This window comes from Zalophus californianus, chromosome 5 (assembly GCF_009762305.2).
Source record: "Zalophus californianus isolate mZalCal1 chromosome 5, mZalCal1.pri.v2, whole genome shotgun sequence".
Lineage (NCBI taxonomy): Eukaryota > Metazoa > Chordata > Mammalia > Carnivora > Otariidae > Zalophus > Zalophus californianus.
In genome coordinates, this window is record NC_045599.1 from 83,589,316 (window position 1) to 84,742,748 (window position 1,153,433).

General features: G+C 38.2%; 2 protein-coding genes, 1 long non-coding RNA gene and 1 pseudogene across 6 annotated transcripts; 1 reads left to right on the forward strand and 3 right to left on the reverse strand.

The window, feature by feature from the left end:
- Positions 1-615: 615 nt before the first annotated feature.
- On the reverse strand, positions 616-272,504 carry EFNA5 (ephrin A5). Of its 3 annotated transcripts, XM_027606168.2 has the most exons (6): positions 272,381-272,504; positions 271,399-271,528; positions 48,607-48,899; positions 10,891-10,956; positions 10,415-10,495; positions 616-5,156 (listed from the first exon to the last, which is right to left on the reverse strand). In XM_027606168.2, exons 2-6 carry the CDS (start codon positions 271,521-271,523, stop codon positions 5,035-5,037), a joined length of 687 nt encoding a protein of 228 aa, XP_027461969.1. In that variant the 5' UTR covers positions 271,524-271,528; positions 272,381-272,504; the 3' UTR covers positions 616-5,034. The 3 variants fall into 3 exon arrangements, with proteins under 3 accessions (XP_027461969.1, XP_027461968.1, XP_027461970.1); XM_027606167.2 differs by lacking the exon at positions 272,381-272,504 and having other exon boundaries at positions 271,399-271,674; XM_027606169.2 differs by lacking the exons at positions 10,415-10,495; positions 272,381-272,504 and having other exon boundaries at positions 271,399-271,629.
- Positions 272,505-279,732: 7,228 nt separating this feature from the next.
- On the reverse strand, positions 279,733-313,817 carry LOC113928447. The gene is made up of 3 exons (XR_003521904.1): positions 313,680-313,817; positions 299,435-299,481; positions 279,733-279,851 (listed from the first exon to the last, which is right to left on the reverse strand). It is a non-coding gene; the product is annotated as an uncharacterized LOC113928447 (long non-coding RNA).
- A 131,421-nt stretch (positions 313,818-445,238) lies between these two features.
- Positions 445,239-949,388, reverse strand: FBXL17 (F-box and leucine rich repeat protein 17). Of its 2 annotated transcripts, XM_027606063.2 has the most exons (9): positions 948,006-949,387; positions 929,615-929,737; positions 926,159-926,416; positions 908,053-908,184; positions 790,129-790,236; positions 760,029-760,159; positions 606,450-606,526; positions 467,613-467,755; positions 445,239-448,142 (listed from the first exon to the last, which is right to left on the reverse strand). In XM_027606063.2, the coding sequence occupies exons 1-9, from the start codon at positions 948,984-948,986 to the stop codon at positions 448,002-448,004; spliced, it is 2,094 nt and encodes a 697-aa protein (XP_027461864.1). In that variant the 5' UTR covers positions 948,987-949,387; the 3' UTR covers positions 445,239-448,001. The 2 variants fall into 2 exon arrangements, with proteins under 2 accessions (XP_027461864.1, XP_027461865.1); XM_027606064.2 differs by lacking the exon at positions 929,615-929,737 and having other exon boundaries at positions 948,006-949,388.
- LOC113929294 lies at positions 650,981-652,077 on the forward strand (annotated as a pseudogene).
- Positions 949,389-1,153,433: the final 204,045 nt, after the last annotated feature.

Consider the following 1,153,433-nt stretch of genomic DNA (forward strand, 5'->3'; position numbering starts at 1 on the left):
CAAAGACAAAAACTCACATGACTGAGATGCCAAATGGGCTTTGTGGTGTCCAGCAAGGGCAATATTCAGACAACCAAATCACTTACATAACTCTTACTATTTAGTGATAGGGAAATGGAGTCCCAAAGATACTGTGTGACTTGCCCAAGGTTACACACTGGTAAGTTTTCCTTGATAGCACTAACCTTCAGTGTTGTACTGAAGTGATTACTATTACTGTCATTATTTCTCTCTGAAGTATGGGATGTTTGTTGGAAAAATGCTTATTTTGTCTTTGTCTTGATGGGGTGAAAAACTACAGAGGGAAAGAACATAATTTTGAACGTAACTCTTGAATTTAAGCAGTTTTAGGATGCAGGGCTTGCCATAGTGCCTATTTTAAGGCTCAAATACAAAGACAAGCCTTGAATTTCACCATTTTCTCATCAGAATAACTGGAATGTGCCTAGATACTGGGCCATTTTCTAACCCTGCATTCTTTGAGTTTGTCTCAGGCCTTCTCTTGTACGTAACGTATTCTCTATCCACAAAGATTTGGAAAAATCAGCAGAGTATAAGTAGCCCCTGAAATAAAGGCGTCATTCAAGGAACAAAGAAGTAGAAGGAGGGCTCCAATTAAAATGATGAAAATCTTTAATTTTTATTTAGGTATACTTGTACGGACACGTGTATATACAAATACAGATTGTATGGGTTGGTTTGTGTGTGGGTTCTTTTTTTTTTACATTTTTTTTTTTTTTACGTTTATATAAGTCAGCATTTCAAAACAGCACTCGATGAGTAAGTGCAAAGGAACTGCAAAGCAGGGCAGTACAAGCACAGGACCACAGGGAGCTGGACTTCACACCCAGACGCACACACAATGAGTGGCTTCAATGGGGTGTCAAGAGTAAGCATGGAAAGCGGATTTTGACTTATGGGTAACCTCCAACATGCCAGCATCTATTAAACTGTACAGACAATGGGAGCAAGCCCATCGTAGGGAGATTTGTCTCACATCCGAGCAGCTCTTGGGCAAATGCATGGGAAGAACTCAGTGATGCCAAACCAGAGACAGACCTGCCCATTCACGGTTCTGAAGGAAAATAAAACGTGGGAGGAAGGCAAGACAAAAAAATAAAATAAACGTAAGAAATCAAAGGGGGGTGGTGGTAGGCAAACGGGGGTGTTGGTGGAGGTGGTTTTCAAAAGAAAAACGACTGACCACAGCTCTGAGAGCAATGAATGGAGGGGAGTTTAAATGGTTTAATTAATTTTGGGTAAACTACTAAAAATGGCTGCTGCCGTTACTAAGGCACCAGAGAAAAACAAAGTCCCTGAAAATCCACAGGTACTGTACGACTCTTCCTTTCACAATGGCAGAGGGAAACAGCCCCCATTTAACCTTCCTAAATGGACTGGCTTGAAACCTTTCCCATGCTTGGGCCGCGTGTGATACTGGCAACCCTTCCTGAGGAAAAAATGAAACTGTCTATGAAAACCACCACAAACAGAAAAACCAAACCGAAGTACAGAACTCTGTTATCAAATTCCCTAAACCTTTTTAAACCAACATGCCCGGGGGGAGAAAAAACACCACAGGGCTCCAACATCAGACCTTGAAAACATTGAGGATAAAATATGGATCAAAAAAGTCATGTTGTTCCAGGTCCCAAGATGGTGGAGTCTTAAGACTGGGAGGGCGATGACCACACGTGAGTCCTGTATGAAGCAGTGTCTTAGCCATTTGTGACTCTTCTCAGCTACGTATACAGTGGATGTTTCAAAGCCTCAATGCATGTTTTGTATCCTGAAAGACTATTGTTCTCACTTACAAAAGACATAAGAATCAAATTAATACTTTATTATCAAACACTATATACAACAGAGGTCGCTAATAATACAGAATTTAAAGAACGCATTTTTTTTTTCTTTTTAACGTTTTACTTTTCTTTCCTCTGCCACCCAAGAAAGTACAGTACAAAACAATAGTCTAAACTAACACGAACTGTTACCTGGTCTATTAAAGGATACACGGTATCCACTAAACAGACAGATCCTTATTTCCCTGCTTCATGTTGCAAAGCCCTTGGCAACCAGGGGCAAAGGTCGCTGGGGTTTGACTTACTGGGGCTGAGAGGCAGCTAAGGCTGCCCTTCAGACTTTTGAGTTTTCTTTTTTTAATTAAAAGCTGCTACAAAATTGCATCGACATCCTCCTAAGCCCCTGGAGGGTTGTAACACCACCATAAAAGGCCACCAGCACTTTCTGGACAAGATGAAAACTCTCTGATACCAATCATTGTCTTGGAAACTCCGTGGCAAGCATTACCTACAATTCCATCACTTAACGGTAGAGAAGCACACTGTCTACTGGTGTGGATAGTCTTGCCTTTTTTTTTTTCCCCCAAACTTAATTTGTAGTGGCATAATGAAGTAAAGGGGTCTAATTTCACTGTGAAAAATGAAAGACAGTGGCAGAGAGGGCCATGAGTAATTATTTTATCATTTGTTAGAGACGAATGCTAGCAAAACCACAGAAGTCACCATTTCTAAAATGAAATTAGCACTGCTAATGTAGTTATGACTAACGGGAATCTTTACAGGATCATTTGATTTCCTCGTGGTTATAGAACATGCAGTATTATTTTGGTTCTGACTATTGATCCATTTTAGCAGGTGTCCTCCCCCCACCCCCACTCAAATCCCACTGGGCCAACAAGCCTGTAACTATTAATAAAAAGAGGTATTACTGGATATTACTGAGAGTACTGAGCACATAAAGAGTTAAAGGAAAAAAGAACCCAATGCTGTGAACTTCTGTTCCAGTGAAATGGTGGCTGCCTTCTGTGACAAGACTTGGTCACTCCAGAGGAGTTCCTGACGTCTGCGGAAGCAGCGCTGGTTGTGTCTGTGAGGCTGGCAACCCCACCCCCGGGGCTCCAAGTGCAAAGAGACCCAGCAGTAACGTCCACTCCAAGTGGATCAGGTAAGCCCAGATTACATGCCAACATGTGTACAACTCTCCAGGGTGCAAGTGCCTTTACAGCTGCCTTTCATTCACACATTTTTCTAATTCAGAACTACTCACAATTCGTAGCAAATTCCCATTCATGAAGTCTGTCCATAATATGACCCCTCTCTTTTTTTCATATAGACATTTTAAAAAAACAAATATACCTATTTTTAAAAAGCCTTATTTTGCTGGAATGCTTCCAATTTTCCACATGTTACATGATCATTGCATTTATTTTTTGCTCTGTTCTGGAAAGGCATGGTTCCTACTGACACGTCGTGCAATATAAAAAGGCTAGATTTCTTTTCCATTGGTCTGATACTTTTCCCTGTCTAGGCTTTTGGAGTTCAAAGTAGGTGACAGCCTCCCCAGTAGTAACCCCCAAGGCTTGTATTTCCTGGTAATCAACTGGAAATGGCCCTTGTTGGCCATGCTAAGGTTCCTCAAACAGGGTCGTCTTGCGTTTATTCTCCTTCTGCCCCACCCCCACAATGAAACAAGATAGCCCCCTATATTTCTAAATGTATCAAGGGATACCACTTTTTTTCTCACAAGTTTAAATAGGACAAGCATATATACTCACTCTCAGCATAAAGTATATCTAAATAATGTATTTTCTATTCTAGCGGATTTTTAAAAAAATATTTTGTTAAAGTCTTTGGGACTCCATCTTGTTTATCTCCCACAGATAAACACATGTTCCCCCTACGCTTCAGGCTGTGTCAGAAAGGGAAAGAATATAAAATCAACACTTGAATTTTTTATTCCAAACTTTGGAATTTTTATTCCAAATTTCCCTTTAGCCCTCCCAAGTAGTGCTGACTGACTCTCCTGGTGACAGGGGTGTGTGTCCGAGCCCCTGTAGTTGTGGAGTGTGGAGCAAAACGTGGGTACTAGGGTGGGAGTCGGGGAAAGGCCACAGCACACTGGCGCTCCAGCAAAGCCAAATCACATCTCCTCTGGCCACTGACCTCCTTTCCTTGGTACATATTGTCCCCCAGAGGAGCATCCAGAGCTATTCCATTATACACTCATCAACCCTGGCTTGTCAGCCTTGGGGAAGGTCACTTTATTCATAAAAATGCCTCTTTGAGTTTCTTTTAAAAAAAAAATTATTGTAGCACCATGGTGATCTGTATTCCAAGGGGAAAAAAAAATCTGGTGTGCATTGCCCAGTCACCAAAAAAATTAGAGGCACTCACACGTACACACCCCCACCAAACCTAGTTTTCTCTGTTTTCAGCCTTGCTCTGTGCTAGCTAGCATTCCTGCACCCGACCTGCTTTCTAGAAAAAAAGGCTTCTTTCATGGAGCACAAGTTTTGCTGTCAAGAGTGCTTTAAGACAGTCATCGTAAAAAATAACTCCAAAAAAACAAAAGCAAAAAAAAAACAAAAAAAACCCCAAAAAACAAACAAAAAAAACCCCAAAAAACAAACAAAAAAAACCAGTGTCTCAACCTTTTGGAAGCCTGTTGATTTATGTACTCCTAGAGGAAAGGGTGTAATATTATATCTATCCTTACTACCTCCCCTCTGGACTTGACATGGTGACATGATGCCCTACACGATCATCTTACAGTCCTGAATGAGAAGGCATAAATATTGTATGGGAGAGGAAAACCCCGCTGGGCCTTGCCATCACTAGCTGCATCTGCCACCGTTCTTCCTTGTCCATAGACTGCTGTCACAGTATGCTAACGGAGGTGGGCTCTTAGAGGAGAATGCACAGGCGCTGACGACCACTGGTGTCACTATGACAATTGGGCATTTTCATCTGGAGTCCATTTAATTTGGAAGGGATGAGAGAAGGCAAGGGCAAGGGCTGGGGGCGGGGGAATAGGGCAGGGGAGCAGCAACTACTTTAGCCCCTCTTGGCCCCAAGTTGTTGCTTAGAATTCAGGCTGAAAGAAAGAAAACAAAAAATCTGACATCTGCCAAAAAACCAGTAACAAGTCCCTTCTTAGGATGAGCAGTTAGGTGGATCTCTGGTGTTCCAAGACCCTGATGCTTTCTGTGACAGGTGACGGGAGGAGACTGTGCTATAACGTCAAAAGCATCGCCAGGAGGAACAGTAGGATTGCCAAAAGGCGGCTGGGTATCCTTGGTGTTTGTGCCGCGTTCTCACCGCGGGATGGCTCGGCTGACTCATGTACGGTGTCATCTGTTCAAATAGAAAGCACACATTCCAATGAGATTTCACATCCTTAATAACTCTCGCAGCAGCCTGCTGTTAACAGACCTCGCCACCCTCTGCAAAGTAGGGTAATGAACCTTGTGCCACCATTGACTTTCATGTCTGCATAATCACTCATTATTTACAGCAAACAAAGGAGAAGCAGAGAAAATTGGACCTTTTCAGCAATATTATTACATTCCTTAAAAACTGAGGGGAAAAATTGTACACAGACTGTATGTAACCTTTGGTATGTGTTTACGACTTTGATTTGCTAGCAAACACACCTTGCATAAAGCCGAGATGTCCGAAGGTCCCTTTTCAACCCAAGATGCCATGGAGAAGCAAGTGACATGTTGGTGGGGGTGTGTGTGTGTGTTTGTGTGTGTGTAGTTACATTGGCATGTTAGTGGTTGATCAGAATGGGGCTGCCCCTTTTCCTCTTTGCACCTGTTTCATGGGATTAGTGCTGAATGTTTGGTGGTTGGTTACCTACATGAATTTTCAACTAAGAAAAATTAAAGGCCAAAACCGCATTTTATTTATTTATTTATTTTTGCCAGAACGGCATTTTCAATTAACTATATGTAATGCCCACTAGACCTCAGTAAGTGGTGCCCACTAGTTTGCCTACAATTGGGAATCAATGATGGTGCTATTTCCATTACAAACCCTGTATCTCCAGGATTAAATTACTTGAACTTGACTATTTTTATTTTTATCAGGCTGAAGCTTGGCACATCAATTATCGGCGTGGATGCAAATTTTCCTCTAAATAAAATGGATTAAGGGAGGTAAGCTTCTTTTATTTAGCTAAAAAGTGTTCTACCAGGCTGCCTCTGACTTTGGATAGCCTTCCTGATCTGCATGATTAACAGGCTTAACTTTGAAACAGGAACTCTGCAGCAATTAGTACCCAAAGATAGATGGGAGGCTTGCCTATGAGCCATGCTTTGCTCCAGTGTTGCCTGTCTTCTTCCTTCCTCCTGGCTTAACTTGTGCTTTCAGACTACATGTTCTCTGAACCACATGTTCTTGGGGCCCAGGGTGGGGTTCAGTGGTAGATTTTTATTTCAGCATCAGGGGACCTTCCTGTAAAAACTCAGGAGACTGTCATCTTATATTCACTCACCGGTCAATCAGACAGTGGAGACAAGTGAGACTCTAGTGAGGTTTCTCAATTTTGTAGACCTCAAAGGATAATCCCTAAGTATTCCTGCATGACCCACTTAGAACCCCTTAAAGGACTGTTGAGTTCAAACTCATTTATATCTTCACACCACACGTCACAATAAGGATGCTTTCTTTTTCACTACGTATTGTCACACTCCCCTATCCTTTGTCCGAAAGTGGCCACTTTGTCGGCACACAGGCTGGCCCCTGCTTTGAATATGCGCAGGTAGACTATCTCTGTTCATCACATCCCTCCCCAGTATGAGCTGAGCAATCTATCTGCTCTGTGTTAAGGCTTCTGCCCTGGAATGCTCTTCGCCTGTCCTCCTGTAGAAGCTGCTGCATTCCTGTGTCTGATTTGCTCCCGTCGCCTGGACCTGAGCAAACCTGTGTGGGGTGGCGACTGGCTTAACAGACTAGAGAGAAGGTTAGGGAGCAAGAATGCAAAGTTAAAGGGATGCAGAGGAAAAACTATAAAGCCCCCCACCCCCCATGGTGCCAACTACTTGTGGTCGCTTCTCTCTGTTCTTCTTCAGCCTGGCAAATGTATTCGATCTGGAGGTAACAGGAATTACACATAAATGTCCTGAATAGCCCTGAAATTAAAATCCAGATCACCTTAAGAGCATCAATATGTTGTCAATCAGAATAATAGAGTGCTTCGGGTTTAATTTGTAAAAACCATAAACCCTGAGGCTTCCAGATTTCATTTTGAAATATCATTTATATTTATACACCTGAAATTACATCAGCTCTTGGGTTCTTCTCCATCTTATTTTTACTACCAAATTACCCAGTACTCTTCCTTGTAAAGTCTGGATGTGTACTGATAAAAGTTATTCCGGTCCTAAGTAGGTACTCAGTGTGAACTGGAGGGAGAGATGCCCTCCCTGTCCTTCCAGGATGCTCAGCAAGGGCTAACCATTGCTCCAGGCAGCACAAGACAGGGTGAATGACCTTGCGGGACACAGAGAGGAGGAAAGCTTTTGTTTTTCATACAAGTGAAGCATGAGGTTACGTGTACTTTTCAGCCTTCTAATTATGGATGATTTTTGAGAGTAACCCTCTTCTAAGCAACCAGCCAGTAAGTGTCATTTTACCCTCAAAGGGGGAAATCTGTCCCGCTAGGGCCACACAGTTCTTCTTGCTCTCTGTAACATGCTGGTCCTAGCTCGGGATTCTACAAAGCATCCTTCGATTCTAACAGGGCCTCAGTGTTGGAAGATTCTACAGCCCCTGAGAAGCAAAATGAGAAACTAGTTGTCATTTGGGTAAATCTGAGCAATTTCAGAATCCTAAGGAAGAATTCATAAGCAAAATCTCGCCCACTGGAAATTATATCTAACCATCAGAGTTCCTAAGACTCATGATGGTAAATGTGGCTTGAAGGAAGAAAATATTCCTCCTCAGAAACCAAGTCAAGTCTTGCCTCCTGCCTCCAGGATTCCACAGTCTGAGGGTTTCAATGGTTAATTGAGAGAACACTAGCAATAATCTGGAGCATATTCTGTGGCATATGTCTGCCCTGAGATCATCCTGTATCCCTGATGATAGGAAAATGGCAGGCAGAGTGTGCAAGCAAACAAGACAAATACATTCCAAAGACAGGTGAGTTAGTACACATTGCCGAGAACATGCAGTGGAATCCTTTCAGGCTTTCCGGATTTTTAAAGTCTAGGTCTATACTCCACTGTCCACCACAGCGGTGGGTGTAAAGCCACACGTCTGACTGAATTTTGTGAGGAATAGGACAAAGTACTCGAATTTATTATTGCATTCCTACAGCCAGGGATGGTAGCTCAACCTCGTGTTACTTTTTTAGCGAAGATGCTCACAAGAAAGCCCTTAAATCCAGTCTTGACTGACTGGAGGAGCTTTTCCTGCCTGTGCACCTGCATTTCCACTCCCCCCCCCACCCCCCACACACCACATTCTAGCAGACTTCTGCAAACTTCCATCAGTTCTATGGGCATAGGTTTGGGAGCCATCAAGGATTTTAAATGCTCAGGGAAAAAGAGCCTATTTCCCAAAGACAGTGACATATGCTCACGTATGAATGCATCTTAATATCTTGCATTTTATCATTAGTTGAATTCAAAGGAAAATTATTCCTAGGGTCAGAATAGTCCTCAGTGTAGCTCTTGATGACCAAGAAAAACATGCAATCTGTTGCTTCTAAACAGCCTCTTGCTTTCTTGATAGGCAATGGAATTTACCTGGAAAAAAGATTATTGGAAAGATACGCCTACATTCTACCACAGCCTGCATCAAAAAATCGTAATTCAGGGTATTCAGGATATAGTTTACAACACGCCTAACTCTGTCCGTCATTCTACACATGAATTATTAACATTTCCAATAGAGTAAAGTTCTCTTTATGAAGATCTACGTGTCTACTAATGGTAAGAGAATCCTCCTTTTCTACTCATGTTGGAATGGGAGTCAAGAAATTTGAATATTAAACCTGGATCAGTCTCTTACTAGGGATGAGGCCTGGGCAAGTCTCAATTATCAAGGGGCAAGTGTAGACTCTGTGGTCCTTAGAAGAGAGCTCATCTAACTCAAAGATCCTAAGATGGACCAAGTCTTCAAGCTTTGGAAGGAGTCTGGTACTTTGAAAAGCCCCAGTAATGCTTCCAGATTTCCAGGACTCAAAATATCTCCATCTCAGCACTCATTCCTTGCAACTTTCTAAAGCAGCTAACTGATCCCTGGGGAGTCAAGAAGGCCTCTCAGAGCTTTATTGTACACACCTCCCATTTGTGCTGGGGTAAGATGCCTGCCTTAGAAAAACAAGAATGCTTGGGGAAAAAAAACCTAACTCTTTCTGTCAGTTACAACGTGAAAGCTATTGTTATGTCCTGAGGCACCACATTTACTCGGGGTAAGTTTCCCTAAGGCTCCCTGGTTGTGTCCTAGTTAACAATACTCAAAAGTTAAAGTGGACTTCACAACCCTTTAATTTCTAGGGCCATAAAAAAGAGAAGTGCTGCTACAAATAGATGAAAAAAAAAATCTGTTCACATAAGGTGTTGGGGGGTGGGGCTCACATCTTTCTGTGAAGAAGAAATCATTTTAATTCCACTAAACTTTGAGATGGATGCGGGAGTTGGGTAAGGAAACCAGTCAAGATCTCAAGCAGGTAGGGCAAAGAGAGGAAACCACAGGAAGGTAGGTATACAGGGGCATCAAGGCACGGTCCTCAGTGCACAGTAGATAGAGAGCTCCTATCCTAGTGTCTAGTTGAAATTCTAACCAAATGGATAGTATAGGGCCACTTCACCCATAGTACACTACAGTGTAAATGTTTCAATGAGTGCTTGTGTGGGTTTTAGGTTTCTTCAGTGACAGGAAAGTTTGGGTGTGTGGAACGTAGCAGTAGAAAAAAAAAAAATTCTCCTTAATACTTATTTTGCCTCAGCAGTCAAGGATAACATTTGGTTGGACAGACTACTGATTCATTTGTGTGAGTAACGAGTGTGTGAATTTGTGGTGTTAGGTAACATGATTCTACTTCTCCAGACCAACTGCTATTGATATCAATAGCACAAATAATATCTGAGATGTAATAAAGGTCTTTAGATCAGTTCAATGATGCATGTGAATTGCCAGAGAAAAATACGTTGAGTTAGCTGCTATTTTGTGCAATAGTCTTAATTACTTTTATCTATAGATTTGGATATAATATACAAAAAATTTTAAAACATATACAATAGAATTTTTTTTCTGTCTTCTATGAAAACAGAGCCATTAATATTCACAGTGATTCACCAGCATGCTCAGAGGATATGGTAAAAAGTAGTGAGATTTTAGCATTCTGATGGGGCTTCTATATTAGGATAATGCATTATATCAAACCCATGTCCAAAAAAGAAAGGTCATATTTTATCTAACATGCATTAGACAAAGATACTGGAGGAATGAGGTAGAATATAAGTAATATTAGCATCGCTAGCAATGAGCAAAAGCAGAGCAACTATAACATGCAAACATGCTGAGAAGAAAGGAAAAAAAGTACGGAAGCACCAGAGAGAGATGCATTTGTTAAAAGAGGAGTCTCTAAGCATACTAACCTGCTGGTTCTAATGAATTTTCTACTTTGTCGTTAACATCGAAAACACGATCATGAACACCTATAGTTTTCATACAGCTATCTATAACAAAAATAGAGATAACAGCCAAATATGTTAGTGAAGACACCCTTAAACTCCCATTTCTTTTTTTTCTTTCTCTCTATTGTCTCCTTTAATTTATGTAGATTGTTTTACAATCAATGGCATCTATCCAAATGCCAATATTGTTCCCATTTGCTGTGCACGTACAACAGTCTAAGAAACAACAAGTTAGCAACTGCTGTGTACTTCAAAATAAAAGCATCATGAAGAATGATGAGAAAAAATATGATGAAAACTAAAACATGGATGCTGATATACAAAACAGGTACCACACAAGATTTAACAGTAAAAAAAGTTGTACCGCGGTGAACCAGACCACACGATGAAGCATGCGCGGTGAAGCCACCCTCTGAAGCTCATTCTAGTCAACTTACTTGTTGGTCTCACAAAGACTTTGAGCTTTAGACAGGACCTTCTGCCATTATCTGGGATTGCAGAGGCTGTGGATGAGACAAAAAGAGAAAGAAAGGAGAGAGCAACAACTGATTATTCTTCATTTTCAAATGCAAATGCTCTACAAGACATTCTCTCATGAAGAACAGGAGCATACTCTAATTTTTCCCAGAAGTTAAAAACACTTTTCAGATTGATAAAGACTGCTATAAAGGGCTACTTTCCTGTCCCTGGCTTTTCTTTTCAGTAAAGATTCATGCAAGAATGTTGGTATAATCTACAGAAAAATACTTGGGATTTTTATTTCAAAGGCTCTTCCATTTAACTTGATCTGTTATCAATTTTCTCGAAAATAAGAAGATAATGCTTGAGCCCTCCGGCTGGCAGTCAGAAACCCACTCCCCGTCTCCTGCAGGAAAAGGGGCCCAAGGTGAAAGTGCTGGCAAAAACCAGTAACAAATAGTTACAAGGCCAACTTAAACATGACCTATTTTTGCTGGGGAAAGCAAAGCTTTGTCTGTCCTGAAAGCCTGTCTGTCAGTGCTTTGCAGGTAATTCAATTAGAGGTTTTACTCAGAACTTGGCTCTGCATTCTATAGGACTAGACTGAGCCCAGCAACTTCCATCATGCTATATTACAAGTACAATATGCTATTGAGAAAGCACTACGGTACAATGGTACATTTATTTTTAAAAAAAATTGCCACAGAGAAGGATGGAAGTAATAAAGTGGGCTTACCAAAACATAACATGTTTCAAGGTATAATTCGAGGAAGAAACTTTCTTCTCCTCTTCAAGATAATAAGACTGTAAACTTTCTCTGCTCTGGAAAGATTATCTCCCCTCAGTACACATAGCATAATGTCAAAGGGATTTCCATGGGCGGTAAGACCCTTAACGATCTCATCCGTTTACTAAAGGCATTCTAGAGAGGGCAAAAATGATAAAAGGAGTGCTGCATACTTTCCTCCCTGTTTGCCTCAAGTGGTTTCTTCAGAAAATGCAGATGACAACAAAAACTCACATGGCTTACAGTGAGTTTGGAGAGACACCTTCAGTGACAAAGATAGGACCTGAGTTTGGTACGCTTTCGCTCTCCTTTAGTTTTATCTTTTACTTATTCCTCATGGGAGCCCAGACAATGAAAATGCTTATTTCTTAGGTGAGGGGCTTCGAGATGCAAACTCCAAACTAATTTTACACGAATCTCCTCCGGTAACTCCAGGATCCCTGTGCTGGGAAATTTATAAATTCACCACCTAAAAGATATCAAGCTGTAAAGGACCCCTAGTGTCGCTATTCAACACCTGTTGAAACCTCAATTCTAAGACTAAAGTACACAGAAAAGAGGTTTTTGCCCCTCCCTCTCGCCCCTCTGACAAGCAGTTAAGAAGTGCTAACAGCTGGCTTTGCTGTAGGCTTTCATTAAATCAAAGTCGGAAAAACTCCCTCTACTGACATTTACAGTAACTAGTGTGTTATTTAGGGCACAATATTTGCACTCTGTGGTTGGATCCAGGAAATGGTGTCCTTCCTGTGGACCCCGACTGCAAATGTGCATGTCACAAACACAGTACACATAGGTGACTCCAATTCATTAGGAAAACCACGGCTCTTGAGATAGTTTGTCTCCTTATTCACAAGAGGTGGTGTGAAAAAGTGACACATGGATATTTACATGCCAGTCTGTGGATTTTTGAGCTGAGATGAACTCCCTAGGAGCCTGAGCCTCAAGCGTGAACTTGATTAGCCCCATGCAAGAACGGACTGTACCAAAGACACCACAAGATACAATAGGCTCATGGCCGCATCAAGTCGGGGTACTTCTTGGGAATTTGTACGGGTCTTTCAGATTTATATGTAGCAGAAATCCTGTAAGCCCAGGACATAAAAATCAGTGTAGGGTGCACTGGAATAACCGAACAGCAACAAATGATAAGCTCTCTTTAGGAAAAACTTCAGAGATTTCCCTCACCAGCTCTGAGAGATGGACAGTTAGCCTTAGCTCCAGGCTGAGTTACAGTCTTCTGTAAATTAAGATCATAAAATATAAACATACATAAAAATATAATGTACCTAAATAAAAGCCTCTCTTGCCTATCTCACTTCTCCATGACTTCTTCCTCTCCTATCACCAGAAAAGCTGTAACTAATCCTTAGAAAAACTCATGAACAAAGAATAAAAACACATAATGTGAGTACACAATGCAGGTGACATTAAATCAGTTAACTCCACAACCTCTGGGCTGAGCTCATGAAATCAATTCTTAACCCCTACAGCTAACCTGAGAGGGTAGGCCAGGCCAGGGCAGTATAACTTGGGCTCCTCATTTACCATACCGAGAAACAAAAATCAAACCACAAAGCATAAAAAGTTTTTATGCAAGATTTTAAAAAGTTAAGAGTCTGGCTTTATTCCACGTTATGTTACAGGTTTCTTAACCCCAGGCCCCCGGGATGACAAATGTAGGATGCCTTTGTACAATGAACAAAACACTTAGGATTATTAATTAGTAATATTTGAAGATCTAAGGTAATCTTAAAAGTGCTTTACCAGTCACAAGTAAACAAAAAGCAGTGGACCGAGCATTAGGAGCAGCAAATAACAGAGGAATTGAAAAAATAACAGTCCCACAGGTTACAAAGAAAATCCTCCCAGGATCAATTAAGAGCTGCAGATGGACACAAGGGAGTAGAAAACTGAAAATTGCCTGGCTTGTCTCAGGAGTATAGGTAATATCCCTATAATTCTAGAGCCACACCAGTTTATAATGACCCACACTATCTTAGTTAAAACAAATTTTATTACTTGTTATGCTACTTTCCTTAGAAAATTAACAGGGAAGATTTGAAAACTGATCATAATTACTAATCGCTTCACCCATCTGTTCAAGAGCTTTACAATTCCTACTATGCTCAGCTTCTCTGTTAGTTACCAGGGGTACAAAGGTGTGTCAGACACACGGTTCCTGTCCTTGGGCTGTGCTTACTCCAGCTGGGAGCATGAATGTGAGCCACATGAGGGATCGCTGCCGTAACTGAGGTCTGCATGGACTTAGCTTGGTCCGGGAGGGGGAGGATGTCCCAGACATGTCTATCAGAGGGAATTTTATCGAGGCTTCAGAGCCTGCAGAAGCCAATCAATAGGAACTGGGACAAAAGAATTCAAACATTTCCTCCCTAAGTTCCCACACTGGAGCTTCAGCAACCAAAAGGAAGTATTAACCTGCAACAGGTGAAGAAAACCTAGACTTGAACTCTTCCCATAAACCTGCATGGATTTTCTAACAGAATTTGTCAAATTGAAATGTGAAATGCAACTCCTGTCTTAACCATTTGTCTCATAATCCAAATCCATAACCCTTTATACAGTTTACTGCTGAAAATGTACATTTGGAGTCCAGAAGCTGGGAGTAGGGGCACGGGACCATTAACACAAGTACAACCTCCCATTCCGTGATCTTAATAGCAACTTTATAAATCCAACCACAGGGTCCCTTCCCCCTAATGATCCACAAAGTACCAATCAAAACCTCCCAACACATAATGAAATATAATCTGAGGGCCCTCTGGTCTCTGTGTTTAGGGTATCATGCTAATAAAGCCATGAAGGCTGCTTATCTTCACTCCGTTCCATGACCTCAGTCAGGCACCCTGACTCCAGCCATTCCTGAAAACCCCTTTCCTTGGTCTCCCGGGGTCAGGGAAGCTCAGCTCAGCACTTTTCAGCCAATTTGCTACATAAAGGGGACCACATTCCATGCCTCCCCAAATCACTACTTCCATAAGCTGTATTCAGCATTGTAAATATACACACTATTCACGTCACAGTTCATTCACTACAGGCTTATTAGTCGGACGTGGCAAGAATATGATGGCACCACGCTTTTGATAGGTAGCTTCTGACCTGGCTCCAGTTACCCTCACTTGAAAGTGGGCTGGACCTAGTATTTTGCATTCCAATAAGTAGAATACAGCCAGTGTGACAAGATGTCATTTCTGGAATTCTGTTGCAAAAGACTGGGACTTCTTTCTTGCTAGTGCTCGCTCTCCTGCTGTCTCTCTCTCTCTCTCTCTCTCGCTCATGAAGCAAGGTGCTGCAGTGTGAGAGTCTCAACCCAGAGGGCCGGTGGCAAGGAACTGAGGGAAACTTCCAGCCAAGAATGCTCAAGGACCTGAACTGGCTAACAATCTGGTGTGAGTGAACTAGAAAGTGAATGCTTAGCCTTTAAAGGACTGTCACCTCGTGGGAGACCCAGACCCAGAGGACTCAGCTGAACTACCCCTGGATCCCTGACCCACAGAAACTGTGAATGCTAAATGCCTTAGCCCCACATTTGGGGGTAATTTGTAATTCAACAGCTAAATGATACAATGCTGTATAAAAAACACCTCTGTGCCATCAAAGGCTTCCCATGGCCGACTTGAGGGAGACCTAAAGACTAAGGCACTGGGGCATACTCTCAGAAGGACCGCCAGGCCCTGGTTCCCACCGGGCCACTCCTTTCTTGTTCCGCCCCCATGTCTACAGAACTGGATAGCTTGCTAGCTTACTTTTCAAGCTACTGTTCTAAGTCCAGTTAAAATAGGCCTTGAAGAGAAGTAATTATAAACTGCTGTTGAAGAAATACTACAGGATGTATCTATTTGTTTTCACTCCAGCACTTAAAAACGGGTTTTCATTTTCCTTCCCAGGCCACTTTGTTTTTGCTAATGCAGCCAACCTGTGTGGCTCTGTGCAATTATCCCGATGTCTCACTTTAACTCCAAATTGCTGGGTGAACTTAAATGAGCTTTGATAGAAAATGTAAACTTAGATCCTAAGACAGAGAATGCCCTTCCTCAAACAGGAGAAACAGAATGTAAAGGGGAGCTTTAAAACACGTGAAATAAAAGGACTGTAATAAGTTAAAGCTTCTCTCCATGTCAAGAAGCTTGAATCAATTATCTTATACACAGGCTATTACATGAAATACAAATATTTTGAGATTTCAAGCAACTCAAAAATAGGCAAGGCAGCAAACGTCCTTCTTCACAAAGAACTAGAAGCTTAGCAGGTGGGGTTGACGCCCTTGTATTTTTTTTTCCTTCGTATTTTTAAGCCCAATACCATACCCGTTAGTCAACTTCAACATCTCTGTGAACCTTATTCATCCCCAAATCTTCATTCCAAAATCCAAAATCCTTCTCCTTTACAGTGTCCCCTGCCAGTCTAGTCTGGGTACCCCGAGAAGTTTTAAGAGTAGCCGGCCACTTTCTTCTCTTTAAAGAAATGAGTGTGTGGGAGCATTAAAAATGCAGTTTTCCATTATGTTTGCCACAGGCAATATTTCTCAATTTGTGCAAGTCAAAAGAAAAGATAGGCTATTAGTTGTTAGCAGAGCCTAGTCTTTTCTCTGTAGGTTTTCATGTAGTTTAACACACAACACAGATATATGCAAATTAGACAGGCGACGGCAGATTTAAGCATTAATATTCCTTTCACAATAAATGCTCAAGAAGTAAAGCCCGTTTCAAGAAACAATACTACTGAAAATGTCTTCTAGAACATAATCAAAATCCATTTTGTATATGTGGGTGGGGGGCGGGAAACAGAAGAAGTGGTAGGTATAGCATAGAGATTCACTCAAGCCATATGGGCTTCTTGGAAAATGGTTACCAGACCTACAGAAAAAAGTCTTAAACGTCAGGCCTCTTGTGAGGAAAGAATATCCCAGCCACAATTTGCAACTGGCTATCTGCCCTTTCTTAAAAAGCAGAGCAGCAAAACACCTAATTTTCATATCAAGAACAAAAGGACTAGTTAGGATGGAATACATTTCGCTGTCCTACCTTCTGAGATTTAAACTCACGTGTCTGAATAACCTGCTCTTGGGCCCAGGTTTCTTCTGTCCTAGGAGCAACTACAGGAGCTGGGTACAGATGCGCACACACTTCATCTTTCCCAGCCAGCCGTGTCTCAACACTTAAATCACTGGCACGTTAAGGTCAAAGCTGCAGATGCAATACTTGGAAAAGAGGTTACCCAGTAAAGGTAGGAGCCTTGAGGAAACTTAAAATATCATGTAAATATTAGATTCTTTGATTGGGCTCCGGGGATTTTCTTAAAAAACAAACAAACAAAAAAAAAAACAAACCTAGGAAAGGAAGAGGGGTGTTTCCCACTATATAATAAGCTTGTGTACTCCATGAGCTAAAACTTGGGTTTCAACACCAGGGAACTGTAACAGGGACAAATAATTAGAGTAAAGTTCAGGGAGAGGGAAGTAAAATTAGTTCCAGCTGTGCAGCCTCAGACAGAAGAGAAAAATAGGAGGTACCACCCTTCACACCCATTGCTCCCCCTCTGCCTGCTCTCCACCCCCTCAGGCAAAATTCTCACTGCAAATGCTAACTTAAGTATTATTTAAATTCCAGGAGCTAAGCCTCGGTAGATCAATTATGTTTTCTTAGCAACCTCAAATAAATGGCTGAGGACAAGTTTCTTTCCACTGATTTCTAGGAAAACAAATAGGACATTATCCTGCTTTTGTACACATTTATTTCAAGTGTGGGCAAACTCTTACTTGCCTTTTAAAGCTCAGGGACAACAAACTTGTTCCTACTGCTTTATTCAAGAGGGTATGACTTGTCCCTTAGACCGTAAGGTCTATTAAGGCATGACCAAAAAATAACCTGAGTTTCAGAGAACGCTTTTATTTATTTTTTTAAGATTTTATTTATTTATTTGAGAGAGAGTGAGAGAGCCCAAGAGGGGGGGAGGGTCAGAGAGAGAAGCAGACTTCCTGCTGTGGGGAGCCCGAAGTGGGACTCGATCCCGGGACTCCAGGATCATGACCTGAGCCGAAGGCAGTCGCTTAACCAACTGAGCCACCCAGGCGCCCCTCAGAGAATGCTTTTAAAAGCATCCTCTATATGAGAAACATTTCTAATTCTTTTTAAGAAAAAATTATGTCAGCCTAAGTTAATCTCCTGCCATGATGTGACTGCAACAATCCAGTCCCCATAGGCACAGAAAAGCAAGATACTATTTAGATAGCATTTTAAGTGTTAACTATATTTCCTTGTGTTTAAGGTTAAGTTCCTTATTGGATATTTTACATTTCAAAAAAAACACGAACAGTTAGGACAAGTAAGCTTCCTGTTATAAACAGTGTTAAAACTATTTTCTGAGAGCTGGCCTTGCCTGAGGCCACACTATTGAAATGACTGACCCAGGTCATTGAGGTCAGGCCATTCTTTCTCTCTTGTTTGTGGTGATTTTGGTGAATTCTGCCTGCTGTACCAGGTAAGTATGATGCAGTATAATAAGTATAATGCAGATATGCAGAATGGTTCACTCACAAAACTCTTCTTTAGCTAGAAGCCACATAATAAAGGTAATAAAAAAAAAAACAAAACTCAGACAAAAGGTAGAATTCTTAGAATCCCAGAGAGGAGCTATTTATACTATTCCTTCTCCACAAGCTCCTTGTGCCACCTCTGTGGTCTGTTATTGGGGTTTCTGTTAACTGGTAAGCAATGAAAGCAACAAATCCCATTACTCATTTATACAGTATTAACAGCAACAGTGTTGTTATCCTATAGCACTAAACGTAGCAAGACAGTAAATTACTAATAAATCAAGTTAATACAATTCACAGGAAGCTCCTGGATACAAGCTATTATTTCTCTGAAGCTTTCATAACCACTATCATCCTTACCTTCCCTGGTGAGGGGCCTGAGAAGGGACAAGATTTAGTGGTTGGAGTACATGCATAATGATGATCTGAATTTTCTCCCTGGTTCACCTACTCTGCTGTCTGTGGTGCCTTTCAGCCAGCTGCTAAACCTACCTGGGCCTCTCTTTCCCTGTGAAAAAAAAAATGAAGTCTGACCTACTTTAGAGGGGCAGTAGACTGTCATATTGCACTTGGAAACTCAGGTGACAGATCCCCTTAGATCTAGAAGATCAGTTCACTCGTCTACACACTGACAGCATGAGTGCCGCCCCGCTCCCTCTGCTCCAGGATTTCCCTTAGCAAGCCGACCCCAGTTCTGAGCACACATTTACAGAAAGGGGAGGAACCAGGTTATGGATAGTGGTGATCAAGTTCTTCATCATAAGGACACCCAGGGGGACAAGTGTGACCTTTTATTTGTAGCCTAAATGAGGAAAACTGCATTCTACCATAGCTCTGCAGCAGACGCTGGGGGGCGAAGGGGTTTTGTGTGAGGATGTGCACTTTGGCGGGGGTGAGAGTTCAGAGAATTAGAAAGGGCACTCACTGGATGACCTGTTCCTTTAGAAAATCATGCTAAGATTCTGTGAGTTCTCTTTTCAATCCACGTGGAGTGTGACGGTGCTATTACAGTAGAGGGCCGCCGACCGGAGATGAGGCCCTGCTGAACAGCGAGCAGGCTGGGCACAGAAGCGGGCGAAGCCTAGCGCTGACTGAGAGCAGCCCCGAGGAGAGGCCAGGCCCGCACCAGGCCAGGAGTAGTGTGTGGCTGCGAAGGGTGCCTGGGCCTGTCTTCAATATTCTTTTGCATCATATTTGGGTAAATATCTATTTACACATGTCAATGATTTGTCTTTCTTAGCCAGTAGGCCATGTTCTCCCGATGTCTGCTGTTTCTGGAGCTAAGATTAAGCATCTGGGCAGGGTGTATTCATTTGGGTAGCAGGCCCCATGGAACCCTAGAGGCCTGAAGAAATTCATGTTCCCTCTTTAGAAAGCTAAATTTGGGGCGCCTGGATGGCTCAGTCAGTTAAGCATCTGCCTTGGCTCAGGTCATGATTCCGGGGTCCTGGGATCAAGCCCCTAATGTAGGGCTCCCTGCTCAGGGGTGGAGCCTGCTTCTTCGCCTCTCTCTGTCCCCCCCCCCACTAGTGCTCTCTCGAGAGCGCTCTAATAAATAAAATCTTAAAAGAAAGAAAGAAAGAAAGCTAAATTCTATCAAAGAGGAAGTCTTTTAGGTACCAGGACTGCACATTTCATTTCACACCAAAAATGCTTTCCTTGATGAAGGTTTTAATGTTGACAGTGAATAAAATCAAAAGCTAATGGATAGGAAGGGACAAAGTTCTGGTCTGCTCTAGTTGTCTCTAGGTAACAGGACCCTTTCCAGGAAAAAGTTACTGGCTGCGCATTGCAGGGCGGCACCGGGCAGACCAGCACAGCTGCCAGTCTTTTACCATCTGCCCCAACTTTGATTTCCTTCTTTAACTCTCCCCACTCTTCCCTGCTTTAATCCACAGTAATAGCTAGTCCCAACAGCATTCCCTCCCAGAACCTCCCTATCTCCTTTTTCTCATGTGACCTTTTTCCTTTGCCTCTCAAAACCCCCCCCTTTCTCGGGCCACATGAGCTCCTTCCCCGTTCCTGCAACACAAAACCCTTCTTTTGGGTTCTGACATGGACCTGTGTCTATCAATCAGGTAATAAAGAGCACGCCCCCCATCCTGTTGTGTCGTGTCTTACACACACTGGCTGTTAACACTGCATCTCTGCTACTGGAATTGAGAAGCCCCTTGCAGGCAGGAGCACTGCTGGATTCTCAGTGCCCCGGACTCTACTGCTTTGTTCAGAACATGTGTCCCATAAAGCTTTGGAGAATGAGTCTAGAGGCAACAAAAATCTGTGAAGCCCTTGACCAAACGTGAATGAAAACTCAGGATTAGAATAAAAAAGAAAATGGGGAAGTAGGGTCAAGGAAAAAAAAAATCCTTTTTCCTGGAAGGCTCCTCCCTCCTCTCTGCTGGCTGCTTCTTATGGAACCATCTTGGAAACTGTGACCGAAGAGCCCAAACCTGGGGACACACAAAAGTTAAGTGTGTATTATTGTTATATCTGCAAGTGTGTGGGCCAAGAGATAAGATGCAAATGAAAGGAATGTGGGCATTGTTAGAGCCAAAGATCTGCAGAATCTCCAGTGTGGGTAGGAGTTGCAGGCCCCACCAGGAAATAGAATAAAGGCAGAGCAATGCGAGAATCCGGTGACCTCAAGGTCCTTTAAGGACAGAAAAGTGACACTGGGCCATCGTAATCAGAGGTGAAGACTGAAGCCTTCCTCGCTGAAATCCTCTAGTCATTAAGAAGGCTTGGCAAGTTAAGGTACCTCAAACACTAAATGACACATAATCTCAACATTGCATTAAGGGATATAGCTGTCCTTAGGCACATGGCTGAGTTTAAAAACTAAGTATAGGCATTTTTAAGAGCATCAAAACCATACACCTAGTATTTTTTTTGTCTGGAAAAAACACCTGAGAATGTGGAACCTTAATACTTTCAAAGTGTATGACAGCTTTGGCCATTCAGAGGAACTGGTCAGACATGGAATTCCAATTTATTTATTTATTTATTTTAAAGATTTTATTTATTTGATAGAGAGAATGAGAGAGAGCATGAGAGGGGGGAGGGTCAGAGGGAGAAGCAGGCTCCCCACCGAGCAGGGAGCCCGATGTGGGATTCGATCCCGGGACTCCAGGGTCGTGACCCGAGCCGAAGGCAGTCGCTTAACCGACTGAGCCACCCAGGCGCCCTGGAATTCCAGTATAAAATATGTGACGGAGCAACTGATTTAGACTTTTTGACTAAATGACATCTTAGGTTTACATACAGTTTTAAAACATTTACCAGAATTAAAACATGTTTCATTTTAAATTATTATAAGAATTACTTAAATACTTGGGAAGGTTTTATAGTTAAACAATTTAAGGACTTAAAAAGGAAAGACTTATTGTGGTGAGCCCTAATGTATAGAATTGCTGAGTCATTCTATTGTACACCTGAAACTAATTACACTGTATGTTAATTGTACTTCAATTAAAAATAAATAAAAAGCCAAGAGAATATGTTTTATCTTTAGTGGTTAAAGGAGTTTAATGAGCCAAGTTTGTAAATGGAGCTAAATATTTAAATTTTCTAGACATATAAAAAATAATAAGATGTATAAACTAATTTGAATAGGCTACATTTGAAATTTTATGAATTTTTAAAATTTGTTATTTTAATAAGTCAAATATCAAATTTGAAATCCAAACTAACCCTTTAAGTAGTCTTTCCTGTGGACATAAACTATCTTCTGTGCAACCAAAAACTCACACTTGAGACTTCCTTTCGGGTCCTGGGTCAAATGCTGCCTCCCAAGGGAGGTCTTCCATGATCACCCGACTGAAAGCGGTCTTCTCTATTTTTCTCTGTCACTGCATCTAGCTCCTTTTATAGGTCCTCCTGTAACTGGCAATTAGAGATTTGTTTGTTTCCTGGCTTATCGTCTATCTCCCAATTAAACTGTAAGCTCCAGAAGCAATAACTATTTTTTAATACACCACGGTATTTCCAAAACCTAATATAGTGCTTGGTACAAAGTAGGCACACAAAAAGCATTTTTAAAGGAATGAATAAGTAAATCAAGTAGAAACCGAATACAGCAGAAGTACTCAGGTCCACACGTGACAAAAAATAACCAACAGAACCAGGGTGTTGTAGAAACCCGAGATCTTCACAGATTGATTGGCTATGTTTTTCACTCTGTGAGTATTACTTTTATATTTCCTCTTGCTAAAATACAGAGCAATTCCAAAGCTAGATGAAAACCTTGTCCACTTTATTGCTGCGGTAAACTTTTTGAGAGATTTGTCTACTATCTGATTTGCCAGAAATCCTAGTTTAGCAAGCAGATAATGCATAGATGGTACCAAGATGTATAATAAAAGGTTTGATAAATTACAAGTATAACTTTAACCTGAAGTATATGAAATCAATCAGTGATGTATTTTTTAGGAGCTTCTCGTATTTGAGGAGTATACAGAATGGAGAAAAGGATTACTATACTTCAAAATATGTTCCTGTTTCTTAAGAAATCTGTGAAGCTAGCATATAAATACAAGCATTCTAACCACTAGCTATGATATTAATACCAGTGTGCTATTTAAGTTTTAAGGAATCATTTACATTTTGATGCTGACTCTACATGTCATATAAATAGGAAGATTTTTTGTATAGCTTAGCATTTTGGGCAAAAAATTCATTCTATTTTTCTTCTGCTTAGTGGAAGAAAAAGTATGTACTCTTGGGTCAACTTATCTTTTTAATCTAAGAGGTCTCAGTCGAAATTGACTTTGAAGTTTGCTAATTACAAAACTCAACAGGGGTTTTTCCTTATTTGGTATAACTCATATTTCTATTCATTAACCCCAGTTTTAAAAAGATTAGAAAATCTGAATAGAAACAACTTAAAAGTTTGAAGAATAGCCTCTCCCCTGTGATATCTTCAGATACTTCAAGTGCAAACTTCCCCTCAACCGCTCTAATTACAAATCTTTTGTGGTCGTGGAAGGGGGGAGGTTATATTCATGTATTTTGAGCTCCCTAACGACACAGTGCTGCAGTGAGGTGAGAAATCAGTTGATTTTTTTTCATTCCATATATTGGGAAAATTTATGTCTACCTGAGTTATGAGGAAATCGGGGTTCTGACGGGCAATCCTGCTAGCTGCTTCTCGTGGGGCCAAGACACTGGGTTCAGATGCTTTCATTGCGGTGAAAAGATCATTACCAGGCGGCTCCGGGGAAGTTGGCCCTCCTGTAAGTGCGCTCCTTTGTTATGAATATGGAACAGATGGAGCCAAATCTATCCGCTCCGTAGGAACAAAAACACTTACAACCCAGCTCTCTCTATTAAAGACTCTACTTAGCTCCTTTATACCATTGGCTTTCTGTGCACTGCTGTGAGGTTTTGACTTTATAGAAAAAGGCACTTCATAAAAGCAACAGTTCTTACTCTTAAACCAAAGTGGCCTAAGAACTAAAGAAGATGAATACATGGTTTCACCCACAGGACTCCTTGGAGATATGCAGATATTCAATTAGGGGTGTGTGTGTGTGTGTGTGTGTGTGTGTGTGTGTGTGTGTGTGCGTGTGCGTGTGCGTGTGTGTGTGTGTGTGTGTGTGAGAGAGAGAGAGAGAGAGAGAGAGAGAGAGACTGTATTCAGTTCTGGTAAATATCTGCTTTAAAACAACATGAAAATATAAAGGAGAACAATGAAGATGTCATGTTTCTCATTATGAGGATGGCATCTAATTGCTCTAGCATAATAAAATGCCAGGATTTAATTTTGTATATATGTCTGTAAGGCTAGCGAGGACTGTCTTGAGCAAAAAATATGGCTCTGCACAACAAAATCATGCGGGTAAATATAATTAGTAATTAGGACCACACTACAAAACAAAGGCTATATATGAGGCTTCCTCACTATGAAAAATAGTAATAATTACCTTCAGTATCGGGCCAATTTGCTTTTCTCATCTGAAAGATGTAAACACTGAAGGTACATCCAGTGCATGTGCTTATTTATTGTGCTGATGGGCTGAAACACATCCAAGGGCCGTACCTCCAATGGGCCTTTGCCAAGGTATGTGTGTGTTGACAGGTAAGTGGGGGAGGCTCACAGGCTTCTGGGTGTGGATGCACAACTGGATATGCACCTTCCCTTGACAGCAACAGGGGGAAAGGAGTGTCTGCCTTATTTCATTACATTTATTATACTGATACATTTAAAGTCTGGCTGCCTCTTCGAAGATAATTGAAAAAAGAAATTCTGTGGCAGGAGGCTTTGATTCTGACTCAATCAAGTCTTCGGGCAAATTTCCTCCTGCCAGTGGAAGCACAGCTTGCCTGAAGTCGTAACCTTTGTTGGAGGAAAGGAACTGGCCTTGAAGCAGATCATGAAGCAGATGTTTTATGCCAAATCAGAGTCTGGGGATACGTAGGCTACTGCAAATAAAACTCTTCTTCTGTCTGTTCAATCATTTCAATTCCCTGCAGTGTGAAATATGAACTTGCCAACAAATGGCCAGCGTGCTGTGCCTCGCAGCAGGGGGGGAAAGTGCCACAGCTGTGCCAGAGACTGGAAAACTCAAGATGCGCATGACATGTTCATTAGTTCTGTAGAGCCAGGGTCTGTGCCACACCATCCTCCAGAACCCAGACGCAGGGCAGGAGCCGGGACTGCCTAGTATACCTGAGGGTAAAAGACATGATTTCCACCAAAATGAGACACGCAGCTTGGACTGATTTCTTGGATGACCCCGGAAGGTTAGTCTTGACAACAAGAAACCAAAGAGCAGATCTTCTCTGGGTAGGAACAGATTGAAAAACTGGGTCTGCCCATGATCACAGCTTCCCCGCCCCCCCCCCCCGATTTTATTAGCAGCCTGCTCTGTGAGCAATAAAAAAAAAAAAAAGGGAAATAATGAAATACACTTGAAGCCTCAAAGCAACTACAGAAGATTGAAATGGCCCAGTGAAGAACTTATCAAAAAGACATCTAGTCTTATCAGGAAGATGGCATCGTGGAAACCGTCTGGTGTACTTGTTGCAGGCAAATGTAATTCTAGTTCCTTCTAGTATTCTGCACTGGCCTTCTAGTTCATTCTACATTACAGGTTCCCAATAATGAAACAGTTAATTTCTCTAAATTAAAGTAAAATTAACATGTTTCAGTTGGAGGTCCTCTGCAGCATATTGAACGTGCATATTCACACATATCCTTATAGCTGTAATCCCAGATTATAAATATCCCATATTTAGTTCTATTGTGAGATTTTTCAAAGGTTATTCACATGCTTTCTAGTGCCACATTCTTTCAAGTTTTAATCATGAGCTCCTTAAATAGAAGTCATTTGCATCTGTAAACATTCCCTTGCAATAGTATTTAGCAGTATATTCTCTTCGTGCAGAGCTATTTTAAAAGGAAAATAACCTTAATATGGAATAACAATCAAGCACAGGCAGAAAAAGATAAATTAGAGGCTTGAGGAGCCTCTGTTACCCCTTTATGCAATTTCTGAAAAAAAAATGTTTGAAGTTTCTCAATCTTAAAATAGCCTGGAAACATAGTTTATTTTGGATGATGGATTATAGGAATACTACTCACATAATCCAAAGCATGACCTAAATCATAAGGACATTTTCAAGAGAAGAAATGAGTGTGAAATAATTTATTGTTTTGAAAAGAGGCCAAATAAGTACACATGGTTCAAGCTCAAAATGATAGACCATTATCACAACTAATGGCCAAGTTCTCATTAGTTTAGCATTTCTAAATGAATGCTGTAGTCAATAAATCTGTCGCAGAATGGTTACAAATGATTGTTATAAGGGATTAATAACAAGACCTATATTTTTATTTTAGGATTCTTTTGGCACCAATTACTCTAGAATATTATTTCTCCATAGTGTTTCATTTTCTCTATTTAACTTGACCAAATACAAATTAGAAACATGAAATTATTTCTTAATTGATATGGAGCTTGGTGGGAGGGAACTTCATTTCACGATGCATAATAATATACCATTTATCTACTATTTCTACCCAGCAGGCACTGTGCCAAGTTTATTAAATTTAATCCTCAGAACAGTTCTGGCAAGGCAGGTGTTATTATCCTCATTTAAGAGATGAGGAAACTGAGGCTTACAGGGATCAGTAGTGAGCCGATGAAACACACATAGCTAGTGTATGGCACAATGGATATGCAAATGCACGTCCTTCTGATGCCAGAACTGTACAACCTCAGTTTATATTATAACTCATACTTTTCTTAAATCATGGCTAGCCTACTTCAAATACTTGTTGCATAATTTCCTAGAAACTCTTAAAAGTCCTTCCAAAAAAGTCTGGGAGTAGGTTAAAACTTGGTAGAACTTTGTGTAATCTTAAGCATTTGCAAGAGATTTTAGTAAGAAAACCAAGTGCGGTTTTGCCTGCAGAGACATGCCCTACCCACATTTCCTAATCAGGTGCTTGTCAAGAAAAAGCCTTTTAATATTATATTACTGTAACTGATGTACTACTCCTAAGTACCCATATGCACCACTGTAGGAGGAAACACGAAACAAAACATAGTAACCAAATGTTCCAAAAAGAAAACTGGGAAAATTGGCAGCATTCTTAGTACACACTCCCCTGTGACAGGAGAGATTTCTCAGCCTGGCACTGCTGTGTCTGACCTCCTGGCATCTTGTGGGGTTTGGGTGGCTCTTGCCTCCTTCACCCCTGGCCCCCCACCATGGTGCCTTAGTCTTGGTCTGGAGGAGAAGTAAATTAGGTGACAACGTTGTGGCACAAGAACCCAAATTAACATGTAAAGCAGAAATTCCTCTTCTCCAAAACCCAACTGAGAGGGCTCTATCTGGGGGAGGGGCCTGCTGAACTCAAAACCACCTGCCTATTTACATATAGACAGAGTCAATGGCCTTTTTGATGCCTCAGGAAAAAAAAAGAAAAAACAAACAGATGCAACAGATTCACTAATTTTTACCTTAAATTCAATAAGGATAGGAGTTCATTAATAAGATACATGAAGGGTGACTTTGTATCTATCTTTTTCTTTTTCTCTTGCAATGTAGGTATCTGATCCACCAATGTCTACTCAACAGCATATGTAACATTTCCTGCACCATCTATTTCTCAAAAACTCTTCCTTTAGTGGACCAAATCCAAAGGATCCCATCCAGCCAGAGAAACAAGGGATTCTGCTCCACTCCGGACAGGTAGACAAGAGTTCAGAGTGATCGTGGTAGAACCTAAGTTAGATCATGTTCCTTCTCTGCTCAAAACCCTCCAACAGCTCCCATCACACTGAAATCTGGGATCAGCCACGACCCCACCTCCCAATCCATCACACACACTTACACACAGTTACAGAGCTCTCTTGGGGTTCATCCTGCTCCAGCCATGCAGGCACCCAAGTCTGCTCAGGCCCTCGGTGTTTTTCCGTTCCCTCTACCTGGACAGCCCTTTTGCCAAAGAGACACATGGCTCGTGTCCTCACTTCTCTTAGATCCCTCCTCAAGTGTTAACTATTAGAAAGACCTTCCTGATCTACCTCTTTATATCTCCTACCTACTTCTCTATATCATTCTATATTATAATTATACAGATGGATAATCCTTTAATATATTTATATAGTCTTATATATAAAATAGCAGTTCCCCTACCTTTATAGCCCCTATGCTCCTATTTTATTTTTCCATCATAGCATTTACCAACTACCTGACATATTTCAAATTTATTTATTTAGTAGTTTATCCCGATCCTCACCCCCTGGCTCCCCAGCAGAGTGTAGGTTCTATTAAAGCAAGGCTTTTGGCTCTTTTTTTCTCAACTGTACGCACAGAATCCAAAATACATCTGGCCAGCACTCTTGCACTCAATAATATCTGTTGAATGAAGGAAAAGAAAGGATAAATGAATGAAAGACAAGGTCATCCCAAGAAAATGCTTGTTTGCTTACTGATCTAGTATAAATGCCCACAAAATCACAAGTTTAGGGGAGAAAAGTAAAATAAAAAAGCCAATAACTGAGTAGGCATGTGAGTTTCCTGCAATGTTAAGTAGGTCCTTAAGCCTGCTATAAATGTGAGTAAGTGGCTTATTTTTCAAGATAGAGTGGGGGTTTTTTCCCCCCACATTCAATTAAGATGCACTAAAACATATTTGTATAAAGCAAAATGATTTTAAAGTACTTTTGAAAAAGCTTCTACTAATAACCTGGTGGTTGTTTTCAAGGCATTCCTGTGAAGGGTAAAGGCAAATGACAGCAAAATATCAGCAAAGCATTAAGTCCAAGAAGGAAGGCAGGTTTTTTCTGGTGGCCTTTATTTGGAGTAATGCTAAGCAGCAGCAGCCCCGATTAGCCTGAAAATGCCTAAGGGAGTAACTCTGAGCCTGGAGACAAATCTCATCACCATCATCTATCACCCGCTAAACACTGAGCACTTTTGCCCCCTTACAACCAACCTGCAAGCTGACGTCACGGAATCACAAAACTCAAGGGCGTGAACCCTGGGAACAATCTAGTTCAGTCTCCTCGTTTTACAAGTTTAGAAACCTGAACTTTAGCATTTCAGAGACGCCAAAAAACCCATCAAGGTGCATCTTACGGGGGGTGGGGAGGGGCGGGAAGGATACTGAACAGGCTGATGTGGCCCAGGGACATTCATCACAAGAAAAGTGTTCACTCAAACTACCATGGACAGAACTAGGGCAAAGAAATCATCCCCAAAGCTCCTCTTAAATACAGAGAACCAAATTATTAACAATTAAATATTTAATGAATTTATAGTATAGCTAGTTCTGCTAAAATTCATGAAATAGTTTAGTTGAACTTTTTATTTGCTGAACATATTCTTTAGAGAGCATGTAAAATCAATGTGTATAATACATTTATATCCTTTATAGAAAAGAGTATAATTTTACTATTTTAAATAACCATGGAAGATTATGGCTACTGCATCTTTGCCACTGACATCGGGTCGGTCATAGTTATGATTTATTTTTTCTCAAATATATGGTCAGAGGTACAGTTTCAATTAAGATATTACTCCTGGAGGAAAATGGGACACACTTTACAACTCTCTGCTTTATGATTCTATTTCCAGAAAGCACAGTGGTGAAAAGTGGGAGCTGTCTGTGATACTAATTTGAAAAACTAATGAAGTTATAGAACTGTTATTTCTCATAAGTAGCTACCAGTCCCTATTCTCTGCACAGTATAAAACTGTGTACAACTCCAGTCAAGCCCGGAGCTACTGCCACAACATGCCCTCAGCAATACAACACACAATTACCCCCACACCCCCGCCCCCTGCTGCCAATTAGTAAGGAAGAGATGTATAAACTTATCTCAATTCTCAAGCACTGAAGATTTCATTGCACTCCCCAGGAAATGTTCTTCCCATTCACCTACAGCTATCTTTTCAAAATTTCCAACTACTTTTGCCCCTTGCAACAAATTTGGTTCTAAAAAGTATACATAAACTAGATTTTTAGAAATCAAATCATTTAAAAAATGCTCTAGGGCTATTGAAAAGAATTCCACTTCTGTAAATGGAATGATCACTCTGCAATTTATTTTTTGTAAAATCCTAATTTTCGTATGTCATGCTTGTTTAAAATGACATAGACCTGTTCAGATTTCCTCAAGGGGATAAAATCAACACCAATTATTTCTTTCTACCCCATTTCAGTTGAAAACTTCCTCTAGAATAGAGAGAATTGTAAAAATACTTAGCATTGTCTGCCGTGTCCTTTTCTTTAAATATGTGTAGATCAAAAATTCCATAAAGCAGGAATCCTCACTGTGAAAACTTTGGGGGTCTCCACTGGAATCCCCTGGATTCTCACAGAGGTAGATGGGTCCATCCTTTATCTATCCCCCTTCTTTTCCTTGTGCCACTTTGTTTACGATAAGAAAAAAGAGATACACAGTCCCTGCCTGCAGGACCTTACATTTTATTTTATTTTTTTTAAGATTTTAATTTTAAGTAATCTCTACACCCAACGTGGGGCTCGAACTCACAACTCTGAGATCAAGCTGCATGCTCCACTGCCTGAGCCAGCCAGCTGTCTTGTGATCTTACATTTTAGACAGTAAGATCCAAAATTTGAAATTGTCATCATCATTTTGAAGGAAGAAGCAGGAAGTGTGACAGACAGAAGTTGGAGGCTCTGTATCAATTTTGAAGTAAAGGACCTAGTCCAATGTGCTAAATTCTATATCAAACTTGGGCATAAAGACATTAAAAGCCTCCAAAGGGGCAAGTTCACTTAGGGCTTTTTGACATTTGGATACACTTACTGACCTAGAGTACCAGACACAAAGCAGTTAAAAAGCATTTATTGAATACCTATGCCACGTTTACCCTAGGAACTCCATGTATTAGGGTAGGGACTATGTCTCACTTCTTGTTTTTAGATGATCAGTGCAGGAAGCCCCTATATGGCTACATCCTAGAGTAGCTTCCAAAGATATCAAGGCTTTGGGGACCTTTGGGGCCCAGCAGATAGAACTTGATGATTCAAAGCACGGGGGAGGGGGGCATTTTCCACACAGGCCTATGGGGGAGCAGGACTCAGGAGGTTGCACTAGGGATGATGTAGCGAAACAGCCATGTAGGTGGCATGATGCCTTTTATATAAGAGTAACATGGCGGATGAAGAGATTATGACATAGTACTGGGAGTGCAAAGCTGCTTCATTATGGGTTGCAAAAACAGAACTAACAATGTTTAGGACCAACGGTGAAGGCATATTAGGGAGTGCCTCCCTTCCTCTTGCCCCATCTTAGTCACTTTCAGGGTACTTACTTACTTTTCATCAAGGGACTTGAGATAGATTTGAGAATAGGTTTATAAGTGGAATTATTTGAATGGGGTAACTAGTTCTTGAAGACAACTAGTGAAATGGTGCCTAAAGTGGGATCAAGTTCAATACAATCAATGAAGAAGAGAAGAATAGCAGACTCTATAGCACAGGTATACCTTAGGAAAAATAAAACCCACCTAAGCTGAAAACTGAACTTGCATCATACTGGTCTACTTCTTTATCAGATCTGATCAAGTGCTATCTTCATGTTTTGGATCTACATTTAAAGTAAGACTTCAGGAAAGTGACAAAAGTTATTTTAAAAACTTAAAACAACTTTCACAGGAACAGCCAGAGGAACTGAAGCGGCACAATTCACTACAAACACATGAATCCTGGAAGGAAGAGACAACTAGCCTGTGTTTGCTGCTCACCTCAAAAGAGGATTGGATGCAAGGCTATGGGTTCAACTATACAGAAAGCCTCATGTGCTAACTACAGAGAAAGGGCTGGATGATGAATGGTACTAAAATAGATTTCACAGGGGCGCCTGGGTGGCTCAGTGTTTAAATGTCTGCCTTTGGCTCAGGTCATGATCCCAGGGTCCTGGGATGGAGCCCCACATCGGGCTCCCCGCTCAGCGAGAAGCCTGCTTCTCCCTCTCCCACTCCCCCTGCTTGTGTTCCCTCTCTCACTGTCTCTCTCTCTGTCAAATAAATAAATAAAATCTTAATAAAATAAAATAGATTTCACATTTTTCATGATTTGGAGAAGCATATACTTAGTGTATTTTAAAGCTGAATGGGATTTTATAAATAATCTAACCACCTTCCACGGAAGCCAGGTCCCTCTAGATGCTCCAATGAAAAAGAGTTTCCTAAGTCTGTAAGTTTGGTGAGGAAAAAAGATCATCTCTCTCTCTCTCTCTCTTTGAAGAGTTGCAATGCATGGCATTACATTTAAGGCCCCAAGATGTCTTGCCTTGCCTTCCCTTCCAAAGAAGAGGAAAAGAAATAACTTTAATCCAGAATTTCACAAACTTAAACTCGATGTCAGAAATTGTAACATCTTTAATTTCTTGTTCCTTGGGATCTCCAATCCAGCTCAACTCCTTCATTTTACATTTGAAGACAAACTCAGTTACCTGACTGATCCCATATCTGACTAGCGTTGGACAGGGCCGGAATGGGACTTAACTCATTCTACTGCCCATTTCTTATATTCTGCTGATGTCAGTGAAAGAAAGCTGTAAATCAGCACATAAGGGTATTTCCCATTATTTGTCTGGAGTTTTTGCTTTTTCCATTAAAAGGAAAAAAAGCAATTGAATGTGAAGGAAATCCTAACTGAAAAAGATGAGTCACATTCTTTAATCTGTTGGAACATGGTAAAGCGTGCAAAAGTACTAGACAAAGATGTATTTTTACTATAAAACAAACCAGAAATATAGATGTTAACTTGATGCTCTGCCCCTGTTGCACTTAAAGGATTTGCCACGTAGATTTTCTACTTGTTTTGAACAATCCCACATATTCTTCACTACCGTTCAACAATGAAATATACCCTTGTTTTGGCCAGTGGTGGTTTTTGCTTATTCAGCATCCATGCCTAGCTTCTGGAGGCTAAAAATCAAACCACCACCACAAAAACTTGGAAGAACTACTCTTTCCTTATTTGCATGCAGTCTTGGTGGGGTTGTCAATCAAGGAGCTCTTTATTCTTTTCCAAGGATAGCTATCTATGCCAATCAAATTCCTTCTCCCAGGAACTGGAATCCTGAGTATAGGGACACAAGGAAGGGAGAAATGTTAGAGCTGAGAAAGTCGAATGGCTGGGTCTTGACAAGGTAATTCTAATTATCCACTTGTTACTAGGTTCTGGACCCCCAGCACTGCCTCAGTTACTGTTCATCCTGTGGTCTTCAGTTAAATGCATCAATCTCTTTAGTAGGGAGAAAGTTCCTCTATTTTTGTTTAAGTTAGCGAGAACTGATAAATACTGTTTGCAAGTGGAGAACCTTAATGAATGTAGTACCCATCTATGGTGCACTTTGCAAATGGATGAGGCATTACCAAATAGTCATACTTATTATAAGGGTCACACCATTGGTAATGAATTATCCCAGAAAGAGAGAGGACATAAAAATTATATTAAAGTACTGTAAGTGTGATAGGTAAAAATATAGCTGCTAAAATACCTGAATTAAATAGGCATTTTGCTTATTTTATCCATAAACAAGGTGTCAAAATTAATATATATATATATATATATATATATATATATATAGGTTTGATGATACCAATCTAGGGCTGTGTATTGATTAATCTGTTTCTGAAGGTGGAAAGAATGATACCATCTAGTGTCTTCATTGTATAATTCTATCAAGGAAGTGACAAGCCTCACTTTTTAGAGATGCCTTGAACTGAAGTGGAGTGTACAGTAAAATATAGATTTCCTCAAATGAATTGCCAAAACCATTAATCTTTATCTAAGGACCCATAATAACAGTTTGTTCTCAGTAGCAGGTGGGGGAGGGAGAGAAAATGTCTTCCAGAAAGCACTTTGGCAGTCAATCTGGTTGATAATAAAACTTGATGAAACATCTGTGATTAATATTAATTCTAATTCTCCCTTTAATGGATAATTGTGAAAAAGATAATTTATCCCATTTCATTTAGACTATAGCTGCATTTTTCAATTTAGGAAAAGAACATTTTTCCATGTTTCTCAGGTATGAGACTCCATGGGGAAGGAAAACAGGTGCATAAAACCTGCCAATGGCAATGTGATTTTCCAGTTAGCCCTGGAAAATATTCTGTGGGAATTTGGCTGACCATTGCAGTCTTGGATATGACCCACAGAATGGTTCTCTAAGTGACAGACTGGTATTTCTGTATCTCCACCACTGTAGAACATCCTAAATAAACCACAGTGAACTGACAATATATTTTGATCATATTTGATTCTGCAAAGAGAAAAATACCCTTGTGAGTAAATGACAGTAAGCTATTTCTGCCCACCAGTGTATTTCAAACTAGTTGATGATAGGAACTATTTTTGACACATGCAAATGTATAATTCAAAGTACCCATAAAAATTTGTCATGGAAGCTACCATTAATTTTGACAGAAACTAGGAGAGTAACTAATTGCCTTTCAAATATCAATATATTAAGAATACCATTTATTAAACTAGCACTCTAACTCATTTATAAACGGGAAATGTGAGGTATGGGTGGAAGCCCCCTGCCCGAATTAATACACCTAGTAAATAATAAAGTCAAGATCCAGCTCTCCTCATTCTTGTCCCCCCCCCCCCCTTTTTTTAAAAGATTTTATCCATTCATTTGCGAGAGAGACAGAGAGAGAACAAGCAGGGCGAGCGGGAGAGGGAGAAGCAGACTCCCCGCTGAGCAGGGAGCCCGATGTGGGACCCGATCCCAGGACCCTGGGATCATGACCTGCGCCGAAGGCAGATGCTTAACCATCTGAGCCACCCAGGCACCCCATTGTCCCCTCTTTTTTATACTTACTAATATTTAAAAAGGAACCTATTAAACAATGGTCTTATTTTCTAGGAACCAGGATATATTATATGGTTAAAAACATGACTGCTGTCTAACCCAATATGTAAGTAGCAAAATAGTGATTAAATACACATCACTGTTGACCTTTAATCATAACCCAATCATGGCTCCATTTAGATATACTCCTTTTTTCATCAGACTCTAACTAAACACTGGGAAGAAAACAAATTGTCAAGCACGAAAGGTCACAGACAATAGGCAGCACCCACTTCTTCAATGTACCTTCCAAAACCCTGTGTCATGGAATTAGAATATTACAGGAACTTCTCGCTATTCTTTCCTTTTTCCCCAAGTACACATTTTCCTTCTGAACTGTTGGTCCAAAAGGAGTATTTCTTACTGCTTGATATCATGCCTGTTTCCTATTTTTATTTGGCTTTCTGATTCTTATCTGCACTTTCACAGGTTGCCACTTTGCAAAAGGAATTCATTTTATAACAAAAATTGTATAACAAAAATTTAAAACATTGTATAAGAAATACAAAAACCCCAAAGGATCAACTGGTTCTTGTTCTCATCAGTGGGGTAAAATTGAATCTTATTTATGAATGAAGCAAATGAGACAGTTTGTGTACTGAGGCAGAAGGAAGGATTTGTTATTATGACCATTGTGAATGAGCTGCCTCCCAGGATTTCCCTCTTAGTCTTTATTCTTAGACTGCTTGATCTCTTTCTAACCAGAGTTCCCTGGGTCATAAAAACCCTCACATGACCAAGACTGCCTTTTCTCAGCTGTTGTTCCATTCGCTCAAAGCTTCCAGTATCTACTTCTTTGTGGTCTTCAATTTAGACCCCTTTACTCCCACTTTAAGCCAATGTTCGCAAAGTGTGGTATGAATATCACCAGCAAGAGAAACTGCTGGAGAGCGTGTTAAAAATGAAGACCCCTACTGCAACCTCATAAAAGTTAATGAATCAGACTTTCTGGAAGTGGGTTCCAAGAAGCAACATTTTTACCCCCCTCTGTCACTAAAATTAGCATGGTGTCTTACACCCTGAGACCTGAATTTCACCTTGCCCCTCAAGTCAGCATGTCACGTCTTTAATGTCTTCCCCCTGAAGCAATCCTCTCTCTTTTTTACGGATGGTGTCAATCTCATAATTTACTTTATTTCTTTTTGCTGTTATTTTCATGGATATATTTTGCTCACATTCAACTGCAAGCTCCTGGAGGACCAAGAATACATTGAGTACTTCCTATTCTCACTTTAAGGTGTCTGCTGCTTTGCCCTGACGGCTAAACATAGCTCAGTAGGTACTGATGGGTTCACTAATGAGAAAACAATATATAATACTGAAGTATATCCTTCTATAGCCACTGTAGATTTTTCTGTAGTCACAAATTAATGATGTACAAGTACCAACAGCCCATGTAGAGTTTAATAAATGGTTTTATATAGCATTTTTGAATATAAATATTTCAAGAAATAGCTGCAATAAATCTTCTAAAATGGTAAACACATCCTATCAAAAGGTCAGAAATTCTACTTGATTAAATTAATAATCCAGCAAATGTTATTGATGTAGCAATTCTACTTAATAAAAACATCACTAAAGCCTATGCAAAAAAAAAAAATTAACACTGCTCCTATGACAAAGAGGCTGAATAGACACAGAAGGCAATATAGAAACAACAGAAATTCAAGTAAAGGGTATTCATTTCTCTGAGATTAGAATAATTTCTCCTTAATACTGGTCCTTTTTATGCAGTAAGCTTCCAAACATACTTGTCATTCATGAAAAAGAGCTAGAAGCATGAACACTGGAGTCAGAACGCCTTTTCTCTACTCTGGTCTCCACCACCCGTGAGCAGCGTGGTTTCAGACAAGCTATTTGACCTGTCTGTGCCTCAGTTTCCTCACTGATACAATGAGAACAGTAATAGTGCCTAACACAGAGCTGTGATAACGTATGGATGACACGGTACCCGTAAACGTGTGGAATGGGTAAGTGCTCGCCCCCGGCCAGCTCTGATTCTATAACCAGCCAGCATCTAGCCCTGAGGTAAATTACTTCAACATATTTCTAGGATAAGGCCCAAATGAGTTTCCCCTTCAAAAACGTACTACACCCTATTGCCTTCTAGGTAAGTGCTAAATTCCTCAGAACAGAATTAACAGCCCTCCCTAATCTGGCCCAATCTACCTACCCACTGTTATTTTTCAAAAATTTTCCATTCCAGTCAGACCTGTCTTTTCATTGATTCCCAGAGTCTGGCTGTTCTGATTTCCTTATCAGGAGAGGGGAGGCGGCAGAGCGAGGAAAGCCACGGGAGTGCTGTGAAGCTGGTTCTCTGGGGGGCTCATGCTCCTGAGACAGTGCCAACCCCCCCCCCCCCCCGGGGTAAACTCCCGCAGCCGCACGTGGCCGCACGTGGTGCGGCAGTTCCTCACCTTCCTTCTAGAGATGCTATAAATTCTCCAAGGGAACCTTCTCCTCGTGGAATCTTTACTCCTTCTCCTCGAATTTGCAAAAATGTGTTAAAAACCCCAAGTCTGTGAAAATGGTGGATTTTAAAAAATAATAGCAACACTACAACTAGGAATAGTAATGGAAACACTAATTTGCTGCCGTGCTGCTTACAAACAAGGTAGAACAATCCTGAACATTTCATATTAACGGGCTGAGATGTGGAGACAGTTGGTCACAAGGCTTTGCAATATATTCAACAATGCCTCCACTAGGCTATTGATTCTGTTAATCAGATTTAAAGCTCTGAAAAATGACTCAGGGTACCAAAGAGACATACACTTTCAATAGTCCTGCTAATCATTAAATGTTTTCATCACAATTGAAATAGGGAGAGTGAATGACACATTTTATTCTGTTTTCATGTTCTGACCCCACAAGCCACTCAATAGTGCTCTACTGTGTGAAGCTCAGGGTTAAAGGACATGAAACATCCCTCTATAGGTACACGAGCCATTTTTAGAACTGGGTTTGCCTTAAGTTCCAGGGTGCAGGTAGGACTTATATAAAGACTTGCCAAGAGTGCTTGAAATCGGTCTTATTTTAACTTCTTTCATTTATTTACTTTTTAAGATTTATTCATTTGAGAGACACAGAGAGAGCACGCGTGCGTGCGAGCAGGGGGAGGGGCAGAGAGGGAGAATCTTCAGGCAAGCTCCCTGCTGAGCATGGAGCCTGACGCAGGGCTCTGTTCGTCTCAGGACCCATGAGATCATGACCTGAGTCAGAAGCCCAACCAACTGAGCCACCTAGGCTCCCCTCATTTTAACTTCTTTTAAAATATTTATTATGGGGATACCTGGGTGGCTCAGTCAGTTGCGTGTCTGCCTTCGGCTCAGGTCATGATCCCAGGGTCCTGGGATTGAGTCCCGCATCAGGCTCCCTCCTCAGCGGGCAGTCTACTTCTCCCTCTCCTCCTTGCTCATGCTTTCTCTCTCCAATAAATAAATAAATAAATCTTTAAACAATAAATAAAATAAAAATATTTATTATGAATTAAGTGAGTAAAGAGCTTAGACTTGGAGTCAAAGTATGTGGCTCTGAATCCTGACTCCATTACTAAGGACATAATCTCAGGCAAGTTACTGAACCTCCCTCAGCCTGTTTTCCCATCTATACAATGGGGATAATAGTACCGACCTTACAGATGAGGAGTCAACCAGTGAAAAGTATAGTGCCTGGCACATAGTAAAATTGCAATAAATGCTAAATCACTGTAATTAGGGTTATCAGAACTCATACCTATTAGTCAAGGTACGAGGAAGCCTTTAGCAAAAGGCTGCTTTTACAATAATAACTGCTCTGAACGAAATTTCACTTAAATCATTGAAGTATTCATTACATGGTCTCAAAACTGACTGAACTTCCTGATGTATACGCAAGACCTTTAAGCAATCTCTTAAAAGTAAAAAAAACAAAAAACAAAAAACTGCCTATTCATATTTTTGGTTTTTATTTTACTCTTCTTGTTTAAATTTGTTCCTTAAGAATTAGGTCTAAAATAAAGCAAGAAGTTCGATATTTCAGGTTGAGGACCCACTGAAACTGTTAAAGCAAAACATACAGGGAAATTGCATGGATTCGGATTTAGCCAGAGCCTGTGATAATGTAGTTAAGGAGAAAATTAACCTGAACAAATTTTTGTAAAAAAAAATTAGAAAAAGCAAATTCACATTAGAAACCAGATAGTAGAGCTAATAAAAACTGGTCAAGTTTAAATTAAAAACAATATATATTCTCTATTAATGACTCAGAGACATTATTTGGTTTTAAAGATTTGGGGTGTAAAAAAGGGAGTGCTAACTATAAACTAAAACTCACCTAACATTAATGTAGATCAAACTAGCTGGAAATACTGTACATCTCTGAAAAGAGTAAAACAAAAAGACATTATCATTTCAATTTCTAACAATAACAGACTGGCTGGCTATTCTCCAATTTGTGATATTTCACTTCTGGGGCTCAGAATGAATTAGTATTTCGTAAAGCTTTAAATTTTAAAGCCAAACCTGGATATAGCACATACATTAAAGTTCTGTTCCTAATGTGAATTTTCTACAAACTGCCTAAAAATAGTCAATGGTAAAGGAAGCCTGTTGCCGAAGTCCACACATTTCCCCTATTAAACAGAGGTAAGCCATATCCCCCAGAAACCGTATTTCAAGCCCACAGGATACTCATGAACTAAAATAATGAATGATAATGCCTTGTTCCCTGCATTAATATTAAAGAAAAGAGAAAATAGAAAACTTTATAGCCACTATCAGCTCTCTGAACCATAAATCTCAGGTTCTGAGAATTGCTTCCCAAAAGGGTAGGGAGCGGGGATGAGCTGTGAGAGCACTTTGGAGCCTAGAGATATTTTTTAGCAAGCCAGCAAAGCACTGACACAAATTTCTACATATCTCTGGCTGTGAAAAGTCTCATTTGTGGTGATTTATATTTGCTCATAAAGAACTCTGTAGATAATATAAGCCTGCTGTGAGGCTGTATGACAACTTTCAAACCAAGAGTTACACGACCATTCTGTTAAAATAGAGCAAGAATAGATGAGTGGGAAAATCTGTAGAAATAGTATGTCTTCTGATGAAAGCCCCAAATCTGGCTCCTCCAGCATGCACAATGAGACTCACCTTTCGCTCTGTGTGTGTGTCCCCTGGATAACATTTCGGTCGTCCATACAAGAAAGTATTATTTTTTTTTCCCCAAAGATTGACTAAGCACGTTTGGTGTGTGCATGCTTGTGTAATTTACAACAAACGACACTTAGACAGCATCACACTGGAGTTCAGTTGCCTTAATAAGTTACTAAGGGAAACACAGAGAATAGCATGTTGACAACCCGAAGTCAATGAAGTATAAACACTGTTATTCCAAGTGTCACTGGCGTGTTATTTCCATTTCTCCTGGCATCTGCTCTATGTAACACTGCACATACACGCAATGCAGCAGCTCATTAAACTGTTTTCAGTTAACTCTGCAACCAAATTAGTACATTACATGTTTATAAGGCTGAGAATTACTGCTTCCCTGTGAAATTACACAATTAATCAGGTGTGCGTTATTTCTCTGGGAGATGTGGCCACTTTTGACATTTAGGGATTAAACCTCCCCCCCACCCCCCAAAAAACCCAGTCCTTTCATTTGTTCCACTTCGGCATTTAGTCTCAGTGTGGTAAAAGGAAGCAAAAGGTGGCATAATTCCTTCCTCCCCCTCAGGAGGTCAGAGCTCTACGTGTTCCCTCAGTCTATAATAGCATTTTAAATTCTTAAAAGGAGCCCAAATAAAAATTATTGTTTTTGAACTTCTTATCTGAGTGTCACAGGCTTTGAAAACTTCAAACAATGCAAAGAGTACTTATGAGTCTTTAGTTTCTTATGGCTTATACCATGAATTTCCATCAAGCCCCAATTATTCAACAGCTTTTAAGCTCCCTTTGCGAACTTTAAGGCGGCTCGCAAAGTCAAAACCTATTAAGCAGGGATGTTTGTTCCAATTTCCTTTTTCACAGACCTGGCGTTCATTTCTATGATTCTTTTTAACAGGACCTCATCCTTTAGACAAGTCATTTACCAGGGCATGCATTTCTTTTTTAAAAATTCTCCCCACCTGACCAAATAATACTGCCAACTTTTAAAAAAGAATAAATTGTTTAAAAATATCCTATGTTCCTATTAATTGCTTCCTCCACCTTTGGTTCTGCTCAGACAATCTGAAACACGGGTCAAGCATCCACACTCCAAGCATGCCTGAGCTGATGCCAAGCATTCTTCATCAGAAGGTTAACAGGGCTCCTGGCAATAAACAACCGTTTTCATAAGAGAAACTTACAATTAACATAGAAAAATATCCTGAAGTCTCAAAATATCCTCTTTTACGTTCTTTATTTAACCTTCATTTAAGAGCCCTTGAAATTCATTCATGCTTTCCTAAAAGATGGCTAGGGACAACGTGAAACAGACACAATTCTCTAAACTCATTCTTTAAATGAAAAGGTGCATTCTCGCGGGTTCACTAAAGACTACTGAGGTACACAAAGGAAATAGAACAACTTTTCAGACAGAAATCTGATGTACTCTAGACAAACTTCCAGTGTCCAAGTGGAGGAAAACTGTTCCACTGGATGTTCAAAATAAAGCAAAACTTAAAAAAAAAAAAAAACTAAATAGGTTTGAGTGACTACAATATACTCTGTACCTGAGCAATTACTCTTTGATGTTTGTGCCATATTCATTCTTCTGCACTTTAGCAAAGATTAAAATGTGTCAATTTCTTCACACTGCCCTTCCACTCCTTTCTCTAGTAATATATATATGCCTTGATGAATACTATGTTCTGAGTCTACGTATTTAAGAAATTGTAGGAGATGAACTAGTATTCGAGCACAGTCCTTCTGGAAATTCCAGTTCTAAACCCGTTGAATCTCAGCTGAAGTATATGCTAGAGCATTTAATGTAAACTAAGACACCAGCAATCAAAAACATTTTTCAATAATAAAAGCAAAATGTGTGCATGTGTGTGTGTGTACACACGCACACACGCACACACACACACTGGAGCAAATATTGAGTTGTTCATTTTACAAAAGAACATGGTACTCATAGGTCACCTCCCCTACAAGAGTAAAAGATTAAGATGGAAAAGATTACCTCCTGCTTTGATAAATGTGCTGTTTTGACACTCTTCTATTTCAATAAGAACAATTCAGAAAAAAGGCGGATTGGTGTGAACTGACAGGACCAAAATAATTCTTAATGTACATTACTAAGGTAAGCTGCTGAAAAACTGGACATCCAAAGAGGAATGAAGACTTCCTTAGGCAGATGTAATCCTAGCATAACATTCCTTCAGAATATAGGGCACATACTTAAAATATGAATCTTTACTAGGCATTTATGAAATTTTTTCTAAAGTATCGACGACGGCTATTCAAGATGCCGTAACGTCAAAGGACACACAAAAGTTTTTGTTGTTGTTATTGTTTTTAAGATTTTATTTACTTGAGAGAGAGCACGAGAGAGAGAAAGAGAGAGAGAGAGAACGAGCAGGCAGAGGGGGAGGGACTCAGGGCTTGATCCAGAACCCTGAGATCATGACCTGAGCCAAAGGCAGATTGACTCTTAACTGACTGAACCACCCAGGCACCCCTCAAAGGACACCCAAGTTTTTGGACGTGAATTGCTGAAGTCATCTTTTTGGTGGTCCAACTGGTCCTTTAAAAATATTTATTTGAGCCTTGGGAATAAGAAAGATTGTGATAATAAACTATTATTATACCCCCATTTTATGGATGAAGAAAGTGAGGCTCAGTAAGGTTCAGTTTCCCACAGTCACATGGCTATTAAGAGTAGAGGGAGATTCGAGGGCGAGGCTGCATTCACCAGAGTCTGTGCCTTTTTTCTTTTAAAACCATATTCCACTCTCCCTTTTGATGTAGTGTATCCTTATTATAAGATCAAAGAACATTAATAAGAAACCAGGGAATTGCAGTGGTGGGTACAGTAAAACCCAGGGCTTCCAATTTATCTGCTTTTCTTAAACATCAGCATATAAGGAAAAAAATTTAATTGCTTTTTTGCCCTTGGTTTACTATTATGGCATTTATTTATTCAACAAATATTTATTGAACACCTATTCTAGATGCTATTTTCTATTATTTTTCAATGAAAATATAGCGTTCTAAATTAATATTATGGTTAAGCAGATTCCCATTATTATGGAGAGCTTGCCTGATTTTAGAAACACTTCTGTGAGAAACTATACTCTCAGTTCCAAACAACTCACCTGCAAATAAGCTTTTGGAACATAACCAGTTGGCAAGTGAGGGACTTTCTTTATGTTTGTATTCTCTGGCTTTACTGAATATTTTTATATTTCTTAAAAGGATAGTCAATAACTGTATTGTACAATCAATGATTTTGAAGCGGATCTTAATCATTTCAGCAAGGTATCTCTTTAGAAGTTAGGTTACTTATTTTGTCAGTTTTAAAAATTGTGTAGTACATCTGAAAAATGCCTCATAGCTTAAGACTGTAAACTTTAAAGCACATAAAGCAGAGAATTAGCAGTTAACCACATACATTTGAGTAGTTATATACTATGGATTGAAGAATGATGCCCATAGTAACATAGACTGTCCTCATGATTTTCTTTTTAATTTTGAAAAATATGTATTTCAAAAAGACTGGAGCAGAAGTCTTCAGCTCCCTGATTACCTTTTCATTGATGTTTGCAGGATTCTAACTTCAAAGAAATGGACTTTTTTTTCAGCTCTATACTTCTGTTACCATATCAACATGAAGGATTAATACTAAAACAACATGTGTACACAACTTTACTCACCAGTGAGCTTAGGAAGAATGTGTTCCCTAATCATCTCTCAGAAACTCCTGGATTCCTTCTGGGTGCTGGGACTATAAACTTTTACTCTGACTACCTTCTTTTGAAGAAACTTAGATGTTTCTAACTTAGAAGATTTCTCTGCCTTTTTGGCATCATTTTCAGAAAATGACATTTGTCTTCTTGACTGTAGGTCTCTCATTCCTAAATCAAGTGTGCAATCATGATTCAGTCTAGAGGCTGAATATTCACTGGATTTAAGAATTTCTGTGCCCCAAATTCTGGGTCAGAAAGGTTATCATATTAAAAGGGTCGCCCATCTGGGAAGAGACAGTTGAAATATCCCTTGGAGATGGAGGAGTATTCTTTGGAGAGCTGAAATTGCATACATGTGTTTAAAATCTATCTTGCTATACTATCTGAGTTGGGGTTTCTGGCAGAGTTTATAAAGTAATATTCTCTAAACAGTAGTGCTCGTTGTTTTTAACCTTCTGGTAAAAAAAAAATACAAAATAAGGTATGTTTTTCCTTTTTAAGCACAGAAGCCATAGGACTTTATCTCTTCAATTCCTGTTAGTTGTTTACTCACTTAATTTCCTCTCAGATCCGCCACTTCTTAATCTGTGCGAACTTTTCTCTAGTTACCTAACTGTGCCTCTGTTTCTTCCCTTATACAGTGGGACGTCAGGACAGAACCGCCTCCTCCTGCTGCTTTGAGAATTGTAGGGGTTTAGAGCAGTGCTTGGAATCGAGTGCTATGTAAACACTGGGGACCTTCACTTACTGAACATCTACTATGTGCCAAACAATGTAGTACAGGACCTAGAGCAGGCGGGGCATAAGCAAACACCGGTAAATACACAGTGTCAAGGGTGATGAGCGCTTGAGAGATACTAAAGCAGGGTAAGAATGTAGAGAATTACGGAGACGTTATCTTTACAAAAGGGAGATCAGAATGCCTCTCCGATAAAGACGTTTCTTTAGAGCAGACAGGAGGAAAGTGAGAGCAAGGGAAGTGGATGCCTGGAGCAAGGAGAACCCCAGGCAGAGATAAGATAAGGCACCAAGGCCCTCCTGTGGAGTTTGGGGGTGGGCAGGAGCTAGGAAAGAGGAACAGGAAGAAGGGCTGATGGGGGTGGGGCTGGAGTGGAGACAAAACGGCAGAGGGAGAGGACAGGAAGTCCAAGAGGCAAGGGTGGGGAACACAAGGGTCCCGCCACAGAGGACCTTGTTGGCCAGGTTAGAGACTCAGGATTTTGTCTTACTCAGACAGGAAGTCACTGGAGGGCTCTGCCAGGGCAGTGACATGAGTGGGAGAAACAGGAGCCTGTTGCACTAGTCAAGACCATGGATGACGGGGACTCAGATAGGTTGGCAGGGGTAGACCGAGCTCAATAATATTAAGATGCCTCTCCACTCTGCGTTCGCCCTCAACATAGCCCTTTAACTGGCATTTACTGACCACCTTCTAAGTAAAGTGTTGGGCTGAGACACTTTATGGATGTTATTTCTTACCCTGGTGTGCAGACCTTTAGATAAAATATAGTAAGATTAGGATATTAAGGCTCCCAAGAAACGTTAAAAACCATCTACTGCAACTACGTCATTTTACAGCTGTGGAAGTAGAAATCCAGAGAGATGAAATGATTTGCCCAAGATCATACAGTTAGTGAGACCAAGAGAAGGGCCCAGGTCGCAGTTTTCCTTCTTTTACAAAAGAGGATTTTCAAAATGAGTGTTTTACTGACTTATAAAAATAACTGAAAGTGCCCTATTTATTTCCCTTTGCCTCTTCTGATTTAAAAATAACAGCAGCAAAACTTCTTTCAAACTTGTTCTCATTAGGTTAATATTTATGAGAATCATTTCTAAAATGAGTACTTCTGAAGTTTCTAAAATAACTCTTTGCCTTAGGAAGTCTATATAAATGACTATTGCCATAATCTATTGACTGGCAGTTCTACAAATCTATCACTGATAGAAATACCACCAACTTTCTGTAATTACTTTAGTATGCCAATCTCTTACCAAAATAACTTCTGTAGGTTAAAAACACTATTTGTCATATTCAAGAATGGGCTCGGTCTGCCTTAGCAGTACCAGCGACTGTAACAATTTAATATATTGCCCGTTCCCAAGGAAAGGAGGACATAGCACAGAGTCAGTCTTGGGGACAAATAAAGGATCTAGAACAGTGAAGGACATTTTATTTCTAAAGTAAACAGGAAATTTCACATATTTCCAACTACTCTGTTTTCTTAATTTTGTATAACTCAAACACATATTAAGAAGGAAATCAATGTTACTGAGGATAAAGCAGAACTTGATCAGAACGTTCTAAATTGTGTCCTCCCTGAGTAAGTGATGAATGGATTTTCTGCTATGAAATCCTCCTCTCTTTCCCCAAGGCCAAGTGTGCATTTGAATTTGGGTTCTCACCACTATACTCAACCCTTCCTCCAGCACTGTAAAGCAGGTCCACCAAAGGGCTACAGCTTTCTTTTTTCTCTTGGAAGACTTGTTAGAGATTTCAAGCCCTCGAGGATCTGAAATGGTCTAAGAACATTTTATAAAATTGACCGGTGGGCGACTAGTCAGGCTTGTTCCCGAGATAGGCAACGGAGCTTCTTGTAAGGTAATAAGTATGAAAAGAGCCATTTCCCAATCATCTTGTTCATTCCATGCATATTAGGAGAGAGGAAAATTCAACTGAGGGCCAATTCTCCCCTAAGAATCCTTTAGTTTAATTATGACCACAGTATATTAAACGTCTGTAAGACATCCATGTTAGCTCTGCCACTCTTGCTCTCAGCAGTGAAAGGAAAAGAGAAAACCCTTTCCCTACTAAAGACAGGGAAGGATGCTCTTGTGGTTCTAAAACATGGTTGAAAATTCAATTTAACTGACTATGAGGCCACTGTGCTTCTTATAAATGAACATCTCTTTGCCGCTAATTTTGTGCTATTTTACCTTTCATTAAAAAAAGTAATTCAGGTTAAACTCAGCTGAACAGCAAAAAGCTCTTGATATTTTGAAGCATTTTGGAACAATTACTTTGACAGGAGCCCTTGACAGTTAAATGACTCTGTTAAATGAATGTTATAGAAGACACATAATGATTTTTAGTGAAATATTGAATTTAACCACAAATGAGGAAAAACCAGTCATAAGCACTATGGGTATATTTGAATAATAACATCTTGCTTATGAACCTCAATGGATTCTATAATTTCTAATAATCATGCAATCAACTACTTAGCTGGTATGTTTCCTATCTCAGTGCTCTCAATTCAGTTTTGGTTTTTGCTTTTGTTGTGTTTTAATCTGAGAAATCAATATGTAAATTGTGAAACTGGCAATGATTTCCTCTTACATCAGTGGGATATTTTAGAATTAGGCAATTAATGATCGCCGTCCCGCCACTAACGTCTCCCTCTTTCCTTTTTCCCATTTGCTGAATGAGATTCTTTCACAGAGTAAAAAATCAGGAAAAGGCAGGAGCCTGGTGCCTGAGAACGTGTGAAGTCAATGTAGGTCAGTGTTTCCTCCATCCGTGGGACTCAATATTCCTTTTCTTATTTTATGGATTGAATGTGAGATAGTATCAAGACTCTTACGTGTTTTCTCATGACTAATGACTAAAATATGTACTGAGATAATAAAACTGGTACTGTTCAATTTCCTTTTTTAAATTCAATCTCAATATAAGTGGGAGTGCCCGTGTGATAGTGAAATCTGGCTTAATATAAAATTCTGTTTTCTGGAGAAGAGGAGCTAGATATCCTTGTAGACTTAAAAAAAATGGGTTAGGAGTCTGTGGGGACATTCAGGGTGAAGAAACGGAATCAGAAAAACAGGAATGTTCTTTATCTTGCTTGTCTGGCAAGGAGGGGTTAAAAGTCAATGCCAAGCACACTGGGTGGTATTGCTTGGATCTCTCCCCACTGCGTGCAGCCACACTTCCTGATTCTTTCAAGGAGTTGAGGTACGTGTACCCTTGAACCCAGTGCTCCCTGCATTTACCTTCTTTCAGCAACCACCTATTTATTTGCCTCTCCTCCCCACCAGATGGTCACTCCCTGAGGACAGGAATCTCTTTTGATCTTGCACCCCACAACATTTCTGAGCCATGAAAAGTCGTTCAAAAAATGTACTTCTGAGCAAAAAATGTTTAGCTCCTTCAGCTGATAGTGAAAATATTTGGAAAAGGCCAGATAGTTTAAATATTTGATACTAGCGAAGGAAAAGTCCAGATATACAGCAAGCGGCCTAGATTAAATGTCACCTGTAACCATCCTAACTCAAAGAGTGGTCCATAGACCAGCAGCATCAGCCGTCACATGGGCGCTTTATAAACATGGAACCTCAGGCCCCACAGCAGACCATCTGAATCAGATCTGCATTATAACGAGATCCCCAAGTGACTTATGAAAAGTAAAGTTTGAGAAGCATTTACCTAGATTATATGACTAGTAGGATGCCCGAAGCAGTGATGGTGTACGTCACGGACGGAAAACAAGGCTACAGCAATATGATTAATGCGCAGGTCAGCTGAGAAAGTTTTAGAGCTCTGTCGGAACAGAGTCACAGATGGGAAACTCACTTATACCAGTTCCTTTGGAACCCTTTCTAGATACTTCTTCATGCTCTTGCCTGTTTAAAGACACAGCTGCTCTTAATAATTGTCTCTTCTCCTTGATGCAAAGAGAGTATTTATTGTCAGCATGCTGACATTTGCAGTTTTGGCTTTCTCCACTGCAAGTGTGGATGATTGAAAGGATATTGCTGACACCTGAATAAGAAATCCAATGACTCCAAGCATTGTAAATTTAATTATTTCCTTTAATTTTTTTTTTTCAGGAATCTCTTTTTCTTTTCCTCAGCTTTGGAGAAGTCCTAGCAATTTTCATTTAAAAGAAATACAAGTCAGCAGTGGTTCACTGAACAGGCTGACACGCAATTTCATAGGGGGAGAGGAGCTGTGTCTTTAATCTAATTTGTGCTCTCAATTCCCAGCTAATGTATCTAGGGATCTTGATGTATGCATTTACAAGGAGACGTCTGTAATGCAGAGTCCAGCTCTCTGCAATTCTCTGAAACATGGGTAAAAAATTAGTCTGGGCGCTTGCAGCTGCCCCACAACACAATAAATCTCTGTATACTCACAGATGTAGAAATATTCCCGGCCGGGCCTGAATTCAAATCCCAGAGAAAAGGGTGTGAAGAGCTGGAATTTCTCAGAGAACTTGAGCGGTCCGTTTGGAGAGTGGGGCCGGTTACATTCCCATCTCTTGAACCCTTTGGAAGTATGGTCGCAGGCACTGTACCCATCAAAGTTCACCATGTATAGGACATAACGCTCAGTCTTGTCTTCTGGGACCGAGTCCTCATAGTGAGGGCAGAAAACATCCAGGTAGTCATTGATACAGACGTCAATGTGGTAGTCCCCTCTCTGGAATCTGTGGGAAGAAGAAAAAGATGAGATTATTCATACAGAAAAGACTTCCTGCTCGGAGTCATCAGTGGTGGAATAATTTTAATAACGCTGGTGCTAACATTTATTATGACAAATTTTTATTGCATCCCATTAGGATGTGGGATATGTGACTCTTCCAAATCTCAGCAACAAGAGTTTTACAGAAGAATTCATTTACATTGTTTTCAAAACACCCTAAATATGGAACTCCTCACATTCATTTTCAGTCGGGAAGAGACTGCCTTGCTGTGTTCCTTTCATTCCTAAAATCACATCTATTGAAGCAAAGTTTTGATATTTCGAAACAGCGTTTCATTTAATGAGTGTTTCTGAATAAATGAATAAGTCATTTAAAGAACAAATGAATGACTGAATTGTTTTCGCTATAATTGAGACCATTCTCAATTTCCTATGCAAATATAGAGAAGCAGAGTCATAAAATTGAGAGAATTAGGATCATAAAATTTAAAGGTTGGAAAGAAAATTCCTAGAACACTTCCACATTAGAGAAAGGCACAATGGCACAATGATAGAGCAGTGAGTGACTGAGCTAGATCTGGAGCAGTGACTTTGGGTCCTAGTCAGCCTTTTCCCTTAGCGAATCTGCTTATGTCACAAACGCATTTCAGCTGATCTCTTTTGAGGCCCCATCATTTTCTATATTAAGAAAATTAAAACCAGCTAAATCAAATGAGCTCCTCCCCCCATTTCTTTGTGTTCCAGGGCCGTACTAAAGAGTAGTGCAAGTAACAAGCCAGACAAACACAGCAAAACCCAGGCCCACTTCCTACCTGAAAGAGTTAAAATACACAACACACACACACACACACACACACACACACACACACACACACACACACACACACACAACCACTGTATACATCACACCATCTGCTTCAGTTCCTAACCTTACAAAAGTTTTGCTTATTTGTGTTAACTAATAACACCTTTCCCCATCAGCTGAACAGACTTCTCAGGAACTAATGATGTGTGAAACAGGAATTGTTATGTATACAACTTTCTAAAACCAGGACAGAAAAGCCTACAAAACCCTCTGTTTTCAGCTAACGAGGAAAGTCTCTGAGCCCTTAGAAGGTTGATCATAAAACGGTGTTACTGCCAGAACACAAACGCCCATCAAGTCATCTAGTCTTCGAGTCCGACGGTCTCAGTGCGAACACTTTCCAGGGGCAGTGAGCTGGTCTATTCCATTTTGGGGCATCTCTAAATTTTAGCAGGTTTCTTCTTATATTGAGCACAAATCTGCTTCTGTGCAGCTTCTCTCCAGTGATCCTGCTCTGGCTGCCTGACACCACAAAGAACAAGTCTACCTCCTCTTCCACCAGGCAGTCCATAAAACACTTAGAGTTGTCAACTACATCTCTATGTCCTCCTTTCTCCATACTTGAAAATCCTGATTTGTTTGGTTATTTCTGCTCCCAGGCTCCTCACATTCTAGATTCTTAACTCTCCTCATGTCCTCTAGTTTCCCAGTGTTCTCCTTAAAATGCAGCACCCAAAAACCACCTCTTCGGACACGTTGTTGTGACCAGTGCTCAGGCCAGGAGATCTACTACCACCTTCACTCTGGATGCTAAATAGTCATTGACGAAGCCGAGATTCCCTTCTGAAATAGGACATGATAACAAATGGAAACTGCTCATTTTAGTGAGTAGACCTCGATTTAAGGACTAGATTGCTATTGGTTGAGCGCGAGAGTCATAAACCATCTGAGCCTCAGTTTCCTCAAATGTAAGTTGGAATGACAATGAGAATCTGCCTTGCTAACCTCACATGACTACTTCAAGTCAGAGATGATGAAATGTATGAAAAGCACCATGTGAGGGGCGCCTGGGTGGCTCAGTAGGTTAAGCATCTGCCTTGGGCTCAGGTCATGATCCCAGGGTCCTGGGATCGAGCCCCATGTCGGGCTCCCTGCTCAGTGGGGAGTCTGCTTCTCCCTCTGCCTGCCACTCCCCCCTGCTTGTTCTCTCTCTCCCCCCCCATCAAATAAATAAATAAAATCCTTAAAAAAAAAAAAAGAAAAGCACCATGTGAATTCACAGCATTATTATTATGAGGATACATTAAAGCATATTAAAATTGGTAACAAATTAACTTTTCAACAACAGCAGTAAATGTAAACAACAACAATAAAAATAATCCCTGTTTCCCTTTTTAAAAATCCCTAAAGATGGGAAATCACTTAAAAATCCTAAATTCTGTCTTCAACTATCAAATCATCCACAGAAACTTCATTTGATCAATGCTTTTGAAAAGCAGCATGCTGATTTATACAAGGAGAACAAGGAAAGATGACCAGATCACTTTTCAGAGGATCTCAAAATGCACGAACATTTTTAAAAAGATTTTATTTATTTGAGAGGGGAAGAGAGAGAGAGAGAGAGAGAGAGAGAGAGAGAGCACAAGCAGGGAGAGTGGGAGAGGGGGAAGCAGGCTCCCCGTGGAACAGGGAGCCCAACGTGGGGCTCGATCCTAGGACCCTGGGATCATGACCTGAGCAGAAGGCAGATGCTTAACCGACTGAGCCACCCAGGTGCCCCAAAATGCATGAACATTTAAAGAAAAACCCTTGAAAGTATTTATTTCTTTATATTTACAATGATCACGGAACTAGGTTTACTTTTTCTTCATTACCAGCAGACGATGATTTGTCAAGATGCAAGGAAAGCCTGTGTTGCTTTTAAAAGATTTCTGAACACCAAGGTAACATCACTGCCAGAGTACAAAGAAAAGACACTGCAACATTCAGATAAAAGGGTGCTGGGATATGAATCATCAGCACTCAGAGTAGCTTGACGGTTCTGGATTGGAGCCAGACGAGAACTGCAGCAGAAGGCAATGCCCAGATGCACTTTATATTATTATATTATTATTATAGATTTTAAAGACATTCAAGGGGGAAGTTTTTCCTTTCTCTAAGTGTCACTCATTTTAGCTTCTATTAGCACTTGACACTGCCTAAAAGTGAAAAAAAAAAAATCAAAACTGCCACTGTCCAGACCCATTCTGTTTTTTGATGCTTCGAATTTAGCTTCCCTTTCCCAACTTTTATCCCTGTTAATACTGCTTAAGTTGTAATAAAACAAGCCATGAGCTTGAAGACACATTTTACATTGGGTTGACCTTATCCCTTTCTGACGACATTTTGCTTTGTGTGGGGTGTTAAATGAGTCACCATGGAGCCTACTGTGAACATGTGATCACCCCAGTGATTTCTACCCTTCTATCCATATGACAAAGATGACAATTCACCACACAATCAACTTAACCCGTTTCAGATCTTTCATTTGCACAAGTTAGTTTACTAAATCAATTTTCAAAGAATGGACAATAGGACAATGTGAACATAAAAACAATGATAAACTAGAACTCATAAAAAGGCATTCCTGGGACATACTCAAGTACAATCCAAAGAAGTTTTTAGGGTCAGATATTCTAAACACTACCCCGGATCATGCTCTTTAGCTACGAAATAGTACTGAACCATTCTTTTCTGGCCCTACTGTGAAGAGGCACACGTGTATGGCTAATATAATTGAGTGTTTATTATGTTACATTCAGTACCTCGATTTAATCTCCATCACAGATCCTATGGAACAGACACTATTAGTACAGCCTTTTAAAAATGAGGGTTTTGAGACTAAGAAATCAAGCAATGTGCCCAACGTCACACAGGTAGTAAAATGTGGCGGCAGAAGTCAAGCCCAAGCATTCAGACCTCAGAACTAAAGTTCTTCACTATTCTACCTCCTGAGAGAGAAAATCGCCAAAGTTCGTAAGTCTATTCTTTATTCCCACAGAGGGACAATTCTAGTTCTTGATGGGGTTCCAGTTCTCTGCTTCATTCACTGATGCAGCAAACACCTGCTGCATCCAGGATCTGCCGTGTTATGGCTTTACCTGTGTTGTCCTATGAAATCCTCATTAGGTGGTTATAGTTGGTTTTATTTTCCCAATGAGGAAATGGCATTCAGAGAGGTTGTCATCCTCTAAGTTCATTTTTACCCCATAGGAAATGAGCAGCAGAGTTAGGATTTCGACCTAGTCTTACCTGGTCCTGAAGCCAATTCTCTTTCCTCCTAAATGCCATGGTTCCAAAGTTTTTACCAGTTGTTGTAATTCTCCTCACCTGAAGGAGCCCTTTTACGGGTTTCGGTGCCACTGGATTACCTTATGTTTATACTGACCTTCTAGGAAAGGCGGGTGCAAGGTGTCTGGGCCATGCTCCCTCCCCACAATCCTGGTCCCAAACGCCTAAACTGAAGGGTATGTTGGCATCCAGAATGCGTCTCACACAGCAGGGTTAGCTCCTGACTCAGGCACAGCAGTCTGGTTTTTCACAGAATGAAGTGCTGTTAGGCTCAGAAGCTGCAGCTATAAAGGATCTCCCCCACCCCGCCCCTTCAGGAAATGGCTTTCATTCCTATTAAAAGAGCAAATTCAAATCTAGGAAGAATGATTCCATATGCCAGTATTTACAAATGTCATGGGTGGCACGGCTGCTGCTTTAAGCACATTTGCAAATTTCTTGGAAATTTTCTTGTAAAGGTCTCCCCCTTGCTCCTTATCTTTAATTCCATCCATTGTATCTGTGGTGCTCTACCTCTCTGAAATCATTGCGTATTATGAATTTCTGGCTGCACACCAACAAGCCAGCAATAATTACAATACAATCTCTACTAAATTATCACAGTGGTTTACAGTGTAAAAGCATGCACAGTTACCACACTTAGAAAAGTGATTGGGTTTGAGTAATATGATTACTGCCCTGCGTTCTCATTATACAAAAGTCTCAAATACCAGGAAACATCTTATATGCCTAGAAAGATGGCCCTTGCTCTCCACTGACCTGCGCGGCTACTAGGGACCGGGCTCCGTATAACATATAATAGTATATATAACTCTGTGAAGGCATGAATACATTGTATACATTTACCAAAATTTGACAGTAGACTGGTTGAGAATCAATGTCATTCATACATATTACGAAAGGGTCATGTTAGTTAATGAAGAGGAAGAAAACTCAGTATGGCAACTAGTTCTTTGTTACCAATGCAATTATCAAGCACGAATCATGCACTTTATGATAGTTCTTAATGCCCCAGAAGCTGCCTGGGAGGGTGGATAAAAAGCACATTTGAAGGCTGCTGATATAGCAAAAGTAACAACTGCAGTTGGGATTTTAGTTAGAAGGTCTATGTCTATTTGCAGACATGTGTGTTTGTCTCAGTTTGTCTTCAGTGTTTACCTGAGGACATCCCTCAGCTAACTACAGTTTTGATTATAGATTTAAAACAATTCTTAACATCTCTCTCCTTATTTGACCTGTCTGCAGAAAATGATTCATGACTTGAAATCAAACAAAATCAAAACCCAGATGAGGTAACCAGTCAACAATTTGCCTTTTCACTTAGTGATCAACAGGGCCCCAGCTTTCTACCCAGACAGGGACCACACATGGCTTCCTGACCACGGTTAGCAAGAACCAGGAAGACTTGGCTCCCTCTAAACTCGGTAATTTATTTTCAAACAGAAAGAACGGACATGTAGTTCTCGAATACTCTAGTCCTTGACCAGCTTCAAGTGCAAGTTCTCAATTTACTATGGCCCTGCCCTCGGTTCCTCCACGGTGGCAAGTAGATGTTGCCTAGCTTTCTTTCTCAGTGGGTGGTTTTTCTTGTCATTGCCCTCACTACCTCCTCTACCCCGTATGCTCTTGGGCTGTGGATCCTGACTGCCAGGAAGGCCAACCCCAAAAGGACGTGCAGGCCGGGCCTCTGGATGCCGGGCTGCAGAGGAGTAACATCCTAACCTTCCTTCTCTGAGTTCATCTTTAGCCACTGTCCCCTGTGGTGTTGCTCCTCTCCTCCCTTCCTCATCTGCTAAAGCCAAAATGCGTTTCATTTTAGGAGCTGGAAAAGGAAGGGTATGGTGCATATTTAAAACGTTCTAAATTGGCCTTTAGCATATGTTGCTGGCACAGCAGAGAGCCTGCTTCCAGGGAAATATGTACTGAGGTATTTTATCAAGCAGCTCCAGAGCGAAGTTTCTTCACTCCATAAATATAGAAACAGCATTAGTGAAAGAAGACAGAGTAGTTATTAGAGGTTAGGAAGCTGCAAGACACTCTTATTCCCCTCTTTCATTTAGTGTTTTAAAGGATTCAATAATGAAAATGTTATTTCTCATGAACTGGATAGTTGATTATTGCAGTTTAAATGTATTTTAATCTGTCAAAGAGGTGATTGTTTTAATATTCCTATTTGAACAGAACTACAATGTCACTTCTTTAATTACAAGGCAACTTAATATATTACATTCTGAAATTGAAATGTAAAAGAAGGATATGATTTATGGTCAAAGATTAAGCAAATTTATCAGCTCAGGGTTCCTCCCAAATTTGAAATCTAGAGTGAATATATCTTGGCAGGCCTGTCTTTTGCCTCTACCATTATTGATTTAAAGGCTAATTTCAGAGTAAGATGTCTCTTTCTAACCAGAATGTCTCATTTGTCCTGGAAGTCCTAACGGGCCCACAACAGACCTGGGGGTCGGCTTATGAATATGTTTTGCAAGGAGATGGGCAGGACAGAAGACTCTGTTGTGAACACGTCTCTCTTCGTCTCCTTCTGTTATTCTCTCAGCACAGAATGCAAGCCTTATGGCTTTCATATCCTAAATCTGAAGATGCTCTTTTTGTTTTGTTTTGTCTTCCTGCAGAGGTTAAAGCATGAAATACAAAGAGCAAATCAAACAGGGTAGATAAATAATAGCATCACTGGGGGCTGAAGGAAGATTTGCTTTGCTGTTTTTTAATGTCTTCCTTCTCTCATGGGCTGAAACGTGTCTGTCTTCCAAATATATTGGTAATTGACCTTCATTTTCAGCTCTGAGATAGAGTCCTGGACGGTTTCACCACTACCAGGCCAGTTGCTAAGGCTAAATGAGGAAAGTCTGAATGAGGTTTGATGACCGCAACACATCATTTCAGGCAGTCCAATCCAGCTCTTCCAGGCTCTAGAACATACCAATCGCAACTAAAGTTCCCACAGAAGTGAAGATTTACAAGTTAAAAAAAAATACTCCAGGATGAATTTCAGAGATGTTTCTTACCTTATTTTTGCAGTTGAAAGGCTGTATGTTGTAAACACATACACTTTTATCCAATGAAGCACAAGATAGTGACAAAATATTTAGAACCCAGGGTTGCTGTTCTATCCATTAATATCAATTCCGATTAGTTCTTATGCATGCATGTTTTGGTAATCATAAATTCTGCAGCATAAGAGCTTTGCCTTGAATTCAGTAACTGTTGGTGATGACAATAAGACATAATTTACTTGGCCAGATATTTAGAATTCATTAGTGGTTTAGTACAGTAACCTGTCACCTTTTTTCTTTCCACATGTGTATGTGTGCGTGCAGGCGTGCAGTGTTTTAAAAAGTCTAAAAACTTCACAGTTAATACCAACTACTCATATCAAACAGATGGATAAAAACCTCAGCTAGCTCTCATTTGTTGCTTTCTTAGTACAAGTCACATCAGTCTGAATGACTTTTTAAAATTGTTATCTCCCAAGAGTAACACCTGTTTCAAATACAGGGCCCACAAAATCTTCTCTCCTCCAGTGTTTTAACTCATTTGGAGTTTGTTTTATTAGCTTGACTGAGGAGCTCCGAAGGAAACAAAGCATTAAATTGCCGGAGCCTAAACAAGACTTGCCTTCAGGAAGGGACTGGGAGCTCTGGGTGACAGTCTAATTGCTTCTAAGCCCCCAAAGCGGCCTCAGGCATGGAGTAAGAAAGAATGTGTCAACATCAACAGGCTAAGTCAGCCAAAGAATTAACCAGGCGGAGTGCTACACACCCAACACAGTGCAGATCACTATAATAGTTTTCCAAAAGGGAGTAAAATAAAATAAAGAATTATTGTCTGTCATATAGTGTGTGTCCTAGCAGAGGTCACTTCCACAAAGCAAAATAGGCTCTTTCTTGATTCCTGCTAGTCAGGAGCTTCCTGACAAAGCTGCCCTTCACGCGCTAAGTTATCCAGAGTTCGACATCATGTCAAGCACATGGAACAGAGCACCTGCCACATACACACAGGTCCAAAAGCAGATGCGGGAAATCACCAAACAGGTTATCCTGCCACAGTCCTAGGAGAACAGGATTAAACAAACTGATTCTGTTCAGGGGATGCAGGAGTCAATGAAACAAATAAGCCACCTGCCAAACTGCTTACACACACGTAGCCCTTTTGTATCCTATGGGGATGGAGTTACCCAGCAGAATTTCAGGCTATTCCCAGTTTTAAGAGTAATAACGATAACCAAAGAGCTATCATAAATGTCATTTCTCTTAACCAATTCAAATAACGATTTAGTGGTTTTTAAGTACTGGTACGCAAACCCTGAAATAGACATTTATATTTGGCTTGATCATAACTTACTGGACTCATTACCATCTAAGTCTGAAATTTGGCCTTGCCTTCTCAAAAGTTGGGGTCAGGTATCTGAAACCTCTGTGGCAAGGAACCAATCTCTATTAATTTATTGTTAAACAAACAAACGAACAAATAAAACCAAGCTGATAAGAAGGAAAAGAAGTAACAGCCTCTATGTTTGATCTTCACACTACAAGGAGAAGCATAGATGTGGTAATGCTAGGGCAAAACAATAATGATAGTAGTGTTTCATACAAAGCTTTAGGATGCAGAGCAAACACTGTTGCCGTTCCTATGCAAATTGGCATGTGAGGAGTACTTTTATTTGGTGAGTTTTAACCCTGTGAGCAGGTGGATACAAATCTGGAGGCTGAAAAGAACTCAAGGTGAGAGAAAAGAGATCTGGGGCCATTAGAAACGAGGTGGTGGGTGCAGTCATCAAAGGTAGTGAATTCATTCAAGGTAAACGTGTAGATTTATAAGGAAAACTGGGACTGTGCTGAGCAAATCACTGTAACAAAAATAATGATCATTCTTGTATTTTTATGTAGACCTTTTTTAATAGAGAGACTTCCTTGAAGACAGTGCTGGTGTTTACTCATCTCCATACCCCCAGCATATAGCACAGCGTTTGCATGTAGCAGTGACTTGACACGTGTGCAAAGAAGGAAACTGTAGCTGAAGAATATTAGAGGCAATGCTTAAAAACAGAACAACCGTGTAAAGTGCCCCACAATCTCCTTCTGTGTCCTGGGTCCCAGTATCAAATTCTGAGAAGAGCTAAATAATATTCTAAACAAAGGTCAAGATCAGAAAACAAAATAATGGCCGACTGCAAAAAGGAAAATTATAATCAGGACTGTTGTTCAAGCAATGCTAGAAAGTTATGCCTACCCGGGTAGACAACTTAAGCACCTAAGGCAGAATGAAAGTTTCTCTCTTGTCATTAAGTCCTCTATTCAATTACCATTTATCGGGGTAATTAAACACTGGAAAGTGATGCCAGGCTAATTGTTAGATTATGATAATTACATGTCTTTGCTATGCTACAGCTGATCAAAATAAGATGTGGTCCCGTGCACTTAGCTAAAGCTGCTCTGTAATCGTCAGACTTTCGTAGAGCGGTAGGCCATTTATTACTAATTCATTACAAATCAGGCGGAGAAGCTTATTATTTGTAATGCTTCTTTTTTTCCCCCACACACAGTCTCCTGGAACAAGACTCCCAAAAGGTTAAGCACAAACTGTCGCCTCTCATTGGCCCATTGCCATCCCAATTACACAGCTGAGCAGCATTAGGTGCCTCTATTTGAGAGGGTTCATCAGCCCGCTTCACAAAATCCTGCAACCGCCCATCACACTGGCAGCAACATCCGCCGCTCCCTTTCAGCCTCCGCCAACCACTGTTCCGCTCTGAGCTGTGTCCCGGCAACCACGAGTTGGCAATCCAGAGGGTCTTTTGGTTCTGAGGCTCCCTTCTGCTCGGGCCAGGCCTAGCCCAGGTTGGGATAGGCCCAGGGTGTGCTCCAGCCAGCAGAAGTCATGGGGAGTAGAGACTGCGCCCCCTCCTACCAGGACATCTGGTCTCTGCTCCTCAAGCCAGGGTCAGGGGAGGAAAGCAGCTTTCTCAGGAACCGACCAGAGTCACCTCAAAGTTCCCAGGCGGAATCCTTAGTGGGGAAGACTGGGACCCATCCATTGTCTGGGGCTTCCCCGGGGGGTTAGAAATCTGTCCTTCCATCCCTCTGCTAAACACTCCAGGTCACTGTTGGAAGGTGGAAAGGCAACGGTATTTGAGATTTGGGATTTTTTCCCCCCGATTCCTTGGGCATTCTTATCGACTGAATGCTTGCACCTCCCCCCACCCCCCCCCACCCAAATTCATAAGTTGAAGCTGCAACCTCCAATGCCAATGACTGTAGTTGGAGACAGGGCCTTTATGGAGGTAACTGAGGTTAAAGGAGGTCATAAAGGTGGGGCCTTAACCCAAAGGGATTATCGTCGTCCTTCTAAAACGAGTGTCCCCTCGCCCCTCTCCCCTGCCCCCTCCCCTTTATGTGCCTCTGCAAGCCAAGAGGAGAGCTCTTAGCAGAAACTGACCCTGCTAGACCTTGACCTGGGACTTCCAGCCTCCAGAACGGTGAGAATAAATTTCTGCTGTTGAAGCCAACAAGTCTCTGGTATTCTGTTATGGCAGCCTGAGCAAACTAATATGGGTAGTTTAACATTTAATTACTGGAAGAGTTTGGGGTGGGGCGGCATTGAATTATATCACGGCCAGAGACTTCAGAAATACAAAAAAACAAAAAAAAAAACAAAAAAAAACAACTGATGAAGAACAAGAAGGTAACCATGGCCGGGGAGGAAAGGGATGGGAGAGGGGACAGAGCAGAAGGGAGCCAGTGCCGACACTCCCCACAACACCCTGCATGTGGGAGACACTCAATCTCCATCTGCCATTCTGAGCAAATGGCTGGTCTGAGGGGAGAAGGCACCTTATTTTCCTAAGTAAGGATAGTTTCACCTCTTAAATTAACTCATGGCACCATGAAAACGACTGTATTATCACCCAGCAGCAGTGTAATCTCACTGTTTCAGCAAGGTTTTCACCCAAAGATAGAATGAAGGGTGTTACAGAGAAGTCACAGGCTCTATTTTACCCTTCCTCGACCCTGGAAATTAAAACAGAATATGCCACCGCCTTTCAAAAATCATATTAAGTGCATTCTGGGGACAAAACAAACCACGAGGTACCTTTGTTAACACCAGAATACATAAAACTGTCATTTTATATGCACATTTACTGGTGGCCTGTGGCTTAAGACTGGGGAGCTGGGGAACAAAGGTACTTCAGTTCATCACATAAAAATGGTTTTGCACTACTTAGTAGTATTATTTCCTCCCACACTCATTAAAAGGATATTCATTCATACAGCTGGATCCTCTATTTACTTTTATAGCCTGGACCACAGAAAGATATATGCAAGAATAATGTAATCATAAAAAATAAGAAACTAATTGTTCTATCCCAAGGAAACACAAGAGGGAGAGAGAAATAAACAATTCACCATTTATTTCTCAGAAATAAATCTCAGCACTTTAGGGGATTCTCAAGTGCCCTTATATCTCTACCTACTTATTAAATGCTTGTCTATCTCCATGCCAGAGAATATAGTTGTTGTCTCTCCCCTTCCCCTTTCATTTTAATAAGCTCTCTTTCAAAATGTCTACCTTGGAAGAGAACTACAGTTCAAAGCAAATGCGCATGACCTTCCTCTTGAACTTTCAGAATGTTTGGTCCTGCTATAATCTCTGAATCAACCGCTTGCGGGGACTGTGAAGTTTCAGAGGGATGGTTAATGCCAAGACACAAAGATGATGAACTAAGAGGGTGATAACGGGCACTTCATGCTGGGTGACAACTCAGCATCGTGAGCCTTGAGAGGACAGGGTCACCACTGGCTTTCTTCAGCACTCGGTAGTACAATCCCAGATCCCGAAGTTCCCTTTGACACGCACATTAACATTTTATTGCCCTTCAAACTGTTCAAGTCCAAAAGAGAGAGAGAATGTGAGTTGGCGGGTAAGTTACAGACTCAGAGCAAGGAGGAGCCGGGTCAGAAAAACAACAAAGCAGGCAGAAACACATAGGGGCTGTTAGATGAGCCCAGGACTCAGCACAGAATCTGTATCTAGTGTGAGGACAAATGGCGTGATATCTCACTGATCAATCGATTTACAAAAGAGGACAATTTCATTTATTGATGTTTTAATTCAACATACAGGCACCTACTCTGTGCATGCCAGATATTTAATTAAAATCAGAAGCCATCTTGTATTCTAAAAGGAACTTAGATTTTTTTTCTCATCCCACAAACACACAGTATACTTTTCAACCCTCCCTGCGGGAAACACGGGTGTGGGCAAACCGGGAATTTATGTTGGTACACTCCGGATTTTCTGTCACAGAACACGCTGTAGCTGAGAAAAGATTCGCAACAGCTAAGACCCACCCAAGGATGTTTTAAGAATTCAGTCATTAAATGAAAAGCCTAAGTCTTGGTCACTGAAAGTGCTGGTTACTATGGTGTTGTGAGCACGACTAGGGAAAGTAACGCAGGACCTGCGCCCGCTGAGGGGGGCAGCTTAGAAGCACCGTCTACAAGGCTAATGGAGAGCACTCCCACTGTTGGAGCTCTTCAGCCCGCCCGGAAGCACATACTGATAGGGGAGGCTGGAGGAAGGGGGATGGGGATGATGCCCAGGCTGAAAGAAAAAAGAAAAAAGAAAAAAGAAAAAAGAAACGCGTTTTACCTTCTGCAATGGCGTGTGTATACCACACACGACTGAGGGACATCAATCTGAGGCTTACTCACACCTCCACAGGGTTTTGAATCTTAAGAAGCTACCAAGTACTCTAGGCCACTACAGGAAATGAACTGAAAATTAGGGATTATGGGAAATGCTTTCTAACAAAATTTTTTTTTCATTTAAATACAAGTTTCTAGGATAAAAGTTGAAGGAATACACTTACATAGGCACAGCGGCACTTCCTGGTAGCATATTAAATTTAGTGTTGTCTATTTTTTTTTTTTGAATCAGGGTGGTGGCTTCAAGATATAATTGACTAACTCGAAGGACGTCAGAAATGTTTGGAAGTGTATGGACACATAAAATACTGCTGTCCTCTGTTAGACGATTACGATATTTAAAAATTTATATCACATGAGAGGAAATTGTGTTGGTTCTCATGACTAGAAAAATTTATAGGGAAACTCAAATTTAGACCCATCACTCCTTTTTTTCTAAATGGCATACTGTAAGCCAGCATCCCCAAGCATTCATGGAATTAAAAGTGGAATTCTCAGCATTGTATTTGCAGCTAATACTTAATGTATGCTATTGAATCTATGAACTCCTCTCACATAAAACTTTCTATAATTGGTTTTGACTCAACAACAACCATGATCAGGTAACTAGAGTCAAGAGAGGCAAAATCCTAACTCACCACTCCCTAAAAACACCAGGTTATCTGCCTTTGTACTCCTAGACACTACTCATATTTACTAGTCTTACCCTACGGTAATTATAAAGTCCTTAAGTCACGGAGCACGCATGACGTAGGCTTGTAAAGAGATGGCCTCTAGTTCTCCCTGGGTACACAATACTTGAAGATAATTTCACAAGAACACTGCTTCTGCATCAAGACGATAGAGAGACACACCAGTGGAAGGAACTTTGAGGCACCATCTCTTCCAGCTGTTTCCTTTCAGGACTGTTAATTATCTAGTCTCTTTTAAAAAAATCTCCAGGGAGAGTTTGAGTCTTAAATAGTAGCTCTTCCCAGGACCTGTAGATGTCATTCAAAATTCAATGCATAAGGAAATTCTCTACTCAGGGGCATCCAGCCTTCCAGTGTCGATCAGAGCATTTTCCTCACCCCTGCCCTGTAAGAAGATTAAAAAGAAAAGTAGCTCAAGTTTTCCTACGAAAGTCAAGCTGATTGTATTATTGACTGTCTACTGTATTAGCAATTTTCAACTGAATTACAAACTGTTTGCCTGCATTATATTGCTGTTGTTCAATACCATTTTCATTGCCCTAATGAAACAAAGCTATAGAATATAACCATAAAGTACTGATTACAGTTAACCATAATGGCAGAGAGCTAAGGAAAGTCCTATTTTTAAAATATGCACAGAAAAAGATAAGAAATGCTGATACTCAACAGACATCTTTTTTTTTTTAAACTCTTTCTGGCTTTCTGGATTGAGATCAAAACAACACTGACAAATTAATTCTTCTTTCTTTTCCAACAATACAGATGGTATTTCCCCTAAAATAGAATTTCTAGAAGATTTCCCAAAGAGCGAAAGTTCTCTAGGTGCTAAAAAAAAAAAAAAAAAGTAACACCATGAATTTTACACATTATCTTAACAAATGCCTACTTCAAACCAGAGTATCCCCTAATATCACGAAAGAGGATATCCAAATTTTCCCTGGAGTGTAGATTTCTCCCCTTCTATAGGTGAGTTCTTTGGAGAAGTGCCATTATGAAACCAGAAGGGTATTTTTTTATTCAACCAGCAACACAAATGGTCAGGGTGCAGTGCTGAGCTGAAGCTGTCCGAGTGAGATAGCAAATCCATGGCTGAGATTTCTGCCTTCTAGCAAAGGCAGTGAAGGTTACTTGGCAGCCCCTTGTATACCCAGTTCCTTTCCCAAAGACAGAAGCAGTAAACCAAGAGTTGGAGGCAACACAAAGAAAAGAGTAGAGAAAATTCTCGGATGTTACGAATTATATTATGGCTACAAGCTGTCATGTCAGACACTTGCTCCCCCTCTCTGGTATTTGTCCCAGAGTTGGGTGTACAAACCCCCAACCCCACCCCCAACCTCCCGGATAGAGTGTAATTGGTATAATGGGAAAGAGAGCTCACCGCTGTCACTCCCCAAGGATTCCTTGACTCCAGCTGGTGACGGTTAATGAAGTTACTGTAAGGTGCTGTAGGGGCAGATGATCTGTGACTGCCCAGGTCCTAGACAGCCAGCCATTCCACATCTGACAAACCCTTCCTGCCATTTCCTTAGTGGATACGGTATAAATGCACTGGAGCACATTGGAAATGCCCTAAGGTCAGTCTCTTTAAGACAAACTCTGGCCACAGACCTTCTTCTAGAGATCTTTGTATTTTGTAGTGTGATGAGCAACAGTGACGACAAGGCCATCCATGTGGACACAAGACACTGAGTTCTACATACTGCATTTGATACACTGATCTGATTTCAGTGGTTTAGAACAGACACCTCAATGTTCAATTTACTTGCATTTTCTAGTTTCGGCACCCCTGACAAAAAGGTAAAAACCAAGGGTATCTGCGAGACCTCTTTCAATAATGTGTATTGCTTGAAAAATGGAAGAGAACCTGCATTTATCTTTTCCTATTAGAGTGCTAATTTATGCAAGTTCATTTGCCTCTTGTGTCTATTGATTGGATTCTCATTCTCATCCCCTGCACTCCATTAGATTCCTTGCTGACTAAACAATAATGCAAAGCCAGACAAAATTTGTACAGATTTTTATATGCTCTTACATCTAGTTTTAGAAGTTTGCATAAGCCAAACAGTGTAAGTAGAAATTATGGGTGACATGAAAAAGTATTTCACTTCATCACATCAGAAAGAGAGTCTCAGCGATGATGAGAATACTCAATGGTAGACCTTCTCTTTTCATTTTTAAGTAGTTATGTCTGAACATTTGAAAAGAATCCTGTGCTGTAGGCACGCTCAAGTTAAAATAGAAGCACAATTTGAGATTACAGATTATAAAACCAGTAAGTACAGCTGCCATATGCAGGGCAGGAATGGCTCTCCTTTTCCATATCCATTTGTGGAAGATAGTCAAACCTCCAAGTAAAATAGACTTTACTGCAAAAACTAGCAAAAGGGCTAAATCCCAGGAGGAATGATTTTCAGACATGGTCTGCTATTTATTTGTTCCGAGTCTCAAATAATGCTTTTATTTAGTGCTTCATTCTGGAAGGAAAAAAATATATATAACTGTACATTACCACATATTTTTCAATATTTATTAGTCTAAATGCTTTTTGTTTATGGGTTCAAGTCTAATTTTAGTCTTGGGACTAATGATAAAGTAACTTATTTAAATATGAAGTGATGCAAAATCTGTTGATAAGACCAGAGAGTACAAAAGTTGCCCTTATAAGATACGCTTTTTAAAACCCAAAGAGTATTTTAATTCATCTTGTACAAAGCACTCATGTGCCCTACTGAAGGATTTCTAACTATGTGTTCTTGTTTTCACTTTGCTAATTTACCCAAGTCCAGAAAGGAAGAGAGAGAAGGGAAATGTGGAAGCCCAGTGAGCGTCCGCTCTCATCCTCCTCTGGGATGATGACTGGCACCCAGGTTTGACAATGGAGAAATCATAAGATGCTGAGCCTCTGAACAGCTTATTGAGCATTCTAGAATTGCTCAGCCAGGGATATTCGACAGGGGCCGAGGGACACCTAGCAGGTGTGGAGTTCAGCCACCTAGACCTCTCTAAGGATGGTTGCAAATCGTACAAGATGTCCAGAAGCACTAATAGGCATTCTCTGAACCACTCGGGAGGTGTCACTAATAAAAAGTGGAAATCAGAGTGGAAAGAAAATTTCATTTCTAATCCTCCCCTGTCACCTGGCTTTTTCAGCACATATGGTTTGTAAAGTTTGCTAATGTCTGGTGGTTATCAAGGAAATCAGAGTTGATTAAAGATATTTCAACTTTATCTTCATTTTCCGGACTTTGCAGGCATCCATCTGATAATGGAGAAGAAACAAGTATCTTACCGGCGTGGCAGGCAGCACAGGAAAGAAGTCAAGAGAAAAGGATCGAGAGCCATCCGCCTAGCTTCACATCTGGGCGATCGAGAGCCATCCGCCTAGCTTCACATCTGGGCGATCGAGAGCCATCCGCCTAGCTTCACATCTGGGCGATCGAGAGCCATCCGCCTAGCTTCACATCTGGGCGATCGAGAGCCATCCGCCTAGCTTCACATCTGGGCGATCGAGAGCCATCCGCCTAGCTTCACATCTGGGCTCCGTTACTACTAGCTCTGTGACCTTGGCAAGTAACTTTACCTTTCCATGCCTCAGTTTCCTCAACTGTAACATTGGAATAATAACACCTCACTCTTAGGACACTATTTAGGATTGCATGGATAAATTATATGAGCAAACAAGGACTGAAAGGAAAGTGCTTAGACAGGGGCTTGACAAAGAGTACAGTAAGAGGAACAGGGATGATTACATTACTTACATAACTTAAAAAAAAGTATTTTTTGACCAAAGACAGAGTTTTACTACTTTGAACAGTATCTTAAGAATCTCAAAGATCTTTAGAAATAAAAATTCTGATAATCATTGCAACATCTCGAGTAGGTAGAATGTCATTATAACAAATTTTTGTTGAAGTAATGAAAAGTGATTTCTGAAAGGTTTATAGAAATGGGGGAAGAGAATATGCTGACTCTTTGGAGAGGCTGCCTCTGAATATGCAAACACAACACAGGTGCCTTGTGTGTGTTGGAGATATAAATACTCTAAGTATAGACGGGCAGTGGCCTTTGTAAAAGTATGATTTCTGGACACAAAAGCCACCTTTAAACAAAAATGCCTTCCCAAAAGTGAATTTCAGTTCTTAAATCTGTGTAAAGTGTTATTTTGCCTGGAAGGGGAATAATACTTGCCAGCTAATGCATTAGCATACTTTCATTTCCCTGACTCATTAATACCTGTCACCTTGCAGAGTTAAAACTCCCTGAGAGACTAAGGCACATGGTGGGTAAATTCCAATGAGAATTCTCATTGGAATCTACCCACTGCAGGGTTAGGAGAAGAGGCTTCAGGAAAGGGATACCAGACGGAATGAGTGAAGTGCAAGACATCCTAGAGAAATATTTGAGACTTCCCAATTCTGCTGAGGTCAACTCTACTGATGAAGTGTCATCACAATGCATTAGAAAAAATGACATTTCTCCATAAGAAGGTCTATTTTAACTTAAACTTGAAAATTACACTTCACTTGAGCAATATGATGTTAGATTGACCTTCCATCCTTTCTTAATTTGATTGACTTTTCACATATTTATGCCTGGCCTTTCTTAATTAATTTGTCCAATGCATTGATTGCTTCCTGTAACTCAGGCACTGTACTTGAAGGTGGAGAAATAAAAACGAACCCAGACATAGTCCCAGGCTACAAAAACTGACAGTCTAGTGGGGGAGACAGGCACGCAAATAAATCACTGCAGTAAAATGTGTTCCAAGAGAAATGTGTACCAAATGTGGAAAATAAGAAGCAGCAACAGACTTTGAAAGAGTTCAGGAACACCTCATAGGGGAGCCAGGTCTTGGAAGATGAACAGAATTATCCCAAGAGAAGGGGAAGGAATGGGCTTTCCAGGCAAGGGTGACGGGTGAAAAGCCAGAAGGCTTGAAAGCAAAGAGTTTGCTGAGAGGGCAAATGAGGCTGCTAAAGGAGGTGAAAACTTTGAGAATGGAGTTGGGCAGGCAACTGAGAACCAGAGAGTTTTAAGAAGGTGTAGAACATGATTGGATTTGTAATTTTATTTACCTTATTTTTTTAAAACACTTCATCTATGAGAGAGAGAGAGAGAGAGCGCACATGTGTTGGGGGAAGGGCAGAGTGAGAGAATCTTCAAGCAGACTCTCCGCTGAGCCCAGAGCCCGATGCGGGGCTCGATCTCGCGTCCCATGAGATCATGACCTGAGCTGAAACCAAGGGTTGGATGCTCAACCGACTGAGCCACCCAGGTGTCCCTGGATTTATATTTTTTAAGTGATGATTTTCTTAGCCCTGGAGGAGACAGACTGGGTGGGAAGAAAACCTAGAGAAGGAAGATCCCAAGGACTCTACGGCAACAGATCAGGCAAATACACACACAGAGAGGTGGGGCTACAGCTGAGGATTTCCTGACTCCCCTGCCACTAACAACAAACTCTTCACCCACTCACCCATTCAGCAACTATTTGCAGAGATGCTACTCCACTCAAGGCACTTTGTGTTGTGGAAACTACAAAATAAGTCAGATACAAACTCTTCACTCCAGCTTCTTATGACTACCTAGGCATGAGGAGCTTGAAGTAGAGCATTTGTGGGATTAAAAAAAGGTCATGAACAAGAGATAAGTAACAGAGAGGCAGAAACATCAAAAGAGGGTTAAAAGCAATCGCTAACTTTTGTTCATTACTTTTGCAATGTTTAAATATGACCAAATGTGTTAAAAGTTAATGGAGAGTGGCCCAAAGAACAAGGAACGTGAAATTAAAAGATCTGGGTTTAAATACAGTCTTTGCTTTAAATATGGTGTGAATCAGGCAAGTTATTTAATCTCTTTGTACCTCACTTTCAAAATATGTAAGTGGAAAACTAGATGTCCTCAAGGTTCTACAATGCTATCTCAGTTCAGCACAGGGATCATGCAGAAGAATTGGGATTTGAAATAGTTCAGAAATTGAATGCCAAGACTTGGTAGAATGCTAAGATTACACCCAATTCCACTCCAGATTTCCATTCATTACACCCATTTCAGTGGTGTGAGGAGCAGCTCTAACCACACACTCAAAGCTGGTACAACATCTTGCACCCAGGGGACCCAAGGAGGTCATGATAATTGTGTATCTAGTGTCTGGTAAGGAAAGTTGCAAAGGGGAATAATATGACCAAAGCCATGAAAAGGATTCCATTCTTCCCACACAGAAAGTAGCAGAACTCGAGATCATTTAGGTGGTAACAAATGACAGAAACGTCCCCACTGATGAAAAGCTACAAGGGAAGCTACAGTTATGGGTTATCACATGATCATCCCCCCCCCCCCCCCACACACCAGCTTTCAAACCTACCAAGGGCTTAAGCCGCACAACAGGAAATGGCAAGCATAATGATGAGAAAAATTGGTGAAGTCACCATTTAGAAATCCCCTCCACCAGGTATCTTCTGAACTATTTCGTGGAGTCTCCTAACTTCTAAAGTCCTTGAGGAACTCTCTGGATTCCAACATCCCTGTTACAGGGATATAAATATATAACGTGCACTTAATCAAAATTGTTTTACACCTGTTCCCTCCTACTAAAACGACAGAAAAAAACCATCTGTATTACCCTCTCCGGACAGATAAAACTTGTTCTCTTCCAAAGTCTTTTGGAAGGTAATTAGGTGCCTTAAGTGAGGAGGTAATTTAAGATTTTGTCTCCCTCCAAAACTGTTGACAATATGTTAAGCAGATGGAGGTCATTTCTTTTATTTCTCTAACTTTCCCTTTTGGCTCTCTGATGAAGGGTATGCTGACATAAATGTTTTGTTGTTATGCATGGTAGATAGACCTGCAGGTCCCAGAGGTGAGGCAAATCATGTCCTTTCAAATGATCTGTTATTTTTGGCAATAAATTTGGATTACCTATGACAGAAAGCCTTGAAATACTTTATATGCCTCAACTTTAGTATTAGGTGGAAGGAGGGGGGTTATAAGAGAGGAAATGGGATATGCCAAACAGAAATGGTTTTTGGTCATTTTGATTCACTGAAACAAAATGATTCTTCAGGCACCCTAGGACCTCTGTATGTTTGGGTTTAGGATTCCAAAGGCAAAGTTCTTGGCTTTTCTAGATGACAGCAATGTCTTCACTTCCTGGAAAACCTGTACTATCAGCTTAATTGTGACTTGATTTAAATTAAGTCACAGGCCTTGAATTGTGAACTGCCTTCTGCCATTCTCCTGCTCGTCTTCTTCCTAAACTAGTTCTGCTGACTAAGTGTTCCGCCCCCCACGTCTTTAAGCATGTTCAGAGTTGTAATTCATACATAACGCTCACGACAGCACATTGCTTGAAAGTACTGCTCCATAACTCAAATTTTTTTTCTACTTTTGCTCCTTAAATTTTGCTTCTAATTGATAAAAGCATGAAAGACTGAGCAATTAGAGGGCTAAGGGTAAAAACCAGGGCACTAAATGTATGTGGTTCATCTACTAAATCCTCCAACAAAGTATTCATTATTTCACATGAACTGGACTCTGTTTTCTAAGACACACTGGGGGTGTTTAGAATTCTAAAATTATATACTTTTACTGAGGTCAACCAGAGACCACTCAAACCAACGAGGATAAGAGAGTTTTGCTTATATGTCACAAATCATAAGTAATATTTAAAAAGCCACAATGCTTTATCATTTGTTACTTTTCTTAAGAGAACAAAGGTAATCTGGAGGCTTTTCATTTTCTTTAGACAACTGCAGGAAACCCAGAGTGGTGTGGCCTTGACATTTGATCCCTCAGGGTTAATCCCTTGGGAAGCCAGAGAGCTCTCTTCAGAGTGTGCAGAGGATCACACTATTCTGTTGCATAAAAGCCGTAGATCTTACCAAGATGGAAAACCTTAAATATAGTTTTAGACTATTAAAAAATTTATGACATCACTTCTCTATTCTCTGGTGTTCATCAATAAACCCTCATTGATCTCTACAGGAATCTCAACGTAGCCTCTTGTACAGTAATACCTATGTGCTCAAGAGTCAAAGACTCTTTTACTTCACATGTGTAATTTGCCCACTTATTCCTGCTGAGATAATATTCCTGGTTTAATTGCCCATAGAGCAACTGGATAAATCAGCTACTTTGGTTTGTATTAGCTGTCTCTGCATACGTGTAAAGCAAAAAAACAAAAAAACATGCAAGATGTTCAAGCTATAAACTGCAAAAATGAATCACAAATAAATCCAACAAGTATATCTAAATCTTGCAAAATGTAAAGAAAAAGAAACCTTAAAAATACACTTGGAGACATCAACCACTTTACTGTTTTGGTGGCAGAGAATTAATATATGAGAATCATATTGTATATATATACTCAATATGTTTATATTTGCAGATTTATTTTCATAGGAAGAATGATGGTGAATGAATCAATGAATTTACTTATTTAAATTTCACTTATTTAAAATGAAAGCTTAAATGAGTGAATAAATATATGCATAGAGAAATTATATAAATTACCCAAGCCTGGACCTGTTTAAGAAATGTCACACTCATGAAGCTGACATTTGCCTGTTAAAATTGCTTCAATTTTTGAATCCTCATTTTCATTTAATGATCAGAACTATGATGAAAGAAAAATCTCTTTATATAAAACAAATTATAATCTCCTTATGTATTAAACCCTTAAAGAATCATTTTCTAATTGATCCTCCCTGTTAGAGTCAAAATATAAGAATTAGAGGGCATACACAAGAGATAACCCATGAACACCCAGATATGTACACACACAAAGACCTAACTCAAAAACATAAAATTAATATTTTAATAAAGCACTTTAATCTTTCAAATAACCAAAAAAGAATTCTTGTTTGATTTCCCTTTGTTCTTTCTATAAAAATTTATATGAATGTTGTATCCTTATATAAGAAGTCTCATAATGTTTTTGTTTTTTAAAGATTTTTTAATTTGTTTATTCGAGAGAGAGCAGAGCAAGAGGAGAAGAGAGAGAGAGTGGGCACAAGCCGGGGGAGTGGCAGGGAGAGAGAGAGAGAAGCAGGCCCCCCCTGAGCAGGGAGCCCAATGCAGGGCTTATTCCCAGGACCCTGAGATCATGACCCAAGCAGAAGGCAGATGCTTAACTGACTGAGCCACCCGGGCACCCCAAGTCTCACAATGTTTTAAAATAAATCTCTAATTAATCTTCTGGCTTCATTCTGAAGATGCTTTACTTCTAAATGATAATACAGCATTTAGAGTGGATATTGAAATAAATGGTATATATTTGACTATAAAACCTTGGAGCATAGTTATATTCTAGACTGAGTTCTCCAACTGGAAGAATGCTCAATTAGATATGAAGGCTATTTGGACATAGTAGATATTAAAAGAGTTGCTAAAAGACATTGTTTTTTTGGGGGAGTGCTTGGTGGGCTCAGTCAGTAGAGCGTGCGACTCAATCTCAGGGTTATAACTTCAAGCCCCACGTTGGGTGTAGAGATCACTTAAGAAAACAAATGAAATCTTTCAAAAAAGAAAAAGACATGGCCTTTTTGATTAAAAAACTTCTAGTATCTGGTAAATTCAGACAATGACCAGACTAATAGAATAAATAAATCTTCAGGGCGCCTGGGTGGCTCAGTCGGTTAAGTGTCTGCCTTTGGCTCAGGTCATGATTCTGGGGTCCTGGGATCGAGCCCCATGTTGGGCTCCCCGCTCTGCGAGGAGTCTGCTTCTCCCTCTGCCCCTCCCCTCCTCCTGCTCATGCTCACTCTGCCTCTCTCTCTCAAATAAATAAAATCTTTAAAAAATATATGAAAATGTATTATTGCCAAATGGGTTTTATGTCATTCTTATTTAAGTAAGGCTTAAAATACAGTAGGCCTATTACATGTGGGATTCTGTCTTATATACTACATCGACATGCATTTTACATAGGATACAAACTCTATAAATTGAGTACCAGAAGTATGTAAGTACAGAAACAAATGGAAACCTATTTATAGGTAATTGATTTCATGATTTTTGGAGCTATTGACTAGGGGATTTTAAAATGGCACTAGCAATGAGGGCCGCCAAGTTTCTACTTTTGAAAATTTCAGTACCTTGTGGTCTCAATTTAAAATAAACAAGAACTCACAAACTCAAGCAATTCTAGAGATGAAAGGCAGACTCTAACAGCTGCAGGTGGAGCAGAGCAGGTACTACTGAAAACTTGTTGATATGATTCAAGGGTCCTCAAGGCCATCTGATGCTAAGGGCCACACGCGAAATCAGCAGAGGTCTAACCTGGCTAATTGTCTCCCCCTGATTGTGATGGTTTTGATTAGAACTTAATCAGCTCTCAGCAGACTGTAGGCAAAAATGCCAACTGAAGGGTGTGTTGTGTGTGTGTGTGTGTGTGAGAGAGAGAGATGGATGCACAGCTGAATGAAGGCACAACACCATCAACCCACTCTTCAAACATTAAAGGGGTTCCAGTATGAACAAAACTAATAATTCCCTTCATAATAAGTGCAAACATTTTCTTTCTGTCACTTTGCAATTGCTTTTAATACCAACTAAAGCAAATGCCAATATTCAGGCTTTCTAAATGTAAAAATGTGTTCAGATTTTGCCACTGAAATTCTGAAGGTTGAAAATTGAAGTCATACGATTCCATAACCCACTTTTGAGTAGTTACTTTAAGACAGTTTGTGCTAAACTCAATGAAGAATTGTTTTAAGATAAATAAAACTTTTTCCTTTGCTGTTTCTACTCATTTTATCTAAATATTGATAAAAATAGAGCTATATATTTTTAAATAGGATGAAGAATAGACACTTAATCACCCAAAATGCTACGTTAAAATCAGCTCATCATTTGAAGCCTACTTTGTGATCTTCTGCTTCTTTCAATTTTAAATTAAAATGACTTCAGCCTCTCATTAGTTTTGTGCAAAGAATTTTGTACTTGGAATGGAAATCTACTTCAACTACTATTCTTATGTTAGAAAATTTTAAACCTCAAAATTTAGAAATGGAAAACTTCCAGAAGTTATTATACTCCTAAAAGTAAAAATTTAGGGAAATTTTGTAATAGGCAAATACTAACGTTTTCAGTATCCATAATAAATCTAAGGTCATTCTGTTAGAGTAAGAATGTAAAATGTATTATGTATATCTTTATTTGCTCACAAATTTATCATGTTTAGTATCTTTAGAGATGGGCAGGGATAGAATAGGGCAGAAAACATTGCAGGAAAAAATATTTTACACCTGTTTTGTAAATGTACTTTGTACTTTTTAAACTCTCTTCACATTGCGGCTATAAAAATGAAACAGTGCGAGAAAACAAGAGTGAGCGAGCAAGAAAGAGCTAAAACTAGATTATTTTAAGCTCAACTCCATGGTTTTATCTTCAGTTAAGTGCTTAAAGGCATGTGATAACATTAAATGCAGATTTTCATCTACCTGACGGACTAGACAAAATCTCAAACCCTCAACTCGTGCCTCCAAATGTAACTGTCAGTCAGCTGATGTCAAAACCGAATGTCTTTGCCATGGCCTTACACATCTGGTCCCCGTCAGTGTCAAGAGGGTTTGTAGGATGTGGTGTTGTGGCAGGCAAGATGATTTATACGCACAGACCCAAAGATCTCGGAGCGCATTCGGTGGATGCATTTCATCTGGTGTACTTGCCAACAACAAATGATTGACTGAAATTAAACAAAACCTTATATCCTGAAACTTGAGCAGTCTCTGCTCCTCCCCTCATTCAGATCATGAACATATTTAGTCAGCCAAGGAATTCACAAAAGACCCATGTCAACAGTCTATTAGTGAGATAGAAAAAAAATGCGCATTAAACACCTCCATGCTTTAGCCTCTGACCTCCTTTAGCTGGTACATTTTTAAAATTCTTTGCGGGATAAGGATTTACTAACCAACCACACTGGGAACTCATGAATAGATGGCGTTCAAAGTGGACCAGCATTTTCCTTGAAAATCTTTAACCGAGAGGAGATCCATCATACCATATATGTACATATCTGAGAAGCTGGCATTGCTTTTAACAAATGTTATTTAAAATACTGCATCAGATTAGGAGGGAAAGTTCCTCGCTGTCTTTAACCTCTCTAGAACAACACAGAGGCTTGTAATATAAGACACCCCAAATGCCTCTGTTTCTTTATTGTTAAAGCTCACTGTTGCAACGTGGTGACGGATAATGCTCTCCACTTTACTCAATGTGAATTATTCTTTTTCACAAGCATCATAATGATCTGTAAAACGAACACTTTGGTCCAATTAGCACGAGCATCTGTTCAGAATAACTTTAATGCACAACCATCCTGACTGGGTGCAACCAAACTTCTGATTTTGAATCCTTCCTGCAGAGAAATGCCATCCACTGACTGGAAATGCTCCCCACTCGGCTTTTGTTTGACTAACCCCATTTTAGTTTTGGTAGACATAATAGAAACGACAGACATTAACTGTCACTTTACCTTGGGGCCCTTAATTGAAAAAGAATTAGGAACCCGGTGACCAGCTAGCTACAGGTCTCTAGTCCACATGAGGAAGGCTGAGTAAGAGCTATTGGGTGGGGAGTGTGCGGTTCGGCTCCTAACAGAAGGTGTCCATATTTACAACCTAAAGTTAATTTAACCTCCCCTAACTAGGGTGTGACATCTATTTTTATCCCAGTGCTCTAGGCCATTTCCTACATACTTCTTCTCCAACATGCTGAAACTTGCTTGAGCGTTGACACGGAAGGAAGAAAGGAAGGGGAGACTGTTTAGGTCACATCGGGGCAGGGCACATCAGCTCCTGAAGAAGCCCCTGTTCCCACACTGTCATCTCTCCAAGTGGGCTTGTTTGAACAAAGCAGTGGGCTCCAGTGCTCTCCGTCTAGGTAAAGACGTAAAAAGTGGCATGTGCCGCAGCCAGCACACAGAAGCAAAATCTTTGCAGATCGTGCAAAGCCTCCAGAGAGCCACAAAATATTCCATTTTAAGCCGAGATGTTCTGACATCAGGCACTGCTGCAGCTGGGCTCCTCGTCTGTGGCAGGTGACCACGTCACTCGTGTCCCAGCAAATCAGTCCGGTCTCCCCGCTGCTCCGGACACGGGGCAGGATGGGGCGGGGGTGGGGGGAGCGGAGCTGATCCCGCACTGCCCTCGCTTCCGCTTCCTTCTGGCTCACCTCCTATCCACAAGAGCGCCCTGGCTGCTCGAGCTTTCCCCAGGTCCATGACGGCCCTGCAAGAACTTTGCGGTTTGAAAATCCACTTGCTTTAAGAACAAATGCTACCTGGAGTTCAGAGAGTTTCCTAAGAATCTGCATGACCCAGGATGGGCAGTGGCTCGGCCCTCGGATGTCATTTTCCTTCACACTCACTGTGGATTTCCGGTGGGGGAGTCCCCTCTCGGCAGGTCCAACACCCCGCGCTCTTTCCCCTTCGTCCTGGGTCCACGGGGCCCACAAATTCACAGGCCCTCCAGTCAACCTACCAGTGAACAGCCCCGGTGATGCACTCAAAGGCACTCGAAAACTATCCCCCCTTTTGTTCTACAAGACAAAACGTGGAAATTCTAAATTCCAAATTGAAAGAAACACATCTTTCATGACTTTCCCCGTTTTGACTTTTATTGCTGACTTGTTATAGTCTAAAGTCATCTTCTCCCAAAGGAAGTTCATTTGCCACTTAATACTGTACTCCATAGAGATGACAGAAAATGGCCGAATAGTCTTTAGAGATAAAGGCATTTTACTTGGCTTCTGACCCTATTAATTCCAAATTTAACTTAAAACCCCAACAGTTAACTGCTCTAAAAAGTAAAGTCTATTAATTTAAAACAGCAACCAAAAAAACAAAAACAAAAAACCCCATAGTGATCTTCTGGAATACGTCACTCTTGAGCAACAACTATATTCTACTTCACATACATAAATCTGTTTATGCCTTAGAACAACTTTATAAAGTAGGTGTTCGTTATTCCCATTTTGCAGGTGCAGGGAAGGAGATGAAGAGAGAATCTAGAATTTGCCTAAGGTCACTCACTAGTAAATAGTGGAGCTTGGATTCAAATCCCTTTCTCTCTCGCTCCAAATCTCATGCTGCTCCCTCCAAACCCTACTGTTTTCTACTGTATTTTGGCCACATTATATTTATTGTTAGGCTTGGCTGCCAAGCAGCTTAGAGCTAAATTTGATGCTCCAAGAGAGTAAGGTATTACCTTTGATATATTTGTTTTCCCTCACTACTTTACACTTTAATTATTATCACCATCATTATTATTGTCTCATGTGATAAGCTTTCAGTTAGTCATTCAGAAGGCTTCACCGAATTTTACCTATATTAGGCATTATGTTGGACATGAGGTGATAAGATGAATAAAATAATTCCCTGTGTTCACAGAATTCATACTAGTCAGGGTGACTTGCAATTATATTTTGAAATATAAAGATGGGATCCCAAATAGATCCTTGAAGATTAGAAAAGCCTTCCTAGAGTCAAAGTTTGAACAAGAAGTTATTTCGAGTTAGCAGAGGCAACCCGGGCAGGGTGGACAGCGTGAGGCCAGCAGAGAGCACAGAGGCGAGAAAAAGGATGCACGGAACATGGACTCCTTACGCCTTTTGGGAAGCAGACAATAAACCATGGTTATAAATAAATACTTTATTACAGCAATTTTGTGATGCAGAAAACAGAGTGCTGGAAAACCTTAGTGCAGGTCAGTATCATGAATTATTTGCGGAAATCATAAGAGAAACTAAGCACTGAACTCCCTTCTGCTTCAAGACCCCATTTAAAACACTTGTTAAAGTGACCAAGTCTCTCTGTGGAAGACTAAGCTTTTTAGGAAGTTTTGCTTTGTTTTGCTGCCTCTGTGTTATGTGCAACAGAAACTCTTATCATTCCTTCTACCTCAGGGGAGAAAACAAAATAATTTTCATTTTTTTCCTTTGGAAATTTCAGGATATTACTGATATTTGAATACATTCCAGATGTTTGTTTTTAGAAGTCTGCTTCTCATAAAGGCTCTCTAGGCATAAGTCTTACTTTTTACCTTGAACTGAAAATACACTTTTTGGTAAATGCTCATCTGACAAATCTTTGTTCTCTGACCTAAGAGGCATCTCTTTCTTTAAGAGTCTCAAGCTCCACCGACTGAGCTAGCCAGGCACCCCTTGCATCTTTTTCTTTAAATTTACTTCTCAAATTAACAGTGTTTCATTTTAGGACTTCAACGACCCATTAAAACACATGGAGTTTTGTTTGTTTTTTGCTTTTTAAGGCACAGGACACAAAAAACCTGAAATGTTTCCAGGAACAACAAAAGTCTAGAACTACAGGCAAAAGGAAGGTTAAAGTGCAGAGGGCCTTGGGGGTCACTCATCCCATTGCCAGGGTTTACAACTGAGCAAGTGACACCCCCAGAGGTGGAGTCACTGGGGAAGATCACCAAATTTATTAGTGACCAAGCTCAGAGTAGAGTGAGGTCCAGGACAAAGTCGCAGAAATGACCTCCTGGAGTTCTGGGAGCGCCGAGGCGTTGAAGGCCCTGTGAGGTGTATGTCTTCTTCCACAGGAAGATCATCAGAGACAAGTGTAGGAGGGGAGTGGTCAGAATTGAGCTGTCAAGCTGATGCCACAGGGTGGAGGACGTTCCAAGCTCCAAGTGTGACTGGGGAATTGACCCCACTTCCTGGGTGGGAGTGCCCCACTGGCATCTCAGGGGAGGAGACACTGGACGGATGGTGGGCCCTGCAGTCGCTTCACCGGGGTCCTCTGTAGTGGCCCCAACTCTGCCTGCAGTTCCAACACACCCCAGAGCCTGCGGGACACTCGGGGCTACAGGTGCTGCCAGGCATTCCCTATGCTTTCTTCTCCTGTCTCAGGAACTTGAACGCTGGTCCTTAGGATTGTTTAGCTCCTGGAAAGGTAACATTTCCGAGTACAGTTGTAGCTTTTCTGGTTTCACCCTGCTTTTTGATTTAGGACAGACGACTGTGCCCCACAGATGGCTACTAGAGCCAATAAAGAACTGAATGCAAGAAGGTCTGCTCTGTGAATCAGAAGACACAGAGACCCTTTCTGTCCCCTCCTTTAACAATCTCTATTAGAATTAAAGCAGAATGGCTGGTCAAGCTTTGTAAAGTATTCTGCTTTTTGATTTTGCTGATGCCATCCTCGTATTATGACACCAGAATTAAAACAAACAAACCAACCCACTCAAAATGAATGTTAAAAATGGACCCAGCACCATGGAGCAAAGGATTATGGGCCTCATCCATTGGTGCTCCTTGTCTTCTATTATTGCCTGCTGACTATTTCTGCTCATAAGGGACCGTGAACTATCCATGAGTGCAAAATGGATACAGCACAAATTGATTCAGTAACATCACACAGACATGTATGAATAATGAGGTTCAGTTGCAGTCTGTCACACAGCAAGCATATCAGTGTAACTGATTTATCGAAACTTGACTGGATAAAGTCTCATTCTTGGGAGAAGGTATCAACTGTTTCTTTACTTTTTTGGTAAAAAAAATTTTTTTTTTTAATTTTTGAGCCAACTTAGACCCTTTATAATGTTAAATATAGAAAAAACTGAACTGGCACAGAACTAACCTAGTTCCTCTTTCTTAACCCAAAGAGGAGGAAGAGGAGAAAGGGGAGGAGGAGGAAGAGAAATGATACCAACATTACCATAAAGCTTGAAGGCTCATCAGAGATGCTAATCAACTTCAAATTCCCTAAGGATGGCTGCATCTTTGGCTCTGTATGGGTGTCCAGGACTGTTAGGAGAATATAGCTAAGTCATTAAAACAAGAAAATGAGCTTCCCATTAACCCCTCCTTTAGAAATATCCTAGGATAGTCAGTGAGAAAAACAAAAAGACACTCTGCATTCATTCCCCATTTGTCATGCAAATACGGTGGGGAGAGGTGTCACAACCCCAAGGGAACAGTGACCACCTCAGGCACAAGTCCAGGATCTCCAAAAACTTGCCTGGTAATCCCCTGTGTTTTCAGAGGAGGGAAATTTCAAATTCCCACCACATGCCCATTTAAATGAAAGAGGTAGGAAGCAGACTACCGGACTCCTAAGGTTTCTTCCAATTCCCAGGTTCCAGGAGACCTTGAAGTTTAAAAATAAAACAAAGATAGAACAAGGAAGGTTAAGGTTTTCTGAAAAGAGAGAGACTGAACGTAAAAGCATGGGTTAAAATACCCATAATTACATCACGCAGCTCTATGCAATTGTCAGATGAAGCAAAGACAAAGTATACAGATGTAGAGACTGAACTTGCCTCCAAGTAGAGAGAAAGCTATTCAATAGAATTCTTTAAGGGTACGAAGGTACCACTTAGTAAGTCACCGAGTTCAAGCCCCAAATAGCATCTTTGTGAAGCCAGTCGATACCCCCCTAAAGAGAGGCCCTACATGCCAGATACTACACACAGAGAAAAAAAAACCCTTTCTACAAGTTGTAATCTAGGCAAGAACATGTGGGGGAAGAAGGTGAACTGCGCTCAACCGAACGGACCCGCAACACCTTACAGATGCAGCATGACTTCCCCAGTCTAGGGTTTCATTTTGTACAAGGATAACAAAGGATCCCGTTACTACCTCTTTAAACATGGCATTCTAAAACAACGTGGGGGAAATTAAGCAAATTCAGCAATAACTTGATTAACATATTTAGTCACATTGGTTCGTAAAAAAATCAATTATTTAATATAGGCATTAAGTAAAAAAAAAAAAAAGCATCTGTAATTTATTCACTTGGCCCTAGGGATATCTTTGGAATCAAAGACAGCTTAACTGAGTTCTGAAGTTCTCACCAAATACTTGTACACGTTTTCAAAGGGCCTTGAATGCAGTTAGGCACTTTCTGCTTCAGGCTACACATTAACTAAATTCCAGTGTGCCCCGCACAGAGCAACCTCTTGATCAATTATTTCCTGCAACTCTTCAGAATGTTCTTTCTGTGGAGTGTGTGGTTAGGCCCTGGGATCTGTGTAGAGATTCTGACAATGCCAGGACACACACACACACACACACACACACACACACACACACACACACACACACTCTTGGAAGCTCCATGGTCCTAAGACCCATGCAGCTGTCATCCTCACAGCAGAGTGAAGAGTGAGAGAATTCAGAATTCACAAGGAGGACAGTGTGGGAGGGGGTTTGCAGAAAGAAAAAACCAGAGAGGGAGAAAGACAAGGAAAGCAGAAAGTGAGGAAAAAAGAAAAAGAGGGCATCTTCTGTCTATATCAACAGTTTCTGGATTGAGATCTTTCTTTTGTGTTGAGAAACCAAGTGAACAAATGGGACAAATGCTATCCTGAGGACGTGCTATCACCATTTCAGATAGAAACTCTGCCCCACAACATGTACTTACAATGCAAGAAGCCCTATACTCAATAGCCCCAAGGCCACACTATGAGCCAGACCCAGAGCTTCACACACAGCTAATACGTTCTTGAGCCACTAGTTTAAGTGACTTAGTGAATTTAAGTCACTAATTCAATGGAAACACCCAACTCTACCCAACTGTGCAACAGTCAAAAAACAGAGATGACAACACCTGGCAAAGCATAAAGCTGTGTCCTGCTGGGAGGGACAGAATTACCCAGAATGGCAGCTTCCTATCACTGAGAAGCTCAGCCACCTGCCCAATAAGCAACGAAGTTTGTGTCCCTCTTTCCTCTGCTCCCAAAACCGCTCTCTGCATGGTTCACTCCTTCTTTGCGCTAAGATTCGAAAGGTTCATGAACCTGAAGTTCATTCGTGTGTGGAAAGTGAAAACCCGTGCAAAGGTGTGTACTGGAGAGAAAACACAGCTGGCTGCGAGGCAGGAGGCTTGAATTCCAGTCCCTGTTCTGTCACTGACTTACAGTGTGACCTTTCCCATGTCCTACACTCTCCAGGGCTCCCTTTCCTTATCTGTGAAGAGAGGGTGCTGAAATGAGATGGGGGAGGGGAGAGTTGAGGGGCTCTAGTCCTACATTCTCTAATTCTAAGGTGGCATACCTTTTATTTTACTCCAAAATAAAACCATAATCTTTCTCAAAAGATTTTGAGTTTGCTCATTGCTCTAGGAAATAAATAACTGTCTGTCATATCACTAAATGAAAAAGCAGATAACAAAAATAAAATAATTTTGGTCATGTTAGCATGCACATACATATATATCTTAAGCCCTAAGAAAATCAACATCCTGGATGGTAGTATTGGGAATAAAGTCCATTTTTATCAGCATACTTTAAAAATGTGTATTTCTTATTTCCTTCAATGACAATGAATTTCTCTGAAAATCAGAAAAATAATGTTAGAATTAAAAAGCTAAGCCACCACACCTAGCTATTTTCAGGGTATCATCCAAGATTTTCCCAACACAGATCTGTGACAGACAGACCATATATGTGTGAGGGTGTGTACATAATAAAAGCATTGAGATTCAGTGAGAGGAACTGTGACACTTAGGAAAAAAAAACAAGTGACCTAAACATTTTAGAGAACAAAAGTTAAAACCTGTGAGAGGGCTTAGAAGAATTTGGATAATCAATAGAGTGTTAAACTCAGGGTCAAAAAAAAAAAAAATTAAAAGCACTGCTTGAATTAATTTGGGGAAGCTCCAGCTCTGAGAATTCTCTTCTAATCAACTTATAATTCATTAAGATTGGGCTTTTCTAGATCTTTTCATATGCTTCCGTATCTTCTCTTTCCATAAATCGACACCACTTTGCTTCCTGTGAGGATGAGCTGGATTTGCTGATGCTAACTTCAAAGGCATAAGGCCACCCCTGGCCACCTGTACCAAAGCCCTGAACTGTGAGCAGGTTGCAGGTACCACCAACCCCTTCATACCTGATCAAGGTTAACTTGGGAACAAGGGAAATGGGTTGAAAGCATTAAGCAAGTAATTTTAAAGCTCAGGAGAGCCTTGAGGAAGTTGGAATAACCATCTCTGAACCAGAAGCCATGATTACAGAAAGGGGACGATAGAGCTCTATCAGGTTGAAATAGGAGGCAGGGAATATCTCAGGCACACCTGCCCTGACCTCCTCACCTTGGAGACTCTGGCAGGCTTCAGTTCAGCCCCAGGGCCAGCTTATCAGCGCCCTTGAAGGCCAACAGGAGTGTCGGTCCACTCTATTGTCCTTCAGGGATGTGTCTCAGCCTGTCCCTACACTCTTCATCATCTCTGTCACAACTTGGGCCCCGGGATGCCTTCAGCTGAAGATGAAACAGGGTGTGAGCTGCCCCCACCACAGAAAAGACTAGAGCAATGCTGTGCTCTAGCAAAGGTGGGGGTAAAACACGTAGGTGATGCTGCTTCAAAATCTATTGTCTGCACATCCTCAGGGGACGAGGGGGAGACATTCTGCACATAATTTTCCAGAGAAACAAAGCATCACAGAGAATTCTGGGTCCAGATGCTCTCCTTCCCTGCTGCAACTCCTTTCTCTGGGGTGCTAAACAGTTTCATTTCCTGCCTGAGCTTTCTACAGTGAACTCGAATAACTCAGCCCTCTGCCATCCTGACAGTTTAGTTAAACCCACAGAGCAGAATGTTACAAATAGAATCCCAGGCAAGAGGAGAGTTGCCCATAGGCTCAAATTAACTACCAGTCCCCAAGTAGCTAACCTTCACTTATCACACAGAAAGAACTCTGAAGCAAAACCAAATCCATGAGCAAAATTCATCATGCTAGGAAAGAAAAGAGGAGAAAATAAACATTTCAAGTCCATAGCTGCTGTTTCCAACTCTCCCTCCTGACTCTGGGTCCTGACACAGACCGTGTTCATAGCCTTCCCTCTGCCTGGAGAGGTAAATCTGTTTTTAATGCAAAACTTCTTTTTTCTCTCTTTTTTGTCCTTGAGACCAGCACTGAGCTCACTGAGGAAGCAGGGCCTAAGGGTTTACACCTGTGACCCAAACTTTCCATTCTGTGTGAGATTTTTTAAAAACAATTCAAGGCAAGTTTCTGAACCACTGCTTTTCCTTAGGCCAATGGTTACCAACAGCGATAGCAAAACTTCTTTTCCCCCCAAATGTGACCTAAATTATGACTTAAAATACACCAGACTTCATCTTCACTTCCTTCCAAGCCCCTCCAAAGGCCATCTCGTCTTGCAGATCTGGAAGGGGTGAACATCAACAGTTAAGCCTTTAAAGATAATGGTTGACAGTTACCTAACATCACAACTCAATGTCGTTTCCTTCTGTTTCTTAGATCTTGCTCTGTCATGACATATGTAGGCTACTAGAAGAATAATATGGCCAGGGGCGCCTGGGTGGCTGAGTCGTGAGCGTCCAACTCTTGATTTAGGCTCAGGTCACGATCTTAGGGTTGGGGGATCGAGCCCCGCATCAGGCTTTGCACTGGGCATGGAACCTGCTTGGGATTCTCTCTCTGCCCCTCCCCACCAACCTGCCTCTCTATCTAAAAAAAAAAAAAAAAAGAATTAATATGTCCAGGTGAATACTAAAAATGAGTCATGGATGACTCCCACTAGGGCAGAACACCAAGGTTCTGTTTTATTCCAAAGATACCACATAAATATGTGGCTTTCCCTCATACAGTGTGAGCCAATATGACAGTGAAGCCAGGATGGTGTTCAGGAAATTATGGTAGTTAGCTTATGAGAACTTAAGCCCAACACAAATGAAAATCAAATAAATAGGTAGCTAAATAATTATCATAGGTTTTATTCCCCAGCAAATCCATCATAGTAGCATAAAAAATGTAATGAACGATGATAATGATCCTCTTCTTTCCGTCTCTGGCTGTTCCACTCTGTTTGCAGAAATGTTCCCTCATTTTATATGTACTGTCATGGTGTCCATTAGTATATCGGGTAAAGGAGGGGGCACTCCCAAAGGTATACACGGAATCTCAGCAAAACAGAGCCTGAGATCCTCATGAAAAAATGAGAGTGGAGCGAGCCAGGTTTCATGACTGCTGGTGTCAGACTGTGCTGTGTGCTCCACAACCCTGCCTTCTTCCCGACTACCCCCAGCAATAACTGGAAGGAACTACTGTTCCCTCGCTGTCACCTCCAGTTTCCCTGAGAAGGTCTGGAGCGCTAGGAAGCTAACTCACACTGAGTCACCAGCTTCTAAGTGCAGGACAGGGATTCGACCCCGGTATTTCTGACTCCAAAGCACTTTTCATGGCAGCGCGATTCCAGAGATGGTGGCTGAGGTATTTTGAGCTGCCTCCCTTTGCTAAAACAGTTCATCCTTGCACTACCCAAGTTTCGCTAGGACACCAAAATTCCACTGTGGATTCAGAGACAATGAACAGCTCATAAATTGTGTTAAGCCATAGTCTGTGTCAAAGGAGCAGGTATTAAATGCTGAGTCACTGCTATGCTTTGCAGAGATAATACTTTATCCTCTCTGTCCACATATTCTAGCCAGTCAGCTAGGCTTGGAGAAAAATAACTCAAGCAGAGCTGCGCATCAAAGCTGAAACGAGGGAAACTGTTTCTCTGTCCCGAAATCCCTTCCCGCCTCCCACACCTCAGCAAGCCTCAGTGTCTGCCTGTTTTCATGAATCACACATAGGAACACAGCTGATGTCACCGGGCCTAATTTGGGTGAATGGAATGCTACCCTCCCCAGCTGTGTTGCATCAGGAATATTCTTGCGAAATCAACTTAGAAAAACTTGCTTTGTGACACTTGCCCTTCCTAGTTTCTGTCCCGTCAGTGAAGTAAGGTCTCCTGTTCATCTACCACTCTGGGGTGTCTACTAGAGGGGATAAGGCAAGCTCACAACTGGCTATAGTGCAGATCACTGTGGTGGGTTCTGCAAGCAAGATACACAGAGCCATCGACATTTGGGGGTAGACTATTAGGGAAGGGCACTTGAGTCCAGTCTTGTAAAAGTATGACAGCCGGAGTTGGGGGAAACAAGGGAGACTTCCCCAGGCTGAGATACCCAAGAAGAAACTACAGCCCCACGTTCATTGCGCCGAGTATATGTTTATCTCAAGTCCTTTTATTCTTGCGCAGCTTGGATCTCTAGCCTGTGTCCTTCTTTGGTGGGGCCTTAGTCTTAATAAGGAAAACCAATCTTTAGAAGACTACTAAGAGGTTACAGAGCAATTTACATTTAAATAGGTAATTACTGAACAAAATCGAAATATAAATCTAAAGGAATGATTATAATGGTGGAATCTGAGACAACAGGACAAGTGAGGGGCCCTCTCAGCATCCATCAAATCTGATTATTTGAGGCAGTATTTTCAAAGTGAATGATCTAGACCTCTAGCAGTATTATGAGAACTACAGGTGATACGTAGATATAGCATTAACAAACAATGAATCATATAATAAGAAAATTTTCCCATATGAACCCTCTTTCAAAGTAGTCAAGGAGAAAATCTCAGTATGGTGCTAACAGATCTTTAACAACTCTCTCACACTGGCTAATCTCTATTTAACAAAGAGAAAGCAGGCTTGAGGAGTAGAGCTTTGTCTGCTTACTTATGGCAAGTAATGTTATTCATGGCAAAGGGATGTTGAGGAGGATATACTATTTCCACAGAAAACTATTAGGGTCTATTTAAAAATACATATTAAGTAAATCCTGGCAATACATGCACATAGCAAACATTTTGAAGGTGGCGCATGGATGACGGTAGTTGGGGAAACCCTGTCTCATGGCCTGTTCATAAGGTGGCTTTATCTTTTGGCTTTACTGACCCAGAAGTAAAACCCAAGAGTGAGAACCAGAAGGAAAAGCCAGCACTGAGCATTTAATGGCAGCTGGACCCAGAGGCAGGCACAGCAATGCCATCACGTTGGCTTTCCCAGGCAGAGGCAGGAAAGAGCTGTGACTCACTGTCCAAAGTCCTTTTCTTTGCATGGCAGACCAAAAATAATTAGAAAAGTAACTAACCTGTGTGCGCATACATACAAACTGACGTCAACCTTGGGCTTTTGGTTTTTTTTTACAGTAAATTCATAATCATGCTATAGTCATAGGAATGAAACATTTAAATCCAAATTTTGAAATGCAACAGCATTTTGTTCCTTTCTTATTTATGCTTCATTTAATGCTCAACACCACTGACATCTTTGTAGAACTGATAATACACAAAACCATATAACTTTCCTTTTTAAAAGCAGAGTTATATAAAATGTGCTTTAAAACATGTGTAAAGAAATGTGAAATCACAATTTTTTAAAAGGGAAGAAATCTTTTTTTTTTAAGATTTTATTTATTTGACAGAAAGAGACACAGCGAGAGAGGAAACCCAAGCAGGGGGAGTGGGAGAGGGAGAAGCAGGCTTCCCACTGAGTGGGGAGCCCGATGCGGGGCTCGATCCCAGGACCCTGGGATCATGACCTGAGCCGAAGGCAGACGTGAGCCACCCAGGCGCCCTAAAAGGGAAGAAATCTTGACTGTCCTTTGTTTTGTCAGAAAGAAAGTTTATCACCCAATAAAAAAGAAATTACACTTACAGCTTTAAATGGGCAAGGCCCACATTGTCAAAATTCACATATTTTGTTGAAAACAATCTCCCTTAGGCAGGAAAAACAAAATTGCTTTTAATGACAGAACTTTTTAGATTGTACTTGGGAGGGAAGAGTGTTTATGAGAAATAAAGCTAATGAGTCACAGAGCAAAACAAAATGAATGGAGTCGTTCCTCACTTGTCAGTGCATAACTTGATAAGAAATCAAGCCCTGCCAAGAGGAACTGGTAAAGGTCCATTCTGCTCTGTACCCCTGCCAGGTGACCTCCCTTAGAATGTGCTTTTGAAATCTTCCAGGTCTAAACAATCTCACCTGTAGAAATTAAGGAATGCGCCCCAAGGTGTGTGCTGACACCTCACCAGTTTTGGTATTCCACCAGCTTCAACAGTTCTTTTGGTTGAAATATACATTAAAGCTTCTGAAACTAAACTCTTTATTAATCCTTCGCATTTCAACATAAATTCATAGCCTACATTGCATACAGTAATACCAAGTTGAAAAGTCAAAAAAAAAATTAGGTCAAACAGGTTATTTGGCATCATGTAAGCACTAGGAAATACAGCTACTTAACGAAATGACATTTTTTTTTTAAAGGAACAAGCCTGCAATGTTGTCAAACCAGTTTGTGTGTTGATTAAGAGTGTAAATTTTAATTACTTATGGGTGGTTGAGGAGAACCAGGCTTCTAGTACGCTTGGTGAAATTCAAACCGCACTCATTTTGCTCAGCAGGACCCATTACACAATTTGTGGGGCCCAGTGCAAAATGAAACATGGCCCCTTATCCAAAAATCATTGAGAATTTTAAGATGGCAGCAGCGTAACATGACCTCAAGTGTCAGGCTGTGTGGGACCCTGCAGGTCCAACATCCGGGCGGCCGGTGATTCCTCCTTCCAGACCCTAAAAAAGTTCTTTTTCCAAACCAGAGTCAGAGAGGTGCCCATCCTACATTCGAATGAAAATACACCATCCAACGCCCCAAACGATATTTCCCTTAACAGATTCAAAGATTGACATAATTCTGGTATTTCCTCTTTCTCTCATTTTTTTTCCCCCTTCAACCCTGAATAAAGACTTCTCAAAATATTTCCGTTTCCTGCTGCGGAGCTAAGCCAGGGAATCGCGTGGCTGTGAACAACAGGCAGTTCAGTATATTGTAAAGGAAGATGTTAACAATCATCTGAAAGTCAAGGCCTGCAGCCCACCACTGTCTGGATGACCTTGTCACAGTGGCGTCTTTCTTTTCTTGTTAATGTGTCTTTCAACACTCAAACAGGATGTCAGCTATGAGAGAAAGCAACTGCCCTTTTCCTCCCATGAACCCCAGAGCTGTTTCCATGCCACACAGGGATCCCTGTTACTTTCCAGGGATCAACTATGCATTGCGGCTTAACCTCCAAAGGCGGCAGATGCATAATACCTTAAAAGCAAACAAACCCAGGCACACGCAAACCCCAGAAAGAGAAGTCATTCTACAAATTCTGCCTCTGAATTCTAGCATCTTTTCTTGTTTCTCCATTTAGAAGCTTCAAATTATCCTCTCTGAGTTTAACAACTCTTTCTGGGAATGAAATATGAAGAGGTGATGATTTCCTCCAAATTAGGAGGACATTAACAATTAAGTGTTAATGCGAACACCGTTAACAGTAATGCAATTATAACTGTATTCCACAAAGGGCAATAGGAAATAATTACTCAGATTCTCAAGTGATAGTTCTAGGAGAATGAGATTCTCCGTCTAAAATTCATTAGGAGGGGCTCTGAAACTCAGAAGCGCACCTACAGCTGGAGGAGCCTCTCTTTCCCGATAAGGATAACCCCTCGGTGCCAATGCAAGCTCGCTCTCTCTCTCTCTCTCTCTCTCTGGCCGTCTGCTTTTGTTCCTGAAAAAATGGCTGCGGTGGGGGTCCTGGGACCACTAACTCACTGCCCCTGGGGCTGCCCCATAGTCCTGAACAAAGCTTATCTGAATAGTCAGAGATGCTGTTTGAAGCCTCCCAGCTGGACCCAAAGCAAATGACACCCAGTCATCATTGTATGGCTTCTAAGGACGATGAAAAGTGTATCCCAGGAAATGACTAATCTCCAATTACCATATGCATGTCAGCATGGAGACTTGACCAGAGAGAGTAGTATAATAGCAGATAAACCATTAATGCCTGTCTCAGTCTTATTTGATTAAAATTGGAGAACTAAACAGAGAAGCTGATAGAATCAGTCAATTGCTAACGTTTGCTCCTAACAATGCATAGATGGAAGTTTAAAATGTACCTCTCAATTCTGTAACAAACTTCGATTGCAGCAGTCCTTCCTTCAACAATCCATAAATCCTTCTCCCCTTCCATTCATCAAAGATTAACATTACCAGTAATGGATAGAATGTATTTTTTGAAATTTCACTTCTCTATTCCCTACTTTCTGATGGGCTCGTCCAGAAGAATGACAAAATGAAATCAGGGGAAAGAGGTCTTATTCATTTATTGGTCTCTTTCCTTCAACACAGGCTCATCTGTTAACAAATTCTGAAGATTTCTTTCTTCACTGTCTTGCTCAGAGCTATCAGAGTCCATTCTAACATGGCAGGTTCACGTAATGCCTTGCTGTCGCACATGTGGATAGTGTTCTTGCCTCCCAGACGGCTCCCGTTTCCTTCTCTGTCCTCGTCTCCCGGTTCATTAGGACTGCCCAGATGAAGACCCCCAACAACTCCTTATTCTGGAAAAGCAAATCTAACCCCTGCTTGGGCCTTCACAGGCTCCATGTGTGAGCACCTTTCCAACCTCAACACCCAGGACTGCTCTGTCAACCTGGGCTTCTTGCCTGACCTGCCAACTCCCACCTTCAGGCCTCTATTGATTCTTTGCCTCCAATTCTCTCACTGTTCCCCTGGGCTTTTTTCAGTGGCTAAGCTCCTCTATAAAGCTTTCACTACCTTCAGAGTCCACAAAGAACTCTTCCCCTTCTGAGAGCCAACAGGACTGAGAACATTATTACACGGGAAACACGTATTTATAGAGATTATCTTTTCTAAATCTGGGGCGTGGTCCCAACTACACTTCACATTCCTTGGCATCAATAAGGATCATGTCTCCATCTTCTCTTTGTACTTCATTTTAGGCTACATAGTCTACAAGTTCATGCTGGTCACTGAGGATAGAAATTGCAGCCCTCTAAACTGAACAATTCAACCTGGATAACTGGTAATGGACCACTTCTACTATTAGTCCACTTGCAAATTATGGGTAAGGCGAAGCTGTGTCTCTTAAGTGGTGTTAGACCATGAACTGTCATGATTCAGGACAGCATGCCTTCCATTAAAAGGTGCTGAAGGGATGCACTTGGTGATCAGTTTCGATGTAAATGGTAACCAGTGAATTTAAAAACCAAAGAATTCAGTATTTTCCTTCACAGCTTCTCATTATATCTATAGGGAATAATGAAGTCATTAATATTACATGTAAAATAGTTTTTATATACAGAAGATTGCTCTACTGTTTCTTTCAACATTTAATAAATGACTTCCTTGTCAGGATATTTTAGAAATAACCGCTATAAGATATCCTAAGCAGAAAGTCAAAATAAATAGCCCTAACTCTGGGCTCATAAACAAAAGTTCTAGAAACTGTAGAAAAAGCTAATAGCTATTCATAAAAAACACATACACACACGCACAAAACCATACGCACAATATAAAATTAATTTAATAATTTTTTTAAAAGCAAGGTTTCCGTGTTATTTTTTTTTTAAACTTTTTATTTCTTTATTCATGAGAGACAGAGAGAGAGAGAGAGAGAGAGAGAGGCAGAGGGAGAAGCAGGCTCCCAAGGAGCAGGGAGCCTGATGCGGGACTCGATCCCAGGACCCTGGGATCATGACCTGAGCCGAAGGCAGACGCTTAACCATCTGAGCCACCCAGGCACCCTGTAATTTAATAATTTATGACTCCAAAAAAAGAAAAAGAAATGTAGATGTTGAAAGAAATAAACACAAATCCCAACTTTACAGTGCCTGGGGCTAGTTTCACCCACAGTAATTGGACATCTTGCAGACCTCAGAACTAGTCAACCCAGTTACTTCCAAACACTTGTTTTTAGTATGTGTTTTATCACTATCCCGCAATAGTCACTGAAGTGTCTATGCTTGCAATGAGTTAAGACCATGTTTCTCTCAGCTACCATAAATAATAACATTAGAAGTATTAGTAATTATAAAAATTGTAATCTTTTGAGTGTTAAAACACTAGAAGTTAAAGATCCCTTGAGATTTTTTTTTTCCTCTCAGAACCTGAAGGAGAGCATGAGACAATTTTTACATTCCTGGTTCTCCATTAGCAACCATCAGCACTCCACAGCCTTCACATTAAAAGCATGGGCACTTAAAGACCTTAGCCCGCCATAAACCCTACCCAAAGGACATGAGCAAGAAGCATGCATCAGGTGAAGGGACAGTGCCTCTCAGGACAGGGGGATTTGTCAGACTGTGTAACAGGATCCCACAGACCTGTCTCAATCAAGTTAATTAGAGACATCTGCAGCACAGAGATCAAGCCAGGCTAGCCCTGGCAGCTTATTTGCACCAAAAAGGTACAACTCACGTGGGAGGTGAGAGGGCTAGAATGACAAGCAGATAGCAATCAGTAACAGGAGCCGGCTCAGTCATCTGAGCATACTCACTGCTGAAATAAAGCTGGTAGGACCAAGGGATGCAAATGTCGAGCTGATGAAAGGGCTGAAGGATATTTGAATAAACCTTTGATATTCTTAGCCCCTGCAGGAATCTCAACACTGTAAATGGAGCCCCCTCCACCCCTCCACCCAGCACCTGCTTGAACTCTTTATTCACCTATGCATTACCTCTCAGGGTTGCTCACATTCATTCCAAGGACCCTGACCACTGTTTTTCTGCAAACAATTCTGCCCTCTTCCAAGATGTTGTTACTGATGGAGGGAGATATAGCTCAGGGACATGCTGTGTTTGAAGTTGTAGCCTTTGTACTGCTGACACTTTGAAACTTTGCCTCTAGAACTGACACTCTATGTATCTCAAATGCTGGTTTCAGAAAGCCCCATCATTCCCAAATGCTGCATTGCAGGCCTGTTTTTTAAGCAGCCTGGCCCTACTGAAGTTAGTAGAATTTGAGTCTTTAAAGTATTTCTTTTGGTCGTCTTCTCTGTTGATATCATTCTTAAATTCACCAAAATGGTAGCAGCCAGCTTCTCACAGATCCCACTGGATTCCTTTGATTCTGCTTTGCATACATACACTGAGAGGAGCTAGGTGTCTTCACCTGTGACAAACAGGCAGTTCTCTCTCCGTTATACTAGGATGCTGTCTTGTGTTAATGTTAACAACACACAGCATATGAGAGAGGCTGAAAGAACTATGCCCACCATCAAGAACTGTAGTTATGATAGACCCAATTCTCAAAGCTCCATAAATCTGAAAATACAGTTAGCTTAATCATCTATAATTTGGTGTGGGATGGATGTCATATCCTGACACACTCTTCCAGCTCCAGAACATGTTTTGATTCAGTGTTTTAATTTATTAACAATGATATCTTCATCTACAGAGTCAATATACCACCATCAAGGTTTACACATGAATCTCCGTCCGAGATTATAAACTGGTGGCCTATTGACCAATTTCCACTCCGTACGTGGAAGTTCTGGCCAGCACAGGGTTTCTTCAGAGTAATCAGAACCAATATTTAGAAATCCAAAGATTTCATGTAGAAGTACGCATTTCTGCCTTCTTGGGAAAAATTAGAAGAAAGATCTGACATCATTGGTTCCATTTTCTTCAGCCACGGAAATATTCTGCCAGAATGGGTGAGCAGCCATCCCTCTCAAAAGGGTCCCTACTCTACGTTGCCCTTAGGGTACAGTTTAGACACCAGGCCTGATGGTAGATTCGTGCCTGGCTGCAGTAGACAACCTTCTGCAGAAAGGTTGCATCCCCTGCAAAAAAACCTCTGTCACTTCTCAGAATCTGCCATGTAATCAGTAATATTTTACAGATTGTCTTCTACTTTAAGAAATATTCATCAGCATAGAATAGCCCGAATAGAGTTTTCAAGGATCTCAGACAGTCTGAATTCCAATTTTGAATGTAAAAATTCCCCAAAGGATCAGCAATCCTTGTTGGGTTTTCCTACAAGCATGACTAATACAATACAGGAAGGTGTTATCATGCAACCATCCATTTTTGCCCTGGCAACAAGGAATACTCAATTCTTCCACTGATATGATAGCATCCCGGGACGGCTTTAACATGTCGGAGAGCATATCTCTAGGCCCCCGACTTTGTCATAAGGTGCCAAGCCTGTTGGTATCAAATGTTGGCTAACAGAGGGACCAGCCCTTCAAACTTATTAAATCTGTTTTGGAGTGTAAATTACAGATATTAGGCCACTCTGCTCCAGCCAAGAGTCACTCACAGTCTTAAGACAGAGGGCAGGCCAGCAATTGTTCCAGAACGACGCTGACTGACCTGGCAGTGGGAGGGGTCAAGGAGAAGCCAGCCATGCCGATCAAAGACAACGTCCGTGTATGACTATTTAAAGCCACTGCAAGTGAAAGGACAAATTATGGCAACTCGTAACTGTCTAGGCTACAAGCATTCCAGGGCTATTAAATTTCCATAAAAAGCAAGGTCTATTACAAGAATTCTGCCCCAATATTAAGACAGTGATTGCAAGTGAGGCAACTTCCTGCTTCTGCGCCATGCCTACACCTTACTAAATGAACTGGGCAAAGATGTTTACTTGACCGGGAAATGACTAGTCGAAGGACATACCCTCAAGTGACCACCTGTGGCATTTGTAACACGTTCCCAGTTGAACAAAGGTGTCACAGTGGCATGGTGAATAAATAATCCCTTTCTTTTCCTGTAAGTTATACAGTATTAAACGTTAATAATTAATTTGTCTCTGTGAATTAACACACACGATCTTTTCAAACAGGTACTGGTGTAACCTCACCCCTCTCCTGCGAGGTGGCTAATCATCTCCTACACTTCACACTTACCCAGCTCAGGATCACTGACCTTAGCTAGCTAAGTGTGAGACGGCAGATGGTTTGCAGGGCTCAGTGCCGCCCTATGAAAATTTGGCCCGGGAAAAGATAAGTTTTTGGAGGAGGATGAGTGGCTTACGTGAACTTTCCAAGAAACTCCGGAGAAACAAAATGCCACTCCTGCCCATGTCAAAGGATGTGGTGAGGATCCTGGGAGACAGATGTCAAGAGATTTCAAGGCTTTCGGCAGCACAGTATTTTCAAAGGGTTTCAGGGGTTATTTTAATCTGTTGCATTGCTAAAAGGAGAACAGAGCCTGAAAAGCCAGTATAATTTTTAGGGCTGCTCAAGGCCTGCGTCAACAACAGTATGACCTTGCCGAAGACTTTTTCAACAGAAGATAGATTTGTCTAGAGTATCCACAACCTTATTACGTATTTCTCATGAGAACATCCCACTTACAACCCCCCAAAGTAAGAAAGCTCTTCAGGTTCTTCTACTTGAGATTACAGTACTTCAGAGTCTCAAAATGCCCAGGCTGAATGGTTTCTGAAGCAATGTGATGTTGTTAATTAATATCAACACTTTGCAGATCCTTTAAAATGTGTAATGTTGAAATATTTTACAAGAGGGCATTTCAAACTGTGTGCATGTTTTTCACAGCATGGCACCTGTCTGAAATGGTATAGTTTGAAAATCAATAAAACATGAGATGGAAGATATCAGGGTAGCTTGAGAGTTTTTAAGGAACTACACTCTTGAGAGCAAAACAGAGTACATAACTTAGAATGAAAATATGTAAACCTTCACAAGTCTCTATTTTCCTAGCTCCCTCATGAAGGGATCCAGGGCTGTTTTACTGATAAACAAAGCCATCAACTGGCTTGTTCAGAGTTTCAAAACAGACCCTTCTATTCCTGCTGTTTCTCCCTTCTGCTTTAGTTAACTATAAAATAAACAAAAATGACCAGTTCAAGGAGAATATCTGAGTAGAAGTTTTTGGAGGGAAATACTTCATTACTTTTTCATCTCGGCCAATTTTTAGAATCTTGAGTGTCAGGATTCTTTTTTTAACTCTAACTCCCTAAATAAATATTTTATTCTTAGTCCATTTAGCTGCTTTAAAAACTATTTTCTCTGCCTCTCTCACTCTCTCTCTCTCTCACACACACACACTGACAAACATCTAAACCATGTTATTACCATGTAACAGAGGCATATTCTTTCCATGTTTATCATTATATCCTGAGTCCTTCACAAAATGATTTGATATGGTTCACAACTAAGAATCAGACCTAATGAAACCATTAAACCTTAGACAACTCAAAGACAAAAAGCCAAGTACAAAGAGAATGGGAAATTATTTCTAATGAAAAATGACTTTGAGTCACACATTTGCTGGCTGAGTGTCTATTTCTTGAGCAAGTATTACTATGTGCTAGGTGCTGCAGGCCTATGGTAGTGAACAGGAGAGGCTGTGTGGCCACTGGACACAAAACCTAGCTAAGCTTCCAAATGGCTGAAACAAAAAACGAAACGCAATGTATCACACAGTTTCAGAAGGGAGGTTACTAGCTTATCAATACAGTTTTACTTGGCAAGAATGTTGGTAAGAAGAGAAAGTTAATGAATAGGTCAATACATATATGTTACTAAACATAATAATAATATTAAAATGTAGATATTTTTGTATCTAAAGGCTTTCTCTTCTTCTAAAATAGATGAGATAATCTGAAATCTTTTGAGCTAAGCAATCAACAGAGTAACATCTGGAGAAACCTTAGTCTTTCTGGGCTGTCTACAGCTGCAAATCTATACCTAAAATTGCATGTGGGACTGAAACAGCAGAAAGGGCATATGTAGGAAAAGGCCTTTCTTTATTAATAGAAGTAATACTTTATACATTTCTAGACGTATTACTGCTCTAGAAAATGGCCTATGTTCTATTGTAGTAGTAAAAGAATCTCTGGCATTGCCTTTCTTACATTCCCTTGTTTTTCAGGTGTCTCTGGTGATACACGTTAATTTTTTTTTTTTAATTTCTCTATATAATCCTACTTTCTTTTGGGTGGACCTGATAGTAATAACCAAGCCATCAGAAGAAAGGTGTCTCACGGTGTGGCTTAACTAATTTCTACCTGAACTGTTTCCTTTTTACAGGATGGTACTTATGTGACTAATCTAGGCCACAATATATGAATGGCATTTTTAAAAAAATTTAGGTAAGAGTAAATGTCTCTAGATCTTTAATTATAGTACTTTATTTGCTAAATTATGCAAATCAATACGCCCTAAATCAAATATATACCTACTCTAAAGAGAGTTATCCTTGGTTTTGAAATTCACTTTAACAAGCTATCAATCATCGGCTGATATTTAGAGGTAGCATAACTGATTGGTAGCAGTGGGATTTCTGGCCATTTTTAGTGATAACCACTGCAATATAGGAACAGGTTTTCAAGCCCTAGGAAGGATAAAGCCTGACCGAAAAAAACAAAACAAAACCCTGACAGATATATAATGCCATGATAGAAATACTACTCATTATGTCATACCTAATAATCCATATGTGCCTCATCACACAGCTGTTTGTTACACCCTGTTGCTAAAGAAAACTCCTTGCTTCTCTTCCTCATCTACCAATTAATATGCACATCAAGCACAGTGGCCAGACATCCACAGAGAAAGAAGAGGCAGGCAGGGGATCTGCAGGCATAAAGACCTAGGCCAGTAATATTCTCAGCATTATTCAGGAATGTTTAGTTGCTTGCTCAAATTCATCATTAACAAAGGGCCTATTTCCCAAAGGTTTGCACTGTGTAATTAGCAGCAACAAACACTGCCCCTGCTCAGGTCAACCTATGGGATTAGTTACAAAGGTTTTGTAAATTTCAGAAGCTATCTACACAGATGTCTGGGAAAAAACACACAAACACACAGACCAGCATAATGGATGCAGCCACAGCCATTAAGTAGTTTAGGATTTGTGGGACTCAGACAACCAATACATTTTATGGGGGAAGTCATAAAAGTCAGACAGGAAAAAATATACAGCATGAAAGTTGCAAACTTCTAGACAGCAAGTAAAAAATGCTGAAAAGTGGCAGGGGCAAAGGAATAAACATAACAACCAGAGCTCATCAGTCTTAATGAATAAGACAGGGTCACCTGAGTTTACTCCTGGAACCAACAGAAGTCCCTTAGTATTTAATTATTTTTGTAAAAGGACTGAACTTTTTTCAAGCTCCCATTTACTGTTGCCATTAGACTGGTTCATACTTCATTAGTCTGCTTTCTAAAATAAAACTTTCATTTTATTTATGAAGTTTTTATACTTCTCTAACGCTGCTTCAAAAATATAATTAAGCAATGCTCACCTTTCAATCACGAAGGTATACTATATTAAAAGAGATGCAAATGCATGTTGACAATTCATATCGATGAAAAGGACTCAAATCATCACGCTGTATACTTTAAATATCTTACAATTTTGCCAATTACACTTCAATAAAGCCGAAAAATGCCTTCAATTAAAGAAAGTAATTTTAATTTCAATTAAAATAATTTGTAAGTGACGGGATCTGAAATAACATTGTAAATAAAAGCTAAGGCTAATGACCTCATCTCAACAATGAATTACTCTACTTCGTAGCGATTTGTTTATCCTTAGTAAATAGCACTGCTCATTTTTTATGATGGTTATTAGTGTTTAAACAGGTTGGCAACTTTCAATTCAGAAGTCAAAACTACTGTCTTGGTTGCCAACAAAATTAATTAATAAAACGCCTCTAACCCCAGGGTAAATATGTAAGCAAATGCATGGTAATGGATAATAAAAACAGCACTTCCTTCTACATCTGGTGCTAATTAAAATCCGATCAGAGTAATAATTGAGCAGTGCCCAGGCTACCCTTGATTTTTCTTGTCAGATTTCAATTGTTCGACACAAATGCACTGACCTCAATAAATGAAAACATTAAAAAATCCTAAATTACAGCTATCCTTATTCAGGATAAAAAGTGATTCACTGTCCCCACAGGGTTTAGAGGCTCCAGGAAACTTAAGTTTTCTAGGGGGTCACTCACTGCCACTGTTGTTCATGAACTAGAAAGCACCAGAAAGTCCATGAGACTTGTCTTCAGGGGTTTCCCCACCAAATACACAACTTTCTCCCTACAGAAATCCCAATTAAAGCAGAAAAATAATATTACCTAACATATACTGAGTGAATGTGTGCTAGACACTCTGCTAAGAGCTTTACAGGTACTGTCTCAAATCTTCATAGCATCCTGATGCGGTAAGATCATTCCTGTCCCCATCTTAGAGATAAGAAAACTAAGTCTTAGATAATCTGATTCCAGAGTCCTGATTCATAGGTTGCATACCATCTTAAAGTAATGGAAAAAAATGCATGCCAATATATTTTGAAACACAAGATAAAGGAAATACGGTTTCCAGAGAACTGAAATAGTACTGATTTAATTCTATAGTGTGATGACTAAAACCTACAAGTGTCTGCTTATATCAGTTTTTTAAAAAAAAGTTACTAGAAAATATGGAGTAATAAGTATCTCCATGTCCCAAGTGACCTACAGATACACTTCACAGACACAAGGCTCTAGCCAAATTAGAAGAGCCAACATGACTATTATTTTGGTTTATTTAATGAAATGTACACTAATGCTCGAATTACTTTTCCATAAATCAACTTATTGCTAGAACTGTCTGCATTTTTATCCGCTCAACATTCACTCCTTGTATTTAAAATGAAATTCAACCACATTTGTGTGAACATACTTCTTGCCTTCCGAAATGGTACAAAGATGTCTCAGAGATGCTGTGTGTTCCTACTGAGTTTAATGCCAACTATCACATTTCAACTATAATATATGGTAGAATATAATAAAGGCTGGAATTTAATTCTTAATGTAATGCACCAGGCTATACATAAAGCAATGTCCAAGGTACTGTGTGATGGATATTGAGACTAAGGATGCAGATTCTGCCCTCCAAAGCTTCTGAGTGGGAAAGAGCAGGTGTTCAATAAACCCGTTATATGAATACCTGGTTCCCTTTGACAAAAAAGGGAAAAGCAGAAAAGCCCAACAAAGCCTTCAAGGAGAGCTTCCTGGGGACCTTCTTTCTCAGAAGCAGCCACAATTAAAACAGCACCCAGTTGTTGGGACTCTGGGAAGATTGGGTCTGAGTGGGAGGAGACAGAGGGCAGAGAGTGAAGTGAGACGGAGAAACAAGGGCCAGACTGAAAGGAGCTTTAGCTGCCATGAATCATGAACCATCCTGACTCTCTTACAACAGCAAGTGATCTTACACTTTTCAAAATATTCAGGTTTGTGACCGGGAAAGCAATTCTGACAGCAGAGTTGGGGGAAAGATTCCTGGAGTAAGCAGTCCAGGGAAGACCAGTTGCTGGTTTACACGAAGGCCTGGTGAGGGTTGAGGGGAAGCCTACCGCCCAGGCTGGGTCACCGCTGGGAAGTGAGCAGAGAGGAGAACTTGGAAATGACTGAAATCTGAATCAAAGGAAAGAGGCAAGATGGCCCCAAAAGACAGCAAATGAGAAGTCAGGTGGGCAGACAAGAGAAGTAGGTGTGGTGACAGACTTCTTGAGTCTGAGGAGCTGATGGGGGCCATCCTGGAGAGTCAGGAACTTCATTCATGCAGCATATATTTACTGAGCTCCTACTACACAGCAGGCACTGTTCTAGAATCTAGGGATACAAGAGTGAACAAAACAGACCTAAGAGAGGTGCAGAAGGCAACAGGGAGTTAGCAGTTCCTGCTGAGAGGCAAAAGCCAGGAATAAGGACTGAGAAGTGTCCAACCGTAAATAAGGAAGCCCTGTGGCTTTCCTGGATTCAGAAGAGTTTCAAAGAGGGAGAAGATAAGCACGTTACACACTGAATGATGGAGTGGAGTGCAGGTGACAACTTGGATCAAGGAGAACTGAGATCAATGGATCTGATAATAAAGATGTTATCAGTTACGACGGAGACAGCCTTCTCCCCAGGGCTGGGCCAGAATCCAGAGAGGAAGAGATAGTAGTTGCAAGTGAGCCTTGCAGAAGTTTGATGATAAAATAAAAAGAAAGAGGATGGTATCTTTATGCATAGTTTTTGTTAAAAAAAAGAAAACACAACAGGCCCCACATAGAGTCACTTGTGCTAAGCCCACATCACCAAACCAAGACTTATACCTAAACTAACTGCAGTTTCAACCTCTCCCAGGAATGTGATCTTAAACCAGTCCATCTGGAATTTCCTGGTCAGCACCACTGAAGTAATCCACCTGAGAGACCCCTTCCATCCCCCAAAGAAAGATGAGGTGATCTGTTCCTTCCTTGTCCCTGCCCCCTTCTGCCTAGAAAGGTCTCCCATTTTGTTCAGCTCCTTGGACCTCCTTTCTAGTTGCTAGAGGGGATGCTGCCTGATTCATGAATCATTGAATAAAGCCCATTTGATCTTTAAATCTAATCAGTTGAATTTTAACATTTTATACCCGCTTCTCTGAGAATACAGAGAAAGTACTGATTCATTCTAAGAAACCCACGAATGCTTACGGGAGGAAGAGAGGATGCTCCTCGTTTGGGCACAGTCTACTTGGGTAGAAAAGAGATGATGGCGAGAATTCCAGCAGAGTTCACCTACTTTCTTAATAACATACTTCTAAGTCAAGATAAATTTCTGAAAAAAAGATAAAATGTGCCACCTTAGAAAAAGAAAAGCTTACTATTCTAGTCTACATTAAGTAGATACACTCATCTATTATTTGGGCAATAACAACTTAGTCTTGGCTGGTCCTCGACCCAGAAAACATGTGATTTTAGGACAAGAAAGCAGTAAATCTCTTGTTTGAACAAGGGCATCAGAAGTTGAGCATGGCAGGTGCCTGGCCCTGCCCCAACTCTGGGTCCTCCTGGCCTGCTCTCCAAAAAGACCCAGCTCCTGGGAAACAAATTAAGGATGCATCCACTGAACTGGGCCTCACCACGGTGGGAGCAGCCAGAGCGCTCAGAGCAGCGGCAGGAGTTCCTCTGGGCCTTGTCCTGACATCAGTTGCTCAATGTAGCCTGTGATGGCAGAAAATGAAGCTGGTATTTATACAGGGTATTAGAGGAGGACCCTCCCGCACCAGGCTTAAGATGACAAAATGTCAGCCTCAATCATCTGACAGGCTTTGGTCTCCCTCTGTAACCTCTTTCTTTTTGGCTGCTCTTTTTTTATATACATATGACACTAACAGAAAAATAAATTGAAAAGAGCACTGAGGCAGAGTGTATTTCACGCACTGGTGCCAATGTTTCATATCTCATGAACCTCGGGAAAACAATTCGTAGAACTAATTAGTTTACAGTGTTTAAGCAGCTTGTTTCTCGTCTTTAATCTTCTTTATGTAATACTGTGAACAAAGCCATATTATCTTCTGATTTTTTTATACAGTTTAACAAATATAATCTCCCTTTTCTTTCTAGAGATTACTTCATTTAGACATCAAACTATGTTGTTGTTTTTTCCTGGGGAGAAGGGATATAAATAAATTGACATCTATTCACATAGGTCTCAATGGTCTACCAGATCCACCCAAGCCCTAATCCTCTTTGTTGTCATGGGGTCTACCTGGCTTAATTATATTTACAGTTTTCAACCACACCTCATGGCATGCAGGTTTTTCCTAAACCCTGCACATCTTCCTGAGTCCTGGCTGTAAGTCACATCTAGGCTGCTGTCTCTTTCTCAGATCCTGGATGATGACAAGGCAATCTTTGCCTTCCCTGAAACAAAGCACTGGGTCCCTTAAAGAACAGAGTCCCACTAAATCTCCTCTCAGGTATTTTTACAGCCCACTGCAAGAGCATGATTTAAGGACCTCATGACCTAAACCCGGTGAATGGAAATGGATACATGTGTGCACAAATTAGTTGGGGGAAAATCAAGGAAGTACAGAAACCTTAACCTGGGAAAGTTTTATCTTAAAATATGGCTCATCGAGTATGACTTTTGAGAGAATCTAAACCCTTCTGTGCTGTCCTAGTTTAGAAAGCTGTTTAATTGCTAAGCTGCTGTGGCTATGATATATGAGTCAGAAACCAGGCAAGTGAAATTCAAGCTCTGGTTAAGGCTAGTGTTGAAATAATCATTCTTCTGGTGGGTGCTGCCCAACTATGTGCACTATCTACCATCTGAAGCAGTGCTATTCTCTGAGAAAGACCCCTTACAAGTGGCAGAAAACCCACTCCAGATTTTTACTTAGACATTTGAAGCTACGTTATTCAAGAAATGTTTTAGTTTTTTGGTAAAACACAGTACTCGGTGCAAATTTTTATTTTGCTTACCTGAGAACTCTTTATTGTCCCATGGTACCGATCTACCTTAAAGTTCACTCTGTCCTTAATTGTCAGGCAGATTCATGGTAACTCCTAATTAGTGCAAAACAGGAAACACAGCTGCGACTTTGCAACCACTGAACACCTTTAGCATCTCTATCAAGCTGAGCTCAGGAGCTCTCTGTGCTCCCCCACCAAGGTTAATGGTTTCACGTCTTCGGAGAATTATGGAGTAGGTGCCCACAGTGAGATACCTGGTTATCCAAACCGTTGCTTCCACTACTAACCGAGTCAGCATAAGAAGTTGCCAGGTTTCACCAACAGTAACACAGGAGAAATTTCTTTCTCACTGCCCGGCCTCCCAATCATGTTGAAGATCTGACTCAGAACTGATAAGGAAGATTTTTATTTTTTAAATATTTTATTTATTTGACAGAGAGAGAGACAGCGAGAGAGGGAACACAAGCAGGGGGAGTGGGAGAGGGAGAAGCAGGCTTCCTGCGGAGCAGGGAGCCTGATGCAGGGCTCGATCCCAGGACCTGAACTCATGACCTGAGCCGAAGGCAAACGCCCAACAACTGAGCCACCCAGGCACTCCTGATACGGAAGATTTAAATGAATCCACTGTAACAGACGTTGTGCACGTAGACACACTGGTATGTGGAGGGACTTGTCAAAAAGCTCAAGTGGCACCAGATGTTCTCTGGAGAATTCTGAGTTTAAGATACAGGAGTCAGTGACACACACTATGTAACCGTCCCACGATTTTAATCTAAGACCCTCGGCACTGGGAATAAGACCGCTAGGAAACCCAGTTCTGCCCCTTTCCTGCTGTATGATCCCAGGAGATATGCAGTTGACCCTCAAACAAGACAGGTCTGAACAGCATGGGTCCATGGACACATGGATTTTTTTCTGACACGGAACAGTACTATAAATTTATCTTCTTTTCCTTTTGGTTTTCTTAATAGCATTTTCTTTTCTCTAGCTTACCTTATTGTAAGAATATAGTATATATGACACATAACATACAAAATACGTGTTAATCAACTGTTTATGTTATTGGCAAGGCTTCCAGACCAAAGTAGCTCTTAGTAAAGTTTCTGGGGAGTCAGAAGTTCCAGGTGGATTTCCGGCTGCGCAGGGGAAGGGAGGTCAGCACCCCTAACCACGAGTTGTTCAAGGGTCAACTGTAATTAAGTAGGACGGTGGTTAAAGATTAAAGATGGGGCTCCTAAAGCGCAGGGCAGGGGCACCTGGGTGGCTCAGTCAGTTAAGCGTCTGCCTTCAGTTCAGGTCATGATCCCGGGGGTCCTGGGATTGAGCCCCACAGCGGGCTCCCTGCTCAGTGGGGAGTCTGCTTCTCCTCCCTCTGTCCCTCCCCCCACTGTCATGTCACTCACTCTCAAATAAATAAATAAATACAATCTTAAAAAAAACAGAAAATAAAATAAAGCCCAGGGCAGCTAGGCAGGACACAAGGAATGTGACGAGCTGCTACTGCCATGACAGTTATGACTATTTTGCATTTGAGACATCAGTGTGTGCAAGCAACTGCAGGAACGGCCCAGTGGAGGTGTAGACAGAAAAGGACAGATATCTGAACAATAAAGGCACCAAGGAGAATGAAGAAGTAGCAAAAGAGAAGATGGGAAAGAAAGGAAAAACTTCAGGAGGAACGGAATGACCAGGTAGAAGAAAAAAAAAGGAATAGGGTGGGAAATAAGAGGGTTTACACTCCTAACCCTGTTCTTTTCCCTTGACCTTCTATGCAAATCCCTCTTCTGCACCCCCACTCTGTCTGCACTCTGTGGCTGCTTTGGCCCAGCTTTGCCTTGCGGCCATCCCGAGGCAGAAAGGACTAGAGAAAAGAAGTTTCCCTCTCAGCCCTGAAGGATAAAAAATGGCCAAATGCAAATTCAATGTAGAAAAGAAAGCAGGACGACACACACTTCAGAGGAGCGAGTTCTCAAGCAGACGTGGAGCCAGCAAGTAACCGCCCCCCCCTGAGGTGTGGGGTCCAATGTAAGTGTTTCACATTTGCAGGATGACAAATCAACAGCTAGTCTTGTTACTACTGAATGAATCTCTCTTTTTTTCTGGGCAGAAAATGTTTGTGATGGAACTGGTCCCTGAGAATGAAAGAATTGATCCGTTAGCTTTTTGTGTTGGGCCAGAAATAATTATTGCCATACCCTTTCCTATGGATTATGTTCAAAAGCTACAGACACTCACTTATTCTGTCTTTATTCTATGGGGAACTAATTGGAAGTGAGGTTTGCTTCACTGACTCTAACTTATTTTAAAAGTCAGACTTAGTAGGGAAGAAAAAGTCAAAAAGATTGACCAAGAAAGGATGATATGAGCAGTATGGGTAAGCAAACACTGTTTCAGATAAAGTGCTCTATGAGTCTCGACCTCACCTCCTACTGCACATGAATTCATTTCGCAATATTCCTTTTTTGAAGCGGGATCTGTGTGTGCTTATTTTTAACAGGGGATGGCAACTGATTTGTTTTCTACTGAACCTCGCCAACTGGATGCCGAAGAGAGATGGCATATTTAGATGCCCTTAAACTTCCAGATTCCTCTTTAAAATGTGTCAAGGCAATGTCACATTCAGGGTAAAGGTTGTACACCTTTTGCTAGGCTGGGATGAGAAATGAAGGTCCCACAGGTAAAATGACATTAAGGCCTTTACAGTAAAACAGACTCCCAACTTCTATTGATTCATTTAGTTCAAATCAAATTCCAATCATCTGATGGACATGAAATCCCAAACAAAAAGAGCAAATCAGATGATTCCCGAGTGTGTGTAAAAGAGCACCTAGGCCCAGACAGAAAAAGAGTCAAATCTGCCAAATTCAACCCAACGTGTTTTCACAAGCACCCACTTAGCTTCCTGGCTTGTCCTTCAGTGTCAGGACCCCTGAGGAACAGTAAAAGTGAAGAGATAGAGAAGACCCAACCGTATCCTTGAGAACTTACCAGGTTCAGGCAGCTAGAGAAACTAGACACACCTGTAAGAAATCACTAGATGATAATTCTAAGGAGAGTCATTATTACATGGTAGAGAGTGTATCAGGTAATAGGCAGAAATCGCAAGGAAATTAAAAAAGACAAAAGACAATAGATGATGGAGTGGTAGGGGTTTGTAGAGTTCACCCATATCCCCGTTCTTCTCCTTTGGAGCACCCTAGCACCTTCTAGTTTGGCAGAGCTGTCAGCGAGAGGGAGCAAGTCACTTGGGGGCCGGAGCAACACCTTCATGTTCTTCTGCCTGCAAGCATGTGTTGAGATGACAAAGCCACAGCACTGAAGCAGCCTCCCCGAGGCTTAGGATCACTGAATCTCTGCACGGAGAACAGTTACCTGCAGTCAGAAATAAACTTGGCGCCGCCTCTGAGATCCTGGGCTGTCTGTTACAGCGGCACAGGCTGTCCTGGACTGAAAGACGTAGGGGTACCAAGACAGGGACGATCCAGGGCAAGTGCCACTGAGAAGGACTTTAGGATCTCCTCATTGCCTTTTCCTCTTTGGCTGGGACTATTCCAGCACTCTTGCCTCCCTTCTCTTTCACCCAAACCCTCCACACTGCGGCCAGGGCGTCCTAAGACCTGCATCCGTTCATACCTGTGTTTGAAGTCCTGCAGGGCGATTTCCCTGACAAAAAATAAAGAACAGACTCCCCGGCACAGGAGGCAAGGCCCACGATAATCTGGCTCCCCAGATCTTGCCAGTGCTGTTTTTGCCCACTCGCTGCCCTGCTCTATTATTCCTGCCACCGGCATCTCGGCATCTCGGCGGAGCGGCTTCCCACTGTTTCTGTCGATGATGCTCTCCCCTCCCTCTTCTCCTCGGTGAGCGCCTAATCAACTTCTGGCAAGGTTCCCTTCCTCCGCCAGGCCTTCACCCCTCTGTGTCCTCCCCCCACGTGCTGCACTCTGCTACAACACAACACACCGTTCCTTGAAAACTCTTTTTCTGGTCTCTGTCTCCTCCCGCTAGACGGTGCATTGCTCAAGGCAGGGACTGATTCATTTTTGTCTCCCCCAGAGTACAAAGCCCAGTATCTGACAAGCAGTTGGTATTTGCAGACGTAATGAATGAGTAAAGGAAGGAAGGAATGTGTGAATGGATGTGTTCATGGCAGTATTAGGCAGAGGACAGGCGCAGAGAGGCCTGTTGGATAGTAGTAAAACATAAATTTAGGCAGCTAGGACAGTGTCAAATTATGAAGACTGGGAATTTTTTATTTGATTCAAAACGTGACAGGGAGTCATTATAACTTCTTGAACAGAGAAATGATGAAAATTTTGTCCAGCCTCATAGCAGCTTGTGCCTTGAGTGACAGCTAGGTTTGTACCGCTCTTATCCCCCTTTGACTCTAAAAGCCCCCTGAAAACAGGGGTTGTGCCTTAATCATATTTGTATCCCCTGTAGCAACAAGCACAGTGTTTGTATAACAGGTGCCAACAAATATTTGCTGAATTTAATGCTAGAGAAATTACTCCCTATGCTGGGAGGTTGGAGAAACCAGCCAGCAGGCTATTATATTAAATACAGTATCAGGAAATGGATTTAAAGGGGGTAGTGCCCATGGAAATGTGCAAATAGAAATCCAAGAGAGTCAAAATTCCAACTGTCCAGTTTCAGGATCTCTAATATAAATGAGTGTTTTGAGCCTGGGTTCCTATAAAAATTTGTGGTATATTTAAAACACAAATGTTGGGAGGAAGATTTGTTTTTCCCACAGAGTAGATGAGTTCAGCGGTGAAGATGCAGCTTCTAAAGTGGCAATGAGGCAAACAAACAAAAAGTACTATTAGCTTATATAAGCAGCTAGAAATACTAATTGCTGTATGCAAATTTTATCTCCCATCTTGGGATGTGGTTAAAGTTTTATTCATTAATTGATTCATTCATTTGTTCATTCACTTAATATTTACAAATTACTTACATTGTGCAAGGCAATGTTGCTTCCAAGGCTTATTCAAAAGTCTACTTGGATTTACTGTCTGTTTCACATTGACCTTTTTTACTTACTCCGCAAGGACAAAGATGAGGCGTGAGGTAAAAGAATGATGTGCCTATTTCTTCTATGGCATTTGGTTTCCCAACTATCCCTAGTTATTCACTATCAGACAGGGCTTGCAGGGGCTTCTTGCTCAAACACTTTTTTGAAAGCTATGGCTGTCAGTATCTAGTCCTACAGGCATCTCATTATTTTATGAATCTCAAGTCAAAAACGGAAACCATTCAGAAGCTATACCTGGTTTTATTCACAAGCATACACGTGCACATGCAATGATCTAGTGGAATTATATCCTTAAAAAACATATTAAGAGTAAAAAACAGGGGCGCCTGGGTGGCTCAGTTGGTTAAGCAACTGCCTTCGGCTCAGGTCATGATCCCAGAGTCCTGGGATCGAGTCCCACATCGGGCTCCCGGCTCAGCGGGGAGCCTGCTTCTCCCTCTGACCTTCTCCCCTCTCATGCTGTTTCTCTCTCTCTCCCTCTCTCAAATAAATAAATAAAATCTTAAAAAAAAAAAAAAGAATAAAAAACAGACTATCTCTCTTAAGAGACTGCCCAACAGCTGAATCTGAGGGACTCAGTCTTCAATCTTCCAAAGAAGATCATGTATTGGGAATAGAATTCAGGGTATACATAATATATTGTCAATACCTTAAACATTACCATTGTTACTCACACATTCAATATGTCATTTTATCTACAGTAAGCCCGTATATTGAACTAAACAAAACTTAAACAAAAATTCAGATTTAAATGTGCCTTGGGTTGATCTTAAGAGAACAGCTGAGGCAGTATTATTCCAATATAAACCAGAACTTCTTTCACTGGACCCTGACGTTTCTGAGTATTTCTTGGTTGATCTGACTCCCCCACAAGGTCCAGTAGCAATGTTTTCATTCCTCCAAACGAACAGAATCAGTTTTTCAAACAACTTGTGATGAAAGGAGAAAAGGACACATCCGTGGTGAGGCCCACGCTGTCCCAGGATAGTTGTTTTTAATGCATCCACTCACACTTTAATTAAAGTTATTCGTCCTCCATGAATTGCATTACACCCTCTAAGAAGGAATCACCAAATCAACAATTTCAAAGGAAGCCAAGCAACTCCTGCACCCTTACTCTGCGGCACTCAGATGCCACTGAGGGGGTGCTACACTCACCTCACCTGGGGCCTGGGGCCAGCCACCATCTACACCCCAGAGCCCAGCAGACATGGGGGTTTCTGGGGGCTGGGGGAGGGAGGGGCCACAAACTGCTGACTCAGGTCTGTCACGACATTGGTAAAGGAAGCTGATACAGGTAAGTAAGTCTACATGTGCACACACATGGCCAATGCATTACAGTGGACACTCAGATTCATCTTCACTTGCTGGGCTACCATTCATTGAGGACAAGAAACACAGTATGAATTCCAGTTACCCAAACTCTGACATGACATTATCTTAACCATGCTCTGGCAGTGTCATGTGACCTTTTGGGGATGCTATTCATTACACATCTCAAAAACAGAATGAGATTTCAGTGACCCTTTTACTCGATGATCTTAAAACCCAGCTCCAGGAGAGCAAAATGGACTGCATGCCTGCTTAAGGCTTAAAAACACGTTTTACATTTATTCTCATTCGTACCATATCTTGACATGATTTATGAATTAGGGAGCACAAGTGTTACCAGAATTCAGTTATCAAATATTTAGGGCCTCTTGGCTTTGTCACCATTGGGAATAGGACACATGCTGGGTCTTATGTGGTTCAGCCAAACTGCCTCCAGGGTAGTGGTGGGGGGACAAGGCTCTTCCTATGGGCATATTAAAAATCATGAGGTGGCTTGTGCTCCAAGCAACAGGACTCTTGAATTCTAGCATTTTCTCAGTAGGGATGCAGAAGACTTCCATTAGTCTTTCTTTTTTCTTGGGGACCAGAATAAGGGAAGTCTGCAATTTTTATGTCTTTATATATATATATAACCATAAAACCTATGAACAAAAGTTCCCACTTGACAGAGGAACTGGATAGCTGGAGAACAGGAGTGGGAAAAAGACTTATTTTTCACTGTGTACCCTTTCATAGCTTTTTAATTTTGTATCATGTCATATACTACACACTCAAAAAATAAAAACAATTTAACTTTAAAGGAATAAATAAAAACAAAAAAAAACCTACAAAAATTTCCTAAACTATGTTTAAAGGAAAACACGCTATCTTACAAAGTTGTACAAACTTAAAAAAAAAATTCTTAAGAAACAAACCAATACAATATTCACAACCGATTTTGTAAAAATGTTTCAAAGACTTTTTACCTAAAATGCTGCACTTGGGTGGACACTATTAAGAAAGAGTCATATGTCATCCTTTTATTATGATTACTACTCAGCTAGAAAGATCATTACCTACTTCAGTATTATAAAAGTTAGATGTTTAAAAAAAGAGATAATGTGTTTTAAAAGCAAAGCATGTTATTTTTCCCTCTAAGGTATTCTTGTTTCAAGCAAATATGTATTATTTCCTTTATTTGTTGTGATCATCCTATTCTCTTCAATATGACCCAAGAACTTCTTCATGAATGTGCTTTACCACATCATTCATTCTCATACACTAGGATCCCATTAGAGGAAAAAGCCACCTGTTGGTGGTCTTCCTAGACAAAATTAGGCTGATAAGTCAGGTGCCTCAGTTTCAGCCTGAAAGAAAATTAGCCTGAGGCCTATTCTTGTGTTCTATTTTCAACTGGAGAGCCAAAAAATGCTAAAAAATAATGAAGTCGAGATTTGAAGCCACCAACCAGGGAAAAGTAAATATATCCTTTTTGTTACTAATGCCCCTCTGCAATAATTACTTTTATTTGCTCATTTTCTGGAGCAGACACAATAGTTTTGTCTTTATCTTTTACAACCAAACACTTTTTAGTAAACAGGAGATAAAAGACCAATAAAACCTTTGTTCTCCCTCCTCTTCAGCCAACCCCTAAGGCCTATTTTATCTCGAGTTGTTATCTAAAGTGAATTACTGATAAGAAAAATTAAAGGACTCCTGCCTGTGTGAGGTAATTGCAGAGTGCTCCCCACACCGTGCTTCTGTTCTACCAGGCTCCACCTCGACTTCTCACATTCTGACCAGCCAGTTGTCTGGCTTCCTTTGATTAAGGCAATCAAAGGAAGTCACCCAAGGAGAATGGTTCCAAGGCCTGAATTCCTTCTCCAGGAAGAAAAACCAGGTAAATACCAAGACTCTGGGAAACCCAAGTCACACTTACACTGTACTTACTTCGATCTGCCAACTCCTAAGTGGCTGGATATGTTAACTTGCACTTTTGAGGGACCTCTGTGTGCAAACCCATCAGCTTTCATAACAACATGCACAAACTCTACAAAGAGTTATTGGCCCTTGTTTCTGACTCCCTTCGCCGTAGCTGGTATACTTTGCCTTCAGAATAATAATCAGTAGCGTATGTTTAGTGAACACAGGCTGAGTTCTAAGTGCTTTCCATGTATCACCTCATTTGATATTCACAACAATCCATGGGCTTCCGATGATTATGATCCTCATTTCATAGATGAAGAAACTGAGGCACAGATACTTACCCAAGGTCATGTGGCTAGTTAGTGCTGAGACTGAGATATAGGCCTTCGGGCTCTAGAGTCTGCATTGTAAACACTATTTTGCAAAGAGTTTAATTTTCTTAAAATGACCAGAAACAGTATAAAACAACCTCTTTCATTTTTACCTCAATAATCTTTTTTTGAGATGTCGGACTCAGGCAACAAACATCCACAAATTCCTTATGTGTTAATATTATTCATTTTAATAAGTATTTATTCAATCTCTAGAACATGCAAAGTCTCATGTCAGATATTTGAGAAGAATATGAGTAGGCACAACAAATAACTACTTGTGTCATCAAGTAGTTTGAAACGCCTTGGCCCCTCCTCTCCTTCAAAAAAGGCATTAAAAAAAAAGAAACATTAAAAAACACATTTCTAGTCATTCTTGGGAGCCAGGTTCTTCTAATACACATGGCCTTTGGTATAAAATGGCTCCTAGCCTGGTGTTGACTGGTTGCTGGGTGAGCTGAGGCAGGAGTGAATTCTAGCACAGCCCCGCAGGTAGGCTCTACATGTCAAAGGCAGAGGGAGAGTGCTGCCCTGAGGTGAGACCAGGAAGTCCATCTCCCCACTGGTTGTCCACATCTTTTCTTTCCTTCCTACAAGCTCAGCATATTCCCCCCAAAATTAATTTTAAAAACAAAACAAACCAAAAAACTCCACAGTTCTTTGCCACAGGTAAGATGACAGGATCTGGTTCATATCAAGTTTCTGAGAGGCAAGGTCTTGGTGAGTTTTTCCACTTTTAGGCTGTTTGTATTTCAACAGAGGATGATCATTTACCCTAGGGAGGGGTTGTGAAATCCCTGTCACAACCCTACCTGCACAACAGGTAGGCCCTCCCTGGTCTTCCTTCCGGCTCTCACCAAAACAGATTTGTAGCAGAAGAAACAAACACGCCTTTCTTGGAGAAATGTTGCCAACCCCTGCTCCAGACAACAGTTTTGGGCTTGCCAAGGTATAGAATGCACTTCAAGAAAAACTGCAACTTCCTACCAATTCCTAGGGAGGAACATGCCGGAAAAGAAATCTGGGTCAGCAAACCTATGACAAAAACCAGATTGGGGTAGGCCTTTGGCTTCTCCTTCTCATCCCAGGCCATAATCTCTCCTGCCAGATAAAATGGTTTTAGGAAAGAATCCAGTAGACACTCCATGTGGTTGGCTTCTAGGAGGGAGTTCTTTCACTTTTAGAGCGTTGGATTTATGCTAACCTTTGGGAGACAATGTCTCCTGGACCCCTGTGGAATGGCTCACTGTCTGCCCTCCTCCTGACCAGCTCTCCCACGGGTCCAAAGTGGGCCCCTGTGGTTTTATGTCTGCTTCCTGAGGGTGCTTTCATTTATTAACACTCAGTAAGCAGGTTAGTAAGTTGCCTTGGGTGAGAGGGCAGATGGGCTTACGTGACATCTATTATGGTTCAGCATTAGTCTGGGCAGTGTTTCTGTCTGTGGTAGCAGGCACGAGTTTATCAGAGAACTGCTGACATTCATGAGGGCAAATATATCAACACGCCCACATCTCCTAACTCATTTGCAGGAACAAGTACACATTCTGCTGAAATGGAGAAGTCAGGAGATGGTGAGAGGCAGAGGCCCCAGCAGGGAGAGGTATTTTATAATGCTACTGGGCTGGTAGAAAATTCCTCTTTTTGGTAACCACATCTAGCAGGTGAAAAGACCCTCACACATCACTGGCAAAAATAAGAGTCATGAAAAGATATACTGCCTGAGCATAAAGTCTGCCAAAGTTTCTTTGAACAGGTAGAAACTCTGAAATACGGTAGGATCTAATTAAATGGGAATCTGTCTGTTCAATCCTTTGCATCAGCTGAGACTCTAAAGAAGGCACAGATGTAGTCTGTTTGGTGTGTCTGTGTCTCCCTGGGTACCTGGGGAGCATTAGGCGATCTCAGCATCCTATAGTGAGACTATAGACCACCTGAGTGGGTCCCATCACAGAATTTGCAGGACAGAGTCCAAATCAAAAAGGCCCCGTGTTCAAAAAGCAGGAAAAAGTGCCATTAAAGGCATTAAAATATAAAGCTTTTTCCTTTTTCCATGGTCTATTTCTCATGATGTTGTTTATTTGCTATTAAATGTTTAAATAAAGAAAAATTAAACTTTAATTATTAGCATGAATTTTACCATTCATCTTTATATGGTATAATGACAGTTTGAAATGTGAATGTACGAGCATTAAACTTGCACGTGGAATAATCAAATGACACAACGTGTATGCTGTAGTTCACATAAGCATACCTATTGTGTTCTCACTACAGCAGTGCAAACACCTCAGGAAGCTAACTCAGCTTTTACAATTTCATTTGTTGATGCATACATATTCTACCAACACACCATGGAAATGGGCTGCTTTGATGACATGCTTGCCTTGGAGTCTCCCAGAACTCACATACATCACATTCTGTGTTTATGGGGCAGTGTGAACACTATATGCAAACTGTGCCCCCAAGAGGCAAATTTTTCATATACCCCTTCACGCACACACATGCTCCCCTTACAGAACACTCAAAGACAAAACTAAGAATTCTGAGATGGTAACAGCAAAGCCTTAGTTAAGCCAAGTATGGGGCCTTTCTGAACGCAGGGCCCTGTGTGACACACTGCTTTCCATGATGCTGGCCCTGCACCTTAGACCCCCTGGCCGTTTATCACAGAGGGTCTATCCTGATCACTGATAACAGTCTTCCAAGGACTTGGGGTTGGTGGCAACAAAAGACTGCAGGGGATTGAATGCCTATGGTGATTACCCGTAAATTACCTGTTCATACAGTTTCCCAGGGTTGCGTGCTTAGGCCTATAATTATATAAAGCTGTCTTCCTTAAGGAGGCTCAGAATGTGGCCTAGCTGCTAGCCCAGGAAAACAATCCAGATAATTATTTATAGCAGCCAAAGGAATCTGTGAGCTCTTCTTTCCCACTGGTAACAGAGACAAGCACATACTTCGCTTTCTTCTCTTTGTCTCAATATGCCATCACCAAGGAGCAAGCACATAGATTTTGGTTAGTCATCTGACATCAAAAAGGATGCAAAAAAGTATATAGGAAGATACTGAAATAACAGGTAGGCAAAGAAAGAGGAGAAATATCTTCACAAATCAGAAGAAAGTAAAACACAACCCAGATACTTCTGTCCCCCAGGAAAGACAACAAGAAAGCCAGTCCTGATACAGGCATGGCCATGAGCACACCTCCCTCCCTTCTGGTCTCAGATCAGCAATGGGTTTCAAACAGTGTGAATTAAGGAACCAGGCTGCATCTGCAGCCAACAGCTGGAATTCAGCAACTGTTGTTAATCCACCTTAATTGCTTATTATTCTATCAATTGTTTGTGCTTTTGTTATTCAAAGTAATTTTCCCTCCACACACAACGAAGCATGGTTTTTGCAAGCTGTGGCCAAAGAATTCTTATGTTACAATCCTAGGGCTGTTATTGTTTTGTTTTGAAACAAAAGCATATTGACAGATTAAAATTAAAAAAAAAAACAAAAAAGCAACAACCCAAAGTTAGTAGTGATGCCCACACATGGACTGTCGTGGGCCTATATGTACACAGAGATGCAGGTATTAGCCACCTCTAAGTAAGAACAAGGCTTCTTTTGGGGTTTTAATTAGAGTCACAGTTAGCATGGTTGCTATTTTCCCTAAACAATTCTTCCCCTCCTCGCTTTAGGGAAGGATTTTCACTCCACCACTTTATTGCACTAGTGAATAAATGAGATCCCAGGGTTCCAGGAAGAAAAAAATTACCAATATAAATGCATCAGGTGCAAATTACCAAGGTAAATAGGCCCCTGGGGACTGTAAAGCCGGCAACACCAACTGGAGTATGGGAGAGGGGCCAGCAGGAGAAAGCCCACGGGTCATGGGCCCAGTTCTGCAGTGTGTTGCACAAGTTTCATCTGCAGCCCAAAGGAAGGAATCCACAGCACAAAGCAGTTGGGACTTGACATTGACAATGTTCTCACTCAGGCTTCAGGGATAGCTTTTCTCTCTCATTCTTTTTAATTCTCCCAAATGCCACCGTTGGGTAGCATCTCTCAAGATCCCCCCATCCAAGGAGACGGCTGCAATATCATCTCTATCTAGAAACTGATTCCTGGTCATAATCTGTATTGTGGGGCTCTGTTTATCATCTGTAATGAGGCAAAACTAAGGCACATTTATTAGTAACCTTGATCTGGAAGTCAGGAAGGCTGGTATTTTCTATCTTCCCTACTATTTATATGTATATCCCCTAAAGAATGCATTCGTGGCTTTGCATATTCTCAGCACAGCGCTACAGTGCAAAGTCTTTCTTGTTCTTCAATGATTTCCCCAGCATCAGCTCAGTCCCTCTGTAAGCACAGTACAAAGCAGAGACCTATGACATACGTGTCTCTCCCACAGTGCCTCACAACTGACTGAACTGAATTCAACTTCCTCCAGACAAGAAGAGACAAGGCTCTCTGGTAGCCCGGTCTTGTGTCTACCTGGCACGGTCGTCCCAGGGTGTGGCTGTTTTACTCCTCACCTTCTTCTACGTCTAACCTGCACACGTACTTGTTAGTCTTATTTATTTCCCTATTTGTGCCACTGAATCACGTCCCGTAAAAATTAGCCTGTTCTGCCCTGACTGGAACATGAAACACTGCAGGCAACCAAGCATATATTCAAATATGATAAAAGAGCTATATTATGACAAAGGTCTTTAAGGAATATTTGCCTTGTCCTTAAATCACCTTGACTCTGTTTCTTCACATGAAAAGAGCCTGAAAAATGTTTCCGGGGAAAAAAAAAAAAAGAGTTTGCTGGGAATGTTTTGGCCAGGATCATTCATCCTGGAGCCTACAGGAAGAAACCTATGAACCAGTGGGAGAATTCACACTGGAGTCAGGTACAGTTTCCAACTCCTACTACTTATTCATATCTGATGTCGCCTTAGTTTTACACTTCCTGTTTCCGAGCCCATGTCAGGCTAGGTAGGGAGGTATTTATGCACCATATAAACTAGCTTGAGAAGATGCTTACAAGCCTTCTTCAGCATAGCCATCAAGTGTCATTTCCTAAAGACCACAGACCCTTGTTAAAACGATGTATTTGTATAGGTTAAGCCTCATTCACAGAAAGCGAATCAACTATATGATTCCTAAATGTTTTAAGAGTATTCCTTTGCTCATGCAGGGTATTTCTTACTGCTTTCATAATATCAACTATAGTATGGGCAAAATGTAGCCTTTATCTGTAAATTAAGCCTCTTCCTCTATTTGTGTAACAGTTGTTATGTGGTTTGGTGATGATCTGCATTTTAAATACATTATATCCTATTATATCAGAGATGACATGTAAATGCAAATATTATAGCTTATTAAATCAGCTTCACATTCATCAGTTCAGTAGCAATGAATCAAATTGCCCTGATTAGCAAAGAAATTCCCAGAAATGATTTTTTTCTCTTTCAAGATTGGTGATTTTAACCCTTTAAAATATTTCAGTACTTTATTCCAGTACTTGTATATTCACTATTTGTTCAAAAATTTTTAAATTATCATAATACTTTAACACAGTCATTATTTACTAAATTCAAGGTACATACTATAGACTACATTTCTGTTGTGGTATCTGAACCCTCACTTTGCTGGACCTGCAAGGATTTTCATAACGTGAATTAAAGAATGCTGATTTTGTACGTGAGAGACAGGGGTGGAGAGAAATTCCCCCACTTTAATTCATGGCATTAAAAAAAAAACATTATGTCAAAATGATAGGGCACAACTAGGTGAAAAAAGTAGTGTATCTAATATCTTATGAGATTTTATGAAATTTAACCTCTCTCTTGCCTTAAAGTACTGCAGCTGGCATACAGTTCTGAACCCCTCCTCCCAACATTAGAAGCTGAACTCAATGAGAAATACTCCATATGATGGGTTTCTAAGATGACCCTGGGCATCTCCTACGGAAGCCCATTAATGACGCCAACTGTGTGGTTAGCGCCCAGGCACCACCCCACCCCCTCCGCCCCCAACATAGGGTAGAAATGGATCCTCTCCCTTCACTGATCTAATTGCAGTTTTCAAGCACCCTGGCAGTCCGCTGCCTCCTTCCCTCACCTTCCTCCTCCGATCCTTTCGGGAAACGAGACGAAGCTAATTTATGTTCGTTTTATCCATTTCCCCTCATGCCTCGCTGCAACAGGAAGCTGCTGTCTCGGTGGTGTTTAGACCAGTCTCCTCTTAGCCATGAGCTAACGAACGATACCATCATCATTTAGAAAGAACCCTCATCATAGCGCAGTCAGCATCAAAACTGTTCCTCAACATTCTAAATTTATCTAGCACATCTTCCCCATCTGATGCAAATGAACCGGCAATAATTTCAGTGGAGGAAGCAGGGCTTTAAAGAATTGGGAGCTTGACACTGAGGAGGTTTACGCATCACATTACGGAGCACAGCACAGCTGTATCCTGTTGTTTGGTCTGCGGGGCTTTTGACAGCACATGACTGTAGCAGCTGAAAAACATGTACACGGGGTTGATATATATACACATACGTGCATACTCGGGGCGTGCAAAGGAAAATGCGGCTGTGCTTTAAGTGTATCAAACTATGACTTCTAAATTTCTTTCCATCAAATGCCAGTAGAAGCACTTGATAAATGGCCCCTAGGAGAGCACTTCTCATTGCCTCAGGATGGAATGACTTGCAGGCATACGACACTCCATCAATATAGAGAGCTGGCAGATTGAAAGGCGGGAAGGACTATCCCTGATATGGTGCATCTGCTTACTAATAGCAGCGGGTTCCAATCCTCTTCCCATTCATCGCCTACAGAAACCACTCCTCCGAGAGGCACGCCAGTCAACAGATGGTCTCTGGCTAAGGTGTAATCAGGAGCAGCTTGCTAAATTTACCCAAAACAAATAGAATTACAGGCTTTTGCCCGAGTCTGAAATTGAATTGAGAGCTGGGGTGGTGGATAATGGGAACTAAAATGGAGGAGCTCAAAATGTGTCACATCACATTGGGAAAGGGCCAGCGTGGGGAGAAGTCTCTGCTGCAAACTTCACTATTTCCTACCTGGTCCTCTATTTCCGAAAACCTTGTCTACCACGCAGGATTGTTTGCCCTTACTATCACAGTGCTCAGAATCGGCACCACAATCACCAGCTAATGAAGTCGTCTGCCTTTATCAGATGTGTAGTGAACAAAATTCTACCCGGTATTTTGAATATGTTTTGCCTAGTTACAGAGCCTTCATTTTAGCATCATTGTAAAATGGCAACAGTTTCTACCATTCCTGCATCAGAAGGTAAGTGTCGTGAAGAGCTCAGGACAATCTTAATCTAAGCACTGGTGTTCTTAAATCTAGCCCCCACCCCGGAATTGCGCACTGTTTTGAATTATGCACTGCTCAGAATAATGGCAATATAAAGCCTTCGAAATTGCCTGGGGGGGAAAAAAAGGACAGCATAAAATTAAGAGTAAATCATTTAATCTATGCCTGGGTCTCACTACCTATATAGTAAGAACTGTGCCACCCACACATACCCCTGTAGAAGGACGCGGTAAAAGTTAACGAGGCAAAATATGTAAAGACAGTTAAGTTCTAAAGAAATAAGGTCTTAAAAGGTAAGGCCATTTTGAACTCAAACTATCAGCGATCACTTTAAAGCTATCCTCACGATCACTGATATTTATCACTAGAAAAAATTGTTTACCCTTTAAAAGAAAAACTAAAGATTTCAAAGACAGCATGCATGAAACTATTTTTAAACCAATAATCAGGCAATTCTCCTCATTCTTCATGATTTAAAATGTCACATTATGGAAAATTTCATTTTCATACATCAGTCAGACTAACATTTTCAAACATCAGTTATGTGAGAAGTGTCTGAAGAGCTTTCTTGGTTCTTTAAGTATTTTTGTTGTAAGGAACTCTGTGCCACGCAGAAAAGGAATCCCAATAGAAAGGTCTGTCTTGTGGCAGGATGAAAGTATTTGGGGAAGGGAATATTTTAAAAATTATCTGAATAAGAGCTTCATTCTTCAGGTTTGCATTACAGACTAATAACAGTTAAAGTATCTTTTAACATAATTGTTTTAAAAGGTGGCTGTTTTAAAATGAAACTAACTTTTTTGTTAAATGTAGCCCATTAATGAATTTGACAAAATGTGTCTCTGCTCTCAAGGAAGGACACATTTCTAGTGATATGTTATAAAAAAAAAATGAAGTGCAAGACCTACCTTACCAAAACATGTACCTTCTCTATGGGGAACTTGATCTGCTATCCTCTCATCTTGTATAGAGATAGAAAATGGATTATAGAAGTACTAGTAATATATATATATGCTTATAGGAGTAAACATTTTGAGCAGAATAATCTAATGAACAAAACAGATAGCGATATCTAATTACTACATAACCCTGGGCAAATCATTTAACTGCTCTGTGATTCAATTCATCCTTCTGTAAAATCAGGGGAACAGGCTCCCTACCTATCCTCAACGTGTCTGGTGAAAGCCCAGGAAAAAGAATGGAGGAAGCCTATTTAGACACCAAGTCTAAAAGGTCTGGCACATATGTGTGGAAGTACAATTATAATGGTTTTCATTGTTATTCTAGTAGACTCTGAATTTTAATCTTTAAGAATAATTCTTACTAGTTTATTTTAAAATGTTTAAAAAATATAGCTGTAACAGGAAAACCTACCATATAATTAGTAGTAAAATTATGGCTCTATAAATATTATCATATTTATTATTCAATTATTGCTTCAATAAGCTACTTTATGTATTAAGAAGTAGCTCTTTGTTTTCTGTATTTTTAATGCAGTTTGTTCTGAAACACTACTGTGACATTAATAATAAAAGACAAGTCCTGTAAAGAGAAAGTGCCTAACAAGGACTTGGCAATAATCTCAGTTTAAGGCAAAAATGCTATGAATGTTAAGATGAGGGACCTGTTATATACTAAGCAAATATTCATAGTTCATAATTTGTGAAGCAGCAGCATTGTACAACCGTGAGGGGGAAAAAAACCCACTCTTCATTATATGAATGACAATTTTAACATAGTATCCAATGATTTAAGTTAAAATGACTTAGGAGAGCTTCATGGCATCCCCATGTTATTAATTTCCTACACATTTCATTATAGAAGAAAGTCCCATGCAAAAGACGGGCCACTATAAGGCACACCGTGTACTGATCTCCATGCAACAAATCTGCAAGCACTGCTTAGGGCATGCTGTATCAGAAATCTAGGCAGCTGGAAAGCACAGCAGACAAGAAGTTTCAGGTCATTGATCTCAGAATTGAAAAATTTCCCCTCATGAGCCAAAATGAATCCAGCACATATCATTGACACACACACATCCCTCCCATGCCCTCAAACAAGCAGTGCGGCACTGAGAGGTCACATCACTGAGAGGTATCACTAGAAAACGTAGGCTTCCATAACAGACAAAGGGTATGAATGCAACTAATTGATGGGTGGCATCGTGCAATCATTCAGTAAATATTCAGTGAATACCTTCCATGTGCAAGGCACTGTAAGAATCAATAGTGAGAGATATAAAAGTAACAATTAAGAACTTTGTGTTCTAAATTCTTTACTGAATTTAACTCATCTAAAACGCCTTCCTCCTTCCTTCTACTCTTTCTTCTTCTAGCTTTCCCTAAAGTAAATTACCATCCGCCCCATATTCCATTTGAGAACGGAATGGAAGCACACAGTGACTCAACAACATGCTCAGGCTGATGGAGCTAAGTGGCAGGGCCAAGACTGGACCCCTGCCCATCCGACTCCAGTCCGCACGCACCATCACTACACCACATCGCTGGGAAGGAGGACCATGAAGGAGGCACAGGAAACACTCCAGGCTTTTCGGCATTCATGCTTTATGCGCGCAGTTCCCACCACCTTAAATGACTCCCAGCTTAGAAATCATCAGCCCCATGGACCCTGTCCAGATCTCCCTCAGGAACAGTTGTCCACTCCCTCCTCTGGTCCCTCAAGGTGCCCTGCACACATTCCAAATTTTGCACTTATCCTAACCATATTTTAACTACTTGCTTACCTATTTGCCCTTTTTATGTTTGGGGCCTGGTCTCGAATCCAGCATCCAATAGGGCAGTAAATAAAAGATTAACCTGTCCTTAGAACACTGCAACTTAGTGGGAGAAATAGTCCAAAATCTGTTGGAATAAATGTTTGTGTTTATTAAAGGCAGCATGTGATCATGACAAATAAGAATAAGGCTTATTTCAGCACAGGCTGCTAAATTATGGATTGGGGTGAAGATAGGGCTCGAAACTGATTCTATATAGCCTTAAAGGATGGGAATGATCCTGGTAACAGGAGGAGAGGAGAGGCAGTCTGGGGGGTAGGAGAAGATGGGCAAAGGCAGAGAGAAAGGATTGCCTGAGGCATATCTAGATGGGATGGGCAGACCAATCTGCAATCAGAAATGGCTGATTCACGGGGGACTCAGTGCAAGGAAAAATGAGGAAGGCAGGCCGAAGGGCCAGCCTGAGCAGCCAGTCCCTTAATGCCAAGCTAAGGAGCCTTAAATGTATTCTTTTGGGCACTGAAGAGTTTCAAGCAAGGGGAGGACATGACCAGAAGAGCAAGGTAGAAAAAACATTGAGTTGAGGGAAAGTTAAAGGTGAATGAGGAAAAATATGCACTATCTGGTTTAAGGGTGAAATCCACTCAGAATTTCTTCAGTAAGAAGAAAAGGCGGCTGAAACACTCACTACTTGCTGAAATATCCCACCTTTCGTCACCAAGCAAACTATAACTAACAGTTTTTAATGTAAGTAAAAATTCATTTAACATCCATTGCTACTTTATGATCTTTTGTGCTAAGGATACAAAAAACAATGCCATCATCTTCAGGGATAGAATCTCAATTTTTGTTAAAATGTTTTATTTATTTATTTGTCAGAGAGAGAGCACACAAGCAGGGGGAACAGCAGACAGAGGGAGAAGCAGGCTCCCCACTGAGCAGGGAGCCGGACGTGGGGCTCGATCCCAGGACCCTGGGGTCATGACCCGAGCCGAAGGCAGACGCTTAACCGAATGAGCCACCCAGAAGGCAAACACTTAACTGACTGAGCCACCCAGGTGCCCCAGATAGAATCTCAAGTTTTGAAAATGAACAGAATATGGAATACAAAAGACATTCATAAAAATCATCACAGGTTGTTTGTGCAAAGGTCAGCAAAGGAGAGCTATTATTCTTCTATAATATCATCTGTCAAAAGAAAAAATGCATTTGTTCAAAAACAAATTATACAATCACAATGGGAAAGGACATGAGAAGTAACCTTATTCCACAACATTTTACGGATGATTAGATTGAGAGGACCAGAGAAGTTATGCAATCATGCCTTAAGTTACACAGAAGGTTGCTAGTATAATATGCATTATAAACCTAGTCTCCTAACTGCTTTGCCTCTGCCATCTCTTGGAGCTATAAACGTGACTACACTGTAAAAAGAACTTCTAGTATATTTTGACAGAAAACAAATTTTAACTCTTCAGTAATAGCTATGTGAGCTTTAAAAGTTTAAAGCAGTAGAGCCAATGAAAATGGAACATTGATTCATTCATTCATTCATTCAGCAGCCTACATTACAAACCTAGCCAGGCAATGCAGTGGTAAAGGAGGGTTCAGAAATAAGTAAGTCAAGAGGCCAAAGCAAGCCCTACTCTCTGGACGTTCACATTTCCACTATATGTTTTAAGTGTAAAATACACACCAGATTTTGAAGACTTATAAAAAATATAAAACATCTCATATTTATTTTGATTGAGTGGTGAAATGATAATATTTTGGATATGCAGGTTAATTACAAAAATAATTTCACCTTTTTTTGGCTTTAAAAAATTTAATCTATGAGAGGGGTGCCTGGGTGGCTCAGTCGGTTCAGTGTCTGCCTTTGGCTCAGGTCATGATCCCAGGGTCCTGGGATCTACCCCCATATGGGGCTCCCTGCTCAAAGGGGGGCCTGCTTCTCCCCCTCCCTCTGCCTGCCACTCCCCCCCCAACTTGTGCTCTGTCTTTCTCAAATAAATACAAAAATCTTTAAAAAACTTTTAACTATGAGAAAACTTAGAATTCTATAGTAGTTCATTCACATTATATTTCTACCAGATGGTGATACTCTGGAATAAGCAAGACTGACCAGCTGTGGGCTTTGGCATGCCTAGGAAGTCCAGGAAAGGAGATGAGATGGAATCTAACCAGTGTAGAGATAAGGATCTTAAAAAAAAAAAAAAGATTTGTCTTCAGGGCTTATGTTATCTCACAGGAAAAAATTTGAGGAGTTACCCAGGAGAAAGGAATCTCTCCCATCATCTGTGGAACTTCACAGTAGAATGCCTTTGGCCAAATCAGATCTCCTCCCTCCTCCCACTGAACTAAGCGTGCACTTTATCTTTCTGTTCTCTGTGGAACCGTGAGCCAAGTGAAGTGCAGATGGAAGGCTTCTTAGAATATAACTGAAAAAATGCCAGTCCTTATGTTAAAAAAGCATCCACCTTCAGTGACCACAGTTACTATGTGAACATCCTACGTTCTCAGGCACAAGGTCACCAGATTACAGAAGCAGCTCTCTGGATATTTCAGTACTTAAGTGTGAGGACACGCCACGCGCGTGCGCACGCGCACACACACACAGGCACTATAGATATCACAGAGTTGTTACGTGCAAAGCACTATTTCCATATATGTTTTATGCTGCATAGTTTCTTCAGTTGCTTAGTATGCTTTTTAAATATAAGCCCAGGCCTCATCTATATCATGACAGCCTCAAACACACGAACTGCAGACAAATGTTCAGAATGGCTTCATGGTTCTCAAAGTGGCAAGAGCTGAAATATCAAGGTCAAGTTTGCCATTTGCTGATCATCCTTGGCCAATGAGAAACAGCAATAGCCTTAATTAGCAATTTTTTTTTAAAGATTTTATTATTTATTTGAGAGAGAGAGAGAGCCCATGCTTATGGCGGGGGGGGGGGGCAGGCAGAGGGAGAAGCAGACTACCTGCTGAGCACGGGGCCTGACCTGGGACTCATCTCAGGACCCCGAGATCATGACCTGAGCTGAAATCAGGAGTCGGATGCTTAACTGACTGAGCCACCAGGTGCCCCTTAATTAGCAAATTCTTAAAATTAAGGGTTAAAATAAGCAAGGTAGAACCAACAGTTTTCCAACAGAAAATAGTGTACGAAAAGCTAGTAATACAAGTATGTGCAATGAATAAATCCTGTTTTTCTATATTAATGAGAAAAAAGTTCTACACTTTTACTTAAAGGTGTTTCAATATTTATTTTTAATTAATTTAATTTGTTTTCTCATTTCCAGTATCATTAAGGAATTAGGCTTTCCACTTCTCAAAACATTTCATTAAATCATTCATGTGTTTATTTTTTGTAGTATTTCTTTATTGTATGTCATAATTATTCTGATATTCATACTTTCTCTCAATTAAATGGATATTTTGAGTATTATAGTTTCAATTATCTAGGAGCAAACTTCAATTTTTTTAAAATTGTATTTGAACAAAGTGCTATTCTTATAAATTTATTTGCTTTCTCTTGGGGAACTAATCAGAATTTGTGTCACATAACAATGTGGACTAGCATGACATGTTAGTCTTTAATGAAATTTTGCTTATTTTATATCCCTTTAAAATCTGAGACTAGATCTCTTTTTATACCCCTTTCAGACTCTTTAATAACTACTAGTTCTTTTCATCTAAAAGAACCAACACGAAAGAATACACATGGTGCCAACTTTTTCTACATTCATTAAAAAAACACTCATATGTATCAGTATGGTTATCAAATGATTTTAAAATGTATTTGAAAACACTGGAATGTGTCTTCACCAGGGCAGAAATTTTTGCCTCTTACATTTTTACTATATCACTAGACCCTAGATGACTTCTTGACACACAGTAGGTGCTCACTAAATATTTCTGTATTGAATGACACATAATAGTCAAAATATAAATGGTTAATGACTGAATAATTCATGGTAATGGTGAGGCCATTAGTTATTAACAATCTGCTATGTGATCATCATTTCACTGTATGCTACAATGTGAACACTCTGGTAGCTATCAGAAATTATTAAATGTTAATGACAAATAAGTGCTTAATATGTTTTCTTGAATAAATGGATGAATAAATAAACTGTAAAGACCGGGTCAGGGTTTGGAAAACTGAGTCCTTGAGACATCATGATTTCAAAACTGCATAGTTATTTTAAAAAGGTGCTGAAGACCAGAATTGCCCAAACTTCATATAAACCTCCCTGGACGCAAGCTTTAAAACATGGGTGTTCAAAAAAAGCTATGATCAGGTTTTCCAAAATGATATGTAAAGACCAGAATGACAATGAACCATCCAGTCAGGAATCTGTCAGGATCAGAAAGCTCTTCTTGATTTTAGAGTATTCTCAGATACCAAAACTGATAAACTAATTGGTAAATTCAACCATGTGGGTTACATGGTCATCACAACGATTATATAATTATTTCAACATAACTGCATGCCTGGATATAACCCTCTCACACAGTTTGGAAAAGAGATGTTGATATCAAGGGTGTTTTGAACTCCTAAATGGTTTAATCCATCTTGCAAAATACATTTGCTTTTGATATGTATTTTGCTGTACTGACTTCCTATGCTTGTCCATTTATAACACACTATAGCCCTTTATTTCACAATAAAGCACCACATTCCTTTAATTTAAATTTACATCTGTGAATTGCCTTAACTGTCTGATGGCATAACTCTAAATTCATCCTTACCACAACTGCCTACGTAACATCAAAACTGTCCATATAAAAACAAACTCACAAAAATGGAGCTACCATCTCTCAGCACATACATTTATTACTTTCTTCAAAAACAACAACCAAGCTGACTATAACGTGGCTCCTGTTGTGTAGGGCTGTGGTCTGTTCAAAGGGCAAAGAAGCAATCATAGCCCCATCCACTCCCAATGCATAAGACAAAATTTTCATTTAAAAGACCCACTTTTCCTTAAGTTCCTGTGCACAAACACCCAAAAGGTGCATTTTGGGAAAATGAAGAAAATGCCATGATGCTATCTATGCTGCCTGCAACAGTTGTTCTACTTCCTTTTGTAAGAAGCAGAAAGTCAAAGGAGATTTCGAATGGTGGGCAGATGTAAATGGCATTTGGCTGAAAAGACCTAAAGCAGCATTCAACAGGAAGTCCCACCCCACTGAGTCTGTGTAAATGCTCACTCCATCTCTGTTGTAGTTGAAGACAGCGGCTGTCAATCAATCCACGCTCTATAGTTCAAGAACCCCACGTAGCCTCCTCAGTAGGGTGTAAATTGCTCCAACAGTCTAGGTAGAAGCAACTGATTTGCAAGCTGAGGGGGAAAAAAACCTTTTTTTTTTCTTCACATACTTTGAACTCAATGCTCTTCCCTGTTTTCTACCTTCTCTAGAAGCTTAAGGATCTTATAGGCCCATCATACAGAAAGCCAAAGAAGGCACAAAGCTGAAATCGCTCACTCAGGTTAAGAAGTTGAGGACACCGTGCAGATTCTTAATGACTCCATTAAAACCGAGCAGTGAGGTAGAGTTTTGTCAAACCAACACAAGGATGGAGGTGTTTTCACCCAAGTATGTACAAGACCTTAACTCCAGGGTGACAGCTCCACCTTACTGTAGTAACCACCAACAATGCTGTTCTGAATACAAAGGTAACCTTGCCAACCACTCTTTCTGAATAAATCACTTAACCTCTTGTACAACTCAAGTTGTTCGTTCTGAACTACCTCCACATGGGTTGCTTACTAAGTAATAAAAATAATTGTGAAGCTTTCTGAAGACCTAAAATTGCTGTAGGGAGAACCAACTGTGAATTTAAGTCTCTGTTCTTTGGTGAAGAAGTCACCAAGTGAGCTAGTTTTGATTATGTCTCTCCTTTGGGCTGTTTCTGCTGTGAGTGGCTCTGCCCCCTCGTTTGTGGGCATTTATGTACACAGTAGCTGGGAGCCAAACCAGGACCCGAAGAAAGGACTGGAGCCAGGGACCAGGCTGGGGACCCTCACCCACCCACGGTGATGTGTGCTCTCTCCACTTGCCTTAAGACCCTGCTTCTGGGGCACCTGGGTGGCTCAGTCGGTTAAGCATCTGCCTTCAGTTCAGGTCATGATCCCAGAGTCCTGGGATCGAGCCCTGCATTGGGCTCCCTGCTCAGCGGGGAGCCTGCTTCTCCCTCTCCCTCTGCCTGCTGCTCCCCCTGCTTGTGCTCTCTCTCTCTCTCTCCCTTTCTCTCTGTGTCGAATAAATAAATAAAGTCTTTAAAAAAAAAAAAAAAGACCCTGCTTCTGCAGCTCAAGTACTTCAACCACATGCCAGGTCCAGCTGCTGTGCTTAAACACAAATGCAGTCAGAAATTCTGGACTGGAAAAGGGAGGAGCCTTTTTCCAGAGAGGCAGCTTAGTACCCTCCTGAGCCAAGAGGAGAGAGTGTTAAACTGGATCAAAATAAAATGCCTGTTGAGATTTACAAGGAAATGCTTACTCGGGAGCTCAAATAATAAAATGTGATGAGCATGTTGGTTCTGTGGGTTTCGTTTCCAGTATGCTTTCATATCCTTTGCTACCTAAGTGCCCCCTTCCCCCTTTTTAGAGCATTCCAGAAACAAGTACTGTCCCATTGCAAAGATGGGGAAATTAGTCCAAGTGTCCCTATTGTCTAGCAAGCGGAAGCCAGATGTCAGAAGCCGTATGCCGGGCAGATGTTAGAGTTTTAAAATGAGAACTACCTGAACAGCCCTGGAAGAAAATATGGTGTTCTAAAAATAGGACACTGACGCCCCACTGAAATCAACTGTTCATTTATTTATTTTACATGGCGGGTGCTGTGGGGCACCTGCTTCTTGAAGCCTGCAAAACTCCACTCGCGGATTCGTAAGATGCTTCTACACAGAGAGGCAAGTGGTACCTGCCCATTCAAAACAGACTTGCCAGCGAGAGACAGTGCTCCATATTGATTCCCTTTCATTCCAAACGCTCCGATGGAGGGACAGAAATGCTGGGTGGATAAGCAGAGAGGAGATGGAGTAAGTGTCGTGTGTAAGCTGATCTTCGAGGTACAGTAAGAGTAGAGGATGTTGCAAAGCAGGCCTGGGTCAGCGTCACATCCGTGCTGGTGCTGGAACTCGTTTCCTGAACATCTGTGCTCAACCCGAAAACAGTCAGGACAGTGGGGGGGGATGGGGAGTCACAACACAAGAGAACACAGTCCTGGGCTGTGCTGTGTCTGTCATGCTAAATGACATCCTTGTCCCCAAGCTTAGCTGTTTCTCACTCCTTCATAAAACCCCAAGTCACCTTCCATTCTCTCCTAGCACCAAGTCATCAACACCCCTGATCTCTCAGGGTTAAAGAAACAGCGCTGAGACCAGAGCCCACCGCCACCCCTAGCAGGGGGAGGTTTCCTGATTGGAATATTCACTTGGGAATTCAACAGAGATCCATCTGAAGGTAAATTACAAATACACAATCAGAAACAAATCTGTGTGCTTTTCTGCTTCTAGAAGAATGTGGAGAGAATGCAAAGTTACTGTTTCATGTGAAGTGAATTCCCCTTTCTCGTGGTAGGCAGAGTTCACATCGGCCTACCTAGAATGGGAAACATTTGGACAATGCTTGTGTTTAATCCAAACTTCTCTATGACCTAAGAGAGACATAAAAGGGGAGATTTAGTTTTCCCTAAGAAAGGAACCATCCATGCAATGGCCAGTGGTAACCCTAGAAACAGGAATGTGCCAACCATTTTTATTGACAAGCACAATAAAACAAAACAAAACAAAACAAAAACAAACCCAAACCCATTATTCTTCACACGGGGAAGAGAAATGCTCAGAACCCTCCGCTGGATCCTGCCTCATACAGAGTGAAGGCCTAAAACTCCACAGTGGGCCTGGGAGGACCTGCCTGACCTGACTCTCCAGTCCCCTCCATTCCTCACCTCTGGCAATCTCCTACCTGGCCTCCCACCTCCACCCACCACCCCCCCCTTACTGCAGCCACACTAGGAACATGCTCTGGCCCCAAGGCATTTAATTGCACCATTCTCTCTGCCTCCAAGTGTCTGTCCTCAGATATCTGCATGACTGACTTACTCCTGGCCTACTCTGAGACTCCCCAGGCTTCACCTCACCGGAGAAAACTTTCCTGACCATGAAACTAAGACGACTGTCCCATGGCCCTCACTTCGCGGCTGTGCAGCACACAAACTCGCTCTCTGCTACATTCCCCACACTTAGGACAGTGCCTCAGAAGAGGTGTTCAAGAAGAAGTTATTTTTGAATGAAAACTTACTATTTCTTGAAAAGGGCATCTCCCCAAATGTGATTCCACTTTCCACATGAGAGCAAGATATGGGCAGTGGCTCTCGAAGTGCTCTCTTTTATCTACTCAAGACCTGGACTCCACAAATCAAATCAGTGAATTATAATATAGAACTCTGGGTACTTCCTAATCTCATAACCTGGTCCTACTGGTGCTCATGCCCCAAAGGTTATCTATCCATCTACGAGATACATTGTATACAGGAAAATCCAAGACAGGACAACTAAAAATCATTGCAAAGTAGTTTTAAAATGAACAAAGCTGATTTAATTATGTAGCTTGTTATATCATCCATTTGTTAAATTATCCTTTATGTTGTGTTACTTATCCTTACAATTCAAATGACCTACAGTCCTAGGCATTGTAGAGTCCTGTTTTTTTTTAAAGCAGTTAGAATAAAAGGAATTAAGAGACTAATTCTCAAAAGTAAGGACCAATGTCCGGCTTGTATCTACACAATGCCCCCCAAAACCTGTGGTTCTGCTAATCTGTTAATTTAACAAGTGTTTTAACTTTTAATATAAGAAATAATGCCTTCAATTTATTACTTTCACAGTATTAACAACTTTTGCGCCTCTCCAACTGTCTAGCTGATCCGGTACATATACAATTGTAAAATGAAAGGATGTTGTAAATAGCATGAAGCCTTTATCCAAACCCTTAATTATCTTGGAGGCTCAAGATGATGATGATGGTGGTGATGATGATGATGATCCCCTCAATGGTAAGCTTCATAGCTCCAGCAGGACCACCTAACCCTGGCGTGACGGCTATAAACCACAGCATTTAGTAAAACTAGAACCCCTGCACTCCCACGGACGCAGCTTTAGAAGACATTTGAAAGATGTCTGAAAATAATGAAACATTCTACATACATAAAAGTTCAGCGTCTAGAACCTCAAAAACATTATGCTCAGCGAGAGAAGTCAGACCCAAAACAACGTGTTGTATGGTTCCATTAATATGAAATGTACAAAAAAGGCAAGTATGTAGGGACAGAAAGTAGATCAGAGGTTGCCTGGGGCTGGAGTGGGAATGGGGAAGGACCATAAATAGGAACAAAGCTTCTTATTAGGATGAGGGAAACATTATGAAATTAGACTGCGGCAATTAGATTGTATGACTCTGTAAATATACTAAAATTTACTGAATTACACATTTAAATCCCTTGAATTTTGTGGTATGTAAATTCCATGTCAATAAAGCTGATTTAAGAAAAGAGTGGCAAGGGGGAATGGTCCAGTATCTTTAAAAGTGTGTAATTTATAGTGTGGAGGGACAGATGAGAAGAACTGATGTGTCCATCATGCAAATTATGGCTTCTGTTCTTCTCCCCACTCCTGTGTATTCGTGATGAGCCAGGAGAAGGTTTGAGGGGTGTCGGGCACAGCACAGGTGCAAGCAGAACTCTGGGCCACACGGTCTGAGTCCAGTCGGGGGAGAAACGTACTGCTTGGTTCTGTGACCTCAGGGCCAGTCACTTGAAGGCACACCCTGTGCTTAGTTTCCTCATCTGTTAACAGAAATAATAATAGCACCTACCTCATAGTTGTTGTAAGCACTCAACTCAGTATTGAAGACATTTAAAGTGCCAGACACTCCCCAGGTGTCTGCTATTGTCACTATTGCCTTTAGCCTAGTGCGCACTATAAATATTAGAGTTTTCCATGCATGAAAAGATAGGAGAGAAGTCGGGAACCACTGCACATGGATCAAACTGCATAATGCCTGAATCATCTTCTATGCTAAGTCATATTGTAAGCGGTACTATTACTCAATGTATGTGATAACGTGTGAGAAAGAAATTAAGGGGGTTGCGTAAAAAGATTTTCTCAAAAACCAGAAGGTTGGAAGTCACTGAGAAACACATTCCTAAGGATCTAGTGAACTCACATTTTCATTATAGTCTAGTAAGTGTGAACACTATAGAAGTACTTTGTCTACTCAACTGTCAGGGTCAAGGTACAATTGGGTTGGGTTTATTGGTGTGTCTTTTAAAAATACTGTATTTTTCTCGTGTAATGAAGTGTACCCAGCAGGGATCCAAACTATATATGCAGCTACAAAACACGATTAAAAGCTTTTTAATGAAGGCACTGTAAACAGCATTTTCCTTCTGCTTTAGAATATTTCAAATACAAAATTAGCAAGCCCCAGAGACTGGAATTTCTGCTACAGGAAAGATGAAAGGTTAACTGTCTAAAAAGGAAAGAATATGTTTGACATATTCTATTTAGAAAATAAAAGAGTTTCCTAATAAAAGGAGAGCCCCACTTGATGCGCCTAATGCTCCTTCAGTGTTTGCATACACAACCAAGTAATTAGAAAGCCCCACTCCAAAAAAAAAAAAAAAAAAGTGAATAAAAAGTCATTCCAGACATCGGTCCCTTGTTTACCAGGCTTGCTAGAGGCCCCTGGAGGTCCGTGTGATTGACAGGATTTTGGTGTTGGTAGAAAGGTTGATAATGCACACACATCTCTTAAGAGGAGAGCTCCAGAGTCCTGACCATACTTAATAGAAGGGCAGCTACTATGGAGAACAATATAACAGGCAAAGCCTGGGGGACTGGTGGGCGGAAGGAGGTTCAAGGATTGCAAGTGACATTCCCAGTCAATTAGTACCCATTGGGAAGCTGAGGTACACCGGGCCAAAAAAAGACAACTAAAAATTCCCAGGGCAAGGATCTTCCTTTGGAAGAGGCAAGGCACCCTGTAGCCATTTCCATTAGGTGCACTTCAGTAACCCCAGTTCCCAAAAGCATCCTTATGAGCTGCTGAAGCTCCAGACATTTCGGAAAAGCAACACTGGTTTCTCTGACGTGTGGCAATGTTAATTTCATTAGGCACATCTGAAAGGCAAAAAACCACAGCCCTAAGTCACAAAGCCAACTTTATCTCCTTGTCATTCTTGAATTCCTAGAAACCCAATGAAGTCTTTTCTATATTTCCGGTCACTAAGAGGAACCATGAGTTATTCCCAAGGTCCTTACACTTGAGGATCCCAAATTTAACAAGAACACCCCGCCAGTTTTGTTTGATATAACGATGTTTGGGATATGTGGTTACAGAAAACAAAACTATTTCCATGATCTGGTATTAAATTAGTTTAATGAAGGCGACTTCAGCCAGGGAAGAGGTCACTCTTGTAGGTCCACAAACACAGCTGCCATCAGAAACTTGGGTTTTCTGGTCACTGTGCTAGATTTGCACTTAGCAATGAGACCACCCTTCAGCTGCTGCCCACTTGAATTTTTAACCATCAAAAAACCCTCATTTCACCAGTCAAAGCCTGGTAAGTAGAATCATGGTCCAGTTGCCGATTCTGCTTCATAGGCTATCAATTGAAACTATGGGAGTATGTATGCTGAAATGTAGATTTTCACAAAAACAGAAATTTTCCTTTTTGTGACTCTTTTACCTGAAAACTCAAGCCATTCCTTAAGGCAAAGGATCAAAATAATCTTGTCTTGACAAGGTCACCCCAGGTTTTGCCTAACTTAATCCTTTTGGAAAACTTCTCACTTAATCTACTTCATCCTGTAGAAAGCCCTGTTCAGAATTTCTATATGATACTAAAACAATAAACAGACATGTAGGGTGTCGAAGATCTAAGGGGAAAAAAATACACAGAGGGCTTTAAAAAAAAAGTGTTTTTGTTTCCAAATCCAAAAAAAATTAGTGTTCTTTCTTTGGGGGTACGGAGTGATATGTTCCCCTTAAAAAACCTGCACTGCAGAAAAATATAAAATTACACATCCAACTGAATGCCATAAATACACTACAAAGCAAGTATTCCAAAGACGATCTGAGTTAAAAAAGAATTCAACTTGGCTTACGTGCATTTATTTGAATATTTTCACTTAAAAAAATAATCTTAAGAAAAGAAAGGGTTGTTCAAGCATTTTTCATTCTGAGACCCCCCCAAAACTGAAACCCCTTGCAGGAAAGCTCCCTTTCCCCTTTGAGCTCTAAGCACTGCTCTGGGGTGTGAGGTGTAACAAAGCACAGTGACTCACTTTCCCACTCTCTCCTGATTTCTCATTCACTGCTTTGTTTCCCCATCCCAAAAAGGGGGAAACGACCCTCCATTCATGCGCCACAAGGTCCACAGAACCATTCCGGGGCTTGCAGGGACAGTGTGTCACCAGGACAACTGAAATAAACACGAAAGACAGATGTGAAGGCCGGAATTCTTCAAAGGCAAGAGGGTTTGACACTTCATAAATCACCGTGTCACTCTGGTATAACAAAAGCTGTTCTCATGTACTGTACTCCAGGCTTTCTCCTGCCATACTCACTGGTGGAGTCTGTTTGCATACCACATCTGGCTTGTCACTAAAAGCTTTATCCAGGCAGCAAATCAACGCGCCCAAGAAAAGGGCAAGGCCTTTGTTCATAATACAATAAAGCCTTCTTAATAATAAAGAATCCAAGGAACCAGTTACTTCAAAAAATCAAAATACTCAACTGTCTCAGGTATAAAATGAAAATACTTTAAAACAGTATATTAAAAAAAAATTGTGGGCACACAGTCGGTACATTCGAGATGATAGTATTCTCAAGAGGACAGATACAAAATACTGAGCATTTATTGGTACCTGTGTTCAGGTTAGTCCAAATCAACTCTTCTGTCTTTTACCTGGTAGGCAGATGAAAACCCCTACTGAGTTTTTTAAAAGACTCAATAAATGTTTGTCAGATTGAACTGAATAATTCTGTCATCACAAGACTTTGCTCTGAACAGGTACCATACAAGAAAAGCTGGCCTTCAAACTATAATTAGCAGGTTTTCAGGAATGTGTGAGATCATGTTTCTGCCTACTAAGTACCATTCAGGTGTGCCCAAAGCACAGTGAATTGATACTAATGACTACAGATCAAAATGTTTCTGCTATTTCTTTTAAAAAATTATCTTTACAGTGATAGCTCAGGGTAGTTAATAGTAATTCATATCCTGGCCATACAGTCATACACAATATTTAAATGAATCATATCGAATAAAACACCCTTATTATCTATTTTCTAAGCTTCCCACCCTCTTAAATTTAGTCCATAAATATTAATTATCACATAAGTGTAATGGGATTTGAATCCAGGGGAACAAGAATGCATGCATTTTATCATTAGACCTAATATTGGTCTATGCTCTCTTGTTCTGATAGAAGGGTGGGCCAGTCAGCCTCGTGCAGCAGAACGCATCTTTCAATAACTACTGTACAGCACTGGTACCCAATCTTTTCAAGAATGACAACTCCGACATGAAAGCAGTTGTGTTTCTTTGATCTCAACACTAAAAAATACAGAATGACAAAAACTACTCTCCATGCGGTAAGTTTGATACGAGATCGTACTTTGTTAATTCCAACAGCATGCATATTTGTTTCAAAATGATGATATGTCTATCTCCAAGACACATATGCACATACTTCATGGTCCACCATCACATTTTGTGGTACAAGGGGATGTGAAGACCCTCCTGAAACACCTACAAGTCACTGAGGGCTCTCTGCCCCGCAGAGCCACTCAAACCTGTATCTTTTGGCTCTTTCTCATGTTTTTGGTCTCAATTCAAATATGACCAGCTCAGCAGCATCATCTTCCCTGACCACCCAAGCCATTTTACTAGTTTTCCTCCACCTCCTATTTTCTATCACATCCTTGCGTTTTATTTCCTTTATTTCATAGTCATATCACCACTATCTCCAATTCTCTTGTCTGTTCATTCATTTGAAGATTGTTTTCCTCCCCCCGCTTAACCACCCAAAATGAAACTCCATGAGGGAGGGACCCTGCCTTGTTAACAGAACAGAAAGAAGGATATTCCCAACACCTAAACAGGACTCACTGAATTTAAGACCATTTATTTTCTAAGGGATACAGATTCCAGAAGACAAAGAAAAGGGACAAAATAGCTTACTTTACCAAGTAAGCTCCGTCAATGTTATTACTTTTTTAAATCAACAATGGGAAATCTTCACACAGCCTCAAATATTGCCCCTTCCTTCATTTACTTATTTATTGACTGATTGATTGGCTTGTTCTTCCTTTGCTTTAGAAACAGTTCACGTACCCCAGGCCCCTGGAAGGGCAGCTATCTTATTATCACCTAGAGTTAGGAAATGGCTAAGGTACCAATCAGCTGAAAACTGAAAATGTGTCCTTCCTTTACTTTTTAGAAATAGTCTCAGACTTTCGATTTGTATGTCTTCCATTCGTTCAAGTGCAAAACAATCTAAAATGTGTGTAAGACTCTTGCTGTCCCACTGCTTTGCGGCAGGCACACGGCTCACAAATGTGCCTGGCTCTTTGTGTGAATGCCCAAAAGGCTACATCACTCCAAAGCTCCGATTCACAAGGGGGCCAGCAGGTGGAGAGCGAAAGAATTAGCAATGAGTTTGTGCCTCCCGCCTGCTAAGAAGCAATGAGGTGGCATAAAGAAAGGATTATGGTTCCAGGCACAACATCAGTTTGACCAAGAGACTCCATCATTAACAGAGAATACAGAGATCATATTTAGTACCCAAATTCGACAAGCTTGCTGTAATGCTCAGAAGGTTTAAGTGCACTTATCTGTCATCCCTTCACTCTATTTCTTTATTGAAATAAATCCCTTTGCAGTAACAAAGAGTTTCCTTCTCCTTATGCAGATGAGCAATGCATGGGTGCTTTCCCATTTGGTTGGTAGGGAAGAATGACAGGTAGCAGAAGCGGACTGTGGATTACCACTTGCAATTAACAAGAGCAGATATATCTCCTTTCTTCCAATTCCTTTCACTCTTCTAATAAGAAATAATTAAATTGTGCAGCAACTTACGGTAAGAGGTTGGTTTCTGAATATCTTAAAGGGGGCACAAACAGTGATTAAAAGCTGTTTTTAATGCCGGTGGTTTCAGTCTTGAAAATCAATTTGGTTTGGGTTCTTCAGTTTTGTAATTCACGTAGTTAATCAACCAAAATACTACTACTTAACCTCTTTCTGCCCACACCAAACCTTACCATAGGTGTAGTCACTGAGCTGTGCAGTCTCTAACTTAAAATTACCGTGAGTGACTCTTTTAACTGGAAGTTACTCGCCCATGTTCCCAATGAACCAGATCTGTGAGCACAAGATTCACTGGATGTAACCGAAAGGCCATTCTTGGCATCAGCTGTTCCAGTAGGAACAATTACTCAGTAGGTGGGAAGGGATATTAATAATAGCAAAACACTTGTTTGCCAGGTCAGAAAAACGCCCAGGGCACACACAGGTTGAGTGAGTCACAGCCGAGCACAAAGTGCCTCAAAACAGACAAGCGTCTGAGCATGTTAAAAATGCAACAACAAGCTTAAGGTAGGTGAAAACCAAAGACTATTCTATAGAACTTACACATCATCCACTATTCACCTCATTAATGTAAACTTAACTGAACGCAGCTCTCATGGTACTGACGATACACTGAAGGTAGAGAAGAACTTGGAAATCATTTGCTTCACGAAAAGCCCAACTGGAATTCTGTGCGTTAGGTATAGCTGGACCTCATAATTCAAACTGAGGAGAGGTAACTTCACTTGGCATCCTCAGTGAGCCGGCAGAAAATCCACACGCACAGAAGAGACTTCTGTGGGACCCGTATCTACCTTCGCCTGTACTGCCGCCTCGTGACATCTTTCATAACTCTCTGGATAGGTGCTCCATACTCACAGGAGGTCCCGCGGGGAAGTTCGATGGTAGTAAATAAATTCATAGGAAGTAGTAGCATATAAGCTCACCGTGTTTAATTATATCCACACTGTTAATGTTGATGAGGCATGTATGTGTGTGTCATACACAAATGGCACTTTTGAATTATATTTATTAATCTTTGAGTAAGAACACAGGGTAAAGGAAAAGAACATGAGCTTCGGAGTTGGAGACGCTCTGAAGAGATTTTCTCTCCTATCCAGCACTGCCTACGGGACCTCAGACAGAAAAGTTAACCTCTCTCAGCTCTGTTCCTTAGATAAAAATGAAGATAGTTATATTACAATTTGCAAGGGTTATGAGATTTAAGATTAAGGAGGAGATGTATGGGAGAAAGCACAGTTCTTGGCACACAGTGGCTATGAGGACAGCAGACACAGAGTGGATACAAACATGGTGTATGTGGCATATTCAATATACGTTGCTTTATCTCCTCTTCCCCTTTTTACATGTTAATGTGGATATTTCAATTTCAAGGGTTTTTTTTTTAGGTAATGATCACTTCACTCAAATTTGAAGCAATACCAAGTGCTCTGATTTTCCTAAAACCTATTACTAAATTTTTTCCCAATGCTTTTGTTTCATTAGCAATCAAATTTATATTGCCCCGCAGAAAATGTTTATAATGGGCATGCAAAAAGACCAGAAACTGCCCCAAAAAGTCAACCAAAAGACACGATACTATAGTGCTTATAGCCATCAATACAGGATCACAGAAATCAACAGAAAGTTATTTAGTTCATCCAGGAAGTTAATAGGATAAAGAATTTGTATCATTACTGAATTATTCTAGAATCTAGATTCTTGATTTTGAAAGGAAGACATGGTTTTTTGCAATAACAGTAGATTGCACCCAGAAGACTCAAAAACTCAGAAGAGAAGCCTGATCTCGGTCGTAGCTCCCTGAGTCTACGGCCAGACTTATATTTTCTCTTCATCACTTCATTCCAACATAAGGTTTACACGGAAACAGTCTAACTGAAACTAGTGTTGGGCTCTACATGGGATTTTTGCTCACTCTGACAGGACAAAGCAAATAGCCCAGACTTGGCTCGATGTGAACATGGATACCCTCTGGCACGGGTTACTCTGCAATATCCCATAAGGCAAAAGCTACATGAGTTCTGACTTTCTAGAAATCATCTTTATGTGTGCTTTTATAGTCAGTCATGGATTATAAATAGATTCTCTGATTAAATAGTTTCCCAAGTGAAAAGTGCATAGAGAATAATAGAACAGGATTTCCTTCTGAATGTGAAAGTACATTATTTTATTCTAACAACTAAATCAGTGGAGTAGCAAGTCATCCCAAGGAGATCAGGAAAGCAAATTCCTAAATAATAAGGTGTTATGGTAAAAAGAGGAGTACGAGGGTAAAGTGGAAGTACAATGTGAAATTCTAGTTTCATCAGCTATAGTAGTATAAGAGCTTAGAGTGCCAAGAAAACACTGTCAAGCCATTAGAAAAGTCTCCAAGTTATGACAAGTAGTTCAAAGTGAAAAGAAAAGAGACTCTACCAACGCTGTTCTTTTAATATAATGAATATAGGTACCACATATAGTTACACTGTCGCTATAGAGTAGCCAGCTATATTCACTAGAAAATACCAGCTTTCCACAGGAGAAAAAGATTTTGTGCTGGGAAAAATCAGTTGTACCCCCTTTCCCCCCCCCCGTAAGTTTCTGGCCTAAACATATGGCCTTACATTTTGTCTAAGAACTAGAAAACCCAAACATCCCATGTTCTTGTGGTTATTCAGATAAACTTTATTTTCTTCTAAAAAGACTAAGATTCTCCTACCTCTGTGTGTGTGTGCGTGTGTGTGTGTGTGTGTGTGTGTGTGTGTGTGTGTAGTGGGAGAATGGAAGGAGGAAAAAATAATAACAATTTCAATACCGTTATATTGATAAAATTAATTTACCTTTTCAGGGTATTCTCAAGTCCGTGCTCTTATTTCAGATGCACAACGACCATATGTGGCAAGCAGGGAGTTTTCATAATAACTTCATGTAACAGATGTGAAAACTAAGGTGGAGAAATGTGCAGGGTATACAGAAGGTCAGGTAAGGACTGACAATGGCCACATCAGGCAGCCAAGTATGATTCCATGGCTTCTCCGCCCCCATGGAACATGAAAGATGCTATTACTTTCACCCCCAGAAGTAAATGGTGTTCAGAGCATTCTTCACAGATGTTCTTTCAGAAACCAGGAAATAAAAGGACTTTCAGGAAACAAAGCCTGGTGAGTAGAGGACTAGAGGAAACAGTGTTGTCCCTCCTGTTAACACAAAGTCTTATCTCTAAATTGACTCGGAGCTGTTAATTTACAGAAAGGCCAGAGGGCGTCATCTGCTTCGCCATCTGTGAGATGGGAACAGTGGGTACCCACCCTGCTCACCTCTCAGGCTTGCTGTGGCAATGACTGGGATGACACAGGAAAACATCCTTCCTCACTTGCAGACCTCAATGTTGAAACTAAGCCCGAAACAGGACCTCGGTCCTTATTCTGTGGGACATTAGTTATGAAGTGAAAATAACAATGGCTTTTACTAAGCTAGAGACACACAGCTTATTCATGATTAGGAACCAATTCTGGGGGTTTGTTTGTGTTTGTTTTATTGCCATCAAAATCAACATCAATTAATTTACTCAGAGCATCTCCTAAGTGCTCTTAAAAGTCCATGTTAAAAAAAGAAAAGGCAAAACTCAGAATTTAATAAAAATGGAAGGATGTAACTTGCTTGACCACTCCAACTATGGCATATTATATATGTAATACAAGTCTGAAGTGATGGTCTCAAAAACAAGGAACCCTCTAGCTAACCTCCATGCACTTCTATCCTTGGCTGCATTAATAGTTCATTAATTTTCTCTCTCCATCTTCTCACAGCTGGAATATTCTTCCTACATACAACAATAAAAGCCATCCGAAAATTAAGTGTTTAGCATTTCTCTCAATCATGTTACTATGGTCAAAAATATTGCCAACAAAACTTAAGATTTTTGTTATATCGTATACAGAGATTTAGGTTTAAAGGGATGACATTACCATATACAATAAATTGCTATACATAGTCGGAGGCACGAGATATGTTTTAGGCTTTTCAAAGTGTGGATCATGACCTATTAGTGGGTAGCAGCTTTTTTAAAAACAGAACTGAATGGCAAACAGTCACACCGAATTTCAAGTGGATTAGGGGGTGCAATTCAACCATATGTCTGGAAGGTAAGAGAATCAAAGCCTTTGTAAAAAGTCTCAATAACCACCGCAGATAACGTATGGTGTGAATTATCTCTAGTCCAGGAATGTTTTGTTCTTGGTCTGTTTTCCATTGGCCTGCTGCAGTTTTGAATGGCCTTTGTCAAATAGCGAGGAATATGGGAACTTATCTTAAAAGCAAATTAATAAACAATTTAACACAGACACCAAGGCAGAAAGAATAGCAAGAGAGACCGAGTGAGAGATGCGGGCTTGAATCCCGGTTATGCCACTTCCTAGCTGTCATGGCCTCATGTAAGTCACTTCACGTCTCTCAGTCTGGCTCCCACACCTGTCAAGGGGACAACAACAATATCCACCTCATACTTTTGTTTCAAGGATGAGAAAGAATGTGTGCGACGGTTCCAGGCTGGGACTGGCATATAGGATGCACTGATAAAAGGCAGCTGGCATGGCCTTGCTGGTGAAGAGGCATCCAGGTGTATTATTTCCTTTTGCCTTATGTGTATATTTTACCAGTATAGATGCTTTAACACAGAGAATTTTAAAATTAAATTTGCCCAACGAATTAAAACTGTGAAAGAGAACAGATTTATAATCAGACAAGATGCTCTTGGATAAAGACCTTTAAAAAAAAAAAAATCCTGCACTCAAGATTCAAAAAATTAAGCTACGTTAGAGCCAAAAGGGAGGAAGTTTCTACTTTAAGTAAAGTTCCTGTGAATTAGTCTGAGGGATTATGGTTAACTGCAAGCTCACCATGAACCAGTGAGACGGGGCTGTGCCCTAACCTCTAGAGTCTGAATCAAGAGATAGGACCTGCACCTTAAACTCTGTATAGCCAGAATCACTCCTACTGCAGGGCTTGGGATCCCCCCTTGAAAACCTCTACTGACAAATGCAAGGGGCAGACAGGATGGTGGGTCTGCCGGAAGCATGACAGGTGAGGAACAGCTGACAAAACTGGAGAGGTTTAGGCTGGAAGAGAGATGATGTCAGGAAACAAGATACCTACTCTCCACTCCCTGAAGGGTTGTCATACAGAGTAGATCTTTTTCTTTGCTGCTCTAGAGAACAAGAGGAGGATGAAGAAGGGGTAGTAATTACCCCTGGACTGCTGGTGAGATCCTGGCTAAGTAGAGACCACCTGCTGACCGGCTGAGGATGTGGAAGCCCTTCCAAATGGGCAGGAGCTGGGGCTTAGAACATTTAATGTGCTTTTTTCCCAACCCTAAGCTTCTATTAGCCTTTGGATGTGATGTACTTGTTCTAAATAGGCATCCTCTCCTTTCCTTTTTAATAAAGACATTATAAAAATAATAATGTAATGTGCAGGAATTCATTTACACTGCTTATGCTACAGAAATCTTGATTTAGTAGATATCCCTTCAGGTTACTATTTCTGCTGTTGGCTGCAATATAATAAAGATGCTGACAGTTGTGAATTACTTTACTGAGTTCTACAAATTATCAACTCTAATGGTAAATAGGAGAGAAATAAAAGGTAAAGTAGGTGGCTAGGTCAACGAGGGTGATGCCTGCCTTTTCTGCATAATTTAAGGCCTCCTGAAAATGATGGCTAATAGATGTCTCTTGCTGAGGAAGAAGAGAAAGCATATATGCCTCTAAGTTTCAGGACATAGAGGTTAATGGAAAATGGGAACGGCTTTGTTTTATGGGCCCTACTGAAGATGGATGACTGGGGAGATGGGCAGGAGGAATTATTTCTTATCTAGAAGAAGCTGAGGTTAAGAGATGAGGCAATGGCGTGTGAACGCTGCCCGGGACAATTATTAGAGGAGAGCTCTGACTAAAGGTGAACAGCCTTCTGGGAGAGGGGAGACATCTGATAGGTAAAGTCAGTCTTGCCCTGGGGCCATGACCTCATTAATAGTTAAACAACAGCACTGAAAATTAATGACCCACACCTGACTGCCCCGTGAAACGGCACTCCTCTTCACAACCGTCCGGAAATCCTCGCATGCACATTCCAGCAGGAAGTCTGGCCGCCATGGTTACAGGGATCCCTTTGGGAACTAGCTGGGTTAAATGAGTAGTGGCAAGACAGATGAAGAAATAGCCTCCATCCGGCCTCCACGACGTAATGTGGGATAGAAGAAGACTGGAGTTTCTAAGAAGTAGAGATTGACCATATTGAAGTTATTTAGAAAGGAAGAACCATGAACGCTCCTCTGTCAGAACTGGACGTGTGGACGAATGGCGCTGATCTGAGTGAGGAAGGCTGGGCACCACAGTGACCTCCACCCCATCTGCCATATGGCTGTCTGACAAAAGCAATTCGTCAAGCTTCCTGGTTGCCAAATATGCTGGCTTCAAATTGCCAGGTGGGTGGGTGGGTGGGGTTTAAATCATTTTAAAAGAGCAATTTAAACAACCTTATAATTTTAAATCATAAGACTTCTCTCCTTGCCACACACAAGATTACCTAAGGTGTTCACACCACCGTTAAGGTCTGAGGACACAAAGACCATCCCTACCCCCACCCCCCAGTCTCCAGGTTGTCTTTCTGCTTTGTGCACAGATTTTTGAAAATAGAGTACAATAAATTCTATGCACGACAGCTTACTGCAGCTAAAGAGTGAGCTCCTGAGATGCACCTTTTTATTTATTGGGGTTGAGGAAAGGAGGTGGTAATGTTTCCTGTATTGGATGCCTTATACTTTGCAGACCTTTGGGGACTCATCTCTGCTGAATTCTTTAACAGCTGAGATGACAGGGATGTCCATTACCCAAATGGACAGCACTCTCTATTGATCAGGGCTCCACTTAGCAATCTCATTTGTCATCCTATTGTCTCTCATCTTCACTGCTCTCCCTATGAAGGGGGAATCTTTTTTCAGGTGTGAGAGAGTTAATCTACATTCCAGGCACAACTGAGCAATTAAAACATATAATGAGCAGAACATTTTAGTGCTTCACCTACAGAGAAGCCTGAATTGGGCTTCTCCCTATCTCCTCCATACAGACCATAGGAAGTTAAAGAGGTAATCCACTCCTGGAAAAACCCAAAAGAATAACTATAATACTCTTCAAATCTTAGCTGTGTCAAGTGCTTGCTTTACCTCCATTTCTGCTTTCAGAAACTCATTTTAAGAGATAAAAACGAATATTACAGGAAGAAAGCCCAAATCCCAACAAAACAAAGGAAGGTCTACCTAATCTTGCCAGTTAATCATTTGGGGAAAGTCTTGCTCTGCATCTAATTAGATCTATGCAGTTAAACATCCATCAAGAATTCTCCTATATAGAGTATGTTTTATGTAGTTCTCATATGAGGGATTAAATTGGGCATGTGGAGAGCAAAGTTGATCCACCTAATGGACTCCCCCAAAATACACATCAGCAACTGTGTCACGGAGCTAGACAGCTTCTTTATCCTTTCACCAAAATGCAATAACAGAAATAATTAAACATCTCTCAGACCTGAACTGCACAGTCATTAGGCAACAGTCAATGACTGGAACCGCCACAAGAGCCTGAACCACACTTCACCCTGGCTTTTCTGGCCATTTCTATTCGGAAAGCTTTCCATATCCGGATTTCCCCTGAGAACCATTTTATGATGCTATAAAGACTGTCAACCAGAGGCAGGAGCTCCCCACACCTGAGCCACACACAGAACTATCAAATAACATTTAATTGCTCGATGACACTGTGTGTCTGGGCTTGAATTCTGATCTCCAAATATTATCCATGCAACTGTCTGCAGAGATAAGGTTGTTATGATAACAGCAGATAAAACCAATTAAACCTGGGAGCAGCAAATACTTCAAGATCTTGACTTTCCCAATAAATAGAGGTTGAGGATACATAAACTCTAAGAGGTCTGATGCTATCTCCCTTATGTAAGGAACATTACTTGAGGCCTATTTCCTTTCGTGTATGTGGGTGATGTTTCCATGTAAACACATGAGCTAAGAGAGCGCAATACATGCAAATTGCATGAGCTATTAATTACTTTTACAGCCAGTGTTGGAAAGTAAATGATGATAAAGAATCTAAATCTAGTTCATTTTTTAATACATAATACCAGTTACGGTTTCACTCAGACTCAAGCATGCGATCATAAATACACTCAGCACCATTTTCTCCTTTTCACATTTGAGGCTCTCCTGCTTTTTAGCTGACAAGATTCTACTAATGTCTTTAGCTGTTTGTATACATATTATGTCTGCTTTGTGATAGGTTTGCAGCGCCAAAGCCAAAACACCAGGAGGAAGTGCCAAACCTTAACCCCAAGTTACTTCTGGTAGACCGCAGATAAGGAAAATAGCGCTGAATTGGGGTGACGTGAACACTGTATGTGAGCTCCCCAGAAAGCTTATCAAAATCTGACAGCTAAACAGGACACTAGGAAACTTATCAACCAAATGATGTTCTGAAGGAAAACAAAACTGACAGAAAGGGGAGTGGTACAGCTTCAAAGGGAGCCTGATTACATAAAGCGTGAATTTCATGAAAAATAAATAAATAAAAGTATAATGGAAGTTTGTCACTAAGGAAAATATTCCATTTTCTTTGTAAAAATGACTTTCCATACTTTTTGCAAAAAAACAAAACAAAACAAAAAAGATATAATGCCCTCCTATATGTATGCTTTTCTGAGAAAAAGGGAAAGGTGTTAGAACCTCTTTCATTTAGCTGTCTTCTCATGCCTGGGGTATAAATAGAGGACAATAATGTGTATTGTCCAAGAGAGGAGGTAACAGCAGAGTGGCATTCAACAGTGGTGAGCAGGTAGGTAGACAGAGGACTACAGACTGAGAAACAAAAAATAATGTCTCATATACCAGTTGAATAATGACTGCTTGTAGATACAGGAGAAAAGAGACTGGAGGCCCAATGGCTGCCACCTAACAAACAAACAACACCATGTACAGTTTAAAAAGAAAGTAATTTACCAGTAGTATCAAATGATCACTACTACTGAACAACTTTAATGTCATTATCTTACAACGTATGAGCCTGCCTCTGGACCCTTACTAAAACTATGATGATTCTAAAGGAAAAATATAGAATAACTGGAGTCAAGAATAAACCAGTTTTCAAAGACTGGAAAATAGAAGTCATACATTAGTAAAATCATTAGAAAATCTGAAGAGAAAAATACTGATCTTCATGACATAAACATTGTACAGAAAAGAGAAACCAGACATCCTTAAATTAAGGATGAAACACAGAGTTCTCTCATTGCAGCACAAATAATTTTTCCTAGCTGGAAGAAGAAAATCCCAGATTTGGAAAAGTCATATGCAAAGAACATAGTGTCTGGTCCATTCTCTTACTCAATGACCATTATCTCTTGAAGTTCTGTTTTGGACCGAAGCATTAGCAATTAATTTTAGTCATAAAGACCATCATTATCATTACTCACATTTAATATTTATGGAACAGCCACTGTGTGCAAAGTGTAGGGGAAATGCTAACGTTGCTTGTTTTGCCAATAGCCAGAATTCCTCACCCGATGCCTCGTCTACACTTCTGGTCTCTCTGGGAAGTTCCTAATTCATCCTCAGGAGCCCTTCCTTGCTCTTTCAGGGCACACTGCACCCCATCTTCTCCTCGGACTCCACAGCACCTTCTGCATTCCTCTTCTTACGCACCCAACATCATCAGTAGCAGAGACTGCTGCTTGAGCAAGTCTGCACAGAGGCCCCATTGTAGCTCACATGGAGGCGGTATTCACCGAGCTTCTAATAGGACTTAGGTGACACCATCCGGTTGTTCTACACCCCCTCTTCGATTCCTTTGTTATATCCATACTGCCAGAGAAGCAGCTAGTTTTTGTAAGACACTAAATGACAGTACATGGAAATCTTCAAAGAGTCTGTTCATTTCACACTGTTCACCTACAGCAACAAGGGGCTGACTCTCTACACGGAAAAGAAATCCTCATTTAATCGGGGTAAAGCCCAAGTATCTGAATTTTAGGGCAACTCAGGTGATTCTAATATATAACTAGGGTAGAAAATAACTGACAAAGAATTATAACTTCTTTTAAATCCTTTCTTCCATTTCTTACCACAAGCCACTCAACTGCATCTTTATATTGCTTGTGGTCATGTATCTTGTTAATAAAAATTATTCTGTATTTTAAAAATTTATTCCAAGCACACCTAGGACACTGTCTATAATCTATTGTTTCTAATGGATGGTCAACGTAGCAACCTTGAAATGAAGACAACATGCCCAAATTCTTAAGTCAGAGAGTATTTCTTGTTAAAAATATGTAAAACTGAATCACCAAAATCTTCCCAGCAGCCTACTATCATTCAAAGCAAAACAAAACAAAACTATCTTTCGGCATTATATGCCAGGCATGATTCCCAGTTTGGGGGTACAGAGAACACAGAGTGTTCCCTCAAGAAACTTATATTCATTCAGTGGGATAAGGAATAGATTTTTTTTTTAAGTTAACAATTAACAACAGTAATGGTTTTTTCCTTTGGTATGCTGGTTTACAATTTTAAAACATTTGCCCATCCGTAATCTTATTTACATTTGTGATAATTTTGTGAGAGATTATAATGACTTTACCATTGACAAAGTTAGGTTCAGAGAGGCAGAGTGATTTGTTCAGTTCACACAGTTCTTGGGTAACATAGCATGTAAACCAAGTTTCTAAATGCTTCTCCTAAATCCAGGGACAAACATCATGCTAATTACTGGGCTGTATGCAAAAGGATTAAACGATGGTCCTGAGACCTCGAAGGAGGCTGTGATCTAGCTATGGAAGGGAGCCAGACACACACAAATGATGAGAATATAATACACTGCAGTATTTGCAAACACTAAATAAATGATGGGGGAGAGTCAGCTGTTCTCTAGCATGGCAAAGAAGGAGCAGATTGAGATTAGAAAGATGGGGAAGCCTTTTTTAAAAAAAGGTGAACCCTGGGCTGAGTCTTAAAAAGGATGGGTCAAGTTAAATAAGCAGGAAGAGGGGAGGCAGAAGCTCTATAGGATAATGTGTCTCATTATAGTCAATTTTGAAAGTTCAAGCTAAAAATAATCCCATGAAGTATGCAACACCCATTTTCATTTAGTATATAATTTGAAGCCAAGAAAATTTCACCACCAGAGCCAAGTTTACTCAATACAAGGGAACACCTGGATCCTTCTCTCAGAGTTATCCATTCAAATCCATTTAAAAAAAAAAAAAATGAATTAATCATTGAGGTATTTGCTGAGCCTCTACTATGTGCAAGGTAATATGCTTGCCACTCTGAGAAGTACAAAAAGCACAGTTTTTATTCTCTAACAGCTTACCATCTTGTTGAGCACAGACACAAAAATTTAGATGCTCATATTAATTACCACATGACTAAAGAATGTAAGAATGGCTAGAGCAGGGGCTCCTGGGTGGCTGAGTCAGTTAAGCCACTGCCTTCAGCCCAGGTCATGATCCCAGGGTCCAGGGATCAAGCCCCGCATCCGGCTCCCTGCTTGGAGGGAGGCCTGCTTCTCCCTCTTCTCCCGACTAGTGCTTTCTCTTGCTATCTCTGTCTCTCTCTCAAATAAATCAATAAATAAAATCTTACCAAAAAAAAAAAAAAGAATGGCTGGAGCAATAAGCACAATAACCTTACAAAGCAAAGGGATTTAGATGCACTGGATGGGGGCCAGTTAACTGCACAGGCTAAGGTGACAAGGATGAGATGAATAACATATATTCAGTAAACTCACCTGACAGACTGAGCAGGGTCTACTTTCTGTAGGAACTGTGGAAGGCAATGGAGATAACAAAATTACAGGAATGTAGAGCAGTAACAGAAGGTTCAAGAAACTAAGTTGTTACTCTATGTTATATTCATAATTTTGAATTCCCTCAGTCCTGACTCAGCTGCAGTGACATCCTATGAACGTCTGAGTCTGGGTGTAGGGGTTGGGGGAAAAATGTATACCTTTCTGGGTAGTGGTTCCTTTGAGACAGTCAACTTTTCTCTTTTGTTTGATATGGTTTCTGCATTTCCGGTTTATACAATTAATAACTGTATACATTTGAACGAGCGCCACGGTCACAACCTTCACAGCATAGTACCCAGAATATATACTAGTAAACTAATGGAAAGGCAATCTTTAAAATCCCATTCATGCCCAGAAATGTCACAACACACTGACATGTCCTTGAGAGCTGCCTGGGAGACACTGGGCTCTTTGAATGTAGCCCTGATCATTTTCCCAGAAAGATAACCACGCCTTCCATGCCTGGGCTGTTTTAAGGCCACATGTGCTAATTTAATTTATAGTGTTAAGAAGAGCTGAGCCATTTTCAAGGGGAGTGGAATGTGAAGAGCTACTTCTGCATCCACAAGGGATTCCCCTGCTCCTTTGAACCCAAGGGAAGGTAGAGCAATGGAAAACACTAACCTTGGTCTGGTTGCTGGTAATGTACTTAATCTGACCACTACAGGTGTGGAGACAGTGTTTGGAAGAAAAGTCAGATTTAAAGGGGGAAGAAGGAAATCAAGGGATTCTGAAAGTTCTGAAAAGGATTCAAACCAGTCCACATACCATCGGAGGAAAACTCTGGTTAAAAGAGACGGGGGGAGAGGTATCCCCCCTGAAAGAAGCACTAGTACCAGAGCTAGAGGTCAGAACAGGCTTTAGAATGTGGCCTTTGAAATCACACCTTAGCCAATGGCTTCTTGCTGCAGACAACACGGGGATTGTTAAGGCGGTTAAGTCTGCCTTTCACCCAGAAATGCTCATCAGTTTTTCTTTAGCCATGGACTATTTGTTCAGGATGATTCTGGGAGGGTGAGGGAATGCTAACTCCTCAGACAGATGACCAGACAGATGGACTCAAGGGGGAAGAGGATCTATCCCGGAGAGAGTTGAGGGAGGGGGCAAGAGTCGAAAAGCAGACAAGAAAAACACAAAGGGCATGCTACTCTTTTAAGTTTTATGAACATACATAATTATACCTATAACCAAAATACATAGTCAAGACAAAAGAAGCAAAAGGAGTCATTCTAATGCATAGTCTAAAACCCGATTGAGACTGCATGACAAAACCTGTTTATGTAACAGTTTGCTACTATAAAAAAAATCCTGTTTATTCTTTCACATATTAAAAAAGGAAAAAAAGACTTATCAAAATGAAATGTCACCGAAAAAAGTTGATTATCCACAACCTTTTTGCCCTAAGTTTATGAAAACATCGTTGCAAAGAATATGAACACTGAAGAACTAATGCAAATGTAGAATACACAAGAAAATATTCCTTAGTGAGGTAATCAAAGATATGGAAAGTCACTTTTGCTACAAATTATTAAAGCAAATGAAAAGATCACTCAGTACTTTTAGATGCTTTAGGACTATAAATGTGTAAGAGCTTTAGTAAACGCAATTAGGCAAGATACACTCAAAATCTTCAAATGTTCATAGATTTTGACCAAGAAAGTCCAATTCCAGGAATCTATCCTAAGGAAATCACCTAAATATAGGAAAAGACTTGTTTCAAAGTTGTAATCAAGAAAAAAACTTTTATAGAGATTTTACTGATGTGCAAAAATATTTATAATTTTAAGTGAGAAAAATTAAGACAGAATTATATTCCCATTATGATTACAACTATATAGAAAGAACAAAAATCAAAGTTTTCATCATATGTATGAAAAAAAATCTGAATGTTAATGCACTGAAACAGCAATAACCTATGGATTCTTATTTTACTTGTACCTTACTAGAATTTTACAAATAGATACAAACGATAAATATTATAATCAGAAAAAAATGTAATCAAAGTCCACAACTACAAAAATAGCAATAAAAATTACCACAAAGCTACTCCATGAACTATTTATGAAGGAATAGCAGAAAACATTGGATTAGAGCAGATACAGTCAATTTTCTCTAATATGACACTGATGTGAAATGGTATTGATAATAGATTACAGAGAGAGGCCTAGGGCATTATGTCTTACCATTTGTTTACACACACACACACACACACACACACACACACACACACACATTAAGGCAGGAAACCTCAAACTCAAGCCCAAAACTGTGATGAGGAAAAAAATAATAATTTTCTAAGTAGCCGGAAGCCAATTCTATAGATTTTGTACTTGAAAAGGGAATAAGGAAAATATAAGAGTTATTCTTTGGGACCCTGACTGAATTACACATGAGGAATTTTCATGGCTGACCTATACAAACAGGCCAGCCAACATTTTAATTATTCTATCTGTTCTACTGATATCTGCAGACACCTAAATTATTTTTGTATTATAAATGTTTGGTGAGTAGACTGTACTTTCTTCTTTTAATTGCTGTTATTATTGGATAGAGTGAGCATCCTTTAAAGTTACATGTTCTCAAGCAGATGAGATAGAAAAAAAATTTAACAATGAAAATTCAAGAAAAATTAAATTTCCAAAAACATATTAACATTCTGTTAAAATCTGATTCCACCCAAACCTTCAATTTCCCATATACTCAAGGAGTTGAGCACACAATGGTGGCCATACTTTAAGGAAAACAAATATACTATCGCACCAAGTCTTAAGTCTTGCTTAACTTAAAAGTTCTTAGTATCATAAGATTGCTTATAAAAAGTTCCAGTCTTGAACAAGAAATGAGAACCCCCAACTCCCGAAAACCTTGCAGAAAGAAAATTACCAAAAAGAATATAAAGTCAACTCTGGTAAGAACTGCATTCTCTCTAGTACTGTGGGCACGATAAGAAATTTCCCGTGGAAGGGACTAGTACAGCTGGTGGCAAATTAGTAAAAGATGGTGATGAGAGAACATAGTTATTTAGGGTCTGTCCTTTGAAAATAAAAATGATGAACTCTGATTTTCAAGTATAATAAGCAGAGTTTGCTGCTTGCATTCAGGCTGCTCAGAAACTACCCACTTTGCTTTATTTTTCTATCTGTGTCATTGCAAAAGCATGGGTGGGGTAGGGGTGGGGGTGTGTGAGGTACAGAGGGCCATGCCTTTTCTCTTGGCAAATATGACTAATGTGTGTACTGGAAGGAGGAAAAAGGCACTCACCTGATTATCACCTGGCCTGACTCATGCCTCTTGGCATGTTAGAACACCAAGTATCCAGAAACTCTAGTTGGTGTTTAGAGAGATGCCTATCAGCTTTCCCAACATCTAGACTCTGAATGCACTTCTAATCATTTGCAATCAATAGTAGTTCAGTTCTTGTAAGTATTTTTAATCACCTAAGAGGAAGTAAACGTGCTTGCCTCACAACCTAACAGGTAGCACATTTGAAACTTCATTGTTTTTATCCGGAATTGCTAAGTTCAAACATTCAGAGGGCAGATCGATGGTCACAAGTGAAAACAGAGGCAGTGACCTAATACCAGGCCCACTATTTCACACTATTGCTACACAGCCTAGTAGCCCCCAGAAGCCTGTGCACCCAGGAAATGGAAAAGGCCAGCAGGAAGTATCCATGAATCCACTCCAAGACCTTCCTGGATGGGGCGGCCCAGCAGAGTTCCAGGATTTCTGACACATGTGATGCACATTTCTGGAGCCTCTCCTCTGGTAAAAGACAAATTTACTTCTCAGTCTCAAAGAACAAAGTAGAAGGGAAAAGAAGTTGAAGACTCCAGGTTAAAAAAAAAAAAAAAAGATTTTCAAAGCAACTTCTTCAAAGGCCCTTTTACACTTATTTTAAGGAGACATTTGAATTTAAGTGACACTGTCAATCATTTCCTTTTTCAAATATGACAATGCTATTCTACCCCTAAGTCTTTCTCAGGGCTTGATGGAAATGAGGGGGAAGTTTTTTTCTTACCTAGAAATTCATACAAAGAACATCTTGGCAGGGTTAAGTAACTCAAATGTTTTGTTTTCAGTGTTCTTTTTAATTTAGCTTTTTTTACATTTACTTATGATTAAATAAACTTTTATAGAGAGACCATACAAAATTTTCAGAGGATATCATCTGGGAATACAACAGACTCAAAGAAATGAAGAACATGGAGCGCAGAGAGTAACAAAGTGGTGAATACTCCAAAGTTATCATTGCTTTTTTCTTATAATTTCCAACTTTTCAGAAGCCATTAAGCCAAATTGCAAACTCCAACTATAATTATCATATCCTAAATATTACCAATGGTTAGACTATCACTGACGTGTTTTAATATTTAATAGGTTGTTAAAATGGGATTAAAAATGCTTACCACAGAAGCATCCCATTCCTTTTGAAAATTAAAACAAAAATCAAAAGGTACAGAGACCAACTCTGGGTCCCATCCCATAAGGGGGAAGGAAATCAGGGGACAGTCCAAGAGGCTCTGAGTTCCGGGCAGTACAGGTATTTGAGAGAAAAGAGGCTTGTCAGGTGGGCCCTGGAGGGAAGCCCATTACAACTGTGGGGGTCCTGACATTTGGGGTAATCTAAACCTTGTTACTGTGTGAATCACTCCTGGTGGGAGGGAGATTTAGAATGGATGCCTCTGTACCCAAGCAATTAAGATCATTTAGGAAACAGAGAAAATGGGCAATAAGGAGCTCCCTCCTAGAGAGCACTTGCTGGTGTTCAATCAGACAGTTTCAATGACAGCTCTGGGATGGCAGAGTTGCAGCATTTGCTGAATGAAGCACCCGGGTAAATGCTGGGGCTCAGCTCCACAGAGGGCTCTGAAAACTCTCTTAGAGGGTCCTGCACAGAGCATCAGAGAGCTGTCACCTTAGGTCCGCGGTGTCCCTGAGCACCTGAGCACCAGGCAGAACAGGGACGGTTTTTCCAGGAGTGACCTCTGGTGGGTATCAAACACACAGCCTCGACATAGACCAGGAGCAAGTTGGTTCTCAGAGGTTGTGTGCTGTGAATGAAGACAAAACACTGAACTCCAAGTCACATAGAAGCAGCACTTGGAAAAAGCAAATAAAAAATCCTTGTAAGCTCTAAAAATTATCTTCAGAGCCTACACAAACAAGGTGAAACGATAAGAGCAGCTCAGGGGCTGGTCCCACAGAATTGACCATTCCCTCCACAGTGCTTCTGGGATGTTCCTGTTACAGCACTCCCCAAGTACCACAGGTATTAATTTATTTGCCCTGCTCCCTGAATGTCTTGAGAGCAGAGAGCGTCATTTTCACACCTTACCTCCAGTGTTCAGCACAATACATGGCACATTTTAATTGCTAAATAGATGGTAAAAAAACAAACTCAAAGAACTTTCTCAGATATGTGATAAACCCTAAAAGACTACCATCATCTGATTGTTCCTCAACTCACAAAACATCTACACATCATTTTAGATATTACTGTCCACTTCTGCACTCTTGATGGGGTCTTTGAAGCCACATGACTTGTAAAACTATCACCAATGTCAAGCATAACAGACAACTTCTAAATGGTGAATGACAAGTAAAAACAAATGTTTTCTTCTCTCCCTGCTGAAGAAGCCCTGCCCAGGTCTCAGCTGACTGAGGAAGTCAAAGTCACACATCAAATCTTTTACTTTCCTTAATTCATCAAAGCCCCATCTTTCACAAACATTACTTGCCTGCCACGGCATCAAGGGCTTGGCCGAAGGCCTTAGTGTTGATTCAGTAATATCGGCTGTAAGCCAGATGCATCCAGGGCTACGGGCCACATTTTCAAGAACACATGCAGTATTTCTGATGGTCTTATACATTGGGTATATTGAGTATGAAATTGTTTTTCTACCATGATCAAAAAGAAATCACCCGAAGGAAAATATGCACGGAGGGACTGTGGGAGCAAAACAGAGGCCACAGAAGCACAGGGAAAACATTTCAGCTCCACCTAGGTTTGGGCATGTCAGTCCTAACACTGTCTCATGGGTAAGCTAGCTCGGCTTCTACACTTGCATCCATTCATTAAGGAGGAGGATTCATTTTCTTCCCCAGATGCCCTTGGAGGACCATGCGGCTCCTAGATGGTTAATTACTTCAGGCCGGGGTCAAGAACCTGCAGTTGGAAAGCCACATGGAGCTCCTCAGCAGCTTGTATTCGCCTCTTCAATCTGTTGGCATCAGACAGTAATTTTCAACAGTACACAAGTGCAAAGGAGTTTTGTTGGCAAGAAGGCCCTTTGATGGCTCTGTAATCAACTCAGCTTCAACAGGCCTTTTGCACGAACTGAAAGCAAGTCAAACTTTCAGAAAGCCATTAGTTTCCTCCAAGTAAAACCCTGTCTTTTGCCTCTCCTAATGTGGTCCTTGCGGAAATGACTTCCATGAACTAAGAGAAAATTCTGTCCATAGCAGTTTGAAAACAGATCAAATGACACTACTGTAATCCTGACATTAGGTGTTTTGTTTTTAAGTGACGTTGGAACTCAACATCAAATAACGTATTTAATGATCAGGAAAGAGAGAGAGTGGACCTTTGGAAAAATGGATTTTCAGTAGATTTAACTACACAGAGAGACTAAGGTTGTTTTCCATTTCCATTAAGCTATCCCAAAGCGGCTGTTTTTGAACAAAAACAAAAAGTAGAGAAAGGCAGACTTGCTTCTTGTCCCACAGTATAGGAAAGAGCTAGGAGGCAACAGTCTCAAAAGATAACACAATTTGTAGGGGCCGCCCTCTAGCACCAGCGCTGCTGCTCTGCTCATCCTCACAGATCAATCTGGTCGTCTCTAGCACATCTGCTTGTGTGCTGACAAATGATGAATTCCATCTCTGAATCCATAAGCAGAAAGAGGCCAGCTGATAAACAACTATGAGTGGAAATGTATGCACCTTTCATAAGCAAGACAAATCACTCATTCTCACCAAACGCTTCCAACAGGAACACTAATTTTGTATTTATTTGCACGGCATATGTACCACGTCCGAAGCAGTGCATTAAAAAAGATCTCAGGCAGCCAATTGCTTTGATTACATTTATTCATTGCAATATTACAAGGGCTCCATGACAGAGCAATGAAATAGGAAACTAGTGAAGACTGAAACACCTCATCAATGGCTTGTCAGGGTGGGAGATTTTTCTGGCACATAACATACATATGCACACACACACACACACACACACACACACACACACACGCACTCATCCCTGATGTAGGGAAGATTTTTTTTTTTTTAAACAAAATACTGTGGTCATGCATCTTAAATGTGCCAGATGCCTTCCTGTCAACCAGCAGTTATTTTTATTAATAACTCCAAGAACACATTGTGGAATTCTTTTTGTTTTCAGATCCGGTCATGTGACTCCTTTGGCACCAGAGAACACTGGGTAAATTGTCATGTTCTAACATGCCAATGAATGGTCTCTTTCAAAGTCAAGTTGGTGATGAATTGATATTTGCTAAGGCCTAAGCAAGCACAGGACACTATATATATACTCCTTCTATGCTCTCTGCCACGATGGATGGAAGATGTAGAGAAGTCACAGAGACAAGCTCAAGCTGCCAACCAAGCAACTACAAGTAGATTGTTTTAATCAAGCCTTAAAAGAAATGGCTTTTTGTCTTACTTACTGTGGCTTCATTCTCCTACTGTACACATAGATCATGGGTATACTGTACATTGGCCTGGCTTAAAATCGGAATGCAGTAAAAAAAAAAAAAAAAAGCAGAGAAGATACAGCTTCCTTTAGGGCCCTAGAGGAAGGTTGTTTGGGCAAGGCATTTTCTCAGAGATGCCAGAACTCAAAGTTCATACTGCATCTTCGTGAGAGATCTGACTTTCTAAAGGAGGCTCAAGATGGGTTTGTTGTTGTCCTTTAATAACGCTGGCTCTTCCCCCAAACAGAAACCCCTGGAACCAGGATAAAGCTATGATGGTATCATACAGCATCCTCCAAGCCCTCTAACAACAAAGCTCCCATGGTCAGAGGTTTTCCATTTATAGTTTGAAATGTTAGGGCAAGATATTGATGGTGTTAAAGAAATAGAAGCCTACCTCATGAAACCAATGCATGCTGTGCAAATAAATACAGAATTAGTGTTTATTCCTGGCAGGACTTTTTTGGTTAAAGTTGGCTGCAGAACATTAAAAAAGATATTAAATGGATTATATATTCACATGAAGTCTCCTGTGATTTTTAGCCATTAAAACAAAAAAAAAAACAAAGAGCATTTATGATGATGTATACTAATTGTGAATGATTACGAAATATGACTGTGTAATTGTGGTTTTTTCCTCCAGAAATTTCATGGTAATATAATTTTGGTAGAATAGTTTAAAAGAATCCACTATTAAAGTAAGTGCTTTGGTTTAGATGGAATCACTATTTTTTGAACAAACAAACAAAAATCATACCCTAAAACAGTATTCCATTTCAGAGAAAGTGGTTAATTATTTATGTAGTAGGCTGCAAGTTCCTAAGACAGTCTCTATAAAATTCTGTGATGGTAGGCTAAGTTAAAAGAGCCACAAAAGTCAAGTGGTCTAAACTTTGATTTTACAATCAGGAAAATGAGAAATAGAGAAGCAAACTAACCCACCCAGGAAAACATAGCTAGCGTAGCTGAAATCAGAGTCAAACTCAAACCTCAAAATGCAACTCATTATTTTAGTTGGGGCAAAAAGCTAGCCATGTTTTCTTTCCTTTTAATTCTTTGAAGTTTAGAACCAACAAACTTTATGAAACAATGGACTTCTAAAACAATCTCTTCTTTTCCCACACTTGGACTGTATGGGAAAATTGGATATCACATACACAAATGCTACCATTAGCGATCAAAATATTTTTTCCTAGAATTTTGCTTCACACTTAACAGGAGATGATTATTATTTTCAAAAGGGCAACAACCAAAAATAAAGAAATGTTGTGGCTACACCTTCAGAACTTTTTTTTTTTTTGTAAAGAGAATAAATTTCTGAGAAGATAAACAGGTAAAACTTGAAATTTCGGTAATACTTGCTTTGATTCCTATTACACCATGGACTGCAAGACACTGTCACATAAATAACCCAGTGCTAAGATGTACAGCTGACATGAGATGTGAGTAGGAGTAGTCTCTGGCAGAAGTAAAGACACTGATGCTGACTATCTGTTGAATTAGTCCTTTGTTTTAGGACCCGATACGTAAAATGTGAGCCCACATGTCCATTTCCCCGTCTGTAAGAAGTGAGTGATCTTTCAAAAGTGTGTTGGCTTTCATGGATTGTGGTGGTTTAACTAGTACTCCACCAAGTTCAACAGTGCAAAGTGGATTCTGGCAGAGATCTAGCCAAAAAGTCCTTGAGAGAAAGTGCTTCAAATAAGATAAAAAAAAAAAAAAAAAAAATCTCCAAGCCTGCAGTGGCTGAATTAAGTAAAATGACATAATTCACACACTGAGTGGGAAAACATACATACTTGTGCCTAACACTTTTTTGCAGGCTGGATATTTTTCTTTACAATAAACTCAAGGAGAGTAAAAACTTCATTCAAAGCTTGCCAAAAAACCATGTTTCTTAAAATAGTAATACTGATTATCTTTTAAAGAAAAAAAAGTGAGCCCAAATGGTAATTGGTTCACATGATAGTTTCAGGAAGGCTTATTTTCTTTTTGATTAACAATTAACAGTGGTCAAAAGGACTGAGGCTTTCGAGCATATAGGTACCTTAGCACTCTCCATGTGCCCGGTAATTAATCAGGAGAAAATGTCATGCCATAATCCTTCTACTAAGATAAAACAGGCATTATTTCATTTCATCCTCACCAAATCTTTAAGACAAGGCCAGCCAAGAATTATCCGTATTTTACAGGTGAGGACATGGATGGTCATAACTGCCAAACTCAGAGCTAATAAGTGCAAGCTTTACAGTCTCCTTGAGCAGATGGAAAGTAAGAGATAAGCATCTAGTGCCTAAGAGCAAACTGAGGTTTTCGTGAACAGATGGGCCTGGACTATCATATTTCGTGCTCATCCACATTGAGCATCCACATCTTTTAGCATCTTAGGCAAAATGAGATCTTTTCAGACATCATCTAAAACAGGCTGGGTGCCAGGTTTCTCATGGTGATAAGAGGAACAGGTGGTCCTATAGAGTCCTTGCCACAGACTAAGGTGTGGCCACCCTGAGCCTTGTTCTCTCTAGTCATGAGGAACATGCAGTCACCTTTCTAGGCCCCCTAGACTGTCAAGATCCTCACCACCCACAGGGCTGCCCGCTCCAGGCAGAAACAGTGCCTTTCTCAAATGTACATAGGGATTGCTTAGTTCTAAGTGGCGCTCTGGAAACGGAAGTCAGTCCTTGTAAGGTATCTGCCTACCTTTCAGCTTTTCGACTTCTGCCTCTTACACACATTCTTCAGACGGCAAGCTGCACTCAAGTAGGGGACTGCTTGTTACAGGGTCTTCTTAGAGCAGAAAAGATATTACCAAAGAATACTCTAAAATGACTCTCATTGCAGGCCAAGTGCTCTCACCTGATTCCACTAAATGCAGAGATGTTTTTAGATGTGCTCTGATTTCCAATGGGTACACAAAACTGCTGGTCCTTACACAGAACTCTTGTCAGCAAACCTCTCAGAGATGTCAAATATCAATTTAACACAGAAATACTTAAGAAACTTCATTCAGAATGTGTATTTTAATATGATTGAATTCAATGGTACTAATAATAATTTATCATTTATATAATCTATGAGTTTCTTCACATATTAAAAGGCAGTGTAGGGATTTTAACACAGGAAATTGGAGGGTATTCCTCTTTCATAGTGCTGTAGAGGGGAGTGATTAATGTGCTTACCATTTACGCTTGAGGCAAATTGGCTATTCTGTCTGGGCTCCGATTTCTCCCTCCATTTCTCAAATAAGAAATAAAATCCACATACCTTGCAGTACTGGCCTGAGAGCTAAATGATAAAACGTATGTGATGTACCTTAACTATAAGGCACTTAGAATTTTTGTTCCATTATCTATTTAGCAATAAAATGTATGCATTTTATTAGACATTGATGCAAACAGAATACCAAACTTTTCAGTTTTATTTCAAGTTGTCTGCCATCGTAAGGGAGCCCAGTGTCAGCTGAAGCCACCTCAAATGCCATTAATAATTTGCAACGTGACTTCCACAGTTCAGGAATACTTCTGAGCCATACCAGTATTCTGGTGTTCTAGGGATTCTATTCTAGGTATAGTATTCTAGATTGAAGACTATAGCCTTCTACAGTAGTATTCCTGCTGGGTGCAATGGAAAATAGTCAGTTTCTGGAACTGTCCATTTAGCAATTTTAAAAGCTTTAGAATGTAAATATCAGATGTTATAGAATTAGAATCCTATATAAGTTGTCATTTAATCCAACAGTACCCTACATTAGCAAAGTACTTTAATAATATCATGTAAACCCTATATAGCCGTTGATACATGTATAATTATGTGTATGAACTCATTTCACAGTCTTGGCCATCCTACGACACTGTATTATCATCATCTTCTTTTTACACGCAAAGAGACTGAGATACAGGAGGTTCATTCATCAGTCCAAGGGTTCAGGAGATGGCACAGATAGGGTTCAAACCCAGGCCAACTGGTATTAGAGTCCATGCTGTAGACCAGGAGTCAGCCAGGTTTTGGTTTTGTTTTTTGAAGGGCCATAGAGTAAATACTTCTGGCTCTGTGGAAGACATACGATCTACCACAAATAATCCATAAAGTGTAGTTTGCCAACTGCTGCTCAAAAGCGCTACACTCTGCTGCCCCTCAACTGCTTGATGATTTTCAAAGTAGTTTTATGTGTAACCCATCTGATTCCCACTACAGTCTTCAATAGTGCTGACATGTTCTATTGTTTCCCTTCGGTCAGCAAGACAACCGAAGCCCGATGTGGGTCCCCCACAGAGCAGCAGCTACTGCAGCCAACAGGCACAGAGACCACATGCCTGGACTCTGGATTTAAGGTCCCATCCATACAAGGACTCCTTCTGATCTACCTCCCCAATTCCCTACAAATCTCCATACTCTTCTCCACCAGACGGTCTACTCCTGAAACAAAATTATCAAAGTGGCGATGATGGTCATCGAAATGATGATGGTCATTTTACTCTTCTGCGGTATATGGATTCATTCCATCCTTCTATCCCATCAGAAGGACGGAGGTCACTGAATGCTTATTTTAAAATTTTCCTACATAATTTGAACAAAACATCTACTGAGAAATCTCCTAAGACGTAATTCTTTTAACTCTGAAAAGGAGCTCTAAGCAAAATATGTAAGCTAAGGAAGGAAAAAAAAAAAAAAAAGCCTGCTTGATTTAACAAAACTGAAAGAATCCCTTACTACTCTCCCCTTATGACAAACACATTCAGCTAAAAGGGTACTTTCCTGACAATCTTTCTCTTTAATTTTTTTTTTAATTTTTAATTGAAGTATAGTTAACACACAATATTATATTAGTCAGTGATTAGTGATTAGTGATTAGATTAATCACTAGATTAGTGATTAGACATTTATATACATTACAAAATGCTCTCCACCGTTATACAGTATGTATGTATGTGTATATATATATATTATAGTTACCATGTCACCAAAATTATTCCATTATGATTGATTTTTTTAATTGAAATCCAAACATTTATTAATATTACCAAATATATCTACATTAAAAAAAAATTACTGTTTTTACTCTGGCTCTGACAGAGATATGCAATCCCAGCCACTCACTGTGGCCCAAACACTGAGCAGTGTTCTCATGGTCTTTGGGAACTTCTGCCAGGAAACAATGAGAAAAAGCCCAAGAGTTTTCCACTTCCCAGGTGCATGGTGCATGGCAGAAGCAGAGATGTGAGGGGAGAAAACTATAGTGATGATAAGGATACTGAGAATGATTAGAATAAATGTCAGTATTAACTGACGGCTGGTGATGAGGCAGGCATCATTCTAGGCATGTGTTAAATCATTTGATCCATAAGCAACCCAGAAGGGAAGCACTAGTCCCACCCCCATTTAAGAGGAAGAAATGGAGGCAGAGAAAGGCTGGGTAACTTATGAGAGAGAAAAAAGCTGGGAAGAGACCTGACTCAGGGTGCTGGCTCCCAGACCTGAGGTCACCCATTCTTACTGTTCCATTGACGAAATAGTAGCTAGGGTTTACTTAGAACCAGGCCCTATTAAAATGCTGGCAACTCAAGTTATGCAGTCCAAAAACCATTCACATAAATGGGCTTCACCCTATCATGGAACTCTTTTCACGAAGTTCTCCATTTTACAAAGCCAAGGGAATGAAGGTCTTAAAAACCCAGAAAAGAATAGGCTTTGCTTGTTCATTGTGTTGTTTTTTATATTCCCCTTATATGTGAAATCATATGGTATTTGTCTTTCTCTGTCTAATTTCATTTGGCATAATACCCTCTAGGTCCATGCATGTTGTCACAAATGACAAGATCTCATTCTTTTTTATGGCTGTGCAATATTACATACCCATATATACCACATCTTCTTTATCCATTCATTTATGGAGGAACACTTTGGTTGCCTTCTCTATCTTGGCTATTGTTCTCTTTGGGTAAATACCCAGTAGTGGAATTACTGGGTCATATGGTATTTCTATTTTTGGTGAAATATGTTTTGATGTTGTCCATGGGCACCCGATATTACAGATAACCATCTATGGCAGGGTGCAGTGAAGAAAACTAATCCCCACATCTTGGTAAAGTTGTTCAGTGCCCAGTTTCTGGCTCTACCATGTTTAGCAACAATTTCTATAAGCTGGAACATGAGGGTGGTAATAATTTCCCTCTGAGAGTTAGTCTGGGGTTGAAAACAGACGTGTGTGAGGGCACTTTGTAAAGTGTGAAAGGATGAATAACCAGTTATATTACTGTTATAGTGCTCCTCTCAGGAATTAAGTTTTAGATATAAATTTCCCTCTAGAAGGGAAATCCATGGGGCAATATAAATACTCCAAGAAAGAAGGAGTGATGGGGAAAAGAAAAGAATTGCCACTGATCCAATTCAGCTAAATACCCCAAAACTTAAGACAGCTACTTGGTTTGCCCCAGGGACCTTATTACTCTGTGGGCAGGCAGAGCCCCAACTAGGATGGGGTGAGTACTAAATGCCAGCTCTGCAATCCCCAGCGGCCAGGTTGGAACCTCAGGGAAGAAGAGTCTATGAAACAGGAAGGGGAAAGATGGAAGTCAGGAAAGATCTCATCCCTACTCCACCAATGCCCTGCCGCCTCCTGCTTACTAAGCTTGATGTCTCTCATCGACTCTGAAAGGTCAAGGCTACGGTAACTCCAGAGAAGGTAAACCCATCCATTAGATTTTATATCCCTAAAGGGGACTAACCATCTCCATTTCACATCTCCCCAAGGTATAGTAGTTTTAACGTTCAGAGGAGACCTTGACCTTGAACAGAAGCTCTTGTTGGCCTAACAGACTGCCTTCTCCTAGTGGTAGAGCAATTATCCGGCAGGGTACTATACATTGGGCCATTGCTATTAACATTAATTTATCTTCTTCGATATCCAAGGGAATTCTACAGAATTTACCCAATACATACCAAAAAGGAGAAGGTGATTTTTTTATGGTTTTCCTTCTACTAAATGAAGTATACTAAATATTAACTTTTTTTCTAAATTATATATATACACATTTCAATTATTCTGTGGGAGTAATTCTTTATAGTCAGTGAGAAAGCATTTAAATGTTTTAGTAAAAAACATAAAACAAAAAAAACCAATCCTACACTATCCTAAACTAAAAGGTTCTTCGACACATTATTATATTTTCTGTCCATTTTTGCAGGGTTTTTTAAATTGCTATTTATCTGGGATATGAAAATATCTCTAATAATTTGTAAAAAAAAAAAAACAATTAACCCTAAGAGTTCAGAGATAATTCCTTTAAAAGGCAGAATGATTTTATAATAAATTTCATATGCAAAATAAAGAGTTATTTCAAAGAAAAGGCAATTTGCAATTGAGGTCCGGAAAGCCAGCTGGTCACCCTATAATTTGTTAGCACTGTTTAAAGTGGTATGGACAATAACCACTCATTTACTGAGGCATCTTAGTTTTTTTCCTAGAAATTATTTCAAGGTTAACAAGTTACAAAAGGGGGAAATTAATTACTCTGGAATATAAACAGATGTATATTAAAAGCATGCATCTCATCTGTATTAGAAAGAAAAATAAAGCGTTGAGCATCTTTTTCAGAATCCTCCCATTTTGATGTTCTAGTTGAAACCTGTACCCAAAATAAAAGAAGTATTACTGCTGGCGATTTTTCTATGTCACTGATATGGGAACAATGAATGTTTGCATAATACATGTAAGATCCTAATAAAACAAAAACATACTAATATTAGGTAATTGTGCAGTTTCTCTGTGTATCCTCATAGAAACAGTAAGTGGAGGAAAGAGGAACAATTGCAATCATTTCAGAAAAAACGTGGTGGGAAGAAACTAATTGACAGGCAAAGAAAAACATCAGTGATGTGCACAGTCCTTGATTTACCTAATCCTTCGATTATACCTCCCAATTATCATGTGCCAAATACCGTGAGATGAGTTTTAATGCCAACAATCTGAATGAGGCACTATTATCCACATGTTGCAGATAGGAAAACTGAGTCTCAGAAAAATGACATACTGTGGCCAAGGTGTCCAAGTTCTACCCTTCTCCATAGCCAAGATTCAAATGCCTACACCGCACACCTCTGAAGGGACACTTGCCATGAGATTCTGCAATAAGCAGCTTCTGTCAGCAGGGAGGAACGGAGGTCAGTGTGCTGTCTGCCGAGCAGCTGTGCATTTCTCTAGCTGAGCTCTGAACAACTGAGAAATGCTGAACTCAATCTGGTGCTGGGCCTCAGTCATTCTCTGTCACCTCGGCCCTCTCCTGGGTCTCCCAACTCTCGTTCTACGCAGGACACGCTGTCTAACAAATCCTGCAGAGACAGATGTACAGAGTAGAGCAGCTTAAAAAATAATTAGTCTTGGCAAACTCTTGGCTTATTAGCCCACACACCAGTTCAGGATGACTGGAGTTCTCAAATCAGATTACCTGACAGGCAATTTCATTATCTTGCTCTGGTACACCTTCCGAACCTTGAGATAGCCAGATACACATCACCCATTAATCTGTTTGGTCGGTCAACGTGCAGCTTTGTAATCCTGTTTGTGCAGTTATCCATGTTCAAGGTTTTCTTAGTGCCCTTGTGTCTGTAGTTAGATGTTGTTTTGTGTATGGAAGGGGAGTGGAGAGTTTCTCATATTTTTCAACGTAAAGTCATTTTTTTCCACGGCAACTGGGTCTTAAAGTTATCGATTTAAATTCCTACCTGTTTACTTCTTCTCATCTAATCATCTTAAACCGAACGTTAAAACACTCTGCCATATAAGGTAAATGCTGACCACACATGAGTTTAATTAACCTGTGACAGAAGAAAGGAATGCAAAGAACGGCTAAGAGCTTCAGGTTAGATGTGAGATACACACATTCTAGAATGGGAGTATATACAACTCATCTGATCTTAGGACAACTCTTCATTAAATCTCAAGCCGAAAATAATGGAAAGGAACTTCTTCATAAGATACCAAAAGAGTGCAAAGCTCCCTCTTAAAAAGAGAGTTAACAATAGCTTTCTTTCCCGTCTTTCCTCCTCTTCCATTCAGGAGGCTGGGAAAGGAAGGAAAGCTTCTTTTGGGGTACAGGGTGAATGTTTTGGCCCCTGTTAAGTATCATCATCCCCCTTACCTGTCAACACTCCCTATAACAATCAAGCATTCCAGGAAATCAAACAACTTAGTCTTTGCTGCTGGACATACTTATTTTGTTCTTTCTTCGTCACACCTTTATTCCCCTCAAATATTCCCTTCCTGAACCCCTACCCCACTTACCGCCTATTTGGTAAATCAACCCAATAGCCCCTTTTTGGCCCCCATAGATCACAAACTGCCCTTTTTGTGGATCAACATCCTATGTCTATCAAAACCTGGTGTTCATGGTGTCTTATCCACCCTGGTTTCTCCCACACCAACTAGTAAAACGGAGAACAAAATTTCACCAGTATTTTCTATACACCAGGCACTGCATGAACCATATATATACATATATATATGTATATATATGGAACCATATATACACACCTCCTTTCTTAATCATCATGAGACCTCCTTTCTTAATCATCATGAGAGTCCTATAGATATTTACCAAAAGATCACACAAGCTCTGTGGTGTGACAGAATGCAAAGTAAAATTCACAGTTTCTATCGTTCAACCTGGAATTCTCTTCCCTTGCCCACAAGAGTGTCAAATACATTTCTCAAACCTGGTGGTCTGCAGCAAGAGGCAGTTACCTGAACCGATGCCCTCCTGAAGCCAATTCATCACTCCACATCCCACTGATGAAAAGCCCCAGGAAGACATATTTTGATCAAAATTTTGATCTTATTCAAATCCATTCAGCACATCTCATCTGCCCTAAATTATCCACTGTGGGGGAGATGGGTCTCATCAAGGTGGTGACACAGGAAGAAATTAAATGACTGTCCCAAATCCCCCTCTGTCGCCACCTACCTCTCCTTCCTTTATTAATCTCAGGATCCCTGGAATTTTACATCCTGTTGTGTAATGATTTCCTTAATGCCCACCTCCCTACTAAATTTGCAGCCACATTAAGGGCAGCTGCCATGTTTGTTACCGGTCACATTTTAGCCCTCAACCCTAGCACAGCGACTGGTATATGGTAGGCGCCCAGTAAATGTCTGTCAAACGAGAAGAGATGGGAGAGGGAAGGATGAAAGTCAGGTGGCAAGCATCCTGGCATGAATCTGGACCAAGTGCTATCTCAAGAATCATGCAGCCCAGTGGCTAATGCTGAGGGCTGACAGGAATTCAGAAGCTGTGCCGCCTAGGGCAATATGGTAAAAGTTATTTTGTTTCCTCCTATCTCAATGATGGTATTTGTCAGCTGACACACACAGAAGTAAATTGTCCTGGGTAGCTGTGAAATTCTCTTATGTTCTGCCAGGACTTCTCTCTGCATGCTGCAGATCTCCTCCATGCTCTAGGGACTAGGAAAAGAACCTCTTAATATCAAAGATTTTGCTTAATAATAAATGACCTTACTCAGAGTTCCGTTAAAAACAAAATAGTCTGTATATCAAAGTTTTGTTACTACCGTATGTGCTTAGAAATGAGTTCACCTTTGAATAACTGAAACATTTGGCTTCTTTGAATAATGATGTAGTAACAAGGCAATCAGGCATAGTGGTTCCTAATGCAGACTTCCAATCAAAGAAGCTTGGGTTCAAATATTCACTGAATGTTAGGCAAGGTAAAGGAAGAACTGAATTGCAATGATAGGATAGTACTTAATGCACAGTGTTGCTAGGGGGACTGAGTGACCAAATATAAGGTGTTTAGAAGGGGGCCTGGCACATGGTAAATATAAAACGCTTGCTATGATCATTATTTTGTGATTTAAAAAAATATGAGCCCTAAAGAGATTAAGTGATTTGCCCAAGTTTACACTGCAAGATGCTATCTAAGATAAGGCTAATACTTAGGTCTCGACCCCACTCCTGACTCCATCAGACATGGATTATGCTGTTTTAAAACAGACACATCACCAGCCTTTTTTCTTTTTCCCTTTTCTTTTGCATTTTACACTGAGCAAATAATTTCCTGGCTTTCAGGAAATTGTCATTTTTAAATGCTTATTCCCTGATTATATTCATTAAAGATTTCCAAATAGTCCTGAGTCTAGCAAAGTAGAAATCTTACCATGATTATGTTTTTACAGAGCTGAGGGAAGAGAATGTATTTCTCTTCCAAAACTTCTGTGAGAGTCAATATAATTCCCATTATATTTTCTGCACTGTTTTATTATCCCTCTCTTTATTCGAGGTTTAGATTTGAAGCTGCTCTAAGAAAAAGGATAGAAATGGAAAGAGATTTAAATTGCTCTCTGTCCATATTAAGGCCAAAGCTTTAGCAGATAAGGACAAAGGGAAGGTTAAGTCACAATGGTCAAATGCTGTGACCTAATTATGTCTTGACTAACCTGCTTTTTGTCCTTTCATTAATGAGAATCATCCAATTTAGACTCAGTTATTCTTCAACAATGAAAGCCATATATATTTAAAATGTATAGTTTTCCCCTGATGTAATTACTTTCTAAATGGGAAATATTTATGGCGAAGAATCTGGGTTGTATCTAAAGGAAGAAAACAACACAAAGTGGGTTGATAGGTTTTTCCCCTTGTAGATGTTCTGAGACTTTTATGTTGTAGCAAAATACTGGAAGTAGCCATGAAGAGAATTCTGCAGCCACATGGGTACCTACGTGGCAGAATGCAAGAAAAGATGTTAGAGATAATCTTACGATTGAAGGAGTAGACAAGACAAAGATTCAGTGAATCACCGGGGTCATGAATGGCCAAGGCTGGGCCAGACGCCCTAACTCCCCAAGCAGCAGGCCTTCCTTCTGGCCCCCACGGGGCTACCCACTTCTCCTGACCTCCCCACTTCAACAGTCATGCTCTGTCCCATGTTCTCCAAAACCCTTCTTCATGGTGACTTCTGCTGAGAACTTATTTTCTGATCATTTATTGTGACTCTTCTTAAATGGTCATAACTCTCACGTATATGGTAGGCCTATAAGGAGCACTGAGTATTTACTGACAGAAGAACATGACCGAATGAATGAATTCCTCTCGACAATAAGGATGTTTGTACAGAGCACTCTCTAAAGGCCCCCCACGTGATTTTTCTCTCCCACAGTGCAATTCTTGACAGAAGGGTAACTTTAAATTTGATCAAAGACAAGATTACATTTGTTTAAGCTCACTTCACTACACAGTTAAGTTTTAGTAATCTGCACAAATCCAAAGAATATTTATATTTTCTCTGAAGGAAAATATGGTCTTAAATCAAGCTGTTTAAAGGTCATTCATTACATCTCTGGGAGGAGTCTTCCTATAGCCATCCTGATGTCAGCAGTGAACTTACTGAAAGAAAACAGAAATGTACCACTCTGCAAAGATAAATATTGAAATATACATTGATGCCTCTAGAAGAACAATTATTCTTTAGGGAGTTTATTTGCTTTAAAAAAAATACTTCTTTCTGAATGCTTCCCCGCCCCCCCAAATCTGAGAACATGAATATACTCTGAAACAAGGATTGTGCATATATATTGCTTTGCTTAATATGTGCTCTGAAATTGACTAAAGGAACAGGCTCGCTGTGAGGATAATATATTCATATTGGATCCTATCTCAAACTTGTTACTGTAAGACACTTTGGTATTCCGAGTATTAGAGTAGTTATATAAAACTAGATACTCTATTTTCTCAAATGCTACAACACTGAAGATTCAAGTGTTTTATGCCGAACGTTTATTTTTAAAAGATCGCTTTTACATTGAACAAAGAATGAATTACTTTTGACTTCTAATTTTACATAATGCTTACCAGCCAGTATATGAAAGATTTTCAACTTTTACTTAAATATAGTCATTGGCTATGTTGTTAAAAATAACAGGTCAATAGAAGCTTTTCAAGTAATATAGAGAGGGACAGGGAGAAGAAATGGTTACTGGATTCCTTAAACAAGGTAACCAGTTAACTGATGAAATTTCCTCTTCTGTTTAGGTACTGTGTAGTCTCCACCATCAAGAGCAGGTGAATTTCATTCTTTGTATAAAAACGTAAGTGAAAACACTCTGTTCCTATGTTTTGATTAATCAAATACTCACACTTTTAATATTACCCACTTGTCTTTCTTTCTACTCAACTACATGAGCCATCTCCCACCTGCTGTTTTGAAGGTGGCTCAACCTTTGGCTGGTGGCTTACAACCTTTGTAAGTCAAGCTGTCTACTTTTATGCATTCTGGTTTCATATCTGCTATGCCCTAGATGGGTGACATGGACGTGTGGCTTTGATGCCTTTGAATATCAGATTCATCATCTGTCAAAACAGGAGTTGGATTAGAACTGGGCTCCTCTCCTTGCCCTGGTCCCCAACCACCCTCCCATACAATACGTGGGGATAGCCCTCACCCATGTTAACAGCTGCTTGCTTAGACAGCTTCTGGAATGAGGCTCCCTGAGATGAGAATCTTAAATGTGCAGCAGAGTTAGCCATCACTGTGAGGCCTAGCCCCCAGGTCTGCAGTTATGTACGGGAGTGCTATCTCTTTATCAGGTTTCTAGGGACTATGCTCTGTTTTCAAGCAATGGAGGATAACCGCTTTAGACCCTATGAGGACTCAACTTCAATTAACTCCTTCCATGAAAAACTGGTGAAGCGTTAGATAAACAGATGCAGTCCAAGGGACTGAATCCCTGTTCACTCTTCCAGGTTCCCTAAATTCCATCCCTTTTCAGGCCAGATGACCCAGTTAAGACCACTTGGACATTCTCAGCACACTGGAAAACTCCAACCACCTGTTCCCCTGCAATGTCTTCTCCGAATTACAATTCAAAGGCACGAATTTGGTCTTTAGAGTGCCATTAATAAGAAACAGCATAAAATACAATTACAAAACTTAAAGTAAACTCTGCTGGCCTATATGGTCCCATTTATACTAAGACCCATGTGACAAACACCTTTTGGTCATGAGAAAATGACAACTATATAAATGATCAGGTTTCTCTTTTCCCATAGCTACCAGAAAGCTAAGAGTCACATTTGATGCTTAAATAGATATTCTGGATTCCTCCACTCGATTCTTCGTAAAATATTCTCATCTATATTTCTAACCTCTTTTCTAATCTTTATTTCAACTCACTTTAAAAAGATGCATCTACTGCTTCAAAATATACTTGGAAGTAAGTGAAGATATATAAATATATACTAATATGTCAGCCAGTCCTCTCCCCAGTCTGCACACTAGAGTCATGAGGCTCAGAACAGTGGCAAGACAAAGAACCCAAGGCAGTGTGAACCAACTTCCCACCCAGGCCGGTGTAATCTGCCACCCACAGCAGCTGTGGCCTGGCCACCAGTGAGGAAGGCTTCCCCAAGTCAGGAAGCAGTCCGTGGATTCACTGCTGAATTACATGAACCACACCAGCACTTGAGACCACATTACATGCGAATTTTCTTTCAGCTCAGCAGTGTTGTTTCTTGATCCCTTGACAAAATTAATGATGGAGCAATTCATTACTGACAAGGCAAAAAATTTTGCCACAATGTTTACAAGCTCTAATAAATTATAGATAATTTACCAAATTAATACCAGTGAAATAAAGCCTGCCTTTTTAGATTTTCATTTATCATTCTATCAAGTTCTTTCTTCCCACCCTCTCTCTGTCTCTGCACGTGTGTGTCTGTCTCAGTGTGAGTCTCTGTATCTGTCTCCATGGATGTCTGTCTCTCTATGACTCTGTCTCTGTCTCTGTGTGTGCGTGCGTCTCTGTGTGTGCGCATGTCTCTGTACGTCTCTCTCTCACTGTGTCTCTGTGTATGTATGTGTCTCTGTCTCCTGCTGTGTGTGTGTGTCACTGTGTATGTGGGTCTGTGTGTGTATGTGTGTGTGTGCACGCATGTATGTGTGTCGCTGAGTGTGTGTGGATTTCTCTCTGTGTACATCGATGCACGTGTGTGTCACTGCACCTATGTGTCACTGTGCATGTGTGTGTGTGTCAGAATATAGCATAATTGGTGTGTTCTATTCTGGTTCTATAAATAATAAAAAACTGGAGTTAGACTTAAAGTAATGAACAGATTCTATAGCAAGTAGATGAGCATCCACATTCAAAAAAAAAAAAAAGAAAAACATTTTCCAAACCCAAACTCACTAGACCACAGTGAGCATCAACCTCTGCTGAGTACAGACTGTGCAGAAGACTGACTCTTTCATCAAGAAATTTTTAATCTCATACAAGAAATAAAACTGAAAGAAGAGCTTCCCTTTGTGTTTTTTTATGTTTGAGTTTGGAAAGAATATACTGGTGTGTGACCTTATAGAGCCGAATTATTCTTAGCCTCCAGATAATTTCTTGTGGTAATAATGGGAAATTATACTCATAATGTAATATTTATATTGGAAGAACCAGCATTAAATTACTGGGCTGAGTGTTTGAGTTGTAAAATGTGAGGGGAAAGGCTTCATTTTCAGTGGATTCATAAACCAACAAGAAAGTGGGTGGGATACGAAAATAATCTCCCTCTGGCTCTGCCACCACGTGATGAGGTCATGAGATGGACGCAGATGGGCTCGTAAAGATGTACCCAACTCTGAAAAAAAAACAGATTCATGGTCCTTTGGAGAAACAGGGCTTCATTAACAGTTCATTCTCTTTATGATGAAATCTTTTAAAAGAGATCGCTCTTATTTTCCATTTTTGATTAATTCCACACTAACACCTCGTCCCTAGCTTTCTATCTGAAGTCTGACATTCTCCAAACACCCCCATCCCCAGCTAGCTTCTTCCTGAAAATGTGGACGTCAGCACCTGCTCCTTTTGTGCCCCCATCTGTGGGCAGATGCCTCCTCTTCCAAGTCCTGGGACCCCTACTTTCCTCTCCTTTCTAGGGACCGGTATCCAAACTCACATGCCTCTGTCTTGCACTTCTGCAGCAGCCTCCTCAGTTGACTTTTCATGTCCAGTCTCTCCCTACAAGATTACTCTTTCTCAAGAGCAATTCTCAAAACATCAGAGTCCTGCCCAAAAGTCAGCAGAGCTCCACACTCCATTCCTGGTGCAAACAACTCTCAGTCTATTGTCTGAGCACTTCCTCAATGGGCCACTGTTTACCTCCACCATGTTCTAGTCAGAGCATCTCAACCACTGTGTTCCCAGAGGATTACATCTCTGGAGAGGGGGGTGGAGAGGGACATTTTGCAGGACCTGTTGCTTCCCAGCCTTGAGCAGCTGGGTCTATTTACCCAAGTGTCTTGCATTAATCCCATCCCCCTCCTGGAAGATGCTCCAGGCAAACTGACCTGACAAACTATGGTTAAAGGCAGACCTTCTTGTCTCTCTCTGTCTGGGCTCCTAACCTTCCTTCCATTCTGAATTTCAAATTCCTAGTATTCCACACCCATCTCTACTAGGAAATCTTTCTTGACCTCCCCATCACGTGAGACTTTCTCTTTCTTTAAATCCCAGCAGCATGTGATACATATTCGATGGCATTAATTATATTAGTCCTGCTTTTAATGAACGATAGTCTACTTGTCCTATTCCCATTATTAGGATACAAACTGCATTGTACTCCCAAAGGAATATTGTAGGCACCCAGTGAATGTTTGTCAAATGTCTCGCTATTGAAGATGGTTAAAACCACAGCTGAGATACTCTTATTTAATTTGCCATAATTAGTTTTCTGATCTGCTGCTCTCTATCAGATGATAGCCCGACCTAAGTCTTCTGACGGCACCGTTGGTAATGACTCAGGCAGGTCCCCGTAGGGCCTCTTGTCCTGACCGTCATCCTCTGCTAGTTTCCTCGAGGGTCCTTTCTCAGGTCTGGCGTTATTAATGAGCTAAGGATACATGATAGTAAGCATCTAGCACTCATTTCCTATCACCATCTGATCTAAGAATCAGATCTTTGGCTGGAGGAGTTCCCTAAATGTTTACTATTAAGGACTGAACATAAAAAGCCCCCACTTGCCATTCCTCGCGTCTTCCCAAGAAACCACACCCACAGCCCCACCCCCACCCCAGCACGTGTGCTTGGCCACTAGGTAGGTTGTATGTGACCTTTTCAGGGACTTGGTGCTAGAAGATGGAAAACTTGAACTATTCTGGCCAACGTGAAGACCAATGATATATTATCATTCCAACAGAAAGCCACAAAGAAAGTCCACACTGGAACTAACTGGCAGCAACCAGGAAGTGTGATATAATACTCTCCGCCCCCCCCCCCCCCCCCCCCCCCCCCCGCCACTGAAAACCTTCTGTGGTTTCAGGGTGAGGACGAAGAGAATTTTTTACAAAAATAAACGTACTATGAAATTTAAACCACACCAGGAACAAAAAATATGGACTGCAAGACCACGGGGTAGTATTTTTATGGGTAACTTTCAATTCTATCAAGATAGAGTCAGGAAAATAGTACATGTAGCTATGCCATGCGACTTAAAAGCCAAGTTTTCATTTTGTTTTTACATTAATATTAGGACTTCTCCCATTTCAACTCTGTTTATGTTTACATAAATTACATTAGTATCAAATCCAGATCTGGAGCATCTCAGCATAAATAACTTGGTTAATTCTTATCAATATTTTCACAGCTCAGCTTTTTGATTTTTAGTGTTTCTCTAGGAAATACCTGTGTGTATATATTTAATTACTATATTGCTAATGTTTTCACCATTTGCACAAGAAAACTTGTTCTATCTAATATATAATTTATGCCTATCTAGAAACAGGTATTTTTTCCAATTTACAGAAGCATTAGCTAGGTATATTGAACACACAAGTACACAAGGAAACTTTTCCCTTTATCACATTCTTTTGTAAGTGTTAAAGGGGGCACCATTTTTTTTAATAACGTAAGTGTCTAAATGATTAAAGTTCTGTAAATCACAAAATAGTTGAGTGACATCAGAAAAATAAGAGCAGAACCAACTAAGAGGAGGGAGGTGAAAAGGTTAATTTTACATGATGCTGCATATTTTAACTGCTGTTTCATTCAGTGTCTAAAAACACCGTTTGGAAATATCCTTTTGTCATATGTACAGAAGGGCTTTGCTATTGTCCCTCACGAAGGCTGGCAGCTGGCCCTGCTCTTTGACCTCCAGCCCTGCCTCCGCAAGGGGTTCACTGCTATTCCCAGAAGCTTCCCTCAATGGAAGAAGACCATTTAAAAAAGAAAACCCCACCTCAGGGTTGGTGGTCCTCCCGCTCCCACCCTCTGCTCCTGCCCCCCTAAGTGGTGGCACGCAGGTCTAGTCAAGCCCAACAATCCCTGGGCCTTCACAACCTCACTATTTTTCATGTATATTTGATGGGTCCTTTCCCTCTTTTTCAAAGCGGCTTTCACAGTCATGTTAGTGGGTGAGAGCCTTCTATTCTAGACTTACATTTGATTAATTTGTGGCATTCATGTGTCTAATTCTCCACACACAAAGGGAATGAACTAGTTCGGACTCTATCGACAAGCCATTTCTGCCAGGAGAGTTCAAACGTAAAGGAAAAGGCGAGGTCAGTGGAGATGGTTTCCAGCTTGCTAAAAGCAGCTTGGAATAAAACACAATAAAATAGTTTAGCTTAAAAACAAAACAAAAGAGAGCGATCATCTCCCATGCAAATACCTCAATGCTGCATTCCTTGCCACGCGTACACAACGTTCACAAGAGGGAGCGCGCCCAAAATTACTGCAGCTTTAGAGATTTCACACACGTACCAAAAAACACTCCCAGCTTCCTTTCAAATCCTATCAGTCAACTTTTATCAACCATAGGGGAAGCAGAAGACGATAAACACTGCCTGCAATATCGTTTCACTTTTAAGCTCTGGGTCTCTTCCAGTTAGGTTTACAAAAGTGTGAAAGTATTAAGGAAAAGAATATTGATCAAATTCCTTATTCCTACTACACAATAAATACTTCCAAGTACATCCCTAAACGCAATCCTTTGTAATTCCCTTAATTAATCTTGGCTAATCCTTAAAGAATAATGATAGCAAGAAATTCAGGGGCCACAATAAACTTCTGACTACAGTTTCCCTGTGTAAGTTTTCATTTGAATTTGATCAGTCAATACTGCCTTTTTAAAAATCCACAGAATTTTATTCAATGGCTACTTGAACTTTTACAAAATGTTTAAAAGAACTTAAAACAAGATACGTGTTATTTGAAGTAGGCAGGATGAAAAAGGGTTGTCCTATGTGTATCACAACCTGCCATGTGTCCTTTAATAAAAAGCAGGACTCTGGTCATTCCATGATGTCACTGATACTCTGTACAAGAAAGTCCCCACAGACCAAATTCCACTTCCTTTCTTTTATTGCCAAAGATGAAATAAATCTTTAAATTTCAGGGGAGAAAAAAAATGTGTAATCAGTTTTTTTTTTTTTTTTTTTTAAAGAATATATGGGGGGAATCTGCAGGGAATAATGAAAAAAGAAATACCAAATTTAACAACCCTGACTTCCATTTCTGCCATTTACGTCCATGACCTTGGGCTTACCCTGCTGCTCTAAGTGGAATGTATGTGTTGTACACGTGTGCATCCACACACTCAGGGCCTAGGACCTGAACAAGTCATCTGCCAATCCTGGAAAGGTGAGAGAACACCATGCCAGCTAAAGAGGGTTTGAGACAAAGCACCCCACTCCTGTCCCAGGCTGGGATACTTGAAACCAAGACACCCAAGGCTCCCAAGAAAGGGAGGACAAAGGCTAGACCCTCCCACACAGAGCTCCAGCAGCATGCTCTCTGATCCCAGAAGGGTAACAGAACCACTCATCTTAAAAGGCCAATAACCAGGCTCCATGAAGAGCATGCAAGGGAAAACTAGGTGGACGTCTATGTGGAATTTCTAGGCTCCACGTGGTGGCACCGGGCACTGGCAGGGTGCGCTCTTAGGCAAGGAAGAAAGAGGCTTAGAATGAAGAGTGTATTTCCAACACTGATATTCAAGTTTGCATATATCCCTTTGCATATATACATACCTATCCACGGATATAATCTATACACCCACCTTCCCACAGGGGAGGGGAAGAGAAGCGCGAGAGACGGAAGAAGGAAGACAAAGCTCACCGGGAGAGGACAGCCCCTGGGAGAGCCAGGGGAGGGGACTGGGAGACAGCTGGGCTGGGGCAGAGCCCGTGAAGTGCCACCGAGGGGACACACTGAGACCCGCAGCAAAGGGGGAGGAATGTCCACGAGCATCGCCGCACAGATAGAAACAAAGGGAAGAAGGAAACCAGAGGGCCCCCCACAGCTGCAGGCCTCAACTGCCTCAGCCGAGAGATGCAGTCACTCCTTCCCGCGCCCGTCCTCAGACTCAGGTCAGGAATGTGCCCAAATGCCTCTGAGTGAGGCTGCCCTGGACAGAGAACACGTGAATTGTAACACATGACGGAGGCACAAGTGCCAACATAAATAAGACAAGAACTTGCTAGTTTGAGGCTTGTGATGAAATCAACTACTTGAAAAATGTTTTTTTAAAACTTGACCTAAAGCATATCTTTTCCACAAAATAAAACTTCAGTTTCGTAAAACTATTGCAAGCCCTGCATGTTTTTACAAATCTATCTTGGTTTCTAGATTCAGGAGCAGATCTGTGAGGACAACCGGTGCTAAGAGTCCTTACAAAGGACAAGGTCAGGACAGCCAAAAGTATGACTTCCGTCACTAGTTTCTCCTATCCTGATTGTTTTCCACCTAGAGACCAAGTCCTTTCCCTCATAATAAACACATGCATATATACATATATACATATATGCATATAGACATCCATGGTATGCATGTGTTCTATAGCTATAGGGAGATATCTCTACATATATACATATATCTAGTTATATAGATAAGCATATATGATTAAGTCTATATTTCGCATCTTAACCCCACGATGGGCATACAGATACTTAGGACGGTGCTTCTACTAGTCCCAACAGAAGTCGGCTCTAGTGAACTTAAGCAGAAATGGTGTTGCCTGTAAGAAAATGGACTCTCTCAAACACTCTACTAGGGGATTAGACAAAAATGGGCCCAAATCTAACAAAGCAGCCATGGAAGCTAATAGCTCTGGCCACTCCTGGATGCTGCCCGCTGAGCTGTTGGACTCAAGACCCCACTGCCATGCCTGCCCCCAATTAGCAGACACTCAAGGCCAGTTGCCAAGGGAGGGAGCTCTCAAGTGTCCACGATTCTCTATATCCCTCTCTCTAGGTGCCAAGTCCCGGGCAGAGACATCAAATTGGTGAGTGTAGGCCATCTGCCTGTGCCCCTGGCTGCTAGCGATCCCAGGGAACAAGAATCGGGCTTTTGGAGCCTCCTGTACCAGAGGGGAACCCTCATTTCCTCAGAGTTGTCTGCTGGGGCGGATGTCCCAGACCTCTAGAAGGGCCTTCGAGATGCTAGGCACTTCCAAACCCTGCCCCCTCCCAAACCAAACCAAAACAAAAAGGTGACAGCTGCATTCTTAGAGGCTTACACATTATAAAGCAACTCACCACTACTGTTTTTCAAGGAAAAAGGGTGGTATTAAACTTATTAACGGAGAGCACTGCCAACGACCTTTTTAAAAGAATACAATACTAGAGGAAATGGTCTGCTAGAGAAGGACAATGAACTATTAAATTCCCCTCCCGAACCGAGTATATACTAATTTTCACTTTGAATTCAAACATTAAAAGATCTCTGACAGGGAGAAAAATAGGCCAGAATTACCTGGATTCTTGCCCTGCCTCCAGAAACTTGATGCAACATAATTGAGACCTATTTAAAAGCTGGTTGTATCTGTTTAACACAAACTCTGGGCAGAAAGCTACCTCCTAATGGTTAAAGAAACTGTTTCCACTTTCTGAGAGGCAAGACCCATAAAGGAAGGACCTCTAATTTCTAGTAATTACCCTGGTACCTTAAAGTCAGTAATTACACGGAGAACCATGCCCCGAACTGGCCTTCAGTTTGTTCCAAACCCAGTGCATGTAATTAGCCTTGATTAATATCCCACATTTCACATCAACAGAAACAGTGAATCCAAATGATCCCCATATTCTGCTGCCTCAGGAAACCTCACTGTTCAAATTCTGTGCCTTTATCAAGGGAACATGCTGAGCAAATGGGATCAAATGATGCCTTGGCACCTACCTTGGTCTAACTATTCAGAGGGAAGCAGCAATGCCTTTCATGTAATCATCTTAATCCCTTGTATCAACTAATTAATACACAGAGAAAGCTTTTACTTGCTTGTGAGCAATTATAGCAAGTTCCTGGTCGGTGTCCAAATGGATTCACAATATAATTCATGAACAATTGACGCTCTGGGAAAGACAGCTTCCAAAGATGACTTTTAAAATGAAAAGGGGTTGGGGGTACAGAAATGAAATGATTTTGTTAAGAGGAGGAAGAGAGAACCAAAAAATGTCAGTTTCTCAAAAAAAAAAATTCAATGTCAGAACCCTATTTTACATACGACTTGCTTAAACAGGTCAATTTATGTGAACAAAAGTAGGACCCAATGGATAGTAAAGAGCTTGGATTCGATGTCCTTACACAGCTGAAACACCACAGAGTTACTTATAAGGGGCTTGAAAACAAAGAAAACTTGATGCCATTAAATAACTAGCTTCAGCTAAAAATAAGCCAAAATAGACTCACTGCACACAGACTTTTGAAAGGCAACTTGAGCTCAGTGATTTCACATTCCTCCCAGGGGGGCGGGGGAGGGGGGGAACCAGTGGCACGGGCTTCCCCTTCCCCCCACCAATTTCAAAAGACAGTGCATCAGTATTTGCAGCAGCCTGAGAACTAATCCAAGAATTGGGAACACGGGGCAGCAGGGGTTGGGGGCCAGGGAGCAAGTGAGTGGGGAAGACAGCGTAGACGCCTGCACAAAAGGACGCGCAAAGCATCAGCACCTGCTGTAGAGTTTCTGCTCTCGTGTCTGCCCCAGCCGGAGTGGGAATCACTCCAGCGTCCGGGCAGCTTGTAATCCAAAGTGGGGCAGAGGTCACAGGAACCTAGTGGCTCAGGCATTCAAGAAAAGGCTCAGTAATGAAGCACCGCATTGTGGTTACAAGCCCCGGGTGTGTGCTGTGAACTTCCCCTGTGCAGATGGCTCGCTGTCTGGGGAAAGCATTACCCAGCACAGTCCAGTCAACAAGGACACTGAATCCAGGATTCAAGACACAAAACACTTCCTCAAATCACCCCCTACCACGAGACTATGCGGAAGCTGCTTAAAAATTGCCAAGGGTCGTCCTCTTTTTTAAGAATAAAATGCTAGTCACATAGGTTTGGGCTCTCTGAATTAAATACTGTACTGAGCCACCCTGGGAACCAGACAGTATCCTCCCGGCTACAAGGCTAAAGAATGAGCAATCACCAGCCCGTGGAATTTTCATGATCCAGTTTCCCCACCTTCCCGTCGCATACCCACTGGCAGGAACCAAAGGGTTGTCACCCTGATGAGAGAAAACAAAGCTCTGCAACTGCATTATGAAACAGGTTTTTCCTTTCCCATAGACATTCCTTTATGGCTAGGTCATGTAAAACAGCAAAATGCTCAATGAACACACTCGGTCCTGTTCCCTGCAGGTGACTGTGCCCTTCAACTTGACCTGAGATACACGGAGAGGGAAAGAAAACCACTCTCCAATTTCTAAGTAAAAGGTGACCGACCAGACGGCAGCGATAGCAAAGCACACAGCCTACTGTTCACAACAAAAAGAAATTGAAAACAGCAATGTGGACAGCACAGTCATACAGGTGTGGGCCAGGACCTGAGAGGGCAAAATAAAATGTTTCTGGGGTCGATTCCAGGGCCAAATTGACTAAAAAGGCCAGCTTGGCAGAGAACCTGATTTGGAGTTGCTCTGGCACAGAGAAACCTGTTCTTATCTGGCAAGGGCACCCCCTGCTGGCCGCTGCACTGAACTCCGCCTCCTGGGCCGGCTCCAGACAGCCTGCCGATCACTTCTGAGGAGGCCAGGAAGGGGCAAAGAGCTCAGGCAAAGCGAGTCTCTTGTAAGGCTCACAAAGGGAGCAAAAAGTCCCGTCATAGCACAGTCACTGCCCAAAGCCACAATCTTTGTCCAGTCACGGTTCTGTGCAGTCAGATAAATTCCAGGCTGGCTGAAAAGAATGAATACAAACCTGATTGCTGTTTTGCATGTGAGAAGTTTAGAAAGTTAGGGAGGAGGAGGGGAACACAAAAGGAACCATCAAAAGAGTCTTAAGTCACTTGCATATACAAGTGCTTTTTCACTGGAGGAAATCTTGACTACCCTTTTAAAGGCAAGAGTTTATCATGACATTCTTAATGGTAATTATTTAAATCCTTGGCCCATGACACCGCAGCACTGGATTAAAATGCATTCAAACATTAAAGGCAGAACTTACTGCCAACAAAATAGAAGACGAAAGTCAGTTTTGCATTCCCCTTGTTTCTATTTTACGGGATACTACCAGACACACAGTGATTTTCACGTTCCTCCCAAGTTTTTACTTCCCTTCCTTTTCACCCGGTTCTCTTCCATTTCTTTTGCTGTTAGGCTCTGACAAAAATCACCCTGATGTTGTGTCCTATCGGCTCACTGCCCCTGCAGTGATTCCCCTCAAAAATCATAGCATCCAAGGTCTTCAGCAGAAAATCCTATGTAACACAGGCTTCTGTGTCAGCTCATTTCCAGTGTCACCAATTGGAGACGCTTCCTTAAGGAAAACTGCCAACACGTTCGGCTAGGCTCCATCGGCTGAGACAACCCAAGAGGAACCTGTTTGTAAAGGCCCACTGGGTCTCTCCCCTACCGGCACAAGTGTCAGACTTGAGTATCTTTAGCTCACATTATCTGCCCTTAGTCTCTGTGAGTTCACCAGCTCAGGCTGAACTTGGCTTCTCCCTGGGACCTCAATCTCATGTCTGTTCCCAAGCCCTCAACTTCAAACACAGGGGACAGAGAAGGCGAGGCATCTAGGCGTGAGCAGAGAAATAGAATGGGCAAAACAAACATGCTTCATCTCCTTTGGGTCATTTGGTCTGGTTTTCATTTTCTGGTTTACATATGAAACCAGGGGGGTAAGAAGTACCCGTGGAATACAGGACCCAAGGACAAATGCTCTCATTTCAGAATTTAAAAAGAATTTCCAAAAGCTGGAAATCTCAGTGCTTGCTGCTTATTTAATCATCTTTGCTGAGATTTTTAGGTTTCATTTCTTCACGTTCCTGAGGCAACCAAATGATTGTCCAGGTAAAAAGAGGGTTGGCAGTCATTCTTTTACTTTTATTTGTTCAGTGCACATTTATTGACTGTTAGACGTGTTTGTGCCAAAATATCCTATATGGACAATATATAATACAACAGTGGCTTTTATTCACCACTTTTTTTTTTTTTTTTTTTTTTAAAGCTTGTACTATAGACGTCTATCCCCAAGAATAACATGACTATTTGGGCTTCCATGCTGTGGTTTAGAGAGTTCAACCTTTACCTATCAAAAGGTCTGAAAGTGAGCATGTGGGTCTATTTTTTATTTTTAAGAGAGGAGAGCAGAACTGTTTTAGAATGAACAAAATCAATCCATACCAGTTTGGGGAATAAGCCTCTGCTTTGAATGGAGCTGTCAAGGCATTTGCAATCTGTTTGGCCCTGTGTCCAAGGAGGCTGAAGATTTCATAATCAAAACGTAAGGGATTTTTATTCTTTACCACTCCAATAGCAGAAGCCTCATTAGACTCGGTATGATTTTAGCTGTTCTTTTATACCCTAAAGCACAAAAATACACATCTATATTTATATGCACATGCACGTGTACAAAATAATCTAGAAGAGAAACAGAATCTCAGGCTCACCACTACTTTATTTCAGGTGTGGGGACAAGCATGATAGCTATCAACTGGCCCTCTTACTGAATTTAAGAGGTAGTCAAACTTTTCTTAATAAGGTCTAGTAGAAAAAAGTTGCCTGGAAAGACTCTGAGGATTTTTATCATGGCATCAAACATCACTAAATGCTAAGTGACGTGTAAGTATGAGGGAAAGTCCTTCACGAATCTAAACCCCTTTTTTTGGATACTGTCTTTTTCTCATATTGTCACAATACTAAGACCCCTCCCTTGCAAAAAAAAAAAAAATCAATAAATAAGCTCTGACTGATACCAAACCCCTTTAGATTAAGCTCAATATGCCATTAATATGAAAAGAATTTGACAGTTTACATAAGGGATGTGACCTGGTGCCAACAACCTCTGCCTTCTCCATTCTCCAGATGGTAGCAGATTAGTAGGCAGCCTTTATTCTCATAAGAAGATTTTTTTCCCCCATGGAAAAACTATAAAGGCCAATTCTGTTCCAAACTTCAAGTCTCCTTCACAAATGTCTACTCAATTCTGGGCCTTAACTAATGCCTATTAAAAGAAGCCCTTGGGCTTGAAGCTGTGGAAGGGGGTAAAAAAGACTAAGGCAAACTTAACTCTAATGCCTGCCTTTAAAAGATCTATTGACAGAAGCAGTGGGGAGAGTTTGAACCAATGTTAACTTAAAGAAAAAGGCTGGTGAGATTCAATTGTGGATGTGAATGCTTGCTTGAGTTTGATCTTGACGGGGCTTAAGATAAGGGAGATAAAAACCTAAGCCTACTTACATATTAAAAAATGCAGTTGTGCTAAATTCACTACATACCACTGTTCTCAATTTGATTTATGCCCATCATCACCAAAGACGTTGAAGGACATCCCTGTCTAATATGGTAAAAAGCCACAGCAGAGGGCACTTGCTCTGCTTTGCTATGCTAACATGAAAAATCATTTCCTACAACGCATGATGTTCTTTCCCATTAATTCTTCAAATGCAACAAAGAATAAACACAATTTTCCTTTGGTCCCAGGCTGGAGGTATAAATGTAACAAGTGGTTAATCAAAAAGATCCGAGGGGTAAAAACCAGCCCTTAATCTGTAAGAAATTCTTCCCCCAACAGGAAGTGATCTTGAAGAATCAGGAAAAATATCATATTTTATAAACAGATTGACCCCAGTAAAATTTTTAAGAACATTCAGCTGCATTTAAAATGCATAAAGCTAACTAAATACCTCCCCAGAAAGTCTGGCTTGTTCTGAGGTCCCCGGGACACATACTATATTTTTCGAAGGGAAAAAAACTGTTTCCTAGGAAACTTTTGAACATATGTAGACTTCTTTTTACCCATTAGTTCATAAAATGTTAGAGATACTTTGTTAGGTAGAGTTTATTATTTCTATTAATATTTTCATAAGTTGGTGAAAATGTAGTAAATTTTTGCTGGATTTTTTTTCCCCATGCAAGTGAGTCATGGATCTCGGAGATCCTGAAAACAATAAAACACTCTATTTTAGGCCTACTACGCACAATGCAAACAAATAATACAGCACACGGTCTCTACCCTCAGGGACTTTGCAGCCCACCAGGAAAACTGGACCAAAGAAATTAAAAGTTGTAGTAAAAATTCAACGTATCAGGGAAGGAGAGATCAAAAAGGAAAAAGACACAGGTCTAGGATTCCGCCTATTTAGCATGACCTACTTCTACCAGTTTCCAAAATCATTTAGTTAAGAGAACATCAGCATTTGCCGATAGCAAATATACTTATTAGCGGTCCCCAGAAATAAAAGTTTTCATGAAAATCTCCAAGGCAATAAAAAGAAGAAATTTATTTAATTTCTTTTCTGTGAACTGCCTCATTTCCTTAAGGAAGAAAATACCAGGCAAGCAGTAACTTAAATGATCGTTGTTAGACATTCACCCAAGAATACCTGCCCAAAATGACGACAGCCCTGAACTCGTCTCAAACAGACGTGTTGTTCTCCAAAGGCACTGGCATGGTACAAAATGGGTAGTTTTCAAAGAATGTTTTCTAGTGTCCTATTCTTACTACAGTATTCTAAGAGAATGTCCATTCTATGGTCAGTATCATATTCTTTTTAACTGAGAAAAGTTACATCCAGTAGAGGAACTATCGCTCAATCCAGTATGTGGGACCATCCTGGCAATCATATAACAAGTTTAGGAAACGGCTTAAGGAAATGAGCTAATAACTTGACTGCACACAAGCAGATTATCTCTGATTGCTACAAAGAATGCTATTAGGGGGCACTATGTTTTCAAGTGATCATTTTTCCAGCCTGTTACAGAAAGGTTAATCTGCAGCCATATTCGTAAAATCAATTTTGAATCATGCTAAATACAAAAGAATTACATTAAAAATACATCATCAGGAACTACGCTGACATTTCTTTCAGTTGTCCTAGAAAAGACTAATTCAGCTATTGTCCTGATCATAAGCTTACCCCTGAAATAAAGGCTGTATAGATAACTCTTATCAATGAACAATCTGTTTACCTATCAGGTTGGAGTAGACTTGAGCGATAGGAAAATACAACAATGTTTTTTCCTAAAGGCTCTTATAAAGCTGTTCATCTCCAAGTTCTTCAGTTCACGAAGATGAGGGAATATGACCAGAGAAACCTGCCTTACTGTTATTTAACCGCCCCCACCCCTCCCCTGAACGCTAAGCCTCTTTCCCTCAGAATTTCAGGAGAACTGCTTAGATTGTACAATTAAGTGGGATGAAACCCTTCCTCTGATCCCCCACGTGATAGTTACATCACAGTGCACATCAACTTCCCTCACTCCATAGGTTCACATTCCAGGGTTATCTCCGGTCCAAAACACAGAACCCTGTTTCAACCTGCCCACCTATCTAAGCATTAGTCAGAGAACTTTACCAGAATACCAAGTATGTATATTTCACTCTTAGTTCAAAAAGATCCAGTGGCCAGTTGTACCAGTTTTTTCACCCTTGGCTGGCAGCAGATCACATTGTGAAATGGAAATCAGAATACCTTTCACCTGCAAAATGACTAACATAAATGCCAATACAGATTTCCTCAGGCCCTAAGGGGGTTTTCAGAGGCACTCTGGCCACCTGGTCACTCTGAAGCAAGTCGATTGTGAACGTAAAACTCAAACCTTGCTTGAGAAAGGAGCCTGGGAAAATGGGAAATCTGCCATTCCCAGATGAAGTCAGTTTCTCGGCTGGGCTGTTTTGTCTATGAACAACATTTTGTAGTTCCTATGAAATCTAAATATCAGCTATTACTGCAGGCCAAGAAAAGAAGAGCTATGTTCCCCTTTCAGATAGGGAAAACCCAGTGAAGTTTTAACGATAAGGGTTAGATCCAAATGGCACAGTGCACCGGGGAAATTTTAGGATGCCCCACTCCAGCTGGATTACATCCAACACCCACTTATCTGAGATAGAATTAGACCGAATGTCAAGAGGAAAGAATGGGCAGGCTTACCCCTTCCCGTGTATCGGGAAGAGCCGGTCGTAGTGTTCTGCTGACATTTTAAGTATAAAAGGGTCTTATTGTAAACTCTGGACCCCCAGAAGGGCTGTTTCTAGAGAACTCTGAAAGGAGAGATTAGTTGGGAGAGCTTCAGCATCGGATTCCACCCTTCAATCACGTTAGACACAGAGCTTTAGCCACTTTTTCGCTTAAAGTCATGCATGTGGTCAAAAGTTTAATTATATCACAGGCTGCATCGGCAAGCATATTGTCTGCCATCCACAGGAGGGATAAAACCTTTTTGGAGCACTGGGGTTCAGACATGGCTGTGGAAGGCTTCCCAAAATCTTGGGTTATGCCTGACAGTTGGTATTTTTTCCATTAACTAATCAAAGAACATAGCCTGGATCCTGATAAGTTTATAAAAGGTCTCCCTCAAATTCTGAACTTTGGAGAGAGAGTAGGGGCCTTACCCAAATGGTTGGTTTTTTCATGGTTTGAGACTAAACATAATCAAATTGGCACCTTTGACATAACTGACTCGTTCTTTGCCAGCCCCTCATTCCTTCATTCAATCAACAAGAATTTATTAAATCCTTAGGTGTTGAGAAGATGCAAAAGGAGGCCTCTCCCAGAGAAGTTTGCGATCCAAACCAGCCAAAATGCCAAGTCATTAAGCTAGTTAGGAGTCAAACTTGTTGTTCATGCAGACTGGGCACAAATCCACAGAGTCTGAAGTAACCGTGAGTTTCATTCTGAATGTTGAGAAATGCTGACTAGAATCAGTTTTTGGTTGTGGATTTGAGCAGTACCAGGCAAGAAGAAGCTGCTCTGGAAACCAGCTTCCGATCCAGAGAGGACCCAGAGGGGTCCACACGAGGCCAAAACCAGCTGCCAGTTCTCATCAGTAGAGAGAAAAAAAAAGTGAGAAACTACTCCAGACCTGTCTATAAATAAATTTCAGTATGAATACAAATGGTCTGAAAGTTCTAAGATATGTCAAATACCAGAAAAAATAAATGATAAATGGCATAAGCCAGACTAATCAGTCAAGAGCCATCCTTATGAGCATCCATTGTTGAGAACATCTGTCCAGCTAATACCAACGATGACAGATTTTGGTTCCCAGCAAATACACACACTTCACCCAAACACACTTGTGGAGCAGAATTCACATTTCAGTGAAAGGACAGAACAGCAACATGATCCACAAAAGAAAAAGCCATTGCTCTGAGGCTGAGAACCAGCCTGCTACGCTATCGGCCGACTTATAATTGGGCACAGTAGGCCCAGTGCCTGGGGCCCACACAATGTTTTAATTTCTTTTAAAATAAAAGAAAAAAATGAATAAAGTCCAGCTTTGATTATACTCATCTTTACACCAACACAGTCCTAAGACAGAATTTTATACACACACACACACACACACACACACACACTTTTTTTGATGATGGGACCCATGAAGGCAGAAGTGCTTGGGGCTACGTAAATCCTATTGTGGCTCTGATCACAACTGCCACTTTCTGCATGCCTCCTGGATGCCATGAACTCTACATAACCTCTCTACCCAACAATTCCAGAAGTATTAACATCGTCGCTCTTTTATCTATGTGGATATTGCTCTGCAAAATGCATAAGAAATCTTGACACAGAAGAAAGAGCATGCATTTTAGAGACCAACACAGCTGGATTGGAATTCTGGCTCCTCCATTAAGCAACTACAGATACTGAACAAGGTACAACCTTCCCCAGCTAAGAGAATTAAATAAAATGTATTCAAAGAGCCTGACACAGAACAAGTAATAAATAGTGGCTATTACCATAATCATTATTATTGCCCAAGGTTAAATAGCTAGTGGCTGAACCAGCATTCCATCTCAGGTATGCCCTGAATTCTTTGTTTCTATGGCACTGTGTCCTCTTTAGACCCACACAAGGCACAAGAAAGCCCCAAGAATGCTATACTGTATGTGATCAGGTCTTAAAAAAAAAAAAAAAAAAGCAAGATACCATCCTTAAATAAAGTCATTCTATGCAGAATAGAAAAAAAATTTAAAAGCCACAGATAATAGTGCCAGCCTTCCCACTCCCCTCCTGAACAGAAATCAGCAATAGGACTTGGTAATTTCAGTTCAAAAAAATGCAGCATAAATTAATTGTTCAGTTAAAATGCTTTCAAAACCCACCGAAGAGGCTGTGCCCTTGATTCACTTACAGCAGAACTTTTTATATGCTCCGCCTTAACCGCTGAGCTGTGCTTTTGACCTTTGTGTCATTCAGCGATTTCACTTATTAGTCAATCCAACTCTTCCCAGTTGTTTACAGTATTTCAACTATAGAAGAGGAAGAATGTTTAATCAACCACAACTCAGAATATTTATCATATAAGTCTTTATCCATAAATCGCTTAACAGTTTGTAGTTGTCCATAGCGTTCCCTGGACCTTCAAGGCTGATTTTATAGGCCTTTGATGAGGACTTTAAACAATAACTCAGTCCCTCAGAAAGGTGTATTATAGGACGGCATAATCACACTTCTGAAGGTACTTGACAAGTCTATATTGCTACACAGAAATTACAATTTAAAGAGCTCCTTTTAGTTACCAACTGCCACTGCAATTGAAGACACTTAATTCTACAAGTTAAATCTCTGACAAGACCACACGAACACCATGAGGAGTGTTCCATTTAGAGAGAAGTGTGATAATACACCAAATTCTGTATTTGAATTTAAAAATTAAGGGCATTTGCATGAGAGAGGGTCTATACCTTAAACTCATTTTCTTTTGCTATTTATTTCCCTTGCAGGGATCTTCAGGCCAACACACAAAAATGTGATTATCTGAGAAATGATGATAAATTGGGGTGAGCAACTGCAAAGCATAAAGGCAGACAGAATTCATACCCATTCCCAGAAAAACAAGAGATAGAGAGGCAGACAGACAGACAAGCACACACATATGTTGTACCATTCCACTAGCTGTGTACCCTCAAACGCATGGCTGTTGAGGTCAATTTGTTACCTTCCAAATAGTAGGCATCTTTGACCTTAAAAATCAGCATGTTGGGAAAAAAGAAAAAAGGGAAAAAAAAAAAAAAAAGAAAAGAAAGCCTAGGGAATTTCCTAATCTCAGCACTGAGCTAGTATATTGAGAAAAATTTTTACTGTAAATGTGTGCTCTGGGGTAAAAGTGGAAAATGACTTCAAACAAGACATTTTTAAGATGTGTGTTTGTGTACAAAATAGATCTTATTACAGTTATAGCAAGATCCAACTAAAATTGAGCAATTCAGGCTGTGAACAAGAGAGCCAGCCAGCCCATGTAACTCAGGCCCAGCCCCTTCCTCCCCAGCACGCTCATCTGCCAAAATTCCATTAATCGCTTCCAGGACATTGCATTTTTCACCTTGGAACAAATGAACCCAGGGTAAACTGTTTCATAGACAGTACTAAAAGAGACTTTAGGAATAATTTAGTCTACCTCCTTCCCCACCTGCTAAAGTTTCATTCCCTGTGATACGATCCTGAGAGATTATTCATTATCCTGGTCCTTTACCCCTGAGACATATGAAGAAATAACACAGAGCAACTGAGACACACTGTGCCTTTAGGGATGGTAACAGCCAAAAACAGTAAAACATTCCACTAGTCAAGAGCACCTTGAATATCTGATTAAGCTGCAGGACAGAATTATACTTCAGTTCCAACGAAAACTGTTTAAAATAAGTTCTAAAGCCATCTACATTGGTGACCCGGTGCTGCAGCAGCCTCCACCGCCGGGCCCAGGGCTGGGATTGAATTTCCCCAGACAGTTCACTACTGCAGACAGTAACAGTTGCCACATTCAAGTTTCATATGTTATAACACCCTGTGATTTAGACTCAGGTTCCACTGGTACAGCTGCCTGCCTCCACGTGTAAGTAGGAACAGAGAGTCGAGTCGAGGTCCCCAGCGCAGGCAAAACAGATCCTTTTAGATCTTAAGAGACAAACTTGTTGTCCCAGGCCTCATGAGGACCAGAAGTCTTTGTATCATTTTAGCAGCCGAAACGTCTTTGCTCGATATTCAGAAAAGGACGCCCGTGGCGTGTGGTGGGTTCTCCTTAGAACACTTCTGTCAGTCAAGGTCAATGCCAACAAGTGAAAGGGAATCGGAGACAGAAAGCACCCCAAATTCTCTCTCTTCAAAAAAAGGAAGAAGAATCACTTTCTGCCTGTACCTGGACAACCCTGGGGGCACAGAAGTCTCATTTTAAGTACAGGAGTAAAAATTTTGTCATTTATAAGTAGAAGATAAGGGTGAAAAAGACAAACTGAAGGCTTCTGCAAAGATAGCCTGGTCATAGCACTCACAGAGTCCTAGTGTATCACTTACAAGACCATTTTCACTTTTAATTTGTGTAGTGTTATGTGACGTTGAAATGTTCAAGCACCCACCGTAGTACCCAGCCTGGCATAGAGCAGGTATTCAACAGATATTGGTGGGTTGAAGAGGTATTTTAAAACTAGTAGTATTTATAAATCCTTCAACATATCTGCATAGGAATTTAAGTTCATCTGGGACTGGGATTATTTTGTTCACTATCTGTAACAACAGATAGTAAGTGAATTAATAAATGTTTGGAGAGCTGAATATGTGCCTTCTGAAGACTTCAAGACTTGTATATTACATATCTTTCACCAGTTGAGAAAGTTAAGCCAAAAATGTTTTGGTGTTGCTCAACCTAGTAATTTTCCACTGAATTCTGCTACGGGCCCTAGAGTATAATATTTGGGAATATACAAATGACTCCCCCATTATTGTTCACATAGCTCTTTGAGTTAAATTTTAAGCGTTATTTTTATCTTCATCTAGCCCCCAAGAATGAATAAAATGATAATGAAAGTAAGCATGATTTCTAAGAAATTTAGGAAGATCTTACACAAAAAACATACAAGTGAAAGTAAGTGACCTCATTCTCTTTTTCCTCTCTGTTCCTCTCCTCTTCTACTCTCTGCCCAGATCAATGTCAATAAATTCCACATTCTACCTCAAACAACAGATGAATAGAACATTAGCTTTTCAAGGAAACAGCTGTAAATAACTATAATCTAGTTAGTAGGATTCCTTATGGCTCAAAGGTTAAAACAACAGGAGTCCTAAGTTTCTCTGATCAAAAATTTTAATTCCCTCCTATAGGAAAACAACGGGACATCTAAAATTTAAAAAGAAGGTCATGTATATAAGATTTATATATATGAACTAATGATAAAGAACCAGGATAAATAATTTTAATCCTTTAAAATTCAGCTAAGCAAAAATCCAAGGGTCTCATAACTATTTTCTGAGAAAAAGTGAGAAGCTAGCTTAAGGCAAATTAAGCACTCCTTGTCCTAAGAGTGACCCTCACCCCCAAAATGTAGCAGCCTAAGAGAATGTCCAAATAAATTTGGCTAAGTTCAAAACAACACAGAATGAAGTAGAAATAATTAATTTGGCCAAAAATGCTGGTTCATCTTAAGTACCTAAACAAGGAAATATGAAAATACCAGGTTTTGATGAAACAGTAATTTGGACATCAAAATAATAATTGTACACAACTATGTACCAGGCATTGGCGAAACAATGGGAATATGAGGGATATAATTTCCTCACTCTTCAATGTGAACTTGCTTCTTCAGATGTCTTTCCAATGAATGAGCACTTTGATGGAAATGCTTGTTGCTTGTTAAGAACAGGGAGGGCACTCTGTAGGACGGTCCCTTAAGAGCACCTGCTCCCTGAAGCCCAGCATGGGTCATACCAGGGCTGGAGAGCAAAGGCAGAATGGATACAAGGGAGGAAAGGAATAGTGAGACCTCGGCACTGCCATGGAAAATCAGTTTGTACCTTATTTGATAGACACGGAAACTGCTTATTACCAGCAAGGACCTTATTTGGGAGAAGACAGCTCTTTTCTAATTAGAATGAAGTATGTCTTTCATTTGATGATTCAATGAGGCACAGATAAATTGAGTATTTTCAATCCTTTAACCACCAACTCTGGAAGATACAGCAAACCAGGTATGACAGATGCAGGTCAAATACAGATCGATCATTTGAGAACTACTGAGCCGCACACTTAATCTACACCTCGGAGGAGAGGTGAGGGCCCAGGTCCAGAAGACAGTCCACCATGGATCCAGGCAGCCTCAATGTCCATGAGGAGTCACACATCTCTAGGGAATGACCACATGCAAACATTCCCAAAGGTTCCAATTAGTTCCATGGGAATACTACAGAGTTTGAGGCTGCTCTGGGAATATTAGGATTTTCCCCACAGAACCAATCAGAATCCCCTTAGGAAGTCTACAAAACAGAACTCTGTCCTTAGGAGACCAATGAACCCCATGGGCAGTAAGCCAAGAACACGGCTGGAGTTTTCTGAAGCAACCTCAAACTTTCGAGGTGACCGGAATCCGGGAGTCACCATGTTCTCCTAAACCCATGGCCTCTAAACACCAGGGAGTCGGGCTCACTGAAAATGAACCACTCCCTTTCTGATGTCCTTATAGCTGAGCTGGCTGTCTACAATTCAGTCCTTTCAGGAAAAGGAGCCCAGCCCAGGCACAGTCCAGGTGGCTGGCTGTACCATTTTCCCTAAGATTTATATATTCCCTAAATTATTTAAGAATTAGTAACCTTTAAATGCAGTAACTGAACATTTTTATTCCAAATATAAGGAGTCTTTCATCACCTTCTGAACATTGCCAGTCTCTCCTCTTGTAGTATAAAATTCAACCATTTAATGGGCACAATTAATGCCTGATTTTTTTTCCTTCCCAATGGAGAGTATTTGCTAATACTTAACTGCTGATAAGGAATTTACTCTTGCTTACTAGCTACAGGACCTCGTGTGAATTTCCTAGTATCTAGTAGGTATTTGCGGAATGAATCAATCAATCAAGTTACTGCTAGAATACTAGAAGGCTCCAAATGTAGAATGTAAGGAGGTGTCTGACACATTGAGGCATTCGATGACTGTGAGGTAGAGCAGAGGTGGTGGTGATGGTGAGAAGGTGGTCAGAGTGGTCATCGTAACAGCAAGTCTTTTACTTATTCTACTGTTGGGGGAAAAAAGTTAATCAGATAAAGAATATTGCCTGGTTTAGGAGGAAGTCATCCTCCAATGAATGTGGACAAAAACGGGACAGGATTTGAAGAACAGCTTCACACAATATCCATCGCAATAGGTAGTGGGTACAATTTCCTGCTTCTCACCTATAATATGAACCACTGAATGGAAATTCTAAGTTAACTTCAATAAAATACAAAAGTCAAGGAAGGACTCTCCCGCAGGAACCCAAGCAGCTGGCTCAGTCCTGCTGTGCCACACAGAGGGCAAAAATGGTTTTCCTCATATCCTTAATTTCTTCCTTTTTTTAAAGATTTTATTTATTTGAGAGAGAGAGAGCATGAGCAGGGGGAGGGGCAGAGGGAGAGGGAGGAGTAGACTCCCCACTGAGCAGGGAGCCTGATGCAGGGCCTGATCCCAAGACCCTGAGATCATGACCTGAGCCAAAAGCAGATACTTAACCGACTGAGCCACCCAGACGCTCCTCTTCCCGTTTCTAATAGCAGCAACGTAAGTAGGAAAGCAGTTTGGGATCTGGAAATATCAATTCTTCCAAAATAAAGAATGGTAGTTTAGTCACCAAGTTAGGGTATGGATAAATTCTAAATAGCATCAGGCCATATTTAAAAATAGAAAAAAATCTGTGAATAGCATCTTTTGTGTACCTGAAAATTGCAAATACAAAACAGTTTCATAATGAACCTGGGATGAATCAAACAATGACACCAAACCTGATACTACATCCACCACCCAAGATAGGTGAAAGGAACTACGGGGCGGGGGTGGCAGATTTTACTGAGTTAGTGAATTCTTTAAAATCAAATCAATTCCGGGGCGCCTGGATGGCTCAGTCGTTAAGCGTCTGCCTTTGGCTCAGGTCATGATCCCAGGGTCCTGGGATCGAGCCCCATATCGGGCTCCCTGCTCCACGGGAAGCCTGCTTCTCCCTCTCCCACTCCCCCTGCTTGTGTCCCCTCTCTCGCTGTCTCTCTCTGTCAAATAAATAAATAAAATCTTAAAAAAATAAATAAAATAAAATCAATACCTCAAATATGAAAAAGATAATTCTCTTCTCCATGAGATAAGTTGAGACTGTGCCCATAGCACAAACTAGCCCTAAATATTTCAGATCTGTGGCTAGAAGTTAAGTCCCATAAGAACATCTGGATGGTGATAAATCAGTGAAAGATATTATATGGCATAAAATGAAATTACATTTTGGGGGCAGTTTAGTTCACTGGTATGTTTAACGCTTTGGGTAGCATGATAAGTAAAACTGCTGAAATGAAGACTGCCATGGAAAGCAGATCACTCAAAGAGAAAAATCAGACTGACATGAAAATCCCCATCAAACTGATGCTGGAATGAATACAGTTTTTTAAATGTGACTTTTCATGCCACTGGACTGAAAAAAATAGTATGTTTACAGTGTTTCCTTTTGTTTCTGAATTTTTTTGGTTGACTCATGGAATTGCTCAAATTCAGGTATTTTTGTTATATTCAATCATGCTTAATTAAGAGTGGAGCCTGCCTAAATAAAACTCACTACATAAAGATCTGCAATTATGGAAATAATTGCTCACAGCAATGGCTTTTAAAGGCACCTCATACCTAGAAATCAGGAAAAGCAAGCTAGCCTTTCCTATAAAAAACTAAACAAAAGATGGTAAACAAATACATCTCCAGTCCTAATTAGGGCTATTGAGTAAAATGAAATAACAGACCTCATAAATCCATCTTTAGAAAGAACAGCTAAAAGCCTGAGATTGAGGAAGGGCTTAGAACCATGAATAGAATGTAAAAATGTAGGACACAGTGCTCTACCTATGCATCTAGACCCACGAGAATGTACCTAGTGCGCCTGTATTCCAGGCATCCCTAGAGTGTTGTTAATTGATGACTATTTTTACCACCCCTCTCCCCAAAATAATTATTATCCATTAATGTATACATCTTAAATGTACGGAGTGGTTTAAAGGTGGTTTTCAATTTTACGATCCAACTGAATGGGAAAATAGCTCCAATAGCCTTGTATTTATAGAACTGCACCAATCTTAAAGGAACACATCAACTCCATAAAGTGAAGCCTCTCGGTTCAGAAAGGGAACCAAGAGCACTCCTTCCAAACTTAGATATTTTAAGGGAAGAATTTATATTAAAAATTAGAGACAACTTTGTCTTTAGAAGTTTTTAGCTTTTAAGCATATCAGTGCATTACCAAAGAACACTGCAGAGTCTCTATTTCTGGAAAAATAATTTTAAGAGTTAACAACTGCCTTTCAGAGAGGCCTAGGTGTAATTGTACATGGACATGAAGGATCAACCAGATTATTTCTTGCAGAACATTTTCAGAGTTGTATGTCAATGTAGATTAAATGGATATACCAAATGTCTTAGAGATCACATTTATTTTCACCTGTGTCTTACCAAAATGTGGAAGACAGGGGAAAATTAGGAGACATGGATTCATTTTCTAAGTAAAATCCTAGCAGCATTCAATAGCCACGTAAATGATTCACACGTTGGAAACAGACCAATGCTTGATAACGTGCTTAACCAAATCATGCACTTGCTTCCTCTTCTCTGCCTTCATCTCCTCCTTTTGATGGAAAATTAGGGAAGTTGTCAAAGTAGAAGCCTCTTGGCCTCCAAAGAAACCTGAAAGTTATTTCAGGACTCTCAGAAGACTTCTTGACCTAGTTGTATGCTGGGGTGGGGGGGGGGGGCAGGGAGGGGTCGGTGGGGAAGGGGAGGGGAGAAAGGTAGCAGAAATAATCCGTAAGGTTTTTAGAGGTATAAAAAAAATCAAGCATTTACACTTGAAACCGTCTATTAGCAGTGTTGATGCTCTATACCACTCCGACAATGCTATCCATTTTTTTCCTGGTCTTTGCCACCTACCCTTTCAAGATAGGAGGACTGTGCCTCTCTTCTGGGGTGGCCACGCTCTAATGACCTGAAAGACAATGTAGGCAGCAGGAGATGCCGAGAGAAGACAGTAAACTCATGACCACAGGCCCCACAGTGCCAGGCATCAGGCTGCAGCCCAACTCGCACAAGACAAAGTCACCAGAACTGGACAAACCACAAGGGCTATCTAACATGTGCAACAATGAAGTTCAACACTCCAGTGACCTTCTTCCCTGGCTCGTGTCGGAACTCATTAAAAAATATGGGTTGGCAAGAAATTCGTCAGACAAACCCTGTCTGGGAAGAGTGTTCAAATTCTACTTGCTGCTTCTGTGGTCACAATGAGCCTTTAAAGCAACCAGATTTTATTTTCATTAAAAACAAACCAGTGAGGCAGCCAACTAGGCCTTTTGGCATGTTGCTCCACAGTTACAAGAGGGAGCAGGGAGGCCCATTCTTGTCACCTCAACTGTATCCTCATGTCCTGGAAAAGAATCTCATGATTTGTCTTTCCATCAAGTGATGTTTGTCACCTATTTATCCTGGTCTCTCTGCACTGACACTAATCTGCCTTGAAATTGGCTGATTCCGCTCAAGCCATGTTTACAGGGGAGCGAGTTACATCACGCTGTCCTTGTTCACAGACCAGTTTATGCTCTATAGCAGAGAGATTATTAAAAACTATATATTACGTGCATACACTTGAAAAAGACTCAATTTGGGGAAGATAACTGTATCCTATATGCATTCCATTGCTTGGGTTGTAGAAAGAGGCCAGGTAGCGTTACAATCTTGAATGGAAATTGGTTCCTAAATATATTATCCTCCAAAAGACAACTTTTAACAACTGTTAGTGCCCATGAGAAAAAGGCTAAAGGGAAAAAAATATGTGTAACAGAACGTAGAGAGAGTTGGGAAGAGAGAGGGGGAAAGCCTCATTTCAATTATCAAGCTGAGCATTAACCACAAGGAGAGAAAAACAAATGTTCTCTGTTTTGCACACACATCAATTACGTCCCGTAATTTAGCTGATTCCTCTCACTGAGCAGGTGCTCTGACTGCAGTGCAACCTGAAAGCCTACACACCACTCTGGCTTCTATGAAAGGGACCAAGGGTCCTCAACTTGCTCTGGAAAAAAATTTCCAACAGTCCCTGGCACAGACATTGCTGACAGTTTTTGCAAAGCCCCTACCAAGTCTGTGGCGCGGGGAGCGTGAAAGCTGGCCTGCAGACAGCCTCCAGACTTGCCGTTTCAAGAGGCTGCAAATGTGGGGCAGAGAGGGCACCCTCAAAAGAGGAACCTGCAAATGGCCATGAGTTTGGGCACATGAACCCCGAGGAGATGTGTGTGACAAGGAGGGGCAGGACAATCAAACTGAGTCCACAGATAGCCACCAACTCTAAACATAAGCAATAGATTTCACTTTCGCATAGACTAAGCCCGCATCTGCTTCAGGAACAAGAAGCTCTCGTCTGAGTTTAATTCCCAGGTCGCCTACTATTCAGACTGTAAACAGCAAAGCAACCGAAAGACCTAAAACGGGTAGGAGGGGAAAAGATATAATCAAGGGCCCTGCGAATATCCAAGTGAGTTAGGCAGCCTCCAAAAAAAATGAAAAATGATCAACATAGATACACGCCGGTAAAGAGAATACTCTTTCCCATAATAAGTATTTTAAAATTGTGAAATGAAGTTGAACTACATGGAACTTCTTCAGCAAAGAGGTACAAAGCTAGTAAGTGGAACATATTCCAAATGGGACTTGAAATAAAAAAGGAGGCTGTCTGCTTGTGTCTTTGTTATTTTATCATAATCTTAAAAAAAAAAAGTCCAGAAGAGATCACCCTTTAACACTCTTTGCTTACTTTTTACCTAAGTGATTAATGTTGATTCCAAAAGAAGAGAGGGATTTCTTCTGTGAAAGAATCGTCTTAGGTACTAAGGCATCTGCTGGCTTGAACTCTACCCCTTCCTAAGTGACTTGGGTTGTTCTCGCTTTGCTTGTAGTCCCTGATGCCTAAATTTCTCCCTCTATAAACCCTGCCAGAAAAGGAATTCCTTCAATGCTTCTGCCTTCTCTTGATGATGAATGGCTATATTTCCTTGTCTTACACAAATATATGACCGACCAGTATTTATATAAAACCTGGGCATATAGCCATTCATTCTTCCTGGCCTGACTCCTTGGAGTTCACAGCTCTGCACACCCCAGGTTACACATATCGGCGTGACAGTCAGCTCCAACAGGAGGGAAACCCAGGTGAGGTGGCCCAGAAATGCCTTAAGGATGTTACCTTGGGATCTCCTTGGAGACAGAGATCTTAGAGAGACATATCAGGCTTCCATATCTTGGTTTCCTCACCTGTACAAGAATGCCTTCTACTAAAGCAGTTAAGAGGGTAAGTGTAAATGACTAAGGAAGGCCACAAAGACCTTCATAAAAATGCTAAAAGGAACAGGCCTAAACAGGCCTAACTCTTCTTCTTTTTGGACTGGTAGCCTCTTCTTAGAACTCTGAACTCTACCCTCCAAACCACAACCTTAGGAGAATGACATTCTTGAAATGCTTCCAAAGAAGTTCATCCCAAGGGAGGAGAATTTATAGGTTTGTGTCAAATGTCAGTGATTGGAGATCTCTAGTCACTGGCCTAAGACAAGAACCTCACATGTTCCAGGGCCAGAAGGCTGGACCCAGATCACGGCCACCACAACTGCTTTCAGAAATTGTTTTGAGAAATAATGTGACCAGAACTCGTTTAGATAGTCATTTGGATAGTTTATGTGCCCATATTTATGAGCATTTTCCACACCAGTAATCATAGACGCTTGGAACCAGTTTGGTTCTTAATGCAAAAATTTTAACAGTTGTGTGGGTGGGTCAAGAGGGGAGTATCTGTGTGGAGTGAATCTATCATTGTACATATTTTATTACCATCTGTTGTTTCAATGATTTTTAATTACTTAACATGAAATTCTCAGTGTTGAGATTCTATTTAAAAGTAAGCTACCCTGTTCGAATAGTTTCCATGTGTTTGAGGTATAATGGGGAGTAGGGACAGAGCTACATAGGTCACAAGAAGTCCTCAAACTATGCACATGTTTCACTTGGCTGGCACAGATTTTTTTTTTTTTTTTAATTTGAGTCAAGACTTGAAAGTCAGTAGTGAATTAACCTAAAAATCTAGATTACTAGTTTCTCATAAAAATATGGTAACATCTGGCAATACTGATTAATATTCATGCCCAGCCACAGAGCTGAATAGAAGCTGCCCCTTGAGGTAGGGCCTGTCCTCTCCAGATGATGACAGTCCCCATTTCCTTCCACAGCACCCTATCTTCATCACTTCTTTGTATCACCCACTTGGCCTTTATTGACATTCAAGTTTGGAACACCAGATCGAGATCAAGAAGTTTAACACATGGCAAGTGCTTAATAAAGATCTATTGAGTGAATGAGTCAATGAAGAATTAAACTTTAAAAACAGCAGAGTAGACCAGCCCAAAATATATTGCAGTTTATTTATCAAAGCAGTTACCTTTTCCACTTTCAATGTGATAGAAGTATTAAAGTATATTTTCAAAGTGGTTTCCAAAAATTAAAAAAGTTTGGATAGAAGAAACTTCAGTTCCACCGATGTTCAAACTCCACTAAATCACAGCACACATTCAGTACCCAAATCTGACCAAGAAGTCTGTTGATGGATGCAAACACAACCCTCATTCTTGAGGAAAGCCAAACCCAACACTGCCTAGTTATTTGTAACACAGACAGGCTTTAAATACTCTAGGAATCTCTCATTCTTTTCATCTGTAAAGCTGACCATACTCAGACCCGTTTGCTGGTCTTGATGTAGGAGGAAATGAGGCAGACCGACAATATGATTTCTTTCAGATGGCTTTAAACTTACTCCACACAGGTTAAGGGAGCACCAGACCCCAGTCAGAACACTACTACCAAAGAGCTGCAGGGACAGGCCCATCCAGAACAGGACCCCATTAGATGGAGAGGCCCCCTGAGATGGGATAGAACCCCTTCAACATGAATGAGTCTGCATCCGAGAGCAGTACTTGCTGGGGAGCTGCACACGGCGAGGGAGGCAAGGTGAAATCTGGGACCGCACCCGAACCAACACACTGCCTAATTTCCTCACCAAAATGACAAACCAGAAGGCCCTCTGCCATGTTTTTCTGTGAACAAGTCCGAACTCACCAGCCATCGTAGAAACAGGAAAAACCAAGCTTCTTTTGACTCATTTTTCTGAGTAGCCATGAGAAAACATCAAGGAAGTAAAATCTGTCAAATGTAATGTTTCACAAAAGCAGCAGCGAAAAATATTAAAAGGAATGCGAGAAACTAACCTCTAGAAGTTGTAGCACGTGATCTCTGCTCATGCTAATTCCTTGTGTAATTCCTTGCTGTCCAAGGATGTACATTAGCACCGGTTTTGAAACAGCTCCGAGAGCAGCTGCGTGAACCCATGATTGGGAGAAGATACTCATCACAGACAGCTTACGGGGCCATTACATGCGCTCCGCGCCATCAGTCACCCATCCGGGACGGTGAAAACAAGGCCAGGCTGTTTCCCGGGGGCAGCACCTTCCCAGCACAGGGCTGGACTCCCTCCTCCAGCCCTTCCGTGACTGTGCACCAGGAGAACAAATCTGCTCTCTCTGGAAGGAGATGAGATTCCCAGCCAATCTGCGTGATTACTCTAATTGTGTCGATAATGCTGAGACCACGATGGGGACACTGCACTGCCTTTGACTTAAAATCCAACCTACCCCATGGTTCTTAAGGCATGCCCTGCTTTGTCAGAGATTTTTAAACCTCCACAGCAGAGGTTCTCAATTCTGGCCGCACATTAGAAACACCTGGGGGGGCTTTTAAAACTGCCACCATTCAGGCCTCACCTGACTCCAATTAAATCAGACTCTGTAAGTGTGGGGGTCCTAGCATTGGCTCCCCTCCACCCAAAGAGGTTCTGAATGTGCAGCTAGTATTGAGAACCACAGATCTTGGATGGTTAAACTGAGAAAAGGCAACAGAACCGGAAAGGAAATGCTAACTCAGAAGAAAAAGACAGATGAAAACATGGAATGTTACTAGAAAAGGCCCCCCTCCCCACCAAATAGTTACAAACCTACCCTTGGTCTCCCAGGCCAGCTCAGATCAAATTCCTCTCCTGACCCAGCTATCAGCCTCTTTCCTCCTGAAAGTCCTTCAGTTCTTTATAATCTAGGTTCTTTTAAAGCTGCTAAACTAGAATTATCTCCTGCCTCGTGGAAAATACTTGCTTCTAATAAAATGGCTATTTGATTAGTAAAAGAGGTAAAACAAGGTATGTGCTCATCTTCCCGCGGCTTTCCCTTACTGGCTCTCTGCCAGTAATGGCAGATGAAACTTGAATTGGAAAAAAGAAATCCTTTTTTTTTTTTTCAAATAGCACTGTAAGCTTGGGTCTATTTGCCTCGTTGATACAACCTGCTTCGTCTATCCTGAATATGCCAACAACATCCGTGACGGGTTTTGAAGACTGTGAGGTTCTTTTACCGGAGACCAATTCAGAAGGTGAGGTGCTTTGTTAAAGATTATGTGTGCTGACACACTGGTAATTACTTTCTAAATAATGTTGTACTTGGATGAGTCATCAAAGCTACCCCAAGCTTATAATGGGGGTAAAAAGAGGGGCTATCTGGTGGTGGTAGAGAGAGGCACGGGGCCAAGAGAGGGAAACAGGAAGGCAAGCAGGGCAGGAGGAGAGGGAGTTAAAAATGAGCAGGGTCCCGGCAGGGTGTGACAGCAAGGGGTTTGGATATCTGAGCCAGCTGCTGTAATCACCACCATCCACAAGCCAAACCCTTACACATAAGCTCAGAGATTCAACTTTTTTCAAAAGTTAATTTTTTAAAGCAAAACCCAAGTTAATAAAATGTTCCAGTAATCCCCTATCATCAAATTTTACTCAATTTGTGGTATGGAACTTCATTTATTCATATTTTTAGCTACAAAGCCAGGGCCAGCATTCTTCCAACCATTTTCTCATCCTTCCCCTCACACAGCATTCCACAGACAAGGCCTGTGGTAGGCCTCGGCAAATGGCAGTCCCCGTGCTAGGCTGTAGATGCTGAGGCGCGTGGCTTGAAATTAGGAAAACAGAAAATCACGGAATACGAATCATTATCGCCAAATACAGATGACATTTAGGCACTTTCCACTGTTCATTTTCGTGACCTGGATACTAAAGGACGCTTCTGGCCAAAATGGCAGTGAGCGGGTGGGTCACTTATTACTGTGTCTCATATCAGTTAGTTTCATTTTGTGCAATTTGCGGCATATGGCTGGATGACAAGAAGAAACAAAATGGAATCAAAGAAAATAGGGAAGAAGAAGGAAGTGGAGTCATTGGTCCCCTGTTTGGTAGCCAAGAAAGTACATTATAAAAACCAAGATTGAACCTTTGGTTTAAATTTTTTTTTTAACTTCGATTACACAGTTGGTTGGTTTGTGAATATGGTAATAAGTATAACCTTTAGAGTGGAAGGCAGGATGAGCAGATGGAACCTAATTAATAGTGAAAAATTATTAATCTGTCTTCCTAAGAGAAAGTAAAGTCAGTCATACTTTACCAAGGAATTTCTCTGTACAATGTAATAAAGGCACTCACTATATGACTGGGGCCTCATTATGAAAGGACTATGTTATGAAAGGACTAAGCCTGTACCAAACCCCGATCATTAACACCACCTCGCCCTATCATATAAAGCTTAAAAATACGATTAACACAAAGCCCAGTTGCTATATATTGCCATGTACCCTTTTAAATCCATTATTCAATAAATATCCTTTACAGAAAAAGAAGCAATAACTCATTTTGGGGAAGTTGAGAAAGGGAAAAATATACTTAATTTACTATGAGCTCAACTTTATAATTTCTCAGAAATGATAAAACTTTATTTTAGAGAAGGGTTCACATCGGGGTGGCCTCCCTCCAAAGCCACAAGTAACACCCACCCCACTCAGTATCAACACCACAGCGTAGGGATTAAAAGCACAAGATTCCGAATTGGACAAACTGAGATTTCATCCCCAACTTTGCTACTGGCAACTGTGTGCCCCAGGCAAGATAATCAAGCCTTCCAATCCTCTATTCTCTGATCTCTAAAACGGGGGTCAAATAAGTACTTCCAAGGGTTTGGAACATGCATATTTAATAAATGATACCCATTGACAGAAAATGATATGTAAACCTTAGAAAGTAAAAGTGAAAAAAACAAAACAAAAACGGCACTCACATTGCTAGGTGGTGATCAGCAAAAAGACTTCTGTTCCTACCAGGTGATAATCAGAAGGCTCCAAATATTTATTTTTCTTAAGTTGTCTAGGAAAAAATACTTCCTGCTTGTCAAAACAAGATTGAGAAATAAAATTCAAGGGAAAGGAGAAAAGCTACAATTTTACTTACAGCTATTGGGTTAGAAGAAAATGCAATTTTCTTAGTCAAAAGTGAAAACAAATGTCTTCCCTTTTTTATTAATTGTTAATAATAATTTTGGTGCTTTGGAAGAGAGCCCACTTTATCTTTGGCCTCAAAATGTTTGAAAAATTATTCAGCTTGTAAAATTGACATTTTCTCCCAAGCAATAGGAGTCATATGGAATGAGCAGGCTTTGTCCACACTCCTCCAACCTCTCCTGTCCAAAGTAGACAAGGGGAAAATACTGGGGATTCTATTTTTGTCACCACTGAGACTTTATATTCTGGGAAAATCAACAAAAGTAAGTCCTAAAGTGAGCTCTCACTGGCAATTCACTAGAAAGACCAAAAAAAAAAAACAATCAAAAATTGGATCAGATAGATCAGAACCCTAGGACTCCAAGACCCAACATCTAGCTCTGCTACTTATTTAACTGAGTGGCCTTCAGTAAGTTACTTAACTTCTCTGTGCTTATTTCCTCACCTGTAAATTGGGGTTAATAATACGTCTTTTCATAATTAAATGAGAGAAGTTAAACAGCCAGGCACACAAAAATTATTTTAGAGAACAGCTCATTGGTTTAAATCTAATTTGATTTAAAATGTTTTTTAAAACACCAACCAAAAAAGAATTCACTGAGAGAAGTAAAAGCTACTATTTTAATCTTTTTAAAACCTAAAATTAACTATCAAAATGAAATTATATCACACACACACACACACACAGCATAAGGTATACATGAGTAGGCAAAGGCAGATAACATATATAGCCTCATCTGGGTCAAATTTGGTTTCTATCAAACAACCTAACAAATTCCAATGTAAGCTTCTACTCAGCCAACATTACTTGGAAATGGATTCATCTTCCACAAAATTATTTCCTTCCACTGGCACTGACCCATCACCACAAACATCATCTAGTTTTTTCAGAGAACTGAATCAGTAGCTGGATGCAAGAGCTGAAGAACATCTTGAAACACAGCCATATTGTATCACACAGAATATAGCTTGGAAAAATATTACTTTTCACAAACAAAAAACTTGGCTAGAGAAGAGGGGAAGAGACGATTAAAACAAAATATCTCCAAGTTAGAAGTGTAAAAAAGGAATTGAAACAAAAACACTGAGAATTAAGTGTACTCAAGCCTTATGCATTGTTGCTGCTTCCAGGAGATGCATTTTGAATATAACAAGATTAATTTCAACAGACCATGAACCAGAGATTTTCAACATGATAAAGGGGAAACGATATATATTCAATTTTTACAACCACTGAGTGAGCAGAAAACTGAAAATTCTTCAGCTGCTGATAATGTGCTGATAGAAGTGCATCCCCCAACAGAATTCCTAATGAACTGCCAGCAAAATGGAGAAGTATTAAACAAACTGCAGAGAACAAATGATTATATCATGCTAACCTAGATCTCTAACAACTTCTACAGTCATTTTCCTATTTTTGAATGAGAAAATCATTAAACATCATTCAAATAATTTATTCAACCGTTTACAATAACTTTTAAGAGTCCTCAAAGACAACAGAAATTCATAAAATAACATATGTAGGAGATAATGTAGAACATCCACCATTTCTACTATTTAATGAGCACCTAGCACACGGTCGGACACCATGCTAAGTACTTTACATCCCTCATCACTACCCACCTCTCAACAGCATGGAAGAGAGATGCAGTGTTAGTTTACATTTTACAGGTTGAGAAATCAGAGTACGTAAGTAATTTTCCTTACCTGGAATCCTGCCCTGGGTTCTGCATTATTTTTAACATCTTATCCACAATGACTGGTTCAGATACCAAATGTAATGGGATAGTAAATACTCCAAAAGGATGGACGGTAAGCAAGAAACTGAATTCACCTCGGAATGATGGAAATTAAATTCTGGGGAAAGACTAGCTATGCTTTAAATATAGAAAAATCAAGATTCATAATGGACCACAAATTCTTTGTATAAAACCAGATGTGATGGGAAATACAGGAAAAAAGAAAAACTGGAGAATAAAACAGAATTATCCACTTGAAAAGTTTACAGTCAGAATTCAGAATCAGAATTATGAACCCTGTCTGACCATTATACTAACGACACTAATTTGTTGCTCATCCAGTTAAATTCTCAACTCTTAAACTGCAATAGAACATTTTTCGTTTTTTTTTCTTTAAAGTAGCCAACAATCTAATTAAAATGTTTTAATATTCCCTTTATGGCAAAATACCACAAAGTTGAACTCTTTAAATTCACTTGAATATGGATTACTTCTGAATTATATTCACTGTCTTTTAGCTCAATTCACTGAGTTAAAGATGCCCAAAGAGGCCAGAATTAAGACTCAAAGGAAACCACAAGAAGTCTGGATTGGAGGCATCCTACAGTTCAAGACATTGCATCCCTAGTCAGGAAGTACTGTGGATATATTAAAGCAGATAAAAACATCATGCTTACTCAATATAACAGTGGCTTACAAGGTCTACGAGGAAACGGGCAAGGAAACAGGATAAAAATCAGTAGGTATATATTTGAAATGATGTGTGTACAAGGTTATTCACTACAGCACTATTTATATAGCAAAATACTGCATACAGCCCAAGGGTCCATCACCAGGGACCACCTAAATAAACTGCAGCACATCTACACAATAAAATGGTATGAAGTTATAAGGCATAATGAGGAAGCTTTCTTAGTACTGATATGGAAAGATCTCCAATTTAAAAAGCAAGGTACAGAACAGAGCATATAATATGCTCTGAATATAAGATGCTTTGAGGAAGAATGTGGGGATTTTCAAAATAGATATTTGGATGTGCTTGTAGTATTTGCACAAAAATAGAACATTTGAAAAACTAATAAAAGGGATTCTCTAGAGGGATAGTGGGGAACAAGGGAATGAAGACAGCAGTGGAAGGCAAGACTTTTCAATATATATCTTTTTTATATCATGTTGATTTCTGAAACCCCTGAATGTATCAACCATCAAAAAGTAAAATAGCAGTTCCAAAGATAATTAGAAATTGACAGTCAAACTACTTCAATAAAGAAATTTTTAAGAAACTGACAGGAAATTTTTGACAATATGTAGCAAATGTAAATAGCACTGCAGCCCAGAAGGACTTATTAGATATTTAATGAAAAGTAGCTACCTAGAGAGCATGTGACAAGACGCTGGAGATTCAGTGAGGACAGAAGGGTAATTGCCAATGCATGTTTATGGGAAAAATCTTACTGTAGTGACTTTGCTATAAAGACTCTGGTGAGAGCTCTCATTTGCAGAAACGCACCTCCCAGGGTACGCCTTGCGGCCACTCAACAACAGCTACTTCTGGGAGCAGACCTGAAAGAAACCTGAAAGGATCTGCTACCGTCCAAAGCAGCAGCTTTCCTTCAGGACTCTCACCAATCTCTTGAATCCCTTCCAAACTCAGTAAAAAGGAATACAAAGTAGAGAGACTCAAGAAATAATTACAACAAGACCCAGAATGATGGAAGAATTTGGATGCTGAAGTCCCTGGCCAACCGGATGATGAGTATGAGTGATCAGTGTCAGTCAGGGTTAATCACAGGCTACTTCCCAGAGGAAGTGAATTTGCGCCAAGGTTTGAAGGTGACAAAAGGGAAATGAACGCCAACTTGACAAGAGATGAATTGCAGTTAAGATTTCAGAGGGCTATGTGAAGAGACAGAACAGTGGCATGGAGCTGAGATGTGGGCAACTGTAATGGCATGCATTTAAGGGAAATGAATATAAATTACACTTGGAGGACGATCAGTGGGCTACAAGGTGTCAGTTACAACCCAAAAAGAGGAACTGCTGACCACTGATAACTATTCACTCAGGATTAGGACCCCAAATACTGCTGGAGTGCAAAGGCCAACAATAACATGGGGGAGTCAGCTCAATTACTAGAGTGTTTCCCTCGTAAAGTACAAACCTAAAGTACGCTTACACCTGGTATTCCATCTCAAATCTGGATCCTACCACCTAAAGAGCTGGACACAATTCGGAGGAGAGATCCTATGGCGATCAAGATAGGGAGAGGCCCGCCAAGACCTACAGAGATTATAATCCCTTTGTCTACAGGAATGCAAGCTGAGAAAAGCAGTGATCAAGTTCTTACTACCTTCAAACCTGGTAAATACGAGTAATTAAAGTAAGCAGTCTTTATATACTACGTGGAAAAGTTAGAGAACTCATTACCCCTGGAGGAGGTTCAGGCTGCATCTAAAATTAACTTCTAAAAAGCTTTAGATGGTTTTATGGGAAACATATATAACTTCTAGTAATATATTATTACTAGAAGGAAGGATCATTTGTAGTATAATCCAAGGGAGAGAATCTTTATCCACAATCTTTTGGCCCCGATGGCAAGCAAAAAACTCACAATGCAATCCCACCCACCTCTATCTCAGAGGTTAGGTCCCCTGGCAGGGTGGACAGAGGGGAAATCGCCTAAACCACAAAGCACAGCATTACAGGAGCACAAGGTAATTCCCTACCAGTGTCTGCTCACCAGTACCTTGAGTTGCCCCATCTTCTCAGGACTGCAGAAATAAATGCCACTCTGAAAAATCAACCCAAATGAATCAAGTATACACAAGTTCACAAGGTTAGGAAACCCCTATGGTTTAATCTCAAGATGACTGCAAAAGAACAAGAAAAACTTCTCAGCTGATTAGGAGAATAAGGCAGTGAGCATCTTTTTAAAGAAGAGTCCATAAGCCTTAACTACAGAAAAGACAGCCCACAACTGACGTGAAAAACCTTTCCTAAGGGACAGTGCCTGAACTGTGCACTTAACTAGTTGCTAGACACTGTGCCAGGTACTCTAAGCTCTTTAACGTGATGTTTTCATGTTTTCTCCTTTTACTTTTGGGTTAATACCTTGACAGAAACAAGGAGGAAAAATAGCAAGATAATGTGTGGGGGTAAGCTGGAGTCCTGAGAATGTGACCGCGTGGTGATAATTCACTGAAACAATAAACCTTGCATGCCAAAACACTCATTAAACACATTCGATGTTTTCTCAAAAACCTATGTGTGTGGACAGAGTCACTCACAGCTTTCTGGGAACTAATTATTTTTCCCTTTCTAGCCTTAATGCATGTATTTAAATTTCCTTAATTTACTGAATACTTACAATGAGCATTACTCTGAATTTAACACTCCAATTAATCTTAGGAAAGAGATGTGAGCTCAAAAGAAGCAAAGAAGGAATGAGAATTTATGATCACTCAGGAAATGTGCACATTATTAACGGAATTCAAAGCAAAGGCATATTCAATATGAGGAGACCTTTCACAGTCTGTATTTAATACAGGAGTTAAATTCGGAAAATCGACAGACACTTAACTATCGAAAACCCGGCCTTTTCTTAAATGTTAGTAATTCCAAATATTGTGGAGGGGTTAGTGGGCTAGATTGGAGGCTTCCTTACTTCTATGCCGGCCTGTTAATATATGTGGATGCGAAGTCCTAACAAATCACCATTCCAAGAAAGAGAAAAGGCCAAGAGACTGTCGGGCAAAGACAGAAATTGGTGCGTTTTAGAAGGGAAAGTGGAATTGCTTCTTGTTTGGGGGTCAAAATTTAGTCATGAAACCCAAAACATCAGAAACAAAGCAAAGGAATGTTTAAACTGAATGAACACGGCCATTACAAAGCCCATGGGCTCTATTTATCAGGTAAGTGGTGAGCCCTGCTCCTCCTCCTCACCAAACACCTCCCAGGTTGGGGACAGGACTAACAATCTGGCTTAATTACATGGTAATTCTTATCGGGATTCAACCAAAAATGCTCAAACTGCTCCCAGGATTATAAACAGAGAAAGGAAAGAAAAACCAGCCTGGGATCATGGAAGTAAGAGCTGGCTCCCAATAGTTAAAAGTGGCAGAGGAGAATAGAAATTATCAAAAGGAAGCAAAAAGAAAGAAAGAAAAAATAGCTAATTAGAAGAGCACAGCAACCAGAGGCTGTGGGTTTTGGGGGTACAGAGCCCTAAACACTGGCAGGAGGCAAGAGAACCAGCCATCTAGGAAAAATCATTAAAAAGTCAGGCTAAACCTACAGATCTCAAAGGCTCCCAAGAGCATCCCAATATTACCAAAGACTTCAATAACTGGTGTTCTTAATGAGGGTCCTGGTTCATTGAGAAAACTCACCATACTCTACCGGACAACGTCTGATAATGACTGTGACATTTTAGAACCATTTGCAATGAGAGCAGTTATAACTATTTCATTGTTTAAGGGATTAAGTAGATTTCCGCAGAACTTCTCTTTCCTGAATACTCTAGATTAATCAGTTACTATAAGGAAGTTCAGGTGTATCTAAGAGTCACTCTTCTTTTTAGTGGAACCCCCACCCCTACCAATTCCATTTTTAGCTTAGAAGGAAAAGAATACACAGATTTAATTACGATTCTTCAAGAAAACATCAAGGCAATTTTTATCCCTTACTTCCACATAAATTTACAGGGTTTCCGAAGCAACAGGATAAATCACTGCCTCTGTTACATGAGGACTTATACTTAACAGAGATTAATAGGCCATACCTCGGGAGAACAGCGCTGATTCGCACCATGCACAAACCAAAGGAAAAGTTCGGTTTCAGCCATCTACTTCCATAAAATGCAAGTTAGTCATTTCAATTACTGCCATGACTCACCTACTAACTACTGGCCTCAACAACATCAAAAATATTAAATCACCAAATTTGTCATCAGTGTTTTTAGACACATTCCCAAGGCTTGGTAAAATGCAGAGAAACGTTACAAGTGAAAGCCTACTATCCACCCCATTCTTGTCGTCCTGCCCCCCTCTACCCATGAGGAGTTATGACTTATGTTAGGCAAGTGAAAACCGGGAGGCATGAAATTTCTTTTATGAGAGCGACCAAAATGATAGCAGAAACTTACTTCCTATGTATAGTTTCTCAGAGCTGCCGCATGGTTCCTGCTCATAGAACAAAGTGAGCTAATCTACTTTGCAAGAGACAATGACCTTTAAAGCAAGCTGTGATAGGTTTATTCCTTCCTTTACAAAAAAGACTATCAGTTCTTTAGCAAAATCATGAGGACAAGGGTGATTCCGTTTGGACTAATTCAGGTACTCCTTTTTCAAGGTGAGGTACACACATTTCTCTCATCTCAGAGGACACGAACCAGTAGCATTCAGCATATATGCAATGAAATTCAGATAATCAATACATCTTGAGGAAGTCATTATTCGAGAGCTAAATATAAGAGAAGGACGGTTCTCTGTCACTAACCCCAACTTAAATTTTTTAAACTGGACTAATTTTGTTCTTTAAAAGTCACAAGAAAAAGCCATTGGCTGTGTGAATTTCACGTCTTACTTCTCAGCAGCCATAAGAAATAAATAGGAGCTGGAAGAGAGAAACAGAACACTAGTTTCAGTGAAGGAAATAACTTAATTCAGTATTCTGCCTGCCCTAGAAGCATCTGTTTTTGGCCTCACTGTATTTAAAAAAAAAAAAAAAAAGCATGGGAGAGAGAATGGAGACATGAATAAATCACACACACACAAAATAATCTAGAACTTAAAAAAATGAATATAATAGTACAAGTTGAAACCCACTTCCCATGAAGACATGTTGGAACACAAATCTGTTTAAGTCTACACTCCTCACTCCCAGGCTTGTTAAAATAGAAGACGAACATAAGGGAACAAGTTGGGCATGTGTGCGAATTTTTTAAACACTCTAGATAATTCTGATATGTGATCCTAGGTCAAACCACGTATCGACACAAATCACAGTAGTCCACTCGGTGGCTCATAAGTCTAATTTATTCGGTCAACTAGTTTCATGGAGTGCTTAATTGGGGGATATTTTGGTAGGTCGACTGGCACCAAAGTGGGTTCAGACTTTGTTACAAATCTCTCCCAATCTACAGATGGGATCTCCTTCCCATTCATTGGCACCTGCAAACCAGCCACCCAATGACAGTGAACCTAAACTGGTAGGACTAGCTGATTCTTCGTAACTGCTTTTGCTCCAACAGGACAGCCCGGAAAGGGACAGCAGCTCCACTGGGAGGAAAGCCATGTGGGACAAATTAGGTGCTGCTGCAAGATTTAAAAGCTAGGGGGAAAAACAGAGCTAACTAGAGACAGCTGTTAGGATGTGGTTTCTGTGTTTATATTCTTCTCCTTCTACCCTAAAGCCTCTTTACGGGTATTAGGAAGGAAAGCGAGTGTATGACCCAATGGAGAGGATAACCTCTCTTGACTGTACCTTGTCCGTGAGGCCGGAGACCATAACTCAGTCTGTTAGAGACAAAAGTTACCTGCCAGAAGAATGAGGTAAACTGCTGTAAACCTTTGATAATTTTGCAAAATCCTCTCTTATCTAAATACAGTAATACAGCAGAAAATTGCACTAGCAGACTGCAGTCGTGATAACGAAGAGAAACCCTACAGGAGCAATAAACCTGAGCTAAGGAGAGATTTGGGGCTGACCGATCAGTCTGCAAACTACATCCGGTTGCTGTTGTGACCTTTGCACTGGCCCCCCCAATTCCACCTTCAAATTCTCAGCCCAAGATTTCAGTATGGCTCATTGCCAGCACCCTTCTCCTCTCTTGGGTGCAAAAGTGGTTCTGTTGATCCATACATATTTCAAGAGGCTTTGACTTTCGGCTTTAACTGAGAATTAATGTCACATACTATTTAAAATAACACAAAGAACGTATTGTTCTTACAAGAACCTCCCTTTCCCCTGCCTGCCCTGACCTCTCTTCCCTTCAATATTGTCCTCAATAACGGGCTTTCTTCCCTCCTTGTAAAGCCAATATGGGCAACCGAGAGGAAGCAGGGGGAAGGGAAGTATTTCTATTTCTCTTGGCACTGAATAAAATGGTTTTCTAGGGGATGGAGTATCACTCCCATTTTAATAAAACTCCTGTTTCCTACGTAATATCACTCAGGTCACTTCAAGGTGAGAAGGTGATCAAAAACAGACAACAGCAGAAGACTACACTTGGGAATAGTAAACAACACAGCCCACATGCTGCAAATCAACCCAGCATGACAAGCAAGCCCTCTGCCCAATGCTCTAGCCACTCAAACACAGCAAATCTAACACTTTCGTGTACTCAGAAAATAGCTATTGCAAATGTCTAATGCAACTAAGCCACATCATACTGAAATTAAAAAAAAAAAAAAAAACACCTTTTTAGTTTCCCAAACTCTAGTATTACCACCTGTAACATAATGAACATCCATCAAAATGGACTTTTCTCTGGCTCCTATGATTCACATACACGTAAAGCTTTAATGCAGAATAAAGAACAGACTAGCACAGCATTGGTCTTAACTCTCAAAGTAGCTTTTCTCTTCCCACTGGGTGAATGAGTAAATGAACCCACTTGATTCACAAAGGGAGACTTATTCCTTCTTCCCTCCCTCTCATCCATCCATCTGTCCATCTTCCTGTTTGGTTTTGTTTTTCATTGCTTTGATGCTTCAGCCCCTGCTACTCTACGGTGATCACAGATACACAAATCCACGTACAACACACACACACACACAGATAACTAGTAAGATGGTGTGGCAGAATTTTTTACCAGAACCACATCCTGGCTATATGACTTTGGCAAGTTACCTAGTTTATCTTCAAAACCTCAATTTTCTCCTTCCATAAAATCAAGATGATACCAAATACTATCACTACATAGCAATAGTAGGCACTCTATAAAGATTTTGTTCCCACTTCTCCCCTCCCCCCAGGCACAGTGCACTTTAATGTCCTTTAAATATAGATTTTACAAATCGATGAATAAGAAAGGATTTCTTCTGGAGTTTGCTGATGCTGGGAAAAGTCCTAAGCTTTTCTTTCCATTGTCAGTTTCTTATTTAAGTACTTCTTACCTCTTCTTTCATAAATCTGTATTCTCAGTGGGTTGATATTTTTATTTCTCTAATCTTTCATAAATGTAAAGAAATCTAATATAACTATATTAATAAGATACCAGTTTGAGACCAAACCATGAATATAGTCTTCCTGTCATTAGCCCTGACTTTTAAAGCTATGTTTAAAATGTTAAAAACTTCCCACTGCATGAAAGCCAACATGAAGTTTATGTCCTAAAAGAGACTGTCCACAAGTTCAAATGAAAACAGCTCTGAACCAGAGCACTATGACTAATAACATATTTCGACACATGAGGATAAAGTATGGGAGAGGTCTACAGTATTCTCCCACCTGCGGAAGGAAGGCTGCTCACATCCCTAAATAAAACAGTGAGTGGGCTAACCTGCTATCTGCTAGGGATGGTGTTACATGCATTTTTTTCTCTGTCTCCAAACATTTGCAGTAGAGTTTGAGCCCAGTTAATCAATATCTTAAAAAAACTGTTTTAAGACAATACCGTCTATTTCACTTGCTGGCCATTTAATGTACAAATGTTTAAAACTGATGATTTCTTCCCCCATGGATTTCAGGTTTTACTAACCTATATTACAAACAATAAGAAAAAAATCTGGTGTTACATTTTAAATCAATACTCATCTTGACAGAGATTACGATATTGGGTAGCTGAACTTGCATCTTTTCAGCTGAAAATTCAAAGTTGATCTTATTTTTCTTCACCTCTCAACAAAGTTGGGGGTGGGCGGAGAAGAGTCAGGGTGAGGACACAGGAGAGAAGAAAGTGAAACACAAGTAAATCTTCCGTGTCAAAAAGGGCCTCACCTTACTTACCATGCATGGTAAGCACATCTAAAAAAGGACCCGGACCAGACCTGTTCCAACCCTCAACGTGGACTTGTCTTGCACTAGCAGACTGCAGTCGTGATAATGAAGGCCTCCGTCTTGCCCCCCACCCAAGCTACCACTTTCACGATAAAATGCAGAGAAGCTGTCAGAGCCTGGTGGTCCAAGCCATCTACTAGCCATCTGCTCACAAATTTCACTGAGTTTTTAAAATTCAGCACCAGAAGAGGAAAATGGCATCAGCAAAGCCAAAAGGAACACAAACCCAGTTCTCGTCTGAAGAGGGCTGGCAACATGCACCTCACTGCTGCCGCAGTTAATTCTGAAGCAGGACTTGTAATATAGAAATGTGGAACTTTCGCTGAAACCAGGGCTTCACAAACACTAAATGACTGATGCTGGCCTCTAGGTGTCTTGTTTGCCACTCAGAACATGTGCTTCTCAGTTCAGTCCCCAAAGCGCTCGGCACTGCCTCACCCGTTCCGTGATTCACACTGTCGCCCCTCCTGAGCAATCCTATTAGGAGGCTTGATCTAACCATCGATAGAGCAAAACAAAGCCAGATTCCCATGCTGGGGCCCCCTCAGTCTTATACACAATTTAAAATGTTAAGCCTCATTCACGGTAGAAATACACTGCTCAAACCCTAGGCTTCCCTCTCACCCATGCAGACATACTTTCCGATGTTATGTCCCATACACGCAGGTGCTTCTGCCTGACTATTTCAGCTGAATATGCTCTTTGCCAAATGTTCTCTTTGTGCCCTGCATGTCACCGTGCCAGGAGGCCATGAGCAGCAGGGGTCCCCGGTTCCCAAGCGAGGGGCTCCCCGGAGCATGAGATGGAGGCTCTGAGGCCTAGCACAGCCTCTGGGCACACACAAAGCCTAACACAGCTCTCAGCAGAGGACTTGGAAGGGAGGCAGCTACAACCTCTTGGCTGGGCATTACCCCCTCTGCTGAGTGAGACACAGTCATGCCTCCATGTGGCTCGCCCTGCCCTGCACAATATGGCAGCAGAGCCCTGCGCAGTCACAGCTTTCCTCCCTCCTCCACCATGGCTCTAATCATGGCCACGAGTAGGCCGCTCTGGGCGCGGCTGATTCCAGAAGCTGAACCAAGACTTCAGTATCTGTGAATGTCCAAATACCCAGCCAACAAAACGCTTCACTAGAACTGGGAGGGCTCTAGGCTTTTTAAATTAACCCTAACCAGGGCTTTCTAATTGCGATATGCTCCAGTAAATGGGCACTATAAAACTTCCTGGTTGTCTTCTTCACACAGTGCATCCTGAGGGTAGTATTTCTTCTTGTGAAACATGGATTTTATCCATTCCATACACATCTATGTGCAGCTACACTCATTTATAAAAGAAAGAAATCTCAAATAATCAAGTGGCTGTTAAATTAAGTAAGAAGGAAATTGGAAGGCGACCAACTAAAATTACACAGTGTAATTAAAAGGGTGTCCTCTCTAAATTTCTAATAAAATGCACTTGGTTGTCACTGTTTATGGCTGCGTACAGGTTTTATGCCAGCATTCAGTATCACACAAAGAAACAAAAACAATGAAAATTTACTATCAATAATTTCCATTCGTTTCAGCAACAACCGAAATCTGTCATTACTAAAATTACCTATAAAACTAGTCATTAAAACTAACGGTCTGCCATGCCGGCCCAGGCTGGCCTCCTCCCATTTTCCTGGGGCTTGGCCGCCTTTGATCTTTCTCCCCTGGTTATTAACATTAGTGGCAGGAGTAGCAAATTCACGTCACAATAAGAAAAATAATTCCTAAGCAGGAGACGGCTTACAACGCAGCCAGCGCCCCAGATGCTGATCCGTACAGTGCGGGGGAAGCGAAGTCACCCTGGAGCCCATTGGGGGCTCAGAGGCTGTACTACCACAGTCGCCTCACCCAGTGTCCACCATCCCACCAACAGCGTTAGGCAGAATGAACGGATCACGGTTAGGATGATTTCTCCCCAAATTTACCTGCTTCCCAAAGCCACAGGCCTCCAAATAGACAGCTCTTCCACCCTAGCACTCCTCGAGCCACTGGGCCCCTGCTGGCCAACAATTAAAACAGGATGACTGAGCGGTGCCTCTTGAAAGGTTGCGATAACAAATCCAATTTACGATTCTCAAAGGGACAAAACCAAAAGGTGGTAGAGTCTGAATAAGTGAAAAATTGTATTATCATTTAATTTTATTCATCAACAAGATCACGTCTCATTTAAGAAGCTAGGCTAGATAGCGATGTTCAATAGAATGGGAAGGGGGAAAACTGCAGGGGGGGGTGGGTGGGAGGGAATCCCACCTGTCCTTCAAAGTATAACCCTGAGTTAAATTCTCCTCTATTATTTCCGTCCTTAAAATAGTCAGATAGCAAGATGTTCAAAGAAACACAAAGCAGTATAGTAGAGCTGCCTTCTTTCAAAGGGCCAGGGCGGCGATTTGAAGAGTTATTCAGGTCACAGAGAAATTACACTTCTTTATGCATCTATAAAGAATTCAGAGTTTTCCATTTTTATTAGCATTATTATAATATTGAAGGTTTTCAGGCATATCATGAGAGGAGCATTTACAGAGAAATGCTGAGCAGACCAGCCTCATGCAGCTCCCACCTCCCTTTATGAGGCTCCACAGCCTGGCAGACATTTTGAAGAGCCTAATAAACACATAGCACTTCAACAGCAAGATCTTGTTAATTTATACATACATATAACCAAACCCTTTGTGTGAAAAAGCAAATGAGTTATTTTTGTCAACCATTAAGACACAACATACTTGTCTTTATGAGCGCAGACTATTTGGGGCCACCCTACTTTTTACAGAATTGTCCTGCTATCATTGAATCGTCACACACACAAAAATGTCTCTTTTTAAAATCCTTTCTTAAATTTTGCTATTGAAGAACTAGAATGATCTTTTGATTCTTTTTCAATGCTTATGGTGTCCAAGTCCCATGTTTCTGATACAAATTCCATGAACACTGAAAAAAATGAACACAATTGTGTCACCTACTGCTCATTTTATTCACATTTTTCCTGCCTTCTCCCCAGCACTTTTTATAGGAGCCCTGATCCTTCCGTAGCAGCACTGAGACATAGGCACATATTCAAAGGTGAAAGACCAAAAAGGTCATACGGCAAGCAGAGGATATTCCAGCAACGCAGGTTTCGATCTTTTGCTATTTCAGTGTTATTCCTGCTGAGCCTCGCGTGCCAAGAATACCGCTGGTGCTGTTCAGAGACACTCATGATGACTCAATGGAGAATCAGGAGACCTGGGCACTTAACTATGCGCCTATTCCCAATGATATTCTGTCTCAACTCATTTCCATCCTCATAGAGACATGAAAGTGGGGCAATGACAGATATGAAGCCCAGCATGAACTGCCTGGCAGAACTCTGCCTAGCAACACAGCTTTATCACTCCACCACACATATGAGGCCAGAGTCCATCGGCAGAAATAATGACATAAAAACCAAGCTGGAAATGCCATAGTTCAAGATGTAACAAAAATCTTATCACAAAAAGAGAGTGTTTAAAATAGGTTTATATTCAATCAGTAAGTACAAATGAAACGTTAGGAGATATCTTAACCCACAATGAACCAAATGCTGTATCAGCATAGGGTTTTTAGCTATATTAAATTGTGCATCACCTACAAAAACCTAAGCGTGTAAAAATTCCATAGAAGACAAAATAAAACAACTTGCTCAAGCTTTGACTTACACTTGGCCCGCCATGTAGGAAAAGAAGGTTGAGGTCACGTCAACGATCATTCAAATTTTGTACGTGAATATATTAGGTTTTCCTTCTTTCTTTCTTTCTTTTTCTTTCTTTCTTTCTTTCTTGGGTTTTCTTTATTCTATTTCGTTGACAGACATGTCAAGGTTATTCCTATGAGTTTGGTTGGTTGGCTTGTTTTAAGGATTCTAGGTTCTAATTGCAGAAATGTGAATACAACAGTTCACAGTGCACAAGCTTACAACTTCTTTGTTTTTATCAAGGAGGATATGGGTTTGTGGTGCTGTAGTCACAATCATCTTTCAACTGGGTCCAAAGATAAATACTGGTGAGTGAGCAGGTCAGGGCTGGGACAGGCATTTTTAACCTTGGAAAGGAATTTAACTAGCTAGTCAAATGCAGCCTGAATCTACATCCCTGACCTGATTAGTAACAAAAAGCACTTTAGCAGAAACCAAGGAATAAATGAACATTCAAGGTGTAGTTATTTCAAATTATTTTCTCTGTTAAATTTCATTTAAAGAAACTGAATGGGTAGCTGCTTCTGCACAAGCTATGCAACAATTCTGACAACATAGTCATGTAACATTAACACAGGTTAGGAAGTGGGGAGTTAGGGATGATTAACAGGCATCCTTCAAATATATCTGTTTTTCTCAGAGGTTAACAAAGAATTTCAACATCTACATTAATATCACCATTCTGTAGGGAACTTCAAGCTATTCTTTGTTATGGTATATGTTACATACAAGCACCTGCATGAAAATTATCTCAGGTTATTAGACTAGAACTGTATTTCTCTTAATCATTTCTGATGTTTCTTAGGAAGTAACTTCTACTGGTAAATACAAAACTCGTTTAATTGTAACTTCCATGCCATGTATAATGAATGGTATTATAATAGCTTAATGAGATTGTATAGAATCAGGAAAATACATGAATCACTGAGAATGCCTAATAAGGCCATCTTACTACATATACATATAGCCTCTGGTCTCTTACAACCAGGAAAACCTGTATGTTATCAGAACCTGCATTCATCAATAGCCCAAACGTTGGCAAGCAAAAACGTTGGCTGAGAACATGAAAATTCTCTTTTCAAAATAGACTTTGAAACATAAGTTAAAAAAAAAATAAAAGCTCATCCTAAAGATTTACCTTGATAGGGCCTCAAACCTACTTGGTAGCTGCTGTAATTCTAATACACAGAATTAGTATTAAAAAGTTATCAAGGAGAGCCTGCTCTCTTTGTTTCATCAGGAGATCGATGCAAAGAGAAGCGGTCACTGCAATACACAGAGAAGATCTGGAACGAAACTGTACACAGCTCTCCAACAGAAAAGGCCCCGGTTGTGATATTCCTGTCAGTCACTTTATTAATACAGGGGAAGCCTACTTAATGAACTGCTGGGAATGGAAGAGAGCCACTGTGAGAATACATTTTCTGTTTACCAGACTGTAAAATCGGCAATAAGATCCCAGAATCCTCTTAGATGAATAAAAGTTAAAGGAAATAACTTTCCAGACATAGAAACTCATGGGCAAAATAGGGGAGTAAAACAAACTGTACAAATGAAATTTCAGAAAGACTCACTGTTTTGGCAAAAGACACAGAAATTTGCTCCATTTTCTCCAAACAGTGATAAAGTAACACAAACAACTAAAGATCATTTTCCTACAAGACTTGAAACTCTTTAACTTCAACCCTTTTCTTTTACTATTAAAAAAAAAAAAGAAAAGAAAGATGAAGGTAAACCCTTGGAAAAGCTGTGATTTTGTTCATCTTGTTAACGGAGCGATGTAAACTTGAATTATATCACTAAGTTTATTTGCTAGTTACTCATTTCTAAGTGTCTCACACTAATAAAAATAAAATCTCAAGTGTTTTATAAAAATAACGGGCCTGGAAAAACTGCTGAGGGTATTTTTTAATATCATGTAAGTTTCTTTTATTTTCATGCCTTCGGGGTTGAAGAAATGGCATGCAAGTTATTAACTGTAATGTGGCCACTATAATTACTACCACCAAACTAAAATAAACAATCTTCAAGATGTTTCAAGTTTCCTAAAAAGGAATAAAACAGTGAAAATCCATTATAAATTCATGATTGGATGGCACAGCATGACCCTTGCTGTATGAACTTCTGTTCTCTCTCCATTTCTTCCTTGCTTCTGCAGTGAAATAAATTAAAAACAATTTTCACCTGATTGATAGCTTTTTAAACACAGCGCACCTTGAATGAAATCATTTACATAAAGTATTTCAAGAGTTACATCGCTAAGTTAAAAATCAAAGTAATGACCCCAATAAGAGAGATTCCTGAATCATGAAGCAATTTCAAATAAATGAAAAGAGAATGAAAGGCATTTTTCTCACTGGATGATAGAGTCCTGATTAAATCTTCTTCTGACACGAAAGCAGGCCTTGTAGTCCTAACCACTCTTCCTTTCAACTAAGGTCATCATGAAAAGAATGATTATCAAATAAAGCCAATCAGAAAAGACCTCAAAATTTTCAGGGCCTCCAATTCCTTAAGATTTCGAAGGCATCCTGAATGACAGTCTTGTAAAACATAAGGGTAATTAAACTGACATGAAAATCACTACCCTGCATAAATCCTAAAAGCAGTTTATCTAACCTTTTGATCCTTAGAGAACTCATAGTAGTCGTAGCACCTGTTCCTACTAGCCATCCAATGACCTTCATAAAAAGATTAACACCCAACTATCACACCCTGTATAGTTTACACACATAATCCACATCCCCCACAGCACCGTCACTGCACTAATTATGCAGATAATGCTTCTTGCTGCAACTGATTCACAGCAACTTCAATCTCCTCCCTCGGCATGAGATAGAACTAGATGGGTCTTCCAGATGGAAGCTTTGTGATGTTCAGATGAAATAAAAATTTTATTGTCAAACTATAAAAGACCAGATATTTAACATATTAACGTGGTGTTGAGAGTGTTAAAATTTCAAGCAGTTTCACAAAATCAGTTTTAAAGAAGCTCAAATCATATCGAAATTATCTAATGTAAAGCCTGCAATTAGTTTTTAAGTTGCCACTGAAATATACTGATTAAAGAAACAGGCTAGCCATATGTGGAAAACCTTACCTTTCACTGGCTTTCTCCCAGGCAGAAAGGTGTTGAGACCATATATCGTGTGTTCATTTATAATTCTGCCTCATGGTGAAGGCAACACACACACACACACACACACACACACACACAATCTTTTGAGAACCTACAGCTGATTCTAGATAAGGACCTTTTCTCTAGTAAAGAACAATGGTTATTTTAGCTTTCAGGAATGCCATGCAGATACATTCACGTCAGCTTCCTGTGAGATTCCTAATTTTGTAAATATTCTCTCTCAAAAATCCAGAAGCAACTATTGAATATTTATGTGATACTAAAGCAAAATAGGCACAAATCCCAGAAATATAAACAACAAACCTCATTAGGAAGTTATACTATTATGAACAATATACTTAAATGTTCTAACAACTCCCTAACAACTTTTTTTAAAAAGTGATACAAAAAACAAAATGAAACCCTATGTGAGAAGACAGCTCAACTTTCATTGTTGTTTTTTTTTTTCCACATGAGGTTTTACTTTATCTTGTTCTATTTTGAATGAAAACAAATTATTCAAGAGCCACGCTATTTTAATGTTGAAAAATACCTACGTGAACCGCCAAGAGAAAATCAGGTATCTACTCAATTTTCATGCAAAAAAACACTGAGAGAAATAGCCAAGTCCTGCTTCTAAAAAATATTACCACTAACCTCTTTTTCTTCCTTTTGTTTTTTAAATCTTGAAAATGACAAGGTAATCTCAAATTTTAAGGGGCACCTGACTGGCTTGTCAGACTAACGTGGCATATTAACTACACTCATCGTGGCACCAATGGAGTCTTAGTTTTTACCATTTTGATATCCCCTCCAGGGTTTCAATCTTCCCTCTTGGAGCTCAATCATGTACTGCGATGCTCTATTCCTACATGAGGATGCAAGAGAACTTCTATTTAAAAATACATTCGGGGGGGGGGGGGTGTCAGGCACAACTGATTGAGAAGGCATTCCATGATGATCCCTATTTTCAGTTAAAATGCACACTTACGGTTTTGGATTTAACACCCCTGCCTTTGCAGTCAGACAGTCATTTAGCTGGAGTCAATCAAGCGTGTGATTAGAAATAATAACTCACAAGCAATGAATTCAAAAAGATTAGATCTTTGCCGAAATGCGCAAGTACAGCATCCCATTATGCATCCTTTCCTCTCTGGTTTCTAGAGAGCAGGCTGGAAAAAAAAATCATCCCCCAAAATTGTCTTGTACTCTAAAAGCTGACTTAAAATCTGACTAAAAACTCTTCTATCCTGGGATCAGTAACCTCAGTCTGTTGGAGATATAATCAGCACAAGGGGGGGTGTCTCTATCTTTTCTATGTCCCCCAATGATGCCGTAGGCTATGTTTTACACCGAATGGGTCAGAAACTGGATATACCTTATCTTATTAACACAGAATAAGAAAGATAGAGCATATGGCTAAAGCCTCAAAGATGGTTAATATCCAAAACAACAAAAAATAATTTTCCATTTATAAATTATTCTTCAAATTATTCGCCACTTCCAGATCAAGTATTTTACCTAAGCAAGGAGTTAGAGAAGTAATTAGAGAAACTATGTTTGGATTTAATAAGCATTATATTGAAACCAGTAACCCAAGTTCAATCCAACCTTTCCACACAGCATCTTTGATCAAATCAAAGGATTTAATTTCACTGAGAAAGTTTGGAGAATTAAAGTGAATTATAAGATTTCATATTATGTGGTGTTTTATCTTTAATCACAGTGCATATAATTCACAGTCAACAGTGTTAATAACGGGTAGGATGATCCCAAAGGGAAAAAGATTGACAAAAATAATGAATATTTTGCCTTAGAATATAATATAGAGGGGATGGGTTGATTTGCCTTCCCAGCTATGGTTGGTTTAGGCTGCTCTACTACTGCAGCACACGCTGATGACACTTACATAATTCATACAAATGAGGATAGCAGAGAGCAGCCTGGGATTTGACAAATTTCTGCAGATAATTCCCAAGGCTGAATAAACCACATGTGGGTAACTGGGAGCTAATGCAGTGTAGGAGATATAGATAAATAAAGTCCACAAACATTCCTCTTTAAAAAAATAAAAATAAAAAAGTGAAAAAGCTCCAGGGCTTATATATATATTTTTTTAAACAGGGAAGAAAGAAAAGAGCCATATTTCAGTTGCTAATGGAAAGTTATCTTGCCAATTAAGAAAGCTGAACATGTTGATCGGTTAGTTGCACCAATAAAGGCTTCTTTACATAAAGATCCACTATATTCATTCCAAGTTGTGGTTCTAGAAAATACCACCAAGAAAACTTTTAGGGGCCAATTCTTTTTATTCGATAAATGAAATTTAAATTAAAAAATGTTAATTTGGGTACTTTTGACTATATTTGAGAACAGCCAGACCTAACAATTTCATTCTCCTCCAGCAGCCAAATAAGGGATCAATTTCTACCCCTTTGCCTGATCTTTACATCCAAGGGCAGAAGGCACATCCATGGTCCTGTGGAGGAAACTCTGACCCACCACCAATGTACTTTTATGGAAGAATCATCAAGAGCCACATCTAAAGGCTTTTGCACACTGCATCTCTCCAGCTTTAACACAGGGAAAATTAACCCTAACTCAGCAGATACCACTACTGTCTATCCTACTATACCATTACATTTCAACCCACAAGAAAGTGACCATCCTTCTCTCTCTCTCTCTCTCTCTCTCTCTCTCACACACACACACACACACACACACACACACACACACACACACACACACACACACAGAAAAATAGATCGGGAGCAGGGTTCCCTATTCCTTCAAACATCAAGGTTAAGGTTCCATTTAAGAAACAACATGTGTTCAGTACTAACCAGATGCTGGTCACTGCACCAGAAACTGGGAGAAATGCTAAAATCAGTAAAATGGGTTTTCTGCTCTTAGGGAAGTTTACCTCCTAATCAGAGAAGCCGGTTCCAAGTCACCTCCCAGCACCACCACTTGCCCAGCTGTGATCTGCAGCTTTGGACCTTACGATGACAAGAGGCAAAGAAAATAAAATAGAAAAGAAAAAAACCTCATAATAAAGGCAAGTTTGTCCCAAAGAGTTTGCATCTGTTCATAAGTAAGGAAGAAGAATTGAAAACCATTACTAAAATTAGTGCCATTCTTCTTTTCTACCATCTCCAGTAGCTCTGAGACACATAATGCAGGATGAGCACTGAAGTGCTCAGCTGAGGCCTGGAGAAATCAAATACAAGTGAAAACAAAATACAGTTTAATTTTCTGCCATAAAGAAAAACATCCATTTAAAATAAGTGAACATATTAAATATTTAGATTAAAAATCATGCATTTCAAGAAAAAAAGACATACATATCTCCCAGCACCCTACCCACAATCCTTCCTTCACACATTAAACAGATTTGCTGACCTCCTACTATGTGCCAAGCCCATTTTAGGTACAATATCTTTATGTGTGCGATACACATGCAATCCAAAGATTTCATATTTAATACTGTCAGAAATTTTCCTCTGTCTCTTAAACGAGTAAAAACCACAGAAGGAAAACTTAAAGTTTTCGGTGCTAATTCAAATAAAATCTTGACGTATTTTGGTTACTTCGTATTGGTAAGAAAATGTGTGAGTGTGAAATTCATTTTAAACAAAATTCATTATATGAACTTGTGACATTCTCATGCACTGCTTTTTTTCCCTCCATTTCCAAACACTAATTGACAGCACTTGAACACAGTGATTCTGCTTCCGCATGTCATATGATTCCTGGGGGCTGTAGCTACATTCCTCAGGCCAGTAGACTGACAAATCAAAAGATAAGAAGTACCTCTCAGCTTGAATCAACTGAAATGTGTCAGAAAATACATTTGGCATAATCTTCAGAAATGTCAGGTTTGGCGATGATAGGATAGGCACCGTCTTCCTGACAGTTTTAGCACACCAAAGTTTCAGAGTCCAAGTTAGAACGAGGAGGGAAAAAACACTTTTGTCTGCTATTTTGGAGAAAACTACTACACGCAACAAGAGGAAATGTATGACACGCCCCTTGAGTCTCTGACAACAATATGATAAAATGCCTGACTGCCTAATTAATGAAACATACCACTTGGAAAATGTCCACTAAGATGAAAAGGATTAAGGTATCTTTTAGTATGGGTGCTTATGAAAACCATCCTACCTGCTCTTCAAGATGTGCCCAGCTTCATTTCTCTTCAGATTCCCAACGTGCCTTGTGCCAATTGGCTGCTTTTATAAATGTGTGCTGAATGTGCGAAGGAATCAACAACATTGACCAACAATGTTAAGAAACCAAGACTGAGCTGAGTATATTACATGACATGCCTCTACTGGACCTTGCATGTCCCCTTGCCTTACCATTTTATTTGCCTTGGCAAATAAAAATAAATTGTAAGAAGCCAATGAACACACACACAGGTGAATTCTAATATACATCAGGCTCCATTATGACGTCTACATGAGCTGGACTTTCCTCTTTCATCACCACCACCATCCCCCCAAGATGCATACTTATACAATCATATTCTACTAATTGTGGATAAAAGAAGAAACAACTTAATCAGTTCTACAAAAGGCACTGCACAGAGCCAAGACCCACGTATCTACCTCTGGCTACAAAACCCTGACTCCACCAATTTCCCATTTGTAAATAGATCTCCCAAAGAAGTCAGCCTGAGGGCACTGCGTGGCTGGAGCTCTCTGTAGGAGCGCTGTACTCTGACAATCACAAAGCTCTCTGAGCATCTCAAAATAGGAGACCCAGAGTGCCTGATTCACACACATCCCTTCCAAGTAATCTAACAACTCCAGCGCTGTCAACCTACATCTGATTATCATTTATAAATGAAGTTGCACAAATCTGCAACAATAAAGACTATTGACAAAATCTTTACCACTTGGCATCTCTCGTTTTCTAAAAAACAAAAACAAGAACCCATTTGGGCAATTCCTGATTGTGCTGGCCATGTTTCATTTACTTTCACTACCAATTCAACAGCAATCTGTCAATCCTGGTACTGTAAATTACCAAATCCTCTTTAAGTTGATCGTATATTTACATATTTATGAATGTTACATACTGAAAGTTAAAAATCATTTCTTTATTGCCTAAGTCTATACAGTCTCCCAAATGAGAGAGATACCAAGTCAGTTAAAAGATATCTTAAAAATACACTTTTTTGACTTAATATGTGTCTTGTTTTCAGCATGGCTTCGCAGTCATCTTCCTTCTCAAAGGAGCAAAGTCAAATGTATTTTTCACGGTATCGGGCAAATGTAACATAATGTTACATAACACATCCCTGCAAGTCTCTTATTCCACCATATTCCAAGATTTAGTTATTTCAAAATATATATTCTTCAGTAAACATTTATTGAGCATGAACTCTGTGGCCACTACCATGCTTGATTAAGGAAACAGAGTAGGGGAAAACAGACATGGAAAGTCCCTACTTTTAACTTACAGGCAAAAAGAAAAGAAAAAGGCACATAATTACAATATAAAATAATTAGTACAATAATAGTTTTGTCTGTAAAACTTTAGTTGCATGGACGCAGGAATAACTAATACAGCCTGAGACCTGAAGTATAAGCAGGAACCAATAATGGGGAGAAGAGGGGTAAGAACGTTCCAGACTTGGATCACCATGTTTGAAAGGGGGTAAGAAAGTAGGAAACTTTAAGAGAAAGGAAAGTAATGTGGAATGTCTAGAAAATAGTGAGTAGGAGGGAATGGTAAACATCGACATGAGAAGATGGGGCTAGAAGGTAGAGTCATTTTCCAGGAAATGTGGAGCAATCAAAGGTTTTGAAGCAAAAGAAAGATGCAATGCCCCAACTTTACTGCAGCAGCAATGAACAGTACCCAAGATAGGGAAACAGCCTAAGTGTCCACTGATGGATGAATGGATAAAGAAAATATGGTCTACACATACAACGGGATATTATTCAGCCACAAAAAAGGAAATTTTGTCATTTAGAACAACACGGATGGACCTAGAGGGCATTATGCTAAATGAAATGCGGCAGAAAAAGATAAACACCATATGATCTCACTCATATGCGGCATCTTAAAAAAAAAGAGCTCATGGATACCTGGCAGCTGCCAGAGGCAGGGCTGGGGGTGGGCAACAGGGGCAAAGGGAATCAAAAGGAACACATTTTTAGTAATAAGATTAAATAAGTCCTGGGAATGCAACGTGCAGCATGCTGACTATAGTTAATGATACAGTACTGGTTATTTGAAAGTTGTTAAGACAGTAGATTTTTTAAATTTTATTTATTTGAGAGAGAGGGAGACAGAGAGAACACGCACACACAGGCGGGAGCAAGGGCAAAGGGAGAAAATCTTCAAGCAGATGCCCCCAGAGTGCAGAGCCTGACGTGGGGATGGATCTCACGACCCATGAGATCACGACCTGAGCGGAAGTTAAGAGTCTGACGCTTAGCCGACTGAGCCACCCAGGCGCCCCTAAGAGAGTAGATTTTAAAAGTTCTCATCAGGGGCGCCTGGGTGGCTCAGTTGGTTGGGCGACCTCCCCACTCTCATGCTCTCTCTCTTGCTCTCTCTCATTCTCTCTCTCAAATAAATAATCTTTAAAAAAAACAAAAGTTCTCGGGCGCCTGGGTGGCTCAGTTGGTTAAGCGACTGCCTTCGGCTCAGGTCATGATCCTGGAGTCCCAGGATCGAGTCCCGCATCAGGCTCCCTGCTCAGCAGGGAGTCTGCTTCTCCCTCTGACCCTCTTCCTTCTCGTGCTTTCTATCTCTCATTCTCTCTCTCTCTCAAATAAATAAAATCTTTTAAAAAAATAAATAAATAAATAAAAGTTATCATCACAAGAAAAAAAATTTTGAAACTATTTATGCTGATGGATGTTAACCAGACTTACTGTGGTGATTATTTTGTAATATATACAAATATTGAATCCTTACATTGTACACCTGAAACTAATGTAATATTACATGTCAATTTTACTTCAATTAAAAACACACACATACACACATAACAACTACAAAAAGGAAAGAAAGATGCGATCAGATACATGTTTTTGAAAGATAACCAGACTAGTAAAGCCAGATAGCCTCGCAAAAGATAACTTTAGCAGAAAAAATCTAGTAGAAATGTCTTAGGGGGCAGGAGTAAAGACAAAGGCGCCTGGGTGGCTCAGTTGGTTAAGCGACTGCCTTCAGCTCAGGTCATGATCCTGGAGTCCTGGGATCGAGTCCCGCATCGGGCTCCCTGCTCAGCGGGGAGTCTGCTTCTCCCTCTGGCCCTCTTCTCTCTTGTGCTCTCTATCTCTCATTCTCATTCTCTCTCTCTCAAATAAATAAATAAAATCTTAAAAAAAAAAAAAAAAGAATCTACCCCAAGCAAGGTTCCGTGTTCAGCTGGCTTCTGCTTCCACTCCTCGAATCACTGACAAGAGTCCTCGTCCCGGGAAGCAGGGTTGGGCTACTCTCTGTCCAGGGGAGGTCACTCATCACTCTAGAGATGAGTGCCTGAGTCAAGGTCAAAAGAAACATTAGTGTCCAAACTTACTACTTTAGTCTTCTCAACCAAAAGAACCCACCTACAACAGTGTGTCCTGGCTAAGGGGAAGTCCGCAAAATGTAAAAACTGATTATGTGCAGAAAGCCAAGTAAGACAAAAGTTGAGAACATGTGTTTGGACCAAATACCTCGGCTGGCTGCGTCCCTGCCTGACCATGAGGGAGTTTCTTCCCGTTCTGTTTTCTTATCTGTCAAGTAGGAATAATACCTAATTCACTGGTTTGTTATGAGAGTTAAACGAGGATTCAACTAAAAACACTGTAACTATCATCTTCATTATTAAATTGGGGATAAGAAAGAGGAAGGAGAAGAGGATGTCACAGGTACTATTTTGGGAGATTTGAGTTGATCTTAAATCAAAAGAAAAAACAAGTTAATATGAGTTTGGTTTTAGATGAGCTTTTTTGCGAATGAAGAGAGTCTGGTACTGGAGACAGACGAATTTAGATAGGAGATAATAACCTCCTCGTATACCTGACTTCCCCTTGATTTGATATTGTTTCCAGAATTTCCATTGAATCCCTGTATCTCCCAATTTTTAACTGAATGCTTGGCTGCCTGAAAACAAACAAAACCCTTCATCTTATAGGCTAGCCCCGCCCCGCCTTGCTGATAAATGATTAAGTAATGACCAATGTGACACAGCAGATGTATGCATACAGGACTTTATTTAGAGTCAGAGGACATGCTCCTCTTCATTCTTTTTTCTATCCTGACGCCCACAAGGTGACTCTGATGACTGGAGCTTTGGCAGCCATTGTGAACCATAATGACTGCAAATTACTACCTCCGTTTTGCCACTGTGGTAAGCAAATCATTTCACATTCATTCTCTAATTCAATCCCTGTAACAACACTCAGTATTATTTTATTTTTACTTCCTGGACAACCAAGGTGTACTGAGTTTGAGTAATTGACTTAAGAGTCCCACAGGTTAGTAGTTAAGCCCAGAACTGACCAAATCAAGGCAGTTCTAACCACTGCACAGTCCTGCTAGTGTTTAAGCCCAGAACTTTCTAAACCCAAGGTAGTTCTCCTAACCACCACATTGTAATGCCTCTCCATGTGTGTTTTACTCACTTTCATTTCATCTAGGGGTGCCAGGGAAGGTGCGAACGAGCAGTAAAATGATGACAGTGGAAAGAGAAGGAGGAGGAAGAAGGGGGAGGTGGAGGGGGTTGGGGAGGATGATACTGGTAATACTTAAGGTCAGTTGCCTCTGAAGAACCAGTAGTGAACCTTACGTCTTGGGTCCTAAGATTTGCTCAAAAATGAACCTAACCGAAAATCACTTTCCTTTAACCATTACGTAAAGCTACTTAAGTAAAGGTTTACATTTGCTTTCATGTAAACTTCTCTCTAATCTAGATCCAGAACTGTACCAAGTTCAGATTAAATTCCAAAATGTGAACAGAAGCACCGAATCCTCACCTATTTTCAGCTTCCTGGTTTAGAAATATAAATAAATCATGTGAAATGCATAGAAAAACTCGACTCTTTCTCTCCTAACATTTAATGATGATTTATAGTCCTAGAACATTTGTAAATTTAACAGCCCATCAAAGTGTCTGCGAGCACCCCAGTTCTAAGGACTCATTAAGTGACATTGAACATAACTTTCCATGAAGTACTGTACAGCATGAATGGGTGGGCAGGCTGGTGAAACGCCACCACTACAATAATTTATCGTTTGTAATTTTGCCTTATTACCTGCAAAAACATTTGCTAAAGGGAGGGCAGTCGCTTACAAAAAAAGTACTTCACTATTTTGTCAATGCTATAAACTACAAAGGCAGAGAAATCCTTTATGATCCTGCAGATGTGCGAATTCTTTCTCCAGCCACCCAAAAATGAAAAGGAAGAAGTTTTTGGTAAAGTCTTATAGGATTTTAAAAATGTATTTCTTTGATAAGGGTTGTAATGTTTCCAATGCATCTCCCCCCCCTCCAATTTTAAAGGGCATCCATAAAATGAAACCAAAAGCATAGAATTTTTTCCTAGTATGCAAGTGGGAGACTCGCCTAACTTTATCCAACTCCCATCCTTAAAATGGAATTTCTTTTGGTCCAGAATCATCTAAAGAGATAAGGCCTGAAACAGACCTTTATCCAGTGTCACTGGATTTTACAATACCACAAATAGCTACTGTAATTTTGTCAAGGCATTCATCTTACCTTTAATAAAGTCAGAACAATAACCAATGCTATAAAAGGGAATATTAACTTGAAGCTGACAGTGACCAGAGACAAAGTTATAATGACAAAATCTGGGTCAAAGTTTAGCATTCCCACTTGCATTAAGAAAAACCCTTCACGTGTTTTCCTTTAAAGAACCCAACCAGATAACCAGGAACATCATGGAACTTTTACGATTTTCATTTTTTCACTAAATACTCTATGGCTACGGATTTAACAAATTTCAAAAGTTTTAACTATCAGTGCATTAAGCTTAACATAATAATTGTGCTGATAGCATAATTTTTACCACTATAAAGTAGATCCCTCATTTGGTTTAAGCTTAGTTTAAAAAGACTAGGTTTTCTTTCCCCTCACTTTCTAGACATGTAGTCCCCAAGTCCCAGCACAACTGTCTGTATTTCTTTGCCAAATTCTGCATATCAATTTTACTAACTTTGCTGACAAAAAAAATTCCCTCCATAAATTTCAACATCTTAGTGGTGAATTTCTGCAGCAGAAATAGTTCTCCTGTATGAAAGTTAAGTCATGGGATAATTCCAACTCAAAAGAGCAGTCATTTTGAAAATGACCCCACCAAAGTCACAAATATCTCACCTAAGTCACTTTATAGTGTTCCTATACATATGTGACATCTGTGATACTCCCAGCAAAATTGGTGGCTGCTAAATGCAAGGTGGTTAGTTGTTTCAAACTTCCTTTCCAAACAACACTAATATTTAAGGGAATAAAATACAGTTTTCACAAAGATTATATTTTATACAGAAACATTCACTTACCAACCACTGAATATAGTCCCAAACAGTTCAAAGGTAATGACAGTGATTTATATTGGGTTAATTTTAATGTTTCCATAAACTTTCTGTGCTTAGATGTAGCATGCACAAGGCTGGCACTCACACAACCCAAAATGTGAACATCTAAACACAGCTGACAGATTCATCAACTGAGAGAAGAAAAACTCTCACCAAAACAACTTCCAAACTTCTGCTGCAGCAACCAATTTTAAAAAATTCTACTCAGAGCTAACAAACAAAGGAGCTCTTTTTTTCCTTCCTGAATAACCAGTTAACTCAATCTAGTGAATCTGGTTGGTTGTTCTGACTGTAGGTAGCTTAGCTGACATACGCTCCAACTTGACAGGTGAGGTGTTCTGAGACTGTCTCATGTGCATTTCCGTATCTAGCAACCACCAGTAAGTTAGCATGATATCGAAGTTCACAATTAGCCAATTTCTTCCAACGTATATGTACAAAGCAGAACCAAGACAAGTGAAGAAAATCATCTTCAGGCAGCATGCCTTCTTCTTTTCCTGTCACTAATGCCAATTTATATAAACTACATAATGTGATAATTTGAGGCACTTTGTTCACATCTGAAATTCTAATTTTAATTCCTTATTAATTGGTGTTAAGTAAGAATTACCAGATTATTCCAAAGCTAATATTCCATAATAGCAAGTAGACACAGGTTGAGCAGTCATCTAAAATTAGCTTATTCACTGTAAAATAAAGATTGAATGTTAAGGTATAAAATTATTCTAAATCCCCAAACACACCAGAACCAATTGTGAAATTAAATGTGACACTTTCCATAATTCAAACTACAGTACTTGATTTTCGTCTTTCTCCTCAGCTACCTCTAAATTAAATTAGTCTTATTGATTATAACTCAGAAATCCCTGTCTTGTTACCATGATTTTTAAATTTTAATAAAGTGTACAATTCAGTCGTACATAGCTAAGTTGGTTTTCTTAAATTATAATACAGGAGATTAGGTATAGCCTCAATGAATATCTCAATACTACAGTTTATAAACACAGTGAAAGCCAATTTCTTGGCTAGCTTAAAACAATTGATATATTTACGCACCACAAGCCTGTTTTCGGTCTACCATGGCAGATGATCACTCATTATTGAAGTAAGATCTTATGAATTGATGAGCAGTGTTATGTAACTAAGCACTGGCTACACAGAGGCCCTGGAATGAAATAGAAGCCCTAGTCCAATTAAGATATGTTACTGTGTACAAATGATGGTTAATAACTTTAGTAAAAGCAGAACCACCCAGTTAAAATTTACAAGTTATCCTAAAAAACAGAAGAGTACACAGTATATTTTCCATAAATTTGCTAATGAGAAATCTATACCATGGACAGCAGCCTTGTTGGCCCCAAAGGCCATACTGGATGGTTGGTCCTGATAAAACATTTCTCTGGTGTTTGCACACATAATCAACAGCCTCAAAGAACATATTTATTAAACTCAGACAGTTTTGGCATTACTTTCAATGTACTGGGATTTGGATTTGGTTCTGATTTTTTAACTTCAAAGAAAAATATTTCTTAACAGCATTTCCTAGATAATCATAGTTGATGGAGCCCTGAAGCCTGTTCTTTACTAAGAACAGAGAGGATCTGGTAACCCCCTGCCTCACCTCCAAACCATTCCTCCTGCCTCCCCAAGCAAAGCTGTGCATCAGTTCTCAAGCCATCCTTACTTGTAAACAGTGCTGAGATGCCTCTCTTCATGGCTAGGATTAGATTTTATACAGCATCATCAAATATGCTGTAATGGTTCCTGTTATTGCATTAACTGTTGCTTTTTTCTATTAAAGAATAGATGTGTACCCCCTTTTCAGCCTTTTTGTCATAGTAATATTTAGGTGACTTATTTCTAGCTTTTATTTTTTCTGTTTAACTTTGGTGAAATTAATATTAAAAGAGTACCAAAGAGGGATGTTAGAATACCTGGATGAATTGATTTGAGCTCTCATCTCTCTTCTTCCAACTAATGGGGATGAAACATCCATTTTCTCCACATAGATAAAATAATAAATGTTATTAGCCCCTTTATCACTTGAGGAATTGTCACCAAGGGAATGTTTAGCATGCAAATGCCTGTATCAGAGCTACCTTCTGCCTCAACAGAACACAAGCCAAGGCTTCATTAAATAGTGCCTGGTCATTTACAACACACACCAAAAATCACTGAAGATGCCACATAAGATGAGAACACATTAGCAGTTAAAGAGCCATTGTTTCCGTGTCATAAGTCACCAATTCTCAGCTATAAATATATTTATACATTTAAGTGTAATGTTTCATTTATCAAATCATGTATTTTATATTATGATGAATTTCAACTTCCATTACCACAATGATGTTTACACAAGCTGCAAACATTTGTTTTTACTAGAGGAGAATTTAAGTCCTATTCATTAGCACTGCTCACTGTCAATTTATGAAATACATTGATTTTCACCATCAGAGCTATACAATAGTTTCAAAATATATGTCACTACTCAATGAGAATACATTACAGTAAAGCATCAAGATTAAGTAGGCTAGATCTACAGTAATCCACCAGTCAAATAATAAAAATGAGTGCTTATTAATTTCTTACAATGTGCCACGCACAAAACTAAGCACTTCACATACATTAACTCAATGTCATCTGTAAAATAACACTGTGAAGTAAGCACTATTATCATTCCTGTTTTACAGATAGGAAAAAATGATCCACCAGGAAGTTAAAGAACTTGCCTAAGACTATATCGCTAGTAAGTGGCAGATAATTAGTTCTAGAGCTTACACTCTGAGTTCTAAAATAAGCCAGTATGTCATGATGGCTCTTAAGAAGTCTTACATGAATCAAATGCTGTGTATTACCAGCTCCAAGGAAACTTTGATTTTTAAAATAAACTAGTAGGTTTATTAAGTTATGCACCTTGTAGTACTTTAGACAGTTCATGTTAGGCATAGCCTCAAAAATGTACTAGCATAAAAAATGAAACTCAAATCACAAAGTGACTTGAATAAATACTTTGTATAAATTCAGTACCTCTTGCTCCACTTTCCCAAATCCACTCATGATGAAAATTTGCCACTTTTATACACAATAGTGAAACTATTTGCCACTTTGTATATACAATATTGAAAATTTGCCTCTTGTATATACAATATTGAAACTATTTCTTTTTGTTTCCTACTTAGGCTGCAAGCTATTCATGGTCTGGAAAAGCAGCTAATCTATACATTATTGAAAATGCCACACCATATTGTACCCAGAGAACCTCTGATAAATACTAAATACTACACTGACAATGAGTAATAGCAACTGAAAACAAAATTACAATGTAACTCAAAGATGAAATATGATGCTAAAATAAAATGGATGTGAGTCCCATTCAAGCTGTCCCTTAGCCTTCTGAGGTTTGTGAAGAGAGAAATCCTTACTTAGGACAAAGGAAAAATAATACTTTTGAGGTCTGGAAAAGATAATGACAACACTCCTGATTAATTATACAATACTGAAAAATGAATCATGTAAGAAAGACGTGAGGAAGGAAAGACAGACAAGCCATCTCATATAATTATTTTCTGCATATAAAGAAAAAATGCAGGACTAGAATATTTTCTGAAAATGTGAGTTTTAGGTCTTCCAAATGATTTTCTTAAAGTCTCACTTATTTGTCTCTACTGAAAGGAACAAGGGTAGAAAGGAGACATTTTCATTCTGTACCTCTGAACTATTTTTGTACTGTTTAAAAATTACTCTGTGCAATTATTACCTAATGCTTTAATAAAAATAAAAATTTGACTGTCAATCTATATTCAATCAAAAATTGATATTTAGCAAATTCTATCTAATTTTTTAAAATTAATAATTAGTAAATAATTCTAAATATTCCGCATCTAAAACGAGAGGCCAGAGGGAAAAGTACAAAACTATATTTAAAAAAATACATAAGGGCTATACTTTCCATATGTATAGAGTATATCTAGGCATATATATGAATGCATATACATAGCTATAAATCTCTATGTGTACTTATATACACTTATCACACACAAACACGTATATAAGTACACACATATATATAAATTTTGCCTGTGGTAAAATTTTTAAGAGAGTGTAATTGTAGACATGCACCTCACAAACACAGTTTTCCTGGACACCAAAAAATCACTATTTTATATGAAAACACAAGAACAATTCTTATAAAACACTGATGGATATGAAATAAGTAATTCCTATCAAATGTTTATTTGGTACCTACTTTTTTTATACAAGTGAAGTATAATTGGGTGATGCAGAGATGTACATTTTCTAATAAAAAAATGAAGACAAATATTTATTTACATCCTCTTAAATTATCTCTACAGCACAAAATATTTTAACCTTCTTCAATTTAAGAAGAAATGACACAAAGTATTAATTTTCCCCTGGAGAAAAAAAGGAGAGGAAAAATACAGTTATCAGGAGAGCTTTTCAAAGCTTTAGCTGGGATCAGATTTCACCAAGTAATACATGCATCTGGATGTTTTTTGTTTATTTGAAATGTCTTAGGTATCACTCTGATTTTCTCCCCTAGTCTATAATGGGCTGGGGCCCCCTTCCTAAAGGAAGCAAGGAACCAGCCTCTTGAAAGGGAGCCCTGCCCCAGCTCCCGGGAGGCCTTGGGGAGGCAGCGGCCTCACCACCCCCAGTCTTCAGGCCACCAGCGCCCAGCACGTGGCCCAGAGAAGGAAGGACAGACAGGGTGCCATGAGGCACAGCACGGTACAAACAACTGCCTGTCCCATTCACTCTGGACTGTCTCTTCTCACTCTTGTTTTCTTTCTCTCCTCTCAAGGGCCTTGTCTTTTTTCCCATCTTCCTGTGGCTCTTCTTGTTTTATTCCCGTCTTCCCTTCTCCTCTTGTTCTCACTAGTGAGAACTATTTCCACTACTTCCTTCTTTGGTGTATTTTTTTCTCTCCTCTAATGTATTTCCCTTAGTTGTAAACCATGCCCGACCACAAAAACTTCAGCATACTCGCAAAAATACACAAAATACTGATACTTTGGGGAAATTCCAGGAGGAAAAGTATAGATAGATACAGTACATGAGCCAGACTAGCGAATACTGGATCTTTCCTCTCTCTTTTCATTACACTTGCAAGCCCCATCTTGTCAATTATCTACTTTTTCCCCTCATTTTTTAAAAAGATTTTATTTATTTATTTGACAGAAAGGGAGAGAGCACACACAAGCTGGGGAAGCGGCAGAGGGAGAGGGAGAAGCAGGCTCCCCACTGAGCAGGGAGCATGACGTGGGACTCGATCCCAGGACCCTGGGATCACGACCTGAGCCGAAGGCAGACACTTAACTGACTGAGCCACCAGGCCCCGCTCCCTCATTATAAGCACACTATTCTCTACCTTCCTGTTTAGCCTTTCCTCTAGCGTCCTTTCCCCCTCCTCTTTCCTCTTTGTTCTTCTCATCATTTTTATTACTCTCATTGGAGAACATTATTTCACAGTTAACTGAGTGTTCCACACCCTTCTTCTTCCAATACATACAAAATTTCACCAAATTCTATCCAGGAAACACATTCTTCACCCATCCTTTCCCCCTCTCCTTAGCAAGCCTATAGCAGAAAATCCAGAACATGTGTCTCAAATGAATGCCCCCCTAGGACAGAAATAACACTGTACGTATCAAACTTTTTAGCCCACCATAGGTAATCTCCAATATGGGTGTTGAAGACATCCACTGAAAATAGTTTCCAAGTCTAATCACGTATCCAAAAATATTTTATTTAAATTAAATTTGAAAATTAACAAATTAATTTGGCCAAGATTTCATTTTAGAATTCACCTCAAAGTTCAGTATTTTACGTCTCTTTATTTGCCTTGAAATCCGCACTGAACTCATTCTTGGTACAAGTACACTTTTAGAATATTTTCCATTTCTTGCTTTCTAATAAATGCATACTGAGTTATAACAAGAAGGAAAAGACCTTTAACAGTCTAAATGGAGTTCATTTTTTATGCACACTCTCCTTTTAAAAAACTTCTTCCTGCTTTCATTATTTGTAAGTCATTTGTTAATCTCAGTACCAAACAGGCCAAGACTCGGGGTCCTTTTCTGAAGTGAACTCCTCTTCCAAAAACATCATAAATGTGTTTTTCATGATGAATTACATGTAAACCAGCCAGTTCTACTTAAGAGCCAGGACCAACATGCAATTAGGCTGCAGAAATCTGATGGGCTCTTTCCACCTTTCCTGTTCCTCTCTGCATGGAAAAAGCAAGAAAGGAAAAATTTCCTGACCAGATGCCAAATGAGCCCTGAACTTGGGAGGTGTCCTGGGTGATGGGCAGGGGCCCTGCTCCCACTCGGCCCAGCCTCTCTGCACTGCTGCAGCATATTACTTCCGCTTTTCTAACTTTTCCACTTCTGAGCACCATCAATTATGCACTAGAATAACAGAGGCCTGGCAAGGCAGTGTAACATAAAGGCCGATTATGATGATAAATAATTTAAACACCTGCGTGCCATGTTCCTTTTACCACTGATAGGAGGCCAGGGGCATGTGATGCATGCCAAAGATTCAAATGCATCAAATGACGAGTGTGGAGAGAGCAGACAGTCCACTCACCAGTGAACCTTCCTGTTCACTGTCCACTGGGAGGAAAGGGGCAAAATAAAACCACTGCTCACAAAGGGACTCACACATGCAAAAACTGATTAAGAATCGTAGAAGACACAGATCCTAACAAATGCCATGTACTGTTGGCACTAGGTACAGCCCAGCAAGTGCAGGAAACAATATTGGAGATGTCTGTGGCATCTTTCATCTTCCAGAGAAAGGTAAACAATGGCAAATACAAAGATTTTAAGAGAAAGGACACACTGTTTTCATGTAAAGTTATTCAAACTTGAATGAATTCAGAACTGGAGTGCTCTTTACCACAGAATTTATACGTTTGATGATAAAGTACAATTGGGAGCTAGCAGGAGATTAACAGATGTAGAGATTCCTGGTCTCACATCTTTTTTTAAAACTACCCTCACCATCTCTCGACTGTGATTCAGAAACTCTTCAAGTACCCTTATTATCCTTCCTTATTCTATTTTTTAAATTGTAATTTGAAAGTTCACAGCTGAGAAGAAACTGTTATATGTTCAAAAACTGTAAAGAAAACAAGTTGCCTCCCCACACTGCTCTGGGAAGCTCAAAACTCAGCAACGTTGCCAGGATCTGAACGCCAGAAGGACACTGTTCCTTATCCGCCACAGGCAAACAAAAACTGGGTCTTTAACGGTGTACACCTAAACAGACAAAGACAATTTCAATCTGAAAAAAAAAAATCAGAAAACTACCAAAATATAATGCAACATTTTCATGCTTAAAAAGGGTCAGGATAATCACAGTAGTCCATGCAAGAGTACAAGGGGAAAGAATAAAACTAGGTTCCAGTAAGGATGTTGATAAATCAAAAGCTAACCTTAAAACATATGAAATTCAGGAGAACAGCACTTAATTCATGTCAAATGATACTCAACTTCATTTTTGGAATGAGGCTCCCATTATCTAGAAATATTCCAAAATTAATCCTTAGTCTACATGAGAGCTAATATTACATTTCTAAATGCAAATTGACGAAAACTCTAGGGGGAAAAACCATTTTGAACTGTGGTTTCCAGAAGGCTTCAGGTTTAGTCATGTCAAATTAAAGGGGAGCAAAGCTTCTTAAAATAACATTCTTCTTAAATCACATCCATATGATTTAGCAAATTGATAGGGCCAAAGTCAATAAATCATGATGCAGAGTTTTTATTTTAATGTATGAGTGCTTTTATTTTATTTTTTTGCTTTGAGCCAACTCCTTATAATTTTTAGCCCAAAGTTGGATGTATATTCTTGTCTAGGCAAAGCAAGATATTGCTCATATAATGGGTTCCTGCTTTTCAATGTCGGTGGTACCGACCACCAGTGAAAGAAATCGTCCCCAACAGTTCAGCAGGGCACAGAGCTAGCTGCCTCTGGGGTTGCACCAACATGCATTCCATTAACTGCCTTTCAGTGGGCAGTATTTGAATTTGTAGATTTTTCACCACTGTTCAGTGTGTAAGTCCTTCTTTTTTCTTAACCCCAGGGATTTCATTTGTGCTGACACATACCCAAGAAGCAATCTCCATGAAAGTATCCTTTTAAGGCAAGCATTTTGTGCACTCCTTAATGATGGGTGTTTAAGAGAAATGGTAATTATGATAGATTTTGAGCCTTAGGTAACAGACAGCCTCACAGTGAGAGGGTTCACTACATTTAAGACCAAACTCCTCATTAAGAAATGTAGATGTATCAATTCAGTCCTGTGCAGACACACTGACGGTGAAGTCCATGTTAGTAAAAGCATTCATCCTTACGATGGATGGTCTCATGAGTGAGCCAACACTCCACAAGGTCATGCTAGTCTGCCCAGACTGTGAGCAAATGAAACTTCTTGGGGACAATTAAATGTAAGGGACACTGGTTGGAAATATTATTAAAAACATCAATGATTTGAGTATCATTCCCTTTTCTTCCTTTTCCTCCCTATGATTTTAAACTTTTTTTGCTTAAATGTGTCGTGTAAGCTACCACATTAGATCATCTGCATGCTACATGCTGCTGCATTCTGAACATAGTTTCAGACAATAGCAATTCACATGCTCTTACCTAATATTAGTAATAAAACTACTATGAAAACACATTATACATATGTGTGTATATACTTTGTATATGTATTTCTGACCTAGAAGACTCTCTCGAAAATACATTCCAGGTAAACATTACTGTTAAATGGGGGGGGGGGGGGGGGCGAATCCTTGAACCAAGCTGTCACAATCTCAACCCCTTTCCCACCCACACACATGGAAAAAAGTTTTCCTACCCAGCTTGCTTGCAGAGATGTCAAACAGAATTTAATTTTTCATGGTGCCCAAAGTATAAAGCATGTTCAAATTCCATACAAAGATATGCTTTATCTCATCCTTTATAGATTAATAATCTAAAACTCTAAGTAACTTCAGAAAGCCAAGACAAGTTTCAACCAGGGGTGCCTGGGTGGCTCAGTCATTAAGCGTCTGCCTTCGGCTCAGGTCATGATCCCAGGGTCCTGGGATTGAGCCCTGCATCGGGCTCTCTGCTCAGCGGGAAGCCTGCTTCTCCCTCTTCCCTTGTGTTCCCTCTCTTGCTGTCTGTCAAATAAATAAATTAAATAAATAAATAAAATCTTAAAAAAAAAAAGACAAGGTTCAACCAAATGACGTGTAAGTTCCATCCAGCACCTTCAAGTTGTTAATGAAATGGAAAATCTGAAATAAAGGATTTATCAAGTTTACTTCAAGATTCTTTTTTCAAGAAAAGTTTCTATCTATATCAAATTACATTATATATTATGGCTAAAATAACTTAGAAGCTTATCTAATTCTTGCTCCAGAGGGTAAGGTCATGTTCTCTAATATGGATGGCATAAGCCACGTATCTTACAATGCACACCACTTCTATCAGAAAATTTAAAAGCCAAACCCCATGAAGACTGCTAGAAGGGAAAGAGTGAAACGTGAGCAACCATGGTCCCATAAAAATCAGCAGTGAAGGTTACAAGGTTCTGGCAGAGGAAGGGGCATGATGATACTGATACAGGGCAATAAGAAAAGAGCATGAAAAGTATTTAGCATTTTATAAATATTTGAGAGCAAAGCAAGCATTTCTGGTTTAAATCAACCAGATTTTAAACTTTCTGGCTTTATAAGAACATCCTACTATAAATCTCTCTAAAATTCGCCTGCTTTTGTTTATTTTATTTTATTCAGGCCAGTAATGACCACGACAAATACCTAAATGCTGAACGAAGCAAAGATTCTATCCCCAAATTTTATGTGGGAGGCTTAAATTTCTTCTATAAAGCCAACGACAGTAAATTAGTTCATTATTGGTCACTTTCTTTTTGTTAAACCATAACCAAAAAAACAAAACCTTTATGGTTCATAAGGGGGAATTAAAAGTCTGGAAAAAAATAAAATTATTGCCATATTGTATCCAGTCCTTAATCCACGCCCCAAAAAAGATTTCTGGCTAAAAGAAGTCTTTTCGATCTATAATATTTAGAATGACAAGAGAAGTCTTGTGACTCCATCCTGCTTCCAGCATCTGTCAAGAAAATCACAGACCTAACTCTCAATTCATGGGAGAATGCTAACAAGGGATGAATAATGCTTCAGAGGGAGAAAGCATATTATTAGAAAGGTTCAAGACCAAATATTCACAGTGCTGCAAAGCACTTTTTTTTTTGCTTTTCAATATGAGTTATGGAATTAAAAAATACAGATGGACAAGTTATTTTTAGTGGATAATCCTCAAAATAGAGTATGTGATATAGAATGAGATACATACACTTGCGTGTGTGTATCTAGTTTAAAATTTTAAAGTCCCGAAGGAGAAAAAGACTAAGCTAACAGCTTACTTTTTTAGGTCATTTCTGCATTTCAACTACTTTTAATCATAAAACTGCCTTTATTAGCTCCAACTGTCCATTCTATACAACAAATCTTATCAAAGATATTCACTGTTGAAGCACAGACCCTACACTGCAGGTGTTAAGAAGCCAGCCTTCAGTTGGAAAGTGTTTCTTTGAAAGCACAACGTGTTACTTTGGGGATTCAACACTCTCCCACTTTGCTCCAGCCCATATCCTCACAAACAGAAGAATAACATATTTACATAACATGCATAAATTGGGATTTTAAGTATGGGATGTAATTTACGCTTTCTGGAATATGACTACTTTGAAAATGCAGGGGATGGGCAGAAGTATCTGCCTGGTAAGTTTAATAATCTGACATATAGCTGTTTAAATAAAAGCGGGAGCAGTGGCTGCACAGGCACCAGGCAAAAACTGGTCTATGGAACTGACCGCCGGAGTTTATCATCCCAGCTCTGCCGCTGGCTAACCATGTACCCTCCATCAACATATTTAATCTAGGTCTTTGTTTCCTCCTCTGTAAAACGAAGACGGCAATAATAGAACCGGCCTCATTATCCGAATTATATGACTTAACATATGCACCCTGCTTGAAAAGAGACTGATGCAGGGCAAGGGCTATGGAAATGTTTTCTTATTCGAAGACTGCCGTGCAGACTGAACACAGCGCTCAGCGAAGGGCCCAATCTGGCACTGTACTGGCCAGTAGCGATACTTTTATTCTAGTGGCACAGGTTAATAAGGGCAAGCTTTACCCAGTTATTAGTGCCTTTATAAACAGTGAACACATAAATAAACAAGCATCTCACCTCACTGACTGATAATCAAAGAAATGTATATGAAAACAATGGCTCTTTCTTGTTTATTAAGTGAGAGCCTTAAAAATAAAATACCTAGGTTCTGGTAAGAATATAATGAAACTATAAAGCAATCTGACATTATTACCAAGGATTATGCAATGTTTATGTTGTTTGACCCAATAATCCTACTTCTCTACCCTAGAGAAAAACCAAAACATGAGGAAAGCTTTAAGCCGAAAAATCTGTTTATGTGTCATTTATACTATGAAAAAACCAGAAACAACGTATACGTCTGATAATAATAAATAATAATTCAAATATTTTTAGGTAGTAAGCAGATTTGGAACATGCCACATGTAACTAGATTTCTCCATATTGACCTGTCCATGATTATCCATATATTAAAGGTACTGACTCAGACTTAATGCCATTTCTTTAATCCAGAATTTCCCAAACATACTAATTGTAATAGTTAATATGTACTATTTCTCATTAAACTAGAGTGCCACGGAAGGGGGTAAAAAAATATTGGTTAAGTAAGTGATGGTTAATCTTCTTGATGAAAATTTACACAGTCATTAACAAGGATAGACTTCAGTACTATCCTGGCTGCTTCCAGCAATAATGAGAAGACACTTATTATATAAGGTTAAGGGGAAAAGGGCTAGACTCAATCAGTTAATTAATAGCCAAGCATATGAGAACAGCTTAAATGGAAATATCCCAACACGAGTTGTAGAATTACATGTAAATATTTCTATAATGCAATGCTACTTCTCTACTGAAAACGAGTTCATAATGAAAATAAAACCAATGTGAATCAGCGGTATCAAGTCCCATCTTCCTTCTTCCCGATTTAGGAGTGTAGTTTGTTTTGTTTATCTGGTTGTTACTGTAATAAGGCCTGAGGGGAGAATCCTTACTGAAAGTGACCTGTAACAAGAAAGTAGAAAACAAACAGAGCGATCATTCAGCTTCACCAGAGGAATACGTGGAAGCAGCCAGCCCTGTCAATTTGAAAGAGGCTAATGAAACATTATCTGCAGGTGAGCGGACTGTCTCGCAGCATTACAACTCTAAGTTACAAATGATTTCCTAACCACAGAGAGAACCACTATGCAGGTACTTTGAAAGACAAATGAGAACGCTGCCACATGCAAGGTCAATCACAAACCTCCCAGACAACCTGGCTGTCCCTTCTTCCCCAGGAGAAGATGATCTGCGGGAGCCGGTGGGCACACCTGAGTGAGCAATACCACAGTCACTTTCTGAGTGTGAATCTCAGCAGCCTGCTATACATACCGATTTACATTTATGTATGTAAACTAAAGTTCACACATACTTTGAAAACTGTGATTTTCATTGTGTTGGAGAAAACGAATAAACAACAACTTCTAATCCTTGTAATTGCCTGAATGTGGTCAATACCATTTCAGGCAATAGAACAAGATCATGGTAGGCTACGAACTAGGGGGATAGAAAAACAAAACAAAACAGAAAGCTAATCAAGGATGGACAGTTCACTTTTACCTAGGAACTTGATTAATATATCAACTCTCAATGTTTCCTGGGATCATGATTTTATTTGATGCAATACATCCTATTCAGGGATTTTTTTTTTCTTTTCATGACCTAACAATGCATTTAGTTTTTAATTAAATTTTATTTTAAAGTAGAGAGTATGTATAAAAGCCAAAGCAAGTGTGCAGCATCTGTTCACTGCATCTGCACTCACTACCACAAAAATTAACCTTAATCTGGAGAGGCACAAATGGGTTTTTATGCCATCAGGAGGCCCAAGTATTTAAAAATCAATGACTGTCCACCCAGACAAAGAACAGCTGTTTTAATATTACAGCTCCACATTGAGTTCATGTTCAACCCCCAGTGACTAGCCTACAACTGCCCACACCATTGCTTTCCCCAGCTGATAAACTAACAGAGGACACTATCTAAAAGCCACAAACTGGACTAAGTATACGTAAGACAGAGTGGACCTGGCCTAGCCAGACGGCATTTCGAGAGGCACCTTCTACTGTCGGCACTCAATACTTTAGTAAAATCCTACTCCATCTTACTTCCTGTGTCCAGAATTCTACTTAAGGAGACAATTTACCCACCTGCAGTAAAAAGGCCAAGGAATGTTGAGAATAGTAGACCAATTCCCAATCCTCTAAAACAGGGGTTCTCTCCCTACAACCCATGAGACTTTTAAAGACTGTCACATAATCAGGCAGTCATAACATTCTCTGAAATGAATGTACTTTTACTTTCCTGAATGTTAGGGAGAAAGAAGGAAAATTAACCTGTGCAAAATACAAAAAGTAAACGAGGATTGGGGGGAGCGGCCACAGTTGTCCTTGGCACATGGGGCTTTTCTAGAAATCCTTTCAGGGATAACTTTAAACCCAGAATTCCATAGGAGAGAGGAGGAGGGAGAAAAATCTGAGAAATCATAGAAGACAGACTCATGTTCTGTGTGACATCTAAAATGTCATTTTGCCTCCTACCTCCTCCACCTAAAAACAAAACACTAAATTAGACAATCTTGAGGAATATGACACCATCTTTATGCAGTTTTGCTGATTGGCTCTAAAAAGACACATATTGGGATAAATGACTAGGTAATATAAGAAAACTACTAGGCAGCTTTCAAAAGAATTAAGGAACAATAACACATTTCTCTTCTAATGTGGAGGCACTCTGTACCACCTGATGTCCCATAGGCTCAGCTCTTAAATCATGCCTCAGGAGATCTAATGAATGAGGTCTCTTGCCATCTTAGTGTCCCCACCCCACACCCGTCACCACACAGGTTCTGATAAGCCTTAGACCATATGACTTGAATGGTGGCATCGATGGCTGGTCATAGACTCAGATCCAGCCATTTAAGGAGCACAAGTCAAGTGGGTTGAGAAATCATGGGAAGTACCCTCTCCTGACTACACAGAAATCCACCCCTCCACATTCTTCCCAGTCTATCCCGAGGGGCCCATGGACTCCCGACTGCAGTGATCTTCTGTGCCCCTCGCGTCCTGGGGTAAAGCCTGGACACAACCATCTGGGTCCTGAAAGGGACCACAGTCCTTAGCCTGAATGGTGATTGTCTCCAGAAGCGTCTTTACTGTGTTTCAAGCATCAGGGCTTATTAAAAACCCCGAAGGGAAGTAATCCCTGAATGCCACTAAAAGATCTCCAGCTGCTACCGTTTATGAAGTAGGCTTGACAAGAGAGGCAGGAGGAAAAAAGGGAGGAACAGGAAGGACGGGAAGAGAGACGAATTTAGACAAGGGCAAGTTATCCAAACAGAGCCCCCATCAAAAAAGAGTCATGTTTTATCAGCTTAAGCTTTCCTGCCTCCTTTCCCAAAGGTATTTCCCCCCCTCAACTCTCATTAATTCTTTTTTATAGCTGTCTGCTTGCTTTAAAAAATAATAATAGTAAAAGCAGAACATGGCTAGACAAAGTTCACAAGTGTGTGAAAATTAGAAAGACGAGCTAGATGAATTACCTGGAAACAGGACTGAATACGTCCTCCCTAAAAACCTGGGAAGAAAATGGTTTTTTCACGGAAAAGCATTAGAGGAGTTCTCAGTATCTGTCTCTCCCTTCTTCATTCTTTTGAAAAGGTCTTTTCATCTCATTAAGTTAAGCTGATTAATAAAAATTCAGCAGTTTGTCCATGGATCCTTTAGAAGTGGTGATACAAGCTGGAAGACGCGGGCGGAAGGTTTTTGTGCTGGAGACAATAAGGGGATGACTTCTTAAATCCGTCGTTGTCATCCTCCATTAGAGAGAAATAGTCACCTTGGCTCAGGTTCGTCAGAAAAACATAATATTGCTACTTGTTATATCCAAGTAAACTTCAGAAAAAGTTTAGTGCTTACTTATAAATAAAAGGAGAGAAAAAGAAACATTTAGGGAAAAAGTACAATGAGAATATTTTGTTTCATTTCCAAGATTATTTACACAAATTAATGAACAAAACATAGCCTGTAGAAATGGGTTCATTAAAGGGAAAAAGCAATGTCATCCAAAGAAATTTCACATGCAAATAGAAACTTGTACCTTTTGCTGTAAAGCAAAGCAAGCAGATAAACTTGGTTATTTGTTCATGAATAACTGTTTATTTTGTCATCCAAAAATATTTTTGTTAATTACCTAATGAGTACCTAACACACAGCAGAAGCTCAAGAGTTCATAAATGAATTTTTAAAAACTGTTTAAAGATGAAAAAATTGCCAACTATATAACATCAAGACCTGCAAATATTTTCAACTAGGCAAGAATGAGGCAAATTCATCCAGAAAAAACCTATAAAATTATGAAATGTCTGTTACGTGACAAGCTCCACACAAGGGGATAGAAAGATGAGTAAATCTGCTCTGCAGGACTTGAAGCATTTTCTTCGCCACCTTTAACTTGCATTAACACTAAACTGTTTGTCTTTTATCCAAAGCATTTTTCCCAGCTGACTAAATTAAATTTATACTACCATTCACGAAATTTTGTTTAAAAATCCCCCTAAATGGCATTCACTATTCACATGTTAACCACGCTACCAAATGTCTCTAAAGTCTTTGTATATGTGTGACGGACAGTGTACTCAGCGCCATCTTAACCAATTTGCCCACAATATATTGGACCAAGTTTTATAGTCAGCCTGGTTCTATCATTAAATTTGCCCTAAAATACCAGGCCAAATAAATATTTTTGCCTGAATCTCACTTCAAAAGGATTTGGGGGGAAATTTCTCTATTTTACTCATATGATGCAGACATTGCACATACTTACTTAGTCATCAAGTCTTTACAGCATAACCCCCAAATATTTCAAAGTGTTAGGCACTTTTAAAGATGTAATTGTTGATTTGAAGACTGCTAAAACAAACACAATAAGCCCCATTAAAGGCTCATCCTACGCTTTGACCAAATCAGCTATTTAGCTATTAATGTTTTCTCTACATAAATCTGGAGGATTCAGTACATTAAAAAAACCAAACTCATCTGACCACACATTCTCTGTGGCCGAAAGCCTGTCAGCTGCTTTGCCATCATCAATCCATCTCTTCAAATATCTAGGAGACCAAATAGACTAAAGACAAAATAATCAGCTGAGAAAAACAAGGAATAAGGATCTATTTACACTTCTACTGTGAAGAATAATCATAGGTTAGCTGTGGCTTACAATTACCAAATAAAAAATGGATTAGCTAAAGCAGAGCTCCTTTTTGTGAAATGAAAGGTGAGCAGAATCTAAACTGGTATTATATGCTTAATGGCATCATCATTCTCCTATTTTAAAAAATTTTACAAAGGGCCTACTATGTGTCAAGCACGCTAACTATAGTAAACACAGATTAAGAAGGTGTGACCCTGACACCAAAGTCATTAGTGAGGTGAGACAGTTATTACTGAAGGATACCACAGGGTAATGGGGAGAGGACACTAAACATGGTGGTGCTAAGTCTTCCTTTTACAAAATCTACTTGAGTTCCTAGGTGTCCCTGAAAAAAGATAGGAAGGGTCATGCACATTCACTCACACTGTGTATGTCATTTTGAAAGAGGTAGCTGTTGAGAGAACAGGAAAACAACAGCTTCTGAAAAATAAAGTATTCACTTGGGGGGTGGTGGGTGGGGAATACTGTTACTTACTGCCAGTGGGTACTGTTACTGAACATGGTTCTTAAGATGGAATTTCCTTGATTCCAAAGAAATGTGAAAAAAATCTTAGTGAAAAAGCTTCATCATGTAGGATTTTGGGTGCATGTAAAGTATACACGTTGGAAATCAGTTCTCCAAGTTCTTCCAAACATAGTAATTTTATTATATAAATTCCACTGAAATGGGGATTTTTGAATATCACTACCAGCACGTTGTAGGCAGCTAATAAGCATGTTTAAGTTAAATATATATATGATAGTTATAATATGCATAATAATAGCCCATAATAGAAATTAGGTTTGTTTTTTTTTTCCAAAATAGGATCTTTGTGATGTTGTTACTCTGGTAACAAAGTGTTTAATACAAGCAAATGATATAGCAGGTAAGATAATTAGCAGGAAAGATAAAATGCAGTTTATGTATGTATTTAAATACAATTCTCTGTTTTGCATATTAACTAATACTGACACGTTTCTAACTTATGCAATTCTGGACACTTGGGAACCAGACAAACTCTTCAGCGTAAGTACACAGCTACTGCAAATACACTTTCTTCAGCATCTCACAATTGTGTCATAGGTACAACTGTCAATAAGGGCTTAACAATAACTCAAAATTCATAAAAAAGGAACATAATTTAAAATCACAGTCCAATAATGAGCATTGTTACTACAATAAGCTCTTATTTTAAGAATGTACTTCAATAAACCTGACTATATTGTTAACTAGAAATATCAGCAATATAAATCTACTTTAATACTCATTTTGATAATTGAAAATCAGAAATTACAAAAGTATAAGCTGATATAAAAAAATAGATTCTATAAAAGTTAAACTCAGATTCTTAAATTTAGCCAGACTGCTTTTATTAGTGAACAAGGAAGTGAAAAGCATTAAGCTCATGTCCAACAAATTACTAGATGCAGAAACACACCGGCAAAACCACATCCCACTGTCGGTAACAGCGGCTGCTCACTGATCAATCTGCTTGGATGAGAACAAGACCTCACCTCTAAGAGGACACATCTTCGTGCTCTGTGACTGTGATGAGTCCACTGGAAACCCACAGTGCCAAAGGAAATGGGGTAAATCCAGTCCAATCTACCCATGAAACAGATTAAGAATAATTTGACTAGAAACTGCTGAGAAAATAGACCCTGAAGTGGGTCAGGCGTTTCCAAATAAATGAGACAATTTTTTTTCTCTGTAAGCAGGTCTGTCCAAAGCAAGGAGAGCCCAGAACAGGTGAGTTAGGTGATAATTACTTATTACTATTTATTTACCTATCCCTACATTTACCATCGTCTTGATGTAAATGCATTTAATAACTTACTTAAAAATTTAATTGATTTTTCTGACTGAATCATTCTTGCTTGTGTAGTCAACTGGCATCTTAAAACTCATTTTAAAGATTCAGCGTGTCTTGTCCACTTAGGTTTACAATGATTATTAAAGTAATTTTTGAAATGTTCACTTCATATTACAGAGTCTACCATGATGATATTATTTTTAATAATCATATATAAAATAAATATGCAGGGGCACCTGGGTGGCTCAGTACATTAAGTGTAGTGTCTGCCTTTGGATCAGGTCATGATCCCAGGATCCTGGGATCAAGCCCCCTCAACCGGGGGCTTCTCCCTCTCTCTCTGCCCCTCCCCCGATTGTGCTCGCTCTCTCTCAAATGAATAAATAAAATCTTAAAAAAATAAATATGCTAAATTAGACTAGCTTTATCAAAAAAACAAGGGATTGTGACAGTGGAGTAGTATTTATATAACTTATGATAAAGATTTATATTATATAATTGTATGCTGTGTTCTAATACTTATACATTTATCCAGTTTTCTAAAGACTTCCCTATTCTACTTCCTATCTCCTCCCAAAGACAAAGGAAAAACAAATGAAAACCAAACAGTTTAAGTACATCAACTTATGGTAAATCTTATAGCTGTGAACTAAAAAAAAAAAAAAAAAAAAATTATACTATGTTCTTCTTTCTCTTCTTATGAAACAGCCTTTTTTTTTTTTTTAACTCTTCTGAATTTTTAGAACCAAACTAAATTGGGAGTTTAATCAGATACAATTCAGTAAGATTTCCCTGTGTTAAATTTTAGGATTGGACTCATCAACTTGGATGACAGTGGCTGGCTAGTTTGGGTAGTTGGATACATGTCATATGTTATTTCTCTTACTGATTCACTGTAACATCAGTGTGGTTTTCCAGATGAATCCTTAAAATAATGTTTAGAAATAACAGGGAAAAAAAACATTTAAAAAATGCCTTTTTAAAAAGTGTTTGAAGGTAAAAAAGCAAAATAATCTGTGTGTTCTCTTCAAAAGTTTATACATGTTATAGGTACATATGTATTAGTTCCACTGTGCTGGTAACAAATGGAGACAGGATAGGGAATAAATTATATGTTTTAACTAAGGAATTTGGAGACCAAAAAAGATTCATGAAAAGTTGAAAATGACCTCCCAAAGGACAACAATCCTCTCATTTCACAGATGAGGAAACTCAACTTGACCAAGGTTAAGTAACTTGCCCAAGGTCAAACAGTTAAGTAGTGTCAAAGCCTTGACACATCGCAGATCTTCGAATCAGATGTTCTAGCCTAAGAGATCAACTAATTCAATCACCTTGTTGTAAAGATGAAAAACAGAGTCCCAGAGCATTCGGTGATTTGCTTAAGGTCAAACATCTAGTTGGTAGAAAAGAAAAAGTGACATCCACACCACCTGACTCCAGGCCTTGGTGGGTTTTGTTTTTTGCTTTTTGTTTAAGATACCACTTCATCTGTCAAACTGACAAAATCAGAAAGGAGAATTTTCACACAATTAACGCACGAGTTCAGCTAGGTTTCCAAAACATTTGGCAATAGGCAGGCAAGAAAATGAAATGAATTAAGGAAACCTATGGGCAGACAATATGTGTTATAGGTTAATACTCAAATGATTAATTCTCCAAATTAATTAATCAGAACAACAATAACAATGATAATCATACCTAGATTTCACTGCGGGAATATTATGAATCAGGCATTTTATGTATGTTTACCTCCTCACCGAATCCCCACAAATTATACATCCTCCCTATTTTACACAAGTGCAAACTGAGGGTTAGAGAAGAGAGTTGGCATTTGAACCCAGGTCACCCCAACTCCAGAGTCAGTCAATGCTCTCTCCTTGCTATACTTCCATATCATTATAAAATTCTTTTGTACATAAAAAGATAATGAAAAAAATACAGAAATTCATTCAAAAGCATTACTAGTTAACATTTTACTAACCACATACTCTGTGCCAGGCACCATCCTAATTTAACACATCATTTAATCATCACAATAAGTCTACCAGATAAATACATTATTAGTCTCATTTACAGAGGAGGAAGATGAAGCAGGGAAAGGTCAAGAAACTTCTCCGGGACCTCAGACGGCATCTAGTAAGTGGAGAAGCTGAGAACCATACCCAGAACCAGCCTCAGACTCTTAACCATCATGGGCCAGCTCTTGTGTACAGTGTTTCTGCAGGTACACCTAATCCCTGACCTCAAGAATCCTATGAGCGAGCGAAGGCAACAGAACATATACAAAACTGCAGACAGCGTACACAAACTACACTATTATCCACATACCAACATCATTCATACAAACAACTAAAGTGGAAGAAGGGGTGACAACTTGCACCACAGAGGCACAAAGGGGTTGTGCACAAAGGGTGGATCACCTAACATGTCCAGGCACACGTTTCAACTCAAAGACCTGGGTTAGTCTAACAAAGCAGATGTCCGTAATGGATAAGGTGCCAAAACTCTTTCTTTCCCCTGCATGTTGTTCTTCTGGAGATTAGGTGGGAACCTGATCCACCCACATCCTATCAAGAGACTTTTGTCTTTGAAACTAATCAGGAATAATTTACTGGCTGTTAAGCTATATAGGGCAAAACCTCCTGTGATGGAAGGAAGCAACAGGAAGGGAAATGAGATGGGGGGCGGGGGGGGGGGGTGGATTTGGAACACAAAAGAACACAGAGTCAATTCAAGCATTCATATTCTGCTTCCTATAGCTTTAAAAAACACTTATTTCTTGCTGAAGATGTGTTTACTGCAAAGTAGGCAAAGCTGCATTTAAAATTTTTAAATAAATCCATATTGTTACTATGTAAACCAAAACTGACTGAAAGAGCAGAAATTTAGATTAAATATAGGCAAAATTTTCCTGACCATGATTGTTAAACTCTGAAACTTTTATTCAAGGAATATTCGAATTTCTTGTGAAATTCTTTAAAAATAGCTCTATCCCTTGGCCAGCCCTCAGAAATCAAGCGTACCTGAATGCTGAGGAGGAAGACCCGCTGACGTGTGAACGGCCTGGCAGTCGGATTATTCTTCCCATACAATACACACGGTATATACATGAGGCCTCATCATTAGCTCCAAAAACCCAGTCCACGAAACATTTAACCTCTGGTTGTACAGATTACCTGGTGTGAGTGCAAAGTTGTGGTCTGCTACCTCTCAGTTCATTAAAACGCTCAACAAGGAGGAACGTAAGTGTGCATGTTTAACCCTCTTTTCAGATCAGTATACATACAGTCCTCCATCATTCTCCTCCACTGTGCCTCCTTGGAAATTTGGCCCCAACATCACCTTTTAACATTTTGCTGAGTTCTGTTAGACAAAGTGTGTCACTCCACACAGCCCACCTAAGGGGTCACAGGCCACTTCCTGGCCAAGTTCAAAGCATTTAAAACTCAGTTTTCTCATCTGTAAAACAACGATCATTATAATACCTCCCTCATAAACGCTGTTGTCAGGATTAAATAAATGATAATGAATGTGAAGTCGGTAACGGTATATACAATAAGTGCTCAATGAATAGAAGCTATTCAGGAAGGCTTCCATTTCTAGAGGGGCACACACAAGTGCTTCTGTGGCCTATAAAAGCAAAAGTGAATCCCTCCTACTCACCTCCGAATAGCCACCAAGGTGCTATTTAGGGGTTTGGAAAATCTTATTCAAAGAGCCATTCGGGGTCTTCACAGGCCTCTCAGAAGCTTGGGAAGAGAGGTGGGCAGAGCCCCAGATCCCAAGCTTTTCTAAATATAACCTGCTACTTTATTGGGTGGTTTTTCCTTTTCCTTTCTTTCTCTTTCTTTTTCTTTCTTTCTTTCTTTCTCTGTTTTACATAATAGGTTTCTGCTAATGATTTTTATGACCATTTTTTTTTTGGTTAAAAAAGAAGCTTGGAAACAACTGCTCAGTCCATAAATCAGTGAAACAACTCAGATACAATAGAGCACCCCCAAGTTCTGTCTGGAAATATTAAAATTGTCCTGATTTTTACCACCTTACCATCTAACCACTTAGAAAACAAGCCTAATTGGAAGAACATAAGCATTTCCAGTAATCAGTACTATTTACAAAGCAATTAAACCGTGGCTAAGATACACAACAATGCAGTACAATTAGAGTACATATGAGAACCCTGTTAATTCATCCACTATAAAGAGCAATTCATCAGAATGACCCTACCCCTTGATATTAGAAACCCAGCCCCACAGTGACACCTTACAATATGGCTAACCCACCCTTCTGCCTCAGATACTTTCCCCAGATCCCCTTCACTCTGAATAAACTACTTTCAGGGTATCCCCCAAATCCATGTACACAGTTCTAGCCAGCAGGTCTTTAGTCCAGTTGCTATGGATCTCTGTAATATTCCTCTCCCCCCAACTCTATTAAAATCATAACCATCATCCAAAGACTAAATTATTCTTTTAGGAAGTAGTTCCTTTTACCCCTGAACAGATGTTCTTTCTCTCTGTCCACAGCATTCCAGCTTTATTTTGACATTATTTGCTTTGTTGTTCATTATTAGTATCCTGAGTGAAGCAGAACATTTTGATCACTGCCTTGACAATTAATGAATTTTTCTAATTGTCTTGGCATTTACCTGCATGTGGTCTTTAGCACTGACATGTTCACATCAAATATCACAGAAGACCAGGCATTTAAGATGAAGGGGTGCTTACAATATCAGTCAAAATGAGTAACAATTCAAATATGCTGTTGGTTTTACTGTATATTTATTAAAAATCACTTTGCAGTCAGGACACATGAGGATTTCTTTTTAAGGATGTTTACTTTTCCAGTTAGTAAATGTACTGGGGTGGTTTTCAGTAAAACATAAGTCAGCCAGCTGTTTGTTTGGGTTCTTGAATTGAATGGTAAAAATACAGGCAGCTTTTACTCAAAGTACTCCACTTTAAACAAGGGAATCTGTTCCATATTTAAATGATTTAATTTTCTTTTCTCAAAAAAAAAAGTAAAAAATTTTCATATAATAAGAACATCCCCTCTTCGGAACTTCAGAACTTTCATTTCAGATGGCATATGGTTCCCCCGCACCCATCTGATACCCCGGAGGATGCCGAAGCACTTAGGAGACCCAAGAGAGTGTGTAATCTGACATGACAGCTGAAGGAGGAAAGGTTGACAGAAGCCTCCGAACAGGTATCAGGGAGGCAGAAGGATTCTTCTGGAATCCAGGTTTACCCCTCATCTTTCTTTCAAGTCCACCAGAATGCGACATTTCATTTGCCCTTGAGAAGACCCCATCACTGGCAGGAAGGTTTCACTCAGCGATGGGAGGATGGACTCACCAAGACCAAGAGCTTCATGTACTGTAAACTTCTCCGAAACAGATAGGGCAAAGAGTGCTTCTGCACTTCAGTCTGTCAAATTCTCTGTAACCCAGCATAAGCTCCTGCTGGCTTTGTAGTCGGCTTCCCTTTCCTCCATAGGGCGCGCATTTACGAGTTCAGCTGTGGGCCCGCTTAATTTCCCTCCGCAGCCTTTCTTCTCCTCCTAACACATGCGCACTTGAGCCTGGCTCTGGGGTGCTGACTAAGGAGGAACAATGGGAGGCTTTGAGCAGGCCTCAGCCCCAGACCCAGTCAATATTTACTTCAGTTTGGAGCCACCGTTTTAAAGCTCCTTCCAAGCAGAACTCAACAGTGGGGGGGGGGGGGGTCCCCGGAGGCTTCTAGATTTTATTTTAACACAGGGGCAAGGGGTAGTGCAGTTGGTAGAGACAGAGTAAATAGATTACTGTCCAAACCACTTTCTCAGAGAAAATAAGGGAGGCTCTTCCACGAAACAGGTTAAACTTTCAATACTAATTAGCAATTTATAACAAGAAAAACCAATCGTCTTCCAACACTGATTACTGCAGTCTTAAAACTCCGTATCAGGCTGAAGTGCAAATCCACTTAATGTGACCCCTGTATATCTTGTGAGCAGGGGTCTGATCCTATCAAGCACCCAAAGCTTGCCAATATTTGCCTACTCTGCCTGGAGCAGCAATGCACGGACTCCACGTGGTTAGTCCATATTCCTTGACCGACTTCCAAACCAGATCTTATGTATACTACCAATCCAAGTGTGTCCTAAAATGAAGTTGTGATTCTCAAACACTGTGAACTAAGAGTATGCTAATGTAAATACCATATGATATTTACACAGAATAAGTACATGTGTCTGCTATCTGGGCAATAGTGGGAAGGCCGGTCTCTTTGCCTTTGAAAAGAGTAACTGGAAAAAAAAAAAAGTCAATCTCCCCAACTAGTGAAAGTGGCTTACTACAGGATGGCAGGGGGAGATGGGTAGGAGGGATAGATAGTCGGCTGTAACACTACATCACAGTCAAAGGAGTTTGCCGGTCGAGTCACACTGCCTTTTGTTGAGATAAATGTAGAGATACTCACATAATTAAAAATAGAACTATTTAACTGTAAATAGTTTTACATTTGCCCAGTTGACTTAATTAAAAAAAAAAAGTCAAGTGTAATAAAACTAACCTGGAGTGACAGTGGTGAAATTTTACTAAAATGATTAAGGCCATATAAAATTACTAAAAATTCCAGTTAGATACCTGAGGAAAGAAATTCATAGTTGTCTGCTGTAACCAATTATAAAGCTCATTATTGCATTCAAATAAAAAAGTCATCACCATCGTCTATATTCTAAGCATGTAAAATACATTGACATAATTTGGCATTTCACAAAGAGAATAAAGAAAATTCAAATCACCCCTCCTCCAAAAAATATGAGGTAAAAGGTTAGGCATACTAGGATTGGCTTGTTCAGTTATGTTTGTCTAGATTCATCAAATGCACAGGAATATGTTCAGCTCTAATCTTTACTACATTATTTACTGTATTAATAAAAACTAAATAATTAAAATGCAACTCAATTCAATCATTTCAACATCTGAAGGAATTACTGGATTGTCATACACTCAATTTCATCAATCAGCATGCTCTCGTGGAAAGAATATACTGAGTCAGCCTAGCCGAGATGAAGTCTCTGGCTGATATTTTTGAACTGGTATATAAGAGTATAAGGAATTTTTTTTCAATAATACAAAGTGTCAATAAGTAAGTCATCAAAATTTAAACTTCTTGAGTACCCTTTTGCCAAGAAAGGAAGCCTGGAACAAGAGAGGGATTGTGACCATTAATCAGTCATCAGACACTGAATCCAAGTAACACAAAATTATGAAGTTTTACACTTGAAATAAACACACAGCGAGCTCATTCCCTTGATAAATCTTAACTTCCAATTTAGGGAGGACAAAAGAAATCTGTTTTTCTATAAAATGATGCAAGAGTAACAAAGATCAATCTAACATTCTAGTGAGCACAGCAATTCTAAATATCAGAACACTGAACTTTTAAGGAAAACCAGTTGTGCACAGTTATCAGTGCTCTTTCAAATAATTTGTTATTCAATATTTTTACTTTTATTGCTACTTGCCAAGTGCTGCCCTCAGTTGTCACTAAATCTCTGGGTACAGCACATAGGATCATTGATAATTTTCCTTATAAATTACTATTTTTGCTTTTTTTTTTGGTCTAAGTGAGGTTTATACCTTCAGGAGTAAAACGTTACAAAATAATCGTGTAAGTATATGATTGCAATTTTAAAACAAGTAACAGGCACATTTGCTATTCTCCTAAATAACTATAAACATATGAAGTAAAACCTGCTTTGAATAACCACCAGACAATTCTACAGAAAAGCGGCCCTTTGACAGTAATGGGTTACTCAGGTTTCAATGCATTAAAATATGTGTTCCTTGACAAATTCTGTTTCCTTTCTCAGCTAGATGCTGTTATGATCTATTTATGTTCCTAACATCAGTGTGTGTATGATTAATATGTACTAAGTTTAAAAGCAGTCGATATCAGGAGTTGTTTAAGCACAGAGGCGTCAAGAGGCTAAACGCTGCTCTTCTGGCAGCAGGATTCACAAGAATCCAAGGATCCCAGGGATAGCCAGGCTGCCTGTAAGGAACAGCCCCAGACAGGAATTGATTTGCTTCAGCAAGTCCCTCATTGGAAATACAAGCATTCTCCAAGAGGGTGTCAGTATTCATTAATTTCTCCTTTGAGATGGGAGATATCTCATTATACCTGTGAAGTCCAGAGCAGAATATCAGGGTTTTAAAAGTCAAGAAGAAGCAACATAGAAGAGACAGAGAGGAGACGAGAGGGCATTAAAAATAAACTTGACCAACGTTACAAAGGAGATCCAAAATTCCTTCCCGGGAAGAAGGGCCTGGCAGACTTGCCTCTCGCGTGTCATTATCTGCACATTATTACCCTTGTAGAAATCACAAGATAAAGCCTAAAACATAAAATACAACTCAACCTATCTTTAAAATAGTCAACTCTACCATGATGCTCTGAAATGAAGTTTGATTTGTGCTTTCTATGCAACATACAAGAATGTACAGAATTATAAAGATGCACCAGTACAAAGGGAGGTGGCCTCTTCAATCTCTGTTTTTATAACTCCATTTCCAAAGTCCTGTCACAGATGTACTTTCCTTTGAATTTTCACAAATCTGAGGGAGACATTATTTTTATTATGCCCATTTATTGATTAGGGTGAAGAAACTGAGGCTCAGCTTCATCACTATGAATGGCATACTTAGGAATCAACTAGAGCTGAAATTTAGCCAGATCTGAAATACAACCAACAAAATGTTTACAAAGACAACTTAAAAATCTAATCTGATGGTAGGTTTTTAAATATCTCACTCTCTGAGCTCTTGCCTATACAAAACCACCCAAACCCACTTAAGGCCATGTTCACAACAGCTGCTATTATAAAACTCAAAACAAACAAAGTACATGAATTCATTGCTTTTATTTCATGCAGTCAAAACAATCTATAAATGTATACATATCAGTGTTCCTAAGAACTTGATTACAATCTATTAATCTGATGAAAAATCACTGTTAATAACTTTGAGTTAAATAAAAACTATTTAATATACTTATTTCCTCCTTTTTCTAAAATGAAGGTCAACACACAATAATTAGAACTATTCAACAACTTCTACTTCCCCTGAGGATGGCGATGACCACAAATCTGAGGTGTATCCACTCATTTTGAACAAAACCATTCTTTAGAGATATGCAAATGACTTCATTTTAATCAATGAAGATATCCTATTTCTGAATGTAATAATCCTCTAAGCACATAGTATACTTCACTTTTAGGAACCACATAAATTCACACATAGTCACAGAAGATTCTCAAATTCCTGTATCAGTGAGAATCATAAAACTAGAAACTAAGCAGATGTCATTTCAAAGTCATTATCTCTGAATGCTTACTTGTATTACACCATGGTGAGCATAAGAATAAACCTACGAAAAAAAAACCCAAACGGTAACGTCTTTATTTACTATTCTTAATAAGAGTCATAGTTCTTATAAAACGCTACCCAGTGTTTTAAATTAAATCCATTTTACCAAGGATTTAAAAATGAAAAGATTTGTTTCTGTTTGAATTATAAAAAATGTCGGTAAAAACTGTTATAAAAATAAAAGGATACCTGAATTAAGAGGGCTCACCATCCTTTCCCTCTTTTTTTGTTTGTATTAAAATATAGCTGATTTACAGTACAAACAGCTCCATCTTCCTTTTTACAATTGTTCCATAGAGGTAATTTTGGTTAAGTAACTCAACTCACTGATGCTTTCAAAGACTTTAAAGTTCACTTAGGGGATTAGTAATATTGTATTTATACACACAGAGTGAAGAACAAAAAGGGTAAGGAGGCAGAGTAATCTGAATTTAACTAGTCCCATCCTTTATTTGTTAATACAAGCATCCCATGATATTTGTTCTGCAAATCAAATGATATACAGACTGAAAAATGTGGAAGCGTATTTACAGACTTTATAGTACCTGGACTGTGGAGGAACAAAGATTTCCCACAAAGGACACTAGAATCGGAGAATTTTAAAGCAGGAATGAATTTCCCCCCAAGTCTCTTATAACCCCATTGGAAGCGTAGGCTCCCGTCAGGGCCACCCACAACACACCCAGCCAGTGGAAGCCAGACACACTATTAGTCATCTTCTCTGCTGAATGTAAAATGAACATTTGGGGTTCATTTAAGCATTCCAATTTAAATGGGAAAGTGTTAAAAATCTGTTTCTGAGGTGTAATTCTGGCATTGCCACATAAAATACATCTGGGGAGGGTTTGCAAATAAATATCCTGAGACATTTATGACAGGATCCTCCTAAAACTTTTTGGACCAAGGCAGTATTTTCACTCCAAAAGAATCTGTCTAAGCAAAACTTACAACAAAATCCCTGGCCTAGTACTTTTGTTCATGGTGGATTTTTAATGATGCATACACCTCAATAGGAAAAGCTATTTGATTTGAGATTTGGAGGAAAGTGCTAAAAATGAAGACTACTAGGTCTTAAGACAAATCACTTTCCCTTGTGCAAATACTAAGCCATTTTAGAAATTATGGAACTATATAGGAAGTTCAGGGCAAATACAACCAAGAGTCCTTGATGAGGAGCCGGAAATAATCTCTCTCCCCACTGACTTATCTAGAAACTTGCTGCCCAAACTGTGGTGCACAGGCCAACTGCATCATATAACCTGGAGCTTGTAAGAAATGCACACTAGCAGGGCCCTGCCCCAGATCCGCTGAATTAAAATCTGTATTTCAGCAAGACCTCCAGAGGATCTGCATGCAATTAGACGATGAGAAGCAGTTATCTAGAAATTGCTAACTGAATGCTTCATGCAGGGATGCTGTTTACACTGTTTACTGTGGCATCTCCAGTACAAGAACAATACCTGACCCACAGTGGACACTCAATAAATATTTGCTGAATAAATCCATGTGTGAACATCTCTCATAGTACTATCTACTCTGTGTATAAAATTGTTGTAACTGCACAAAACTGCAAGTTCCTTCAGGGTACAGTTGCTGTCTTCATCTCTGAGGCAGCTGTGTGCCTCCCAGTGCTTGTACGTATCACTCAATAGATATTTCATCAATTGTAACTTTTAGATATTCAATACAGGAATATATTATTATGCTTAGATATTAGCTATAATATTGCTTTAATGTGAAAACTTTGGAAAAATAAGCTAAAATCAATATATAATTCCTAAATTCACCCATTTGGCTTTGATTTTAAGTATACTACAGAGAATTCACCCAAGGAATCAAGATAGTAATGGAAAACATTATCTAGGGCCAAATCCTAATTCCACATAGTACCAGAGAACAGGGATGGCACGGATGATTGAAATCCAAAATTGATTCCAAAACCTCATGTTATTCAATAGCCTCAAAGTCTTTTCTTACCAAATCTCACACCAAAGCTGCTCTAAGTTTCAGAAATGTCATTTTTTTAGTTTTATTTTCTTTCTCAAATCCACCTACCAATCGCACAGGCCCAGAAATAGTAAAATGGCCAAAGCCATCAAAAGGGAAAGACTGTGATAGAGAGATCTACATAGTAACAAACTAGGTAATTAGTTCTCAAATAACCAGATATCAAGACAAAAATCTAGAGATAGGAAGTAATAATTTATAAAAGAGGTAACTGTAAGAAATAATCAGATACATTAACAGCATCTATAGATGTATCAATAACAAGACCATTCCAAAGTAAAACTCAAAATAATGAGGTATTCAGAGTCAAAATTACTGCTGGTTCTCTCAGTCCATATAATAAGGGAGGGATACCAAAGTAAGGACTCTCTCCCTAATAAAGAACTGCTTTGTTTCTTTTTAATTAACAGAATCAGATGGTCTTTTATGTTTTGTTTTGTTTCCGAGAACACAGAGTTTCAAGTTAGGTCATCCGATATGTCTGACCCCATACGTATATATTCATATGGAATACCCTATATATGTATACACACCCCACCCAACACACACACTTTGTCATGTTTTTGTTTTCCCAAGAGTATAGTTGACAATGGTGATAGCTGAGTGTGTAATTAGTTTTCATTGTTCCCCTGACAGCTATAGTTCCATACAAGACCCTTTTCTTTTTATGTTGTAAATGCTATGGAAAAAATACACTAATAACAGGCATTTAATTATGGGTCCAGCAACCATAATGGGAACATTGCCAGAAGAGAAGGGAACCTCTGGAACAGCAAAAACGTGTATTTGCAGGGGAGGAAAAAAGGTTAGTTCTTCAATTACAGCAATTCTCAAAATATTGATGACAGGCATATGATGGAAAAATTTTGAATTTTTTCCTGAGTCTCTATTGACAATAAAGTAGGTATAAAATGCTCTATGGATACTAAAACCAAGAATACTACTGTATCTGTGCTAAAATATTAATAAGAATAAAGGCATTGTTTATTAATAAGGGAAATACTCTTTAGAATAGCTTTGTTTTGATATTATCAGTGAAGAGTACAAAGATGCAGTTTCAAATTTTGCTTTTTGCTTTGCTTTCCATGGAATTAAATTAGCACTTGTGAAATCAAATATCTGGGTGCTCCATTCCCTGAGGCTTACTTTAATTTGTTTTATACAGTATTTAAAATAAAGCATCCCCCCGAGTTGCTGTCATGGCGGACACCAGATCTGTCACTGAGGTCCTTTCTCGCCTGATTAATTAGTAATTGGGAGACACATTTTGGCAGCTTTCATTTCCCTATTATTTTCTCTAGTTTGACACAAAACCCTGTCAGAAGCACCACGATTTGAACTGTACCCTTCTTAGTGCTGGGTCACTAAATTTTAATAAATGGAGCCCCCGCCAGAAAACTACCGAAATAGGCATAAAAGTTTATCGAAGCAGTAACAGTAAACAAATATATGAAGAAAACACTGAATGCCACAGTATCTAAAACATTAATGGTCTGTCTGAACCCAAGGGTTATTGGCAAGATTGCAGGTCAGAAACTAAAAGAAAAGGCCTTTAATAAAACCAGCACTTTCATCTGTCTTTAAAATATAGATATTAGTTAAATAAAGCAGACAAACGCTTTGGTGCAGCAGAGCCATACATCTGCGCCTCCTCCATTATCCCAACCCGACGAATGAATTTATTGGGAGGCAAAGATTGATAGTGGCTACAGGAATACAGAACCCATCCAGAAGTCACAAAAGCTCTGTCTGAGCCAAACAAAGAAACATTTTTCATAAAAGGTAAGGTGAGGAACTTAAAAGTGAAGCTAAAAAGACTGATACTTCAGAGACCTGCAAATAGCTACAGAATCAGTTTCAGGTTCTCCATCTCAAAGTGTCAGTCACTTCAAAAAAGCATCCTGCTACTATGGTGGCTCAGGACACTTGTGTGCCATGGCAGCGGCCATGCTGTGTGGGTCAGAGGTCACAGCTTCCACATTCCGACATCTGTCTGTATTTTCTTGCCCTGAAACAATAGAAGGGGAACGAGGCTCATTTGCTCCCACTTTGTTTAACCTAATTGTTAAACACAAAGGATCATTTCCCCATATTTAGAATTAGTCTTCCTTTTCTTTCTATTCCCATTTGTTTCCATAAAATTAAGTACTATAAAAAACCTAACCAAGAGGTTAAGCCCCCCCCCACACACACACATTATTAAAGTTCGGTAAACGTGACAAAGCCGTATGTCCCACGGGTGTCTATGGAACATGAAACACCAAGTATCATGTCTACCACCATCAAAATCCAGATCACAATTTGCACTATAATTATCCAACCAAAATAAGCCATGCCTTGATTTTATTCAAACCATAAAACTGCATTTTAATATGACAAAATACTTTCCTAATATGTATTTTCACAACATGAAGCAAGAGCTAGTTGTTAACTATAGTTTCTACATACATAAATAAGTCACTAATAAGACTTAGAATGGACACTCTGACAGCTTAGAAGCAAAAAGAAAAAACAAAAGTATTTATTAGTCCATTTAAAACAAAAAGGTCACTTTGGACACTCAGATATTCTAGTCTTATCCATCAGCCAGTCAAAAAACAAAACAAAAAAAATGGATGGATGATGGATATCAGAGGAAAGCTTTGCAGTACAAAAACTATCAGCTCATACCCTGGACTTCAAATAAGGAGTCTAGGAGATGTATACCATTTCTTAAAACATGCATTTTATTTATCACCTTTATATTGCATCTGCAACCACCAAAAATCCTACTTCTAATCAACTGAAGCAATCTGTGACATAAGTAGTTTTCAATCTGTGCCCAGTTTAATCAGACTGACTGAGTCAGGTTACTTTGAAATTAATCTTAAGGAAGTTCTGTTTTTACTGCAGTTCATGGGAATAATGTTCCCAGACATCATCAAACAGATGCAGTAGCAAGAAGTTTAGTATAAATTTTTGGTAAACTTTACTAGGCCACATGTTCTTCCAAATGTATTGAAAAATACAAAACGTGGTGGAAAATATAACAGACTCGGCTGACATATTCTCATAATTTTTAATAACAAATATGAATCTACTTCCAATATAATTTTCTAAGAAATTATAAGAACCCATAAGAACAGTTTAGTAATGAGAGAATGAAAGCCTATATTTCAGGGACAAAAAGGCTCTGATCTCATATAATGCTTCTGAAAGCATCCCAAATGTTTCATTTTTAAAGATACCTATACTTTTATCAGCACCTCTTACTAGAGAAAGATTCTTGGTACCGCTGAGCGATTTACGGAAAAAAATACGTTGGTTGACATAAAAAGGCCTACTTAGAACAATCAAAAAAAGGAAATCAGGATTTGGGGGGTTACCATAGGAGCTATTAATATACTACTTTGAAATTAACAACAAATTGTAAGCTACAAAAGAAAAATACATATGTAAACATGGTACAGCCTGACATTTAACATTAAAATATGCCTGGGTTTAAAATATATTATTACTAAATTAAAACTTCCCTTTTTTTCAACTAAATACAAGAAGATAGCATTCTAATGAGCTGACAAATAATTTGAGAGAGCTTTAAATGTAGAGCCCTGCCAAAATTATTATAAAGTGGTTTAGTCCTTTTCTATCATCCATATTCATTTCCAGACCATTTTCATGAAAGAAATAAAATCGGTCTTAAAACAAGATGGCTGCTTCTAAAAAAAAAACAAAACAAAAAAACCCTCTGATTTAACAGAAAGCCAAAAACCTAGCTTTTCTAAATTGGGGAGCAAAAACTTAGTCATCTTTTTTCCCTAATCTCCAAGCATGTATTCACACATTTCCACATGGAAACCTATACATTACACTGTGCAGTTATTTAAAATTATTAATAGCAATTTTTTAAAAAGGTCTAATCTTTGTGTGCCAATAACATAATTGTCCAATGCATAAACATACAGATATCACATGACCAGAATTCCCACGTCATAGCAGAATCATGATCATCAGTCATGGAAAACGGGACACTTGATAAATAATTACAGGAATAATACTGATGTACTTACATCTCTTAAAGAATGCCATCATAAAACATCCAATGATATCTTATTACAAACACAACAACTGTATTGGACTTTTTAAAGTAAACAGCCTAGGAACTTAACTGTCAGAGTCTCTCCTTGAATTGCACTTTGCTGACCTTCCCTGAAGCAAATGGCAGATTAATTCTATGACATACATAATAAATATTAAAAGCATTCCCCTACATTTTGAAATAATTTTTAAATAGATTTTCTTAAAAATCACTCAAAACTATTTTTATTTCTCACTTGACTGGAAAATAAAGCCTGACAGTAACATATTCTTCAACCTGTCAACTGTCAATTGTATGAAGGATGTTTCTAAAGATGACAAAGGTTTATTTTTCCTTATTGAAAATGATAGAACTCTACCTGAATGAAAGCTCAGGTAACCATGACTGTGGTACACTCCTGTCTCCCAGCAACTAGCTAACTTAAGTAGGAGTTTTCACTATTTTAAAATAATGTTTTTATTGAAATCTATGGCTGTTTGAAAACTATACTCAAAAGCCTCAAAACCAAGAGTTTATATCCACACACATTCCACATTACAGAACAGTGCACAGATTTCAGTAGTTTACAATAAATCCTTCAAAGTGCAACAAGGAATAGATATTATCAAAAATACTAAGATACAGGGAACTTTTTTCATTTATAATCAAACTATGTATAATACTTATAGTACAAAAAAACCACCATATTACTTTTTAATTTTAAACTGAGCAGTTCTATTGTCTTTGGGCTGCCTTGTTTACTACTGACTTAATTTTAAAGACCTAAATGCAGACAAATTTAGGAGGAAATAGACCTCCTGGTTGTGAGTAACATCCCATTCAGAAACACTGGAAATTCAAATTAATCACAAGAAACTTTTCTACAAAGCAGGTCAGGATATAGGTTCAGAAGCAAATGAAAATATAAATCTAATAATATAAATCAGTCCCTTAAAAGAGAGCACACTGTAGATGTTTAGTTGTCTAAGATCACCATCAAAAGACAAATTACTAAAAGTGAATATTAATAGCTCATTTCTTATACTCCCTTTGAGGTTTTTATACCTGAATATGAAGGTGTTATCCGTCACAAATGATCAAAAGGCAATTTTTTCTCAGTTCGGAAAACTGATCCTGTCTAAATATCCTGGGTAAGTGGCCAGGGCCTTCCTCGCTGTACTTAGGGACACACAGGCTTCATTTCCAACATGAACATTCTAATCAGAGCTGTTATTTTAACAGTTTATATACTGTTTCTAAAAAGAAAATTGGTAATAAGGAATCAGTCGACACAGACTGGTTCCTTACTAAAAATAAAATGTAACTTAAAATCATCATTGCTACTGGAAGTTATTCAAAACAAATACAAAAATGAAAAGGGTTGAATGGCATCTTTTTAAAAAACTATTAAAGCAAATGATTTATACTGGGGAAAAAACCCACTAAACAATAAATAAATGCTACCCACATGTAAAATTCTGTTCTTAATATTTTCTTAGTTTTGTTCCACTTTGTATTTTAATGTATTCTCTTCCTCAAAGATACATTCTTTTAGCATATTCTTCTCCCAAGCTTGCGAAGGCCAGGACTCCTGAAGGACTAATTGTATTCATTCATTTTCTTGGCCCAGCATGAAGCTGGTAGCTTGCGTGGTTCATAGCAACAGGGGAGAAGAGAAGGCGCTCATCTTTATCTGTCCCTATACAACAGGAAATCAGGCCAGTGGACAGAATGCAATGTAATGCCTGTTCAGAAGGCATCTTGCAAGATTAAATGGCAAGAAATTCACAAGGTTAATTTGCCCCCAAATAACTAAGTGCTCCTTCCAAACCTGATCTTCAGCCTTCAAAGGTGGAAGCCTCTACAGCTATTGATTATCAGCCAGAACACACATGGCAACAAGATATTCCTTCAGTGAGCCAATGGTTTAGTTAATACCACTAAAATCAACTAACAGGGAGTAATGAACAACTGAAGGCTCTCTCTGATTCTTTTAATCACAGGGAGTTTATTGACCTTGGTCTCATGCTGGAAATGCCAAATTAGACTGTACAGCCAAGTATGCCTCAAATAGCACTGATGTTCCAGTCACCTAAAAAAAAAAAAGACAGTTGACTATTTCTGAGAGCTTATTATGAACATATAACGCATAAAATGGATGGAACAAACATCTCAGGAGCTAATTTTTCTTTTCAAATGTTTACAGAAAAGTGCCCCAAAACAAGAACCATTATACCAATTTGCAAAGTAAAAAAAAAGGGGGGGGAGGATTCACTTCAGGTTTTTTGCAAATGGATCAGGGTAAAAACGGGAGATATAAATCTCTGTCATACTGCTTTATTTTTATCCGGATGTCTACATAAATTCTGATAAAAAGATCAAAATAATAAAATTACCCAATTATATCTAATACATTACATTGAGGCTCAGTTAATAAAATTAAAAAATTCTAAATAATGCTTTTTACTGGAAGAACTTTTAAGTTTCTAGCATACAAGTTATTATTTAAAACATTTAAAAATTTCAAAAATAAAGTTAATCCTGTACAAGTTTGGTGATAAAATTCATTCAAAACCAGGATCAACTTTCCATCTTTCCAAATTCTTAGATTTAAATCAAACCGATTTCCTTTGTCAGTGGAAAAGGCACAGTGCTAGAATATTGTATATACATAATAAAACATTGATGACTCTGATTTAAAAAAATAAAACAAGTTTATTTTGAAAGGAAAAAACCAAAGGATTATGATGGGGGGGGAGTTACTATCTCTCTCTATTTAGCCACATACAAATGATCTGTAAACCAGAAAGGTTTGAGTACTGACCTAGAATTCATAGCACTTTCACAACTGCAAGATTACATGTTAACAAAACTAAATGGTGTCAATTACCTGCTACTCTAACATGAAATGTTTAATTTACAAGTCCCTACAAGAATTTTAAAAGTCCAAAGAAAACATATGATTGGGTTAAAATTTAGTATACTCTGGGTGAATTATAGAGATATTTTTTTTTCCCATCAGAGCATAACACTTTAAATTGGTGATACTCAGAACCCAGCAGAAGCAAAGCATTAAGTGGGGAGAATCAATATTCTTCAAGTATGCTGGTAGTATCTGCCACTGTATTATTTTACTTTTCTACCTGTTAATGCCAATTAGTAGGAAACGTTTAATTATCCTATTATCATTTTGGCAACTGGTCAAAAGAAACCAAGAACTTTTCAATATACACACAATATTTAAAAGAATATTCTCATTGGAAGCATCAAACTGTTTACAACATGCTTCAGATTAAGAGGCATGTTCTTAATATATTGAGTCATCTCTATCTTTACAAGCGTAGCTGCTACAGGATAATGTAAATAAAGTTTTATTACTGAAAGTCTCTTTAAAAGTTACTTAAAAGCTTTTTACATTCTTAAAGAAATTAAAGACAAATAGCTATATTCTCCTTGATTTAGATATTCATTACTCAAAGTTACTTAGTAACATGCTGGTTCAGAATTCAGCCTAACATTAGAAGGATCACTCTATTACTATATTTAGGTGAAATCCAGACAACTTTCCAAATTTTTAAAATATGGAAGATGCATTTAGGCGAATGTTATCACATATACTTCTATTCAGATTGATAGTTCTCAGTTGCTATTTCAGAGATTTGTGCCAATTCAAAACATAAAATTGGTTTTTGGCCTGCCACCCAATAAGTACTAGCAACTAAAAAGTTATCAGCATTTGAAAATTGAACATCCACTTTCCAGAAGCAAATACCTACGACAATAGATTCTATCTGATAGCAAATAAGTTTAATATTTTTTTCTCTGTTAATCCAGATCTATGGATACTAATGGTATAATAAGAGTCATTAATGAAAACAATGAACTCCTAGGACTACAGAAGTTACAATATAAGATATTTAAATCCTGTGATCAAGATGTAATATTTAATTCTAATTGTATTTAAACATAATTTCAAATTCACCTCCATTAGTATAAACAAAAATATATTTACTTCATTTTGCCACAGAATCCCTTATTAGCCTGTCTACTGAACTTACCTAAGAAAAAAAATTAATCTGTTTAAGTTGAAATCAAAGTTTTCAACTTTTTTCCAAAAGATTAAGTCTTCTGATTTTATTAGTTTAACAAGTCCTAAAAAATAGGATTTATATAAAATCAGAAGGCATGATTAGCTTACTTTACAAAATAACATTACTGAAAGTAAAATGTAAAACATTGAATCTATAAAATTTAGTAAACCCTTGAAAATTTTCTAAAATGTTTCTTCCCTATCTTTTGAGATAAAACTGTGCTTATTTCTAAACTAGTTATTTTGCATTGGCTGTTTTTAAATCACATCCAAGCTGAATTTTCTTAATACATCAAAAAAAAACCCCATCTTATTCAACATTTCAGAGAGAAATCTGCCTACCAGGCCCGCCTTTCACGGTTACGTTAGTTTTTTTAAAGTAAGTTTTACTGTGACAACATATGAAGATAAATGCACCCACAAACCCCTAAGAATACTAAAGTTAGAGCTGAATCTCTTGGGAGAGGGGTACATTATCCTTTCTTTTGAACATCATCAAAATGATAACGATCAAATAAAAAGGTATTTCCACAAGCCTCGAATTAGAATACAGACTTGAGAATACCCTTGGTATTTTAAAATTCTACAGATTAACTTTGTCTGGGCAGGTTCAAAGCCACCATGGCATCCTGAGCAGAGTTTTCTACAGGCAGGGCAAATCTATTAAAAAACATGACCTGTGACAAAAATCAATGTGCTAATCTCAAACCAAACAACAGTATCAAAAGCATAAAACAGAGATAACCTAAGATAAAATGTCCTCAAACTAACTCAGACTAGCTTGACAGGTTAAGAAGGAAGGGTAAGTGGGGGTGTTGCTGATTCTTTCTGTTTTAACCTAGGATGACTGGAACACCCAAGAATCCAAATAAATGAAAACTGTGAGGAAAAGATCACACTGTGAAGTTTGGAGTGGGAAGGAAAAGCAACTAAGCACAAAATGTCCCACATTCAACTAACCAGGTTCACTGTTATTTTATTTAATAGGGCACTAAAGTTTAGAAATATAAATTCCTGTATTTCGTATATGCTCTTTAATAAAGCCCAGGGCGGGTATAAAACCAACCAACATAATGAGACTTGCTTTTAACACCATCACCAACTGGAAAGCTTGCTCTATTTGTCTTGTCAGCTTTAATAAAAGGCATCTCCTCTGGCGGGATGGCTTCCCTTTCTTTTCCTAATAGTGGTAAGTGGCATGTCAAAGAAGAAATAGCTTCCCATCCCACCACCCACCTCCAGAAGACATTTTTTTCTTTTTTAACCAAACTTTCAGGGATGTCTCCACTTCTGCCAGGCGGTGCAATTTAGAATTTGGGCTACCTGGGTGTGACTCTCTCTCCTGGAGTGGGGGGGGGGGGGGCTACTCTCCTTTCGGCAACCGGTCGACCGCTTGTGGGGAAATCTGCCCATCTTCATCTGAGCTGACATTACTTCAAGCGGGGACTCCCTCCCAAGCCTGAATTAAGGAGGAAGGACGGACCCAGTGGACACGGCCACCCAGGGATAGGAAGAACTGGAGGCGCCCGCCAGCCCCCTCTCTCCCATACACGTTGGGCGCGCAGCCACCACAAACTATCATCCCCTCGGCCTCCAGTCTCTCTCCTCCCAACTTCCACTCCAGTCCAGAGAAAAACCTGGGATTTCAGGTATAATCGATGCTATTTCCCTCTTAGGCAGGCACCGAAACCAGCCCGCACCTGGAAGCTGGCTTCAGTCCCAGAGAGCCAGAACATTATGGGCCCAGCGGGGCCGACTGCTGCCCACAGGCCGGGGAGAAAGTAGGGCTCGGAGCTGCTCTGGATCCGGAGGGGTTCGCCCGGCACACTGGACAACCCTCACTCCTCCCCACTTCCAGAATCCCTGAACAAGGGACGTCTGCGGGTGGCCAGAGTCCAGCAGGCGCGCTAGGGCGGCCCCAGGCGCCCATCTCTAGCCTTCCGCGTACTCGGAGGGCTTTGGAGACGCCCACAAAACGGTTCCAGGTAATTGCGCGTGTTCCTCCGGCTTCACACCGCCAGGCCGTGAACTACAGGGCTCCCACCTCCCGGCTCGGCCAACTCCAGCAGCTCGCTCCGCATACATGACGTAATCCGGCATTAGATCAAACTTTCTGGCACCTTGAGCCCACGGGGGGCAAGGAGGTGGGAGAATCCTCTCCACTGCCAGGCGCGCCGGGCCGAGACTGGGCTCGGGGCCGGATGATTGCCTCGCAGTTAGAAGAAAATAAAAGCCTAAAGCTTCCGCTTCCCAGCCCCCGCCCCCGCCTCACTTCCCCCAGCCCGTGCGCTCCCTGAACGTACCGAGAAAAGGGAAGAAAATTAAAAAAAAAAAAAAAAACAACAACTTTGGGGATGTTTGGTGGGTTCTCCCTGCAGTCCCTGCGCAACCACGCTCCAGGCGGGAACTCCTGACGGCGCGCACCCGGGACTCCCGGTGCCCAAGCGCTACGCCCGGATCGAGATGCTGGCCGGCTTGCCCCGGTGAAGAAGCGGAGAAGTCTCGACTCCCCAGCTCCCGCCTTTTCCGAGTCTCCCCGCGCTCCGCAGAGGCAGCGGGTCTGGGCTGCCCCCGGGACTCCCAAGGACTCCTGGTCTCTTTGAGGCAGCTTAACAAAGAGAGGCGCGACGGGAGCGCTTCCCGCGGGCGCCTCGAAAGCCATCAGCGCCCTGGCGACGCAGGCTCCGAGGGTGCGCGCCGCCGGCGGCTGGTGCGCGCTGGTCCCCGCCGCCACCGCCGCTTCTTCCGCAGGGCGCCGAGGCCCGAGTATCCCCGCTCTCCGCTCCCCTTATTGCCTTACCTGGGGTTGCTGCTGTTCCAGTAGACGGCGTAGCGGTCGGCGACGGCCTTGGAGCCTGGGTCCTGGCTGAACACACACATCCAGAGCACCAGAAACACCAGCGTCAACATCTCCACGTGCAACATCACGCCTAGCCAGCGGCGGAGCCCCCGACAAGCCACTCCGGGGAAAGAACAGGAATCCGGAGGGAGGGAGGGAGGGAGGGAAGGGGAGAAAGAGAGCAGGAGCCAAATAAATATGAATAAATAAGAATGAAGAGTGGCGAGAAAAGAAAGAGGGGCACACCAAGCTGGGGAGGGGAAGGAGAACGAGAAAAGGAGACGGGGGGGTGGTCGGGGAGGGGGCAAAGACAAACTCGCACCCCCAATGGAGGGTTCAGGAGGAAAAAAGGAATCACAAGATGGAGAGAAGCATGCGTGTGTGTGGTGGCGGCGGCGAGGGCGGGGGAAGGGGTGCCAAGCTGTGTCTCGAGCGGCGGCGGCAGGCCGGTCACCCCGGGAGAAGGAGGTGCGCACCGGGCCGGGCGGCGGCACCGCGGGTTGGGGCAGGCGGCGGCGCACGCTGCACAGTCACCGGGAGTTGCGCGCCGCAGCCGCGGGGAGACATACACTGGCCCGCCGGGCCCGGCTCAGCGTCGGCGCCGCGGGCTGCGCACGGCTCCGCCGCCGCCCAGGGCCCTCGCAGTGCGCCCCGCTTCGCTCCAAGTTACTTTGGCGGCGGGTGAGAAACTGCAGGAGGAGGGCTCCGTGCGGATGGAGGGCTTCGCGCCTGTGGTCCCGGAGTGTGAGGACCCCCTTCCCCCGCCTTCTCTGTGCCTTAACCCGGAGACCCTTGGAAATCTCGGAGGAGTCGTAGGTGCTGCGGGTTCGGGGCGGTGCGCCGAAAAGGGTGGGGATCCGGAGCCACAAACCCAGCCCTGCCGGCGTCCTGGAACTGCTTAAGCGGCAGCTAAGCCGGCGAGGAGCGGTCTTGCCTTGCAAACCTCAAAGAAAAGTTTGGCTCTCCGTGTCTTCCGGCAGGTCCCCCCGGCGGAGTCGGACTGCGGCGGCGGGAGACGACACCCCTGGCGCTGGCAGAGCCTCGGGGATTTCTCGCGCGTGCTTTTCTTGGCCGGGTGTGGGTGCACCAGAGTGAATGAAGAGCAGAGGTTACGAACCAGCCAGCGAGGCGGAGCTGGGATGCCCAAACCTGCAGGACGACGCCAACCCAACTGTTAGGCTGGAGAGCGAGAGAGAAAACAATCACTTTTTAAATGAATCCCTCCAACTCTTGGATGGGCTGATGTCAGTCTCTGATCGCCTTCCGGGAGCAAGACTGAGCCCCCAGACGCGGTGCCAAGAGCCTCGGGTGAGCGCTCAGAAGTGTCCCTGCGACTCCGACGGGTCTTGCCCGAAGCCCGGCAACTTGTAGAGATGCATCAATCAGTTTGAAACGGGAAAAGGGGGAAAAAAAGAGAGAGAGAGAGAGAGCGCAGGAGCGAGTGGCACCTCCCCGATGACTACATCAGAAAACCTTCCCGATCCTCCTGCAGCTGCTCCTCTTTCCCTCCTTGGGCACAGCAGCAACAAGAGGTGAAAAGCACCAACCGAATCCTAAAACCTCTACCAGGCGGGAAAATAAACTTGAGTGCAGCAGCACGAACAGCCCGGGAGGGATTGAAATGACTGGCGAGAAGTGGAAAGAGGTAAAAGTCAGTTTTGCAAAAGAGAAAAAAAAAAGAGAAAAAATGCTTTATGGGAAAAATCTCCTCGGGCACGCCCCCTCGTTAATGACCTGCGTGTAAAGCCGACAGCAACGGCGACCCAGCAGCAGCCGCCGCCGCCGCCGCCCCCGAGCGCAAGGCCACGCGCGTGAACGTGGACGTGGGCGGTGCGGCCGTGGGGGGGGCGGTGCCCGGGCGTGTAGCGCAGGGCGCTGGGCAGGCGGGCTGCGCGAGCGCGGGTGTGAGCTCCGGACCTAGCAGGGGGAGGCGCCGCCCGCCCGCGCCCAGCCAGCGCTGCTGCCGCCGCGGCCCGGGTCATGTGGGCTGCTTTTTTTTTTCTTTTTTTTTTTTCTCCCCATGCAGTTTACTTGGAAAGCGGGGCGGGGGGGAGCGGGGGGGGGAGCAGCCAGTCAGTGAACAGCCTGCTGTTTGCTTACAGGTCGGGGTTTTTTCCTCTCTCTTCACTCCAACAGGATTGGTTTGTTCCACGAGAAAGAGGCGTTTTCTTAATCTCCTCCCTTCCCCACGCCTCCTACCCCCCTCCTCGGCCCCACCTTCCAGAAACCTGACTAATTGAATTACTGGGAGTGCCGAGGCGCCCTCTCCTCCGCCCGAACCCAGCAGCCGCGCGTAACCCTTTGGATGCTGAATTCCGTCTGGGCTGAGGAGTGATTTGACATCTTTTTACCTGAGAGTGAGGTTTTTCAATTACACAGGAACCGGTTCCCATCTTGTAGCCGGCAAGCCGAAATCTGTCTCCGAGGCCTTGCAGGTGACTTGAAGTCCCAGCAAACAGGCTGTCAGGGAGCCTCAATGAATTCGTGTTCTTGTAAATCTGCGCTGTTCGCGACGCGCATTGCCCGGAGCTGGGTTATCTTGGAAACCTGAGCATCTCTCCTGTGCCTTTAAATTCGCCTCTTCCTACCAGTGACTTAAAGGTTCATGAGCAGGAAGCAAGACTTTTCTTTAAAGTGATGTTCTGAAACACATTTTTTTTTTAAATTGAGGAAATTAGTGTAAAGTGATTGCAATTCAGTGCGATCCTTCAGCAGGAAGGAAATGAATGCGGCAGGGGAGCCCATCAGAAATATATGACACCTTTTACATTTCTACCCCGAGGTTCGTTCACTGCCCACTCCCCAAAGGATAGATGCTTTCAACGAACCCGGTGCGGCAAGAATCGCAGGTCGGGGCGGGAGTTCCTTTATTATTTGAAAATGACTCGCGCGTACCCGGACTTCTAGGACTTCTAGAGCAGGTTGCTGCGCCTTTGCCCCCGGCGGCCTCGGAAGCACAATGGCCTGACAGCAAGGCGGTCCGAGCGCCTTGGGACGCGTCGCCCGTCCTCCAGCGCCCGGGAATCTAGCCAGGAGCTCGGCGCTGTGGGGCAGCAACCCCTCGGAGACTTGCCCTTGCGGAGCTCAGAGGGCTCAGGCCTTCATAATATTAGTCTCTCCTGCCCTCTAGGGAGTTGGCTGCCCCGGTGGGAAGGGCTGATCCCACGAAAGAAAGCGGTTTAGTTTTGCTCCCAAACCTTCCTGTTATCCCCTTTACTTATTAGCCCAATAAAATCAAATATCACGTTCTCCCTCCTGTGCTTTAGTTTTCTAGATCAGACTTTCCAGGAGCTTCGGAATTGTTTGGAAGCGTCCAGACGCCCTCCAGTGGTGGGCTTGAAGTCCACACCCAGCGGGGTTGCCTGCAGCTCAGTCAGGGTTGAGTTTGACGGAGAACCTGGGGTCAACATCAATAAAGACTTGAGGGGAAAGGAGGAGCTCACATCGGCATGGAATTACCTGGACATAATGAGCCCTTGTCTAAAAGTTGAGTCGTTCCTCAGTTACAGAAAATTTTCCTACCTGAAGAGATCCTGAAATTGTCCTAGGAGAGTAACTCCTCTATTTGTGACTAGGTGTAGATTGTAATCTGTATAATTACAGACCTCGTAACAGACCACCGCAACAAACCAACCACATTCCTAATTTAAAAAAATGTAAATTCAGAATATTAACACAACTACTTGTCTACCATTTGTATATTTCACAAAATTCCTGCAGTGAGAAAGTTGGAAAACTTAAGCCAGGGAACTAAAGGATAAGTATTTATTTTTGAAACCAATTTTTTATTTAAAGCTTGATTTACCCTCTGGCCTGTAATCTTGCTGATGTTCAAGTTCTTGGCCTATTTTAGGGTGCACTTGTTTTTCCCTTTGCAGGAATGACGCATTTCTTCCCTCAGCCTTTCTGATGGTAGCTCTAATAAGTGCTCAAATGACTGAGGCAGTTTTGCAGGAAATATTCCGGGCTCTTTTAAGGGACATGTGTATCTTTAGGAAGAAGAGAATTCACACTCCTGTCTTGGGGAAAATGCTGATCTTCATCAGAAAGTCCTTTCAGTCAGGGAAATATCAGGTGTCAGGGAGTTAGCAAGCTGGCTTCCTGTGGCATCAAAGCCAAAGGAGTAAAGAAAAAGAAATTATATCCACTTAGTTCCTATTTGAAACTCATACTCCAAATGTGAGAATTCAACATATCAAAGAATATAGATGTCCTAATCTTGTCAATATCTCTAATTTTCTTAAAGTCTGGATAGTCCAATTTTAAGCAGGAAAAAAAAATCATACATGATGGTCTTCCTTAAAATGATTCAGGGAGTTGGAATAAGACATTGGAATTTGTAACTGTTTCAGAACATAAATGTCTATGTGAAATAGTTCATAAACCTAAATCAAATGCCTCCTGGGATCATATACCTAGGTAATTATTGATATTGGAATAACTAAGCAGCAATATGATAGATACATACTTAGATAGATGGACTTTGAAGAGGTATTATTAACCATTCACTTATTGCTATACAATGTGACTTTGTCTCTTCAGGAAAATATTTAGGGGATTTGAATTTATACAAATCAGCATTATATAAAATAACTATATTATGATTACTCCAATGTCACAGAGGCAATGACTCTTAAGCTGGTCTTTGAAGGGGAAATAACATTCTGCCAAGCATAGAATGAGGCTGAAGTATGAGAGAAAGAAAACAGCAAGCTAAAAACACAGAGTAAAAGGGTAGGGAGTGTTGGAAGGCTCTGAGTTGACAAGACTTGAACAGGGTTGTAGGGAGCTGAGACCTGAAAAGTCTGTTAAGAATGGACTGTAGAAGGGCTTAACTGCAATCTACAAATGTTTGAATTTAAAGCTACAGGAAACCAAATGCCCTGGTGGTTTTATTTTTTTAAGATTTTATTTATTTATTTATTTGACAGAGAGAGCACAAGCAGGGGTAGCTGCAGGCAGAAGGAGAGGGAGAAGCAGTTTCCCCGCTGAGCAAGGAGCCAGATGTGGGACTCGATCCCAGGACACTGGGATCACCACCAGAGCTGAAGGTAGATGCCTAACCAACTGAGCCACCCAGGTGCCCCCACTGGTGGTTTTTGTTTTTTTTTTTGGTGGTTTTAAAACAAGTGACAAGTAATAGAGGTAATAATCATTATGCCTCAACATACAAATAGGAATGGATTTACTTGTTTGTTTACTTATTTGTTCATTATTTTTTGGCTTTGAACTATCTAGATTGATGTTCTAACCTTGGCTACAAATTAGCCACCTAGGGAGCTTTTTTATTTTTTAATTTATGTTTTTTTTTTTTTTAAAGATTTTATTTATTTATTTGAGAGAGAGAGAATGAGAGATAGAGAGCACGAGAGGGAAGAGGGTCAGAGGGAGAAGCAGACTCCCCGCTGAGCAGGGAGCCCGATGCGGGACTCGATCCTGGGACTCCAGGATCATGACCTGAGCCGAAGGCAGTCGCTTAACCAACTGAGCCACCCAGGTGCCCCTAATTTATGTATTTTTTTAAATATTTATTTGAGAGAGAGAGAGAGAGAGAGAGAGAGAGCATAATAAGGGGGAGGGGCAAAAGGAGAGGGAGAAGCAGACTCCCTGCTGAGCAGGACCCAGGGCCAAAGGCAGAGTCACTCAGGTGCCCCACCTAGGGAGCTGTTTTAAAAAGAACAATGCCAGGACCCCACTTCCTGTTTTAGTTTGTTAGGGTCAAGGACCTGGGACCTGTAATTTTTAGAAGCTCCCCAGGGAATTCTAAGGGGCATAGAAAACTAAGAATAACTGATCAGGTAATTTATTTTTACCTTAATTACTTCACTATTTCAGGCAGAAAAGTAAATTCTGTACTTACTTGTCTGAAATGTTTCAATTAACCGTCAAGGCAAGAATGTTGATACTTTAGAGAACTTAACTTTATGATCCTCTTTATTAAAATGAGTGATGCTTTAAAAGTAGTTTTCATATGGCACTAACGAGAATGCCATCTCCAAGATGGGGTTGCAGGGGTAAAGCTTGCTTTCAAATATGGGTTAATCTTTTTTGGACTAGTTTAAACTTCATTTTTGCATTAGTCGTCTCCAGGTTGAAGTAGAGTTCTGCTGGGTCAGGTGTCCAGACAAAGAAATGAAACAAGCTGGTGAATCAAACCCCACAGTCCACAGACTGTAGTTTAATGCAGTAGTTAAACTAGAACTGATATCCAGAAGAAATAATAAAGGAAACAAACTCAAGAACAAAGATGAAAGAAATAACAATTAGACACAAAACTTTCATAGATGACTAACAAAATGGCATTTAATCTAATCCTATTTATCTTCCTAAAACATTTAGAATTCATTCAAAAGCCCCAAGAAACCTAGGTTCTATCACCAAACTATTTAATAAAGTCTTTGCCCCTCCTCACCCCTTTGTCCAATAGGTTTCTCAGAATCTTTTAGAAATAACTATTTGCTAGCATTTCTCTCCTTGGAGACCTAAGGAAATGTTCCTTTTCTATTTCTGATCTAGCTGTTTCTTCTGTGTACAACCTAAAAGTGGGAAAAAAAACAAAACAAAGCAAAAAAAAAAAAAACTATCTACTAAATAGAGTGTCACATCTCTACCTTCTGTCTTGTGACCTTCAACTTCCATCATGAATTTTCTACTTGGCTCATTCTTTCTTTACTTTCTGGGTGCTTCCTAGAGTTTGGTTCACAGCATCCCTTCTCAGAAAGTCTGTGGATAAGTAGGAGTTTTACAAGTTGCTGCAATATTCTGAAAAAGTCATTTTTAAAATTTTTCATTTATGAACTGTCTGTTGTTGTTTTGCCTGTTTGAAAACATAGTTTAAATAAGATCTACAGAGCAAACTTTTTAAACATACAGAAGCTTGGGCAGTCATTTTGATAAACAACTTAACCCTATAATAATTAGACATATATGAAAATATGTTTTGCGTTCCTATGTACTACAGATGACTATGTGCTTACAGGTAATTTAAAAAGCCAACAAGAACTAGTCGATTCAACCAATTTCCATATCACTTTTCATTGTCTAAACTTCATTCTATAGACCATAGACTTATGTGACCAGTTTTTAACTATAACGCTGAAATTGGTAAGTGATTTTATTCCCCTAGGAAAGTTTCATGTTTTCTTTACTACTTGAACTGAATGTACTTTTCACTGCTCTGTTTCCCCTCTTCAAATTTTTAAATAAAAATCACCAAATAAAATGTATCTGCATTTTACAAATCTAATCCATCAACTAGCATAAAGTATACTGTCCTAAAATGTTCTTTGAGAATTATTAAATAACACTACATTCTTTCCTTAAAAGAACATACGTGGTAGAGGTGCCTGGGTGGCTCAGTTGGTTAAGCAGCCAACTCTTGATTTCAGCCCAGGTTGTGATCTCAGGGTCAGGCTCTGAGCTCAGCGGGGAGTCTGCTTAAGGATTCTCTCTCTCTCTCTCTCTCCCCCCGTCTGCCCCTCCCCCTCACTCCCACGCTCGTGTGTGAACACACGCGCGCTCTCTCTCTCTCAAATAAATCTTAAAAAAAAAAAAAAAAGACTATACATGGTGATGAATGCATATTACCAAAAGAAGCTTGTATTTATGTTTTATTACAATGGCAGTCATAGGCATCTACAGCATAATTTTATTTTTAGTAAAGGTTTTATTTACTTGAGAGAGAGAGAGAGAGAGAGCACCAGTGGAGGGAGAGAGAGAGGGAGAAGCAGACTCCCCACCGAGAAGGGAGCCCAACACGGGGCTCGATCCCAGGACCCTGAGATCATGACCTGAGCCAAAGGCAGACGCTTAACCAGCTGAGCCACCCAGGCACACCAGTATAACTTTATTTAAGTAAAAAGAATATAAGGAACCTTTTCAGAAATAAAGTTAATTTGTGCTTTTTTTTCTATATTCAGACCAATAATTAGGATACTTTTATCCCATTAGCTTTATCTACCATCAACCAAAAAGCATGTAAGTATGCATTTTTGTATTCTTTTACTTGCTTAGAGACTCAAAAGAAGCTAGAATATCTATATTTTACTTCACTGAGGCCATTTATATATATATATATAAAATTATCCATATTATATATATATATACACACACACATACATGCATAGCATTGATATGAGCATATAGAGACAGAGAGAACTTGTTTTTCAATCAATTTTCTTTTTTAAAAAGATTTTATTTATTTATCTGAGAGAGAGAGAGCACAAGCAGGGGGAGCGGCAGGCAGAGGGAGAGGGAGAAGCAAGCTCCCTGTTGAGTAGGGAGCTCAATGTGGGGCTTGATCCCAGGATCCCAGGACCACGACCTGAACTGAAGGCAGATGCTTAACCGACTGAGCCATCCAGGCACCCCCAATCAATTTTCACCCAAGACTTTCACCAACTTCTGAGAGAATTCTATTTAAAGACAAGTAAAAGATAAAACCCTTAGTCAGTGAACATGATTTCATGAAATAGGAAATGCTGTTCCTAAGCCCCTTTTGAGCTTTGGCATTACGTTTCCCCCCAGATCTAAACTGGCTAAGCAAAGTGTAGAATTATGGCAAACTAAGAAAATCTTTCCTCAAATTACATGCATTTTTTCAGATAAAAGTGGAGAGATTTGGGTCCTACTATTTGGGAATGTGCATTTTTCTTTGTAGTCACCTAAATCATTGTCTCGGGTTCCCCCCCCATTTATCTTGGCCACAGTAAAGATGATATTTTTAAATATGCTATTAATTTGGGGGGGAAATTGTTCTCTTACAGCAAATTTATAACTCTATTCTGAGACTTCCACATACCTTATGCCAACATTGTAAATTTTATTGTGATGCTGTAAGGTTACAGTTAAGGTATAATTTTTTAAAAGCATTTCATCTTGTAGTTTGGGATAATAGTTATAAAGCTGGTCTCTATAGAAACCACTGTAACTTATGATCTTAGAACATCAGATGATTATGAAAAGGATTATTGGCCAAAACTTCTGTTAAATGAGAAATATTTTACTGAATTAACCCTTTTGAAAATTAGGTCTGGGGAGGAAAGTGTGCTCTTAAGATGACAGCCTTCTAATCAGAGATGCTCACCCTCCATTTCTATTAGTCTACCTTTTTTTTGGACATACGCTGTATACTAAATTAAGTAGGATTCATTGGTTCAGCTAGGTTCTGAATTGCTCTCTTTTCCTGTGGATTAGGAGAGTGCATTTCTTAGCCCTTTTCCTTGAAATCCACCAGGATCTTTTATGTGGACTATCTAGTATTCTGCACACTTCCAATGCTTAATAAATATTACATTACAATATTAGCATAATAATAAATCATCTTAAAGTACTACATGGGCTATTAAGTGAGATCCTATTCAGTTTGAGCCAAGACATCAAAAAGTTTTATTTTCTCTATACGCATACAAAGTAATTTTAAAACTCTCTTTCCATGAAATGTCCTTGCATCCATAAGATGTCTACATATTACAAAGTGAAGTGGTGAAGTGTGTATCTTCCATTTATGTACTTCATTTGTTCAATTTATTCTGGGACCTGAATTTGCCATTTTAATAAGAAGAAATTTAAAACTGGGCAGACAAAAACAGAAATAGCACCATTTGTCAAGTAAATGCCTTTTCCCAATGGCAGTTGTGAAATCTTTATGTAGGATTACTAGACCAACAGCTAGGTAGTGTTCCTTTCCATTAAGAAGTTCTGCTTTGTCTGTGATTAGTGGTGTCACACAGACCTACACTAACAGCCACCAAAAACATGAGGATTTTCTTTACACTTAAATAAAAATGATGCCAAAGATATTCAATTAACACAATCTTATCCTAACTGGTTGCTTTGAGAGAGATTCTAGTTTGATATGGCCCTCAAAGCAAAAAATGAAAATACTTTCCCTTCCAAAGGTATCATTTAAATACTATACATTTTACCTACCTATCTGTAAGACAAATAAGATAAAAATGATGCATCATCTGTGGTAGATAGCAAAATGGCCAATGTCCTTACCCTGTTACAGTATAACTTTGTAGTTCGCCCCTCCCATCAATAGATGGAGTTGGTTTTTCTACTCCTTGAACATGAACAGAACCTGTGACTTGCTCTGGCTAACAGACTGTGGCAGAACAATGTTGCGCCAATTTTGAGCCATGCCTTCCACTCTTTATCTTCCACTCTTTAGGAAGCTGGCCTAGTTTCCATGTGGACAAGACAAAGCTAACCTTCTGGTTGATGAGATACCTAGAGCTCCTCTACCCCCATTGTCCCTACTAATCCCCAGAAACAGAGCTATCTAGCTGCCTGGCAACTGCTGGAAGTTGCGTGAGACATTCCCAGCCTAGGCTAGAAGAACTGTACTGCTGAGCCCAGCCGAAACTGCCAACTCACAGCATCATGTTCTGAATCAGCGGTTCTTGTTTTAAACCAATAAATTGTGGGGTGGTTATACAGCAATAGATAACAGCTCAATCTTCTTCTTAAATTATTGGGAATAAAATGTTGAATATTCAGCCCAAATACATGTTATTCTTTTACAACTTTGATTTCCATTACTGAGTTACTCACTGTTAAATATGTGATTGGCAATCAGAATTTCCTGAATATTTCTAACAGAAATGTTTGTGTCCACTACTTTATAAATTTCATGGGGAATCTATTTTTTTTTTTTTTTTGTCACCAGAAATTTAACATGGGACCCTAAATGAACACAGTTAACATCCAGGCCCTTGTGATCCTCTTAGGATAGTATCATTTGGTTAGAATAGCAAATCTGAGCAGATGATTTACCCAGTAAATCATTCTTCTAAGAATGTGGTGCCCAGCAGGAAAAATGAAAAGGTAAAATCAAAGGAAGCTATGTTTAGCTTCATCTCAAGTCTCCACATCACTCACGACTATTGATTTAACATCATGGCACCTCCATATTTCAGCAGGAGGATCTGCCACAGGACAGAAGCCGTAGTGACCCTGTAAGGGTCATCCTGCTGTCAACCTCAAATTGTGACATCTCTGCTTTTGGCTGACAGCCATGGCAGGACAGGGGAAGCACAGCTCCCTTTCCATAGAACAGTTGTGATTCAAGGAAGTGAGATACAAAGTGAAATTTTATATATCGAGTCTCATCTTCCTGTAATTTAAAGTTCTAAATGGGAAGAGGGTTTTGTCAAGGTCCCTAATGTGCACTCCCTCTAAGTCTGGTGACTAGACCAGCTTTATAATGTGTACCATCTCGGGTGGAGACTACTCCACTAGCCCAGAGTTGTCTTTTCAGCCTTCATTGTATTTCCATCCTCCACAGGAACTAAACCATTGGCCACCCTTCCTTCTTGAGACTTTCTTATCCTTTGCTGTTTGTTACTCCACATTTTCAGAGTCCTCTTTTTTCATCTCCAGCTAGCTTCTTCTGGCTCTCAATTCTGAGTCACAGCCCAGGGCCAGGTATATAGTGAACACTTAGTATTTGTGGAATGAATATCCATCCCTAAATATAGGTGTTTTCCTTAGCAATCTCTTCCTTCTTCCCTAACATAATCTTGAACAGTCATTCATACTCCCAGCTCCAAGTAGAGTCTCTTTGTGGAAGTCTCCCAAGCCTTCCGCTTTAGCATCTATTTTTTTCCATCATCAGACCCATATTCCCAGCCTTCTCGTTTATTTTTCTACATGACTATACTCTGATACCTCCAAAACAGCAAGCCCCAAAAGTGCATCTGATCATTCAACACACCCGGACAGCCCTTTCCTGGTGTGCTCTCTAGCATGACAAGGTCAGGATGAAGTCCTTCATCTGTTCTCAGATGAGAACTTCTAGCTGACAGACTTGATAAAACAAAGGACTCAGTATTATGTTAAGAAATGCAAAAATCAGTTTCCTAATTTCTCTTTTTTTATTTAAAAAATATTTTATTTATGGGCACCTGGGTGGCTCAGTTGGTTGGGCGACTGCCTTCGGCTCAGGTCATGGTCCTGGAGTCCTGGGATCGAGTCCCGCATCGGGCTCCCTGCTCAGCAGGGAGTCTGCTTCTCCCTCTGACCCTCTTCCCTCTCGTGCTCTCTATCTCTCATTCTCTCTCTCTCTCAAATAAATAAATAAAATCTTTAAAAAAAATATTTTAAAAAAATATTTTATTTATTTATTTGACAGAGAGAGACACAGTGAGAGAGGGAACACAAGCTGGCAGATTGGGAGAGGGAGAAGCAGGGTCCCCACTGATCAGGGAGCCCGATGCGGGGCTCAATCCCAGGACGCTGAGATCATGACCTGAGCCGAAGGCAGACGCCTAACGATTGAGCCACCCAGGCGCCCCTAATTTCTCATTTCTATACCAAGTTGGCTGCTAACTGGTCTCAGACATCCATTTTTACCCTTGTCCAATATCTGCTTCATTCTGCCGCTGGAGTGATCTATTCAGAGGGAAAACAGACATCATCCTTCACCACTTAAAGGCTTCACGTGCCTTGCAGAGTAAAGATAAAATTCTCAACATGGCTATAAAGCCCTGCATAAGCTTATCCCTACCATCCTCTCAGACCTCATCTCATAGAATCCTCCCCACACTCACTAACTCCAGCCACTCTGACCTTCTTCCACACGTTTCCCTATCTCTGGGTCTTTGCTTATGCTATCCCCTTTGCCTGAAACATTTAGGCTCCCACCTATTTAACTTGTATTCATCCTTCAAATCTCAGCTCAGATGTCACTTCTTTGGGGAAGTCTCCTCGGATCACGTAGAATAGAGGATTCTTCTAAATAACCACATGGCCCTGAGCTCCTTTTCTTCATACTACCTGTCTCCTGATTTAAACTGAGTATTTGTGTGGCATTTTGTCTGCTTCCTCTTCTAGGGCAATTGCTCCGGATCACCTCTCCAAAGCTTAGCATTGTGCACAGCACAGAGTAGACTCTCTGTTAATATGAATGGAATGAATGAATGAAAATACCATACTAGTACTTTACACTGTGTTTTCCCATGTCGTTTCTATGAGGAACAAGATTTCAGAGTTATACAAAGGCAGTGGGTATAAGAGGGAGGAAATCAAGTGCCTCTCAGAGATTTGGAAATGAAAGATTTCCCTGGGAAGTTTTAAGCAGAGAAACTGCACCCAACAAATCGCCATTGAAAATATATATAACCAACCTTAAAGAAGAATTTGCAACCTAGAGCCAGACCTAACTCAAGGTCTCTCCACTTCTAAAGAAGGGGAGTGCCAACCTCAAAGGGAGCCAGTCAAAGATGTACAAAGAAAGTGACATAAGCTGAGACACATTCTCAGTTCTATTCCCCAAGGAGTGGTGGGGGTAGGGGTTGACAGGTAAATCCAAATTATAAATGGCTCCCCCCAGCTGTCTCAGCACACCACCATTTAACCCACATTGTGCCCTCTTTTGTTCTCAGGCTGCCAAACAAACTTAATAATTTTCCTCCTATGTAGCTTGACATTCATTCATTCATAAATTTATTAAGCATCTGATAATGAGTATGCCTTGAGGATACAGTGGTTAGCAAGACAGAGCTGGTCCCTGCCCTCACAGAGCTTAAAATACAGTCTTTTCAAGTGACAAGAAAGCAATAAAAGTTTGGGTCCTAGAGCAGACAAATACCTCTTGTTTTCTTTCTTTGGAGAACCTCTCCTTTTTCATTCCTCTGATCCTGGTGAAGCTATCCACTGCCATGAAACAGCATGCTGCACCAACATGACACCACCATCACCATCATGGGGTCAATCAAGCAATCGGGGTTCTTGCTAGATTTACAAATGGAGCTGGGATTGAGAGGACTTCTTTGGGGATTTTGAATTCTGTGAGTACAGGTTCGGGGCTGACAGCAACCATCTTTCCTACTCAGGAAAATAGGATTGCTAAACTTCAACAAATAAAAATACAACAGCATCAGTCTGGACGTTTTTCTGAGAATCCAGGGTAGAGCAGAAACAGACCGTCAGAAGGCCTTATGTCAAAAATGTTCTCGGACAGTTGCTATTATCATTAAGCACACTGTATTTACATTAGGTAAGTTCTACATGTCAGGATTTCAGGATTACTATTTACTTTCTTAAGTATTTTTTTCTTTCCTTAGTACCATCTGACTTTGAAGTCCAACACGGTACAGTTTTGGGCTGAGGAAATGGTCACGGAGATACTTAATATTGATAAATGATCCTTCTCCCAGGATTTTAGTTTTAGAAGCATCCACGAAAAAAGAAGGGAGATTTTAAACATCATCCTTATTCCTTGACGTCACAAGTCAAAAAACAAGCCCTCTGCAGCCCAAGGGCAAGTTCGTTGCTGGTTCCTGCACAGGTGAATTATGGCTCAAGGAGTAACAAAAAATTCTGAACTACTAAATTACTTACACTGAAAAAAACAAGAAGGGAGGAAAGATGCATGAGCTTAGGGAAAGGATTTTATAATGTACCCCAGTCGACTCAATGATAAATGTACATGATTAATCATAGACACCATTTTGGCAAATGATATTTTTAAATGATAGAGGCAATTATCTGTACAATTACATATGCACAGGAATGCATTATTTTCTGACTTTCAACAAGCAGCTTACCTTACAGAATAAGTAAGGAAGACTCTTACCTAATTTAGCATCCTAATTTGTAACCTCAATCTAAAGAGGCCTTTTTTTGGTGGTTAGAGGAGGTTCAGAAGAGGAATGTAATGATGTTAACGTCTTGGTTCTACTACTAATATCTTTGTGTGACTATTTAATTACTCAAGGTTTCAAACCATAAAATGTAAATCATGTACTCTCTCTCTCCCACAATCTTTAAAGGAATACAAAATGATTTTCTAAATGCCTTTCCAATAAATGTTCTGGAAACAAATTGAAAACCTTGCGAAAATGAAAGAATATTTGCTACTCTCAACTAAATTATTCTGTCTAGTGAAATCAGAGAGAAAAATGTCAACAACTACCATAAGTGATGGTCTTTTTTCTAACTTGATAGAATAAACACAGACTCTGCTATTTTTTTAGCCTGATGGTCTTATCTTACAAAAGCAGTATGGGATGGTGAAGGCTTCAGTCTGGACTCAGACAAACATAGTTACAAATCTGGCTCTGCAATTCACTATGATTGTAACCTTGAGCAAGTTACTAAACATTGCTAAGCTTCAATTTCTTTGTGAAAGTGAGTCTGATCACTACAATCTCAATAAAATATGCGGTGAGCAGTACACGAGATAACGTGTATCAAGTAACTGATCTAATGTCAGGGACTCAACATGTGTTCAGCTCTGTAGGTGTTATTAATGCTAAGTCCTCCCCCTCAATGAAGTTCCTTAATATCTTATCCTTCTAAAATAAATCATAATGTCATCCTATCATTCACTCATTCTACAATGTGTATTGAGTGCTCTGCCTACATAAAAGATATCAGTATATAAATGAAAGTTATTTTGGATGTAAGTAGGGAAAAGAGGGTTTTTCAGAGAATGGCTGGGAGTTACTGGTTAGTAATTTTTATCTCTAGCTTTGATGATCTAAGACTGTGTTGTCCAATACAATAACCATTAGCCACATGTGGCTATTGAGCACTTAAAATGTGCTATTTTAAGTTGAGATATATTAATATGTGAAATATACTCCAGATCTTGAAAACTCAGTAGAAAGAAAAGACTGTAAAATATCTCATTAAAATTTTTTCATATCGATTACTCATTGAAATGATATTTTGTATATAATGGGTTATATAAAATATATTATTAAAATGAATTTCATCTGTTTCTCTTTACTTTTTTAATGTAGCTACTAAGAAAATTAAATTTTTGTTGCTCACATTTGTGGAAAGCATTATGTTTATATTGGGCAGCACTGGTCTAAATATTTACAACAGGAGAGGAAGAAAGAAAGAAAGGGAGAAATGGAAGGAGGGGAGGTGGGGGGGAGGGACAGAGGGAGGAAGGAAGAAAGAAAAAAAAAGAAACTTCAAGAACTAGAAGATATAAGTCTTAGGGGGCGCCTGGGTGGCTCAGTCGGTTGAGCATCCGACTGTTGATTTCGGTTCAGGTCTTGACCTCAGGGTCCTGAGATGGAGCCCCATGACAGGACTCTGCACTCAGCTGGGAGTCTGCTAGAGATTCTCTCTCCCTCTCCCCAAACCCCTGCATCCGCTTGTGTTCTTGCTCTCTCAAATAAATAAATCTTTTTTTTTTTTTAAGATATAAGCCTTAAAAGATATTATAGTGGAAAAGTTCTTTCTATGTATAACACCAATGGCAGAAAATCTAAGAACCTGGGATTCTATATTTATAGCACAGTGCCTGGCACTTAGCAAATGCTCAGTAAATGCTAGCTTGTATTATTTATAAGTTCAATGATTCCCTCTCTTATTTTAGGCCACATACTAGATGCTAGGGTTACAGGACAAACAAAACAATCCAGTGTAATGAGGAGTACACAGCCTAATATGAATTAACAACAAAGAAAAATTTTGCAAACTTTTATATTTTGTATTTATGTTATTCTTATGGAACTATAAGACATTATGTTTCAAAGAATGTGTGCATACCTCCCCACATCTGACCCTTATTAGATTAAGAAACAATCATTTCTGTTTTGTTATTGTGAAAATTAACAGTAGTGGGATATTGAAAGGCATTTTTAGTTCCTTCAGTGAAAATTTCATTTTTAAGATACTGTGAATGTGTCAGTAACAAAAATTAATTTCAAAGCATTCCACTGGCATGTATTTCTATATCATACATATCATTCTCACACAAGATGATTCCTGAATCCTTCCAGAGTATTTCATGACACCTATCTATGGCCCTCCTGTAATTATGCTTGTATATATGCATATATACAAATACGTTTGCATACCAAGAGCCAGAGCAAATAAGTTCATTTTTGAGCCATCACAGCATTTCCCCAGCTCTCCCACCCCCAGGCTCTAAGAGGAAGGAGTCTTGCTGCTCAGACAGCTTCAGGCCTGGCCTTTTGTCGTGCTGATTAGAATCTGAGCTGAGCTGCAGGATTTACATCTTAAAGGAAAAGGAGCCCCAGCCCCAGAAACGGATCCCAGAAAAGAGGAGAGAGAAGAAAAGGCGTCCAAGAGGGAGTTGGGAAGCCGAGTTTGGGGGAGTGGAGAGAGAGAAAGGAAATAGAGAACGGTTACCTTGGTGAACCGTGCTAGGTATTGAGATGTGAGATGAAATTGAAATCCTGGACTATTGATAAAGGATGCGGTACAGAGATTCTGAGAGCGAAGAGAGAGGAAGGCGGACTGAAGCCTGGCTGAGGGTTATATAATCCCTCGGTGATTTTCTGAGAGGCTGAAATGAGGATTTAAAATGCTTTTCATTAATTCTTGCCTGTCCAGCTGGTGTTTCTCCTGGTTGTGTCACCACGGACATGTTGGTGAGAGGAGTTCTGGTAAGTTAATTCAACAAGGAGGCCGTTAGATGGATCTGGTTCTAAAGCCCCAGTGGCCTACCGAAGCAACCCAAACCTAAGCCTGTAAATGCCTCCCATTCGGGAAATAAAAACACTAAGGACAACCAATCAAGAACAGTCAGCCAGGCTTTAAGCTATAGCCAATCAAAGAATTTCCTTTCTTTGCTTCTGCAATTTCTTTACAGAAGTCTTTCCCCGAGCTCCTGCCACAGAGTGCTCCTAACCACTTCTGGCTTGGCCCTGCCTCTCTCCAATCGATTTCTGCTCAAACTCTTAAAAAAAAATTTTTTTTAATGTGCCTCAGTTTACCTTTTAACAGTTCAAAGCAGCCCGGTCCCCTCTGGGTTCCATGTGTTACTTCAGTAACTGTCTTGACAGTGACTTCTGTGAGTTCCTCTGGAGCGCAGCTGCAGTCTCTAGCACCCTAACCCAGAAATGCTCCAGAAATATGGGTTAAATGAGAAATCTTTGTGGTCTGAGGGTAGATTCGATGTTGCCATCTCCAAACACTACATAGGTATTGCCACCAATTTAATAACTGTGTCTGTGTGGCTCTAGGTAGTGATAAAGCACTAGCCCAAACACGACTTCTTCAGTCTTCAGTTGTGTGATGCCAAGAGCCGTCATCCGCCTGGTTAAGGGGTTTTGTTCAGGTTTTGTTCTGTTTCATTTTTTAATATTCAATTGTTCTTGGCAAGAAATACACATTTTCAGCTTAAATACACGAGCTCACAGTACTTCAGCCCCTACCTCCTCCCGCCCCAGAACTGGGCAGGTGGGTGGGGGTGGGGAAGCAGGGAGGAAACTCCCTAGTTGTAGGGCATGCTCACCACCTTGTCAGCATAGGCTAACAGTGGGGACAGGGAAGAGCAAGCTACAGTCCCCTAGAAGCTGGGGAGAAACTGTCGCCTTCTGGTTAGGTTGCACATTAGAATCACCAGGCAGCTTTAAAAACTACAAAACAAACAAACAAACCAAAAAAAACCCTTGTTTAGCCCCAATCCAGAATAATTAAAGTGAATTTCTGGGCATCTGTAATTTTTTAAAGTTCCTGGGTGATTGAGAGGCTTAGGGAGAAATGAGAAGTACTCTTTCTTCATCCTGAGATGGAGTCTCTGCTTTCTACATCATAACACAACAGGTTCAGTCGAGGCCTTCAGGCCCCTAGGATGTAGTCAGTAGCCTGGGGCCCTGAAGCTCAAGGGAGGTTCCTTACTTTGTCTTTAACTATTGAGACATGATGCACATTTGCTAGCCAGTCCAGGTCCTGCTGGGGTCTTGGAAAAATTACTGAGTTTCCTCTTTCACTCTTGGAAGAGTACAGATTTGGATGGTGAATTATATGGTCCCTCTACACATAACGAACAGGGAAAGCCCAGCCTAGCCTAGGGTAGTATTTTCTGAGATTCCTTCCAGCAACACTTTTAATATTCTTTTACTCTCTTCCTTCCTCAAATGTCTTTCTTTCTAGTCCCTTCTTCTTTCTCTTGCATCAAATAAGGCTTAAACACCCTCCAAACAGTCCATTTCCTCAGTCTCCCACCCCACCCCTCACCCCCATATCCCCAAGAATTGTTTCCCTTTGCCTTCACATTTGTAGACCACAGCCGGAGGCTTCAGGTCAAGATTTTATCTTGTTTGTCCTCTTCGGGGGCAGGGAGAGAGGGAAGTAACCTAAAGTTCTGTGTGGTCAGACCACCCCTTGCTTTTCTCCAGAACTTGGATGACTAAAAAAAGGTCTATCGAACACCACATTCGTAAAGAAATGGAGACTCACTAAGGCATGGACCTCAGACTACTACAGACAGAAGAACGTGGAGCCCTCAGGGTCTTCTAGATTCATCCAAATGACAGACTTGGCGCAGAGGAACGCAGAGGCCAGAAACTGCTGTCTACATCTTCCCTGTCCTGACCTTTCTCCTAGCTTGGCTCTCTATACTGTGGGTCCTGAGGCTGTATCTGACACCCCCTGTGTTTTGGTACCGGCTTTGCCTTTCCCTCTACCTTTGCCTTGTATCATAATTCCAACACGTTATCATCGTCCCTCCTTGGACTGACTCCTGGAGCTCTTCCTGGATTCCATTTCCAATTCTGGTGATTCCTCAAGAACGCAGGCCAGGACTAGACGCTACCATTTGGAGCCAAGATGATACACAGAGAGCTTCTGACTTGGCCATAAATGTCCTTGATTTTTCTTCATATTTACTACCTGACCTGTCTTCTCCTCACCAAAGTTCAGAAGATTTCCGTGCAGGGCTGATCTGAGGAAGCAAATCTGTTTTCACTTTCAAGTACAGTTCTTTTCATGACTCCTCCCTCCCCGTGCATTCTGTCACAGTTCAAGTTTCCCATTCTCCTCGTCACCTTTCCTAGCAACCTCCTGAACTATCTCAGCTCTCCATCTTTCTTCACGTATGAGTTGCTACACTGGGTTAAGAGCCAAAGATTGGGTTCTACGAACTACCAAACATTCGCACTTGCAGAACTTAGTTGTAAGGGAGCCGGGGTGGCAGATCCAAAGGTCGCTGAGGGCAGCCTGGCAGGGTGACCGAGTGAAGCAGGCTGGGCATGAATAGGTAGGATGGATGGCGTGCACCTGCGCCTGGCAAAAGTGTCCAGCAGCTGTTCTCTTGAAGTGAACTGCTGCCATGGGGGAATACTGGTCCCAAGGGCTAGATCTCTCCATTTCTCAAGAAAAAAAAAAAGAGATATCCAGATTCTTGTGAGCAAGCTATTAATTTTTTAAATATTGGCAAATAGAGGCAACTGGGTGGCTCAGTCATTAAGCATCTGCCTTCGGCTCGGGTCATGATCTCAGGGTCCTGGGATCGAGCCCCCCATCGGGCTCCCTGCTCCTCCCAGGGGAAGCCTGCTTCTCCCTCTCCCACTCCCCCTGCTGGTGTTCCCCCTCTGGCTGTGTCTCTCTCTGTCAAATAAATAAATAAAATCTTAAAAAAAAAAAATACTGGCAAATAATTTTTAAAAATTTAAGTTCTCCCCTGGTTAAACAAAATGCATCTGTGCCTAGGATGTGGTTCTCTGGCTGCTGGTTTACAATGGCTTTTTTAGTGCATTCATTCTCAGGTAAACTTATGCAGAATGTGATTTTAAGACGGAAAAATCATCAAGCCAAAATCAAGCCAACGTGAAATCAAGGGGTGTGAAATTGTAGAGGATATCCTGGAAATCTATCGATGCTGGTGTTTATACATAAAAACAACAGTAGAAACAACAGGAATTCCTATTAAGTGACAAATGGCCACTTAAGAACATCTTTTAATGAAAGGAGATTTTAAACATTCTTTAAGAGGTCCACTGTGCACGCTTTTGTGCCTGAACACTTCATTTTTCATAAACAAAAAGCCTCTAATTGTCTTCCATTTTAAAACATCTTCGTCAGCAAAGATATTAAGGAGGTAGTTAGAGGGGAAAATAATGACATTATAAAAGTTGGCAGTGGAATCAGTTAATCTCTTATCCCTTATGACAGTTTACATTTTGAGTGACAACTAAGGTTTTCTACTTTACAAACATGGTAGCTTTATTCTTGAGCAAGGTAATAAAAAAACACATTACTTTCCACTATTATTGGGCATTAACTTTATCAAGACACAATGCTTTAATCAAGACACAATGCTTTAATATTTCAACAAATGCAATACTTTGAAATGCAAAAATGGCAAAAATGGCTGAATGACTAAATCTTTAGAGCATGATTTCTCAACCTCAGTACTATTGACTTTTAGTGTCGGTTAATCTTTTGAGTGGAGGCCTGTCCTGTGTACTGCAGGCTGCTTAGCAGCATCCCTGGCCTCTCTCTACTAGAGGCCAGCAGTACCCTCTCCAACCCCTGTTTGAAACAACAGAAAAGTATCTCCAGACATTGTCAGATACCTCCTGGGGGCCAAATTTGCCCCTAGCTGAGAACCATTGCTTCAGAGGAAATTCTGTATATCACAACTTGGATTTTGATTCTTCCAAAAAGTCTTAAAATGGCACTTCACACGAGGAGAAAGATATTGGAAAAAGCATCACTGCTGACTTCATTTAAGTCCTCAGGGACTGTGGGGGCTGGGGAGGGAAGTCTTTGAGGCAAAAGCAGTGAATCTACACTGACAAGAAATGTTGCCATGGGGGGCAGACAGGGTTGGCCCTAAATGTGAAATACACTCTTTTCCTTGACAATGATGCATCAAGAAGCAGGAACCTAATAGAGATCTATCAGGCCAGGCAGCAACATCTGGTAGATTCCAAACTAAAGATGGGAAACTCCAGCCTTCCTCTGGCTAAGTCTGAGGTGGAATTTCAATATATTGAAAGATGAGTTGATATTGAACGGTTAGACATTTAATAGGGAATTCTTTTTTTTTTTTCTTTTCCATTTTGGAAAGAAAACATTTTTCCAGAAAAACATGAAAGGTTATAATAGCGGTTTGAAAACAGTAACTTTCAATTTTTCTTTGTGGTTATGGAAGAAATCATCAATTCTCTTTCTCAATAGAACCTCATAAACACAATAGGCCAAATGCCAGAACAGAAATTAAATGGCTATGTGATCCTCAAGGGAAGACATACTTTAACTATGAAGTATTCACACCAAATCTTGAGAACAGTACATGAAAGACAATGAGCTAGAGTTTGTGGTGTTCATGTTTGCTGTTTTGACAGCACTGTTTATCAAAATAACTACAATTTTCAAAGAAAAGACTACTTAATTTTTACTATATTGCTTTTCTGTCTAGTAGGAACTATAAAGAATAAGTTCACTAAGTTTTTGGTTGAGTTTGAGTTTATTTAACTTGTTTCACCAGTTAAATATTTCAAAATGGTATCTTCTAGCCTTCTTTTTATATTTTGTTAGCATAAAATCTGTTTCGATGATACTGTAATGGTGGATACATGTCCTTTTGCCAAAACCCGTTGAAGGTACAATACAAAGAATGAACACTAATGTCAGCTATAGACTTCACCTAACAATAATGTATCAATATTGACTCATCAACTGTAAAATATGTATTACATGAATGCAAGATGTTAATAATAGGGGGATCTGGGGAGGGTGCATAGAGGTGTGTGGGTGGAGGGGGGTATATTGGAACTTTCTGCTCACTGTTCCTACAAAACTTAAACTGCTCTAAAAAATAAAGTTTATGAAATGTTAGAAGTCTGTCTTGTAAATTTTATTTTTATTTATTTTTATTTATTTGTTATTTTTTAAAGATTTTATATATTTGACAGAGAGAGACACAGCGAGAGAGGGAACACAAGCAGGGGGAGTGGGAGAGGGAGAAGCAGACTCCCCGCTGAGCAGAGAGCCTGATGTGGGGCTCGATCCCAGGACCCTGAGATCATGACCTGAGCTGAAGGCAGACGCTTAATGACTGAGCCACTCAGGCACCCCTGTCTTGTAAATTTTATAATAAAAAGCCCAACAATGTTAAAATTCTTTAAGTGTCCTTTTTTTTTTTTTTTTTTTACTAGGCCTTTTGGAAATTGATCCATGCCCTACTTATTCACTGCTAGAAGATGACTGTTGAAGATGAAGTAGAGGGAGGACCAGGCTTTCTTCCTTGTCCACGCCTGGCCACAGAGTACTCTCATTCAAACTCGTTGAAAATACTCTTTGAGCTTTGTGAATAGTGGGCCTCAAATTGCATTATATTTATGCATTTTCTTCATCTCAGCAATTTCATATGCTTTTACGTTTTCTTCTCACAAAATCACTTTTAAAGTAAAATTCACTCAGAATGGTTTATAATGCATTTCACATGATAGGCCAAATTTGTTTTTAATTAACAGCATATAATATTGGCTAGGGAAACTATAAATAATGATGAATCAGAGAGCTTTTTCTTGAACTTTATCTATGTAACAGCAAACAAGTCGTTGTGCTAAAATATAGAGTAAATATGTTTGCTCAGTGGCATTCTCTTCACCCTGTCATAAAAACTACTGGTCCCAGTTTTAACGGGAGATTTTTCAACATAGAAGCTTCTTGGTTGGTTGTGAGAGGCTCTCCATGCTAACTGGACCCTTACTAGTCATAGGAGGGCTCAGAGCAGGGCTTCACATTAGATGCTCTGAGGGAAGAGGGCAATCTAAAGAAAGTTTTAAATGACCCTGTATTCAGAAGATATATAGTCCAGTTGAAAGGCAAGAGCTTTCATTGATGACAAACATTAAGAATACACCCAATCAGCTAAGAGTAAATGCAACTGAACCAAGAGTAAGCTAGTGCAAAAAGTGCCAAATCCTTAGTGTTAGGAGGCACAGAACAAGGTCATAAACTCGTGGGCTCTGGGGGCTCTGGACTGTTAAAGACTGGGGTTCTACTCCCTGTTGTGGAACCCTGGGCATGTTACCTCCCCTCTCTGGCTTTCAAATCCTGCATCTGTGGAGCAAAGCAAGGTGAGGTCATGTCTTTCAAGAGCTAGATTCATGGTAGGTGTGTAATAAGTCGTGGTTTTATCATCATCATTAGGAGATGGGATAATGGTAACAATAGTTAAGTATCCTGAAAAAGGTGCATGTTTCCAAGAAGGCGAGACATAGCTCTGTGAAAATTAAGGAGACAGGATTTCAAGGTAAAAGTTGGTATTTCCAAAGCAGTAGGAAAGAATGAGCCACATTTTGAAGTAAGACTAAGAAAGGGAAGTTCCTTTGGGGGATTTTATGAAATAAAATCAATGCACTGTTGACATCGTTTAGGAAATAGTATCTGAAGGTTCAGTGGAGGAGAGCAAAAGGTAGAAAGAGAATTGTTCAGGAGTCAGAAGACCTGCGTTCTAGACTAAGTTTTATCTTAAAGTCTTAATTCCTCTCCTGATAACTCTGACTCCAGGCAGAGCAAATCCTCTCTGGGACTTCAGTTGTTCACCAGTGAAATTGAATGTGTGGTCTCTGAGGGTCACTCAAGACCTGTGGCAAATAAGAGTTTAAGTTCTTGGGCATAAAAGTGGCATGATTAAACCAGGAAAAGAGCTGCTCCTCAAGCTCTTTGCAGAATGTGTTGGAATGGGAAATAGAGAAGGACTAAGATAGACAAAGAGTTACATTTATGAAGCCATTCTCACAACAGGGCATCAGGAAGGACTGAATCTGTTAACTTGGTGCAGGAATGGATCTTAAGAGGCCCATGAGTTGGGCGAATGAGAATGACATGAAAATTACTGAAATCGAGAGATGGTAATCATTTTGTAGAAGAAAAGGAACACGATAAGCTTATTTTTCAAAGAAGTTAAGTGTCAGGACATGGCAGGATATCATTAATATTGACTAATGAGCAATAAATTAGATTTAGTGATTTGATATAAGAATAGATTATATTATACATTTTAATTACCACTTTATCATTTTAAAGGTTTTTCTAAAAAATGATTATGAAACTCATATAAGACCACTAAGTTCCAAAGATAGCCAAGACAAATTTGAAGAAAAAAAAGAAGCAAAGATTTGTTCCATTAGCTATCACGATTAGTGTACCACTATATCAACTAAAATAATGTGGTATTAGGGGAAGATAAACCTATCAATGAATGGAAAAGAAGCCAGACCTATCAATGAATGAAAACACCCAATCTTACATTGGACTTTGATGCATGCAGAGGTGACCTTAAAAACCAGCAGGCATTTTAAGTAGCTTCACTATCCATATGGAAAACAATATAATTAGAATCCTACCTCTCATACTTCCAAAAAAAAAAAATTTAAATGAATTCCAGTGGCTTAAAGACATAAATGTGAACACACAATAAATACCTTTCTATCAATTATAGAGGAAAGGAGTTCTTAAACCAAGCTCAGAAAGTAAAAATCATAAAGGAAAAGATTGGCATTTCAGGTTATTGTTGGTGAGATTTAAATTTGGAAAGCCTACCTCGTAGTATCTAGGAAAGCTGAAGATACATGTGTTCTAGACCCAGAAACTCCAATTGTTGTTGTAAACTTTAAAGAAACTTGAACATTGGTACATAGGGAGATGTGCTGTACGGTCCACAGTAGTGAAAGATTGGAAGCAACATAAAGACATAGTAGAGGAATGGGTAAAGTAAATAACGATGGAACTCTCATATCTGTTAAATTTATTTAAACCTTGATCTACTTGCATTGATATGGATAGAACTTAAAAACAAAATAATGAATGAAAAAGCAAGACTGAAGTATGATACCATCATTTATGAACATTTTAAGAATTTACAAAAATACTATCCATATACCAATTATGGATTCATATACATGTAGTAAAAATGTAGACAATAGGTGGGCAGGGTATATTCCTACTTCAGGACAGGAATTATTCTGGAGAGAGAAAGGAAGAGAAATAACACCAGGAAAGGGTTTAAACATTCTTAAACCGTATGTGCCTACATTTATTTTTCTTAACAATAAAGAAAATCTGAGTGATGCGTAATGAATATTATATTACTATTTATATATTTCTGTATGTTTGAAATATCAAAATAAAGAATTGGTGTTAGTAAGGTAAAGTGGGAAAATTGTTATCACTCTATAATTTAAATATTACCTATGTATAACTGAATTTAAACGAATTATAAGTACTGTCTTGACAATGTGTGGAAATTTTACTTCAAATTTTCAGAGTTTTGTTTTTCTCTTCTTTCTTTCTTTTTTTTTTTTTTGGTTTTGGTTTTAGTTCTCCATTTCAGAAATTGTTGAATAAAAATTACCTGGGAAGTGAAATGCCATGAAGCACTGATAGCTATATCACAAAGGCGTTCTTAGCTTATAAAAATTCATTGAATGGCTCCTCTTAATTTTGACCATTAATTAAATGATCAGAGGCCACTGCCAACTGAAAGTGCGAGGGGGTTAATAAAATTCAATTCACTAAAATGTACTTTCCAATACATTTCAAACATGCAAGTGCTGTGTAAAATGAGGGGCACCTATAAATTCCAAAGTGTAACTCAGGCTCCTGGGACTAGAGACCCCTTTGATCTTGTCACAAATTGGCTCCTGGAAACCAGAAGGCCTCCTGGACTCAAGTCTCCAGGGACCTTACCCCTGAAGCATCTCAAAACAAATAAAGTGGCTGAGACAGATGCTGGACCCAGACAGAATGGCAACCATTTCACAAAATTAACCCCCAAATGATGCGAACAGATGATTCTCCCCATGTAATTGTGGCTTTTGTTATTTTTTCCCCATGAAAGCATTCTATTGCTTTGACTTAAATGCCACAGATAGAGGTATTCAACTTCAGCTGGCAATATTTCTGATCCATATTTCGATAGATTATCCTGAATTGGCCTCCTGGAAGCATTTATGCTGACCCATTCTGAAAACCTCTCTGTCAGCCCTCACCCTTACCTGCTAACACCCAGCTCTAATGGATGAAAGCAGGGGGTGATGATAATCACTGTCTGCCCAGCCCCGAGTGAGCGCAGTGCCTGAGTCTGCAAAACAGCCCGGCTGGAGGGGAGACACACACACACACACACACACACACACACCACGGAAACAAGGAGTGTAATTCAATGAATACTTGGGAACCAAGTTTGAGGTTTTCTTTTTCCTTTTAAAAAAGGAGTAGTGATACCAGAAGCAGGATTATGAAAAAGAGTTAGTAAAAATAGGATCTTTGTGAATTAGAATAGCAAGGCCATTTCAAATTGAATTACACAGGATCATGGCAATTAGAATTGAAAAAGATCTCTCAGTCTTTCTCTGTCAAAGCATGATTACTCCCAATGGTATATTCTCCCAAGCTTAGTCTAGTCCAATTTTAAATGATTCAAGTGATGGAGGCTTCTCGGCTTCTCCTGGGATATCACTTCACAGTCTAAAGTAGCTAACTACTACGGGAGCCCCCCATGTATATTTTTGCCTTATTTCCATTATTCTATTTTGTATTTCCCCAATCTACCTTAAAGCTAATTGAATTTAATTTTAAATGGGTACAATCTACATTTAAATAATCAAACCCAGCTGAGTCTGGGTCTTTTTGTCTAATGTCTCTCTCTCTCCCCCCTTCCTCTCAAATCCCCCACTTAAATATACATATACACACACACACAAACATATACACATTATATATGTACACACGTATACACAATTAGAAAATATTACACAGCTGTAATATGTTTATGAGAAAAATTAATAAAGATCCGTAAGTTTTAGGTCACTAATTATTATAATGAAACAATGATCAATTGCTTTTAACTGATAAAGGAGCAACAAACAATAAACCTAAATGTTATTTCACTTTATGAATATTATACTTATTGTGAATGAGTAAAATAATGTGATCTTTTCCTAACGTGTTTACTATAGCTTATTCAGTGTAAATAATATGGATACACAATTAGGTACTAATGCCATAAATATATTTACAGAAATTATTTTTTTTCAAACTTTTTTTGCACTCATTGAAACAATAGTGACTCATTTTTTTTTGTGGATGGACTCATTCTTACTCTAAATTTGGTTTGAGCTTTGAGTAAGTTGTAGAGCCTGAGGGAACAGCTTGGGGTATTCAAGGTTAATGGAGGTTGCTTAAGGGTATTTAAATTTGATCAAGGAATGTATATGGCTTTGCCTGTCCTTGCCAAAGAGCTTCCCTGAAGTGTTTTTCACACCTGTCAATCAACCAACGAATATCCAATCAGGTAGGAAGATGGATACCCTGGAAAAAGGAGAAAAAAATGTAAATAAATGATCTGAGGTTTCTTTAGAAAGATAGAATTCACCATTTTCATGGGCATGATTTGTAATGTCACCAATTCATAAAAATTTTTGAGCTGGAAGGAATCTTAGAGCTAGAAATCTTTGAACTAGAATCATCTATCTCAGTGATTACACAGTCACAGTCTAAGAAATTATAGGGAGCCTGTGCTGCAATTTAAATTTTTAAATTTTTAGTTGGAGGAATTTTAGTTAAATACGTTGATTGAACATGTTTTTACATCACATTCCTCCATAAATCTTGTAAAAATTACAACAAAGATACTTAAAAGAACAAAGAGAATGTGAGTGAAGACAGTAGCTAAGGAGACATGTCTACTCATTTTTGGAAGATGAAAGCAAATGGAATGGTAACTGAATGGGTTGAATAGAGAAAGCTAATAATAGCTAACGATTTTTGAGCACTTATCATGTGCTAAGCATTATATAAAAGCTTCACATAATTTAATTGAGTTAACTCCCACAACACTGTGAGGTAAGTCGCATTATTCTCTCCATCTAAGAGGAGTGAGAAGTAGCACTGAATCACTGGTTGAAAGACTAGAGAGAAAAAATTTAGACCACTAGCTCCCCTTTACCACACCAAGTGAAAGGAGATTTTAAACACCCAAATGTGTCAGAAGATTGGAGGCTTCTTAACAGCAAAAACTGAATGGCCTTGAAAAAATAAAATAACTGACATCGTAGGTTCCCATTAAAAAGCCAGATAGCCACCCAATATCACACAGTGGTGCCTGTCTACAATCCCACCCACATATGAGAGCTTAGAGTCAGATCTTACTGCATCTCTCTTGATGTTTGTTTCTGTTGACTGCTTTATCTCTTGTTAATAAATTGCTTTTCCTTTGGGGTGTGTGTGTGTGTGTGTGTGTGTGTGTGTGTGTGTGTGTGTGTGTGTGAGATTTTTGACTGAATGTGGCACAGTATATGCAGAAGACCAATGGAGATTAAAGACAATTTTGTTTGAATACCCATAGGAAAAAAAAATGAACCTTGACTCCTACCTAACACCACACGCAAAGTTAATTAAAGGTGTATCATAGACTAAATATAAAACATTTAAGCTTTTAGAAGTGATAGGAAAATATATTCATGACTTTATAGTAGCAAAGATTTCTTAAAAGGCACAAAAGGCCCTAATTCTAAAAGAACAGATATATTGGACTTTATTAAAACTAAGGAACTTGGTTCATCAAGAAACACCATTAAGAGAGTGAAAGACAAAGACACAACAGGAAGAATATATCTGTAATGCAGATATCAGACAAAATACTTATGAGACCACGTAAAAAACTTCTTCAAATAAATAAAAGACAACCTAAAGTAAAAATTAAGTGAAAACTTGAAAACAAACATCACAAAAGAGTATATCCAAATATCTTGTAAGCACAGGAAAAGACACTTGGCATCACCAGTCATCAGGGATATATAATTTAAAACGACAGTGGGAATCTCTGTAAAGCCACAAAAGGGGCTTAAATTAAAAAGAACATAGCAAGTTTTGGTGAGAATTATGAGCAATTTGAACTCATACATCACTAACTGACAAAAGTATAAATTGAGGCAACCACTTGGGAAAACCGTTTTGCTGTACCTATTAAATCTAAATCCACACTTATTCTACAAGTCACCAATTCTACTCCTAGCTATATACCCCAAAGAAGTGGGTTTATATGTCTATCAAAATATATGTAAAAGAATATTCATAGAGGGGCGCCTGGGTGGCTCAGTCGGTTAAGCGTCTGCCTCCAGCTCAGGTCGTGATCCCAGCACTCCGGCATGGAGCCCCGCATTAGCGGGGAGCCTGCTCCTCCATCTGCCTGCAGCTCCCCCTGCTTGTGCTCTCTCTCTCTCAAATAAATAAATGAAATCTTCATTAAAAAAAGAATATTGAAACTTTATTCACAATGGCCTTAAATTGGAAATAATCAAAATACCATTTGTGAGAAAATGGATTGAAAAAGAGTAGTATACTTATATGGTGGAGTAGTAAACAGTTATTTAAAAAGTTAAAAAAAAGAATAAATTACTACTGTATGCAACAACATCGATAAATCTCACAGGCAATATTTTTAGTGAAAGGCAGATATAAAAATGTATATATTACATGATTCAGTGTATATGAAGTTTAAATACAAGCCAAAGTATCTACGATACTACAGTGAGAATAAGGGGTTGGGGGGAGTCTTATCTGTGGTACTGGAAGTGCTCCATACCATGACTGTGTATTGGTCATGGGAATTCAGGCATGTGTAGAAAGTCATCAAGTTGTACATTTAATATAAGTGCACGTGACTGAATATACGTTATTCTCAATGAAAAAAATGTGAAAGTTTTTTTTAATAAGTGTCAGCAAGGATCTTGACATATTTGAAGAAAATCTCTAAGACAGAACAAGATGAAACAAAACAGACTATCATTTTTTCCAGTGAGTCAGGAGGATATATACATCTATGAAATAGAAAGCAGGAATTAAAAACTAAACAAAACAAAAAAACAAAGAACAGAGAACCAGAAATAGTCTTTGAGAAAAAAAAATAGGTAAAATGTAAAAATTCCATAGAAAATAAAGTTAAGGAAATTATCTAGAAAACAGAACAAACAAATGGGAGATAGTCAATAAAAGTTAAAAGATGTTTAAACAACTCAGTCACTCCAGGCAAACGTGCTCATTGCAGGCCACAGAGGTCTTTGCCTTCCAGAAGCTCAGTCTGAGCCTGGGATGCACCTGTCGTGTTTGGTAACAAGGCTGCTCAGTGACTGCAACACTGTTTTTTGGGGGGGTTTTTTTTAGGGTTTTTTTACAAGATTATATCAACTCATCTTGGTAACAACTATTTCCCCATGAAAAGTGATTGACAACTATAATTTTTTTGAAGAAAATTGAGAAGACACGTTAATTAACCTTGACTTAATTTTATTTGGTAGATGAAACATTTCAAAACATGAAGTCTATAGGAGAGGGAGGGAGTGTTGCATGTAAGTGAGGAATCACTGACTTCTACTCCTGAAACCAATCTTGCACTGTATGTTAACCCACTGGCATTGACATAAAAATTTGAAGAAAAAAAAATTAGAGAGGGAGAAAATAATAAATATGGTCCCTAGTGGTTAAAATGCAAAAACAAAACAGTAAGAGAGACAGTCTTTTGTAAGTAAGAGACAGGTCTTTTGATATATCATAGCACTTTTTATCATTTAAGCCTCTGTATTATCCATTTTAGAATACTGTATGTGATCACTGCAAAATCATTTCCGCTTTCCTATTTCCTTAGATAAATCATATACATTGTGGAAAATTTGGGTAATACTGTAAGACACAAATAGAAAAATCAACCATGATTATTTTGCACAGAGATAATCACTATTGATATTTAGTTAGGAATTCTTTTTTTTTTTAAGATTTTATTTATTTATTTGACAGAGAGAGACACACAGAGAGAGGGAACACAAGCAGAGGGAGTGGGAGAGGGAGAAGCAGGCTTCCCGCTGAGCAGGGAGCCCGACCCCAGGACCCTGGGATCATGACCCAAGCCGAAGGCAGACACCTAACGACTGAGCCACCCAGGCGCCCCTAGTTAGGAATTCTTAAAGTCTCTAATCTTTCTCACCATAAATACATTTTGGGGGACAACATTGAGATCATACTGTAGACACAAGCTTGAGCCTTTTTTTCACTTAATAATGTATTGTTGTCATCTTTCTATATATATATATATAATCATTTTTAATTCATCATATTTCATCATATGGATAGTCCATGATTTATTTACCATTATCTTATTGTGGGACATTTAGTTTGCGTCAGTTTAAAAATGTTATAAGTGCTGTAAATTATGATAATAACATAAAACATTTGTACATTTTTAAGGCATCTGATTCTTATTGCCAAATTGCCTTTTAGAAATGTTATCTAAATTTACATTCACATTAGGCTCTGAGTGAAGTGTCGTTTTCATGGAGCCCAAGCCAAATCTGGAAATGTTCATTTTTATAAAATCTCAACAATCGAAAAGAAAAAAAGTAACAGGGCTTTTTAAATTTGAATTTCTCTGTTCATCATATTGTTGGACATTTCTTTGTGTGATTATCAGTATTTTTATTTTCTTCTTTTCTGAATTGCCCATTCATGATATTTACCCCAAGCATCATTTGGGGTTTCCTTCTTTTTCTTATTAATGTGTGAGAGCTTTAATAAATTAAGGTTATTAAGATAAATGATGTCTAAATGCTTTTTCTCTTTTGTGTTGTTTTTCTTTGACAAATTATGCATGTCTGCATGAAGGAACGTTTGTGAACAGAAAGATTAAGTGGAAGAACAGGGTCGAAGGAATTGACAGAAAGCTTATACTACCTTAATGAGGCTACATTTGAAAAACATAGCTGAAGATGGCATCAGCAAATCAAGAGGGGGAAAAAGGCTGGAAGAAAATGGTTCTCCTGGAGAAGATGTATTTTGGGGAGTTCCCCATATATTTGTATCATGTAAGCAGAGCATTAACAAGATAAAGTCTCTCTCAAAAATCTACTCAGAATTTAATTCTTTGAACCATGATAGAAATCTTTCTTTTGCAGAATGAATAAGTCTTTTGGCTAAACATGGATAAAAGCTTTTACTCAATGGCATAATAACTCTAGTAGGCTCACAGCAGCAGAGCTAAGTCTGCCTCAAAGTGCCTTATTACAATAAAATAAAATTTAACCTCTTAAACTCAAGACATAAATCACTCACTTTTCTTTTCTTTCAAACAATTTGTGAGTGTATTATCATAAATGCTACCTGTCACAAGACTGATAGCTGTCAGTAGCTCAAAAATATGAATAAAATGGAAAATGTATTTTAATATGAAAGCTATGATAGCATTTTGTAGAGAGGTGACAATAATAAGAGGTTCTGGCTGACAAGAAAAATTCTCAGGAATAGGGAAATCAAGAAAACTTTCTTCAGATTAAATAAGCTGCTAAATCAGTCTTACCAGACTGGTATTTCCACCAAACCTAAGAGTCGATAAAATACTCATTGGCCCTTTGTAGTAGGTAGCAATAGCAAATTGAGTTTACCTTGTGAATTTTCATATTGAAAGTATGTATCAAGTTGCAGAGCATAATTTCAAAACTGCACAATCTGAGTTTATATTTCTTTCCAAATGATATCTGAAACCATCAATATTTCTCCAACAATGTAAATATTAATCTCACCTGAATTTTAAAATATACTTTTTATCACTAACTAGGATGAATAAACCCAGATGCCTTTTAAGAGAGTCAAGTCAATATATTTCAGATAAAAGAAGTTTTATGCAAATTTCAGAACTCCATTTACATCTCTCGCAATTTCTGACTTAAAAAACACTATTACATGCAACTATTTGGATTTGTCTCAAGGGTATTATGCTGAGTGAAAAAAAAAGCCAATCTCAAAAGGTTATATATTTTATGATTCTATTAATAGAACATCCTTGACATGACAAACTACAGAGATGGAGAAAGATTAGTGGTTATCAGGGGTGGAGGTGTGACTAATAAAGGGATAGCATAAGGGAGTTTCTTTGTGTTGCTGGAACCGTTCTGTGTCTTGACTGTGGTAGTAGTTACAGAAATTTTTACATGAGATAAAACTGCATAGACCAATACACACACACAAACACACAAATAACTACTCATAAAAACTGGCGAAAACTGAACAAAATCTACAGTCTTGAATAGTACTGCACTCAGGTCAGTCTTCTGGTTTGGATATTGTACTACAGCTAAATAAGATGTCCCCATTGGGGAGCACCTGGGTGGCTCAGTCAGTTAAGCGTCTGCCTTCGGCTCAGGTCATGATCTCAGGGTCCTGGGATCGAGTCCCATGTCGTTGGGCTCTCTGCTCAGCAGGGAGTCTGCTTCTCCCTCTCACTCTGCTTCTATACTCTCTCTCTCAAATAAATAAATAAAATCTTTAAAAAAAAAAGATGTCTCCATTGGGAGAAACTAGGTAAAGTGTTCATGGGACTCTGTATATTAATTCTGCCATTCCTTGTGAGTCTATTTAAAAATAAAAAGTTTCTTTTTTTTAAATATGACTGCTACTCACCCACATTTTAACATTATATGGGCAATTGTCAGAAAGGAAGCAAATTAGATTATTAGCAGGCAAATTATATCAGAAAATCCATGCACTAATAGTAATTAATTTTACTATTAGAGAATTCCTCAGGTTCTCTTTCAGTGCCTACTTGTTCTTATTTCAAACACATTTCTAATATATTTGGTCATCTGATTTCCACAACTACAACAGATAAATTCATTCAATCAGCCATTCATTTATTCATTTAATTATGTTTATTCATTCACAATATCTTGCTGGTTGTACCAAGTAATGTGATAAGCATGATGTTCTGATGAATTACACGATTTCTGTCCCCAAGGAGTTAAGGCTTAGAGCAGTGATTTCCACATAGAGAGGGATGAGGGAATATATATCAGAAAGTTACAGACTTTTCAAAATACACACTATCGTATCCCAGAAATTCTTATGTATCCCTTAGGAAGACATCCTCCCACTTCCTAGAATAGAGGAAAGATGACAAATGGGAAGTGAAGAGGGGTGAAGATAGAAAGGACCAGAACAGAAAGAGACTTACAGGTGGGAGCTTTGGATTTTGTCTTTAAGACAAGGGGGTGTTGGGGCACCTGGGTGGTTCAGTAAGTTAAGCGTCTGCCTTTGGCTCAGGTCATGATCCCAGGGTCCTGGGGTCGAGTTCCACATCGGGCTCTCTGCTCAGTGGGGAGGTAGCTTCTCCCTTTGCCTCTGCTCCTCCCTGCTCGTGCTCTCTCTCTAATAAATAAATAAAATATTTTTTTAAAAAAGACAAAGGGGTGTTATTAAAGGGTTTGAGGCAAGGGGGTGGGGTGAGTGATCAAATTTTTCTCTTTTTCAAGACTACACAAGCTTCCATGTACAAGTCTAGAGGATAGATGACTAGTTAGGAAGCTGTTGCAATAATTTTGAAATGATTGAATAATGGCATGGTGATGAAGAAAAGTAGATAAACTTTTGAATTCATTAGGAGGATGATTTAACAGGACATGGTGAGCAATCATTTCTTGTATCCACAGAAATGGAGGTAGCCAAAGATGAACCAAAGGTGAATGGCTTCATGAGGATCTTGGAGCAAGGAGGATTTACTAAATGAATGGCATACTCATATTACATTTAATGGTACAGTTTAGTAGAAATTGGACACAGAGGCTGAAGTTCAGGAAAAAGATCTGGGCTGGGGATATATCATTGGGAAGTCAACAGTCTGTGGGTCAGTGGTTGTCAACGCTGGTTACACATTAGAATCACATGGAAGAGCTTTGAAAAAGACCCATGCGGATACTCTACCTGAGGCTAAGTAAAGCTCTGGGAATGAGGGGTATAAGCAGTGATTTAAAAAGAATGCACATCTGTCCCCAGGGATTTCTAATAAGCAGCCACTGATATAGATGGTAATTAAACCTATCAGGATGAATGAGATCACCCAATGACACAGTATGGCAGAGCCTCTCAACCCTGGCTACATAGTACAATCCCTGCAAAGCTCCAAAAATGATTAGTGTCTAGTTTTCCTCCCCAGAGAATCTGATTTAATTGGTGGGGTGTAGTCTGGGAATCAGGATTTGTAAAAAATTTCCCTGATGGTTATAATAATAATGAAGGTTGTCAACTGCTAATATACATACAAAAGAGAAAAGGGCCAAGGTCAAAACCCTGTTGCTAGGGACTGAATTGCGCGCTTTCCCCAACCCATTCATTTGTTGAAGCCATATGTTGAAGTCACCCTCCAGTGTGACTGCATTTAAGGATAAGACCTACAAGAAGGTAATTAAGGTTAAATGAGGTCATAACAGTGGGATCCTGATCCAATAGGATCAGTGTCCTTATAAAAAGACACACCAGAAATAACAACAGTGCTTGGGTGAGCACTCGTTGCATATGCGATCTCTTAATCTCTCTCTCTCTTTCTCTCTCAATCACTCTCTCTTTCCTCTCCCCATTTCCTTCCCCTCCATCTCTTCTCCCTTTCTCTTCACCCTCCTCCCACCTCTTTCCACTCCCTTCCTCCCCTTTATCCCTCTCCCTGCCAAGTGAGAACACAATGAAAAGGCAGCTGTCTAAAAGGCAGGAAGGGAGTTCTCACCAGACAATAAATTGGACTTCCCAGCCTCCAGAATTGTGAGAAAATAAATATCTGTTCTTTCTTTATTTTTAAAAGTAAGCCCTATACCCAACATGGGGCTTGAACTTAAAACTCTGAGATCAAGTGTTACATGCTCTGCCGACTGAGGCAGCCAGTTTCTGTTCTTTAAATCACTCAGTCTATGCTGTTTTGTTATGGCAGCCTGAGCTGATTAAGACAGATTTTGGTACTGAGAAAAGGGGTGCTGCTATAAGAAATACCTAAAAATGTGGACACGGCTTTCAAACTGGGTAATAGATAGAGGCTGGAGAAGTTTTGAATTGCATGCTAGGAAAAAGACTAGATTTCTATAAACAGAATGTCAGTAGAAATATGGATGTTAAAGGCCATTCATTCTGGTGAGATCTCAGACAGAAATGAGGACCAGGTTATTGGAAACTGGAAGAAAGGTGATTCTTGTTATTGAATGGCAAATAACTTGGCTAAATTGTGTTTTAGTGTTATGTGGAAGGTAGGAATTGTAAGTACAGGAATTGGATCTTTAGCTTTGGAGATTTCTAAGCAAAGTTTTGAAGTCATGGCTCAGTTTTTCCTGACTGCTTATAGTAGAATGAGAGAGGGAAGACGTGATCAACCAGAACTTGATGGATGATATGGAAAATTCTCAGCCTATCCATACGGCAAAAAATGAGAAAGGTGGCTTGGACGAGAACACTGAGAGTGTGGCTGAACAAACATTTGCTAAAAGAGACTGTAGGTGCAACTCATGCACATCGCAGCAGAAACCAGGGCCAGAAATAGGAATATACCAGCAGAGACACTGCCAGGTTGAACAAAAGGGTACAGAGTAACTAGAACAGAATGAAGGCAGGCTGTCAGATTTCTTGGATTCTCCATGATGTGACCGTAGAGATTTTTGGCTATGAATGTGCACTAGTTTTCAAGTAAGGGAAGAATAACCCAGAAGGCAATTCAGAGATCACATGGCTGCCACTCCTACCACAGGTCCAGGGACAAGGCTGTGGCTTTTAGTGGACCTAGAAGGTGGGACATGTAGCCAAAGGGGATTATTCTTGACCCTGAACATCTAACTGATGGAAATTGCCTTGCTAGGTTTGAGATTTGCTTGGGACCCATCACCTCTTTCCTCTTTCCTCTTTCCTATTTGTGACAGAAGTGAGATCATAAGGTAAACCACTGGCCCCAAAACTGGAGAGACAGACAGGAAGGTACAGAGAATCCCAACATACTGGAACAGAAATTCATGAGCAGAAACCTCGACAGAACCAGTACCAGGGTAGGAAAACCAAAATTGTAATTCACAAATTGCTGGAGGCTCAATGTGGATAAGTCTGAGAGTTAAGAAACTCCAAGAGACCTAGTCATAGGTGGTACAACACTTTTGTATCCCCAGGAGTTTTACCAGGTCCTAATTGTGAATATCAGAGAAAAGTCCCCTTGTGCTTCTGGCAGGGAGAGGGGAAAGGTAATCATTTTGAAATACAACAAAGCATTCTGTTGTTCTTAATCCAGCCTGCCCTCAAGAGAAACAATTTTATTAGACCCTAACCTGCTAGGGTATTATCAGAGCCTAACTTATCTGGGGGAAGGGAAATGTCTAACTCCAGACCCATCTGGCTATCCTGCCCCACTGAAGGAGGGGAATAGAGAGAGAGAGAGAGAGAGAGAGAGAGAGAGAGAGAGAGAAACACTGGTGAAGTACACAATCCAGAGAAATAGGCTCACCAGAGGATAAGACCTAATCATAGGACTATAAAATGCTTCCCCTCCCCTACACCTTACATCATATTATTAAAGGCCTATTTACTGCGGTTCCTTTCCCAGCACATCATGTCCACCATTCAACAACAACAACAAAATTATAAGTCATTTAAAAGACAAAAACAAGTCTGAAGAGACTGAACAAGCATCAGAACCCAAGTAAGATATGGCAATAATGCTGAAATTACCAGAAAGGAATTTTTTAAAACTATAAATAACATGCTAATGGCTTTAATGAAAAAAGTAGACAACATGCAAAAACAGATAGATAACGTAAGCAAAGAGATAGAAATTCTAAGAAAGAATTTTTTAAATGCTAGAGATCAAAAACAATGTATCAGAAATGGAGAATACCTTTGATAGGTTCTTTGGTAGACTGGGCATGGCTGAGGGAAGAACCTCTGAGCTTGAGGACATGACAATAGAAACTTTTCATAACTGAGAAGCAAAGACAGAAAAGACTGGAAAAAAACCCCCCAAAACCCCAGTATATCCAAGCACTGTAGGACAACTAAAAAAGGTGTAAGATATGCATAATGGAACTATCAGAGGGAGAAGAAAGAGTAAAAGGAAAAGGAGCAAAAATGACTAAGAATTTCCCCAAGTTAATGTCAGACACCAAACCACAGATCCAGGAAACACAGAGATATGGAGAAGGATAAATACAAAAACCCCCTACACCTAGGGATACAAGAGTCAAACTAGAAAGTCAAAGGTAAAGAAAAAATCTTGAAAGAAAGGGGAAAAAAACACCTTTCCTATAGAAGAGCAAAGATAAGAATTGCATCCAACTTCTCAAACACTAGGCAAACAAGACGACAGTGGAGTAAAATATTAAGTGTGAGAGAAAAAAGAACACCTAACACCCTACAAAAGTGTCCTTCAAAACTGAAGGAGAAATAAAGACTTTGTTAGGCAAACAAAAATTAAATAATTTTTTTGCCAGGAGACCAGTCTTGCAAGAAATGTTCAAAGTTTTTCAGAGAGAAGAAAAATGATGTAGGTTGGAGGGGCGCCTGGGTGGTTCAGTCGTTAAGCATCTGCCTTCAGCTCAGGTCACGATCCCAGGGTCCTGGGATCGAGCCCCACATCGGGCTCCCTGCTCCGCGGGGAGCCTGCTTCTCCCTCTCCCACTCCCGCTGCTTGTGTTCCCTCTCTTGCTGTGTCTCTCTGTCAAATAAATAAAGAAAATCTTAAAAAAAAAAAAAGAAAAATGATGTAGGTTGGAAACTTGGATCTACCTAAAGAAAGGAAGAGCATTGGAGAAAGAATAAGTGAAAGTAAAATGAAAACTTTCTATTTTTCTCTTTCTTAATTGATCTAATAGATAACAGCTTATTCAAAATAATAATAGCAACAATGTTTAAGGATATATATACATATATCAGACTTAATTATGTATGTATCATATGTGATTATGTATGCTTATGTATAAGTGAAATGAATGACAACAGTAAAACAAGAGAGAAGAGGGAGATATTAGGAATATTTTTGTCATTATAGGGTACTCACACAACCCATGAAGCAGTATAGTTTTGTTTAAAAGTATATTTGGATTAGTTGCAAATATATATGTGAATTCTAGGGTAACCACTAAAAAAGTTTTTTTTTAAAGATTTTTTATTTATTTATTTTTTTAAATGATTTTATTTATTTATTTGAGAGAGAGAGAATGAGAGATAGAGAGCACAAGAGGGAAGAGGGTCAGAGGGAGAAGCAGACTCCCTGCTGAGCAGGGACCCTGATGCGGGACTCGATCCCGGGACTCCAGGATCACGACCTGAGCCGAAGGCAGTCGCTTAACCGACTGAGCCACCCAGGCGCCCTAAAAAAGTTTTAAAAAAAGTATAATTGATATGCTAAGAAAGGAAAGAAAACGGAATCATGTAAAATGCTCAGTTAAAACCATAGAAAGCAGGAAATGTGTGGAAAACAAAAAAGGCACAAAGAACAAAGGCAACAAATAGAAAACAGTAACAAACATGGTAGATATTAATCCAACCATGATTGATTATCACTTTGAATATCAGTGGTCTAAATACACTAACTAAAAGACAAAGATTGCCAGAATGAATTAAAAAACACGACCCAGCTATATGGTGTGGTTTTTACAGAAAACCCACTTTAAATATAAAGACACATAGATTAAAAGTAAAGGGATGGAGAAAGATATGCACTAGTCAGGAGGAAGGGGGAGTAGCTATATTAAAGTCAGACAAGACAGACTGTAAATAAGGGAAGTTTTTAGGGATAAAGAGGGGTGCTATAAATGACACTGGCATTAATACCTCCAAGAAGACATAGTAATTCTTAATGGGAATGCACCTAACAACAGAACATCAAAATACCTGAGGTAAAACTGAAAGAACTGCAAGGAGAAATAGATGAATCCACTATTTTAGTTGGAGACTAACACCACTCTGATAGAAATGGACAGATCAAGCAGGCAGAAAATCAGTAAGGATATGGTTGAAGTCAACAGCACCATGAATCATCTGGATATAATTGACATCTATAGACCACTTTATTCAACAACAGATGATTTCATATTTTTTGCAAGTTTGCATGGAATACTCATTAAGATAAACCACATTCTGGGCCATAAACTACACCTTAAAATTTTAAAAGAAGAGAAATCATTTACGTCTGCTCTCAGACCACAGTGGAATTAAACTAGAAATCAATCACAGAAAGATAATTGGAAAATTCAGAGGATTTGGAGATTAAACAGCATATATCTAAATGACATTGACATCAAAGAAGAAATCTTGAGAAAATTTTAAAATATTTTTAACTAAACAGAAATGAAGTATACGTTATCAAAATTTGCGGGATACAATGAAAGCAATGCTAAGGGGGAATTTAGCATTGAATACATGTATTAGAAAAGAAGAAATATTTGAAACCTACAATCTAAGTTTCCATCTTAGAAACTGGAAACTAGAGGGGTCCCTGTGTGGTTCAGTCGTTAAGTGTCCGCCTTCAGCTCAGGTCACGATCCCAGGGTCCTGGGATCGAGCCCCGCATCAGGCTCCCTGCTCAGCAGGGAGCCTGCTTCTCCCTCTCCCACTCCCCCTGCTTGTGTTCCCTCTCTAGCTCTCTCTGTCAAATAAATAAATAAAATCTTTAAAAAGAAAAGAAACTGGAAACTAGAAAACAGAGCAAATTAAATCCAAAGGAAGCGAAAAAAAAAAAAATTAGAACTGAAATCAATGAAATTGAAAACTGGAAATTAATAGAGAAAATCCACAAAACCAAAAGCTGGTTCTTGGAAAAGATCATCAAATTTATAAGCCTCTAACCATGCTAACTAAGAAGAAAAGAGAGAAGACACAAATAACTAATACCAGAAATGAAAGAGGGGATATCACTATAGATCCCATGGACACTAGAATAAAGAAATACTGTGAACAATTCTATGGCCACAAATTTGGCTACCCTATTCCTTGAAAGACACAATCTGCCAAAAGTCACACAAGTGGAAATAGACAATCTAAAAAGACCTTTATCTATTAAAGAAATTGAAACAATAATTAGCCTTTCAAAGCAGAAAGCACCAGGACCAGATGGATTTGTTGGTAAATTGTACCACACCCTTAAGGAAGAAATTATACTAATTCTCTATAATTTCTTCCAAAAGATAAAAACAGATAGAATACTTCCTAACTTATTCTATGAGGCCAGCATTACCCTAATACCAAAATGAGACAAAACTATTACAAGAAAACTACAGACCAATATCATGAACATAAACGTAAAAATCTTCAACAAAATACAAGCAAATCAAATTCAACAATGTATAAAAAGAATTATACACCATGATCAAGTGGGATTAGCATATCAGGTATGCAAGTTTGGTTCAACATTCAAAAATCAATTGATGTAATCTATTATGTCAACAGGTTAAAGAAGAAAAATCACATGATTTTTCTTGTGATTTTTCTTTTCTTCTAGTATCATGTGATCATACTAACAGATGTAGAAAAAGCATTTGACAAAATCTAATACTCACACATGATAAAAACTCTCAGCAAACTAGGAATAGAGGGGGAGCTTCCTCAACTTGGTAAGGAATATCTTCTAAAAAATCTACAGCTAACATCATATTTAATGGTGAGAAACTCAAAGCTTTCCCCCTAAGATCAGGACTAATTCAAAATAAAATAATGACATACCACTACACACTTACCAGAATGGCCAAAATCTGCAATATTGACAGCACCAGATGTTGACAAAGACATGGAGCGATAGGAAATCTCACTCATTGCTGGCAGGAATGCAAAATGATACAGTCAGTTTGGAAGACAATTTGGTAGTTTCTTACAAAACTGAACATATTTTACCATATTATCCAGGAATTACTCTCCTTGGTATTTACCCAAATGAACCAAAAACTTATATTAACACAAAAACTTGCATGTGGATGTTGATAGCAGCTTTCTTCAGAATCATCAAAACCTGGAAGCATTCATGATATCTGTCAGTAGGTGAAAGAATAAGTAAACTGTGGTACATCCAGACAACTGAATATTAATTATTCACAATAAAAAAGAAATAAGCTATCAAGCCACAAAAAGACATGAGTGGATCCTGAAAGTCTATTACTAAGTGAAAGATGCCAATCTGAAAAGGCTATCTATTATGTGTTTCCAACTATGTGACTGACATTGTGGAAAAGACAACAAAACTATGGAGACAATAAAAAGATCAGTAGTTCCAGGGGTTAAGGAGGAGGGAGGCATGAATAGGCCAAGAACAGAGGATTCTGAGGGCAGTGAAACTACTCTGTATGGTACTACAATGGACCCATGTCATAATACACTTGTTCAGACCCATAGAATGTACATCACCAAGAATGAACCCTAATGTAAACTATGGGCTTTAGGTGATACGGATGTGTTGGATGTATCAATGTAATTCCATCAACTGTAATGAATGTTCTATGCTGGTAGAGGAAGTCAACAGTAGGGGAGGTTGTGTGGCATAGGGCAGGGTGCAGAATGTGTCCTGGAACTCTGTACTTTCTGCTCAGTTTTGCTGTGAACCTAAAACTGCTCTAAAAAAAATAAGGTTTATTAATTTAAAAAAGTAGTTTCAGGAAACATACCAATTTTTACACTCATATTTAGATCTTCTCTACACATTGAACTATCTGTGAAAACTAGAGAGAGATGGCTTTATTCAATTTCTTTTGGGATCATTAACATCACGAGGTCTCTTATTTTTTGAGCCTTAAGGCAATAGTTCTTTTCATAGCAGAAATACAAAGAAATTCTCTTCTTATGCTACTTGAGAGTTAATATATACCCTCTTCCATTATAATTTAAAAGATTTCCATTTCATATTTTTATATAATCCTCCATGATTTTTAGAGAGAAAAATATTTTATTAACTGTCTTAAAACTAGCTTCTTGGTATTTCTACCAAGGCTCTAAAAAGAATATATGTTAACAATTATTTTATTAATCTCTTTTATTTAGGCTATCATGAGTATAAAACCATATGTAATTTCACTTTAATGCTAATACATAATACACTGTGTTTAGATTGGTTATATAATGAAATCTTTTTTCAATGTGTTTTTTTTTAATTATCACAGAAGGAGTAATTCAAGTACCAGAAGAAAAACAAAGTATATGCTATCAGCTATATTTTTTTATTATCTTCAGATGGTAATGTTTATGAAAAACTAGGCAATTTTTTAAAAAGTGTTCATCCCTGAGCAGACCTTTTGCTGTCATCTCATCTCTGCCTCCTTCTAACCACACCTGTTATATTCAGAGATCATGTTGCATATAATGATATAATTATCTACTTTGGGAGATTATTGATGAGTTATGAGTGAAAGATAATGGATCAGTCACTATGTGTGATTATAACTTTATAAAAATGTTACCAATAATATTTGGACAATGAACTCCACGGAGAATGACTAGAAATCTATTTTCAAGACTTAGGGAGTCCTGAGAACTAGTGAGAAACACATTTAAAAGTTCTTCCTAGGGTCTCCAAGGCAGAAAGATCCTACCAACTCACTGAGAATTTTTTCACACAGGATTTCTTGAAAGTAACTCCCAATAAATTTATAGAAATGATTATCCGGTGTTTCAAGATTCATTCTTCACTAGAGAATATTTCCTTCATACCCAATTCACTGACCTTATTTCCAATTATTTTCAACCTCATTCTTTTCTGATTTTACTTATCTATCATCTAAAGAATTACTATAAATGGTCCTAATAATGATCTTTTACTTATCTGCCATGGTTTCCAACTACTCTTTTATGCATTACTCTCTTTTCTGGCTCTGTGGGATAATGAGCTCCACGCATTGACTCACCTGCTCAGGCCTCATGAGGGATGTCTGAATGTCACCATGGTGATGGCGTACCAGGGTAAGGTCCCACTGGGAATGTCATAGGGCTTAAGGGCTGAGGCATATGTCTAGCAGCATGAGTTGAAGTCTTCTTAGTTGGGAGAGTAAGAGGTAGACAGAGGTATACAAAACTACGTTCTGATGCTGACGGGCCTTGGAAGCCAAATTTAAGGCACTATTTCAAGGACATAATCTTGGATTTGCAACTTCTCTATTAAAATGAAAGGGTGGTCAGAATTCAGGCCCCAGAAATATTGTTGTGTCATCCCTGTGTTAATGAGCCTGGAGGGGTATGTGTATGTGTGTGTGTGTGTGTGTGTGTGAGAGAGAGAGAGAGAGAGAGAGATACTGTAATGCTCTCAAATAAACTAGGCTTAACAATAGGTTCTGAGTCTTCTATATGTAATTTGGGAGTAATTGGTGTTAGGGGGATAAATTATTAACAACTTCCTTATATCAAAGTGACCTAACATAGGACAAATAATGTAGCCATTCCTTCAAAGACTGATTTTAGATCAATATTGTTAAGAGGTTGCCACAAATGCTGAAAATCTAGGGAAATCTGCTTCATTAAGAGTCTATAATTAATGATGCAGTAACATATTTCACAACTGTGGGTTGGCAGGTAGAAAAAAATTATCTTAAAATCTTCACTACAGATTTAAATGTAAGGTTTTTTTTAAAAGATTTTATTTATTTATTTGACGGAGAGAAACCACGAGAGAGGGAACACAAACAAGCGGAGTGGGAGAGGGAGAAGCAGGCTTCCCGCGGAGCAGGGAGACAGATGTGGGGCTCGATACCAGGACCCTGGGACCATGACCTGAGCCAAAGGCAGATGCTTAACGACTGAGCCACCCAGGCGCCCTAAATCTAGGTTTTTTATCACAAACTTAGAAAACAAAATTCTAAACAATGTGTTTTCTAAAATGTCAAAGATTTTCCAACAACGTTCTCAAATGGCTGCAGAAGGTGGAAAGCAGAATCATTTATTGATCAAAACCAAGAAAAAAGAAAATGACCCTGCTAAAGTGTACAAGTCAGTGGTTCTTATTCACAAAGTTGCACAATCATCACCACTATCTAATTACAGAACATATTCATCACCATCTGGAGAGATTTTAAACAAGGTTCTGATAATGGGTTCTACTCTCAAGAGATTCTGATTTAACTGGTCTACTGGGTAAAGGCATAGCGTTTTTGTAAATTCCTCAGGTGATTCTATTGCCTAGCTAGGGTTGAGAACCACAGTTCCTGTGTTTGGTTACAGACCTTCCAACCCTGTTTAAGGAGTTAATACCTATTTAGGAAGTTTCAATGACCCTGTCAGATGTTGTAAATATAGACACACATTCTGTCTAAGCTCCTGCCTGTCCATTAAATGTGCTCAACAATACCAGGGAAACATCATCCCTGATTTCTGGCTCTTGGAGCAGAGAGCTGGGTGGCCCTGCACAGAGACTTGGAGGTGACCCTGGTGCTGAGCCCAGCTCTACTGCTCTACTGCATTTCCTTGCAAGACAAAGTCGAGTTTGAGAGATTGCAGGAGCCTCTGGAGGGCTCAGTGGGCCCTCAAAACGACTCAGAGCTGCTAGTAAATTTTTAAACACTGGCTTCTGTACTTTTGAGAAGCCCATTTTGTAGAGATCTTTGGTCTGACATTGTTTCAACATTGGCCTTTTGCTGATTAAGGCACAGAAACAGAGTTTGAGTCTCCGGTCCTGCAATTGTTAATGTCAGACTTTGGAGAAAACTTTCTGAGCTACAGTTTCCTAGTTCTGTAATATTTCCTTCCTCCCAGAGATCTCCATGATTGAGGAAAATAGTGTATCGGGCATATTCATCTCTGGAGAACGGATTCAGTGGAAAGACCATGAGATTTTGATGTCATGCAATCTGGATTCAACCCTTGGTTCTGCCTTTCCACTAATGTGCCTTGGGCAAAATGGGAGTGCTTACAATCTATAAAAGGAGAAACCAATAATAATACCTAACTCACCTTTAATAATACTTTTACATATTTTTGTGAAGATCAAATCATATAGTTCAAAAAAATGGTATAGTTCACATGAAAATGCTTTATATATTATGGCACCTTATAAATGATTATGCTTTAGGATATAACTAGATGGACAGACATATGAAAGGAAGAGAGAATGCATAATTTATAAATTAAATTGATTGCTTTTGATGTGTAGACAGTTTGAACCTTAGGACCTCAGGACAAAAGGCTACTTCCTCCATAGATATTTAAAAGTAGCTATTGCCTGAAATCTGGATAATGAAACCTCATTTAAGTGTTTTACAGAGAAGGAGATCCTAAGTCGGTATCCTTTAAGTAGTCTTTTTTCCCTCCACTTTCCCTTTTTTCTGGGGTCTTTGCCTATATAGAATTGAGTTAATTATGCTCTCTAGTTCTCAGCACTTAATTGGTCCATGCAAGTTCTTGCCTTTTAATTTATTCTTTTCCTTCATCCTTATCCCTGGTCCCATTTACCATCCTTTCATAGATTCTCCATTCTTTTATTTGCAATGTGAATACTTCCAATCTACTTGTATACCTTTGTTTACATGTATATAAATGTAGCTGTAAAAATATTGTTTGGTATGTGTGAAATTGTTTTTTAGAAATTTACACAATTGTTATTTTGCTATGAACCTCATTTATTTCATTTGTTTTACTGTGGTAAGAACATTTATATGAGATCTACCTTCCTAACAAATTAAGTGTTCAATACGTTATTGACTATAGGTACAGAGTTGTACCTAGATCTCTAGAGCTTACTCATCTTGCTTAATTAAAACTTTGTGCCTGTTGATTAATAGCTCCCCATTTTCCTCTCCCCCCAGTCCTGCAACCACCATTCTACTCTTTGATTCTATGAATCTATTTTAGATATCTCATGTAAGTGGAATCATGCAGCATTTGTCTGTCTATGACTGGCCTATTTCACTTAGCATAATGTCCTCAAGGTTCATCCAGGTTGTCACATATTGTGGAATTTTCTTCTTTTTAAAGGCTGAATAGTATTCCATTGTACATATATACCATTGTGAGATCCAGCCGTGCTACTATATGAAGATCTAACTCATTTTCTTTTGACCACCGCATATTATTCCATCTTAGACAAGTACTCTGTCCCATTCTTCCCCTAGTGAAGGACACACATGTTGCCCCCAACTCCCACCACCAAAAATAATAATGCAGTGTCCTCTTTGCATGGCCCCTGTACACCACTGTACCAGGAGTGAAGTTTCTGAATCACAAGGTTTACACATACTTAGGATCACTAAATCCTGCCAAACGGCAATCCAAAATGGTCATTCCAGCCTATGATCCTACCTGGTTTGCAAGAGGGTTCCATATTTTTGCTAGCAGGTGATATATTCAATGCTTAAATTTTGCCCATATGAATAGTATCAAGTGATATCTCCTATAGTCTTAATACTTTTTAGTTATAAGTGAGATTAAACATCTCAAATGTTTTTTTTTTCCTGATTAGATTTTCAGTGAATTGCCTATTCATACCTTTCATCCATTTTTCTGTTGGCTTTCTGTCTTTTCCTGGCAGATTGTTGAGAATTCCTTATATATCCTAGAAACTAATGGTCTGTTATAGATGTTGTAAAGATCTTCCAGTATATGAGTCACTTTTAAATATTGTATATTTTATTATATTGTATATACAATATTTTATGTATTATACAATATTTTAAATACAATATTTTATGTATATACAATATTTTAAATATTGTATATAGTATTCCCTTTTCAATAGGAACTTCACATTGTTTTGATATAGCCAAACTCCATCCTTAATTCTTTTTAGGGATTATACTTTGAGGGTCTATTTTAAAACATCTTTTTCTACCCTAAGGTCTCAAGTGTTCTCATACAGGGTCTGTTTCATAACTCTGTTATTTATTTGTCATTTGTTCTTTTACCAGTAGTATATTGCTTTAACTATTATAGTTCTTCTTAATATATGTAGTATTTCTTAGTATCTGCTTAGGTCAAGCTCCTTATTTGTTCTTCTTTTTCAAAACTATCTTTGTTGTTTATGGGCCTTTATTGTTCCATATTAATATAAGAAGCAGTTTTATTGGGGCGCCTGGGTGGCTCAGTCGTTAAGCGTCTGCCTTCGGCTCGGGTCATGATCCTGGGGTCCTGGGATCGGGCCCCGCATCGGGCTCCCTGCTCTGTGGGAGGCCTGCTTCTCCCTCTCCCGCTTCCCCTGCTTGTGTTCCCTCTCTTGCTGTGTCTCTCTCTGTCAAATAAATAAATAAAATCTTTAAAAAAAAAAAGAAGCAGTTTTATCAAATTTTCCCAAAACATTTGCTGAAGATTTCATTGTAATTGCATTGAATTTGTAGATCAATTTGTGGAAATCCAAATCTTTAAATTGTAAAGCTATCACATCATTTATATGTGTGACTTTCCATTTATTCAAATCTGCTCTCTTCTATTAAATTTAAAATTTCCTCTATAAGGACCTTCATTAGGCAAGTTCATAGTTCTTAGCATTTGAGTTATTGTAAATAATGTTTTATTTTCTATTACATTTTCTAATTTGTTGTTGCTGGTATAAAGGAATGCTATTTATCTTTGTTTAATGATATTTTTATTTCTCAACCTTGCTGACTTTGAACTCCCTTCATTTTCATAGTTTGTAACTTCTCTTGCATTTAAATGTAAATTATTATATAATCTACAAACAATGGCAATTTTGTCTTCTTCCTTCCAAACTTTGTCCCTCTTATTTTAATTTATTGTCTAATTGTACTGGCCAAAACCTCCAGTACTATGTTGTTTAGTAGCATTCGAAAAAATTAGCCTTGTCTACTTCCAGACCGTCATATTGTGGCACAAAATCCACTATCATATATTCTTGGTTAAGAATGCGGTAGTTTTTCCCATAAGCCTTTCATATGCCTGTGGTAGGGAATGGGGAGGAGGCAGAACCTGGGTGAGAAAGAAATACATGAAGAGTCCTAATAATACTTACAAAGTCAGGGACTCATACCAAAAGTTGGGTAATTACGGTAAAGATGCATTTTGGTTTTATGTGTACCTGAGTGGTTACCATAATCCAAATTGAGTCCCCTTCCTTCTTTTCTCTCTATTCTCCTACATCTTAAAAGTGCTCTGGAAAAAAGTGCTATCTTTAAACACCCCCAAACTCTTTCTCAGCATGTTCCCATTGGCTTTCCTGTCTCTTCCTCTCCCCATCCTTCTTTCCTACTTGATTAGGTAGCATAACTTACCTCTCAGAGAAAAACAACCAACCCTTCCTTTTTGGGAAGCAGAAAACAGAATATCCAAATAACAAGTGGGAACAGAAAAAGGGCGATGAACGTTCCCATTGGTAATTTGTATTTGGTAATTGGTAATTGGTAATTCTGCTTACCTGATTCAGCACCCTGGGGCAGATCATTAGATATGCAGGTAGAAATACTTGTAAAACTTTAGTTCCTTTGGCTCTATATGCTTCTGCCCTACCAGCCTAACCATGATTTGTTCAATATGCCATCTGCCTTCATCACTGTTGTATCCTATTTATGCAATCTAATGTAGCTTTATTTCCTTATTTATTTATTTAGACAGCTGTATCACATTGCTAATCCATTTTGAAATTACACTTAACTAAGCTTCTAGGGTTACCCAGTTATTTGTATAATTAGTTTTTGGATCTAATTCAAAGATTCTATATTTGTTCTTTTTAAACTTCCATTCTGATGCTCTAGCTTATGAAGAGTTTTAGAGACTTGTCTCTGTTATCCAACATTCTATCTAGTGCTCCAATCAACTTATCATCTGTAGAATTTGATAGGAAGGCCATCAGTGTACTCATCCAAAGCTTTGATAAATATGTCAAAAAGGACAGGGCCAGGGAAGAACCCCGAGGCACACCACTATAAAATTTCCTCCAGGTTGACATGGAATTAGCATTCTTGGACATGACTCTTTAATTATTGATGAAGTCACCTGACTGTCCTTGCATCCATTCCACATTTCTACGTGTTATCCACAAGGATTTCCTGAGAAACACTGTCAGATTCCTTGCTGAAATACTAACACACGGTGTGTGCAGCATTTCCTTGACCTACCTGATTAGTAAATCCATGTATTATTCAGTTCTGCCTCAGTTTCAAATGACAGAATTTCAATTTAAACTAGATTAGGCAAAAGAGATCATTTATAGGTTCACCTAACTATATATTCTATGCCATCAGAGCACTGGTTCTCTCTACCATCCTCTGTGTTGGCTTCATTCTTATGCCATCTCTCCATTCCTGAAATCAAGATGGCTACCAGCAGCTAGAGGGTTTTTCTCCCAACAGCTCCTCTATCATTTGAGAACCTAGTCTCATTGTCTCTGACAGGGTCATGAGACCATCTCTAAACCAAATCCAGGGATGTGATGATCTGAGCGGCCAGCCCTGGGTCACTTGAATCTGCTCCACCCAAATTATAGGAACTGAGAAAACCTCAAAGATAATGATGTTATCAAAGGAGGAACAAATGGATATTTCCTATACCTAAGAAAAATGTTTTACTTCTCAGTGGTACCTCTTGATCATATTGTTCCAGAAAGTTATCTCCTGAACATACTGTTACCCACAATTCAAGGATCATTCACATTATATCTACATTTATATAGCCAGTTATTTTATTTATCTATAACTATACACACAGACACACACATACACACACACACACATAATTATTATGCAATTGGAAGTGATGCTCTGCTTGGATAAACAATGTACCATCAGAAGTTTATTTCTATAGGAATGAGTAATAAGTGTTCTCCATTCTGCAGCTGGCCAACTGACCTCAAACTCACTCACCACAGAAATCTGGGCAAGAGAGTCATCTACAGATGAGGGATGGGGATACCATGTACACATTTTGTGGCAAGCTGTCCTGCTATGAAGAGATAATTTCTTGGTCCTGATTCATTTGGATGACAATGGTAATAAACGATCCAGAATATAGTGGTCTTAAAGCAAAACAAAATGCCAGGTTGAAAGCTAGAAGAATAAGAGCTGTATTTTGGCTTTAATATAACTATTAGAATCTATTATTAGATGGATCTACTATTAGATGGATTCCCTAAGTGCATGTAATAGTCTAACTGGTTTTTCACCAAGGCACTTTTCCACACACTTAATTTTATATGTTCTGACAACATTCAATCCATGGAGAAGTCTCACTCACTTAGTACAAACCTGCTAATGAGAAAATGCCATGGTGAACATTGGAGAAAATGCTCTTAGGAGACATGTTAAGGGCTGCTTTTGGGGGAGAAAATCTGGGAAATTTTTATATCATGGAGTTGATCTAGAATCATTTGTAACCAGACTCAATGGTTAAATGAGGACATTTCAGGTCTGATTGCCTGATGAGAACAGCTTTCTTATGTCTATGCCATCAGGACCCTACTTCTCCTGCTTGACTACTCCAAACAATGCAATATGGCCATGGCCTGAACTGCATACCTCTATACATACTGAGTAGTGTCTGTCTTTTTCCTGTTCTTACTTTATAGAATGTCCTGATTTTGTGTGAACTTGATGTTATACCAGAGTCCATACCTGGATAGTAGCAGAATCATTATATCTTATTTTGAAAGGTAGGTAGGCAAGCAGCAGAGAAATATCAAGAGGACTGCCAGTTGTCAGGAATATATTACACTTTCACTGAATATACTAGATGTGAAAATAAAAGCAAAAATCTGTTGGGAATTTTGCTAATATGCTATGCATAGTAAGACATGAGGGACTACCCTCAGAGAATGTAGGGAAAATAGTGGCTATTTCAGGAACGCAGTGGAGAAGACTAACAAGCCACTTTTTTCCTTTTTTTTGGACAAGCTAGAGCCAAGCCATATAATCATGGGAATGTTAGGACATCCTAGCACTTTCCAGACTGATCAATAACATTAAACGTTGCAGTTAAGTCTGACAAAATGAAACTAGCAAGAACATATCCGTGAACACAAAGAATCTGATCATTATCACTCCTAGGATGTAAAGAACAACAACAAAATTGTAATTTATCTGAGTGTCTTGCCATTAGAAAATAGGGCTGAGTCTTAATTTCCTTTCCCATTTTCACAATAAGAAAGTCAATCCAGTGCTCCAGGCACTATTACATTAAATATTGATATAGCATCACTGTATAGTAGGTTTTCCGTCTAAGAAATTGATAAATTCTTAATGACGAGTAGGGAGACAGAGCCCAACATGAATGGATAATTCATTCAAATACAGTTGACTTTTGTCTTTCGAGTTGTTCTTTTTCCATATTACATAATGAATGATTTTCTTTGGAATTTAATTTTTCTGACACTAAAACATACATACTTAATAAATCTTTCTGGATTTTAAATGAACATTCTTGGAAAGTTTTCATTTGGCACAAATAAAGATGAACAAAACTTAGCAAGGAACTTCCTTAAAATCTCTATTTTTAATGTGAGGCCAAACTATCAATAGCTCCTACTTAGGAATAAAAGAAAGTATCTGGGTGGCTGCGTGGCTACTGCTAAAGTTGCTTTCTGAAACTTTTGAGGCTATTAATGTTCTCTGTGCTCTAGATGCATGGGAGAAATGGAGACTTTAGAGTTCTGAAACTAACAGGGTCTTGAGATGTCCACCTATAGCAGAACTACACAAAACCATTCAGATGCAAGGTTGTCCCTTTCAATTTTAAAGATCAGCTCCATTCACTTCAGCTCCACAGGTTTCCATTGAACACTTTATTACACAAGTGTAATGAGAAAGCTAGAGACAAGAAAGGTGTAGAAGACACAATTCTAGTCTTCAAGAGGTATATCATCTAGGAAATATTCAAAGCAAACATGAGAGCTACATAGTCAAACTCACTATGTGATATTTATCAAGCTAGATGAAGAGATTCCAAGTGGGTAGAATTAACTAAGGGAGATTTTTTGGAATTTGAATTGAACTGTCAAGAAAATGACAGGGTCACCTTTTGGCCTCAGCTAACATGCACTCACATAATATCAGTGAAAGAGCCCCGATTTAGCTACATGGTAGGAGCTGTCTTTGGGTGAAGAAAAGCACTGGGGAATGCTCTTGATAAGTTAAAAATATGTGTTTTCTGGAAGTGGGTGTGTATTTTTCTAGAGATCCCATCAGAGCGCTGCTCAGAGGATGGCCACTGAGACATTCCAAACAACTTCCAGAAGACCTCTAACCAAATAATCAGTAACTGGAGGGCAGCCCAGACTGTCCAACAGAACCAGCAGTGCAATAATGAAAAAGATCACTTGGAGAATGAAACATACTGGAAAATTAGACAACCCAATAAAGTGAAACTGTATACTGTATTTAGAAGAAGGAAAGCGAGTACCTTCAGAAATTCTGAAGGGTGTTTTGAATGAACCACAACTCCAGGATTAAAGTTTAAGGAATTAAAATAAATTAAGAAAAGTACCTAGGAACAATTATATGCTAAGATTAACAAGCATTCCTACTGATCAGTGCCAGACCTTCTGGGTGTGTGTGAACAAGAGACATTCAATCCATGCTGTGAAACAACTGAATGAAGAGCCTTGGATTTGCTTTATGGCTCTGGTTTTGGTATTGTGAATGCCTTTGCTTTTGAGCATTTCTTTTCTCCTGTGTCCTTCCCTGCCTGATGAAAAGAAACTATAGCTCTATATTTTAGTTGCATTCATCCGTGGAATTTCCTTAGTTACTCATCACTTCACATTCTTTCAGTATTTAAACCTCCCTCTGGTTGGCTCTTCAATCTCTTACCAGCATCAAGCTGAAGACCAGGTGGTTGACAGTATGACTTTGGAGTTAGGCTGCTATCTCTACATCATAACCCCATCATTTATCATTTGTGTTACATTAGGCAACTTATATAAAGTCTCTGTCCATCTGGGTCCCTATCTGTAAAACGAAAGTAATCATAGACCATGCTCATACATGAACATGACAATCATAATGTAAGCAACACTAAGCACAATGCCTGGTCTACAGTAGGCTCTCGGAAGTATTTGCTATTATTACCATTAAAATAAAAATAATCATATTAAAGTTAATTAACTTGGGCACCTGGGTGGCTCAGTCGTTAAGTGTCTGCCTTCAGCTCAGGTCATGATCCCAGGGTCCTGGGATCGAGCCCTGCATCGGGCTCCCTGCTCAGTGCGGAGCCTGCTTCTCCCTCTCCCACTCCCCCTGCTTGTGTTCCTTCTCTCTCTGCCATATAAATATATAAATAAAAATCTTTAAAGTTAACTAATTTGGTTACAAAATGAATATTACTGTGCCACAGCTGCAATTTCTTAATGTCAACATCAAACATTCCCTGCCTGACTGCCCTAGTAGTGGCCAACAACGAATGCCAGGTGAGCTTCCACATTGTTTTAGGTCTTTTCTAAGTCTTTTAAATGACAATTGATTAAGATGCTGACCTGACTTTTGAGGACCCACCTGAGTTTGACCTTCATTTCTTCCAAACATTTATTGCTCAAAAACTGACATGGCTTTTGCCTTCATAGAACTTACAGTTTGTTGGAGTTGACAAATTAAATAATCACTCAAATGAATGTAAAACTACCTTTCCTTAGGAGCACTTAACACAATTAACAGATGCTATTAAAAATGTGTATGAGGGGATTCTACCATTCTTATTTACTAAGCCCATAATAGCTCCTTCAAAGTCCTGTGACTCCCTCCTGTTTTGGACACAGTGGCTTACAGGAATCTTTACTAAGACTGTGAACATGGTCTCACCTCCTAGATAGACCCTAAAGCCACTGCTTTTTTAAAAAATATTTTATTTATTTATTTGACAGGGAGAGAGAGTACAAGCAGGAGGAATGGCAGGAAGAGGGAGAGGGAGAAGCAGGCTCCCTGCTGAGCAGGGAGCTGATGTTGGGCTCAATCCCAGGACCCTGGAATCATGACCTGAGCCAAAGACAGATGCTTAATGACTGAGCCACCCAGGTGTCCCAAGCCGTTGTTTTTGAAGTCTTACCTCCTATGGGGCCGTTGCCATGGAGGACACACTCAATTCCCTACCTCAGTAACCTTGAAGCCCTTTTCTAACTCTGAAGCAATCACCCTCTGTCTCTTTTAGCTACCTTCAAAGTCTTCAGGGAACTCAGGTTTTAAGGAAGTGCCTTACAGGCACCCATTAATACAAACTTTCTTACTAAGGAAGAAGAGAGCCAAAGCCTGGACTGCCTTTTCGGAATGGGGAGGAGGAAAATGGATGGGGTAACCCCTGTTAATTAACATCTCAAAGTGTTTTCCTGCTGCACCTGGATATTTGAAATTTTCCTTATAGACAATAAGGTGAAATAATTCTTTCGATAATAGACTTTGGATGTTTTGGGGAGGAGAAGGCATTATTGGGAAGCCAGTTAGAAGTGTATTGCCAAAATCTAGACATGATGTGAGAGACTTAGTGGTGGCAGTGGACATGGGGAGCAGAGCAGACATTAGAAGCATGTAAAGAAAACTTTAGGGGACCTGGGAAGATGGCAGAGTAGGAGGATTCTAACCTCAATTTGTCCCATGGATACACCTAGACAACAGCTATATTAGTGCAACAAACCCAGAAAATAAAACCACAAACTGACAAAACAGACACTCCACAGTTAATGGTAGGCAGGAGGCCACACTGAAAACAGCAGGAAGGACGGAGTCCCAGGTGGGAACCAAACTAACCTGATAGACTAACCACAAATGGGAAGGACAACACAAGCACAGAAGAGGGACAGGAGCAGACCCCACACCAGGCACCCCAGACATGGGGTACCTGCGTGGGAAGATGAATCCCCATCACATCTGGCTTTGAAAACCAGAGGAGCTTAACTTTGTGAGATTTTACAGTCACTGGGGCTTACCAGTGGGAACTTTACAAATCAGCGGGCTTAGCTCTGGGAGATCCGGAGAGTGGTAGGAAACGGAGTCCCTGCCCTGAAAGAGCCAGCATAACAAACAACCCCTCTGAGATACAACATAGAAGCAGCAATTTGAAAAGCACCTTGGGTATATGGGAAGGAGATTTATTTACTAATCCTGATGTACCTTGGAGGGGCAGGGATCCTTAGGAGACATGTTTAAAAAGAGAAGGGCTGGCAGGTGCCATTTCCTCCCTTCCCCCTAGCCTAGACTCCTGGACACCTGTGGGAAACAACATCAACTCTCTCAACATAGCTTGCCAATACTGCACACCCTGCCCCTGTGTTCTCCTGCAGATCTATTCCACTGAACCCACCCCATTTGGCAAGAGTCCCTCCGAATGGATGCCTGACATCTCTCATTCTGCAAGCAGCTCCAACAGTGACCAGTCCCACTCCAAAGTGACTCTTTCCCTAGGCAGAGGGGAAAATAACCACACATTCCAGTTCAACTGCAGTCCCAGCAGTGGGCTGCGGCGGGGTCGGGGGGGGGCAGACATCTGACCTGACTGCACACCCTGCCCACTAACAGAAGCCTCTCAGGGGACAATACAGGGAGAATGCCCTGTAGTTCAGTGCAATTGCAGGCCTGGCAAACAGGCTGAGGGCAGGCACCAGGTCTGACCCAATTACAAGCTCATGGTGGCCCCAGACTGACCCCTTAACAGCACAGGAACCAAACCTTGCCCACATCAGGCAAAGAGGGTCATTGCAGCTGACCGCACTGAAGGCAAAAGTGACTCCACCCCAATTGTAGAATTCATGAAGCACACATAGGAGATATCCCTGAAGCTCCACGTTTGAGTGAATAGGGAACATTGCAGTGCAGGGCACTATAGGACCTCTTCTTCATAAGGCCACTACTTTCAAGATCAGGCAATGTAGCTGACTTTCCTAATACATAGAAACAAACACAAAGAGTTAGACAAAATGAGGAGACAGAGAACTGTGTCCCAAATGAAAACAAAATCACAACAAAAGAGCTAAATGAAACAGAGATAAGCAATATGCCTGATATGAGAATTCAAAGTAGTGGTCATAAAGACACTGGACTTGATAAAAGAGTGGAGGATCATGAGGGAAATTCAAATCAAAACCACACTGAGATACCATCTTACACCAGTTAGAATGGCAAAAATTGACAAGGCAAGAAACAACAAATTTGGAGAGGTTGTGGAGAAAGGGGAACCCTCTTACACTGTTGGTGGGAATGCAAGTTGGTATAGCCACTTGGGAAAACAGTGTGGAGGTTCCTCAAAAAATTAAAAATAGAGCTACCCTATGACCCAGCAATTGCACTACTGGGTATTTACCCCAAAGACACAGATGCATTGAAAAGAAGAGTCATATGCACCCAATGTTCATAGCAGCAATGTCCACAATAGCTAAACTGTGGAAAGAGCCAAGATGCCCTTCAACAGACAAGTGGATAAAGAAGATGTGGTCCATATATACAATGGAATATGACTCAGCCATCAGAAAGGATGAATACCCAACTTTTGCATCAACATGGATGGGACTGGAGGAGATGATGCTAAGTGAAATAAGTCAAGCAGAGAAAGTCAATTATCATATGGTTTCACTTATTTGTGGAACATACGGAATAGCATGGAGGACATTAGGAGAAGGAAGGGAAAAATGAAGGGGGGGAATTGGAGGGGGAGACGAACCATGAGAGACTATGGACTCCGAGAAACAAACTGAGGGTTTTAGAGGGGAGGGTGATGGGGGGATGGGTTAGCCCAGCGATGGGTATTAAGGAGGGCACTTATTGCATGGAGCACTGAGTGTTACGCGCAAACAATGAATCATGGAACACTATATCAAAAACTAATGATGTACTGTATGGTGACTAACATAACATGATTAAAAAAAGAAAAAAAGAGTGCAGGATATTAGTGAGACATTCAATAAAGAGAGAAAACATAAAAAAAGAACCTATCAGAGACAAACTCAATAACTGAAATTAAAAATACACTAGAGGGAATAAAAAGTAGATTAGAGGAAGCAGAGATCGGTGAGCTGGAAGACAGAGTAATGGAAAGCAACCAAGCTGAATGCAAAAAGGATAAAGAATAATAAAAAAATGAGAATAGGTTAAGAAACTCAGCAACATTATCAAGTGCAAAATCATTTGCATTATAGGGATTCCAGAAGGAGAAGAAAGAGAAAAGGGGGCAGAAAATTTATTTGAAGAAATAATAAATGAAAACTACTCTAATCTGGGGAAGGAAACAGAGAGAGCCCCTTCCCTCCAAAATCAGCTCAAGGAGGTCCACAAAGGTAATGGTAAAGAGATAATTTTATTTTTTTCCAAATTTTTATTTAAATTCTAGTTAGTTAACATACAGTGTAATATTGGTTTCTAAAGAGAGAATTTTAAAAGCAACAAGAAAAAAGAAAACAGATATATACAAAGGACACCCGATAAGGCTATCAGCTGATTTTTTTAAAGATTTTATTTATTTATTTGACAGAGAAAGAGATGGCGAGGGAAGGAACACAAGCAGGAAGAGTGTGAGAGGGAGAAGCAGGCCTCTCACTGAGCAGGGAGCCTGATGCAGGGCTCGATCCCAGGACCCTGGGATCAAGACCTGAGCCGAAGGCAGATGCTTAACAACTGAACCACTCAGGCACCCCATCAGCTGATTTTTCAGCAAAAACGTTGCAGGCCAGAAGGGAGTGACATGATATATTCAAAGGGCTGAAAGGGACAAAACCTGCAACCAAGGATACTCTACCCAGCAAGGCTACCATTCAGAATAGAAGGAGACAGAAAGAGTTTCCCAGACAAACAAAAGTTAAAGAAGTTCATCATCACTAAACTAGCCTTATAAGAAAAGTTAAAGGGGGGGCACCAGGGTAGCTCAGTGGGTTAAGCGTCTGCCTTCAGCTCAGGTCATGATCCCAGGGTTCTGGGATCAAGCTCCACATCAGGCTCCCTGCTCAGCGGGGAGTCTGCTTCTCCCTCTCCCTCTGACACTCTCCCCATTTCCTCCATTCGTGCACTCCCTCTCACTTTGCTCTCTAATAAATAAAATCTTAAAAAAAAAAAGTTAAGGGGATTTTTTGAGTAGAAAGAAAAGGCCACAATCAATAGTAAGAAAATTAGGAAAGGAAAAAATTTCACAAGTAAATGCAAACACAATAAAAGTAGTAGATTAATCATTTATAAAAACCAGTACAGAAGTTAAAGCACAAACGCAGTACAATTAATTATATTTATAAACATCAGTCAAGGGATTCACAAAATAAAAGGATGTAAAGTATGATATCAAGCACATACAACATGGAGGGAGGAGTAAAAATTAGTACTCTTAGATTGGTTTCAACTTAAGTGACCATCAACTTAATATAGACTCTAATATGCATAGGATTTTATGTATAAACTTAATTGTAACCACGAATCAAAAACCTAAAACAGATATACAAAAAAAAGAGAGAAAGAGAGAGAGAAAGGAATCTAAGCATATCACTAATGAAAGGGAAGAGAGCAAGAGAAAAAGGGAACAGAGAAGAGCTACAAAAACAACCATAAAACTAGTAACAAAATGGCAATAAATACATTCCCATTGATAATTACTTTGACTGTAAATGGACTAAATGCTCCAACCAAAAGACACAGGGTGATTAATGGATACAAAAGCAAGACCCATCGATGCTGCATACAAGAGACTCATTTCAGACCTAAAGACACATACAGATTAAAAGTGAAGGGATGGAGAATATTTTTCATGTGAATGAAAGGAAAGAGAAAGTTGGGGTAGCAATACTTATATCAGACAAAACTTTAAAACAAAGACTGTAACAAGAGACAAAGAAGGATACTACATAATCATAAAGGGAACAATTCTACAAAAAGATATAACAATTGTAAATATTTGTGCACCTAATATGGGAACACCCAAATACAGAAAGCAACTATTAACAGACATAAAGGAAGAAATTGACAGTAATATAGTAATAATAGGGGACTTTCAATCCCACTATAGTAATGGATAGATCATCCATAGAGAAAATCAACAAGGAAACAGTGGCTTTGAATGAACATTAGACCAGAGGTATCTAACACAAATATTCAGAACATTCCATCCTAAAACAGTGGAATATATATTCTTTTCAAGTGCACATGGAATATTTTGCAGAAGAGATCACATGTTAGGCCACAAAACAAGTCTCAACAAATTCAAAAAATTAAAATCATATCATGCAGCTTTTTCAACCACCAGGTATGAATCTAGAAATCAATCAAAAGAAAAAAAAAAAAGGACAGAACACAAATTCATGGAGGTTAAATAACATGCTACTAAATAATGAATGAGTAAACCAAGAAATGAAAGAGGAAATTAAAAAATAGAAATAAAAATAAAAACACAACAGTCCAAGATCTTTGAGATGCAGCAAAAGCTATTCTAAGAATGAAGATTATTGTAATACAGGCCTACCTCATGAAGCAAGAAAAATCTCAAATAAACCCCTAAAATTAGACCTTAAAGGAGGAAAGAAAAGAAGAACAAAGCCCAAAGCCAGTAGAAGGAAGGAAATAGTAAAGGTTAAAGCAGAAATAAATGAAATGGAGACTAAAAAAAAACCAATAGAACAGATAAGTGAAACAGGAGCTAGTTTTTTGAAAAGATCAGCAAAATTGATAAACATTTAACTAGACTCATTAAAAGAGAGAGAGAGAGGGAGGGGACTCAAATAAAAACAGAAGTGAAAGAGGAGATATAATGATCAACACCACAGAAATACAAAAGATTATAAGAGAATATTATAAAAAATTATATGCCAACAAATTGGACAACCTAGAGGACCTGGATAAATTCCTAGAAACATCTTAACTTCCCAAATCAGGAAGCAATAGAGAATTTGGACAGACTGATCACTAGCAATGAAATTGAATCAGTAATCAAAAAACTCCCAAAAGACAAAAGCTCAGGACAAGGTAGCTTCACAGGTGAATTCTGCCCAACATTTAAAGAGTCAATACCAAATTCATTCCATGAGGCCAGCATAACCCTGATACCAAAACCAGACAAAGACACTACAAACAAACAAACAAACAAACAAACAACTACAGGTCAGTATCTCTGAGGAACAGAGATGCAAAAACCCTCAACAAAATATTAGCAAACCAAATTCAACAATACCTTAAAAAAAATTGCCTACAATCAAAGGATGCAAGGATGGTTTAATTTTCACAAACCAATTGATGTAATACATCACATTATAAAGAGAAAGGATAGGGGCACCTTGGGGGCTCAGTAGCTTATGTATCTGACTCTTGATTTTGGCTCAGGTCATGATCTCAGGGTGAGATCAAGTCCCACATAGGCTCCACACTGAGCGTGGAGCTTGCTTAAGATCCTTCTCCCTCTCCCTCTGCCCCTACCCCCACTCATGCTCACACACATGCTCTCCCTCTCTCAGAAAAAAAAAAAAAAGAGAAAGGGTAAAAATCATATGATCACTTCAATAGATGCAGAAAAAGCATTTGACAAAGTACAGTACCCATTCATGATAAAAGCTCTCAAGAAAGTAGGTTTAAAGGAAATGTAATTCAACACAATAAATGCTACATATGAAAAACCCACAGCTAACATCATACTCATACTTTTTCTCTAAGATCAGGAACAAGACAAAGATGTCCACTCTCACCATTTTTATTCAACATAGTACTGGAAGTAATACCACAGCAATCAGACAAGAAAAAGAAATAAAAGACATCCAAACTGGTAAGAAAAGTAAAACTTTTACTATTTACAGGTGACATGATACTATATATAGGAAACCCTAAAGACTCCACCAAAAAACTATTAGAACAGATAAGTGAACTCAGTAAAGTTGAGAGATACAAAATTAGTACACAGAAATCTGTTGCATTTCTATACACTAAGAATGAAGTTGCAGAAACAGAAATTAAGAAAACAATCCCATTTATAATTGCACCAAAATAATAAAGTACCTAGGGATAAACGTAACCAAGGAGGTGAAAGACCTATACTCTGGAAACTATAAAACATTGATGAAAGAAATTGAAGATGGCACAAACAAATGCAAAGATATCCCACACTCATGGATTGGGAGAACCAATATTTTAAAATGTCCATACTACCCAAAGCAATCTACAGACTTAATACAATTCCTATCAAAATGCCAATAGCATTTTTCACAGAACTAGAACAAATAATCCTAAATTTTGTATGGAACCAAAGAAGACCCCAAATAGCCAAAGGAATCTTGAAAAAGAAGATTAAAACTAGAGGTATTACAATCCCCGACTTCAAGATGTAGTACAAACTGTAGTAAGGAAAACAGTATGGTACTGGCACAAAAAGAGACACATAGGTCAGTGGAACAGATTAGAGAGCCCAGGAATAAACCCATGACTATATAGTCAAGTCATATATGACAAAGGAGAGGATAGACAATGGGACAACAGCAGTCTCTTCAACAAACCATTTATTTACCCAAAGAAAATGGGAACACTGATTCAAAAAGATATATGTACCCTATGTTTACTGCAGCATTATTTACAATAGCCAAGATATGGAAGTAATCCTAGTGTCCATCAATAGATAAAGGCATAAAGAAGAAGTGGTATATATACACAATGGAATATTATTCAACCATAAAAAAGAATGAAATCTTGCCATTTGCAACGACATGGATGGACCTACAGGGTATAACGCTAAGTGAAATAAGTTAGAGAAAGACGAATACCATATGATTTCACTAATATGTGGAATTTAAGAAACAAAACAAATGAAGAGAAAAAGAGACAAAAAATAGATCCTTAACTCTAGAGAACAAATTGATGGTTACCAAAGGGGAGGTGGGTCGAGGGATGGGGGAAATAGGGGATGGGGATTAAGGAGCACCCTTACCATGATGAGCAGTGAGTAATGTATAGAATCACTGTATCACTCTATTGTACACCTGAAACTAATATAACACTTGATGTTAGTTATACTTGAATAGAAATAAAAAATTTAAAACAGAAGACTTCAGTAACTGATGGGATATAGACATTGTGTGGGAAGGAGGAGTCAAAGGCAAACATGAGGTTTCAAGTCTCAGTGGAAGGGAAAACATTACGTTGGAGGGATGGAAGGGAATGCAGGGAACATGATAGGGAAGTGTTAGCAAGACAGCCATTTATAAAGGGATATTCAATTAGATGATCAAGTTGTGAGGTTGAAGCTGTGAAAAAGTGCTAGGGAAGAAAATTTGGGGATTCACTTGAAAAAGGTGATAGTCGAAAATGTGAAGATGAATGAGAACTGAAAGAAAGAAAAAGGAAACCCAAACAAAGCTGGGCACTAAAGTTGGATGGTGTTTGGGCACAGACAGCTAAAATCCAGAAAGTTGTCTCATGATGAAGAAGAGAATCTCCTCAGAGCACTGTCCCCGAAGCTTCAGGGTCAAGTTGGAGTGGGTGAAACTGGAAGCTTTAGGGAGGCTAGAATGAGAATGGCCAACTCCCGAAGATTGTTAGGAAGTAATATTAAAAAGTGATTAGGTGGATTTCTTGAATCTTTGTAAGAACCATTTAGGGGGAGGACAAACAAGGAGTTGAGGAAAAAATAGGTGGTGAAGAAAAGGAGACAGGGCTCGTAAACCCACTCTTTAAGAAACCTGGCAGTTAAAAGCATGGCGAGAAATATGACAATAACTAGAGGGTGTTGTAGAATCGAACAAAGGATTGTTTTCTCTTTCCATGTACCTTAAGAAAATTTCTTTTCCGAGGAGCAAATGTACCAGATTGATACTTTAAAGGAAATAACCAGATTTCTATAACATGTGGCCATTTGTAGATAGTCATAGGAGAGGTTGTTTGTCTAGATTATTTGGCTTTGGCTCTTTCATGACTCAGTAAATGTCCATTTTTGTGACTTTCTGAAAGAGACATTCACCACCATGGCCCAGTTAGCAAATAATAATGAATTCTTTATTCTATGTTGCCATCATGGTCATCAACGTTGACCACTCCTGCCCAATGGCTGTCAGTTCTGCTGCAGAAAGAAAATGAGAAGTTGGAAAGGAAATGTATACTTCAGTCCCACACAGAGATCTAAAGGGCTGGATCTAGGCTTGTGCTCTTTTCAGAATTTGGATTAGAAAATAGGCAGGGATGGCATCTTGGAGAACAGCGCCTCTGGCATTATGACTCACTCTTTAAGGATTTCATTAGGAGAGGAAGTAACACGTCCCTCAGTCAGTCATCAGGAAATCACGACTGCCTGCTTATTCCACCAAATCCTGCAGAATTTAGCTGGAGAGGGGAAGAGTCTGGGGGTGGAAACTTCGACACTGTAATGATTTCCTTACCTAAATCCAATCTTTTCTATTTCAAGTCGTGCAAACACATAGTTTTAGATGGATTGATAGACATACACAAATACAGAGTGTATGTATATTACCTCTTCATAAACATTTACCTGTCAATGTCTGTAACTTAGGGTGCCTTTAAATAAAATCTCAACTGAATTAACCTAAAATAAAATGTTCTCTACACAAGTTCCCAAAAGAAGATGAACCCTAAGAAAGACTACTTAAATTCATTCCAGAGAAAATGGGGAATAAATGAGAATACCAGGTAGAGTTAGAGGGTTATTTTGATGAACTGATTTCTATATAATATAAAGGAAGATTAGAGCTCAGAGGGTTCTGCATTTTAAAATAAATCACTGCATGGAAGCAGAGGAAATATTACTAAGAATTTTACTCTGATGCCTGCTTAACACTTTCCTCCCTTTATAGAATTCAGAATTTCAGAAGGAAAGCACAATTTAGGCAGTGCTTTTACTCATTCAGCAAAAAAGGCATTGAGGGCCTCCCGTGAGCCAGGCACAATGTTAGGCTCTAGAAGATGAACAAAAAGAGACCTTTCTCACTCAAGGAACTGAGAGGCTAGTGGGGATGGGAGAGCAGTCAACCAATCATGGCACTGATGAATGCATAATTACAACTGAGATAAGTGCTTTAAAAGAAAAGAATGGAGTCCTATAAAAAGTAAAGAACAAAGGAGCCCAGGTGGGGGTGCAGAAAGGGCTCTTTGAGCTGAGATCTAACAAGCAAGGTTGAGTTAAAGCTAACAGAGAAAGTGGGGGAGCACTTGAGACCTGGGGAAAAGCATACCCAGAGGAGGACCCCAACCCCACACTCAACCCCCACAGGGGCCTAGACCAAGCAGCAACTTGTTAAGGATTTGGTCTTTATTCCAAGAACAGTAGGAAGCCATGCAGGGATTTTAGGGAGGTTGGTGACATGATCAGCTTTGTGTTTTGAAAAGAGCACTCTGGCTGCAATGTTGAAAACAAATCGGAAAGACACTGTCTAAAAGTCATTGTTTCACTGAGTAAACGTTAAGGCCTGCAGCTGTCACAATCACTTACCTGTGGTCAGCTGACCCCATGAATATTTTCCTGCACCCCTGTGGACATTTGGAAGTTATTTTAGATGGAGGATTAGGAATTTCTTGATCCTGGATTATTATATGATTATGTCAACATTTGGAAGAGAGACACAATGCCTTTCTGTCTGCTCAGAATTTTGACTGGCATAACTATCATCACCATTCCTGTCCGTGATAGTACGAACAGGCCTAACAGACAAACTTCTGCAGTTTGCAGTCAGGGGCCATAGCATGTCACCCTCTCTTCCTTCCACCTCTGTCACTGTATATGCTCCCGGTCTTTCCAGTTTCCCTCCTGCGCTTTGACTCTCCACGTGTCCAGGACTCATGTCAACTCCTCTTGTCTCTGACTTCCCTGGTTTCTCATCATACTTAGACCGCCCCACCCCCACCCCCCGGCCCCAGTCAGTTATTTCAACAAGATGCCTGAGTGCACAGGGCAGGGGGAGGAATGGCAAGAGCAGGGCAGAGCCTTGGATACCAGGCAGGATCCAGTCATCCTGACCAGTCTGCCACTTTGCCTTAGAAAGGCCTGACTGCAAAGGCCCATTTACCAAATTTCAACTAACAGGGACGAAAAGACTGCCTCCTGAAGACTGAGGCAGTCTCAGCTGAAGTCCATGAAGGGAAGCAGGGACAGGGAGCCAGGTGGGTCCTGATGACCCCACCCCGCCCTTCACCATACCTGCCGCAAAATGTTGCTGGAGAGCTGATATGCGTAGAGTCCATCCAAAACTACGCTCCACCATGTGTAAAACTCTTCGATATTCCAGTCAAGTGTCCATCACTTGGTGTCATTAATATGGCTTTGTTATGTCTTCCTTACATGGAACCTAAGCAGACTCCTCTCTTGACTTTCACCTAACTTAAGCTAATTGCGGCCTCTGCCACTACACAGAAGGCTACTCCTTCCTTGACAAGATGGCCCATTAATACTTTAAGCGTGGCATTATGCTTCCTCAATCTTCTCCAGGCTGAGGCTCCCTATCACCTTGTAGGGATGCTTCTCTGGTGAGGTTTCCAGGGTCCTGTTGTCCTAGCTGTACTTACTGGATTTGCTAAGAGTTTGAGAAATGCCATTCTTAAGATGTGTGTAATTGACTGATTAAACAATCTTGCCTCAATTAAGTTTATTCTTGTATCCATTCTTCTCAAACCAGTTCTTTTCCATCAGGGTACAAAATCTGAAACAGACACCATAGCTTTTCTACTTTGGAAATAATATTAGTTCCTTTGTTTGGGCACCACAGATCTAAGAACTTTCTAACTCCAGTCCAATCTACCCCAGTTTAGTTAAAATTCCACATACGTGTCCAGAAGAGATTATCCCCTGCTCCTGCTCAGATCTAACTCAGTCTTTGAAACGTGGAGTTGGGGGACAGAGTATGATTATTTCCTTTTCTGTATCATAGCTCTTCCTCCTTCATCCTAGCTGCTGCTTTTAATCACTCCAGGATTGCCCTGGGGGAGAAAAGACTAGGGGAACCTGGTTGGTGCAGTTAAGTCTGTTGATGACTTCTAGGCATAATGGATATGCAAAGCTTATTCTTTCTCATATGTGGTATTTTCACATGTTCCTCTGAGATGCCCTGCTGGTGACATCTAAACTTCTCAAATATGTGGTCCACAAATGATGAAGTTATTATCACCTGGGAACTTGTTAGAAATAACATTTTGGGGCCCCTCCATCCTAAGGAATTAGAAGTTCTAGGAGTATGGCCTGAGAATCTGTTTTAATAAGCCCTCTGGATGATTCTAATGCAGGCTAAAGTTTGAGAAAGTGGTTCCTCTCCTCTGGCTGACCACTTACAACCTTGGTCATGCCCTAGGTTTCTGGGCATATTGTACCTCCAGTTCTGTGTTTTCCTGCTGAGATGAGCTCACAAATCTCCTGTAGCCCAAGATACTACTCTTTCCCTACAGCTAGTGACAGTAGAGTTCCCTCCCAACATTATCTCCTCCCTTATCTTCTACTGAGGGGCTCATGTTGACCAAACTGGACTTATGGTTTCTCAGCATGTTCCATAGAAGTAATCTAGCACATCCCTTTGGGATATGGGAGATATGGGGATATGGGAGACCTTGATACCTCTTCTATTATTCATGTCTTTGACGCCTGTTACTAAAATCCAAGACAAGAGAAGAGTTATATTTAATATCATTTGGACATGGCAACCAAAACCCAATCCAATAGGATGGTTGTGCTTTATTCTGCCTGCTACTTTTAGTAATGCAGTCCAAGTTCACATTGGCTACATCACGTCAATGATATATAAGGGATATATGTTAATTCCCTTAAATCATTTAACTTATGCTCCTGTTAAGTCATGTCTCCCCAAATTTATTCTTAGCTAGGTCTTTGTGTCAGTTTTAAAATAGACTTATGCTTCTCTTCTACATTTACCATGTATCTTCTTATATTCATATATTGCTAAGCTCATGGAACTTTCCAGACATTGCCTTGCTTAATATTCAGGCTATCTGTCCAACTATCTACATACTTTCAGGTGACATAATCACTGTTCCTGATGATCAGAATTAAGAAGAGATTACTAATTCCTTGGTCAATTGCTCTATATATGACAGATGAACTTATCATCAAAGCAAATGAAGAATTTATCAAATGTTTTGCTGTCATTGCATTAAATATCCTACAGATGCTCATTATGCATATGTGCTATTCATCCTTCCTGGCTGGGCACTCACTGCTGCTTGGCAATTGATTTCTTACCTGTTCTTTATTGTTTTTCCATGGAGCTTATACCAGATTTTTACCCCTTAAAATCCAGCCACCATTTATTCCCATCACCCACCCCCACAGGGGACTCCCCATCCATTTAACTAAAAGTATTAATGTTAGTATGAGCTCTCTCAACTTCCCTCTTCTTGACCTCAAAATCTCTCCATAATTAGATTCTACTACTCTCTCTTTGTTGTTACCTCAGAAGATGTCCCTCTTATGCTTGCCAAGACCATGTCTTCATCTTTGTCACATTTTCTCAGTGGCTTTGGGACTTAACATTTCTTTTGAGTCTTTAATGTGTCACTCTCTACTAGCCCTATGATGTTAGCCAAAAAAGTTTAAGTTTCACATCCTACAAACCAACTAACAAGAAAACATCCCTTGACCCTCAAGTAGCCATCATGTCACTTTCTTTTGCTTCACCCCTATCTACTCATTTTTCTCCATTCTCCTGATAACTTTCCACTCAAAGCTAGTCAATGATATCCTAATCATCAAATCCAAAGGCCTTTTCTTATTTTTCATTTTCTTGGAAACTTAGCCTTTTCATGTTACACTTTATATTCCTAACTGTCTCCTGGACACATAAGTCCTCAATATGTATCAGTCCTGTTATCATAATAGTGTCAACTTCAAAACTGTTCTCCCTACTGATAACCTCTCTACTCATGTGTTCCATTGCCAGAGTTATTTTCCTAAAAGAAACTCAACTTTGCTTAAATATCTTAAATAATTTAGCCCCAGTATCCATTTCCAGCCTTACTGTCTAATGTTCCTTGACATACCAACCACAGTGGATGGCACAAAATGGAATCATTTCCTCTTTTCCAAAGAAAATGTTTTCAATTCTTCAAGTTTTTGCTTAGGCTGCTTTTTCACTTTGAACTTCTCTTCCTTCCAAGTTCTTTATGTCATAGTACTACTTATTCTTTAAGATCCATCACAAATGCCACTTCTGTGAAGCCTTGCCGGGTTCCTTTAAATGATAACTTCTTTTCCCTCTAAATTTCTATAGTTGACTGGCATCCCTCATGTTATACATTCAGATACACAAATGTGAATAATTACTAAATTTAAAGAACATCTTTCCAAAATGACTACATTTTTTCTACACAGTGAAAACAGTATAAACCACCCCACCTTTCTTGTCTCGCATTAGTTTAGACAAAACACCATCTGAGAACTGGGAAAACCATGATTTTCTTTAATGTTTTGCCTGTAATTTGTAAAACAACAGAAAATATTCCCGTGGACATGTTTAAAATTTTTCCCAGATGCCATAATTTCAGTACTGTATGGCAATGTCTTCATGACACCCACTGAACATCCAGATGCTGAAAGAGTCTGGAGGACCGGAACAAAAATGATTAGCAATTTTGGAAATAGGCTCTACGTGGAAGTAATTTATATATGAAGAAGGAGGAGGAGGACAAAGACAAGGAGGAGGGAAAATTATCGGACTCAGAAAAGCAAAGGTAGGGGCAGGAAATGTTAGCAATTAGTTTCTGAGTGTCTGAAAAAACTATTATATGAGTGACAGTGAGCAGCTGTTTCATGTTCCTACTCAGAGGAGAACAAATGCTTTGGGCTATTGCAACAGAGATTACAAAGAGACATTAGGAAGAGTCTCCAAGACTCTAAAGTTCGGAAAATTGTGGGGTATGATAGCATGTTGTCAAAGAAAGGAAGAAGAGACATCTTTCCATGGCTGGAAGAAAAGATCCTGGAGATAAAGCTCATTTAGGGTTGTATTTTGATGAGGTCATACATATGGAGAAAGAAATAATTCTACCTCACAGTATATAAAAAGCTCTTTCATAAAATATAAGTTAGGAATCTAATCTCTCCTCAAGGAAGAGAGAAAAGTTCTAAGAATATGACATTGTGGGTAGGTGCACAGTCTTCAAGATGATATTCTGGTTACTTCTAGATCACCCACTTCCTAGTTTTGTGACTCTGGAAAAGTTATTCAACTGCTCTAAGAATCCATTATCTCATCTGCAAAATGGGGATAACAGTTGTGCCTCCTTCACAGAGACATGAGTAGTTGCTGAGATGATGTTCAATAAATGTTAATTTTTATTATTTTATTACATATGTAGAACCTTTTAGATACATTAGGCATATTCCCAATCATCTCCTTTACAGAGCTATCATCCAAGCCCTGTATAAGATAGGATGATATGATGACTTTTCACCAGAGTTCTGTTCTTTAATTAAAAATGAAAGCCCTAGGTATCAAAGACCAGCCTGCTGAGTTTCCGTACCTTTCCCAACCATGAGACATTTCCCTGATGTCTGCAGCACGTCTTTGACGTCTGGGACAGAAGACCAATTTGCCTCCACCCCCATGTGGCTCCACCTGTCACCATTATTATGTGATCTTTATAAAATTAAGCTGAAAATGTACCAACTTTTTTTCATTATGCTTTCAACCGAAGCCATTAAGCTTACAAATATGGTGTCTGTTTAATAAAATGAATGGATATAGGAAAAAATTCCTGTATTTAATTTCACAGCTTCAGAAACAGTATTTATACCAACTAATGTATTCATGTTCAATTTGAGCTATAATGTATTTCTCATCACCTGATGAACTTGTGATAGAGGGTCTATTTGTAGACAGTAGTTAATAAACAAAGAATATTTTCCTCTCGGTCATTGCTTCTGTCTTCCTCTACCATTTACCTTCAGATAAAGCCATTTTCTCAAGGATCCCAGTATGTGAATCCTTTAACTCTTCTCTGTTTATATTAGGTGAAGACATCATCATTCTGATCTTGGCAGTAGCTATTGTATATCAATATAGACACCTGGTAAGATTTCAATTCCCCATTTGAGAGTCAGTTAAAAAGCAGAGAATGCTACCTATGTCGTTGTATTAGAGTTTGTGTGTATATGTATGTATGTGTGTGTGTATGTACATAAATATTTCCTTTTTTAAGGAAAGTTTGGATTCTCAGGAATAAGGATAATGAGGCATATGTTCTATTCTTAGCAAAACAAGGAGTTCATTACAAACTGTTATATATAGCTTAATATGAAAATATATTGATGACTATCTCTATGCTAATAGTGAAATTAAAAAATCCAAATCATAGGATTGAATTTATATGGCTGAGTGAGAAAGAGGCATCGTAATTGGAATTTCAGCAACATGTTTGGGGTGATAGAAATCAGTGGGGCATGATAAGCTTTCCTTTGAGTTATACATAAAGATAGCTTAGGACTGGAATGAGACATACATGATGTATAAAGGAATCCTTCATCACTGTGAAAATAGTTTACCACTGGGAAGAGAAGAAGGGAAGGTTAAATTACTTTGGCTCTAAAACCCCATGTAATGCAAAAACCAATTGAACCAACTTTGTTTTCCAGATGCCATTAGAACTGCATGATTGCCAAAGGTGGAGGAGTATCTGGAGATTTCAGGGTATGCATTATATTTTGCTACCGAAACAGCAGCCATAATGATACATGTCCTACATTACCCTAGGCTGGACAAGGGAAATACTATTGCATAGATTTAGCAAAGCGTTATTTTATAGAATTTGCCTAAAATGTCAGTCTTTGGAGTAAGGAACATTTGAGTCAAGCCCTAGCACCACCACTTCCTTGACTGGACCTCAGGAAAGTCCTTCATCTCACTGAGCTCTCGGTTCCTGGTCTTTAAAGCGAACTCAATAATAAGCCCAACTACCTGGGGCTGATGTGACGGTTCAGTGAGATATGAAGAAAGCCCTGAGCACAGGTTTGGCAGCACAGAGTAAGGTCTCAAGAAATGGCAACTGTGATGTTGTAATGATGAAGGTGAAAATGATGGAAAAGGGGAGGAGGAAGAGAATGAAGAAGAAAATCAGCGAGACCCAAATCTATAATCCTTTTAAAAGAGACTCCTGAGACAGGCACCAGGGTGGCTCATTGGTTAAGCATCTGACTCTTGGTTTTGGCTCAGGCTATGATCTCATGGGTCATGATCTGAGCTCAGGGGGAGTCTGCTTGAGATTCCCGCCATCTGCCCCACCCCTTGTGCGTGTGCTCTCTCTTTCTCTAAAATAAATAAATAAATTTTTAGAGAGAGACTCCCGAGAAACAACTGTCTGGTAAAAACAAAATGGGAAAATCCTCTTTTACTAACGGTAAAATGTATTATAGTGCAGCATTTAGGTGCATTCCTTTCCCTGTCCTTGTAGAAAAATAGTCACTGTAAAATGGGGCCATATGCGTTTTGTCAGAATGAAAAGAGGAATTTTTTTTTTTACCTAAAATTAAGAATAAACCTTAAATGCAGTATTTTAAAACTTCTGTCCTTTGGCTAAAACCCTATATAGCTAAGAGTTTATTAAAGAAAGCAGTTTCTTCACTCTCTCTAGTAGAGTGGAGTGCGGCAGATCAAAAGTTAAGGCTCAATGAACAGGCTTGAAATTGACAAGCTGATCCTAAAATTTATATGGAAATGCAAAAGACTTTGAATATTCGGAGCAATCTTGAAAAAGAAGAACAAAGTTGGAGGACTTACACCACCTGATTTCAATATTCTGGGAAACTACAGTAATCAAGACAGTGTCATACTGGCATAAAGATTGACAGGGCAATGGAACAGAATAGAGGGCACAGGGATAGATTCCCACTTAGGTGGTCATTTGGTTTTCAACAAGATGCCAAAGTCTTCCAATAGGAAAAAGACATTCTTATCAATAAATGATATAATAAATAAAAGGAAATAAATATCAATAAATTGGATATCCACATGGAGAAAAGGTGAACATTGGCCCTTCCCTCACATTATACACATAAATTAATTCAAGATGGATACTAGGCCTAAACATAAAAGCTAACACCATAAACTTTTAGAAGATAAATTTTGAAAGATAGGAGAATACGCTCATGATTTGGGGGTAGGTTAATTTTTTTTTAAGATAGGATAAAAAAAGCACTAACCATGAAAGAAAAAAAATTGATAAAGTCGATTTCATTAAATGAAAAGTTTCTCTTATCAGAAGACACTGCTAAGAAAATGAAGAGGCAAACTGAAGACTGGGAGAAAATATTTGTAAAGCATATAGCTGGTGAAAGACCAGTATCCAGGATATAAAGAACTTTTACAACTCAGTAACATAAAGTCAATCAACTCATTAAGGAGGGGGTTTGAAGACACTTTCCAAAAGAAGATACAGGAATGGCCAAAAGTACATGAAAAGATGCTTAATATCATTAGTCATCAGAGAAATGCAACTTAAAACTATAATGAAATGCCATTATATATCCACAACGAATGCTAAAATTAAAAAGACAAACACCACCAAAAGTTGACAAAGATATAGAGTGATCAGAACTCTCATACGGTATTGGTAGGAGCAAAAAAATGGTACAATCTAGAGTAGGTATAAGCTACTTTATGTTACAGAAATTCTACTCCTAGGTATTTACTCAAAGAAATTAAAGCATGTGTCCACAAAGTCATCTATGATAATGTTCATAGATTTATTCATAATAGTTAAACACTGAAAGTAGGTCATCAACAGAAGAATGTAGAGAAGAACTCTGCTCTATTCTTACAATGGAATATTACTTAGCAATAAAAAGGGAGAAAACTAAGGGGCACCTGGGTGGCTCAGTCGTTTTAGCGTCCGACTCTTGATTTCAGCTCAGGTCATGAGCTCAGGGTCATGAGATCAGAGTTCCATGAGTGGGTTCTGCACTGGGCATGGAGCCTGCTTAGGATCCTCTCTCCCTCTCCCTCTGCCCCTCTACCACTCACGCTCTCTCTCAAAAAAAAAAAGGGTGGGGGACTATATTGAATGAATCTCAAAATCAATGCTGAAGGAAAGAATCCTTACACAAAGATTCTACTCACAGAAATTTTAGAAAAGGCAAAACTAATATACAGTGGAAAATGTCAGAAAAGTGAGTGCCTGAGCTAAGCAACAATATGCTGGGAATGGGCATTTGGTGACTTTCTGCGTTGTTGGTAATGTTCTATATTGGGGTAGGGGTTTGGGTTAAACAAGTACATACATTTGTCAGGGAACATTTACTTAGGATTTGTGCATTTCATTATATGTAAATTTTGCCTCAAATAAAATCCCTGTAAATAAATACTGAAACTCAGCTAATGATATGCATGCTGAAATGTTTGGGGAGTCAGTTTGAACTGGCTTTGTAACACATCAACAAATAAGATGGACTGATAGATGCATTGAGGGATGGATACATGGGCTGTTATGTGATAAAGTAGTTATAGTAAAATGTAAATGGTGTAATCTAAGTAGAGGGTATGAGAGTGTTCACTGTAAAATTCTTTTAACTTTTCTATAAGTTTGAACATTTTCTTAATAAAATATTGGGGGGGAAAGTTAAGGCTGAATGGGTAGCCAAGACCCAGATGAGTGAGTTTGGTCCTTCTTCTGTTGAATATAAAATATGGAGCCATGATGGTTCTAAGCAAGGCTATGCTATAATCAGATTTACATTTTGGAGAGACCTTTCTGCCTGAAGTGAACAGGGTGAATTATAGGCATAGGGGTAGGAACTAATTTCAGGCTAGAAGACCAGTTAGGAAACTATTCCAGTATCTTTGTGAGAGATTTAACAGGGTAAATTCTATAAAATGACAGTTGGTAACAGTTCAATATTGGGGGAGAAGGCAAGGAAGGAGTTCAAGATGGCTCCCAGATTCCTGGTATTGTTCACAGAGTGAATGACAGTGACAGCCTCTGAGAGAAAACAGAGACTAAGCAAATGAGGGGTTGGGTGCAGGGGATGAGAAAAGATGTTCCATTCCATATTAGACATGTTGACTTTGAGGTTCACTGTGGTTCTCTGAGGTGAAGATGTCCACGTGGCTTTAGTAATATGGCTCTAGAGTTCAAAGAAGATATCTAGGTTGGAGATATGGACATGAAAATCATCAACTAAATGATGGTAGTTGAAGCCATGCCAATGAATGAGACTGTCCAGGGAGAGAACATAAATGAGAGAGCCCTGAGGTTACCGACACTTTAGGGGTTAGCTGGGGAAGAGGAAAAAGCAAATGAGGCCAATGAGGAAAGATGTAGAGAATTAGCTGTGGTTCTCAAAAGTACAAATGACAAAATTCATATAGAGGAGGGTACAAATAACACTGTTATGGCTTTTGGGGTAGGAAGGAGGCAGGTCAGGAAAGTTTTCACATAAGAAATGTCATTTGAACAGGGTAAAGGGTGAATAGGAGTTTTCCATGCAAACAAGGGAGATAAAAGAAAGGCAAAAGGAACAACATGATAGGCCTGAAATTTCAAAGACTATTCAGGGGATTTTAGGCCATGTCTTTTGGACTCTCATTTAGAGGCTGAAATGTGGGATTTTCACCAAGTATGAGACTGTTGGAATAGAGTTGTGGGGTTTGGGAGGATCAGTCTTTGTACTTCTCCTTGATTTAAACCAGTAGTTTTCAATTACTACACAACAGAAGTCCCTGATGTGCTTGCTAAAACAGATTGCTGCATCCCACTCCCTGGGTGTCTGATACAGTATGTGTGTATTGGCCTGTATTTTTAGTAAAAATCTGTATTTTTAGTAAGATCTCAGATGATGTCGATGCTGCTGGGTTCACGACCACACTCAGAGCCGCTGAGGTTTGCAGGAAAGAAGGGGTGCCACACAGTTGTCCAGAGTCAGCTTCTAGGGGAGGTCTATCCTGTCAGAAGGGACTAGTTATACCAGGAAAAGGGACAGTTCCCCCCACATAGTCTTTACATCCTTCTCAGGGTTTTGTTTGCTTCTTTGCTTGCTTTTGCTTTTGTTTGTTTGTTTGTTGTTTGGTAAGATCCTTCTTATCTAATCTTCAACTTATAGGAATTTGGGAAATTTATGAGACTTAGGTCTCTTCAACAAGATAGACTCATACTCATGCTGAGTTCCAGGGCCTCCTGTGTCCACACGCCCTGGTGACACATATAAGAGGAGATGATTGGCACATACTTCTCCCCATCCCTGGCTGCTCCAGCATGGCTGGAAGAGATTAGCCGACTGAGCCTACCTGATAACAATATTCGTTGGGTGTTTTGTACATTTTAAAGTACATTGATTATCAATTCATCATTTTACCTTCCTGATAAGCCAGCAAGCACTGTTACTACTGGTAGATTTTTTTTTTTTTTTTTTTAAAGCCAAAAACCAAACAAGCACGAAGAGATGATGTGTCAAAATCTCTACAATAGTTCCTGGTCTAGTGGTGACCCCACTGACATCACAAGCCTCTCCTAGAAAATGGTGACAGTTTTTGTTAATTTCAAATGTATCTTTTCCACAGGTCTGCAACATATCAGCAGCACCATCTAATGCAAATATTCCAGAGTTACTCAGGAATTGTATGTGGTCTCAGGGCAATGGTGGCAGACTGATGGATTTCAGCAGCACACCACCTGTGGGCTGGAGAAGTAGTGCAGGGTGACACAGGATTTCAGAAGACCCGTAAAGAATTTCTTCTGTGTAATCTCTATTTCCACTTGCAACGGTGTCATGACTACTTCTATACTCTAAATGGAAATATCTTTAGTTTTGCTTTAGCAAAAGCACTAAAGCTCACTCCCAAAAACTTTTGCCATTTTAATATCTTTAAAACCATCTGTAGACAATACATATATTACCATAAACTAATAAAAGTCAACTGGAGAAAAAGTGAACATTTTGAGTCATGATAAGGTCAAGGGACACTCATTCAGTCTCTTATTCAATACTTATGAGTATTTCATATGTCAGGCACTGTGCTAAGCACTACAAATGTTGAGATTAATATTAAAAAGCTACAGTCTCTGTCTTCAAGGAGTTTATAATTTATTCCCATTGGTTAAAAACAAAAAATACACAAAATTAAGAACTACTGTGCAAAATGAACCTAAGAGAAGCCTTTCAATAGTGACAGAGAGTCTATAATTCTATAATTTTTGGCATGGTCAGCCACAGCAGCAATAGCCCAGTGGACAAGTTTAGTACACACAAGAAACAAAAACAAAAACACACACATAAAAAACACTCAGCAGCCTAGAATCAGCCTTGAGATTGTATAAACATGTTGAGTTAAAGGCACTGAAGGTCACTCTACTTTTGAAAAGTAAAGTGTAAGGGCAAGAACGAGCAATCCCTGTGTGATGAAGTAGAGAGATGATTTCTTCAGAAAAAAGAAAACACAGAAATTCTATAAAGTAAAATATAATGTAGAAAATAAAAACCTACCTGGCTCTAATTATAGTCATCATAGCATTAAGCACATATATTAAATTCAGATGGGATGGGGTAGATAAGCAGATGGTACAAAAGATAGACTGTTGAGAAATTTTTTGAAAACTATATATTGTAGTTTAGAAGCTGGATGAAAAAGTCTGTTGCTAAAGATAAATTTCACAAAGAATGTGATACAAAGCTGAGAATTCAAGAGATGAAATTTCAACAAAAGAAGTTTAAGGTAAAACAAAAATTTCTCCTGCAATCATTTTTCGTAAAATGTTGATGGAGAATAAAGTCTTCCAGGAAGTCATTACGTAGCACTTAAGACATGTAAGTGTTTCAACTCTCCAAAGCCAGATGGTATTCATTGTGCAGTCCCAGGAGGACTCATATGTGAATGGCCATAGCATTGGTCAGGACATAAAATACAGCCTCAGTGCCGCGTTCTTACCTAAACATTGGGCTCCACTGGGAGTTTTTTCTTGAGTAAAGGTTTGAGAATTGGGTCTCATCATCTATTAGCACAGAGGGATTATTTCTGGAAATTACAAAGGTGTTTTGTCCTCAGGAGATGCAAGAACTCTGAGCCTCTTGAATTCTAAAACACTTGCTTCAAAGACTAATTGAACCAATATGCAGTTATAATCTTGATATATTCTGAAGCAAAAAAATGAAATCAATATTCAATTTAAATTCTTTCTGGGGAAGTACAACAAAATGGGGAGAATATAACTAATCCAACATTACTTTCTAAAAGTTATTTATATTTTGCTCTTTTTCCCCCAAATTTTCTATTATGAATATGTATTATTTCTATAATAACAGGAGAGATGGTTGAGACAAATAACTATGATATGCCAATATTAAAGCATTTCTTAAAATATTTATCTTTAAGAGTATAATTAATCATGGTGGCTTTACTCAAAAAGATTTAGGATAGTCAAGCATAATAAGAGTTAAGGTAACCTCTCTGGATTAAGACTCCAAATAGAGACTGTAAGATGGATGGTCCAATACATGGTATGAAATTGAACAGTCTAGCCTTATTTCATACTAGAATAGAGAAAAATTATTAGAGCCTTTATTGAGCTATTTAAACCCTAAATGAAATCGAAGCAACTCTGCATTTTAACCTGTGTTAAGGAGGAAAAGGGACACTATGAAATTAATAACCAAAAAAAATTAGTAAAAATGTAAACTACTTTTCACTTTGCATAGAACTAAAATATAGAATATTGTGCCAAAGATTACAGTAGAAAAATCATGGAGGTATATATTTTATGATCATTAATTATATTTTTCTCCACAAGTATAAAAAATTATTCTATCAATCTCTTATACATAATCCGAAGCTATCAAAAGCAAGGGGATATTAGTTGTCTCTATCTACAAAAGAGATTCCATTTATTTCCCTTGCTGAGCAATATCACACATACCCATTGGTTATTGTATTATGGGGCCAATGGCCACTTATTTTGGTATTATTAGATATTGGCTAAGAATGAAAGAGGACACCTCGTCTGGGGACCATATATTGAACATTTATGGGAGATCCCTATTTTTCTTGCAAGATTTTTCTTTAAAAGAAGCTCCTAGTCTTTGGTTGGGAAGACCAGTACACTTTCCAGGGAAATGAAAGCTCTGTGTAAAATAACCTCTATTAAGCATGAGATAACATCTGTCTCCAGGTCAAAGAGATGATATACAGTGTTGCAGGACACTGGTTCCTTTTTGTTCCCATTGGATTAAGATAAAATCAGATAGACATTTGGCTTCAAGTGACTGCCTGCACCTATCTTATATCCCAACGTTTACCCATGGCCTAGTGTCAATCAACAGTCTGGAGGGCAGAAGCTCTTTCTATGTAACAACAATACTTCATTTTCAACTGATAGCTGACAGCCTCCTTAAGAGCTATTAGCACATTGAAAACTTGCAACAATTAACCTTGGTGGGGGGTGGGGAATATAAACAATTGTGATTAATGTCTGTGCCAGGGTCAAGAACTACTGTTTTATTGTGCTCATATCCTTAGTTAGTACATAAATTTTCTATTAATTTGCTGATCATGTATGAACTTGAGACAGTGTACATATTTAAAATTTGTAGAAGTCGATTCTATAAAAAACACTATCCTATGACAGCTTTAATAGAATGAAAATGCCTAAACAGCCCTGCCAATGCAATTCTTCCTTTGCATATCTGACTTCTGAAAAACACACATTCTCTTTGTAGTGCTCAAGCAAGTAGCCTTGAGCTGGAAGCAAGAGTGAAGGTCAAATAAGAAAGGAAATCTCAAATCAGATACATTTCATTTTGCACCAAGAATTTTCCATCACATTTACCTCTATCAAAAAAATCAGCCTATTTTTACCGTTTACTTTTTACCTGAAGTAAAAATTAGAGTTTACAAATTGTAAATAGAGGGGAAAAGATAATTTAGCACACTGTTTTATCGCTGTCAACTCAGTGGTTTTCATAACCGAATCCCACATATTTTGAGAATGTCATTACTGCTTTGCAGTGTTTATAGAGCAGAGTGGAGCCAAGCCCACCTCCACCAAAGGTCAGAGAGAGAAACCAAATGATCCAGTGAAGGACAGAATGTGACCTATTCATAATTAAACCTGCTAAAAAAGATCAATTGAGTTAGGATAGCAGCCAGAGCGGGAGGGAAGAAAGATGCACATTTAGAGCACAGTCCCATTGCCTGGGTCTTTTTATCCCTCCACCTACCCTGATGATGCCAAGTTGATAAGTGCTCTTTAGGATCAGGGCATAAATGCTCTTTCTTCAGTGCAGTCAGTAAGCGGGGAGAAGGTGAGGTTCTTGTGTAATGATGCTAAGATGCACATCTGTTTATTCCTCTGTACTTAGGGACAGAAAAAAGCAAAGGGAGTCTACTCTGGGTTTCAACATCTGTCAATATCCCGGTAGAAATTTCCAGCAGCTGAAGTCAATCAGTTTCTGGAAAGTGCTAAGCAACCATACCAAGTGCTCCCAACTAACATTACCTCTGAATGTGCATGACCAGGCATATTTCAGTGTGCTCTGCCAGGCGGTGTTAGTAATGCGAGCAATATGCAGCTCACTTTACTTGCTGACTGGCTTAAAAGGAGAAAATTAAATACATTTCTCATAAGGATATTTTGTGGAATTTTTCCACATCATTAAATAAAATGTAGCCCTGGTTTAGAGGCATTTCCTGAGAGAAAACATTTCTTAACCTAAACTAACTGAACTATGTGAAACAGTCTGCCTGTATACACCATCATATTTTTTTCCTGATTACATGTAATGGCTCTCCTATCATCCTGCAAGCTTACCCATATCATTGAATTGTTTCATGGCCATCTGAAAAAATTGACTGCAAACTTTTTAAAGTGGTTCTTGGGAAATGGGCGGTTATTCAATTTTCTTCTCAGTTACAAAAGACTGGATGGTATCAGAAATGACATTTCTGAAATAATTAAGAAAAATAACAACATGCTTTCTTCAGCTAGGTACGTACTTCCTTCACAACTTCGACATAACAAGTTGTAACATTGCTTCCGTATGGCTAGAAGAGGGAAGATAAGCTCAGATGTGACAGAAGGTAGCAAACGCTCTCAGTAAGTACAGAGTCAAATGGAAGGCTTTCTTGTTTGCCGTCAGGATGCGTATTTTCACCTTCTTTCCCAAGGAAGGGGCTGCGCGTCCCTAGTGACGCTTAAATCCGTTCAGAGTTTGGTTTTGCAACACCCGTTTAATTACTTTAGCTCCCCAGTGAGGTGAGTTGCCACTCCCAACTTCCTAAATTCATGGTTCCTGCATAGGGACCGAGGTGCTGTACAGGATTTGCATTTCTTTTTTATTTTCCATTGGAATAGCCACATGAGATATTCTGATTTTTCAACAGACTCTCTCGGCCTCCGTCTCAGTCAGAAATTTTCTATTAAAAAGGAAGAAAGAAAAAATGATCCTTACAAGAAGATGCCACACATCTTCTGTTTAATCCCAGGAGCCCTCGAGCCAATTTGAAAGTCAACATCAGACAGAGAGGTAATGCTTTTTTGTTTTGTTTCAATCTGAACTCTCACAGTTGTTCAAATTGAATCAAGAAGCAAGAGTTCCAAACTAAGTGGGGAGCTAAAATAAAACCGGGAGACATCCGCTTTACAAGGTTGTGTGGGAGAACTGCTGAGTACACCCTGAAAGAAACAGAAAGGAGGGGTAGGCTTCCATAGGAGGCTGCAGCCATACCACAATCCGCAATGGGTAGGAAGAGAATGTACATGCCTCCTGCAGCCCAATCCATGTTGCTGTAATGCAGCTTGGTGAAATATTTCTGCACTGGGGTTTTGGAAAGAACTGTGTGAGTGAGATGCCCTCAGAAATAAAAACAAAGTCTGGTTCCAAGAATTTGAGTGATTCTCGTCCCCATCTGGCAACACTCACACACACACACACACACACACACACACACACACACACACACACACACACACACACACACACACACACACACACACGGTAAATGCACCGTAGGGACAAGGGTGCTGTGTCTAAAGAGAAAAATAGAACGACTTTCTCTTTGGGATGCTGGATCAAATTCCCAGTCTCCTAACTAGGTTAGGACTTTGTCCCTGCTCTGGGCATTGCCTTGTGGTGGAGAATAACCTCCTGCTCCATTCCTATTCCCTGAAAAAATAAAACCTTCAAGAAGAAAGAATGTCCTATTGTTGGAGCCGAATTATTCCTCCAGCTTCTCAAAGAGGAGGTATTTTTGGCATCTGGGAAGAGATTGTGTCCAGAGGGGCTTCTTAGTTTTACAGCTGGGTCCACTCAAACCAGTCCAACAAGCCAGCATTACAGAGAGGAGCCCAGCCAAACACAGGCACTTCAATCACGCTCAATTCACTTGGGTTTCGGTAAATGAAATAAAAACCCAAAGCTTGGCTTTTTATTTTTCTTAGGGCAAAGTCCATTTAGAATTGATATAATCGCTTGCTATGGTTACATATGCCACATTTATTTTTAAATAGCTCCACATCCCAAGGGCTCCTGATTTCCATCTACACGGCAGGTAGGAAGACTGCAGGAAAATAATTTTCAACACAGTCTACATTTTACCGGGCTCAGAAAAAGCACATCTGGAGACGCACACCTAGGTTGATAAGAAGCTGGGCTGCTCAGTGAATGTGCCTCGCATTTTGTGTCCTGCGAAAAGGCCCCCAGCCAAAGGCACGGCTGGGGAACAAAATCCATCCCATCATCTGTTGGCCAAGCCGAGCATCCTGTCATGGGGTTGTAACCGCTTAGACGAGGAGGCCTTTTTCCTGCTCTGTGTCAATATGTCCCCCACGTTGTAACCCTTGTGCACGTGGGGCTGTGTCCACAAAGCCCCCAAGAGGCTAATGTTGGCACCCTCAGAGAACACTCAGTGGAGTCAGGATCTACTGGAGGAGGTTTCTCTGCTAGGGGAGGGCTCAGTGCCAGACTTTTCTCGGCCCGGTTCAGAAGCCTAAGTTGCAAGCAAACTTTGGGATTCCACACGAGCTCTCCCAACTCTGTTTGCTCTACTTCCTGGCTAAAAGGTACTTCGTGCTTCCTGTAAAGCAGTTTACCGTGTGTTGCTTAAGCTACCCACGTTTGACGCTTTCCCTCTCTTCCTCATCCATTCCTTGCAACAGGGACTGGGTCACACTCATCTTTGAATGCTGAGTCTTGCTAGTTCATGTTTCACTGAATTGAGAGATTGCAAACTGGCCTGCAGACCTGTCTGGCTGGTTGTGTATCATTCGACCCGAACAGAATTTAACAAATTCTGAATTAGATTGGATGTGTAACATATTTACATTTATGAATGGAGAGATTCCACACTAAAATTTGCATTTCTAGTTTCTTTGGAAAAACTGGGAGTGCTCGCAACATTGGGCTCTATTTCTCCCATGGCAGCGGTCAGCCAGAGCAGAGGACCTACTGCCCTTTTTGTTTGACCTGGTATGTTCTCTAGATCATGAGGTGAGCGCGGTGCCCTATTCCTCCCTGTGAATTATCTGCCTTGCTCTTCTGGGCATATGGTTTAATTGAACAGGAGCCCATTGGAATAAATGATCCAGTAATCTCCCTTATATTCAATTACTGGATCCAGTGCCGTAGCACGGAGGGTGTCAATGGTTTTTCTTCCTTCTCGTCCCCGGTAGATGACTTTTACATGGGCAACACACTCTCTAGGGTGCTGTCAGGGTTATTCTAGCTGTAACAAGACTAGGAGATGGTTTGCTATAGCCTGGAAAACTCTTCTTAGAAAAAGAAACCAAATACTTTGTAAGCTTCAGAAAAACTATTACGGGTAACAAATTTCTTGTGACATCTCACAACTGAGCACAACACACCTGTGTGGAGAGTGCACTGAGAACAGTTCCTGTAGCTGAAAGACAAAAAGCATAAATAGTTTGGAGAATTGTGTTTATAAAGCATGACAGAAAAGAAGCATCAACAAGACCTCCAAGTAAATAATTTTAGGTCAGGGTAAATACTAGGTTTACTAACTTCAATTCAATTTCCCACACATATACTTATGGCCGGGGCCAGCCCACCACATGGGAGAAATTGGCAGCCACCTTCTTCTTGTGATTGGGCTGGGGAGGAATCTCTACTATTAGACTCATTTCTAGGATTTGGGTAAAGACAGGGTATCCTCTCTAGGAGACCCTTGAAGACAGAGAAGGCTAGCCGACTCCTTCAGATGCTCTCCTAGAACTTGAATTAGGATTGGTGTCTTAGATTAGTAGTTTGTATCAAGAGAGTGGCAGGAATCTTGGGTATGTTTCAAGAGAGGTTGGGGAGGCTGGGAGTTTAGTGGCATTAGGGAGGGAGAAGCAGGAGGTTTGAAGCAAGGGTAATAGAACCGGTGAAGGATTGACAAGAAAGCCCTGGGCTGCTGGGAACCGATTTAGGGAAAGAGACCCAGGAGATGAGCTTTTGAGGAAGAAGAATGGAGTCACGGAGAAATCCACGGGGGTTCATTACTCAGTAAATTCTCTCCAAAGTTGGCTTTCTTAGTGATTTTGACATCCGCCAGTGTTATCCCAGTTCATTTAAAGCATGGTTGATGGATCGCATATGAAGCCAGTCTTCGCCTGTGGAATAAATGGAAAGTCAGAGGCTAGTCCCTAATATAGAGCGTGGTTTTTGTCTTGATCACCAATCCGTTTTTCAGGATTTTTAATAGGGTGACTGGCATTTTGCCTGAGAGCAATAGATTTTTAGGGTGAAGTTTTGGAAGTGTGATGTTTCGAGGAATTAGATTGTTAACAGGCACAGTAAACAGATCAAGTAGTTCATTTTTCTTTGTAGGCTGGATTATTTACAAGTTGGCCTGAGCAATTTAGGAACCATCTATCGAGAATTAAGTATTTATTGCTCTGCCAAGGTTTCTTCAAATTCAGAGTGGAAGATTTTTGAAAGAAAAAGAAGGGATTTCAGAGGCTTCTAAAAATGTGGTATAGGCTAACAGTTTCAGTCGTAACTCTTTATTTTTTTTTAAAGATTTTATTTATTTATTTGACAGAGAGAGAGATAGGGAGAGCAGGAACACAAGCAGGGGGAGTGGGAGAGGGAGAAGCAAGCTTCCCGCGGAGCAGGGAGCCCGATGTGGGGCTGGATCCCAGGACCCTGGGATCATGACCTGAGCTGAAGGCAGACGCTTAACGACTGAGCCACCCAGGCACCCCCAGTTGTAGCTCTTTAAAATGTTTTTACCACCTCTCAGAGGGATTTAAATTTCAGCTGTCTGAGGCTAGCTAATTACTGAGGTAATGTTAAAAGTTGTTCTGTGCTCAGGGAGGACAGGGGGAATAAAAGCAGTGAACCACAACACCGTGTCAGGAAAGTTTACTTTTCATGGTCATTGAATTAACGAAGGAACAAGTCAGCTCTGGTCCATCTCTGTCATCTTTGCATCACCCTGGGCCTCCCTGGCACAAAGAGAGAGACACTTGTCAGACCCAAACACCTTTTCCACCAGAGGGGAGCTGGCAAGAGAGAATGCCCCTTGATTAGAAAAAAAGGTAGGAAATGTCTAAATTTCACTTTGCACCCACTTGCTTAAAATGTGACAAGCGTGTTTCTGGGGTGTCCTTCCATAGACACAAGGATGAGGAGTCAAGGGGCAGAAAACACAATGGCTGCCTTTTCCCCTCTCTGTCGAAAAGGAGAGTGAACAGAATGACTTGCAGGTGGCCCCATCTTCAGCCGGAAGGAATGCAATGATTTTGGAAAAGATCTCTAGTTGTTGTTGTTTTTTTCTAATTGCAAAAAAAGAATGAGAAGAAAAGGCTAATAGTTGCAGCTAAAAAATATGCCTGAGAGAATGGCCTTTATCATCTGCTTTTGAAGTAGGGGCTGAGAGAGAGATGAAGCCTGGCAGAGAACTGAGAGGGCCGATCAGGGGCACAGAGCTCTGTGGGCACCAGGACACAATTGATACCTGAGGGAGAAACTTTGCTGTAAGGTCATTTCAAACTTGCTCAGTGATTTAGTAGAAATAATTTACATGGGCTCCTAAATGGTATATCCCTGTTTCATTTCCAAACAAGAATGCAAGAGATGTTTATAAAGATCCCAGCCTCTGTTTAGGGATGTCTGAATACATTCTGGTAATTAGCTTAACTTTGATCCAATGCAGTGTTTTTTCTTGGTAGAATAAATAAATCAGTGAAAAGTTCTGGAACACTCTCCTCTTCGACATCTCCACTCATTAATATCAATGGATATTGTTAAATTTGATGTTGGTTTTTAAAAATCTCAGGTCTGGTCGTCCTGTTGAAATTTAATATTTATTACTAAGAGTTTGAAGGGAAAGACTAATTTATTAGCACAATGCCTATTTTTTTCCTCATCAAACAAAACATAAGAGTGTTCTATATAAGACTGTCCACACGTTGGTAATATTCTCATCGTAAAACGCATCCCGGTTTCTCACTGTATTGTTAGAAATGCTTCATCACGTGGCACAGGCAATAAAGAGAGAAGACAGAGCTCACCTTCCATACTAATGAATGAATGATGTTGAACTCCTTTTGCCATTTTTATGTATCCCTCTTCCCTGAAACCCAGAAGGCAGAGTGAGATAGAATTGCCAGGTGGCTAAAAATATTACAGGTGAACATATATCAGATATACTGTCTCCCCTTCTCCTTCCCATTTTCTGGTATTCCCTCAGTTGTTGTTGTCTGTGAAACAGGCTGGCCCCATATTCAACTTGGAAATACAAAAGCAAATATGACTCCTCTTATTGTAGGGGGAGAAACAAATAGATATATTTAAGTATTTGATATGAACGTCAAATTTCACCAATATAGAGCATGGTCTCATTATATTAACACCTGATATCTTTTCAAGAAAGATTTTAGAATGCTATTTCAATTTGTATAATTATAAGAGTTTCTAGAACAACATTCTCCCATAAAATAGCCTTGGTCCCAAAATGATAATCAAAATATACTTTAAGGAAGAAAAGTTATTTGTATCTTATCACTTAAAGGTAATCACAATGAACACTGTGAACTACTCCCTCTTAGGCTTTTTCTTTGCACATTAAATGCCATTTTTCTAAAGTTGGGTTCCTGCCGTATACACAATATTGTACTCTGATTTTTTATTCAACATTACACCCCTTCTCCCATGTCATTATCATGTTACTTAAAAATTAACATTCACTTCTTTAAATGAAAATTATACCTTTACATGATGGGGGAAAAAAACATCAATTCACTGCAAAATACGACACGATGGGAAGGAACTCTTCTTCCCTTCATAGACCTCAGTTTTGCTCCCCAGAGCTAAGTAACCATGTCAACGGTTTCTTGTAGACATCAGCTTTTAGTGACTGGGCCACACTTTCTTACTAAATTATCATCACGCTAAAGCAATGAGCAAAACATCTCACAGAATTTTAGTTAACGAAAAAGGGGAAGTTCCAATACTGTGCTTTTAAGATGATGCAAAGACAGGTTCATTGTTAATGTCAGTAGGATTGCTCTATGTGCAGGTGAACAACCAAAAATCTATAGAGGGAAAAGCTCACAGCTGTGGAGAGTGTTGATATGGTCAACGGGGTAGAGCAGCCAGTACACCTGGCCCCTAGTCAAAAGACCACGACATCCACGAGAAGCCTAAGATTTTGTCACTCTTGATTTAGGATGCCATACCCCACATTTCTTCCCAGGCATGCTCTCACATCTTGAAGGTCACCATTTCAGGTGCCTAGTGGCCAGGAAAGGAGTCTGAGTCACTGAAGAGGGAAGGTGACAGAAGTGAAGAGGCAACGGTGGGAACCACGGTGAATAGGAATGAAGGGCACATGCTGTGGGGAGTAGCTGCTCCTCAGACTACTGCTTTATGGAAATGCAGCCTAGTGCTAACTTTTGATTTCTTAATGAGATGTTTTTTAAAAAAACCCTAAATTTTCATATAAATATGCCCAATTTTTAAATGTTGGCAATTTGTTAACAGATTTAACTACACTGGACTAATGAAACTTGCCTGTAAGCTTCCTTAGAGGATGGCCTTATTTTTTTCTCATAAAAACCTCCTAGTAGAGGACACCCATTGCTTTAACTCTACAAGCGCTGACAACCCCTACCCATCTCCCTCCCAACGGGAAGCCTGCAAGGCACGCTGGTGCTGATGGAACATCACAACACAAGTATAAGCCTACCCCGGGGCAAAAGATGAGCAGGAGCGCAGGACAGGGGCAGAATGAGGAGAGTCCCAATTTTGCCATAGAGAGAAAGGGGCATTTTGACCTCCTGATCCTGCTGCTGTGATAATATAAGGGGACCCCTAGAGCTATAGGGCTACAATTAGTACCCTCTGTCACAGCGCCTGCCCTGTGCCTCCCCGGTAGAATGTTGGTTCCTTTGACAGGAGCACTCAGGCCAAAGCAGTTGTGGGTGAGAGATCTGAAAATGGTCTCATTATCCTTCTTAAAAAATGCACTTAAGATGGTCTAAAATCTTTTTTCCCCCGTTCTAAAATATTCTTTCTGAAACGCACCCAACTCCCTTTAAGTTAGCGGATTTGCCCTTGAGTGTGCCTGGGTGAGTTTATTCTGTCACCTGAGAGGCAAAAGAAAGCAAATTCAATTTTACATAAGTAGGGAAAGAAAAATACCACCAGGAAGTTTCAGGGCAGCAATTGTAGATGTTTTCCACAAAGGGAATTTGAGAATGTGCTTTGTAAAAAATGACAAAAGATTGCTACCAAGAGTCAACAAACCAGTCTGGAAGCTGATGGCCCATAAACATGGTGGCCACTTGGCTGGAAATGGTAGCCATAAAGGGTGTTGAAACACGGTGTAGACCTCAGGTCCTATTTTTAACACAAGCAGACATCAGTTTACTCAAAATGGTTTACAACTGATGCCCTTGTTCTTGTTCTACTTAAAGGGGTCCCTTACTGTTTGAATATTGAAACATGGAATCAAACAAACCTATCAATCTATTTTTTTTCTAGTAATTTGTATTTCAAATTAGTTAGATCTTCTAAAATATTCATGTTCTCTGACTTGGTAACACCACTACTCCAAGGAAACAATTCTAAGCAATAGCAAAAATAGAAAACAAGTTAAATATCCAATAATAGTAGAATGGTTAAGTAAACCACAGTTTGTGATCTCAGTGTAATGTTACACAACCATTGCAATGATTATAAACATTATGCAATAATGTAGAAAATACTTATGCTAAAATGTAGTTAGAAAGGCAAGATGCAAAATTCTAAATAAGCACGATTATATACTATAGAAGCCAGCCGGCCGGCCAGCCCTTCCCCCCGCCAAAAAAAGGTGGAAAAAATTCCTTTGTAGAGGAAATACAGAATTAAATTTATTGGAAAGCTAAGAGTAGCTATATCTGAACGAGAGTACTTTTTCTCCCTCTTTCCTTAATTTTCTGCATTTCCTCGAATGAGCATATATAACTTTTACAATAAAAAAAAAAGTAAATGTTTAAAATGGGACGAGCCCTAATGCTGTAGAAAATGACAGCTAACACCAAATGAAACAGCCTCTTCAACAAAGTGGATTTCAGGTTGTCATGAACAGGATTTTCTAAAGCACAATGTTCATCCAGTCAATGATGATCCAAAAGCACTGCTTCTGAGGAGGGAAAATAAATCCAACTCTTCCTCAAATAACTCTGCCAACACTATGCACAGAATCAAGTTAATCATTCCAAGGATGGTCTATAACCCAAAGCAAGAGATTTTCTTATTTTTTATCATAATCTTAGCAAAAGCTTGTACAAGTGGTACAGTCAGTCAGAAAATTAAACTTATTAAAATCCAACTACAGTATGAAGTCAGGGCTTTCCATAGAAGCAGATTCAGAAGGTTGAATGAATGTAATGTGAAGTGGAATTTCCTTTCACTTTGTACCCCCTTCCCTCATAAATCTCTGCCCTTCAATTTCATCAAGTGATCCTTTGTTCTGACATTCTGGGCAGGAAGTATGGAGAGAACTGATCAGCTTTCCTAACACCTCTTGTGATTTTTGAATATGCACGTGTTTGAATACATCGAACACATCTGCTTCAAGACAGTCCATGCTGAATATTCTCAACATGTGTAGTTCATATACCACGCCAGCTCCCTTCCTCGTCTCTCCCCTTTATGTAATAGCAGCTCACACATACACACACTAGTTTTCCCAGCCTGATTTTTAAAATGAAGGAAAACAAATTTGCAATAAGAATGTGCAAAGAAGTATGCTTCAATGTCCAAATAACCACCAAGAGCGAAATAAATCAAATTCAGCAAAGTAAGAGGAGAGATGGGAAAGGCGGAGAGGACTGGGGAAAAGGAGAGAAATTTGGGCTGGAAATTCCATTGTGTGGGTTTTCCAAAGGCTTTTCTGAGCTTTCTCTTTTCCATTATCACCTTACAAATAGCCCATTGAGTAGAAGAGAATACAGATATTTGTTTTGGGGTGTTTTGCTATCTCTTTTTCTAGAGTTCATGGAGAACATTTTTAAAGAAGACATTTTATCATTCCCCTATAGTTTTTGCTTTATTCTTTGTTGTGGCAAAAACACACAAAGTGAATGCACAAAACAGCCATTACTCTTGATGCCACATTGACTTACTTTTTCATCTGGATTTCTTGGTGTCCGTGGCTCAGAAAAATGTACTGGTTGGTTGACAGTTATTCCCAAGGCCCTTCCATAGGGACATGTATGAATTAAGTTTGCAGGTTTAAGAATTAAGTTTGAAGCAGACCAAGTTCCTATTATCTTTCCCCAGTCATTATCATCTTTCCTCCTGTTTGTCCAAATTAAATACTACATACTCTGTCCCTGGCCTCTTTCCCGATTTCCTTGGCTGTATCTGAAAAGTTTTCAAACTTGCCATGGCTTATCCTTGAAGGAACAGAATCACTGGCCTTGAACATCTATAACAAGGCTTTAAATTTGATTCTGAATGTAATCTGGGAGGAATTATTTTCTGTCCTTGGGCTTTAGATTACTTATTTGAGTCTGTTCCAAAAATAAGGATAACTGTATAGAGCTTATTAGACTAGAACTCCTAAGAAGTTAAGTTGCATATCATCTATGGAGAACCACACTCAGCCCATCCTCCCATCAGCAACACTTAACGCGGGCAAGGATGAACATCCTACCACTAATGCTGCCTCATAGCCCCTGGTCCTTCCCTTTCCTGACTGGTATTCAATTCACAAAGAGACCTGATCTTTATGGTTTCAAATTTCCTTTAAAAGTCAGGAAAAATTATGGCAGACTTCATTAAAATGTCTTATGAAAGCCTGCCCATTCCTAAAAGCTGGTTCTTGCTTCCCAGCTTCTCTCTTCATCCATTTCCAACGGGACTTGAAAGCTCACTCTAGTTACCCAAACACAGTGGAAGTTTCTCACCATTTCCCACAGATTCCTCTGACCAGAGCATGTATTTCAGATAGCAATAGCTTGCAAATTTGAATAAACAATTCCACAAGAGTTCAAAGTGCCCACTAGACTTGGGGTTATTAGGGGGCATGGAATGGCCTCTAAAAGTTTGGTAGATTGACACATTGGTGTCAAAATCAACCCAGTGTAAATGTTCCTCAACGAGTTATTTCTCAGTTAAAAAACAAACAAAAATAGGGTTCCAAAGTTACGGTGCACTGTGTTAAGAACATTATGCATTGCTTATTCAAATCTTGAGAGATTCCCTGGCCTCTATGAACCCTTCATTTTTCCTCCCAGGCCTCCCCCCCAGGGAGGGATCCTGCTCTGTGTGACCCTAACAGCCGCCCCAAATCTTTCCTGGTCTCAGCTCTTTAGGGATTCCACTAACATCCACCTCAGAAACTCTGACACTTCCTTTTATAATGACATTGGACAGACCATCTCTTTGTGATTGTCCTAATGAAAATGGAATTCAGCTAGAACACACACACACACACACACACACACACACTCTTCTCTTGCTTCCCAACCCAAATGCTTTCACTGTCCTTTGATTTTCAGCATGCCTCTTTGGGAGTAAAGAACTACATTATTTTAGGCAAGTTTCAGTGAATGGATCATCTCCCTGCCTTATTTCTGCATTATGAACACACTCATGATAACAATTAATGAGAGGAAGGTTTTTTATGATAGCGTCTAGCATCCAGTTTTCGGCTCTTAAATTCTCCCTATATGCTCATGGATCCTATTACCTCTGGGAGGGCTCTTATTAATCTCAGTGTCAGAGCTGTTTCAACAAATCTACTGTAATAATGAAAAGTCATCTTATCACACTTTGCTCTCAGTAAATTTACCATTCTTTGATAAGGTTGCAAACAACTGGGAAGTAATTGATCTGTAATTAGTGTGGCAACTGCTGAAGAGAGTCTGCGCTGGGGTTTCATCATTTATCTGCCCAGCGCAGCGCATCCTGCTTGCGAACACTAAATTATTTAGCACTCCTTTCAAATACAAATGGTCTCAATGGGTTCTCCATTATTTTAAGAACTTTCTGAAGAGGAGGCTAACATTTAAATTTGTGATTATCTGTCACCAGTGCAGTGCTTAAAGGGGTGGGCCGGGAAGGGGATCATTTTTCACCCATGACTCGTCCGCGGAAGCCGCCTGCTCCATGAATGGAGAAGGACAGGGGCTCTTTGATCTGACCAAACTCGCACAATTTATCTTTCAAATGCACTAAAGCTTTTGATAAATGTCAATTTGACAATTAAATTCTTCAAGGGCCACAATATATCACCATCACAGTGTCTTATTTTTGAGGGGCGGTCAGCCGTAACATCTTTCAGCGCACTGCGGCTAGCAGAAGTCAGAGGGGAAACGACAGCTCTTGGGCCGAGCTCTTTCTGCACATGGTATTTTTATCTCTTGCTAAGTAAAAGAGCTGTGATCTTTTTTTCTTCAGACAGGGTGCAACTCCAGTGGCAGAGTTTAAGGTCTCTCTTGCAGCCCAAAGGGATTGCATTCCAGATCTGTTCTCGATCATTTCTTGGATAGTTCAGGGTTGAGATGAACGAACCCTCTCCTATCTCAGGTGCTCTTTCTGACAGTCTGTTGCTATATTCCTATCTCTATTTTTCTCCTCACCCAGATATTTTCCTTTGTGTTTTGCAAGAGACAAGCTAAGGCGGGGCTGTTGTTCTCCCGTGTCTGGGAGTTGGTCGGAGAAACGGAAGTTGTGATTTTGGTTTGATGTTAGACCCAGTGTATCCTTGGGTTACAGAGGTCATGGCTGAAGTCAGAGACTGTAGAGTGTAGCTGCAGGTCGGAGGGGATGGAGAAACTAAATAGGAGGCATGAAGGTTTGAGGGCAGGTTTCACCTTCAAGGCCATTCTAGTCGTTTAGGGTACAGGAACTGGAAGGTTATTTCATGCCAAAGCTTGGATCCTTCTATGCCTCTTTGAGAACTAAAATAGCTATCAGATCATGAAGAAGGATTGGTCTCTGACTTCTCAGGGTTTACATTCAAAACCTCTTTTCCTCTTTGCTCTTTTTGCTCCATGAAAATTCAACCCTCTCTGAAAGAATCACAATTGTAATGTGACATTTTGAAATGTTTCACAGGAAAGATTATTTCGAACGCCATGGTTACGAAGGAGTTTCTGAAGAGCTGACAAAGGAGGATGCTGTGGACACAGCAACAATGCCTCTGTGATCACCTTTCAGGCTCGTCCATCATCGCAGATCGCGTCGCCATGACCCAATGCAGTCCCACCACCTAGACATTCGGCAGAGATGTGATGCTCTCTTTTGACAAGACTGACATTTCAGTATGATTGTGAAGAAAACTAAAGCTCCCAGATCAGATGGCTGACCTGCTGAAAATACAGACATAAGATGCTGCTCTGATGTCCGCGTGGTATCTTTTCTCAAGGACTGAGGAGAATCACTATAATCCTTACTATCTCTAGGAAAAAGTGAAAAAAGGGCCAACTGACTGAGTGTCTGGAGGGCATCTCACTGTTTCCAACACAGATTAATTTTTTGGATGGTCTATCATGCAGTATTGTCGATCAAACCCTCCTAGAATTGTAATGTGACATTAGCTCTCAGTACAGCTGGAGTCATGAGGGCTGAAAGTGAGCTACAAAAAAAAAAAAAAAAAGGAAAGAAAAGAAAAGAAGAGAAAAGAAAGACCCCCAAAACGGAGGTCTCTTCCCTGACCTTCAAAATGTTTGCAGTCTCTGACTTTTGTAAAGGACTGAGACTAACAATTATTCTATAGTTAGGGCTTCGAGAGGATTTTGTCGTGTGCCTAAAGTTATTTCATAATGGCAAAACTGGGTGCAATGACGGGGAGGGGAGAGTCATTTTGGTGAATGCCATTTAAAGTACAGTTCTAAGTAGTGGCAGCAACTCCAGATAACATTTACCAAGTCGTCATTTAGCTTTTCTATGACAGCCATATGATACTGAGGTCTTTGCTCTGCCATGCCTCTTAATTTAAGGTACAAACCTACCCTGTTTTTCTCCAACTCTATCTTATTGGATAGGCTTAAAAAAAAAACAGTGGTTAGGTAAATCTCTATTTACTGATGGATAAACAATCGCCTATTTTAAGTACTGATATTCAGACATTCCCATGTATCATAGTATATTTTTCTAAGAGATTGGCAAAGTCCTCTGCAATGATATTGCAGGTGTAATGAACTTCTGAAATATCCTTCTCTGTGTAAATTGGCTTCTGAAATATCACTAAATGAATCATGCACATTAAACATATGGAAATCAGATTGAAAAATTAATCCATAATTGAGAATTTCACATTTATTCCAAAACAGTACTTTGTAAATATCTCCTGGTATCTAACAGTCTCTCATGCTTCCAGAACTGCCCAGAGCTTTGTTCTTTGCACTGGCTTTTGAAGCTTCACATCAAGCATGTAGGATGGGCCCATCCCTACCATTGGTGGGTGGGGTCTGAGGCAGGAGCACAAATGTAGGCCAACATATTTCTAAATATTGAAAAGTTACACATTATGTCTAAAAAGTTACACTAAAACTAGCACTCTTAATAAAATATGTCTGCTCTTCTATCCTGATAAATGTATGTTCATAATAACAAATTGAGTAATATGTAAAAAGACATAGTTTTTATAGGACTAAAAGTCCACCAAGTACTAAAAAAAATGACAGAATTCAGTTCCTTTTGCACATGTCTGGATGTTTTGCTGATTTACTGCTGATGTTTGGATAAATAATAAGGCATACATAATTCATGAATTATTATATATCTATCCCCTAAAATTCTGTTCTTGCCTTCCCTTTAGCAACATTATCTTGTTTTATTTATTTCTTAAAAATTTCATTTAGGTGAAATCCACATAATATAAAATTAACTATTTTAAAGTGAACAATTCAGTGGCACTTAGTACATTCATAATGTTATGGAACTACCACTCCCATCTAGTTGCAATACATTTTTATGACCCCAAAAAAACCCACACCCACTAAGAACATCCCCCCCATTTCCTACTCCCCCCAGCCTCTAGCAACCATGGACAAAAATAGAAAAGATTTTCACATAATTTTTGTTCTATTGCCAAAAATGATCTAAAGTGTTAAATGTAAAAGGTAATAGTAATCAAATAGGAAATTTGAATACATTTTCATCAAAAACTTTAAATCAAACATAAACATTTAGTTTTCATAGATTTCTCAAAGAAATTAATTTTCTTCTACAATGTTAAAATTATATATTAAAATTAAAAGGCGAAATATAAATTATAATTATGAATATAAGAATTTTAAGTAGGGGCGCCTGGGTGGCTCAGTCGTTAAGCATCTGCCTACAGCTCAGGTCATGATCCCAGGGTCCGGAGATCGAGCCCCACGTCAGGCTCTCCGCTCAGCGTTAAGCCTTCTTCTCCCTCTCCCAACACTAGATACTTCTAGCCAGTGGTGTGCTGCTAAGCCAGCAGAGGGAGGGAGGGAAAGTGCCCTGATTAGTAGTGTTTACCAATTTCCGCGGTATAAATGTTCGCACAATGGCTAATTTCAGGCTATCAGTGATTTAAAGACTAGCTTGCAAAATTCCTGCCTTTTTAACAATTGGCTCTTGGGAGCAGGTATGAGCTGGCCCTGCCACTTTGCAGTTCAGCACCTTGCAAAATGATACGTTCTTATGCAGGAATGTGTAATATTCATGTTATCTGAGAAGAAGAACTTGTCTTTTCTTACAGCAAGGCATCCTCAGCTCAACCTCAGAAGCAGTCTCCATCTATTTCTTTATAATGATAAGTCTCTTTTTTGACCATTTTGGCTCAATTTTCTCTGGTACACTGGATGCCCATTCAATTGATAGAGTTATATGCATGCTTTTATCATGGTGAAAACGTTGAATTAGATCATCAAATATTTATTTTTCCATTACTGAGTTTATAATTTTTGAATTCCAATTATTTGGCTGGTGGATCTCCCTTGCTTATCTCCTGTATCTATCTCTACCTATAATTTTTCTTTCCAAATGCTTTTTACCTCTTCCAAAATTTCTAGTTTTTTTCACCCTCATTACTAATTTATATTCTCTTATTGTCTTTTCTTCCTTGGAATCCTTCCCATTTTATTTTTATTTTTATGACAGTTTTGCTTTTTCTTCTAATGCCTCTGTTAATTCTGCCAAGTTGTTTCATCTCTCTTGTTGGCTCATGTCTTTCTGTAGTTTTTGCATTTCTCTATTGTGCTCTCCCTGGAGGCAATTTTTTCTTTAAATAAAAAAAAATAAAAAAATATTTTATAACCATATTCATATTCTCTATGGAAAATTATTTTGAATTTGTGAATGTTCTTCATCTGTGGTATATCAGTTTACCATTGCTATCATAACAAAATACCACAGACTAGGTGGCTTAAACAATAGAAATTTATCTCTTCCCATTCTAGAGTCTGGAAGTCCAAGATCAAGCGGTTGATGGGTTTGGTTTCTCCTGAAGCTTCCCTCCCTTCCTTGCACATGGCCTTTCCTCTGTGTCTCTTCCTCTTCTTACCAGGACACCAGTCCTATTGGATTAGGGACCCCACCTTATTATCTGTTAACTTTAATTACTTCTTTAAAGACCCTATCTCCAAATACTGTCACATTGGGGCTTCAACATAGGAACTTGGGAGAACACAATTCAGTCTGTTATGGTTGTTGCTGCTATTTTCTGCCTTTTTAAAAAAAATAAAATTTTTATATTGATGTTGGGCCTATTCCTATTTCTTATTACTGAATGAGTTGGATTTTTCTGGATCCACTATCCACTTGTATAGTTTCCTCTTTTTCTCTGAATTGAAACCAGCCCAGCAGAAGTCTATACACAGCTCCCATCCATCACTCCAAACAAAGAATTTATAGCTTGTCTTTTTCTAGATGAGTCTCACTTTCAGAAAGTGGATTTAAAACTGAGGTGTAATTTACACACAATAAATGCACAAATCTTAAGTATTCAAGTTGATGAGTTGACAACGGCTTATACTTTATACTTGCAACCCTTACCTCTACCAAGTTGTGGGACATTTCCATCACACCAGAAAGTTTCTTGGAGTTTCTCCCCTGTCAGTCACAACCCTCTCCCACCCCACTTTCTTGTACGTCAACCACTATTCTGATTTTTATCAGCATAGATTAGTTTTGCCAGTCCTATGATTTTGTATAAATGGAATCACACACCATGTATTCTTTTTGTATTTGGCCTCTCTCACTCAGCATAAATTGTTTAAGAGCCATTCATGTTCCTGGGTAAACCAGTAGTTTATTCTTTTCTATTGAGAATTAGGGTTGTATTATAAGACTATACCACAAGCTGCTTATACATTCTCTTGTTAATGGACATTTGGGTTGTACCTAGTTTTGACTATTATGACTAAAGCTGGTATGAAAACTCTTGTACACACATTTTATAGAAAAATGTATTCATTAATTTGGAGTGGAATGCTGGATCATATGTATTTTTAACTTTGTAACACAAGGTTTTGTACAATTTTATACCTGCCCAGGAAATCTATGAGAATTCTAGCTGGTCCACACTCACAACAATACTTCATGGTGTCAAGTCATTTTCATTTTATCCATTTTAGTGGACTGTAGTGTTTCTGTGGTGTTACTTTGCATTTCCCTGATTACCTACTGATTTGAGCAATATTTGGTGTACCAATTGATCAATCACATATCTTCCTTTGCAGAGAGGGTCCTTTGCCCTTTGTCATAAAAAAAGTCACCAAAGAGAAATTCTGGCCTTTGTGCTTGTTTTCTGGAGAGTAATCTATTATACCTGATAGGAGTGTCTTTGTTTAGGACAGGAGTGCCGGCCACCAAAAGATCAACCTTATGAATAGAGGGTGGATGCTTTGGGTCATGTGGAGTCAGTTCACCTATAAGCTCAGATCAACCATGTGGGCAATCAATCAGTCATGCCTATGCAATGAAATAAAAACGATGGATCCCAAACTTTAGATGAGCTTTCAAAATTGACACTATTCTATGTATATTGTCAAATATCAATGCTGGGAGGGTAATGTATCTTGGGGACAACAGAAACCTCACATTTGGAACTAACCCAGACTCTGCCTTAGCAGTCTCTTTCTCTGGTTGATTTTCTGTATTTTTTTTTTTCTGTAATGAATTATAACCAAGAGTATAATAGCTTTCAGTAAGTTCTGTGAGTATATCCAGAGAATTACTGAACATGAAGGTGGTTTTGGAAACCATGCCCCACCAAACTTGAAATTGGTTTCAGAAGTGAGAGTGGATGTGGAAGACTGTGCCCTCAGACCTTGCAGTTTAGCTAACTTTGGGTATGCCCATTTTTTTATTGGATTATTTGGCATTTTGTTATTGAATTATAGATGTTCTTTACATATTCTGAATACAAGCACTATGCCAGATATAACTAGGGCAAACATTTTCTCCCTGTGTGTGGTTTATTTATTTAACAGTGTAATTTGATGAGAAGTTTTGACTCAGAAGAAGTCTAATTCATTATTTTTTTCTCATTGTTTTCTGTGTCCTGTCTATGAAATCTTTCCTTGTCCTGGTGTCATAAAGATCTTTGCTATGTTTTCTCTAGAAGCTTTATGCTCCTCATATGTATCCTAGAATTTGGTTATATCTGTCTCCTATCTTCTCACTGAAAATGATATTCACTGAAATTTTCTTTTGTTTACTTTTACTTTCCTATGGATGAAAGGGAAACAATGCTGACCTATGCTCTCTGTTCATACCAGGGGTCTATAGCAATGTAATTTTAATTTAGAAAACCAATCCCAATATTCCATTAATTTTGTATACTTGGGATCTAAAAGGCATGAATTTTTAGCTCTTTTGAAAGTAAAATTTAATCCAGGAGATTATAGTACCAGCCCCAAGTAGGATGGGCGTATGATATTGAAAGAAACACTTCACTCCTTCTGAGAAGGAGGAGACTAATGGTGTGTGCTTTTGACAAGGGAAATGGGGAGACAGAGACCTCCCATGCTCAGATATCATCAGACGGCCTTGGGGTAGAGGAGGAGAAATGGAAGATATAGGACTAAAGAGTAAACGACCATTTTTTCCATGTAGATACTTCCTTTTTTCTTAAAAATATTTAGAAAAATCTATAATCCCTATCTCTATAATAAACTCAAAACTCCCTCCTACAGGCCTGATGACTTTTAGAAATGCCAATCTGGTCCCATCAGAGGAAGGTGAACGGAATCCACTCTACACAGAAAAGAAATACTTGGAAAACACAATCTAGAATAAGATTGGTAAACTGAAGTCATAAATATATATATATATATGCTGCAGTCTAGCTCAACTTAACACTAATAAAATGTAAATGGGCTCAGAATTTCAGTCTTGAAAGAGCTTAGGCAATGAGTTAGTAAGGCTAATGGAATGTCTATTAAAGCAGATTTAACTATTGCTGAGCATTCCAGACTTCGTTGAGATCACGTCAGTTTACTGCTGTGACACTGTAATCTAACAGCGTTGCTGGGAAACATCTTTTACATACAACTGGCATCTATATGCATGGATATAAATGTGAATGAAGATTATGTGTAAACATGTACATGGTTTTCCAGTTCACCATTTCTTATCTAATAATCTAGGTCAAGGACACTCTCTATGGGGGTTAAGACTAAGTAGTTCTCTACTTTTATTTATTTTTTCCTTTTGAACTTTTTATGGTAAAGGTGGCTAGTTCTAAAACTAGAAATGTTATATGAGCTTTTGGTTCCATTTGCAAGTCTTATGATATTTAATTCAGACTCTTTATTATACTCCCCCTTCTTCTAATAGTACAGTCTGAAAATTTGTTTAAATAGGATATAGCCTGGAGTTGGCCCTCTTGTGAAGTCACTGTAGGTATTTTGTATGATCTCCCTGTGTTTAGGAATGCAGACTTAATTTTTGTCATTGGCTATAAAATAGTCATTTTCTTTCACAGACAGCTGCTGAAATCACTATACCCAATAAAAGAATCTTCAGTTGGCTCCTGCTAATGTAAGTTCATGAAAAATATGAAGCATAACTCCTTGGAAAATAGAAAATGTTCTTTCTCTTTTCTCTGTTTCCACAAAATGGCAAGAGTATCAATGAACTGACAAATGCACCAAGTACCAATTTCATTTGAGGATTTCACTATTTCAGAAATGCAGATGCAGATTAATATGTCTTTAGATTTATATTTCAAGATGAAATTTTAACACTGCAATACCCTTGATATATAATAAAATATAAATAATATTCAGCTGTTATGTTCCATGCTGAAATTATCCTATCAATGCTCATCATTTATCATTTGCTTCTAACTATAGAAATCTATAACTCTTAAACCGACAAGTTCTAACTCTTTCATTTACTTTGAGACTGCAGTTGTGGCAGGATTCATAAATTCGTTTCTTGCCTCAGTTCAGGGGCCATCTATAATCTCTATTTGACATATTTTTAATCTCCTAATTTCAATAAAAAGGTTCTTTAGGAATAATACAAAATAAGCGCATTATATTCACATCCATTGATTGTCTTCCAGGTTTATCTATTAAAGCTACCACATCATTTGAACTTTAATAGAACTGCATTCGGCTAACACTGCTTGCCTTCTAATTTCATTTTGCGATGGAAAAGCCTTGCAGCAGTTTTTTCCAAAGTGTTTTCCTTAAAGTATTAGAGTCCTGGAGGATACAATAGGTCTTCGGCCAGAATAAAGGGAGGCATGATTTGATAAGCAAGTGTCTTTGGGACATTCTGGGTTAAAATAAGGTAAGGAGTTTCCATTGTTATTACAGAATTCTCAAGGTTTTGAATATGCCAATGTTATTGTGACTTCCTTAAAAGGCCATGACCTTTAAAACTTTTCCCAAATATTGGAGACTGTAAAATCATTCAAAGATATATTTAAAAAAAATGAAAACAGATTTTATAAGGTTAATCTCCAAGTTCCCTTTCTGTTGAGATTCTAGAATCAATCTTAAACATGTGAATAGAGGAATAACTAAATTACAGAATGCACGGTCAAATATTGTACAACCATCAGAAATAATTCTTTAAAGATCTTTTAATGGTATGAGGACATGTTAATAATATAAGAGTATTGAGTAAAGATAATATACTACTAAAGAGAATTTGGCAATATTACTGCAAGTTACTGAAAATTAGAAAATTACTGAAAGAAATCACATAAAAAATGGCTCATTTTATGACTAATTTTTTCTCCCTTGCATTTTCCTATAAATTTCATTTTTAAAAAATTAACATGTATGAATTTTATAGTATGAAGAAAGTGATAACTGTCTCCTTCATTTTGTTTTTTTTAAAAAAAGATTTTATTTATTTATTTGAGAGAAAGGGAAAGAAAGAGAGAGAGAGAGAGAGCATAAGCAAGGGGAGGGGCAGAGGGAGAGGGAGAAGCAGGCTCCTCACTGAGCAGGGAGCCCAACGCGGGGCTCGATTCCAGGACCCCGGGATCATGACCTGAACTGAAGGCAGACACTTAGCCAACTGAGACACCCAGGCGCCCTCATTTTGTTTTCTTTACCAACATCAGCTAACCATTATTTTTCATCTAAACTATTGTAATTGACTCTACTTTCTTTTTTTTTTTTAAAGATTTTATTTATTTGTTTGAGAGAGAGAGAGAATGAGAGATAGAGAGCACGAGAGGGAGGAGGGTGAGAAGGAGAAGCAGACTCTCTGCCAAGCAGGGAGCCCGATGTGGGACTCGATCCCGGAACTCCAGGATCATGACCTGAGCCGAAGGCAGTCGCTTAACCAACTGAGCCACCCAGGCGCCCGACTCTACTTTCTTTTTACCTCCAATCAATCCTTTATATCAGGAGTTAACAAACTATGGCCAGTAGGCCCTGTTGGGATGCTGCCTATTTTCTTTTTAAAGATTTTTATTTATTTATTTTAGAGAGAGAGAGCAAGTGAGCAAGGGAGCGTGGGGGAGAATTTCCAGCAGACTCCCTGCTGAGCAAGGAGCCGCCAACACAGGGCTCGACCCCAGGACCCTGAGATCATGACCTGAGCCAAAATCAAGAGTGGGACACTTAACCAACTGAGCCACCCAGGCGCCCCAAGGGATGTTGCCTGTTTTTGTAAATAAAGTTTTATTGGAACATGTTCATGCCCACTTGTTTATATATTGTCTATGGTTGATTTTGCTCTGTGATAACAAAGTTGAGTACTTGTGATAACGACTATATAACCTCAAAGTCTAAAATATTTACTATGTCACAGGGCTGGGACTAGGGAGGCAAATGAGGCCATCAGAGGGCACTCACTCTCAAGAGAGAAGCACTCACTCTCAGGACAATTATGTGCTCAAAAATGTGTAGCACTGAACCATCTGGTACATGCTTGCATCAGTTTGGGCCTGTGAGGAACAGATGTGATGAAAGATTTAGATATGTAAGGATTTATGCCTGTCCTAAGGAAATGCCTGTCCAGAGTAAAGGAAAGAAGGAGCAGGAGTAGGTGCATGCAGAGGTCCTAGACGATTATGCAAGTCTGACACTTTTGACAGGAGAGAGGGACAAAAGCTCGATTAGGAGCAGCCTCAGAATACAGTGCTGTTCTGTGAAAGTCTCAGGCTGGCCAACAGGAGCAAGACTGACAAGAGAGGAGACCCTCAGTGAGCAGGAATGACTGGAATCTAATACTCCTGTCTTAGCACAAACACCATGGTGGGCCCACAGGTGCCAAAGCTGGAGGCCATCAACTGAATATATGTCCACAGAAAGTTCTTTTGAAGAAACATCTGAGTAGTACACCTCCATGGCCACCACAGTGCTTATTAATATTTGCTTATGTGACTGGAGGTGTGTGATGAACATTATGATTTATTCCTACAAATCATTACATATTCTCCCTTCATCCCCTCTTCCCCACTCCCCACACTTTTGGCCTGGTAGAGATTGACTCCATTTTGGACTAAGGTAATCAGGACTATGTCATCCCCAGTGCCATAGTGATTGGTGCATTGATGGTTCAATCAGAATGAGGTTTAGGACTTTTAATCATTGGGTACAGTTAGTAGTAGGTTCTGTCTCCTTGGATGTAAACAAGGAAGCACACAACCCCGGTTGCTGCTGGTGGGGCTGTACTAGTCAAGAATGCTTTCAGTGAAAAGCAACCAAAATACTTGATTAAAGTAGTTTGTTATTGTTAAAAAAAAAAACAAAAAACAAAAACAAGTACATCAGGGGTGGCTGGGTGGCTCCATTGTTAAACATCTGCCTTTGGCTCAGGTCATGATCCCGGGGTCCTGGGATCGAGCCCCGCATCAGGCTCCCTGCTCAGCAAGGGGTCTGCTTCTCTCTCTCCTGCTCCCCCTGCTTGTGTTCCCTCTCTAGCTCTCCCTCTTTCTGTCAAATAAATAAATAAAATCTAAAAACAAACAAACAAACAAAAAAACAAGTAGTCAGAGATAAGAGTTAGCTGGCTTAAGTGAGATGGTTTTTAGGCAAAGTCTCCATGATTCACTTGGCCTTATTATTGCAGCAGATCCATCCTCATGCATTTGTATTCAGCAGCAGGGGCCAGAGGGGACACAAAGCACAAAGCATAATTTCTCCTCACACATGCCTTCCTCCCATCAGGACTAAAAAGGGTCATTCTCAAACAACCCTAAAAGAAGGACTGGGTTACACACTTACCTGTAAACCAGACCCAGAACCGTGATCCCTGAGGATAAGGGGATCTCTATTACACACTAAACAAAAGTAGATTTCCACCTAGTATAGAGGTATGAAGGGGTGGGAAATGGCTTCTGGAAGGGTGACAGATAGAATCACCCACTTAGTTACCTTGCCAGGACAGACGAGGATGAAACTAACACAAGAAAAAGAGCTGGGAGGACAAAGAGAAATGGAGCCGGAGACCCCATCAAACCACACTTAGAGTTCATTCTACCTCAGGAAATTTCTGTGATGTGAAACAATGTAACTGACTGAGGGTCAAGTAAGCCTGAATTGATTTTCTCTTTCCCGCAACTAAAAAAATCCTAGTTGACTGAAGGCAAGAAAATTTTGTCTTTAGAATTTTCAAGACAGAGTAGCAAAGTTGAAAGTCAACTGAGGGGGTTGGGTTGTGTTAGTTAAGATGCTTTCAGTTGTAAGTTACAAACGAACAGATAAACAAAAATCCCTAAGTCAAAGTGATGAAGTAACAATGTAATGTATTATTTTTATAAAAGGAAATCTAAAAGTAGGGTAGAATCCAAGAATTCAGTGGCTCAAGAACATCATCAACAACTTAGATTCTTAACAAGCAATTGGTTACTAAGGAAATCAAAGGGGAAATTAAAAAATTACCTTGAGATAAATGAAAATGGATATACAACATGCCAAAATTTATGGGAGGCAGCAAGAGCAGTTCTAAGAGGGAGATACATAGTGATAAATGCCTACCTTAAGAAAAAAATCTGAAACAACCTAACTTTATACCTCAAAAACTCGAAAAAGAAAAATAAATGAAGCCCAAAGTTAGGAGGTAGGAAGTAACAAAGATCAGAGTGGAAATAAGTAAAATAGAGACCACGAAGACAATAGAAAAGATTAATGAAAGGAAGAACTGGTTCTTTGAAAAGACAAACAAAATTGACAAACCTTTTGCTAGAGTCACCAGAAAAAAAAATAAAGGGCTCAAATAAATACAATCAGAAATGAAAGAGGAGAAGTTACAACTGATACCACAGAAATACAAAGGATTATAAGAGACTACTATGAACATTTTTATACCAACAAATTGGACAACCTAGAGAAAAATAGACAAATTCCTAGAAACATACAACCTTCCAGAAATGAATCATGAAGAAATAGAAAATCTGAATAGACAAATTCTGGTAAAAAGATTCAATCAGTAATAAAAAAAAAAAAAAGTTCAGGACCAGACTGCTTCACTGCTCAATTATGCAAAAAAAAAAAAAAAAAAAAAAAATCGAAGAATTAATACCAATCCTTCTGAAATCCCTCCAGAAAATGCAAGATGAAGGGACACTTCCAAACTCATTTTACAAGGCCGGCATTACCCTGAACCCAAAACCAAACAAGGACACCACAAGGAAAGAAATTTACAAGCCAATATGCTTGATAAAAACAGATGTAAAAATCCTCAACAAGTTACTAGCAAACCAAATTCAACAGTACATTAAAAGAATCATACACCAAGATCAAGTGGGGATTTATTTGAGGGATGCAAAGATTGATAAACATCTGCATATTAATCAATATAACACCATATTAAAATGTAAGGGATAAAAATCATATGATCATCTCAATAGATAAAGAAAAAGCATTTGACAAAATTCAACATCCGTTTACAATAAAAACTCTCAGCAAAGTGGGTATAGAGGTACCTCAACATAATAAAAACCATATATGACAGGCCCCTAGCTAACATTATACTCAATGGCAAAAAGGTCAAGAACCAGACAAGGATGCCCACTTTCACCTTTTTTATTCAACATAGTATTGAAAGTCCTAACCAGGACGATTAGGCAAGAAGAAGAAATAAATTGGAAAGGAAGAAGTAAAACTTTCATTATTTAAAGGTGACATACTTAGAAAACCCAAAAGTCCCCACCAAAAAAAAAAAAAAAACTATTAAAACAAATAAATAAATTTAGTAAAGTTGTGGATACAAAACCAATACACTAAAATCAGTTGCATTTCTAAGCACTAATAACAAACTATCAAAAAGAAAGAAAACAATTCCATTTACAACTGGATGCAAAAATAATAAAATACTTAGGAATAAATTTAACCAAGGATGTAAAAGACCTGTACACTTAAAATACTAAGACACTGATGAAAGAAATTGAAGAAGACACAAATAAGTGGAAAGATATTCCATGCTCTTGAACTGGAAGAAATAATACTGTTAAGATGTCCATACTTCCCAAAGCAACCTGCAAATTCAGTGCAATCCGTATCAATATTCCAATGGTATTTTTCACAGAAATAAAACAGACAGTCCTAAAATTTGTATGGCATCACACAGATCCCTAATGGCCAAAGTAATCCTGAGAAAGAACAAAGCTGGAGTTTCATGATATAGTCCCTGATTTCAAACCAGTAATCAAAACACTGTGGTATTGGTATAAAAAAAAAAGAGATGAATGGAACAAAATGGAGAGCCCAGAAGTGAACCCACAGATATATGGACAATTAATTTATGACACAGGAGCCAAGGGGAAGAAGTTTCTTCAATAAATGGTGTTGGGAAAACTTGATAACCACATGCAAAAGAATGTAACTCCACCACTATCTTACAACATACACAAAAATTAACTCAAAACATATTAAAGACTTAAATTTAAGACTTAAAACAATAAAACTCCTAGAAGAAAATATAAGCAGTAAGCTCCTTGACATTGCTCTTGGCAAAGAGTTTTTGAATCTAACTCCAAAAGCAGAAGCAACAAAAGGAAAAATAAACAGATGGGACTACATCAAACTAACGAGCTTATGCACCCAAAAGGAAACCATCACTGAAATGAAAAGATAACCTACTGAAATGGGAGAAAGTATTTGTAAATCATTTATCTGATAAGTGGTTAACATCCAAAATATATAAAGAACTCCTACAACTCAATGACAAAAACTCATACAATTCAATTTAAAAATGGGCAGAAGAGCTGAATAGACATATTTCCAGTGAAGACATACAGATGGCCAACAAGTACATGGAAAGATGCTCAATATCACTAATGGTCAGGGAAATGCAAATCAAACCCCAATGAGATATTACCACGCACCTCTTAGAATGCCTATTATCAAAACACAAGAAATAACATGTGCTGGTGAGGATGTGGAGAAAAGGGAACTCTTATGAAGTGTTGGTCAGAGTGTAAATTGGTATATTCACTATGGAAATTGGTAGAACATTCCTCAAAAAATTAAAGTAGAACTATCATGTGATCCAGAATTTCACTTCTGGGTATTCATCCAAAGAAAACTAAACACTAATTTGAAATATATATGCATCTCATGTTTTGAATATTTTATTTTTATTTTTATTTTTTTTAAATGTTTTATTTATTTATTCATGAGAGTCAGAGAGAGAGAGAGAGAGAGAGGCAGAGGGAGAAGCAGGCTTCCCGTGGAGCAGGGAGCCCGATGTGGGACTTGATCCCAGGAGCCTGGGATCATGACCTGAGCCGAAGGCACACGCTTAACCATCTGAGCCACCCAAGTGCTCCTTGAATATTTTACAGCATATTTTCAATAGCCAAGATATGGCAACAACCCAAACATCCATTGAGAGATGAATGGTTAAAAAAGATGGAGATATATATATATATATATATATATATAAATATATATGATAGAGATATATATATCCTTTATATATATAAAAGATGGATATATATATAAGATGGATATATATATATGCTATATATATATATAGCAGTCATAAAAAGGAATGAAATTCTGCCATTTATGACAACATGGATAGACCGTGACAGCATTATGCTAAGTGAAATATGTCAGACAGAGAAAGAAAATACTGATATGATAGCCTCACTTATATGTAGAATTTATTTATTTTTAAAGATTTTTATTTATTTATTTGAGACAGAGAGAGACACAGCGAGAGAGGGAACACAAGCAGGGGGAGTGGGAGAGGGAGAAGCAGGCTCCCCGCGGAGCAGGGAGCCCGATGCGGGGCTCGATTCCAGGACCCTGGGATCATGACCTGAGCCGAAGGCGGACGCTTAACTACTGAGCCACCCAGGCGCCCCTTATATGTAGAATTTAGAAACAACAACAACAAACCAAGCTCATAGATACAAAGAATGGATTGGTGGTTGCCGAAGGTAGAGTGTGGGAGATGCGAAAAATGAGTGAAGGTGGTCAAAAGCTACAAATTTCCAGTTACAAAATAATTAAGATATGGGGATATACTATACAGTATGGTGACTACAGTTAATAATAATTTGTTACATATTTGAAAGTTGCTAGGAGAGTATATCTGAAAAGTCCTTATCTCAAGAAAAAAAACTTCTTGTAACTGTGCGGTAAGAGATGTTAACTAGACTTACTGTGGTGATCATTCTTGCAATATATATAAATATCCAATATATATATAAATATCCTAAAACTAATGCAATATTATGTATCAATTATACAAAAAAAAAAAAAGAAGGAGGAAGAGAAATGAGATTCTTTCTGTCCATTCTGCCATCAGTATCAACTTCAGCCTGAGGCCAAGATTGCTGCCTTTGGCAATGGAAGCTACACCTCACAGGAGAAAGAGCAGAGAACCCAGGTCTTTCTCTTTAGTTTGATAGGATTAGCCGGGACCAAAACACATAAAAATAAATGACTGCGTAGAGGAGCAGCAGGGATGAGATTTAGGAATAGCTGAAATGTATATATTTGCACATATACACTCACATAGCTAGTGGCCTGTTTCTTCAGTTTGGAATAAATCTAGTCTCAAGTACTGCTTTCATCATCATAATTACATAAACTAATAACTGCTAAGTGTTTACCATATGCCAGGCACTCTTCTAAATATCTTTGCATGCACTGTCTCATCCTCACAACTCCGACAGCCCTTTGAGTCTGCTTTTATCATCCCTGCTTTACAGAGGAAGCAACTGAAGCCACAGAAACATGAATTTGGACAAAGTCACACAGCTAGTAAGTGGCAGAACTGGTATTTGATTGCAGGAAATCTGAGGACAAATTTCAGTATCCAACACTCTTGGATTGGGATCCTTCCCTCTATTATTTCCCAGCTGTGCAACCTAGGGCAGGTCACTTCCCCTTTCTGAGCTTCATGTTTCTATTCTATGCAATAAGATCATATGATCGATGATGATCCCCATCATAGATACTGTCATCACTGTGCTAGAATTCCCCCAAATTCAATGATTCAAAGGACGCAGAACACAGAAAAGCCGTTTTACATATGGCTGTAGCTTATTATAGGGAACAGATACACATTAAAATCAGGAAAAGGAGTATAGGGCAGGTACAAGTTTCCTCTCTCGGTGGAGTTTACAGACAATGATTATTTCTCCCAGTAATAATATGTGACAACATGTACAGAGTATTGCCAACCAGGGAAGCTTATCTGAGCCTTGGCGTCCAGGGTTTACCATTGGGGATTGGTAATGTGGGCCTGGAGTACCCCACCCCTCCCAAGGTCAAACTGATACAACATGGCCCAAGGCCCCCACCATCGATCACGTCATTAGCATAAACTATCTGGCGTGGCCCAAGGCCCCAGGTACACAAAGGGCCTCTTATCAAGCAGGATATCCTAAGGATTTAGTAGTTAGGTCCCAGGAGGGGAACCAGTCAAGGACCAGTTTCTTTTTCTTTAGAATATGAAGAGTGTCAACAACCCAGGCTTGGTGGTTAACCCTTTACTACAAAATGAGATTACATGAAATTTGTAACAGTTCTTGGGTCAATTTCTTAGGCCTGTCTCATGGCTGTCACTTGGTTCTTCCTTTACACACCCATCCTCACAGCCAGAAAGCAGCATTTAGTAATTCAGGACTTGAGAGGAACCATCTAGTTTAAACTTGTTGATTACCCTTATTCAGAGATTAAGATTTGCTATTTCTGGCCCCACAATTTATAAATGTCAACAAACTGCTATAATTTAGAATCTTAGAACCCACACTTTTAAAAAGGAAGGTTTCTCAAAAGCCAATACACTTACCATAGCAAGAAATGCAAATGGTTTGGAGTTACACTGTATGATAAATATATCAAATACATCAGATTGGTTCCTTCTGAAGTCAGATAATCTTTTTACTTTATTCAGGAATATGTAGACAGATCCAGAGGTCTATTTTTCTGTTTGGACTTTTATGCCAGTAATCTCAAAGATTTTTTGATAGCACACACTCTTCTAACATAACTTTGACCTAGCCCCTCTAATTTATGTGTATTAACTTATTTATAAATTATGTGCACCTATACTACTTGGCTAATATAATGCAAGTATAAGTTACACAATAGAAATCTTAAAACGATGAAATTGAAAAGTAAATGTAAGTAGAAGTTCTAATACTATCTTTCCTTGATTGAGTGGATCATTTTGGAATCACTTGGGTACACACCTTCTATGTGGGTATCATTATTCTCCACACTGAAACCATACCCCAATTCCTTAATATCACATTGCTGGTGAGCTTGGATCTCTCTGAGGTCCTCACTTCAACATTATTGTAACAGCATTATATTATGGAGGATAGGATTTGATAAGGTGGTAGGAGCAACAATCGATATGTACGAAATAGTACATGGAATGCTAAGCTGTATGGCAAGGAGATGAGGGAGTCACGGCGATCTCTAGATGTTGGATTTATTGGATAAGATTAATCAGGAAGGGTCCACAAAAGAGGGAGGCATATGGCTAGCTTTTGAGATGAATGGTATTGGGTTGGGAGGTAGAAGCATAAAGTGAGGAAAGGCCTGGAGGGAGGGTCACTAATGTGACCATAACTGGGGAGAACGTGAGACCAGCCCAAATGAAAGACCCAAGCATGCCAACCTTGAAGTTTTGACTTCCTCTGCCACTGTGGCCACTAAAGTGATTCAATCTGGTTCTCTTCCTAACACTCAGGAGCTCCAGAGGCTGAAAGCTGTCCTCTCAGACCTCAAGGTAATGAAGTCCTGTCTTCTGTTCTCACAGGTCAGCTCCCTGCCACCTCCTTTGCCAAACCTTATAGCCTCTGGCTGGCTTTCAGGCCCTTCCTCAAGTAGTCATCAACCATAGGCTTTCTCTAGGTGGGATGAGGTTGGGTAGGTGTTAGGAGGGCAGTCTCAGTCAGGGGTAGGGCCTCCCTGCGATGGTACGCATTCATGTTTTCAAGTTAAAAGTCCTGCCAGTGAGCTATGTCTTGTGCTGTGTGTAGTTTTTACTCAAAAAGTGTGTAGTGGGCTGAGGATGAAATAAGATTCCACTGATACCTCAGCTCTCTCAGTAAAGTTGACTTGGGATCATGCCTTCTGAATGTTCCCTCTCCCAAGGGTAGGTCTGAAGGAAGCTCACTGAGAAGAGAGCAGGGATGGTGGGTGATGTGGCAGGAAGTATGTGTTAATGGAGTCAAAAATTAATTGGCATGTGTGTGGTAACAGGAAAAATGAAAGGAACAGATGTTGAGGAGAGGCCAGTTGCCAGCACACAGGGATAAATTGCCTGTCTTTCTGCCGGGGCTCAAACGAGCTCCTAGGAGAAATGGTTTTGCTACCTCAAGGCCTTAACGGAACATTAGTCAGGACTGTGGGGACTGAGCTTTTGCCAAGGAGATGTCATCCTCAACCAGATTTCAAAGAGGCAGTGCAAGTGTGGGGCTCTGCTCCTTGTACGCTGTTTCAGACCAAGCTCTTCCAGGCTTGTCTGCTCCCGTAGCACCTCCACGAGAGCAAAACTCAAGAAGCCTGTTGTTTTCTCTCACCACTCATTGCCCATGGTCCTTGACACGTTCAAGAGCCACTGAATCTCCAGATTCAATCCAGCCACACAAGAGGCCTCAGGGTGCACCTGTTATTCTCCACAGCATTACGATCTGTTAGGGCACTGGGACTCCTGCGGAAATAGGTTTCCAAGTGTAATTGCTTTCATTCGTTAATTCGCAACAAAGACATAGTGAGTGTTTCCACTGTACTTTATGCAAGCACTTGGTTATGTACCGGAGATCTATAAGTGAACAAAACAAATATTCTTGCCCTTATGGAGCTTATATTTCAGTGGGAAATGATCATCAATAAATAACAGAATAAGTTATATATTATGATGGAAGGGATGTACCCTATGGATAAAAAGAAAAAGCAAAGCAGAGTAAAGGGGATAGGGACTGCCAGGGAGGAGTGAATGACAATTCCAAATCAAGTGATCAGGGCAGGCTTCTACATTAAAGGGAGTGTATGGATATTAGGGCGAAGAGTATCTAAGTCAGTGGGAAGAGTCAGTGCAAAGCCCAAAGTTGGGAAGTGCATGAAGAGAAAGAGCGAGAGCAAGAGTGCGAGAGCGGAGTAGGAAATGAAGTCAGAGAAGAACGGGGCCCGAACACCAAGGACATTGTGGGCAATAATAAGGCCTTTGGCTTTGGGTCTGGGTGAAATGGGAACCACTGCAGTGTTTTCAGCAGAGGAGAGACAGGACTTAACATGCTTTGAAAAGCTCTCTCTGATGGCAGTGTTGAGCTAAAGGACAATTACAGACACAAGGAGATGACTTAGGAGATCATTACAGTGATCGAAGCAAGAGATGATGGCAGCCTGGACCAAAATAGGAAGAAGCAACTGGACTGTACCTATAGGTTTTGGGGACTGTGCTCTGCTTTAGTTATGCTGGAGTGTCCCGAGGCATAAGCTCCTGCATGGCCTTCTCCACATGCTAGTAATATGCTCTGTCTTGAGTTTCCCAAACTTACTTTTCAACGTTGGATAGTGGTGTTTTCATGGGTAAGCTTCAGGGAAAACATTGGTTAGTGACCATCCACCTATATCTGGTATAAAGTGTTTTTGTGTTTTAAATGGAGCTAGCATTCTAAGAATGAGAGATCTCCATAAAAACCTGAATTCGTAACTTTACTTTAAAAATTGGAGTATCTGGCATTGCATTTTCTCATGATGATCATCAGCTAGACCTGAATAGCTATTCCCACTGCACACTCTAATTCCCCCAACTCCCTCCATGGGCCTTTTCACATGCTGACATTGCATGCCTGGGCCATGTAGGCACTGGGCGTTGTGAAACTGCTCTGGGCCAGAAGGAGTTTTGAGGACCAGGAGGGTCAGTGATGTCGAACAAGACCCCAGATGCTCCTAGGCCGATAGACTCTGGGGACTGGGGCACCCAAGCAGGCCAAGAAGTTTAAAGCTCATTTGTCCACACACATATCCTCTTTGGATTTTTCTCTAAAAACTTTTATCTCCATCCCTGAGTCCCCCCATGTCCTCTCACAGAGTTGGTATGACGAGACAAGGCAGACTTCCTCCAGCTTGTGACTAAGACTGCTGCCTTCCCTCTCTCCCTTGTAAAGAACCCAGTGGGTATAAGATGGGCTTCAGGTATCAGAACCCATGGAGTAGGTGGCAGAGGCCACATACTCTAGACTTTAGGAAGAACACAGCTGTCTCTTGCTCTTGTATCTACCATTTTCTGCCTTTTATTGCCTTCTGACTAGTAAGATCTGGAGGACCAACCCAAGTATGAAGCTCTAAGTGATAGGCTTGATCCACAGACCGTGGGCCCTCCAGCTCCCCAGGGCCAAGGTCTCCATGGAGCCCTCTGCAGTCAAATTCCTCTAGTCGTGAAATATGTGCATTTGCTTAGCATTTCCCTTGTGAACCTGGAGTGTCTATAAGCAAATGGTCAATGAAATGGTGACTGGGGGTTCTGGCCATCTCTCTACATAAGAGATTTGTGGCCCTCAACTGAGAATACGGAGTCAATGAAAAATATTTCAAAGGTTTTATTTCTCCACCCTTTAGGAAAACAACAACAACAACAACAAGGAAAGACTCATTCTTCTTTCCCTCCCCTCTTGCTATGGATCCTGAGTATGGAGCAACAAGGTCTACCTTACCCACTGTACAATACAATGTCAAGCACACTACTGCATGACCCTTACCAAAATCATCCACATACTTGATGAAGCTTGAAATTCCAACAGTCTTTCATTTCACAATTAAAAATGAGATTTAACATGCAAACCACAGAAGCACCAGCCCTCTGGTAGCGCCGGTCCTATTAGGGTCTCAGGGTAGCACAGAGAAGGTAGAGATGATAGGACGAAGAATCCAAGTGTGTTTACTGACCACCTTTCACCAGAAAAATGAGACTCAAGCAATATCTTGGTTCAGGCTGGACTCAGGAGGAAACATCACCAAGGTTTTCTTTTGTTTTTTGGGTTTTTTTTTTTTTTTTTTGCATCTCCTTGACTTTTCCTAATTTCCACATTCCCATCACCATGGCAACCCACGTTATAAAGGCAGAAGAAGCGAGTTGTGAATCTTAGCTCCTTGACCTTCAGGCCTCTTTAAGTTTTACTGTATCTTTTTGAAGACCGTAAGTTACCTAATTTGTACATTGCAAGGGAGAGGATTTCTATGGAGTGATGTGGGAAATAGCATAGAACTTCTAAATGGTTGGGTGGAAACAGCAAGAGAGCCATCAAACTAATGACTGACCACTCAAGGCTATTCCAGCAACAGAGGAGGATGTCAGGTCCCTAACTGAGAATGGTTGGGGCAGAGGACTAAAATGTTTATGACTGATCTAAGTTCACTCTTAGTCCTGTTTGAATGTTAGACCTTCTTACCATTGAAATTTGCCTCTGCATACTTATTGTTACTGATGAATAGCAATATCCGGGAGAAGCTATATACATGTTTTAAATTCTCACTAAGGTAGAAATGACTGACTCCACATCACTCCTGAAGAACAATTTTAAGTAGAGGACGACCAAATCTAAGATCATATATGAACACAATGGAGATAAGAAAATCAACTAACTAGGAGTTAGTAGGCAATAGGTACAGAAAATGCTAGAGTCTATCATTTAAACAGTTTACTTTTAGATGTAGGAATTAAACTTGAGCATAGAGTGCATTGGGGATGTGGAGTTTTAGGGTCCTTGCCTTCACAAAAGAACTTACGTAGTGAGTTTGATAGGGTTTTAAATTCTAATGCGTGTCCTTAACTGTAGAGAACAAACTGATGGTTACCAGAGGACAGGTGGGTGGAGGGATGCGTGAAATAAGTGATGGGGATTAAGGAGGGCACTTGTTGTGATGGGCAGCAGGTGATGTATGGAAGTATTGAATCACTATATTGTACACCTGAAACTAATATAATACTGTGTGTTAAGTATACTGGAATAAAAATTAAAATTAAAATTTTAAAAAATTCGAATGACTGTCCTGATTTTGGGTGAAATAAGGAGCTTAAGTGGGTTTCAGCCTTAAATCATGCCTGGTATGAGGCAATCCATTCAATGTGTTTCCCAGCTTCCCCTTAACAAGCTCTAATTTGAGCCAGGTGCTCAGGCCTGGTCCATTCCTTATACCTAAGTCCGAGCTATGGCCCAAGTGGCATGTCCAGTTTTTTGAGCCCAAAGAGGCAGCAGTCAATGCATTACTGAGAATGCTAACTAGTGGCCCTGGGTGGGTCTGGCGCCGTCTTCTTGCTCCATGCCACATTTATTACTGACCACAGCTCAAAGAACTGGTTTTTTCTTTTTGTTTAATTTTTGGCTCATTTGAAATCTGAAGAAGGATGTGGACCTCAGGATGCAAATGACAAAATGCACTTTGTACCCTTGTAAATGGTTTGAGCCCCCTAAATTCTTCGTGTTCTAATCACTGACATGAGGACAAAACATCCCAAAGAACAGAGATATTCTGAGTCCTCACAGAGCGATTCCTGTGGACATCCTGCTGTTCTCAAACAACAGCAGCCAGAGATAGGAAAACAAGATCAGCCATCCCGGAAATCAAAAAGAGATGGGGTGGGGGGGTGGCGGTGAGGAGGGGTAAGAAAGCAAACATATGGAAGAGTTTTCAGTTATGGAGGAAGGAAGCCAAACACAGGGGCCATTATTTCAATTTTCTTCAGTTTTCGACCTTAAGAGATGCCCAGGAAATACTTTATGCTAATTCTCTTCTCTTAAAAAGCTGAAAAATCTTTCACAACTATAAAGAAGTCAATGTGGCTTACAACTGGTTTGCGTTTTTCTTTTCCTGTCCTTCAAAATAAGCTGTATTCTTCTATCCAGGAGTTAACTAGTTCAAAGCTGTTGCATGAGTGACAGTTTCACTAAAATAACCAGAAAATATTTGCAAGGCAGAAATTCTCATGAAGTTAAATACTGCATGGGACCATTTTATACAACACTGGATGTACATTTTATACAACACTGGATTCATTCACTTTTGAAAATCCTGGACACATAGAGGATACCTTCTATTAAGAAGAGCACTCTGGGCTTTTTTTAATTTCCATGGTGCTTCTTGGCCTATTTTCACCTTTTTGTCAGTAGCATTCGCTGTAGAGAAGCAATTTAGCTGAGAAAAAATAAACAGACCAGAATTTAAAGAACTCTTTTATCTTTGTAAGCCTCACATGGTTTCTGACTGATATTTCAATAAACATAGTCTAAAATTTTCATGGGGATAAACAACCTTTTGTAATATTTTTCTCACAAAAATTTTCATACTTTTCAGAAGTTAATTAACACAGCCATCAATGTGAAAATTGTACGATTTCTATTATGAAGTCATTGTAATCACTCAAGATACATAAGCTGCTGAGAGTTTCCTTGGATTGCAAGACAAGCCAATCAAAGTAACAGAGAGTAAAAAATAATCTCAGGTAAACAGGCCCCAGGATCTTTTCATACACAAGTGCAAACTTGTGAGGGTGTGTGCATGCAGGATGCATTTTAGAACAAGTCTGCATTCTCTCAAAATGTCACTTTAAAAACAAAGCAAGATTAAAGGTGAAAATCTGAGAAATTTTATCTTAGCGATAGCTCTACCTTTATGTTTAGTAACAGTGCCACGTTTTAATACACAGTGTTACCTGGAAAACAATTCTAACAGTCTTGATCTTAATATTCATATATTAAAATTAGAAGTATACCCATTACTTATACATCTATCGGGTCACAAGAATCATTGTATAATTTGCCACAATCAAGAAATAAACTAACATTACCTAAAATGGTGAGGAAAATTGGGATACTCGCAGTCCCCTGGCTATGAAATCCATTGTACTTCCCCAGATACTTGTGGTAGCAGAGTAAATCCCACTAGAGGCTCTGGAAAGAACCCTACCAATCCTGGAATGAGCGTCCATGGAGCAGGCACTGGAGCCACGGGGGCAGGAGCGTGGGTGGGGAAGGACATGTGCTGGAAAATTCTCAGAAGTTCGGCCTCCTGTTACAGAATTGGACAACCTGGCAACCAGAGTGTGCATTCCTACCAGGAAATATGAGGCTGCACTGGAAGAGTCCTGCCCCCTTTAGACCCTGCCACGCATGGTCTGTCTGCTGTGTCTCATACCTTGCCTATCTCACGCACCTGTTAACTTCCTCACACCTGTAGGCATTTGAGTTGGTGCTGGCCTTTGAGAATACGTTACCCAATATCCTTTAGCTTGCAAAATTCCACCTGGTCTTAGGTGTACTCGTCTCCTGGAAGCCTTCCCTATTCCTCTGAAGACGGGTCTAGTGTCTTAATGGCCATAGGTTCCCGTACCTATCTCCGTCATTGTGCTTTATAATGATGGCTTCATGTGTTTCCTGCCCCGAGGTTTGTGTGTATGCCCTGCAGAAATACTAGAATAAGCATGCTCCCCAAGACAGGAAGAGATACAAGATGAAATAGGTTAAGGGTCATATTCCTATCCAATTAAGGAGACCAGGAAGGACTTCGAACCACTGGTATCCAAAATACTTTGTGAAGGTATTTGTGGGAAAGACGAGGCACAGGCTACGTTCCAGATGGCAATGACAGAAAATGGAGAGCATTTAGGGATCAATGAGTTGATAGGGTGTGTCTAAAGCACAGGGGAAGACTGTCAGTGCAGGGCTGAGAAGCGGGCACTCAGGCAACTAAATAATGAGAGCCCTTTGGAGGTCTTTGAGTGGCTGAGTGACATAATCAGTGCCTGACTATGGTGGCGTAGCAGCAGAAATCAGAGGGGAGAGACACAATGTGAAAAACAAGCATTTGTTAAGTATGCCAGACCTGTGGTGTTTGCTTTTTAGCTGTGATTTCATTTTATCCTCATAGCTCTATGAAGAGGTTGCTAGAATTCTTGTTTTAATTATGGAGGGGAAAGCTCAGACAGTTGGTCAAGTAAATTGCCAAGCTATCTCTGTGTCCTTGACATCTTGCACAATAAGTGTTTGTTGCCGGAGTATAGACAAAGAGGAACACATGAATGAAGAACTGAATGGATAGTTGGATGGAGCCAGTGCTGAATCAGTTTGGGCATGCTAAGCCAATGTTCTTTACCTCCCACTGATCAAAGAGGTTTCCATGGGCAGCGATAGGCTCAATAAGGGTCTGAACTGAGCTGTGGTCTTGAGAGGAGATGGAGGGGCCGGCAGGAGAGGAGCTGGTGAGCGAGAGCCACAGCATTAATGAAGTCCCTTCTAGGAAGACCAACCCCCCTGATTTTCCTGCAACAAAGGGGTTTGGAGGTAACATGAAACTTTCAGTGGCGTAATTGGGACTGTTGGTTCTCTTACAGGGATCCCAGAAGCGCCCTACATCACAAAGGTGGGGAGGCAGAGGTGCCAGGAAACCTTTGGAAAAGAGGTAATGGTGTAACTGGACAGCAGGGGTTCTAAAGCAGTAGCGGGCACGGCATACCTGAAAGGCTTGTTGAGACAGAGTGCTGGACACCACCTCAGAATTTCTGACTCAGTGGTGTGGGGTGGAAGCCGAGAATTTGCATATATTTTTTTGAGAGAGAATGTGCCTACGAGTGGGGGTGGGGGGTGGCAGTGGAAGGGCAGAGGGAGAGAATCTTAAGCAGGTTCCACGCCCAGTGCAGAGGGCGATGCAGGGCTTGATCTCAAGACCCTGAGATCGTGACCTGAGCCGAAACCAAGAGGCAGACACTTACCCAGCAGAGCCACCCAGGCACCCTTGAGAGGCGACGCTACTGCTCTGGAACCACACTTTGACAGACACTGCTCTCTAGCTGGCAGAACTCTTCTCTAGGCCTCAGCTCCTTTGCTCCTCATGATGACCTTGTGGGGAACCCTGGGACTGTTGGGAAGGTCTGAGGGTAACTGATGGCCTGCACACCTGTACCATCTCAAACCAGGGAAGAAATAAAAATAGGTGTCAGACCAGACACTGCCTTGGAGTCCAGTCCCTGGGGATTTATCTGTACTCCCTTGCAAGATAAACTCTGATGCTCCAATACCAGATACATCCTTACACCCCCAGAGAATGTACAGTGAATGCTCTCCTTAAGTCCCAGCATTCGCGAAGGCAATCTCATAACTAGACAGACTCCTCAAAGCCCTGCCTTTTCCCACCCTGTGCTATGCATTGCTTACCCTGTGATCCTGAGCAAATGGTTTCTATTTCTCAGGAGTGCTCTTCTAGAAGCTGCCCTGTTCCGGTGTTTACGGAGATGCCTGGCTATAGGAGAGAAGCTATTTATTTGTAATTAACAATTTCCCAAAAGCACCCCCAAGTCTTTATCTGACAGTTTGTGGATTAAGCCAGAGGTTGATTGCATTAGCTTTTATGCCTAACTATTGAGGATGCCAGTTGGATATGGGCTACCAACTTTTACAAAAGAGATTAGAGGCAAAAAGCTTATTTGTATGTGTTCCTTATAGTTTACAAAGTACTTGCACAGGTCATGTCTAGTTAATACTTATAAAATTCCTCTGGGTACCTTCCACATTCTATAGATGAAGAGGATAAAGGGACATATCCCAGGGTTGTCAGCTAAGAAGCAATGGCATTGACACCTCTTCTCTTCTACCCATTGTCTATCTCTGCCAATCAGAAAGGCAGGATGTCAAACCAGCTGCATTCCTCCAAATGGACATCATGCAACATACATTCTTTCAGATGAATGTCAAGCCTGTGAAATATTCAGATACTAGCCAGCGCTTCAAATTCATTATCTCTGCTGCAAAGGCCCCCTTGTTTCCTGTAGGTCTTCGACCACTTTGTATCATAAATTGCACCTATCTATACCTGCCCATGTTCTCCAGTTCCATGGTCAGACCTAGCAGACTGACGTCTTGCATTCCTTCCCTTCTCGCCCAGCCCGGGCAACGATGCTGTGCATGTAGCCAGAGCTCCGTGAGCACGTGCTGAATAGTTGCCAACTAGGGCCTGAGAAGCCGGCCTTTGCGCAGTTCTACAAACACCAGGCAGAGTGAGATGGCTTTTAGTTTCCTACTGCCGCTGTCACACGTGGCCACAAATACAGTGGTTTTTCAAAACAACAAGCTTGAAATGGATTTCATGAGGCTAAGCCCAAGGCGTTGGTAGGACTGCCTTCCTTCTGCAGGCCCTAGAAGGATCCCTTTGCTTGCTGTTTGCAGCCTCTGGAGCTGCCCTGCCTTCCTTGCCTCATGACCTTCCTTCCATCTCCAAAGCCAGCAACGGGAGGGTTGAATCCTCACACGGCATCGCTCTGCGCTCCTCGTAGGCTGCCCGCTTCCGCTTTTAATGACCCTTGTGATTACGTTGGGTCCACCTGGATAATCCACGATGAAATCAGCTGATTAACAATCTTAATTCCACCTGCAACCTTAATTCGCCTTTGCCAAGTAACATAACAAATTCACAGGTTTCAGGGATTAGGATGTAGACAACTTGAGAGGGGAAGTGAAGCTTATCCCGCCTGGCACGCTGAGGGAGCCAGAGAGAAAAAGGTGTCCAGAAATTGGTAAAATTCACACAAACATAGCTCACTGAGAGCACCTGCTGTCACTGCCTCCTTGTCTGAGCATCGCTTGTAAGGCATCTGTCTCTGTGCTAAGGGGCCGACGTATATTTTGCGCATGCATTTAATCCTTCATCCATCTTGTGAAATTGGTATGAGCCCCACTTTTAGATTAGGAAACAGAAGCAAAGAGAAATTATGTAACTCGCTTATGATCCATAGCAGCACTCAGTATGAGCCTCTTCACACCACTCCACACCCAGCCTCCTGGGGTCCTCCTCAGTTCCACACTGCGGGCAACACACAGCTCTGCATTTTCATAGGCCCCCTTTCCCTACCTCGCAGCCCAGATCCGCCCCCCCCCCCCTGCTTAACTCTGCAGGAGGTAGGGTAAAAGGAGACCTGGCAAAACCCTCCAGCAGGTAACTCTTAAGGGATTTGTTTTCCCTCTTACTCTTGTTGTTCAAGGAGACAGATGATAATTAAAATGTCAGAGCCCTTCATGCTTCCCTGATCAAGATAACTACTTTACCACAGGTGATAGAAAGAAAAGGAGGAAAATGTCTGCTGTGGGGAGCGGAGGTGAGGATTCTGAGAAGGTGGCAAAGCTGGGGAAACGGATCCCCCTCGGCTCAGGGGGGAGCCAACCGGACCACAGCTCCAGCTGAAGAACAGTGAATGCTCCCGCCTGAGGTCTGCAGGGAGCTTCCCTCTCCAGCCCGCCTCCCAAATCCCCATCTCTACCAGCTTGAAGAAAGCCAATTCCCAGCAGATCCAACCCACAGCTTGCTAATTCTATCCAGTCTCTCCAATTCAGTTAATTCCCAGTTTCAGTAACAGAAGCAGCAGCTGTGTTCTTTGTCTCTAACTCTACCTCTCCGCCTTCTCTCTCTGAGTTAACTCAGTGGATCACATTCAACCTTCTAGGGGGGAAAAGGGAATAAAGGTTCTGGATAACATGAGAGAAGAAAGGAGAAATGAACTGGCAGGAGCTTCAAAGTGTGAGGTCTGCTGGAGACAATAGAGAGAATTCTTCCCCAACTTCCAAGTCCCAGTTTCATATGAACAATCTCCTCAGTGCCCACATGCTCTTCAGAACAGCCAGTTCTCAAAGTTACCATGACAAGGAAGCAGCTCTGGACATTCTAGTCCATTGCAGACCAACGCATGGTTCCACTGCGCCTGAATTGTGAGCAAGCTCACACCACGTGTGACTCACCCTGCAGGACAACAATACCTGGACTGGCCTATACCGTGCTCAAGAGACCATATGCATGGATGTCAGGCCAATGTCAAGTGGCTATAAAGGTTCCTACACACTCTCGGTTTCTGTATTTAACTCATTGACTAAGCCACACTGTCCTAGTAGCCTCACTGAGAAAGTGTGATCTGCACAAAGACTTAAGGTGCATTAGCCTGGTGAATTTCTGGAGGGAATTTTAGGGAGAAGAAACAGCCAGAACGAAGGTGGGAGACCAGATGGCTAGAGTTCAAGGAGCAAGGGGAGAACTTAAAAAGATGAGGTCCTGCAAGTAAGGGAGATAGGAGGTCATGTTGGGTCCTGTAGGTTGTTGAAGGATTTTGAAATTTTTTTTTTTTTTATTCTGAGTCTGTGTTTTAGGATTTTGAGCAAAGGAGTGGCATGATCTAGCTTCAGTGTCAGGGGGCAGGGAGTCTAGTTAACTGCTGCAATAAATCAAGCAAGCAATAATGAAGGCTCAGACCTGAGTATGAACACTGGTGGACTGACAAGAAGTACAAAATTAGACCTATTTTGAACATAGAGGATGGATAGGGTACCAGAGAATGACAGGAGCCAGGGATGGTGCCGTTGTTTTTGGCCTGAGCAACAGGAAGTGTGGAGTTGCTGTCACCGAGCTGCAGAGGGCCTACCTGAAGTGGATTTGGGTGGGGGGAGAATCAAGAGGGCAATTTTCAACATGTTAAGATGGAAATATCCAATAGACCTCCCAAGAGATGAGAGATGCTGAATGGCAGTTGGATAGACAAGTCTCGGGATATATATATATGGGGGGAGGATATGGGGGAAGAAATAGAAGTGAGGGAGTTACCAGTATTTCAAGCCATGGGGTTCAGTGAGATCACTAAGGGGGTAAATTTAGAGAAGAAGTTACTCCAAAATTAAGAGATGAGGAGGAAGAGGAGGAATGGGTGAAGGATGGGTAGGAGGGAAACCGAGAGCATATGGAGACCCGACAGCCGGGGGAATGTGTTTGAAGCAAGGACTCAGGCAAATTGCTGAGCTGCACTTTCTACATCTGCTAAATGGGAATATTAATTTGACCTCGTTGTCAGGATTATGTGTTAATCCATGTAATAAATAGATATTAAGTGTAGTTGCTGTTCTCCGTACTTGCTTTGAGTAACGAAGTTCCCTACCTCAAATAGGAGGTTACATTTATGAGACACCTGGCGCAATGCCTTACCGCAGAAGGTGCTTAGTAGATAATGTTACCTCTCTGCTCAGAATAGTAATTGCCTATGTGTGGCCTTTGTGGACCCACACTCTCCTCTGCTTCCTGAGACCAATTAAAATTACTTAGTGCTAATTAGTCGGTATGGATAAGCAAGGGAATCTTTCCTTTCTCTACCACTCCAACCATTTCAGTCTAAAGCTCTGATACTCCATCAGTTATGTGGATTTTTGTGTGTGCTTAGGGAACAAGAAGAGTCCACTTTGAGAATTAGTAACTAGTCTTTACCTGGGCTGACCCACGAGGCTTTGGGGCCTGAGATCACCCCCGGGAAGGCCGGCCGCCCACTCCCACCATGTACACAGCTCAGCCTGATGCCTCACCTCCCAAACCGAGAAGGAGGTGAAATAAAGCAAAGAGAGTGTCCAAAAAGGGAAAGGAATCAAGGAAGTATGTGGCCTGGAGGACAGGGTTTTACCCAAGGCCCATGGAGAGGCTAGGGAGTGTCCATTGTGTATACGTTCCCAGAAAGTGCACATGGGCTTATGTACCTAGGTGAGACTCCTTTATTTCCCCACAAGCCAAGCAGCCACCTCCTTCTATTGTCCACTCGGAGTATGAGTATGCCGGCCGCTGGCAGCCGGGACTGGCGCCTTCTCCCCCCTCCCCTGCCCTCTCTCAGCCCTCCTGTCTACAGGACGGATCTGACACTGGCCCCGTTCACCCCCCCCCCCCCCCGCCCCGCTCCCTCGGGCCAGGTAAGCAAGGCAGCCGAGAGCCCCCAGAGCCAAGGCAGGCGTCCCCGAGGAAGCAGCCACGGTGGGGCAGCTCCCCGAGCTGTGTTCTCTCTCCCTTGATGTCGTCCAGCCCATCGGGGTTGCGCTGAGGGCAGCCCCTTGGGGCCTGCTGTTTTTGGCATGACTATGGGTGACATGGCACACACGCTCCAGTTTCTCTCATGTCGCCTTTCTTTTGATCTACAGAAGTCTGCTGAGTTTCTTTTGGGCCTTGTCATGTTAACAAAAACAAATGTAATAATATGCACTTGAAAAGGCTCTCATGTCTTGATATTTTAATAAGCTTTTGATTCTACAGGGACCTCTGAGGCTTTTAAAAGTTTAAAGTTAATAAAGAGAGTAAAAGAAAAAAATATGAATTGTTTTTAATTATTATTATACAGGATTTAACCAAGCCAGTTGTGTGTAATTAGACAGTAGCTACCTTGCATTGTAGAGGCAGTAAATAGGCCCACAGGGGGGCTGCCTGAAGGCTGAGGTGTTTACAAGACACTGGAGATGTTTTCACCAAGCACATAATCCCTGTTGCCGTTACTATTGCTTTTATAATGGATGTGTTCATTACGACCAGAGACTAATATGTGGATCTATCATCTTTCTAGCGCAGATGACTCGGAAGTGGGGGATGGCAGTGGAGAGTGTACAATATAATTTGGTGGTGAAATTATTAAGAGAGCCCATTAGCATGCAGCTTTTTTTGTGGTTTTATTTTTGTTACCATGGCTGAGAGGAATTTTAAGAAGTTAAACAATTGCCAAAGGAGTGACGATTAAGATATTGCTAAGAAAGTTGTGGCTTTTTTTTTTTTTAAATACCTCCAGCAGTGAAAGCAATGGGCCAGGAGTGCTAGGCCTTTGTTATGAACCAATCCATGACTTTAGGGAATTCATTCGTTAATTTAACATTTATTGAATGCTGCCATATGCCAGGCATTGTCTTAAGCGCTGGAGGGAAATAATGAGTAAGAAACACTGGATCCTTCTACCTAGGTGTTCTCACACAGGGATGTCCCTCAGAGTTGCAAAACACACTCACAGACCTAATAGAGCTGGTAGCATCTCCAGGATAGGAGCTGGGCTGATGCATTTTGAGAAAGTGTTTCAGTAATTTGAAGGTTTCTGATAGGAGTGGGAGAGAATATAATTAAATAATAAAATATGATGAGTGCTATGAAAGGAGAAGTGTTTGCTCTCAGCTTCCGGTCCTATATTTTTATAATGGCAATAATAATACTTGTCCTATATAGCTACCTTAGGTCAGGTCCCTGAGGCAACAGACTCCAAGAAGGAGCATGTAGGAAATTTCTTGAGGAGTGCTCTCAGGAGAAGCCATCGTTGGGAGTGAAATGGACGAGTCCTCATCTCCTCCCTGGCAAGGACGCGACTTGGGGCAAGGCAGCTCACTCTGGCTCTGGGCCAGTTCCCGGAGTCAGCTGCTGGTGCTCAGCTACCACCTCCAGCCGCACTCCCACTGGGAGGAATGAGACTCCTCAGTCCTGAAGGGGCATCTGGGTGGCACACCACAGCATCCCCTACAGTATCCTACAGAAATAGATATGGCGATGGAGATTGGAAATTACTGCAGAAGATAAGAAGTTACCTGTTTTCTATTATTAACTCATAAATATATTTGCTTTTGATAGCGGCTTTTGAATTTTATGCATTTTCAACGTGAGAATGATCTGGCTGTGGCATATGTCACCCCGTGATCCCCCACTGTTGATGAGGCTGAGCTAGTTGCCTGGGTCCCCCAGAGTTTCTCGTATCCTTCTGCAAAAGCTCCCCAACCTGTCCCCTTGGGCTAAGAAGGTACATTTCCAGGGAGAGACTAATGAATCGACTAACAGTTGGTAAGAGATGTAAACTGGGTTGAGCTCTCCTGCCATACACATTAAACCAGCTGACAGGTACCGCTCGGAGTCATAGGGCAACCACATCAAAAGTGGGAGTTCCTTCATTTACATCTGTTGAAAATTTTTCCTTCTCAAGGATGAGTTGCTGGAGTTGTTTCATGCATTCAAACAAAGAGCTAACACAATGGTGCTTCTCCATTCCAGCATCTAGGAATGCTGGGGCTAATTAAAATGACCTTTAAGATCTCTCCAGCTCGAACAGTTTCTGAGCCCTTAAGTATTTATCTGGGCCCTGGAGAACCATATTTCCTCCCAGACGAGAGGAGGCAATGTAAGAAGGCCTCCACACAGAAGCCTATCTTGCTAACGTGGAAGGATTGTAAAACTCCTCTAATGTAACAAGGCTGCAAGGAGATTTTTTTTCCCATGAAGCTTCTCCAGTGCCATTGCTTCTGCGTCCACACTGGAGTTGGGAGGTCAATAAGTAGTTATACACGACGAGGGCTGCAAATAGGAAGATAATACCAATGGGAAGAAAACAAGTGATTGAAATTGGGTACAAAGGTGAAGCCTCCTCCATTGTCTTGGCTGGACATATGTTACACTTAATCCTCAAATCATGTTTACGCATGCTATGGAAGCAGTTAAGCAATCAGGATGGGAAGCATCAATTTTTAAAAACAATTTTACATTTATTTAAAGAACCATCTCTCGTCAAGCTGCTCCATCTTTCAGAATGGTCAAGAATATTTTAAACAACAAAACATGCCTCATGCAGCTTCACTGGAGCCTAGAACTCCCTGTTCTGGGAACTGAAAACTACAGAGCAGTTCTCTGGGGGGAAAGCAAGCTGAAACACAGATGGTCGAGCTCGATGGGTACTTGGAACTTGAGAAGGCGGATGGTTAGCCTAGATGGCAACGTGGAGAAGAGTTTTCAATCTATTCACTTGGGTTTTAGGCCTTTGAGCTTCAGCCACAGGTCACTGGACATCCAAATAGGTATTTGTCTAAATACATGTTTGTACAACATTTACATCATTTTCTTGCCTCTGGAAGGGAACGGGAGATGAAACCATTGGAACAACCTGCCAGGCCTGGGACCAGGCTATTCTGGGGACCCGAAAAGGAACTTAGGAGATGAGGCTGTTACCAGGATTTGGGAACTGGGAAGAATGACAAAATGGTTTAAGAAAAGTTAAAACAATTACTTTGGAGCAGAGTTGGCCAGGAGGGATGTTAATGGTCTGCTTTTATTATGGCATACAGAAAGAGAAATACGGAGAAGCCGCAAAGAACACTCATCCCCATAGAATAACTGTGGGGTGTAAGAGAAGGAATTTAAAAAGAAAAATTTGAGACAGGCATTAGGGAAGAGACAGAACTTCCATATTCCAAGGGGAAGGTGAGCACACTCAAGGCATTTAAAAATTGAGGTTGAATTAAACTCTTGGAACTATTTTCTATTGTCGGCAACAATTCTGGGCTGGCCCACTGGGATGGAGTACATCATCTAACAAGACGTTTTCATTTCTAATTTCTTTAACTCTATGGAAAATCCTTCCTGAATTCTCTACAACTCTCTGTGGTGTTTACTAAGTGAAATAACTCAGTGCCCTCCACAGCCTTCACTAGCATACTATCCACTTGTTCCTCCAAATCAATAATAAACACATTAAATAACATTGGTCCCCAAACGGACCCCAAATGCACATTATTAACCTCCCTCCACTCCAGGACACCAACTGACAGACACTGTTTCCTGCTACTTAGCTGGTTTTGTAAAAATCTCCCGACTTTGACTGCTCCTGCCCAGCTTACAGAAGAGTCGAACTCCGCTCCCATTCTTTCCTGCCTGGCACCGCATTATTATCAGGCTGGGGGCCTGGACGCCTCAGGGTGGGAGGGGGGGATAACACCAGTCCATCTGATGGGAGACCCAAGAGATTGAGCAAGGAAGGAAAAGAAAATAGGAAAAAGTTTATTGTTCTTGCTGAAAATTCAATTGCACCACCATTTTTCAATCCCATTGAGAAATGTCAATGTTCTTTCCCACCGTCTGGCAGTGGCAGATTTGACCAGGTGTCTCCACACAGAGTGGGTTCTCACAGTTGGGCTGCGTGTGTGTCATAAAGCTAAATAAGGAGCCAGTTCAGTCCGCCACCCCCCTTTGCTTCTGCCGGCCCGACACACTTCCCCATCTGACAGTCTTATAAATAGCTTCTAAGCAGCTGGTCCTCCTCTCACCTCCTGACTCCATCAGATTCCCCCACCAGAAGCCCCTGACAGTCATGCAGCTGGGAGCACTCCCTTTTCCTTCTTCTCCTCTCTGCACCCCCCACCTGTGACATGTGGCCACCACCTCAGCTCTGTCCACTATCACTACTCAGAGATTGACTTGTGTGGGAGAAGGGGCTCAAGGAGGTGGGGGCTGGATGTGACCACGGAGGCAAGCTGTCACCCAACTAAACAAAGGGATAGAAGGTTGGGAGACACCGCAGTGGGACACCAGACAGCCCATAGTACAGGTGCCAGATGGCTGACCCAGCAAAAATCCCAGGAATCATTCTGGAATGAGTCAAACATAAATATCTACGAGACTCAGCTATGCCTCTGTATATGTACATATTTGAGAGCAGGTTTGGGGCAAATAAATATATAATAAAATGCATTGTTATTAAATTTTACAAAGCACCAAGAATGTGTCCTGAGTTCAAATGAAGGTAGGATTTAGGATAAGGAAAATATGTGAAAGCCATTAAAGATTTGGAAGCCAATAGGTAATGAGGAGATGATAAAACAGAAGTGTTTTCTTCCTAACTATTGTTGGCTTTTATAAAAACTCAGGCTCTCCTTTACATGGTATCAGAGCCGCAGGGATGGCCAAAGAGAATATCAAGTCATTTTATAGGAATCAGTTGAGTGCCACTATGTGCCAGGCAGGGAATGCGAAGAGATATCCCCTGGCCTTGATCAGCTCCTGGGCTAGTGAGACAGCCAGACATGTGAGGGCCAGGAGATGTTGTAGAAGGTGGAGTGTGGCCAATTTTGTTTCTGGGAAAGAGAGTCATGGAGGTCTCCAGAGAGGAGACCAGGCAGTTTAGGCTATACAGACAGCAGGAAGTCAGGTAGAGGAGAATGTGCAGTTCTGACTGGTCTAGGAAACAGTGAACCAAGTATGAGGTTATCACAGATCTTGATTGCCACCTGAAGAATCCTACCATTTTCTTGTTTACCTCGCATAGGCTGACCTGAATGTTTAAATCTCTCATAGTTTATTTTTAAAAAGATTTTATTTATTTATTTGAGAGAGAGAGAGAATGAGAGATAGAAAGCATGAGAGGGAAGAGGGTCAGAGGGAGAAGCGGACTCCCTGCTGAGCAGGAAGCCCGATGTGGGACTCGATCCCGGGACTCCAGGATCATGACCTGAGCCGAAGGCAGTCGCTTAACCAACTGAGCCACCCAGGCACCCTAAATCTCTCATAGTTTAAATCTCTGATGAAGGAGTCATCCTTGAACCATGACCCCATCAAGGTATTTCCCAAAATACCCACACACTTCACTGTAAATGCATACACATGCCTGCCACTGAGGGACCCTTCACAAAGTGGACAAAGTTCTAGCACACAAGTGTTGGAACAGGACTTCCTCCTGTGTTAACACACACCTAAAGACTGTTTGGTTCTTTCATGGGCAAGGTGAAGGCCCAAGGGCAGGTAGGACGGAGATCACTGTGAAGAGGGAGGGCAGACAAATCCCGAAGCACCGGTGGGGCCCAGGCAGAGGGGCAGGTAGACAGGGCTGGGCAGAAGCTGCCGATACTTTCTTCAGAGGCCAGCCACATTGCCACATTCTCAAGGAAGCCTTTTTCAGCCCTTTGCTATATATTTTCATCACACCATACATCCTTTTTTCACATCCCCACTTTCCTTGTATGATTGCTTATGGATATGTGTTATATGTATTCCTTTCCAGAGGACAGTCAGCAGAATGGCTTTCTTCTCCACTGAATTTCTTCCTTTTAGCACCTGCCTTGCATACACCAGATATTCGGGAAATAACTGTTTCTTAACAAATAACAAGAGCTGATATTTATTGTGAAGTTTATATTATACAATTGAACCTTCAACAACCACTTGTGAAATAAATAATATTGATTGACCCCATCTTACAGGTAAGTAAATGGAGAATCAAAGGATGAAGAACTTGCCAATGCTGACGAGTAGTAGAGCTGGGATTCGAACCCTGCTATTCTGACTCTGGAGTCCATGTGTTTCTACCTTGCGTGGGCTGGGAGTGACCACAGGGTGAGCCTGGTGGCAGAAGAGGAAGGCAGAGTGGCCCAGAGAGAGGGAGGCAGAGAAAGTGGTAGATAAAGTGGTTGGGGGTGGGAGGGTGGGAGATAAATGGAAATCCTCTCTTCCGTTTAGGCTTAAGGGGCCTAGATTTCTGGCTTCACCACTAGCCTGCCTCCATCTCAGCTGTTGAGAGAGTATTTTAGCCAGTGAATGAGGCTGGTCGTCCTTAACAGATGCTGCCCACCACCTGGACTGGTCTCCCCAACTGCACATTGCTGAGTTCAAGCTGTTGAATGTTTCCGCAGGTGTCCCCACAGCAGCAGGTCCCTCTAGCTCCCCACAAAGCCTTCCCTGCTGTCACCCCTGACCTTCACCCTGTTCTTGGCAGCTTCCCCACAACAGGTGAGAAACCAGGTGGCTGGGAGTTCAAGGGTCACAGAGTTCCCGGGAAATACAGAAGACGAAACTTACAAAGATTGTCACCACATGGTTAAATCTGCAGTGCCCCATGACCTCTCAGGGCCTGGGATTTAGATGGTCCCCTGTAAGTCTGGTACTTTCTCTATGTCAAAGCCATTTCTTTACTTAATTTGATACCAAGTGAACAGTATTTTGTAATGTCCTGAAAGTCATGCTGGCTTCATCAGAATAGTTTTTTACAATGAACTGAACCCTTACCTGACCTAAGTGCTCTCTATTTATTGTCGTTTCATGCTCACAATAACCCGATGAGTAGGTATTAGTATTTCAAATTTACAGATGAAGAAACCAAGGCTCAGAAGGGTGACAGTATTATTTAAGGTCATCAGGGAGTGAGTGGTGGTGCTGAGATCAGAACTCAGATCTTTCTAAATGTAGAGTTCAAGATCTTAGCAATCAGGTCATTCTGGGTTATAGTTCATCATGGCTGCCAGGATCCTACATGTATATTTTTTTTCCATTTTGGTCTCTTGAAAATAAGATTTTTTGAATAGTCAGATCCATTACCCATAATATTATAAGGAGTTAATGTGAGGATTTCTTTCTTAATCAACAATTTTATTATTTTAATGACTTTTTTTTTAAGATACAGGGAACCAGACTAAAAATCCCATCTTGGTCTACACTCCAAAAGCTAGGAGACCTAAACTTTATCTCTTTGGAGAAAAATGCCAGGGGAAGAAAAAGGAGGCAATATTCTTTCAATGGTTTCATTTGGGGATTCTTTTTTTTTTGGTGCTCAACTGAACAACAGCTTTTGTCTAAAAAATTAAATGTGACAAGAAATTAATCTACATTGTGATCTAATTATTTTTAGAATTATAAGAAAAATGTAAGGTGTCTCAAGTATTTAATTTTGAAAAGTGTCTGTGGAAATTAACTTTCATTACCTTTCATAAAGATTTTTAGTTTTCTTGTCATCTTTAAATGGCATTTTCAATAGTCACTAATGGTGCTATTGCTGTTATTTAAGATCACTAGCATATAAAGACTGACTTTAAAGAACATGTGACATGTGAGGGTCTGGGCTTGTCCAAAGTGTAATTTATTAAATGCATGAATCAGAACGTTAGAGGAGGATCAGGCACCCAGCCAATTTCCTGACTTCCTTCATAACTCTGAAGGATCAACTGTTAAGTACGAAGGAATACCAATCACAGGGAGCTTCCTTAAGGGATATTAAAAGTAATAGCAACCTGACCTTTGAAAATTAGGCTAAATTGGACCTAACATAATGCAAAAGTGGAAGAGAATTATTTAAGTAAATTAAAAATATTTGAACTGGGAAAAAAGAATTCACAATTGTGGCATCTTTATAACAAATGTTTTAGAATTGCTGAGGCCCACCCATCTTTCCCAAACTATGTCCCCCAGTCGAGCCTCCAGTAACTTAAATTTGAGTATTAGAGTTGATCTTTGGAGAAAAGGCATTGAATCCAGAAGATATCAACCAAAGTCAAGAATGTAATCTGGGAAGGAACCTGCTTACGTTGTCTACTCTTAGGATAAGTGGTACCTATTGCACCATTTAGGAAAGAACAAATCACAGGTTAACTGCCAGTTTTGTACAGAAATTCTGTTGTGAGAAGAGCGAGGGGAAAGTAACAGGAAAGGGAGAAAACCTATGGCCTTCACAAGAGAGGGAGCCACAGTGAGTACTGAGTGGAAAGTAAGAAGCTCCCAGAGCTGCGAGCAGGAAAGGAGCTCCAGACATGGGGAAAGTCAGGAGATGCTAAATTTTATTTACTTAGCAGTTCTGTGGGCCCCTCTGCCATTTGAGATCCAAAGTTCAGTGCTAGCACATGGTTGGCTATCTGCATTCTTAAATACCTAGTCTCCTGAATAATACCTGTAAGCCCCAGGGAAGCATTGGTCACATGTCTTGTGTTAGGTCCTCAAAACAAATGGTGCCACATCTGAATGCCCTGAAGGTCTACATTCACGTGGGAGATGGAAGGGATGGATTCTGCCTCAGAATACAAGGAAGATTTCACCAGCAGAAGCACTTAGGTAAGAGAAATGACAAATTAACTTGTCAAATTTGTCCTCTCACAAAGCTTGAATGCAATGCATTCTTACCTAACAATGCGCCATTTCCCAGTGGTACCAAGTGTCCATTTGCTTGCTTCTCTTCTTACTCCAACTGGGGATTCCAAAGGTACTCACACATTAACATGGCATTCACAACAGTTACACATGGCTGCTGATGCGTATTACTCTGAAATTTGTATATAGGCAAGGGTCTGTATGTAGCATGATGCTGATGCTTTACATTGGCAGCTAGGTAGGAATTTAATAGTAGAGCTGCAGATAGTTTTTTTTTTAATAAACATTGTTATTTTTTTTTAAGATTTTTATTTATTTATTCATGAGAGACAGAGGGAGAGAGAGAGAAGCAGAGGGAGAAGCAGGCTCCCAAGGAGCAGGGAGCCCGATGCGGGACTTGATCCCAGGACCCTGGGATCATGACCTGAGCCGAAGGCAGACGCTTAACCATCTGAGCTACCCCGGTGCCCGCATATAGGTTTTTAAAATAAAAATATATGATAAGATTTATGTTTAAAAATTAAAATAAAAATCTAGCCTTTAAATGTTTATAATTATTAAAATTATAAATTATTATAATTTGTATTGTACCTTTTAATTTTAATAGGTTATTTTGAATATTTTTAAAGAACAATGTTTTTATTGTAAAAAAATCACATAAAATTTATCATCTTAGGGACACCTGGGTGGCTCTGTCGGTTAAGCGTCTGCCTTTGGCTCAGGTCATGATCCCGGGGTCCTAGGATGGAACCCTGCCTGGCACTGGGGCTCCCTGCTCAGCGGGGAGTCTGCTTCTCCCTCTCCCTCTGCCCCTCCCCCCCACTCGTGCTCTTACTCTCTCAAATAAATAAATAAAATCTTTTAAAAAATTTACTATCAGTCATTTTTAAATGTATGGTAGTGTTACCATATGCATATTGTTGTACAACAGATCTCTAGAATTTTCATCTTGCAAAGCCCAATCTCTATACCCTTTCAACAATAACTCCCTTTTTCCTCCTCTTTCTAAATCCTGCCAACTACCATATTACCTTCTGCTAAAAGAAAAATTATTTTAAAAATATAAAACAATTTTAACTTTTTTATTTCTAAGTTTTACTTTCATTTGCACTTTTGTGAAAATAAATTCAAATTTTTATGTAAGCTAATATAATTATATCTTAATATTTTAAGATATTTAGACATTTAGACATTACTCGTAGCAGAACACAAATTATATGAAAATGTTAACTATAACATCTTAGTGATTTTGTTAGAATGAAGGAAAAAATTTATGGAATAAATGTATGATAGTTTATGAATTATGTACGTCTTTATTTTATTATTCATTCAAACATCTTTAGCTCATCAACAGAACACCCAGACATGCAATAACAATTAATTCAGTCATTTTTGACATTTTGCCAACTTTAAATCACATAAAGCCTATAATTTTACTTATATTTTTCAATTTTGTCTCTACAAAATATATTTGTCAGGGAAATAGAACATATTTTAACAGCTTATTAGCTTTAAATATTTAGGCGTATGGTATGTGGGCTTTTATTTGTACTCTTGTCCCAGCCCCCAAAATATGAGCTGCCTGATTGCAATTACACGCCCAATTATCTGTCTTTACCAGGCTACCACAAATTTTGAAGAAGCAATTATTTGTTTTGTTTATCATTGTATCTCCAGTGTTTGGTGTAAACCTGGTATATAATTGATCCTCCTTGAAATGAGCTGCATTTCATTGAAGTCACCTTCACTGATGACAACTCATTGAGCTATTGAGTGTGGGCCAATGTATTAAAAATTCATGGAAGTGCACGGTAAGGGCTACAGACAGTAAGCCTTCCTGAATCCCAGACTATTTACAATGTGGGGATAATAACAGTACCTTCCTCACAGGGTTGTTGTGAAGATTTGAAAAGATAATTCCTGTGAAGCACTTAGCACAGGGTTGGCACAGAGTATCCCCCGTGATCAATGGTGGCTGGTGGCAGTAATACAGGATGTAGACACTGCAATGTTAGTAGTAGTGGGGGTGGTCGTAATGGCAGGGAAGCTAGTAGTGAACAGTGTCTATGGGCTCAGATGGTCAGAAAAGGCATCATGAAGGAAAACAGAGGCATAAAAGAGTTGAGGGTACTTGAAAGAATGTTCTTTTTGAAAAGATTTATCAAGGAGTCAAGGAGTCTAAGCCGGCTTTAAAAAAAAAAAACTGAAGAAAGACCAAGTGGAGGCACCCATAGGTCAGTGTGGCTGGAAAAAGAACAGGGTGCCAGTGCTGTGTGGTATCATTCACAATGGAACTGGCAAGCAGGGAAAGAAGGCGGGGGAGTTACAGTCAAGTTGTAGCAGCAAGAAGCAGAGAGTACTGACTCAGCCTTCCTGACAGCCTTGAGGCACACTAGAAGGGAGAGAATTAATAGCCAGGTCTTGAAAGGGGTAGGGGATGCAAAATCCTTGGGGAAGAGCCAATTGTCAACTAAGGGAGAGAGTTAAAGAGAGCACTCTGAGAAAAGAGTATATACCTGCGGGGTTTTTTGGGAACATGGCAATTCTAGACAGCAAGGTAGAAGTGTTGTTGGTGCTGGAGGAGAAGGGGGGAGCCAGGGCAGGATCAAGGAAGAAAATGGTGATAGAGCACTTCAGCAGGATGTGAAGATCTGACTTTGTTGAGAATCCATTCAGTATGGGGCTTATGCTTGAAGCACTGACTGATGAAAACTGGGAGGAGAGGTATTGTGAATTTCTTTTTACCAGTTTCCTTGGAAAGGAATAATATATCATCGCAGTCCTGTCACCAAAAATGTCTGAACTTAGATAAATGACTCAACTTTCTGTGGCCATCTCTTCATTTAAAATATAAACAATACTTGTCTTGTGTATCAATGAAAATTTAAATATATATTATACATACATTTATATAACATATAAAATTTTAAATACAATAAGATTTTAATATATATTTAAATTATACATATTATATATATATACATATATACATATATATATAAATTTGAAGGCTTGGAAAAGTTTTAAAATTCTTCGACAATATGAGGTATGATTATGATACTCCTATGTCAAGTCAGATCATGTTCTCAGTTCTGATATTCCAAATATCAGAAAATTGTAAATATGTGGAGCCCCGTGGGACGCCAGCATTAACTACTTGCTAGATTTTTGTGAGACACAAATGATTCGGAACATTGGTCCTAACAGTAACCTCAACCATCAGCATGTTGCCAGTCAAGCTGCCTGTAGAGGTACATGAAGAAAGAGGAGTAAAGATTAGAAGCTAGGCCAGACATCTAGATGGTTCCATGAAGCCGAAGAAGTCATGGTGGAGAAGAGCACTCCATAGACAAGGTTCTACTTCCTAACTGGAGCTAGAGCTCCATCTCATATCACACAATGCAGCGCTCTTGAATGGGGAAACAAAGAATAACTTAACAGGATATAAATTAAATTAGCCACATGGAAGGACCTGAGTCGTATTTGGGTAGAACAGTGATATTACTTCCCTGGCTCTAGCAATATTTTTTCCCCAAAGCTTGGCTGTGTACTTTAGTCATACATCTCTCCAGAAAGTTGTAATTCACGTATTTTCTCACGTGTTAATGTATCACATTGAGTGTTGACAGGCTAGGCATTTAATTATCTGAGGATAGCTGTACTTTCTTTCCTTCTTGAATAATGAACTGGATCCTGTACCAAAGTGTGAGGTACTTAGAACTTTTCTGAGACACCAGGGACTGTTCCTTAAGTTGCATGGGGATTCAGTTATTTACATATACCCCAAGGGGGTAAGTGAAGCAATTATCTGGAGATTTCAGGAAAACTACTGACTTGTCTTAATTATCTGGGTATAAGTAAAATCCAATTTCAACAAACTTATAAGACCCTGTCTAATTGCTTTGAATGTTGAATACTGTTTTCAAGAAGTATGTCATCATTTGGGCATTAGGACTCTGTTATACTGGCTATGATCGTTGTAATGGTGTCTGTTTAATCAGATTTAACCTGCTTAAACTATCTAGAAAGATGACCTTACATGATCACTTCATTTTTTTTAAAATATGTAATCCACTTGGAGTAAAGAGAAGCAGAAAACGCCCTTATCATTGGTATTTTGGCTTGCAGTCCATAAACTCTGCCATAGTCTAATCATGGTTCTTGCAAAACAATTTATTCCGAGTTCACTGAAATGAAGGCAGCAGTGCATTTGGGCTCCTCATCCTAGTCAGTTTTGCACTCCAGGCTGCTAGTTTAGATCAGCTTGCACCTGGTGGAGTTCAGCTGTATCTGAGCATTGCCTTTCCTTAGCGAGGCCCTTCCTCTGGGCTGGTTATAGGAGCTGCTTCATGTGCCAAGGTCATCACTCCCAGTGCCTGGCCTTCCCTCTGGCCACGTTTAGGCAATACTACAAGAGGGGTTCTAAGTAGTTTTGCTGGAAGCATCTTTGCCCCAAGCATTTTCGCTGGAAACATTTTTGCCACATAATTAATTGGCTGTAAGGCAATTTTGCTGTAAAAGAAAATCACAAATAATAAAAGGCGGACATTCATTTAAAAGGACGTAATGAAACATGAAAAATAAATAATGAAATTAAAAGGACTTTATTGCAAAATACAATTATTTGAATACATTTAAAATGTGTGTAGATTCAGGGCAGTGCTGTGCAAATAACTGATTTTGTTCTGTGAATTTTACCTAAGCACTGTCTTGAAAGCCCTTCATTCATAGTATTTTACTTATTATTTTTTTAAGATTTTATTTGTTTACTTGAGAGAGAGAAGGAGGGGGCAGAGCGGGGGGGTGAGCGGCAGAGGGTGAGGGAGAAGCAGACTCCCCACTGAGCTGGGAGCCTGATGTGGGACTCAGTCCCACAACCCTGAGATCATGACCTGAGTTGAAGGCAGATGCTTAACCGAATGAACCACCCAGGCGCCCCTATTACTATTATTTTTTACTTGTTGATTCATCTCCTTGCTCAGCATTGTACTTTTTCTTTTTTTGCTAAAATCTCTTCCTTCATAAAGAGAGGTGTCAGTTTCCAAATATTAGAATGTATATTTGTAACTGAGCTTTGTATTGCATTGTGAAAACTTTCTCCACTGCTCTTTGCTGTTGGCATATTGTCACATGTCTGTTGGTAGGTGTTCCAAAGTTCTATGGGAAACATGGGTTCTAAACTTTGCACCACTGTATAGGCCACCACAAGGGCTAAATGGGAGCACTGTGTCAATGGAGAAATGAAACCAAACTGTCAAACCAAACCGTCAACCAGTCATTTTCTTATCTTTTTACAGCAAATTTGCCTTATGGCCACTTAGTTATGTGGCGAAAATGTGTGCGGTGACAATGTTTGCAGCAAAGATGTCTACAGTGAAGATGCTTATGGCAAAAATATGGACCACTTACAGGAGGGTGTGAGGGCTCACAACCTCATATTTTCATGCCATCAAAAAGCCTTTAATTTCTATGAGACCACAAGAGGTTGAGCCCCGTTAAGAAACAGAAGAGCAACACACCAAATTATTACCTCAAGGCCTAGCATAGCATCTTACACACAGAGGGTTCTTCAATATTTACTAATAAGAATGTATCTATGGTGTGCCCCACATTCAAACACAGCTGCCATAGAGTTTTCTAAAAAAAAAAAAAAAAAAAAAAAAAACTGCTTCACACACAATTACAGTTTGATCCAACTTTCCTTTTCAACTTCAAACCTATATTTTCAACTACCCAATTGACATCAGCATTTTAAGGCCCCACAAGCAGCTCAAAATCAACATTCTAAAAAGCTGGCGTGGTAGGCAGCCCCTAAAATGGCTCCCAGTGGTCCCGATCCTGCCTCCTGGTATTCATGCTCATGTATAATCCCTTCCCTTGCAGCAGGCTGGACTTGGTGACTTGCTTCTAACAAACAGAATGTAACAAACATTACAGGATATTAATGGTGAGGTTAGGTTCTCAAAAGACTCTGGCATATGTGTTGCTTGCCCACTCTTGCTCCTTCGTCCTCTCTCTCTCTCCTTTGTTCATGCTCTCTTGTTCTTAGAGTCCTTGCTCTAGGGGGAAGCAAGCTGCTATGTTCTGAGTAGCTCTGTGGAGAGGCCCATGTGGCAAGAAACCGATATCTTGGCCAACAGCCCATGAGAACCTGAGGCCTGCCACAGCCACACAAGAGAGCTTGGTAGTGTGTCATTTGAGACCCTCTAACAGTCATGTGAGTCAGCCTAGGCTGGATCCTCCCACAGTCCAGCCTTGGGGAGACTGCAGTCCCAGCTGACCCCTTGATTGCACCCTGTGAGAACCCCTGAGTCAGAAACATCCAGACATCATGCCTGGATTCTGACCCATACAAACTGTAAAATAATAAATGTTTATTGTTTAAAACTATAAGTTGGGGGATAATTTGTTATACAGCATAGATAACTAACACAGCCGGTCCTATGTTTTCTAGGTTATTATAACAGTCTAATAAATGGTATTCTTGCTCCACACTCTATTTCTTACCACAAATCCAATCATACTCAACTTCCTAAAAATATTTTGTGGATGCTTTTGGATCCAAAAGAAAAATTCTAAAAATCCAGGACAGAACATCCCAGGTCCTTGGTAATTTGGCATTTACCTGCAGCTTTTCAACCTATTTTCTGTTAGTGCTACTACTACTAAATGTCTCTGCTCCAGTGACACCAAATTACTCGCCATTCCCAAGCACACCACACATGTGATGTTCCTTTCTTTGGTCTTGGCTGTTCCCTCTGCCTGGAATGCCCTCTCCACCTCACTCCTCAGCCTCCTGGAAAACTGCTACCCATCCTTCAGGCCCCAGGCCCCAATCTTCCTCTCTGGAAAGCCTTCTCTGTTACAGGCAAAGTGAGGCACTCCCTCCTCTGTGGTCCCACAGTTTTCTACCCCCATCACACCATCCTGCCTCTGACCAGACCACGAGTTTCTCTCGGGCAGGAAACTTGTTTCTTAGAGCATGATCACTAAAAGCAAAGAATTGGGAGCCACGCTGACAGTGTTCAAAATCTTGACCCTACCTCTTTACTTAGCTGTGAGCCTTGGACATGCTTTTAAACCTGAGTCTCAGTTTCCAAATCTGTAAAATGAGGATAACAGAACCTATCTACTGTGTGGCTTTATAGTTAAATGAGATATGTGCAAGGTGCTCAGCACAGTGGCTGGCTATTATTACTTGTATCTATAACCACAGAGACTAACACATAGTAAAATTTTAATTAACATTTCATGATTCTCTGAGGATTATTTGTATTTCCAATGGGGACAAAAGCAGGCAAAGAAATCAATGTTATAATAGTGGAATTTCAGGCATTATGGACACCTGTTTTGCTTCCTCCTAAGGTTGGCCTTATTAATATGAAAACAGCTAATAAATTACCAGGTAAGAGACAAGAGCAGGGTTCATTTATCCACTGATCACTATTTGTCAAAAGTCTGGAAATGAGAAGATTTTCCCCATTAACATGATGAAGTGATTGTAGTGTTGAAGATGAAGAAACCATTTCCATTTTTTTGAAAGAAAAATTGCCAGGGAATCAATTTGAGGGATCCAGCATCTTTGACGAGCTCCTTCAAGCTGTAGGATGCAGTAGAAGGGGCATAGCCTGAAGTCTGAAGACCTGAGTTCTAGATCCAACTCTGCACTTAACTAATACATGTTGGGACATACACATGCCATCTGTAAATGGAGTTGGTAATACTCATTCTTCCTAATTCATGGCACTGCTGGGAGGAGCAAATGAGATCATGTATTGAAGAAAATGTTTGAAAGTTTAAGAAAACAGAAATGTACAATGTGTATATTTTTGTGGTTTCCTATTTAAATAAGAAATAGTCAAGCACGTGTAAGGACAGCAATGAAAGACATAATTGATTCTGCTTATGTAAATGTGTTTTTTTTTTTTTCTTATATGCTTTCCAAAAAACTCAAAAGGAAGTCATAAGACTAAAAGTCATTTTAAGGAACTTTTTTTTTTTTTAATTGGAGTAAAAGTGATTTTTCTTTTTTGGAACTAACAGAACACGACTTAAAAAAAAGAAAAAAAAAAGAAACCCTGAGAGATCCAATATTTATCACAAAGGAACTAAAAATTAAGAGCCAAGAAATAGCTTCTTTGCTCAGTGCTTGAGTTCTTGCAGATGTCATTGGACCAGGTAGATCAACTCTTAAATATTAGTAAGTCTCTGCATTTCCCAGGGGTCTATTTGGAATCTGCCCATAGTCACTTAACAACTTATCTTGAAAGGGGCAACTCATCTGATCTTTTTCAAAACCGCTGTTGTAAGTAAATATTTGAAAAAATCAAATGCAAAAGACAACTCCAGGTAATCTAGATAAACACAATTATCCTTAAAGGGCAATTCATTTCAAAAGAAAAAAAAAATGAAAGAAAATGGTAGACAACCAATATGGTCTACATATTAAACAGGGTGTTCCAACTCCAGAGTTATCGTTTTTGATGATCTCTCAGAGATAAAAATCACTCTTCACAATTTGAAACAAAAGTAAATGGAAGTTTGCAATGCTAAGAACCCCTGTGGAAATAAGGCGAAATAAGACAAGGCCTTCAGACCTGTGAGAAAAATCAATCTGATGGAAAATTGACAAACTTGTTTAAAGCGAGGCACAAGAGCTGAGGGCTGACCTCAGAGACCTTCACTGAGACACCCGTGAAGTTCCCGTCAGTTCCCTTAATCCGTTCAATTACACAACAGCATTGCAAAGGGAACCTTTTTTTTTTAACCAAACATCACTTTAAATTAACTTTTTTGCCATTGTGCTTTAAATTCCAATCTCTTTCTCTTCATTCTCTCCTCTGTACTAAATTATTAAAATCACCAACTGCTCTAAAATCAAAAATATTTCAGAAAGCAGTGATGCCAAATTTGGGTTGACTAAAGTGAAATCAGACAGAAGGAAAGATATTTTGAACATTTCCACGCTTGGTGCATTGTTTAAGGATATGGCAACAAGTAATTAAAATTGACTACTTGGCTTTCCCCAGGAAACCAACACTAAGCTCAGTGTTTGGCCCCATTATAGCCTAATTCAGACCAGGGAGGCATCTGAGTGAAATGAAACACACTAATGTATTTACAAACAGACTGGCTTTTTTCTTCATCTATAGCTTATTCCTTTTTTTAATATATACATATACATAAGCTGTGATAAGATGATAAAATCAGTAAAATTAGATTTTGATTGAAAAGCCAAATTGGAATAAAAAGACAAAGTAGATAAACTTTCACAACTAGAGAAAGGAAGAGGTCTTGATTGTTTTTAACAGATTTTACCCAAAATGTCACTTAAATGGACCTGTATGTGTAGCTAGCCATCAAAATTTCCATCATCTATCTATATACACATTTATACAAAGATAAAAAGTATACACAACCTCACAGAGGGAGAATTGTACTCTGCCTTTACACACAAATAAGAGACTCACCTCCACCACTGGCCTTGTTACCTTCTGATGGGTGACCACTGCTGTCTCCATGGCCAGAAGTCTCTGCTCCGGGCTTGCCAAGTGCAAGCCTGCCGCCTCACTTTGCTATACTGTCAGTGTCGAGGAAGGTCACTGAAAGACATGACCGTCGACTGGCCCATGAACTGGTTGCAGGCAATCCAAGGCTCCTCACCCCCTTCTCTGCCCTTGGAATGTGGGTTCCGCTTGCCTTTCCCACTCCCAGAGGCTGCTCCACGGCCGTAGCCTTGAGAGCGTGATGTGGTGTTGAGAATGCCTGTGTAGTATACATGACTGAACCTACTTAGGGTCTCTGTAAATTTTCTGATTTGACAGGCAGGTGCTCATCTTGCTGCCACCCAAGGCAAGCCTTGTGTGTAAGTTCCTTTGCTTCATAAAATTATCACCTACCAACCCGGAGAGGTGGCTACTTTCTTCGGTCTCCCCCTGCCCTTTGCGTACAGGGGCCAGTTTCAGATTCCACCGGAGAAGCTGGAGAGGGTTGCCAAATAATACATATGCATCTGTAATCACAATGCCAGTCTGTTCAACAGCTGAGCTCAACCAACACTCACCGAATCTTCTCTGTGCCAAGCTCTGTGCTGTGTGCTAGATATGCAAAAATAGTGCCTGCTGTCAACAATTCAAGAAACAGTGAGTCCCTTACAGTTCCTTCCTGGAAGGGCCCAGGTAGTACCGAGCAGAGAAAAATAGATGAATCCCCAACTAACAAGCAGGCTTTGTTTAAAAACAAAAGGGAGGGGAGGGCTAATTGTTTGATTGGAAATTGATCCACATTTTTTTCAGAGACAAAATGGTGGTTGCATGTGAGGCAAACGAAAGCTCGTTTAACATCTAACGTGGTTGAAATTCTCTGGGATGCAGAGCATTTCAGGCAATGAAAGGAAACCGCACTGTTGTAAATGTATATATCATGTGACATATGAGTTTCACCTTTTTTAAAAGTCGGTACTATCAGAGTATAGAAAATACTTCCAAATATTACCTTGTTTGACCCCATGAGATCAGAGGCTTATTGATCTCAGTTTTTATGAATTAAGAAACCAGGCTCAGTGAGACCAAGGGACTTGGTAGAGAGCACCTGGTTAGGAAGTGGTGGTTGTGGGACTGGTAACCTCCTGCTGCAAGAGCCCATGTTCTTCCTTCTACACGAGACTGTCTCAGGGTATCTCTGGGGTGATAGAAGCTACTGCGTTAAAGCACTGAATTTTATTTAAAATTAGAAATAAAATGATTACCTAGAACTTTCCAGTGTTCCTGGTATATTTGATTTCTTCCTTGTGCCTTCACAGAGCAAATGTCCTTGGAGAAGGACAAATTTATCCCAAAGCAGTTTTTACTGGCAGGGGATGAGCAGCTGGTTAACCGTATATTACTAGGTTTACTAGTTCTTGGTTCCATTTCTAGATAATGACAATCTTTAAAAACTTTTTCTTTTATAGTGTTCAGGTTTTGAAATCAACATAGTGATTAATTTTAAAAGAGAGCAAGGAGCTGCTGCTGAAATAAAAAGAAATAAAAATAAAAGGAAGCTGGTCCTATTTGATTAGGACATGGAGCATCTAAATTTTTTGTTTGTTTCTTTAAATGCAAGAGTAAAAAAAACCTCAAGTCAGTCATTAAGGCGTTAGCTGTACAAGGGTTGTATATTTTATCAAGCATCTTATGCAAAAGATTAGATCTTCAAGAAAATCAAACTTAAGTACATTTTCTTTCTTTTGGATGGACCAAGGGTATCATCAAATGAGTGGCACTTGTTAAAATGGATTTTACAATGAAAATGTTGGAATTCCAGTCCTGTGCTGAAGGTAAAGAAACAAAGGCTTTTAGGCCACAGACTGCTAGACTGAGTGTCAGAAGCGAATCTTTTGTGAGAAATGCACCATCTCCTGCTGTTTCTAAGTTCACAATACACCCTCTGTATGAGGACTAACTCCTGCCCCCTCTGCCCAGGTCCATTTCACTTATAGTGCACACATAGTTTATTACTGTACCACGCAAGGGTGACATATTACTTTTACTTTGTGAGTAGAATATTGCACTTTCCCATATGTTCCCAAACTGCAAGCTTTTGTTAGCTCTCGTGGGAAATTTGTGATGGTGTGAAGTGAACTCCTGTCACCACTCAATGGATTGCAAAAATAGTGTAGCTCGTGCTAAAGACCTGGATCGTATCTTGAAAGATTGCACTGATCAAATCAATATCTTCCGGCTAGATTTGTTGTAGCCAACCTTGTTTCAATGTGTGAAATGGATATAGTATAAGAACATACAGTTGGCTATCTCCTTTCACTGTCTTCCGTCTAGCTAATCCTTTGGTGTGGATTTCTAGGCGTATAAAATACCCAAGGTAGATAATCCCCAAACAGCTATGTTGCCACTCTGTGGGCACTAGACTGACCACAGCTGGGTTTTGTTGTGAAAAGAGGATATTGTGGAGTCCCTGAGACCAAGGTTCAAAGCCAAGGTCTGTTGCTAAGGAGACATGTAACCTTGGGCAGGCTACCTAACTGGCCTTCGTTTCCTTCGACACAAAGTGGAAGCAATAATGTCTATACCACAGACTTGAGAAGTACCAGGCACACAGCACGCACACACTATGTGCTAATTTATGCTTTTCTTCTCTACAAAGCACTATTCTCCTTTTGCTCCATGATCAACCCACTTCTCATCTCTATATTATCCCACTCTTGAGTATATCTGTACATTTTTAGGTGTTCTTGCAATGGGGGTATTTACGTCTTTATATGCATATCACTGAATGTTGAGCTCAACAGCGATTTTTCCTGCACTACCTTTAGGGATTTCAAAATAACTTCCTTTTTACATTACTTAACATAAATTTTTTAATAGTTTTTTTTTTGTTTCCAGTTGGTACAATCAATAAAAATAAATATTCTTCTAAAAAAGGGATCCCAGATGCCAAAGTATGTAAAAGGGACTTGTAATTTAAAAAGACAGTCTAAATGAATTCCTTTGACTTGGAGCTTATCTGACAATACGATGAAAAATAAAGCATGTAAAAAAAAGTGTCTGTTGCAAATTTGCTCACATATTAAAGAAAATATTGAATTTGAAATGGGAAAATTTTAAAGGAAAATACTTAGAAGACATGTTAGAGAAAAGAGAGCAGAATCTTACTGAGGGTCACATTCTCCATTTTCATATGAATTTTGCCCTCAAGATAGACCAGGAAGAGCAAGGGCAGGTAGGGAACAAGAGAGATGATGCTAGAAAAAGTCCTTGGGTTCCATATTGGTAATATGGTCTTAGAAAACGTCTACAGTCCTTTGCTTAAGCTGGGACATTAGAACACAACTCTTTCAGAAAGCGGGAACAGACGTTAGTGTGCCAAAAGGCAGTCATATTTGAAAAAACTAGTGCCAAAATTCATTGAGTTTGCCCAGGGCCTTCATCCTGATACACTGCTGTGCAGCACCCTTCAGCTAGCAGGCATTAGGATCTTCATCAGAGGGACCCTCCGAGAGATTTTTGTTTATTAAGCTCTTTTATCCTTGTAGCAGAATAATACTTGTGAAACTTTAATCAATGTATTTTATACCCATTCAAGCAGCTGGGCTACTTTCTGCTCATCGTTTCAAGGGAAGGATGCTACATGAAGTGGAAATCAAAATTACATTCCTGGCTTTTGTCATCCAAAAGCCTGGGCTCTTGAGTGTCCTGAGGAGAGGAAGTGACAAAAAGTTTGAGAGCTATGGATTTGAGTGAGAAAATGTAGAAATGTGTTCCTCTCTACCTGTAACTCCTCAGACTAGGAAAAAACAGGGGAAATGGAAGAGAGACAGGGAGGAATCCACAGAATATAGATGATGGTGGCTCCTGGACACAAGGCTCTTTTGGTCCTGTCTCGTGGGCTGAGCCCCATGGAAGCTAGGAGACGCCAATGTGCTTTCCCAAATCTGAGGCCGGAGGGCACCTGCACCCTTTCCCCGAGGGATGAATGGCAGCTCGGTGAATGATGGCTCTGACATCAAGCATGGCATAGAGCAGTGGAGAGATTTGACCCTAGGGCCCCAGGTGAACAGGGACAAAGGACTAAAGATAGAGTGCTAAGTAGAGACTCGGGTGGCAGACATTCCAAGGACCAAAAGCGCTCCCTCCCACCAGCTTTCCACCTGTCGCTCTGTACCCTCTGTAAATCCCTGGCTCGCCGATGCCACCCCTTTAGATTAGTGGAGGGTAAATTTCCTCCACCTCAGCACAGCAAAGGCTTAATATAAAATTAACCAAAGTGAAAGAAAAATACATTCTCGCACACCTGACTTGTGATGTGCCGTCTATCGAAGCCTAATAAAAAGTCCCAAGATGAAACCAGATCGCCTGCCTGAGGGAGAATAGCAGGTGGGAGAAGGAGTAGCCGGAACTCGGATGGGGCAAGACCGTCTCCCGCCGTTAGAAGCGCATCTCCCCGCTCTTTTCCCGAGTCTCATTTACAGCTCTGTCTAAGTTTTGAAGCTGAGAGAAAAGAAGGCATGTCAGAGGGAATTGGGGCCTTTAATACTGTGCGCTGCAGTTAGTTCTTGAAGCAGAGGAACTGCGGAGGTGTTTAAAAAACGAAGTGCAGTCCTCCACTCTCAGCGCTTCGCATGCAGGAACTTCAGTGAGCTCACATCCCTTTCACATTTGTTCCAAAGGCTCCCCTTACTCCTGAGGGTGAAGCTCTGGGTTTTTCAACTGTTCAAATGCAGTGTTTAGAGTCGGGCACAACGTTTCGCTTCCAAAGCAGTAGCAGTGCAGAGTGGAGCCCGAGACACATCAAGGCTTCCTTGCCCACTCCCCGGCCACATCGGTGCCCCGAGAAGGCAACCCCCGAAGGAGCTGTGGACTCAGACCCTCCAACTGGAGCCGCGACGAGCCCCAGGTGAGTCCAAAGGGGAGACTCTCTGCTCATTAAAACACTGAACGGCTGAGCTGGAAAGACTCCCTATCATGAAATCAAAATAAAGCAGGCTTTATTTTGGAATATGGTATGGGTGTCGTTCACTAATCCTGAAGGCAGCTGACAGATGAACCGTCTATATCCCAGGAAGGAAACAGGACTGGATGAATGTTAAGCAAAAACCTTGGAACGACGAAAACAAATATGTTAAGGGCTGGCCAAGGGCAAGTCAATAAATAAAAAGGGAAAGACAGACTCCCTGGTGTGGCTGCCGGAGGTTAAGATTGATTACTTTGCATGTGTTGTGAGAGAAGTTGCATGTAATGCACTTCATATTTTGCTTCTAATCGTACCACTTCTGGCTTTCAGAGGAGTTCTCTGATCCCGGATGCATGCTGGCAGGCCTGGCAGATAAGGGAAATGTATTCCTTCTGGACAACCTCTCTGTATTCTGTGGTCAGAATGAAATGATTCACATTGTCTCAGTATTCCTCTCAGAGTATGGGAAGGGAGATGACAAGAGCATCTCCTGGGGTCTGCAGAGTTCTCTTATGCCCGAAAGCAGGGCCTTAGAAGGTACAGATCTACCTGGTAATATTTCCGGGACACCTGGAAGGCTCCTGCCTCCTCCAGTTGCTCCCGGGTACTCAAAACGCTTTTAAATAAATACAATTTTTCTTTTCAGTGCTAGAAAGAAGCATATTTCATATTAAGGTGTAAATGACTGATATCAGCTTCTTTTCCTAGAATGGGTTTTGATAGGGGGAAAATAGGAGGGAACATGGGACTATGACTAATAGCTGCAGTTGTGCCTCGGGGAGGGAGGGGATGTTGTGTTGGGGAAAATGATGAAAAATGGGAAAGGTGAGGCTGCTAAATGTTGACCACTTCATAATTTTCCACGGGGCCAGTCTTATCCAAAAGTAATGAAATGGCTTTTGATGAGCCATGTGGAGGTCATTTAGGCTAATCTATCAGTTGAGAGATCTTATATGTTCCACATTATAAACAACGATGTGGATGTCGATGGAAACCACCCCCCCCAAAACACCTTAAACACACTTGGCCTTCTCCAGCTCTGGCTTTCTGAGTTAATAGCCTTCAAGTAAAACACAGTCCTAATATCTGTCCAGCAGAGCTCACTGCTGAGCCTGGAGAGCAGTGGTAGAAAACCATCAGGATCCCCTTGGACCTTTTACAAATGAAGGACCCAAAAGTTTCTTGATCAAAAAGTCTTCACCATAAATATCTCACTTCTCCCTAAACTAAGTTATGAATTCAACATGACCTCAGTAAAGTACTAACAGTTCTTTCCTGTACTTAAATAAGCCAGCTGATTTTAAAGTTCATATGGAAAAACAAATAATCAGAATAACCCAGAAACTTCTGAAAAACAACTGGACAGAACAGGGATTTTTAGAGACCAGCTCTAGTTGATATTAATAACAAGTCCCAATTTTTAAACATTTTTATTTATTTTATTTTTTTAAAGTAGGCTCCATGCCCAACAGGGAGCCCTATGTGGCCCTTAAACTCAAGACCCTGAGATCAAGCCCCAGAAGTCCCAGTTTTTAAACAGTGTGCTGTTTAAAAGACATATAAAAAGACAGACCTTTGGAAAAGAATAGAAATTATAGAAGAATAAAATACATATATTATAGAATTTAGTATATGATAAAGATTGACTTTTTATACTAGACATTGGGACCACTGAGTATCACGTGCTGAGGGATAAAACTGGATCCATACTTTATACAATACACCAAGATTAATTACATACATGTGAAAAATGGAACATAAAAGTACTAGAAGGAAAAATGGGAGAATACTGGTGTAGGAAAGCCCTTTGTAACTATGACTAAAAATTCAAAATCCATAAAGAAAGAGACTGATAAATTCAGCTACATTTTAAAAAAAAAACCAAACTTCTCCATGCAAAAGTAGCATAAAGAAAGTCAAAGAGAAAAAATAATTGCAACTCATATACAGACAAAGCGCTAATTTCTCTATAAAAAGAACCCTTAGAAAAGAAGATAGAATCCAACACAGAATATGAACAAATAGCATGAAAAAAAACTGTCTGTAGAAAAAAACACAAATGCCAAACATATATCAAGATGATAAGTGTCACTCATTACAAGAGAAAAGCAAAATAATAATGTACAGAGATGCCATTTTTTTCCATGAGACAGACAATAATCCAGTAGTTGGACAACACATTCTATTGGAGAGGCAGGGCAGGAGGAGACTGAATGTACTCTCTCACCTTAAATAGCAATGACAAATAGAGGACATATTTGAAGCAAAAATGTTTATCCACTGGACCACAGTAGACAGAACATCTGTGATGGTTAATTTTATGTGTCAACTTGACCGGGCCACAGGGTACCCAGATATTTGATCAAATATTACTCCGGATGTGTCTGTGAGGGTGTTTCTGGTTGGGATTAACGTATGAGCCATATTCAGTAGACTGGATAAAGCAGATTGCCCTCCCTAGGGTAGGTGGGCCTCATTTAATCAGGTGAAGTCCTGAATAGAACAAAGAGGATCCCGTGAGTGAGAAAGAACTCCTTCCTGACTGCCTTAGAGCTGGGACATCATTTTTCCCCCATTTTCAAACTCAAACTGAAACACTGGCTCTTCCCAGATCTCGGACTAGAATTACACCATCTGCTTTCCTGGGTCTCCAGCTTGCTGACTGCAAATCTCAGGACTTGTCAGACTACATAATTACATGAGCCAATTCTGGAGAGACTCTCCAGGTTCCAGCCCAGGGACAGGGGAGTCCCAAATCACCTGCAGCCTGGTTAAGTTGAGGAGACAGAATTCAGATTTCAGGGAGGTTCAACTTCCCAGGACAAAGTACCAGAGAGGTAAGAGCTCAAGGAGAGAACACTTCAGAGATCAGTGTTCCCTTTGAGTCTTTCCCTAAGAACACTCTTGATCCATGAGTTGGTCTCAACTGTAGCTGCCCCTCATGCTGGGAGCATCTTTACAAATGGCGATCCTTGACTTTAAAGACCCATTTTCCACACAAAAGAGCTTCTTAGCCCCAACTCCCTGCTTCATTTGGTGCACAACTTGAGAAACAGAGATCTAGACTGAAGGCAAACGTGTCTGTGTTGGACTCAGTGGAAGACACGTGCTTGTTTCCTGCATAGTGCCTTTCTAAGAGATTTTTGGAGGCCATTTTGACCACCTGCTATTTTCACCTGCTGCAGACTTTATCTCTGTGCAAAATGCAAATCAAACGAAATGATAAGAGTACTAGATTTCAAGTTGCGAGACTTGTTATAGGCTCCAGTCTGTCACATAACCTCTCTGGGTTTGTTCTCTTCTTTACAAAAGGAAGTTGCTTGGCTACGTATCTCTAAAGACCCTTGAGTTCTAGAATTCTAAGATAATTTCTAATAATACATCACCGTTAAAAATTTACAATACTCCAAGATAAGGCATAATTGCACTAGTTCTAAAATATATAGTTATGCTACTTAATTTTACAATGAGATTTAATTAATTCTCTTTTCCCACTGTCAAAAGCCCCCATGGAATAATTGTCTTTGCAAGCAGTGCAGAGATTTGGTGCCCTGATTGGAAACTCAGGGTCCCCATTTTCTCTCATAGCAGCAGGAGAAGACCTTGGCAAGCAGCAATACTTCATTCACTGGAGAAAAGGAAAAGGGAAAGCCACCTCTCTCCCTCTCTTCACAGCCCCAGAAGCCCTTCCTGAAGAGCTGAGGCTAGGTAAATGGGGCCAGGTAAGTGCCATGGGAAGGATTTAACTCTGTGGATGAATTTTGTTCTTTCGACTGCCTTGAACAGGTGAATCCATTTGAAGCAAATGTTCTGAACTGGACTTTTTCATATAGCCTTGTTGAAATAATCAGTGGCCCTAGGCCCCAGAGCCACCAGGGAACGTCTGACTTAACCACAGTTTTACTCATCTTTCAGCTGAAGCAGATCTTCAAACATAAACCCAAGTCGTCAGGGGCATTGAGTGGATTGGTGACCCTCCCGGGAGGCAGTTGGCTCCAAAGCCCGAGAATGTGTTATATGAAAAAAATAAATGCCTTTTTTTTAACCATCTGTGAATGAAAAACATTCTTCATATGTTTAACTGTTTTAAGTTGCCATATGTCACACACACACACACACACACACACACACACACACACACACACACACACACACACACACCTCATGCCTGTTTTGGGGTTGGGATCAAGTTGGTTCTACAGGCTTTGGGCTCCTCTTCCAACCTGCTGCTTTTTCTCTCAAGGAGGCTATATAGGTAAACAACTTCCAGGTTTGGGCCTACCCAGAAATAGAGCAATTTTAATCTTAGCAGGGGTGCTACGGCTGACTTTTCTGGAATTTCAACCATCTGCTGTAATTCTCCCCCTCCCCTTTCAACCATTCACTAAACTGCCCTCACGCTGCCACAGAATCATAAACATCTGGGGCTCCAAAGAATGGCAAAATAGGGCAATGGCATTTTATGTAGTTTTATTTTATGAGTGAATTAGATGGGTAGAGAGAAAAGGGAGAAGGAAGAAATTAAAAGAACCTTCTGAATTCAACTGTCCCTCATTAACTTAGAGTAAAAAACACCTAATTGGCTTCTTTCAAAAACTTTGTGTTTGGTTGTTTGTTTGAATTCATTTTTCTGGAAAAACTAACAAACTGGAATTTCTTTTATTGCCTGAAGTTCACCATTCATCTCTCAGAGCTGTTGGAGGATGAAGGCAAAATCCTTAACATTACCTATTGCGGGATCTGTTTGGGTCTGACCCTCCCACGGCGATTAAGGAATTGTCCATGAGCAAGGTGCTAACTCATGGAAGCATTATTTTCTAAATCTAGGAGCAAATAAATCCTCTTATGAAGGACCTTTTTGACTCTCAAATGACTCACTTATTTTGCCAAATAAGCCCTTTGATAGCAAGGAAGAGGTACTGTTGTTTGCCTACCCAGATCAACACCCTCCATGACTTGCTGGCACAAATGTTTCTGAATTGCCCCAGAGGGTTGATAGTGATTCCATTCTCCCTGAATAGGGTTTTCACTTAGTCATGACCATGTGACCCAATTCCAGACAAAGAGCTATAAAAGATTTGGAACTTCTGGGGAAGGCTGTTTTTGGAAGACATAGCTAATGTTCACTAATTTTGGCTTCTCCTCTACTTCCAAATACATGGCAAATTGTGCTTCCCTATTTCCCTGAAGTGAGGCAGGGACTTGGTAGAGTTCTGGCCAATGAAATCGAAGAGGAAGTCACATGTATCACTTTAGACCAAAGGATTTGACAACAGGAGCTAAAGTTTCCAACCTTCTCTTCCCTGCCACCGCAAAATCTGAAGCTCTTTTTAAAATGAGAGCGAGCCTCAGTCAGCGTGAGTCCGTTACAGTGAGCTAGCAAATCTGTGCAAGACATGGAGTGTGAGAAGAAGTGTACTTTTATTGTCTTAAGCCATTAAGATTTAGAGGTTTATTTGTTACTACAATATAATCTATTTTTTAAAGATTTTATTTATTTATTTGAGAGAAAGAGAGCACACATGCAGGGGGAGGGGCAGGCAGAGAGAGAAGCAGGCTCCCCACTGAGCAGGGAGCCTGATGTAGAACTCGATCCCAGAACTTTGAGATCATGACCTGAGCCAAAGCAGGCGCTTAACTACCCAGGCGCCCCCAATATAATCTATTTTATCATGACCAATATAGCTTTTCTCGGTCTTGAGAAAGAGACATAAGACGCAAGAAGGCACAGTTTCCTTTCCTGCCCTGGAGACTATTTTGTGAGGATATGACACGTGGAGCTGCTGCTGCCATCTTGCAACCACAAGGGGACAGACTGGATCAACTCAAGTCAGAGGTGAGTGCCAAGACATAAAAACAAAGAAAGGGGGCCCCTGAGAATATCATTGAACCCCAAAATTAAACCTAGAAGAGCCTGTCACAAGACTTCCTCTTATGTGAGATAACCAACATCTCATTTTTATGTTCCAGGAAACAAAACCAAACAAAAGAACTCTGTAGTTTTAACTAAAGCTATACACAGATTTTCTGGCACTCCAAATTTCCTGCAAATCATCCCAGGCAGTGATCACTGGTGCTGCTTTTATTACTGACCACCTCCTCCAGGAGGCCACACTGAGTCTTCTAAGGTAGTGCCGGAAAGCTGAGGGTCGTCTGAGCTATAGGGCCTCTTTGCTGGCTACTTTCAGGATTTGTTTAGTCCTTCTAAAAATACGTCTCCTGGGTATAGGCTCTATGTTGGGCACCACAATGGCTGCAGGGAATGACACATAGTCACTGTCATGAAGAAGAGACGGGGGGCTGGGCAGGGAGGTGAGATGGACAAATCAACAGGCCACTTCAATACAGGGCTTGCCACTGTGATCTGCAGATCCCCTGCAGCTTCTCATCATCTTCTCTTCTGGACTCCACTTTGCCCACAATATCTGTGTCCAAAGCTGGCTGCTCATCACAGCAGGCTGCGCCTATCTTATAAGCTCCAAACCCTCATAGCCAACGATTCATCAAGCCCTGAAAGTGGCTTAGCTCTGTGAGGTCTAGACTGATGCCTGGAGGTGGATTGGAGCTTTTCTTTAACCCTCCACCTGCCACGTTACAGCCCTGCTTTGCCCACGTCTAGACGATGAGTGTTCCAGTACAGTTCTTACCTGCAGGTGGCTTCCTGATTAGAAAGCAGTCTTCATCTCTGTCTCTTGATTCCTGGCTCTGGGGCCAAAGATCCTCTCAGAGCTGGAAATGGAATGACTTGTCCAGAAGCAGAAGCTTATATAGAGTTTGGGGGCACAAGATTTTCTTTAGGGAGTAATGGCTGTGAATGGAAAGCAGAGGAGGTTGGATTAGGCAGAAGAAGTCACACTATGAGGCAGGACCAACCAACCCCCGACAACCTAGTGTGAGTACTGCCCTTCAGAGGAGATGGTGTTGGGCTGAAACGGCCAGGACTTTATACTGGTCCTCTTGCTCAGTCTCCAAACGAGAGGTGCCCCGGAAAGAGCATGATTGCGAGCAAGGCACCCTCCGCAGCTGAGGCAGACCATGACAAGGCTGGTGGCTGGAACCGTGTCCGCCGTGCTCCCACGGCTGGGCGGCAAGTTCTTCCCTAAAAGGGATCTGGGGGGCACGTCTCAGTGCCCACCACATGCTACCTTTGAGCTGCTTGGATTTACTGCTCTGTATGTGTTCAGGAATCCCGTGGGCCTCTTTTAGAAAGGGGAAACTAGTGAATAATTACAGCTCCCAGTGTGGTCATCTGAGCAAGGCAAGTGCTTCCAGGGCCCATAGTGAGGTTTATTTTCTTACCTTCCAGTCATCCTCAGGGACCACCTTTGCTAACCTTGGTGGCTAGACCCAGACCATCTTCTCTACGGATTACCATATCTTTCTTTAATGGTGTTGTGGATTCTGTCTATTTAGAGTGACAATTAGGCAAAGCATACAAAGAGTACCCACTGTATTTCTCCCCAGATATAAGGATCCTAATATGCCTAGGCAGTGGCTATAGTTAGGATTTAATGGGATCCTTGCTGTGTCCCCTAGAGGAAGTCTGTCCCCTCTGAGACAAATTTGGGTCGCAGGAAGTACATGAAGCACAAAGTTCCCCAGTGGGTCACTGGGAGTGGAGTCCACTCCTTACTTCTCTTCCTTGGTTCCTGGACACATGAATTCTTCCTACTGGAAGCATAGTGCTGCAGGGACACAGTGCCCTACAAAGGCCTTTGGTTCAAGGCATGTTTTATATCCTGGGCAGTGTGGAATGTAACATGATCAAACCATGGGTCACAGGGTCACATGCCCATTCCTCACTCCCTTGCTATAAAGTGGGTCCCCTGATGGGATGCAATGTTACATGGGTTCCTATGCCAATGGATCAAGTATTCCTACACGAGGCCTTGGAGAGTAGTATTCGCTGAGGCCCTGTTGGTAGGAAAAGTAAAGTCGTGCCTAGAATATGTATCTATTTTGTGACAACAAACTGCTTGTTGGCCCTTCTAGGATGAAAAATCCTCAATGTAGTGAACTTACCACTAAGGGACTAGTTGATTTCCTTGAGGAATGATGCCATTTTGGGCATTCAGGGTCAGTCATTGTTGCTGGAAGGTGGGACGACTGGCAGAGCTGGACAGCCTTGGTAAGTGGGAGTCCCTGCTCTATGTCCAGCACGTAGACCCCATCTCTGCTGCTGCAGCCCCTTCATTCAGTTGCCCATCAGACCAGAACCCATGTGGCTGATAACAAAGGCTGGATAAGCTCAACTGGCCTGGTCGTTTTATCTACCTGCTTCTGTAGTGCTTCTGTAGGGCTTGTTCTCTGGTAGGCATTATCGTGTTGTACAATGATCTTCACACTTTATGTGCACTCCTGTGTATTCATCTATGTGCCTCTGCCCCACACTGCCTTATCCTCAACCTTTGAATCTTTTTCCTATTAGGCATCTGGCCAGCAAGCCAGCATATTTGCTATAGTCCACAATATATATTCTAATCTTGGGTCATTTCTCTTCCTACAATTTGATGACCAGGTATACCACATGAAACTGCCCATTTGGAAGATTTTCTCTTGACACTGTCCTTCAAGGCCATTGCTGATGAGGCTATATCGAAGCTACCTTCCATCTTTGGTTTAAACCCACATACTGAGCCAGATTCTGGGCTCTTCCCTCCATTTCCATCCAGTCGTACAAGATGTCCCACACATGAATAAGCAAGAGCTGAGGCAGGGGCATGTGCAACAAGGGGATATACCATGGGTCTGGGCTACCTGGTCATGTAGTTTGCTTATGTATTCGGGCCTGCTTATGTTTGACCCCAGATGGATCATGTCCCTCTTATTATGGATTGTTGCTGGGCCTTCTGATGTGGTGGCTCTGACAGGAACCAGACCTTGATGGGCAGTGCAGGCTCTGTGCACTTAGTGTCCTGTGCTTAGGGTGACCATATTTGCACAGGACTGAGGGATCTCCTGTAACAAGGGACTTATTTTCATTGCTAAAATTGAGAAATTAGGAAAGTCTTGGGCAAGGTACGACACATTGGTCATCCTACCTGTGGTCAGACATTCGTATCTAGTAGGGCCCTGTTAGTATGTTAGAGTTGTATTTCACAAGCTACATAATTCCATAGTGAAGATACCATGGCTTTGTTCTAGAACCTCAGAAGCCTGCACTGTCGTTCTCCCACTGGGACTTGCCATAGATTCTTTGAGGGCATCCCCTCAGATGTTCTCATGTGTCAAGGTGCCAGGTTTCCCAGCCAGGACCCTGACCTTGGGCTAACAGATCTTTCTTGGTTGGCTCATCCACTCTGACTTGAAGTCCTGGGCTTGGTCCTTGCCTTGCTGCACTCTCCAGCTACAGAAGAGGAGAACTTCACTGCAGGCAAACAAAGAGGCCCTAGGCTTTCATCTCTGGCGTTCAGTTCCCCGTTACTCATCTTCAGCTGTTCGTGATCTTTCCTTGGAGTATCAGTGACACTTAGAGTAGTTGTCTAATCCCCCTATCTTGACGCCCACAGCATCCTAAGTTTCAGGTGCCTTACATATTGTCGTCACTAGTACATTCTCTTCCACCAATATGCCATACTAATCCACCACTGAGGAAAGTTTTAACAATAGGACCACCACTTGGTGCCAGAAAATGGGGCCCTAATTGCCAGCCAGGTGGTGAGTGATTTGGCATTAAAACTCCACCTTCTCACCCTCCTGCCTTCTCTCAGTACTGAAAGGCTGATTCTCCGGAGGCAGTGGCTGAGGCAGTTTGGGGAGCAAGATATTTATTAAGGATTAATACCCATAAAGGGAAGGGGGAAGAGTGGGGAATGGCCCAAGGTGCAGGCCCGACAAAGCTTTGGCCAACCTGGCAGAGTGCTCTGGAATAAATGTTGCCTAAGGAGTCCCACGTAGGCTGCCCTGGAAGAGTGTGACTGGCCACGTGGCTTCTGCAGCTGAGGCTGATGCCGAAGTTGCTGACAGCTGGAGGCTGGCTGTTTAACTGCACTCACTCCCTAAGGCCGGCCAGGAGGACCCTCCATGAACAGGAATCTGTACAGCACGTGTCCATGTCTAACTCCCAGGTCTCTTCAGACAACTCAGAGACCTCAAGAAACAGGGCTGTGGCATTGCACAGGGTGAGGGTGGGGTAGGACTTAAGCCACACTGTGGTTCCTGGTGCTTGGGTTCTACAAACCGGACCCTTTATTTTCCCACAGTAGAAGGAGGGGGGAGATGGCAGAGGGGGCCTGAAGAATAACTGTGTATAAGTTAAAAGGTAAAAAGAAAAAGGTACCATAATGATCTGAGGAGAAGAAAACAAAAGCTCATCACTCTCCGAATATTCTCTTTCATTGTCTTTTGTCCCCTTTTGAGTCCAAACCTCAGAATAAGAAAGAGCATCTGGGCTGGGAATTTCCCTAAAGCCTCCAGGAAGAGAACCAGGCATATCTGTGTGGACCTTTCTTCCAAATCTTTACCAGGAATGTTCACACGGTGGTTGCTCTCCCTCGTACGACAGTCCCCCGTTACTTGCGGGGGACATGTTCCAAGACCTGCAGTGGATGTCTGACACCGCGGGGAGCACCAAATCTTATACATACATGCCTGTGGTAAAGTTTAACTTATGAATTAGGCGGAGTAAGAGGTCAACAATACCTAATAATAAAATAGAACAATTATAACAATATTCTGTAGTAAAAGTAATGTGAATGTGGCCTCTCTCTCTCAAAATATCTTACTGTATTGTACTCACCCTTCTTCCTCTTGTGATGATGTGAGATGATAAAATGCCTCTGTGATGAGATGGCAAGTGAATGACGCAGGTGTAGTGACGTAAAGTCAGACTACTATTGACCTTGGGATGATTTGCCAGAAAAAGGGTCATCTGCTTCTGGCCCACACTTGACCACGGGCAACTGAAACTGGAAAGTGGATAAGAGGGGGGGCTACTGCATTTGGAAATCCAGACGGGAAAAGAGAGCTCTCTTACCGTGTTCCATAAACGTCGGCCCCAGGAATCCCGTCGGCCCTACCCCTAACCATCTTGCGTCCTCCACACACTGACCATCCTGTAGGAAACTGACCAAGCCGTGACCAGCCATGCAAATACAGTGAGGCATTTTCTATAGGTCTACAACATTGAATGTTTAAAAAGTTAAGACCAATTTAAAGTGCAAGTATTACTCTAAAAATGCTCCCTAATTAATAAATGCTCTACATTTTTATGTGGGAATGTTTAATATTTAATTTTTCAATAATTTTATCATTTATAATTTATTAAATTTATTTTGTGGCTTGTATTTATTAAAAATTGATATACTTCCTATTTTTTTACTCCAATGTTAGATTATTTTTATGCAAAATGAAAAAAAACCTGGTGATTTTAAGTCACAGAATTCTTTTTTTAAAGCCTCGATGGCAGCGTCTTAAGGTTCCAATATCCTAGGCCTCCCTTATGATATCTCTCCCAACATTTTCTCAAGGACTATGGTGTTTGTGTAGGTCAGGGGATCAGCAACCCTTTCGAAGTGAGCTAAGATGTTCAGTTTTTTTCTCCAATGATCTGGGAGCAGAGGTTATTGCAGTGCTAGATTTCAAGGTATAAGAATGGTAGGACTTAGAGCCATAATGGCCCACAGGTTCCTGAAAATGCAGACCCGAGATGTATGCAGATGGGTTGAGTTAGGAATTGATAGCTCAAGTGTGTGTAGTTTGCAGTCAGGTAATAAAAAAAGAGGGAGGGGGTGGCAGAAAATACTAGAAGTGGAGTTGGTGGTAAATGTCTCAACCATTCAAAACCAAATGTTTTCAAAGAAACAAAACAGGTCTGATGTCTGTGGTCTGGATTCTGCAAGTTTACAGCCTCTGCAAAGGAACCATTGAGACTTGAAACTGATGTCCGAATATAGGGCTGTATGTCCACCTAAGTGGAGGGAATGGTATTATTAAACTTCTTTTCATACTGTGGATGTGGGACAGCTCAAATTACAATTAAGGTCAGGAGACCACATGTGTGCTAAATGGAGAGGGGTACTAGGATAATATTTGGCAAACACATAGCAGGTCCAGTTCATTCAGCGCACACGTGTTTATTGAGCATTTACTATGTGAACTGCCCACAAGGTCAGATAAAAAAAGGGTGTGAAGGGCATTTTGGTGAGAGTCGGCAGCATGAACAACAGAAGGGAAGTGTGATCTCTGCCGCACTGTAAGTCACCCAAATTCTATGAACCAAAGTCCAATAAACAGGGCTGCAAAATGTTGGGAGTTGCTGGGTTTAAAAATATGATATAAAACCATTAATGTCAAAATCTACCACTCATCACATTTGACATTTTTAATGACAACTCGTGAACATGTTTCCTCATCCCTGTTAGAACCAAGGGCAGAGTCCACATCTGTCTTACTCTTATTTCCCGGCATCCTGCACAGTGCTTTGCTCATAGTAACTCCTCTAAAGACGGGCCAAATGAATCAATGCTTATACCCAGACCATCTCTAGCTTGTAAGCCACAGGAGGATAGGTTGTTTGTATTTTTCATTAATGTCTTGCAAGGAGCCTAGAACAGTGCTTTGCACTTAAGGTGCTGAATGAATGTTGATTTAGTCAAAGAGAAAACCTCTAATACCTAATTCTTTTTTTCATCCAGGCCTCCCCCAGTGCCCTTCTCCCAACCTGGCAATGCTGAGTTGGGTCTCCTTCAGTGCCAAACACTCCTGTAATCTAGCTGCGGAGCGTCTGTAGCATTTTGATATAATGCATTAAAACATTTCCTCAGCCAAGTGTTTTACACAACATAAAATATTTTCCTATGCTAATGTTTCTTTTATTGAGATTTTTACAAAAAAAATTATCACACATTCTACAGATATTCAGCAACACTTACTCAACTGAAACACACAATAAAATTACAGAAACACCAAATACAGACATTCTCTCAAATTAGCCAGAAAGAACTGATTGTTTGTGAGGAGTAAATGCCACCAGGTGAATCGCAGCATGGCCCTTGCCTCGGGCTCTCTTCCATCAGACATCACACTAGTGGGGCACCTCACTGGGAGGTCAGCGCTACTGTCCCTTTGTCTGCTGACCCAGCCAGCAGTCAGGACTGAGCAATGTATGGTTACGTCCTAGAGGAGGGCTTACATGGAGCTCCCAGGTTCACAAAGCAGACAGGTGCTATACATTGTAGAGCCCCAAAGGAATGGAAATGAGGAGGATATGTAGATGTGGCAAGAACTACCGAGTTGAGAGGACACTCCCTGCCAGAGGAAAGTAGAAGTGGCTTCACCCTGGGAAAGGACCATTGCCCGGGAAGAAGATGACATACAGATGTCAGAGGAGAGCAGATATTAAAGGGCTGGGCATGGAGGTGAGATTGTGACAAGGAGGAGGGGTAGGTAGGATGTCGGGTAGGAAGTCAGTGAAGGATGGGCATGTGGGGGTGCTTCTGTTCTGAGTGGGGCCCGAGCTTATGTATGACACTCAGGGAAGACGGAGAGTAGGGTGACTGTGCAAAGCCCAACTTTTCATACTTCCATCTGCGACTGTGAACCACACTCGTTTGGACCCCTGTGAGTCAGAGGCCAAGGGCCAAGGAGCCCGGACCCTGGCCCACAGGGTTAATAGCAGTTGTGCATATATTCATCATATCTGATTCTTTAAATCATCCACAAATTTGTCATGAGTGTTTTCACTTCTACTTGACAGAGGAGGAGACCAAGGACCAGGAAGTTGGAAAAGCTTGCAGCTTGTAAAATGTTGTACTCCACATAGAGAGGGAGGCCACACTGGATTCGGCTCCTCTGACCACTCACCCACTGGTTTGCCCTCTCACTTCATTTATATCTCTGTTCAGATTTCACTCTTTAGGTGAAGGTTTCTCTGATCACCCTTTTTTTTTTTTTTAAGATTTATTTATTTATTTTTACAGATAGAGAGAGAGAGAGAGAGAGAGAGAGAGAGAGAGAATGAGTGGGAGGAGCAGAGGGAGAGGGAGAGAGAATCTCAAGCAGACTCCACGCTGAGCATGGAGCCTGACATGGTGCTCCGTCTGACAACCCTGAGATCACGACCTGAGCTGAAACCGAGAGTCAGACTTAACGGACTGTGCCGCCCAGGCGCCCCCATCGCCATTTATAAATAGGAACCGTCACTCCACATCAGCACCCATCCCCCTTTCCCTGCCCCAATACTTCTGGCCCTCAGAAATACTAATCCTTACTTGTCTGCTTGTTTATTGATCTTTCTTCCTTCCCCCACCACAATGTAAACCCAGTGCAAGCAGGATTTGTCTGTTCTATTTACTGCTGTACCCTCCCAACTTAGAACTGTGCCTGGCACATCACCCTTGCCTAATCCTATTCAAAATGTGTGGACCAGGACCTCTGAAACATCTGGGGATCTTGTGCAAATGCAGATTCTGATGCCTGGGATAGGGCCTGTGGTGCTGATGTGGCTGGTCTGGGGACCACCTCCCCTGAAATTTGATGTTCCTTTAGCCCTGACTGGGTGATGGGTGGAGATGGCCGTAGAGGAGGGCAAGGCAGGGATAGAATGGAGGGGAATAATTAAAACGAATCTCTTACAGGTAATTTTCTGTTCTCAGTAATTTCTCTGTGATCTCGTGAGCATCTTGAATGTATGCTATTTCTAAATTCTAAGTCCCATAGCACCTCGACCAGCCACCAAGCCTCAGGTCCACCAGCCTCCCTCAAGAAGGCTTTAGGAGCTGCACTGCAGTTGGAAACCTGGTTCAATTCCTAAGCATACCTTAAAAACAGAAAAGCCTCAAAGGCTGCAGCTAAAGGAACCAACTCTCTCAAAACAGGGATTTTCTTTAGGGTCTGTTTGGCAAACACGTATGTTTCTTACTTTGAGGCAGGTCATGTCAGCAGTTTAATTTAAGACATCAAATGAGAAACAATCTGTCTGGTATAACCTTTTGCCGGTGAAATGAACAGCCTCTGAGCCAGCTCCCAGAGAACACTCTCATTATCCTGGTCTCCGTGACATGGGACATATTGTCTCTTTTCTTGACTTGACCTTAACACATCAGTGATGCAAAACATATTTCTAGTTTGAAAAATAGTCATCTAGAAAATAAAACCATTTCATCATCTCAGCCACAGTTCTGAGCCTCAGCACTGCTGAAAATGTGCTTTATTGGTACCACTGCCTGGTTTTAGCCTCTTAAAAAATTAAAGAAATATTTGCGAGCAGAGAGGTACACTGCAAAAATTTATCCTTTCCATTCCAAACATAAGGTGAGCAGACGCAAATCAATGGGAACATGGATTCTTTGATATGGGTCACCAAAGTTCCTTGGAACCTGAAGGATGAAGAGAGTTTTGTTTGGAAGATTCATGATCAAATTAAAGGGAAAAAATATATAAAAGATCCCAAACTCCTTAAAATTGCAAAAATGTGATTTACATCGTGGAGAGTTTCAGTGGGATGGGGGAAGAAAGGTTAGGGACCATTTAATGTAACGAGGGATTTTCACAGATGAGGAAATTGTGGCCTGGAGAGGGAGACTCGCTCAAAAATACATAGCTACAGTTCGAAGAGGCAGGACTAGAATTCACGTCTCCCGGTTTGCAGCTTTACGGTCTTTCCACTGCAGTTACTTTTTTCCCTGACAAAAGTCCTATACAATGGGTATACTGGTGTTTATTGGTGCATTACTTATATGAGGGCCTCACTGGACTTACATCATTTAGGATTAGCATCAACTACTACCAACAATGGCTGAAATAAGATAAAAAATTTATATTTCACTTATTGGAAAGAAGATTGGTGGCAGGCAGTTCTGGTGGGGGTAACTCCCCAGAAATTAAGAACCACTCTCTTTTTAACTTTTTGCTCCATCTTTCTATTGTCAATTCATGACCCAAGATGGGTGCTGAAATTCTGACCATTATGTCCACACTATATACCAGAAGATGAGAAGAAATAAAGGGCAAAGGGTCTTTCTTCTGCTGTCTCTTTCTCTCTTAAGAAGACTTCCACAGATTTCCTTCCAACAATTTCTGCTTATATCTCTCCAGTCAGAACTTACACTGCTGGGAGACTAGGAAATGTGACTCCATATCAAATTGGGGTTCTATTCCTGAGGAAGGAAGAGAACATGGGTGTTGGGAGGCAATGAGCTGTCTCTGCCATGGTACAGTTTATATGTAGCCCTAAAAGCACTCCTCTGGTGTGTCTAAATTTAGCCTCTTTCAAACCAATACAGTAGGAGTTATGGTTCTGGTAGTAAAAGCAACAATTGGAAAGCTGAAAAGGTTAAAAAGGTATTTCAGCTCTGTCAACACAGGCAAGAAAGAGTTGGGTGTTTAAAGCCCTCCAAGTTAGAGGGACTTGGCTATTGTTTTTAAAAATATTTTTCTCTCCTATTCTTTTCTTCTTTTCTTTGTCTGGGATTTCAACTGAACATATATTAGGCCACTTGTACTACAGGCCACTGAGGCTTTGTTCTTTTTCTACCCTGGTTTTTTTTTTTTTTTTTTTTTGCTTTCCATTCTTCAGATTACATCATTTCTATTGCTATATATTCACATCCAGTGACTCTTCTGCCAACTCACATTTGCTCTTAAACCCATATTCAATGAATTTTCTATTTCAGATATTGTACTTTTCAGTTCTAGAATTTCCATTTTTTAAAATATAGTTTCCATTTCTCTGCTAAGATTCCCCATCTGTTCACTCATTATGATCATTTTTTTTTTCTCAAAGTACTAGGGCATATTTATAATAGTTCCTTTGAAGTTCTTGTCTGCTAATTCCAATATCTGGATCGTATCAGGCCTATTTCAATTGACTGATTTTTTTTCTTGAGTATGAGTAAGCTTTTCCTTTTCCTTCACATATCTATTAGTTTTTTATTGTACACAGGACACTGTATAGATCATATGTTGCAGAGATTTGGCTTCTGTTGCCTTCCTTTGCTGACTTTTCACTTTTTTCCATTAGGCAGTGAGATTATTGGTTGATGACTTTGAACTCATGAAGGCTTTGTTAGAGAGAAAACACAAGTCGCCTATAGCAGCAGGATGGAAAAGGGCTATCATTATAGATCCTACAAACATTAAAAAAAAAAACTAAGAAGGGACTGTGAACAATCTTATGCCAATAAATTGTATAGTTAGATGCAATGAAAAAAATCTCTTGTGTTTTTCTGATATAAGAGAAAACAAACAAATAAAAAATGGAAAACTTTTCCACAGAGAAACTCCAGGCCCTGTGATTTCACTGGGGAATTCCTTCAACCATTTAAGAAATAAATAATACCAATTTTACATAGTATTTCAGAAAATAAAGAAATATTATGAGTTCATAATATAACAGAAAAAATAAATGTGAGAATCTACATGATCAAATCAATTTAAAGAAATACTAAAAATAATTTCTTCAGGATAAAGAAAAATGATATTAGAAGAAACTTATATAAACATATAACTATATAGTGTATATATACTTATAAATACTTATATAAACATAAACCTATATAAATAAAGATAGGATAAAGAAAAATGATATTAGAAGAAATTTATATAAACTTATATAAATATGTAGTATTTATATGCTTATAAATACTTATATAAATATAAAGTAATGAAGACTACCAGAAATAATAAATATGAGGGTAGATATTAAAAGTTCAAGAAAAACGTGACAAAATTCAACACCCATTTGCAATAAAAACTCTCAGGAGACCAAAAATAGAAGTGAATCTTTACAATCTTATGAAAGTCATCTACAAAACCCTACAGCTAAGAACATACTTAATTGTGAAAGACTAAATGCTTTCCCCCTAAGATCAGGAACAAGGATGTCAGCTCTCACCAGGTCTATTCAATAATATTGTACTGGAACTCATAAGCCAGGGCAATAAATCAAGTACAGGAAATAAAAGGCATAAAGATTGGAAAGAAATAAGCATTCTGCTTATTATTGCAATTTTTTGGTTTAAAAAATCCTAGGAATCTGCAAAGTAACTAAGATGTAATAGTGAGTTTAACAAGGTTGCTGGATGCAAGACAATACACAAAAATAAATGGCAATTCTATAAACTAGTAGCAAACAATTTAAAAAGAAAAAATTTTTAACTCCATTTACAGTAACATCAAAGTACATAAATTATAAAGGAAAGATTTTAATAAAAGCAGTACAAGACTTCTGAAAACTACAAAATATTGAGAGTAATTAAAGAAGACTCTGATAAATGGAGAAATATGTTAATGGACTAGTAGACCCATTATTGTTGGTAAGTCTATTATCCTCAATTTTATCCAGACTTTGAAATAAAACCCCAATTAAAGTCCTAATGGACCCTTAAAATGGCTAAATTTAAAAGACTGACAACATCAAATGACAGTCAGGATGTGGAGTAATTGGAACTCTCCCTCATTGGTATTGGTAGTAGTAGAAAAAGGTATAACCAATTTAGAAAACAGTTTGATAGTTTTTTTTACAAGGTCTATGTTTTTATACATATCCTGTCACTCAGCAATTCCACTCCTAGGTATTTCCCAAGTAATTTCACTCCTAGGAATATATCCCATAAAAAGAGTTGTACAAAGTTATTTATAGCTGCATTATATATAGTAGTCAAAAATTGGTACCAAATGAAATGTTTACTTACAACAGAATGGATAGATAAATTGTGGTAGATTCATACAATGGAATACTACTCAGCAACAATTGATACACAACATGGATAAATCTCAAAAACAGTCATGTGAGGGAAAGACATTAGACCCAAAGAATACATACTGCATGATTCCATTTATAAGATGTTCAGTAAAAGGCAAACACAATATGTGATAGAAATCAGAATTAGTGGTTGTCTGTGGTGGGGCGAGAGGATTGGGGAAATTTCTGGGGCGGTATATACACACGTGTATATATGTATACACAAACACACATATGCATTGTATATATTGTTTTTAATAAATTGTATAGCTTGCTTGTGATGCTTGTTACAAAAGTCTACACCTTTCTCAAAATGCAGAGAACTCTACCTTAATATATGTGTATCTTATTGTAGGTGAATTGCACCTCAATTGAAAAAACATGAATTCTCATCATTTGGATATCTGTTTTGGTTTGAGCAGGTAGAGGAAAAGCCCACTTATCAGCAAAGTCAGGACAGCTAGGTGGCCACTTAATTGAAAAAGTTTATTAAAATATCATTTAAAAGTATATATGTTCATATATTATTTCAACATTTTATTTTAATATAAAACATATAAACATATATATCTCATATATACACATTTATATTAATATAAAACATACACACATACATATACACCTTCATTGGCTAATCTTTTGATGTATAGCTAAGGCCATTTTTCTTTGATTTGTGTTCTATCTTGTCATTCTTGTATAAATCATCCCCATAACATATCAACTATGATTTCTAGTGTCAATTTCTTTAAAAAGGAGTAAGAAATTACATTCACTGTTGAAGCAGTCTAAATGCAAACTCCTTCTAGGTTTTTATAATTTTTCCCACATTCTACATCTTGTGAGTCCTGTCACTGACTTGAAAGATTTTTTTATGCTTCTCCTTCCATCTCAATTTCCAAAGCATTCGACTTTGTTTTCATAGCAGAGGAGTGACAACTCTCTTTTTCCATTCTTATTTGATTCATTTACATCATATTTGATTTAATTACACCATCACAATAACCATACAGTCTTGCATTAAAGCACTGCTCAGATCCCTGTAACGTCTCATTTACGTCCAAGATAATGGCCTTCCTCCACATCCATCAAGATGTAATAAAGTCAAGTCACGATAAAGTCCATGTAATAAAGGAAGGTAAAGCTTTGTCTTTTTAATCTATAAACCTCTTCAAGGGTCCCTCACCTTCTTTGCCCTCTTTGCCTAGCTTTTGCCCGAACAGCTAAAATCCACAGTGATACTGTGGCAATCCCCTCACCCCTTTCCTGTCTATGTTCTTTCTTTTCTCTGAAATGGAAAGGTAAACATTGGTTTAAAGATCTTTACAATCACTCTTTCCTAAGTGGCCAATAAACGTATGATATGGTATCCAGCTTTTTTAATATTCTGGAGAATGCCAACTACACCCATGATAAGATACCACTACAGGGCCATCAGAAACAAATGAGTGATCATGAAGAACTTCCATCCTCTGCTGGGGGAAATGTGAATTGGTCCATTCTTTGGAAAATGGTATGGCATCACCTAATCAAATTGGAGATATGCAAATACTAGCACTTCCTCTCCTAGGTCTGTATCCTGAGACGTGTGCTTACACTTGTACAAGAATGTTTTTGGCAGCAAGATTTGTAATTGTCCCAAACTGGAAATAAGACAGATGCTTTTTCAATAGCAGAATGGATAAATGGTAGCATATCCACACAACAGAATATTAAGTAGCAATGAAACTGTATAAACTAGAGTTCACACAACAAAATGGATGGATCCTAGAAACACTATCGGTAAAAAAAGAAAGTCACAAAACAATACACAGAGTATGATTCTTTCATATAAAGTTCAAAACCAGGCAAAACCAAACTACATTTTTAAGGATGCATATAGGTAGTACAACAAAAATAACAAGAAAATTATGTCCATAGAGACCAAGAGAGTAGCTACATCTGGAGGTAGGGTGATGCTTGGGCCAGGGAGGGGCCCTTGGGGTGGGGGCTTTTAGGGGGCCGGTCATGCTCTATTTCTTGACTTAAGAAGAACTTCCTTCACAACCTTATTACAACTTTACCTGTATGTATTATATTCCCTGTTGTGCTCACAGCAAAATGTTTTAAAATACTGAATGTTTTACATAATTCATTTAATTTTCCTTGCCACCATCATCTCCCCAGGCTCCCAATTCCATGTTTGGGGATCAGTTTCAAATACATCATTCATCCTTAGAGGCATGAAGATTATGCTCACTAATTTTCTTAGATTCTTTGGTTAATAATAAGAAAGAACTATAGGAAAAAACAGGAAGAGTAACATTCAATAGTAGGGAAAAGAAGAGAGAAGTGGGCTAATCATTCATTAGTATACATTTGAGCAAACTCAGTCATTGAAATTACTTAATAAAGAGGGGTACTGCTAACTTAATTTTCACATTGAGCCCAATTATTTAAGTTATCTATAAGGGTGCTTCCCAGTATTTGTCTCTCCACAGCCAGTATAGTAATCCAACTTTTGATTTGGAATCAAAGAAACATTAATAAAAGCTCTATTGAAATCCAATTATCAAGATGTCTTTTTTTTCACTTAAACCCATAAGTGACTCAGTTGCAAGATGTTGCTTTAAAATACAGTAGAATCATTTCTATCAACAAAACCAAGCTTGCTGAGATTTTTCCATTTATTTTGGCATTATTTATAAAAATTACTCTTGTCATTACCACCCAAGATCATCAAGGCAGCATCTCTCTGTTTTTTTTAATAATATTTCTTTTTAAAAAGCCCTTCTTCAGGCACTAATTTTTCATTTTCCATTATGTTGATCACTAAAAACTCCAAAGAAGAAAGAACAGAAGGTTGAATAGACTGAGTTCAGTAGGCATCATTTATGATTGGATGTTACGTGTGAGCACATGAGCGTGTGTACACACACACACACACACACACACACACACACACAGGACCACAGCCACACCATTAGGAGATTTTAGGCTAGAGAAAGGAACTCAGTAAGTGCCCATCAGCCTGTCTAGCTGTGCATTCCCAGGCCACTCAATGTTAATGCCTCTCATCTCCAGATCTCTCAAGTGATGCCAAACTGTGGGAAAAGTACAAGAAACATCCATGCATCATGAGGTGAATAAAAGAGCCCAAACACTTGCCCTTTGGGTGTTTCTCTTTTCTTGGGCTAATGGCATCCATACATAGCTTTATTAGCCAAGCAGAATCATAAAAGAGGGGATGCTATTTGGAGTTCTTAGAGAGATGATTTTAGTTTGCTGAAGTTTTTTTTTTTTTCTTTCCTGGAGATGGTTGTGTTTCGGGGACTGAGGAAGCTATATTGCTGCATTTGTAACTACAAAATATATCAAGAAACTGGAATTAATTTTTTAAAGATTTTATTTATTTATTTGAGAGAGAGAGAATGAGAGATAGAGAGCACGAGAGGGAAGAGGGTCAGAGGGAGAAGCAGACTCCCTGCTGAGCAGGGAGCCCGATGTGGGACTCGATTCTGGGACCCCAGGATCATGACCTGAGCCGAAGGCAGTCGCTTAACCAACTGAGCCACCCAGGCGCCCTGGAATTAATTTTTATAAGCATGATGCTCCAAACAGAAAGCAACCCAAAATCCACAAATGGTAGCATAGGTAAATAAATTATGGTTTTCTCATATAGTGAAATAGATAGACTTGACCCTAACTGTTCATTTCAGCTATAGGTTATCACATTATCAGACAAGTCTCTGTATTACTAAGAGGTTTGATACCAGATTTATCTGTGTAATTAAAAATGAAGTGATAATGAAAGGGTCCCCCACTGCTTTACAAAACAGTGTAGCGGTCCTTTGATTCCTGTGGTAATGACATGACAGATACGCCACAAGAATTCTCACAGCTGTCTCAGCGCCACATGGACAGCTGTTCCGCTTAGAATCCCAATGATTGTTGGAGAGAAACCAGAAGTTGTGCAATGCTATGCTCCCAGCACAGGAGAAGAGAAGTGTAAGACTAGTGTGTGCCCCACCTCCGCCACCAGCTTAGACATGGGACTGTGTAAACTCTGCTAACCTCCGCGACCGAACTGGTAGGGAAACTTGCATCTAGGTTTAGCAATTCTTGATAATCAGTTTAAACAAGGTATACAACCTTTTTCCTTTAAACTTTAAATAGAATATTTGATACAAAATAATTTTTTACATAAACATACATTATGAAGCAGATTAATAAAACAAATACTGGTGAAGCCACTCTTCAGCTTATAAAAGAGAACTTACGGATTCAGTTGAAGTCCTTTGTGTGGTCCTGCAATCCCAACCCACTGTCTGCTCCTCACAAAGGTAACCACCACTCTGCAGTTTTCCAATTGTTACCTTTTTCTTTTTCCCTTTTTATAAACACATGTTTGTCCCTTAATAATAGCTTACTTAATTTTGCTTGTTTTCACTTGATTCTAGAACACACTCTAGGTCTTCCTCCTTTTTCCTCCTACCTTTCAGGTTATTCCATCTTCATTCCCTTGCTCTTCCAGCCTTCCAAATCTTGGGACTGCCCAAAGACATCGTCCTGAGATCTCTTTCTAGCTAAACTAATGGGTTATGATGATTACAGATAGGTTCATGGTTTTAAATGCCACCTATAAACCTCTCTTCCGAACTGACCTCCTATATCCAACTGCATACTCAACATACTCACTTGAATGTCTAATAAGCACCTCACAAGTAACTCATCCAAAACTGAGCCCTTGATATTCTCCTCCAAAATTTTTTTCTTCTCCAAAGAAATGGAAACTCCATTATCTCTTTAAATATTGCCTGTCTCCTATTCTATTTTTCCTTCTGCAAGATTAGATAGATAGGTTGGAAAAGTCTCATACTATACCCCATGTGTCTTAACCTCTCAGTCTTCCGACTGGAAATTATCCATACAAAAGAAAAAAGACTATTGTTTCTTTTAACTTCCTTTTTACTTTACTCAGATCTACCTTTCAGTTCAAAAATTCTTCCCTTAGCTGATTACCAATATCATGCAAGCCTTATTTTAATTTCCATCTTTACATTTTTCATTTCTAAAAATTTTATTTAGTTCTTTTAAAAATGTATCTGTTTTTTGATAGTTTTTTCTTATATATGTTTTAAATAACTTTTTTATATCTTTGAATATATCAAAACTTTATTTTGTATTATGTATTTGAAAATTTAATATTGAAGCCTTTGAGAATGGGGGTCTATTGTTAGTTTTTTTCTATTGACTCGCACTAGTGCTGGCTTATTTTCTCTTGTTCTCTGTGATTTTAGATTATGAGTTTATATTTGCTGCCACTCTATTTGTCGGGTTTCTTTTAATGCCTGGATTAAAGGGTACCTTTCTCAAGGGATGATTTTTGTCTGCTTTTGTCAGGCAATGAGCACCCCTGTAATGAAACCTTTTAAAAATACAAATAAGCAACACAAACTATGCAAATAGTGTAGATTCAGGTACTAAACCATGTGAATGGTTGCCAGTGGCTATTAATTTTCAAGAAAATCTTAAAAAAGAAAACAACAAAAAAAACCCCCAAGCCTATGAATAGCCAAGGCTGAAAATGACAATTTTCCTTACCGTTTGTGTCTTCAATTTTTGTTTTATTTTAGTTCACTGTTTGTAAGAGGGTATTGCCTTTCGGGATTCTGGCTTTATGTGAGATGAACTCTTGATTTGCCTCCCTATTATTCACTGGCCCAAAGTTTTGTGCACATTCTCTAGGCTACAGTGAACAATATAGTCTCCCATATTTTGTCAGTTTCCAAGCGTCTCTAGAGATAGAAGTTTTAGCATGCATCAAAATCACCCAGAATGGGTGATTTTCTAAAACACAGATTGCATGTCCTTTGTCACAGCCACTCAATTCTGCTGTTGTAGCATAAAAGCAGCCACAGAGAATACATAAACAAAGGCATGCAGTTGTATTCCAATAAAACTTTATTTACAAAAATATGCATCAGGCCATGTTTGGCCTGGGGCCATAGTTGGCTGACCCCTGCTCTAGATTGATGTTCTTACTCTGTGCCTAGTCACAAGAGGTTTCTTTTGCTTTCTTATAGTCACAGCTAGTCATTTAAAAGGGCTTAAAAATATTTTACTCAATTCACAGCGCTCACCATAGCACATACCGTCCCCAATTTCTATCACCCAGCCACCCCATCCCTCCCACCGCCCACCACTCCAGCGACCCTCAGTTTGTTTCCTGAGATTAAGAATTCCTCATACCAGTGAGGTCATATGATACATGTCTTTCTCTGATTGACTTATTTCGCTCAGCATAACACTCTCCAGTTCTATCCACGTCCTTGCAAATGGCAAGATTTCATTCCTTTTGATGGCTGCATAATATTCCACTGTGTGTATATATATGTATGTATATATATATATACATACATATATATATATACCACATCTTCTTTATCCATTCATCTGTTGATGGACATCTTGGCTCTTTCCACAGTTTGGCTATTGTGGACATTGCTGCTATAAACATCGGGGTGCACATACCCCTTCGGATCCCTCCATTTGTATCTGTGGGGTAAATACCCAGTAGTGCAATTGCTGGATCGTATGGTAGCTCTATTTTTAACTTTTTGAAGAACCTCCATATTGTTTTCCAGAGTGGCTGCACCAGCTTGCATTCCCACCAACAATGATGTAATGTATGGTGATTAACATAACATAATAATAAAAAAAATACACTGGGAAAACAAACAAACAAAAAATATTTTACTGAAAAGTTTTAGATGTTACACAGCAGAAAATCTTTCAGGATCTTCATTCTAGCATACGACAGAAACAGAAGTTCTGAATTTAAATTTCTACTTGTTGAAAGAATTTCGGGCAAGACTTTTCTAGTGGAAATGATCTTTCCTACAAGTCTAGTCTCTTTAGTAGTCGATGAAGAGTTTCTGGGTTAGCCCTTATTTTTCTGTCGAGGCTTTTTCTACCCCCTGCCCCTACAGAACACATACTCTTCTGCTTGACTTGGTTGCCTCAAATACCCTGGACTTGCCTTGCTGTCTCATTCCCTCATGACTTTGCATATATTTTTCCATCTTCCAGGTTGCTCTCCCTTCCTTCCCCACAGTAAGTTTGGCAAATTCCTGCTACTCCTTCAACCCTCATTAAAAGTACCTCTTCTGTGAAGCTCTTCTTTCCCAAAGCTTCTACTGTGTCCTATGTGTTCTAATTATGCCCATTATTACACCTATTGTACTCCACTGCTATTGCTCATTTTCAAGAATGTCTCTTTGCTAGGCTATAGGAAACTTGAGGATAGGAATGAGTTTTATTTATCGTTAAGTGACCAGTGCCCGGTACATGTTTTTTACTCAATACATTTATTTATTTGCTTTTGAAAAAATGAATAAATGGCTAAACAGATGAATGAGTCTTTAGGGAATGGGATTTTAAACAAACCCCTTGTTTAAGGTTTTAATCTATCTCAGTAACCACTGGCCAAATTAGAACCTCCTAAACCCAGGCTTGTTTATTATTCTGGTTAGTCAAACCTACATAAAGTCAGTAGTGAAACACACAAGGACACGGAAGATGCATGCATCACACCCAACCAGCATCAGGGAGGCCATTTATTGTCTCTAAAATAAAACAAAAGACACAGTGTTTTGTTTCTCTTTTATTGCAACCCATTGCAAGGTCAAAAGATTCACGGAGATATAGAAACTACAAACTGGGTGAATTTCCTTTATCCACTCAAAAAGACATTAAAGACAAAGGACCAGAATTTTTCACTACAGCAATATATTTCATAGTTTTTATTCTGAAAATACTGTTGACATTTTGGAGAGGATAAAAAGCCCTGCATTAAACGTGTTCACATATATTTATGACATTCTAAGCAAAACAAGAAATTCTATATTGCCCAGAAATCATTTTAAGCCTCAGTTCAAAGCATCTAATGAGAACACATTCAACAACCATCACAGGATCATTCAAGGTGATGCTTTTTTTTTTTTTCTGGTTGTTTTTTGAGATTAATGCTTTGAGGCTGGATACGATATTTCTACAGATTTCTACAAATATACCAAAGCAGTTTTCCAGGTTATGTTGCATCAGGCTTTCTGGATTAGTCAACATCTTAAAGAATAAGTGCAAGTCCCCCATCCCACCCCACCCCCAAGCTAAAGCATGTTATAGTGCTGTATTTTAGATTAAAAAAATGCAACATTTAAAAAAAATCAATTATACACTTCTGAAACCGCTTGACAACCAAACTGTAACACTCTAAAGATTATTACAACTTTGAACCGAAATGGCACCATCCATATCATCAATGGCTCTCCCTTCTTTTGTCTTTTTTAACTATTTAAAATATAGTGTGACATATATAAAAATTAAACTTCTGTTTATTCACTCAAGTTACTATTACTATACACACTGTCATAAATTAGTTTTGGATTAAAAACCAGTTAAAATATTGTGAATTAAAATATTTTTCAGTGGTGGGGAAATGAATAGGAAAACAATACCACTTGATGTGCAAGAAGAACTTTTTTATTAATAATAAACAGCTTTTTTTTCCTTACACAAATTTTATTCCTTTCAAATTAAATTAGTAACCTATTTAGTGATGGAAAAAATACCCTAGGTGCTTACTAACTAGATTTTCTTAACTGATTGGGATTAAAAACAAAAAACATGCCACATCAGAAACGTTGACATAATCAAAGGAAACAGTGTTTACAAAAAAGGAGTCATTATAAATAAGTGAATGGTATTTGAATGTAAAGCTATATTTTGTTTCTTACAGCTAGTATCATTTTAGCTATATTGGGACTTACCAAAAGTGAAACTCAAACCTTAGTATATCTGCTAAAGACCAAAAAAACAGTTATGTCCACATTGGGGAAGAATAAATAGCAAACTCACAAGGCAGGGTTTTGTATGTAGCTCTACTGTGAAAGATAATCACTCTTTAGCTTAAAAAGGCTCCCTGCTGTCTTGATTATAAATCTAGACACAGGAAACTTTACTTGAGCCTGAGCCCCTACTATGAATTAATTGTAAAGATGTGTGAAATCAAAACATATATTCATTTACTCATAGATATGTCTTAACTGAAAGCTGGCAATCTTTAAACAAAGAAATGCTTATTTCTGACAAGTGTAAACAGAATCTTAATGAAAAGATTTTCTAATTTTTCCTCCTAACTCATACATTAACCAGCAATAGATCTTTGTAATAGCACAAGAACTATTCAAAAATAACATGCATATATCCAAAAAACCTGTTCTAAAGCCAAAAGCAAAGCAAAAAAAAAAAAAGATAAATCAATAGAAAGATTGTCTACTTATATCTCACTCATTAATCTTCTATTCATGTGACTACCTCCAAATCTCAGGAATATACTTTCATAATTACCAAAATTAACAAAAATAATTAAATGATCTGTAGGGTTTGTTGTTGTTGTTGTTGTTTAATAGCTGCTTACTATTAATTACACTGGTGCCTTTAATGTGGATAATGCTAGGGTTAGCTCCAAATATCATTAAAATATACCTGGACCAGTTACTGCCCATGAAATAAAAGCTAATACAATGTTAACATAAAACTTAACGAAAATATTCAGGACTCAACAGAACATGTTTACAGAATAATGAATAATTAACCTCTGTGAGCTGGCCAGGGGAGTTCAGATTGTTGCCTCCATATAAAAACCTCACAGAAGGCTTTATTTCCTTTAGTCCCTACCTCACCCACAGATAGCAAGTCAGCCCTCTGTGGATAGACTGAGGCAGAGCCACAGTGGATGACATGTTCCCTCAGTGACCTGGAGGGAGGCCCCTCTGTCAGAAAACAATCTAGAAAGAAACTGCCCTGGAGTTTGTGCACACATGCACGTGTACACGTACAGGAGGGGTGTGAGAACCTGGATGTGTGTATGTGCCTGAAATTCTGCAAAGTACTGGTTTCCTGGTTTCTAATTAGTGCAATATCACTTCTGGTCTGGTCATCATCAGGAGAAGTGCACAATTCCATCCCATCAAAAGAGAAGGCACATGCCTTTCTGTCAGGGCATCTTCAAGAGGCAATAATTAGAAGCTCAAGATAAGAGACCAAAGTTTTTTGGTTTTACAGTAAATTTTTTTTTCTTTAGAGAAACAGGCCTTTGAACCTAAAAACTAAAGGGTCTGTGGCTTTCGAAATCTTTAATTTTTAAGGGAAAAACAAACAAACCCCAGCTCACCTGGGAACAAATAGCAGTTGCGCTTAGGCTATGCAGTATGCAAACAAGACACAAATATACACACTGGGGTACACCCGTAGACATGGAACAGTTAAAACCTTTCCAAGGGATCACCCACCCCAAATCTCCAGGTCCTCTCCACGCTGCTGAATGACCCGAGTGGCCGTATGCATGAGCAGGAGTGTTAGGAGGAGGCGGCAGACATGTTGGGGGTCCAGCCCATCTGATAGGCTCTCTCCAAGGTCCTCTTGCAGTCCTGCAGCACGGTGCTGAAGGTGATGTGGGGGTACTGCTGCACCAGCTGCTCCACCGTGACTTCGTTGACCTGCAACCACAGAAGAGCTGCTGTCACGCACGGGGACCACTGAAACCACGAGCTGCCCGTGTTCTCTGGTGTGCTTATGGTGGCACTAGGAACCCTTGCCTCGTTCTTTCTCAGCCCCGTGAGAAAGCGTTTTATAAAATACGTGTTCCTTTTTGTCTGACCTTCCTGATTTCCTAAGTACTGGCGTTCACCCTTGGGGATTTTTCAAAAAGATGTATGATATCAAGAAATCAAATGTGTTTTCTAGAGGCATAAATGACAGTGGCTTACTGAGATCCTAACAATGCCCGTTGAAAAGCTAGTGCTTGGGAGAAGAGGCAGCAGTAGGATAGCATTCTTATGTGCATTTGACTTCATCATCGACCTGACAGCTTTTGTAGGACAAAACTGTAGATTGGTAGAGAAGATCCACAGGATTCTAGGTAGAAGTGTTGGGGAAAATGTTTATTTTTCTTTCCTTTAAATGTTAAGGTATTGCAAACTTCATGTCCCTTTGTGAAAAGGGCTGAAATGTGAGGAATCAATAATTAAAACATACACGGCTGGCAGGTCAGGGATGGCCCCGACAGACCTTAACCATCAAAGATACCACCTTGATTCTTGATTAGACAAGGCAATCAGACAGGCCTAATTAAAACTAACACCTTTACAATTGCTGTGCTGTGAAGGGATTAATTTGTCAATTATTTTAAAGCTGATTGCAGTTCATATCACAGAAGTAGACAGCTTCCTTCATCCTTTAGATAAATAAATGATTAACCTAAGAACCACAACTTTTAGGTAGCTTTATTTAAAATCTTTATTGAACACTTGGGCATTTTCAAATACATCAATATTTCATTTATACTGAGTAAGCTGGTCTGAAAGAAGGTGCTTATGATACACAATTTTGTGCTCCCTCTCCATGTCTGTTCATTATCGAAAAATATCAGGACCACCAGGAAAAACCTAAAGCAACATCAAACCCTTGCTGTTTGGTTTGAAAGCCTGTTTAGAAGTATGATGACCATCACATTCAGTCATCTGCACTTTTCTGAAATAACATGATGTTTTCTGAGTGATGTGGAAAACTATGTTATATATAATCTTTTTTTTAATCGAGAATTGATATTTCAACATTGCATTGATGATAATCTGTCAGACTACGTCTCTATTCAAGACTTGCTTATATTTAAATCAACTTTCATTCCAAATTCAACCAAACCATGTAGTTAATTCTTTTTGGTGATATAGATACAGTGTATAACATTGTTTTCAAAAACAAGAAGAAAATAATCTTAAATAAAAAGGAAAAACTGATACATAAATTAGAGTTGAGAATATGAACTGAGGGCCCTAAGAGAATTTTTAAGCAATATTTTTAATTTTTTAATTTAAATTTATGCTCTAAGTCTTGCTTGAGTTGAGGCAGCTTATAACAGTACACTTAGAAGATCATACACCATCTAGCCCTGCCTATCTCTCTAGCGTATTTTTGATACTCCAGTCACCTGACTTAATTTCAGATCATCAAACTGTCCAAGTTTCTTCTGGCCTCAGGGTCTTTGCACATGCTATTCTCTTTCCTGGAATACTTTTTAATCCAGTTTCCCCTAAAAACCCCTTTGTTATGCCTACTTCCTAGTCATTCTTGAGTTCTTAGCTTCAATGTCATTCCCCAGGAAATTTTGATCACTGCCTGCCCTATCCTTGCTCCCCTCCCCAAGCTAGGTAAGGCTTCCAGATTATTTATTCTTTTAACATTGCCCACTTTGCCTTCCTAGCACTTCTAAAGTTAGTTTATAATTGCTTCACTTAAGGTCTGTTTCTCCTGCTCCAATGTACAATCCACAAAAGCCAAGGTCATTTTTGTATCCCTAAGTCAGGCCTTGTGATTAGTGAATGAATGATAAAATAAATACCAAATGATGAATAAAAAATAGAAACTCAAAGCAAGGCAAAGCCATACACTCAAATACTAATCACAAAGACCAATGATTCACTGAGGAATTCCTATTTGGCTCAGGAATTCCCTCCTTCAGGAAGTCTTCCCTAAGCAATCCTGTCTCCCAGAGAGGTTGGGTTAGGTATCCCCTTCCCTGTGCGTCTGTGGCGGGCACCCTGCATGGTTTTTCTTTCACTTAAGTGCTCTCATGTTGCAACCATCTCTTTACCTGCCTTTGCCTTCCACCTGAACAGAAGCCGGAGACCAGGGGACTGCCTTTTACCTTTAAGGCTATCAAGCTGTTCACAACAAAGAGAAGAAACATGGCAACTGTGGTTCATACCATGGGCTTCAGAGTCAACCAGAAACAGGTTAGAACCCTGGTTTCGCTTTATTTCTTCAAGACTTAGTTTCCTCAACTGTATGCACAGAATAAAAGTACTTAAGTCATAGGATTGTTATAAGGATTAAGTGTAATGATATGCTTAACACTGTGACTGACTTAAAAAGGTCCCCAAATGGTAGCTCTTATTATTATAGCAGGCCCTCAATAAATTCTCTATAGCAATGCTCAATATTGTTCAATTTCTGAGATATTTCAGAAATGAGCTCTGATAACATTAGTTGTAATGTTCAAAGTAAAATAATCATAGGGCAAGAAGTAACCTTTAAAACATACTTCATATACAAGTAGAGTCTATTATATCTTATTGTTCTCTAGGGGAGAGTCTAGAACTTTCCTTAATAAAACAGTCCAGGTTTTAAATATCTACTTTTGGAAAATCCTCCTTTTTCTTTACCTGATGTTTCCCATTCTGCTGTTAGGTTACCTTCCTCCCTCCTGCCATCAACAAACCCATAAGGATGCAGGTCTCACTAAGAAAGAACTGAAGTCACTTGGTCAGAGAGGGCACCCAGAAAATCTACATTGCATTGCAAGAGAAGAAAGTGTGGTCCAAACCACTTGGTATCCAAGGAACAACTACCTGAAAAGAGATGACAAAAGAGTGGAGAAGAGAAGACATTTAAACCCACTCTAAAGATGGGGCCTGTCTTCTGTGCTGCATCTTTTCTAATCTACACATGGGCCTGTATAAAGTCCTATACTTAGGGCTGACAGGCAATTTGTTTTGGAGATCCAATTTTTAAAAACAGAAAATATCTCTATGTGATAACTTTTGCAGGAAGAGAGATACAATTCACCTTAAGCAAACTTGATATTTGGAGATAAATTTATGAAGTACATCAATGAGGGGTAATTGTTCATTTGGTAAAGTCTTCCATGGTCAGGTTAATTTATTTTCTCAGCTCTCCCAACGTCTTTTATATGTCCTTTGATTTACCAAAATTCAATTTACCTATTTCTGTTGCATTAAGTAAGGTCTACCTGTAGCTGAGAATATAGAGTATATTAGCTCTCTGGCTTTCACAGGTTCTGAGCAAGAATAGACAGTAACTTGGCTTCATATGGCTGTATGAAAAACAGAACAAGTAATCCTCTGAGGGTATAATATGTCTTCTAAGTAATCTTTTTGCTAACTATGCTCTGTAAATTCTAGAAAACAAAGCAGAGGGGAAAATGCAAATATTCCATTTTAGAGCTTTGTTGGGTAGAAGCTATTCAGGGGAAATACATGTGTTCCCACTAGGGAAAGTTCTATCTTTTACTTATAGTGTCTCCTGGCGATATGGTCTGACAAATTTTATACTAAAGTTATTTTCATTTACTCCTCAGAAGTACAAATTATGCTCACCTCTTTGTATAGAATCTATAAGCACTTTGGTGCCTTAGAGAAAGAGTTCGGTGTAAGACACCAGGAGGGTCCAAATCATTTTAAATTGTTACGCCTACATACACATTTCTGCAGACATTTTGTCATGCACAACTCCACTCACTAGAATGAAAAGAACCATTCTCTGTTCCAACTCATAAAATGTGTGTAATATAAGAAAGGAACATAGATGAATTTTTTTTAATTTCCCCATGATCCCTGGTTTTCTGTATTCAATTCTTTTTCCTCTTGCTGAAAACTATCAATGGCAACTCCTATATTACACAGGAGATTTGAAAAATGCAGCCTATCTTAAGAAATATGCAGTGGTGTCATTTGAAGAAATTACTGTGATTAAGGGGAAAAAAGTGTGTATCACAGGTTTTTTTTTAAATATAAGAAAAATTGGATTTTATGGTTCTCTCCAAAGACTGCAAAACCATAATTTACATTTTCAAAATTATTATAACTCTTTTCAAGGTAGTAGCAATTTGTCTGGTATTTTAATCTATTTTGAGTTAACATCTATTAGCACTTTTTGAAAATGTGAGGTAAATTGCTATGCTAATTAAGGTAAATCACACCATAGTTTCATTCTATTGCTGCTGCTACTATGGAAGGGTGAGGAGAGAACCTTCCGAGCTTCTGAGATTCAGCTGAGCTAATTTATCTAGACCATCACACTGCAGTTTCACCTCATCAAAACTTTCCCCAGAACGTTCCAGCTAAGTGTAAGCCCAAGCCTGAAGTATCTCCCCAATGATAACAATGGTTCAAAAAATACTATTTCTGATAAAATTTGCCAAAGAAACCATTTATATTATGTGATTCTTATTTCTTCTTTGCCTTATGTTTTAAAATAGGACTTGTTTCTTATGAGGGAGGAAATATTTGACACCTGAGTATATTAAAATCACACTTATGAATATAATAAACCACTTAAAATCACTTTTTTAAAAATTACTTTTTTCTAAATGGAGAAAGTTTCCCTGCAGAAAGCGATCACTATTGAACATACCAATACCAACAACATGTACTGCATTGTTGCTAGACTGTAAGTTCTTGACAGCAAAGAGTATTTGAGTCATCCCTTCGCTTTCAGTCCTATGCACACTCCCTGGTATATTCTTGCCCCATTAGATTATGAGCTCAAAAGACAGGAGTTTCTGTTGGTTTTGTTCACGGCCAAATCCCTAGCACCTATAGAATGTCTAGCACCTAGTAGTGACTCAATAAATATTTGCTGGCTCAATTACTGTAGTAGTCATTCAATGAATAGGTATTGAGTAAACACAGAAGCACCGATTAGTACTGCGCCAGATAAGCTCACCTTGTTCCCAGACCATTCCAGCTACAGTGGTAGCAGTCTCTAAAGTCTTGATATTATGGCGGCTCCAAACTCCTTTCGTCCTTTGAAGCTCACACCCAAAGTGATTCTTTGTGCTACTCTCCTCTCCATCTGACATCACTGGGTAAGTCTTTCCAGATACACCTTCCCTGGCGTTTCCAACAACTTTGCACAGGAGACCAAAGTAGCTCATGATGATGGTTCAGCCATTTTTGTTGGGTCATGCTGCTGTCAGGTAGTGCTCAGGAAATGCCCAAGCTATGTGCTTCAGTTAAATGATGGCAGCCTTCCTTACTGGAGATCAGGGTTACTACACTGGCTGGATAACACTGAGAAAGATGTTTATGGTCACTAGATATGAGCCAGTTTCCAAAATTTCGCAAAAACCCACATGGTTCAGAAGATTTAATGCTTCTGCTTACAGCATCAGCACCCTGCTCAGCATGGTGGACCCAGAAGGGGTCCACAGAAGACTCTGAAATTTTGTGACATTTAAGGTCCATTCTCATGTCACAGTTATCTGGTGGCAGAAGGTGAACTGTGGGCAGATCTCCTGACTCAGGACAATACTACCTCCTATAATTTCTTGGGCTTCAGCAATTCTACCTGCCTTCACTGCTACCTGGGGGCAAATGGCAATCTGAGGAGCTTTTTGTTGTTGTTGGTTTTGTCATCACAGTGGTGTTTGGCATTTGTTGTTACAGATAGCATGACAGTAATACTGTGACTCCTGGTACAGTCCCAGACAAGGAAAAATTCTCCAACACAAACTGTCCTATGCTCCCCGCTGAGAAACACTGTACTCATCAGATTTAGGCACTCATGTGGTAAGGGATAAGTCAAACACATTTCTTCTCTTCACCATGGTTTACTTTGACAAAATACTTGAAATAATTTTGTAATTTTTCATCTTAATGACCAATAGAAGCAAACCAAAAGTATGTCCCTATTCCAGTATGGAGGGAATGGGAAAATTATTCAGTAAGCATCTGCTCTTTTCCAGTCATATAAGCATTAATGTTCCTTACTACAGATGAACTGTGGCTCAGAAAGAACTGGTATTTCACACAGGGTTATGCAGCTGGTAAATGGGAGCAAGGATTTGAATCCAGAACTCCTAAACACAAATGTTGTCTGCCCTGTGCCATGCTGGCCCAGCACACAGGTAACAGCAAGGTGCAGGAAGTGCCCGACTGGGGCCTAACCAATCACCTGCCCCAGTAAAATGTTCACTGACATGCACTTTCCATCTACGTGGCGAAAAATGATTTCAATTTACATATAAATACATTTCAAAGTCCTTTACAATTTCTCCAAAATGGCTGCTCTGTGGGAATGTAAATTCTAATGGATCTCACTTGGCTTGGGGAATATTCTGTTGTGGAGCTGTGGTTGCAGGAGACTTTGAAACGTGACAGAGACATGAGGACACTGCGGGACTAATAAGGGACCTCCCGGCAGGGCACACTGCCTCATGACATACACAGGCATTGCTTTCTCTCCAGTCTCTGGCCCATCAAAACATTTTTCTGTGTCCCAGAGGTACAATGACCAACATGACAGATACGGTCCCTGTCGTCTGGGGGCAGGGAAAATGGACAATTACACCAGCCACAGCAAAGCTTGAGAAGTGCTTTCCAGGGGAAGTGCAGGTTGCCGTGGACAGAGGCACCCGGCCTTCTCCAGGAGGGTGGGAAAAGGCTTTCCAAAAGAAGTAATATTTAATTGAACTTCTGAAGGACAAGGAGGCATCAGCCTGTGTACATATGTGTTAAATACACACAAATCATTCAGGTAAGAAAGGAAACCCATTCATGAGCCAGAATAAAACACGAATCTGTCTCTTACTTTGTAAGCTTTGTAAGGCAATGTTTCTCCAGCTCATCTAGCAAACTCAAGGGTATAACTGAAGTAGCTCTCATTTCACCAAGCTCTGTTTTGAGGAAAGGAGGGTGAAGAAAATGGACCCCTCTATCTGCAGGGGGAGGGGGGAGAGTAAGGAACCCATAGTACACCTGTGAAGGTGCTGCAAATAGCACACTCAACTCCTCTCTCCTAATTCAGGGCTCTTGCCCTCACACTGGTCTGTCATTCTTCACAGACTCCCTGGGCAATGTCACTCACTGCTAACAGCTCCAGAGGCTGACTCCTGGTGGCCCAGAGGCAGAGTGTTGTCTGTCGGGCAATCTGCCTCCGGAATCTGCTTCTCTCTGAGTGTCTTGGCTCTCTGGGAAACTGTACTGGTTATCTGTGGAACCTGGCACTCACAAGGTGTAGCAAAAGTCATCGTGGACAAAGCATATTCAAATAAGGCCCAAATGCTCTTTAAGCAAGTGCCCGCTGGCCCCAAGATGGGCACATAGCAAAATGGATAAAATGAGGGTAATGTGAATTCGAGTAATACGTCAAATTTTCATGTAAATGAGATGAGTCATCTAAGTGCAGTTTAAAATATTTTAAATAGGATACTAAGAAAAGAATAAAACAGCAGATGATACATTGATTTTCCCGGGACCCTGCACAGGCAACACCATGCACCACGCTCTCTTCAGGGATTCTATTTCCTTCCCTTTGTAGCAGGGCTTCTCATGTCCCTGTTTGGGTGATGTGCCATGTCCTGCTGATGCTGCCCTACGTTAGAACACGGAGGTGCAGGACACCAAAAATTTGGAGCGACTTTTACACTCTCTCACCTCACCTTTCTCTTTAGCAGCAAGGCTAAGCTTTCCAGCAGTCTGGAGGAGGATACAGCAGTAAGGCATGAACAGACTGTGGGCAGAGCCCACAGTGAACAGAAAGGGTCTTCCCCAGACTGGTGAGGGCTGTGAAAACGATTCTAGGTGTGAGCCAAAGCACCTGCTCTTTGTCTCTACTGTACAGGCAACTTCACATTCTTTTCCTTCCCTCCCTCTCTCAGTCAAACCAATGAATGTCCTTCTCCACGAACTCCACAGTAACTCACACATAACAAATGTCTGATATGTGTTTATCGAAGTGGGATGAGTTAAACTGTGTCTGCAACCAAGAACACAAAAAAGAATACAGTGGATCTCAGCCTAACTGCTCACCAGAATCACCTGGGGATCTTTTAAAAATCCCGATGCTCAGGTCATATCCCAGACTAACTGTATCTGAATCTTGGGGGACTGGGACCCAGGCACCAGTATTTTTTAAAGCCCCCCCCTCCCCCCAGGAGATTCCTGTGCAGCTCAGGTTGAGACCTACTGGTCTACTACAGCTTTCAACTGAAGAGCTTGTAGAGGGTACAGGTGATGTCTGCTCTTGGGAATCTGAAGGCAAGGTCTGAACTAAGATTATTTAAAGGTAACAAGTGTGCACTTGCCTCCCATATTGCCCTCTACATTAAACCGAGTCAGGGCTTCTGGAGAAAAGAAACTGCTGCTCCTACAGCTTATTAGCCCATCTTTTTACAAATACTCGTCACTACATGAAACAAAAGGTATGTTTTTTGAATGTGGTAAAAACAGACTGGTTTCCTCTCCTTCAACATAGGTATTGGAACTCTAGTTGGGCACAGCCAAAGGAGGCCACCTCCTGACCTTCCCAATAGCTAATGGAAGGGAAGATTCCCTTAAACCCAGGTGTCACATGGATGTATGTAGTGCTTCCTCAAGGGACCACCCATGAGGTGGAAGGACGGAGCACACATGATTAAGTATTTAATATAATTTTAAGAAGAAAAACTGATTATCTTATTGGAGACTAAATGCCACCTGCTAAATATGGGAGTCAGCTGTTTGATTATAGGCCACCCACAATGCACTTCACTTCATGTATGAACCTCATACTACTGGCCTGAGGCCTTTACAGATGTATTTTTTTTTATAGAGAGAGGCAAGAAATATTACTCTTGGTGGCAAAAAACTCATCTAAAAGTCCCAAAGCTTAGAAAGAGACAGATACTGAGAATGCAATGAACCTGACAGAGGTAGGCTCATAAATTCAGTCAACTTTGTCAAATGCAGTCATTCCATTTCAGAATCTGCAATGATTGGAAGTGCTGTGCTCTGTCAATATCACAACAGGCCTGGCTTCATGCTGTCTCTTTTTCATGAAATGTGGGCTGCCTGTTAACACTAGCATTGCTTTCTATTCACTTGAATTAGCACAGTGAGAAAGCAGCAAAGAACCTGGGAGGGTGAGGATCACAGAACCGCCTGCAGTGTTAAGTGAGAATCGGGGCTCGCCAACCTGAAGCCTCTAATTAGAGATTAGTGTCACAGGAGTCCAACAACCAGACTGTCAGAGAAATTAGTGACATTTTCATTCCCTGTTCCACCAAGGAATCTTCCACCAAGCAATCTTCCACCAAGAAGGATGTTTCAAGTCAAGTGTAAGCTCTATGTATAGCCTTGCGTGTTCCATTCCAAAGCCATAGACCACTGGCCATGGAATTGACCTATTGCACAAATCTATACATTTTTTGTATAGATTTGCATGTGCGGCGCAGATGAGAACCAAAGCAGACCTGTGTGGGACATCAAGGTGGAGAAAGCCACTTGGGGAGTCATCTGTGATGCTCTAAATGTTTCAGCAAAAGACTGACTATTTGAGAAACACTGGGCCCTAATAAGATAATTAATGTAGTCACTAACTAAGCAGTAGGTGTAATGTATTTATAGAACACATCTGGGTGTTTCTAAATTCAACTCTCAAAGTTAAGCTGAAAAACACAATCGAGAAAGAATACTCTCAGAACTAAAAACATCTTTTCTTTTATGCTTAATGGCTTTCTTGATTTCAGTTTTTATTTTCTTACATAAAGCCTAGGGCAGTGGTAATCACCAGCGGACACCTAATGAAAAAATATCCTTCTAAAACGGCGGTTTCCATCAGGTAGAATTGATGGATTTGACCTGTTTCCTAAAACAAATTTATTACCAGCAAAAATTTATTCTGCATAAAAGTGATCTGTAAATCTGTGGATGAGAAAGCCGGAGGGGCGCCTGGGTGGCTCAGTCGTTAAGCATCTGCCTTCAGCTCGGGTCATGGTCCCACGGTCCTGAGGTCGAGCCCCTCATCGGGCTCCCTGCTCAGCGGGAAGCCTGCTTCTCCCTCTCCCACTCCCCCTGCTTGGGTTCCCTCTCTCGCTGTGTCTCTCTCCATCAAATAAATAAATAAAATCTTTAAAAAAAAAAAAAAAACAACAACCTGAAAACAAGTGATATTTTTGGTGTTCAGAAGAGAGACTCTATATAAGTCAGAGCATTCTGGGGTTAGGCTCTGAAGGAATTGGAGTCCAATCATACAGCAGATGCCTGGACTCTGTCTGTGACTATCCTGAACCCCAGGGGCTTTTGGCTACACTCACAACCCCCCAGCTATGGAAACTGGTATTAAATCCAAGGTATCATCTTTTTTAGTCATTTATTTCCCTCTGTCCAGACACTTTTTTTAAAAACGATTTTATTTATTTATGAGACAGAGAGAGAGCCAGAGAGCACAAGTGGGGGGAGCAGCAAAGGGAGAGGGAGAAGCAGACTCTCTGCTGAGCAAGGACCCTGATGTGGGGCTCGATCCCAGGACCCTGGGATCATGACCTGAGCCGAAGGCAGACACCCAACTGACTGAGCCACCCAGGCGCCCCTTCAGATACTTCTTATTATCTATAAAACTATTAGGAGGAAGTGGGATCTAACGTTTTTCAAACTTGCTTATAGCTATACAATACTTCTGCAAACCAAAATAATAAATAAACAAACCAAATAAGTAAACTAAATAAATGAAGCGATGAAAGTGGGGCTGCTCTGGCTGAAGTTAGGTGAGAGGACCAGGCCCCCTACCCACTCTGTCATTCCCAGAGACTCCTCAGGACCTCCTCAGAACCCTGGAACTATACAAAATGCAGATGAGAAACACAGTCCATCCATCCATCCTCCAACACATATTTGTTTAGTAACTGTAATGTACCAGCCACTGTGGCAGGGTCTGGCGATACAATCTAGAAGCAGAAATCCATGGATCTTACATTCTAATGAGGGGGAGAGGGATGGGGACGAGGAAGGTAAGCGTTCACCGTCACAGCAAATAAGAGCTAATGTTTATTGCTTGCTTCATGTAAGGAACTTTCCACACATTAACTCATTTAATCCTCTCTATAGTTTATGGGAAAGGTGTTATTTTTATTTCCACTTCACAGATGAAGGAAGCAGTCCGGGAGATGGAGACAGAAAAGGCAGGAGCATGAGTGACATTGAAGGCAAGAGAGAAGCATTCTCATGAAGGAGGGCACGGTTACCACGGCGATGCAGCTGCTCGGAGATGAAGCAAACTGTGGACAGAGAAGTGGCCACAGGATGTGGTGACGAGGAAGTCACCGGTGACGCTGGAAAGAGCGGAATCAGTAGCGTGGCAGAAAACAACCACAGAGGACCACGGCTGAAAACAGATGTGGGAATCAAAGCAAGGTTCTTTATGCAGAAGAAATATACTTTGGGGTGCCATTTCTGACAACTAATTTGCAGTCTTACTGCATGCACTGTAATTGCCTGCTTGCTTGTCTGTCTCCCTCAGGAGGCTGCGGGCTCCGTGGGGGTAGAGACGGTCTCATTCAGTGTTTTTTCTGACCTGTCACCTATCACAGTGACTGGAACACAAGTAAACGACTCAACGGATCTCTCTTGAATAAATGGATAAAATAGATGATAAAAATTGGGACAGGGGAGGGAGTTTAGGTTTCTTCTTGAAAACCTACTTGCGAAACAAAATTTCCCCTGCAAACCTGCTGCTGAATGGCCGGGCCTTGCGTGCAGGCTGAGCCGCTTCCTTCCCAAGGGGCTGTCGTCCCTCAGCCTCCTAAGCCACTGCAAGCCGTCCTTGCTTCTACTGTGAAGTCAGGTGCTTAGGAGTTCTGGGATCTAATCTGAGCCCTGTTAAGAAATTGCTGTTACCTTTTCTATTTCCAAATTAGAAAAATAATATGATCCTGCAACCTAATTCTTTCATATAATTACTTAAGCCAAATCAAAGTTCCAAGGAGATTATTTACTGCAAAGCAATGACACTGCCAGGTGCCTTCAGGCAAACTCTAACATAACATTCTATTCACCCTACAGCATCTGGGGAACAGCAGACCCTCTCCTTTCTCCTTTCTAAAAAAAAATTTCACTATACATCAATCCCATAACAGAAGTACACAAAACATAAGCAGTTGCTTACAGCACATTCCCTTAAATAAGTGTTCTAGGGGAGATGTCGATTTTCCTGAAGAAGCAAATGAAACAAGTCCCAGTCTGGACATTGCATGGCCATCTAACTTGGCAAGTCTTTACTCTGTTCTGAGGAAAGGACTGCGACCTACTGGTTTGGGAATTTCTTCTTCCCTTATAAGTGTAATTGTTATTTAATGGGTTTTAAGTATGAAAAAAATAGATTCTATTTGTTCCTGAGAACTGCTAAGTCTCAGGGCCTAGTTTTCTTTGCAAGATATTAGCATGTGAAGTTACATTCACAGCTACAATCTTATGAACCAGGTAGTTCATGTCATGGTTAAATATCACATACAAGATTCCAGAACAGATATGTATATATGAATAAATAATAGGAATAGTAGTTGACATTACCGAGGGCTTACAGTGTACGTGATGTTGGGCTAAGCGCTCTGTTACACTATCTCATTTATTCTCAGAACAACCCTATGGAGTAAATGTATCGCGATTTTTCAGATGGTGAAACTGAGGCTTTTAGGGATTAAGCTGTCCAAAATCCCACAGACAGTAAAGCGAAGGAGGTAGAATTTGAAAACCCTGCAGTCTGACAGCAACATGCTGTGTTTCTTGGCTTCATACTTAAATACAGGGAAGGCCTTTCAGGTGAATAGGATTGGAAGAAGAGGAGATGGGAACTCTTGGCTACCGTGAGGTTGTAAGGTTGTGAGGTAACCTCTGAATTTCAGCTGATGTGTCTTTCTGTTTCAATTACCAAGAATAATCAGGAGAGGGTTGTAAAAAATGTGTTTCAAAGCGTTCCTATGCGAAAATCACCTGGAGAAACTGTTTTATCAGCAAAAGGAACAAGATGCTGATTCTTCAAGTGAAGGACTGAGGTTCAGATTTTCGGGCCCCAGCCATGCTCTCTCACCACTTTTCATCTTCCCTCTTCCTGTGAGCACACGGCCGTGCGCTGTCCGGGTGATGGTTACGTCGCCCAGGCCTGGGACAGCACAATCGAATACAGTCAACACCACTCCTGCCTTATTAGGACAGAATGTTTTGTTTTGTTTTGTTTTTCACTTTATTTTCTTTGATAAGGCATAAATTCTCAATTTTCAATTTTGGCTACGGGCAATCTGGAAACAGCTGTGCATGCATTGCAGGGGAGTGGGGAGTCCCTGCAGGTACACACTTGGTTTCATGGCTGAACTGCTACCAAAACAGTCCTGGACACAGCACCCCACAAATTATTTTTCCTTTAAACTGATTTTTCCAGTTAGTTCTGTATATTAGTTACAGAGTCCTATATTATTTTCCCCATAGGGCTTTCCTGCTCCTGATTCCTAAACAAGCTGATAAAAACTCCATTTTCTCCACAGAAATATGTAGGTGGTTGAGGCTTTCTCTTACCATAATTACTTCCTGAAAAATGCAGTGGTCAATTTTTCCCCTGAATATTTTTACATTAAATTGGGCACACAAAAGTTGGCCCTTGATATTTTAAGGTTGTAAAGTAGATTTCTGGCTTTAAAGAAATGACTGGTTTCTATTTCTTGCTTTCCGTGTTGGCTTCTCATTGATTTGATTAAATCTCTCCACCATTTAAATGAGGAACTCTGTGTGAACACAAGAATTTCTTCTGACCTGGAGAAATCATTCCTTATTGAAAGAAATCATCTATTTCACTCCTCAACTAAGTACTTCAGGAATTGGAGCAGGTGAGGAGAAAGGTCTCGGCAATGGCAGTTTGATGAGAAATGAATTAATTCGATTATTTCCATGGTGTGGATCAATAACAGTCAGCCTCACAGAAGCCCCTGGCCTGAAGGCAGCTGGATGATCAATAGGATCACACAGAGGCTTCTCCTCCCCCCCCCCGGCAGCCTCTCTGATCTTTTCTGGGCGGACTCTTCACGCCTGTGTAATTCTAATTTATGTCAACTAGAAATCAAAGAAATTCCAAGAGGCTTTGGTCATAGGACATTGGGGTGGACCTTTCAAAATCTATTTATGTCTATTCCTTAAGTAATGTGGCCCCCACGACCCTCCTGGCGCCTCTAGAGGCCAAGGAGAAGGAGCCTCCCCACAGAAACTACCTGCTCCAGGCTGAGGCAGAGGAGCGGCGTGAGGTAAATCGAGGTATACTTTCTCCTTCCTGTCTACAACTCTGCAGGGACATAAGAACAAATAAGCATTTTAAGCAAAATGCTTTGCCAAGAGTAGCTCCCTCAATAACGCTCTTTAATGATACCCCAGACGCTGGCATTTTCAAATCAAATGAACAGTGTATAAAATTAGTTCTGCATGAAGTTAAAAAAAAGAGAGAGAGAGTGAAAGGGAGCTTTTAAAAGCTCCAGCATTTCTCCATCCAACTGCTTTTCACAAGAATTTGGCATTTGAGAATTGCTACATTTATGATGTTATTCGCTGCTCATAATTCAGGCCCTCTGTCTCCAAACTTCTGTATTAACACACACTGCAGAGGTTCCCACCACGACATTTTATCACCAAGGTTTTCCACACCAGCCAGGCTGCCTCTGGCGAGGTCTAGTTTCTCAGCCAGGGCCATGCCACTGGGCTCCCTCCCTTCTCATCAACCCTGTTACCCCAAACATTTTCCATTAACCTTCAACACTGTATTTCCATTTGCCCTACAGCTTTCCCATGATTTTTTTTTGGTCCTTTTCAGTTTTGTTCTCCATCCAAACTGCCTTGTAAGAAATGAGGAAAATATCATATTATTAGAAGAAACAGATCTATATGGAACCTAGAGTTCTATAGACTAGTCTATTCTGAAGTTGTGAAAATGATTTCTATGACCAAAGCCATCGACTGTCTATAATCGTGGAAAGCAGAGTAAACATATCGCTCTTACTAGAGTCCCATTGATTATACAAGCGGTTTTAACTAAATCACCAAATAAATGCGTGTTAAGTTGATAGGTGATTTCGGGTCAACTCTAATTCCCAAGGTCAAGTAAGCCTTTGAACAGTCTTTAAGAATATAAGTTCACCCCAGTTCATGAAAGCTGTCTCACACAGCGTTTTCTTCCCTTGGTTCTTACAATGCACTAAAGTTTAGGAGATTAAGTGGTGTCGGTTTTAAAACTCAAAGTAATGCCTCTAACATGCTTATCCATCCAGCAATCGGAACAGCTACTCAAACACGGGCTTCTTAATGCACTTCCTAATTTTACAAGTGCTCAGGGAATGTTGCGTTTGAGGAATGGCTGGAGGACTCCTCCCTAGGAGTCACCAATGTTGCAGCCAAACACATTCACTGCAGTTCAGTTTAGACATTGTCTGACAATCTAAGCATACGTTGCTTTCATTGCAAAGAATACATTTAATGTTTCTCATCTGTTCTTTGTTTACCAAATGAGAGAGAGAGAAAGAAGAGGGAGACAGAGGAAAACACCTTTTCCTACAACAAATGCATTTTGTTATTCTTGCAATTCCTCAAAAGCCCACATGAGGAAAAAAAGCTCAAGCTTGGTAAAATATAGCTTCCAAATTAAATGTAAGTGGCCCCAAATGAAACTGGCTGCATGTGAAAGAAAATATTACTAGCCTTCAATATGTCACAGAACCACAGGATCACAGAACTCAAGTCCTGGGACACACAGACGTCACAAACCCCATCTCTCCCCAGAGCAGGATCCCAGCGACAACATTCCTAACAAGGGGGTTAACTGTGTAGACCATCAAGGTCTCTGGCCTCTCCTTTGGCTCCAGTTGGTATGCAGAAAGGGAAGGAAACCAAATTGGCGAGTTATTAATGGTTAGCAAATTTGGTTAAGGTACAGAGAGAGAGAAGGCTGATAGATCCAAACTAGTTTTGTTCTTCAATTATTGGTTGGCACAGATGATCACATTGGATAGATAATGGGGTCTTGGTCTCCATATCCTGATCATGATTTCTCTGGATCTTCTATTTCTATTCTTATTTTTCTCCATTATTATTACTTTCCTTTTGTTTCCCTATTTGAATGGTCTTATCTTCAACTCAGCCTTTTCTTCCACTGCAAATCTTTCTTCATCCCTACGCCCAGGTTTGTAAGTTGATTCGAAATACAGAGTGTCCCATGGAGGTATTAGTTTTCCTTTGTCGAGTGTGTAGAAAATGTAATTATTGACATCTTAGTATAGAAAATAATAATCTGAATTTTATTTTATTTTATTTTTTAAAGTATTCTTTTTTTTAAAGATTTTATTTATTTATTTGAGAGGGAGAGAATGAGAGATAGAGAGCACGAGAGGGAAGAGGGTCAGAGGGAGAAGCAGACTCCCCGCTGAGCAGGGAGCCGGATGCGGGACTCGATCCCGGGACTCCAGGATCATGACCTGAGCCGAAGGCAGTCGCGTAACCCACTGAGCCACCCAGGCGCCCCAATAATCTGAATTTTAAATTTAACAGAGGAAAAAGTAAAAGGACAATGTCTTCTCCAATCTCAGTTTATATTTTCTCTCTTTAATTTCTTTTCAAAATTGGATAGCAGGCAGTACAATTTTTTTCTCATTTGGAAATTTCAAATATCAAAACACAGGTTAATGTGACATTGATGATAATAATCAGTAGCACTCAGTATTTTATATACAACAAACATGATTATTCTAAGAGCATGGTATATGTTCACTTATTTAAATGCTCACAACAACTCTATAAGATAGGTACTATTATTATTCCCATTTTACAAATGAGGAAACAGGCACTGAGTAAGCAACTGCCCAAGATGACACTATGGAGAGCAGAGCCCAGATGTGAACTCTGGCCTCTTAAGTCCGTGACCTATCAACTATTTTAACCTCTTTGCTACGCAAGTCTTTCTGAGTCTTGATAAAAATTTAAAATCTGGAGATAGATTGCATAACACAAATTTTGAAAGCTGAGTAGCTACTTAATCTAGCTTTCCATCCAACTAAATAAAAAAACAGGCTATTACGTGCAAGGCTTTACTTGCACTTTGTGGGTGGTTTGGAAGCTTCCTCTGTCTTCTCAGAACCTCTCGTGTCTGGCTCTGAGCTGCCGTAAGCCTAAGGACGCTAGGCAGCAAGGCTGGACCCAGCATCCCCCGGGCCAGGCCGCATGGCAGCAGGCTAAGGGTAGACAGGGTGGTGCTAGAGCCAGCAGCTCTCAGAGCAGCTCACTGTTCGGAGAAAGGATTCAGAGGCCGCCTGAGCAAAGGACTAACACTCTCTCAGGGATACTGCTAATCAGAACAGCCTCCCCATCTCATTTTGGAGTAATTTGCATTTGGGTAGAAAAGGATCCATTCCTTAACTTAAAATTAGCAAAATGCTGGTCAGCAAGTATGTCTGGAATAATCTCCTGTACTAACTGGAACATAAACTTCTACAATTCATCTCTGAAGGTGGAGCTGACCTCAACAAATCTAAAGAATGTGGACTAGAAATATGGTAATTTCCAAGAATGCTTGTGGATACACAGATACATTTTGAATGCATACATTTTGGTATCCTTGGTTAGGAGTACTCAGGTAGCAGTTTCTTCTGGCAGACACTGAGCAAAGCTGTTGTCATTGCTTCACGTTTCTAGAATACTCTGTCTACTGCAGACTCTTTAACTTGTTTTAAAAAGAAATCTTCTGGGGCGCCTGAGTGGCTCAGATAGTTAAGCGTCTGCCTTCGGCTCAGGTCATGATCCCAGGGTCCCGGGATCGAGTCCCGCATCGGGCTCCCTGCTCCTTGGGAGCCTGCTTCTCCCTCTGCCTCTCTCTCTCTCTCATGAATAAATAAATAAAATCTTAAAAAAAAAATAAAAAGAAATCTTCTTTTTTAAAAGATTTTATTTTTAAGTAATCTCTACACCCAACATGGGGCTTGAACTCCTGACCCCAAGATCAAGAGTCACATGCTCCACTGACTGAGCCAGCCAGGAGGCCCCAAAAGAAGTCATTTTAAAATGACAGGGTTAGTAGCAGCATCAGGTTAGTTAGTAGTGAAATTTGAGGGAGACTTGCAACCCCTGGGTCTCAGTGCTGTTGCTTAGTAACAGTCAGTTTTTGAGGCTGGGCTGAGAATATACAGTAAATTCTCTCTAAACATAACTAGCTGGCAAAGGCCTAGTATAAGTTGGGATTTTAAAGCATTTGGGGACAGGAACTAGGTCAATTAACAAAAATGACATAGCACACAAAGGATTTGGGCCATTCTCCTATTTGCCCCCAAATATGCTACGTTTAGAAAATGCATGCCTTTGGAGAGACATATATATTTAGTTTCACTCTCTTTTGCTAGATTTGTCCCTAAGCACCATTTGCAAAAGCAGCACACGTGTATAAATTATTTTAAGAGGCTAGCAAGTTCTGAGCAAGTATCTGAGGTTGATCTTTCCCAAGAAAGTAGTCCCTTTGCCCGGAGACTGCACCCAGTGTGTGCCACAAGCACTGGACCCAGACTCCAAAGACCTGGGTTCAGATCTTGGATAAGTGGCCTCTGGCCAGTGCCTGGTCTTTCTGAGCCTCTGTTTTCTCCCCTTCACAGTGCAGATAACCACTTGTTAGACTTATAGGGGAGACATGGAAGTAACAAGGGGGAAAGCACCTCTGTCGTGGCTGGTGATCAGTACAGATTTTTATCATTTTTCCTTCTCAGTCTTCAAAGGGCCCCATATTAAATGTGGCACAATTTCCCAAACTCACACCCACGTCTCCTGGCCAGCTCCATACACCTTCAGTGGGACCTCTGGGACCATTTCTCATCATGTGCTAAAAGTGGCATCTTAAGTGTGGAAAGGTGCAAATTCCCACACAATATCCCCTCGCTGGCCCTTTCTTGCCCCCAGATGGCTAGAATACATAGATGTTGAACACTGAAATCACACACTTCAAATTGCGAAAAACCAATTTGGCACTGTTCTTTCCACCTTACTGTTGAAGGAAACTTGGAACGCAGAAAAGAATTTTACTGTTAGACCCTGCACATTGCTGTGTGCCATGCAAACATTTTTCATTTTGGTTCATGGACTTAGGGAGAGGAGGCCAAAATCTAATTTGATTGTGTGTATGACTGCTTTTCCTTTCTGCATAAGCACAAAATTCATTTTTAAAAAACAGAGAAATGCAAAAATAATCCCAGATTCATTTAGAAAACCAGGCATCTGGCAATGCGATGCGTAGCTGTCACAGTACATGTATGTTCATGTACACACTTGTACATATAGGGAGACAGAGTATGACAGAAATCTATTACCTACACTGATATATAGAAAACAAGTTTGAGAGGTAACTCTTACTTTATCGCATCTCATCAGCCCCAAGTATCTCAGGGATTTGCTGCTCTGTGCAATGAGGGTGGCTCCTTGATCTGTAATTTCTTTACACCAGCCGACATCCACAGTCTCTATCGTCATGCTATACCGGCCGATGGCTATCAGCGCTGCAAAGAGGGACAGAGAGAGAGAAAGCAAGCGTAAATGTTAGCAGCGTAAGGGCCTCTACCTTATTATGACTATTCCCCTCATTTCCTCACTAAATTTGTTCCTGAAAGGTTGTGTGTAAACGAGTGTTTTGTAAATGAAATTCAATTTGAAATGTTTTCGGAAAGCTTGCTCTATGACAAGTCCTTTCACAAAGTGAATAATCATTCCATAATTCCCCTTTCATTAGCACACAACCTCTTATCAGTTTTACTCATTACAAGGTTACCTGTACTTTCAAACATTCATATCTGCAGAAGAAATAAATTAAAATGAATTACATATATAAGGTTACAGAAAACCCCAAGTAGAAACTAAACTTTACCCAAGATAACTTGAATAATTTTTAAAAAGAAAAATCCATGTAAGCACCATTTTGAGGTGTGTTACAGTGCAGTGAGTTTCTTTACCGATTGGCATAATTTTTTCCATCTGTTCATGATCTGTAAAATGTAAGACTATATAATATTTTTCCCATTAAGTCCTTCTTGGCACTGTTAGGAATTAAGAGTGCATTATACATACAGTTGAACTTAATTGGTGCCATGTTGGAGTGCAGTAAAGGGAATGCATTTGTTATGGTGAATTTCCTCACCATTATTAGAAGTTTTCCTTCTATTAACATATAAAATGAAGCCTGTCATCTGCAGACTATCGGTATCTTTAGTCGTCTTGACCGTTGAACGTTGTACCGCTAAACTAAAGTGCAGATGCTTATCCCATAATCTACGATGTGCACAACTTAATCTCTGCTCCATTACCCCTCACCCTGTCAGAGTGACCAATCGGTGAAGGTGGCTCTTCGCTACAGACTTCTGATTTGAGAGACGTGCACACCTCTACGTTTGTGGAGCAGGAAAACAGACTTCAATACCTCCAGCCAGAACAAGTTTATGGTGCATTGGTTTGTAAATGAAAACCCTGAAAACAATGCCACACATATTAGAAAGGAAAGAAATTGTTTGCTAATTATTTCCTCATTCTAAGATAGGATGCGTTGATTTCTGTGACATTAAAGGCGGATGATATTTTGCAATTGACTAGATTGATAAGAGCAGAGTGAATTACTCATGTAAATAAATGTTAACTCCTAGAGCTCACAGAAAAGAACTTGGCAAAATCTTTCCTAATTACCTCAGTAATTTTTTCTTAAATAGAAAATTCATGCCCATGCATTCAAATATCAAAGCACTTCTAAGTAGTCAGACATTTAAGGTTTACAAAAACAACCATGATCCCAGTGGTTTCCAGTGAAAATGCTACAAAGGACAAATTTTTTTCTTCTCCTAGAAGTTCCTCATGCCACGAATTTGTTCATGCTCTCATTTTTGCACGCTACTTCGACATTTCGTTTCCAAAGAAGTGGGGGCAGGATGGAGGGGGATCTGCCAAAAGTTTGCTGAATGGCCCGAGTGATACTTTGCGTGTGGAAGCAATACCCCAGGTTAATCCCACTGGTGTCCTTCCCTAAGGAAACTGTCATCTCTGGTATTGGCATAATTTTCACTACGATAAACGAAGTAGAAGATACATAAAAGAAATTTCTTTGAATACAGAGTGCTCAAACTGTGATTTCAAAAGACGACAAAGGATTGTGTACTTTTATTTAGGTTTGGGGCTAGAACATGAAAGCCCTGTACTAGCCAGAAAAGGGTAAAAACAAATGATCTGAGGATTTTTCAGAGGCTGCTTTATAAGCAAATGAAGAGTCAATAGCTATTGATTCTAACTGCTAAAAACTCTGGTGTTTAGTATTCCCCTTTTTTTTCCCTTTCTTGTCCAAATTAAAATAGGCAGTAAATAAGACAACTGAGGATAAATCAGGGTATTCAGTTTTTGTTTTGACACAATTCTATATACTAAAGTAAGAATTAAACTTTATTATTCCTTAGCTCCTTCAGTTATTCGGCAAACTCCTTATGAGTACTCACTCTAGAGCATTTTGTCCAATATCTATTGACCATCCATGTGTTAGGCACTGGGCTAAGAATTTTAGGCATATTGTCTCATTTAATCCTCTCAGAAACCTTATGGAATTTCATTATTATTTCCATTTTAAGGATCAGTCACAGAAAGACTGAATAACTTTCCCAGTCACAAGATACTAAGTGGGAGAGTGGATAATAAGCTGAGAATTGGCTCTCAGCCCTGGCCACATATCAGATGTACTGAGTCCAAAGCCTGGGGCCAGGCACTGGGCAATTCTAACATGCTGCATCACTGGCGTGTGGACCTGCGATGTGGCAGGTGCTGGACCAGGTGTACTAGCTGGTGGGGATAGAAAGATGCACAGAGCACAGAGGCCAGCTGATTGGGGGTGGAGGGTGGCAGGGTGGGGTAGAAATGAGGATCACCCGAGTAAACAGTGACAATACAATGCTCATCCCTCACCTCTTCCCATTCCTAACTCCTCACTTTTCATATCTCAAGTCAAAGGTCAGCTTCTCAAAACGGATCATCCTATCATTTACCTCTATTGGGAATGTAATTATTAATTTGTTTACGTTGCTGTGGCCCATCTCTCCGTTAGAATGACAGCTCCTATTCCTGTTGTATGCCCAGCATCTAGCCTATGCCTGGGGAGGATTTGGTTCTTAAAAACGTTAGCTGAACACACCAATGGCTATAGTGTGGTTTAGGTCTATTAGAGAAGCACGCCCGGGGGGCACTGGAGCCTCTAAATCTTCAAGGGGGAACAGAAATCATGGGAGCCTTCATGGAAGAGCTGTACTAGGTTGTAAGGGATGAGTAAGGATTCTCCAGAAAAATGAAAGAGGGCAAGTATGTGGGGCTAAGAAAATGACATACGGAAGGGCAGAGAGATGGGAAAGGATAGGGTAGCTGCAGGCCCTTCTGTGGGGCTGACCTAAAAACAAGTACAAGGATGTGGCAGGATTCACTTCAGAAATATTTATTCAATGATTAATGGCACTGGGGTAAGCATAAGAGATACAAAGAGTAGCAAAAACAAGCAGAGCCCTTGATGTTCTGAAACTTAGATTCTAGTAGGAGAGACAGATGTGAAACAAACGCAAAAATATATATAATTCTAAATTGTGACAAATGCTCCAAAGAAAATGGACTGGTCACTTTAAGAATAACATTTCAGTGGGGGGCACGAGGGAGAGTCTTTCTGATGAAGTTACTTTTTTTTTTAAAAAGATTTTATTTATTTATTTGATGGAGAGAGACACGGAGAGAGAGGGAACACAAGCAGGGGGTAGTGGGAGAGGGAGAAGCAGGCTTCCCGCGGAGCAGGGAGCCCAATGCAGGGCTCGATCCCAGGACCCTGGGATCATGACCTGAGCCGAAGGCAGACGCCCAACGACTGAGCCACCCAAGTGCCCCTGATGAAGTTACTTTTAATCCCTCCAATAGCCCAGCAATAACAATACTCATCTGAAGGTAAGAAAACGGAGGTTAAACGCTTCTCCAAGGCCCCACCCCTCATAAGTGGCAAAACCGCGGTGCAAACCACAACAGTTTGGCTCCCAAGCCAGTGCTCATTCCATCACAGCAGCACACAGGGTGGTAGAGGAGCCTGCATGTGTTCGGAATGTATTTCCTTTCACCACCATTCAGGACTTAAACATGACAGCTTATATACCTATAAGCCAAGGACTTACCCTGTGACCATAAAACACCGGTCCAATAGAATCTTTAACTTACACAATCTATAGAGCAGCTTAACTCTTTGTGACTACAGCCTACCTTTGGATATTTTTTCATTGTTGTTCCCAAGCTAGCCGTGAAACCTGTATTGTGGTCTAGTCTCAAATTCATTTCCAGCCTCACTACTTAGTCAATGTCTGATCTCGGGACATTTAACTTTTCTGAATCTCCGCTTCCTCGCCTGGACAATGGGGAAGTTGACTCTATGTCCTGCTTACTTCACAGGGTTGGTCAGAGGTTCAAATGATGTAATACATAGAAGGGACCTTGTCCTACATAAATGTCATGATCTACGTGATATTTCCCCAAAGCATTCTACAGTGGTACAGTTGATATAAAATGAAAAGACTTAAAAGAGTTTTGAAAAATAAAATGCTCTGGGCCAATGAGAGCATTATATAAGCACTTAGTCATTATGTCAATGCCAGTTCCTGAACTGCCCACTCTCCATTGGTGAGCATGAACTCATAGACTGCACCTAGGACGATAGGGCTGTAAGTGTAATGTGTAATTACTACCTTTATTAGGACCTGTTGACACATTACAATGATATTTACTGAACCTTGAAGACGGATAAATTATGCAAGACTAATTCCTAAACTCAATGCAAATTTAATATACTTTTTAATGTGCTAAGTACAACAAAAAAGTTAAATTCTAAAAAGTTACACAAGTTAACAACTGTAATTCAGTAACTCATATAATGGTCAAGGATATACATTAACCCACCAGGAGCCATGTCCATAGGCATACAGAGCATCTGAAAGCCATGAGCACATACGTACTTAATTTTGACTAATAAGTTCCATTTCTAGGAATCTACCCCCAAAATATATTTTAATAATACAAAATTACATACATATATGTTTATTCATTGCAGCATTAATTATAATTGCAAAATAATGGAAACGGCCTAAGTACCCATACATAGGAGAATGGTTAAATGATGCTATACTCTCACAACTGAATACTAGGCAGCTGTAAAAAAATGAAGGGGGGAAGATCACTAGGAACTTCTAAATCATTCAGTGAAAAAGGTAAAGTGCAAGGATTTATATGGTGTGCTATCGCCATGTAAAAAGAGAATATAATTAAAAAGCACACACACATATGAATCTGCTCTTTTGTGAAAAAGGAATATGGGAAAGATAAACCAGAAAATATGGAGACTGTTTAACTATACGGGGTTGGTGGGAAAGGGGAGGGAAGAAGGGGGCATGGAATGTAGGGGGTGAGGGTTTCAGGAGGGATGAACACTTCTGGGAGTATCTCTTTAGATTTAGCTTTGACTGTGCATCATAGAAACATTTTACATACCTCCCAAAATAAAAAAAATTAAAACCAGCAAGGATCTGGAGGAAAGGGAAATAGAATACAAACAGTAACAAATGAAGCTAATTGTATTACAAATGAAGAGCATGACCCAGACAAATAAGATAACCACACAGAAGGGGATGGGAATTAACAATTAAGTCACTTTGGAAAACATTATTTCGGCAGGATGTTGTAAGGTGAAACCCAAAAAGAACTGTCAGTAAATACTGTACTCTAGTTACTAAATCTCTTTCTCACAGGGGTATGAGTTAGTAATTCAGTAACTGCTTTATGTGTAATCTAGGATTGTAAATATTGAGAGCTGGTCTTTTTACTGTTAGAGAAAGAAGTTATAAACAAGAAAAGGGGAAAGGCTTATAAAGATCCCAGTGGTATTGAATTGGGATCAGAGATATTAGAATGAACCCATGGTCTATATATATGTGTCATATATATATATATATATATATATATATATATATATATATATATATATATAACAGATACACAGATCTAGAAATAACTAATAAATATGAGGTATGTGCATGCATGGATTAGTATACATACATATATTTCCTATCTTTTTCAGCTGAGAGAGACTAGGAGCAATGATGCTCCAATAGCAGTGATCTACCAGCACCTAGAACTTTGTTTATAAATATTATTCTCCAATAAAAAGAATTAGGGCTTCTTATAGAAATGGTTGATTCCTAGACTGGGGCAGAGAAAATACAAGATGAGTATGAAACATCCTGTGATAACAGAAAAAAGAAGTGCTTAAAAAAGAATGGAGGCATGTCAAAAGGACACAGGATCCAATCAGAAGAAGCTGCCAATGGCCACAGCTGGAACAATTTGAGCATCAAAATAAATAATGAGAGTACTGGACTATACTTGAGAAAACTGAATAAGCATCCACAAGTCTATACTGTAGAGATAGACAGATAGATGGGTATACAGTCAAGGAAGGACAACTCTTCCTTACAGAACAATTCCAATTAATAAGTGTAGAAGGAATGGGGGAAATACAAAACATCATCAGGCAAAGACCACAGTAATAACTGTTGCAGGCCAAATCCACCAATGGATGCTCAAATCAGAAGAGACCCAGAAGCCACCACCTTAACCAAAAGACCAAGGTTCACATCACCGGTAATAACACATATAGACATCATGTACCACCTGAGCGTCTCTGCAGTATTCTTGCCAAAATAAATAATCTGCATCTGCGCATAAGGAAACGCCACACAAACCCAAACTGAAAAACAGTCTACAAATCTAAAGGGTAGGGGTAATGGAATGTAAGAGAAGAATGGGGAAGTGTCAGAGATAGGAGGAGATTGAGGAGACACCCCAACTACATACACTGTGAGATCCTGGACTGGATCCTGGAATAGACAAAAAAAAAGGGGGGGGGGAAATTCAAATAAGATTTGGAACTTAGCTACCTCACAGTTTCAAGGCTAATTTCCTGGTTTGATAATTATACTATGGTTATATGAGTTGACAACATTAGAGGTAGCTAGGGGAACAGTATATGTGAACTGTCTACTATTTTTGCAACTCTTCTGTAATTCTAAAAGTATTTCAGGGTGCCTGGTTGGCTCAGTTGGTGGGGCATGCGACTCTTGAACTCTGAGTTGTGAGTTCAAGCCCCACGCTGGGTGTAGAGATTACTTAAAAATAGACTCTTTAAAAAAAAAGTATTTCGAAGCAAAGATTTAAAACACATAGATAAGCTAATAACAGATAACGAGTGAATGAACTAAGGAGAGAACTAACATTTTCTAAGTGAAAGCAGGTATTACTTTCATAGTGAACAATCTGATATAAATGTTACCACTAAAAATACATTTTCTTTCCTCATAGGAGGAAGATTAGTCATATGAGTGCATTAACAAGTGACCTGCATATGCCATTTTGTCCTTTCCAGTTCTATCTTCTGCTATGGATCTATGTACCTGCAATACAATCAGAAGAAATGCCCTAGTGCTTGAAAGAGCTAGGGTTAAAATTTAACAGTAGGATTAACATCTTTCATGTAATACTTGGATAAAAGCCATTTGCAAGGAAATTTCTTGGCATGGGTACAAAGAGATAAATATGAAAAGTGCTCTTCTTTGTAGAAGCCACAGAAGCTCCAAAAACAAAGAAATGACACTTTCGGAGACATTTGTTGTGGTGTGATGGTCCCGGGGAAGGCTCCCTCCGCCCTGCAGGGACTACAGCAGTGGTTCCTAGCCCTGGCGCTTGCGGAGAATCACAGGGGCCTAGAAAAATACAGATGCCTAAGTCCCACCCCTGGAGATTCTGATTCAGGAGAAGCGATAAAAGCTCCTGTGATCCTCATGTGCAGCCAGGGCTGAGAACTGCTGGAACACAACAACCTACAACTTGGGCAAAGTCAGTCGACTAAAAACAAAAAGAACTTGTTGTTAAGCATATGCATAGCTATGTGTTCTGATATTTTAATACAACTTTATCTCTCAAACAGTAGTGACTTCTTGTATAGAAACCGATACTTCTAATTTACTTACTTCTAATTTGTATCTTTTCCTTCCATTTTTATACATTACTATTACATTCCTCATATTATTAGGTAGTAACCTGACAGTGACCATATTCTATTTTTCCAGGTTGTCCTTTTTAGTAAATATTTTCTTTACTTCATTGCACTTATTTATATTTCAAATGCAGCACTTACCAGAGTTTGTTTCATATTAGAATTATTTATCAACACACCTGTCTTCCTGCTAGATTGTAAAGTCTTTGAAGCAACAAATGTGGAGAATTCTTTTCTAGGACCTCTAAATCTCTGAAAATCAAGTGTCACTCATTTTTTACAGTTTCAATGAACTTTTTGGAAGTATAGCATGCATGCAGAAATTTGCACAAATCCTAAGGGTACAATTTGATGGATTCTGACAAAGTTAACCCAGCTGTGTAACAGTGTCCAGATTGAGAGACAGGGCCTGACCACCACCGCTGAAGCTCACTCATCCCCAACTTCAGTCACTACTATCCTGACAATAAGGATAACCACTATCCTGACTTCCAAACACACAGATGAGTATTCTTGCATTTGAACTTCATATAAATAGAGTTAAACACCCAGCACTCTTGTTTCTGGTTTTTCAGCTGTCCATTATATGTTCATGAGATCCATCTACATTGTTATGTATACTGGTAGTCCGTTCATTCTCAGTGCTCTATAATATTCCATTCTACTGACTATGATGTGTAATGCTACTATAAACATGAACATACATGTGTGGATGTATATTTTCCTTTCATCCTCCTTGCTCCGGGAAGCGAGGTGGAATTTCTGGGTTGTATGGTTAAGTGTATGTTAATTTCATAAGAAATTGCTGAAATGTTTTCCAAAGTGGCTCTACCATTTACATTCCCACCAGTAATGTATGAAGATTGCAGGGTCTTTACATCCTTGCCAATACTTGGTAATATCTGTCTTTCCGATTATAGCCATTCTGGTGGGTGTGAAGTGCTAGCTTATTGTGGGTTTTAATTTTCATTTCCCTAAGGACCACTGATATTATGCATCTTGTCATGTTGTCATACACTGTTTTAAAATCCTAGCATAAAATTATGTGCCCTTATCCTTACAAGTACTCAGTAAATATCTATTAAATAAAATTGATAAGGAAAGGCACGTAAGTTTTCTATTATTAAACTACATAGCAAACAATAGCTTTCTAGACAACAGATAATTTTCCACATAATTTGAGGGAAAGTACCAGTAAAATAAACTTAGTCTACCCTCTGGAGACATGAAAAATTAACTTAAAGTTTCTTAAAATAAGAAAGTAAATTCAAAAAAAATTACAGTTAGAAAGCTTTCCAAATGTTCATTTATTTGTGGAATTTCAAAGACTGTGGAGTATGCTTTATTTAGGAACTCTAAATCTCTGAAAATCAAGTGAAAAATAAATATAATACAAAAATTGCCCAACAATGGTGGATAACATTAGAGTGAAAACTTTGAATTATGGCAGAATTTTTAAGACACTGCACGTAGGGGCATTCACTTTACAGAACTCTACTGAGTTCGGAGTAGCAACATGCAAGTCTTATCTGACAAAGGGAACAAGCTGGCTGTGGCCCTTGACCTTTCGGGGAGAAGACTCTTCTGCCCTGTACATCCTGAGATGGAAAAGCAACATTATTTATAGGCTGCACCTGCTTTCCTTCCTATGAGATAAACAAGTTGGTGGAAAAGTAAGAGTTCAAGTGAAGAATTTTTTTAAAGGTCTTTAAATTCATCAGAAGCAAGGATAAATATTTTTTTTAACCTTTTATGCTTTTCACATTATTTTTATTTTAATAGCAGAAAGTCACAAATCTGATTGGGTAGGTAGAAACTATTTTTGAGTACGTGACTTCTGAAAATGTAATAAACAAAAGGCATATTTAGAACTAAACTTCATTTAACAGGAATCTGATCCACTGCCCTGGTTTTCAGTGGTGCTGTGTTTGGTAGTAACCAGTGCTCTGAGTGGAATGTTAGGTCCCCCCGATAATCTCTTTATTCAATTTTAGAATCCAAGATGAAGAAGAAAAAAAGCATTACTACTCTTAACATTAGTTGAGAACCTTAAAGTCCCTGGTTTAATGATTCTTTTTTGTTGTAGCCTGCATACATACATATATTACTTATCAAAGAATTACGCATCTTTTTCAAAATCCTGACATTATATTAGATTTCCCCACTTTATGAGAAGTGAATTCTCAGCTTAAATATATTGGTTCATGGATATGGAAAAGTACATTAGTGTTTCTGTCATATATCTGCCTTGTCCATCTTTCTGAGCTGAATTTTCCAGACCACCCTAAAGACACAGCATCAGTTTCAAGTGGGCATCAGATACAAATATTTATGTGACCCAGCGCAGGGCAGAGCAGAATGTGACTGTAGCAACTACCACTTGAGAGATACCAAGGCTGGTGACAACAAATGTGTTATCAGACTGCTCAACACACATTGTAAAAGTGTCTTGATACTGAAGGGAAGGAAACCAAAGGAAGAGGGAAGAACACATGGGGATGTCAGCAGAGTGAATGTCTGATCTCTTCCTTCTTTAAACAAATACTAATTGAGTACCTACTATGTATGCACCAGGGAGTGTTTCAGGAGCTGGGAATAAAGAGATCAAATTCCTGCCCTTGTGGGGCTTGTTATTCTGAATACAAATAAATAATGAGAATACATAATTTGTCAGGTGGTGATGAGGCTATGCAGAAAAATTAAGCAAGGACCAGGGTGGGAGTGCTACAATTTTAATTAGGGTGAGCAGGGAAGGCTGCATGGAGAAAATGACATTTGAACAAAGATCTGAAGAGGTGGGGGAACAAGCCATACAGATATCTGAGGGAAAAGCATTGTGTGCAGAGAAAACTTAATGTCAAGGCCATGAGACAGGAAGGTTGCTGGCTTGTTTTAGAATGAGCAAAAGAGCAAGATGGTGAGTGGTGGAGATGATATTGGGGAGAGGTAATGGAAAAGGGGGTGGTCAAAATCATCTCATAGATCATTTTAATGACACTGGGTTTCCTCTAAATTAAATTAGAATCCACTGGAGAAATGGGGGCAGAGGAGTGATATGACCTAACTTAAACTTTCAAAAGACTTCTCTGGCTTCTGGGTTAAAGACAGACTGTAAGGAGGCAAGAGCAGAAGCAAGGAGACCAAGAAGGAGGCCACTGCAATTATCCACACAAGAAGTGACAATGGCTTGGCCCAGGGCTATGTAATAAAAACAGGGAGGAGGAGTTGAATTATGACTATTTTAGAGAGGACCAATAATACTGCTGATGGATTGTATGTGCAGTAAGAGAAAGAGAAGAGTCAAGGATGTTAAAGGAAATCTTTTTTTGACACTTAGATTTGAAAGAAATCTCCTGCATGGGATTTTAGATAGCTGCTCTTTGTGTCATCGTGTGTCTCAGTGTCCTTGCAATAGTAGGAATATATTGGGTTCTTCTCCGGGATATAAACTCCCAGAGGGGCAAAGACCACCTTTACTCATCTTTAGATCATCATTGTTTAGCACAGCGCCTTCACTTGTTAGTATTCAATATACGTTCATTTAAATATGTGCATCTTACATATCACAATTAGGGAAAAAACTCAGAAAGAAGTCTTGTTTGCATTCTCTAGAGTTTACACTTATTCTTTTATTCGAAAAGTATTTACTGAATAGCTGCAGTATATCAATCACTATGATGTCCGCAGGTATCTTTGGGGGAGATGATAGGTAATAAACATTTTCCCCTATATATTTCTGCATTTAAAAATTTTCAACACTAGGCATGCTTTGCTTTACAAAGGAAATAAAAACCAGTTTTTAAAAAGGTGTACTGGATCTATTTCTGAATTTTACCAGAGTGAAGGGAAGAACTTAACATTTCTGACAGTGGGGTTTCTCTCTAACCTGGCTCCTCGAGACAAACACATTCACTGGTGCCAAAATTCAATACCTAAAATCATGTGAAATCCTGTGAAAAAAGCATAAAGCTATTTGCAAACTAAAACTAAACACAAAAAGGTAAGCTCACTTATTCCTCCCTAACTATAACCAGAACAATGATAACTCAGAGGCTGTTGTCCCAAGCATGGATTAGCTTAGATACTGGCAGCAATTTTTGCTTATGGACCTTTCTGACATAAGAAGGTAAAAGGAAATAAAATCATGAAATTCAAAACATTTCAATTTGAGTTTTTAAAGCTTAGTGGAGAACTAGATTAAAATTCAGAGAACATTAAACTTTCCATATTCTTTTTGTTTTCGAGGGGAAGAGAGAATCCCAGTTCTGGACCTACTCACCTGCAAACTTGAACCATGCACACTAGTGCACATGCTCACACATTCAGGGAGACGCAGACACAGACCTACATATGTACATACATTATTCTTAGGCCCCAATTCACAGTACCTTGAAGCTACCGAATGTTAAGCTTCAGGGTCCATCATTTACAGGGACCTTCATGAGGACCTGGGTCACAGAAATGTAATCACAGGGTAATGTATTTTTGTAAAATTTGTAAAAAACAAGATGCTCTTCTATTCTTTTCTTAAAGAGAGACCTCAAATTGTTTAAACCTCAGGCCCTGAAAAATCCTGAATTTATCCCTGACCCAACCGAGAATATTCTGATTCAGTGGCTTTGGAGGTGGATACCAGGAGGCTGTATCTTTTTCTTTCTTTCTTTTTTTCATGTCACCAAGTGATTTTGATACACAGCCAGGTTTGGAAATCACTGATGAAGGACTACAGACTGATCAGTTTAATGAGTCCCTGACATCTAGGTAGTATTTCTTTCTGGAGCTCTGCCACCATTGATTGGGACATAAACCATATAACACTATGTAGTTTGGAAAAAGCTGACAATTGGCAACATTCACTTCCACATTGCAGTGATGAATCACATAACCCTCTGTGCCGAGTAATTAACTATCCATTTGTATGTACTGGCTGTAGCGATATAGTTCTTTTCAACGAGGAAGGAAGGGAATTTGGACGTAACATTAACAGTTGTTAATACCAAGCAAATAGAGTAAATTGGATTTATTAAAAAGAGTATGTGTGTGGATTTTTTTCCCTAGGAGTTGATATAATTTGTCTAGCTTTCTAATTATAGCTGGGACAGAAAATGGCTGAACCCAAAGACCTCTCACGGTATCTAATAAACTTTTACTTACAGGGAGAATATTTCTTGGGTTGGAGAATGACAAATAATTTACTAAGCTTTTCCTGAAAGATAGCTAAAGGTGTTTCACCTATATCTAGCTGATGAATTAGCTTTAGCTAATAATCAGTGTCATGAGACAGGGAGGAAGCAGCCTGTAATTACTTTGAAAGGAATGAAGGAACAGATCTGATAAAGAAACTAAATCAGCTAATTCCTCTAGGGGCATACTGAGTGGGAGAGAAGCTTACCTTACTGCCAGTTTAGAGGGAGGCAAAGATAGGGGGCATAGGTGGTTTTCACCTGCCTGGCTTCCATTCCCACTTTCTGGTAACAAACCCTTAATTTTCCTTTCTGAAGGTGCAGTACAGAGGCTGTAATCAAAGGTTTCCTCCCTTCTCCAAGATGCAGGTGGGCATGGGACCCAAACCCATCTAAGCATATTCACTCCCTAATATCTGAATTCTGCCCAGAATGACTTTAGAAGAAAAGCAGCTGGAGACAACCATCTGGGGGAGGTTCCCAAAAGAGACTCTCATTAGTCTCAGCCACCTAGAGATCCCATGTTCTTGTCTTTCTCACAGCCCAGTTTTTATTTTGATTCTGAGAGTTACCTCATCTTCTTCCAGTAATTTCTTTGGTTTCGTTTGGATTTTGTTTTCACTTAAAGTAGCCTCGGTTGGTTTCTGTAACTTGCAACCAAAGAATCTTAACTAATACAAACTATGCACATGATAACTCAGTTATTTTCCACAATAACAAAAAGTCCAAATGTATTCTCAGTGATGCCCAGCTGAAAGAGTCACACTAGCAGAAAATATAAATATGGCTCGGTAAATAAACATTTGTTTTGTTGGTAGATGTTCCTGACATATCTGTACTCATTCTTTAGCAGTCAAATTAAAATAATTTTATTCAGTTCCATGATATCTTTTTAAATTTTTCAAATAATAACTCTATTGATTGCATAAAAATGGCACAGCTTACTGTAAAAATTAAATCAATAAAGGAAAGTACAATAAAACTTCAAAATTATCCCAAATCCCATCATCGAGAAATACCATCACGAATATTTGGTAAGCACTCTTCCAGCACCTTCCACATACAGACAGCACAAGAGAAAGAGAAAAACAGTATCGGAAATCTTGTATATAATTATGCATGTTTTTAAAAAGTATTTAACTTGTTTTTACTTGAATTTAACCAAAATAAAGAAATTGAATTGAAAAAGAATCACAAAACTTCAGTTAAGTATTTCTTTACCATATAAGGTAATTTTTCAAAGAGTCTACATAAATTAAGAAAAAAATTTATGGGGGTGCCTGGGTGGCTCATTTGGTTAAGTGTCTGACTTTGGCTCAGGTCATGATCACAGGGTCCAGGGAAGGAGCCCTGCATTGTGCTCCACACTCAGTGGGGAGTCCGCTTCTCCCTCTGTCTCTCCCCCAGCTCGTGCTCTCTCACTCTCTCTCTATAAAATAAATAAACAAAATCTTAAAAAGAAAAAATCATTAAAACCTTTAAGAATTTGGAGTCATTTAAAAAATTCTATACTTTCCCTCAGAATCAACTGACCCCCTTCTAGAAAAATAAAAAAAAAAAAAAAAGAAAACTGGCAAGCATTTCTCCCTCTTCCTTCTTCCTTTCATATTCATCAGCTATATTATTATTTTTACATTGTCAGGTTTCAATGTTCCCATCTGCTTTTGTAACCGTAATTGTCATGTTTGTTTTGAACTGGTTCTATATTAAATGGACTAAATACAATGGGTTTCCTTCATGATTTGTCTTTTTTCATTCCTGAGGTCTTTTTTCAATTAATCTTTTGGGTGGCTAGATACCATCTTTAAGTAGTTCACTTTTTTTTAGAAAATTTCATCATATATTCCCTAAATTTTGAATGTTAGGGAAAGACTGTTATGCTTATGTTTAAGGAACAACGTTGGCTAAGTATTAAATTTTGGGTCATACTTTTTTTTTTTTTTAACCTTCTGAGCTTTATAGACAGGTGCTTCAGTTTTGCTGTGGAGAAACTAAGTCCAACCTGATTTCTTCCCCTTCATACATGTCTTGCTTTAATACCTGGAAGCTATATGATTCTTCCTTTATCTCTTACGATCAATACCTTTATCAGGACAAGTCTTTGTTATTCTGCAGCAATTTATTTTCCTGGAACATGGCAGATGCTTTTGATTGTTGTAGATTTAGAACTCTTTAGATATAAGATCCATGTGTTTCATTCTTGTTCTGTTGGCCTTACTTCCCCCAGCCCCACCCCTTGCAAACGATGCCTTCAAATAAAATGCTAGGAACAGACGCTATAAATGGTCCTATGTTTGTTCCTCTCAAATTCTCCTACTTTAATTAATGGAGGATGGCTATCTGTCAGGAATATGGGGATGTGAGTAATAAGCTGGAAGTAACTGAGAATTGTTGTGTCCAGTATCCTCATTACAAGTCTGTTATTTCCTTTATCCTGACACACCTGTTCTCTCAGATTTCTATGTTCAAGATGTTATGTGTTACTGATAACAAAACCGTTTGAGCCATTTTTGTGTTGAATTTTGGCACCTTCTGCTTCTCTCCCTCTTTCACCCACTTCACTTCTGGCAGTATCCTCAATTCTGAAGCAAGGCGGCAGATGACGGAGATGGCTCATTAACATGGTTTCTCCTTTGGTGACCTCTTCTCTGACATTTTGGAATGTAAAACTGGGACTCTACACAGGCATGGAGATTCATGGCTCAAATGAAAGAATTGCTGGCTGTGCCTTTCTGAATGGGGATACCTATTTCATGTTAATCAGAAGTATCCCCTGATTTTTTTTTAAGATTTACTTATTTGAGAGAGAGAGAGAGAGTGAACAGGGGGAGAGGCTGAGGGAGAGAGAGAATCCTCAAGAAGACTCCGTGCCAAGCATGGAGCCCAAAGTGGGACTCGATCCCAGGACCCTGAAATCACGACCTGAACCAAAATTAAGAGTTGGCCTTTCAACCAACTGAGTCACCCAGGTGCCCCACCCAAGATTTTTTTAAGAATTATGAAGTTAGAGTCAATAATGTTGACAAATAGCAAATTATATAGAGAATTCTTGAACTGTAGGCTAATTTGACTAATATTTATTGGATGATTGCCACATGCAAAATAACAACAGGGGTAAAAAGATGAGTAAAACAAAGTCCTTGTCCTTGCTTTCAGTGTGATTAGGGAGAATACATTAAATAGAAGATATTTGTGTTATTATGACTATGTAAATACTGTTCACTACTGAGCCAAGTGGTGTACTATGACCAAGCTTCATTTCTCAATTTTTATCTGGAGTTTATATTTGCCTTACACTTTATTTGTTTGCTTTTTGTCTATTATTTTTTAAATGTTCCTACAGATAGTTCAAATCCCATCCATATTTTTCCAAAAGCTCAAAAAATAAATCAACTGATTAGTTCCATTACCCAACCACACCATCCTGTCTCCATGCCCTCTTTTCTGAAGTTCTCTTAACTCCTGCTTGTGGCTGAGTTGCAGGCTATTAGGGATAAGGACACAGTCATTCTAAGGTTTCCCCTTTCAGCTCTCCTATGGGTCCCATGTCTTCTCCTTACCATGGTTTTATTCATTTTTGTGATGAAACACAACTTCTAAAGGGTTAATGGGAGACAAAATTTGAGCCCTTATATGTCTAAAACATCTTTATTTTACTTTCACAATTAATTAATAGTAGGGCATTGTATAGAATTCTAGATTGAAAACTATTTCTCCTTAGTTTTGAAGGCATTGCTTCATTGTTTTCTAGCTTCCCATATTACTTTTCCCCCAGCTTTATTGAGATTTAATTGATAGAGAACATTGCATAAGTTTGATGTATACAATGTGTAGATTTGATACACTTATATATTGCAAAATGATTACTATCCATGTTGCTTTTAAGAGATTTGGAGTCACTCCTTTATCCGTAGCAAGGATCTTATTTTCTTTGTTAGGAAACTTTTAAAATTTCCTTTTCATCCTTCATGATCTAAAATTTCAAGATAAATCATCTTTATTTGCCTTCATGTAGATCTATTTTCCTACATGGTTCTGGGCATTTGGTGGGCCCATTCAATCTGGAAACTCATGTCCTTCTTTCTTTCATAGCAGCCTTTTCTTTTTCAAGGATGGAATTGCTTTTCTTATTTCTGAGAATAGTACTTATGGTTTTTAATGTTTTCTTCTGCTATCTGCATTGCTTCTGTTTCCTCTTAGCTTGATTTTTCAGTTTGTTTGTTTTAATATCTTCTTTTATGTTGGATGCTTTTCTCAAAAGGCTGGTCACCTAAGGATCTTTGACCATATCACTTGGGGATTTTAGAGTATCTGATGCCTCTGAGGGCTAAGCTTTGCCAGGGTTCTGTAGGCCAATTAGCTCACCTGTTACAGAATCCCTCTCTCAAACCATGTAGTCTATGAGTTCCTCTGCTTTTAAGACAGTCAGCACTCCTTCTGATTTCACTTCTGTCTGATTTCCAAAAATGTGTTGGCATCACTCATCCTTTCTTATCTCCTTTCCTATTTTCTTTGTCTTAAAAAAAATCCCTTTAACATCATTTTTGCAAGATTTTATGACAGAGAAAAGATTAATGCATGTGGACTGTTGACAATTTTAATTGGTGAGAAGGAGCATGGGAAATGTAGTATGTTCTTTCCTAAGTGTTCCCAGTTTTAGGTGTTCATTAAAAATTGCTTCCTTTGAGTTTGAGTGAAATGTATCATTAAAGGAAAGGTCAGTCTCTTTACATGTGAATGTGTTACAGACCCAGTCTATTAAAGGCAGAATAAAAGCAAGACAACATCAAGGGTGACTAGTAGTATATCCTGGAAAATGTAAGTAAACTTAATAATTAAATAATAATATTGTTTTAGTTATTCCTGGCTCCTGAACTATTATTCTGCTCTGTATTTTGTATTACTCTTCTCTAAATTTAGACTAATCCATGTGGGTCATAGACTGTTTAAAAAAATCTATTGGGATGTACTTTATTTTATCAAGTGGAATACTGTATTTACCACTGAGTAAAAATAACATTTGAAATTAAATCCCAGATGCTTGAAAATTCTCCATATATTCTCAAGGAATAGTTTCTGTAACTTGGATGTTTCCTTCATAATATATTTGAAACACTTTTTCTGATTTCATCAACCCCTTAATACATGAAATATTTTTATTTTAAGATATTTGAAAACAAACAAGTAAACACCTGGTATTTTATGCAAAAGGATATTCTCAGTAAAGAGGCTATTTTTGCTGAAATAAGTGTATCAATAGGGCTTGATGTGTGTCAACTTGGTTAACTGTAACAAATCTTAATGAAATAGAATTGTGCTTCCATTTACTTCATTCCATCATCTATCCACAAAGTATGTAATTAGTCATGAAATTCAGCCAACTTTTTTTCAGGTTCAGAGAGAGATGTCTTTAAGAAAATAGCCTATGACTGACATCTCCCTCAAATCAGCAATATCATAAATATTTATATATACAGTTATAAACAAACTATTATTAGTTTAAGAAATGAAAGTCATCCTCAGTGATAACAGCTTTGAAAGTTAAAAAGCAGAATTTAAACATTTCAGTTCTCTGGAATTTTATGCTTTCAATAAAAATAAATTGCTCTAACTAAAGAATATCAGATAATGTAGTTCTCTATTTACTAATCATTACATTTCTTTTTTTTTTTTTTGATATGCATGCAGAATGTAGTAACCACTATGTGGTTAAAAATTATTTGTGTGCACTAAATACATTAATTTAAGAACTGTTCATATGCCAAGATATGAAAGATTTCAAATAAAATTGCATCCCCTAAAGCTTCTGTTTTAAGGCCTTTGCATTTATTGAAGGTTCTTATAAAATCTACTGAATTTCAGCTAATGATCTCTTTTTTTTTTTTTTTTTTTTTTTTTTTTTTTTTTTTAAAGATTTTATTTATTTATTCATGAGAGACAGAGAGAGAGAGAGAGAGAGAGGCAGAGGGAGAAGCAGGCTCCCAAGGAGCAGGGAGCCTGATGCGGGACTCGATCCCAGGACCCTGGGATCATGACCTGAGCCGAAGGCAGACGCTTAACCATCTGAGCCACCCAGGCGCCCTAATGATCTCTTTTTAAGATGAACCCAATGAATTCAAGCAGAACGCTGCACCCATAGAGGAGAACCAACAAAGTGCAATGTAGTCAGTTTCTAGAACATATTTATTAAATGTTAAATAGTGTAAGCTTCTCCAGAGAGAGCATTACATCTCGGGGGGGGGGGTGTGTGATAAGATTTATAAAGCTACTATCCTCTCATAATGAAGGTTTTATCTACACAAAATATTTTCAGTCATTACACTCAGAGTATATTATCACATCCATGAACATAAGCTATATTTCAGACTGTAATCAAGCAAGGTATTGTATGTTTTTATAAGATTCATATAGTATCTGTAACTATTCTTCAGTATATTACAAATTTTATTAAACCAGATAAAGCACTGTCTCATTAATTTGGAATTGCGGGAGAGTGAAATAAACAAGTAGCAGACACTATTTTACAATAGATTAATTGATGTGAAGTTGCCATTTTTGTGGATCAAAAGTTATTAAATATGGCAATTTCACATGGTTCAACATTTACATACTGAAAGATTCTTATTTTAACTATTCTGGAGACAAATAATTCTGGAAAGTTTTACCTATTTCTTTATCTTTTTAAATAGCATTTATTGTACCCAGGCAAACTTCCTTGATTATCATTTTATTCTACTGTAATAGGAAGCTCAGAACTATAGAATGGCTTTTGAGTAAGCCCAACTGCCTAATGGGCCATACAGGTAAAGTAAATGAGCAACGTCGCTTTATTATATTATTTTGATACACTGTTTGCATATTTCACACAGAAATTCTTCTCCCTCATAAAAAAGGTACTTGCTCTCTTTCTATGCCACTCAGCCCACTAAGCCTGCTTCCCCATTCCTTCTTTTTGATGGAGACTCAGATGTAATTTAAACCAGAATGTCAAAAAATATACAATGATAAATGGCAACCAACACTAAGCCTCAGTGTTGGGGAGACAATGGGGCTGAGTGGGGACTGTGAATATTGAAATACCCTCCCTAAAAGTGGAGGGTTGGCAAACTGAATACCACATACACTGCAGTCAGTCTGAACTCCCAATGTAAATTCAGGGCTGCTAGATCTTCAATCTTCAAGAGGGGCCTGAAATCAATTTTTTATAAAATGTGAATCTGATACTTAAGTGTTAACAACTGAAAACAAGAAATACTGTGTAGATCATCTCACAAATATGGCCTATTAAACACTAATGTGGAATCTCTGCTCTAACTGGTCTCACACTATGCGGGGTGGTTTTAAGTCTTTCTATGTATTTCTTTCTTCCTTCTCATCATGGCTATTTTTCAGTGTCTCCTAAGATTGCTGGATGGCTTGAGAAATCAGATAATCTCACTTGTCACAACTGTATATACAGCTGGAATGAACGGGTTCTATAGGCGTGAAGGACTAGAGGTTTCTTTGAATATAATCTATTTTAAATTTAACTTACTGATTCCAAAATGACATCACAGTATGGGTTTTAAAGAAATATTTACTATCGATGCAGTACTAATGCAATTAGGAATGTCAGAGAGACAGGCAAGAAGAGTGGTTGCCATGCATTATTACCCTATCACAGCATCCCCCCTTTAGGGTAGGCATTGCAGTCAAAATTGTTAACACTGTAAGATTCCAAACAGCTAAGTTAGGATTATCGTTCAGTACCTAAGCAAAAAGCATGGGTAGCTCAGAGTCTATTTTTTTCCTTCCACAATGTAAAAAGCTGTCTGAAGATGATGCACTCTTGAAAACCATCTAAAAATATCTTTTCGTACTTTCTTCTCATCTGCCTTTATTTATTTTTTAAAAGTTCTTATTATGGAAATCTAAAAACAAAAGTAAGAGATTTTATGCATGTACTTTGTGGTATCTATTTTAATTGCACAAAGCATTTTTTTTTTTTTAAATAACTTGCAGGCTTTTGGTTTGTGTTCTAGTTGAAGTTGGTTGATAATTGATCTCCAGACAATTGAAATTTTACTGTAGTTTGTATAATAAAAATCATCATTCATAGCATTGACTAAATAAAAAGTGAAGAGAACAGAAATTTGTGTTTTATCTCAGTAATTAATGAGACCAAAGAACTTTCCTTGTGTATTTCATCAAACTCTATATATAAAAATGAAAACCATTAAGTCATTTTGATTTTGTCTTTGTAACTGTAACTTGATTTATAATCTAAGCTTAAACAAAAAGATTTAGGCAACATACTTCTGGAAAATATTTCATATTTCATAGACCATATAGTGAGACATTCCCAACACTTTAGATTTCCAATTTAAGCAATTTAGCTTTCCTTGATATTTATACATTTAAAAAACTATCACTGAATATAATTAATTGAGGTACATTTACAGTGGTAGTAGTAGTCAGTCACAGAATAATTATTGAAAAAATTACTTACTGAGCACCTTTAAGGTAGCTTAAACACAGTATCTCATCCTCACTATAAGGCTGCAATTGCAAATGACTCAACCTAATAAGTAATATTAGGTTGGTAATTAGTAATTAGGTTAGTAATTAGTAATATTATAGTATAAAAGAAAACTGAGCAGACAGAGGTGGATAGATGGACCTATCCAAGGTCATGGAGCCAGTTAACAGCAAAGCTAGGGTTCACACCCAGGTCCACCTGGTCCCAAAGTCTGTAGTCCTATATTAAGGAACTGTGGTGGGAGCATCCGATGATAGGTGAAGACAGAACTAAGGGGGAAAGGTAGAAGATAGTCCCTTAACTCTAAGGGGTTTATAGTTTGCTTGAGAAGAAAATAATAATGTCAAAATTAACCAGGAAAAATAGAAACCATCATACCACAAAGTGCAAAATGATTGGACATTTGCTTTCACACTGTGACTTGAGTTTACTATTGCAAATTCAGAAGCAATTTTTCTCTGTCCCGATTCATTCCCCCAGGAAGTCTCCCGAGGCACCAGGGCATCATGTCATGTGCTCGTAGGAGGGAAGCCTTGGTCCTATGAACCAAGGACTACAAGGGCAAATTTCTCTAATACATTTATGATCACACATTTATAAGGGTAACATTTTGACTTCGATATCAGTATATTTAACTATAAAATAAATATTAATGACTCTAAGCCTAAACACCTCTCCAGAGCTACACACTGCATTTTTGCATCTGGGGCTTCACCTAAATTCTCCAGAGGTACTCAAATGCAACGTGTCTAAAAATAAACTCACCATTCTTGACTCCAAACCTATTACTCTTCCTATTCCCTATCAGGTGATGGCACCAATGAGTCACCCAGGTCAGAGTCAGGAGTGTCATCCCTTGCTCTTCCTCTTCCCTGGCCTTCATATCCAATCAGTAACTTACTACTGATTCTGGCTCTTAAACAGCTCTTCAGTCTCCCCCAATTTCTCCATCCCAAAAGCTTCTATTCTAATTTGGATCCTCATCATCTCTTGCTGACCAATGACCCAGTCTAACTGGTTTCCCTGCCTCTAGTCTTGTCCCACTTCAATCTAGCCTTCACAGAAAGCAAGATTTCTGATACGTTCATTCTCTAGTTTCCAGGCATATCAAGCTATATTGAATGGAGCAGTGGGTGTTATAAGCAAACAATGAATCATGGAACACTACAACAAAAACTAATGATGTAATGTATGGTGATTAACATAACATAATAAAATAAATTTAAAAAAGATGATAAACAACCTTCTTTACTTACATATGCTAATTTGGGGCTTGAACCCCAAAGCAGGGACATAATAAATACTAGATAACTCAATTTCTTGGCAGGTGAGGGATACCCACGGACAACAAGATTGGGCCTATACACTTAGGTCTTAAAGGAGTGTTAATTCATGCCAATTATCAAATATCATGGCAAAAACTAAAATATATTTTCCCTAAATAAAGTCACTAAAGGATTAAAGGTATAATACAATAACAACAGCAACAATTTCAATGCTTATATAAACTTATATAAATGAATATATTCATTTGAATTGTTCAATTCATATGAATTGTTATTAGACTTTTTACTTTAGGAGCAACACTCCAGCAAATTGCTGAAGAACGCTGAATCCTGCTGAAGTACCTCCAGATATTTCACCAATTCTCGGGGGGAGGGGTGAAGGAGGAGGAGGGTGAAGGAGAGAAGCACAGGGAAGAAGAGAGAAGAGAAAAGGGAACTCCAAGTAAGTTAGAGTCCTGGTACCTGCTTCCATCTCAAACAGGGCAGCTCAGCTTTTGTTTTTTTTGCTAAATATATCATGACTCTTCATAAGATTTAATTATAAAAAGGTAATAATGCTTAAAATAGTTATTTAAAAGTTAATGCTCTCTAGTCTAAAAATTTAGAGTAGATGAAAAATATTTCAATTAAAGTGTAGTAACTGTGTATGTAAAAACCAGCTTTTTGCTAAATAACCATTAACACAAAGCCTATCCCCCTTCCATAAATATAAAACTACTCTTTCTGCGTCTTCTTAAAGATTTACTGTTTACAATATATTTTTAAAAGGAGTTTATCCAAACTGAAGACTTTATCCAACATTATTCTGATAAATTCCCTTTGCTTTGATTTCTCACATGATCTACTTTTGATTATTGAACAAGAGTACCCATAAAAGAAGGCAAAAGAAGGGGTGGAGAGAACATGTCTATAAACACAGCTAATAAACGTGAATTGTTATAAACAGTAAACTGAAGTAACCAAAGAGATTCAAAAACAACTACAGAATACTGCGCCAGACTTCTATGTTAACATTGGTTTACTATTTGTGGAATAGTGTATACCTAGTTCTTAGTATATACTATGAAAATGAGACCTTAAAGAACATCAAATATGGACAATGGCAGACATTGTAGTTAAATGTGGCCAGTGACATGGAAACCTGAACATATAGTCACAATGTGTGTGTATGTATATATGTTTTTGTATGTATATATCTATACAACTTTTCTCTTTGGATACATAGATGAGGTTATAACTCACCTACACTAAGCCTTTGCCCATTTGGAATTTTTAAGCCTTTGCCCATTTGGAATTTTTAAGCCTTTGCCCATTTGGAATTATTTTCATAATGGAATTTCGTATTTTGGGGGTGAAGTCTTACCTTTTAATAAATTCTATATGTTTCACATTTTCTCTGGGCCTCATCTTCCTCAGGCAGCTGTGGCCTCCTGTGGTAATTTGTGGGTCTAACTTTGTGCCTCTGGGCAACATTTCTTGAGAATGAAGTATGGGACTGCAGTCAAACCCAGCAGGAATATAAGGGCATGGCCATGTTGGGAACCAATCTAATATTATGCCCAAGTGAACTGAAAAGGAAGAGAGGCAGACTACATGCTTAGCGTGAACTTTTTTCTCAGGAAGTTTAGCAAATCTGGTTAAATTCCTTAGAGCCAAATGTATATTTTGACCTTTTCTTGGAAACTAGATGACAAGCCAGTCAAGGAGTGAAAATCATTTTTACTAATTCATATTTTTGGAAAGCATGTTCTTTAAACACCACAAGCATTCAAGATGTGTTCTATTTAGCAGGTACATGCTACATGTAAATAAAATATATTGGAAATTATTATTTTAAGCTTCATATACCAAAGCAAAATGGGTAAAAACTATTTTGAATAAAGGTAAAAGCAAATTAAAGATAAAGCAATATAGTATCTGCTGAAGAGACTATGAATAATATAATAACTAAAGGAGCAATATTTATGACCATGTGCTATCTGGTAAGTGCTTTTAAATACATTCACAAACATATTTGGTAAGTGTTTTTATATACATTTACTCAATTAATCCTCATCCCATTCTTGTGATAGAGACGCTATTTGTATTATATAAATGAGGAGGCTACATTTCAAATGAGGTTAAACAACTTAAGTTCCACAGTTAATAAGAGGTAGGGCCAGGAGTGGGGCCCAGGTCCATCAACTGCCTCAGACTCCATCTCACCTCATACCACTAAGTAATTAGATATAACCCAGGAAAGAAAGAAGGCAAAAGAGTGGGTGGAGAGAACATGTCTATAAAGATAGCTAATAAATGTGAATTGTTATAAATAGTAAACTGAAGCAACCAAAGAGATTCAAAAACAACTAAGGAATGGGACAGCCTTTCATTTAAGCAGTTTGAACAAGACAAAGAAAGTCCATGGTCATAAACATTATGCAGTATTTGGTAGCTTATAATACTACTGTTACATTAAACTTAATTTTCTTTCAATTAGGTATATCTCTAAAGCAGTTTCCATTCTGCATGGAAAGTAATGTGATGTTGCAATGCAATCTCCTAGTCAGACTTAAAAATATAGTCAACTTTTGAGTCACAATTAATATCTCAGTAAAACAGATAAAACTCCCATGACATGTACAGTGATTCATTGATAAATGGAGCAAAATATTAACAGCTGATTTGCACCTCCCTACCCTCTTGTGCTCTACCTCTCCTCGGCCATACTATCCATTCACACTTCACACATTTACCTTATAAAGATCTATGAAGTGTGACTACAGTGTAATTAATAAGAAATAGTCGCAAAAGATGACTAATTTGAAGGAGATAACAGTGATCTAAATAAGGAAGTTCTAGAATGTTGGTTAAAGATCAGGAACATTACTTTATAGACGTTCTTTGTGCATTATGAATGAAATTATGCAGTAGCCACAAATTATTGTTATGTTCATACAAGCTCAATACTAAACACCTGTGTAATCCCAGCTCAGGGCGGATGCAAACTAATCCCTCTTCAAAGCAAAACACAGAAAAAAAAAAAAAAGGAATCAACCAAGCAAATAACCCACAGGATTCTATTTGGTATCCCCTATACTTAGTAATATGTTCATAACTATAACTATAATTCTCCTTATGTTGGTTACTTAGTCATAAGTAGATTTACTTGCTAATTTCACCAATATTCAAATATTGTCTTCTGCATGCAGAGAAATCCATTCATTTACTCAACAAATGATTATAAGTATCTACTAGGTTCCAGGCACAGTTCTTAGGCACTGGAATATGAAAGAATGTATTGGGTGGGATATTGTTAAAAATATATTATTTTTTAAGCCAAAATGTCCATATGTTCAAATTTAAAGGAACCTTGAGCCCATTAGAAAAAAATGATATATATAAAAACTGAGAAACATGACCAAAAATCTGTATACAATTAATTCCTTATAAAGAGCCATGAGTTCAAAGATAGCGAGAATACCATGCTAGGGTAGTCAGGAAGACTTCAGCAGAAGTGGGCCATAGGCTCAGTTATGAGGCCGTGGGCTGAGAAGGGATGAGACGGCATTCTAGAAAGGGGGGAGGGGAAGCAGAGGCTCTGGGGAGGGAATGCACATGGTGGAATATAGTTCAACAAACATATCAGTGAGCATAGGAATCCATGCGGAGAAATAGTGGGCATCAAGGTAATAAATGCAGGTTGGGTTCTTCCTAGGAAGGTCTTAAGTGCTAGTTTGGGAAGATAAACTGTACTGAAAGCTCCCAACAGTCTTACACTTATGAACCTGGGACAGTGATCTCTGAAATGGTTCTTTTTGCTGTGCTGATACACACTTTTGCTGGCTGTAGCATAGCAAGTGGCCACAGTGAGAAACTCTGCCCCATGTTAATTATGATTAACCAAACCTGTGACGATCCCACTTGTACACGTAAATGAACATAAACAGATGTTTAGAGCAGCCTGTTTTGAGATTCTGGTGAAAAAAAAAATGAACAAAATTAAACACAATTCTATACTATAAACAAATGTAGACTGACTAAAAACACAGAGGAGTATTTCCAGTCAGACCATTTTGAAGTCTCATTATTAACTCCTTTAAGTGGGTCCTGAGTACTTCAGAACAATTGTGCCAAGTTTCCATGGAAAGAACCACAATTTGTGCACAGTCCTTCAAGACTGTCAAATTAGTTTCAATAATGATACCTACTGTATGTGAACAATGTTTATTGCTCAGTGGCTACACATAACTTGAATATTCTTTAGACTAACAGAGCTTTAAACCATAATTAGCTGCCTTGCCTAATGAGCACATGGAACTTTAGGAAGGTGACTGAATGAAATCATCTTCAAAATCCTTAAGCAACTGTGTGAATGATGGAAATACAAAGAATAGCTTTTAGTTTTGCAGGCCTTTGAAACATTTTCCTCCTGAACTAAAACATTTCGCCAGCCTATCCTGCATCATAAGCTTAAGTAGCAAAATCTTACTTTTCTCACTAATTAAGCCCTTTTTGCCTCAGGGATTGTTCAGGAAAACACAATACAAATGGCAGCATCCCCTCCACTTCCTTGCCCAATGAATTCTGAGACTTTAAATAAAATATAAAGCTCGAATGTGGAGATAAGAGAGGTAAGTAGGAAGGCTGCATACAAAGATGGGAAGGATGGTAAAGTCGACCTGTTTTAATGTAGCTTCTCCCAAAGAATCCTGGGCAGAATTTGGTAAGTCTCATGCTCCAGGTAATGGGACCAGACCAGAACTGGCCTCTACTTCAAGAAGGTTTAACCATTTCAGGGATGCAAGTCAATCTTGAAGAAGGTAGACAAATATGTTCATAATTACCTTACTATTTTGAAGCTTAATGGCTTAATATATAGAACATATATTGGTTGCATTCTAAGAATACACCTTCTTTAGAAAAGTAAAGTCACTAAATTATTCTTGGAGAGCTACATACACTGAACTAAAGTGACCTCACCATAAGCCCCTCAGATAAATGCAGTTCAGAATTTCCAATGTCACTTGCTTGTAGGAAAAGAGGATATTCGGACTGGGTGAACGCCTGGCCATGGGGGATTAGGGGACAAACTACTCAAAGAATTCAAGAAAAAGACCATTACAGAAAGAAAAAAAATAATGGAATTGGACCTCTTTTGAAAACTAAGAAAGAAGCAAATGGAAATTAATTTTAAAATCTTATACTCCGAAAAACTTAATCACTGACAAATTACAAGTAAAACTACTAGGGCTTCCAGTAGGACACAGATGAAGAAGACTAACACAGACTTCTCAGGCTTATTGTTTCAGTCTTCAAAAGTACAAAATGAGCAACGACAGGGTCCCAAGAAAGAGTGTCCCTCTGAAACCCACAGCAAGCATCAGACTGGATGATACAATACGGTAAGTATCCATTACAGCCAGAAACATGCCAGAGATGTCTCTGACATTCCTAGCAACCAGCATATTCATGGTCCTAGAAAACAGTAATAAAACAAGAAGATATATGAGGCATAAAAATTGGAAGGAGAGAAAATAATCAGGAGTTTCAAAAAAACTATGATTCCAAGAGACTTAAATTAACAAATTATTAAAAATACTAAGAAAGTTTAGTAAGTTAGCAGTCACAACATCCACAGAACCAACTGCTTTCTGATTTAGTAACAACAACCAGTTAGAATTTAAGACAGAAAGAAGATCCCACTGATAATAGTAACAAAAAAAAAAAATGTTATACAGAACTAAACCTTACAAAACATGAACTAGCTTTGTAGAGAAAACTGTAAAACTTTATTAGAAGACATAAAAGAAGACGAGAAATAGAGACTTATGCCTAATTATGGATAGGAAAATACAATGCTATAAGTATGTCCTTTCACTTCAGAAAAATCTATACATTCAATGCAATCCCCCCAAAATATCAACATAGTTTTTAAATGAGATTTAAGAAATTGATTATAAAATTAATATGGAAAGATACTGTGTAAAAAGGAAGACCATTTTGAAAAAGAATTAAGGAGGGGATAAAGCTACCAGATGTCCAGTCAGAATGTAAAGTTATGATAATTAAAACAGTATAGTACTGGTGACAGAATAGACAAATTGAAGAGATCCCAGAAACGGGCCCAGAATATATGAAAATGTTGTCTATGAGAGAGGAGCCGGAAAAGATATCAATAAATGGTGTAGAGACAATTCATGATCCTTATATAAAAATAGGTAGATCCCAACCTCATAAATAAAATAAATTCCAGGTGGATTAAAGACCTAAATGTTAAAAGAAAACTGAAATAAGTACAATATGATAGGAGAGTATCTTCTTGACTTTGGGTTGGGATAGCACTTACTTAATAATAGAAAACACACCATGTTGCTCTGTGGCAGGCACTTTACATGTATGAATTCCTATACCTCATGACAACCTATAAAGTAGATACTATTATTATCCTCATTTTACAGCTGAGAAAATGAAAGCAACGAGAGGTTATGTAAATTGCCTAAGACCTCAGAGTCAGTAAGTGGCATAGATAGGACTCTAATCCCAACTGTCAAAGCCTAAAGCACAGAAAACAAAAGATTGGCAAATGCAGCCCTATAAAATTCCATCTTTTTAAAGACAAAAGATACTTTAAGCTAAGGTAAATAAGTGGCAGATTGGAGGAAAACATTTGCAGCATGTAAAAAAGAATTAGTATCAAAATTAGTACATTTTTAAAAAATTTGGCAATACATCACAAACTAATGATGTAATGTATGGTGATTAACATAACAAAAAATTTAAAAAAAGTTAAAGGAAAAAATTTGGCAATAGTCTACAAAAATAGAAAAACGTCCTAGGCTACAAATAATTTAAAGGAGTAATAAAATGGGCTAATAAACACATAAAAAGTATTCATCTTCATTAATAATCTGGAAAATTCAAATCAAAACATTACTTAGAGGATGTTTCTTATTGGACAGAATAGCAAATAAAATGGTTTGATAATACAATGTCTTAGGAGGCGTTAGGAAAATGAACACTCTCTTATACTGCTCAGGGAGTTATAAATCAATGTGGCCACTTTATTTAAAGAGCAATTTGGAAGTACCAATTAAACTGAAAATGAGTACAGTTTAGGATCCGACATTTATGATACCAACGGCTCACTTTATGGAGCACTTACTATGTACCACGCCTGTAACTCAGCACCTTTCATACCCAAACTCATCTAATCCTTAAAACAACTCTATGATGAGGAGAATGAAGCTTAGATTGTTTAGGTAACTCATCCAAGGTCCCATAGCCAGGAGGTCAAGAGCTGGGATTTAACCAGCAAAACACATTGCTTTACAATTCTCAAAAGAATATTGTTGAATGAAGGAGGATACTGTTAAAAGATGTTTATGCTAGAATTCATTTGCATAAAAAATAAAAACAATACTATCTATTTTCGAGGAGTACATACACATATGAATGTGTATAAAAATAGTCTAAAAGAACTACACATGTCACACTGGGAAGTAGGGTGGTAGCTAAAAGGAATTTCAGTTTCATCTGCAACATAATACATGTTTTTTTTAAAGACTTTGAGAGAGAGAGTGAGTGAGAGAGAGAGAGCAGGAGTGGGGAGAGAGAAGCAGACTCCCACCTGAGCAGGGAGGCCGATATGGGTCTTGATCCCAGGACCCTGAGATCATAACCTGGGCTGAAGGCAGATGCTTAACCACCTAAGTCACCCAGGCGCCCCCATAATACACGTTTTTAAAGGACAAAGTAACTCGTGTATTATCAGTGCAATTAAAATGTAATAATAAAGTTCATAATTTGGTACCCAAAAGGCCCGGGTTCAAATTCTAGCTTTGCCACTTATTTCCATATTAGGCCAAGGAATCAAATGTTGTAAAGAGGTGTGCTATAAGTACTTAAGGAAGACTTTATAGTCTGATGTCTAGGTGAGCCCTGGGCCCCTCTGAGAGAATTTCAGTGGCTTGACTAGTTGGGAAAGAGCTCTCATAAGATTGTAAGTGGTTTAAAAGCAGAGACTATATTGTATTTATTTTATATCTTAAGAGTAATTAGCTTTTCACACAATAGGCTTACAATAAATATTTACTAAATATTAGAGACTTGAGGAGGACGTGTGTTTGTGAGGGTAGAAGTAGAGGAAGCTCATATGGACTATGACTGACTGCAGAGACAGCAGCCTATGAAGGAGAAAGAGATGGTGACATTTTTTGTGGGACTGACAGATTGAAAAGAGGTTTGTTTTGCTCCTTCATTGCATTCTGAATAGGTAGAGGAGGAGGTATAGAAATGGTGTCAAGTCTTGGAGCTGGGCAGAGGACTTGGGACATGAAAAGCCTATGTGCAGATTATTGGGTTAAGAGAAGTAACATTTTCTTCTGGGGTAGGACCAAAGGAAAAGAAGAACCATGACGAGATGGTGGTGATAGTGATGATGGTGATGATCATGATGATCACGTCACCGTGATGGTGATGATGATGATGATGATGGTGTCACCTTGTAGGTTCCCTTGATCCCCTGGGAACCCTATGTGGGTATTAAAGGCTTAGAGCTGCCTTAAGAATTTTTGAACCTTAGGTGAAGCAGATCCACGATTTCTTCACTGCACCCCATTCTGAGAATAGGGGTATAGGTTGGTAGGGATGAAAGTCCACATTCTAATCCTTAGACTCCCCCCTTTTTATGTCTAAGGAGAGCATTCAGGGCTTGGCTTCATAAAGTCAGCACAGGAGGACGCTATTTGCTGAGGGTAACAGTTATCACTGCTCATTCTGCAAATACTGATGGTGGTGGGTGGGAATACAAATCCAAATTAGGACCAACTAGGGCAATTTAGGGCTGCTAAAAACATATAAGAACATGTGCCACACAGGACTGAAATGGACCTATTTGGATGAGCTTATGCAGAAAAACAGAAAAAAATAAAGGAGAAAAATTTCTGATTTCATTCTATGAGGGTTTTTGTTCTATTTTTTGCACAAGAGACACTTCACACAATGACATGAATATAAAATGCAACCATAAGTCCATCATACGAAAGTTCAGCTGAATCAAGCTTTTCTTTAAATCCTACAAGCAGTTTATTGAAACCAGAACAGTGTTTCAAACCAGAGTATAGTCAATTGAGGTGGGCTGTTGAGGTACTAGAGTCAATGGGGAAAACTCTACTTATGTCTGTGGATGACTTTCCTCCTTTTCCTGAAAAGTAGATTTGCTTCTAACAGATGTTAAAAGTTAAGATTTTGAAATAAGTTTGCACCGTCCCTACTGGAAATACCCAAATAATGGGATTGCACTGTCTGCTGAGAGGTAAAGGGGATGACGGGCAAGATAAACTTCCCCCAACCAATTTAAGCCTAGGGATGTAAGACAGTATCCTTTTTTGAGGTACATGGTTGCAGAGGATATTCACTGGCTGCCTCCTAATTATTTGGTCTCCATCCTCCTTCCCTTGTCCTAAAAACACTCAGAGCTTCCTTTAAGAATCAACCTGTCCCCCAATTCTTAGCTGTACGAGATGGGACTAAACCCATCTTCAACACTGGGGTGAAGGCTTTGAAGAGCTAATGCACACCTGTGAATCCCGTAGACTTGGCCACAGTGATTAGTGGACATTTGACATTAGCCAATTCCACCAGAGTAAACCCCCCAGCTTCTGCAGGGAGTGCTGGGACAGATTTTTTTCTTTCCTTAGGATGGTATTTATAATGTTTTAGGTCCAGAACTACTATGGCCCTTTTTGCTAGCGCAAGGAGAGTTGGCCTAAGGACCCATTAATATATTGAAGGAGGCAAAGTAAGAAGAATTGCAGAAATACAGAGCTGGAGGCCGAGAACCTGGAACTGCTGGTCCAAACCTCACATGTAACTAACAACTACCTCTTCAGTTCTGTCAGCCAATCAAATTCACCCCTCCTTTTTTGTTTAGATCAGGTAAGCTGGCATTTTTATTAATTGCAACCAAAAGATTCCTAACTGACAGTATTCCATTTATTTGATTAATGGTTTTAAAAATATGGATAGAACACTGAAATAACATTTTAGTCTTTGATGGAGAGGCTAATAAACTATCTTTTGTGTAGAGAAAAACTAGTTTCTTACTATAATTGAAAATTTAAAATATATTATTTGCTTAGACCCAAGCATCCCTTCATTATTTTTGGCACTTCCTAAAATTTATTCCATATGGAATACGGAGGGGGATGTTTGAATTCTAAATGAAGAGTCTCAACCATTACAAGCTGCATAAAACATAAGTAAAACATTTTTGCCAATTTTTTTTTATTTGTATACCCTATTTTAGATCTGGGAATCTGACACTAAAAATGGTCTCAGATTTAATGTTGATTTGTATTCAATGCCAACAATAAAAAGAAAAAAGAACCCTAGTTAATATGTCTTTGGTGTTTTTATTTTAGAGAACTGCTATTTCATAAGAGCGCTTTCCCAGATTGTGTAGGGGCTGGGGTGGGGGAATGGTTTATTCTTTATATGTTAAGAAAAATTTCCACCAATAGTCTGGAAAAAATATACAACAGTCTTTTCTACAAGAACTTATGAAAGTAATGAGATTTTTCCCCCTTAGCTTCTAAGAAATTTACAGCAAGCCACATTGTTTCTTGCGTCATCTAGTCTTGGGACATATAATTTTAGAACCTGAATGTACCTTTTTGCATGTAAAAATAAAAGTAATTTTGGTTGGTACTTATAATAAATCAATAGCTAAACAGGAGGGCTGTGTTTACTCTAGCCTTGTCTGCTGCCTTGTTCAACTGCTAGAACCAAATGCCTTAATCCAAACTTGACTTCCCAAACATTTCACCGTTATTGCTAGTTCCTGCTGTCTCCCGTCTGTGTTCAATCAGGCTGACATCTATTGGTTCAAAGACCTTTACACATCTGCCAGCAGACAAAGGACGTTTGGTGTCAGATCTCCATGCTCACCCAAAGGCACCTTTGGACTTCTCACCTCATGGTTTTGCAGGTATTTTCTCTCACTATATAAAGGCTCATTTAATACTTTTCTTTGCTTCAAACAATAGATTTTTCTTCTGGTGGTGGGCAGTCTGATAAGAACCTAAGCTGGTTTCTTAAATATCTTCTGTGTAGTGCAGACCTCAACTAAGCCCGACTGGGTAGTGTAGATGGTGCAGTAAACATGAAGTCCAAATTGCAGGTATTATGTCCATATTTATTCAATAAAGACTACCTGGCTAGGGACTATAATAATCAATCCCCCGTTTTCACAAGGTTTTATAAAATGCAAGACCACCTAAATACATGTAAGGTCATGCTTTTAAAGTCTAAAACAAAACGTACAACAGAGGTTGGGAAGGCTCTTAGTTGTGGCTGACGTCACTGTAAGGACCCCACCTTATCCACATCCCAGGGGAGAACAAGGGTGGGTAGGGTTACCCCACTTACCCTAATCTCTTTTCTGACGCTGTGGTTTTCCTTGAAGCTGCATCACTTCCTACTTGCCTTTTAATTTTTTAATTTTTAGAATTTATTTATTTATTTGACAGAGAGAGACACAGCGGGAGAGGGAACACAAGCAGAGGGAGTGGGAGAGGGAGAAGCAGGCTTCCTGCCTAGCAGGGAGCCCGATGCGGGGCTGGATCCCAGGACCCTGGGATCATGACCTGAGCCTAAGGCAGACGTCCAATGACTGAGCCACCCAGGTGCCCCACTACTTGCCTTTTTAAATGTGGTTTCATGAGATAAAAATGACACAAAATAAAGAGGTTTGGGAATATACAATTCTGACAAGATTGTTTTTTCCTCCAAGAAATTCAGCAGTAAATAGGCATTATGTTTAATCATTTTAAATGAAGTCAAGTCTAAAATTTGCTATTTTTATTCCAAAGCACAGGCTATACAAACATCTTTCTTCCTTCTTATATAAGGAAATAAACTTCTTAAACAAGCTAACCTATTTCCCAAAGCAGCTGGGCATAAAATGTGCTGTTTAACTGAAGAATATTTTAACTCTTCCCTTTATCTTGTTCATTTCCCACAAAATAATGTACACACTTCACCTTCAGATAGATCAAATAAGGAAATGCCTTAAACATATGTGGTAAAGAAGTTTGTTTTCTGAATTAAAAATACTCAGAGTGAGAAACTATTTTCTCAACATGCTAAAAATTTAGTCTTTGAGCATGATCAAAGGTGTGTTACTAAGACATAGCAACTTTTGGTCTAAGAATCTTATTTAGGATTTCCTATTTCACAGTCTGTCAGGGCATTTCTACCCTTTCCGAAGGGTACTTCAAAAAAAACAAGTAAAATTTTCCTGAATATATAAACCTTAAATATATTTTACCTTGTTAACTTGCAAATATCAATAGATTACAACCACCACCATCACCACCACCATCATTACTATTACCAGTATTATTACTGGTTGTTGACATCAACTGTCAACTCACTAGAAGCGAACAGATACAGGGTGGGGGAGGCTTCCTATTTTCCTGTTCTAATTTTTAAGATTCCTGAGGGTTTAAAGTGATCTTGTGCTGGTAAAACCACAGCTGAAAATCCAGAGAATGAGCATTCTATAAAGCCCAAGAATGCAATAATATCAAAAGCTTTAGAAAGCTGTGGATTTTTTTTTTTAAGAAGGTGAAAGATGAAAGGAAAACCTGTACAAGTAGCACACCAAGAAACAGATGGTCTTTTTAAAAAATGAACCAAGAGTGTGCCTTCCACAAGCATGCTTCTTAATTGTAGCATACTGTGCACTTTTATGCAGATTATTTCAATTACTAAGCGCAGAGCTGAATAAACAAGGTTAGCTCACTGACATTAAATGACATAGTGTACTTGGAGCTCATCTACTATTTAGTCTGTAAACACCTGATATGCAAAATTGTATGAAGAAACTAGTGCCAAGACGGTTTAAGATTAACCAATGTTCAAGGAAGACTTAAAAGCTTGGCTTTCATTTCGCTAAAGATGCTCCCTTTCATATTTAATCAATGAACTCAGTTCCGTCTTAAGAGCTTGATTTAGAATGTATGATTTTGTTTCATTTTGGCTTATTCCAAAATAAGTTAAAGGAAGCTTAGAACTGGGGAGGGAGGAATAACTCAAGAACTTATATGAGTTACAAAGCAACAAAATTTCACAAGAAAAATTAAAAAACAAATAGGTTACTGAATTTACCTTCTGCTGGGCAGACTGAGGAATCATGGTTTGAATATTTATTTCTATTTAGCCCAGGAGCAAAGAAACATGAATGATGACCTTCAGCTAAGGTCTTCTTCCACATTCCTCACCTTGGTTTGCCAACTTAGTGTCCCTTCATTGCTTGCTGTACAAGCCTTTCAGTGAGGGGAAAGGCACATCTACTGATGCTTAGGAAAGTAAGCTGTTCCTTGGTTCCCCCATGGGAGGAGAGTCAGAGCAATGGGGGCCTGCTCTGTAGGAGGAGAGGCAGATCTCCCTTGGTGGGCCGAGGGGAGCCCTTTAGGTGGCAAAGCCAGAAGTGACTCAGAGAATACGTACACAACTGTTCTCCAGCTTCCTTGGATAGCGGCAACACAGCCATGGGCACCTTTCAGAGCTGGCTGGGGATTCCTGGGACATTTGGGAGAGTTGCTGAGATTACATTACCCATTATTCATGCACAGAGATTTTTCTTCAAAAATTTTTGCTCAGTATACTCTCATTAAATTGGGTTATTAAGTTTCCAAACTGAACTTTTTTGTGGACAAAAAGCCTTTTGAGTAGCGTACATGTACTCTTAGTTTACTACTGCTTTTACTGATCATTGTAACCAAACAAGTTCTGCATACTAAAATTTGGAACAAGACTATGAGTAGGTTTGTATTCATATAACTATACTGCTGGCCTACATACACATAAAAAACATACATTGAAATTTCTATATGAATCTATATTTAATATGTCTATATCTTTATGTGTAAATTCCATTACTAACATATATCTCTGCAAATGATATAAATAAAATCCTAGTGCTACACTGAGTCATGGGAGGCAAAGTGCTTTCACTAGACTTTTAGCTCCTGAAAGACAAGGAATATGTCATATCCCTTTGTTGATTCCTAGCGCTTAGCCTTGCAGAGTGAGTAACTATACCAACCAATCTTTGCTCAGCCTGCCTCTGGATTTTGTCTCCTGATCCAGGGAAGTCATGCATGAGCTCATGTTTTTGTTCCACTTATATTTCAAACTTGACCCTCTCTCCGCTTGCATTACTCATGGACTGCACTTTGGGGGAGAGGTTGTGTCAGAGGGGTTGTATTTGGTAACTTAATTTTCAAGCAGCATCTCTATTTTATGTTATAGTAGTAAAACTTTGTTTACCTTGCAACAAATACTTCTTGTATCATGTTGTTCTTTTTATAGACAAAGAAACAGATTTTCACTGAGTCAGTAAGAGAAAAATACATAGGGGCCTGAAAAAGGGGAGATTGGATTCAATTCCCTGTTTTGGCTACTACATACATAACAAGTCATTGGGACTATGAGGCTGGCAGTCTTGACTCCTCTCTTGCTCTCACAGCCATATCTGCTCCATTAGCAAGTCCTACCCACTTTGCCTTCCACTGATCCAGAATCCGGCTGCTTCTCCCTGCCCCCTCTGCTATGCATTCTCCCCCCACCCCACCCCAGGTCCAAGCCAATTTCCTTTCCTGCCTCAATTACCAATGATTGCAGCAGACTCGTGACTGGTCCTTCCTTATCTGCCTTTGTCTCTCTAGAATCTGTTCTCATGAATGGCCAAAGAGATTCTTTTAAAGTGAATCAGCTTAAGTCCCTCTGCACATCAGCCATCTATAAGGGCTCTCACCTCACTCAGAGTAAGGCCAAAAAGGCTTTACACACTCTGGCTCTGGGCTCCTTCCCCTCCTGGTGCTTATCTCTTCCTGCTCCTGCTCTTGCTCACTCCACTTGGGCCACAGCACCCTCATCACTGTTCTATCAGCAAATGAACCAACCTCCCATCTCGTGGCCTTTGCACCTGTTGTTCCCTTTACCTGGATCTGTTCAATCCTCCCTCCCCCAGACCCTCATAGCTCACACTCTCACCTCTTTCAGACCTCTCTTTCATAGTTTCCCTCTCCTTAAGGCCTTTCCTCACTCCCACTGTTAAAATGACACTTCTTCCCACCCTCCCCAATCCCCCCATCTGCCTTGTCTTATGGGCTGATTCTATATGTTTACTTAAATTAGAATGTAACCCCTTCCCTCCCCACAAGGACTTTTGTCTGTTTTCTTCACTGCTTTACTAGGACAAACCTGGGGGATAGCGCTCAGTAAACACTTAAAGAATAAATGAATGGCAGCTAAACAGTGCAGCCAAGTAACATTTTAAGATCTAGTTTTATGCTACAAGTTGCAAAATGCATGTTCAAAAGGTAAACCAAAAGAGCAAAGTTATTTAATGTCCTGACTCTTCAGCCATCAGATATTTTTTAATGACATATTAGTCCTTTTTGACAAATTTGCAAATTGAGAGCCAAAGTGACTGAGCCTGCCACATTCATTATCTAAACTGTGGATGTGAATCTTAATACACGGCCCACAAGTCTTGGCAGCACTGACTTTGTCACTTAATCAGCACAACTTTGGTGGCCAGAAAGAGTTAATAAAATGTTTAGGCAGATACGAATGACTACAAAGGACTGGGAAAGCCTAGCTCAATAGCAATCTGCAAAGATTTTTTAGATGGTCAACTTTAAGGACAATGGTGTGATGTCTGGGATATGAATAAATCCACACCCCAAATTCTGAAGTGAACTTTTGAGAAAATTGAATGACTTCTGTATAACACCTTTTATAAATCTAGCAGAAACCAAATTTACATCAATGCCAAAGGCAGAGTGAATCTTTCTCCAGGAAGTGCCTAATCCTGCAATAAACCTGTTGAAGAGACAGGTTTAATGTTCACCAAGGCTAAGTGTTTAAGGGGTCTCCATGGTATAATTTATCACCACTACAAGTTTCTCCTTTCCTTTAAAAGCCATGAAAATTGCTCCACAATCCCACTAGGAACTAAGTTGCTCATGTCAGGACCATGGTTTACAATTCATTTCTATTTTCATAGCACTTCTTTGTTTAGTCCTTGTTGAAAAAACATATGCTATTATATGTACTACAGAGCCACAGGATATAGTCACATGAAAATTCAGAGGATAAAATATTTAAAAACTAGCACTGCTTGACTATAATAAACTGAGTAAAAACAGCATTATATTGTTTATTTGACATGGCACAACAATTTGAATAGAAGGCTTCAAATTTAAATGGGAATGGGGGAGGTGGTCATTGAATTTTTATTTCCAACCTAGTCAGAAATTAATTATTCACATGCTCTTTTAGCACAGTGACTATATTATAGTCTGTGAGGCTTATTCAGGAATTCTGTAAGGCTGAACATCCCTGAATCCTTTTCATCATACTAGCTGTAAAAGAAAATGTGTGCTAAATTTACCAAGAGCAATAGTGTTCAAGATCAGTGTTGCAGAAATATAAGGAGAACTTTTTTGTATTTACATGCCAAATACATAAAAAGAATAAATAAAGACACAGTTGGCAAAGAATTATTTTCATTCTGCTTTAAAAACAAACCAATTTTAAAAATTGTGCAAGATGCACACACATATATATTTGATGTCAGGGTCCATTTTCAGGGAGACATCCATTTACTACAATAATATTTATTAATAAATAGTCCTTCACAAGAGGACTGGTAAGGGTATGAGGAGCTTTTTATCATTAATGATAAACTGGAACTTTCTCAGATTTCATTTCAGAACATCCTTTGGTAGGGTTTGGTAGGAGGAGATTTGGTGCTAGTTTTTGAAAATTCTGAATATATCCCCCCAGCTTTTGATTAACATTGCAGATTTTGGCCTAGAAGTGCTTGCTTTAGAAATGAAATTTGCTTCTCACCTCCCTCATCTCCAATTTAAGTACCATACATGATGCAGAGGGCAGTGGCTGGGCACATATATTCCCATGTTCACATACATCCCCATATTATTCTACATATTTTCATATATAGTATTAAGATATCAACAACACAAAACTTGGTATTGATCAGCTCTTCTAATGAATTTTTCATAGCTGAAAGCAATGCAATTGAGAAGCAGAAAGCAGTGTGGCAAAGAGCAAGGCATAGCAGGTGGCATGGCACAAAGGAAAGGGCCAATCATAGAAGAGAATGGAGAAAATGGAGGCAGCAAGCCAAAATTCTCATACTTATTATACAAAACACAACTCTGCATAGAAGTTGAGGAGTTAAATCTAAGCTGGCTGTCGTTATGGATAATGAAAACTAGGAAGGGGTAGTGGGAGCAGCCAGGGTGAACAGGCCAACACTTAGGCGTCCCTGGTGAGGGGTTAAGGTGACGGGGTAGTCTCCTGCGATCCCAAAAAGGGACCCAGGACCAACACTGCATCACATCCATGCTCTTGGCCAGAAAGCTGGGTGACTGAGAGAAGAGAAGAGAAGCATCTGATAATAAAAATCAAGCGTGGGTCAGAGATTTGGCCAGGGAGAGTCACACTCTAGGATGGGGGAGGGAGACACTCCCCCCTCAATCTATACATAAAGGAAATCTCTTCTCTTTTATTGTGCATGGGTCTACTGTACCTGAAATCAAAAAGTACTTGATTTTCTCTCTTCTTTTCTGCTATCTCTGCTACTCCTCCCTCCACTTCTTGCTTTCCAGGGAAGATACAGTTCACATACCTCAAACCTGATTTGGCTCAGATTTACTAAGTCCTGATTCAACTCATTTTTTTTTTTTTAAAGATTTTATTTATTTGACAGAGAGAGAGAGAGATAGCGAGAGCGGGAACACAAGCAGGGGGAGTGGGAGAGGGAGAAGCAGGCTTCCCACAGAGCAGGGAGCCTGATGTGGGACTCGATCCCAGGACCCTGGGATCATGACCTGAGCCGAAGGCAGATGCTTAACGACTGAGCCACCCAGGCGCCCTCAACTCATTTTTAATATCTACGGAGCACCTGCTGAATACAAAGCTCACATTGCCTGTGACCACACGGAGAGACAGTACTGCTGGTAGCCAGCAGAGTGAAACACGTATCCTAAAGCCCTTGGCAGAGACCTGGGTATCACCAGGCAGATTGTGAGCAAGTATGCCTGCTGTTGGCTTCCCTACACAGGTACCCAGGGATGACAGGAAAGCCAGAGAGAGGCCATTAAGACCTTCTTCCCCTTAGTGTATGGAACATTTTATCTCCAAAATGGATTGAGGTCAGACAGAAATACCACAAGGCATGCTGAATCTCTGAATGTGAAAGGTTTGCAATGTGTGCTGTGGGCACTGGAGTCACTAATATGTATGAAAGTCCGTGGGACTATTTCACCATGTAATACATTACAACGTCAGAAAAATCAATGTCCTAGGGCACAGAAAGATGAATACAGAGCTTTTCAATTATCTTTTTTCCCCTAAAAATATTTCTCCCCTCAAACAGATTCAAAAGGCAATATGATATTGTTTTCATTTTTGTTAAGAAGATGTTGAGTCTATGCAAGGATCTCACCCAGTTCAATCCTACTGGTTAATGGCCCACTGGGCAGAAGACTGTATAGACCCTAAAAACACAGCAGGTTAATAAAACTCTCCCTGAAAGTTCAGGGAATGAGGATGAGATATCTTCAGCAACTGACTTGTCTGTTTAACAGTCTAGCTGCACCCAATTTCTTTTAGATTGACATTGTCTTTTTTTTTTTTCTTTTTTAAACCCACGTCTTCTGTAAGTACATGGATCACCGTATTGCTTTAAAATAAAAATTTCCTGTCACACTCACATCTTGGGAAATATAACAGAAGCAATCCTAAAATCCTAGCTTCTTCACATTCAGTCAAATAAGAAGCCAGAGTCAGTTTAATACAACAGCAGAAACCCAACTTTCAATCTCAACTACCCAAAAGGCACAGGGCCACCTGCCACCTTTGGAAAAAACAGGCCTGCACATAAATGATGAGATCCCAAGAATAAGCTTGGAGACTTTCCAACTTGTTGGGGGCAGCAAAGAATATTCTAGTGGGTCACACAGCATTCGTTCTGTGTTTTGGAAAAGATATATTTTACCTAGTACCTAAAGCACTCCCTACTAGTGTTAATAGGGTATGAAGAGAAGACTTTTTGGCCTTATTATAGTGGCAAAGCCCTTTCTCCAAACTAAATTTTACACAAAAGGTCAACAAATAGTAAAATCAAAAGTAGAGTGTCTCTGTAACAATGGGTATGCAAGCGTGTTGGGGCAGGCGAAGGAAGAGACAATGGGAGGCTGGAGTTTAAATAGTGCTAGTGCACAGGAGCTGCTTGAGAAATACTTGTTAAAAGAATAAATGGCCAGGGTGCCTGGGTGCCTCAGTGGTTAAGTGTCTGCCTTCGGCTCAGGTCATGATCCCAGGGTCCTGGGATGGAGCCCCGCATCGGGCTCTCTGCTCCGCGGGAGGCCTGCTTCTCCCTCTCCCACTCCCCCTGCTTGTGTTCCCTCTCTTGCTGTGTCTCTCTCTGTCAAATAAATAAATAAAATCTTTAAAAAAAAAAAAAGAAAGAATAAATGGCCTATCATTTCAGGAAAGGACAGACTGGATTGCTCTAGAGTTCTACAGTGTTTACCTCAAATAGACTCAGCCTGTCCTTTCCTCTGGTGGCCTATTATGGCATTTTCATCTACACCTGGTCTCGGTAAGAAGGCCCTTATAACCAGGGCATGCCTGAGGTGCCTGAGCCCTGAAAAGGTGGGGATTTATTGAGCCTTTGATTCTTCCTGTTTCTTTGCTGATTCATGTTGTCTTCAGTCCAAGCTACTTTCCCAAATACAGTTCCACAGCTGCCTGGCACACTGACCACGAGGGTCTGCTTCCGGCCATCTAACCCCTTTACCTACTGTTTCCTTGTCAGAAAACCTGTGCCCAGCAGCTCAACACTCTGTTGAGAGGCTGTCTCGTTTTCAGATTTTTACATTATTGCTGCAGTGAAATAAAATGCATTTTTTTTAGCTAGAAAGAGTTAAGGTTCTTCCCTAAAACACACTAGGGTACTTGATATGCTACATTTATTTTCAAGGACACAGGGTTCTTAATATCCATTCTTTCATTGATTCATTCAACAAAAATTTCTTGAGCGCCTACTCTGTGGGAAGCATTGTCCTTGACGTTGGGGGACAACAATGAATAAGGCAGATAAATTCTCTTCCTCCATGGTAGTAACATTCCAGTGGGAGAAGGCAGAAAAACATACAAACAAAGGAAAAAGAATAAATAAAGAACACAAGACAGTGATGAGTGTGCTGAAGAAAATAAAACAGTGAGGTGATGGGGATGAGGGGCCGGGATGAGGGGCTATTTTAAACAAAATAACCAGAGAGGTTCTACCTGAGGAGGTAACATTTGGGCTCAGTGAGACTCAACTTTTGAGAGTATGTTCCTTTGAGATCTCACTTTGTAGGCTTCACCAGGAAATACCAAAAATATGAAGGAAGTACATAAAATATCTTTTTATTTGTCTGCATTTATGTGTTTTAGGTTCCACTAAAAGCTGAGCTTCATGGCAGAGAGCCACATGTATTTCTAATCGGGTACAAGGAGTCTTATTAGAGAAATATTTATTACATGAAACTGGGTAAAATACTCCAGATGGTATCTGAGCATTTGCACAGAGCTTCATGTCAAATTAATAATCATTAATTAAGGTTTAGATTATTCAGAATAAGCTGGATTGAACAAAGATAAACAAGTGGTCAGGCCAGTCCTAACCCCCTGTGAAACTTTGAAGTAGACAAAGTATGGCCTTGAGGTTACTCAAATCTCCTTCTAGAATTCTTTTTTTATCATATTCACCACCAATGTACCCAGAGTCTTCAAACTTTACAGTTTAGCAATTCTGGACTTAACCAAGTAATTGGAAGGATCTGCCCTAAAAGAGTCTGAGGAACCCTCCTTTTAACCTAAAAGCAATTTCACCAGATGATCTGCTTTAAATTGAGTAAACCATCCATCACAAAATTCTTGAGACCAATTTAAGAATTCAACAAAATTTCTTGTGCCTAATAACACCCTTGCTCAGCTGCAAAGGAAAGTTAAGAAGATAATATGTGAAATAGAGCGATTCTGAAATCTTTGCATTTTCTGATTTGTGTTATGGTATAATACAATGAAAGAATTGCTTTTGACCCTGTCAAGTGGAACCTCAAGGACAAAGATTTTATCGTTTCTTTTTCTGGAAAATTGATGTAAAGATTCAATTTACCTTGGAGTGTCCAAGTGCTTCAGCAACTAAGAAAAAAAAAAGATTGATTTTTTTCATATAGATGTTATGTAATTAAGTTCTAATTTGATAAAAGAGCTGATCAAAATGTGGTGACCATCCTGAAATGTTCCTTGGTGCCAAACAATTACTGGCAATGCTTTTAGGAAGAAAAACACTCAAGTATATTTCCTTTATGTAAGTCAGGGGTTGTGGTTCCTTACTAATGGTTCCACCCTCATTCTGAAAAGGAATTAGAAATCCAGTGTTTGTACACTCCTCTTATGATTCTATGTATTTTGAGTGTGCCACATTACAGCCTTGTATTGTAGTTTTTGGGCAAAGATCTATGTAGCAAATGCTATTGGTGCCCTCCCAGCTCCCTTCAAAAATCATTGTTTCTGAAAAGGCCAAGGGCTTCCTGTAGCAAGCACCTGTGATTGCTGAGAGCATCTCTGGCCCCAGAGCATGCCTGGACTGCACATGGTGCTGGATGGAAATGCTACGGAATTAACTCCCCAGAAGCAGCCTTTGGTCAATGATAGAAAGGCAACTGGTTGAAAAATTCCCCACCTTATTTTTCCCTTGGGGATACAACTCAGAGGCATACTCGATATCCTCTTCTAGAGAACCCCAAGTGGGACAGAGTCCCAGTTGCCTGCTGCTGTGAAGGGTTCATTGATGTAACTTCTTTTTTTTTTTTTTAAGATTTTTTATTTATTTATTTGTCAGAGAGAGTGAGCAAGAGACGGAGAGAGTGAGCAGCAGGCTCCCCCCTGAGCAAGGAGCCCGACGCGGAACTCGATCCCAGGACCCCAGGACCATGACCTGAGCTGAAGGCAGATGTTAACCAACTGAGCCACCCAGGCGTCCCCATTGATGTAACTTCTGACGGCTTTCCTTTCCTGCCCTGTTTTCCATCTCTACTCCTTAACAGAGCTTCTTGAGATAACCTCCTAAATAAACTACTTGCATTCAAATCCTTATCTCAGAGTCTCTTGGGAATTACAACCTAAAGCTATCTACCTCTTAAATATGCAAAGAAACTATTAATGTTAAAGAGTAGGTCCAAAACAAGACCTTCTTTTTTTGCATTTCTTAAAACACTTAATGCAGTGCCTTTGTACATAAAATGTGGCACAGATAATGATGAAGAAAGCATCTAACATCGACTGAACACATCTATGTCATGCGCTGTGCCAAACTTTATATCCGACTGACTTTCTCAACAGCCCTGTGAGGTGGATACTATTGAAGGCATAGCCTTTATCTGGTTCACTGTTGAGCCTCAGCTCCTAGAATAGTACCCAAAATATATCAGGCATTCATTAAGTACCTGTTGCATAAATCCAATTTTACAGATGACGTAACAGTGACGTAGAAAGGTTAGGTAACCTGCCGACGGTTCTGCAGCTATAAACCGCAGAGCTGTTGCCAGAGATGAAGCTCTTAAGCCCCCACTCCCCTAGAGGATGGCCCCACTCCCCTAGAGGATGGCCTAGATGAGGAAGAGGACTAGGGAGTCCACTTAATAAATATTTTTGTGCTCTGCACTTGCAGAGAGATTAAGTTATTTGTGGGGTGGCTAACATAGCTGTTGTAACACACACATTAAATCGGGCGCCTGGGTGGCTCAGTCGGTTAAGCGACTGCCTTCGGCTCAGGTCATGATCCTGGAGTCCCAGGATTGAGTCCCACATCAGGCTCCCTGCTCAGCAGTGAGTCTGCTTCTCCCTCTGACCCTCCTCCCTCTCGTGCTCTCTATCTCTCATTCTGTCTCTCTCAAATAACTAAATAAATAAAATCTTTAAAAAAAACACACACACACATTAAATCTGCACCCCTTGCATCTTCATTTACTGATATAGTAGTCATAATCCTTCTGGCTACCTGCATCCTTTCCTACTCTTTCTCCCAGCATCTTCTGAATAAGCAAACTCGTGTGTCCGTCCTTGTGTACATGTGGTAAGAGTATTCCACCATTTCATTTGGTGATTAACACGTGTCCACGCAATCTCTGGCAAATGTCCTGCTTGTCTGAGAGCCATTTCTCAGGTTGAAAGTTAGAAGGGCAGAGTAACTAGCCTGCCTGTGCTAGGTAATATGTAAATACTTTCTTTTATTATTATTCTCATCATCGTTATTCTCATTAAAAAATACTAATATGGAGAGAAGCAGGTAGAAGGGGTAGTAGTGGCAATATTTATTTTCTGCCTCAAAATAAATTAGGAACATTTAGTATGTCAAGAAAAAAAATTTTTTTCAGTTACTAATGCACATATTTGAGCTATCTATGCCTTACTTCTTTAATAAGTTAATGATGTTGCTAGCCCATCAACTGGAAACTTACTTATTTTTGCTGGACTACTGAATTGAATTTGGTTTAAAAACAAAGCACAATAAAATTACTAATTAAACATGGAAAGAAAACAAAGCAATGAATGATGTATCTAAAAACAATTATAAATTACACAGGTGAATGAGCAATTAAAAAAATAAGCTAAACTGAGAGTGATCTATAATAGAACAGGTCTTAGTGGTTATTCAAATACAGCCCCTAAAGTCCTATGACTTTCTTTTTTCCTATGACTTTTAATAAAAACACTTCATAGAAAAATAAATGCTAAATCAATTTCTCTTCAAATATTTAAAATGTTAAAGGTTAATCTATTTGGGTGAACTAGCCATGACAGACTGACATGCTGTAAATAATAAACGACCTCTAATAATAAGAACTGTAACTACATTACATAATAGCAATATTTAAATAATGGCTCAGAGTCACATTGCGTGCTATAGGCAATTAGCTACATGAGGGGAAAAAAATGCAATGGTGACTCGTACTACAGACTTCTGCTACCCAAGATTTTGTAGAGGAGCAAGTGAGTGCTTAGGACTCTTTGGAAAGCTGTAAAGTCTGATTCTTGAGCATCCCATCTGTCCAATAGCTAAGGACAATCACTTCCTTTTATATAAAAGATTATGAACCAAATGTGAAAACCAAAACATACAGAGAAGAATTTCTCCAGTTAATATGTTCTCATAAGTCTGTAACTGTAAACACATAAGCATTCTCTAGTAAATAAAGCCGGATATAAAAGAGCTTTTTATCTACCACAAGGTTGTATTTTTCACTAACATAGTAATTTTCTTCTGAAGAAAAGATTCTTCAATTCTAGATAAGTATTCGTTATTAGGGGGAAAAAACCCTCAATTAAAAAAATTATGATAAATTGACACCCGACATAAGCAACCTTTTCTCTTGATGCTTGCTGATTGGCATTCTACATGTCTCCCAAAAAGTTAAGGAGCAAGAATGAAGGAGGTGGCACACTGCTCTTTTTCATATCATGTTAGCAATTACTCTTTTAAATTTGTCTGTTCTTATTACTGACCTCATTTGGCATTTAGATATCAAATATCCAAATATGTTAAGGGTAGCAAATGATATATAAAATAACTAATTTCCCACCATTCATCTACAGAGCCTTTAAAAATATGAAGGCTACCCTGGGAAAAGAAATTCTGGGCTAGTTCCTCTCAACCATGACAAAGGAAATTCTAAATAATAATTAATAGGAGAAAATATGACTGCTCTTCGAGCACTGGTGTAGGGAACGTGGGTATATCTTAAAGTCTGGTAAAGAAAAGCAGCGTGTAGAAACACATAAAGAGAAAATAGGGCTCCTATGGGGCCTGCTCAAGCTCTAAGGAAAGCTTTTCACTAAGATTAAAGAGGTAGTGGGAGAAAAAAAGCCTTTGACTAGCTTTGCAGGAAAATACATATACAGTAGCAATCCATCACATCCTTGGTTGTGAACCATTTATTCTTTTAAACCTTTATTTACTTAAGAGAGTTTGGCTCTAGGATCTGTTCTAAGAGACAAAAAGCTACTTTGATTTTTAAAAAAAGTCAGCAAAGATGACCTACCAAACTATCGCTAGCTATTCCTTTTGAAGAAGCTACATGGCATTCAAAAATAAAATTACATTTTTAATTTTATGTACAGAAACTCAACAATTACTCCTACTTCTAAATGATCTTATATGCTCAGACTTCAGGAAGGCATGTAGTTTGCACATTTCGTTCACTGATCAATAGCTTCAAAATTTTATTTTATGGGAAGGACAGTGTCTGAAGAGAAAGAGGTAGTGGTTTTAACAGGATTCATACCTAACATATTATTACTACGAGAGCGAGAAGGCATGTATCCCTAATCTTCGAGTAAACTTCTTTCATCTGCTATTTAGCTGTAGGCCTGCCTATGATTATGCAATCATCACTGTAGTGCATGCAGCCGCTTGTAGAAAACGTGCTCTTAAAACAGAAGTTATGTATTTCCTAATTACCTCTCTGGAAGAAGAATCTCTTGCTAAAGCAGATTTTTTTTTTTTTCCAAATGCACACTGACACCAGAAAAAAGAAAACAATCTCCTTGTGCAGGAGTGAATAATCTAAGGCTCTCCATCTCGTGCACTGCCATTTTACCATTTACCTTTCTTTACATAGTTCAGTAGAGGGGAAATAACACAAGGCAATGAAAGGTGAAATCTCTCTCCACCTCAAAGGAACTTGCCATATTGGTAGTGAAAAGAACCTCACTGTCAATATTGAAAACGGTGAAGACTAAACAGACACAATAGGGAAAGTCTTCAGAAAAGAATTCATTTTTAAATGGCTTGTCTTTTATTTCCTTTGGGGTAGGGGGGAGGATATGGAGTCAAGTGCTTTTGAAAGCCTAAATCTAATTATTCTGTGGTTTCCGATTTTTCCCGATGCTTCTTTTCCTACTCTAGTCTCATTACTTAAAATGAGCCACATTTGTTTGGCATTATTAACTCTGATAAATTAACCTAAATGCTGTAAAATTACTTTTACTACTACTTAGTGGAGAAACATATTAAATTATTAGGAAAACAACATTTAACTATGATGGGTATATAAGTGTGTGCTAGTAAAAATGAAAATATTTTAAATACATGTTTTTTTTCCAATTTTTAGAGCTTCTAAACACTTCAGCAGATTTCCTTGGATGTTACTCTCAATCTAAAAATGTTGATTTATTAAAAATATGAACATGGCATTAAAAGCAAAAATAGGAGTTGGAATCAGATACCTGTGAAACACAATGGCTCCAAGAAACATTTGCTGATACAATTACAGGACCCCATAATGCTTACAGATCTGTGGGAGGAATCAAAGAGAGAAAGGCTCACTCTGTCTCCTCCCCCATCTGTGTATGCAAAGGCAAAATACTTTTGTGATGACCTCCCCAAAGAGGACGAAGCATAGGATGGAGAAGGGATGGGAGCCAGCAGCTGTGAAATGTTAGTCCCGCTTTCCTTACATTTCTACACCTATAAAGTCTGGATTTATATATATTCTTCCTGAAAATAATACCCTAAAAACGTTATGTAAATTCCAGAAGAAAATCCAATCCTTCAGCAAAGTCCACTTAATTCTGCCTCCAAAAATGTATTTTGAATCCCTTCACTTTTGTCCATCTTCATACTTAGTATTATCTCTCCTTGGACCACAGCAACAGTCCCCTAACTGGTCATCTTTCCAACCCCTGCCCCCCCGTCTATTCTGTACCCAGTAGCCAAAGAAATTTTATGAGCAGTATTTTTGATCACATTCCTTTGCATATAATACCCTTCAATGGCTTCTCACTGCTTTTAAAATAAAAGCCCAGTGCATTGCCACTGCCTATACAGGATGGTTCCACCTACCTGTCTGACTTCTTCTGTGTATTCTCCCTGTTAGTTGGGTTGTGTTGGAATTCCATCAGTTCTTTACTTGCCAAACTCTCTCCCTGTGCAGGGCCTCCTGCTGTTGTTCCCTCAGTTTGTTTATCCAACTCTTCCTCTATCTGCCTCTTTCTCATCTTCCAGGTTGGGCCTTTGGTATTACCTTCTAAAAGTGGCCTTCTCTGATAATTCTGTGTCAAGCTGGCCCCCCACCCTGTTGTTTTGTGTCACAGAGCCCTTAAATTTTCTTAAGAACTATTCGTTCCTTGGTTTGTTCATACTGTTAATGGACCACTCGCCATCCAGTATACAAATCCCCAGTGCTGGGCATGGTTATATGTATGTTTATTCTAGGCTGCAGCCCAGTGCCTAGGATAGTACCTGGCATTGCGACTCAGTAAGAACTTGTTAAATGAATAAACACAGAAGAAGAAAGCGAGGGGAATAGGAGATCTGGCAGCATCCAAGTGTTTTATATTTCACTTCATTGGGCTACCTGTGCGTATGTAATTATGACCTACAGTTCAAACAGTTACTGCATGCTTATCTATAAAAGGTGATTGATTTTAGAAATTAGTACCTTACTAATAAATACTGGAAAGTTATATATATATTTTTAAAAGCTTTATTTATACTAGTTTGTCAATATTTTCTAACTTGACATTTCCTATTGATTTTTAAGCATCTTTGGGAATTTAGCTCTATTTATCACTTTTTAGTGCTGGGGAAAAAGTAAATAAGGACATTTTTCCTTGGGGCTATATATGCAGCCTGTGTGGCTAGTCTTTGTGAGCCAGCACTTGTGGTTGAGCAGAGCAGCTGGTTGACCTGAGCAGAACATAAAACCAAATGATGGATACTTCTGAGGCTCCCAGTTGCACATCTAAACGGATCAGGCAGTGGGGTTAGCCTCAAGTCAAGCCACTTGATACTGCTTTTGCCATGAATTGTGTAAGAAGCCAAGACCTCTTTAGCATTTTTGAGCTATTCATGCTAAAAAGAATGTTTTTAATTGAGTAATTTAAACTGGTACCTTTCAAATTATTGCACGGCAGATTTATTCTTACTTCTTGCAAACATGATTTCATTATGACATTTCTAGTTCAAAACAGACAGAATCTCTAGAACAATATGTTTAATTAATTTCTGTTAAAATATAAAGGCATCTAAGGCATGGAATTCTAGATAAATGTTTATCTGTGTTGTCACGCCATAGGATAGGTCACATGTTCACATTTTACATTCATTAGAAACATAAATTTAAATTCAAGTATTTACTGGGGCGCCTGGGTGGCTCAGTTGGTTAAGCGTCTGCTTTTGGCTTGGGTCTCAATTCTAGACTCCTAGGAGTCTGGGCATCGGGCTCCCTGCTCAGCAGGGGGGGCCTGCTTCTCCTTCTCCCTCTGCCTGCCACTCCCCCTGCTTGTGCGCTCTCTCTGTGTCAAATAAATAAATAAAATCCTTAAAAAATAAATAAGTCAAGTATTTATCAATGCCATTTCTACTAGAATAATTATCACTTAGTGTTACACTAATTTCTTTTTGTGTCTATCTTCTTGATAGACAGGTGCCTCTCAAATTAAGGAGAATCACTGAATAACTTATTTAAAAGTGCATCTTCCTGGGCCCTACTTGCAGATTATGAATCAGTAGATCTGGGGTGGGCTCCAGGAATCTGCATTTTTAACGTGGATGCTAATGGAAAGAGGCACACACAGTGAAAGCCACTGGTCTAGTCTTTCTTCCTAGGATTTTTATCTAGCACTTTTTAATGTCTCCTTTAACACTTTGCACATTACCTGGCATCTCATAGGTATCAATAAATTTTCACTGAATGAACTTTTCATGAGAATAGAAAGTTTATTATATGACTATGAAACATCTAATGGAATATTCTCATTGGTATAATATATCTTTTGAATAGTAATATTAGCTAATACTAGTTTTTTTTTTAAAGAACTACACTTAAAGAATACATTTATGTTTAAAACTTTCTATGAATACAATGAAATTGGATATTTTAATGACCTCCATGTGGCTAGCAGCAGGTGGAAATACTGTGAAGAATAGGAAAGCACTCTTTACTACTTGATCTATTTTATGCAATTCCATTAAGCGGCTTGAAATAAAGTGCTGACTGTTGTCTACTGAACTCTCAACCCCAAATATATTTAATAAAACAAATTTGATTTGTTTTAAAAGCATTATCGTATCTCAAATCACCGAACTAAGGCAGTCTTTTTTCTACTTTAGCATATGGTGAAAAGATTTTTAAGAATCAAAGACAATCCTAAAATATTCGAATTGAACAAGATTTATTTCAAAATAAGATAGTCTTTTTTCTTCTTTAGCATATGGTGAAAAGATTTTTAAGAATCAAAGACAATCTTAAAATATTCGAATTGAACATGATTTATTTCAAAATAAGAGATATCTGTTAAAATAAGTTTAAAGAGAAACTGGAAAGAACAGCGGTGGGGGGGGAGGAACCCCATAAACTATCTCTAAAACAGTGTCTAGAATCCAAATTACTCTAAGCCTGAAAAATCTATCACCACCAAAAGTAAGGAGCCTGTGAAAGAATATGCAAAGAGTCTAGTTCCGTGTTGACTGTGGATATACACAGGAATTCTAGGAGTTGGGTACAAGGTTATGGTTCTTATGAGAGCAAAAATAGAGATAGAAATGGTTTGAAGAGGGATAAGACAGGAGGAGGCAGAAGTAGAGAAAGGACAGGACTTTGAATTAAAATATACAAGTTTGAGGTCCAGAAACATGACCTTGTCCAGGTCACTTTAAAAGAAATTTCAGTTTTCTTACTTGAGGTGGAAAGTGGTATGGAACTCAGAATTCTAGGTAATCATTTTCTGATTGTCATCCAATACATTCAGTGAGAATTTTATATCTGTTAAATGAATCTTTTTCTTAATTTCAAAATAGTCAATATGACAGAATAAGCAGATGTGATATTGTGATATTTAAAAAAACTTTTTTTTTTTAATAACAAAGTTATTGAAAATTCCATTAAGTCTTAAACCTTTTTTGAAGCAGGATAACTTCACCAAAGGCATTTTTGAAACTAGGTACATAACTCTCAATGTTAAAGATTGTTTTCTTATTCTCTTTCCTATTTTATTTTCTTAATTTCATTCTCTTTTCATTCTTTCACTACGCACTCTATCTGCACAGTGACTCTGGTTAATGTGGTCCCTATTGGGGAGAGTTGGAGAGGGGGATTTCCAGCCATCGCTGTGAGTACATTTCAGACTGGGCCCTGATGGCAGGAGTCTCAAAAGCTGGAATCTCTTACTGTGTATTGTATTTCCTATAAAAGTACAGGAATGCATCCTGAACTACTGCCCTACTTATACACATTTTATTACATATTTTAATGTGCTTTGTAAAGTACATAAAGTCATGTTAAAAAGGTAGGTGCCAAATGTCACCCTAAAACATAGCACTCTCATGATTGGAAAGAAAATCTGAAAATGTGGACTTCAAGTCAGGCGGCCTGTGAAATGAATTGTACTAAGGAGGTTATTGTCATCTGTCTACAGTAAAGAATGGTCAGTAGATCAATAAGATGACGTCTTTTGTTTCATTGTACTTTTTACAAACAAGGTGCTGTTTAAATAAAAAGTAGTATTTTTATATATTACTTAAATGTCTGTTTCCTTACAGAAGATGCAAAGCATGCCTAGATTAATCTCTTTGGTTGTTACGTGTGAATAACTGCCTTCAAAAATCAAGGACTTTTAGGAACTGATTTGAAAGTAATTGTTGCCCTTTTTGCTTTAGCAGGAGACTACAGAAAAGGTATACAAATATTACTGACTTGCCTTAGCTTTTCCGTGAAAACCAAACTAAAGCAAACAAAACAATGCTTTTGATTCTCAAAACAACTTTAAAATAAAAGGCACGCATACACACACACACACACACACACACACACACACACACACAAGCAGAGACTCCTCTCAAAAGTGTTGTCAGTGACAACAGAACACTTTCCACAGTGATTGTTGGGAATCTCTTAAGAAAGAATGTAAATGTGCTTTCAAGGTTTACCTTAAAAAATATTTTATACTGAACTGCTTTAGAAGCAACGATGAAATAAAAGCTTTATAAAATAGAATTACATCTTTCGTTTCTTAGACACTTTTGTAAAATGTAAACATGTTAGCTGGCATATAGGACCACTTTCCATTTACTAAGCCAAAAAGGAATGCTAGGTAACACATCTGAATAGAAATGTCAGCACCAGTTTGTCCAACAGGTTCACAAGATCTCATTCTACAGATCAGTCTGAGCAGGGGAAGAAGCAAAGGAGGGGAAGCTAAGATTGTATCACCATAGCAACCTGAGAGGGTGGGAAAAGGCAGGGAACCACATGCCACCTGCTAATCAATTAGGAGAACTGTTTGCAAGCTCAAGAAATCCTGGAGAATCTGAGTATGGCTGTAGATATTGCTATAGTTAAGAGTCAAGTAACACAGAGAAACTTAATTGGGAATTCTCTTTTCAACTTATAACATTCTGTCATATTGCTAACACCCATATATTAATACTACTGTATTTCATACCAGTCACTTTGCTGTATGCCATCTGTTCCAAAGAAATCTTATTTCTTTATATTATTACTATAACAGAAATTTAGCTTATGTTAGAATTAACTTGGCAGCCCATTCAAATCTTAGATAAGTGATTCTTATCTCTTCAGCCCCTTCTACCAAAGGAAAGAAAAAAAGAAAGAAGGAAGGAAAGAAAGGAAAGACCCTATACTGAAGGTCTTCATAATCTGTAAATCATACTATATATCATACTATAAGTATGATAGCCATTAAAAAAGGTTGCATTGATAATTTCCTTTTAGTTTGCATTAAACTGCACTATCGGATGAGTTTGAAAATGAACTTGATTTTTTCTTAAGAGAGAGATGGGGGTGGGTGAGAGGGAGAGAGAGAATCTTAAGCAGACCCCACACCCAGTGCAGAGCCCAACACAGGGCTCGATATCATGACCCTGAGATCATGACCTGAGCAGAAATCAAGAGTCCGACACTTAACCAACTGAGCCAGCCAGGTGCCCCTGGCCTTGATTTTTCAAACACAAACTCTCACTAAGGCATCCTGTAGCTTTAATGTTTACATAACTGTTTATTTTTATACTCTTAAATCTGTTCAAATTCTTAATAGCTTAAGAAGTCAAAGTATACATTATTCCTAAGATTTATTTGTTTTGTGTGCCGAGATTATTCAACTTACTGTTGAGTGGGGGCAAGGAAGCTCGTAAGTCACTCAATTTACTATTTATTTTGTCTAAAATTATCCCCACAGCCTGAGAATCCTCTTAAGTTTGCTACTTTTCTTTTGCCTTCTGGCTAACTGTTCCTCTTCCCCCTGTGCCATCCTCTACCTTGGCAGATCGAACAAGTATTCTTTTATCCTGCTTTTCTTGAATTGAAAACTATTGACAATTCTACATTAGAAGGATGACTGATGTGTTACACAAAGGCCCCAATGTAGGTGAAGTCTGGAGATGTGCTAAGCAGCCCATTATTTTTACAGTACAGTGATCTGCTTGTGGAATTTTCAGAAAACATTTCCAAGGGACAAGACATCAGGGCCTCCATTCCTGTTTTATACTGACTTTTGACCTAACATTGGACCAGTAAATCCCATGTGTAAATATGAGGCTGGGGGGCAAAACCACTTTCCCAAATATTTATAATGGTAAACTCTCCAGGTTATAAATTACAACAGGAACAAGATGATCAGCTTTACCCACCATGAACTTGTCTTTAACACTTATTTTTGTATTATATTAAGCAGGCTAGCAAGAGTTTAACTAGCAGTATAAAGAAACTCAAAGAGGAACAAAAACTAGATTAAACAATTCATTACCAAAAATAACCATGGATAAGAAAAATGGCTGGGAAAAAAACACAATGGCTAATGTTAGCATAGGAAAACATTTCCTAAATTAAAAAAAAAAAAGTCAAGATAAAATTTGAGTAACAAGTCTTCTTCTTAAGCAAAAATTCTACATTCTCATTTATAAACACAAAAGGATGTGAATGAACTTAGTGATAAAAACATATTAAATGATGTATGTGAAACATCCAATAATCCTCTGAACATAAATAGGCTGAGATGCTCAGTCACCAATCGGTGAAGCAGGGATGCAAATCAGCTCCGTCTTATTCAATCCATTGTGTGCAGTGATTCTCTGAGAGTAGAATGAAGGGCTCAGAAGCCTGTGTTAGACTGTGATTTTTGTCTTCTGGGAAACACCACTTAACAGTTCTGAATATCATTAAAAGCCTTTGAGATAGTCATTCAAGGGCTACTGCTGTAGGCTGATGTGGGAGCTTTCAAAATGCACACACAGAAAGACAGCTCATGGTCACAGATCTTTTCATAGAAAAAGTCCAATGGCCAAAACGTTGAAAAGCTTACTCTGACCTCCAGTAGCCCTTTTTTGTCTGTCCCTCCTAATCATGAGATAGACTTTTATCATCACACAGTAATACTATAAGCTCCTTGAAGGTAGAAACCATGCCTGTATTTCTTTCTTTTTTTTTTTAAATTTATTTATTAGAGAGAGAGAGAATGAGAGATAGCACGAGACGGAAGAGGGTCAGAGGGAGAAGCAGACTCCCTGCTGAGCAGGGAGCCCGATGTGGGACTCGATCCCGGGACTCCAAGATCATGACCTGAGCCGAAGGCAGTCGCTTAACCAACTGAGCCACCCAGGCGCCCCTGCCTGTATTTCTTTCTATCCTGTGGCACCTTGTATACGTCTAGGTGAATGGCAGGTGTGTAATAAATAGATGCTGAATTGAATTACAGCATGAGATCACGTACTTGTCCCCATCAGCAAAACCCCACACACCGCTCACTGCCAATATTGAGATTACAGGGGTCACTGGCAGCACTCTGCCTAATGGTGTGCTGACTGACAGAGTAGAAAATCAAATCAAGAAGGCCAGCATGACCTTTGTGTCAGGCAGACAGGGTGCGCACTCACTGTAGCAACAAGGTCAAGATCAAAGTGACAAATGTCCAACCTTCTAGTACATGGCTAGAGACCCGAACTGACCACATCGGATTATCTGCACAATTTCATCAGCATCACCTGTGAGTAATACATTAGCTGCTAGTAAGCGACGGGAGAAAAGCACAAATAATACATTCCCAGCAAATTTACCAACTTGAAGAAGTGCACTTGACAACAGGCTTCTTGTGGATTATGCAAACCTGCCGATTAGACATGAAAACAACTGCTTGGTGGTGACCCGAAATGGGATTAACGTAGGAAGCTGGATGAGTGTTAGAAATTCTTTAAAGAACCCAGTGAAGTACGATTCAAAATGATATAGCCATGACATTAAAAAAAAAAAAAAAATCCGGGGAAAACAGAGAAGATGAGATGAATCTGGTTATCAGTAATAAAGAAATGGGACAGTTCATACTGAGAAAAACTGTGGGAAAACATGATTCTAGGCATCAAAGTCACCAGTTTCTATAAATCTAGGGTGAAAAGGGTTATTAGTCATTTGTCTGTCTTTTAGCCACATCAGTCATCACAAACGGTAGTCAGAACCGGTGGCATGATCTTTAAACACTAAGGACAAAAACAAATACACTGTATGTAAATATATGTCTAAATGATTTTTACATTTAAAAATATCTTCACTTTTAGCTATTGAAAAGCTCCTTTAATTCTAAGAGAGATGGTAGGTGACTAAGGCACTGCAATTTACATCTGCTTAGTGGTGATATATTAGTCTAATCTCCAGAGGGCTTCCAACTTGATTTTCTCCATATGTTACCCATATGTTATATTACCATAAACATGTCTTCTGGAAAACAGCCATATGCTTTACTTTTATACCTGAATAATAGTGGCCCTTCTTTATCCTTTGGTTGTTTTCTCTTCTGTGGATTTTGAAATATTTACAGGAATTAAATATGAAAAGAATTATTTTAAAATCAGTTGAAAGTAATCCCTATTATTGACAAAACTGCATTTCTAGGACCTACAAACTTCTTTCTATAATACTAAAATTCTCAAGCTCGAGTATCAAGGTAGTGCTATTGTTTAAATTTGGGTCAAACAGAATTTAGCATGAATTTTAATGTATCATCCCAATCAATGTTCCTAAGCATGTGCTGGAAGTGGAGGATTTTCTCCTACTGACGAATGAGTCATGGACAATCATCATCAATCATCAGCATCAACCTCATGAGATCAGCAACAGTTTTACAGTTACTGAGTACAGATGACATGCCAAGTATTGGGCTATGGGACATAATATGTCATTTTTATTTTACCTAATAAGTAAAATATAGTAAAAAATGTAGTAATGATGTTTATAGCTACATCATTTAAGGCTGAATTACTGTAATTTTCAGTCATCACAATGGTGATTTTGCATATATATGACCCTGACAATCCTGGTGCTTCTGGGGCATGCAACATTAGGAAGAGTGAATAAATGACCTGATTCTTTGATTACTCTCTGTCTTTTTTCTCCTTCTTTCTTCTTCTAACCTTCTAACTACCAGAATCTCCAGACTCAGACCAGGGATCAAGAAGGGCTGTGATGATCTGATTTCAATAAATGCCTCTGGGCAGATGACTGTAGCCATAAAATATTAGTGTGTATACAATTTTTTATTTCTGCTTTGGAGTCAGAAATTCATAGCCAGTCTCAACCCTTGGTAGATTCTCATTACCTCATGTCAGATTTTGGAGGAATTACCCTATTTCCAGTATTTCCTATTTCCAATCACATGAAATTGTGTAAAATAATTCTGTTCATATACAATCTCATTTGTTTCACTCTCTTGCTATAGCATATCCTCTAGAAATCCAGGATCCTTTGCTTGTCTTTCAAAGTATTCTACCAATTGATTACATGCAGCTGTCTACTCCTTTCTCCAAGCCAGCCAGTAAGCCCTTGGAAGAGGGGGCAGGAGGGCTTAGCCAACCTACACCAGATGAATGCAAGCTTTATTGACCATGTTTCACCTGTTTCCTGCTCTATCCCTATCACAGATAATCCTTATAGTTACATCCAGATGGAAATCAATTAGGAGGCAGTAAGAATAATACCAGTGAGCATTTAATGCTTGCTATGTACTAGGTACTATCCTACCCACTTTATGAGTACGATCCCATTTGATTCTCACAAGCCCTAAGTAGGAAATAGTATTATTCCCACTTAGTGGATAATGAAATTGGGGCTCAGAAACATTAAATAACTTGCTCAAGGTTACAAAGCTGGTATGTGGCAGAACTATCATTTGAACCCAGCCCGTATGACTCTGGAACCCATGCTATTGCCCATAAAATGAATTTTATAATAAATTTCATTCCTTCATATGTTGAGTCCTCATTATGTTTTAGGCACTGTATAATAACACAAAGAACAGCAAGGCCTGGACCCAATCCTCAGGTAAGGTGGTGTTTTGGAGGAGGGGACCATATAGATCAACAGCAGTAAGTGAGACAACTGAGGGTGATAAAGATACACGGTGCAAAGAGAAACGAAGGCCGCCTGCGAGAACCAGGAAAGGTTTGCTAAGTAAGGGTGCTGATGCCTGAGGGGCATCTTAAAAAATGGGAAGACTTCAGTGGGCCAGGGTAGGGTCTCTGCTCCAAATAACACACGGAGATGGAGGTAGGACTGCCTGTTTGAGAAAATGGAGTATTCCTGTGGTAATCATTTCACAATATATGCAAGTCAAATCATTATGCAGTACACCTTATACTTACACAGTGCCATGTGCCAATTATGTCTCAACAGAAGCAGACAAAAGTGGAGGAGTTAGCGGGTACGTACACAGAGCAGACTAGCATGAGCTTACCGGACAAGTAGTGAAGCCATTCTAGGAAGGATCTTAAACCCTAAGGAGTTAGGCTGTTTTCTGTTCACAAAGGTTATGAAGTGTAGAGGCATACAGTTAGATTTGCATTTTAAAAGGCAGGGGTTCACAAACCTGGCTGCATATTAGAATCATCAGGGGATCTTTTAAAGAACTACTGGAGCCCCAACTCCACTTCCAGAGAATCAAATTCAATTAATCTGAGGGAGGACCTGGGTATCAGTATTTTAAAAAGCTCCCTAGGTGATTCAAATATGCAGTCCAGGCTGAGAACCAAAGTTTCTTGGCTTCTAGTATCTAATTTATAAAAAAAAAAATGTATTTTTACTAAGCATTTGACACACAAAAGCAAAACATAACCATCAATCCAGAAGATTCCACCTAAGATATAATTCTAAATACCTCAAACAAAATTATTGCTAAATAAAGTGGAAATTCGAAAACAAGACCACTTTTGCCTGTGATTACAGGCAAAAGGTAAGGGTTTGCTGGCCACACGTGTGCCAGAATGCCAAGGCCTTAAGTTACAGCACTAGATGATGAAACAGCGTGGAGAAGCCATGACATTTAAAGGGGTAAAAAGAAAATCAACCGCTCATCTTTAGAAAAACCTTCTTTTCCTAAAATGCCACGATTCTCTACCAATGTATCTTGGGTGACGATAGTTAAAAATGATCTTTATCTTTACATGATTCTACAGAATCATGGCTAAACCCTGAACACGCTCAGTTGAGTTACATAATGGAAGTATGTGCAGGAGTGAAAGTTATTCCAGCCCTTGGGTAGAATGATAGATGCTCTACAGTTTCTTCGGATGTGGAGCCACGAGGGACCTGGCTGCAAGCATGCATTTTTATAGACACCTCAGCTAATGTAGAAGTCCTAATGCAAACGTTAGTGCTTGGGAACATTAAATAGGTTTGGGATGCTTCCCCAGAGAGTTTTAGTTCCATTAACACAAGACTTGGTGGCTGAGGATGGATATAATCCTGATCCCATGTTAGAGATATAGAAAGAGAAACTCTCCACTGTCTTCAACTTAGCACTCACATTTCAAAAGATAAGAAGAACCTTTCAGTGTCGACAGGACTAAAGAATTCAAGCAGCACCTAATTTAGCATCTTACACACACCCCTTCCCCCAAAAGAGCTCAAGTGGCAGAATACAGCTAAACTATTTCAATTGTTAGAAGAGAGGAAGAGAAATGTTTAGGTCTCATTCAGTGACTGCCATGACTGCAAGTTCTGTTATTGAACTACTGGCCTTTGGTGGTTCTGACTGTTGGCTCTCACATCCCTAAAGGGTTACAGCTCCGTGTGAAAATGTCTGCTTCAACTCAAAGAAGCCATGATGGTCGCTGCCCATGGAAGTCTGCTGTACACAGATGTTCCTGCATAGAGCTTCTATCTCTTGGCACAAGGTTAATAGAGCAACACCAGCAAATCTACTGAGCTCCCATAACTGGCCTTAAAGTGCCTAACATTCACTCACTAGGCCTTTCCCCAACACCATGGTCCCTTCAAATCATATAAGGGAGGCTCCAAAAAGAAAAACAAGACTGTTCTCTTGGAGAGTTCAGAGAAGAGGTGGAGGGGGTCTCCATCGACATTTAAGGCTTCCCAGAAACAGGTCCCACAGCTGTTTGTTTCCTCACTACCAGCCCCCTCCATTCCAGAACACCGTCACCACGAGTTCTGCCAAGTATATTTCTGCAACATTTGCTCAGCCATCCCTTTTCCTCTGTCCCTACTTTCATAATCCTGGTTTGGAACTTTCATCTTTTTTTTTTTAAACACAATCCAGTCCAATTATTTTGTAGTTGATCTTCCTGTCTCTACTACATCTTCTCCTCAATATATCCTCTATCCAGTGATCGGTAAACTATGACCAAAGGCCAACTCCTGCCTTCTGCCTGTTTCTGTATATGAAATTTAATCAGAACACAGCCACACCCACTCACTTACATATTCTCTATGGCTGCTTTCATGCTACAATGGAGAAAGAGACCATACGGCCCGCAAAACCTAAAGTATTTACAATCTGGCCCTTCACAGAGAAAGTTCACCAACCGCACTATTGCCAGGATGATTCTGATCAAAAGTATAAATCTGATCACACTGCTTCTACGCTTAAAAGACTTCTGTGGCTACATTTGGTAGTGAGGGACCAAACTCTAGTCGCCAAATATAGTATTTCTTTTTTTTTTTTAAGATTTTATTTATTTATTTGAGAGAGAATGAGAGATAGAGAGCATGAAAGGGAAGAGGGTAAGAGGGAGAAGCAGACTCCCCGCTGAGCAGGGAGCCCAATGCGGGACTCGATCCCAGGACTCCAGGATCATGACCTGAGCCAAAGGCAGTCGCTTAACCAACTGAGCCACCCAGGCGCCCGCCAAATATAGTATTTCTGACCACACTAAATAAACTCCTGCTCTTGAAGGTGACTTGCATATGCACACCTTTTTTATTTCCATAGCACTTTATATATTTTTCTATTTGCATTTATTACTTGGTATTTCTGTCATTCATCTATCTACATATCTGGCTGCCTTGCTAAGTTATAAGAAACTGGCTTAAACTTTCCAATGAACATAATGAAGATTTTATGCTCCTATTTATATTGAGGCTACTGTTATTTCAAAATAGTTTGAGAATTTCTCCTAGATGTCTGCCTTCGGCACGCAAGGAAAGCAATCTTAGCAATTTGCAGTTATATCTCATTTTAAGTTAAATAAAAAGTCACTCTCCAGCTTCATCACCAAGCTTATTCTAAACTAAATCTGACCTTAAAGGAAAAAAAATTTACCAATGATGGTAGGTATTAAATAGTTTACAGCAGGCTTTGAACGTAATTTATAAAAGAGAAATTTTAAAAATATTTTCAGTGATGGCAGCCATCTTGAAATAAATACTTCTGTTAGGCTATTAACTTTGATGGGAATGCTTTGTGGTCCAGAATGTATTTTTTTGTTTAATGAAATGACACTGTGCAAAGGATGGGATACTCAATAAATGGTTAGCCACATTTTCAAAAAATTGGATTCAGGTGGATAACAGACTAAGTATAAACACAAACTAAACATGGTTTAGGAGAAAATGATCTTTATAAATATTGGATGGGGAAAGCTTCTAAAAGGTGAAATAGAAGAAACAAAACAAAGCAAATGACAATAAATTCATCTCCATTAAAATGAAAAACTTGTCCGTGAAGATACCAGAAACAAAGTAAAGTCAAACCATAAATTTAAAGAAGGCATTTGCAAAGCATACAATTGACAAAAGATTAACATCCAGATTGTCTAAGAATGACTGCAAATCAGTAAGATAAAAGCAATCTCCTAAACAGGAAGGAAAAAAAAAAAAAAGACATGAACAAGCAATTCGAAGTAAGATTGGACTTGAAGGTCCAATAAACATTCCTAAAAATTCTCTACCTCGTCACAAATCAAGTAAATACAAATTAAAGTCATAATGAGATATCATTTCACACCAATCAGTCTGGCAAACATTAAAAAATCTGGCAACACCAAGTGTTGGCAGGGATATTGAGCAATGAGAAATCTTATACCTGATGGTTGGAAGTGTAAATTAGCAGAACTTTGAGAGCAAATTGGCAGTATCTAATAAAGTTAAAGATGCACTCCTACATTTATTCTTAGACACAAAGATACACACACATACCCAGAAGGATATTCATTGTAGCACCATTTGTAATAGAAAAAAGAAAAATCACACAAATGTCCTTCGATCAGAGAATGGGAAATTGAGTTGGGATCTTTTTACAGCATGGCAAAAATGAATGCGTTAGGACACATACACCAACGTGGATAATCTCAAAAGCATAATGATGAATAATAACCAAAAAAAAGTGAGAAGCCAGGAAATGTATGTAATAAAATACCACTCATGTAAAAATTTAAAACCTGCAAAGGAATGATCAATTATATTGTTCAGGGATACATGCAAATGAAGCCAAAAGACACAGATGTGTGCAAGAATAATAAATACGAAAATCAGGAGAGTGGTGCTTTTGAAGGGGAAAGGCAGGCATGTGATTAGGGAGTTTGATTGTATCTGCAATCATTTGCTTTATTAAGCGAAGGTGTATTGATGGTTCTATACTATTCTCTATGCTTTTCTGACTCTGGAATTTTCACAATTTAAAAAGTCAATCCCTTTGAAGACCATTCCTTTTGAAGGAAGTTGCCATAACATGTACCTCCACAATATAAGCCTAACAACCAGACATATTCCGGTCCCTGACAACAAACTGGTGAGATTTTAAACTGCTCAGTGTTTTTCAGTCCTAGAATTAGAATTTACCTTAAAGTTTGGCCAGTCTAACCCTCTCCCCTTTACAAGAAAGGAAATGGCAGGAATAACGCAGTCCGTATTGTCAGATTGGCTAGTGATAGGGTTGGAACAGCTGGATCTGTGCCCTAGCTGCTACAACCTGAGACACAGAGTGTAATTAAATAGGGGCATTCTCAAGCACAATATCTAACATTCCCAGTATTATTACTTTTGTCAGTCTTACTTAAGCTTGAATCACAAATATGTATCTTGAAACTTTCATTAAGGACAGAAAGCCCCTATATACATTCTGGACTTGAGATGGCTCTGTGCTCTGAGTCCTTATAATTATTTGTCAAATGAAAACAGGAAGATGCAGAACAGTGTGTATAATACAGCACCACTTTTTTAAAAAATGAAGGGAAACAAGAATAATGTATTTGTTTGGCTCACATATGTGGAAAAATACCCACAGAGGATAAATTGGGACAGTGGTTAGCTGTTAGGAGGAATGGGTACAGGGCAGAGGTGACATGATTTGGAAGGTGACTTTTCACTATATACCTTTTTACAGCTCCTCTATTATGAAAGATACATTATTTTTCTCACCTTCTTCACTCAGTAAACTCTAGTTCCAGCTTCTTATCATGCTTACATGACTTTTTTCATGGACTGATCAGAAAATGATGGCTGATGGTCAGGGCCTGACCGGTGGAATACAATGGCCATGACTTTGGCATTGCTATGGGCCCCAATGTCAAGGGCTCAGCTTCTTTTGTACTAAGACTTTGGTTTTAGCTCCAGAGTTGAGATGCTTAATGCCTATTGCCTTTTGCCACTAAGGAAAGCTCTTCAAGCTCTGGCAGGTAAAATGGTGCCAGGGCTTGCCTGGGCTGTGAGGTGCCCAGGTTTCTTTTGGTGTCTGGAATATACCTGCCAGCCCACTTGGCATGGTTGTCACCCCTTACGCCCTAGCTCCCAGTGCTTATTGGCCCTCATTACCCTGTCTCATTTGCCTGACCTTGACCCTGTGCTGCTGATTCTCACTAGGGTATCTATGCTAAGCTCCTTTCCCTCTCTTTTCACCCGTCTCACCTACTGATCCCTAAAATGTGAAGTTCTTGCTGATACATTTTTCCGCTATGATTCCTAGCACCACTCAGGTGGAAGTTACTTCTTCCTTAACTTTGAATTTGGTTTTTTCTTCTACAGCTCCTTTCTAAAGAGCAGGGTTTCAGAAGATGACTTTAAGAAAAGTCATGGCCCCTGAGATCCCTAGACTGAAGATCTAAGGCTCCCTGGCTGGACAGGAAGAACAACTTCCCTGGTCCTTACATCTTCACCTTGAAATGAGCAGTTTAGGAGACATTAGCTATAAGGTTCCTTATAGAGCTAACATTCTATGACTCTCCTTTTTTAAAAAATTCTCTTCTACCCCCTTCCAGTTCTGTTCCTTCTTTCACCTAAACATTTCAAACATGCTCTGAATAGAACAGATGTGCTTAGACACATGTACCCAGGATTTAATCTCATAGAAATATATCAAAGAAGACTAAAAAGATTGGAAATATAAAGTCACAAGTGGGAATTGTTGCCTGCCAACTTTCCTCATGGGAAAAAAGGCATTCTCTCCTGGAGAGAAAAGTCTCTTGAGGTACTATGGCTATAAAAAAGCCTCCGTTTTCTCATAAGGACATTGTCTTATATAATTTCTCTAAGGATGAGGTAACAGAGAAGTAAACCTTTTAAAAGTAGTCTCTTATTTTTACTTTAACATATAGCATCCATGCATGTAGCACCAAGATAGTTTCTAAACACACAATCATCTAAGTAGTAAGTTCTCCTTAACCAATTTGTGTTTTTAATCACCACTGTCATCTTGTGGCTGAAGCTGGAAACCTGGGAGTCACCTTGGAGTCCTCCTTTTCCTTGACCACGTGTCCAACTAACCACTAAACCCTGACTCAAACTCCAGAAGGGACTTTGAACCGCCTACTTCTCTGCTGCTTTTCTGCCCACCCAGCCATGTCTTGTCTAAACTCTTTGAAAGCCTTCTGGAGGCCTCTTTGCCCTCTGGCCATCCTCCAATCTCCTCTCCACAGAGCAGCCAGAGCAATCTTTTATTTATTTTTTTTTAAATTAACATACAATGTATTATTTGTTTCAGGGGTACAGGTCTGTGATTCATCAGTCTTACACAACACACAGTGCTGACCACAACACATACTCTCCCCAATGTCCATCATCCAGCCACCCCTCCCCCTCCCCTCCAGCAAACCCCAGAGCAATCTTTTAAACCACAGACCTGGCTGTGCCCCTCCCCAGGAATCACTCTTCAGTGTCGTATCAGTGGCTTTTAAATCAAACCTACATTCCTTCCCTAGCCTTCAAGCATACAGGGTTTGGTTCTCGTCTACCTTTCCATCATTAACTAGTTATGTGAGCTTGAGCAAGTAATGAAATCTTTCTTTACATTATAAATCATATGCTATAAAATGCAGCTAAGGAGTAGAACCTGCCTGTAAAGTGCTTATGGTAGTTCCAGATACACAGCAAGCACACAATGAGTGTTAACTATCTGAATATTTTATAGTTAACAGACTCACAGAACATCCACTCTGTGTAGTACACCAAGCTAGGCACTTCAAAAAACTAGTAAACCCTTTCTAATACTCCTCCCATCATACAACCTTTTCTCATTGCTATGTCAACAAGATGATTACTACATTTAACTTAACTATATAAAGTCTTACACTTGGATTAAAATATCAGTACCAAAAATGCCTTAGGGTATTTCACAGCTAATGTAAAGAGACCTTCAGAATCTTAGGTGACTGCAAGCAGCTAAGAGAAAAGAGCACGGTGGTTTCCACACTGCCTCCCTACCCCAGTGCACACACGGAAAATAAAGAAATCCTAGGCCATGATACTATTTAGAACTAAAGCAAGAGAAGTCACATGTTGCACTGGTCAGATAACATTTGGTTTTATTCTAGGCACTACATTTTAATAGCGGGAGTCACATGTGAATTCAGGATGAATTTAGGACAAGTAGGAAGGTAAGGGGTATGCAAACAATGTTATATATGAGATAGTCAAGAGAACTGAGGTAATTAGCCTTGGGAAGAAAGGACCAGAAAGAGAGGACGGATGAGATGTTTCAAATATTTGAAAAGTCTTTTTATAGAAAACACATTATATATATCCTAAAGAGCAGAGCTAGACCCAAAGTATAGAAGTCACAAGGAAGAAGACTTCAATTCTCATCATTAGCAATACTCAAAAATAGGAGGAAAATACTTAGGAGAATAACAAATGGCTCTTCACAGGGAAAGTTTAAATACAGGCTGAATGATCATCTTCTAAGAACCATGTGGAAGGAATTTCCTTTTTGGATAAGAGCGGGGACTGGATAATAATAGCTAATATTTACTAAGCACTTAATGATGTGCTAAGAGCTTTAGAAAATTACTCATTTAATCCTCACAACAACTCTATGAGATAGATACTATCATTTTGCCTATGAGAAAATTGATATAGTTTAAGAGACTTGCCTATAGTCCAACAGGAAAACAGCTGAAACGGGAGTCGAATACAGGCTTGGACTCAGCCTCCTTGCTACACAACTTCTACTAACCTAGCTGATTTCTGAATGTTCTCCACCTATAATTCCCACGTCTCCATCTCTCACAACTTTCTGCAGTCACTTGTTAACTGGCATCCCATATGCCTATAATTTCCTGTCACTAAGATTCGTTAGAAAAGGAAGGTTTTCTGGAATAGATGACTGTGTACCATTTCTTGGAGATTTACAGGAATTCATAGGTTGGAGAGATAGTTGTAGCAGAAGGACATTAATCTATACAAACCCTCCAAAGGAAATAAGTCTCTGTAACCAAAAAGGACCTTATAAGAGATCCCTGTCCCTATTCAGAAGGAGAATTTCTGAGATGGTTTTAGATATGCAATCATTTAAAATATGCAATACTTAACAAAGAGATCCAAGAGAAAAATCAAAAGATATGGCAACCTGTACAAATATCTTCTTCTTGCCATTAGATTAAAAAAATGGTAATGGCAGGTAGTTACTAAGACTGCTAACATTCTGAAAACAGAATTACTACACAATATTCTCCATAAGGAGAGAGTTTATAAAGTAAAACTTTTTGGAGTATTTTGAGATCCAGATAAAAATGGGGTGGATGAATGAGATCATGACAAAGAGCAGAACACCCCATGGAATGCAGAGATACTCTGTTCTGATAAAAACTTTTGGGTGTATTACTATGCTCAAATGTCTCATATGGTCTCATCTGGCACAATTTTGCAGTGATAGTAAAATACAATTTGCTCATTTAGAACATGTTTTAGAGCTGGGTGAGAAATAATTTCCCTAAATTGAATATTTGGGAACCAATTACAACCCCAAATCTGCTATTAACCTCAGAATAGGTAATTGCAAGTTTGTGTCTAAATCCATTTGTCATAATAGAGCAAATTAAGAATCACGTGATGGACGTGATTAATGTGTGACAGTTATGAGCACCATGAGCCAAACTAATAACAACATCAAAGAGAGATTCCAAATGTGATGCAGCCATGAAGGCAAAACTAATTTTCGAATTATAATAGCAACATCCAAGAAAGCTAATGTTTTCTTTGTGTGATAGTCACGGCTGGGCATCTGGAGGATGGCCATCCATTAATGTCCTAATAAATGGCAGGCACACACTGGAAAGATTGTCATCGTGTGGCGAGCTGAGCACAGTTGCTGCTGTTGTCATAATGGACCAGTCAGGCAGTGGGTCACAGGGTGCTGGAAAAAAGTAAGTCTCATTACAGGCTCAGCTCAGGGCTCTATGTGCCTGTCAGTTCTGACTTGCACCGCAGAAACACATTTTCATTGCATGTAAGTAATACTCCTGCTTTATTCTCGTGCAACATTTCTTCCCTATTTTTCCATTGAGAGAATACTAAAAGACTTGGTAGTGTTACAGCAAGAACTTAGGCCACAGACACCTTGGAGTTAAGATAGAAAACTGCCTGCAGATTCTGTGAGAACAGGGGCTTTAGCTGATGTCACTTGATACCTGGTGGGGCAGGGGGTGGGCACTCACACTAGCATGGGCTGGCAGGCCTGGTACTGCCAGGTGAACCACACAAGAGAAGGCAATGACTCTTTGCCATGAGATCAGAAAGTCTTTTTCATCTCCACATCCCTGGCACCAAGGGTGGGGCCTGGACTAGACAGCCAAGAAATAAAGGATATATTATATAAGAGAGTTAAGCAATTAGGTTTGGAATCCTGGTTCTGCCACTGCTCAACCTCTGTGACCCTGGGCACCTCATTTCAGCTAAGTCTCAATTTTTCCCTGCAAAAATAAAAAAACAATTGTGAGGATTAAACCGAATAATGAACAAAGCATTTCATACATAGTTGTGCTAAAAATTGCATCAAATACATTTTTATGATGAGAGCTGCCTAGGGAGTATAAGGTAGGGGAAGACAGAAAAAATCCAAGATAGTCATTTTTCCTAGATCAAAGGTGGCAACAAAAGTTTCCCACATGGTGCTCTATGAGGTGAATACAAATAACCTATACTTGTCCCAACTACTTAGAAAAAAATCTAATTGGCTTTTTAGCATTTTTCTTGTAATGGTTAAAAATTTTCCCCCCCAAACAGTAAATTCCCATGAGAATAAATACTGATTAGAGTTAATTTTTCTTTCCTGATTTTAGCTCAACTAACTTCTTAAAATTTTGACTACTTTAACACCTGTAAAACTGCAAGGATGGGAATACACACACATTAAAAAAAAACAAACCAACCAAACTCCTTTTTTACCTTTAGTCATTCGTGTATGTAACAATGTATCTGCCAATTTAAGTGTCGAAACATAAAATAATTGATGGCTCCTCTCAAACATTTTTACATTTATTCTTTGCATTCTTCTGTAATGACATTTGTGTGGTTTTATCTCTTTTGATAGGATAAAAATTGGATTTTTTTTTTGCATTGCTAATAGTCTTAAAACTAAAGTGGATATTTTAGGTGTTGGCAATTCTCCCATATCTGCCTCCAACATTACTGCACCTATCTTAGTATCATCTCTGAGAGTCAGACTTCATTAGAAATGATGAGTATGTTAATATAATTGTTTCTTACTGAAAGGTTAAATTTGAAAAAAGGACTGTTAGGGCTTTGAGGACCTCTATGAATCACAGTTTTCTGATGTGTATCAAATTTTGGGTTCAAAAATGTGTTTGTATTACATTACTACATCATCAAAGAGCTTAGATAATCAAGTGATGTTTTCAGGCATTCCATTTAAAATGTTGGCATGTTTCCAAAATATGGATCTAGAATAAGTCATCAGAGATTAAACTGAAGTTATAGGAACTATTTAAATGGCATACATAGGATATTAAAACATCCACATAGGCGCGCCTGGGTGGCTCAGTTGGTTAAGCGACTGCCTTCGGCTCAGGTCATGATCCTGGAGTCCCGGGATCGAGTCCCACATCGGGCTTCCTGCTCTGCGGGGAGTCTGCTTCTCCCTCTGACCCTCCCCTCTCTCATGTTCTCTCTCTCTCTCATTCTCTCTCTCTCTCTCTCAAATAAATAAAAATCTTAAAAAAAAAAATAAAACATCCACATATTCTGACTAAACTATACTGGGTATGTGAATGTAATTTAGCCTAAAGAAGTTCAGCCTTTCTTAGAACAGGCAATATGTTAATTTGACTTTCCTGATGCATAAGATATAAATATTCAATTCATATAACAAGGTAAAAGCTGTATATACATCTTGTGATTTGTGATTATAACCTTCTAGGGAACACTTTTCTAGTGCCACAGCACGATGCCTATCTCCTCAGCCACAAAGACTGGACAGATAGTCAGGAGCCAGGCCCCGTCGTTCCTTTAGTGATTCTCCTTACTTACTCGGCTTAAGCTCTCTGTCATCTCACATGCCAGTTATCTCTTCTCCACAACACTCTATCTGCCCCTTGACAACACATTCCCTTCTACTTTCTTTTCCAATTCAAAACTGCTGTGTTCCTCCAGGCTCAGCCCTCCTCCTTCAGTCTCAGTAAATATCCTCTATTCTCAAAGGTCAATGTCCTTTTATGCATTCAACTACGACTTATATGTGGGCAAGTCTGAAATGTTTCTTTGTGAAATGTTAAAATGCAAGGCATCTCAGGACTCTCTCATTTTATACATGAGAAATGGAAGCTGGAAGCCCTGAAGTCACTTGACTAAACTTACCCACCCAGTTGGTTGGCATCAGGGAGAGCAGTAGAGCGTAGGTGTTCGCAGACTCCCGTTGTCTGCTCTCTACCATACAATACTGCATTCATTTCTAGCCTTGGTGTCTCATTTTGTCTCTTGTATTTCTACCTTCTTACTGGATATCACACTTGAAATGTCCAAAACCAGATTTTTGACCTTCTGTCTCAAGCCAGCTCCCATGACATCTTTTTCACTAATGATATCTCACTCTCTGGGTTATCCTAGCATGAAATCTTAAGATCACCATTGATTCCTTCCTTTTATCTTCTAAATATAATTAATAGGAGGTCTTTGATATAGAGATGATAGAGAAATATACCCATCTTTCAAGAACAAGTGTGACTACAAGCTCTTCAACCAAGCTTTCCAAGGTCATCAATTTATACTCATTTCTCCTTTTTTTCTTTTAAGATTTTATTTATTTATTTGTCAAAGAGAGAGAGAGAGAGAGCACAAAGCAGGGGAAGTGGCAGGCAAAGGGAGAAGCAGGCTCCCCACTGAGCAAGCCCAATGTGGGACCCGATCCCAGGATCCTGGATTAGGACGTAAGCCAAAGGCAGACGCTCAACCCACTGAGCCACCCAGGCTTCCCCCAATTTCTCTTTCCTCTGAAATCATAGAGCATTGCTTGAGTCTACCCATTATTTTGATACTTAATCATTTATCTTACTGTGTCACCAATTACCAAACTTTAATGAATTTTTTTTTGTATTTCTCATAAGACCTAGAAAAGTTTATGCATATAGTAGGTACTTAATAAATCCTCATTGTTGAATCATATTTCTTTGTAACTTGTTATTGGCTGACACATCCCTAAAATCTGAATAAGATGCTTAAAAATATTTTCTGAGAGTTTTGAATATTAAAACAAAAAATTGAGTTTTGAATAAATATTTCTTCAGAAGAGCATCTTATTTAATATAATATTTCCAAGTGAAAAGAAAGGTATACAGGTTCTGCACAAAGTAAAATGGATATAAAATAACTCTATCAAGTATTACCAAAATGTTTTTCCTGACACATCTTTGAAACACACAAAAATAATTTAAAATAGCAACAGCTTTAAGAGGTCAGTGCTGTCTCATTAGGAAAGATCAGTTCAGAAAGTAGGCTGACTCATGCACTGAATAGCAGTCACTGGGCCTGCAGGGCAATGGGGGGGGGGGGGTGGCACGGTTACAGAGTGCAGGGGTCCTCAAAAGGAAAACATCCCATTTCAATTTCCCACATCTAACTTGGGGAATCATTAGTAGGCAAAGACAGCTGATTTTAATTGTTCACACTGGTACACACGGAGAATGACAATCTCAAAAGTAAAGAATTCTTTTCCCCCTCCTAATTAGTCAAAGAAAGTTGACATACCATGGCATATTCATGAGTCTACAGGAGAGGAAACAGATTTTAAAAGGAGAGATGAATGAAAAGATAGCAGATGGAGAGAAAATGGTTTTGATCACAGATGACTAGAAAGGAAAGAAAATTGAGATAAACTAGTATTAGAAAGCTGAAATGGTTAGCACAAAATTAATAAATGTGAAACCTAGAAAAGAAATGGAAAGAGGTTAATTATAGGAAAACTTTCTCATTTTTATTATTATCTATAAAACTAGGCTCAAGGAACTAACTCTAGGTGTATAATTACTGCTCTGATACAAAATGTGACTTTAAAGCCAGAGATTTACTCCAAAAGCCACCCGGGAAATTTACTCTCCTTAATTTACTGACAGACCTTAGATATATTAAGTATGGAACATGTAATGCATTTTGAAAACTCACTCTCTAAATTTTATCCAACTTCAAGGAAATAATTTTTTTAAATTACAAAACAGTTTCTCACAAGAAGTAAATCCTGACAACTAGCAAACTATAAGGGATTTTATTTTTTATTTTATCTGCTGATACTTGAAAATTATTTCCAATAAACAATACAGTCAGTTACATAAACAAAATGAATGCATTAAGGAGGCGGAAGTATGGTCCAAAAGAACCACAAATTCAATACATTTCACAAAATCATTCTCCCCTGCACCTGAACAGCGTAAGAGGAAAAAAAAATTGGAATGAATCATACCAGTAGCATGAGTTTGTGATTTTTTTAAAAACAAATAACTAAGAAAGATTACAAAGATGTTTCACTTTTTAACAACTAATGACTAAGAAAGATCACAAAGATGCTTCACTTTACCACAAACTGATTCTGAAGCCCTCTTTAGTGTTGATTTTGCAATCAGAGTAGAGGAGCTCAGCGCTATTGCTGCTCCCTGTGACAGGAGTCTCCAAAGGAGATGAATGAGATCATCCTATTGATAAGGTCGCAATCGATCTGAAGCAGACCTTTTTTAAATTAGCAAAATGTTGCAGTACTTTAGGGAGTGTCACCAACAGCCTTTCTCCATGAAAAATGTACTGGCTTATGGAAAACTAATTTTTTAAATTAAAAATTTGTCTTATAACAACAACAAAAAAAAGTGCTGCTACACCTGTTTTTCCCCAGTTCATTATTATTTCAGAGACACAGATTCTCAAGATTGCTCACTCTTATATCTGGTTTCAGAAGAGCTCACCTCCCAAAAATCTGTTAAAATAAGTTGTGTCCACCAATTAAAATCAATGTCTGTGGCTAAATGTGTCAGAAGAAAGATTCCCCAAAATACTAATAGATACCAATCTTAAATAAAATTCTGATCCCATCAAAATGAAAACATTTTTAGCATTGCTTGAAATGACTTAACTCAAAATCAATGTCCTCCTGAATTAATCTGAAGAGAGCAAACCAACAGCTTCAGCTTTCTTGGCAAGAAGAAAGTGGGCAGAGAAGGAATGCTTAGATTGTGAAGGGGCTGACATTAAAACTGTCAAAATCTTAACCATCATGTGGCAAGAGAAGTCAATTTCTTTTTCCTTTAAGTAAAAATTATTATGGAAACTCTTCCAGATAGATATACACAGGATGGACAGATGATTAGATAGACAGGTACAGATAACTTATTAATGCCTTTAGAAAAGTGATTCACAATGTGGAAATCTGTTTCAGAATTACCTGGGGTACTTGTTAAAAATTCAGATTCCTAGGGGCACCTGGGTGGCTCAGTTGGTTAAGCGTCCGACTCTTGGTTTCAGCTCAGGTCATGATCTCACAGTTGTGAGATGGAGCCCCATGTCGAGCTCTGTGCTCAGTGTAGAGTATACTTAACGATTCTCTCTCTCCCTCTCCCCCTGCCCCTCCCCACCACACTCCCTCTCTCAAATAAATAAATAAAGTCTTAGAAAAAAACATTTGTAGTCTTAGAATCTGCAAGTATGGCAAGGTTATTACAGTGCTCCCCATGTGATTATTTTGAACAATAAAGTCTCAGAACCCCTGCTGTAGAAGGACTTGGTTAGCAACTTCACCTGTGTACGGCATGGTACTGGTAATCTCTGGCTTTCTTTCCGAAGGAATAAGGTGTAGTGATCAGAGGTCAGGCTGACTGAAGGCTCCAACTCTCGTTCTTCCCTTTACAGTCTAACTTTGGGCAAGTTATTCTGACTCTCCAAAATCTGGGTTCCTCATCTTGAAAATAAAGCTTTTAATACATCATAGAGGTGCAATGGGGATTAAAGAGAATTTATGTCCGGAGTCTGGCACATGGGAGGCTCTGAAAGATAGCATTATTTGTTCAGTCCCCACAGTGACAATTACCTTGTGCAGCTGGTCCACAGAACGTCCCTCAAAACCACAGCCAAGAAGAGAACTAGGCTCTTTTGGGGGTTGTGTGTTCCTATTCCCCATGACATGGCGAGTTGATGAAACCCTGAGAAGTTTTACTAATGCTTCACAAAGTTAATTTTGTGGGAGTGGGTAGAAGAAACACTGTTTATTGGACAGTTTAGGGGAAAGTCCACAAAAGCACCGAAAAGAAATGATTCTAAAACAAAGATAAATTTTGCATTTTCTCTGTGCCCAAATATAGGAACCTATAATGTTGGGAAGGTAGCATGTGAATTTGCATAGATTTCACATTTAAACTTAGGACATAATTTGTCACCTTCAGGACTGTGAGATTGATTTCTTTAATTTTAAATTTACATGGTTTCACTGCTTTGCTTAATATAGTCACTTCTTGATTATTCCTTTCTTTCCTTTGTGCTTTCTCAGCCTTCTAGTGCCACTGATTAAGAGTCCTTACACCAGACATACACAGCCAAGAGGACAAAGGGCATTGTCTTTTTAAGTAATCCAGGTGAGGATAATGGAGACAGAGACCCAGGAAGAGCGGGTATAAACAGCATCTGGCTCCACCAACTGTTCCACTCTACTCAGCCAATTAGTGTGATCAGGAAGTAACATGCTAATAAACAGTTCTAACACTGTTCTAACACTGGAAAGGAGAGAAAGGAAACAAGGTATTTTCATTGGTTAGAAAGAAATGGCTTCGGGCTAAATTACAAAAAAAAAAAAATCACTCAGGAAGGAGATTCCTTAATTCCTATTTAGAATATACATTTAGAAATACATTACTTAAAAAGGGCTAGAAGTGATATTTTAGTGAAGAAAATGTTACATGTCATCTGTTGGAACTTCATAAAGACTTTAATGCATTCGTGATATTTGATTCCTCAAACTGGGATACGTTCTTTCTCTCCATCTAACATAGTCATGTAGCTCTCTGCCCACATCGACTCAGGTACAACCTAAGCAGCTCCATATGTCCAAACACAGCATATAAAGCACACACTTACGTACACATGTAAAAAAAGGAAACAGTTTTGGTTGTATTTTGACTATACAGCATATAGGTGGTGAATATTTAAAACACAATTGTGGTAGAAACTTCCTAGTGATTCAACTGGATTGAGAAAAAACAAAAGGGGTTTAAAAATGAACCCCCATTTCCTGTTTTCACAGAGCAGGTTTAAGATGACCTACTTGATTCCATGGGGTGATGTACATCAACATGTAAAATGTGTCCTGAAACAGCAGTTTCTGAACTAGGCATCCTGGGCAAGGTGTGAGGCCCTGTGCCCATGTAATGAATTTTTAACTGCTGATGTGGTAGAGAAAAGATCTGAGGTGTAACAGTACAATGGCCATGTAGTACAGGTAGGAAGCGTAATTATCTCCCTTAAGATTGAGTCAACTATGGTACATAGAGATGGAGTGGCTTGAAAAAAAGTGAGTTATGAGTAAAAATAGGAGAAAAGATAGCCCAGACTTTTTTTTTATCAGTTGTTCTCAGCACAGAGATATAGAACTGTTCCTTTTTTTTTTTTATGAAAAAGAACTGTTCCTTTATCTGTCTGTAAAGTTTAAATATCTCCTTTCTTCTCATTAGCCATCAATGTGTCCCCTTATTTGGCTTTAAGACTCCGATTGACTAATACAAAATCTTTACCCTGAGAACTAAAGATATACTGTACTGATCTCAGAATGATCTGCACTTAGCACCAGCTAGCTCAAAATCTGAGAATCTACATCTGACATAGCTTTTCCTCCCTCCTCTTGCGAAGAAAGAAAAACCTCAATTATTTATCCCTCTGTAGTAATTCCAGCCAAAATTAACCTGTCCTTAAAAAGCACTGAAACACAAATGACTCAGCTGTTTAACGTAGAGATACACGTTCCATGCTCCTCTGTCCTATGGCCCCACCTTTTTTTTTTAAATCCTCCATTTCCTCTTTAATTTTTATTTCAAATTGATGTTACATAACTAGAGTTCAGTAAAAACATGACAAATTAGAATTTACAAGAAACCACATGTTCTTTATTTTATTTAAAGATGTGACCTATAGCCTGGTTGCATTTTGTACACCTCAAAAAATACCTTATGAAGAGCTCCTTCCTCATCCCCACGTGAAAAGTTACTGGAGTCCCCCCATCCTTCAATGGCTGCTCTTTCAATGACCACTGCTCATGCCCAAGCAGTGACCTGTTCATCAGCAGCCTATGTATTACACAAATGTGATGGAGGTCTGAGGATCATGCAGGCTTTGGCCTAACTTCTTTAAGGAATGTTGCAAGGGCTCTAAAATGAACACTCCTATGCATGCTCCCAGCACACCCCTAAACAATAGGCTCTGGTCCTTGTGTCTTCCCACTTAATGTGGCTGCCAGCTAACAGCCTGTGAATTGCTTTCCTTCCATTAGGCCTCTGCTTTCTCAGAGGTATCTAAATTAAAAGGAGAACTTTCAAAATTACATGCAAAATGATCCTGTCATAAAGCTAAGCCATAAGAAAATGAAGGAGAAATTGTATCAAGTTCTAAATTTTATAGGGATTATTGCACCTTTCAAAATTTTGCATCTTCAGTTTTATGAATGATGGGTGATCACACATTTTCTTAAAATAAATTCTGTCACATTATAGTTTAAAATGTCAAGTGTGGTCAAGGTTCTGTGGAAATTAGTGAAGACGTGAAGATCAGGTGCTTTAGCATCAGGAGGTGACTTGAATCATGTGGTCTCCATGGTGACAGCGTCGGTGCTTACATCCAAGGGCCTTCTCTTACATGCACAATATCCCACGATATTTCTGATGAGTGCTTGGGCCATAGGATTGTTCTCCTCATAGGTGGGAACCCTCTGAATTCAGGGCTGCTCATTAACCTAAGTTTGGGATACTTATGGGAGAAATTATCAATCACAGAACCCTGGCTCTAGCAAGAGTACAAAACTCACTTTGTATATAGAGGAATGCCCAGGAATCATTTAGAAGAACCTCATGTATTTTCAACTTACTTTTGCTCAGTTACACAAAAAAATTAAAGTGTTTTGAGCCATGATCACTATTTAATATACAGGGCTGCTATATAATCACACACACACACACACACACACACACACACCCCACACACACACACACAGAGGCAACTTTCATTACTGAGAAAGATTTTATTTCCATATGCATTTTGTGATGTGTCTCACCTGCCTTTCATCTGGTTCTGATCAATACCTTGTATCTCCTTTCATTCACTCATCACATTCCCTAGCTTATTTGCTTGGTCACACTTCAATTTTAATCACTCCACCTTATGTTATATTTTAATAGCAGTAGCTTTTATTAGGCAAAAATGTTTACATCCCCAATGTACAAAGTATGGGTTCTTACAACATGGGGATTTTGTCTGCTGTTTTTTACTAAAAACAGTTTCACATCCCTTCCCATGTGGTCTTGATTGAAGCAGAATAGAGCTTAAAGTGGTTTGCTAAAGTTGTGACTAGAAATGGCCTCTGAGTTCCCTGGTTTTGTTTTGTTTTGTTTTTATGCTTTGTTTTTTTGTCGTTGGAACTAACATGGTCTCACAAAGGCAAGAAAAGCTCTGGGATGTTTATTCAGCACTTTGTAATAAAATCCATCCTTACTGCAGGGAAAGTTTCAGTAGATCTGTTCTCAATGACTAAAATTAATCTGTGTACTTTCCTTCTCACATGACACACAAGTCCCAGGGCCTTATTCTGTTGTGGAAACTGATATTCCGATTAATCAAGAACAGGAATGATATGGGCAGAAGGCAAATTTGGAGAATTTTGTGGCTCCTGTTGGTTTTCAACTCCTTTTTATTTTTGTTCCTCTAAATACCTTGCTTTTCACGTGGGCCAGGGCTCACTCATTTACCCAGGGTTCTGGGATTCAACTTGTCCTAAGTCTCCTGACATGCATAGTTGCTCATTCATCTAGTTTCTTCTTAAGAATAACCCCCAAAGGTTCCTGATAGACTGAACATACAAATATAGCAATCCATTGCTCTTGGGTCTGACAGGTTGGCTACAACTGGAAAAATTCTAATGCTATAAAACTTTTTTGGTAACTATTTACCGACTGCCTCCTCTGTGCATGTACTGTGCCAGGACATAGGAATGGAAACAATTGTAAGTCTCAATACCAAACCTTAGGGAGTTCCCAATCTAGAGGGGAAGCAGGACAGTCAGTATTAGTTCTCAGAGGGGTGTAATGCAGGTTACCAGAGTGCATAAATAGGAAGTTATGGGTGTGTAGAGGGGAGGCAGGTAGGCTGAGTGCCAGAGAAGGTTTCCTTGAGAAGGTGAAGTCTGAGCTTGGCACAAAGTGATAGTAAGAACCAGCTGGTCTGCAAAGAAATGCGAGTCCAAGCCAGGGAGGGACACATTAGGTGAAATAAGCAATACATGAAAGAGGCACAGACATGGGAAACTCAAGTGCAGTCAACTTCAGATTAACCAAGGTCATGCGGTGGGGAATGGGCACCCAAAGGTGGGACAGGACAGGGGAAACAGTCACAGGGGTTTCAAACTCGTGGTTCAGACAAAATCCAAACCGGCACAATGGGGATAAAATGGAACTAATATAAAATGTTTGTCCTGATAAATCCTTATTTCTTAAAAGACACCTGGTCTGAGAATGCTCTCACTGAGATGTGAGGAAGACTCTCTCGGTGCGGCTTTCTCAGCTGAACTTAATTTCAAGTGACCATGGGTTGGGGTGTATGTATGTGGGATTGGGTGGGAGGGGGCAAAGGACAGAAGATGGGTTCTTGGAGCTTGGGGAAGAAAAGATCAAGATCTTTAAAATGAGAACTTTTAGTCATTAATCCCGTACAGTAAATGTGACTTATAAGAGAGTGAAATGCCTTCGGGGGAAAAAAGGGGAACTCAATAAATGTTCACCAGAGATCTGTTAAATACATTTTTGTTGTTGAAGTCTTTGAAAATAAAATACGTACACTGTTTGTTTGGAAAGTTCTATAAATGGATAGTGATGGTAGCTGCACAACATTGTGAAGGTACTTACTGCCACTGAATTGTACACTTAAGAATGATTAAAATAGCAAATTTTTTGTTATGCACATTTTACCAGAACGTTAAAATATACCAAGTTATGTATGGTAGTCCCCCTTTATCTAGGGAGGATACATTCCAAGACCACCAGTGGATGCTTGAAACCAGCCATGGATAGTACCTAATTTAAAATATACTGTGTTTTTCCTATATATACATACCTATGATAGAGTTTAACTTATAAATTAGGCATGGTAAGACATTAACAACAATAACTAATAATAAAATAGAACAATTATAACAACATACTGTAATAATTAAAGTTATGTGAATGTGGTCTCCCCTCCCTCTCAAAATATCCTATTTTCCTGTACTCACCCTTCTGCTTCTTGTGATGGATATGACATGGTAAAATGCCTACATGATGAGATGAACTGAGGTGAATGATGTAGGCATTGTGACAGAATATTATTATTGACCTGCTGATGACACATCAGAGGAGAATCAACTGTTTCTGGACCATGGCTGACCACAGGTAATTGAAACCGTGGGAAGTAAAACTGCAGATGAGGGGGAAATATCATATATATTATATGTTATCTGTAATATACAACATACACCTTATGTAAATTAGGATTTACAGTACAAAACTTTTTATGTAGGGTAAAACACCGTTGACAACATTAGTTAATAAACCATGCCTTCACTGTGACCGAACAGTCCACTCTATAAATAGATACCCATTATTGACTATCTACTCTGGCAGGCCTCCCACACAACATACAATCATGCTTTTTGATATTGGTATTAATCCCATTTTACAGATGAGGGATGCATACTATTAGGGTGACAAATATCATTTACAAGCAAAATTAGAAGACCATCAAGTAGAAGTTATTGCTATTACCTCGCATGCCAAGTGGGATTTTGTCCTTGTTTCCCATACTCCTAAATACACTTTAGAAATTATCTAGGAGCCAGTTTCTTTGAAACTAATAACAAAGCAAGTGTCAGGTTTTTTAAATGAACAACCTTCCATTTTATTTTTTCAAAAATTTGTCTAACCATAAGCTAATTATTTTCTTCATAAATTAGAACACAGAAGTGGTTATCAATAAATTTACATAGCTGATGAATTTCTTTTAATGACTTCGGTAATTTCCAGGTCCAAAGGGGAGTCCTCATAGATATGTCCGAATTTGGCAAAAGGATAACATTTTGTAGAGAAGACAGTCATTTTAAACAATGCATGCCACCCAATAGTCTAGTTTTAAAAAGCTATCTGAATAATTTCATAGTACAAAACCCATCTTCCTTTTGGGAAGTTTTTTTATTCATAACAAGAAGTTATCTATTCCTGATGGAGAAAAAAAACATGTAAAATATTTGGAAGAGGTAATCACACACTAGTAAAGAATAAACTATTTTCTTATTATTTGTAGGATTCTAGAATCTTGATCTTTTATTGAACTACACATATTTTATAAATACCAGGACTTTACCAGAATACTTAAAGAATTAGCTTCAAAGGTAGAAGTCTATGGCTCTGGTACTGGCACACCCACTCACGTATTCCTTGAAGGCCTACTGTGGGTCAATCTTTTAGGCACTAATGAACAAGATTTACTTTTATTTTTTATTTATTTTTTATTTTAAAAGATTTTATTTATTTGACACAAGAGAAAGAGAGAGCACGTGGACAAGCAGGGGAGGGGCAGAGGGAGAGGCAGACTCCCCGCTGAGCAGGGAGCCCGATGTGGGGTTCAATCCCAGGACCCTGAGATCATGATCTAAGCTGAAGGCGGATGCTTAACCAAATGAGCCACCCAGGTGCTCCCAAAACTGGATTCTAATCCTGGCTTCTCCAGTTAGTAGCTGTGTTACTTAACAGCTGTGCTACTGAACCTTTCTAAACTTTAGTTTTCTTACCTATAAAATGAGGATAGTGCCTTTCTTTGAGTGTTATTCTAAGAGATATAAAGTATAAAAAATGCCTAATAAAATCAATGAAATACGTAGTAGGTGTCATTATTATCATAATATCTCCATTTATTATAAAGTACAAAAACTGAGCATGAAACACACTTAACTCTGGGAGCATGGCAAATCATGTTACTTCTCTATGAGTCGGTCGTTCTGTCATTGTTAGCATACAGACAGCCCCCAACTCACAGTGGTTCAACTTAACGATTTTTCGACTTTACAATGGTTCAAAGCAATACGTATTCAGTAGAAACTGCACTTTGAATTTTGAATTTTGGTCTTTTCCTGGGCTAGTGATATGCAGTAAATACTCTCTCTTGATGCTGGGCAGTGAGCCACAGCTCCCAGCCAGCCAGGTGATCACGAGGGTAAACAACCCATACACTTACAACCACTCTGTATCCCTACAGACATTCTGCTTTTCACTTTCAGTAGAGTATTCAATAAATTATGCAAGTTATTCAACACTTTCTTAGCAAATAGACTGTGTCAGATGATTTTATCCAACTGAAGCTAATAAGTGTTATTAATGTATTTTTGACTTAGGGTATTTTCAACTTAGGATGGGTTTATTGAGCCAACCCTACTGTAAGTTAAGGAAGATCTGTATCAAATTTTGGAGATGCAAAGCCACAATTTTATTATTTGGATACTCGCCCTAGGGTTTACGTAACAGAACGTAAATTGTGGTAAGTAGATTATTTTCTAGTTAATGAGGTTAATCATCAGATAATTTAGAACAACTAAAAATTCTGAACAAATGCTTAAATTTGTTTTCCTTTGCTGGTACAAAAGAGAACTAGCACATTTATCACTGAGGCAAATGTCCAAATGAACAAAGTTTGAGGAATATGAATAAAGTAGAATACTTTTTATGTCAGTAAGAGTTTTTTAAGATTTATTATAGTCCCAATCCAACATAGGTGAATTCACTGCACAGCTGCCAATTTTTTCTTTCGCTTTGTGTAGGGACAACCTGGCATCAAGCATTTTCTTTATCCAAATGGATAATTTTTGCCCAAAGAGATCACTTTGTCATATGAGCTTTCATGTGGTGAGCTGGCAGATTTGTTGCCGCCTTATACGCTCAAACAACAACAATAAAAATCACAGGGAATGCAGTGCATGGACAAAGCACAATTAGAGCCATGAATAATTCTCAGGGATAAAAATTATTACTTGGAGAATAAACACCATGAAATTACTGATTATCTATTCCTTTCATAAGATTACCCAAAGTGAAGAGTACTTAAACGTAATACAAATATCAAATGAACTACAAATATCCTAACCGGATCCTAACTGCAGGAGATGACAATCCTGAGCCAAGAAGCTGCCCCCAACTCACATATTTTAAATGAAGTATCTTAATAAAAATGATAGTTCCATTAAATGTTGTCCCATTATCATTAGCACACAGTTACGACTTTGTATAGAATGCATAACTTTACCTTCAAAGCTATTTATAGGAAGCTAATAACTGAGACCCCAAAGACCTCAATTTGCATAAAAAGAAGGCAAGGCTACATTCACTCAGGTATACAAATGGCAACCATATAGACAAAAGCTCTAAGAACTCATAATCTCTTCTTTTCGGATTTCGTCAGGGATGGCTGGCTAATTGGAGGAACTCATGAAAGTTCCTTACAATCCAATTAGCACTTCAGTGCAATTAAGTGGTAGAGGCTTCCCTATTCTGCAGAGACTGCCTTTGATCTTGCAGTGAAAAGTGTCCTTCCTTAAAGCTGGGGTTTTGATTTTTTTCTCAGTAATTAGTGCTAATTGTAAACCCAAGCCTGACCTGCTATAAACAGAGTGTTTTACCGCATTTGACACTAGGACCTTAAATCAGTGTTCTCTTTTGTCTATATTGTACTTGCTTATTAGAAGTCTGGCTATTTTGCTCATTATTTGATGCACAATGGATAAGTACATACTAAAGTCAGCTGAAACAAATGCCTTGATCTTAAGAGCTTGTGTGGGTATTTTCACTGATGTCTTTTAAGCCCAGTTACCATAAAAGTAGTTGATTGAATTTCACTTAAGGAATATACAGTAGTTTTTCCAAACAAAGAATGACTATTCAAAAGCAATTTCTAAAGAGGTTTAGTGACCCTTGTATGTTTGGAAAATAAAAACAAAAGATGAAAATGGTCTTTTCATGGGAACAAACATAAAGAACTGCATAAATCAGCTGTAGTAGTCGACTGAAAAATAACTATTATAACAATGTCTGTTAAAATCAACTCATTTGTTTAGATTCATAAAAATGAATTAAAATATAAGCCTATTAATGAGTAGGCCAATGAGATATCTCTATATGGAAATAAGATACTGCAAAATATAAAATCCCAGACCTACTCTAAGGTATAGATAAGACCCTTTGAAATGAGCACACATTTTCTATGCAAATGCAAAGCGGCTGGATATTAGATAGGACATTTCTCCCTCAAACATGTTTTTAAACATATCCTATTCCATTACTTAGTAAATGGCTTCCTCAGAAAAAATCATAAATGAAACTAGGCCCACTCTGGTTATACTATTAGACATTCTGAATTAGGACCAAATTAGGGATCTTGAAGTAGACATAGTCTGGTGTACAGACACAAAATTACCAGAGGGAAAAAATACGTATCTAAGTAGAAACATACACTACACATAAAATATGATGACACCAATTAGGACTCCTGAGAAATAGCTCTTTTGGTGAATTTCTTTCCCCGTCCAGAAAAAAGTCAAGAATCTAGAAGCAGTATTTTCTATAGAGGACAATATGACTGAATATGACTGAAACAAATAAAAGGCAAAGATGGGCTCTTTGAAATCATCCCTTGTCTTATGTCTTTTAAATTTATTTTAATCATTTGCAAAACTGAAGTATTACATGCGTATAAGTTTAGAAATCAAATAATAATAAAAGGCCAGTTAAAAACTTAGGGGTGACTAAAGAGAAACACAGAACCAGACTCTTGAGCACAGGAAACAAACTGCGGTTGACACAGAGGGGAGGCGGGTGGGGGGAGGGGTGAAGGGGATAAAGCGCACGTTCGTCACGATGAGCACCGAGCCATGCACGGAACTGCTGAATCATTACACTGTACACCTGAAACCAATATAACACCGTGTTAATTACACGCCAGGAAAAAAAGAAAAAAACCCTTAGGGTTATTTGTCCCAACCCCTCCTTTGCTCCTCTCTGAAGCAAATGACTGTCAGCTCTTTCAGTCATTGCTCTGGCTCTGCACCTCCCTGTTTTTAAATCAGCTATGACTCCTCTAGTAAGATAGCTCACAGGGATAAGCCCTGACTACCTGCATTCTGGGGCTCATCATGGAAAAAGACCTCACATTTAGTACTAGACTCCTACTTGTGTTTTCTACATGGTCGCTCACCCTCGCTCTCCCTTTTTAGGCCATGTAGGCTCCGAGTCCTGAGAGGCTCTGATTCAGTCTTCCTGAGAGTGTAAGCTCCTGTATGGATGGAAACGGTCAGGTCATCTGACCAGGCACAGTGGAGATGAGGAGGAAGGGAAGATCAGGAGGTCTAGTTGCAACTTGGACACAATTTCAAGCAACCCCTGTTTTCACTGGTCTCATCTTCTATTACTATCTGGCCTCCAATTTTCGAGCCCTCTCTGAGAAGCAGATTGGCTAGCTGTTCTTTGGTACTTTCAACCTGCAAGTGTTTTTGTTTGACCTCCCTTCTCCTTAGCAAATCACTTTCTCATTTTTTTTATATTTATTGCGGTAAAATACATATTAAAAACCTACCATTTTAACTATTTTTAATTATGCACAATTCAGTGGCAACAATTATACTTACATTATTGTGCAACCACCACCAATATCTATTTCCAAAGCTTTTACATTATCCCAATCATTTTCCATTTTCCATCTACTTTTAGCTTCACAACTGTGTTCTCAGGCTAGAGTGAGCTCCTACTTTCATCACAATTGAAACTCATGTTTGTGCTTTTTTCCCCCTAGTTTTGGGGTGGTTTTCAAGAGAAGGGTACAGAAATGTTTTTATTCTGTCATTGTAAAACCTAAAGTCCCATCTATTTTATTTTTTTAATTTTTTTTCCTTTTACGCTTTTTTTATTTTATTATGTTATGTTAATCACCATACATTACATCATCAGTCCTTGATGTAGTGTTCCATAATCCACCGTCCGCATACAACACCCAGTGCTCCATCTATTTTAAAGATGGGACAACTGCTGCCTGAAAAGATTAAGCAACTTGCTACTGATGATTTGCCAGGGCACTTCCATCAACTATACTATTCATATCATTACTGGAGTCCCTGTGGGTTTAGATCTCTACTTTCTTTTCTTTCTTTCTTTTTCTTTCTTTCTTTCATACACAATTTTAAATTATGTATACCACAGAGATCAAAGATGGTGTTTCTATAGCAATTATGAGAACAATAACTGTTGGACAGTTGATGCTCAGGAAGTTAGATCTTCCTAAATTCCTGTGGTGACATCAACTAGGAAACTGAATAATAGAATTAAATCTCTGGAACTTCTTGGAAGTGCAGTCATGGAAGAACTTGCTGACCAATGTTGACAGCTAAACTTATCACCTTCTCCTAGAGTTGGCAGACTTTATTTTAGAACCTGTGTAATACAAAATGTTTTATATTTTGCTGAGCATGCATCCTAAACCTGATGTAGATAATACTTAAAACATCTAATAATGTAATAGCAAAAATGATAAAATTACATTTTCTGTGCTAGGATGTGGCTTATGTTACAAAGCCCTACTCCCTACATTCCATGTATTATTGTGGCCACCTCTTTTTAAGTGAGAGAAATTATTTTAATCCTAGGTATTATCTCCTTCAATGATGAACTGGAAAGAAAAAGAGCCTCAACAGTGTAACTTAATGGCATGTTAAGTTTTAAACCTACTGTTAATTTGAGTGCCGCTGGAGGAAAAAGGGAGGAAAAAGAGAAGAATGAGGGCAAAAACATCGAAGAAACAGAACAACAGTGCTCTCAGGTAGGCACCTTTGTCACCTCTATTTTATAGATGAAAGAGCTACGGTTCAGAAAAGTCATGTAACTTGCCTAACATCACACAGCTATGATCTGAACCCAGATCCAGTGCTCTCAACGACTCAGTTCTGTGGGTAGGCTTAAAAAGTTCCCAGGAACTCAAAAACAAAGTTTGGTTATGTGAATAAAGTAAATCGAGAGTAAGCACAAAATACTACAGTACACTGATCATGGTGAGGGCAGGGCAATTTCTTCTTGTTTGAAAGGCAATTTAGTCTCTTCTTTGTGAGAACACACATCTGTTACTCTTGATAACTAGTCATAAATATGGAAAGCACCGGACGAGACACACTAAACTATGAGAATGTAGTTGAAAAATCTGTTCTTACTTTTAAGTGAATTTGATGTAGAGTTATAAAAACCACAACAAAATTATCTTCACACAAAACTTATTTTACACATTAACAATTTGGTCAAGAATCTGGAAATAAATAAAAATGGCCTCTGAGCAAGCATGGAGAAGAAAAACCACAGTAAATGCACTGTGTGCTTTCTCTACTAGAAAGCCCATGGCCCCTCCCTGGGGAGTCCAGTGACTTATTTTAGGGACAATTCTAACAAGTTTTTTTTTTTCCTTATAAACCAAAGCACATCAAAAGCAATAATCAGAAAGGGATGAGATACTGCTAAAATAAAGAACACAAGAACATCAAAACATAAATAAATGACCGTAATGAACTTCTAAAAAATTACTCAAGAAAGATGGTAGCTGAGGTCAGAGGTTGTCAAACCACAGCCTGCAGGCCAAATTCAACTCCTGCTTGTTCAGTGTCAAAGTCTTAATGGAAATCAGCTATGCTCATTCACTATGTATCATCTATAGCTGCTTTTACAGGGCAACTGGCAGAGCTGAGGGGCAGCAACAGAGACGACACTGCCTGCAAAACTTAGAATATTAGTATCTGGCCCTTTACAGAAAGTTTGTTGACTCTGTGGTCTAGCTCAATTAAAAGCCTGGATAAATAGCTTCCCATACCTCACTGGGGCCTCTGGTCATAGTACATCTGAGTTATCCAGAAATTATTGGCTTATGTTTAGTATACTTCAGTATGTACTAATTAATAAAGCATTGAAGGCTACAATCGATTTCATAAAGGTTTCTGGGAAAAATTATTGTTTTTAACTGACACAGAACAAACATTTCAGTTAACCAGAAAACTGCTTCTATAGAACACCCGAACGAATTATGTTTCTAAAGGAAAATCTAATATTAAAAAAAAAAAAGCTATTCAGGAGTTAAAATCTTAAAGTTATTTACTGGCACAAGCAGGTCAACAAAATGAAATCATTTCAGATGCCCTTGCTACAATATTCTTTCCCCTTAAGATCAAAGTTTGTGTTCTAATTTCCTTCAGGTGATCCACCGTCTCCGGGCTATAGAAGCCTCATGTTCCCTAAACTGAGCACAGTGGAAACACTGATATCAGACAAGTGAATTGGCATTTTTTGAAGAACTACTGCTGTAATTTAAACTACTCCTTAATCTTCCCCAAAGCATGCTAGAGAACCTAATTTCCATAAAACTTTCTAACCCAATTTGAACAGTATAATGTGGACAGTGGGGAATAAATGGGTTTGATCAATTATGAATTTACATGATATGTTAGTAAGCTATTCAGGCTAAGTCTTACAAGTCAGTATTTTGAACACTAATGCCATGCTACATAATTTTAAAATGGTGCATTTCAGAAAAACCTCACTAGGGCATATTTGCATATTTGGAAATCTAATTAACCCAAGCATATCTTAAAGCTTTCATGAGAGAACATACAATAACATTTTTGTCAGCTGAATGTTTGCTTGAGGCTATGTAAGGATTTTATCATCTGGTGTAATTTAACCCTTCAGTTCCCAATTTTTATGCAGGGGCTGTCTAACCTGGGAGAGAGGTGTGGGCAGATGGAACCTTCCCCTCTCTCTGGGCCTGCGAATGGGGGGTTTAGCATGAACAAGAGGCCTCCGGCCACTTCAAGAACACCATGAAGAGCTCGCGACGACTCTTTCTGCTTCCAAGTCCCGAACTGTCTCTTTTCCTCTATCTTAGTGTAACTAAGAGCTGTTTTTCTTACAGGAACACTTGAATTAGGTGAAAAAAAAAATCGCCACCACATTGCATAGATGAAAATCATCTTTCTTATATTTTTTATGGGGGAAAATATTTCAAAAGGACACAGGGGCCTAATATGGGACACTGCCTGACCCACCTACACAGCTGCTGCCTCCTCTGCCCCTAAGTATAATGTCCTCCACCGAGATTTCCCTCTTCCTGTAGGCCTGAATCTATGCCCACTACCAAAAGGGAGAGAGCAGAAAGTAAAGACCAGTTCTTTGGACCTACTGGCTCCCTAAAAGGCAACACTTTGATCCCGATAGGCATCACTCTCTGCATGCCTGTTAGTGGAGACTGATCCATGACCAAAGCCCCAGTCTCCTGGATCATTCCTTTGTAGTTTTGGCCATCTACCTTGCCAGCATGAAACAAACAAACAAACAGACCTGCTGTCCTTGTTACTGAGTCTCCCTGAGGGTTGCTGCAAACATGGAGGCTCAGACTGCAAGACACTATTTGCACTCACATGGCTTTCACCTGTTTTGCCTAGTTCCCAGTGGATGCCCCTGTTAGAGACCCTACAGGAAAATGTTGCTCTGGAAGAAATGGAAGCCCCTTTATTAGCATTAGTTAAGTAGAAAACAAAATTTATGAGGAATCCTGATAGGCCCAGTAGAATCTAAACACATTATATTTGAAATATCAGGAGATATAATAAAAAAATTATGAACTTAATTTGCAACAATATATAGTCAGTTCTGCAATAACGCTCCTTTTAAAATTGAAAATTTGTTCCAATAGGACTGATATATTAGGGAATAATTTGAGCATAATGCAAATTTTGCATTTGCTTAAGTGGAGTTCTTGGTAAGAAATGCTAGGTGAGCACAGAAAACTGTACCCAGCTGAATGGAATTGTGGAGAAATTTACAAAATGCACACAAGCACACATCTTGAACTTCTCATTCCACTTTTTGTGTTATGACTCAGTTATGAGCCCACATTCCTGCCCATCTGCTGTCACGACTTTCCATCAGATTTCAGATCACTTCTTTCCACTACTTCACCCTCTGACTCCAACTTCCACAAGCAGGTCTTTTTCATGGGCTTTTCATGGTACACTGCCATATTTATCGTAGTACCAATGCAATATTGTAGTACTAGTATGCATTCCCTAACTATTTAACAAGTGTCAAAACCAGGCTGCTACTTTTTTTTCTTAGTTTTATTTTATTATGTGAATCACCATACATTACATCATTAATTTTTGATGTAGTGTTCCATGATTCATTGTTTGTGTATAACACTCAGTGCTTCATTCAATACGTGCCCTTTAATACCCACCCACCAGGCGAACCCATCCCCCCACCCCCTCCCCTCTAGAACCCTCACTTTGTTTCTCAGAGTCCAGAGTCTCTCATGGTTCGTCTCCCCCTCCGATTTCCCCCCCTTCATTTTTTCCTTTCCTACTATCTTCTTCTTCTTTTTTTTTTTTTAACATTTAATGTATTATTTGTTTCAGAGGTACAGGTCTGCGATTCATCAGTCTTGCACAATTCACAGCGCTCACCATAGCACATGCCCTCCCCAATGTCTATCACCAACCACCCCATCCCTCCCACCCCCCACCACTCCAGCATCCCTCAGTTTGTTTCCTGAGATTAAGAATTCCTCATATCAGTGAGATCATATGATACATGTCTTTCTCTGATTGCCTTATTTTGCTTAGCATAATACCCTCCAGTTCCATCCACGTCATTGCAAAGGGCAAGATTTCTTTTTCTGATGGCTGCATAATAGTCCATTATATATATATATATATATATATACATACATACATATACATATATGTATATATATATACACATACATACATATATATGTGTGTGTGTGTGTATATATATATATATATATATATATATATATATATACATACATACATACCACATCTTCTTTATCCATTCACCTGTCGATGGACATCTTGGCTCTTTCCACAGTTTGGCTATTGTGGACATTGCTGCTATAAACATTGGGGTGCACATACCCCTTCAGATCACTACATTTGTATCTTTGGGGTAAATACCCAGTAGAGCAATTGCTGGGTCGTACGGTAGCTCTATTTTCAACTTTTTGAGGAACCTCCATACTGTTTTCCAGAGTGTCTGCACCAGCTTGCATTCCCACCAACAGTGTAGGAGGGTTCCCCTTTCTCTGCATCCTCGCCAACATCTGTTGTTTCCTGACTTGTTAATTTTAATGCTGCTACTTTTTATTAGGGTCCTATCTTTTTAAAATTTTGTAGGTCCCTGATGAAGTTTTTGAATGTTTGTCTCTAACCCCATTTTCCCCTAAGCTATAATTTTCTGTGCAGCACATGATGAATTTAGAAACATGTATGTCACCTTGTAACAAAACTGACTGTAAATCAGATTTCATTGTTTTATTAAAGATCAAAGAAAGGGCAGAGGACAGAATCAATAACATTTTAGTTGATGAAATGAAACAAATGTTTTTATGTGTCTTGCTAGATAGAAATAATCAGTTCACATAGGATAGTCCTCTTGGTATTTTAGAGCACACTGGGCTCCCTTCCCATAACACCTCGATTCAGCTCAGATGTCATCTCCTCCAGCAAACCCTTCCCAGCCTCCAGAACCACCCTGATCTATATTAGATGCATCCACTATGTCTCATGTATTTCAAAGCTGTCTGCTCATTCTTTTGGCCCAGGCCTCATCACATCACAGTGCAATTCTGTTTACTTATTATTCTCATTCACTACACTGTGAGCTCTTGAGAGACGTCTTTGCACATATATTTGGATTCTGAGCATGTGGCATAGTGTCTAGCACAGGGGAGGTGCCCAGAAAATGTTTGTGAAGGAAGAATAAAGGAAGGTCCAGTTATTTGTATAACTCACAGCCTCGAGCATAGCGCTTTGCACAGAGCAGGCACTCAACAGACATTGTTGAATAAACGACAGAAAACAGAAAACAAGACGTGTGCTTCTTTAGACAGGAAAACGGCAAGCAAAGTCATTTCTTGAGCGTGTCAAATAAAGCCGTAATATACATAATGTATACTTAACTTTATAGATGCGTAACAAAGGAAGAGGGCGATGACATTTTATAACTGTGAGATAACACTTACATTCCTCAAGAGGTGGACTGCCTTAGTTCTACCATCAAGCAGGTCAACTCTTAAGCTTTCCAACCAGGAAGGCTGATTCCATTTTAAACATCTTCAGAGATGATATTAGGTCTCTCGGTAGCCTTAGACAATGCTTAATGATAGTTTATAATCAAGAAATCCCATCAATGTAAAAGCAAGCTCTCCCTTGCTATTTTAAACTAATTTTCTTTTATTCTTTCTTCTGTAGGGATGCAGAACTGGTCAGCATTCTTATTATAAACCTCTGTATATTATAAGACAGTTATTAAGGCATCTCTTAGCTTTCTATTTTCCTGGCTAAGCAATGAAACCCCTTTAATCTTTCCCCACATGACCTATTTTACATCCCATTAAGCATTTCCGTTGTTCTTCTACAGACTTTTCCCAATTTTCACAGTTCTTTTTAAAATGTGGAAACTCAAAGTCGACAAAACAGTTTAATAAAAGCTTATATGACGCCAAACATAACAAAGGATTATTTCCTAACCCCCTAAAACCCAGTATCGTATGAGTTTTATAGCATGCCTTGCTAAAAGCCAACAAGCTCTTACCACCTCTCCGTGCCTGTCAGTCCTCATGTACTCTCTGAATGTGTGGTGTCTGAAGAGGGCCTGGCACCCACACTCTCTCTAGGAACAGCGTTCAGTGGTGCCCCTGAGCACATGCGATACCCTTGCATCTGCTCTCACCAGCTTGCTAAACTAGGGCTTTGGGGTGTGGAGCATGTTCCAAGTGAGTCTCATCCTGATCTTCTATAGTTCAGGCCACGAAGGAGCTAAGTGTGTCTTTGGCAGAGCAAAGCTGGCCTTTGTAATCTTGTTTTAGGCTGGGCACTACTCTGCTGACTCACCTTGAGCTCACAGCCCTTTTCTTGTCATTTCGGGGCTTGAATAATCTTCCTCCCTCTGCTGAGAGTACTGTTTACTTTCTTCTCTCAGGATATAACCTTGAATGTGTTCCATTTTTTGAAATGTGATTTATATAATTTATTAAGATCATTTTGAATTCTAGTTCTAGCTTTGCAAATGTTTGTAACCCCTGTTAGCTTAGTGTAATCTCCAAACTTAATCAGTACGCTTTTCATTCTGTCACCCAGGAAATAATGAAATGCAGAATGGAATCTAACACAGGCACCAGGACTGAATCCTGAAGATCTCTAATTAACAGACCCCTATGGCTTATGATAAGGACTTTAGAGGGTAATCTTAAAAAAAAGAAAAAAAAAAGCATGTTTACCTAATTGTGATGGGATCTACTTAGACATAATCTTCTTACTTACTGATAAAGGGTAAAAGGGTAGCAGTTTACAGGGTGGAATTAAAGGCGATCACAAATAGATAATTACTCCATCTACTGCTTTCCTTTTAGCCTGTGTAGGTTAATATTTCATCATAGAAGGAAATCATACCACTTTGGATGGATTTCCTACTCAAAAAACAGAAAGATAAAATTATAGCCAAGGTTTTATTATTTATTCATTTATTTTTTTTAAGTAGTCTCCATGACCAATGTGGGGCTCGAACTCAGAACCCCAAGATCAAGAGCCAGATGCTCCTATAATGAGGTTTTATAATGGTGATCTTTATTGGTTATTGTCACCGTGGAGCTTAAAAATAAATCAATACCTAATTAATTAACTATTTAAAATGTAAAATGTAAAAAGATTTTTAAGTCAATACAAGAAGCTAAATATAGGGACCTGATCAATCTAGATGACTGTGATAATCGTATTGTCTTGAGATCAAGTTGCTGAATGATTCAACAAAATACTTACTGTGTAACTTCACAGAAAGGCAAAAACTAGTGAAAAGTAACTTTAAAATTAAATGCATTCACTAAAAAGATTCCATTACTTTCTAAACTTCAAATGTATTTAAATACCCTATTTATACAATTAAACAAAAAAGAGTAAAGCAATTATGTCTTAATGGTTGTAAAGGCTTTCTTCAATGGTAATTTTAAATAAGTAAATTTAATTTCCACTGAAAAATATTTGATACTAGAGCAATTTCCACCAGACAACATTTTTATCACTATTGCAACAATTTCCAAAAGATATAAACAATACACCTAGAGATAATTAACAATGTCCTTAAAGAACAGCGTTCAGTCAATCAAAAATATTTATTGACTGAAAATTCAACTGCTATAAAGAACCTCTACTTGATTATTTCCTAATTTCTTTAAGCTCCACGTTCAGCTATTTTGTTATTTTAGGCTACTAGGTTGTTTTATGCAGCTGTTTGTTAGATGTTTTCAAAACTGCACAGAAATGGGCCAAGGGAGAATTACAAAAAATTATCTCGCCAGACTCAGATTTATGGAATGTTTGATAAAGGGATATCTTCTGTTAACAGAAAAACGAACATATATCAAAAAGAAGAAAAAAATCTGAGCTGTGCGTTCAGCAAAGAGTGAACTGACCTTGGAATTGTATTGTATAAACATACAATTCTCCCCCATTTAGTTTTCTGCTGGCATATACACTCTGTCTGCATATAATGTTAATGCATCATTTATATCCAAAGCCTTCCCTAGACAAGCGTCCTAAAAATATAGTAAGATTACTTTGTTCTGGTAGTAAAGGAGCTTAAGAAAATTCTCATTCTTAAAATATGCTCTTCTATAAAATCAATTCCCAGATATTCAGTGTCTAGTCAATGAGCTATGGATTGCCTATAAACATGCTCAAATACTTCTCCCCCCTTCCTTCCTTTTCTTCATGTATTGGCTTTGACTGCTCATTAGCACATCCAGGACAAGATGGGCTGGGTGACGCAAATCTATCAATTTAGAAGCCTTGCCAAAAATTTGTGGAAATTCACTTCTCTTCAATAATCTTGTTTTTCATTACAGTTCTTGAAATATGTTTAATTAACAGGATTAAGTCCAAGGTCAAGTAAACAGGTCATATAAAGAAATAATATCATAAAATATAATTTTAATTCTAATATACCATCAGCTTATAATGTATTCTTACTAAATACTACTTGGTATTTGTTTTTCTTTTAATTACATATGGTATTCAAGATTAAAAATGTAGGTAAAACCTTTAAAAATTAATACATGTTTTTTATTTGCTTGGGTACAATCTATTACATTGAAGAGTACTTGACAAAATTTGTCATTGTCTGAGATTTGGATATTATTTTATTATAGTGCGGTTTTTTATGGTAATGGCATGAGGATTAGTAGAATTTAACATGAATTGAAATGTGCAGGATGAACTTACTGTTTTCTTCAGTAACACACAAAGAATTCTAGAAATCAAAAGATAAAAGATGCATGGAATCTGAATCAATCTAGATGTAAATTTGACAGTTCATTTTTATTACAAATGATAATTAGAGTTTTTCAGATAGCAGGCTTATAAATAATATCAAAGATTCCATTTGTATGATTCAGTGAGGAGTCTTGCTCTTACTAGATTGTTCTGATATTCCTACTTTAGTTAAATCAGATATTTCAGAAAAGAAACTTAAAGATGGTTGACCTAATATAGGTAGCAAAATTTTACAGGGGAAATGTTTAATATTCCAACATGAAGATATTATGCCAATACTAGGCATGTTATAAAATTGTTGTGTAGTATCAAAATGAATATAAATAATAGTTTGTGCCAGCCCTTTGTTTTATAATACATCTAACAAATGTGGATATGATAGCAGGAAATTCAACAAAAGTTAGAATGGTTATGTTTGTACGTTTGAATTGCTGGTGATGATTTTTTTCCCCTATAATTTCTGTATCTTTCAAATGTTTGACTATGAATAGATATCATTTTTACAGACAGATAAAAAGGTGTTAAAATAAAAAAGTTTAAAAACCAAATACAATTCTGAGAAGATTGGAAGATTTCTGCTAGCATTCTCCAAGGGATCATAAATCTCCAGATGTTATATATGATGCATGCTGACTTCTCTCAAGGCTGATATACAATCACTTGGAAGAATCATGACTTTATTTTAAAAGTCTATCTTATCTCCACTGGTTACAAGTATAAAGAACATTTTAAGCATTAAGGAAGCAGAAAAATCTAAGATTCTCTATCTGCAATTTTTCTTCTCATTGCTAGATTTCCCTCAAACCAAATACTGAAGTTGATGTAAGAATGTCTAAAATACAGGGAAAAAAAGATAATTGAATTGTTCATGCGATCTGAAGCAAATTCATAGTCTTTAGTCAACAAAGAGTTATTAGGTTAATTTTACTCAGCACTAGGATGGTGGATAAAAATGAAGAAAAAAAAAAAAGACCCTACCCTTTCCCTCTCAGGGTCTCATGATGTATGAATTCAAAGTCTAGCTGGTGGTGACAGCGGTGGCAGGCATCTGAAGGCAGGAGGGGTCTGCCCGTCGTGATTTCTCATGATCCTGTAGTGTGGGCTTTCACCGTGTTTAGAGATGCCTCATTCCAGACAACAGTGAAGAAACAACCACAGAAGATAAGATATAAGTAGAAAACGGAACACATTTCATTTTTTAAAAATGCTGCTTTAATGACATTTTTTTCCCCTCTTTTCGAGACATTTTATGTTATAGCAAGCAATTGTGGGGCGGGGGAAGGATAAGACAATAAAAGAGATCAGGGAACAGATTTCAGTATAAATAAATAGTGTTTAAACTGAGGTCTCAAGCTATAACAGCTAGAGTTAAAACAACTGATTCTAGTCTCGTGGCCGAGCGGGGGGTGGGGGTGGGTGGGAGGAGGGGATATTTTAAGTACTAGAATGTACTTTTAGTGTATTCGCATAGAAGAATAAGAGACGTTTTAAGTCCACATTCACCTTCACTCTCTTCCCTCTTTCCAAGGTCATTATCTTTGGGAATTGACTAGAAAAGGGGGTTAGAAATTTCAAGGGTGTCTGCTATTTAAGTACAAGTTAAAATTAAAGAATGTGTATCATGTATCCCCTGCCACTATTACAGCACAAAGAATATATAGCTAGGCGTAGGTAGACAGGGATTAAGTCTTATTTGTGTATTATACTAAATTATTCATTGGACATAATTCTTTCTAGGCAGGTTGACAAAAAATCATAATAAACTGTTTAGTAAAAGCAGGGTTTACTAAACTGTGCATATCCCAAATGCGGTTTTAAAAAATGAGAGGCAAGTGGGTTATCTCTGAGTTATCATTTATTTTATTTCTGGGTTATCATTTATTTTCTTTGTAATTTTCTGTATTTTCCAAATGATAAGAAATACACACACACACACACACAATTTAATGAGTGCCTTACTATAATGATAGGAGCTTTAAATTTATTACTGCTAAATTTTCATTGATTCTACATTATGGTATTATTACCCCTAGGTTTACAGAGAAAAAAACCCTGAGGCTCAGAGAAGGTTAGCCCTGCTTAAGTTCATACATAGATAATTAAATGTCACAGGTCAGATTTTTTTAAAGAAAAAATACTAAAGAACAGAGATGAACTGCTTATTGTTGCTGTGAGGGGCATTTATAGGCCTTGGATTTTATTACCTTGACCAATCTTTATAGCTACTACCTGAGGGTCTTCACCTAAATCCCAGGGACATCTCATGGATTGGCTCCAGGGAAACATGATTAACAAATTCTACATGGGCATCCATATGTGTCTGGACAGACATATTTGTCTGGGCAAGAGGTTCCTAACTTTGATCAGATGATTAAAGTGCTTGTTCATGAGAGAAACCTAGTATATAGTTTGTTCTTCCAATTTAACTTAAGCAGTATTCCTTGTATGGCTGGATTCATTAAAGACAGCAAAGTGATTAAAGGAGGGCCTGGGGATGTGTGGGGTTAGGGGAGGGCATGGCGGGGAAGCCAGAAGGCACCTGCCGCTGGGACAGATGCAGGCTGGGAAAGCTGGCTGGAAACTTAAGCTTGAGAGAATAACGGAAGGCCATGATTCTCAAATTTCAGCATCATCAGAATCACCCTGAGGTTTTATTGAAACACAGGTTGCTGAGCTCCATCCCCAGAGTTCCTGATTCAGTCAGGCTGTGGTGGGGCCTGAGAATCTGCATCTCTAACAAGTTTCCAGGTAATGCTGCTGCTGCTGGATAGGGAACAACACACTGGGTTGAGACACAGACTCTGGAACTCAATAGGGTTTAAATCCTTAGTCTACTACTTACGAGGGTGGGATCATTGACAAGCTACTTAACCTATCCCTACCTCAGTTTTCTAATCTGTAAAGTGGGCATGATTATATCTAATAAAATTAAATGGGATAACACATGTGAAGTGTTTATTCCAGTGTATGACACAAATAAGTCAATAAATTCAATAGCTCAATAAACATATATATATATATATATACACACACATCTAATAGGTTTTATATATGTGTATGTACACACACACACACACACACACACACACACATTTGGATTAGAGTTATAAAATACCAAAACAACTCCCATAGGATAGGATAATACATTAAATCAAAGCAAGCTGAGTATAATATAGTTAAGGCAGTTTTAATTGTCTTTCAGATAAATAAGCCCTTTTCAAATTATTGAGTCAAGCTGATCATATCATTGCTATTTCCTTAAATTTGCAGCATCTCAATCACAGCAGGCCTGTCAATGCTAAGAGAATCCATGGTAACCACACAAAGTAAACATCCACCTACCCATTAGTGCCAGCAATTATTTGGCATTTGTTATGTTAGTTAAACTGTGTAATGGTGTGTGAGAAATCAGTTTCTGCTTCCTTGACCCTTTGGAAAGCTAGTTTTCCAACCCAGCATGCCTTGCCGAGACTCCAAAGTGTGACAGCTGTGACTTCAGGCACTGATTCTCTCACAAGCCCCTCTGGAAATGAGGCAGCAAACATCATGGTCTCCTCCGAAAGAGTAAGAATCTATTATAGGAGCTTGATTATTGATAATGACCATTTCTATTTTGGGGCTAACAGCTAACTAGGACTTACATTGTTCATTTTAACAAGTATTCCTCATGAACCCTGAACTATCTTTCAGAGAACATTAATTTTAGATGCATGTTATACACAAGAACACAACAAAAAGATTATTTCCATGCCTTCAGATTTCAAGAAATATATCCTGTTTACTTATATTGAAGATGTACAAAGAGATTTAAAAATAGGTAAGAACAGTTTTAAATGTAAATGCATCTTCATGCTCTCACAAATCCTTAACCTTAATTTTAAAAATATTATGGATCTAAAACTACACAGAAATTTTACTTAATTTTTAACTCAACAGATATTTACTATGTCTCCTTAGTAAATCCTGGGAGAGATACAAAAGTGAATAAGCGCTTGACTATTATTAGGAACTGATAATTCATGGAGGAGATGAGATACAATCATGAGGCGAAAAGGGAGGGCATCTGGGGCATGGCCAAGGTCACAGAGACTGGACTGAGGATGAAACATTTACAATATAGTGAGAAGAAGCCCAGCCTGGCTGAGTAGGAATTCATGTTATAGAGAAATAGGAGATACTGTGAAATAAAAGAAGACTGTGAAATAAAAAGAAGGGGTGAAAATGAATTCTATGGACCTGATTATCCCGTTCATAGCCATAGGTTTTGCTAGCCAGAATCCTAATGTCATCGTAACAGTTTTTTGTGCTTTACTGTTTCTGTACCGTTGTGCCACTCATGGATATACCTAGGAAGATGTTTACAAGGAATGACCACAGTCATAGGTCAGGCTCTTCTCTGTCTCAGCAGGCACCAAGATTTGACTAGGAAAGTAACCTTTGCTAGGAGCAGAACATAAAGAGCAAGGGCGGAAAACTGCTTGGTCAGGGCAAGGAATGGTGGAGGAAGGACTAACAAGGTCATCCCCCATCCCCTCCATTCAGCTACGAGTGTCCCACTGGTCTAATGAACGCTTGCTCTATTCTGGCCTGAAGACAGTATGTTCTCTCTAAAGAAATCTGGGTTGGCAGTGGCAGCTTCTATTTTAAAGCATAACACAATATGGCACCAGGGCAGGGGACATTATACAAGAAAAACATTCTCTTTGACATTCTTGCTGGCATGTGAAGAGGAGAGAAACCAGTGAATAAACATAGTAAGTAAAACCAAATATTTATTCTAGAGCCACGCCCAGATGACTTTTTTATTCCATGTTGGTTGATCTCTTCCACTACCTTCCCTTCATTGCAGCAGAAAACACAATGCCTCCCTATGGAGCTATGTTTACATGTAACTTTACCAGAGAAATATGAACAAAGAGATCTGAACTAAGCCTGACTAAGAAAATGTTAAACATGGCTGCTTGTTTACTGTGTAACATTTCTAATACAATTTTAGAGTAATACAGAGTGTTACAGAGTGGGGTATTAACTATAAGGACAATGAGGAGAGTTTCACATCATATTTTTTAGGTGGAAAAAAAAAGGCAAGGATGAATCCTGAGCACAGACGTAAATAAAATACATTTGAGAATAGTTACTCTCCACTTAAAGTCAAAGAGATTCTCATCTTTAACTGCTATGCAGATAATACATAAATGAATTTTCTTTCATTTGTAAGCAGAAAAGCTTAAAAGGATATTTGTACTTGAAGGTACATCAGGGCATACTTTACAGGATTATAGTACTAGGCCATCAGTATCGACCTTATCTATGCAAAAGATTTTTATATTAGGATGTCAAGGAAATGCACCAGGTTCATACAAAAACAAATCTGTCAACATTCAGTAACGTAACTATGAAGTGAGTACTCTGTTTTATAATCCTTTCACTCTGTGCATTGCTGAATATAATACATGGCAATGAACTTTCTATGAAAACAGCAAGTGATATTTCAAAATGAAACTTTCCTCTGCTGAGAACCAGAGGAAGAATGCATCCATTTGCTCAGGGCGCTGCCTGGCTACACTTCATTCATGCAGATTTTAGGTTAATTGATAGGACTCACAGACAAGGGTTCTATAAACCATTTTACTGAGCATACATCCTGATTATAATGTCATGTTAAGAAATGGAGTGCAATCTGTCTTCATGTCATATTTAATAGATTTCTAGTAAATAGCCCACAAGTACTCCTTTTAACAGGTGATGAATTATATTAATGCCCTGTTGTACTTTCATAATTAAGGGTCTGGCAGGATTTCCATTATAATCAAGACTCATGGTAGGGAACAAAAGGAGTGGTTTTCGTGTTTCCTGGCCCTGACCACAGTGCTCCCCTCTTGCCCACAGCCACTTTGGGCCATGGGGAATACACCTATGAGGCTAGACTCAAAAAAACACCGCTGTTTGGTTATGAGCAAGCTCAGTTTTGATCGAAGCGTTCCCTTTCTTTTCCTGGCTCACTTGCTCCTTCCATGAGCGTCTGCTCTCCCCTTTTGCACTCATAAAATCGAATTTCCCTTCATCAGGAGCAGGCTTGATGGCTCCTCTTTGATGCCATTTCCTTTCCCAGACTTCGTTGCCCTGCTGTTTCCTCTGGAAGAAGCCTGGCTGCCCCGTATCTGACATGCACAGTGGCAGCATTCTTTGCCTTTGAATAACAATGAGTGAAGTTCATAAACAAAACCAATATGAAGATGGCAAAGGGAGAGGTAAATATGACTGATGGGAAACCTCTCTCCACAAAACACAGATGAATTTACCAGAAAATTCAGAGGATAGCACAATAGTGTCTCGGAGCCATTTTAAAGTGGCACTTCTAACCGTAGGAATGTCAGAACAGCTAAGCCAGGGGAGGAGGGCAGAGTCCAGGCAGGACAGGAAGCTGATGCCGTGTCACGTTCCCTCAAGTTCTTTTGGGTGGATGCACCACACCCCACGTGTGTTAAGACTCATCAGAAATGGAAATGGAAGAGTTTGGGTAGCGTGGAGAATAACAGAAGCAGAGGGAGAGCCGGAAAAAAGAGGAAGACACGATGAGAAAAAAAGTGGGAGCGGTGTTCTGGCTTCGTTTAACCTGCTTTGAAGTAAAAAAGGACTGAGGTTCAAAAAGGGAAAAGAGAAAAAACGGAGTTGCCATTCATGCCCCTCACGGATTAGCAATTTTGAAAAATCTTGTTCTTTCCATCACAGGCCGACTTTGTGGTCTGGCGAGCAAGCACAGCCTTCAGGGTTTGTACAGGCGAGGTTTCTGATTCTCAGCTTCCCCCCATGAGCTGACTGCATCAGATTGGAAAAGCTACCTGGGAACAACAATATTAACTTCCCAGAGCTATTATGAGGGCAAGCTTAGATAGTTAAAATGCTTTCAAGGAGTCATGGTCCCACTTCTATCTCCTTCAAGTTATTTAATTTTATAAATTTGTAATCTAAGTTATACTTAAGTCTTACTTTTACAAAACTCAGACATAGTTTATTACTATTAACTAGCGAGTAAATATTGTTGGAATGACAATATTAACAGAGGTCTAGTCCCTCATACTGTGAGGTCCGCAGAGATATTCTGGCTCTAGTTCCACAGTGTAAGAAGCCAGACACACAACTTCAGTTCCCAAGATGCCCATGAGTTCGTGTTACCTACTTTCTACAACATTAACTCCATCCTTCTAATGACCTTTCCTTTCGGTCAAACCTGAGCAAGGTTTTGCTCTTGCAACCCAAATAGCCTAAACCAGCTGAATCAAAGTCAGATAAAAATTAAAAAATGGTTATCATGCCATCTAAATTCCTACCTATTTTGCACTGGTATTACATGACCATAAGGGAAAATAATTTGTTACACTTTTACGGTAGATGAGATATTTAAATATTGAGAGATACTATTCAGAAAACTAGTATCCATTTTATTTAGCACACAGTAAGAATATTATGCATAGAATCCTCACATATGCATTTCTGGGCAAAAGGAAGAAAGTATTTTTGTTGCTAAAGTTGTATATACTTTTCTAGAGTAAAAACTTTATACTAACCTTTTGTAGAAAATCAGAATGAATTAATATGGTATATACAATAACCTACTATGTCATCGTGCCAGGAGTTTGACCAATTCCTTTTCATGGAAGTTTGAAAATGTCAAGTTCATTTTTAAACTCATGGCTAGTTTCATCTACTTTAAACCAAAAGTGACAAAATAGGAATTGACTGGGGGGAAAATTCTGCAATCCACTGTTCTTAATATTTGATAATCCATGTGAAGCAGGTTTACCACAAACTGCTGTGACAGAACAAAGATGACAGATAAACTCCTGTGACCAAATTAATTGGAAATAGATGCCTCAGTCTTGTGATCCTATTTCAGTTTTTGAAAGAATTATATGCACCTTCAGAGCATGCCACGGCTAAGGATGATTAGTCCTTCTACTGCTGGCATCAGACTGATATGGCATGTTGCCAAGTGTCTCAAGAGAAAGCTAAAAGTTCAGTGGAGGTGGTGCAGACGGTGTAGCTATTCCAGGATTACCTCAGAGAACATTCTGGCTTTTCTGTTGAAAGCTTGTCAGAGTTTGATATCTATTCTCTTTGTGCCTGTGATACGTGTTTCCAGACTGCCATAAATGGACCTTCTTAAATTGGTCTCTTGTTTTTTTCACTTTTGCCATACTGCTGAAAAACATAAGGTAACTTCAGGCATTTTATCAGGCCATCTATATCCACATATCTTTTTCCACCTTTATTATGATTTATACATGTCAGAGTGATCCGGTATTAAACTATGGCAACTAATCCCAAAGAGAACTCTTAATGTTTTCCATTTGGCTGAAAACAATAACATGATGTTTATTACATAGAGGTCAATGGTCAAGCATCTATAAAATTTGCAGCTAGCCAAAACAGAGCCAAATATTAAACATAACCAAAAATGCTGTTAAATAATGAAATATCCTACAAATTACTAATTATAAACATATCATAATGTCTCTTAAATTTGTTTCAAAATAATTCAGTATGTGGGAAGAGAGTAGGGAAGGTGAGAGAGAACCAGTTTAGCTGTCTATTGTAACTGCTGAGGTTGGGTACTATGCACACAGGCTTTCATTATAGTTTTCTGTAGAGACTTTTGTTAACATTTGGAATTTTCCACAATAAAAACATTTTAAAACATGAAAACTAGCAACTTTGGAAGGTTGTATTATCTAATGTGGTTGAAATAAATTCACTTTTCAGACTAGAAATATAATCTACTGAATCATCAGTATCGAATCTACTTTACACAGTAACCATAATAAATACATGAGATAAAATATATCTGTAGCTAGAGTAAATATTTCAATGTCTAATATAGATATATGCTTTTTATACCGATAAATCTACTTCTTGCCTTGTCAAACCAACCATAACTAACGTAATATAAGGAAACCTGAAAGAAACAATTATTTTAATAGAGACTTCTTTTGTGGCAAGTTTAATTTCAAATGACAAAAGATGTAAATGCTTTCAAATTAACCCTTTTTTAAGGCTAAGGAAAATTATAAAATTAAACATAGACAAAAAAGCAGTCTACTCAAATGTTAGAACAACCTACACAAACTTGACACTAATTTAGCCATATTTATCCTTTTATTTGCAATATGAATAAGGTTGAAAGAAGTATCTCCATTTACACTAAAAGAACTCAGATCTCCATATAATATCTTGGTAGTCTTTTTTCCCCCCCTAAACTAAAGCTTTTTGGGATCTTTATTTTTTTTTAATTTAAATTCAATTAGCCAACATAAAGTACGTCACTGGGTGTTTTTGATGTAGTGTTCATTAATCATAGTCCCTGAATGTAACAAGGATACACACTGAAATCAAGTAAACTCTTTGAGACAGACCTAATCACATCACTTAAAATGTAAGTTTAAGTAGAATAGTCTTTTAAATCATATTATATTAGAATTATTTGACAACTTGATAATTATTCTCATTTAAAAAACATATATTAACACACTAAGTGTTCTAGTTAATAGTTAATAGAGTGACACACTTACAAATGTGCAGCCCTATTTATGACAATTTAAAAAACCATCATTCAAAAATTTAAAAAAATTCCAAAAATCAGTAAATATCTAACAAATAATATAATTTTATTATCTGTAAGATCAATTGTGGGAAAACTATTGATATGGCTGAGCACATTTTTAAAATTTTAATACTATCAAATTTTCTTTCTTTTTTTCTTTTTTTTCTAGTTATCTTTTTTTTTAATTTTTTATTGTTATGTTAATCACCATATATTACATCATTAGTTTTTGGTGCAGTGTTCCATGATTCATTGTTTGTTCATAACACCCAGTGCTCCATGCAGAACGTGCCCTCCTCAATACCCATCACCAGGCTAACCCATCCCCCTACCCCCCTCCCCTCTAGAACCCTCAGTTTGTTTTTCAGAGTCCATCATCTCTCATGGTTCGTCTCCCCCTCTGACATACTCCCCTTTTCTTCCTCTCCTGTTATCTTTTCTTTTTAAATTTTCTTTCTTTTTTTAAAAGATTTTATTTATTTGACAGTGAGATAGACAGCGAGAAAGGGAACACAAGCAGGGGGAGTGGGAGTGGGAGAGGGAGAAGCAGGCTTCCTGCGGAGCAGGGAGCCCGACGCGAGACTCGATCCCAGGACCCTGGGATCATGACCTGAGCCGAAGGCAGACGCTTAACGACTGAGCCACCCAGGTGCCCCAATACTACCAAATTTTCTTAAAAGTCTATACAAATTTATTGACATCTTAAGTTGAAAATTACTAATAGGGGCGCCTGGGTGGCTCAGTCATTGAGTGTCTGCCTTCGGCTCAGGTCATGATCCCAGGGTCCTGGGATCGAGCCCTGCGTCGGGCTCCCTGCTCCGCAGGGAGCCTGCTTCTCCCTCTCCCTCTGCCTGCCGCTCTGCCTACTCGTGCTCTCTATCTCCCTATCAAATAAATAAATACAATCTTTAAAAAAAATTACTAATAAACTCAGGCAAAAAAGTCACATTATTGAAACTTTAACACATTTTTGAGAGACTGCATTTATAAAAGGATGACTGGGAATGATTTGCTTCTTGGAGAAGAAATAGGGAAACGCAGGAGTGGGAATTTAAAAGTATATTCCAGTTTATACACTTTAGATATTTTGTCTGTATAATTTTTAATTATTAAAAAAAAGAAAAGGTGGCATTAAGAGAAAAGATATTTTTAAGTGATATAGAAAAGCCCCAAACCACATAAGCAGTGTAGATTTTCAGCTACTCGTATCTGTTATTCTTAATGTTTTAGCTAACACTCTTCCTTTCTTAAAAAAACAAAAACAAAAAACAAAACAAAACAAAACAAAAAACCTTTAGATGCATCATGGTCATTTCTCCTAAGTGCTAAAACCTATCCTGAAAAAAAAAAGATTTTTATTTTAAAAGAATAACAGCAATTACAGAATAAAACTTTATACTAGGTGCTTTGTATAAGTTCTCTCATGTCCTTCTTCCTAAACACTTGTATTATTTTCAGGTTAGGAAAAAGGCTCATGTAAATTCAGCAGCTCAAGACACACATCTAGTAAGATAGTAATAGTGCATTGGCTCAATGTCTGCTCATGCTCTTTGCATATTGTGCGTCCAAAAAATAAAACCTGTCTTCAGTGGGCATCTTGTTTATTGTTTTTAAACAAGGTCTACAATAAAAATATTCAAAGCTGGGGCGCCTGAGTGGCCCAGTTGGTTAAGCGACTGTCTTCAGCTCAGGTCATGATCCTGGAATCCCGGGATCGAGTCCCACATCGGGCTCCCTGCTCGGCAGGGAGTCTGCTTCTCCTTCTGACCCTCTTCCCTCTCGTGCTCTCTCTCTCTCTCTCTCAAATAAATAAATAAAATCTTTAAAAAAAAATATTCAAAGCCAAGAAATTTAGCATATGTTGAATAGATGCTCTGAACCGTGGCTGAGTATGAGAAAATTGAGAAATGGGTTTTGAGTGTCCTTAGGAATGAATAAGAAGCTCCAGTCAGGCCAAGCAATGATTAAATCTATACGTATCTTAATAATAAAAGACAATACTTTGATAGTGTTTAATTCATCATGGATGCATTAGGTGAAATGGAATTGATGCTGATGGCTGAATTATTTTCTAAATTCATTAGATTCTTTTGTAGAAATATTGGTTACCAAAGAATACCACTGGAATTTTTTTTGTGTACATATATACATATACACACACACACATACACACACAAATATATATATATATATACATATACTTGAAAACAAAAATCTAATGAGAATTTAAAATCACTAATACAAACAAGTGGTATCACCAGGTTTTCTTTAGTGCACCAGGACAATTTTAATATATATATATATATATATTTTTTTTTAAAGAAAAATAAACTTAAAAAAAATAAGGATCAAATGACAAAAAATTCAGAATCCTCCTCATAATATATGCTGTATGTAATATAGCTACGACATCCTGAATTCTACGATTAGTCTGAAACCAAGTAATTCTATACCCAGGAGTCTAGCAAGATATCACCTTTCAACTCATTACCCTTCTTTCTGCTGCAGAAACAGATTAATCTGAGAACTTACTGGCCAAACACTTTTCCTCCACTTCTGCAATTAAAATTTTTTTCACTCATTTTTTCTTGAAGATGTCATACAGGGTGCTAATGCTTTCATAAGCACAATCAACACTTTTAGAGCACTGAAATGAGTTGAACATATAGGCTGCTACAAATAGTCCCTTTTCTAAGTAGTTAGACCACTGCTAGGCTCCAAGAGGGAGTTTTGAAGTTCCTTTCTGCTCTTCCCCTAACCTCCCCAAGTTTCTCTCCATGGAGGAAGTGCATGGACCTCAAGTTGGATTCAAGCATGGTAAATGAGTAACAAGTTCTAGGGATGAAACTTTCACAAGAGGTAAGAACTTTTCTTTACCCAGTGTGGTGGTTGCTTGCTTCTGGCATCCTTCTCTGAGGTTCTACTCAATACCCTCCCCACCAGCCCTTTTCCTTCAGCATGGGCCCAGAACTGGAGCTACTGCCCCAGGCGTGAGAGGGTGCAGATGGATGTGCCTTTTTGTTTCAATGTGGTTACTAATTTTAAGGATTGGTGTTTGGGGGCAGAAACCCACTTGGTTTCTCCTTGGGCAAAAGGAGCACTCTATGTATTTTTTTTTTTTTTTAAGAGTTCTATGTTTGGTTTGGGGCCAAAGATGTTCATTATCATTTATTCATTCAGTAGTTAATTATCAGGTCAGTAATAATTCAGGGTGCAAACTCTAGAGTTAGTCTCTGTCATTTGAATTTTAGCTCCATCACTGAAAAACTGCATAACTTTGAGCATTAATTTCTTAGTTTTCTCACCTATAATTTGGGAATAATAATAATAATAACTCCCTAGTAGGGTGGTTGTAAGAATTGATTAAGTTAATAAATGTGGAAACTCTTAAAACAGATCTAACATATTACAAGTGCTCAATAAACATTAGCTATTATTTTTGATAATTATTTAATACAATAAATATTAATAATGCTAGTCTTGCTTGGCAAGCAGCTAAGCAAGGGAGGACACAAATATGCACATGAAAGACAAAGTCTCTGCCCCCAGAGAACCTATCTTACAGTACTAAGAGTTCACCTTCTTAGGACTGCTACGATTTGTCTGAGTCATGATTCCTGAGGTAAAGTACCATCTTAAAAACAATCTAAAATTTTATCTTTACAACAGACATCAACTTTCAGAATAAGATCAGGGCCAAATCTGAGGCTCACTCGCTAAAATCTTCTATACATTTAAAGAGGCCCAATTTTATACTTCAAGCTTGATTTACTAACAAATAATTTTTAAAAGTGATAATATTAAATAGGTACCTGAAAGTCAGACTTCATGAGAACGAATTAAAACATATGTACCTACAAATAAATGGAGGCCCAAAACACAAAGGATGCCAGCTGTTCTTCTTAGCTACTTATGCCTGTCTTCCATCATAGGGTCCTGTTTTCTAAAAGCCTCTGGTTTGTCTAAGATGACTGCACAGCTAACAGGGCTATGTGTGTGAGCAGATGGAGCAGGTAAATGGTCCTTCTGAAAGCAGAGACAGGAATATAAAAGGCTGAGTTCAAGGAGCAAGGCTGAGAGGTATCATGGGTTGTAGTCCTGGAGGCCTGGGAAGTATCATCAAAAGCAAATGTCATGCACAAAGAAGATGTATTTTTTTTAAATTCACCTTGTTTTGATTTAAAAGAGCACAGTGTTCTTTGAAGCAGTGATACCTAAATATAACCAATTGTAAAACTCACCAGAGAAACACCAAATAACATTAACAAAAAAACCATAGTGCTCTGCTCACCACCCCTAACCCTCACCCCATTCCCGACAAGAGTCAGATTTAGTAGGTCTGATAGAAAGATGGTCATTTGTAGTTTTCCCATTCCCAGAGCTACCCAGAATATTTGAAGATATTACCACGGTTGGATGCACTCATCTCAATCTGATCTTCAGAATTATCACCCAGCCCCCAACTTCTATAAAGACTCTGGTTTTACCAGTCTAGGGTGGGACCCGACACTGGTATTTTAAGGGGGCATGCCCATGTGATTCTAAGGTGCAGTCAGACCTATGGACTATGGGCCTAGTTCAACACTTTCCTTCTGAGTTTACTACAAAACTGGATGTGATTTCTGTGCTTCAAATCTAAGATATGCCATTGTTGTTACCAGTAGAAGTTTCATGAGGTCTTACTCTGCATAAGCTACAGTACTGAATGAAGACACAAACATAACTTGGGGTATACATCCTAACTACTGACGAAGCCAAATTATAGATAAGATTAAAAAATTAAATTCCAGGGTGACAAATGTACTATTTAATATTCATCCACTTCCCCAGAAATAACCTGAAGACTGCTCTTTCAGATCTAAGTTTCTCTTACTACTTTATCTCTTTCTTTTTTTGGTATTTAGATATTGCTTATGCTGGGAGAAAAACAATACTGCATGGTTTATCTGCTTTTTTTTTTTTTTTACAATATCCTTTCATCAGCTTAGAAAAATGAAGAGTCAACATAATTTATTTTCAGGGGTACCCTACATAAAACACGCTTTAACATATTGAAGCATATCATTCCAGTGCTTAGGGCAGGGAGATTTAATCACAGTATTTAGTGAAATAAGAACTAATTACCTAAATCAGAATTTCTTTCAGATGAAGTGAGAGGAGTGATGAAATAGGACTTCACCTGTTTGCATCTAAAAATATGGAGATAAAAATTACAATCGGAGGGGGAGACGAACCATGAGAGACGATGGACTGTGAGAAACACACTGAGGGTTCTAGAGGGGAGGGAGGTGGGGAAGATGAGTTAGCCTGGTGATGGGTATTAAAGAGGGCACGTTCTGCGTGGAGCACTGGGTGTTATGCACAAACAATGAATCATGGAACACTACATCAAAAGCTAATGATGGAATGTATGGTGATTAACATAACATAATAAAATTAATTAAAAAAAATTACACATACACACATGTTTAAAGATATAAAGTTGGGGGCCCCTGGGTGACTCAGTCAGTTAAGCATCTGCCTTCACCTCAGGTCATGATCTGGGAGTCCTAGGGTTGAGCCCCGCACTGGGCTCCCCAGGCTCAGTGGGGAGTCTGCTTCTCCCTCTGTCTCTCACTCCCATGCTCATGCTCTCTCTCCCTCTCTCACTTTCTCTTTCTCAAATAAATAAATAAAATCTTTAAAAAAAAGATATAAAGTTGGGGCAGGTATATGAACATCTAGGCAATATAATACTATGTGATGCTGAGATTTCCCTTATAACAAACAAGAACTAGGAAGAACAAGGTACAGATCAGCTCCTTATACAGTTTAATGATCAATAGATTTAGGCAGACTGGGAAGGAACTAACTTTCCACTATGGGAATACAACATATCAGAAATATCCTTCACTAACATAAAAAGTACAATTAAATACAGAGAAAAATGAAATTTTCTACTATTGCACATCAAACAAGAACACTTTGTCTCCCTGAGACTGGAACTAGACTTCCAAAACTGCTGGCCTCAAAAAAGATGTATAAACAAGGCTATGACTCTTCCAATTTCTATCATCATTTTTTTAATGTTAAAAAACCTTTCTGTTATTAGGCAGATTTTCCTCTTTGTCCTTCTACATGATGTAAACGGTAACTAATGCCACATGGAAACAGGAAGAATTATTCATATAAGTTCTAAATGTGCTTTGGGGGACAAATTTTTAAAACTTTTTATCATGAAAAATTTCCAACATACACAAAAGTAGAAAAATTAGTACAATCACCTAACTTCAACAATTAACCCATTGGCAAAATTGATTTATTAAACCCCCATCTGCAAATACATCCTAAACAAAGCTATTAATACATTCAGTTCTCCTGACATTTTTGATACATCAGGAGAGTTCAGTGTCAGTGCAGCCTCCACTTTATCGTCATTTGACTAAGCAGTAAATAGTCTATGCAGATGATTTTCATGTGTCTACAAGCCAAGGCCGGATAAATGGGAAAATCTTATTTTTCCTTTAATTGTTTAATCTAATATATATTTTTTCTAGGGTGTTCCATTTTTACATGTAATGTCTTCTTTTAATATAACATGTATGTTGAGAAAGAGGGTATGGGTTATCACTCTTCAGAAATCTTCCTTCAAATCATACTCCTTTGTATCATGATGTTATCATCCCACATAGTTAAGTCATAGCAGTGCTAAAACAAAATGTGGTGGTGAATCAAAATTTATATCTGAGAATTCCACAGCCTATCAATTTTTGAATAGACCCCCTCCTACCAGGTCAAGCTCACTTCAAATTAACATCCTTTAGCTCAAGAATAAGTGACTGTGGTGCAGAGTTCGAAGAGCTAGTAGCGATTCTCAATATTACATTAAAATCATACTGAAATTATCCTTATGGTTAATTCTACATATTTAAAAACAAATTTTAAAGGTAAAAATTGTGTCTTTTATTACAGAAGGCTTGAAAGAGGCAGGATAACACTGATTCATAAATAGAATAAACACTGATTATTAGAGCTGGATTGTTTTCTCTGACTGTTCTAAGAAGGTTTCAAAATTACTTTCAATAAAGGCTATAGTGACATGGTATCATAAAAATTGTTTTTAAAAAGAAAATCCTCCATTTTGATGCCAAATAATTCCAAGTGTTAAAAAAAAAAAATCAGTGAATAGTGTTTTACTATTGCACTGCTTTAAGTCAGATGAATTGGTGATAGGGCAAATCTTATTTTGTGTGTGTGTGTGTGTGTGTGTGTGTGTGTGTGTGTGTGCGCGCGCTCACATATGCACAGATTATTAGCCTTCCTTCCTCCCTTTCAAGCCACAGGTAAGTAATTTATAAATAGTTTATCGTCAGGCTGAAGACAGCACTAAAATTACGTATTTAAAATAAAACATAAAAGACAATAAACAATAAAACTTTAGATACTTCTATAATGCCACATATATTTAAAGAAAAAGGTTTTTTAAGCAGAAGAGGAGGCAAAATTAATCTGTGCTATTAGAAATAATGATATCGATTCTCCTTGGGGTAGGGTAATGACTGGAAAGAGTCAGGACAGGTGAGGACTGTGGGGTAGTGAAAATGTTTCTTGATTTGGATGCTGGTTACAGGGTGTATTCAGTTTGTCAAGATTCTCTGAACTTACAATATATGTGCACTTCTCTTTATATTATCCTTAAAAAGTTTTTTAAGTAGAAAATGAATTAAAATATTAGACCATTTTTAAATTTTCTATATTTGTATATATTAGTAGATATTTTCACATTCATTTTATTTATATATATATAAATAAATCAGGTTAGGTAGGAAATAATTTGTCTTGTATAGCACTGACTTTAAAAGAACCACTTCTATATTTTATATATATTTTGAAGTGGTTCTTTTAAAGTGTGTATGTGTATATATATATATATACACACACACACACACTTTAAAATATATATATATAAATACACATATATATAAAATATAGAAGTGGTTTAAAAGAACCACTTCAAAATATATATATTATATATCTTATATATATAAAATATAGAAGTGGTTCTTTTAAAGTCAATGCTATACAAGACAAATTATTTCCTACCTAACCTGATTTATTTAAAATACATATTTCTTGGGGCGCCTGGGTGGCTCAGTTGGTTGAGCGACTGCCTTCGGCTCAGGTCATGATCCCGGAGTTCCGGGATCGAGTCCCACATCAGGCTCCCTGCTCAGCAAGGAGCCTGCTTCTCCCTCTGACCCGACCCCCTCTCATGTACTCTCTCTCATTCTCGCTCTCTCAAATAAATAAATAAATCTTAAAAAAAAATAAAATAAAATACATATTTCTTTGAGGAATTAGGAATAATTCTGGATGTGACTTAGCCTCCATTAGGAGTAAAGATGGCTAAATGAACTCTTTTAGTATAGTATATTTAAACTATCAGGTAAACCAAAAGACCCAAAAAACAAGGATATATTCTTCATCAATTCTAACAGGCCTTGTTTTAGAGACTACAACATTCCCCTCACTTTTAAGGGAAAAAAAAGTCACATGTTCTATAAAAGTTTGGATATGTGTGCATTAATGTAACCAAAGCCTAATGAACTCAAATTTCTGAGGGCTTTTATAAATTATTCAAGACCTTTAAAATAGTTATTTTTGAAAAATGATATGAGATGTACAGTAAGATATTCAAGTAGTCTGGTCTCAAAGTTTAATTTAATAATATCAAATAAAAATAAATAATATTAAATAAATTAAATAAATAGTATTAGGTCAATGAACATTTAAATTAATTCTATGAAACCTAATAAAAGACATAAAGCTGTTATCCTAAAAGAAGGTGAAAGTTCTGGACTTGGAACACTGAAATGGAAAAATGCAGACATCAAAGGAGACATTCAGACAAAAACCTGAAATTGGCAGCTGGTGAAGTACACAGGGTAGCTGAGTCTGGAAGAGACCCACTACAACAGATTTATCTGTTTAGATACAATTAAACACTCAGGCAGAAGAAGCTACTTAATTTTATGGTTAGCTTATGACCAAAAGCTCATTAACTTGAACCATGTCAAAATGCTCAGAATCATTACAAATTCCAAATGTTCTCATATATGCCATATCTGTTGTCACCTTTGTTCCTGTGATACTGCTCTCACTGTTATTGCCCAGTTTTCCTGTCCAAATCCATCCATCCACCCTCCCACCCTCCCTTCCTTCCTTTCCTTCCTTTCCTCCCTCCCTTCCTTCCTCTTTCCTTCCTTCCTCCCTCCACCAGCCTGACATCTTCATCCCTTCTGAAATCTTCTCTGATCACACCCCAGTTCCCAATGATCTTTTCCCTTCTCTGAATCCTCTGACACTAAGAACTTAACCCGTATATGAGATGTGTTTTATGAATGAAACTCATTTTTTTTCTGATAGGAAAAGTAAAGGACAAATTCCATCTACTACATTTTCTCATTGAATCTTTCTAACAGTCTGATTCATAGACAAAGAAATTGTCTAAAGAAAGACTAAATAATTTGCCCATCTTCATACAGATATTAAGAAGCAAGACTGGGTTCTGAACATGGGCCTGCTTGACTCCCAAATATTAAAGCCTCCAACTGCCTTCAAGCCGATGGTGACCTTGAAGGACAGAGACAACTGTACTTTACCATGGTACCTCTTGTAGAAAATGGGTTGCATTACTAACTTCACTACTCCTTGCACATTGCCTGAGACAGATTTAGATGTAAAATATTAGAAGATAAGGAATTTGCGTATGTTCATATACTTTGTTAATGGTAGGGCAGAGACTAGAAACTGTCTCCTAGCTCCTCTTCACCTTGTTCCACTGAACACTCACAGCATCGAGTGTTCAAGGATGAAAGATTTTATCTAAGCACACAGCATATTGTGATGGAAAGGATACCAGATTTAGGGCAGAGATATCTGGGTTTAAATCCTATCTCTAGCATTACTTTGTATCCTTAGGCAACATTTGCATATACTCAGATATTTCCTTATCAGTACAACAACAATAATAAAGATATTGAAGATCTATAATGAGAAGACTAAGGGATCCACTAAATGTTAAATTACTAATAAAATACTCAGAGCTAGTCTTCTTGCCCTCTCCCAACTTACATGTAGTAGTGAAATGCTGAACTCTGGTATTCTACTGACACGTCATCATCTGCAGGGGTTCATCATAACACATGGTCCAGAAATCAGGTACATGTCTTCTACAGGGTATCTACTCCACGGAGCCTCCATGACCCCTCCACATGTCCCCATGCAGAAGAGTGCTTCTTGCTATTCAATACTCAAGAGTATTCAGGAGATGGTCTCTTGAAAATAATTTCAAGAATTCATTATCATATCAAACAATACAGGTTTCATTACAAGAGGGCAAGGAGTTGTGAAAGAGATGGGTTCCTTTCTATTTCTGTCTGATTTGTTCCTATCTTCCAGGATGTCAGATGAACAGTCACTTTATTTATAAATTATCCTACAGCTGAGAACAGAAGGATAAGATTATAAAAAGAGGGAAAAAAGCCTCAGAAAGATGAAGAAGGAAGTAAACTTAAGGTCTATTAACTAGATGGATGAATTAACAACCTGATTCAACAAGGTAATAAAATAAATGAAATCCATGTTCAGTGACTGGGTTACATCTTTGCCACAAGGGGAAAAAAAAAAAACAAGTTACACTGACATCCATTTTTCTCATATGTCACTAAATTTAGAATGAATCCTAAAATGGAGTTTTACACTAAAGATTGATAATCTAGAGCTGCACTCCAATACAGTAGCCTCTAGCGACACATGGCTATTGAGCACTTGAAACATGGATAGTCAGAATTGAGATATGCTGTAAATGTAAAATACACAACAGATTTTAAAGATGTAGTATATAAAAGAGAATGTAAAATATCTCAGTAGTAATATTTTCACTTGATTACATGCTGAAATGATGTTTCAGATATATTTTATTAAATAAAATACATTATTAAAATGAATTTCACCAATTTCTTTTCACTTTTTTCAATGCACTTCTAGAAAATCTGAAATTACATATGTAGCTTACATTTGTGGCTTGCATTACATTACTATTAGACAGTGTTGGCCTAGAATGAGAATCAAAGATATTTCCCATTCAAGGAAGTGATAGTACATGAGAAATACTCTCTTCAACTCAAACAAGAGGAGTTGAACTTCATTAAGATTTACATTTGCCAACTGCTTCCTGAGTCACAGATGTTCCTGTAATAGGATTCAGTAGGTATTTAGCATGTTACATTGCTACCTGAAACGTTTTGCTCTTCAGTATAGTGATCTACGGACATAAGATTTGAAGAACTTAATTCTAAATATATATTTTAAATATTAATTCTAAATATATTTAGTGACATAGATGTCACTAGAATACCAGATTTCAGTGTGTGTGTGTATATAAATGTATATATATGTATATGTGTGTGTTTGTTTACTTTGAGGTCAGAAAGTCAAAAGCAAAAGCAAAAGCAAAAGCTCTGAGAAACCTGAGATTTGTCATCTCTTTCCTAAACTACTCCAATATCTTCCCTCTTTCTTGGCCTCTTCTTCACAATCTCTCCTCATTGCAACCCATCCTCCACACCACTGCTAGAGTTCTGGTTTGGAAGATAAACTGGATTTTGTCACTTTCCTCCTCCAACACCTCCAATAAGTCCCAACATTTATAGCATAAAGTCTAAATTCTTCAGAGTTAAAGCTTGCCAACATCTCACTCCAAACTTCTTTCCACTCTCATCTCTGAGAATTCACCACAGGCAACTGCCTTGTTCTTCTCAATTATGCCAAGCTTGCTCAGAGCTCTGCTGTGCCCCCATCTCCCTCCTTGTCTGCTGGTGATCTGTCCTTGCCTTCAGTGATACCCTCAGATAACTTTTCTACACTCTTCAGATATCTGATATATTGATATCATCATATATCCCATTCATCACATTATATTGTTCAGGGCTATCACTCCAGCCAAGATCAGTTGAGAGGGAGGAGATGAAGATAAGTACCTTAATATTTTGCCTTTGTGTTCCTAGATCTAGTATAGTGACAGGCATGAACTAGGTCTTCAATAAATATTCATATTTCCCCTTCATCTTAGGTATCAGCCACATAAGATTCTCATAGTTTTGAAACATCTAGAGCTTTCTTACAACAGTGACCTACATCCCTACTCTTCTACCACAGTTTAGAATGTTTTTCTTTTCTAAGATTTTATTTATTTGAGAGAGAGCTAAAGCAAGAGAGATCACAGAAGGAGAGGGAGAAACAGACTTGCCACTAAGCAGAGAGTCTGACGCAGGGCTCAATCCCAGGACCCTGAGATCATGACCTGAGCCGAAGGCAGACACTTAACTGACTAAATCACCCAGATGCCCCAATGGAATGTTTTTCTTTTTGAAATTTGTTTCTTTTTGTTTTTACTTTTATCAGAATAATACATGCATATTGTTTGAAAAAAAAAAAGTTAGGGGCACCTGGGTGGTGCAGTCAGTTAAGCATTCGACTCTTGGTTTCAGCTTGGGTCATGATCTCAAGATCATGAGATCAAATCCCCCATTGGGCTTTGTACTTGATGTGGAGTCTGCTTGAGATTCCCTCTTTCCCTCTCCCTCTGCCCCTCCCCCATGCTCTCTCTCTTTCTAAAATAAATTAATTTTTTAAAATGTTAAAAAAATATATCACAACCAGCAGTCTCATGTTGTACATGTCCTCATTTCCAAGCCCTACTTCCGGAAGTCAACCACTTCCAACTCCTTTAGGTGTTTCTTTTTATTCTTCCCTTCATTCTTATATTTCTTAGACCTTGCTCTCAAACAGCATATAGGCAAAAGAAGGCAGGTTTATCCGATTCTTCATGCTTCCTAAAATATCTTGTAGAGTACTTTACACATAATAGATACTCAAAAAACACTTGTTAATTGATTAAAGGAATGGATAAGTGAATATTCATGCTCTTTGGTGCTTAAGCATAAACTACTCAGCAGTCTTTAGAGTGGAGATGCATTCATATACCACAGTCAAGGCAAATAAATAAGTTAAAAGGGGTATCAATTAAGAACAAGCAGGAAGGAGATAATGAAAGGCAAGACAAGGAGGGCAGAAACCAGGAATCTTCCAAACCAAAAAAGTCAGAGTAGCCTGGGAATAGAGGTTATGTGAATGAGTTTTAAAATCGGATACATTTAGATTTGTGTTCTAGCTAAATAACCTTGGGCAAATTACAGAACTTTCCAGGCCTCTCCATTTACTTATCTGTAAATGGGAATAATACTCCCGTCAAGATTTGCTATAAACGAGCTTCTAGTATGCTCTATAAATGAAAGCTGCTTTATTATTATTTTATATGCAAATGCAAATAATAATAACAATAACAACAACATCACCCTTGCAACCTTGAAGGTGAGGCTGACTTCTGGTCTAACCAGAAGCTTCTTGTACATTTACTGCTGAGGCTTCCTCAGGCTAGGGTAGAAACCAAAGGAAGTGGTTATAGTCAGTAATGGGAGATACATAGGAAGACACGAGGACAGATTCCTTCCTTCTAAAGGCAGAGTTCTACTTACATCTATATGTTAATCATCTTTTTTGTTACTTGTTTGTTTCAGAGACTCTACCAAGAAAAATAAAGTCTCTTTTTTAAATGGCACACTCAAAAACACAATAACAATATTTTAGAAATGACAACGGATATCTGATTACTGCTAAATTTAATACATATACTTGATGGAAGAGTATATTTCATAACATCCTATACTAATGTAATCCATACACTGACTAAAAACTCTATCTTCAACTTTATATTAAGATAGATATGCCAGAATCTCAAGACAATAAAGTCTCACCAGAGAGTATCATATACCAGAACCTTAAATTGCTCTCAGCATCTCCATGATGATTCAGTGCATTAATGATAAGTGATTGGTTAAAAGCATTTAAATCAACCTTATGATCTTGAAATTTTCCATGAACAAAAACAATATCCATTTAGAAAGATCTTACAAAAATGATTTTGTTGTAAAGAAAAAGAGAAACATAACACAATAAATTATTTTAAATCATTTAGCTAGTAAAGTAATGTCATCTACTAGGTGGAATATAACACAAGCCCCTGAATCACAAAGTGCTTATAGGTGACAGGTAATCAAAATACTGGTGGCCACTTCCATCTACCACAGACACATGAAATTATGGAGTAGCTGATGCACAGAATCATTACGCTCATCTGCAAATACAAAACCTCAAAGAGAATAACAATAACAGACTGTTGTCCTCATAGTCCTAAATAACCTAAGGGTGGAGGGAAGAAAAATTCTCTTCACATATGGTAGTAGACTTTGCTAGTTGAGCAATATTTTTTATATATAACAACTGTAATTACTTACTTGTTGTGATTCACTTTAGGGAAAAGAAGATCCCAAAAAGAAAAATAAGGATGGTTTAAATGTGGATGTTTTTATGATTTTAATGAAAGCACAGCAAGTCCAAACCAAGTCTCTGAAATGGAATTAATTTCCAATTAAATGACTTTAGCATTACAAATTTCTTAAGTCAATGCTCATTCTAATAACAAAAGTAGAATTCCAGTAGTCTAAATTTGGATATTTGAATAAATTAAAAATGTATTTCTTTCAACTTAATTCTTTGGCTGACAGGGAAGAAGAGAAACTCACTTCTTTGGGGCAGTTCCCTGTGTCCTACAATAAAAACTAAAACAAATGACAAACAAAAGTATCTTGTGGCTAACACATTTGACATTCTATCGGTGTTTTCCTCCTGTGCTGGTAAGGGACTTTGATGACTATAATAACTACAAAAAAAGGGAGAAAGACACACACACACACACACACACACACACACACACACACACACACACACTGAGGGAGGGAGTGGAGAGAAAGGTAAACACACAGATAAGATCACTATCTTGCAAGTGAATATTTTCAAATAACAAAAATTTCAACTCACAAATTTCCCTTATTAAATTGTAGATGAAGGGGGGGAAATCGGAGGGGGAGATGAACCATGAGAGACAATGGACTCTAAAAAACAAACTGAGGGTTCTAGAGGGGAGGGGGTGGGGGGATGGGTTAGCCTGGTGATGGGTATTAAGGAGGGCACGTTCTGCGTGGAGCACTGGGTGTTATGCACAAACAATGAATCATGGAACACTACATCCAAAACTAATGATGTAATGTATGGTGATTAACATAACAATAAACATAAAAAAAGAATAAAATTAGAGTCCACAGGATTAAAAAAAATAAGATTTTCAACTCACACTGACATGATTTAAAAATAAGGTATTAGTGAAAGAGTAACAAACACACATAATTAGAAACTTTTATAGGAAGCTGACTGGAGAGATTTGGAACAAAAATAAGTTCTATAAGGAAGTATTTTAGATAAAATATGAACTAACAAGAAACAATTTATAACTCTAAATTGGAAATTGAACTGAGTTTTTGAGAAAGTTAAAGTAACTGATATTACAATTTCTAAAATATAGTTTATGATTTATAAAAAAACAAACAAAAAAACTTCTTTTCAAACACTGTTGTGCTCCAGATATACCAAAAAATCTTTTTACTACAAAATAGCTAGAAATGCTGGATGAAATATAATAAGCATTCTTCAAACTACACAGCTGACTTTGTAAGAAAGCAAATAAAAATTTACCATACAACTTGGCAATTCTTCTAAGTATCCACTCAAGATAAATGAAAAAGTGCCCATATGAAGATTTGCATGAGAGTGTTCATAATAGTGTTTCATAATAGTAAAAATGTAGAAACAACCCAAATGTCTATTAGCTGATAAATAAAGGAAATATGGTATGTGCATACAATGAGAATACTATAGAGCAGTAAAAAGGGATGCAATATTGAGACATGCCATAACATAAATGAATCTCAAAAAGATAATGCTAAGTGAAAGAGGCACATGCAGAATACCACATCTTGTATGATTCTGCTTATATGAGATGTCCACACAAGGCAAATCTATATAGACAGAAAGTAGAATAGCAGTTGCCTGGGGTTGGATATAGGAATAGGGATTAACTGTTAACAGATAAGAGGATTTCACTGGGGTGGTAGAAATATTCTAAAACTGGATTTTGATGATAGTTGTATAATTCTGTTAATTTACTAAAATAATCGAGTTGTGCACTTATATATTTTATGATATATAAATAAAGTTCTTTTAAAAAAAGAAAGTGAAAAAAATTAAGGACCCCCAAATTAAGGAAGAATGCCACAATTACCTGGGGGACACTTGCTAATCTTGGTAGTCTGAGTTTAATGGCCAGGTAGGGCTGAGAGGGGAAAGCTAGCTCATCTGAGAATTGAAGCCCTAGACCATCCCTCACATAAATTTGGACTGTGAATTACCCTTTATTACTGCTCTTGGAAACCCCTACACAAGAAATAAACTCAAACTCATTTGTCCAAATTGGTAGTGCCCCAGAGTTCCTGGTGGAAGCAAACACAGATCTTTGGAGGCACATCCATTAGCCCAAGTCTGATTGCAGTGCCACAAATAAAGCTCAGAGGAGCTCACAGTTAAAACACAAAGCAAAACAAAAACAAGAATAAGCCCAAGAGGACTTCAGATTTTAGATTACAAGATCATAAATGTAATAAATATATATTTAAACTGTTTGAGAAATAAAAAGGAAACTGAAAACATGAATAAATAAAAAGACTATATAAAAATGAATCAGAATTTCTAAAAATTAAAACTATGATCACCAAAATTCAAAATGCAACAGACAACTTAAAGAGTAAATAAGATAGAGCTGAAGAAAAAAATTAATTAATTGGAAGGCAGATCTGAAGATAGCATTCTTTATAACACAGGGATGGATAATATAAAAGAGATTAATAGACAAGAAAGTCTAATATGTGATTAACTAAATTAAGTTAACTAAGTATCAAGAAGCAAAGCACAGAGATAATGGAAGAAAGGCAATGTTTGAGAACATAATAACTGAAACTTGCCCCAGACTGATTAAAGAACTGAGTCTCAAAAAAAAAAAAAAAAGCTGGGTGGGCCCTTTGTGAAGGAAGAAACCAAAATACTCCTGTTGGCCCTGAAGAAATAAACAGCCATGTTGTAGATTATCTATACTGAGTGCCACATGGCAGGACTCCAAGAACATCCTCTAGGTGCTGAGAGTGGCCCTCAGCCAATAGCTAGAAAGAACATGGAGACTTCAGTCATATAGCATCAAAAAAATACATTCTTCTAACCACCTAAAAGAGCTTGGAAGTGGGTATTTCTCTAGTTGAACCTCAAGATGAGGATGTAGTTGGCCAAAATTTTGTTTTCAGCCTTGTGAGGACCCATTTGAAACATGCTGGGCTCCTGACCCATGGAACCTGTGAAATAACAAATTTAACCATGTCAAGCTGCTAAATATGTGGTAATTTGTTACACAGTAATAGAAAATGAACCCAGCAGGGCAGATGTAAGGTAGGGTACAGGGTTTTCCACTTGGCCCTTTCTGCTGCCTTCCAAAACCAGCAAAAAATCATTTTGATGGGGAGATGGGTGGGGGTTGGTGAGATGGGTGATGGGGATGAAGGAGGGCACCTGCTGTGATGAGCACCAGGGTGATGGATGGAAGTGTCGAATCACCAAATTGGACGCCTGAAACTAATATTACACTGTATGTTAACTAACTGGAATTTAAATAAAAATTTTAAAAAATTAAATTAAAAAAATAAAATAAAGAACTGAGTCTCAGATTTAAGATGTTCTGCAAATTCTAAGCATGATAAATAAAAAAGAAATACATAAGTAGAGCTGTCATAGAAAAACTGCAGAACCACTAAAAGGAAAAAAAAAAAGTATTACCAGCAGAGAAAAAAGGAATCACTAACAAAGGAATGATGATTGTCAGTTTCCTCAATACAATGGAAGCCAGAAGACAGTGGAACAATATCTTCAAAGTACTGAGAGAAAATAACTGTAATTTTAATATTGTATACACAGCTAAATATCATTCAAGAACTGGGTAAACTAAAGTTGTGATCTTATATTTTTAAAATACTTCTGCATAAATGCCCTACACATTTTGCTTCACAAACACAACTTTCCCCATTCTTGAATAAACTGACAAATAACGTTATCCTACCTAATCTAAACTACTAGGTAAGAAATTATATATTATTTTTTAAATTTATATAAGAAGTTGGGATGCCTGGGTGGCTCAGTCATTAAGCGTCTGCCTTCGGCTCAGGTCATGATCCCAGGGTCCTGGGATCGAGCCCCACATCGGGTTCCCTCTCCCTATGCCCCTGCTTGTGTTCCCTCTCTCGCTGTGTCTCTCTCTGTCAAATAAATAAATAAAATCTTTTTAAAAAATTTATATAAGAAGTTAATAAAGAACATTTCTAATATGAATATACCAAAGAAATACTATTCTGTTGTAACATGATTTACTTGAATAATAAACGTATTTTCTACCCCCTTCCCAATTCTGAGGGAAGCCTGACTGGTCTCACAAAGAAGCCTGAGGTTAGAAGATGGGGGAAGCAGGTGATTTTTGTGGGAGAACAAGGCCTCCAGCTGGGGAAAGAGGACAGCTTTGTTCTGGTTCTGGAGTTGGGGTAAACTGAACTTCAGTTTCCTACTCTTTAAAAAGCAGGGGCTTCAAAGAAATCAGTATTTTCTGATGGCTCCTATAGCTCTCAAGCCTGATAATCTTTTAGCCCAATCCTATAGGATGAAATTTCTGTCTTCCATAATCTCAGAACCTGTAATAAAGCTAGCTGGAAATACTTCTAGATGGAATTTGTAGCACATTATATAACACATTCTTGCAATAGTTTCCCACTAATAATTGTATTAGCCAGAAGTTTTCAATTTTGACTCCTCATCCCCCTGCCCCAGGAGATTTAATAATAGAAACACCTGCTTTAAAAGATGTTTACAAAACTGACAGCTTTTTTTCCAAGAACAATGTGCTGGTTAGGGGATACTAGGTGCCAGTTTACAGGTCTTTCGAACAATAGCAAAGCAAATTGCTACAGTGGCAAATTTTCAATGACTTTTTTTTTAGTTTAGTTGTGTCCGTTTTGGGACCAGACTGATATATGAGGCACAAGCAATAGTCGTAGTGATTTTGCTGCCTGGTGTTAGCTAGGCCTTCTCCCTCAAATCTAAAAGTGCTTGTACCTGCCACTAAGTCTGGACTGTGTGTAAGGTTTCAGAGTGCCCAGTGAGGCCAGGCCCAGCTGGACCAGAGTAGTCTAGAGGCAGGAACAGAGGTGTACAGAGACAGCAGTGCCATCCTGCCGAATGGCTTACTCCTTTCATCTAAATTTTAGGAGTAAAATGTCTGTTTCTTTAAAAACAAAAACAAAAAAACAACACTGGGCAGAAAAAGCAAGAAATATGGTAGTGAGATATCTGCCCTCTAATAAATACAAGATAATGTTAAAATTAATGTCAAATCTAAAGCTGATTTAAAGATCCTACAGTAGGTAAAGAGCTAACAAAGGTCTCCTTTTCTGAATAGAAGTTGACCTTTGGTTAACTTCCCAGATGTGTTCCCCTAAAATGGTACATTAACCACGTTACTTGGCAACATTGCTTTAAAGTTACAATGACAGCTAATTGGTAGATAGTATCTGTGTAGTTTAAGAGAAGTATAAATAAATACCTGATGGGGACACTACTGCTTTGGATTCCTTCAGTGCAGTAATTCTTATATCTAGTCATGTAACTTGCAGGGATGCTAGATCCTATGCCTACTGATCATTCCATGAGATATTAGTTCTTGGAAGTTTGATGTTTCTAAGCCAGGGCAGTGCCCATAACCACACTATGTGGATCTCATCTCCTTGCACTTGAGCCTTCCTCTGTTGGTAAAAGAAAATACTTCACTGACTGCTGGGTGAGCTGTGACATGGACTGCTGCAAGGTCTCCTACAGAAAAGGACTACCTGACACTGCCCTCTGGCAAGCTCAGCTTCCCATCCTCATCATTCTGAACAGACTGTGCCAATGGGGGCCTATGAAGGCTTAATGTCTAAATGTTTAAAGCTGCACATAGTAAGATCTCACGGTAGGCAAAGCGTCTACATGCTTAATTTTTAGTGTTTCTCATGGTTTTAGGTCTATAACCCAGGACAAATAGCATATTGCTAAAGTCATGAACCAATTAATTTAGATAACATTTCAATTTGTTCCTTCATTCAGGAATTTTTTAGAAGGTTCATTGTAGCTGCTCTATGATAAACAGACTATAAAGTAAGAAGACAAATAGGAAATACAATTAAGTGGCCAGTGCAGTTATCAGTGGAGTTGGCTCTATTTGAGATATATTTCAAGGGTAGAGCTGACCTGGCTTATTAATGGGTGGATGAGAGGAAGAAAAAAGTGAGGCATCAGGGACAACTAAGTTTTGGCTGGAATAACAAGGTGAATAGCGATGCCATTTACTGACTCAGAGAAGACCAGTAGTGGTCATAAAGAAGTGACAGAAATGGGGGTGAAGAATAAACAGCCTTCTACTCTGCATTTAGATTAACCCACTGAAAAGGAAGTACTTACACTCGGCAGCATGGGGAAATGATGCTTTGAGAAAAGTGATAGCACGGATCCAGTTTTATAATCGGCATTATATACTTAATTCCTTTTACAGGAAGTGGGGATGAATAAAGAAGAAGAGGTAGGAAAGGCAAAACACAGCTTTAAGTGTGCAGCACATCATGTGTTAAATTGAAACAACCCCAAAGTTCAACTTCCTTCACTGTTCAAGGAGAAAATCCTTCACTATGTACTTCAGGATAAAGGATTTGCAACTATATGGTGCTTGAGAAATATGCTATTGCTGTAATTTAACTCACTGTATGTGGGCTTCAAGATGCACAGTGGCATTCCAAACCAACTTTTAAAGAAAATTGCATGGAATTTTCAAGACATCAGGAGCGTTCTTTAAAGTTATGCACAGAAAACGGATTTTTGATAGTTATGAATTACATTTAGTGCTGCCAGATTGCAGGGAACACTCTTTTTGCCTCAGTATGGTTAGAATTACTGTTGACAAAGTTTTAATTTAAATTTTTAAGGATTTAAATGGAAGAATATAGGTCACTGAATTTTCATTCATTGTGTAAGTATTACTAGTGGCAGAAAGCAAGCTTTGTTAGTGAGGGTCCAATTTTGGCCCAGGAGTCCATCTTTCCTGTAGTAGTTGGGAATTGAGTATGTGTTAGCAAGAATAATTTGGCTCTCAGTCAGTCAATCAGTGGACTGAACACGCACAGTTAGAAACCTGCCTGGCACAGAACAGAAGCTCAGTTCAGAAATATTAAATGCATTTGTGAGACAGACTCAAGTCCACACAAATCATATATTACAATCACAAGCTGGAAGGGATTCGATCTTTCCTAGCAGGTTGTAGATTTAGATAGATTTGTAATAGTCAGAAAATACCCTACACAGCCTCAAAGTCTAATTCTACAATTTTCAACTGGTTTCCTAAAGTTGAAAAACAGAGGTAAATATTTGTAGAGCCCACTGCATGTAAAAACTGTCTTCAAGAGCCTTGCTATATCCATGAAACCATAAGAAATTATAGTAGGTGTCTAATTTAAATGTTGTATCTTAAAATAACAAATGTAAAAGTATATGCTATATAGGCTATTAAAAATAAAGACTACTTCTTTGAAAGAGAAATTTAAAAATTGTATTTTTTCACAAATCTGAAAGAGTAGAGTAAGTTTCACATCAACAATCTAGCAAAAGGATGAAGTATGTGCTGCATGAGAAAAGCAACCTATTGTAGAAAGGCACAGCCTCTTGTGCCTTTGTGTGTGTAGTTGAGAGGGTCTTTCTTCAGGTTTATGCTGCTTGGTGTCCTATTGTCCTCAAGGGCCCCCAGCCCTAGCATCCATGTTTTCCTCCACAAAATGATGAATATGATGGATAACACTGACATGTACAGCACATACTCAGGTGCATTCCCTAAATTTGCTCTAGCCCCAAAATAGTGCTGAAGCAAAAGAACAGGACAGAAATTTGGGGGGAATACGCATATGGAGAAGAGATGACTGGCTTTCATAACACATTTCCCAAGCATGTAAATAATGAATAATAGTATGCTGGTAAATACCACACACCAAAAGCTGTGACAACAAAGAACCCACAAATTATGTGCAAATTTCAACATGCTTGCTAAACTCACCCCTCCTTCTGCTGCTCAAGAAAATTTTACCAGAATCCAAGTGAGTGAAAAGAAGAAATTATTGAATTTGTTCTCATTTATAATTCTTTAGAAAGTAAATTATTTCCAAGCCTTGAATGCAAGGTGTGTTGTATTGGCAAAGTTGAAAATGAATGCTTTAAAGGATTTCATGCAATTGCTTATGTAAACTAGAGCAGAAGGTACGATTCTCAGAAAAAGCCAAGTACATTTGCCTCAACATAAAATAAGACTGATTGAATTTCAAAGTCTTCGTTTATTTTGTAGAGCTGAAATGTTAAGTTCCTTATTGCTGTTCAAAATTGGCTTGAATCGTATGCTATTATATATGTGTAATTATAATATATATATTATTCTCATTCATTTAAAAGAAGTTTTTGTTACTATAGGATATACACGATTTAAAATTTCAAATATATTCTCCTCAAGCACATTCAAAAAGTATCATTCTGGATGATTTCAGCTTGGTCATGAGCTGCTTCATGCACAACTGTCTTGCCCTCAGTACACCAGAGAAGCATCTCTGGACTTCAAATCTCCAAAACTGACTTTCCAAAGCTGACTTCAGAGAGATTCTCAGACAGACAGAGGGCAGGGAAGGGGCTGGAGCCTACTAGGGTATTATTGTGATTTTAAATCTAAAAGAACAGAAGAATCCTTTATGAGAGGAAATAAAGTATCTTCAAAGCAAACTGCTTTCTTGGAGAGGCTCCTAGAATTACATATAGGTGAGGAAAGAGATAGTAGGAAGAAAAAAAGGGGGGGGGATTTCATCTAAGAAAGAGACATGACTAAAAATCATCATTCAATCATCAAATGATACTTAGCTAGTTTTCTATGTAATTTTTTTTCTGCTTCTAAGAATTATTTACCATATAAAAATTTCACGGGAAGCAAATTTTACATTGTATCAGTATAAATGTAGTTCATTTTAAAAGGCTATATATATATACATATATATCAACTAGAAAAGTACCGTAATTCCCTGAAGACAAACAGAATTTTCTTTTGTTTACTTCTTATTTCTAATTTGTAAAATCTCCTTTTCTCTGCCCACACTCAGTCATTCTAACTGAAAGACAAGTTGCTTTCAGATGTTCGGCACACACTGCACACAGACACACATAGGCTGGATCAGCCACGTCAGTTCAACACAATTGTTTGAAAAGTTGAAAAGTTCAAACTATTTATTTAATGTCATGAAGATAAACCCAAGAAAAGGAACACATTTGACAGATAAATTTTAGGTGACTGAATCTTATAAACCCAAGGAAACGTATTAGGATAAGGGTTAAAATTAATAGTTTAATATATAAGTTGAAAGTACATCTGATTTACCAAATTAGGAAATTAACAAAACTACCTTTTTTTTGCCTCAGAAGAAAGTTCCATTTAGTATCTATCTAAGGTGAAATCAATCATCAAGAGAATCTCTTTGATTCTCTTACTCCCAAAGATATAAGAGGGAAGCACTACTAATCCCTTATTTCACAGATAATAAAAGCAACATGCGGGATTTGATGAGCATGGGAAGGCTGGCACCTTCTACCTCAAGAATAGTGACCATTTTGTACCAAGGAAATCCATCAGTTTTCTACTCTTGAGCAGGTCACTGACTGACAGATGTAGTTTTTATCTATACATTGAAGAAGTTGAACCACAGCAGTGTCAACTGCTGGTCATTCTAGTAAGAGATGAAATCAATTTAGTGAGAGTACAACAAGCACTATACATGCAAAATGTATTTTTCACTGTAGGACAAAGTTTGAAAGCCCCTGAATGAGATTATATAGGACCATACAGTTTAAACAATTTACTACTTATTTCCAAATGGACCCAAGGGGTCTAATTTTAGCCCTTACTTAAAACAAATGCAGAAAATCAGAGACAAACAAAATCAGAAGGAAATCTCCAAAAAGCTGATGGGAGTAGCTAAAATGTAAAACTACTTCTCCTTCCTAAGTCCTAAATCTAACTTCTCCAAAAGCAGAACATTCAGGTAAGATTAAGAGAGTGTTGGATATAAGAAACTAGAAGTGTCTAGTGCGTAGGAAATCCCTAAAGGAGGATGCTTTAAAACTCAGGGGCTGATATCGCTGAGTTGTAATAGGAGGATTGGACTTGTGATGAAATAACAGAGTTAAGTTTTAAGCTGGAGGAATAAAAGACAGAAAATACAGTGATATAAGATTCAGAGTGCAACAGACTTTAAAGGAGGAAATTCTTTAAATTAAAAAAAAAAGCCTAATTCATCAAAGAACCAGAGTTCTTTAGAAAAGCAGCTGATGCCATGTCTCCATTATGAAATGCACAAAGTGAGCCTATTGTATCTTGACATAATCATCCTATATCAAAAGCACACAGGAACCAACTTGAAGAAGCTTCCACTGTCAAAGACAGGACAAACTGAGGATCAGTAAGAAAATGACTGCAATGGATTGCTGAGTTTATAATGATAATTCAACAACAATAACTCTTCACTGGTCACGTTTAGAAGACGATGGAAGCCTAATTAATATTTTGAAAACTGGTAAATAAAGAGAAAAAAATCATGTATTATTCTTTTCTTTCCTATATTAATTTAACTCAGGTAAACCAAAAAGTCATTAACAGAAAGTTGCTCTTAATATAAGGTAGTCCTACTAATAAGTGAAAAGAGAAAGACCCTCTATAAAGCTCAATCCTATCAGTGTTAGTGGACATAATAATGTGAGCCTAACTAGTGACAGACATACAGTAAAATCAATTATTTTAATGTTCAATTTATATTTTATTATGAGTGTTAATGTCACTTTCTAAGGGGAAACTTAATAAATATTTGTTTTGTTTTGTTTCAAAATAAATTAGATGCCAAGTACCTTAAGTATGCTAATTGACCAGTAAATAATAAAAAAGATTTAATCAAACATGAACTGGGGAGGGCAAAATCATTTCAAAGAGAAGTAAAACCCTAAGAAAACACTTGCGAGTGGAGGAGATGTGGTTTGATGCTTTAGAAGGAGGAGCTGCAGCTCCTGGATTTTCCTCCCTTCCTGCTCCTACTTTTCACGGTATCTCAAAAAATGAGGTGCTCTAAAATTAAAGAGCATAGAGGAGGTAGAGAGCAAAGCCACACCAGAGAGAGGTTCCATTCTGACTTTTCAGAGAACATTACTGGAGAGGCTCTCCTTAAGGGAGGAAAAGTAACGGGCACCTGAGACAGATGATGACACTGAGGAACTTCTGAGCTCAGGTTCAAGGGAGATAAACCTAAAGAAGAGAACAGTTGCTTATGTTTTTGAGAATGGTACAACCGCATGCCTCTAGAAATATCTGTATTTTAAAAAACTGCTATGAAATTACGTCATTTAGTGTTGGCTAAAATTGCTTTTAAAGAACCGTTTCAATGAAGAAATTATTTCTATATGAAAAGCAGAGACATTTGAGGAGTTATCTGCACATAATCCAGTAAACGATTTAGAGCAGGAGATTTTAGTTCCAGCTTTGCTAATTAAAACCGTCTGGGCTCAACTTTCTCCTCTATTAAAAAAAGAGCAATAATATTTCTGCTTCCTTCATAAATTTTTGGGAAAAATTTAGAAAGGAGAAGTAGGAAAATTTTTTTACTCATGAAGAATTACATACAGATTTGAAATTAAGAAAATATTTGCTGGATACATGAATACACACTGAACATCAATGAGCGCCTCTACCTTCCGGCTAGGGAATGTTTAATCACAGCATGCAACTGGTATTTGGTGTCGGCATAACAAAGTTATAGTGAATAAGCACATTAAACCTATTAAGTTCTATAACTATATAATTAGATCCTAACGGGTAGCTGCTTTTTGACACCGTTTTTTATACACAGATGGACAAACATGGTAGCACAGGATTCAGTTATATTTCTTAAGCTCTGAGAACTGGGAAAATCTAACAAAGCTTTTTAGTAATAAATACTTGTAAGCACATCACTGACCTATGAGTGATTATGCAAGAGACTGACTTGACATTGAACCCATACCACATCACTACTCACAAACTATGTGAACCTGAGCCTTTCCAGGCCTCAGTTTTTACATCTGTAGGCCTAAATACTAACAGTACTATCTAAAGTGGGGTGTTAAGGGTATCAAATAAATAATGCCCACAGAAAACCCCCAAAAATGTTAACTATTCTATTATTATGATTATTGTCATGAAAAGTTACATTTAATTTCTTTCAATTGAACTGGATACTTGATTAGTTAGAACTCAAAGTAGTGTTTCCTTTTATATATGTTAAGTGAAGTTGTTACCATGGGAATGGTGAATAAGACAGGAAAAGTTGAGATGAAAGTTGGAACTTACCCTGAATTTTCAACTAGAATATTTTCATAAGGTTTCTTCAAAATTTGCCCGTGTGTGCACGTAATCACTTTGGATGATTTCTGTTCTTTCTTTAGATTAACCAACGCATACAAACTCATCCATTCAGACACCTGTTCTTGCTCTGAGCCTTTCCTAGGGCTATACTACCTCAAATGCCCTTTCTTCTCATCTCTGTCCTCCCATGCCTCTTCCACCACCGATACTTCCCCAACGATTTCAATCTCTGATGATCTGCCCTCCTGAGCCCCTATATCTTATAGGGCCTATTTTTTTATTTGACCTCATCATATTGCTTAATATGTTAGAAAACTTTTCAATGCTTCTATCTTCTTTCCCAACATAAGAGTGTATACTTTCTATCCATCTCCGTATTCTCCACACCACCCAGCCAGCACTTACACAGTAAATATCTGTTGAATGAAATGAAACACAAAACCAGTCCAGAATAAATCACAGGATTAGAAAGGAATTTAAACATCATATAGGTCAATTCCTTAATCAATGCTTCCATCTTTCCACATTCTCCTAAAGAGATTATCTCAGCTTGAATAATTCTTTTTTAAAATTTTTAAAAAGTAATCTCTACACACAATGTGGGGCTCGAACTCACAACCCTGAGATCAAAAGTACCATCCTCCACCGACTGAGCCAGCAGGTGCCCCTCAGCTTGAATAATTCTTGTAATAGAGAACTCACTACTACTCAAGACGTCTATTTTCAAGAAGTTTTAACATTAGGAAATTGTTTCTCACGTAGGATCTAGGATTATTACAATTATCTTGGTGTTCATTGCAGTCCCCTTTAGATCGATTCATCACTAATAATAATCAATAATAATTCTTTTTATAATACAGCATAGTGCAAGGAAAACAAATGCTTAGTCTGCATACTCAAGGACACAAGGCAATGAGGGTTAAAGATGAAAACTCTGAGAAATGACTATGTGATTTGGGACAAATTTCTTTTACAAGATTAATGTTAAAAACAGCTAATTAAAAGTAAAATTAAATACTACATTTTAGAAATGCTAAAAGTAATTGAGTAAAGTTGGAAAGTTAATGTTTCACTTAATTCAGTTAAATATAGAAATTTAGTATTTATTTACAAAAAAATTAATAAATTAATTTAGAGCAACAACAGATATGCATTTGGAGGTATAAGAAAGGTTAGGAGCAATCAAATACAAATCGGTCCATTTGTCTTTTAAAAGTAGGTTAAAGGTTTCTTAATTAAAAACAAAACAACAATCCTCCATTATATATGAAGCAAGAGTTGGGCTTTGAATTGGTTATGGGAGTACTTTCTTGAAGAAACGTCTTTAAGTCCTTCTCAAAAGATTTGAGATTTTGTGGTCAATTATGGCAAGCCGCAGTGATAAGCATTATTATTGTTCAGCCTTTTATTTCAAGGTTATGTAGCTGCAGTCTTAGGATGACTAGGAACTGAGGAAGAAAGTCAACAATTTCTTTGCTGTTAAGCAAAGAAAAGCATTTAGAAAAAGTTACAATTAAATACCAAATTTTTGGTGAGAAATTACAACCATTACTGAGAAGAAAAAAAAGAATATAATATTTGCTAAGTACAACAGTAGGCATATCAATCTAGTAGTAAGGAACTCCAGGAATAAAAATAGAGAATTAGAAGTGAAAAGAAATAACTTTTAAGATGGACATATAAACAAGGGAAATTTGCAACAATAGAAGATTTAGCAATTTAGTACTATTTTGTTAGAAACAATAAAAGCTATCTGTATTTAAATGATAGAATGGAAAGAAAGTATGAATAATCAACAGTAAACAATAAGACATTCTTTTTGACTTGCAAATGTATTTTCTAAAGTTCTTCTCTGTCACTTTACAACTATTAGAGTTATTCCAGCTGACAAAAGGAGCTGAATTTTACCCAGCAATCTTGTAACAGTTTGAAATACAATTTTAAAATGAAACAAAATATAAAAGGAAAAACCAGGAATTTGATTTTAAATGGAACATCATTGTATGTAATGCATACCTAATAATATGAAAAATAAAGTAATATAAAAAAAGCAAAATTATGTTTGGTATGAGCCCTTTTCTTGAATAATTTATCAGTGTTGGTTTGATTAAGAAAAGATGAAGCACTCTTGATAGGAGCATAATCCAGAATGCTTGTTAGGATTTCTTTTTGTTTCTTCAGCGTGCTTAATTATTTTGATAATGCATCCAGGATCCCAATTTGGGTTAACTAACAGCTGAAGAGATCTGGTAGCCCAAGAAGAGATAGGGAATGTACAATGTATAAATCTTTCAATAATGTTAGAAGGTCAACAAGGCTGAGGTGAGGTGTGGGTTACACCAAAGCAAAGATTAATGTCAGCAGGCCACTCCCTGCCATTCTTCTTGTCTGGAAGAAGGAGATGAATTACCACTTTTTTTTTTTTTTTTTTAATGAGCAGGTTAGCCCATCTTCTCAATCCCATCAGAATGAAAGCTCCAGGAATATAGAAACTATTTATGTCTTGCATCTAGAACAGACCCCAGCACAGAGTAGGTGCTGAATCAATCTGCTGGCAGAATGAATATGTATCATGTCTGTTGTGTGGCAGACCAATTGAAATGACACCCCAAATGATAACCGTGGGAACAGTGACCTCCTTGACTTGGGAGACCTTTTGCTCAGGGCAATCCAAAAGGTTTGCGGCAAGCCTTGAGGTTAGGTTCAAAAGTCCCAAATCAGACAGCAGACCAATTGCCAGCTGAGTAAGGGGCAACCAAACATTGCCCTGGAATAGCAGCCCCAGAGCCTGTGGGAGTGACAGAGAGCCCACTGAGTGGCACAGAGTGAGTATGTGGGTTGTCAGTGACCTTGGAGGCCCCAAATATCGATGTCAGTAGTTAAATGTTTACAGTCCTCTTTAATTAAAGTTTATTTGACAACTTGAGAGAGAAATCAAAAGATATCCTCTAGAGTATATTTCTAGGGGTCCCAGGAGTGCTGAAGTCAAAGGAGATGAGATGGAAACCTGGGTCCTTTTTACAACTGCTCCCTGACACAGGGTCACACTGGTAAAACTCACTCTGGAGACAGCAGGGGAGGCAAGCGCTTCATTCATCCATCCTGTTCATTACACCTCCTGTTCTGTGCCATGCAGCCCAAGACAGACTGGCCCTGACCCTCACAGGCTTGAAGGATACATGTCACTTTCTACTTCTTGTCGTCCTTTCAATCCTAAGGGTACAATTTTCCAGAAGAGAACTTTCAACAGAAAAGTATTTGAAGGCAAATAGAAAGGTAGGTTGAAAACGATTAGCTGACAATTCTAGGAACAAAAGAAAGCATAAGGGGAGCCAAGAGAAAATTTTCCAAACAAAAATGAAGAAGAGATGAGGAAGAAACCTAAGAAAGGCAGGCAAATGAAAGATTTTAAACTTTCTGCTGCATCTTTCCCTTTATTTCCTACTAATAAGAATCTGGCTTAGATAGCTTAGGTATAGAAGTCAACGAGACAAGTACAGACTAATACAGGCCAAACTTCTAGATCATGATTCCCACAGACAGGAAAGCCACACTTGGGGCGGGGAGGGGGGAGGGAAAAGGAGGAGGGGAGGAAGAGGGGGAGGGGAAGAAGAGGGGGAGGAGAGCTGATTCTTTTTAAGAGAAAGAGAGGATTCTATTATTTTAAGAACTGCTAATTAATGAGTACCCACTATGCCACGAGGCATGACGCAGATGTTTTAAATTCATATTCACTACCTTTTATGGTACATTTTAATATGTGCTTAACAGATGACAAAACTAGGAGGTTAAGTAACTTGCTCAAGGTCATAAAGAAAAGAAGAGGCAAAGCTGGATTCTAACCTAACTCTCTGACTCCTAAATTTGAGGTTTTTCCCACAATACTGCCTATATAACATATATTTGTTCAGTGATAGAAGAGTGACAATATTAGATTTCTCTTCAGGGAGCAATTTCCCAAGAATGTATTTTCCATTTAGCTGTGCCTGAATTATTGATTTGTTTATAATTGCCATCTTTTACCATAAAGATCTATGTTCAATTTGGGGAATAAGAAGCCTATTAGAATGATAGTTTTCTTCATGACAACTATAACATATATCAATTAAAATGAACATAACTTCATAACAGCCTGGCCAGGTGTTGCTAAGTACTATGATACCACATGCAACATCTGTGAGAATCTTCACAAAAATTACAAATGATATGCCAGGCGAACTGCTCTTTCTGAATCTATGCATTCTGCAAAAAACTTCAAAAATCTCCATATACTATAATGAAAGCAAGTACAAACGCAGCACCACAGAGGGAGGAGGTGAGGATGAGACTAGCTCGAATATGAGTAAAGCAACAGGAAGCAGAATTAGGGAGTAGAAATTATGGAGATGAAACTCCCCCAGTATCGGGGGTACATCAAATCTTACAATTTTTAAGTAGCTTCAATAATCTAAAAGTTCTACAGAATCTATCTCCACTTATCCAGTTAAAGAAGAAAACAGGCATCTGTTTTTCCATCTTAAAATTTATAATTAATGCAGGGCAAGGGATCACAGCCAGCCTCCCCCAGCAGAGCAGTTACCTCCAATAACACGCTGTTTCTCTGGTTACAATGAATAATCCTTTTTGCTGTCTTTTTTGACAAAAATTATTCATCTGTTATTGGCATGTTACCAGGGAAAAAGAGCTGAGCTGAGCTGAACTTTCAGTGATTTTTTTAAATTCTATAATCAAATAGCAATTATACTACAATCTCATAAACTATTGACCTTTACCCCTCCCTCCTCAATTGTGCCCCAACGTTTTGAAGACCAGAATCAATAGATGAAAACTGGCTTTCCATGAACCCTTTGAATATCTAAAACCAAAGGAAAGATGGAAGACAGATGAGGTGAGGCAGAGAGCTTAAAGCTGAAGTGACTAAGGTACCAGAAAAATTATGATAGATTTCTCATCACTATGGCAGGGAAGTCCCCTAAATGTCCAATATCTGGCCCTTTCAAATGGACTGGATCAACCGTTCTCAACTTTGGTTGATGTAACATCATTTAAGCAGGTTTTACAAAACCTTTGCCTGGGTCCCACCTCATAGAAATTCTTACTTAATTAGCCTTGAATAAGACTCAAGCATCAGTATGCTTTAGAAACTCCCCAGGTGACCCTACTGTGCAGAGATCCACCAACCCAAGTGAATAAATGTAAACCATATTGACAAGGTTTTAACTATTGACAAGGTTTTAACATCATTTTCGCCTCACCTGGAGAAAAAAATCCTAAAATTTCTAAACACCAAAACATGGTAACATCAAGAAACAATAGCAACAAACAATAACAATACACAATGGCAACAACAACAACAAAAACCTCTTCCAAAACCTAGGAAAGGAAAGAGGGTAGAAGAATTTTGCATAAAATCTTTTCTCTGTCCCCCTCCTGTAGGAAGGCAACATTTACCAATGCTAATCATTAGACATGGTGCCGGGTACACAAATATGACATCAGACATGAATTCCCCATTTTACAAATGAGGAAACTGAGCCTCAGAGATGTGAAGGAACTTCCCTAAGGCCAAAGAAGAGATAAAGACAAAGACTGAAATTGGTCCCAGGTGTATCTCAAGTCCAAAGCTTTTTTCTCTTCTCCACATCTCCTGGAATATTTCTTTGCACTTGTGAACTTAACATGTGCTGAGACAGAGTGTAATTTTAGCATCATTTTCCACTGTAGGACCTTGAAGAGTTCATTCTAAGGAACGTAATTTGTAGCTCTCCTGGCAATTAGCAATCTGACATTGCCACTGCATAGGTAAAGGGGAGAAATACATAAAATAAGATTGGAGGGGCAGGTAGTAGACTAATGGTAAAGAAGCTTGAATGCCAAGGAAAGAGTGTGGAATGAATGAATGTATTAATTAACAAATCTACCTGTATTGAGTATATGCCCTGGGTTGGACAGAGAGAATTCTCTAAGGGCTAGACAACAGGGAGATAGTTATAGGTTTTAGAATTACTGTATCTAAGTGGCAATCTAACATGCCAAACCAGAAAACAAACTACAAGAAAAGAAAAACATCAAAATACTCCTTTTGCATGGTATAAGCAGGAAAAAAAACCCAACAACCCAGAAACAGTATGAATAAACCCACACAAGACTCATTTACCATTCTAAAAAATAAACTCTGAAAAGAAATTAGCATTATTTTAAGTCAAATATTTTTTATGTTATTTTTTATCATAGCTGTAGTAGAATTTTTCTAAAGGCTGAATTTAGTAGCTGATAAAATACAATTCTCCCACCCAGGACAGATGGTCAGCATGACATCGTAAGACTGGAGTCATTTATTAGCGTATGTCAGAGTTAACAATAAAAAACCTTAATGAATTATTAGTTTCCCTCAAGGTAGAAAGCATAGTCCCAAATTTAAACAAACAAATTAAGAAATCAGAAAAGAGAAATTCAGTCTCCCATAAAGCCAAATACCCGGTTAAAACTCTAGATTAAATACACAAATTAATAAGAAAAAAAGTACATAAAGCTGAATAAAAAAGGGAAGGCTAGGTTATTTTTCTTTTATTACTCCAACAGAATGATTACATACTTTTCTTTTTTTTTTTTATAAAACAACTTGCTTTTCTCCACTTTTAAAGAGATATTGAAAATTAAGATAATTTAAACTCTTGCATACAAATATATACCCATCACTTCCTACATATATAAACGTGGAAGTTTCCAACACTTTAAAAAATGTAAAGCATTAAATAGTGTGCCATTTGGAATGTCAGCAGGGAATGTATTTGACATGACATTAAATTAAGCAAATTAACTCAAGTAATAACTTCTTTATATTTATTATATCAAATATTTAGTTGTCTTGCTGTTTATTTCATTGTATAGCTTTTTTAACCATACATGTTAACCCTATGTGAGTGTGTGTGTTTGTGTGTGCACAGATGCACATGTGTGTGTGACTGCATGTGGTGACAAATTGATACACGTGTTCATTTTATTCTGGGTCCTAGTCTCATGATTTCTTAATTTCTTTGGGTGTGACCAGAGTTAGCACAAATAAAGATAAATAGTCTCTATGAGATAGTAGCTCGTGATTTCTTTTAAAAAGTTTTCAAAGATTTTGTAACTTTTTAATTCTAGAAAAGAATTAGGACAATGACTCTTTACATACCATAATCTGTGATTTTACAGGACACCAAATACAGCTCTTTCAGGTTTTGTCCTTCCTTTGCAATGACCTCCACACACCTAAAACACACACGAAATAGTGGTGAGTTACATTAATGCATTTCAAGTTAAATTAGCAAGAGTTTGGCCGTGACTGTAACAGGAAGAGGTCAGCATTTGATGAATGCCACAGCTCTCTTCTTTCAACAAACTTCTTTCAAGGTGTTTCAGGAAAAAGTGTTACGTTCCCTGCTTTAAACTCAAGAGCCCTAATACCTAAATGACTTTAATTAAGCATATTTATGACTAGTGTATATTTTAAAACCAAAATGATGAAAAAGAGGTATTTCTATAAGAGTAATATCACTTTTAGTCATAAACTAGTAAACACAGGCTATATAATGAACATGTCATTTATATAATAATATAAAAATTATAATGAAATGAATACAGATGGATGGTCATTATAGGTGGACAGTAATATTATTCATGGTTCAGTTATTAATGATGGAGTTTGGTAACACTAAAATACATATTTTTGTGTATTTTATTCAATATAAACCAGAAATATTTAAAAATCTAACTGATTATAGATGAAAGAAAAAATATGCACATGTAAGAACTTTAAGATCTTTTACTTTAAAATTTTTAATTCTTAATATTTTACATGAATTGCATAGATATGTAATATAGACATAGATATGTAAGATTTAAAGTCTTTTCTGGTTTCATTTAAAAGGTTTTTGAATGGTGCACTCAGATTTAATACCCAGAGCAGAACATGTACTACAGAATTGAATGAACTTGAAAAATAATGATTAACAATGCCATCCATTTTGTGGCTCAGTCTTCTATAATATCAGAAAAACCTGTGCAGTCATACTGACACATAGGAATATGCACCCTTCAATGTAGTTGCTGTTTTAATCTTTATAAATAACAGTTAAGTAAAAGGGTAAAAGCAAAAAGAGTCATTAACCTTTTCTAGGAAGTAAGGATCAAGTAATTTGATACCTGTGTGTATAATCCATCAAAAAATTACAGAGTATCCATCTCTGTCTTGCAGATGTTTTATTCGCTGTCTGGCTTATTTGTAGGAATCTTCATAAAATGTCAGAAAATTTTATACAATTTTACTTCACATAATTCATTACTGAAGGTTAAATTAGTTATAAAGAAGACATTCTTTCCTTTAAAATATTTTTATAGAATATTGTTTTAATGGAATGATAAACATTTCAAAGTTCTTTGGAATAACTGAATAAACATTCTTTTTTGGCTTTTTTTTTTTTTAAAAAGGATTTATGATGAAAACGGAGAAGTTCTTCCATGGCTACAACAGAAAACTTAAAACAGCAATACAATGCAATTACCATTGACACAGCTTATTATGAAGGGAAAATTTTAAACCTAATTCCATGTCATTTGGCTATAATGTAATATTTGAATAAACTCATAAAAAAGGAAGGACAAAAGCAGATAAGACATTACAGAAAACAACTACGTTTTATTTACAACTTTAAAAATGAATTTTCACATGCTAAGGATAAAAACAAAGACCCTAGATGATTACAAAATCCTAAATTAAAAAAAAAGTCTGACTACTTTCTGTCATATCAAAGATACATATTTCAGTCCTCCTCTACCAACCTACCAAAAGTTAACAGATGCAGTATTCTGTACGACCACTACAAAATGAAATAAATTAGTACAGAAAAAATGTTTATGTCATTTATTTTGTTCTCATGCTCTTTCCAAATAGTCCAAAAAGCCTGATTTTACATTTGATTGTGAAAAAACTCTACACAAATGTTTACCTGCATTCCTGCCGCTTGATTCTAGGTAAGATACACTACAAGCACATAGGAATATTAAAGACACACAGAGCCCACTACAAAGAGCAAATAACACAAACTGATTTCACTGTATAAGCCAGATCAAATGTTATTTCGTAGGTAACAAGAACCAGTATTCATATAAAATAAGATAATCAATCACTGGATGAAAACTCTCTAAAAACTGATGAAAGGCCATAAGCATCAGGTTTCCCCCCTGTGTGTCAGAGGGAAGTTTTTATGAATAGATATCATAAGTAAATTTAGCTTATTTAAGAGGCAATAGCCAAGAGATAACACATGATTAAGAAATAAGCAGTAAATATCTTTTAGACAGAAAAAGAGAAAGGAAATTTAAGAGAAAAGCACTATGCTTTTACAAAGGATCACCAGGATTTTTGCTCTGTTTTTAAAAGTTCAGTTGTATAAGGTTTTCCAAATAGTTTTAGTTACCCTGTAATCACAGCCAGTGTACTAGAAGTTATGCATAACACGGAAGTACTCCTTGAATAAAAATTTGTGGAGAAAAAAACATTCCTTGGAAGATTAGTGGCAAAACGTAATTTCTTTAATGTAAATATCACATCATTCCCAGATGTGATATTTGAGGAGAGAAACCCCAAGTTCTGTGAACCTGGACTGAAATTCTCAACACAGTAATATTACACAAAATTGAGTGGTTCAAATAAATAGCTAAAATAGCTATTGTTTTGAGAGTTGAAAGTGAAAATGGTTTATATTGTCCTGTTACTGCAAATTGATGGAAATGGAACCCCACATCAATTGGCTAGTGCCTGAAACCTGGTGATTAGTCCAGGTCTACTCTCCCGGGCAGCCTGCAGTGACAGCACATCTTGAAAAGAGGCCTGCATGGTGACTATCCTTTCCTCCTGAAACTTTCAAAGTCCATTATAGTATGTATACAGGAAGTACATGAACATAACTCTAGGGTCTGTGGACTGCATTTACTCTAAATAATTCTCTGTTTTAAAAGAGTCTTGGCTCTAGTCATGACCATTAGTGTTATTAACATCAGAGCACTTCCCCGTTCACTGTATAGTAGGTATGCAGGCAACAAAACAAGGTGGTAAAGCTTAGTAATTATTGAAACTTTTTGACTATAGGTACTTATGTAAGTTTTGTAAAGGGTATTTTTTAAATGGTACCAATAAAATACAGAAATGTTTGTAAAGTGATATAATCTTTAAGAAGGAGAGTAAAAGGGGTGCCTGGGTGACTCAGTCAGTTAAGTGTCTGACTCTTGATCTTGGCTCAGGTCTTGATCTCACAGGAGTGAGTTTGAGGCTCACATCGGGGTCCACGCTGGGTATGGAGCCTACTTAAAAAAAAAAGAAGAAGAAAGAAAGAAAGAAAAGAAGGAGAGTGAAAGAATCAAAGGCCACATTTAAAACCTTTGTTTCTCCATCCCCTCTCCTATTCACAGATAATGCATAGGAGAGTATCCATTAATCTCAATGATAAATGATAGTTTTGTCCCTAGGGATAAGCCAGGAGTCCCCTAAACTCAGAATCTAGAATTCAAACTTTTCCCATTCTTCACCCCACCCCCTGTTCCCGCTATCCCTAAGGACAAACTTCAGAATATTATATAACTGACATCCTCCATGGGTCAGTACATTCAAAGATTTCTCATTTTAAGCATGCCAACATAAAGAATTCTAAAACTTGGGAAAAGAACTATATCCTTAGGGAAAGTAACAATCTATAAGATTATTAAGGAGAAATTAATAATGAGAAAATGGCTTAGTGGAAAACTGCAGAAAATCAAATATTCTTAGACTAGCCCATGAATGTCAAACACAAGCTTACTAAACTATCTTCCCAAATTCTGAGAAACAAAGTGAGATGTATCTTCACAAGAAAGAATAAAAAAATCTGGAGAAATCCATTCTATTCTCACCTCCATGAAACATAGAACCACCTGCCCCCTTTGAAACCTCATATTCTCATTCTCTATAACATGAAGCCTTATATGAAGAGTTTCTCCAAATCAAATGTCCTAGGTTCGATATATTTTAGTTTATTCTGAATTGCCTCCCCTCAAATTATTTTCTTCTTTTATTCTTTGACAGGGTTCAGAAGAAAAAATTTTTTTTTGTTGCTGAGAGAAAGAGAACATGGGGTGAGGGGAGAGTGCTACAGAGGGAGAGAATTTTTATTTATTTATTTATTTTCAAGAGGGAGTGGGGAAGGAAACAGGGAGAGGGGGAGAGAGAATCTTAAGCAGGCTCCATGCTCAGCGCAGAGCCTGAGGCAGGCTCCCTCTCACAAGCCTGAGATCATGGCCTGAGCCAAAATCAAGAGTCAGATGCTTAACCAACTAAACCACTCAGGTGCCCCTGAAGAAATTTTTTTTTAATTGCAACCATTGTAAATTCTTGAATAACAGTTGTTGAGTGTGTGTGTGTGTGTGTGTGTGTGTGTGTGTGTGTGTGTATACATACATATATACATATAAACTCTTCTAGAACTCCAAAAAGCATAAGAAAACCTGCTCCAAAGTATCCAAAGCATCCAGAATTATTATTTATAATAATGCAATGTTATGCTCACTTGCTTTTGATAATGTTCTAAAATGCACCTGAAATATCTGATGAAATTTGAAAAGCAACAAAAAGGTTACTTTTGTTAGCTATATAGGAATTTTTTTTGAGAAGGCATTTACGTAGTTTTAGTGGAGGGAAAATCTGTCTCCTTAGCAATAGACTCCTAATCACCTGATTTATGTGAAGGGTAAAGGTTAATGAATTAAGCTGTGTAAGCTTCAAAAACTACCAAAGGAATTCAAAAGAGCCTTGAATTATGGAAAACAATGGCCCATTCTACATACATACCAAATTTTTATGTTTTTTGTCTCCTACTCAAAAGCTGGAACATGGCATTAGTGACAATTGAAAAGAACTAATGAGGAAATATGACTACATTGCTTGCGAGAGGAGTGTCCTAGGAGACCTTGTTACTGTTTGTGATGTGCTTCAAACCCAAAAGAAGCTAATTGGAGCTGCCAGACACTGGTTTGCAAATCTTACTTTAAAGGACAGGCTCAATCACCTAAGAGGTGTGGAAAGAAATGTCCCTATTAGAGATGCATTAGTATGGGCTTGGTGAATTTCTAAATAAACTTTAGGATGTTCTTTCCTAAGTCACTTTTATATTTGTATAATAAATATGTCTTCAAGCAGAGGAAAAAATGCAACAAGACAAAAACAACCCCACAGATTTAAAACAAAAAGTATGAAAAGGGCTGTAAAGTAATTGGCGAGTAAGTACAATGGGGAGCTAGATATCTTTAAGATTGAATAAACATGTAGATCAAACCTTAAAACTCCTGAAATGCAAACACATTGTAAAAGTGATATATTGGGGGATTTAAGGAATAGAACTTCATTTTCATCATTTCTTGAAACTAAACAAGCCAATAAGCCACCCTATGTCATATAGCCTATAAATGGGTAAAAGCATAAGAAGCTGCAACTCACAGACACATACAAATGAAAAAGGAATAAAAAGGATTTACAAGATCTAAAGAGAGCAACAAGGGAGCAAACTTAGTCCAGTTCTGTGCTGCGAAAGCTCATCGTGACTTCAGGTCATTTAAATGATAGCAGAGGTCACCAAAACACAATTTGGCATCATATAGAAAGAATAATGATATTTGATTATTTTTCTAAATCCTCAAATTGAGTTTTACTGAAGAATAATCCGATCCCAGTGTAGCAAATGAATTGGCATGATTTACAGGTATATCCTGCTTTCAGAAAATGCCCTATATAAAAGATTTTTACTTACACAAAAAAGACATATTTACAGGTAAACATGTACAAGATGAATCAATTCAATAATCTATTAATAATAGTACATTCCCCCTTATTACATAGGACTATAATTGCATCTATAAGCATTCTATTTATAGTTACTTTTTCTAGTAATATGACATCTTAACCTCAGAAATAATATGCAGTAGTTATTGTTGTCTTTAACTTAAACAACTGCACATAATGACAAATGAAAGACACAAGGAATCAAAATGATACATGGAGTGCCCTTTGTATTTTATGATACACTTTCTTGTAAATGTTCTTCTATTCTATCCCATTAACAACACAGTACCAAATATATACACAAGGCAATTTTTCACATAAACTTCCAAAAATATCATCATAGATGTTCACTGCAAGAGAGATTTTTTTTTTTTAAAGGTTGAGTTGCGATGAAAATGCTAAAGCATTTGCTCAAAGCACGTTCTTAATATACCACAGGGGCAAAGAGTAGCAGTGACATGCAAAATGTCACCAGCTCTACCAGTTAACAACAGTTATCTCGGGACACTCATTAAGTTCTCACTTACCAAATGTTATTCTCCGGAAAGCCAATATCTGATTAGTGAATCTAAGATTAATTTAGGCATTTGCTACTTAAAACAGTGGAGAACTGATGCCCATTTTGTCACACAGAGATAGCGAAAGGTTACAAAATGAGAATAGTTTTTTTTTTCTTTTGTTTTTGAAAACTTAGTATTTTATTCACTTAGTTTTTTTTTAATTTTTTTATTGTTATGTTAATCACCATATATTACATAATTTGTTTTGGTGTACTGTTCCATGATTCAACAATGATTCACTTAGTTTTATACTCTGCCTCTTGCCCTATACTCTTTAATGGATAGAGAAAAAAAATAGAGAAGACCCAGAGAGGAACATCATGACAGTCTAAGACTCTGGAATTGGCAGTGTTTGTGAATGCATGTGAATGTATCACTCTATATGAATACAAATAAGCCATTTTCCAGCTCTGTCCACTGGAAAGGCCTACAAATAAACCATAAGTAGCTTATAAATGGAAATAAATGGAAATGAAACTTAAGTTCTATGGGTTTGCACCTTTGCCCACAGAGGTGTTACACCTTTGAGGAAGGCGAGCAGATGTTGTCATTGCTGATTCATTCTGGACCACTCTTTCCCTATGTGTCTCTAACATCAGGTAGGTTTCCCAGCTGGTGAGTAAGTAGGAGTCAGCACTGAAAAAAGGAGTTATACAACAACAATAATATTTTCTAATATATTTAGGAAAGACCATTACAAATTAGCTCTTACGGAAATATTTTGTTTCTTCATTTATATAGTAAAACAAGGTTTAATTTATTTCTTATAGTACTTTAAAAATGTTTTTCACATAGAATGAAGCCTGCACTATTTTAAAAACGCACATCTTCTTTAAGCTACTAAGAAACAAGATGGTTAAAGGCTCTTCCAAAGTGGGTGGGGGAGGGAGATTAAACTAACAAATTTGTGATAAACTTGGCTTTGGCTTTAATATTTCAGATACATTTATCCAAAAGTCTTACCTTTAATTTTAGCCATTGTGCCATCCTTTTCCACAACTACACTAAATCATTATATAACAACTTGAGCTCACTTCTTCTAAGTATTCCTCAAAATATGCAAGAGACAGAAAAAAGATTCTAAGGTTTTATTTATTTATTTAATTCAACCATGTTTTATTGAGTGCAAACTATGTGTTAGAAATATTAAAAGATATAATCAGAAAGCCACATTACTATAAAGTGATGGATTTAATACTTATAACCTTGATAGATCAGGTACTATTTATTTTGTTATTGTTGATAATAATATTCCTACCTAGGAGCAGAAAAATCGTATGACTGAAAATAGTTATATTTTCAGGACTAAAGGAAATGCGAGAAGAGAAAAGGGGAGGAAAATGTAAAGGCAAGACTTCCTATTTCAGCAGTTTATTTGTTCTTCAATGGGGAAAAATGCAGTTACTTTGATATAGGAAAAGTTAAGAATCCTCCTCTTTCCTTTCAGCTTTTTGGGGTTCCATCAATTTATGACCAATAACTCTGGGGGAATCCAGGCACTGCACAATGTTGATAGAGTTAAGACTGGTGCTATCTTTACGGTTTTCTGGCATATTTTAAGATAGAGGACAGAAGAGAAGGTTTTATTACTACATGTTACAAAAATTTATTGTGTGGAAGCAAAAGCCCAGGCCCTTAAAAAAACTCAGGAATATAGAAACATATAAAACTATGGTCCAGTTTAGTGAATTACAATTCATCAGAGGCCACTCCTTTTCTGAAAAAAAGTGAGGCAATATTCTGGCAAGCTCTAAACCAGGCCCTACCACGACCACCAATAATAAATAACAACTTTAACGGTAAAGCTAGAAATATTTCAAAGAGATTGTTGGGCTTCCAAACAACTAAAATGAAATTTAGGTGGACTATTAAACATATAACTGATAATATTCTCCCTGCCCATCTCTATCCCATTTACCCTAATTGCTCTAAGTATTGATAAGAAAGTCTCAATTCAAGAGACATCATATACTTTACACTCACCTTTGATTTAAAATGGCTAAGACTTAAAACTAAATTATTTTAGTGGAATATAAAAGCACCCATAAGATGAGATTTCAGGCATCATTCAGGAAAGAGTTAAGCACTTCCTTACCAGAAGACGCCACAAGTCGGCTTTGTAGTGACTAATTGCCTCTTTAACCTCTGTACTCTGGGAGCTGGTCTATGTTTCAATACCAGTTTTGTGATAGAGCCAAAGACTGATGTTCAACATAGACCTCCCATGACCTGCGTAGCCAAGGAGTTAACTCAGACAAGATGCCGACAAAAGGTTTCCTTCTTACTTGGGAAGGCACACAATCTCTTTTTGGATAAGCCAAATCCTCAGAAGACTATAAAACACAGAAGGTAAAGACAATTTATAAAAGTCAGAAGAATGGTTTCACTTTGGCTAACAATGATTCCAAATATCCAAATGTATCATTCAAAATTTTGTTTGAGAAATGGTTTTAATGATAAGAAATAGATTACTTATTTTAAAATGCAATGAAGAGAGCACCTAATTTGATATCTTTGAAAGCTTATAATTAGATAGCAATAATAAGACACAAAGAAAGGAGGTCAACATTCTCCATTCCAAATGTTTTCTATACGCTTCAAGCATTCATACTCAGGAAGCCTGTACTTTGTCATTAATTTTTAAGCTTAGAAAATTTCTGGCCTGATCACAAGCCAGAAGAGGAATTTTTACAGGTGATTTTCAGTAGTGATTACATAAAACGATTTCTGCAATTGGGAGAAAAGCACAGTGAAGGCTTCTTGTTAGTTTCTAAAAAAGAAGGGATGAGGAAGGAGTTCTGGATTGGGGAGCTGGAAAAGGGCGGGCAGCGGTAACAAAGTAACCCACACAATTTATTCACAAAGAAGAAAAAAGAAAGATCACATGGGCTTGATGAAGGCAGGGACATTACATAAATTTGACTTCACTAATACTTAGCTAGATTGAACTCTGAACCCTCTGAGGCCTAAGTATCATCAATGCCGAATTCATAAAACCTACTTCCAAAGCTCTGAAACTGCCACTGCTTTATTCTTATTTTTTCCCATATCATTACATAATTAATGTTCATGTCAGAGGTAAAATAATCTTTGCTTTTACAGGAAAGAGAGGAAGCAGGTCACGTTTAGTTGTGTTGGTACACTGAATTTACACAGAGAGATAACTTTTTTACTTAAAAAAAAGAATTCACTTCGTTTTCAAAAAAAGAAAAAAAAACAGTCCACATATTTCTACAAATGACAATAAGGGGCATCAACCAAGAATTCTCTTGTGAAAAATATGCAGTTTACATTTTGTAAATCCCAACAGAAGGATGATGGCTGGTTTCAGTTAATTTTTATCTATCTGAAGAATATAGAAACAAAGTCCTCCAAATTTTCTTCTTAAATAACATTTAAGTAAATACAACAGAATGAAATTTAGAAATTCCAGGGAAAGGCTACTGAATCTTAGTTTTTCTGGCTACCAGGCCAATTCAGTAATTCCTAATATAAAGTCCATTTGCCTATAAAATATCCATCTAGAGGATTCTCTCTTAACTCTATCCATCAGTGAAAAGACTTGTTCATCAGCCATTTAATTTATATTTCAAAAGAGTATGTGGTGTGTATGTGTGCATGTATGTGTGCACATTTATGAATATAATTCTTAACAAATACGTTTTCCATTACCAATACTGTCATTAAATCAACGAAAATATAATTGTTATAAACGCACTTAGTAAAAGAATTTTAGCAGCCTAGCCCCTGAAATATCATAATCACTAAAATCCGGGTTGCTTTGCTTGGACAAATCATCAGTCTATTCTCTATGAAGGGAAAAACCATATCTCTGTTCCTGGGGAGAGTGGTGGAAAGCTAATGAAACCAGTGTGTAAGACTGATAGAAACCATGGAGGGAAGCATTACCCAATTTCCCCTTGCAGAAAGCTGCAAAAGCACGGAGAAGGAAGAAGGTCATTTCACCATTTGTTTCAGACAGTGGGTACCTTTGCAGGCAACATCATGTCTGACAGCCAGCAAGAACAAGCAACACGCCCAAACCCAGTACTCAGCTTTAGGTTATTTTAAATGATAAATCAAAATGAACAGCACATCTCTGGCATATTTCTCAATGCTCTACTGTTGATTACAGTTACAGTTCTGTCTGCATAAGCAGCAAACCATGTAGCAAAATGGAGTAACAATATAAGATTCCTGCTCTACACATACACACACACACACACACACTTCTCTCAAGTACCCAATAAAGGAATACATTCTGCTTTTTCTGAGAAAAAAGCAAGATTGAGAATTGACAAGAGAGTTTATTGTTTTTAAAACTCATTAGTGGAATAAAGAGGCAAGAGCAATGCCAGCGTTTGAAAAAGGATGTCAGGTAAATATGCCTGGAATCAAATGCTCAGTTTTGTGCTTCCATGGGTCCTGAGAGTATAATGAGTTCTGCCCTAGTAATGACAGAATTTTATTAAAAAAATAAAATAAAATTAGAGCACAAATTCCTTTTTGTGATCATTTACTGAAAGGTCAATACATAGTCATCAGACACACAACACACTTAGGCCAATTGGCAAACTTGGGGGTTTGGGGAAAAATAATGGCAACTTAAGGCCACATCATACTTTTAAAAAGGTGAAAGAAAATACAAAGGGCAATAGTGTAAGCAAGTCAGCAAATGTGATATAAACTCAGGGATGAACTAGTTGAATTAGTGGCTTGACTTAAGGTTGCGGAAAGAATATCGTAAAGAGGAAAAAGAAGAAAACAATATACACAATGCATAACAATACAAACATATAACATATATGCAATAATTCTTGTTATATATAGCACATATATACAATAATTCTTGTTACATATAGCATATGTGTAATAATATATAACAACATATTCATATATTTCATCATTAGTAAGGGACCTGAATTTATTTTATCTGTTTACTTATATCCGGCCTTATTCCACTAGAAATGCATACAAAATTATAAAAGAAATATTTAAGGCAAGAAAGGTAAGAAATATGGATAGTAAGTGACTCAGGGGTATACTCATCCTAAAGGGATTCATATGATTCAGTCCTGAAAAGCCTCTACAAGTGGGTTAAGATTTTGGAAAAGCTTTCAAGGAACCAAAGTAAAGAGGCAAGTACAATTATTTCTTAGATTTGTAATATCAATGACTTAAAAAAAATCAGATGTTCAAAAGAAGCTACAAAAAGACTAGATATGCTGAACTCTACCTCTGAAACTAATATACTATATGTTAATTAATTGAATTTAAATAAAAAAAGACTAGAAATGCTTGAGACAGTTCTGGGGAAAGGCTAAATTTTCAAGAAAAGTTATCAAAATATTCTGCATCGTTTAGAAAATTTCCTTTCATTTCTTAACACAATGGACTTAATCCATGAGAAACTGGCCATTCAAAAAATTTAAAAATTAAAACTATATTGCAGATGATTAATAACATAGTATAATAATAAAACAGATTTGGCTACATCAGAATTTTGCTAAATTTTAATGTTTCATGCACAAAATCAATCAGTTACAGATAATGGAAATATGTTTCAGATGCTCAGACTGTCAAAGTTGTGTGAGCGTGTGTATATGTGTGTATACACAGTCCTGGTGTTGGGAATGTAATTCAACTTTTCTAAATCTTTTCTGTAAAATGGAAATTACAGTATCTACCTCCAAGGATTTTATACAGGTTACATTTCATAATGTTTGCAAAGGCTCTTTTAGTTATTCAACAAACATTTACTAACCCTTACTATGCCCCTAACTATATGGATACAAAGATGGATAAGCCAAGTCTCTTCCCAAGGGGAATTCACAATCTTGTCAACTTTAACATCCTCCACACAAATAAGACAGGGTTATTTAGAACAGAATATAATTTCCTAATGTATATTTCTCAGAAAACTAGCACTTTGGGGCTTTAATAGTTGGCATATACAAGAAAGAAATGTATGGTTCAGTAAGTTCATGTTAAATCATTTTTTTCCTTAGTAAAAGGAAAGTGAAGCACATAGGACAGCACCAGGGACACAGTAAGCAATTAAATGTTGATTAATATTATTTAGGTCTTAGCACAGAACTTGGCACATAAAAAAAAAAAATGCCTGTAGTAGGCTGAAGAATGGCCCCCAAAGATAATAACTCCTAATCCATGGAACCTATAAATGTTACCTTATATGGAAAAAGGTTCTTTGCAGATGTGATTAAATTAAGGGTTTGGGGATGGGGAGATTATCCTGGTTTATCTGAGTAGGCTCTTAAAACAATACCTAGTGTACTTATGAGAGAGAGGCAGGTGGAGATTTGACACAGGAGAGAAGGCAAAATTACTGGAGGCAGAGATAGGAGTGATTTGGCCACAAGCCAAGGAATGCCGGTAGCCACCAGAAGCTGAAAAGAAGAATCTAGAGATTCTTCTCTAGAGCCCTCAGAGGCGGGGGGGCTGAAATCCTGATTTTGACCTAGTGAAACTGGTTTTGGATGTTTGGCCTCCACAACTGTGAGAGAATAAATATTTGAGGGTTTTTTGTTGTCATTGTTTTTGTGCCTGGTTTGAGATGTTTCCTTTTGTGAATTTAAAAAGGAAAGGAGACAAATTTCTCTTTTATAAAAAGTAGAAGGAGTTGCCTTTCTGTTGTAGGTGGCTCCAGAAGAATTTAGTTTTGGTGTTACCACTTTGTAATTGCTCAGGGTTACCCAATGAAGACTTTAAAGAGAGAGCAAAAGGGGCGCCTGGGTGGCTCAGTCGTTAAGCATCTGCCTTCAGCTCAGGTCATGATCCCAGGGTCCTGGGATGGAGCCCCGCATCGGGCTTCCCGCTCGGCCAGAAGCCTGCTTCTCCCTCTCCCACTCCCCCTGCTTGTGTTCTCTCTCTCGCTGTCTCTCTCTGTCAAATAAATAAATAAAATCTTTAAATAAATAAATAAATAAATAAATAAATAAATAAATAAATAAATAAATAAAGACAGAGCAAAAATCTGACTTGGCCCCTCAACCAGAACAGGTCAGAAAGCTGAGGGAGCAGCGTAGGCTGCCCTATAGTCTGCGTGGCAATACCCCGTGACCCTAAAGCTGGTGTTGCCCTCCCTGCCCAGTGACAGCCTGGTGCTCGGCTGCAGTGGGTGTTCAGCCTGTCACAGGCGGCTTCTGAGAGCGCCTCACCTGGAGACCCCGTCTCATTCTCTCCTCCGCAGGTGGGCGAGGGCTTGCCAAGCCCCAGTGTCCAGGGTCCCCACTTTGGGCAAGGTGAGGAAGCGACACCTGAGGGAGGCTGTACCCCCCGAAGCGCGAGTGTGTGCGGAGCGAGCTCTTGGTGACAGCTGCCCCAGGGCCACCTGCCAACTGCGAGGCGGGCCGATGCCCTGTGCCGAATGGCTTTGGCAGGGGCGGGGCGGGGGGGGGGGCGGCTCTCCGTTAGGTTGGGATCTGATCCTATAAGCACAGTTTTCTCTGTTCTCTCTCACTGACTGGTGCTCAGGAAACCCTGATTCGCCTGTTTCTTTTTCTTTACACGATTCCATCAAGCTTCCCAGCAACTCCTTCATTTCCTCCTCATGACTGGAGAATCCAATTTTCTAGTAGGTTCTTTCTCTTTGGGTGTTTGAAAATTCCTCTTTCCCAAAATGTGCCTCAGGGCATATACTTTCCAAGGATGGCTCTGTTCTTTAGAAACCTACTGCCCCTCCTGTTCTCCACGACAGGGGTTTCCAGGGCTTGTCTCTGGGACGTTTCATCTCGGCTGTCCCTGGAAGACTGTCCTCACAGGTCCTTGGGTCAGATTCCGAGTGGGAGGAAGCCACTTTCGTGGGTGCTGCATTGGCCCTGAGCTTCCAAGGGGGTGGTCGGGCATTTACGGGAGAAGAGCCTGAGCCCATTCCCCACATCAGCCTTCTCTTTCCCGAGGGTTTTACACCCATAGTTTGGTTTCTTTTTAGAAATCTGCTATGACTGGGTGCTATTTTGGTAAGTCTTCTACTGAATTTCAAGTTTCTGATTTCTTCCATTTTTGCATTTTCTAAGGAAATATCACTGAAATCACCAAAAATATTTCATGTGGGATGGTTGGTTTTTCTTGTTGAAGCCATTCTGCATAAGGGGCACATTTTTAGCTGGAAGGATGCGGTGAAGGGGAAGTAGAGAGCCCTGGGATGTCAACACCTATCTTTGTTCGTACTTTCAGCTGAGGCCAGGAGATGACTCAGCCCAGGCCTTTCTGTGGGTGAGAGGGAAAGCCGGACTATTGCTGTTTTTAAGCTACCAAATTTGTGGTAATTTGTTTTACTACCAACAGGAAATAAATACAGTACCCAGTAAATGTTATTAAACTAATCACTGAATTATACCTGTGGCAACCAAGGAATATGATTTGTAAAGGTTAACGAGCTAAATGCAATTAAGATGAGGTTACTGGATAAGACAAAATTTTAATTTGTGAAAAGGACAAAAAAGGAAAAACTTAAACAATGTAACCTACAATATCTTCAGCCTGAATTAGAATAAATTCCAAAAAGGTATGTCTTTTTTAGAATAAACAATCATTTTCCTCCCAACCATTTTACTATGGAAATTTTCAAACACACCAAAAAGTTGAAAGGATTGTTCAGTGAAAACCCATTATCCACCACCTAAATTCTATAATTAGCATCTTTTACATCTGCTTTATCTCAGATGTATCCATCCATTTCTCTATCCAACCAGGTATCTACCCATCAATTTATCTTATTCTTTGGTGCATCTCAAAGTAACTGCAGACACTGTACATTTCATTCCTAACCACTTTAGCATATACATCATTGATTAGAGTTCAATGTTTGTCATTTTTTTTTTAAGAAAGATTTACCTACTGTGAAACACATAAATCTTAAATACAATCAGTTTTGACAAATGCACATATCTGTCTACTTTGAACTGCTATCAAGATCAAGATTATTGCTAGCACAACACCAATTTCCCTCATGCCCCCTTCCAGTCAATGCTCATACCCACTTACAAAAGGCAACGAGAGTTGTAGATGTTTTGTTATTTTTTACTTTACCATAGCTTAGTTTTGACTGTTCTAAACACTCATAAAAATCGAATCAAACAATATGTACTCTTCTATAGGGCTTTTTTTTTTTACACAGCATAAAGGTTTGAGATTCATCTATGTTATTTCATATTTCAGTAGTTTTTCCTGATTGTAACTTTCAGTTGACAAGAGGTATCCCATTAAATGAATATACCATAGTTTCTTTATCCATTCTTCTCTGGAAGGGCATGTAAATTATTTGCAATTTGGAGGCAACTATGAATGATCCTGCCAGGAACATTCCTGTACAATCTTTTTGTGGACATATGCTTTCATTTCTCATAGGTAAAAACCTAGGATTGGAATTGCTTGGTCTTAGAGATTAGCAGTATGTATTTAGTAGATGGTTAGTTTTAGAAGAAACTGTCAAATCTCCTTCCAAAGTTTTATATTCCCACACTTTGGAAGGTTGTAGTGCTTCCCCATCCTCACCAATGTTGATGTTATCAGACATACAGTCATTCTGGTGAGTACATAATGAAGACTAGTTCAACATTAAAAAAATCCAAAGATTCTACCACGATAATAATTCTACTTTTTACATCTTTTTTTTAAGGTTTTTTTTTTTTTTTTTTTTTTTTTTTAGCATCTCTACACCCAACATGAGGCTCGAACTCACAACTCTGAGATCAAAAGAAGGATGCTCTTCTGGACAACCAGGCGCCCTACTCTTTTATCTTTTAAGAAAATATTTACACAGTGACAAAAGATAATTGGAAACTAATCAATATTTTTAAGTTTATCTTATACTTCTATAGTTTTTTAAATGCATACAACATTAAAAGTATATATATGATATAACTTCCTCATTATACAAAGTTTGGTATAAACTCTTTGCAATAGCTATTTGCTCCAGATGCAACATTCCATCTGCTAGGTCTTTGGGATATCTTCATGACTAATTATATTTCTTTAATCATCTTTATCACAGACAACCTAACTATCCAACAGTAACCAGGTAACTTTAGAAAAGAAGCTGTAGTCATTTCATATAGCCCTCAACATTATCTTATATGTTGCCTTCCACATTAACTCTCATAAGTTGAACTAGAAGCTGGAAACCAATTTAAAATCAGCTCCAAACTATGACCTCCTCTATAAGCATCAAGATTTTCATTTAAGGCTTCTAACCCAAAAGAATATTTGGTGGAAGACATTACATAATGTTGTGACTTACAAGGTCGACTGCTTATTCTATCATCAAGAACACTGTAAAAAATATATATATATAGCCAAAAACTGGATACTGGATTAGGACTCTGGCATTAGTCAGCAAATAGTAAAAGTTGGATACCATTGGATACCATGGATCTCTCAGGAGAATTTTCTTCAATCACGGAGGATAAAAATAATGGAATTTTTTTTTACTGTTTCTAATTATTTAAGTGAATTCCCCAATTTTAAGAAACTTGCAATCTACTGATTTTCATAGCTACATAAAACACATATAAAATAAAAATCTTCACTGAAACAGGCTGGAAACCATGAACTTTTTCAAATGAACATAAAGATGGTTAGTACTGCTGAAGAGACAAATTAGAGATTCTCTAATCATAAGTGAACACAGAATAAAAAAAGATCAAAGAGAATTTAACCTGACAGTTTATCTTTTTTCACTCCATTGTAAATTTTATATATGTCTCACATACAATGATTCACCTATAACCTAGCTGATTTGTATAAAGCAACCAAACACCAGGTATTTAAAGAACTCTTTGTAAACATGGCTTCCAAATAGGAACAAAGAAAGAAATAGTCACACATCTTTTTAAGTCAAGGTTCAAGATATACAAAAGTTCATGGTAAGCCATGCTACGATGTGCCAAGCACATATTTGAGGATTTCTTCTACATGTGAAAGACCTTTCTCATATATAATATAAAGATAACTTGAAGGTATTAATAACTTTATGCATATTACTATAAACCCTACATGATCAAAGTCTGGTATTCAGTGAGAGAAAAAGATACCTTTATTTCACTACTCTGGAAAAATACAGTAAGAATTCTATGAGTTACTGTATTATTTTTCATAATATCAATATTTAAAAATGGAAACCCCAGAGAAATAATTGCAAAGTTATTAACTGTATGAAAGCTTTTAAAAGTCATTTTACACATCTACATTATTCAATTATCTCATATAACTTTCAAAACATTCAACCTAATTCTTTTTAAAGTAAACTTTAAGCACTGATTAGAATCAATGTCTACAAATCCCTGCAAGGGAGAATGAATGCATGTCAGTTGCAAAAATTAGTACAGAGCACAAATCTGTAAGTTTGGGACTCTCTCTTAATAGCTAGTACAACCAATATCAAACATTAATTATAAAGAGGCATTCAGAATTATTTGGGGGAGGAAGAAGTCTTAATGGCCAGTGGGCTATATATTCATATAAACAGAATATGGCTATATTTGTTATTGAACCTAGCTTCCAACACCCATGCCCAGTCACCCTGAGTCTGGTCTTCAGCCAAACACCTAACTCCTCTATTCTTGGAATCTTAAATTTTATTGCCTCATTCAGGCCAGATTAAGGTGTATAGAGGCCAGGAAGTCCTGGGGAAAAAAAATGGTTCCTCTTCCATCTGTAATTGCATAACAATTTAAAAATCCACTAAACTGTACAATTCATGAAAGGAGGACCAAAGTTGTTTGGGTTTGTTTTTTTTTATTTGTTTGTTTTTTTCAGATTGTCTATGTTGTCCTTCTGGTGCTAATACACTAAGCATGCACTTGGTCTGCTTAACAGTAATCCAGTAGAATCCCTGATCTTGTAGCAACTGACTGCTACTTCACTGGGAACACTATCCCCCCCATTTTATGGATCAAAATGATTTTGTCACCTTTTTTTTGTTCAAGTTTTATCCCCCATCTATTTCTTTCAATGTAGATTGAAACCCCAGATACTCACTTTTGGCCCATATATTCTACATAACTGTCTGACTTGGCCCACTGAACACATTATTGCCTAGATGGTTTCTCTAAACACTATGCCTTTCATGGCCTTAGACTTACCAGAGCCACAAAGAGACAGCCCAGCCACATTTTGTATGGCTGAGTCTATGTTTTAAACAAACATTTGAATACGAATGCCTTTAGATCAGACATGTGCTCTCAGTTGTAACAGTCCCCACCATTTCCTAATGAATACATTTGATCCACTTTACTCATTTATATTTGTTGTCTGGTTTTTTATATTTAGGTTTGCAACCCCTGAAAATACCATGTACATTCATCCACTTGAGTTTAAAACCCTTAAATCAGTGCTGGTCTCTTCTCAGACTGACTGTTGCTCCTGACCCCTATTTCTCCTGCCCCTCTGTTGTGACCACTGTATCAAGTATATGTCATCATCCTGACCTGACTTCTGGTTCCAACCTCATGCAGGGCCCATATTTGACTCATCTTTGATGTGATGCTCAAGGCAGGCTTGTTGAATGAATGAGTGAAGGACTGGTGCTGGTAAGATGCTGATAAGACAAGTCATGCCCTTGTATATACTTAGAATTTTGAATAAAAAGAACAAATGCATCATTTTTATTAAGAATATGTCAACAAAGTAGGGCATTATTTTTAGGCATAAGGACTATATTATTTGTAGTTACAAAGAGAAATATCTATGTAAAATCTGGCTAATAAAAAGGATGAAGAGCACATTATAACAAAATATAAAGGGATTTAAAAGGAGAAAAACTGTACATGAAGATCCATAAAGTTAAAGGATAATAAAAAGATAAGAACGTGTAATGGAAACATAAAGTGGGTTTGGCTAAATTTCTTTTAGTAGACATATCTTCTATACTAGATAAGCCAAAACGATTGAGAAGATGCTATAATATTCATTCTTAAGTAAGCAAAAGAAGCAACAAAAATTGTAATAAATTTTTAAAAAATGATATGGCTATTGAAAATTACAAATTGTTATTAATTTCAAGGAGCTCACCTGATACTTCTTGATATTGGAAAATATTTACCTAAGGGAAGTAAATTCATTTTCCATGAAAAGTTCCACTTCAGGACAAAGAAAATATCACAATTTGTCAATGTGAGAGTAAATATCAGAGTGAGAAAATAAATGTGGGTTTTACAAGGTATTATTTTCAAAGAAGGTAGATGAGGTAAACAACATAGTTTAAAAGTGCTTTTTTATTTAAAATACATACCCTTTAACATTTATTTGCTTACAGAATTAAGACAGTATGTTTACTAGAAGGGTCTGGAACACACTTCTTTTTAGTGTAATTTAGAAATGTCAGTGCTTTCAAGAAACAGAATGACAGGCTGCTATGGAGCACAAATTCAGCAGTCTGAGTGCCAGGGACCAGACCAAATCCAGACTTGGGAACCTGAGCAAGTTACTAAGCCTCCCTACCCTTACTTTCCTTAACTGTGCAGGGGTAATAATAACATTTACTTCAAAGACGTTTTGTAAAGATTAAAAGAAATATATAAAGTGTTTAGAATAGTGCCTTGCACATATTAAATGATACATGTCTTAGCTATTGTTACTTTATTTAAAATTTCCATTATCTCTAGACATTATGTGCCTCCTGATTTAATGAAGACATAACTAGCACCACCTATCCAGTATATTGCTAAAAACCAGGAACCCAATTTAATTAAGCTTCTAACTTACCTATCAATCCGTAGGCGATATGGAGGGGGTGGGCAAGTAGCAACACATTTTATGGCACCATAAGAAGACAATCAGCTAAATCCAGAATGTAAGAAATTTTGCTGGACAAACGATTCATGATTTTCAACAAATAAATGACATGCAAAGGTGGAAGGGTAGGGGAAGTATTATTCACCAAAAGAAACTTAAGAGATGCATCAACCCAATGCAATATGTGACCTAGTTTGGATCCTAACTCAAATAAATAAGCTGAAAAAAAGATTTTAAGAGATTACGCTTATGTTTGCTAGCTGTAATAATAGTACTGTGTGTGTACATTAAAAACATCTTCATCTGTTAGAGATAATTGAAGAATTTAGAAATAGGGATCTGTCCAGGATTTAATTTCAAATACTCCAAGGGAAAAAAAAAGTTGGAGGGAAATCAACCGATAAGAATGGCAAAATGTTGGTCATTGTTTAGTTTGGGTGATGGGCACACAAAAGTTCATTCTTTGATTCTATATTTATGTGTGTTTGAAACTTTCCATTGATGAACTCTAAATTTTAGAACATTTATTGTATGATGGATTTAACATGCCTTTGCCCTCAAATCTCTTTATGCCAAGCATATTTGTTATTCTAATTGTGCAATTTAACTAAATGTTATAATAAATTAAATGTGAAAGTGAAAAAGAGATAATTATTTTTATAAAAGTATGTTGAATGCTTTGCATATATTTGATAAAGGAAACTCACTAAAAGATGCTTTTGAATTAGGTGTGAGATGATCTTAAAAGTTTAGGGGAAAGTCTGTAAAATTTAGAAGGATTTTACTTATATTGCTTCAAAGTGTCTTAGTGCTCATTCCACTTTAATGTGCTGAAAGCTGGAAATCACTGTTATTCTAATTGTGCAATTTAACTAAATGTTATAATAAATTAAATGTGAAAGTGAAAAAGAGATAATTATTTTTATAAAAGTGATGCAATTCGGGTTTATGGAGAATTGATATGGAACTCCCATGGGCAGGCGTGCCCTTATACAAATAAGAGGTCTTGGTTCTTCAGCAGAAGACTGGTCAATGAGTGGGCATTTACAGAATTTTAAATGATGCAAATTATTTAAATATTTTATTTTACAATTCCCATCATCCTCCCTTAACTCTTTAAATAAAAAAATACTAATCCCCATCAGGGCAGAAAAGAAGGTTTCTACTGAGTTACAAGTTTGTTCTGTTGTTCTTTAATAAACGTTTTAGACCCCTTTTTAAGTTAATGAAATCCAAAGATTACTTCTGTTTTAAATCCTATTCAAAACATTATTTCAACTATTTAAATTAATTGATTGAATCATAATATAAGATTAAAGTGGAATAAATTGAGAAAATGATACGATGTTTTACAGTTTTAGAATGATCATATTACAACTAGAGCCTCAATAAATCCAGAAGCTGGAGGCCTTTCTAAATTGCAAAAAGCTGTGTTTTGCATTTGACCAAAGACAAAATACACAGTAAAATGTATTGATATCAACTAAACTCAGAAAATGACAAGTTATTTATTTACATTCTGCCTACTTGACAAAAGAATTGGCAATAGCTTAAAATGAAAGTAAATGTTCATTTTAGCTAGTCATAAGGCAATGAGATGACAACTTTGAACTCTGCTCTAAAAGGAAAAAAATGCTTAAAATAAGCTTTCTTTCCAAAGCCAAGTTATATAAAATATTCGAAGTCACTATAATAAAGTACCAGAATTTAAACATCTTTTCCTGTTAAAATTTATCAGTCTTCATTTGTACAGTTGAATATCAGCATTAGCATAATTCTGAGTTTTACTCGTACACTTTGGGGACAATAATATAATCACAGAAAGCTACCCAAAATCCTAGTCTGTATGTTCTAATAAACTGAAATAGAAAAAAAAAATTGATCTCAGTAAAATATATTTTGTTACAGATTTGATTTAATTATAGCCCCTATCTCAGAGCTGTTGGAAAACATGACAATGCAGCAGATCAGCATAAAATGAATACATAATTAGTGCCTAAAGTCCCATGCCAGAATAACTCATCATCATAAATTTCAAAATGACATTGTTTGGTGGTTTATTTAAAAATAGTAAAAATGTTGAAACACATTACTTTATATCTTGGGAAACAAAATAGAAAACTTTGTAGTTTCTCTAAACCGAACTTTCAAAATTATAAGTTACACATTTAGGTATCATAAAATCTTGAATTACGAATAAGCATTTAGAAACCCGACACTGCCTTTTATTTTTTTCCCAACAATTTTTTAAATTTATTATGTTATGTTAATCACCATACATTACATCATTAGTTTTTGATGTAGTGTTCCATGATTCAATGTTTGCATATAACACCCAGTGCATATAACACCCAGTGCTCCATTCAATACGTGCCCTCTTTAATACCCATCACCAGGCTAAACCATCCCCCCACCCCCAGGGTAATCCATCCCCCCAACCCCCCTCCCCTCTAGAACTCTATTTGTTTCTCAGAGTCCATAGTCTCTCATGGTTTGTCTCCCCCTCCAATTTCTCCCCCTTCATTTTTCCCTTCCTGCTATCTTCTTTTTTTTTAACATATAATGTATTATTTGTTTCAGAGGTACATGTCTGTGATTCAACAGTCTTACACAATTCACAGTGCTCACCATAGCACATAACCTCCCCTTCCCCAATGTCTATCACCAGCCACCCCATCCTTCCCACCTCCTACCACTCCAGCAACCCTCAGTTTGTTTCCTGAGATCAAGAATCTCACTGCCTTTTAAAACTGCAGTGGGTATTATGACTGCTGTCTAGGAGCTACCTCAAACACAGCTGCCGCTAAGAGTTTCTGATCATTTGGAGCTTCTACCCTCACTCTAAAAGCAGTTTATTTATAAAAAGACAACATGGACTTAGTTGTCAACTTTCATATCTGGCTGTGGAAAGGATATGGGGAAACAGACACACATGTAGCAGGAGCATAAATTATCAAAACCATTCTGGAATGTAGTCTGGTATTACTCATTCCTTCATTTATGTACTTATGGACCAACAAACACGGCCTAGGGATATACTGGATCCTAGTGATACACGATGAACAAAACTCAGGGAACTTTCAGTGACTATGTCCTATGACCCAGAGATTCTATTACCACAAACACAAATAGAATAGATTAAATAAATTATGGTATCCAGATGCAGGCATGTAACAGGATGATATATCTTTTCCTTGACTTGTCAAAATTTCAAGAAATAGTGTTGAAATAAAGTCACAATGCAGCATGAATAACATGATCCTTTCTATACGACAGCTTTTTAATATTTCTTACATATTCTTAAGTTGGTTTGGATTCAATATCTTTCTTTCAAAACATTGTTATTTGCCAAATGATTTGTAGGAATAAGCAGGTAACTTCTGAGGTTTTGTGGGCATGAGATTTTTACCATGAAAGCTGACCACCAGACATTAAATATGTAAGAATACAAAGGCAGAGTGCAGATTTGGTCATTTAGGAGTGATCTGGTTCAGATATTTTGGGCACTAAAGCAGCTATTAAAATTGTAATAATGTATTAATAAATATGAAGCATTATAGCACAGGACTTGGAATCAGAGATCTAGGTTTACATCTGATTTTGTCTTGTGATGTATGACTATGGACCAGGTTATTTAACCTCTCTGGTCTCTTGCCTGAATAACAAAATGGAGATAATGACTTCAAAGTGTTATTGGAAAGATAAAATGGTATAATACATGTGTAGTGATGCATATTCATAGGTGCTCAATTATTTCAATCGGTAGCTATTATTAATATTTTTAAATTAGAAAATATTTTAGGGGTTTTTTTCTTTAGTATTTTATTATTAAATTTAAAGTATTAAAATTATCAACATGAGAATGTTCCTCTTTCCAACAAAGGAGGCTCATGTTTAATCAAATTTCCTGATTGGGTGTTAAGTAGAAAAGATTTCTCATGCCATGGTTTTGATACAGTGCTGTGCCCAGAAATTTCAGCATACAGAAATTTATGGACATGCTTTACAATAAACTCCTGTAAAAACATCTGTGAAGCACTCTTTGTCATCATTGATAGCATGAAAATAGATAGCAGGCCTATGATCTCTACCCATTTACACATATCTTAGGTGGAACACAGTATTATCAATGATTTACATGTTTTGAAATCTTTTCTCAATGATACAATTTTAGGACTTTTTCTGTCTGCACACTTAACTCCTACAGGAAATTACAAAATGCCCATCTAACTATTGGCACCTGGAAAGTGAATTCTGAATAGATGGCTGCAACAGACAGAACAAGCAGCTAGGGCTTTAGAGACATATCCCAGAGTAATCGAGATCTCTCTCTCTTAAATATCCAGTAAGGAAATGGAGATTTATCAAAAAAGACAGGTAAGCTATCTACCACCCAAAAGCATTTTGTGAATGCCTTCAAAATCCTCAGTCCTGTTCAAAGAGGTTAGATACACAAATGAAAAACTTAGGCAAAAAAGTGTTTGACATAAAGTAAGATAAACATGTGTCAAAATAAATTTTAAAATTTGCTTTTTAAAAAAGGCTTAAGCGTACTGTACTAAACTATTAAAATTTCACATCAGAAATTAATTTCAAAACAAAATGCTTTAAGATAACTTGTACAAAATTTCAATGTCAATAGTATCTTTGCATTCTGAAATTAATGATTTTAACAATGACATGTCTTAATGTAACAGAAGAAATTAACATCATAATTTTCATGTTAAGAATTTACCAAGAGTTAGTTTCCCATATCTAAAATGTAGTTTTAAGTGCCTCAAAAACACATTTTTTAACATCTTTCCCATTTAAAGTTCCCAGAGACGTATAAAATTTTAACTCCATCTCCCCAGTCTCTATAAATTCTCTTCTTGGAGCCTTTCTGATGCATGGATTTGATCTATATACAATTCAGCTAAAAATTAAATGCACAATCTTCAAAAACTCTAAATCTTTTACAGTTGTGCTGTTGAAGATGAAAGAACTTGTATACAAATGTTTAAAAGTATATAAACCTTTCTATGTAAGATGGAAAACAAGAGGCTCAGTACTTTTTCTTAAATCTGTCCAAAGGGATTTTGTTAAAATAGCATGCTCTTTCAGCAATCCCATTACAATAGATATTTCACTGGAAACAAAAAGGTTCCACTGTCAGAGTAGTAGTCAATAATAATTTTACTACTGCTAAAAAAATAGTATTATTAATTGGTACCTTAAAAATCTTTTGAAATTGGGGTGCTTGGCTGGCTCAGTTGGTCGAGCATGAGACTTGATCTTGGGGTTGTAGGTTTGAACCCCATGTTGGGTGTAAAGATTACTTAAAAAAAATCTTTTGAAATTAATTACACATCTATTATCTCAGTTTATACTTGACAACACCATGTATGATGGTTTTATTTTCATTTGATAATTCAGGGGACTAAGTTGTAGAGACAGTAAGCCCTGGGGACAATAATATTATTAGTTGTGATAGTAAGCCCTGGGGACAATAATATCATTAGTAATGAGTTAGTAATGGCATGAGACCAGTTCACTGGCTCCTCTATCTAGGACCTCTCTGCTAGACAATGAAACAATGAAAGTAATTAACATTAGTGAGCATTCAATAACTGGTAATTTGCTAAATATTTACCTATTTAATTCTGTGAAATACTACTCCACTCCACCTACCATTTTACATCTCCATTTTACAATTGCAGAAATAGGAGCTCAGCTGTATTGTTATATCTAGCAAGTGGCAGATTTGAACTGAGGTTGGCATGATTACGATTACAAAGTTTATGCTTTTTCTCTAAGCGAAAAGACCTTAAAGCTAGAAATAATTCCGGAGCAGTGATATGCCCTCCGCCCTGACTCGTTATCTACATGGACACTTACTTATACGACAAAGGACTGGCGCGGGGGTGGGGGGAGTGGGGGGGGTGGGGGGTGGGGTGGGAGTGGGGGGAGGAACTCAAAACACCAGGTAAATGTGGGTCAGGTCTGTAGCTTCTACTATTCTGATACTCCTATACTTCTTCCTAAATTTGAATTCCTAGCCTTGAGACGCTTTTACAAAACTTGCCCCTGGAGACTAAAGCAAGCTAGGAGAAGGACAGACTTTGGGAAGAAAAACACTGTATTTGATGATTATTTAGCTGAATACTGAGAACAGCCAAAAACAGTTTGCCAGGATGTAGAATTTTACACACAAAAAAGACAGACTTCATTCAAATCAGTTGAAAAAACAGATCCGTGGGTCACAGTGCATATAAGCACAGAAAAAGCTCTGAGCAGTATTGCAGAACAAAGGCCCATTTCACTTGGCTTGAACAAGTGTTCCCAAGCGTAAAGACCTTACACCCAAGTGTAAGTTGTTCTACGGAACAACTTCTGATATTTCAAACTTGATTGTTATAATAATCTACACTGTGTCTTTCTCTTACAATAATTACTACAGAGAGGAATCTTCAGTAGTACATCATCCACTAGGTACAGACCTGTAGTACATTTTCTAAAGGTATAGACAAGGAATAGCCCCAGGGCAGATGAGACTAAATAGCATAATCTCTGCATATTAAATCCGGCAGGGCCTTAAGGGTTTTATCATCCCTTCATTTATGTATGAAGAAGCAAGAGCCTAGAGGGATTGAGAACCTGCTCCAAGGTCACTGGCCTTGGAAAGTGGCTGCACTGCTAATGAGTGATGGTCTTTCCTCACCAGACTTGGCCATGGTGCCTTAGTAGGATGACGTGTCAGGGGCTTCTCATCCAGCACTTGCCTGGCATTCTCTGCTGGTCTGGTCCAGAGCCACCAGGATAAGAAAGAGTAGCCATGGACATCGTAAAATATTGCCTCAGGATGCTGTTGTTCCACTTTTGTGCTATGCTGCTTTGTTCTCCAGAGGAACCATCTCAAACATCATGGTCAGGCTGCAATTTTGAGCATGAAATGTTTGCAGTGGGAATATCACGCAGGTGTCTGATATCTTAGATATTTGTTTCTAGGCTAATATTGCCACAATTTTCCCCCAACTACTCTATTGACAGGCGTTTATGACACCCAAGAGTATTTCTAAATTTTATAAGGATAATTTGGGGGAAAAGTCAAATGCTTTTCATCATATCCGCATAGGGTGTAGTTTTAAAGTGGTTTTCTAGGGGAAATAAATATATATATATACCCTGGAACTTGGGTAGAAATTTTAAGTTTCTATATATGCAGTAATATTTGCTAAGTATATATCTACATTTTATCTAAATATCTCTATATCCAAATATGTTTATATAGAGACACAGCACAGCTAAACAATACATTGAACAGTATTAGTGAATTCTGTTTCATGCCATTTTCAGTTAAATGGAAATTAAAGTTTTTCTTAGAGTTAATTCAGTAATTATATTATTTAAGAAATTAATCTGGTTTGCATTATAAAGGGTAAAGAGGTACAGTGAGATCACATGGACATTCCTCTGCTATTCAACCAATCCATTATTTGATATACTGACCTGTCAGCTCTAATAAGAGTCTATGGGACACACACAGCACTTTTTCTTAATATTTTTTATTTAAATTCAATTTAGTTAATATATACTGTATTATTAGTTACCAGGATAGAATTTAGTGATTCATCAGTTGTATATAACCCCCAGTGTTCACTCCATCAAGTGCCCTCCTTAATGCCCATCAACGAATTACCCTTACCTCCTACCCACCTCCCCCAAAGCAAACCTCAGTTTGTTTCCCAGAGTTCGGTATCTCTTATGGTTTGCCTCTCTATTTTCATCTTATTTTATTTTTCCTTTCCTTCCCCTATGTTCATCTGTTTTGTTTCTTAAATTCCACATATGAGTGAAATCATATGGTATTTGTCTTTCTCTGACTGACTTATTTTGCTTCACACAGCACTTTTTTACCTATTTTTTTCACCAGGCAGAATGTGTCACATGCCAGCAAGTTCAGTAATCTCTTACGTATTAGTACGTTAGCCACTAGACTCCCACTATCTAGTTATACTTCTGAAAATCCTTTTCAGAAAACTACCTTCCCAAAGCCCCATTCAACGCTGAAAGCAATGACCTCTGACCTCGACATTTAAATCTCTAAATTCACCCATCACTCTGTCCCGGACACAGCCTTTTTCGGTTTTAACTTTTCTTATTCCATCCAGGCCTTCACACCCTATGTCCCTTCTTAATGCGAGTCAAACTTCCCCCACTTTCACCCCCACTCCCACACATGTATTAAATCAGTCTGCACACCACCACCAAAAGTGGAGGTGACAAAAAGGCCTTCTGAGTCCTCATTCCTTTGATTGTCTACATTCCCAAAGCCCTGCCCCACAGATCTAGGGTAAGGCAGCTTGAGAATCACAGAACTAAATCCAGACATATTCAAAACAAGATGGTTGTTTACTATTATTATTTTTTAATTCCCTATTTTTTTAAATCTCTTACTCATGCTTTTATAAAAATATTCCACATTTGAAGTACCACTGAGGTTATTTATGTGTTTGGCAAAAAAAAAAAAAAAAAGGTACGGGGAGATGGGGAAGAATGATAGGAGGGAGAGGGAGAGAGAGAGAGAGAGAGAGAGACTGAGATTGATTAAATGAGGGATGAGCTAATTCCTGAGACCAGACCTTTCCTACTGCCCTGACTAGACCCCATCCATAGACTGCCCTTTCTCTGGCCCTCTCTATTTGAGGGGCTAAGTATATATCTACATGGATATATAGAGTTTGGAAAACTTTGAAAAGTCTGACCCTGTAAAGACTTTCCCTTTCCTGTTGAATTCTTTTTATAATTTCAATATTTAAAGGCATTAAATGAATAGTCAAGTTCATGAAGTTACTCTATATTAGAGCTCATTTTCATTATGTCACCATTTCCCCTAACGGGGCTATGACAAGAATGTGTCAGTACCAATTTTTACTCCCCACAATTTTGTTACTCTTTGAGCACAGCATATAAATTGATATCCAGGTCAAGAAATCCGGAATACTTTCACACATGTGTATTTAATTAAAATCACAACTTCCATTGTTGCAGGTGTGGGCTTCCTTTGGTCATTTAAGCTCTCTAGACTTCATTTTTCCCACTTAAAAAAAAAAAGCCAGGGGAAATGATACTTATGCATAAAACACTTTGAGTTCCCCAGATGAAAGCCCGCATATATAAGTGTGATGTGTGTTTATTGCCTTTTCTCTGATGAAAAGTGGCAGCCTTCTGCTTGAAATGGGATTAGAAATTCTGACTATAACACAGAAGAGAGAAGCATAAATGAGTAACAAGCAGTCAGAATAAATAAAATTGAAAAGATGGAGAGCACTCCTTTTATAAAAGGAACATCAGTTGTGAAACTTGTGGTTTAATTTGGTATGCCTTCCACTTTTAAAAAATTGGGCTCAACTGCATGTATAATGATCTACAAGCAGAAGGTACATTCAGTAGTACATGAATAAAAAATGACCTTTTCATTTGCTCTTCCGTAGCTTGGCATTCCTATATTATTAAAATATAATGTATTAAAGATTAAATAAGCATATTAGCATACAGAGATCATGCTTATGTGGCCATGGATACAAGGGCTATCTAACATAAAGCTAGAAATTCAGTTATATAAAATTCATATTTTTAACAGTATAGATATCAATTAAAAAGAATGCAAACTTTTCTAACAACAAAGTTGGCTATTGTACCAAGAATGGAAAAGAAAGGAATGAGGAGAGAATCTCCAAAGAGAGCCACAAATAATAATCACAAACTATTAGTGGCTGGGAGTAAGCTGGATTCCATGTTATAGAAAACCTATTAAATAGATAAACTCCCTAGCCTAATGAACCTACTGTTCTCAGTCTAGGATTTAAAATACTAAGGCAATTTTCATACCAACATTTTTTGGGGGAATAAACCATTTGTTAAATATTTTTCTTGTATTTATTCCTTTCTACGGCTTATTTTCCTTTCTCGCTTTTTCTTTTTGACATTTTAATACCCAAATTTAGATAATTTTAAGAGTGCACAAAGAAGTAATTGCAAAAACACAGACAACATAAAAATATTAAATTTCCAAAGGACAAGGCTTTCTTTTCACCTCATTATTATGTAAGCAATACAGGCTCATAAAAGAAAATTTGGGGTTTAGGAAAGTAAAAAGAGAAAAAAGAAAATAATCCTATGAGTCTAATGCAGTCACCTTTTACATATTTCCTCTTACTGTTTTCCAATATGTAGCTTTTTGTGTTTGCGTATGTGTGTGTTTCTCTTTCTTGTACCTCACACACTCTCTTCAGTCAAGAAACATTTTATACCCCAAGCATGTGTGTTTCTTCTTTATTTAAAGTTCATTTTTTTCCTTTTAAAAAAATTGCTTTATCATTCACAATGGAAAGTTGACATTCCCCAGAACTTTGTCAATTTGTCCTACAGACTGTTTCCCAATGGCTTGAGAAATGATGGTGGTGGTCTTATTTGGAACACTGGGAGGAAAGGAGAGGCCACAGCGAACTGGTATCTAAACTCAGTGAGGCACCATCCTTTCTCCCACTCCTACTCCTAGCTGAGAATTTAGCCGCCTATCTCATTTACAAGAAAGTCCAGGTGAGGTTCAGTACGAGGCATAGGCCATTCAGTAATCTTAGCTTAACTTGGCTTTTGAAGACCTAAACTGTCAATCTCCCACCCTCAGGGCCTCTCATCCTACTGTTAACCTGTAGAGAAGTAAGAAGCCCAACCTTTGAACTACTATCCCTAATCTGTCAGACTCAGGAGTGAACGGTCTATATGGGTACATATAACATAAGCATGTATTGGAAAGAAATTCCTTCATATGTACATTCATTAAAATGAATAAAATTCTTCCCTAAATTTAAGAAATTAGGTAAGATGAAAATGAAACAAAGAGGGAAACTAAATTGAAAAGTTGAAGAAGCAAACCTTTGCTTTTAAAATGATGTAAATATGAAACAGGCATTTATAACAGATATGTCCTTCTTGTTTTCTCTGTCATTCTCTTGGATGAAAAACAACAGTGATTTTTTTTAAAACAGTTTGCTATGAATAAAATTTATCATCTACTGATGCATTATTTCTCACTTTCTTTTTCATATTATCTCTCAGAGATAAATGGCAATAACAAAGACATTAAAATGACACTAAGAACAGCTTTTTATAGTTTTAATTATTTTTTCCTTTTTGGCAATAAAAATGATGTGGTACATTTGCATGTGTTATGTATCGAGAAGCAACAGTACTGTTTAAATATTCATAATTGTGGAGATAATTTTTACTTGATAATTTAAATATGAAATAGATTGCTTCTGGTCCCTAATATAATGGCTCTGTTTATTAATACATATTGCAGGCACACCTATATTTGTCAATCAATCACTTACTGTGCTTTTTATTCTATTCTGAAGTATTCTGCACAGAGATAATATTCTTTTATGAGTCCATCAAGTTTCACTTTCTGAGAAATAATATCACAATTTCTAATGTAGATAATGAGCACTCTTTTTCTCACTTCTCTTGGGATTTGAGCTCATTTTAGTCTATGAAATAACAACTAAAGAAATGAAACTAAACTCCAAGGCAAGGGAGACCGTGATGGGTGGCAAACACCATGAGTATCCGGCCCTGTTAAGTCACAGAGCAGACATGGCATCTCTGGATGCCGAGAGGAGGTTGGGCAGGCCTCTAGGGGGCAACGCTTCATCTGGGTCACCAAAGTCGGGACTCCAGGAATGGTTTTGTGCTTATAGGGAAATTGAGAAGCCTATCTGGGATAAACTCATGAAAACTGAACTCCTATAATGCTACCTCATTAATTTAGAATGACACCTGCCTATGATGCAAGCTGGACCTCTGGCCTTGTCAGATTAGGGCATTCTACTCCACAGAGGGACTCACAGCACAGAGTTTGTGAGACAGACACTTAGCCCTAAAGGGCTTTGTGGTCTTTTCTCAGGGTGCCTGGGTTTAACCAGGTTGGGGCAGTCTTCCTCCCTATACCTTTCTTCTGTCAAAGGTTCTCACCTGGCCTGTTTCTTTTTAGTTTTACTTTTAAACATTCTATTTATTTTTAGATAGATTACATTTAAATGATACAGCTGTAAGACAGTGAAAATGAAGTCTGCCTCCCCTCCTCTTCTATCCCTAAATGCCCCGTTTCTCTCCCTGGAGGCTAGCTATCTACCCTATTATCAATTTCATGGATAGCCTTCCAAAGATAAACTATGCATTTACAAATATATGCTGTGTGTGTGTATACATGTGTACGTTATATATATATACATATTCATATGTAATTTGTCTCCCTATAAATAGCAGCACATACATGCTTTTTCTGCATTTTACCTTTTTTTTTTCTTTTTTTAAGAGTTGAGTCACAGGATCATTGGGAGAACTTTTCTTTGGACATTTTACCAACTTCCTTCTGTTGGATTTTTTTTTTACTGGCTCCCCTGACTGTGCTTTTGCCCTCTACCTACATCTTAGGTAAATTCAGTTCTCTTTCTACTGGTTTTCACGTGAAAATTTTTCTTGGGATTTTCTTTATTCTTCTTCCATCTTTGACAGTTAAATTCTTGGACTTTAACCCCTGAGAGGTATCTACTTATCAAGACAAGTTCGGTAGGAGAAACACCTAATTCAACCTCCAGTATCAGTGGGACCAGAAAGTCTGATGGCAATTTCCCATGATCTTCTGTTTCTATTTTCTTTCTTTAACCTGAAGAAAAAGACATGCTCATAAATTACTTACATATTTGGTCTATAAACCTTTCTAGGTATCTTTGACTAGAGAATAATTTCAGCTTCTAAGAGGCCTAGACTGTAGCTAAATACCTGAGATCATTTTTTTAAATTTTATTTTATTATGTTATGTTAATCACCATATGTTACATCATTAGTTGATGTAGTGTTCCATGATTCACTGTTTGCGTATAACACCCAGTGCTCCATTCAATACGTGCCCTCTTTAACACCCATCACCAGGCTAACCCATCCCCCCAACACCCTCCCCTCTAGAACCCTCAGTTTGTTTCTCAGAGTCCATTAGTCTCTCATGGTTCATCTCCCCCTCCAATTTCTCCCCCTTCATTTTTCCCTTCCTACTAACTTCTTTTTTTTTTTTTAACATATAATGTATTATTTGTTTCAGAGGTACAGGTCTGGGATTCAGCAGTCTTACACAATTCACAGTGCTCACCATAGCACATACCCGGCCCCAATGTCTATCACCAACCACCCCATCCCTCCCACCCCCCACCACTCCAGCAACCCTCAGTTTGTTTCCTGAGATTAAGAATTGCTCATATCAGTGAGGTCATATGATACATGTCTTTCTCTGATTGACTTACTTCGCTTAGCATAACACCCTCTAGTTCCATCCATGTGGTTGCAAATGGCAAGATTTCGGGGTTTTTGATGGCTGCATAATATTCCATTGTATATATATACACCACATCTTCTTTATCCATTCATCTGTTGATGGACATCTTGGCTCTTTCCATAGTTTGACTATTGTGGACATTGCTGCTATAAACGTTGGGGTGCACATACCCCTTCGGATCCCTACATCTGTATCTTTGGGGTAAATACCCAGTAGTGCAATTGCTGGGTCATACGGTAGCTCTATTTTCAACTGTTTGAGAAACCTCCATACTGTTTTCCAGAGTGGTTGCACCAGCTTGCATTCCCACCAACAGTGTAGGAGGGTTCCCCTTTCTCCTCATCCCCGCCAACATCTGTCTTTTCCTGACTTGTTAATTTTAGCCATTCTGACTGGTGTGAGGTGGTATTTCATTGAGGTTTTGATTTGGATTTCCCTGATGCCGAGTAATGTGGAGCACTTCTTCATGTGTCTTTTGGCCATTTGGATGTCTTCTTTGGAAAAATGTCTGTTCATGTCTTCTGCCCATTTCTTGACTGGATTATTTGTTCTTTGGGTGTTGAGTTTGATAAGTTCTTTATAGATTTTGGATACTAGCCCTTTATCTGATATGTCATTTGCAAATATCTTCTCCCATTCTGTCAACTGTCTTTTGGTTTTGTGGACTGTTTCCTTTGCTGTGCAAAAGCTTTTTATCTTGATGAAGTCCCAATAGTTCATTTTTGCCCTTGCTTCCTTTGCCTTTGGCGATGTTTCTAGGAAGAAGTTGCTGCAGCTGAGGTCGAAGAGGTTGCTGCCTGTGTTTCCTTTAGGATTTTGATGGATTCCTGTCTCACATTTAGGTCTTTCAACCATTTTGCGTCTATTTTTGTGTGTGGTGTAAGGAAATGGTCCAGTTTCATTCTTCTGCATGTGGCTGTCCAATTTTCCCAACACCATTTGTTGAAGAGACTGTCTTTTTTCCATTGGACATTCTTTCCTGCTTTGTCGAAGATGAATTGACCATAGAGTTGAGGGTCCATTTCTGGGCTCTCTATTCTGTTCCATTGATCTATGTGTCTGTTTTTGTGCCAGTACCATACTGTCTTGATGATTATAGCTTTGTGATAGAGCTTGAAGTCCGGAATTGTGATGCCGCCAGCTTTGCTTTCTTTTTCAACATTCCTCTGGTTATTCGGGGTCTTTTCTGGTTCCATACAAATTTTAGGATTGTTTGTTCCATTTCTTTGAAAAAAGTGGATGGTATTTTGATAGGGATTGCATTAAATGTGTAGATTGCTCTAGGTAGTATTGACATCTTCACAATATTTGTTCTTCTAATCCATGAGCATGGAACGTTTTTCCATTTCTTTGTGTCTTCCTCAATTTCTTTCATGAGTATTTTATAGTTTTCTGAGTACAGATCTTTGCTTCTTTGGTTAGATTTATTCCTAGGTATCTTATGGTCTTGGGTGCAACTGTAAATGGGATCGACTCCTTAATTTCTCTCTCTTCTGTCTTGTTGTTGGTGTATAGGAATGCCACTGATTTCTGTGTATTGATTTTATAACCTGCCACTTTACCGAATTTCTGTATGAGTTCTAGCAGTTTTGGGGTGGAGTCTTTTGGGTTTTCCACATACAGTATCATATCATCTGCAAAGGGTGAGAGTTTGACTTCTTCTTTGCCGATTCGGATGCCTTTGATTTCTTTTTGTTGTCTGACTGCTATGGCTAGGACTTACAGTACTATGTTGAATAGCAGTGGTGATAGTGGACATGAAGTCATTCTTTTAATCTTAATAAAATACTTAATGTCTAAAAGAAAGATGCATTTTACTTTCAAACTTTCCATACACAGAACTTTTTAGTTTTAACATGTACATTGTACACACAAATAACACATACAATAAATATCCTTAAATATTATTTTATACACATGGTTGTTTATCTGTTAGATAAATAGCTCAAAGTGGAATTCCAGGTCAAAAGGTGTGCACATTTTTTATTTGGAAAGTACTGCCAAATTTTTCATGTTTTATAATGGTAAAAACTTGAAATTCAAATACACAATATGGCAATTAACCCTTTCCATGTTGTGACTATAGAATGATTTATTATGAATTTTTAGAGGAGAAAGACAATTCAAAATTAATAAATTTTACTTCTACTTACCCTCTTGCTCTCAAAACTAATAATTCAAGGTATATATTTGATTACAGATCCCTAGAAAACAAGCCATCAGTCACATGGAATATACTGCCTGATAGACAGGAAAACAAGAAAATTACTTGGGATTGAGTCTGAAAGAAAAGATTTTAAATCTGCGTTTTAAAAGAGTCGCTTTTTCCAGTAACCTTCAAGTTGCAGGGCAAAATTCCTCTCAAGCAAGAGGTGAAGAGAAAAAAGAAAAAAATGAGAAAAGTGAAATGAAACCACCAAGACTCTTTGAACTAGAAATCCTACAGTTACCGAAAGGTCTCATACAAAGAAGGGATGGTGACCAAAGGAAATGCGGACCGTACCTGGGGAAGGAATGGCTTCATAAGGAGTCAGAGGACAACTGCAGGTCAGCTTTCTCACAAGGATTTTCACTTACACCCTTCCTGATGAGAATATCTTCCAAACACTAAGAAGGGGAGGGGAGGAAGCAAAACTGGGCAGACCTTCGCTCTGAAACTCAAAATGCCTCTCCTGAAGACAAGGGAGATATCATGACATTGATTATAAGGAAGGTTATAAAATCTTGGAGATCACTCAGAGTCTGCGAACTACTACTGTTTGTTATTAACTAAGTCACTATGTTGGCCTATGAAAGTAACATGTTAAATCTCCAAGATACAATAACCATTAATTTATGTAATATATATGTAAACAAAATATATAGATTATCTTTTAAATCTTTTACTTAAGAAGTTTGGGATATGTACGTGGCATGGTCTAATACATGGATATGACCCCACTGCCTTATCACATACTTAAAAAGTAAAAGCATCGATCATAATAATTATAATTTCCATTCTAAAGTGACTTCAAACAACTTGTATAAATCTTGGGAACTATAATCTTTATATATGAATTTTCCTGAATAAAGAAGAATATAAAATAGGTTTCAACTGTATAATTTGTATCTAAAACTTGAGGATGGCGTCAAAATATTAAAGTGTCCTTTTCATTGTGTATCATTTTGGAAGATGAACAATTACAATTTTCCCCCATTTTATTATCTGCTTTACAAACTTGCATACTTTCACAAAGCTATCACCTGTTTTATAATTATAGTGTTTACCTAAAGTAGGATTTAAGAATTTCTCACTTTTATTCTCAATTTTCAAAACACAACATATATGCTTTCAGAGTATGATTTTCTGATTAGTATATGAAAGTAAATGAGATAATTATATCTTAAATTAAATAAAGCATTGGATCTTGAAAATAAGCTCTGAGTATTTAAGTGTAAAAGCTAAATAACAATTTAAAGCAAAAATATATTTTACAAATGGAATTATTTAGTCTTCTGAAAAATGAATTATTAATTTTCTTATATCTACAATAATGCAAGGTCACGGTATCCTACAACTCTGAATCTACATTATATTTTAAACAGATGTCCTAAAAGACGTAACTACCCTGTATCTTACTGAATAGATATTCTAAAAGAAATGGGGTGGATATCATTAATAATTTACGTAACAGAACAACTTATTATAACCATGTGGGGTTTTTATGCACTAACTATATGGTATATCTGAGTCATGTGAAATAGACAGTATCTACCTCATGATTTTATTGTTATATATGTACTTTTTAAAATCTTCTGTCCAAGAACATATATATTATTGTATTCCTATTAGTAGGCACCAAAACTTATGAATGGTAGAAGTTCAATAAATGAATTCACACAATGAATACTGAATAAATGAACTGACTATAACATTTAATTTTCAGCTAAAACATGCACAAGCACTCCTAAAGTAAGTGGTAAAATGAGAAAAAATACTATTATACATGACTAGAAAACAAAAACTTAAAGGAATAATTATATTTACTAGAAAATTAGTTCCTGAGCTTGAGGATCTCTAGATCACACAAGCCTGGGAGCAGTCTCGCATTGTATGAGCTTCTTAATATGTTTTCATAATTTTTTTTGTATAAAATTCTAACTAAGAGTACTATACATTTAGAGTCTAGTTTTTTCTTTGTAATTTTATATTTGATTTCTTAAGGGATGGAGGGAAAGTTATAAAAGTGACAGGCTCCACAAACTCGGATCTGCATCTCCATCTTTTCCTAACACCTGAGGACAACTTAACACAAGAACTGAAACTAAACCAACATTTGGGCAGGTAACAAAGATTTAGTTTACATTCATAAAGATCTGTCACTGTTTGCTGAAAAATCAAAATAGGGCCAATTCTAAGTTATAGGAGAGCACTGTATTCTGAAATATACTTTATCATCTAACCAATCACGTGAGATTTCAGTCATGTATCAGCATGTTGTCTCAAACTGCAGTTTTCTTTTCTGGTAATTATGCTTGGACACTTATTGACAGTTAACAGCTGCTCTAGTACTTCACTTATTTTATTTCGTGTGTTGACATTTCACATTTCCTCATATTTTCAGATAGCTTAGAGTACTTGAAGAAAACACTTTGAAATTACTTCTTAAATTCTTTATGTTTCATTCAACATGTGAAAATATCATAAAGTTGTTGATTTCTGCCTCTGTGATCTAACATGTCTCATTTAAAAGTATACAGTAATTAAAATACATATATAACATTCAATTCTCAGTTAAATATTTTGACACACTTATTCTACCAAAATATCTGAAGTCAACTATCATGAAAGCATCATGAAATACTTTGAGTCAATGATGTTTTTGTTAAAGCTAGCATACAAAAAAAGTTCTCTTTACACCAATAAAATATAAATACTCCTAATTGCTAACAGACTTTTTCTGACAAGTGTTAGCCCAAAATGAATATTTACAGCCTATGCTGAGCAATGAATGCCTGGAAAATAGCATTTACAATGGAAACACTGACACAGTTTTAACCAAAACCAAAACAAAACAAAACACAAAACACAAACTTGAACATTCGTGCTAGCTAATGGGACAACTGGAATACTCTTAGCCTTGGAATTAAGAAAATATTTAAAGAACATCTGATTCCACTGAAAATAAGATCATTAGATTTCTTGTTAAAACAAATGCCTGAAGGTGTGTAATATTTTACACACACACACACACACACACACACACACACACACCATGGTCTACAGCAAGAAATATTTTGATCCTTTTCATAGGACCTTTTGTTATTTGGGGAGCAGAAGCTAAGAGAAATAAAAAAACTTCACACGGAGAACATGCCCTAAAATTTACAACTGAATCATGTTTACTGCAGCTATAACATCATTTGCTTTTCCTTCTTCTGTCATGCTATATCAATATTAAATAAGTGATTCTGTATTTTAAAAGGGGGATATTAAGGATTTAAGAGCTTAATTTAACAGCTTGGCTATTTGGGAATGCTTGTTTTATTCTGAAAATAGAAACCTTAAGGACATACCTTTTTTAAGTCAAAGAAGATAAGGAATATGAGTAATGTCTGTATATAAAGAAAGAATAAGGGAAAATCAATTTTAAAGGATAATTTTGTGTAATCTCTGTTAATATGCTTTTGTATATGCACCATGCCAACAGTATGTATACATAGAAAATAAGAATTCACAGGAGAAAGTCACGAAAATTATTCTCGTTAAAAAGCTAGATTCTATAGCCTGTAAATCAGGATATCACAGAGGTAAACTTCCTGTTGATCCATGGAGGAAAGGAAGATAATTTTTCCTGCACCCTCAGCCCCCACCCCAGACTGGTTAGCATCCATAAGGAAAAGTGTCTTATTTTTCTTCGTTTGAGAGGGTGTCATGTCCCACACAGCCAGAGGAAGAAATGAGAGCTGATGACTCCTTACATGTATCTTTCTAATTTCAAAACCTTCCTCATGCAGAAGCCTAAAACCAAGTCAGGAACAGATACACTGTCACGACCTGCAGAAACTCTCCTAGAAAGTACACACACACACACACACACACACACACACACACACACACACACACACACACACACACACACACACACACGTGTGTGTGTATACTTATATAATAACTGATTTTTTTTCATTTCATATTCTAGACCACTAGCTATAATTACATTCAAGCTATTTTGACCACAGTACTCCAGGGGCCAAATAACAAAACTAATCTGTAGCATATTCTTACAAAGAGAATTACCCATATATGTTAGTTGCTTGAGTCTTCCTCTACTGCTGTCCTAAGATATTTTTTAGACATATGGCATATATTTCAAGTTAAAATATTATGCATTAGAACAGCATATTAAGTAGAATTAATTCTCCAAATAACAGATTTGTAAACGAATCTACCAATATTGGAAATCTCAACATATGTTGATATGTTCCCCATGTCATTCCATGACACCCAGTATGGTCCTGCAAAGCCAAATTCTGCAAAAGATTCAGTAACACATCTAATCTTAAGGCTCTGATCAGGTTAACAACAGTTTTCGTCAGGACTACATTCATCTTCATGAAGTGTGGCTGTCTTTGAAAACCACTGTTTGGTTCTGAGACAGTAACTTTTAAAGATACTCTTAACAGTTCTTCCCTATTACTAAAAATCTTATCTTTCATGCTAGCAAATGCAAAGAGCTTTTCATGATAGCATGAAGAAAGAGATTGCTAGAAAATGAAAACTGAAAAATTATACTGTTTTTAAGTCACCGACAGGGCTTATTTCACAGGGGTATACTTCATTACTACAAATGCTTCGAACCCATCTCACAAGATGCATCTGCTTTCCTGTTGTCGTTTCTACTACATAAATCAAAACAGTACTCATTAGTGTAAACTCATTAGGTAAACCAAACCTCAATCGCAAGGATCTCAGCATTTTTTAAAACATAGATATAAAGATATCCAAATTAATGTCACTTAATTAAAAATATATAGTTTGCTTTGGACAGTTTTTACTAACCCTGATCCTTATTATCTAGACTAGTGAGATTAAGATAATTTAGGGCTAAATAGTTCCAGAGTGCAGCAGAGCATAAAGACCTTCTAAAATAGGCCCAAAACCCGTAATACCCACTACCATGTAACTACCACTGGGAAATGCAATTTTAATTTGCAGCAGGATCTTAAGGAAACACTTTGGTATAAATAAAAGTGAATCCTTAAAAAAAAAAAAAAAGGAAGAAATTTAGTAATTTTGTAGATGAAGCAGATAAGGCACTGCCATAACACTTTTCTTTTTAAAACCAACCAAATGCAGTTTCTTGATGGAGAAAGAGCTATCTGAGCTAATTAGAATCCAAAGCATCTTGAGATAAAATTTCACAAAATAAAAGATCAATTTGTGAAAGTATTATATATGTTACTCAGCTACAAACAGCACTACCATCCATAGGTGGCACTGCTGGGACAAATTCAGTGGACTCGCTGAAATTCCCAAAGCATAACTTGGCTGAGTTGCCAAAACACGCATTTTAACACCCTGTTTTGAAAGTAGAAATGCAGGCACTAAGGTTTTCATGATCCTACTATACTCAAATGAAGTATATCTGTATGTTTTCAGGTAAAAGACAATAGAGCAAAATCTGTAACAGGCATTACCTGCTTTAGGACTCAGAACATTTGAAAAACAAAAACTCCATTTGTATCACATATCGCACGTGTAGACTTGAAATTAGACCAAAAACTTCACTACTGGCATCCCCAGTTGTGAGGATGACTTCAGCAAAGTGCATAGATTCCTCTCAGTCCAGTTTCAATCTAGATCCAAACTGACACCAATCTGATTCCAAGTCACCTCCTTACCCATCCACAACTCCTGTGAGTAGGCGCGTGGTGAGAGTTAATTCTGTCCTCTTCGAAACTTGCTTTGATGTCACAGAGGAAGTAGCTCTACTTCTTTCCAAGCCTAATTTTTTTGGTCCCCTGGTGATACTGTGATTTATAATACATACATATTTGGTCTTCCTCTCTGTTTCTAGCACAGGGCCCCTAAAGCCCTTGAAATATCCTAAGTGGTGGGGGAGATCAAGGTGCCTTTTGTTATGTTAATGAGGTGGGTTTTGGTCCTGCACCCAAGGATGGGGTCAGGGTGCCAGGAGAACCAACCCTGTGCTTAGAGGGTTGTAACTAACTTTCTGTCATTGCCCCAACCCACCCCTGGGAGGGGAAAGAGGCTGGAAATTTAATCTATTCCCAGTGGCCAATGGTTTAATCACTCATGCCTATATAATAAAGCCCCATAAAACCCCCAAAGTATGGGGTTTGGAGAGCTTCCAGGTTGGTGAACATATGGAGATTTGGGGAAAGTGGCCCATTCAGAGACAGCATGGAAGCTCCTTGCCCTTTCCCCAGAACTTACCCTCTGCATCTCTTCCATCTGTTGTTATATATCCTTTTATATATCCAGAGTTATATCTTTTGATAATAAACCAATAATCTAGTAAATAAAATGTTTCTCTGAGTTCTGTGAGCCACTCTAGCAAATTAATCAAACCCAAGGAGGGGGTTGTTGGAATCTCCAAGTTACAGCCAGTTGGTCAGAAGCACAGGTAACAGCTGAGCTTGCAACTGGCATCTGAAGCCTCGTGGGACTCAGTCCCTAATTTATGGGATTTGATGCTACCTCTGCGTAGTGTCAGAATTGAGTTGAACTGCAGGATACCCAGCTGGTGTCAGAGACTTGCTTGGTATGGGCGAAATTCCCAAACGTTGAAATTGATGATCGGAACCCTTAGCTGCTCATTCCAGACCCAACCATTTTTTTTCCTTCTTATTCCTCTCTCCCAACCTCAGTCAGCCTGTCTCTGTGTTTCTCAAATTCTGAAAGGAACATCCCTTATTCTACCTGACTGTGAAATCATTATCACACATTTTCCCCTTCCCTTCATGATTACAGGCCAAATCATTTAAACTTGCTGTCCCTTCTTGTCTCATCTTTCATTTATTCCTTGGTACATTATAATTCACTTTCTATCCCCTACATTTTAGAGTCCAGCTCCAGTAAAACTGCCTATCATAGGATTCCCTAAATCAAAAGTCTAGATCAGAATTTCATCTTAACACAACTTCCATAAAATCCAAATACCTCATTCAGGAAACCATCTTCTCTTGGACAGCATCAGATCAGTTCTTCTCCAATCAATCTGATTGTTTTAAGTTTCCCAACACAATGTTGGAGGTGTTTCCTCAGTTCCCTTGAACGGAGTGACCTCACCTATTCCAAGTGATGGGTATATCACTCTGCCTGAATGACTCCCAAATGCATCCTAGGCCCTGATCTTTGTTATTAATCCTTATGCCTGCAACACTTGTGTACACAGACTTAAACTGCGATTCAACTTTTCTAAAACCAGTCGTCTTTTTCTCCTCATACTTTAACCTAGCTAAAGTTTTAGAGAGCTCATTTGACAAAATGAAATGAGTTAAGAACATGAAAAAAACAATCTTACACCCCCAAATCCTCACAATACATTGTGTACATGAGAGAGCTATTACTACAAATTCAAGTATGAGCAACAGCGAGTCAGGAACAGATACACTGTCACCATCTGCAGAAACTCTCCTAGAAAAGTATGACAAGGAAGTCCTCAGCCATATCTTGATCTCAACCACTATAACACTTTTTAACTCATTCCTCATTAACTCTTTTGCATTAGGAACACTTCAAATGTCTAAAGACAAGCTAAGGTGCACTCAACTCTCTCGACATGAAATATGTTGCTTTTAGCGGAAAGATGATATAGAGCGAAACAAATAAAAGGATCCCATCTCAAATGAAAAAGATAAAGGTATATAGGATCATGTCCATAAAATTACTGAAATACGTACACTTATTTTATGATAGCCTTTTTTCACATACACATATTTTTGCTTCAGGAAGAACACTTTTAGTCCTATGTCAAGTTACAAAAGTTAGAATGCCAGCAAGGCTATATTTTAATGATATTTCACAGTAATAGCTGGTTAAATGGCACAGTAAAGAGGACAAAATGAAAAATGAAAAACTCTGTGTGTATGACACCAAATCTAGGAGAAACTACACTTAATGGATAAAGATTGAACTGTACTGGTTCTGAAATTCAGACCTAAAGTGGAGACAAGGGGTGAAGAGAACAGTATTTTAAATAGTTATTAACACCTTGCTTACTTTCTGTAACATCTACGAAGACTCGAGACACAAGTAAAATGAAAGAAACGTTACTCATGAATTTAATTACTACCAATTATAAGGTATTATCTGTAGGGGCCTAAACTGAAGTCAAAACCTAACATGAAAAATATTCTACATGAGGAAATGAAAGAACCAAAACTGAAAAATAAATAAGTAATTAACCTGTTCTACCTGGAGGGCTCAGCAGATGACAATGACAAAACAGTAACAAGGCTTTATAGCATAAGCAAGTTTCCCCCTAAATCCAACATGTTAAAGTCCTTATTATAGAAAGCATTCAGTGCTATATTTATAATGCATTTTCTATACTTGGAATAACATAGATATAAATTCTTACTGAGGATTAGGTCAATCTCATGAAACTAGGCTCCAGAAGTTAACTATATTTAGCTAGGAAAGAACTAAGAAAAACGGAGGGTGCATTATTACAATTTTATGGTAATGGAAATACTATTGGAAAAAATTGGTTAATATGAAAATTTTTGCAGAGTTTCTATACATGTTTTATAATAAGTCATTATATGACCAGATCATACAAAATCAAGTAGATTTAAATCCTTTTCTTGCTAGAAAAAGAGTAGGACACTGAAAGCTCTATGGTTGCTCATTCATTCACTCTTCATCCAATTTTTACCTATTACCCATTAACTGCCAGACTTGGTGCTAAGTAATAATGAAGACAGTACCTCTCCTCACAGAAACAAACAAATGCCATGCCATATGGTGAGTGTCATCACAAAGGTTTTTTGTGAGGGTGCTGTGGGAGCCTTGGGGAGATGTACCTATCCCAGCAGGTCTCTCTTGTTTAATGTGAAGGAAACTCAATTAGAAGTAGGCTGGATGAGGCTCTCTGCTCCTCCCTGTTCAAAAGACAGCTGCATCTACTGGTGTAGGGCCAGCCCCACCTCCCTGAGACATAATGGTGAAGGTTGGAATAAACAGATTTCGCAATATTGGGTGCCAGGACACCAGGGCTGCTTTTAACTCTGGCAAAGTGGGTATTGTCACCATCAATGACCCCTTCATTGACCTCAACTACATGGTCTACATGTAACCATGGCAAATTCCACAGCACAGTAAATGCTGAGAATGGGCAACTTGTCATCAATGGAAAGCCTACCTCCACCTTCCAGGAGCAAGATCCTGCCAACATCAAATGGGGTGATGCTGGTGCTGAGTATATTGTGATGTCCAATGGGGTCTTCACCACCATGGAGATGGCTGGGGCTCCCATGAATAGTGGGGCCAAGAAGGTTATCATCTCTTGCCCCTTTTGCTGATGCCCCCATGTTTGTGATGGGCATAAACCATGGTAAGTATGACAACTCTCTCAAAATTGTCAGCAATGTCTCCTGCACCACCAACTCCTTGGTCCTCTAACCAAGGTCATACATCACAACTTTGGCATCATGGACCACAGTCCATGCCATCCCTGCCACCCAGAAAACCATGGACGGCCCCTCTGGGAAGTTGTGGCGTGATGGCCAAGAGACTGCCCAGAACATCATCCCTGCTTCTACTGGCACTGCCAAGGCTGTAGGCAAGATCATCCCTAAGCTGAATGGGAAGCTCACTGGCATGGCCTTCCATGTCCCCACCCCCAACGTGTCAGTCATGGATCTGACCTGCTGCCTAGAGAAGGCACCAAATACTATGACATCAAGGAGGTGTTGTAGCTGGCATCAGAGGGCCCCCTCAAGGGCATCCTGGGCTACACTGAGGACCAGGTTGTCTCCTGCAACTTTAACAGTGACACCCACTCTTCCACCTTCAATGCTGGGACTGGCATTGCTTTCAGTGATGACTTGGTCAAGCTCATTTCCTGATATGAATTTGGCTACAGCAACAGGGTGCTGGACCTACGGTCCACAAGGCCTCCAAGGAGTAAGAGCCCCCTGAACTACCAGCCCCAGCAAGAGCAAGAGAAAGAGAGACCCCTCAGCTGCCAGGGAGTCCTTGCCCCAACTCATCCCCCAACACACTGAGAATCTCGACCTCCACAGTTTCCATTCCAGACCCCTGAAGAAGTGGAGGGGTCTGGGGAGCCCTACCTTGTCATGTATCATCAGTAAAGTATACTGCACCCAGTCAAAAAAAAGTAGGTTGGATGAAATGCCAATAAATTGGGTTCTACACAAACGTAAGGTATATTCAGTAATGACTGGAAGTAGGGTTACTGAAGTCCCTTTCTCTGATTCTCTTTCCACTTCTCTCTCTCTAAACTGGCTTCATTCTCTCATAATCATTTTGTCCACAACTCAGAACCACGGCTGAGGAAGCTCTGGGCCCACACCCTCCCATCCTTTGCACTGGAGTGGTAAGCTTGAGCCATATTTACAGTTGATCCAGAATAATCACTCTCAGGAACACTACCTTAGAGGTCCAAAGCCAAATACATCTGATTTCTGGGAAGATGGCAGAATGTGAACAGCAAAGTTCACATGGTTAGTCCTGGCTCAGGAGGAATTATACTTCCCGGACATGTTTACTTTTAGAAAGCTGGGTGCTTCCCAAAGAAACTTTTACTGAGTATGGTTATTTAGCTGAAAAATAATTTGTATGGTAACAGAGCAAACTGATCCTGAAACTCTGAGGGTCCTTTAAGAATTCTGGATATATTACTGAAACAGGAAGTCTCAAGATATAATTGCTGACTCCCGATTAAAAATAAAGTATAAATAGTGTATTTCATATTGTTTGATGTGATGAAAGCCATAGGGTGGAATTTCAGTGCTGTTAAAGACAAGACATTCTTTACCTGTATTTTAGTCGTATTACACAAGGACCAGAGAAGGTCATTAGAGAAAAATAAAATAACCTCAGACTCAAAAATCCCATCATTATTAACCTCTGTTTGAAAAAGTTAAATGTGTAATTATAGGCTCACTGGGAAAACATAACCAACGTGGTTAATAAAAAACTGTATGGTTATTTTGTGGGTGCGAGCAATGAGGTCTTAAGGATTATCTCACAGAGGGGTTAGAAATGGCAAACTTGTGATGTATTTTAGGTTGCATAAAGCAGGCTTGTCTCTTGTTTACTACCCAGCAATAGCAATGGGCCTAATTTACACAACAATTACTTAGAAGTAACTCCTTTGAAATGTATTGTGTGATTAATTGACTTGGCTTCAGGAATGCAATGTTGTTTCTACATTGTTGTTCACTTCAACCTAATGCCCCCTAGAGCACAGATCCAATTAAGAAACAAGGCAGGGAAGCAGATATTAAGTGTAGTATTTCTATATTACACAGCACTTTTGTATAGGATTGAACACCACCATCTACTGTCTGCAGGCACTTGATTTATTCAGTGCATCTTGTGACACTGGGCGTATGGCTCATGGAAATAGGATTTAAAGTAAATATCTTAGAGAAAAATTGAAACCAGATAAATTTAACTTATTAAGAGATACTTTTAAAAATGAAAGCCTAAAGGGAAACAAAAGCAAAAATAAATAATTGGGACTTCATCAAAATAAATAGCTTCTGCACAGCAAAGGAAATAAAACTAAAAGGCAAGCTATAGAATGGGAGGAGATATTTGCAAATGACATATCTGGAAAGGGCTTAGTATCCATAATCTATAAGGAACTTATAAAATTCAACACCCAAAAAACAAATAATCCAGTTAAGAAATGAGCAGGACACATGAATAGACATTTTTCCAAAGAAGACATCCAGATGGCTAACACACACATAAAAAGATGCTCAATATCATTCATCACAGGGAAATACAAATCAAAAATACAACGGGATATCACCTCACACCCGTTAGAATGGCTAAAATTAGTAACACAGGAAACAACAGGTGTTGGTGAAGATGTGGAGAAAGGGGAACCCTGTTAACAGTGGGAATGCAAATTGGTATAGACACTATGGAGAACAGTGTGCAGGTTTCTCAAAAAGTTAAAAATAGAATGACCCTATGATCCAGCAATTGCACTACTAGGTATTTACCCCAAAGATACAGAAGTAGTGAAAAGAAGGGGCACATACACCCCAATGTTGACAGCAGCATTATCAACAATAGCCAAACTATGGAAAGAGCCAGATGTCCATCAACTGATGGATAAAGGAGATGTGGCATATATATATATATATATATATATATATATATATATATATATACACACACACACACACACAATGGAATATTACTCATCCGTCAAAAAAGAATGAAATCCTGCCATTTACAATGACATGGATGGAGCTAGAGTGGATTATGCTAAGCAAAATAAGTTAGTCGGAGAAAGACAAATACCATATGATTTCATTCATATGTGGAATTTAAGAAACAAAACAGATGAACCTAAGGGAAGGGGGGAAAAGGAGAGGGAGGCAACCATAAAAGACTCAAACTGAGGACTGTTGCAGGGGAGGAGGGAGGGGAATGGGCTAAATGGGTGATGGAGATTAAGGAGGGCACTTGTGATGAGCACTGGGTGTAAGTGATGAATCACTAAGTTCTATATGATGCTGTATGTTAACTAACTGGAATTTACATAATAATTTGGAAAATAAAATAAAAATAAAAGCCTAACTACAGTAAAACTTAATTTTCTCATAGAAATAAAAAAGAAATGATCTGGCCTAAGAATTATTCCTGTCTATAGTGACAGAATTTTCTTCTGCCATTAGATGTCTCCAAACAAAGTGGCATCAGGAACAATTTTTAAATTTCAACAGGGACTTGAGCTTCCCATTCTGCTAAGAAGAAATCATCCGTTTTGTTAGTAGAGGCAAAATCTGGAATCAGAAGTCACACACCAAATGCCATGTCACACAACCCTTGCATTTTGAGAAGTTAGGGCCCTGCCGGCTAAGACTGCTTCCTCTAAGATAAAAACCATGTGACAGTCATAGGGTTTCCTACGTTCAGATAGCATGCAAGCTCTGCCTGGCAAATAATGTCCAAGTCATTGCCCAGGCCCTGCTCCATCTGTACCCATCCAACTTCCCTTCCCTTTCTCCCCCCTCCAAGTAACTTTCCACTCTACCTGCTTAAACTCCAGCTCTCTCTGGGCTGTTACAGCTACAAGGCCAATTCTCAATTCTAGAGACACCTTGAGGAAAGAGCCTTCCTGGTAGAAGAGATCTCCAATGTTGTTACCAGGTGAAAGCCCCAGAGGGTGAGAAAACCTGACACTAGGAAGCACACAGGCTCAACTCTATTCTACCTCTATCCCTAACATCTGACCTTGGAAAGGATAATGTTACATACTTACATATGAGGACACGTGTAAAATGTGAAGGGCTATAGAGGATTTCTCAAAGTTCCCTCTGGTACCAAAACACTATTTCTACTGCTGACACATAAAAAGAGCAGTGGTTCCATTACATTCTGTAGGCTCACACTGCCTGGTTCAAATCTCACCTTGGGCCCTTCCTGACAATAGATGACTGGTTTCTCATTTCTAAAATGGTGATACAGTTCATAGCATTGTTATGAAAATTAAATTACTTAGCATTATCAGTAAGTGCCTAGAATAATGCCTGACACATATTAAGTGCTCAATATATGTTAGTTGTTCTCATTGTTACTCTAAACATTTCCAACCAAAGACAAGTGCACAGGAGCCACATGACTATGCTGCCTGTTTCACAGTAGACAAAATTCCACATAGTAGCAATTTCTTCTACTTATTTCAAGTTTTCTTAATTCCAGTTTCTTTTTTTAAATTTTTTAAAAAAGATTTTATTTATTTTAGAGAGAGAGAGAGCACAAGCAGGGGCAGAGAGAGAGGGAGAAGCAGACTCCCCGCTGAGCATGGAGCCTGACATGGAGCTCGTTCTCACAGCTCTGAGATCATGACCTGAGCCAAAACCAAGAGTTGGACGCTTAACCGACTGAGCCACCCAGGTGTCCCTCTTACTTCCAGTTTCAGAAATATTCCTTCATAATCTGCATTGTGCTCTAAGAACATGAACTGCAATGACAACCCACAGCAATCTATAAATTCCTGTTTGTAAAACATCAGAATAATAACAATAATGAAAACAAAAAGATTATAATGATAGCATCATTGTTTTGTCTCCAGTCTCTTCCTTAAAATTTATTTCCCAACCTTTGATAAACAAATCAGTTTTATCTTTGGCCAAAAGTAGTACGAAAATGTTGTGGAACAAAAGTGAAAATAGCTGAATTCTTGCAATGCCTAGTAGGAAGTAGAGGCTTTCAGCAGTATCTGGATAATAAAATTTGTTATTTAAAGAAATATTGCACTTGTCAATCAGCTATTTTCATTTGTTTAGGAAGGCAACATTGCACATCAGTACTGCTGAAATTTTATGGAAATAATCATTAACTTGTCTTTGCCCACGACTGAAGGTAGGGGGGCGATACAAGGGAAAACAATGGAAAATATAATCCCATAATAATGTTTAAGAAGGTATAAAATATGAAAAATCTGTAAATGGCTGAAAGCATCCACCTAATGACTGTTTTTGGAAGAGGAAAATAAAGCAAGAAACACTAGACCCCTCTCCGGAGCTTCTCCCTCACCTTCACCTCAGAAAACACACACGCGCACACACACACACACACATACACACACACTAAGGTAACAGCTATTTTGATCATGCACACAGGAATAAACATTTTCCATTCCCTCCCGAGTTCTGTAAGTACTCACAAAACATTACTCTAGGATTTTCCCACTTGTGAAACAAAGCATCAGTCTCATCATTTATGAAACCATTAAACTATAGAGAGCTTAAAGCATACTGGAAATGTAAATGTTCTCATAAAATAAGAGTACATATAAACAAAAATATAGATGGCATAATTGCACCAAACAAAACAGAGCAGGCAGCCATACACAGAGACCTGGACCTCTTGAATCCTAACCAAGCTTCCATAGTTTGGAGACCAGTGCTTAGTATCATCAATATAAAGGATCTGACTGACACCTTGGCTAGGAAAGGGGGGGAAAAAGCAACTTTGGAAATGGAAAATAGTTTCAGACTGATTTTCATAAGAAAGGTGGAAAACTCACTGTGTTTAATCATTTCTACTTAGCAAAGAATTTATCTTTCATATTCATATAAAGTGGCTTTCTTCTGTTATCAATAAAAACTAACACTGACCTTCCTCTTGGAAGGTTAAACTTCTAGCTTCTGTCTGAAACGCTGGAGTGCCTTTTCTCAGAAGAAATGCTACATATACGTGCCGCAAGCAATGAGAGAATACACCATCTCTCCGACCCTTCATTAGTCAGAGGATCTTGGCAACAGCAATGCTACTTGTATACGGTCTCTGCATGAAAAACTGTTTTCAAAGGTAACCTTGCCAAGGGCTATGTTCTGTCTTGGCAAAAGGAAGCAAACTTTACTTTTCTACCAATCGGTTTGCTCTGCATGAGAAACAGGTGTTAAGGTATGAAACGGGGCTTGGAGCAGTAGCAAAATAAAACTCACCCAAAATAAGTTTCATCTTGTAAAAAAAAACAACTCAGATAATAAGCCTGCAAGGCCGACATGTTTTTGCAAAATGCAAATCATGAAAACTGGTTAAGGGATTAAATGCTCTTTTGCAAAAATGACCATGGAGATTATAATCATTAATTAAAATCATGTAAATAATTTTCTGAAAGAACTCTCCCTTTTTATCTCATAGGTTTCAAACAGCCTAATGGTAAAAAGGTTTAGTCTCAGAAGACATTCTCTAATTAAAACCAGAAATCTGGTATAATTAATAAGTGTCAGTCTGCAATCTCAACCACTTAGTAAAGGCAGAGAAATCAAATGCTGATGTTTTATAAAAACTCCAGTAAAATCGCCAAGAAAATGAAATTTTTATAGAGTCTACTTCCTATCTATACAATAGGTGTCCCAGATGGGACCAAGAACTTGTTAAGTGGATAAATATTTTAACACTTACAATTCCTATATGCCAGTTTTATTCATTTTTCTTACTCTTTGGCCCCAGGAAGAGGCCATGACTAAGTCGGGCAGTCTTCTCTCCCAATCCCGCTGGACCAAGCTCCTGCAGTCAGGCACAGGGCTGAGCTCTCATAGCACATAGCAGATGCTCCTTCCTGCTCGGGACAGGGTGGTTTGCAGGTGGAGGTCCCCGGCCTCTTTTGCTACTCTGCTACCAGCAGAGGTCAGCCAGAGGGGAAAAGCCTGGGGTACGCTGAAGCTAACAGAGAATCCCAGAAAATGGAGCTGGAGTGGCTGCATTAAGGGAACTGGGAAGTCCACCTGACCTCTAGGCCTCTGTTTACATGAGCCAGTGAAGTCCCAGACCGGTTGAACAAGTGTGAGTGGCTGTTAGTTGCTTAGAACATAAAGGATTCAAACCACTGTAAATGGAAACAGAGCATTCGATTTCAATACATGGGAAATTACATGACAGTAATGTTAGAGATAAGATGTGCTGCTCAGATCCTCCTTCTAGCGAGGCCTTGCTGCCAGGTGTGGGGTATGGGCAGCACCAGCCTCAGCTGCTGGCCTCTGCCATAGGGTCGAACGCCCCACAGAGAGCCACCTTGCCCAAGCCTCGGCCTGCAACTGTGGCTGAGCAAGGAGGGGACAGAAAGAACCACCCATCCAGCCCTAAGCAGGACACTTGGACAGCAAGGCCGGCGACGGAACTCCCTGCAGGCCTGGCCAGGACCTTGCTGGGCCTGCATCACAGTTTGAACTTTGCCTCTGCCCAATCCTTCTTCCTGCATACCTCCTTTCACAGGGGCTGATCCCTAACAAACCCCTTCGACCCTGACCTCCATCTCAGTGTCTGCTGCCAAAGAACCCCACGGTGACAGAGTCTCCGTCCAAGTGCACATTAGAACACATTATAACAAAAGAAGAACACAGAAGAAAAACACATATAGATGTGAAACCACATAAGGCAAATCCTCACCAAAGGCCTATAAACAAAATGCGTAACACAGATTTTCTTCTGTCCAGTCCCAGACTTCCCATTTTCCAAACTTCCTTTGATAATACAGGTTCCTTCAGCGACCTCCAGAAGAAATCTTGGTAAGGGAGGAAGGCGTTTTTTAAAAATTCGAATTAATACAATTAAGTTAGCTAGGAATTGACGAGGCCTATGAGCAATGTGATATTTCCCATGAGTCACCAGTTGTGTTTTTTAGTCACTTTGAATGTTGCAACAATAACCTTTTTCTCATTATTATTGTTTTTTATTAAAGGGGATTTGATGTACAATATGGGTAAGATTTAAGTAAGTGATGGGAAATAGATGTTTTCAATCAAAATTTGCTGTGAAGCAAATTTAAGTGAATCCTATTTTTTAATTAACTGCCATTGTAAAGCTGAAGATCAACTGAACGATAAAAAGATCACACCTGGGAGTGAAGGTTTTCTTTTAAAACTAATATAAAGATATAAATAACTTCAATAAAACAACAATTTAGGGAATCTATTCTCAGTGCCTCATCGAAACATTTTTTTGCTCTAGACGCCAAAGACATTCACATCACAACTCCACGGACACTCCTCACTCCCTTTCTGTAGACTTCTCTGAAGCATTATCATTCCCCTGACAATCCTCTCTGACTTCTACCACACAACAACCCTTGGTTTCACTCTCCCTTTTCTCCTTGCCTTCTATCCTTTCCAGGCTCTTTCTCTTCCATGCAGTCATTAAAAGACATCCCTTCAAGCTTGGTCTGAGTCCCTTTGCCCTTCTTCTGACTCTGTAAGCGATTTCTGGTGTCCACACCACACCAGGATTCTAAAGCAACATCTATCCACAGGTGACTATCACACACATGCACATAATTCACTCAAATGCAGACCACTCACAGAACATTTCAGATAAACACCTAGAAGCACCTCCAATTTCACGTGCCAAAGACTGAACTCCTGACAGCCCTTCTCCCAGGTTGCCTATCTCAGAGAATGGTACTACTCTTCATCCTGAATGAAAAACCCAAACCAAATAGCCTTAGTGATATCTCCCTCTAGTTCACTGTCTCCCTACATCCAAACCCATCATCAACTCCTGTTCGTTCAGCCTCCAAAATTTTCACACGATGATCAATTCTTCTTATTATTTATTTTTCCAATGACTGAAAATGTAAAAGCAACTTTTAGTTCTTGGACCAGTTTTAGCTCACAAGTGGTGAGTTAGATTTGACCTATGGGCTGTAGTCTGTTGACCTGGGTCTTAAAAGACACACTAGGGGCTTCTCAAAACTGCATACCTTGCTAAGTTTGATTTACATGAGGGTTTCTGAAGGGGTTTTCAAATGTCTGGTTGTATTTTGTAGGTTGCTACACATTAACACCACACACACACACACACACACACACACACACACACACACACACACACACTTTTCTTTGTATAATAAAGAAATCAGTGAATAAGCTTGTGCCACCAAGTTCTGTTTTTTACTCCTGTTGGAGGGAGGGCTCTGCTTAAAAGAATCTCTTCTCTTGCCATCTAGATTTAACTGAAGACTGTCATAATGCGATATTAGCAAAGCAAGATATGAAAACCAAACAAAAGCTACATAACTCTGTGAGTCAAGACTTTTCTCTGAAATGTGCAACCTGAACAAAATACAAAAATAAATTGAAAGCCGAGGCTAATATTGTATTGTAACTGCTACCCAAAGTACAGAATTTAAAACTAACAGCAATAACAAGAGTAATTAACATTTCTTGAGTCCTTACTATAGGCCAACCCCTTTGTTACTTATTTAAATTTTTTCGTTCATTTAAATGCCCTTGCTTTTTTAATAACTTCTTGAGTAAATATGTAAGTCTGAACTTGTATGACAAAATTAATAGTACCCAAAACCCACATTTATCTGTTTTCTATGTTGGCGTTTTGCATACAATTCTATTTAGAAAGGAAGTCTGTCTGCCTATATTTTTCCTTTAATATGCCACCCACTCTGACACTTTATTGCACGTTCCTATTATTTGCTGCTCTGCTGTTTGTTTTATACAAACCTTGCTTCTTCTAGTATCAGTTGCCTTTGAGGACAGAAATCAGGCCTTATACTTTTTCTCCCACTCTGTTTGCTACAGCTCCACTCCTTACCCACAAAACATGTATCCCACATACTCCCCTAAAGCAGGGCTTAGCACACAGCAGGCCCCCAAGAAATGGACTACTGATTATAGATGCGAATTTTTAATTAATTTGTGAATTCCTTAAATGTACATTTTGCTTAAATGCACTTCAGTTACACTGAGGTACATATAGGAATTCTTGTAAATTTTTAATAAACTCTAATCTTTACATTATGTTATAGATCAGAAAATATGTGGGTAGCAAAATAAAATATTTAGTTTTAGTAACAGCAGAAAAAAACTATAGCAACTTGTTTTCTTTAGTTAATTTATGTGTCAAACTCGTCTGTCCAGAAAACACAATATCCCTCCTATGTTTATATTATGTCATTAGCTTTGGCACCATCCTGCAATCTGCTAGGCTGAGAAAAATTGTGACTTTGGACACAATTAGTTCCATATATTCCTTTACACACAAAACTTAATGGACTGTGCCAACAACAATGAATCCGTGTCTTTTTTTTGCAATGAAAGATCAGAGAACGCCTCCGCAAAGCCCCATCTTGCACACTTGGACCAGTCCATATCTGGACTTTTCCTAATGACTCTCACATGCTGGAGCAAGGTATTCACAATGACAGTAGCTAAATGAGACCAACGGTTGGCCTTGAAAAACTAGAGCGTGAGGCTGGAGCTGAGTGGGTTTGTATTTACATAAATACGAAATTTACAGAATTTGGAGTTGTTTTCTTTTCATTGCCAAGAAACATTTAAAGGTCTCATTAAAAGCTTTCCCCTAAATGAGTACACAAACAGGTCTTTTCAATTACATACCTGAGAGATGAATACTTCCCAAAAGGAAGAAAATGAAAACAAGCAGTAAGTACTGGATTTGTACATACTGTTAAGATGTATTACGTATTTTAGAAAATTTGATTATTTTTCTTTTGTTTTAAAGAAAGAAAAGACTACGAATTGAGGAACTAATTAGAGTATGCTCTCTTCAATTCCCAAAATAAATAAGTATATCATCAATCTGTGAGATAATTATGCAGAGAATCAGCAGTGGAGAGGGGAATAAAACATTTCTAAACCATTTACTTAGACAAATGATAAAGCATTTAATAATTTTTAACCTGACACACACAGGCCTCTTCACGCACACCCTCCTCCCCAGTACCGTGCATCATGCACACATCCAAGTACCCTTCTAAGGAGAGTCACTTAAAATTCAGTTTTTATAATTTGTTAAAAGTGGTAAATATTTCCCCCGTTGGAAAAGATCCATTTTTCTGTATTTTACATGCCATAATCAACTTTTATGATAATAATCGCACTAAAAATCTTAATCTACTTTAAAACATAAAAGACAGTAGCTCAGCACAGACAGTTCTCTTCCTTCCCCTGGGACTACTGCCCCCTTGAGTTTTATAGGAAAACTCAGGCCTGCACACGCCCCACAGCGTTTTGTCAGGAATTTACTAGGGAAAAGCAAAACTTTATGAGGAAGCACAGTTGAATCTACTGATGTGGAGCATTAAAATGATTACTAAAGACGATTTCCTTTGAATTTCTAATAAGGAACTCATCTTGAAATGTATCCAAAGCCGAAAAGGCAATTTACGCTGGCAGATATTCCCTAGGGGTCACCAATGAAAAAATATTATATCATACCATGTTTAGCGTCTTAGAATAATTTCCTTTACTCTCCATTCAAGTTCACAATCCCACACTGACAGTTTTTAACATCTTCTGATTTGGTAATTTTAGTGCATTTATATTTGCAGTGATTATATGCAGACCTGAAAGTTAAGTGTGTGGATCTGTCTAAGGGTAAGGACAATAGAATAAGATTTAAAATCTTTAACTCAGCAAGGTGTCTATGTTTTATTCTAATGCCTAACTTTATTTCAAGATGTAATGTAAATGTATGATAATGTGGAAAGAAAGGAGCACGATTTTTAAAAAATCAAAGCCATCAGGTACTTAGAAAGCCACAGATTCAGGATGCTGGAGCCAGACCACATCTGCATGTACTATAATCGTTAATTTTAGACGTCCATATTCCCCTCGGTAGTCCCCCGATCACTCAGTGTGCCAAAGCAGCAGTACAGGGTCGTCAGGCCCTGAAGTGCATTTAAGCAAAATGTACATTTAAGGAATTCACAAATTAATTAAAAATTCGCATCTATAATCAGTAGTCCATTTCTTGGGGGCCTGCTGTGTGCTAAGCCCTGCTTTAGGGGAGTATGTGGGATACATGTTTTGTGGGTAAGGAGTGGAGCTGTAGCAAACAGAGTGGGAGAAAAAGTATAAGGCCTGATTTCTGTCCTCAAAGGCAACTGATACTAGAAGAAGCAAGGTTTGTATAAAACAAACAGCAGAGCAGCAAATAATAGGAACGTGCAATAAAGTGTCAGAGTGGGTGGCATATTAAAGGAAAAATATAGGCAGACAGACTTCCTTTCTAAATAGAATTGTATGCAAAACGCCAACAGGGTCATCAAAATCTGTCCTTGCACATAGTACACTCTCTGGCAGCTGCACGGTCAAGAGCCTTGGGCTCGTACACTTAAAACGATTACTAGAGTGCAGGTATAAAACACAATCTGTGGCACTTAGCAGCGTGTGCTTTTTCAGTCATTATTTTGTGCAAATTAAGCTCCCTGTGACCAGTTAGTTCATCAAGAAGCAAGGGCAAAACACGAGGGAAAAGCTCTTCTGCACAAACAGGTTATGAAATCATCTCTCTGATAAAATGGTCAAAATTAATTACGTATCTCTGTGTATCTTATATCCAGAAACTTGTCCAAATCCTGGTAAACTCAGTGGTTCTGAGAGAAGCAACTATTATATGCTCGTGCTTCCGCAGTACAAATGCCAGCAGGACAAGCATATAACACTGTGTAAACAGTATGTGCGATCCGGAGAAGAATCCAGGAAACCTCTCCCTGCTCACTCATTCTCCTTCTCGCCTTGATCTTTAAAGAACACCAAGACTATTTCTAAACTCCGTTTTGCACGTTCCTGTGAACGATAAATATTTAGAAGTTTCTCATTCACATATAGAAATGGGTCTTGAGGTGAAATAACACAAACAAAAGCTGTGAATGTGCTCCTCCTGTAACAGGAAATATATTATTTTCAAAATCTGGACGGGCGCTCATCTTCTGCTCTGAAGATGTGAAGATGTTACTGTTGTAAACCATTTCAGGGGACTAATTATTATACGATTTGCTATGGTTAGGAACCTATGGAAACTGAAGCAAAAATGAAAATGACTTTAAAAGCTTACATTTGGAAAGGTTCACATCCAAATCGATAGAAACAAGGGTACAACTAAGTACATCAGTGAGTGACCTCTTACAAAAAGTCAACCGAAGGTTCATCTCGGCCTATTTCTTATGCGTTTTATCGGAGCACTTCAAAGTTGATAGGGAAGCAATGCTACCAATCATCACAGGGAGGAAAAAAAAAACTTGCTTCTCTGGCCAAACCTGTTAAGTGATTATATTTAGCTTTTCTATTTTATGTATAAGTGAGTCCTTATAGAAAGCAAGTGTGTTATTTATGATATTCATTTAAAAATCATAACATGTAGTATCTTTACACTTGGGGGACAGGAGGACATGTATTTTTCTTCCTATTAATAGTGTTTTACATGTGCTCAGAATCCTACTTTTTATCTCTAAGCAACTTTTATAAATACCATCAGAAGGCAAAGTTGTTTACCTATAGTATGAAAATGAAGAAAGAACGGGGAGCAGAAATCAGTGAAAACCTCAGATGCTTTCTCACTTAATATGTGGTATTTGTTTAACCTTTACCATACTGTTAGAAAGAAGAGAGGATATTTATGCCCATTATGTGGGAAAACTCAAGCTATGTAAAATTTAAATATGTTATTTTAATCAGCTATTAACAAAGAAATTAGAGAACAGAAATCTCTTCCAGCCTTAACCCCATATACTCTATAGAAAAAATCAACTGAGTAGCTACTCACATTTACAAAATGTTATCTAGCATCCAACTGACTTGGTAATTTCCTGACAAATGAGATCCTTTTCCTGTTACTTCAACAAATCTTAATAATATTTGTTGTGTTAGGAACATATTATATGTTGGGAATTTTTATGTATCACTTATCACTGCTAACATTAAGCCAGAGGTAATAAATGGCAAATGTAGTTACATTTTATTCACAATAAGGGTTGATGTGATGATAAATGGCATCATTCATAGAGTTTTCACCTTTAAGTCAGATGTCAGAACAAAATGACACAAATTCAATTGTTTGAAAAGAACTAGGGAATTCTATGAAGAGAACTGTCTTCTTAGAAATAAGAAAAACTGATAAATCAATATCCTAGACAGGCAAAATCAATGCTGAACATGGACAGGTTGTCTATGCCAAAACATAACCTTAAAAAATATAGACAAAATTGTTTTTTTAAAGTTTAAAATCCTAAAGAGCTGAAAATGTTCTGGGTCTGTTTAAACAGCATAATTACCATATCAATCTAGTTATCTTCCTCAATATAGACTCAGTGTTCTAAAACTGTTAGGCTTGCTAGCAATATCATGAAGTTAAGGAGTCAAAAGAATGTGATCGATTACCTCAATGCAAAATATCCTATCTGATTTTGCTTTTAAATGTCAGTCATCCTTTTGTAGATAGGTGCTGAAGCAACATTTAGGAATGGAGACCCCACACATGAAACACTAGCAAAGTGATTTTTCAGTCCAGGAAGAAGCCATTAATTCATTATCAATAACACTGCTCCTGTGCAAATGGAAAATACAGTGTTTTTCAGACATGAGCAGGAACAGCACTTAATTTAGACAGTTACCCATATAGAACAGCCTTAGAATTACAAGACCCATTATTTCCAGAATGTCTGCTGTGGCAGCCCAAAATTAACACCAAAGTTGTGGGCACTGTCCCAAAAGACCACCAGAAAATGTGCTGATGATCCCCTGAAGGGAGAGAACATGACAGAGAGCACAGGGGAGTGGAGTGGAAGACAGAGGAGGAGACAGTAGTTAAGCTTTCTTACGATCACATATGGCCCAGATTTGGACCTTAGATTATCCACAAGTAAACTCTGGAAGAACAAGAGTTTGGCATCAAGCAGACAGAATACAACAAGATAGGTTTCCCTTATTTTGGGCATGGGGGTTTAGGCAGCACCCACAATGTACCTGGATGGTCAGTCAGTATGAAAGAGAATAGGAAATAAGGAACTGTCTGAGCCACGAGAAGGCAGTATGAAGTTTTGGGTGAGAGGGCAGGCCCCACAGCCATGGCTGGAAGGCAAAGAGAAGCAAACCAAACATAAGTATCCTGCTTTGAGTTTTGCACTGGAAGTTACAGAGCCGTGCAGTATTAAGAGAAAGAAAGCCAGCCTACAATGTTATTGAATGAGGGACTGGTGTGGATTCAATGCACTTCTGTGGAACATTTTAATCAGTCCACTGATTGGCCAAGTAAAATCAAAGTACACATATTATTTGGATAGAACCCTACCACTACGAAAGTGAGGGAGAGCCTTAAGATTTTAGTTTTTTTAACACGAAGAACTAAGCAAGTCACATTTGCATGACGGCCTCTTTGTGACATTCAGATCTCGATTTAAAGATTAAATCTGCATAGGTGCCCCTCCCTCACCACCCACCGTTTCTCTCCATGACATCATGCTACTCTAATTCCCCGAATAACATTTTATACTCTTTGATAGGTTTCTTACTTATTTATATACCCACAACCCCTAAAACAAAAGCTTCATGAAAGCAGGAAATTTGCCTATCTTATTCACCCCTGGTTCTCCTACACACTTAGTAAACTTTTAGTAGGAACTAAATAAATATAGTTGAATGAACAAATGGACAAGTGTATGGTTAGATGAATAAACACACAGTTACTTCAGTAGAGACTCAATAAATACTTGATGATTGACTGTACTCTTCAAGGACCAGAAGTTTAATCCAGACTGCCAAGTACTACAGACATTTTCAAATACCATAAAGTCCAAAGTGATATCACAGATGCATTTATTTTTTAAATTAAGGCTTCAATCTCTGAGCATTTGCCTGCTGTCCATTTTAATTTGGAGTTAACTTGCCACAAAACCACTATTTTTTTTAAATCTCTCCCAAATGGAATGTTACCAAACATTCCAAACGGAAAAGAGTAACTTTTTTTTATATAGGGGGAGTAAAGAACTGTAAACATGAATACATGAAGAAGGTAGCATTATTCAGAGAATAGAGGACCGGTTAACTAGACTCAAAATACTTTACTCAAGCAATCAGAAGAACAGTACCAGGTCGGAGTCATCAAAGCCTTATCGTGCTTACCTGAGAGTCACTGGCATCTCCCTGATGTTTCCTTTGCCTCTGACACCAAATTGACAGCCCCCCTGGAGTAAAGCTTTCACACTGGGAATTCACCAAAATATGCTTATTCTCCAACTAGACGACACTACAAACATAGTTTCAAAAAACTGAACTCTAGGGGGCACATGAGTGGCTCAGTCAGCTACCCATCTGCCTTCGGCTCAGGTCATGATCCCAGGGTCCTGGAATCAGCCCTGTATCTGTCTCCCTGCTCAGAGGGGAGTCTGCTTCTCCCTCTCGCTCTGCCCCTGCTTGTGCTCTCTCTGTCAAGTAAATAAAATCTTAAGAAAAAAAAAAAACAACTGAACTCTAATGTAGTTGATTAGTGGTCAAACTAAGCCAAACAAAAATGAAGTATAAAATAATTTATTATGTGATTAAATAGACATCAACATACTTACCAGTTACTTTTGGTACCTAGACCATCTTTCATTCTCTTAACTGAGACTCTGTTAACCAAAACTTTTCCATGTCTACAACATTATAAGTCATAACCATAAAAATGCACCATTTTCTTAATAACTTTATGGAGAGCAGATTATGTCTGGTATGGGTTTACTGCTTGTATTGCAATATAGTAGTGTTTTAGATTATTCATCTGTGCCTAACCTGAATTAGAGACTAATTGAACTATCCTAATTATGTCAAGGACCTTTGCATTTCAGTTAAGACACTATTTATAACGTGATTTTTTTTCTACCACTAGCATTCTAAATACAATCACAAAGGAAAAATTAACTATATATCATAGGACTATTTACATATCATAAAACTTTTTAAAATTTTTAAAAGTATCTTAGATTTTTGGATTTCTTTAGCAAGAAGACCTTTCAGTCTATGAAACCATTCTGAACCACGAGAAATTATTTTTTAACTTTTTATTATGAAAAATCTCAAACATGCAGAAAAGTAGAGGAAATAGTGGCGGGAACATTCATGTACGAATGACCACCCAGGTCGTCAGCGCCCAGGTCGACCATGAATAACTCACAGCCAATCTTGTGTCATTTAGACACTGACCTACTTAATCCCAACTGCCTTCTCCGCTTCAGATTGGTTTTTAAGCAAATCTGAGAAACTGTTCTTATATTTATAAGTATTTCAAAATATATTTCTAATAGATCCTCAGATCTTTAATACTTATATAATACAGCTTTTTGATGCTTTTATTTAGCTGCCTATACCCTACTAGCAGCCTGGTTTTATAACACAGAACTAAAATATGCTTGAAAAGGACTTCTTAGGAGGCTCTTCTCGATAATTTACAAAATCAGAACCAGTTTTAAAACAGCTAAAATAGCTTCTACTCCTGGCTTCTTCAGGTACTTTCTGGCAGGCTCTGATTACAGAATTTTTGTTCTGTTTTTAAGAATAAAAGTTAGAATGGAAAAGCAAGCTATAATGTCGTAGTTTTAATCAATCACCAGGGCTTAATTTTTCTTCCTTTCTTTGTGTTCAAGGAGAAAATACTCAGAAGATCAATTCATTCTTAGAATTTGGATGTACTGAGACAAACTTAGACATTTCACTACAAATACAGATGGAACTGTAAACATAAAAGATCAGAACATCAGAAATTCCATAGCAAAAATCTGTGGTAAATTACCACAGCTTTCAGAGGGAAGACATTTTATGGGGGAGAAAACAGTGAATGTCTACACTGCTCTCTAGTTTAAAGAGTTTGTTCTGCGAGTCTTTGATGTGAATTTCGGAGAGCTATCCAATAAAAGGGTTGGGCTATGTCATTTTTACATCAGCCACTTGTTTCTGGGCATGCTAGGAAGAGAGGCATTCAAGAACCTCTTCAGAACTTCGCTTTCAAAGTTTAATTATGAATGGAAGAGCATAGCAGGAAGACAGAAATTCAATGTGTGTACATAGACCTCTGTCCACAGGCCAAGATTTTATTTCCAAAGGACACAAGGCCTTCTCATCGAACAATGCTGTGGTTAGCTCATCACACCGACACAGGGCTTGTGCCAGGACATTTAAGCCTTTCGATGTTCCACTATTCATTACTCCCTGATGCTTGCCAAGGACTAGACTGAGGCCATTCAGTATAAACTTAGCACTGGGCCCAATCAAAAGAGTTCAAGGAAAACATGAACGAGTGTTTTGTATGCAGAATCCAGGCACTGGCAGTGTCTATTAATGCAACACTGTTCCCAGCTAATTCTCATTTAGAAAATGGCTTTTGAACTAAATTGAGTTACTTCTGCTGTATTTTAACATTAACTGGCACAAAAAGGAGAAAATGTTTATAATTAGTCATTTGAAAATATATTTTGTAATAGTGATTTTCCAAGCCATCTTCCCCCACTCTTTCAGAATCACTTGAGCAGGGAAACTGGACAACAAGTACCAACTTCTAGTCATCACCTACACTAATCTGTTGCTTTTATTTTAACTAACAAAAAGTTTCAAAAACACTAAAAATATAGAGTGGAATGTACAAAAGATGCCACTTCAGTTGGGAGAAATGCTAAAGATATACTTGCAAAAATTTCAAAATAGACATCACAGAAGCAAAAAGCTCTTGAGAAAATGGCGTATTTGCCTGAGACCTGTGGGAAGGGGTTCACCAGCTCCCAGGGTAGCTGAGCTCCCAAGCAGCTGGGGCTCAAATGAGAGGAGTTGAATCACTTTGGGCAGCTCATCCTCAAGGAATGAGGATTAAATACAGTTTACCAACCCCAACCCCCCGCCCCCAGAAGAGGTGGCTATTACAAACTAAAGGGTTTCCGTCTGCAAAGAGTGAGATTTATGGAATATGGAGAATACAGGTGGTATCAGAGATGCTAATCCCCAAATGAAACAAACTTGTGACATGTACTATTTTAAAATAGTAAAAGTTTTAGTCCCAAAACAGTTTTCAGTCTTAGATTAGGAAAATAATTTATTACAAGTTTCAATTCCCTTTGACTAAAAGTGGCTTTATTTCTTTTTTGTTTAAGATTTTATTTATTTATTTGAGAGAGAGAGAGAGAGCGTGCACAAGCGGGGGTGGGGGGAGGTGGTTAGGACAGAGGGAGAAGGAGAAACAGGCTCCCTGCTGAGGAGAGAGCTCACAGCACGGGGCTCCATCCCAGGACCATGAGATCATGACCTGAAAAGTGGCTTTATTTCTACTAAATTTTTAGAATTGAGGAAACAAAATAGTAAGTGTGGTGACTAAAAAGATGGAATTTTGAATAAGACATACCTGAGTTCTACTCCTGATTTTCAACACAAACTGGGACCTTGGGCAAATTATTTAATCTTTCTTCACCACACGTTCCTTATTTGTAAAATGGAAATAATGCCTACATTGTTGCTTCGAATTTGGAGTGTGTAGTGGGGAGATTATTTCCATTTGAGCTTAGTCTACCCTTGATCAGAAATGCTCCAGTCCAAAAGCAACTGTCCTACCGTTGGCCCTTTCACTGGTTTTGCTCTGATTTAAGTTCACTAGTGTACACATAAGGCGCAACAACAAAAAACATAAGAAAAAAAAACCTTCCTGAGAAAACATTTCTCCAAACACAAGTAGAGTTTTCCCTGTGTGTCACTAATGCTTAATTGTCTAAACAACTCCCGGCAGAAGAAATATTTAAATCGTACCTTTTACAAGACTGAGAATCTTACGACAAAGCAATTTTCTCATGACATTTTTTCCTGCCAATAATATTTACTATTCTGAACACTGTAAAGTCAGAGTTAAGAGACTGCATAAAAGAGGTGATATTGACTAATAGGAAAAGGTAAATATGTTATAAGCACCACAATGAAGCCAATCAGAGGAAGAGAAAAAGACGTTTGCCATCAAAATTACTGGGTGCTTTGCAAATATGTATAACATCTTGTGAAGCTCTGGAACTATTTAATTTTTCTGTCTGTAAAGGTTTTATTTTATGTGAGCCCGTTAATCTGTTCTTACTCTGCCAAAAAAAAAAAAAAAAAAAAGCCATCGGCTGTGAATTCACTTGGATAGAATTTGGAAAGCAATCAGAGCCAAAGAGACCCATTACATCAGCTTTATACAATTATGCAGAAGGTAACCTGTACTCAGTAATTCAACTTCTAAAACTTCAGAAGACTTGCTACAGCACAGGATTTTCAGCTGTAGCTCTTTGGCTTTCATGAAGAACTTTCAAATTCAGAGTTCCTTAGAAAAAAGCACAAGGCTGGGCTATTGCCTCTGCTTCAAAACCAGGATGTTAGTTGTTTTTGTTGTTGTTTAAATGATCACTTGGTTGGGGATTCCATCACTGGTACCTTCAATGTGAACCTTTAGTATAAAATACTACTAATCTAAGAAAAAATAAAATATAACAATGGTCAACAGATGATTGTGAGCATCAAAAGAAAAATTCGTGAGAAGATTAATTTTGGTCTTTTATGTCAGGTCATGTATTTTATCAAGCAATCTCATACACTTTTGCAGTACAGCTTTTATTTTTCAACTGTTTCAAGATATTTTCTCTTTCATTTACCACCAAACTTGTATCTTTTTACTTTGATGGAAGAGGTATTTGGGGAGGCAGTAGGGCTCTTTATAGTTAAAAGGAAAACAGGTCTCTTCTGCAGTTTTTGTATTGACTATCTACTTTACTTCTCAAAAAGTTTCTCTTTCTTCACCTTTCTTCTCGGTCTACAAGTTGCTCTTAGGCTTTTTGTTGATTTTTCCCTTTCTATTCCCCTCTGGCTGCTATCCTTTTCCTTCTTCCACAAAGTAAACTGTGCCAGACACCAGGCCTTGTGCTGGACCTTCTCAAATGTCTGTCATCAATTTTATTCTCTCCCCTCACCCAAATACTAATTTTACCGCATTTCTTTTTTTTAATTATTATTATGTTCAGTTAGCCACTGTGTAGTACATGATTGGTCCTTGACGCAGTGTTCAACGATTCACCAGTTAAGCCTAACACCCAGTGCTCATCACAGCACGTGCCCTCCTCAATACCCATCACCTTGTTACCCCCTCCCCTCACCCTCCTCCCCTCTGAAACCCCCAGATTGTTTCTCGGGGTCCACAGTCTCTCATGGTTCATCTCCCTCTCTGATTTCTCCCCCTTTGGATTTCCCTCCCTTCCCCTGTGGTCCTCCGTGCTATTGCTTATGTTCCACATATGAGTGAAACCATATGATAATTATCTTTCTCTGTTTGATTACTTCACTTAACATAATCCCCTCCAGTTCCATCCATGTCGATGCAAATGGTGGCTATTCATCGTTTCTGACGGCTGAATAATATTCTACTGTGCATATGTACCAAATCTTCTTTATTCATTCATCTGTTGAAGGGCATCTCAGCTCCTTCCACAGTTTGACTATTATGGACATTGCTGCTATAAACATCAGGGTGCATGTGCCCCTTTGAATCAGTATTTTTGTATCCTTTGGGTAAATACCTAGTAGCGCAACTGCTGGATATTAGGGTAGTTTTATTTTTAACTTTTTGAGGCACCTCCATACTGTTTTCCAGAGTGGCTGCACCAGCTTGCATTCCCACCAACAGTGTAAGAGGGTTCCCCTTTCTCCACATCCTCGCCAACATTTGTTGTTTCCTGTTTTGTTAATCTTTGCCATTCTAACTGGTGTAAGGTAATTTTACTGCATTTCTAAATGTTATTTTCATTAGGAAGACTACTTACAATGAAAATAAAGAGATTAATCAATCCCCTAAGAATTCTCTTGAATTTACCGAAGATCACACTGAGATACAGGCTCAAAATGTCCAACTCAACCAACAATCCTTAGTGAGTCTCTCCTCCAAGACAGACCTCTGTGCATCCCAGATGGGGAAGAGCAAAAGCTGAAGAGGTAGCCTCTGCCCTCCAAGAAGCTTTTGATTTTAGTTGGAAGGGTAAGACACATGCAAAAATTAAATAAAAACAGATGTAAAGAGTAAAGGATTCATTCGATGAAGGTCATAAATGATTCAAAGTTTTGTGACGAAGTGTGACAAAACAACATGTAGAGGATGTTTCCATTCCTGTTAAAAATGTATTTGGCTCTATAGTACAAATGACCAGGAGGATACATCCAGAGAATGCTGGGAAGCAGAAAGGACTTTACCTTTGCCTTTACATACTTTGGCTATGTCCGATTTTTTAAAGTATGAATTGCTGTTTGTATTAACAAAGAACGAACAATAAATAAAATTACTCCTATGGGTAAAGAGAAGAGAGGGCAGAACTGGAGTGGACCTTGAAGAACAGGCAGGGGGTGATGGGCCAGGCTGGCAGCAGAGAAAGCGCAAAGCACTGTGTGGAAGCAAAGTTTTGGCACTTGCAAAAGATTATAATTATGTCAGTCTGGTTTCAGAAGATGATTCAGGTAAAACTGTAGTAGAAAACTCAGGCTGTTGTAAGCTGCTGGCTTTGACATGATGTTTTTATTAAGCCATTAGATCTTGCATATGTTTCTCAAAGTTGCTTTTAACTACAAAGAGGGTAAAGGAGAAAACATAGCTTTCCTTGGATAACATATCCAAGTCATAAACATAAATAGAGGAAATGCAGGAAAAAACTTAAAATGCTACAAAGAGAGCTACTTCTTCAACTCTTAATTTTCTGTGTATATAGATTATGTGCTTCATTTCTTATCCTAGACAAATTATAAACTTCCCAAAAGGAAAAGGACAAAAGACAAGCTTTGCTTTCAACATTATTGCTGGTATAACTACTTCTAAAGTTAACCGACAATAAAAATGACAGAAAAAAACTTAAAGCCTTTTCAGAGTTTATATTCTATTAGAAAAAGGCCATTAAAGCAAAAATACTTAATATTTCCCTGTATTTACTTAAGAAACAAGTATCAAGCAGAGAGTAAAAGAGACGGTGACAGAGAAGGAACAGCAAGAAGAGTCTGATGCTCTATACTTTGCAAATTAATTCACCATATTATTTTATTGGACCATTGTCAGAAAGTGGAGGATTGACCCTATTTGAAGTGTGGAAAACTGAGGTTCAGGAGTAAAGTGATGGACTGACTCAAGGACTCAAGCTGGATAGTAGTAATAAGCTGGATCTGGAAGCCAATTTTTCTTCTAAGTGTAACGCTCCTTATACACCACAGCCAACGACTCCAACACAGTAATATAGCAGGTAAACTAAGAGCATAAAATAACCAAGCAGGACAGGATTCTGGTTCTTGTAAATATGAAAATTAAAGGAAATAAAATTCAAAAGACAGACAGTAACAAATGTTGGCAAAAACATGGGAAAATTGGAACCCTTATATACTGCTGGTAAAATGGTGTAGCCACTTTGGAAATGAGTCTGGAGTTCCTTAAAAATATTATACATAAAGTTACCATATGACCCAACCATTCCACTCCTAGATAGACAGATATTTACATATTTGTATAAAAAAATCTCCAAGGGAAATGAAAACATATGTTCCCATAAAAGCTTGTACACAAATGTTCACAACAGCATTACTCATAATAGCTGAAAAATAGAAAGAACTCCAGTATCCATCAACTAACGAATGGATAGACAAAATGTGGTATATCCATACAATGGAATATTATTTCCAATAAATAGGAATGAAGATAAATGCTACAACAGGGTAGATCATTGAAAAAAAATGTGTTAAGTGAAAGATACCAGACTCAAAATGGTATATATTAAACTATTCCACTGATATGAAATATCCAGAAAAAGCCAATCTATGTAGAGACAGAAAGTAGACTGGTTGCCAACGGCTGGAAAAAGGGGGTAATGGGGAGTGACTGCAACTGGTTACAGGGGCTTCTTTTTGGGCTGATGAAAATATCCTAAAATTAGATATTGCTGATGGCTTCACAACCTGTGAATATAGTAAACACCCCTGAATTGCACACTTTAAAATGGTGAATTTTATGGTATGCGAAATATATCTATATAAAGCTATTTTAAAAAGAGGTGAAGAAATAAAATAGAAAATATTTTTAAAAAGAAAATATTATAAAAAATATAGAGAGTTTCTCTCTTAAGAACCTTTGAGTTTTAAACACAACTATGGGGGTTTTTTTGGTTAATTAAATGACATAATGAAGTGAAAGTTTTTCAACTATGATTAGGTATTATTTTATAATTCAGTTTCCTTTGCAGCTTAAAGACATCATTTCAACATCATTTCCTTCCTGTAAAGGAAACCTTACTCTTTTCATTTCACCAGTCTTAAAGACATGAGGAAGGTGAATTACAGAATCAAATTGTCTTTATAAAATATTTCATTTGGGGGCGCCTGGGTGGCTCAGTTGGTTAAGCATCTGACTCTTGATTTCGGCTCAGGTCATGATCTCAGGGTCGTGAGACCGAGCCCAGAGATGGCGTGAAGCAAGCTTAAGATTCTCTCTCTCCCTCTCCCTCTGCCCCAACCTGCCTCTCGATTAAAAAAAAACAAAAACAAAAACAAAAAAAAACTTCATTTGAATGGAACATGGAGAGAGAGATAAAGTGAAACTTTTTTTTTTTTTTTTTTTTTTAAGATTTTATTTGACTGAGAGAGAGACAGACAGAGAGGGAGAAGCAGGCTTCCCACGGAGCAGGGAGCCCGACGAGGGGCTCGATCCCAGGACCCTGGGACCATGACCTGAGCCGAAGGCAGATGCTAAACGACTGAGCCACCCAGGCGCCCCTGAAACATATTTTAAAGGGACATATGATGCATACATAAAGTAAATACACCTCTTGGGAGCCATAAGGACTTGGACAGGTCAGGAAGGGCACCCATTTCCTCAGCGTTGACTCATGTAAATCCTTCCCACCTCTTCGTTCAGCTCATGTATTGATGTCATGTATTCTTCTAATGGATGTCTGCCAAACACTCTTATTTTGATTCTGTTTTTATTGAAATTGAATTAATTATATCCTAGGCAACATTTTCTTCTAAGCCTATATTCCTTTTTGTTTTTCTCTAACTTGAAAATCTGAAATGAATTATACTATGAAATGTAAATAACATTCTCCCTTTCCATTCACTTCAACACACACGCTTATTGAGATGTGTGGTGTAGAGGGTAAGAGCAGCACTGTGGGGTAGGACTCCCTGGGTTATAACCCTAGCTCTGCTACTCATTAGCTGTAATTCTGTAAACCCAAGGTAAGTCACTTGGCCTCTCTGGGGTCAGGTTCCTCATCATAAAATGGGAAAACAGTAGAAACTTCCTTGCAAACTTGTGTGAGGATTAAATGAGTTAAAAATGTAAAGCACTTTGATCAGTACCATGTACATAATACAACATAAGCAAAGCCTAAGAATTAGCTAATTCCTTAATAATGAAAACAGGAACAATCGGCAGTCCTTTGATTTATTTGCAGCTTGCGCCAGGGTCAGCCTTAACCCAGGTGAGCATCCAGGCTGACAGAGCACAGAGCGAGCAGCTGGACTATTTATTACCTCTGTTCCCTATTTCACCCACTCCACTGAAACCACCGAATCATCCTTTGCCCTGTGGGCCCATATCAGAGAGAAGGGATGTTGGGTCCATCACTCCACAGATAATAATACGTAACAAAAAAAGTCTGCACATAAACTCAATTTAATACCCAATGTTCCTTTTCACTATCCATTTATTGCCTCCATTTTCTATTCTGTTCCTACTCTGGAAGAGTCCTCTCAAAGTATTCCTCTAAAATTACACACACGGCTGTCAATCACTCATTGCTATACCACTACTTAGGAATGGGTTACATGTAACAGATGGGAGGAAACAATCTTAAAGAAACTGATCCAGGGGTGCCTGGGTAGCTCAGTTGGTTAAGCGTCTGCCTTTGGCTCAGGTCATGATCCCAGGGTCCTGGGATTGAGCCCCCATCGGGCTCCCTGCTCAGTGGGGAGTCTGCTTCTCCCTCTCTCTCTGCTTTCCCCCATGCTTGTGAGCTTTCTCTCTCTATGATTAAATAAAATCTTTAAAAAAAAAAAAGAAATTAATCTAGAATCTTGAGTGTGTGTTTAAAAAAATGAAAATTTCTGTAATCCTTATAGTGAAAAAATAGTAATATAACTGTTCACTATATTTGTAATGTTATCCAGAATATTGCCTCCTCACCTAAATGCAGAATGCTCTTAGTTTTCTGTGTAGGAGGAAATGGAAAAAGCAATGGATTAAAAAAAGAGTTTAACACTTTTTTTCAGCTGTAGTCCAGTTTTCCAGTTCTGGAACAGAACAAGGTTTGGGAAAGTACAAGTTGACCCTTGAACAACATAGGCTTGAACTCTGCGGGTCCACTTATACACAGATTTTTTTTTACAGTACTATAAATGTATTTTCTCTCCTTTATGGCTTTCTTAATAACATTTCCTTTTCTCTAGAAAGCTTATTGTAAGAAAACAGTATACAACACATCTAACATACAACATATGTGTTAATCGACTGTTTATGCTATCAGTAAGACTTCTGGTCAACAGTAGGTTATTAGTAGTTAAGTTTTAGGGAAGTCAAAAGTTAAAGGCAGATTTTTGACTGTGCAGGGGAATCGGTGCTCCTAACCCCTAACCCAGAGTTATTCAAGGGTTAACTATACTCAGCACCTTGGAAACTCCATTCCTTAGCTGCAATGTGGAGCAGCAACTTAAGGTTGGTGTATGTACCAAAAGAGGTCAAGAGAAGTCATTCTCCACTCTTCTCTTTAATCCCCACATACAATCCAGCAGCAAATGCTGTGGGCTCTAGCCTTAACGTACATACTAAATCTAACTATTTCCCATAATCTCCATTCCTATCACCCAGGTCCACACCACTACACCACCTAACTAGTTTCTCTGCTTCCATCCTTTCCCTGCTACTGTGTTTTCTCTACTCATCAGCCAGCATGATTCTTTTAAATGATAAACAAGATCATGCCATCCTCTCATTCAAATCTTCCAACAACTTTCCATCACATCTAAAAATCCAGACCCCTTCTGGGGCTCCTGGGTGGCTGAACGGTTGAGCCTCCAACTCTTGGTTTTGGCTCAGGTCATGATCTCAGGGTCGTGAGACCGAACCCAGCATTGGGCTCCAAGCTCAGCAGGGAGTCTACCTGAGATTCTCTCCCTCTCCCCCTACTCATGCATTCACATGCTTTCTCCAGCTCTAAAATAAATAAATAAATCTTTAAAAATAATAGTAAAAAATAAAAATAAAATAAAAATCCCCTTCACATGACCTATGAGGCCCAATATAATCTGCCTGCTGGCTGGCACTCCAACCTTATTTCCTACCCCTCCTTCCTTCATTGACTTTGCTCTGGCTACGCTGCTGCCCTCTCTTGTTTCTCAAACACACAAATGTCGTCCTGCTTCAAGTCTCTGCTCCAATACCAGCTCCTTGATGAGTCATACCCTCACCACCCTATTGAAAACTGCAAAAAATACCCCTAGGCTACTCCCTATATCCACTTAAACTGTTATACTTTTCTTACCACTATCTGATGTAAAAAACATTTTGATTTGTTCATTATCCATCCCTCCTACAGGAATGTAACTCCACGAAGCCAGGGTCTATCTGTTCTGTTCACTGCTGTAACTCCAGTGCCAAGAATAGGGAGCTCAGCAAGTATTTGTTGAATAAATGAATAAACAATCAGATGAATCTCAGTGAAAGTGCTTAGAAAACTATGAAATATTATCAGCTCTTCAGATACAGCAATCATCCTTGTGCCCTTAGGGCTGAGCATCTAATAAGTCTCAAGGATGGACAGATGGATTCATGAATGAATGAAGTTATTATGTTTAAGGATAATCAGGTTATAGGATAGAGCTATATGTTTGAATAAAGACACGAGTAGCTATAACTAAAGATTTTTTAAAATTTCCTTTGGCTTTCCTTTTGTAAAAAAAAAAAAATTGTTCATCTTCTCCATTTTTTTTCAGCACTGAGTAGAACACACTTTACATAAACCTGGATCTGTGTCCTTACTTAAAACAAGACAAATTGAGGGAAAGCACACCCATCAGATCTGGTTCCCCAGTGGGCCAAAAGAGTCACACCTCAGACAAAGACCTATCAAGAAAGTAAAAAGGGAGAACGGGCAGGGAAACACCTGGGGTTTGCAAAAGGAAGGATAAAGGGTGATGGAGAGAATGGAATACTGGCCAGAGCTCCAGTCCCAGGATTCCCAAACATGCAGTTTTATGATCTGTATATTTTATTGCATATGCTTAATATAAGCAGTATATATCAATACAAAGACAATATATGATTAAGACATTTAATGATATTTTTTGATAGGAATACTACATTTTATCTAATCAGTTTTCACACATCAAATACATTAATACATTCCACCACCCCACCTATACACACACACACACACATACACACACATGAAGTTGGGGGAGGAGGAGCAAGAGATACATCCATTCGGTTAAAGTCAGAAAAATAATTCCTTTTCTGTATAATAAAGATTTTCTTTTAAACGTGCATCATATGCACAGCATAAGGTATAGAGAGGTTGAATCACTATGCTGTATACCTAAAACTAATGTAACGTGTGTTAACTATACTCAAATTAAAAAAAAAAAAATTTTTAAGTCTGTCATATGACAAAGTCAATGCTTTTACTTTCTTCTAGCTTACAGGCCAACAAGGCAATTAACATGTTAATTTACAGACACTAAAGTATGGTTGCTGTTCCTCACACACACCTGGACGGGATGGGTGTGCTTCCAGCTCACTCTGGCTCCTGGACCTGCCTAGAAAGGATCTCACTGATCCGTGAGCTCTCCTTCTCACTCACTTTAAAACGGATGTGAAAAAAAAAACAGCAGATTCAAGAACACCCCAGCAGAACCTAAAGCATAATTTTGAATTAATCTCTTACAAGACCCTCTCTTTGAGTAATTTGAAATAAAGTCTTGAGTGATGGAAGCTATTTATTTATATTAACAAGCAAAATGGATTAAAAGATATATATTTCCAAATACAAGATTTCTGGTATTTCTTGACTGGATAATAATAAAAATAACCATAGTGCATTACAGCTATGCCATTTAAAAGAGAAAAAGAAACAAATGAATTCATACATGTATCATATGCAAAAAACGCTACCTGACTGTAGGAACTGGATTTTAATTAATGGGCCCTTTATCAAGTTTATAAATAAAGTTTAGTGCTGAAAAACAGTTTCCTGTTTAGAGCCCTACTTTCCACACAGAGGAAAAGAAGGCTTTGAATGATTTCAATTTTCAAATGCTGAGTAATGTAGAATTTTTTCAAAGTATTCTTTATTTTACTATTTAAGAATTTGTTATTTTTGATGAGACTCGTCACTTGCCAATCCTACTGCGGCTCTCTTTCTTTTTAGTACATTGGCAGGCTCTGAAGAAGGAAAAAAAAACAGATTTTGCCTGAAAAATATCAAACAGCCATTTGCTGTACCTTAATTCTTTAAAACAAAAAAGCCCCACACATTTTAATTAGGTTGGCATTTTATGTGTTTCCCTGATTCTAATTAGTGGTTCAAATAAAATATCCTAATAGTTACTAAACCTGGGATCTAAGCCTCCTTACCCCTCTTGCCAATACACTGAAGAGTCCATATTCCCAGCATCAAGCCTCTTTCACGAGGACAATGGCAACAAGAAATCTTCAACAAGTGCTGGCCTGACCCCCTTTCTTTTTCTACGATCCAGCTGAGCAGCAAAAACTGCTTGAAATTCAGCAATCACATTTCTCACTGTTCCAGAATGACCTATTTCGCACTAGAATGAACCAGTGAATTCATACATATAAATAACTATCTGCAGACACTGCTTTTCAAAATATGAACAGGAATAGCCAAAAAAGGGGTGAGCAGTACTTAAAAACGAAGGTTTGACTGAATTGGTACTTTTTGACTGTTTGATATGACAATTAGAAACAAAGTAGGTCTACATAATTTAGATGTCAATGTTATATTTAAAGTCCTTGAAATTTTCAATAAATAATATTCATGATAATGCAAGCTAAACCAAATTTTTCTTAAAACATGCATGATATTCTTATTGTGTATTTATTTAAACTGTCTTTATTCTAGAGGACTAAGAAATAAACAAGTTAATATTTCTGAGCAGAATATGCCTACAAATTAGCTGCAGCATCCTTCATCCACGAGTAATTACTGAGTGCTATTGTGTGCAAGATCTAATTATATGTTACATCCAGCAAACACAAAGTGGTCTAAGACTTTCTGATCTCTCAGGAAGAGTCTTCCCCATTCTCATAATCTTTCAATGTATAAAACTGCACATGCCAGCTTTCTCCACTAGGCTATGGGATCATGCTTTATTCATTTTTGCATTCTCCATGACTGACAAAATCCTAGCACATAATGAACTCTCAATGAATATTTGCCATATGGATTGATTAGTTAGTTCCAGCTCTTGAGGAGCTTAAAGAAGGTCAGTCAGGCAGTATTCATGGAGAACCCACTACATGGCTCATGTTAGAATTCTGTGTCACAAATTCATAGGGTCCTATATCCTATCTTGAACTGGAAAAATTCTTTTTTTTTAAGATTTCATTTATTTATTTGTCAGAGAGAGAGAGAGCGAGCACAAGCAGGGGGAGCGGCAGGTCGAGGGAGAAGCAAGCTCCCTGCCTAGCAGGGAGCCCCATGTGGGACTCAATCCCAGGACACTGGGATCATGACCTGAGCCAAAGGCAGACACTTAACTGACTGAGCCACCCACGTGTCCCCTGAACTAATGGAAAATTCTGACTTCAGGCTACTGATTAGATGATCAAAAATCTTAAATAAATTAAATTCAGGTTAAAGACTTTTAAATGTTGTAACAATAAAGTTTCACTGGATTCTGGAACTTCTGCTTCGAGCCATGATGAAAAAAGAAACCAGATTTACCCTCCTATTGCAGAAAACCACTAAGCCTGACAACATATATAAAAAAACAGAACTGGTATTCAGACACTGAACAGGCAATGCAGGGCAGTGATCTCTGCGAGAAGGGAGAACAAAACAAGTGAGCCCTACATGTAAAACACTCACTGCCTCAAGACTCTCCAGTTTGTTCCCTGGGGAAGGAGAGCTCACACAGAGCCCAATGGTAGTACTCAGCTGAGGACAAAAAGTTCAGAGTCCTAAAACACCAAGGTGGCCAGAGTCTGCTGGACAGAGCAACAGAAAGAAGGGAGCTACACAGAAAGAGCAAAAGAGCAAGCTCTGGAAATAGGCACAGGAGTCTGGTCGAGTTTTTGCCTAAATACTGGGCTCATCGTGCATAAAAGAAAGCTACCAAGGCTAGAGCATCATCATTAAGAAGCAACTGGGACAATATCTGGAGCTCAACAAGGCCCAGTGATACTTGAAATTTCTAGGAGCCAGGACAGAAAGACCTCCTAATCTACAGGCCTCAGAAAGTCAAGGCCTCGCTAGAGTGGCCAAATTACCCCTTGGCTAACAGTTGTTCTGGACCCGCTGAACAAAGCTTTAAAGCAAGCCACAAATGACCAAACTGTCCAAGTAACTCAACTGCATCCCAGAGCAAAGTCCAGAAATATTTAAAGGAATACAAAAAAAAAAAAAAAATCAGTACTCAACAAACTCAAATTCCCAACGTCTGGCATCGAAACAAAATTACTAGTTGTGAAAAGAAGCAACAAAATATATCCCAGAACCAGGAGAAAAATAAATCATTAGAAATAGACGCAGAAATGGCATCAATGTTAGAATTAGTAAACAAAGACATTTAATCAGTATTATAAATATATTACTGCTCAAAAAGGAAAAGAAAAGCATCAGCATGATCAGGAGAGAACTGCAAGATGGAAAAAGACCCAAATCAAACTTTGAGAGATGAAATAATATGCTGATATGCTTCAAGGTCAAAATATTCTACATTTAACAAATATCATATTTTCATAAAATCTTTAACTTATTCCTCTGATTTCCTGATATTTAAACACTAAAATAAGGGTAAAATGGGGGTAATTATGTCACACTCATTGGTTCCAAACTTTGTCTTAATCTGATATTCATAGTCTTCATCATTCTAATATTTCTCATCATTCCATCCCCATTTACAAATAAAAAGTTACTCCTCTAAAATTATGTAGCATATAGTGATCCAGTTGAATGCGATCTAGATTTTGTTAATATCTCATCCTATCTTTCTCATACTTTCACTCTTATCTAGACCTCTATCCTCCAGACGTGCTGGTGTTGTAAAGAAGCTGTGGGCAGGATATCAGGAGACACAAACTCCCAGCTGGTCTCTTCCTCTGTCTGAGGACCTCAAGGGCATATGGCTAATGTGGCTGGGTCCCAGTCTCTTTATCTTCTAGATTAAAGAGAAGATAAACTTTAATTTTTAGATTAAGATCTTAATATTATCTCAATCAGCAATTTTTAAATACTTTCCAGCCATTGAGCCCTTTAAGCCAAGTAAGCCAGACAGACACAGACTGTGGTACTTTGGAATGGGTGTATGTGTGTGTATTGGAGGAGAAGCACAGAAGAGATGAAACAAACCCCCTCGCACATATTCCAACCCTTCTGGGTGCTGGGTTTCTAGTTTTAAAACTATGGATTATCTCAACCAGTCACCTCCAATGTCAGACGCATTCACTCATTCATTTACAAGTATTTATTGAGTATCTGCTATATGTCAGCTCCTGGGCGAGGCACTGGGGACATAATGGTGGATATGACAGCATGTTAGCCCTCTAGAAGGTTGGAGATGAATGAGGAAAGATGGGAAGGGTGGAAAGGAACAACATACCATCTTTTATTAGAGTTGGTATGATTTAGTGTTTATTAGTATCAAATTAGTATGCTGTATCACTCTGATAATCAGAAAAATATTACTGTGTTGTCCCAATCCAGGTCCCACATATAGGCCAGGTTACTGCTAATATAGTCAGAAGTTTAGCAATGAGTATTTGTTAATAATAGTAGTTTTTAAATGACTAAAGTTGGTATCTGTGAATACAGAACAGAGTCACTAACCATTGCAGATAATATAAAATCATGTGATGGGAAAATTCTATCTCCTTAAATTTTGCTTTGAATATGTCAAGGATGGGAGGAAATATGAATGGGGGAATATATATGAGTCAATCCAGTAAATGAGAAATATGGGCAAGTGGAAAGAAAAAAGTACTTCTGAGATGTCTTTCTTGGAGGCAGGAAAACTACTGAGGGACTCTCATAACAGACATCAAGACACCATCAAAACTGGATGAGTCTCTGAGAAAAACCCCCTTACATGCAAACGCTCCTTACATTAAAATAATCCAATTCTAGGGATGCCTATTTTAAAATCCTTTCTTTTTTGTTAAACAGAAAACCACATGCTCAAAATGACATCACTTATGTTAAGGCCCCAAGTCAGTAAACCAAGACCTAATACCTAACTAACTGTAGTTTCAACCCCCAAGAAATGTAACCTTTAACCAATCAACATGGGAATTTCCCGGTCAGCACTAGGAAATTTACTGATAGACCCCTCCTGTTCCCCTTACAAGGGCAACCTTGCCTAAAACAAAGGATTCTTTGCTAATAATTTCCTTTTTCCCCACTCCCTCTCTACCTTTAAAAGCCTTTCCTTTTCTGTAGCCCTTTAGGGCTCCCCTCTACTTGCGAAATGGTACACTATGCCATTCATGAATCAATGAGTAAAGCCAATTAAATCTTTAAAATTTACTCAGTTTAATTTTTATTATTTAACATTGTGAAACTGGAAAGTCTGTCCCCAGAATCTCTCTACACAGTATGTCCTTCTGCCTTGAAATAACTCCTGAACACTATACCTGAAAAACCATCCCAGGAATGTAGCTGTGTAAGCTATTCTTCAGAAAATTGGTTTTTCAAAAGAAAAAGTACAACAGATTAAGGCACAAATAATTATGAAATACACATTTTAATCTCTTCTATTTTTTTAGAACTTATGCATACAGAAGAAATTTATAATACTTTTGTAAGTCATTTAAACAATAATCCTTTACGTGTCTTTTTCACTTAGAGAAAAACAGACTTGCGGTGGTAACTATTTGGATTACAGAGTAGTGCTATATGAGAAGATCATAAAACTAATCTTGGTCATCATTATCTGTTATAAGTAAACTAGAAAAAAAACCTCCCCAAAGGAGTTTATATACCATTTTGTGATTAAAACATGTATAGATTTTATATACTCCCAATTCCTAGAACTTCACAATTGTTTACGGATTTATTGTGCATGGTAACAATGCGTTTATTCTTAAAATACTTTGATTTGTTAGTATCTTCATGAATTTATTTCATTCAGTTCCCTATAAGTTGTTGTCTCTGGCTTCCAAATTACTATAAATTCAGCATGACATCAAGCATAAATCATCATTTATATTAATTGTTATTGTTATTGAAAGACAATTAGGTACACATCACTAAATGTCTGATTGAAACAAATTATGCAAGAAAATAATTTTATAGCCAATAATGAAAAATAAAGTTGTTTTATGTTCAGTAGCCCCACATTCTTTGTTTGTGATGGTGTAGGATATCAAGTGACTTTCATATTCTTATCTGTGGACATTTGTTTTTCAAACTATGTATATCAGAAAGACATTCAAATGGGCAAAATTTACCCTGATATTGAATGGAACACACAAATGCTTGGCACATTGCAAAATGTTTCAAGCTTGGTTGACTTTTAAATGCCTGAAAAGGGAATTAGAGAGAGGCCACTGAATGCTAATCACACTGCTGCATCTACTCAACACATTTAAATTCTTAAGGTGAACATATTTATCATTGACTTGTGATGCTACATCATTTTTTAATATTGCTCTCAAGCCGCTGGATAGAATTTCATGTCCTAAGTCCAAAGAACCAAGGTAAATGACAAACATGTTGCAGATTTCTTTTCTTATCTGGAATATTATTAGAGTGCCTCTAATCCTACAAAAATGCAGTCTGAAAAACGTAGACATTTCAATAGGGTATGAACTCTTTAAAGTGTATACAGGATCACAATCCCCAAGTAATTTTCTAAAAGAATGCATCAATCCCTCGACAATTGGTCAAACTCAAGACATATTAGAAAAAACGGAGGAAAAATCATTAGGAAATATATGTGCAGGTGCAATAATCAGATAGAACAGTAGGTATTCCACTTATGCAGAGAAGAATATTTGTCCTTTCCAAGTACCCATCGTAAAATCACAAAGTTGTTACTAGTGAGGAAACAAAACAAAAACAGGAGATGAGATTTGTAAATTCAGCTTAAAGGCTTCGAAAAACTCAGGTTAAAGATCTAAAACTTTAAAAAAAATGAATAATCATTAAAAATGCAAGGAATATGAGTTTTCCTTTAAAATATAAAAGACTCTCAAAGATTAAAAGCCCAAATACTGTATGAAGACAACATTAATTTCTCCAATCAGGGGATAAGCATCTTTTTCAATACCTTGATATATCAACAGGTATTCCATGAAGGGAAAGGGTCTGTAGTTTAAAAAAAAGAAAACCTTGGGGGAGGAGCAAGATGGTGGAGGAGTAGGAGACCTAAATTTCGTCTGGTCCCAGGAATTTAGCTAGATAGGGATCAAACCATTCTGAACACCTACGGACTCAACAGGAGATGAAAGAAAAGAATAGCAGCAACTCTGAACAGAAAAGAGACCACTTTCTGGAAGGTAGGACGTGCAGAGAAGTGAATCCCAGGTGATATGCGGGAGGACAGATGGTGGGGGAGGGGGCCTCCATCAGCCACTACCGGCAAGTGACAGAGCTGCGAAGCACAAAATCGGAACTTATCGAAGTCGGCTCCGCTGAGGGACACTGCTGCAGTGGCCAAGCGGGGGGTGGGGTGGGGGGATGGAACCCTCGCTGGGACAGGTGGTCTCAGGACCCTCGGGGTCACAGAAAGACCGGGGGTGCCTGAGTGCGGCAGAGCTCCTAGATATCGGAGCAGGGAAGCCAGCTGCAGAGACGGAGCCGAGGAGCGGGCTCTCAGCTCAGGGTTGCCGTAAACTGTGATTCACAGCACAGTCGGGCCACTGCTCTTTCGGCAGGGACCCAACAAGCGGCAGATCTGGGGAGACTCCCCTTTCTTCCCCGGGATGAGCGGCGCGGGAGCGCACCCCAGGGATCCGCTGGGTTTGGAGACTCCATAGGGGGCCAGGTGCCAGAGATAGAAACGCTCGGTCACAGGCCGGGTGAGCAGACAGTGCAGCCGGAGACCGGGGACACGGGAGTGACTGACTGCTTTTCTCTGGGGGCGCACTGAGGAGCGGGGCCCCAAGTTCTTGTCTCCTCCGGGCGGAGATTGGGAGGCCACCATTTTCACTCTCGTCCTCCAAAGCTGTATGGAAAGCTTGCAGGGAACAAAAGCTCCCGAGAGTAAACCCGAGCAGATTACTTAGCCAGGACCCGGCAAGGGTGTGGCAATTCTGCCTCCAGCAAAGACATTTGGGAACCACGACAACAGGCCCCTCCCCCAGAAGATCAGCACGAACAGCCAGCCAAGACCAAGTTTACCGATCAATGAGAACAGCAGAACTCCAGCCCTGGGGAATACTGCACCATAGAATACATGGCTTTTTCCCCATGATTCTTTAGACTTTCAAAGTTAATTTTTTTAATTTTTTCTTTTTTTTTTTTTTTTGGAATTTTTCCTGTTCCCTTTTTCAGCCAACATCTTATCAACCCCTTTTTTAAAAATTCTTTTTTATTTTTCATTTTTAGAGTCATATTCTATCTCTTCATAGTAGTTAACCTTATTTATATTATATATATATGATAATATCTCTTTAAAATTTTGGGATACAGTTTCTTCTAACAAACCAAAATATACCCTAAATCTCTAGTGTATGGCTTTGTTCTAGTCTCCTGCCTGATCACATTCTCTCCCTTTTTTTTTTTAATTCCTCTTTCTTTTTTCAACCAATTTCTTATCAATTCCTTTTATAAAATCTTTTATAATTTTCATATATACAGTCATATTCCATCCCTTCATCATATTTACCCTTTTTTTTGTACATATATGAGTGTTTCTTCCTTTAAAATTCTGGGAGGTACTTTCTTCTAACAGAGCAAAATACGCCCAAAATCTGGTGTGTGGCACTGATCATATTTGATCATATTCTTTTTTTTTAATTTTTTTTTCCTTTTTTCTTTCTTTCCTCTTCTTTTCCCCTGGTTTCAGGTCTCTTCTGATTTGTTTAGTGTATATTTTTCTGGGGTCATTGTTACCCTGTTAGCATTTTGTTCTCTCATTCATCTATTCTCCTCTGGACAAAATGACAAGACGGAAAAAATCACCTAAGAACAAGGGGCAGTACCGCCTGCCAGGGACCTACTCAGTACTGACATTAGTACGATGTCGGACCTAGAGTTCAGAATCATGATTTTAAAGATATTACCTGGGCCTGAAAAAAGCATGGAAGATATTAGAGAAACCTTTTCTGGAGAAATAAAAACTAAAATCTAACCAAGTCAAAATCAAAAAGGCTATTAATGAGGTCCAATCAAAAATGGAGGCTCTAACTGCTAGGATAAATGAGGCAGAAGAGAGAATTAGTGATATAGAAGACCAAATGATGGAAAATAAAGAAGCTGAGAAAAAAGAGAGATAACTACTGGAACACAAGGGCAGAATTCGAGAGATAAGTGATACCATAAGATGAAACAATATTAGAATAATTGGGATCCCAGAAGAGGAAGAGAGAGAAGGGCAGAAGGTTTACTGGAGCAAATTATAGCAGAGAACTTCCTAATTTGGGGAAGGAAACAGGCATCAAAATCCAGGAGATACAGAAAACCCCCCTCAAAATCAATAAAAATAGATCAACACCTGACATCTAATAGTAAAACTTACGAGTCTCAGAGACAAAGAGAAAATCCTGAAAGCAGCTCAGGAAAAGAGATCTGTAACCTACAATGGTAGAAACATTAGACTGGCAACAGAGCTATCCACAGAGACCTGGCAGGCCAGAAAGGACTGGCATGATATATCCAGAGCACTAAATGAGAAAAATATGCAGCCAAGAATACTATATCCAGCTAGGCTGTCATTGAAAATAGAAGGAGAGATAAAAAGCTTCCAGGACAAACAAAAACTAAAGGAATTTGCAAACACGAAACCAGCCCTACAAGAAATACTGAAAAGGGTCCTCTAAGCAAAGAGAGAGCCTAAAAGTAACATAGACCAGAAAGAACACAGACAATATACAGTAACAGTCACCTTACAGGCAATACAATGGCACTTAATGCATAACTTTCAATACTTATCCTGAATGTAAATGGGCTAAATGTCCCAATCAAAAGACACAGGCTATCAGATTGGATAAAAAAACAAGACCCATCGAATGCTGTCTGCAAGAGACTCATTTTAGACCCAAAGACAACCCCACATTGAAAGTGAGGGGGTGGAAAACCATTTACCATGCTAATGGACACCAAAAGAAAGCTGGGGTGGCAATCCTTATATCAGACAAATTAGATTTTAAACCAAAGACTATAATAAGAGATGAGGAAGGACACTATATCCTACTTAAAGGGTCTATCCAACAAGAAGAACAATTGTAAATATCTATGCCCCTAACATGGGAGCAGCCAATTATATAAGCCAATTAATAACAAGAGCAAAGAAACACATCGACAACAATACAATAATAGTGGGGGACTTTAACACCCCCTCACTGAAATGGACAGCTCATCTAAGCAAAAGATCAACAAGGAAATAAAGGCTTTAAATGACACACTGGACCCCAATGGACTTCATAGAACTATTGAGAACATGCCATCCCAAAGCAACAGAACACACATTCTTCTCTAGTGCCCATGGAACATTCTCCAGAATAGATCACATCCTAGGTCACAAATCAGGTCTCAATGAGTACCAAAAGATTGGGATCATTCCCTGCATGTTTTCAGACCACAGTGCTTTGAAACGAGAACTAGAACTCAGTCACAAGAGGAAAGTCGGAAAGAACTCAAATACATGGAGGCTAAAGAGCATCCTACTAAAGAATGAATGGGTCAACCAGGAAATTAAAGAAGAATTTAAAAAATTCATGGAAACCAATGAAAATGAAAACACAACTGTTCAAAATCTTTGGGATGCAGCAAAGGCAGTCCTAAGAGGAAAGTATATAGCAATACAAGCCTTTCTCAAGAAACAAGAAAGGTCTCAAATACACAACCTAACCCTACACCTAAAGGAGCTGGAGAAAGAACAGCAAATAAAGCCTAACCCCAGCAGGAGAAGAGAAATAATAAAGATCAGAGCAGAAATCAATGAAATAGAAACCAAAAGAACAGTAGAACAGATCAACGAAACTAGGAGCTGGTTCTTTGAAAGAATTAATAAGATTGATAAACCCCTGGCCAGACTTAGCAAAAAGAAAAGAGAAATGACCCAAATAAAATCATGAAGAAAAGAGGAGAGATCACAACCAACACCAAAGATATACAATTATATGAACATATTATGAGAAACTAAACGCCAGCAAATTGGAAATGGATGCATTCCTAGAGATGTATCAACTACCAAAACTGAACCAGGAAGAAATAGAAAGTCTGAACAGACCTATAACCACTAAGGAAATTGAAGCAGTCATCAAAAATCTCCCAACAGACAAAAGCACGGGGCCAGATGGCTTCCCAGGGGAATTCTACCAAACATTTAAAAAAGAATTAATACCTACTCTTCTGAAACTGTTCCAAAAAATAGAAATGGAAGGAAAACTTCCAAACTCGTTTTATGAGGCCACCATTACCTTCATCCCAAAACCAGACAAAGACCCCTTCAAAAAAGGGAATTACAGACCAATATCCTTGATGAACACGGATGCAAAAATTCTCACCAAAATACTAGCCAATAGGATCCAACAGCACATTAAAAGGATTATTCACCACGAACAAGTGGGATTTATCCCTGGGCTGCAAGGTTCATTCAACATCCACAAATCAATCGATGTGATATAATACATTAATAAAAAAAGAACAAGAATCATGTGATCTTCTTCCTAGATGCAGAAAAAGAATTTGACAAAGTACAGCATCCTTTTTGATCAAAACTCTTCAGAGTATAGGGATAGAGGGTACATACCTCAATATCATAAAAGCCATCTATGAAAAATGCACAGCAAATATCATTCTCAATGGGGAGAAACTGAGAGCTTCCCCCCTAAGGTCAGGAACACGGCAGGGATGTCCACTATCACCACTGCTATTCAACATAGTACTAGAAGTCCTAGCCACAGCAATCAGACAACAAAAAGAAATAAAAGGCATCCGAATCAGCAAAGAAGAAGTCAAACTCTCACCCTTTGCAGATGATATGATACCTTATGTGGAAAACCCAAAAGACTCTACCCCAAAACTGCTAGAACTCATACAGGAATTTAGTAAAGTGGCAGGATATAAAATCAGTGCACAGAAATCAGTGGCATTTCTATACACCAACAACAAGACAGAAGAAAGAGAAATTAAGTAGTCAATCCCATTTTCAATTGCACCCAAAATCATAAGATACAGGAATAAATCTAACCAAAGGGGCAAAGAATCTGTACTCAGAAAACTATAAAATACTCATGAAAGAAACTGAGGAAGACACAAAGAAATGGAAAAACGTTCCACGCTCATGGATTGGAAGAACAAATATTGTGAAGATGACAATACTACCTAGAGCAATCTACACATTTAATGCAATCCCAATCAAAATACTATCCACTTTTTTCAAAGAAACGGAACAAATAAACCTAAAATTTCTATGGAATTAGAAAATACCCTGAATAGCCAGAGGAATGTTGAAAAAGAAAAGCAAAGCTGGTGGCATCACAATTCCGGACTTCAAGCTCTATCACAAAGCTATAATCATCAAGACACAATGGTACTGGCACAAAAACAGACACATAGATCAATGGAACAGAATAGAGAGCCCAGAAATGGACCCTCAACTCTATGGTCAATTCATCTTCGACAAAGCAGGAAAGAATGTCCAATGGAAAAAAGACAGTCTCTTCAACAAATGGTGTTGGGAAAATTGGACAGCCACATGCAGAAGAATGAAACTGGACCATTTCCTTACACCACACACAAAAATAGACTCAAAATGGTTGAAAGACCTAAATGTGAGACAGGAGTCCATCAAAATCCTAAAGGAGAACACAGGCAGCAACCTCTTCGACCTCAGCTGCAGCAACTTCTTCCTAGAAACATTGCCAAAGGCAAAGGAAGCAAGGGCAAAAATGAACTATTGGGACTTCATCAAGATAAAAAGCTTTTGCACAGCAAAAGAAACAGTCCACAAAACCAAAAGACAACTGACAGAATGGGAGAATATTTGCAAATGACATATCAGATAAAGGGCTAGTATCCAAAATCTATAAAGAACTTATCCAACTCAACAGCCAAAGAACAAATGATCCAATCAAGAAATGGTGAGAAGACATGAACAGACATTTTTCCAAAGAAGACATCCAAATGGCCAAAAGACACATGAAAAAGTGCTCAACATCGCTTGGCATCAGGGAAATCCAAATCAAAACCTCAATGAGTTACCACCTCACACCAGTCAGAATGGCTAAAATGAACAAGTCGGGAAACAACAGATGTTGGCGGGGATGTGAAGAAAGGGGAACCCTCCTACACTGTTGGTGGGAATGCAAGCTGGTGCAACCACTCTGGAAAACAGAGCTACCCTATGACCCAGCAATTGTACTGCTGGGTATTTACCCCAAAGATACAAATGGAGGGATCCAAGGGTCCGTGCACCCTGACGTTTATAGCAGCAATGTCCACAATAGCTAAACTATGGAAAGAACCAAGATGTCCATCGACAGATGAATCGATAAAGAAGAGGTGGTATATATATACAATGGAATATTATGCAGCCATCAAAAGGAATGAAATCTTGCCATTTGCAATGACATGAATGACTGGAGGGTATTATGCTGAGTGAAATAAGTCAATCAGAGAAAGACATGTATCATATGATCTCACTGATATGAGGAATTCTTAATCTCAGGAAACAAACTGAGGGTTGCTAGAGTGGTGGGGGGTGGGAGGGATGGGGTGGCTGGGTGATAGACATTGGGGAGGGTATGTGCTATGGTGAGCGCTGTGAATTGTGTAAGATTGTTGAATCACAGACCTGTACCTCTGAAACAAATAATACATTATGTGTTAAAAAAAAAAAAAAAGAAGAAGATAGTAGGAAGGGAAAAATGAAGGGGGGGGGGAACCAGAGGGGGAGATGAACCATGAGAAACTATGGACTCTGAGAAACAAACTGAGGGTTCTAGAGGGGAGGGGTGTGGGGGAAGGGTTAGCCTGGTGATGGGTATTAAAGAGGGCACGTTCTGCATGGAGCACTGGGTGTTATATGCAAATAATGAATCATGGAACACTACATCAAAAACTAATGATGTAATGTATGGTGATTAACATAACATAATAAAATTTTTAAAAATGTATTAAAAAAAAAAGACAGAAAACCTCAGGAAGGAACTACTAACAACATCACTTCCCCCAGAAATTTCTAGTGTACATTATTAAAGGTTTTGAGAAATCCTGGAATAAAGTAATGTTTCACTTTTGTCTTTTTGAACATGAAAATTCCTTGAATGCCTTTTAACATCTTGCAGAATTGCAGAAGATTCTATGAAACACGGTTTGGGAAACCCTACATTAGATAGTTGTGAGAAACTCCTTCAAGGACTCTTCTTGTCAGAATGCTGGCACCATGAAGAATCAAAGAGCATTTATTGGGGATCAGAGTTTCCATGATTTGGTAATATCACACAACCGATGGTAGGCAGGCTGCCTGCCTTAATGAAATGGGACCGTTCTGCCCCAGGAATTGTTCATATATTGCCAGGGTCCACAATCATGGTTTGTGCTTTCCTGCCTATCACACCTGAGCCTCTTCTTTTCTTTAAACCCCATCTATAGGCATGATTTGCACAATGTTCTATATCCTGATGACTTCAAAATCTTTATCTCCAGTACTGACTTCCATCTTTGGATTCAGACAAAACTTTCTAGGTATTGCTAAGGGATATCTCTGCTTGGGTGACCCATGTTAACTTCAAATTCAACATATCCCAAATTGGGTTCATTCTTTCCCACCCCAAATCTGGTTGTACTCCAGTTTTCCACAATTTAGTAATGGCATCCCACCTACCCAGATGCCCAAGCCAAAATCTATAATAAGTTCTCTCGGCCTTCACATCACTAAGACCCATACACCCTTAATGACTCTCAAATTTATCCTTTCCTTTCCATTCTGCTTTTCACTACTGATGTTCACGATGTCATAATTTTCCCCCAGAGCACTGCAATAGTCTTCTATCACGTCTCCCTGGTTTTGACTGACCTCTAATCCACTGCATATGGTTATTTTGTTTGTTGGTACAAAACATTCAATGCCTTCCCATAATCCATACATGATCATTTCTTAAATTCTTAATATGATACCCATTGGCCCACATGCTCTGTCTCCTATTTACCTATTTATACCCCCTCTCATTATGGCCTCCATACTGAACCCTATGTTCTAGACACTTCCAGCTTCATGTACTTCCTAGCATATGCCATAACCCTTCAAATCTCTGAATCTTTTCACATGTGGTTTTCTCTTTTTGGAGTGCCTTTACTATTATTTCTTCTTCAAAGTCCAGAGTGCTAACCATTACACAATGGGACCTTATTTCTTCTTCCAAAAAACTCCTATGTCATCCATTAAGACTCATGTGAAATGTCTTCTCCTCAGGGAGCTTCATCTACCCTTTGAATACTTCCCAGTTTATGCTAATTCACTGCACTTTATTCAAATATGCAAAAGGCACTCATTTCAAATTGCTGCCATTATTTGCTTTACAGAGCTTCCTTGCCCACTAAGACTCGGGTGGCATGGATTATTTTCTAGGTATTTAATTTTTTAAAAAAATACCTAGTACAGTTACCTACATTAAGTCAATATCTCCTAAAATAAGTTTTTAAAATCTTAAGTTTGTAATTTGATCATTTCCTTCTTTGTCTTGTTCTAATAACCCTCTTAGAAACTCCAGCAGAAATGTCTATCTTACATCCTCCATCTACTTCTCAACCAACTTCTTTTCTTTTCTTTTTTTAAAGATTTGTTTATTTATTTATTTATTTGAGAGAGAGAAAATGTGTGCACGAGTGGTCGGAGGGGCAGAGGAAGAGAAAGAATCTTATGCAGACTCCTCACTGAGCGCAGAGCCCCACACAGACTCGATCCCATGACCCTGATATCATGACCTGAGTCAAAAACAACAGTCGAATACTTAAGCAACTGAGCTACCCAGGCACTCCTCTTTTCTTTTGTTTTCTCTTTTCTTTTCCTTTTTACCCTTTCCTCTTTTCTTTTCTTGGTCAACAGTAAGTCATAAATGTCCCCTAAGTCTTCTACAACTAAAGGACAAAATATACTAAAGTTTCAAATATCTTAATTTTAATATAGGCCTCTCTTGATCACAAATCCACATGCCTGCAGGATATGACAAACCGGGGGGCTTGGGCGAAATCTGCTGAAAGTGTCAGAGACCTCCGTCTCACTTCCCTTAAGGAGAAAGTTGATTCAATTAAACAAATATTTACTGAGCAACCACTAAGTAGAAGTCACTCTTAGAGGAGAGATGCAGCCCCAGCTCAGAAGATACTTTTTTCCGTACCTGCCAAAAACCACTCATGACAGCTAGCCTTTTTCTTTTGGATCCTACTGAAATATTCTAGGACTTCCAGTACAATTTACTATCTACAAGAAACCTTTCCTAGTCACTTTCTCTCTGCAATTTGTCCTTTGTGTTTAAATATAATGGGTATTCGGTTAGACCACAGTATGTAAGATTTTATTCATTAATATGTTCCTTTCCACTTGTTTCTCAACTTCTCCATTTCTCTAGGTTTTCTTGTCTCAGGAACAGAACCATTGTTTCCTGTTTTATTTTTGTTGTCACAGATAGAACCTAGCGCAGTGCTATACATTATAAACTCAAAAAACACATATGTTCTAAAAGGTAATATTCCAGGATTATGATTTTTCATGTATTAATATCTTTCATCTAACAACTCACTGGGTTAACATCCCTTTTGTAATCAAGTTACTATACAGTCAGGCTCAGATAAAAGCAAACAAGGATGTCAGTACCTTATTAAAAATACAAATAAATGTGAAAGAATGCGACATTCCAATAGCATCTTATCACTCTTGTTAAGTGCTCAGGGTGAGGACTGCACAGGGTCAGATGGGAAGCTCCCAGCTGACCCTGGCATGGATAATCATGTCCTGAGGTTGTGCAAGGGGAATGCCACGAGTCCCAAATCAACAAGCTCATTCTATTCATAGCCTGGAATAAATTAGGCACTTCAGGGAATGGAAACTGCTATTCTCCCCAGGAGGAATCAGGGCTATAGGAGCAGGTCAGAGTACCTGCCTTGGGCATGTCAGGTGCCCAGCCAGCTGTGAAGTTCTTCCTAGCCTTGCTCAGTTGGAAGCAGCATAATAGGGCCCATTGTTAACACTGAGAAAAATCAGGAGCCTCAACTTTAGAAAGAATGTATTTTCCATCTCTCCAAAACTCAATGAAGAAAGTTCTGGAATGTAGACCTTAAGGATTAATAAAATTGTAGCATTCATATTTTTGTCAGAAAATTAAATAAGTACATCTAATACTCTAATGAGGAGTTGGCTGTATAGTCACTTGTTACAAGTATTAGACATTTTGCAGAAGTTTCTATGTAATGAGCGTACAGGCCAGCATGGTCTACTTAGTTTGATATTTACTTAGTCCCCTTACATTATAACAATAACAGCAATTCCTGATCATTTCTCTACATTTTCAAATCATTCCAGGGAAGAAGATTCAGTAAAAATTAACCTGTGACTAGATTTCCATGGTAGAGAATGTCACGAAATACAGAAGGTGGCCAGGGTAGTGGGCTCTGCTGAGTCGCCCACTGGCTGCACTGCTCAATCAGGCGCTGGCATTAGCCTTGCTTCCTGCCGTGCGCTCACCATTAAACTGCCGTAGTGTCAGCATATGCTGCGCGTGTGCCGTTCCCGTTGCCTTTACAATTAACATTCATCTACCCTTCATCCCATTCCAAAAGCAAGGTGCTGGGAAAGGGAAATTTACTTGAGAGAAGTACCTTATCCTTATCAGGAGGAAAACAAACTCCCTGTAGGGATGGGGAAGGGGAGAAAATTCCCCAGCCCCAGCTCCTTGGCCTTTTGGAACAAAGAGGATGGTCCACGGGCTAAATAAAATGAGTTTAAATCAGGTAGCAAGCACCATTTATTATCCAAATTTGATGAAAAAGGTGGCTCATATCAAGATGGAAGTTCTATGAACAATCCCATTGTGGTTAATCTCTCCTTTGTAAGAGACAGTGTTTCAGATTTAACCACTGCATACAATAACTAAGGTATTTTATGGAAGAGAATAAAAAGTCATTTGAACCACATAATACAGGTAAAGAAGAGCTCAGTGTCTTGAATATGTATCTGGATGGTATTAACAATTATGACCATGAAAAAAAATTATTAATTTGTTTCTAACTCAAAGGTTTCATTGATGTATCCTTAGAGCCTAGAATAGTTCAAATATCGATTTATTGATTGACTGAGTCTATCCTTACCACCATGTTTATTATGTTCTTTATATTAGTCAAAAGCTTAAGACAATAAAGGGGTTTCAGATTTAGTCTGTCACTATTAAATAATTTCCAAGTAAATAGGCTACAACAATTAAGAAAATTTTAATGTTTTTTGGCAATGGAATATATAGAGTGATGATAGATAGACACACGTGTATACCCCTACATACACAAAAGCTTGACAAAAACAGAAAGGAGGAAAAGAAATATTTCTAAGTTATATGAATGAGCCTATGCATATTTTAATATATAACTGTTCATTATACAAGGAAAAGGCTACATAAATCTAAAGCATACAAAAATGTGTTTACAATTTAAATGTTTTCTTCATCTTATTTTTAAAGACATTGAAAAGTAATACTTTATTACTATATTTGGCATTTTTATATTCCAGCCTAAACATTTTATATTTATTTGGATAAGTAATATTCTAATTCCATCTAATGGAAGAGAGTGGAATCAAATTAATGAATACTAAAAACATCTGTGAAAGGCATCAAAACACTATTTTCTAAATTATAAGCCAGGGGAGCCTGGGTGGCTCAGTCATTAAGCGTCTGCCTTCGGCTCAGGTCGTGATCCCAGGGTCCTAGGATCAAGCCCCGCATCGGGCTCCCTGCTCGGCGGGAAGCCTGCTTCTCCCTCTCCCTCTGCCCCTGCTTGTGTTCCCTCTCTCGCTGTGTCTCTCTCTGTCAAATAAATAAATAAAATCTTTTAAAAAAATAAATAAATTATAAGCCAAATTTTGACAATATATTGGGCCTTCAGAATGAAAATACCAACAAAGCAATAGCAAACTCTTATGAAGAGCTTATTATGTACCATTTATAATATATATAGTTTTTATATAATTTGTATAACATAAAATAAAATACCAAGTTATATATAATACATATATATATATACATGTACATACTCATATACATGTACACACATAAATATATATATATATATGTATATATATATATATATATATTTGGTCCTCATAAAAATCCTATGAAGTAAATAGCATAATTTCCTCCATTTTTAACATGAGGAAACAGAGGCACATAGAGGTTAAATAACTTGTTAATAAGTCACAAAGCTAATAAGTAACAGAACCAATATTTAAATTCAGACAGTCTGGCTCCTAAGTTCATATTCTAAATCCCTATGCTATGTTTTATAAAGAAATGATTTTAATTTTTTGTGAAAGTATCATAAATTAAGTACATTGTTAGAAAATATCAGGTTAAATATTTGTAATGCCTTCTAATAAATCCACTTATGAACTGCCCTTCAAATGTGGACCTAACTTGTATTACCACAAATAGGAAGTACATACCTACAGGAGGAAAGGAACAGAAATGACCCCTAAGGAGAAATATCTAAAACCAGAAAATCAACATTATAGGAATTTAAAACTATATGCCAATTTTGTCTTCATACGAAAACAAGACCTTTGCGTAACATATACTCAAAGTCCGTGAGGCAAATGCAAATGACTCTCAATAGAGTCTACTGCATTGTTTGTCAGCAAAAGGCTTAACAGAAAACGCCCACAAGGAGCTGCTCAGACAGTGCTGCCCTGGCTTCTGCCCAGGAAGTGCTTTAGTCCTACAGCATTTTGGAAAAGCGTATGCAAGGAAACAGCATGCTCCCACAGTTACCTCCTGATTATTGGTGGGGCTATCAAATTCATTAGCCCAACATTTAGTTCACTAGAGCATCTGCTTCTCATCCTGCCAACACATGACCTTAACCTGGGCTGAGGGATACAAGCATTATTATTTCTCATCTCTAGCCTGAATTTTACTCCTTATTCCTTAGCTGCATAGATTTCCTACTTCACCAAGCTGGATCTTTTAGGAAAAGGGTGTTTTTGTAGTGGTGCTGCTTTGCGTATGTATGTGCTTGGTTGAGCTTTTTGCTTTTCTCTTTTAATTGCCACCACACGGTTTTGGCAAAATCTTCCACAGGAAAGTCAGGATTTTGTAAGAATTACTCAAATATCTCTATTTTTAATACAGCTATCTCCAGGGAGAAGTGCATTAGCCTGTTAATTTCCCTCAAACTCACCTCTTTTTTCCTCTCAGCACAGGCAAAGCTCTGAAAAGTAACATCCGGCAACATCAAGCCACTCTTAAAGTAATCAAAGGACGCTACCTAAAGATCAGCAATTAAGTAGGCATGCCAATTCCTAAAGACAAATCTTCAATATCACTGTAGGCATCGAAACATTCAGCTACTATGTTTACATTTCCATTTGATAACTTTAACGCAAACAAATTACATCCTGGTGTTTTTGTATTATTGAATTTTTCGTAGAGACACATCACTGAATCTTTTCCTTAGAGCTTACTTTCCAGATTGAAAGAAAAAAAACAGGAGTCTGAATGAAGGCAAACCCCAGTTTCAGGCTATTTCAGCACACTTCCACCTGTCGTCTCATTGTCACCTTTTTTTTTAAATTTTATTTTATTATGTTATGTTAATCACCATACATTACATCATTAGTTTTCGATGTAGTGTTCCATGATTCATTGTGTGTAACACCCAGTGCTCCACGCAGAACGTGCCCTCTTTAATACCCATCACCAGGCTAACCCATCCCCCCACCCCCCTCCCCTCTAGAGCCCTCAGTTTGTTTCTCAGAATCCATAGTCTCTCATGGTTCGTCTCCCCCTGATTCCCCCCCTTCATTTTTCCCTTCTTACTATCTTTTTTTTTTTAACACATAATGTATTATTTGTTTCAGAGGTACAGGTCTGTGATTCAACCGTCTTATACAATTCACAGCGCTCACCATAGCACATACCCTCCCCAATGTCACCTTTTATTAGCTGATGCTCCCAATTTCTGTGTCTCTTCTACATACCAATAGAGAAAGAAAAAAAAACAAAACAAAACACTTCAAAGACTGAGATTTCCTAGTTTCTGCTCTTCGGTAAAGGGGAAGCAAACCAAGAGACTACACTCTGAAATGGTCAGTCAAAATCAATATCTTCATGTACAAAATACATCACATTATTACTAGAAGCCACTCACAAAATGAATTGAAGTTCCTGTGTAACCTCAGGCTGTAAGTCCCTCTCCTGAGTCCCAATGACAGAGCACCTACCAACTTGTATTCTTTTTGAAACTATATTAAAGGATGCACTAAGTTTGAGTCAGTGACTGTCAATTTATTTGGGGTAGAAAAAAAATCACTTCACATTCTCTCTGTTGACATTACTAAACTGCCTTGATGAAGTAAGATAAACACTGGATTTGCTTATGCTTACTTTGGCCTATGGTTTTAAAGTTTTAACCAACTTCAAATAAGTTCTACAAATTCATCTAAAACACTGCAAATTTCAGGTCATCTGGAGGTTAAGTTAAGCTGATAAGAAGAAAAGGCATTTATATTCCTGAAATAAACACATATGAAGTACGGCAATTCGTAAGATAGGAAATACATCAGAAAATAACCAAAGTAATGAAAGAAAACTTAATTTTAGTTTCATTCATGCAAATTTCTAGGACTCTGACCTTGGCATATATTCCTTAGCTCCTTGGGCCTCAGTTTCTTCATACAGAAGACAAGAAGGCTGGACCAGATAAACTCTATAGTTCCTTAAAATTCTTAAACTCCAAACTTAAACAAATTTATCAGAGTTTTAAATAACAAACATAATTACAGGTATTTAAGCCCTGAAATGACTAAATTGGCCTATTACAACAATATGCAATACTACTAAAAACATTTCACTTTGGCTTAAAATGTTATTCTACTTTAATAAGAGTGCTACCCAGCTAGTAAGCAAATACCTGTACAGCGAAAATATTTTTACAGCAAGCATAAACAGTTTGACAGTAATTTGTATCATTCTCACGGGAAAATAACTTCTCCAATCTCATCTTTCTAGTCTATGTAGCAGTGCCAATTTATAGGCATATAAAATTCAAAATCTCTTCTGTGCATCAATTATAACTTACGCAGCTCCCTGAGCAGCATTTAAAAAGCAAAGAAGTGCAAACAATATTCTGCTTGCTGACATAGTAAAAAATTTAGCTAACATAGCTTTAGAACCTCACAATTTAACTGCAATCAAATATCCTCTTTTCAAGAAAGTAAAACGACTAGGGTAATATCCTAAGTATAAAACTCCATGTCTAACTAAACCATACCTGAAATTATCTAGCTAACTGCCCAACAAAAAGGGCTGCAGGGTGGAAACCTAGCTAATAATATTTTTCCTTGTTATCAAGGTACTAGAAGTCATAAAATCCTACATTTTATTTTTTAAAAAGAAATGCACTTAAAATCAAGAAATAGGGGCATCAAGATATGGGCGGCTCAGTCGGTTCAATGGCTGACTCTTGGTTTCAGATCAGGTCATGATTTCAGGGTCCTGGGATTGAGTCCCATATCAGGCTCTGTGCTCGGTACGGAGTCTGATTGAGATTCTCTCCCTCTGCCCTTCCCCCTGCCATGTGCTCTCTCTCTCTCTCTCTCTCTCTCTCAAATAAATGAAATCTTAAAAAAATAAAAGCATAGACATAGAGATCTATGTAACATAAAAACATTTAATGCAATATAAATAAGAGATCATAACCGTTGGAGCCTTTTCTGCATGAACTATTCAGAAAGACAAGATAAATGTACATTAAAAATAAACTAGACAAACTTGAAAGTTCCAGAAAAGTCAGTAGAATTAGATCAGGGTCAAAACTGAACAAAATGAGTAAGACCTAAACATCAATTAGAATATAATTGAGACAGAAATAAGAGCTTCCTGAATGAGATATTCAAGATTTATATCTACAAGTAACTACAGGAGTCTCTGGGAGGGGGCAGCTAATGGAATTCTATGAATCCTTTTAAAACTGGCAGGTAGTTTTGATCAACAGTGATTGATTTGGTAGGCTATGTTAATGGATATTTTGGCAGATATTTGCATATAATTTTATGGTATTACCAGAACTATGTTATGCTTTGTGTAGGGGAGGGAGGGGATCCCTTTTAAGCTAGATAGTTTATGTTATTATCATCTAAATAACATCCAAACCCCAGAAGCAACTAGAAAACCCTTCCTTAGCTGTACACATTCTTCTACTTTCCTGAGAAATGTAACCAAGTGAAACATAACACCTGTATTTTCTCACAGTCCAAAGGGCCCAAAGAGTCAACAAAAATTCTGAAAGCCCGCAAGTGTGAAAATCCTATTTCTCAACTCCTTAATTTTAGATTGCTCTGATGGAATGGGGCTTTTGAGAATTTTCTCTAGAGCAATCATGTGCAGTTATGAGAGGTGCAGAGGCAAGTACCTTCTGGTCAGCTGTAGACTGGAGATACTCCTAGGGCTCCCCGCTAATAGCACATGGCTTAACTAAAATAGAGAGCATAATTTAGTCTCTAATTGGATCAGTTTAAAAATCAGGTAGGAAAAAAAAAGGGGGCCTTAGGCTAGAACCTGCCATTTGAGATATCAGCCCAAGGGCATATTTTCTCAAAGACTATTTTGGAGGTTTTGTAGGTGAAACTAGATAAGATTTATTCACTTCTCTCTCTTTTCATTTAAGATGCAGCTTCTTTTGTTAAACCATGAAGCATTTTTTTTTAAAATTGGTCTGCTAAAGTACTAAACTGGAAATTTTCATCTAATTCGAATCAGACTCTTTTGACTTCAGATTAAAAATGATTCTATTAACATTCTAGACAGCTAAGACCCTATGAGAAACTGGCAGTTTATATTTTTAGCATATATATATAAAGTGTGTGTGTGTGTGTGTGTGTGTGTGTATCATTAACTCTTAGAGCAAACATATAGCATGAGTCAGCTAAAGGCCTGTTTTCTAAAAGACGGGTCAGATGAAAATACTTACTGACTTTAAAGCTACCAAGACACGTTTTAGATAACCAGGTTTAGTCTATTTAGTTCACTGAAAGACACATTTGTGGGGAGAAAGGGTCACTGAGAGTCAAAAACTGCGAAGAAAACATCTCTGTGGTCAGTGAAGAGAGTATTACAAACATCACCACACAGATTCTATTTAAAGTCACCAGAAGCCTTTAGGTATCTAAAATCCTCAGGTCAATGCAATTTCAGTCTTTTCTTTGCTTCTCTGTATCATGCTTTGTGGTGGTGGTGGTGGTTTGGCTTATGCCAACAGGAATAAGAAGGAAGATATCAATAGGAAATTTGAAAAGCCATTTTTGTCTAAGAAAGTGATTCCAAATTTGGAAGATTCAGACATGAATGGCTTTGTAGAAGTTGCTTTCAAATTGCCCCTCATGCTCCCTACAGTACAAATTGAGGCTTTGGTGAGGCCCCAGTGACAAATTCTGATTCTCAACTACCGTGATGACAAATACCAAACTGCTGTCATTGTCCTGTCCAAAACACGACAGTAAGGAGAACAGTGTAGAACAGCTGTGCAGCACAAGGGGGTTATGCATCTCGATTCCCTTTTCAAAACTGCCATCGGTGTGCCCTCCACTCTTGTTAAGTGAGCCGCAGAGTCAGCATATCTAACAGGGCTCTGAGTTTCAAAGGTTATTGACACACATTTTGTTCCCCGGGGAGAAAGGGAGGTGCTTTAGTGTTAGAAATATGATGAGAAAAGAGGTGCTTAGAAATAGAAGAAGCTAGGAAGGGGAAATTCTGTAGTAGGCCATTTTTCCAATAAAAAAAATCTTTCTTTAACAGATTTTTAAAATTCTGCTTTAAAAAACTACATGTAATACGATTGGAACTAGAGATCAGTTGTTAGCATTTTTAAAAAAAATCTTCCCTAATGCCAATTTCTTTTAATGAAATCAATCTACTATAAAACAAGTAAGCATCAATTAAAAGCTGATTTTTAAACATGCTATGTGTAAATGCACTCAAACACTGAAAAATGTTTGAATAATAAGCCCACATGAGGTTTTAAAATTAGAGTTGTGAGTTTTTATAAAACAATATTTTTTCCTGCTTTTTCTTCAATTATTAAGAATTTCTCCTTAAGCCTCCATTAACCAGAAAACCTAATCATCATCCAATCATAATTCTTTGCTTTCACTGGATTTCACCTGTGATGAAGGTCAATTTTTTATGTTCTTCATTTCTGGTATTGTTTCCTCTAATATTAAGAGTCAGTAGTGCTACTGGGGATTCCTTAAGTCAACTAGCTTGTCTCAGCTTTAATACTAAAACTGCTATTCAATAAGAAATAAGGTTATGAAATAGATGAAAAGTGAAAGGGTTAATATATCGACAATAATTTATCACCTTACTATGACTAGCCCCATGGCACACAGAAACTCCACGATAAAGACCACCACCAAGAAAACTTCCTTTAACCCAGCATTTCTGATGCCTTGTCACGACAGCTGATTAAAATCCCAAAACCAACAAGAGTCTACAAAGCACAGTTAAAAATTATGTGAAGATCCATAGCACAACTTTTTTCAAGCATTTTTAAAATATTAATGAGATATAGATCACACACTAGCTAAAGAAAGCAACTGGGATACGCCAGGAAGTATAGCTACCAATGTATAATTTGTGCAGATGATGCCAACTGTAAGGAAAATAAACTTTTCAATATTATATAGAATTTCAGCAGGAACATCTGGAGATTTAAGTATCTGAAATATAAAAACAAGCTAAACCAAGTTCAATTATTACATTTATGTTCACAGTATGCAGAAATTCATTTCCCCATCTAGCTATTTAAATGGAATTTTCTGGTTGATGTGATTTTTAAGTAGATATGATACCAATTGCTACTGAGAATTGCATTCCCAGAGAATTGCATCAAATAGATTGACTTAAAAATGCTCTCAAGTCTTGATTATTGTTAGCAAAAAATCTGAATTTAAGTATTTTTTTTCAACTGTAAGCAATCAATCTACCTATATTACATCCTGACAGAGCACATGTGTTAAGAAAAAGAAAACCAAAAGAAAGGCTCTTTTAGCACCATCTTTCACAAAGTAGGATTTTACCAATTTGTTTTGCAGTTGTATAGGGTGTCAGGTATTACGAAATCAATGCAATGTATTCACTAGTTGTCAGTCACAGGATGGCAGTATTGTAAATTAAGGGGATGCATCTTCAAGCAGGGTTGCATACATATTTCCAAGGAACCCATTTGCAGTCTGATTTATGCTCTTAAAATAGACAACCTACCACTATCTGTTGAAAAGTCTCACAGGTATGAAATTGTCTAATTGAATATCATTTTCCTTTATAATCAAAGTAGGCTCCCATTTAGCTTCAATCACTTTGCAGTTTTAACCTTAATATTTTCTAAACAGTGAAAAGGAGTCAAAAGACTTCACGAACAGTTTTGAATAACATTACTTATTTAAATATGTCTCTACTGAGATGAAAATTACCGAGTAAAAATATGTCATGGTAGTTACATAACTCCTGAGAATATATCAGATAGCATTCCTTAAAGCAGTAATTCATTACCATGGAAGATGGCTAAAATCTATTCTAAAATCTGACTAGAACAAGGATTTTTTCAAAATAAGTGAAAATAATTATTGACTGGTATACTAAGATCTTTTAAATTTAAAATAATGTTAAATTATCATTTTTTCCAGAGAGAATTTTTAGAGACTGTTTTATAGTCTTTTATCTAAATAAACTGTCTTTTGATCCCACATACTTAATAACCTAATAAAATAAAAATGACCAGGCAATGTAAGAACTTATACAAGTTCTGATAAGTCTATATAAACAATTCTATTTTTCATCATTTTATTTATTAAAATAATATTTTAACAGGAGATAAATTATTTTAAAGGGAGGATAATTGTACATGAACTATTTGTATTTTTCATGTTCCCATCCAGACTTTGCCATATATTTTTATATAATAATAAATATAACTGACTTTTGATATGTAATTTTTATTAGAGGTGAGAAAACAAACACTAAAAAGTTTTTGTGAAGTCAAAACTGAGACCTAGAATAGGAAAGAAATGAGAGAAAGTAAAATTTCTCTTTCTCTCAGACACACACATGAACTTGCCATTCTAACCTAAGAATGGCAAACCTGAAAACTGGCAAAAAAAAATCACATATCTTACTTAGTAATTAAGAAGCTGTGGATGGGAGTGAAAAAGAAAAATAATATTCATAAATATCTGGAAGTAGTCATACAATTTTGGGAAAGGCCCTTAAAATTACAATGAAATAATTATATATCAATGTAATTATTAGGCCTATGGATGGGATGTCAGGACTGATATATATATATGGATTCAATTTACACAGATAAAGGGAAAAAAGGCTATCTGTTCAAGATTTTGCTTCAGGTGGTTAAATGTAAAAACCTAGAACAAGTTCATCTGTAAAGACTGCTTTCCTGTATGCTAAAAATCTCCCAAACCCATTCTTTTCTATTGTACCTTACAGAAATATTTATCAACTTCTAGGGTTTAAAGTGTTTTAAAAAATCTGCTTTAATATCCCACTGTAGTATTTTTTTTTTTAACTTTACATAGACTGTCAATTGTGTTCTAACTTCACAGTAAGATTTACTCACTCAAAGATGGCCACAACCACACTCGCCAGGTGTGCTAAGATTAGGACAGTTCTTATAAATTCAATTAATAGCCCAATATTGTTGTGCCCTAACCTGAAAGACTGACTTTAGGTTCCAGTTCTCGATTTTCATATATTTCTCATTTAGATTTTGTTTCTGAAAAATGAAGACAAACTAATACTTTTTATTATTCCAGATTTTTCAAGTCTTTCTAAACCTTCAAATTTTAGAAAAACAGCAAAACTCAAGAGACAGACTATCCACATAAATCTCTATGCCATTCTTGACTCTGCTACTGAAATAAATAACATATTTCAAATAGGAATAGCAACAATTTTGCAGGGTTAGCTCTACTCCTGTTTTATGTCTATTCTGACACAAACTTCTTGGTCCAAGTTATTTCTGACACCAGTAAATTATTACTTCCTGGTTACATTAAAAGGTTCCTTGAGCATCTAATGAATCTTAAATAATACATGTGTTTCCTTGACTATTCACCACTGGAAGTTCTGAATTCTATTATAAATAAATCCATGACTGTTTGGTAATATTATTTTGCTGTAAGTGTGATTCGTGAAGGATTTGCAAGCAGCCCAAGATACAGGTACCAAAATCACAAATGAAGAGACCCCCAGAGTCCTCATTAATAGGATGACTATAAATGATTTAAAATTGTAGTGAGGCAGATGCTTCTATCGAAAGACAACTTACATGGGCGTTATTGGTTTTAATAATGAGAACCCACACCTTTGAAGGAAAATCTTAATAAAACATTCCATTAGGAAAAAAAGTGGTGGGGAGAGGATATACTCCTTACAAGTTAATCACCACTGTGAATTCTCTTACATTCTCAAAGCAGCAAGAGACTACATTTTCATCAAAATATAAATTCTTACTACAGAGGGAACTTAGAACACAGACTGGTTAGTAAGAAAGAAAGAATTATTATAGTATTTGTTATAATTATGAATGTTAATTATTACATACTATAGTAATTATGGTTCCATTATAACTTCTAGTTTTCTCTGATAATTTCTAAAATTATCTCAAGAAGTATCAAGGTTGAATTTTAGGGATTTTTTCATAAAATCATTTTAGTTACTTAGAGTAATTGGCACAATTACTTGGCACACAAATTGGCACACAAATTTACATGTACAATCATACTCAAGCCAGTATTCTATTAGAAGCATAATCATATGTTTTCCCCCAAAAATTATTTTAGATCAACTTTGACTGAAGGTAGTCCCTTTTAAGAAATGCAAAAATGTGAACAATTCACACACAGCTCTGAAAACTTAAAATTATCTCTTACATACAGATAACAATGACCACATTAGACTGAAATCCCTGTGCTATTATTAAATACAAAATAATAGAAAACTCTAATTAGTTACTACACTAATATTTACACCCTATTAACGGTTATTAGTCAAAGTGAAAACTTTACCTAGGAATATTATTTGGGGGGGTGGGTGTGTTTTAAGTAAACTCTACACCCTACATGGTCTTCAAACTCACGACCCTGAGATCAAGAGTTGCATGTTCTACTGACTGAGCCAGCCAGGCCCACCTCTTTGGGTGTGTTTTATATAAATGAATAAACTTTTTTGCTTTATATAACATGTGTTAATTACAAATATTCAAAACTTATATAAATAATGTTTTCTCTTTAAGAGGGACTTTCTGATTTGATTGGCAAGTTTAAAAAGTTTACATTTCAGTAGCCTTTCACTCAAGTAAACAGTGGTCTACAAAATACCTTTACTTTCATTACTACCTCCTTTTAACAAACACAGCGTTTAAATGTTTAATAACAATGGTCTTACAAAACAAAAAGTAATCTGATTTCCCCGGAAAGTTTGGGTAAACACACCACAAACCATTTAAATTTACTTAACCAGATCTCACCAACACTCCATAATCCCAAATATGAATAGAACATCTCCATTTGGATATCCTGCATTAGTTTGCCTCAAATCCAGCACAGAAACATGGAACCAAAAGAAAGGAATGTTCTATGCATAAAGAGGTTACGCAGTATTATTAGCAGTGGGAAAAATTAGAAGTAACGGTTAACAAATTTTCCCTTCAAAGAGGAAAATGGAAATGGTTAAGTAAACTGTGGTAAATACCCACTCAGAGGCACATCTGGCAGCAATCTAGTCATTAATTTGATTGCTCTAAAGATTCTGGAGGAACATGGAGGCAAACATTACTGAAACCATGCAAGTGTTGGATTACAATTTAAAAAGCACTACTAATAAAGGGTTAGAAGAAAAAAAAAACATTAAAAATTCTGAAATTTTTAAAGTGAAATTTAAACTTCTCCCATAAACTATTTCCTCTCTGAACTCTCTTCTTTCAGACTGTCCCTAAGTTTGGCTCTTTCTTTGAGGGGTCACCAAATGGTACTATGCCTGAGGGAAGTGGTCACCACTGAGATTTTAGTACACTATATTAAATATTTCCTAAGAGTTTATGCATTTGAATTCTATCTGCCAATTTAGTCTTATTTACTAATAGCAATAATAAGGTGTTTGGAGTTATGAGAGAAATCTAAAATTTCTATGTTGTTTTCTCCATTCATTCATTTTTTCACTCATTCACTCAAGTACAAATGAGCAGCCCATTCTGGAGACTGAATTTTAAACTCCCTGAGGGTAAGCAACACTGAACACCCAGTGCCAACCACAATGTCAGGAATCCAGACAGTATAAAGAGATTTGTTGGAACAGAGGAAGAAGATAATGGAGAGGTGAGAGGGAAGGAAGGAAAGGAGGGTGGTCTGTAGGTAGCAAATAAAAAGAAGGGAAAGAAAAGGTAGAAGAAAAGAGTTAAAAATGCTTCGGCTTTGGAGTCAAGCATCTCAGCGTGGACTCTGTAACTAATTCTTACAAGTTGAAAATATTTAATGTATTTAAAATTTTGTGTTCCCTTTTCCCTAGCAGTTAAAATGAGAGTCAAATGAGTTGGTATCTGTAAAAGGTTTAGCAGAGGTCCAATCCACAGTGGGTGCTCAGTAACTGGCTACCCGACTAATACCTCAATATACTGGGAAGAATTTGTGTTTTTAAATCACTTCTAATGTTCTAATATTACAAATTTAAGCACTGCCAGTAAAGTGAGCCTGAACATTGGCTGTCCTTATTAGCTGTTTTGAAGGTTTATAACCATTATTTAGAAAAGCCCAAAGATCTAGCTTCATTTTTTCCAAAAATGGCAAAAAACAATGAAAAGCAATTCTTAAGTCCAATGGCAAACAACTTTAGTACTTATTATATGACCATAATAGTCCACTGAGGGAAATTATATGGGAGAGGGAAAAAAACCCTCAAAATTAGCACTGAATGTGAATATATGAATATATATATATATATGTATATATATTAACAAAAACAGAAAATGTATCAGGGGATCCAAAGAGGGAATCCTCTTCTTTAAGAAATCATTTTAGGGCGCCTGAGTGGCTCAGTTGGTTAAGCAACTGCCTTTGGCTCAGGTCATGATCCTGGAGTCCCGGGATCGAGTCCCGCATCGGACTCCCTGCTCAGCAGGGAGTCTGCTTCTCCCTCAGACCCTCCCCCCCTCATGCTCTCTCTCTATCTCATCCTCTCTCTCAAATAAATAAAATCTTAAAAAAAATCATTTTATAATGAAAATAATATCATCATAAATTTGTCTCATTTTTAGGTTTATAATTAAAGATATCAGGTTTTCTTAAACTGGGGCATACTTGTACATCTACTCATAGGTTTTAAAATAACAGATGTAATTTCAGAAAATGACAAATAAAACATGTAACTCCTTTTTTCCTCAAACCACATAACTGAACTGTAGCCACTCTTTCTGGGATAATAACAGAGTTCTTTTTCCAAGGAGTGCCTGGCAAAGTATAGTGATAAAAAGAAAAGTACACATGCAGAAACAAAGAAAGAAAGAAAAGCACCACTGTATCTGCAGAGGCACCACAGGGGACTAACACTGTAACAACAGTAAACACTGGAAGCTCTCCATGAAGGAGTCGATCTTAAACTCATACATATGTGTAAGATGTGCGCTATATGCATGTATCCGTTGATTTCCTATCCTAATTCCAACAGCCTCCTGGCTCCCAAAGTGACCCATAAGTTGGCAGGTTCTTCTGTAGAAATCCTCAGATCCTGATTCCTTACCCTCCATTTCTGTTCCACGTTAAGCCTACCCTGCATTTCCTTTTCTTTCTCTTCCTTATTGATCAAAAAAAAAAAAAAAGCTGCTATGAATTTAGTGAAGTGTTTAATTTGTATTTTACCAATCACATCATCTAAATAAATTTTTTCTCATTATATGTTTAGGTAGAAAGTATTACTGCTATTTCTTATGGCCCAAAATAATGTTTTGTGATCACAGACTTACAGACTTTATAAGGTTAGCAACCACCTATCTATTATGTTCCATATATTTAGTGGCAGCTTCAGAATTTCATTAAAGAAGGGGACTGGGGATGTCAATCAGATGGGAGGAGGTGCACCCACAGATCTTACCGGTGTGTTTAACATAACTGCCCTAACAGCTTTTATCTGTTCATTTGGGATAGTTCTAGAGTTGAAGAGCATAAAGCTGGTGGTGCTTCTGAGAAGAGCTAAGGCTCCCAGAAATCACTCCTTGATACAGCTCCTTCATGTTGAAAGGGGATGGTTTCAATGAATAGGACTGAAGGTAGGAGTTGAGGGAAGCTTACTCACAATGTGCTGTTTTTGTTCCTGGTAATATTACCCTGATATTCCAAAGGGTAAGGATTATGCAAGCATCTGGACCTTGGTGAGAAAATGGCCTTGGCTAACTTTACACATCCTTGAGATTCAAACCATGCTTGTAAGAGATTCAGTCCTCCACTACTGTCTTAAATACTCATCAGTAGTGAAGTGAACAGATCAGATTCTCCACTGTCTATTCTCCTTCACAATTCTTTATATTCCTAAAAATTTATTTCCAGGTAAAGAGTAAGGAAATTAGGCTACACATGAAATTCTGAAAAATCAAAGAGAGAAAGGGGGCTAAAAGGATCTTTATTTTAAAATGTGACATCTTGGGGGTGCCTGGCTGGCTCAGAGTAGCGTGTGGCTCCTGATCTCAGGGCTGTGAATTCGAGCCCCATGTTGGGTGTAGAGATTGCTTAAAAAGAAAATCTTAAAAAACAAATAAGTAATAAAGAAAAAACAAAATGTGATATCTGTATTTGGCATTCCCTTTTCTTTTCAAATTTGGATTTGGGGCTTACAGAGGCCTAAGGGTAGAAGGATAAATAGTTATTTCCTCTCTAATCAATCTATATAAAAAGTTGAACCTCTCTGATCTCTCCCAAAAAGGAATTTTTTAGATGAATATTTTAGGAGGCAGCAGGAAAGAGGGAGTGAAAGTTCTAAAATAGTCACCTCATCCTCTGACACCATCCAGTTGTGTTGTGTGTATGTAAAAGAAAAAAATTGCAGATAAGTTAAACCTCATAAATTTAGAAATGGAAAGACCCTCTTTTATCTATTTATAAACTTAACTCTAGAACTAATTCAAACTCCTACTGATTAATGTTTCTTAAATCGCTCATTTCCTCTGAATAAGTTTCATTCATTCTCACAAAAAGGAAAATGGGTTAATGCATGTTAAGCTTGCTAAATGTGAAAAAATTAAGTATTCAAATATCAAATTCAAAACCACTAAGTTATAGTGATAGCAAGTTTCAGTAACATGTTTCTTGGTATGCTGCAATCAAGTTTAAACAATGGTATTTCTTGACTCAAAATGGACTATGGACATAAGTTAAGAAATATGGAATGAAAGACTATGGTCAAAGTAGTGGCTATAAGAACTACTGTAGCCAATTCATGTAAGCACAATGTAGTGTTTAGTAGTACTTCGTTCATACCAAAAATATATATATACTAAATACATAAACTGATCCCTCAGGGAAAAAAATTAAAATTACAATAAATCTGTACTGTGAAGAGAGCCCAACCTAGTGAAAATTTAGAGGGCAATTACAGAATTTTCTAGGAGTGACTATTATTAGGTATGTGGTCTAAACTCAGAGGGACCCTCATATTTCTAAGTTAATCTGAAAATTTGTTTTGATCATTCTACTTTTTCTTAACACAGCAAAAAAAGAGAAAAGGTAATGAATCCAGGACTGTTGAGATTGAAATCCAGTTTTAGTTTTTTGATTACTTTAAAACTATAATTTAAAATTTTATATACATATACATATATATATAGTAACATTTACTTTAAGTTCCAAGAAACTCATTTTAATAATCAGATAATATCATCCAGTTTTTTAAACAAAGGATAATAAAAATTTAAAAATAGAGTCATCAGAAATTAGATATTAACCCACAGTGTTGTAAAAGTTGCCATTAATTAAAATTCTCTACGAAGTAAATACATTTCCTCTATGATGAAAATCATGTTAATCATGAAATATGGAAACATCCTAAAATGTAATTCAGTGTATATTCAGTGTAATCTCTTATAAGTATATTTTACTTCATTCTAACTCTGTGGAAATTGGTTATCTGCGTGTGATATATAGCACGTATTGGCAACCTAAGGCTGTGGGGGGGGGGGTGGTAGGAGGATCAGGCACCGCTCTCCCTTTTGCATTACCTGGAAAAGCCCTCTCCCTGCTCTTTGCCTCCACACTGTGACATGATGCTCCTTATCTCCCCACCACCCACATTCACAAAATCAGGAACATCACTAATAACCTCTGTGTTTTTAAAAATTGGCATGATCACCTGCTAGTAATCATGCATGAGACTAAAGTGGCATGCCACTTTTGAAAAAGCTGCCATAGACGATAACTGCACACTGATGAGAGCATTTAATTATTCCAGAGCTTATCACTGCCCGACAATTATCTGCTTCATAAAATGCACTATACTTGTGAATTATCTATTTCTAGTGAAAGTCATGAAATCAGTTTGACAACCAAAATTTCTGGACAGGTGTCTTAGCAGTGCCCCTCTTCCTCATAATAAATAGTCTAACATGACCAACCATACATTTATTTCATACAATATCTCTTGAACAAAGTAAAACTTCAAATATGGGAAAAAGAAGAGCATCACATTTAACTCTAGGTCCAGTGAAAATTAGATGAGTTATTAAGAAATACACTATCTATACTGGGCTTATGGATAATCTGAGTACAACACTTCTTTTTTTAAGACTTTATTTTTAAATAATCTCTATACCCAATGTGGGGTTCAAACTCACGACTCCGAGATCAAGAATCACATGCTCTACTGAGTACAACTTCTGAGATAAAAGCCCCACAGCTATTAAAACTATTTATAACTGCTTCCTACTTGACTTTTAAGTTGCCTTATTTTTCTAGAATCTTTGTGCCTATTTTTTGTAACTTCCCATGAAAGTTTTCAAGACTAGGATGTTTCATGATACAAAGATAATTTATCTTTTAAATTTTTTTAAATTAAAAAAATTTTTTTAAAGATTTTATTTATTTATTTGACAGAGAGAATGAAAGAGAGTGCAAGCAGGGGGAGCTGCAGAGGGAGAGGGAGAAGCAAACTCTCTGCTGAGCAGGGAGCCCGATGTGGGGCTCGATCCCAGGATCCTGGGATCATGACCTGAGCCAAAGGCAGACGCTTAACCGACTGAGCCACCCAGGCATCCCCAAAGATAATTTAAAGATTCTAAATCAGAAGGACAATAAGACTATTGGCAAGATAATGTACTGTTCAGTAATTTGTCCAAAGTTATAAAAACAGACTCTAGCTCATTGGCACAGTCTTATAAGCAAAAGTAAAGCAAGGTCAAGCAAAGAGAATATGTTTCATACTGTAAACCTCAAATGACTGACATTTTTAGAAAATCTTTACTTCTTCCCATTTTTTTCTCTGTAATATGTCTGACTAATTTTTCACTGACTTTGCTTGAACTATGCATTACCAATAGAACTTAAGCATAGAGAACAAAAGAGAAAATTTTAAACTCTCAATTTTTGCCCATCAGTAATTTTGGTAAAAGATTGTGTGGGCTTTTGGATTTTATACAGATTTTATGCTTTTCTCCTATTCCAATACCTAGAATAATTGGGCCTGATATCAAACAGACAAGTAAACATCTCTTCTTGAATTGGTCAAAGGTAAACCAGATGATATAGCAGTGGGGAGGAGAGGCAAAAAGAAGTTAGAGTCACAAATAAAGTTTTATTCTTCCTCTCTCCCACTCGTGGCTTTTACACTGAAGAAGTAATGAGCCATTCATGCATTTATTGTTATTTTTTATTTATACCTTTATTATTTACTGACTGCTGATTCAGTGTCTAATTTGTGCCAGGCAACAAGGAGACACTGGAATTAAATACAGAGATGAGTAAGACAGTCCTTGCATTCGTGGAATTCAAAAATATACAGAAAAAGCATGAAATTCTGTGATAACTGCTCTATGGACAAAGTAAGGAAAAGAGGCTATAAGAACAGGCAGGCAGAGGAGATCAGGTTGTCTATCCAAAGAGGGGATAAACCTGGGACAGGTTTTATGGAGAGGGCCACATAAGAGCTAGACTCTGAGGTAAGAAGTACCTCAGATTTACTAATTCATTTGGGAATAAGCAATTATCTTCCTTCGGGGCACCTCATTCATCAAAGAGGAAACTTGTATTCTTACATGACCAATGTAGAAATCTTTAATACTCAGATGAAATGATCTGACTGAAATAAGGAAACTTCCAGGCATAAAATAGGCAGCAGACTTAGAATTAAGATCACATCACTGTGGGAGGCAGGGGATGACATGTGTGGTGATTAAGAACAGTGTTTAAGGAACTGAGGATATTCCTGAATAAGAAACACTAAATAGGAAACAAATTACATCCACTTAAGACCCAACATACAGCATTTGTTAATTTTAGAATTCACAGAATTATTCAGTCTACTCTGAAATCTACAAATCTGAATTCATGGAATTTGATAGCTGTCTTATACCATCCTTGGTTCACAGCATCTCCAGATTCAGTGTCAATCAACATTTTTTGAGTTTTCATAACTGGGCTGCTGAGTTCTGCCGGAGGAAATACAACAATCATGCGGCCTGGTGCCACTACAAATTTATGGTCTGCAAGCTCTCACAACCACTTAGCAATTCTACATTCTGCTGGTCAACTCCCTCTGCCACAGCAGTTCTTCCAAATGTTAGCTCCTGTCCCCAGGGGCCTACCCAACTCCTTCCTTGCCTCAGGCTTTCATCTCAGAACTTGTCTGGCTTCAAAGAACCATTAGGGGCCATCAAGTTGCACTCTTTCAATTTGTTATACTCCATAAAACCTACAAATGTTTAATCAGCACCCACCCTCTATTCTCAGAGGTAGACAGTATCTCTCTCTCTCTCTCCTCAAAATTAATTCATCTTGATATTCCCTTATTCCTAACCAGGCCCCTTGAATTCCTCTTAGACCTTGCTCCATGAATCCCCCCCTTCACCTGTATCTCTCTCATCCTCTTATCTGTTTCGCCTCAGCTGCTAATAAACATATTCAAGTGTCACCCACCTTAAAAAAGTAAATAAAACTCCTTGATCCACTATAATCTGGGTTTTGTCTCCCCCCCAACTTCTTTGCTAAAACAGCTTTCACTAGAATCAGCAAGATCCTCCTAAATGCTAAATCCAAAGGTCTTCCCTCAGTCCTCAACTTCATAACTACCACTGAGGCACGCTCACCTCCTTCTTGAAATTTTCTCTTCCTTTGGTTTCAAGTAACAACTTGCCTATTTTTCTGATTCCCCTTTTCATTTTCTCTTGGGCTTCCGATTCCTCTGCCAACTCCTTAACCAATGGTATTCGTTGAGGTTATATCTGGAAACTTACACTATAGTAATCTTGAGAGAGCACATCCACACCCAAGGCTTTAACAGCCACCAAATATTGACAGCTCCTAATACCTGACTCAGATTTCTTTCCCAAGTTCTACTCCCTAAATTCAATAGCCAAGTAGCTATAAACTCAAGGATACCCTACCTTATTCAGTGAATAAGTGGCACTACTCAGTTACATACGTAAGAAACTTGAGTCATCTGTTTTCTCCCTCCCCACGTCAAACCAGATGCCAAAATTCATTAATTCCATAACCTAATTTTTGAATGTATTCCCCTAATCCTTCCCTATCCCTGCCTTAAGTCTAGTCATCATCATCTCTTGCCCGGACCACCCAAATTGTCTCCCCACATCAATGACCCTGAATCCTCATGCTATTTATGTGATAATGTCACTCCTCCAACTTAGAGTTTTCTTCAGGGTGGCCCCTGAATATTTCTCTTGTTTCATCTCCTACCCTTTATGCTCTAGTACCAGTGAACTCTCTCTATTCCTCCATACATGACGTTCCCTTCTATGGTCTAACTCTGTCTGCTCAGAATGGCTTATTTACCTGGCAGAAGCATTTTGTAAAGGAGATTCACAAAATTACACTCAGCATCCGGGTCTGAGGTCCAGTGTAAACCATCTTTGGATTCCCTCCCCTGACCCACTACCCCCACCACACACAAAGACCTGGAAGTTTCTCGCATTCCTTTTCCTTTTGTCAAAACAACTGCTCTGACTAGAGACCTCTCCTCACTATATTCTAGTTTGCTGAAATGCCTGTTTGCCAGCTCTTCTGTGAGCACGGTCAGGCCAGGTTTTCTTTGCTCTGTCACCCCAGAGTTTCGTACCATGCTCAGGCCACTGTAGGAACCAATCAATATTTTTTTCACTGATAAAAGGGCACTGATCTTTTCTCTTTCCAATCACTTTTCTCCTTCCATACATATATGAGTTCTATTTCCAAAAGCAGATCTGATCAGGTTACTCCCCTAATTAATCTAAAGGCAATGAGGAAGGAATCTCCAAATACCTCAGTTTGGCATCCAAGTCACTACGTGACCTACTTGATCCTTGTTTGCTTCTCCACAATCACTTTCTACTCCTTCACTCTCAAACCAGACCTTCTAGCAGTATCAGACTATACGTTGTTTTATGTCTCCAGGCCTGCCCACATGGATACTGCACTCCTCCGGGGAAATAAGAAAATCCCTCTCATCCTTCAAGACATGACACCTCTGTGAAGCATTTAGTGCCTGGGAATCACACTTCTATGAAGCATTTCTGACCTCACCACTCCCATCCCTGGCTGAGTTGATTCACCTGCTCTCTGGTATACCTTTCACATAACTACATTTTCTGTTTAATTCACGCACTTTAACTTATTTGTTTAAAAGTTTGTTTCTCCTACTAGAATGTCAACTCCTCCAGAGTGGAGACTGTTATATTTATCTTTAAATGTCTGGCACATAAAAGCCTATGCTTCAAGTGCTAGCAGGAAGAGTAAGATAAGCAGACACAAACACAAAAACACAAACACATTCTAACTCACTTTACTTGGCATTAATTTGTCTACACTTAAAATATTCTCCCCCTCTATTCGTATCATTTTTAGCACCTGCACTTTAGAAAATTTAAGAGGCTACACTCTAATTATAATTATTTTGAATTCAATGTTTTGCTTCCCTGGTAATCTTTTTTGCAAACAGTAATTTTTCAAAGACTGTTTAGGGAATTTTTTCCCACTCTACTTCCAGCAAAAGGAAGTTCTTAAAAGGTGTTTAATGAGTTAAATCTGTACAGACCCAAAATGATACAGTAAATGGTAAATCAGTTGGGCTTGGATTTCCAGATGCTCCTTATTATTTCCTTAAGTCAACTCAAAGCAGCAGTTCACCAGCATTCATGAGAGCACCTCTGTCCAAAAAATGCTGTTTGGGGCGCCTGGGTGGCTCAGTCGTTAAGCGTCTGCCTTCGGCTCAGGTCATGATCCCAGGGTCCTGGGATCGAGCCCCGCATCAGGCTACCTGCTCCGTGGGAAGCCTGCTTCTCCTCCCACTCCCCCTGCTTGTGTTCCCTCTCTCACTGTGTCTCTCTCTGTCAAATAAATAAATAAAATCTTAAAAAAAAAACAAAAAAAAACAAAAAATGCTGTTTATAAATAAATATCAATTTGTTAACGGATTCCTCCCCACCCCCCCCGCCGGAGCCTACAGAAGTAATACTAATCACTGCATTTAAAAGCTAATTGGAAACAAGGAAAACCACAGAAAAAAAAAATATGTTGATAAGGAATTGTGGCAAGATTTCTTTTAACTGTAAAAAGTCCTTACATGATGAATTTCAAAGCTAAAAGAAGAAATTTCTGACATTACAGGTAGCACCACGTAGAATTATTGAGGTATTAAATATATTCTTTAATAAATGAATATAGACTACTAATGTGTTTTATCAGAAAAAGGGTATTCACATATTCATAAGAAGAATATGCTATTAATGTATTTATTCATTGCTACAGTATTTTATAAAGAATCTCAAGTTCCACAGCAGGAATCCCTTCATGCCCAGACTTCCCACGACATTCAGTCATTATGGAATACTTGGTCTTCCGACTGTACCCTGCTCTTTCCTGCCTCTGCTTCTACTAACGTCTGCATCAAAAAATCCTTCCATCCTCATTCATATATGTGAATATTTAAATATATTTTGAAGCCCAACAGCCCTAACAAAATCACATCCAATAAACCTTCATTGAACCCCTTAACTAAAGTGAAGGGGTTTCTACTGCTCTTTACACCTGTGACCTTACATTTCTCATGAAAACAAAATATGTACAGCTGTCTTCTTAGATGGATACCCATCCTGCTTATGGGTGCACTTCAGCAATTTGTCTCCGTGCAAAATTGTGACAAGACTCCATTTGGGCAGGAAAAATAAAATTTATATTCTTTAATTTTTTAACTTGTGTCCCAGGAAGCTGGTAAAGAAATCTTGATTTTTTAAAAACCTGAGGTAATGGAAAGAACTTATCACTGAAAAATTATAGAGAAATGTTGTAACAGCTTTTCACTTTCAGCTTTAAAAGAACGGACGAGATGGGCACATGGGTGGCTCAGTCGGGTAAGTGTCTGACTTGATTTCGGCTCAGGTCAAGATCTCAGGGTCCTGGGATCAAGCCCCATGTCGGGCTCCCTGCTCAGTGGGGTTTCTGCTTCTCCCTCTCCCTCTACTCCTCACCCCACTTGTGCTCTTGCTCTCTATCTCTAAAATAAATAAATAAAATCTTTAAAAAAATCATCTGGCAACTCATGTTTCTAAAATGATAGTGGAACCAAGGATGTGTGATACCTTTGGAACCCTCTCTTTGGTTTTATAATTCTTTGGCATTTCCTTTTTTAAAAAAAATTTTAAAGGATTTTATTTATTCATTTGAGACACAGAGATACAGAGAGAGAGAAGAGAAAGCATGAGCAGGGAGAGAGGCAGAGGGAGAGGGAGAAGCAGGCTCCCCGCCAAGCCAGGAGCCCAATGTGGGGCTTGATCCCAGGACCCTGGGATCATGACCTGAACCAAAGGCAGATGCTTAACCATCTGAGCCTATACACTTAGACCAAATTGAAAAGAATCAAAAGTTAAATAAAAGTTATTTTACTTGAACCATTTCTTAAAAAAGGAAACTGACTACATCATTAGATTAATGTAACCTAGTACATTTGATTATACCCCAATGCCCTCAAAGAGTTAATGCATGTGCTATGAGGGAAGGTGATTCTTAAAAGGTATTTAATGAGCTAATCCTATATGAACCTAAAATGATATGATAAACATTAAATTATTTGGCTTAAATTTATGTACTCTCATGGACCAATATAAATATACTGTAATTATTTCTAACATGAAAAAGCCCTCATTTAATCATTTGTCAACTGGAGAAAGCAATTTCCCACAGCTAAAAATATTTAAAAATCTGATATGAGAACAAAATTATATTAAAATGGCATAATACATGGATTTGGCAACTTGCCAAGGGTAGATACGGACTTTTGCAGATTTCTCTTTCAATAGATATACCAAGCATTCCAACATTTCTAATCATTTGATAGTCAACTGCTATAGGCAAAAAACTGTACCTAGTAATTCTGTACTGCCAACATATTTTAAACTATTTCATAAACATTGCTCATACAGTATGTCTAATAGATTTTGCATACTTTTTCTTATCAGAAACTTCTTTAACACATATAATCTACAGAAATTCTCAAACTAAATTAAATCATAATAGGAATGAAACTGACAAAATCTTTTAGTTGGCCTATTTCACCTGGAGAAACTAGTAAAATAGGGCTCATGACTGAATCTCCATATATATTGAAAATAAACATGTTTAATATTCAAGTACTTTGGTTAGACTCACAGACTGATAATTTTGCAAACTTTTCTATATTTAAAAATGCAAATGCAATAGAGAAGCACAACAACATTTTAAACACATTGTTTTAGAATTACGTACTTTCAGTCCAAACCCACAGAACCAAGATATTAATGGCATGAAACAGAGAAAACAGTTGCTTCATTATCAGAATTTCACAAAGCTTTTTTTTTTTAAATGGTAAAACAGGACCCAATTTTCCATATATGTTGATGTATTCTAGTTATGGCACTTGCCAGTGATGAACTGAGAAACATAATTTGTGACTTAAAAAGTATGCATGAAGTTTACTTGACAGATCATTTTCTACTTCTGTCACCGTACATTAAGAAGTACTTGTAGAATAAATACATCAAGAACAAAACAATCAACTTCATAGAAGTAAATGAGTAGGGATCACGTGGCAACAAGCAGAACTCTATACTTCAAGGACACCAGCATCTCAGATCCGCACTCTCAGAACTGTTAGCGCGAGACAGAACTTTGAAGTTCGTATAATCCAATGTCAGACAGGTCAAGACAAATTCCATTTTATCACCTCACCAGACCAGCCTACTTAAAAATTTCCCTCATTAAGCACATACTACATTAAACTCACACTAACTCACCAATTTCCTTCATTCTTCAATCACTTTCATTTACTAACACAAATGTTAAAAAGCGTCTTACAATGTTTATTACTGTGCAGAAGTCAAGGATATGAAAGAGGTTATGTTTTTAGCCTGAGTTTTGCAAATAAAGAAAGTGAATTATTAAAGAGAATTATTCTAAACAACAGAAAGGTCAGTTTTAAACTTATTTGAAATTAGAACTTCAGGTGCCTCAGTTAGTTGCCAAAGGACCTTTCTGAAGGACAGAGAAAGAACCCTTATAGAATATAGCACTATTATCCCTGTTGCCTAAAAAACAAAACTTTACAATTTAGAGACAATCACTATCAAGACTGATAGAGAAATGCACAAAGATACTATTAGTAAGCATAAGCTATTAAGCCTCTCATCACCAAAGCAGAACCTTAGAATCTGAATTAAATTGTCACTCTTTAGCATAAAAAATATTTAAATGAGGATTATTTTAATTCATGCCTCTAAATTAACTCCGGAGTTACTTTCTGTTTCATTATTACTATAGTAGGACATAACAAGTTTCTCCCTTCCAGCTCAGGTCCTGGTATGCCATGTCTCTTCCCCTAGTCCAAATGGCTAGGATAATATACCTCAGGGTCTTGGAGAAGGAATCTTAGGAAAACAAGAATCAAACCCTTCCTTGAGTTTCTTTTTTTTTTAATTAAAGATTTTATTCATCAGAGAGATCAGAGAGAGAGAGCGAGCGAGCACAAGCAGGGGGAGCCGCAGGCAGAGGGAGAAACAGGCTCCCCGCTGAGCAAGGAGCCTGACACAGGACTGGATCCCAGGACCCTGGGATCATGACCTGAGCTGAAGTCAGGCGCTGAACCAACTGAGCCACCCAGACATCCCTTCTCTGAGTTTCATAAACCCAGGCTTTTGAGTTGCAATGACCTGGTTTTTAAGCTTCAAAAGCCTTAAAGACTTGAGCTACGTGGTTTATGCCATCAATCAAAGATCTATGTAAAATTTCCCCATAAGAGGATGAGATATAAATTCAGAAAAGCTGGGTCCTGGGGTGAGTGCACTGGTCATGTAGCCTAGAGACCCCTACACAGGTTCAAACAGAAAAGAAGAGATCCTGTCTAGCAAAGACCAGAAGAACAATTAAGAACTCGGGTTTCCACATGAAGCATGAACTGGTAGCAGAATAAGAATTTGCTAACGCAACAAGCTCCTCTCTCATCCTCCCCCTGTTCTCCTCCACCAAACCATCAGTTGAAAATATTGTGCTTAGAGAAAACTGGCAGGAACATAATTTTGATGACCTTTCATCACAGAACAAAAAACAATTACATTTTTATCTTTCCAAAATGAGATACAAACATTCATAATTTATGAAATCATATTTTTCATTTGTGTTTTATGGAGCTTATTTTTTTTACAGATATTCCTTTTTGGCATTATTAACTATTTACATTTTTGAAGGCTTATTTCTGTCTTCTAAATAGTATGTATATACTTTTATATAACTTTTAACAATGTGTAATTATAGTGCTGTTATTTTAAAGTTTTTTCTCCTTTTCAAAGAACTTTCCTTAAAATAAAATCTATGGCCACGGTTCTTATTTCCTTTAAAGGACCTTTCTGTTTTGTTCATTATGTACCTTCTTGAAATTTAACTGAATTTTTAAAGGGAATATCAAATTATTCAGCAACTCAAATTCAACTAAACGTAAGTTTTTTCAGTTTTAATAAGATGGTTAAGGTTTATTGGTGTAATGATAGTGAATCAAATCAATTAATTGTAATATATTTATTTAATAAATACTTATTAAATGACTAATTTAATAAATGACTAATTTAAATGACTAATTGATTAAATGACTAATACTAAGAAATTATTCGACACAGAACCACTTTCCTATAAAATAGTCATTGAAACTTCTGATTAAAAAAAAGAAACTTCTGATTGATGATGAGAAGAAAAAAGATGGAGAAAAATATAAAATGCACCTACCTCCAGCTGGAGTAGGACTTTAAAAAATAAGAGATTTCTTTTAAACCCACTTTTAGAAGAATTTGATACAGATGACAGACAAAAGGTAAAAGATGCAAAAAAGAAAAAAATATCCCTTGAAGTTAGCCCTGGTTCTAACTAAATTCGTTAAAATATATCTCAGAAAATAAAAGCACTTGACTTTCTTTTCAAATTAAAAAATGACATTTGAGGCACCTGGGTGGCTCAGTTGGTTAAGCATATGACTCTTGATTTCAGCTCAGATCATCATCTCAGGGTCGTGAGATTAAGCCCCGCATGGAGCTTACTTGGGATTCTCTCTCTCCTTCTCCCTCTACCGCTTCCACCAACCCCACTCTCTCTCCTTCTCTTAAATAAAAAAAAAAAAAAAAAAAAAGTGACATAGGACATTTCTGTGAAAGCAGAAAATATTTTTAGATACAATAAATATAAATTGCAATCCATGTAATTATTTATGTAAGAAATATAATTTTAAAAAGAGTTTATTTATTAGAGAGAGAGAGAATGAGCAGGGGGGGAAAGGCAGAAGGAGAGAGAGAAGCAGACTCCCCGCTGAGCAGAGAGTCCAACCTGGGGCTTGATCCCAGGACCCTGGAATAATGACCTGAGCTGAAGGGAGACGCCTAACCAACTGAGCTACTCAGGCACCCCAGAAATGTAATTTTTTTCATTTTTCTATAGGACCATGTGATTATTTACTGGAGTAAGTTATGGTGAGAAGAGCAAGTTAATTCCCTTTCATGCCTAAAATTTTTATTGAATATAATACGAAATCTCAATTGCCTTCACTATAGTTTTTTATCATTTAGAGACAATCAAAATTGAGACCAAAGTATTTCAAAATAGGTCTGAGGAAATGACCCAGAATGGAGCACAGACAAATAAAGAGATGAAAACGAGAATAGGTAAAGAGAATGGAGTAGGAGTTAAATAGGAGGAAGCAACACATATATAATCAAAATTCTAGAAGATCACACAGCATATGGGAAAGTGAAAATTTTCAAAGAGATAATGGCAAAGGTGTTTGAGAACTGATGAGACTTAAAGAGCCCAATGAATTGCAAGTATAATAAAGAGAAATCCATACCTCAGTACATCATAAAACCATACTACATGGAAGACAAAGAGATGTTCAAACCCGCCAGAATGTAAAGACTGATCATCTATAAAGGAATATGAATTAGACCTAAAATGACTTCTTAATAGCAATAAAGGATGCCAGAAGGCACTAAAATAATCTTTATTGAGATGAAAGAAAATAATTTGTAAACTAGAATTCAACATTCAGCTAAACTATTTTCAAGAAAAATGAAAAAGTAAAGATATATTCAAAAGGACAAAAACTAAAAGAGCCTCTCCTCGAAGGAGGTTCTCAAGAACACCTTGGAGGAGGCAGGAAAATGATCCCAGAGAGAAGGACAGAAATGCAAGAAGAAAGGGTAATCGAAAATACTAGCAAATATATGGGTAAGATTAAATAAACATCAATTGTATAAAACAATAATTTCTGACACAAGAAGGGAAAGGTAAGTTTGCACATAATGACTACCTTTATACCTTGTTAAGTATACATATTAAAATAGGCATGATAGGGGCATTTGGCTGGCTCAACTGGTTCAGTGTCTGACTCTTGGTTTCAACTCGGGTCATGATCTCATGGTCCTGGGACTGAGCTCCATGGTGGGCTCTGCACTCAGTGGGGAGCCTGCCAGAAGGTTCTCTCCCTCTGCCCCTTCCCACTGTGTGCGCTCTTTCTTTCTCTCTCTCTCTAAAAGAAATTTATAAAATAAAACAAATTATAAAATAAAATAAAATAAAATAGGCATGGTAACCATTAAAGAACAAACACAGAAAAAATAAATGTCAGTGAATCCAAAAGAAGGTAAGTGGAATGGGCAGGAAGGTTGGGAGAGTGAAATAAATAAAAAATATAATAACTTGGTCAAAAAAATCCAATATATGGACAGTCCTTGACTAAAATAGTTTATGATTTTTCAACTTTACAATAGTGTGAAAGCAATGCCCATCTAGTAGAAACCACACTTCAAATTTAGAATTTTGATCTTTTCCCAGGCTAGTGAGGTAGGCTATAACACTCTATCCTGATGCTGGGCAGTGGCAACCACAGCCCAGGCAGTCACGTGATCACGAGGGTAAACAACCATACAATTACAACCACTCTCTACCATACAGCCATTCTTTTTTTCACTTTCAGTACACTATTCAGTGAATTACATGAAGCGTTCAACACTTTATTATAAAATAATCCTTTTGTTAGATGATTTTGCCCAGCTGAAGGCTAATGTGAATGTTATGAGCACATTTAAGGTAGGCTTGGCTATGATATTTAGTAGGTTAGGTTTATTAAATACATTTTTTAAGCAGTCTTTTTTTTAAAAGATTTATTTATTTGAGAGAGAGAGAGCATGTGCGAGCCAAGGGAAGGTCGGGGAGGGGGAAAGAGAGAATCTCAAGCAGACTCTGTGCTGAGCAAGGAGCCCAACTCCATGAGACCCTGAGATCATGACCTGAGCCAAAAACCAAGAGTCAGAGATTTAACCAACTGAGCCACCCAGGGTTCCCCAGGTGCATTTTCAACATAGTATAAATTAATCTTAAGATGGGTTTATCGGGAAATAACTCCACTGTAAGTTAAAAAAGATCTATATTAGAAGTCAAATAAATGCAAATGGATGAAACTCAGCAGCTAAAATTAAACTCTTTAAAAGAAAGCCAATGAGATTACCTGACAAAAGATTACCTGAAGTCAAAAGAATTAATAGATAAAAAGAGGGTCATGATAGAATATTAATATCAGACAAAAGATTACCTGAAGTCAAAAGAATTAAGAGATAAAAAGAGGGTCATGATAGAATAATAAAACATTCTCAACAGAAAAATACAGAAATTCTAAACTTGTAAGATCCTAATAACAAAGCCTAAAGCAAAAAGAGTTACATAGCAATAGATAAGAAACAAAACTGCCATAATTTACAAATGTTGCAATTGTCTATGTAGAAAACACCAAAGAATTTAGAGATAAATTAATAAAAAATGATAGGAAAGTTATCAGATATGAAGATCAACATTAAAAAGTCCACTGTTATTTCTGTATACCAGCAAGAGAAAACTTTTTTTAAAAATGCCATTTACAGGGCGCCTGGGTGGCTCAGTTGGTTAAGCAACTGCCTTCGGCTCAGGTCATGATCCTGGAGTCCCGGAATCGAGTCCCACATCGGGCTCCCTGCTTAGCAGGGAGTCTGCTTCTCCCTCTGACCCTCCCCCCTCTTGTGCTCTCTCTCTCTCTCTCTCAAATAGATAAATAAAATCTTTAAAAAAAATAAAGCTTTAAAAAATGCCATTTACAACAGCAATGCCATATCTAGGAATAATTAACAAAATATGTGCTAGCTCTTGATGAGGAAAATTATCAAATCTCATTGTAAGACATAAAAAAAAGACCTAAGTAAATTGAAAACCATGCTATATAACCCAGAAAATGCAAATTAAACTACAATGAGATTTCCTTTTAATCCTTACTAGTTCGAGCAATAATTAAGAAGCTGGTCTCACAAGCATGTGTGAGAATATGAGGCCAAGGGACGCTCATCCACTGCTGCTTTGAGTGTAAATTTATTCAGCCACTTTGGAAAACAGTTTGGCATCCCATTGGGAAGTGAAACATGCACAGTCTTACAATTCACCTGTTCTGCTCCTAGTATATACCCTCAAGAAACTTTTGTACATGAGCTTGGGAGACGTGCACGAGAACATTCACACGAGCAACACTGCCCAAAACTGGAAACCATCCAAATATACAAAATAAAATGGATAAATAAGTACCCACAAAGACTAGAGATTAATTTCTCAGGGAGGTTTCAAAGGGCATAACAGGTGAAGTGATTTCATCCTCCACATTAACACATGTAATTCTGAGACCTGCCATCAAGTGGCACTTTGGTGCCATAGGTTCTAGAGAAAATAAAGAATGCTGAACAAGGGCCGATGATGATGATGATGATGATGATGATTATTACCTATGAAGTGCTAACTATGAGTCAGTCACTGTGCTATGTTAAGACATTATCACTCCTCATGACTCATAAGCAAAGCGGGAGTTTCTCACTTTGCTCATGATAAAACCAAGACTCGGGTCACTTTGTCAAGGTCACACAGCAAATGACAGGTTCAACTTATGTGACTTCAAAGCCAGGTCTCTTAGCAGCATTGTTTTGTGGCATGTACCACAGTGCAGCTTGTAGGATAACCATGATTCGTAAACATACTATATCTCATTCAAAAACCTATAAATTCCGAGGGTAGGATGTGTATCTGATTCATTGTCCTTATAGCCTTCAAAGTAAACATTCAATTTAAAATACCCGAATTATGTATGGAATAAACATTTTAATTTCTCTAGCCTTTTCACAGACATGATCTCATTTAAACATTCGAACAAATTCTCTGAAGGAGGTCCATAGAAGGCATACTGAAATGAAGAACTGCTGAGTTAGAGGGTCCAGTACCATGCTGAATTTATCTTTGCCTTGGAGCAAGTCATTTAATGATGTACATTCTATAGGGTTTGATGGAGGAGGAGCAGACTTTCATTAAATAGTCAAAATAGAACAACTAAATAAGCAATTAAACATGAATTATCATTACATGTAAACATTAAGAGAAACTGGCATTTGGAGTACATCTTAGCTACAAATTTTCTCCACTTTGAAGTGTGTCAAGCATGTGTTAAGCATAAACGAGCTGGGCTCTGGTTCTAGCTTCATTTCTTACCCTTGACACTGGATAATCCATGATAGTGGCTGCAGCTTTGCATTCCAAATACCAGCCCACCAGGGTTACTAATAGATGCTAATCACGGTCCATATTCTGTACTTTCAGGAAGTCATAGTCATTTCTTGTCATACTAAGTCCAAGTTAATTATCCATTAATTTATTATGAGAAAAAAAGCCCTAGCTTCAACATATCTTGTATTCTCTAAGTGTTTTTTCATGTGCCATATGACTTATGTCTTAAAAATAATCCTCGGGATGCCTCGGTGACTCAGTCGTTAAGCATCTTCAGCTCAGGTCATGGTCCCAGGGTCCTGGGATCGAGCCCCGCGTTGGGCTCCCTTCTCAGCAGGAAACCTGCTTCTCCCTCTCCCATTCCCCCTGCTTGTGTTCCCTCTCTGTGTCTTTCTCTGGCAAATAAATAAATAAAATCTTTTAAAAAAATAATCCTCAATGCTTTATTTTTCTGCTCCTAAGTCCAATGCATAAAAGTCCAATGCAGGGGCTCTTGGGAGATTTCCCCTGATCCCATGCCCCTTAATTTTAATTAGGGATGTGAAGCTTATTTGTTTGATATTGGCTTTTACTTTTGAAAATTTTCAAACATGTTGAAAAGAAGAAAGAATAGAATGTATACCTATGAACCTTTCACCTAGATTTGTTAACATTTCACCACATTTGCTCTATTGCACTCTCAAAATACATTTTTTTCCTCTGCAGAATCATTTAAAAGTAAGTTTGAAACATCAAAACATTTTATCTATAAATACTTCAACATATATCTCCTAAGAACTAGGACATTCTCCTATTAAATAACAATATCCTATCACACTCAAGAAATTTAACTTTGATACAATAATTTTTCTTCTAATACAGCTATCTCCATTTGTCCCAATCATGTTCCTAACAGATGTTTTTTTAAATCCAGGATCAAATGATCATGCATTACATTTAATTGTCATGTTCCTTTAACTTTTACTCCTGCCTTTCATTATATTGCATTTTTTTAAGAATCCATATCAATTGTTTTATGGGATGTCCCATAATCTCAATTTGTCTGTTTATGACTTTGTGGTTAAATTTGGATTAAGCATTGTTGGCATGAATAGGAGATTTGTACTTCTCAAAGGATCATACCTGAAGGCAAATAATGTCCATTTTCCCCATTATTAGTAGTAATGATTTACCACTTGATTAAGGTAGAATCTGCTGGATTTCACCACTGCAAAGGTACCTTTTGCCCTTCACAATTAATAATTTGCCCTTCATGATTAATAATCATAAAACTATCTTTTTCCCTACCACTTTCCATACAATGCTTTTAGCATTACTGATGAATATGACAACCTTAATATTTATGTGGTCCCCTTATTCCTTATGGTGGCTATACTAATCAATCTGTCCTTCTCAGAATACCTGCCTAAGAACATACCATAAGGTTCTTTTGTGAGGCCTACAGTTTTAGTGTAATGGTCTGCTGAAGTCCTCAGTATAAAGAGTCTTCCTTTTTTCCCCTTTCTCAGTCGTATGAACTTTCTTTTAATAAGAAATACTGTGTTGGGCGCCTGGGTGGCTCATTTCGTTAAGTGACTGCCTTTGGCTCAGGTCATGATCCTGGAGTCCTGGGATCGAGGTCCGCATTGGGCTCCCTGCTCAGCGGGGAGTCTGCTTCTCCCACTGACCCTCTTCCCTCTCGTGCTGTCTCTCATTCTCTCTGTCTCAAATAAATGGATAAAATCTTTAAAAAAAAAAAAAGAAATACTGTGTTAATAAGAAATATTATTTAAATACTGTGTCTCCAAACACAGTATTTAAATAGTAGTTGCCTCTTTGCTCATATTGGGCAAACTATTCTGTTTGCTTGCCTACTTTATATAAAAAGAAAAAAAAAGTTATCCATACACAAGCAGAACTAAACTAAACCCTTCAAACTTGAGCCCATCTGTCTCACTGGTTAATAAAGAAAATTCTCTTTGCTTCACAAAATTACAGGACAATCTGTCAATCAAACTCTTAGCGTGTCTCCTAAAAGACTTGTACCAGGTTGTCTGTCATATTCCCAGCGTTCTATATTTGCTGTGGATCCTACTTTATCAGCTCTAATGAAGCAAGCTACATAGGAAGGTGAAATAAGGTTTCTATCAAAATCTTAATTCCCAAATCAGAAGTCAAGAGAGCAATCCTAGGAAGAGCATAGCCATCTGTAGACACCTAGAAGAAACTTTGCTAAGACAGATAATTACAACAGTGGAACTTTTTGAGAAAGTAACTGTGACCTAGGCTCAAATGTTACCCATAAAAATCAAAACTGTTCTTTCTCTTATGCAAAATGGAAAGGCAATTTAAATAAGGACACCGATTTTTCCACTTCTGTGAAACACCTGCAGACATTTTAAGTAAGTAATCTAGGGATGAACAATGTGTGTTAACACCTCCAATAAGGAACACAATATGCTCCAATGATATTCTTTATTCTCAGAAACTTTAATACCAAAGGTAAAAAAAAAAACCCGAAAACCGTGTGACTTAAATTATGCATTCTCCCACAGGAAGCTTAAATGGCCAGCAGAAACCACAGTGAGCAAAGACCTCTAGTCTCAACTTTGCTACTGTGATCGGTTTCTTCATCTATGAAAAAGAAGATTAGACTTGATGAGTTCTAAAGATGTTATGTTCAGAGTCATCTGTGAACCTAAATGTACTGGTGACTAAGATGTGGAAACATAAGTTGATACTCAAATAAAATAACCCCTTGCATTCCCCCAAAAGATTTAACCAGAGCACAAGGTTTAAAGAGGCACCAAAAATACTAGGTAATCAAAATATTTAATAGTACAATATTTTTTAAAAATAAAAATAATGCACAAATCATGATAAAGAAAATACCAAAATTTTAAACAAAGACAGGTTATTGTTTGTTTGATGACCCTGTGTTACTGTGTAATAGCTAGCAATTCCCAGTCCAGGAGGCTATTTCCTGCCAGGAAAGTTTGTAAGAGTTGCGAATTGTGTCCAACACATTGGGCAAATTGCCTTTTGTATATAGTCATGCTTGTGTGTTAGAGAGCTTTTATTGACTTTTTCCACTTGATACAAAATATGGGAGGATATTCTGATAAGTACATATAAGGGCACACGTTTTTTTTAGTAATTTTGCTTGAGGCTCTAATATGGCTCAGTAGGGCACTGGATTTAAGGATTCACTCTTTCAACAGGTGAAGCACCAAAATGTTTAAAACTAAATTCCTCTATTCTGGGAGATTTTAGTCTCATAGAAATGAAGAGTCAGTTTTACAAAAAAGTAAAATGAAATACAAAGTACCACGGAGAGAAAACAAAAAATCCTAGAATTCAGGGACATCAGAGCTTCCTGTTTGGAGGCAGGGGTGGGGTGGGACGAGAATTAGGAACAGACCCCTGGAAGTAGGGTAGAACCCAGAGTTATTATCAAATAGAAATATAAACATTGCATGATATATTTTTTTAAAAGATTTCATTTGTTTATTTGTCAGAGAGAGAGAAAGAGAGCACAAGCAGGGGGAGTGGTAGGCAGAGGGAGAGGGAGAAGCAGGTTCCCTGCTGAGCGAGGACCTCCCCCCACCAATGCGGGACTCGATCCCAGCACCCTGGGATCATGACCTGAGCCAAAGGTAGATGTTTAACCGACTGGGCCACCCAGCCATCACTGCATGAGATATATTTTTTCTAAAAAGTATTTGTTTTTTTATCTGAAATTCAAATTGAACTGGGCATCCTGTACTTTATTTGGCAATCCTAAAGTGGTAGATAGTATATTACTTGAATTATGAAATACGGATCTAAATAAGAATTTCCTAATTTACTATTTTGAAACTACTATTCAATAAATAGAGAGCATTATGACACAAGGCACTGAACTGAATTCAAATACAGTTCTGACACCAACCAGGTGGTTAACACTGGTGAGTTACTTCTGTGAGTACTGCCACTCAATATTTTAATATTATTTACCCTACATACCTTGCAGAGTGGGCAGGCTCAGGAAACCTAATATTCCTGAAAATGCTTTATGGGGTGTAAGCATTAGTGAAATAAGAATTCAAGATAGAGCAGTGTTTTATTGTGGAAGCCAACATCTATACTGCTGATCTAATAGGTGGTAACCCCACCGTTCCACAGAATAGCACTTCGTCCAGGGACCATGGCATCTGTGACTAAGAGGAAACCTCACTGAAAAAATATCAAGGACCAGACTGCCTTCTTAAAAACAAAGTTTATCCTCTGATTAAAGGGTAAAATTCACAAGAACACTCACTTTCACTGTTGTCAGGACTATCAATAGATGGTTAATTATTGTGTAAAAATGTGTTTAAAACTTTTTTAAAAGTCCCAAATGCTCAAATACCTTTGACATTGATGTCTGTGTGTACTACAATGGTGTCCAGGGCTCAGTCAACTTGTAAAAGTTGCCCCTTGCAGGCAGTGCTTTCTTCTGGGGCTGTGTTAGGGACTCCCACATACCCCAAAGGCCCACTCGTCCAATCTGCTAACTGGGCCGTCAAGTGAATGTCAGTGTGATGTTTGTATCAAGAGACTGACTTGACTGTGTTCCACCCACTACCGGATACCTGAGATGTGAACACTTGATTTGGAAGACGAGATTAACTTCAAAATGGAAGGATGGAGGACAGACAAGAGAAAGGTAAAATACACAACTAGAGATGGGTAAATTCAAGACAGGAAAGAAGAAAATGGTGTGAAAAGGATTACAGATAATCTCAAAGATGAAATGAGAGGGGCGCCTGGGTGGCTCAGTTGGTTAAGCGACTGCCTTCGGCTCAGGTCATGATCCTGGAGTCCCAGGATCGAAACCCACATCGGGCTCTCTGCTCAGCGGGGAGTCTGCTTCTCCCTACGCCCCTCCCCCTCTCTCTCTCACTCTCTCTCTCTCAAATAAATAAATAAAATCTTTAAAAAAAAGATGAAATGAGAGAGCTGGGCGGGGGTGGGGGGACAGGGGAAGGAGATATGAAAAACAGAGACCAAAGGATGATGAAAAAGAACACAAATAAAAGGGGTCAAAGGAGGAAACGTGGAGATTTACCCAGCCATTACCCCTGAACAGACCTGCCTAAAGAAATCAGGCAGGACAATAATCTTCCCAGACTGCTCTGAAGGCAAGAAACCAAAGATCGGAGTCAAGAAACTACTACTAGAGATTATAAATAAAGAGACTACCTTTTATCAAAAATGGGGCACTGATTAAAACCTATTTTAATTTTATAGAAGCAACTTACTTGTAGTTCTGATTAGTTGTATACAGCCTTATCCATCACGAACTATTAAAACATAGGGTGCATATTTGCTATAACCTGTTAGGTTTTTTGTTTTCAATATTTTGCTTCTTATGACTTCTAGTATAATAAGCATCATATTATGCTAGAGTTACTTATTCATAAATCTGCCTTTCCCCTTATTGACACCCATGAGCAACTTAAGACAAGAAATCACATTATTTATTTACCTTTTTGTGCCCAGCACCTAGCACAGTGTTAGAACAGGCGTCTAATAGGTGCTCAATTGATATAAATTTGAGTTCATGAAATTAATTGAGAGGGCAAAATCCTCCAAGGAATATAAAATATAAACATATTCAACCTAGGAGCAAAATCTATGTACTTGCTATCAATAAATAATTTCTGGAGAAATGTACATTAAATCGGTTCTAGCTACAAAATCCTACTTGTATATCCTAGACATACTATATTGAAGTATAAAAAAGAATAGTTGTCTTTTTTTTTTTACAACTTAAGGATTTAAAAATTGCTGGAGTATCAAAGCTTGCTGATATTTTACCATCTTGCTCTAAATCAACCTCTATTGTTTATTTTTCCTTACTTAAATTATAAATGTGTTGTTATAAAAGCACTTGATACCAACAAGTTTTCATCTATTTTCATACAAACAAATTTAGGAATCATTGTATGATTCTGTCTAAATGAAGTTTTTCTTAAAATATACTTCTAGCCTTACATATCAAATAAGAAACAAAAATAAAAAATAATAGTATCAATTATACTTCTGCTCTACTCTGAAGTTCCAAAAATAACAATTTGATTCTAATGCACATGTTAGCTCTGTTGCATGGCAAACAGATAACAAAAAAATAAGAAAATTAAAATAGTGAGGATCAGTATTAGTTACACAAAGGGCTAAATTGAAAACCTCTTAAATTATATAATTTTATTTTTAATCATTCTTGAAATGATCTATTTATTCAAATTAAAAAACAAGAGTTTCAATAACCTACTTTATATAATGAATCAAAGCACGAGTTAGATTTAGCTGTTAGATATGCAAATATCCACCATCTGATAATATGCATCATGTAGTATTCGATTTTTCACTTCATGCACTCCTATGAATGGCACTGAACAAACTGGAAAAAAAGAGTAAGCTACAGACAGCATACAAATGTGAAATAACTGGGGAACTTTTTTAAATAAATAAATGAAGGGGGCAGGGTTTTTTTCCCCCAATTTTTTTCCATTCCAAATAATTCATTTTGTTGTGCAACACAGTTATTAAAATACATTCTGTCAACAAATATTCTACAAGTCTAAATCACTAGGAAAGTATGTTTTATATACAGATCTAGTCATGGAAATAGCCCATGGTATCTCTTACAGGAAGGTTCCTTTTTTTTTTTTTAAGAGAAAATGCATCAAAATCAATACAACACTTTTTTATTTTAAAAAGATCGTGTTTGTTGTGTTCTATGGAGTTTTAGGAACAGTCTGTGAAGACTCAATAACCAGTGACTTCAACTTTGATTTTTCTTAAAAACTTTGAATGTAATCAATCATGACATATTCAGATTAGGGAGTTGAAGACAATAGCATCTGAGAGCTAAAACTAGAAAAGAAAGCCTTGGCAAATCTATTCAGTCTTACATTTTTCTCTTGGGGATAGAAGACACCAGAAGAGGCAAATACAGCTATGGGAAGCTTCAAAGGCCCAAAAGTATAACTTGAACCCTACTGGAACAAGGAAAAGGGAACCAAGTTAATAAGAAGGCTCCTAGCAAGTAAATGGCGGTATTTTAATCAGCAATCCATCTTTTAGATTCATAAAGGGCTCAGAGAATAAAGATCAGAATGTGTTTGGCCTAATATCATAAATAAATACTCTGAATAGAGATATGTACTCTAGAATATCGAGTTGTAGGTATGTTCTCATATCCTCCACAGGTCTAAGCAGACAAACTCAACTTTCTCATCCTGCTGTTCTTTGCTCAACAAAACACTATACAATTCAACTCAAAAACTACTAAAGCAAAAGGATTACTTAGGAAGACAACCTTTCAGATTTGTATAAACCTGGTGATATGTGACACATCCTACACAACATATAAAGATATATTAAGAAGTGTTCAGACTTTTCATAAGGGGTGAAATTAACACAAATATTTCATTTTCTATGATATTTTCTTAACTTGTACTAAATCCATGATGTCTTGTTAAAAATCCACATATACTACATGAAGTTATAAAAGTGAAAAGAACAATGATAAATCAACTTAGATCCCAGAATTATTTTCTCATTAGGAGAGTAAAAGTTCATACATTCTCCCAATATATAAAAGAAAACACGACTGCAATGAGAATTTTAGTTAAATTGTATATCCATGAAAAAGTCACTGAAAAAAGTTAGAAAACTTAAATCTCAACAAGTTATTTTACTTTGTCCAATACCTAAAAATAAAAGGGTCCTAAAATCTATGACGAGACACAGTGAAAGGATGCACAATTAATACAACTTGCTTGCAGTAATCTCTTCTCCGCAGTACCAAAGGCCTTTAAAAGGGTGCGTGTACTTTAATACCAAGATTAGATTTATATATCCTAGAAAATGGGTTACATGCTGATGAACAGCATTAAATTGACATGATGGCTCTTAGTGGTTACAAATGTAGCTTTTTTCCTACTTTAATTGGCAATGACTAGACTGACCTTTTCTCTATAATTGTAACTACAGTACAGTAATTAGACAAAACGCTACTTCTGAAATAAAGAGTAGAGGAAGAAAGCTTTCAGTCACTAGCTCTGAGAATGCAGAGTAAAACTGGATTGGCATTCTATTGGGGAAAAATGAGCTATCAATAAGAAAAATTGTTTTTCATAAATTATGTTCTATGTTTAGCTTCATATCTGAACTAAGGACAAAAGTCCCAGAGGAAAGCCCTTTTTGTACACTTAGGCAATCCCCCTACTTGAGGACAAAAACCAATTCTGGAAACAAGTTTGAAAGTCATGGGGTGCTTGGCTGGCTCAACTGGTGGAGCATGTGACTGTTGATCTCGGAGTCATGAGTTCAAGCCTCACACTGGGGGGACATTACTTTAAAAAGGGGGGGCAATGGGTGGCTCAGTTGGCTGAGTGTCCAGCTCTTGGTTTCGGCTCAGGTCATGATCTCAGGGTCATGGTAGAGAGCCCCGTGTTGGACTCTGAACTCAGCAAGGAGTCTGCTAAAGTTTCCCTCTCCCTGTCCCTCTGCCCCTCCCCATGCTCTCTCTCCGTCTCTCTAAAAATAAAAATAAATAAATCTTTTAAAAAAGGCAAGAAAAAAAGTCAAAAACCTGAATTAAGGATATTATTTGAGACAGTCAGAAGAAGGGCAGGAGTGAAGGTTTGCTCCCAGAGATCTAAAAATAATAATGATAGAACCCCTAATAGTGGTCCATGCAGACATGCCTTCCTTGGGCTCACATAATTACACAGGGAGGTAAGAATCTTGACTGAGGCCTTGGGGAAAAGTAAGCTGCCAGTTATCCCAGAGGACTCATGACTCAAGCTATGAAGGGAGCTGCTTCTCTTACCTGAGAGCAAACACCCTTTTCTCACCCTGTTTCTGGGCCTCTGGGGAAGGTGAGCCAGATTTCAACCCTTTAAGCCTCCTCAGCAGGAAACACTAGGTCCCTGGAGGAAAGGCTCGAGATTTCTTTCTTCACAGCCAAGACTGTGCATAAGCGATCACCTGTCTGAGAGACCCTGGGTAGAAAATCATGGCATGCTTAAAGAAAAACCAACGCAAGCTCAACCAGTGAGTCAGTTCTTGTTGCAAGTGGCATCTTAAGGCCTTCACATAAATTAGACTCTTGTGTTCCAGCTGCGGCAGCTGACAGGTAGCCACACCGCTGGGCAATGATCAATCAACTCAAGACTGAGGATTATTTTCTCATGAGGACAGTAAAAGCTTACTCATTTTCCCTATATGTAAAAAGAAATACAGTTGTAATAGGAATTTTAGTTAAACAATATATCTCTATTTGTCACTGAAAATCAGTTAGAAAATCTCAATGAGAGCCGGGGACCATCTTTTGTCTACTAGAACAATGAAATTTGGTATATGAAAGGGAATTTAATGAAGTCACTGTACAATATGTGAAAATCCAGGTTACAGAGAAGTGCAACGTACAGTAATTAAAAATTATCCACACATGCAAATTGTAGACCCATTCATTTTCCAAATTATAGGAATAGCAAATAAGGTTCAGAGTGTGCTCAGTAGAGTTAAAAGGGGTGAGTAGAAACAATGAAAATGAAAAGTGACAAAAGTATTATACAACTATCCAGAAATCCCTTGACTATGTCAGAGGTAAGTATTACTAAACTATAAACTCCGTAAAGGCAGGGAACACAAATCTTCTGCTCACTGCCCTATCCCAAATGCCTAGTCCTGGTAGATGCTTACTAAATACCTGATAAATGAATGAATTAAAGAATAAATGAAATCAGACTCAGTAATTTTCCCTCACATAGTCTTGGATCACACAAGTAGCTACTTCTCATAATGTTTATCAGACACAAAACAGAGAGATGTGAACAATGCTTCTCTAAAGACTTCACTTGGGATAGAAAACTGTATTCTACCTATGTGACTCTGGACAACTTACTTAATCTCTTCTGCCTTGGTTTGCTCCCTCGAAAAATGGCAATAGGAACAGGAGGTACCTCACAACATCTTTGGGAGTTCAGTATATGGAATGTAGTTAGAACAGTGACTAGCAGAGCCGATACTATATAAGTGTTAGTGGTTTCTGCCATTATTCTGTAATAATATTCAGGGAGGTCTTTAAAACCCTATGGCTATTCACTGGTCTTATTAGTCCCTCTCCTGGCCCCCGGGCAGAGACCATTTCTTATTTAACTATAACTAAGCACAATGCCTGGCAGATAATAAGTGGTCCAAAAGAAAAAAAGGAATACAAATTGTATTGACTCAAACCCTAATATTACAATGTTCTCATCAGGAAAAAAGTTATCTAGGCCCATTATGATTCAGAGCATGAATTTCCTACATAATAAATCCAAATGTGACAAGCATTTCCCTCTAACATTTGATAATATCTAACTACGAGACAGTTATAATGAAAGAGCTTAAAATATTTCATTTTTGCCAGGGCCCATCATACAGTCAACCTCTATTCCTTTATACTCTTCCTTACCATTTATTCATCATGCAAAAACTAAATTCTCAATCCTTTAAATGTACTACTGTGACATCAATGACAAGGATAGCAGATAAGAAGGTTCAACTGACAATCAAACATTGGGAAATGAGCTAAGATGTCAACAATGCAGGACATTAAAACACTTTTCAAAATCTGTACTTAAGATATGGAAAACTACACATTGCTCCAAATGCAGTTAGCATTATAAGCACACTTCTGTGCAAAATAATAGTCAAAATAGCTACTAGGCCACACAAGAATTTGACATCACATTATCACGATGACATCAACAGAAAGAAGATACCAGTTGGAAACAGGGTAACCGTCTAATTGATCATCCAACCATGACATTAAGCCAGACATAAATCAGGACTGTGTTATACCAATTGAGACAAATGGTCACCCCACATTACAAGAAGTTTTGGTGCTATTGGAAAATAAGAACACGAAATAGGAGAGTAAACTTCAGTATTGCCCTTCCAAGTACTATAAAAGGATCCTGTTTCATGAAGATATCATACATTTGGTAACTCCTAATGTTTTAGCCCAAGTCTGCTCTTATGCTGTAGTTTTGTGTTGTTATATGTAACTTAAGTATGCAACTTTTCATCTACTTTATGCCTTATTTCTTCTGGTATATGGTGAATGTTTTTGATCACTGTGACAATGTCTCATGTTTCTTTTCAAACTCCACATTCCAGCATTGTGTATTATAAACTGTAGACAGAAATCAAATGCTCACTGGCTGATAGCAATAATAATCATTGCTGAGGCACGTGGATGGCTCAGTCGTTTACTGTCTGCCTTCAGCTCAGGTCATGGTCCCAGGATCCTGGGATCAAGTCCTGCATCGGGCTCCCTGCTCTGCAGGAAGCCTGCTTCTCCTCTTCTACTCCCCCTGCTTGTTTTTCCTCTCTCACTGTGTCTCTCTCTGTCACATAAATAAATAAAATCTTAAAAAATAATAATAATATTATTATGGCTGGCATGTATTGAGTTATTACCTATGTGCCAGAAACTGTTCTGAGTACTTTACATGTATAAGCACATTTAAATCATACAAAAACTTCATAAGTAAGTACTACTGGTATCCCAATTTTACAGAAAAGAAAATAAGAGCAAGAAGTTAAGTAGCTTGCCCAGTGACAAGCAGGTAGGAAGTAGCAGAGCCAGGTATCAATCCAGACAGTCCGGCTCCAGAGCCTGGGCTTATCACCACTAAACTATCCTGCCTCTTGGTGGAAAATACACTCGTGCCTAAATAATTTATTACATGTTTTTTTCAGCTATTAAACCTTAAAAGCCATTTTTAAATTCTCCACTGCAATAACATCCAGAAGTGGCACAGGTCTGCAGAAATGGGCACTCTTCTGCAGGAATCTAGACTTATGTATTGATATAATCTTCTGCAGGGAATTAAGCAAGATGTATAAGAAATTTAGATATGTATACATTTCAATGCAGAATTTCCATTTCAAGTATTTGACCTTAAGGAGACAAAAATAAAAGTATACAAAGAAACAAGCATAAGAATGTTCATTGTACAGTTATTTATAGGAATAAAAATCGGAAATAATTCGACGTCTACCAGTAAGAGACTGGTTAAATACAATGTACTAACACACTAATGTGAATCCATAAGAAATGGTAACATAGATCTATAGTTATTAAAACAAAAATAAATCCATAATATATTGCTGACTTTTAGGCTACAAAACAGTATGCATAATGAAATTCCAAAAGGAGGCAGGGGGAGTACACATACATATGTGCCTATCTGAAAAGATGTTCATCAAAAGGTAAACAGAAATGTCTGGATAGTGGGAATTTAGGTAGTCTCATTGTTTTAAAAATATTTGTGAAAATCTACTTCTGTGTGTGTTATTTTGTCATTCAAAGGGGCATAAAAGAAATACAAGAGCCTACCATCCAGAGACACTCTGTCCATCCTAGGACATGAAGGAAAACAAATGTTGGTGGCAAGTAGGTGGCGAGCTAGTTAAGAAAGGTGAGCAAAGAGCCGAAGCAAACTCTGAGGCAGGAGGAAGAAGCATTCAGGCTCTACCTTCCCTGCGAGCAAGGTGAGTAAACCCGGACAAGTTAAAGATGATCTCTGAACCTGTTTCAAGACTGCAAAATGAAGGAGACACATGGGGGTGTTCTGAGAAGTTCTTTTCATTTCTAAGGGCTTCCGGTTAAAGTTTTCAGACAGAACAGGTAGGAAGGAACAGGACAACTCCTCTATCCCTTGCTAGTCACAGTGGATTAATTATTAGTCTACACTTTAGTCTGTTTGTACAGGACGTGAAATATCAAAGTTCAGAAAATGAGAACAACAGTGGAAACCCACAAACACACTCAGGCAACTTGTTATTGGAAATATGACTGTTCCTCAGACAGTGGGGACAGTACACTCTCCTAAGGAAGAGATCTCATCATCCCAATAAAAGTTCATTTCCAAACAGTTGACAGTTCATTTATAACATTTCACTTCTATACAGATTAAAAAAAAGAAAGTACATATGATCCATCTGACACTGTGGTATTTATATGTCTACTGACAAAAACCTAAGGAATAGTCAAGTGAGACTTTGATGTTGCATTCCACTGCTATTCAGATATATCAATAATCAAATCTGGAGAGCTGCCAAAAAAAAACAGAATAAACATCATTAGCATTTTAATAAACCTGCAAGCCACAGGGCTGGAAAAACCAGGCAAGACAGAGCAAAAGGAAATCAGCATGTGCAATGTCTTCCCTCCAGCGGTTTGACCTTTGGCAGTCCACTATGTCCTCCCTGCTCCAGTCCCGCAAAACACGCACTCCAGAGAGATGTCTCTGTATTTTAAAACCTCTTATAGACCTGCCCAAGCTCTAAAGTTAAAAGAATGCATTACAGTTTTTTTTAATGAAGAATAAATAACCTGATTTTTAAAATACTCTAAGAAACTGCTGATTTTGTAGTTATAAGAAGCATTTTGACTGTCATGTAGTCAGACTGTGATTTTATATGTTAACTTAATGGACCCAGATGATAGATGAAGGAAAAAGTGGTAAGAGGATGGAAAAACAGAGAGAATATATGCAAAAGACGAAGAACTAGGAGCTTTGATACAGAAGGCTGAAACTACTTCCCAATCAAATCCTGTGACTCTTGGAATATATCAAACTCAGAATTACACGTAAACATTCAAAGTAAATAGTCAATTTTTCTTAAATTGTAATCATTATATTCTCTCAACTGAACTAGAAATTAGAAATTAAAAGCCCTGCTTCCTAGAATATTTTGAATTTTATTTAAGCTCTCATTACCCCTATCGTGCATGTATGTGTAGATGTGTGGATAATGTGAAAGTATTTTTGAATATTGTAACTCATTAAAATACGTTTGGATAAAAACTGCGAGTGAAAAACATTTCACAAAGGTAATGTAGCTCTATATTAAGGAATCTTATTTTATAGCAATATAAGTAGGGAACACTGTTGTTCTTGTTTAAATCTCTATTTCTAAATCTAAATGTACTCTGTGCATTTAACCTGAAAACAGACACTTATGAAAATATATAATAATTAGTATACTCTAGTTGTCTTATTTTCTTCAGATAATTGTAAAATTGTGAACACTTCAGTGTCACTACACAATAAGCAATTAAATAACCTTCAAGAATCTGCTCATGTCTTTAAAAAGTTTGATTTAAGACATCCGCTCTCAATTTACAGGAAACAATGAGGCTACAATGGTGATAAAGCATCAATAATAAACGGTACCACCCAAGCCACCATTCTAATAATGAACTAATGATTCATACTCAAGGTGCTTTTGAAACATGATTAAGCCTCCAAACATTCCATTAAGGTAGGTTCTCATTACCCCAATCTCATAAAAAAGAGAACTTAAATAAGTTTACCAAGGTAACATGGTGAATGACTCAATGAGGAAAGTTTGGAATAAGAGCAAAATAAACAACACAAAGGACCCCAGACTCCTAACTCCCACTGCAAACCCTATTCATTAGTATTGCAGAGAAGTCTTTCAGAGTAATTTATTTCTAACTGACCTTCTCTGGTGGCCACTGGCAAGTGTTTGCCAAAATGTCACTGACCAAAAAACTCCTTACAATGCCATGTATTATAAAATGAATATGTCAAGAATCAGATGAAAATGTCATCAGTGACACTGACAACAATAAAAGAAAATATTCTACAGATTTAAGGAATGGAAGAAGATCCAAGTTAAAGGGGAAAAAAATTACCTGAGAAAATGTCATCAGTGACTACAGCAACAAAAAAGTAAAATAGACCACAGCTTTAAATAAAAGAAGAAGACACAAATCAAAGGGGAAAAAAATTAACCTGAGAATCCAATGCTCTCTAATGGATCAGAAAGGAGAAGAAAGACTCCTTTTATGGAGGCCTGTGGAAAAACTAGGTCTCGTTTAGAGATCACCCTATTGTAAAGAGGAATAGGGAGATGGAGGCAACATGTCTAAGCACCTGTGAGAGCTCTTCAGATGTGAATCCCAAAGTCACTCATTTTCTCATTTGCATGTCAAAATGAATGGCATAATTTGTAAATGTCATAAAGAGTCACAGCAAATTAAATAGAAATTGAACAAAAATTTCCTCCTTGTTGCCCTTAAAATATAAAGTCAAAAGTTGTTGATTTCCCCATTCAGAAGTGTTTGGAAGTTAAATTTCACTTGTACAAATACTTAAACAATCCAGTTGGATATGTCTACCTTTTTGAAATTTATATAAATACATGATATATATACATCGTATATATTACACATATGTATGTGATTTCACTAAGAAAATTCTTTTTACACTAAGACATGGGATTTTTTTCTAAATGGGCCTAGCTTCAAATGTGATTACTGAAATCAATGACTGCAGTTCATTACTGATGATTAGGATATTTTTTTTTTATATTCTGGAATTTTCATCTGTGTATGATTGGCACTTTTAAATAAAGTGTTAATAGAAACTTCAAAATAACATTTTTACACACTTTTGATTATCTACCCCTGAGGATAAACTGTTTTCAAGATTAACCATAGTCCAGATTTAATCTTAGGCAGTGTGTTCTAACTAAATGCTTACAGGACACCCATCCTCCTAACAATGAAGCAAAACCAATGCTAATAGCAGTGTTAATAAAGCTGAGAGAAGAGCATGTTGGGATCTCTTGCTGCCCTGAATTACTATCCTATGTTCTCTCCCATATATACCCCCAAGCTCATCAATGTGGTTCACCACAAATTCTAAAAACTTTATCAAATGCAATATGCACATACAGAACTTACCTAGTAGATTGAAATATAGTGTACAACTAACAGTGACAAGTTAGTAAGGATAAATGCAACCATTCAAAGTGAACATTAGAAAAATACTGTCAATGGGGAAAAAAATCACAAGTAAAATAAATGTGCATAGGGTAAGCAACAGGAGTGTAACACAGTAAAGTTACTGGAACCTTGTTCCTTTTCTAAATAGCTACATTTTCAAAATGGGAGAGGACCCTCAAGTGGCAGCAATGTCTGTGTGGATGCCTAAATGTCTGTCAGGGCCTGCCTGGTGATACTTTATGCTTCTCCTCTTCTAACAAGCTTCACTGTTATATTCTACTTGGAGATGGACGGCTGCCAAGAGCCATCACCCCCAAAAAAGCTCCTCTATAACATAATGATGTCTCCGTACTGGAAATAAACTTGTGAAAGAAAATTCTTGGAACCAAAAAGAAGATGGACATCTCTTTAAAGATATAAATTACTAAACATTTCTAATTTCAATAAGACTACAATAACCAAAATCTTAACTCTATGGTTAGTAATATATATATTTTCAAAGACAGTTATCCCACAAAAGTCTGTAAATCTGCAGAAAGAAATATTACAGAACACAACTCTAGTCTTTTTTTTTTTCAAATTCATTACTCAATTTAATGAAGCCAGGATATTGTCTTGACACATTTTGTCATCCCCTTTCCGAATAAAGTGCTGCCGCAAGGATACCATGTTTCTCCAGGGTTCTTCCTCCCCCCCTTCTTCATTCAGTTTTCTTAATCCAGTGAGGTTAACATGCTGTCAGTTAGACTAAAATTGTATCCATGTACCTCGCACACAAACTACCGCTATTAGAGAATTCAGTTAGTGCCTCTTTAACTCTTCAATTACATTTATAAAGCGTCTTTAAAGGTTATATCTATACCCATTAAATGAACTTGATTATTTTGAATGACTTATTTTGACTTGCTCTATTTCTTGACCGACTTGAGCAATTCATTTTTTTTTTTCTGTTACCTTGAACACAGGTTTATGGTTTGACTGCCATGTAATCAATCAACATACATTTACTGAGCTTCTGGTTAGGAGTCCAGGACTGTGGAAAAGTCACAATTCCCAGATATAGTTTTAATACCTATACTGCTATCACTGTAACATTCTAAGAAACTTATAAGCCATCTGAGTGTAAATTAAAACTAACAGACAAAAATGCAACTTCTTCTCTCTCCTCTCCCCAGACATCAAGTGAGAGTTTCTAGATATATATTCACACAAAGCAAAATATTTGTCTGTATATGTGTAATACAATAAAACATCAATCAAAATACTAAAATACACTAGTGATTTACTGATGGAAAAGATTAATCAAAACCAAAAATAAGAATTCAGCTTAAATTCAAGTTAAAAGGAAAAGAAATGGAGATTGTACTTCCCAAATGAAACTAGTTCTCAAAATATTATAATAAATCATGGAGGAAATGCTTCCTGGCTTTATTTAACAGACAATAAAACCCTGAGGCACGTCCAATTAGTGTGCCGCTATGGTAAATGATAAGATGAGCAATGATAGATATGTCAGAATCAACTACTACTATTAACCGGTTTATTGATGTATAGTTATTAAGGTGATACCTAAAATTAAAAGCAAAAGCATTTCAAAAATGAAAAGACCCCCACTGCTATTTGTGGAATTTTTTGTAGTAGGTATTAAGTACCACTACTTACATATGACGTAGAAGCTATGTCCTTACAAGACTTATTATTAGAAGACATAAATGCTGAAGGTAAAAATATAATGGTGATTAAGCGTCAGCCACAAAACACTTCCAAGGAAGGGTTTCTTCCTTTCCATTTCTCCCTAATATGACTGAGTAAAAAATAATATATTATTGAAACTATAAAACCCCTAAAACTGTTTTAATACAGCAGTTGAACAACACAGATTTGAACCGCACAGGTCCACTAATACAGATATTTTTTATAAATACAATACAGTACTATAAATGTATTTTCTCTTCCTTATGATTTTTTAAATAACATTTTCTTTTCTCTAACTTACTTTATGGTAAGAAGACAGCACATAATACATACAACATACAAAATTTGTGTTAACTGCCCGTTCATATTACCACAATGGCAGGCTATTAGTGGTTAGATTTGGAGAAGTCAAAAGTTACACACCAATTTTCAAATGTGCAGGGGGTTAGCACTCCTAACCCCGCACTGTTCAAGGCTCAACTGTATACATAGAATTGAGGCCTTATATTCAGGTATTTTTAAATCTGCATTCAACTATTCCCTTCAGACTCAAAGCTCTTGAGACCAGAAGAGCTGTCTTTTTTCCCATGCATTTTTTTAGACAAATACTCAAGATTAAATAGTAACACTAGAAACTGCAAATGGAGGTTATTTTATTATAATATTTATTTTATTCAATGATATTTATTTTATTATAATGCTATTTGGCTAGCACTTATATTCAACAGACTCCGTTGGTAGATTTAACCGCTTATGGCAACCAACTATATTTTTAAACTCAGAATAAGCTGTTGGAGGCAGTTTGATAGATGGGATTGAGGTCAAACAGATCTACACTCAGTCCTGACTCTGTGCTTACTAGCTGTGATCGTCAGCAAGATACTTTACCTCTGTGAGTATCATTTTAGTTCATCTATAAAACAGGTTATAATAATACCTTAGGTCATAGAGTTAACGTGATAATTAAATATGATAATAAATAGAACACTCTTGGCACCTTGCCTAACAATATAAAATTCTCAACAAAGAGTAGCTACAAAGTCTCTGTAATTGATTGCCATATAACAAACCAATCAAAACTTAATAGCTTTAAAACACACACACACACACACACACACACACACACACACACACACACACAAAACAGCTCTTATTTGCTCCCTAATCCGTGGGCCAGCAATTAGGACTAGGCTTAGCTGAGTAGTTCTGCTGGTTTCATTCACAGGATTGCAGGAGTCCAAAGGCTTAACTAAAGTTAGGTAGTCTAAGATGACTTCACTCACATATATGACAGCTGATCCTGGCTGTTGACCAACCCTCTATCTCCCATGTGGTCTCTCATCTTCAGAGAGACTGGTCTGGGCTTCTTTGGGTGGTGGCAGCATTCCAGAAAGGCAAAAACAGAAGTTGCAAGGGATCCTGAAGCCAAAGCTTAGGAGTCCCACAACATAACTTCCACTACATACTGCTGGTCAGAGAGAGTCACAAAGCCAGCCTAGATGCAGGAGGATAGGGAAATTGGTGCCACCTGTTGTTGCAAGGCTAGGCAATGTCAGCACACAAAGGCATGCATACAGGGATGGGGAAAACTTGTGGCTGTAATTTGCAATGTTCTAAAGTCTGCAAAGGAGTGACAAATTTTTATAGCACCTATGCTATCTTTCAACATTAAATAATTGCAGAATTCAAGTTCTGAAGGCCAAAAAGAAGTGCTAGTTTGAGTTTACTCCAAACTAGAGTAACATCTGTTCTGTTGCTTTAGTGAGAGATTTCAAAAGACAAAGAACCCAGTCCCAATGACTGATACCATCATGTAGGTTTCTTTGGTTGCTTTTCTGGACTAACCTTTTCTATTGGCTTAATTCAATAAATTTATTTTTATCTGATTTAACAGTTTTACCTTCAACAAGCAGTTTTCTAATTGAAGATTCCACAACAAATAGAAATCACAATCGAGTATGAAGTACTTCTAGAAACTACGTAGTATGTATAAGAAAATGAAGAAAAATATATCATTGTAAAAAGTATATATACTTTTGTTCTTCTCCATGAAAACAATCATGAAGGAAAATTTAGTTTTGTGATGCCGTTAATCAGCTAGGCCCAGAGATCTATTCATACTGAATTAAGGAGAGACAAAGAAAGAAGAAATAAATTAAAGAAAATAATTTTTGTATCTTCTAAGAAACAAAAAGTAGAATGCCAAAACAAAACCTGAAATGTATCTTTACTTTATTGTGTCAAATCTCATTTTAACAAATATCTTTCTCACTTTATCACAGCCACAGGAAGTCACAAAATGATAATTGCTACCAAGTCTTCCTTTAAGATGTGTGTCTCCAAAAGATTTATCTTGAGAGTCACAGTCCTTAATACAATAAAATCTGTTTGTTTTGGAGAATTTCACAGGGCAGGATATGCCACTAAACACACCGCATGATAAGAATTGCTCCTTATGGAAGGAGAGAGGTGAAAGAAAGAGCTTCTTGCTGTTTGACAATATGGCGAGCAGAGAAGCAGTTTGAGGAATGGCTAATTCCCCCACTGACATTTCTACATTTTCCAATGAAGAACCAATTCCTAAACTTGCTGGTTTTTTTCAGCTGAGAATCTGTTATAACATTGCTTCATAGAGAAACAGTTGGAAACTCAAGGAGTTTTCAATTTTAGACAAACTGATGCTGCCAAAATTATAATACTCAATAACGGAAAACTTCAATAACATGAAGTGTGCCTAATCCGGTTTTTAAGACATTTAAAAGTCCTGATTATTTTATGAGAAGCCACACAAGGAGCCAAATACACATTCAGCTAGAGAAAATATCGCTAGCCAGTGCCATCTTTGGGGGTGAAGTTATTTCTCCTCTGGCATGAACAAGGCAATTTAGCGTACATATTGAAATTAGATCATTCTAATTGATAATTTCAGATTAAAGATAACCCCATCCTGTACAGATAATCTACTTCTCAATTTATTTTTACAGGAAATCCTGTAAATATCTAAAACACTCTTATTTCGCTTTAATTATTTCAAAGTCCTACACAAGTGATAGATATACTATACAGGTTCATATGGAATAGTTTTCACTTTTGAAAAATAGTGACTATTCTAACATTCTTTAATTATACTGCTTACTAATCTTAATTGCCACGATTTCAAAAGACAGTTCCAAAGTGCATCTTGAACAAACAGAAAAGCAATTAGCCTAAATTAATTGCTTTGCTGATGTGATTTGCAGTAGGTATGCTTGGTGGTTTTGAAACTCCTGCCAGTGCTTTCACAACTTGATGTTCTGATGATTTTTTAGCCTATTTTTGCACCAGAGCAATTAACCAGATAATTGTTGTAATGTGAACCTGGCCTTAATCAGTATGTTTAGGTTCACAGTAGCAATTAACCAAATATTAAACATACTTTAAAGAGCAGCACTTAAAAGTGCTACAAGAAGAATTAAGGAAAAACTTGCAATTTTTTTCTCAGACAGCCATACTTTTCTCACCAAGAAGCAGAAAAAAGCTGTAACAGACTCCTCTGCCTCTTTTCAATTAACACAAGGTGTCATTACATAAGAAAGGCAAGGGAAGTTGCTGGTTCTTCATTTAGAAGTATTCCAAAAACCCTATTAAAAGGGCAAACCCAGTGATTCAAAATTAAAATCCTATTTATTGTTCAAAAAGGGAGGCTATGGCTTTCAGATAAATAGCATGCAATACATAAAGCAAGCTCTACCTGAAGCCAGACAATGACATTAAATCCTCACCTTATTACATATCAACTTTATTCAGAAATAAATAAATCTGGAAGAAAGAGGGCACTTGAACCAATTGCCTGGATTTCAGCCAGAGTTTAAGCCAAATTTAAAAGCAGATTTATACGTCCTACAAAAGCAGCATTTATAATTCTCTCACTATGTAGGTATTAAATTACTTCTCTGAGCTGGGCCCTATGCGAGGTGCCAGGGGCTGAGATGGGGGCAGGGGCCCAAGACGAAGACACAGGCCCTCCTTACCAGGAGAGAAACTCCTACACAAAACATTATGCAGCCACAAAATGATAGATGCCACCTACAGAGTGACTGCCGCAGATTTAGCCAGACAGTAACATGACACAGACCTCATTACAACCACCATTATTATTTCATCTTTTCTTTAAAGAAACTCCCATTCAGTTTAAGGGAAACTGTCAGTAGTGCAACTATAACTGTTAATGAAACAAGTTTGCTCTTCTGACTTCAGTAAGTGAGGAGTTATCTTATACTACCTTCAATGAAATATTTTATCAGCTGGGAAATAACAGACGTAAAGCCCTTCCATTTTCATGAGGCAAAGGGCTCAAGCAGAAAGTACTCTGTCATTCTTCTTGTCTTCACGTCATGATGTCTTCTTTCTTAATTTCTGAAAGGACTGTCACACAGAAAATAGCCCAGGCACATATGTGTCAGCTCTGCCATTTTTAATTATTACCAATCAAATTCCAGCAGTTTATCCTCTGGTTAAACATGTGTGTACCTATCTTCTAAAATATTTCTTTATGCCACAGTTCATAAAATATTTTAGGCTGAAGCAAATCCCTTGCACTAAATTAATAACTAATCACAGGACATATTTATCATCTCAAGCCTTTTACAGGAAAATTGTCAGATTTAATCACCTTTCTCATATTTTCACTATTTACTGGGCTTCATTTATCATACGTTCAAAAATTTTGACAATGGCGAGTTATTTTAATTACCATTTCTGGTTGTGGATTAAGAATAAGACAACTCCCGGGGGAACTGGAGAAGGCAGGAATGGTCCTAAATTCGTCCAAGCAATCAATAAGTTATTATCATTTTCATCAATAGATGAAGATTTTTCTTCACTGTTGGCAATTTTAAAACAGGTTTGAGGTTAGGAAGCCTCCAAATCCATGAGGATACAGTACTGCATTCATCATCACATAAAACATGTCCCATTCTTCCCATAATCTGATCATGAATTCTGATTTCATACTATGTAAGACACATGTTTTTTTAATCTCCCAAACAAAATGATTAATATATGTTTACTCACATTTATATTGCCTGAAAAACACTAAGCAGTAGCAGCATTTAGAGTACCACATCCAGAAGAGGTAACAATATAATTCTATAGGAGCTCTGTTAATTATTATTTGTAGAAATGTTTACTTATGTATTATTGCTCAACAGGAACGAAAGACAAAGCAGAAATTTAAAATTACCATTATATGTTGGAACTACCACAAAAATTCACATTACTCTTTAAGACAAAATAATGTGAACATGGAGAACCAAAAAGACAAATTCATCCACACCAAATCCAGCTTCCAAATCCCACACAATTGGAGTTAAAAATCAAAGCAAGCTGAGACATATACATCTCATATATATTTTCCCTTTCAAGGGATTTTATTAGATTAAATACTCCGGATTATATATCAATTAATATTTCCTTAAAAATGACACTTAGTTACTAGAAGTATTGAAAGAACCAATATTCAATATTACTGTGTACCAAACAAACAATGAGAAAGTTCCTTGAATTTGAATGCACTAAAAATTTCATCTGAGGATAGATGCATAAATCATTTTATCAGAGAAACTTTACATTTTATACAAAAATATCATCAGCTATTTGAAAAACCACATATACTAGGGGAAACTGTACAATTTAGTTATAGCAATCATATCTTACCAAAGGTACTGAAACCTTCAGTATAGTTAACTTCCTTCTTTTTAGCTCAGTGACAACTTGCTCAAAGTATATACCCAGTACTCTCCTTTACTCTGCAATGATTAAGTATTTGCTACAACTGACAGGGAGCATTTATAGATAATAAAATATCTACAAAAATAAATCTGTGTCAGAAAGACAAATATCATATAATTTCACTCATATGTGGAATTTAAGGAACAAAAATGATGAACAGAGGGGAAGGGGAGGAAGAATAAAATAAGAGGAAAACAGAGAGAGGCAAACCATAAAATAGTCTTAACTATAGGAAACAAACTGGGGGTTGCTGGAGGGGAGATGGGTGGGGGGATGGGGTAATTGGGTGATGGGCATTAAGGAGGGTACTTGTAATGAGCACTGGGTGTTATATGCAACTGATGAAACACTAAATTCTACCCCGGAAACTAATAATACACTATATATTAACTAACTTGAATTTAAATTTAAAATAATAATTAAAAAATAAATGTGTGTCATCATATGCTTAAATAAATGCCTATTCAAAGATCATTTGTGAAATTCTTTTGGATACCAACTATGAACCAGGCATGGTACAAGACACAAAACTGGGCAAGACTTTCTACTTTTCCTCAAGGAACTTAGTAAGAAATGAAGAGTATTTACAATTGGGGTGGTTGGGGAAAAATTGCTTTTCATTACAAAATTAGCTATTTTGAAAATCTACAACTCTATGTAAGATATCCAAAACTTGTCACCTATCAGGTATCCCACTGGGAAAAGAGAAGGTAACATTCTAATGATGTTTAGGATGATCAAGCATAGTCTGATGCCTGAGGCAGGATGACCATGTAATTTATCGCCCAGACCAGGACACTTTGGAGCACAGAAGAGAACAGCCCAGCACAAATACCAAACCTGACAGAATTTCAAAATAACAAGAATAGACCAGAAATGACATGAGCAAATCAAGATATTAGGTCATTCCAGGTCTGAGGTAGAATAAGGTACTGAGAGAAGATGAGCCCTTCGTGGTTAGAGCTCAGACTTTGAAGACATACTAAAATAGGTTCCAGTCTTGATTCCACCAGTAAATACTTGTGAGCTACCTAACCTCCCTGGACCTTAATTCTTTCATTTGAAAATGGGGTTAATTTTTTCCTCAAGGTTGTTGTAAAGACTAAATGAAATAATGTGTGTAGACACTTAGCACAATGTATGGCACAGATTATAATAAATGATATAGCTATTATTAGCTATTGTTATGATCCTTAGTCCAAAAAACAAAAGAGAGAAAATATTATACTCTCTGACCTCTCTACTATTATAAGAACCAATTAGGGATTGGTTGGTTGGTTGGTTGGTTTAGTGGGCTCTATGCCCAACAGGGTGCTTGAACTTACAACCTCAAGATTGAGGGTCGCATGCTCGAACAACTGAGCCAGCCAGACGCCCCTAGAACCAATCATAGTTTTAAAGAGAGGGTCCTTCTGTAGAAAGATGCAGAAGACAAATTTTTACAGATGGTTTGAGAACCTGAATAGTAGTTACTCTAATACCATATTATTCTTCCAGGGATGGTCTTACAAGTAATTGTAAATAAAAAAAAGAGTGTCAAAAAATATGCCAAGCTTAAACAAGTGTCACTAGCACAGAAAGACTCTACCCTGCCTCTATAATTCCCTCAGAACTCAATAAAATCTTTCTTACTCTTTTTGCAAAGATATAAATAAATATCACATAAAGTATAAAATTATGCAGTAGATTACAAGAATAAGCTAGAACTCAGTTTTACAAAAGCTCCAGCTGACCAGCCCAGCCACATTATTAGGTACCAAAAGCATGCAGACAGACTTCTCCCCGTTCTACACAAGCAGGACAGTGCTGCTATAAACACCACCACGGAGCTGCTTCCAAAGCCAGTGTTATTTTTGCCGCCTCTTGATGTCCAAGTTTTCAGACTTTTATTAGAGAAAATTGTTCAAACTCCACACTCAATACTCCAAGGTGAAAAGTATTCCTCTCCTCCAGACCACTTAACTTTAATAGAAAACAAAATATTCTCAAACTCAAATTCAACTATGCCTGCTGGATTTAATGGATAGGTTTGTCCCCCTTGGGCAATCTTTAAACCTCAGTCTCTAGGAGAATTAAGTAATATTAGGGGATTGAAATGAAATAAAATTCTAAGTCCACTGTGACATGACATTCACAGGAAGACGGTAGATTATCTGCCCAGTCCTCGAACACTTATAAATACAATATATAGCATATGTTCACAAAACAATTCTTGGAAATAAAACACAATGGGCACTCAGCAAATAGTTTATATCACCAACACCTGCTCAAATCCTCTCTGAACTTTATTTCTAAATGTCACCGTTTTTTATTGAATCAACGGAAATTTGAAAGAAGAAACAGAATAAACATCCAGAGAAGATCAAGGGAGTTAGAAAAATCTTTATAGAAAGCCTCATTGAGTTTTCCATGAGCCAGGGCACTGTCAGTCTCCCTGAAAGGGGTGGTGGAGTAATCTGTCATTCTACCACTTCAACCCAAGTACACCTAAAAGACTAGGAAGGGTTATACACAGAAGAAGAAAAGAGAAAGAATAGTGTTAAGATTTTTCTTAATGCTATCAACAAAGAAATCATGAGTCAAATACTGCACACTGGAAATAAATTCATTTTAAAATAAATAATTTTAGGGGCATCTGGGTGGCTCGTTAAGCGTCTGCCTTCTGCTCAGGTCATGATCCCAGGGTCCTGGAATTGAGCCCCGCACCCGGCTTCCTGCTCTGCGGAAAGCCTGCTTCTCCCTTCCCCACTCCCCCTGCTTGTGTTCCCTCTCTCGCTGTGTGTCTCTCTCTCTGTCAAATAAATAAATAAAAATCTTTAAATAAATAAATAAATAAATAAATAATTTTAAATCACAGCCTTGAAGTTGGAGGGAAGTTTATAAACCAGCAGCTCTCTTTGTAATTCAGAAGACTTTTGGATAACACTCTTGTTTGAAAACTAAGTGGAGGTGTCCATTTTGGATGGCAGTGGATGAAAATAAAGTTTTTAATTCATTTTAAGCTGAATTCTGTCTCTTGTTGTAACTTCCACCCATTGGCCAAAGTTCTGATATCTAAAATAATGAAGAACTAACGTAGGTAGACCAATTAACTATTATCTGTTAATATATTTTATCAGACTCCATTTAAAGACTCCATCTGTTAATATATTTTATCAGACTCCATTTAAAGAGAACTCCAATATATTTTATCAGACTCCAAAACAAAACTCTACATTCTTGATTTTGGTAAAGGAGAATTCAGTCTGTCAACTGGGAATAGACAGATAATACAAAAGAATGTATCATGCCCAGTAGGAATGATGAAGGACTGGAGAATGGCCAGAGAGAACAGCCTATTCCTCATCCTGGAAAGAACGGGAGTCCAGTGTTGCTAGATCTGCAACTTCTCCAAGAGGAAGCCCAACTTCAGAATTTTATGCAAACTATTCCAATTTTTAAAGTGTTCGCAACTATCTCAACTTTTAAATATTCTATAGGCCAACCAAAACAGCTTCACGGACAGGACTCAGCCGTAGCCCACACGTTTGCAACTTCAACTGGTCTTATCAAAAAGCTTTATTTTAAGAGAAAATACCCATAGTTATTATTCCAAACACCAGTACATATAAAGTGAAATGGCAACATATTATAAATGCTATTTTATATTTGGAAGAAACTGGTCATAACAGTTTAAGATTTATAATTTTCCAAATTTTAGAATGTCCACTGATGTAATAGCTCTCTTGACATACATATAGGATTCACACAACAAAATTAACTCTTTAAAGAAATTGTCCTTAGTTATTGATGTTCAACAAGTTTAATATTCGATTTTTTTTTTTTTTTTACTGCAAATTCAAAGAATAAATCGCTAGCTAGGGAAGTTCGACTAGTTGGCAACATAACCTATTTTAACAACCAGCCTGGTATTTGTTATGTTTTGTAACATTAGCTGATGAATGCTAGAGAAATTTTCATTTCTCTTATATTGTTATCCTGATTCATTAGCAAGCATGGTCAACAGTTAATGAATGGATCATATACTTGATAATGGGTATATAGATCATGTGATCCAACTTTTCTCAGGACTAATGTTAAAAACTGAAAAATTAATTCCTTCTTTGATCGCCAATTAAAAATTTTTAAATAGCTTTTGTAAAGATCTATTAGATTTCATTTAATTCTTCTTGGCAAAAAAGAACAAAAGAGCCGTTATACGTCTATCACTAAAGATGTTCAGAACCATTCAGTTTTTCACATTATCAGCTTGTTACATCCAAAGCAGGCTAACTCTGTGCCAAACATACAAAAATGATGAAGACCAAATTGGATGTGAAATAACAAAAGATTTATATCAAAGACAAATAAACATTTCAATAAACTTAGAGTCAGAGACAGTAGAGGAGATGTAACAACCAGATGTTTAATTTAAGTCACTGATAGAAATAGTCAGTGTCCTCTGTTCATAAACCCCTTGGATTTTATTTGTATTCAAAAGCAATGGTAAATGTCAAATGACTACTAGACCATCCTTCTGAATACAAGAAAATATCATGCTGTTTAACTCTAAACACAAAACATGCTTTTAGAAAAACAAAGATAAAGAACAGCATGTCTTAGACACATCACTTCAAGAACCACAAAATGCTAAAAGATACCAAGAGCGTAATACTAAAGACCTTCAATTACTACATATTTTAAAATTTTGAACTTCAAAAGAAAGTTTACAGATAAGAACTTTTAAAGTCCAAGATAAGTCTTATATCTAAAGATCTGACTATCAAAGTGTATCTTCGTGCAAGGAATTCTTTCTCAAAGCCAGCAGCATTAAACATTGATCCCTTTCATATGTGCAATGTATAAAATAACATCTAAGGTTTCTCTTATACTTTTACTATGAAAGAAAGAATAATGATATTACTTTTAAAAACTAAGAATTTTACATAGAAATGTTAGTTATGTGTGAATCCCAACTATGAAATCAAAAAGTGACCCATCAACCACCATTTGCTTTTTCTCGTTTGTCCTCCCCCAGTTTTTAAGGCAGCAATGATGGAAAAACACATCGGTTGGCAAAGCCAAAGAAAAGTCATACAAATGGTCTGCATTTAATAGGAATAGTATGACCTTCCACTAAACAAAAGATGTTGAAAGGATTAAAAGAGAACACATGTAAAGTGCCTATCAATTACCTGGGCAATAAAGGTTACTTTCCTCCCCTCTATCCTTCCAAGGCTCACTATTCTCTCACTCATTAAGTCTTATGTCACCTCAAGAAAGCACCTTTGAGAACAGGAGGGACTCAGTGTCCTAGAGTCTGAGACACAGTACCACGTATTTAGTAGGGGGTTAATAAATGCTTCCTGATTTACTAGAGGATAAGAATAATGAACAAATGTAAAACCCGCTAATTGATAGGCTAAATGCATTAGTGCATTCCAGTGCCCTCTTTATGAAAGGTGACTAACCCATCTCAGCTAAGTGCTGAAATTATAATTAAGTCTGACGGGAAGTCCTAGATTTATACCAATATAATTACAAATATTACTTAGCTTAGTGATAGAGTATGGCAAGAACAATGAGATGAGTAATTTAGATGATACTGCAAAGTGGGTTTTAATGTTTGAAACTTCTATTAACAGTACATAGGATAAGTGCAAGGAGTGTAATTAAAACCTAAAAGAGTCTGATTTTTAAAACTCTACTGCTCAGCCTCATTAAAATGCATGTTTTCTCAATTAATCCAAACTTTTCCATTAAAAACATAAAAATACACTTTGATTCCTTGCAAATAAATCTCTACAGTATATATATTTAGGATCAAATACCAAATAACCATCAGAGTTAAGTAGGAAAAAATTATCAAAATAGCAAGAGCTTTGAATACACGACGCCTAACAAAGGGAAGGAAAGACAAAGTGAGGGCTGCCCACTTTCTCATTTATAAATACTTATGACTAAATAAGCATTTGAAGAGCTAGAAGATTAGAAATCCCTAAATATCTCTATTTAAATGATATAAACCTAAGCAAAATGTTTACTTCTTAGAAGAAAACCCTTCTAATCATATATGGACCGCTTCTTATTTACCCCTGTATTCTCTAATTACTGATTCTTCTACATATGTCAAGTACACAGAAAACTATTGTGGAATAAAAGGCAATCATTTTCTTACTCATTTTGTTGGAGAAACAGTTTTTTCCTTTTAATTTGATACATTACTAAGCGGTTCATCTCAATATTAAAGTAATGCAAAACACCATAGGATAATGTTTCCTTATGCACTTTATCTTATTAGATGTTACAAAACACTTAAAAGATTATTTTAAGTTGTCATCTAATCAACTGTAGAAGAATGTTGACTATAGAGAAAAATTTTATTTTTTTAACTTTTATCAATTCTCTGTAGATTTTGTCAATGTACTTTATATGACTATTACTCAAAGCCAATAAACACCTTTTATAAATGATGACCATATGACTAGATTAGAAAGTTTTTCAAGAAAAATTTTACTAAGAAAGAGTCAAGTCAAAGGCTATCATATAATCATAAGAGTCACGTGGGGTAAGTTAAGAAAATGTCACTAGAACTTAAACATAATTGGAGAAAATGGAGTCCATATAGCTTTCATCTTAAGTCCAAAAGGAAACTAAAAGAGGAGGGGGAAACTATTTTAAATTTAAAGCATTATCTGACACAAACTTAATAAATCATTGCTCCTATTTATGAAAAATCTTTAAATCTAAATAGGTTCTAATTTTAGCTGAAATAGTACTTTCTACTTTGAAAGCAAAATATTTTGGGGGGCTTATCTTCAAAAAGAAAACACTTACCCCTAAAAGTCCCCGTGCAAGCATCTTGTCTCATGCCTATATTTCAGAACCCACCTCAGTTAATCGACAGTACCGAAATAGTGCTACTCTGTGCTTGTTTTCCTTATAAAGAAGTCTACTCTCAAGGGTTCTTTCATCTTTTTTCTTACATGCAATATTTCAAAGAAAAATGGGTTCATCACTGTTTATAAGAAGAAAACTATCCATTTTACACATTTTTACGCTATATGTTAAACTATCATATGACTTCCATTTCCAAAACAAACTATATTGATACAAAGAACAAAATATCATCCTTTAGAAAGGATCTTGATGCGTCTCATGTTTGAAATGGTTTCTTAGAATCATTTTTCTTGACAAGTGAACAGCAAATCAACCACAAAGTTGCAAAAATAGTAAAGTGACAAATAAGCAATATACCTGGTTGGGTGACAAAGAAAAATTCAATAGACTACTGTCGTTATCACTGTTTAGGCAAACATTTGAATCAAAGTGCATAAAACCTTGTCAGAAATATGAGCAATGGATGGATGAAAAGTATACAGCTAGATGGTTTTCAAATCTTAAACATATCTATTTTAAAAGGCATGGCTACATTAAATTTTCTAAAATTAACATGCCTTGTCATAATGATAATTAGTATTTGGTCAATGGAACACAGGTTTCCCTCTGGAAAAGTGTTTTTAAGATGTTACAATGGTTACCTGTCATTTATGATCCAGTTCAGACAGAGATTGAGAGAGCTAAGATTTTTGCACCTCTTGACAATTTCCATCACGGTTTCATTATCCAGTTCAGTGATATGACGTAGGTCCAAGCTGGAAAGATTTCGTAGCTAATGAGATAAATAAAATGAAAGATGAGAAAGGTAAATGTTATATTCATTCTCAAAAATTATATAGTTTATTACAAAGTAGACTATCACCATGCAATATTCAAAATAGATAATATCTAATTAAACTCATTCATATAATATTTTACATACTAAATTAGAAATGAATGCAGACATCTATGGTAAATATATGAATGGCAATAAACATTAAAATCAAACAGACTTTATTAATGTTTCATGAAAATCCAAAAGTTAGCGACCTAATAGGTGGGGGGGGCTGTTAAATATATTACATTAAGTACCTACAGTTTGATAAGATTATTCTAACATTGTTCAATTTCGGATATTTATCTTCATGATTATAATGCCACTTTCGTATAGGTTTTCTCACTTTTTAAAAGATGAGATACAAGTAAGTGGTTAATTCAGAGATACCCTGATGATATTTTATCAATGTACTCCAAATTGAACTATTACGGGTGGTGTGTTTCACCATGTGGAAAGCAATATAAAATGTTGTTTAAGCAGTAAAGATTTTCACCCACAACTATATGGTCAACTAATCTTCGACAAAGCAGGAATGAATAGCCAATGGAAAAAAAAAAAGTCTCTTCAACAAATGGTAGTGGGAAAACTGGACAGATACATGCAGAAGAATGGAACTGGACCACTTTCTTACACCATACACAAAAATAAACTCAAAAAGAATGAAAGACCTAAATGTGAGACAGGAAACCATCAATATCCTACAGAAGAACCTCTTTGACCTCAGCTGTAGCAACTTCTTACTAGACATGCTGCTGGAAGCGAGCGAAACAAAAGCAAAAATGAACTATTGGGACTTCATCATGATAAAAAGCTTCTGCAAACAATCAACAAAACTAAAAGGCAATCTATGGAAAGGGAGAAGGTATTTGCAAATGACATGGCTGATAAAGGGTTAGTATCCAAAATCTACAAGGAACTTATCAAACTCGACATCCAAAAAACAAATAATCCAGTTAAGAAATGGGCAGAAGACATGAATAGACATTTTTCCAAGACACTCAGATGGCTAACAGACACATGAAAAGATGCTCAACATTACCCATCATCAGGGAAATACAAATCAAAACCATGATACCACTGCACACCTGTCAGAATGGCTAAAATCAAAAACACAAGAAACAACAGGTGTTAGCGAAGATGTGGAGAAAGGGGAACCCTCTTACACTGTTGGTGGGAATGCAAACTGGTGCAGCCACTCTGGAAAACATTCCTCAAATAGAACTGCCCTATGACCCAGCAATTGCACTACTAAGTATTTACCCAAAGGATACAAAAATACTGATTCAAAGGGGTACATGCACCCCAATGTTGACAGCAGCATTATCAACAATAGCCAAATTATGGAAAGAGCCCAAATGTCCATCAACTGATGAATGAATAAAGAAGAGGTGTCATATATACACAATGGAGTATTACTCATCCAACAAAAAGAATGAAATCTTGCAATGACATGGATGGAGCTAGAGTAGATTATGCTAAGTGAGATAAATCAGTCAGAGAAAGACAAATACCATATGACTTCACTCATACATGGAATTTAAGAAACAAAACAGATGAACATAAGGGAAGGGGGAAAAAAGGAGAGGGAGGCAAACCATAAGAGACTCGTAACTACAGAGAACAAACTGAGGGTTTCTAGAGGGGAGGTGGGAGGGGGACAGGCTAAATGGGTGATGGGAATTCAGGAGGGCACTTGTTATGAGCACTGGGTGTTATATATAAGTGATGAATCACTAAATTCTACTCCTGAAACCAATATTACACTATATGTTAACTAACCAGAGTTTAAATAAAAATTTGAAAAAAAAAGAAAAGATTTTCTCCAGGTATCACCTCCTCCATTTCTCTATTTTCTCTTCTTTCCTGAAGCTTCCTCTCTTCCCCTGATGTTTAGTCTCCAAAGAAAATTACTAATACTATTTACACAAAGATGGAAATTATCTTCTTCAAATAAGCTATTTTTGCTTAATAACATGCAAAGAATTAATCTGGAGGCAAGTGGCAAACCAAGTAACACCCCTTCCAAATATGACTATGCCCTAACAGGTTACTTATATGCAAACCAGACTTCGCAGATGTAAAAAGTTATGGATTCCCAGGACGCCTGGGTGGCTCAGTCAGTTAAGCGCCTGCCTTTGGCTCAGGTAACGATCCCAGGGTCCTAGGATTGGGTCCTGAATTGGGCTCCTTGCTCAGTAGGGAGTCTGCATCTCCCTCTGCCTGCCTCTCTTTCTCTCTCTCTGACAAATAAATAAATAAAATATTAGAAAAAAATAAAATAAAGTTATGGATTCTGAGATTAAGAGATTATCCTGGATTAACAGGGTAGTCCTAATCTAATTATTGGGCTTTATGGGCAGACAACCTTTCCCAGCTAAGTCAGAGGGATGTAATGGAAGAAGATGCAAGAGACATGTGAATTGTGAAAAGGATTCAACCTGCCTTGATTGGCTTTGAGTATGGAGACAAAGAGCAAGGAGCTAAGGAATGTGGGCATCCTCTAGAAACTGTAACAGCCCTGAGCTGAAAGCTAGTAAAAAAAATAGGGACTTCAGGGTGCCTGGATGGCTCAGTCGTTAAGCGTCTGCCTTCATTAAGGGTTCTGGAATCGAGTCCCACGTCGGGCTCCCTGATCAGCAAAGAGCCTCCTTCTCCCTCTCCCTCTGCCTGCTGCTCCCCCTGCTTGTGCTCCCTCTCTCTGCCAAATAAATAAATAAATAATCTTAAAAAAAATAGGGACTTCAGATGTACAACCTTAAAGAACTGAATTCCATCAAAAACCTGAAGAAGCAAGAAAACAGACTATCCCCTCGAGCTTCCAGAAGGGAACACAACCAAGCTAACACCTTGATTTTAGCCTGGTGAGACCTGTGTTGCACTTCTGACTTATGGAACTGTGGGATAATAAATTTGTGCTGTTCTAAGCTAGTAATTTATGTCAGCAATAGAAAACAAGTACAGGGCATTTCTAGCACTGTGAGGGAGTTTACCCAGGGCTGGCCAGTCTTTTCTACACCACCCTCAAATCCTTCTGTAGAGGGAGCAGGTTAGTCCTGCAGGAAGCTGACCTGCAGTTGTAATCCAACCCAAAGGCCTCAGAGAAGTGAGACAGCCAAGTTCCACCCGAGAGTTAGTTGCGCTTCAACCCCAAGATAAGACAAGACACTGGAATCTCCCCTGCCACTGGGCCAGAGGGAAAGAAATGCTCTAAAACAGCACTGTCCCAGAGAACTTTCTGATGATGCTAATGTTCCATACCTCTGCTGTCCAATATGGTAACCACTAGTCACATGCAGCTACTGAGCACTTCAGATGAGATCAGTGTGAGGGAGGACCTGAATTTTTATCTTATTTCATTTTGTTTAGTTTACATTTACTTTTTCTATCTGTGTGTGGCTAGTGGCTACAGCGCTGGACAGAGCAGCTCTGGAGAAGTGAGTCTGCTGGGCAGCACTCAAACCCTCTTTTCCAGCTCGGCTCACATAGGAAGAAGCAACACAGAGAGCGCTCCTACAGAGTCACTACTCACTGCTCCCCAGTATATGCTGCAGAACTGAGGAGAGAAAAAGACATAGCTAAGAAATGAAATATGAAACTGGCCACAATAGCACGTAAAGTCTTTCTAACCGAGACAGCAAGCATCTATACACTAAGGGCTGAATTCAAGTTTTTTGATTACTGATTCAATCTCATTACTAGTAATCAGTCTGTTCAACTTTTCTAGTTCTTCCTGATTCAGTTTTGGACTGTATGTTTCTAGAAATGTATCCATGTCTTCTAGGTTGTTTAATCTGTTGGCATATAATTTTTCATAATATTCTCTTAGAATCTTTTGTTTTTCTGTAGTGTCAGTTGTGATTTTTCCTCCTTCGCTTCTGATTTTGAGTCCTCTCTTTTTTTCTTGATGAGTCTGACTAAAGGTTTGTCGATTTTGTTTATCTTTTCAATGAGCCAGATGTTGGTTTCATTGATATTTTCTTCTGTTTTTTTTTTTTTTTTTGGTCTCTATTTCATTTATCCTTGCTCTAATCTTTATTAGTTCCCTCTTTCTACTAGCTTTGGACTTTGTTCTTTTTCTAGCTCTTTTAGGTGTCAACATCCAAAAGTCTTTATTACTGTCAGAGATATACTCATCTGGAAACACATAAAGAACCAAATAGCCTCTTTGAGTGGCAGGTGCTGGATGGCTTGCTGGGCTTATGTCCTCATAGACCTACTCATATCCGTACAGCCCTACTCATATCTGTACTATACAAAATCAGAAATATGTAAAATGGACCTTAGAGATGCTGGAAAATACTCTGAAACATGACTATTAAGCCTATGAATGTTAAGGATGAATTTTGCTATGTGTACCCATATGCATATGTGAACTATCAAATATAGCCATGTATAATACATACATAGTATCACTTTATTTTCCAATTATTCTTTATTATAGTCACTAGGAGGACACAAAATCATAAAAATTTTACCCAGCCACATAAATATTTCCTACACATGTATATTTTGGGGGCTAGCACAGCTTCTGACACAAAGTTTCTATGTGAATTCTTACATAGCTCTTAGCTTCCTTCACTGTAAATTATCTTTATCACAACACTGTGAATGTACTTAATATCACTGAACAGTACACTTAAAAATGTTTAAAGTGTAAACTCTAGGTTATGTACATTTGACCACGATAAAAAAAAAATCACTTCATCAACCAGGACATAGAAGGAGGCTGTAATAAATTTCTGTAGGGAGGAAAATTTAAAATTGTTTATGCCATTTCGGTCCCCTCACATTAGGAAAGATAACTGAGGACCAAATGGTTTTGAATAACTTATCAGAGTTCAGATGATGGGGAGAGAGATGTTAGTAAATCTAAATTATCTTACAGCTGTGGGGAAATCCAAAGACATCCGCTACAACTCATGGAAAAGCAAAAAGTAACAATTCCCAAAACTATCTATATATAATAAAAACTCTAATTCTAGTTGACTGACTCTTTAACTTTTAGAAATTCTGCATCCAGCCCCATTCTTCAATGCAAGGTGGGTCAGAAAATGACACTGGCCCACTTTTGGCTGATACTGCCCTGTTTACTATCCATAAATGGAACATTTCTCACTCTTCCAATGGAGCGCAAACTCATACATGAGGAAACAGATTTACTTTGGCTCTCACAGGTAGCAATCTGACATCTTGAAGAGTGTTTTACTCTCGGATTCAATTAAAGCTCACTTTATGATCAGGTGACAGTCACTGACTATGCTCATGTGGCTTTCCCTATGACTACTTTGGCCAGTTCAACATGAAATCTGACAGTATCCAAAGGCAGTTCCAGGAGGCAAATTCCTGGAAACCAGCATTATTACAAGACATGTACTGAGCTCCTCTATGGGACGCAGCATTTTTATTGAAAACTCTACAAACAGCTCTGTCAAATCCATCACATTCCTTCCGTTGCTACAGGCATGTCATAATAGCGCCCTCCAGGGTTTCCTATAAAGCTCCCTAAACTAATCCTTCATAGTGTGAAACAAACAATTACATTTAGGAAACTGACATTTTAATTAAGCTTACTTTCCTTATCAATTCACTGGTAGTCTTGGGTTATACAAATCACATAGGATCTGAATAAACAAAGACTTACAATCAAGATTTCCTAAATGCTTCACTCTAATTTTTAAACCTTTAGTAAGGTATTTTAAAAGAAACCCAAGTCAGAATGTAGACTGCAGGTAATCAACTTTCAGGTTAATTCTTCTTTTATCGAGACAAAATATTATTTATAACTAATTCAGGTTAAAGACTAAAATTAGTCAATGATTGGTACAGCCATGTATGTACTTAAGTATAAAATGAGACACTAAAATGTTACCTAGGAAACAGAGTCTTGAAGGATTATAAAAAGACCTCAAATGGCTTCCAAGTTCTCTTAAGACCCTGGAAAAGTAAAAAATTAAACAAAATCCTCAATTGTGCAGATTGACTATGGTGGATGAACCAACATAAGAGGCCTCACAGGACCTTGGCAAAGGCAGCAAGGATGTTCCACCATTTCAGGCTAACAAGGACAACTTACTTAGGTGAAGCTAGTTTGGAGGTGATAATTTTTAAGAAGAATAAAAACTTCTGCATAGTTAAATATGTTCATATGCCAACCAGTCCTAAATTACTTCTTGCCAGTCCTGCAGATGTTGGTTTTATCGGGACTGGGTTTCGAAGCAATCAGGTGTCATCTGCAGGGAGCAAAGTCAAGGGTTAAAACAGGCTGCCTTGCTGATGACAGGGTTACTGGGGATGTAGATCAGCACCACACACTCATCTGCCAAATACCTGTCACCTGCCAAGATGGAGATCATGGGAGAGAGCAGAGGCACATGGGAGACAGAAGGGTCTGAGAAAGGCAGTTTCCCTGGGGGAGAGTCTCCTTTTAAGGACAAGGAGGGGGACACAAGTAATAAAGGAAGGGAGGTGTAGCACAGGTCTCGTATGGGGAAAAAAGGGAAGAAACTAAGACTGCTGGGAACAGAAAAGAAAGGGAGACGGAATTGAGAGCAGTTTTAAAGTAATGAGCACAGCTCTTTGGGTACACTGAGAACAACCTCTCACAATTTGGGGGATTTCTGTCCATGGGCACAGGACGGCTTCTCCACCTTGACATGATCTGATATCTACATTTAGAGAACTTGGTTGGACAAGGCAGAGAATGAAGGGCACCCCTTCTACTCATCACCTTGGTCTGAACCTCAGCTTTATTAAGGCTTGCGCTCGAGTATAGAAACCGTAATAAGAGCTAGATAAGCCACATTGAGGATATCGGGCAGCACCTCATAGAACCAGAAACCTCAGGGTAGAACTGAAATCTTTCAAAAAGCCTGAGATCTCAGTACAGACAATAAAAATTTCTAATTCTAACCATGACAAAAGGACTCCCAGGGTCTTGGATGCTGTCATATCCACAGTAGCTACCATGTTAATTTTCTGACACCTTCCTCTGTGTATTCCTTCCAACCACTGCCTTCTTAATCACACTGGGCTGCTGTCTCTTTGCATTATTTCCAAATCCAAGGTCTGTTTCACTCTGCCATTCTCCTACTAGATCTGACATCTTTTGCCATTTTATTCACAACCTGTTTTACTTTCTAGCACACTTTACTGCACTGCTTCTCAGAGCTGTCCCTTCTAACTCCTTTTTGGCACATTACCAGCCAGATTAATCTTCCTTAAATAACTTCGACCATATCTCTCACCTTCTCTGAAACTTTCAGGAAACAAAAATATTTCAACTGCAAAAAAAGAATCCCAGAACTTACCTATCAAAGCCCTTCACTGTCTACCCCCACCATTTCCTGAAATCTTTCAGCTACCTGAAATCTCTTTCCCCAAATTGTGAGAGGTTGTTCTCAGTGTACTCAAAGAGCTGTGCTCATTACTTTAAAACTGCTCTCAATTCACTCTTTTTACTCAGATAACTTGGAAGTGTGTCTTCTTCTCTCCCTGCCATTTATTCAACTGCCTGGCTCCTCCCTCATCTTTTCCACAAAGCCTTCTCAATTACTTTAGAGAGAGGAAAAATCAGTGAGGCTTCGAAATACAATATACTTGCCTAACACAAATTATTAACTAGACAGTCCCCAACATAACTATGCCCTTTAGATAGGAATAATCAATTGGCAGCGGCTGCCAAGGGACCAGGGGAACAACCTTCCCTTCTTGCTACAAGTCCGTGGAAGTCCCCTCTTTGTCAACTCCTTCCCCTTCCCCTCCCTGTCCCCTCCTCCTCCCCGACCAGCCCTTCCTAGTCTGTGCTGTTCAGGACCAAGCTCTCATCCCAAATACTTGACATCCAATCTTAATGCTTGAGCTGGTCCAAATCTGGATAGTTGTGAATTTTCACCCATTCATTCACTTTCTTAAACGTCTCCTAAGCACCTGACTCTAACTTGGCCGCACATTAGGATCACATGGGGAACTTTTTAAAAAATACTGATAACCAGGCCCCATCCTTAAACATTCTGATTCATTGGCTTGAGGTAAGGCCAGTTGTTAGTATTTCCAAAAAGGATACCCAGCTGATCCTAGCCTGAATTGGGAACCACTTCTCTAATGCACAGCTACTGATATTTAAACCCTAAATGTGTAAAAATAATTTGTAAAGCTCAGCCTCTTCCATCACTCATAAAAGAATGCAGAAGATATTATTCATATGATCAATAAGTACTTACTGGGCACCTATTATGTACCAGAGGCTATTCTAGCTGCTAAAAACACAGCAGTGAACAAGACAGACAAAAACCTCTATCCATGGGGTGCTTATATTCACAGTTGGAAACAGATGAAGGGAACAATAAATAGAATAAGTAAACAAATTATACAGTATGTTAAAAGTGCTAAGGACTATAGAGAAAAAATAAAGCAAGGCAAGGCAGATGGAAAACAGTGGAGGGAAGGGAGATGGGATGCAATTTAAATATGCAGTCAAGGGGCACCTGGTTGGCTCAGTCGGTCAAGTGCCTGCCTCCGGCTCAGGTCATGATCTCAGGGTCCTGGGATGGAGCCTGGAGTTGGGACCCTTGCTCAACGGGGAGCCTGCTTCTCCTTCTCCCTCTGCCCACCCCCCTGCTTGTGCGCATGCTCTCTCTCTCTCTCTGTCTCTCTCACTTGTGCACTCTCTCCCTCAAATACATAAGTAAAATCTTTCTAACAAATAAATAAATAGGCAGTCAAGGATGATCTCATTGAAAAGATGATCACAGAGCACAGATCCGAAGGAGGTGAGGGAGCACACAAAACATGGGGATATCTGGGGCAAGACTTATTGCAAAGGCCCTGGGATGGGAACAGGCAGAGTATTTTGGAGGATCAGTGAGGAGTCAGAGGTACTGTAGCAAAGCGAACAGAAAGAAAACTAGCAGGAGACATAGCCAAAGAGGTGAGTGAAGGACAGACTATATGAAATCCTGTAGGACAAAGTACGGATCGCTCTGAGGAATTTGGGAAGCCACGGGAGGGGTCTGTGTAGGAGTATGACATAATCTAACAGACATTTTTAAATGATCCTCTAGCTATGTATGAGTCTAGAATGGGAGCAAAGGTGGAAGCAGAGAGAGGCTACATTGAATTAATCCAGTCAATATCAGTGGCTTGGACCACAGTGACAGCAGCTGGATGTGGTATGAAGATCAGATTTTGGATATATTTGAAAGTAGAATCAACAGAATTTTTTGACAAATATATCAAGGAACATGAGAGAAAAAGAAGAATCAAGGATGATGCTAAGGGTTTTAGTTTGAGCTCCTGGAAGGTATTGTTGCAATAACTAAGATGTTTTGGTAGCAGGTAGGAAAAAAGTTCGGTCTTGAATATGTTATGTCTGCGACGCCCACTAGATAACCTAGAAAAGATGTCAAGTAAACTTGGAAGTCATCAACACACAATGGCATTTATACTTCTAAATTTAATATATAAAAGTATTAATTATATATAAATATGCTAAATCCTTTTTATATATAAATTATATATTTATATTCAATTACATATTTTTAAAAAATATAAAATATAAATGTATAGATATATTTAATTATACATTTTAAAATATAAATTATATCTAAATGTTAAATTCTTTGGGTACAATGATAGTAGCCTTCTAATTTGTAGTGAGTAAAGAAAATAAAATAATTGATTAAATTAATATGCAGGCATACAAACCCACAGTCATAAAATATAATATATAGTGAGCTAGTCTGATCTAAAAAATATTTAAAAATGCATTAACAGCAATAGCACCCTGAGCCACCCAGGGCAGTTACAGGCTGGCTTCATTCTCTATCAACGCAAAATTCAGGCTTCATGGCTCCCGTGCACATCCTCTGTACAACTGCCTGAGATGCCCACAGTCAGAGTAGGAGACTGCCCTCTGTACACCCACTGATGTTGCTCGTTCTCCCACCACAGCCTAGAAAAAAGTCAACGAGAGACTGTTCCTCCCACTAGAGTCCCAGGCAAGCTACTACAGGTCAGGGACATGGCTATTCACCTTTGTGTCCATGGTGCCTAACACAGTACTAGGTGCATCAAATCCATTTATTAACTGCTTATGGCTGAATGAGTAAATCTGACATCAGGACCAAACTTTAAAGATAATTTCATTGATTTAAGTTTCCAGAGATCAGGTTATCTGTCCCTCTAACTATATCAAATGCAGGATCTATAGCTCTGAAGCTTCATGTTTTTGAAGGTGATATATTTGAACATAAATTTCACAATATGTGAGGTTTAAATAATGAAAAGCAACAATCTCATTCCACACAATTAAAGGTCATTTTAGAACAAGAAGTATAATCAGTTCACTATTTATGTATTCATTTTTAAAATGAAGAACAGTTTTGTTTTTTTTTTTAAAGAGTCTGTAAATTGTCAGCGTTTTGATGTCTGTGGCAGGAATTCTGACTAGTTCACCAAAATTTTAATCACTGTATTCTGCTGCAGAAATGTGAATTTGTTAATTGGATTTCTGCATCTTAGTGTACCAGTGCTCTGCACCTCCTCTCTCACTCTGGCAGGCAGCAGTCTCTAATTGACTTTTTCCTAGGACTTTCCTTTCCACCAAATCCCTTCCTGTTCTCCACAGAAGGTTTTGGGAGCACCGAACGAACTACAAACAGCACTTAAAGTTAGCTGCACGAAGCAGCTCTGTCACTTTTTTATCCAGCAGGAGCTAAGATACAGAACTTCTCTTCAATTAAAAAAATAAAATGTTCACACTGTTTCATTTAAATAAGAAAAAAAATCAAAGCTTAAATAAATTAAGGGCAAATTAAGTCAAATGTGAATGCAAGCCAGGAGAGATTATTTCATCTCACTGGACTGGTTGTGTACTTCTCTTTCATTTCCTCAGACCAAGGTCAGAGATCTGTTATAAAAAAAGAGTTCATGAAATTCTGAACCCATTTCAGTCACCAGCACCGTATAGTGTGCTTCAGTGTGTCAAAAGTTTTGGAAGTGCATTCCAAATAAAAGTTTTACAATCTAATTTTTTAAAGTAGTAAAATAAATGAAACTTAACCCAGGACAACCTGAACATTAGCACACGGCAAAAGCTTAGCATATCCGAGCCAAGTGACCTGTACATTGACCTCTTGATCATAAACTATTAAGGCAAAACCACCATATTATTCCATTCTTTATTTTTAAATGTGTGCAGCTGGAAAACAAAGGAATGACATTAACGCTTTTTAATTAAAAAACAGTCTGACATATATTTTTATTTTCTGGCATTCCAGAAATATTACAGAAATGTTGTACCTACTCTCTAAAATAAAATGTCTATTTTTTTTCTTTCTTCCTGGTTTAGAATATGCAACTGGGACTCACCTTCACATTGAAAATCTCTTAGTCGGCCTTACACTCTCATTTCTGGGCCTCAGCCAAAAGCCACAGCTCGGAGTAAAAAGTGCCTAAACCTTAATTTCAGAAATGATTCTTCCTGTTCTGTGACCAGGTACTGTTTCAAGGAGTGGGAACCAAAAAACCCTGGTGCACAGAATAACCACCAGCTGAGCCACTTCCCATCTTTGGGACTTCCATACCACCAGAAAAAGATATCCTGACACATGGAGGAACACGGTGAGGCCTCCGTCAATAGGTACCTACAGCTTCTCTCTGCGGTTTGCCCTATAGGTCTGGAGCACCCTGAGTCACCAAGGAAGAAAAGGCTAACGCAGGCATCCATCAGCAGCTTTCTCTCCTCTCAAGCTCTAAGCCATTTTTATGAGAAGAAATATTCCAAAACATATATGTAACTCTTTTTCCTACCGTCCCCCTTCTAGTCCCCAAATAAAACCCCAAATATTCCTTCTAGTTGGAACACACATCTGATACTAACAATCTAAAAATTAATCAATCGGGTCATCACTACTAGTGAGAAAGGAGTCACAGAATCTGTCCTAAATCAAGATACAAGATTGGAAAAAATACTATTTCTTCCTTTCTGGCATTGTACTTGATTTAACTGTTCATGGTATTATCCAAGTATGCCAATCACCGATGATAATGAAAGAATCAACACTTCCCAGGTAAGAAAAATCTTAGAAGACTCAAACTTTTTAAAGGGTATGTAGGATAAGTACTCAAAATCCAAGTCAGGAACTCTCCAAACACTAAATCAGATTTAAATTGTTTTACCTTTGTTCTGTAATCACTATTCCAAGAAGCAACAGCATTTGGTTTAAAATATATTTAAATTTGGATTTGGTAAGTTTTAGTTCCTGACTCTGCTAATCACACTCGAGAGCTAAAAGTGAACAATCTAAATTCTAGGTTATTATCTATGCTATAGGCAGTGTATGTTATCAATAAGAAATGGTAATCGGGGGAGGAGCAAGATGGCAGGGGAGTAGGAGACCTAAATTTCATCTGGTCCCAAGAATTCAGCTAGATAGTTATCAAACCATTCTGAACACCTACAAATTCAACAGGAGATCGAAGAAAAGAATAGCAGCAACTCTCTGAACAGAAAAGTCACCACTTTCTGGGAGACAGGACATGCGGAGAAGTGAATCCGAGGCGATATTCGGGAGGATAGACGGTGGGGGAGGGAGGGGGCCTCCATTGGCCGCTTCTGGCAAGTGATAGAGCCGCTGAGCACAAAATCGGAACTTTTAGAAGTCGGCTCCACTGGGGGACATCGCTTCAGTGGCTAAGCGGGGGGTGGAACCCTCGCTGGGACAGTGTGGTCTCAGGACCCTTGGGGTCACAGGAAGACCAGGGGTGCCTGAGTGCGACAGAGCTCCCAGGTATCGGCACGGGGAAGCCTTCTGCAGGGACAGAGCAGAGGAGCAGGCTCTCAGCTCGAGGTTGCCATAAACTGTGATCCGCGGCACAGTAGGGCCACTGCTCTTCCACCAGGGACCCAACAAGTGGCAGATCCGGGGAGACTGCCCTTCCTACCCGGGGAGGAGCGGCGTGGGAGCACACCGCAGGGATCTGCTGGGTTTGGAGACTCCACACAGGGTCGTGTGCCAGAGACAGAAACCCTCGGTCACAGGCTGGGTGAGCACGGACTGGGGCCGGAGACTGGGGAGACGGGAGCGATTGACTGCTTTTCTCTGGGGGCGCACTGAGGAGTGGCGCCCCAAGTTCTCAGCTCCTCCGGGGCGGAGATTGGGAGGCCACCCTTTTCACTCTCTCCTCCAAAGATGTACGGAAAGCTTGCAGGGAACAAAAGCTCCCGAGAGCAAACCCAAGCAGATTACTTAGCCCGGACCTGCAAGGGCGGGGCAATTCTGCCTCCAGCAAAGACATTTGGGAACCACGGCAACAGGTCCCTCCCCCAGAAGATCAGCAAGAACAGCCAGCCAACACCAAGTTTACTGATCAATGAGAATGACAGAACGCCAGAGCTAGCGGAATACAGCACATAGAATTCATGGCTTTCTCCCCCCTGATTCTTTAGTCTTTCAAAGTTAATTTTTTTCAACTTTTTTTTTTAATTTTTCCTTTTCCCTTTTTCAACCAATATCTTATCAATTCCTTTTTTAAAAAATCTTTTTTATTTTTCATTTTTAGAGTCATATTCTACCCTTCATAGTAGTTAACCTCATTTTTGGTGTGTGTATATATATATGTGTATATATATATATATATATATATATATATACACATATATATATGGTGTTCTCTCTTTAAAATTTTGGGACACAGCTTCTTCTAACAGACCAAAATATACCCTAAATCTCTACTGTATGGCTTTGTTCTAGTCTCCTGCCTGATCATATTCTCTCTTTTTTTTTTTAAATCCTCTTTCTTTCTTCAACCAACTTATCAATTCCTTTTATAAAATCTTTTATAATTTTCATCTTTATAGTCATATTCCATCCTTCATCATATTTACCCTTATTTTTGGACATATGTAAGTTTTTCTTTCTTTAAAATTATGGGAGGCACTTTCTTCTAACAGACCAAAATATGCCCAAAATCTAGTGTGTGGCACTGATCTATGCACCACCTGATCATATCTGATGATATTCTGTTTTGTTTGTTTGTTTTATCTTTATCTTTTTTTTTTCTTTTTTCTTTCTTTCCCTTTCTTTTCTGCCAGTTTCAGGTCTCATCTGATTTCTTTAGTGTATATTTTTCGGGGGTCACTGTTACCCTCTTAGCATTTTGTTCTCTCATTCATCTATTCTCCTCTGGACAAAATGACAAGACGGAAAAAAATCACCTCAAAAAAAAGAAGAGACAGTACTGACTGCCAGGGACCTAATCAATACCGACATTAGCAAGAAGTTGGAGCTAGATTTCAGAATGACGATTTTAAAGATACTAGCTGGGCTTGAAAAAAGAATGGAAGATATTAGAGAAACCCTTTCTGGAGAAATAAAAGAACTAAAATGTAACCAAGTCGAAATCAAAAAGGCTATTAATGAGGTGCAATCAAAAATGGAGGCTCTAACTGCTAGGATAAATGAGGCAGAAGAGAGAATTAGTGTATAGAAGACCAAATGATGGAAAATAAAGAAGCTGAGAAAAACAGAGATAAACAACTACTGGATCACGAGGGCAGAATTCGAGAGATAAGTGATACCATAAGATGAAACAATAGAAGAATAATTGGGATACCCCAGAAGAAGAAGAAAGAGAGAGAGGGGCAGAAGATATATGGAAGCAAATTATAGCAGAGAACTTCCCTAATTTGGGGAAGGAAACAGGCATCAAAATCCAGGAGGCAAGGAGAACCCCGCTCAAAATCAAAAAAATTGGTCAATGCCCTGACATCTAATAGTAAAACTTAGGAGTCTAAGAGACGAAATGAAAATCTTGAAAGCAGCTCAGGACAAGAGATCTGTAACCTACAATGGTAGAAACATTAGATTGGCAACAGACCTATCCACAGACACCTGGCAGGCCAGAAAGGACTGGCATGATATATTCAGAGCACTAAATGAGAAAAATATGCAGCTAAGAATACTATATCCAGCTAGGCTGTCATTGAAAATAGAAGGAGAGATAAAAAGCTTCCAGGACAAACAAAACTGAAGGAATTTGCAAACACGAAACGAGCCCTACAAGAAATACTGAAAGGGGTCCTCTAAGCAAAGAGAGAGCCTAAAAGTAACATAGACCAGAAAGAACACAGACAACATACAGTAAAAGTCACCTTACAGGCAATACAATGGCATTAAATTCATATCTTTCAATAATTACCCTGAATATAAATGGGCTAAATCCCCAAATCAAAAGACACAGGCTATCAGACTGATAAAAAAACAAGACCCATCGATATGCTGTCTGCAAGAGATTCATTTTAGACCCAAAGACACCCCCAGATTGAAAGTGAGGGGGTAGAAAACCATTTACTGTGCTAATGGACACCAAAAGAAAGCTGGCGTGGCAATCCTTTTATCAGACAAATTAGATTTTAAAACAAAGACTACAATAACAGATGAGGAAGGCACTATATCCTACTTAAAGGGTCTGTCCAACAAGAAGATCTAACAACTGTAAATATCTATGCCCTTAACATGGGAGAAGCCAATTATATAAGCCAATTAATGACAAAAGCAAAGAAACACATCAACAACAACACAATAATAGTGGCGGATTTTAACAACCCCCTCACTGAAAAGGACAGCTCATCTAAGCAAAAGATCAACAAGGAAATAAACGCTTTAAATGACACACTAGACCAAATGGACTTCACAGATCTCTTCAGAACATGCCATCCCAAAGCAACAGAATACACATTCTTCTCTAGTGACCATGGAACATTATCCAGAATAGATCACATCGTAGGTCACAAGTCAGGTCTCAACCGGTACCAAAAGACTGGGATCATTCCCTGCATATTTTCAGACCACAGAGCTTTGAAACTAGAACTCAATCACAAGAGGAAATTTGGAAAGAACTCAAATCCATGGAGGCTAAAGAGCATCCTACTAAAGAATGAATGGGTCAACCAGGAAATTAAAGAAGAATTTTAAAAAATTCATGGAAACCAATGAAAATGAAAACACAACTGTTCAAAATCTTTGGGATGCAGCAAAGGCAGTCCTAAGAGGAAAGTATATAGCAATACAAGCCTTTCTCAAGAAACAAGAAAGGTCTCAAATACACAACCTAACCCTACACCTAAAGGAGCTGGAGAAAGAACAGCAAATAAAGCCTAAACCCAGCAGGAGATGAGAAATAATAAAGATCAGAGCAGAAATCAATGAACTAGAAACCAAAAGAACAGTAGAACAGATCAACGAAACTAGGAGAGCTGGTTCTTTGAAAGAATTAACAAGATTGATAAACCCCTGGCCAGACTTACCAAAAAGAAAAGAGAAAGGACCCAAATAAATAAAATCATGACTGAAAGAGGAGAGATCACAACCAACACCAAAGAAATACAGACAATTGTAAGAACATATTATGAGCAACTCTATGCCAGCAAATTAGATAATCTGGAAGAAATGGATGCATTCCTAGAGATGTATCAACTACCAAAACTGAACCAGGAAAATATAGAAAACCTGAACAGACCTATAACCACTAAGGAAATTGAAGCAGTCATCAGAAATCTCCCAACAAACAAAAGCCCAGGGCCGGATGGCTTCCCAGGGGAATTCTACCAAACATTTCAAGAAGAATTAATACCTATTCTCCTGAAACTGTTCCAAAAAATAGAAATGGAAGGAAAACTTCCAAACTCGGTTTATGAGGCCACCATTACCTTGATCCCAAAACCAGACAAAGACCCCATCAAAAAGGAGAAGTGCAGACCAATATCCCTGATGAACACGGATGCAAAAATTCTCACCAAAATACTAGCCAATAGGATCCAACAGTACAGTAGAAGGATTATTCACCATGATCAAGTGGGATTTATCCCTGGGCTGCAAGGTTGGTTCAACAACTGCAAATCAATCAATGTGATACAATACATTAATAAAAGAAAGAACAAGAACCGTATGATCCTCTCAATAGATGCAGAAAAAGATTTGACAAAGTACAGTACCCTTTCTTGATCAAAACTCTTCAGAGTATAGGGATAGAGGGTACATACCTCAATATCATAAAAGCCATCTATGAAAAATGCACAGCGAATATCATTCTCAATGGGGAGAAACTGAGAGCTTCCCCCCTAAGGTCAGGAACGCGGCACGGATGTCCACTATCACCACTGCTATTCAACATAGTGTTACAAGCCCTAGGCACAGCAATCAGACAACAAAAAGAAATAAAAGGCATCCGAATTGGCAAAGAAGTCAAACTCTCACTCTTTGCAGATGATATGATACTTTATATGGAAAACCCAAAAGACTCCACCCCAAAACTGCTAGAACTCATACAGGAATTCAGTAAAGTGGCAGGATATAAAATCAGTGCACAGAAATCAGTGGTATTCCTATACACCAACAACAAGACAAAAGAAAGAGAAATTAAGGAGTTGATCCCATTTACAATTGCACCCAAAACCATAAGATACCTAGGAATAAATCTATCCAAAAAGGCAAAGAATCTGTACTCAGAAAACTATAAAATACTCATGAAAGAAATTGAGGAAGACACAAAGAAATGGAAAAATGTTCCATGCTCATGGATTGGAAGAACAAATATTGTGAAGATGTCAATGCTACCCAGAGCAATCTACATATTCAAAGCAATCCCTATCAAAATACCATCCACTTTTTTCAAACAAATGGAACAAACAATTCTAAAATTTGTATGGAACCAGAAAAGACCTCGAATAACCAGAGGAATGTTGTAAAAGAAAAGCAAAGCTGGCAGCATCACAATTCCGAACTTCAAGCTCTATTACAAAGCTGTAATCATCAAGACACAATGGTACTGGCACAAAAACAGACACATAGATCTATGGAACAGAATAGAGAGCCCAGAAATGGACCCTCAACTCTATGGTCAACTCATCTTCGACAATGCAGGAAAGAATGTCCAATGGAAAAAAGATAGTCTCTTCAACAAATGGTGTTGGGAAAATTGGACAGCCACATGCAGAAGAATGAAACTGGACCATTTCCTTACACCACACACAAAAATAGACTCAAAATGGTTGAAAGACCTAAATGTGAGACAGGAGTCCATCAAAATCCTAAAGGAGATCACAGGCAGCAACCTCTTCGACCTCAGCCGCAGCAACTTCTTCCTAGAAACATCGCCAAACGCAAGGGAAGCAAGGACAAAATTGAACTATTGGAACTTGATCAAGATAAAAAGCTTTTGCACAGCAAAAGAAACAGTCCACAAAACCAAAAGACAACCGACAGAATGGGAGAATATTTGCAAATGACATATCAGATAAAGGGCTAGTATCCAGAATCTATAAAGAACTTATCCAACTCAACAGCCAAAGAACAAATGATCCAATCAAGAAATGGGGAGAAGACATGAACAGACATTTTTCCAAAGAAGACATCCAAATGGCCAACAGACACATGAAAAAGTGCTCAACATTGCTTGGCATCAGGGAAATCCAAATCAAAACCTCAATGAGATACCACCTCACACCAGTCAGAATGGCTAAAATGAACAAGTTGGGAAATGACCGATGTTGGCGGGGATGCGGAGAAAGGGGAACCCTCCTACACTGTTGGTGGAAATGCAAGCTGTTGCAGCCACTCTGGAAAACAGTATGGAGGTTCCTCAAAAAGTTGAAAATAGAGCTACCCTATGACCCAGCTATTGCACTACTGGGTATTTACCCCAAAGATACAAGTTTAGGGATCCGAAGGCGTACGTGCACCCTGATGTTTATAGCAGCAATGTCCACAATAGCCAAACTATGGAAAGAGCCAAGATGTCCATCGATAGATGAATGGATAAAGAAGATGTGGAATATACATACAATGGAATATTATGCAGCCATTAAAGGAATGAAATCTTGCCATTTGCAGTGATGTGGATGCAACTGGAGAGTATTATGCTGAGCGAAATAAGTCAATCAGAGAAAGAAATGTATCATATTACCTCACTGATATGAGGAATTCTTAATCTCAGGAAACAAACTGAGGGTTGCTGGAGTGGTGGAGGATGGGAGGGATGGGGTGGCTGGGTGACAGACATTGGGGAGGGTATGTGCTATGGTGAGCGCTGTGAATTGTGTAAGACTGCTGAATCACAGACCTGTACCTCTGAAACAAATAATACATTATATGTTAAAAAAAAAAAAGAAGAAGAAGAAGAAGAAGAAGATAGCAGCAAGGGAAAAATGAAGGGGGTGAAATCAGAGGGGGAGATGAACCATGAGAGACTATGGGCTCTGAGAAACAAATTGAGGGTTCTAGAGGGGACAGGGGTGGGGGGGGTTAGCCTGGTGATGGGTATTAAATAGGGCACGTTCTGCATGGAGCACTGGGTGTTATATGCAAACAATGAATCACGGAACACAACTACAAAAACTAATGATGTAATGTATGGTGATTAACATAACATAATAAAAAAATACAAAAAAAATGGTAATCAGAAAGAAGGTGTTTAGGAAATTTTCTCTGATATTAAGTAATGTAGATCATGAAATCACATTATCATTAAAACAGATAATACACATTTTTCCAAAATAAACTGCAAAAATTTTGTAACTTTGATTTATATATTAAAGTTCTACTTTCTGATACAAACAACCATCCATCTGTAATTCTACTCTCTCAATCTATTTTGTCCATCTAATAGTAAAAAGCTTCAAACAGTTGAAATGAATTTAGAATAACAATAGCTAGTGTACACCTAAGGTATAACTTTAAATATCAAATTATGATTGAACTCTAATACTATGTACTCTGAGTCACTTATATCTTCTCATACCGGTGAAAAAAAGCATGACCGAGATTTTTGAAAATTAAAAAATAAACAGAAGTAGACATGATAGCATGTTATTTTTAAACTATCAGTCAAAACCATCTAAGATAGAACTTAAATTAACTAGTACCGGATAACCAGTAAGTCAAATAACCAGTTCACAACTTAGCTTCTTGTTTAGTCAAATATTTTTCTTTACATTTGCCTTCGTGAATTGACATTACGGATTATAGCACTGAGAAAATATTTAAATTTTGTTTTGCTCGAAGCATGTATAAAAACTCTTTCTATACTTAAACAGCTAGCCCACTATCCTATTTTTGGGAGTCACCATTGTAGCTTCCTTATTCTCAACTGTCACATAGCTAGCTGCTCTTATCTCTCTAGCTATAGCTTGTCTAGATCCAGAACAGAAGTATGGCTAGTGATAGTTTGAGGAAGGCTCAGGACTAACTTAAATCTTACATTATGTGCAATTCTCTGCTTTGTGCTTTGATCACCATTGTTAGAAGATTCTCTGAAAGGAAATAAATATTGGCTCTATTGTCTTAAGTGGGTTCTCATGTAAGAAACCTGGAATGATGCAGAAAGATGTATTAGGGTCTAAACAGGAAAAAGAAACCACTATAAGTGTCCATTAAATTACATGAAGGAAATTTCATTAAGGAAATTGATCATTCCAGTGAGGCAGAGGCTGAGAAGAAAAACTGGAGAGGCTAGTGTAAGCCAGAGATTTCACAACAGCAGGAAGAATATGCACCCCAAAGCTGGAGGGACAAAAGAAGAGTCAGTGTTACTGGAACCCACAGGCTGTGGCCATTCAATACAAGCTGGAGCTGCAGGGGATCTGTCCAGGGCTAGAACCATAGAGGAAATAAAGCTGTTGCCAGTAACATTTTCTGAGACAAAAAGGGAAGGAAAAAAATACCCAATTTCCCCCTCCCTTCAGCCTGGCTGCCTCCCACTAAATGCAGCCTGGAGAATGAAGCCCCCAGTGATGTAGAAATGCATGCTTAGAGGGAAAAAAGGATGTGAGGGCTAACAGACCTAGGATCAGAACAAAGCAAAAGGAAAGAAGGGGGAAAGGGCTCCAGCTTCCAAAAATGAAAAAAAGCAGTCAATCTAATGGGAGCTCTTTGTAACAACCCAGAAGCATAATTATGCCAGAGTATTCCTGCAACTTGCCTGAGAAACACAGGGTGCTAACCAGCTTTGTTTTCTTTTTCAAGCCAGATGAAAGCTGTAAAAGTCATCACTTGCACAGCTTTCTCAGGCACAGGGGTATTATTTAATTTTTAAAGATCCAAGATTGAGAGCCAATTACATGTTGAAAAAGTATTTCTGATCAAACATAATAACCAAGCATATCTTCTAGTGAATATAATAGAGAAAGTTCCAGTGGGAAGCTTTCTTTAGGAGAAAAAAAAAATGTTGATGGCCAATCATCCCACTAGGATATAATCAATTGAAGGGAAGTCTACAGTAGGGAAGCAGCTATGTTCCTAAAGGTTTTGTAAATACAATGTGATCAACAGCTTTTGTGTAAATGCCTGTGATACCTCTGGGCTGGAGAGCAAACATGTGAGGAGCTCAACCGCCTTCAGTCAATGGTCTCTATTGGCCTCTATTATTGGGCCAGTGTGTCTGGAGAACAGGGAGCTCAGAACCAAACTTCATTCCACAAATTATTGTGGAAAATAATGAGTAATACCATATAGACCCAAATTCTGATTAAATATTGAGGATTCAAGCTACAATTTCAGAACACACACCCCTACTGTCGCTTAAATAAATTAGCTTTTGACTAACAGAGAGTTACTATGGAAATGAATTCCTTATTGTCCAAGAATGCAACCACAATAAAGACACAACATAATTTATCTTCCTTTCAGTAGCCAGGAGCCCCTTTAGATTTTCATTACAAACATCGCACAATGTTACCCAAAATTGTAAAGAAAAATCTGATTATTTGTGTTCTGAGTAATGATTAATGATTGACATGGTGTGGGCATGTACTGTGCTTAAGTATGTGTGTGAATGAATACATAATGTGTTCATACACAGGCACTTCTCTGTGGCTGACAAGACCTGCCCAGGTGCAGTGAAAATAGTACTTAGGTAGGTAGTTAAATTAATTAAAAAAAGAACTGTTAAATATTGTATAATCATTCAAAACTATTAACTGACTATATCTGTCAATGGTTTTATATAATTGAATATGTCCCTTAAATCAATTTGGATTCTATTTAACTCTAATTCTCAATAAATGTTTATTTTAAATTAATAAATGAGATCTGCTTACTTTATTTTTTCTCAGTAATATAATTCCTCATTAACTTTCATTATAACTTATTCTCATTAGACCCCAAATATGGTTTCTCTAATTCGGGCAGTCTGTTCTGTTGGGGCCCCATCTGTGTCTAATATCACTATTTATGTATAAATCACAAGACTAAGTGAAGTAGACTCACACTGATCCCTAAATAAAATTTCTCTCACGAAACAGTGTGAACGAATTTGAAAGTCTAAGAAAGCATGAAAGCAACATCTCCTAATCTTTCTTAGATAAAGACTGACCTCATGTGTTAGAGACCAGATAAATAAAGCTGAAAACCTTTTTCATAAGAATATTTGCAACAAAACCACCATTTATGAATAATAAGTGTGTGATAAAAATTCAAGGACTGAAATGAGGATAATATAAGCAAAGTAATATTCAAAATACAAAAGCCAAGATCCAAGAAAGGCCCTTTCAAAAAAGATTGCCAACTTTCCTCATTTTGTGTTATATATTTATATTAAAGCCTGAAGCAACCATTTTATCAAAGGCTAGATACAACAAAGAAACTCATTTGTTCATTATACTTGTTAGGACTTTCACAAATTGAGTCATTTGAAAGATGAATTCATTCATTTTTACCAGTGTCATATATCCTGCCATTGTAGATGCTGAAATGAAAATGCAGCATAAGCAAATATATATTATAACTGGAGTATGAGTAACAGAGTCATAAAATATAAAAAGAGTAGCCTCATTGAACAGGGATTACTGATTTAACAGAATGAAAAATTAAATGTGATAAATTGCTACAGCTTATATAGACCTTGCCTATACTAATTTAGAAAAGTAAAAATCAAAGTCACTAATTCACGCAGTAATAATAGGGTACACAACAGTATATTCACCCAATTCAGTATATTGCTAGAGTAGGAATTATTTAAAATGATTTTATTAAAAATACTACACTTTAGTTGTTCAGTGCATGAACTTAAATCATTAAATAACCCTTAAGGGGTTCAGCAGGGAAAGGAAAACAAAACAAAACAAAACAATGAAGAGCAGACACACAGTCATTAATCTTAAGGTTTAGCACTGGCACTCAGGTAGAAAAAAAGGTCACAAATATTTTAAATAAGATTTATTTTCATGAAAATTACTGTACATTTTTATTTTGATGAAAAAATAGGAGAAGATTAGGACTAAAGAGTTATAGGGAACTTTTGTACACCAAGATGAATATTTTTCTTATTACTTTAGTTATTTTTCAACTACATCTTCAGTTACGTGCCAAGCACTGTTCCTCTACAACCCTAGAGGTAGGTAGATGCTATTATTATTGTTATTTTATAGATGAGAAAATTGAGGCAAAGAAATTTGGTGATTTGTCCCTGGTCATACAATCAGTAGTCATGCCATTAGCTTTGATGACAGAAATAAGTGGTTTACTGTCCCTTGCAAACTTCTAAAAAAAAAAAATCGATTAATGGATTATGCCAAAACTAGATAATCATTGCTTATATTCTCAACATTCAGGTTTTGTGCTCAACTCTTAAGCTCTGAAAGGCTAAAAGGAACCAAAAGCATGGTCATCCAACAAACACCCCTTCATAGTACTCACTGGCTCATACTCACTACAAGATATTTTAGAGCTGAATGAATTTAAGAATATATATTTTTCCCTATCTCAAAATAACACTCAAGTACTATAATTACTTAGAAATGAAATGAAAATCTATGACTAAACAGCAGTATCACCCCTAACGTAGCAAAATAGTATGTTCTTCCTTTAGAATTCTAAACTGATCAGTTGTTTGGAAATTTAAAAGGCAGGAAAGTTCATCTTTCATTTCTAGTCTCTGGATACACAAGAAAAGGAAAACAAAAATTGAGTTAGTTGCATGAATGAACATTCTTTCAGTTACTTATGTTAAATTGACTGAAAAAAATCAATTTTGCTTTCCTTTAGAAAACATTTCATACTTTCAACCATAAGCACTTTTAAAATATGTGGGTTTTTTTTTTAAGTTCTTTAAATATGATTATGGTCCAAGAAAATATCAGAAGTTTGGGCATTTTGTTTAGTTGTCTGTTACCTTTCCCAAAAAATTCTGTTTAAAAACAGAAACAAACATTAAAAACTTCAACCAAACCCATACCTGACATATCCTAAAAATTCAGATCATGCTTATAAATTGAATAAAGCAACAATAAGATCTAATGTAGCATCAGAATTAATAATATTAACTAATACCTTATACTATTTAGTAGTCATATTATTCATATTTTAATATATTATTAACACTCACAACTTTAAAAGATATCAACAATCTAAAAAAAATACATCGACCACTAAGTTAGGGCAAATATGAATTTTTATACGTCACGTAATAAAAATGAACTTTTTATCAAAACTTCTCCATCTTTCTTAATAGTCATTTAAAATCAGATCTAATAAAAGATTAAAATCATTTGGGGGCACCTGGGTGGCTCAGTCTGTTACGCCCCTGCTTTCAGCTCAGGTCACAATCGCAGGGTCCTGCTTCTCCCTCTTCCTCTGCCCCTGCCTCTGCTTGTTTATATTATATGTTAATATACATTATTAGTTATTATCTTGAAAATCTCCTATGTTATTATGCATTCTTTAAAAAGTATGATATTGAATAGTGTGATTTTTATCATGTGACATTAATATCAACACTTTTTATTTTTTGACCCCTAAAAAGCCTTTTTTATTATTATGGAAATTTTCAACTATAATAATAGTAATGAGAATAAGGTAATAAATCCCCATGTCCTAAAACCCAGCTCAATTATCTGTATTTTGCCATTTTTGTCTCCTTTATTGGCTTATCCACTTTTCTCTTTTTCTTCTTTTTATCTTCTTTGTAGTATTTTAAACCAAATGCCTAAACACTGTGCCATTTCACTAGTAAATACTCTTGTGTATCTCTTACAGATAAAGTTGGGTTTTGTTTATTTATTTAAGTAACCTGTATACCCAATATGGGGCTCAAACTCACGACCCCGAAATCAAGAGTCACATGCTCTACCGACTAAGCCAGCCAGGTACCCCAAAGTTTTTAAATATAACAAATATTTGGTAGAATTCACCAGGGAAGCAATTTGGGCCTGGAATATCACTGGAGGGAAGGTTTTTAACTACAAATGCAATTTCTTTAAGAGATATAGGAGTTTTCGGGTTATGTACTTCTTCTTGAGCAAGCTTTGGTAGTCTGTGTCTTTCAAATAAATTTTTCATTTCATCTGGTTTGTTGAATTTATAGGCATAAACATGTTTAACATTCCCTTGTTAACTGTAGATAACATATTTTTTACAAATGTAGATGTAGAATCCATAGTTTTTTATATCTGTAGAATCCGTAGTTCTGTCATGATATTGGCAAGTTGTGTCTTCTTTGTCTCTCTTGCTCTCCTTTTCTTAATCAGTCTAAGTAGAGATTTATCAATTTTATCTACTTTATCATAGATAAACCTTTTGGTTTCAATAATTTTTTCTTTTATTCTTGTTTTCCATTCCATTGACTTCCCTTCGATCTTTATTACTTCCTTGCCTCTGCTTACTTTGAGTTTAATCTGCTCTTTTTCTTTAAGTTTCGTAAGGCAGAAGTTCATGAGGTAGAAAGTCACTAATTTGAGGTCTCTCCTTTTTTTCTTATATAGGTCCTTAGTGCTATTAATTTTACCTAAAGTATATTTTAGCAGCATCACATTAAATCATTAGTGTTGTGTTTTAATTCTCATTCAGTTCAAAATACTTGCTAATCTCTCTTTTGATTTCTTCACTACTCATGGGTTATTTAGGATTGGGTGCTCAAAGGAGATCATCTACAGACCTCTGGGATTCCCTGCATAGTTTTCTATGGAGTTCTCTCCACTCCAGTATTCTGTCCCCTAAACTCTGGCTGCCTTGGTCTCCCTGGACTTTCTGTTTTGTCTCAACTCAGAGTGTCTGCTGAGTTTTGCCTGGGTTACCCCTTCCCGTGCTGCAAACTGGAAATTCTTTCAGTGCATTAGATGGAGGTGGTCATAGAACTGTTCGTGCTTCTCATTATCTCAGGGATCACTGTCCTTAGTTGTCTGACATCCAGTGTCTTAAAGACTACTGTTTCATATATTTTGTCTAGTTTTGGGGGATGTTTCAAGGAAAAGAGTAAATCTGGACCCTATTACTCCATCTTAGCTGGAAAAAGAAAGACAGGTTTTTTTTTATATATCATTATGAATTCAAGATTTTTATATATTTGGTTTGTTTTAATCCATTGCAGTCATTTTCCTTCTCGATGCTCAAAGTATGCCAACTTAGGCCAGTGGGAACAACTTCATGTTCGTTTTGGGTCCTTTTGACATGTTTCTACTAGTTCTTTTAGTGGCAAATGATATTTAGGCACTACAGTTTAGATATCAGGGGTTGTTTACATATTTGCATTTGCTGAATCTCTTTTTAAAAAATAGGAGGGAGACCAAGATAAAAATATTTTATATTTATAAATAGATACACTGCAGTGAAAAGAACAAACACACCTGTGTTGGAGAAGACTCAATTGTCACATACAACAAGTCACTAACGTTCTCAACTGTTAAATGAAGATCTTGGTATTGCTTCCTAAATATGGATCTAAAGTTTCCAAACACAGTCTAGTGAAGCTGACTTTATCCTCTCAACTTGGGCTTATCCAGTCTTAGCTATTTCTGGACTCTAACTTACAGTTATAGGAGCCTAGAAGGAAGACCTCCTACTCCAATATTGTTTGATATTAGCAGAAGTTCTCTTAAGACTAAAGGTGTGTCATCAGTAAATATTGCACAGTGAATAAGAGTCTAGCCGATGCTGAGCACATCAAAGTAAAATTAGGCCCAAGGAACCATAGTTATAGGATATCAATATCCTTCTACCTGTTCCCAATCTTCTGTCTCCTTGCCCTTGGTATAATAATCTGAGCGGTCACAAATCCCCAATTTTCCTTTCTAAATTACTAAAGACTTGACATTTCTTAGTTTCAGGGAGAGCCCCGCATAGTCCCTTCCAGGTCAATGATTCTTAAATGCGTAGATTCTTCTGCTTACAAGAAACTCTAGAGACAGATCATCTAATTCAGGCACATCTCTTCATAGACAGGAAACTAAGGCATGGAGATGCCATTTGCCTTTAGCAAACCGAGAGCCCGAGACTTAGAAAAGTAGTATGTTGGAGAGAATTTCTAAACCATATAAAATTAAACATATTTAGACCAATAGCTCTCAACACTCTGTATCGCACATCTCTCTAATCATTTACTTAAAAATAACACACCATGATGATAATAAGGATAACATAACTTCCTAGAAGCATTTATATATTAATAAACATTTTGTGAATGTAAATTATTTTGTGTAATGTCACAGTATGAAAACTGCCAGAATGCAAATATTTTCATAAAAAAGCTTTTATTTTATTAAAATCTCAGATTTTAATTTTCAGTAGATAAAACAATTAAAACAGCTTTGCAGAAGCTATGCATGCTTAAAATACTACCTTGCCTTCACTTGAAACCAGGAAGCTAAGCAATATTATACCACAAATCAGTCTTATCAAAGCAAAAGACTTTGTTGAGCAACAAAGATGATCCTCAAAAGTTTCTGGACCAACTTTGATATTAATCCAGCAGATTCGGACTACTGACAGTCCAAACCACCCATTTTGGCCTATCATCTTCAGAAGAACATTCTCAGCAATTTGAGCCTTCCAACACAGACATTTGCTATTTGCTATAGCTGCTATTTTGTCACAGAGTCATTCTGATCTGTTAAGAACCAGTGTACCATAATTTTTGGCCATCTCAAAATGCTCAGGGAAGCACTTACTGATCTAATAAGTCTTGTTTTGTCTTTAATGAGTACAATTTCGAGTGATCATAAAAATCCCACATATGGTCATTATAACACTTGTTGTGCACAATCTGTTCATCCAAAGGCATTTCTACTCTACACTACAAACAACATTAGATGTGATTAGAAAACCATTCATCCACCAAGATATTGAGGCCAAGGTTATAGGAAATGAATAAAAATTATGGTTATGTATGGTTTTGGTTACACTAAGACATTCTGATAGAACAATTATTGAGAATAACATGCTTTTCTTCTCCACTAACTTTAGGCTCTGACCCTCAAAATACAACTAAAGCTGATCAGTTATCAGACATTGGAGATGCAGGACAATGACAGGATCTGTTTCAGAAACACTGGACCAAAACAGTGATTTGGTATTTTTTTCTCAAAGTTTGCACTGGCTTTTCAGCAACTTAGATATCACAAAATCCATTTTAATATTAGTAGCTAACATTTGCTTAGCATTTACTGCAATCTCCATACTGAGGCAAGTGCCTTCAATTAATACCCTGAAAAGCAATTTCTCCACTTAGCTAATAAGCGCCAGAGCCAGGATTCAAACTCAAGCTAACAACAGAGCCCAGGCTCCTATCCACTGAGTCTTATTGCCAGAGTCCTTTTTTTCTTTTTTTTTCCCCCGGAGCCCTAAGTAACTCACAATCATTTGCTTTTTTCCCAGGAAGGAAAGAAAAAGATTATTTCCCACTAAACTATAAGCTTAAAGAGACCCGAAGAGACTAAGCTCACAGGGACCTGGAATCTCACCTGTTTTATTTCAACATTGTGCTACTAACACAGCAGTTTCCTAACAGTGGTGAAATGAAGAAAGGGTGAATGAAAAGGTTACTCAGCTATTAAGTGCGAGGGGCAAAACTCATACCCATTCTCCTAAGTACTATATGGTACAGTTAAAATCTATTCAGTGACAAATGTCAGATAATACACAGGTAAATTTTATAGTAGCCAGTTTTCCATTACACACATGTAAGAATTTGTTCCTAATTATTTTAAAGTTCTGGAGTGAAGATGACACATAAGCGAGAGGTTACAAAGGAACTGGCATTGTCATCATCGCTAAAATACCAGATTTCATATATCTGGTACATAAGTGAACTCTCTGAACTAGAAGGTTAATTTTTGACACACATTTACCTCTCTTTTCACCTTACATATTCAGCTTAATCATATGCACTGACCATATTCACTTCTTAAAAGCCAAATGCTCAAAGGACCTAATTATATGTAAGCAGTTAAAACCTCAACCAAAATATATTCTAAATGCAATAAATTAGCATTTAAATAATTTTTGTCATACAGATCATTTTTTAATGCATATATTTCATAGTCATTAGCAATGTAAAAGCAAAAAAGTAAGCTTCTTGTTTAAATGAATGTCCCATTTAAGAAAGGCTAAGTTTGGTATTGTTGCTTTAAACTGATTTTAACTATCAAACCCTAGTACACTTCTGTAATGGTCTGACTATTCCTCACTCAAGGACATTTAACCATGCCAGGGCACTGATATGAATGACTGAAACGCTAAGGAGAGGGCACCTGTATGGCTCAGTCAGTTAAGCGTCTGCCTTCAGCTCAGGTCAAGATCTCAGGGCTCCAGGATGGAGCCCCGCATCGTTGGGCTCCCTGCTTAGCAGGGAGTCTGATTCTCCCTCTCCCTTACCCTCTGCCCACCCACGACTCGTGCTCGTGCTCCTCTCTCCCAAATAAATAAATTAAAATCTCTTAAAAAAAAAAAAAAGGAAGAAAGAGAGAGAGAGAGAGAGAGACAGAGAGAAAGAGAGAAAGAAAAGAAAGAAAAGAAAAGAAAAGAAAGAAAGAAAGAAAGAAAGAAAGAAAGAAAGAAAGAAAGAAAGAAAGAAAGAAAGAAAGAAAGAAAGAAAGAAAGAAAGAAAAAGAAAGAAAGAGAAAAAGAAAAACGTCAAGGAGATGGAGCCACAGCACCTACCTTGGTGAGGTGAATGACTCCTTTAGAAGTAACTGAACAACCCATGAAGCCAACGTACTGAAGTTCAGGACAGTGCTCAGCAAATGCTTTCACCGACTGGTCTGTCACCTAGGGAAGAGATGTGAAGAACGTTATTCAAGGTGCTATTCCAGTCAGTTTAAGGATTTGGCTCCTGCAAATTCCCTCTGCCCTATCTTACATCATTAATATTTCCCTTTCCATTGCAGCATTTGAATCTGTCTACAAACATGCAGCAATATCTCCTCTGAGTCTTTTTAAGTTTATTTATTTGATCTCTACACCCAACGTGGGGCTCAAACTCACAACCCCAAGATCACAAGTCTCATGCTCTTGTGACTGAGCCAGCCGGGGGGGGTCCCTCTCCTGCGGTTAAAAAATATTCTCCCTTTGTCTCACATCCCCTTTTCTCTATCACCCCATTTTTTTTACTTCTTCATAGAAAACATTTTTTATTATTATTATGTTATGTTAATCACATACATTATTATTTACATCATTACATCATTAGTTTCTGATGTAGTGTTCCATGATTCATTGTTTGCATATAACACCCAGCGCTCCATTCAGTATTTCAAAGATGTCAACATCTCTACCATCACTTCTTCCTATCCAATCTCTCTCAACATACAAATTTTCTACTGACATATAATTCTCATACTATAAAATTCACCCTTTCAAAGGGTACAGTTTGGTGGTTTTTAGCATATCCACAAGGTTGTGCAACCATCACCAATATCTAATTCCAGAACATGCTCATCACTCCCAAAGAAACCCCATGTCCATTAGCAGTCACTCACCTATTCCACCCCTTGCCTTCAACCCCTGGCAACTTTCTGTCCCTAAGGATTTGCCAAGTCTGAACATTTTTTTATAATGCAAATTATATAATTGGTTCCTAAAATGCAACAAAGATCTCTTTATAAGGTTTCTCCTTTCAAGTGTTTCTTCCAAGGAAATCCAATTTTGCCCCTCACTGCTTCGGATTCTTTTAATTTGGATAGTGTGGTGATTAATTCTGTGTCAACTTGACTATACCATGGGGTGCCCAAACATTTGATCAAACAGTATTCTTGGGTGTGTCTATGAGGATATTTCTGATGAGATTACCATTTGAAATAGTAAACTGAGTAAAGCAGACTGTTCTCCCCAATGTGCATGGGCCTCATCCAATCCATTTGAGGTCTGAATGGAACAAAAAAGTTGAGTGAGGGAGAATTTGCTCACCCCAATGTAATAAATATGGATCTATTTATTCAGACTTGGGCTGGAACTTACACTGTTGGCTCTACTGGTTCTTACGCCTTTAGACTCCGATTAGAACTATATCATCAGCTTTCCTGTGTCTCCAGATTTGCGACCTCAGATTTTGGAACTTCTTGGCTTCCATAAATGTGTGAGCCAATTCCTTACAATAATCTCTTTATAGAAACACACACACCCTCACATAGATTCTGTTTTTTGAGAGAACCCTGACTAATGTAATACACATTAGAATCCCCTGAGGAGTTTATTAAAACTTCAGAACCAAAAAGGGTGAGGCCAAAGAATCTGTATTTTTAAAAAAGCTCTTGAGTGACTCGTAGGCGTGTGAAAAGTGTTGCAAAGAAGTTACCTTGACAGCTTTTGACACTTCTACCTGACCCTGCTTTAAACAAAGGGCAGAGTGAAATTGCTTTTTTGTCTCCCCCCAACCTCTGGAAAATTTCAATGTATAAAATTATCCTCCTGTAATTGTGCTAAAATTTTCTTCACTGTTCCACAAAGTGGTAATTTATAAAAGAAGGTCCAAATATTCTCTACCATAGGCTTAATTTCAGATTCACTTTCCTGGCAGCCAAAATGAAATCAACAAGTTAAACACCTTTGTTAGTTTTTCAAACAGGAGAGACAAATCTCCTTTGCATTAGCTTTATTATGGGTGACTCTTTGTATCTTCCTTATCTATTCTGAATAGATATTGGAAAATAAAGGTATGTGGGTAGCATTAATTCTAAAACAATCACAAGAACATTTTCCTAAAATAATGAAACCAACAGCATCCATGGTACATCTGATAAAAGATTAATTCTGCCCTCAAAAGTAAAGTATGCTTTAGCATATTAAGACTAAGGGTGCCATTGATAAATTAAAAATGGGCTTTCCCGACACTCAGCTTTCTAAAAACATTATGTTAACAAAGAATATTTCAGGCACTAAAATCGCCTGAAACCTCAATGGAAACCAATTTCTATGTTTTTAAAAAGGGGGTAGGGGCTAACAGAGGTTAAATACATGTGGTCAGTTTGTTAAATACCCTGCCCAATCTCACTCTAACATCTAGCCTTTCCTGCATCGGTCATCAAGGAAGGAAGAGGAACTCTGATAAGGATTAAGGACACAAGAAAGCTCAGGTACAAGGTGTTAAATCTTTCACAGAGAAGAAAAAAGGGTATTAAAAATTTGGTTTGCGGATCTTCCTCGTTCAGCTCAAGCAATCAAAATAAGAGAGCTCAGAGGAGCCTCCAGCATCAACATAAGTCAAGCAAGACCGAATAAGTCCTTGGGGTACAGAAACACTAGTAGGCTTGGGTGTGTTTTAGAAAACTAATAAAAGGGCCTTGAAGATTTGGGTGGGGTCTGCTTCCATTCCCAAGGATAGAAGATCAGTTAGAAATTGGAGGCTAAATGTCTGGCAAAAACAAGAGGCAGGTACTGGTGAGTGTCAGCTTCTCTGAGACCCTGCAGCTTGACTGCCTCTTTTCAAATCCCAGGTGGGCCACTTATTAGCTGTGTGATTTTAAGCAAGTCATTTCATCTCTCTATACTGCGTTCCTTCTATACAACACAGAAGATAATAGTACCTAGCTCACAGGGTAAAATATGAGGGTGGATAATGCATGTAAAATGTTGTGAACAGTGCAAGGTACACTGTAATTGCTCAATGCATTTTAGCTATTATCATCATAACCATCGCATGTTCTCCTTTCTTCTGTATTCTAATTCTTAGCCAGGACCATGTGTAAGAAAATAATTCAAAAAAAAAGTGTAGTCAAAGTGTCCTAGCTTACTCACCTACTTATTCCAAGAGATTCTGATCACAATTTGGGGGCTCTAGGTTATGGGCTAAACTGTGGGATGAGAGTGAGGGAAACAGAGGTAGAAGCTTATTATTGATCCACTATGGTAAAAAGAATCCCATTTTGTTACGGTTCTCAGCCTGACTGCACATCAGAATCACCTGAAGAGCTTCCCAATTTAATTTCTGGCAGAGAGCTGCATCAATTTTATTCTAAAAACTCCCCAAGACAGTCTAATGTGCATGCCGCCGGGGTTATGAACAAGTTCCAAGGCCTTTCATTCAAAGTGCGGTCCTCAAACCAACAGCATTGGCATCACTTGGAACTTGTTAAAAATGCAAAATCTCAGACCCCACCACAGACCTACTGAATCCTAATCTGCATTTTAATAAGATCCCCAGATGATTCTTTTTTTTCCCCCAATCTATTTATTTATAAGTAATCTCTACACCCAATGTGGGGCTCAAACGCACAACCCTAAGATCAAGAGTCTCATGCTTTATGGACTGAGCCAGCCAGGCACCCCCTCAGGTGATTCTTATGCACCAGAAGCTTGAGAAACACTGCTGAAGGGACAAGGGATTATGTCATCTTCTTGGGGACAGAAGAAGCAAAAACTGGGTAGGCATCTATCTCATAACCCAAGTGCTATGGACAATTTTTTAAACAGCTTGACTGAGTTATAATTTAAATACTATAAAATTCACCCATTTGAAGGCATAATTCACTGAGTTTTAGTAACTTATACAGTTGTGCAACCATCAGCACAAACCAGTTTTAAAGTGCTTCCACTGCACCACTCCCAAAATTCCCTTTATCCTTTTTGCCCATATGCAGTCAATCACAGCTCCCACCCCAGGGAAACAGTGACCTGCTTTCCATCACTGTACTTTTGCTTTTTCTAGAAATTCCATATAAAAATAATTATACCATAAGCAGTCTTTTGTTTCTAGCTTCTTTTACGAGCATAATGTTTTGGAGGTTCATCCTTGCTGCTACATGTATCAGTTGTTGGCTCATTTTGTTGCTGAGCACAATTCCATTATATAGCGACAATACCTTTTATCTGTTCACCAGACGATAAATATTTGGATTGTCTCCAGTTTGGGCTTTGATAAAGAATGCTGCTGTGATCATCCACATACAATACTTTGTATGGACATACATTTTCATTTCTCTTGGATAAATAGCTAGAAGAATTTCTGAGTCATGTAAGTTTCATTTTTTTTACACATTTTAAAAACTGGTTTGTCTTATTAAGTTGTAAGAGCTCTTTATATACTCTGGATACAAAGTCCTTTATCAGATGTTTGTTTCATAAATATTTTTTTCCATTCTGTGCCTTGTCTTTTCATTTTCTTAATGGTGGTTTTAGCTCTAACATTTAGGTCTATGGTGCTCCAGGAGTTAATTTGTGTGAATAGTGCAAAGTGATTGTTCATTTTTTTGCATACAAATATCCAATTGTCCTATTCACCATTTGTTTAAAAAAACATATACTACGGAGGAATGCTAAAAAGCTCCAACTTGGGGGATGCCTGGGTGGCTCAGTCTGTTGAGTCTCACGGTCATGAATTCGAGCCCCACGTTGTGCTCCACACGGGGCATGAAGCCTGCTTAAGGGGGGAAAAAAAAACCCAAAACAAAACTAAACTCCAACCTGGAATGGTTGGCCTTGAAGGATCGTATTTACTCAGAGACTGGGAAAACCAGGCAGCAGACAGGAACTGGTAGGCTAACAGAAATGTAGCTCAGGTTTTGGAAAGAAACATCATAAAAGAAGGGAAGAATGAGATCAGCTTGCAAAGCAAATTTTGATCTTTTAGTCAAAGTTGTGATGGAGAGAAAGAGGAAAATGAACCTCAGATTCAATAGTGTTATCTCCTCACATGGCAGAGGTAGAGAAGGACCATATCCCTAAACTGGTATTCTAAAAGCTACACTTTTACTCCTGCATAAAGAGGATGCAGGTGCATTTAGTGTTACGATGAGAAAAGCATTGGTGGTAAGGAATGTCGGTTGTGTCTTCAGAGTTGAGAGAACCATGAAAAGCCTAAATAATACAACATGCACAAAGATTCTAGTAGGGCTTCAGTTTGTGAATCTTAAGGAGGTCTTCTCCAGTGACTAACCTAGAAGCAAACGAAAACCAGTAATTCAGGGAGCAAAGGGAAAAAGGGAGAGGACGCTGTTTCTCATAAACTCTTGGGAGCTGCACTCATCAGCTTGCTTTCTTGTGAGATCTAACATGGGGACAAGAGAGAAACATCTCCAGGAGGTAGACATAATAGGCCTAAAAAATTCTAATACAGGGGAGAAGTGTAATAGTCACTGTGGTGGAGATGGCCATATATGACTAAAAAACTCTTGGCTGGAAGAGAAAGAGCAGAAGATGAGCAGTACAGGGTCACTAATTTTGCTTGGAAAGTAGCTGTTTATAAATGTGATTTTGGACTGTGTATTCAGTCTCTGCACACAGCTCATACTCAGTAAAGATTTGCAGTCCTTGCAGCCAGAGTTGAAGAGGAGTAGGTGATAAAACAGCTAGAAAATAAAAATGGCTACTTTGTCAAGGTCTTACCCTATGCCAAGCTAAATCCTCTCTCTGCATCATCTGGAATCTTCATTACAGCTGTAAGAGGTATCGTTACTTCCATTTCATAGGTGACTAACATAAGCCTATTAGAGACTGACTTCCCCGAAATTACACAACTACAAGGTGGCAAAAGAAGGTGGGGCTCAAACTTCAGTCTTTTAGGTTTTAAAACCCATGGTCTTTACCTTATACAAACTAGGCTGTGATTCATTTCATGGTGCTAATCTCACTCACATGCAAGCGCAAATTCAAGGCCTTCCCTTCAGCCCCAAAGAAGTAGAGTGGCAGGGATAAGCCACAATGGGTGAAGTGCTAGGGTGAAGAGAAGGGCTACCCTTGATTACTTTTCTCATCTCTGCAGGTAGGAGAGGTGTGGTGCCACCACTGTGATAGTCTTGTATATCCTGAGAACCCTCCCAAAAGAGGGACGCAGAGGTGAGGGTTGGAGTAATCTAATTCAGAACTGTTGAAGAAGCAGGATTAATAGTAGTGAATTACAAAGCCACAGAAGTAGAAACTGGTAATCCAAGAAAATGCCCTTATCTAGAAAGGATTAGAATAAAAAAAAATAGAAAAAAGTAAGGATGGGAGAAGCTTTTACATAAATTTCAGGATTCTAAATGAAGAGATGCAATTTTACTCTTACTTTAACACTTAAATGTTTCCTTGGAATGTGGGAGGAGAGATCTACCTTTATCAGATACCTGGGAATGAAAGGAATTTGTAGTACTAATTCTAAAAAGGGAGAGCACCCTTTGGCTGGCGTTAGAGAATGTACATGAGTGTACTAAGATAAAACTTTCTTAACCTTGCTCAAAAAACTTAAAAAAAATGTTTCACCCCAAACCTAGTAATCCAGGACCTAGAGATACATAGTTGTAATAAGTTTTCTTAATGATTCTTACAGAATCAATCCAGAAACAGTCCTATTTTGGGGGTCTTAAGTTTTTATTAAAATCCAGTTAGTTAACATACAGTGTAGTAAGAGCCTCAGGGGTACAGTTTAGTGACTCAACACTTCCATACATCACCTGGTGCTCATCACAAGTGCCGTTCTCATTCCCCACCCCCTACTTAACACATCCTCCCACCCACCTGCCCTTTGGTAACCATCGGTTTGTTCTCTGTAGTTAAGAATCTGTTTCTTGGTTTGCCTCTCTCTTTTTTTTCCACTACGATCATTTGTTTTGTTTCTTAAATTCCTTTTTGGTCTCCCCATCTATCCCATTTACTACTCTACTCCCAGTGCTGGGCACAGGACCTGGCATACCACAGAAGCCCCCAAAATAAAAACGAATGAATACCTGAAGTACTGTTTTGACGCCTGTTAACGGCTTGTTGGTTCAGTACTGAAAAACAACAAATCCTTCTAATGCCAAGAAAATGTGAATTCTTTATCTTATTTGTTCCAAGCATCAAAGAATGAGACAAATGGCTTCATGAAGCTAAGGATGGGATTTTCAAAGAAAATCTGGAGTGGACAGGAAAACTACAGTGGGGAAATCAGCGGCGTCCCTGGCAAATCCCACTCAAGACCTCAGAACCCATTCAAGGCCTTCTCTCTAAACTCAGGGAAAAAGAGCAACAGGGATCAAGGGCATCACAAGTCTACCTCCTAGGGAATTTTTCAGGAGGAATGCTAACCTTTGATTATTTTTTTCATCTCTTACAGCCAAAGTGGTCAGTGAGCCTGTGGGGTGCCCTCATCTTCTGAAGGCAAAATAAAGCCAGCATAAAGCAATCTGCTTGGGTTGGGTTCTAACTGAGCATTATAACCGAAGGGCAAAACATTTCCATGTGTTCCAGTTTAGTAAGATTCACCAGACAAGAAAAGCCATATGGATGCCAGGCAGGAGCCAGGTGGAATAGAGTTTGGTTGTCTGAGGAACCATTTGGGAGTAACCATTTGAATGGATTATGGGTTTAAGAAAGCAGAAGAGAAGTAACCCCAGTAGTAAATGACTACCCCAGTCTACTAAATCAGCACTTTCTTTAAAAATAAAAAAGTCATGTTTATAGAGTATTTAATGAAGGGCTTATTTCATTCAGGGTTGCTCAGTTTCTTAAATCCCCTTTTTTTAAAAAAGATTTTATTTATTTATTTATTAGAGAGAGAGAATGAGAGAGAGAGAGCATGAGAGGAGGGCGGGTCACCTCATGTTAAGTACTAACACAGTATGAAGATAAGGCACAGTCCCTGCGTCTAAGAGCAGAAGCTAAAGGCTGAATAGGAACAGGTCTGGCGCCCACAACTACCATAGAGATTCCCGGGAATATTTCAGTCTGTACACTGCACCCCAATTTAGTTCAGTTTCCCAAGGCCTTCTGACTAGATCTGAAACCAAGGTTGAAGACGTAACCAGATTATGAAGGGCTGAAAGCCAGGCAGAATGGTTTTGACTTGATTAATGAAGGAATCTATTTTATTGGTAATATAAGAAATGTAGAGCTAAAACATACTGCAGGCCCATGACTAATGAAGCCATTCATTAAAGGCTCTAAGAGAAGGGTGATGAAGGGAAAGTGGTACAGCAAAGTCCAGCAGGTATACATAGGACCAGCCAAGTGGATAGTTTGGCCTCAAAGAAGCTGGCAGGAAGGCTGTGGCCACAGCAGAGTCCATGTTACCTTGGTCAGGCATAGCCACACACCAGGATCAGTGAGCACCCACACCTGACAACTGACAAAGAGCATCTCAAGTACTGTGATGACAAAAATCCCAAATGGAATAAATTTTATTTAAATATCCAGTAAATACACATTATACTTATAGGATCTTTAAAAATGGAACACAATAAAAATTTCTCCATTTGTTCATCAAATCTTGAAAATCTACAAAAAAATCTTTCATTTTCATTTCCATCTTCCTTTGCTTTTCTGTGTATCTTTCACAATTAGTGGACTAGAAAGCCTTCTGTGAAACAACATTGCAAAAAAACACCAAAAAAATGGCAATTGTCACATTACAGGAAATAATTATGGAGACAAAACACTTAGTATAGATTTGCTTTATAAGTCATTTCATTTAAGACCTTCACCATGGTGCTCTTCATTTAATAAAAATTTCGTACCTTTAATAGATTTTTAAAAGAAATCTAAAGGCAGATTATTTAAACATCATTTTCTTTTAAACCATGATCAGACAACAATATTTACTGAGCCCATGCTATATGCCACATACTGTGTACTACACAACAATTAAGACACACAGACTGCCTTCATGGAGTTTACAGTTTAGTGAGGAGGACAAATGTTTAACATTTGATGCAAATGTGATCACTATATTAATATAATACAATCACTGAATTATTACATTCTTTATATGCCATTCTTATGTAGTTCACATTTGAAGGAACCAAAAATATGACTAAAAATTACACTTAATTATTACAAACAAGATTTCCCCCAAACATCTGAAGCTAAGTCTTAATTTAGATGCCTGATATCTTTTCAGTAGAGAGATATAATAAATATTGATTTTATATATCATGAGAAAAAGGATTATTCAAGACCTCTTTTGCTAATACAACTCTGACTTTAAATTAGCATGATATAATTATTTCATTAAGTAAATCAGAAGCACAAAGCACTGAAATTTAATTTTTAGCTTTTTTATTATTAAAGTATAGCTGACATACAATGTTATATCAGTTTCAAGTGTACAACATAGTGATTCAACAATTCTATATATCCAATGCTCACCATGATAAATGTAGTCCTGTCACCTACCACATTATAACAATATTATTACTATAATAACTGGAAGTTTGTACCTCTTAATTCCCTTAATCCCCTTCATCTATTTTGCCCATCCCCCTACCCACCTCTCCTCTTTTAGCTTTTTATTATAAAATATTTCAAAAATAAACAATAGAAGACAAAACAGTAAAATAAACCTCCATTTGCCAATCATTTAGCTTCAATAATTGCTAATTCATGGCCAACCTTGTTTCATCAATAACCCCACCCACTTATAAAATATCCCATTTATCAGCAAATATTTTAGTATATCTCTAAAAGATTAAGGCTCTTTTAAAAATTATAGCCATAATGCCATTATCATTTCAGCAAAAATGTTCATGTAAGACTTAATATGAACTATGTATAGTTTTTATGGAGATAATAATCCAACACAGTGCTTTAAAAATCTCATTAAGATTTTACCATAATTTTATAAAAACTGACCCTTTGTCAACAAGGGCATTGAAATTCATAACTAATCATTTTCTAAAAGTCTAGAATTCCATTAGCGTCCAATGAGAATCTGATCATTTGATTGCTTATTTGACCTTCCCTGATTTTTGCTCATTCTATTTTTCTTAATGTTAGTCTGGGTTTGGAAAAGTCAGATTGGCTGATAAAAAGAGATTTATAACTTATGCATTAAAAGTATTGTGAAAGGGAAAGACACTGGTCCAGAACTAATGGCATAGATATTTGTCCCTGTTAAAAAGATCTATGATAGGCTGGGTATAACTTAACCACTTCCTTGTAATTTGCTGAGCAAGTTTCTTTGACTAATAATGCTATAGTTTATTGAAATTCAATATTTGGATAATCTAAATGAAATGGAAGAATTAGTCTATTCTGCATCTGCTCATCCTTTAATTAACAGAAGGGTGAATCTAAAAGCAATCTACTAATGTAACAATCATAGATGTATTTTAGCAATATTTATAAAGTATTTTCTAGTACACATACACATTTGTACACTCACTCAGTGAGATAAATGGGCAGGTATGGTTTCTATTTTACAAATGAAGAAGTAGATAAGTTAAAGTAACTTGCCCAAGGTTACATATGAGCCCCATGCTCTTTTCATTACAACATAATCAATAATATACTCAAAACCAAAGAATCTATTTAAGCACTAAATCTGGGATCAGTTAAGTAATAAGTACACATAACTGGAAACAAAGTAGTTGTTTCATACACAAACAATTAATTCTTTGGTCCTATCACCAAAAAAAAAGTTTCTGTTCTCTGGAAGTAAAGCCTTTCTATTCTGTCAAACTTTATTTCATTTCTAAATAAAACCTTTAAATTAACAGATATGGTTAGTTTGAGGATTCATTTCAAAGAGCATAAAAGAGAAATTCATAAGAGTATGACTGAAGACTAAATTAAATCCATCAGACAGATCACTTAGGAAAATTTCATCATGCGTATGTGTATCGTGTTATGTAAGAAAATAGGAAAAAATAGAAGTAATACATACAACTTGAATTCTGAATCATCTAACCTTGAATGAAGTTTCATCATAAAGGGTGAAATGAAATTAAGTCCCAGAGGGCTAACACACAAAGAAGAGTGGAAGATTTCTGAAGAGCAGAAAAGCTAGTTAGTATTTCAAAAAGCGTGCTAAAATTCACAAAGCAAGGGAAAAGCCAGCCATAATAAAAGTAATTTTACTTAGATTTCCAAACTTTCTCTGGTTCTTTCTTTATCTGTGTAACTAGGCATCCTCTGCTTCCTTCCCCAACCTCTGCCAGAATCCCTCTTTCTCTGCAAACCATTTGTTTTCCTCTCCCCTTTCCATCTGTCACTTTACCTCAACTCACCTCCTTTCTCTGGGTCTTGCCTTTCCTTGTCTTCATGTTTCTCCTGAATCTTTTATGCCCACTGTCGTACCTTCTCTTAAGTGGCTGGTCATAATATGGAATGAAAGCATTTTAAACACAATTTTTTTAAAAAAGATTTATTTATTTGACAGAGAGAGACACAGCGAGAGAGGGAACACAAGCAGGGGAGAGTGGGAGAGGAAGAAGCAGGCTTCCCGCGGAGCAGGGAGCCTGATGTGGGGCTCGATCCCAGGACCCTGGGACCATGACCTGAGCTGCAGGCAGATGCTTAACGACTGAGCCACCCAGGTGCCCCTTAATCACAATTTTTTAAAAGATTTTGTCAGAGAGAGAGAGAGCACGCACAAGCAGGGGGAGTAGCAAGCAGAGGGAGAAGCAGGCTCTCTGCTGAGCAGGGAGCCCTATACGGGACTTGATCCCAGGACCCTGGGAACATGACCTGAGCTGAAGGCAGATGCTTAACTGACTGAGCCAACCAGGCATCCCTTAAACACAGTTACTGTATTAATTTCAAATCAGTGATATTAAACTTTTTATTTATCTCAAATAGAAACATCAGATTATATGGCTGTCTAAGAAATCACTGAACTCAGACTGCCTGGGTTGAAATCCACCTCCACCTCTTCCTAGCTGTGTCACTTTAAGGAAGTTATTTATTATCTAAAAAGTGTGAAAATAAGATATGAACCTAATGGAATTCTTGTGAGCATTCCAAGAGAATTCCAAGTGTGCTAAGCACCTACCATGCAAAGTACTCAAAAACGATAGCCACTATTCAGTGTATACATTTCCTTTCCCCAGTTCCATGAAGCTGGAACATTACTGTACTAAGTTAATGTTTATTCTTATTATACTTGATAGAATATAGATTAGCACTTAATGAAAATCTCTGTTGTAATATGTCCCACCAGCCACCACCAAGTCATTGTAAATGGAAATAACAATTCATAAACCCTTCTACTCTATACATGTTCACCAGGCTGAAGTTAGGTATTGGGGGGGGCAGGGAGAACACAAGTTAAATGAGACTTCTGGTTGGTAAAATATCAGTAACAAGTTTAACAAGTACATAACAGGTTTACCTGTATTTTGCAATATATTTTAAGTAACAGGTAATAAAAGGAAATAACCCAAATAATTTTATTTTGTTAGGGTACATTGATTCTATTATTAATGTTTGAACCTGACAAATTATTTTACTCTAAGCACTTAGATATGACAGCACATTCCTATTGTTAAAGGCTTTGTAAGGCATAACAAAGTATATACACCCAAAATTAGGCTTTGTAATGCTTTTAAATATACATGGTGTTGGCTAATAAGTAGAATAGCGAAGTTTTTTATCTGTAATTATAAGGAGGGTTTCTACAAAGGTGTTTTAACTCATGAATATATAAGTGGATTTCATTTAAATGTATAATATTCTATAGCAACAAAGAACACCCCCCCCAGGAGGCTAATGTGTAATATGCAAAAAGAAAATGCACAGAAGCAAGAGCACAACCTTCAAAAAGTCACTTGTGTTTGTGAAAATATTTCAGATTAGGCTTTAATATTTTAACAGGAGAAAATGCTTCCCAGGATGAATAAGATCTAGCCAAGGTATAAAGCCCTAACAATCTGTGTTTTAATCATAAATGAAAGACAATAATCACTTGTTTAAAAAAAAGAGTACAAACATCTAATGTATGAATATAGAACATTTCTTACATATTCACGTTAACATTCTTTAAACAAGAAAACCTATCTTCAAAAAACAAAACCTAAAATTAGGTTATACATTTTTCATCATGTCAGATAAATACATTCATAGCTCACTAAATGTTCTTTCTTACATTTCAAACAGCTTATAAAATCCCACCTCATTTAATAAGGTTTCCACAATAATTGGAAGTAAGATGGTGAGTCCGTCACCCATCCTTGACCTAGTCCACTTGGTACGCACATTTAACCTTCACAAAAGCAGCCCTGCTAAGTAACATTAATGCGAAGAAGGCATTTTCTTTGTCCATTCTGGCAGAGAAAAGAAAGCATATTGTATAAATGTGTTTCACTTCATTTTTTAAATTAGAAGCTCAGAAAGGGGAGAGCTCGTGCTGTACAAGGTCAAGAAGAGACTTATTTCTCCAGGTACAGGAATCAAGGAAGTTTTCAAGTATTTTCATAATGCTTTCCCCAAGTCCAAGTTAACATGTACCAGTAGCACAGGGCCTGATAGATAGTAGGTGCTCAATAAACACTTACTGAGTACATGAATGAATGAATGAATGAATGGAGTAAATGAATGAATAAAAGAAATCCAAGAGGGGCACCTGGCTAGCTTAGTAGGTAGAGCATGCAACTTTTGATTTTGGGGTCATGAGTTTGAGCCCCACTTCGGGTGTAGAGTTTACTTTAAAAAAATTTCAGGAAAGGCAGGTACTGGAAAAACCATTATCACTGAGGATGAAACAACAAATAAAATGCTGAATTTCTATTGTTTAAAAAAAGTTAGATTTGAGTGCCTGTTCGCCAGGTACTATGCTAGATGATTTCATTTATATTTATTTAAACTACAGTGTAAAAGTCTTAAGGATGTTTACACGTTTTAAACACAGGAAGAACACTTCTGGGTGCCCCTAGGCAACAGGCTAAGCAGAGAAGCAGACAGATTTGTGGACCAGAATACTCACTGAAGCACTCTCTATAGTAATGAAAAACTGAAACCTCCCAAATATATTACAATGGTTGAATGATGCTGTATATTTTTGATAGAGTACTATGTGGCCAGGAAAGATCATATTTTTTAAAACATTTAATGAAGGGGGAAAACACAACATAACTGAAAAAGCAGAATATACAATTATTAGGAGTAGATATATGATTCTATTAAGCATATATGCAGAGAGAAAAAACTGAGATAAAATGTTAACTACATCTTTGTACTGGGATTATATAAATGTGATTTTAGTTTTCTTTATGCTTTTCTTATGTTCCAAAATTCTACATCAATATTTTTATCCTTCTAGTCACAGAAGAAAAGTACTAATGCAGGGAAAAAAACATGGGAGAGGGCTTTTTAAACTTTATTCTTTTATTTTAACCTAAAATTTTCATACATTTTGAGAAAAATTTAAGAAAAAAATATACATTTACTTTGAAATCAGAAAAAAATAGAATATAAATTATTTTAACAAATAAGATATTAAATATAAATTAGTACTATATGTCTACCTGGACTTTATTCTTTTTTTAAGTTTTTTTTTTAAGTAATCTCTACACCCAGTGGGGGGCTCGAACTCACAACCACAAGATCAAGAATTGCTTGCTCTACCGACTGAGCCAACCAGGTACCCCAGTGGCCTTTCTTCTTCTAAAATCGTTCTATAAACTATGCAATAAGAAGAAAATGTACTATAAAGCAATATACAGTACATCTAAGCACACTTTGCTTGGGTAGACCAAAACCAAGTTTTTAAGAATCTGCTTATATTTTTTCCTTTACATTAAAAAAATGTAAAATTTTTTCAGGGACGCCTGGGTGACTCAGTCATTAAGCGTCTGCCTTCGGCTCAGGTCATGATCCCAGGGTCCTGGGATTGAGCCCCGCATGGGGCTCCTTGCTTGGTGGGAAGCCTGCTTCTCCCTCTCCAACTCCCCCTGCTTGTGTTCCTGCTCTCACTATCTCTCTTTCAAATAAATAAATAAAAAATCTTTAAAAAAATGTGAAATTTTTAAAATTATTAAGGAACAGGAAGGATACTGTATAGAGTCAATTCACTAGTTTAGAACCAAAATACAAATCAGAAATTTTTCCAACATGCAGCTAGATTACAAAACAAGATATACAGTTAGAGCTCAGTATTAAAAGGTACTTCCAATGTACACAAATATGAGACATGTAGTGGAGGGATGCATTCCAGAAGTTCACAAAGCCAACTGCTTCAGCAACATGGTGATAAGATGCTTGTATCACATAGCTTCTCACCTGTATTTTGTCTGAAAACAATATAAACCAAATGTATCCCAGACCTCACTCATATGAGACTATAAAATAGGGTCAAATTTGCTTCTAATGACCTAATTAGGGAGCTAAAATTCCCCACTAGTCTGACTGATGGAAATAGCATCTCTTTTCTCCATAGTCACTTCTGAGATACCCAAAGCAATGCCTCACTCCTGCCCAATGCCCATCTGTTAGTTGCTATTCCCACAAGGTGTTGACTTGTTCTGCTCCTCCTGCTCTGGTTCCTGTAGCTCCGTGTCTGTTACAGCAGAGCCACTCAACAGAGCTGAAGGTTTGTCCTGCCTCTCACCCCCACCCCAGTGTCACAGTGTGATCTCCTACCGCTCCTGAGATTTTAGCCCTTGGAGTGCCCCCGCACAGCAGAAGTAGAACCAACAGAACCAGGGGAATCCGTCCTCCTTGACTTTGGCCAACCCTCCCCACCTAAGTCCCCAAAGCCTTTCTGTTGGGGCCCACCATCTCACAATGTCTGTCTGTCTCTCATATACAGTTTGTGGCCCTCTCCCTCTAACCACTGGAATTAAAACCAAGTACAAGGGGTTGAATGAGGAAGAGATGACATACAACTTTTAACTTTCCTTAGTCTTTCTACCACAAATCTCCCCCACTTCTGCATGTTTTCAAAATGTACACATCAGGGGCGCCTGGGTGGCTCAGTCAGTTGGGCATCTGCCTTCGGCTCAGGTCATGATCCTAGAGTCCTGGGATTGAGCCCCACGTTGCTCTCCTTGCTCAGCAAGGAGCCTGCTTCTCCCTCTCCCTCTGCCGCTCCCCCCACCCTGGCACTCCCCTTGCTTGTGCTCTCTTGCTCTCTCTCTCTGTCAGATAAATAAATAAAATCTTTAAAAAAATGTACACATCAGAAACTGGCAAACACTATGTGTACAAGCATGTATATAAAAGAAATGGGTGAAACAGGCATCTCTATAACCTGGAGTCACAAAAACTGGATCTGAATCACTCATTTCACTATACACTAGCCACATACTTAATCTCTCCAAATCCCAATACTGTCATCTTAAATAGAGCTACTATATATTATTTGCCCCCATCAAGTTGTTGTGAGAATTACAAGAGATAATGCATATAAAGGACCCATGTAATACAAGCTCAGTACAATTGCTTTCAAATGAATCTGTTAATTTGGCAAAAGATACAAAAGATTATATGTTAGGCTGGGGTGAAAACTAAATTTTCAGTTTCATAAAGAAAAAAACCACTAAAGCATCAAAAAAAACATGTTTGTTCAATGAGGTTTTTGGTTTAGTTGAGGAGGCTTGGTCTCTTAAAATCTTGGGCAATCTGTACTCACCTAACATTATATAGTTCATTATATTCAGAGGATGCAAAGGAACATAGTAAATTGCCTAACTGGAAGTCAGATTTTAATCTGAATTCAGTTCATAAATGTTTATCATCAGCTATGTAAAGGCCTGTCTAGTATGTATGTGTGTGCATGGTAGTGGAAGGTAATTTACACAAAACCCATAATAACATGAGATAAATGCTAAGATAGTTTTGCAAAATTGCTTTGGGATCACAGAAGACAAAGCAATTTGTTTTATAAATTTGTAGAGGAACCAAATGGTATCTTAAAAGTTGCAAAAGGAGAGACCTTTAAAAGAGCATCACAGGCATGGCGGTAAGGTAGGACCGTGACAGAATAAGAGGTGAAAGGGTCCAGAGATGTGAATGTACAAAATATATGCTAAGAATAAAAAATTCCAGGTATCAAATTCTGGCTCTGCCCTAGGCAGGACTATGGCCAGCTTGGATATAATACTGAATCTTCTATATCCCAGTTTCGTATTCTGTAAAATGGAGATAAGACTATCAGATTAAGACTTTCTCATAAATAAGTTAATTCTCATAAAAATATATGATACTACAATTAAATTTATTTTACTATTAATATCAGATTCCTTCTAACCTCAGATTTGAAATTTTTAACATAATGTGCCTTTATAAAATCAACATATAAACTTTTGATATTCAAAGTTGATTTTTACAAAGTTTTGGGCATATTTTAGTTTTACTCATGCCATTTAGCTTTTACTGCCTTCTAAACATCTTCAGAGTATTCATGGCTTCTGACAGCTTGTATCACTCATCTACACAAAGTTAGGAAGTGGGACATGATTCCTATCTGTCAGGTGTCAGGAATTAACATTCAAGCTAGCACTGTGGTTCCAGAAGAGGACGAACTATTCTACTCTTCCCACTAAGTACAGCAAAAACCCTGGGCATCATATATAAAACAAACATATTCAGACTCTGATCCTTTGACTAGAAACACCAGCACAGCAGTTTTCCTGAGGCCATTTTTTGAAGGGTGTTTGTTTGTTTGTTGTCTATGCTCAGTGATGTTTCCAGATTGCTGGCTTCTCCAGCACCCAGTGAAGAATATATAAGGGAAAAAGACAATCCAGAGAGTTCACCACTGTGTTGTATTCAGGTTCCTAGGAAAAGACAATCAAGAGATGCCAATACCAAGATGTTGCAGATGTTGGAATTATCTGACGAAGAATGTTAAATTGGCCATCATAAAAATGCTTCAGTGAACAATTACATATATTCTTGAAACAAAAAAAAAATAGAGATATCACTAAAGAAACTGAAGATATAAAGAAGAACCAAATGGAACTGAAAAGTAAAATAACCAAAAAAATTATTAGATACTCTCAAGAGCAGAATAAAGACAAGAGAGGAAAGAATCTGTAAAACCAAAGACAGAACAAAAGAAAGTACCCAATCTGGAAAACAAAATGAAAATAGACCAAAAAAAAAAAAAAAAATGACAAAAGCCTTAGGTACCTGTGTAACTAAATCAAAAGACTGAACATTCATATCATCAGAATTCCAGAATAAGAGGAGAAAGAATATGGAACTAAAGAGTACTCAAAGAAATAATAGAAGAAATTTCCCCAAATTTAAAGAAATAAGCCTACAAATTCAAGATGAATGAGCCCCAAACAGGATAAACCCCCAAAAATACATGCCAAGACATTTCATAAACTCCTAAACATCAAAGACAAAAAAAATATCTGGAAAGCAGCAAAATCTCTCCACACTTAGAATTTGAAAAACAATTAAATATTACAACAGGTTTCTCATCAGAAAACATGGACACCAGAGACAAATGGAACAACTATTTTTCATGTGCTGAAATAAAAGAACTTTCAAGCCAGGATCCTGTAACCAGCAAAAATATCCTTCAGGAATGAATTGGAAACCAAGACATTCACAGATAAAAACTTACAAAATTTGCTGCCAGCAGATCTAAAGAACAAGAGAAAGTTCTTGAAATGGAAAGGACACAATAAAAAAAATAATCTTGGAACATTAGAAAGTACAGAGGAGCAACAGAAAAAGTTAAAATATGGATTAATAAATTAGATTTCCTTCTCCTTTTGAGTTTTCTGGATTATATTTGACATCGAAACACTAAAGCAAGAACAGACCGAGAAAAATTCAAAGACAGATTCAACCCATCATAATTCCCTTTCCCATCCTTTTCTCTCTCAACCAGTAAAAGAACACATGATCTTGATCCCCTGGCCTAGAGACCTAACTCCTTCCTGATCCTGCACTATAATGAGTAGGCATGCTTTGTCCCTGTTACTGCTTTAAGAAAAGGGGATTTCAGTCTCTCTCCCTCTACAAAAGGGATGCAACAAGCCAGGAAGGCACCTGATAGAAAATCCTGAAGATGATTTTTAATCATGGCAGGAACAAATGATTAATAGTGAAGGCTGATTCTACTTATGATCTGGCCAAACACTACAAAATATACTGCTTTATTCTGTACCAAGATGTTAATTTATGAAAACATATCTAATCAGTATTATAAACAGCACCATGCATATTTTATTAATTAGGAGAATTCTACATTTAACTTATTCAAAGAATGAAGCTGGTTGATCTGCTACCTTTGTAAGGCCATGAACTTGCATAAGAATGCAACTTACACAGAAACAGAAAGAAAAGGGAGCACTACACCCCTGCATTCAGAAATGCTATCTACTCTGGCCTCAGTTCATAATGTACCACTCCAAGCAAGATGCCCTGAGGAGCACTGCAGAGCTAAGAACAAAACATATTATGACCCATATTTTCTAGAACATGCTATTAGAGGTCACCTGCCCACAATTAGACATATTCCCATACTAACAAAAATATGAGTGCAGGGAAAATCCCACCAGAGCCACCACTAAGTAAGTCTTCTTTCCTTTACCCAAAAGTAAACCCCAATGAATGAAGAAATTGTAAAAATAGTTAGGAAAAGCTGACAACTTTGCTCTACATCTAGCAAAACACGCTTTTGGCATGCAAGAAAAAAGTGACCTTATTATTTTTTAAGAACTGTTACATATCTAAGCAGCCATATAAATCTCTTCAAAGGTTTTTAAAAAGTTTAAAAGCCAGGAAATTTAGATGTTTCAGCACCATTAATGCTAACCTTGGCACTGTGACTGCTACCAATCAATTTTTTCCTTTTTAGAAAGAATGAATAATTTTGATTGAATACTATTGCAAATTACATACTAAAAACATAATTTTTCATATGAATGGGGCCAATGTCTTTTGGCACGCTTGTCACCATCACAATATAACTGCTAATCTTCAAATACAGTTATTAACAACTTCAGAAAATCATTTAGAAGACCAATTCTCCTTTTTAAGGTCAATGATTACCACAGTTAATGACCAATTGGCTTTAGCCATTACTGTCCTGACCTTTACATCATGTTTTAAACTATCAAGACAATAAATAACTATTAATAATGACCTATTTTGAAGGGTGTTTTTCAGTGACCATCTATGCTCACTGAAAACATAATTGTTTTGTGTTTTACATAACCCCTCAGTCACTTGCTCATTTTTGCTTGTTTCCTTGTTGTAGCTGGTATTATCATTAAGAGGAATAAGGGTAGATGGTGAGGAGACAAAAATCTGAGGTAATCTCTACTGCCATTTCAAAAAATATTAGATAAACATGTCTTACTATAGAAAGTATAAAGTGTACTGAAAAGTACAAAATGAAAAGTAAAAGCCATCTCTTCTTCATTTTCATTTCCCAAAGGTAATCATCCTTAGGTTCCTTATAATTGCTTATAAAAAAATTGTTTACTGTATTTGTTTTGTATAACATAGGTACTTGTTTTTCCTTTTAATTTTATACAGCTGTTTCATACTTGATACATTGCTCTGCAGCTTTCTTTTTTCACTTACAACCTCCTGGAGACCATTCCATCTCAACATGCATGGGTCTATCTCGGTTACTGCACAGAAAGAGCTGCATGGTGTTCCAGCATGTGAAAATGCAAATTTATTTAACCAATCCTATACTGACAGTTATCTAAGTTGTCCCCCCTTTTGTTGTTTATTTTGTTTGGTTATTGTAAACAATACTTCAATGAATATCCTGATAGGTACACTTTGTAGTTATTTGCAATGATTCCTTAGAATGCAACTCCTGGGTCCAAGAATACATGTGTTTTTAATTTTGAGAGATTTTGCTACACTGTCTTTCAGAAAGACTGAATTGACCGATAGGAGCCACTGAAGAGAATGCCCCTTCCTGCACATCCACCAGTGGGAATTATCTCACTTCTTACTCTGACCACCCTGCAAAGTAAGATCTCAACGTTGTTCTCATTTAGAGCTTCTTCACTATAATAAGGATGTAAATCTCATGTTTATTCAAAAATGGTTGTTTTCAATTATTATTTTCGTGTTTAATGAGAACAAGAAAATCAAGTGTGATTCCTTGATGTATAGCAGCTACTCAATAAATGCCTGATCTCTTATCAGATGAATTGAACAACAGTTTAATAGAAATCTTCCCATAGCCAGACTTTATTATTCTGATACAATCTAATATCTGGTTTTCTAAATTCACAAGATTCTTTGACACTGAGCCAAAAGAAGCTGGCAAAACTACAGAACAAGCAAGTTACAAACAGAAGGACACAAAACAGTAAACACATTATACAGCCACTTTCCTGTAGCTATAATCACAATCTTCTACCCTGTTACACAAAACACACGTTTCTCCACATTGTATAAGCCCTTTGTATAAAGCCAAATAATATTCCACCATCCTTTATCAGTGGTGTTTTACAGGTTTTACTATTTATATAAATAGGATATTGTATATATCCTTCTACAATTTGCCTTCATCTTTTCATTCAACATTATGTTGCTGAGATGCAGACATGGTGATACATGTAGATCTACTCCACTAATTTAACCATTTCCAATTCTTTAATATACAGTGATTTATTTGTCAATTATCTTATTGATGTTTAAATTATAATGTGGCAACAAAAATTCTTGCACGTCTCTCTGAACACATGTACAACAGCCTCCGTAAGACATTTATGTGTACACAAGTTCGTACCTAGCAGTGGAACTGCTGAATCTTAAAAAAGTTCTCGCACGAGTGTGGAAGAGGGCAGAAAGAGAACTCCCTTTCATTGTTGGTGAGAGCGTAAGATGGCTTAGGCACTCTGGAGGACAATTTGGCCATGTATTGATAAAGTTTCTTAATCTGTAACTATGAATTAGCTTATTCCTAAGATTCTTCCCATTCACAATTTCCTCACCGGGAGATTTGTTATTGTTGTTATCAGATATAGAACTGTACTGAGGATTCAGAGCAATTAAGCAACAATGGGAAACATACTAATACATGACTGAAGAACAGTGCTTGACAGGGTGAAAAAGCATCTTAAGCACAAAATCAAATCAGCAAGCTTTTTGTTAAGACAGAATACCATGTTGATAACAAATTCTGATAAATCAGAATTCTAAAAGAACATCGCTTTCAAACTGCTCCTAAAATTTCTAGAACAAATGAAATAATTAAAATGAGGTAAAAACATAGTAATATATTTGGTATGGATTCCAGCAGTCATTTGTTACCTGAAAGTTGGCAATGCACATATACCTGACAATTCAACAGCACTTAAGTATATTCTACTACATACAGAAAGATGCATGAAAATTTATCAGACTATGCCTTGCTTTGATATGAGGGTAAAAAGTCAAAGAAATAATTCTAGGTACCCAAGAAAACTTTACAGATACCAAATTTCCCCAAAAGGAGGTAGGTAAACACTATTTTATTCACAAAGCTGGGTAAAAGGTACTGTTACTGTTCTTTATGCTCTAATTAGAAAATTCTCAAATTCTCATTATGCATAGCAAATCTGAACCGCCATCCAGATAAATATATTACACCTGCAGTCTTAGATAAGGTGTAAGGTAATGTGAAGATGATCTGAAGTCCCTGAGTCAAGTCTTTGGATCTTCTACAAGACTTACTTAGATTCTTTATCAATGATCTAAAAGATTACAAAGAACTACAATCATTAAACCAGCTCATCAAGTAAAAGCATATCACAATATCAATAAAATATTCCCAGAACAAACATTCAAAATTGTTACTGCATGATCAAAGCAAATGTTGAAGCTAATGTAGAAAAGCAGAGCTTTCCCAACCTGGATATGAAAATTCCCTTTAAAGACAGGTCATACGATTTTTTTTTTTTAAAGGACACCTTATTCTAGGAGAAAAAGGTATTTGTTTTTTTTAGGGTTATTTTTTTCTTCTTCCGTGCCTCAGCAGATTTTCTATAATGGTAATTCTTGTGTTTAAGCATGTAGAATTGGCTCATTGAAGACTCTCTTCAAATGCTTCATACTCTTAAATGTATTAAATCCTCACTAGTATTTTTATATTTGTTAAAGTATAACATAAAGTGCAAAATACTACGTTATCACTTAATGGTTGCTTCAATGTTATGTTGCTTACCAATATCAATCATAAAAGTCTATTTCTTTGTTTTCTTTACAAGAGAAAATGAATAAAGTATACCAGATCTTGCCACCAGCTGACCCCCTTCCTTGGCCCATCCTCCTTGGCTCTAACACCTAGCACTAACCATAATAGATAATTAGAAGTAGGAATAATTCAAGAAGTAATTGGGCAAATCATTTAAAACTTGCAAAGAAGTATCCACATAAAAGCAATAATAAATGTGAAACCACCTTCCACAATATAGGTATCCTTAGGCAAATTTGTGTTTTGCACTCATGGAAACAATTAAGACATGAATACTTTTCATAAAATCTAAAACTTCAAATTGAAGGGAGTTTCAAATTGCATTATATTAAAAAAAAAAACTTACTGGTAAAAAAGCTCTTAACTAGTAAACTGTGCTTCTAAAAAAGAAAGAGGAATAAGGTTTAAAAAAAATTGCAACATATTCAAGTCAATTTCCCCATTTGAGCCTCAATTGGCTAAATTACATATTCTCTCGTGTTTCAGAGGAGACAAGACACCAATTATTAATGTCTAAAATTCTCTGCCTATACATAGCTTCTTCCCTAATTCAATATCCACCTAGAGAAAACTGTGTCCCCCATGCTTTCCATTACTCCACTGTTTAAAAGACTGATGTGACTAAATTTGATGATCTAGCAAGGATATGAAATAATCATCAAGACATCCTAAAGACATCACTTATTCCCAAAGGATGAATCAAACACTGAGAGAAAATGGAAATCATAAATGCCTCTAATTTCTCAAGCATCAATTCTATAATGTTGAAGAGTGACAGATTCCTATTTAATTATATTCAAGGAAAGATATAATAATTTGTAGAAATAATACTTAATAATTTAAGATAAGCTATATTTTCACAAAAACATAGTTTTATCCCACAAAGGTGAGCTAAATTATAATGGTAAGAACAGAGAACAAAGGACAGCCCTACCCCTCTGCTTTTTCCTCAGTTAGAGCTATCAGAGGTACTGCATTATACTCTTCAGAAAACCATTCAGTCTCAGTGTTTAAGTTAATCCTAATGTCCTCCTCCTCAAATTGACTACACATATGCTATTCAGCTACTAGATTTATTGCAATAGGGCACTGTGCAATCTGCATACGAAATATGTTGCTTTACACACATATCTATGCTATGTGAGATAATTAATGTGGCTTTTTGAGTGCATAAAGAACTTGTATAACTTAATGGAAAAAGAGTGTTGAGCATTATCTCCACCAAGAAATTATGTAATCAATCTTGAAGAAGAGTTCACATACATATATCTCAATATACATTTATTGTTTATTCTCTGGCAACTTGAAATACTTTTTTCAAAATCTTGAAAAACATTAAGGCAGAACATAATTGTGGCAGAAGATAATTATTTTATAAATAAAAAGAAGTGTGTTCCAGTGTCCTGAAGGCTCAACATGCAGATGATTTTAATATATATACACTGTAAAATGGATTTTTAAAAAAGATTTATTTGAGACAGAGAAAGAGCATGAACAAGCATGAGCAGGGGGTGGGAGGGACAGAGGAAGAAAATCTCAAGCAGACTCAGGGTTTGATCTCACAACCTTGTGATCATAACCTGAGCCAAAACCAAGAGTCAAATGCTTAACCAACTGAGCCACCCAAGTGGCCCTATAGAATGGATTTTAACTTTTTCATTTGGTTGTTCCTATAATCTTTTCTTTGTAATATTTTATAAAATCAGAAACTTAGAAAATGATATGATTTTTAATGCTTGCTCGTTAATCCCGTATTTAAGCAGATTCAAAGTCAAATTCATAAAAGAGGAAGAATTGGTTTCAGGGGGTTAGGGTGCTTTGTTTTGTTTTGTTTTGTTTTGTTACACAATCCAATAACTGACTTTTAATTCAGTAGCAAAAGATTTTCCAACTTCCTATTTTCCCACAATAGGTTTATGGGAATATAACAAAACTATGTTGGGTTCATATTTAGGCCCAACCCCAAGCAGTCCTCTGGCTTCCTATTCATAGAAAGACTGACCAGGCCCACTAGATGATCTAGATCCACCTCCCAGGATGTCATTTGTAACTTGCTCAGCATGTTAATTTATTTCCACACATTAAGTTTGTTTTTATACATTATATTGCTTTAAATTGGCTGTAAACCAAATATCAAGGGTCTTAAAGCCCAAAATAATGCAAATTTTTCCAAGGATTTTTATAAACAATACATCTTTTTTTCCTAAACCATCTTTCTAGCAAACCAACCTTAGACAAATCACTTAGGAAAACTCAAATTTTAAGGTGTTGCTAAAAACAGATTCCATGTTTTGTTTTGTTTTTTAACCTGGTCATTGGGGAAGGCAGAAATAAAACACAGAGATCTTGTGATAAAGTGGGAATCTATATAAAAGTACTTAGCAAAAAAACAGGCACATGATAAGCATTTACAAAAACTTCAAATACTGGCTTTGCTGTTGACTCCAAAAGTAACCGGTTCCCTTCCTTTAAATAAGCTATTAAACTTCTCTAGGCCTGTTTTCTCATCTGTAATCTCAATCCATATTCCTGGGTTCTAACCATTTTGGTTAGAAGAATTACTGACCCAAAGGACTGGTCTGGAAGGAAATCTGAGAGGGCATCTTGTTCTTATCTTATATAAATATTGTAAACAAGCTTTCAGCACCTTTATCTCTGTCCTATAATAGGTACTCAAAAAACAGGTTCACAAATGAGGAAACATTTGTCCTCATATAAGAGTAAAATGTGAAATGAAAATGGAGCAACAAAGACATCCTGCCTACTGGATGTCTCCAACTGAGTAAGTATCTTCCTAGGTAAAGTCCACCCAAAAAACAAACAAACCAAAACACTGAGAAGCCATTGAGAAAAAAGGGTCAAGATCACCAAGACTAGAAAGAGATTAAGATCTAGAATGAGGCCAAGACTGCAAATCATAAACAAAGCCAGTATCACTAGAAATATGAGCTGTATTATTTTAACCCAAGGCCCGAGGCAAACCACAGAGTCAGAAGGCGCAGGAAGCTTGCTCTCCTGTCAGGTATTTTGTACTATCTTCCATTTAGGTTATTTGCATATATCTCATCTCTGACTAGATCACAACTTCCTTGGAAGCAAGGATTATTGTCTAATTTACATTTATATCCCCTGCTATGCCTAGCACATTGCAGACATTCAGTTAATATTAGGCAAATTAATTATGATGCCTTCTAAAGAAAATCAATGCTTATCTTGACATTCAAACAAAACATCAGCTAAGTTAAAGTCAAAATATTTATGATTGGGCAAAAGTTTGTTTTTTCTTTATTTTTAGCTTTCCCTTTATTAAAATTATATATGTATCTGGCTTGAATTAGCAAATAACTTCAGAAGGTTTTTTAAAAAAATAGCTGACTCCTTTCCCCTCACCCCCATTTCCCTTCCAAGAAGTAATAAGCATTTTCAGTTCTTTCAAATGATTATTTTGATGTTCATTATGTTCATTATTTTGGTGTTCATTATGACTGTTGTGACCCTTTGGCAATTTTAGGAGCACCACAAATATTTAAATTGTTTTTAACAGTGTTTTAGTTACCAACTTCTTGTTTCACTGAATAGGATTCCGTTAGGCCTGTATAACAAATTACCTGGACTTTATATGGGTTACAGATTGTTACAAACTTTACACTAATCAGATATCATGTAAAAGGGTTGAACTGTTTTGGGGGTGCCTGCGTGGTACAGTCTGTTAAGCGTCGGACTCTTGGTTTTAGCTCATGAGATTGACCCCTGCATCAAGGTCCATGCTCAAAGTAGAGTCTGCTTGAGATTCTCCCTCTCCCTCTGCCCCTTCCCCCAACCCCCAAATGCGTGCGCTCTCTCTAAAATAAATAAATAATTTTTTTTTAAGTACTGAATTTTCTTCAATGGACTATAACGGAAACAGCACCAGAGATGGAGGCAGACAGAGCTGACAGGGCACTCTGGCTCATCATAAGTGAACAAGGGGTCATTCCCTTCTTTGAGCCTTAGTTTCCTCATCTAGAACATAGGGATTGTTGGCATATTATACGGTGATTTCTGATTTCTCTACCCACTGGAATAATTTAAGAATAAAAAAACTGAGATAAAATTGCCCATAATCATTTACCTTTCCAAGACACAATACAGAATTAACTGAAATTTACCAAGGCCCAAAATGACAAAGGGAGGCATTTTTAGGGCTACTACAGAGAGTAAATAAACTAGAGTCATTTGGGCCCCAACAGTCAGGAAGAGTAGCAAATAAAGATAATAATCATTATTAACTGAATACTTACTATTTAGCAGGCACTGACTCCTTTATTCCTCAGAGTCAGCAGCTGAGAGGTAATTTTGTCCACTTTACAGATGAGTTGAAGCAGAGTGACAAATACCCTATCCAAGTTCACAGATGCTAAGTGACAGACCCAAGATTCAAATCTAGGAATTCTGATGCCAAAGAACGTGCACATGTACACACAATGCCTTCCACTAAGTTTTAAACAGCGATTTAAATAGGTAAAATGATCTTAAACTCACACATACTATAATTTTTTTTAAAGGAAAACCCTGTTTGTGCCTGAATTAGGGAATTGGGAAAAATCCTATGAAGTTGTGTGTGCTTTGCCAAAGGTTGCAGAAGAAACTGTGCTTGCATCAATCTGCCAACTCCTCAGACCTCTGACCCATTAAGGATGATGAGGCAGGCATATCAGCAGCTGTAAGGAATACTAGCTACTTCACAGGGTTATCACACAACACAGCAAGCTATGGACTGAATTGTGCTCCCCCAAAATGCCTATGTTGAAGCCCTAACCCCCATGTGACTGTATCTGGAGACAGGGTCTTCAGGAATTAATTCAGGTTAAATAGGGTCATAAGGTTGGGGCCCTTATGGGACCAGACTGTGGCCTTATAAGAAGAGAAATCTCTCTCTCTCTCTCTCTCTTTCCCCACTCCCTCTCCCAGCCAGGTGAGGACACAGCAGGACTAGCAGTCTGAAAGCCAGGAAGAGAATGAACTCTGTTAGATTTACATCTTGGACTTTCCAGACTCCAGAACTGTGAGAAAATAAATTTATATTGTGTAAGCCCCCCAGTCTTTGATATTTTGTATGGCAGCTCAAGCTGACTAACAGAGCATCAGTGTAGAAGGGACTTAATGTTAGCTCTTTTCTTCTTTCTACACTCCATATGTTGGAGGAAAAAATAAGTAGCAAAGAAGTAGTCAGTTGTTGAAAAGAAAAATGTGAGATTCCCACAAGAGAAACAGATTCAAATAAAAAATACAAAATTTCTGTGTACCATTCATTAAGGAGATTAAGTGGTACAGTGTAAAGAACAAGAGTTGGAGTCAAAAAACCTGGGCCCTGGGGAGGCTTGGGCCCTTATTTGCAAAATGGCTTTGGCCAAGTCATTTAATCTTCCATTTGCTCAGATATAATCAAGGAAGTCAGGCTAGAGACCTTTAACTTCTTTTCTGCTAAAACACTGTAGGATCCTATAATCAATGGAAGAGTCTGCTCAAGATATATTCCTAAAGTGGTAACAAAAAATTTAAAATTCCAATAACACAAATCAGATCCCAGTAATCAAGAGAAAAACTAAACATATATTAAAAAAAAAAAAAAAAACAGAACTGCGAGAGGCTATACCCAGACTACATATTTCCAAGGCAGTCTATAGATCATAATGAAAGCAATTACACAATTTCCATTTAAATAACCAGTTTCTGTGATTCAAAAGTGGCAGATGCCCCCCAACAACAGTAAGTCCTTGGCTGCTATCCACTATTTTCTCAGCATAATTTGAATTGGAGAAAGAAAGACAAACAACACTGGTTTTCCAGCTGTGAAAATCAGGAATTGAGGAGATCTGATCTAGGAGAAAAGTCAGGTACAAAGCAAGTATGTATTTAAGAAAAAATACAGTACAATCCATCAAAAATTCTTATCAATATAGAATATGTGAGTTTGTGAAAATCTTTGGCTTAGAAGTTTCTAAGCAGTAAAAAACTGTGAGATTCATTTCACTATAAAAAATAAACAAAAATTTTCAAAGAGATCAGAGGATTCAAGTGTGAAAAATTACTCCCAGTGTAGATATAGTGTAGCAGACAGAGCTCTGGAACTGAAGCTGGTCCTATGTTTACATCCTTGGCCTGACATTTACTTGCTGTGTCACTGTATCCGACAAACTTGACCTCTCTGAGCTTTCGAGTCACCTCCACACAATGTCAGTTATACATGAATACAAATAATATATGTGAAAGGGCTTTGTAAAAATGCTGTTGCTAAAAAGTGTGAGGAGCTTCTAAGAAGTTCAAGGCATATTCAATTTCTCAGTGTCAAAGATGTGACAGTATAAGATAAAAAAATACAAAGCAAAACAAAAAAAAAAAGGCAAAAGGAATTCCCAAAGTGGAAGAATCATATGAGACTAGAGTACCCCAAAAGGAAAATTTTTCAATAGCGAGTGAAATCAAAACTTAAATCCCAGAGGCAATACAACAAAATACTATTTTTAAATTTACCAACTTCAGACTAATCATTTTTTAACCTAGGCTAAGATAAAACTTGCTTTGTGGTTACCTATAAGGTAATATATTTTCTTGTTTCTATCAAGATGGTAAACTCCCTCCACTACTGGCTTCCTCCACAAAAATCAATCCTGGAGAAACTACAGCTTGGTAAAGGAAGTAGTTATAAGGAACCTAAAAAAAAAACAAGAAAAGAAAAGCTGACCAACCAAAAGAAAACTATGTACGTTGGAGTCAGGGTGCTGGAGACTAAGTTGGAAGGAAAGAGGCTGTTGAAAAACCTTTCAGAGCTACTCCCACCTCTCCTCTGAGATAAAGTATGCACCTCCACCACACCATAGAAATTGGGCAGTAGACAGCTGGTTGGTAATGTCAGCAGGGTAATATGGGGCAGTTTAAAGGTTTTTGGGAGGTGGGGATGAAACCCCATCGATCAACAGGAAGCCAATGATGCCTGTAGTTCAAGGCCAGATTAACAACCAGAGGCTGGCCTTTAGCATTTCCCAATTCACATTAAAAGACAGAGTAATGAGGGGCGCCTGGGGGGCTCACTCATTAAGCGTCTGCCTTCGTCTCAGGTCATGGTCCCAGGGTCCTGGGATCGAGCCCCGCATTGGGCTCTCTGCTCGGCGGGAAGCCTGCTTCTCCCTCTCCTACTCCGCCTGCTTGTGTTCCCTCTCTCGCTGTGTGTCTCTCTGTCAAATAAATAAAAAATCTTAAAAAAAATAAAATAAAAGACACAATAATGGGGGGGGAGGAGCAATATGGCAGAGGAGTAGGAGACCTAAATTTCGTCTGGTCCCAGGAATTTAGCTAGATAGGGATCAAACCATTCTGAACACCTACAAACTCAACAGGAGATTGAAGAAAAGAATAGTAGCAACTCTCTGAACAGAAAAGTGACCACTTTCTGGAAGGTAGAACGTGCCGAGAAGTGAATCTGAGGTGATATTCAGGAAGATAGATTGGGGGGGAGGGGTACTCTATCAGCGCTACCGGCAAGTGATAGAGAAGCGGAGCACAAAATCGGAACTTTTAGAAGTCGGCTCCACTGAGGGACATCACTTCAGTGGCTAAGCAGGGGGGTGGAACCCTCACTGAGACAGTGTGGTCTCAGGACGCTCGGGGTCACGGAAAGACTGGGGGTGCCTGAGTGCGGCAGAGCTCCCACGTATCTGAGAGGGGAACCTGGCTGCAGAGACAGAACCGAGGGGTGGGCTCTCAGCTCTGGGTTGCCATAAACTGTGATCCACGGCACACTTGGGCCACTGCTCTTCCAGCAGAGACCCAACAAGTAGCAGATCCGGAGAGACTCCCACTCCTCCCCGGGGAGGAGAGGCACGGGAGCGCACCAGAGGGATCTGCTGGGTTTGGAGACTCCACAAGGGGTCGTGTATCAGAGATAGAAACGCTCGGTCAGGTGAGCATGGAGTGCGGCAGGAGACCGGGGAGACGGGAGTAACTGACTGCTTTTCTCTGGGGGAGCAAGGCAGAGTGGGGCCCCGAGTTCTCGGGTCCTCCAAGGCGGAGATTGGGAGGCCGCCATTTCACTCTCGTCCTCCAAATCTGTACGGAACGTTTGCAGGGAACAAAAGCTCCCGAGAGCAAACCCGAGCAGATTACTTAGCCTGGACCTGGCAAGGGTGAGGCAATTCTGCCTCCAGCAAAGACATATGAGAACCACCGCAATAGGGCCCTCTCCCAGAAGATCAGTAAGAACAGCCAGCCAAGACCAAGTTTACCAATCAATGAGAATGGCAGAACGCCAGCACTAGGGGAATACAGCACATAGAATTCATGGCTTTCTTCCCATGATTCTTTAGTCTTTCAAAGTTAATTTTTTAATTTTTTTCTTTCTTTTTTTGAATTTTTCTTTTTCCCTTTTTCAACCAACATCTTATCAATCCCTTTTTTAAAAATATCTTCTTTATTTTTCATTTTTAGAGTCATATTCTATCCCTTCATAGTAGTTAACCTTATTTATGGTATATATATATATATAAATTGTTCTATCTTTAAAATTTTGGGATACAGTTTCTTCTAACAGACCAAAATATACCCTAAATCTCTAGTGTATGGCTTTGTTCTAGTCTCCTGCCTGATCATATTCTCTCTCTTTTTTTTAATCCTTTTTCTTTTTTCAACCAACTTCTTATCAATTCCTTTTATAAAATCTTTTATAATTTCATCATTACATTCATATTCCAACCCTTCATCATATTTACCCTTATTTTTATATTAATATAAGTTTTTCTTTATTTAAAATTTTGGGAGGCACTTTCTTCTAACAGACCAAAACACACCCAAACTCTAGTGTGTGGCACTGATCTATGCACCAGCCTGATCATATTTGATCATATTCTGGTTTTTTTTTTTATATATATATTTTTTTTCTTTTTTCTTTCTTTCCCTTTCTTTTCCCCCGGTTTCAGGTCTCTTCTGGTTTCATTAATGTATATTTTTCTGGGGTCGTTATTACCCTGTTAGCATTTTCTTCTCTCATTCATCTATTCTCTGAACAAAATGAAAGACGGAAAAAATCACCTCAAAAAAAAGAACAAGAGGCAGTACCGACTGCCAGGGGCCTAATCAATACAGACATTAGTAAGAAGATGGAACTAGAGTTCAGAATGACAACTTTAAAGATACTAGCTGGGGTTGAAAAACGCATGGAAGATATTAGAGAAACCCTTTCTGGAGAAATAAAAGAACTAAAATGTAACCAAGTTGAAATCAAAAAGGCTATTAATGAGGTGCAATCAAAAATGGAGGCTCTAACTGCTAGGATAAATGAGGCAGAAGAGAGAATTAGTGTATAGAAGACCAAATGATGGAAAACAAATAAGCTGAGAAAAACAGAGATAAACAACTACTGGATCACGAGGGCAGAATTCGAGAGATAAGTGATACCATAAGATGAAACAATATTAGAATAATTGGGACACCCCAGAAGAAGAAAGAGAGAGGGGGGCAGAAGGTATATGGGAGCAAATTATAGCAGAGAACTTCCTAATTTGGGGAAGGAAACAGGCATCAAAATCCAGGAGGCACAGAGAACCCCCCTCAAAATCAAAAAAACTGGTCAACACCCCGACATCTAATAGTAAAACTTACGAGTCTCAGAGACAAAAAGAAAATCCTGAAAGCAGCTCGAGACAAGAGATCTGTAACCTACAATGGTAGAAACATTAGATTGGCAACAGACCTATCCACAGACACCTGGCAGGCCAGAAAGGACTGGCATGATATATTCAGAGCACTAAATGAGAAAAATATGCAGCCAAGAATACTATATCCAGCTAGGCTGTCATTGAAAATAGAAGGAGAGATAAAAAGCTTCCAGGACAAACAAAAACTAAAGGAATTTGCAAACACGATACCAGCCCTACAAGAAATACTGAAAGGGGTCCTCTAAGCAAAGAGAGAGCCTAAAAGTAACATAGACCAGAAAGAAACACAGACAATATACAGTAACAGTGACCTTACAGGCAATACAGTGGCACTAAATTGATATCTTTCAGTAGTTACCCTGAATGTAAATGGGCTAAATGCCCCAATCAAAAGACACAGGCTATCAGAATGGATAAAAAAACAAGACCCATTGATACACTGTCTGCAAGAGATTCATTTTAGACCCAAAGACACCCCCAGATTGAAAGTGAGGGGGTGGAAAAGTATTTACCGTGCTAATGGACACCAAAAGAAAGCTGGGGTGGCAATCCTTATATCAGACAAATTAGATTTTAAAACAAAGACTGTAATAAGAGATGAGGAAGGACACTATATCCTACTTAAAGGGTCTATACAACAAGAAGATCTAACAATTGTAAATATCTATGCCCCTAACATGGGAGCAGCCAACTATATAAGCCAATTAATAACAAAAGCAAAGAAACACATCGACAACAATACAATAATAGGGGGGGACTTTAACACCCCCCTCACTGAAATGGACAGCTCATCTAAGCAAAAGATCAACAAGGAAATAAACGCTTTAAATGACACACTGGACCAAATGGACTTCACAGATCTCTTCAGAACATGCCATCCCAAAGCAACAGAACACACATTCTTCTCTAGTGACCATGGAATATTCTCCAGAATAGATCACATCGTAGGTCACAAATCAGGTCTCAACTGGTACCAAAAGACTGGGATCATTCCCTGCATATTTTCAGACCACAGTGCTTTGAAACTACAACTCAATCACAAGAGGAAAGTCGGAAAGAACTCAAATCCATGGAAGCTAAAGAGCATCCTACTAAGGAATGAATGGGTCAACCAGGAAATTAAAGAAGAATTAAAAAAATTCATGGAAACCAATGAAAATGAAATCACAACTGTTCAAAATCATTGGGATGCAGCAAAGGCAGTCCTGAGAGGAAAGTATATAGCAATACAAGCCTTTCTTAAGAAACAAGAAAGGTCTCAAATACACAACCTAACCCTACACCTAAAGGAGCTGGAGAAAGAACAGCAAATAAAGCCTAAACCCAGCAGGAGAAGAGAAATAATAAAGATCAGAGCAGAAGTCAATGAAATAGAAACCAAAAGAACAGTAGAACAGATCAACGAAACTAGGAGAGCTGGTTCTTTGAAAGAATTAACAAGATTGATAAACCCCTGGCCAGACTTAGCAAAAAGAAAAGAGAAAGGACCCAAATAAATAAAATCATGACTGAAAGAGGAGAGATCACAACCAACACCAAAGAAATACAGACAATTGTAAGAACATATTATGAGCAACTCTGTGCCAGCAAATTAGATAATCTGGAAGAAATGGATGTATTCCTAGAGATGTATCAACTACCAAAACTGAACTAGGAAGAAATAGTCTGAACAGACCTATAACCACTAAGGAAATTGAAGCAGTCATCAGAAATCTCCCAACAAACAAAAGCCCAGGGCCAGATGGCTTCCCAGGGGGATTCTACCAAACATTTCAAGAATAATTAATACCTATTCTTCTGAAACTGTTCCAAAAAATAGACATGGAAGGAAAACTTCCAAACTCGTTTTATGAGGCCACCATTACCCTGATCCCAAAACCAGACAAAGACCCCATCAAAAAGGAGAATTGCAGACGAATATCCTTGATGAACATGGATGCAAAAATTCTCACCAAAATACTAGCCAATAGGATCCAACAGTACAGTAGAAGGATTATTCACCATGACCAAGTGGGATTTAACCCTGGGCTACAAGGTTGTTTCAATATCCGCAAATCAATGTGATACAATACATTAATAAAAGAAAGAACAAGAACAGTATGATCCTCTCAATAGATGCAGAAAAAGCATTTGACAAAGTACAGTACCCTTTCTTGATCAAAACTCTTCAGAATATAGGGATAGAGGGTACATACCTCAATATCATAAAGGCCATCTATGAAAAATGCACAGCGAATATCATTCTCAATGGGGAGAAACTGAGAGCTTCCCCCCTAAGGTCAGGAACACGGCACGGATGTCCACTATCACCACTGCTATTCAACATAGTATTACAAGCCCTAGCCACAGCTATCAGACAAAAAAAAGAAATAAAAGGCATCCGAATCGGCAAAGAAGAAGTCAAACTCTCACTCTTTGCAGATGATACGATACTTTATGTATGTGAAAAACCCAAAAGACTCCACCCCAAAACTGCTAGAACTCATACAGGAATTCAGTAAAGTGGCAGGATATAAAATCAGTGCACAGAAATCAGTGGTATTCCTATATACCAACAACAGAAGAAAGAGAAATTAAGGAGTCGATTCCTATACACCAACAACAGAAGAAAGAGAAATTAAGGAGTCGATCCCATTTACAATTGCACCCAAAACCATAAGATTGTTGGATTAAATCTAACCAGAGGGCAAAGAATCTGTACTCCGAAAACTATAAAATACTCATGAAAGAAATTGAGGAAGACACAAAGAAATGGAAAAACGTTCCATGCTCATGGATTGGAAGAACAAATATTCTGAAGATGTCAATGCCACCTAGAGCAATCTACACATTCAAAGCAATCCCTATCAAAATACCATCCACTTTTTTCAAAGAAATGGAACAAACAATCCTAAAATTTGTATGGACAGAAAAGACCCTGAATAGCCAGAGGAATGTTGAAAAAGAAAAGCAAAGCTGGTGGCATCACAATTCCGGACTTCAAGCTCTATTACAAAGCTGTAATCATTAAGACAGTATGGTACTGGTACAAAAACAGACACATAGATCAATGGAACAGAATAGAGAGCCCAGAAATGGACCCTCAACTCTATGGTCAACTCATCTTTGACAAAGCAAGAAAGAATGTCCAATGGAAAAAAGACAGTCTCTTCAACAAATGGTGTTGGGAAAATTGGACAGCCACATGCAGAAGAATGAAACTGGACCACTTCCTTATACCACACACAAAAATAGGTCTTTCAACCATTTTGAATCTAAGTGTGAGACAGGAATCCATCAAAATCCTTGAGGAGAACACAGGCAGCAACCTCTTTGACCTCAGCTGCAGCAACTTCTTCCTAGAAACATCGCCAAAGGCAAGGGAAGCAAGCACAAAAATGAACTATTGGAACTTCATCAGGATAAAAACCTCTTGCACAGCATAAGAAATAGTCAACAAAACGAAAAGACAACCGACAGAATGGGAGAAGGTACTTGCAAATGACTTATCAGATAAAGGGCTAGTATCCAAAATCTATAAAGAACTTATCAAATTCAACACCCAAAGAACAAATGATCCAATCAAGAAATGGGCAGAAGACATGAACAGATATTTTCCCAAAGAAGACATCCAAATGGCCAACAGACACATGAAAAAGTGCTGAACATCGCTCGGCATCAGGGAAGTCCAAATCAAAACCTCAATGAGATACCACCTCACACCAATCGGAATGGCTAAAATTAATAAGTCAGGAAAGGACAGATGCTGGCGGCGATGCGGAGAAAGGGGAACCCTCCTACACTGTTGGTGGGAATGCAAGCTGGTGCAACCACTCTGGAAAACAGTATGGAGGTTCCTCAAAAAGTTGAAAATAGAGCTACCCTATGACCCAGCTATTGCACTACTGGGTATTTACCCCAAAGATACAAATGTAGGGATCCGAAGGGGTACATGCACCCTGATGTTTATAGCAGCAATGTCCACAATAGCCAAACTATGGAAAGAGCCAAGATGTCCATCGACAGATGAATGGATAAAGAAGATGTGGTATATATATACAATGGAATATTATGCAGCCATCAAAAGGAATGAAATCTTGCCATTTGCAACGACATGGATGGAACTGAAGGGTCTTATCCTGAGCAAAACAAGTCAATCAGAGAAAGACATGTATCATATGACCTCACTGATATGAGGAATTCTTAATCTCAGGAAACAAACTGAGGGTTGCTGGAGTGGTGGGGGGTGTGCGGGATGGGGTGGCTGGGTGATAGACATTGCAGAGGGTATGTGCTATCGTGAGCACTGTGAATTGTGTAAGACTGTTGAATCACAGACCTGTACCTCTGTAACAAATAATACAGTATATGTTAAGAAAAAAAAAAGAAGAAGATAGCAGAAGGGGAAGAATGAAGGGGGGTAAATCGGAGGGGGAGAAGAACCATGAGAGACTATGGACTCTGAAAAACAAACTGAGGGTTCTAGAGGGGAGGGGAGTGGGGGTTGGGTTAGCCTGGTGATGGGTATTAAAGAGGGCACATTCTGCGTGGAGCACTGGGTGTTATATGCCAACAATGAATCATGGAACACTACATCAAAAACTAATGATGTAATGTATGGTGATTAACTTAAAAAAAAGACATAGTAACTATGTCCTGGGAACAAGTATCTAGATACTTGGACAACTATGAAGAACATCCATAATTAAATAAATACACAAATATAAACATATAACATTGGATTTCCTTTCTGGTAGGAGTAAGGAAAGAGGAGGAGATAGGAAATGAAGGGGAAGGCAAAGCCATGTCAAGTAACACCATTCCTAGAAGCAGGGACGGAAAGTGGGTTCCTACATTCCCCTATTTTTCCAAGACTAATCATTCCAATCAGACACACAAAATGAAAGATAATTAACTTAAAATTATAATTGCTGCTGCTGTCCTGGAGCTCACAAAAGAACACTAAATTGTGCTCATGGAAATTTAAGCCAGAAGAGGAAATGGCCGCTAGAGGGCACCAAAGCACAGCAAGGACTTAGGACCTCTTGGGCTCTCAGACCAAGGCCCAGAAATTCTGGCTGGCAAACTGCACAGGCTTCCCCCGATCATTTCATCAATATCAACATTACATATTTTGGCACCTACACAGTTAAAAATCTAAACTCTCTTTATGATCTTTTGAGGAGTTTTATGTATCTACTAGAGCAGAATTATTGGAATTGTACCAATAATTTAAAAAAAATACAACAGACTAAGGCAATAAAGGTATCAGCAGTGTGAGTCATAAATAAGAAATCATTAAAAATAATTTAAAATAGTGGTATAAAAATAAAGCAGCTGTAATAAAAAATACTATAGAGGAAAGAAATAGCAGTATGGATACAGCTAAAGGATGAACTATGATTTAGAAAATCAGACAGGACATTGTTTCTAAAAGGCAATACAAAAGGTTAAGATCTAACAACATGAAAGGGAAGCCAATAGATGGAAGCAGATGTGAACAGCCAGATAACAGGAGTCCCAGGAAAAATGGTGTAGGGAAGTAGAGAGACAAAGAAAATCTTCAAAGGAATTATTGAAATAAATGTTCCACAACTAAAGAAAGATGAAATATCTCTGAATGAAAGGGGTCTCTAATAGGACAAATAAAGAAGACTCTATTCCATGACACAGTATGGTTAAATTTCAGAGCAAAAAGAAAAAGATAAAATTCCTAAAGCCTCCAGAGAGAAAGGAGATAAACTTTGGAACAACACTGGATACAATACAACATAGTAACATTTTAAAGTGTTAATAGTAAATAATTTTGACTGTAGAGTTTTATATCAAGTCAAATTATTTCTCAAAGGTGGAGCAGAATAAAAATTACGCAGCACAGATGCTGACAAAACCTGAAACTGAGAACATTCTTAGAGAAGGTACTTAAATTAAAAACAAACAAACAGAGGTACCTGCCTGGCTCAGTCGGAAAAGCAGGCAACTCTTGATCTCAGGATTGTGAGTTCGAGCCCCATATTGGGTGTAGAGATTACTAAAAAATAAAATAAACTTTCAAAAAACCAAGCAAACAAAACTAAGTCAGGAAGATAATGCAAGTATACAGGATTATAACCGTTATCAAGTATCTTACTGTTATTGTCTTATAAACTAAACACAAAGAGAAGAAAAAGACAAAGAATACCCACAATAACTGAGAACCAAAACTCTAAGCAAGAACAAGAAGCAAGGATATAACATTAACAAGAACAAGAAGCTAGGAAATAATAAAGAGTATAAATCAACAAAATACCAATCAGAAAAGCAATATAAACAACAAAGGTTGCTTTTCTGAAGATTAAGAATATTAACTAATACTGACAACCCTTTCATCAAAGACAGGTATGAGGCTGGGTTATAGAACAATGAAGTAAAATACAGAATGAAAAGGTGGAGTGTTAAATGTTAGATTTTTTTTTTAAGTGGTATAACAAGTAGGGGCTAATGATTGAAAATCAAGATAAAATAGATAAATTCCTAGAAAAATATAACACACCATAATTGGCAAAAGAAATGGAGACCCTAAATATACCAAGTATCATGAAATAATGTGAAATAGTCAAAACTCCCCTCTCAAAAAGCCCAAGGCCCAAAAGGGGGGCGGGTTGCAATCAGCTTTTAAGAAACATTAATGACTTTATAAGTTGTACCAGCAAATAGGAAGTGTGAAAATCCCCAGTTCATTTTCAGAAGCTGATTAATGGAATCCTGATTCTAAAATCAGACTTTATAAAGAAGAAAAAATATATGGGTCCATTTTACTTATGAGTTAAATAGAGAGGAAAAAACAAAAACAACCTCTAAATAAAATATTAGCTAACTGAATCCACAATTACATTTAAAAATGAAAATATATAATGACATCATGAGGTATTCTATAATGCAAAGGTGGTTCAATATCATATGATTATATCAATTAATACAGGAAAAGAACTTAATAAAGTAAATTTGCTAGTCACAATTTTAAAAAAATGGAAGAGAACTTCCTTAAGTTGGTATAAACTATACAGGGATACTGTCCCACCTGAACTTAGCTGAACATCTACTGCTGAAAGTCAGTAACAAAATCAGTTCAAATAAATATTCAGTTTTCAATTTTCCTCGCTATCTTCTGTCACCACTCACTGTCCAAAATTCATAAACCATATATACCCAATTAATTGAGATCACCTTGCTCTACCACCAACCATCTGAATTCAGCCTCCAAGTAATCTTGGAGAGCAAAGAATACCCGTATAGCAAAAACCTACATGGAACATTCTATTTAATGAAGAATCTTTATTCTTTTTAAGATCAGGAACAAAATAAGGGAAACTACTAGCACCACCACTCGTAAATGCAGTTCTAGAGGTTATGGTCAAAATAAAAAAGAAAAGAAAATTTGTCAAGCTTGGGAAGAAAGGGGAAAAAAAACATGATTTTTAGATGATATAAATATCCACCTAGGAAAAAAGAACAAAAACATTTTTAAAGTTTCAAACAGAAGAGTTCAGGAGAGTTGTCAGATAAATTAAAGGGTTATCACTGAGTCTGTAAGCTCTAAAAGACCCATACATTTGGATGGAAAAATAAATTACACTTTTATATTCAACAACCTTTATTTACTATCTCTAACTTCTACTACATTTTTTCACTTTCCTCTATTTAGCACTTACTTCTATTATGAATATAGGCAACAAAATACAGTGGTTATCACCAACAGAAATTATAGTTGTTTCAATATCACATTACAGTTGTTGCAGATATCTTGAAATAGCATTAATTTTCATTACTATTTCAAAATTATCAGAGTTATTGGCCAATATTATTATGTAATACATTAAAAAGAAATGCACATCTATGTATTTTTATACATCTTTGTATTTTAACATTATCCTGAGAAAGTTTCCACAGTCTCCACCAGATTGCCATGACATGTTCATGACATTTAATCAATTCTTCAAAACCCATAATTAAGGGGACAGAGAAAATTATCTTGATTTGAACACACTACCCAATATGGAAAGAAATGTTCAGTATGTAATTAAAGTGTTTTTTTAAAGAATCTTTACACCCTGTTTCAATTAACACATTCTTTTCAATTAAATCATTTGGTCCCAATTGAGTCAGAAAGACAGTGGGTACTCTTGTCCCAGTTTGGTCTCTATAATTTAAGAGCACCTTCAATGGGTCAGGTGCTCTGTCCCAAATGATCAAAAGATAAGGGAGAACCAATGACAGAACTAAAATTATTTAAAAGACAAAGTATATTCAAATTTACGAATTATTACACAAAGTAAGGTAACAAGTTGGTCCCTGTCTCTATGCTAGTTCTTTGTTTCAAAGTTTATAAATTTATAGGAATATAAAGGCTTAAAGTGAAAATGAAGCGATTCTAATCCAAAATAAGTTAAAATTTTTGACACTCAAGTGAATTAGGAAGTACTCAAGATTTTCTGCAAGCCTTTCTAAATAGATCTTCATTTGTTTAAAAAAAAAAATGCTCAAGGTTGAGAGAAAAGACAAGATCAGCTCTTTCAGCTTTGCTAGCTTCACCAATTCACGATGATAACTTCAGTAGAACAAATCTACAAGTATCAAAGTACCAACTATAACTCCTCAAATTTCAATGAAAGAAGAATAAACCAGTCAATTCTTTCCTTTAAAAAAAAAAAATTTTACTTTTTTAAGTAATCTCTACACCCATCTTGGCTCTCAATCTCAGGATCAAGAGTCACATGCTCTACCAACAGTTGATTATTTTCTACTTCCCTAGTTTACATTTCCTAATGCTATGTAATATTAGTAAACAAAAAAAAATTGTAGAGAATTATAACAACAGATGAGAAATATATTTTCAACTTTCACTGACACTGGGATAGGGTCAAAGCTGTATTTCTTTTAGCCATGATCCACAGATTAGTTCTATATTCAAAAACTATTCGATGAATTAATACTGTCAAGAACACAAAACTCTTTTTAGAAAAAGCAAAAGAATAATTTAGAATTTTGTTTTAATCAATGATTTGTCCACATTAAAAAGATTTTTTCTGTTTTCATGTTTGGACACTTATTATTTCATTGCCCTTTTAGTGGCTTTGATGATATGACTAACCTAAGGTGGTAGCTCCCTAATTTCTTGAAATACTGATTTATCTTTCTACCTAATCAGGGAAAAGAACAAAACAAAACTCATAGTCATCTTCAGGAAAGAACTTTCACTTTGACATTTAGAGATCCTAATACAATTCTTAAATCTAGACAAATGACCCAATTAACCTATACATTTTTAAATGACAGAAGACAAAAGCCATTATAGCCAAAACTACTTACTCTTCTCAACTATTCCCATTTACTATATCTAGAGTATGTTCAACCTCATACCACTTTATAAAGATTTAATGAAAAAAAAATCAGCACACACTGAAAAGATCCTACTTGTGATTTCCCAAAGCTCAATTACATTTTGTCAATCTCTGTATCATTTACAAGAGATAACTTAAGCAACCACTGTTCTCAGGGCTCACATATACAGTAACATGCTTACTTCCAACAAGACTTATGGAACTTGTGCTATTATTACATATCTTAATAATCTCTGAAAAACAACATTCACTATCCTAAAGTCCAGTCCTGTTTTCATTTTTACTTGACCAGCTTATTCTAAACCAGAGCGCCTCAAACTTTAACGTGTATACACATCACATCTTGTTAAAATGCAGATTCTGATATACTTGAGTCTGATGTGGGGACCTGAGATCCTATATTTCTAGCAAACTTTAAAGTACTGCTGGTTCTCAAATCATACGTTGAATAGCAAGGTTCAAGACCGCAATTAAATTTAACTTCTACAGAAATGCAACATACTTCTTTTTATATAGATGCTTAAATGTCCTTTGGCTTTCTCTGACACAGGTGAACTAAATCAAATTCATTCAAGTTTTAAATTTTAGAATATGATAGATGAATGAGTGTGGTAGAGTTGAGGCATAGATAAATATAAGAATCTTTTCAAGACTTAAAAATAGGAAGCAAAATTTGCTTGAAATTTCACACTGTAACTTGAAGTAAGGTGCAACTATTAACAGTAACTGCATTACTAATTTTAATGTTTGAATACTGGGAAATAATTTTTAACAACTCTAATGATTGGGAAATTTAGATTTATTCTATAGCATAATAAATTGCAACTACTTACAGCTCCCACAAAAAATTTATTTTAAAACGGTTTTTACTATTAAAGGTATTTAACATTACATTAGGAAAAATTTTTAACTAGCATAATATTTTCAGGATTTTCCCATAACAAATATTATTAAAAATTATGTAGGGAATCATTAAAAATCTAGTTGGCATTAGAGAACCAATCTCCCTAAATAAAAATAACAACCTAATAAGAAAAACTAATTCTATTATCAATACTTTGTATATTTGGCATTATGTTACATAATCTATCAAACAACAAAACATGTTTATATCTAAATACTCAAAGTATTTGTAGAAAATTCTGCATAATGTGTACATCTAATCTTAATTTTCTGGATTGGCATGGACTGTAAATTTGTTAAACATCACTTGCAAATGCCACTTTGATAATACCTTTAACTTTGAAAGTGTATATTCTAAAATGTTTATCCTTACTGTTAGTCCAAAGTTTCTAAATTTACACACACAAATCTAAATCTTTGAAATTACTTTTTTCAACAGACTTCTCAGTTAACATGTAACAGAAAATCCAGCATTTCTGAAACCTCTATGCACAAAATTCTCCAAACATAGCAAAAGCAATATTTCCAAGATATGCTTTAGAACACATTGAAAAACAGACCAAATTTTTACTACTGGACTGAAAATCAAAAAACTCCACTATGAAATGACACATAACCACAAATTATTCAACTTCTAGTTTAGATACAGATTAACAAATTTAAGTAGTTGGAAATTCTTGTTTATGTAAATTGTCAACACTTCAGACATGCACTATAAGATTCAGGGTGTTACTTAGTCCTACCCCTACTAGTAGTAATGTAACCTTGGCAAAGTTATTATTTTTAATTATTAATTTTCATGTCTATAGCATGGCAAAAATTGCTTCCTTTGTCTATGGTTTATTCAACAAAAATGTTGTGCCTATTCTGAGGCAGGCACTGTACTCGAGTGAGTAAGATCAACTATCCACCACAGCATTTGCAATCTAAACCAAAAGACGAACACAATATACAGGTGGATGGACAAGTAGATGAATGTATCCAATGAAGACAGATAAGGTTGGGTAAGAGGATAAAAATGAGTAGGGCTGCTTTATTAGACCATGTTATGTCGGGGAAGACCTACCTAAGGAAGTAACATTTGAGTGGAGACCTACCTTTAGGATGTTATGAAAAACTAGTATCACGTTCTTTGTTTCAAATACATTTTCTAAATTTTATTATTTAAAAAAATCAACTTTCATTTATTCCTTATAATAATAAATAGGGATGGCATAAGCAACTATGTGCCAAAGATAATTCCCAACTAATTTTGGTTCTTTGATCACTGTTAACATGGTACAAAGTTGGCTAAACTATTGTGTGTCCCAGGCATGTTCCACCCTCTAGCAGAGCTGGTAATGAGAAAAAGAACTAGAGGTTAATGAGTAGGCAGCTGATGGGAGAAGAGAAGAATAAAGAGAAATAAAGGGTCTGGATGATTCATAAACTGGATAAGCAGCTCATGAATAAATCATGAGTAAATGACATTTCTATTTTCATTTTATTCCAAAAAGGCAGCAGTTTTGATGGAGTGGGGTGTGTGTATGCACACATGCATATATGTGCCATGGCTTTTATACCTAACTTCACCTAGCACTTTCCTCTTTTTACTTTCAAAGCATTTTATCTCAAAGGATAAGGTTTAAAGGCAAATCTGTAACTATGAAACGCTCTGGTTCAACCTTATCAGAAAAGGACCAGAACTTTAGATTATATAAATTCTCATGTTTTTCTTCCGAGATGCATCAGCCACTTGGCACAATGCTTCAGTCATTTCAGAAAGCCTGATTCTTCACTCCTTCCCTGATAAACTGTTCAGTCAGAACTATGTTGAATTTATTTTTAAGTATCAAACTAAAAAGCTAGAATTTCAACCCCTGAAAAAAAATGACAACTGGGAGAGATTCCTTTCTTTAAAGATATATAAACACGACTCAAAAGAGGTTGGTATCAATGATTACATGTTATAACTCTTTTTTATAGGTTTTTAATTCAAGGATTTTAAAATAAACTATATAAATTATCTTGGAATGTATTATTTCTTTATACTGTTATGAGAGTTTTCAATCTATAGCTTAGATGAGATCCATGATCAGAGCAAAAGTACTAAGATCATTACCCCAAGATAATCCAAGACAGGAACAATCAGAAGAATTTAATAAGAAGGACGTACACGATATGCCTAATTCAATCAAGCTTAGTTACTGCATACAGATGAATAAATGTGTAAACTCCTTCATTTTTTTTTAATGAAGAATTTCTTTTTGGGAGGTGCCTGGCTGTCTCAGTGGGTTGTGCATGCAACTCTTGATCCTGGGGTTGTGAATTTGAGCCCCACGATGGGTGTAGAGATTAAAAATAAAATTTTTAAAAATTTCCTTTTAAAAGCAGTTTTAGGTTCATAACAAATTGAGGGGAAGGTACGGGTATTTCCCAGATATCCCCTGCCCCCACATATGCATGACCTCCTCCATTAACAACTTCCCCCACTAGAGTGGTGCATTTGTTAACAACTGATGAACCTACAATGACTGAAGTCCATAATATTTTACAATATGGTTCACTCTTAGTGTTGTACATTCTATGCGTTTAGACACTGTAGAATGTCATGTATCCATAATTATGTGACATACAGTATATTTTCACTGTCAAAAATCCTCTGTGCTCTACCTATTTGTGCCTCCTCCCACCAAACTCCTTTTTATTTTTTTTTAATGCAGGTTTACTTTTTTTTTTTTTTTAGTAATCTCCACACTCAACATGCGGCTCAAACTCATGACCTTGAAATCAAGTTGCATGTTCTACCAGCAGAGCCAGCCAGGTGCCCCCATTTTTATTTTTACTATCAGCACTGGCCCCATATGATCATAAAGCTGGTGCACATAAGAATCTCAATTCTCCACACTTGAGCAATCTGAGGTGAAGCAAAAACATGAAAATATTATTGGATCTCCTCCTCATCCTATCTACTCCTCCACTACCACCCAAAGATCTTCCCAAAAAGAGGACTATGCATTGTTAATCTTTGAATCTCCAACGGTGGCTCACTTGGTTAAGCGACTGCCTTCGGCTCAGGTCATGATCCTGGAGTCCCGGGATCAAGTCCCACATCGGGCTCTCTGCTCAGCAGGGAGTCTGCTTCTCCCTCTGACCCTCTTCCCTCTCGTGCTCTCTATCTCTCATTCTCTCTCTCTCTCAAATAAATAAATAAAATCTTTAAAAAAAGTAAGATAGTAATGCCACAAAACATTCAAAGAATAAAGAATGTCAGCTGAAATCTTTTAGATGAGGTTTTTCCTACCAAGTTCATTTATTACTTGAAATACCAAATAAAACGCTGATACTACCCTGAAAAGCATTTCCCCCTACTATTACTACAAGTATCAGTGTGAAGTATCATGGCTACATTCCCCCTTAGGCGGATCCCGACAAAACCAAAAAAAGTGGCAGTAGCAAGTATCCAAAGCTAATAGGTCTCCTCAACAACTTTGAAATGAAGTTTTCAAACACGTAGATTGAAAGCTACTAGAGAAGTAAATAGTCCCCAGTCATTTATAAGACATCCATGGGAGGTAAAAAGAAGGGATGCCAGGCATGTTATCACACAAAGAGTTAGATTCTTAAAAACAGTAGAAGCACTTAAGAATGAAAAGGGACCCTTAAAGATTGAGAAACTCTCAATGTCTGCAGACACCCATGAAGAAGAGATGCATTTCTCTACATTCCACTGCAGTGACTGGCTGAAAAGAGGGTACCTCCCTAACACATTTCCAAATGCAGTTAAGTCGTGCATTTAACAGCTTTAGATTCATTGTGTGAAAAACCACATTCCTCAGGAAATTTATCTATTAAAACCAAAGAAACAGAGCATTCGTTAGCCATAAACCTTGACAATAAATGCCATTTAAAATTTCTTTTCTCAGTACAAAGTTTATATAAAGTTCTATGTTAACAATATTTTCTTAAAATATTTCTCCCATATCCCCTTTTTATTACCAGAAGGAAGAAATCACTTAATGATAAAGAATAATAGATTGCTGAAATTCACCCCCAAAAGTCTAATTCTTGGTAAATATCTTTCTCTGTCTCCTCTGCCTCTCTCCTGGTGTGCACATACATGTCCACTCTTTCCCGATAATTACATCCAAGTGAAGAGTAGAAATGATGAAGACAAATGATTCAGTGAATAAGGATGATGTAAAAAAGAAAAATAAGAATAGCAACAGGAAGGGATATAGTTAATGAAAATCAATACCTAATAACTAAGCAAATCATGACAGAAATCATGACACCTGATCGGTTCACTATCCCTAGTGAACCACTGAAATAAATCACTAAAATTGGAGCTCGCTTCCCTTTCTGTCTGTTAAAGGCCTATCTTCTCTAATAATCCTACAAATATCCAAGTCACATCCATGTGTGGCAGCTGCTTCTCATCCCACTCTCTACCCAGTATCTGTCTGATTGTGATGAGAAAAGAAAGCTACAGGCTCAAGAGAACATTCAGTTCACCCATTCATTTATATTTATTCATCACACTTTTATTAAGGGCCTTCTAAATTCCAGGCCCAAGCTCAGCTAGGAAAGGATCACTGCTGAGGAAAAGAAACACTGAAAAGGAGAGAGGTTGCTCCAAACCCAAGACTTACTCCACGAAATAATTCTGGACTCTCTTAGGCTTTTTCTGGTCTTCCTCTACCCACTCAGTAATTTGGTTAGTGGTAGAAACACACACACACACACGCGCGCGCGCGCGCGCACACACACCATGTACACAAAGAACAAAGCAGGTTAAGATTGCTGCTGAGCCCCTGAACCTGGGAAAGCCATAGAAGTTCTCTTTATTCATTACAATCACACTGTGGAGAAAACACACACTGTGGAGACGGGCCTCTCCCATGAAGGAAACTATCATTACAGGCAACTTCATGAGAACACATTTATGGATTGGTACATGGTTTGAGCTGGATTTGAAACAGATTACAAACTATAACAACTATAAAATAACCTGCTCATGGAGACTCAGGAGTAAATGGGAGGTTTTGCCATGTATCTATTTGTGACATATTAATATTTCATGAAATTCCTTTCCACCCTGTTGGAAAAAAACCTTCCAAGTACTTAGTAAGAGAACTAGAGAGGAAACATAGGTAAGAACTCTTCAAAGATCTCCAGAACAAGAATTTCTGGCTCCCCCACTTACTACCTATGTGACCTTGAGCAAATTAATCTGTGTCCCAGTTTCCTCATCTATAAAATGTGGCTAGCAACAATATGGACTTCATAGGGTCATAGTGAGAATTAAATGAACTAATATAATGGCATAATGTGGGGCACATACAAAGCAACCAACAAATGTTAGCTATGACTTGTATAAAAATTACCCCACACTTTCCAAGTAAAAGGGTCTCTTAACTTCACTTAAAATACAACCAATATTCTCCTTGACAGAAACGTATTATGTATTAGTGATCTGTTAAAAGTTACATTATGAATAGTTATTTTTATACATATTTGTTTACATGTATATAAAAATAAATTAATCTGGAGTATGGTATGAAACAGTTAACAATAGGTACTTTGGTATATTAGGACTTCTACATATATTATCTTTCTTAAATGGAGATATAATTGAGATATAACATTACATTAGTTCCAGGTATGGAATATAATGATTCCCTATTTTCCATATTTGTATATATTGTGAAATGATCACAAGTCTAGTTAACGGCCATCACCACATATATTTATAAATTTTTCTTGTGATGAGAACTTTTAAGATCTACTCTCTTAGCAATTTTCAAATATATAACATAGTATAATTAACAATAATCCCCATGCTATACGTTGTATCCCATGACTTATTTATTTTATAACTGGAAGTTTGCACATTTTAACCACTTTCACCCACCTCTCATAACCACCAATCTATTCTCTATCTATGAGTTGGCTGGGTTTGGGTTTTTTTTAAGATTCTACATGTAAGTGAGATCATAAGGTATTTGTTTTTCTCCACCTTATTTCACTTAACATCATACCCTCAAAGCCCATCCATGTTGTCACAAATGGCAAGGTTTCCTTTTTTATTGCTGAATAATATTCCACTGTGTGTATATGTACACACACACACAGCTGACCCTTGAACAACATGGCTTTGAACTGCACAGATCCACTTAAATGTGAGTTTTCAATAAATACAATATAGTACCACAAATGTATTTTCTCTTCCTTATGATCTTCTTAATAACATTTTTTCCTCCAGTTTAAGAATGCAGTACATAATACATACACATTTTCTTAAATATGGGGGGAAGTCAAAAGTTATACATGGATTTTCAACTGCACAGAGGGTTGGCACCCCTAGCCCCTGCGATTTTCAAGGGTCAACTGTATATATATAACCACATTTTCTTTGTCCATTCAGCCACTGATGGACACTTAGGTTGCTTTCATGTCTTAGTTATTGTAAATAATGCTGCATAGAACATGAAGGTTGCATGTATCTTTAAAGTTAGCATGTTCATTTCCTTCAGATAAATATCCAGAAGCGAAACTGCTAGATCATATGGCAGTTCCATTTTTAATTTTTTGAGAACCTCCACACTGGCTGCACCAATTTAATTTCCCACCAACATCCTCACCAATACCTATTATCTCTTCTTTTTGATAACAGCCATTCTAACAGGTGTGACACAGTATCTCATTGTGGTTTTGATTTGCAATTCCCTGGTGACTAATGATGTTAATCACCTTTTCATGAAACTTTTGGCCATCTGTATGCCTTCTTTAGAAAATTGTCTATTCAGATCCTCTGCCCATTTTTTAATCTGATTGTTATTTTGCCATAGAGTTGTTTGAGTTCTTTCTATATTTTGGATATGAACTCCTTAATCAAATAGAGGATTTGAAAATATGTTCTTCCACCAGTACGTTGTCTTTTCATTTTGTTGATGGTTTCCTTCACTGTACAAAAGTTTCTTAGTTTGATGTAGTCCCACTTGTTTATTTTTGCTTTGGTTGCCTTTGGCTTTTAGTATCAAATTCAAAAAAATCATTGCCAAGACTGATGTTAAGGAGCTTACCACCTATCTGTACTTCTAAGAGTTTTATGGTTTCAGGTCATACTTTCAAGTCTTTAATCCATTTTAATTTTTGTGTGTGGTGTAAGATGGGGTCCAGTTTCATTCTTTTGCACGTGGCTGTCCAATTTTTCCAATATCACTACTTAAGAAACTATCCTTTCCCCGTTGTACACTCTTGGCTCCTTTGTCATAAACTAATTGACCATCTACGTGGGGTTTATTTCTAGGCTCTCTATTCTGTTCTATTAACCTGTCTTTTTTATGCCCATACCATACTGTTTTGATTATTATGTTTTTTTTTAAGAGTTTATTTATTTGCCAGAGAGAGAGAGCAAGAGCAGGAAGACAAGCAGGGGGAGTGGGAGAGGGAGAAGCAGGCCCCCTGCTGAGCAGGGAGCCCGATGCGGGGCTCAATCCCAGGACCCTGGGATCATGACCTGAGCCAAAGGCAGATGCTTAATGACTGAGCCACCCAGGCGCCCTTTGATTATTATGGTTTTTAACATAGTTTGAAATCAGGAAGTGTGATCCTCCAGCTTTGTTCTCTTTTTTCAAAACGCATATATTATCTTATTTAAGTAAAAACAGAACCACAAATATAGGTACTATTAGGATCTTTTTTTTTTTTTAAGTAGGCTCCACACTCAGAGCGGAGCCCAACATGGGGCTTGAACTCACAACCCTGAGATCAAGACCTGAGCTGATATCAAGAGTCAGATGTTTAACTGACTAAGCCACCCAAGTGCCCCATGTACTATTAGTATCCTAGTTAAGGATATAAGGAAACTGAGGAGCAGAGAGGTTAAATAACTACGTAAGTAGACACAAGGGAAGTGACTGACTCACAATTAAAGTTCAGGTCTGTGCAAACCCAAAAACAGAGCTCCTCAACTCTATGAACACTCCCTCCACAAATAACTATCAATTCACTCAGAATTCTAGATAGATAGATAGGGGAAAAGACAGAAAGAATTTAATTTCCTTTAAGATTACTTACATGAATGCTGAGTGAAATGCAAATGTGTAACTTATAAAGCAGATGACAAGGACACTTCCTTCACCATAAAATTTACAATGATAGTTCTGGTTGACTGAGGTAGTACTTATGACACAAGACTCCAAAAAACCATTTGGTCAAATAAATTAAGCCAGGCTTTTGTTTTGTTTGGGAAGATGGGGAGGGGATGTAGTAACTTAAATCAAAACAGTTACATGAATCATTAAAACAATTTTTTAAGTCACAATTTTTACCTTCTAATAGTCTTGGCCTATGGTAAGCCTATTGTGACTTACCCTGAGTATATTTTCATTGGAAAGTAAAATAATAACCATGCCTCCCTTCTACCTACCACTATTGCCATTGAAGAGATCATTTTATCTTTGCTCTCATACAAGAGAGGTAGAGAAGAATGAAATTAAACATCTTTGAAGTGCTATTTTGTGTCAAGAACTATAAGACCCCTATAAAAACTATGAGATTAATCCTCACAACCACCACATGGGCAAGGTATGATTATTCCCAATCTGCAGAAAAGATTTATTCCTCTTGATTAGACCACCCATCCAGTAAAAGAGCCTAAATTTGAACCCAAAACTACCTCTAAAGCTTTCTCAACCAGTGAGCAACATATACCCTCACCTTCTTAACTGGTTCTAGTCTCCTAACATGTATGCTTCCAGAACTAATTGGATGGGGAATCCCACATAGAAAGGAAGGGAATTTATATATATACCCTTCAAGATAATCAAAAGAAAACAATTTGAAGAGCTGTTACACATAAAATTTTTAACACTGTATTAAAACTTGAAAACAAATAACAATAAAATAAATATGACCCAGTACTAAATTACCCTTTATGTGTATTCCTTAGACACTTTAGAAAAGTATCACTGGGGAGAAAATACCATTTCTAATTCCAAGAATGAAATGAAATGCTTAATGAATTAGCTGAAATTTTTTTCATGTTTCCTAACCTGTTAAAACTTCATATTTCACTAATTCAATGTACCACAGAACTTTAGGAATTGGACATAGTTTATTTAAAATACTAGAATTGCTTTGTTAGAATATGAAAACATTACTTTCAGAGAAGCTATCAAATGACCTTGATGATCTACACAGCATTCATTATAGACTGGTAAACATTTGTGAAAATCCTTGCTGTGATGATTGATTGCATTTTTCCCTGCTTCAGTTACCTCAAACTAAATTGCCTGTCATTAAAATGATGACTTCTGTCAATGTAGTTCCTTAATCCTTCCTTAGTCCTTTCTAGCAATGACAACCTTAGAATAATATACTATAAGTCTTTATGGATCAATGATGCTCAGTATAAAACACTGCAATCTAACACCAAGATTTTTATCCCCCTATTTATAATGATGTCTGACAAGCTAACTAACAGTAAAATTTCTTACTAAGGAAAAAAAAATATCTAGCAAACAGGTCAAATACAATACTATAAACAGCATATGTCAATCTAGACAAGTTAAGAATTTTGAGTGAAGCTCAATGTTAGCAAAATGCTTTTATCCTAAAGTAGTTAATGACTGAGATGTCATTTGCAGACTACTCAAGAAAAAAATTATTCAGGCCCTTACTTAGACATTTTGAAATGATTTATGGGAGGTTATTTATGTGAAAAGGCTTCTCTGCAATGTCAGAAACAGAAAGCTTCCACTAAAAACCACAAAAGATAAGGCAACACGCATACTCTGGTTAATTTTTTTCCATAGGCAATTATAAAAGACATTTTTTTCCATTTAACCTATATTTAGATTGTACCTTGGACATCTTTATATGGAAATTAGATTATAATTGCCTTTAAACACTACAATTTAGATGTTTTCATTTAAACCAAGAATTATTTAAAGTAAATACCATTATATCAATGAAAACAGAACCATGACACTCTTTATAACCGACATCGCCTCTTTTATATAAGGAGTGATATTAACCATGCTTTCTCTAAATCTCCATGTGTTTCATCATTTGTTAAATTCGACCTGAAATCTTTGACAGTAGTAAACTGGAGGGGAAAAGTTTCAACAAGCTAAAAGTTCACCATATTTTTCCTCCTAAAGTATTTAACTATAGAATAAGAAACAATTCACTTTTACTATTGGGCAGTTTGAAAAAAATATCAGATTTTATTGCAGTTAGAGAAGAATTAACTCCACATCAATATATCACTTTAAATTCTCCAGGAGGGCAGAATGTAACCTTCATGCATTCTTTCTCAAAAAACTTTTAGAGGAATTAAAATTGAGGAATTAAAACAAGAGGAAATACAGAAAGCAGGAAAAACAGGGATCTAACAAAGAAAAGAGACAAAAGAAATCTAAATTGAAGAGAGCTTAGGGATCCAGAAGGAATGTCTCTTAAGAAAAAAATAACAACAATAACAACAACACTATATTATTGGTTTGTCATTTTGAAAAGAGTTTATAGTTTGGTCAGAGTTTAAGGTAAGAATTAGAAATTGGTACAATGAAAACTGAGCAAACGGGGGAAAGTTATTAACAGAAAAAAATTCACACAAGAGAAAAAAAGTGAACATCCCGCTTTACATATAGCTCTGTTGTAAGTGTTTATATAGTCATAATAATGTGACATAAATACATTGGAAAATGGGAAGACAGAAAACAAAATGATAGGGGAAAGGCAGATGCTAAAATCATTCTTTCATAGTAGAAAGACATTACATAATTAAAACTGAAATGTCCGGAAATGGTAGTATGGATGGGAAGAGCAGATACAGAAGTAAATAAAAAGGGGAAAACAACAGAAAGTTGAAAGCAGTTGTCTCTATGAGAAGGACTAAGGAATGGAGAGGGAGGTATCCATTTTTCATTCTAAGCCTGACACACTTTACTTTTAAACTATGTACATTTACAGTTTCTGAAAATGTTTAAATCAACCGAATGAAGTGGAGCTATATGAATCAACACTAACAAGAATCTCAAAAATAATACTGGGCGAAAAAAAGGGAAATTTCAGACTGTTAAATTCACTATTAATACCATTTGTACCAAGTTTAAAAACAAAAAAACCAAAACAGAGAGGGAAGACTGTAGCCTTTGTTAGACAAACTGGAACTCCTCTACTTACCAACAGTGACATGGTGGACAATGACTTACCAGCTCTTTGCCTGGGTTTTCTTATGTATGAAAAAAGGATAACTATAGTATTAGTGATGATTATGTTATTCTGTGAACTAAATGAGATAATGCAAGTACTTGATAGTGTATTCTTGATATATGTGTTAATCTTTTTTCTTCACTTTTTAATTTTTCTATCATGAACATATAAGTTCTTATTTGAAATTATTTTTTCAAAATATTCAAAAGTTCATTGAATTTGGAAGTGATATTTATATTTAATCTATTAGCTGATATCAAAAGAATAGTTCAGCCTCAATTTTCCCTGCCCTGTGCTGATCCCACACAGAAATGAACACTGAACAAATATTTAAAGAATTCTTGAAGGGGTGCCCTAATCTCCTCCTCTAATTTTACCTATAGATATAACCACTCAGTATGTTCAAGAAATGAATAAGAAGGTATGGAGAATACAAAGATGCAAAATACATGGTTTCTACACTCAACTAACTTACTATAACCAGGGTAGGGAAGTAGAGAGGCAGAAATGCAGTGTGATGTGATATGTCATGGCTTTGAAGTCAAGCAGTCTGGGGTTCCAATCCTGGTTCTGTAATCTTAAACTCCAAGATCCAGTTTCCTACATAAAAATTTGATAACAGTAATAGCCTTGCAGAGTTGCCTAAAGATCAAGATAATATCCTTAAAGCAACTACCACAGGATATACAGTAGGTGCTCAACTTTTTTTGTATTTTTTTAAGAGAAAGAGAGAGCATAGGCGGGAGGGGGGTGGTGCAGCACAGTGAGAAGGAGAATCCCAAGAAGGCTCCATGCCTAGCTCAGCGGTCTCATGGAGCTAGATCTCACAACCCCAAGGTCATGACCTCAGCCAAAATCAAGAGTGAGATGCTTAACCGACAGAGTCACCCAAGCGCCCCACAGTAGGTGCTCAGTATTTGTTAACTCTTGGTCTTATTAGGATTATTGTCAAAGAGGCATACATTCAGAAAGAGAAAAACTGAGAGGAAAAGGTTTTGTATATGTTGGTTGTAAAATTTTCACAAAAAGATAAAATAAATGCTTTGCAAATTCTTAGTGAGAGAACTTACTTTCAGATAAGAAAAACCAGGGAATATTCTTTCTGGAGACCCTGGCATTTTAAATACCATGTTCCAAAGATCATAAGACACATATTTTCATGTTTTAAAATCTCTGAAACAGAATATACCAGCAATGATGATATGTCAGTTTAATTGGCAACTTTTTCTTAGCAGTACATAAATTAATAATGCATCTTAGATTCAGTAAAGTACAGTCTATGGGGATGAAGAGAATTCTGCAGAGAGTAGCAATACCAAAGGCATAGTACTGCAATTCCCAGCACGATGTTGGCATATACCATTTGAGCTGGCTAGCACGCAGTCGTATACAATGAGGAGTTAGGCAAAGACAGAAAGGGTAGACTTTCCATTAGTTTGTTCACCTGTGTCATTAGCACACTCGTTAATTTACTATTGTTTTATATGGCAAGGTATAAATTTGATATGTAGTAGGAGGAGTCTATGATATTGTACTTCAAAACTGTTTCGTTCTTCTTGACCCTTACTCTTCTACGTCAATTTTAAAATCAGACTGTCTAATGTTGTAAAAAAAATACTAGTCGAGATTTTGATCAGTATTGAACTTAATGGTTTCATTTTGGGAGAATTTCTATTCTTATGTTTTCCCAGCCAAAAGCATAGTATCTTTCTCCATTTATTTAGCTCTTACATCTTTCAATAAATTTATTCAATTTTTCCCATAGAAGTCTTGCACATCTTTTGTTGAATTTAGTCCCTGGTATTCATTTTTGGGGTTATTATAAATGGCGTTTAAATTATGTTCTGTAAGCTGATGGAATATTCAGCAATCTCAAATATGTATGGCAATACAGTATGTTTAAGCTTGCTTTTCTGTATATTCATACATATCACAATTTAAAAATTAACAAAAATATTTCCATGACACACAGAATACTGAAACTTCAAAAGCCCAAATATAAAATTCTTAACTCATATGCAACTTTATTTAACATAATTAAAGCACAGATTTAAATTGTCCTGGAAATAACACAGTATCCAAAACTCATATACATGTATAATACATGATACATTAAAAATGTTGATTATTAAATATTGGACCAAGTTTATTTCTGCAGTCTTGAAATAAATGAGTGGTAAGAGCATCAAAACAATTATTCTTGCTCACTGTAGTGATTATTTTATTGTCAACTCTCAATGTCCCACACCAACTGAAATACTGGCACATACAACAAAAAAACCCACAGATAATACACCCAGGTGAGTTGAAAATACATTAAAAAGTTAGGCATCCCCTGCTCTCCTTTCCCTTAAGACAAATTCACTGATCACATGAGACAGCTGGTGGCAGAGAATTCAAATTTACTGGCAGTAGAAATGAATCCCAGTTTCCTTAAAATCCAAAACAGACTATACACATTTATTTTTCCAAAATTTCTCTAACCCAATTTCTAAATTCTTCTTACTCTCATTATTTTTACCCTTTTCTTAGACAGCCATTAACAAACTAAAAAATAAAACTGATGAAATGAGTTTGGGAATAGCATGCTAACTTCCAAATTTCTATCTCCTGGCTCCAGATCTATAGACATCCAACCGCCTTGTTGGACATTCCTTAAGCTACTGTTCTATGACATCTCAAAAATGATGGACAGGTCCAAGAAGAGTAAGAGACCTTAGTTTCATGTAGTCCCAGGAATTCAGCTGGATAGCTATCAAATCATTCTAAACACCTGAAAACTCAACTGAAGAGCTACGAAAATAGCTGCAACCCTACAAATAGAAAAATGACCATTTTCAGCAAGGTAGGAGGTGCAGAGAAGTGAATCCAAGTCGATATATGGGAAGATAAACCTGGGGTGGGGGTGGGGTGGGGGGAGCCTCCCTAAGCCGGCTACCAGAAAGTGATAGAGCAGTGGTGTACAAAATCAGAACTTTTAGAAGTCGACTCCAGTGAGGGACATCCTGCCTGAAAGGTGGCAAAGCAAGACGGAATCCTAGCAGTTTGGTCTCAGGATCCTCAGGGTCACAGGAAGACAGGAGGTGCCTCAGTGTGGCTGAGTTCCCAGGCAATGGAGCAGGGAAGCTGGCTGTGATCAGCAAGCCCAGGAGTGGGCTCTCAGTTCAGGGTTGCCATAAACCAGGAACTCAAGCACCCTTGGGCGACCACTTATGGAGCAGGGGCCCAGCAAGGGGCAGAACCAGTGAAACCCCTCCTTCCTCCCCCAGGAGGAGAAGGACGGATGCACGATGCAGGAGTCTGCAGGGTTTGGAGACTCCAAGTGGGGTCACAAGCCTGGGATGGAAATGCTGGGTCACAGGTTGGGTGAGCACAGAGTGCAAAGGGAGACCAGGGAGACAGGAATGATTGACTGCTTTTCCCTGAGGGTGCACAGAGGAGTGAGGCCTCAAGCTTTCAGCTCTGGGGCTGGAGAGTGGGATGCCGCCATATTCATTCTCATCCTCTAAAGCGGTGTGGAAAGTCTTCAGGGAACAAAAGCCACATAGAACAATCCAGAGCAGATTACTTAAGCCTGGCTCTCTGGCAAGGGTAGTCCAATTCTAACTGGGGCAAAGACACTTGAGAATCAACACAACAGGCCCCTCCCCCAGAATATCAGCAAGAACAACCAGCTAAGACCAAGTTTACGGATCATACAAAACTGCAAAACTCCTGACTAGGGGAAAATAGTATATAGAATTCATGGTTTTTTCCCATGATTCTTTTGTCTTTCAAGTTTAATTTTTTTCTTTCCTTCCTCAACAAATTTCTTATTTTATCAACTCTTTTTTAATCTTTTTTAATTTTCATTTTTACAGTTACATTCTATCCTTTCATGGTATTTAATTTTATTTTTGAATATATATAGGTTTTTTCCTTCTTTACAATTTTGGGATGCAATTTCTTCTAACAGACCAAAATACACCCAGAATCTAGGGTATGGCTCTGTTTTCTTCACCTGTCTGATCATATTCTCTCTTTTTTCCATCATTTTTTTTTTGTTAGTCTTTTTTAATTTTCATCTTTATAGTTACATTCTATCTTTTCAATTTTTTTTTTTTTTTGGTATATATATGTTTTTCTTTCTTTACAATTTTGAGATGTGGTTTCTTCTAACAAACCAAACAAAACACACCCTGGATATAGCATATTGCTCTGTTCTGTTCACCTGTCTGTTTATATTACTTTTTTTCTCTTTTAATTTTCATTTTTACAGTTACATTCTATCTTTTCATTGTATTTAAATTTATCTCTGTACATATATAAATTTTTCTTTCTTTACAATTTTGGGATCTAGTTTTCTAACAAACAGACAAAAATATTCACAGGATCCAGTGTATTGATCTATTCTGTTTACCTGTTTATATTCTCCTTTTTAATTTTTATTTATTTATTTATTTACCTTAAGGCCTCTTCTGATTGGTTTAGTATATATTTCTCTGAGATCCCTGTTGCCATTTTAGTATTGTGTTCTCTCGTTCATTTATTCTTCTCTAGACAGAATGACAAGATGGAAAAACTCACCTCCAAAAAGAGAACAAGAGGCAGTACCAACTGCCAGGGATGTAATCAGTATGGATATACGTAAGATGTCAGAACTAGAGATCAGAATGACGATTATAAAGATACTGGCTGAGCTGAAAACAGCACAGAAGACACTAGAGAATCCCTTTCTGGAGAAATAAAAGAACTAAAATCTAATCAAGTCAAAATCAAAAAGGCTATTAATGAGATGCAATCAAAAATGGAGGCTCTAACTGCTAGGATAAATGAGGCAGAAGAGAGAATTAGTGATACAGAAGACAAAATGATGGAGAATAAAGAAGCTGAGAAAAAGTGAAACAACTACTGGATCATAAGGGGAGAATTTGAGAGATAACTGATACCATAAAGCAAAACAATGTTAAAGTAATTGGGATGCCAGGAGAAGAGGAAAGAGAGAGGGGGGCAGAAGGTATATTGGAGCAAATTATAGCTGAGAACTTCCCTAATCTGGGAAAAGAAACAGGCATTCAAGTCCAGGAGGCACAGAAGAACCCTGCTCAAAATCAATAAAAATAGGTCAACACCCCAATATAATGGTGAAACTTGCAAATTTCTTAGACAAAGAGAAAATCCTGAAAGCAGCTTGGGACAACAGGTCCATAACCTACAAGGGTAGAAACATTAGACCAGCAGCAGACCTACCCACAGAAACCTGGCAGACCAGAAAGGACTGCCATGATATTTTCAGAGTGCTGGTGAGAAAAATACACAGCCAAGAATACCTATTCCAGCTAGGATGTCAGTCAAAATAAAAGGAGAGATAAAAAGTTTCCACAACAAACATAAACTAAAAGAATTTGTGATCATTAAACCAGCCCTACAAGAAGTATTAAAAGGGATCATTTAAGCAGAGGGAGCCCACAAGTAACATAGACCAGAAAGGAACAGAGACAATATACAGAACAGTCTCTGTACAGGTAAGACAATGGCACTAAATTCAGATCTTTCAATAGTTACTCTGAATGTAAATGGGCTAAATACACAATCAAAAGACAAAGGGTATCAGATAGGATAAAAAAACAAGACCCATGGATATGCTGTCTGCAAGAGACTCATTTTAGACCCAAAGACACCTCCAGATTGAAAGTGAGGGGATGATGCTAATGGACATCATGCTAATGGATATCAAAATAAAGCTGGTGTAGCAATCCTTATATCAGACAAATTAGATTTTAATCCAAAGACTGTAATAAGAGATGAGGAAGGAGACTATATCATAATTAAAGGGTCTATCCAACAAGAAGATCTAACAACTGTAAATATTTATGCCCCTAACATGGGAGCAGCCAATTATATAAACCAATTAATAACAAAATTAAAGAAACACATTGATATTAATAGTAGGGGACTGTAACAGCCCACTGACTGCAATGGACAGATCATCTAAGCAGAAGATAAGAAAACAAGGGCTTTGAATGACACACTGGACCAGGTGGACTTCACAAATATATTCAGAACATTCCATCCTAAAGCAATAGAATTCACATTCTTCTCAAGTGCACATGGAACATTCTCCAGAATAGATCACATCCTAGGTCACAAATCAGTTCTCAACTGGTACCAAAAGACGGGGATGATTCCCTGCATATTTTGAGACCACAATGCTTTGAAACTGAAATTCAATCACAAGAGGAAATTTGGAAAGAACTCAAATACACGGAGGCTAAAGAGCATCCTACTAAAGAATGAATGGATCAACCAGGAAATTAAAGAAGAATTTAAAAAATTCATGGAAACAAATGAAAATAAAATCACAACTGTTCAAAACCTTTGGGATGCAGCAAAGGCAGTTCTAAGAGGAAAGTATATAGCAATACAAGCCCTTCCCAAGAAACAAGAAAGGTTTCAAATATACAACCTAACCTTACACCTAAAGGAGCTGGAGAAAGAACAGCAAATAAAGCCTAAAACCTAAAATAAGGCAGGAGAAGAGAATTAATAAAGACTAGAGCAGAAATCAATGAAATAGAAACCAAAGGAACAGTAGAAGAGATCAATGAAACTAGGAGCTGGTTCTTTGAAAGAATTAATAAGATCGATAAACCCCTGGCCAGACTTAGCAAAAAGAAAAGAGAAAGGAACCAAATAAATAAAATCATGAATGAAGGAGAGATCACAACCAACACTGAAGAAATACAATCACAAGAACATTTTATGAGCAACTATATGCCAATCTGGAAGAAATGGATGCGTTCCTAGAGACACCGAGAGAGGCATGACCTTGATCCCAAAACCAGGCAAAGACCCCACCAAAAAGGAGAATTACAGACTGATATCCCTGATGAACATGGATGTAAAAATTCTCACCAAGGTAACAGGATCCAACAGTACATTAAAAGGATTATTCACCATGACCAAGTGGGATTTATTCCTAGGATGCAAAGGTGGCTCAACATCCACAAATCAATGCAATACATTACATTAATAAAAGTAAGGACAAGAACCATATGGTCCTCTAAATTGATACAGAAAAAGCATTTGACAAAGTACAGCATCCTTTCTTGATTAAAACTCTTCACAGTGTAGGGATAGAGGGAACATACCTCAATATCATAAAAGCCATTTACAAAAAGCCCACAGCAAATATCATTCTTAATGGGGAAAAACTGAGAGCTTTTCCCCTAAGTCAGGAACACAGCTGGGATGTCCACTATCACCACTGCTGTTCAACATAGTACTAGAAGTCCTAGCCTCAGCAATCAGATAACAAGAAATAAAGACATCCAAATCAGCAAAGAAGAAGTCAAACTCTCACTCTCTGCAGATGATATGATACTCTATGTGGAAAACCCAAAAGACTCCACCCCAAAATCACCAGAACTCATAGAGGAATTCAAAAAAGTGGCAGAATATAAAAACAATGCACAGAAATCAGTGCATTTCTATACACTACCAATGAGACAGAAGAGAAATTAAGGAGTTTATCCCATTTACAGTTGCACCAAAAAACTGTAAGATACCTATGAATAAACTTAACCAAAGAGGCAAAGGATCTGTATTCAGAAAACTACAGAACACTCAAGAAAGAAATTGAGGAAGACACAGTGAAATGGAAAAACATTCGATGATCATGGACTGGAAGAATAAATATTGTTAAAATGTCTATGCTACCTAGAGCAATCTACACATTCACTGCAATCCTTATCAAAATACCATCAACTTTTTTCACAGAGCTGGAACAAATAATCCTAAAATTTGTATGGAATCAGAAAAGACCCTGAACAGACAAAGGAATATTGAAAAAGAAAACCAAAGCTGGTGGCATCACAATTCCAGACTTTAAACTCTATTACAAAGCTGTAATCATCAAGACAGTATGGTACTGGGCACCTGGGTGGCTCAGTCGTTAAGTGGCTGCCTTCGGCTCAGGTCATGATCCCAGAGTCCTGGGATCGAGTCCCACATCGGGCTCCCTGCTCAACGGTAAGCCTGCTTCTTCCTCTCCCACTCCCCCTGCTTGTGTTCCTGCTCTCGCTGTCTCGGTCTCTGTCAAACAAATAAATAAAATCTTAAAAAGAAAAAAAAAAAAGACAGTATGGTACTGGCACAAAAACAGACACAAAGGTCAATGAAGCAGAATACAGAACCCAGAAATGGACCCTCAACTCTACTAATCTTGGGCAAAGCAGGAAAGAATGTCCAATGGAAAAAAGACAGTCTCTTCAACAAATGGTGTTGGGAAAATTGGACAGCCACATGCAGAAGAATGAAACTGGACCATTTTCTTACACCATACTCAAAATGGATGAAAGACCTAAATGTGACAAAGGAATCCATCAAAATCCTTGAGGAGAACACAGGCAGCAACCTCTTCGACATCAGCCGCAGCAACTTCTTGCTAGACATCTTCAAAGGCAAGGGAAATAAAGGCAAAAATGAACTATTGGGTCTTTATCAAGATAAAAAGCTTTTGCACAGCAAAGGAAACAGTCAACAAAACAAAAAGACAACCGACAGAATGGGAGAAGGTATTTGCAAATGACATATCAGATAGAGGGCTAGTATCCAAAATCTATAAAGAACTTATCAAACTCAACACCCAAAGAACAAATAACCCAACCAAGAAATGGGCAGAAGACATGAATAGACATTTCTCCAAAGACCTACAAATGGCCAAAAAGCACATGAAAAGATGCTCAACATCATGCAGCATCAGGGACATACAAATCAAAACCTCAATGAGATACCACCTGACACCAGTCAGATGGCTAAAATTAACAAGCCAGGAAACAACAGATGTTGATGAGGATGCGGAGAAAGGGGAACCCTCCTACACTGTTGGTGGGAATGAAAGCTGGTGCAGCCACTCTGGAAAACAGTATGGAGGTTCCTCAAAAAGCTGAAAATAGAGCTACCCTATGACCCAGCAAATGCACTACTGGATATTTACCCCAAAGATGCCAATGTGGTGATTCACAGGGGCACCTGCACCCTAATGTTTATAGGAGTAATTCCACAATAGCCAAATATGAAAAGAGCCCAGATGTCCATCGACAGATGAATGGATAAAGAAGTTGTGGTACACAAAGGAATATTACTCATCCATCAAAAAAAGTGAAATTTTGCCATTTGCAACCACATGGACAGAACTAAAGGGTATTATGCTAAGCAAAATAAGTCAATCAGAGAAAGACAATTGTCATATGATCTCACTCATATGTGGAATTTAAGAAACAAAATAGAGGATCATGGGGGAAGAGAGGAAAAAATAAAATAAGATGAAATCGGAGATGTAAACAAACCATAAGAGACTCTTAATCATAGGAAACAAACTGAAGGTTGCTGGAGGGGAGGGGTAACTGGGTGATGGACATTAAGGAGGGCATGTGATGTAATGAGCATTGGGTGTTATATAAGACTGATGAATCACTGAACTCTACCTGTGAAACTAATAATACAGTATATGTTAATTAACTAAATTTAAATTACAAAAAAGGACATGTTTGCTACTAAAGTCCACCCCTATCCCAAAACTATGGCTTCTTTCCATCAGTCCCTATGTCAGTGAGTAGTAACTCAAACTAGATACCCGCCTTGAGCACTCCAAAAAAACCACTGTGAACCTCAACAACCAATGAATCATCAAGACCTGTGAGCTGACTCTGTCTTCTTAATACCTCCCTTTCTACTCTCACTGCCACTTGGCTCAGGTACTCTTTACTGTACTGTAGTAATTTCCCTAATTGGCCTTTCTACCCTCATCCTCCACAGTATGACCCCACAATAATCTTCCAAAAATGTAAATGGGTACATGTTCTTCTCCTGCTCAAAATTCTTTAATCCCTCACCAATGCTTACAGGATAATATCCAAAATTATTGGCCTAGGGCGCCTGGGTGGCTCAGATGGTTAAGCATCTGCCTTCAGCTCATGTCATGATCCCAGGGTCCTGGGATCGAGTCCCGCATCGGGCTCCCTGCTAGGTGGGGAGCCTGCTTCTCCCTCTGCCTCTGCCTCTCTCTCTCTGACTCTCATGAATAAATAAAAAAAAAAAATTATTGGCCTAACACCTACATCTCCAGTCAGCCTCGTGGTCCATAGTCCCCTCTTCCAGAGCCCTGCTCTCTAAATGCCTCCACACCTCTGCACATAGTACACCCTGAACAACAAACCCCTTCTTTATTTTCTCTTACCATCTGGAAATATGCTTCAATTCCTTCTAAATGAGCTGATGCATCATAATCTCACAAAAAGTTTCTGTGAACCCTCAAGAAGACTTAAGCACTGCTCTAAGTTTCTTTTGCATTACGTATTATAGCACATATAACATTGCATTTTACTTCTTTATTAATGTTTTTCTCTTCCTAAATAATACATAATTAGGAAATATCCCAACTTAAATCAGTCTCAGTATTTTTCAGATACCAAAATATTTGTTGAATAAGCACTGTATATTTCTATTAGCTTCTTACTAATCTGAAAATATGATTATCACTGATACTTTAAAATATTTCTTGGTAGGAATGATTACATCTTACAATGAGATATTTCTAATATAAAGCAAAATACTACAAATGAATATGGGTTATATATTGGATATAAAAATATAAAATTGAAATATTTTACACTAATTTTAGTTGGTTTATTCATTTAAGAAATATTGAAAACTTTCTGATCTAAACCAAACTGTGAAAACTGTAAACCCAATAATTAAAAGATATTTTCAAATAAGGAGACATGTAGAATTTTATTGCTAGAAAATAGTTTTGAAATATTTGTTTCCTCTATATTTTAACATCTCTACATTATTCTGAGCATACAACTTTTAGGAAATAACATACAATTTACTAAACAATAAAATAAAATTCAAGATTGTAAGACTTCCAACTATATTCATCCTTGAATGTTTAATTAAATCCCCCAAATAACTGCTAAATTATGGCATATTTTATAATCATAAGATGAAATAACAGAGTCAACAGAAAGCCATCTGCAGTTAAATTATTAATTGTAGACTGCACAAATTATTTAAGAATACTATCAACAGTAAGCGTCTCACTCAGGAGTAATGTATGTCAATCAAAAAAAAATTCAAAGCAGACACACATAATGTTCAACAGACTTTCAACGCTATACTTATTTCCAACATAAGCATTCAATCATAGAAAGAAAATGATACATATCAAAGATATTTTTAAAGTTATGCAATATGTATACTGTTAATGATACTAGATTGCAAAATATAAAATCCAACCCAACAAAGAATCAAATTTCTCTTTACTCTATTGTCTAAAAAAATACCTTCTATATTTCCAAAAAGTTGTAAACTCCTTAAAAATACTTAGCTTTACAACCTAAGCTAATATTAACCTTAGTGATTTTCATTCATTATGAATGTTTTTATGAATTTTTGAGAACTGTCTAGATTCAGAGGCCTATATCCCAATGGATGCTTTTAACCTCCATCTTCCAATGCCACATCGTAAATAAAGATTTCTAACTAAAGAAATCAGATTTAACTATAACGTATATTATAAAAAATATTCTGTTGACATCTCCTCATGTGCCCACCTACCCTCCCTTCAAAACCACTGAAAGAAAGTCAAAGAAATCTTCACTTTGAACTCAACTGGAACCAATGAGAAAATTCATCAAGCAAAGAAGGATGGAAGAAAGTAAAAAACAAACAACCAAAAAAACCCAGTAAATCTAAGACTGTCAAGTCACAATCAAATCTATTTCTGCCATAAGCCTTGTGATAGAATGACTTATTTCAAACATCCCACAGTTGTCCTTTAAAACCCTCTACTAACATTAGTATAATCCAGCCTATCTGGAAAGAAAGAAAAACAACCCTATGCTAGGTCTTCATTTTGTAATTTAAATGTCTACCTAAAAAAATAAGATGTCAATTTTTCATTTATTTTCTTAACATTATTTCTCTTTATCGCCAAAAACCATTTTGGTAAATAGTTTAGAGTGAAATTACTTTAACATAATATGGCAACAACTTTAAGACAAGATTAAGCAGTTACTTATATATGTGTACATATTTTTTTAACTCTAAAAGACAAACTCAATAAAACTTTACATAATTCAATTTTCAGTTACAAAGCTTTTAAACAAAATGGTTCTCATATACTCAAGATTTTAAATTAGCTATAAAATGTGATATTACACTGTAAAAAAAAGTCTAAGAACTTTGCTTCAAATTTGCACACTTTCTCCAATATTGAAACATATTTAAATGGCGTATTCTTTTTAAAATAATAACTGTTAACATTTATTGAGGCTTTACTATATACCAGGCACTGTTCTAAACATATTACATATATAAACACATTTAGGGTCTGAGTAAGTAAATTGCTCCAGGAGACAAAGTAGACAAACTCTTTACCATAAGTTTACAACTTCTTGTGTGCCACAGACTACGCTTGGGACTTCAAATTCAAAATTCAAACAAACCACAGTCACTGCTTTCAGAGACTTCCTAACTATTTGTGCCTGCATAAAGAATTGTTCTAGTGATGAGACCTTCTAGTAATATGACCCAATTGCTAGTAGAGCTCAAATCAATATGATTAATTCTTAAAAAGCAACTCTTCACAAAGGAGACATTTGGTTTCAAAGGGTGGGAAAGGGAAGGGGGCAAAGTAAGGCTATAAAGGGTAGATTGGAACCTGACCCTAAGGTCCCAGTGAATGCCACCCTGAAGAAATTTAGATTTGTGTGGTAGGCAATTAAGATCCAAAAAATTTTTAATATGACCAGCCAAGTGTTTTAGTAAAAAAGTGAAACAAAACCCAAAAAACGTCTAAGTGCTATTGAAGATAGGGTGAAATAAGAAAGAGACTGGAAACAATAAAATTACTTGGTAAGCTACTGGAATAGTCAGAGGGATGAGGAAGATTGAAGCAGGGCAAGAGTATGGAGAGAAGAATGAGGAGCCACTTCCAGTGTTTAGAAACTGAATTGCATGGTGAAGATGAGAGACAGGACTGACTCTGAAGTTTCTAGCTTAAAAAACAAGCAAGAAGTGATGACATTAAATGGATATAGGAAAAAGCAACAGGAGTTGAAGGAAACTGGAGTATGATTTTTTATTTGAAACAATCTAATACAGCTGACACTACCAGTCTTAATTTTTATATAAAAAATCAGTTACTTTCTGGTATGATACATAAAATATCAATGTAAATTTCTTAAACTTATCTTTTTTGGCTTTATTTATACTGTTTTCCCGGTAAGAATATATCTAATACTAATCATGGAATTTCTTCTTAGAAAGTATAACCTAAACTAAAAAGATCAACCTCCCTAAAACCCAAAAGGACTGATTTATTTACTGTACATTATTAATGGATGAAGGGTTAAGACTTTGATAACAGCTGTAGCACTTACTTTGATGTCAGTAGTAAAAGAAATACCACAGCTGCCTTCTGTATCTAGTCTTAATGAAAATATAGTTTTCACATCTTTAAGAGTATCAAATGTCACTTCAGATATTTTTTGCTTTGTTCTGAGTAGTTTGTTTTAATATTTGTATTCATATCAATTATTAAAATTAACATATTTTGAAATTAATAATTTGCTTTATTAATGCCTACTCAAATGGTATCTATTTCAAACAAAATAAAACATTCAATATGATAAAGTGTAAAATTATAAAAAACTAATAAAAAATAGTAATTGCTGTTTTTAGTACAAAAATTCTTACTTTTCTACTTCAAACTGCTATTAAGAAAAACAAAAAAGGATTTCTTTTTCTTAAATATTAAATCTAGCATCATTCAGATAATGCATAAATAACACAGGAATCACCAAACTGTTCTTCCTCAATTTGATAATTTCCACATAAGGCAAATAAAATACTCATCCCTCTTAATAATAAGTAAACACAGGGTTAAGACCATCCACTTCCTTAAAAGGATAACTTATATAATTCAGGAGAATACAGCAATAAAGTTAGGAAAACTTATATAGTAAAGATGTTAAAGGTGGATCATTTTATTATTTATAATGATAAAGGCATTCTGGTGGATTTTATGAAGTACAGTTTTTAGACATAAATCTATACTGTGACAGAATTATGTAAGACCTCAGTTGTTAAGCAATGTAATTATTTCACAAAATATTTTTGCTGAAATCACAAATTAAAATATTTTTTGACCAACAGGTGGTGCTCAATCTCCACTTATAAAGATAATAAACATTCCCAAAAGCATTTCCAGCACAATGAAATCATTTTCAGACTATGTGGCAATTTTAAAAACTCAAACATCAGGAAAAAACCCAATGCATAAACATTATTTTAACTGTTTCTACTGTGCAGAAGAAAAGTACCTTGGTTACCCTGCAAAAGAATTTTAAGACTGACACTGCCCCATTCATTTATAGAAGACTGCTAAAACAGTTTAAATGTTGTGGAAACATTTCTTTTAAAACTTAATATTGAATACTACAAAAAATGTTAAGCAACTCAGAAATACACTTTAAAAAATTACCCCAGTGTTCATTGTAAATTAAGAAATAATTTTAGGTCATTTTATACCAATTCATGCTTCAAAATTCTTACTATTTAACATTCTATCCTTTGCTAGAAAGATGCTTGAAAAACAAAAGCTAAGAAGTTCAGCTAAGCCAGAAATCAGTATGTTTTTGAAAATTCAGGTTTCTATATGGCATTTTATTTTTTATTTGTAAAAACAGTTTAAGACCCAATTGTCTGGCTGAATTCTAAATCTAAGTGCCACTCTCACCAAAAGAAATGTTGTTACTTCTTACCGGAAGGATGCTAAAACAGTTTCACTCTTGCACTACCACAAATATCCAATTAGGGCTTCTATTATACAATTTTAATTTATCTATTATACAACTAATTCTTTCTTCTAAGTACTACAGAAATTCTACAAAACATAGCATTATATGATAGAAAATACCCCAACACAGTAATTTCTAGTCTATTCAAGTTACAGTCTTCTTGCTACCTAATGTGAAAGATAAGAAGGCACAGAGTATTTGACTTCTGAATGTCAAAAAAAAAAAAAAAAAAAGGATAGAGGACATTAAGAAAAATTACTTTTTTGCATAAAACCTGTACATAGAAAAAGATACTACCAATTTATTAGTCAAAGGTGGAGATATAAAGCAGGATAGACAGAGATTTACACTAAAATCCAAACAAAACAATTTCAATGGGCTTTAGTTTAACTGGAAGCATTTAAAGCCCTAAGTTTTGCTTTACAAAAATTCAATGCCACTGATTACTAGGTCACTTAATGGTGCTAAGAAGAAATCAGCTCAAATTCAGTCTGAGAGATGGGAAACAATGTTGTAATGGTAGAAAATATATAAATGAATTTTCTAAAAATAGCAAAGTTCTCAATCAACACAAAACACAATTCATCCCTTGATAATATACTATTTTCTCATACAGAATTTTATTATTTTTTTTCAAGATTTTATTTATTTCAGAGAGAGACACAGCGAGAGAGGGAACACAAGCAGGGGGAGTGGAAGAGGGAGAAGCTGACTTCCCGCCAAGCAGGAGCCCGATGCGGGGCTCAATCCCAGGACCCTGGGATCATGACCTGAGCTAAAGGCAGACGCTTAATGACTGAGCCCCCCAGGTGTCCCTCAAACAGAATTTTAAAGCATCAGATGTCTAACAATTCCTAATTCATTCTAATTTTTAGATTCATGCTGATTTATTCCCTGTCACTAATTAGCCACTAATCAAAAACCTAATTTAGTTCTTACATGTTTTCAAAATGCAACAAAAAATTTAAACTTAGTATTTCAGCATTTAAAATATATATATATTTATTCTTGAAGTTAATAAAGTGAGTCTTCTCTTCCATATCCACACTGAAATTCTGGCTCACTGATCTAAATAATAATATTTAAAATTAACTTTCAGTTTTATAAAGTGCCAGTATTTCATTAAAACACAACATAGCAATTTTCCTGTTACCTAACTGCCAATAGAGACACCTCATTTTAATGGGTACACATCTGAAAAAGTAGCCCCAATTTTTGTTGCTATTCTAAAGCAGTCTGAAATACAACAGTTTTTAGAATCCTTTAATATTGTTAAAGTCACTTAGTCAAGATTCTAGCAAAATCTTGTTTTTCTTTTAAACCGATGGCAGAGTTCTATCTTTCTGATATACAAGATAAATTCCCAGTTTGCAACTAGTTTAAAGCTCCTTAAATAAATCCCTCTTCTACTTCCTTAGTAAACTTGAGGTTCTTACCTCCCAACAAGACCAGTAAGTTATATTTTGTGCATATAGAACAATTTCTGTTTTTTTCATATCCACACAAGCATGTTTACATTACAGAAATATGTACTAGAAAACAAAGATATACTTAGTTTTTAGAGAGAGAAAAATGTTTGTTACAATGTAAAAGTTATTGAATATGGAAAGAAAAGCCAGCATGCAGGTAGGTTCATTTCTACACAATCCTTCCATTTTAGATAAAGACATATATTTCCTAAAGAAAACTCCCTGGCTTTTACTTTCCAATAAACTGCTAAAATGAGTATCTACACTTTAAAATGCAAAAAAATATAAAAATTTAAATTAAAAAAAAAAAAGAAAAACAAAACCAAACAAAGCCAGTCTGCCCCTGTTCACAATTGTCTGCTTGTCCAGTAAGACCTGGGTCCCTAGGTAAGTTATCCACTCTGCAGGAGCTGTCCGATGGAAGTAGTGCATGTGAAATTCGGAAGGCTCCAGGAGGAACTAAATAGCGTGGAACACAATAACACACGATAAAATGTCAGTCGAGAATCTGAAAAAAAGGGTAGATGTCATGGAAAAATCATTAGATATTTCTTCCCAGAACATCTGAAATGATGGGTAAATGAACCTAAATGTTCAAGTTTAGACCCTAAACTTAAAGGTTTCAGAAAATGAACTTCTTAGAGCTCAAAGGGAATGTATCCATTATCATAGGGAATTCTGATTACAGTTTTGTCTAAAGCCAGAAATAGATGGTTACTTATCAGTGTCTCGCTTGAAATTTTTAAAAAATGTTTTAAACTAATTGTTGGTTCTGCTAATGATTGATTAAATGGTTTCATTTTTATATCTCTGACTCAAAAAAGTTAGGGACATAACTAAAATAATTTCATATACTTTAAGATTCAGCTATGTCAAATATCTAAAATGAAGAACTCTTTATACAAGAGACACACCTCCTCCTTCTCCTACTTGTTCAAACTGGCCCAATTTAGAGACAAATAGATCCATGATTTTTTTCATGAACAGTTTTTGGAATTGTACAATAAATACTTCCAAAAAGAAAGATAATGGTTTTAATTAAACGTGCAGACCAAATTACCTGCTGTATTATAGGGCAGTTGTTAAAAATTAATGACTATAAAAGATCTGTTTCTTTTATATTACTTAATTATCTCCATATGGAGATTTTTACTGTAAACTAAGTATGTTTAACAATGTTCTATATACAGAAGAGATGTAGTCATTCTATGGAGTTTTGCTTAGTTTTATTTTGCTATGGCAGCAATTTGAGAAAACCTGGAGGGCAGCTCCTAGCCCTAAAAATTATTCATTAGTATGAAATAATTCACTTTGCTTCTTTTACACAAAAAAGGGCAACAAAGAAAAAGGAAAAAAATAAAGATGTATATATCTGGCAATATTTTTATTACCTAGAATTTATATAATGAAAGTCTATATGGATTGTTTTATATACATAAGGGTAGAGTTCTGCTAGTTCCAAAATATTGTTGACTCAAAATGATTTATAATTATAAGATCACAGTTAGGAAAATAAAATGAATATTAAAGAATATATATATGTTTAAATATGTTTATAGTTTAAAATAATAGCTTAAAATATGGTCTATAATTAGATTATAGAAAGTAAAATATATTAAAATATACATATACATGAACATAATAAAAAGCAACAGACCTACCAAAGGTATTTTCTATGAAATGAAATTGATTCATGGAGTAACCACTGTAGCATTTTAATTGTAGCTTTTCACTGCATTTTTGTCTATTGAATTTAAGAAACAGTAACAAATAAAACTCAGGGATCTCTGAATTCTGTTATTTCCACCACTTGTTAATTCTGTAACCTTTGGCTTTATTTTCTTGCTCAGTTTCCTATTAACTAGTCTTAAAACGGAGGAGGCACATATTTATATAAATTGATAAAAACCTAAAATGAGTTTAAAAGCTTTAAAAATGCATATTAATAAAGAGAATTTTAAAAACAAGTCATCTTTTCATGAAGAACTGTTGGCATCATTTGAATTGCAAAACAATTTTAAGCCAATAATTTTACTAAATTTCTTTTAGCACACAGTTACGACAGCCTACCTATGCTGCAAGATTCTTAAATCTTTCTTACATAGCATTTGAAATCACATTTCTCATGGGCAAAAATTTAAATACTATGTTAACTACTCTCTAAATATGTAATGGAAATTAACTGAGGTAAGTTTTGTATTTTTGTTTTTAGTTGCAGTACCGTAGATCTAGTCTTAAGAAAAAAATTATTTTTTCTGGAGAAATAACACTTATCCTTGCATCGATTCTAAGTGGCAAAACTTCATTATTCCTGGAAAATTATAGTTATCAGTAAATGGAGTTACCAGTTTGAGTCAATTATATCAATTATAAGTTATCAGCATAAATGGAGTAGGTTAATAATTATTTACTAAGAAACATATTTTTCTATTTAGAGAAACAATCAAAAATTTGGAATGCAAAGAAGTTTGGCAATTTAATTCCTAAAATGATAATTTCTATGAATTTATAAATAAACTCTGCTAATAAAATCTAAATATTTCTCATTCTTAATGGGAGATGTAAGTATTGATATAATATAACAGGATAACTAATTTTAAGAATACCTCCTAGTAGGACAGGCAATCCAACCATTTCTCATGTCGTGATTGGAATATGACATTTCTGTGCGCCAACCCATCATAAGTCTTTCTGAAAAACATGCCACAAATTTGGACCAATCAATAAAGCAGTTGGTCAAGGCTAATTTAGCTGAAAATACAGATGTCATCAATGTAACTAAATTGACACATCCAAGGAAAAACAAAAGTTTACACTACAGTAGAGGCAAAGATAGTGTAATGATTATACCTATATGAATATAAAGTCATCACTAGTCAAAAATACTTCCGTGAATTATATCAATACATTGTAATTGAAGAGCAATTTCCTCAAAAGAAGTGAGTGGAAGGTTCATCTATGATTTTTGAAATAACTACTTCAAAGTCCCAAAAAGAAAGTTAGAAATATAGATTGCTTCCTGATTCTACTCAGGTAAGTCTTTAAAAAGACTCTCCAAATAGGGTGCCTGGGTGGCTCAGTTGGTCGGGCAACTGCCTTCAGCTCAGGTCATGATCCTGGAGTCCTGGGATCGAGTCCCGCATCGGGCTCACTACTGAGTGGGGAGTCTGCTTCTCCTTCTGACCCTCCCCCCTCTCATGTACTCTATCTCATTCTCTCTCTCAAATAAATAAATAAAATATTTTTTAAAAAAAAGACTCTCCAAATAAATCTTGAACCTAAAGAAATAATCCTTCCAAATTAGCCCTTTTAAAAAAGTGAATTAGCTTATCACTGCCTAGGCTTAAGAGAAGCTGTGAAAAATCAAGATACTTACAAAATGTAATTCTACATACAAAACCTGAAAGTTTTCTTCTAACAAAACAACTATGATTAATATAATAATTTTCCTCATCAAACCCCTAAATCTAATTGAACCATTTAGGAAATATATGCAGTATTTTAATTTATGTGATATTTACTACATTTAAATAATATTTAAAGGAATAGGATGTTTGTATTTTGTGGGATATTTTAATACAAAATGTTTTTTTTTTTAAAGATTTTATTTCTTTATTTGACAGAGAGAGAGGGAAACACAGTGAGAGAGGAAGTGGGAGAGGGAGAAGCATGTTTTTCAGACATTGGCATTTAGCCCATATATATATATATATATATATACACACACACAGTAATAGTTTTTTCTATAATGCACCCTTTGGAATTCATATATAGATATAATTCATTTTTTTTAGAAAAACCTATGCTAAAAAAAATCAGTGATAATTCACAGTTCAAAATCATTTTTTTTTTATTTTATAAAAAAACAAAACAAAGAATTGGGGTACCTGGCTGGCTCAGTCAATAGAACATGCAACTCTTGAAATTGGGATTGTTAGTTCCAGGCCCAGGTTGGGCATAGCATTACTTAAATAGAAAAAAGAAAAGGGGCGCCTGGGTGGCTCAGTTGTTAAGTGTCTGCCTTTGGCTCAGGTCATGATCCCAGGGTCCTGGGATCGAGCCCCGCATTGGGCTCCCTGCTCAGTGGGAAGCCTGCTTCTCCCCATCCCGCTCCCCCTGCTTGTGTTCCCTTTCTCGCTGTGTCTCTTTCTGTCAAATAAATAAATAAAATCTTTTAAAAAAACGAAAAGAAAAGAAAGGCCACAGAATTTCTTTCAGTCAAAAATGTTACAATTAACATGTAATTCAATGTAAAAGAAAAAGAGAAGGTGACTTGCATTCACTTTCTAGAGTACTTAACATATAAAATTGCAAATACTACCAACTGTTTCAGGTTTCTACCTGTAAAAACACAACTGTACACGAAATTGTACAGCTTCACCATTATATTCAAGTCCCTAGTTCTAATCCAACTAGGATTAGTAACAACACAAAATGCTGAGGTCGTAATATAAAGATTCTTCCTAAGGCTCAGAAAGATCATGAGATTCTCTCATATATAAGAATGCTTCAAAATATACTCCCTTTACTAACTGTGGTCTCTAAATTATCTGCTTTAGGGCTCAGATAACAGCCATATAGTGAACCATAATGTATGGCTAAAAGCAGAAAGCAAATATCTACTATTAGATGAGCCACCCAGACTACATTTCTAGTACCAGGCTCAATTCCATTTGCCTAGATCACTTCTCTCAAAACACAGACACACACACATACACACAACCCACAATCAATTGTGGGGTGTGTATCTCTTTTTTTTTTTTTCATATTTTGGTCTTCCAATCTAAAAGTAAGTACAAAGCCAAGTCAAAGTGCTTTCTTTTACTGTGGAAAATAAATGAATTTAAAAGAGATGAGTTTGTTCAACATAAAATATATGTATTCTGAAGATGGTTTATTTCTTGCTTCAACTAAAGTCTTCTCCCATTTAAAATAAAGAATTTCAAAACAAAAGTATTATAACTACAGGAGCAGTTTTCAAAGTTTGGTCTAGAGTTTCTCACCCAGGACCTGTTCAGGGTATCTATAAAATCAAAACTATTTTAATAATAGGTTAAATGCCTTTTCCACTCACTTTCTGAGTATACAGTGGAGTTTTTCAGAAACTATATGACCCTGTGATAACATAATCACTCTGATGACTAATGGAATGAATGCTTCTATATTCAAAATTTATTTTTTTAATTTTAAATACAAAAAATATCAAGATATGAAAACATAAACAAAAGCTCTTTGGAGTTCTGAGTAATTTTTAAGAGTATAAAGTGGTCCACAGACCAAAGAGTTTGAGAACTACTGAACAGAAGAAATTTGGTCCCCGCAAATACTGCTTTTAATGGAGGGGAATATCATGTATCATGTTCCTTCCTCTTTATCTTTCATAGCCCAAAGACATGTATCTCCATCCGTTTCAATTTTATACAGTTTTAAACACAAAACAAACATAATCTATCATGGACACTAAACACTTTCAATACAGTTGTTTTAAATAAATATGAAGCAGCCAAAATTGCCATATAAATTTATATCTACTACCCTATGCTTCTTTAAATCTGCTTTTCTTCAGGTACTAGCATTTGAGAAAAACTATTTCTGTCTTCATTTGAATCACTGACTTTACTTTAATAATCACATTTCAATAGTTTATCTATTTTTATTACATTATAATATTTAGTTGATAAAACCTATATGAGCTAACCAAACAAAATAATTATCACTTACAACTGTCTTCATGAGAAACCATTTTCTCATGAAGATTCCAATCGAATTCATAATTACATCTGTGGAATATAATCACTTTTCAGTGAAGATTTCCTCTACTTAATTGAAACTAAATTAGCAAATATACACAAATATATACATCCGCTTTAATTTGGCCCTTTAGGTTGCAAAGGATAAAAAAATCAACTCAATGGGGCACCTGGGTGGCTCAGTCATTAAGTGTCTGCCTTCGGCTCAGGTCATGATCTCAGGGTCCTGGGATCAAGTCCTTCATCCGGCTCCCTGCTCAGTGGGAAGCCTGCTTCTCCCTCTCCCACTCCCCCTGCTTGTGTTCCCTCTCTCGCTATGTGTCTCTCTGTCAAATAAATAAATAAAATCTTAAAAAAAAATCAACTCAAATGAAATCCAAAGAGAGAAAATCTCTTACAATTATTAATACAAGAACGAGAAGACCTAGGAACCAGGAGAGCTCTTACCCTCTCTCCCTCACTTGGTGTTTCGATCTCTCACACTCAATTCTTTCTTTCCTGTTACTTTCTGTCTCATACATACTCTATAAAAAAAAAAAAAAATTCCTACCCCGTGTGTAGGGCGACCTTTTCCTGATCTTTCTCTGTGATAAAATAAAAATAAAACTTTTCCATTGGGAACTGATTCTCTACTGTATGTCTACAGTAAGACTTTTCTATGAGGAACTGATTCATTTTCCCAATTTCTAATTCCCGAGAGGAATTTGATCGGTTCCTAAGAAAGGTAAACTTTCTAAGCTTTAATTTCCTCATCTGAAAGATGGACAGATAATAATACCAACCAGATAAAGCTGTCATAAACCAACAAGTCTTAAAAGATGAGCCTGATGGAAAAGAGGGGAAAGAGAATTTTGAGCAGGAAGAATTAAGTGCAAACAGCATGTTCAGAAAACCACACATGGATTCAGCTAAGGCAGAGTGGGTTTGTAGGGGCACAGGAGGACAAAGATTTGCTAAGCAGAAGTCAGGCCAAGAGGAATACTGCCAACCATTCTAAGGAATGTGGAGTCTCTACCTTATATGAGAGGAAAAAAAAAAAAGATTGAAGGGTTTTACTCAAGAATGAGAACACCGAAGAAAAATAAATTGAGAGAAAGAGGTAGATAAGATTATTAATTCAGTCCAGTCGAGCTGTGAGCATTGCTCAGTTTGAACTGAAAATAAAGGTTCAAACATAAAGACAATAAGACTAAGACATAGTCAGCATTCTCAGTTTACAGGAAGTAGCTGAAGTCAAAACTCAAGGAGTTGCTAAGTGGCCTTTTTCCAACAGTTTTGACCAATCTCCACAGAAAAAAACATATATACATTTATCTATTTAGTTCCAAAAATTAAAGTCTGTTAAAACAATATTGACCTTTACTGTTTAATATATCTGATCACTTCTATTCCTATTTAAAAACAAAAACAAAAATAAAAACTAACTTGCCAGTTTGGGTCTAATAGCAAAACCTACTACCTGCACCTTTACCAGCAGAGTAATACTGATCTAAGGTACTGTTGTACTCAGAGCAGACTATATCATCTAAGGGCCATTCCATTTGAATTTTTAAATCTTATCCATAATTGCCTACATAAATGGAGAAATATATGAATTTCTATATTTTTAAAGGATCTTTTTACTTTAAAGGTAAGTTTTTATACATTTTCTTGAAAAATATATAAGTACATTTATTGTTATTATTCTATGAGCATTTAGATATAGGGAAAATATATTTCCCAATGCCTCAAGTAGGCCTGAAGACTTAATTTTAAATGCTTTGAAATAAGAAAGAAACACTGGTTGTTATACATTTTATATAAATTACTAAAGGATATAAGTCTCCAAGAGGAATTTTTACTACTTTTATGCCTAAAACAATGGACCTAATTTGCTATAACACAGGCAGCACAGAGTAGTGGTTAAGAATGACAAAATTGCCCAGATTCTAAGCTTGGCCCTGAAATTTACTATCTTTCATCTCTCCAAGCTTCAAGTTTCCTCATCTGAGAAATGAATATAATAATACCTACACCTCATAGGAATGATCTAAGAATTAAACTAGTTAAAATACATAAAGTGCATCAGAGTGTTGGATTCAAATGTTAAATATTATTATTATTTACCTTGGAATAAGTTATCCAGCCAGACCTGTACTTCTTTTAAGTAAAGGGGCCTTTCACTGTGGTTTTGTCAAGTATTTTATCATTCTCAGTATGGAGAATAAGGCTGCCATTTTTCCAACGTGATGTCCACAGAGTGCTGAGTCATAGTATTTTCAGCTGTGTGCAACTTGAAGGTCTTACATAAATAAAAGAGAACTTGAACCTTCATACTCTCTCTCTTCCCTAATTATCACTAGTTAGTATATAAAAAATCCAAAACATTGACACTAGTAATTGCCCCATGCCATTAAATGTATTAATTCACTGTCATCATTATGACTTCCTCAATCACTGTCATTTACTGGTTCTTATACTATCTCTCTCTTTTGTGTGATACACATTGTTTTTAGGTATCCATCATGAAACCTGAAAAATAATAGTCTAGGGCCATCAACTCTGAGTCAAGTCATCCTATACCTCTCAGCTGTCCCTGAGTATATCACTGTGAATAGCACAGAAATGTTACTGATATTTATAGTGATGACCCTGAACCAGAAAAGTCTATCTTAATATATTCTCTTTAACAAAATATTTTAGAAAGATTGAAAAGGTTTAAATTTAAATGAGTAACCTCTAGTTATCCAGTCTAGGGTGTAAACCCTTCTGTAGATGTTCTACCAAATTATTTCTTGTTATAGGATAATGTTTAAAATATATTAGTGAAGTCATATATAGAATATAACATTTTTTGAAAAATACAAATTATATTTACATAGAAAAATATGGACAATATTCATTCACGTATAAACAGTGATTGATTTGTCTTGGGGTGATGGGTTATGGGAAATTTGTGATTTCTACCATTTTTGCTTTGTGTTTTCCAAGCTTTCTTTAGTGACGATGTATCAATTTTATAATTTAAAAAAGCAAAATAAAAAAAAGGATTCTCTACCTCTTCTCAACTGCTTACGTTTAAAATAACAAATACTCTATATCCTATAGTTCAAGTGAAAACTATTCTATTTAGCGTAAGTCTGACACCTAAAAATCACTAAAAAGTTTTTCTTAAATTGAAAATTTCTATCAAATGCAATGTATCATTTTATAAATTAAGTATTCAAAGTTTTTTTAAGGCAGGTGAATTTCTGTGTATCAGGGGTTACTTTTAAATAATTCTGTTTGAGAATAATTCTAGATCTTCCTGAGCATCACCAGGATTTTCTGGAATAGGATTTCCTACAGAAGATCACAGTTTCAAAATTGTGAGGTCTCACAGAACTGGTAAAATTTCTGAGTGGACTACCTTTTTCAATAGCTGCAAAAGGACCGGAAGGTTAAGAAAAAGCACTTTCCATACTATCCGTTTACCCTGACCAGTAAAATATGAACTAAACATTCCTTTTTTACCCAAAGTAGCTCCCTATTACAAAATTTAAAAACTGTTTTACTCTAAGAAATAATTTTTTAAAACAGCCTCTGCCCCAAATTTACTTACCCTGTTTTCATTTAATAATCCTGTTAGGCTATCTGTATCCCAAAATGTTTAATTATGTCAGAAACTGCCCATTTAAACTGTGTAGCTTCAATAAACAACCTAACTGTGGTTACAATGTATATAATTTGAAATTCTAGTAAATTGCTTATATAAAAAAAAATTCCATCAGAATTTTGAGATATTTTTAAAACTGTTTCCAAAAAATCACTTTAGAGATGTATCTACTGAAGAATTAATAAATTATGTATATTAGAATAATTGTTTAATTTTATTGCAGGGCCTTCTGCCACTGCTGTATTAAACCATTACATCATTATTTAAAATCAAAGTGTGGAATTTAAGTTTCTTTTGTTTTAAACAAAAAGCAGTATGTGACTTGCAAACATCCCCTACTTACACATGTCCTACACAGCCCAAGACTGAACTTGAACAGATAACTTTCCTTCACTATCGGTGGCTGCTAATATAGACTTAACCTCCTTTCCTCTCCTAACCAAATTGGTGGCAAACTTCTTCAGGTAACTAGCCATCACCATTCTAGCTTGAAATAGGGAAAAATTCAGGACCAGGTCAACACAAATTAAATTTGGGACTAAAGGCGAAAAGGAAATAAGGGAAAGGTAAGTACCACTGAAATCATCACAATCTACTTTCAGTTCCTCACTGCAGAAAAGTTACTTACCTACCCTTCGCTCACATACGTTTTTATCACTAATTCTTTACATGCTCTCGGAAATGCTCCAAGGAAGTCTGCCTGATTGTTCTTCCAAATACACAGAAAATGACTTGGTTTCTGGATCTCCAAATACCCACCACTGCTACCTTAATCCATAAGAATCTTTTTATTCCTTCTCCAAATCTGTTATTTGTATAATACTGTTAGAAACCCCCCCAAAAAAATAATTTGCTCTGATGACAAGAAAAGAGAAGGACATGCTAACACTATTTTGTGTCTTAGTTGAAGAAAAGAAACCTTAGTTACAAAAAGAATGGGTGATAAGAGGCTAGTAAACCTACGGAAGAGAAGACAGATGAAGGCCCACTGCCAGGAAATACTGAGTGTGCTCTAGGTATTTTCAATGGAAGAGCTCTAGTCAGACTCTTTAGCTTCCTCTCCTGTGCCTCTAGCTACCTCATTACTAAAGTTTCTGTCCAGGTCTTTGGAGTCACCATGAGAAGACAGAAATGTGTCCTCTGGATCTCCTATTCTAATGCTGTGAAGATATTTTTCTACAGAAACATTCTTATTAAATGTAGCTAGACCTCATGATACCAGCATTATTATAGCTCATATGAAAGGGTATTTATTGTAGACGAGCTTAGAAACACATTACATAAAATACTCCTAGAAAGAAAAAGTGTTCCTAGTTCCACTCAACGCCTTAAAAATACACATCTTTAAAAATTCAACTCTTAAAACATTGCTCATTTGTAGGTCATGAACTTCTGATACAACCATAGCTAGTATGGCAACCTTTCCATGTAGAAAAGCTTCTGATACTTCTGATACTTCTGATACAACCATAGCTAGTATGGCAACCTTTCCATGTAGAAAAGCAGTTTCCTTTATTCCTATTAAAAAAAAAAAAGAATCTCCGGTTTCTAAACTTAAATATCTTGAGTAGCAGATTGCCTGATTGTAGCAGTCCAAGCCATTCCTGGAAGGCAACCCAACAGTGGGATGAGAGTAATTTCACACGTATCTTCTATTTAAGCAGTCACACATGTTATGACACTGCCCAAATGCCAAAGCGTGAGCAAAAAACCTAACTTTTATAAATTTAAGTTTCAGCCGAAGAGCCCTATAAAACTAAAGCCTGCAATTCTAATCCTGAATTTGTTACTTCAAAAGTACAGATAATATGGTAAAATTGTTTCTATCCTTAAAAATATAATTATGTAAATTTTTCACTACTCTGAGGAAACACACATACATGTTATTCTATATAACATATTCACAAAGATATGTCCTTTTTTTCAGGCCCCTCTTATTAAAATGCTCCAATACTGACAATTTCTAAGTTAGTACATAGTCACTGTAGTGGTTAACATATTCTTCCTTCACTGCACCATAATAAGCTAATGGCAGTCCTTGACTTTTGTTTTTAGGTCAGACCAAAGTTACTCATATGAAATACAATTTGAATTTAAATGTAATCAATTAACAAACTCCAACTAATCATATCTGTCATATTTTTAAATGAAAGTGAACATTCACATAAAGCCAAAGGTCAGTTACTGAAGATCCAACTATCCAATGCTCACACTGCTTTTATTTGTCTTTCCAACTTCCACTTTCAGTTTTTCTTCACTTCTTACTTCACTGAATAGACAGGAGAAATTTTTTAAATGTTGCATAAATTAGACAATTACAAGTTGTTAGAAAGAAGAAATCACCTCTTCCAACTTTCTACCTGATGAATAATCCTAACAACACTGATGTATAAACTGTCCTATTCAGATAAGTACCTAAGATCCCAACTCCTCTGGAGTAAGTCCTACCAACCACCTACATTTACTTCCAAACTTGGGTACCTGGACTGGATAAACATGCTTTGAGAGCACGTATTTCAGTTTGGAAACAATGGGGCATGTATCTTCAAAAAGTAGAAGCTGAAGGCCATTTAATTCTAACTCTAACTTCTGCCACATGGAAGTCTATCCCCGTGTTAGTGAGGGAGAAATTAAAACAGACAGACCTAGTTCTGTCACTCATTTACAGCAAGCTAACAACCGCAAAATATGCCCTTAGTAGCTATACTAAACTATTCTGCTCATTTACATTTCAGAAAGAGTTGGAGAGTAGCAAAAGAAGGATGAAACAAAGGCTAATATTGAGTTTGGTGATTATCTTCAATTATTTATGTTTATATTTTACTATATTTCCATTTCTCTACCTATTACACTAAGATATGGGTGGGCTATCATTTCACTCATCAGCCTCAGTGATAATGAACACAACATATTCTGTGAAATATTTAGGTAAATATCACCATTTACAGCTCTATACATTGTAGTTATTTAATGCCTCAGTCCCAAAACATATCTAAAAATTTTTTTTGAGCACCCAGTAGTTACAGTATTTTTATTTTACTTTATAATAAAAAGTTTACAAAGATTAGGTGAAGAACATGATGAAAAAAAGATCTAAAAATAAAAAAGAAAATTCCTAGTACTATGAATACTAACCATAAAGAAAAACACACACTTTCACAATCAAAATAGAGGATGATGGGAAATATCATATTTGGTGACAAAGTGTTAAAAATTAGTAAGTCTGGGTAAAGTGTATACGAGTTCTTTGTACTATTCTTGTGACACTTCTATTTTAAAGTTATTTCAAAATAAAACAATTTAAACACCTAAAATGAAAGCAAATAAGACCATATTTAAAACATTTTATTTAATACTACCAATATTTAATAAGTAATTGAGCAGCCTTCAATGCTACCACTTTTCCACATTCTTCTGAATATAGTCTCCTGAACTGTGGTAAAAGAAAAAAAAAATCTATGACTTCAAAAACACTCCTAAAAATAATCAAGGACTTTGCATTGTCAGTCTTGAAGTGGTATAATCAACAAGTTTTAAAAATTATGTTTAGTAAGAGTAGACTTATAAAAGAAAAATAATTCAGTATGAAACAGCAAATTCCTCAGATTTTCCCATAAGGGAATTCAGAAAATTAGCAGAAAAAGGGAAATAATTTATAATTTACCATTCTATTACAATGACTGGCACATGGTGTATTCCAAATAACAAATTGGTATTATTTACTTTAATCCTAAGTTTTTAGCTGAATATTTCTTCTTCCCCATTATAAATTTAATTCAGATTAATATACTGTTAGAAAATTAAATGGTCTATACTACCTAGAAATTAGGCCAAAAAAAAAGTTAAAACGCTACATTCAGTTTCTGAAATTACTACTTTTAAGAGTGATGAAATATGTTTACTTCATTTCATTATTTTAAAATAAGGCAAGAAAGTCTCTGGAGTCCTAAGAAATAATAGCATCATATTTATATAACACTTATACCTTATAAAATCCTCTAAAATCTATAATCTTGTTTTAGTCTATAATCTTGCATGCTAGGTAAGACAGGTATCACAATACCAATTTAATAGGTAAATTTTGTAACCCATTTTAATACTAAATTTAAGACCATCTATTGTCTTATTTTCCTATTTAAAAAAGTTTTTCCATTTTTATTTTTATGAACAAAAAGACAAATGCCATACATCATTATGTTCACTATGAGATCTCTAAAAATCAAGAATGATAAATGAATTTTTTTTTTGAAACTGATCAATTAGCAAGGTTGCAAAAATGCAGCTCATTAGAAAGTGAAAATTATCCAAACTTAGAAAACAGCGTATGTTAGGTCAGATTATTATTGAAGCAAAAAAGATAAACACATTGCAAAAAATTCTAGTGTCTCTTCCTTAGAATCTATCTAGAACTTATGAGATCTAGACAAGAAAATTTTCTTGAACAACCTATTTTCAGTTTTACTTGTTTTGAATTTGTTGTTAAAAACAGAAATACCTTAGTAAGATCATGAAGATTCTCTCATTTATAATTTAATATTTTGTGCTTCTGAATGGTGAGGTGAAAATACTTATGTATAATTTTGGTAGTGTTGCAATCAATAAACTGTGTTAGATATACTGTATTTGAAAATATTTTCTTATATCAAAAAACTGAAATAACACACTAAAAAGTACCCCAAACTTGCATAATTTTAATCAAATCTGGTAATAGTTTTCCTTCAGTATTTTTCTTCCAGTTACAACCTAAGAGACTTTTCATTTTCTTCCAAAAACATGAACATTGTCAAAAAAAAAGAAAATACCCTTTAAGCAACCAAGCATCAAGCAAATGCTTATTTAATTCAGCATCATAGTTGGCGGGGATGCAGAGAAAGGGGAACCCTCCTACACTGTTGGTGGGAATGCAAGCTGGTGCAACCACTCTGGAAAACAGTATGGAGGTTCCTCAAACAGTTGAAAATAGAGCTACCATACGATCCAGCAATTGCACTACTGGGTATTTACCCCAAAGATACAAATGTAGGGATCCGAAGGGGTACGTGCACCCCAATGTTTATAGCAGCAATGTCCACAGTAGCCAAACTGTGGAAAGAGCCAAGATGTCCATCGACAGATGAATGGCTAAAGAAGAGGTGGTATATATACACAATGGAATATTATGCAGCCATCAAAAAGGAATGAGATCTTGCCATTTGCAACGACGTGGATGGAACTGGAGGGTGTTATGCTGAGTGAAATAAGTCAATCAGAGAAAGACATGTATCATATGACCTCACTGATAGGAGGAATTCTTAATCTCAGGAAACAAACTGAGGGTTGCTGGAGTGGTGGGGGGTGGGAGGGATTGGGTGGCTGGGTGATAGACATTGGGGAGGGAATGTGCTATGGTGAGCACTGTGAATTGTACAAGACTGATGAATCATGGATCTGTACTTCTGAAACAAATAATGCAATATATGTTAAGAAAAAAAAAAAGAAGAAGATAACAGGAGGGGAAGAATGAAGGGGAGTAAGTCGGAGGGGGAGACGAACCATGAGAGACGATGGACTCTGAAAAGCAAACTGAGGGTTCTAGAGGGGAGGGGGGTGGGGGGATGGGTTAGTCTGGTGATGGGTATTAAAGAGGGCACATTCTGCGTGGAGCACTGGGTGTTATGCACAAACAATGAATCATGGAACACTACATCAAAAACTAATGATGTAATATATGGTGATTAACATAACAATAAAAAATTATTAAAAAAGAAGAAGAAACGAGAGAGCAAAAAAAAAGAGAAAACATCAGAATTGTGCATGAGCATAACAGTGTGTTTAGTTTTCAAAATAAATTATTGAATTTTGTATGTAGTACCTATGAGCCCAGGATTTAAGACAATGTTTGACGCTGACAAACTAATAAACAACCACAACTAAATAAAACAGAAGCATGAATATAAATGCTCAACAAGTAACATAAATCAAAAAGAATATGAGCAACCCAAAAGCTTTCAGAGACTACTGCTCGAAGCAATATTTGGGAAAATATTTAGATACCAAGAAGAGGAGAGTTAGGTAAGATACTGGAGAGGGGAAATAATGCCAGGAATATGATGTTGATTATGAAAATTGGAATAGGATAATCGGATAAAGAATAAGTTTGCTGAGGTAAATGTGCCCAAGGCATGTGGGACCAGGATTAAGACAAGAGTAATCAAATTTCCAAATAATACAGGAAATACGTTAATTCAGCATCATAGTCTCATAAAAACTCAAAGAATCTTCAAATACAATTGAAATTATGCTTGCTAATCTATAATATTTGATAATTCAAGTAGAATATAAATCTAATGTCTTCCAAGTATTTAAAAATATTTAGACTGTTTAAAAACAAATTAACATGTTCTAAATCTACAGAATACTTTAGAATTGATAAATAGGAAGCATTTGTCTTTGATACATAAAGTAAATCCAATAAGTAAATAGCCTTCATTTTTAAATGTCCCAAAATGAGCACAAAATATAACTGAAGTCTGATGTTAATGCTGCCCTGCAAACACACACACTTTGTTGATGATGCCATCTCATGACATCTATTTAACAAGGGTCATCAGTAATGAAACCTCTTTGAATCAAGTTCCACACATATCTATCCCAAATGGGATGTATTATGATTCATGAAAAATGACATAATATCAAGCCAATGAAACTACCCATAAGAAAGATTTAAGACTTTCATCCTGCTTACCTGACCCTCTAAAAACTTTAAAGGAGGTAAAAAAGTGATCCACTATTATTAAAATACTTACAAGACAAATACATTTTTAAAAGATTACCAACAACCAAAGAATTGTATTGGAAATATAACCCATATTCATATGGCAATATCAATTTTAAGTTCTAATTTCTCATGAAAGAACTCCTTACAATAACAAATTACTTCTGTCATAGATTACAAATTAAACCTAAAAGACACTTAATAGATGATGAGTAAAATCCTATCTTTCACAACACAAGCACTAGTCATCATTGTGTAGATGGCATTTGTATGGCAGGCATTCAAAAACTGATACATAAATAATAGCTGTCTTTAAATATGAACTGTTTTTAACATTAAAATACCAAAACAAAAAGTGAGAAACATCTTCAAACTCACAATACTGATTTCTTGTGTTTGATGATGCCTACTTATTATTAAGCAAACTAGATTCCATATAGTTTAGCCTTGCCAATCAGGTATTCATTTTTAAACAGCACTATCATGTTCTAAATACAAATAAACAAATGATGAATTAAATAACAGCACATCAGAAGAGACCATAAAATAAATAATACATATTGGAAATTATACTATTGACATTTTAGAAATCAGTAATCCCTACATTACACCAAATTATCAAACTATTAGCAATCTTGTAACTTACTGTAAACCCAACTAATTACACAAAATACCAATTTTAACATTGAGCCAATATAATTTGCTCCAATTTAGGTTTTTAAAAATTACTTGTGTATTTATCCAACATATTTAAAATTCTTTATGATAATAATTACAAATCATACAAAATGATTTCAATTTCTAGTTCTGAGTTACGTTTCTATCAAATCCTATCAGGTATTAAGTGGAATGGGTGTCTTGCTAAATGTTAATTTTCTGTATTGTATTTTCCATTAAAAAGTTTTTAAAAACATGTAAAGGTGACATATTAGTTCTCCAAAAATTAATCCTCTGTGTATTCATTTATTTGTTACAGTCATACTACCAAAACTTTGGTCATAACTTTTTTAAAAATCAGATACAAAGAGCACTTTCAATGATAACAAAGATTTTTCTACAATTTGCTAAAGCAAATACTCAAGTATTTTTGGTATAAAAATTAAGATTTATTATACTGAAGATTAACCACCTTAATTAAGTACATAAGAAAACATTTCCATACATCTTAATATGCCCAAATTCATAAAAAAATTATACCAGTATGCACATAACACTTAGTCATATTAAAAATATTATCTTAGGGGTGCCTGGGTGCATCAGTTGGTTAAGCAAGTGCCTTAGGCTCAGGTCATGATCCTGGAGTCCCAGGATCGAGTCCCACATTGGGCTCCCTGCTCAGCGGGGAGCCTGCTTCTCCCTCTGACCCTCCCTCCTCTCATGTACTCTCTTCTCTGTCTCTCTCATTCTCACTCTCTCAAATAAATACATGAATCTTTTAAAAAAATATTATCTTAAAAGCAATATGATTAAATTTCTATCCCAAGACCTATCCCTGCGATCAAATGGAACAGTATAATATAACGTCAAAGTACGTGCACCTTACAAATCCAGTGATTTAAATGCAAAAGAATTTTATGTATGCAACCTATCTATCAGTCTACGTATCAGCAAATAAACAACCACATAAAACTTAACTGTTTTTATTGGAACTGTATTTGTCAAAATAAAATCCTTAATATATCATTAAATAATAAAATTAAATACATGGTTCTAGCCTAAAATGACTTTTATGAAACATTTCACAAAACATTTCAATGCCTGTACTACAATAAACTAACATACTAAGAGACAACCATAAAGAGTGTGAACGTTTTTCCTTTCTAACAGATGAACGCTAGGTTCTCTAAGATAGAAGACTCACACACACAACAAAAAAGATGTCTTGTATTCTTAATCATTTCCAACTAATTTATTTTAAAATAATAGTAATGACTTATATACCCATAAATCACAATCAAAAAGAGAACAATACCACATTCAGTAACTTAATGTCTTAGCAGGTTTTCACCCTTCCTATGTCTTTAATGAAACAGTAAGTTGCACAAATATCAAGCAAAAGTATTTACTGATCTCCTATTATACACCTTACATGGTGTTATGTGTTAATATTTTTGCAATCATTTTTATTTTTATTTTTAAATAAATCCCAAATAATCCAATATTGCTTAAAAAAAAGTATATAGAAAAAAGTGTTCTTCAATAACCAACATGCAAAGAGGCCCTGAAATTTCTGAGGCAAGAAGTGAAAACTGGTTTTAAAGACTGATAGCATTTAGTATCTTTTACTATTTGTATATGATATTTTCAAATAGGTTTTATTTTAGGTCTTCCTCATCAAAACTGTATTTAATTCAGCTCTTCTAGATACTGTATGCAATCATAAACAGAAAACAGTAGCCCAATATTACAGCTTGTGAGACTTAAAATTGGAGTACATGTCAACAGCACACAAGGTAAAGATATAATACAACTCCTCTCGGAGTGAAATATTGAACATTCCGATCCACAGCATTAAAATCATAAGCCAAACAAGTAATGGTTATGAAAACTGCCTAACGTCCATTATACTTATGATTGAACTGCAATTAATTATTAAAAGTTTTTTAACTTTACTGTTTTAAAAATCACAACAGAAATTAAATATTCATTTAAAAAATAAGTTATAGCACATCCCCAAAACAAGGCCAAACCCAACCATGATTGACTATGCTTGATTTGACACAGCTGGAAAATTCTGCTTTGTCTACTCCCCCTAAAAGACACAAGGTGGCAACAAACAGTGCTGCCTTCCAATGGTTTTATTCTACACATACAGACAACAAAGCAAGTATTTTAAATAAGCCATTCTACTTAAATTTTTCTTCTACATAATAGTGTTAAATTACATAACCAATCCTATTCTTGAAACTGATCATTCTAAGTGCAGAATGGGCAGAGTTAGTAAGAGGGGAAAAAAATCAGCATTCCCATTAAGACATTTTTAAATATATGTACTTTCTATGAAATTTTCCTAGATAGGAAAATTATCAATGTTGCATTACTCCTACAGTAAAACAAAATTAAGCATCATATTTCTTGGATTAAAGCATTCCCAATTTGATTAGAACAAACAACCGCCATTATGGGAAGGTTGTACCTAATGAATTTTAACTGTGTACTGAAATGCAAAAAGTATTAACAATGAGACAACTTGAATTACTTAATATTTTTCAACAGAATTTACTTATAAGACATTTGAAGTAACATTTCAGTGTTTTCACAGCAGCATTAAATTAGTATTTCTTATATGCAAAATAATTTTGAAAATACCTATAAACACCCCTAAGAATATATTTTAAATAGACAAAAATCAACAATCAAAAATTAATTTTAGTTGGATAAAATTATCTCTCAGATAATATAATTTAAAGTTTTTGATAACTTTCACTTTTTAAATTAGTTATTTGTAAATGCGTAACTATTACCACACAAAGTAGAATAATTACCTCTAGAATCTAGGCTAGACACCACCAAAAAGTGAACAGCAATATTTTTCCTCAAACAAGTATGTCTGAAATGTGTGCAGCAAAAAATAAGTTTATCAAACATGACCTAAAAATTGTTTCCTAAGATCCAAAAGTGATCTATTGGCCTTAAATATTATTTATACATCATAAAAAACACTCAATTTTGATATTATATTCTTTTAAAAAAATCCATTCTCTTAGCTGAAAAAGTGTTTTATAAGATGATAATGAGATCTTTCTTCATTTAGCACTGTATACTTATCTCTTACTACTTTCAACTTATTTCATCATTTTTAACCCTCAGTGTTCTCCTATTCCTTTACCTTGAACATTATTCCTTTCCTTACCTTCTCTTTTACATCCTTCTTTGTTTTTGTCTTTTCATATTTCATTCTTTCTTTAAGCCAGCAGCATATGAAGTCAAAGTGACCTACGTCACACTAAGCCTGTGACAGCTATAAGAAACAAATTCTTACTGTTTTTAAGGGAAGAAAAACAAGCCAGTTATCATCAGGGAGAGGATGAGGGGTTTAACCCACCAGACAAGCCTGTCCAATAAAACTCAGACTCGAATCAAGTGATTATAACTTCTCGTGCACACACATAGAGCTCTTGGAAATCATCCAAAAATTTTTTTGGTGTCCTCTCTCTTGTCTAGAAAAGAGAACTAAAAACATGATTGGGCTATAACAATTCAATCTCTTTTCACAAGTTTATTGAACACAAAAATGTTTCAAATAAAATCTTTATAAGCTAGGACTCTAAATGTTATGACAATTTTTAATTTTATTTAATCACTTTTATTTAAACATCTGAGGGAAGGCTAAACTGTTTTCTGCTTCCCACACATTTTTGCTCCAACTAATAAGAGTATCAGTTACTAAATATGTAATTGCTTGATTATTCAAAAATGAAAACCCCAGATTTTGCAACTAAAAAAAACAAATAACTAAAGTAATTCCCAAAGCCTTTAAAAACTTTATTTTTGACATACCATATTTGAGTTGGCTACTTTCAAACAGTGTTTTTAAAAACAGATTAACTCTTAACAATTTACAGAGAATGCTGATTTTAATTTCAGAACAATCATACAAATTTATTTAAAGGAAAAGCACAGTTTAATGCCTATCTGCAAACAAAGCTTTATGACAAATATCTAAAATTAAATAAATGATGACCAACTAGTTTACCTAGCAGGGATGTCCTAAGGGTATATATTCAATAACATATCTAATGAGAATAATTTTGATGTTGCCTACAATTGTTCCTTATAAAATTATTATTATTACTACTACTTACCTATCATATGGCATATATGCATTTATTGTGTTATATGTTTAATTCTATAGCAATACTCACAGTTAAAATCTTTAATTATTGAATTGGTATGGCACTGAATTGTAAGAAATTGCTATCAAAGTGACTCCAACCAGAGATATATTCACAAGTTTTAAAATATTCATTGTTTCTTCTTTGAGGACAGAAGAGTGGAGAAAGAGGCTTCTTCCCAAATGCTGACCAAATTAAGTATGTCTTTTATTGGTATAGATTTGAAAGAATGGGTACACATCCCTTCCACACTTATTTCACATAAAAAAATGGCCTCTGATTTATAGAAACGTAGACTGGTGTTGAATGCTATTATATAAAAGTGCATCTGCATTCTATTGTCCTAAAAATGTTCCAATGTCTCTGCCACACAAGTTGTACAATTCATGTTGCTAATGTTCTTATTACCTGAGGCTATTCCAGTCCATTCATAAAGTGCTGCTTCTGCCTTTCTAACTATATAACAAACTTCAGAGGCCAAAAAAGGAAAAGGTGATAAATTAAAAAAAAAAAAAAAAAAACTTCTATGTGGCAAAAGTGGGCTACAGCCAAATGACAAACTGGGAAAAACTATTTAGAACTCCAATCACATACAAGAAACTAGAATCTTGAATAAATAAAAAGTGCTCAGGAACACATAAGAGAAAGATCAGCAACTTGGTAGCAAAATGAGCCATGGATGAATAATCACAGAAAAGGAAATCCCAATGGTTTTTAAACATATGAAAAGATGCCCAATCACATTTATAAAGGAGGAAATAAAAATTAAAACTAAGTCAGATACCATTTCTTGCCAATCAAAATGGCAAAAATCTAATATACTGACAACACACTACAGGCAACGCTGTGGGAAACAAGCACTCTAAATCCATTTCCACTACTTATAGGAACACAAAACAACCACAACCCCTAAGGAGGAAAATCTGACAATATCTACCAAAATCACAGGTGTCTGTACCCCCTGACCTAACAATCCCACTCTCAGAATCTCTCAACAAATACACTTATATTTTGTACAAAATAATATATGTGTAAATGATCTGACAATTCTTGTAATAGCAAGAGTGGATATAACCTAAGTATCCAACAATCACGTGCTGAATGAATTATGCCACCTCCAAATAATAAACTACTATATCAGTTATAGAAGAGTAAAAAATGAGAGAGATATTATGCATCTGTTATGAGAGATCTGTGAAGTAAAGAAAATAAAAGTGCAATACACATAGTAATTTAACTTTTGTGTAACTAGCATGCTAGCCTATGTGTAAATACTTTGTGTAAATACCTTTCAAACCAGTAACCTTTCCAAAAAGTGCTGACTTTCCTAGATGTGAGTAGGAAAAACCACTACTTTAGCTGTCTTAAATCATTTGTAATACTGCCATCAATTATTTAATAGATGTTTCCAAAGAGAGTAATGAAATAGCAAGGGCCATATCAATGCCTATATAGTCATTAAAAATATTACTTGGCAACTTACTGTATGCAAGCCTCCTGCAAAAATAAAAAAGACAAACCCTCAAAACTTTACTTAATGCCAATATAGCATGATTCGTTTATAGCTAGAAAAAAGTATACTCTACAATGAATGTGATTAGTACTTTTCAATAAAAGCTGATAGAAAGGGCCCACAGCTAACATCACATTCAATGTTGAAAGAGTAAAAGCTTTTCTTCTAAAATAAAGAACAAAGCAAGGATGCCATTTTCTGCCACTTCTATTCAATATAGTGGAAGGCACAACCAGAGCAATTGGGGTGGGGGGAGCATCCAAATAGGAAAGGTAGAAGTAAAATTATCCCTGTTCATAGATTATATGATCTTATATATAAAATATCCTAAAGATTACACCAAAAAAAAACTGTTCGAATAAAGGAATTCAGCAAAGTTACAGGACACAAAACCAACATACAAAAATCAGTTGTATTTCTCTACACTAATAATAAACAAAATAAGAAAACAATCCATATACAATAGCATCTAAAAGAATAAGTTATTTAGAAATAAACTTAACCAAGGAGGTCAAAGACCTGTATACTAAAAACTACAAAATATTGTTAAAAAAATTAAATATATAAATAAATGGAAAGACAGTCCATGTTCATGGATTGAAAGATTCAATACTGTTAAAATGTCACTACCACCCAAACTAAGCTAGAGATTTAAATAATCCCCATCAAAATCCCAATGGCACTTTCTGCAGAAATAAAAAAAAAAAAAATCTATCTTAAAATACATATGAAATCTCAAGGAACCCTGAATAGTCAAAACAACCTTGAAAAAGAACAAAGTTGAAGGTCTCACACTTCCTGATTCCAAAACTTATTATAAAGCTACAGTGATCAAAAGTGTGATACTGGCATAAAGACATACAGACGAACAGAATACAGAGCCCAGAAATAAATCCTCATATATATAAGTTAAATGATTTTCAAAACAAGGGTGGTAAGACCATTCAGTGGAGAAATCTATTTAACCAATGGTGCTGGGAAAACTGGATATTCATGTGAAAAAAATGAAGCTGGACCCTTACCTTACACCATATATAAAAATGAACTCAAAATGGATCAAAGACCTAAAACATAGAGATAAAACTATAAAAAAGAGTTTTAACTCTTTGAAAAAAAAAAACATAGGGGAAAAACCTCATGACAATGGATTTTGCAATAATTTCTTGGATGTGACACCAAAAGCACAGGCAATGAAAGTAAAAAGAGATAAACCGAACTGTATCAAAATTTAAAAATATCTGCGCATTGAAAGATGTGATCCACAAAGTGAAAAGTCAACCTACAGAATTGGAGAAAGTATCTGTGAACCATGTATATATCCAATAAGGGGTCAATATCCAGAATATATAAAGGAACTCATAGAACTCAACAACAGCAACAAAATAACCCAATTTAAAAGTGGACAAAGGACTGGAATAGACATTTCTCCAAAGATATACAAGTAGCCAACAAGCACATGAAAAGATGCTTAACATCACTAATCATGAGGGAAATACAAATCAAAATCACAATAAGATGACATTTCACACCCATTAGGATGGCTACTATCAAAAATAACAATGTTGGCAAGAATGTAGGGAAACTGGTACCCTTCTGTACTGTTGGTGGAAATGAAAATGGTGCAGCCACTGTAGAAAAGAGTATGGCAGTTCCTCAAAAAATTAAAAATAGAATTTACCATATGATCCAGCAATTCCACTTCTGGTTATATACCCAAAAGAATTGAGAGTAGGGCTCTTGAAAAGATATCTGTACATCCGTATTCATAGAAGCACTACTCACAATGACTAAAACATGGAAGCAACCCAAGTGTCCACTGATAAATGAATGGATAAACATAATGAGGTATATAAACCATTATTAGCCTTATAAAGGAAAGTAATTCTTATACATGCTACAACATGGATGAACTTTGAGGACATTGCCTCAAGAAGGAATAAACCTTGTTTAATTGGTATAAAGTCTCGGTTTTGCAAGATGAAAAGAATTCTAGAGATTGGTTGCATAACAATGTGAACAAATTTAACACTAGTGATCTGCATACTTAAAAGTGGTTAAGATGGCAAATTTTATATGTATTTTACCACAACTAAAAATAATTTTTTAAAGAGGTGAAAAACTGATATAAAGGTTCTACCTTCCCATTCAGTGCCACCATCAAATTCAGTCACGGAGGAAAAGGAGTGATCAACCAAAAAGTAACACCTTGTAATCAAACCTTACAAAAGAAGCAGAATGCATCAACTGTTACCTCAAGAAAGAAACAATACAGACAGGCAAAAAAATAATACTGAGCAATACTCAGCAAGATGATAGGCAAAAACCAGATCTTAAAAGGAAGTGAAAAGACCTAAGAATACCTGGGATTTATTTTGATAGGAGGGAAAGGGATAGTATTCCAGGAAATAGAAGAATAAACAAAGGTTTTGAAAAACTATGAAAAATAAGAACAAAGGGAAAGACAATTACTAAGGTAGCAACTTCTACAACTTTCCATCTATAATACAGCTTTAATTGGTTCTTCAGCAAGAAAGTACTGTCATTGAGAAACAGAGTAAATACCTTATTGATTTGTTTGGAATTTATTTATAGGTAAACCCAAGGGGGAAAGGGTGACATCTGACAAGCATAATGAGATACCACAATTCACACAAACACAAAGGGGCTAGGACTAAAGAGTTAGCAGTTGGACTAGAAAAGCAAGATATCAGTTAAAGGAAACAAGACAGTCTAACCATGAGTGAAATACAGAAGACAGAATAGAGTAAGACATAATGGCTAAAATTTTTTAATTTATGAGACCAAAAAAATTCACTCATTCAAAAATTACTTTAGAGCAGCTATCATGTGCCTGGCAATCTTCTAGGCAGAGGATACATCAGGGAATAAGGCAGAAAAGTTCCCTACTCCTACTGAGTTCACACCCTAGTGGGGCAGCACAGTACACAACAAGAGAGAAAAAAACAGCTGACGCTAGGCAAAGAGTTTACACAAGACACCAAGCACTTACTATTGAGGGAAAAAGATAAATTTGACTTCATCAAAATTAAAATCTGCTTCCTCAAAAGAAAATGAAAGGAAATGAAAAGGAAAGACAGACAAAAAGTAATCACAGTGCATATATGTGATACAGTAACTTGCATCCAAAACATATAAAGAACTCTTAAAACTCAATAAAACCAAATTTGTAAACAAAAAAAAATGGGCAAAATATTTGTATAGCTACTTCACAAAAGAAGAGACAGGAATGGCTGAAATGTACATAAAAAGGTGTTCAACATCATCAGACATCAGGGAAAAGCAAATGAAAATTACAGTAAGGTACCACTACATACCCATCAGAATACCTAAAATTAAAAAGTCTGACATTACCACCTGTTGGTGAGGAGCTATCAAACGTTGTTGGAAGGAGCATAAAACAGCAGAACACCACTTAGGTGAACTCTGGCAGTTTATCACAAGGTAAAATTTAAACAAACCCTTACTATATAACCCAGTTATACCAATCCTAGGCATTTACTAAAGACAAATGAAAGCCTTTGTCCATTCAAAGACTTGTTCATGAATGTTCATAACAGCTTTATGTACAACAGTTAAAAAATTGGAAACAACCAAAATAACCATTAACAGGTGAGAGGATAAATTGTTGTATGTTTACATTTTGTACCAAACATCAAATTGAGTATAACATTCTCAGCAATAAAAAGGAATTAATGATCACACACACACAAAATGTACTTAGGAATTGTTGTCAATAATCTCTGAACTATAAGTGTGTAAGTGGATCCAAATTGAGACTGAACACAGCAAAGCAGAAAGCTAAGAGTCAAAAGAACCAGTTGCATAAATAAACTGTAAAAGACACTGAATGAAATCAACCCAAAAGCCTGAACTACTTCTATACAGTTCAGTCATGAGTCAATAAACTTATTTGAGCAAGCTGAGTGAGGTTTTCTGTTACTTGCAATCAAATGAATTATAGATGGTATGATGTATCTCATAACTTAATGAATTCAGTATTTCCCACTAAATAGTAAGATAATTTAACTTCTAAGAATGAGGATTCATGACAAAGAAAATCAAAAGAAAATTAAAGAAAATCCTGGGACAGAGTCCTACAGTGGGAATCCCTGCTCAGCAGGGAGTCTGCTTCTCCCTTGCTCATGATCTCTCTCACATTCTATGTCTCTCAAATAAATAAAATCTTTTTAAAGCAAAATATCTTTATAAACAACTAACAGAAAACTTCAATTCAAAAAAATTTTAAAGGGGCTCCTGGGTGGCTCAGTCAGTTAAGCGTCTGCCTTCAGCTCAGGTCATGATCGCGGGATCCTGGGATAGAGTCCCACAGCGGGAATCCCTACTCAGCGGGGAGTCTGCTTCTCCCTCTGCCCCTCCCCTCCATGCTCTCTCTCTATTGCTCTCTCTGTCTGAAAGAAATAAAATCTTTAAAAATGAATAAAATAAAAAATAAATTTTTAAATTAAAAAAAGTAACAGAGGGGCACCTGGGTAGCTCAATCACCTGCCTTCGGCTCAGGTTGTGATCCCCGGGTTCTGGGATCGAGCCCTACATCAGGCTCCCTGCTCAGCGAGGAGTCTGCTTCTCCCTCTCCCTCTGCCTGCAGCTCCCCCTGCTTGTGCTCTCTGTCGAATAAAGAAATAAAATCTTAAAAAAAAAAAAACTAGCAGAACAAGCCATTGTAATGAATACATGTTTTATACTATGTAGTAATAGCTCCTTTAATTTTAACCTTCAAAATATTTCATCTTAATTAGGTAAGATAAAATAACGGGTTATGATTATTAGCAAATAAAATATTATCTAGATGCCATAATTTTCAAATTCTTACTCTTAAAATGTAATATTCAATATATGAAAGGTTAAGAGTACAGGCCCTGAAGCAATGGCTTTGACAGCGGGTATTACTTTCCTCTGCAGCAGGTTCTTTCAAGGTAAATACAAGATACAAAGAAATTTCTCATACTACTTAAAAGTTACTATAAAGTGGGCTGGTATGACCCCCCAAAAATGGGTCTAGAAGCACAGTGCTGTGTATTGTAATTAGTACTCAAGAAATGCTTAAAAATGAATGAGTGAATGGTAAGATACTAGGCTTAAAAAATTTTTTTTTTTAAGTTTTTTTTATTTATTTGAGAGAGAGAGTGAGTGAGTAAGAGAGAGAGCACAAGCAGGGGGAGGAGCAGAGGGAGAGGGAGAAGCAGACTCCTCACTGAGCAGGGAACGCGATGCAGGGCTTGATCCCAGGACCCCAAGATCATGACCCAAGTTGAAGGCAGACACTTAACTGATTGAGCCACCCAGGTGCCCCAAGGGCTTATAAAAAAATTTAATTGATCCATGTAGCTAGTTACTAACCATAAAGAAACCAAAGAGAATATATTTTACAGAATTATACCAACTGAAACTACAGCATCATTTATTTCCAAGCTTTCATATCATTTTCTAGGACATAAAATGTCACTCCACCCTCAATCTCTACCTGTAAGATTAACTTCTATTCTCCCAAGTATCATAAATCAATGTATTTAATGACTGCTATAAACCATGTGATAACTTTTTTCCATTAAATCATCCAAGTGACTGGTCTACATTGAGAAAAAAACAAGGAACAATACCATTATATGTTTAGCAAACTATTTGATACTTCTTTTAAAAAGTATGCAAGGGCATACTGTTTTGCTTCTTCAGGTGTACCTCACATTACAAAACACTGAATAAACCTCAATGGAATGAAATATGTGTAGCTTCTCAAACTACAACCCTAAATGCTTTTTGCCAATGCATTTATCATTTATAAGCAATCTCACCAAGATATATTGTGGAGAGAAAAGATGAAACAACACTCACTAAATGAACCTCTTGGACTCCTTTATAGGCAAGAAAAGCATAGTTCATCAGTATAAAGAAGGGGAAAAAATGATCTCCCTTTTAAATTCCAATTACAGTAATCTGAAGTCACTTCACCAACCTTATCTTATAAATATATACTTATACAAATATACGTATGTATGCATACACACACACACACACACACACACAAATATGCATGAGCTTTCCAGTTGGATTGAAAAATCTCCTAAAAATGAAGACTGGTACAGGGCGCCTGGGTGGCTCAGTTGGTTAAGCGACCGCCTTCGGCTCAGGTCATGATCTCAGGGTCCTGGGATCAAGCCCTGCATCGGGCTGGGCTCCCTGCTCGGCGGGAAGCCTGCTTCTCCCTTTCCCACTCCCCCTGCTTGTGTTCCCTCTCTCGCTGTCTCTCTGTGAAATAAATAAATAAAATCTTAAAAAAAAAAAATGAAGACTGGTACAAAAATTAAACGTATATCCTATATTCTTGTAAATGGGATTGATCATAACTTGCTCAAGAGGGAAAAAAATCTGTTGTAATCAAAGTTGAAATGTGCTAATTTGCTCTCCAATGATATTAATTAGCTCACTCAATATATTTGCAAATCATTAGCCATTCTGAATACTGAGTATTCTTAGGTATAATCAACCATATTTCCAAAGGATTACCAAAAACATGAAGGTAATATGAATATTTTTATTTTACAAGGACTACATATTAAAAAATAGAAACTTGAGAAAAATCCACCTGTAGTCAAGCAAATCTGCTGTTTGATTTGTTTCACCAAAACTTGTATATCAGACCAATACTTACTTACTAACTAACCTAATAAACTACACTGGGGGTGGAAAAAAGACGCTTTTCTGCAAATTAGTAGCTCTGAAATCACAGGAAGTCTTAAAAATCATATAAATATTTAATACAATTTTTCTTGCCCCCAAAAGCTGTTTTTAAATCAACAGTATATCTAGCAATCAGAGAAATTTAGCTCAATCACTTTATCCCTATGAAAAATGGCAATGGTTGGATTTATTATATTACTAATGACACTGATAAACTGATAAAACATAAAGTCATTTGGTAAGCTTAAAATTCACTTACTTCCATACCAAACTGGTAATTATTTAGTTATTCCTAAAGAGGAACTTTTCAAACCTGTACATCAGGTCACAGAAATTGCTACAATTGCTGTAAGTCAAAACTAAGAAAAGACTTCCTTCTTTATAAGTATAATTTTTAAATGAAAGATGCAAACTGTAAGGGACCAACATATAGATATTATACATTTAATCAAAAGATCTAAAATAACATGAAAATACAGCAGAGACTATATCACAAATTGAATGTAAATAATATCAAGTTTAAGTTCAGAAAGGTATTTCCTTATATTAACTGACTAGATTACTCTTAAATAATACATTAAAATATTTGAGAAAGCACTGTTTTTACCAGTTCATCAATGACCTATTCAGAAATTTACTTGATTAAAAACAAGTAAAAACTGAACTATTTATTGTTCAGGCATATATACATATGTAACAAAATCGGAAAAATGATCAACATAAAATTCAGGATAGTGGTTACTTCTAGTTACCTGTAAAGGGGAGTCAGAGATGAGAAAAGGGAGGAATACATGGGTAAATGAAAGTTATTGGCAATACACTAGTTCTTACTTTAAGACAGGAGGTTCTTGAGTAAATGTTAAATAATTTTTAGATAAATTAACTTTTATAAGAAAATAAGATCACTCATGGACCAATTATGATAGTATGCCATAAACCAAAGATTATGATTAGTAAAATTTTATGTTGCTGAGGTCCATTTTGAAAAAACTGACATTTAAAGAAATTTACCTTTCACAAATGTTTCTTCTTAATAGTTATTAAAATATCAGCACACTCAAATCCTTTTTGCAAATATTCAGAATGAAGGGGAGACTGTAGAAATGTTCTCAAGAACCAAGTCTCCAACCAAAATTATTCTCCTCCCTAAATCAGAGTAACATTATCATAATGGTTTCAATTTGCAGTCCTTCGGAGGCTGTTCAGGGCAAACATGTTAAAAATGTTATACTGCTGTACACCTAAAAACTTACATAATTAAAAAAAAGTAAAAAAATGAATCTAACTGTATTTAAATGTGATGCATCTGTACTAAAACTTGTTAAATTTCAAAAAGCTTCAGGACTAGATACAGAATCTTAATTAAGACATTTTATTCCAAATAAATAAAATAAAAAATTATAATACATCTTATTTAAAAAAATAAAAAGAACTCCTAAGTCAAATTCCTTTAAAAAAACTTAAACATATTTATGATAATTTATAAGCAAAGTTTGTTTAAAAGCCAAATCAGAAATATCAGTAGTTAGGAGTATGCTCAAATATATTATTCTGAAATTTCTCAAGCATAAAATATATTTATAGCTAAGAGTAGTCTAGAAGCCAAATATTAATTTAATATGAAGGTTATACAACATAATATATATTATGTTTCATATTCTTTTATAATTCTAAATGTATAAAGGAGGAAGATTTAGGTTACCTAAGAGTATCAAAAACAAATATAAGAGTTCATGAGAAGATGTAGAGTCAGACAAATTATCAGATTAAACACTTTTAAAAGGCTGAGGCACTAAGACTCTTTATTCTTCCTACTCAATAATCACTAATTCTAAAAAAAATCTTATTTCTAGAATTTGAGGACAAAATGACTGTTAACTACTTATAAAATGAATGAAATTCAGTAGTATTTAAAAAACTGAAAGTTGAGACAATGAAAGCTAGTAGAGATTAAATCTTTGCTATTAATGTAGAGGAAAACATCATAATTGAAATTTTTGGAAATATGTCTCAATTGTCAATTTATCAACACAGCAAGCTAATGAAAGATAAAAAAAATCGCATCCTTCTTCTAGATTAGTCATATGCTGTCTAAAGATGAAAGGGCATGGAAAAAGAACCATACATACAAAACCTCAATGAGATTCTCTTTAAATTTTCTTTCAACTGACTTAATTAGAAAGGGTTACCTTAAGAGAAAATATAACAATAAGCACTTACAGAGAAAGAGTTAATTCAAACTTACTGAAATTACTTAGCGAGGTAACTTCCTAAATTTTATCATGCAGTGACCTACTATGTGCCAAGCTTAGCACTCTCCACTTTGTATTCACTATTATAATTATATAAATGCTCTAATTAAAGCTTGATGCTTGAAAGAAAAGTTTGGTGACTTCTAAAGCCTGTTCGATACTGTACTAAACTAGTTTATTAGTACTACCTTCTAAATATATAGTATTAACAAAGTTAATATGGGAAAACTCTAATATTTTATTCAACAGAGAATGACTTCTATAACTTCTAGATAATTAAAGTAATAAATTTAAAAACCCAAATTGCCCAAGAACTAGGAAGTAAAAATCTTCTGTACTCCAGTTAAGCTTCCATTCTGACTCCTAATTCACTGTACATCAAAGAAAATCAACTTTCCCTGACACATAAGGACTATTCCCTTCAGTGATCATGCAGGTGTTGAGGCCAGAAAGAGAGCCTATTTTCCACAGCCCTTTACCTTGTTTGATCACTGGTTACTTTTGATCTGACACTGCCCTCTCTCTAGTAATGACTTCCCCCTCATAGACCCTACCTCACATCTGTCAGAAAGAATAAAGGGCATCAAACTGAGACCTGACAACGCCTATGGGCCATGCGATGGGCTGCCAACTGAATGTTCCCCAGCTCCCACAATTTCCAATTCAGTTTCTTTTGTTCTGGTAGGTACAGGGTTAGGGTACCAATGACAGCAGAAAGGATTATGCAGCAACTGTGAAACCAAGCATTCTTGAATGTGTATCTTTTATCTTTGCCTCTTCATCTTCTTAAATGCTGCAAACTTCATGGTGGTTACTATGAAATACATATTCAACAAGTGCAATAGAAAGTTTGTTTAAATCCTTTTCCAGGAGAAAACAAAGGACACAATGTATTGTGATTCAACTATAAAGCTTTAAGGAAAACGTTTCAAACCCATAGTGTGAGATTAGTAAAGGCCAGCGGTCAATGAGCATGTTAATAGTAAATGAAACCACAAAAGTTTTACGGGGACCACGATTTAGTGGATATTGTCATACACCCACCTAAAAATGTAAAGATCTCCTAAAACAATGGACATATTCACAAGAAGCAATCATTTCCATTGTTAAATTAGATTCTCATATTAATCTGGCGTTAGAATAAGGTTCCCTAGTCATGTCTAAATAGCGTGCTAAGTTTATGTAATCTTTTTTTTAAAAAAGGACATTAATAATCTAAATGCTAGAAATAAGGAACATCTGGTCAAGTATCATTTTGGCACCATTCTATTAGTAATTTTTCAACTGTCATCAAAATATTGCATGAGTTGAGTATTCATCAATAAATAACCTTCTCCACACACATGCACAAGGATGGATAGCTCATTATTAGGCATGCAATAAGGGATTTATAGGAAGCAAGTTTGGAAGCCTTTAAGATCACTTTCAAGGTTAAGTCACCATCATTTTTTTTAAGAAACAGGACTTTTCTCAACTTTTTAAAAGTAAGGTCAGAAGAAGGAAGTGCATGATCAATAACATATGCAAGCAAATCTAATGCACCTTTAATATTATAAGGCATAAAAATAAATAAATAAATAATCTTAGACATGTGTAAATACAGAATCTCGAAGATGGGACGTGAGCATTAAGGTGACCATAAGTTGATTATAATAACTGAAAGAAGTTAGTTTCTACAACAGCTCGAGAAAGGTATGCTTTAATAGAAAGAGAAAGGCACAAACATTTAAAAAATTAACTGTGACACTAGACAAATGCATACACTGGAGTGAAAATGATTTACCACTATGGAAAAGATTATACATGAACTATCTCCTATTCTTATACTGATCAGCAGTCTGCACAATTATAATCTTCTTAAAAAAAAACTTTTTGACTCTGACTCTATAATCAAAAAATATCATAATGTAAAGAAAATTAGAAAATATGACTGGTTTAAATACACTTTAATATATGAAACAGGATGACTTCTATATGCTTGGATGAACTTTACAGCCAAAAGCCATCTAGGCATACTAGAAAAAGATATCACTTCTAGATTGAAAAATCACAACTTAATCCAAGGTTAAAATACAGTTGGCTGACCAAATACTTGCCTAATTTTTTTTTCCTTAAGTTTTCCAAATGCCACTTTAATTTCCAAGAAAAGGAAGATACAAACTGCATTATCCTAGTAAGATGCCTATTTATGCTTCTTTTTGGTTATTCTTTCCCCAGTTTTTGACTCTATAAAACCATCAGGACATTTTAAAGAATAAAAAGATAATAATATAAATGGAATCAGTTTATGAAATTAAGAACTAAGACTTTTACACAAAGTATTTTTGAAAGAATACTTGCCAGTGTCATTTATGCATAGTATATTAATCTCTAACCATGCAACATCAGTATTCTAACTAAGTTTAATACCAGATTTGCTTGGTGCATTTTGTTGGTACCAAGCAACCAAGATATTTATCAAATATTATATTTCATCTATCTCTTTTTAATTGCAACAATAAAATCAAGCTCTTCTAAACAAACTCATCCACAGAAGCAACTTGATAACTTTCATCTTCTCAAGAACAAGTGATTAAAGTTTTAAAAAAGAAACACACACACACACACACACACAATTCCTAGCAGTCTTGGAGAGATTTCTGTTAAGAGCTGTCAGAAAGCAGGGAAAAAATGCATGGTGGAAGCACTAAAGTCAAATACCCTCAATGGGATGTAAACTAAGAAATGAAATTAGCAATAAAAAAATTTTAAAGACACAGGTTTAAATGTTCACTTTTAAGAAATCATTTCCTGAAAACTACTTAATTCTTGAAGAGTTTAGACTTCTTTGGGATTTTGCTTTCTCAAGCTATCACTGACATTCTTCTGGTATGAACACTAATGAAGAATCATTTGACACTGCTACAGAATAAAGCGCATTTCACCAATTCAGTTGCTAATAAAAACTGAATTGTATGTACTAAAAGCTACACTATATATACATACCAAAGTATAAACAATCATCTTTAAAGTTTCTGACATGTGGGGACGCCTAGGTGGCTCAGTTGGTTAAGCAGTTGCCTTCAGCTCAGGTCATGATCCCAGGGTCCTAGGATCGAACCCCATATCGGGCTCCCTGCTCAGCGGGAAGCCTGCTTCTCCCTCTCCCTCTGCCTCTCCCACTGCTTGTGCGCTTGCACTCTCTCACACTGTCAAATAAATAAAAGCTTTTTTTAAAAAGTTACTGACATGTGTCTCATTAAAAATGTTAATTTTAACAGCTTTCTTCCTTGTCACAAAAGTAATTTTTCCAGAACTAAATCAAAAGGACTTGAGTATAGAATGGTTCATTTTCATGAATAGTCCTTTTCAAAAACTTTATGATTTTTATGTAGAAGACCTTTAATTTTTAAGAACTCCTAAAAACTATCTGGATAAAACGCTGACAAATATGGTCAGATACTAACTACATGTTGAAAAAAGACACTGTCATTCCCATTTACAAGGAGATTACACGATTAAACAAAGGGCCTTGAACCTACAACAAAGTATCAATGGATTAATAAGAAATTATAAAATACAGGAAAAGCTGATAGTAAAGGGGAAAGTAATAAATGCGGTGGAATTCTTAAAGAAAGTTTGCCAAAAATAATATTTAGCTGAGCTTGAACGTATCAAACATTTATTAGAAGAAAGCAAGACGATAAAAAATGAAGAGTAAATAGGTAAGTTAAGAATGTAATGAGAAGAGAGATTAGTAACTGGAAAATTCTTTGAAGTTAGCCATTTCAGATTTCTGAAATGATAAAAATAGTATTTTATCAAGAGCATTCCTGGATTGTGGATGTGAAAAATAAAAGGTCAATCTTTGGAAATGTCTTAGGTCATGACTGAATTCAGTAGAATATATATCTTTACCTTTCACACTGTTTTGCATTAAGTTCTTTACTCGTAAGCTTAAAACAACTGTAATTTCAAAAACAAAAAAAAACTGTAATTTATGGAATATATACTTGATCACATAACAGAACTGCCTATAATTATATATGAGAAAAATACTTATTAATATATCAACAGTAGAGGGGCATGTACATGTGCACAAAACTATGTCCTGCAACACCTTAAAACATATGAAATATCAAACTACTCAAGGTAATATTCAAATATTTAAAGTTAACATTAACCTAGTAAGAAGACTGGAAATACATTTTGACTCCCCATTCAGAGAATCTACAAATCAAAACTTAACCTAATTCTACCATGTTCTCAGATGAGTCAAAATGAAAAGCTAAAATAACATCATGCAAATAATTTTACAATCTGTATGCATTCAGATAGGCATTTAAGCAATAATGAACATAAATAAATTACTTCCTCTTTATTTTCTCAAAGATATACTCAGTAAGAGAAAAGTAAAAGATAATAATCACCCAAATGTAGTTCAACTAAAAAGACTCTGATTTATAACTATTTTTCTTTGAATTACACATTCTCAATATACCCATTTATATATATTAAAGTGAATGATAAAGATCTAGATTTTATGCTTAAATCAAAAACAGTCCATGAAAACCTGGTAATAGACACTGTAAATTTTCTACCACCAAGAACTCTCCTGAAGTAATCCACTTCTTTCATATTTTAGAAACCCAAAATAGTGAAGTACAGTAGCTACTAAAGAAAAATACTATATAGATATTTTCTGTGATCTAAATTTGATGTGGCTACACAAATAAGATGCAATAAGAGAGTTTAAAAAGTAAGTACATACCAAACTGGACAAACTTCATCTGACTTTTCAAGTTCTCAACTACTAAAAACCAGAAGGTACAGTCCAAGGAAAAGAATTTACCCCAACACTCTCATGACGATTCATCCTTCTACTGCACAGCAGGCAACTTCATGTTTAGACTTTTAACAAGAACTTCAAGAAAGACAGCAAAGGAAGACAACCTCGGTAATATGAATGGGCAAAGTCTGGTAGCAGGAATACGAACAGTACTTACCACACAAATTACCTAGACAGGAGCACAATCTGCAGACCTTTTGCCTGAAGAGAGGATCACTGCTGAAAGCCCAAGTGGCATGCACTTTTATGACAACTTATCTTTTTGATAATAACTGTAAAAAAAAATGCTAGAAAAGCATCCTATCACCTGGTAGCCAAATTCAACTACAGTTTGTAAATGATATTCAGAAAGGCAAATCTAAAAATACAAACAGGGGCGCCTGGGTGGCTCAGTTGTTAAGCATCTGCCTTCAGCTCAGGTCATGGTCCCAGGGTCCTGGGATCGAGCCCCACATCGGGCTCCCTGCTCGAGTGAGAGAGGCCTGCTTCTCTCTCTCTCACTCCCCCCCGCTTGTGTTCCTGCTCTCGCTATCTCTCTCTGTCAAATAAATAAATAAAATCTTAAAAAAAAATAAAAAATAAAAATAAAAATACAAACAAAAAATAAAACTGAACCCACTTAATTCTTTTCCCCTTAAGCTTAACCACTAAAATAATAAATGGGATTAAGTCTTGGATATCCTAAGACCTTAGCACTTCATTACTGTGGAAAAATAAAAATGCAAGCCAAAACTTCTCCCTAGATCCAAACAATACATCTTACTTGTTGACTGACAGTCTAGAAAGGTAGATGAAGAACATGTGCTCATAAATGACAGGCTTAATGCACTCCCAGGATCCCAATGCCATCCAATGCTATAAAATTTCTATTTGTTAAGTCTAATGACTAGGCTCTTTATCTCAATCCACTATCTCCTGTTACCAACACTTGAGCACAAACCCTAGATGGCACTTTCACACTTATCTGAGATATAATTTGGTTTGCTCCAAATCTTTGATTTTTTAAACATGAGGTGCTAAAAGAAAGTAAACAAAAATTACATCTTTTTAAAAAATAATAATATCTAAAGTAAAGAATATGTAAGTGGAAAATAACACCAGCAAAAGAATTGCAACACTAGAAATAACCTACCAACTATAATTTTAAACCCAAAACAAGTTGGATATTTTTAGTAATCTAGAATTTCATCCAGAAAAAAAATTTTTTAAAGACTACGTAAATATGATTTGGAGTCTCCCATTTTTAACCATAATAAATTCTGCATTGTCAACATTGGAATATCTGTACTGGAACTTTTAATAATAGGTTAGCTTCCTCCTGAGATGCTATTTGCATTTGAGCAACTCCTATCATCACTGGTAAGTCCCAAGTTTGTGAACTAATTTTAATTTTACTAAACTAATACAATTAGGCAAGTAAATACGCTGGGTAAAAAATTACTGCATTTTGAATAAAAATTCTTTGGATATTATCCAACTCACTGCCTGCCCTCCATGCCACACTGGTACACAGGGAAGGAAAAAGTACACACACCACATACAAAACACACTTTTTTTTTTTTAAGATTTTATTTATTTATTTGACAGAGAGAGACACAGCGAGAGAGGGAACTCAAGCAGGGGGAGTGGGAGAGGGAGAAGCAGGCTTCCTGCGGAGCAGGGAGCTTGATGCGGGGCTTGATCCCAGGACCCTGGGATCACATTCTTTATGGTTTTCTATGCCTTTCAAATGATGGAATACAATTCATTATGTTCTTACCAAAATACCTGATAAAGATACCCAGAGGAGTATACTTTTGGTGACACTATGTATAGAATTGTTGAATCACTACATTGTACTTCTCAAACTAATATAACATTGCATATCAACTATAGTGGAATTAAAATAAAAAACTCAAAATTTTTATGATTTTTTTAAAAGAGAAAGTAATTTAAAAAAAGTAAAAGAAAGGATACCCACAGGAAAAAGATAATAGATTAAAAAGAAATAGGGTAAGCTTTAGCAAAGAATATATAATGAGTAAAAACATACAGATTGAAATACCTACCAAATAACATTTTAACTTTGTTTTTCAAATTATTTGTCTGCCAAATAACTTTTGCTTTTAGTTAAAGTGGGTCTTTCAAATACCATTCAACAAAATAAAACTAATTTTATTAACAGTAAGAATGTACAAGTCCATGTAATTCTGACAAGAATACAAATTATATTCTAGTGGCTCAGAACTGCATGTTGTTAAAAGAAACTATCCTAGAAAATACTCCTTGAGTATATTAATAACTTTGGCTGGATACATTTGATACATAAAGAATGGTATCACTAATATAGTATCTAGATCAAAGAAATTTACTTTTGTGAAAAGTCAGAAAACTATTGACTCTGAAATCTTTAAGCTATTTTTCAAGCTTTTATTTATATACTTAAATCCATCTTCTTTTTAAAGCATATTCCCAAAATACTTGAAAAAATACATTAAAAGTATGTTCAGGGCGCCTGGGTGGCTCAGATGGTTAAGCGTCTGCCTTCGGCTCAGGTCATGATCCCAGGGTCCTGGGATCGAGTCCCGCATCAGGCTCCCTGCTCCTTGGGAGCCTGCTTCTCCCTCTGCCTCTCTCTCTCTCTCTCTCTCTGTCTCTCATGAATAAATAAATAAAATCTTTAAAAAAAAAAAAATAAAAAAATAAAAAAATAAAAGTATGTTCAATTCAGTTGTAATCCTCTGTCACTAAACCAACATTTATTGAATGTCTATTATGTGCATGATGAGGGGGAATGGATAAAAAAATACTACATACTCCCTGCCTTCAAAAGAGTTGACAATCTATCAAGATAAACCTGCAAACCATGATTCAATTACTCATGAAGAGCAATTTGGCATGATGTAGTAAAAATTTGAAAATATACATATCTTAATTACATTTCTAGGTATAGATCCTAGAGAATTCTTACAGATAAGCGCAGGAGACTTACACAAGGATTTTACAGCAACACTACCTATAACAGTAAAACACTGGAAGCAATACAAGTGTCCTCCAGTAAGGAATGGATAAACGGGAGATATATACCTACAGAGAATACTAACAGTCACAAAGAATGAATTACATATTCATTATGGCTAGATGTCAAAAACAACTTAAGGGCGCCTGAGTGGCTCAGTCATTAAGCATCCTCCCTCAGCACAGGTCATGATCCCAGGGTCCTGGGATGGAGCCCTGCATCAGGCTCCCTGCTCCGCAGGAAGCCTGCTTCCCCTTCTCCCTCTGCCTGCTTCTCTCTCTGCCTCTGCCTGCCATTCCTCCTGCTTGTGCTCTCCCTCTCTCTTTCTCTGTCAAAGTAATAAAAAAAATCTTTAGAGAAAAAAAAACAACTTAAATGTAAAAATGCAGGGGTGCCTGGGTGCTTCAATCAGTTAAGCGTCCTCCTTCAGCTCAGGTCATGATCCTGAGGTCCTGGGATTGAGCCCTGCATGGGGCTCCCTGCTCCACATGGAGCCTGCTTCTCGCTCTCCCTCTGCCTGCCACTCCCCCTGCTTGTGCTCTCTCTGTCAAATAAATAAAATCTTTTTTTAAAAAAAGGAAAAATGCAAATTGTATGCTGATAAATACTTTGTAAAAACATATTTAACAATATATCAGATATAAACTATATATAACTACAAACTAAACAATACTATATTGTTCATGGTATCTATTATGTATGTTACAGTTTTCTTTTTAATTTTTAAAGCATTTTAGGTCAGCATAGTAGTTGTTTCTAGGAGACAGTGGGAATGACATGGGGGGGCAAGACAATAGTGACTTAAAATTTATTTGCTTTATTAATTCAAGAAGAAGCAAATTTAACAAAATGTTAAACAATTGTCAATGTATAGATAATGGGCATATACATGTTATCACTCTTTTTGGTATTCTGTATTTTTCTTAATTTCTCAAAATTAAAAAAAAATACAAGACCCCAAAATTTGATCACATTGCACATTTGCTGAAATCCCATGCTATAATCCCCATTACCTAGAAACATACAAATTCCTTAGCATGACACTCAAAGGTCTTATCCTGATCCCAACCTTCCTTTACAGACCCAAATATGAACACTTCCCCCTGCCCTGCCTATAAAACTAATCTTACTTTAACACCTACAACATATTAAACATTTCACATATTTTCCCCCAGTGCCTTGTTAGTAGTTTCCCACAATTGCAATCACCCGAAAAAATGTTCACCTGCACCATAATCATCACAACACTATATATCGTTCAAAACCCATTTCAAATGTCACCTACTATTTACAAGATTTCCAGATTCTTCTCTTATCTCTTATATAAGTAACTACTTTTGTAATTGGTATTTCCATAGCACTTTCTAACTAGACAGGGATCTCCTCCCTTTAGCAGTATAACTTAATTTCTCAACACTTCTCACAGAGCCTGGCACATGTCAGGTATTCAGATACTAAATGAACTGAATGAACATCTGAAACAACATTAAGGAACAGAGTAGAAAAGTTATCAGTTCATTGATTCATTCAAATTTCTTTTAAATCTGGACAAAAATGAAATGGTATTTAGCTTCTGAATACAAATTTCACAAAAAAATATAAAATACTATGCTTTTACAAAGTAAAATGCAATTCTACTATTAAAGTTAATTATGTTCATATTCATATAGGATTAAGATGAATATTAAACGCCATCTTTAAAACAGTTTTCCTTTGATAATTTTACTAATTTTCCTGGAAAAGATTTCAATATGTCTCCATTGGTACGTCCCCTGAAATCAGTTATCATCCTAGCAAAAAGATCTGCTTCTTTTCTACGCATGCTAATAATTAACTTCTTCCTTTGATGTCTCAGAGCACCTGTCAGTAAGTGTTTTAAAGGGGGATAATGTCTTTTGGAAATTACTGCATGGTTAAAAGGCAAATAGATTAGCTCCATCTGTGATTTCCATGAAAGGGCTTGAGGACAGAAATTTGGGTATCTAACAGATCTGGGTTACAATCTTGACTTTGACACTTACTTGTTGTTACTTAACCTCTCTAGGTCTCAATTTCCTCATCTGTAAAATAGAATAAAAACAGACTGCCTCATATGATGGTTCTGAGGAATAATTATGTAAAACTGCATACTGCCTGACACATTATACTCAAAAAGTAATTATTAAATATTTTTAAATATCAACAAATGACAGCAAAATCCTGAAATGTAGCATTCAATAATTAAAGTTCGGTATCTTTAGGTCACCTTCTTTAGAGTGCCACATTCATGCACCAGTGTTTACTGGAAACTACCACTCTGGACGTAAGTAAATGCCTAATCCATTAAGAGAGGAAAGGGCGGTGTCTGGGTGGCTCAGCTGGTTAAGCATCCAACTCTTGATTTCAGCTCAGGTCATGATCTCGGGGGTGTGAGATCGAGCCCCACATCAGGCTCCACACTGGGAGCATAGAGCCTGCTTAAGATTCTCTCTCTTCTCCTTGCCCTTCCCCACCCCCACTTCTCTCCCTCTTTAAAAAAGAAAAAAAAAAAGAGGGTAAGGGATAATGAAGGCAAATATCTATCCTAGGAGATTCGGAAGTTGAAATGAGTATTTAGAAAAGGGAATCCCTCACAAATGAAAATTAAAATTTAAGTCTGGGATTATAAGTAAATTCACTACACAAGGAGTGTTTGAGAAATAAGATATAAGAAATGCAGTGGGGGAATTGATGGGAAGAGGGGGACTAAATCCCTTAATATATTAATTCTAAGTTGAAAAGCAAAAGAGTCAGGAAACACAAGCCTTAATATAATGTTGAATTAGCTACTGCTATTTAAATTCTGATGTAAATGTTTACCTTACATACCAGTTGATGACAATAACATGGCTACCAGTGTATTTACTTAGCTGTTGCAACAACCTCAAATCACACCAAGCAGCAAAGAGGAATGAAACTGAATAGCTAAAGGGTGAAATCAGAATACGGTAGGTAATATTAGGCAGTGACAGCCCAATTCAAATTGGTAGACTCCAGAAAGTAAACTCTGGAAGGAAGAGGAAGTAAAGTAACCTTTATTGACGACTTCCTATTTTGGAGACCATAGAACACATTTGGTACTTTACCCTAAATCTCATTTAGTCTGGTGCTCATAAGAACATGTTTGAGGTAGCATTATATCCTTTCTGCAAACAAGGAAATGAAAGCACAAAAATTAAGATAACTAACCCAAGTCACCTGAGTATGAAACATTAGGATCAAGGTATGAACTGGATTTAGTTCAACTCAAACAGGACGTTTGCCTCAATCACCCCTCAAAATGCTTATTACAGCCTATAGGGAGGCCTAAAGAGGTGAATTCATACATGCAAACCTCCAAAAACATAATAAAATGAGAAAGAATAAAAAACATCATAAAAAATGTCATGGCAACAGCCAAAGAACTCTATGAGATGTCATGTAATTATAAAACTAATAAAGTAACAATTCATCAGGAGATTGAAAAAAGAGGGACGCCTGAGTGGCTCAGTAGGTTAAGCGTCTGCCTTCGGCTCAGGTCATGATCCCAGGAACCTGGGATCGAGTCCTGCATCAGGCTCCTTGCTAGGCACAGAACCTGCTTCTCCCTCTGCCTGCCGGCTCCCCCTGCTTGTGCTCTTTCTCTCTCCCTCTCTCTCTGTCAAATAAATAAAATATTTACAAAAAAAAAAAAGAAAAGATCACAATTAACTTTTAGGACATCAAGTTTTAACCAAGAAACATTTATCACTTCCCTAAAACTTTCTAAAACCTATTAAAAATACATTATGTGTACTAGCATACACATAATACATTACTACTTTCTTGGTAATTCAGAAACTTATACTAGTTCACAACCCAACTCTATAGAGTAGAAGGTGTTAAAAAAAAAAAGACTTAATACAGATCTAAGTAAAATATACTGACCCACACAGAAGCTATTTTTTAAATAAATTATAAAATCCTAGTACTTTAAAATGTCAGGTTGTATAATAATTGACAGATAATCCATCTGATCCCATCACAACTGAATAAGAAGATGCCCAAAGAGCTTCTCTGTCCAAATTTTAGTAAAAAAGCAGAATCTGGAGCAAGAAAAGAAGCAAAGAGAATATACTTAAAGAGATATCCAGATCATCAATAACTGTACACACAAAAATATGACTTAAAAATAACTTTGTAGCCAATACTACACAAAGTGATATAAAAGCTATCACCAGAAGAAGGGAGTTAGTTGTATACAAGATGCTAGAAGCTCATCATAGTTGCATTCTTTAAATCTAAAGTCTATACAACAGATTTATAGCAAATACAAAATACATCATATAGGAGCATGGAACTTGTCTCACTCGAAAATCACTGAAACAGAAATCCATTTTCTGTTGAGGAAGATTTTACATGTAAGCTCTCAATTCTTTACCTCACCATAACTCACTGAGTCTTAAAATGTGAAGTCACTGTCCTCACTTTCCACCTGAATAAAACTTCTCCCTCTAACAAACACAGGAATCCTTCCCCTAAAGTTTATCTTACTTAAATCAGTGCCACAAGTAAGAATGTTCAAATAGCTTTCTATTTTGTGTAAAATAGCAAGTTTATCTTGTAACATTCTAGATGCAACTAATATTTCAAAATTTTTAAAGAAATTTTCCTATTAAAACCATCTAAAGGACAAAAATTAAAAATAAACCATAATACCTGCAAAAACTATGTACAAGCATTATATCTTTATAGTTAGATCAAGGACACAAAAGCTATGTCACTGAAATATACAAAGACAATGCTGCCATCTAAAGGCCAAGACAGAATAGGAAAAATACATATACTCAAATACTGCCAATATTTAAAAACAGTCAATTTGATACACTTTTAAAGAAACACTATGCTATTATTATTTTTAGACTATACAACCAAGCTCTAAAACTCTTGAGAAGATACAATATAATAAGAGAATTAGCAAAATAATTTCATTAATGATCGATATCTGTACAGGTCAAATTCTGTTGGCATCCTTCCAGACACAGCATTCTCCTAAATTATCTCTGTTGGTTGTTAACTTAAAAAATCTTTCCTATTTAGTGATGTTTAGTGATATTTCCTGCCTATTATTACATATGCAGTATAATTTTATAAATATATAAAAGTATATAAATATTATTTGCCTTTAACCAGACTATTATTTCTATTTACCCCATATAAAACATTTATTAAAGGACTAATAATAGTTCTCAGAATGAAAATAACTGAACTACTTAAAATTACAGCTTTGTAAGAATTCAAATATTTCTCATTATTTCATAAATTCTAAAATTACAGAGCAAAGCTCATATGGGAGGGTAGTTAATAATTCAATTGCTCAGTGCAAAGACCTCAAATGATTCTGAGTTCCCCTTTCTAGAACCTTAAATTGAAGGAACTTTATTGAACTGAACTTTAAGATTTAAAACTACTTCAAATTTCCAATGAAATCAAACGTTTACTGAGTAATACTACACACGAAACTGATTCCCTTAGCATTTAAGTATATAACATCTTTTTAATGGACCACAATATTAGGGAAAAACAAATGTGAACATAAGTAGAACCTTCAGAACATATACAGTTAATTCCTTTGGGAAACGACTAAAAATTTTCATGTGTTAAGAAAAATGTTTCTCTGTGTTTACTCAAAAAGGAAACAAATACTAACTACTCAACAAATATTCCCATTATGTGAAGAATATAAAAATTTTAAGTTGGGTTTACCGTCCTTCAATTTATCTTGAGTATAAAGTGGAAACCAAAGATGACAAATACAGACAGAATGTCACAAAAATTACTAGTTTTTTAGTGCCTACGGGCTAGAGTTTATATTATACAATTTAAGGACACTGTCATTTAATTCTCAGAGCTACACCCTTCAAAAACACAAGTATTAATAATCCTGCCTGCAGAGGAGGTTCACAGAGCTTAAGTAACTTCCCCAAAATCACAATACAAGTGAGTGAATACCAGGTTTAAAAAATTCACTCTCTCTGACCCAGAAGAGTAAATTATTCATTCTGCAAGATCATGCTGTTTTAGAAGAAATTGTTAAATTTGTATTAAATGTAAAGAATTTTTACTATATAATTTCAGAAGAAAATATAATTCTACTGGCAAATATAATTCTATAGCGTAACAAAAGCATTTGCTTTTAATTCATAGTGCTTTGATTTTTCTAACTGGAATCTTCTTCTAAAGTAGCATTATTGGGACACCTGGGTGGCTCAGTTGTTAAGCATCTGCCTTCGGCTCAGATCATGATCCCAGGGTCCTGGGATCGAGCCCCACATCGGGCTCCCTGCTCAGCGGGAAGCCTGCTTCTTCCTCTTCCCCTTCCCCCGCTTGTGCTCTCTCTCAAAAATAAATAAATAAATAAAAATTTAAAAAAATAATAAAGTAGTATTATCTCAGGGCGCCTGGGTGACTCAGTCAGTTAAGTGTCAGACCCTTGATTTTTGGCTCCGGTCATGATCTCAGGGTTGAGAGATCGAGCTCCGTGGCCAGTTCCATGCTGAGTATGGAGCCTGCTTAAGATTCTCTCCCTCCCTCTCCTTCTGCCCCTCTGCCCCAATAAATAAATAAATAAATAAATAAATAAATAGTAGCATTATCTCATTTGAAGTGCTGACACTTCTAGAGACCTTTCAAAACTTACATTAATTTATGAGATATGTTTATCAAATTTTGTAAACTAATTCCAAGGGGCAACAAAAAGATCGCTTTATTTGGGAAATACAATTAAATAGCAGGTCTCCTTCGTAAATATGCACCACCACCTTGCCTACATTTTAAAGTATACTTTTTCTCAACATTAAAAAAATCTACTAGTGCCTCCCTAATGACAACTTTTTCTGTTAACTTATACTATGTACCTATCATCAAAATTTAAAAGATTTGGAGTGTTACTCAACCATTACAAAGATTGAAGCTCTGATACATGCTCCTACATGAATGAACATTGAAAACATTGCTAAGTGGGCGCCTGGGTGGCTCAGTTGGTTAAGCGACTGCCTTTGGCTCAGGTCATGATCCTGGAGTCCCGGGATCGAGTCCCACATCAGGCTCCCTGCTCAGCGGGGAGTCTGCTTCTCCCTCTGACCCTCTTCCCTCTCGTGCTCTCTGGCTCTCATTCTCTCTCTCTAATAAATAAATAAAATCTAAAAAAAAAAAACATTGCTAAGTGAAAGAAGCCAGACACAAAATACCAAATACTATGTAATTCCATTTGTATGAAATGCCTAGAACAGGCAAATCCATAGAGACAGAAAGTAGATTACCAGGTGCCAGGAGCTGGAGGAAGCCGGGGAATGGAGAGTGACAACTAATGAGCACAGAGTTCCTTTGGGGATAATGAACCTGTTCTAGAATTAGTGATGATGATTGCACAACTTTGTGAATATACTAAAAACCAATGAGTTGTAACACTTTAAAAGGGAGAATTTTATGGTATGTGTATTATATCTCAATAAAAGAAAATTAAATGGTTTTAAATATATATCATACATTAAGTGTGAATGAGCTATATATGTATGTGCTTAGAATATAAAATCTATATAACTACCAAGATTATCTGCCTCAGTTTACTAAATCCCATTTTTCACCATACTAAGTGAAAGGCTCTATTTCACATGTGTACATCTTCCTTAAAAGTAAAAAATTCTAAAAAAAAAAAAAAGTAAAAAATTCTACCTAGAAGTATTATAATCCCTAGGGAATCAGAAGGAACAACAACCACATACTTATATTTAGCAACTAAATATACTTTTTTCCAATTTACCTGAGTTAGTTCAGTATCAGAACTTAAGACAAAAACATATTAGCATATGCTAATGAGGAATTTTTAACACGCAATACCACATAAAAGCACCTACAGAGTTACAGGATCAATTTATAAAATCATTGTTTTGAGAGGATTCTTCCTTTAAGTAGTATTTGCCTCTGAACCACCAAAATAAGAAGATAAAAATTTGTAAGCTAAGTTATAAGGAAATCAAAGGTTAGAAACAAAATAAAAAACACAAGGATGATAACAAGTACTTACTAATTTGTTTTCCTGCATGTATATTCTTTGTAATTTCAGACACCCCTTAGCTATGACGATCATGCCTTCATCTGAGATCTTGTAACACTGGCCGAAATGTATATCTTTGAGTTCTCTGCACTTTGAGCCCAGCTGTAAACAAAGAGATTTGACTGAATGCTCAGAAAATAACAAAGATAACATATTCCTAGTGGGATTTCCATATAATTTTTTAAAATAGCCATACCAAAGTTAAATATAAACTCCTTTTAAAATAAAACAGAATGTAGGCAATCTATAAAACAGTATTCTGTAAGCCTTATCATCTTCTAATTACTTCCTTGCTTCATGAAACTACCTCATACTATATACCTACCCAAGGTGCCTAGATTCCTTAACATTTACCTCAAATTAACATTTTTATTTCTCTTGAATCAGTTATATTGTTACACTAGTGGGGCTCAGTTCCAAGGAATAAAACAAAGGTCCAAGTGAGACAAAGTCTAATGAGTGAAAGAATATTTAATTCATTAGACTCTACTTCTACTTCTGATTACCCCAATAATTTCTCTCCATCAGCTCACCTACTGTGAAAGAGAAAAAAGTCTGAATATGCTATAGATATTTTAGAGTACTTACAAAGGCAGTGCATAAACTGAAAACAAAAGGACTAATGATTTCCTGATTGAAATCCCAAATGTACCTTAAATAGTTACTGAACAGGTAAAATGTTCCCATTAAAACCATTAAGTATCATAAAGAACAAATTACATACATTTCTTTTCAAAAGCTACAGGAGAGATTAGATGATCAAAGCAAACTATAAATGAATGCTGTTTTATGAGTATTACATATGAATAGAGTCATTTTAGAGAGAAAATAAACTTATGGGGCGCCTGGGTGGCTCAGTCGTTAAGCATCTGCCTTCAGCTCAGGCATAGTCCCAGGGTCCTGGGATTGAGCCCCACATTGGGCTCCTGCTTGGCAGGAGGCCTGCTTCTCCCTCTCCCACTCCCCCTGCTTGTGTTCCCTATGTCTCTGTCAAATAAATAAACAAAATCTTAAAAAGCAAATAAAAAATTTATTTAGAAAAAGCCTACTATCAAATATTATCTAAAAAAATTACATTAAATAATAAAACTCAGTGTCAGCAAGGATTCAAAGTGTGCAATATACCACTGGTAAGAGTGTAAATTAATACTAAAAACTTCCTGGAGGGCTACTCAGCATAAATAAAAAAATATGACTCAGCTTTACCAAAAAATTAACTACAGAGGGATAGATAAATGGATAGATTATGTGATAAAGGAAGCATACTAAAATGTTAATTATAGGGTAGGAGGATGGGTTAAATGGTGAGGGGGTTTAAGGAGTGCACTTGTCATGATGAGCACAGGGAGATGTATGGAACTGCTGAATTACTATATTGTACACCTAAAACTAACATAATGCTGTATGTTAACTGCAATTAAAATAAAAACTTAAAAGAAATACAAAAAAGATGTTAATTATACAATCTAGGTAGTGGATATATAGGTGTTCACTGTAAAATTCTTTCAAATTTTCCATACATATAAATTTTTTAATAATAAACTGTTGGAATTAAATAAAAGTATTTGGCTAAGATTTAGTTATAAGAAATTAGCAAAAGGGATTTTTTTAATAGTAAAGTATAGAAAACAACCTAAAGATACAAATTACAGTGTTTTCAGAAAACTGATTATACAGCCATTAAAAATGAAGTACACACTTGACAAAAATGAAAATTTTACACAACTTTTTATAATATAATCCAATTTTTGTTAACAAATTAAGCATAAATATATATATGTGCATATGTGTATAGAAAGGAGACTGAAATTACACCAAGGTGATAACAGTGTTTTCTGATTAGTGCAATAATGCATGTTTTTTTTTCTGCCTATCAATCTTCTCACGTCTTTTTAAAAATTAATGTTACTTTAATGATTAAAGAAAACTTTCAAGTTCTGGTTTCAAGTAAAGCAAAGATATGTGAATTCGTTATTTTTCCAGGAGCACTCACTATGTTATTTTCATCTAGGTCACACTATAACCAACTACATATTCCACTAGAAATGTAAACTCCATGAAGACAGAAGTTTGCCTAATAACTAACTATCCCTGCAGCCCAGTGTCTCATGCTTAACTTAGCTGATACTCAGTAAATATTTATTGAATGAATGAAAAGGCTAATCCTGGTTATGTGACGTAAAGAGGCCTCTTTGAGAAAAATGGACGAATGTGGGAAACCATGATTATGGTCTCATATACCACCATGTTCCAGTTAATTCAGGAATTCTAAATTGGGTCCACAGATAGACTTCACGGATTCCAGGAAAGCAGACTGAGAAAAAGGAGTACATTTTAATTTTCATACTATCCTCTACATGAACTCTAGCCTTTGCTTCACTTATTAATGTAAACAAAAAAATCACAGTATTTTAGCAGTACATATGACTTTGTGTACTGTAATATTACTGCTGTTGCAGATATCATGGAATACCATTTTTGTTCATCAGTGTTCATTATATTCATTAGATCCACTACCAGATCTTATAATGCATAAAAGCACATATATTTCAAGAACAAATGTACAATGGCACATTACTTACACCTAAAAAGGCTGACTCCAAAGCCAACAGTGGGGAAAATGTAAAAGCAACTTGATAATCATAACAAAATTCCTCATGGGCTCACACACATCTGTCACTGAGGATGCAGTTGGCATTAAAAACGCCAGGATTCTTTAAAGTCTATTTAAAGAGTAGTTAACCATCAGATCACCTCCCCATCACTGCAAAGTCCACTCTCCCACAAAGCAAAAAGACGAGTTCACTGCGGTCAGTAAAACACAGGGTTTTTGGACTGGGGTACACCATGCATAGCTGACAGCAAAAGCATACTGCTAAAAACGTGGGGATGATGTGAAAGTTTATAAGGTGAAAATGAAGAAATTCAAATAAATAATTCTATAAAATGTTCCAGGATGAAATGGTATGGACTGAAAGGGCTCACTTACATGTCCAGCACAAATGACAAAAACAGACCCATGGCACGGCAAATCAACACAAAATGTCAGAATTAAAGAGTACAAAAAAAGATTCTACAGACTTCCAGAAACAAACAGATTGCATACAAAGGATTTGGATTTTAGGCTTCAAACTTCTTAAAGACAGCACTGAGAGAAGGTAACAGAGCAATGACATCAAATTCTGAAGGAAAAGCACTTCAAACCTAGGATCCTATACTCAGGATTCAGACTATGAACTAAGTGTGAGGACAGAACAGAAACGTTTTCAGACATGCAAGTTCTCAAAGGATTTACCTCCCATATATTCTTTATCAGGAAGCTACTAGAATCTGTGCTCTACAAAACAAAAGAGTACACCAAGAGAAAGAACATATGACATCTAATAGGATATCTAATACAACTACAAGATCAGGAAAACCTTAAAGAAAATGGTAAAGGTTAAGATACTCAGATGATCATTAATGCAAGACACTTGTATGCAAAAAGTCCAAAATGGTGCCTTCAGACTATCCCCAGAAAATCTGCTATAAGAAGATATATTTGACTAAGTATCTACATATCGATATACTAATGCAACTGTGGAAAAACTTTTAGCTCCATTTGTGTTAAGACCATTAAAAATAAGTAAACTAAAGGGGACAAAAAGACATTTATTAATTGCAATAATAACAAAATTCCATAGAGAAAAAAAGGTAGGTACATAATTATAAAGTACAAATACCAAATACTTATTTAATCAAAATTATAAAATAATTATTTGGGAAGATAAGAAAATAGGATCCTAGACAAGGAAGGGTAAATAAGCTAAATTCTCATCTTCCATAGTAAGGAATCAGCCGAGATAGTCTAAAATACATAAATCAAGAAAATACAGATGGGCTTGGAAGGGAATTGCTTCCTTCTGAAGAAAGTCCAATTTGTCTAATTCCTTGTCTCTCCACTGATTAGTTTGTGTTTAATGAACTGGACATGTTCAGCTCATCTCTATCCTTCTTCCCCTGGAAACAAACTGCCCATGGCAAATGAGCATCTCTACTACATTTGCGGGCCACTCTGCTGGTCTGGCCTAGGTGATGATGAGTGGGTCTGCTGGCCAAACTCTGGAGTTAACAAGCCCATTTAACTCTATTTCTAAGCAGTATTCTCCAATCTAGCCTTTCTGAGTAATAAAGTTGATTTGATATTTTTCTTCTATCTCTATTCCTTTCTCCTTTTAATTTGTTCAGATCCTAGGAAGTTAAGAGGCCTCAACACTAAGAGCCCCAACCAGGATCACTGAAATATACAACAGAAACTACACAGAAGGAGTGAATGAGGGGTGCCTGGGTGGCTCAGTCAGTTAAGCGACTGCCTTCGGCTCAGGTCATACTCTCAGGGTCCTGGGATCAAGCCCCACATCGGGCTCCCTGCTCAGCAGGGAGTCTGCTTCTCCCTTTGCCCCTCCCCCCCCGCTCATGTGCTCAAGCTCTCTCTTAAATAAATAAAACCTCAAAAAAAAAAAAAGGAGTGAATAAGGTATCTAGTAGGATCTTAGACATTAGCTTGTGTAGACAGGTTGTCAGAGTCTCATGTTAACACATGTAAGTCACTGCTGCAGCCTACAAGAACGTTTTAAGCTCATTACCTGGCATTTTGATCTTAAGTGTCTTTGATGGACTTATACACAAACAAGTGACTTTCCATATAAGGGTAGCCATACACAAATAAGAACGATGTGGATGGCTTCAACAGACATTAGCAGTAGGAGAGCCCCAGAAACTTATCAGAAAAGAGTGTCTCAGGGAATAATTACTGTCATTTACTCTCACTGCAGAAACTGATGTTCTATTCTAGACATCATCACTGGGCATGAGAGACAAGACTGCATTTCCATGAGTGCCTATCTGAACTAATCACATTACCCCAACTATAAATGTCCTAGGGTTCCAACTATTGGAACAACATTGGAGAATCAATCATTTTATCCAGTATATTCCCCAGTTTTGCTAATGTTGTTCAGATCTCTCAATGCTGCAACTGTCTTGTCCATTGTCCATAGGGAAACATTCAGAGGGCATCAACCAAGGCTTATATGCATATCCCTGTGAGCATGCCCAATCAGTCTTCTACCTAAAAATCATAGAAGGGGTATATAACTCTTCTAGGTATGGAATTCTCTATTCAGAAAGACTGTGCTAGAGACATTGAAGCTCTGGCCCTACCAAGATGGAGAGTCCTGGCTACCAGATGAGGTACCAAAAAAGTGGTACTATGGAGTAAGAACCAAGCTCCAGTATAAGACCTATTCAAGATTATTCAAGTTAAAGACCTTGGACTTTACACAAATATACCATATGAAAGCATAAAACTGAGTATAAACAAGATCAAGATCATCATACAATAATAGTAATGCCTTTAAAAAAAAAAAAAACAACCTGCAGTTTCCAGTCTAGCATGTGAGGAACTTAGAAGTCACCAATCCATACTAACAACAAGTAAAAAGCTTAACAAACTGAAAAATCAACAACTATTCTTAGAGAAGTGAGGTTACAAAGAAAACCTCTGTCCCCGAAATTAGAGGGACAAAAAGGTGGACACAAAAAAACAACTTACCAGAGCAGAAACCCACTAGAAGAAACCCCGCAGGAACCAGTGCCAAGATAGAAAACCCTAAATTATAATCCATCTCCTTCTGTATCAAGTAAATAGTTCACCCTCATTAATTCTTATCCCAGCAAAAATCAGTACCTAAAGGATCTACAAACACCTCAAAATTATCTCCATATTACTTTCTACCTTACCAAAGAACACTCTGAAATGTTAACTACTCATCATCAGATAAAAATATCTTATCTGGTTGATATTGACTAGATGAATATCACCACTTACCTTGGTTGGGTACTGGGAAACTGCTGCTTGTGGGCCCTTCCAGGTAATGGAGATTATCAACCTTGTGGAATTTTAGCTCCAACCACACCTCTCCATTCTCACCCAGCCTGCCTTTCATTGCTACTTGTATCTGGCATTCATACCAGGTACAGTCCTAACTCTCACTCTTCATCCAAGTAAATGGTCTTATGGGCCTAAGACACAGAACCCAAGTATATCATTTAAGAAGTTCTGAATTTTTACCAACATCAGTTCAGTATCTGGGTACCTAGAAAAGGTAAAAGTCAGATGAATAGTGATAGAAGACCCCTCTGTAACTCAGGAAGAAATATAATGTGTCAAAGGCACCCACAGTCAACCCTGAAGGAAAGTGTTTAATGAAAAGGGTGCCGGTGGTCACTCCATCACTTAAAAGAATCCACTCCATCCACCCATTAAGCCATAGTTCATTTTCACATGTGACAGCAATCAGAACTACAAATGAACTGAAGTAAATAAATAGAAAATGGATTGTTCTTGATTCATTCTCTTCTTCTTTATAATAATCATTCAAGATTATTCACAAATTTGCTCAAACACATCCAAAGCTTTTTTTCAAATTTTTCTATAAAATGTTCGGAGATGATTTTCCCAGCCATTTCAAATTTTAATTAAAATACTGCACACTACCCTTGAGAATTTATAAAAGAGAATCTGTTTTAAGAAGCCATCTGTGGGGTGCCTGGGTGGCTCAGTCAGTTAAGCAGCCAACTCTTGGTTTCGGCTCAGGTCATGATCTCAGGGTTGTGAGATCAAGCCCCACACAGAGCTCCATGCTCAGTGGGGAGACTGCTTGAGATTCCCTCTCCCACTCTCTGTCGGGCCCCTCCCCCCCAACTTGCTCGCTATCTCTCACTCTCTCGAAAATAAATAAATCTTAAAAAAAAAAGAAGCTATCTGTTATCACCAGGTTATTTTTATAATAAAACAAAATCTTAGGAAGAGTATACTTCAATGGACAATGGATCTAGACAACTGAAACAACAACGTTATGGGATAAAAACAAGATTAGGTTTTCCAATGTCAACATGAAAGTTGCTCAAAACCATTGTTAAGAAAATATTTTTAAAATATGCTGCCTGCACTAGAAAAGTAAAGTTATTCCTTCTACTTTCCACTCCCAACTGTCACCACTGTAATTATTATACACATGCAAATGAGAACAATGAATAAAATTCAATCCATATCTTCTAGCAACTTCACCATCTAGGCTAACTGTTCATATTTATAAAAATCATAAAAATGTCAACTTTATAATTTGATTCATTAGTTTCATCATTTGTAGTACAGTAACACAGACAATGAGATATGGAAGAAAGCAATGCAAATATTTCAAAATGCCACTCATCTGACCCACTTTAAGGACTCAAATTTGAATCTTTTCCCTACATTTGTATCATTCAACTTTGCTTTATTTTAAAAAAAAATTCCATTCAATACAATGAAAATATGCCACGTACTTCCCAAAATATGTACCAATACTAGTTTTTTTAATTGTATTGGCATGGTATATAATTAAAATTCAGAGTAAATGAAAATTCATATATGAAATAATGTATTTTAACACATATGGACTAATCACTTGATTACTCTATTACTCTGAAAAGACATTTTATTTTTTAGAAAACCAACAAAAATGCTGTTAGCACTAATTCCCCAAAAGCCTCTGTCATTAATGTTTCAACTAAGAAAATATTGTGAACAAAACTTTTCCAATTTAACTTTAAAAACACAGAAAGCTATTAAGTGTCTATCAACAGATGAACAGAAAAAAATGTAGTTTATACATACAATGGAATCTTAGTCAGCCATGGAAAGGAATGAAACTGTTATATGCTACAACATACATGAACCTTGAAAACATGTTAAGTGAAATAAGACAGACACAAAATAATCAATATTGTATGATTCCACTTATATGGGAGAGCTTGAACAGGCATTCATAAAAAGAGAACTCAAAACAGCTTCCTAGGAGATGAGGGAGAAAGACAAGGAGGATACAAAGTAACTGTTTAATTGGTACAGAATTACTCTTTGGAATAATGAAAAAGTTTTAGAAATAGATATTGGTGATAGTTACACAACACTGTAAATGTACTTAATGCCACTGAATTGTATGCTTAAAAATGGTTAAAATGGTAAATGTTATCAACACACTGAAACAGCAAGTGTCAATAAAAGTGAGGAAAGAAACTACCAAGAAGCAGGGATGTTTGTTCCCAAACCTGTTTTTTTCTGATTGTAATTTTTATAACAGAATTACATTAAGAAATAAATAAACTGACTTAAAAAGAAGGAAAAAGAAAGCTGTTGCTATAAAAACTAGGTTGAATGTTTTGCATTCAATGAAAGCAAGCCATAAAAAGCTGCTGTTGAATGAGTTTCGGGTAAGACAACCAAATGGTCCCCAACTTAGGATGGTTTGACTTATGATTTCTTTACTTTAAGATGATGCGAAAGCAATACACATTCAGCAGAAACCTTACTTCGAATTTTGAACTTTGATCTTTTTCCAGCCTGGCAATATGCAGTATGATAGTCTCTCTTGACGCTGGGCAGCAGCAGGGAACCGCAGTTCCCAGTCAGCCATGTAATTACAACAGTAAACAACCAGTGCACTTAAAATCATTCTAACCCATAGAGCCATTCTGTTTTTCACTTTCATAAAATATTCAATAAAACATGAGATATTCAACACTTTATTACAAGATAAACTTTGTGTTACACGATTTTTGCCCAGCTGTAAGCTAATGTAAGGGTTCTCTGGGCAAGTTTAAGGTCAGCTAGTATATGATGTTAGGTAGGGTGGGTGTATTAAATACATTTTTGGAGGTGCATGGGTGGCTCAGTTGGTTAGGCATCCGACTCTTATTTCGGTTCGGGTATGATCTCAGGGTTGAGAGATCCAGTCCCAGCACCTGGTTCCATACTGGGCATGGAGTCTGCTTACAATTCTCTCTCTCCCTGGGCACCTAGGTGGCTCAGTGGGTTCAACATCTGCCTTTGGCTCAGGTCATGATCTCAGGGTCCGGGGCCCCCACATCAGGCTGCCTGCTCAGCAGGGAGTCTGCTTCTCCCTCTCCCTCTGCCCCTTCCCAACTCGTGTTCTCTCACTCACTTTGCTCTCTCTCTCTAATAATTTTTTAAAAAGTCTTTTAAAAAATAAAAATATTCTCTCTCTCTCTTCTCCCTTTGCCCTTCCCTCTCCTCTAAAAAAATCTAAATGCATTTTTGACTTCAGGGATTTTCAATTTATGATGGATTCATTGAATGTAATCCCATGGTAAGCTGATGATCATCTATACTGGAAAAATCACATTCTGAACAAAGCTGCACTCATATTCCTTCATTAGTAGTTTTAAGTTCCTGTACCATTTCAATGAAAAAACAACTAAAAATCACGGAGGCCACATCATTGTTATAGTTTAAGCAAAAAAAGTCCAAACTCTATCCATCTCTAACTCTAGAAAAAGGCCTTAACCATATATCAAAAGACTCACTAATGAATTACATTTATATAGTTTCTTAATGAAAATGTTTATGACACACATTGATTTTTGTGACTCCATTATTTAACTGATTTTCAGTTAACTGACCAATTTCTATTCTCAGGCCCATCAGGCTTATACTGAATTATAACAATGCCTACGCCTACCTATACTCACAGAGTTGTTGAGAAGATTAAAAAATGACAGTGTACATAGAAATGCTAATTGGCATACTGTAAGACATATAAAAGTGCTTAATAAATGTTATGTATCATTATTAATTATTATTAATGGACAAAGAAGGAAGCTATTAGAAAACTATTCATTAGGATCCATGTAAAGGGAATGTTTCAGAAATGCTACAAAGATGAATTTCCAGGACAAAAAAGCCTCTTGGCGTTATAATAAAGGCTCTACATTTCTAGTCATAAGTGAAAAATACTCTCTAGTCATTGGACTCTCTAGAATTGGACATCCCAGTATAAAATCCTAGACATGATACCACATGATATGATTCAGAGATCAAGCAGAATTGAAAGAGAATATTGGCTCTGTACCTTCCCAGCTATATGAACTTGGGACAAGTTCCTTAACTTAAAAGAGATTCCATTTTTCACCTTGAAATACCACCTCAGTGCTGTTGTGAAGACTCAATTGTGTAGCATATACAAAAAGCAACCAACATATATTTACTTGTGATGCTAATTTAGAAAGAATACTTAAAATATCCTTTAACTAAACACATTTTGATAAAAAAGACTTCTCAAGATCTCTAGTTTTTCAGTCTAATAAACATCAATTATCATTATAGGGATAAAACATGTGCCATGTCATCTGAAAAGTGGAGGGAAGAACTAAGTAGATTTAGTATGAACTCTAGACACCCCTGGATAGAGTGTCAGTCCTATCACTTACCACTTCACCTCAGATAAGTTACTTATAATCTCTCTGTAACTGCTTCCTCATCTATAAAAAAGGATTAATACCTATCTCATAGAGTGGATGTGAATCAAAAAAGGAATTAAACATAGGAAAATATAGGTAGAATATATGAATAGTGCCTGACACAAAGTAGATGCTCAATACATTCCCTAATTGACTGAACATCACTGGGATATGTAAAGATAAATTAGATGAGACTGACATTTTCCTTTATCTTATACAATTCTAGAACCTAAAAGCAGATATTTCTTTTTCTCCTTTGTGGTAAAATATATAGAACATAAAAATTGCCATTTTACTCATATTTCGGTATTTAATTCAGTGACATTAATTACACTGACAGTGTTATGCAACCATCACTGTATCTATTTCCAAAACTTTATCATCACCCCAAACTCTCTACCCATTAGGCAACAACTCCCCATTCCCTAATTCCCCCAGCCCCTGAAAACCTCTATTGTTGTTACATCTCTATGAAATTTGTCTATTTTAGATATTTTATATAAGTAGAATCATACTATGTTTGTTCTTTATGTCTAGCCTATTTAACTTTGCGTATGTTTTCAAGGTTCATTCATGTGGTAACCTGTATCAGCATTTCATTCCATTATATGGCTAAATAATATTCCATTACACACGCATATATATATTTTGTTTACTCACTCATCTCTTAATGGTCACTTGGGTTGCTTCCACACCTTGATTATTATGAATAATGTTGCTATGAAAATTAATATAAATAAGTACCTGTTTCAGTCACTGTTTTCAATTAGGGTAGAACTGCCCAGTCATATGGTAATTCTGTAATCTTTTGAGGAACCACCAAAATGTTTTCCACACAGGTGCCCCATTTTACATTCCCACTAGCAATGTACAAAGTTCCAATTCCTCCACACCCAAAGCAAGACTTTGTTATTTTCTGGGGTTTTTTTTTTTTTTTTTTTTGGTTAGTTTGGGCTTATTTATATCAGAGTAAGTGTAAAGTGTCAACTCATTGTGGTTTTGATTTGCAATTCTCTAATGACTAATGATGCTGAGTATCTTCTCATGTGCTTCTTAGCCATCTATATCTCTTCTTTGGATAAAAGTATATTCAATTCAAGTATTTTGCCCACTTTACAATTGAGTTCTTGGGAGAGATTTTGTTGATCTTGAGCTGTAACAGTCCTTTAGATATTCTAGATATTACGCCCTTTTCAGATATACGATTTACAAATATTTTCATTTTGTGGGTTGTCTGTTCACTCTCTGAGAATATTCATCGAAACATAAGTTTTTAATTTTAATCAAGTCCAGTTTATGTTTTTTACATTGTTGCCTGTCCTTTGGTGTCATATTTAAGAAATCATGACCAAATTCAAGGTCATAAAGATATACACTTATACTTTCTTTAGAATGAGTGGAGCCTGAAGATGTGACAGAATTGCTGCAATCTCATGATAAAACATTAACAGATGAAGAGTTGCTTCTTATGGATAAGCAAAGAAAGTCTTAAGATGGAATCTACTCCTGGTGAAGATGCTGTGAAGGTTGCTGAAATGACAGCAAAGGTTTTAGAATATTATATAAATTTAGCTAATAAAGTAGCAGCGGGGTTTTAGAGGACTGACTCCAATTCTGAAAGAATTTCTACCATGGGTAAAATGCTATCAAACAGCATTGCATGCTACAGAGAAATCATTCATGAAGGAAAAAGCAACTGATGAAGCAAACTTCACTACTGTCTTATTTTAAGGAACTGCCACAGCCACCCCAAACTTAAGCAACCACCACACTGATCAGTGCCAGCAACATCGAGGCAAAACCACCAGCAAAAAGATTATGACTCCCTGAAATCTCAGATGATGGTTAGCACTTTTCAATAATAAAGTAGCTTTGGGCGCGTGGGTGGCTCAGTTGGTTAAGCAACTGCCTTCAGCTCAGGTCATGATCCTGGAGTCCCGGGATCGAGTCCCACATCGGGTTCCCTGCTCGGCAGGGAGTCTGCTTCTCCCTCTGACCCTCTTCCCTCTCGTGCTCTCTGGCTCTCATTCTCTCTCTCTCAAATAAATAAAAATAAATAATAATAATAGTAATAATAAAGTAGCTTTAAATTAAGGTATGTGCATTATTGTTTTAGACATAATGCTACTGCACACTTAGTAGACTACAATTTAATGTAAGCTTAACTTTTAGATGCACTGGGAAATCAAATTCATTTGACTTGCTTTATTGCAATATTGATTTTACTGCAGTGGTCTAGAACCGAACCTGCAATATCTCTGAGGTATGCTGTATAAAACCATGTCATCTGTGGACTGAGATAGTCTTACTTCTTTTCCAATTTTAATGCCTTTCATTTCTTTTTTCTTGCCCAATTACTCTGGCTGGAATTTCTAGTACAATGTTAAAGAGAAATAGCAAAATGGGCATCCTGGTTTTGTTCCTGAACTTAGGGGAAGTTTTCAATCATTCACCACTGAGTATGGTATTAATCATAATTTTTTCATAAATGGGCTTTATTATGTTGAGGAAGTATCCTTCTATTCGTAGTTTATTGAGTGATTTTATCATGGAAAGGTACTGGAATCACCAAATGCATTTTCTATACCAATTAAGAGGATTATATTTTTCTTCCTCCATTCTAGTACTGTGGTATATTAGATTGATCAATTTTTATATGCTAAGTCACACTTGCAATCAAGGAATGAATCACTTTCAATATGCTGCTGGCTTCTCTTTGCTATTTTGTTGAGAATTTTTGCATTTATACTCATTAAGGATATTAGTCTGTAATTGTCTTTTCTGGTAGTTCCTTGTCTGGCTTCAGAATCAGGCTAATAATGTCCTCATAGGAGTTAGGAAGTACTGCTGCCTCAAACATTTTGGAAGTTTAAGGAGGAATGGTATTAACTCTTTACATGTTTCAGCAAATCCACCAGAGAAGCCATCTGGTCTCTGTCTTTTCTTTGTTGGAAGGATTTGTATTACTGGTTCAATCTCCTTTACTTGTTAGAAGTCTATTCAGATTTTCTACTTCTTCTTGGGTTTGTTTTTGTAATTTGTGTATTTCTAGGAATTTGCCCATTTCATCTAGGCTCTCCAGTTTGCTGGTAATTGCTCAACATTTTCTAGAATGCTTTTTATTTCTATAAAGTTGGTGGTAATGTTCATGCTTAAATTTCTGATTTAGTAAGTTGAGTCTTCCCTCTTTTTTTCTTAGACTACTTAAAATTTTGTCATTTTTGTTATTATTTTCAGAAAAACTAGTTGTGGTCTCATCCATTTTCTCTATAGCTGTTCCTTTTCCTACTTCATTTATCTCTGCTCTGATCATTATTACCTTCCTTCTGCTAAATTTGGGTTTAGTTTGCTCTTCTTTTTCAAGTTCCTTCAGGTATGCATTTAGGTTACTAATTTCAGATTTTTCTTCCTTTGTTTTTTTTTGGTTATCTTAGATTTTTCTTCCTTTGTAATGTAAGCTTTCACAGCCATGAATTTCCCTCTGAGCACTGCTTTTGTTGCATCTCATAACTTTTGGTATATTGTGCCCTAATTTTCATTCACTTCAAGGTATTTTCCAATTTCTCTTATGATTTCCTCTATGATCCACTGATTGTGTAAGAGTATGTTGTTTAATTTCCACATATTTACATATTTTTTAGTTTTCCTTTTGTTACTGATTTCTAGATTTCCTTGTGATCACAGAAGACACCTGCATGATTTTAATCTTTTTGAACTTATTAACACTTGTTTTGTGGTCCAAATATGGTCTAATCTTGAAAATGTTCCATGTGCCCTTGGGGCACACGAGTGGCTCAGTTGTTAAGCATCTGCCTTTGGCTTAGGTCATGATCCCACAGTCCTGGGATGGAGCCCCGCATCAGGCTCCCTGCTCTGCGGGGAGCCTGCAGGGAGCCTGCTTCTCCTTCTCCCACTCCTCCTGCTTGTGTTCCCTCTCTTGCTGTGTATCTCTCTGTCAAATAAATAAATAAGATCTTAAAAAAAAAAAAAATGTTCCATGTGCCCTTGAAAAGGATATATATTCTGTTGTACAGTGTATTAACATGTCTGTTTTAGGTATAATTGGTTTAGAGCATTGTTCAAGTTCTCTATTTCTTTGTTGATCTTCAGTCTGGTTGTTCTATTCATCACTGAAATGCAGTATTAAAGTCTCCAATTATTAATGGAGAACTATCTATCACTCCCTTCAAATCTTTCCATTTCTGCTTCATATATTACTCTCTGTTGTTAAATACATATACGCTTATAATTGTTCTATCTTCCTGAGGAATTGAAGCCTGCATCAATATATAACAAACTTTTTTGACTTAAAATTGATTTTTTTCTGGGGCGCCTGGGTGGCTCAGTTGGTTAAGCGACTGCCTTCGGCTCAGGTCACGATCCTGGAGTCCTGGGATCGAGTCCCGCATCGGGCTCCCTGCTCGGCGGGGAGTCTGCTTCTCCCTCTGACCCTCTTCCCTCTTGTGCTATTTCTCATTCTCTGTCTCTCAAATAAATAAATAAAATCTTTTAAAAAAATTGATTTTTTTCTGATAATATGGCTACTCCAGCTCTCTTTGGTTTTTAGCATTTGAATGGAATATCTTTTTCCATCCTTTTACCTTCAACCTCATTCTGTCTGTATCTAAAATGAGACTCTTGGGGCACCTGGTTGGCTCAGTCTGTTAGGTGTCTTCCTTCGGATCAGATCATGATACTGGAGTACAAGGATCGAGCCCCGTGTCAGGTCTCCACTCAGCAGGGAGTCTGCTTCTCCCTCTGACCCTCCCACTTCTCATGCTCTCTCACTCTCTCTCTCAAATAAATATTTTTATGAAAATAAAAATATCAAGATTTCAAGGTGGTATTTCACAAAGAACATATTGTTCAGCTAAGAACAGTCTGATATTTAGGTGTTTCACCTAAGTTTGAGAAACATTGTTAAGTAGAATGCAATACTTAAAATATTAAAATGTAGATCCATTAGAAATCCAAATTGAAATACTTTATGTAAATACTTTTATAAACATATAGAACTCAAAAATACATTTCATGTACTTGCTAAAGTCAATTAAAATTATAGTTATTATGATGGAAATATAAAGATGTTATCATAAATACATGTATACCATTCTAAAACATTTGTCAGTTTTTACTAACAGAAGAGGGAAAAAAAAAAACCCAAAACCCTGCAACTTTAGCTGCAGGATCAACCATTCAATCAAATGCTATGTTTGAGTGAAAAAAGAAAAAATAATCCCAGGAAAATCCATCAAACACGAAGAGTTCCATTCTAGGTCTTGTTAAACATTATATAATATTTCTAAATTGTTAGTTCACTAAAACTATAGCATATTCCACAGCACACCTCATCAAACATCAATGGGATATGAAATAAATTTACTGAGTGGGTCAAGGCCAAAATTTCTATAACATAATAGTATAGAACAGAAAATGTTAACGTGTACTGTATATAATGCTATGTATTGCTTCACAAAACTTTTGTTCTATTTTATGTATATATGAAAGCCATTCTCTTTCTACTATACCACACTTTTCTATCAGAAAAAAGAAGCTAAATTAGGACACACCTTCTATAGTACATAATACACTGAGCATAGGAAAGTACTATGTATAGGAAAATATACTGCAGTGAGGTTCCTATGTAATTATTTAACATAATTTAATTACTTAAGAAAGTTACTTATGGATGAAAAAGATTTAGACTGTTTTACTACTTTTATCAGATTACCTCATATATAACTAATTTATAATTCAGAAGCCATGAAAATCTGAAGCAAACATCTAATTTATCATAAATTAATGGGTTTCAAAATACCTTATATTCTAGGGAAGATTTAACATAATTAATCTCAAAGTTGTAAAGATAGATAAATTCATGATACTTGACTGGCATATTTAAGTCTAGCTCCTTAAAGGACTTTTTATTTTCCCTCTATTTCAACCATAACTATGGATCTTATTCTTATAGGAACGTCCTTAACATTCTGCTCAACTGTTACCTATTCATATTATATCATATTTAAATATACAACAGATTTAGTCCTTTTCTTAATAAATACACAGACCTTTAAAAATGTTTCACTGTGAAGTATAATTTGCTGGGACATTTCTACCATAAAAAAATCATACCATGTCAATAAAATTTATAATTTCCCCATTAAAGATTATTTTGTTCTAATACATTTAAGAACTTCATATTACAGGGCACCTGGGTGGCTCAGTCGGTTAAGTGTCTGCCTTCAGCTCAGGTCATGTTCTCAGGGTCCTGGGATTAAGCCCCGGCCTAGGGCTCCCTGCTCAGCGGGGAATCTGCTTCTCCTTCTCCCTCTGCTCCTCCCCCTGCTCATGGTGTGCTCTCTCTCTCTCAAATAAATAAATAAAATCTTTAAAAAAAAAAAAAAAAGAACTTCATGCTGCTAGTGAGTAATCCTATATACAAAAGAAATGGATCAGGACAAATATTAAAACAGGTAACACTGTTACTGCACGATTTCCCTTTACAGACAGAACAGGCTCCCATATACATTTTAGCATTCTTAATATATAAATTGGACTGACACACCCAGTACTATTTAGGACAGAATATTCTCAAATTTCATCTAATACTGAGCTTTCAATTAATTCATACATAGTGTTTAAATTTAGCGCTCTTCAATTTATTTCTAAGTTCATCACAGATCAGATTTAAATCTAGGCCTTTACTGATATTCTGCTTTTATTGGGAAATGTCAGAACTGCACCCCAATTCTGAATTTAAACATTAATCCTGACAAAGTTCTTGAATGAAATTATTCTTTCTTCCAAAAATTTTTGCCAAAGGAACGGTAGGTAGAATGGCAAATGTGCATGGCCCCTGCCCTCACAGAGCAGGCCCCTTTATTCAAGGTCTTTTAGGGTAGGTCTTTTAGTCTACTGGAGTGGAAGAGTTTAAAGATGGAAGAGATTTTGAAGAATACAGGCTTTAAATCCCAACTCCATCATTTGCTAGACATTAGGCAAGTTAATTCATCTCTCCACGCCTTAATTTCTTCCTTTATAAAATGCGCTTAATACCAACTATTTCACAAAGTTATTTCAAGGGTTAAATGTTAAAATACAGTAAGCGCCTAGTACAACAGTGGGAACATAACTAAATATTCACAAATTCAGGGCCTGGCACATAGAATCCATTCAATATTCACTGAATGAATAAACCACTCTGAGTCAAGAAATCTTAAACGCCATTTCCAAAGGAAGTGCGTCAAAGAAACAATTATTTTTTTTAAATATAGGTAATTGCCATCTTTTACTTCATTTTATACTCTTTAATTTGGACTTCTGTTTATGCCTTAAAACATACATTTTAAAGCACATAAGTGTATCTTCTAGTAACATAAAAGGGGAATTAAAAGTTAATTTTTAAAATCTCATGCTGACCCAAACTGCACACTACTGGTACCCAAGCAAAATTTGGTATAAAATTTAAGTAACAAAAGAATTAATAAATGGCTTGTCACAGAAGTTCAGGCACTCACTACAAAACACAACAAAGTTAACTTATCAATTATAACCATGACATTTCTAGTTCACTAAAACAAACATCCATGGGTACCAAAAAAAAAAAAAAAAAAAAAAGATGGCTTATTTTAGTCTCTGTGCATTATTTTTAACATAATAATCTTTTCAAGTATAGCTTCAAGCAAACATTTTGAGTTAATCAGAGTAAAATCATTTTACAGATGCTAAAATTTACCTGTTTGAGTCCTTCATCAGTAAGTTTGTCCTGGTTGCCTACATGAACTTTCTGAAGTAAAGGACAATGAGAGGCAACCGCAATAATAGAAGTGTCAGAAAGCTGTTTACACCTGTAGGCTGTATACCTAAGAAGTCCAGGACACTTAAATGCTAGAACACATACGCCAGTATCAGACATACTGCGACAATCAGAAATGTTGATTTCAATTATATTCTGACTTCTTGATGCAATTTTTTCCAATAATTCATCAGTGACCTATGAGAGAAAAAAAGCAATAAATTTAAACTTTTGTTACAAGTAAGAAACTTACTTTCCACTCTTTAATTTTCCCTCATAAAATAATATAATAGCACAATCAAAAGAAAACCTTCTTTTTAATATTAAACATAACAAGAACTATGGTATAATATAAAATACATACTTGGTCTTTATTCCAGTTCCTGGAACAGAGTTCCTAAAACTCTTGGAATTTCCTGATTAAGAGGAGTATCTTTTCCTATTCCTAACAAGCCCCTTTTGACCACACAGGGGTTTATACTAATGAAATAGATTAAGTTGAGGCTCCCCGCTAGCTCCAGGATGGGGTCTGGTCACCAGAAAGACCAAACAGCGTGTGATTAGAGGATGGCAACTTTCAAGCCCAAACCCTGACTTCCGAGGAGGGTAGGGGAGGTAAAGACGGGGTCATAAAGACTCCTGAACATTGAGATTTGGCGAGCGTCTGGGCTGGTGAGCACCGTCAGGTGCTGGAGGCCGCCATGCCCAGACTGAACGGGAGCACACCCCCCCTTATCTTGTCCTAGGCCTCTTTTCCAACTGGCCAGTCTTGAGTTGTATCCTTTACAATAACAAGCAAACCTAAGTATTTTCCTGAGTTCGGTAAGTCATTCTGGGAAATTATCAAACCTGAGGAAAGGGTCAAGGGAACTCCTAAATGAAGAGCTGGTCAGTGAGAAGTACAGGTGACTCCTGGGACTTGGGACTGGCCTATGAAGTGGAGACAGTCTTACGGGACTAAGCCAATCACCTGAGAGGCTCTGCACTAACACCAGGAGTTAGTTTCAGAATTGAACTGAATTGTTGGACACCCAGGTGTTATCAGAGAATTTGTTAAAATGAAAAAAACTCCACACATTTGGTGTCAGAAGTGCTGTTGAAAAACACCAAGCAAGAACATAACTAACATGTGTTAGTTTTCTTTAGAGGCCTAAAGATCTATCCTTATTAGGTAAGTTACTTTAACTTCAAACTCACCAAAAACTCCACATAAACAAAACTGTACTGAGATTTTAAATGTTCTGTTCTCTATTTTTAGCTCAGCAAATAGTGTATATATCAGTCATCATGCTATATGAATCATAACTTATTATACCTAATCACATTAGATGATACCTACCACAAAATATAAATTTTAATTGTTTTACTACTTATTTCAGAATACTACCTCATATAACGAATTCATAGCTTAGAAAATATCATTTTGTTTATCAGCACACGAAAGATTACATACAAATGTCCACATCAAATAGCTCTTATCAGAAAACTCAAAGCATATTTAAATATAAGTAACCTTAAAATTCATGTGGTTAAAAACTCACATGGCCATCTGAATTTTAAACATAATTTTTAAAAAATCAGCCTCTACATATTCCCTACCCAATCATGGAATGAATAAATCACAAGGATGAAAGGTACAGTACTGGGAATAGAGTCAATGGTGTGGCAATAGCACCATATGGTGATGAGCGCAGCAGAACATACAGAATTGTCAAAGCACTATGTTGTACACCTGAAAGTAACATAACATTGTGCGTCAAGTAAATGTCAACAAAAAAATAAAAAGAAAAAAGAAAACAAAGTTAATATTATTCAAGCCCCTTGAGTACAAATAATGGTGAAAGAAAATGCACATGATAAAATTTAGAACAGAAGAAGGAAAGAACCGGAGTGTTCAGGAGCACTAAGGGTAAGAGCCAAGGTTGCAACTACCTTTATGCTTGTTGGAAAAAGCAAAAAAATGCAGTTACCTTTAAAGCTAAAATTATGACATACCTTTCCTTTTTTTTTTTTCCATCTCCAGACCTAACTACCAGTAGGGGTGAAAAGCTATTCTTAGTCTGAGTTTATAACAAATAGCTCAGATATCCAAGACTAATGAAGTAAAGAGCCAATGTATTATTTCATATTACTTCTTTCCACTCGACCAGCCACAACAAACTAAATACTCACCATTTTCCTAGACACAAATTTCATGGACCCAGGCAGGGAAATTACTAACTCTGTAACTATTTCAACTTCTAACCAATGAGGCAGAAAAACAAAAAGGAAACTTACATACAAATGCTCAGGAATTTATTTTGTTTAAAGTGTATGAGTTACACACACACACACACACACACACACACACACACAAACTACCAGTGGTGTGCTGAAGTTGGCTTATATGAATTTACAAGAGCCTGTAATGTATACCTCTTTCCAAATCAGTGACATCCCTGCATTCAGTGGTATCATATTGGTAGCCTGAAATTGGCCATGGTGGGAGAATTTGCATCACAAAAACTAGCAAATACTATAATACACAGCTAGTTGTTCAGCATGTACCAGTACATCACTACCTAAAAATATCATGGAAGAATTTAGAGCAGGTTCAGTACTCCAATAAAATCCTATTCTTATTGGATAATTTTATGTATTTCCAATGCCAACTACTAACAACCAGGTCTAAGAGAAGAATCCAACAATTCCAACAAATTGTTTGCAATAAATACTACTAACTCTATCTTTTTTCCTAACCTATGCCACCATATAAACACACTAGGAAGCCAGGCAATAGGGAGGACTGGAAAATTAAAACAAGATATCTTAACCCATTTTGCTTCTATTTCTTCAAATATAACAACTATATAAGAATATTTATACTATTCACCTATAACAATACATAGGAATGCTACAGGAATACTATTATTAATAATGCAATAATATATTAAAAGTAATAATAATTGTATCGACTCATGACATTGTTAGAAGAATCAAATGCTTTAGTATGCGTAAAGCCCACAGAACAGTATATAGCATATCAGCAGTACTATATAAACATTTGCCATCGTTTTCTATTAAACTAATATTCATGATACAACCCCCCCAAAAAAGGCAAAAAGTTTAATAACTTTCTTTGAAGGTAATGAAAAAAGGGAGATGAAGAAGACTTAGACAAAGAAGATTAAGAAGCAACCCAAAATTACCAATCCACATTCAAAAATATCTTCTTTACCACAAGAACCTAGCTTAACATAATTCACACACAAAAAATTACTAAAGTGTGGAATTATAAATTATAGTCCACTTGAACTATCTTAAAAACTATAACATGAAAGAAGTGATTTCTGAAGAGGAATAAAGATATTTTTTGAGTAGGTCAAAGTGAGTGTTTCTTAGAATTAGATTCCATACCTGCTGACGACTACTAAGATCCAGCTGCTTCCAAAACTGGAAATCTAAACAAAGGTCACGCCAGTACTTGCAAACCAATGAGGCAGAAAGGCAACGCTCATCCAGGGATAAATTGGAAAATATCTGTAAATAAAAAAGGAACCATATAATATGTGCTAAACACTTTAAAGGCACAGGAAAAGGTTCTTGTTAGTTAGAAAAAATTAACTTTTTTTTTAAGATTTTATTTATTTGACAGAGAGAGACACAGCGAGAGAGGGAACACAAGCAGGGGGAGTGGGAGAGGGAGAAGCAGGCTCCCCGCAGAGTAGGGAGCCCGACGCAGGGCTTGATTCCAGGACCCTGGGATCATGACCGGAGCTGAAGGCAGTCGCTCAATGACTGAGCCACCCAGGCGCCCCCGAAAAAATTAACTTTTAAAACAGAAAACCATCTTGAATACAAGGGCCATTATTAGAAAAGTCACTGTTAAGGAGTACCCTAAAGAGGAAGTACAGTATGAAAGCTAAGAACATGTGCTAATATCACCTTTCATGTAAAAAGAGGGAGTGGGGAAGCAGAGGGAACAGAGTTTACAAATATTTTTTAAAAAATGATGGGAAGGAGAAACCAAAAATTAATAAAAATGCTTACTTTAGGGGAAGGGAGAAAAGAGTAGGAAGGGGAAAATGATGAAAGTGAAACTACTTTAGAGGTATATAGTTTTATGGTTTGACCTTGGAGCCTGGTGAACTTTTATATAATTTTTTAAAAGAATAATGAAAATAAATCATAAGAGACATTTTACCTCTATGGTATTTTTTCCAGAAATTCATGACCCCAATCAAACCCTGAGAAAAAATATCATATATGCTAACTATGGGACATCCTAGAAAATACCTGATAAGAACTCCTCAAAAAATTCAAGGTCAGAAAAACAAGGAAAGACTGAGAAACTATCACAGATCAGAGGAGAATAAGGAGAAATGACAACTAATGCAATCCTGAATTGGAAAAACATCAACAGAAAAACTATACTGATGCTGATTTCACAGTTTTGGTAAATGTACCATGGTAATGTAAGATAATCAAATTAGGGAAAATTGAAAATAGTTGAGGAATATGTGGGAACTCTACTATCTTTGCAACTTTTCTAAGATTATTCTAAAATAAAAGGCTTATTTTTAAAAGAGTTTTAAAAAGTTAAAATTGTGGGTGCCTGGATGGTTCAGTCATTAAGCATCTGCCTTCATCTGGGTCACGGCTGGGATCGAGCCCCACATCGGGCCGCCTGCTCAGCAGGAAGCCTGCTTCTCCCACTCCCCCTGCTTGTGTTCCCCCTCTCGCTCTGTCAAATAAATGAATAAAATCCTTAAAAAAAAAAAAGTTAAAATCACAAAAAGATGGCTAGGGTAAAGGATTAGGACCAATACAGAATTTTTACAATTAAAATATGTATCAACAAATAACAATGTGTGGACCATACTGAAATCCTGAACTGAACTATGAGAAGATCCTTCTGAGACAATCAGATAAAACTGAACACAAAACAGATACTAGATGATTTAAAGAAAATTAGTCTTCACTTTTTGGGTTTTGATTATATAGTGGTTATATTCATACTGTAGTTATGTTTTAAAAGCTACTGTGCATTTTAGATATACTTTAGTGTTTATAACTAAAATGATATCTAGAATTTGCTTTCAGATACTTTATCAAAAACAAAGTTGGTGAAAGAAACAAGAAAGGCAGAATATTGAAAACGATTAAAACTGGTTGAATGATACATGGCAGGGGGCAGGTTCATTATAATATTTTCTACTTTGGTCTGTATATGAAAATTTCCATAATACTAAGTGAAAATTTTAACAAGCACATGTTCTCTAAAACTAAACTGTCTCATGCTAAGTTTAAATCATAGCTCCACCATTTATTATCTATGTAACCTTGTGCAAATTACCTAACCTCTCTGTACCTCAATTTCCTTATCTTTAGTTTTTTTAAGATTTGAGAGAGGGACAGAGAGAGAGTTAGAACGAGCAGGGGAAGGGGAGAGGGAGAGGGAGAAGCAGACTCCCTGCTGAGCAGAGCTCTGACACGGGCTCGATCCCAGGACCCTGAGATCATGACCTGAGCCAAAGTCAGATGCTGAACCAACTCAGCCACCCAGACCCCCCAATTTCCTTATCTTTAAAATTGGGATAATATAGTATTGACCTGACAGAGTTACTGTGAGGACCAAACAAGTATAGGTAAAGTTTTGGGAACAAGATCTGAAACAGAGAAGGTATATAAATGATTCCTATCACAACTATGACCTAAAATGATAAACCTCCATGCAGCCAAAAGTTGTAGACATCTAAGCTAAAAACTCTACTGTGCTTAAATCTTGAACCTGGGGAAAATAACTGCCTCCTCTGCACAACTATCATTCCTCTTCCAAGGGTCTAGTGAGAAATAAAATATATGTTTAAGAATCACCAGCAAAGATGGAGTTAAGCCCACTAAAACTTCTCACTCCCATTCATGACAACTAAAACCTTGGGACAACATACAAAAAGCAACTAACTCAGGACTCTAAAAGGTTAATAACAGATGGACTAGGGAGGTGAGCCAAAACTTAAAGAATGACTAATAGGGACACCTGGGTGGCTCAGGTGGTTAAGCGACTGCCTTGGGCTCAGGTCATGATCCTGGAGTCCCGGGATCGAGTCCTGCATCAGGCTCTCTGCTCAGCGGGGAGTCTGCTTCTCCCTCTGACTCTCCCCCCTCTCATGCTCTCTCACTCTCTCTCCCTCAAATAATAAAAAAAAAATCTTTAAAAAAAAGAATGACTAATAAAAGTAATGAGTTTCCTGAGGTTTTTTTTTCCTTTTATCTCCCATCATGGAACTTCTGCCCATGTGCAGAAGTATACATAAGGCACAACTAAAATACAGAGAGAAAGCCATCTTTCTGGACAGAGTGTGAAACAGAATATGAGAAGAATCCTCATTTGGGGTTTTCTTTTCTTTGCCTTTTCTCTTTCCTCTCTGCTGGCCAAGTCCCAAATACAGCCTCAGTCAGAGAGCTGCAAAGTAGCACCTAAAACCCTGAAAGTGAAACCATTTTCCAGCCAGTAGAACTAGCAAAGAGAACTCTGTGACCAGAGTGTGAAAGGAATCCTTGCTACCTTTTTCTTAACATTTTACCATAGAAGTAGCCCCAGGGCCACCTGGGTGGCTCAGCTGGTTAAGCATCTGACTCTTGGTTTAGGCTCAGGTCATGATCTCAGAGTCATGGGATCAAGCCCGCATCAGGCTACACACTCGGCGGGGAGTCTCCTTAGGATTCTATCTCTCCCTCTCCCTTTGCCCCTCCCCCTGTAAAATAAATAAATCTTAAAAATAAAATAAAGTAAAAGTAGCCCCAGTTATACAAAAGTGATAGCAGCAGAGGTGGCTCTAACTCTGAGAGAAACTCTATCTTTCCAGCCAGAGAACCAAGAAAAGGGGACTCTAAGTCAAAGAGTAAAGGAAGGATCAGAAAAGAAGACCCCTAACTCTGTGTATAAAGTGACAAAAATCCCAAGTTAACCACAAAGCTGCATGTGTACAGAAGAAACCCAAAGTTGTACAGAAGAAACCCAGTAGTATAGCAAAGTCTTTTAAAACTGAGCCAAAACTATAATCACAGGCCAAGGAAGGTAAGATAGAAGTTTCAGTCTAAATATAACAATGCTGGGGCACCTCAGTGGCTCAGTCAGTTAAGCAACTGCCTTCAGCTCCGGTCATATTCTCAAGGTCCTGTGATCGAGCCCCATGTCGGGCTCCCTGCTCAGTGGGGGAGTCTGCTTCTCCCTCTTCCTCTGCTCCCCCTCCACCACCATTTGTGCATGCTCTCTCTCTCTAATAAATAAAATCTTTAAAAAATGTTTAAAAATCAATAAAACAATGTTGTTCCCTGACAAACCTGATGAAAGACATAAACCTAGACATTCATAAACTCAATGAACACCAGTAAGATTAACTCAAAGACTCTACACCCAGACACATTATAATTAAATTGTCAGAAGACAAAGAGAGAACCCTGGAAGCAACAAAAAGAGCAATTCATCACGTACAAAGGATTCCCAATTACAAATCAGGTTAGCAACTGATTTCACATCAGAAACTATGTAAGCCAAAAGGCAATGAGATAACGTATTTAAAGTGCTGAAAGAAAGCACTATATCTGGCAAAACTATTCTTCAAAAATGATGGAGAAATTAAAATATTTCCAGATAAACAAAAACTAAGGGAGTATGACACTAGCAGACCTAACTGTAAGAAATCCTAGAGGGAGCTCTTCAGGCTGAACTGAAAGAACATGAGCCAATAACTTGAAACCACAGGAAGAAAAAAAAAAAAACACCAATAAAGATAGGTATTTATGTAGGTAAATATAAAATTCAGAATTAATGTATTTTGGGCTTGTACCCCTTTTATTTTCTACATTACTGAAAAGGCAACTACATAAAATAATAGTTATAAATCTTTATGAAAGGGCACCAAGCACATAAAAGTCTGAGTTGTGACAATAACAACATAAATATAGCAACAAAGGTTTTATATACCACTGAAACTATACAGGTACTTGTAGTTTAAATGTTTGACAATAAGCTTTTTTGATTGTAGTATGTCTAATATTAAACTTTTAATTGCCATGACATCCATTTCAAAAAAAGACATTTATCTTGAATAAACATATTGCCAGCTGTATGACACAGCTACTAAAAAAACAACCACCACCAATTAAGGTCTCCCAGAAAACCCCAGGTTACCTAGATAACTGACTGCTTGAGTGACCCTGTTTCTCCCTTCTTATGCCCTAATTCCCGCTTTTCTGCTTTAGATTAGTCAATAGAGAGTAAACCTGCAAAACCCTAGACACTCCACCCTTGGACTCTAATAAAGGCAGAGCTCCAAGACTCTTTCTCTCTACCCTCAACCTGGCTAGATGGTGCTTGGTGTGCTACATATGTCATAATAAGAAGCAGAAGACCTGGCCCAGCTATAAATAGGGGCCCTGGTAGCAGAAATATCTGTGGAGCTTGCCATAAGTAATGTGTGCCTAGGAAAACACTACAGGCATTTCTGAGAGGGGGTACTACCATCAGTAGGCTCAAGATCAACAGAACAGTATTAACTCAAACTAGACTGTTAAATTATGATGTTAATTATAACCCCACAGCAAATATTAACAAAGTAACTAAATATATACACACGAAGAAAAGAGAAGGGAATCAAAATAGTACACTACAAATATCTAATACAAAGAGCAGCAATGGAGGAATTGATGAACAAAAAGTATAAGACAGAGAAATCAATTAAGAAAATGGCAGAAGTCTTTCCTTATCAGTAATTACATCAAATATAAAAACATTAAACTCTCCAATTCAGAAACAGAGAGTGAAGGAATGGAACAAAAACATGATCAAATTACATAGTGTCTATAAGAGACTCACTTTAGATCCAAGGACACATGGGTTAAAAGGATGGAAAAGTGTATTCTATTCAAATAGTAACCAAAAAAGAACTGTAGTGTCCACACTAATGTCAGACAAAATAGACTTTAAAACAAACACTGTTACAAGAGACCAAAAAATTACAGAATGATAAAGGGGTAAACCCCCTAAAAGAGATATAATTATATATGTACATACAGAAACAGAGGTCCAAAATAGATGAATCAAAAACTGACAGAACTGAAGGGAAAAATAAACAGTTCTACAATACTTAGAGACTTCAACACTCCATTTCAATAATGGATAAAACAACCAGACAGAAGATAAATGAGGAAATTGAAAATCTGAACACTTAAACCAACTAGGCCTAACATATTTTATACAACACTCCAACAAACAACAACAGAATATACATTCTTCTCAAGTGAACATGGATAAACTGTATGTTAGCCACAAATCAAGTCTCATAAATGTTAGAAGATTGAAATCATACAAAATATCTTCTCTGACCACAATGGAATGAAATTAGAAATCAGTAACAAAACGAAATCTGGAAATGTGTGGAAATTAAACAACACACTTGAAAACAATCAATTAGTAAGGAAAACTCAGAGGGAAAAATAAAAAATATTTTAAGATAAATGAAAACAAAAACACAATATCGCAAAATTTATGGAATATAGCTGTAAGTAACTGTATTAAAAAGAATAAAGATTTCAAACCAATAACCTAACCTACCACCTTACAGAAAAAAAAAGAGGAAACTAAATACAGGCCAAGCAGAAGGAAGAAATTAAAAATCAGAGCAAATAAAAAATACAGACTAGAAAAATAATAGAAACAATGAAAACAGAAGCTGGAAAATCCTTGGAAAGTTCAACAAAACTGACAAACCTTTACCAGACTAAAAAGAGAGAACACTCAAGTTACTAAAACCATGAATGAAAATAGAGATACCACTGCCAACCTTACAGAAATAGAAAGAATTATAGAATACTATGCCAACTAAATAACCTAGATGAAAAAGACAAATTCCTAGAAGCATGCAAAGTACAAAAGACCTGACTCAAGAAGAAATAGAAAATCTGAATAGAACTGTAAGTAAAAAGATTAAATCAGTAATCAAAAAACTTCCAACAAAGAAAAGCCAAGGAACAGAGGAAATAATTAGTGATACATTTGAAGAACTAAGACTAATCCTTAAATTCTTCCAAACTGGAGGATGAGGTAACACCTCCTAACTCATTCTATGAGGTCAGGTTTACCCTGATACCAAAGCCAAACAAAGGCATCACAAGAAAACTAGACCAATGTCCCTTACGAATACAGATGCAAAAATCTTCAACAAAATATTAGCAAACTGAATCCAGTACATATTAAAAGAATACATACCATGGCCAGGTAGGATTTACCCCAGGAATGCAAAAGTGGCCCAAATGTAGAAATAAATCCATTTAACACACCATATTAATAAAATGAAGGAGAATTTTTTATATCAAATTTTTATTTTATTACCTATGAATTCCACTCCCTCTCCAGTAGATCAAGAAGACAGATGCAATTGCATTTTTGATGGTTTTCATTCCTTCTGGAATATACAAGTTTCCATCTGCTTCATTGCTTTTCAACCTAACATACATTTTTTAGCACTTCCTGTCCCTCAAACGAGTGGATGAACATTTTCTTAGGTTTTGTTCATTGCATATTATCTTTGTTTCTTTGTTTCTTTTTTTCTTAATACAACTGTTGATTGTATACAGAATTCTGGGTTGACAGTTTTAGTTTTTTGTGTTTTTTCCCCCACTCATCATTGTAAAAATGTTCGTTCAATAGTCTCTAAAATCCATTATTTTTGAAGCTATGAATCCTTTGAAATATTGTTCCATTTATACACAGAGCTATCTTCCTCTCACTGCTTTTAGATGTTATAAAACATTTTTCTTTTAATGACCATCTCAATAGATGCAGAAAAACCACTCAACAAAATCCAATACCGCTTCTTGATAAAAATACTCAGAAAACTAGAAATAAAAAGAATCTTCCTTAACTTGAGAGACGGCACATCTATTAAAAACACAAAGCTAACATTATACTTGATGGTGAAGACGGAACATTTTTCCCCTGAGATGAGGAACAAGACAAGGATGTCTGCTCTCTCCATTGTACTAGAGATTCCAACCTGGGCAACTATTCAAGAAAAAGAAATGAAGGCATCCAGGAAAGGAAGAATTAAAATGTTCTCTATTAACAGATATCATGATCTTATATATAAAAAGTCCTAAAGAACACACAAAAAAAAGTTTAGAGCTAATAAGCAACTATTTCCACACATTAACAATGAATAATTCAAAATAAAATTAAGAAAGCATTTCCATTTATAACACCCAAAAAATGAAATACCCTTTTTATAGATTCCATTTCTTTGTATTGAGATTCACCATTTGTTGAGTCAGTGTCATCATATTTTTTGCTATAATTTAAATGTTTCCTTCTATTTTTTAACATGTTTATAGTTTTCTTTTAAGTCTAATATCTGAGCCCACTTGAGTTATTTTCTATTAACTACTTTGTTTTCTCTCAGTATAGGTCACATTTTTCTGTCTCTTGACATGTCTCATAGCTTTTTCTTAAAAACTAGACATTTTAGAAATACCTGGGTGGCTCAGTCAGTTAAGTGTCTGCCTTCGGCCCAGGTCATGATCTTGGAATCCTAGGATCGATCCCCACATCAGGCTCCCTGCTCAATGGGGAATCTGCTTCTCCCTCTCGCTCATGTTCTCTCTCAAATAAATAAATAAAATCTTAAAAAAAAAAACTAGACATTTTAGGGGCTCCCGGGTGGCTCAATCAGTTAAGCATCTGACTCTTGATTTCAGTCAGGTCTTGATATCAGGCTCATGAACTCAAGCCCCAAGGTAGGCTCCCAACCCTGAGATCAAGTCATATGCTCTACCACCTGAGCCAGCCAGCCATCCCTGGAATTTTTTCGACATTTTAATTTCCCTGGCCTTAAACTGTGGGATCTATGTCCCCCAAAGTACTGATGTCTCTGCTCAGGTTTTAATACTTACATATTTTTTTACTCTGGCTTTCTAAAGAGGTTACCCTATGTCTGCATAGCTTAGTTTTCAGCTAGTTATCTGGGCAAAGGTATACTCACACATCTCAAACCTGCTCTTCAATCTGTGCATGGGATGGGAAGAGCACATTCAAGGCTTAGCCATTTCTCAAGTCTGCCTTGGCCCTTGCCTTCTGCTAGACATCTCAGGTCTCCCCTGTACATGTGCATGGTTTCACAGTAAACAAGGGACATGTGGAGAGCTTATCCCTTTATGGTTTTCTCATTTCCAAGGTCTGCCTGTTAAATCCCCTAACCCATCCCAATTGGCATCAAAACCTAAGACTTGCAAATATGTGGGTTTTCACTATTTGTTTCCTGTCAAGTTCATCACTTTAAGTTGACAAATACAGGTTTTTACTTGTTGCCACAAACTGACTTAGCCTCTGGCAGCAAGGCTGCTGGTTTCCCAAACTCTGGTTCTTGCCAAAGGAATTGGGGAAAGTAAGAATGCTGTAGACATCAACTGTTCTTAAAAGCATTAGCAATTTTCCTAAGAATAAATGATTCTCAATTTTTTTCTGCCTTTGGTCAATTCCCGAAGCCCAAATAGTTGTAGGCAATTTTGCCTAGTTTTACTTTATTTTTGTGGAGAGGATTCACCAAATTCTTCTTGCAACTATAGCTGGAAGTCCCTCTTTTGTGGTTATTTTTTATGCTCATCCTCCTCATTTTATAAGATGAAAAAGTAAAGATTCAGGGAGTGTAGATCATTTGTTTAAGGTTAAAGAACTCCGTGGTTTTAAAGGGGTAATCTGTCCCTTAACAAATAGAAGATATGTAGAACATGGTCACTGGAATCAAGAAGCATCTTGTTTAAAATATATCTGACTTTGGATTGTACTTTCTTTGAACATTAGTTTTCTATTTGGTTAAAGTGAGATGATTGTTATAATCCACAGATAACTGACTAAATCTAGGTGGATCTCCATGAGTTTTAGTTATCCCCTGAAAGGAAATCTAGTAAGTGGGTGAAGGGTAGATAAAACTGGTACCAGAAAAGATAGATAAAAATAAAAAGGCAAAATATTAAGCTTATATTCCAATGCATATATATTTGCATATTGTTTGTGGTAGGCAATCTGCACAATGGCCCCAAATGAACTCACCTCCTGATATTTATTTACACTTGTATAATCCTCTCCTTGAGTGTGAGCTGGATTTAATGACTGACTCACTTCTAATGAACACAGTATGGCAAAACTGAGAGGATGTTACTTCTGGGATTAGGTTTAAAAAAAAAAATGGCTTCCAGTTTTGGGTGTTCTTGGATCTGTTGCTCTGGGAGGATGAGTTGCCATGCTGCTATTAACCCTATGGAGAAGCCATAGGGCATGGCAAGGAACTTAAGCACATAGCCAACAGCCAGTGAGGACCTGAGGCCTGCCAACAATTTCACAAGGAAGTCTCGACAGGAATTCTTGAGCCCCAGTTGAGTAGCTCCAGGCAACACCTTGAATACAGCCTCATAAGAGACCCTGGATCAAATGGGACCAAGTCTCAAAGGGATTATTACCCCACAGAAAATATGAAATAATAAAATTTGTGGTTTTAAACTAAGTATTGGCATAATTTGTTACATAAAGATACCAAACACAATATTTAAATATCCCTGCTTTTCTTTCTGTCATTAAAATGCCCTCTCTCTCAAATCTTAACTCCTGAGAAAGTAACTACTTCTCCTCCAAACTATCTTCTTAACTCATTTAACCAACATTTGAGCACATGTACCTGGGTTTCTGTGAGAGACACTACAACTTGAGATGTGTTCACTGGCTTTAAGATTATATAGTCAAAGGCATTTCCGAATTAACTTTGGATAATTTGAGAGATTCAAGAGAAAGAGTATTTCAAAGATTGAAGAAAGAGAATGTTGGTCTGTCAAGGACTGACCTGTAACATTTTTGTTGAATAAAGAAAACTATAAAGGGGAAGAAGGACACTGAAAAAAACTAGGATGTCACTTGCATCAAGCCAGGAAATTGCTTACTTTAACACAGGCCTGTTAGCAATAGCTTGAACATGACAGAAATTCAAACTAAGTAGGTGTAGGTATTCTAAGGATGTGGAATATCCAAGGATCTATCATTTTGTACCTCGCAGCTCTGCCATCACTGCCTTCAGCTACAGAGTAGAGGATGGCTTACCCTCATAATCCAGGTGTCTAGCCCTGAAAAAGGAAAGATGAAGCAAAGGGCAAGCAGCTGCTTTTATGGAATGCCTAAAAAGTTGTACACATTACTTCCACTCATATTGTTACCTAATATTTAGTCACAGAGCTACACCTATCTACAAGAAAGGCTGAAAAACAGCCTCTAATTAGGTGATCATGTGCCAAACTAGAACATGGTAAATTCCATTACTAAAAAGAACATGAGGGGAATGGATACCGGGAAACAGCAGTGACTTCTAGTCAGGACCTGGGTTGAAAACAAACGTGATATTCTTTATCTTTAGTGGCAGACCCAGAAAACACAACTAAAATATGAATTACCAGAAAAGGTACATATCATATTACAGATATAATCTGAAATAACCACTACCAGCAACATCCAAATATTCCTGAGCCTTGAAAGATTCTATTTTTGAGCAAGGCATTAGTGTAAAATTTCAGAAGGTAATTCAGACTGAAAAAACTTCCAGAAAATGCATTGTTGTTTAACACTTGATCATACCTATTCCACAGAACCTTGGAGTACTTGAAAATCAACAAGGCCAATACCTACATTTGGCCATCTAATTTTTGTTAAGGAGATCTTATCTGCTATCAAATATTATTGTAAAAGTTTATGAGTAAGCATATGGCATGCAAGTTATAGAAATAATACTTGAGAAGAAGTACATTTGTGTAGTTATTTTATATTGAGTCCTGTTGTATCAGGGACTATGCTAGGTGTCATGAGAGATACAGAGGTATTCAAGATAAAACACAATATTCTTGGGGCACCTGGGTGGCTCAGTTGGTTAAGCGTCTGCCTTCAGCTCAGGTCATGATCCCAGGGTTCTGGGATCAAGCCCCATGTCAGGCTCCCTGCTCAGCAGGGAGCCTGCTTCTTCCTCTCCCTCTGCTCCCCCTGCTTGTGCTGTGTCAAATAAATAAATAAAATCTTAAAAGAAAAAAAAAACCCAGAATATTCTTGACTACATATTGTATGATGCCATTTATATGAAATTTCTAGAAAAGGCAAAACTATAGAGGCAGAAACCAAATCAGTGGTTGCCTGGGGCTAGGGGTGTGAGCAGAAATTGACTGCAAAGAGGCACAAGGAAACTATTTGAGGTGTTCTAAAACTGTATTATAATGATGGTCGTACAACACTAAACACTTATTAGAACTCAAACTGTAGGGGTGCCTAGGTCGCTCAGTTGGTTAAGCATCTGCCTTTGGCTCAAGTCATGAACCCAGCATCTTGGGACTGAACCCCATGTTGGGCTCCCCGCTCAGTACGGAGTCTGCTTCTCCCTCTGACCCTCCCCCTGCTCATGTGCTCTCTCTCTCTCTCTCAAATAAAATCTTAAAAAAAAAAAACTCAAACTGTATGCTTAAAATGAGTAAATTAAATATCAAGATAGCTGTTTTTTAAAAATATCCATAAGCTCTGTATTTCTATCATTCTATCATTTTCCTTCCCAGAATCTTTGAATTCCTATTTGAGAAAACATACACGCACATACACAAACATCACACGTTATAATAAATAATTAAGCAGATAATATCCTTAAGATTCATATAAATTTCCTCTTTGCAATCTTCTCAGAATTAACTATTTCAACCAAGTTCAACTTTTCTGCCCTTTTCAATTTTTTTCCATGTATATCATACTTTGCCTCTTAAATATTCTATGTATATTACTTGCCAAAAGCTTGAAAATAACATTTACTAAATAGTCTCTTGAATAAAGCACCATTTAGAAAAAGAGGCACAAAACATATTTCTGGTACTCTTCTAACCACACAGCCACAGGGAAGTCACAGACTCTAAAACTATTTCCTAATCTATAATTTAAAATAATTTCCTGCAATTTAATTACTAAAATTTAAGGCACGGCAAACATAAAATCCAAACTATTATACAGAGTGCTACTCTACTGTAGAGTCAAGTATTTTGAAATTTACACAAGAATAAATTTTACTCTAAAGCCAGTCACAAAATTCAACAAAACACAAAACTTTTTTTTTTTTAAGTATTTTGGGAGGAGATACTATGAAACGATGTGTCCTTCTGACATATATCCATTATTCTTTGAGCACTTCCTTATGCTCTAGGACAAAATATTCTAGGCTCATCTTGTACTTTCCTGGTACCAGCTCTGTAATCAGCCATTTCTCCAACAACACTGATTCATTTTAGCAGAGAATGGTTTTTAGAAGCTAAGATCTGGATGCTAAGTGCTCACATTGTTATTGGGCATTGCTTCTCTAAGACCCTCTCAAGTGGACAGAGCTAAGGAATATATATATGTATGTATGTAACCAATCACCCATCACTACTCTAGCTTATTCCTCCACATAGATGCTCTTAGCACACCACTTGGCTCCAAACTTGGGCAAGACTCTTGACAAACATAAAATGATATTCAGTCAAAATTAAGCAACTTTTTAGGAAACTATTATGCCAACATTAAATACTTTCAAATATGCCTTCCCTTATCTTTTCGTATTTGCTATCATTTATACAAGTTGGTATCCCAAAGCTGGCCAAAAAAAAAAAAAAAAAAAAGCTCAGGGTTATCCCCTTGACAGCTACTCATTACAAGGCACGAGAAGTTTTAGACCTCTCAAGAAAAAAACAAATCTCACCTTTTGTGGCATATGTTAATCAAGATTACTTGGCATTCTTTAACAAAGAAATATCTTGAACCTGACTTCCTAACAACATTCCATTTCAGAGTTGACTAAACTCATCCCTAGAACTACAGAGATATACCTTGTAGAGGTTATTTGGTACTGGAGTCCTTAAGTCAAGCATTCATGAAATGCTACATATAACTTAGTTCCTCTTACCCACTAGTAATCTACATTCAAAGCTTTAAAAAGCAGTATTACTTTTTTCTTTGACTCCCATTTCCATTGCTTTCAACCTTATTTTCATATTTTAAAAAAACAGATCAAGAAAATAAGCCTTCCCCCAAAGTACATTTCTCTTACAAAATTCTTTCTTGATAACTAAAGGAAGCTGTTGGCAATAAAGCTGTAAAAATCAAGATTTAATACCTACTAACACATTATCAGGGGTGCACGCATGGTGCAGCAGTTTTCTAATTGTGGTGATAGATTCTGGACCTCTCATCTCGTTTCCTCTGGAAAGAAACAGGTCTGCTGACAGAGAGCAAGATATCTAAGCATAAAGCACACAAAGTCTCTAAATATTAAATACAGATCTCAAATACCAGTTACTCAAATAACAAAGAAAAGTAGTCCACTGCTATCATTTGGTAAAATTTTTGCATAGTGGCTCCACAATATAAAAATCTAATTGTGATATCACAAGGCAGGTTTGCTTTAAGTTATAAAGGCAACAGGCACCAAAGACTGAAGCTACCTTAGTTGATCCAAAGCAGTCCATCAAACAGTCAAAGATCAACTATAACAGGCTTGAGTCCTTAAGAAAATGCTATTCCCACAGATGACCTTTGAAGATCCATTCCCTACTTCTCAGATTTCTTATAAAGACCACAATTCAACTCTACAGACCCAATTATAAAATTAGCCTCTGACCCATAATAGTTTAGAAGTTGTCTGGTGTAAGCTCCTCCCTGCCACCCCCAATTCAGGAAAATCTCTTTCATAAAAATCTCTGAGAGAAGATTACTGAGACCCTCTTTCATAATATATTGAAAAGATCTCTAGGCCTGCAAACACTGAGAGGGGTTCCAGACCAGGGTCTGCCTTTCACTATCTAAAATGTGTTGGGGTAAGCCATTGCATTTCTCCAGGACTGTTTTTTCATGTAAAAGAAGTGGGGAGTACCCAGATCTCAAAGGTCTCTTCTTGTTCTGAAGTTAAATTATGATCTCCAGTGAAGCTCACTATTTCAAGAAAGAATTCATTGTTTTTACACAGTTCTTACTGTTAGAAAGGATTTTCTAAATTTCCAAATGTACACATTCTTCAACCCTAAAATTCCACTTTCTTGAAATCTACACTAAAAAAATGACTACATATGCACAGAAAACATCTATTAGCATTGTTGGTCGTAGCAGTAAGTTGGAACCATTCAATAATAGAAAAATACAGTATGGAATAAAACTATGGAATACTATGCAGCAGTTAAAAAGAATGAAGGAAGGGGCACCTGGCTGGCTAAGTCAGTAGAGCATGCAGCTCTTGATCTCAGGGTTTTGAGTTCAAGCTCCAGGCTGGGTGTAGAGATTAAATAAACTTTTTCCAAAAAAAAGGAAAAAAAATGAATGAAGGAAACCATATACACTACTTACTAATAAGAAAAGACTTCCAAACCATACTACTAACAAAACAAAAAAAAATTCACAACATGTACATTTTGGTGCCATTTATGAAAAAAGCTATGAAGGTTTACACAGGTCTTTCTGCAATGAGAGAAATTTTCTGGACCTGCACAGTCCAGTATGGTAGCAGCCAGTCACACATGACTACTAATCTCTGGAATGTGGCTATTGTGACTGAGAAACGGAATTTTAAGTTTGATTTAATTTTAACTACTTTAAGCTACTGTACTCCACAGAGCAGTTCTAGAAGAACAATCTAAACTTGTAACAGTGGTTAGTTACCTCTGCAGAGGAAACTAGACAAGAAGGTAAGGGTGAATCTGGGCAAATTTTTGCCCTACCTGCATTATTTTAATGTTCTGAGGCAAGTTACATAAAAATTTTGATATTGAACCAAAAATCTGCCCTATGAACCGCCATAAAAAGAATTTAGGTAGGATTTTTGTTTTTTGTTTGTTTTGGGGTTTTGTTTTTTTGTTTTGTTTGCTTTTGCTTTTTACCTGGAAAAAAAATTTACCTGGAAAAAGTTGGTAGTTTTCCTTAAAAACAACCTTTAAATCACATTTCCTTACATTTCTCATCCACACTCTCCGTCCTCCACACATCCCCCCTTTTTTTACAACTACAGTAACTTCTGGTACAAAAGATACAGCAATACAGTCATAAAAGCTACTGATCCATTATTAGGGACAAAGGGCATGCTTTCTAAGAATTTTTCCAACAGAGGTGATGGATTTGTACCTCTCTATGCAACAATTCTTCTTGTACTATAAAAACATCGTCATAGGGTGCCTGGGTGGCTCAGTCAGTTAAACATCTGCCTTTGGCTTAGGTCATGATCTCAGGGTCCTGGGATGGAGTCCTGCTTTGGGCTCCCTGCTCAGTGGGAAGACTGCTACTCCCACTTCCTCTGCCCCTCCCCCTGCTCATCCCCTCTCTCTCTCTAATAAAGTCCTTTAAAAATAAATAAAATTTAAAAATAAAATCATCAAAGCTCCCAAAGTCTTCTCTTCTACAAGCCAAACACTTCCGATTCTCACCAAAAATTGAGTCAGAATCCGTTCACCATCATGTGGCTTTTACTGTGGCTCAAAAAACAACTCAGGTGAGGATATAAACATTTCTTGGCTTCTCTTACTGGCATGGCATATTCACCCAGAGTATCAGCCCAGAATTCCTAAACACCTAGCCATTCATTTGTTCATAAATATTTACTCAGAGCTACTAAATACCAGCCACTGCACTTAGGGGAGGGGATAAAACAATGAACAAAATCTATGTTGACAGAGCCTCTACCATCAAAAGCCCTATTCCTAAAAGTTGGAACGGATTGGTAAACACTGAAAAACCTCAATTTCAATTCATTCCAACAGTCTAACTCACTTCATGCTGAATACCACCATGACTATAAGACACACACAGACAATCTTTATTTCTAATACAAGAAAATCTACCTAACGTGTCTAAATGCTCCAGCACGGGGTGCCTGAGTGGCTCCGTCATTAAGCGTCTGCCTTTGGCTCAGGTCATGATCCCAGGGTCCCAGGAATGAGCCCCGCATTGGGCTCCCTGCTCCATGGGAAGCCTGCTTCTCACTCTCCCACTTCCCCTGCTTGTGTTCCCTCTCTCGCTCTCTTGTCAAATAAATAAGTAAAATCTTAAAAAAAAAAACAAAACTCCCTTTTAAATAAATAAATAAATACTCCAACAGAACAGAGCAAATCCGATAAGTAAAAGCCTCAAATGTCCTTCAGACCAAGTTTTCAACAGTCCACAGCAAAATTTGAAAAAACACTTTTAGCAGATAATCTATACTAGCAAAATTTATTCTATAGAAATTTTATTAGAAGATTTTTTTTTTTTGGCACTAAAATGTTCTCTGCCTCCTGATATGATGATTTGGGTGGAAAGCAGAAAGTATCTGGGTTTTGTTTTGGTTTTTAAAGTCTTACTTGCCAAATAACAAGACAGCAATCAAACTTCTATACCAAATATTTGTTGATATTTGTCATTTGCTGATATAGAGGACTCAAGAAAGTTCCCTCTGCCCTAAAAAGCACACCCTGAACACAGAGGAGGAAATTACTCCTCCAGAAAGTACACCTCCATAAGAGTTAAATCATTACATTTGACTCAAGGAAAAGTTGGGCTTTCCCATTCTTTTGCTATATTATTTACAAGAACATTGATATCAAAGTAAAACAGATCTAAACACACAGGATTATAAATGTGCAAAAGTTCTAATCAAAAAACTGTATTTGTGAAAGTAACAATTTTAACTGATGACAGTTCCATCAGTAACAATAAAAGTAGCCAAATTCTTATCTAGGTTATTTTTGACTGGTATTAAATATCTCCTACACTGAAAAAGAAGGTTTATATTTATTAACTTCCAGGAAGGGGAGGGGCATGAGGAAAAAATAACTTGCTAGTAATAACAACACTAACTTTGTCACTTATTTAAATTTCTCACTAGCATTAACAAAATTGCAAATTTTACTTAGTTGAAAGTGAGACAAAGCTCCCATAGGACACCCACGTCTCCTCCACTCACCCATATTCCCCCCAAAAAATACATTTGTCTCTACCTTCTGACAAACTATGTAAGGATTAAAATGTAGAAGGGCAACAAAGCATAACATAAACCAAAGGCTTTTCAACTCCAGCAGGCCTAAATTCCCCAAATCAGCCCTTTGTGTGTGTGACCTTGGACAAGTCTTTCAACCGCTTCAAGCCTCACTAGATTCTAAACTCCACAAAGACCACTTCTGCCTGAGTTACCACTGTAGGCACACAGCATTGAAATATCAGTGTCTTCCTATATAAAGTGGGGTTGTTAATACCTATCTCACAGCGTTAACTAGGTGATTGAGATATTATGTATATAAAGCTCAAGCACAGTGCCGGATCATAATAAATGTTCAATTAAAGGTCACAGTTACTGACATCAACTAGCAGCTATCAAACCGGTAAGTACTGTTTGAGGACTCTCAAATACTAACATACAAAATCTTCAGCAGTAAATGTAAATTGCTCAATTGATAAAAATATTTCCCAGAAAACCTACGAATAGTTTCTAAACCACTGAGAATCTAGTAACAGATGAATCCTGAATTGTGGTAACAAACCCAAGCTATTAAAAGACATTGACCAAACTCCCAAGTTTTTCTACTTCAAAAAACAGGTCATAAGCATCTTCCCCATTGGCTTCTCCCCTTCGGACTTCTCTGGCTATCAGGGAACCCCCTCCTCCGCGCTTAGGGGGAGGAGAGAGAAAACCTCCGAGGTGGGGGCCGGGGTTGGGGGAAAGCACGCATCCCTGCGCCACTCGCCCAGACCCACCTTGAGCAGGATGGATGGCGGCAGCTGGTTGATGTCTGGGGTTTCAGGGGGTGGATCCCTGTGACAGTCGCAGGGATTTTCGGGGGGCTCCTGACAGTCCGTGTCGCCGCATTCATGCTGCTGCTGGGCGGGCGAGGGGGCGGTGCCCCCCGCTCGGACCGCGTCCCCGCCGGCCTCTGTGGGGGCACCTTCGGAAGTGGGAGAGGAGGGCGGGGGGCAGAGCGGCTCCGGTGGCTGCTCGGAGCCCTGGCAGCAGCCGGCGTCGGGGGGCCGCGGCGGCGAGGCACCTCCCCCTGCAGGCCCTCCGCCGCCGCCGCCGCCGCCGCATCCCCCACCGCCGCAGCGGGGCTGCTTACAGGGGGTGCAGGCGGGGACCCCGGCCCCCTTCCGCTTACACACCATTTCTGGGGGTGTAGGGGGCTCGGCCGGCGGCAGCGGCCCCCGGAAGAGTTGCACGGCGGCGGGCGGCCCCAGGAAGCGCACGGGCCCCACGCTGGCCAAGAAGAGGCTCCGGCCCTGCTGCTCCCAGGCGGCGGCCGCAGCCAGCCCCAGCTCTTTGCAGCAGGAGGCGGGCGACGAGGCCGAGGCAGCGGCAGCTGCTGCGGCGGCGGCCGAGGATAGCAGGAAGCGGCGGGCGGCGGCAGCACAGTCCTCGGCAGCCAGGGCCGCGTAGCGCCGCGCCAGGTGCTGCGAGGAGGCGGCCGCGGCGTAGGCCCCGTCCCGCGGCGGCGGCGAGAGCGGCGGCTCCTCCTCTGGGCCGGCGGGGGCGGGCGCGCCGGGGCTGTGCACGATGAAGCAGAGCATGCAGGGCCCGCGGAAGAAGCAGTCCCGGCTCCGGGGCGCCGCCGGCTGGGGGGGCGCCTTGGCCGGGGTCCGGCGGGGCAGCCTGAGGAGAGGGCGGCGGCGGCGGCACCAACTGCAACAGCGAGGCCTCTTCTGGCTCGGGCGGTTACGCGGCTCCTTCGAGAGAAGGTGGCCCATATAGAAGGCCCCGAGGAGGGGGACCGGGACGGGGAAGTAGGGAGGCACGGAGAAGCGAGCTCCGGCAGCGGGGCAGGCCGCTCGCTGGCTCGGCCTCGGGCCCGCGGCGGGGTCGCCCGCCCTGCGCACACACACGCACACACGGGCACACACGCGACGGTGGGGGGTGGGCGTCAGCTGCGGGCTGCCCGGGCGCCCGACGGGGGCTACATGCTTTGCCCCGGGAAGCCGGGAGAACGATGGGCGCGAGCTTTGGGGACGCGACGGAGGGAGCGAGCCTGCCGGCTAGGCGACCAGTCCAAGCCTGGCACGCCGGCTCAGTCGGTCAGTGCGGCGGCTGGGGGAACCCGAGGTCCCGCTCGGACCATTTTAACTGCGGCTCCGCCGGCGGCGCGCGCGCCCGCGACACAGCTCGGAGCCGCAGGAGCGCGCGGCCCTCTCGGGGAGGGGGCGGAGCTGGCTGCGGCGGCGCGCTTGGGGCGGGGGCGCGGGCGCCCGGCTGCTCACCGGGGACGGCCGCTAGGCAGGGACTGCTGGGAAGACGCGGGCCGGCGAGTGGGGAGCGGCGCGCGCCCCTCCCTCCCTCGCCCAAGGTTTCGCGGAGTACGCTGGGCCCACGCCTCTTTTCTGGGACGGGAGGAGACGCTTCCGAGCCAGCTGTGTGACATCCGTTTGCACAGCCGCGCTGACGTCTGTAGGTGTAAGTTCAAGAACTGCCATTGGCCGCGAGCCGCTGCGCTCTTCCCCTCACCCCCACCCCCAGACTCGGAGACCGAGGCCACCGAGGAGCCGTAAACAGGGTTCCGGCGGAAGGCCGACTTGGGTCCCCTGCTGCTTTCTCCGGTGCAGTACCAGATGTGTGGCCCTGTGTTCTCACGTGAGGGGCCAATGAGTGGTGCCGCACCGCTGTGTATTCCACTTGTTTTTATACTTGTTGCTTGTGGCCGACTGCTGACTTCATAACTTTATTTCAAAAGTGAAAGCATGTCTCAAGTTACCTATGCACGCCAAAAAGACCGATTGAGTCATCCAGCATTCCAGGCTGCAAGCTATAGATGAGCCTCTGCGCTCCCGGAGTTCCATCTCTCCATCCATTGTACACCTTAAAAATGATTGTGCAGTGCCTACTATATGATAAACGGTTCTAGGCGGACCTTGGTGACCCAGATGAGAAAGAGGAAATAGGCTTTGCAGACAACCATTTAGAAGGTTTGACTCTCATGAGACCAAAGAAATAGGGCAATGATTAGAGCGGTACCTGTCTTGAGAGACAAACTGAAAGAGGCTTAAATGATGTGAATGCGTCAGTATAAAGGAGGAGGTGAGGAGATGAAAAAAGATAATACAACAAGGCCCCTGAGATGGTGGAATGGCAGAGTACCTTAGGAGAGATACCGTCTTCATTGAGTAGGAGGGTTAAGGGAAAGACAGATTAAGAATGGACACAGATTGAAAGATATGAAAGTGAAAAAGTTCCTTTCACCGGGTCTCTATTTTACTTGAAGTGGAGCCTGGTTACCTGCTAAAGAGTGGAAGGAAAGTGGCAGTATTTTAAAAACCTGCTAAGAATAACTTGAGAGAACTGAGGAAGCAGTATTTCAAGATTCAAGGCCCTTCAGCTTAGAGACCATTGTTTGAGTCTGTGTCACTTTCCCACTCCTGTGGCCAGCCTCACCCTGCCTTTGCCCAAACATACCATCAAACCTTTGCTAATAATGGCCTCTTTGTCAAGAATGACTTTTATTTTAGGCCTGCCAGCATTCAGGGATCTCTATTTCTGAGCTTGATCACAGTGAGGTGGAATTCCAAGAAACCTAGAGGCAAAGATTTGTCAAATGGTTTTACATATTTATTACTATCAAATGCATTGCCCAAACTATATTTCTACAGATATTATACACATAGCTTTCATCCCTCTGGGACTGTACAGGAATCTTCTAGGCCTCCAGAGCTCGATGCCGTGGTGAAGAGGTTAGTGACAGGGGTTGCCTGAGGCCTTATAACAGGTCTTTTGCCATCTCTACCAAGCTGCACCTTGAGCAAATGTAGAGGGTGTTCTAAGTCTTATTGCTTCATGTCAAAATTGTGGACCCATATTTTCATATTAGTTAAACATATACTAATACTTAGGAATTCCACTTACAGATATCTACCTAAGAAATAGAAAAGAATATATCTACAAAAAGACTTGCACAAAAATATTCATAGCAGCTTTATTCACCATCACCAAAACCTGTAAACACCCCAAATGTCCATCAGTAGAGAATGGATAAATAAGCTCCTTCGATGGAATACTACTCAGCAATTAAAAAGAAAGAAAATTTTAAAACATGGATAAATGTCAAAAACTAAGCCTGAATCAGACTCTGGAGTTGGGGCCCTAGAATCTCTACCTGATTTTAACAAGCTCCCCATGTGATTACTACACAGCTTGGCACCATGAAGACCTATCAGAATTACACCTATAATCTAACTCTAACTTCTTGCTTTCAGAACATGAGTCAAGTGGCAGACTTTTGAAGTGGTTTCTGAAATTTACAGCACTAGTTCTTCCAATTCCAGAGCTGTTCAGCCATAAAGAGGTGGCTGTTTTTCTCTTGACCACAGAATATAGCAGAGGATCTTGTGTATTTTAGGAATGATTAAGCTACCGCTGTGGTCACCAGAGCTATGATGAGTTTTAGAACTTAATATCCCTAAATAATAACCCTGATAAACATTCTAAATATTCAGGAAACAAGAGTTATGAGTAAGAGTTATAAATAGCAATTTAGAGACAGTTAAAGCACTTGATGGTTTTGTTAGTTATAAAAAGAAAAGAAGGTCCTAAACAGCCAGGAGCTGGCCTGGAACTATTAGCTAGGCCTTGGTGTTACCGGCATTCTCAGCTGGGTCTGAGTGTTCTGTTGAACATCAATAATCTCACAAAACATCAACATCAGTCATGGCTACTCTGTAACCATAATAGACCAACCAAAAATAAGACCTTCTATAATCATGTCTGAACAAAGCAAATATAAGAAGATTCCCCAAGCCACAAAAATGACCAAACATTCTGGCTAATATAAATGACTTCTGTTTCTTAACCATTTATAACCTAGCCTTGCTCTGTTCCTACCTTCTAGAAAACAATTATTAAAATATTCAATCATAGAATTGCCTGCTTCCTGACAGCATCCAATCCAGAGCAAAGCCTTGAACTTTCCTAGACACCTAACACAAGCCCAATCCTTTAATAAGTCTTTGACAACACATTTTTTACTGAGACTCTCCACAGTTCCTCTTGGTGTGCTGTGTCCTTGTGACAAGTCAATAAACCCAACATGGTTTGACTATGGGTGTGTTCCTGCTGGCCTTTGGCTGAAGGTGATTAACATTTGTTATGATCAAAGGTCACAACCCTACCTGAAATTACTCCTTCCTGCTGCATATACCCTGAACTTTATATATAGTGTTATATATCATTTTTATCATTAAAATTTGAATTACTCCCTCCTTTATTCTTTCCTCTTATCCTGTTTTTATTTTCTTTATACCTCATTATCACGTTTATTTTGACTTTTGTAAACTTCAGGAGAACAGTTTATTTTGACTTTTGTAAACTTCAGGAGAACAGTGCAGTTTTTAGAAACGTAATCTGGTAACTGTATAAAAGATGAACTAGAGAAGGAAGAGGCTCTTAGCAGGAAGACTATCTGAGATTGTTCAAAGGGTCAATGGAGAGAACTAAATAGCACGATAAGGCAATCATTGTAGGGAGAATGAAGTAGGGGTAGGAGTCACAATTATTTCTTATGTGGAGTTTTCAGGATTTCATAATTTATGAATGAGGTAGAGAAGAGGGGGTGATGGATAGGGAGGAAGTGAAGAACACCAAAATAATGACTTGTTTGCTCAAATGATTTTTTCAATGTATAGCTAATTGTGGTAAAATAGGGGTTCTATAACATAAAATATTTTCATATTTGAATAAAATTCAAACCTGGGGTTGACTTGTGTTATGACATAGATTCACACTGAAAGCCAGTATATAAATTTAAAAATGTTAAAAGACAGTTTAAAGGAAAGCCTCTTCTTTCTTCTTTGCTGCCATAGAATATACTCACTTTGAAATTCCCATTTGTCTATAAGAGGACACTTAAGTATGCTTGCAGTTGGGTAATGATAGTTGTTAAAACAGCTAAAACATTCTATAGCACCAGTGATAGAAGTAGAACACAAATAACATGCCATTGATCCCACTGATTGCAGTAGGTGCAACAGATGGCTTAGTAGAACACTCTAGGAGCAGAAGACATTGTCTTATGTGTGGAAAAAGCATGCAGCACCCCAAGTGTTCAATAAATTCAATTCCTTATTGGATTGTGGTTTTGAAATACTCAAAACCAAATAATACACAAATCAGCTTTTGAAATACTCAAAGCCAAAAAAATCAAGCTTTTAGAGAACTCCCTTCAGGAGGACAATCTGTACTCTTGCACAGTTTGTTTCAGACACAGTATAAAAGTTCAGCTGGTGCTGGGGCGCGTGGCTGGCTTAATGGCTAGAGCATGCAACTCTTGATCTCAGGGTCATGAATCGAAGTCCCGCAATGGGCATAGAGCTTATTAAAAAAAAAACAAAGTTCAGCTGCTGCCTGCACTGTTCTTCCCTCAGCTCATCTCATGACTGATTGATGCTCCTCTTCTGGGTCTCAGCCCAGATATCACCTGTCACAAGAGCTCTTCCCTAGTTGCTCTGTCACAGAGCACCGTTCCCTTCCGTCTCAGCAGCTCCCACAGTCCACAGTTGCAGGGTTTCTGTATTGGTTGACTGTTGCCCACATCAGAATTAAGCCCTACTCCCAAATGAAGCTTACTCCCGAAACACTAGCACCTATACTCGCTAATCAGTTGCATTTTTAAAGAGAGATTATCTTGGGTAGACATGATGTTATCAGGTGAGCTCTTTAAAAGAAGGTCTAGAAGTCAGAGTCAAGAAGAAGTCCGAGAGATTCAGAGCAACAGCAGGTGCTTCACTGTTGGCCTTGAAGAACCAAACTCCTATGTTGTGGAGAGAATTATGTGGCTGGTGACCAAGTAGCCCTGGTGGATGGGCAGCAAGAAGCCAATCCTCAGTCCTATAGAGTTCTAAATTCTGCCAACAAATACATAAGCTCTGAAGAAGATCGCGAGCTGCAGAAGGGAGTACTGGCCCACAGACACCTTGATTTCAGCCTCGTGAGACCCTGAGCAGAGAATCCAATTGACCCTTTGCCAGAACTTCTGATATATGTAACTATGAAATAGTAAATAAGTGCTGTTTTAAATACATTTGTAATAATTTGTTGTGGTGGGGATAGGAAATATACTCAGCCAGCAAACACAGCCCTGTGGAAACCAAGACTTAATGTAGTTTATCAGGAGAAAACAAAACAATTATCCATACCACTGCAAAGATTAATTCAAGGTCAAGAAAGGAGACAATCAGGACTTAATAGACTTCATTGTTCTCTCACTTTTTTGTAAATTTAATGGGATAATTGAGGCAAAGCTGGGCATTTAGTTTTCTGTCTTTCACTTAAGATTCACATATTTTTCTTCTACTTAAACGAAATTAATACAATACAAAGATGTTCTTCTATTTATGATCCCTCAGTTCTATGTCCAGCTATATCCTCCATTGTAATTGATGTTTTTCTCATTTTCAACTGCTAGAACAGGGACTTTAGATAAAATAATTGAGTTACATGCGTCTCCCTATCAAATTTTGTGTTTTTCCTCCTAAGTTTAAAGCATTTGCGTTTCTTATTAGATAATTTTAAAATACATACTTGCTCACAATAAACAAAGAAAGGCCAGATAATTAAAATTCCTTTTAAGGGTGTCTCAGTTGGTAAAGAGTCCAACTCTTGATTTTGGCGCAGGTCATGATCTCCTTTGTGAGATTGAGCCCACATCTGGCTCTGTGCTGGGTGTGGAGCGTGCTTAGGATTCTCTTTCTCTCTCCCTCTCCCGCGGCCCCTCACCCCCCTAAAAAAATTACTTCTAGGGACTCACAAATGGCAAGCCCCAATTCTACGTGTTGACGGTTTGTGGCATCAGTACAATAATCAACTGAATGTCAATGCTCTGGTTTTGTTTGCTTCACTCCCAGGTCTGATTACTTGTCACAGGTTGCCCCTTCCTAACCAGTTCCCTATATAAAATGGGTTTATCTCCCATTCATAACCAGGATCCACAAACTGAAGGGATTGAAAAACCTTTTCAAGGGGTGTATGGGCGGCTCAGTCAGTTAAGCATCTGCCTGTGCCTCAGGCCATGATCTCAGAGTCCTGGGATGGAGCACTGCATCTTCAGGCTCCCTGCTCAGTGGGGAGTCTGCTTCTCCCTCTGTCCTTCCCCCCACTCATTCTCTCTCTCTCAAGTGAATAAATAAAATCTTTAAAAAAAATAAAAAGACCTTTCAAGTTACATGTGTAATGCCTCCTGGCACAGGTAGGGGACAGAGGAAGGGTGGCAGGAGTGGAGATGCAGGGGTAAAACCCACCTCTCCTCTGATCCTTTGATACGCTGGCTTTAATTCCTGGATCAGGGGACTTTTTACCTTATGTTGCCTCCTTAGCCAAGTGATGAGACATTGTTCTTTGTTACTCCTCAGAGAGATGATAATACTCCTTGGGTATAGAAAGGGGCAAAAGTACTTTAAGTTATTTTCCTCTCTAAAAATAGAAAGTTAGAGTCATACCCAAGTGTGAAAACAATGGAAGAAATGATTTGGGAATCAGTTCTCTTTAACCTCATAAATTATATAAATTCCCTCAACTTTCTAGAAGAACACTTTATCAATATATCACATTTGTTATCTCCAGAAGCTTTGGGTTTCAATTCTGTTCCACTTGCTTTTTAATTACACATTTGTTTAATCATTTTAAATTTAGTTTGTTGTGTATTTTTGTCCAGTTATGCTTACATTATATAATGATACAAATGCATCAGCCCAGTTTGGGGTCCATTATTTTCTACTAAGTACATGTTAAGATCCAAGTACAGGGATTAAAAATTATATTGTATTTAACCTAATTGTTAAAGCAAACATAAACATCTTCTTTAATTTGGTTGGTCAGTAACACTTGTTATTGAATCCCTTCTCCTACCCCCATCTGAAAAATGGAAATGAGTAAAATATGCATGTCAGGGTCTTTTGTCCCCTCCAAGGGAACTGATCCCCAGAGCTTGATAACCACTGTTATAAGAAGCATACTGTCCTTTGTGACTTCTTTTCCTTTTCCCACTGCCTTATATATTAATTTCAATCTTATTTTGGAAAAGTGTGTGTGTGTGTATGTGCGTCTGTGTATGTTTCTGTGTGTTGGAGAGTCAGGGATTCTTTCCAGTTCCTATTGTTTTGCCAATGTTTTTCCCTTACAAATCAATTTCCTCAATGTTCTTCCATGTTTGTAAAGAGTAACATCCTGAAACAGTAATGAATTAGGTCTAGGTTGAGTAATTTGAATCTTTTTTTTAAAGATTTTATTTATTTATTTGAGAGAAAGAGAGAGCATGAGCAGGGGGAGGGGTAGAGGGAGAAGCAGACTCTCTGCAGAGCAAGGAGCCCTATGTGGGGCTTGATCCCGGGAATCCGGGATCATGACCTGAGCCAAAGGCAGACACACAACCAACTGAGCCACCCAGGCACCCCAAGTAATTTGAATCTTTATTGGACTACAAATCAGAGGTGTTCACTCCTGGCTTGCTGACATAACAAATGCAGATAGTGATAGATGCCATTTTCAAGTGCTGTGGATCTAGAGGAACTCTATTTCTAAAATTAATATAGTCATTTTCCATGTCAATTTTGAAAAGATAACTAGTTCCCCCAATCACCAACACTCTACATATTCTTATAAATAAAAGGAAGAAGAAGAAGAAGAACAAAATTTACTTTAGAAGTCTTAGGGCCACAAAGTGTATTAGGATCCTCACCAAAAAGATATGTGGAGCACCTAGCCGGTGGAAAGTGACCAGAGAATTACAATAAATTTGTTATTTAAAAAAAAAACTCTAATTCTAAGGGAGATTAACCCTAAGACCTAGTTTAAATAGTATTGCCTATTTCATGCTGTTTCATCTACTTTCATTAACAACCAGCCTCCCTTCACTCCAGAAATGTCTCATTTCTAACTATGCCTTTCTATTCTAGACAACACCTCAACAATATTGAAATTTGCTTTATAGTCTCTTCTTAGAGATGCAGTTTTAGAGAATAGTCTATGAAGAAAATTAACAATTCTTTTCAGGCACATTATAGGAAATATTTGCTAAGATCAAGTTAGATAATGATTACTCTGAATAGAAATTTTGAAGAATGGGTTAATGGGGGAATAATAGTTTCTAAAATAAAATATGGGGATGCCTGTCTGGCTCAGTCAGGGGAGCACACAACTCTTGATCTCAGGGTCATGAGTTCAAGCCCTATGTTGGGTGTAGAGATTACTAAAATAAATAAATAAAAACTTTAAAAATTGTTTTTAAAAATCAAATAAAATATTAACTGCAACACATTTTCTGGGAAGCCATCAGTTTTTAGACTACGTAAGGTATATGGGAATGTGTATGTAGGAAAGAGAGAGAGAGAGAGAGAGAGAGAAAGCTTCTCCTTGTGTATTATGCTACCATCAATAATAATTTTCAAGAAATACCAAACAATTCCTACCTTTAATTCAGTCTCTTCCTTTAGTAAAGAAACTCTAATACATACAAGCAAGTAAAAGTTTTCAGGATTGGAAAAATTCTAGCACCCTTCTGACAAGACTGAGACAGGCATTGGGGCCGGGTTTATAATCTCAGCCAAAAAAGAGAAAGCTTGAAAGGAGGAAACAAAAGAGACAATAGAGGAATGACTTTAATGTTTTGGTGGGGTAGGGTCTTTCTAATGGTACGTAGTCCGGAAACTATCCCTTCCTGTCCCTGGATCATAGACCTCAAAATCCTTAAACTAATTTAAATTAAACTCATAATGAGATATCCTCACACACTTACTAGAATGGCTAAAATTTAAAAGATTGATATAGCAAGTGTTGGCAAAGATAGCGAACAACTAAAACTCATATACTGATGATGGAAATGCAAAATGGTAGCCAGTTTGGAAAACATGCTGCCAATTTCTTATAAAATTAAACCCATAGTTACCATATGATCCAGCAATCTCCGTCCTAGGTGTTTACCAAAGAGAAATAAAAAAGTATGTTTACACAAAAGCCTATATGTAAATGATTATAGCAGCTTTATTTATACTATGAATATGAGATGCGCACAACTCAATTTTCCACTGCTGAATGGATAAACAGTGTTATATCTACCACAATGGATAAATCTCAGCCACATTACACCAAGTGAAAAAAGTCAGATTCAGCTACATTCTGTATGATTATACTTATATGGTCTTCCCCAAAAGGCAAAACTGTAGGGACAGAAAACAGAGCCATGGTTGCTAGAATGGAACTTTTGGGAAAGTTAGAAGTATTCTATAACTTGATTGTGGTGGTGGTTACAAGACTAAATGCTTTTGTCAGAAATCATAGAACTATACACTGAAAAAGATGAAATTTACACTGCATAAATTATATCTCCATAAGCCTGACTTTAAAAGAAGGAATATAGGACATGAATTTATAGACATCTAACCTAGACGCTTCCAAAATTCAAGGTAATGGAAACAAGAAGTAGGATATCAGAACTAGATTTAAGTAAACTGAAGAAACAAAAATACCAGATGAAATTTATGAACCTAGAATGGATTCTGGTTTAAAATAATCTAACAAAACCACTAAGAAAATTATCTTTGTACAATGGGGATTTGAATATGGACTGGGTATTAGATATTATATAATTATTGTTAATTTTCTTAAGCATCAAAAGAATATGATTATATAGAAGAATGTCTTTTTTTGTTAGGAGTTTCATACTGAAATATTTAAGGTGAGGGGCGCTGGGTGGCTTAGTCGGTTAAGCGTCTGCCTTCAGCTCAGGTCATGGTCCCAGGGTCCTGGGATCGAGCCCCGCATCGGGCTCCCTGCTCCGCGGGGAGCCTGCTTCTCCCTCTCCCACTCCCCCTGCTTGTGTTCCCTCTCTCGCTGTGTCTCTCTCTGTCAAATAAATAAATAAAATCTTTAAGAAAAGAAATATTTAAGGTGAAATATATTTACAATTTACTTTCAAATGGTACTACAAAAAAGTTGATTTGATTTATTTATTTATTTATTTATTTATTTATTTATTTATTTATTTATTTATTTATTTTAGAGGGGGCAGATCAGGGAGGGGCAGAGGAAGAGAGAGAAGCTTAAGCAGGCTCCGTGCTTAGTGCAGAACTATCTCACAACCCTGTGATCATGACCTGGGCCAAAATCAAGAGTCGGATGCTTAACAGACTGAGCCACCCAGGTGCCCCCAAATGCTGATCATATTTAAAATGAGGTGAGGAGTCTGTTGACATGAGTTGCACTCATCAGGAAAATGTCTTTTAAGTGTAGTGATAACAGTCTGACCAAGATATTACCATTATTATATACCTAATGCCCTAGGGGTTATGATTAAAAGGAAAATTCTAGGAAAATATATATTGCATGATTCTAGGTTTTAAAAATATATATGTGATTAGTATGTATAGATCAATCTTTTTAAGTTACCAAATAATTTGGTATTGATACACATGATAATGAAGTAGTAGTACCTACTGGTAAATGAGGTGAAGGAGCAGAAATTGGAACACCCAAATAGAAATTTTATTTAGTACTTTATACTTAATACTTTAAATACTTAATACACTTTAAAATGCTGAAAGACTTTTGGATGATTTCTACCTTTCTTGTGGGAGAAGACTCAAGGTGGAAAGAAAGTGGAAAAGGAGGTCATCTAAAACCTTATTTTTAATCCTTAATTGCATACAATGAGATTAAAATTCTTTCCAAAAGACTTTTGACTCTTTCTAAAACCAAATCCTCCTTAAGCAAATGAATATCTAATCTGAGGTATTTGTAATAGAACACTTCTACATTTCAAAACAATCTTATAGAAGAATTTCAAGAAACACTTTCAGCAATAACAGCATCATTTGGAAAAAGATATGCAATCCATGAATAATATAGGCAGTTTCCAATACAACAGAGTAGTTGAAAATTCATCTGTAAATTATTACTAGTCTTGTAATGATACAAAATTATGAAAGCAGGACCTTTTCCTCTTTTGTTTGAGAAAGCTGTAGAAATGTTACTAATGTTTTTATATAATCAACAAAAGCTGCTTAGAATCCGTAACACCATTTCCCCCACACAACATTGTTAAACATGTTGGTAAGACATGAAAGCCAGATTGGAAAAGTTTATTTAACCCAAATATGACGGGGGTGTAGTATTAACAGTAAGCTTCAGTAGATATCTGTAGTATGCGAGAGTGAGTGAATGGATAAGTCAATAGAAAGGACCAGGAGGTTCACTAGAATGTGAACTCTGGGAGAAAGGAACTGGTCTTCCTTACTCATGTTTGTATCCCCAACATTCTGCCATGTAGTTGGTCATCTATAAGTGTTGAATGAATAGAATAATCCAAAAGCCATCCTCACTTTACCTGGGTATGGAACTGGACTTTAACAGTAAGTTATGTTTGTCTTAACCTGTTGCTAAAGGAGCCTTTTTTTTTTTTTTAAGATAGAATCATGAGGGGCGCCTGGGTGGCTCAGATGGTTAAGCATCTGCCTTCGGCTCAGGTCATGATCTCCAGGTCCTGGGATGGAGCCCCACATCAGGCTCCCAGCTCAGCGGGGAGTCTGCTTCTCCCTCTCCCTCTGCCTCTCCCCCTGCTGGTGCTCTCTCTCTCTCTCTCTCTCTCAAATGAATAAATGAAATCTTCCAAAAATAAAATAAAATAAAATAAATAAAAATAAAGATAGAATCATGAACCTTGTACAAAAATAAAATAAACATGTGTTAAAGAATGTTTCAACTCAATTACTGAGGGAACCAGAAGCGTAAAAGCCAGTTCAAGGAGATTGGGAAGACAAGACACAAATATAGGTAATGAGGAGTGCTAAAATGAATTTGTTAATAAATGGAAAAAATAATTAATTACATCTTCACCAGCAAAAATCATTTGTGTTGGGGTGCCTGGCTGGCTCAGTCAGTAGAAACCGACTCTTATCTTGGGGTTGTGGGTTTGAGCCCCATGTTGGGTGTAGAGATTACTTAAAAAATAAAGTCTTAAAAAAGTCATTTGCATTACCAGTAGTTTACTACAACTAACAGAGTGATAAAGACTCAGACGCAATGAAAGATACAAATAATGAGGAAGAGTGGGCTAGGCAACACTGGGTCTTTCATAGGACACTCAGTGATATTTTTTTTTGTCATTTCAAAGTCTTTCACAATTTTTCTGGACAGTTTCTTCTTGTGAGAATAATAATTTCAAAGATTATTCTTAATCACACAAAAAGACTGGTTTTATTAGGTTTGGCTTCATTGTTTACATAGTTGAAGCAAGGGCGGGAGGAGTTAGCTGTTACAAAAGAGATGACAGCCCCCAAATGGAGTGCTAAACCAACGTCACCAATCTGAGACTTATACCTAACCTAACTGCAGTTTCAACCTCTCCCAGGAATGTTATCTTAAACCAACATATTTGGAATTTCCTGGTCCGCTTCAATGAGGTAATCCACCAGATAGACCCCTTCTGTGTCCCCCAAGGAAAGACGAAGCAATCCGCTATTTCCTTGTCCCTGCCTCTTTCTGCGTATAAAAGTCTCCTGTTTTGTTCAGCTTTTCAGAGCTTCTTTTTATTTGCTAGATGGGATGCTGCCTGATTCGTGAATTGTCGAATAAAGCCAATTTGATCTCAGTTGAATTTTTTTTTTTTAAACACAGCAAGCTGCAACCTGTGGGCTGATTCCAGCCCAAACCCTGGTTTTGTACTTCCTGGAGCTAAAAGCACTTTTTACATTTTTAAATCAAAAGATAAATAATTTTTGTGACACATGAAAATTCTGTGAAAATCAAATTTTGGTTTCCATAATTAAAGGCTTATAGGAATACAGCTATGCTTATTCATTTACATATTGTTTGTGGCTGCTTTCCAACGATAATGTCAGAGCTGAGAAGTTGTCACAAGCTCATGAAACAAGGCCAGAACTAGGGTGAGGCAATTGAGGTACTTGCCTTGGGCACAAGGTTTGAGGGGGCACCAAGAACTAAGTAATGAATAGAGGTGCCTGGCTGGCTTAGTAGGAAAAGCATGCAACTCTTGATCTTGGGGTTGTGAGTTTGAGCCACACATTGGGTGTGGAGATTACTAAAAAAATAAATAAATAAACTTAAAAAAAAACCTGAGGAACGAATAATGAATGAATTTTACTTTGATGCAATATTTTTAAAAATCAAAAGGAATGCAAAAACAAAACAAAACAAAAACAAAAAAAACAAAACCAAAATGTCAAAGTTTTAAACAAAGACAGATTGAGTATTACTGATTTTTCCATTTGCCTCAGGCTCCAGTATAGCTTGGCAAAACAGTGCTACATCTCACTCACCTCACCTCACCCTGTTCCTGGCTCTACTGAAAGCTTAAATTATTTACTACTGGCTTTTGGAGAAAAATTTATGAATAACAGTATTAACCAATCATATAAGCTGACTTGAGGTTGCTATTTCAACTTAAGCACTAAGCTTCAAGACCACAAAATAAACTTCTGATTGGGAGATTTAATAAGGAGTCTTGGACTGGAATCTTAAAAGCTTCTATTATTGGCTATCCTAAGGCTAAGAAATCAAGTCCCAAAACCTCTCTCCCAAAACCAGACTTCTTCTGCAGTACCTATAAATTCAGTGGTTGCCTCATTTTTGAGGTCCTCAAAATGGGCCAAGTTTTCTGGCTTGCCAGTAAGTGAACTTCCTCTTACCATTTGTCAACCAATGACCTGTCATCGCTAATTTTAAAAAGCACCACTCTCAAATCATACACTCCAGGCAATTTCTCTAATTATATCCTGGTTTAAAAGTAGATAGATTCTTATTGAGCATATGCAACTATATGGTTATGAAAAGCAATGAGACTTAGTAAAGTTTTTGAATTTGGTTGTGTCAGTGAGAATTAAATATGTGAAAATGTTTTATTTCAGCTTACAAAAGCAGTACACTAAATTGTTGTGGGTTATAGGGGCTCCTAGCTGGATCAGTCGGTAGAGCATGAGACTTGATTTCAGGGTTGTGAGTTCAAGCCCCATGCTGGGCATGGAGTCAATTAAAAAAAAAAAGAAAATACAATAAAAACAATAAATAGATAAATTGTTCTGGGTTACAGATTGCTTAAGAAGAAAGAAAAAGAACATCTTCATATACCTAAAAAACAAACAAAACAGAATAATAACACAAAAAAAACAGTATTCCAAACAAATAACCACAATAACATTTCCCTCATCACTCCACTCATTCCCCTGTAATTAACTTTTGCTTTGCTGGATCTTGGTTAGTAGTCTGTGCTCATGAAGACACCAGCCTCTGAATGAAAAAGAGTTGGAAAATTCTGACTCAGTTCTTTTGTAAGATCTGAAAGTTATCTAAGTGCTATCAATTCAGAAGCCTGAGCAAGAGTCTCTTTTTCGAATTGCCGATAATTGAAAGTACCTATTATAGTCCTTTTCCACTAGTCTCTAACACTGTCCTTATTTGTTGAAGACAAACTCTGGCTGTAATTTTTAACAGTCCTTAGGCAGGTTTCAGAGTAAACAAAATAAAACAAAACAAACCTATCTGTAGATGACAAAGACTCAATGGCTATCGTTCATTTATTACTGCAGCCAATATTAGAATGGAAGAAAGTAAAATTCTCTATTGAGGTGCACTGCATAACTATTTCATGAGTTGTATTCTGACTTCCCCTGGAAGCAAAAATGCTTATAAGGGTCTCCCTTACTCCCTTCCAGCCACGGGATGACACAAAATTTAGCTGTCTATGAACCAAGAGGAGGGCTCTCACTAGACACTAAATCTGCGGGGTCTATTTTATAAAAGCACTAAACCTATTCATGAAAGCTCCACCTTTATGACCTAATCACTTCCAAAAAGCCTCACCTCCTAATACCATCACATTGGGGATTAGATTTCAATATATGAATTTTGGAGGGATACAAACATTCAATCTACAGAGAGGACAGAGTGTGGTCTCAGGACGTGTAGGGGCCCCAAAACTCTTTCAGAAGATGCACAAAGTAAAGACTATTTTCATAATAATATTAAGATGCTATTTGCCCTTTTCATTCTCATTCTCTTGCAAGTGTATAATACAGAGTGTGATGTCACAACAGATTAAATGCAGTAGCAGATATGAGAATCCATCTATTTTCTAATAAGCCAGACATTTAAGAGATTCCCAATAGCGTAAAACAATGCTGTTCGTCTCAAATTTTTTGGCTTTAAAAAATACAGATATTTTTCATTAAAATGTTATTTAACATGCAATAGGTTCATATGATATTGCTGTTTTCCAGAGATTCACAAAATAAATATTTTTTACATTTTTCACATAAACAAAATCTCTTTGGAGTCCTCAATAATTTTTTAAGTGTAAACAAATATGGAGCTTTTTTTAAATTACTTTTTTTTTAGAGAGGGAGAAGGGTGGGGGAGGGGCAGGGGAGAGGGACAGAGAGAATCTTAGGTGGTTCCACACCCAGCATGAGCCTGATGAGATCATGACCTGAGAGGAAATCAAGAGTCCGACGCTCGACCAACTGAGCCACCCAGACGCCCCTAAAAATGTAATTTTTAGGGGAAAAAACCCTACTCTTTCTTTGAAAAACAAAAGCACATGCATAATTTTACTTCTCTGTCACTCTTGCTCCTATTATGGCCTCAACCACTCCTAGTAATTCTAACTTTAAAGAAAGAAATCGGCTTTTATTTCACAGAGAAAATGATGGTGTGGGGGGAAGTGATTAAAATTACTTTAAACTTAGAACATCTGACCAATCAGCAGCCACAGAAAGAAATGTCTAAACTGGGCTGCCTGGGTGGCTCAGTCTTTAAGCGTCTGCCTTTGGCTCAGGTCATGATCCCAGGGTCCTGGGATCGAGTCCCACGTCGGGCTCCCTGCTCTGCGGGAAGCCTGCTTCTCCCTCTCCCACTCCCCCTGCTTGTGTTCCTGCTCTCGCTATGTCTCTCTCTGTCAAATAAATAAATAAAATCTTTAAAAAAAAAAAAGAAACATCTAAACTGAAGCAAATACTCCCCAAAATACAGCTGCCATTGACCTCTCTCTGAGAGATTTTCTCATTGGGAAGAAGATTGGCCCTTACCACCAGGAAGTACAAAGTCAGCTGTCCATTAGCATCATAAGGACCAATAGAAAAAAAATAATAAAGAGCAATGAAATCTTCCATACTTTCCAGTTGAAACCCTAAACCTATTTCTTTATTCCATACTTTCCAGTTGAAGCCCTAAACCTATTTCTTTATTAAGTTGGTATATAAACCTATACTTCTGTCTATTCAGTGAGTCATTCATTACTGGTGCCTTCTGTGAGCATATCTAAATAAGCCTTGCCTTTTCTCCTGTCTATTGTTAGTTAATTTGCAGGTCCCTGTGAAAAGAACATAAAGGGCTATAGGAAAAGTTTCTCTCCCAACAGGGATGGATTGTTGAACTGTTTGTTATACACAATCACCTGAGGAAACTAGCATGTGAACACATGCCACATAACTTCTATAACAACATATATCTCTTTTACACCTTGTTAAGATGGCAAAAAGGAATGCTTCATTAACATGACTGGAAGTTATAGCCTCTTTGTAGCATATGAACTAGAATGAAAAGTAGATAAATTTCAAACTTTGCTTCATAATCAATGGTCCAGTATTCTGATTTATCTAGAAATTGTCCTGGTATTCGGTGATTATCTATTAACTAACTCAGTTTAGTAACAGCCCAATGTTTTAAGTTTCCTAAAGATCTTGGAAATTATCTTGAAACTGACATACTAGAAAACAATATTACTGTTGTAATTAAGCTTGTCAGAATAATGATTCAATTTAGTTGAACAATATTTACATTAAAAAAATTCTAGACATCATGTAGGAGTGATGTCAGCTTATTTGAGTAATAAACCTGAAGCTTAGGAAAAAACAAATCCGAGTAAAATAAAGTGTACATGAAGGAGTCCAAAATATGCCACCCGCTGTGGCATAAAAGTTACTTTGAGCAGAAGGTATTTGAGTTCCTTAATTTCCTTATCTGCCTAAAAGCAGAAACCCCTGTCCCCCCTGAAACTCAAAGGAACCCAACTGTCATAAATCCCATCCCTGGGAGCAACCATATAACTGTCATCTTTGGTGACTCTTATCATCAAAGATGAGAGTTTCTATACCACCTTTAACAGACATTGTCACAAATGTATCTCCCATCTGTTGCCTATTTTTCTTTCTAAAAAGCCATTCATTTTCCTTTAAGTGCCCTGGTCTGTATATATATGCCAATGGAGGGAAAAGTCGGCAAAATTAGTTTTGTTGTTGCTTGGTATTCACCTGTGGGAGCCACAGCAGATGAGCTAGGGGGCTGCTTTTGAGATATATGTCTCCATGGTGCACGTTCCTTGGCTCTGCCAGGTGAAGCCATTGCGCATCTTGGAGGATGATCTCTTAAACTTTTGAAATTTAAAATTTTATACAAGGAAAATCACTGTTGTCAATCAAATGTAACATGAACACATGCCAAAGATTTTTAAAAACCCATCAATCAATGAGAGGATCAGGACAGTGTTAAAAACCGAGTCAAAGGAGAAGTCAAAGAGCAGACAAAGATAAAGACAGATACGGGGAAATGAGTTTGGTAAGAGAAGCAAAATTGGGTAACATTCACAGGACAATAATGAATCACATCCCCAGTAGCAAAACTTCACTTCTGTTTCTATGAACAAGAATTATTTGTTTTTTTGGAGAGGAAAGAAGTTTTCTTCTACAAGCTTAGGTGCCTGACTGGGTCTGAAAATTAAACTGACAAAAACAGATTAGCAGGAGAAAAGCGTGAGTTCATTTAATATTAGGGTTTTTTTTAAAGATTTTATTTATTTATTTGAGAGAGAGAGATAGTGAGAGAGAGCACAAGCAGGAAGGAGAGGGAAAAGCATGCTCCCCGCTGAACAGGGAGCCCCATGTGGGACTTGATGCCAGGACCCCAGGATCACGGTTTGAGCCGAAGGCAGCCACTTAACAGACTGAGCCACCCAAGCACCCCTAATATTAGTTTTATATGACATGGGAGACTTTATAAGGTAATGAAGACCTAAAGAAGTGGTTAAACCTGAATGTTTACATGCTAGGTGCGATGAAGAGTGGATGGACAGTCATGGAAAAATATGATAGGACAGAGAGTATGAGGTTAGTGTAATAAATGAGAAATCAAGCAAGGCCTGCTGGTTTGGATTCTTCTTTTTTTTAAAAGATTTATTTATTTATTTTTAAATAGAGCAATCCTGAGTGGGGGAGGGGCGGGGGGAAGAGAGAGAGAGAGAATCCGAAGCAGACTCCCCGTTAAGTGTGGAGCCCTACTCCAGGCTTGATCTCACAACCCTGGGATCATGACCTGAGCCAAAATCAAGAGTCCACCTGGACGCTTAACTGACTGTGCCACCCAGGTGCCCCTGGATTCTTCTCGATGTCTCTCTGTCTTGGAGATAAGGATAATTCCTTTCTTCTGGGAATAGGAGGGCAGTTCTTACATGAGTCTTACAACCTGCTTCAGTAAGAGAGGCAGTGGATGGGAAGGTCAGAGATACCTTTCTTCTTCTGCTGGTTCCTCAAACACAGCTTAAAGTATTCAGTCTGCCGAGTTGCTGTGTGTGGGGCTAGTGTGTTCTTAACCCCATCATATCACTATCTACTTACTACAGCTAACAGAGCAGTAAGAAAACTCTGAGACAACAAAAATTGTAGGTAACCAGGAAGACTAGGCTAGACATCACAGGATTCCACAGAACCCCTAGGAATCTCTTACTCCTCTTTTCAGTTTTCCACAATCTTCTCTGACATTTTCTCCACCGTTCAGCATGCCTCTTCCCAGGTATTCTCAGAGGCAGCTCAGGGAGGCCGACCCTTCCCCTTCTCCATCCTTTTCCTCCCTCAACATCAGTCCTGTTCACCTTTAGCTCTATCTAATTTATCTCCATTAACTTTCAGAAGAAGCACTAGGAATGAAATAATTTGGGGCACCTGGGTGGCTCAGTCAGTTGGGCATCTGCCTTCGGCTCAGGTCATGATCCCAGGGTCCTGGGATGGAGCCCCGCATTGGGCTCCCTGCTCAGCTGGGAGTCTGCTTCTCCTTCTGCCTGCCGCTCCTCCTGCTTGTGCGTGCTCTCTCTCTCTGACAAACAAATAAATAAATCTTAAAAAAAAAAAGAAAGGATTTATGAGTATCTATCAACCCTATATACCTTATCTGCCCAAAGGTGTGGATGTGCTAACTGTAACAATAGTAATGATGCTTGCTTTTTGTCCTAAGTGAAATCTCTAGTTCAAAGTATTTTTTAATGGTTAGCAAAGTGAAGTAAAAATTCTTCTGACAGTTTACAAGGAACAAGTTTTTGATGTGGGGCACACCCTTAGGCAGTCCAACCCTGGCTGTTCTTGACTTCAGAATTTCAGAGACAAATTCACAGCAAAGGTCATATGAGTTTCAGTGGTCAGGGGAGTAAAGGGGAGGTCAGTGCTACCCCGGGGTATATTGGTGGGTTTTTTATAAGTGGCATGTTTAGAAATCTGTAATTGTCTGTTCTTTGAAGGGGACAATAATCACTAAATAAATGACTAAGTTCTGGTCATTGAAAATCTTTTGTTTATGCAAGTCTGTGGTGACGAAATGCTATGAGTAATATGTTTCCTATTTTGTAGAAAGTAGAATTGTTATGAACTTTTTTATTTACTTAAAAAACAAAAGTAGATACTTCAATGTGGTGATTTAGAGTACTTTAATTTGGTAATGTCTCCTATTTTTATTAAAAAGAGTTAACATAATTAAATTTTCAATGTTATATTCTTTTTTTTTAAAGATTTTATTTTATTATTTATTTGAGAGAGAGAGAATGAGAGATAGAGAGCACGAGAGGGAAGAGGGTCAGAGGGAGAAGCAGACTCCCCGCAGAGCAGGGAGCCTGATGTGGGACTCGATCCCAGGACTCCAGGATCATGACCTGAGCTGAAGGCAGTTGCTTAACCAACTGAGCCACCCAGGCACCCTCAATGTTATATTCTTTAATATTATTTTTATTTTCACATTTTTTCCATCTCCTGGTATTTTTAACATTTTGGAATTTATTGAAACTTACTACATATATCTTTTTTTTTTTGAGGGGGAGAGGGGCAGAGGCAGGGGGGAGAGAAAGAATCTTAAGCAGGCTCCATGCCTAGCGCAGAGCCTGACACAGGACTTGATCTCACAACCCTGAGATCATGACTTGAGCCAAAATCAAGAGTTGGACGTTTATTTATTTTTTAAAAGGTTTTATTTATTTCTTTGAGAGAGAAAGAATAAGAGAAAGAGAGAGAGAGAGAGCATGAGAGGGGGGAAGTTCAGAGGAAGAAGCAGACTCCCTGCTGAGCAGGGAGCCCAATGAGGGACGCAATCCTGCGACTCCAGGATCATGACCTGAGCCGAAGGGGGTTGCTTAACCAACTGAGCCACCCAGGTGCTCCAAGAGTTGGAAGTTTAACTGACTGAGGCACCCCTACATATGTCTATTTTTAAGCTTTTGACATATTTTCTCTCACTGATTATGGTGACACATATTCTTTGCTTCACTAAACTTTAGTCAGGCTCCTGAAACTTCTCCTAGGCCCATCCATGCACTTCCTCGTAAAATCTAGTTTTACCAAGAACTCTGTTAAGTTAGTTTAACTAGAACCCACAACCCTGCATATCTGATCACCCCTGATATCTGATCAGGTTCCTCATCACCCCCCTCCCAGTCTCATGATGTTTGATCACCCTGTCCTGTCTTCAACAAGAATCCTGTTAGGTTGGTTTAGCCAGAATCGCCCTCACTCCTGATGTTTCCTTGGTAATTTTCCATTCACTGACTCCCATCCTATTTCCTGACTATAAGTGACCACCGGCCTGTGCTTTATAGAGTGGAACCCAAGCCGTCTCCCCAAACCACCTGTAAAATCCCATTGCAGTGACCCCTACACCTAACTTGATGGTCCTGAATAAAATCTACCTTACCATCTCTAACAAGTGTCATTGATTTTGATTTTCTTTAGCAATGGTTTAGAGAAAAACTCTGTAGGGAAAATTATGTATTTGATTTTCATTAATTAAGGAAACACAAGAAAAGAAAGAAGTGTTGACAGGTGGTATCTTGGGAAAGATTCTTATTATTCCCCTTTTTGTGAGAAAGCAATCAATAAAGATTATTATTCATCTTATCATCTCTTCAGTCTCTATTTTACGATCTACTATCTTCAGACAGCTAGAATTCATTTCTAGCTCTCTTTCTTTTCTCCAAACTGAATTTCTAAAACTATTTTGAGGAAATATCAAAGGTATATGTCAAAGCCATAGCATAACAAATTTTTCTCATTTGTCATCATTTGCCTCTGACAGGAATTAATGACTTACCCTGGCTGTGTCAAAAAGTCATAAACAATATACACCATCACCCAAGTCTTTTAAATGTTCCTCAAATCTTGTGAGAAATCAATTGCATCTTAGAAAAACACTAAAGTGTTCCCTCTTTTTATACATCTGGTAGAAATCTTAAGGAGATACATAGCAAATTTTGCAGCTGTAACATGAGGGGCGCCTAGCTGGCTCAGTCAGAAGAGCATGTGACTCCTGATTTCAGGGTTGTGAGTTCAAGCCCACATTGGGTGTAGAGATTACTTTAATAAACAAACAAACAAACTGAAGTTGAATATGTCAAGATGCCCTCACCTGAAAAACTAATAATGGGGAGGGGACAGGAATAAACAAGTAGCTAGGAAAGAGACAGAATAAAAGAAATGCTGAGAATGAAGAGTAAAACAAATCTTTTGGAAGGGCGGGGGGAAAAAAAGGACCAATCCCGATGGGGGGGGGGCCGGAGAGATCTTTTGAAAAGGCTTCTTTAGAATAGGGCAGTTGAATTGGTTTTTAAAGGATGATACTGACAATGACAACAATGAACATGTGTTAGTTAGATGCTCTTCGATGCTGCCTAGTGGTGGTCTGAGGCTGGAATGAAAGATAATTTGGGAAAGGTAATTTAAATCCAAGTTATGTTAAGTCTGGAATTACACCTAGGGACTCAGCAATAGATATGCAAACCTTAGCAGATCTTGACTGGCAAAATCTGCCAGACAAAAGTCACTGTTCTCCTCACCCTATATGATTATTTGTCTATTCTTCTTAGCTGAGTATTTTAAGCTCTCTCAGATACCATAACACAACTACCTCCTACCCACAGCTTCCTAGTGAGTTTAGTGGCCCTTCAAAAATCCCATCTGTCACAATGAACAGTCATAAAGAATACACAATATTCCAACTATATGAACCCCACACTTTTACATAAGAGTAGGAAAAGAGGTTTTGTTTTTGTGATTTGTGGTAGTGGTGTCAGAATTTCCTAGGAGAGGTTTCGGTTACCTCTTAGAAAGTATTAATAGTCTTTGTAACCTAAAACTCATTCTGTCCCCATGCCTTCCAAAATTTTCCATTTGGTTCTACCTTCAGTCAGTGAGTCAGTACTTCAGTCAGTGGATACTTCCCAGAATACCCACAACACACACACACACACACACACACACACACACACACACACACACCCTCTTTTGGATGGTAATAGTGCATTTAATTGTTCAATGTCAGCTATTCAAATCCCTCAGGTGGAGATAGGATTCATTAACATCCCAATGATGACTCTCTTATCTAACCCTTTCCTGCTATGCAAAGGAAAAGTCTATTTAAATCCATTAATTCTCTGAGAGAGCCTCCACCAGATCATTTATAAAGATGCTAAGTAAGATGGATAATACCACTAATTCTTAAGAAATGAAGCCTTCACATTCTCATTTATCTTCTCCATTCACTTCCTCTCTCCAGGCTGACTTTCAGTTTTCAACAAATCCCACCCATTTCCCTGTCTTACTTCCATTGCAAATCGTTAGGAAAAATGAAAATGTCAGCCCTTGGTCCCCTTTATCTGCATTTCCTGCTTGGAAGAATTCCAGCAAAGCAAAATTTCATTTTGCAAAACACCACCAATGTACTGTTTTTTCGCTTGGTAATCCTACCATTTATAAATTCGCTTGGTAATCCTACCATTTATAAATTGCTAGCTTAGGTGCATAAGAAAGAGAAAGTTAAGGCAAATTCCTTCTCTGGGAGTCAATTTTCTTATCTGCAAAAAGCTCTGCACCACAGACCTCTGAAATGGTTAATGAGCAATTCTCAGAGGCCCTACCTAACTCACAGCCTATAGGTTCATAATCAATTCAGTTCTGCTCCAGCCCAGTTCGAAGGCGCCTTTTCCGCACACTATGGATCCTTTGTGACTGGCTTCTGAGGCTCCAAAGCTATCATGGGTTTATGTAGTTTGGCCAATAGTTATTCAGTTTTATCCTCAAATGTCTTCACAGTTCCCAGATGTTTTACTCATATTTTTTTTCTGCCTTAAATCTTTTCATTAACCAAGCAAGGTAGTACACATGTGCATGCATATATTTTTTTCAGTGGAACTTGCAGCATTTTAGATATGAATCTCTCTTTGATGTAGTAACTCACATATATACAGTTGGGGGATCATTTATGCATTTGATCGGTGAATAGTTTTGAGCATCTACTCTGAACCAAACACTTCTAAGATACAGTGCTGAATAAAACTGTCTTAAAGTACCTGCTCCCAGGAAACTTAGATTGTAGAATAAAGAGTATGCAGGTTGGGGGCAGGGAGATATTTTAGTTAAGGTGGTTAAGGATAGCCTCTAAATTAACTAATATTTGAACAGAGCAAGGAATGCAATATGTAAGTAGGCTATGCTGATATCTCTAGAGGGCGAGGGAATGGGGGGGGCAGTAAATGCAAAGGCCCTGAGGTGGGAATCAGAGAACAGCAAGGAACCAGTGTAACTAAATCAGAGTGATGAAGGAGAGTATAGTAGGACTTAGAGAGTAGGTAAGCGCGATATCAAGAATGACTCTCTTTACCATAATAATGACTTTGAACTTCATTCTGAATGATGTGGAAAACCACTAGGCAGAATTCCATTTCAATCTGCATTTTTCTGCCTTAAAAAAGGACCAATGCTGAAAATCAACTCAGTCTGTACACCACTTTTTTAAAAGGATGAATACTTTCTCTTTTTTTTTAAGATTTATTTATTTTAGAGAGAGAAGGAGTATGTGAGAGGCAAAGGGAGAGAATCCTCAGACTCCCCACTGAGCAGGGAGCTCAACATGGGGGTGTGATCTCAGGACCCTGAGATTATGAACTGAGCCAAAATCAAGAGTCAGATGCTCAAATGACTGAGCCACTCAGGTGCCCCTCTTTTTTTTTTATTTTTTAAAGTAGGCTCCATGCCCAACATGGGACTTGAACTCACAACCCTGAGATCAAGGAGTGCACACTCTACCAACTGAGCCAGCCAGGTGTCCCAGTATATACACCATTTTATTTCTCCCATGGAGCATACTCTTAATTGTATGATAATAATCTGATGTAGAGGTCGGCAAACATTTTCTGTAAAGGACCAGATAGTAAATATTTCAGACATTTTGTTCTGTGTAGTTTCTGTTGCAACAACTCAACTTGCTATTAGAGCGCATAAGCAGCTGTGGACAAAAGAATATGGAACACCAAGAAAACTTTATGGACACTGAGGTTTGAATTTCATTTTTGTACCATAAAATACTGTTTTTCTTCTGATTTTTGTTCCAACCATTTAAAAATGTAGAAACCATTCGTAGTTCACAGGCCATACAAAAATATGCATTGGGCCAGATTTGGCCCACAGGGCATAGTTTGCCAAACTCTAACTCAGCCATAACTTGTTAAGATAATTAGGTTTTTATCTCTAGGCTACTGAAAGAAGAAATGAGAAATTATGGCAGAAAGAGAGAAAAGAATCCCATTTGAAATCTCTCAAGCAATGTATTTATATATTTAAGACAAACATATACACGAAAATGTATTGAAATCTTTTTTTTTTTTTTAAGATTTTATTTATGGGCACCTGGGTGGCTCAGATGGTTAAGCGTCTGCCTTCAGCTCAGGTCATGATCCTGAAGTCCTGGGATCGAGTCCCACATCGGGCTCCCTGCCCCTTGGGAGCCTGCTTCTCCCTCTGCCTTTCTCTCTCTCTGCCTCTCTCTCTCTCTCTCTCTCTGTCTCTCATGAATAAATAAATAAAATCTTTAAAAAATAAAAAAAAGATTTTATTTATTTATTTAACAGAGAGACACAGCGAGAGAGGGAACACAAGCAGGGGGAGTGGGAGAGGGAGAAGCAGGCTTCCCGCGGAGCAGGGAGCCCGATGCAGATGCAGGGCTCAATCCCAGGACTCTGGGATCATGACCCAAGCCGAAGCAGAGGCTTAACGACTGAGCCACCCAGACGCCCCTGTATTGAAATCTTCCTCTTTTTTTTTTTTAAGATTGTATTTATTTATCTGACAAAGAGAGACACAGCGAGAGAAGGAACACAAGCAGTGGGGTGGGAGAGGGAGAAGCAGGCTTCCCGCGGAGCAGGGAGCCCGACACAGGGCTCGGTCCCAGGACCCTGGGATCATGACCCGAGCCGAAGGCAGACGCTTAACAACTAAGCCACCCAGGCACCCTGTATTGAAATCTTCTTAACTGAATATAATATTAAGTCTTTATGACCAGATTATATATAAAATAGGAAAAAAAATAGCTTTTGAAAGTAACCTGAAAACGACATCTATGTTTTAATAGCTCAGGAGTAAAACACAAGGTATATTCAGAAATTAAGCTTTAAATGTGGATTTTTCTCAGGAATCTAAAGCAGGAGTGGACTTTACTCATAGGCAATAGAGGACAGCCATCATCTTTCCAGGGCAATGGACAAGTTCTAGCACTGTTAGAGAAGACAATTAGGTTCTAACAGGATACCTGGAGGTCAGCAATGAGGAAGTCATGGCCTGCTATTAGGAAGGTCAGAGGCCTGTCCCAGAAGCACCCCATAAGAGGCCAGATCTAACCAGACAGGCTCAATGATGGTTGCCATGACAGGAAATCCCTGACCAAATTAGGAAGAAAAAGCAAGAAACTCCGTTTCCTGCCCCAGGTAATAAATATTCTGCCCCCTAGTTAACAGCTGTCAATAAAAGATAGACAGTCCCTCCCCTAGGGCACACAGTTCTATCCTTGGAGCTCACCAGCACTCATATCTCAAGAGCGTACCTTTTGCTTTAATAAACTTTCCCACTTGTGTTACTCATCCACGGTGTTGTGTCTGTCCTTGAATTCATTCATGCGACAAGATCAAGAACCTTTGGGGACTCCTTCAGTTCTGGCTGGGTCAAGGCCCCAGGGCCCAGGGACTCCCTAGTTCACCCAGCAACAGCACCTTCCCAAATACTTTTCACCACCAGCTTCATGATACCTGAAGTTTTTTTAAACAGGATGAATCCCTTTATTCCATAAATATAAAGTTTAAAACAGGGTTAAGTTTTAACAGGTAACAATAGGTATGCACACCATGTGATATCTGAAAACTTTCCAGTATGTGCATTTACACGCATAGTTTTAAGGGATGTCAATATCCTTATGTACCTCCATTTCCTAAAATTGATCTGTCCGAAACGTCTAACTCGCCATTCGTATAAAAGAATGGCATACCCATCTCCTTCTCCACCCCAAATCTCACTACAGTGCTTGGCTCAGGAATGTAAACACCTATGATGAATCAAACAAAGAAATATTCAAGTTTTTTGTTCAAGGAAATCCCTGGCAGTGATTAAGGCATCTGTATCGTATACACATTTCTGTTAAAGGTGAAGTTCTGAAAGGTGTCTGGCTGGCTCCACAGAACACGTGACTCTTGATCTCGGGGTTGTGAATTTGAGCCCCATGTTGGGTGTAGAGATTACTTAAAAATAAAATCTTAAAAGAAAAAAGGTGAAGTTCTGAGAAATAGGGTGTTTGACCCATGTTGAAGCATTGAATTCACAACAGAAAGTAAGGGTAAATATGATTCTTACTCTTTTAAACAGAAATAGAATGCTTTGTGAAGCTACCAAAATTTTGAGATATATTGGATAAAACCCACAGATAAAAATGTAATATTGCTTCTTTAGGTGGAATATGCTTATTCAAAAAGTAGTTTAGACCCGTTTCATCAAATCTTACCTTCCGTCATTGATTCCAATTATAATCAATTATCCTATTTCATCTTATAAAATATTTAATAGTCTGTATGTTCTATTAACAAGAAACAAACTTATTTAAAAATATATGATAACAATTTAGCTGTTAACTTAAAAACGAGCAGGAGGGTACACAGATTTTCATATTTATTTTAAGGGATAAATGAACAAAAATGTTTGAAAACAATTGCTCTAGAGAACTGGGAGGGGCCTTTGGTTCCTACAGGGAGAACAAGAAGACAGGGAGAAGGGGAGACCTTGGGAAACTTGGGGGAGAGCACAAAGAGGTTGCCGAAGAATCCAAACACACACATTTACTTTGCAATTTTCCAAAACGAACAGCTCTGATGCCATCTGCTAAATCTAAATCTACCCTCTTCCCACCCCTCCATTTGAGATTGGGCAAAAAGAAAGGGAAGTGGAAATCAGCTTTATTGAGGTTCCCTTGGGCAGAGTAACAGTTTAGGATTGGCTAGTTTGAATAATTCCAGCTCCAAATGTATAGAAGTGATCTCTGGTTGTCTGTACCTGGCCCTGGGATGATTTAAGCAGGAAAAATATTGACTTGGGGGGTAAGAGTCAGACAAGGAGCTGGTTGGAGCTACAGATTTCGGATTGTTCGGTTTGCATATGAAGTGCTCCCAGCCCAGGCTTTGCTATCTCTAAGAATTGGCTAGCCCTGGGAGGGACAGTTTCTTCCAGGCTAGCAAGCTTTGTAAGATGTCAAAATATCACAAAGTAGAGAAAAATTTTAAAAAATGATTACTGAAATTATTTGTTCATATTATTTGCTCACTTCTTAATTGAATTGTTTGTCTTCTTACTACTGAGCGGTCAGAGTTCTTCGTAAATTCTGGATAATAGAGCTTCATCAGATTTATGTTTTACAAATATATTCTCCCACCTGTGACATGTCTTTTTGTTAACGATTAGACAATTTTTCTTTTTTTTTTTAAAGATTTATTTAAGAGAGTTGGGGAGGGGCAGAGGGAGAGAGAGAGAGAGAGAGAGAGAGAGAATCTCAAGCAGACTCCCCACTGAGCACAGAGCCCAAATCGGTGCTCGACCCCATGACCCATGAGATCATGACCTGAGCCAAAATCATGAGTGGGACACTTAACCTACTGAGCCACCCAGGTGCCCCTGGACGATTGTTCTTAAAGTCACTGTATCTTTCCTTAGTATAAAATTGCTTAATTCATTATTCTTAATCCTGACTTACACATTGGAACCATTTGCACAATGAATATCTTTGCCCTTCCCCTCCAAAGATTGTGATTTCATTTGTCAATGGACCCCTCCCCCCACCAATTGTTTTTTTCAAGATCCTTAAGTCTTTACTTGCGTAGCCAGAATTGAAAACTACCATGTTAGGGAAGGCATGTAACAAGACTCTCAGAGGCATAGTTGAAGAGACTGACTTGTTTGATGTTCTCTCTTCCCACCAGTCAATAGCCCAGCCACCTGGTCGGGTCTCTTGCATATCAGGACCTGGTAACTTCTCCTCTGGATGCCTTCTTAGGTGCCAAGTCAAGTGTTTGGCACTTTTATGTATATTATCAAATTAATTCTCCCAAGAACTCTGAGGGAGTAGATATAATCCCCTCTCCAAGCAGATAAAGGAAATAAGGTTGAGAGAGACCAAGCAAATCAATTACAAATACACAGTTAATAGGGGGTAGGGACAGAAAACTTGAACTCTGTATTCTGACTCTAAAATCCATGTTCTTTCATCTCTCCCTCAATTTCACAACCACGAGGCCTCACTGGGTTGCGTCAGTGCTTTTCATTACATGATGTCGTTCTTCATCGGAGAACACCATCTCATGTCTTAGGGCTTGCAGAAAGAGCAGGATATTTGAAGTGGAAAGGAAGACTATGGCTTCATGCAAAACTTCTTCAATAATTAATTCCCCAGTGCCTTTGAGATTTACTAAAGCAGACTTCTCACAAGAAGCCTGTGACTGTTAAAGGTGAAAAAGAAGCAGTGAGCCCCAGAAAATTTTCATGTTTAAGAAATTCACCCTCACTTCTAAAACTAGGCTACTGGGAGGGGAAAACTTTTCATTAAAAAACTCTTTCTAACCCAGAGGAAGGAAAAAACTTCTATTAAGTAGAAGAGAAGGACGTAGATTTGGAGACAGCCTCCTAAAGTATTCCCCAGGGTCTCCTATGGCATTTTCAATTTCTGTCAAGAAAGAAAATAGGGAGAAAAAGAGATCAAATTGCTTTGAAGCCTCTCATTTAGAAAAATCTACTAAGGTCTTTAAGACTATAAATTTGGCAAAGAAAGAATAACGTCTTTTTCAAATTCTCCTAAATAATTTTCCAGAACCGCTAAAACCTTCACAAAGACTCTAAAATCTTTAGAGCTCTGTTGACCAAGAAAGAATTCACTGACGATTTAAGCAAATAGGCATACATTTGGGCAATTACAATTGCAATCTGGGAGATAGAAATTCCGGTAGAAATCTGGATCAGGTTCCCAGGAAGACAAAGAGGGGGCAGAATTGTATCGGCAAAAGGCTACACATATAGTTCTCATTCAAGCCTCCCTTTGGTATTGAAAAACAAACCCATCCTAGACTTTATGACAAAGCAAATACAAAGAAGATTCAGTGTCTCTTTTTAGCTAACTTATCAGTTTGGGTAATTGATGGTCAACCACAGTCTAATATTAGAATCATATAGGGGAATTTTAAAAATATATGCATATGCCAGGGCTCATTTCCAGACATTTTGATTTAGTTGGTCTGGTATAAAGAATTAGCACTATTAAAAAAAAAATCCTCCCAGGTGATTCTTTCAAGTTATCCTCGTGAATGTAGCAGAGGTAATAAATCAATGGTTGCAAAGAATTGAGGATATGTATTAAGAAACTGTTAAGGCCAGGGAAAGACAAATACCATATGATTTCACTCATATGTGGAATTTTAGAAACAAAACAAATGAACATAGGGGAAGGGAAGGAAAAATAAAATAAGATGAAAACAGAGAGGGAGGTAAACCATAAGAGACTCTTAATCATAGGAAACAAACTGAGGGTTGCTGGAGGGGAGGGGGGTAGGGGATGGGGTAACTGGGTGATGGACATTAAGGAGGGCATGTGATGTAATGAGCACTGGGTGTTATATGCAACTGATGAATCACTAAATTCTACCTCTGAAACTAATAATACACTATATCTTAACTAAATTGAATTTAAATAAAATTTAAAGGACAAAACACTATTAAGGCCAATTTGACAGAATAGTTTTATGCTGTTGAATTTTATGGTAAAATATGTTTTATTTTATTTTATTTTATTTATTTGTCAGAGAGAGAGAGAGATTGAGCACAAGCAGGGGGAGCAGCAGAGGGAGAGGGAGAAGCAGGCTCCCCGCTCAGCAGGGAGCCCGAAGTGTTGCTCGATCCCGGGACCCTGGGACCATTACCTGAGCTGAAGGCAGACCCTTAATTGACTGAGCCACCTGGACGTCCCGATGGTAAAATATTTGACTTGTATTTTATTTGCTTTTATTTTTATTTCTTTTTCTAATTAATTGATTTGTAATTTACTAACATATTGTTCTATAATCAAGTGAAATTTTAAAACTGAGAATCATTATTAAAAGAACTTAAATACCTTCAACATGGATTTTAAAGATTTTGCTGAAAATACAGGAAAGACTTTTTCTAGCAGAAGGAGCAAATTATTTTTTCTTCCTGATGGAAGTAATAGTTGATGTAATATCAGAAGGGTCTTGAGAAATTAACTATACAGAGAAGTGTAGACAATAGCATGAGCAAAGGCCCTGTAGTCATACAGACCCCAGAGGGGGTGCAGAGGGCAGCAAGAGAAAGTGGTCAGGATGTTTATCCTTGCCATGTGGAAGTGGGTTAGCTTTGTGCCTCTCTGGAAGGCCCAGTGCTGTCAGATGCCCCCTCCATGCCCTTCCTTCTGCTTGTATTATCTGCTCCCTTTACTTACCTCTCAAGTAAAGGGGTCGCCAACCATTACCCACTTTCCTTAAATCCTACCCACATCTTAAATTCTTGCCAAATTACCCCATTTAAGGTTGATGTCTGTTCCAAACAGGACCCTGACAAGCACAATCTCCACATTTTAATACTTTAAAAAAAGACAAAACCTATACATTTCCCAATTTCCTTATTTGCTTGAATGCAAACATGAACTAGATTCCACCAATCAGATGCAACCTTCTGGGATTTGCATTTGGACCTGAGTTTTGCAGGGATACAAGTAGCGTACAGGGCATCCCGTTCTGCTGTCATAGATTATTGTAGAGGGAGTGTGTCAGTGAAGTTCATTCAGGGAAGAGGAACCACTATGAGTACACGAAATAAGGATTTATTATAGGAATTGGACAGTTCACAATTGGAAGAAGGGCTGGGGCAGTAAAGATCCCCTCCAACACTGGAAGATCAAGGAAAAGGCCAGTGGTTCTGTAGTACTGGGACAGGTGAACAAGTCAGACCTTGTGGGAAGCCAGGCACATCCAGCTGCTGGAATGGGACCCTGAAAGGCTGGTGCTGAAGTCTATGGAAAGCTGTTCCCTCACCTTGGCTGTCATCTCTGGGTTCACAGCAAAGAATTTGATGGTGGGCCTGCGATTGCTTTGCTGTTGGTCAGAACTGCCAGCTGTGGGGCAGGACTGGGAATGGGGCCAGAAAGAGTAAGTACAAACTGGATCCCTCAGCACCTCTGTGTCCGTTTCTCACGTGGTCTCTAACCCCAGTGATCTTGAGAGAGCAATGGCTGCCGCTTCACTTCTAACTTTCCGAATCTCTTCCCTATTTCTCTTATGGTCCCCTCTAACCCAGAGCCATACTATTGTTCTGCAGTCTTTCCATGAGTTTTTTGGGTCTGCATTTCCATCAATGGTCACTAGATGACAGCAGGATACTGATTAGACTCCAATGGGATGTTAATCCGCAAAATCACAGGCAGCCGCAGATTTGGTTTGGATGCTGAGTTGGCTGTATTCGGAAGGCGTCCACAGAGGGTTTGGCAAATCTCTATGAAGTTTTCCCCTGCGGCCCCAGGGTTTTGCCAACTTGTCACTGACATTTTGACGTCACCTGGACTGTCATGTAAGTCCACCGGCCTTGCTGGACAGGCCACAGCAGCAGAAGAGTTTGTTAGCATGATTCAGATGGTGCCCCTGGAAAATGGTGACCATCTGGTCAGCAAGGCTTCCGAGAGGGATACGGCATTCATTTTGTTGGTTTTACCTGCAACTAAATTCTTGCCCCAACTGGAAGCTTCTTGCTCCAACTGGCATCTGAAGATACAGAGTTTCTAGTCTATTATCAACTAAGGATGATTATTCTCTTCAAAAGAAAAGGAAATCCTCTATTTGAGAAACAAAGCATGGGTGTCATCAGTTGTAAAACAAAAGACTTGTCGATATAATCTGCCATGCAAAGAGATTTATTAGAGAAATAAATCTTATAATTTCACCTCTGCATTCTCTTTTTATAAAATATTTGGTAATTAAAATTAAACACCAACAAGGATATATAACATGTAAAGTATAAAGAATAAAATAAAAGCCTCAGCCTCTTGAAAGAAGAATGACTGATTCATTCAGCAAGCTGCAGGAAATCTGTGAAGGCAGAAATGCATACGGATAAATTTAGTTATTGGCCTCTCCATGTTCTCCCTGTTGGCCAGGCATTTTTCTGCATTTCACTTTATCCAGCTTAACTTAAATGGTTTATTGTTTTAATAACACCTTCTGCAATTCTCTAAACTCCTATGCCCTTTTATCTTTTCGTCCATGTCTGGCAAAATCTTTATCCTGGATAAACCCAACTACGTGCTCCATTCATGTCTGCAAAAGCACAGCTGAACCATGATGACAGAAGTCACACAACAGAGAAGATTGTCCCTACTACAAACTCGTGAGTGACTTCAGTCCTGCTGAATTTATCTGGGCAGTTCACGGTCTTGCTCTACGAGGCTATTTCCTTAAACTTCCAATCTTCCTGGCTCCCCTCTGTATCCCCTCAAGCACCTCAAAACCTTCCCCTTTGCTCTAAGTCATGACCTCATCCCTTACTTCACAAAGAAAATAGAAGCAATCAGGGAGGCTCTCTTCCCACTTCCAAACATTCAAACTCAACCACCACCCTACTCTGTATCCCTGTTACGTGGACACAGAACTTTATACTGGGCAGTCCTGTCCATGCATTACACTTCATCGTCATAATAATCATGCGAAGCGGGTCTTATAATTTCTTTTTCTAACTTTTTTAAAATTACAAAAGTAATCCCGCTTACAGGGCTTGCGCTTTTCCGAGGTCCCCTTTTAGCATTTTATATTCCCTGGGGCCTGATTGCCTTGACTGAAAATGTTTAGCTGGGGGAGACATATAAACCTAGGGCCTAGTCTGTGCCATCCTAGATTAGTTAGAAGTGGTGCTGTGTTGAGGAATAAAGCAATCGGGGCTAGACCACTCATATATCTCCTAGGACTACTGCTCAGGGAAGAGAGGTTGCCTCTCTTTATTATAACTGCTTAGTCCATGGTTGTGGAGGGTGGGGAGCGTTGGTGGATCCCTGATGACATAGAAAGCTGACGAAATGGGAGAATGTTGGCCCTTAGCGGCTCCAGACTGTAGCTGACTTCTTACACGAGCCAATGTACCCAACACCCCTGCCTGACACTTGGATGGAGCTGCTACCCAAGGCATTGCATTAGACAATGGGCTTGTCTAGGAAATGTGGGGAGATCCACGAGAAGAACTAATGAAGCCCTCTCTGGCCCATGCTTGTCCCTTGCATCTGGCTTTCATCTACTCTAACCTACGCATCCCCCGCCCTTCCATGAAGCTATCCCCCGCAGGCACATTCTCCAGGACCCTTGTGCTTCCCACAGTTGGGGTTAGCACTGGGACACACTAACCGCCCTCTAGCTTTAGCACCACATATGTGGTTGGTTGGAGGGGAGGAAGCCACAGGCCATGCTGGTTAGGAACTGGCGATATTGCTTTCTAATATGCTTTGTTTTCGGTTCAGAATAACTTGAAAACATTTTTATATCATTAAATATAACTGTCCCAATTTGGGTGCAAGTGGCTTCTTTGGGGGGGTGATCTCAGGAAGGACACGTGGAGAAAGTGGTAAAAGTGAGACAGGGTGACAGTGAGAAGGATAAAAGTGGGAGCAGCTGCGGCTCGAGGCCCCCAGAGCCTCCTGAGGAAGCGCTTAGAAAATATCTCTGAGTTTGGTCCTGGAGGGAGGAAGGATGGAGCATTTATTCTTCCACTTCCTTCCTCCCTGCTTTGCCCCTCGGGGGCTGTAACTCCCCTATACTGCCAGTTACTCCTGCTGGCCAGGAGTAAGCTCCTTGGGTGCCGTGAAGAGCCTCAGGCAAAGAAGTGAGAAGAGGCACCGGAGGCGGGCGCCCCGCCATGCTGGAAACTGTCCACAGCAGATGCAAGGAAACTCGCGGCGTTCAGGGGACGGGGAATGGGAACCAAGCATGCTTGCTGACTACAGAGGGACTAAAGTAGTGGGAGGATAGCTTAGGAAAAGAACAATAATCAGACCCTTTGTGGGGTTTTTCATTTTGTTTTGTTTTTAAAGATTTTACTTATGTTTTTGAGAGAGAGAAAGAGAGAGAGAGCACAAGCAGGGGGAGCAGCAGAGGGAGAGGGAGAAGCAAGCTCCTCGCTGACTGGGGAGCCCAACGCGGGGCTCAATCCCAGGACACTTAATCGACCAATAGCCACCCAGGTGCCCCCAGACCCTTCATGTTTTAAGAATTAAAAACAAAAATGCTGCTTGCCCTGGGGATTATTCTGTGTGGCAAGAGGCGGACATGGTTTTGACATTACGAAGAGACCAAAACCAGAACCCAGTTCTGCTCTAATACTTCTGGCCTAAGAGAAACCCTGAGAGGTGTCTGTGTATGAAAAATGGAAGGAGCTGAACACAAAAAATTCCTTTCCCAAGGAGCCCAAGCGGGGAACAAACTTGGCTGGGAAGACACTTGAGGGGAGGGACCATCCCCTTCAAAGGACAATGTGCCTCTACAGAGATTTATGTCAGGATTAAATGAATTATATGGATTTAAAAACACTTCTTATTTTTTTTACTTTAAATTTTTATTGTTATGTTAATCACCATACATCATTAGTTTTTGATGTGGTGTTCCATGATTCATTGTTTGTGCATAACACCCAGTGCTCCACGCAGAACGTGCCCTCTTTAATACCCATCACCAGGCTAACCCATCCCCCCTCCTCCTCCCCTCTAGAACCCTCAGTTTGTTTTTCAGAGTCCATCGTCTCTCATGGTTCGTCTCCCCCTCCGATTTACTCCCCTTGATTCTTTCCCTCCTGCTATCTTCTTCTTTTTTTTTCTTAACATATATTGCATTATTTGTTTCATAGGTACAGATCTGTGATTCAACAAAAACACTTCTTATTTTGAAACAATTCTGGACTTCCAGAAAAGTTGCAAAATAGTATAGGAAGTCCCATATGCCCTTCACTCAGCTTCCCCTAATGTTAGCAGCATACTGCATAATCATAATTATTAAAGCCAATAAATTAACATTGAAACAATAATATTGACTAAACTGCAGGTCTTACTTAAAATTTTTTTAAGATTTTACTTATTTATTAGAGAGAGAGAGGGAACACAAACACGGGGAAGGGCAGAGGGAGAAGCAGACTTCCTGCTGAGCAGGGAGCCCAATGTGGGGCTCCATCCCAGGACCCTGGGATCATGACCTGAGCCGAAGGCAGATGCTTAACTACTAAGACATCCAGGCGCCCCCCCAATTTTTTAGCTCTTATTTAAATTGTCAGTTTGCTCACTAATGTCCTTTTTCTACTCCATTCAGGAACCCACGTTGCATTTAGTTGTCATGCTTCCTTCATCTCCTCCAGTCTGTGGCATTTCTTTAGTTTTCCTTTGTCTTTCATGATCTTGACACTTGCAGCCAGTACTTACTGGTTAGTTATTTTTAAAAATGTCCTTCAATTCACGTTTGTCTGGTATTTTATCATGCATGGTTAGATGGAAGTTACAAATTTTGGGCAAAAAACCATAGAAGTGAAGACGCTCTTTTGAGTGCATCTTATCAGGAGTTGTGTGATATCAATGTCATAATACCGGTGATGACATTAACCTTGATCACTTGGTTAAAGTGGTGTCTGCTGTGTTTTTCCAACACAATGTTTCTATTTTTCCCTTTTCAATTAATCAATATCTTGGATGGGTGCCTGGGTGACTCAGTCCATTAAGCACCTACTCTTGATTTCAGCTCCAGTCATGATTTCAGGGTTGTGAGATCGAGCCCTGTGTGGGGCTCTGTGCTCAGCATGGAGTCTGCTTGAGATTCTCTCTTTCCCTCTCCCTCTATCCCTCCCCGCAATCATGTACTCTCTCTCTCTCTCAAATAAACAAATAAATAAATAAATAAAATCTTTAAAAAAAAATGTCTTGGAGAGAAATTCTTTGATACTATCCTATTTCTCACTATACTTTACCCACTAATTTTAACATCCATTGATGGTTCTTGCCTGCTGCATTATTACTGTGCTGTTTGCCTAATAGTGATTTGTTATTTCCCCCAATTATAGGGACTGATTTTCCATACCTGTGGGGCTGCCGTGGAGACTACTGGCAGAAGTGGGCTGATCATGGTGCAGTTCTATTCTGCATGGATATAGAAAGGGATGGACCTCCTTCTGACCTTTGGGGGATTATAACTGCCATGAGAATTCTTGAATAGTTGTGTAGGAGGATAGAGATTCAAGAGGGAGATAATAGACTTCCTGATAATAAATCAGTTGGGGAACTGAATAATTAAGTTAGAAAAACAATAAGTTGGAAATATGTGGATATCTTAAATGTGTTTCAATGTTGTCGGTTCACTTTTCTGTAGGGTAATATTTGCTCCTAATGAATTTGGGGTCCTACAAGACTATCATTTTCCTCCTCAAATACTTCACTCTACTGTATTTTTATTTTATTCTTCTACATCAAATTTTCTCTGACATTATTAAACATGGTTTTCTAAATTGTTTTCTATTTGTTGGAATAAATTCCAGAGTATGCTCTTTGAATGCTGGTGTTCCCTTCCTTTTTTCCTTTTGTTTTACTTTGTTTAGTGTAGCACTTTACATCATTAAAGATTATCTCTTTTATTCTCAACTTTGAATCAGAACAGTTTATCCAGGATTATGATTTGCCCCCCAATATCATATGTAGTTTCTTGTTGACCTCTTTTCCTATTTCCCTGGGCAGTATTTGAGTGTTCACTTAGAGCTAGAAGACTAGATATGTTGGTTTGTATTCCCTGTTCAATTATGCAGCTGTATGAGATGGGTGGGGAGGAAGCTATGTCTACAGGCAACTGTATTCAGGGAAATTTATCTCTGCTCTCTCTTTCCTCATAATTCTGTTGAAACCCTGCACCCACAGCTAGCTGAGTTGGGATAGTGATATCTCCTAACCAATTGTGAGGACATATTACCTTCAGTGTTTTGCTCTTCTCTTCAGGATGGATGAACCAGTTTGGTGAACAGTTACAATATTTTTTGGCTTGTGTGTGTGTGTGTGTGTGTGTGTGTGTGTGTGTGTGTGTCTGTGTGTCTGTGTGTCTGTGTGTCTGTGCCTATATCCCCACACTTATCTGCCTTTACTTGCCACTATCCCTCAAGATCAAGATAGAGGTCCCTGGGAATTATTCCCATCTCTTTTCCACTTTGTGGTGCATCCTAGGGGAAAGCCTCTCTTGCTTGGTTTCTCTTCTAGCTTCTGTCTTGGAGTGTTGGCTAGAGGACTTCAAAGAATATATTCCGTATCTTTCTCCTAGCATGCTACTGTCATCAAGTCTGGTATTTCTGAATTGGATAGCACCAAAGAAGTTTTTTACAATATCTTACTCTACCATTTTGACCTTTCCAGAAAAGAAATGCTCTTTGACTTTTGGTATTTACATTTACTGTGCTCTAAATTGAATTATTCTTCATTGATACCTCATGAAGTTTGTAGACAAAAATCAGTTATGTTCCCTTTGTTCAGTATTGATAATATTGTCTTTATACTTTGCTTTTATTTGTTGTTGGATTTTTTTTTTGAATTCTTTTTTTTAATTATTATGTTATGTTAATCACCATACATTACATCATCAGTTTTTGATGTAGTGTTCCCTGATTCATTGTTTGCGTGTAACACCCAGTGCTCCACGCAGAATGTGCCCTCTTTAATACCCATCACCAGGCTAACCCATCCCCCCACCCGCCTCCCCTCTAGAACCCTCAGTTTGTTTTTCAGAGCCCATAGTCTCTCATGGTTCATCTCCCCCTCCGATTTCCCCCCCTTCATGTTTTGAATTCTTTTAAATTCATTTATAGGAGGAATCTTCTACAAAGTCCCCAAATAGTTTCAGAAGAATGAATACACTTTTTGTAGCATAAAAAGCAGGTTTCACCTTTCCTACCAATGAAATAAGATATATCTAATTGCCATTTTTTGTGCTTTTGGAGTTTAAAATATCCCCTAGTTGATTTTCATTGTAGCAAATCCTTATTACCTTCATAATCTTCTACATGTTTTACCTAAAAACAACTTTTGAAGTTCATAAAATATAAAAGTACTCAATTAAAATTTTTTGTTTCTATAATAGTTTTTTTTTAAATAAAAAGGGGCCTTAAAACACAAATGTAATTCCAAGGACATAATTATATGTGATAACTTATATGATCACCAGATGTCACTCTTGCTCCATGCCATATTCCAACCAGTACATAGAAAAGCTAACTGAAAGGCTGGTTTTCAAGTGGTGGAATATTTTTATCAGCAGGGAAAACTTATATCCTCTAATTAGACAATAAGACATAAAAGGGAGTTCATTTTGATAGTAGAAAAGAAAAATCCTCTCTATTGACTAATTATCACAAGAAAGAGGTAATTCTTTGAAACACCTGTCACCTAAGGAATGAAGAAATTATTGCATGGAGCTTAGCTTGCTGTTAATTATATACTGGCTTTATTAAATTGACATATACAATGGTTGCTTCATAGTTTTAATTTATTCCGGTACAATTATGGCGGAAATTTAAAGTATCATTTTCTCCTCAGTTTGGGCAGAACTGATTAAGTACAAACTAGAAATTATTCTAAATGTGTTGAATTTTCCTATTTAGGAAATAGCGAGTGTTAACTTTTTGAAGATCACTCTTTTCAATGGTATGTAAGATGATTTAATTTCATAAATACTATACAAAAGTTATCTTAAAGATTTACACATTTCAAAAAAATTTAATGTCAATATTTGAAATTGCATCTTAATTCTAATTCCCGAGTTTATTTTGTACTCACTAGATACCAGGCACTATTCAAAGCACTTTTTATGTTTTAACTCATTTAATTCTCTCAATAAACCTATGAGGTCCATACTCATCATTTCTTTCTTTTTTTTTATTTAAAGATTTAATTTATTCATTTGAGAGAGAGAGTGAGAGACAGAGTGTATGCATATGTGGGGTGTGCACAAGCGGGGGAGGGGCAGAGGGAGAGGGAGAAGCAGACTCCCTGCTGAGCAGGGAGCCCAAAGCAGGGCTCAGTTCCAAGATCCTGAGATCACGACCTGAGCTGAAGGCAGATGCTTCACCAACTGAGCCACTCAGGCACCCCACTCAATGTGGTGACAACCTGATAGGAGAAAACAGCAACAAAATTTCATAGGGTGGAAATCAGATGGTTGAGAGCAAACTAACTGGAAGACCAGATCTCAAGCTAACAGCCTAGAAGGCTGAGAACAAATACAATTCCCGATAAACTCCAGAGTCTTGAAAAAGCTCTAGAACTCTTAGTTCCAGGTAAATTTGGAACTGGATGTGAAGTGTGCCCGTGTGTGTGTGTGTGTGTGTGTGTGTGTGTGTGTGTGTGTGTGTTGGAGTCATGCTATAATAAAAAGGATGGATGAATGCTGTTAGTTAGATTTTAAAATTTCCTCCTTTCCTTAGCTGTGTGCAACTGCTCATTGTCCATCTGGGTCAAAGACTAGAGGTTTATTTCTAGAGAGTGTAAAACAGGATCTCTACACAGGGGGTGATGGGGAAGGGCATTTTAAGCACAGTTGAGGGAACATGGCTACAATGCCAAAAACATAGGGAATGAGTTACCATATACTTAGTGTTGAATGCAGAACCCTTACTTGGCCTCCAGAATAGTCAGCCACACTGTCATTCTCCAGGCAGGGTCAGAAGGTTCTTGGAAATATGACTAGGCAATAGTCATGTTGCCTAATATGACTAATATGACAATACCTAAATATAACAACACTAGGGCTTTCCTAACAAATGACTCGTCCAGATAAACTTTAAGAGAAGCCCATAGTTGATAGGTCTCATTCACATGTCCAGGGCTTCTTAATGAGCTTTTTAGTTCCCTATATCTTAATCAAGGGCAAACAGCCCAGGGTTTCCAGGTTTATGAGGAAAGCTAACAAAGAAAATAAAGACAAAAACAAACAGAAAACAGCAGCTTGGAGGAAAGAGAAGCTATCCAGGTTGAAGAAAACTTAAAAAACAAAACAAAACTAAACCAAAACCCAAATCAAAACTATCTTTAATATTCTTGGAGAGATAAAATGTTGTAGCTATGAAACAAGAAGAGGAAGCTAAAAAATTTATAAAGAACAACAACAAAAAAAGAAGATTTGGAAATTAAACATATTATAGCAGCAGGAAAAAACTCAAGAGAATGTTAGAATATGAAATTGAGACAATGTCCTTGTAAGCAGAGCAAATATATAAAGAGATGGAAAATAGGAATGAAAAGATAGGAAAATTAGAGGAATAGTCCAGGAAATCCAATGTCCAAATAATAGGAATTTCAAGAAGAGAAAACAGAGAGAACGGAATCATTCAAAAAATCGAAGGATGTGAGTTTCCTGATTGAAGGGGCCCAAGTAGCACAAAGGACAATGGATGAAAATAGGCAAATAGATCTGAAGGGCAGTGAGACTGGCTAAAATTCTCACTGTGGTGTTCACTGAATCATCTGGTCAACAAGCTAACTGGCATCCAGCTTATTTTCTCTGCCAACTGGAGAAGCTGCTTCCCATGGGATCAGTAACTTCTGTTCCCTGGAAAAGGGGTGCTATGCCTTTCTGCAGACCCCATCATCCCCAAGTACAAGCAGCTAGTATTCTCACACAACTCCTATAAAAGCTGACACACCCAAACCAGGCTATGTAGTCCCTTCCCCTTGAGTCTAGGCTGGCCTAAAAGACTTGACTAATAAAATGCTGTGGGCATTTGATGTCCAAGGCTTAATCCTAAGAAGCCTTGCCACTTCCACCCAGGTCTTTTGGAACACTTGCTTGTGGAATCCAGCTGCATGCTGGAGAGAAGTTCAAGCAGCCCTGTGGAAAGGAACTGAGGCTCCCCTGAAAATTGTAGCTAGCCTTCTAGACAGCAGTAAGTACCAACTTATTGGCCATCTAAGTGAGCTAACCTGGAAGTTGAATTGCCAGCCTCAGCCAAGCCACTCCAAAATAGCTGGAGGAAGCAGAAGTGGAGTATATCTACCAAGTCCTGCCCAAATCACAAGTTAATGAGCAAATAAATGATTGGTGTTACATTTTTTTCCTTTTAATCTGCTAATGTGGTGAACTTCATAAGCAGATTTTCTGATATTAAACTCCTATGTTCTTGGAACGTACCCTTTTCTATCTTGATGTACTCCCACCATTTGGACACTGTACTGAGCATCATCATCACTTATGGAAAAAAACGAATTTACCAAACAAGTTAATAACATACAAAATGCATGAAAGGTGTTTCCCCTGTTTCAGAAAATCTCAGACATATGGGTAGAACATCATTAAGTAGTCCAGAGCAATTCCTGGCTGGCAACACTGAAAAATACAGTTTGCTTTTTTATTTTACATAATTAGAATTTTCTTTAATTTGGAACACTTACCCCAAACGAGCTAGTTTCTCCTATATTTTTCAGCTATTTTGAAGGTTGTGTTTGAAGTTCAGTTTTTCCATTTGTCTTTTTTGTGCTTCTACTTAGGGACTCGATTAGTGGCACTCCATTTATTTTTTTTTATTTTTATTGTTATGTTAATCACCATATATTACATAATTTGTTTTGGTGTACTGTTCCATGATTCATTGTTTGTTCATAACACCCAGTGCTCCATGCAGAATGTGCCCTCCTCAATACCCATCACCAGGCTAACCCATCCCCCCCCTCCTCCCCTCCAGAAACCTCAGTTTGTTTTTCAGAGTCCATCATCTCTCCTGGTTCATCTCCCCCTCTGACTTACTCCCCTTCATTCTTCCTCTCCTAATGGCACTCCATTTAGAAAACAACTGAGGCTTCACTAATCTGAAATGATCCGAGGTGGGACTCTCTCTCTTGCTCTTTCTCCCTCTCTCTCTCTGTCTTATCCCACTGAACATTTCATTTAATGAATGCAATCAACTGTTTGTGTAAAAAGGGAGAAACACAATGAGCCTTGAAAGGCTTTTGAAAATGAAAAATAAGCAAAAATAAAAGTAACAAGGCAACCTAGAGGCTTGGGGCTGCTCTAGTTTGAAAAATTTATCAAGTGATGAGGGGCACTTGGGTGGTTCAGTCAGTTAAGCGTCTGGCTCTTGATTTCAGCTCAGGTCTTTATCTCAGGGTTGTGCGTTCAAGACCCACATTGGGCTCTAGCGTGGAGACTACTTTAAAAAAATTAAGTGAAAAGATGTTTTCCTGGTTTTCAAATATAACAATATTTAGGAGAGAACCTCCTATTCGCCCCCCACTCTCCAACTCCTACCCCAGCCACACACACACACACACACACACACACACACTCACTCCCCTATACTTCCCACCCCCTTTAAGGTAATGCTCTTTTAATAAGTTCCCCAAAGCATTCTTTCTAAGATGGAACTGATGGACCCTCCCCTTCCTCCACCACCCTATCATCACCATCCTTAAGAAACTTACTTTCTAGAAAAAAGAGAGAGAGAGAGAGAGAGAGAGAGGCCTTAGCAAATTCTTTTTGGGTACATTTCCATTTCTAAGATTTTTCAATAAGAATTTCCTCTAGAAGATCACCTGCTTGGAAAATTTACTGAAGTCCCAAATAGTGAGGGACCAGCATTTAATGCCAGAAGTGACACTAGCAGAGAGTAGAATTCCCAGCTGAGAAGCCATCATTATGTAAATGTATCTTTGTGACAGCCCTTGGAGGAGGACAAACAACTTGTCAGTGACTTCTTAATCAGCTTGTCTCTAGCAATAATAATCTAATCACTGGTCACCTAATTAAAAATGAAAGAAATCAGTGCCCTTCCAAACACTGAGCTTCTAAAATCTCAGGTTACAGACTGTCATTAAGTAGAGAGCTGTCAGCTGTTTGCATGTCACACCACAGAGAAGCAGAACTTTGTGAGGTGCCTCCTGCTCATGTCTGTGATTGGATTACACTTGCCATCATTCATTGAATGCATTGATCTGGATGATCTGCTGCTATGGGTCCCTCATTCATGCTTTCCACCACTAGTATTTACTATAGGTTCACTGTATTGCTAAGGGATATGTCTTGGGGATATAAAGATGAATAAGAAACCGTTCCAGCATTTGGAATATATCACTGCAAGGGAAACAGATATAAAAATATGTAACTATGAACGAATTTGATTAAGCTGTATTAGAGATAATGAATATGCATGCATATTACATATTATGGAAGAGGCAAAATAGTGGCCCATTGGAACCAGTCCACAGAATCTGAGATCCTTTTATTTGGGGCATATCCTCCTCAGGTTACCAAAAACTCCACGATATCCTATCCTTTTAAACTTAGTCTGCTTCTTTCATTTATGTTATATGCCTGGTCCTTGTTAAGCTCTTGAGTTTGAGATCCTGGTGTAGAGACAGGATTGACAAACAGACACTTGCTGCGAGATGCTATATTATAATTGATTTAAGTACTGTTCTTTTAAATGAGTTTTAAAGAAAATTTTTTGTAGTGTGCTACAAAATTCTTAATTACATTCCTCTCAGGTATGGAAAAAAATACCTCACTAGCCACCTGTGCTGCATAGCAGGGAAAATAAACAAAATTTAAACTTGTCAATCAATTGTATCAAATAGTATCTGTTTCCATTTTAATTGTCTTTTGAGGATGTTCATTTTCTTTGGGCTCAGTGCTCAGTCCTTTATTTCTCTTCCTTCTTACCTGCTTCTCTTCAGATAATGTTAGGTGTTTTGGGGGGGCTTTCTTGACTCTGAGATGATAGGGAGAAAAACATCCTCAGACTCATTGCTGGTCTTGCTGCCAAGTGGCTGCTTGGCTGCCCCAGGCCAATGACTGTGGAAGGGCAGCTAGTCCCTGGCCTGTTGTGAGCTATTTGGGCACAGGTACCACTGCTGAGTCCTTGATCATAATCATTTGTCCTTGGGTCCAACATTTCCATTCATGGTGGCCACTTTCTCCTGACCTCAGGCTTTTGCTCACGTATAGTCAGCCGTCTTAGCACTTTTAGGCTACATTTGGACACTGAAAACTTCTGGATCCGCTGAAATTCATGAACAGATTGTTGTTTTAATTGTACTGGGATCAAAGAATATAGTTTATGTGACATCAATCATCTGAAATTCGCTGGCACCAGGTCTAAGATGTTGTTTGTGATCAATTTTATTAAATATTGCATGTGGGGTGGAAAAGAAAATGCTTTTTTTTTCTTTTAAAGATTTTATTTATTTGTTTGAAAGAAAGAAAGAACACAAGTGGGGGGAGGGGCAGAGGGAGAAGGACAAGCAGGCTCTATCCCAGGACCCTGAGATCATGACCTGAGACGAAGTCAGACACTTAACTGACTGAGCCACACAGGCGCCCCAGAATATGCTTTTCTTTCTTTTTCTTTCTTTCTTTCTTTTCTTTCTTTCTTTCGTTCTTTCTTTCTTTCTTTCTTTCTTTCTTTCTTTCTTTCTTTCTTTCTTTCTTCTTTCTTTCTTTCTTTCTTCCTTCCTTCCTTCCTTTCTTTCTTTCTTTCTTTCTTTCTTTCTTTCTTTCTTTCTTTCTTTCTCTCTTTCTTTTTTAGATTTTATTTTATTTATTTGTCAGAGAGAGAGAGCACAACCAGGGGGAGCGGCAGGCAGAGGGAGAAGCAAACTCCCTGCAGAGCAAGGAGCCTGATGTGGCACTGGATCCCAAGACCCTGGGATCGTAACCTGAGCTGAAGGCAGGCGCTTAAAGGACTGAGCCATGCAGGCATCCCGAGAATATGCTTTTCTAATGGTTGAGTGTATATTAGTGTTTTATTCCTGTGTAACAAATTAACACAATCTTAGGGGCTTAAAATGACATCCATTTTTATTATCTCACATTTCTGTAAGTTGGAAGTCTGGGCATGGCTTCTCTGTTCAGGGTGTCATAAGGCTGAGATTGAAGTATCTATTAGCAGTGTTCTCATCTGCAGCTCAGGGTCTTCCAAACTCATTCAGATCATTATAGAACTGAGGTCCTCATATTTTGGCTGGCTGTTGGCCAGGGATTGCTCTCAGCTCCTAGAGCCCCTCTGGTCCTAGCCATGTGGTCCTTTCACACATGCAGGTTACTTTTTTTAAAGCCAGGAGGAAAATCTCTGTCCAGTCTGAAAAGAGGGAGTCCTATGTAACATAATGTAATCAAATAAGTAACTATCTCATGATATCCATGGGCCCTGCACAAGCTAAAGGGGAGGGGATTATATAAGGCATGCACATAACAGGGTGGGAATCTTTGGGACCACCCCAGATTCTTCCTACTACAGAGTGTAAGGATCTTTATATGTTGATTAAATCTAGCTTTTTAACTGTGCATTCAAATCTCTTTTATGCTTTTTTTTGTCTGCTTGATGTATTTTAATCACTAATTCCGTTGTGTGAAGTATGGATTTATCTGTTTCTTCTTGTAGTTCCATCTTTTTTCCTTTTTTCCTGTTTTATATATTTTGAGAACATTTTATTAGGTGTATACAGTTTAAAATTATGTTGACTCTCTTTAACTCTAACAATGGCTTTTGTCTTAAAATCTATTTTGTTTGATATTAATATAGAAAGTTGAACTTTCATCTTGTTAGTATTTGCCATATATATGTATATATACATGTGTGTGTATATATATAGTCAATCTTCAGGCACCATGTACCTTATTTTTTTGGTGTGTCAGTTATCTCTTGCTCCTTAACATGCAGCTCCAAAATTTAGTAGCTTATTAGAGCAATCACTGGATTTCTTCACGTTTCTGTGGGTCAGCAATGTGTGCTGGACTCAGACAAACAGTTTTTCTGCGGGTCTTGCCTAGAATTATTCATGTGATTACAAGTCACCTGGCAATTTGACTGGCACTAGCTGGTTCAAGACTCTTTTAGGTCTGGCAGTTACTGCCAGCTATTGACTGAGCCACTCTCTCCATATAGTCTCTGGTATTCAAGAATGATGCCTGGGCTTCTTCATGTGGTGTTGGCATGTGAAAACTGAGAGCAGAAGTTGAAAGGTTCCTTGAGGCAGGCTTGGAAGTTCATAGATTACTTCTCTCGTACTCTCACTGTGTTCAGCCAATGGCTAGGAACAGACAGAAGCTCTCTGGCCTTGGTGTGAACCTTGCAAGGATCCAGAGGCATATCAGTCAATAGTGCTCCTCGTGGCAGTTTCTCTGAGAGGGAAGAATGAGCAGTGCTCCTCCATGGCCACCACATAGATATGGTTTAATACAATAATTAAAAATGTTTCAGACTTTTGCTATTAGTGAGAAACCTTGTTATTGACTTCTATTTTGAGTTTTCAATGCCTGTGATTTCCTCTCACATGTATCATTTAAAGGATTCAAAATAAGAAAGAATGAAGATATACCTATTGGGTAGGGATTCACCTTTAAAAAACCAATTGTCTTAATCATTGATCAATTGACTTGCACAGAAAATACAAATTTGTTTCCTGATTTTTGGAGGAATTCAAGTACACTTTTCTTCTAAATAACTAAACTCTAAATGACTATCATTAAAACAATGTAGGGTCATCTGGCTCAGTCAGTTAATCATCTGCCTCAGGCTCGGGTCATGATTCCAGGGTCCTGGGATGGAGCCCCATGTCAGGCTCCCTGCTCAGCAGGGAGCCTGCTTCTCCTTCTCCCTCTGCCCCTCCCCCTGCTCATTCTCTGTCTATCTCTCAAATAATAAATAAAATCTTTAAAATAAAATAAAGCAATGTAATTATATAGTGAAGATTTTAAAAAAGACATTAAAACAACAATTAACTTCTGTTTATCAACTCTATTTTTCAGCCTAAGGGTGTAGTATTCAGAGTAATATTCGTTCTGATTCTCTCCCTGCTGCAACACAGTCCATTGTCTTTAATATTTGTCTTTCCTTCTTCAATTTTTAGCTGGGCATATGGCTGCCACTAATGAAGACTAGTTGTAGTTGTATAACTAAGTTCTGGAAAATGGGATGTTGGTGAAAGTAATATATGTGACTTCCAGAAGTGTCTGTAAAGAGAAGATGAATGTTTGTCTCCTCCTCCTTTTCTCTTTCCTATTGGCTTAATGTGGATAGACAAGAGAATCGGAGCTGGGGCAGCCATTTTGAATCAAGTGATAGCTGCAGGATGAAGTTGACAGAGCAGCAAGGTAAATGAAGCTGAATTCTATCATTCCAAATCTAGATCACAGATCAGGACATTTCGAGGAGAGAAAAATAAAATTCTATTGTGCTCAAGCCATTGTTATTTTGAGGCTTTTGTCACCTAGTCTACACCATTCTTGCCCAGCCCAGTCACTGGTTGCTAAAGTGAATCCTAAGTAATTCTTTTTTATTTGCTTGTTTTTGCTCACTATTTTATCCCCAACATCTGCTATGGGATGTGATGGGAGTTGAACTGTGAAAGACAGCCATCTAGTAGAATAAATGTGATGGACTTTCCATAGCCTGGGAAGAGGGATGTAAAAATATGAGTCAAAATTAAGGACAAAACCATCTCTGGCACAAAACATACAGTCAATAAATATTTGTTGAGTGAATTAATGAATATAACAGGTAGTTGTCATATTTTTCAATCAAATATTATACCTGTCTAGAAGATCTTGTTCCTATACCAGTTAGTCAACTCCTACTAAATCTCTCAAGAACCAGCTTAACTGTGACTTGTTTCCCCAGCTTCTCCTGACATTGGGTAGTGCCTACCTCCCTGAGTATGTCTCTGCATCTCTTATATTTATCTCTGCCATCATCTTATCATATTGGAGCTTCAGAACAGTGCCCACGACTTTTCATTTTTGTGTCCTTAGTACTCAATACGATAGCTGGAAGGATAGAGGAGAAGTAAGGAAGCAATTCTTCCAAACGTACAAAAATTGATATAGGACTTTCCTCTGAAGATTTGCTTTCTCTGCAATTTAGGAACTGCATATATATATGGAGAGATTTATTTTAAGGAACTGGCTTATGAAATTGTGGGTGCTGGCAAATCTGAAATCTGCAGGACAGACTGGCATGCTGGAGACCCAGGAATTGAGTTGATGCTGCAGTCTCACATCTCAAGGCAATCTACTTGCAGAATTCCTTCTTCCTTCTTTTCTTTTAAGGCCTTCAGCTCATTGGATGGGACTTATTACAGAGGACAATTTGCTTTACTCAAAGTCTATTGATTTAAATACTAATCAAACCTGAAGAATACTTTCATAACAACATCTAGATTGGTGCTTGATCAAAAACTAGGGTACCATGGCCTAGCCAATTTAACACATAAACTTAACCATCAGAGGAAGTGTAAAGAGAAGTGAGTTTATTTAATAATTTTAAGTTCAAGTAATACTATTTAGATGACCTTTGCCATGAAAATTGCATTTATTATTCAGTATTATAGCAGGTCACCATGAAGCCAGAAAAAGCTATTGATTATGACAAATGACAGAGAGGTCCTATAGAAAACAATTAGAAAATATAATCAGATGTGTTTGATAACCTCAAATTCATCATTACTGCTTACACAAAGAAAGTTCACTCTCACAGAGCATTTGCTATGTAATAGAATTAAGCAAAGCTTATGTGAACCAAGAGTTGTGGGAGAAAAGCAAAAAGAATGTGTGCATCAGCAATTTCACTTAATTAAAAGATTTTTACTATTATTAAACAAGAATTTGAAAACCCTGAAGATACAATACTTCTTTGCCCAGGACAAGATGTCCTACTCATAGTCCAGATGAAAACTATATAAAAAGGAGGAAGGGTGGAAGTGATCCTTAGTATGTGTTGATCTAGATTAATGGTTGCAGTGTGCAATGTTGTAAATTTAACTTTTCTTGCTGTTTGTGCACTAAAGGGTACTCAGTTGGCCCAAAAGAATTAATGCAACTTCTAAAAGTAGGCCAACTAATTTATAGGCAATAGCTTACATACCAGGAAAACTGGATCAATAAGTAATGTTATATTTATTTCCAAGAAACCTAGCAATATTTTTCTCATTGAGAAGTGAGCAGGGATGAAGTAAATCACAAAGTGCTTTTTTTGAGGATGGAATGAGCATAGGGAAACACCTCTCTCTGGAAGGTATATAAAGCAGTGAAGGTGAGGAGGAAAAGAAGGAAAATGCACATGGCAGGAAAAATCTGATAGATCTTTCTCAGTCTGGCAGAAAGGCAATGTAAAGAGTTGGGGTCAAAATTAAGGCCAAAGGGGCACCTGGGTGGCTCAGTCGGTTAGGCATCTGCCTTCGGCTCAGGTCATGATCTCAGAGTCCTGGGATCAAGCTGCACGTTGGGCTCCCTGCTCAGCAGGGAGTCTGCTTCTCCTTCTCCCTATCCCTCTTCTCCTCCCCCCTTGCTTGAGCTCTCTCTCTCTCTCTCTCAAATAAATAAAATCTTAAAAAAAAATTAAGGCCAACACCAAGAAAGAAAACCCAGTCCTCTCTGACATTATCGTTACTAGAATCCCATTCATCTTCTCTTTTATTCATTCATGTATCAATCTTCTGTTTATTCAGCTATAGTTTATGGAGTACACACCAGGTGCCAGAGCCTGATCTGGGAACTGAGGCTGTAACAGGCTTAGTCTACACCATTCTTGCCCAGTCCATGCCTACCCAGCCTTCTCTGGAAGCTGCCTGTACACAGTTCCTACACAGGCTGATGGCTAAGTTTCTCTGCTGAGGGTCTTTGCCAGGCCTGGGCATATGCTCAGAAATGTGTTAACACCTCTGATGGGTTCCTCAACCAGTGAGACCCAGGAAATGTTTGATAAATGCCCCAGTCTCCTTACCCTTAGAGGATTGAGGCCCAATTCGCTCCCAGTGGTGACCTGCTCATTGACGTTCTCTTCATTGGCTTTCCTCCCTTTCCTGTCTCTCTTCCCTGTTCCCTCCCTTGCAGTGTTGTCTGGGCTTACTTCCCCATCATTAAATCTTTTTCAGTTTTTTTTTGGGGGGGGGGCGTAAACCAAACTAAGACAGCAGGAAATAAGGCAGATAAGGTCTTCTTCTTATGGAACTTATCACTTGGGAGAGAGGCAATAAACAAGTCAAAGAAATAAATATACAAAATAATTTATTCTGATTATTGTCAGGACGCAAAGAAGGTAATAACCAGGATTATTGGGGAGTTGGAAGGGAGTGGGCCTTGTCTGGGCGATCTTGGAGGGGCTCAGTGAGGAGGTGACCTATGAGCTGAGGCTGAAAAGAAGGAGCCAGGTATGTGAAGAGATAGAGGGAAAATTCCTTTCCCATGAAGTTCTTTTTTCTGTCACCACAATCCCAGGGTTCTTAGGGATACTTCTTTCTCTTCCAGAGCTGCCCCCCCCATCCCCACAGGGCCCAAATATATCCGGTTGTGGCACCATTCTTGGTTCTGGAATTTGGACTATGTCCACTGAGAAGGAAGGGGGTCCTATGGAGCAGTGTGGGCTTTACTACTTTGGGGCCAGGCACGACAGGAGCTTGGGGGTAGTCTTCGGGGACTTGGCCTCCCCAGGATCACTGCCTGAAGTCCCTGGCGCTGTGGTAGATGGCCTTTGATGCAACCTAAACCCCTCCTCTGGATCCATCCTTTTCCCTGCTGCACAGCCAGCAGGGTCTCATTCCCACCCTTTTTCAAAGCACAAAAGGCCGGGGTGGAAGAGGGGAGACCCAGTGGCTGCAGCTACTAGGGCTTCCTCTCCCCTTTTCTGCTGGTCACAGCCCCATGGACTGGAACTTCTTCAGGCCGCCATTCTGGGCTGCTCTGGATGAGGGAGAAAAATACGTGAAGCCAGAAGAAAGGGTTTTCCGTATACTAGGCTTTTCCTTTATTCCTTCCATCAGAGGGGAAGATGAATTATGGTCACATGTGTAAGATCTGGGGACATTCCCTCCCCCCCCTCCCCCCGCCAATTTTGATTAACTCGTGGTATACGTACGTATCGGAAAAGAGGCTAAGAACAGTACTCCGAATTTGGTAATAAAGGCCTCATCTGATAAGGAAAGACTGTTGTTTTCTTTATAAAATCACATCCTGTCCTGCAATGATCATGCTGGAGGACACCTGAGCGGGGAAGATTCCCCTCCCCCCACCTTTTTTTAACTCGCAGCCCCTCATCTCGTTCTGGCCACGCGCCAGCCATTTCCAACATCCGGGACCTGCAGCAACGCTGAGGGCCTCAGCGCAGTCAGGATTCTTCTGCTTGCACACCCGCCTGCCGCCTCTATGTCCCCTTCTGAGTTCCGGTTTCCGGGCTGGGGATGGGGACCTGCTTGTTCCTGAGTGATTGGCGGCCTTTAGTCGTGGTGGCCGTCTTACCACAACGACTCGCAGAACACAGCAGACTTCGCTCCGTGATCCTGAAGGTTGACGCCATGTCTGCAGCAGGTTTGAAGGGGCGGCAGTGGGAGGGAGGGTGTTTTGCTACCCATGCTGGCCTTTGAGAGAACAGTATCAGAATAGATCTTGTTCTGGGAATGGGGTTATATGACGGGAAAGATTGGGTAGAGAGGAAATAGAGAAGAAAAAGTGTTCATTTGAGATTTTGGCCGTTAAGAAAAGAAAAAAATATCCCAAGAATGGGAAGTGGAGGAATCCACAGGGTGAAGGAACTTTTAAATTTGTAACCAAGATGAGGGGTATCTGAGCATATTAGAAAGGAAAGGGACTGAAAGAGGAGAGGAGACGAGAGGATTTATGAGGGCAATTTCTCAGTGTCACAAGCCTTGTCTTATTTGCATTGTACAGCTCCCCACATTGACAAGAGTCTCGTCCTCCATCACTTCCTCCTCCTTTGCCCTTTATCTCCTTGTCCTCCCTTTCATTGACTTAATATTTCATGCTGGCTGTATGGAGAGAGAACATATAATATGAGATAAAGTTCTCAGAATCTGCACCCGAGCCCTGTGATAATTATGCTGCCAACAGTTTGTGAATATTCCTACAGATTTTTAATACATTAATACACACATAAATGTTTTTGCAATAACTTATATTTTCAAATATCAGATCATTTTATATGTTAGCCATTAATTTTTCTATTGTTAATGACATATTTAATAGATCTGCCCTTTCTTTTCTAAGAGGTATCATTGCCATGTGATTAGGAGACAGTGTTCTGGTGTCAGACTGCCTGGGTTCAAATTCTGGCTAAGCTACAACAGTCAGTCCTTTCTTTGTGTAGTTTTGTTTTGCGTGAATTTCAGTTGCTGTGGTTTAGTTAACCAATACCAGACTCTCAACAACACAGTTCAGGGGGCGCCTGGGTGGGTCAGTCGGTTAAGCATCTGCCTTTGGCTCAGGTCATGATCCCAGGTCCTGGGACGGAGCCCCATGTCATGTTCCCTGCTCAGCGGGGGAGCCTGCTTCTCCCTTCTCTACTCCTTCTGCCCTGGCTTGTGTGCTCTCTCGCTCACTCTGTCTCTCAAATAAATAAATAAAATCTTAAATAAAAACCAAAAACAAAAACCCAAGCACAATTCACATTTCAGTTACCATGTAATTGCTCAAAGAAGAGATGTTGCTGCTAGCTTTTCAGACCAGTGACCAATCACATCACTTCGTTCAAAATCTGTTGGCGATTGGTCATTGTACATCTGTTATTCAGTTCACCCACACACAATAAAGCACATAATTATGTTGCTTCCATGTTTCCCATTAATAAACCCGTGTGACATTTTAGAAAAGTGGATAATAAAAAAGAGAGAATTGGCTAAGAAAGAGGAAAGAGCAGCAAAGAAACAAAAAGTGATAGTGCTGAAAGTGAAATTCAAGTAGAATTTCTAGAAGAAATGACTGACCGGGGGATGTTGACATTGCTGCCATGTGAGAGAACCTATATATGCAGCCAAGGGACTTAATGAGGGTGCATTGACCTAAATGAGGAAAGTGCTTGTGATGGAAAGGAGGAAGATATCTAAGTGACACCTGCAAAAACTTCACATCATAGACACCATGGGAGATATTTCACAACATTGAAAGCATAAAGGATAAAATATTAGAAAGCAATCCAAACTTAAACATGACATTACAATTTGGGTGCCTGGGTAGCTCAGTTGGTTAAGCGTTTCACCCCTGATTTCAGCTCAGGTCGAGATCTCAGAGTCGTGAGATTGAGCTCGGTGTTGGGCTTGGAGCCTACTTAAGATGCTCTCTCTCCCTCTCCTTTTGCCCTACACCCTCCGAAAAAAAAAGAAATTAGGAAAATGACATTATAATTTGCCAAGGCATAGAAAAATGCTCCCTAACATAAGTTATATGAGATACAATTTGAACGAATGTTCAAACTATTCCTGATGAGTATTTTTACAGAGAAAGAAAACACTTTTAATTCTCAATGTTTCTAATATTTAAATTGGAGTGTACTATCATTTGTATTATTATTTTTTGAAAAGATTTTATTTATTTATTTGAGAGAGAGAGAGAGAGAGAGTATGAGAGGGGAGAGGGTCCTGCTGAGCCGGGAGCCCAATGTGGGGCTCGATCCTGGGACTCCAGGATCATGACTTGAGCCGAAGGCAGTCGCTTAACCAACTGACCCACCCAGGCGCCCTATCATTTGTATTATTTTCTTTTCATTTCTCTGTGCATTTATAATAGACAATATGACTATTTGTAATCTTTTGATAAAAAACTTTAAATCATTATTTTCTCATTGATTATCAAGCTCACTTTACCATATTTAGCATGCATGGTCATTTTATGGTCCACATTACTATGTAAAGGAAGGACTACCTGCATCTTGAGTGAGTTATTTCAGCTGTCTATGGCTCGTTTTTTTTCACCTGAAAAATGGAGATAATGATGGTATCTACTGTATAGGGATGCTGTGATAGTTATCTGAGTTAATATCTATAAAACAATTAGAACAAATAATAGGTAATTAGTAAGTAGCATTAGTTGAATGCCCTGTTGTATTTCATTGTATGGTCATATCTTAACTTTTAAATAGTCCCTTATTGTTAGAAATTTATAATATTTGTAATAATTATCTGTGATAAACAGTGTTGCAGTGATCATCTGTGTACATAGATCTTTGAACACTAGGTGTTTTTGTTAGATAGATTCTTGAGAAGGATAGTAGCATTACATAAAATGACCACTCACAAATTTAATAAATATTTCTAGATTGCCTTCCAAAAATATACCAAGGACGTATAAGTCCCTATTTTCCCATAGTCACACAAATTCTAAATATTAGAAACCTTTTAAATTTTTGCTAATGTGCTAGGCAAAAATGATATCTGATTTTAACTAGTATTTCTTTTTTTTAAGATTTTATTTATTTATTTGACAGAGAGAGAGCACAAGTAGGCAGAACAGCAGGCAGAGGGAGAAGCAGACTCCCCGCTGAGCAGGGTGCCCAATGCAGGGTTTGATCCCAGGACCCTGGGATTATGACCTGAACTGAAGGCAGAGGCTTAACCGACTGAGCCACCCAGGCATCCCTTAACTAATATTTCTTTATTAAGGAATGAGCGTGATCATTTTCACATGTTTATTGACCATTTTGTATGTCTCTCGCTGAAAGGCCTGTTACAGTTCTTTGCTTATTTTCCTATTGATGTGTCATTTTCATAGTGATTTTTCCATTTTCTTTTATTTTTACACATTAAATAATGAAATTAAATGTTGCAAAACAGTCGCATATACTACCTAAATAAAGTTAAAAGCAATTTTTCCATATTTATCAATCCCCTCAGTCTAGGCAATAACATATTTCCTCATAACTTAAAAAAAAAACTTTTTGTTTTAAAACAATTATAGACTCCACTGGAAATTGCTAAAATAGCATGCAGAGCTCTGTGAACCCCTTACCCAGTTTTTCCCAATCATGACATTTTATATAGCTATAGTACAATATCAAAACCAGGAAATTGATATTGGCACAAAATTGTTAACTTGATTACAGACTTTATTCAATTTTTATTCCTCTGTGTATTTAAAGTTTATGCAGTTTTATCTTGTATACAGATTTGTGTAACCACTGCCATAATCAAGATACAGAATTCTTATCCCCAAAAAGGAACTTCTTTGTCTTATGCATTTATAGTTGCACTCACACCTGTCCTTGTCCCCTAGCAACCACTGATCTGTTCTCTATCTCTTTAGCTTTGTCATTTTAAGAATGGTATACAAATGTAAGCATATAGTATGTAACCATTGGAGATTGGAATTTTCTACTAATGACCCTGAGATCCATTCAAGTTGTTTGCATCATAGTTTATTCCTTTTTACTCCTGAGTAGTATTCCACTCTATGGATATACCAGTGTTTGTTTAACCATTCACCCATTGAAGGACATTTGGGTTGCTTCCAATTTTGACAGTTGTGAATAAAGCTGATACGACCATTCATGCACAGGTTTTTGTATGAATGTAAGTGTTCATTTCTCTGGGATAATTGTCTAAGTGTGTGACTAGTGGGCAGTAGTATGGCAGATGAATGTTTAGTTTTATAAGAAACTTTCGAATTATTTTCCAGAGTGGCTGTACCATCTTACATCCCCCCAGTAATGTATGAATGACATAGTTTCTCTGCATATTTGCCAGTATTTGGTATTATCACTATTTTTTTTTTTAGACATTCTGATAGGTGTGTAATGATACCTCATTGTGGTTTTAATTTGCATTTCCCTAACGGTTAATAATGCTGAACATCTTTATGTGGGCTTAGTTACTATTCATAACTCATCCTTGGTAAAATGTCTCTTTACCCATGCCTTTCACCATTTTCTTTTTCTTTCTTTCTTTCTTTTTTTTTTTAAAGATTTATTTGTCAGAGAGAGAGAGCACAAGCAGGGAGAGCAGCAGACAGAGGGAGAAGCAGGCTCCATGCTGAGCAAGGAGTCCCATGCAGGACGCAATCCTAGTACCCTGGGATCATGACCTGAGCTGAAGGCAGACACTTAACCGACTGAGCCACTCAAGGGTCCCTTTCACCCATTTTCTTACTAGGTTATTTGTTTGTTCGTTTTTGCTATTGAGATTTGAGAATTCTTTACATACTCAAGATGAAATTCCCTGGTGGTTTGCAATTATTTTTCTCCAGGATGCAGCTTGTCTTTTCACCTTCTTAATAGAGCCTTTCACAGAGCAAATGTTTTAAGTTTTGATAAACTTTAGCTTATCAGTTTTTCTTTTATGGCCTCCGTATTGATTTTTAAGTGCTCATGTATTAGGGAAATAGTCCTATGACAGTCAGGGGTATTGGAAATAGTTTTCCAATTTTTATGTTGGTTTATTCATGGTACTTTGTTCCACATCAAAGTTTCTCTTTTTGTGTAGTCAAATCATCATTTTAGTATGTTACATGTTTTGTGCTATGCTGTTTCTAAACCTCTTCCTTAAAATTTTGTACTTTTTTGGCTTCTCTGTGTGCTCTGTGATTTTCTTCAGGTGCCTTAAAGTGTAAGGTCGTTAGAAAAAATTCTCAATTATTGACATTTTAATACACTCACTTTTTTCTCTCTGTGTATTTTTTCCAGCTGATCTTGTGTATTCTCACAGCTTCAGCTATAATCCCTAGCTTTGATTTGTCTTTATAGCTCCAAACTGATTGGACATTTTCACAAGGCTATCCTTCTGTCTCCTGAAACTCAGATGTCCTCAGAGGAAATCATTATTCTCCCCACTTTGGTTAAGGACATTCCCATCATCCTAGGCTAAAAACTGCAGATCATGTTAACCTTTTCCTCTCTCTTATAAACACACATATCAGTAGTCATCAGTTCCTACTGATTTATTTTGCAGGATCTGTTAAGTCTGTTTTTCCCTGGCTCAGACTCTGGTCATCAGTAATTTGAGATGGCATAGTTGTCTCCTAAATGGTGTTCCCATGTCTTCTCCCTTTCAGTCCATTCTGTACATTATCATGATTGTTGTCTTTCTGGGACAGAGTCCAGGTTTATCATTCTTCTGCTCAAAATCCTACAACAAAAGGAGAAAGTAAGAAAAGAAAAAGAATAAATATATATCAATAGGTAGATGGAGACTAAAACTTTAAAAACATTTTTTTGAGACTAAAACTTTTATGGAAGAATATTATGTATAACTGTGACAATTTAAAACTCTGAGATATTGCTGTTTTCCTAGAAGAATCTAAATTACCAAAATTGAATAAATAAAAAAACCTGAATAGGTCCAGCATCATGAAAGGGATGCAGAAGATTTATCATTCGAAACGGTACTAGGCCTAGTGTTCATTGCTATGAAGGAGGAAAAAAATCCAAAACAAACATTCCTATAATGAACTTAAGGCCCACTAAAAAAGTTTTCAAAATCAACTGTAAACTGTTTTTATTTAATAGCACACAGGTTGGATCTAGCAAAGCAAGAGAGTGTGACTGGTTAGATTACTTCTTGATTCTTTTAAATTAATGGCCTTTATAATTTTTTCCCCAAATCAAATACCCTGTATATAGAAATGACAAACAGAAACAGGATTTTTTTTGTTTTGTTTTTTGCATTATTTTTGTTCTCTGGAAACCTCAAGATGGCAGCATTTTACTTTAGAAGAAAGTGTTTATTGTCTGTAGTACCCATCATGCTTTTCTATTTATAACAGCACCCAGGAGCCAGGCTTTCGATAGGGAGAGGGGAAGGGAGACAAGGTGGTATATGTATTTCAAAATATTCTGACCTTTTACATTTCTTCTCTAATTTACCATCCACAAAGAACCTCTGTAGATTGGTACTTGAGGTAAGCCTTCAGGTAAGCAATTTCAGGTATTTTATTCTAGCTACATCTGTTCCACTCCAGCTAAATAGGTGATTTTTCTGTTCCCAACATGCCACTGCACAGAAACAAATTTTATTTTTCACCTTAGAAATTAGTCAGTAGAGAGTCAATTTTATAATAGTGTAATAGTATCAGACCCTGCCCAGACTGAAATGGTCTCGTTGCCTCCTTAGAGGCTCTTTTCCAAACTTCCTCTCATGTCATTCTCTTATTCCCAACCATCGTATGGCTTTCCATTGCAATTAAAATAAACCAAACTCCTTACCGTGACCTGCACACTCTGGAGGGTCTGGGCCTCCCTGCTTCTGTGACCTCATCTTTTATCATTCTCCTTCTTGACTGTTCACTTTGTTCTGGCCACCATTGTCTTGCTGCTGTTTAACACAGTGTGAGACTGTTCCACCTCAGGGCCTTTGCGATTCCTGATTGTCTCTAATTTTTCCATGGTTTACTTTCTTATTTAAGTCTCAAGTGTCACTTCTTCAGACGACTTCCTGATCACTGTCCTTCTCCCCCAACCTTAACCTTGCCCTGCTTTTTTTTCTTCATTGGAAGAATAATACTACCTAATAATTTATCGTTTGCCTTTCTCGAGCAGAATTAAGTTCCATGGAGGATTGGGACTTTGTCTTGTTTACTCCTGTCTCCCCTTAGAACCTGGAAATATACCTGACACGTAATAGGTGCTCAATAACTAGTTGTTGAATGAATGAAAAAGTGAATCAAAGTTCAGTCAATCTGATGTCTCTATTTCTTTTTTTTTTTTTTGAAGGTTTTATTTATTTATTTGAGATGGAGTGAGAGAGAGAGCATGAGCTGGGGTGGGAGGAGTGACAGAGGAAGAGGGAGAAGCAGACTCCCCACTGAGCAGGGAGCCTGACACGGGGCTCGATTCCAGGACCCTGGGATCATGACCCGAGATGAAGGCAGACACTTAACTGACTGAGCCACCCAGGTGCCCCTGATGTCTCTATTTCATCTCTTTTTGTGTGTGGCAGTATGCCAGGTACTTGGAAAGTAGCAGTCTAAACCCTAATGAGGCAGGCTTACTGACACTAATTCACTGAATTTTTTTAGACACCCATGATTATGTCCGTTTATTTGTTTATTAAAGACATTTGATTTCTTTCCCGAATTGTCACTAAAGCAAAAATGGTCAGATAAATGATAGCAATTAGGTATCTTTAGCATTTAAGTAATTTCAAAAACATCAAAATTAGCATCAGATTATTCTATAATAGATCTGTGGAATTAATTCTTAGATGAAGTAAATTTTACTGACAAGTTATGCAAGTTACCAAAAAGAACTTGTCACTTATGTCAAAAGAGTATCTGCATTACTAATCCTGGATGTTATTTTGTCTGCAAAACAGCTCTGAGGCATAGAATATTCAGGCTGCAAAGAGAAGAGTGTAAATAATTAAGATGTAAATTCAATTATGGCGGTGTCCCCGTTACAGTTCTTTTTTTGGTAATAGCAATATACCGTGTCCTCAATTTATAAATGGAATTCAATTGGATGTAAGCATGTGGAAGGAGAAATTATGAAAAGTTCTTGGTAAATAAAAAGCAATTCATTAAATATTCCCAGCTGTATGGATCTAGTGTACTCAAAATATTTGATTCAGTTTTGCAACTACATAGAATCCCAAAATTTAATTATAATATAATTTAAATAGTATTCTGTTCTGAAATAAGATAATTCTCTACATTCTTTCTTTTTTTAGCAATAATGAACAATCGTTAAGCTGAAAACTGTTAAATACCTTCTTATATGAAGTGGAATTAGGAATTAAAACAAATAGCTTGTTTTTTTCATTATAACTCACTGAGTGTTCCTGTCTATCATTTCTGTAAATGCTCATTAGTTTAGCTCTTACTATTTTAAAAAATAATTTTGATTATTTTGTTCATCCTTACCATATTATAACTAATAGTAATACCTTTTAACTAATCGTAATATCTATAATTTTTTAAAAGATTTTATTGATTTATTTGGCAGAGAGAGAGAGACAGCGAGAGAGGGAACACCAGCAGGGGGAGTGGGAGAGGGAGAAGCAGGCTTCCCACCCAGCAAGGAGCCCGATGCGGGGCCCGATTCCAGGACCCTGGGACCATGACCTGAGCCGAAGGCAGACGCTTAAAACCTGAGCCACCAAGGAGCTCCAGTAATATCTATAATTTATAAAGTATTTACAATGTGCTGGGCACATTAATCAAGCACATTCAGATTACTTGAATGACACTAATGGGCTAGCCTCAGAACCCAGTCACTATCTGTGATACATTTTCAATGGGAAAATGGACTCACACTTTAAAAACACTGACTTACACATGAAACAACTTCTTCTTTTCCTCCCCCCTGCCCTCCTCCTGCCCCACCCGCTCTCCCTCCTCCTTCTCCTCCTCCCCCTCCTCCTCTTCCTCTTTCTTCTCCTCCTCCTCCTTCTCCTTCTTCTTCACAAATGAAACTTCTTAACACAATGTATTTATAAGAAGAGAACTACCTAAATTAGGTGACTGCAATGAATGGAAACCTATGCAGCATGACAAATTGGATTAAATTAGAATAACTTTTGTGTGTAGGAGAATATTGAAGCTCTTTCATATTTTATTTCCAAATACTGTTCTTGGCATTTAAAGATATTAATGCTGACAACTTTGTTCTCTGCCTGTTTGCAAAACTACAAAGTCTGATGCATGCATTACTTGCAGTTACTTTCACAATAAACCTCATCCATGTGAATTTGATCTCTTGACTGTGGTGTGGCAAAGTACTTGAGAAGCAGTACCTCCCTACCCTCTCTGCTAAAGTTTGCCTTTGCCCAAATAGCCTCATCATCTATGATTGCCATAGTTGGCTAATTTTGCTGCTGCTGTGTCTACACATCAGCATTGATATGATTCTATGAACCTTGTTAATGTTTTTCAGCTCACTCTTGCTTTGACTCACTACAGATTAATTCATTATAGGGAGGTCATTTTGATGGAGAACTTAAAATCTCTTTAAAGTGGTATGACAAGATGGCAGTTTTCTTCTGGCATGCCAGGGTAGATATAATGGACATCTGTGATTTATCCATACTCAGCATTGATTTCCCTATATTGAGGTAAAAATATCCTCCTTTAAGGAACCACTCTCTTTCACTGACTATGGTTCAGCTGGAGTTGAACCTTCCTCTGGAGTCAGTGGTTGGTACATGAAAGTTGAGAGCAATAATATGCCCTGGCCATAGAGACTAGTTCAGAGGTAGTTCATAGAGACTAGTTCAGAGGTAGTTCATAGAGACTGTGATCTTGGCAGTCCAGTCACAGATGTAAACATCAATTTAGGACTTTCTGCTGGAACCAGTGGGAAAGAGAAACTCTTTTGTTTGCTGGGATTGCTAAGCCTACACCTTCTGATGGTCATTTTGCCACCACTTGAGCTTAGCTTAAGAATGAAAGCAACATGGGGTATGCCAAGCTGGGAGATGGAGAATATACAAACTACATTGCTTGAGTACCTACTAGCTTCACTGGAAGCCGGTAGTAAAACCTTAATATTACATTAGCTTAAGTTACATTAGCTTGTTAGTTGAGTTGGTTTCTGCCTTTTGCAACCAAAAGAATCCTGAATAACACAATGAAGATGACTAGAAACCACATCTCAAGAACAGTGATGTGGCTATATTTGCTTTCTCAAGGATGTAAACAGTTGACATTTTCCTGAAGAGCAGAAAGTGTGCTTCAGGTTGCTGGTGCTGTGTTTTAGAATTCTGCTTTGCTGTCCCTTATCCTATTTGTAAAACTAGAGTGGCAGAGAACAATAATTAGGGAAATGCTGGTGATATATCATCTTGTCAACTCTGTAATCATAAAACAAATCTTAGTGTTTGGTTGAAAGATATAGTAATTAATCAGTAGAAGGGGAAATTTCAATTGAAGTACCAAAGAATTTCCCTGTGATGGACGTGCTTTTGAATTTAGGCTCTGTTTTCCAGCTTGTGGTCATGGTCAAGTTACTTAATCTCTTAGCCACATTTGCCTCATATTTAGACTGGATATAATAGTCCTGCCTAATAGGGCTTTTTACAAAAAATAAATGGGTTAATTTAAGGAACAAGTTTAGAACAGTGCCTGGGCATAGTAAGTACTCAAAATACATTGGTTATGATTATCATTCCCCTGTGTTTTTAGGCATTACAACATGTGATCCCAGAAAGGAACTCCAGATTTGTACATGATGATACATACCATCCTCATCTGTTTCTCTAGACAAGTTTGGACATGAGTCTGGCAGCTAAAGGTACAAAGACAGACCCTAGGCTAGACTTTAGCATGTTTTCAGTTTCTTGTGGGTTAATGGTTAATATAGAAATGCAACAAAGTATGACTGCTGTATCAGGATTGTACTCAGCCTTGAAGCAATTTCCATTTTTATATGTTCACTTACACCAGTTTATAAGATATGAAATCAATGAGAAGAGAACTGTGTTGGCAAAAACTCTGCCTAGTAAATTTTAGAAAAAGTGTTTTCTTAGACTATGTATGCCTTTAAACATTGTTATTTAAAAATTTTTATTTCCTTGCAAAAATGTGATTATAGCATTACAAGGAAGACATTGTAGTTGCACAAGAGCCTTCATTCAGCTCTCTTCAAGCAAATATTGTAGAAGTACAACCACATGTTATAATGGGAAATAAGTAAAAGGATGTAACATCTAAAACTGGGAAAATCATGGAAAGGTTGCCTTTTTAGTTCATTTTTAGGCCATTATTTGTTGGCTTGAATTGCTTAGTGTGAACTTCTGTTACAGGAATAAAATTATTAGAGAATGAAAATAAAGCATTAAAATAATTTAATGATTTTTTTACTAAGGTAAAAATTACCTTAAGTAAGTAAATAATTACCCATATCTCTCATTTATGACTGATTTTAATACTTTTCTGCCTCCTTCATTGTCAGACTGCCAATTATCAAATATTACAACTGTCAGCATGCCTGAATCTAGAAGCTATCAAGTTCTTCTAATCTGCAGTAGAGAGGGAAATTAGATTGATTGATTGATTGATTGATTTCTTTCTTTCTTTCTCTCTCTCTCTCTTTCTCTCTCTCTCTCTTTCTCTTTCTCCCCCTCCCTCCCTCTCCCCATGCCCAGTGTGGAACCCAGTATAGGGCTTGAACTCACAGCCCTGAGATCAAGACCTGAGCTGAGATCCAGAGTCAGATGCTTAATGGACTGAGCTACCCATGTGCTCCAGATTCTTTCTTTCTTTCTTTCTTTCTTTTTTAAAGATTTTATTTATTTGAGAGAGAGAGAATGAGAGATAGAGAGCATGAGAGGGAAGAGGGTCAGAGGGAGAAGCAGACTCCCTGCTGAGCAGGGAACCCGATGCAGGACTCAATCCCGGGACTCCAGGATCATGACCTGAGCCGAAGGCAGTGGCTTAACCAACTGAGCCACCCAGGCGCCCCCCAGATTCTTTCTAAAATAAAAGTGAACAGACTCTGAGTGAGAGTCAATTTTGTAATGGTGAATTGAGTGACGTTAGAGTGTTGGGTTATGATTTTCTCCCCCTGGATATTTTTTTAAAAATTGTATTTATTTATTATTATTTTTTTGAGAGAGAGAGTGCACAACAATGGGTGGGGGCGAGGGACGGAGGGATGGGGGAGAAGCAGACTCCCCAGTGAACAGGGAGCCCCACATGGGGTTTGATCCCAGAACCCTGAGATCCTGACCTGAGCCCAAGGCAGATGCTTAACCAACTGAGCCACCTAGGCGCCCCTCCCCCTGTATATTTAAAGGCTTCTGTTACTTACTTCCAATTTTCTCTTCATATCCAGATGAGGATGTAGCCTTTGGTTAAATAATATGCTTTTATAACAAATTAAAAATTTCAGGGACTTTTTCTATAGCTAAGCTCTATACTTATACATAATTTATTTTCACTTGCAATGGGAGTATGTCCTTCCAATGGGAGTATTTAATGTCAAGAGGAACGTATCTAGATTCTATATTTTGTATCAGTTGTTCTTCCAAATTTATCCCTTTCCCTTCTCTACCAATCCAAGACAATCATGACCTCATCATTGTTTCCTGGGTATGCCTTGCTTATATGTAATATTTAAACTGTTGCTTTGAGTTAAGGCATGTTTTCCTATCCTTGCAACCTTATCTTTCTTTCCTTTCTTTTCTTTTCCTTTTCTCTTCTTTTCTTCTTTCCTTCCTTCCTTCCTCCTTCCTCCCTCCCTCTCTCCCTTCCTTCCTTCTTTTTCCCTTTCCTTTCCTCCTCCCTTCCTCCATCCCTCCCTCCTCCCTCCCTCCCTCCCTCCCTTCCTTCCTTCCTTCCTTCCTTCCTTCCTTCCTTCCTTCCTTCCTTCCTTCCTTCCTTCCTTCCTTCCTTCCTTTTAAAGTAGTCTTTACACCAACGTGGGGCTTGAATTCATTACCCTAAGATTAAAAGTCACATGCTCTACCAACTGAGCCAGCCAGGTTCCCCTCTTCTCATGTTCCTTAAATCATCTCACAGACAGATGTTTTCATGACTCTTAACTCTGGACCACATGAATCACTTCCCATTCTAATTGCCTATTACTACATAGTTTTTCCCATTGGGGAGCTGATCATATACTATTACTTATCAATTTCTGTTTGGGTGTATATATGCTTATTATCTCTAAGTATGCTGCTGTCTACTCTGAGCAAATGTATGTTCCTTCTTCAGTACAGAGAAGAAAAGAATATTATTAATATCTCTTTTATATTCTTCCCATTATCTTGTCTTATGTCTAGTAGAAAGGAAATGACATCTATTCAGTGAGGGATGACAGAGCGGCACAGGAAGGCTAGTGATTTGAGCAAAATCGTTTGCCCTTCTTTGTATGTATCTTTATTTCTCCTGGCACAAGCCTTCTTTGTATAAAGGAATCTGGATGTTGTCGTGCTTCATTGGAGTGGGTGGAAAAAAGCAATTCCTTGATCACTGTGTATATGGCTTTAAAGGAAACTTGGGTTCAAAGGATCCAGTTGCTTACACAGAAGTGAGATATCAGGTCCGCTTGTAGATATAGGATGGTTTCAGGCATTTTTTTCAGATCGAGGATTTCTTGTCTTAAGCATATGGTTCAGATATATGATTGATTCGTTCTCTAATCATGGACCATTAATATGTCCAATTATGGAAGAGCATCATTTATTAGAAGAACATCTTTTTATAATTGTTATTCCTGTCTTCATCTTTATGTTTCGTCAAAGGGAATCTTTTCCATTATGTTTCTTCTCCACTTTGAAACCACTCTAATGGAAAATTTGGTCTACTGATTTTTTTTACCTTCCAGATGAAACTTATTTTCCTCTTACTCTAAGTACATGTTAATGAGTCACATAAATCCCTTGACCCAAATTCCAAGTGTTTTTTTTTTAATCTCACAATATTGTAAACACTTACTAGAGATGAATAAAATCCTTCCTGGAAATAAAATGTATATCATTGATTGGGCATCAGAGTCTCCACTTAATAATTCATGGAACCCAGTAAAGGATTCAAAGGTATCTCAGTTGTTTGATTACAACAGGATGCTAGTGATGGTAAGGTCAAAAGAGCCTCATTTCAGCCCAATTGGTTTTATGCTGCCGAAATTTCTGCTCTAAATATGTACACTGTTTTTTTCAGTGTAGGCAGCTATCTCAATGATCCACCTGCCCTGTCAGGAAGGAACTGAGTGGCAACCTCATAACTGTGTGAAGTTCCAAAACAAAGAGCCCACATTTCTATAGATGCAGGATCAGTGTATGTCAAACCGTGGATATTTATTTCTAAATAATCTCAGAAATTAAAGATTTCTGCAATGCTGTGTTCTAATTTGTGTTGACCCAGCCCCATTCTTTTTCTGGCGCCATAACTGGCCCACAAAATAACACAGGGCATCAACCTGCCATGATTTCACCACCTGTACTCCTACATTCTTCCCCAAAGCTTATTATAAAGGAGAGTTAATTACAGATCTAACTACACAAAGCAGACACATATAACACATAAAAAGCTTTTTATTGACAGGTAAATGCTTTCTCAGTTGCAGTCAGATTGAATAGCAAGTGATGATACCCAAGGATGGATAATTACAGGTCTAAATTCCCAGTAGATTATACTGAGGTTATATCCTGTACTCCCTCCTATTTCAGTGTAGAGGCATGAATTTGAATTAGGTAAAACTTCTTACTATACCTGTTATAGCTAAACACGTATATTTCTTGATTTAAAAGGGCAAAGGATTAGTATAAACTGTATTTTATATTTAAAATACATTAAATAACAGGATAATACTGGCATTTGGTGTTCTTATAATTTTAAACAAAGAGAATTCTGATATTTTCTCATTTATTTCCCACCCCGTTTTTTGTGAATAACATGTTCCTTCATAGGTTCTTGGTGGAGATTTGAAAATTTGAAGGGAAAATATCATATAAGAGGAAAGGTTTGAAAAGTAATCCAAATTTTTATTCCGTTATACTTAAAGCAACTTTTGAGCTCTTATTTTTTATATGTCTGCTGGAAAATAACTGTTTATAACTGTGTAATACTTGGTTTTTGTTGTCACTTTCTGCTTTCTGGGTATTGTCCAGTTGTCCATTTATTCTTTGCTTATAGAGGATTGTGGTTCAACAATCATATGGTAGACCATCCTTATCAATTTTCAGTGTGGCCACACATTAATGAAAGCTCTCTCATGGAAAATTTTTATGGTTTGTTAATAAAAGGATCTATTTGTACAAGATTATTCTATCAACAATTTTGGGCGTCCTATTGAATCAGTTATCCCATTTAAAAATTAAAAATTTATTTTTAAGTAAGCAATACATTCACAAAGAAAAAATTTTAAGAGTTATAAAAAACATATATGCAGTAAAAAGTGAGCCTCCTTACTCATCTCTAGGGCAACCACTGCTACCAACATTTCTTTTACCTTCTGGAGATATCCTATGCATATATACACAAAGAAATCCACCTTGCTTTTTCGTATAACAACATATCTTGGGGATCTCTTCATATGCAGCAATTCTATTGGCTTTTATGGTGGATATAATATTCCATCACAATTCTTAAATGCACAAAGGACCTCTAATCTTTTAAGACATATTTAAAACGAAAATACATTTCTTTTCCTGGTAATCAGTTTATCTTCCTATTCTAATTTAAAGTATTTTTGCTCAAGAACATTAACATAATATGCATACTTATGCAAATGCCATGTGGTTTCCAGTACTGACCTTTCTAGCTAAGTGGCTTTGGGCATATTACTCTCTGAATATGAGATTTTTCATTTGTAAAATGGGTTAGAATATCTCAAAGGATTGATTGTTGGAAAGAGTAAATAACTTGTGAGCATGACACATTTTAGCTCATTACATGGCACATAGTGCTATGTCTACAACATTTACAGCTATATTTACCTGTGTATCTATCTATATTTATATCTATATCCATATCTGTGTTCATGTCTACAAGAATGCCCATATCTTTCCTGTATGAAATTAAAATTGGGGCATTTGGGTGGCTCAGTCTGTTAAGTGTCTGCCTTTCGCTCAGGTCGTGATCCTGGAGTCCTGGGATCCAGCCCTGTGTCAGGCTCCCTGCTCAGTGGGGAGTCTGCTTCTCTTTCTCCCTCTGCCCTTCCTCCTGCTTGTGCTCTCTCTCTCTCTCTCAAATTCATAAATAACATCTTTAAAAAAAAGAAAAGTTAAAATTAAGGTGACTGCCTCATCTATAACCGATCCCATGTTTCTATATTCCTTTTCTATGCTTTTTCTTCAGGGCAGTTATTGACATAAGTGATATAGCACATCTGACATTATATTATATGATTATTTACTGTTTGTTTCCACTAGAATATAAGCTCCAAGAGAGCAAAGACCTTGTCTAGCTTATTTACCACTGTGTCCTACAGAGCCTAGAATTATGCCTGACATGTAATAGGTACTCAGTAAATATTTGCTGCATGAATGAATGAATTTATTAAATATTTATTAAATGTGTGTCTTAGACCCTACAATGAACTTGACTCTTACAATTAAAGTGTACATTGAAGATTCACCTATTATCCTTTTAAATATGGTGCATGCTATGTGATAGAGTCTTAGAATCAAAGTAATACGATGTGCTTGATGTACACTATCACAGCTTCTGGTCAAATAAAATAATTAGTATTTGTTAGAATCAGATTGTAGCGGGTGAAAGGGATCTGAGCAATCAGGATACAGGTTCCTCAGTTCACAAATAAAAAGAATTCAGTCTGAGGAGCAAAGCTTGAATTAGAAAATGAGGTCTGACTCATACTTTCTACCATATTAATTTGCCTCTGAAACACCTACTGTGTGTTCAATACTTTACAAACCACTATGGGAGTCTAGGATTATAAAGCAACATTTCTGTCCTCAGGAACCTTATTTAAAAAGGTCTAGCACATGTGAACTGTCAGAGAATTTTATGAGATAGCATGGTTCTAAAAGCTATAATATATAGAAAACTAATTCAGAGATAGTTAAGGAAAGACATCATAGGATCAGTGGAACTTCAGCTAGGCCATGAAGAATGAACTAATTTAGATGGAAAATTTGGGAGAAATATTACAGATGGGGGAGACACATGGAGAATACGTGGGGATGAATATGAGCATTTATGAATCAGAAAGGGAAGCAGGTGACACATTGCAGAGGTGCATGATATTTAAGCAGTAGGAAATACTGTTGGGTAGAGGATGTCAGGCAAGTAAAACAAATGGCTTTCACAACATTTATTTCTCTGTGATATAAGAATTGAGACTTTTTATTTTAAAAAGGAACTGGTGAGGGACATCTAAGTGGTGTAGTCGGTTCAGTGTCCAACTCTTGATTTCAGCTCAGGTCATGATCTCGCATGAGCACTATAATCTCAGCCTGTCAAAACTGATCTCATCTTTCCCATACTTCTCCTTTTCCACCTTACTTTCACCACGAAAAACCTGAGTCAGCTAAGACTTCTCCTTTTCCCTCTCTTACTATTGAACCAGTCTTTATTTATTTTTTTTTATTTAAAAAAATTTTTTTTAAGTAAGCTGTATGGCCAGTGTGGGGCTTGAACTCATGACCCCTACATCAGAGGTCACATGCTCTACTAACTGAGCCAGCCACGTGTCCCTGAACCAGTCAAGTCCCATCAATTTAAACCCCAATGTATGATCAATTTTCTTTATATCCCCACTGGCACTGACTTAGTCTTGGTTTGTAGGATTACTATATTATTGTAACAGCTTTCCAACCAAACTCCTGTTTTCAGTTGTGCATTTCTAAATTGCCCTTAAGGTATTGTCAGTTTCTTTCTTTTTTTTTTTAAGATTTTATTTATTTATTTGACAGAGGGGGGCGGGCAGGCATGTGCACAAGCAGGGGGAGCGGCAGGCAGAGGGAGAGGGAGAAGACTGGGCCACCCAGGCGCCCCGGGTATTGTCAGCTTTTAAGAAGCAAAACCATCATGTCCCTCTTATGCTTAAAATATTTTATTTGTTCCCCATCTTCAATATAAAATTCAAATTTCTTGGCATGGCAATATTAAGCCCTTGGTGATTTGGCTGTAGCCTCCCTTTCTACCTTGCCTTTTATTTATTTAATAAGCGAAGAATATGTGCAAAGTGCTCTGCTGGGCAATGGAGAGACAGAGAGAGTGAGATGCAGTCCCTGCCTCTAAGGAATAGGGTAGAATGACATATAAATAAATGTTTCCAAATGGGATAGCAGATAGAATACCAAGAGCCTGGTCCAGGCTCACCTCTGTAATCTAATGTCAAGCTGGGCACATAAACATACATGCAATTGACAAAGAGCTGAATCAGGTCAGAGGATGTATTATTTTCCTGTGGCTGCTATAACAAATTACCATAAATTTGGTGGCTTAAAACAACACAGATTGGGGCACTTGGCTGGCTCAGTTGGAGGAACAAGTGACTCTTGATCCCAGGGTGGTAAATTTGAGCCCCACGTTCAGTGTAGAGATTACTTAAAAATCATCTTCCATATGCATGTGTAAACTGCTATGAATGATAAAAAAGTATTTAAAAGTATAACTAAATTCATGGCATCTTTTGGGTATTATATATTTTCCCATTTTCTCAATCGGTAATAAAAGTGTTTTGTGAGGATAACAAAAAAAAAATCTTAAAAAAATTTTAAAAAACCACAAAAAACAGATTAAGTCTATTCTAGGTCTAGAGTCAAATTTGAAGTTTCACTGGGCTAAAATCAAGGTGTTATAGGGTTGGTTCCTGCTGGAGGCTTTAGGGGAAAATCCATTTTCTTGCCTTTTCTAACTTCTGAGACTGCCTACGTTCCTTGGCTCCTGACCCCTTCCTCAGATCTCTCTAGCCTCTTGCTTCCATTATCTTCTCTCCCATTTCCCACCTATAGTCAAATCTCCCCATCCCCCCCGTTCTAAGGACACTTGGGATTACGTTTAGGGTCCACGCAAAGAATCCACGATAATCTCCACATCTCAAAGTCCCTTTTGCCATGTAAGGTAACATATGTACAGGTTCCAGGGATTAGACCTAGCTATCTTAGGGGCCATTATTCAGCCTCCCACAAAATACATAATACGTTTGATTTCGCCTATAGAGTGGTAATTTAAAAAAAAAAAGAAAACTTGCTAACCATGGAAAAATTTAAGTTATTACATGAAAATCCAGATTTTTGGCTTCTTTTGAGACCTCTGTGGGCCTGCACCCCACATGGCTGCTATAGGCTCGTGTCTTTGAAATGGCCGGCATTCTTCAGTCAGCTCAGTGCCCCCCAGTTCTTACTGCTCTGCACTGAGCTGGCTTTGCTCATCTATACTGACTTTGGAACCTCTACCCTAAAATCTGTTTTTTGTCCATAACTCTCCACCTTTGTAGATGTTCATCCCCTCCTCCCAGAGTTCTTTTCCTTATTCTCTCTCCTCTGCAATCACTTGGATACTCCTACTCATCCTTAAAGAATGAGTAAAAGTGTCTTTCTCTGGGAATCCTTCTTCACATCTCCTGTTCTCGATAGTACCTCTTACCACTGGTATTTTAACATTTGGCTCACTACATTTGTTATCCCCTTGGAGGCAGAGTTTGAGTCTTTTCTGACGTTAGCACATCACCCACAGTAGGAGCTCAATAAAGGTTTGCTGAATGCATAAATGTGATGGATGAAACTGGTGATACTATTGATGGGCGCATTTAATGTAAAGTAGAAAGTGCTATTAAAAGAAGAATTTTCAGCTTATAAAACAGGATAATTTAAATTTTCCACTATAGAGCAGCTTTCTGGAAAGACTAGGTGGGACGAGATACTTCTGAATGAGAAAAGATTTGAATCCAGGGAAAGTGTTGGAGAATATAGAGAGGAATCGGGGCAGAATCAGGGAGAGTGGGAAGCCCTGTGGCAAGGCTCAGCTCTGGGATCTTGTTTTGTCCAGTAAGACCTGGTCAAACTGCTTTGCATCAGGGCCTAAGAACAGATCCACAAAAAGTAACATCAGAAGCTGTGACGTCTAGTATTTCAGTTCTAGCCTGGTTAAAGTGCTCTAAGGAGGCACAGTTTGAATAATAAAATTGGTAAAATCTTGTAGAAGACGCAGGGGAGATGGGAAGCTTACCTGAGTCATGAATTATTCATGCTTCACTAGAGAACAATGAGGCAGAACTTGGCTTTTATTACTGCTTCTGATACAGACTGATTAGTTTTAATTTAGATGATTGCACATGCTTATGTAACACACTAAATTCTATTTGGATATTAACATTTTTGTTTTGACCATTCCAATTTGAGACGATTTACTTGAGGTTATGGAATTGTTTCTTCCTAATGAATGCATTAGAATTGAATATTAAGATATATGGAAGACTTCTTCCCAGTCCTCACAGTTAATCAAATAAAGTAATTTTTGTCTCTGATGCAGAACCAGAGATGAATGACTCTTTGAACTAAAATTAGATTAAAATGAAACAGTCATCTGAAGAGCAGAAATATACACATCCTTTGCTAATATTTATTACAAGAGAACATTCTTATTTTCCACTGTTGGTCAGAGAGGTGCTGGCTATACTATACACTGCAACTGAACTTAAGTCATAAGTTGAGTCTCTAAAGTTGGCAAAGGTGGTTTAGCTGTTTCTCCACAACTAAGAACATAAGCTATGTAGTGGTAGATAGGAACAATTTAATATCAGAATTGCTGACCATAATAATCACTTGAATTTAGCCATAGATAACCTGATTTTTGCTGATTAACAATTGCCACAGGGGTTTTAAATCCATAATTTTTTTTTGGTTTTCTTGCATATTCTGCTTGTTTTCAATTATAGGGAGAAGTAGTTACGGATCCCTTATAAAGCTTACTTGAAAACTTTTGGTACTTTTATGTATATTAAAGTAGATTCATTTACTTATTGTTTTGATTCCTAAAAAGAAAGTTGACCAAAGCAAAGAAAATGGTCATTCCTCTTGTGATATGTTCTATTGCTATAGGGAAAATCAAAAGAATGGCTGCAATAATATAAAAGACAACTGGGTGAATTATTTTCCAGTTAACCAAGCTGTATCAATAGAACTATAACATTAAAAATCCTGATTTTACTATTAAGGTGATGATAACCTTTAATCTTATGATCAAGACTTAATTTAGATTCTCAGGCAATTAGAAAATAGCAGCTCTAAATGCCGTTAAGCCTCTAGTGATCATAGACTGTGCAAACCTCCCTTAGAGTAAAATGAGTTCCAATAAAATGAGTCTCAATTGTTTTTCAAAAATTCTTGTAATGGCCTGGATCTGAAGAAAAGTTTTAACTTCTACATTTTGAAACACTGAAAGATTTAAAATAGATGGAAGAAAATGATCTTTTTTCACCTTGACATTATGCATTTTGAATTAAAAACGTATATTTAGATCAGATAGTAATTGTAGAAATAATTGTATACCCAAACACATGCTGTCTATGCTGGGCTCACCTGTTATCTTGTCTACCTTTTTTTTTTTTTTTCTGAAATGACAGGAAACCCAGACCCTAATATTTGGAGATAATTTTCATGACTAAATTGTATTTTTAATATAAACAGAGATAAAATGGATTTAGGAAGTCTGAAATGTAATATTCTCTCCCAAATTATAAGGATGAAAGTTCATCACCACAAACTGTCAAGTGACATTTCTTAAAAACCCTTTTTGATAGAATACAGAAGACAACAATCTATATTTTTAGGGGCAAGAATGAAAGGCCACTTTTTAGTTGCCCTCAGTCTGGCTTTAGCCACAGTGGCATGTCTTCTACTGTTTTTTTGTAGGTGTTTCCTGTCTGGCCATTTCACGTGCATTTTCTCATAGCACAAAGTGGAATGCTCTCCCCTCCTTTTTTACTGTGGTATATAATATCCCTTCCTCATGCTTCATGAGAAGCACTGGCTTTCCCCATCCAGTCAGAAGAGCTGAAGATCCACCACCTAATTAGCTCAACCGAAATGAGCTGACCTTAGTCATCATACAGTCCCCTCTCCCTCACATTTCCCACTCCCACACTCTGAAAACCAAAGCCCATCAGGCGACTGATGACCATTAGGATATTGATTCTGAAAGACTGATGGCACATACTTGAGAGATTTTGATTTGATCAGATTCCGAAGTTCTTTCCTTTGTCTTTGACATTTTTTGCTTTACCTTCTCATGTCATAACTTTCTCAACAGGAGAAGAAATTCAGTGGTAACATCTACTTCCTCTCATAATCATTCCTAAGAATATGGCTTTTGTTTGCTTACTACTTGAAGATTCTTGGAAGAAAACTGCTATGTCCTTGGAAAAGCCATGAAACATTTTTATTTATTTTTTTATTTTTGGATTTGTGAAGAGATTTGCCAAATTGAATGCCTCTCAGAATGAGATTGAACAACTTTGCCTGGAAAAGAAAACCAGGAAAATGTGAGAAAGCACTGTATTCTCCTGAAGCTTTAAAAACTCTCTATGAATTCAATTTCAGGTTTTAGAGGAGGTGAGAACTAGAGTGAGAGAATGTGGTTGTGCCCAGTTCAGTGGGTTTCAACTAAAAGGTACTCTTGTTTAATATCCTTGGTTTTTATATCGGAGAGAAATCCTTCTTGCCTAGCTTGAGGAGTTTTTTTTGTTTTTGTTTTTATTTTTTAAAGATTTTATTTATTTATTTTAGAGAGAGAATGTGTGCACCTGAAAGCTGGGGGGTGGGGGAAGGAGCAGAGGGAGAGAGACACATGCAGACTCCGTGCTGAGTGGGGAGCCTGATGCGGGGCTCGATCTCCATGACCCTAAAATCATGACATGAGCCAAAATCAAGAGTCAGATGCTCAACCAGCTGAGCCACCCAGGTGCCCCTAGCTTGAGGAATTTTGATAGTGACAACAAATCTACAAACTGTGAGATCTGAAAACATGTGAAGTGTTCATAAGGAATTCAGTGGCTTTGATACTTCGAGATGACTACTAAGGAGAAGCACTGGGAGGATCTAACAATATATGGAGGATTAGCTACACTCTGAGGACACTTTAGGGAGAAATATCACATTTTATAATGTAGTACTATAAAATTCTATATTCTCTTCTTACTCTGAGTAAGATATTTCTCAATTTTAAATTTGCATGGGACAGAAAATAAAACCATGGCAAGAGGCAACATCTATGTCTTATATAGAGTAGAGCCTGTTTATGATGGACATAATTTACTCATTCACTTATTCGATCTGTAAACATTTATTGAGCAACTAGTATTATACGTACCAAGTACTGTTAATTCATAAGTAACTAAGGCATCATACCTCTGAAAGAGGGATTCAGATTGAAGGAGGATGGACATATGATCAAATAATTAGTTATAACTACTTAGATGAGCTGCTCAGAGAACAAAATGACTAATGTTTGCTAAACATTGCCAAATGTAATTCTCTGACAAGTCATACTCTACAGATCTTACTATATCCTTTCTGTATGGATATCATAGGTAATGTTGTAGGCTTCCTGGCAAGGCCTTCACATACAACCATAGATTACAGGTGCATGGTATGCTCTGGAGACAGGCAATGCACTACCTACATAGACCAGATGTGGTGGCCCTGTGCCTAGGAGGACTGACTTATGGAGTAAACAACTTATATTAGATAGAAGAAGAAAGAGAGGGAACTGTAAGGTGAAGCAGTTTTGTCTTGCTTCAAAATAAAGTCCTCTACATAATAGAGAAAATTCTCTTTTATAATAGCAACAGATATTTAAGAATAAAGTTAAGAAATATCTAAAACCTATGCAAGGTAAACCTTAAGACACTTCTGAAAGACACAAACATGGACTTGAACAAATGCAAAGTATATCCTCTATTCTTGAATAGGAAAATATGACATTCTCCTTAAGTGAATTAATTAATATGATACAACTCCAATAAAACACCACCAGGCTTTAATATGGAGTTAGAAGAGTTGATCCTAAAGTTCCTATGGAAAAACAAATATGTAAGAATTGCCAGGAAAAAAAAAAACACTAAACAAACAAAAAATGAAGGAGGACTACTCTTACCAGGCATTAAAACATAATACAAAGTTCCTATAATTAAAGCAGTATGGTACTGGTGCACAAATAGAGAAGTGGTATAGAATAGAGAGTCCAGACACAGATCCATGTTCATACAGAAATCCAGTATGTGATAAAGTTAGCATCTCAAATTGCCGAGTCATAGATGGACTTGGACGGCCATCTGGGAAAAGATAAAATGAGATATTACAATATACACAAGGATAAATGTTAAGTTCATCAGAGATCAAAGTGTAAAGTTCTAACAATTTAAGTACAAAGAAATAATGGGTAAATACATCTTTAATCTTAGTGTGGAAAGTCTAATTATGAATAAAAATCTAGAGACAAAAAAGAGGGATGAATTTAATCACAAAAATCAATATTTTTTCTCATCACTTCTGTGATATTCCTACCAAAGACACTTAATCTGAATTTAATCATAAGGAATCATAGACAAAACTAAATTGAGGGGTGTTCTACAAAATAACTGGTCGATAATATTTTAAAGTGGCAAGATCATGAAACTCACTGACAGAATGAGTCTCTTTCCGCACTGAAGGGATGTGATAACTAAATGAAACACATGATTCTGTACTAGATCTTTCAGCTGTCAAGGACATTTTTGGTGCAATGGGTGGAACCTAAATGAAGTTTGATGATTAGATGGTGGTATTATATCAGGGTTAGTTTCCTGAATTTGATGCTGTATTTTGGTTAGAGAGGAGACTTTCCTTGTCTGTAGGAAAATTACACTAGTACTTGGGATGATGATGCATCATGTCAACTCACACTCAGAGGGTTTGGAGAAAAGAAAAACAACTTTGTATTTGCAACTGTTCTGTAAGTTTGAGATTTTATGTGTATACATATGTGTATATATATATATATATGATATATAATGTAATATATATTGATGAATTGGTTAATTTCATAGGAAAAAATTAAATTAGCAAAACTGATCTTAGAAGAGATTTGAAAATTCAAACAGAAATTACCAGAGAAGAAGTGTGGAAAGTTGTCAAAAAGCAACCCCCCAAACATCATCAGGTCCAGATGTTCTCACAGGTGAATTTTATTTAGCTCCTACAAGTCAGATAGTTCCAATACTATCTAAATTGTTACAGAATATAGAACTAAAGCTTCCAAATCCTTTTTATAAAACAAGAAAACATTGATACCCAAACCCAAATAAGACAACAAAAAAAGAAAAGAAAATGACAGGTCATTCTTTCTTGTGACTATCTATGTAATAAGTTAAATAAAACATTAATAAGCAAAACTCAGCAGCACGTTAAAAGGATAATAAATCATGAACAGTAGCATTTTATCTAGAAGTATAGGAATAATTCAACATCAGAAAACTATTAATAAAATTTATCGTAATAATCAAAATGGAAAAATTACATGATTATCTTCATAGATGCTGAAAATGTATTTAATAGTACTCAACATCTATTCATTATTAAATAATAAAATAGGAATCAGTAGATGTGTTTTATCAGGTTAAGGAAGAATTCATCTCCACCTTCAAATACATCATGTTCATTTAAGATTGTATACTGGAGGGGTGCCTGGCTGGCTCAGTTGGTTAAGTGTCTGCCTTGGGCTCAGGTCATGATCTCAGGGTCCTGGGATCAAGCCCCGCGCCTGGCTCCCTGGGCCGGGTTCAGCAGGGCTTGAAGGGAGGGAGGGAGCCGGCTTCTCCGTCTCCCTCTGCCCCTCCCCTGCTCATGCTCTCTCTGTCTCTCAAATACATAAATAAAATCTTAAAAAAAAAAAAGATTGTATACTGGAAATCGTCCATAAAGTGACAAGTAAGACAAGGATGTCCCTATTTAATATTGTTCCAGAAGTTCTGTTTAACACACTTAGATAAAACCAAGGAACCAAATGAGTAAATATTAATAAAAGGGAGGTAGAAGTATTGTTATTTCTAGGTGATATAATGGAAAATACCAAAGAAGCAAATGAAAAACTATGTAAACATCAAAAGAATTCAGTAAAGCAGCAGGATACACAATCATATAGAAATAAGTATCCCTGCATAGGTACAGATAAGCAGTGTTGAAAAACCCAACTGCTGGTGAAGGGCTTCAGCATTTCCAGTAGTATCTTTGGGATTTTTTCTTTATTATGTGGATACACTTCAAAGATGAGTTACCCAAGCCCATTATTATTCTATTGTAGGTAATCTGACTTTTCTCTCTGGTAGCTTTTAGAATTTTCTCTTTGATTTTAACATTCTCAGCTTCGCTATGATGGTTAGATGTGCATTGGTTTTACTCTCCTCAGGACATGGTGTATCCCTTTTATTTGTGACCTCATGTCTCTACAGTTGGAGAATCTAAACCATTTTTTATTTAAATATTGCTTCTCCCAATGTCTCTATTCTTTATTCCTAAAATATCAATTACATTTTGGTCCTGGTATTTCTAATCCCCCATGTCCCTTATTATCTCATTCGTATTTTCTATCTCTTTATGTTGCTTTTGAATTCTCAGTAAGATTTCTAGATCTGTCTCCCAATTCATTACTTCCTTTTAGGACGTATTTAGTTTATTGTTCAACTTGTGCATTGAGACTTTAAAAAAATTTTTAATTGAGCTTATTTATAGATTAAAATTTTTTAAGTTATATTTTAAGCGAAATTTTAATGTATTGAGTCAAAGGAGAAATATTTCACACTGCTCAAACGGTCATACTGAGCAGAAGTCTGTAAACATTTTTTTAGGTATGAATAAATATTCATGATAGAATTAGCTTATGGCTATCTAATAAGCCATTTGTTTAACATTTTCCTATTTTTGACAACTGAGGTTATTTCAAATTTTTGCTAATGTAAATAATTTTGAAATGAATGTCTTTATGCATGAGATTCTTCATTTTAGGTTATTTTCTTAGGAACTGTTGAATCGAAAATATGTTTTTAACATTCTCAATGCTTATTGTCAAAGTGTTCTCTAAAGGGATGAGCCAAATAAAATGTGGTAGCTTGCATCAGACTGACAGACTGCCACTTCAGCAGCATTGGGTATTTTAATTTTGTTTAATTTTTTGCTGATTTAAATGATGAAAACAATATCTTTTTAAAATTTGCATTTATTGGATTACTGGTAGTACTGAACATTTTTCCCAAGTTTGCATACTGGCTATATTTATTCTTTTGAGGGTTGTCTTTTTGTTCATTTTGTACTCCATTTGTTAGAGTCTTTCTGTTTTTCTTATTGATGTGTATCACTCCTTTCATAATACTGATATAAACCCGTCATCATTTTTGTGGCAGTTTTTCTCCCAACCTCTGGTTTTCTTAAACTGTAAGTTGCTGTGAATGCATTCACTCTCTTTGAAGCAAAGCCAACTCTTCGTTTATTTTAGTCAGCTTAAAACTGAGGAATACATTTTCTTCATGGAGATACAGAAGCTGCAGCTCTGATTTCAGCCTGGTGAGCTTCAAAATGGCCTGTAATGCTGTGCTTCTGAGGAGTGGAGATGACAGTGATGTCCCCAAGATAAGACTGCATTGCTGCAGCAAGGGACAAGTAGGGGCTGTCCACCTGAAGTCCTGATGGCCAATATATTGTAGAGTTATTACATGCTCAGCACACAAACCCAAGCTAGCTTGAATAACTTACTTCTGAAGTATATTCACGTAATCAAGAAAAATTCCCAAAAGAATTATTGAACGTGCTGAAAAATCTGCCTGTAGTTAGGTTTCAGAGTGTAAACCGTGGAAGTGCACAGCTTGAGTCATTTTCCTTCTTCAGGCAATATGGGCTTATTTATGAAATAAGCAGTTAGTCCACCTCTGTTTTCAGAGTTGCTGTGAAGACCCACAGGTATGGGAGATATATTCAAGCCAATGTTACACAATTTGTGAATATAGATGGTGTAAGAGATTGAACAGGGGACATAATTAGGAAAAACAGATCATATGTAATAATCAGCATTATTCAGCTTGGAGCTAATTGGCCCCAAACAGCCAAACCTGAGTCATTGCCAAATGACTGAACTGACTGTGGCCAGCATCACTTTTTATTAGTATCAAATTATATCTTTTAAGTGTAGATTCCACGTCCCCTTCCTGGTAGAATTGCTTAGGTTTTACCCTCAAGGGTAGGTTTATTTGGGAGGAGGGTGGTGAGGAGCTTCAAATGTAAATCTAATAGTCTCTGATGGTCTAGTCTTTCTGCTCAGTGCAGCATGACTCAGAACTCCTCTTTTGCTGCTGTGCAAGAGGCAGTGCTGTCCAGAGGTCTCTCCCTTCTGCTCAGTAGTCTCCAGTGACCCTCTTTAGGACAGCAGCCTTCAGACCCCACACAGTGTCCCTATACTTGCACAGGCAGTCGTAAGTCAGAAGAAACGAGAGCCCCATCCTTATCCCTTTTATTTCTGAAAGCTAACTGGAGTGATGAATTTTATTTCAGACTTCCTACACGGACTTGGCTTCCACTTCTCAATAAAAGCAGTTAAGCTGACCACAGTAATCAGGTCTTTTCACTAGCAATAAAGCACAATATCACAGGTTTGAGTTCATTTTTAAAAGAAGCACAATTTAAAAACCTTTAGAAAGTTGATGCCTGGAGCTGGGTGGTATAATGACCTCCTTCCAAATCAACATTAGACCCAGATTGTATTTCCAAGTGGAAAGGCTGCTGGGCCACAGAAAGTGACCTTTGGCTGAGTGACTAGTTGTTACCTTGTCAGCTTCGGTGCTGCCTGCCATTAGGAAGAACTACCAAGTAATAAACTATTTACAGCCTGCACTTATCTATCCCCTACAGGACACTTCCTGAGGAGGGAAAAAAAGGCAATTGATTTTCTCTATTCGATAGTCATCATCTTATACTTAGGTCATCTAACTGCCTAGTACTGCTTATGTTCAATTCTCAGGGTACCTTATATAACAAGGACGGCTTATTTATTTATTTTTTTGACAGATTTTAAAAGCCTTGTGCTTTTGTACAACATAAAAAAATACCCAAACCCATAGACAAATGAGGTGCAGAGACAAGGAAGACAGAAAGAGGCTTTCCTGTCTTCAAGGATCTCATTTGAACCAAGCTATAAAATGAATGTCTAAATTCTCTCCCCAGCCACTCCAAACATTTTTATTCTGATGAACTAAGAATTATCTTGAACTCTGAAAATTTCCTTTGGCAAGTGATTTAAAAAAAATGAAATCACTTAATCTCCAAATCTTGGTTTTCACATTTGAGAAATAAGGCAGTTCTTTTAACCTCTAAGATTGCTTAATTCTAAGAAGTAGATTCTAGGGGCACATAGGTGGCTCAGTCGGTTAAGTGTCTGACTCTTGATTTTGACTCAAGTCATGATCTTAGAGTCGTGAGATGGAGCCCTGTGTCAGGCTCTGCACTGGACGTGGAGCCTGCTTAAAATTCTCTCCCTCTACCCCTCCCCACTTGCACTCTCTCTCCCTTAAAAAAAAAAAGTAGATTTGAATAACATGTAGCAAGAAACTTCAATTTTTATGGTTTGTTTATGTGATAGAACAAACTTTTAGAAAAGGAAGCCATTGTAATACTTTTTAAAAAAAGAAAACTTGCATGTAAATGTTTCAACAAATAGTTTTTGAAGATCTCATATTTACCAGCATCAGGGCTATCTGGGTACCAGAGATCACCAGAAGCCTAAGACATGGTTCTTGTCTTCAGGTCTTATAGCCTTGCTGGAGAGATAAAGTGTGTAGAAATATAAGCCAAGTAGAGACCAAGATAGCACGTATTCATGTAGGGCCAACAGTAGACAGGACAGGACTGCCAAGGTGGGTCCTACTATTTGGGTTTAGGTTGGATGTGAGCTAAGTCATCAAGTACCGTGACTTACGGGAGAGGCAGAAAGCAAGCTCCCCACACTAGTCTATAGGACTTCAGGTTTTGTGAAAGATATGTTTAGAGAGAAGGCTGGTGAGGGGTTTTAGAGGAGAAACATGAACTTGAACTTGGACGTAGATCATCTGGGAAATGCCTCTTATTTTGAGCCTTTGGATCAGTAGTCTCCAGTAGGGTGCGCACATACCAGGAGTTGCACAAGACAATTCATTGGGATGTGGAAAGAAAATAGAACTTTTATTTATATTTGTGTTTATAAATATAAACACTGTGTCACACCCTTCAAACAGTCCTATTTTTTAAATGTTATATATAACACATTGGTGTATGTGAATATAATTTATAAAGAAATATATATATTGGGGATACATTATTCAAAAAATTTTTTTCTGATAGAAGTGAATAATCAAAGACCTTTGGAGATCATAGTTTGACATCATTTTCATTATCATAACAATTATTGCCATTTATTGAGTATTTAATATGTGCCAGGGACAGTGTTAAGTGCTTTATGTCACAATGTATTAAATCTAACCTGCACAATAAACTCTATGAAGTAGGTAGTGTATATGATCCCATTTTATGGTATTTGAAACTCAGGTAAAGTAACTTGCCGAAAGCTACTCAGATGGTAAATGGTAGAACCAGGTTCAGACCCCAGCTGCTGGCTGGCTCCAGAGCCTATGAGATACGTTTTTACTGTTTCGGTTTGACAAAGCTTTAATTGTCAGATCTTGCTTGATATGAGTAGTTTGAACTTTTCACCCTCTCATTTATAAGGCAAAGGTGAACTGTTTTCATAATAATAGTTTACACTGAGAAACCATGTGGTAGGAAGCTTTTAGAATTCTTTTTTTTTTTTTTAAGAGAGCAGGAGCCCGTAAGCAGTGGAAAAGGGCAGAGAATCTTTTTTTTTTTATATATAAAATATTTTATTTTATGGATATACTACATTTTTTATTCATTCATCAGTTAATAGACCTTTAGATTATTTCTACCTTTTCGCTGCTATAAATAATCCTGCTTTGAACATTTGTTTACAAGTTTTTGTGACCATATGCTTTTAATTTTTAATTTTAATTTAATTAACATATAAGGTATTATTGGTTTCAGAGGTACAGGTCAGGGATTCATCAGTCTTATATAATACCCAGTGCTCATTACATCACATGCCCTACTTAATGTCCATCATCCAGTTATCCCATCCCTTCACCCCCCACCCCCAGCAACCTCAGTTTGTTTCCTGTGATTAAGAGTTTCTTACGGTTTGTCTCCCTCTCTGGTTTCATCTTGTTTTATTTTTTCTTCTCTTCCCCTATGACCCTCTGTTTTGTTTCTTAAATTCCACGTATCAGTGAGATCGTATGATAATTGTCTTTCTCTGACTGACTTATTTCGCTTAGCATAATACTCTCTAGTTCCATCCACGTTGTTGCAAATGGCAAGATCTCATTTTTTGTTGGCTGTATAATATTCCATTATATATATATACACACACACATATGTATATATATATATTTATATTTATATATATATATATATATATATATATATAGATCTATATATCTCACATCTTTATCCATTCATCTGTTGATGGACATCTGAGCTCTTTCCATAGTCTGGCTATCGTGGACATTGCTGCTATAAACAATGGTGTGCAGGTAGAGAGGCAGAGAATCTTTTTTTTTAAGATATTTATTTGAAAGAGAGAATGAGAGAGAGAGCATGAGAAGGGGGAGGGTCAGAGGGAGAAGCAGATTCTCCACTGAGCAGGGAGCCCAACGTAGGACTTGATCCCAGGACTCCAGGATCATGACCTGAGCCAACTGAGTCACCCAGGTGCCCCCGGAGGGGCAGAGAATCTTTTTGAAAAATTTTTTTATTGTTATGTTAATCATCATATATTACATCATTAGTTTTTGATGTAGTGTGCCATGATTCATTGTTTGTGCATAACACCCAGTGCTCCACGCAGAATGTGCCCTCTTTAATACCCATCACCAGGCTAACCCATCCCCCTCCCCTCCTCCCCTCTAGAACCCTGTTTGTTTTTCAGAGTCCATCGTCTCTCATGGTTCATCTCCCCCTCTGACTTACTCCCCTTCATTCTTCCCCTCCTGCTATCTTCTTCTTTTTCTTTTTTCTTAACATATGTTGCATTATTTGTTTCAGAAGTACAGATCTGTGATTCAACAGTCTTGTACAATTCACAGCGCTCACCATAGCACATACCCTCCCCAATGTCTATCACCCAGCCACCCCATCCCTCCCACCCCCCACCACTCCAGCAACCCTCAGTTTGTTTCCTGAGATTAAGAATTCCTCATATCAGTGAGGTCATATGATACATGTCTTTCTCTGATTGATTTATTTCACTCAGCATAACACCCTCCAGTTCCATCCACGTCGTTGCAAATGGCAAGATCTCATTCCTTTTGATGGCTGCATAATATTCCATTGTGTATATATACCACCTCTTCTTTAGCCATTCATCTGTCGATGGACATCTTGGCTCTTCCCACAGTTTGGCTATTGTGGACATTGCTGCTATAAACATTGGGGTACACATACCCCTTCGGATCCCTACATTTGTATCTTTGGGGTAAATACCCAGTAGTGCAATTGCTGGATCGTATGGTAGCTCTATTTTCAACTGTTTGAGGAACCTCCATACTGTTTTCCAGAGTGGTTGCACCAGCTTGCATTCCCACCAACAGTGTAGGACGGTTCCCCTTTCTCCACATCCCCGCCAACATCTGTCGTTTCCTGACTTGTTAATTTTAGCCATTCTGACTGGTGTGAGGTGGTATCTCATTGAGGTTTTGATTTGGATTTCCCTGATGCCGAGCGATGTTCAGCACTTTTTCATGTGTCTGTTGGCCATTTGGATGTCTTCTTTGGAAAAATGTCTGTTCATGTCTTCTGCCCATTTCTTGATTGGATATTTGTTCTTTGGCTGTTGAGTTGGATAAGTTCTTTATAGATTTTGGATACTAGCCCTTTATCTGATATGTCATTTGCAAATATTTTCTCCCATTCTGTCGGTTGTCTTTTGGTTTTGTGGACTGTTTCTTTTGCTGTGCAAAAGCTTTTTATCTTGATGAAATCCCAAGAGTTCATTTTTGCCCTTGCTTCCCTAGGGGCAGAGAATCTTAAACAGACTCCATGCCAAGTGTGGAGCCTGACACGGGACTTGACGGGGCTTGATACCATGACCCTGAGATCATGACCTGAGCCAAAATCAAGAGTCAGATACTTAAGCAACTGGGCCACCCAGGCACCCCAGATTTCAGAGTTTTTAAAAGTATTTGTATTGCATTGTATGGTGTGCCAACACTAGAGTAATTCCTTACAACCGGTAAATACAGTTGACCCTTTTTGAACCATGTGGGTCCACTTATTTATGGATATATTTTTTTAAAGATTTTATTTATTTAATTGACAGAGACAGAGAGAGACAGAGAGAGAGGGAACACAAGCAGGGGGAGTGGGAGAGGGAGAAGCAGGCTTCCCGCCGAGCAGGGAGCCCGATGCGGGGCTCGATCCCAGGACCCTGGGATCATGACCTGAGCCGAAGGCAGTTGCTTAACCAACTGAGCCACCCAGGCGCCCCTATTTATGGATATTTTGGATAAATACAGTACAGCACTGTAAATTATTTTCCTTATGGTTTTCTTAATAACATTTTCTTTTCTCTAGCTTACTTTATTATAAGAATACAGTATATATTACATATAATGTACAAAATATGTTAATCAGCTATGTTGTTGGTAAGGCTTTGTATCAACAGTAGGCTATTCGTAGGTAAGTTTTGGGGGAGTTAAAAGTTATGCATGGATTTTTGTCTGTACAGGGAGGGGGTGGTGTCAGCGCCCCAAGCCTTGTGTTGTTCAAGGGCCGACTGTAATTCTATTAATTTGTCAACTAGTCCTCTAAATCCTTTGGGCATTTTTGGGGTAGAGTTAAGTGATTTAGCTATATATGTCATACTTTTAGCAGCCAGGAGAGGGCACCATCTATATAGACTTAAAGGCATGTGGCAAGACCTCCTTTTGTTACTTAAGGTAGAGCTATATAGAACACAAAACTAGAAAAAAATAGAGAAGGCAAAGGTTAAAATCTTTTCCGTGGAATCCTCTGTATGGACAGCAGTGGGCTCTTCCACTTCTCTGTGCTGGCCAGGACCACATTGACAGAAAACTAGTGAAATTTGGGAGCGGTGGGGGACTAGTTGCAGGGCCATCTCTCTTACTCATAGTTGGGGGGTGAGTAGATACAAGGCACTCATCAATTTCCACCACTTTGCATATACCCACAATTGGGAGTTTCAGCCATTGTAGTACACAGATAGAGTGCTTGATACCAAGCCAATCAGAATGGTCCAGTATTGATCCAGCTATAGGGACTGTAAGACAGAAACTCTTCAATACTGGAACATATTAGAGTCCATGTCCTCTCTAACACATTTACAGCCTCTGTGCCTTGGAATAATAATTCCTATAGAAGTGCCTGGCACATCTAAAATCGTGTATATTATGTTCATATGTGTAATGTTGGTTTAAACACAACCACAAATATATCTAAGGCAAAGATTCTGACTTTGTGACTTAAAAAAAAGGTGGCATGAGTCTATGCTTGCTAAAAAAAATTGCCCAACAGTACCTCTTTACTGCCTAGTTAACGGCCAAGCTTTCACAAATTGTAGTAATTTACACCACTTTTACCATTAGAAGATCCATGTTGTAACAATACAGTATAGCACAGTGATTTTTATAGGAGAGTTGATTCTGTCAGTTATTTATCTGTGAGATTAAGGCAAAAAACTGAACTTCTCTCAGTCAGTTTCCCACTTGTAAAATGATTAAAATAATAGTTCCTAGTTCACAGATTATTGATAGAATTACATAAGCTAATATGTTTAAAATGCTTATCTTGGGGTGCCTGGGTGCCTGGGTGATGCAGTCAGTTAAGTGTCTGACTCTTGATTTCAATTCAGGTCATGATCTCAGGGTCCTGGGATCAAGCCCCGCATCAAACTCTGTGCTCAAAATGGAATCTGCTTGAGATTCTCTCTCCCCGTGCCCTTCCTGCTTGTGCTGTCTCTCTCTCTCACACATAAATACATAAAATCTTTAAAAAGAGATAAAATAAATACTTATCTCAGTGCCTGTCTCATGCTAAATGCCCAATAAATATTGAGTATTGTTGGGTGCCTGGGTGGTTCAGTTGGTTAAGGGTTCACCTTCAGCTCAGGTCATCATCCCAGGGTCCTGGGATCGAGCCCCACATTGGGCTCCCTGCTCAGTGGTAAGCCTGCTGCTCTCTCTCCTGCTCCCCCTGCTGTGTTCTCTCTCTGTCAAATAAATAAATAAAATCTTTTTAAAAATTAAGTATTGTTGCATTGTTTAAAAGACTTCTGAATGGCCTCTTGTACTTGTTACCCCCATTCTACGGGTGTGGGAGCTTTGTCTTTGGACCTGGAAGTTTTGCCTCAGTGGTGGTGAACTGATGTAGAGCTGGGGACTTGAGAGGGAAAGGCCAACTTTACTGAAGACTTATTATATGCCAGGCACTGTTGTAAGTGCTGGGGCTCTAAGCAAAATAGATACTGTTCCTTCTATCACAGAATTTAAGAGATTGATGAGGAAGGAAAAGTGCAAGAATTGATGGAATCAGTGCCTGACCCAATCAGAAAAGTTCTCCTTGAGAAGTGACATTTGAAATGAAATCCAAAGGTTTAATAAAATACAGTTTGCTGAAAGGGGTGCCACAGTAGGTAGTCAGCAGATGCCAGAGACCTGAGGCAGGAGGAAGAATTGTGTTCCCAGACTGAAGGAAAGAAAACCATGTGAATGGAGTGCAAGTTAAAAATAGAACTACCCTATGACCAGGCAATTGCACTGCTAGGTATTTACCCAAAGGATACAAAAACACAGATTTGAAGGGGCACATGCACCCTGAAGTTTACAGCAGCATTATCAACAATAGCCAAACCATGGAAAGAGCCCAAACGTCCATCGACTGATGAATGGATAAAGTTGTGGTATAGATATACAATGGAATATTACTCAGCCATCAAAAAGAGTAAAATCTTGCCATTTGCAACAACGTGGATAGAGATAGAGTATATTATGCTAAGCAAATTAAGTTAATCAGAGAAAGACAAATACCATATGATTTTACTCCTATGTGGAATTTAAGAAAACAAAACAGATGAACATAAGGGAAGGGAAAAAGGGAGGGAGGCAAAAGGTAAGAGACTCTTAACCATAGAGGGGAAAGTGAGGGTTGATGGAGGTGACTGGGGGATGGGCTAAATGGGTGATGGGTATGAAGGAGAGCACTTGTGATGAGCACTGGGTGTTACATGTAAGTGATGAATCACTAAATTCTACTCCTAAAATCAATATTATACTATGTAATGTTAACTAACTAGAATTTAAATAAAAACCTAAAAAAGTGGATTGTGTAACTATTAAAAAAATGAAGTATATGTACTGAAAAATCTGATCCTCATTGGAAAAAAATGTCAAAATGGTAATGGTTACAGTTATTAGGCTATCCTAATAGCTCTAATTCTCCTCAGGATGTTCACTAAATTTTATTATTAACATATTAATTTTACTGCTTTTGCCTGGGAATAACTTCTGAGTGGCCTGGACAGAGGGGTGGAGAGCTGGGGGAGGAGGCTGCTGGGTGGAGCTGTTCAGGTGGTCCATCAACACCTCTCTTTTTAGGTTCCTACCTTCCTATAGCATCATTTATCTTCCAGAAATTTCTCAAAATCTCTCCTACATTGATGTTTTATACATTTATTCCTTTTTTCTAGATTGAAGTATAGTTGATGTACAATGTAATATTAGGTTCAGGTGTGCAACATGGTGATTTGACAGTTCTGTACAATGTGTAATGCTCACCGCAGTAAGTATAGTTACCATTTGTCACTAGGTTTATCCCTTTACTATATGATTGGGGTCTAGGGAGAGAGAGGAGATAAGCACTTGTTCTGAATTTGCTACTTGAACCAGAAATCCCAATTTGTATCTTGAAATATATAAGACGTGTGTTGTATTTCCATAGAATGTTAAATAAGAGAAATAACTATTTTACTAAGTGACAGTGTCACTTAGATTGGGAAAGCTTGGCCCAAGGTAGAGCTTCTTGCTCTGAACTTAAGCTGAGAAAATCATGTTGTATAACCTTCACTGGCCTAGTCTTTTGATGAAGTTTTAAATATGGCATTCAAACAAATGCCTCCTGTAAAATATAAAATGCTGACTAAGCACACAACTGTAAAACACTCATCAGACCCAGGCTCAGATAAAATGAAAAACTTCATAGGAAGCAAAGGGATAAAAGGAGTAAGTAGGAGAGGGTAATGAATTCATGAGTCAGCTAGTAGAACTTCTTATATCAGAAACATGACCACCACATTTTCCGTAAACATTTAATTTCATTTGAACATCACTATTGAGTTTGCTATAATTACCTCTTTAGGGAAATGGTTCCACTTTCTGACTGTAATTAGCTCCAGGAATATTTTCCCAGTTTCAGTTTGAGTTTCCCCTTTGCTCTTGCTTTACTGTTCTTCAGACCTCTTCAGTCCGAAGTCTGTTTTCCTCTCAAGTCAGGCACATTTTTAAAGTGTTTTTCTACCCGAAGTGTCATTTCTTTGATCTAAATAAATCAGATCTCTTGACCTCTTTTTGTTAACTTTTATCTCATATCAGCAGCTATTTTCGTATGTTTCTAGAATTTAAGGTTTCTCTCAATATTTTATCTGTCAAATTCAATTTTTACATAATATCTAAATGCATCTTTTATCCAAATATAAAATAGCACCCTAACCATTTGGTAGTGAAAACCCTTGCATCACCTTTCAAATCACAATTGGGTGAACCTTTCTTTAATAGACACACATATTATAATTAGTATGTTTAAAGATCTGTCTTTTGGGGCGGGCTCCTAAGGCAATTTTGAAAATCCTGTGCTATTCACTGCCTTATATGAACTTTCTGCGCTGTCAACTCATAGATGCAAGTGTTACTTTATCAACTGATAAGCCCACAGCAATTCATGCAAACTGTGTACCCAGTCATTCATTTGTTCAACACCAATTATGTGCCAGACACTGTGTTAGCCACTGTGAAGCAATAGTGAATTAAAAACAAACTTGATCCCTGCTCTCATGGAGTTAAGAGTCTGGTAGGGGAAAAATTTTCAAATGTGATAAGTGCTGTAAAGGAAAAGCATGGAATTAACTCTGATGGGATAAGAGGTGTTCAGGAAAGCTTCGTGGGATCACAGATGCAATATGCAAATATATTTGTTTGGGTACATGTGTGTAAATGATATTTGAGAAGTATCGGGGGCTTCAGCAGCAATAGTTTTTTTTTTTTCAGATATATTTATTGGGGCGCCTGGGTGGCTCTGTTAAGTGGCTGACTCTTGAGTTCTGCTCAGGTCATGATCTCAGTGTCCTGGGATCAAGCCTTGCATTGGACTCCACACTCGGTGTGGAGTCTGCTTTAGGATTCTCTCTTCCTCTACCCCTCCCCCCTCACACTCTCTCTGTCATTTGAGAGCGAGAGAAAGAGAGAGAGCATGAGTTTGGGGAGTGGCAGAGGGAGAGAGAAAGAATTTCTAGGAGATTCCCACGTGGGGCTCAATCCTACGACCCGAAGATCATAACCCCTCCTGAAGTCAGACGCTTGACAGACTGAGCCACCCAGGCACCCCAGCAATAGTTTTTTTTTTTAAAGATTTATTGAGGGGTGCCTGAGTGGCTCAGATGGTAAAGCGTCTGCCTTCGGCTCAGGTCATGATCTCAGGGTCCTGGGATCGAGCCCCGTGTCAGGCTCCCTGCTCAGGGGGGAGCCTGCTTCTCCCTCTCCCTCTGCTGCGCCCCCTGCTCATGCTCTCTTCTCTATCTCAAATAAATCTTAAAAAAAAGATTTATTGAAATATAATACACAAATTACCCATTTAAAGTGTACAAACCAACAGTTTTTGGTATGTTACATTATTAATTATTAATTGTGGTTTTATATGTATATAACCATAAAATTTGCCATGTTAATGATTTTTAACTGTACAATTCAGTGACACTAATTGCATTCATACATTAATACAGTGTTATGCAACCATCACCACAAAAACTTTACATCACCCTAAACTGAAACTCTGTATTTGTTAAGCAGTAATTCCCAATTCCCCTCCCCCACCCCCTGGTAGACTCTATTCTAAATTCTGTCTCTGAATTTGCCTATTCTAAGTACCTCATATATTTGAAATCATATAGTATTTGTCTTTTTATGTCTGGATTATTTCACTTAGATAATGTGTTCAGAGTTTATTAATGTTGAAGCATATATTGGAACTTTGTTTTTATAGCTGAATAATATTTCATTGTGTGTGTATATATACATATCACATTTTGCTTATCAGTTCATTTGTTGATGGATACTTGGGTCATTCCCACCTTTTGACTATTGTGAACAGTGCCTCAATAAACATTGATGTATGAGTATTTGTTTGAGTTCCTGCTTTCAGTGCTTTTCAGTAAACATCTAGGAGTGGAATTACTGGATCATATGGTAATTTTATGTCTACCTTTCTGAAGAACCATCAAATTGTTTTCCATAGTGGCTGCGCATTTTCTGTTCCCATCTGTAATATATGAGTGTTCCAGTTTCTTTACATTCTCGCCAACACCTGTTATTATCATTAAAAAAAATTATAGCCATCCTAGTAGGTATGAAGTGGTGTTTTATTTCTAACTTTTGGGGAAACTGGCAAACTATTTTCCAAAGTGGTTATGCCATTTTATATTCCCACCAGCAGTATATGGTTTTAATTTCTCTATGTCCTTGCCAACACTTGTTACCTGATGATTTGATTCTAGCTGTCCTAGTGGATCTGAAGTAAAATCTCATTGTGATTTAAATTTGCATTTCCTTGGGGAACTTGGATGGTCCCGTAAGTGGGAGTGTGCGACTCTTAATCTCAGGGTTGTGGGTTCAAGCCCCACATTGGGTGTAGAGATTACTTAAAAAATAAAAATTAAAAAAAAATAAATTTACAATTCCTTAATGACTGATGATATTGATCATCTTTTCATGTGCTTATTGGCCGCTTGTGTGTCTTTGAAGAAATGTCTGTGTAGATCATTTGCCCATTTTTAAATTGGCTTGTCTTTTTATTATTGAGTCATATAAGTTCTAACAGCAGTAATTTTTTTTTAAAGATAAATTGATTTGACAGAGAGCACGAGGGAACACAAGCAGGGGGAGTGGGAGAGGAAGAAGCAGGCTCCCTGCTGAGCAGGGAGCCCTATGCGGGGCTCAATCCCAGGACCCTGGGATCGTGACCTGAGCCGAAGGCAGGCACTTAACCGACTGAGCCACCCCGGTGCCCCACAGCAGTTTTATTTATTTTTTTAATTTTTATTTTTCTATAGATTTTTATTTCTTTATTTGACAGAGAGAGACATAACGAGAGAGGGAACACAAGCAGGGGGAGTGGGAGAGGGAGAAGCAGGCTTCCTGCAGAGCAGGGAGCCTGATGTGGGGCTTGATCCCAGGACCCTGAGATCATGACCTGGACCTGAAGGCAGATGCTTAACGACAAGCCACCCAGGCGCCCCCCACAGCAGTAGTTTTAATTCAAAGCTGCTGGGCAGTGGTTTGAAAAGGAGTTCTTCTTCAGCCCAATAATAAAATATGCCTGTCTGTAACCCCTGGGATGTTTTTATGAGTCTTCCAGTGCTTCAAGGATTTATGGGGGTTATTTAGTTTCTTGATTTGATTCCTTTGGGATTTTCACATGAAGTCAAATGATTAATTCTAAAAAAGAAGAGACTTATTTTAACCCCATGCAGTAGTCAAATACCTAAATCTTATTGTTTCTCCCTATAATTTTACTTTTCTGTGCAACAGTTTTCCTTGGGTTTTCCAAATTGTTTTGGTTTAGTGTTTAACTATTTTCCAAATACTTATATTTCCACCATTTATTCCTTCCTATTTGGCTAGAATCATTGAGTTTCATAATATATCATTTGTTTATTTTTTGAGTTATAATTGATATACAACATTATATTGGTTTTAGAGATACAATGTAATGATTCAATATTTATATATGTTGTGAAATGGTCACCAGAATAAGTGTAGTTAACATTCATCACCATATGTGGTTACAACTTCTCTTTTTTTTCCTGTGATAAGAACTTTTAAGATTTACTCTCTTAGCACCTTTACAGCATGGCAACTATAGTTAATAATACTGTATTGTATAATTACATCATTTATACCACTCCTGGGTCATGGGCAATTTTCATGTCAAATTAATTCACATTTGATTAATGTCAAATGCATTCAGGGTTATTAATGAGAAATTGTACTTGGGATTTATAAAGTCATTTCTACGTACAAAGTACTCTTCAGATAGTAACTAATTATAATACACCTGAAAGATAGATTTATTATTAATAATATTTGTCCTGATGTCAAATTCCATGAAGCACCCCTTGACATAAATGTCTAATGTGATACAAGTTAATTGAGAAGAACCTTTGCTTCTCAACTTGCAGGCAACTGTTTATCCAGATATCATATCATTTATCTCTTGGCAGATGTTTTTTTCAAAAGCAATACTCAAAGTGTTACAAATACTTGATAAATTATACCTTGTCTTAATAGAGGAACCATGAATAAAAATCTGCCTTTTGGTATTTGATTTCAAGATAAAAGGAAAGGAAAATTATTCAAAATTTTTAGTTTGAAAGGTGAATATCTTGAGAAATGATCAACCTCTTTAAAGAACTGTGAATTTCAAGTGGGTTATTTGAATACATAACAGTGGAGCAAGTTCAATGATTATTTAAGATAAAGGGAGTGCTAGGGACCACAGGAATGGAGTTCTATTTTAAACCCTGACATTGAGGACCTCAGTGGTGTTTGGGCAGGTCTCCTAACTTCAGTTATTATACTTATACAATCATGAGGTCACTGTAAGTCAGTTCTATAAACTGAGAGTCTGAATCCAGCCCTAATTACAAATTGTTTAGCCCACACGTATTTTTTTTTTAATTTAACCAAGTTTCCTACATTTTTAAAATGGTACGTTACATATACAAATTCAAATTTATAACATCTCTTGAAAAAGTCAGGTGACCTGGCAATAATTACCATGTCCTTGACTGACATTTACTTGGTATTAAGTAGCTTTCTTTCTTCCCACCCCTAGCTAAGCAGAACATTGCTGTATTATTTACCAATCTGGTTCAGGTTACTCATTTATGTCACCTGCCCAGCTTCTGTAGTCACTTCAGTATACTACAACAACAACAAAATAGAATACTTTAAGTTAAAAAAAATATATCTGTGGTATCTATAGCAGAATTCTAAGATGGCTTTCAGATTCCTACCCCCTGGTGAGCAACCTCTTTATAATCCTCTCTCTTGAGTGTGGTCTGAACCTGTGAAAATGATGGATGTCACTGTTGTGATTATGTTATATGGCAAGAGATATTATAGATGCAGTTAAGTTCCCTAACTGTTCACTGTGACTTAATTGAAAGGGAGATGATCCTGATTGGGCCAGACCTAATCAGGTGGGCCCTGAAAGCGACAAGAAGCAACAGCAGATACTTTCCTCTTGATCTCGAGGAAGAAGAAAACAGTCATGTTGTGAACTACGTACAGAGAAGGGTGGTCTCTAGAAGCTGAGGTTCTTGATCCCACCACTGGAAAGAACTGAATTCTGCCATCAACCTGAATGAGCTTGGGAAGAGGACCCAGAATATCAGAGACCCTATACCTTGCTGACATCTTAATTATCTAATTTCATTCTTGTGAGACCTTAAGCAGAGGATCTGGGTAATTTATACCCAAAGTCCTGATCCAGAGAAACTGAGATAATAAAGGGATATAGTTTTAAGTCATTAATTTTGTGGTATTTTGTGATGCAGCAGTAGAAAACTAATATAGTATCTATGATGGAATAAAGAAAGGGATACATATTTGGAAATTAAGGGATATGCCAAGAAACTGAATTTTTTTAATGTATGATATTTATGTCATTTAAAAAGAAAGTAATGGGGCGCCTGGCTGGCTCAGTTGGTAGAGCATGTGACTCTTGATCTCAAGGTCGTGAGTTCGAGCCCCATGTTGGAGGTAGAGATTACTTAAAAGAAAAAAAGAAAAAGAAAGTAATAACTATAAAGAGTTAGCATGAGAGAGCATTGTGGGTGATGAAACTGCTGTGTATCCTTATCCTTAAGTTGAAAAGCCATAGAACTATATACCAAATGAGAAGAAGTTCAATTTTACTGTAAGATAAAAAGACAAAAAAAGATTTGAAAAAATAAAAAGAGAATGTAATGACTTAAGATGAGGATTGGAAATGTTAAATATCCTGAGTTTTTATTTTTATTTTTTTAAAGTTTATTTTATTTTATTATGTTATGTTAGTTACCATGCAGTACATCATTAGTTTTTGATGTAGTGTTCCATGATTCATTGTTTGCATATAACACCCAGGGTTCCATGCAATACGTGCCCATCACTGGACTAACCCATCCCCCACCATCCTCCCCTCTAAAACCCTCAATTTGTTTCCCAGAGTCCATAGTCTCTCATGGTTCATCTCTCCCTCCGATTTCCACCCCTTCATTTTCCCTTCCTTCTCCTAATGTCCTCCACGCTATTCCTTATGTTCCACAAATAAGTGAAACCATATGATAATTGACTTTCTCTGCTTGACTTATTTCACTTAGTGTAATCCCCTCCAGTCCCAACCATGTTGATGCAAAAGTTGGCTATTCATCCTTTTTTTTTAATTTTTTAAAATTAACATATAATGTATTATTTGTTTCAGGGGTACAGGACTGTGATTCATCAGTCTCACACAAATCACAGCGCTCACCATATCCTTCCCAATGTCCATCACCCAGCCACCCCCTCCCTCCCACCCTTCTCCACTCCAGCAACCCTCAGTTTGTTTCCTGAGATTAAAAGTCTCTTATGCTTTGTCTCCCTCTCTGGTTTCATCTTGTTTCATTTTTTCCCTCCCTTCCCCTATGATCCTCTGTCTTGTTTCTCAAATTCCTCCTATCAGTGAGATCATATGATATTTGTCTTTCTCTGATTGACTTATTTCGCTAGGATAATACCCTCTAGTTCCATCCACGTCATTGCAAATGGCAAGATTTCATTTTTTGATGGCTGCATAATATTCCATTTGTGTGTGTGTGTGTGTGTGTGTGTGTGTGTGTGTGTGTGTGTACACACACACCACATCTTCTTTATTCATCTGTTGATGGACATCTAGGCTCTTTCCATAGTTTGGCTGTTGTGGACATTGCTGCTATAAACATTGGGGTGCATGAGCCCCTTCAGGTCACTACATTTGTATCTTTGGGTAAATACCCAGTAGTGCAATTGCTGGGTCATAGGATAGCTCTATTTTCAACTTTTTGAGGAACTGTTTTCCAGAGTGGCTACACCAGCTTGCATTCCCACCAGCATGGTAGGAGGGCTCCCCTTTCTCCGCATCCTCACCAACATCTGTCGTTTCCCGACTTGTTCATTTTAGCCATTCTGACTGGTGTGAGGTGGTATCTCATTGAGGTTTTGATTTGGATTTCCCTGATGCCAAGCGATGTTCAGCACTTTTTCATGTGTCTGCTGGCCATTTGGGTGTCTTCTTTGCAGAAAGATCTGTCTTCTGCCCATTTCTTGATTGGATTATTTGTTCTTTGGGTGTTGAGTTTGATAAGTACTTTATAGATTTTGGATACTAGCCCTTTATCTGATACGTCATTTGCAAATATCTTTTCCCATTCTGTCAGTTGTCTTTTGGTTTTGTTGACTGTTTCCTTTGCTGTGCAAAAGCTTTTTATCTTGATGAATTCCTAATAGTTCATTTTTGCCCTTGCTTCCCTTGCCCTTGTCGATGTTTCTAGGAAGGAGTTGCTGCGGCTGAGGTCGAAGAGGTTGCTGCCTGTGTTCTCCTCAAGGATTTTGATGGATTCCTGTCTCACATTTAGGTCTTTCAACCATTTGGAGTCTGTTTTTGTGTGTGGTGTAAGGAAATGGTCCAGTTTCATTCTTCTGCATGTGGCTGTCCAATTTTCCCAACACCATTTGTTGAAGACACTGTCTTTTTTCCATTGGACATTCTTTCCTGCTTTGTCAGATTAGTTGACCATAGAGTTGAGGGTCCATTTCTGGGCTCTCTATTCTGTTCCATTGATCTGTGTGCCTGTTTTGTGCCAGTACCATACTGTCTTGATGATGACAGCTTTGTAATAGAGCTTGAAGTCCAGAATTGTGATGCCATCAGCTTTGCTTTTCTTTTTCAACATTCCTCTGGCTATTTGGGGTCTTTTCTGGTTCCATACAAATTTTAGGATTATTTTTTCCATTTCTTTGAAAAAATTGATGGTATTTTGATAGGGATTGCATTAAATGTGTAGATTGCTCTAGGTAGCATAGACCTTTTCACAATATTTGTTCTACCAATCCATGAGCATGGAATGTTTTTCCATTTCTTTGTGTCTTCCTCAATTTCTTTCATGAGTATTTTATAGTTTTCTGAGTACAGATCCTTTGCCTCTTTGGTTAGATTTATTCCTAGCTATCTTATGGTTTTGGGTGCAATTGTAAATGGGATCGACTCCTTAATTTCTCTTTCTTCTGTCTTGTGGCCAGTGTATAGAAATGCAACTGATTTCTGTGCATTGATTTTATATCCTGCCACTTTACTGAGTTCCTTTATAAGTTGTAGAAGTTTTTGGGTGGACTCTTTTGGGTTTTCCACATAAAGTATCACATCACGGTTGGTTCAACATCCGCAAATCAATCAATGTGATACATTAATAAAAGAAAGAACAAGAACCATATGATCCTCTCAATAGATGCAGAAAAAGCATTTGACAAAGTACAGCATCTTTCTTGATTAAAAGTCTTCACAGTGTAGGGATAGAGGGTACATACCTCAATATCATAAAAGCCATCTATGAAAAATCCACAGCGAGTATCATTCTCAATGGGGAAAAACTGAGAGCTTTTCCCCTAAGGTCAGGAACGCGGCAGGGATGTCCCCCACTATCACCACTGCTATTCAACACAGTACTAGAAGACCTAGCCTCAGCAATCAGACAACAAAAAGAAATAAACGGCATCTGAGTTGGCAAAGAAGTGAAACTCTCACTTTTTGCAGATGATATGATACTTTATGTGGTATTCATCCTTTCTGATGGCTGAGTAATAGCCCGTTGTATATATGGACCAGATCTTCTTTATCCATTCGTCTGTTGAAGGGCACCTTGGCTCTTTCCACAGTTTGGCTATTGAGGACATTGCTGCTATGAACATTGGGGTGCATATGGCCCTTCTATTCACCACATCTGTGTCTTTGGGGTAAATACCCAGGAGTGCAATTGCTGGGTCATAGGGTAGGTCTATTTTTAATTTTTTGAGAAACCTCCACACTGTTTTCCAAAGTGGCTGTACCAACTTACATTCCCACCAACAATGTAAGAGGGTTCTCCTTTCTCCACAACCTCTCCAACATTTGTTGTTTCTTGCCTTCTCAATTTTTACCATTCTAACTGGTGTAAGGTGGTATCTCAATGTGGTTTTGATTTGGATTTCCCTGATGGGTAATGATGATGAACATTTTTTTCATGTGTCTGTTAGCCATTTGTATGTCTTCTTTGGAGAGGTGTCTGTTCATGTCTTCTACCCATTTTTTGACTTGATTATTTTTTTGGGGGGTGTGGAGTTTGAGAAATTCTTTATAGATCTTGGATACCAGCCCTTTGTCTGTAGTGTCATTTGCAAATACCTTCTCCCATTCTGTGGGTTGCCTCTTTGTTTTGTTGACTGTTTCCTTTGCTGTGCAGAAGCTTTTTATCTTGATTAAGTACCAGTAGTTCATTTATGCTTTTGTTTCCCTTGCCTTTGGGTACCTGTCTTGAAAGAGGTTGCTGTGGCTGATGTCAAAAAGGTTACTGTCTATGTCCTCCTCTAGGATTTTGAAGTATTCCTGTCTCACATTGAGGTCTTTCATCCATTTTGAGTTTATCTTTGTGTATGGTGTAAGAGAATGGTCAAGTTTCATTGTTCTGTATATAGCTGTCCAGTTTTCCCAGCACCATTTATTGAAGAGACTGTCTTTTTTTCATTGCATATTTTTTCCTGCTTTGTCGGAGATTATTTGACCATAGGGTTGAGGGTCCATATCTGGGCTCTCTATTCTGTTCCATTGGTCTATATGTCTGTTTTTGTGCCAGTACCATGCTGTCCTGGTGATCACGGCTTTGTAATATAGCTTGAAATTAGGCAACGTGATGCCCCCAGCTTTGTTTTTGTTTTTCAACATTTCCTTGGCGATTCGGGGTCTTTTCTGGTTCCATACAAATTTTAGGATTGTTTGTTCCAGCACTTTGAAATATGTCATTGGAATTTTGATCGGAATGGCATTGAAGGTATAGATTTCTCTGGGCAGCATAGACTTTTTAACAATGTTTATTCTTCTGATGCATGAGCATGGAATGTTTTTCCATGTTTTTGTGTCTTCCTCAATTTCTTTCATGAGTGTTCTGTAGTTCATAGAGTATAGATCTTTCACCTCTTTGGTTAGGTTTATTCCAAGGTATCTTATGGTTTTTGGTGCTATTGTAAATGGAATTGATTCTCTAATTTCTCTTTCTACAGTTACATGGTAAGTGTTTAAGAAAGCGACTGATTTCTGTGCATTGATTTTGTATCCTGCTACATTACTGAATTGCTGTACCAGTTCTAGTAATTTGGGGTGGAGTCTTTTGGGTTTTCCACATAAAGTACCATGTCATCTGTGAAGAGAGAGAGTTTGACTTCTTCTTTGCCAATTTTGTCAAATGCTTTTTCTGCATCAATTGAGAGGACCATATGGTTCTTCTCTCTCCTCTTATTAATGTGTTCTATCACATTGATTGATGTGCGAATGTTGAACCACCCTTGTATCCCAGGGATAAATCCCACTTGGTCGTGGTGGATGATCCTTTTAATGTACTCTTGGATCCTATTAGCTAGGATTTTGTTGAGAAATTTGTTGAGAATTCAGCCTAATTCATCAGGGATATCGGTCTGAAATTTCCCTTTTTGATGGGATCTTTGCCTGGTTTGGGGATCAAGGTAATGCTGCCCTCATAGAATGAGTCTGGAAGCTTTCCTTCTGTTTTTATTTTTTGAAACAGCTTCAGGAGAATAGGTATTATTTCTTCTTTGAATGTTTGGTAGAATTCCCCAGGCAATCCATCAGGCCCTGGGCTCTTGGTTTTTGGGAAGTTTTTGATTACGGCTTCAATCTGGTTACTGGTTATTGGTCTATTCAGGTTGTTCTATTTCTTCCTGTTTCAGTCTTGGTAGTTTATAGGTTTCCAGGAAGGCATCCATTTCTTCCAGGTTGCTTAATTTATTGGCATTTAGTTGTTGATAATAATTTCTAATAATTGTTTCTATTTCCTTGGTGTAAGTCATGATCTCTCCCCTTTCATTCATAATTTTATTAATTTGGGTCATTTCTCTTTTCTTTTGGATAAGTCTGGCCAGTGGTTTATTAGTCTTTTTAATTCTTTAAAGAACCAGCTTCTTGTTTCGTTTTTCTGCTCTCCTGTGTTTCTGGTTTCAAATTCATTGATCTCTGCTTTAGTCTTAATTATTTCTCTTCTAATGTGTGGCTTATGCATCATTTGTTGCTTTTTCTCCAGTTCTTTAAGGTGTAAAGTTAGTTGATGAATTGGGGATTTTTTTCTATTTTTTTTTTTTTTTTTTTAGTGAGGCTTGTATGGCTATGTATTTCCCTCTTAGGGCCACCTTTGCAGTATCCCATAGGTTTTGGATCAATGTGTTTTCATTCTCATTGATTTCCATGAATTGTTTAAGTTCTTCTTTGATTTCCTGGTTGACCCAAACATTCTTGAGCAGAGTGGTCTTTAGCTTCTTAGTGTTTGAATTTCTTCCAAAATTTTTCTTGTGATTGAATTCCAGTTTTAAAGCATTATGGTCTGAGAATATGCAGGGAATAATCTCAATCTTTTGGTATTGGCTGAGACTTGATTTGTGACCCAGTATGTGGTCTATTCTGGAGAAAGTTTTGTGTGTCCTCGAGAAGAATGAGTATTCTGTTGTTTTAGGGTGGAATGTTCTATATATCTGTGAGGTCCATCTGGTCCAGTGTGTCATTCAAAGCTCTTGTTTCTTTGCTGATTTTCTGCTGAGATGATCTGTCTATTGCTGAGAGTGGAATATTGAGGTCTCCTACAATTAACGTATTATTATCAATAGGACTCTTTATTTTGGTTAACAGTTGGCTAATGTAGTTGGCTCCTCCCATGTTGGGGGCATAGATATTTAAAATTGTTAGATCTTCTTGTTGGATAGACCCTTTACGAATGATACAGTGTCCTTCTGTGTCTCTAACTACACTCTTTAGCTTAAAATCTAATTTGTCTGATATGAGAATTGCTACCCCAGCTTTCTTTTGAGGTCTGTTGGCATGGAAGATGGATCGCCATCCCTTCACTTTCAGTCTGGATGTATCTTTAGGTTCAAAATGAGTCTCTTGAAGACAGCATATGGATGGGTCCTGTCTTTTTATCCAATCTGCACCCCTGTGCCATTTTATGGGAGCATTTAGGCCGTACACGTTGAGAGTAATTATTGAAAGATATGAATTTATTGTAATCACGTTGCCTGTGAAGTCCTTTTTTGTATAGATTGTCTCTGTAAATTTCTGTTCTATATCACTCTTGGGGGTCTTTCTCCTTTTATAGAACCACCTTTAATATTTCTTGCAGAGCTGGCTTAGTGGTCACATATTCTTTCAGTTTCTGCCGGTCCTGGAAGCTCTGCATCTCTCCATCCATTCTAAATGACAGCCTTGCCAGATAAAGTATTCTTGGCTGCATGTTCTTCTCATTCCTGAATATGTCTTGCCAGGCCTTTCTGGCTTGCCAGATCTCTGTGGATAGGTCTGACGTTATTCTGATGTTCCTCCTCTGTGTGTAAGGGATCTCTTCCCCCAAACTGCCCTTAAGATGGTTTCCTTGGTTCTAAGATTTGTGAGGTTTACTAATACATGCCAGGGCGTTGGTCTGTTCTCCTTGATCTTGGGAGGAGTCCTCTCTGCCTCTAGGACGTGAATGTTTGTTTCATTCCCCAGATTAGGGAAGTTCTCAGCTATGATTTGCTCAAATATATCTTCTAGTCCTCTCTCTCTGCCCCCTCAGGGATCCCAATAATTCTCACATTGGAATGCTTCATGGCATCACTTATTTCTCTCATTCTGTTTTCATGGATTTTAAGCTGTTTCTTCCAGGCCTCCTCATGTTCACTCTTTTCTATCAGTTTTTCTTCTAGATCACTAATTTACTCTTCTGCCTCGTTTACCCTAGCTGTTAGAGTATCTAGATTAGATTGGATCTCAGTGATAGCATTTTTAAGTTCTGCCAGTTCAGCTCTCATTTCTGCCCTTAGAGAGTCTGTGTTGCAATTAATCATTTTCTCCATTCTATCTATCGTCTTCTGTTACCCTGAAGTCTATTTCCGACATGTTGCTTATATCTGTATCCATTTGTAAATCTGTGCAGAAGTCACAGTCTCTGAGTCTTTCCTATTTAGGGGGTTCCCCCTCTTAGTCATTCTGTTGAGGGGTGGTTGAGGGAATGTACAGTGTCCAAATTATTGACCATAATCCAAGCAAGATGCACCTGTTTTATAGGGACCTTAGGGTTGTCGGCCTCTTGTTCTCCCAGCCTGTCTTCTAGGGGAGGGGCCTGCCGCGCTGTTACTCAGGCAACCCTGTCTGGGCAGTGAAAACCATTTTTGGGGGGCTTTTTTTCTCTGGCAGTTTTCCCTGGCGGCTTTCTGTGTGTCTTCTGAGAGTTAGAGCAGAAGAGACCATTTCCAACTCTCTGCTTCAGAACTGAGAGATCACAGTCTGTTCTTCAGTGAGTTCTCCAGGCCGCACTGTCTCTGTTTCTGTCTGTGCTGCCAAAAACACAGCGTCCTGGGTTGTGCGCCCCATAGCAGCACTCCCAGCTCTCGCTTCCAGGTCCAGGCATGTCTCTGCCCTTTGTGCTTCAAAAACTGCCAGCCACCCCCAGTTTGCATACGCGGCCCCGCCGCTCCAGGTTTCAGTCGGGGGGGCTGCCCTAATGTCCTTTCCGCACTGCTGCCGGTCTGCGAATCTGTGCCCTGTCCCCCAGTGCGAGAAGCTTTCACACTCCGGTGGTGCAGGATCCTGGAGGCTCCCACCCCTTCCGTTTATTTCCTGATATGTGCCCACGGAATCACAGCTCCCGCTTCATACCTTTAAACCAATGCCAATGATATCGTTTTTAGAGATCCAGATATATCTTTTTATATTGCAGGCTGATTTCATGGGTGTCCAGAGTGGTCTGGTAGATATCCAGCTCAATTCAGGGGACCGGTTGGAATAGGGTCTCCTACTCCTCTGCCATCTTTACCCTTCCCCTCTTTTTTGAAGTTTTATTTATTTAAGTAATCTCTGCACCCAATGTGGGGCTCAAACTCACGACCCCAAGATCAAAAGTCAGATACTTTTCTAACGGAGCCAGCCAGGCGCCCTTATCCTGAGTTTTTAAACAAGAGTTTGTCTTGACTATCATGTTATTTCTCAAAGGTTCAAAGTTAATGAGTCTCATGACTCACATAAGGGCACTAATGCCATTCATGAGGGGTCTGTTCTCATGATCTCATCTAATTCTACTTACCTCCTTAAAGCCCCATCTCCTAATTCATCATATTTAGGGGTTAGGGTTTCAACATATGAATTTTAAAGAGACACAAACATTGAGTCTATAAAACTTCACTATTTAACATTATTCTGGAGGCATTAGCCAATATAATTAGAGAAAACAATTAGAGGTGTAAGTACAAAAAGAAAAAGAAAACTATCTCTGCAGGTTACATGATAGTGTACCTGAAAAATTCTTGAGATTCATGATAAAACCAACATAAACAAAGAATACAGAAGGGTAGTGGCATATACAGTTATCATGCAAAAACAAATAACATTTATATGCAGGAGTAATAGCAAATTACAAGGTAAAACAAATAGGAAAAACCCTATCCACAATAATAGCAATAAATGGAAAATACTTAGGAGTAAACCTAACAAGAAATGTTCAAAACTTATTATTAATTTCCTGTTGCTGCTATAGCAAATTGCTATAAATTAAGTGGCTTAAGCACTACAAATTTATTATTTCACAGTTCTGGAAGTTCAACATCCAAAATGGTGAGAAATGGCCTATAATCAAGGTGTCTACAGGGCTGCATTGATTTCTGGAGAGGTGGTGGGAGAATTTGGTTTTTGTCTTTTTTAAGTTGTATTAGCTGCTTGCATTTGTTGGCTCATGACCTTCATCCACCTTCAAAGCCAGCAATTGTTGGTTGAGTCTTTCTCATACCATGTCACTCTGACATTGACCCTTCTGCCTGCCTCTTCTGCATTTCTGCACTTCTGAATCTCTCCCTCTTCTTCTCCCTTTCTTTCTTTCTTTTCTTTTCTTTCTTTCTTTCTTTCTTTCTTTCTTTCTTTCTTTCTTTCTTTCTTTCTTTCTTTCTTTCTTTCTTTCTTTCTTTCTTTCCTTTCTTTCCTTTCTTTCCTTTCTTTCCTTTCTTTCCTTTCTTTCCTTTCTTTCCTTTCTTTCCTCTGTTGTTTATGCTGAGCCCATCCAGATAATCCAGAATAATCTCCCTCTTTAAGATAAGCTAATTAGTAACCTTAATTTCATCTGCTATTTTAATTCCCCTTTTGCCATTTAATGTAAAACTTTCACAAGTTCTGAGGGGGTTAGGAAGTAGATCGGTATCTGTGGGAGGCCATTTTATGCCTACTACAACTTATATGGAAAAAAAAAAAAACTATAAAACACTCCTGAGAGACAAAAAGTAAATTTGCCCTTTAATATAAAATATTTTATTTGAGAGAGAGCACGAGCAGGGGAGAGTGGGAGAAGCGGGCTCCCTGCAGGGAGCCCGACTTGGGGCTTGATCCCGGACCCTAGGATCATGACCTGAGCCAAAGGCAGACACTTAACTGACATACACCCAGGTGCCCCAAAGATAAAATCTTGATAGAAAAAATTGAGGAAAGGACATAAACAGACAATTCATAAAGATAGATATAAAACTGGCTCTTTAACATAAAAAGATGTTCAACATCACTCATAATCAGAGAAATACAAAATAAGGCTACACTGAGACAGCATTTCTCACTCAAGAGAATGACTAAAATTAAAAAGCTGGATAGCATTTTCTGTTGATAAGGCTGTGGGGAAATAGACACTCTCATACATTGCTGGTGGGAATGCAAAATGAAAGTGAGTTTGGCAATGTCAAACAAAATTATGCATGCATTTATCCTTTGACCAGAAATCTCACTTGTAGGAATTTCTCCTGAAGATACACCTCCAACAATATAAAAATATGTATAGCTTGTTTACTTTAGCATTATTTATAATTACAAAACATTGGGAATTGCGTAAATATTCCAGCATAAACTGTGGTACATATAATGGGGCACTATGCAACTGTAAAAAAGAATGAGAACAATCTCTATGAAATCATATAGAAAGATTTCCAGGAAATAATAGTAAATAGCAAAAGAGTATATAGTGTATGCGTCATTTTGTGTAAAAGAAAGGAAAATAGAACATCATACTCGCATCTTGTTGCAAAGTAAAAAAGCTGAAATGATAAATAAGAAACCAGTTTTTTTTTTAATCTTTAACATGTGGGAAGGAATAAAGTGGAAAGGACACATGTGAGAGTAACACTTCTCTGAGTGTAACTTTTTGTATAGTTTTGGCTTTTCAAAGCATGTTAATATCCTACATATTCAAAAGTAAAATTAAATCAGTATGAGAACAGGGAAAAAAGTCTGAAAATTGAAAGAAATTATACTGATTTTATATCAAATAAATACCAGAACCATACCCAGGGAGAGAAAACAAAGAAATCAATAAAGAAGTAATACAAATAACTTATGCACATGAACTTTACCTGTATACCCTCAGTTTGGAATAGGGAAGAGGCTGTGATCACTTTTTTTTTTAAGATTTTTATTTTGTGTCTACACCCAACATGGGGGGCTTAAACTCACAATGCCAAGATCAAGAGTTGCATGTTCTGACTGAGCCAGGCAGGTACCCCTGTGATCACTTTTAAGTAGGTTTATTTATGTGGTGGTATGGCAAGAAATTTGGAGATGACTTTGGATGTATAGTAGGATTAAGCAAATGAGTAAATATGTTGATGTTAGAAGCAAGAGTTCTCAGTGAGGAAGAAGGGACATACAAATATGGAATATGAGCAGGGATTGGAATTGGAGATGTCAGTGTATACTCATGTTTTCTATTATGTATATGTGAATGTGTAGATGCATATATTAATCTATAGCTAACAGCTTAAGACAACAAACATTTATCTAATAGTTTCTGTGGGTTAGGAATCCAGGAATAGCTTAGCTGGTTGGTTCGGACTCTGTCTCTCATGAGGTTGCAGTCAAGCTGTTGACTAGGGCTTCAGTCATCGTCAAGGTTGATTGAGGCTGGGTGACCCACTTCCAGTCTCACTAACATGGTTGTTGGGTGAGAGCTTCACTTGTGCATTATGTGGGCTTCTCCACAGGCTGTTTAAACCATGGTAGCCGACTTCCCAGAGTAAAGGGAGGGAGAGAGGAAGAGGGGGAAACCAAATGGAAGCCCTACAGTGTCTTTAATAACCTGGCCTCAGAAGTGACATATCATCAATTCTGCTCTGTCCTATTGGTCACTCAGACCAAACCTCTGACAAAACCTCGCACCAGTGTGTGAATGCCAAGAGGCAGGGATTGTTGGGCACCAACTTGGAGTCTGGCTGTCATAATGCATGTGTATGTGTACGTGTATATATGTGTATGTTCATATGTTTATTTGTATGGATGTACATGTATATATGGCTACACATACATGTATTTCCTGGCTCTGTCTACCAAAAGAGCCAAGAAGCAAAGACATGGCAGTAGCAATCAGCATACCTAGCATCCAGATTTTGGTCTCTAATACCATTCTCAGCAATGGTATTAGAGCTACTAGGGCCTCTCAGATAGATGGTTGATTCTAGGGTTGGAGCAGGTAGGTACAAGATGATACAGGAACAACCTTTGCTATTCCAGAAAGTAAAGAAATACCCAAACATATGATAGGGAAATGTCACAAGGATGTAGAAGCTGGCTGAAAGGATCCACCACCAAATCTTGACAATTTTGAACATCTAAATAATTTAGTAAAATAAGTTACCGATGGTCAAAAAAAATGAACTCATGCATTTTTATTGATGATTGGTAGGTAGGCAGATAGATAGATGACTTCTCTTGCATAAAGTAGAATGACTGGGCCTTACTGGTAAATGTAGATGGAGTGCTGGATTTAGGAAATCATCATTTGCAACTATAATAGTAAAGACTGGATCATACAAGAATCACCAATGCATGCTAAACTTAGGATGAAATTTTAGTGAGGAGGAAGATGTTTGCATAGTCTTAAAATATCTCCCCCACAGACATATTGGTTGCAACTGAGGAAAAGATCCCAGGAATTATAGCGTGGAGAAATTGGGTAACACCTTGACCAGGTGATGAAAATCATCAGTGAGGGACAGATGTACATTGCGTGGTTCCAAATGATATATTCTAAGAACACAACATCACTGTCCTATGTAGTACTCCACCCAAGAATACAAAACCTGAATCTAATCAAGAGACAAGATCAGACAAACACAAAAGGAGAAACTTTCTGTTTAAAAAGTGTGCAGAGGAACAGTATTCTTTAAAAATGTCAATGTTGTGAAAGAGAGAAAGGCTGTGGAGATGTTTCAGATTAAAAGAGGCTAATGAGGCATAGCAATTACATGCAGTTACTCAACCCTAGACTCAGTCCTGTACTGGAGAAGGAAAAAGTGCTATATAGGTCACCTGGCAAATTCGAAATATGGGCAGTCAGTAGCTTACATAAAAGTATTGTGGCATAAGAAGATTGGTCTGTCCCTATGGCCAGAGATTGGTTTTAATGCTAGCTCCACAACTCCTAAATGTATGATTTTTGTGTCTTTGTTTCCTCTGAAAATGTAGATAACTAAACTTACCTCATGTAGGTTATAAAGCTACTCAGCCCAAATTATATGCTTGGTGCAGAGTAGGCCTTCAATATATATCTTGTCTTCTGCAGCAGGACCACTAACTGATAATTATCTGCTTGGTTTTTTTGCACGTAGGAAACCAAATGTGATCACTACAAAATGATCTCTCTGCCCTAATGGTATGAAAAATTTAAATAATTTTCCTAAGCATTTATCTTACCACCATAGAGTAATTAAGGCCATTGCTACATGTGGTCTGATTTTTTTTCTAACTACTTTAATAAATGATGTAAATAAACTCAGATTGGCTGTATAGTCCCACCATTTAATAATCAACTTCCAAAACCAGTATTGATTATTTTCAGAGTGTTAGAAGCCTGCTGAACACAAAATAAGATATGACACCAACCCAGCAAGCTAGTTGTCTTAATGCCAGGACTGTCTTTTCTTAGGTCCTATAGTTTCTATTGAGGGTATTCTGTAAAAGGGCATTCCTCAGAAAGATGAGCAGTATTTCAATACATAGATTATGAACACCCACATTCTTCAGCTGATTTCTGGGATTTCTTAGAGTAGTGGAACTATTATTGAAAGAGAAAACATAATTCTCTACCACAATTTTTGTAGTCTTTTAGTATTTGATTTGCTAGAAACACCTCATTAGGAATGTGAACAATGTCTAAAAATCAGCATACACCACAAAACAAAACAGAATCTCTGGAATTTTCACATAACTATACCCCATACATTGGTCGTGTGCTCCCGCTGACGCTTTTATTTTTTATTTTTTAATTATTATTTTTTTAGACAGAGAGAGAAAGAGTGAGCTTGTGGTGGTGGGGAGGAGCAGAGGGAAAGGGACAGAGAGAATCTGAGAGAATTTTAAGCAGGCTCTGCTCCCAGCGCAGAGCCCGGTGCAGGGCTCAATCTCATGACCCTGAGATCATGACCTGAGCCAAAATCAAGAGTCACTTAACCCACTGAACCACCCCGGTGCCTCTCCTTCTGAACCTTTAAAGCAGGATGAGATCAGTTTATGCACCTATAGTGCTTCTTGTCTATTCCAATATGTAAGGCATTTTAGGATTACTTGAATGGAAGAAATTTATGGGCATATTTAAAAAATGTATCCTTTTATTTTGGAAACAATACATTCACTTATTTCAGTATTCAGAAGGTACAAAAGATCAATAGCAAAAGACCTCCTTGAACCTTTGTTCCCAAGCCACCCAACTCCCCTCTCTGGGCAATCAATGATAAGAGTTTCTGGTATATCTTTCCAGGCATATTTTGTGAATATACATGAAAATATTAATATGTACTGTCTCTCTCTTGGGTGAATGATAGCGTATTATCTATACACACTGTCCTGCACCTTATTTTTATTTTTTACCCACAGTAGATTTTGGAGATCCTTCTATGTCTGCTCATAAAGAACATTTCCATTCTTTTCTAGGGTTAAGAATATTTTATTGTGGGGACACCTGGGTGGCTCAGTTGGTTAAACGTCTGCCTTCGGCTCATGTCATGATCTCAGCATCCTGGAATCGAGTCCCGCATTGGACTCCTTGCTCGGCAGGGAGTCTGCTTCTCCCTTTCCCTCTGCTCCTCCCCCTGCTTGTGCTCTCTCTCTTTCACTCTCATTCTCGCTGTGTCTGTCTCTGCCAAATAAATAAATAAAATCTTAAAAAAAATAGAACCTTTAAAAAAAAAGAATATTTCATTGTGTGAATGTACCATTGTTTAACCAGTCTACTGATAGACATTTAGGTTGTTTTCCATCTTCTGCTCTTGCAAGCAATGCTGCCATAAATATACTTGTATATGTGTCACCCTGCACATGCTTAAACATACCTATAAGTTAAATATTTGGAAGTGGAGGTCCTGTGTCAAAAAAATGCATTTGTAAAGACGATAGATACCATCACATTGTCCTCTGTGAAAATGTTACCAGTTTGCATTTCTCTACAGTGTGGAAGTGTGTCTGTTGATCTCCTTGATCCTACCACATAGTGTTATCAAACTTTTTTGACTTTTGACAAGCTAGTAAACAAAAAGTGCTATATCAGTAAAGTCTTATTTGCATTTCTCTTGCTCTAAATGAGATTTAACATTATCTTATATGTTTAAGACCCACTTGTATTTCTTTTTTCTGTGAACTCTAAGTTCATATCATTTGCACATTTTTTTTCCTTGGGTTGTGGATCTTTTTTATTTTAGAAGGTTTATATATAATTAGAAAAATTAACCCTTGGTCTTTGATATAATCCGAGAATACTTTTTCCAAATGTGTTATCGTAGAGGCTTTTATAGTAGCTGTTTTTTTAAAAAAATTTATTGAGGTATAGCATACACACAAAACATACTTAAATTAGTGATTTTTTTTTAAAGCGAGGACACTCATGTAACTACCATCCAGATCAAGAAATATAATGTTTTCAGCATTTGTGGAAATATTGTTAATTCCAAAAAGAAATGCAGAAATAAATCTTTCAAACATAAACCATTTTGGACAGATTAGATACTACAGACAATTAGCATTTTAATTTTCATTATTTATTTAGTGGAATTGTTTGGATAGTGATATCAAAAAGTTGTATTTTGTAAAAGAGCAGAAAATTGTAAGGAATAATGATTTTTTTTCTGGCTCGATTGCATATTTTATTTTTTTTTAAAGATTTTATTTATTTGAGATAGAGAGAGAGAAGCAGGAGCAGGAGAGCAGAGTGAGAGGGAGAAGCAGGCTCCCCACTGAGCAGGGAGCCTGATGCGGGGTTCAATCCTTGGGATCATGACTTGAGCCGAAGGCAGACGCTTAATCAACTGAGCCACCCAGGTGCCCCTGAGATTGCATATTTTAATACTAGCTTACTTGTATTCTTTTCTGGTGAACTAAAACATACCCTACAGTAAGTGCTATAAAGAGAGCTTTGAAGAATATTAATTTTAGATGAGCCCCAGAAGAGTGATTCATCACTTTGCTCTTGGAGCAAAGATCTAGGGATGTTCCACTGTACTCAAATTTGCTACTAATTATTTTAGAGTTTCTGATGCATTTTAAATAACATGGAAGCTTTTCTGGTTTGGGTCAATGATTCATTCAAATGCTCATTTCCTCTGAGTATTCTAAATGTTCTAGATGATTATTCATTGAAACTTCTCTCCAAGTACATCACTGAGAGCCTGTGGCAGCAACATCCAAGCAGATAATTTCAAGGCTGAACACACAGCGTCAAAAAGGTCTCTTTAAAATATCTTGATTTTAAAAGGCATGCATAAAGTTTGACCTTTTACCACTACTAATGGCTATTAAGAATGATAGCAGAAGAACTCTTCTTTGAATAAATACAATCCAATCATAATCTCAAGTTGGTGGAATTACTTTTTGTCTTCCTGTTTTAACTTCATTTTTAATAAGAAATCTTCACACCCAATCTGGATTTTAGAAATACCCAAATTTATATCAGTGTGGTAGCCCATGAAAATAACAAATGAGGAAAAAAAAGCTCCAAAGGCAGGAAGTCCAAGTAAGCTGTAGCAGTACAGTGTGTTCCCACCTAAATTTGATCAGTTTTAATTTTTGACTTTGGCTGAATCCCTGGGGTGTCATGAAGAAAATGTATGAATTTTGTAAATTTATTTAGTTTTATTTTTTTGCCTGCTTTACATATCAAACCCACCAAAGACTTCTTTCTTGCATAGCATTATTTTAAACTGTCATCATGGGTGATGTCCTTTGTATAAGACTTCCCTATAAATATGATGAAATCAGAAAATCAAGGGAACAGAGATTAAGAGAATAGCTAAAAGCCATAAGGCATATAAGAAATTTTACAGATGAGGAAAGAGCTTTGGCAGCTGTGGAGAGAATTTCACCTCTCTCTTTCTGTAACAGAATGTGAAATCATGAGCCAGAAATCCTCTCTTCAACCTTTGGACAAGAATAGCATTATCCTCACTGTTGATATTCAAATACATGCTCTGTATGTGTGCTTTGAAGAGCCTTAGAGCATCTTGCAAAACTTCACTAGGAAGAGGCACACATCAGCTTTTTTGAGGCTAGTTCAATATTCCAAAATACCCAACTGTCTCTCTTAATCAAGCTAGATCTCAGCAAAATACAAAAGCCAGGAAGTGCTTTTCATCTCTTTTTTGTACCCTTTCCCACATTGTTAGCATTCACAACTTAGCCCAAATCATTGAGGATTCTTTACCCCCCTTCTAGTAAAACATACTCTTGTCTCCATCATGAAGAGGCAATAGGGTGAAGAAAACACTGAATGGATATCTAGGTTTTTATAGTTTTGACTCTACAATGAAGTAGATGTCAGGTAAGATGTTTCTACATCTCAGTGGTCTCTATGTATCCCAAAGTCTCAGCATTCTGTATTTTACACTAAAGTATAAATGACTGACAACTAGGTTTTTAAATTTATTCCGCACAGAATAAGTTCAAAACCTAAAAATAAAAGTCTGCCCTCCCATCTCAGCCTGTTTGTTGGAATTAGGAGAAGGGCAGAGAAAGCAAGCAGAGACCACATAGGCATGCAAGAAGAGGGATGATAAGAGAACATCAGAGGTTATATGGTACTATTTCTTTTGCTTCTGTTCCTTCTAAAGAGACCAACACAAACTGGAGGTGGCTAGAAGCTGGGTTATAATACGTATATATGGCTTAAATGTTGCCAGGCTAAAAATAAAATATTGGCCCATATTTCTATAGTTCTGATATTTCTTTTGATCCTTTACTGATACTATAGTTATTTTTCTCTCATCAAAATTTCACCTGAAGAGCTGGAATAAAGACAGACATATAGACCAATGGAATAGACTATAGAGCCCAGATATAAACCCTTGCAAATATAATCAATTTATTTTTGACTGGGGTGGCAAGACTATTCAGTGGGTGAAAGGATAGTCTTTTCAACAAATGGTGCTGGGAAAACTGGATATCCACATGCAAAACAATGATGTTAGGGGTGCCTGGGTGGCTCAGTAGGTTAAGTGTCTACCTTTGGCTCAGGTCATGATCTTGGGGTGCTGGGATCGGGCTCCCTGCTCAGTGGGGAGTCTGCTTCTCCTTCTCCCTCTGCCCTTCCCCTGCCCTCCCACCCCCAACTCGTGCTCGCTCTCTCTCAAAAAAAAAAAACTTCGAAACAGTGATGTTGGACCCTTGCCTTACAGCATATACAAAAATTAATTTTAAATGGACCAAAAACCTAAACATAAAAGCTAAAACTATAAAACTCATAGAAAAAGATGTGGGGAAAAAGATGTATGACACTGGATTTAGCAGTGATATCTTGGATATGACACCAAGGTACAGGCAACAAAAGAAAAAAATAGATTGGACTGCAGGAAAATTAAAAACTTTTGTGTATCATTGAACACAGTCAGCTGAGTGGAAAGCAACCACAGATTGGAACAAAATGTTCGCAAATCATGTATCTGATAAGGGATTAATATCTAGAAAATATAGAGAACTCATAAAGCTCAACAACAGCAACAAGAAAAAAACAGCCAGATTAAAAATGGGCAAAGGACTTGAGTAGGCATTTCTCCAAAAAAGACATATGAGTAGTCAACAAGCACATGAAAAGATGCTCAACATCACTAATCATCAGGTAAATGCAAATCAAGACTACAGTGAGATACCACTTTGCATCCATTACTGGATGGCTACTATAAAAAGCAAAACAAAACCAGAAAATAACAGTGTTGGTGAGAATGTGGAGAAATTGGAACCCTTGCACGCTGTTGGTGGGAATGTAAGATGATGCATCTGCACTGTGGAAAGCAGTATGGCGGTTCCTCAAAAAATTAAAAGTAGAATTGCCATACTATCCAGCAATTTCACATCTGGGTATATACCAAAAATAATTGTGAGTGGGATCTCAAAGAGACATTTGTATACCATGTTCCTAGAACCATTATTCACAATAGCTAAAACATGGAAGAAACCCAAGTGTCCATTGACAGATGAATAGATAAGCAAAATGTAGAATATACATACAATGGAATATTATTCAGCCTTAAAAAGGAAGGAAATTCTGACATAGCCTATAATATGAATGAACTTTGAAGACATGTCACAGCAAGACAAATACCATATAAATCCACTTATATGAGGTACCTAGAGTGGTAATAGTCATAGAGACAGAAAGTAGAATGGTAGTTGTCTGGGCCTGGAGGGATGGAGGATGGGAAGTTACTGTTTAATGCAAATTGAGTTTCATTTTTGCAAGATTAAAAGATTTGGAGATGGATGGTGGTGATGGTTGCACAGCAATATGAAAATATTAATATTATAGTACTTAATACTACTGAATCATACCCTTAAAAATGGTTAAGATGGTACCATTTTATGACATGTGTGTTTTACCACAATAAAAAACTTAAAGAAAAAAGATTCACATAAAGAATTCACAGATTAATTTTAACCAGGTAAGGGTTACACTTTGAACTTCATATATGTAGAATGTGAAGCTATTAGGTAAGCAAAGTACTAGACCACAAATTCCTTTACCAGGCTGTGAAATCCACTTTATTCATCACTGGATCCTTAGAACCCAGCAAATGCTTGTCCTATAGCAAATGCTCAATAAATACTTGTTGAAGGAAGGTAAAAACTTGGGTTAAAGAAGTGTTTCTTTCTCCTCTCTCCCTTTGTTTAGTGGAAGAAATATAAATTAAAATCTGATTTCAATAGAATGTTAGAAAAAGGAACAGTCCCAGTAATTATTCATTATGCTAAAAAGTACTCAGAGCTAGCAGTGAGAAAAAGGTTTTTGATAACCACTGGTTTGATTCTGGAACTGTCTTCTAGGATAGAAGTTCTCAGGCCTACCTGCACATTGAAATGATCTGAGCCATTTCAAAAAAATGCAGATGTTCAGATCCTACGTGAGAATAACTGAAAGTTCCTAGGCATCAGTGTGTTTTATAATTACTGCAGATGGGGTAATGCACAGTACAGTTTCTAGAGGCAATATAGCTCCCAGAGACAATTTGAGACACGTTAGAAGACAATTATTAATACAACATGGAGAATTAGCCAGAGAAATACTAAACTATGGCATCATAACAATTTTAGGATTAATTATTGGAAAAGGTATGAAATTATTTTTTTCAGGCAGTAACTCATTTCCTTGTTTTTCTTCTTTCCTGATTTAATTCAAACAATTGTCCTTATATGCAATTCCACACCATTTGGAGTCCTACCAGTGGGAGGCAGTAACAATATTTAGAGTCACCTGCCACCACTTGGTGCTGCTTGTACTTTTAGCCAAGTTACAACTGTAGCACACTCCCTTTTCAACATAGCCTATGACTTAAAAAATAATTATAGCTGGGGCACCTGGGTGGCTCAGTTGGTTAAAAACCGCTGCCTTCAGCTCGGGTCATGATCCCAGGGTCCTGGGATCAAGCTCCACATCGGGCTCCCTGCTCATGTGGGAGGCCTGCTTCTGCCTCTGCCTGCCGCTCCCCCTGCTTGTGCTCTCTCCCTCTCTCTCTCTCGCTGTCTCTCTCTGTGTCAAATAAATAAATAAAATCTTAAAAAAAAAACAAAAAAAATTATAGCTAATATTTATTAAGTTCTTACTGTCTAAGTGCTTTATATGTATTTATGCTAATCTTCACAACAGTGCTATGAGTTAGGTGCTATTATCATGTCTGTTTTACCTATGAGGAATTTTGTTCTTAGAGAGGTAAAGTCAGTAAGTTGTGGGGCTGGGAGACCATTCTTGGTTGTTGGGTAAGCAAGTACAGCTTCTGCCGGTCCCCAGTCACTCCTCTCTGCTGACCCTAGTGTGCCAAGGTCCCCCCATCCTTTGCAGCTGATCCAACCCCTAAATTAACAATTTGATGTTTTTATTTCATTGGAAGTGGCAACTAACACTAATAATATTAATATTTATTAAATCCTCACTATGTGCTATTCACTGTTGCTGCTCTGTGGGACCCATTTTTTCTGAATACCTCCTTCAGCACTACCACCCCCCCCACCACCCTGCCCTCTGAAGATCTAGGGCTCATACATTTGAGATTTCAGAGGTAGGAACTGTCAGTCAAGAGCTAGAGCTGATTACTTTGCTGAAGCTACCTCAGTATGCTGACATCCAGAGTGATGATTCTGTGGAGGAAAGCTGAGATGCAAATACATGGGAAAAGAGTTGAAGGAAGGGCTATAGAGCTGGGGACTCGGAACCAAGCCCATGAGGTCAAGAGTTAGCAAATACTGGTAGGAGTTCTTAACTCACATAATGGTCTTGAGGTTTATTTTACAAACATGTTTCAAGATGTGCTAAAAGCTTAGGTTCAATGTTATATTCTCACACTAGAATGGTACCTCCATGAGAGCAGGGTTTTCTGTGCTCTTGCTTATATCTCCAGCGTCTAGAACTCTGCCTGCCACATAGTGAACAATCCTAAATATCGAGTAATCATAAGTATTTGTGCAATGAATGAATGAATGAATATATGCCTTATCATATTGTAAAGTACATGAAAAAAATTTTTTTAAGTAGGCTTTATGCCCAGCGTGGAGCCCAAAGTGGGGCTTGAACTCACGACCCTGAGATCAAGACCTGAGCTGAGATCAAGAGTTGGATGCTTAACCGACTGAGCCACCCACACACGCCTGAAAAGATTTTTTTTAAAGAACCACCCATCTGGTTGATTTATCATTTTATTCCTTTAATACCTATTTACCTCAGATAGGCTCAGGAAAAATTTCTTTCCTCTTCAAAAATAATAGCATCTTTCCCAAAAATGTTCTGAATGATGCTATATTATATCTGAATGATGCTACCACAGAGGGTTGAATGATAAAATGGGGAAATGCTGAGTTAAAATTTAACAGAATTCTTTGATGCTGGACTTCTTAGAGCTCTTAATGTTCTGCTCTCCTGTTTAATCTGTAAAGAAAGGAGAGATAGCATGTGGGGTTTTCCAAAATTAATTTGCTGTGGAACACTTTTATACAGAGAAAATTGGGACAAGTACTCCAAGGAAAACACTTTAGAAATTCTTGTCTAGAGGTTTCTACAGTTTTACCCTATCTAAATCAATGCATGTGGAATCTCTTCCATCATCCAAATCTTTCTTGACCTGCTCCATACGCCATCAAAATTTACATGATTTCCATTCATTTCCACCATAATCTGCCAGGGGTTTGACTAATCTGATACATTATATTCAGTTAAAATGTTAGTCCCTGATAAGAACTTTCTTACTTCCCAAACCACATTAACATTGCAAGGAAGCTTCAGGTAGCCCCAACCCAAGAGTTTGCCAGTTCAGAATTTGAGGTAGTCTCAGTCAATGGAATGGGAGCAGAAAGAGGGCTGAGGGTCAAGAGCAGTTTGGGTTAGAAGCGAAAGGATTTTGATATCCCTTCAAATTATGCCCTGTAGGGATCAACTCCTCTCTACACAAACAGCAAGCTGGTTATATCCCGAGCTGTCAGACTGATTAGGATGAGTCTTCTTTTCTAGTGTTAGAAGGAAATATCACTAGGTGACCAACCATTCTAATTTTTCCAAGAGTGAGGGATTTCCCGGCACCTGGGACTTTCAGTTCTAAAACCAGGAAAGTCCTAGACAAACCATGACAGGGCAGCCACTTCCCAAAATAGAATGATTCTGTAGGTCTCTAAAATTTCTAGAATCAGAAACTTCAATGTAAGGCACATATAATTATTATCACTGAATTGCAGAAGTGCATTTGTGAGTTTGTTTCCATATGGTGAAGGAAAATGATGTAGGAGAAAAAAATATACTGTGTTCTCAGTCATGTGAAATCTAATTAAGCTGGAAGGCCCAGCTTCCTCCTTCACTTTCCCACTTTTCCTTTTTGGCTACTTCACTGGTGTTTTGTTTTGTTTTGTTTTGTTTTGCAAGAGCACCAGAGAGGGCACTGAAGCTAGGGGGAAAACTGTTGGTTCTGTGGGTTAGGGCTGCTACTGGTGTTCTGACCCTGCTTTTCCTCAGTCCCCAGTATCTCAAACCTACTGACGGATGTGCATCCAGGCTTTCCATTTCCATTATTGGGTTTTAGCCATCTTCTATTTTTTGTTGTTGTTTTGCTTTCCTAGTGTAATTCTCTATGATCTTTTCATGAAAAATAAGAATGATATCCAACATTTACTGTGTGTCAGACACTGTGCTATAGATTTTGAATACATTACATTGTCTAATTTTCACAAAACTTTGAGATAGAAATAATAATTTATCCCCATTTTACTGATGAGACTGATTAAGCAATTTGCTTGAGGTCATAATGGAGAGGGAAGCTAGGATGCAATTCTGGGTTATCTGACTCCGTACCACTATTCCTAAGCCCTGCCCTACCTACACTGTCTCTGTAGCCTTCTAGGGTTGGAGAGAAACCTAATGCAAACCTAACTTTGTAAGTTTGGGCTGTCATCACCAGGTGAGTTGGGTCTGAATTGGGAAAACTCTTTATCACTCTGACTGTCGGATATTGGTATATACACAGACCTATTTCAATAGCTGGATTTCCTCTTTTCTCTTTGGCTGTTTCTTCTCAGTTTTGTTTGCACATTTTGCCTTCAACCAGTCATTAAATGATAGGATTCCTCAAATCTCATCCCTACCTCTCCTCTCTTTTTACTCTTTACTCTGTCCTTTAGTTATCTGATCCATGCTCATATCTTCAAACCCTCTCTTCCAAGCTCCAGACCCTACATCCGGCTGGCTACCTGCCTTCATCATAGATGTCCCAAATCCTTCTCATACTAAACATTCTAAGTCAGACGAAAGGAACTTCTCATTGTGCTTACTTGAATGGACTTGGAAGACATACATGGTTCTTTCCAGCATCCTCCATGTTACAGCCACTGTATTATCTGGTTATGCAAGCTGGAAACCTAGGATTAATCTTCATTATCTCCTCATCTAGTCTATGACAAGTACTACTAGTGTTTCTTGGACAATTGATAAAGTTTGCTAATCCATCTATCCACAGTCATTTTGCTTTCCTTACTCTTTTTTTTTAATTACAGCCAATCTTAAAAAAATTTTTTAATTAAGTTTTTCATTTTAATTCCAGTATTGTTAACATACAGTGTTACAATATAGTGGTTCAACACTTACATACAACACTCAGTGCTCATCACAAGTGCCTTCCTTAATCCGCATCATCTATTTCACCCATCTCCTCACCCACCTCCCCTCTGGTAACCATCAGTTTGTTCTCTAGAGCTAAGAGTCTATTTCTTAGTTTGTCTCTCTCTCTCTCTCTCTCTCTCTCTCTTTTTTTCCTTTGCTTATTCGTTTTGTTTCTTAAATTACACATATGAGTGAGATCATATGGTATTTGTCTTTCTCTAACCTCTTTTGCTTGGCATTATACTCTCTACCTCCATCCATGTTGTTGCAAATGGCAAGACTTCATTCTTTTTTATGGCTGAATAATATTCCACTCTCTCTCTCTCTCTCTCTCTCTCTCTCTCTCTGTGTGTGTGTGTGTGTGTGTGTGTGTGTGTATCACATCATCTTTATCCATCCATCTGTTGATGGATACTTGGGCTGCTTCCATAATTTGGCTATTGTGAATAATGCTGCAATAAACATAGGGTTGCATGTATCTTTTTGATTAGTGCTTTTGTATTTTTGCAGTAATATCCAGGAGTGCAATTACTAGATTATAGGGTAGTTCTATTTTTAACTTTTTGAGGAACCTCCATAGTGCTTTCCAGAGTGGCTGTACTAGTTTGCATTCCCACCAGCAGTGCAAGAGGGTTTCTTTTTCTCCACATCCTCACCAGCACTTGTTATATGTGTTGTAGACTTTAGCCATTCTAACAGGTGTGAGGTGATACCTCATTTTAGTTTTGATTTGTATTTCCCCGATGGTGAGTGATGTTATCATCTTTTCATGTGTCTATAGGCCATCTGGATGTCTTCTTTGGGTAGATGTCTATTCAGGTCCTCTTCCCATTTTTAAATTGAATTATTTGTTTTTTGGTGTTTAGTTGTATCAGTTCTTTTATATTTTGGATACTAACCCTTAATTGGTTATGTCATTTCCAAACATCTTCTCTTACTGCCTTTTAGTTTTCTTGATTGTTTCCTTGGCTGTGCAGAAGCTTTTCATTTGATGTAGTCCCAGTAGTTTATTTTTGCTTTTGTTTCCCTTGCCTTAAGAGACATATCTAGAAAAATGTTGTTACAGCCAATGTCAGAGACATTACTGCCTGTGCTCTCTCTTAGGAATTTTATGGTTTCAGGTCTCACTTTTAGGTTTTTGATCCATTTTGAGTTTATTTTTGTGTGTGGTATAAGAAAGTGGTCCAGTTTCATTCTTTTGCATGTAGCTATCCAGTTTTCCCAACACTGTTGAAGAGACTGTCCCTTCCCCATTGCATATTCTTTCCTCCTTTGTCAAAGATTAATTGACCATATAACCGTGGGTTTATAGCTGGGTCTTCTGTTCTATTCCATTGATCTAGGTATCTATTTTGTGTCAGTAACATACTGTTTTGATCACTACACCTTTGTAATATAACTTGAAGCCTAGAATTGTGATTCTTCCAGCCTTGCTTTTCTTTTTCAAGGATCTTTTATGGTTCTATGCAAATTTTAGGATTGCTTTTTCTAGATCTGTAAAAAAATACTTGTGGTATTTTGATAGGGATTGCATTAAATCTGTAGATTGCTTTGGGTAGTATAGATATTTTAACAATATTTGTTCTTCCAATCCATGAGCACAGAATGCTTTTCCATTTCTTTGTGTCATCTTCAGTTTCTTTCATCAGTGTTTTATAGTTTTCAGAGTACAGGTCTTTTACTTCTTTGGGTTAAGTTTATTCCTAGGTATTTTATTTTATTTTATTTTATTTTATTTTATTTTATTTTATTTTTTTAATGATTTTATTTATTTATTCATGAGCGACAGAGGTGGGGAGAGAGAGAGAGAGAGAGAGAAGCAGAGGGAGAAGCAGGCTCCCAAGGAGCAGGGAGCCCGATGCGGGACTCGATCCCAGGACCCTGGGATCATGACCTGAGCCGAAGGCAGACGCTTAACCATCTGAGCCACCCAGGCGCCCGGTATTTTATTATTTTTTGATGCAATTGTAAATGGGATTATTTTCTTAGTTTCTCTTTCTGCTGCTTCATTATTGGTGTATAGAAATGCAACAGATTTCTGTACATTGATTTTGCATCCTGCAACTTGACTGAACTTATATATCAATTCTAGTAGTTTTTGGTGGAGTCTTTAGGGTTTTCTATATAGAGTATCATGTCATCTGCAAATAGTGAATGTTATACTTCTTTCTTACCAATTTGGATGCCTTTTATTTCTTTTTGTTGTCTAATTGCTGTGGCTAGGATTTCTAGTACTATGTTTAATAAAAGTGATGAGAGTGGATATCCTTATTTTATTCCTGACCTTAGGGAAAATGGTTTTTCATCATTGAGTATGATGTTTGCTGTGAGTTTTTCATATAAGGCCTTTATTATGTTGAGGTATGTTTCCTCTAACCTTACTTTGTTGAGGTTTTTTGTTTTTTTTTTAATGGATGGGTATTGTACTTTGTCAGATGCTTTTTCTGCATCTGCTGAAATGATCATATGTTTTTTAACCTTTGTCTTATTGATGTGATTTGTCACACTGATTGATCTGTGAACGTTGAACCACCCTTACATCCCAGGAATAAAACCTACTTGATCGTGGTGAAAGATTTTTTTAATGTATTGTTGGATTCAGTTTGCTATTACTTTGTTGAGGATTTTGCATCTATGTTTATCAGAGCTATTGGCCTGTAGTTCTCTTGTTTTGTGGTGTCTTTATCTGGTTTTGGTATTAGGGTAATGCTGGCCTCATCAAGTGAATTTGGAAGTTTTCCTCCCTCTTCTATTTTTTGGAATAGTTTGAGAAAAATAGGTATGAACTCTTCTTTAAATGTTTGGTAGAATTCACCTTTGAAGCTGTCTAGTCCTGGACTTTGTTGGGAATTTTTTGATTACTGATTCAGTTTCATTGCTGGTAATCAGTCTGTTCAAGTTTTCTATTTCTTCTTGTTTCAGTTTTGGTAGGTTATATGTTTCTAGAAATTTACCCATTTCTTCTATGTTGTCCAATTTGTTGGCATATAATTTTTTATAATATTCTCTACAGTTATTTGTATCGCTGTTGTGTTGGTTATTTCTCCTTCATTTATGATTTTGTTTATTTGAATTCTCTCTCTCTCTCTCTCTTTAGACGAATATGGCTAGAGGTTTATTAATTCTGTTGATATTTTTAAAGAACCAGCTCCTGGTTTCATTGATCCCTTCTATTGTTTTTTTAGTTTCTATAGCATTTATTTTTGCTCTAAGCTTTATTATTTCCTTCCTTCACCTGGTTTTAGTCTTTGTTTGTTGTTCTGTTTGTAGCTCCCATAGGTGTAAGGTTAGGTTGTTTATTTGAGATTTTTCTTGCTTCTTGAGGTAGGCCTGTATTGCTATAAACTTCCCTCTTAGAATCGCTTTTGCTGCATGCCAGAGGTTTTGGACCATTGTATTTTCATTTTCATTTGTTTCCATGTACTTTTTTATTTCTTCTTTGATTTCTTGGTTGATCCATTCATTGTTTAGTAACATATTATTTAACCTCCATGTACTTGTGGTCTTTCTAGATTTTTTCTTGTGATTAATTTTTAGTTTCATAGTGTTATGGTAAAAAAAAATGCGTGGTATGACTGAATTTGATGAGACTTGTTTTGTGGCTTAATATGTGATCTCTTTTGAAAAAATATTCCATGTGCACTTGAAAAGAATGTGTATTCCGCTCTTATAGGATGGAATGTTCTGAATTGATCTGTTAAATACTTCTGGTCCAGTGTGTCATTCAAAGCCACTGTTTTCTTACTGATTTTCTGTTTGGATGATCTGTCCAATGATGTAAGTGGAGTGTTAAAATCCCCTACTATTTCATATTACTATTGATTAGTTCCTTTATGTTTGCTGTTAACTGTTGTATATATTTGGGTACTTCTATGTTGGATGCATAAATATTTACAGTTGTTATATCTTAATGCAACTCTTGATCTCAGGGTCATGAGTTTGAGCCCCAAGTTGGGCATAGAGATTACTTAATAAAAAAAAATCGGGGTGCCTGGGTAGCTCAGTTGGTTAAGTGTCTGCCTTCAGCTCAGGTTATGATCCTAGGGTCCTGGGATCGAGCCCCACATCAGGCTCCCTGCTCAGCGGGGAGCCTGCTTCTCCCTCTCCCCACCCCCCGCTTGCATCTCACTCTCTCTCTCTCTCTCAAATAAATAAATAAAATCTTCAAAAAACAATGAAGGGCTGCCTGGTTGGCTCAGTCAATGGAGTGTGCAACTCTTGATCTCAGAGTTGTGGGTTCAAGCCCCATATTGTGTGTAGAGATTATTTAAAAATAAAATCTTAGGGGGAAGAAAGCAATTGTTGTATCTCCTTGTTGGATGGTCCCCTTTATTATTAGTGTCCTTTTTTGTTTTTTGTTATATAGTCTTTGTCTTAAAGTCTGTTTTGTCTGATAAAAGTATTGCTGGTTTTCTTTTGACATCCATTTTCATGATAAATGTTTCTCCATCCCCTCACTTTTTTTTAAAGATTTATTTAGTTATTTGTTTGTCAGAGAGAGTGAGAGAGAGCACAAGTGAGCACGAGCAGGAGCAGTGGCAGGGAGAGGGAGAGGGAGAAGCAGGCTCCCTGCTGAGCAAGGAACCCAATGTGAGACTTATCCCAGAACCCCAAGATCATGACCCGAGCCGAAGGCAGACACTTAGCCAACTGAGCCACCCAGGCGTCCCTTTCCCCTCACTTTTAATCTGCAGGTGTCTTTATTTAAGTCTGAAATGAGTCTCTTGTAGGCAACATATAGATGGGTCTTGTCTTTTTACCCATTCTAATGTAACTGTATATCTTCTGATGGAGCATTTAGTACATTTATATTCAAGGTCATTATTGGTAAATATGTATTTATTGCCTTTTTTTACTTGTTTTTTGGTTGTTTTTGTACTTTTTCTTTGATTCTTCTCTTGCTCTCTTTTATGGTTTGCTGGCTTTCTTTAGTGATATACTTGGATTTCTTTCTCTTTATTTTTTGCATATATATTCCTGGTTTTTGATTTGTGCTTACCATTAGGTTTGTATATAACATCTTCTACATATAGCAGTCTTTTTTTAAAGATTTTATTTATTTATTTGAGAGAGACAGAAAGAAAGTGAGAGACAGCCTGAGAGCAGGGTGAGGAGCAGAGGGAGAAGCAGACTTCTAGCCGAGCAGGGAGCCTGATGTGGGGCTCCATCCCAGGACTCCGAGATCGTGACCTGAGCCGCCCAGGCGCCTCTGCATATAACACTCTATATTAAGATGATGATTCTTAAATTTGAACTATTCTTTACTCTCTCCCCCCACATTTTAGGTATATGGTGTCATATTATATATTCTTCTATTTTGTGAATCCCTTGACTGATTTTTTTTAAAGATTTTATTTATTTATTTGACAGATAGAGAAAGAGCACAAGTAGGCAGAGCAGCAGGCAGAGGGAGAGGGAGAAGCAGGCTCTCCCCTTGGCAGGGAGCCCGATGCGGGGCTCAATCCCAGGACCCTGGGATCATGACCTGAGCTGAAGGCAGATGCTTAACCGACTGAGCCACCCAGGCACCCCTCCCTTGACTGATTTTTATAGACGTACTTTTTTTTTTTTTTTTTTTTTTTACTGCTTTTGTGATTCCTACATTTCACATTCTCACTTATGGTCTTTCCTTTCTTCTTAAAGAGTCCCCTTTAATATTTCTTGTAGGGCTGGTTTAGTGGTCATGAACTCCTTTAGTTTTTGTTTGTTTGAGAAGCTATCTCTCCTTCTATACTGAGTAGTAACCTTACTGGATAGAGTATTCTTGGCTGCAGAATTTTTCTTTTTAGCACTTTGAATATATCATGCCGCAGTCTTCTGACCTACAAAGTTTCTGCTGAAAAGTTCCCTGATAGCTTTATAGTATTTCTCTTGTATGTACCTGTCTTCTTTTCTCTTGCTGTTTTAAAATTTTTTTCTTTATCACTACTTTTTACCATTTTAATTACTATGTGTCTTGATATGGACCTCCTTGGGTCGATTTTGTTGAGGTATCTCTGTATCTCTTGGATCTGGATATGTTTCCCTCCCCAGATTAGGGACGTTTTCAGATATTATTTCTTCAAATAAATTTTCTGCCCCCTTTCCTTTTTTTTCTTCTTCTGGGATCCCTATAATGCAAATAAATGTTATTATGCTTGATGAAGTTGCTGCATTCCCTAAGTTTATTCTCAGTTTGCATAATTTTCTCTCTTACTTGCTCAGCTTGAGTCCTTTTCATGAGTCTGTTTTCAGGGTCATTAATTCATCCCTCTGCTCCTCTAGCCTGCTATTTATTCTGTCAAGTGTATTTTAATTTCATTTATTGTGTTTGGCATTTCTGCTTGGTTCTTTTTTATCTCTTTGTTAAGGGTCTCATTTAGGTCCTCCACTCTTTTCTCAAGTTCAGTATCTTTATGATCATTACTTTAAAGTCCCTATAAGACATATTACTTATATCCATTTTGCTTAGGTCTCTTGCTGTGGTTTTGTCCTGTTCTTTCATTTGGGACATATTCCTCTGTCTCCTCATTTTGTCTGACTATATGTATCTGTTTCTGTGTTAGGATAGTCATCTACTCTTCCTGCTCTTGCAAGTAATGGTCTTATGAAGAAGTTCTGTAATGCTCTACAGTACAGTGTCCTCTGTTCCCCAGGACCGGTGCTTCAGGGAGTATGTGTGTGTTGCCTATGCCCTGTGTGTCCTGGCTGCTTTTTCTTCAGTCCAGTCATCTGCTGAGTTTTTCTTTGCCTGTTGTGGGCAATGTTTGGTTCCAGCCGGGGTGCGGCACATCTTAACAGTGTGCACGCTGGTCTGCTTGCGAAATGAGACCTGCCCCTGTCCCTGGAACCAGTGCCCCCACAAAACGCAAGAGTCAGTCATGGTGTGTGGCAGGATTTGCACCTGTCTCCTGGGGGAGGGGCCCTGCAGCACAGCGACTGAAGCAAGCAGACTGGGAAGGGTGGATCAGAGGAAATGGGGTGACACGGGGCTTGGTGTAAGCAAGTTAAATAACAAGAATCAGTGCTGCACTGGTTCCTACAGGTAGCTGTGTGTTTATGCTAGAGGGCAGGAGAGGGAAATGGCATCTGCCAGATCCTTTATTCCTGGAGGGCTCTCCCTGCCATTCCATGCTCTGCGATGAGTAATAACTCTCCTTCTCATATGCCCCAGATATTTTCCAAACTGCCGCTTCTATGCTGTATTTGCATGGGCTGTTTGCTGTTTCTTTAGATGTAGGGACTCTGCTTCCTAACACGCTCTAGGCTCTCCCAGAGCTAAGCTGCTGATTTTTAAAATTCCAGGGTTTAAGTCCTGCTGGTTGTAAGAACTCATGAAATTCGGCCTCTCTTGCTTTCAAAACCAAATGTTATGGGGATCCATCTTCTCCTTGTGGACTTGCCAGTGTGATAGTTTGTTTCTCACCCTTCTCCATACCATTGGCTCCCTCCTGACTGCAGATAGTCTGTTAAGCTCCCAAACCATGTCTCTACCCTTCATATCTTCTTCAGTGTGCTCTCCTCTCTGCTTTTAGTTGTGGAGTTTGTTCTGCCAGTCTTTGGGTCATTTTCTGGTTATTTATACTGATGAGAGTGTTATCTAGCTGTATCTGTGATATGAGGTAAGCCTAGGGTCCTCCTACTCTAGCATCTTTCCAGCCTCCTCCCAGAGAAATCTTTAAAAAAAATGTGATCATCTTAGTATGATTGTTTCTTTAGCTATCTCTTCAGTCTCATCTTATACCAAAATTATTCTTCTATATCATGCAGGGTTCCTTCACAAATTAGATGATATAATCAAATTGGATAATTTGAGGAGAGGCTAATAAAGTTATAGGCAGTGTTAATGACCCCTGGGGCTAGTAGTAATGATGCTGGGACCACCTGATGCCTGAGAGAAGAATTACCCTAACCAGGAGATAGTAACTGTATAGAAATATTGCCTGATAGGAGCTGTGGCTTTGAGTAGAAGAAGGCAGATAATCTATGACTATTTGTCAGGGAATGTGCTGGGGAAATAAGTAACTCGACTTACTCTCTTTGTACAGTCCAGTCCCATCCTGGTGCCTCTCATTGGTTGAACTCAGCTGAAAGTTGGGTCCAAAAGAGACCACTGTGACAGTGCATCAGCCTCCAGGGGCCCTCCAGAACAGGGCAAAGGCTAGATAATGGGGAAGGGACAAATGGAAGATAGTTAGGATACTTAGCAAATCAGGAAGAATTTTCAAATATAGAAAGAGTATCAAAGCAAAATAAAAACCACTTCATACACCCAATAAAAAACAATTATAACCATAATACTTGAACTTCAGATGGAATAATAGTCTGCTTGATATGCTATGTGCAGTTCTAGAACAAGACTTCCAGGTATCACAGAGTTCCTCTTTCCATTGGCCATAACTAAGAGTTATACTTGCTTATACCATCATCACTAAAACCCCTCTTTTTCCAGACGTTGGGCCCTTCCTCATATCTGTGTTAGTCAGTCCAAGTCACAGATGTTCTCTCTCTCTCTAAGCCTGGCCTAACCACTTTGGAGATTGTCCCCTTTTTCTTCTCCTTCTCCTTTCTTCTTCAACTACTTATTGCCTCTGAAATACTTCCCTCTGTTTTTATCCTAATGAAGGAAAAGTCTGTTAGTTTTCCTTTTTAACATATTAGGCATGTGTTGTTATTCTTTATTTTAAAAAATTAAAAATATATTTATGTAAGCAAAATGATCATATAAAGATATTAACATTGAAATGAAGTAAATTATTTAGATGAAATTGATACACGTCTTTAAAAACGCTAGCAAGTGTTTTGTAAATGTCAGCTATTTAAATTGTGACATTCTTATGGGAAATGACTGTATGCTTGTGCTGACTACAATATATTTAAAATATTTGCATGGCTTTTACTTCTAGAAATTTGGCAGATGTAGATATTCTGAAAACTCTCCTGCTATAAGCACTTAGGAGTGCTGCATAAGGTCAAATATACATCTTTTAAAATGTATAGATAAACTCACAAGAAAACAGTGGAAATCTACAAGTGTCAAAAATGGAGAGAGAGAAAACCTGAGTGGTAGTGATGTCCACAGGCTGCCTTAGGGCATCTCAAGTCTTAAGGAATCTAGAGAGGAGAGGTTTAATGGCTGTGAAGGGACCTGAGACTTGGTATAGAGCCTTCTCCACATGGGAAGAAAGAACTTACACACCTGCATAAAGTCCAGACCCTCAAAAAGTCAGTATTTTCTTTTTCTTTGTAGAAGAGAATGATATATTTTATAAAAATAAAAAATTATGTTAGATATCTGGGGGAGATATAAAATATAAATACCAAATTCTGCCTATGGGAGGAGGCCAGGAGGGAGAGTGAAGGAAGTGAATGCAATGGGAAAGGATACACATAGGGCTTCTAGTATATTTGCAGTGTTTTACCTCTTGGAGTATGTCCACCTGAGTTTGTTATATTTTTGTATTTGTGAAGTATTTCAGAATGAAAGACCATGAAGAAAAAAACAATGTTACAAAGTAGCATATATGGTATGTCTGTATCAGTGTGTGTCATGTATATACTCTCTCTCTCTCTCTCTCTCTCTATATATATATATATACTGTATATATTTCTAGAAGGATGTACTCTTGAATATAGACTAAGACAAATTGCAGAAGAATTCATATTGTAAAGTAACACAATTTAAAACATGAAACAGTACTATCAGTACTTAAAGATACATATCCACATAATACCATTATTATAAAACAATCATATATATGAGGTTATATATATGAAACAGTACTATCAGTACTTAAAGATACATATCCACATAATACCATTATTATAAAACAATCATATATATGAGGTTATATATACGTTATATACATATGTGTATATGTATATATATATGAAATATATGTGTATATGTATATATATGAAATATATATATATGGAGATTGATAAACATCAAATTAAGTATAGTGGTTATATTGCAGGGGAGGGTGGGGAAGACACCTAAAAAGGGCCACACTAGGTGAATTGAACAACTTTGGCGATATATTGTCTTTTTTTTTTTTTTTAAGATTTTACTTATTTATCTGACACAGACACAGCGAGAGAGGGAACACAAGCAGGGGGAGTGAGAGAGGGAGAAGCAGGTTTCCCGCAGAGCAGGGATCCTGATGCGGGGCTCGATCCCAGGACCCTGGGATCATGACCGGAGCCAAAGGCAGACGCTTAACGACTGAGCCACCCAGGTGCCCCGGCAATATATTGTCTCTTAAGCTGAGTGATGGTGCATGAGTTTTAGTTACATTATTCTTCATTCTCTTTTTTTATTTCTTAAATATTATAAAATATACTGTAAAGCTTTTATAATGAAATATTTTGGTGTCATAATCTTCTGAACAGCACTTGGGCATGCTTGAGGCCCTGAAGAAATGCTGGTGACCTGATACCTCTTGAGAGTGACTGCCTCAGCTCAGAATTGCCTCTTTGATTTTTTTTTTCTAATGCAATGACTTATTTTATTAGTAGTATTTATTGAGCTCCTACTATGTCCCCATCCCTGTTTTAGTTGCTGGAGATACATCAATGATTAAAACAGACAGAAACTATAATCCAGTGCATATCAGATTCAGACAATCTCAAGGGAATCTTGACTCTGCCAGAAAAATTGCTAAATAGACTCTCTTACTTGTTGTTAATGGGTTTGGTAGATGGCTTGAAGATTTTTTTGGATTCATTTGGGCAGTGCTCAGATAGGCAACTCTTCTGCCCCAGGGAGCCCTGATTGGGATCACTCAGTTGTATTCACCTAATGGCTGTTTAGCTTTGGAGAGTCCAAAAAGGATTCATTCATAGTCTGGTGCCTTATTTGTATTGACTGATGTCTGAGCTCAGCTGGGCCCCTCTCCCGTGTTTATAGTTTCAGGGCTTCTTTATGGTTTCTCCACAGAGTAACTGAACTTCTTACATGGAGGTTCAAGGCTCTAAGAGAGTGTGTTCCTAGAGGCAGGAGGTGGGAGCTACTAGTCTTCTAAGGCCTGGACCCCATACTGGCACAGCCTTACTCCCAACATGTTCTCTCAGCCAAAGAAGTCACTGAGATGAGCAAAACTCAGTCAAAGCAGAATAGGTCAAAATGAGACTGATATATTCAACTCTCTCTTGGGGTGCCTTTAACCAGAGGAAAGCAAGATAATGTGGTACTGGACAGCAGGTTAGCCAGTTAGCTGGAACAATGACTCAGCAACTAGGAATTAGGTATTAGAGCCAGAATGTCATTCCTTTCATTTATTCACTTCATTCCACTTACTTACTGAGTGCCTACTACCCCCCAGTTAGTACTAGACATAAGGGTGAGACACTTGTTCTCATGGATCCTATAGTCTGTTGGAGGTTAACAGTAAATGGGTAAATGATTAAGTAACCTACGAAATATGACAGATTGGCAGGGATTGAAAGTCTATTGATGGTCAGGAATAACTCTGTATATAGTGGGCACTTAATCTGATTATCAGAGTGGTACAGAAGAGCCAATATCAGAAAGAAGCACATTCTGGAAAGAGAAAGAAGTAAGTGCAAGGTAGGACAAACAGGATGAAGGTCAAGGTGTTTGGAGCACTATGAACAATGGGAGGGTTGTAGGAAGTGAAAACAGAGAAAGATACAGAAGTCAGATAATTGAAGGCCTGGAAAGCCATGGTCAGAAGTTGGGGTTGTATTTGTAGTATGAATGGAGGCCAGTAAAGGAATTGATTGATATTGTAAAAACACCTATGGCTACTGTGTGGGGACTGGACTGTGAGAGCACAGAAGAGGAGGAAGGAGACCATGGCTTAGTGCAATGTGTGTGTGTGTGTGCGTCCTGATGAGAACTGAAGGCCGGGTATTAGTGATGGAGATGGAAACAGTAGAGGGATTCAAGAGAGATTTAGGAGGAAACCTCAGTAGGGCTAGGTGATAGATTGAAAGGGTACAGACGGAGAGGAAAGCCTCAAAGGGAGTGTTGGGTTTCTGGTAACTAGGATCCACTGTCATCTCAGCTCGCCTTCTCACCCAAGTTAGGGCAGAATATTTAGATCATTATTTTCACTTATCTCAAGCTTGCTTTTAAGAGTGAGGCTTCTATATCACCATGTGGCTTCTATAAATGCTACCAGCAGTCAGCCCAGAAATGTTCAGAGACACTAAATATATTTTCAAAGTGCCTTTCAATTCACTAAGGGAAAAAAAGAGGGGAAGTGCCTTCCTAAGCCTTTCACTGTCAGCGTATTAGGCTGAGCCAAGCAACACGCGCTTTCCCCCATATGAGTGTCATAGAGCATCTTTGAAAAGTAGCTAACCTGATTATGAAAATGAAGTTGAGAGGCTAAAGCTCTGTGGGAGACTATGACTTGTTCCCCGGCCTGCCACAGAAATAGCTCTAGGATACCTCAGTTCCCTACTACATGATGCTGTTCCTCTTGATTTATTTTCTCAGATGAAGGAACATTGAGTGATCACAACTCCAGCTTTGTGCCATCACAATCAGCTTTCATCAATCATAGTTTCAGACACTGGGCCAAACAAGATGCCAGAAAAAAATCTGAGTGAGAATTATTTTCTGGGCATATCTTTATAATTCTTCAGTGTAGTTTATCATTTTTTCTGAGTGGGGGTGAGTTTGGACTCCAGGATAAAAAAGTAGAGAGGAGTTATGGACAGACATACCCTGAAGACTTAGCAATGAAGGGAAATAAATGTGCTCCACTAGCCAGGAAATGCTGTGGGTTCAAATTTTCAGCCTACTTAGCTTCACTGCTTAGCTGCTTGTTCATCTCCCTTGTGTAAAAATGTCTAGATTCATGTGAGCAACTTGTACAAATAAATCTAAGGATCAGAGTCAAAGCACTTTAGTATTCAAAAATCTGTGGTCCTTACCTTTAACCAGTAAATTTTGCATCAACTGAACTGTGTCTCTGGCTCTTCACATTCAGCAATATGCTCTGCTCAACTTAGAGCAAGATGTTTTAGAATTATTTCTAAATCAGTCTAAAATGTGCACAAATAAATAGAAATTTGCACTCAGTGTCCTCTGTTCTATCTGCACCATGCTAAAGACCTCCAGTGTTCAGACTATCTGGCACTCAGGGCCACTGCATGGAACAACTCCAGTAGACACCATTCATATTGTATTGTCTTTGAGTCCCAGCCACTGGATAGCCAAGAATTGTCCTTCACATGTCCCATGGAAGTTGTGGAATGAGGCAGCCTTGTTGCTCACCATCCATGAATCAACTCGTGAACCTATTAAATGCCCCCTTCCTGCATGTGGCATGACCTGTGGTGCCTAAGGTAAGACTCCAGGCATTCTTGGGCTTACCCAGCTACAGACTTCACCCTGATGGTGCTTCTATAATTTATAACTTGGCTTTTGCTTTAGTTTCTGAATGTATTCTGTCCTGCTGTACTAGAACCCTAGCCGAAGCCCCACCTAGCTCTTTTCATTCCCTTCTCTAGGGGACTAGAATCTGTTTCCTATAGCCACCCTGCGCTCTGCTCCAACACTGGGCTAGAGTCTTGGCCCAGCAAGCATAATTTGCCTTAATCTACTCCAGAAATTCTTTCTGGCAAACCTCATCTGTCAGATCCAATTAAGACCAAGGCCAGGTGTGCTTGCCCCCTAAAACATTGTGATTTGTCCTACTGTGAAATCATGCCCAGCCTTGATCCTGCCATTTTGGGCTTATTCCCTTCTTCTTGCAGGATCACTTTTTTTTTTAAGATTTTATTTATTTATTTGACAGAGAGACAGAGAAAGAGGGAACACAAGCAGGGGAAGTGGGAGAGGGAGAAGCAGGCTTCCCGCCGAGCAGGGAGCCCGATGTGGGGCTCGATCCCAGGACCCTGGGACCATGACCTGAGCCGAAGGCAGACGCTTAACAACTGAGCCACCCAGGCGCCCCATTGCAGGATCACTTTTGAGGATCTGGTGGGCAACACAAGAGATGACATTATTCCATTTTAAATCCATATCATTGGACATCTCAGTGTGGGCTAAGTTATAAATAACTTCAGTTAAGAGCCTCTGGCAGCAAAGTTTTAAATTTAATTGATGAAACATGTCAATAAATACCACATTTTTTTCTTTCTTTTTTTTTTTTATATTTGAAAAGCACAAAGTCTTCTCAAGATTTGCATTGGTTAGGCTAGTGACATAAACTGCACTGTCATTCTCTCCTTTCTGTCCAAGCTCCCCTATCTTTTCACCCCAGGGGACCCTTAGAAATTTGGACCAAAGGAGGAAGTTAGATAGAGGAGATGCAAGCCATAGGTTGTCTTTAATTGTTGTTTTCCTTTGTGGTGAGTGGAATGAGATCTGCCCTTGTCTTCCTAAAGGGACCCATAAAGCTCTGGACATAATGAATTCTATTCTGGGAAATAAACCAAAAATTGAAATTTGGATTATTTTAGTGCTGTACTCCAATGATCCAAAGAAAACAATGAGTTGAATATTTGCCAATACTGTAATGTGACTAAGTTACACCATTGTAATCTAGATACAGATTTAAGACACATGAAATCCTTGTGCTCCCTGGTGGCGCTCCAGGGTTGACATCACTTGTTATGAGGTTAAGAGGGAGTAGCTCCAAGAATGTAATGGAAAAATCCCAAATGCATATGTAATTGGTTATGAATCCCAGAAAGTTCACTGTGTTTACACTAGGAAGACCGAACATCTTTTAGGAATCAAGAGTCTTTTGTTGTTACCACAAAACTGTCTGTTAAAGAAGATCCTGTTCTTCCTACTTATATACCCAGATTTTGTTGATTAGGAACTCATGTAAGTATGGGGGACCTTCAGCCACAGCCTTTTTGGCAGGAATGGGAAATGGGATATCTAGGGACACGGGGTAAAACCCCACCGCTTGTGTCTAAGAATCTCTTCCCATTTCCAGAGTGAGAGGGTTTAGGTAAATGGCCAAACACTGTTTCCCTGGTTATGTGCAGTAGGCACAGCACAGTGAAAAGAGCCCTGCATGGGTATCAGACTCACTGACCTGGATTTAAACCCTGCCTGTTACTGACTGTGTAAGCCCTAGGAAAATGCCTCAATCCCCCTGAGTCTGTTTCCTTCTATGCAAAATTGGGGATAAAAATACCTACCCTGCAAGAATTGTTGTGAGAATTGAAGATATAAACTATTTTTCATGTTTCCCACGGAGTAGAAATTCATAGCCAATAATAGCTGTTGTAAGTATTCATAATTATTATTACTACTGTTATTAACTTACCATCTCCCTCTCTTAATCATTTCCTCCTGAGAATGTCTTACAAATTCTCCAGTGACAGACAAGTTCTGAGGAACATTCTGTTTCTTCTTTTCAGGTGGTCTAGCCCCCAAACTTACCTCAAACTGCTGAGAATTCCTCAGCCTAATGCATACCCCACAAGAGTCTCCCTTCTCAGAACCTGAACATGCAGAAGCTGTCTTGCTTCACTCACCTGTGTGGAGCCCCCTCTCTCATGCTCAGAAAGCCCCAGAGATAGTCTGTAGCTCCACTGTAGTAGTTCAAATCAGGCCACCAGCATGAAGCACTGCATCTCTTCATGGGAAGCCCAGTCATTGTTTGTGCCCTGTATAAAGGAATTAGCTTAATCATTACACTTTGCTTAGATGTCAGAAATGGTCACTTATTTCTAACTTTTAATAACTTTTACACCATAATCATAACTCTACCTGTGACCATAGATTCTAAATTTATATACTACTGAAGTGTGCAAAAATGTAATTTTTTTATATCTCCCTAATTTAATTCAACTAACTCAGGACCCTATCTCTACTCACCATTTCTTCAGATTTTGGGAAAGATGAGCTTGATTTTGCAGATTAAAGGTAATTTAGTCACATTCAGTTTAAAATTTAGTCTCTCAGCTAATTATATTCAGTTCAGGATTTAGAGTTACACAGTTCAAAGTGTGTAGCCTTTCTTTCCATTCCTCAATATGTACTATTATGTCAGGGTAGCATGTCTGATCTACAGACCAGCCTCGGCTCTTCAGAAGCTTCCTTTGGCTCTTTAGGGATCGGGCTCTGAAGCACTATATCTGCTGCTGATATATGTGGTCACACCTGCTTGGGCAGAAATATGGGGAACTTGGGGAACTTGGACAGAAATATGATGCTGATGTTTGTTGTCCCTGCCAGAGCCTCTGGTGACTGGGTCCATGTCTTCTATATCTCCTCACCCCAACGGGGGCCTCTTTCATTCCTCTGGCCCTTATGGCCCTTCTCAGTACCATGTAAGGGAGGCATGAACTTTTGGATGACCACCATATTGTGCTTAGGTCTTCTCCCTGCTTAAACATGCCATTCCCGCCTTCCTACCCCACTCCATCCACCCTGTGACAATGCTAGCACACTGAGAGGAAATCTCCTTTCACAGATTCAGACAGCAAGTGGGGCAGAAACCTTCTTCATGTCCAGCCTACTTCCAAGCCACCTGGGATGTTTGTAGTCTTACATTCCTTCCTTAGACTGAGACCTAGAGGATGGGGGACATTGCTGATTGCTGTTCTGATAGCTCTTCCTCTGGTCTTTCCTGCTGAAAGAAACACAGTTTGTTCAGGGTACCAGTGTGATTAATATCAATATTCACCTTTTCAGATTTCCTTTCACTAGGGATGGGCGATAAGATATAAATGGAAAAAAAAAGATATAAATGGAAATAATTGGATAGGCTTCTCAGAAGATTTTGTTTCCAGGACTTAAAAAAAAATTAAAAATTAAAAGCTGACATGAACCTTTGCCTTTGCCTTTTCTCCTTCTTGCTTATTGAAATGCATATATGATGATAGTAGGTAGAGTAGCCATCTTGTAACTGGCAAGCCATAAGCTAACACTGCAATAGGATGCCGGGAGGAGTCTGGACTTGCTGATGAACTACTTATGTTCAAAATTCTTGTTAGAGGGAAAAAATAACCCCTATTTACTTAAGTCATTGTGATCATGTCACTTGGACATGTATCTAAAAGCAATAAAAATTGATTAACTTGGGCACCATATATATCCTAGTCTTGCCATTTTTAAATATGTATGGCTTCCCAACTTCCACTTTTACCCCCAGACTAGCAAGTGTTTTTATTGACATTCTGTGTGTCAGGAAACCACTGTTATGTTATTGTGGGTGAATAAAACTTCCCTGGATTGTTCAGTGCTCCTGCAAAAAGCTGTGGTCTCCTGAGACACAGAAATGTAAAAGATACAAAGATCGAGAATATTGGCTTTCACTTCCCCTGGATGCATTTTCACGTTCTGTAGCCATTTATTTTTCTAATGATGTAGCTAACAGCTCTGATCTGAAAGGATAATAAAACTTCTCTTATCTCCCCAAAAGCCAAACGTCCTGAGATGGCCACGTAGATTAGCTCCTAGGAATTGATATATAAAAAGAGATGAAACCAGGACCTCTCTAAGTTGGAACACTCCAGGCTTTCTGACACCTAGGAAGATTTTATTTACAATCCAAACAGCTGTTTGGAACCCAGACAGAACCCAGCATCATTTCCATCCTCAAAAAATCAGAAGTTTTTTGGTTTTTTTCCTTTCTTATTTGGGGATAGGCATTGAGGCAGCTGCTTCTCTCCTGTGTATACATGGAGAAAATCCGTTAGTCTCTGCCCCCTACCACCTAAGTTAAAAGATTCCAAGGCTCTCATTGAGAAGTCTGGGAAATCGGTGTGGGGACAGATGCTGTAATGTTATTCTGATTGTTGATCTGGTTGTATCAATAGAGAACTCTTTTCTCTGCCCAGAAGCCTCATGTCTGCGGTATACACATATAAAGAGTAGGTCACTGTAGGTCACTGTGCGAGTGGCATAACATATCCCAAGTTCTTGACAAAACAGTCACATCTGTATCCTTACTACTCTGTGGTCAACTTTATAGCCTCTACTTTTGATTTCACTAAGTTCAGGCTCATTTAATACTGTAATTTCTTCTTGCTCTAAACAACCTGACCCTTACACTCTTGTATGAAGTGAACTTCATGAACTTAATTTGGAAGTCTGAATGGGGACATTTAATCTTGTCTTTGCTGTGCTCTTTCCTTATTCTGAAGAGGGCCTTTGGAGAAGTAATCTCACAGGAATAAAATATGCATGGTACAATATTTCAAAATATGAGCCTGTTGTACTTTTCTGTGTTAGCTAGTATGACATTATCATGTTACATCATGCTGTTATCTTTCATGACATTGTAAATTTAACATATTGTCAGACTTCTTCAGAACCACAGTAAGAAGTACCTCTGCTGATCTTATTGTTCATTCTGCATTGCACCATTTCTCTCTGTCTCTTTTTATGGTGTCTTTCTTGCATGGACATGGTACTTGGCATCTTGGGGTGGTGTAATGTGTGTCCATCACCTGCTTATCTTCTTTTCTCCTTCAAATCTGATGGGTTAAGTGGCCACAAATTATTTGATCCTCTTCCCATTGAGAAGTGAGGACTATTTTCCTTCCCTCTGAATCCGTGCACCATCTGTGATAGCAACATAGAATACAGCAGAAATGACACTGCTCTAGTATTTGGGTCAAGGCCCTAAAAGACCAGCTACTTCCACTTCATAGGAAACACTTCTGCAGCTTGGAACCACCATGGAAGAAGCCCAGTGCCCCTGCAGAAAAGATCACATGCAGAGGACAAGGAGTCCAGCTATGTTTATGCTTCTAACTTTCCTTGTCAAGGCATTGAGCATGTGAAGGAAGTTAGCCTGAACCTTCCAGACCAATTCCAGTTGAATACCCAAGTGACTCAAGTGGATGTCTCGTGGAGCAAAATTGCCCAGCTGAGACTTACCTGAATTCCTGACCCCCCCCCAATTATGAGATATAATTAAATTGACTGTTGTTTTAAGTCACCAATTTTCAGAGGACTTTATTACACTGCAGTTTATAACCAGAACACCCAGGCTCATTGCTGTCTTTTCTCTTTGTCACCAGCATCTATTTTTTCCCCTTCTCCTGAGGACAGTCTCATAGCATCCCCAACATTGATTATATACAGATGCTATTTTTTATGATAACAGTGTTTCAAGGAACCATATAGAAAGCTAATTGCCAGACAAATTGCTTAATAGCATAGGATATGAATTGTAATAATTATGTTTGGATATCTTTAGGATCTAGATCTGTCTTCTACTTGGTAAGACATTGTGTTCACTCAGAAGTAGACTTTTTAAAAGCCCTCATCAACACTATCATTACTTATGCAGATGGAAGTGTTGGTATTAATAAACCTTGGACAGCCTCAGGGTTTGATTTCTTTTCCATTTAGATCTGCTAGGATTCATAAAACACAATTTTGATTAATGCAAAGAAATACATCAACATACAATGATGTAATTTTTATCCAAAAGCTTAGGAAAAAAATAACACTTAAAAAATTTTAAAGCAGAATCAAGATTGAGCATCTATGCTTCTTAGAGGGATTTATAGAGATGAGAAAGGAAGAGGTGAAGAGGTTGCGGTGTGTTTGCATAGTCATGTCATCTTGATTTTTCTATTAAAATTTTAGAACCTTTCTTCCTTCAAAGTTATTTTTTGCCCTGGAGCCTACCCATGTGGCATAGTAGACATTAAATTCCTGGGCACCGCTAGCAGTGGGTATTGACTTGATCAGAATCAAGCCGCTTTACTGTCCTGAGATGAAATTCATAGGTAACATAATCTGTCTCTGCAATATGAACAAAATATATAATGCCCTAATTTTATGTAAAAGAGAAATAAAAGGAAATAATTCATAATACAATATTTTAACATGTAAGAACTTGAGCTCAATAATACTGTAAGAATAATGAAGAATCAGGTGCTTGCACACACAGATACAAGCATTGTGATGGTGACAGCTACAAGTGATTCAGGGTGGTATATTCGTGACTCAAATACCACAGACACTGTTGCCACAGGTGATACACGGTTTTCTGGAATGATGAACAGCTATTGGTAACATACTGAGCAAAAAGTAAAATTATCCCTTATTTTACCTAGTTGTTGCATTCTTACTTTTAAGATTCCATTGTATGTTAAAAAAAAAACAAAAACAAACCTCATTGTACGTTAAAACCATCCCAGCTTATTAATGAGTGTCCAATGGGATATTCAAAAGTCATGTGGCTATGAGACAGTTCTCTATTATGTAAGATTGTTCAACACATGAATAATATCCAGCATCCCTGCTCCCTCCATCGTTGTGATGAAAAAGTTTCCCTTCACAAATTTTGGAAAGGCTCCGTAGGGTAGGGTTGCCAGATTAAATCACAGATGCCTTATTATATTTGAATTTCAGAGATACAACAAAACATTTTTGAGTATAAATATGTCTCAGGCAATATTTGGAACATACTCTCAGTAAGAACAATTATGTTTCTCTAAAATTCATATTAACTAGGCATCCTGTATTTTTCCTTGCTAAATCTGGCAACCATACCCTAGATGGAGGTACCAGTCTCTTGAGAAGTTCTGCTCAGCAAGCTACTCTCAGGACCTCAACATCTGGAATCATGACCCCAGGGAGCAGTGAGAATCTCATGAGAAGAGGCAGCATAGGGTGTGAGGCAGAACTGCTTTCCCTTTGTTTCATCCACTGCCCGCAACATGCAGAAGTTCTCTAACACAGGACACTGTTTTCTGGGATTAGTCCAAACTTGCCTATGGCACTGCATTTGTTTGTAATTCAGTTCGCTATGCTAATTTTCTTTTAAAGGAAGTCACAAAGGGGTCCAAGACTGAATTTTTCTAAGAAACCATTTGAAACATTTCCTTTGTGAGGAGAAAGGGACAGTTAACCTGTCACTGATTTTCATGTTGGCATGTTTTTTTTCTCTCTGGAGATAATAAAGATAAATAGAGAAACAATATCGCACTTTATTGTATCTTTTGCTGCACATATTTCTTCTGAATACCAAGTACAGACACGGGTGATATTAAGAGAGGGGGGGAGGGCGCCTGGGTGGCTCAGATGGTTGAGCGTCTGCCTTCAGCTCAGGTCATGATCCCGGGGTCCTGGTATCGAGTCCCGCATCGGGCTCCCTGCTCCTTGGGAGCCTGCTTCTCCCTCTACCTCTCTCTCTCTCTGTCTCTCATGAATAAATAAATAAAATTTAAAAAAATCTTTAAAAAAAAAAAAAAAAAAGAGGGGGGGGGGGAGGGGGAAGGGGGTGGGATAAAGGTGTACATGTCTGTCTCTCCTATATGACTAAAAGCTTTTCTGAGGAGACGTGTCTTGATTCTTACTCATATGTCTGCCTAAAGGTGTCTAGCATAGTACATTGTCATGGTGGAACTTCAGTTTCTCTCTAATGTCACAGGAAGACTCAAAGGCACCAGAGTAAAGTAGATCTCATATTAAATAACATAATGATGTATGTGTATCAGAAATAAATTATTTTTATGAGACCTAAGAAAATTTTGGAGCAAATGTCCTCAATTTTATAGATAAGGAAAATAAGATTCAAGAGGTCTTAGCTTCTTTGAATAATATGTTGGAGCTGGAAGCCAGGCCTGCTGAAAATGTCTCCATATTTTATTTCTTTAGAAATATTCCCAGAGGGGCCCCTGGGTGGCTCAGCCAGTTAAGTGTCTGCCTTCTGCTCAGGTCATGATCCCACAGTCCTAAAATTGAACCCCACATTGGGCTCCCTGCTCAGTGGGGAGACTGCTTCTCCCTCTCCCTCTGCCGCTCCCCCCTGCTTGTGCAAGAAATATTCCCAGAAGGTTGGAGCCCCAGTTGCCCACAATAGCAACTGTTATCTCTCTCTCACACACACACACACCCTTTTTAGCTTTCTTCCCTTCCTCTCTCACATCCTCACTCCCTGTGATCACTTCTAAAATAAATACTTACACTCAATTTCTCGTCTCAGAGTCTGCTTTTAGGGGAACCCAAATTAAGACAATGGTGTGTAATGGTATAATTTTCTTGGTTAATTTTTAAAAAATGATTTATTTGAGAGAGAGAGCGAGCACGAGCAGGGGAGAGGAGCAGGGGGAGAAGCAGACTCACTGCTGAGCTGGGAGCCCCACCTGGGGCTTGAGCCCAGGACCCTGGGATCATGACCTGAGCTGAAGGTAGACACTTAACCAACTGAGCCACCCAGGCGCCCAGTTAATTTTTTTTAAAGATTTATTTATTTGAGTAGGGGAGGGGCAGAGGGAGAAGCAGATTCCCTGCTGAGCGGGGAGACTGATGTGGGGCTCAATCCCAGGACTCTTGAGATCATAACCTGAGCCGAAAGCAGATGCTTAACTGACTGAGCCACCCAGGGCCCCCTCCGGGAATATTTCTAAAGAAATAAAATCTGGAGACATTTTCATCAGGCCTGGCTTCCCGTTGGTTAATTTTTAACCTGTTATTTTATGCACTGTTTGTAACTAGTGAATTCTCTACAGAGACCAAAGTGATTTTATTTCATAGACAAAATGTGGTTGTAATTGGGACTATTGGCAAATGTTCTGTTTCTCCTTTCTTTTTCTTTTTCTCTTTTTCAAGTAGGCTCCACACCCAGCATGTAGCCCCACGTGGGGCTTGAACTCACAGCCTGAGATCAAGACCTGGTCTGAGATCAAGAGTCAGACATTCAACCAACTGAGCCACCCAAATACCCCGTTTTTCCTCTTTCTAAGCATATCATAGGATTGCATGTCCCCTTTCCCAAGACAGATACGGCTATTTGACTTGATGTAGCCTATGAAATATAAGTGGAGGTGTTATATCTTTAAGAGCCAGTCCATGGCCTCTCATATTCACTATTTTTTTTTTTTTTTTGTCTTGCTGGGTGGTGGACAGAATCTATGATGACCCTCAGTGATCCCTACTGTGGTTCATGTCCTTGTGCAATCCCTCCTCTTGAGTATGGGCTATTCTGGTAACTTGATACAAACCAATAGAAAATAGGGAAGCTGATGGGATATCGCTTCCATTATTATATTCATGAATAGATTGTAAATTCTGTCTTGCTAGCACATTCTCTCCCTTGCTGGCTTTCGTGAAGCAAGCTGCCATGTTTTGAGTTGCTCTGTGGTGAGGCTCACATGGCAACCAACTAAGGCCCCCATTCCAGCCACCTGCAAGGTACTGAATCCTGCCAACAACCACATCAGCTGGGAAGTGGATCCATCCCCATTCAAGTTTTCAGATGAGACTCCCAGCCTTGGCTGACGTCCTAATTGCAGCGCTGTGAGAGACCAGGTAGCCACAAACCCAGTTAACCTAGGCCTGGATTTTTGACCCAAAGAACCTGTAAGATGATAGTGTGTATTGTTTTAAGCTGCTAAATTTGATATCCAACAATAGAAAACTAGTTGGGAATTGTGGCAGTACAGAGATGTAACCTCCTACAAACTGGGTCCCAGCTGATCCAGTGAAAATGTAGTGCTATTGAAAAATAAAACTTTGGGGGGTGCCTGGCTGGCCCATTCAGTGGAGCATGCAACTCTTGATCTCAGTATTGTGAGTTTGAGCCCTATGTTGGGTGTAGAGATTACTTTAAAAAAATAAAATCTTTAAAAAAAAAGAAAGAAAAGAAAACTTTGGTATTTAAAACCACTGTGATTTAGGAGTTGTTCCTGCAGAATAGTTTGGCCTCTACCAGCTGAATTATAGTGCCTGTCTTTTGCTTCTCCCCCTTGGTTACCTACATTATTAAATAAAGAAAAAATCCAGCTGTGATATATGTTAGTCACCTTGGGTTACACAAAGAACAGAATTTTTGCATGGAACCAAACTTGGTTAAAAAGTCTTCTCCTTTAAATTAATATTCATCTATAATAATCTTTGTCTTTCTCAGCTACTGGTTTTAAAATGTAACCTCATCAAAGTTAAGACCTATTCATATTTCATCTTTAACATGCAAATACCCTAATACTAATGTGCTAATATCCTGCCAAATTTCTGAGTAGTTGCCTCAAAACCTAAAACAGCTAGTTCTACCCTTGTTGAAAGTAACAACAACCCAGCATCTTGCTCTAGTTTGGTGATTTGCCTTTCTGACATTTTGCGTTTAGCAGGAGGTTAATTAGACACAGTTGCAGCACTGCTGTGCTGCCCTAGGGCACAACACAAAGGGCCAATTTGGAGACAACTGTATCTTGGAAACCCTAGGAGATACCAGCTTGAAATTTCCAGCAGGTTTAAAACAGAATATTCTTTACAAATTTAGTAGCTTTATTGGAACCTTAGGTCTGTAGCATAAACTGTAATTGGACTAAAGTTTTCATGGCAATGATCTGCTCAAGGACATAATGAAAAGTCAACTTTTCAATGTGTTTATCTACTTCTTGACTCCTAGGCACAATTGGAAATGCTAATATCCAGATGCTCTTCTATAGAAAGAAACTGAGAGCTTTTAATTTGAATTATAGAATGCAGTTTTTTCTGTCCCCAAAATGAATCCACATGATTAGACCACCAGTGCAACAGAAAGCAAATGTAAACATGGAGAGTGAGTACAGTGCTTAGCTCACTGTGTGCTGTAACAAAAGGGAAGTAACCATTCCTGGGATTTGAGGCATTTCCTGCATAGGCAGGCAAGCCTCAGGCTCCCACCTGCCAGTCCTTTCTTACCTCAGACACTAACTCTGAAGGCCCTTGTTCTTTTGTTCAAATGGGCCTTCCTCTAAGACTCTACTTAGGTCAGGTCCCTTTTCCTGAAGAGTCTAACTGGTCCACTGAATTCAAGTCATTGGAGGATTCAGGTCTGGATTCCAGTCCCAGACCCCTCATTACTCATTGCATGAATTTAATCAAAATTACTTTCTCTCTAACTTCATTTTCCCCAAACGGGGATAATACTTCAGAGGTTGTGGAGATTAGGTGAGACAATAACTGGAAAGTCCTTGGCCCCCAGGAGGGGCCCCTTATTAGGAATTTGACTAGTTTTTTATACCACTTATTCTATTTAGCAGTTAATTAGTCTGGCCTTTGAAATCTCTGAAAAAGTGCTAAACTTGTCATATTTGTGTCTTGCTCTTTAGCTATCTTCTAAGTTTCATAAAAGCAGAGACAAATTGTCATTATTCTTTAGATCTAACCAACTCCTTTTTTTTAAAAAAAGATTTTATTTATTTATTTGTCAGAGAGAGAGAGCACACACAAGCAAGGGGAGTGGCAGGCAGAGGGAGAAGCAGGCTCCCTGAGGAGCAAGGAGCCCGACACAGGATTTGATCCTGTGTCCTGGGATCCTGTGTCCTGGGATCATGACTTGAGCCAAAGGCAGATGCTTAACCAACTGAGCCACCCAGGCGCCCCTGGATCCAGCCAACTCCTAACACACAGTAAAAGCTGGTATTAGGGTATAAATGGCAAGGCATTCCTGTCATGGGTGACCTGGACCTGTCACTGTGCCTGGCCCTCAAGAGTGACTTAATATATTGAATGATTGATGAGACACAATAGAGAAGTCAGAAAAGTGCTAATTTGAGTGACCTTGCTAGAATATGATAATTTCACTAATGTGAATTGTAAATGTAAACATTTAAAATGAATAACTTGTATTTTCAACATCTGTGGGCAGGAGGCATTCAGTTTGCTGGGCTTTATAAAGTTAGAGTCATTTGATTTGTCCCTATGTGAGTGTTTTCAGACACATTCCTGTATTAATTAAGTCTGTTTTTTCAGGGATTTTCAGCAGTACATGCCCCATGTATTCAGGCATGAAAGGCAAGATCCTCTATACATATTCATACATTTGGAGAGGAGATTTAGAGCTTCTCAGGGGAGGGCACAATTGTGGCAGGAAGCTCTCAGATGCTTGAGGCTGTTTCCTCTTCCAAGGAGAATTTCTCACATTGGCCTCTTTTCCAGATTGTACAAAGGAATACACACATCTGTGAAACTTCTAAGACCCAGAGACATTGCCCTGAATCCAGAATAAACTCTTTTGTGTGTAGCTAAGCAGGACTAGTGCATAATACAAGTATTCTAATATATTCCATTGCTGCATTAAAAATCCTTGGAAATGGAATTCTGTTAACACAGAGAAATTTAAAGACAACTTCACTGCCAGGAATTCCTGTCAGCCTGCAGCTGCTCTGAGTCTGAGGAGTGGCAGAACACAGGTCTGATCCATAGCAGTCTGAACAGGTGATGGATTTTACCTAAAGGCACAAATTGGATGATGCATGTTATTCCTGTGCCTTTTGCCCTCTGTGGGTAGTATATTTGCCCTCAAGTTTTACTGAAATTGTCAATGTTAGTTTAATGATTTATTTTAGTACCAGCTCCTTAGCAGCAAATGTGTGTCTAAGAGAGAGAGAACTTGTGGTTCCACACTTTAGTCACATCTCTCCATTTTCATTTCCCATTTACATTCTGGCCTTTCTTAAAGGATCCATAGGCATGTCACCTCCTCTCTGATAATCCAGTCTTTAGTGAAGAGATGTAAAGTCTGCACATGCACAGTACTCAGCACAAACATGCTGCTCAGGATGCACATTTGTCATTGTCATTATAACCTGCACCATGTGTTCTATTGCATATATTACCCTGTATGCTGTTATTGTGGATTTTTAAGAAAGTAATCTTGACATGAGCGCTTTATTAGTGGATACATCAGTTGATAACATATTATATCATCATGACAATGAAAATGATGATGATGATGCTAGTAGTTGAGGTTTTCTGAGTTGTTTCATTAGTTAGAACATAGGATAAGCTGTGGTAACAAAGAGATCTCAAAATACAGTGGCTTAATTTAGATAGAAGTTTCTTTCCTTTTCATGTAATAGTCCAGACGGAAACATCTGTGTGAGTGAAGGGATGATTCCGCTCAGCTCCATCTCTAGGTCCAAGACAGATCCTCTCTTTGTTGCCATTTCCCCTGATGTTGGGAAGGAGGAAAAAGGGAGCCCAGAGGAAGAGGCTTTTCTTTATGGACATAATCAGAAGTTCCCACATCAGTTATATTCCCATCCCAATGACCTGAATCCCATTTGGCCTCACATAGCTGTAAGGTAGGCTGAGAAAGGTAGTATCTAGCTGCTCAGTTGATGTGCCAAGCTAAAACTTAGGGCATCTTTTTTATTAAAGGGAATTAAGGAGAATGAATGAGGGATAATTAGCAGTATTTGCCAAATACCCTTAATATTAACCAAAACAGAGCAAGAAAAGAAGCAGGCCCACCAGGAGAGGCCTTTCATCTTTTTTATGCAGTTTGTCTCTGACACTTACATCCAGAAATGTTTAATGGTCAAACACATATTTCTGATTTCAGTCTAACCTAATATAGATTTATGAAGTCAGTGGATCTACCAAATAAAATAGTTTTAGAGAGTATAGAAGCAAGAGGCCTACTCAGACCTGAACATTCCTTCCCACTTACAAGAGTTAAATTTCTGGCACAATGTGGCAGTCATCCGCCCAGCTATAAGCCTTGTGAGCCCCGTGTATGGGAACCAATACTACATGTCCCACTTTATGGAGTACCATCATGTGGAGAAAAGGGACAACCAATAGGCATTAACCCAAAAAACCTAAACCAGAATGCATCTAGATCCTAAATGTGTATGTATTTGTCAGCTACATAGAATTACATGCAATTTAGAATCCTTCTTTGGTTTTGCTAACTGGTAAGTGAAAGAGATCACCATTTCCAGAGCTCATCACTTTCTCTATTTTCATGAGGCATAGATAGCATCAGGTAATTGATCAGTGTGTAAATACACCTTTCTTTTTGTTAGCTCCAAAGCCTCAGTTTATCTAACTCAGGGTTCTTTTGGTTCCTGCACATAGTAGATAAAGGACCAGTCTTCTGATAGAAGAAATTTAATAATTAAAATGGTCAAATTTGTGCAGAAAACTTTTTTGGAAAGTATGTATTTTAAAAATGTAACTACAAAGAAAAATACTCTAAACACATTTCTGTGATTGCATCTTATGTAATTCCTAAAGAATAATGTATGTAAATTTAAGCCTCTTTCTGCTATTAGATCCGTTGTCATAGTTGTATCACTGTACTGAGCAAAACATATTTGCAGTTCAGAGGTAGGTCATTATTTGTAAAATATTGTGTCACTTATGTTTATACACATAAGTTCCTTGGCTAGATATTCTTTGAATATATGATAAAACATCCTATGATTTATTTAGTAAACAAATCTCAAAATGGGGGGAAGAATAGAAAATTTTTTGTTTAACATGATTGCAGAACATAGAAAAAAGCCTTTAAAGAAAAAAAATTGCTTGTTTTGACTCACAAAGTCATAATATGGAAATTTTTTCATTATAAATGATTAAAAATTAAGATTAGGCCACTTTTTTCTTTTAAATAAACACTGGTGAATTGAATTATATAATGTTGCAAATAAAAACTTAGCCATGTACAGCAGATTGTTAAAAGTTTACATGTGATGAAGAAGTTTCCGATTCTTAGATTGCTTTTCAATTTTCTTGCTGTTAAAAAATGTCATTGAATTTACACTTCTGACTTCCTGTCATCCTCCTATGGTTAAGAATTTCAGAGACTGAAAGGTCTGGTTGAGTGAGTTTTATAATATGAATCTTCAAATCAGATCCAATTAGGGTGGCTTTCAAGGAAGGACTAACCAAATGCTATATTTGTGCTAGAATTCAGCCTCAACTTGTAAAAAAGCAAACTATACAAGCATGTTGGCTGAGACTTAGGGAAATTTAAAGCCTGTAAAGATTTCCATTAAGATGTTATTTCCAAAGTTGGGATTTAGCCTAGGGCCGAAAGAGTGAAGCCTTGTGGAAGGTTAATGCTATAACATCAAATACAGGTGAAGAATTGGGAAGGAAAACTAAGCACAAAATCAGACAGTGGTCCCAGCATCACTAATAATTGATGTCAGCCACAAGCAGGTTGCATGATAGGACTAGAAATATCAAGGAGTGGAATGACAGGCAGATGTTAGATGTTCATGTTGTATAAGAAGAAAAGAAAAAGATTGTATGCCAGACTGATCATATTTGGAAGATATCTTCATATTATAACCATTGTTTTGTGTGTGCATTTTCCTCACTACTGTGTATATGGTTGACAGTGCTATTGAATATCTTATCTTTCTAGATGTTCTGAAGTGCCTGACAGATGTTGAAAGTAGGATAATAAAATCTCACATTTTGTAAATATATTTTTGTTAAAATTCATATGAAATATTGTTTTGGGGGAGGAGATGGAGGAAATGTCTCTTCAAGCAGTGCAGTACACATTGTATTCGTGCACTGTTTTGAGGAGGGAGGAGAAGGAAATGCAGAGAATTCTATGCCAGTGTGTTTATAGTGAGGCAAAATTAACCATTGTTCCTTATGTTCATGCATTTCTTTTAACTCTGCAGGATATATAGTGTATAAATACACAGTTGAGTCATCATTTACAACATCTAGTTTTTCTAGATATTAAAGAGGTTGCCAGTATACAACAAAAGTAGAGTTAGTAAGTTAATACATTTTCTACATTTTGTGCTAAAATTCCTAGGAAAGATTATCTTCTGAAAATTTGAATATTGTAGTCCACCGGGTTAGTGGAAGAAGGAGAGAAAGGAAGATTTTAGGCCAGAATGTTCATAGTTTGAAGATGTTTTCAGATTATAACTGTTGTTACATGTGTAAAGTTTAATTCAGTGATTGCTATGTATATAGTGAACAGATTAAGTCCTTATTTGAAATATCTAGTGGAAATATCAGATATATGTTAAAGTAGAAGAGGTAGTAAAATAGCACTTTGTAAATATCTTTTTGCTAAAATTCATAGGAAATATTGTCTCTTGGGAAGGGAATTGTTAAATCACCTGTGTGAGCAGTATACTATTATCTGTACTTGTTCAATGGTTTGAAGAAAGTTGGAAGGAAAGAATTGCAAAAGTTAATATGCTAATATGTTCATTCTTTGACATTTCCAACAAAACTATTTTTCTATATGTTACAAGCATTTTTTTTGCTGTGTATATAGTTTAATGAACAAATGAATCCTAGTGTTGCAACATCTAGTCTCTAGATGTTAAAGAGGTTGCCAATCTACGACAAAGTAGTAAAATTAGCACATTTTGTACCCTTTGTCTTGAAATTCATAGGAAAGCTTGTCTTTTGTAAGTGGCCTTTGGGTATGAATTTGTTGAATCACCTCTAAGCATTACACATGCCCATGCTTATCTACTGGTGTAGTGGAAAAGAAAGGGAACTGAAGAGGGAATGTTATAAGACCAAAATAGTTATACTTAAAAGATATCTCAGATTATAACCATTGTTACACGCATGCAATTTTAGTGCTGTCTACATGGTGGGCAAGTAAGCTTTTATGTGAAATATCTAATCATTCTAGATATTTAGAAGTGCTTGATGTATTTAAAAGTAGAAGTTGAATAATACTTTTTGTAAATAGCTTTAAAAAATTTATGGAAAATGTAGCCTTTAGAAATGGAATTCTAAACCACCTCTATGAACAGTATACTCTCTGCACTTGTTCATTGGATTGAAGGAGGTAGGAGGAAAGAAATTGCAGAAGGTGTTTTGCTAGTGTGTCTTAGAAAATTTCAGTCTATCCATTGTTTTGTATGTTATGGTCATTTCATTTACCTTTACTGTACAATTATTTTTACCCACCTATCTGTACTTCTTTGGTTACTAAGTCCTGATTTCTTCTCAGAATAATCTCAATTTTCATTTCATATGCCTCAAGGAAATTCAGGTGACTCAGCTAGCACTAAATTTCCTAATTTGTAGTAATTGGTTCAGAGATGGACACGCACAATCAGAGCCAATAATCAGACTTTTTGCAAGATCTGCTGACAGGGAGGTACATTTTTGTTTCTGTTAGATTTAAATAAACCTGGAAGATTGTTGGCCTGTAATTATTGGTGCTGTCTTGTCACCATTGGGAAACTAAGAACGAAGAAACGGAGAGGAGCAGAGCCACAAAAAGTTGGAGACACACTAGGTTGTGATGAGATTGTTTCATTTTTTTTTAATTCCAGTAGAGCTAACATACAGTGTTATATTAGTTTCATGTGTACAAGACAGTGATTCAACAATTCTATACCTTACTTAGTGCTCATCATGGTAAGTGTACTCTTAATCCCCTGTTTTATTTTCTTAATATAGCTGTCTCTGAAGCTAGATCCACACTGGGCCTTTCAGATACAAGAAACAATTCCTTTGTTTGTATAAACTACTTTGGGGTTGAATTTTCTGAAACTTGTAACCAAAAGAGTCATGAATGATCAACTGAACAACATGATGATTTGCTAGGAAATAAAAAACCAACTACTGCACTTTTTTTTCTTGTCCTGACTCCTGAAAGAGAGGTCAACCCAAAGTTTCTGGAAGTCTCAGTACATCTCCCAGGGGAAGTTAAGTGTTTTTCTATTTCAGGCTCGCTGAAGAGGCTTGCCTTTAGAACGATAATAATCATTTATTATCTCTCATAGTTTCTGTGAGTGCGGATGACTTGTCCCTGCTCCACAGTGTTTAGAGTTTCAGGTGCAAGGTTTGAAACCCATGGGCTAGAATCTTCTGAAGGTCTATTTATTCTCATGTTTAGTGGATGATCCTGGCTATTGGCAGAGGACCTAGCTGCGGTTGTAGGCCCACATGTGGGCCTATATGGTTTGGACTTAACAACACGGTGACTGTTTTTCAGTGGCTAGCATCCTAAAAGAGAAGCCAGAGAGAAGTCACAGAGCATTATTTCCACCACAATTTGTTAGGAGTTCTGTCTACAATCAAGAAGGGGGGAGTTCAATTCCAATTTCTGAAAGGAGGAGTCAGAGATTTTGTAGATCTATTTTGAAACAACCATGGATGAGAAGGGAGGAGAGTTTCCCTGACACTAGGGGAAACTGTGACTAGGGAAACTGTTCATGAGGGAAAAAAGCATTTTTTTTAATAAATAATTCCATTCAGATTTCTCATATATATTTAGGCATGCTTGGGAGAAACTGTGTGGACTTCTCTATTAGCTTTACTGTGCATTTTTTCAAAGTGACCTGTTGGTGATACTGTGTAGTCATGATTTAAAATTTTGAAGACTATTCAACAAGAAGGAAAACTATTATGAGACATTAAATGAAAAACAGAGCATAAAATTGTGTTTACACTTTGATAACTATGAAAAATTTATCAATGCATATGAATAGAAACTGTCAAGATTTAGTGTAAGAACATTTCTCACATTTTAATTTCCATTAACTTTGCTTGAACCATGAATATTCATTTAAGAAGTTGATAATTTTAAAATAGTGCTAAGAAAGTTGCTTTGCTCATAGTCATGAGTGGGATAGTCACTTAGAGCAGTGACTCCCCTTTGGCTAGGTGTAAACATGGGGCGTATTTCTTGATCAAATAAGTCATGTTAAAAAGAATGGACTCAGTGTCTTTAAGTCAGAGAATAGAATTTTCTATGGAATTTAGAAATCAATGAAATCTGTAAGTTGTAGAACATATGCCCCCAAAATTTTTAAAAAGAACATTTTAATATGCTCTTTTAAATGGTATCATAATAAGAACAGAGTTGTATGTGATTCTTCTTTTTTTTATTCAAGTATAATTAACATACAGTGTTATATTGGTTTTAGGTGTACAATATAATGATTCAGTTCTATACATTTCTCTTTGCTCATCAAGAGAGCTCTTAATCTCATCCCCCCACCTACCTCCCCTCTGGCAACCACCAGTTCGTTCTTGTATTTAAGAGTCTCTTTTTTGGGGTGTCTCTTTTTTCCTTTGTTTGTTCATAGGTTTTGTTTCTTAAACCACATATGAATGAAATCACATATTTGTCTTTCTGTGACTGACTTATTTCACTTAGCATTATACCTTCTAGATCCATCCATGTTGTCTCAAATGGCATGATCTCAACTTTTTAAATGGCTGCATAATATTCCATAGTTAATTGTGTGTGTGTGTGTGTGTGTGTGTGTGTGTGTGTGTGTACACATATCACATTTCCCTTATCCATTCATCTACTGATGGATACTTAGGTTGTTTTCATATCTTGGCCAGTGTAAATAATGTTGTAATAAACATAGGGGTGTACATATCTTTTCTAATTATTGTTTTCATTTACTTTGGATAAATACTCAGTAATGGAATTATTGGATCATGTATTTCTATTTTTAATTTTTTTTAGGAACCTCCATACTGTTTTCCACAGTGGTTGCAACAATTTACATTCCAACCAAGAGTGCACAAGGGTTCTTTTCTCCACATCCTTGACAGCACTTGTTATTGTCATTTTGATACAGGCCATTCTAACTGGTGTAAGGTGGTATCTCATTGTGGTTTTAATTTACATTTCCCTGATGATGAGTGGTGTTGAGCATTTTTTCATGTATCTGTTGGCCATCTGTGTATCTTCTTTGGAAAAATGTCTATTTAGGTCCTCTGCCCATTTTTTAATTGGATTGTTGGTGTTTTTGGTATTGAGTTGTATAAGCTCTTTTTATATTTTTGATATTAAGCCCTTTTGGATATATCATTTGCAAATATCTTCTCCCATTCAGTAGATTGTCTTTTTGTTTTGTTGATGGTTACATCCTTTTGTTTTGTGAGTTCCCTGACTGATTTTTATAGATAGAATTGATTTTACTGCTTTTGTGCTTTAACCTCTGCACTATCTGAAAATTCTTAATTTTCTTACTCCTGATTATGGCCTTTTCTTTCCACTCAAAGAGTCCCCTTTAACATTTCTCGTAAGGCTGGCTTAATGGTGATATATTCCTTTAACTTTTCTTCGTCTGGGAAGCTCTTTATCTCTCCTTCTGTTCTGATAGTCTTACTGGATAGAGTATTCTTGGTTGTAGGGTTTTTTCCTTTTAGCACTTTGACTATATCATGCCACTTTCTCCTGGCCTGCAAAGTTTCTGTTGAAAAATCAGCTGATAGCCTTGTGAGGTTTCCCTTGTATATAATTGCTTTCTTTTTTCTTGCTGCTTTAAAATTCTCTTTCTATCACTACTTTTTGCCATTTTCATTATTATGTGTTTGGTGTGGATTTTCTTGGGGTTTTTCGAGGAGGGTTCTTTGTACCTCCTGGATCTAGATTTCTGTTTCCTTCCCCAAATTAAGGAAGTTCTCAGCTATTATTTCTTCAAATAAATTTTCTGCCCCCTTTTCTCTCTCTTCTTCTGGGATTCCTACAATGCAAATGTTATTATTCTTGATGATGTCACTGAGTTCCCTTAACCTATTCTAATTTTTTATTATTCTTTTTTCTTTTTGCTGTTCAGTTTGGTTGCTTTTCTCTACTCTGTCTTCCTGATTGCTGATCCTTTCTTCTGCCTCCTTTAGACTTCTGTTGATTCCCTCTAGTGTATTTTTAGTTTCAGTTATTGAGTGCTTCATTTCTGATTGGTTCTCTTTTATATTTTTTATCTCTTTGTTGAAGGTCTTACTGAGATCCTCCACTCTTCTCTCAGGTCAAGTAAGTATCTTTATGAGCATTACTTTTGAATTCTCTATCAGGCATATTGCTTATCTCCATTTCATTTAGCTCTTTTGCTGTGGTTTTTCTTTCATTTGTGACATATTCCTTTGTCTCCTTATTTTGTCTAACTCTCTATTTGTTTCTGTGTATTAAGAAAGTCAGTTACATCTCCTGATCTTAAAAGTAATGGCCTTATGAAGAAGAGGTTCTGTGGTGCCCTATAGCTCAGAGTACCCTATTCATCAGAACCAGGTGCTTTAAAAGCATCTCTATGTGTATTGTGTGTGTCCTATTGTGGCTGAGCTGTGTTTGCCTTCAGTCCAATTGGCTGCAATGGCTCTTTTAGACTGTTTTGGGCAGGGCTTGATCCTTGTGCTGGTGAGGGGCAAGTCTGAGGCTGTCGTGGGCGTGTAGTTGGGAGGTAACAGCAGTTGGACCCAATGCCTGCCCCTAGTCTGTCTGCCAAGGCTGTGGTTGCACCAAACCGCAGGATTCTCTCCCTGTGGTCCCCCTTGAGAGGTTTTTGTTGGTCAGTTGAGCAGCAGTCAGACCAGATAGTCTGGTGTGTGTGGTTATCTTCTCTTCTCCCCAGGGCAGGAGTCACTTTGGAGTAGTGTCAGTCCCTGCTGGGGCTGCTTGCTGGACATGGTAGGAGCCACTTTGGAAGGACTCCTGCCAGGTAGGGCAGGTTGGATGGGGTGGGTCTCCAGAAGAATGCAGGAGTGCAGTGAACAAGGTAGGTGGAGGGTGTTCATGCTGGTTCCCACAAATGTCTGACTGTCTAGGCTCAGGGTGGGGTGGAGAGAGAGAGAAATGGCTTCCACTAGCTCTTCTGTTCTTGGAGAAGTCTCATAAAGATCCCTGCCCCTCCAATGCTCATTCTTAAATCAATAAATAAATCTTCACGTAAATTCCAGGTGCTTTTCAAACTTCTACTTCTATGCTGTATCTCAGCAGGGTTGTTTGTTATACTGGCTCTTTAAGAGTGGGGACTCAGTTTCCTATAGCCTTCCAGCTCTGCCAGAGCTAAGACTGCTGATTTTTAAAGTATTGGGAGTTAAGCCCTGCTGACTATAAATACTTACAAAGTTAAGCCCAGCTGCATTTCAAAGTTAAATGTTATGGGGACTCATCTTCCCAGTGCATGTCCCCCATGTCCAGGGTGCCTGGTGTGGGGTCTTCTTTTTTTCCTTCTTTATTCTTGTGGAGTCCCTCCCATTTGTGGTTAGTCTCACTGGGAGTTTGGCTCCCAACTGCGTCTCTGCCCCTCCTGCCCTTTTTTCTATATGGCTTCTTCTCTACGATTAGCTGTGGAGAGTCTGTTCTGCCAGTCTTTGGCTCATTTTCTGAATTGGACACACTGATGTGGTTGTCATCTAGGTGTGTCCATGAAATGGGCTGAGCCTAGGATCCTCCTACTCTATCATCTTCCCAGAAGCCCATCTATATGTGATTCTTCTGAAAAATGGAATGTGACAAACAAGGAGTCTCTAATACAGTTCCCTGAAGAACAATTTGGAGCACTGAGGCTCCTAGTATTGAATGTAGGATAAAAAGAGAGGGAGCAGCTAAATAAGAAAATGCTTTTTCAGAAAAAGCACTGGATAAAGATGAAAATGGAGAGTTAGGATATGGTAAGAGTGGTATTACGTTAGAATGAGGTAATGCTGATTAGTAGGATAAAGACTAAATACAATTTGAAAATATACCTTGAGGGAAAATTCCAGACTGAGGACACGTAGTAAAGGTGGCACATTACAAAAAACAGATATTTTTTTCTTGCATACCCACTAAATCACAGTGATGGGATTTAAAAAGACATATACCTATAAGGGCATTAGAGAACAGTTTAGGAGCAAAACAGCAAAAACATTTTGGAAGCCAGAAAGCAGATGAGTAAGTGTTAAATATCAGGGCAGATATGAAAAAACTATACATTAAGCCAGCTGTGAGGAAAGCAGAGAAACAATCTGATTTATACCACAGAATCCCCAAAAGCCTCAGAAAAAGGTAGCACTAGGTACCCCTAGAAGTGAGAGTAAGGGGAATTCTGAAAATAAGGAAGTCTGGGTGACAGTCTGTTTAGGAAGCAATTAGATCCCCATATTTTCTCCCCAGCTCTGCTTAGCCAGGTACTGATGCTGCCCTGTGGCAGCAAAAGGCTTCTTTGAAGAGAATAAAAGAGAAGGTATCTAGAATAGGGGACACTGAGAATGAGGCAATTAAGTGATTGTTTTTCCATACAGAAAGCTAAAAGCTTCAGAGGACAACCAGTCATTGGGTGAGAACTTCCAACATGACAGACTAAAACAAGAAAACAAAAGAAAGCTTTTTGGATGCAACAGACTCTTCAAGGAGAAAAACTTTCAGAAAAGAGTATTTGTGTGTGTGAGAGAGAGAAAGAGAGAGAGAGAGAGAAGGGAAAATGGTAGTAATTTACTTTGGTAGTTATTATATTTTACTTATAATAAAATCATTGGGCAGAACAGTAAAAATTACCTGTAGCCCCTAATATCTATATCATAATAGGAGACAGAATAAACTTCAATTTACATAAGAAACAAATATCCAAGACAAGCACCATCAATTCCAAATCACACAGAAGATTTAGTGGTTAGGAAGGGATCATGTGGAGGAGAAGTTCACCTAAAAAAATCATATGGAGGGGAGCATGTGGGAAGGGATCATGTGGAGGATGGAGTTCACCTAAAAAAGGGGAGAGTTCTACTTGCATGGGAAGATCCTAACAGAAAATCTGTGACCTGAACATTAGGGAGAAGAAAGAGGTTGGGGAAAAAAAAAAAAAGAAAGAAAGAAGAGAGAAAGAGGTTGGAAAGTGTATTAAGCCAGAGGTGTCAGTCTTGGGAAAGCACTATTTCTGGTTTAGAAGGAGATGGTGTCTCTTCAGTCAGAATGGCTAAAATTAACAAGTCAGGAAAACGACAGATGTTGGCGGGAATGTGGAGAAAGGGGAACCCTCCTACACTGTTGGTGGGAATGCAAGCTGGTGCAACCACTCTGGAAAACAGTATGGAGGTTCCTCAAACAGTTGAAAATAGAGCTACCCTACGACCCAGCAATTGCACTACTGGGTATTTACCCCAAAGATACAAATGTAGGGATCCGAAGGAGTACATGCACCCCAATGTTTATAGCAGCAATGTCCACAATAGCCAAACTGTGGGAAGAGCCAAGATGTCCATCGACAGATGAATGGCTAAAGAAGAGGTGGTATATATACACAATGGAATATTATGCAGCCATCAAAAGGAATGAGATCTTGCCATTTGCAATGACGTGGTTGGAACTGGAGGGTGTTATGCTGAGTGAAATAAATCAATCAGAGAAAGACATGTATCATATGACCTCACTGATATGAGGAATTCTTAATCTCAGGAAACAAACTGAGTGTTGCTGGAGTGGTGGGGGGTGGGAGCGATGGGGTGGCTGGGTGATAGACACTGGGGAGGGTATGTGCTATGGTGAGCACTGTGAGTTGTGCAAGACTGTTGAATCACAGATCTGTACCTCTGAAACAAATAATGCAATATATGTTAAGAAAAAAAAAAGAAGAAGATAGCAGGAGGGGAAGAATGAAGGGGAGTAAGTCGGAGGGGGAGACGAATCATGAGAGACGATGGACTCTGAAGAACAAACTGAGGGTTCTAGAGGGGAGGAGGGTAGGGGGATGGGTTAGCCTGGTGATGGGTATTAAAGAGGGCACATTCTGCATGGAGCACTGGGTGTTATGCACAAACAATGAATCATGGAACACTACATCAAAAACTAATGATGTAATATATGGTGATTAACATAACAATAAAAAAGAAAAAAAGAAGGAGATGGTGTCTCTTATTACCTCAGTGGTAAAGGCAAAGAAGGAAGTGGCTCAATAAAAGGACCTTTAAAGTAAGATAAAAATTAGAAGTAACATTTTTTTAAACCAAAGTTTATTAAGGGAACTGTATTTTAGCAACAAAAGAAGGTAATCTTGGACTAAGAAACAAAGTAAGCCACCAAATTCCTTCTTACTTGCTTTGGATTGCTTATTATTTCTGGACCTAGAACACACAATACAAATAATCATGAAAAATTACTTTGGATACATGCAAGTTATGTGGGAAAAAAAGGTGACACTCAAAACTTTACTGCAGATGAAAACACTAAAAAACAAAACGAAGGAAAATAAAAAATGAAACAAAAATCCTATGATGAACTAAATATAATCACAAAAACAATTGCAGATGTGAATGAACACCACAAATCAGAAATTAAAAATTCAGAATAGAAATGAACAAGTAGTAGGAAAATATGATATAGTATCTAAATAAACTCAGGAAAAAATTATTTTTTAAAGATTTTATTTATTTGACAGAGAGAGACAGCGAGAGAGGGAACACAAGCAGAGGGAGTGGGAGAGGGAGAAGCAGGCTCCCCGCTGAGCAGGGAGCCCTATGCGGGGCTCCATCCCAGGACCCTGGGATCATGACCTGAGCCAAAGGCAGACGCTTAATGACTGCGCCACCCAGGCACCCCAAGGGAAAAAGTTTTTTAAAAGACAAAATCATTTTGATGGTGAAGACTAGATATAAGGTGCCCAGAAAAAACATATAGGACCAAGTACAGTAAGGATCTTAGAGAATAGAAATTAAAAGAACCAAGAAATTTTTTAAAATTAAGGCAGAGACAGGGGCGCCTGGGTGACTCAGTCATTAAGCGTCTGCCTTCGGCTCAGGTCATGATCCCAGGGTCCTGGGATCGAGCCCCGCATCGGGCTCCCTGCTCTGTGGGAAGCCTGCTTCTCCCTCTCCCACTCCCCCTGCTTGTTTCTCTCTCTCACTGTGTCTCTCTCTGTCAAATAAATAAAATCTTTAAAAAAAATTAAGGCAGAGACAAAAAAGGAGTGAAGAAAAGTAATTCAGGAAAAGAAGATCCAAAGTACATATAGTTGAAGTTCCAGGAGAGGAAATAAAACACAATAGAATAGAACTATATTTAAAAGTATAATTCAAGAAGTTTTTTGAAAGAAAAAAAGTCCTGAATCTACATATAAAAGAATCCACTCTATACTGGGGGAAATTGTCCCAAGTTAGTCAACTTCAAAGTATGGATTAGTAAAATTCCTTGACCTTAAAAAATACTCTTTGGGTTCTCTGGTCACTTACAAAAGAAAATAAAATTGGCATCAGATTTCTCAATAGCAATAAACAGAGCAAGACAGTAGTGGAGAAACAGTTTCAAGACACTTAAGGAAAATATGAGCCAAAGATTTTAAATCCAGCTGTTTTCACGGCTATAAAACATTTTTTTTTGAGGATTCACTTGTTTTTAAATTTTATTTTATTATGTTGTGTTAATCACCATACATTACATCATTAGTTTTTGATGTAGTGTTTCATGATTCACTGTTTGCGTATAACACCCAGTGCTCCATTCAGTATGTGCCCTCTTTAATACCCATCACCAAACCCATCCCCCCACCCCCCTCCCCTCTAGAACCCTTATTTTGTTTCTCAGAGTCCATAGTCTCTCATTATTTTTAAATGCAATAGTTCAGAAAATATTTATGGTGGATTTAAGATGATCACAAATTGTTTTGACACTCCTTCCATTCAGTTCTAAGTTTTGTGGTTTTTTTTCCTCTCTCTCTTTTTTTAATTTTATTATGTTATGTTAGTCACCATACATTACATCATTAGTTTTTGATGTAGTGTTCCATGATTCATTGTTTGCATATAACACCCAGTGCTCCACGCAGTACATGCCCTCTTTAATACGCATCACCAGACTAACCCATACCCCCACCCCACTCCCCTCTAGAACCTTCAGTTTGTTTCTCAGAGTCCATAGTCTCTCATGGTTCGTCTCCCCCTCTGATTCCCCCCCTTTCATTTTTCCCTTCCTTCTATCTTCTTCTTCTTTTTTTTAACATATATTTTATTATTTGTTTCAGAGGTACAGATCTGTGATTCAACAGTCTTACACAATTCACAGTGCTCACCATAGCACATACCCTCCCCAATGTCTATCACCCAGCCACCCCATCGCTCCCACCCCCCACCACCACTCCAGCAACCCTCAGTTTGTTTCCTGAGATTAAGAATTCCTCATATCAGTGAGGTCATATGATACATGTCTTTCTCTGATTGACTTATTTTGCTCAGCATAATACCCCACTGAGTTCTAAGTTCTAAGTTCCCTCCCCTTGAATCTGGGCTCCATGACTACTCTGACCAATAGAATATTGTGGAAGTCATGCTGTGTCAGTTTTTAGGTTCAGGCCTTAAGTTATTGAGAGGTTCCACTTCCTATATCTGGAAAAACTATTCCTAGTAGCCCTAAGGCTACAACTTAAGCAGTCCGGTACCCTACTGGGGAGACCATATGAAGAGCTGAAGAGGCCTTGAGACTACACGGAGAGACAGGCTGAGCCCAGCCTCCCAGCCATCCCTGCTAAGGCATTAGCCATATGAGTGAAGCCATCTCGAGCCATCAAGACTAGAACAGATGCCAGCTGAATACCATGTAGTGATGTCAGTCAGTAGTACATGGGGCAGCAGAATCACCCAGCCAAGCTCCATCTGAAGCCTTGGTTCACAAAATCATGAAATATAATAATGTGATTGATTGATTGATCGATTTAAACCTATCGCCCTCTTCCTTTTTTTTTTTTTTAAGAATTAATTAATTTACTTATTTCAGAGGGAGAAAGCAAAAGCATGAGCCGGGAGAGGGGAGAGGGGCAGAGGGAGAAGCAGATTGCCCGCCAAGCAGGGAGCCCGATGTGGGGCTCCATCTCAGGACCCTGGGATCATGACCTGAGCCAAAGGCAGACACTTAACCGACTGAGCCACCAGGCACCCCTAACATGATTTTTTTTAAGTCACTAGGTTTGGGGGAAGTTTAATGTGCAAAAATAGTTAACCAGAAAAATACAGAACTCTAAAACTCTTCTTAAAGAATCTGTAGGAAATGAGTTTAATTTAACTAAGAGAAACTTCAGCAAAAGGACTGGTGGTGCACTTTGAAAATATTTAATTGAAGATCTAAGATTAAAACAAGATGAGAAGAGTGGAAGAATAGTATAAAAATGTTATATGTTTTGACAATAAAAATAATAAAACTAAAATATGAGGAAAAAGGGGAAAGAAAGGAAGTAGAAAAATCTCATTGATTGCTGTAGAAGGAACCGATGGCAGTCAAAGCATAGACTGCAAAGTTTTCATGAATAGAAAAAGTTTATAAGAAAAAGGGGGATAGACATTATCTAAGGTATTAATATAAAGGCCACCATGAAACAAAAACAAACTTTTATAAATATTAAATGTTTTTCTTTAAGTTTTAAAAGAGCAAAGAGAACAGATTACATATTGAAAGATACATTCACATAAGACACATTACTGTCCTGAGATCAAATGCATCTTTATTCATAAATATAAGTGGGCTTAACTCAGCTATTAAAGTAAAGGATTTCAATGTCTTATAAAACAAAGCAAAGACATATACCTAAAACAAAGTAATTCCAAAAGACTAAAAATAGGTAAAGTTATATTAGGCTAAAAAAAAAATAGAAATGTGGGGCACCTGGGTGGCTTAGTCAGTTAAGTGTCTCCCTTCGGCTCAGGTCGTGATCCCAGGGTCCTGGGATGGAGTCCCACATCAGGCGCCCTGCTCAGTGGGGAGCCTGCTTCTCCCTCTGCCTGCTGCTCCCCCTGCTTGTGCTCTCTCTCTCTCTGACATATAAATAAATAAAATCTTTAAAAAAAAGTTTGTGTTTTTGATATGTGACATGGTAGAATAACTAAAAAAGCAGTAAATGAGGGGCATGTGGGTGGCTCAGTTGGTTAAGCATTTGCCTTTGGCTCAGGTCATGATCTCTGGATCATGGGATCAAGCCCTGTGGTGGGCTCCCTGCTCAACAGGGAGCCTACTTCTCCCTCTGCCCTCTCTCTTGCTCTTTCTCTCTCTTAAATAAATAAAATCTTAAAAACAAAAAGAGCAGTAAATGATAAGGAAGAGCATTTTATAATCCTAGAGGCCATAATTCACAGTGAAAGTGTAACAGTTATAATTACCTATGTACAAATAACACAGCAGCTAGATAAGACAGAAATTATAGGAAATGCAATGAGAATAGAAATATCTAATAAAAGGAGAGCAACTTTACTGTTACAGCAGCAATAGGAAACTAGTATGAGAGGCTTTTCTCAATGAAGGTGTTAGAACTATATGGTATTTAGAAAAAATAATTAGATCCATACCTTGTGTCATTTACCAGATAAACACCAAATAAATTAGAGCTCTATCTGTAAAAATTGAAATGGTACAAGTATTACAAGAAGTCAAGACTAGATTCCTTTATAAATTGAGAATAAGGAAATATTTTTAAACTCTCAAAATCTAGAAGCAATAAAAAAGGGAAGTAAATTTGACTACATAAAAACTGGGAGAAAAAAACCTCAACCAGTAGTTATAGAAATTAAGCAACCTAGGGGTTGCCTTAGGGCTGGGAGGATGAGGTGTGGGATACCTTTTTAGGGCAATGAAAATGTTTTAAAATTGATTGTGGTAAAGAATATACAACTCTGTGCATAAACTAAAAGCCAATGAATTATACAGTGTATGAATAATATTTCAATAAATCTACCAAAAATCAAAGCAATTAAAAAAATCCAATGTCAAAAACAGATGACAAGCTGGAAGAAAACTTTTGCAACTCATCAGATAAAGAACTAATATTCCTCATATATAAAGAGGTCTTGGAAACAGCAGAAATTGAACAAAAATTTAAAGGAAATATTAGCAAATGACCTGTATAGAAAGGCAAGTGCTCTTAAATAGGAAGAGATGCTCTATTTTGAGTACATATTCGAAACTGAGATATCATTTTCATCCATTAGATAAACAAAAATTCAGAAGTTGACAACATATGCTATTGACGAAGCTTTGGAGAAACAGACATTCTTTTTTGTTTTGTTTTGCTTTGAGAGAGAAAGAGAGCGTGTGGTGGGTGGTAGGGAGGTGCACAGGGAGAGGTAGAGAGAGAAGCCCCAGCAGACTCCATGCTCAGGGCAGAGGCCAATACAGGGCTTGATCTCATGACCCTGAGATCATGATCTGAGCTGAAATCAAGAGTCAGATGCTTAACCAACTAAGCCACCCAGGCAACCTGGAGAAACAGACATTCTTATACATTACTAGCAGGAGTGCAAATGTTACAGCCATTATGGAGAAGAATTTGTCAATCCACTTTAAGAAATCTGCCCTGAAGCTACATCTACACAAATGTAGAACAAACATATGTGCAAGGTTATTAATTGCAGCACTACTTTTAGTCTCAAAAGATTGGTAATAACTGGTTAAATAAATCATAATGCATCACTATAAAGAAGGACTATTTATCCATCTATCATAAAAGAATTAAAAAGGTCAGTAGTAACTCATATAAAGTGATCTCCAGGCAAGTGAAAACAGAAAGTTGTAAAACGGGTATATGAACTATGCTACACTTTGTATAAAAAAAATTGTAAGAATATATACATACTTGCTAAATATTAAAAAGCTAGCATAAATCAGAAACTAATAAACGATTTTTAATGGAGGGAATGGGGTTGGATAAGATAGAAATAAATATGAAATTTCTCTAATATATCTGACATCTTTTTGACTTTTGAACTAAATAAATGTTTAACATATTCAAAAATTAAATAAAAAAGAAAACCCCCAAAGCAAAAATAGAGTGAAATAAATGAACCTAACTGTATATTAAATTGGTAACTACACAGAAGAATTATTTCAAGTGACTTTTGTACATAAAATTCTTACTGTATATCCTCAGATGATCACAAAAAAGAACTGCAAAGAAATTTTAAGCTTCACTCAGTAGTTTTATTGTTAGGAATAATATGATATTGTAACTCTGAAACTATATATAAAAAGAAAATATATAATTGTAATAGACATAAAATGTAAACATATATAGTATAAATATATATAATGAGATGTTATATAATATATAAATACATATAATTATGAACTGTGATTTTTAGTATAAGGGAAAATAAAGACAAATACAAAATCAAAGAAATTAAGGAAAAGTTCTATAATGTTATATTTGAGTTGGAAGATTTTAAATGAATCTGTGGTTTAAAATTATGTGTATTTTTTAGTTCCATTTGCTGAGAGGCAATGACATAGTGTTATCAGTGAGTATATCTAGTACTCAGATCCTGATTTCCCTATTTCCCACTAACGGGAATCAGGGCTCCTTAGAGAAATTGCTATTTCTAGGTTTAGGAGAGGTAAAGTATAAGCTGTTTTGCCAGAAAGCAAATATGTAGTCAAAGATTAATGATGGTGTATTAAAAGAATACAGGAACCATCTTAAAGGGGCTCCCTCTAGGGGTGCCTGGGTGGCTCAGTCGATTAAATGTCCAACTCTTGGTTTTAGCTCAGGTACTGATCTCATGGGTCTTATGATCAAACCCCATGTCTGGCTCTGCGCTCAGTGGGAGTCGGCTCAGATAGTCTCTCCCTCTGCCCCTTACCCCCGCTTGCTCTCATGCTCTCTCTCTAAAATTAATAAATCGTTTTTAAAAAAGAGGGACTCCCACTGGTGAAATTTGAGACAATTTTAGCAAAAGAAGAATAATTGTAACTTATGATTTAAAAAAAAAGTTGAATAGATAAAAATCCATGAGGCCTATTGTGTGCACACAAAAATGGGTGATTTTTGACACTGGCTATTATGAAAAGAGTACATGGTGCAGGGCTATGGTTGCTAGGCTAATTAAGTAATCACTAAACCAAAGCGAAAATTAGATGGATCAATCAAAATTGAAAGAAAAGAGTTCCAGCAAGGCTCTGACTTGTACATTGCACAAAAAAGAAATAATAATGTATTTGTTGGAAACCTTCCCACCAAAGTCAGTTAAGTAAAGAGCATATGTCAAATCTCTTTTCAGAATATAAGCCAAAGTATATTCAAAAGGTGCATTTTAGAAGAAAATATTATGCCTTTGTGATACTTGCAAATTCTGGAGAAGTGACACTTGCCCATCAGAAATGTACCTACAGGATTTATGAAGGCCAAAAGATGATTTTGAATATTGCACATGTTTCCCACAGAAATTACCTGCATGAAAAATGACAGGATCTGAGGAATAAAGGACTAGTTCTGTGTAAAATAATTTAACTGCAAGTGACGCTGGTGTAGTATAACTTCGGGAACAGTCTGGACTCCTATGCATACCATAAATGTACTAGAGCTTTCAGATGAAAGAACTCGGATAATTGCTCACCCACTCCAGAAATAGTGGAAAACATTTTGAAAAGAGAGCCAAGTTAACTCTTTATAGTCTGACTTATACATCCTTCTTATTTGTCCCCCAGACCTCCAAACAGCTCCTATAGACCACCTCACTGTCCCCAAGGCAACCATGAATGAGAAGAAGGAACAGCTAGAGAAGTCTCTAACTCAGGCAAGAGTTCACCTGGTCAGCTGAATAAACACAAGGCAGAGACCCATGTCTATGCCCACATTTTGCCTAGGACAGATTGAGGGCTCAGTCAGTGTGTTGAATTAAACACTTAGTATTAAACTCAATGGAATTTTTCGAAATGACAGCAAAGCTGCCCTGACTCACAGACCACCAGGCCAAGAACATTCTTCTTATGAAGTCACAACCCCAATTAAAAGAGGACAACCAAGATACTAAATCTAACCTCTCTGTTTTTCAAACTGTTTTCTTAACTTCACACAGGGCATAGGCTGCATGTCCATTGTGGCAAGGAGAGTCCTTGCTCAAGCAGAGAGTACACAAAGATCCTATTTGAGGGGCCATTATTCACACTGTTAAGCCACAGTGACTCACATCTTTGCATTGCCAATGTGAAATGAAGGCTGAAATCTGAAGCCAAGAAAAGCGATCCGCACGACTGTGAAAAGCATGCAGATGGCAAAGATGCCAACAATAAACTTTGTCATGATACCAATAGACTCGATTCATCTAGGCAGAGAAGTACAGGCACACAATGAATACGAATGTACTTTCCTTCCCCAGTCACTTAGCAGGCTCAACATGCTTCCTCAACATGGAAGAAGAAAGAACTTTCAACGACAAATCTTTATGTACTTAAAAAAAAAACAAAACCCAAAACAACAACAAAAAACGAATAAATCTTCCCAGAAAAGTCTAAAGTCCTAACTTGGCTCAATGGTGGGTTAAAGAGTTGATTGTGAATGAAAAAGACCAAGAGAGATGCTTGGGTGACTCAGTAGGTTAAGTGTCTGCCTTCGGCTCAGGTCATGATCCTGAAACCCAAATCTGGCTCCTTGCTCAGCGGGGAGCCTGCTTCTCCCTCTGCCACTCCCCCTGCTTGTGCTCTCTCTCTCTCTCTCTCTGTCAAATAAATAAAATCTTAAAAAAGAAAAGAAAAAAAAACCACAATACAAAATCAGGTTGGAAGAACATTAGAAGAAAAATCAGAATCACTCTTTCTTAATGTTTTAAGTAATGTGTAGCAGCTACTAGAAAACTGGCATGCCCTTGAGCAGAGCTTTACTTCCACACACCTAGACATTCCAAAATACATTTACTATAAAACTCAGAATTAATTCCCTGCTCTAAGCCATGTTAAAAACAATTCACTGGGAATGAGTAAGGGAATGATTTTTTTTCAAAATATTAATCCTACAGATGGAATATCCAAATCCATTTTGTAAGTGAGAATTTGGGTGAAAGAAGGTTTCGAATTTTCTCTTGAATAACTGGGTAAGAAATCTCAGTTTAAGGAGGTACTAGAGAACATCTAGCCAACCCTTTCATTAGGCTCATCGTTCTGTCCTTATTGGTCACACACTTTCCTCTGTCATTTTTCTTCCTAAATGTATATAACCCTGAAAATCCAGTTTATCTGAAGTAAGCAATTTGGCCAGACAAATACTGAGCCATTAGAATCTATTATACTTAAAAGCTTAATAATGAGGTGAGCAAGCTAAGAAAGAAAAATAATTCCAATACCATCCATACTTACCTGAGTCCAATTTCCCATAGCTGGATTAGGGTTAACTGAAAAGAAAGTTAAAGACAAAGTTAATTTTAGGGAATAAGACATTTTAGGAAAGCACTTCTCAAACTTACACTTGCAAAAGAAGGATCCTCATTATGGATAATTAGTATCCAAGTTTTAAAATCTAGCTTCTAAAAGTGCACTCTTCTGCCAAACCTAGGAGATTAGAGAGCTGCTGTTTGGCTCCATATTACTTATTTATTTTTTTTAATACCAGTCAGAACACAGGCTGTATGACATTAACTCTGTGCCTTTAGTTCTCTTTGGTAGAATTCTGGTCCATGTTCAGCCCTATTATAGTCCCCATGGAAAAGTAAAATGTCAAAATGTTAATTTTAATCATTTCATTATGGGTCTTTCTTTCATCTTTTTAGGTTTTTGTTTTCTCCAAAGAAAATTTTCAGGGTTCGTCTAATCAAAAACCTGTTTGGGATCCAATAAAAAAAATAAATGGGAGAAAGTGGGCAAGTATTTTTTGTTTTTGTTTTGTTTTAGAGAGATTGGAGGGTGGAGAGGCAGAAGGAGAGAGAGAATCCTAAGCAGGCTCCGTGCTAGAGCGGAGCCTAACACTGGGCTCAGTCTCACCACCCTGAGATCATGACCTGAGCCAAAATCAAGAGTTGGACATTTAACCAACTGAACCACCCACGTGCCCTGACTTTAAAAGTGTAAACATAGAAGACTGGTCAGATTTTGTTTTAGTCACACAATGGAGCCCTATGTCGTCATTTAAATGATCCATATATATGTTTATTGAAATTGAATAGATTTTTCACACTATATGATTAAGTGAAAAAAGTTGCAAAACACGGGGTGCCTGGGTGCTCAGTCAGTTAAGCGTCTGCCTTCGGCTCAGGTCATGATCCCAGGGTCCTGGGATTGAACCCCACATCGGGCTCTCTACTGAACAGGAGGCCGCTTCTCCCTCTCCCTGCCACTCCCCCTGCTTATACTCTCTCTCTCTCTGTCAAATAAATAAATAAAATCTTGAAAAAAAAAACCTTTAAAAAAAGTTACAAAACAGAAGGTAGAGTAAATGCTTGTTCTTTTTTTTCAGTTTATTTTTATTTAAATTTAATTAGCATATAATGTGTTATTGGTTTCAGAAGTGGTCAATGATTCATCAGTCTTATATAATACCCAGTGCTCATTACATCACATGCCCTCCTAATGTCCATCATCCAGTTACCCCATTCCCCCAACCTTCTTCCCTCTAGCAACCCTCAGTTTGTTTCCTATGATTAAGAACCTCTTATGGTTTGTCTCCCTCTCTGATTTCGTCTTGTTTTATTTTTTCCTCTCTTCCCCTATGATCCTCTGTTTTGTTTCTTAAATTCCACATATCAGTGAGATCATGTGATAATTGTCTTTCTCTGATTGACTTATTTCTAGCATAACACCCTCTAGTTCCATCCATATGCTTGCAAATGGCAAGATTTCATTTTCTTTTGATGGCTGAGTTGTGTTCCATAAATGGTTGTTCTTATCATGTTTGTATGACTACAAATTTCAGTAACTCAACCATGTCAGTCCATTTAAATGAGGATTATTTTAGCTATAGAGGCATTCTTATGGAAATCAAGAGATAGGAACCACACTATAGCAGGACATCATGAGAACAAGTATGAAATCTGGGAAGGCAACAGGTTATGGAGCAGATTTCTTCATATATACAGGGTCCACATGGGAAGTACAAAATGACCAAGTACAAAATGACCTAAATTATTTTGTTCTTTTTTTTTAAAGATTTTATTTATTTATTTGACAGAGAGAGAGAGAGCGAGAGCAGGAACACAAGCAGAGGGATTAGGAGAGGGAGAAGCAGGCTTCCTGCGGAGCAGGGAGCCCGATGCGGGGCCTGATCCCAGGACCCTGGGATCAAGACCTGAGCCGAAGGCAGACGCTTAATGACTGAGCCCCCCAGGTGCCCCATAAATTATTTTGTTCTAAGTTTTTTACCTTAACTTTGTTTTATAGAAAATTATCACTAGTTGTCTTCCAAAGGTAATTAAAACATTTGATAAAAATTGAAAACTATAGCTCAAATTGAGAAAACTAATAATGATGCCCTTATACTAGAATATTTTTAATGTGCTTATAGTTTGTACTTGGGTTTTTTTCTTTTCTTTTATTGAGATATAATTCATATACCCACATTCACTCTTTTATGGTATATAATTAGTGATTTTTCTAGTATATTCACATTGGTGTGCACCCATCACCACTGTCTAATTCCAGAACACTTGCATTACCCCACAAAGATAACCTCTACCCATTAACTGTCACTCTCTATTCCCCATCTACTCCAGCCCCTGGCAACCACCAGTCTACTTCTTGTCTCTGTGGATTTATCTATTTTGGGAATTTTATATAAATGGCATCATTGGAATCATACAATACATGGTCTTTTGTATCCAGTTTCTTTCACTTAGCGTAATTTTTTCAAGGTTCATTCATGCTATAGCATGAATATCTCATTCCTTTTTATGGATAAATATATTTTTTGTGTGGATATACCACTTTTGTTTATTCATTCACCAAATGATGGACATCTAGGTTGTTTACACTTTTTAGCTACTATGAACATTAATGTACAAACTTTTGTATGGACATATGTTTTCAAATATCTTGGGTATATACATAGGAGTGGAATTGCTGGGTCAAATGGAAACTCTGTGTTTAATATTTTGAGGAACTGCTAACCTATTTTGCAAAGTGGCTACACCATTTTACATTCCTACCAGCAAGGTATGCAGGTTCTTATTTATCCATATCCTCACCCACAGATATTTTCCTTTTTTGTTCTGGTTTTTTTTTTATGGCTATCCTAGTAGATGCTAAGTATATCTCATTGTTTTGCATTTCCCTAATGACTTACAGTATTGAACATCTTTTCATGGGCTTATCTGCCATTTGTATGTCTTCATTGGACAAATTGGATTCAAATTTTTGCCTGTTAAGAAAATTTTTTTAAGGTTTTATTTATTTGACAGAGAGAGACACAGCAAGAGAGGGAACACAAGCAGGGGGAGTGGGAGAGGGAGAAGCAGGCTTCCCGCTCAGCAGGGAGCCCGACGCGGGGCTCGATCCCAGGACTCCAGGATCACACCCTGAGCCAAAGGCAGATGCTTAACTGACTGAGCCACCCAGGTGCCCCTAACTTTGGCTTTCTTAACATGGATCATCAAGGCCCCTCTGTTCCTACTTTTCTTTCAGTGTCACTGCTAACTGATTCAGTTTCTTGATTTCCCAATTCCAAATTCACAGAAGAGGAATCCTATTGACCCAGTTTTTTTTGTTGGTTTTTTTTTTTTTAAGGAGGTCACATGTCTGTGGTTGGATCACCAGCATTTGGGACAGATGCCCACCAGATCTAGTGAGGTTTGACCTTTAGAGGGAAGAGAGAGGCCACATTAATAAACACTTCCACTAATACTGCATTTTGGAAAGAGGAAATAAATTTAGAGAGATAGTTCTTAACATATGTAAAAATATATCTGATGTTGTGTGTGGGAGTTTAGAAAATAAGTTGCCAGGAATCACTTTTAATATTAAATATTACTGCAATAAGAAAATAATCAAACACATTGTTCATTTTAAAACCATCAAGAGGGGACGCCTGGGTGGCTCAGTCAGCTAAGTGTCTGCCTTCGGCTCAGGTCATGATCCCAGGGTCCTGGAATCGAGTCCCATATCAGGCTCCTTGCTCAGTGGGGAATCTGCTTCTCCCTCTGCCTGCCGCTCCCCTTGCTTGTGTGCGCCCTCTTGCTCTCTCTGTCGGACAAATAAATAAATAAAATCTTTAAGAAAAAAAGTAAAACCATCAAGAGAAATCAATCTCTTATTATACAATGTAACTTGAAGAAAATCTTAGTAAAGTAACTTTTTTGAAGTGTAATTAACATACAATGTTTTATTAGCTTCAGGTGTACAATATGTTGGTTCAACAATTCTATACATTACTCAGTGCTCATCACAAGTGGTCACCATGTATCACCATACGACAGTATTATAATTATTATTGACTATATTCCCTCTGCTGTACTTTCTATCTCCGTGACTTAATTATTTTATAACCGAAGTTTGTACCTCTCAATCCCTGTTACCTATTTCACCCATCCTCCCACCTACCTCCCCTCTAGCAACCACCAATTTTTTCTCTGTATTTAAGAGTCTGTTTGTTTTTATTTGTTTACTCATTTGTTTTGTTTTTTAGATTCCACATGTAAGTGGAATCAGTATTTGTCTTTATCTGACTTATTTCACTTAGCATAATACCCTCTATTTCCATCCATATTGTCAGAAATATGTATATAAATATATATGTATATATAATTAAGTTTAATATTCAAATAATTGGAATTCCAGAAAGAGGAAAGAAAGAAAAATAGAAAGGAAGAAATCATCAACAAAGTAATTAGGGAAGAAATTCCTAGAATTGCACAACTTATTTTTCTAGACTGAAGGAGTGCACCAAGTATATAGCACCAGTGGATGAAAAGAGAACTATACTGAGGTTTATTACTGTGACATTTCAGAACATAGGGCACAACAAGAAACAGAGAGAGAGGGGAGAAGAACTTGTCTAAGACTAAAGAAGCTAGACTCAGAATACTTCAGACTTTTCAACAGTAACATTGGAAGCTCTAGAGGTTGATAGAAGTAATGCCTCAAACAATCTGAAAGAATTTTGTCCCAATTTAGATTTCTGTTCCCAGCCAATAATGTTTAGAGCAGCATAAAGCATCTTCAGAACATGCAGCTTCCACAGAAAATCACCTCCCATTTCTGTATTTTCAGGACTCTGGGAGATTAAGTCAAGAAAGAGAAAAACACAGGACAAAGACCAGGAGAGCCCACCGAAGAGGAGAGTAAAAGAATGCCAGGACTATGGTGAAAGAAGATCCCAGGATGAGAGCGGTCCTTCAGACCTGGAGTGCTACCATTCCAGATTGGAAGAAGTCAGAGGCTCTGTAAGGCCCTTCATTAGGAAGATAAAATGGAGGTAATGCTAATGAATCTCACAGTCTTTTGATGAGAAGTCTGGGGATGAATTAGTGAAAAGTAAATTAAAAAATCAAGAAAACAAAAAAATTAAAACAGTCATTAATTCCAGAGAAAACAAAAAGTTACACAAGAAAGAATAAGCCATTAGTTTACCATTTATTTCTACTAGAGCTAACTTTTACATAATCAAAATAAACTCTGGTATTAACCTAATTAAAATTATGATATGATCATATTGGAAGGATGAGATAAAGGAAAGGGAACACATGTATGGTAGGAATATAGAAGGAAAAGGAGCAAAACCTTCATCTTCCATAGTGGGAAGACATTAGCTAATGTCTAAAATATAAATCAATGGTAAAAATTCAAGTACATTATTTCGAGTCATGGTGGTAAATACCAAAATATTTAACAGAGTTTAAATTGGTTGTTTCCTGGAGAGGTAAATTCTGGGGTGGGGATGGAAGAGTATTCTCTTTCATTACAAACCTTGTAGAACTATTTAATTCTAAAGTATATGCTTATAAAACTTAGTTTTTATTAGTTAAAAATAGGGAAAGACACAAAGAGCTACAGAAGAATAGTGTCCAGAAAAATGAAATCAGTAATAAATGCAGAGGTGCATACCTTATTTAAAAAGGAAGATATGGAATGTTTTTGAAGTCTGTAGAAAAATAATACGAAAAATAGTTCTTTTCAAAATGTAGCCTGAGAAAGTTATAAGACATTTATTTAATAAATCCAAAATGGCAATGTATGACACACATCCAAGCATAAAAGGACCTAAATGGTGTTAAAGAAATATATCAACTAGTCACTTCCATGGAGAACTAGGGCATATTGCTGAAAACAAAGACAGGAGCATGGTAGGTAGAAAAGTGAATATAGAACAAAACAGATGTGTAATCAGGTTTTAAGAAACAAGTGTGATTCAGGTCACTATCATCTGGTTGTTCTTATGTCAACAGATTAAAAAGTTATGGTGCAGCTACTGAAAGAGAAAAATTGTAAACAATTAGACAGAGGAGCTATGTCTAACATAAAGCTAGATCTGTGGGGAGGGTACATCCTACCAAAAAAAACTCCCAGGGAGGAAAGAGGGAGAATGCTGCCTAATTGATGGATGTAGGTGCCAATCTATCATTGTGTGTGAGCCCTCCAAATTTTATTTGCAAAATTAATTTAAAACAGACTTGAATAAGAATCTAGTTATATTAAAAATGCTTGGGTGATGATAAACAATGGGCAAATGATTAATGATAGCATAATTAACTAGGGCAATGTGTAGTCGGGTGTTGCAAGGGTCTGTGTTGGGTCTGGTCTAGTTTAATGCCTTTAATGATCTGGAAAAGGGAGGGAATAGAATTTATAGATGCTACTCAATTTTCCACTGAGTTCCTGGCATGGTATGGGTGGCACTCAATCTGGCATAGAAAAGAATGGATTATAATCTCTAGTCCTTCACCCTTGAATGCTTGCCTTGTATATTAGAATTAATATTCTTTTCACCTGGTCCATTTTGTAAGACTTGGATTTCTCTGAAACATTTATCCTCTGATTCCCTTTACTGTACTTTCTGCTGAAAGAACATGTAAAACAGCTGTCCTCTGTCCTAAATGTCGGTTACTATTACTCTCTCAGGGCTTGAATTTATGCTCTGATCTCTCATATGCATTTAGCATATAAGTCTGCTATAAATTTAGTTCAAATCTAACCATCTTGTTCTGTGAGTTGGACAAGCAAATTGTGTATATATTTGTATATATTTATAAGTCGTATATGTTGTTTGATCTAAATACTTTCATGTCCCTTTCAAAACCCGATTCTTTAACATCTTTCCCTTAAATCATGGGCTAAACTATGCCATGTTATCTGTTGATAAGACATTCTGCACTTTATAATCCAATTAGGAAACTTCATTATTCTCTGTGGTGTTGTACTCTGTCAGTACTTTCATCTTGGTTCCCTAAGAGAGGTTACCGACTTGATTCCACTTTCTTTTTGCTTTTGATGGCTTATTGAATAAGTCTATTTCATCGAAATATTCTAGTCACTTGAAGGTTATGACAGTGCTTCTGTTATCCATGCATTGGGTATTCAGATGGGGAGGAAATCTACTAATACTGCAGGGCCTTCATTTTAGCCAGAAATTTCAACCAAAATCAGCTTTTCCCACAGTGGATGAACACAGAAGGAGAAGTGGTATTTGATATTCATAACTGCCTTCTCTCTGTTCTCTTTATTTAGGGAACTAAGGAGGGAAGAATAAAAATTAGGTGGGGATATCAACTTGAGAGTTGATTAAATCATCTCCTTGTAGACAGTTGACTCTAACTGCAAAAAATCTTGACATAAAGTTAAAAGAATCAAAATAGAAACAAGAGCAAAATAATGGAATGAGCATGTGTATTTACTTCTCTTGCTACCTCAAATCCCTTTTAGCAATAGAAAATATATTTTACAGTGAATAAATCTTTAGCAGCACAAGAAAGCAAATCTAAAAATTGTGCTATCAACAGATAAAAAATTGTGGGAAATTCCTGGAATATAGAAAGCAGATAGGACAAAAATGGAGGAAAAAATAGCCACACACACACACACACACACACACACACACACACACACACACACACACACACACACACACACTACCACCACCACCACCACCACCACCACCATCACCACCACCACCAACAACAACAATTTTAAAGGTAATGGCACATCCAAGGGAAACTTCAAGCTCTGACTGAGTGGATAGCAAGTTCAGGAGGAGGTCTTGGGGCAGCTATTAGAAATATTAAATAAAGAGATGGATGAAGAACGCCAGGGCCAGTGTGATTCCCAACTCAGCCTCAGCAGTAAGATGTAGCAACACTTGATCTTAGGTTAAAACCCAAGACCCACGTGTTAAAGGAAGTGAACTGCCTACTGGAGAAGTTCTCCATTGAGGGTAGGGAGTTAAGGGAAGGAGAACAGACTTTATGGTTACTGGATATCCAACAGAAAAAGCTCCTTTATCCTGGAATAAAATGTCCTAAGGACCTTCATTCCTAATGTAAAGCTTCCTTATTTTAAATAATTTGTAAAACCAGCCAGCCAGCATGCCTTCACTCCTGATCCACTTTGCTAGAGTTTTCAGTTCACCATCCTATAAGAGAAATGAGAGCCTATAGGGGAAAAAGATCTAGACTTACAAAAAGAAACTCATGCCACTTGTGATAGGCAGAATTCTAAAATGGCACCCAAGATCTGCCCTCTGGTGTACACCTCCTAATCTCTTTCCCTTGCATGTGGGTAGGACCTATGAATATAATGGGATTTTGCTCCCTTGGTTAGGTTACTTAGTAATTTGACTTTGATTTAATAAAAAAAGGACCATTGCACTGGATAGGCCTAGAATTATCAGGTGAACCTGCTAAAGACGCCAGGGAAGTTTATAGCAGCAGAGGTATTTTCCTACTGTCATTGAAGAAGAAAAAAATCATGTGGTCAACTGCTTATTACAAATGTCTAGGAGGTGACAGTGGCCATGCAGAAAGCAACCAAGGAAACAAGGACTTCAGTTCTACAACCTCAAGGAACAGAATTCTGCCAGCAACCAGTGAGCAGGGAAGAAGACCCTGAGTGTCAGATGAGACTCTGGGTCTGGATCTTCATTTCAGCCTGGTGGAACCCTGAATAGAAGACCCAGCTGAACCATGCTGATTCCTGACCCGTGGAAACTATGAGATAACACATTTTTATTGTTGTCAGCTGCTAAATCTGTGGAAATTTTTTATGTAGCAATAGAAAATGAATGTACTACCTTTTATATGACCTAGTTTTTTCAGTCATTGAAGTGCCCTGATAACCAAGGATACCAAATGCATGAATAAGAAGGACCAAGAGGAATGAAGAGAACAGCTTCTGAGAAAGCAAAGCTAATTCAGAGGACAGAAAAGAACTGTAAAAAAAAAAAAAAATTGTAGCAACATTTGTTTCGGAGAAAGGGGAACCCTCTTACATTGTTAGTGGGAATGCAAGCTGGTCCAGCCACTCTGGAAACAGTATGGAGGTTCCTCAAGAAGCTAAAAATAGAGCTACCCTATGACCCAGAAATTGCACTACTGGGTATTTGTCCCAAAGATATAAATGTAATGATCCAAAGGGGCACCTGATCCCCAATGTTTATACCAGCAATATCCACAATAGCCAAACTATGGCAAGAGCTGAGATATCCATCAACAGATGAATGGTTAAAGAATACGTGGTTCATATATTCAATGGAATATTACTCAGCCATCAGAAAGGATGAAATCTTAACCATTTACATTGATGTGGATGGAACTGGAGGGTATTATGCTGAACGAAATAAGTCAATCAAAGAAAGACAACTATCATATTGTTTCACTCATATGTGGAATATAAGAAACAGCACAGGGGATCATGGGGAAGAGAGGGGGAACTGAATGGGAAGAAATCAGAGAGGGAGACAAACCGTGAGAGATTCTTAACTATGGGAAAGAAATTGAGGGTGACTGGAGGGGGGTGGTGGGGGATGAGGTAACAGGGTGATGGGCATTAAGGAGGGCACGTGATATGATGAGCACTGGGTGTTATATGCAGCTGATGACTTACTAAACTTTGAAACTAATGATGTACTGTATGTTGGCTAATTGAATTAAAAAAAATCTTACCAGTATTCTCAGAAAGATGTATGATTATAGATTTTGTATCTATAAGAAAAGAATGATTTTTAAAATAATTCAAAAAACTTAAGTTAAAAATATGATTGTTATAATTTGAAAAAATCAGTAAGAGAGCTTAATAATAAAATGAATGAGACTGAAACAAATTAGTGATCCAGAAGATCAAGTTTAGAAAATATCCTAGAATGCAAAGAAAAAGAAGAGAAAAAGTAAGGGAAGGCTTAAAACTGAAGATACATGGAAAGTTATCCCAAAGTAATAATAATAATAATGTTGTCCATTAAATACATAAAAACAATTTCTGGAAGACTAGAATCAGTATGACTGACTTCCAGATTATTAGCTGAAATATTAGAGGAGAAAATAAAAATTCAGTCCAGCCAATAAATGGTAGGAATATGAAAAAAGAAATGATAAAAATGGTCAATAAAAAAATACAAGGTAAAAGGAAAAAGCTTAAATATAATGCCAGAAATATGAATGAGTTAAATTCCAAATAAGATACTACTCCAGTTTTATAGAAAAAAAATCCAACTATATGCTATTTACAAGAGAGAAACTTAAAACAAAATGACAGAAATTTTAAAAAAGTGAAAAACAGATATTTCAGACAAATGCTATACAAAGGAAAACAAACATAATAGTTTTGAAAGTAAAAGAAGCAGAGAGTGATACTTCAATTTAGCAAAAAGTTATCCACCAAGAAGTCATAACAGTTAGGAAACTGTATGTATCTGAAAAGATAAATTTGAAGTATGTTGAGAGTTACTGATATGTAAACTTGGAAGTTTACAAAGAAAAATCAACAGCACAACAATTTTAATAGGAGATGTCAACTTACTTCTCTCAGAAATATAAGTAACAGTATATAGTATTTAAATAACAAAATTAGCAAGTTTAATAAAATTGCCTACAAGGAATTTTGAAACTCACAAAATGAGAACAGTGGAGGACATACCCCGAAATAATATAACATAAGATAGCAATTAAAATAGTTCAGTATTTGAGGAGCCATTTAAAAATATATCAGTGGGCCGCTTCTGGCAAGTGATAGAGCCGCCTAGCACAAAATCAGAACTTTTAGAAGTCGGCTCCGCAGGGACGTCGCTCCAGTGGCTAAGCTGGGGGTGGAACCCTCGCAGGACAGTGTGGTCTCAGGATCCTCGGGGTCACAAAAAGACCGGAATTCTTAATTTCAGGAAACAAACTGGGGCTGCTGGAGTGGTGGGGGGGTGGGAGGGATGGGGTGGCTGGGTGATAGACATTGAGGAGGGTATGTGCTATGGTGAGCGCTGTGAATTTTGCAAGACTGTTGAATCACAGATCTGTACCTCTGAAACAAATAATGCAATATATGTTAAGAAAAAAAAAGAAGAAGATAGCAGGAGGGGAAGAATGAAGGGGAGTAAATCGGAGGGGGAGACGAACCATGAGAGACGATGACTCTGAAAAACTGAGGGTTCTAGAGGGGAGGGGGGTGGGGGATGGATTAGCCTGGTGATGGATATTAAAGAGGGCACGTTCTGCATGGAGCACTGGGTGTTATGCACAAACGATGAATCATGGGACACTACATCAAAGACAAGTGATGTAATGTATGGTGATTAACATAACAATAAAAAATTTAAAGAAAGAAAAAAAAGAAACCAATCCCATTTGGAAGAATATTAAAAAAAATAATACTTAGGAATAAATTTAGCCAAGGAGATGAAAGATGTGTACAATGAAAACTATAAGACACCAATGAAAGAAATTGAAGACACAAATAAATGGAAAGATATCCCCCCCAAAAAAATATATCAGTGGAACAGAATTGAGAGTCCTGAAACAAATCCAAGTGTCTATGGGTATTTAGAATAAGATAAGGAAGATGTTCTAAATGAGTGAGTAAAAGACAGGTTATTTAGTAACAATTGGATCAACTAGTTATCCATTTAGAAACACGAAAAGGTTAGATTACTACTTTAACTCCATGTGCCGATAGAAATACTTATGGAAAAGGAATGTCTATATAAAATAAGAACCTACAAAAGTATTAGAATCAAATATAGAGAATATTTTTATAACATTGGAGTGAAGACTTTCTTAAACAAATACAGAAGCCATAAAGAAAGAAATTAGGACTTGAGTTACAATTGAGAAATTTTGAAAGATGAAATGACATCTTAAAGTTAAAAGATGAGTAACAAATAACTCCAGACAATCAATATCAAAATGATATAATGAATTCTTACAAATCATTAAGAAAAAGGCAAACATTCAAACTTTAAAACATAAAGAGAACAAGCATTACAAAGAAAAAATACATGAATAGCTAATAAACATAATTTAAAACAGTCCACTCCTTTATTTTTTTTAAAGATTTATGTATTTGAGAGAGAGAGAGCAGGGATGGGGCAGAGGGAGAGAATCTTCAGACTCCGTGCTGAGCACAGAGCCTGACACCAGGCTGGATCCCACCACCCATGAGATTATGACCTGAGCCGAAACCAAGAGTCATATGCTTAACTGATGGAGCCATCCAGGATCCAGTCCAGTCCTTTAGATGTGAGAGCAATACATACTAAAATAAATAGATAAAATGTATTTTCTATCTAGAAAATGAGAGCAATATCAGCTGAGAGCAAGAATGTGAGGGAAATAAATTCTCTTGCATTCTTGTTATACAGTGACCAAGCTTTTATTAGAGGACAGTTTTGTATTATCTAGTAAAATCTTTTGATTTTACCTATGACTTAGAAAATCCACTTCCAGTTATCTATTCTAGAAAAAAGCTCGCAAATGTGCACAAAGAGAAAAGAGCAATAATGTTTGAGGTATTATATGTAGTAGTGAAAAACTAAAAACCATCAAATATCCATCAGATGGATGGAATACACGGTGTGTGCATTACTATGAAATATTGTATGGAGCAAGTTTAAAAAAAATGAGGTGGATCATTGTCAGGGAGAGTTTACCAAGATATATCATTAAGTGAAAAAAGCAAATTGAAGTACAATCTACTGTTATATAACTTCAGTATTGTTATATAAAAGTAAAGAAAATAATACTATATGTTTTTACGTGTGCATATACATATATGAATAAAAAAATAAAGGTCTGAAAGAAAGGAAGGAGAAGGGGAGGAGGAAGAAAAGAAGGGAAAAATAGGGAAAAGAGTGGAAAAAATTGAGTTTTATCACAGTTCCAACAGTTATATTCCCTATTATGCTTTTATATTTGGAATTTTGGTGCAGAAGAATACAGTTCTCTGCATATAGATTTTATTTTCATAAGCTTTTAAGTCAGTTGTCATGCTTATCAGAAAAATCAGAACTTTTCTTTTTCCTCTCTTACAAATAAATTTGCACTCACAAGCCAAGAAAACTGCTAGAAAATCTCACCTGAATATTTCGCTTGTCTTTCGTTCAAGTAAATGAGGGAAAATAAATATGTTTGTGTGTGTGTGTGTGTGTGTGTGTAAATCAGAAACTAATAAAACTGATAACCTGCAAGTGATGGATGAGAACAGAATGGAAGGAATAGGGAACGCAGTGACCCCTTCTGAGTATATCTGTTAATATCCATTTTACTTTTGAACCAAGTCATTATTTTACTCCTTTAAAACAATAAAATTATATCAATAAGGAAGAAAAAGCCTAAAATTGAATATAAGCAAAAAAAGAACCTAAATTTGTGAATATCAAATTTATAATATAAGCACAAAAATGAATCAATTCAAGTAAGGCCTAAACACACTACACTGTATGCACACAGTATATGCATGCAGAAAAGCAAGGAGATGTGGGATTTTACCTGGCTTGTTACTGGTAGTAGTATAAGTATACTGATTCTGAAATAATTTTGTTTTTATTATAGAATGCAGCCAATGATTAAATGTGTTAATGTTTAGAACCAGAATTCTTCCCGTGGAAGTGGAAATACAATAAGGAATGGAGATGGTGTTGAAGTAGAATAGGTTTTGAGTCAATGTACCAAATGCGGGGGAATGGTTCTACACATGAGCCAAGAAGAGAAGTGCAGCTTTCCTTGCCAGTATGCATACTAACACAAGACCTACCTGTTTCCGTGGGCCATATTGTACTAACAGAAGGGCATGGGGGAAAGAACATAAAATTATTAAATGTCTCCAAAGGTGACAAGAAACATACTTTTGACAAGTTTGCTTTATTTAATTCACTTTGGCGTTTTGTGTGTGTGTGTGTGTGTGACCAATGAAGTTGAATACATTCTCATGTGTTTATTAGCTATTTGGATATTCTCTGTCCAGTAAAAGCTTATTTCTGTATTGTCTGTCCTTTTCTTATTGATTTGCATGATTCTTTACATTCTTTACATTGCAGATTCTTTACAAACCTGTTTCCAGGTTTTTGGTTGGTTTTCTGTATTACAAATATCTTTCCTCACACCATGGGCTGTAGTTTTTACTCCTAAATGGTGTCCTTTGAAACACAGTTTTTTAATCTTATAGTCCAATTTGTCAATTGTCTTCTTTATACAGTTAAGTGCTTGGTGTGTTTTGTTTAGGAATTGTTGCCCGAGTCACAGTCATGAAGATATTCTGTTTTCTTCAAGAAACTTTTACCTTTCACATTAGCATCTGCAACCCTCTTAGAATTTTCTGTTTGTATATGGTTGGGGAAGGGTTATAGATTCTTTTTTTCCCCTCCATACGGATATCCGATTTACCCAGCACCAGTTATTAAAAAGATAATCCTTTCCTCCATTGCACTGCAGTGTCATCTTTGTGATAAATCAGTTCTGGAGACCTACCGTAGAACATGGTGACGTTAGTTAACAGTAGTGTATTGTATACTTGAAATTTGCTTAAGTGTTCTCACCATTAAAAAAAAAGTAAAAGAAAAGCATGGTAACTGTGTGAGGTGATGGATGTGTTACTTAGCTTGATTGTGGTGGTCATTTTACAGTGTATACATATGTCAAAACATCAAGTAATACACCTTAAATATATATAATTTTTGTCCATTATACTTCAATATATCTCTTAAATATATATATATATATATATATATATATATGTATAGCTATGCTAGATAACAGGTATTATTCAAGTAAAACCCATTGATTCATATTAATCCTAACATTAACTGTCCACTCTGAATCCAATTGTTTCACATCACGGGGTAGTCAAGGCAAATAATGTTGAGTGAGAAAATAGAAGGAGTTCAGGGGTCACATGAAACTTGCTAAAATCAGACTTCTTTGCAATTCCAATTGATATGTTTCACTTCCCTTCATTTTGCTCCTTACACTCGAGCTGAAAGGAAACAAAAGTGGAGCCATGTCCCAGCATTATAGCTCATTACGCAGGTCACGGCTGCTGTCAATTTCTCTAAGGAGCAGCCCCTCATTCCCCAGCTGTGTGTGTCATCACGGTCTGCATATCTTCACTGTCTTTCCTCCTAATTTTCACATTCCACTTGCTGCTTCTGGGTTTGCTCTGTGTCATTTTGGTGTTGTCTCTGAGTGACAGGTGAGTCTTCAACTTTCTTTTCATGAGAGTGTTACAGTATCTAAAACAAAAAAATGCCATAATATCTTTGTGAAACTGATGCTAATACTGTCAAACCTATGGAAAATTTCTTTAGACATTGGAATAGGGGATAAATCCTTGTCAACAGGCTTATCTGTTCATTAGATTGAGAATTTCATGCCAGCCACATTTAAAGTCTTGTATATTAATACTAATCAGTGTTTATTAACATTCAGACATGCTCACAACTGTTGTAGCAGCTGAGTGCCTGTAAGTTAAATTGATTTCAGCCCTTAGATACCCATTAACAGCACTGCTTCCTATTTCAGTAATGGAGTACAGTTGTTTGGGGGTGTTTCTGAAATGACATCTATTTGATTTATAAGTAACCTTGTCTAGGAAGTCTCTGTGTGTTAGAATAGAAATGATCACCTCCCCCACTTTGATTGCCACACTGCAGCTGTGCATTCCCATTTCCAAACCATAAGAGACCAAAAAAAGATCTGCAAACACAACAAATACTAAGTTAGAGTCTCTCAGCCCCGAGCAGATATTTTAGGGGAGGTAGCGTTCAGATTTGCCCTTAACCAACCCAACCACCATGAGCCCACTAGGGGATTGTGTGGTGATGTAGTGAAGCGAACTCAGGAGATTTTCTGGATTCAAAAGCAGAAATTTTTGAATTCTGGTTCAGTATGCTGGCAACCTGTTCTCAGGTACATTTTAGTCCTAAAGAACTTTAGAGTGTGACTTGGATTGTATTGATTTGAGACAAGTATGCTCCAGAGCTATAGCTCTGCCTTCTATAGAGGACGGAAAATATCACCTTCTGAATTTCTGCCCCACGTGGGACTTAGAGTTGGTTCAGAGATTTGCTGAAATCAACCTGGTTGCAGACCCTAGGGTCTTGACACCTCTCTGATTCTCTGAAGTGTGCACAGAGGGAAAGATAGCTCCAAGTGCGACTCTTCCCTAAGGAGGAGTACAGAGTCAGGCAAAAACTTTGAGAGGGTTCTCATTCCAACCCAAGCCCACTTTTAGATGGTAACAATCTACTTTCTGAATTTTAGCTTAAGAATTGTGTCACTTTTATTTAGAGCACAGTAGCAGGCTCAAAAATGTTTTGTACTTTAATGTTTTATTATTCAAGGTTGAGTCACAATGTCCCTTATATAGGTGTTGCAAAGAATGTTTATAATAGTGCTTATTTAATTTCTAGGAGAACTCTTTATGTACCAGATTATTCTATGTGTAACACTAAAGGGGAATGTTTTTATAAGAGAACAGGTTTCCATGGGTTTCATGGCTAAAGAATTATCTGGATGCTGATGTTCTGAGTGTCTCCATTTTACTTTACAGGTAATAATGTACTGTTTCCACAGACTGTAAATCTTTTTTCAGGAAATTTTGTGAAAAGGAGGCAGATGAATGACTATAGAACTAAGTAGGAAATGTGAACGCATGCAAGTTACATTTGGAATAATGTAGATAATAGAAAACATGTCAAGAAAAGGGAGGTAAGAAAATATGTAAGATTGAAGTGAAATGACATGTGTGCATCAGGAAGGTTATCTTCACAGAAAGAAAAAGAACAAATTCATTCTCTAGGGGAAAGAATGGAGCTGTTAGTGGTTGGGATTGGGAAGTGCTGACCTAAGGTCATATAACAATGACAATGATAAAGCCCACATGTATTTTATGGATCATTTCTGTGAGTCTCCATCCTAGGTACTTGTGAATTCTACCAGATACCACCCACCTTACATGTGGTATATTTTAAAAATTGGGCCATCCCAAAGTGGAAAGATTTACATATTCAAAGCTGTTATGGTGATTGTCCTCACTCTTGTTTGGTGGTCCCCTTACCTAGATTTCTGCTTCCACCAGATGCTAACCTCTTGGCTCTGCATTTTCAGCTTCAGTCCTACCTCTGACCCTGTCCTGCATCTCCTGCAGAGTGTTGGCTGGCTTCCTTTATCCCTTGGCTGTCTAAACCCTGAGCAACCAAGCTCAGGACAAATCCTCAGATCCACCCCAGCAATTTGAGCAGTGGCCAAGCCAGCCAAACCACCATTCACTTCCCATACAAGTTCCTCAGTTCTTGATGAAGTCTAAAACCAATGATTTCTTTTTTTTTATTATGTTATGTTAATCACCATATATTATGTCATTAGTTTTTGATGTGGTGTTCCATGATTCATTGTTTGTGCATAACACCCAGGGCTCCATTCAGTACGTGCCCTCTTTAATACCCACCACCAGGCTAACCCATGCCCCCACCCCCTCCCCTCTAGAACCCTCAGTTTGTTTCTTAGAGTCCATAGTCTCTCATGGTTCGTCTCCCTCTCCGATGACCCCCCCTTCATTTTTCCCTTCCTACTATCCTCTTTTTTTTTTTAATATATAATGTATTATTTGTTACGGAGGTACAGGTCTGCGATTAAACAGTCTTACACAATTCACAGCGCTCACCATAGCACCTTACCAATGTCTATCACCCAGCCACCCCATCCCTCCCACTCGCCACCACTCTAGCAAGCCTCTGTTTCCTGAGATTAAGAATTTTTCACATCAGTGAGATCATATGATACATGTCTTTCTCTGATTGACTTATTTCGCTCAGCATGATACCCTCCAGTTCCATCCACGTCATTGCAAATGGCAAGATTTCATTCCTTTTGATGGCTGCATAATATTCCATTGTATATATATACTACTTCTTCTTTATCCATTCATCTGTCAATGGACACGTTGGCTCTTTCCATAGTTTGGCTATTGTGGACACTGCTGCTATAAACATCAGGGTGCACGTACCCCTTCGGATCCCTACATTTGTATCTTTGGGGTAAATACCCAGTAGTGCAATTGCTGGGTCGTAGGGTAGCTCTATTTTCAACTGTTTGAGGAACCTCCATACTGTTTTCCAGAGTGGCTGCGCCAGCTTCTATTCCCACCTACACTGTAAGAGGGTTCCCCTTTCTCAACATGCCCACCAACATCTGTCATTTCCTGACTTGTTAATTTTAGCCATTCCAACTGGTGTGAGGTGGTATCTCATCGAGGTTTTGATTTGGATTTCCCTGATGCTGAGCGATGTTGAGCACTTTTTCATGTGTCTGTTGGCCATTTGGATGTCTTCTTTGGAAAAATGTCTGTTCATGTCTTCTGCCCATTTCTTGATTGGATCATTTGTTCTTTGGGTGTTGAGTTTGAGAAGTTCTTTATAGATTTTTGATACTAGCCCTTTATCTGATCTGTCATTTGCAAATATCTTCTCCCATTCTGTCGGTTGTCTTTTGGTTTTGTTGACTGTGTCTTTTGCCGTGCAAAAGCTTTTTATCCTGATGAAGTCCCAATAGTTCATTTTTGCCCTTGCTTCCCTTGCCTTTGGCGATGTTTCTAGGAAGAAGTTGCTGTGGCTGAGGTCGAAGAGGTTGCTGCCTGTGTTCTCCTCAAGGATTTTGATGGATTCCTGTCTCACATTTAGGTCTTTCAACCATTTGGAGTCTATTTTTGTGTGTGGTGTAAGGAAATGGTCCAGTTTCATTCTTCTGCATGTGGCTGTCCAATTTTCCTAACACCATTTGTTGAAGAGACTGTCTTTTTTCCATTGGACATTCTTTCTTGCTTTGTTGAAAATTAGTTGACCAGAGTAGAGGGTCCATTTCTGGGCTCTCTATTCTGTTCCATTGATCTATGTGTCTGTTTTGTGTCAGTACCATACTGTCTTGATGATTACAGCTTTGTAATAGAGCTTAAAGTCTGGAATTGTGATGCCACCAGCTTTGCTTTTCTTTTTCAACATTTCTCTGGCTATTCGGGGTCTTTTCTGGTTCCATACAAATTTTAGGATTATTTGTTCCATTTCTTTGAAAAAAGTGGATGGTACTTTGATAGGGATTGCATTAAATGTGTAGATTGCTCTAGGTAGCATAGACCTTTTCACAATATTTGTTCTTCCAATCCATGAGCATAGAATATTTTTCCATTTCTTTGTGTCTTCCTCAATTTCTTTCATGAGTATTTTATAGTTTTCTGAGTACAGATTCTTTGCCTCTTTGGTTAGATTTATTCCTAGGTATCTTATGGTTTTGGGTGCAATTGTAAATGGAATCGACTCCTTAATTTCTCTTTCTTCTGTCTTGTTGTTGGTATATAGGAATGCCACTGATTTCTGTGCATTGATTTTATATCCTGCCACTTTACTGAATTCCTGTATGAGTTCTAGCAGTTTTGGGGCGGAGTCTTTTGGGTTTTCCACATAAAGTATCATATCATCTGCAAAGAGTGAGAGTTTCATTTCTTCTCTACCGATTCGTATGCCTTTTATTTCTTTTTGTTGTCTGATTGCTGTGGCTAGGACTTCTAATACTATGTTGATTAGCAGTGGTGATAGTGGACATCCCTGCCGCGTGTCTGACTTTAGGGGGAACACTCTCAGTTTTTCCCCATTGAGAATGATATTCGCTGTGGGTTTTTCATAGATGGCTTTTATGATATTAAGGTATGTACCCTCTATCCCTGTACTCTGAAGAGTTTTGATCAAGAAAGGATGCTGTACTTTGTCAAATGCTTTTTCTGCATCTGTTGAGAGGATCATATGGTCCTCATAATTTTATTATTAATTTATTAATAATAAATTAATTTTATTATTAATCAATAATTTTATTAATTAAATAAATTTATTAATATTTATTAATGTATTGTATCACATTGATTGATTTGCGGATGTTGAACCAACCTTGCAGCCCAGGGATAAATCCCACTTGGTCGTGGTGAATAATCCTTTTAATGTACTGTTGGATCCTATTGACTAGTATTTTGGTAAGAATTTTTGCATCCATGTTCATCAAGGATATTGGTCTGCAATTCTCCTTTACAATGGGGTCCTTGGTTTTAGGATCAAGGTAAGGGTAGCCTCATAAAACCAGTTTGGAAGTTTTCCTTCCATTTCTATTTTTTGGAACAGTTTCAGGAGAATAGGTATTAATTCTTTTTTTTAAAATAATTTTTATTGTTATGTTAATCACCATACATTACATCATTAGTTTTTGATGTAGTGTTCCATGATTCATTGTTTGTGCATAACACCCAGTGCTCCACGCAGAATGTGCCCTCTTTAATACCCATCACCAGGCTAACCCATCCCCCCACACCCTCCCCTCTAGAACCCTCAGTGTGTTTCTCAGAGTCCATCGTCTCTCATGGTTCGTCTCCCCCTCTGACTTACTCCCCTTCATTCTTCCCCTTCTGCTATCTTCTTCTTTTTTTTTCTTTACATATATTGCATTATTTGTTTCAGAAGTACAGATCCGTGATTCATCAGTCTTGTACAATTCACAATGCTCACCATAGCACATACCCTCCCCAATCTCTATCACCCAGCCACCCAATCCCTCCCACCCCCCACCACTCCAGCAACCCTCAGTTTGTTTCCTGAGATTAAGAATTCCTCATATCAGTGAGGTCATATGATACATGTCTTTCTCTGATTGACTTATTAGGTATTAATTCTTCCTTAAATGTTTGGTAGAATTCCCCTGGGAAGCCATCTGGCCCTGGGCTTTTGTTTGTTGGGAGATTTTTGATGACTGCTTCAATTTCCTTATTGGTTATAGGTCTGTTCAGGTTTTCTATTTTTTCCTGGTTCAATTTTGGTAGTTTATACATCTCTAGGAATGCATCCATTTCTTCCAGGTTATCTAATTTGCTGGCATATAGTTGCTCATAATATGTTCTTATAATTGTCTGTATTTCTTTGGTGTTGGTTGTGATTTCTCCTCTTTCATTCATGATTTTATTTATTTGCATCATTTCTCTTTTCTTTTTGATAAGTCTGGGCAGGGGTTTATCAATCTTGTTAATTCTTTCAATGAACCAGCTCCTGGTTTCGTTGATGAGTTCTACTGTTCTTTTGGTTTCTATTTCATTGATTTCTGCTCTGATCTTTATTGTTTCTCTTCTCCTGCTGGGTTTAGGCTTTCTTTGCTGTTCTTTCTCCAGCACCTTTAGGTGTAGGGTTAGGTTGTGTATTTGAGACCTTTCTTGTTTCTTGAGAAAGGCTTGTATTGCTATATACTTTCCTCTTTTTTTTTTTTAAAGGAATTTTTCTTAAATGTTTTATTTATTTATTCATGAGAGGCAGAGAGAGAGAGAGGCAGAGGGAGAAGCAGGCTCACACAGAGCAGGGAGCCTGATGCGGGACTCAATCCCAGGACCCTGGGATCATGACCTGAGCCAAAGGCAGACACTTAACCATCTGAGCCACCCAGGCGCCCGCTATATACTTTCCTCTTAGGACCGACTTTGCTGCATCCCAAAGATTTTGAACAGTTGTGTTTTCATTTTCATTTGTTTCCATGAATTTTTTAAATTCTTCTTTAATTTCCTAGTTGACCCATTCATTCTTTAGTAGGATGCTCTTTAGCCTCCATGTATTTGAGTTCTTTCTGACTTTCCTCTTGTGATTGAGTTCTAGTTAAAGCATTGTGGTCTGAAAATATGCAGGGAATGATCCCAATCTTTTGGTACCGATTGAAACCTGATTTGTGACCTAGGATGTGATCTATTCTGGAGAATGTTCCATGGTCACTAGAGAAGAATGTGTATTCTGTTGCTTTGGGATGGAATGTTCTGAATATGTCTGTGAAGTCCATTTGGTCCAGTGTGTCAGTTAAAGTGTTTATTTCCTTGTTGATCTTTTGCTTAGATGATCTGTCCATTTCAGTGAGGGGGGTGTTAAAGTCCCCCACTATTATTGTATTGCTGTCGATGTGTTTCTTTTCTTTTGTTATTAATTGGCTTATATAATTGGCTGCTCCCATGTTAGTGCTATAGATATTTACAATTGTTAGTTCTTCTTGTTGGATAGACCTTTTAAGTATGATATAGTATCCTTCCTCATTTCTTATTATAGTCTTTGGTTTAAAATCTAATTTGTCTGATATAAGGATTGTCACCCCAGCTTTCTTTTGGTGTCGTTTAGTACGGTAAATGGTTTTCCACCCCCTCACTTTCAATGTGGGGGTGTCTTTGGGTCTAAAATGAGTTTCTTACAGACAGCATATCGATCGGTCTTGTTTTTTTTATCCAGTCTGATACCCTGTGTCTTTTGATTGGGACATTTAGCCCATTTACCTTCAGGGTAACTATTGAAAGATATGAATTTAGTGCCATTGTATTGCCTGTAAGGTTACTGTTACTGTCTATTGTCTGTGTTCCTTTCTGGTCTATGTTATTTTTAGGGCTCTCTCTTTGCTTAGAGGACCCCTTTCAATATTTCGTGTAGGGCTGGTTTCATGTTTGCAAATTCCTTTAGTTTTTGTTTGTCCTGGAAGCTTTTTATCTCTCCTTTTATTTTCAATGACAGCCTAGCTGGATATAGTATTATTGGCTGCATATTTTTCTCATTTAGTGCTCTGAATATATCATGACAGTCCTTTCTGGCCTGCCAGGTAAGACCAATGATTTCTTTCTGTAAGTTCACCAGCTAGACTAGGAGACACATGCAGAATTTTTCTGAGGGGTGTGTGTGTGTGTGTGTGTGTGTGTGTGTGTGTGTGTGTTTTCATTCCTGTCTGGTTTTTTGTTGTTGTTGTTTGGTTGTTTGTTTTGTATTTGTTTTTTGGAATGGTGACTTTTATTTTTTAAGATTTATTTATTTATTTTTAGAGAGAGAGAACACAAGTGGAAAGGGCAGAGGGAGAGGGAGAGAGAATTCCAAGCTGACGCCACACTCAGCGTGACACAGGGTTTGATCTCACGACCCTGAGATCATGACCTGAGTAGGAACCAAGAGTCAGATGCTTAACCAACTGTGTCACCCAGGTGCCCCAAGAAGGGTGAATTTGATGAAGGAAGTAATTATATGGGTTCTCCTGGGTTGCCACTTTTTTAGAGGAATGTAGAATTCCTAGAATTACTGTTTTATTCTATTGCAAATTCCCATGCTTATGGAAATAGGGAAAAGGAAGAGAAGGTTGTAGAGGTGGAAAAACAGGAGAGAAATTTTTATTACTTGAGGTTTAGTAATTTGATCCCCCCAGGCACAATATTCCCATATAGTACTTACTCTTAAAATTGGTCAGGCCCACAGTGGGAAAGGTTTACTTAAATCTACTTTCTTGAAGTCACATACCCGAAATTGAAATATGTAATGAAAAGAGCATAGAGCTAGACAGTCAAATTCTAGTTCACTCCTCTCTGCCTAGAAACTTGGTCATTTTAAATACTGTCAGCTTCACTATTCTTACCTGTAAAAATGGAACTTATAATTTTTATCTAACAGGGTTTTCTAGGACTGTAGGAGATAATGTATATGAAAATCCCTTACTCTTATGCCTGGCCTCAAATTAGCACCCAAATAGGCAACTTTCACCATCTTTGTGGATGCCAAATGAGGAAACTAGTACACTTTACTTTATTGCTCCCATTCTTGAAGGGGATAACAGATATCTGAACATATTAGAATGAATTGGTTATACATTCCCACGGACTTGTTCCTTGGCAGGTGTCTTTAATAATTAGCCTTTTCCCCTCCAATCATGAGGCTGTATAATATGGGTATTTCATAAACTAAAGTTGTCTTTAATCTGCATCTACTAAAAGGGAGGGTCTTTAAAACATGTTTTGAATTTACCTAAAGAAAAGTATGAAACAGAGAAGAGCAATAATCCCAAGGAAATATTCAGCTGGAATGCAGGAGTGGAAATTTGGTTGAAGCCAGCTTTGTGGTTCCTTTCCCTCTTAGGGCTGTCAGACCCTCTATACCCTAACCTCACAGAGGATGTCACATCTGGGAGAGGTACTTATTTGTCCCCAGATCACACAGCAAGTCTTTGCTCCTATTTTGTGTTTCTGGCCTGTACTCCAAGCTGGGTGTGCTGGATTTTCCCAATGCAGTCTCCTCTCTTGGTTACTGTTGACAATTAAAATTTTACAGCCTGGAGTGATTTGTTTGAGGGAGGGAACAGCAGCTTTGGGTGTCCTTTGCCGTGATTGGAGGAATGGGCTTTCAGCCTCCATAATAATGTACAACAGCTGCTGAAGAACATCTCATTCTAAGTGACACCACATTGAAAATGGAGAACCAGCCTCCATAGTCATTTGTACAGTCATTTGTATGATTGAATTTCCCATTTTGAGGGAGGCAGATGACATTTTTATCTAAAAACAATTTAGCTTTCTTTCTATATTGAGGAGGAACCAGATCTACCAGCAGAATATAAAACAGGTTATAGAAAGAGGGAGAAGGTCTTGATAGGAGGAAATGAAGCAAACCAAACAAAGCAATAAAGTAAGGAATTTGCATCCACCTGTTTTTGTACACAATGATAACAAAATAACTCTTTCTTTCCTTGAATGCTTAGTCCCTTAAACTGGCTCCACCCGAGTGATCATAATAAGGAAAGTTGGAGATAGCCAAAAGTTTAATTTGTATTTATCACATGGTTGAATTCCTGGGCATTTGAGCAGCTTGGGAAACAGGAGAGCTGCCTAGGAGAGAGGTGAGAGCTGTTCTGAGACATCATGGGTACCCTGGCCACCTGAGCACTGAGCCATTTAGACCTGTTGTCCACTAACTGAACTCCAGCAGTGGATGGCATAGTCTAATTTGTTGTCACTACTGAGGTGGTGTCAGACTGTATTCAGCTCACTTGTGGTATCTAAATCAAAAAGAGCATTGTGATGGGGGAAAATCTGTGTTGTAAAACATAATTCCATGTATGGTCCCCAATAATGGCATTTTGGGAGAGAATTATGAACTTGAACCACCAAATCTAATAATGTTTGCTGCAACTTCTGAGCTATTTGTGTTGTGTTTTCCAAATTTCCAAATTCCTTTCTACTTGGTCTCTTTTAGAATTTCTCAGAAGTTCTTTTAAGAAGGAAAAGGCATTTTCCCCTGACTTCCTCCCAGGTCTTCTTCTGTACACTTCAATACATTTCACAGATACAGAGTCAGAGGATTAGACCTCTGCCTTGGGAGATTTCTAGGTTCCACTCTAACTACATCTTTCTCATAACCTGTTTTATTTCCTTCTTAGTTGAACATGTGGTGGGACATTCTAAGTGAACCCATATTATACATTAACTTCTAATACTTGAGTCTGTTCTTAAGGAAGCGGTTTGAATTCTATTTGAAAACCATAATGTGTTTGCTTATGCCTTAGTGAAAAGGAATAGAGTAACAAGAACTGATTCTAAAATATAGTTGTGCTGGGTACAAAGTGGTGCCCGGGGGCCCTCTGTAGAGCTGACATAGAGGTAAAGGATCAGACTTCCTCATCACAACCAGATATCTAAATTCCAGAGTGTATGGGTAACGTGGTAACATCATCCCAACAGCTGTTTCTCCTTTGAAGGATGACTTTTCTGTCTACTGACACCTCTAAGAGCAGGAGGAGAGTCATAAAGGAAGAAGTAGCATAAAAAAAAATTCCGTCCTGGGACAACCTCTTTCCCAAACCTTTTCCATTTTTAGCAATAACCGTGTGTCCTTTTGCTCTCAGACATCAATTTAGAAGTAAGAAAAATTGTTCTATTTGAGGGCAAAAGGAAAATTGAAATGGGTCTTAGAGTCTAGTAAGAGAAAAGCCTGCTTAGTATGAAGTATCCTGAAATAAAATGCTTGTGAAAATAGGTAAGTGGACTGAGATTTCCTATCTCCTTATTTGGTGAGGAATTACATTTTGTCAGGAGGTACCTGTTGAGTTAGTACATAAGGATGTGGAAACCATAAACTACAACCCAGTTGTGAACCAGAGCTCCTGTCTCTCTACTGTGTGACAGAAATGATGTGAAATTTAGAGAGAAATTTATTATTTGTAAACAAGAAACATGTAACCTTGGTAGCCATTGGCAGCCATTTCACTACCATGAGAGAAGACAGCCTGGAGACCAAACTAACACAAGGAGGAGGGCAGAGCCAAGGACCAGGGAGAAAAGGAGCCAGAGCCCTGATCAAACCATGCTTGAAGCCTACATGATCTCCAAACTGTTTATTACATGAGCCAATAAATCACTTTTGATGTTTAAGCCATTATGCATGTTGTGTTACTTCCAACCAAATACATCTTAATGGTTCCAGAATTTGTTCCCAGAAATAAGGTGTTGAAAATAACAGACTGCAGGGGCACCTGGGTGGCTCAGTCGTTAAGCGTCTGCCTTCGGCTCCGGTCATGATCCCAGGGTCCTGGGATCGAGCCCCACATCGGGCTCCCTGCTCCGCGGGAAGCCTGCTTCTCCCTCTCCCACTCCCCCTGCTTGTAGTTCCTGCTCTTGCTATCTCTCTCTGTTAAATAAATAAAATCTTTTTTAAAAAAAAAAAGAAAATAACTATAAAAAGTGCAAGTTGCTGAGTGAAAATTAGATCTAGGAAGGCAGTTAACATACTTTTATTCTAGGCTGGGAGGTTGGCAGTCATTGTCATGTGATAGCAAAACAATTAGTTAAACACAGGAATTCTTATCATGTGCCTCCTGAGGCTATTAGAAAACCTGGTAAGAAAAATTCAATAGGATAGAATGCCACGTGGTCTTCAATATGATTCTAAAATAAAAAGGCAAACTTAGGCATAAGAGGGTTTGTACAAAAACAAAGCAGAAAGTATATACTTTCTAAGAGAGGGCCTCTCTGGAAGCCTGATAATCTGGAGTCTGGCAGTGTTTAAAAAGCCCGGAGAATTACAGAGAAAAGGATGAAACCTTGATCAAACACCTGAATCCCCAAATATAAGTGATATAAGCTATAAATCCCCCTTCCATGCTTAAGCCAGATTGAGTTGCATTTTCAGTTATTTATAGTTACTTATTTTCCAATGAATTTTTACTTACCTTTAGTTACTTTATTTAAACCAATACAAGGCCTAAAATATGTTGTTGTTGTCATTGTTTTTACTTTGGTTTTTCATATCCCCCACCCACCTCACCTCTGGTAACCAGCAGTTTGTTCTCTATAGTTAAGAGTCTGTTTCTTTCTTATTATGTTCAGTTAGCCAACATATAGTACATCATTAGTTTTTGATGTAGTGTCCAACCATTCATTGGTTGCATATAACACGCAGTGCTCATCACAACATGTGCCCTCCTTAATACCCATCCCCCAGTTACTCCATTATCTGTAATGACATTTGCAAAAATCTTCTCCCATTCCGTGGGGTGCCTCTTTGTTTTGTTGACTGTTTCCTTTGCTGTGCAGAAGCTTTTTATCTTGATGAAGTCCCAAAAGTTCATTTTTGCTTTTGTTTCCTATGCCTTTAGAGACATGTCTTAAAAGAAGTTGCTGTGACCAATGTTGAAGAGGTTACTGCCTATGTTCTCCTGGGTTTTGATGGATTCTTGTCTCACATTGAGGGTTTTGATGGATTCTTGTCTCACATTGAGGGTTTTGATGGATTCTTGTCTCACATTGAGGGTTTTGATGGATTCTTGTCTCACATTGAGGTGTTTCATCCATTTTGAGTTTATCTTTGTGTATGGTGTAAGAGATTGGTCCAGTTTCATTCTTCTGCATATGGCTGTCCAGTTTTTCCAGCACCATTTATTGAAAAGACTGTCTTTTTTCCATTGGATGTTCTTTTCTGCTTTGTTGAAAATTACTTGACCATAAAGTTGCGGGTCCATATCTGGGCTCTCTATTCTGTTCCATTGGTCTATGTGTCTGTTTTTGTGCCAATACCATGCTGTCTTGATGATCACAGCTTTGTAGTATAGCTTGAAGTCAGGCATTGTGATGCCCCCAGCTTTGGTTTTCTTTTTCAACATTCCCCTGGCAATTCCGGGTCTTTTCTGGTTCCATACAAATTTTAGGATTGTTTGTTCCAATTCTGTGAAAAATGTCAATGGTATTTTAATAGGGATTGCTTTGAAAGTGAAGATTGTTCTGGGCAGCATAGACATTTTAACAATGTTTATTCTTCCAGTGCATGAGCTTGGAATGTTTTTCCATCTCTTTTTGTCTTCCTCCATTTCTTTCATAAGTGTGTTGTAGTTTCTAGAGTATAGATCCTTTATCTCTTTGGTTTGGTTTATTCCTAGGTATCTTATGGGTTTGGGTACTACTATAAATGGAATCAATTCCTTAATTTCTCTTTCTCCAGTTACATTGTTAGTGTATAGAAATAGAAATACAACTGATTTCCTTTTTTTTAAAGATTTTATTTATTAATTTGACAGAGAGAGACACAGTGAGAGAGGGAGCACAAGCAGGGGGAGTAGGAGAGGGAGAAGCAGGCTTCCCACGGAGCAGGGAACCCAATGCAGGGCTCGATCCCAGGACCCTGGAATCATGACCTGAGCTGAAGGCAGACACTTAACGACTGAGCCACCCAAGCGGCCCAAATGCAACTGATTTCTGTGCATTGATTTTGTATCCTTCCACATTGCTGAATTGCTGTATGAGTTCTAGTAACTTGTGTGGAGTTTTTTGGGTTTTCCACATAAAGTATCATGTCATCTGCAAAGAGAGAGAGTTTGACTTCTTCTTTGCCAATTTGAATGCCTTTTATTTCTTTTTGTTGTCTGATTCCTGAGGCTAGGACTTCTAGTACTATGCTGAATAATAATGGTGAGAGTGGGCATCCCTGTTGTGTTCCTGACCTAAAGGAAAAAGCTCTCAGTTTTTCCCCATTAAGAATAATATTCGCTGTGGGGTTTTCATAGATGGGTCTTATGATATTGAGGTATGTTCCCTCTATCCCTATACTTTGAAGAGTTTTAATCAGGAAAAGATGCTGTATTTTGTCAAATGCTTTTTCTGCATCAATTGAGAGGATCATATGGTTCTTGTCTCTTCTTTTGTTAATGTGATCTATCACGTTGATTGATTTGCAATTGTTGAACCACCTGTGCATTCCAGGAATAAATCCCACCTGGTTGTGGTGAATAATCCTTTTAATGTACTGTTGGATCCTGTTGGCTAGGATCTTGTTAGTATTTTGGCATCCATGTTCATCAGGAATATCGGTCTGTAATTCTCCTTTTTGAGGGGGTCTTTGTCTGGTTTTGGGATCAGGGTAATGCTGGCCTCATAGAACGAATTTGTAAGTTTTCCTTCTATTCCTACTTTTTGAAACAGCTTCAGTAGAATAAGTATGATTTCTTCTTTAAATGTTTGGTAGAATTCCCCTGGGAAGTCATCTGGCCTTGGGCTCTTGTTTTTTCGGAGGTTTTTAATTATTGCTTCAATTTCCTTACTGGTTATTGGTCTGTTTAGATTGTCTATTTTTTCCTGTTTCAGTCTTGGTAGTTTATAAGTTTCCAGGAATGCATCCGTTTCTTCTAGATTGCTAATTTGTTGGCATGTAGTTGCTGGTAATAATTTCTAATATTTTTTTCTATTTCCTTGTTATTAGTTGTGATTGCTCCCCTTTCATTCATTATTTTATTGAATTGGGTCCTTTCCCTTTTCTTTTGGCTAAGTCTGGCCAGAGGTTTATTGATCTTATTAATTATTTCAAAGAACCAGCTTCTAGTTTCATTGATCTGTTCTACTGTTTTTCTGGTTTCTAGTTCATTGATTTCTGCTCTAATCTTTATTATTTCTCTTCTCTTGCTTGGTTTAGGCTTTATTTGCTGTTCTTTCTCCAGGTCCTTTAGATGTAAGGTTAGCTTGTGCATTTGGGATTTTTCTAAATTTTTGAGAGAGGCTTAGGTGGCTATGTATTTCCCTTTTAGGACTGCCTTTGCAGTATCCCATAGGTTTTGAACCGATGTGTTTTCATTCTCATTAGTTTCAATAAATTGAAAGTTCTTCTTTAACTTCCTGGTTGACCCAGTTATTCTTTAGAAGGATGCTCTTTAACTTCCAAGTGTTTTGAGTTCCTTCCAAATTTCTTCTTGTGGTTGAGTTCCAGTTTCAAAGCATTGTGGTCTGAAAATATGCAGGGAATAATCTTAATCTTTTGGTATTGGTTGAGACCTGATTTGTGACCCAGTATGTGGTCTCTTCTGGAGAAAATATCATGTGCCCTCGAGAAGAATGAGTATTCTGTTGTTTAAGTATGGAAGGTTCTGTATATATCTACGAAATCCATCTGGTCCAATGTGTCATTCGGAGCTCTTATTTCTTTGTTGATCTTTTGATTAGATGATCTGTCCATTGCTGTGAGTGGAGAGTTGAGGTCTCCTACTATTAATGTATTATTATAATATGTTTCTTTATTTTGGTTATTAATTGTTTTATATAGTTGGCTGCTCCCATGTTGGGGGCATAGATATTTACAATTATTAGATCTTGTTGGATAGACCCTTGAAGTATGATACAGTGTCCTTCTACATCTCTTACTATGGTCTTTGGTTTAAAATCTAATTTGTCTGAAAAAAATTAAAATCTAATTTGTCTGATATAATCTAACCCCCAGGTTACTTTTGAGGTCCATTAGCATGGTAAATTGTTCTCCATGCCCTCACCTTCAATCTGGAGGTGTCTTTAGGTTCAAAATGAATCTCTTGTAGACAGCATATGGATGGGTCCTGTTTTTTTATCCAATCTGAAACCCTGTTTCTTTTCATGGGATCATTCAGCCCATTTACATTCAAAGTAACTATTGAAAGATATGAATTTAGTGCCATTGTATTGCCTATAAAGTCTGTTTCTGTAGATTTTGTTTCTTTCTAGTCTATGTGACTTTTGGGGTCTCTCTTCGCTTACAGAATCCCCCTTAATATTTCTTGCAGAGCTGGCTTGGTGGTCACATATTCTTTCAGTTTCTGCCTGTCCTGAAAGCTTTTTATCTCTCCATCCATTCTGAATGACAGCCTTGCTTTAAAAAGTATTCTTGGCTGCATGGTCTTTTCATTTAGTACCCTGAATATGTCTTGCCAGGCCTTTCTGGCTTGCCAGGTTTCTGTGGATAGGTCTGATGTTATTTTGATGTTCCTCCCTCCATATGTAAGAAACCTTCTCTCCCTGGCTATTCTTAGGATAGTTTCTGTGGCTGTAAAATTTGCAAGCTTCACTATTATATGTCGGGGTGTTGATCTATTTTTATTGATTTTGGGAAGGGTCCTCTCTGCCTCTTGGACTCGAATGCTTGTTTCCATCCCCAGATTAGGGAAGTTCTCAGCTGTGATTTGCTCAAATATACCTTCTAGCTCTCTCTCTCTCTCCACCCCCTTGGGGAATCCCAATAATTCTGACACTGGAATGTTTCATGGCATCATTATTCTCTCCAATCCTTTTTTCATGTGCTACTAGCAGCCTGTATCTGTTTTCCTCAACTTCCTTCCTTTCCATCAGCTTATCTTCTATATCACTAATTCTTCTGCCTCATTTACCCTGGCTGTTAAGAGTATCCAGTTTAGACTGCATCTCATTCATAGCATTATTTAGTTCGGCCTCATTAGACCTCATTTCTGCTCTTAGAGATTCTGTATTGTCACTAATGCTTTTTTTAAGCCTAGCTATTGACTTTATGATTGCTATCCTGAATTCTGTCTCTGACATCTTGCTTATATACATATCCATTAGTTCTGTGGCAAAGGACATTGTCTCTGGTTCTTTTCTTTGTTGAGAGTTCCTCCTCCTAGTCATTTTGTCGAGGGATGGTTGAGTGATTGAGAAGAGTCCAAAATATCAACCATGACGCAAGCAAGATGCACCCTAGCAAAATCCAGAGTGGCCAGAAGCCACCACTGAAAAACAAAGCAAAAATGAAACACAAGAATAAAATTAAAAAATAAATTTTTTTAATTAATTAAGGGGGAGTGGGGAGGGAGGACTATAATCTCTCAGTGTGGACAAAGCAGGGTGTTTCAGTTGTTCCTGGGTATATTTTGGTCTGTGTGTTAGAGGACACTACATCCCAAAATTACAAGGAAAGTAAAACTTGTATATATATAAAGGCAAAATTGAATAGAGTGAAAAAAGGACTAAAATAAAACATATATCTATAAAAATATAGATGTGAAAAAATACAAGTTAAAAAGTGACTATCAAATATAAATTTGATATAATAAACATCTAGTTGAAATGAGAAGGTAAAAAGAAAAAAAACAGAGAAAAAGCATAAGAAAAAAAAAGAAAAGAAGAATTTTATCTGAAAAATAAACAAGTCTTGAGGCCACACCTGGAGCTCAATATACAATATTCCCCTAGCGTTGGGATTTTACAGTCTTCCGGGATCCATAGGATTGTCGTCCACCTGTTCTTCCAACCTGTCTTCTGGGGGAGGGGCCTGCCTTGCTGTTTCTCAGGTAACCCTGCCTGTGCGGAATTGCCCTGCCCCCTGTCAGGGGGATGGGCTCAGTGGAAACTGGTCCTCTGTGTAACTTTTGTTCTCTGGAGGCTTTCCGTGCCTCTTCCGAGGATCAGAGCAAAAACCACCGCACCCAAACCCCTGGCCCAGAGCAGAAAAATCGCAGTCTGTCCTCTGTAATAAACCCTCCAGGACAGTCTTCGCTTCTGTATGCTCCCCGAACACCACCGCAGCCTCCTGCAGTGCTCGCCCACAGCAACTCTCCCAGAGGTAGACCCAGGAGTTCAGGAGTGCCACTGCCCTTTGTGCTTCTAAAACCGCAAACAGCTGTGGGCTCACGCGCATACCTGAAGTTCCTGGATCCTGTCTGGACGCCACTCTAAAGACCTTTCCTGGCCACTACCACTCTGAGTTTTTGCCCAGTCGCGGGCACAGTTTCCAGATTTTTTCAGGCCGCTCAAGAAAAGAGCAATTATCAACCAGCCCGGCTCACGGGTTACACATAACATCAGAACTGAGAGTTCCCTCCTGGGGTCACTGACCATAACCTGCTTCCTGACTTCACTGCTCAGGCACTCTGTCGGTTCAGGAACTCCCTTTTGCTCTGTGGTTTCTCATATCCTGAGACCACAGTGCCCTACCTAGAATTCTGCCTTTTCATTTCCAGAGCCCCGTTCAGAGAGAGATGTCTCTCACTAGAGCAGGTTTCTAAGGGTTCTGATTTTGTGCTCCAGTGTTATATCACTTTCCAGGAGCCAGCTTATGGAGGCTCCCTCCCCCTTCTGTTTATCTTCTGCTGTCTCCCCACAGATTCATGACTCTGCACATCCTACCTTGCAAAAAGCAGTCGTTTTTCTGCTTGTATAAGATCCAGATATATATTCTTACATTTCAGGCTGATTTCTTGGGTGTTCAAAATGGTTTGATAGATATCCAGCTAAATTCAGGGGACCAGTTGTAACGGGGTCCCCTACTTCTCTGCCACCTTGCCTCCTCCCTTGTCATTATTTTTAAATCTTTATTCTATTCTATTGTTCTTGCCTCTTCCAGGAGACTCAAGGTTTGAATATTCTTCTTTTGAGTGCCTGGTTTTTCTGCCTGATCTGAAAAAATGGATGAGCTAAATGCTACATTGCTTGAGTAGGGTAAATTCTTAAACCACATAATCACAAATTAGAATTCTGAAAAGAAACCTGAGTTTGTACTTTAGCAATTACTGCATGATAAGATGGTCATCATTGAGGCTGGCTCTGGACAGATCTGGTATCTGCATTGTGAATCGGCAATCTCTTCATGGTGCTGGCTTGTGATTTGGTTCTTGCCTTCCCTGGTTTTTACTGAGGGCTTGGTGATTTCTCACCAAGAAAGGGGTTTGGTGAATTCTCACCCAGCGGGCCAAACACTGGGAATGTAGTTCTTCATATGTTTTCTGTCTTCAACTTCTCAATATACACATTTTCTCTCCAACCCTTTTTTTTAAAACCCCTTCTAGGATGGTCATAACAACTATTGGGCAGTCTTTTTCCATTTTCTTAACTAAAGTAGAAGTTTCCATGGATACTCAAGACCTCAGTGGTAAAGTGCAGAAACACAGTTCCAACTACCTGAAGAAGGAATTATTTGGTTCACACTACACACCATGGAAAATCTGGGCTCTGACCCCATGGATGATTGGATAGAAGACTCAAAGATCAACAGGACAATCTCTCTCTGTGTGTCTCTGAATTTCTTCTCTGCTTCTTTCTATATGTCAGCTTTGGTCTTTGAGGTTAGCTGTCCTCACAAGTCTCTAATGATGGCAAGATATAGGCTTATATCCTGATAAGTTCTTGACTAGATATGAAAGCATTTTCCCGGCCAGCTCCAGCTGGGAAAATCCTGAGGAAGGGCTCTCATTGACTTGACATATATCACACACTCTAGTGCAGTCAAACTGTGGCCAGGGGGAAGGGATACAAGGTTTGGCTGACCTGGGCAGGTGCCCACTTCTCCTGGTAGAGGATGATGATCTGCATCCCTCAAGAGAGTCACATGGATGAAATGAGTGAGGAGCAATTCCCAAGGGAAGGGGAGAGGGGAACAATCTGTACAGTAGCGAGGTGAGTGAGTGTGCATAATAATATAATTGGTGACTTACATGCAATAGGTTCTCAATAAATGCTACTAAATGGATGGCTTAGTCTTGAGTTCTCCAGCTTTAGAAATGGTTTTTACTCATTTCTCTTAGTCTGGAGGTGTCTGCTTAACCTCTATCTCACCCCTATTCTCAGCCTGAGGTCTTTCTGCCTAACTTCTCAAGAAATCTTGATGACTCTTTTTTTATTTCAAAAATTTTATTTCAAAAATAAAGCTACCAGTAAGTCAGGTCGTTTATTTGTCTCATTCCTTCTGCAAACTGAAATAGTTTCTCTTCTTCAATCTTTGCTATTCCCCCAGCCTCAACTCTTCACTCCCCTTTGAACTTTATGGTTTCTACAGCCATAGTCGGGAGAGTTTTCTAGAAGACTTATCCTGTCTTCCAGATGCAAGATTTACCTAAGGTATGTAAACACCAATGGCAAAAGGGCAATCACACATATGGCCTACATTTAGGAACCGAAACTACTATTCACATGGGGATGCCTCCATTTATTATAAATCTCTGGTGTGTTACTGATGATGTGTGGAGAATGAGTACTTCTTGAGTCCTATTTCTAACCAACAATAAACATGGAAATACTGAAGCCAGTTTTTGAAGGGTTTCCTCATTGAACTTTCTTGCCAACTGACTGCCTATTACAACCAAACATGTGGAACACAGACAAAGTTCTGGAAGAGTGATCGTTAGTTGACTATAAATAACTGGGAGACAAACGTCCGCTGGAAGCACAAGGAAGATTAGCTTGGCAACTAATGTGACAAGAGAAAAAATAGAAATGGATAACTGCTTCCTTCTTCCTGATAAAAATTCAGAGAAATGGAATAATTTCTCGATGTCTTGCAAGTAAGAAAATTCATTCTTCTAAAAAACAAGGCAATAAAATCTTTGGAAGAAAAGGAGACCTAGAATCACACCATCTTGCATGATAACTACAAATAAGAAACTCAGATAATTTCAAATAGAAACACATGGTATACAGCATTACCACTGTGAATCCTGCCGTCTGAAACCAGCTCAAGAATTTAAAATATTGATTCTGGCAACACTTGTATGACTTTCCACTACAGCAAAGTTACGAAAATGGAAACACAGACTGCCATTTTGCAAAAAAGGATAATCTCAAAAATATGGCCATCTTGAGAACAAGAACATGCAGACATTGGACTCTTTATTTCTTGTCTATTATTGCTAGATTTCTCAGAATTCACAAAAACAAAACAAAATACTTCGTTAGCATTTACTAAGATGGAAAAAATAAGAATCTCCTATCTGGTATGTCGGATTAGTCATTGAGAAAAATGCAAATTAAAACAGCTTGTGGGGGAAATGTGATATTCTGTGGATATATCTAACAAGTTTAAAAAGGAAAGTGGTAGAGGATAAAAGGAAGCTTATAATATTAAGAATAGCTGACATGAGTTGTCCAAAAATATCTATCAGGAACTTCTATGCTGTGAGCTTCATAGCTAATTGTTGAAAATGTCATACCTTCTTTTATTAAATAATACTCATTTATGGTTAATTCCAAACACTAAATTTTTATTACTTGTATTTTTTTTAAGATTTTATTTATTTATTTGACAGAGAGAGACAACACAAGCAAGGGGAGTAGGAGAGGGAGAAGCAGGCTTCCCCGTGGAGCAGGGAGCCTGATGCGGGGCTCGATCCCAGGACCCTGGGATCATGACCTGAGCCGAAGGCAGACGCTTAACGACTGAGCCACCCAGGCGCCCCTATTACTTGTATTTTTTAAAGCAAAATATATTTCAAGAGAAAATCATGAAAACTAAAAACTCAAGATAATTTCAAATGTCAAACCAAATAAACTCTTTGTGAAATTAAGACTGTTTTTCCCCAAAGAAAGTCATATTTTAAATGCATACGTACCGTATTTCTGTCATTATAAGGAAATGGGTATGAATCCCAAGATTCATGTCTAGAAGATGACATAAGTGAGTATTGACATTTCCTCAGATAATTCCCAATCATCCAAAAAAATTGAAGGGCAGGGGGAATTAAAGTCCAAAGAAAGAAAGACTTTGAACTTCAGCAATCATGGAGAGATGATGGCTGTGACCAGAGCTACAGCATTAATAGAAAGGTAGTGGGAAAAGAAGTGACGTGTTGTACAGGGGAATTTTTATGTGGTGCCCACCCACGCTTGTACAAAGGGAGGTCATGAGTTGACTTCAGGAGTGTGTGAAATCCTGGAACATTTGCCCCAGAAGAGACCTTTGATGAGCTCCCACCTGGCCTTTGACAGATAGGCAGACCAAAGTGGGCTGGAGGGTTAGCTCCAGGTCACAGCATCTGTTCGGCTCTTGCTGGCTGATGACCATTTATAGGTGAGAGCTTCTCTAGTTCTCAGCACCACAAACACAAATCTTTGAGGGCCCTGCCCCTGGAAATGAAGCATAGGTTTAGTTTTCATTTTACAAATTTTCATTTTCTGTCTTTTAAAGAGCGGCTTCAAATCTGTACTATAGAAAATACGTACTTAAAAGAAATCCAATGTAACGAAGGCTTTTCCTATGACTTGCGTTTTGGATTAGCCCATGAGCCACAGTGAATTTTAGAGGTGAATTTTAGAATTCCAGAACATTTGCATTTAAAAGACCTTAGAGAGCATTTAAAAACATATCTTTCTTAAAAATGGAAAGAGCTGTTTTTACAGGCTGTCTCCGATGCCTGCATTTCACAGGAAGCCAAGTGACTGCAGAGCAGAGAGTGAGGCTATCTCTCCTGGCCTCCATTCTGATGCTACTTCCACTGTTCCCTGCTTCCTCTCTTGCTCCCGTTTCTTCCTTAGCACGAAAAGAAGAGAGAGAAATCTGAAATTCTTATAGTGATATATAGACGTATTTGATTTTGCTAACATATAAAGCCTTTTAATTGTCTGACATTTTTGCCAACGATCTGTAGTGTGTATTTGGGGAAGTCATTATTCAATCATAAATCACTAGTCTGACCCTCTCATTTATCATTTGATCATTATGCATGGACTGTTTTGGAACTGCACTTTAAGGACCACCTATGAAAAATGATTCTTTCATTCATGCATTCATTCAGCAAATGTTTATTGAGAACTTACTCTTTGCCAAAAGCTACTAGGTATGGAGAGAAAACAAGTCAAAACACAAGCTCTTGTTC

Excerpts from the sequence above, each read along its gene's own strand:
- EFNA5 (XM_027606168.2), bottom strand. The coding sequence starts at position 271,523 with ATGTTGCACGTGGAGATGTTGACGCTGGTGTTTCTGGTGCTCTGGATG. Across the intron at positions 48,900-271,398 it reads TGGAACAGCAGCAACCCCAG|ATTCCAGAGAGGGGACTACC; the intron begins GTAAGGCAATAA and ends TTCTTCCCACAG. Across the intron at positions 5,157-10,414 it reads AAATTCATTAGAACCAGCAG|ATGACACCGTACATGAGTCA; the intron begins GTTAGTATGCTT and ends CTATTTGAACAG.
- FBXL17 (XM_027606063.2), bottom strand. The coding sequence starts at position 948,986 with ATGGGCCACCTTCTCTCGAAGGAGCCGCGTAACCGCCCGAGCCAGAAG. Across the intron at positions 929,738-948,005 it reads CGCCATCCATCCTGCTCAAG|ATATTTTCCAATTTATCCCT; the intron begins GTGGGTCTGGGC and ends TTTTATTTACAG. Across the intron at positions 908,185-926,158 it reads CTGATGAAGGACTCAAACAG|CTGGGCTCAAAGTGCAGAGA; the intron begins GTAAATTTTAGC and ends CTTTGTTTACAG.